This window comes from Thunnus albacares, chromosome 8 (genome assembly GCF_914725855.1).
Source record: "Thunnus albacares chromosome 8, fThuAlb1.1, whole genome shotgun sequence".
In the NCBI taxonomy this organism is placed as follows: domain Eukaryota; kingdom Metazoa; phylum Chordata; class Actinopteri; order Scombriformes; family Scombridae; genus Thunnus; species Thunnus albacares.
This window is the reverse complement of record NC_058113.1, coordinates 5276761-6419077: the sequence shown is the minus strand read 5'-3', so window position 1 is coordinate 6419077 and position 1142317 is coordinate 5276761. Positions and strand designations below refer to the sequence as shown.

Sequence of the window (1142317 nt, the reverse complement as noted above, 5' to 3'; positions counted from 1 at the left end):
TATTTCCTTCTTTTAGAAATTCCTCTGAAACTCCATTTCTCTTTTGTTAAATTGTAAGATTCATTACCTAGCTACATTGTCAAAATTTGTGGAGTTACCTAAGTGACTTCACTTTCTTACCTCTGTAAATGTTTTCATTATCTTTTTTTCCCCCAGCTTTTTCAATTAGAAGGCCTCCTGTCCTTTGTGTGAGAAAGAGGTCAGCCAACAGGAGATGGCCTCAGGCAGCCCCATGGATTAGGTAAGTGTCAGCTGTCTAGACCTTCCTGCACAGCACAGAGATCCAGAACAAAAGGCCGGCTGTAGACACACAATGGAGAAATACACACACAGACGCATGGCACTTTGACTGTGTCTGGCACTGTGGGATGTTCCTCAAAAGCATATCCAGGAATGATTTGCCAGAAAAGAACAGAGAAATAATTCTATATTCATGTATTTTTTTCTTTAAATATTTAATTGTATTGACATCTTTATACACTGATTTTGAAGCATCTACAAAAACTGAAATAGTTGTTTGCAGTTCTGCTTTGGTTTCTTGAAATGCATATCAGAATACATAAGTAATTCATCCACTCTTAAACCTGTATCTTATTAGTATTCACAGTGTAGACCTATATCTTAAAATATAGAGCAATGTGTCAGAGGGATTTTTTTTCACTCCAGCAACATCAGTAACAATAAATGAAACAATACAAAATAAATCCTTATGGCACATTGTTGCCATCATAAATTTTCTGTATGGAATATACAGTAGAGCTGCAACAATTAGTCAATTAATCAATTAGTTTGACAACTATTAAATTAATTGGCAACTATTTTGATAATCGATTAATTGGCAAAATTCTCTAGTTCCAGCTTCTCAAATGTGAATATTTTCTGGTTTCTTTAGTCGTCTATGACAGTAAACTGAATAAATTTGGGTTGTGGACTGTTGGTTGGGACAAAAATAGACATTTGAAGTCAAGTTAAGTCAAGTCAATTTTATTTATATAGCGCCAAATCAAAACAGAAGTTATTTAAGGGCACTTTTCACATAGGGCAGGTCTAGACTGTACTCTTTAATTTACAGAGACCCAACATTCCCCCAGGAGCAGCACTTGTCGACAGCTGAAAGGAACAACTCCCCTTTAACAAGAGGAAATCTCAAGCAGAACGGGGCTCTAGGTGGGCGGCCATCTGCCTTGACTGGTTGGGTTGCGATAGAAAGAGGGAGAGGGTAGAGGGGAGAGAGAGACACAGAGAAGCACAGCAACAATAATAATATCAATAACAACAATAATAATAATAGATATATGACTAATAATAATAGTGGTACCAATGGGCAAATATGACTAATAATAATAGTGGTAGCGTTTGACGTCAAGCTGGACCATGGGACAGCAGGTAATCCGCAACTGAAGGTCACCTGCGATACAAGAAAGCACAAAACATGCATTTATATGAAGTCATCAACAGTGATCAATATTTTTCACCATTTTCTGACATTTTATAAACCAAACAACTAATTGATTAATTGAGAAAATAATAGACAGATTAATTAATAATGAAAATAATTGTTAACTGCAGCCCTAATATACAGTAGCTTAGCCCAAGAGGACAGCAAATAGTTCATAATTCAAAATCAGAAATATGTAATTGCTATATTGTGTTACAATATAATTCCCAAGGAACTTTAGATATGTATAGCTTTTTGTAACTTCTACAGCAAATCCGGTATGAAATTTGTTCATTTATTCAAATTCATTTATAGTTAAATTGAGTATATTCTTAGTATATATTGAGTAAAATACTTTAAAAAAAGTTATCTCATTAGGTTTTGCTTGTTTTATGCATGCATTATAAACTCTAATCAAGCTTTGTTCACACTTCTGTAAGTAACATTGTTTGTTGAAATTTACTAATGCTTATTTTTACATTTGCTTTGTTGTATAATGTTACTGCAGCAATGCTGCAATTAACTAATGTTCTCCAATGATTGGGCTCATACCTCATAAATATAATTAATTTTACATTACTTTCTGAAGGGGTATTTGAAACTACCATGTTCTTAGTTTGGGGCCATCTAATGGTGGGGCCTTTTCCAAAGTCACCCCTACACCCTCTCTCTACCCACTTCCACTCTGTTTGCATGTGGAGGATCCACCATATTAAGTGCCATCCCAAACCAATTAGCAGGGAGTGGAAGAGGGTTATAAAACTCTTACGAGCCTGCATCAATGCTGACTTACTGAGCATGTGCAACGCATATTGTGTTCATCATAGAAGATGCTCCATACAAATATTAAGTTCTGTGCAACTACCTGTAAAAACATTTACTCAAACTGCTCAAACTAACATAGACATTTAATATTGCCACGCAGATGTTAAAAACTTAAAGGTTACATTGTATTTAGGATCAAATATACCATTCTCTAGTCTAGAAAATCGTAGACGTGTTGATTTGATTGTAAAATGCTATATATTTACAGGGACTGTTGCTGAAATCAAACAGCTTATAATAATAAGAATGCAAAACAAGAGGATGTTTACAAAGAAAAGAAATATGACCAAAGAGGCTCTGGAGTAATTTTAGTATTATAATATTAGTATTTATTTTTCTCCATGGGCTTAGGCCTACTGTGGAGTGAATGTAATGAGCTTCCCACCTCACTGCCCTCTCTGGGGGGGTTGAAGTCTAAGTATATGTTATAGGTCTACTTATGTTTTAAGTAGTGTCATTATAGCTATCTATATATCTTTATCTATATCTATCTATCTATCTATCTATCTATCTATCTATCTATCTATCTATCTATCTATCTATCTATCTATCTATCTATGTAACTTCTGTAAGTTGTTTCCAATGGAAAATTAATAAATTTTAAACAAAAGGTTTGACAGTCCCTTTGTGTATCCTTCATATCTCCAGAGACAAGGATGTTCACAACCTCTGGTTGTTATATCTCAATCAGTGGCATGAGCTAACTATATGTCTGACTGCAAACTTAAAAAAGGGAGGAAGTAAACACATTTATTGTTTCAGTGGAAAAACATTAATTAATGTTTTTACACAAATGTAATTACCACAGATACATTCTATTAATGCACCACAGGCTTTCACTAATTCTTGCAGTGTTACTGTGCCATTGTATTTACATTTACATTTACAATATAACCCAGGATATTTGATGTGAATAATGAAGCTAGAAGGAAAATGTTTTTGAATTGTAGCATAATATGTGGTCTTTAAAAATGGATCTTTTCAATGGCATGTCTGAAAAATGTCTCATCTCCACTTGTACAAAAGGATCACTACACAAGGAGTGTACTGATGATGTGGTCCACATCTTCTGGTAAATCTTCTCTCATCTTGCAACAGCTGGTGGATGATGGCAACCATTGCTGCTACTGACCATTGACTATATATAAAAATGTATTACATAGATATTTATATACAGATAATGATCGGAAACCATGGTGACGAAAAATTACAACAGTTCCTGTTTCCGCCAGAGAGAGTGAAGTTCATACCAAAGCTTCCCACTGAATTTATACCCTACACCTTTATGAAGGGAACTTCATTGAGCTTAGAGTGTGACTACAAACAGAGTGCACTCCGTGACAAAGTAGGAGTGGGGAGGGTCAGCTTTGGAAAAGACCTGTGGTATCAAAGGTGACTTAAAGGTGCATTACCTGATTTATTTTTGGCCACTTGGGGGCAGCAGAACAACCTGAAAACACAACACTGACATCTTATCACCTTATAAAGTTGGTATGGCGAATGCGTTAGCAAACAGTTGCCTATGTCTACATTTGGAAGACACTGCGATATTAACATTAATTTGGAGTTGTGTTTCTTGCCACCTGACAAATCCAAACCAACACAATGATCCAAAACAGACTTTAGGGTACTGTTAGCTCAGGGGAACTGCAGAGTCACGTGATAATTCTCTGTGGGTTCGTTACTAGTAACCACGCCTTACATATCACACAAAATTATTTAATTTATCGTTAATTTAAAAAAAAATAGTGCAGCTTTAAACCAAAACATTCTTCATGTTGCAGTCACATCACACATTACAGTCTTTTTCTCTATAAAACATCTTGATAGGATTCAACCCACAGAATCAGCAGTCATGGCTCAAAATAACTTTTTTTTTCATGGGTCCTGTGCCATGTCACTGGTCTTTGGCCAATCAGGTTGCCCTAGTTTTTAATCATGATGCAATGGAGACCCAGATTCTTAGCCAGTGCTAACTAGTTACAATAGCCATGCTCATTTGAGTAGAGCTTTACATCATGGGAATGGTATTGTGCAATGGACAGACTGATTTTGATAAAATCTAGTGGCTGCATTGCCCCAGAAGTTATAGCTTCCCAATACAACATCCGCCAATTTTCAAGCTGTTTTGAATGGCAAGTGAGACTCAGCCAACAAGGACTCTTTGCTGTTACAGAATTGGATGTTTGTCTCTCTCCAAAAACTAAAAGCCTCTTAGAAGACAGCAGCCAGGAACAGCTCACTACTCCTCTTTATTCCTCATGTGTATGCAGGCCAGCATAATGCCCTTTAAGCTGTGCAGCATCTGTGACTGAGTCTTTGGGGCAGAGGGTTTGTGCCAGAGGCCTGGACTGACCTGGTGTTAACAGGCAGGGTTGCTCCCTGACTGTCAGTTCTGCACTGGACCTGTAAAGATATGTCACAGCCAGCACTAAGGGGGGTTATTTTAAAGTCTTACTCTTCAGCTAGTGATCGTGTTACCTCACTGGGAATAACTTATACTTGTGGCATGAATGACAGGAGCTGGTGCTGGCTAACTGATCAATGAATGAATGGTTCAATAAGTTAACTGTGGTGATAGTTTAGCTTTGGGTCTCTCTTGGGGGTTGTAACACAGTGAATTAAAATTCATAATAGCTCAAACACAGAACCTTATGAAGAAGAATCTATTCCTATAGTGCCTTTTATCCATGTTGAGGGTGTATTTTAATTTAATTAGTTTTCTGCCTGAAATGTGCTCATTTCCTAAAGCTGCAAACCCACTAACCTTGCTACAGTGATAGTGCAAAGTCTTTGCAACCGTATTTAACAACATCAGAGGTCATTTGATAACCCAGTGCCCAACTACCTAAAAATAGCTCCGGAGATTTCTGGGATTTTGTTTGACTTCACTTTTGAAAAGGTTTACAAGGTTTGCAGGGCAATGGAACTGGCTTCATTAACCTCTGTACTGAACTCAGTAAACACACAGAAAAGTTCCTAAACTTTTGTCCCTGCTGGTTATGTGACATGTGGCATTTATAGCAGGAATCAACATCAACGGATCAAATGAAAATATACAGTTTCATTCCAAATGGTAATATCTGCAGTATTGTCCATTGTTTTAACATAAACATTATTTCAATTTATTGTTAGTGTCATTAGATACACAAACATCATTGCTCAGTAATGACAATGCATACAAAATTCAAGTATTGTGTAAGTAAATATTAATACAATTTTATTGGCATTTTAATTTACTAGAAAAATAATAATAATACGTAGTTTATGTAACATTTCTGTTATTCTATTCTTTCACAACATCTGTTCAGTCATGGCAATCTGACCTGCAGGCCAGACTGGATAATGGAGTGGTATCAAAACAAGTTTCATTGATCCTATCGTTTTAGTTACAAGAGGTTTTGGTTGTCTTTATCTGTTTATTTTGGCTACATGGGAACTCATGCTGCAAATACCAGATAAATGAGGAACCTGACCTATGGCAGTGAAAATGTTCTGTGTGTGTCATATTTCATTTTGATTGTCATGGCAGCTCATGACCTGACAGTTTCAGTTCCAGTTGTTTTTCAACAGCTTCTTTTAAATCAGATATCTGACAATAGGCCATCCTGGTCAGTTATTTAGCTGTGGAGCTACCTACCTACAATCTTTACGTCTGCATGCCCATTCACTTAATTTCTCACCTTTTCTATGTGTGTATATATGGTGTGTGTATACATGTTCGTAAAGTACATTCTGGTCTATGGAAAATACTCGCAGAAGCAGTGCATGATTGGGAGAAACATGTTCCTGTTTCATATGGCTTTCTGAGACTGATTCTCTTCTCATTATGAAAGGTAAATCCTGCCATCTGCTGGTGCAAAAAGACATAAGTTCTTATTGAATTAGGTTGCAGATCAGAAAGACGATTACAATATTAACCACACATACTTTTGAGTTAAAATGGACAAAAGATAGGAGAATGTCCTTTCTTCTATCTTTTAAGACTACTTAAAAAATCCTTCAAACTGACCATGAAATATCAAATGTCATCCTTTGATCCATGCTGTGTGATGAGGTCATCTGCCCCCTCCTTTTCCTACTGGCTGCCATATCTAGGCCAGCTCTTCTTCTTACATCCAGGGCATCGGCCAAGAATCAAAAACTGCTCAAAGTAGACTTTTCTTTGTCAGTTATACACAAAGTTAACCTTGAGCCCAGATTTCTGTGTCTCCTTCCTCTTTTCTTTCTTTCTTTCTTTTCTTTTCTTTTTTTTCTTTTTTTTTAAAATTCTAACTAGGGGAGCATACTTGCACCACTGCTGTTTAAATAATTTCCTGAGCTTCACAGGGATTAAATTCTGCAGCCAAACAGTTTTTCATGGGTGGTAGCCCAGTATGAACAGACCGTTCCCTACCTTTTATAGGACTCAGATTTAAGTTGGTTCAGTTTTAAATATAATTCCAGTTTAAGAATAGCAGCATTAAATTGAGGGTCTCACATGAATTTTTCCATTCCCCAAGTAATGCTGACAATATGCCAAGTATAGCCACGTTGTTCCCTCAAGATTTGGTGACATAATATTAAGATATGGTGACATAATATTAAGTCTTGGTTGGTCACAGAGTGGCAGTTATTGTATACTCACTTCTTTTAGCAAAAACTACCACACACATCATGACATAGACTTTTCTTTCTTTTTTTATAATATCATTGTTTATCCCCATAACTGCAGAATTTATCTGTCATAATTTTACTTATCTTACAATTTTACAAGGCCTTGAAATGTAGTGGAGGAACCTGAATAATAATAATTGGACAAGCCAATACAGTGACAATATGGGGTATCTTACAACATTACTTTGTGCAGAACAACATTCCTGGATCAACAAGAATAAAGTTATTACATTTGTTCACATATAAAGAACTAACAATCCCAATATGGAAGCAAAGAGTACTGCTAGAATTAATTAGTACATTTTATTTTAAGTTTTGACTGGAAAAAATGTGGAATTATTTACTGCAATAGTTAAACATGCATAAGGACCACATTTTCTATTTTTCATGTACTGCTCTCCTGCTGCCTTAGCGTTTTGATCTTCTATTGTCTCAGCTTGCAAACAAATGACCTAGCCATATATAACCGTTTCTTTGGCTTTAAGGGTAGACAGTAATGGGCCTGAAAATGACTGCAGGTGTTTGAATGTGCAAACAAACAGAGATGCATTTGACATACTGGGTGAGAACAAAGACAGCGGAGTGTGTAAGTGTAGTATTTTTGACTACAGTTTCGTGCCTTTCTTCTTGAAGCCAATCCCGTCCAGTTTAACACATTTCCTGTGTGTGCTCGGGGTCCAACCAGCAGAGCGGTTGCATCTGTGCGCTAGATCAACACACAGAGAAGAAGCTTGGTAGAGTTAAGATGGCGGCATGTGGGTGAGGAGGCTAGGATCTAAACTCGAGGGTTTTCGCCATTAAACGATTCCTATGAATCTGCATATATACACAGCAATCGAAAGAATAACAATTTCCCACATCTTTTACGCGTCTGTGTGTGATTTTGGATTGACCCCATGACATCTATACACTTCGTGGTTCACCCGTTGCCCGGGACCGAGGACCAGCTCAATGACAGGTAATTAAAAACAGAAATAAAAACATATTTATGTGCGGGGTGTGGTATATAGTATTCGAGGTTGTATTTGTGAACGATGCTGACATTGCCATGTGTTTGAATTCGGGTTTAAATGATTTAAATGACCACCCCCCAGGGTTGAAACAAGGCCCGGCATCTTGAACAATCCTCGTTAGCTTGTTGCTACCTAAACAGTCGCTGCTATCGGACGGTTTCCTCGGTTCTCTGGAAGGATTGGCTCACAGTCAAAGTTGAGATAGACAATGCGGGTTGGGGGATGGGGGGGAAAGAGAGGGAAATAAAGGTCGTAAAACACAACGTTGATCAAAAATGTACCAGTTTTCGTGTCCAAATTACATTCACATTCTTTCGACATGTGTCTGTATTTGTCTTGTGGGCGTCTCGTTGATTATCAAGATCAATGAAGTAGCTAACGTCAGCTAACTAACTGATAGCTTAGCTGCTAATGCTAGCAAGCTAATGCGCTACCACGCTCTTGACAAAGCCAAATATTTGTATTTCAGACTCTTTTGTGTCAGGGTGATTTTTTGAAAGTATATAGGTACTGCTTACTGGCTTACATAGTCGGAAATAATTAGCTCATTTGTCTGTTTTTTAACTCTGCGCACTGAGATAAATATCTAAAATATGCAGTGATGCACAGTTAGCAACATTGCATTCACATTAATCCTGTTATCGACTTTAATAGGGGGACAAGCTGAGGCTTATAAAGTGTGCGTGTGTGTGGTCGATGCTGGTATCACCAATGTTCAAATGACCACAACATTTTATATTGTTTCACTGTTACCTACATACCAACTGGCTACAGCAAACACGCACGGTAAATTCATCTGTATACTAAATTGATGGTAGTGTCATGCATCATATTGCATTTAGTGGATTTCTCTCTGAAATTTCGAAACAGAATACATTATTAGTCAGTAGATGTTGTAAGAAAGGTCGAGGAAATTGTGCGACCGTATTTTGGCAGAACATGTGATTTATGATAAACCTATTTATATCATCCATTGAGATTGAACTGATTAATGAGCTGTTCTACTTAAAGACAAAGAGGTTGAGAAGTCAAAGTGTTTTTAGAATGACCTTGAGATTAAGATCTGGATATGGGCTCAGAGTATTTGAAAGCTTTTTGCTGTTTGGTGTACTCTTTAGCATAAACCTTGGGCTGACTGACAGGAAAGCTCATTTTACTCTGCTGGTTACAGATCTTGTAATCTGGTAGGACTAAATATGTCTCACGGGGAAGATGCAGGTCTACATAGCTCTCTGTCACCTGTGGTGTTCTGCAAGGATCGGTTCACGGTCCCATCCTGTTTACCCTGTATATGCTCCCCCTTGGACATGTCATCAGCAGACATGGGATGTCTTTCCATTGCTATGTTGATGATACCAAGTTGTACATCAAAACTGCCTCAAGCCCTTCTGCAGCCATGTCATGCCTCAGCACCTGTCTCAAGCCACATATATTCTCCCGAGTGGATGTGTACACAGACAGCTGTGGACACCACGGGCGTGTAGTAGCTCTGGTTATACTACTTTCTGGAGTCCACTTGAAGGATGCGTTACACACGTGCAGTAGATCGGTGTTTACAAGACGACAGCGTTGTGACTGTGTGGACTAGCACAGACAAGTCTGCACGGTCACAATAAGTTGGAGGTACCCGGATGTCTGCACAGAGCCTACTTGTACACTCTCTGATGACAAAATTTACGTCACGCAGACCCTCGTGTACTCACGGTTGCAGAAGGTATAATTTCAGCTCAAATTTCAGTCATCCCCCATACCTCATCTCTGCTTTGACGGCCACGACATTCCCCTTTCCTCCTCAGTCACTAATCTGGGTGTTAGGTTTGACTGACTTTTGATGACCATATAAGACATCTTGGCAAAAACTCTTGTACCATCTCAAAAACATGTCTAAACTCCGCCCCTCTCTAACCCTGTCAGATGCAGAGAAACTTGTCCATGCCTTTATCTCCTTAAGACTGGACTACTGCAGTGCACTCTTCACAGGGATCCCTGGCAGGAGCATCCAGAAGCTCCAGTACATTCAGAACTGCCAGGATCCTGATGAGAGTGTGAAAATGCGAACATATAACACCAGTTCTCTTTTCTTTGCACTGGCTCCCTGCCTGCTCCAGGATTGACTACAAAGTCCTGTTACTTGTATACAAATCCATCAATGGACATGTGCCTCCCTCCCTACAGGAACTAATCATACCACAAACCTCCACCCGCACCCTCAGAGCTGCCAGCAGCTTGCTCCTCCAGGTCCCCATTACTAAGCTCCGCACCATGGGGGATTGAGCCTTCTGCTCTGCTGCACCACGCTTGTGAAACAGCCTTCCTAACCATCTGAGGGCAGCACAGACCCTAGTGTCTCTTTTTAAAAAAGGCCTAAAAACACTCTATTCAGGAAGGATTTTTAATTTTAACTCTTATTACTATTTTCTTTATGTTGTGTGTTCTATGTTATTAATAATATAGCACTTCGAGTTTCATTATGAATGTAAAGTGCAGTACAAATTAAATGTATTATTATTATTATTAAATCTAAAGCCACTCAAACATCTTGGTGGTATGGACCATCATTTCTTTAAAGAGGTCATGGCTGTTTCATCCCCAGGCGTGCATGCCATTGCATGCTACAGTCACCATGTGCTGCTGGGCCCCCCTCCTTTCTTTTCCCCATGAAGGAACTTGCAGTTGTCAAAGCAGATAAGTGCTTCTATCTGAAATAAAAAGGCTTGGTCCAGCTTGGCTCATTAGAAGTGCTTGCCTGGCATGAACATCCGGTCAGATTTCCTCAACCAAATGCCAGTGGTTTGTTCACTGAGCTCTGCTTAGAGACATAAGAAAGACACAGTGGAATGGCAAAGATTCCCTTGCAGTTAGATGGACGTTGAATGTGTTTTTGCTGTGTTTCAGTTAAACTGATTTAAATGGCTCATTGAGGCGAGTAGACTCTGTGTTGGCTAGAGTGGTGCCATTTGTTGACGGGTAAGTTAGTGAATGACTGACCTGGATGCGTTGTGAGTCATTTTCTCTTACCTCCCTGCACTGTTTGGACAGATGCATGGGCTTTTAATGTGCCTTTGTGTTGTGAGGGGATTTCTGCCTTTATCATTTACTGTCTCTCTGTTGTATCTCACACCTGGTGATCCAGAGGAAAGTGACAGGGTCATGCTTATAGTCTTGTAGAATAAGTGTTTACTTTTTTAACCTACATTTGGTCAGCCTCTAAGGGGTTTGCCCGCAGTGATGAAGGATGATTTTAGATTTTGTTTACCAATGCGACAACAGAAAATAAACACACATTGAATCGACTTAAACATCCAAATTCTGCTTAAGCCAGGTGCCACTTGAAAAATAAATTGAAATATTCCTTATTTAATAGACATGAGGCAAAGTTTATAACATAAACATGTGAATTTTGTTTAAAAAGTGTATAAATGATCTGTAACTGCATTGGATTTACACTTTTACTAAAGATGAGTATTCTGCAGTTAGATTGCCTTCCATCTTAAAGTGCCAGCTGGATCCGGTTGACATCCTTTTGCTTATTTTTGTGTTTGTTCATCCATTGCATTGGGTGCCTTAGTACTTCTGTATATGTGGCTAATGATCAAATGTGTAACACCTTGCAGGACTATATATTTTAGATGATAGCATAGGCTAAAGAGGTGTACCTTGAGGAGTTGAGTGTTGACATATATTTCTTGACAAGCCACAAGACAAATATAGGGGCAGATATATCTCAGACCACATCAGTGCTTTAGCATCACGCTCGATTATCAGATGTAAACAAGTTACATGACATGCTAAACCAACAGTTTGTCATAAAGATGCATGCTTGTATTAGAGGACAGTGTGGGAGGTCATTCTTCAGGAAGTAAATGTCCAATTACCTTTTTCGTTGTTTGCTCAACAGCATTCCAATGAACTGTAACAGCCAGGCAATTAAATTAGGTCGACTGCTTTGATGGGAATCTATGAATATATAATTTTTGGTTCATCATTCATTACGCCTATTATTTGACTAATATAGACATAGTTTAGACTTGCTTTGCACGAGAGTGGTAAAGTGGTAGAAGATATTTATGGTTGCCAGGGTTCCAGAAGTTAACTATTAATTTTCTGCATGGGCAATGCTAAGTTTCTGGATGATGGAATACTAGGCATGAGTTACTCCTGAATGAATCATCAGTGCAAAATGAGACAGTCTTCTGGGGGGAAAAAACGGTTAATTGAGAAAAAGGCAAAGAGCACTGTAGTGAGAAACATCCAATATGTAAAATTCAGTTGCCAGCACTAGTAATGTATAATTCTGGAAATACAGTGTTTATCATTCAGTTTTGAATTATTTTTGGATTAAAGTAGCAACTTGTACCTTATCATAATAACAGTGTTTTAAAAGAAGCTATAACTAGTGCCTCTGGTGCCTCCATAGCAACAGCCACTGAGACTCAGGGGTACAATAATTTTTCATTTGACATACCAAACTCACAGAAAAAAAGATTCCTCAGAAAATTTAAATAGTTATAACTAATGGCCATAACAAAATACCTCTTCACAGTTCACTATTCAGTGAGTTTTATAGAAGTTGCTACACTGGCATGATCAGATAGGTCTCAGCCTTCATTCTTGTGCTCTGACAACCAGGCCTGTGACCTGTGCTCTGATATCTGTTGTGCTTAATCAACATTGGTTGACAGCTTATAGCAGCAATGTTTCCATGTTCAGCATCAGCAGCCAAGCACACAGCCATATGTCTCAAGTGATGCTGCAAGCAAAACCATTGTCATGTGTCATAAATAACGTCATTAATGATCAATGTGATTTGTTAAGGCAGTCACGTGGGACAAATGCTATGCTTCTTATTTGCCTCATACTTGTTCGACAGTTTTGTTAACCAGAATTTAAATGATATGCACTAAAATGTCTTTGGATTAAGTAAAATGTTGACTGTAATTTTGTTAAATTAACCTTAATGTGTAATCAGTGGTTCATGTTTTGAAGTATCTCTCATCACTGCACTTTTGAATTACATGCTTTAACCTGCATTAATTTGATTCTAAATGGGTTTTTACTTGCATTAATATAGTCTTAATTTATCTTGTCAGGCTCCGTGAAGTCTCAGAGAAACTCAACAAATACAGCTATAACAGGTGAGTTTGTCAATGTTGTAACTGCTGGCTCATTTGATACATTTGATTAATCACTGTTAACAGGATCTTGTTTGTTATCCTTTATGTTGTCTCATGTGTCTTTGTGCTTGTTTTTCTTTCTTTTCCCAATGTAGTCATCCACACCTTAGCCTGCTTGAGCAGGCCACCCTAAAACAGTGTGTTGTTGGTCCCAACCACGCCGGGTTTCTCCTTGAGGTAATGTTCTATTTTACTTGGAGATCTACAGTGTAGGTTTATTATCTGCTGCCCACCAAAAATAGTTCAATGTGGTGGGAAGATTTTGATTGAAAATGGGCCGCTATTATCAGATGATCTCTGACTTTGCTAAAAACAAAAAAAAACAGAGTGGGTGGTTTGCTTCCATTTTACCTCCCTGTTGTGTAGAAATTCAGTGGATTGCATGTTTATGTACAGGATACCCCTTAATTAGGTTAATCCAGTTTGAATAGGGTTATAGATAAACTGAAGAGACATGTAGTAATTGACCTCAGTTTATTTATTTCAGCTTTGACAGGCAAACTGATGCAGGCGGAAGTATATGTAGGATGGAGGGGAGTTAAATATTGTGGCTTTATTCTTTGAATTGCAATCATACATTAACGAACATCACAAACAGCAGTGTGTGTTAATTGTTTGATGTAGTTATAACATTACTTATATCTTTGCATATACAGTAGCTCTGTGGTAAATGAACTGATGTCCACAGCAATAATTGGCAGTGTGATTATCATAGACTTGGGTGTAAAAGGAAAAAGGTTTTAGAATGTTTGGCTTGCTCAATGTAAGAAGTGATACTTGACTTGATATAGCTAGTTTTCAATTCCTAATTTGATAAATTGTGCTCAAGGTTACAACATGATTAGTAGTTCATTTTTCATATGTTTCACATTAAAAATCATGAATGCATCTTTTTTAGGATGGACGTGTGTGTAGAATCAGCTTTGCTGTCCAGCCTGATCGCCTGGAGCTCAGCAAACCGGATGGCAGCGATGGGTGAGACACTTCTTTATGATGGGATCTGTCCCGGAAACTGTTTCAGCTTTGGCACTGAGTTGGAAAACAGATTGCTTGTGGAGATGCCTAGTACAAGGCACACTGAACATGTTTAGGCTCACTGATGATAGTTACTGTGATTTGAATTCTATTCGGCATTTGTGCCCTTTTTGGCTGAGTGTGAAGCATTTGGGCATGGTTTCACTTCTAGAATAATACTCTTTGCTTCAAAGCTTTCCATCAGAAGTGAAATGAAGATCTGAATACGTTACTGGTCTATTCCCAAAAAGTCCTTTAAATTGGCTGCCGTTGGACTGACGAATGCTTTGGTGTTCCTTGATGAGATAATGATATCTATTGTCATAATAGAGCTGCTTTTCAGAGAGTTTTTCCCATAGTTACATACATCGCAGGGACATATTTGTTTTTCCAATATAAAAATACCAAAGTTTTTCCTTCTAATCTTGACACCAAACAACCAACTGCAAACAGTCCCAAAATTGTTTTTACAACTTTCTGAAAGCCAGTTTCATTTATGACTATGTGTTCCTCTTGCTGTGTTTCTTTTTTCTATTTAAAAAGGGCTTTTTACTAGGTGCTTTGTTTCGTGCTGACTATGAGCATGTATTTTTGGGGAATGTCTCATTGATAGTTGGCGATATCCTGCCAGCAGAACAGTATCCAACAGTGATTTCAGAGTTTTCAAGGTCCCCCTTGCTGCTAAATATCCAATCATGCTGTAAAAGACTGAGGAGCTCCCTGCTCCAAACTTTTCTGCAGAACACATGTTTTATTGCCTGCCGCAGACTTGCAAAAGAAGATGAAGTGGTTTCAAATTGTAATAGCTTTTCAGTCAGCACCATTGTGGGTTTGCTGGGAAGCCTATGGAAAAGTGTACTTTAGATTGTCTTGAGCATGTTAGTCGGGTTACTGAAGAAGCCCTTATGTTCTCTGGAGTTTTTGACTCATAACAAAGGTCACATAGATTGTGTCTGCTTGTTGATTTGAATTTGCTGTGTCTCTGTTTATATCTGAATAATTTGAAACCCTGTTTCTGCATTCCATTGCCCTCTGCTAAAGTATGGTACTAAATGTGATTTCATTATTGTATTATTTTGTTGGAAAGTATCTAATTTCCTTGTAACATAGACTCTTATATGAAATATCTGCAAAATTGTCTTCTTAATTCTGTACCTTTGCCACAGCAAAAAAACAAAAAACATTTAAACCAAATGCCTACTTAGAACACATCAGAAAACAAACTTGGAAGGCATCTCATTAAAACAAATCTTGAAATAGGAGAAAGCAGTCGCAGCCCCAAAACCCCAGGAACTTAAAAAAAAAAGTCTTGACGGAGGAACGAGTTGCAGCCAATTCTGATTCCCAAGGGTGTTGCCATGCTAGTCTCCAACATACCCCCCCCTGTTTCACAGTATAATATTCAAGGAAAATAAATCCTGAACCAAGGGGTATAATTTGACAAATACCTGGGGTAATATTAGTTTCTGTTCACCCAGGTAATAAAAAAAAAAAAAGAAAGTCTTTTGGTCCTGTGTGGGACTTTTGTAGGTTTGTAACTGATCTCCCATCTTTTGTTTCCAGTTCAAAGTTGAGCAGTGGTTCAGGGACAGGAAGGAGCTCCAGGCCAGGCAGGACTAGTGATCCGCCCTGGTTCCTGTCTGGTTCTGACACACTGGGCAGACTGGCAGGCAACACCCTTGGGTAAGTTCTGGCAGGGCTGACAGAGACAAATGGTCCTGTTAAAGCTCAGTCTGTAGAGCACAGCACTGACGCTGCAGCTGGATAGGGGTGGATTCAAGGCCACACATTCTGAAGAGAGAACTTCAGGGTGCTAGAAAATGTATTGGGTAAATTTGTCCACCAAATGGGGTATATCAAAAGTATGGTTATATTCATCAACCCAGCTAAATTTGCAGTGTGTCTGGTTGTAATATTACTGTTTCTGTGATTGGTGACCACTGGAGAATATTCCCTCTTCAAAATATAGTAGTTGTGGGTCCTGATATAGAACTTGTGCATAACAGAAAAAGCTGCAGAAAAACCCTCACAGTTTAATACAGAATGGAAAAAAAACCAATGGTTTAAATATATTACACACGTACATAATACATTTATTATCCTCAAGTACTATACTATATCAAAGCTTTTTTCTCTTATGCCATTTGATTAAATTAGGAAAATTACCACCAGTTAATTTCTGCCTTCCTGTTAGTGCTGCTGATGCAAAACCGTCTGCACTTCCCAGTCTCTGCTGTCACAGTGATGATTCCCTTCGTACCCAGATGTGTGCGTGTTTTGAGTCTGCTCTGTTAATCAGATGGTGTTTTTGGCAGTTGTATCTGACCCTGGCCTTGTGCTGTGTGTAACAGGAGTCGCTGGAGCTCTGGGGTAAACGGAGGCAGTGGAGGAGGTGGAAGTGGAGGAGGAGCAGGGGGAGGTGGAGCAGGAGGTGGCAGCAGTGGAGGAGGAGGCGGTGGAGGAGGAGGCGGAGGTGGAGGCACGTCTGGCAGGTCGTCAACAGCAGCTCGCGACTCCCGTCGACAGACCAGGGTGATCCGTACAGGAAGGGATCGTGGCTCGGGCCTTTTAGGTAGCCAGCCTCAGCCAGTCATACCAGCTTCTGTCATCCCAGAGGAACTTATTTCTCAGGTACAAATTTTTCAGTGTTATGCACACATATTTTTCTTTGTCAAACTTTTTCTTCAGCTTTTCTAAATTAACCTTTTCATTACTGAAACAAGTCATGCAGTTGATAGTTCATGTGTACTCAAGAGCTGGCATTCTATTCTGCCGTCACATGAGCTTCTATAAAATGTCACACTGTCCTTTCTTTTTCACCAGGCCCAGGTAGTCCTTCAGGGGAAGTCCAGGAGTGTGATCATTAGGGAGCTCCAGAGGACCAACCTGGATGTCAACCTCGCTGTCAACAACCTGCTGAGCAGGGATGATGAAGATGGAGATGATGGAGATGACACGGCCAGCGAGTCCTACCTCCCTGGAGGTTTGTCAAGAAAACAAAACAGAAAATGGGGACAGAAAAGACAGCGGGTTATATGAAATATTATTATGTGGTGTCGCAGTGAGAGGTATTTTCAGTCTCTTACACTGTTTGATACTGAAATAGTTGGGGATTTTCAGCAGTTGAAAATATACAGTACATGCACATGATAGAAATAGGCATGTCAAAGACTATTCAAATGATAGATTTCACTGAGAGAGAATTGTTTGACATGGTCAAGACAGTATTGGCTATATTCACATAAAAAAGAAATGTAGTTTTATATTTTTTAAACTTGTTTATTTTACCTTGCATCCTTTTGTGCCTTTGTCCCATGCAGAGGACCTGATGTCCTTATTGGATGCAGACATTCACTCAGCCCATCCCAGCGTGATTATTGATGCTGATGCCATGTTCTCTGAGGACATCAGCTACTTTGGATACCCCTCTTTTAGACGCTCCTCACTGTCCCGCCTAGGATCCTCTAGAGGTAACTCACCAACTCACCTCTGACTAGTGAAGGACAGGCAGGGGTGTTAGAGAGGCTTTGGTGGCAACGCTGGTGATGGCTTTTGTTTGTGGGGAAGGAACTTTGACAGCTTGAAAAGACAACACAACAAACAAGTAGGAAAAACAAGGCAGTAAAAACCCACTAAGTGCTGTTAATATATGAATAATTAGAAGTTATATAACAATCAAAGCTTTTTTGGGGGGGGGCAAAAAATGACAAGTGTTGGGGTAATGAGAAAAAACTCATAAATGTAGTAAAGGTGAAAGCTTATTTGCTGGGGAAATTTAGTCTTATTTTCTCTTCAGTCTGTTCAGCTGGATTTGTAATATGAGTGTTTGGTGTTACAAGCTATAAATGTTTGGTGTTGTATGGTGCATGGCTGTAGTACATACTGTGAGCTCTCTGAGAAAGGCCCGCTAGGCCCACCTGTCTTAACAGGAACCCTTCAAGGCAGTCTATTCTAAAAACCTACCTAGCCCACTTTTAGCCCGTATGCATGCTTTCTTCCTGTCTATCTACTTCCTCTTCTACCTCGCATTTTAACATATGAGCGTGCAAACTGACTTACCCACCAGTATAATTTAGACTCCCACTCAATCTTCAGTACTGCAATTTTGATTTGCATTAAAGTGATTCTAAAGAATCTATCTCTCTCTCTCTATTCTTAAAACTATGTTGACGGGTCTTTCCCAGAGAGTGGCTTACTTCTATCCCACTGGTGTGACCTTATTGCATACCAGTTCTCCTTCTTCCCTTAGAGCGCGACTCAGAGCTGTTGCGTGAGCGTGAGTCTGTATTGAGGTTACGCGAGCGCCGGTGGCTGGATGGAGCCTCGTTCGACACGGAGCGAGGCTCCACCAGCCGTGAGGGCGAGCCCAGCCTGGACAAGAAGAACATCCCGGTTCAGAGTCCTGTCTCCCTGGGAGAGGAGCTCCAGTGGTGGCCTGACAAGGTAGGAGCCATCAGTCTAAACTGTACCCCTTAGAGAAATACATTTCTGAGATTTGCAATTATTAAAAAATAAATAAATACAGAAATACAAAGCCTTTGCTGTGACACCTTTAAATTGGGCTCTGGATGATCCTATTTCTCATGATCATCTTGTGATGTTTCTATAACTTGAATCCACTGGTAGCCAATTAGATTAAATGTAAATAATTTATCAATGCACCCAGTTGTGTGTATAACCAAACCAACCTCCAAAAATAGAAGTGTCTTTGTTCACTCTGGTGGAAAATTTCAAATGCTTAAACAAATCATCCTCTCACATTGGCTAGCTAAGTTTTGCTTTACCTTACATTTGAGATCTCTTGATTTCCTCTTCAGGATGGAGTGAAGTTTGTGAGCATTGGAGCCATGTTCTCAGAGCTGGTGGCTGTCAGCTCCAAAGGAGAGCTTTATCAGTGGAAGTGGAGCGAACCTGAACCCTACAGGAATGCACAGGTGGAGAATTCAACATGTGTGCATGAAATTACATGTTTGATTGAGCACTAAATATTTTTGGTAATTTCAAGTTAGACAGTGAAGTTAAGATTAATAAAATGAAAAAGTTACCTAGTCTCTTAGGGTCTGTCTTAACACAAAACATTTCGTTTTCCACCTTCTGCCATGATGAATGACTATTTACTGGCATGCTGTCGCATCCATTTCACTACAAGGGCGTGGTTTGATGTTGGTTATTCAGGCAGTGACTGTAATAAAAACAAATTGTCTATATACTTTGTGTTTTTTTTCTGAGAAACAGCATCATTTAATCACTTATTGGTGCATGTCTAATGGATAGTAAACACTGATGGTTTCTTGCGTGATGGAGAGCTACTGTCTCTAACTCTCCTGTCTTTTGTCCCATCAGAATCCTTCCATTCATCACCCACGTGTGTCCTTCCTGGGTCTGGCCAATGAGAAGATCACCTTATTGTCTGCCAATAGCATTAGAGCTACTGTAGCCACAGAGACCAACAAGGTAGATTATTCTTGCTCCTCTTGACATAATGTGTCTGCTTTGTTCAGTAGAATTAGTATAGCCACAAGGTTGTGATTGAGTAAATGTATGTTTGTACAGTTATTAATCAGCCAGTCTAACATCACACATATGTATTTAATGAATTGATTAATTATGTTTGCGTGGTATAGGTGGCAACCTGGGTGGACGACACACTGAGCACAGTGGCCTCTAAGCTGGAGCACAGTGCTCAGGCTTTCCCTGAGCTGCAGGGGGAGCGCATGGTGTCACTGCACTGCTGCGCGCTCTACACATGTGCACAGCTGGAGAACAGCCTCTACTGGTGGTAAGAAAGAGTTTTTCCATGAAACTACATTGAATACAATTAAAATGATTTATTTTTAACAATAGCATGGGCTTCTGAATGTCCCTGTAATATTGTTATCCTATTATGTGTACTGTCTTAGCAACCATAGGAGTGTTCATTGAGGGTATAAGCAAAACAAAAGGTTATTGCACATTTCTATTTCACTGTTAGATAAGTATCAGTAAATCAAGAAGTGCTCCTAGCTATGTAAGCAGATAGTGATGATCTGCCTTGTGCTTCACATCTGGTCACGAGTGGTATATTTTTTTGTATTGGAGTATTCATTCAGTGAGAATCACATATGGGGAAAGGCTCTGTAAGTGTATTCATGGTGTTACAGCTGATGACTGTCGATGTTTTTGTCCAGAATTATATCAAAAAACAAAGACTTGTTTAAAAAACATAGTTGTTATATTTTCATATGCTAGAAAATACACATCATCCACAACATGATTTAATATGTTATCTGAATTGTTAGGGTCCCCTTGAAACTTGTACATACACATAGTCCACCAAGCAGCACTTACTTTAACTACTTCCTGCAGTTGTCAACCATATGTATGTATTTCAGTACGTGTATTTTAATGTACTTCCATATCTGCAGTGTACTGTGGTTTCTTGATAAATGAAAGCTGTATATTTTAATTACACTGTACATGTAAAGCCGAACTAGTGACAAGAGTTGAAAATTAGCAATAGCTATAAACTCTCTGAGCAGCACATCAGTTTCATGCTCTGGGGTGGAAATATGTTAAGTTGCATCATCCCTATCAAATAAAATAAAAATTCAATACATACAATATACTATGGGGACTTGGAACAAGCAGTGTGAATTCCTTTGTAAGAGCTGATATTTAGCAGGACACCAATGAACTGCTAGTTTTCACTGTGATGCCCTTGTTAATACAAAGTAAGAACGGTACATGTCAGGGAAAGGTATGAATGTCAGTGAAGTTTTGACTGTTCAATGCTTGCATCTGTCTGCAGGGGTGTTGTGCCTTTTAGTCAACGGAAAAAGATGCTTGAAAAGGCCAGAGCCAAGAACAAAAAGCCAAAGTCCAGTGCTGGCATTTCTTCTATACCCAACATCACCGTGGGAACACAGGTAAGGCTCTGTTTTATATTTTCATTGTTTTAATGACAGTGGTGGATTCAACACCTCTTCTTTTGGGAGTCTTCCACATTTTTGGTTATTATAGCTTTGTCTTTAGTCTTTATGACTTATTTTACAAGCTTTATTTAAACTTTGCTATTCGTATAAAACAAATGTATTGGTCCTCATACATCTACCGGTTCCTTCTTTAGGTGTGCTTGAGGAATAACCCCCTCTACCATGCCGGTGCAGTGGCCTTTTCTGTCAGCGCTGGGATCCCCAAAGTGGGCGTCCTGTTGGAGTCTGTGTGGAACATGAATGACAGCTGCAGGTTCCAGCTGCGCTCGCCAGAGAGCCTCAAGAACATGGAGAAGACCACTAAGACCCAGGAAATCAAGTCAGTTTCTTTGTATTTCATAGCAAAAAGCTGCCCATTTTTGGATCTGAATTGTCTTTTATCATTTCACTCAATTCACTTTACCACAGTTAAAAGTAACACATGGACTTCAGTCCCCCTGGTTACAGATGGTGGATTTGCTAGATCTCATAAAGCTAAAAGTAAAGTTAATGTTGGTTATCTTGTTTTTACCCTATAGGACGGAAAGCAAACCAGAGCTGGTGAAGACTGAGATGGGTCCTCCTCCTTCCCCAGCTTCTACCTGCAGTGATACCTCTTCCATTGCTAGCAGTGCCTCACTGCCCTACAGTATGTCAGCTTCTCTTGTGCTATCTCTCCCTTTTAACCTCTACCTCTCTCAACAGCACTCAAGTCTTGGCTTTTCTCTCTATCTTCCAGGCACAGAACCAATTTCTTCCTCACTCTGTGCTCTCATTAGTCCTTTGACTTTGAAACAGATGGTGCACAGGCTTTTATCAGCAAGTTTTTCCCTTGCCTGTTTTCCTGTGTAGGAAGTTTTGCCAGCTAACAGTATATACTGTCATATATTTGGTCGCCTTTTTAACATGTCTTATCATCTGAAACATATGGCTAGCTGCCAGTGTTAATTTTCCTTAGTCCACACTTGACTTTATGTCACCTGGTCAGCAGTATGTTTTTACTGCCCTTATCAGGAGTCTTATTCCAAAGCATTTGCAATTCCTTAATGCAAATAATGAAGTGTCTTATTTGAATATACTGTGATCAGAGCACTAACAGTTACAATGCTGTACTACTTGCAGAGCGAAGGCGCTCTACCCCGGCTCCCAAAGAGGAAGAGAAGGTGAATGAGGAGCAGTGGCCTCTCAGGGAGGTGGTGTTTGTGGAGGATGTTAAAAATGTCCCTGTGGGAAAGGTGAGTGCATCTGAAATATAGCAATACATTGAAGATCACAATATCTTGGAATACTAAGAAATGCTTGTGTGCAAGACTGTTATCAGATCATTTGTCCCTGGTATGTGTGTTTTTATGTCATGACAGCCCAGTTTCACAACTAATCATCTTCATATTATGTTCTAGGTGCTTAAAGTGGATGGTGCGTATGTTGCTGTTAAGTTTCCAGGGACATCAAGCAGCATGAGCAACCAGAGCACTGCTGCTCCCACTGACTCAGACCCATCATCCCTGCTACAGGACTGTAGGCTCCTCAGAATAGATGAGCTGCAGGTATGAACACAAATAGATCTGTTATTGCTTGTGTTCATCTCAGTATATGAAGTTCAAAGTAAATAATTGGAATATGCATTTGTACTGGACTGAGCATCTATCCTTCTGACATTTTGTGTTTTCTTCAATCTGTTTCTCTCAGGTGGTCAAAACTGGCGGAACTCCTAAAGTTCCTGACTGTTTTCAGCGCACACCTAAAAAGCTCTGTATCCCAGAAAAGGCTGAGATTCTGGCTGTGAATGTTGACTCCAAAGGTTTGTCAGTTTCTATATGTCAGTGTATGTCAATATTATTGACAAATATACAGTAAATATGTTTATTATATGTATACATTTGTGGTTCTGAATGTAGTGATCCCAGCTCTTACACATCTGTCCATCTTCCAGGAGTCCATGCAGTGCTGAAAACTGGCAACTGGGTAAGGTACTGTATCTTTGACCTGGCCACAGGCAAAGCTGAGCAGGAGAATAACTTCCCTACTAGTAACCTGGCCTTCCTTGGGCAGAGTGAGCGCAATGTGGCTATCTTTACTGCAGGACAGGTAAGATGATCTCCCAAATGGGTGACATGTTTTTGCAGTTTTTGTTGGAGAGAGCCTTACTGTCTACATATTTTAAATATTGAAATCATTTTTCTTCCAGGAATCTCCCATCATCCTCCGAGATGGAAATGGCACAATCTACCCCATGGCTAAAGACTGCATGGGTGGAATTCGAGATCCTGATTGGCTGGACCTGCCACCTATAAACAGCCTCGGAATGGGGGTGCACTCTCTGGCCAATCTCCCCTCTAACTCCACCATTAAAAAGAAAGCTGCTATTATTATCATGGCTGTTGAGGTAAACATTGTGTAATAAAGACTGAAACAAATGAACAAATAGTTAAACATTGTGTGTAGTGTTATACCCTACCATTGAATCGTAGTCCTCAGCTACTTTGCAAAACCCACGCTGCCAGTTTTAGTGTGTAGTTTAGTGTGTTTAGTTTTTGCAACATTTCTCCATGTTGTTACTACTTTTCTACTGGGGGTGTAACGGTACAGAAAATTCACGGTTCAGTATGAACATCGGTCTTTGGGACACAGTTCGGAATGATTTTGGTACAGCCATAAAAAAGGAAAGGGAGAACATAATATTTTGGTCCTTCATTTTGAAAAACAAACATCCAACAATGGCTCATTGGTCAAAACTATTATTGAAACAGTTTAGTTGTGCTGCAGTAGAGTGAGGACACCTGCTGACAGCTGATTTATGATCTAACTGTATACAAAGTAGTTCAAACCAGCTCCACCTCCAGCAGCTAAAACAGTAACATGCTGCTGATGCACTGATGCTTCAGTATTAATAATCTAATGATGTCATATATAATAATGTATACAATATATGGAAACATTTAAAGTCATGTAACTGAGAATTGCAACTGCCTTATTTGAGCTGAATTTAGTCTCTTCCTTGTGTTTTTCATGTATGTATTCATTGTCTGTTGTGTTTTATTTCTACTTAAACTGTAATTGGTGTGCTGCCTTGGCCAGGTCTCCCTTGTAAAAGAGATTTCAATCTTAAGGGACTTCTGGTTAAATTAAAAAAAAAAAAGAAATCAGTCAGAGGGACCAAACCACCACTTTTAATTTCTTACTTTTTAACTACATTTTTCTCTCTTAGAACTGGTACGAATGACGTGCTTTCTGACCACGTCGGAAAGCAAATGTGTTTATCGTTGGTTTGAATGGCTTCACTCAAATTCTTCGTATGACTGCATGGCACGAACTGTAATGTCCGCAACGTGATGGTTGGGATGAATACACGTACCGTTACACCCCTGCTTTCTACCCATAAATCTGTCTGGACAAACAAAAAACAATGCTGTCTATGTCACAATGAAACATCAAAGACATCCAAATCAGCACTCACTCATCCCTATTGTCTCTTTTAGAAGCAGACACTGATGCAGCATGTGCTGCGTTGTGACTATGAGGCGTGTCGACAGTACCTGGTGAACCTTGAGCAAGCTTTCCTGTTGGATCAGGGCAGCCAGGCCCTTGGAGCACTTCTGGGCCACCGCTGTGATGGAAACCGCAATATCCTTCATGCTGCTGTCTCTGTCTGCTTTCCTGTTAGTAACAAGGAAACCAAAGAGGAGGAAGGTAAGCTGTGTTAGGCAGTCACCGTTAGGTTCTCTCTGAGAGCTACGTCTGATGTAACATCATGATATTCACTTTGATATTTAAATTAGATCAGACAAGTTTCTTATCTTAATTTGCTGCTTATAGTTAGTTTCCTCAGTGTCTCTCAGTTTTGGACTTCTCCATCATTTTTAGAAAATTTGAATTGGGGAAAAATGGAAGAAAATTGCTTTCTAGCTCAAAGTTTGCTCACCTGTATCAATTTAATTGCCTGCTGCCTCCTGACTCTCTTTTTTTATGCTAAGTAACCGTGCTGTTTCATTTCAGAAGCTGAAAGGTCGGAAAGAAACACGTTTGCAGAGCGTCTGTCTGCTGTGGAGGCGATTGCCAATGCCATCTCTGTGGTCTCAAGCAACAGCTCTGGAAATAGGACTGGCTCCTCCAGTAGCCGAGGGTAAATTTTCAGTTGTTCAAAGGAAGAAAAATGTTGTTTTTTTGTGGTACAGGGAATATTTAAGGAAAAATAGTCTTTGCAGCAAACCACACGTCATTTTGAGGAAACAAAAGTCCCTTGTAAGAAAGGAATCTTATCTGCAATCCCATTCCAGTAAACATGTTTGTAATTTTTCTGTAGTATGACAATGCACATTTTGTGTTTTGTCTCCAGGCTTCGTCTGAGGGAAATGATGAGGAGGTCTTTAAGAGCAGCAGGTCTTGGCCGCCATGAGTCCGGCCCATCATCCAGTGACCACCAGGACCCTGTGTCACCACCCATTGCCCCACCAAGTTGGGTCCCTGACCCCCCACCCATGGACCCTGGTCAGTGCATCTTAGAATTAGTATATTATCTACCATGTGCTGGTCTTTAGGACCAGTGCAGCTGTTTGAATTGTTCTGTTGTCAGTCTGAAGGTGACCTTACATAACTGTGTTTGAGAGTCTATTGAGAAATTGAGCTCTTCTTCCTCACCTTACTGAATGAATCCACGACTTGGCAGTGATGTGTCTCTTAAAGTATGTGAAATCTACAAACTTAGTAATATCGCATGACTGTTTTTATTGTATCAACAGATGGTGACATCGACTTTATTCTAGCACCAGCTGTGGGTTCACTCACTACTGCCTCCACTGGGACCAGCCAAGGACCCAGCACTTCCACCATACCAGGTCACATATCATCTTCACTATAGAGGAGGAGATTATCTTTTTCTACTGATATGAGAAAGTCAAGTTGTGCTTTGTTTATTGGGAAGGACATGGTAAACCTGTATTGGTCTTGCGTCACACCTCAAAAGTTTGACTGACCATTCCTAAAATGCTAATTAAACATATGCTAAGGTAATAACATTGTACAGAAGCAGAGAAAATGCAGGTATATGTATTTATACAGTGTTGCTACAGGAGATAATTCTAAATAAATTTCTGTGGATAAATAATGACACGCTGGTGCTTTCCCCGTATACGTTGTGGAAATTAGTGCTTGGACAGCTGTATGTTTTGTTGCTGTATTCAAACTGTGCTTGTGTCATCTAATGGATTTTGTTCTCCATATGAGCAGGGCCATCCACTGAGCCATCTGTGGTGGAATCTAAAGACAGGAAGGCCAACGCCCACCTCATCCTAAAGCTGATGTGTGACAGTGTTGTTCTGAGGCCACACCTACGGGAGCTACTCTCTGCCAAGTATGATTCTTTATTTTCATAAGAGCATACTTAAAAATACTCTTTCTTTTACATTGGATTGTCCTGATTTATCCGTTATTCTTTCTTTATTTGCCCTTCTGTGGCTCTAAAGTGCTTGTGTATAATGTTATTGCTGTTGTTTAACAGGGATGCACGTGGAATGACCCCATTCATGCTGGCAGTCAGTGGGAGAGCCTACCCGGCAGCCATCACTGTGCTGGAGGCTGCTCAGAAAATGGCCAAGGGTAAGTTAATTAGTCAGCTTTCTGCCTTCCCTTGTAAGCTGGGTTGTCATTTAAAGGGAGACTGTTGACTTACAAACCTATACTTAAATGTCAGCACTGCTTGCTTCCCTTGTTATAATGTACATACAGTATATGCTATACATGTATGGTAATGTGGTCCTGATACTAAGAATGGGGTAGATACAGAAATGAAGTTTGCATGACCGACCGGCCACCTCCCCTGTGAACACATTCTGAGAAAACGACATACTTTTCGTGAATCTGGTGTAATTTCAACTGGTTAGATAACAGTCGCAACATTGGAGGTTATCCATGAGTTACGTGAATCCTGACCTATTTTTCTGCCCTGTTTTCAGCATCTAACTATCATGTTGTAACTGGCATTCCTGTTTCCATATTCTCCCTTAAATGTCCTGAATACAGTGGGCGACCCAGGCATCGCAGAGAAGGAGGATGCAGATTCCGTGTTCATGGAAATGATTTGCCCCCTGGGGACCAACCCAGATGATTCGCCCCTCTATGTTCTTTGCTGCAACGACACCTGCAGTTTCACTTGGACTGGAGCTGAGCACATTAACCAGGTCAGCCCTCACACTGAAAATCAGAGGAAAAACTCTCATCGCTAGAAAAAGTGTGTTGTGCACGTGTTCACAGCAGTCAATTAAGGATCGGACATTTATTTAATAATATTAACTTTGAAGACAGTTATGTAACTGACAACCTGATTAGCCTAAAAAAGAGATAAAAAGAGTGCGTTTTTCCATTCTAATTTAATTACTGCTGCTTACTGAAGCATAAAAAATCAGCAGAATAAAACATTGCCAGCAGGCACCAAGGTAGAGGACATGAATACACAGGCCAACTTTGATAATATTAAGTGGTACTGGGCTTTGTTTCTGTGCATAAGTGTAACCTCACTAGTATTGGAGATGGTCTTTGTTAATAATGTTCAATAGAGAGTTGGCACACTGGCATTTTTCATCACACTGACTTTGTATTTAGGATATCTTTGAGTGTCGGACTTGTGGTTTGCTGGAGTCCCTCTGCTGCTGCACTGAGTGTGCCAGGGTGTGTCACAAAGGACATGACTGCAAGTAAGTCCTAGCTTTTAGTGTGGTGATATTAAAGCTTTGTAGAAGTTTGTATATGTCTTACTATTGCTCTTGATTCTGTATTTCAAACTAGGTCACATGGATGATTGTAAATTGGTGTCACTACTGTTTTTCCCTCAGGCTGAAGAGGACTTCTCCCACAGCATACTGTGACTGTTGGGAGAAATGTAAGTGTAAAACGCTGATCGCAGGCCAGAAGGCTGCTCGTCTGGATCTGCTGTACAGGTTACTCACCACCACTAACCTGGTCACCACACCAAATAGCAGGTAAGACCATCCATCTCCACTTCACTTAGATTACTCTTCCTTCTTTTTAGCTCTCTAATAGGCAAGTAGCTGTGGTCCTTGCAGGGTAATCAGTACCCTTTACATAATATATAAATGATAGCTTCTAGTGTGTGTGAATGGCAAAAAATCATTCTGACTTTTCTGTTTACCCCCCCTCCCATCTGTAGGGGTGAGCATATATTACTGTTCCTGGTGCAGACTGTAGCCAGGCAGAGTGTTGAGCACTGTCAGTACAGACCACCTCGCATCAGAGAGGACAGGAATCGTAAGGCTGCTAATGCAGAAGGTAGGTTCACCATCATTCTGACATTTTACCAATAACCATCACTGCAGACTACAGGTCTACAAATCTTACAAACATTCATATGAATTTATTTTTCTGCTATCTCTTTTCAGTTATGAATGTGGTTTTGGTTGCAGTCTTTAAAATATTATGCCCTAGGTGTCTGGTGTATAAAATGCTATTGCCCTCTCCTCTCTTTCAGACTCTGACATGCCCGACCATGACCTAGAACCTCCTCGCTTTGCTCAGCTGGCTCTGGAGAGAGTCCTGCAGGACTGGAATGCCCTCAAGTCTATGATCATGTTCGGTTCTCAGGAGAATAAAGACCCGTGAGTGTAGCTGCTATAGTTGTTACTAAGGGATTGAAAGACTTAAAAAGTAACACACAGAAGTCTCAACAGCAATATGTCTTTCCAAAAACAATATCCTAGTTAAAGGGGATAATGCACAACCTCTTTGTCAGAAGTTTTCACAGTATGTTACTTGTTATGCACTGTAGTGATGTTGATACTGACCTTATTTAACAGATCAGTATGGGACAAACATGACTTATGTAGTTACAGGCTCATGGCAACAAGTATAAAGTTTTGTGCTCTTTAACAGTCATTATTTAGACTTCTATATTTTGTTATATTTCCAGACTCAGTGCCAGCAGCAGAATTGCCCACCTACTGCCTGAAGAGCAGGTATACTTGAATCAGCAGAGTGGCACCATTCGCCTTGACTGTTTCACCCACTGCCTCATTGTCAAGTGTGCTCCTGACATCACTGTAAGTCTAGTTAATCTTTACTCCTCTGATTTGATTCCTTTGTCAGCTCCTTTATTTATTACACACCACATCTGAATGTGCACACAATGTTCAAAAAATTCTTCATTTTTGAATAATTCTTGATTAGGTAAACAGCACATAATACCACCTAAATATCACCAGTGGTAATGCATTTTCTTTTTTTTTTTTTTTGGTGTTATCATACCCTTGCATGGTATTTTTGGTCATCAGTGGGTGTTTTTATTCTCCTGTATTAGTTTATAGACACTTTACTGGGTACACTGGTGAAGGAGCTGCAGAACAAGTACACTCCTGGCCGGAGAGAGGAGGCGGTCAACGTCACCAGAAGGTTCCTACGCTCAGTAGCCCGGGTATTTGTCATCCTCAGCGTAGAGATGGCCTCATCCAAGAAGAAAAAGTAAGAACACACAGCATTAAGGTTTTCAAGTAAAGTTTTAGACAAAGGAATTAACATAGTTATCAATGAGCCAGCCCTACAAAATGTGGCTCCAGTTTTGACATTGTCTTTTGCACATAACACTGATTCTCTCAATTTCCTTCATTCAGCAACTTCATCCCCCAGCCCATTGGGAAATGTCGACGTGTTTTCCAAGCTCTGCTGCCCTATGCTGTGGAGGAGCTGTGTAATGTGGCAGAGTCACTGATTGTGCCAGTGCGAATGGGCATCGCGAGACCTACAGCTCCATTTACTCTGGCCAGCACCAGTATTGATGCTGTTCAGGGCAGCGAGGAGCTCTTCTCTGTTGAACCGCTTCCCCCAAGACCCTCACCTGACCAATCCAGCAGGTCAGTTAATTTAGTTACCTCCATTTTCTTGTCAGGTGGTAGTTCTCGGCAATTATGATGATTAAAATGTGTATGTATTGTATCAGTGACTTATTGAGTCAGTCTGTTGATTTTTTTTTTTTTTACTTGGAGAGACGATTGCCAAAAGGAAAAGAAGATGCTTGATTTTTCTTATTCAAGACATATAATGACTCTGGGCTTGTGCTTCATTTTTCCAGCTCCAGTCAGACAGCTGCCTCTTATATCATCAGGAACCCCCAGCCTCGGCGCAGCAGCCAGTCTCAGCCTGTCAGAGGGAGAGATGAGGAGCAGGATGACATCGTATCAGCAGATGTTGAAGAGGTTGGGAGCCTTGTTATAAAATCATTAAGGCCATAATGCACTTAGCGTGCAAAGTGATTCAGTGCATGTCGGTGACTTTGCAAAGACGTATAATGCCACCAAGAACTCAAACTGTTTACAATGCAAGATTTCACTCAGATTAGGGTGAATATTTTTATTTCTATAGTTTATTTAGTGTACTCCTATTACACTATAATTTCAGCTTGAAATCTGGTGAGGTTTTTTTTCTTCTCTCTTGGATCTAATTATATTATGTTTGTCTCTCAGGTTGAAGTTGTAGAGGGAGTAGCAGGGGAGGAAGACCACCATGATGACCAAGAGGAACAGGGAGAAGAAAACGCTGAGGCAGAAGGACAGCATGATGAGCACGATGAGGATGGTGAGACAAACCCTTCTTTTTATCGGCGTGCAAGGGGATCAGTGACTTGGTTGGTGAATAATCACTTGAACTTGAAACCCCAGCCGACAGTGTGTAAAGCATCCCCTTTGTCTTTGTTCCTTCTTTTAGGAAGTGACATGGAGCTGGATCTGCTGGCAGCAGCTGAAACCGAGAGTGACAGTGAAAGCAACCACAGCAATCAGGATAATGCTAGCGGCCGCAGGAGCGTCGTCACAGCAGCCACTGCTGGCTCTGAAGCAGGTTGGTCAACAGCTGTTTTTAATCTTGCAGTTTAGATGTCAGTTTAGATTTTCTTTTCAGTCTCTTTACTTGATGAAACATTTTCCTCAATTTCTATACACTGTTCCTTTTGAGTTTTTTTTTTTTTGTGGAAATGTGGTCACCTGTCTTATTGACCTCCTTAAACTGAAATCTGTCCAAATTTGTGTAAGGCTTCAACTGCTTACTAAATAGAAACTGCATTTCTGTCTTGCTGCACTGTGGTGTATTTTTTTTTTTTCCCTTGAATTACAGACTAATTCAGTCCTCACAAAGTCACTTGTGCTTAACGGTCAGCATTTTGGATTGTGGGGCTTTATGTTTGGAGAGCTAATGATACAGCAGACAAAATGGTTCCTGGCTGAATACCCAATGTATTTCATTTGCAGGCAGTAGGGTGTCCTTGGCATTTCCTATTTTTGGTATGAGCTCCTCTTTACTTCAATGCATATACAGATGTCAGGGCAAGAGTGAATTTGCAATTTGCATACACAGTTTCCCGCTCAGAGTTCTTCCGTTTTGTCCCCTTCTCACATTTTCACTGTTACTGTGTCTGTCATTTTTTTTTTAACTAATACTATCCTTCATCACAAGTGTAGTCGTCTTCTTTCATCCAAATAACAAACTATTCAACTTATAGCTTCTCCAAATGGTGTGGTGTTTTTTCTCCCTGGCCATCTAAAATGTGTATTTCTTACTAATGATGTTCATTTCCTCTAAGAAAATAAATTCAGTACAGTTGAGACATTTCTGTTCTTTCTCTCTAATGAAATTTCCAATAACCTTAAAAAATGCAGACAACTAAGCCATATAATATTTAGCACAAGTTGATCAACAGAGAGCGCAGCTGTTGTTTTGACTTGAAGCCTCGGTGTTTTCACTGTCATATTAGTGTTGTTTGGCCTTGTAGTGGTGTGATTCACTAACCCGCACTCCTGCCTGGATAAATCTGTTGTGAAAGACAAAAGAGAGGGGGGTCGAGACGAACACACAAACCATTAAACTTGTCGCCTTTTATCTTTTCTCTTCGTCCCTTATCCTCTTCCTCTCTGAAGGTGCCAGCAGTGTCCCTGCCTTCTTTTCAGAGGACGACTCCCAGTCCAACGACTCAAGTGACTCTGACAGCAGCAGCAGTCAGAGCGATGATGTCGACCAGGAGACGTTCCTGTTGGATGAGCCTCTGGAAAGGACGACTAGCGCTTCCCACGCCAACAGCGCAGCCCAGGCTCCTCGCTCCATGCAGTGGGCTGTTAGAAACACCCCCAGCCAAAGGGCCACTGGAAGTGCTCCCTCTAGTTCCTCAACACCAGCCGGTCAGTGGAGCTTTGTCTGATTGTGGAATTTTATTCTTTAGTGTCTACTGTATGTTTATGATCCAGATGATGTCACAGAAATGGTACATATTAAGTTTACCTGATCTGATCTTTGTCTTCTTTCACAGCGAGCTCCACAGGCCTGATATATATTGACCCTACCAATCTGCGTCGCTCCAGTGCTATTAGCTCCAGTGCTGCTGCAGCGGCAGCAGCTTTGGAGGCCAGCAACTCCAGCAGCTATCTGACGTCTGCCAGCAGCCTGGCTCGGGCCTACAGCATTGTCATCAGGCAGATCTCAGACCTTATGAGTCTGATTCCGAAGTACAACCATCTAGTCTACTCACAGTATCCTGCTGCTGTGAAGCTGACCTACCAGGATGCAGTCAACCTGCAGGTAAGATCCACTGCCATCATGTGGTGATCAAAATAGACTTCACTGCACCAGCAATGCAAGAAATTTCCATCCCTATAAAATATTGAACTACACTGTATCCATCATCTGCCCAATGAATTGAATAAGAGTAAAATGTTTGTCATTTGTTGAAACAGAACTATGTTGAAGAAAAGCTGATTCCCACCTGGAACTGGATGGTGTCTATCATGGATTCCACCGAGGCTCAGTTGCGATATGGCTCGGCCCTGTCATCTGCTGGAGACCCGGGTCACCCCAGTCACCCTCTCCACGCCTCTCAGCACTCAGCTCGCAGGGAACGCATGACTGCTCGGGAGGAGGCCAGTCTCCGCACCTTGGAAGGACGCAGGTAAAAGAAATCAATCATTTTGTGTTTTTTTTAAAATTAAATAATTCTTCAGATTTTACACTACTTAGTTTGATCAGTTTCTTTGTTTAACTGTTATATGAACTGGTTAGTTAAAATGAGTCTTTATGGAAGATCCGTAGAGCCTTAACACAAGTATACTCTGTAGTTATTTAACAAGAAGACCTGAAGCAACCACAGAAGAAATCAGGAAGAACTCCTTTAAGAGCCAACTTTTTACAGTCCTAATTGAATGCTTTCCATCGTGTGTTCAAAATAGTTTGCTTCACACTTTGCAGAATTGGCTAGTTCCATATTTGTGCCTTCCTGCATTAGTAAGGTTAGCAATGTTCTCACTTGTTTTGTATGTGTTTTGTATTTGTTTTAGAAGAGCAGCCACTCTGCTGACAGCTCGCCAGGGTATGATGTCAGCGAGGGGTGACTTCCTGAACTACGCCTTATCACTGATGCGCTCCCACAATGATGAGCACTCCGATGTGCTTCCTGTGCTGGACGTGTGCTCGCTGAAACATGTGGCCTACGTTTTCCAGGCTCTCATCTACTGGATTAAGGCCATGAACCAGCAGACCACCCTGGACACCCCACAGATGGATAGAAAGAGGTAAATGGAGAAAACAAGGGCAAAATTAATGGTTACGGGTCTTGGTCACTGGACAACTGAATTACCTGCAGAGAATTTCACATGATCACTATGGCAACAAACCTCAGAAACCCTGGTGTCTTGCTTAACAAAGCAAATGGCAAGAATGATAAATACCAGGGTGTTTGATGAATCATTGTTTAAAATGTGAAAAACTTCTATGACTACATGTACCTGTGTTTTAAACAGTATTTGTTCTCTGTTTTATTTTTATTTGTAGGAATCGAGAGATTTTGGAACTGGGTTTGGACAATGAGGATTCTGAACATGAGAACGATGAAGACACCAATCAAAGTAAGTCAGATAACTAATACTAATAATAATAGACAGTGTCTGTCAGTGTCAATACATTGAAATGCTTGGTTAATATATTGTTTATGCTAACAAGTTGGTTTGTTTCTATCTGATCCCAGGTTCAACTCTACAGGACAAGGATGAGGACCCGGTTCCAGCTGAGACGGGTCAGAACCACCCCTTCTTTCGTCGCTCTGACTCCATGACCTTCCTGGGCTGCATCCCACCCAACCCCTTCGATGTTCCCTTGGCTGAGGCCATTCCACTGGCAGACCAGCCCCACCTCCTGCAGGTCAGAATTGCTGCTCAGTTTCTGAGAGAAAGATATTCTGTAACTGCCAAACAGCCTTCGTGGCCTCAACCTCATTTTGCTTTTTCTCTTCCAGCCTAATGCCAGGAAGGAGGATCTGTTCGGTCGTCCCTCTCAGGGCTTGTACTCCTCCTCTTACATGGCAACCAAAGGCCTGGCTGAGGCAAGCATGGACAGGAACTGCCTGGAGGTAAACATGGGCTCCTCTCTACCCTCCCCCTCTCAGGTATACCACCCCTCTTCATCGGACAAACACGCTGGCAGCTGTGTTCTAATATCCACTAATAATAACTAACATGTTTGAATTTTGAAGAAATGCCACACTTTTAAATAGAAATCTGTTAAAGCTATCCAGGATTCATTATGTCCTATTCACTGTTTCCACAGCTCTTTGGAAGCTCTGGAAATAATAAATAGGAAAAAAGGATGGATATAATGGGTAGTCGTTTTGATTACAGTCATACATGTGGATATTAAAACATAGCCTGTGTTCTGTGTCCCATTTCCATATTTCCATTCTTTCATCATCACACTGTCATCATCTCAAGACATACATCTGTTCACATTACTTAAGAACTACTTTGAACCCCTTGAAAACAGATCCTGCCCACTAAGATGTCTTACTCAGCCAACCTGAAGAATGTGATGAGTATGGAAACTGGCCAGCGGAGCACTGAGAACCAGTCACTGGCAGAGCAGGAGCTGGAGGCCTCAAAACCGGGACCTTCACCCCATGACCTCGCTGCCCAGCTGAAGAGCAGCCTACTGGCTGAGATTGGCCTCACTGAGAGTGATGGACCCCCTCTCCCATCATTCAGGTACCAAACACCAGTCTATACCTCAAACTGAAATATATACGTTCGTACATATGTTGCTGATCATGACCTAAGTTTGAAGAAAGCCTAAAAATGTTTTATTATTCTGTAATATCTTTTTAATATGCTGATAAAATAACATCAAGATTTGTGTCCCCATCTCCTCTCTCTGTCTGTCCCCAGACCTCACTGTAGTTTCATGGGGATGATGATCTCACATGACATGCTACTAGGCCGCTGGCGTCTGTCACTAGAGCTCTTTGGTCGCGTCTTCATGGAAGATGTCGGAGCTGAGCCTGGATCGGTACGTTTTTATTTCAGCATTCATCCAAACCAAGATGCAGTAGTCTCTACATAACTCTTCTGTTTATTCCTAAATTATTGTTTTAATTTCTACTCTGAACATGTCACCTCAATTAATTTGGGTATTTCATATTATATTCTTGTAATTCTATATCAGGATATGAATGTCTAGGCAAAGATTTGCCTAAGTTTACATGCACACCAGCAGATACTTGGCGATATGGGCATTGGTGGCCTCTTTCTTACTACAGTATTTACTACTTTTTTTTTTTTTTTTTAACTTTTCCCTGGTCTGCTAACCCCTCACCAAAGATTTATTTGCTCAGACTCTCCAAGACTGCCAAAAAAATGGCTCAGAGTTGGGAAGAGCTGCAGACTAGCACCTCTTTCACATTACAATGAATCATTTGATTCAGTGTTAAAATGAAAATTGCATAATGGAGTTATAACTTATAGTGATATTTTTGGGCCGATGGCTCATAATGATTTGTCTCTTTGTTGATTATCCCAGATCCTCACTGAGCTGGGCGGCTTTGAGGTGAAGGAATCCAAGTTCCGTCGGGAAATGGAGAAGCTGAGGAATCTGCAGTCTCGTGACCTGGCCCTGGAGGTGGACCGGGATCGAGACCAGCTAATACAGCAGACCATGCGTCAGCTAAATACGCACTTTGGCAGGCGCTGCACAACCACACCCATGGCTGTACATCGGGTGAAAGTCACCTTTAAAGATGAACCAGGCGAGGGCAGTGGTGTGGCCCGCAGCTTCTACACGGCCATCGCCCTGGCCCTCCTGTCCAACGATAAGCTGCCCAATTTGGACTGCGTTCAGAGTGTCAGCAAGGGCATGCAGGCCAGCAGTACGTGTCATCACGATTACAATTCAAGTATGACAATACATAGAAACTATACTGTATTATGGAACTTGATTTCATTGTTGCATTCAGTGGTACTTTTGTGATGCTAAAAACAGTTATCACATGAGTTAAAAAAAACTTTTTTACATGAAAACAAATGACACTTCAAAGTGAACTTGTTCTATCCGGTGTTTTTGTGTGTGTGTGTGTGTGTATGTGTAGATCTAATGCAGCGTTTGAGGAACAGAGACCGAGAAAGAGAAAGGAGAAGTGGAGGGCTTCGAGCGGGCTCTCGGAGAGACCGAGACAGGTAAACTCTTGCTTAATATATTTCCCTTTTTAAAATAAACAAAAACCTCTGTCATCTAAGACTGACACTGTTGCTAACCTGTGTGTGGTGTGTGTGTGTGTGTGTGTGTGTTACAGAGACTCAAGGAGGCAGTTGTCCATTGACACCAGGCCTTTTAGGCCTTCGTCAGAGGGCAACCCCAGTGACGAGCCCGACCCCTTGCCTGCGCACAGACAAGCTCTGGGGGAAAGGCTCTACCCACGTGTTCATGCAATGCAACCGGTAATAAAAACATGCATCTCTTAAAAATCTGTCTTACTACCTAAACAAATTTTCTTGACAATTAATGACCAGAGTTGTGTGAAATTGGGTTTGCACATTCACATGTCAAGAGACAACTGATTTAGATCTTTCCTCCATCAGGCCACATACATTTTCAAATGAGTGAAAACACACTTAGATTAGTTGTAAACATTTATTGCAGTAAATGTAGTCAATCATCAACAGAGACCAGTGTGAAGTCTCTGTTGTAATCTTTAAGAGTCCTCAGTCCTGGTGGACTTAGCGACACCCAAGGTTACTGTAGTAACGGCAAGTGCGGTTTAAAACATCCGTTGAGCAACTACTTTGTCAGAAACACAACAGAAGAGCAACAAATGTATCTGTTTATGGTGCAACCAAACAAACTTACATAGTTTAAATAAAGTCAGTCAATAATAATAACAGCTGCAATCTGATTTTAATGTTGCAAACAGGGCGATCCATTTTCCACACGACAGCAGGGCACTGTAAAAGTAGGTTACTTTGCAGATGAGTAGGAGTTGTGCAACCTGTTGCCTGCAGCTCCTAATCTAACAGCTCACTGTAGCTGCTTCTCATTCCATTACACTCTTCTAAAAATTGTAAATGATCTGTTGACCAAAAAAAAAAGTTGAAAACGACCACTATCTTGTTATGTAGACACGTTTTTGATAACCGTCAGTGCTAATTGCTGTGACAAACACGTTGGTTTTCCTGTGGTGGCATTTGCATTAGCAGTGACTTATACAGCTCTGACACTGTAAAGAGAGCGAGGTGTAAATGGTGAGGCTGTTATCAATGAGATAGAATTATGCCAGATAACATGCATGCCTCGTCTCCTCTGAATTTCCCGTGCTAGGGTCAGAGATCTAAATCTAGTGTAGGTATGGCAGACTCTGTCACTACCAATATTATATAGCAAAAAATGCTGACCACAAATCAAAGTTTTAATTAAAAAAAAGTCAAGTGTCTTACCAGAACAATTGATAGGCCTGTATGAAGTTTTTGAGTGATTTTGTATGTTTCCTTGGCCATACTCTGAGCAGCTGTGTTTGTCTCCTCAGGCGTTTGCCAGTAAAATCACAGGCATGTTGCTGGAGCTGTCCCCTGCTCAGCTGCTGCTGCTGCTGGCCAGTGAGGATTCTCTCAGAGCCAGAGTGGAAGAGGCTATGGAGCTCCTCATTGCACATGGAAGGTAAATTAACCTGACCACTGATACAGCCACACATGGAAAGACAGTGACCATCATCAGCTCTTTTCACTGTAGTGGAACACAGATTATTCTGGACCCTGTTTACCAAAAGCATTTTAAGAATAACATGATTTTAGTCCCATTATGAGTCTATTAGGCTGAGATCATCTCCGCTCTAAGATGCTTTTGAGAAACAGGTTCCTGCTCTCAATGCCTTTGACACTGAAGAGTTGTGCTTTAGACAATAAAATGAACTTCAAAGCCAGAGAACTTACATGCGTCATGAATGGTGCATCATTTAACATATCATTTAATCATCATTTATCATTTAACAGAAAGATATCAATATTATTTCCACACTGCAGTTTGACAAACTAACTATAATCTCTGGTGTCTCTTGTCTTCCTCAGGGAAAATGGTGCTGACAGTATATTGGACCTGGGTCTCTTGGAGGCTCCGGAGAAAGCACAAGTAAATTCAATTCTCCATTTTCCTCTCTTTACTTCACCATATAGAGTTCTTTATTTCATTTCTAACTCTGCCAGACATTATCCTGGAACAATTGAGATTTAAAATTAGCTGAATGCTTCTGCTCACGACTGCCCATCTTGCCACACTTAACACAGTCCTCTGCTCCTTCCTTTTGTGTGGCTGTAGCAGCAGGAGAACCGTAAGCGTCATGGTTCAACCCGCAGTGTGGTGGACATGGAGCTGGACGACCCAGATGATGGGGACGACAACGCTCCTCTCTTCTACCAGCCGGGCAAACGAGGCTTCTACTCCCCTCGGCCCGGCAAGAACACAGAGGCCAGACTCAACTGCTTCCGTAACATTGGCAGGTAATGAATCGAACAAGAAGAGGATCCTGTGTAGTTAGATAACGTTTTATATGAATATATATATAAAAATGAATATTTCACTGTTTTCCAGAATACTGGGGTTGTGTCTGCTGCAGAATGAACTCTGTCCAATCACGTTGAACAGACATGTCATCAAGGTCCTGCTTGGGAGGAAGGTAAGAGAAAACAGGTTTTCAAATGTTTTTGCAACTTCCGTTAAACCCTGCTACATGATGTTGTTCCTTTTTCATAGAGAAGTTGCTAAATGTACTTACTCTTTGTTCGTCACTGCAGGTGAACTGGCATGACTTTGCGTTCTTTGACCCAGTCATGTATGAGAGCCTGCGGCAGCTTATCCGCCATTCACAGGCTGGTGAAGCAGAGGCAGTATTTGCTGCCATGGACCTGGCCTTCGCCATTGACCTCTGCAAAGAGGAAGGGGCTGGACAGGTAATGGCCAGCACTGACCATATGTAGATTTTATCACTGAATGTCATCATGACATCTAAAGATTCATCTGTCCTTATTCAAGGTATCCTCATAAAAATGATCAATAATCTATGAGGAAGATCAACCACTGTGATTGGCCCATTTTTCTGTTTCAGTGAAATTCATAATTGCATGACACAACATGAATAGGGTAAATGTGCATGTAAAACAGCTTTTGAAAGCAGAATCTGAATACTCTCAATACCATATTGGAAAGATTTATGATGAATATGTACTCTGACATTTCTGTTCATGTCATTGTTTGTTGACATTGTGTTCTTCCTGGTTCAGGTGGAGCTTCTGTCTGGTGGGGTCAACATGCCAGTAACTCCCCTCAATGTGTACGAGTATGTGAGGAAGTACGCAGAGCACAGAATGCTGGTGGTGGCTGAGCAGCCTCTCCACGTGAGTTAAACTCTTTGAAAAAAAAAAAAAAAAGTTGCTCTCTTTACTTGGCTGTGTAATACTCAGATATTTTATTTTAGTGTTCTACCAAACCTTAACTCAAAGTCTGTCCATTTTTTGGAACACATACTAATATTTTTTGTGACAAATATCACCAAAGTGTGTATTCACACCAATTATGACTTATGTCTATGTCCCTCCAAGGCGATGAGGAAGGGTTTGCTGGATGTTCTTCCTAAGAACGCCCTGGAGGACCTGACGGCCGAGGACTTCAGGCTGCTGGTCAACGGCTGTGGAGAAGTCAACGTCCAGATGCTCATTAGCTTTACCTCCTTCAATGACGAGTCTGGTACGGCTGCTCTGTCTGCATCTGTCCCATTGTCCTGTCATATCTCTGTTTCCTGCATTTACTCAGTAATGAAAGAATAACTGTTGTACATTATTGCTTTAATATAGTAAGCAAAGACTTGTTCTTCATTCAACAGGGGAAAATGCTGACAAACTACTGCAGTTTAAACGCTGGTTTTGGTCCATAGTCGAGAAGATGAGCATGACTGAGAGGCAAGATCTGGTAAGTCTCTTCTCATTGTAATTATCTTTCAAAAGCTGCTATTTTAAACCTTTTAATCATGCAGAGCCTTCTCCTTTACATGGTTCCAATGCTGAAGAACAATCCACAAGACTCCATGAGTTTAGCCACATCAGTCCTTTAATCTCTTTCTAAAACTGTTGAAACAATAAAAATGTCTCATATACTTTACTGACTTGCTTATTGTATACAATCTCTTGTTTTACAGTAATGTTTTTTTTTTTTTTTTTGTCTGTTTACGTCTGTCCCATAAATCTTGCAGTAAATCTATTGTTTTTGCCAAGTGCTTGTCTTTTTTTTTATAGCCCTGCTTGCAAAAGTGCAAGGTCATAAGTACCTTCATTCAAGGAAGTGCTTTGTCAGTCAGTCAGTCCAAACCACTTCAGTCTGGTTTTGTTGCTTTTAGGGGCCACTGGTGGGGCTGTAAGACTCCTAACCTTTATTTAGTGCAGGCATGTTATGCTGACATGTTGTTGCACAACCGTCTTACACACGACCTCCACTTTAGTCTGCAATGGTTACATCTGTTGAAACTGTACATTCAAATGGTAAATGAGCAATACAAGAGCAGTTTAATGTTTCAGTTAAGTTTCATTTCTTTGTTTCATTTCTCTCTTTTTTTTGTTCTGCCATCGTTTCACCAACAGCAAATATTTCAGGGAGCTAAATAATAGATATAAAGATTATTTGAAACTCTTTCTATGGTGTCAACCTTATTTTTATGAACAGTATGTGCAAGTAAAATACACTTCAAGCACTGAAAATGCCTTTAGCAGTAGTGACATGCATGTGATGGAAAAGGTGGTGGAAGTGTTGCATCTTGCAGCTTTTAGTCTAGTTTGTCATGACTGGGACTTGTGAACTGCACCCAAGAGTGAGAACATGTTCAGTAATCTGAGTCTTGTTCGAAGCCTCTCTCTCTCTCTCTCTTGTTGCCCAAACAAGGACTTAAACATTACAAATGTTTTGTAAAATTTGAATACAGTGGTGACTAATGTGACTGATTATTTTCTGTGTCCTCAGGTGTACTTCTGGACCTCAAGCCCGTCTCTGCCAGCCAGCGAGGAGGGCTTTCAGCCAATGCCCTCCATCACCATCCGGCCTCCAGACGACCAGCACCTCCCCACAGCCAATACCTGCATCTCACGTCTCTACGTGCCACTCTATTCTTCAAAACAGATACTCAAACAGAAACTCCTGCTAGCCATTAAGACCAAGAATTTTGGTTTTGTGTAGAGGTTCGACAGAAAAGAGTTTAAAAAAGGAAAAAAAGAAAAACATGTTTACTGTTGTGTAATATTTACCTAGCTCCATTTTTGTAGATTTATTTTTTGTCTATACAATTTTATGAAATTCGACATACTGTCGCTATCTCCCCAGGCGGTAATATTTGTTTGTGTTGTGAACACAAACAGCTTGTTATTTTTATTTCAATTTTTATTGTTTTTTTTCTTTTGTGTTAATGAAGAAGAGGTATACAGTCCAGAACATTCCTGCATTGGCACTGTAAAATGTAAAGCCCACAGCTCCGCTCTATTGGCTTCAACCTTTGCTTACAAGGAATTTGGCCTGACAGAAAGCTGTCTGCCGAAACCCAGCCAAAGATGACAGCAGTAGTATTTAAAAGAAGAAAAGAAGACACTGTGATTATAATTTTTTTCCTTCCCTAGAAAAGTACTATCACTGACAGTTCACTGCTGCCTTTGTGGAAAGTCCTTTTTTTCTTGTACAGGGGGAGTAGGGAATTTCAAAATAAACTTGGATGCAAATAAGTTGTCCAGTCTTGATTTTCTTCAGTGCTTTAGAAGTGGTGGGGAGTACATGTTACATTATTGTGAGAAGAGGCTGCATACCTGTGACAAAGGAACAGTAACACTCCATTATGGGAATAAAATCACAGAATAACGTGAATCTCACTGCACAGCTTCATATCCTATTGTCACTATGTACCAAACATAAGGCTTTCCAGAGCTGAAATAGAGGTGGCCTTGGAGGCTTGATATATGTAAAATACTGTGGTGTGACTAGAACAAACAAAAGTTTGTGTTGGTGTCTCAAATTTACCGTTTTGTGGATTCATTTATAAACCCACCACCACAAGTTTAAATGTTAAAAAGCTAATTTCATGTTACATATCTGATAGGGTTTACCTGGAGGAATTTTTGGATTACTGGGTAATACTGTAGTTAGTATCATGATTTGTAGTAGTAGTGTTTTACAGTTTTGCCTCAGATTTGTAGAGTGAGGGAGTCATTACATAAAATATAAAAGAAAAAGCTCACAAAGTGTTCCAAAATAATCCATGTATGGCTATAAAATATTAGAAACCACAGAGTAAGTGCAACACTGTCTCACGGCATTTGACAAAATACACTAAAAACAATCACCACTGCTACTTATATAGTAGGGCTGGAACATTTTTGAACCGAGACTTTTAGCCAATCAGCATATGAGAGCAGTCATTGCCCCGCCCATTTCATTTGGAGCTGTCACGGCCCGTTTTTGATGCCTTCAAATGACTTTGTTCAAAAAAGGAATTTAGCGTACTCAGTTAATTAGACTGAAAGTCAGACTTTATAGGACACCCGGAATGTCGGAGTGATATTTATTGTCTTGTCAACAACAAATAGCACTAATACGATGCAACAAATGTTGTTAAATAAAATAAAAAGTACTTCCATGCCTCTTAAACACCTGGTAAATACGTTGTCTTTAAAATAACAGTATCTACCAAAACAATTAATTTCGTTGACATTGTTTTTCATTAGTATTAATCAGACTGCTACAATTTGCATCTATGGTTTACAACCCGGAAACTGTAATTTACAAGTGTCATTGAAGGCATCACTTCTCCTCCAGCGCAGACGGAGCCATATGAGGTGAACCTGCTCCACTGGCGGCCACAGCAGATCCATGGTGGTCAGCCGACGGTGGTATATTGTTTTACGATGATATTAGGTAGCTTGCTGGCTAACTAATTTGTTACCACAGAGTTTACAAGATTTATCTAGCTAGCTAGTTGTCTAGCTAGGCCGATGTTGCAGGCGGAGGAGGGAGTGAATTTATTGTTTTCCATCATGACAAAGTCGTTCCGTTATTTTTAGCTAGCACTGCAGCTAATAGCGGCGAGCAAAGCGTGACTAACCGGCCTGTTGTGTGACAAAACAATAGAGATGGAACCGTGGCAGGACGCGGCCTCCCAGCAGGTCAAGCTGCTTACAGCTCGTCTGAATGAGCTGTTGTCTAAAGGCCTGGGGCTACTGCGCTCCGAACTCGGCGTGGATTTGGGACTGAAGCCGGAGCTCATTCCGCCATGGGTGATCCTCTTAGCGGCATGTACTGGACTGGTGCTGATGGTCGCCCTGTGGGCCTCCGCCTGCCGGGCTCTCTTCAAGAAATCACCTGCCGTGAACCCCGTGGATGACGGCGTAGAAATAAAGAGAAGTGCCAGTAAACCTGTCAAATCAGAGGAGCCGAAGAAAAAGAAGAAGAAGGCAGAAAAGGTATGTATCAGCTGAATTAAACCTTTCCTTTCTTCATAACCTCGCCGTTAGCGAGGCTAGCTGTCAAGCTAACGCCCCAGTGACAGTTGAAGGCAGTTGCTAGTTTTCGACATGGCTATAGTGGCTTGAGGTGGTTTTATATATTGTAACACAGCTGAAAATTGTTATGGCCCGCTTCATTTTAACTTCACATGTCCTTCTTAGAAATCCCAGCCTAATGGGAGAGCAGTTGCCGAACCACAGGAAGACGCCATAGTGTCGGAAGAGATAGTGGTGCCACATCACCAGCCGCCCCCACCAGAAGCCAAGGCTGACAAGGCTTCAGAGGTAATGTGCTATACCTTTTGTGATGGATGTGGCCTGTTTGTGTTTGTAAGTGGTTGCACATAAGTCGCATTATTTTTGGGGTCCTCTTCAATGAAAAGCAGTTGGGGAAAACTCCACGCTTTCCCACTGTCACCCTGCAATGATGCAACCAGACCAGCTGCCAGTGTTAGGTTACACTTTTTAACTTGCAGATGCAGCAAAATCCTAGAGGAAGACTCCTGGCTCAAAGCAGTACAAGGTGTGGCGTTTGATCTAATACTACTCTCCAGATACCACAAAGCAACACAAACTGTGGTCCTAATGGCACTGGAGTCAGAAGACTTAACTGTGCAGACATCAAGAGATGGAAATAGTGCTTACAAAAAGGGAATGTAACAGATTTAGGGAGTCTTGGACAGTGTATGTAGTTGCACTTATAAATAGACATCGGTTGAGCATGCTGATTTGATGGACTGTCTGTGGTTCAGTAAGCATGGGGTCTCTTGCTCAGTTGCAGTTCTTGGAGATGAAATCATATGTGCTGCATAGTGCCATTCCAACATTTCTTTCAGCACAGTGTAATAATTAGGTTTCTTTGGTTATAAACTGGCTCTTTCTTCTCCCCTTTGCCCTTTTATTTCTTTTCTTTTAGGTAAAGAAGTCCAAGAAGAAGGCCAAACAGACTGTAAAGGAGACAAAGACAGTGACTGCAGATGGCAAAGAACCAGAAGAAGGTGAAATATTATGACTCACACTATAATTGAGTTTTTTAGGTCAAAGTCGTGTCTGGGAACGGAGTCCTGTTTTCATTCATTTTTATTTATTGTGCCAACATTTTCAGTAACCACATCATTGCTTTTACTTAACTCTGTAATGAATTTGAATGCGACCTGGGTTAAAGACTTGCTTTATACCTGACTTATTGCGTTGAGAATGGGGCCAGTCTCAGCCTCTTTTTTTCCCAGCTAAATCTATTGAGTTTGTATTTGAACAGTTTCTGCATCCATTCCTTCATCCCCCTGCCTAATCCATACTATATTTCCCCACTAATCCCATAATGAACCTTTGTGGTATTTTGCAACTAATTCCACACCGCACTCAATGTTACTTTTCAGGCACATGGGAGACCAAGGTCAGCAACAAGGAGAAGCGTGAGCAACGCAAGAAGGACAAGAGTTCCAGTGATGGCTCTGCCAGTCCGGGAGGAGGGAACACACCTGTGAGCGCTCCGCCAGAGCAGCCCAAGGCCCCCCCACCTGCCAGCCAGAAGAAGAAAAAAGGTCTCTCTTAACTCTTAAAATGTGTATATTTTAATTTAGGTTGTGATTTCCTTCTTTCGTAGAGTTTTAAAATTGTGAGGAGGGAATGAGTTTGCAAGGGTTTTGTGTTTCTTGAGTGCGTACACGCACACAAAGGGCGGACCCTCAAGACCATCTTGGATAAACAGCCTAATTTGGCATCTAGAGAGAGATCTGTCTATCTCTGCCTGTTGTTTCTGCATAGGCTGTTTTTGTGTTTGGTTGGTCTCTTGTTGACAAGACAGACTATAAATACAAGCATTAGGGGACTTTCATAGAGTCTCAAGTGAGTTTTCCCTGAAGTGCTTTAGCTGAAGTGTTTGTGTGAATGTGCTTCACAAACAGGTTGATATGGAAGGTGCATTTGGCATATATTGACCCTTTTCAATCCTTTTTTTTTTCTCAGGAGAATCCACTAAAGCAAAGGCAGAGAAGGTTGAGGCTGTTGTAGCTCAAGGTACTTATCAGCAGAAAAAGCTCCACACATTGCTTGACACCCTAAGCACTGATCTCTCATCTTTGGTCTGTTCAGTTAATCATAAGTTCACATGCTGCTCTGGGAACTCCAGTATTAGATGTGTTGCTAACCTGATCTGTGTTTATTCTGGCTGAGTATCAAATGTTTCTGCTTTGGTGTTAGTTAACAGCAGCGAGGCGGCACCAGTGGCCGCTGGTGTGACTGACATGGCGGTTAAGGTTCCTTCTCTCACTGCCGCTCCAAAGACGGGCCCCTGGACCACCAGTAGAGAACCAGCGTCACTGTGGAGGGCGGAGATCGATGGTAAAAATATTACAACTCTGCTGCTTAACTGCTTGGTTGTTGCATTAGTGTTATTATTTTATGAAGCAATTAGTAATGCCTGCTAACCTCTATCTCAGCAGCTGTATTAAAAACTATATTAGTGTGGCACTAATTGGATTCACTGAAAGCGATGGTAATAAACTGATCAAGACTTGGACAGATGTGACTAATCCACTTTAAATATTGTCTCTTAGGGACTGTTGTTATAAAATCCTTATAAACCTCCTAGAAACATATCTATAGTTATTAGGTGATGTGTAGTTAAATAGAAAAACAAAAAAATGGCATTTTTTTTTATAAATCACATTGGTGTTCCACCAAAACCCTGAGTTTAGGTATCTGAAGTCTTGGAAGAGAAAACATAGGAATGGTGCATCCATAGAGTTTAGAGTTTGTCTAATTATGTTTTTTGGAAGAGTAAAATAAGTTTTGTTTTTTTTTTTGTTTTTTTTTACTAGTTCAAATTGGCTTTTGAAAAATCTAGCTCCACTCCTCTGTTCTCATTCACCACCTCTCAGTAAAAAATTTAGCAAAGTAGAAGAACTGGCTTTTTAAAATCAAGTAAATACTGAGATTCATTTATTCATATTTTCTTTGATCATGGTTAGTCAGTCTGCCCCTTACTGACTCTGAGCAAAGTTTAGACAACCCTGAACAGTGATCATTCTGTTATTTTGAAAGTTTGATGAAATGAGGCTGTGTTTGCTTAAGTCTCTTATTTAATTTAGTTTTTATTAGATGAACCTAACCTGAAGTTAAAGTTCTTCCAGGCAAGAATTTTCAGTGTTAGACTAGAGCTACAGAAAAGTCTACTCAAATGAACATGAACAACAACTCAGAAACTGCTTGGATTTTCTCAGCTCCTACCGTGACTAACAAAAGGCCAATCAGATTTGATTGACATCGTGTCAAAAGCTAGAAAATTACATCTCTGGTTAGAGGGGAAAAGATAATTATCCTTTAAATAAGGAGCTAAAAATAACACTAGTCTGAACAATTAAGGAACGGATGTTTTTAGCGATACAAAACCTAATCAGTCCTCATCAACACACTTCACTGATTGATAATTGCTTTATTTATGTCGATCACTAGGTAATTGTGTTGAACGGTGATGTCTCAGCGTCTGTGGAATGTGTTTGTTGTAGAGTCATGGACCGTGATTGACAGGGGGATGCAGACAACAGATCTGAATCTGGTGTCCTTCACCAAACTGGGAGTCGGTAAGTATTCAGAAAATGGATTTAATGATTGAAGTTTAATTTGACTTCCTGTGCAGCAAGTTGAGTCACTGTCCCTCATGTCTCTAGAGCCCAAGCCTGTGGGTGACCTGCCCTGGCTCAGTCAGCCCAGAGTGGATGACGAGTGGTCTGGACTCAGTAAGGATGATATATTAACTTTCATCTGTCCACTTAATCTAACCTTTTACTTAACCTTGTAGCCACAGCGATCCTTCTTTGCTCTAATCGTTTTCTGGCTCCGACGCGTCGTGTTTTTCAGACGGTGGTTCAGTCGACCCCAGCTCTGACTGGAACGCCCCCTCTGAAGCCTGGGGCAACTATGAAGAGCCCACCCCCGTGCCCGCACACGCTCAGGAGCAGCCTCTCCCTGAGCCCGCTAAGGTTAATCTGCTGAGTGCCGCTGCTGTAAGTACACACAGGCTTGTGTGAAAACTGAGCATTATGGGAGGTAACTAGAACTTTAAAAAAACAACAATCCAGTAATAGATAACTCCTTTGGGCTCAGGCCTCAGGACAGCTGTCCTGGTTCTTCTCCTGACTGTTCGCTCTGCAGCTCATAGAAGTGACTCAACACTTTAGATTGAATACACACACACACATATTGTTTTGTTCTTTTATTTCAGAATATTACAACCCCTGCACAGCCACAGTACACCCACACACACGTTTATTAATTCTCAGGAGTTTGTGGATGTGGACAGACCAGACTTAAACGCTTTTCATGGCAGATATTTTTGCATGAAAATATAGCTGCAAAATACTAACATAATTTAGTTATAGTGGGCTTGCATTGCTGTTTGCCACGGTGTCTTTTTTGATATGACCACCAGATGGCGTCAAAGTAAGAGCTTTTAAATACTACACATAGTAGCTATAAATATGCTGCATAACCCAACTCTCCCTTTATCCCTTCTGAAGCTTAGTTTCCAGAGTTCTTGGTCAGAGTTAAGGGTTATTACTGGAAATGATGAAATTTGACATAATGTCTACTGTCTTTTTTTTGAGTCTGTTCCTGTTTTGTCTCTGAGTCATGTTTTTATCTGTTTCTCAGGACGATGATGAGGATGAGAAGGACAAGGGAGAGCCTGCCGCTGATGGAGCAGCTAAAACTAAAAAGAAGAAAAAGAAGAAGAAGAAGGCTGCTGAGGAGGGAGGAGCAGGACAGGTAACTGCTCAGAATACACAGAACCACACACAGAGTGCAGAATTGGATGCAATTAATTTGCTAATCACACACTATTTATATGGTTAAATGGCAGTTTGTACTTTGATATATTACAGGATGCCTCTAACTTATATAATTCAATAATGACATGTTGTTGCTAAATACTGACTATTACTATGAAAGACGTTCCATTTTTCTGGTAGATGTTTGACATTCCGGAAGCTTATTGATTGAAGTTCACCTAATTCACATTTCTAAAGTTTACCATGAATTGTCTTGTCAGCCTGATGTAAACTCAGCTTGTGTCCTTGTTTCCTGTGCAGGGTGAGGTGCCAGAGAAGGAGGCGGCACCTGCAGCCCCGGTGAAGAAGCAGCCAGCACCTGTTCAGGAGAACACTGCTGCCGTCCAGCCTGTCAAAGCAGCTGCTGTTGAGGTCAGTGAAGGGATGCCACGGTGAGGAAGATTTCCCACCGGTTCACAAACTCGTGACAACTAGTGGTGTAACAGAACGTAGTTGATCCATATGGATCGCCCCCCACAGTTCAGCACACATGTGAACCACGGATTAACTGCAAAATTTAACGTCTCATTTAAGACAAAGTGCTGTAAGCACAATTCATGGACAGACAGTACGTCACTAACTGGGATTTTGAAGAGCAACGACCAAACCAGCATCTAACGGGTCTGAAGTGACATCTGCAGCTATGTTTACATGCTGTTCAATGTGCTGCAGCTGAGCAGCTAATTAGCTATCTAGCTGTTAACTGACATTAGCGGTGCACTTTTCCCCGGTTCATGTTTGTTTGTTGGCTCGTTCAACAAGCTGCAGGACAAGACGTGTGTTCATGTTTGTAAGTTATCATCAAGTTTTGATGATGTGGACACAGAATGTTGTTTCATTCACTACCATGTTTAAAAGAGGAAGGTATCATGCCTCATATTGCAATTTAATATAACAATTGAGCTTTGAACATTTTATATATTTTAGGATTTCATTTAAACATCTTGAATGTTGTTTTCATTTAAGACCATAGGCAAAAGTTCCAAGTGTTTTACAGAAATAGGAAAGCAAAGTTTTATTTGTCTTCCCCTGTGATACGATCTGTGACCCGTGAGTTTTGTGATCCGTTGCACCCCTAGTGACAACACTGGTGTTCACCAGTTACACCAGACATTTTACAAGATCAGATATTTGTTGATGATGCTCAATATCTGTAGAGTGCTTACTTTATCTTACTACTAACTGTTTCCTTTTTTTTTTTTTTTTTTTTAAAAGGCGCGAGTGGAGCGACCAGTGAAGGACAACATATCCCAGAAACACCCTGTCACACAAGTGCCACAGAAGCCAACCGATGGAGAGCCCACTGCCAAGCAGAACAACCTTCCTGCTCCAACACAACAAAGTAATCACAGCAGTCTGTCAGATGCAGAATACAAAGAGTAGAGTTTTCTCTCCAGTCATCCACAGCACAGTCTACTACTTAACAATGAACAATTTAGCTTTACGATATTTCTTAGGGATACACCGTAAAATGTCTATAATCTTCCCTTTTTTTTTTTTTTATTGAGCCATGAATTCTGAGAGTGTCTTTCCACATCAGCCGTCTTTTATAGTGTCTAACCACTACTTTTATATTGATGGTCAGTTTAACATTATGGCATCTTAACAGCTTAAGCAGTTTTAACAGCCAAGCATCTGGGATTTCCTTCATTTTCCTTTCTTTTTTTTGAACGTATTGAGCTGCTAACTCAGCTACAACACAGGTGACTGTCAAATCTCTGTCTCCAGCGCAGACATGGAGAGTTGGACAGCAACTGCTCATGGCTGGTTATTTTGCTTGTATTCCTTCTTCATTGTTGTCCATCCAACTAGTCTGGTAGTGATAGTTGGTAGTTTTTTTTTTTTTTTTTTTTAAATGTGTGTTTAATAAATGACTTATTTATAAGACACTACGTAGTCATATTTTCAAATCTCCAGTCAGCTCTTAACACTGACTTAATGTAGGGCCCTATTGTGTCATCTTTTTAAAAGGGGGATATATGTTAATAACAAAGGTTCGGAGGAACAATCGGGTAACGTCATTTATCTGAATTAGGCCCACAGGGCTAGCAGTATGTTTAACAGAGGCGTCTGAGCCATCACAGTACCTGCTCTCAACTCATCCTCACCACCTTCACATCCACACCTACAGTTCAAAGATAAAATCATTAAATCTGTTCTCAGCAGTGAGCCAAAGGGATGCGTGACCCTGCTGACTTGAAACAGCTTGTTCATCACATAAAAACTTTGAAAACTAATTTAAGAATCACATGTTTAGAGTTGTGTGACTCATCTCCCTCTTTTGTTTCCCCCCACAGAAAAACCTGAGGAGAGCCAAGCGCCCAAGCCAGCAAAGAAGAAGAAGGCAAGGAGAGAGACATGAGACCGAGTCCACTCTGCAGACCTCTGTATGCAAAAGACTTCATATCCTGTTTATGCAACACCTTTTATGAGAAGAACTTTGAGCTAAGGTCTACATGATGGACTTACCTTAAAACTTGTCTGGAAAATGAAACCAACTTTTAAGCAGGTTGAGTGTCAGCCGGTGGATCATTGAAAACTGAACCTAGATGCAGTGCAATCTAATGCGGTGTTAATGATTTTTCAGTATGCATTTGATACTCTGATTCTGTCTTCTAATTCCACTGAATCAAATAACTGATTGAAGGAGCATTATTGTAGTAATTAGAAACGTAGAAAATACTGATCATGTTTAGAAATTTGATGTTGTGGTGGCTAACGACTGGAGTTTACTGTGTAGAGAATGAAAACGGTCAACATGCATCAGGTCACCCCAACACTGGGCCGTGATGTTGACCTGGCCTTTGCTTTGCAGTCTTTTATTTTGCTCTTAACATTTGTGGGCCATGATGGTACAGTGAGCGCCGCTGCGAGAAAAGAGCGGACAGATCAAATGTTTATTTCAACAGCAGCCTCAATGTCAGCGGTTACGGCTCAACAGGGTGTAAACATTTGTGACCTAAAGGAGACATGAGCATCGTAGGATGCAGAAAAGGGAATCATGTCTGCTCTGTATTTTTTTTTTTTTTTTTTTTGCATTATTACATGTGACGACGAAACATTTCAGCTGATTCACTCCATCTGGTTTGTCCCATGTCTGATGTTGTGCTGCGGTGTGTCGAGACAACTGTTTCCTTGCTGTTTTTACTATCTGTGACTGCTTTGTGGCCGGAGCATTGTGGGAGCCTCTGATCATAGATGTACCATTGCAGTGTCATCAACCTCTTCATGATTTTCCACCTGTGGTTGATTCAAAAGTCTTCAGAACCTTTTGTAAAACCTGTTTGTAATAAAAGAAAAGTTAAAGCCATATGTAAAAAGACTAAATAAAGGCCAGTTTTTCTATATTCAGGCTTCTTTTGCAAGGATTTTTTTTTTTTTATGTCACTAAGCCACTACTGCGTGAAGATTAATGAGACAGGATGACAGTGACCAGGCAGGTCATTTGTGCTGTCAGTCAAAGAAATCTAATGCCCAAATGATTTTAATCATCAGTACAAACAGATTTTCATGAGCTGTCAGGTTGAAGCTTCAGGCTTGCCGGCTGCCCTTGAGGAAATTAAAAAGAACAAAGATTAGGCCATTAATATAATTCATAATTTCATGGGAAATCCGTAAAAGAGTGCGTCATAGTTAGTCTAAAGGAGGAGGAATATGTAAACAGTGCTATGGGACTGTCTAAATGTGCGACCTGTAATTTCTGGACTGAAAGTACTTAATTTGAGCCTCCTCTCTGTAACTTTCTGGAAATGACGGGTTACATCACCGGATCTGATCCTATCTCATCTGTCACACGCTCCCGTGTTTGTGAGCAGGACGCAGTGAGCCGCTGTTCAGCTGCGTCAAGTTGCCAGAGATGATGAGAGGAATACCGGAAGTAAGATGTTGACGTCAAAATAATCGCGTAATGTCAAACCATCACTACTGGTAATACTGGTCTTAAGAAGTCAACATTGCATCACCCCTTTTACAACTGAGGTGACCTTTGATGGCCACGCTGGACATTTTTCATGTATTAAGAGAAAGACTAGGCAATATGTAAAGCTAAAACAATTAACTGATTGACTTAAAAGCTGCAAATATTTTGATAATTAAATATCATCTTACAAGCAAAAATGGCCAACAAAAATGTTCTTGGTTTTATGTGATACAAAACAAGCAATATAAGTCATCTCATTTGTGACCTTTCATAGATTAAACAATTAACCAAGAAAATACCAGTTAGATTAATTAATAATAGAGGTGAAATGAGTAATCAATTAATCAATTAGTTAATTAGAGCAGCCAGACAGACACTGGTGCCAGCTTTTAGATATGAGGATTTATTGCTGTTCTGCAGTTATTAGGCTACTGTTGTTGCTGCTGTCACAGGTATATTATAGTTGATGAAAATTTGTTTTTTTAGACAAAACAAGCAATATGAAGGATTGGATTCTGGCAAATTATGATCTTTGTTTTAATAGACAAAATGATTAATTGATTTATTGAAAAATCAGTCAGCATTTTCATTGTTGCAGGCAGCTCTTATAATGAAATCTATGCCAATATAAATGACGATGATGAATGAGACAAATATGGTTTGTAATAGACCATTCAAACCAACCTAGTGTGTAATTTCCATCTTTATACTTTTCAGAATCAGACAGGTTAAACAGCCTGTGTCATAATGCTGCATGTAGAGGAGGGGGAAAATGCATCACATGCAGCATATTATGGGATGCACCACTGCAAATGGAGGACATATGATCCCATATCTGCAATGTATCTAGTTAATAATGGGAAAATGTCATTTTGCCCAAAGACACAGTTGTTTAATGTCCCATGATAAACATGTTTGTTACACTTGATGCTACAAATGAAAACACAACACAAGTTTATTATCGGGGTTTTATTTTGAATCCGGAAGTTATATTTTACCTGACGCTGACTTAACGCTGACTTGACGCTGGCCGCTCCGCTCCGTTAAGCTGCTCACGGTGATAAGTAACGGACAGGTCAGAGGCAGGCGGATTCTGTTCGTCATTCCTCAGCGGAGGACGGACGCGGAGCGGACGTAGCTGGGACAGCGGACTCTCCTCTTCACACACAACAGGCAGGATGATGATGATGATGTCCCCGTGGGACCGCTGGTACTCCACCAGCTGCTGTCTGTGTTGCCATGTCCGCACAGGAACCATCATCCTGGGCGTCTGGTACATGGTGAGCACCGCCTATCTGTCTGTCACTCAGTGCATCCATCAGGGAAAACATGACCTCATCAGAAACGACTCATTATATATTCAGATATTTTATGATCTAATCTGCATTTTTGTGTGTTTTTCATCATTATAAACATCTTGATTCTACTTATGATTATTTATCTTTTAGTTTATTTACTTGTAGAGGCGAATATAGAAAAAAGTAGAACAAATCTTAAATTAACATAAGGTTAAATTTGTTTTTGGACTGAATGAAATATGTTGCCTTGATTATGTGTCATTCAAATCTAAATGTTGAAAATGAATGAATTGTCAGTTGTGTTCAATGCACCAGTCTGTCAGTGTGAGTGTGCAGCAGGAGAGGGTTAACTAAACCAAACACCACATGTGGAAAAATCCTCTGTCCTCCCTATGAATAAATTAGCAGCGGGCCTCTTCAGGTAGCAGGTTTTGTGTCAGGCTGCCTATTGACTGCAGAGAATTTTCCATTACATTCACCTGATCAATGGGGATGTATGAGTCATCTGCATAATGAGCTGCACCGGCCAGACCAAAACAAAGGCTTCTGTACTGTATGTGCCTGGACTTAGAGGTTTTACAGTAGATATATATGTTTAACATCACTACACTTTCTCTAGGCTTAATTATCATCTTTGTGGTTTCTACAGCCACTACCTGAAGAAAGTCAGTGTATATAAAGATTAATATTTCCTTATTTTTCCTGCATCTCATGATGAATTCATTACATGTCAGCTGACAGAATGACACACTGCCCGCCGCCTGCTCATCCATATTGTTGCCTTTATCTGCCCATATGTTCTCTGTCCTTAAGCTCATCAATGCCGTGGTGTTACTCATCCTGCTCACAGCGCTCAGTGATCCTGAGCAATACCACCTGACCAGCGCTGAATTGGCCAATGACCTGGATGTCATGGATGACGCCAGTAAGTAGCCCAGAAGGCCAGTGTTTTACAGTAGATAGCTCAGAGCTGTAAACTAGCTTGGAGAGGACAGGACTAAATTATGTATTTTTGTATTGTCATATATTTACTGATTTTCTCACATATAATCACATCTAATGTGGTTCAGTAAGCAGCTTTTTCCTGTTAGAAATCAGCCTCTGTAGTGCCTCTGTTGTATCTGAAACTAAATCCCCGACAATTGACTGTGACAGATGACTTAATCTCTTCTCGCGGGCTCATAGGCTCAATTGTGTTGTCAACTGATTAATAGAAGGATTTATTATGTTATTAGAGGGACCTCACACATTTGTCCAGACGATGGTCAGGACCTCTTTTTAAATCAAACACCGCAGACATGCATGCCCAATGTCCATCTGTGCAGAGCATTTGAAAAGCCTTCTTAACAGACCAGGTGTACACTGGAAAAGTCTGACTGGAGGCGGGCCACAATGTGAGCTGCTGGTAGCCTCTGATTGGGAATGACTGTATTGTCCCAGTTCCAGGAGATTAGGCTGTCCGATGATCCATTACTGCAGGCTGGGCCAGCTGCTGCCACCCCTGCGTTAGTCCCACACTTGACCTGAAAAACGACTCCCTCTCGTAGGATCAAGAAACACTGTAATGTGGTTCGGTTGTTTCTGCACTGCAGAATGATCATGTCTGACAAGAAACCAGCTGAGGTGACAGTTGTTGTGTGTTTTTTTTTACTTTTTATGCTTCTGTCACTCCATATGGGTCGGAGATATGCAGCTGATTTCACTGAATAATAAATATGATAATCAACTGGAAGTGATTCAGGACCTTGTAGATGTTTTTCCTGCCAAATAACTCAGTGTGTGTTTGATATCTCGCCTTTGTTGACAAAGGCACTTGTCATCATTTTTGGTGCATTGGCTCAAAAATATAATTCAGAACAGCATCAAAGCCTGTTCAGCAGCGCATCAAATATTCAAAACAGATAGATAGGATGAAAGAATAAGCCTGTAAGGTAATGAACAGTGCTCTGCTATTACCCTGCTATTCTGTTGTTGATGAACACTGGAGGGACAAAATGTTGGATTTATTGCTCCATGTCACACTAACTGAAATTAGGAATAGTTTGACTTTAAGGGAAATATGTTTATTTGGAGGTGCCTATAGTCAGGATGCAATTAGCTTAGCTTAGCATAAAGACCGAAAGCAGTGGAAAAGAGCTGGTGTGTCTCTTTCCAAAGTTATCAAATACACCTATCAACACCTCAAATCTCACATTTTTACATTTCTGTTTGTGTACGAATTAAACAAAGCCAGTCCCCGTGCAGTTTTTATTCTAGCTTTATAGCTTCATTTAGCTCATTGTTTTGGTTTTACAGCCCACAACTTTTTTGGTTCATTCTCACCACTCTCAACAGCTGTTTTAAGCAAACAAGCTCTAAAAAATCCCCACTGTATAATACCTGCCCAACACCAGACTTCAGACAGACAAAGGTAGCGGCTAGCTGGTGGAGCATTTAGCTACGAAAGTGCCAGATATTTTTGGTGGAAACCAAAAAAAGAGCTCAAAGGAGAATATTGGAGTTACATTCATCAGGTGGGCAGAATCACTGCACAAAACGAATGCTAATGTTTCTCTTTATCTATGTAAACAGGCAACTTTTTGTTAACAAGTTTGCCATATCAGCTTAAAAGGTGATAATGTGTCACTACCCTCAAATGGCCCAAAAAATCTGTTATTGCAGGTGGAAAACTTAATCGACTTTTGATGCTAGGCGAAGTTTCTTCTATTGACAGCATACTGGTTTTTATAAATAATTGGTATTTGATTTTCCAAAGACCTGATTCAGCCCCCACATATGAAATGCAGCTAAATTATATTCTGGGAAAGCGTCAAATTCTTTTATGAGAAAACATGATTCATCCTGTGGCTCAGAGGTGCTAAATATTCATGATCAGTTCATAATAGAATCTATTTTCATGGCATTTTAATGGGTCACAGGACACAAATGTTCTGCCACTGAATAAACTACTTTTCCTTGTGTTGCTGCATGTATTTTAATTCTGCCCTGTGTCATCCTTATGTAACAGAATGATTAGTTCTGTTATTTTGAGTTGATATGAGGTCAGGCTGACATGTACTGTAGCGAATCACATAGTAGAGGTTAATTCCTTGTCTGGTTGGCAGATGCAGCATGTCATTTATCTTAAAAAAGATTTTTTTATGCGGATCAACCAGACATGATGTTGTAAACATTTTTTGACTTGGAATTAAACCTGCCTTTATCAAAGTGACCTTACACTCACTATGACTCCACCTCTCTCTGATCCAGACATGTGCATTGCCTCAGCGATCTCTCTGCTGATGATACTCATATGTGGGATGGCAACATATGGTGCATACAAGGTAAACTAATGATTTATTTGTTTTTTAAACTAAATGTACTGTACTCTTATACAATGATTGTGTTGGTCAGACTGCAGAGGTGAAAGTCAGATAACAGTCGTTTAGAGCAGGTGTTGTGATGGAAGTGATTTTCAGACTGAATGATTATTAATGTTGCAAGCTACGGTGAAAATTTTGCTGAAGGGCACCATTCTACTGCTTTTATACACATAAACTGTAGCTATTTTTAGAGTCTTCTCCTGTTTTATTATTTCAAACACACTGTAATCTCCCTGCAACCTAGTTCAAGCTCTGATTTATGTCCAGAGAGTTGCTTAAAGAGCTCAGCTTGATTCTCTGCTCTCAGATCCTAAATATCCTAAATACCTAAAAGAGATATCTCTGTTTCAGCTGCGTGCCGCCTGGATCATCCCATTCTTCTGCTACCAAATATTTGACTTTGCTCTCAACACCCTGGTCGCTGTCAGCATTGTGGTTTACCCGAACACGATACAGGATTACCTGCAGCAACTGGTAAGAAACCTCTCAAGTGAAGTCAGTGACACCTAATAGCAGGATATCGACTTTTTTTGTAGTTCACAAAGGTTTTTTCAAAAGCACTTGCCATTCAATCATCTCACATGTCAGTATCGATGCACAGCCACAGCTGCTTCTACTGTCTAATGAGTGGTGCTCTGTAACCTCAAACGAACTCTTTCTGACCCCTCTGCAGCCTGATAACTTCCCCTACAAAGAGGAGATCGCTGCTCTCAGTAATGTGTGCTTGGTCCTCATCGTTCTGCTCTTTATCGGCTGTATTCTGGGCTTCAAGGTAAAGTTTGCTTCCCTTCTTTTATGTTTTTATTCTGCAGCAGGTTTTTGCAGGCCTGCTAAGCTCACAACACATTTTCTTAGAGCAGATGTGGCTTTATATTGACTTAAGTGGGGTGAAAATGAATTTGCTTTGACCAATCCTGAGGAACAGGACACCTCAAAAAGTACAAGACATGTTGAATTATAGATCCAGTTGACCTTTTTCACAGCAGTCATTTTTAGTTGTCACAGTAGGAAAAGCACAAGTGTTACTAATATCATTAACAACGGCTCTGCTCTGTTGAAGTGTCCCAGTAAGCCATGACAGTGTGACAGTGAGCAAGCATTCACATTACCAGTACAATACAACTGTGACATGTCACAATGTCCTCTGTGAAAAAGGCTGATGAAAATATTTCTGACTGATGACAGTAGAAATAATACTAAGTTTGGTTTGATGCTGTTGGCCTTTTCGCATTACTGGAACAATTTAATATCACAGTGACTAATTACTTGTTCAATCAGTCTTTAGCCAAACTAGTGGTGTGGCTCTAATGACGGCAATATCTCAGTCAGCCCAACATTTTGGTGCACACTGAAATATCTCAACAACTGTTCACTGTCACAACATTTTGTACAGACATTTATGGCCCCAGAAGATGAGGCATACTGACCGTGGTGATCCTAGCAACATTTACATTTTTGGCTTTAAGTGAAATGTCTCTGGATGTTGGTTGTTGTGGTTATAATGCAACTCTGCTAGCAACCAAAAATATTAGTATTTTATAACTACCAATGTAAGTCTGAGATTTCAAGACAAAAATCTACTTTTAACTGCAGCAGTTTATAACACAATAATGTATTTTGTATTAACATAGATAAGAGAGTTTTCTGACTTGAAACCTCATATTCCCTCAGAGTCTGTATTTGTATCAGCAGTGGTGTCTGGAGTCATTTCAGGATGATGCAGTAATTCACTTTGCACAATCAGCATCATTATCACAGTGTCAGTATCATTTACGTTGGAATGTGAGGTAAATTGAGTGATCTCTATTGCAGCAAATGGCTTTCTGCAGATTCCTGCGGAGGCTGTTAAAATAACTTAGCTGCCAGAGCTTTAAGGGGCTTCTTAATTGGGTTATTATAGAAGGTTGAGCTCTAGGTTTATTCGATGCTAGTGGCTGTAGCAGATGGTGTTGTGTTCGGCCAGGGAGTTTCAGCAGCAAGCTGCCTGCTGAGAGCCAGATTGTTCCTGGATGAGAGAAGACAACAGGAACTGGGGTTTTTGGTACCCTGAAGTGATGTATGACCCTCAGATTTAACCTGAAAACAGAGTCTGCATTCAACAAGTGAGAGAGTGGATTATTACTTATATTTTATGTTGTTTTCTTTCCGAGTTTAACCTCTGCTAGTGAGAGTGTGTATGGACAGGACAGTCTCTCCAATGCAATGAGACATGGTGTGCAGGACACTATGTTGTCATGGTGCCATCTGTGTCTGCTGGTGTGCAGAAAATACATGACATAAATGTTACATCACAGCTTCCCTGCGGACCAGATGACCTAATTATATTTTAGAACACCTTGGTACATTCATTTGCAGAATAATGAGGAAAAGCAGATTTTGTTGAAACTACAGTACTGTTGGAACTGTGCTTGAAAATACCAGCTATGTGCGATGTGAAGACAAGTATACTGATATGATAAATTGGCTGATTAATTTATTAATTACCATAACCTATGTTGTATTATTGATTTGCTGAATAATAGATCATATTGGATATTGACTTTATGCTGTTCACAATTCTAATTTGTGTTTTTCTTCTCTCTGTTTGACATCAGGCTTACCTGATAGCATGTGTGTGGAACTGCTACAGATACGTAAGCGGCCGAGGTACCTCTGAAATCCTGCTCTATGTTACAACCAATGACACAACGGTAAGTCACGTCGGATAATCTGTACTCAAAATAAACTACAGTGCTCATGTTCATGGTAATGAAGGAACATGTCACCCAGTGCAATGCTGTGATTTTTAATAGTTTTTGGACAACAATGGAGCTCTACAGCACAGAGGAATAAGACAAAAAATATAGATTATCACCAGACTTATTCTTTAAACAAAATATGGAAGAACATTGACACTGGGCTGAGTCAATGCTCTGTTTAGCTGTTCAATTTTCTAGGAAGTCACAATACGGTTAAGTAAAATGATAAAAAAAAAGAGCTTTTCTACCTTTTCTTCCTGTCAGACCACCTGTGTGAATGCTAGTAACATTTTCCAATGAGCTGTTAACTCAATGTCTTTCTAGAAAGCTCAACAGATGTCTGAGGGCTTTCACTTCAACGCCAATAATACAGACATTCCTCGTGTGCAGCTGAACAAATACTTCTGTCAGTGTTAACTATAAGATAAATATTTTCGCAACAGATTATAATGTCCGACAAGCCAAGCGAATGATTTACAAGTCAGTGGATATTAATGAAATGTAGAGGTTCACCATATAAAATGAACACATCAGATTAAGTTTAAAAAGCAGCATTATACATGTGAGTAATAATGTATATATATTGCTACCATATTCACAGTCCATTATACTGCCTTTTATGTCTATATTTTCATCTAGAGAGCCAACATAAAACAAGACCTGATCTTGATTTTCTGCTTTATTCTTCTTCCAAAGGAAACAAAACAAATGCTGTGGAAAAATGATTTCCTTATTCTTTCCAGACCGCAAGTCACGTTTTTTATCGTCTGTGTAGGCTTCCTCTGCTCCGGCCATCATGGCAACTGTAAAGTCATCATGTTGGGGGAGGAAGGAAGTATAAAGTTGGGCTATCAGAGCAGATATTACACAGGCTAGTATGCATGGATGATCAGAGTTAGAAGGAGAGATGAGGAGCCATGCTGGCGAAGCCATTATGACGGTGGCTGAGGCACAGTAGTAGTACAGTAAGAGAACTGTGGTGTCCTGTTGCTCAGGTCTGGCTGCTACAGCGCCTGCTGCCCACACACCTATTATAACTACTGTACTTATACTTTGACAGAAAGGAGAAGAAAAATCAGGCTGTAAAAACACCAATGACTTGTTTTGACTATCGCAAAATGCAGTTGTGAGGAAAAAGCGAATATTTTTGGTTTTCAACATGAACTCTCAAGGAGCTGGCTTCCCCTTGAGACCATATTTGATCTTGCAGTACGTCGGCTGTCACAGGTATTTTGAGAAATCTGTACTCTGCGGTCTGCAGCTTAAGACTCCTCTGAGTGTAACATTCCACACAATTGGAAACAATTCATGACACTCAACAGCTATATACACTGTATGGCTTAATGTAATGTTTTGGGTCTTTTAAGAAACAGAGACTTCCACAGGCTCATGATGTGTAAAACACCTGAGCTGTAAAGAGAAAAACAGGAGACCGCTCTCCAAACAAACTGACATCATTAGTGAAAAGTGCCAGAGAACCTGCAGCCTGCCCCTTTATTTCCTGACGTTAGCTTCACCTCTGCAGGTATGCTTTTTCAATCAGAGCCAGGCATATTCAATTGGTCCTTCCCACAGACTGCAGGCAGGTTTGTGGCTTTTGGTTAGCAGCTTGCATGGCTACACATCAGTTATACTGTGGTTGTGTCAAGGGTCCACTAATGCATTCCATACGAGTCAAATTCCTGGACGTACACACTCACACCTACACAGTTAGGTGCTTTTTCCGACAATAAGTTACCCTTAAAAGTCCTCATAGAACAAAAGATGATTTATTTCTCTGAATGACGTTGATATAGGTGATGATTCAACCATTAATTAGTCAGGCGCTCTTGAGATTTCCGGCTTTCAAACTTTCTAGCTGGTATTGGAACAAAGGATTACTTGTGAGACTCTTCGCCATTGCTTTGCATTTTAACTGATCAACAACAGTAGAACAATAAAAAGCCCCATTCTGAGACTGAAAGAAGTACATGATAATGAGGTGTAGTAAATACAATATTTGAATGGCTGTATATCCTCTCTGTTAGACATTTCTGTTGGATCTGCAGCCCTCATCAGCCAGCTTTTTATTTCTGTCAGTGACAGGCCACTTCAGTTCAATATACACATACACATATTGATTTGTGTAGAAGGAACCATTCACCAATAGAGAATGTTAAAGGTTATTGATTATTTAATGACCAAGTACTCCTTAAAAGATGAGAGTGGTTTATCTTCTCAAAGGAAAGACTGGGTCTGTCTCTATTGACTGAAACCCTCAGTGACTCATTATTTTAAATGTGAGTTAGGCTGGTCAGACACATGGTGTTGTTGCATACAAAGTCAACTGAACCATTAAGACAGCCGACAAGCCTGTTTGCCATGGTGTCAACAGCAAAGAATGGGTGTTGAGTCACACCTAAGATGTTCTGACTCCACACAGCGTTAGCTTTGCTTTCCTGCTGATGTTGATTAACTGAGAAAGAGGAAGTGTAGATTCACACATTTGTTGGAAGGAAACACTTTCTTGTGAATGTTGTTAAGATGTGTGAACAGGTTTATTATAGCTATCGTGATAAAAACACTGCATTTCTACAGAAACATTTGTGCTTTTGGGAACACAAACCAACAATGAAACATCAGAAATCCTTGGAAATTAGTCAGTTAATCATTTTGTCAAGTAACAGGACACTCAGCACTGAGCAGGGACATCTGTCCAACAGAAACTGTTGTCCAACTGCAGAACAGGTGGACCCAAATGCAGGAGACTGCAGGCAGAGCAAGGCTGAAGAATACCTTCTTTATTTTAGACTCATGCAGGCAAAACAAAGCTGGCAGATCAGCACGAAACAGAAAGAGAATACAGAACAAGGCAGAGCAGAACAAAGGATCCAACAAAACTGGACTGAAAAACCAGGACTTAAATACAAAGTAAACTGACGAGGGGATGAGGTGCATGTTGAACAGGAGAATAAGAAAGGAGCTGACAGGCTGGGAAGTCACAAGGAGCAGGGCAGGGCTAACGAGGCGTGAAGCAGGGCAGGTGTGGTGTACAGGAACACAGAAGGGAAACACAGAACAAACAGAAAACCAAAAAACCCAGAAAACACATTATAAGCATGCACAAACCATCCCAGAACTCACATGAACACAACTTAAGTGCATCTGTCCTTCTTCCCACTAAGTGCAGTCTTAAACAGGCAGGAAAGCCTGAGGGCATCTGGTGGAGGGGACATAAAGCCAGACTGGGACAGAACCATAACAAACTGTGGCTTATCTGTGATGCACATGGACAGCCATCAGCTCAGCGGTGCAGTACTCACCGCTTACTTTTGCAAGCTGCTAGTATGCTACACTAAACTACACTGCACTATACTAGACTAAATATTTTTTCATCTGATTTATTCTATTGTTTTAGTCTCAAAGTTCCTTGTGTCAACCCATTTAAGTCTCTCTGTGTATGAAATGTGCCTTGTTGCCTTGACCTACATACTTCTGTTACACATGTTACATAATCAGATTTAGTTAAAATCCTGCAGTTTAGCCTCTTTATTAGGAAATCATGATGGTTACTATGCCATTTGTTCTCTCTCTGGGCTTATGAATATTTGTCTTAATCCAAAGCACAGTTTTATAGTTTGTTTCTTCTGTTTGGAATTACACCAAACCTGCTGTAATATTATGCAAATTTAACAAAAACATGTTTAGACACAGTCCTATAATGACTATAATAAGCCATAATAATGTATACTGTGATTCAAATTTTTAGTTTGGCACAAGTGATTTTAAATTGCACCTGCTGTCTTGTAAAGCCGAATATTAAAAGCGCTCATAATATTTTCTCCATTTCCTTCTTTATTTCCAGGTGCTGCTACCCCCGTATGATGACAGTGTCAGCATCCCGCCTAAGCAGGCTCCTCCACCCTACTCCACTGCTACAGCATGAAAACATTCCCAGGATCCTGTTGACTGGACCTTGCTGATAATGAAACCCCAGCAAAATGTATGCACCACACTGCCTCTCCAGTGTACAGTATATTCATGGATATATTGTTGCTACACACACATACAGTACAATACACCATGCATGCACTGACACGTACAAAGCCATCTCACACACCACTACCACCACCGTGACCTCTCACCCCTTCTTGTTATTTATTGATGAACTCATATACTTGCTGTAACTCTTCCATGTATCCATCCCGTCTCTGTTAGTATAATTCCAGAAATGATGTGCATTTTTATGCATTTGGATCTGGGTGAAATAACATATGAAAGCACTAGAAAGTTTGATAGATGATAGATTATATATATTTTTATGAATTCTCTTTATGCTCTGTGTGTACCTGTAATAGTATTTTGTGAATCCGACCTTTGATAGACATTAACTTATGCACAACTTCAAAAACTGACGATTTTATTGCCCACAGTAATGCGTGACTAGTCGTCAAGTGTTTCCTGTTTGTCTCTGCTCGTGATCAGGGTTGGATTGCCTTCATTCATAACTTTCTCTCTGATGGGGTGCACTTTAAAGTATGTGAAGTGTCATCTTGACTGGAAGTTTCCCAAAGAAATGCATCTGCCTGTATTCTGACATGATCAAAGAGCAACCTAGTGTATATCGAACATATCACCTTCTTTTATTGTTATATTCATCTGAAGACAGACTTGTCTTGTGTGTTGAGTTGTGCTGGTTGACCTTCATAACTTTTAAATGTAATGTAATTGTGTGTTTCTACTGATTGATGAGAAATGTCTTGGGTTGCTATTTATTTATTTTGACAGCGCAGACTGATCTGGAATCAGTTTGTTCTTTGAAGTCATGATGAATGAGTTGCTCATGAGAAATTGGTGTAATGACTAGATCGGGCCTCTCTACGTTCAGGAGCTCAATAAATATGGACCCTGTGTGTTTTTTCAATTAAGCTGATGGGGCTTCTGGTCTGTGTAAACACGCAAGTCTGTTGCACCAGATGCAGTTATTGCCAAGCTGCTCCCTGGACATAAAATGTTCTGCGAGGACACAAAAGTCAAAGCTGAGGACTGCTGCTGTAATAAAGATGTGACATTTATTTGTCTATTAAAATTTCATCAACAGATGTTTGTGTTTCGTTTGCATATGAAGTAGAAGCTTTAGCATGAACTCAAATATTTTGTCTCACATTTTTGTACCGAGGACCAAGTTGAGGAAAACTTAAAGTACATTACTTTACATATACTTATTAATGTGGGCGTTATTTAGAATCATTTAGAAGAAAAATGTGCACTGCTGACACTGACTCTGTATCCTCAGCTGAAATGGCAGATGTGGCCCTGGAAACTATTTGTAAGAGGTGACTGCTGTGTATAAAAGTTCATTGTGTGGCGGGCAGGTACCCCCAGAGTGGTTGGAATAATGATGACTGCCCTTACCAGGTCTTTCCATAAACTGCTGCACAACTGGGGATGTGGAGAGTTTATCCAAACATCACTCATAAAATTACATGTTATGTGACTTTTACAGTAGCTTTTAGTTGGACTGTCTGACAACATGAATTAATGGTATTTTCTCTTTGACTTCAAATATGTTTTCCCTGTGAGATCCTGGCTTTATAACAGCTTATTCTCAAATGGTTTTGAAATATTCAGATTATACTGTAGGAATAAGCAGACAAATCTGCACAAATGCAGACTCTGAACTTTTAAATATTATTTAAAATCAGGTAAAAACAGAAATAATTGTCTCCACATTTTCGTCTCATAAAACATGTCACAAACGAATACAAACCTTGTGAGTTGTGCACAAAGATCCAGCAAAGTCAGGGCCCTTAAATGTCTCAATTCAGTGCCTAAAATTTCTTTTAATTTGTAAAATGAGGGATTAAGTTGTCTAAATTAATCCTAAAATTAAATTAACGCTTAATATATGGACAGACTGATGAGTACAAGCAAGATATAGAGCTTGACTTTGACTCAAATTCAACTAATTTACCCCTTACAGTTACTTATTCCACGCTCATTCTACCTTAATCTTCATATGAAACATCTAAAGAGGATTTTAAGATGTATTCAGGAGTTCAGTCTCAGCTATCAGGAATCAAAGTGAGTAAAATTATCTGGAAGAAACATACTGTTTTTTAAAGTTAAACAAGAGGCGTCTCCGTGGTTGGAGTCAGAGGCGAAACAGGGGGAGTAAACAGAGAAACAGAGAGTGGATGGAGTAAGGGGCAGAGCAATGCAAGTGCCTGAACAGATACAGAAAGACAGACAGCTGGGATATATGCATGTTCACAATCTGGAGCTCCTTTCTTGACTCTGTGCTGGGATTTATTCAGAAACTTTATTTGCAGGAGTTGAAAATTTGTCGGTCTTGATAACAAGGTAAGTAGTTTTTAATTTATTGTCCTGATAATATATGGACATTTTTATACTGGAGCAATACCTTCTTTACCTACATATAACTTTTTTTTGTTAAGAGAAGTAATCATTTTTCTTCAACTTTTTTATTTTTAAAAACATGGAAAAAACGTGGATTCACCAGCCGCCACCTGTTCTGTATTTACTTAAGGTTAGGCAACATTTTCTTTTGGCTGCATCATGAAAAGCCATCAAGGTCTGTAATGTGCAAAACAAATCAGTTCCCATGAAACATCAGTACATGCTGCTTTGTATTTCATAGTAAACACACATCCTTGCCTTTAATTCATGAGGAAATGTAAAAGGTGTTGCTCTGTGATGAAATCCAACCATCTCAGCCACACACACACACACACAATTTAGGTGTAAAAGGACACATTTTTGTTTTTACTTTGCCACAGATGTATGAGTTGTTTATCACAATCCCTCCTTACCATAGGCTCAATGTTTTGGAAAATGCTTTTGGAAAATGGTGTATGTATTAAATGAACTGCTTGTTGACCCATGTTGATGACAGAGAGAGTTGTTGAGAGTGAGACGTTTAAGGCTACTGTAAAGCTAGTACATTTCTTATACAGACTGGCAGATTTGAATGAACCCACTGTCAGACTTGTGGCAGAGGGACATCAAACAGATGTGGGGTCAGGGGTCGACAGCTCTGTGTGGGATGCAACATAGATATCTGACCCCTGCAGGTCTCAGGTCAGCAGATACCATATACATGTCTATGTGGGATTGTTCATCTGCCGGAGCTGTGAACAGACCGAGCTCTGAGTCAATGTCATCACCCTGAACGGTGTTGAGAGAGCTGAAATCCTGAAATTACTGGACTTACGTGCTAAGACTCCTCCTAAACGACCAATACCATGTCATTCTGTTTGTGAATGTGGGTATATTTGCTATTTCTACACTGATCAAAGACTGTTTTCAGACAGCAGTGGAGCCTGCAGTCAGAATGTGACAGATAGTGAATGACTCTCCTGAGGACTGGATAGGGAAACAGTCTGTGGGACTTTTCAGCCTCTCCTAAATCACTTCAAGCCACCTATGCAGCAAAATACCCAGAAGCCAATTCTTATGTAGTTTAGTCGACTTCATGTGAGGACAGATGGGAAAACATGACCTTCCTGTGTAGCTCACACTTGTTCAGAAACACAATCCCAGGTGGAATGCTGCCATAAATTAAAGTAGATATGTTCAATTTACAAATATAATATGGCATTTGAAATTAGCTGCTTCCTGTGGCTCTGCAGGTACTTGTGTGTATTACAACTATACGCAGTAAAATGTGAAATCTGAAGCTGGGTGGGTCAAATATGCAGGAGGTGAAAGTTCTCCCTATTTATATCCCTCCTCATCATTAACGTATATGTATCACTTCACCAGTCACCTCACTGACAGTGTCACTATATTTGTTTCCTACACCACGGAGGTTGTGTTTTTCAGTCCTATGTGCTTATTTGTTTGTTTGTCTGTTATTTGACATGATATCTCAAAAAATAATTAGAGATTTCAGTAAAATTTGGTGGACACAGGAAGAACTGTTTTTTAGTGTGAATAACGCCATCATGTGGCCATTTATAAAGCACATTACATGAAGTTCAAGGTTCAAGGAAAGAAATATATAGAAAATGGATATTTGTTTCCATGTTAAGAGATTGTTAACCAATTTTAAAAACAGTTCTTTTCAACATTCCTTCAACAAATTTCCTCCAAATGTCATTGAATTTGGTATGTCTGGATTAGCCTGAAAAAGTTATGTATTTGTGTTTCAATGTGTCATACCATTCTCTAATAGCTGGTATCCACACTGTTCTGGGTGCAGCCTATTGGAAATAAACCACCATTTTAATTGTGCAGTTACAGCAATGACAGGTGCACACATCATGCTTCTCCAAGCAATCCTGCAGACTTTTATGGCTTTACACCTTTAGGTTGTGATCCAGCAACATAATACATTTTAATTCCACAAATCAGTGGTTATAAATTTGATTCATAATAATTAAAATTTTTGCATAATTCATCTTTGTACAAAGCCCTAATATTCCCAGACAGGATTTATGTATTTTCCAAAAATCATGGCCACCACTACACAATATGTGTATTTTGATGCAGAATTTGATCTGGAGACAGATAAAAAATATCTAAAAAGAAATTCTATCATCAAAATAACACATTTCCTGCTCGTCCTTTTTTTTAATCTCTCATTCTCTATTTTGTACTCTCCACTCAAGTAGGCTCTGCTTGTATTGCATTGTGGTATTATCATCAACTCTTAGTGCTTTCCTCTCTTTATAAACGCTGCAGTTGTCACTTCTCATCAGAATGAGGTCCCTGGCCCTCGGCCTCTTCTGCCTGTTGTGCTGTAATGCAGTTCGGCTGGACAGAAGGCATCCCAGACCCATCACAGCCAGAGGGCAAAATGAGACTACTGTCCAAACCAAAGCAGTGGGTAAGTGATCAGTTGCTGACATGAATGTATATTTACATATGTTATCTAACCCTAACCCTAACCCTAACCCATCTGCACATTTGTCCAACTCTATCTAAGATACAAAGTCAAACAGCTTTCTTTAGATTTTGGTCCAAACTTGGTTTCCAGGTCTCAAACTACCTCCATGTCTTTGGTCACAGAGAACCCTTGCAAAGGCATCCCACTGGATTTCGTCTTTGTCATCGACAGCTCCCGAAGCATCCGCCCCAATGACTACGAGAAGGTCAAGACATTCATCATCAACCTGCTTCAGTTCCTTGAGGTCGGTCCTGATGCCACGCGGGTCGGTCTGCTCCAGTATGGCAGCGTGGTCCAGAACGAATTCTCCCTCAACACCTTCACCACCAAGGCTGAGGTGGAGAGGGCTGTGAGGAGCATGAAGCACCTTGCCACAGGAACCATGACAGGTCTGGCCATCCAGTACACCATGGAGACAGCCTTCAGTGAGGCAGAGGGAGCACGACCAGCAAACTTGCACATCCCACGAATCGCTATGATTGTGACTGATGGGAGGCCTCAGGACACAGTGGAGGAGATTGCAGCTGAGGCCAGGCAGGCCGGCATTCAGATCTTTGCTATTGGAGTGGGCAGGGTGGATATGAACACATTGAAGGCCATAGGGAGCGAGCCACACTCTGAGCATGTGCACCTGGTGGCCAACTTCAGCCAGATAGAAAGCCTCATCTCAGTGTTCCAGTCCAAACTGTGCGGAGGTGATGAATCCCATCTACATCTCAGTTTTTATGCCTATGTCCCTTCTCATTTAAGCATGTTCGTTTGCACCCTTTTGTTTGAGTGTCTGTGTTTGTGTGTGTGCATGCATGCATTAGGTTCAGAGATGTGTGATGTGGTGGACCATCAGTGCCAGCATATCTGTGTGAGCAGCCCTGCCTCTTACAGGTGCAAGTGCAGGAAAGGTTTCACCCTCAACCCTGATGGCAAGACATGTAAAGGTGAAGGATCTTATTTCTCTGATCTGATGTGTTCTTTTTAAAAATGTATTCACACAGGAAAAGGTGACTTCTTTTTGAGCTAATCTTTTCATCCCTGGAGGCTGGCCAATGCAACTAGTCTTCTTGGTTACAAAGCAGCTTTACTTGGAAAACATGACAAAGGGAAGGACTAAAGGGGACTGAAAAATTAGAACCACTATTGTATCCCCACAATGAATTCCTATATAGTAGAGACATTGCAGGTCATCTGTTAGTACTTTAAAGCGGCTATAATAAATATTTATATTAAATTTATATTAAAAATGCATCATATGACTACTTTGTTCAACCAAAATCAGCTTTAAAGAACATTTTGGTGTCCTTTAGCTCTTTGTTTTGGTTTTCCAGCTGCAGCTTTTCCTGTTTTCAGCACTTTATCAATGTTGTTTTGGGCTGCAGCAGGCAGCTGCTTTCAGCAAAAAAAAAAGCTCTAAACCCAACCATACACTACCTGCCCACAACCAAATGCCAGACAGACAAAGTTAGTGACTAGCTGGTGAACATAGTGGCGCATTTAACCACTAAGAGCCAAATATTTCCTTCAGAATCCCCAAAAAGCAAAAATTAGAGTGAATAATCAACTTACATTAGTCAGGTGGACACAAACACGACTCCAAATGAATGCTAATGTTCCTCTGTGTCTGCTGGATGTGTATCTCTTTGGTTACAAGTTCACCATATCAACTTAAGGTAATATATATGTCAGTGTTTTTGTTTACAGCTTGTTTTTACTGCCCCAAAGTGGCCAAAATCTGTTGTTTTATTCTGCAAACTCCAAGGTAGATGACAGTTGGATTTCTCTCCATGTTGCCACTCTGCAGCTGAGGATATGTGTGCTGTGGTGGATCATGGCTGTGAACACATCTGTGCCAACCTGCCTGATGGTTACGAGTGCCGCTGTCGTCCAGGGTATCAACTCAACATAGATTTGAAGACGTGCAACAGTAATAATACCTTTCTTACTTTCCCAGGCCATCCGCTCTTCATCTCCCTCCATGTTTTTCCTCCTCCGTCACTGGTCGGCTTACACTCTTCTTTCACTTCCTTTTCTTTTACTTCTCTTTTACTCTTCTACAGTACCCCAAGCTTTACACCATGCTTTTACTCCGCAGATTTACATCCTGACTTCATCTGGTTGGTGTCGGTTGATTCTGCTTTCCTTATATACAGTCAATTAATCAGTCTTAAACCACCATAAATACACAAGTACACAAAACAACATAATCATAATGTTTTTAGAATTGTTTTACAACATACCATGTTTACCCTTTATTGATTATGGACACTGCCCATATCAGCAATATAGATAACACATTTGATGAATAAAACTTGATGTACTGGAATAGAGTTGTTCAATGTGTTTAGTTTTGATGGACTTCCAATCCAAATCAGAGCCAGCAGTCTTCCTGCCAGTGATGTCTCTCCACCCACTGTTGGAAAACTTCCCTTTTGCTTCTCAAGTGAATGTTAACAGAAAGGGAAGTGGGGGAGATTTCCTGAAGGAAGTGTGCTTTTGCAATCATCAGAGCAGCTGCTAAGATGCAGAGGTGTATCCAGGGTGTCAAAGTATCACTGACATCAAAACAAGAATATGGGTTCACAGCTCTTTTAAATAGTCTTTTTGAGAATGGATTTTTGTGCACGACAGATTCTTCTCTTAACTTTGTGTGTTTTGTTCTTGTATACTAAGTGTGCATGTGTTGGTCTGAAAAGTGTTATGCATACAGAAAAAAATAGTAAATACAGCAAGAAGAAGATGAAGAAGAAGAAGAAGAAGAAGAAGAAGAAGAAGGAGTTATAGAAGAAACAATATTGGTTTCACTGGAAGTAGTGCTACAATAGTATATTTATAGCAGTAGTGAAGTAGTGCTATTAGCAGCAGCAGTACTAGTTGTAGAAGCATTACTTTAATAAACAATTAATCCCCCACAGAAATAGACTACTGTGACTTGGGGAACCATGGCTGTGAGCACGACTGCTTCAGCGTTCCAGGGTCCTACATCTGCAGGTGTAAGAAGGGCTATGTCCTCAATCTGGATGGCAAGACCTGCAGCAGTAAGTTCTTTTGGTGATCTGGTAAGATGACTGGAAACACAGTCACTTTACAGTAGCAGCTGTGCAAGAAGGTGCAGTTTGAGACAGGCACATTTGCATGCACTCACAACTTGAGCTGAATGAGAAATAAAGTCAAGCATCAAATGAGCTACATTAAGCTGCCACAGACAGTGAATAGTGAAGCATTAACAAGAAACAATCCCTCTGCTCTTTTCTGTTTCTCACCCATTGACACCCAGAGATTGATCACTGTGCTGATGGCACCCACGGGTGTGAACAGGAGTTTATGAACACAGAAGACTCATGTGTGTGTAAATGCAGAAAAGGCTACACACTCAGACCTGATGGGAAAACATGCAAGAGTAAGTGTCCAATGCTTCTTTTCTCTTATTACTGTTAATTCAACAAAGAAAGGAAGATTTTCTTTGTAATTTTGTGTTCCTACAGCAGCTGCACACTATGAAGTTTGAAAGTTAATCATATTCAGATCCTTCAACATTATTTATATATCACTGGTACACTGGAACAATATAGTAAAGATATATATACATGTAATTTTGCATTGATTGGGATCATGAATTGTGCCTTAATGAATATGTCAGAAGTGCAAAGTCATACTAGCAGCAACTAGAGGCTGTTATATTCATTATACTCCACAATATGAAGAAATTCAGCTCTGAGAGAGCTAGCACAATAAGTAGGGTTCATCCTTTGGGGGCAATAAATATGCACAAAAATGTGGAAATGTGAAAAAATGAATATTGTCTAAAGATGCTTCATTATTATCAGTTGGATATTTGTTGTGTATTTTACTACTGTATATCCAATGTCACAAAACAGATGCAACATACTGTGTTTAACATCACCATCTTTCTCTGCCAAAAATGATTGATTGCAGAGGTTCACTACTGTGCCCTTGATACCTTTGGATGTAAACAGGAGGTTATGATCTCCGATGAGTTATATGTTTAAAGGCAGAAAAGGCTACACACTAACATCTGATGGGAAAATGTGCAAAAGTGCTATTCAACATTCAATCACCACAGGTGGTAAATGCTTTTCATGAGTCAGAATAGATTTTATAAGTAATTATTCTTAGTCTTACCTAATAAACTGACTACTTCCTGCAGAGATTGATCACTGTGCTGACGGCAGTCACGGGTGTGAACAGGAGTTTATGAACACAGAGGACTCCTGTGTGTGTAAATGCAGAAAGGGCTACATACTCAGACCTGATGGAAAAACCTGTAAGAGTAAGTGTCAAATGCTTCTTTCCTCTTATTAATGTTATTTTTAACAAGCAAGGATTTTCTTCTAAATTTCACAGTGAAGTCTTATTGCTTTACACCATGTGTGATGTTATATAGCCTTCATTCATATCTATTATTGATGTCCTATTTTGACCTGTTTTGCATCAGAACTACAGGACTGTGTGAACAATTTGTCTCTGGGGTTGACGCCATTGTGCAACACGATCACAAGCATGTTTACTATAGAAACTTGATAATTATTTGATTATCTTGAATCTTGAAAAGTCAGACCTTACTTCATGATGTTCTTACAGGGCCTGTACACGATACAGTTTTACAGTTGATCATGTTCAGATCTAATCCTCAACATTATTTAGCTGTCTGGGATTACATTCATCCTCTGTGGATTATGAATAAGCTCAGTAAATTTTGTACAATTTCATACAACCTGTCCATGAGATTTTGATATTTCTAATATCTAATAATTCTATACATTTTGGCCTCATAGTGACAGTATAGGAGATGTCAGGGGGTCACCAAAATCACTCATCTCACTCACTAATCCAAAGCTAAGTGGCCATTAGCTTTTAACATAGTGTATCTGACTTTGAAAAACAAACTTAAAAGACTGATGCATTTCAACATGATAAAAAATAATACCATGCTTAATTGTTGGCTCTTGGTTTATTGTTTAAAAAATCCTGTATAGCCCATGTCACAGAAAACAGACACACATCTCTCTCTACTAAAATGATTCATTGCAGAGCTTGACTACTGTGCCCTTGATACTGCTATAAACTGGAGGTTAAGAACACAGATGGCATGTGTGTGTGTGTAAATGCAGAAAAGACTATGTGCTCCAATCTGATTGGAAAACATGCATGAGTTCTATTCATCTGTTTCTGACTCATGTATTTAAGACGCAGATGTGATACTTTTGATCACCACAGTAGTTATTTGATTTTCTCAGTAATAACTTTTTTTATCCTGTCTGTTCTTTAACCAATTATTCCCTGCAGAGATTGACCATTGTGCCGACGGGAAACACGGCTGTGAGCAGGAGTTTATGAGCACAGAGAATTCATGTGTGTGTAAATGCAGAAAAGGCTACACCCTCCAACCTGATGGGAAAACATGTCAGAGTGAGTCCAAGCTCAGTCATTGTCATGAATATTTAGTAAACTGCAACCAAAGGATGTGATGTGGATATTCAAAGTCAATGATTCATTGAGTTACTACAGAATAGAGTTACTTTATATAAGATAATAGTTAAAAAATGTCTGCATAGCAGAAGATAGAGTTGATAGTTGTGAGAGGCAAAGTCAACGAAATTCAGAATATAATCTTTCATCTGCAAATGTTGACACAACAGTTTCTATCTTCTATTCCAGTATTTATATGTTACATAATTTTGGATACATTTTGAACTGGTTGTGAGGTCAGTTTTAATCCCAGCGCTCGCTAAAATTCTAGTTTTCCCCTCCCCCCGGATTAAGGTGAATATTCTATTTATGTTTACCATGATGGAGCCTCAGATAGTTATACATGTGTTACGTGTTTTGTAGCCTTTTCCTTATGGAATAACCTTCACTTGATGTTTTTAATATTGGTGACCATGACAGAGGATTTACAGATACTTGCAATGGAGAATACAAATTTCAGTGGCCAAATATTGTCATTTTAATCACTAACAACTCTGTACCTCCACAATGTGTCATATGAATAAGCTGTCAACATCATATTCATCCTTGTTAAACTCATAAGTCTGGATCCGTGCCAAACAGTGGACTGTGGTTGTGAGCACCAGTGTGTCAGCACCACAGACTCCTACATCTGCAGATGTTTTGAAGGATTCATGCTGGCTGAGGATGGAAAGAGCTGCAAATGTATTAACTCAACCTTCTTTGATAGAGACACTTTCTTTTAAACTTTCACTTACGCTAAAGTAGTCACAGTAAAAAGGACTATTTGTTGTAAAACATGTATGTATTTGATGTTCTTGTTTCTGACAGAACCAGATTGTGGTGATAGAGTCATGGATCTAGTTTTTGTCATTGATGGCTCCAAGAGTCTGGGCCCTGCCAACTTTGAGCTAGTAAAGCAGTTTGTAAACGCTATTGTGGACTCGCTGGACATCTCCAAGACAGGCACACATGTTGGTCTTCTTCAGTACTCCAACAAGGTCCGCACAGAGTTCACCCTGAGCCAGTACACCGCAGCGCAGGACATCAAACGAGCTGTGGCCCGCATGGAGTACATGGGGAGAGGATCCATGACTGGCTCAGCCTTACGCCACATGTTTGAGCTCAGCTTTTCAGCCAAAGAAGGGGCCAGGCCGAACATCCCGCGTGTCAGCATTGTGTTCACTGATGGGAGATCACAGGATGATGTTTCCGAATGGGCTAATAAAGCAAAGAACTCTGGTACACTTGTTATCTCACCATCCAGATGCACTGCAGTCTCTAATCAAAATATTCATTTCAAATATTCATTCTTTCTAGCAGCAGTTCTCTGTCATTATCCCGTTTTCTTTTACTTTCAGGAGTCACAATATATGCCTTGGGTGTTGGCAAAGCCATTGAACAGGAGCTGAGGGAAATAGCATCAGAACCTGATGAGAAGCACCTTTATTACGCTGAGGATTTTGAGAAAATGGGAGAAATTACTAAGAAGCTCAAATCCAGGATATGTAAAGGTACTCCACACATGGCTGAACCACTTTGCCAAACAGGGTCTCCAAAATGGTGGCTTAGTTAAAATGTCTAAGAATGTCAGATCAACAGTTAAAGTTCAGTTTCCTAAAAGCCAGTTTCTTAAAAATGTAGTTTTCAACACTTTCTTCTATTACAATAGTGCATCACTGCCACCTACTGCTACCTTAATGATCACTGATCGGATCAGAGCAGCAGCACCATGCATTAGTCTATATCACCTAAATCATCAGTTGTCTCTGCTCTGCTGTCATAGTATAGACTGTATTTCATCCACGTTTACTACATTCTCTACAGGCAGAGACAGGAAGGGAAGCCTGCAGGGAGAGATTTGAAGAGATAGGGTGAGAAAAAGGCTGAGAGAGAAAAGATAAGAAAAAATATTTTCTTTATTTTCTCCACAGACAAACCAGCTGATGAAAACATGTGCCAGTGTGAGAACGTGATAATGTTTCAAGACCAGGTCACCAAGAAACTGAAGAACCTGGTACAGAATAATATCCTTTTCTGAATAGCTGTCTATCTCAGAGACACATTAACATTCATGTTTTTCTGGTAATTTAAGTCAGCTCTGCCTCTGCTAAAGTATCTGCCAAAGGTAATCATCTGTAATCATAGAAGACTAGTGCAACTGCATAGACAACTATCCGCTACAACTGTTTCAAATCAACAGGAAAACATAATGTTAAAATCCTTCCTGTGATTTTGGTTTTGAGTCTGGTTATTTGCTTTCAAGGATGTTTTTTCAGGGCAGACTGTGCTGTTCTGAGAAGTGACCAACAATGCTGATGAGGGCAAAAATGATTTCATGTGTCAGCTGTGCACTTTGAAGTACTTTAAAATAAATAAATAAATAGAAATGTATTTGGCATTTTATGCCTTTATTAGATACGGGCAGTAGAGTGAGATGACAGGAAATGAGGAGAGAGAGATGGTTTTGGTGTATTACATGCAACAAAAGTCTGCTGCTAGAACTGAACCAAGGACATGAGGCCAAAAATAAATGGAAATTAAATCAATATGTGTCTGTAATGGATTAGTAAGACCAGTAATATGCACATATTGACTCAAAGTCCAGCTGAAATTAAATTGGCTTTTTGTCTACTACAGCACACATATCTGCTCTGTAAATCACTTGTCCTGTTCTCCTTTGAGAAAAAAATCTGAAACCAAAAGGGAGAAATTCATATTTTCAACTCTTTGATTTCATGATGTTAGTTTTACATTATTTTGATGAAATACTGTTCCATCATCCGCTTACGTAGCTGGTCCTTATTTCAACACAGCAAATCAAATCTTTGAATGAAGCGATAACATGGCGTTTGATCATAGGCAGAGCAGACAGTCACACTGAGCCTGATAGCATCCTGCTACACAACACAAGAACCACAGACTCTGAACAACAACCCATGTTAGCTTCCTTCCTTCTGATCTAACGTATAAACATGAAATCACGTCTTGTCCTGCACCTTAGCTTGTTGAACAAGCCACCAAACAAACAATCACATAGATGCTGGTTTGGTCACTGCCCTTCAAGATTCCTGTCTGTCCATTACTTGGAACTATTTGCAGTTTGTTTACTTTGTCTCTGTTCTGTGTGGTGTAATACTGATAGCCTGCCAGTAATGTCAATCAAACAAGCCTCTGACACGCCTCCCCAGCCACTGAGACAAAAAGGAGAATTTCTGATGTTTCCCTTAAGACCTTTTCTCTTCATTCTAACAATACAAAACTATTGATACATTTAAAAACTATGATGACATTATTTTTGACTGCAAAGAGGGATAATTAAATGTGATTCCAGTTGGACTTTAAAGGTGCAGTGTGTAGGATTTAGTGACATCTAGTGGTCTGGGGGGAGGTTACAGATTGCAACTGAATAATACATAATACATAATATATAAGTGTGTAGGAGAACCAGGTAGCCATGGAACTCCTGAAAAACGTGAAAGGGCCAGTGTTTGGTTTGTTTGTTCTGGGCTACTGGAGAAACATGGCGGTGCAACATAGCAGCCTCCATGGAAGACGACCTGCTCCCTGTGTAGAATATAAAGGGCTCATTCTAAGGTAACAAAAACACAATGATTCTGTGCTAAACAGAACTTGAAGCATTGTTGCAGTTTCAAGTTTTTGGTTTCACTTTAAAATCCATCATGTGGAGCAAATAGAGGAAACAATAGCTAATAAATACAAGGTGTGCCAGATGGTGCTCAGTTGCACCATTGAGGCTGATGATGCCACAGACCTATGCTACTTGTAAGATGGCAAATGTTTCTTTGAGAATGGAAGATCTTACTTTGTCATTAAAAGATATAAGCCTTCCTTGAACAGTGGTCTAAAATCATCTAAGGAACTAAAATGGTATTGATGTTGTATCTTACAAGCAGTGTACACCTGTGACATCATCACTCTAACTGATGCAACTGAGAAGCAATCAGCTGGCACACCTGATTTATTATTTGTTGTTTCCTGACACCCCTACCTGCTCCTGATGATAGAGATAGTTTGAGAAACCCATTTTTTTGGAGTAACTCTCCTCTTATATATTTTAAATATCAGTGGATTTCCTGGTTTATAGAACTCTGTAGTTTGTGTGTTTATTTGGATCTGCTACTTTCTTTAACATGCCCACTTGAAGCCATGTCAAAGAAGCTGGAGACACTTGAGAATCAACTTGTGCACAAATGAAAGGCTGAGACTCGTCCTTCCCCCCTCTTAACTGTGGCGTGGCATTTCACGGGATCCCTTTAATCCTGCTTGACGAGCTACACTGAAACATATGCAAATGCAATGCTTTCTACTGAAGCTATTTATACACTTTTGTATACAGCACAATGTATTTTTGCTTAAAATGTTCTTTGTTATGTAATCCAAATAAAAGTAATATGTCTTTGTACAGTAGATTGACAAATAAACATTTTACAATCACATTTTTGTTTTTGTTTTTTTAGGCTTGTGATTATTACTATAGGTAACATTTAAACAATCCCAAATTCATCTATGGTACCTAATTATCACAACAGACAGAACTTAATGAAAGCTGTTCATTCATATGCAAACTCCTTACCTTCAAAAACACTACAAAAATAGTACCACTCTATAAAGGGCTGGGTACATGTGCTACCCTAAACATTACCACAAGGTGGTGGATCTCTTCCAGAGGGGACACTCCTAGGAAGGGGAGGACACACACTTCATGCACACATGTTTGCCTCCTCCTCCCCCTGTATGAATAGTGTGACTGTGAGCAGGAGGCAGTCAGGGAACATTCAGCAGTAGTGCCTGCACTGCTTAGCTGCTCACAACAGATCGTTGTCTGGGGCAAGAGGGCAGCAGGCCATGCATGAACACACAGACAGACAAGGGGAGATAATGGTGCCCAGCTACTCTTAGGAACTGAAGAGAGCTTAGCTGTCCATGTTTTCACTGCCAGACACTCTCTGTCTTTGCTAACAGAGAGCAGTGGGACTTGTGCTCGCTCCTGTAATAGGTTCCAAGTTTTTTCATTCATCTGCTTCATCTGAGCTTTTACAAACATGGGGTGCTCCTCATCCAGTGCACAGACTGTTGATCAAGAGAAAAGACCAGGCACAAAGCCAGAGGAGAGCAATGGAGACACAGTGGGTAAGTAGTGATCACTCATGTAGTTTAAATGTTTAAAAGTGTAATTTATGTGTGTGTTTTTAGCCTGTTCTCTATACATTTTTCTCAAGATAGAGGCTGTAGTTGTGCTAAGTTACTTTCAGTCAGTCAAGACCATTGCTGGCTGTTCTGGTACACCGTGTGCTTTCTCACTCTACTCTGCTGCACAGCACAGTACAGTACCTCTATGGGTAGAATTATTCATGTTCAGCCATTTTCTCATAAATGATGAAACATGGTTGTTATTTTTTGCCTGAGATCCACTGACAGTGTGTTGACAAAAACTGTAAACTGCATTACATGATTTATGGATGAAATGAGACCTGAGAGGGAGTTGACCTGTGTGCTCATGCTTTGTTCGCTGCCTCATTCCATAAAGCTAATTGAGCATTTAGATGAACCTAGATTAGTAGAACTTTTAGCTGGGACTGAGGCAAGCCCCCTGATGTTGTAATATTAGGCTTTACAAGTAAAATTGACTTGACTTGACTTGAACTCTTATAGAAGCTCTGTACTAAAGCCAGCTGGGAGTGTTTAGCAGTTCATTTTTCAGCCTGAGGCAAGAGTTGCAACCCAACCTGTTTGCTGCCATTCTTCAGTAGTCAAATTTATGACTTAAGATATTTTTCACACACTAAAAATAGCTTTTTTTCTACAAGATCAAACTGATATGATATAAAAGAGAGTGTGTATCTGCTTCATGCATCCAGAGTTTGCAAGCAAAAGGTTTCTCAAAAAGTCAGTCACTTAGGTGCATTCCTTAACATGCATGCAGAGATTATAATCTAAGTGTTTGAAATTCTCTCCAGGAATTTACAGCTCACAAACAATAGATGCAGGATTGCATAGGAGAAAGAGGAAAGACTAGAGGATTGATGCCTCTTTGAAAAGTACCCGCATGTTATCCGGCTACTCTGAAATTCCTCTGCATGGGACAGCTAAGCTTGGCTCTCTCAGTTTTGCATCTAAGCATGTAGTCATGCTCCATATACGAGAAACATGGTGAGTAATCGCCTTGGTTTGTTTGGCTTTGCAAATGTACTCTGTGTTCAAGTCTGTGTAGACGCCCACCGAGAGGCCAAACACAGACTGATTGTCCATTCACTGGATTCACTGGTCCAACCTACTGGCACATGCCTGTGTCATGCCAGGCACGGCTTCATGTACAGTGTGTTCTGACTGCCTCTCCCCTCATACAGTACATACGACATGACAGTCACTGCCCTTGTTAGAAAGTGCTCCTCTTTGTGTGTGATTGTTGATGCTTAAGTCAAGTTGGCACATTTGAATGAGGAAAAGCTTGATTATCATTTTTGAGCAAGTGAACAAGCAAACACGTGTTATGTGCTTATTACACTTAGCAGGACTTTGTCATAAAAAACACTTCCTGTCAGAAACAGCCTTTCCATCTTCCACTATGTCACTGTGTGATGTTTGTGTCAGGGCATTGTCCCTCCAGCCAACTGGCTATATGGTGACCTGTAGAAGCTCGGGTCCTTTTCCAGGGTCTTACATCACCTCAACAAGAAAACCAGTTATTGTACTCTTTGCCCAGGCAGGCTTCTCCAATGTGGCTGAATGAGCGGAGGTTGAAATAATACAGTATACAGTCTGTCTAACAAACCAGCTGTATGCCATCCAAGCCACCACTGGTCCCATCCCCTGTCCGGGCCCCCTGTCTGTCCCCCTCCCCTCCCTCTGTGCTCCTAGCCAGCCATGCCACTGTTTTGACTGGGATCTCTGTCATCTTTGGCTGGTAAATCATGTTGACACACGAGTCATCCATGCCTGGAAAGGCTGTCTCTGTCTCAACCCAAACACATACACATTCACACTTTTCAACAGTGGTTCAGGCCTACAATGCAGACAACAGCTTTTCATTCTTTGTGATAGTTGGTGTTGGTGTGCAGAAGAAGTAAACTGTCGCTTAAAGAACTTGAAAATGCTTTAAATCTTTTTAAAATTTAAAGTAAAACATAGTTTTAAGGGATATGGAGGTTGTAAAAAGCTACCTAAAAACACATCTACTTTTACAATTCTACACTCAATTGTGAAAAAATATTACACTGCACCTAAATACTATTCTGTGCTACATTCTCTCTTCCACAGGCTCATTTTCATTTGAGGTGCTAGGCCGTCACATTCCCTTCCACCCATCACTCTTGGCTCTTTGTACCACTTCTGACAGACAAATAAAATCAGGAAGCTGCAGCTTCCAAACTATCCACCCATTCAGCTAGCTGAACCCTTCTGGTTTGTCTCATTTGTGAACAATGTCCACCCGCTGTTTTTGCGACAAAGTTATTTTTGAAATAATAAAACAGACTGAAAGTTTCTGTTCGGCTGTTGTGACTCCTGTAACTAAGATGTGTGTTGCAGTTCCTGACATTTGAGTTGAAGTATCCAAGCACACTATTGTTCCTGATCTACTGTAGTTTTGCCCAAGGGCTGATAGCTTGTTCACACCCAGTTACAAGAACATGGGTCAGGGCATGAAAAAAAAGGTAGGGTGTCTCTCCAAAGGCAGCAAAGCTGAAAGTCACGTGTATTTTATTTCCTCTGAGAGTGCCTTGTGTGTCCTCGGGGCTTCAGACAAACACAGGTTTCAATAAATCATATTTTCAACTAAGGAAATGAAAGGTTTTCTCTAGCACGCATTCTCTGTGCCTTATTGTCCATTGCCTGCAGTATCTCCTGCATTCCCTGTTGAGCTGAACTACAATTCTGCTGTTTTATGGGTTTAGTTTTATGTTATTTGGACTAAAAGAGAGTTTAAGTAATTTCTTAAATGTATAAATGATCATCTACATGTACATAACAATGTGTTGTTGTGTGTGTTATGTTTATGTAATATCTTGTTTTTTTTGTTTTTACAGTTTATCTATAAATTAAACAGTTTTCAGCTGGTTATCATTTTGCAATCAGTTTATAAATAAATACAATTCATTTATTCAAGAAAGGACATACAAAACACCTTCCAATATAGCACTTAACGCTTGGATGACAGAACGTCAGAGCGCTAATAAGATTGCTGTCCTGACAAATGTGGTCATTTATTAACAAAACTATTCAATTCATAGATTAGCTCAAGGACACTTTCAGACCCCCCACAATGTTTCCAGCTCAGTAAAATGAGAAATCTTCTTAAAAGCTCTTTTGTTGCTCTTTGTTGCCATGTAGTTAGCGTTACACATTAACAGGACGTCACTACCTGAACAGAATGATGCTTGCCAGTCGTAAATCCTAATCAAGCTTGTCTTTGCTCCCCCCTGTGTTGACAGCAGTCAGAAACGGCATCATCGCAGAAGATGCAGAAACCATCGAGGACCAGATGCAGCTGCCTGTGCAGAGTGCCTTACCAGATGATCTTCAACCGGGAGCTGATGATGAGGCGGAGGCTGTGTTAGTGGCCCTGGAGGCACAGGAGGATCTAGGCTCTGGGGAGGACCTCCTGGCTGCTCCTGAACCACAGCCAGAACCTGTCACCCCTGAAGAACCAGCTTCAGCTGCTGCTCCAGCAGAAGCCACTACTGAACCTGAGGCTGCTGTAGTGGTGGAGGCACCACCCCCTGTGGAGGAAGTTGTCCCTGTAGAAACTATAGTGGCTGAGGCTCCTCCTGAGGTCAAAGCCATTGTTGAGGCTACAGAGGAGGCCCCTGCTGTGGAACCTGTTGTACCAGTGCAGGATGAGGCCCCTGCTGTTGTTGAAGAGGCAGCTGCTGTGCCAGCTGAGGCCGTGCCTGAAGTTGCAACCCCTGCTGTTGAGCTTCCTGTAGCAGAGTCTGCAGAGGCCCCAGCGGTTGTGGAGGAAGCAGTAGCTGTTGAAGTGGCTGCTCCTGTGGAAGCAGAGGCTCCAACTGACAATGCTGCAGCAGTTACTGCCCCAGCAGTGCCAGCTGAATCTCCAGCTCCAAGTGAGGCTTCAGCAGCAGCACCAAGTGAGGCTGCAGCACCAAGTGAGGCTGCAGCACCAAGTGAAGCTGTAGCTGTACCAGCTGAGGCTCCAGTACCAGGTGAAGTCTCAGCACCAGCTGAATCCTCGGCACCCGCTGCGGCTGCTGAGCCTGTAATAGATACAGCGATTGCGGTGGCGACTATTCCAGAGATGCCTCCATTATCTTCAGCTGAAGCCCAAGCTGAGCCTCAGCCTGCTGCGGCCCCTGCTGAGACTGCACCACCAGCGGAAACTCCCTGCCCTGCAGAAGCTGCCTCTGCTCCAGCACCAGAAGCTAAACCAGCTGCTGCTGAGCCAGTTCAACAGGCAGAGGCTCCAGCAGAAGTAGCCCCAGAAGCTCCACCAGCAACTGTGACCTCAGAGTCAGCGGCGGACACTGCAGCCCCAGTGGTGGGTCTTGTGGTTGAACCCACCCCAGCAGAGTCTAAAGCACCCTCAGCACCAGCCCCTGCCGCTGATCCAGCCCCTGAACCCTCACCTGAAGGTATTGACTGATACCCCAATGTTGCTTTCTCTAATCTTGTCAGATATTTTACATTGTTTCTTGGCATACACACACACACATATATATATATATATATATATATATATATATATCAGATTGCACAGTGCAAAGTTAAACTATTAACGGCTGTAGTGTGAGAATATGTCTTGAGTGTTTTCATGACAGGTTTGCTGGCTCAGTAATTTACTCAATTTAACACAGTATTGTTTCCTGACAAACCTGTCATGCTAACTTTTTCAGGGTGTCATACCATGTTATAACCTGCTTGATATGGTATGAATAACAAATTCTGACAGACTTTTTGGGAGGAGGTCAAGCACTGTAGCATTGCCACTGGCTGAAATAGCTGAGAGATCTATGCAAACATGCGTTCGGCAGTAAGCATGTGCATACAAGCAGAAAGAGGTGAGCAGGCAGAGCAAATACTTGGTGAGAAAAGACTCAGATAAGAAATTCTTGTTTACATCCAAGTAAACAATTAATGGTCCTTCACATGTCAGAAAAGCCAATCAATCTTCTCACCACAGATGGCCGAAGTAAGATTCTCAAAAGACAATGTTTTACAACATCACCCCCTCAAAGGTGCTGGTATTGGTTACTAAGCAGGTATCCAACACATGGATGGCTAACGACATCAAACACCCAGTGAACAATCTTTCATATTGGTTCCTGTCTGTACTCCTGTGATTGGTTGGAGCTGACAGGATGAACAGGATATTGTTGGGCTGTGAGGCTGAACAGATAAGGCAGTGTGAGAAATAGAAAGCAGGCACACATACTGAAAGCTTGTCTTGAGTGTGTCGATTATAGCAGGAGCATGTTGTCAGCACAACAGCTCCAGTCACGCAACTCTCTCTTATTGTGCTCTATTGTTAACTGCCTACAGAATAATCATGCTCTGCTGCTTCGAATTACATAAGACAACGCAAATGCTCTACGAGTCTGACCGGATTCCAACCATCATGCAAATTAGTAGAAATACTAGAAGTAAAGGCTCATTTTAAAGAGAAATTCAGTCAATTGTAATGTGCTTGAGATTACTCAGTATGATTCTCATTCACTTTTACACTGTTGCATCCATTTTTATCTCATTTAGAACATGTAATGATGCCATGTACTGGAAACTGTGTTATCTTAGTACTGAAACTAATAAATCTTTAACAGTGATACACATATAGCAGCAGCTAGTATGTATGTATATTTTATGTGCTTGACCACAATATGTGGAATTTTACACCTTTCCATTACAAAGCACACAGTTCTCTGGTTAAAATCTATGAAATACCCTATGTGTACACCGTGTACTACTATGAAATTAAATGTGCCTCCAGTGGTCAGTTGCCTTGTGTAAGACAGAGATCATAGTTTTCAGTTCAGCCTGCACCCCACTCTTGACTCAAAGAGAACACGTTGTACTTTTAGGACAGAGACGCCCCTCCAGGCAGCACGTGTAGAAAATGGCCTGATGTGAGACATATTGCATAACTTTTATGAGACTTTTTCTCTGGGGGCTTTAGCTGTGTGCCAGACCAATTACCATACTGTATAGTGTGTGTGTATGTGTGTGTATGTGTGTGCGTGTGTGTGTGTGTATGTATGTGAGTGTGTGTTCAGAGGCCTAGTAAATCACTAGTAAACCAGCTCAGCAGAACCAGATGTGGTCAAGAAGGAATGCTAGCCAGCTACTTCTCATCTGTGGGGTGTTGTGACAGTACTGGTCTGATGATAGTAAACTGATATATCAAACAGGCTTAGCATGAATGACTAGAATCTCTCTTTTTGTGAATGAAAATGTAATGTATTCTTTTTCTTCTTCTTTTCTTCTCTGTGCGTGTGTGTGCGCAGCGGTGGGCACAGAGAGCGAGAAAGCCAAAAAGGAGGACTGAGTTGGTAAGAGCAAAACCACGAACCACACTTAAACCCAATGCAAACGCTGCAGGATCAGTTTCACTTTGCTTTAAATTTTGAAATAGTTCAATTACATTCAAAGGCACCCAGAAGAACTGTAGATACTTTCTATACTGCTATGAAGATACATTACCCATGAACAACTTTTTTTTCAGTAAAAACTGGGTGCACAGAATAGAGAGGTGAATTTTTAATTTAAATATCAGTTATATGATCTTTGATGATGCTGACAAACCTAATGCAATTAAAATACTGACTACTGACTATGAACAGTGGATGTATAATGTCTCTTTCTCTGTTCTTTGTCCTCTTTCAGGCAGAAGAGATTCACCGAAATAACAAACAAAAACCCAAAGCTACAAATATAAAGGCAACTGGAGGAAAAACATGACAAAGCAACAAAACAAACACTACATTTTCAGTAATGTCTTATCAGCTCTCACCAAACTGTACACCACATACATTAATATGCACGGTGCCTTAACATGTAATTTAGGAAAGATCAGGATTTTTCCTACATTTGTAAATATAAACTTTACAATTAGTTTTTCTACTGAGACCTTGAAGTGCCTGGAGCCACATACTGCACATGTAGGCATTCGTACTGAAAGTACTATGAGAACACATAGGACAGGTAACATGAGACAAGTGGGTGCAATACTCTGTGAAATCTGTGAACTCTTTCTGTAGAGATTGTTAACTCATCAGAGACTAGAGTGGCAGTGTGCTGAAGTGTAGTCAAGGATGCTTGCAGAAAATCCTTAACTATTTAAAGTAGCTGCTTCTTTGAGGAATACAAGCCAAACACAACTGTGAATGAAACGATGTAAAGACCTCGAGGAAACAGACACACCAAACTGGGTGAATGAAAGACACATTTTAAAAGATCACAACTATGACGTAGAAGTTTTAGTGTAAATTCTGCCATAATACCACGTCTTCATTTGGTGTTTACACAATATTTTAAGAGCAGCCTTTCTAATAAGGTTGATTTATTTAATAGGAATGACAGTACTAAGTGTTGAGTAACAGAGTGTACAGTGTAATACTGATAAGCACTACTGTAGGTCAAATCCATGTTTTCTTCATGTTTTTTTCTTCAAAATCCCTGTGTTGGTTTCCATGGTTAAATGATGAATAAAATGTGTTTTTATGTTTTGAGGATGTGTTTGAAGAATAAAAAAAAACATGCAAATGATTATATTGATATGCAGACGATAAGTAATAATGTGATGAACCATAGCCGGGTTGAGGATGCAGATGATCCAAGTTTATTCACCGACATGTCATCTTGCTGTTCCATGAAGCCATTTTGTGCAGCTGCACTGTAGCTGGCAGATGTTCATGAAATGATCTTCCTGAAAATAAAGGCGTTTCAGACTAGATTTAAAGACACCATGGAGCCTGGCAGTGCTGACGTCATATGCACATTGGTTTTGGTTTGAGTGCATTTATACGTACATGTGTAGCACAGTAAGAGATCACCTAGTGGAAATGATTTATAATTTATCATTAGTTCTACATGCTGTGTTTAAAAAGAGAAAAAATCTTGTGTAAGTGTGTGAGATGAGATGGATGTTGCGGGAACAAAAATTTCTTTTGATGTCTGTTATCTTTTTTCATGTTTTTTCCTCTGTAATATATATTCACTTTCTGAGCCTTGTCTATGATTCTGCTAACCTAGTGTACAGAATAAAGTTTTACTCACTAATACATGTGCTTTTTTTTTTTTTTTTACTTAAATGTGGCCATGTTTTAGTGTATGGCAACCACCATGTTTCTCCAATACATTTCATATTTAAAGGAGCATGCACACATAAAAAATCCAACATGGTCCAGCTACCCTTGGATAATGTAAGTGGCCTTTAAAAAGAAAAACAATAGCTGTGTTTTTCATCATATGGTCTTTAGATCCACAAGGCAGATTCATTTTAGAATTATTTCAGGTGAATGACTTCATATCTATTCACTACACTGTAATTTTTTTGCTGTCTCATCACCCTCACCATTAACTGGGAAAGTATTCTCTAGCAATTCAAATTAGTAATGTTGGTATGTGCACCAAACGTGCCCAGGCTCAACCACATATCAGAAGAATAGAATAGAATAACTTAATAGTTTGCATGAGAGCTGCCTCAGTGCCAGCAATCTCAGTGAAAATATGAATGTGCTGGATAAGGGATATCTAAAATATATAAGCAAGGAGCAAACAGTGTGCAGGTTTATCTACAACCCGGAAATACAATAGTTGATTTCAAAGACTAAACCCCACACCTGACACATTTATCCAAACAGGAGTTATTGAATCAACATTGAAATCAGCTGTATTTAGTGAGGTATGTGTTAGTCTTTTTGTAGAAATGATTTTTCTGGTGAGTTCAATTTTAGAACAATTAGAACAATTGATTAGAACAATGATCAGAGAAAGACTTCTGCAATCTATAATCTATTAGAACCCATGATCTGGCTCAGAAAAAAGAAAGAGAGGCATCAGATTCAAAAAAGTGAGAATTTAAAATGCTCAATATGTGTGAAAACAGGCACTAAATGGCATGAAGAACAATTAAATGTCTTGGATCAGCAGCTACTCTGGATTGCAACATGTTTAAAGCTTGCTGATCTTCCTCAGGCACCATCAAAAGGCTTATGCTGACGTGTCTCTGGAAGTAGAGAAAGGCAGGAAATGACACGGTAAATATGTCATGCTGAGAAAATATATACAAAACAATAATGGGATGCTTGTTAAACACAAGAACAATATGTAAGGGGTGGAACATGCCAAATAACATGTAGTCACTCACTAAGCCAAAAATATGTCAAAATAAGGTGATTAGACACAATATAGAGAACTATACAAGAGGGGATTAGTATTGCTTGTACTGTACTGTGTGTTAATCACTTATCCTGCACTCAATAAAATAAAAAAACAAACAATAAAAAACAAGAAGGGATTAGATGAAACAAGATAGATTTAATTCCTCACTAAGCCCCTGGGGAGACACTGTTCTCAGGCTGAATATCCATCTGCATCCATTTGAGAGGAGAGGCGACGATCAAGCTCACCATCTCTGCTTGTGGGTGCAATGAACACAATAACACAGAAGTGAAGATCAGTGGAGGAATATCCACATTGGATAAAATGTGCTGCAAAGGTTATGATCTGGCATATAATCCATACTGTCCTTCTGCGTGAATGGGTTTCCATCCCACATCAACAAATATCAAATATATAAGAAGTAATACTGTTTAAGGGCCAATCACCAACTGAGGAAGACACATAGCGCAAAGTCATGAGATTAAGGAAATAAATCACCATTTAAGTAAATTAAAACATTTATTATTGAGTTATATTTAATCATCCATCATCTGGCATAATAAGAGAGGATACACTGTCATGGGTATGGCTGGTGACAACACAGGCTGATAGTGTAATTCAATGCAGCAAACAAGCTTAGATACTTTTCAGCTATTGTAAGTGAAATGCGAGCAGAGGGAATTTAAAATGCATTGTTGTCAGCAAACGTGTCTCATCAATGTTAATGAAGGAGGAGAAAGTACCTTGAGACTGACTGCTGGTCGTCTGCACGGTGACCTGGTCAACAGGTTTGACAGCACTAAGTCACTAAATACCTTACAAAAGGTGAAACATCTATAATAAAAATGATTAGTGCGATACAGGAGTTTTGTTTGATCAGTGCTTGCTTAGTCTACAAATCAAGGATCATATTTTTCAGTGATAATGAGTTTTCAAATGTTTTATTGTTTGATAGATGTTCTTGTTAGGAAGCATCGGTCACAGGGCCCAAAACAGCAACTGCTTCAATCTCAACCAGTCCACCCTAGACAAACAGAGAGAATATTGATGGATAGCAGCTTTTTGTTTGGTTCAATCCAGTAGAGAATCAGTGGCGACAAGTATAAATCTTCATCAAGTACTCACTCTGGGAAGAGCAGCAACCTGGTAGGCAGCTCTGGCTGGGAAGTTGGTGGTGAAGACTAAAGAAAGCAGCACATGAAATATCAGGACAACAGACACATACTTAAACACGTTTATGTTTAATGAAACTGACACGTGGACTAGCTGTGGTGAAGTCCCACAACTGGTCTGTCTACAAACACACTCAGTAACAAACTACAGTCTGACATGAAGACAGCAGTGTAGGAAGGTTTGTTTTCTGATTTGACTCAACATGAAGTCAATCTTAGTGTTTCATTAAAAATCAAACACTGACCAGTCAATGTAGTCCATGAAGTTCTAATCAACGTGTTGATTCATGTTCACACAAAATGTTCATTTTGCAACTTTCTGTCACTGACTGATATAAATCAAACCTTGACTGTCTCAGCAATGAAAGCACCGGTGTAACTAATAACACTAATTAGAGCTCTGTCCCACTGTCCCAGTCAGCCTGCACAAGCAATCATTAGTCTTATTAGTTACACCCGTGCTTTCATGCTATGACATGTTTCCTCTGAAAAGATCTTTTGTTATGTGGCCTAAATCCAGTTTATGAAAGCTTTTGTGTTTGTTGTTCTAAACATCAAGTGTCAGGGCAGTCTTCATTAAACAAAATCCTCTTGTGCACTGGAAATGATGTGTTTTTTGGTAAACACTAACAGCATGGGTAAACAGACAAAAAAAAAAATCTAAATATTAAACCCTTGGGAAAATATTTTGCTTTGTTTGTAAGTTTTAATTGTCAAATTCTTTCCAAAGTCTCACTTTTACTGACACATATATTGCAATATTTCATGTTATTACAAAACATAAAAGTATATTTATTTCTCTGTAAGCACAGTGTACTGTAACACTTATTTAATACATGCTGTACACCATTATTAGGTAGTTAGAATTGGGACATGAGAAAAAGGAAAATAGTACCATCTACACAAACTTCATTAATGGAAAATTCAAAACATTCACATTATTGGACTGACAGGAGACGTCTGGGAAATGTAATGCAATAAACACACTGTTGATACACCCACACAGGTGTTTTCACTTCTTTATTTGCTTTATTTAATGTCTTCAGAGTTATGGGAGGGCGTGTGCAAACCAGACTTGATTGACATGTCTCTGATCCTTCTATTAAATTTGTTGGACCTGTTCCGGGCAGGAGAGCTGAACGCTTATTATTCTCATTTGTTCATGAAGTTTGGTGACCTAATGTAGTTCCAGCATAGCTCCACACAGCTTCAACCGGATCAGAAGCCTAATTAGTCAGAATAAGTGAAAACACCTGTGGTGGCGCTCAGGGTCTTTAAATGCTAATGGTAGTCCATATTTTTTCTCCTCTGTGTCTGGTTTTTATGCCACACTCTACCCATGGATGAAAGCTTTTTTTCCCTCTTTTTACTCCCTTTTCCCCTCCAAGAGCACTGGCAGTGTAGAAGTGCTCCTTACAATTCTTTTTCTTCATACAAAACTGACATTAAGTGAATATGGTGCATGTGAATGAAAATCATACTCTCCATATTGAAAACCTCAGGCATCATTTAGAGTTAAAGGACTTCCTGGCTGTCTATAGAGCATCAGATGTGGGATGACATTTAGTTGAGGACTTAATCCACTGGCAGCAGCAGCAGCTCAGGTTTCACCCTGCTTGGTGACTCAGCACACTTCAGGAGACGCTACCAGTGTGGTGACAAAATCACCTGTGCTTCTGAACATTTGTTTTCATACTTCTGTCTGTGCTTACTCTGTTCTTTGCTGAGTACATTTACAATATGAAGAAAAAGGCAAATTCAAAAATGACATCTGAATTATGTGTTGTGAAGATATAGTGCTCATACACAAATGTAAAGACACCCCAACATGAACAGATTAAATAACAATATAGCAATAGATAAGCACTCAAAACAAGTAGTTGTGTGAAAAATGAGGCCAGTACAGAAAATGCCAGAGATCAGGCAGTTACTGCGTCCATACAAGCCAACCAAGTGAAACGTCATATATTCAGCAACCATCATGTTGACCTGGAAAATGCAGGTTCTCTGGACTGTGCTGACACCCAGTGGCAAAGTCTATATTGCAAGATGCAAGTGATGGACCTTTGCTTGTTACATGAAGGTTTCATCATGGTGAAGGTTTTACCATGACTCAGTAGAGAGGAAAAGTAGCAGATGAATAAATCATATTGATAAGAAAATCAATCATACTTACATTGCTTGTAAACATCGTTGACATTGGTGAAGTCGTTCATGTCGGCTAAGAGCACTGTGGTTTTGACAACTGCAGAAAACAATGAAAAAATGTTTGAGTAAAAGACGCCCTTAAACACAAACTTCTAAATTCATGCAAAATGTGTCACTTTTCAAATACAGGTACAGTTTCTCCTCACCATTCTCATAACCGCACCCAGCTGCTTTAAGGATTTCACCCATATTCACAAGAGCCTGAGGAGATTAAGGAAGAGTTTAGGAGCCACAGGTGGCATGGTTCAATGTGTTCTTTAGTAATTTGTTTTGATTTGCTAATAAAAGAGATCAGATGATAGAAAATGGAAATGTTAGAACTCTAAAGCAAGCTTGACATGATTTTACAATCAGTAATAAAAATGCAATTTGCAGTTTATTCATAACAACCTTTTAATGGATTGGATATGAGAGAATCGAGAGAGAACAGAAGCTTAATGTACCAAACAGAATCAATTGAAGAAAAAAAACAATCACATAAAACTCATCAATACTGAGCAACTTTATTATAAACACATAATAACATTTAGGATGATTTCCAGTTTTGTAATGCCCCTAGTTTATGAATGAATGATGGGAGTGTGGTTGGTGGCGGTTCACCTGTCTGGTTTGAGCCTGGACGCCACCGTCCACCAACTGTCCATTGGCAGGATCCATCCCCAGCTGTCCTGAGATGTACATGGTCCGATCAACCACCACCGCCTGGCTGGGAGACGCAAAACAGGAACAAAGAATCATCCACACTGGATTAAAAGTGAGCTTTTAGAAAACAATGTGAATTATTCCGTCATCTCTAGTGTTTTACTGCTACAGAAGGAGAGCAGATGGTAAATGCAGAAATTCTGCAAATCAATTTTTTAGTGTGAAACATAAAAATGTCTTTGTATTTGTATTCAACCATGTATTATACATATTTTACATGACTATACCTCCACTTGCTTTTCTCTTATCAATTCACAAAGATTATAATGAATAATAATGAATTGTCTGGTTAAATGCATTTGTTTTGTTACATAGACAAAACTATTTTTTTTCTTTTAAGGTTCATTAACATGTTGAGGGTGAAATACATAATATACTGTCAGCCAGTGGCCACACTGAAGCTGTATATTTTGTCCAAACATTATGATGCAAAGTCATAATAAACTTCATTAAGAGGAACCTGTATTCAGTAAACACAAAAATGTGAGCACAGAGGCGGTTGATTTTAATAGTTTAGCCTTTCAATTGTTTACACAGTTTAAAGTGCAATCCAAAAATGTGCACTTTGCTCCTAAAAGCACGAGTGACCACTGTTCCACCTCCAGCCATAACTAATGGACAGAGTATTGCTATTCCAAGGGCATTGAAACAAAGCTATATGTTCACACTGAGAAAAAGTTAGTGGTCTTAATACTTCTAACACATCTTCCCAACAGTCATTACTCTTTACATGTGGTCTAAATGTTTGACAGCTGTGTGTTTGACAGCCGTCCGCTGTGTGCCAGCTTTTAACTTCAGCCTCAGTTTCAGTCTGATGGACCGACCTTACAGCTCTTTCTCACCTGTACGGGCCGATAGCAGCAGGAGCTTTTGTTGTGCTGATAATCCTCCTGATCAATGAAGCCATTTTACTGACAATATATCTAATCAAACCAGGTGAATGACACAACTTTTGCAACAGTGTGCTGCAAAAAGGAGAGGAAGAAGGAACACTGGATAATCGTTACACAAAACGTCATAGATGCATTACCGTAAATCACCATGTAGGCGCACAGGAAATATTTTTATCTGGCGTTTTTCTCCTTAGTTTGTTTGCACAGAAATGTATCATACAACAACCAGATTAAGTAGTTAGAAAAACAATACAGTATTTCTAAATAACTGATATTGGTTGTCATTACAACTTTTGTTGCGCCGATACACTACAAATCCCATGAACACCACCCGGAAGCAAACATCACGCCAGACAACGTGTGAGAAACTCACATGCCAGCTAGCTTGAAAAAGAGAGGGCGTCTACACTTGAAACTATATATCTCACGTACAGTCATACTGGGGAACCTTGAGGTAACTGTATGATATGTAATTTTTCTGAACATATTGTATAGACATATTTTATTTGTATTTTTGTTAAATAAACCGCCAATTAACGTAGCCAGCTAGGTCGCTAGCAGTTGGTGACATACTCGCAGGTCATGTCTCTGTTTGAAGAGTCAGCGTAAGTTAGCAACAAGCAAGACTGACTGACAGCCGTTGTCTGAAAGGTGCCTTATTGTTTTCTACAGAAAATGTCTGCTGCAAAAGTTAAAATGCGGCAGAAGAAGATGAGAAACCAGCCGGCCAGTGTGCAGTATTCATCCACCTCTACCCCGAATGTGGAGAACGGAGGAAACACGCCGACCACCAGTAATGTTACTCTGTCTTTTCTGTTTAACGTTATGTAACATGACTTTTATGTCGGTCCTGCGATGCTGTATGTTCCCTCTTCACGGCAGCTCTTTCTGTCCATAACCTCCTCTCCTCTTGCAGCTGCATTGTCAGAATTTCACAGAGGTCAGCAGTTTTCATTCTGCACCGTCAGTCACTACAACATTTCCCTGACTGTATTTAATCCAGTTGGTAGTTAAGTTTCAACAACAAAAGCACCACCAGTATCATTGTCAGCTCTAATGTTACACCAAACATCCCTGAGAATGCAGGACAAGCAAGGAGAGAGTTTACCTTTAATATTATGTATTACAGTGCTTTGATCTGATTTTAGAATATTTTTCTGAAATTTGTCAAAACACAATATTTGCTGCATTCTTATTTTTTCTTGTAAACTGACAAAATAATTATTTGTCCAAAGGTAGAGGTGGTGATGGTCAATCTGACCATCCATCAACAGAAAGGCCGAAGAGCTCTCACCATCAGGGTGGATGGGTCCGCGGGCACCACAAAGATGGTGGAGGTTACGCCAAGGAGATGCCCAAATACATTACTGGTAAAGACATTGGCCTACTCCTACAGACACATACTGAAAATGACTCACTTGACATACTTGCACAGCCAGTGTGATGACAGTTAAAAGTTCAGTGCCTCCACCCCTCTCTTCTGCTCCCAACTTTCCAGCTGGAGCTTTTGCCAGGGCCAGGGCAGCAGAGGTTAGTGCCATGCTGAAAGCAGTCACCAAGACAACGGGCAGCTGCCATGTGTTCGGAGCCCTGCCCAAACACATGAGGAGACGAGCCATGAGCCACAACACCAAGCGTCTTCCTCGCAGGCTGAGAGAAGTTGCCAACAGAATGGTAACATTCAGGATGACTTTCCTTTTAGCACCGTCATGCTGTTTTCAGTCTTTGTTATTCACTGAATGCCTGAATGAAGAAGTGTGCTCCTTAAACACACTCCACACACACTGAAATATCACTGTCACATTCTCATGATCCGTGACATTTCTGTTGTCTTCCCCCTCCAGCGAGAGAAGAGCCTCCAGGCCGGCTCCAAGAAGAAGAAGGAACAGGCGAAGAGCAAGAGCCGCAAGGCCCGCCGCCGGCACGGAAATCTGCTGCTGGAGTTCAACCGCCGCCAGAGAAAGAATGTATGGCTGGAGACGCACATTTGGCACGCAAAGCGCTTCCACATGGTGAAAAAGTGGGGCTACTGCCTCGGGGACAGACCCACATACAAATGCTATCGTCCCTGCTACAGAGCCATGAGCAGCCATTGCCTTCTGCAGGTATAGACCCTCACAGAATGGAAATGGGTTTTTTTTGTGTGTGTGTTTTCTTTACTTCACTCATTTAGGATGTAATTAAGACGATATCACTGTAAGTAAAATCAGCTTAACCTCTCTGGTTCTGTCCACTCAGGACCTTTCTTACTACTGCTGCATCGAGCTACAGGGAGAGGAACACAAGCTGCTGGCTTCTCTGTCACAGCTGACTAGCAAGGAGGCTGGTGAGAGTGAGCCCTACCTCAACCACAAATACAGTTTTAGATTTCTGATTTGTTTTCAGTGATAAAAGTTCCTGAGTTTAGTTTGAATAGTTGGAGTAATATATAGTGTGTATGTGTTTGCAGGTCCTACATTCGCTGCAGCACTGTGTCTGTCAGGGCGACGACAGGGCAGTGTGGTGGTGTATAGAGCAGGACAGTACCCCTCACAGCCCCTGGGCCCTGTCACCTTCCTCTGGAGACCCCGAACACAGGGCTCGACTCACAGGCAGCTGTGGATTTGGGCTCATCCCACTCTGAAACACGTATGTTGAGTTGTAGATGGTTGTTTGGTTGGTGACTAAAGCAAAAGCTTATATATTATCGGGACAGACAATCTTAATATACAAAAAATAAATAAGTTTTGTAGTGAAAGGTTAAATTATAGTAGGGCTGACATTTGCCGTTAAGAGAGAGGGGGGTCAGCAGGAATGTTAACTCCAGAAACTGTGTGCTCCTTCCAGGACCTTCTCCCTGAGCTACAAAGTGTGTGCCAGTGTTGCGAGGCCGTAGTTCCTCCAGTTGTGCCGGTTGTGACGCCTGCAGAGGTTGTCCCCACCGTAGAATCAGAGCCAAAGCCTGAAAAGACCCCTGAGACAAAGCAGATAACTGGTACTAAGAGGAAGCGGAGCCGTAAGGATGCCAATGGACCCCCAGCCAAGAAGATCCTGGGAGATGGAACCAGATCTCCCACCACACCAGTTACCTGGAAGTCCAACTCAACTGGAATAGTTATAAAGTTTGTGTAGTTTCTAAATTGGATTAAAATTCAGACAGAGAACATTGTGGCTTGGATTAAGAATTTTTACTGGAAATGGTGATGTAAATTCTTAAATTTGCTAATTTTGTATTTCACTTGTGGATCTGTTGCAGTGATCTCACAATGGAGATCGTACACTATCGTCTGATTGGACCACAGTCCCATTCTGTGCTGGCAGAAACTTTGGAAGCTGCTACGGACTGTGATGTAAGAATTATGGTGTTCTCGTATCAGAAGTTGAGAGCCTCTGAAATATATTTGCATTTAACATTGAATAACTATGTTTTATGTTTTTGCTTCTTTAAGGAAATGAACAAATCCCAGCCCTCTTCCCTCTGGTGGCCTGAGCACTGCAAAGATGAGAGCAAGATGATTCTACATCAACAACAAGCTGATGTCTTTAATATACTGAAAGGTTTATTTTTTCCTCTTTCTGTATTTTATATAATATATTTCGTCTCCTAGTACTTCCTGTTGCCATTTGGTTCTGTGTGTTTGTGTGTGGGCGTGTATCTAACCATGACTGTGTAATTCATCCAGGCATCTATTCAACTGGAGAGCTCCCCCCTGGCACAGTGCTGGGACTGACTGTAGATGACCCCAGGCTGACTTTACCAACAAAGAAGGTTAAAGCTTTGCCCTGTGTAAAGCAGGCACAAGGTAAAATCTGACCTACCAGACAAACAGTGCAGGAGTGGGCAGTTAGTTTACAGATACAGTTGGTTCTCAGGACTGAGACCATACTGTTGTTATATAATACTGTGTTTTCTAATGTAGTTATATGTACTTACCAGGAACAAGTTGTACTGTACGTGTACGTCATACATTGTGCAGACTCGATTTAATCGTTGTTTTCATATATAACAGAGGGACCTTGACCATAAAATAAGAGATAGCTGAAGTTGAGCCCAGAATGAGTCTGTTGTTTCTGGTCCTGAGGCTGTTTCACTGAGTACACATCTGGTTCTGTGCTCCAGGGGGGGCTCTGCTTGGCCATGCAGATGTTCCAGGTTCGAATCCTGGCAGGACCCTGTACTCCAAAAACACCCTCAGTGACAGACAACAGCTGATTCACTGATTTTGAGGTGGAACGTAGAGATAATAAGGGTTACTTTCAAATTGGGCCTCATATTTCCACTTTTTAAAAATCTGTCAATCCCGTCACTGCCAAGCTTTTCTCATTTTGCACATCTCTAGTTTACAATAACATAGTTTCACTGGTTGCTAATATTTTTGCTGTGCTGGCATGATATCAATAGTATAATAGTTAGGTGGGAAACAGGATTTCATTGCTTCATCTCAAAAGGAATCTTGTATTTTGCCAACTGGAACACCCATATCCAAAACCATGCATAAGAGACCGCTTGTTAGTATTTGCAAGTAGCCTGCTCAGTATCTGCAGCCATAACGGCCAAAATAATAAAGCCTACATTGAAAATAACCAGGGTTATTTATCCTCACACTTTGGTGTCACTAGTTTCATGAGAGATGTTCACAGGTTTTTTTTTTATTTTCTTAACAGAGCTGCTCACTGGCTGACACACACTGGGGCTTAATAACTTTACAACGTCATGCTTTCCTGCATATTAAATGGCTTTGCAACCTCACTGGCTGCTAGTATTTGTAAATTACTCATGCCATTTATTTTTATTCTTCACATGAGAGGAGTTCAGGCCTTCGAGGCCTATTTCATGTAAGAGGTTTACAGAGTTATATGGTTAATGTTGTAAAACCTGGAACAAGTCTTTTTATAGTAAACCTGATTTTTTTTTTTTTTTTATCATTATTATTTTTTATAATAGGCCCCAGGATGATTTGTAGAGTAAAGTCTGTTTTTCCAGCTTTTTATTTGCAGAGTGTTTACCCACTATTCAACGAAATCAGGATCAATCTTTATATTGGACCTGATTGATGGAAAAAAATTGAAGGAAAAAAAGAGACTTGTATTGATTTTCCAATTCTGGAAACTGTCACAATTTCCTAATTCACCAAACGAGTATGGTCAAACCCAAAGATCAACTCACATCTCTGTAAAGATCATCTGCTCATTGAAAGGAGCTGCACTATCTTTACGTTGTACATGAAAAAAACTATTAGGATAATTTCAAATTAAAATATTTAGTATTGTGAGCTTTAGTACTCATTTGAAAGCAAACTCTGAGAATAACAGAAGGGACTGAACAGCATCGGCCTCATATGGGCCAATTACTATTGTGAAACCCAGTAAACATGGGTGATATCCTTCTTTGTTCCATTATGTATTGTATTCAGAGTATGCAAGTATCAACAAGCTGAAAGTCACCATGTCTTCATAAATTTGCGTCATATATAAATGAGGGACTGTTACAGCATGGTCCTGTTTCCACAGCAGAATGCATTTTATTAATCAGTGATCAATTCACTGCTCATTTAGATGATTGCCTAGTTTAGATAAATGAGAGGATTGGCTGTGTGGCAAATTTTTCTCCTGACTCATGTTTTCTTAGAGGCTTAAGACATATAACATTGACGCTGATCATACAGGAGCATTCTGTGTTTGTGCTGTGTTTCATTCAGAGGTGGACGAGGAGAAGAGGAGGGAGCTGATGTTGCGAGGCGTACCGGAACACTGCTGTCAGAGTTTCCTGTGGGAGCAGTCTGTCCGCAACAATGTCACTGATAACAAAATATCAGAGCAGGTATCACAACATGGAATTCTCAGTTATTGATATTCTTAACACTTTATGTGCCTTATTTACTGACCTTCTCCTTTCTAACATCTTACATTAAAGGGAAACTTTGTGTTTAAGTGACAAATGGGGACAGCAATTTTTGAAATAGGTCCAGTATTGAGCGAGAGCGCTTCAGCCAGCAGCTGCGAAACAGACTGCAATGTAATCCTTTGGGGCAATAGCACCCTGTTAACGTACATCCACTAAAAGTGCATGTTTTTGACACTGACAGGCTCAGATTATGTGTCTTACCCAATTTGAAAAATTGTTGTCCCCATTGGTCACTCATTGGACGCAAAATGATGGGAAAATAGGGTCCAGGGTGAAAAATCCCCAAGTTTCCCTTTAAATCTCTATTTCTGAAAGCACAGATAAGCTCAGACGTTCTTACCTCTAGCATTTTCTTCTCCTCACAGGAGCTGAACCGTATGAGGAGTGAGGTCTTGGTTCCTGGATCCAGGCTGAACCCCACTCCCCTGCAGGGCCGAGTCCCCATCCTGCTGGTTCACCAGCCTGGCAAGCAGGTGGGACACGAGATGAGCTCCTGGGGTGCTGGATGGGACCTGCTGCTTCCTAAAGGCTGGGGCATGGCTTTCTGGGTCCCACTGGTAGGTAGCGTGGACAGCCATGTTATTTGGTTGCATTTGATTGAGCTTTATTATCTGTTCACTGTCATTCAAATGTTCAAATGAAGATCTGGATAATATGGATTTTATTAAACAAAAATATAGGTTTCCACTTCATATTTTAGTGTGTGTGTGTGTGTGTACCGTTATAAGACAGTGAACGTTAGAATGGAAAAGTCTTTGTTGTTGATGTTTTCAGTATTTGGTTGCCCTGTCCATGTTTTGGGGCAATTCCATTTTGTTTGGACAAGCACTGTGAAAATGTTAAATGTACCTTGAAATTTAAAGGCAGGCTGGAAGCCCTCAGGTCTGCTTTATTTTGTCAAGCCTAAAATCCAATGTTTCTCATTCCTGCCTTATTTCTTCCTCTGCTAGGTGTACAGAGGAGTCCGCATTGGTGGGCTAAATATGAGTCTGAAACACTCTCAGAATAAAGGAGCCCCCCACTTCCCCCATGATTACCCAGACTGCCCTGCAGGCGTTTGTTTTCAGGGGGAGCAGGAGGCTGAGCTCCTGGACAAGTTCAAAAGGTCAGCTAATGCCTGAGCAGGAAAGGAACCAAAAAAGTAATGTTGTGTGTGTGATCATTATTATCAGAAACGTATCTGCCTCTCCTTGCTAAGAATTGTTTCCCGTCACATCTTGTGCTGCCAAAACATTTGTGTATCTTGTGAAATTATTTTGGCATGTAACTAGTATGTCAGCCCACTGATAGAAAACAGAGTCCTGAGAACTTGCCTAGAATAATAAAGGTCAATTATACTGACGGAGATGATGTTTCTACAATACATTTTAATTAACGATCGGAAAACTTAAAAAATACCCTTTTTAACTGTGAGGGGAAAATGTTTTCAGTTAAGTAAACATTAAGTAAGGTGATAATGAGACTATGTTGGAACTAAAGATACTTTGTCCTGGTTTCAGTTACTGTAAGACTGTACAATCGCCTGCCAGAAAAATATGATATTCACTAGCCTACACCCTAAGTAAGTAGTGAGGTTGTCAGTGGATTAGAGGTTTTGATAAAGAAAAGCACTCCACAGCTCTGACCCCAGTTAATTTCCATTATGCAGATCGTTCCCGCCATGCAGATGAGATGATAACAAGGCTGCGTGCTGCTCATCCCCTACTATCCGCTGCTCAGCAGTCAGAATGTGTTACATAAATTGACAGGGTTGCCCCAACAGTTTGACAAGGGTTTGACCTTCTGACCTTTTCTGTAGGCGTCCGCCCGCCAAAAGGACCAATTACATTAAACATGGCAGTCTGGCTCCGTTCTGTTGCCCGTGGCAACAGCTGGCCGAGGAGTGGGAGCTCATCGTGAGGGAAGGAGGAGAGGAGAGAAAAGGAGACAGCCGGACTCAAAGCACAACCGAGGCTGACGCAGCGATGGAGGTGACATCACATCAAGATGTCACTGTGACGAAGCCTCCGAGCCGCTTCACTGTTCTGAGGTTAATGTTTGTTTTTGCTTCTTTTGTTTTTTATTTGTGATTTATACTGATGATTTTTTAATTTTTTATCCCCTCTCTTATAGTATTGTGAAAATAAGCTTGTATTAGAAGTGACTCAAAACATGCCAAGGTCCCTGCAGACATTTAACATTCTGCACATCTAAATCACACTTCTAACAATATTAATGCAGTTGACTTTTAAAGGTCCCCTGAGCAGAAATGTGCAGTTTTTGTGCTCCAATCATCACTTACTTCTTGGCTGTTTTTTATTAAGAGACCCCAGCGCTGCTTTTGACAGGCTTGATGCATGGCTCTTCTCCAGTCTACCTCCCTTTCATCATAATGTCCCTGATGAGAATACCCAAAGTACATCCAGCCTTAAATTGCTGCAATACATCATGGAGATTAGTAGAGGGGAAGAGTTGCATCTATTCTCATAAAACCATCACACAAGCTTTGAGTAATGACTGACTTTATGAGAAAAAAATTGGATTGATTCACTCTCTATTGGCTGCCTTTTGTTTTCAGCATTAAAAATTAAAAAACGTTCTTCAACAAAATTGTATATCTCGCGGGGCGCTCAGGGCCAATGAAAATGCAACTTTTTCTTTGAATATTAATCAACTATTATAAATGGGTCTTGGTTATTTACTTCCTAGGAACAGAAAGTCTGTGAGGCTGCTCTCCGGTTGGTGCAAACCCTCTACATCTAAAGGTCAAAGGCCGTGCCGTGTCGGGGAGGTGTCACCTCTCAACCGCTCAGCTAAGATGTCGTTTCTCGCTGCCCATGAGATGACTGTGGTGTGGGTGCGTCTGACGCTGCTGTCAAAGGGAAAACCAGAGCTCCACGCCATCGTTTGTGTGCCAACCGCAGAGGACCTGAAGCTCCTGAACAAAGAGCCTGGCAGTAGCGGCCCCCAGGAGCCGCCACACAGAGACCACTTTAAAAGCAGAATTAAACGTTGTAAGAAGGGTTCCAAAAAACCTGCTGCCTCCTCTCAATCTTCTGATAAAACTGAGGGTAAAGGGTTAGACCCTCCCTCAGCCTCCGACCCAAACCCCACTACATCTGAAGAAACCAAATCATGCTCCTCGCCTTCCTCTGATCTTGTGTTTGGGCTGTGGCCGGATCCTCTGCCGAGCGTCAGCTCTCACTGCTCCCGGGTGACACTAGGCTGGGTCACTCAGGGTGACTTCTCCCTGTCCGCAGGCTGTGGGGAAGCTCTGGGGTTAGTCAGTGTTGCCGGTCTCCTTAACACCCTCCTTAACCAGCCGATGGAACAGAGAGGAATGGTGCTGCTGCGCAACCCGACATCTCTCCAGTATCGCTTTGCTAAAATCAACATAGAGGTCTGATTGAAACATCTGAGTGTATGCAGAACACATTGAATTCTAGATTAATGGAGAAAGGTCAACTGTTTTTGTCCTGTAGAAACCTGAAGTTACATGCAATCAAGTGATGCTTCTTTCACCAAGTGAGCTGACAGAAACCCTGTGCCTCGATTTTTTTTTTTTTTTTTTTTTTTTTTTTAACCTTTTATTTATTCTTTTTTTTATTGATAGTTACCTCCTTGGATTGTGCCATCATCTTATTCACCATGTTGGCTGAAGACTTAATGACATGCATGGGGCGTGACTACAAGCTACCTGATGTTGTGTTTAAAAGATAATTTTAAGTTGTGTATATTTTACTGTGGGAAGAGACATTCTCATTGTTTCAGTTGAATATGAAATATGGTTGTCTTCAGCATTGAAGAGCTTTTGTTTGAATATAAGCTAATAAAATACCCATACTGCATCGACTGAACTTGGATTACACAGTATGGCCTGTCCGTTATATGTAAATGCATTGAACAACCGATACTTTAACATTCATTCTTTTTATAGTTACACTGGCATGAGCACTGGTTTCCCACACATCCCAAAATGTGTAGGTGGCAGATAAGAGTTTTGTTGCTTGGCAACACTAAAGTTTGGTAGCAGTTCAGTATGTAGTCTGAGGTTTATTTGAGGTAAAGATGGGTGGGCAGGCTGTACATTAGTGTTTTTCAGACAAGTTCTATTACTAACTCCTTGGGAACAGGTATCAGAGTGATGCATCAATGCTCAGTTATTTTAAGACAAAGTAAACTTTAGACAGTTACGTGAGCAACTTTAACTAATGAGAGAAGGTTTATATAACTGCATGTACTACTTAACTATTATTTCAAATTAAATGACTTCACATCAACTCACATTAACAGGACACATGTACAAGTTGCCTGGTGATCTTTGAACTTCCCCCACCATCAGGGGGCAGTAGTACACCTTTTTTGCTGTGTGACATGAACTTTGAAACTGTTGAAACATTATATTTTATCCTTGTTTATTGACAACTGAACGCACATAGACCCATTTATTCAATTGATTCACATAATACACATAATATTTTGCAAGGCATTTGTCATCGTGGCCTCCTGGACTTAGGAGAACTTAATTAAACTTTGCTATTAAGGCATTTGGTGTTGCACTTTGATCCTGAGGTGTTTCATCTCATTTTGAATATGTTTTTCTGATCAGGTTATTGATAAACCTGCCGGAAAAACTTTTAACACAAGAGGATACAGAAATATTTCTAGGATAAGTGGAGCTGTTTAATGAGATGTACTGTTCATTCTTGTCATATAACACCTATATGGCCACCAATACTGGCACTTAGCTGGCACTGGTTTGAGTTGATGCTTACCATTTCATTTTTATAAATAGAGCAATATTGAAGTACCCAGGAAGAGGCATGTACACACACACAAATCCACAAAAATACAGTCCTAACAGATGGAGCTGGTCCTATGAATCGTCTGTTTGGCCAGCTCTGTTGCACATGAGTTTGGCTGCCAGCGATCCGTATGTCAGAGTCTTTGCCTCAGGCTGCACTTTGTCAGTGTGCCTCCTCCCTGTGAACATGGACAGCAGAGCTCATTAGATGGACCCTGCTGCCAGGGCTGCAGACATTAGCTGTCAGATAAATCCAGGGTCAGTGGCAGCAGATTCATACTGTCACTGCCTGCTAATCAATGCACTATATTCAATACAAATAGGTCAACATGCAACACACTGTATTGTGAGGAGAGCTGATTAAAAGTTGATCCAAAACGTACCAGGAATCTTATCCATTGCAATAAAATTGCGATCCTGTTGCTTTATTTTTGGCCTGTTTCGGGCTATGAGGAAAACTCCAAGGAAAGACAGAAGACAACTGGAAAAAAAAGAAACAGGGAGGATTGACAGCATTTTACAGTTAATATCACATTCAATGAGCTGCATTTACTGGTGTGTTGTTGAATGCTCACCCAAAAAGGAACATGAAAATGTTCAGTAAAGCCAAGCCTTCAAATTCCTGGTAAAATACTATCCCTGCAAAATGAAAAAGCACATTTAAAATGAAATTCACTCCTCACAGAATAATACAACATGCAGATTATTTCTAGTGCTTTGTTTGTTTGTGAAACCTAGACCTGCAAACCTTGAATACACATTACACTGGGATGATGAGAGGAAAGAGTTTTATTATTAACTGAAGTGTGTCGTTCATACTGTATTGTATTGTTGCTACAATATGAGTATTGTACTGTGCAGGATCACTGATTACCCCTCAGAATATCCAATATAAAACAATTTCCTCTGAGTGACCAGGGACAATTGGCAAAGAACACTTTGTATCTCACTTTTCCTCTGCTCACATGTTCACTCGGCTGTCCACGAGTCTGCTGCTGTGACCACCGCTGGGTCAGGACCAAAACAATAATTTTCTTCAATGTGAAACAAAACTAATCTTAAAGCAGAAGTCCACCCCCGGATGTTCTTATACTGCCAGATATAATACATCAGCAATTTGTTGTTCAATGCAGTCAATTGTGGGTTATATGCGTAGGCGGAGAGAGCAATAGTAATACCAAGAACAATATCAGAGCAGGAAATTTTCAGAAAAGGTGAGAAATACTCAAAACCACCACATGCCTTGTAGCTTTGCCTTCTCCATGATGGATTTCTCCCTGTATGATTACGGGACATCAGTGCTAAATTGTGGAGGCAAGCTGTTGCTCTTTTGTTAAAAGAGATTGACGCCAAAAGCTGAAGTTTACAGCTCATTTTTCGGACCGATGGAATATTTTCTGCTGTTACACTCCACTGAAGCTGTACTGGAAACAGCTTGAAATGACGTTACATCACAGGCAGTTGGGGAAATTATCCTCAAGAAAAATTGCAAACAAGAAAATGGATTTTGTAATGTAAGGTTGACCCACTGTCAAAAAATGTATTTTAAAGCTTGTTTTTCCTTTGAGACAAAAATGCTTCTGAGAAAACTTTTCTCGATTCTTTTCAGATTGAACAAGGAACACTGTTACTGACAGGATAATAAAGACTTGACCTGACAGAATACACATGCCATAAATACTGTTGGGCTTCTGCTGATTGATTGATTGACTGATTGATTGATAGATTTTTTTTGACAATTTCATTTTAAAAACACCAGCTCTGCCAGGGCATTGAGTGCTTACATAAAAGGAAAAGTCAGGATTACACAAACCCTTAGGCTTATTTCCATCATGGTCCATTTGGGGATGGGGAGTGTGCAGGGGAGTCAAGTGGGGAGATCTGACATGGCAACACTGACACCAAAACATTAATAATAATAAAAAAGCAGTAATACAAAACAATGCAATACAGTCATCACCTGTGCCTACACTGTCACTCAGCAAGTTATTCACTGCATTAACAACTTCAGTGCTTTGTTAGACAGTGTCTGACCCTACTCGCCACTCAGTTAATAAAACGAATTCAAACTCTGTGCATCAGAAATAGCTACATCAATATATGAACAATACTTCACAGCCTCCTCAATAGATTATATACAAGTCTAGAGCTATACATAATAATTAAAATAAATAAAATACATCAATACAAAACCAAAGACATCCTATTATCAGACACAATATCCTACTGTAAAAAACCTTGCAGCCAGTTCTTAAGTGCAGGCTTGAAACCTCCCAAGCTGTTGATGATTTTAAGATTTCCTAGCAATCTATTCCATAGACTTACTGCCATGTACAGAAACGTTTCCTTCCCCAGGTTATTCTTATACCTGGGAGGTGTTTTTAAGGTACGAAGTTAGGCCATTGTACCATGAACAGCAGGCATAGTCAAAATAAAGCTGTGTAAGAGCCAGTGCCAAGGTCACCATTGCTTTCTTGTCCAGAAATTTTGAAATACTTTGATTGACCTTGGTGAGCACCTTTTCAGTGTGTCCCATTCCTGACATATGGCTATCCAGCACACAGTCAAGGTAACTGACTGACTCCTTAGCTGTAAACACAACAACATTAAAAGCAGGGGACCTTTTCAATGAACAAGGACTCCTAAGTGGTTCACATATACAGGAGTGAATCACCATCTTGACCGTACATTATGTTAAACTGTGTTACTTAAGAAATCGATTTCAACAATTGCAGTGAGTTTTGCAGAGAGTGAGATGGGTTTAAATATTATCCTTTATACAATTCTGAAAGGATAAGGCTGGCGTTACTCTATATTTTTCTGTCAAAAAAACAAACGTGTTAGTCTCTCAATACTTTCTGACTTCTTTACCCTGTCTGTGGCCTTCAGTCGTAAGAAGTACATTTTGAAAAAATGATACATATATAGTTTCATTTTTTTTAAAAAGGGTCATTAGTTTCCTAAAACAGCTGGCCATTGTGGTTTTTAGCAAACATTACTCAAATAGGAGAAAATAGTGCATTTGTTGGGGACTATTTTCAGCTGCAGATTAATGCTGCTCTAGAGAGGATTGAACTGAAGAAACATGTCATCCAGTTCAACAGTGTGGCTCTATAGCTATATGGATGGCAATTTGTCAGACTGTCCAAACTGAAATATCTAAACAACTATTGAATAGATTATCATAAAATTCAGAATAGATATCCAAGGTGCCCAGAGGATGAAACCTAATGATATTGATGATCCACTTTTCATCTGGTGCCTATAGCAGGTCAAAGTTTTCACTTAACCAGTGAAAGAATCTCAACCTCTACTGGGTGGATTGGCACAAAATTTGGTATAGACATTTAAGGTTCCCAGACAGGGAATCCTGTAATGACTTGATCACCTGACTTTTCCTTTAGTGCCACCATGAGGTTGATTTGAGGTTTTTACTGAAATATCTCTGCAACTTTTGAAAGGGTTGCCATGACATTAGATACAGACGTTCATGTTCCCCTCAGGATAAATAATGACTTTGGTGATCATGAATGAATGTTCATTTAGTGCCATCATGAGGTCCAAATTTCACTTTGTCCAGTACTTTGGTTTATGACCAAATACCTGCTAAACTAATGACATTCCCATCAGCCTCAGCTGTACTTTGTGGTCAGCGCTAATAAGCAAATGTTAGCATGCTAACACACTAAACTCAGGTGAGCTTGGTAAACATACCCACTAAACATCAGCATGTTAGCATTGTCATTGTGAGCATACAAGCATGCTGACATTAGTGTTTAGCTCAAAGCACTGCTGTTATGTTGCCTTTTAGTCTTGTCAATTTTTTCTAAAACAACTGGGCACTGTAGTTTTTAGCAAACACTCAAACAAATTAATTATGCATTTGTCAGGACTATTTTTAGCTGCAGAATTTTACACATTTGTGCATTAGTATGTATTTGTGGCAGGACGGTGTGTGTGGAGTTTGCTCATGTTTGTGGTAATAAAGATACATGTCTGTCATAGTTGTTTTTAATATTTTTTGGACAAAAATGGAGGATTATGGCACAGGGAAATTAGATATATCAGGCTTTAGATACACAGAGAAGACTTGTTGGTGGCATCGGTTCATTGATTTTTGTCTTTTCATGGGATTTGTTGACAATAAGAAAAAAATAAAATATCGCCAGCCATATCCTTCAAACAGGAAGACAGAATGCAGTGATTAACCCACAGAGAGTTACAGCTCTATGGATGACATACCTGCAACGATGGCACTTGCGGTGAAAAACACAAAGTTGATAGGAACCACCTCTGTGGCATCAAACATTTTCATTGCCTGATTGAGAAATCTGTGGAGAAAGAAGAAGATTGGAGGGGTGCAGTGAATACAATGACCTTGTTTACAGAGACACTACATAGTAGCGTATTCATCCATCATAATACTCAGGTGTGCTGCAAGTACAATGTCACCATGTCCAATATATTTTTTTCTCTCCTGTTTGTTCAGGAACTGGAAAGCCAAAATTGCATCTAGCCTGTGGCAAACATGAAGGATTTGAGCAATAAAAAATAGGCTGAAAGAGAAAAAAGAAGGTACACAGAAGTAGATAAGGAAAACCTTGACTAACTTGATCTGGAAGGCGCAGGAGGCAACCATGACGACAAGCATGACGTAGAAGATGGGGTAGATGAGCTGCAGCTGGCCTTTTATCGACTCTGTGATCATTCCTGACACAGCTTTGACTGATATGACTGTTAGAGAGGCTGCAGCAACACAGAGGATCACTTCAGCATTTAGTTATACAACTTACAGCAATAAAGAACTTCCTCATTGGTTCATGCTGATTTGTGGGGGTGGTTAATTGTCTCCTAGTGAGTTAAGAGTGAATTATTTTCTTCCATAGTGCTCTACACAGCTATTTACAGAACTGATAACTGAACACAGGTTCATTTTTGGTAGCCAGGCAACAAAGCAACCTCTGAACGCCTAAAATGGTTTAATCCATAACCTTTGCACTTAATCAGACAACTTCTACCTCATACCGAGCAAGGCCACCAGCAGCATCACAATGACGATGTGCTTCACATTCCTCCTCTTGTACAGATAGAGCAGGATGCAAAAGATGACGACCTCTATAACCTGTTGAGAGAGGGGAGAGAGGGAGGGGGGAGAGATTGAAATGAATTGCTGGTCTTTAATGAGAAGGGCCTGGGGCTGTCCTTGTGAGTCCAATAGCATTCAGCTGTTCAAGGACCGCTGATATAACACCACAGAGCTCTAATGAATGGAGAATGAGAATGGAGTACAAAACTAGAATTGAGGAAAAAAGGGCAAGCTGACCTTTAAATGTCTCTCAAAGCCATCCCTGTGCCTCGGTAAATATGTTAAATAACAAGCTAATGTCAAGATTTCATTAGTCTTTTTTGCCCATAATCAAATGGATTTAAAAAGACCTGGGTCATTTGTGATAGATATACCACTTAACACTACGTGCACACACACACACACACACACACACACACACACATACACACACTGAATGACACAAAAACAGCTGAATAGTCTGAGTCTTTCCAGATGAAATCATTGGATAATAGTATGACCTTAGCAAAATAATGAGAAGGCAGTGATGGATATTTCATTTTCCTCTGATTAATCACCATCTAGAGTTAATCCCATACTTGTCGGGGGCTGTTTGTCTGTGGGCTGATGAGTATTCACAAAGCATTGCCTGGAATGGAAAACAGCATACCCTTTTACACACCATCAATCACTGCAGCCAAAGGCAGCAGGACTATCTCAATTTGAAAACATCTGCCAGCCTATCTATCCATCTGTATTTTCCAAATATCTTCTTGAACATTTCTCTTTTTTTTCACAAAATAGCTCCTTTTTTTTGTCTTAGAGTGTGTTTGCATCTGTTCAGCAAATAGGACTAGATCCAGGAGTGGAATGTGAAATATAGTTGAGAGAAATGCTGTGCCCTGAATAATGATGGCAGGGCAAACGTTCACCATTTAGACCACTGGCTAGCACCCCTGGTGAGCTGCTAGCTGTTAGCCTTTTAGGTCCAGGTTTGATGGCTTATGTGCAGATTATCGATTGTTCTGCAAACAGTAGAGGGGATATTTAGGATTTAGAAGGAGATTTGGTGGGATGAGATGCAGTGTGTTTCATCAAAATTATTTCATTTTTTGCACAGTTACTGTATTGGATTCTACTATATTATAATGAGTCCCAGTTATTTTGTAAATATGTTTTACTGGCACAGAAGATATAAAAGGAAAATATTTATACATGTACAGAATATAGTGTTTGAAAGCAGAAATGCAATAGGCTGCAGAGTCTAGGTGGCATTCAAAACTTGTAGTTTCCTGAATAACAGATCACAGGTGTCATACATTCTAGTACCCAGCGGTGCTTCTCTGTATGCTTTACTCTTGAATTACATAAAGGACTATATTTCTACGAGTGAAGTTTAACCTGAGAGGTGGGAAACACAGAGCTCCCTGTCTCTCTGCTGCTATCATGGGAGAGTTGGCATCAATGGAAACGCTGCGACCTTCTACTACAGAAATCCTCCTTTAAAAACATCTAAGGTGTGTTTTTCTACCAAGACTAGTATTAACAGTTAGAGCTGCTTGCATTTACATTTTTGTGATGAGCAGGTTTTGGGAAAAACACTTTGTTTCAGCTCTGTATCAGATCCATCTCTATGGTAACAGCTGTGTTTATGCCCTCCCTGCCTGAGGCGAAATTAGAGCGGGAGAGCATATGGGTGAGTGTTAATGCACTTGTAAACCATGAGGTCGGTGCAGTATTTTTTAATACTGAGTGCAAAAACATAGACAATCTTAGTTTTAACAGACATGTTCACCACTCCAGAATCTCCATGAATCATGATAGCAGCATGGAGAGCCGTGCTCATCCATGACCCAGAATGATATGCAGAACCTGGGAGCAAAGATTACTTCATTATTCCAGGTCACGCTATCAATCAACTCTTTTAATAAAATGTAATACTACTACCTCGTAGGTCTTTGTCTCTCTTGCCCTAAGTTTGGGATAAGCTAACTAATGGCAGAACAGGAGCTGATATGTATACAGTGTCTTGTTTGAGGACACGTCAGTGGTGTGCTGACATTTAGACATACAAACATTAGCTCCAAGAAAACAAGAACATGCTTATACATACAGTATATATTAGACTCAGGCAGGAGGGTTACATACAAGGTAAAGCAGGAAGTGCCAGCTGATGGTATAGTACTGGACCAGATGGGCAGTGATGTGTGTAGAATTGTGGGGGGCAAAGGTCACCAGAACGTACGTTCCAGTTATTGCCAGGGTGCCACCTGAAGAGAGAGAGAGGGAGAGAGAGAGAGAGAGTGGTGAGACTGTAGATTTTTATATTGGTTTGACAGATGTGTTGACTTCACATGAACTATCTAGCTCACCTTACACTGCAACTACTACTGCTGGTAATAGTTACCATCCTGTCTCTACTGTCTCTCAGAGCTGTCACTGTGATTGTTTCCTGCATTGTCATTAATTAATTGACAAAAAACTTTATCTCAAACTTGCAAACTAGAAAAGTTCGAAAACAAGTGTTTTGGTCAATGCTTCTGCCGGTTCTTGACAATGGTGATGTCATTCATCTCATTCCTTGAACTAATGCACCCCCGCCTCACAGTGACATACATTTCATTATGGGTGAGAGACATACTACTCATCAGTGTATGTTATAGCAAAAATATCAACTAGACATTTTTATCCTATAGGCATGAAGAACATATGCTTTTATAAAGCCCAAACCTCAATCAGAACAAACAGAGCTTGTCATTTTCCTCTTTTATGAATAAAAGATTCATAAATCAAATGAATAAAAGATTCATACAATTAAATGTTTCCAATATGTGGCCAATAATGTCACTGAAAAATTATTAGAAAAGGAAGAAAAACTGAATTGTAAATTATTTATCCAGCAAACTAACAACAATGCAGAGCTGTGTGGTACTGATATGAATTTCCAGTCTAGCAGTTGTAATAATCATCATTATGACGACTATAATGATCATGTCATTTTGCAGCAGACTCTATAAATTGTTATGAGAAACGACAGCTTTTCATAAAACAATATAATAGGATGGGCTCATTGAATACACTGCACCTTCTCTTTCCACTGCCAGAAACACAGAGCAATAAGACATTTTAACTAGTGAATAATATGTTTGATTTTTATCTCAGACAGAGGAGACATTTTGGAGTTTGACTGTTTTCAGACTGAGAAAATCTGTGAAGTCAGTTTGATATATCTGAACTCTTGGATGTCACCTCTTAACTCAAAGCAGCAGTCATATGTCCTCAAGTGCTATGATCCCGAGTGAGTGTTTGCTTACCAACAATGTCAGAGGCTCGCACTGTCTCCTTGAGGAAAACCACAGATATGACAGCGCTGGCTGGGGAGAGAAAATATATTCCTGTTAGTTTAACGGCCAATAGAACCATGCTGCACATACCACTCTGTCCAATAGAATATAAACCCATATAAACTCAGTTTTATCTCCAATTGATTACATTTAACACAGGCTATACACCATATAATTAAACTTTAGATTGGAATCAACATCCTCTCTGTTATCACACACTGTAACATCACAATCAATTCTTGTCCATTGAAGATAAAAACATAATTTCTGTTCAGCCATTTTTCATAACCTCATATTCTGAATTGATTTTTTTTTCTGATGCAACACGTCAGTTTAATCACAAGCAAGGTCAGATACTTGACTGAACAATGACTTGATAAAAATAGCAATTACATTAATAGTGTTGCAAACAAATTAAATAGCTATGGCTGTTTATACTGTTAATTGGATGAGGAATGATCAAGTTTTATGATATAGTTTACAATATGAGAATATCACTGCAATCTCTCACACATATTGTATGTACACACAAATGATACACACACACACACACACACACACACAAAATCACCCGGTCATGCACATGTGTACACAGTGATATTATACTGTATAAATACATGTCCACATAAATAGATACATGTACACATAATACACATTCAACTCTTGACATGCTTTATATTGATCCGCATGATAACATCTGTCAGTTGTGTAGATGAATGATTCTCATTAGGACTTCATAACACCAGCATCAAATTACAGCAAAATGCTATTCCATGTCACATTTTTCATGAACCCATTCATCAATATCGCTGTCAAAAACTGCGACGCTGAAAAGCAATCAGTTTCACACGAGCTAAGCTTCAGATTAGTCTTCTTAATGTTTCCCTGGGATAGGCACTGAACCGAGAGAGACGAATAAACATACAGCATTTGGCTGTCACAGAGATGGATTTCAAGAGAGATTTGCACACAAACACAAAGGCATGTCGATAAACAGGCAGATACACAGATGGACGGCCACACACGAACAGATAGTGAAAAGACAGACAGACAGACAAGGAGGCAAAAAGATTTACAAGTGACAGCAGCCTGACAGCCACAGACAGGGGGTCAACACTTAACACCACTACTGTGTGGCTGATTTTACATCCATTTCTGGAGTTATGTTGTCATATATTCCACCAATATTTCAGCAGAGACAGCTGTGGCAGCTGTGTTTGCTGGGAGAATTTGGACACAACTGAACGGAATCACTGCCAGCCAAACAGATGAGTGTGCATGTGGTGGCACGCAGACAGAGAGACTAATTGAATGGAAAAATTGCTGGAAAATACCAAAAAAAACAAAACAAAACAAACAAAATAGACAGACAGACAGTTTGAGTTTGGGCACAGGCTCTGCCACCATCATAAGTAGATTAGCTACAGAGCATAAACAGCTCAATATGTCAGAGATAGACAGTGTGTCACACATGGGGTTACTGTGGTTTCAAAGCATGACAGACAAGGTCTCGACATGCATGTTAAACACTGACTGTACGGCACAATGGCAGATTTATTTGCAAATGTTACAACCAGAAGGTTGATGTTAGGTGCCACTAATAAACCCAAGCCATGAAAAGCTTTACTATGAACACTAATTAAAGTTGAATTGAAGCAAAATTGGTTATAAATATATAGCAAAATCACAGCGATAGTGTGTTTCAGAGGACACAAGGCATAAATGTGTAATACAAGGCATAAATGTGCATGATGCCGCGGGGACAGGACCGTCAAATTGGAAGTTTATAAAGACTCTCGTCGGTATTCAGATGAAACAGTCAGTTGTTAAATATTTCATACAGCGAGCATGTTCGCATACACATTTAGGACTCCTTCTTTGCCTCTGGGACCAGCTGGATCTAACAAGTAACCATAGCAACTCCATACAAAGTGAGATTCACACGGCTTGATAAAATGAGAAATGTGGCAACAGGAACCTCTGGGGTACATCGTTCTGTCACAGCTCTTGTGTGTGCGTGTTTATGGAGGTGTATGTGTGTGCATCAGATCAGTACTGCCCGTCTACGTGCTCCTTCTCAGATGTCTAGTACTGGGAACCTCCCTGTGGGAAAACACACCATGTCAAACATTCTTTCACCACACGGATCTAACATCGGATGAAAGCAGCGAAAGCCAAGAAAAGCTCAAATGTAAGAACTGTTACCACATAGCAAGTATTGTATGTTCTCAATGTCACAAATGACAAAAGTAGTGACTTTAGAAAGCTTGTCTTGTCTTGAAGACAGTATCAACAGTATCAATATTCTGAGAAAACAGAACATTGAGCCAGACTTTATGAAACCTTTCAACATTAGATGAAGTGCTAGTGTTCAGACGGAATATAAGATGTTATAAAACCCCAAATTTATATGAATTGATAAAAACTGACTGCTGAAACAACACATCATCAATTGTACAGTGCAGCAGGTCTGACATCTGTGAGCTGATACAGTGTATGAATCAGGTTTCTGTTTACCACCATGCCAGCCTCCCTCCTCTTACGCATGTGATGACATGGTATCTAAACAGAGAGAACTAATGCTCTGTTCCATAGAACAGCATTTGGAATAGTGTTGTCATTCCTAATAGAAAGTGGTGGGCTCTGTGGATGGGGACAGAACTAATTGCTCTCCATAGAGTATCAGAGTGCCAGTATGACATGCAGGGACAGGCATGTGACAGCAGCATCATCATTTCTCCTGATCTCGTTCCTCTCCTCCTCTGCTTCTGCTCTCCACTCTGTATATACAGATGGGTGACAAGTTAAAGGAAAAACAAACATAAATAGTTACATAACTGTAAGGTATTGGACCACGACATCCTGCCAGAACAGCTTCAATGTGCCTTGGCATTGATTCTACAAGTCTCTGAACTCTACTGGAGGGATGAACACCATTCTTCAAAAGATATTCCCTCATTTGGTGTTTTGATGATGGTGGTGGAGAGCGCTGTCTGACACACCAGTCCAAGATCTCCCATAGGTGTTCAACTGGGTTGAGTGGACCCAAACCATGCCAGCAAAATGCCCCCAACAGTATAACAGAGCCACCAGATCCCCTCACTGTAGGGGTCAAGCATTTAGACCTGCACTGGATTTTCCTTTAATTTGTCACCTGTCTGTATCTCTGCCTGTTGTCCTATTTTATTCATATCCTTATTCTCCTTGTATCTCCTCTCTTCTCCTCTCCTCCCTTCTCAACATTCAACCTCATTTCTCCTCTTCAAACCACTAGCCTTCCTCTTGTTTACTCACCCAAGGCCTCCAGCTGTCTGTCTGCCCACCCCCATCCCGAGCCTTCACACAGCTCTAAGAAAAGAGGCACAACAGCACTGCAGGAGGGGTGTGTGTTAGCATAAGGAGCATCTCTGGTTGATAAAATCCTCAAGACCTGGGTGTTTACACACGACTACAGTTATGCACGCATCGGTGTGTGCGTGTTTGCTCATTTGCATGCAGTGTGAGTCAGCGTGAGGTGAGAGGTGGAGTCACGATGACAAACAGCAGCCCGCACGTTCTCCCCTCAGCTCCACTTGTTAGCTCTGAGAAGGACAGACTGTGTCATTGCTGCAGACATCTTCCTCTCCTTTCCCTCCTTCCCTTCCTTTCACCTCCTCATCTCTGGCTTCATTAATTCCCCAAGATGCTCTTTCAAGACACACTTCAGCTGCACATTATTCATGCACACTCCAGTGCAACACAAGTGTCTAGCAATCAATGGTCTTTATAAGGATAATAATGATAGTAAAATGGAAATGAGCACAGTATTTGTCAATACCTGTGGCTTTTGAAGAGAGTCACAATTATGTCAGCTTTACACACAGTGACATAATGACTCAAAAGGGTAAAGTGTTCAAGTCCTGTAATTGTGGTAAGAGCATTCTAGAAAGTAATTGCTCACTGAAGCGAGTACAACACTGTTCCACACTAAAACTAAAATGAACATAGGGTGCAGCCTTCTTAACGAGATTTGTGGTTTCGTTCAGTGCTTTATTCAAACCATTCATCCACTTGTGTGACGTGACTATAGGAAAATCGTTTGCAGCGTCGGGGTAATAGCTGTCATTAATATCCATGACTCACAACCACCTCCGGCGTGGTGAGTGATGGGTGGCAGGAGGTAAGAAGTGAACCTGTTCAATATTTAACCTGTGTTTGGAGTGTTTGCACTGAGCAGCTGCTAGCTGTAGCAACCAGGCAGGCTTTGTTTTGATTGGCTAATGAATCCAGCTTTGTTCACGCCGTAAAAATAAGCATTTTTTGGAGTGGGTTGTTGGATTTATAATGTCAGAAGTAAATGGACTTCTTGAATCACATATAAAGTTTGAAGAATAGAACTGCATGCATTTGTCCTCTGGTTCCAAGTCCTGTATGTGGATGACCATTGCTACAACAAGGTCTTGTGTCTAATGTTGATAATGTTGTTGCGACAACAGCAACACTTGGAAGTTTCTTTTTAAAGCCCTTTTTATGTAAGCGTGAGATACTCTGCTGAATGAGTAGTGTATGTATGACTACTGTACCAGGTGCAGAACTCTATGTGATTAATACAATTTACTTCCATGTCACGTTCTCTGAACTTGGTCTTTATTCACCAAAAGAATTCTGCCGTTAGTGCCATCTCCACCTCCAATATTATAATGCATTTGAGTGAATATATCTTCATCAGTCATTCCATATTTTTTTAGATTTCACAAGAAAAAGTAAAACATCAGCATGTACTTTAAATGCTTGGCATGATGACATCTGTTTATGACAAGATCAGAAGAAAAAGAGCAGACCTCACATGACAATGCTTCCTGTTGTTCCCTGAGGAAGCAACCTTTCCTCTTGCCTTCACGCATGGATAATGTATGAGGGGGGGAAAAAAAGGTCACACGTACCTATGACAGACACACAGCCCAGCGGGGCTATGAGCGATGCTGGGGCAAAGCCGTAGGCAGCAAAGTTCCCCAGTTCCCCGATACCCATGAGTATCACACCGCACCACCATAGCGCAGAGGTGTAGTAGGGCTTGGAGCCGCGCTGAGACTGACGGACATGGGCATATTTCTGTCAGAGAGAGAAGGAAGAGGAGCCTGAGGCATCAGTCAGATTAAGTGGATCCAATAACTGGAGAGCTGCACAAGACAAACTCAAACATCCACTACACAGATTCATAATTTAACAGCCTTACACACCCAAATATATCAAACACTTGAAAAATAAGGTGCAATTTAAGAGATAATACAGCATTAAAAAGGCTGTCACACAATTCTTAACACAGTATAACATTCTCTGCTGATTAGCATTTCACTTCAGAAGAGGCATGACACCAATTAAGCGAATCAATGAGGTGGGAAGCTGTACAAGGCAAACCTAAATGTATACTTCATAATCATTAACAATTCTATCTCTGCAAGCTCACACTTCCTAATAAACAATGGTTAATAGCCTTTACCACCACTTTGTCATATTTAGTTGAAGCTGTCATGGCCTCTTAAAATTTGTCTTACACATCCGCCATGCAGCTGCCACGAGTTACTGTAACTGCATTAAAAGAGTTTTTGCATTTGCTAAACAGAGCGTAACTGAGCAACAGACTGGTATTATCTGACTCACTCTGTGGAGAAAAAAATATTTTAGATAGATTAGATTATTTTAGACCTCAGTCATGAAAGCGTCTCAGTCTGGTAGATGCTACATACAATGTATGCTTATAGTTAATGAATATATTCGATCTCTAAATGACTTGGACTGATTATTTACTAGTAAACAGCCTTAAAAATGGTTGCTAACACTTAACTTGAAATAGGACTGATAAGGCATCAGGAGGGCATTATAAGCACAGTGTTAGAGAATAATTAGTATTATAATTATAGGCAATCCAGATGCAAATTGGGCTTGTACCGTATTGCTAATCACAATGTTAAATTAATGATAACGTACAAAGTCATTTCTGCTGTTTGCTGCACATTGCCTGCTGTGAACATGTCAGGAGATCACATAGTCAGTGCCTAAATGTATGCAAAATAAAATCCTGCCGCACACAAAGAGTTTGCTAGAGAGAGGGCAAACTGACAGGAGAAAGGCAGTCTGGCAATACTTAGAGAGAGGAAAAATTAGTCTTAACAGGCATTAAGTGCCCGCTGTGTGCTGAGTGTCTGCTGTACAGCTGGATTCCGGCGCTTCCTACCTGTATGTTGAGTGAAATGCTGATGAGGACATTCCCACATATAGAGATGATGATTCCCACAAGATAAGTCTGTGGAAACAAACAATAAACAGACAGAAGATTAGGTGATGCTCCACTTGTCACACAACAACTCAAAACACCCCATAATACTCCCTGTAAGTCTTCCCTCCAGCTGTCACATTTGTCATTTCCATGACAACCCCAGATAGCGTTGTTCCATTGGTGTTCTGTTCAAAGGCACTAGTGTGCGTGAATGTGTGTGAGTATGTGTGTGTGTGTGTGTGTGTGTGCTCCTGTGGAGCTGGGGCATCTAAGGTTTAATGATATGAAACTCTTAATTCTCACACATGTACATCCAACAAACAGCAACAAACACAAACCCAGACATTTAACAGAAACATACACAAAGACTCCCTCAGCCTCTTAACTCTCCCACGATATATGACACCTCGCACAGGTGTGGATGCAGGTTGGTACACAAGTTTAGACACACAGACACCTGGTCACTAAACGTGCATGGCTGCGGGTATGGAACTAGGTCAATGTAGATGGCATTTTTGGTAGAAAATGGTAATGTGGGCAACATCGAAGCATCACGGAAGAATATTATACAAAGACTAAGAGTCTACAAACTACAGTCTACAGCCATGTGGCTCTGTGAGGCTTCACATAGGCACAGCAGTGCTTCAGGCTAAATGCTAATGTCAACATGCTAACATGCTTGCAATGACAACATGCTGATGTTTAGAAGATAATGTCTACTAAGATGTTCACCATCTTAGTTTAGTGTGTCAGCATGCTAGCATTCACTAGTTAGCACTAAACACAGAGTGCAGCTGAGAGTGATGGGACTGTCATTGGTTTCACAGTTATTTGGTCATAAACCAAAGTATTGGACAAGTTAAAACTGATGATAGTGTTAGATGAAATGTTGAGGGATCATCAAAGTTATTACAATTCATCCTCAGGGCATGGCAGATATCGATACCAACTTTCATGGAAATACATCCAATAGCTGTCAAAACATTTTACTAATAATTAAAAATGTCAACCTGGTGGTGGAGCTAGAGAAAACATCAGGGAATCACCGAAGTCATTAGGCTTCCTTCTTTGGGGGCCATGAATGTTTGTATAAAACTTAATTTTAATTAATCCAATAATTGTTGAGATATTTCAATCTGGACCAAAGTGGTTGACTGACATTTCCATCTCTATCACATCACTAGCATGGCAAAAAAATCACACAGAAACCTCTTGATTCCAAAAAAATGGTCACAGATCAAAACATATAGCCATTTCTATTATCCCACTTTTGGCAACTTACACAGGGTCACAAGATTATTCAAATACTATGGAAAGATAATATAGACATATTTTGTTGCCAACTGTAAGTAGAAAAGCATAATTGGTGTATAAGTGATGGAAAGAGAAACAGGATCCATTTGCTTAAAGCGTTTCAAGGGATATGCTGGGCTGCTTTCCCCCATATGCTTGGAAAATTATTGCCAAGAGGAAATTTAATTTTAGGTCATAAACATACCGGTGGCTGTGGGCGGACAAAGTTTACAAAGAAATGAAAGCGCGCCGTGGGGGTGGAATGTGAATGATGAAAACCTAAAGAAAGAAACTCAATCGCTGTAAAAGAAGTAACAGCAGCCCAGCTCATCCAAGTATTTATCCTTTGAAAGAATATTATGAGAGAGATGGAGAGTGTAGAGGAGAGAGAAAGGGGACATACAGTGATGGGAGTTTAAAGATGAAAAACAAAGGATAGGCTTAGGATCAGCTAAGCAAAAGACAGAAAGAGAGAGGAGTAAGCTGCAGAATGAGAAGGAGGAAGAAATGCATAGTATGTGTTTAAAAGAGAAATGGAAAAGAGGACACAAATACTAGAGCCAAAAACTGAAAGAGTGTTAATGTTCAGGTTCAGTGGCCCATCTTGTGAGATAAGACAGGCAGTGGGTTATTGTCAGTAATGTCCATCTGATATTGTTGACAACAAGATAACAGCATTGTGGTCAAATGATACCAAAATGAATGGAGTGTAAATTAATTTCTCTGGTCTCTGAACACAACAGCTGGTCACTATCACACACAATCCAGAGGTGGTCTATCGCTCTGTCAGAGCACATTATTAAACATCTTCAGTGAAAATATGAACGATCTCTTCACAGCACTGTGGGGGGGAGAGCTGTCATTATAGCTTACTCTTGAAGTCATTAAGCAAAAGCCAAAGCCCATTCTTCAGACAAGGAAAATGGCCATAACCCTCTGCTCTTTCTGTCAGCCTCAGAAACTACTGGGAACACAGTTTAACAACCTTTCTTTTAATGAGACCAGCAATCAAACAGGAAGGGTCTCATCTTCAGGTTTGCTTTATTGCAAGAGCAAAATATGAGATTGAGACTGTCTGGGTGAGATCTTGCATCAATGATTTTACATCTTAGATGTAAGACTGTTATTTGTATAAATCTTTAATACCATATGTTCCTTAATAAATAACACCAGCCAAAAGTAACATTTAGTTATATAAATAAAACATTTGCAGAGAGAATAAACATTCATTTTCATAAGCTACACACACCATGAGATGTTTCTTTACTCCTCCACTCACAAATTGTAAAATAATATTGTGTAGCAGACTTGCTCTTTGAGTGCACTTTGTCCTGTCAAGTATGAAGACACACCAAGATAACCACATTTCTACTTGTCGGCAGCTCTGGATCAACTAAATTAAACATTTGCACTTCCTCAAGACCTCCAAGGTCCCCGGGCTTCCCTTAACTGCCTATGTGTGATATCTATGCAACTAATCATCAACATAGCAATAAAGAATCAATTCCCTACATAAATGAATTCCACTTTAAACAAGATTAAGAGTCTTCAGCCACACTAGTGGCTTTGTTACAATTTCAGCTAATTGCTAACGTAGCGTGTTAGCATACTAACATTTGCTAATTAGCAGCAGTACAGCTGAGACTGATGGGAATGCCAGTTTTGCAGGCATTTGGTCTTTATTACTATTGGTCCTGTGGGGAACATGGATGTCTGTATCAAATTTAATGGCAATTCATCCAATCGTTGTTAAAATGATTTCACTGAAAACCACAAATGTAAACCTCATGGTTCATGGTGGCATGAAAAAGTCAGGGGATTACCAAAGTCATTATAACACATCATCTGGGAACCATGTATGTTTTGTGCCAATCCATTTAGTAGATGTACAAATATTTCACTGGATATGTGTATACTTTGACCTGCTGCTGGCGCTAGATGACAAAAATCTGGAAATCATAATTGGATTCTTCCTAAAATTTGTACGACCATGATTGTTGTAACTTTGAAATGTCAGTGGGCGGTGGGGATTACCAAATTCATTGTCCAATTTTGTCCAGAAAATGACTATGACACATTTGCATCTCATTTTGGGTTTCAATAAGGGTACAATATTCAGGCTTTCACCATTGACTAAATAACAACATGTCAGACAAACACACTGATAAGAATGTATTTCTATACTGTAGAATAGAAGGTTTATCAATCCACCTGCAAACAATAATGAATCCAAACTGAGAGCTTTATCCATCGAAACTGACAAAATCCCTTAATAGACCGCATCGAAATCAGTAAAAGAAATGGTTCACTTGCTTGTCTACTTTACTCAACCTAACAGGAATACTGTCACAGTGGCCTGCGGCAGGTTTGGTGATTGTGTGATAGATGTAACTGACATCCACTAGCATGGGAACTACAGTCTGTGCACCAAAAGAAAAATCCCTTCCTCACTTCTGAGTACACAGTAAAGTGAAGAAGTGACTTAGATTCTACCTTTACTAAACCTACAGCACTATTTCAATTAGTTTTGACTTATCTGATCACACAACATAACTCCATCCAACAGCCCATTTTAAAGTAGAACCACTTGTGTTGTACTCTCTTTATTGCATAACAAAACTCATAATCTCCTCACCAGCCTCATAATGAATTTAAGCCAAGTGGATTTATCAGTAATTTCAAATTCAAAACCACCACATAAAGCCCAGTGTGACTTCTCTATTTCACAGCCTGATTCAATCTTCTCTTCGTCCTCTGCTGAACATTCATCTTGACACCAAGTCTGATGAGTCTACTGACCTGTAACATACTTACAGCAAGGATGCAACCACACCAGAGGTAAACAGGATTTAGACTTCAGTGTATGTGTGTATTTGTGTGAATGTATGCGATGACTGCGGTACATCAGAGGTAAATAGGATTCAGGAGGAGGAGGTAGGAAGCAGATGGGCGGCTAGATGATGAGATTCCTAAGGGACTGATATCATACCAAGGTAAAAAGTGTGTGCTTGTGTGTGGGTGTGCAAACGATAGACTCCATGCTCCAATGTCGAAGCCAACAGACAGAAAGAGTGTGGTGGTGGGCCTTCTGTATCAGAGATGACTGGTGGTAATTCATGATCAGACAGACGGCGTCATCTATCAGGCCAGCTGTGCTCTGTTCACTAAACCAAGATCAATAACCCTGTCAAGCTTTACAGGATAGAGTGTAAGTGACCCACTGCTTTGCTGCTACTGAGCTCTTGGGGAGCGTGCTGGTTAACAGAACAAGGTGTTTGACTATGCGCGTGTGAGAGAGAAAAAGAAACAGTGTGTTAAGAGTACAAAGTGGTGGATGTACAGCCTGAGGACAGTTTATTCTACAGACTTCACACAGGAGATAGCAATTTGAAGTGTGAGGAGGAAATCATCTCACCTTTTATTGGATTCATTCGGATCATCAGGTCAAGCTCGGCTCTGGATGTGAATTGAGCCCTATTACAGTAAATTATTCTTTTTCGTTTGTTTGTGTGTTTTGTTGTCTCAATGTTAGTGAAAAGAGAGAGCACATGCATTTGCAGTGCGGGTGGTCACAGCAGGAGCCTAATGCTTTACCCAACAAGGAAGACAAATCCACATGAGAGTGCAAGAGAAAGGAAGAAAGAGAGTGTGAGAGAGAGAGTTTTCCTGTCACAGGAAGGGCAAACAAAGCAGGCGAGGCCGATGCAGCTGGGAGTGCCTTTGGCTTGTAGGCTTACTTAGCAAACATTACGCACTTTATCCAAGTACGGCACAGACTTCACACCACAAGGCTCTCTGTGTTATACTGTGCTTGTGTGTTTACATATTTTGAATTTCACCATTCATCTTTTACATTGCCAGATATTATTCTACTACTTTTTCAAGTCTAACTTAAAACAATACACATATGCCCACATGTACATTAAGAGAGTTATTGATAGCTGTCATCAATAATCCTGTCCAGGCCTCATTCTGTGTTAAATTGTATTTTTATGTTTATCTGAAGCTAATATGGGGCTTCAGCAGACTGAATCAGTCAAATCAAGTGGGTATGTTTAAGAGTTACAGTCTTTTTAGTGCTTATTTCCATGTTTGTGTTTCCTCAGTCAGTATTTCCTTTCTAAAAAGACTGTAACCTTGGACGATACCCACTTAATTTGTTTTATACTGCCTTTTTTATTTGGTGTCAGAAGACCTTAGTCATGTATTAATACACATTTTTGTCCCCCATCTTTTATACTGAAATTGTGTTAGAAAGGAGGAATGACTGCAGCAACCTCTTTCAGTGTCCATAGGGGAATGTTAGCATTGTAGTATGAAACACTTGACCAAACCTTAACCTTTCTTTTAAACCTTACTGCAGCTATATGGGAAATAGTTCAAGATGAGGCCTCTTCATCTATACATTGGTGGAAATTACAGTTATTGAAGTACTAAAGTACAATTCTGAAATATCTGTCCTTGAGCATCTCCATTGCATAGTAATATACTACTGCTCCACTATCTTTTAGAGGGAATATTGTGCTTTTTACTCCACTAAATTTATTTGAGAATGTTCTAGTTTCGCTGTAGATTCAGATTTTTCACACAAAACATAAAAAAACAGCTTATAAAAGATGATGTATTGTTGTAGATTAAACTACTAAGCAGTATATCAAGTAGTTAAAACTCTCCCCAAGTTTGACCAGCTATTATATTAAATACATGAATGCATCTATAATTATAATCCAATATAAAAATGTATTTAATAATATAACACTGAAATTCTGCTTGATGAGTTTTTAAGTATATTTTACTGACGATATATCTATATTACTAAAATTATAATGCAGTACTTAAAAGTTATGACACAAGCTCAAACAGGAGTCCAGTCAAGTGAGTTTGAATATTAGCAAAAGCAAAAGTTAGAAAGAACTCTTTGAGGAGTATCGGCAACTACATGAGCACATTCATCTTTAAAACACAATCTATCTAGTATGTCAAATTTTAGCCCTTACAGCTTTACTGACCCTTATAGTTAAATTCTTGTAGTTCTGTATCCTTGCAAATGAATTGCAGTCACTGTGCTGTATAAATTCTATTATTTATGTCAGATATAAAATCAATTTGAGTTTCTGGTCATTTCTCACTGAAGGTTTTTAACCTCAAGGTACAAACTTCACATTTATAAAGGCATTCTTTAGGCATTTACGAATTAAATAAAGTTTTGTGTAATATCAGACTGGACTGAGCATCAGACCCTGAACAAACACAAACACTACTATATACTTTTATGCTTCATGTTTTACCTTACATCTCATTTATATAAACATTCTGCAACCTACATCTGACCCTGTAAGGACATTTTTCATCCCCATGATCAACAACACCCAACTGTAATACATATGTGTCCTTGCACACAGCAATCTGTAATCCCTGGATGAGAATAAAACACCAAAAACTACATCCCATCTGCAAAAGCATGCTTAGTTGAATCTTCTATCTGAGTCTAAACTAGACTGTCAGAAGCTGAATGGGCCTGATAGCTGACGGAGGGACTGACAGCACTGGTCCTCCTCCTCGCTAGGACACTGACCAACAGACAGACAGCATGGCCCATTGTGTCCACTGACAATGGGGATCTGTCCCTCCCTGGGATGGGCTGATCTCTGGATGAAGCCCTTCAGTTTCTGCTCAGAGGTGGTGGGTACAGAAGAAGTGTGGGCGAGAGAAGTGTCAGCTCAGAGACAAAGATGGGGGAGAAAGAGAGATGGGCAAAAAGTGTGATGACTGATTACAGTGACATCCTAACTTTATCTTCTGTTGAATGTTAACTGAGCTGACATTACTCCAGCTAACAGCCTGTTTGTAAATTTAAGAAATCAGGACATGCTCATCCATGTGTCCCCATACAAACTGATTGTCCAACATCACCATCCTCATGCCTGTCTGCGACCAAGACAAAAACTTTGTATACTGACGTGGCCAAGTTTGATGCAGAAGCCTTTCTGCCAAACAGCTATTCCTCTGTAGCGGCACAGTCTCCCATCACCTACCCCCTTCACAACCTGGCAATGTAGTCTTTGTTCAGTAGCTGTTGCAGCAGGAATTTAATCTGTCTTCCACAAAAAAAAAACAGACTTAAGACTTAACCGTATGCACCACACAGTAATTTTATACCAATGAGCTTTGGCGCTGCTTCAACTGTTAGCGTGCATCATCAGAGCCAGTTATCTTCTGGGAACATGTGGATGACTTTAGTGTTGATGCTCTCATCTATAAAACTGTTGGTACGCTAACTAAACTCCAAAACTTTGGCACACATCCATATTTGCAGTCGCACCAGTGCAAACATTTTCAACTCTAGAAGGCAGTTAAAGTGTGAGACAGACTGATATTGTCCCCTGGATGTTGAGATGTTCTCGGGATGGTGGGTAGCTTTGGACAGAGAGAGCTGGGACCATTAGCCAGCTGCTCAGGGCTCTTACAGTAGATCTATTCTCTCACAGCCCACCCATGGGCCATTACTCATTACTCACGCCTCTCATTCCTCTTCTGTTACTCTCTGTCTCTCTCTCTCTCTCTCTCTCTCTCTGCCCCCCATTGGTAATGTCACACACAGGAAACATGGCAGAAAGAGAGAAACACACTGACAGGGAAAGATGAGCATGAGGAGAATGTGTGTATGCATAAGAGTAGGAGGGCAGAGGACTGACACACACATTAGCAAACATTAGCAGGACATTAGCAAACACACACACACACACACACACACAGAGAAAAGAGCAAAAAGAGCTATACTTTCCATTAGGATACACTAATAGTCACATATCTTCTGCATACTCAAGTTAATGCACAGTCCACTTCCAAAGTTAATAGTTCATAAGAAAGAAAAGGCCTTTCAATAAAATGATGTAGTCATGATCACATTAGAAAATTGTTCTGACAGGTGCCAACACCCATAGATCTCTGCGCTGTCTGGCTTCCTCATCCACACTGAGTGCTCATTACCCAAAGAGCTTTAGAGGCTGAGGTTATATTTTGACTTCCATGATTTTTTAGACACTAACTTAATCTCCTCTTGAGCATCAGTGTGTAACTTCCTGCTCCAAATGGAGTGTAGGGAGAGAAGTTCCTGAAAGTTAAAAAAAAAAAAATGACAGAAAAATTCTAAACTTTGCTTTTATCTCTGCAAGCCTGAGCTCAGTGTTGCAGTGAAGCAGAACAGCTGAAACAGGTTCAGCGTGATTTATATCACAAATACAGTCCAGGGAAGTAACTGAGTAATAATTGAAGAAGTAAATACAGAAATGTGAAACTATAGTAAAGATGTTTTTATTTTAAGGAGGAAGCATTATTTTCTTTTTTTCTCTTTAATAGGACATACAGGCAGATGCCTCTTACGAACTGAATCATATCTCATTCTATTGTTTAATTCCAACCCTAGAATAGAAAAAGTCTCATCAAATAGTAAATGGTTTGATCAAAAGTTTTAAGTTGGTTTTATTCATTTTATGCATAACCCATGTTCTACAATCTTCCGTTTGCCTGATCGACCAACCTGAGACGTAAACAAACTTACCCGGAGTGGATTTTCCAAGACCTCAGCACGGTGAGCCTCAGGGGAGGTCATATTAACAGCCCCATGCGGAGAACTTGAATTCGCCATGTTTTCCTTATCATGTAATAAGGAAGTTAAATTCTTCTAGATCACAACTTCTACTCTCTTCACATCTTTGACCGCTGTTTTTCACCTCTTCCCATCCCATGCATCCCACGTCCCTGACGCCTCAGTGGAAACTCAAAACGGAAAAGTTCCTCATTGTTGCGGAGCGGATCAGGAGTTTGTGATTACTTCAAATACTGTCGGAATTATGGACATTTCAGTGACCGAAATTATTAACACATCTGATAAAAGTTTTTTTTAAAGGTTTTTATTCGTTCATTTGGGGTGAGGCAGATAACATTTAATGTATTTAAATACCAGTGTGAGCAATGAAAAATCCTGTTCAACGCGTCTATTGTGTTTCTAGTCCCACTTTGTTTACACTCATTTGCTCTGAACGCGATTGGGTTCTGGAGCTACGCTGATGTACGAGATTACGAGGTGTACTTGAAAGCAGCATGTGCGAACAGGTGCGGTTCCTGTTGTGCGTAAAAAGCGCTCCAGTGGTGCACCGGGCGCAGACAAACACACGCTGGCGAAGCTGTTGTGTAGACTTAACATTGTTTTGTCAGGTGCGTTTGCAAGGATATTGAATAGAATAGAAAAACAATCAGCTGGTTAAAATGTCGGAGTGACCAGACCTAGCCTACATGTCTAGGCAGCTTCGCTCCCTGCTTGTAAATTTCGTTTCAATGTGAGAGGAAATAGCCACACGGCCAGAAGATTTATAGTGTTTGTGCTGAGATGGAAAGTGAATTTCATTTTCTTCTTGGCAGTAGTATTGAACCTTCAGGGTCTTTGAAACCTCCAGGGTCTGCAAGCTTTGCAGAAAGCAATAGAAATTTGATAAGTACAAACACCAAGGCCTTTCTATTGAGCTCTGTTTTTGTATTGTATGATTTAGAATGATGTGGCCTAGAATTGCGTAAATGTGTGTATGGAAGGTGATGTGTTGGCTGTGGAGAAAATAAAACCTTAAATAAATTATTAGAGCAATGTTCATGAATTTATTTGAAAAAAGATATTAATGAAATCAGCATATTGCAATTTTTTTTTTCTTTGTTTTGGGGGGGGGGGTCCTCTCAGGGTTTCCAAGACTTGACTGAGGGAATCAATGCTCCAGTTGTGTTAAACATGTTGCCACCTGCTGGGCACATACAGGATGGCAGAGAAATCTGAGTGACAGTCTGTCAGGTGGCTGAACAAGACATCTGATGTTCCACTTGTTGTGGGCTGGAAATGTTCTCACCTACAGACAACAGGTGTTTCATTGTGTCTGAATCTGCCAATGTATTCCCGTTCACTCCTCATCATCCGCTTTCAGGAACCACATCTGCAGTTGAAAGGGACATAGAAAATGGATCATCATAACAAACGATGATACAAACGATGCCGGCCCCATCAGGAGGACAGTATCTGATCTCCATTTAATGTGGGTCCAGCTGTGGGTACGTCCTGGTCAAAGGGATGAACTGAAACACATTGTTGTATTGTCTTTTATGGGATCTCACTGATCCGGCTTCCTTTCTGTGAATAGATGAATGATGAATGCCTGTTTGTTCTGGTGCGCTCAACATAAACAAAATTATCTTGTGCAGATGGGGCTGCTGCTTTCTTTCAAATATAAACAGCCTTTCCTGGCACACACACACTTAACACACACAGTGCACACTGGTATGAGGGATACATCATTAACCACCACATAAATACATAAATTAGCATAAGTGATCCACATACAGTATGAGACACATTTAAAACAGACTTCACTAGTATTAAAAATCTATGGTTGACCATTATATTGTGCAATACATCATTAATTGGGATCAGTTTCAGGTTACACATCCTATTCATTATGCTGTATACATAACAAGCCACTTGAGAATTAGGGAAAATTTGACTGTAAAACAATCAGACACTGGACTGCCAATGCCACAGAATGTCCACATACTGTATACAAGTGCAGTTTATTGAATCTGTGTGTAGATTAATGAAATGAAGAAGGCAAAAACAAAGGTCAACCGTGTCTAGATGCTACATGTCTTTTCATCCTCTGAAGGTAAAGGACAGTCAGTCAAAGCACAGTTCTGAACAATTGTGATTATATTAACCATTGAATGTGAAGGACACAGTAGTCTAGAGCTGAACTCCCACCTGACAGTCAAAACTAGAGGAAGCTTATGCACAGAAATGAATTGCGAGTGCCTGTGCAGTGCAGTGCCTTTTCCTGGTGTGCGCAGACCTCTACATTGCGTTTGAGATCCTATTGTTCCAATTATTGTCAGAGCTGCCTTTGTACTGTATTTAGGTCACACTGTTGCTACTGTTACACATTATTGCTTGACATCAGAGCCAATTACAGCTCATCAATCATGCAGACTCCCGTCAAATGGACACAAGTGTAATAATTTCTTAATATGTTATATGTATAATTACTGAGTAAGCACTGAGACTATTTAACTTTAACTTGAAGCTATAGAAGCAGCATCTCCAGTTTTCATCTGTATTCATTCTGCTCTTTCTCTGTGTCTGCGCTCTGTCCTGAGTCAGCCAGCTTTCTCTGCCGTAATAATCAAGGCCCATTTGATGTGATTACTGTGGCGTGAAGGGGAAGAAGGAAGATGAATGAAAGCACATTTTATGTCACATGTTGAAATAACATGACTAAACAGATCCTCCCTCCTCCTTTTCTTTTTCTTTCTTTTTTTTTTTTTTTTTTTACAATTTCTACAAATCTCTCAGGAGACTGCTGGTTCATCCATCAGTGCCAGCAGAGATTCAGGATGAGCTTTGACTGACAGCTTTTGTCATGGATAAAGGGCTGTGGCATTTTCCCCAATGGTTATGGACTCGTCTGGTGAGGCTTCAGATGACACTCTGATGTTTTCAGTCAAGGATGAGGTCAACATACTGTTGAACCCTGACCTCCGATGGAGAAAGATGTCGGAGGGTAGAAATGAGGAAATATGAGTGATGAAGAAAAGAGATGGGAGAGAGAGAGAAAAAGAAGAGGGAGTGGATATAAAATGTTAGCAGAGATACATAAAGACGTCGAGAGAGTGGGAAAGAGGGCGAGGGAAGGAGAAAGATAAAGGCGGTCGAGCAAAAGATAGGGAGCAGCAGATTTAGTCGACACAAAAAACTCCTACACACTCTCACTCAAGCCTGCACCTCAGGCTTTGAAGGAGCGAGGAAATAGAGAGATAACCACATCCTCTTCTTACTTTCTCCCAACTTCTCCGTCTCTTTCTCATTTTCTCCTCTCCACCCATTCTTTATCTATCTATGCACCTTCCTCTCACATACCCACTTACTTATACTAAAAATCTGAAGGCATCTTGACTCTGTGAAAGAGTGAAATGAGCTGTGTCTCCTCTTGATCGCGTAGGCATGATTATGAGATTTGAAAATGAAGGCTTTAAACTGGCAGACTGATTAAAAACTGTAACTGATTGGTCCCTTTAGCACTCAGAGCTATTCTTTCATTGTGAAACTATCACTCCATATCCCAATCTCAACACACCTACCATAAATTGCCCTAAAGGTTCTACTTCAAACTACTCGAAATTTATTGGCACTTAAGCTTCAATCCAAACTGTTTTTGACCAAACTCATACAATTCAAAAGCTGCATTGTTCTGCATGAAATGAATTATATCCCTGAGAGCAAACACAACAGTTTGTTTCTTATGATTTAGGGTTGCAGCTTGAAATTCAAGCCATGAATCATTTTAATACAGAGGACATTTTATTTCCTTTATCTACTGTTCAGCTGTCAGGGCTGAGACACCACAATAAAGCTGTCTATTATTTTATGATATAATTTATACTGGGGTTCTGCAGAAGTCTCCATCAAAAAAATATGAGATTTGAATGAAAGCCTGCCAAGAGTGCGCAGAATCGAAATGATGGTGATTTAAAATACAGGATATATTTTATTGGGACCAAAAGGTTCTGAAAATAGTTTATTAAAATGAAGAATCTGAATACTGCTTCCACCACCGGTTGTTTGTAATAGTTGAACCTAGCAAACTCGACATGCTAAAGTGAGACAGAGGGATTTCTTTGAAAAGCAAGGCCTTATCAAACAGAAAGTAGATCTAAGGAGACTTGTTGAAGAATAAGCTATGAGAATAGTTCCTCCTCCACAAAGCAGCACATTAAACTCGACCATGTGGGAGAAGAATGAATCAAAAGCTGCCTGGTTCAATGAAAAGCAGAGAGTGAATAATCTGCTGATGATAGTCTGGTTACCTCAAATAATTTAGAACGAAACACCTCAGTAGTCCTGAACAAAGTCCTGATATCGCTGATGACATTCGTTATTACAAACATCAAGCTTCTTCGCCCACGCTAATGAAGTCTGAGGAGGTGTGTGTGTGTGCTGTCAGAGATACCATTCAGGACTGATGGAGCTTGCAGAGCAAGAAGACACCCATTATTTTCACCTAAATCTGATATCCTGCACAGAAAATTAACATTTCCCAGCAAGTAAACGATAAACACTCACTGTCACCTAATAATATAATCCTGAGAGCTGTGACATCTGAACGCTATCCAAAAGTGCAGTAGTAAAGGTATGTTGTTGCCAACATGGGATTATGCCCTGCACAGTGAGAGGTAATATGATGAGAAATAATCAGGATAATACAGATCACAAACATCAAGAAATGACAGTGAGCAGAGGATGATACCCAGGCACTCAATAAGACCCTGCTGGACGAGGATAATGATAGGCTAAATAGGATTATAATCACAGCACAACATTCCCACACAACCACAGATGGATCCCACAAGTGAGGGACATTAATAGGAAAAAGTCTGTAATTTCACAACATTGTAATCAGCAGAGAGTGTTTGTGTGTGCTTTCAAGGCTGTTGTTAAGCTTTTCCAAATCCTACAAATCTGCCGTGTGCGGGCGTAGAGGATCTGTAGAGGCCTGTGAGAGGATCTATAATACCGTCCTATTGGGAGTACCTGAAGAGCACAGGTTTTAGTTTTCATTAAAACCCTAAAAGCATACAGAATGAGGATATGGCGTGTGTGAATACAACTGTAAAGACCCAATCTGTACTGGCAGTCTCATGGGTTTACATGCTCCTGTTAAGCTGAAATTGTTGGAGAAAAAAAAGTGATGAAACGCTGAAATGCGCTGGCTGTCTGCGAGTAAAAATCTGGGAGTGAAAAATCCTATTTAGTAGTAAGCAGAGCCAGTGTATTACAATACAATTTAGCAAGTACAGAACAGCTGCCTGTGATCCTGAATGTAATCTCAAATGCAGATAAAGTCTAGTGTCTTAAACAGGGTGGCCAGTGAATGACATTGGAAAGAAGGGAGACTGAAATGATCACAGTAGAACAGCCTGAGGGAGCAATAGCTGCGATTAAAGCCTTCACTTTAGGTCCTCTCATTCAACTCAACGAAGTGCTAGAGCTATAACCTTCATCGTGGCTTCTTAAAGTATCAGTTAGAACCTAAAATGGGCCATGTGTGTAATTTTCAAATGCTCAAACACCACAAACCAAAGGGACTGTAATGTTTCATAGGTTCTGGATGTAACTAACAGCTTACCTGCATCATACTTTCTCACTCTGTGCAAAATGCTAACAGACAAAGAGCTAATTAATGCTATACTGACGAGCAAACACCCAAGAGAATTCCTATAAGGCAGCTTTTGTCTGCAACTGCTATCACCTTCTTTAGACACATTGGGACATGTGGAACAAAACCTTCAGCATTTAATCAATACAAGCAAGGCTGTTCTGCAAGGCCACTGTTTTAACACTGGGTTTATGTTCTGCCAGACAGGGCTGTTAATGATGTCACCACTGAATTGATAAAAGGGGATTTGGGTAGTAGCAGCGGTTGGGGTGGTCAGTGTTGAAAGCTCATACTTTTTCTCTTTTTTTTTTTTTCTTGGATCAAACAGTATCATGGTCCCCACATACTTTGTAGTGAGGATTACTAAACAGTGTTTCAAGTGAGGACACACTGGCATGGGTTGAATGTCATAACTCTATTGATCCCCGTGTCATGACAGTGAATGTGTTTGATCAATGACCATAGTTGCAACAATCAATCGTAACCTTTACATGAAAGCATCAGTCCTCATATGCAACAAACATTTACACATTTCACATTCTCACAGGATACCTACAGTGTTTCTATGGTACCCAACTGCCTTGGTTTCATTTTACGTAAAATTAAAGGGGCACTCCAGTAAGTGAAATTCATTAAAATTCAGTTTACTTGTGATGAGGATTACTGATCTGCCCATAAAACTGTTGTATAATGTCTTCTGTGGCACTGAAGGAGCTTCACAAAGCTCCTTCAGTGAACAAATGAACCCCTGATGATATCACCAAGGTTATCTCAGCTTGGGCTGCACATATTAAAGGAACTCCTGCACCACAAACTAGGGGAGTTAGTTTCAAGTTGTGGGTATTTACCCACCAGGGAGGGTCTAATAAAATGAAACGGAACTTGTCCGATCCAGTATTTTTGGAGCTTGACCCATATAGAGACTAAAAATTGGGATATCTCAAGCTCTGCTGCACAGATTTGAAACAATCTTTCTTTTAATCTGATTATTGTGATCTTATGGTGTCATACTCTGCTTTCGTGATATGCTTATATAAAACTGTCTCTGGCATGGGTGATCTTATTATATGCCCATTACAGTAATGTTTTCTTTGTTTGTGTAATATCCAATTGCATTCACTGTGATTTGCTGTCACTTTACGCTTACACACTTGTCACTGTAAAAGCTTCGTAGTTTATTTTCAGTTGATGTTGTGTCAGAGTGTAACCTTTCCCTGGCTCTCTCTGCCTGGATGCTTCTTGAGTGTTCGTTAGGTGGTGACTCCCTCTCCTCCCAGAGCTGCGCCTCTCCCCTCAGCACCACGATGCTGAGATCACTCCAGGGAGGGGGGTTACAGAGGGAGAGCTACGTGTTGCTGCTCAGCAACAGATAAAAAAGAGATAGATAGATAGACAGAGAGAGAGAGGGCGAGAGAGAGAGAGAGAGAGAGAGAGAGAGAGAGAGAGAGAGAGAGAGAGAGAGAGAGAGGAATTCCCTCGCACAAACAAAAGCCGCTGCCAGGGCGTGTATCAGTTCCTACGGCTCTCAGAATTTACTGTTGTAACTGTAACCGAGACCTGTAGCTGAAGGAGGTGTAAACCCCGTGTGATGCAGGATGTGAGGACAACCAGCTACACCAAGCCTTCGGGTAGCCTACATTTCAGAAAGAAGCGTCAATTTATTCCTGTCTGGAGGCAACAACATCGTATTTGACATCGCGCCGACTCCTTTCAGAAGAGCTCTTCTGGCCAAGCTGTGAGAATCAACCTGACAGAGACGAGTCTGTTTGGACTCCAGGGGAAACAGGTTCCTGCGCTTTTTCTGGGGCCAAACTTGCCCACAAACTGCAGTATGCCATCGCTGGAGTTGAAATGCGGAGTCTTCTTGTAGGAGGATAGAGTGACCTGGCCGCGCTTTAAAGTAAGTTCTTTGTTGTTTTTTTCACATGTGCTTTCGTTTCAAATGAGCCAAGGTTGTGAAATAGGCCTACTGCTGTTCATAAAATTGACAGTAATTTGAGAGGAAACACGTGGTTGTAAAAAACAAAAAAAAAAAGCAATTGGCGCCAGTTGAGTCTTTTGCTTGAAAAGCAAGGTATCAATTAAAAGATGAGCACCAGCTGTCTTGTAATTCTCCTTTCTTTCCCTCTCTTTCTGTTTTGTCCGTCTCTTTCTGTCTCTGTGTGTCTCTCTTTTGCTTTGTGATTTTGTCTGTTACTCTTTCTTTCTGTGACCGTGCGTGTCCCCCTCCAGACATGACAGGTCAGGTCCGGGGGGAACCGGGCCGCGGGGCTCACATGGATGACAACGCCGCCATCCGCATCAACGTGGGAGGCTTCAAGAAGCGTCTCCAGTCCGACACTCTCTCCCGGTTCCCCGAGACGAGACTTGCGCGTCTACTCCACTGTCAGTCCAAAGAGTCCATACTGGAGCTGTGCGACGACTACGACGACACAGAGAAAGAGTTTTACTTCGACAGGAACCCGGCACTCTTCCCCTATGTGTTGAATTTCTATAACACTGGGCGGCTGCATGTCATGGCCGAGCTGTGCATCTTCTCCTTCAGCCAGGAGATCGAGTACTGGGGCATCAACGAGTTCTTTATTGACTCCTGCTGCAGCAGCGCCTATCACTGTAGGAAGATGGACCAGGACAGGGACGACTGGGAAGACCGGAGTGATGAGGGGAGCACCACCTCATCATTTGACGAGTTGTTGGAGTTTTATAATGACGCCACCAAGTTTGACAAGCAGATGCTCGGGAGCGCACGGAGGCGCGTGTGGTTAATGCTGGATAACCCCGGCTACTCCGTGGCCAGCCGCATCATCAGCATCCTCTCTATCCTGGTGGTGCTTGGCTCCATCGCCACTATGTGCATGAACAGCATGAGTGAGTTCAGCCTGTTGGACAGCGAGGGGCAACCCACAGAGGATCCCCGTTTTGAGACTGTGGAGCACTTTGGCATCGGCTGGTTCACTCTGGAGCTGGTCGCCAGGTTCGTAGTGGCACCGGATGTGCTGCACTTCTTCGAGCACCCGTTAAACGTGATAGACCTGGTGTCCATACTTCCATTTTACCTGACACTCCTTATAAATCTGGTGGTGGAGAGCAGCCCGGCGCTGGCCAATCTTGGACGCGTTGCGCAAGTGCTGAGGCTGATGAGGATTTTTCGCATCCTGAAGCTGGCACGCCACTCCACAGGGCTGCGCTCCCTGGGGGCCACGCTCAGGAACAGCTACAAAGAAGTGGGCCTGCTGCTTCTCTATCTGGCCGTCGGGGTGTCGTTTTTCTCCGTCATGGCCTACACGGTGGAGAAAGAGGACAGTGAGGATCTCTCCACCATCCCGGCGTGCTGGTGGTGGGCCACCGTCAGCATGACCACTGTCGGGTACGGAGACGTGGTCCCGGTGTCCATAGCGGGTAAGCTGACTGCATCGGCGTGCATCCTGGCAGGGATCTTAGTAGTTGTGCTTCCGATTACGCTCATTTTCAATAAATTCTCCCTCTTCTACAAGAGACAAAAACAGCTGGAGATCGCAATGAGAAGCTGTGATTTCGACGAGGGGATAAAAGAGGTGCCCTCGGTCAACCTGAGGAACTATTACGCACACAAAGTCAAATCTCTCATGGCGAGCTTGTCAAACATGAGTCGGAGTTCACCCAGTGAACACAGTCTGAATGAATCAATACACTGAAACAGTTTTATTAAGGACACCCGGTCGGGATGGGTGACACCGTTCATTCAATGTGGCTGCATGAGGAGCTGTCCGGGGCGCTGAAACATCTGGATCAAAAGCTCACTTCCTTCCCACTGATATCTGACCGTTTGCCTCTCTGTAGCTCTGTGCAATAATGTGTTAATCTATGTGTCAGTCACAATGAGAAAGTAAGCAAATGTACTGGACAGCCTGAATATAATATTTCACTGTGCATTATTGTGGTCTCTCACCATACAGGCCAGACAAAATTGGACGACATAAGATTAAAAAGAAAGAGAATGCTGTAGATGTTTACGGTCCTTAATGGTGTCACACTGTAGCCCCCCTTCAGCTATACTTGTTGTGATCAAATATGTCTGAAGTAGCTCCAGCTGTATCTCTTTTTGGAAGAGTGTTGATGTGTTATTGTGGTGTTGCAACAAGATTATTTCAGATGTGTAGTAAAAGCAAACTATTAAACAAGAAATACGTAACACAGTTTTCCTGCTTGTTTCATGTACGGAGCGAGGGTCTTAAGGTCTGCCTAAGTCTGACTTACTGACTGAGATAACAAATGAAAGCCTGGAGGGGAAAGATGGATTCATAGTAGTGACTGACACAATATCTAAAACAGTTTGACAGGCATAGCAACAACCATTCAGAGCTGACATGTTGAATCAATTTATTGTGAGTTGATTTGATTTTTTTGCTGCACCACCATATAATGCAAAAATATGTTTATTAGTCAATATGCTTTACTAATACAGGGTAAAGTGTTACAATTAAATGACAGTAACAGACATGGTATCATATTAATAGTAAAAGTAGACTATCAATTTATGACCGTGATAGAAGATACACTTTTTCATGCTTTCAGCACACTGCTATTACTACCTCAAAACAAATGGAGAGGAGACTATACAATGCAATTTCTTGATATAATAAATGACGTAGTCTACAAGCAGTTTGTCTCCATGACAGCCGATACAACTTAGTTTATAAATGGTGGAGACAACCTGCATGTATTCTATGTCCTCTTTCCATCAAGTCTTAAGGTGCCTGGATAAAATAAAATATATTTGTGTCTGTCTCTGCTTTTTGGTCAGCGTCGCAGTGCACATCTCACTCACTGGATGCAGTAGCAGAGAGGACTCACTTAGTGGCATTGATTTCAGTTTAAAGGATAAAGAACCATTTGATACAAGTAGGCTGAAGCTCTAAAACATTGATTCTTTTGTCATTTCATGTTTCTATAAAGTTATCTACATGAGTTTCGGTTTTTAACATATAAAGAGCATTTTATTTTAAAGCAATGTCTTAAATGTGAGAAATGAACAATTTTTTCATAACTTTTGAGCCCAAAACAGCACTGCACCACCTTCATAATCAATAGTTTTTCTCAAGTTACAGATAATTCATACATGTATGCACGTTTCAATTATTTGAGCAATCAAACTAATCTGCTCCAGTGGTCAGGGGATAATTTGAAATTCATTGTCTCCAGATTAATTTGTGTAGACAGGCTGGGGTATCGTACATATTGGCACTCCTAGTTAATTAGTTTGTGCATATAAAACCACAGACTGTGGGCTGGTTGGTCTCACCTGCAGATCAAAAAGTCCCCATCCAAAACAGTTTAATGTCGCTTTTTTTTTTTAGATTTAAAAGATATTAGTACCAGAAAATGTATTGAATAGTGAAGAGCTTTTGAATGTACATATAAGATCATAATAGTATTGGAACTCTGAGTTTTGATTCATTCAAGGGACGATAGAAGAATAACTGAGTGGCAAATTGGCAACAAGGTCATGCTCACTTGGAAAATATTAATGAGAACATATTGTCGGTTGGTTTCCAAGTATTTCTGGGAAGCTCATTTGAAATAATATTTACCCTCAGAGACCAATTATATCAGTCTCCTTTTGTTTACTCCTAAAACTTTAAAGGCTTTTCCTCTGGGAGCAAATCCAAAACACCACAGCAGCGCCATAGCATGGAAAATCAGCAAATAAGTTCACAGTGAGAGCTGTTGACATTTTAACATATCAACAAAGGCATACCAAATAAGTCAATCTTTTCCATCTTCGGGAGAGGAAAGTAATTATAGAATTTAGAAGATTGAAATATAGTTTAGAACTGGAGGAGTAAGAGACACAATAACAAGATTAGAAGGTTTGGCCAATGTCATCCGAGTCCAAGAGTTAAGGCTTTCTATGTGTGTGTAGGTCACTGTGACTCCTGAGGAGGAAGATGGAGATGTCTGGCCCCTCTCCCCTTGGCTCGCCTGTGTCATTACCCTCTGACTGTGGTGATAGATGTAAGAAAAGCCCAGAGCCTGCCTGGCACAGCTGAGTACAGATGGCAGCTCAGGTCATTAGAGGATGGTCATGGCAAAAATCTGCTTTCCTGCTTCACACCAGTAACCACTAGAGTATAAATCCAGTCCAACCATTTCGTTTGATCATCAAGACTCAAATTTGTGACTCATCATGCAGATAGAAAGACAAACATTGAAGAGGGTTTTTTAATGGTCTCACATGGAATCATCAAAGCTTTCAGAGGTGTGCTTGATAACCAGGGTAGGTTAATTATTTTATTTGAATGATTAATTACTGAGTCAAAAGAGTGCTTTTTGATCAAATGTTTTCTGATGTAAAATGGGCTTCCTGTAAAGTTAAATGAGTCTGGGCTTATTTGGTTCCTTTTACATTTGCTGGGGACATAGACAAGAGAGGAAAAGGAAGACGAAGGGCATGAAAAGATGCAGAAAATGTGTGAAGAATACTGAGCTTATTAATGCAGTGCTGACAGGGAATAAGATCTAAACGGTATATGTGCTTTTGTGTGTTTGTATGTTGTGTGTGTGCTGATATACAGTACACAAACATACCAGACAGCATGTCTAATGGGGAACTTATTGAAGCTGGCAGCAGAAGCGTCATCTCCAGTCTGCTCTGTATAAAACTCTGTTACTAAGCAGGCGTTTGGTGTTGTTGCACATTACCATCTGCTACTATCCCTTTACTTTAAACAGTGTGGGAAGATTGGATCTATTCAACATGCTTGTTTCTTTCTCTCCCCCCATTCTGCCTCTTCCCACCATGTCTGATCTGTGAACATCTCCAGAAGTAATCTCTCATTATATGGATCATGGCATAGCTAATTATCACCTACAGCTCTGACGCGAATGCAGAATGCAGGTAATGCCGAGCAAGGCTGGTTGATCAGATTCCTTTATGCCGCCTGTAGAAAATCTAAACTAAAGAAATATTGGATTTTGCTGGTTTGAGGAAGATAATCAGGGCCGCCTTGTTTTTTTTCCATGTGGGTTTTTACCCACATCCTGGCATCTGTATTTGGAGTTAACACTTCATTTCTAATGGCGCCTATTTCTTTTATTACACTTAGATAGAGTAAACTTTCGTGCTAACTTACCACAATTGAAATTGCAAGGAATATAATGATAGAGAAACAAAAGTAATCTTGGATTCAATTTTCATGCTAGCGGCTCTGTAAGATTGCACTGAAGCACAGCAGTGCTTTGAGCTAAATACCAACATCAGCATGCGAACATACTCACAATGACAATGTTAACATGCTAATTTAGCTGTTTTAATTTGTACCATGTTTGCCATTTTAATTTAGTGCGTTAGCATGCTAACATTCGCTAATTGGCACTAAACACAAAATAAAACTGAGGCTAATGAGTCATTAGTTTTGGAAGTATTTAGCCAAAGTATTGGGTAAATTAAAAATGTGACCTGATTATGGTGTTGAAAAGTTAACTAATCACCAAAGTCATCACAATTCATCCTGAGGGGGCATAAATGTGTGTATGTCATGGCAATCCATCCAATAGTTGTCAAGATATTTCAGTCAAAGCCACAAGAGTTAACCTCATGGTGGCTTGAGATGAAAAGTCAGGGGATCTCCAAAGTTATTAGGATACATTGTCTGGAAAAATGGATCTCTGTATCAGATTTCCTGACAATCCATCCAACGAATGTTGAGATATTTCAGTCAAGACCAACCAAGTGGTGGACCAAGCAATGCACAGTACTGCGTAGCCACGCTAGGATTATTTTTAACCATGCTGAAAAACAAGACTCATTTTGTTTAGCTAAAATGTGAGCAATATTTACCAGTCTTATTTCAAATATGCTACGATCACAACATATCAAATGATCAAACATCATATAAAATACTAGCTCAGACAGAAATCACAGCATAAAACCTCACCCTGCACAAATCCTCCAGCAGGTAAAGCTGGTGTTGGCCCTTCACCAGGAAACCTCAACAGGCATTTGATTATCAAAGAACTTCTGAAGGACAATAACTCTAGGCAAATGGGACCATTAACGTGTCTTCGTTTTTATGCAGCCCCTTGGTGTGCAAACATTAAGTGACTCATTCAGAGAGATAGATGTTTTGGGATCTAAATCACAATAGTGTTCGCACTAACTTTTAATGGACAACACAAAATGGCCTAATGCAACACTTAGCAAGTGATGTTTTACCTTTTACCAATGACTTTTATGAAAATCCAATTCCCAGATTTATATGAAAAACTTCACATCACCTGTTTAAATGGCCTGAAAGGCTGGAAATGCATTTCTGTTCTCAACAGCCAAGAAGGGTAATGGTGTACTTTGGCAGTTTTGTTTGGATGGCACAGGGGTGGCAGTAAGAGCAAACACTTTAATTATGTGAGCCTGTAAATCTCAGGTCTTTCTAAGTGCAAGAAGAAGAACTGAGCTGAGGCTATGTGCAAGTCAGATGCCTCAGTGAATTCACTAAACTTTACACCCAAGGAGGCTTTGTTAACTCCTACATTACCTGATGTGTTAGATACTTAGACTGTGGGATCTGCACCAGAAAAAACATGATCTTGCAGTGTTTCCTGGAGAGACGTTGCAATGGTGCTGTTCAGGTTTTAGTGTTCTACTCAAGGATATTTTGACAATTGCCTAGACATTCTCAACCTTCAAGACATACATGACCATCCAGCCATAACTACTATTTCCTAGCAACCAGCCAAGGATTTTCAAACAATTTCATGTCACACACCTCTGAGTCTACTCATCAGCCTCTCTGGACTGCATATAGTGGAATTAAGTCCACACGGTACATGCTGAGATATTAGTGGTAGGAGAAAAACCTACAGTATGTTGAGAATATTTTTTTCTGCAGATTATCTGGAATGATGGGTATGTCTAATTTCCCTAAAGCCCTTTGTGAAACACATCATAAGGCTGCACATACACCAAGATCATGTTTATTATTATGTTATGCATGAAATCATCCCAGTCTGAACACACACAGAGACGATGCCTTTAACCACACTGAGATGTCTCTACTCATAATTCACATATGTCACTGTACTCCTCTGCACCTGAAGCGTGACGCACTCCATTTCTGTTGAAATGGTGCCTGCAGCTAAACCAGTGGTCCTGGTGGAAACATAATGAGGAGATGGTTACCTCATGAGGGCTGCAGTGACAGCATCTGTATATGTAACAGCCTTGTAACCCTGGCTGGTTACTCAGAGGAGAGGGAATATACTATTCCAATCAAGCTCAGGGTCATGAGCCTGCATGTCAATTAACAACAAAGGATATTCACCTTAAGTTCACAATGGGGTTGTTAAGGAAAATACACACATTCATGGACACATTAACACACAACACTGCACATGCACAGCTCAGTGTTCTCAGGGAGAATTGAACTGTAGATATTTCTCAGACACTGCTACTCCTACTGGTGCTATAGAGGGTTGGACAGGCTCAGATTGGATCCATTATTACGCTTGGATGGGTGGTGGGGGGTTGAGTCAAGAGGATAGACACAGACTTTTCCAAACTTCAGTGTGAGAGGAAAAATGATTGGTAGATATATACAGATCACTTGTCTGACAGTCTCTGTGTGTAATGTGTATTTGCATATTTTGTATATGCTGTTTATGTGTGCTTGTGCATGTGTGTGTGTGTCTGTGTCATTACTTCCCTCCGGAATCAATTTCCTCCGGGATGTGCCAAGGACAGCGGTGCAGACAGGTTTGTAAAGCTTGAACAGGAGTGTGTCTAAGAGCCTCGGTGGCAGTCCACCTGAGCCTGATGGGATGACGTCAATAACACCCTGAATAACCTGATATCTCAAGGTGTGTGCTTTCAGAAAAAGGAGACAATTATGTGTAAGGTTCTGCAACAATAATACAAGAAATATGAGCGCAGGTAGAGGACTATCAGACTGCCTTCAATCACAAGGCTTTCTGTAAGATGCACTACTACCCTTGCATAGGTAAAGACAATAAAATGTTAAATGATTTATGTCAGTCATGGCCACAGGCTAGCGAGAAATACACCGCATGTCTGATTCTAGTCAAGTATATTCTAAGCAGAAAAAAGACAAAACTACAGATCTTAGATCAAAAGAAAAAATAAGCTGTTGATGGAATATGTCATCTATGCAGCTGTCAGAAGACACAACATATGAGAAACTCTGGATGAAAATTGATTTCCTGAAGGTAGCAGGAGTTGTGATAACATACTGTGAGTCATGATGTGAAAATAATAGTATAATGAGTCTATTTCTGTTCCTTAGTACTGCAGCCCCACTCCTCTTTTTCTCTTCCACTCTCCCCCTTTTACTCCCATCGATCTTACTGGATCATCAACTCACAAAATACTAAGGGCTACATTCATCCCCGATAGTATTGGGGAATGGTGATAATTGCCTAATTTGTTATAATTGCAGTGCTGTACCTTGTCTGGTATGGTTAATTGCCTTTGAAATCCACCTGGTGTTTGAATTATATTGTGCAAAGTGCTGCAGCCACTCCAGGGGGACCACACTGTCTAAATGAAACTGATTATGGAAACAAACTGAGCTCCAGTCTGGCTCTCTGCACTCAGTGGAGTGGCCCTGTGTTTTTCATTTGAACTAATTTCAGGCTAGCTTGTGGTGGAGGCGGTTTATGTGTTGAGGTACGTAAAGGTGAAGGTGCCTGGTGTTTCCCCAGAGAGATAAATGTTGGTCACTGCTGGTGATTGACAGCCTGAGTGTTTCTTGGCTGGTGTAAAAGATTGAGAGTCTCTTGATAAAAAGCACCAGTCAGCTGAAGTTTTTGCAATCTCAGGCAAAAAGCTACAAATTTGCTTGTCCAAAAGCTGATACTGACAAGACTCCACATGACTTACCAAAGGATAATATATTTTCTTCTTCTCCTGAGGCTGAGTAAATGTGAATATTGTAGTCATTTTTTTTTTTTGTCCTTTTAAATTACGGGCCAATAACTGTGCAGGAGTGAATGAAAATAATTAAGTGATTCCCAATTAACTTAGATGCAATGAAGTTATTGCGTTGGAATGGCTGGTAATTACTGAGAAATATGTGATAGTGAAAGTATACTGCTTTTACCAGGAAATGATGATAACATTTTCACCAATGATTAGATTGTTTTCTGCCTATATGTTAGCACGTTGTATATAGTATGTATAAAGTATTCATTAGAGTATGATCAAAATTAATTCGAGCCACAAATAAATTAACCTGCAACTATTTTATAATCAAATAATCATTTTAGTCATTTTTTAAGTTTAATTAAATTTAATTCCAAAGATTTGCTGATTTGAGCTACTCAAATGTTTTGAAGCTTTTCTTTGTCATACATGATAATAAACTGAATATGCTTGAGGTCTGGACTGTTGGTCACAACAGATTTTAAGATGTCACATTGGGCTGTAGGTAATTATAATGGGCATTTTTGGGCATTGAAAAACCATTCTGAAATCGAATAAAAAGATACAGTCACTGGGAGCATTTTTGAAGGGGATTTGGGTGACTCAGCAACCCAAGATGAAAGAGGGACCAGCTGGGAGACGCCGCCTCTTGTTCATCACTATCCCACTGGAGGCAACAGGGCTGTGAATCTGAGAAAATATCCAAAGAATACAGACGGATGGCTGCCTATTATGGATCATTATGGCTTCCTGTGGGCCAAAGATCTGCTAATGTGAGTATGGAACAGTGCTGTGTGTCTTTATCATGCTCATTTAACATTTATGGGATTGTTAAAATTGTTAAAGTGGCTATATGTGGTTGCTCATAAACATTATGTCAAGATAAACCTATGCCACAAATCATGATGAACTAGTTTGTCATTGAGAACGTGCAGTATCTACAATCATATAATTTAGCTGCAAAATAGTGTCCCTAAAAGCTGAGTTTGGAATCTCAACTCCTAAGCTCTGTCACAACTAATAGAATCACTGGTGAGGAAGAAAAGGGAGCAATGGAGGGAAAGAGGGAGAGAGATTTGCTCACCCCAGACACTTCTAATCTATTAGTCTGGGCTGCAGGTCAGCTCCAATCGAGCAAAAACACCTCAGCAAGACTCCATTGTGTCCCGCAGGGACCGGTGCTGCCCATGTGCACATATCTGAATATGCGTGTTCTGCTTTTCGATGAGGTGTCTCCTATAACAATCCATCTGGATTCCAGTCACATCTGTGTGTGCAGCGATGCACCGAATAGGCACCTATACCCCAGGCTGCACCGAGGCTTGTGGAGAGTGCAGTGGAGTGAAGACACAACAACAGGACCTTTAAGGTCTTTTAAGCAACCCACCGTCAAGGGGAACTCCCATTATGCTGTTGCATACGCTCATGGGACCACAGGAGGAAGCAACGCTGCCTCTGTGAAGCGGATGGTGGCGATTGCTTTCTGGTGAAATATCACACCAATATTCCTTGCGTAAAAGATTGGATTCCCCTGTATCTCTTGAGCCACTGGGGACTGATGCATCATTTGGAGGAGCTCATTACTCTTTCATGGACAGTTGTCAGCACTCGAAATACACACACACACACACACAAACACATACACACACACACACCTTTTCCCGGTGCAAGAGAGGACTCTCATGCATTCAATCATAAGGTCACCATTAATTAAGCTTCTCACAGTTGTGGAGTGATGGATGGTTGATATTTCCTCAACTCTGTTGTGGACACCAGGAAAAGCCTTTACTCCATCAGTCAGCCAGGAATCAGATTTTCTTTTATCCAGAGGCATGAATCTATTTGCTCCTGTCTGGCTCTAGACTCTAAATACAACAAAGAGAATGGCGTCTGAGTGGGTGCAGAGTTAATGACATTCTGTCACTGCTGATATGGTGTACACTCCACCAAGGTCTCATCTTCCCTTTCAGACCCGATAGGGAAGGAGCAAAGACAGGAATGATATCAGGTAAAGTCCTCTATCACTTTCTTTCTTCCTCTTTTCAAACAGTCCTATCTCCCCCACACACACACGTAAATACATCACATTTTTTTCTTTTATTCCTGTCTCTCCTTCCTCCTTTTTGAATCTTTTTTGTACCCCCTCACTAAAATATTTTTTCTCTCACCAACAGAATAAAAATCATGAAATATATAGTATAAATTCTAAACATTAAAATCACCACAAAATATGACAGTACTGTTGCTTTCATTGTCCATAAAACAGCATTGCATTTGCCAAAGTCAGAAGCTACCACTGTATGTTCTCAGCTCTGTGTTTCCCTTACCTCCAGGACAAGCCTCCAATAGTGTTTCCAAAATATATTAAAAACTGTTCACAGCTGTATTCATTATGTTGAACAGCACTGTGCTGCATTGTTTTTCAGAAATGATATCATCCTAATTATCCTTTTTATGCAGTTTATTGTCATTTTTTTCTGTTATGTCTGTTATGCTTTTCTCCCATTGAAGAAGGAAAAGAACTTATTTGAAATAATTTTTAAAGTTTTACATCAATCTATTATGTAGCATATGCTGTATCTCTGTGAGTTCACTTTGGCAATAGTGTCATCTTGTCTACTACTAATTAAGTTGATGTGCACTTATCCTGCTTTAGTCATTATGTTTTGGGTGAATACAATGCCAGAATATTCAGTGCCAATGCAGGAAGTAATGTTATATTTATTATTTAGCACAGTGAGCAGTGAAAATATGGAGGTTGTTGGCAAAATTTAGCTCAATCATACTATATTTGCCACATGCCAATATCGTAGGAATATACAGCTGAAAATGAGATTATTCTTTTGTTTTTAGATGGATTAGGTTGGCCAAACCTTAGCTAAAATTAAGCATAACAGTTTGGGCATGATTAGGCGAAAACAGGACTAAGCCTACAGCCATGCTAGCTGCTCTGTGGGGCTGTATTTAGATACAGCTGTGCTTTAAGCTAAATGTTTGATGTTCTAGGACATTTTCTCTGTAACATTGACCAAGACTGTTTACCGTGGTAGAGAAAAAGAAGAGGGTTTTATAAAAGTGTACATAAAAAGAGTCATGACTTACTGGGTCACTGAGTAGGCAGAGCCATCCTTAATATTATTAGTAACACCTATGCTTTTCCTATTATGACAAGTTAAAACGTCTGTGAAAAGGGCCTATAGTTTTTGAGAAATCTCATTCAAAACCACAAATGTCAACCACATGGTGGCACTGGAGGGAATTAGCAGGGGATCACCAAAGTCATTAGGATTCATTATCTGGGAAACATTCATATCTGTACAAAATGTTGTTGCAAACCATGTGTTAGATGTTGAAGTATTTCACTGAATAGGTGAAAAATTTGACCTGCTGGTGGACATCCGTACCAAATGTCATGTCAATCAAGCCAATAGTTGCTGACATATTTCAGGCAGGACCAAAGCGGTGGACCACCACACAAGATAACTGCTTTGCACAGGAGGTCAGTGTACCCACCCACCTAACAAACAGCATTGCCTTTCACTGTCCATCATCCCATTTCTATGTGAAGCTGCTTTCTTTATCAAGTCATGTCTCTTTTATGATGGATCACAAACCAATTTCTCTCACTTTTCATGCTTGAAGAAAATGTTTCCATTTTAAGGCAGCCCATGCTTGCCTTTGATTTGCAACTCTAAATATAACGTCCGTGCTGTTATTTATTACAAAACTGTAAAATTGCTTATGAAAGCTTGATGTCAGAGTTTAAAATATAATCTATTTTGCTTCCAAATCAGTTGTGTTCAATGTCTGGTATCCTACTCTAATCGGTGAGAAAAAAACAAGAGTAGGTTCTGCACACTGAAGCTGCAACCAAAATTAGAAATCTGTCAGGTTAATAACATCACCTCTGAATGGTGACAGAAGTTTGGATCAGAAAAGAAAGTGAACTTGCAAAACTAATTTAACTCTGTATAATTACAATAATAGAGTTACAATTAGTAACCATTTCTATTCAGAGATAGAGTTGTAATTAAACTTCAGAGGTTCTGGCAACTCTAAAGCGTGCATGCAGCATACTTAAACATAACTATATCACTGTTAAATTAATTATGATACCTTTGCTGTTGAATAATTTCAACAAAATAATAAGATGATGGCTGAAAATATAATACCCCTCTCTCTCACCAGTGATATTATTAGTATTAGTGTTTCTCTAAGTTATTATACAGTCATGTTTTCCTGAAAGGGGATCTATTGTGCTATATTATTCTATTATTCCATATTTTTAGTCATACATATGATGTTACAATGTCAGATGTTTATATTAAATGTGGCCAAAGTGTCAAATAATGAGGTAAACATATGTAGAAGTAATCCCTGTGGGCAAAAAGCTTCAGACTGCTCTGAATGCTTGTTTTCCAACATTTTTTTTCATACTCAGCCCAAGCTGATGTCCGCATCCATTTTTTGAACTGTGAATCATGCAAAGTTACTCTAGCGCAGTCCTAGAATAAAAACATAGAGCTGGAAATTAGCATAATAGGTCCCCTTTAAATCCTATGTCTCCCTGTCACAGAGAAGATGTTGCTCCAGGGCTTTAGAAAAAGGGCTAATTGTACTGTAGGTAATTATTCTGACAGCTTTTCTCTCTTTTCACCATGTAAGGTTGCTTAAAACTCTAAAAACTCTTTGTACTGAAAGGAGAACATTGTATTCACATTTGTGCCATTGAAGCTGACAGGGTTCTTCACAATTGTCTTGTTAGTTTATGATATTACACTGATAGCTTATTGTCTCATAATGTGGTCATTATCAAAATGCTACACATCAACTCCAATTGTTTTCTGCATATTTCAACGTGTCCATAAATGCCACTAACTGCACCATTGAACACTGAGGTGAAGAAACAAAAAGCCAACAAAGTGAAGGATATCATTGTGGTGGTTCACACTGAGGAACTACTTGTCTTCAATCAATGATTAAGAAAAGGAAATTAACTTAGTGGTTGATAACTGACAATTAGACACAAAGCCAACTTGGATACTCAAAAGAAGAGCTTTGAGCAGAATTTGCCCTAAAGCCCTAAACACAGATTTGGAAAAATGCTCTGCTTTCTTTGGAAATGAATATTTACCAAAATTTACCAAATACTAAAACAAAAGCATTTATCAGTCTGCTCAGTCTGGCTGAATGACTTTCATGCTTTTGGATAACAAAAGCATTTATCAGTCAACTCAGTCTGGCTGAATAACTTTCAATAACTTGATGAATAAATAAACAGTGTGTACAGTCCCTCCAGACAATGAAGTCATTAACAGGGGTCGCAGTGAGTCACACTGTCAATGCTAATTTTCAGCTGAAGGGCGTTGGGAATAATTGGATTCCTATCATGCAAGACAGAAACAAAATCCACACTCCATAATCAATACAGACAATTACAAAGTCTTCCACATGCTCTTTAGATGGTGGGCTGAGATTAGAACTAAGAATGGATCCAGGTCAACAAGGTTCAAAGAGGTCAAGCCAGAAAAAGCACAGCATGGATGTTAATCATGCCACCTAGAGTCCAAGTGTACTAGTGAGACTCACAGAATAAGTTACAGTCATGGGCTAACATTTGGGGGGGGGGGGGGGGGGGGGTCAGTGTTCAAAGTGGTAGAAAATTCATTAATATTCTACAGTCTACTAACGTCACAGAGGGGGTTCGCTTTGAGGGTTTCATGGTTCATAATGATGCTGACAACAGCAGGCTGTGGTGAAATCTGCTGTACTGTATGAGCTCAGCGTTCCCATCACTGAAGTTATGATTCATGAAATCCATGTGTTAAAATTATGGTGACACATTTTTGGCAGGGTGGTCATTGCTGTGACTTTTTGCACTTTACCACTTGACAATCAGGGTAGCCAGTTTTGGAGGGTAATTTCACCTTTGTCTTTGAATCTCTGTCTGCTCATACTTATCATTGCTCACATTAACTAGTTCTGCTGTAGATTTTTCAAGCAGATAAGCTCTTGCTCTTGCAAGAATAGAGGGGTTGAATGAATAGAGGTTGAATGAATGAAAAGAAGCAGGCGAGTCAAGGGGGCTATAGTAACTGTGGCAGGAGGAAGCGAAAAGGGATGCTGTAAATAAATAATATCAACGTAGGAGAGCCAGGATGATTCATGAGGGAAGGATTGAGGAAGGGATGAAGGGATGAGGGTCGAGGAGTGAGGGATGAAGGGATGAAGGGATGAGGGTTGAGGGGTGAGAGGTGAGGGGTGAGGGATGAAGGTCCAGGGATGAAGGGATGAGGGATGAGGGTTGAGGGATGAAGGGATGAGGGATGATGGACGAGGGTCGAGGGATGAAGGGGTGAGGGATGAGGGTCGAGGGGTGAAGGGATAAGGGTTGAGGGGCGAGGGATGAAGGGATGAAGGTTGAGGGGTGAAGGGATGAAGGGAACAGGGTCGAGGGGTGAGGGATGAAGGGATGTGTGTGAAGTGGTAAGATGTGTGGCTCATAGATGCAGGGATGAAACAAAAACACGAGGCAATTAAGACATCGGGAGCAGGCACGTGGGGAAATACGACCTGGTCCTAGCTAGGGCGGAAGCAGTCTGTTGCCGCATCGTAGTGGCGGCAAGATGGAATCATGTGCCAGTGCGGGGGGCGCTGGGTAGGGAACCTGCAAGCGAGTGGTCAGCTGGAGTGGTGGTGGAAATGGAGGCTGTGCAGAACTGGAAAGCCTGGCTTTGTAGGCCGTGAAGGGGCGGAGTGGCGGAGGCCAGAGTGAAAGTGCTCGTGGGCACAGTGTTAACAACAGCTGGAGCGAGGGGATCGGCGAGGGGGTGCTGAAGACACAGAAAAAACATTTAGGTGTTGGGGAAGGGAGGGGAACAAGGATATAACAGTAGGAAATTGAGTGGGTCCATCAGAGGGAGCACTGTGTCTTGGTGCAACAGTTGCTGTGGTAATGGCAGGACCAGAGGTGGCTGAGGGAAGAAACATAAAAGAAGGAGCTGCTGGAGCCGAAAGCGTAGAGGTAGCTGCAGCTGAAGGAAGGGAAGAGGAAAGGATGAGGGTATGTATGTGTGGGGGTCGATTGTGCAGCCTGCGAAAACGGGGATGAGAGAAAAGACGAAAAACACGAGACAGATCAGACGGGGGGGAGCAGGCACAGGGGAAGATACGACCTGGCCCTGCGAAAGGGCTGAAGCAGTTGGCTGCGTCGTGACGTCATCGACGTGCGGCGTACAGGTGGCATTGGGCGGGGTGGTGGAGGTGGAGGCAGAGAGGAGCAGGAAGAACCTGGCTTTGTTGTCAGTTTGGCGAAACAGGATTTGTATCTGGAGTTCAGCGTGGTCTTCAGCCGGGGCTGAAGAAGTCTGGGCTCTGCTGTAGTAGGCGGCGTTGTGATGTCATCGGTGTGCATCGGCCCGGTGGCAGACAATGAACCCAAAAGAGCGGGAGGATTTGAGCTGCTGGCGAGAGGGTTGATGGATGTAGAGTCTGCATAAAGTTGAAAAGTTTGTCTTTATCTTCGTTTCGTAGGAGTGGGACGACCATTTCCTTGAGAGCTCACCGGAGGTGAGCAAACATCCGGTTGAAGATGTTAATTGCTTGGAAAAGAGCAGTGTCTGAGTGGGCCATTGCGTGGATGTGTGTGGAGCGTCTGGATCCCAGCTGATCAGAAGCACGGCATCTGGAGGAGAAGGGTTCCACGTGGATGTGGTGGTGAAGGTGATATCACGTTGGTGCTGCTGGATCTAGTCGTGAGCGGTATGTTGCCGAGGAACGTGGATCACGGAGCACGGGCGGGAGGTAAGCGTTTGCAATGCAAGCATGTCGTAGGTCGCGTGAGAACTGAGACGAACGGGAGAGAAGGGGTTAGACATGCCTATATAGGTATGCACGGATGATTGAATTAGTGAGGCACAGGTAAGTGAATTTAGTTTGAGAGAGAGTTCCTGAATCTTTGTTATATTAATAACTCTATTAAAAATAGGCCAGAAAATGTGTTTAACAAGTGTTTAAAGGCTGCAGAGTGTGGACAATAATTCATATTAGTGGGGCTCTAAGACAAACAATACTGAAAACACACACGTGGGAGCACACAGCACAGGCACATAAAGAAAAGAGCCAGACATCATAAACCAACAAGTATCAGACTGGGAAACAGACTGTCACCCCCCACTCCACCCCACCTTGCACACACACACACACAGAGGCTCATTAAGGAAGAAATGTGGAGCAGTTGATCACAGGGAGTCCATGCAGATCTAAAGAATTATCGACCTAAAAATGGCACAGTCTGTCACTGCTCTGCCACGGCTATCGACACGCTGTCTGCAGCTGGATGGATGTCTGCCTCCTGACTTTAATGGGCTGCTCTGATATCCAGAGAAAAGGCTTTCGAAGATTGATTGGTGGTTTCAGCTGTCTGCCCGTTCAACCATTTACAGCTTACAGATGAACCACACAGGAAGTCACAGGATCAGTTGCTTGTTGTCCAACACCTTCACAAACTCTGATCACAGGAAGCCATGCTAGGGAAATCTCCACCACTGAAATTTTTCCATCACTCTCAGAGTAGGATTAAACCCCAACTGTTGTACTGTTATTTTTAACTGAGCTGAAACTGAAAGTTTATTTCACATGTTTATTTGTGGGACTAATAAAGTCTATTAAAAACACAAAAACTATATATTTTTCACTTATAAAGGGCTTGATACAGTAAGTATTTAAACAGCAATACATTATTTGATACCTTCATTTCATATCCTAAGGTGGTGCTGTCATTCCTCCACTTTTTGATCATAGTCTCAGATGTATCCTTCATCTGTGTTGCAGGATACTGTACATTTGATGACTGTAAAATATTTTTCATCTCTTTTCTAATCTGAACCATTAATGAGGTCTTTAAATCATCAGGATAAATATTACTATAGTGACACCTACCTCTTTAAGGAGTATTATACACTGATGCAACCAAGATGTTTTAGTTTCACTTAATTGATGGTAACATTGACAGACTGTACAATATTACTCACAGTCAGATGAAAGAGAGGAAAATCTGCAGTAGAGGAGACTGAGAAAGCTTCTCACTGTGACTGATTCTTTGGTGGGTTTAACCTTTTACTTGACACTGTCTACAGTGTGGAATAAGTAAATTACACCCATATAATCCTTTGGGAATTCCAAGTAAAAAGCTACTGAAGACACCTACTCCATTTAAAGGAGCAAACTGTTTCACACCACTTGAATAGCCTGTATATAACTGAGCTACTAAAGTATAAATGTCCTTTTTACCTTACAGTTATCCAGGTGATCAATGTTTACAAGCACAACATTGGAGTCATTTCAATCTATCAAGGTCATTTTGGGAAGAAAAGGTCATTTTAAGGCTTTCTTTCATAATGACAACTGCCACACTGAACAGTTTAAATGCCTCCTGGGTGATGGGCTTCCTTTTAAATGTACACCAAAGTTACATGGACAGTTATAATATTTATGAAATAGTCATTTTTAGTGTGCAGTCAAAAATTGTTGCTGTGCAGTGACTACTGCAACCAGTGAACCTTCTTCTGAATAAAAAAAATTGTCTTTAAATAAATCAGAATGCAGAACACATTAGGCTAAATGGTAAAGGGTCAAATTATTAAACTAGAGGATCATCATGCTCCTGCTGCAGTTAAGACTGATACGGAAAATGTGGACGGATCTCTCCATAGCAAAATTCCTGCCATAAAGAATCACAAACTGATGGACTTTCTAAAGCGGACTGTTGATACCTTTATTTCAGATGGCTTATTATTTCCCTGATGTGCTTATGCTGTGCCCTCTCAGAAAGCCTTTCTTCTTGCTTTGAGCTCTGCAATTAAAAAAATATTAAAAACCAATAAACATGAAAAACATCGACTTACTGTAATTTCTAACTCATCACAAATGTGGAAACTAAGCCCCAGGTGGCAAAGAACCCCTCGGGCTTACAGAAATACAGCAAAGTCAATGAGGTGATGCATGATTTACCATGGAGACAGTCATTTGTATAAGGAGAGGAACAGTAAGCTTAGGTGGAGAGGAGCAAAGGAAAGTGTTGCTTAGAAATTCCTAAAGCAATACTGAGGAAATAACAAAAATGATTCATGTTAAAACCCGACATCAAAAAATATGAAAACACATTTGATAGATGAAGGAAAAACTGTGAAACAAGCACAGCGGTCACACATCTGAGGTTGCATCTGACGGATGTGTCTGTGTGTCTGTGTTTGGTCAAATGTGAGTATATATATATGTATGTGTCCATATACTGTACCTGTGTGTACAAATGTGTTTGTCTATAGAACACTAGAGGTTATGTGTGCTTCACAAAACAAAATACAAAACAATAAAACAACCAAAGCCATTAGCAGTGACATAATGTAAATCATGAAGAGCAGTGATAAAAACAAAAACTAAATGACATGAGAAAAAAATCAGATTGTAATCTAAACACACAACTCAGTAAAATTTAATTTATTAAAAAAACAGGCACTTTAGAAGCTAGTCTAATCTCATTAGGCAGATTGCATTACTAAGAAAGCCTGAGTATTTTTGGATTTAATCTGGAGTGTGTGAAAACATAATCTTCTCAAAGGCAGCAATTGGCTTGTGAGCTGTAAGAAGGTGGAATATGTAGCCAGGTGCTTCTCCACCATGAGCTTTGTTGCTGAAAAGACTGTTTATCAGTGTCATTTTAGCATAGCATAAAATGGCAACATTTTATTCACTGTGACTGGTCAAAACTGTCAGAATACACTACACTGTCACACAGAGGACAGTTTAGCTGCTTACACATCATCCTTTCACTGTGATCAATCCCTGGAGGACCTAGAATCAAAGCAATGTTGACATCAAGGATAGTTGAAACAGAGCAATCTTCTTCATTATTCAAAGTTGCTAATTTAGTGACTTAGTGAAAACTGTCTCAGTGTGAACTTCTAAAATTGAATAAAGGGCTACTTTCATTATAACCTTGGATAAAAATGATACAACAGAGATATTTCTGAAATTGTTTACAGCAAGAAAGGAAAAACAGTTTGCCTTACAATTGCCTCAAGTACAGCACATTTAAATAAGCAGGTTTTAATATATATTAATATATTAATTCAGTCATGTGTTTGTGAGTGTAGGGTTGTATGTAAAAGTCAGTGGGGGCAAAGAGGCAGTTAATCAGCCACCTCTCTCTTCTCACAGTTTGTCCAAAGGGATGTGCCACGAGGCAACTGCTGAGAGTGAGAGACAGTATCTTGATTACATTTTTAATCAAAACAATAAGCTCTCTCCAAGACTAGCAGCCGGCAGCAGCCCAACCATATAATTAGGAAGATTTAATATTGCCAGGTAGAGAAACATCTTTCTGTAGGGGTTAGGGAAGCATGCAGATGACAGGAATGTGAGCACTTTCAGACACAAAGCACATATGCCTAATTATTTCAGAACTTATTTAGAAAGGGCTGCTTTCTTGTTGTCATACAATACTGAGATGAATAAGCAGAGAACCATAGATCGAATGCTCTGTTGGAAAATGTCTTTCTTAAATAAATAATAAATTAATAAAATATTCCTCATTCTGCATTGGGAACATGTATGAATCAGTGTGAATGAATTTTGATACAAATATTGACAGGAGAGTGACTGTGTGCAGGGAGCGTGGTTAAAAGGGTGAAAGGAAAAATGGAAAAACTGATGCATTTGAAGCTCTCAGACAGAAAAAGACATTTTCACTACATTACCAGAGTCTGAGGCCTGTAGCAGAAAGAGAGAGTGGATGAAGACTGGATTGGATGGTTGATGAAAACAATGGCATGGGAACTTGCAATATCTCAGACAGAAGTGAGAGAGCTCTTAATATTGGTTCAAACAACATGAACGCACGGAGTAGGAAAAGAAGGGAATGACTGGATGGAGGGTTGAAATGAATGGAAAATGACGGTGGGAGACTGAAGGGATGGCGTCTCTCTGCTCCCAGACGGTGAAGGCTGCCTGTCTGGATGAGTCACTGTCTGATCCCTCGTTTCCAAACAAATTAGACTGAAAACAAGCACCGGAGGAGAACAGCTTGATGAGGTCTGTGGAATCAATATGCTATTAAAACCTGTCTTTGCCCGCCTCTGCCCATCTGTACCCCCCGCTCGACCTAACACTGACTGGTACAACTTGCTGTTTCCCAGCCGGTGCTACACGACCTGCTGCTGCTGGCTGACTGAGGGGCTGGCAGAACCTGCTGTAGCTGTGTGTGTGTGTGTGTGTGTGTACCAGGTATTCCTCATTTGTGGTGATGTAAATCTGTTTACACAGTCATGTTATGGTGACTCGCCTCCCTTATGAGGACAAAAAGCAAGTCCCCTTTACGTAAATCATTAATTTTAGGGTGAAGACTTGGTTTTAAGTTACGGTTAGTTTAGGGTTATGTTATGGTTAGGGTAAGGGTTAGGTATGTGGTGGTTATGGTTAAGGTGAGGATAAGTCTCTAGGAAATGAATGTAAGTCAGTGTAGTGATCGAAACATGACTGTGTGTGTATGTGTGTGTGTGTGTGTGTGCCATCTGCTGCTGTTAGAGAAAGTGCTGTTTTAGAAGTAGATTATCCCACAACAGAGAGCTTTACTAGTTATCGCACAAAGTGCATAAATGATTTTATGAAGTTTTCTTCATTTTCATTTCTTTACACAAATTCCCTCTCAGGGTCATGACAGACTGAAGCTTACAAAAGTATAAATTGTGTGAAAGGAAATAAAACATCCTGGGGTGGTTGCTCAGATAGATAAACTCTTGAAAATGTATGCTTGAGTTTAAATCAGTGAGGGTTGTGAGGCAAAGTTACAAGATTTTAATGTAACAGCAGGGTATAGCAGGTCACTGACTGGCTGTTCTGTGTGTTTTGACTGTCTGGCAGACAGACTAGCTGCTGGGCTAACAGCAGCAGGATTATACATGCATGTCTTATCTGACTCTGGCAGAGCTCTCCTGACGGACTCCAGCTCTCCATCTCTCTCTCTCTCACTGTCTCTCTCTCTCTCACAGGCGCACACACAAGAAATCTGCAATAGTCACTCCATTCCTAATTGATTTGACACCTTTCTCCAAACAAAATTGCATGCTCTCAAAATAGATTCAAAATCTACCAAAATCCATATTATTGTTGCAAACTATACATTGTTATTGTTGAAAACTAGCCAGTGTATTAGTGTTTCTCAATAGGTTTACAGCAGACATTTTGACTTCATGGTTAAAAAAATACAAAAACGTTATAGTCATAGTAAAAAAAAAAAAAGTGAGCCAATATGCATAACACCAGGAAACAGAAGCAGCTTGGAATTCAGCCATCATTCATTTTATTATTTACACATATGTTTTTCCTGCTGTCACAAGTCAAACTGTCCTCTGTGGAAAAGGTTCACTGATTGTGCACCCTTCAAACCAAGCTTCAAATATAAAACCATGGTTTAACAGAAAGTTGGTTGAGGTTGGTGAGGAATAATGGAACATGTTTGTGGCTCAAACTGGGATTAACTAAACATCTTCAGATATACCATGTTATTAGTATACACCACCTGAAACTATTTAATCATTACATGTTACTGCGTTTCCAAAAGGGACTCTCTCTCAAAAGGTGTTTTTAGTCTGGCTGATTAGACCTTTGAAGGTGGGTGGAGCTAACCTGACACGTACATGAGGTCACCAGGCTCCATATATCAATATACCTTTTTCATGGCAGACATTTTACTTGTCATACTGTAGCAGGCAAAGCACAGGTGTAATCAATAACATTAATTATAGGTTTGTTCCATTCAAGTGCCCCAATAAGCAATGCCACAGAGTCAGCATGCACAACAGCCTTTAAATTGGTCAACCTAAATAAAATACAGTGTCATACATTATCAGTGTTGTAAGTTATACTTCAGATTTTCCTGCCATAACATGTCAAAATGTCTGCTGTGAAAAATTTCTGTTACAATGTAATTTCTTCCACTCAGTCAGGCCTAACAAAACCAACAGGTGTCAATCAGTCACACACTACCTAATAAGATTCAAGAGAAAACACATAACTCCAATATATAAAAGTACGGATCAAAAGTCATATAATTTAATTGAAATCATATCAAAAACAGTGTTATCATTTTTATTTCTGTGCTGACGCATATCTTACCAATAGATGAGCAGGAATATAGCCATCAGTGTTTTTTTTCTCTTAGGATTAGGTTGAAATGAGCATGATTTCCTGGCTGTGCTGACCGTTTTAAGAGCCTGCTGCTGTTGGACTATTTCCTAAAATTCATGTGTGTATCTGTGTTTGTGTCTTTTTCATTGTCTCCAAACCACTGCCTTTCCCCCTGTGTACAGTATGTTCCTGCCAGGAATTTACGAATATACAGTCCAAAACACACAGCAGTTAAGATATATTTGTTGCAAGTGCTCTGATGTTTGTATCTGCACTCTTTCATCTTATATATGTACAATTCTTATCACTCCGAGGTAGAGGTCTCCTCTGTGTACACTGAGCTCAGCCGGCCTGAACAAACTAATGAAATACTGCATGAAGGTGAACTGTCCACTATGCATGAAAATGAGAAAGCTTTCTTTCATGATGACAGCTATCTCATCTCAAAGACTGCCGGCTCTGACTTTTACGATAAAAAAAGCCTCCACCTTGCATTCGGTGCTCATAGGTTATACAAATGACCCAGATACTGAAGCAGCGGGGGAAGAAAATAATAGCTCAATACAGAGAAAAATAAGACTGTAAGAGACCACAACTTCCAAACTTCTTTGACATACAAAGTTCCAGTTGTCACCTACATGAGATTATGATTATAAAATCAATTAATGAAACATTTCCAGCCCTATTCTTCATCATGATTATCCATCAACAGTTAATGGGACATTATTCTCTGACAGTCCCCAGAGGAAATACATTTGGCCATTCATTCTAGCAAAAAGGAGAAGGTCATTAGAAGAGCCTCTTTCTATCTGTAGGACACATATAGATAGAAAGACGGTGTGGCTGCATGTGCGGTTGCATGTATGACACACATTCAACCATCCCACAATATCATTACAATCTGACACGTTCCCTAGGAAACAGCTTCCCACTCCACTGCTGGCTGGGATGATTTTTTTTTTTTAGCTTTATCTCTTATTTTCTCATATAAAAGAAATAAAAATAATGTCCGTCATCTTCCATTGTGCTGTATGTCTCATAACATAAAATGTACTGTATAACATTTAGGGGAGACAAGAAGAGAGACATGGAGAAAGAAATAGAGACAGGTGGAAAAGGAGAGATTTTCCGTGCTTCAAAACCACGCAGACCATATCCAAAATGATTTAAATCACATTTCTCCAGAGCATTCATCTCCATTTGGTGAACTCTCGGTTGGTTGACTTCCAATTTAGAATGATTCAACACTCAAATGAAGAATGGCAAGTATGGCTTTGGATTTACGCCACCTGAAAGGATGTGATGAGATTCAAGAGAGAGGCAGGAGAAAGCTGTGGACAAGACAGCTAATAAAGTTGACATTACTCTCCAGAGAATAAATAGGTTGTGGTGGTATCATGACTGATGTCTTTAATGGAAACACAATTCAGAACCCTAACACCAACCTAATAGCCTGTAGTACTGACATGCAGAACGATTAATGTTAAACACGCTGTTGGTTTTCTCTGTTACTCAGCATGGCAAGGAGCCACCAGAAATCACCTGATCAGCTGATATCTAAGCCAAGGTGGTCAGCTGCAATATTTCATATCTGTCAAAGTATAAAAGGTTTTCAGTGGTCTCTCAGCACAGTACCAGTTGACTAATGAGCTACTGTATTACTCCACAAAGCTGACACAAGGCCTTATCTTTGATTAATCAACTGTGAGCTGGATGCCCAAAAACCCCCAAACAGCTCTGCAGACCATCTTCAGTAACTATGAATAAAAACAATATTAACACAAATCAACTCCAACTGCAGTCTTGGAAACTGGTGAGTCACAAAAATGTGCAGACACTGTGATGTCAAGATAATATTTTCCGTATATTGTACAAATCATGGCCATTTGAAACCTGTTTAGAATTCATATGGTTCTCAGAGGGCCAGCCTTAGTCAAATGACAGAGAAGGGAACATAATGAACATTCGGCATTGACGGAAAGGTACATCCATGCTGTTGCATAAATTTGCTTTTGCTGCCTTCATGTATTTTCAGAAGCAAACTGTCCTCCACCATTTGTCCTGTGACACATGTGTTTTGAGAATAACAATAAAAAAAGACAGATTTGCTAGATTTCAGTTTTTCATAGAGGCTATACATTTGTCTGACCTTGTTGTTAATCACACTTCATACATACATTGGGGTCAATACTGTGTAGTATAAGTTTATGTGAAGTTACTGTTAACTCAGTTATAACAGTAAATTTAATTTAACCAAAGCGTTCATCCTTGTCTTTTTCTGTCATTTGTGTATTAGTTACTTCAGCTTAGTTTCTTTATGGTCAAGTCAGCCTAATCAAGAGCAGGCAGCAGCACTGTAGTTATTCAGGGTATAATTAGAGTAACAAGTATGATAATAATATAATTTTATTATATCTATAATGATTGCATTTATTGTTGAATTAATTGTTAGGCTCAGGAACATTATGAAAACACCTCCACGTCAGTGATGACAGGTATGATATTAAGACATAGGGAGACAAGACAGCTGCCAACTTTCACAACACCCCTGACCCCAGAGCCCTGCTTGGCACACATGCAAAATTCCACTTTTTATTGATGTTTCAGTCCATGTACTACAACTGTTTTTCAAACTATATCTTACTTACTTCATTTTTCAAGGTATTTTAAGCCATGTGTTTCATTACTGTAAAAAAATAAGAAACTTGTTTGAGATAGTTACGAATAACCTGACGTGGGTCCTTGACCATGGTCATACGGACCAAGAAGAAAGGAGGGGGACGCCACCAAAACTGAATTCTGTACCCCTTTGATACTTTAGCCAGGACCCACAGGTCTGGCTGGGTCTTTCTCCCCAGCTATCCAGGCATGGCTGGGAATGAGGTACGGCAGCCGTCCCCCCATCCCTAGGTGACACCCCCCTGAGGCCCTGAAACTTTTGGAGGGCGCTTCCTCTGGGGTGCATCTCTAGCAGCATGGGGCTGGTACCCTTGCTGATGTTGAGATGGCTTTTTGGTACCACCACCAGAGGCCAAGAAACCTGCACCCTGTCACCTGCCATACACCCACAGCTCTTGACAAGCCCAAGAGGGTTGGTGCAGAGGCTGGGAGCCCCTAGGTTTATACCTGGCAACCGAGGCCCTGCTGAAGTGCTCTGAACACAATCTCGCTGAGACTGTTCAGCCTTATCCAACACACCCTGGGAGTCAGGGTGAAACATCTGTGCTGGCACAAACAGCATGCTGGTAAGCTCTTTCTGAATATTTTACAGCAGAGATGTCTGTGCTAACTAAATCTGCCTTCATGACATCACAGCAGATGATATAGCTGCACCAATGTCTCTTGTAAGCTGGGAATGAGTGACAAGGGCAGAGTATATCATGCTCATAGTATTCAGGACCCTCATTTATAAATATTTTGTATGCACAAAAGAATTTATTTAGGTCTAGATTTATATATATATAATAGATTTAAAAAAAAAACAACAACTTGTGCGATTCTCCACGGAAACTCATGGCCCACACGTACACACATAAACTGGAGAAATGAGAATCTGCAGCTCTGATTGCAGAAGGATGAAACACGAGAAACGGTGTGAAATTAATACCATTGAATAAAATAAATAATTTAAGTATTACCTCTCTCGTATCACATATGAAGAGTTCTTTTGCAAAAACAGAAAGCCATTTGTACAATGAATAAACAAACACCTGTTTGATTGATACTCCCTGAAGTGAACACAAAAACATATGATTTAGGATAATAAATACAAACACAGATATCTGTCATTGCAAAAGTGCCAGTGCCACTTCGAGTTCTGACAACACTGGGATTTCCAGCACTGGAATACACAGCGACTACAAGAAATAGAAATGAAACTTGAATGCATTTGGCTTACTCTCATTTCAAACAAGGGAATACAAATTATGTACCTGAGTCATCCGGTGCGTCTTGCACATCCGTGTCCCCCTCTGCCTCCGCCACTACTCCACTCAGGAGGGATTCCCCGATAATTCCTGCCATTCTCATCAAGAGGGCTGAGCTCTGGTTTCCCCTTCCCCCTGCCAGTGGCACAGACACTCTGCCGGTGTAATGTTGTGTGTTTTTTGGCATCCACTTTAGGTCATACCACTTCTGCAGCAGCATTCACAGTGTCCGCCACATGCTACTACTCTAACACCTTTTTGGCATTTGTAATGCCCACACTGAGTCCACCAAACAACATGTTTTTTCTTGTCTCAACCTCCCCAACAAACAACCTCGATTTCACACTGTGTGAAATTTCTTTTTTTGGCCTTTCTGTCAACGTCTGCCATGATCGTCTTCATGCAGTCAGTATGAATTAATATTAATTAGGGGTGTTTCACTGACTATTTATAGGCAGCTATTAGCGTTGCATGAAGCTCGCACAGGTGTGCCACATTTCGAGTGGACTGTGATTTATAAAGGGAAATCAGCATACGACGTGCATGCTCACGGTGTTATAAATCAGAATATTTTTGTGTGTAAGAACTTTCTGTGTTTCATCCGTATGCAACCTTTTGACAAGAATCCTACACAGTTTTATAAATGAGGCCCCTGGTCCTCTGGATTGGCTGTTCTCCTGAGAACTGCCAATAAAATGGTGAGTGCACTGCCTGACCAGGCTGCTCATGTGGCTGTATTGTAAGTCCAGTCCACCGACTGTGTTGTAAACTGAGTTGTAAGCCCTTGAGTAGGCTGCATGTGCTCCTCCACAGGCAGTTCAATAAATGTGCCATACCCAAACAAGAAGGGCATTCATGATGGCCATCATAGGGGTCCATGACACACCGGCAAAAATGACACAACTGAGAGGCCATTTCTTGTAAGCTTTTTTTTTGTGAACTGAAAATAAACAGCAGGGCCAACAGCTACGGATAGCTGAAAAAAGGGTACCAATATACACGCTGCTCAAAGCTGGCCACAATTACTTACAATAAAATGTGAAATAAATATAATTCACCTGAAATCACCCACCATATGCATGTAAAGGCAAAGGGTGAAGCAATCAGAAGTCCACCCACTGAGAACAGAGGCTACAGGCAATACAATCAGCACTTAACTAAAATAATAATAACCAACTTAAATCCCACTGTATTTCAGAAGAAAGTAAACAATCCCACCTACTGTGAACAGAGCTAAAAAGGGAAATTGGTAATAGCACTTTTTTCTAATTAAATAGAAAGAAACAGTTTATCGGGGGGGGGGGGGGTTATAACTCACTCAAAAAACCCACTCACTGTGAACAGCAAGTAAACAGGGAGAATAAGTGAACCCAGTTCAAATGAATATGGGAAGAAGTTACTTTGTAATCACACCCAAACTGTTTCATTAACTTACTCCAGAGGGAAAAACTGTATGAAACAGTATAAGACAAACAGCACTTACCTGAAGCTGCAAGCTATAGTAGTTGCTTAGCACCAGGTGCAACAAATTAGGTTACCTGAAATGAAAAGGTTAACACAAGCAGTGTAACCCTCTGCCATTTAAATGCAAGTGAAAGGGAAAAAAAACACATGAAATCCTCAGGGACACAAGGCTCCTGCACCACAGTGACGGATTGTTGATAGTGGAGTCCCAAACATATACAACTTACCTACAGGTCTCAGATGAAGCGAGTGAAGCAAAGAGGAAGAGACACGGTCACCTGGATGCTCTTATAGATGGTGAGTCAAGCCTCCTATGGTCAGTCACATGACTTTGTTGATATATGGTCTCGAGGATAGTTGATGATAGTCTGAGTGAGGTCGAAATAGATCATCTTTGTTACGCTATTTGCATGTGACCAGAGTTATCATGTAAACCAAATGTTTGATGGCCTTTTAATTAAATTTGTTTTCATGTTTTGTTGCTTTCTCCTATATTTCATTCGCTCCAGGTCAGCAATGCTCTTGTGTGGAGTGCCTGAGGAAATTAATGAGTGTTAAATTTAATTATGTAAGATGGAAAGATACAACTAAACCATACACACAGGAAAAAGGAAATGTATTCTATTCATGCAAATGTTACATTTGAGGCACTGTACTTTAATCAAGCCCCAAAATCACATTTCCAATCTGTTGACTTCACAATCTGTTTTACTGATGTTTTCACAAATGTTAAATGCAACTTAAATGTCAGCCATTCCAATTAGTACCGATGTAGTTTAAAAGAAATACAAGAAAACAAGGAAACAAAGAGACACTGGGGGAAATGGAAACTTCATTATCATTCTCAACTGTGGTTAATTATACTTTTACTGCATAATGAAGCGCCTCAAATCAACAATGCATCCATAATGATTTAATATTTAATCAAAATCCCATGATTTCCTCAAATTTCATCAGAAATTAAAGTTTGTGAAATGCTAAAACCCAATTAATTTCCTCAGGCAGACTATAATCATTTGAAGTGTCTAGCCAACCAAGGCCTGGGGACAGCTTGGGGGCTGAGACTGGTAGAAGAGGATTTTTCCAAGCAAAGTCCCAGTAATACCATAAGACCACTCTGTGATAGAGCTCAGGCAGCATGGCCTTGCCTGTCCACCCACAGATCTGTTTTATAACGCCTGAGAGTGAACTGTGGGTCATCCACATCTCAGTCTCACACTTCTCAAAAACATCTGAAAGTAGCAACAATGTCCTCTGTGTGTTCCACAGAATGTGAAAGGTCACAGTGTTAAGATGCTCTTAGTTGAGTGAAGAGAGTGGTTGTACAAAGAGTGGATTACAGGAATCTACAGTTTAGAGTCCAGCAGGTGTCATAGGTCTGATTAAAAAAAAAACAACCAATATAACAAGTACGCACTTGATAACTAAAATGACGTACCCACGCTCATATCATTCTGCATATGCACTCGACTCAGATTATGGCCTCGGTGTACTTCAGCTCATGTCTGTGATGCATCACTATTTTGGTAAACTCAACCCATAAGACAAAGATACCAGCATAAGCTGTATTATTTTGGTTTGAGGTTAAATCTGAGCACATAGCTTACATTTAACCTCCCACACTTGCTTCTCTACACAAAATCTCTTACACAATGGTGCCTCTCCTGTTTGTGAAATTTTCAGTCTCATCTATTCATCTGTCTTCATTCAGACGCTCATAGGTGGGAGTCACTACTCGTGTGCTCTCAGCAGCTGTAATTGGTAATGCATGACACCTTCCGTAGCCTTACTGTTGGCTTTTAGCTATGATGGCTGCATGGACTTGTCCACTGATTGAGAATGAGAATGCACTCTTTGTGACTATTAGTTTGGCATGAAAAGATGTAAAGTGCTGTAATAAATTCAGTTTATGAGAAGTGTGTGTGCGTATAGTGTCTTGTCTCTGTAGCCACAGTGTCTTGAAAACACCCAAGCAGATAGGATGGTGGGTGGTACAGCAAATAAATGACAGCATCAATTGTCAGATGTCTCACGAACTGTTTTATGTCGCTGACATTCCCTTTCATTTTCAGATCCTTTCACAGAATTCCTTTGTTTGAATTACTGCACGGCTAAGCCCATTCCTTGTTCTCACACCCTCCCTCGCTTCTCAACCATCTTGTCACTCATTTTCTCTACTCTGTCAGGTTGCCCATGTTCTCTGTCAATCCCTCTTCTTATCCTCTTCTCCTCTATCGTTTCTCTTTGCCTCTCTCTTGAAGATGAGATGATAGTGCTGGTAATTAGTTTGTGAGAGGTGTGAGAGGCTCTACGTGGGCTGAAAGAATGAGAGTGTGTGCTTGACAACAGGCCGAAGATAATGAAGAGATCTGAGGTGAGAGCCCTGGGTGCAAGTCCTCTGAACTCGTTGAAGCCGGTGTGGAGAGAGGTGAGGAGAGGAGAGGAGAGGAGAGGAGAGGATAGGGGAGAGGTGGGGAAAGGATGGAAGGGGAGGGGATGGGAGGAGACGAGAGGAGAGGACAGAGGAGAGAGGATTAGGCACATCCTTAAAAAGAAACTAATTACCTGCCAGTACTTGTCCACAGTCTGAGTCGTCCCTGCACACATACAGTACACACGCACACACACCCACTGTTCCTACTCATGTGCCAAGTATTGAAGCAGCTTTCATCCACAGCACGCTTAGAAAAGTCACACATGCTCTTGTTTTGTTTGTTTGTTCCATTTGGCTGCCAAAGCCTGTGACTGTCCAGTCATAATTTTGTGAAATTCACTGTGAAAGCTCAACTACTAGAAGGAGAAAAATATGGTGAGGGAAATGACCCTTAAAAAACGGATTATCTCCTTATTTGTGGTCCGATCAGTGCATTCACTGATCAGACTTGGTAGATGAAGAGATTTAACGCTGAAGACAAAGTCTAAGTCTTTGGAAGAGATAATAAAAAAAGATACAGAGAAATACTAGCAGAGAGATGTTGTATGACATATGGACTGAGGTCTGTGAGGTTTATTTCATGCTGATCTACTATGCAGATCAGAAATATGAATCATATCCAATCACAGGTAAATATGCATATGTCCACCTTATGTAAAAGTGCTTGTGTGTATTAAAGGGTTTCTTCACCCATCTTTGAAACAATCATGGGTGCCTGGTTATGTTTTAAAATGGGGGAGTAAACTTAATAATGGGTAGTGGTGGTGGGGAGGTCTAGGGATCCTCCCCCAGAAAAAAATTGTAATTTAAAACAAATTTCCTGCATCTCTTTACCACCTGCGGGCTGGCAAAGTTAGCTAACAACTCGCAAATTGATTTGGCATTTCAGCAACAGCACAATCCTACTTTTAGCTAATTTAAAGTTTGGCTGGAGTCAGTGGACCAAGTAGGTTCATTCAACACACGCTAGACTATCTTTTCTATTTTCAGTCAATGATCGCAGTTAAACTAAATGGCATGTTTCTCACCTTTGTAAACAGTCAGACTCCCGTGTGGATTGACAGACTGTGATTAACAGCCAAAGCATGCTCTGGCAAATGATCCGTGACAGGTTAGACTGAACCAACTCAAAGGGTGGTCCAAAAATTTGTGACTTTTTTATTACCTGTTTTTGACAGTTGCTGAAAATAGTAAAATGATCATTGATATAGGCTGCTGAAATATAATCAGCTGATTTCAGAGACTGTATGATGATTAGTTTATTTTTTAAAAGACAAAAAGTGGGGCAGCAAAACCAGAACTTTGTTCCCCCTATCTGAATAATGGGGATGCATTTGCTCCACTTGCTACATTGCTCAGGTGACTATGGAAACAATTATCTCAAAACCTCAAATCCGTTCACACCGCAAGATACTGCCAGAGGTAAGTAAGAAAACATGAGGTTTTTTGTAATTTGGGTGAATCAATCCTTTAATTCTAATCTAAATCCTAAACCTGAGACCAAAACGTAATAGTCTCTGAAAAGCCACAAAGCCAAGAAGTATCTACTGAGAATTTATTTTACTTATCTTGTTATTCTTGGGCCAATAATATGCCTATGATATAGAAAAATGAGCACACATACACCTATCACACAGACATACTGTATACAGACAGATAGACACACACAGGCACACACCGACAAAGGATAAGATGGGGTAAGGCAGGCAACAAGTACTGTCTAAATGCATGTACCTGCCCCGTCTCCACTGGAGCAGAGAAGGCTAATGTGTTGGAAATGAATTCAGAATCATTTGGCTTTGATGTTTAATTAGGCTGCTGATTGGTGTCCACAAACAATTAAAACATTCTAATAAATTATAGTTAGTGTATAATTAATAAAAAACCCAAGTCTTTTTTTCTCTCTGTTACCAGGGAAACTTCGCATAGCTCAAAGGATCAGTAACTGTCTCTCACAATTTATGAGGTTTATTTCAAAGAATAAGGTGGGTGATTAATGACTCACTGCTGCAGATGATGTCCCTGCTCTGTTAAACGTTCACATAGAACAGAGGAAATTGGAATTACGCCCTAACCATATTCTTTATCAGTTGCATAAAGAAGATTTTTTTATTTGGACAAATGATTAATTAGATTGTCTATCTTCTTGATGGGAAATGAAGCACCTTTAACAGCTGTAATTCAACCTCAAATAGGACAGAAGAAAAGTGGAGTACATGAATGTTTTTCCCTCCTCGTGACATGCAGAGCCATGTGTAATTTAGGGTCTGAAGAGACTGAGACCTCTCAAACTAATGTCATGTCTCTATATCTATTAATCTTACACACACACACACACACACACACTATAATACAGAATGAGGGGCTTGACTGAAGGCCACCACAGCAGAGATGGACATTTTTCTTAGTATTGAGTGGAGATACAAAGGCCAGCATACCCACACCCACCCACACACACACACACACACACACACACCACAGAGTATAGAAATGAACTTTTAGAGGTGTCCTTGTACTGTAGCGTGTACTCCGAAGACATATAAACAGTAAAAAAAATGCTATGACCATCTTACTGTATAAGAACATGCAAGCAAAAGACTACATTACACAATTGCGCAGTGTGACACAACATATTATGTGACATGTGAGGACATGCATGTGGTGACATGGTGACATCCATGACAAGACCTCCACAAAATAAATTACTTTCTAAAATGTTACCTATTTCACTCAGAGAAGATTCCTGTTATAGATTTAAGAAAGTTCAACTATTATTATCTTACCAAAAATGATGCCCAATACCATATCATGCAGCTGAACAATAGGTGACCATTCATCATAATAAAAAAGATTAATTTTCCCGCATTCCTAAGTTTCTTTTAGCATGCACCAAAAGCATTGCAATGACATTTCCAATATACAGTAGTTTAATCTTCTCAGATAGAATTCCCCTAAGAGGGAGTTATTATGAAAAGATCATGATGAGAGGTAGTCATGCTCAACAGCAGCAAAGCTGGAGGTTGTTTTATTAAGCCTTCAGTCTGCCCACATACACAGTAGCATCAACAGTGCCACTGCCCACCGAAACCCACACACACACTCCCCGCTGCACACTGCCCACTGCCCACTCACTATAAAAACAACAGGATAGAGATAGTGAGTGCTCAGGACACAGGAGGCAAAGACACACAGAGAAATTGTTCCAAGCTAATTATTAAGAATATTTCAGTGATACTAAAAGTAACATGTGAAAAAGGGATCTGGTTTGTTTGGATGCCACATTCAATTCTATAAAAGCCTGCAAGTTTTGGACAGACTGCACAATAGCTTATGGAAGGAATTCACATGTGTCAGCAGCTCACAATGTATTTGTAAATGTGTACGTCAGTCATTTGAGAAACTCAATGAAAGGTTAATAAAAATACAAATTATTACATTTAAGCAACTGATTTATTGATGCACTTAGGTCAAAAAATATGATTAATTTGTTTGAGTGTGCATGCCATCTTCTCCACAGCTTTCTGATTAGCCCCCTGCATGAGGCATAGTCTAGCTCTTATTCTCAGAGATGATTATGTACTGTACGGTCACACAATTTGAGATCATTTTGGAAAAGGCTTTTTTTAAATATTTGATTTATAGAAAATTGTGACATGATTTTAGCAAGTAAAAACTACAGATGGGACATTGAAATATAAATGCCCAACAAAAATTAAAGCTGAGAGAAGTTGAAATGTAACAGTGGGAGCAGTAGTTTCAGCTGCTGGGGTTAAAATGATGTTGCTTGTCTTCTTTGGCAGTAACAGACTACACACACCAACATGTCACTGGTGATGGCACTAATGGAGTCATCTGCTTCCAGGATTCTTCCCATGACTTCAAAATATTGCCCGCTAGTTTCTTCTCAGGTGTCATTTCGAACTATGTTGTTTTTCACGTCAGTACTTTGGCTGCTGAATGTTTGTACAGGTGCACATTATCACCACTTAAAATCACAACTTCAGAGAAAATTGCTTACCGCCTCTGATACAATTTTTTCACATGGGAATTCTCTAGGCAATTCGCTGACTTTGCATTTTTGAGGCTGTACCACCTGTTAATATAAGATAGGCACGGCTGTGTGAACACACTTCAAGCTCAGCAGTGACACAAAAATACAATGTGTTAAATCCCCACAAGTCCAGATCACTCAGCTTCCAGCTGCAGCCTCGATCATTTCTCACTGGATATTTTTCAAATGTGGTTGTGAAAACTGCTTGCAGTAGACATCAGATGAACACCAGGAGAGTTTGCTCTTTGTTGTAAGTTATCATGTAATTAACTTGACCCATGAAATAAGAAGAAATTATCTTCTCTACAAGCAAGTCAGCATGCAGGTTTAGCTGAAGAACCACACATACAGTAAATATGGCAGGGACTACAATTTGGCTTCACTATACAGTATATGCAAATACTTGCTCCTCCTTATGAGTCACATATTAATAAAGAATAGTTTCAGTACAATACATGTGGGCAGGGCTACGAGGTTTCTGTCTGACATTAGAATTAAATATTACCATTGAAAAGCATGTCAACATGTGATAATTAATTATAATTATCAGTTCCGCACAGACTGGTTCATGCTTTTGTGAAACAGCTGTTGTGATGGGATTTTTATGCACAACACAATGGAGAATTGTGCAATAAACAAAAAAAATGAGAAACACTCAGTCAGCAGCAGACCCGTGAGAGGTCAGGAGAAAATAGTAGGACTTGTTAATACTCACAGGTGCACATTAAATCTGCCAATCATAACTCAGTGGGCAACATCTCAGATAGCTGAACTTGTCAAATATTCACAGCCTTGTCAGCTACAGTTGTCATGTGATTAGTTTGATGGTTGGACGAATTGTCTTCTTGAGCATGTTCACTCTGTAGGTCTTTACCAAACAAAGAACCTCCATGATAAGATTCAGCAGGGAGTGTGCAGCACAACAAATCTGCAGAAATGTTAAATCCACACTGCAAGGAATTTAGGTTGAGTAGATAGGGTTGGTGTATCTTAAACATGAGAGTAGACTGTATGTATATAGCTTGGGGTCAGTGAAAAGAACTGTTTTGTTTATTCTTATCAGTCCAATTATAATATGGCCTCAGAGTGCCTCAGAGCATGACTAGATATCAAGGAGAGGTTTCAGATTTATTCAAGAGAATATACACTATGTAATACAGTCTCCTACTCCTCTCCCACACCCGCCTACTGTTTGACCTGATTTTAAAGTCTAGTTGTTTTTGTTTGCAGAAATAAGTTGATCCAAAGTGAGCTGGTTGCTGTATTAGAGGCAACAGTGTACCTTTTTCAGCAGAGGAGGTTAGAGAAGGGATGTAGTGACTCACCTGGTTCTGCACTTCCCTACACCGCCCTGGCCTGCTATATTTCCCATTCTTCACCTCAGATGCATTCCAGTTCCTCTACCTCAAGCCTATACTCTCCCTTACTCCCACACTCCTCCCTTCCCTCAACCCCTCTCCCCTCCCTCTCGTTGTGTCCTCTCTCCCTCGCTGAACCTCACTTCTCTTCTCTCTCCCCCCTCAATCTCCACCACTCCCTCTTTATTTGACTTGATTTGTCTGGATTCTTGTTTTCTTGTTTTTCTCACTCACCACAACACCTCCCGAGAGACCTTAAGGGAATATGTTGATCGAAGTGAATAGTGAAGTCAGCGTGTGTGTTTGTATGTGTAAACAAGAGATTCAGAAGAGGTTACAGGTTTATTTGTTCAATGCTGTCGGGTAAAAAATATTGTAACTACAATTTTCTTTTCTTGTATAGACTGAGAAAATGTTACAATGTCCTGGGCTTGTGAATACCCTGCAAATCTAACCCCTCTTACATAAACTGCAAATTGGATGGATGTCAAGAAACAAAGCTATTCCTCTTCTTGAAAAGCTGACATTTTGGTGATATGTGCAAGGTTTTCACCCAGCATCAGCGAAATGTTGTGTGTGTGTGTGTGTGTGTGGCTGAGAAAGAAAAATGGATTTGAATGTCACACTTTCTAAGAATCTCCCAGACCATGACAGCCATTGTTTAGGTGTATTAGTGCATATTCGATAGGGACGGCTTCCTCTTTATTCCCATAAACGAGTGAATCTACAAAGGCTCAGGCTACATTCACTGTTCCTTATCTACAATATGTGTGACCATTTAAGGAAAGGCAAATGTAATACTTACAGGACCGGATAAAGTCTGTAGTCTATGCAAGACTGATGGAACAGCTTGCAAATATCTACAGTGTGAAGCAAAACGAGTGAATGAATAATTACATACAGCTAAATTAGATAATGAAGACAGAAATTTCTCAGCCTCTAAATCTGAGATTTTCTAATGCCAGAGTAAATCTCTGTTCTACGATAAATCAGTCTTCATTGTTTTCTCTTTCATGCCCAGCAGCATTAAGAGCCATTCTTCATCCAGAATGTCTCTGACCTTGGCTTTTATATCAGTCCTGGAGAGCAACTCATAAAGTGCTTGTCCCTAAGCCCATTTGGCACTTTTGTTGACATCATACTCTTTGATATTAGATGGTGTAAGTACATATATTGCTTACTATTTTTAACTTTGACTTTCTCCATTGAGGTCTTATAGATCATTGCTCTTCAAATTGACTCTATACAGCTGGTGGATTAGAGACTTAAAGGAATGTTACAACCTGACAATATGAAAGGAAGACTGTGTGCCGGGAAACTGTGTGTTTTTCCTGTACAAAAAAAGTACATCCACTTATTTCTATAATATTTAAACCTGTGTATCTCTTTTTTATCCTTCTCCCCAACTGTCTATGTACCCATCTCTGTTTCTCTGAGTCATGTTCCTGGGCTCGGGCCAACCCAATGGAGGTAATATGACTTTGAGGTAAAGCTCTACTGATTGCTGTGTGATAGTTGTGGCTCGGCAGTGTGGGAGTTGCCAAGTGCTGTAGATCAGCTCTGTACAGGAGGTGTTAGTTCGGCAGGCCACTAAATTGCTCTGGGAGGAACATCAACATTATTTCCTCAGCCGTTTGGCACAAGCTCCTCAAACGGTGACTCAGACCCACAGGGGCAGAGGCATCGCAGAGCTGATGACGCTTCAGCCCGAGCACAAATGAACACACAGCTGCATTCACACACATGCCAAGAAAAAAGGCAACTGTGCATGTACAATATAAACACAGACTTACACACGTACACACAAGGTGCAAATCCACACATTGCTGTCTCATTCACACTTATTCATTCAGTATAAATACACTCATACTAACATCCCCACAGGGCTGCATGTAAATAAGATTTGGGTAATCAACAAAGTGATAAAAATCCCAAATTGAATGTTGTCTGTATTTGTAGCATGTTCAGAAACATAACTGCCGACAGTTATTTTGCTCTCTCAGTTGGGTGCAATCTAATTTTACCCTCTCCAAATAAACCTTCTCTTCCAGTAACTAGCAAACCACACTCTCAAAATGCACTTCACATTGTTGGAACATAAACAGAGAAACTCGAAATAAAACAAAGGAATACAGTACAAATCAAACAGCTTTGCCACAACCCAAACTATCTGCCATAAAACAGGATCTTCATTCTCATGGCTGCCTGTGTGTGAAAAACCCATAACCATAAACAGTCCAGCTGGTAATCCATTCAGAGGCCCCGAAGCTTTAGTATGTGTCAGCGCAGTGCAGAGCTGAGTGGCTTTAACAGGTCCAGGGATGCTTATGAAGGTCTGAGAGTCCCTCACCTGGATGTAATGGGGCCCAGACTCTCTCCACTCCCCAAGGGTAGACCCTGACTCAGAGAAAGGGACCAGGCATATTCAAGTTGACATGTGCTGGGCAGATGTATCTGACTTAAGTGACTTAGGGACACAGCAGGTATGCAGGTCTCCTGTGATGTTACTCATAAATGATTAATCTTCTCTTTCAACAGCCTATTTTTAGTGAAAGTGGACTGATGATGAAAGTGCAGGATAGTCTTTTCTGAGAATTGTATTGTTTCAGACTCGTTATGTTGTGGTTGTCCTATCCTGTTGGTTTTTAGCCATGCTAGCAGTGTGACTCATGGGATGGCAATGTCAATCTTCAGTCCTGACTAAAATATCTCAATAACTGTCAGATGGATTGCCATGACATATTTTATAAACATGTAAGTTCCCCAGAGGATGCATCCTACTGACTTTTGTGATCCCCTGACTTCACCTCAAGCACCACCAGTACATCGACATTTTTGTTTTTTAGTGTAATGTCTCGACAACTATTAGATAGATTGCTATGAAATTTGCCACAGATATACTTGGTGCCCAGAGGATGAACTCTATTGACTTTGAAGATCCGACACTAGATAAGTTGTCAACTATTGGATGTATTGACACGGAATTTGGTACAGACATTCAAATATACTAATGACATTGCCATCAGCCTAAATTGTACTTTGGGTTTAGTTCTAATTAGTGTATGCTAGCATGCTAGCATGCTAATCTAAGATTGTGAACTGGGTAAACGTCAGCATGTAAGCATTGTCATTGTGAACATGTTAGCATGCTGGCATTAGCATTCAGCTCAAAGCACCACTGTACCTGAGTACAGCCTTATTGTGTCTTGTTATCCCCCCCAGCGCCATCAATGCAATCAAAATTATAGCACGAAACAAACCAAAATAATCAGACAGGGGGAAAGCCTGTGATGATTAATACTGTGTATCTGTCCCACTTGGCATCATACTCCTCCACATGGTTCGTGAGTCTGCAGGAGGCGTTCTCACTGGTTGCCAACAGAGCCCAGCTTGCGTGTGGAGGCTCTCCTCCATTACAGATGCAGGAAAATTACTCTTCCTACCGCTATGATCATGTAAATTAAATTTTGCACGTCTCCACAGATACAAGGCAAGGAGCATCTCATGCACAAGCTCCACATACAGTACTTGTCGCTATAGTGTGATCTCTCTCTTGAACTTGGTTAATCCAGATAAATAGCTATTGTGCCATGGGAAACTACTAAAGAAAACAATTTACTGATTGAGAAAAGAAAAAAACATCTCGGGTTCCCTGTAAAAGTAAATAGACAGGGAGGAAGACAGCCCAATTCTAAACAAAACCCAATCACACTATCAACCCCCAGCAGTTTGTCACTGTCCATTTCTCACTACCTGATAAAGCTGCTGTCCAGAGGGCACCGTCTTATCAGAGACTTGAGCTCTGCTGGATAAATAAGATATCCAGCTCTTTCTAACAAGCCTTTAACACACCCAAGGCTTTTACACAAGTCTTTTAAAATGAATCTTCTTCTATTGCATGTCACGCTGTCTCTCATCATCGAACGTTAGTTCTTTCCCTAATCAAGCAGGACAAGTAAGTCCATGTGCTCCAATATATTGTTTCATTATGTGGGCCAGTGTACTTGACGGCATGGATGTGGGTGGCATTTCTGAAAAATGAAGTAACTTTTGTTTTCTTAATGAGAGGTGGTGGGTAATCATGTTCTCACAATTATCTAATACTTATGAGGATACACTGATTGCCTAAATGGGTCATTTACACCTGGTGCAAACAAACACGCTCTACTTCACATTCAACATTTAGTAGAAACTCTTAACACATAGCTGTCAGGAAACGCCTACAATGCCAGCGGCTTTGGGCCAAGAGACATGAACAAAGGAGAAGTAACATGATGGTTTGAAGACAGATGAAAGGTTTCCCACCCTTGCTCTTTCTCATTCTGTTTTTCCCTTTTAAGCACCCTTCTTTTCTTTCCCTTGTGATCATTCACTAATTGTCACCTCCATCACTCCCTGCTTTCTCTTTCTCACTCACACATCCCGGCTTTTTCTCCACAGTCCCTCTGCTTTTCAGTGGCTTGAGTGTTTTAATCACAATAGCCACTTCACAATCTGCTGCTCTGACAGACACCTTGTGCCAGGATAACACAGCAAGAGAGGCCAATCACAATCAATTTGAGAAGTTGTAATTCCCTCCAACTTAACTTCCAAGGGTAGATAGACAGCAAGAGAGGGGAAATTGGGAACAGCTGGTGCAACACTTACATCTAGTGGTGGACAGTCAAATTGCACCTAAAGGAAATCAAACCAAACCCCACTGACACATTGTTGAACGATGAGCAAGGAATGACCAAGCCTCCCAGTTGCGCCTCCGCTGTCCTCTGACAAATGTCTGAGCTGCTATAAGCACCCATCTGTCCAGAACAAGATGATGACTTCCACAGGAATAAAGCAGCTATTTAGAATCACTTCATCATAAGTCCAATGGGCTGTGAAAAGGCAGCAGTGACTTTTCCATGATTCTGTATGTAACCATGTCTGCCTGTCCTGACCCCTGGCTCTCCTACGGCAGGATGTTCCAAAACAAGTTCATAACATGGCCATTCCCTCTACGTATCTATGCTGACTCGTAAAGTCCTTCAAGGTCCATTTTCCTCCAAGTCATCATCTTTAACCACTGTCGCCACTTCCATCTCATCCAAGTAACAACTGCTTCTCCATTCTGTCTCTGTGCTGTTTAATCCAACTCTGCACCATCTGCCTGTCTGACTTTGTTCTTTTGCTGTCTACTGAGTGTGTGTTATGAGTGTATTTTCCAGAAGAAAGAGCATTTCAGACTCATTTCTCACATACAAAATACTACTGGGAAGTTCCTTTCATCTTCTTACTGTAATGTAGCCTGTCTTCTCTCCTACTCATTTGTCACCTTATAATTTAATGCAAGTTCCCTCAGTCCTTTCAGCATCAGTGATGCAACATCTCTGTCTGTGTTGCCTTTTTCTCATCATTTTGCTCACACAATAACTTCATTTAGCACATTTTTAAGACCTACCTAACTCCAGACAGCTGTGGTCAGACATGAGAATCATTCTCTGTGCTAACTAGAGAGTGAAGACAGTCTGGCTACATCAACAATAGACTTCGATTTCTCTTCTATCTCTGACAGCAGCCACAGTGCTCAATCAAAATCTCCTCTCTGGACAGGGGGATTTTTGCCCTCCTGACTACGTGCAAAAACAAGGTTCTGACGACAGCTGTTTGAAGTTGCTCCGAGGCGAGGACTACTGCTGCTGTGTTTAGGAAAAAACATTTAAAGGACATTAGGCGGCTTGGATCTGACTTCAAATGGAAACTCAATCAGGGTGTGAAAAGACTCTGACTGTGCAGCAGCTCTCACTATTTGCTGTTGCTTGGAGTCTGGTTCTATTTGAGAGTGACAGACAGTAAAAAGCAGGCGAGTTGCGAGGATCGCCCTTGTAAACATAATTTGTGGTCGAGGCAAGTGGTGGGAGTTGCTTTGTTGTTGGCTGGGTTTGCTGTGCCAAGTTCAAGATTGTAAACTTGACCTAAAATGTGATAAATATTTTAGGTTTAAGGCTGAGTTGAGTTGGACTGGAGTAACAAAACTTAGTTGAAGCACAGAGTCAAGGAGGGGCTGTTTTCTGATTGCGTGATAAGAGTTAAACTAACTACTATTGTTTTGGTCTGAGCTGACTTCAACTGAGATAATCTGGCCTGAGCTGTGCTGAGTCGGGAAGAACTGGCCTGACTGAAACGGCTGAGTTGAGCTAAACTGGTATGAGCTAAAGCCCTTATGGTCTGCAATTGAGTGGGTAATGCTGGCCGGACTGCATGCTGCCGGGTTGATGAGTTTCACAAAGTAGACCTCTTTTCACCTCCTGTTCAGGGCTGAGAGAACAGGCATGATGATGTCATCGTCATGGTAACATTGTCAGTGTTTGAGCCTACAGATTCAAACCTTTCACTGGTTACAGGAAGCTGCAGCAATCCATCAAAACTCCTTATTATAACACCTCAGGGGATGATAAAATCCTACACCTCCCATGCATTCATCCCCCCATTAAAAAAGCTAAGGCTACTCCACAGGCCTCTGATGTGTTGTGTGTGTGTGTGTGTGTGTGTGTGTGTGTGTGTGTGTGTGTGTGTGTGTGTGAGCACATACAGTATGCACAGACTTGTGCCTGTGTGAAATCATGCATGCATCAGTGTGCGTGTCATGACTGTGTGTGTAAGTGTAAGAGAGATGGAGGGGGGAGATTCGCCTCATTGCCTTCGCCACCAGCCTGATTCCCCCAGTGCTGGGCTCAAGGCTGGGTGCTGGGGGCCTGGGGCCAGGGTCCTGACTGGACAGAACAGATGCCTGACACGTTCATGAGGACCAGTGGGAGGAGATGAAACCACATTTCTCCCACCACCTCGCTAGCCTAACATGCACACACACACACACACACACACACACACACACACACACACACACACACACACACACACACACACACCCATGTAAGTGTTCACACAAAGTCAGACAATGGCAGACTTACTGTACACCTTGACATGTGACAGAAATACAGAAATGTTGAACCAGTCTATAAATGTTTTGTTACAGAAAGTAACAGTCAGTCAGTCATTTAAATTCATTTTTAAAGATGCAACCCAATATTCTGTAATTTTTGGTTTTGAATTCTCCATGGCTAATATATGATATTGAAAAAATTAAATATGCATTTGACATGAACTCAACTTTACTTGGACAACAGGTCAAAGCATCTGCTGCATTGTAGCTGAACTGAAGGAAGAATGTTCTTGAAAAAGAAACAGAGGTACTGAAATTACATCCTAGGCAGATCAGTGCAGACTAAACTGGATGTGTGGTCACTAAAGATTTGTTCAGACACACAATCCGCTGCCAATGGCCAAGGGGGAGCAGTAATCAATTAGGCTCACATGGTATTGCAGTAATTATGTACTCCAATTTACTCCTGGAGGGTGGAGAGGGAGAGAGAGAGGGGGTGGAGAGAGAGGAAGGGAGAGAGGGAGGGTAGGGGAACCATTTCATGCTACTCCAAACCACTTCCATCCATGTATCTCTCAGATCGTATCGCATTATAGCGCCAGCACACCGATTCAAACTGGCACGGAGGAAACCAGGTCCATATTACCCCCTAATTGGTCATTTCCAGGGGAAGCCTTGGTTTGCAAAACCTACTTCCAGGACAGGGTTTTCTTAAACAAGCAGGGGCTTAAGACAGAGGCTACATCTGGGCGGCAGGCAGGCTGACAGGCAGGCATTGATTGGGTCCGTCCCAGTAGTAAGTGGGCTGATTGCAGGCTGGGCAACACGTTACATCAGCTTTTAGTTTCCTATTTACCTTATGTCAGAGGAGAAAGGTATATACTGTAGGAGCTTCAAAGTGAATGGGGAGGCAGGCAGGCTGAATGCATTTCAATTACAGTGTCCTTGACTGTGAAACTACACAATTCACTGATGCTACTGATTATAGGACTAGGGCCCCCTAATGTAAAGTCTGGACTGAATAGCTCTATATAGTGGAGTATTTTGTAATGGGAAAAACTCTGTATAACTCTTGGCTTACCGCAGTTTACTTGTCTGTATAACTATCTGTTGATTGCAGGCATATACAACAGGTATACAAAAATCTGTGCTTTCCCTCATACATACAAATACAATGGAGGAACCTGGAATTACTTAATACACACAGTATATCATGACTGTGGATGTTTAACCTTAAGCTTGATCCATAAATGTCATCATTTTACACTTCTGGAGGGCCTGATTTAAAACACAGCTTTCTATTTCACACCTTTTGCTCTGCCTCGCCTGAGGACATTTCATGCACAGGACTTTAATATGTAGTAATATTTAACACAGATATATCCACTGCACCACACGTGCAAAAGTATGCACATACACACACACAGCTCTGCTGGGCAGCCTGGGACCAAGCTGCTAAGCACTGCCAGATTTCAATCATATGAGTGGCTATTGGATTTCTAGCTGCAGGTTACTGGTGATGAGCAGATCCATATCTAATAGATGCTAATGTGTAATTCCTGTGTGACTCCTGAGTGTGTGTGTGTTTGTGTGTGTGTGTGTGTGTGTGTGTGTGCGTGTGCATGCACATGTGTGTTTCTCTTCTCTGTACATGTGCGCCTTTGTGTGAATTTGTGTACTGTGTGTGAATGTTGTTGTTTACACGCCTGTGTGTTTAGGTGCTGGGTTTTGTGTGCGTGCATGTGAATCCAGGGAAATGCTACGACATGAGGTTGCAGCGATGATTGTCAGTGAATCAGTGAACAGTAGGTGACCATGGATCTAATTTCTATATTTTACTGGCACGGGGACGTGTTGAGCACTGGGGGGCAGTGTACTGTAGGGTTGAACCAGCCCACACAGCCCATCATGCTCCACATGGGTGAGCAGGTCTAACAATAGACTGACTGTTACAGTGTTAGAGCATGAGCTCTCCTCACCTCCACCAGCGGAAATCACTGACGGAATTTCTACAACTGGCAGAGTGAGGTGGCCTCAGCGCACCGTAACTGTAAAATCCATCCACTTCACAGAGTTACAGCGGTGTATGATGAATTAAAAGGTTAACCAAACATGTGTGAGCCTGAGCAGCTTGTTTAGAAAAAGTCACACATCCCACAGAACTTCTATCTCAAACTAATGATGAAACTGTAACTTTTGTACAATATGAGCACACAACAAGGTAATTTTAGGCATGTTGGGTATGATTTATCAGAAACATGTAGACATGTGAATAACTGTCCAAGGCTGTCAAAGTGTGTGTGGGTGTGTTCGTCTGGGTGCCGCTCTACTGTAATAACATCGGCAGGTGGCCCAGCAAGCCCTCTAACCACCCCGTCCCCTTTGCCTTCCCCGACTTCTCCACCGCAATGGAAAGCAGGTGTCCGACCCTGGTCTGGGGACAGAATTGAATTAATGTGCAAAAACAAATGACTCCATCAGCAGTGTCTAGAGGGGCCACAGTGACAGGCCTGCAGTCTCGTACAGCCCAAAGCTGAGCACACTGTCACCCGACACTGGGCCAACCAGGCTAATATCCACACCTATTACATGAGGATTCATGGGAAAACAACAGCCGGGGCCAAAGGTGAGGATGAGAAAGGAGGGAAAAGCAAAAAGCTGGGAGGAGTGTAGAGGTTAGGGAGGACATAACCGTATTCTTGGAATCACCTAGAGATCTCATTTAGCCAGTAACGACCTGTTTGTCTGTGGTGAACATCCAAAAAGAGTGTGTTAGTCCCCTCGATCTGCAAGGCTTTGAGGAAATGTTTTGTCTAATTGGAAACGACGGTAGTCAATACACAGGCGGGATCCCACCCTTGAATGACATGCCCAACTCTAATACTGTCTCCAATTTCAGGATTACCCTGATAATAACTGAGGCAGTCATTTCCAACATACACACACGCACACATAGACATGCTCGCAATACACACAGGCAGTTCTGGCATTGACATTGTAGCAGGGCACAGAGAGTAAATGTCTGAAACCATTAACTACATTGCCTCCAATGAGGCTCTCTTGGCAGGGTGCTCATGAGAACCATCTAGAGGAGCTGTAAAAATGACAAAGTCAATATCGAAGATGACCGCAATTACAGGCTTTCAGGGGACCGAGGAGTCATGGGTCTTCCTGGGAAGTGTGTCCGCATGTGTACTGTGAATTTCTCTTTATCATGCTATTTATTAGGGGTCAAACCACACTTTGCGCTTAAAAGTTACCAAAAGTTCTTTTAATCAGAACATGTCCAAATGAAATGTCCCATGTCACTTTTTAGCAGAGGAACGCCTTTCTTGCCCTTTGTCTCGTCATCTTGCATCTACGCGGTTGGAGTTTGTGCTCTGCGCACTGAATACCGTTCACATAAATAGGCTGCTATCAGTGGCAAGATCTAGAATGCTGGATGGCTATATTTACAAATGTTTCCCACCAGTTTCCAGGCAACCAAGGGCTTTCCCCCATGACGGACGCCAAGCTTCCAGATGTCCCCCCTAGCCACCTATCCTTGCTCCTTTTCACCCCCACTACCACTACAGCTACTACTAACCCCCCGTAATCTTATCATCTCCCATCATTATACCCTTCTCCCCCTAAAAAAAAGCAGTTGGCCATAACTGACATCCCTGAGACTCCCTTGCCCTTAAATTGCCCTCTAGAAACTTTTCTATCATTTGGTGATTTGTAACTACCCCTCTTCTTGCCTACACCCCCACATAGCTGCTGGAACTCAAACTTTTCACTTGTCACTTCAAATACCAGCCGGGGGGAAGGGAGGAGAGCGTGGGCGGGTGAGTTCGGACAGAGGCCACCATATCCCATAATGCTCAAGCCAACAGCCAAACTTTGATATTAGGGATTAAGCTCCCGTCGGGCTGGCACAACATGGCGAGGCAAAGTGAGGCGTGGCAGCCCTGTAATTTCAGCCCCCTAATTTGTGAAAAAATGTGTGGAATGACATCAGCAGCTATCAAAACAAGAAAGACCAGGGGAGGGGAAAATGGGGGGGGGTGTCCTGGGGATTCTCGCTGGCCGACGGTGGCTGATTGAGTTGGGGTGTGGTGGTGATGAGCTTTAATGTTGTGGACTATCTGTGCAGCAGTCTGGACATGCAGCTCAGACAGACATGGGGGTTAAAGGATGGGTTGGATGGGGATCAGATGAGGGGGGTTACAGGCGTCTCTCTCCTTCACCCCACTACATCCCAGCTGATGCTGGAAAACCAGTGGCCCAGCGTGTGGGGGATGCCAGGGGGTCTAAGTGAGGAGGGGGGTCAGGGGCAGTTATCAGCTCTGATAGCATTATCTGGGAGCAAACAGGGAACACGTAGGGTTGTGATGTATAGGGTCTGGAAAGGTTGGGCTGTGGTGTGGAGCGGGCCGGCCACTGTGTTACGTACAGGCCCGTCTGCATTTTCAGACTCTCACACCATCTAAAGATATCAGCCAGTCTTACACGCACATACATAACAGGCAGTCAGATCATTCATAGTACGTGCTCGGCCCAATGAGTTCATCTGTTGAGCACTAGAGCCATCTGGATCAGAGGAGAGTACATCAACAGGCAGGTTTGAAGGTGCCCTTCCTTTTGACTGATTAACAGGTAACATGTGCCAACTTTATTCTATTTTGTTTTATTAGTACTTAAGTCTATTAATACAGGATCACAGTAATATTCAATGCTGTAATCACATTATTAGATCAGACTTTTGAGGTTTTAATGGTACTGGCATTTGGAAGTGTTTACCAGAGCTCCAATTTGGACAGAAGTGTTTGATGGATCACCTAGCTACCATCCTTTCATTTCTCTATCTGTGCTGCTCCCACTATCTCTCATCACAAAATTTATGACCTCCATGAGAGGTCATCAACAGGGTTACACATTTGGCATTCCCAACAGTGAAGAAGTGGAAGGAATGAAAGAGTGGGGGTGATGACAGGAAAGAAAAGGAGTGAATAGTAGGTAAGGGAGTGAAGGAAAGTAAAGGAAAAGGAGAGAAAGAGAGATAACAAGTGGGAGAGAAGTGCTGATGGCTGCAGGTCAAATGCCTGAAAGCAGCAGTCAATAAAATGGAGGCCCACCTTAAAAATGTGATAAGAAATTGCTCAAAGTGTGTGCTATATATCTCAACACTAATCCTGCTCTAACTGCCATGTTTTGACCATTGATGGAAGTTTTCCACACACATGGCAGGTGTTTTTTAGCTCAAGTGCAAAATTGCTTACATTCCCAAAAATGTGGTGAATGTTCTGGTCCTACTTTTGACTTAAAATAAGGTTGTTGTATCATTATAACCAATGAAAAATAAAATGAGTCTGACTCACTTCTGTTGAGAGAGAAATGTAGGCTGCAATGAAACACAAGAATCTAAAACAAACACCAGGACAATCAGGTGTGAAGAGAGAGATTCATTAGTGTCTGATGGCCATCAGACACTGGCCATGTAGAATTGAAGTGCACAAAGTTTTGCCATTCATCTATGAAATGAACCCTTACTAAAGCTAAACCCAAAGTCCACACAAACTACAGGGGGAACAGGGGCACAACTGTTTGGCTTTCATTTCAAACCCCTCTCAGAGCCCTCTAATCACTGACTTACATCAAAACATTCAGGAGTCTGGCTTAATTAGCCAAAATCAACTGGGGCTAAACTGCATTTCTGTGCTGAACACAGTGGAATTCACATTCCAGAAAGAACGTCAAATATCAACAAAACACCACACAAACTGTCAGACCAAATCAGCCTCCCTGCTCTGTCTTTGTTGAGGTTTGTTCCATTATTTCATATGTATCAAAAACACCACGATTAATTTCTTCAACGTAATCACCCTCATCAGCAAATACTCAGAGCTGGATTCTAATGGCATGGCTTTTCCCACAGTATAAACAAAGGCATTACAGCGGGGGGAAAATGCACTGCGCTTATCACTACCGTGACTTACACAAACCCCATGGTTGTTGCCTTCAGCACACCAAATTTGCATGTGATTTCATTAAAAAAAGCTTTTTTCCAATGACAACATTGACTTTATTTTCAGCTCCTGGCATTGGAGTATGTAGTGCTGTGTGTCGGCCCTCAACTTGAAACCTCACTTAATTCAGATTGAGAGAGAGGACTCTAGGGAGGTAATGGATATCTCAATGTGGTATCACTTGTTTCATGTGGCCAAATACATCACAACTTGACAGATGTCCGCAGTTCAGTTAGCCTCTGTCGTGTAGGATGTGTCAGGTTCTTACGGAGGAATAACAGGGACTCAGAGGTATGTCAGCCAAACACATTATCAATAAATGTGATTGATTATGCAATCAACAGGCCCTAAAGTGAATGAATTTATTGCTGTCATCTCACTCAACCACTCAACCCTCAGCTGAACCACCCACACGCAGCCAGCCCCCACACATACATATACACATCCTCCCACACACACACACACACACACACACTTAAGCCTGCAAAAGCCGAGCAGCAATCAATTCTTCACCAGAACCTTTCTTCAACAAGTCACCAAATTTGTCAGTCTGCAGCTCCAGCGTCCAGAAGATCCTCCAAGGAGTTTGTGGGAATCCTGAAAACAGGCTGCCAAAAAGAAAAATAGAGAGAGACACACAGAAGGGTAAACGAAACAGAAAGAGAGAGACAAGGAGAAGACAGAAAAAAGTGCAGAAAAATATGAACCCTTGGTGCCTGAGGTCCCAGGCAAATAAACACTTCCCAGTTCGATCTCTCCGTCTCTATCATACTGTAAATCTGGTGAACAAATTTAAAAGGGTGGAGTGTGTGTATGTGTGTGTGTGCGTGTGTGTGTGTGCATGCGTGTATGTGGGGCAGTCTAATATTTCTACCGTGACAGAGATCCAGGAAACTGCTCCATCTGCTACCAATGTAGCCACTTCCATTAAATTTCCTCCCACAAAAGGGCATCACAGAGAGCCCATCACTTCTGAGTCTTTATCTTTGGCCTGCTTAAAGCCTCTCTGGAGGCGGGCCTCCCTCCACCTCGCTGCACTCGCCAACACGTACCTCCATCCATCAGAAAAAAACATATTCATTCTGCACACAAACACCACAGCTACAGCACTCGAGCACAAGTGCACACGTATACACACATAGAGTTCAGAAACTTGCCCTGCTCAAAAGAAAAGAAAAACACTACAGCTAGACCTGCAAGAAACCTAGAAGATAAGGTTTTCTGCTACTTGTAATGCTGAAAACTTGACCTCAGTTTGCTGCGTATTGGATTCATCAGATTTAGTGCTCTTGTCACTGGATATTGGACACCTTGAGGATGTTATTACACATCCTACAAGGGTTATAGAAGCATCTAGGCTCTGTGCAAGGCTGTGTTAAAAAAAAAAGTCTGCTGGAGGGTCACAACCTCGACTCCAGTCCAGACAGCCTGCACATGACCCATTTCTCAAGTTCTGGTTGAACAGCAGTTGACTCATTTCAAAAATAGATTTTCATCTTGAGGACCTGGGACCAATCTCTGCTCACTCCGTCGCTAAAATTTTTGGTTCCGCTGGGTTGGAAGGAAAGACGGGGTGAACATTGACAAATAAACACCACTCAGCATCACAGACCGAGACTGGAGGGCTGAAAGGCAGGCCCTCCTCCCTGCCCTTCTAACATTTATTCACCTCCCCAGTGGAAAGAATAACAGGCTGAGGGTGAGGTCCAGTTGGTGTAGGTGGCTTCAGTAAGGCTAGGCAGCATGGTGAATATAGAAGCCCAACAACGCCTCCTCACATCTGTAGACTGTTAAATTAGAAAGGAAGACAAAGAAGTGAGAGGACAGGAAGGAGAAACAGAGAACAAGACAAACCACTTTTATGTCGGTTGAATTAAATGTCAAATAACAAGCAATTTAGATGAAATTGTAATTTCAGCATTAAACTCAAGTTTTTATTTGCCACAAAATATGTATGTTCCATGAGGTTGAAGTTGAACTCCATGACTGCTCCCTTTGGCCCAGTAGTAGCCTCTAACTGTGGCTCAGACACCTCTAAAGAATGTCACCCATGTGGGAGGGTGGATGAGGGCGGTGAGGCTGGGCCTAGATGGATGGCTGAGCGGCAGAGACTAAAATAGCAGAGGCATCTAAACAAGTTAACTAATCAGAGCTCATTATAGACGATGTCTAGCCAGAACACAAACAGAGGCTCAACGAAGGCTCAGGGTGAACTGACACTGAGGCTGAGGTTGTTAGCTGAGTGAGCACGAGCCGGGCTCAAGCTTCACCCTGTAAAAAGTTAAATGATTTCTATTAAAATAATTTTATGATGCTGAATGATTAAAGTGCTTTCCCCAAACAAGTAAACAAGTGAAGTTGGATCCTTGAAATTTAATAGCAACATAAAAATCTTAAACTGAAAAATCATTATCTGAATTCCCAAGTAAAATAAGATTCCCTAGGAGTTTGCTCCTGAATGTATGGGGTATTGCCCATCCCTCAAATATTGATTTAATAAAATATGTCATTTTCAATATGATTTTAGGTTTTCAGTCATGACCAAAATGTACACATGTGATTGGAGCTTTTATCACTATTGACGGTCAAAATGTATTTTTGCATTTAATTAAAATATATTTAATGCAGAATTTTTAAGGATAGCAAAGTTGGCCTGTTGGTCGGTCAACCCACCACTTTGGTCCAGATTGAAATATCTCAACAACTATTTGATAGATTTTTTTTTTAATTTATACAGATATTCTTGGTCCCCAGAAGATGAATCCTAATGACTTTGGTGATCCCCTGACTTTTCATTTAGCGCCACCATGAGGTTGACAGTTGTGGTTTTAAGAGTAATATCTCAACAAATGTTGGATGGATTGCTTTGACATTTGGTACAGACATTCATGTCACCCTCAGGATGATTTATTAAAACAGTGCTGATCACCTTTTCATTCAACTTTTCATCTAGTGCCATTATCATTGCCATGTCAACATTTTAATTTGTCTACTAGTTTGGTTTGCCACCAAATACCTGCATAACTAATGACATCCCCATCAGCCTCAGCTGTACTTTGGATTTAGTACTAGTTAGCAAATGTTAGCATGCTACTTGCTAAACTAAGGTGGTAAACATGGATAACATTGCCTGCTAAACGTCAGCATGTTAGCGTTGTCATTGTGAGCATGTTAGCATGCTGATGTTAGTATTTAGCTCAAAGCACCGCTGCCAAAGAGAGCTGCCAGCACAGCAGTAGACTATTTTAAAGATAAAGGTGGCCACTTAGTTTCCTTTTTTGGTGATGATGTCTGTAGGTAAGTAAATGTAGGTAAAATCAGTAATAAAAGTGCCATATATGATTCAAAATGATTAAAACCTTGTGTTGGTTATCAAAGAATTGCAGTTAATACAGACAGTGGGGATTTGAGCTCTGCTCCTAATACCCTTTGAGCCCCACAGCACTCTTCTCCTTATCTTTAAAAGATAATAAGAGATTTCCAAACAAGGTTGGTAGCCAGCTATCAGAACACTCAGACAGATAAAAAAATCATAAGTAATGCCTTCATTATGTAGCAGTCCCTGGCTTCCAGCAGATGGAAAATGGCACCAATAAACAGTTCACCTTTGTACTGGACAGTCGTAGTGAGTGTCTGTGATGGCACAGGCAGAGATGAGGGAAGGATAAGGAGAACATATGACAATACAGCAGTACATATTACATAGATCCATAAAGTAAACAAAGTACGGAATGGCTCATTTTGAAAATACAACTGATATCAAAGACCGCTTTTGGAGTAAATCAAAGATGGATGTGAAAGTGCACAGCAAAAAGGAAAAACCCTCCTTTTGTACAACAGTCATTGACATGCAGGATTAGGGTGTGACTGTTTATTGACACAACAACCTGTCCTTATCACATCACAATCAATATTATATAGCTTCAGCTACATCCCAGAGTAGTTTAACAGGTGCACTTTATATTCTGAATGCTCTCTGTCCACCACTCCGTCACTTTGTCTGCCTGCAGGCCTCATTGCTCTAATGGACCTGTTAGCTGTTCTGTCATCAGCCTTGGACCATCAGCCACAGAGGACACATACTAGACACATGCCGTGGTCAACACGTTGATGTGGAGGTCAGATAGCAGCCTTATCATTATCTTATCACAGGCATCTGCTCACAGAGAGGATCTGCTGCCCTGCTCTGCTGACAATCAGCTCATTTTTATGCTCCCAATCCAGGTTTTGTGAAAAGTCATAATGACAGCCATAAGCTGATGAGGTCACCATCTAATTGTCTGAGTGGAAATGTACATATAAATCTCCCCCTCTCTCTCTCTCGTACACACGCACACACACACATAAGAGAAAAACATAAATACATATCCACCTACATGCACATGTGCACATAGACAAGCAGATGTACATATAGAAACAAGCACTTTAACGCTCTTTCTCTCACACATATGTCTGGTGAGAGTGCAGAAGTAAAGGATAGGAAGAGTCAACAGACTGCAGGCCGTGAAGGTAAACGACTGGCTCCAGTCTGGCAGAGAAGCTGTTTGGCTGTTATAAACTCATATACACATAGAGCATTTCTCTAACAGGAAGTAACATATACATTATGTCTCTATTGACACAGTACAACAACTAAAGATTTGTGTTCTTTTACGTACTGCACAGGCAATTTTTGTGGATTCTGAATGTTTGGTTAGATACATAAAATATCACCAATTCCTTTCTTATTTGAAACCTTATTACAACTCCTTTTGCAAAATGAACACTCATAACTTGAATATCCTTATTTTTAACTGGTCTGCTTCAATTGATCTCTCATCCTCATTTGTGGTTGGTGACAAATTATTACTGCTTTTTACCTTGATTAACCTCTTAAATAGTTTAGTTGTTTACTTAATTAAAAAAAAATCACCAGTGTTTCACATATTTACACTGCAAATACCTCAAAGAATGCCTCAAAAATAATAAATAAAATTCAATAAATAAGAAAATAAAAGTAACCAATATATAAAATAAATATTAATAAATGAATGTAAATAATTGTCTAATCTTGGAACAATAGTTAAACTATGAAGAACTATATCTATGATGTTGTATGATACTATAATGACTAATCTTCTAAATACCTTTTAAATGAACCAGGACATTTTAAATTCATTGTTGAGTACTAGTCAGGTGTTGTACCTTCATCTGGTAATATCTTTCTTTTTTAAGAGATGATTTAAAGACACTGATAAAGCAATAGACTGACATGAAAAGATAAAGACTTTATTTTGAAGATAATTGTACATGCAAGAGTCCTTTAATCAGGAAGTCAGAGTGAAAAAGAAGTTCAAAGTCATTCCAAGAAATCAATAGACAGTAGCTCTGATAACGCCTTGCTACGTCATGTTTATTTGTTTTTTGGCCTATTCGCCATTAGAGGGCACCACTGGTGTTGTTTCCCCTCAAACATGTCAACAATAAAAACTGACAGCCAGCAGATAAAATTGACAACATGACTTAGTGACTTTTCTATTGTTGGTGAATTTTCTGTTGGTAAAAAAAAAAAAAAAAAAAAAAGCACTCTATATTGAACTTGTTTGTGTACATTTATATGCCATCTCATTGAACACACAATTCAGAGCAGCTGATAAGAGTGACAACACCAACACACAGGTATTGCCTCATGTTGCCTCTGAATTTGCAGATGCATCCAGTTTTTAATCTGGCTGAACTCTGTTTGAGGACAATTAAAGATGATAAAAAAAACTATGATATGATTAGAAACTACTATGCTGACTGTGCTGTACACACTGAAGATGCATTGGAATTTTTTAATGTTCAAGTTTTATTGCATTTGCTCACAGCTGAAAGACATCTTGATAAAAGGCCACTGTCATTTTCTTTATCTGTGTATCTGCCGCAGTATGTGCTCCCAAACTGTTTGTGCAGCCGCAGAAATTCCGGGGTTGCTTGAGGTTAGTAAAACTTTTTTGGGATGACTTTTCACATATTGTAGCAATTTTGACTGCAAAGCCCAGATGGCGTTCTATTTTATTAAACAAGATTAATTTTCCACTCATGAGCTGCCTGGCTAGGAGGCCATTCCTGGTCCAACTATGACAGGTTGTAGTGTGTTCAGCTGGATTAGCCCTGGCATTTCATCACACTGATTTATGCCTTACATAAAGAGACCCTGACACGGATTCACTCTGACAAATGCACATGTAAATAGAAATATTCTAAATGTATCCAGCTTCATAGTAAGATTTCCTGTTTCATGAGACCTCAAAATAGACAAACGTCAGCTCCTTTAATCATGATTACAGTCATGGTAAATAATTTATAACAAACAGCAACAACATGTTAAGCATCCAAGTTGAATTATGGATCATGTCCCTTTTTGAATGCTCTTTAATATACTGTGGTCAGCTTGTATATATACTTTGCAAATCATCACACATATGTCTCACAAAATCTCTGGCAGTCGACGTGTGCGTGGCTTACAATGTGCGAGATGCCTGAACTGGCAAACAGACGAGGCAATGGTGTTGACAGCACTTCCTCATGACCTAACAGAACACTTTGTCAGTTTTTCACCCTGAAAACATCCACAACCCAGGGGTTGAAGCCCACTGGTGCGGTCCCTTTCATGACTCAAAACAGAAAACCTTGAGTGAGGAAGCAGATAATTCCCACCATCTCGAGATAAGAGTCAGTAATGATGCTCTGTGCCAAAAAAAACGAATGGTGTCCTGCTTTGCTACACCTAACCCTCCTATCAATAGAGGCCTAGGATGAGCTTCACATAAAACAATCTTCCCCCTGCCTGGAACGCATCTTAGGCTTTATTGTGAGCAAAGGTCTGCAGCAGCTGGCACTGAGAGGTCTGAGGCTGAAATAATCTTATCTGCCATCAGCTATAAATATTTGACAGAGAAGGGGAGAGAAGGAGAGATGAGGAGAGAGGAAGGGACGAGGAGGAGGAGGAGGAAGACAGACAGAGGCGGTAGGGTAGGGGGGTGGGGGTCTGAGGGACCTTCTCAAAGCCCTGTGACAACTGCGCCTTGGAGATTTCTAACAAATTAAAAGTCAGGCCGAGCTGAGGATTTGCTGGTCTCTTCGAAGCAGGAACAAATTAAGATGCACTTTATAGACATGTTTTTGGCCCTTGGCTGGCCAATTGAATTTGCAGCACAGCACAGACTGTACTTCCTTTACACTCTATGTTCCTCATCACCATCACAAGATCATTCTTTGGTATGGAAACACAGGTGGTACCACAAATAAACACCATAAAACCGTCTGGACAGCTTTTATATTTGTGCAGCACTCCCATAACACTCCTAATCAAAGGAAACAACCCCCAAAACACATTTCAGGTGGTCTGTGTGAATGTGTGTGTGTGGGTGGAGGGAGGAACCGGAGGATGGAGGGGGGCTGAGGGGGGGTCATTCTATTCTTACATCCAACTACGTCAGATTTTTTTAATTCATTCCATATTACCTACTGACTTGTTCTGTTTCCCCTCTCCAGCTCATGGTCCAAACCCTCACACAAAAGGAGAAGATTATAGGAAGAGTGGAAAAACAAAACTAATTACTCGAGGTATTTCAACCAGCCAATGCTGCTTAAAATGTAATTACATGGGTTTAGAGCTCTGGCTGAGGCTGGGGTGGCTGCAAATCTCACATTGGCAGACCTGTCCCTGGTGTAAAATCTGACTGCCGCTGAAAATGACAGCAGGAGAAAGACCTGGTCTGGACGAGGAGATTAGTATCCTGTCACCATCGTCCACTTGAAAAAGAACAGTGGAAAAGAAGTTGAACTGAACTTGATCAACAAAGTTATACCCCCACAACACACAAAAGGGTTTTTGATACAGAAATATCCTCATGTTTATGGATATTGTACACTCTAAAGAGGTCCAATATCATATTATGTCATCTATTTTTACAAGTTTTTATATGATTGTCAACAAGCCAATAAACGCCCTCAAAACTAACAAGTGTTAACTTTAAAACCCAATGAAATTACTTACATCTTTTAAAACTTTTTTTTAAAACACAATAACACAGGTAGCGACATTTTACAAGGACATCTTGTCGTTTAATCACCAATTAACTACTGTAAACTGTTATCTTTGGGTGGATGCACCTTTGAACGCTATCACAGGTAAAGGGACGCACACAAAGGGTGGTAAAGCCATAAAATTAGGGTAGCTATTTGACAAAAGGCAGATACCAGTCTGTATAAGGCAGAGGTGAAGGCTGTGCGCTGGGGGAGCTGATAAGAGCGGCTCATCTTTCTCAGACCACTGGCAGTTGGAGGGGAGCTCTCTTTAAAGTCTAGATAGTTATCTCTTGTTTTCCATCCATAATGGACTAAATGTGGTGAAAGCATAGTTAAAGTAAAGAAAAGCTGTTCCAATACATGCACTAAGTCATATTTTTCCTTGTTATACACACACATTTTTCTCTGATATCCAGTGAAAAATATGTGGGAAAAAATTAAATGAATAAGGAGGTTCAGGTTGGACTAATCCTTGTTGATCAGTGCCTCCAGGCACCTTTACCCCACATCTAATTCATTCATGTGTAGGAGTAAGAGATCCAAACATTTCATAAGAGCATCTACCTCAGCCAGAACTTAACCTCTTTTCTAAAGGGGGCCTGCCTGCTTATGCAATATGACAGTAAAACTCCAACCATAAACTACTGTTTATGCCCTGGCTGTAAAAGAAAGGTGTGTTTCCTCTGCCCGGTTTACTGCACGTCCTCTGTAGCCCTTCCATCATTTCACAGTCTTTTATAAGACGGTCTGTAAAAAGAATCAAATGCAAATGTTTGGGAATAAAAAGCAAACACGAGCCACTGTGCTTTCCATGAATGCAAAGTTAATTGCGCTGTTAAACTGAGGTATGGGTATGTTTCATGTGAGAGACATTATCCTGTATGACCTATTATGAATTCCCTTAAAACATGGGTTTGTTTGGAGTGTTGGATCTGAATCAGTTTTCATTTTTAACTCTTAAAACTCCAAAAAGCCTGCATTATGGAAAGTTAGAATGTCCCTCTGACAGTATAGTTTGCATCAAGAGCATCATTCAACAAGTCATCTACAGCTCTTTTCCATCATCTCCCACTTGGCAACACGTGTTTAGGTTTAGATTAGACAGGAGGGAGAAAAAGAAAGTATGTTACCAGTTATTGGAAGTGACAAAGAAGCAACCCGCTCTCTTTCAGTCAGCTCCTGTCTCCAGCGTGATGATATATGCTGAGGGAAACTGCTCCAAAAGCAACAAAAATCAGTATTTAAAGTGTCACGGTGCTATTAGAATTGCATTACAAACCTGTGTAAATATGCCAAGTCCCTCGACAGCCTCAGCAGTGCAGAACAGGACTTCCTCCTCGAGAAATGTAGATGGAGTTTCGGAGAAGATGAAGCACACAGGCTGGGACTGGGAGGTGATTTAATACAGCTAGCATTTAGAACAACAAAGCACAGACAAACCAGCCACTTGGACCGTGCTTCAAAGACCAGTGTGTTAAACACTTGCAGATAGACATTCTTTGGACTCATGATCATTTGAAATAGTGGGAAAGAAGAATTAGGGAGGAAGTTGAGGAGGAGGAAGGCAGAGAAGAAGACGAGGAAGCCAAACACACAAAACTGTCAACCTGATAATACCGCAGCAACATGAAAGGGAGGGAGAATTCGCCGTCCACTTTCATTGAGTTTCAGTTTAATCCGCCGAGTCTATCTCCTCATCCCGTCGTCCTCGTGTCTTCCTGTCAACAGAGCAGCCCACAGATATGCGCTCCACTATTGCTTTTCGAATTAACGATAATTCAACGCAGGTCAGCTGGTGTCCTGTGGCTCCAAATGACCTAATGCACAGAGAAGAAGTGCTGACTCAGCAGCAGGAAAAGGCCCATCTTTAGCCAAAACTCCACTCTGTCTCTCATCAGGTGGCTCAGTTCAGTTCCTGTACCAAATCTAAAACTCTGGCAGCCCGTTTTAGGCCTGCTGGATCAGGCCTACTGGCACCAACATCTAAGAGCCTGTACACAATATAATGTGAAATAATAAACTTCCTCAAAGTATCAGTTCTGTAAGTCAGAGCCAGTTTAGCATGTGGTTTAAGGAGGCTTTTGTTTAAAAAATTAATGGCAGATTGTTAAGGGACACGTCATTATTAAAAGCAGATCAAACATATCTGCAGTATGTATTTGAACTGTACTAGATTACAGTCACACCTTGGACAACAGAGGGCACCAGCTGTATTTTCTCTGATTGTATTACGCAAAGATGGGGAAGCACCACATTCTGATATTTCAAGAAACAGAATCATGGTTTGAATAAGGCTATCCTCAGCGGGAGAAACGTAGTTAAGACATAAAAAGACATTTCAAATTCTTCAGTCTCCCACTTCAAATGAACATGATTTCATTATGCAAATAAGGGAAATGAAAAGCCGAAGTCTTTGAACAAGGCTGTCCAACAAATCTCTGTGTGGGAGGTATGGAGGTATTGTTTTTCACTGTAGATTTTCTTTATGGAGGCACAGAAATGTGTTTTATTTGGATTTAAAGGGGGAACAGAAGACATTTTGACATTTCTTACAGTAACTCAACCTTCACTCTAAATGCTACTGCGGCAAGAACGGGGTGTTTTCCCTTCTAATTATTTTACCAGTCCCACTTGCTTACTCTCTGAGTGATTAATCAAAGTTAAGAAAAGCCAACCATCAACTGGGGCATGTTTCGCATTTCCTCCTGCTGGTGGAGGATCCGTCTAGGGCCTGGCTGCCTGGCCTTATTACAAGTTAATTGAAACCTTGTTTAGAAATACCAAGGTCAACATTTCCAGCCATGTTATCCCAATTAGTCTGCAATGAATCCCTTTAAACAGGGGGTATTGAGTGGCCGACCCGATGTGCTACTTGAATTCCCGGTGGGACACCCACATTCAGAGCCTGGGAATGAGAGGGGGTGACTGGAGGGAGAGACACTGGGGAGAAGAGAGGAAGGGAGGGAGGGTGCCGGGTACTTACTGCTCTCTGTCACAACGTACAACGAATTACTTTATTACAAGAACTCTTACTGAGCTTAATCAGGCTTTCTGGATATTTACTTTGATTTTGCTTTTATTATTTACTTTTATTTTACTTTTGGAGTTACTATAAAAATGTACGATATACATTTTTAGACTAACATTGATGACTCATCATTAAAGCCATGCTAGCCCCCTGCCAATTCAACACTTTCATGTCGGCCTCTGCTCCCTAATAAACTCAACTGTCTAATACATTCAAAAATGTCCCCAAAATAACAATCGCAATCAATACGCCTTTGAATTAAGCTTGTTACACACAGCATTTATTTATGTAACTACAGAGCAGGAGAGGCAATCGTGTGCCACAGAGGTTGTCATGAAGGTTTTCATTCCAGCTAAAAGCTTTATAAACTGATTTCACTGATTAGAGAAGAGGAAAGAAGAGAAAACTAATCATTCAAATCAGCTGGTCAGAATGTAAACCAGCACTCTGGCAGCCTTCAGTGGCACATGATCGCACATCATCGTTAAGTAGTGTGAAGCAGGTTTTGAAAATGCTCCCCTCTTGTGACTTGTGATGTATTTCATGTGCATGAGTAACTATTTTTTGAAACAGAAAACAGTGTGATGACAGAAGTTTGACACTGTTCATGTTTTTTAATCAGAGGTGTGCATTCATACTGCAGACCAGCTCAAGTACTAATTCACATGAATATATAGAGCGGCAGGCTGTGGCATCATGAATCTATATGACTGTCAAACCACTTTCCATTTGTGTTATTTTTTGTGATGTAGTTTGTCCCCATTCTTTTATTTTAGCTAATTTACAGACACACACAAATAAAACAAGACTAAGAGTTTACAGCTATGCTAGCTGCTCTGTGAGGCTGTGCTTTGAGCTAAATGCTTTAATGATGACGATATCAACATGCTGATGCTTAACAGGCAGTGTTTACCATCCGAAAGTACAGCTGAGGTGAATGGGGACATCATTAGTTTTGCAAGTATTTGGACGTAAGTATTGGACATATAAGAAGTAAAAGGATCACCAAAGTTATTATATTTCATTTTGTGGGAGACAAGAATGTTTGTCCCAAATTTCATGGCAATCCATCTAATAGATATTTCAGTCTTGACCAAAGTGGTAGACCAACCAACCACCATTTCCATCCCTTGACCCTTGCAATTAGCGTGGCAAAAAAAACCAAAACTGTGGCTGCTCCATGCATTAAAATGATAATTCAGCACAAGTAATTAGTTAGTTTTTTAGTTAGTTAGTTATTAAATAGTGGGAAGTTGAGAATATCCCAATGTGAACAGAATGAGGCAGATAGGCGAGAAATCAACAACAGATGCCGTGATGACATTATTTGCATGTGTAAATTTAAAGTGTTGAGGTGAAAGATGAAGTGTTTGTTTCTGAAAGCCCTGTGAAGTCAGTCACATTCCTACATTGATGAACCCCGCTAGAGTCCGCGTGCATGTTGCTGAGACAGAGCACAACCAAACTGATGGCTGATTACAGTTCTCAGAACAAGTTGCTGCATCTGGAAAGGAGCAGTGCAGTAATTTCTTTAAAATATCAAGCAGATTCTGTTGGACGTTTTCATTTGATTATACTCCAAGTGAGAGATGCTATTTGATTTCTGCTTACAGTCATGTACTATATTACTCAATGCTGCTAAAGCTTAGATGCGAGCAAAAGCAGTCCTTACAACACCAAAAAAAAAAAAAAAGTTGATTAAAACTCTCCTGTTTCTAATGTTCAGTAGTTATTTGAGTTTTGGTGCAGTTGAAATGGAACAATGCCAATTGTTATAAATACTATACACTGAGATTTTACCCCCTAAATAGCTACAAATCCAAAAATATCAAATAAACCATTACCCTTTTTCACGTGGAGATGACTTCATAGTTCATGTTGTAATAAATGGATTATATGTAGGAGTGCTGTAAAGAAAAATGAGGGTAAATGGGTATGAGCTCAATGATCTATACCACTTGAATGTTATTGATGTTAACTTTCTAAATGAAAATATTTTTGCTGTAATTCTCTTTCAATTGAGCGAAGCCAGAAGCTTCCAGAGACTACAGCATGAGCAAGGACTTTGTACGAAGCCTGCTTATGTAAGTACAGCATAGGACGGAGGGTAGGAATTCCAGCAGCAATCATTATCAATATTTCTTTGATATGAGTAATAGCATGAAGTTACAATGAAGCAGTTAGGGGGAGCTCCCTCCTGGTGGTTTCACAGCTTCCAAAAACATAAGCAGACAGTGTCATTACTTTGCCTTTAAGCCAGCCATGTTGAGCGCCACAGCTTCTCCTTTCACTGCGTATCCACTCCAAATCACTGCGCAAGGTTAAGAAAGCAGGGCCTGTGTATTTTGGCAGGTGGAATATATTCTGAAAGAGCAACAAATCTGCTATATTTAGTTTTTGATAGCTGAGGGAGCAGAAGGAACCAAGGCCTGCGTCAGTAAGCTCCAGGACCAAAGGAGGGAAGGACAAAGTACAACATGACAGAGGTGATACAGGAGATGCAAACCACATGCTTGCAGTAATGTCAGCAATGATAATGGATAAAATCATCTTTAAAATGAATTATAAAGTTACACAAATTAAAATTTCAACATGAAATCTCTGGAGTTTGGCTTCAGAGTGCTGGAGAATCAAAAGATAAAGAAAGAACAACAAATCTGTCATTCATATTCTAGCTGAGGGGAGTGCAGCTCATCCCAGTCTCCCGCCAGACAGTGACAGAATCAACGTTGACATCTCTCTTTCCAGCACGGCTCTACACTGCACGGGCTGCCTGGCAGATTTACGGGGCGAGCGTGGAAGCAGCAGCTGGCTGAGAGGGAAGCTAATCTTGTTTACATTCAATCTGCTATTTCCTCCCCTCTGAAACCTTGAGAGAGCAAAGTCATGTAATACTTGTATTAAAAATAAGTGTAGCAGAAATGGGCCTACTGGCAGCATGCAGCGAGAGGCTTTTGTGGCCTTGCCAAGAGGGCCTGCGGCAAAAAGCAATCGATACGCCCAATATTCCAGCACGTACTCTCGAATAACAATAACCCACATTTAGACCTACACCACAAGCCTTCGACCTGCTCCAGAGAAAATAAGGGAGCCTACTTTCTGTGTCCATGTCGATTGGAGCGGGGTGGTGAATATGATGAAGTGTAACATTTGCTTGTGTGTGCTCAAGTGTGTGTGTGACTGTGAATGTCAGCGTGTGTATCTTAATATGAGGTAAAGAAAATATAATAACATGATCATTTCACATTGCACAGTACAAGCCGGACATTCAGCAGATCCATCACAATACCTCAGAGTGACAACTTGTGATTTTGGTATTATGATGATTAGGGGCACTTGATGGTTATATTAAGCAAGATGGCGGTAGTTAAACTCAGTCTGAATTATACATAGAGGGTTATGCTTTCTGTAAGTCAGCGGGACACTGGGTTTAAGGTCAATACAACTTCCTTCTTCTTTATGATGCCTTTGTATCAGAATAGCTCCGCCTGGGGCCTTGTAAACGTGTTTTTTGTAAAGGCTAGAGTCTTGTTTGGCTGACTGCTGGATGTGTTTTTTCCCCTGTAGCAGATGCTGGCTATGCCTTCTGCTCTGCTGCACCGCTCTTGTGGAACAGCCTTCCTAACCATCTGAGGGCAGCACAGACCCTAGTCTCTTTTTTTTTTTTTTTTTTTTAAAGGCGTAAAAAAACCTCTATTCAGGAAGGCTTTTTTATCTTTACTCTTTTCTTTATGTTGTGTGTTATTAATACTGTTGCACTATGAGTTTCACTATGAATGAAAAGTGTGGTACAAAGTAAATGTATTATTGTTATTTATTATTTATATAGCAGGAGAAAGGTCAGCCAAAAATAGAGGCTTACAGGAAACAAGCAGCTAAAACTGCAGCCATTACAGCCCTCTGGTGTGTTCTGGAATGAAACAATTGAAACTTCCCAAAAAGGTGAGAGATAGTTCACGGCATAAAGGACAGTTTTGAAAGAGAACCTAAGATCTTATTGTGGGAGTGAGGCAGTTGCAGCAGTCGCAGCACAGTGGGGAAGGACACAGAGGAAGCACGCCACTGCTGCAGTAGTGTCAAACCCAGTTCCTAACCAGCCGTAGCTAACCATAAATGAAAACTATGGCTGGGAGTACACCTCCCTCAGGTGCCATACGCCTTTGATTTTTCCAAGACTGCTTACTTTTGCCCAAAATCCCAAAGCTCCCCTCCCTCTGTTCATGGAAGTTTGCTGGATTTATGGAAGGTCTGGTACCTTAGCAGCACTTTCCCTTGGAAAAAACAGAAAGCTGATAATTTAAACAACAAATGAAAGGAAATAGGGATAAAATAAGGAAAAAACACAACGGAAGAGCGCGTTCTTTTTACGGAAACTAAATTTCAAACTGAAACCATGCAATCACCACATTAAAGAGCTCCCATTCTTTAGACAACCACTGGTATGCAGTGTGGATGCCAGGGCAGTGTTTTCCATTAGATTTCTCTGTTTTTTCAGTTGATCTGGCAAATTAACTTACAACAGGCTGAACACAAGATGCAGCCTGGAAAGGAGCATAGCAGCAAATTGCATTTATCAAAAACACTCACTGGGACTGTTTACTTTATTTGATCTAATAAAAAAAGCTCATGCTGAGAGTGTTTCAGTGATTGCATATGGATATAAGAGAACAGTAAGCCCCAAGTACAACCGCCTAGACCACATGAAGAAGGGCCACATTTAAACTCCATCACCGTCATTTGTTTATCACTTCAACTTATTCATGGTATCTTTGTGAGACACTTTTTCCCATGCTGGCTCGCCTGATGGGGTTGTGATTGCTCATTTTCATTGTCGCATTTTTTAAGGATAACCAGGCTTATAAAAGTTGTAGGTCATATCCTCAGTGACCATCTAACACTCAAATTTATACATGTACAACTCTTATTTGCAAAAAATGTCACATTCTTTTGAAGACCACGGATTAGCTCAAACATTTTTTTCTTTCCTACCGCAGGTTTTATACACCATGCTGTGGGTTCAGCAAGTGAGGAGGCAATGTGTAAGTCAGGCTTACGGTCTGTACAGCACCACCTGGTAACGCTCCTAAAAGATCATATGAACTGATTTCAATCAAGAATTTCAGTTGACTATTTTTGTGTAAAGACAAAAAGAATACACCTACTTGGGATATATTCATTTCCAATGGTAGGGTTCCCTTCATTTCTGTACACTTGTGTCCAGAAAACATATAACTGCCATTACTCAGGTTTTTGGATATCTCTTGTCAGCTAAAAAGGCCTTTTGGCCTCAGACATGACATGTTACGAAGGACAGGGAACAAGATCAAACGGCATCTTCAGTGTTTTAGTGTGAGAAGAAAGCCTCCAAATAGGCCAGTGGAGCCGGGACAAGAACAAGGATGACCCTGTAAAACACATCACCATTACACACTATTATCCAGTACTTCTTTCCTCCCTCACAGCCTTGACGGAGAAATGGATGATGAACTCTGCAGATTCGTTGGCTGTAAATCGGACCAAAAAAATTCTCTCTGTCTCACCCTTTGCTTTTTTTTCTTTTCAAATTATTTCTGTGTTACATATGTTAAACCTGAGGTTTAAAATGGTTTATTGTACTATATATATATTCCAGTCATACTAAATTGAAACTCTAACACCCTCCCTATAGCTCCACCCTGTTCCCAATATCTTGGTCCAGCTCAGTCTCAGCCAACACAGGTTCTTGAGGGTCACGGTCCTGCAGTTTTTATGGATCTCTTTAAATCATCAAGTGCTTAGCAAAAATGGCTAAGTGTCCAAAAAGTAAAACAATGCAGCCAGGTAAGTAATGGGGCGCTTATACTCTATAGACCATGGACCACCCAGACAGCAGCAGCAGCAGTAGGCAGGCCTGTTTGCAGTTGTGCGGTTCTACACCAGGGGACGGACCTCCAAGCACTGGTCGCCAGCTCTGGTTAGAAATATCCCAGGAGTCTTTAGAGGATAATGCTTATTTTAATTCAGTGAAAGGAAAGCTTATGAAGATTAATTGTTTTGTCCTTTTTCTCTGTCATTTTTTCCACTCTTGTTATTTTTGTCTCTGGATCTTTGTCACTTAAAAATAATAATTTGCCATTTTTACTGGTCCCTAACGGGAAATTTTCTTATCTCTTGAACTCCTCAATGGAGAGGTCAAAGGTCAGGATCAATCATGAAGCAGCACTCCTGGAGCTGGTAGGGATTCAATGTCTTGCTCAAGGACACTTCAGCAGGGTGGAAGCTTGCCAGTGCGGGGCTTGAATAATTGTGTTGCTAACCTCTGAGCTCACTCTGCATGAACAGCTACACACAGCTTTGTGTACATACGTGTGTCTCTGCACTGTACTGTATTTTCCATCATTTGCATATCTAGCTAATGTCTTCCTCTCTCAATGGACATGTTAGGCCACAGGCTTGAATATCCCCTGCCCTCAGGCACAGTACAGTTCATCGCCCACAAAGAGTTGTCTACTGATAAACCACCCACAGGGAGCTGAGAGTTCCTCTTTGAACCCCCTCAGAGGAACTCTGGCCATAAGATGAGTGCAGAAAAGATACGCCAGTGTGGGAAAAGTAAAATGTCCTGAGTAAGCAGCAAGCGCCCAAACCACAAACTTCTGTTGGAAACATGACGACCGCTCATAATGGGAATTAACTGCACAGCCTGAAGAGTCTAGCTTCTTCTCTTCTGTCCTCAGCATATTGTCTCTCTGGCAGCTCCGGAGTGCTTTCTTAAGGTAGACCTAGATTCTGACAAGATGAAAAGCTCATGAGGGCCAGTAAATGTTTCGCGAAAGCTGCCTGCCCAACAGCATTCTTTGGACATAAAATGTAAGCAAAGACTGTGTGGAAATAAACACTTCCAAATTCTACTGCTCCCAGCCTTTTGTTTTGCATCAGAAAGGTTAGTTTAATAGCGGTGAAATCACTGCGGACAGAAATGATTATCATATGCCATATTCTCCAAGGGAGACCTGATTTTATTATGTTGACTTTTAGAGAGTGGAAGGCCCAGTGGAATCAAAGCTCACCGTCAAATGTCCAGCCAGGCCAGAATCAGCCAGTTTCGCATGACCTTCCCTGTCACAGAGTATATTCCCAGCTTTCATCTCCCGGTGGATTTTCCTCATAAAATGCAGATAGCACAGGCCCTTCAAGGTTGATTTGAGGATGTAGACTATCTCATCCTCATTGAGCTGTGCAACAAAAACATACAAGGATTATTTTTCCTATGATTAAGATACTCCAAAATATCATATGCTAAGAAGCTCCTCATGGAATAAAAAAGCAATTGGTGCAGTTTAATTTGCTTTCATTTATGGAGCAACAGGTGCTGTCACTGGTGGACTAACCAAATTTTAGAAGTTGTAAAACATGTATGGAAGCAAGCAGTCATATCTGAAATAATTTCATCCATCAAAGCCTGTTTTCCTCTCAACATTCAGAGATTGAGTTTGGAAAATCAGTGGTGGCTGTCTGCAGCTTTAGCGTCAAAGTACCTGACAGTGCCCTCTTAAATGTGTCAGAGTAGATGATGAATGTTTTCTTGTTCTAAACCTACTCACAGTAAGCTGACCGCACATACAAATACACACTTGTTTTTACAAGTGTTACACTTTTTTACACAAAAGTTTTTTCTCACAGTCAACTGCTCAACGTCAGTCAGTGTCTCAGTCTCTAAACCTTTATCCCATTTTGAGACACCCAGTCCTGCAATAAGTCAGCCCTTTAACAAGTCAGCCAGCCAGTTGCCCAGACAGTCAGCCAACCAGTCCAACAGTGGCAAACAAGTGTAAGAAGGTTTATGAATCAAACGTCCCTGATGGCTGCCTGTTCAGGACATGAGTCACACACACCAGAGTGGCAGTGGCAGAGAGCGAGGCAGGCAGGGATGCATGGAAGAAGGGGAAATTCCCATTAAGGGATGGCCAAGGAACCGGGCTCAGCCAAGCGCTCCGGCAGAATGTGCACTTCATTAGTGGGAAAGTGCCGGGGAGAACCAGGCCGGGCCAAGTTCTTTGAGGCTCGGGAAAAGCTAATAAAAGTCCAAGCCAAGGAACCATACAAGTACTTGAACCATGAGACAGAGCAAGGCAGCAAGACAGCAGAGGTCTCATCAGAAAAATGACCAGAGAGGCATAAAGGCTGCTACATTATTCCAGTGGTCCGATTTCTCGGCGTATGCGACATCATGCGTCTGAGTCAACAGAAGGATGAGGTTGCAGGGCTACAGAGGAGTGTGGCACAAACAGGAGTTTTTAAAGCTTCCCAGAAGAAGAATGCAAATTCTATAGAAAGGTCCTGATAGGCTAAGGAGTCTCACTGTTCTTTACAGGATCTGAATATCCAGATTCTTGCCTTTGCAGCTGGCCTGGAATTGCTTAGCTTGACTTCCACCACTACAGTGCAGATTGGGACCCCTCGAGCTGTAGGTTAACACAGCCCCAGCAACCACCCAGCTGTCTGAGCAGGGAGAGCTCACATAAAACACAAGCTGTTTCATTGCCTTCACGCATACGGCTACACTTATACCACACATAGCTGCTTTGACTTATGTAAAGTGAATTTCTGTTGCAATACCACAAAGACCTTTGTGAGAAGCAGAATCGTAAAGAGGAAGACAGAGAGCTGGGATATGGAGTGGAGGCTGAATATTTATGGAATTCCGAAGGAGCTGGAATGAGAAGAGCTTTCAAAAGGTGATTTCTGAGGACAGACACTGAAGTTGAGAATGTGATTCACTGTGTCTTCCATTTCAAGAGAGAAAAAACACACTGTGATTCACACATTCATGTAGACACACAGTGGAGGGCCCAGAGGGATCAATAGGAGTTGGTGTTTTTGTTGCTGTTGAAGCCCTGTACACAAAAAAGGCAGGATGACTGAATATTTATAGGCAAGATCTCCCTCTTCACCAGTGAGCAAGCTTTGGCCGGCAGAGGCTGGGCCTGAGCTCACAGCACCTGGACAGTTACAGATCCCCACAGCCCACTTCAGCTGCTTGGACGCACCATGCACCACAGGAGCCCGCTCCCCCTACCCTGCAGCCACAGAGTTCTCTACTTCCATCTCTCTCCATGCACTTAGCTCGTGTTTATTCTCTCAAATAGTAACAAAAGGACGGGACCGCCGAGAACTGTATCTTTTTACAATGTGGTGACATCACTTATAAAAGCACCGAGGTAAACACGCAGCGTTCGGGCTCCTGGTCTTCCAGGTTTACAGTTCCCTGCCTGTCCATCCATAGGGGCCCGATGTAACCCCTGGTAACCCCCGTACCGCTGTCTGACTCCTGACTAGGGTCAGGAACATTGCTCACGTTGGTTTCACAGCCCAATGAAACCACCCCAGTGGACACACTGCAATGTGCCATTAATTCAGTCAGTGAGGAGCTGGGAAAAATGTGTTTTTTTCTCACTTTTTTGCTGTAACACAAAGCATATGAATGAACTTCTAGCACTTACAGGGTGAGTGAAAAGATAATTGAGATAATGGATAATAATATCATCCAATTTATCATAAAGAAAACAGGAACCAGCTGGAAATATGAAGAAAGAGGAAACAACAGAATCTGTTTGAAAAGCATAACTGATGTGTTAGGTCTTAAAGGGCCCAAGAGGATAACAATAACAAAAAATATGTAATTTAAAGTTTGAAGTAATTTTAGCTATATAGAGCCGAAAAAACATAACACGCGAACACTGATTTGTTGCCGTCTAAGCACACTAGAATGCATCATGTGTAAAATGCTCTTCCATAATCGTCAAATCTTTATGGTCAGAAGTCAAACAATTCATTGCACTGACAAATAGACTATCTAAGCCAGAGGAGTGTAAGCCTGCAGTTACACTTGTCATATCAATATGATTTTTGATATCTGATCATAAAGATCTTATAAGAGAGAATTTCTGGTTACCCACAATTGGCCTAAAAATGTCAGTTATGCATTGCATGTGGTTAAATTTAATTAAATCTGTTCATATTTTCTTACATCTCTTTATGTTTCTCAGATGAACAATGTGACTGGACAGTATCCAGACAATGCAGAATTCCACTGACAGTGAAATCCAACCGCATCGGATGTGGTTTAGCTTGTTGCACTGCAGGCCAAATCCAACTAGGGAGTGTCCTGCCCTGTCAGTCAATGCATCCTGGCATGATTGGATAGTAAATATCGTTTAAAAATGATAATGGGAATCATACCTTCGGCTGAGTCAGTATTAGCAGTATAGCATAGTCAGTATAGTGGTAGCCATGATGAATGCTCATGCATCATGTCTTTAAGTTGATTACCTTTCCTGTGTTGGTACAACAATGGCTGCCACAATGTACCTTTTTTCAGTTGAAGCAATGAAGAAGTGAATAGAATTTGACTGTAAGTAAAGCCAGTGAGGATCAGCTGATCTCCAGCTGTACAGTCATAGACATGAAGCTGGTTTCTGCTGGTTACTGGGCCACTGGGCTGCAGTCAGCACTATAATGAGGAGCATTTGTCTTTGCTTCCTCCCTGCGGTCACTTTGACAGCATCTGTTGACTGTTGCTGCACCCCTCTATTCCATACCACCACCCCCCAACCAAAAGTCCCAGATACACAACAGCTAAATAAAAACACACAAATTAGCCATGTGGACCATGGTAAACATTTCCAGCTTCCTCGTCCAGGCCAGCTGGAGCTTGCCAAAGTTACATGTGCTGTACTGCGCAGCAAGCCTCTATTACACAAGCTCTGTTCCTCCAATCAGGGAACTTCAGCAGTTCGTTAATTCAAACCTCTGCAGGATGCATATAGACTGATTGATGAGCACAAAACCCAGGCAAGAATGTAAATCTTGTGGGTTGTCATTATTCCAAAAACACCCTGAATGACACCCCACGTTTTCTGCCACTTTTTAAAACCAGCAGGAACAGATTTTTTTGCCACTTAGGGGCAGCAAATGAGCTGTAAACACCTACATGTATCAACCTTTTAAGTTGATATGGCAAACATATTAGCAAACAGTTGCCTATTTATGCGTCCTACAGATACAGAGCAAATTATAATTCATTTGGAGTTGTGTTTCTGGCTACCAGAATGTAAGCCCAATATTCTGCTTTTAGCTTCTTTTTGGTCTCCACCAACTCCAGAAGAAAATACATGGTTCTTTTACTGCTAAATACTCCACTATGTTCACCAGCTAGTCGCTAACTTCATCTGTCTGCTGTTTAGTGCTGGACAGGAAGTTCATAGTGGACAGTAGCAGTGATACTGAACGAAACAATGAAGTTGCAGGCAGGAAAACCTAAAAGAGCTGAAAGACACTAAAATTCCCCATAGAGCAGAAGGGGACTGCATGGCTGAGTCATAATTATCTGTGGATTCATCACTCCAAGCAGCATGCATGTAGTCATGCGATACATTGTTAATAGCTTTAAAGTCAACCACTCAGTAGTTCAGTAGTGATCAAGAAATGCCACAGACGTCAGACATAAACTTGAAGGACTCAGGAATGTTTCAAACATAAAATTCGGCGGTACCTTTCAGTGTGTTTCAAACTGACCTGTACAGGTCACGATGTACTACCAAATCTACTGTGCCAGATTCTGTAAAAAAACTGTTGCTGTTATGGGTTCTTTTATAATTACCAAGTGCACTGTTACCAAGGGAGTGGCAATCAATTTCCAAGTTTAAACCAGTAATACATCCACCATGAGCATTAGCAAAGATTTATAAATCTAAAAAGTCAGAATAATTGTGGATATGGAACTTTTATAGTATTTTTAATGGCTCCCAGGGCCTCAGAACCAGGTCCTGGACCCCAAGAGCCTCCAGAAAGCCCTCCATGAACATCCTGGGGACTGCATTCCCCTTCCTCTTCTTCTACTCGAGTCTTGATACTCCTCCACATGTGAAATCAATACCACATCATTTATAGCCAATTCTCACTTGTACCATCAAATGTGAAACATATTGCCAAAAGTATTACCTTTTTTAATACTCTCTCCACAGAGATAAAACCACTGTATGAAAGGAAACCAAAAAAACTGGAAAGATAGCGCAAGGGAATGGCATGACAGCACATTTAAAGAGTGTCTAAGATTGCCCTTTCAAAAAGTATCAATTCATAACAATGTAGTTCCTATTTCATGCTTAGTAGTCAATGGATTCCTGAGAAGCATTTTAATTTCATGCCCAAATGGCAAGGACGTGTGATGAGAGCCGCCAGAGAGTGTAAAGTTGGATGTGCAGGGGCCTCCACCCGCTCTATAGGCCCTCTCATAGGTGTTTAATAATAAAGCCTTGGTTCATCCAGCCCAGCACTTTGACTGAGATTATGTGCTTCACAGACCAACCCCAGGGCCCTTTAACTTTCATAAAACATAATCCTGGAACACACTTACACCATCCATCACTCTGACGCACATGCACATGCAGAGACACACTTTTTTTTAAAGTGACAGGTAAAATTCAAGGCTTTTAGGAAATATTAAATCTACTGAAACACCATTCCATGGCGACGGTTTTCTTCACCTGTCTCATTCAGGACAGTACCGTGTGAATTTCAAAGGCAGTATGGCCAGAGAATGGCAGAGCCAGGAATTGAACCTCCGCAGAGGTGAGAAATATGTGATTTGTGAGCAGTTTTAACACTACATCACACCTCTCTCTGCAAGCCCCTAAACGTCCAATTACGGCATTCAAACACCAGTGACAGGAGACTGTTTCCATCCAAAAAAGTAAGCGGGGAATGTGGTTCTCTTTCCTCGGTGGTATTAGGAGTATTTTACCAGAACCTGGGCACCAATCTAAAAGTCTATGTAAAGACAAAGTAGCCTGTTTTTCTGTGCATTTCCACTCCCATCAGACACAGCAGCACACAACACTCGCATGGTCTTGCCACAGGAGGCCTTTTTCCATCCGCTTCAAACGAATACTCGAGTTGTGACTCGACTTCCCCCTGGTTTTACGACAAAGCACCAGTGTTGGTATAAAACAGGTCATTGGGACCTCCCCAGGACCAGTTTGGTGGAGCTGTGCAACCTGCCAATATCCACAGCCGCCCAGGAGCCCCCCTTTGACCAATAACTCCACTCTCACCCATATGTCGTAAACAGCTTAAAACCCTATTAAAAGCACAAATACATTTCAGAGAGTAAGTAGACATTTATAAAACAATATTTCCTGTCTGTGAGTTGACTGTATGACTGTATTGACTGTATGACTGTATGGATGCAGAAGCTTATAATGTATTCCTGGTGGTGGTCAAACTTTTCCCTGGCTACAAGTTGTGAACATGCATCCTATAAATGCATCAGTAAAAGACGGTGATTTACTGGGCTGGAAGGGAAGTGATTACGAGTGACTGATGAGAGAGCAAAAGCAACCTCCCTAAAGACTGCACCTGTGTACATTAACATTTACTTAGTGTGTGAGTTAGCATGAGTGTGTGCTGATGTAAAAATGCCTGAAAGCGTTTTTTGTATGTTTGTGTGTATGCATGCGTGTGTCCACACACTAAATGCAACCATACAAGCATCCAAGCTATTAATTCAAACCACAGTGGAGCAGAAATCCATCAATAACACAAGAGTCCATTCAAAAAATGATGTTATTTTAGTTCAAAGAGCAGGGAAATGAGAGGGAGAGAAGCAACAATGTTGGACTCCAGCCAGCAAAGATATTTTTAGCACTAAAAGAAACATGCGCCTTTTCTGTCTTTTATGATTGTAATATCTCTACAACTCATTGGCACAATAATGATAACACACTGAAAAATATAGCTCTTTGTGGGTAAATTTAATTAGACTGTCCTATGTTCATATGGACATCTGAGAAAAGACCGCCTGCCTGCAGAGTAGCTGTCCCAAAGGTCCTTCACAGCCAAAGGTCCTTCTTGTAACAGTGTCAAGATCCTGCTCTCATTTTTTTAAGTGGAAAGCCATTTCCTGACTCTCTTTGTAATGCGCATACGTCTGGCACATCACAAAGGGAGAAAAAGGCAAGGGAATAAAGAAATTATATGAAATCACACAGGATGAATGTTATTGTTGTTGCTGTTGATGTGGGAAAATGACTGGGTCTATTGCATTATTCATTCCTCACCCAACAATATCACAGAACTGTTTTCAAGGAGGCTTGATTGCACTAAATCATGACTAGTAGTCTGGATCAACAACTTTTTAGAGCCATTCCTCCATTTCTCCATTCCTTGCTTCAACCCTTTCCATCCGCCTATCTCTCCATTTTTCCACTGCTTCTTTAAACATCTTTCCCTCCTTCCATTCTGCCATTCCTCCATTTCTTCATCTCTCTATCCATCCAAGCCGTCATTCCTCTCCCATGCACTGTTAAAGCTCTCCATCCCTTGCTGTCATCACTCCATCCTTGCTCTGTTTCCATCTTTCCATCTCACCCCAGGTACAGGACGGATGCAGCAGTCACTGGGACCTTTTAAAAATGTCACTTCTGACAGACTGGATGAGACACTCTCCCCCTCTGTTGATTTATCCTTCCACTGTGCTGCAGTAACTTTGTTAACGTCTCTCATCAGCCTATTAACAACACTTGAGCGTGGCCAGGAAACAGGTGCAGTGAGAGTTTTACTGTCCATCACTTCAACAGCGGGAGCTGATCAGCAGCAGAGAGTGCAAGCAGAGTTGCACCCGAGGATTCAACACTTTGGGCCCACAAAGGCACAACTTCAATAGATTCAATAACTTCAGTAAGTACACAGTATTAAACTCAAAATCACAGCATAGAGCCAAAGGAATATATCAAATCAATTTTGTGAAACTGTCAGAGCAGTTTGAAGGGAATTGTTCAAATATGAAATGTGAAATATGTTTATTTTCTTTTTTGTCAAGTTAGAGGAGAAGATCAATATAACTTTCATACATGTTCATACGATATAAGGCTAAAGCAAGCAGCCAGTTAGGAAAGAGCTAGCCTGGCTACAAAATCCAGTACTTCCAAAGCTCAGTAATTAACTTGATATATCTTGTTCTGTTTGTATGAAAACCAATGTCACTGCCTCCAGCTAAAAGTCCTGCACATAACCCTCCAAGATATAATATGTTGATTAGAGCTTTAGAGGTGCTGTAGGTGGATTTTGTTACCTTTGTTACCTTTTCCCCCTATTTGCAGTCTTTATGCTAAGCTAAGCCAATTGGCTGCTGTCTATACCTTTGTATTTATCATACAGATATCACATATACAGTATATTCAAATATACAATAATGCAATCAGAACATGGCAGTACCATAGCCCCCCAAATGAAAAAGTTACAGAAATATAGTTGTAGATAAAATAAGTTGTAGAGAAGTTCACCATAAAAAAAAATCGTGTATGCATGCAGAGTAGATTTTAATCAAGCTCCACAGTAAAAATGAGTTCCCGGTCACTGTTCAGTGAGAAAAGAGGAAAAACAGCCATGATGCAATGTATGGAGGGCAATAAGGCATAAAGCACCTTTTAAAAACCACCACAGACTTCGCACAAGCAGAGCAGCTGAATCCAGAGAATCCCCGCCCGGCAACAAAAAGGTCATGCCTGTCACAGCTGAGCCATGAAGAGCTTCAGAACATGCTTTGAGAAAATACTTTTTTCATGACGATCACATAACAATGCAAAAATGCAGTGACCTCAAAGCAGGGAGAGCATGCTCAAGACAGTTTGATATGACCCTCTCTGCCTATATTGTAACTGTGGAGGAAGTGGAGCCTGGAGCCTGCAGGATACTGCTCACCTTCCCCAGCTGTCCTGCTGGCTTTTTACACATATATCCTCCAACACCACCACACACACATATACACACAGTTCTCATGGGCTGGAAAGTAAAACAAATGGCACTAATTCTCATTTCTATCTTTGTTTCTCACTTTCCATCTATTCATTTCTCGTTTTCCATTTTTATTCTCAAATCTTTTCATCCATCCAACCCTGTATTTTCTCACACTTCCCTAAAATAAACTCTAACCTGCTCCCATTACTGCACCCCTGCACTAGATCAATCCCTCCGCTTCACCACAGGTACCAGACAGGCACAGCAATCATTTCTGATACACTTTCACTTTTAGAATAAGGCCTTTGTTTACAGTTTAAAATCCCAGCTACCTGTGGTTTTTCCCACAGATTAAAAACAGGAAAAACCCAATGAAGAGTGTGAGTTACGTGTTAAATTAACTTTAATGAATATGGGTTTATATAAACACAGACATTGTGTTGATTTTCAGACTACCAAACTGTCAGTTAATCCAGCTGACTATTTAACATAGATCAGATGTCTGATCAGACATTTTTTGATGCACATTTATGATCATACGCAGATCCCTCTCTTTGCTCCTTCTATTCACTGCTCCTTCACTCTGCTTGCCGTCAGACCAGACAACAAATAACTAAAGATGTCATGTTAATGGCAGGGAGCTCTACAGAAGCGCCTGGCCAGCACAGACAACCCGGAGGAAGCTATTTGCTGACAAATGGGATTTGGTGCTGGGCTTGAGCAGCATTAACTGGTGGGTTTTATTGGTTGAAGGAGCACGATATCATGGCGGTTTTCTTCTCTATGCCTCTCTGGCAAAGTGGATGACGTTGCAGGGAGCAAAGGCATTTGGTCACGCAAAGGTGCAGAGTGCTGTTAAACAGATGGCAGGAGACCAGTGAAGAGAGTGGCAATGGACAGCAGATGGAGAAGAGATCAGCAGGAGAGAAGAAGAATGCACTGTGTATAAACGACACGCTGCCAGTCCCCAGTTCCTGCTCACACACACACACACACACATACACACACACACACACACACATATACAGTACAAACACTTGAATCTAACTTCTAGTTTTTCCTCGTGTTTAATGTTCTGAGTGAAATTTGAGACACCAGGAATTTGCAGAAAATATGCATAAAAAAGAAGAGAACAGTACAGAACTTATATTTCCAAACACACATAAGTCTAATTTAAAGTACTTTATTCTTGTTGGTTTCACAAATATTAATTAATGTCTCATTCCCCCACTATTCATCCCGGTTCTAAATCAGACAATAATTCACTCATTACAGAGTGAAACAGCTGATGATGATACAAGTGAAATGTTGCTGCAACAGTAATTTGAGGGTAAACCAATAGGGGGCAATCTTGTACAATAAAGCAAGAGTACTGAGCATGTGGTAATCACAGTTTAACAGCATGTGCTGCACTGTCCAGGAAAGTGAGGTTCTGCACAATGTCACTGTCTTCTGTTTTCTTAGACCAGTTTGAGAAAATGCATCAGTTCACTTGCCCATATATCCCAACCAAAGTCTGCAACTAGAAATATTCATTTATTTCAAATTAATGATATCTGCTTATTAATCACGTTACTCTCAATATTTTTTTTTTGTCAGGAAAACCATTAAAATGTACCTCATGATGTCAGCACTGATATCGGCATCATGAGCCCAAAGTGATATTCTCTAAATTAACAACTTCAAATATCTTCAATTTAGTATAAAAATCTGCTTTAGAGGTTTTTAAATGTAGAGTTTTCACACAGATGAAAGACACATTCTGATAAGTCCACACTCTTGTTTCCTTATTTCAATTATTTCACTTGAATAACTGGTAGTACTTGAGTACCACATTTCAAACAGTATGACAATAATTTAAAACAGTTTCAAATGAACTTGTTGAAACTTGCACTTCACTCTACAAAGGGTTGCAGCCACAACATAAACAAATACTGTTATTTTGTATAATAAAGGCTTAGTAATCCACAGTCATCAGACCACTAAGAAAGGCTGAACCAAACAAACATTTTAACCACTGACAGAATTGTAATACCAGATATATTACAATATCTGCTAAAAGAGCCATTCACTATTTTCCTATGTCATTTGCTAATGGATATTAATTACTTACACAATAATTATTTGAATCAGTTTATTATTATTATTATTGTCACTATTATAATTATTATTATTATGTTTGTAAAAATGTTAATGTCTACAGCAATATGAACACTGCCCAATTTACCAAAAATGACATTCAACATAGAAAAAGCATAAGAAGAAACTAAATTCTGCTTTACTCTGAAGCAGCAAGCACTAATGTGGTGAGAGAGGCATAACCCCCTTTTTTCTAGAAGTGCACATTTTCATGTAAACGGGTTTGATGTGGAGGAAAATATGACTATGAGGGTCTCTGAGTGAAAAACACCCATCCTGAGAGCTGCTGCTGGGGCAGGATGAGTGAGAGTGTAGGTGGAGATGTGGGGGCCTCTGAAACCACAGCAGGCAGGTAACAGTAACAGGTTTGCCTCCCCCTGCTCTTACAATATGGACCTGACATCCTGTCTGGCAACATGCACAGAGACACAGCAACACAGAAAGACAGACAGACCCAGTCAGACTCCAGAACAAGACAGGAGCTCCGCGTTATCTATCAAGGACACTGCGTAGTAGAGGTAAGGTGTAACTGAAAGTAAGATGACGCCATATGACAGGAGACATAAAGGTCAAAATACAAAATACAAAATACATGTGTTTGAGCTGAATATTGTGTCACGGTATCAGACAGGAATTCAGACCGGAGGAACTGAGAAACTGATTACTAACAGTTAATATACAATAAAGGAGAAGCACTCTGATTTAAACATGTTTCAACCTAATCTGTAGATTTATTAATCTGATTTCCCCCCTTTAATTTAACTTCATCTTTGATGTTTAAAATAATATACACTATGAATACATGATAAATATTGTCAGGAAAGGATTTTATTACACTACTGGTTAAGAAAAAGCCTGAATACTGACATATGTATGAATTTGTCTTTTAAAACCTCAATTAGTTAGATGTGAAATGTCACAACTAAACACTTTTTTATGTTAAAAGATTACAAATCACAAAAAGGAAATATTCTTAATTCAGTCACACGTTGACAATTTGAAAGTGAAATTTTGTACCCAGATCTTTTGTGTTTTCATTGATACAATAGAGTTCTCTTCTGTCACTCTGTGTTATTGGAAGAGGAGTGTCGGCCATTACAGGCTTGGCAGCTGCACTGAGCTGCGACACTGATACTCTGTGGGAGTCAGATTATCAGAGAGAATGATGGCGGCTGCAGGGGACTCAGGGCAGGGCCAAAGGGCAAGGCACTAACTCTCTGGCTCTGACATTACCCCAACTATAAAGAATACAGTAACAATATTACACACATTTCACAGGAAAACTTTTAAATAGAGAGCACATACCAAATGTCATGCAAGGAACATTAAAAAGAGATCAAACTCGACAGAGTTCTGGGGGTCGCTATAAACTTATTAATGACTCATGATGAGTCTTATTTTATAAGTGTGTAAAAATCATATCATAGGAGATTCAAACACAAGTAAATATGACTATTACAGTATTATTACGTGCCAGAATAAAATTGGAGTATTATTAACAACAATATAAGATGTAGAAATATTGTAAAGTAAAATAATCTTTATAAAATATGTACTATAAAAATCGATATTATATAAGAATGTTAGCCTATATTTCAAAGTGGGTGTTTGGTTAAAGAAATGAGGCTGTATGATTCAGAGTTTCTAAAGAAAAAAAAAACTCGGTTCCCACAGGAAGTCAGTATTTTCATCGCAGAAATAATTTTACATCTTGTAAGATTTTTATGAATTTCGACTACACTGATTGCACTGCTAAATTGAAATTTAATTATTGGTGAGTCTATTATAACCCAGACCATCAGATATTTAAATTCCCACTGCTTGTTTTGATGGATTCTTTCTAAGGACTAAAAATAAACACAGTTTACATTGTTATACATTTCCACAGTGGAACGGATATGTTGAGAAAATACCATCATCAGTGTAATGTAAAAAAAATTTGAGGGCTTGTGTGTCTTCTAATCTGCCTGCAATTGTTCAGTGTTTTGACAGTGAAGATAGAGGCCTGGGTGATATGAAACCGAACGAAAACCACAAGCATGTTGTGTGCAGAAAATGTTCTGCAGCTCTAAGAAAACGAAAATTAAACTACATGAGCTCTTGGATAGACTAAACGTCTTAGACAAGTGCTGCAGTCGTTATCTCTCACATAATGAGCTGGGATCTGTCGACCCACTTTTCTCTCATTTGCTCATTAACTCTCCTTTAAAGACTTGCATGAAAAGGTCACAAACTCCACTGATCCGTTGCAGTAATTAAATATACTTAAATTCTTACGTTAAGTATCGTTTCTTTTCTAAATATCCGAGTCTATGTACTGTAAATATTCGTTATATTAAAAGCAATAATTCACCACAGTGATGATGTCGTTTTTGATAAAACTCTCTTTTCGGAAGGATGTCGACGGAAAATATATAAAGTTGCTCCAGCAGACAGTTTTGTGTCAGAGCCGCAAACAGTTGAGTAGAAGAGGAAGCAGCTTGTTGTTGTGTTAAAGTCTCAATAGGCGGCGCTGCAGACTCATTCAGACGCATTCTGCACAGCAACTCCCAACAGCAAAGCCAGAACTGCAGCAAATGCAAACCTCTGCCAGTCCTCCTGCGCTCACCATTGAAGCATTGCACATTCATGTTCAAAACTAAAAATCTACCCTCAGTCGTTATGTCATTCATAGTAAAAAAAAAATACAGTCATGAGAGGAAAAACAGAATAAAATAACTGAAAATAAGCTCGCTGCTTTTGATATTTCACTGAGAGGCTTTTTAAAGCTTTGATTTAAATATATGTTCAATATATAAAATCATATCCAACAAGCTTATCAGTGACTTACGTTTAGATGGGAAAATTCGACAAATAAAACATCTTCGTTTAATAACAACCTGTTGATGTTTGTCCTGGTAACAGCATGTCACTTTTCTGTGTAGGAAGCACACTGAGCTTTTGATTCGGCTGTCACAGGTCTTATTTACACTGTATCTAAATCTGTGGCCAGAAACAAACCACAGACTAATTAAAGAGCTGCCTAATTATTCTCTGCCACTTTCCATAGACGCAGTGAAAAGAGTGTGAAATGATAAGAGTATGAGAGTGAAACTGAATTATTATCTGCTTTTGAACAAATAGGAAGGTTGTTTTTTTTTAAATCATTAAAGCGGATCTCAACACATTGGCTACATATTGTCCTTTAGCACATAACAGGCTATTTTATTGCACACACTTTATCAAATATAATAAAATCTCAGATAATTTTTGCAGAACATATGAGATGATTTATGTGGGAATAAGCCTATTTAGTTGTAAATAACACAGGTAAAACTGTCCGGGCAACCTGTGTGACGTTTTCATGACCATTTAATTAACCAGTTCAATGTAAGTGTTTTCATACAATTCAGAAATATCTAACTTTACAGAAGACAGAAGGGCAGCTCATAGTCTGAAGACAAGTCGCGTTAACTGTTTACGTTGTATTTGTTCATCATGCTGCTGATCTCAGGATGGTTTTTTTTTTTTTTTTTTTTTTTTTTTTTTTTTTTGGTCACACAAACCTCAGAATTCTTTACTCTTACCACAATGAAATAAAACGATTTAATGTGGTGGCTCTTGCATGTGCCCTCCATTTTCGCAAATGGGGTCTATGGTTTCAAAAAAAATCTTGTAAGCAGCTCAAGTATCCAAAAGCACGTTTTCAAAAGCGTGGAGTTTGGGAAAAAGGGATCAGGGTTTCCTCCTGCGCTTCCAATAATCTCTCCAAAAGAAGGTATCAGCCTTGGCTATATGGTATATGAGAGGTGTCAGAGGAGGCAGGTTGAGCTGAACACGTTTCTCTACTATGGTCTGGAGCCTCAGTTGCTATCCAAACACAAATAAACAGAGGAGGAACATTGGAATTAATGATTGAGAAGGAGGAGGGGAGGCGTGTCGGAGGGCGGGCAGAGCGCTCCAGAGCTGGAGCCCTGAAAAGTGAAGGACCGGTGCGCATTACGCACACTTCCAGCCCCAGCTCTGGACGGGACTCCCACGCTGCTGCTGTCTCTCCTCCAAACTTCTTCGTCTCTTTCCACAATTTTTCACAACTTGTCACATCTTTGCAAAGGTCCGAGACACCAGAGTTGGCTGCATGGCTACATGAGAGTTTCATGGACTTGGAACTTGGAAAACTTTTAGCGACGCTTTGTTGGAGCTCGCCGCCTCTATAGTTACTGTGGATTACTGACATACCGCAGGACCTTTGGCAGCTATTTATTGGGGTAAGATTCTGTTTTGGCGGGGTATATGTCAGAATACTGCAGGGAAGGAACAAACCTAACTCAACTCGCTTGTTGTAACTTTTTATCTAAAGAAAATACTTAACTTTTACTGATTGAGCTATTCAACCAAAGAGAGCAAAGTCCTAGTAAAAGTGAAAACTTTTCCTGAAGAAATACTAAATTAAATGTCGTTTCTACGGTTGATTATTGCTTTGTGATGATCACCAGGTGGGGGTCATAGTTCACCCACGTTTTGACATCACTGGTCTCTGTCCACAGCACATAAGGTTACTAAAACAAGCAGTGGCCCTCGCGTGTGTGAAGACTTGTCACGACTTATAGAAATGTAAAACCTTCGGCCAAGAAAGAAACTGACAGGGATTTAAAGAACACGACAAGGCACTTAAGCTACTGTCAAAGTGGAAATGAAAATCCAAAGGTTATTGAGAAGAGAACAGGTTGAACAAAGTTGCACATGTGGGCAAAGAACAACAAGTGCCTGCACGGTGACTTATGTTGCACCTGTGCAAAATTATATTTAACCCCATCCCGGCTGGGGAAGGGGAAGCAAAGTAGACAGAATTCAAAGATCTGTGAAGCAAATGTAACGACCTGACTGAAATAAGCGACCAGCCCTCTGGCTACCATGTAAGCAGGACTTTAACTCTGCAAGCCTTCTCCAAGTGTGAATAATGCCTTAATCTCCAGAAAGTTTCAGGTTCCTAGGGCTATGAAAAATAATGTGGAAATCTAATTTGGAGTGATCAGTGAAAAACAGCATAATAACACGTGATTCAAAAACACACAAAGAGGGCGTTTTTTTCTTATTTTTCATTGTAAATGTAAAGGTCAGTGGCACCGCTGGTTCACTGCCAGTCGCGCTTTCACCATCCGGAGTCTTGAACTTACACGGTAAACTTTTCTGTGTGGGAAAACATAACTTGTCATTCCCACACAAACATGGATCCAGGCCCTTAAATTTCCTGCACTGTCAGCTTACCTTGTTTGTCCTACATTATGAGTGCAAGGTAGCTGCTTGTTTTTATTTAAAGCAAACATTTTCTGTAGAAAAGTAAATTAAAATGCCCAAAGGATATTTGCTACCATGTTCTTTTACCCAAGGGAAGACCGCCTCATGCAAAAACATGCAGCATGAAATAAAATAGACCTATAAGCAAAATATTACAGCCTATAAAATTAACTGGCTACTACCACAACCATAAACATAAAAAGTGCATGCTTTTCCAGCAAAGATAAAAGTAACTTTCTTGTGGGCAATAGCCAGCATTTGTGTGTTTTGCTCTGACTCATGCTCATGCAACTAATAACATATTTGATCACTGCTGGCAAAATTTCAGACTTCACAAATCTACATACAGAGCACTTGTTTTGCATTGTGAAACATGAAGTACAACCGTCAAAAACAACAATGTGTCTTTTCTAATTACTGTGAGATTTAGTGTTTTATTTAGAGTGATGTGAATATATAATTTATAGTGCTAATTGTTGCCATATGAGTCATTTTACACCCACTTAATTTAATTACAGTTTCGATGACTGATTTGGTTTTTAAAATGTTTTGAGGCGCATCTCAGATTTAAAGGGACAAACAAATTAAAACTGCGTGAAATACGTATTCTTAGTGTCTTTGCTTAGAACACACAGTGTTTTACTCATCATTATATCATTATCAGTATAGGACAATACTGCTGCACTTTAACACGTTGTCCAATTTATTTACCTAGTTAGCCCTGTCGTCATGTTCAAGTGGTTAAAGTCATTTTTAATTTGCGCCCTGGGAAAAAAATCCATATTTGATCACTGGGGATAATACAGTCACCTCTGTGGGCGGACGTAATTTTATGACATAAATGTTATCATGTTAAATTAGAATAAAAAATAATGTATGAAATAGTACTTACATGTGTATTTCAAGTAAATAGTTGTGGTGGCAAACAGGTGGTTTTTACTGTATCATGGTCACCAAAATAAGGTCATAGTTTGCCTGCCTTTGTCACCACATAATTACTGGCTCTAATGTGCCATTACACACAACACTCATCGTTTTATATTTTTTTCATTCACCCCAGGCTTATCACCGTGCCTTCTGCAGAGGTCTGAGCCGAGATGGGGAGCAAAGCCCTGCACGCTCCGATCCCCCTGCACCCGGCCCTCCAGCTCACAAACTACTCCTTCCTGCAGGCCGTCAACACTTTCCCCGCTGACCAGCTGCAGGGACTGTACGGCCTCAGCGCGGTGCAAACCATGCATATGAACCACTGGACTCTTGGCTACCCGCACATCCAAGGACTGAGGTCGACAATCACAGAGATGGCAGCCGCCCAGGGCTTGATGGACCCCAGGATTCCCTTCCCAGCGTTACCCTTCACAGCCGCAGCACAGCTCTTCCATCCAAAACAAGCCGCCGTTGCGCACGGCATCCCCTCGCTGCACAAGGACAGACCGAGGTTTGACTTCGCCAACCTGGCCCTCGCTGCCACTCAGGAGGACCCGCCGAAAGCTGCGGATCTGGCGAAGCTGGCATCGGGACTAGGAGGAACCATCTCCGAGCTGAGCAAGCTGTCCCCGGACAGAAAACCCACCCGGGGCAGGCTCCCCTCCAAGACTAAAAAGGAATTTATTTGCAAGTTCTGCGGCAGGCATTTCACCAAGTCATATAACCTCCTCATCCACGAGAGGACCCACACAGACGAGCGGCCCTATACCTGTGACATTTGCCACAAGGCCTTCAGAAGACAAGACCATCTCAGAGACCACAGGTAAGACTGATTTATACCTTATACTGCACTAATTATACACTGGGTTAGGAGGGGACTCTAAAGCTGCATTCCTGAGTTTAACACAGTTCTTAATCACAAACATATTTATTTTTCTAAACGACTTTCTGAAAATAAGAAATTACAAAAAATATACTTTGTTTTATGGCAACATATATGCAGACCTGTTCCCAAAGTTTTCTCCATGAGGGCGCTAAAGCGCTTTTACGCATCAAGTTGGACACTTAACTTTCACAGTGGAGATTTTTTCGCCCCACGATTCTGGAGTTTTTTAACGACTACAAGGAAATCGTTGCATGAGCAGCCATTTGATGAAGTGTTATTCCTGTTTTACAGATACATCCACTCCAAGGAAAAACCATTCAAATGTCAAGAATGTGGGAAGGGATTCTGTCAGTCTCGAACTCTAGCCGTCCATAAAACCTTACATATGCAGGTAAGCTGCCTACAATCTGAAAATATTAACAGCCACCATCTATGTTTTACCTTATGATCATAATTCACCTATTATACACGGCCTACTGCATGCATGGGGATATTAATAAGTCTCGCCAAACGGTTTCATTTGGCCAATTACCAAATTAAAATTAGAAAAACAAGTGAGAGATACACATAGAAGTTCCGTGTGAGTTATAGCTGACACAGTAGTGGATTTATTTAGATGATTGAAAGATATTAATGATAGACATTCTATACAATTAAAGGGAATAATCCTTTGCTTGCTTTAAATCTAAACAGGAGTCTCCCCACAAATGCCCCACATGCGGAAGAACCTTTAATCAAAGAAGTAACCTGAAAACTCACCTTCTCACCCATACAGACATCAAGCCCTACAGCTGTGGCCGCTGCGGAAAGGTGTTTCGGCGCAACTGTGACTTGCGACGGCACAGTTTGACGCACAGCCCACATCAGGACTACTAGCCTGGACAGACTAACAAAATAACAAATGGACAAAACACAGGAAGACAAGTCAACGACTTCTTTTCTTCTTTTTTTTCTTTTTTTTTTTTTTTTTTTTGTTCAAAGACAATCAACAAATCTGGACACGTTTACTGCAGCACATCATAGAGTGGGATTTGGTTGCACCTGAAGTGGGACAGCAGCGGAGCCATGGCCATGTCCAGCTTTCACACCACCTGTAAATATCAAGACCATGTAAATAATGTTGTTTTTTTTATTTTCTTTTCTGACCTTGAAATGATAAAGTTGTCAAAAACAGTCATAAGTTTAAAGTATGTTAAATTGTATTTTAGAAATAAATATTTCCATTATAAATTTGCATTTGTTCTGTTTTTATTTCCATGTTTTGTCTTGAAACACGAGACACAATGTTACGGCCCAAAAGGCAACATTTAGATGAAACCATTAACCACGGCCATCAAGTTTATAGTTAATAGTCTATATGTTTACAGTCAGCAGGCAGTGAGAGCTTAGTGTGGCTTACTTATTGGGTTTTTTATAGTAGGCCAGCAGATATCAGTTAGCAGGAGGCATGAAACGACAAGAATGTCTTTAGCTGTTAAATCTTTCAGACAGGAAAGTCACTTAAAAGACAAAATCATGCTGTGCTTTTGAGTGATAGTTACTTATATATAGTAAAGAATTATAATGTTTCCTTTAATAATAATGTCATATTACGGTTATATATGCAGCATTGTCTGCCACCCACCTACTCGGAATTATTCAGCCCCATTATTATCTTCAATATCTAGAGCCTACAGAGGCTGATTAGTATTATATTAGCCGCATTAGCAGCCATATCACATGTCTTTATCTACATCACCTCTGATACCATGAGTGACCTGCAAAGCGGCGGAAGGAGTCACCTGTGCAAAGAAAGCAGTTCGACTCAAAGAGACAGACGATCAACAGATTATAGTTCAGGAATTATCAGGCTTAATTAATTCATCACTTCCACTGCAAACAAACAAACAAAATAAAAACAAAAACAAAACATCCAACTGTTTTGTTTTTTGAGACACCGGAGGCCTGCTCTGTTATATCTCAGACCTGCAGTCCATCAACCTGCTACCACGTGTTATTGTGTATATTTATAACAAAATCAACGGCGCTCAACAGAGGAGATGAATATGACTCTATTCTCCAAATTAAAAAATGGCTATATTCGAGCTGTAGTTAGTTAGATATAAAATGATTGATTTATGTAATTTATTTATCTTACAGTATAGCTATGAGGAAGCAGTTTCACTGGGAAATGGCGAGTGCTTTGGACGCTATGCGTTAACACGCAGGTTTAGATCTGTGTGTATATACATTAAGTGTAAGATTTGGATTTCATCCAACTAACCTTTGATCAAAATACGCTTGAATATTAACCATCGGAGCTGGAGCTTGAGAGGAAAAAGGTGATCCCTATTCATTTTTATTATTATTCGGTGCAGAGTTTAGATTCTGTTCCTCTGCTTCTCTCTTCATCGCTCTGTCTCTCTGTGTTACTTGGCCTTCAGGCCTGTTGTTGCATGATTTCACCAGCCATTATTGACTACTGCGGAATGGTTTAAAACCCCGATTTTCACCTGACAGTGCAATTAATTGCTTGAAAAAATAGCATTTAGCTTTAATGGGTTCGAAAATAGGGTCTGGAACAAGTTGTTACAATAACAACAGAAGATTTAAAACGGCTCTTATTGCTGCTGAAAGGCCATTAACCAAGGCCGTATTTATTGCAGGCTAGTATTTTCCTAATTATTTTTTAAATGGAGAGGCAACAGAGTTCAACAAGTCCAGCACGCGCATATTTACAAAAAACAATTACTTAACAATCGTAGAAAAAACATGCACATTCACCAATAAACCCCAAACATAAAAATTAAAACCTGCACACGAGGCAAATATGAAAAGATGTATGCTGAAATACAAGCAACAACATAATAATTGTTATCATTATTATTTTTAGAAATATAATAACCACAAAAGTGCCTATTTTGATTGGAGAGTGAAAGTAACTGATAAAAATCGTATAAATCTGTATTGACTTAAGATGAACTAATTCGATTAGTTAAAGCAATTTTGATTAATTAAACAAAACATTTCTGTGGTCTAAATATGGCCTCATAGGGTGACGCTGAAGGCGACAAATAAGTGTGTATGTGTAACTGATATACACCCTCATATAACTGAAATATGTAATTAACAGAGAATAATTCTGATTTTATCCTCTCAAGGGGCGACAAATCGTGATGTATTTTCAAAGTAAACAGGTGCAAGTCTTTTAACTTTCTGAATTCGTTTTTATTATTATTATTATTATTTAAATTTTGATCAGAAAGACATTTCTCAACTGAAATGTATCTGTAACCATATAAGGGAATGGTTGTGCTGCTTGGTGAAAAAAAAAAGAAAAAAGTGAGGAAAAAATAGATTTTATTTAAGTGTTCTCAAGAATCACATCATCGAAACAGATACAATCGAGTTCTCGACGTTTTTATTCCACACTGCCATGTCGACTTAAAATGCATTCAAAGAAACGACGTTTGTGGCCACACCAAAATGTGGCCACAATGGGCAAACTAGACTATATTGTGTATATATCAGTTAACTAAATATAAGTCACTCTTGTCAGCGGGCGCAGAACAAGTCAGTGCGTCTTTAGAGGAAGTGTGATATTAACAAGACATCATGCATGTTACTCTCTTAATTACTAGAGCACATATTGGCCTTAAATGACTTCAGAGCAATGACACACACACACACACACACACACACACACACTCACTCACTCACTCACTCACACACAGCCACACACACACACACACGCACGCACACACACACACACACACACACACACACACACACTCACTCACACACACAAACACACACGCACACACACTCTACATACAGTTGGCACAGAGTGGACAGTCACATGGTGAACTGCATCGGTGACTGGCCTTTGTGGACTGTGTCCTCAGGAAGTTTTATCTAGCTGACAGGGGAGAGGCGGCACTGGCTGCAGGCCACTGAGCTCCACTCCTCTGACTTCATATGATCTCCATATGACCCTCCATGGCCTGTGACAGACACACACCTTTTTTATTTCAGCCACACTGTCCATATTGCCATAATCTGAAAAATCCCTAAAATCTGCTTAAATGGGTACATGAAAGGAACTCACGACAACATAGGGCCTTTATTAGTTTTAAAAACTGCACAATCATTTCTCAGAGATTGTAGTTTTTGCTGTTTATGACTTATTTGTGTGCTTTAATTTATCATTTTAATATTGTCCAGCTAGAAACGGCTCCGTGGCAACATTAGCAATATTAAAATTTCAGAAACAAAGATTTGACATGGCGAAAGAAGCCTCTGGCAGCAGAAATCACTGGTGCGTCCAGTTCCACTGTAAAGTGAAGAAGGAGCGTAACCCTGATATTTCATGAATTCCGAAATCATATTTATATAATAAGGCAGGCTTGTATAATAACAAGGTCACCCATGTTCTTGAAACACCTATACTCTTTTCTTAGAATACAGTTTTTGTCAATATTCATCATTCATTTTATTTGCCACTGCATTTTCATTTACAGTAGTCTGTTTCTTTTTTATTCCAGTAACAGTAGCTATACTGTAAATTTAAGTGAGCAGTTACCAGTTGCATATGTCAACATAGTAAGTGTTTAAGGTGAGACCAGCCACCTGATAAAAAGTTTGAAAACAGACAAGTCACCTGTGTGACTGAAAGGCAAAGATCCTTTGATTAGCCTCCATTATTTACTTTCATTGACTTTGCACAAGTCTCGCTGTCACTATCTAAAGGGAATCTCTGTCCTTGAATCTTGATTTGCGATGGAAATGAATGACATTGCCTACTTTTAAAAAAAATATTTCAATCATTTCGAGGAAAAGTGTCCTTCACAGTGACACTATTTGTGAGGTCCCTCAGCAAAGGTGAGCTTCCATATAAGGGCTGGGGGCGTGCCAAAGAGAGTACAAATATTACGTGTAGTGATGCCTTCCTGAACTCTCCGTAAATTTCTACATATTCAAGAGGCCGGCGTTCAGACTACGAACACCTTTTGATTAGACTAGCCTACTGATTTTTAAAAACAAAATATGTGCCACTATTTTATTTTCTAAATCCAACTTACACTACGGCACCTGCTTCTGCAGCAGCTGGATCTAGAAGACACTGTGCATCAGGCAATTGCTTGATGTTCTCGTGGATTTATTTTGAGTGATCACCGAAGTTGGTTCTCTAAATATCAAATTTCGCCGACTGATGTATAACAGGGGATTTCTAGCGTTTCTCTTGCCACTATTTTGTAGCACTATAGGCTTAGTGCTTTGAAACTTTGAAACTCACGTTTCCTACAGAAATGAAAGGCAACACCAGGCATACGGAAGCCGCGTTGATGTTTACTGATGACGTTTGGGCTGAAGCTATTGAGAGATGTGGCTAACGCTAGTTAACGGGATGAATTTGTTACCTTAACTAAACGTTGAATTCAAGAAATAGCTACAGGATACAAGCGGGAGTCAAGTAAGGACAGATTTTTCTTTTTTGCCTTTGACCACACGTTTTAGTTTGCTGAAACGAAGTTATGGCGACTTATTGTCAGCAGTTAGCTTAGCTTCTTTGCTCTGCTGCTTGTATTGCAGAGATGACAGGAGATCATAGTTAGCCTCTCTGGCTAACTACTCCGCAGTTAGTTACATTTCTTACTACGTAGCATTGCACTATTTCATTTAAAAACAAGTTATATTTAGCTACATTGCTCTGCATTAGGAAATGGAGTTGCGAACTAACGTTACTACTGGGTTTCCCCTTTAGTCGCCAGCACAAGAAGTGAAATGACTTTAGCTAGCACGCTAATTCAGGTACTAGTGTGAATTAAAATTAAGCCATTTAAAAGTAGAACCGCTGACATTCATTTTTAAAAAGTTAGCTGTTAGTTAAAGCTCGACCTCCGTCATCCGCGAATAGAATAATCTTTGTGCGTCTGTTGAGCTTCAATATCAGCTAGCCTATATGTGGAGTTACATCTTCAGCTTTCCTGAATAACTTATAATTTGGTTAGTTTTTAAATGCTCATTTCATATTTACGACCCTTCCATTACAGGATAAAGATGTGACGTTTACAGACTGTCAACCAAGGAGCATTTTCTCTGTCTTAGTGAGGGTTAGAACCAAAACAACCTGCACTTTTTGCTATAAAATTGTAACATATGGACATAGAGCAGAATTTACAGACACTTGTCATAGCTGGAACAGCACAGGTGCCACTAATTATTAAATGCACAGTAGTGAGAACTGGCACACATGAATGATAAATTAATATTATAAAATACAAAATGTGCAATACATTTCACTTACAACTGTATACTGTATCTGACCAGGCTGTATGTACTATACATAACCACCTACTAGATGGAAAGTAGTGGGTTTTTTTTTTTTTTTTTACCATGTAATATTCATCTCATCCCTCCTTGCACTTTTCACTTCTATGCACTATTTGTATCCTGTTTACAATTCACAAAAAATGGTTTCACTTGTATATAGTCATTCCTGGTGTATATTTCTGAAGCTTGTTGTGTTGTTATTCTGTGTAAGTACACTGAGAGCCACTAAGCCGGAGTCAAATTCCTAGTATGTTTGAACATACTTGGCCGATAAAGATGAAGATTGATTACACCTGTCCTCTTGTGCTATGATATATCAGAATATCTACTATGATAAATGTCTATGCTCTGGCCTGGCAGTAGTGTTTTTTAATAAGACTGGGATACAATGGCGAAAGGGGATTTATTACATAAATACTGTAATGTACAAATAATGACCGCATTACCTCCTGAGTGATTGTGGCTGAGGAGGTAGAGCAGGTCATCCACTAATCAGAAAATCGGTGGCTCGATTCCCGGCTCCTCCAGTCCTCATGTCAAAGTGTCCTTGGGCAAGATATTGAACCTCAAATTACTCCCGATGGCTGTGCCATAGGTGTATGAATGTGTGTGTAAATGATTAGATCCTTCTGATGAGCAGGTTGGCACCTTGCATGGCAGCCCCTGCCATCGCATATGAATGTGTGTGTGAATGGGTGAATGTGGCTTGTAGTGTAAAAGTGCTTTGAGTGATCAGAAGACTAGAAAGGTGCTATATAAATGCAGTGCATTGACCATTTACCATTAAATAACATCACAATGTTTTGTTCAATTTTTGATGTTTAGGACAGGGACAAGATGTTGGAGTCCTATGTCACACCGCTCCTGATGAGCTATGTGAACAAGTATATCAAGAATCTGAAGCCATCTGACCTTCAGCTGTCTCTCTGGGGAGGAGATGTGGTGCTCAGTAAGTTGGACCTGAAGCTGGATGTGCTGGAACAGGTACTGTAAAGAATGCAACCTCTGCTATCATTAACTTTTTCACACGACCAAGACAAGAATGATTGTGATGACAGACGCTGTATTTTCACATTTAATTGTGCATAAACACAACACTCACTGTGGTAATTGTTGTTTACAGGAATTACACGCAGTTCTGATGGATCATAATTGTGGGCTATTGCTCAGTGCTGCTAGTGGGAGAAATATGAATTATTTATACATCTATAAATAAATATTTATATATATTTAATTAAATATTATTATTTATTATTAGTATTTTTGTTTCCATAGACACTTAATGGTCCATACTGCGTGATCCACACATGTTCTTAGCCACTGGTATGATCCTTAGCTGTGATTCTTTCTAATACTAAATCTCTTTCTATATCAACAAGAAATATATATTTACATTTCACATCTTAATCTTAACCACAGGGGATTAAAGGTGTGTTTGCCCATACTTGTTATTTTTGTACTGATTTTTTTTGTAGTTTACTGCACTTTTGTTTATTGCATTTATTCATTAACATTGGTCATCCAGGTACATACAAGATATAGCTAAGCTAGTAATGGCTAGCATCTCTTTTTTTAAATGAATAATTGTAGCATTTTGGTCCCTCAAGCTAATCATGTGAACATGACCATGCTAACATTGCTGAAAGTCTTTACAGTAAGGTCAGATTTTAAGTTGTTTTACTTATAACATAAAATAAATCAATGGGTGGAGGATAAGCATGTCCCTCACTAGCATATTTTTCCATTCAGGTTTGTCTACATATTAGCTACAGTGTGTGTAGCTAAGATGTCTTGCCTTGATTAGAATGAGAAAAGAACCACAGCTGTGCTGTTTAGCCAAGCACAGATACAGTATCTTTAGTGTCATTTTGGAGGAAGTTTGATAGATTTACTCCGATATTTTGCTCTGCAGTGTTATTTTGACACAGTGTTCTTTTTTACACTTGTAATGTCTGGATTAGATCAATCTGTCACAAGTTAAAAGAATTTTCTTTTCTCTAGAGCGGGTTCTGACTGCTTCTGAAGAGCAGACCAAAACACTACCTAACCCAACAGAGATTGTGATGAAAGTTCTTATTGGAAGCAGCTTTAAGCCAACCAACAGTGGGAATTGTGTTAAGATTTTGATGTGTGATGCCACGTCAAAACCTGGCCAATTGTCCTCCCTTTGCCTTTTCTTTATTGCAGTTAATTTGAAGAGTACCTCATTTAAAATGTGTAATTAGAGATAATCTTCTTAATATGAAGAGTAATTTTAAATGAAACATTGTGGGAGTTATCGAGCAGACATGCTGTAAATCCATGACAGCTTTTCCTCAAAAATATGTTTGGTTATTTGTTTTTTGGCTTGGATTTATCGAGGAGGCATGTGAAGTCTGTGTGTAGGCAGTCTGGTTTCATGGGACTTTTCATGTTCTCACACAGAGTAGTTCAAGATGCAGAACATTTATTCCTTTGCCTCTGAGAAAATCTGACTGATTTTGTTAAAAGCGTGACCAATATGTAATCTGTAGCTGTTGTTTTTACTATCCTCTCGTCTTCAAATATTAGTTTCAAAGAGCGGTTTAGGAAATGGATGGATGAAGGTTCCAAGTGTTCCTTTAGTCTAAGCAACCATATTGCCTCATGCCCTTTACAATGTTGTCTGTATGGCAGATGTAATACTATAGTACATGTTATTCAAACTATAGTTTCATAGCTATCTGTTCTTTTTATCTTTATTATGTCTTTGCATATTTATAGGAGCTGAAGCTGCCCTTTACATTCATGAGCGGTCATATCCATGAGCTGCGTATCCATGTACCGTGGACCAAGCTGGGCTCGGAGCCCGTAGTCATCACCATCAACACCATGGAGTGCATCCTCAAGCTGAGAGATGGAGCTCAGGTTAGTTCTTTACTGGTATGAGAAACATGTTATCCTCGAATTCACTACAGGGCCAAAACAAGGCTGGCCAGATCTTCTTGTTATTTATGTGAAATTCTTCCTCATGCCAAAGTTAAGCTCTCTCATTCCTTTTTCTCTCTGTGTTACCAAGAAGTTTTGTAATGGCCTTTGTTTTAAATGAAAAAGGCCTTTTTAAAAAACATTTTATTATTATTTTTTGTGAGCAACATGTTGAACTTTTTGACCCTGTCAAGCTTCATCCTGTGATGGGGTTGCTGTGACAAAGGCGTATTACAATCTCAGGTTTTATGTAAAATCAAATGAAAAGACAATACAACCATTTCATTTTCAATTTGTGGTGAATCCTTAAAGTTGCAGTAATGTCATCTTGTATTTGCAGCAATCAACTGCAAATGCATCAGTTATTTACAAATACTTCTCATGTTTAAATATTATATATTGTTTATTGAAAAAGTCACAGGTATTCTTTTTAATGTTAAAGAAGAAGGCAGTTAAGTACAGTGCAATTAGAAAGTATTATTATGTTTTTCATTGTTTTGACATAACTAGGTATTTGGAAGAAGACACAGTTACTATGAAGTTAAAGTACTGTTGTTCTTATTCATATTGGTTAAACAAGACTAATAACCATTTTCGCATGTTGTACATACATAGTTCCCACAGCAGGTCAATGAACCTAAACATATGGACAAGGTCATCAAGGAAGTTTTCATGGCTAGTGGATGTTATAAATGGCCAAATAAGACACATGACCTCAATCCAACTGGACAAGGTTTCACAGATTGAAGGCAAAAAGCAAGAGGCAAAGAGGGAGGTACAGGGCTGGGAGAGCAACACCAGGGAAGATACAAAGAGTCTGCTAATGTCTGTGGGTTGTAGACTTTGTTGATATTAAGTGCAAAGGATTTGCGACCAAATGATAAATATAATGAATGTATATAAGCTTTTGTTAACTCGTCCTATTACTTTCTGTCCCCTAAAATTGCAAGACTACATATAAAAAGTGGCGCAATATCTACGATGTTCATCTGATGTGAATGTAAACATTCTCAAATTACAGCTAAGACTCATTTAGCATTTAAACCTCAAAGTTACTGAATTTAGTTTTATTAAAAATCCAGCGTGCTGGAAGCCACAACTGTTAAAATTGTGTCATAGTCCTAATACTTTCTAAATACACTGTAAGAGCGAGGGTGTCAGGTAAAGTGCACTTACTATGGTTGCAGTTTTTAACTCCAGCTGTTTCTGAAAATTCTTAAATCAACTCCATCAACTGATCTGGCCCTCAGGAGTTTTACATCCCACTGCTCATACCACCTCTTTCTTCACATTGATTTGTTAGGCAAGGGTGTGCTCATTCAGCTAAATATGACACATTGTTTTTGGCTGTGCAACTCTAATTCAGAGGTTTCCATCTGTAATGAGCTGCTGCTGGCATGATAACAGCTATCTACCCCACACACAAGCATCAAAGTGAAAATATGAGTCTCGGTTCGCTAAGTCAGGAACATTTGTTATGGAATATTGTACTGCAGCCACACTTGGTAACGACAGAGCTCAACCATATTATTCCAATTTTGCTATGGTGTGGTGAGGCACTTCAGAGGCAGGGTTTAAACTTGCTAATTTGACACAGCTAAGTAGCAGTTGTTTTTGTCTTTCTCATCTATGCTTAATTAGTCTTGATGATTTGGGTCTGATGAGAAATGTACTAAAACAATAGGAAAGCAAACAAAGATAACACTGCCTCATGTAGGTGAAATTATGAATTTGTGCTTTTTTAAACAGTGATTTGGATTTTGATCAACATTTTCAAAGGCTTCTTGGGTGAAAAAAAATCTGTTGTGTACAGAAAGTGCCGTAACGATAGTCTGCAATGAGGAGGACTTTTCAGAGTTTGGGGATGAAAGTGTGTGTTCATTCATACCAACAAAATTAACTATTTACACGTCCTCTTTCAGTTTATCAAGAGATGTGTCTGCCTTTAATTTAAAAAAAGATGGACTCAGGATAAAACCTATTTTAGCTATTGTTTTTATTGTTGTTTTTTCTCTGTTATTTAAATATGGTTGGTTCTACTTTGTCAATATGACCTCCCCTCAGGAAAGCACTCTCACTTAGCACATTTCTTCCTTTAAAAAGAGCTTCATTGACCAGAAATATTCAGAAAACTCAAAACTTCCAGGTGACTTTAATAAATTTGACCAGTTCTGTTTGCTATTTGGCCATGTCTGTCTTTAGCATGTCACTGCTCTCTTTTTTATTTAGTCTCCAAGCAGTGAGCACTGCTTCTCTGTCACAAAATTTATAATTACAGATGGTTTCACATCTCTGTCAGATCAGGATGCTTAAGCAACAAGAGTGTGATTTTTAGCCTTGTAAATTTATCATTTAAAACTTTTTGATCCCTATCATGCATCATCATGGACATAAATCTGAAATCAGTTATCCTAAGAGAAATATTTATATTATTGTATTTAGGTTAGTCATAAATATTTTCATTTTTGAAGTGTGGAATATGAATGACATATTTCTTATATTTATTTTTGCAGAAGAGCCTGGTGCCTTTGCCACCCATGCAGTTTACAAAATTGAAAGTGTAGCTCAGTGCTGGCCCTTTATGGGAAGGTTGAAGTTTCAAGGCCAGATGTCCCAGAAGAAACACATTTCAAGGGAAGTCAATTACAGCTAATTATATAGACTGCGGCAAAAAGATTTGTAACACATGAGCTTGAGCTGCCCAGAACTAATGGTAAATATCATACTATGCAGGTGGCTACTGCTCAAGCGATCAGGTTTCTAGTTAGATGGAAATTTAAACTTGTTTTTTATGCTTCATACACAGCTTAAGGTCATGTACCAGTACTGATACCGGTGTAATACATGTAGTCTCAAAACAACTATTTGTTACAGATGTTTTGTAAAGGCTTCCAGTCAAGAAAAGATTTTGGGGGAATTGCAAATGACGTTTGGACAAATTATTCAGTGGTATGTACACCCATGAGACATAATTTGGAGCAAAGCCAGACTCACAGCAGAAGTCCTTCTAGCATGAGGAATTTAAATGAGCCGCTACACTTCTCTCCTATGCGAGTGGGAGGCAGTAGGGCCCCGACTGACTACTGTGTTCGTAAGCCAAGAAAAAGCAGCCAGTTTCCTTATATCCTTTAGATTTGTGTCATTTGGTAATGTGTATTAGCTTCATTTCATGTTCATTGCACTTTCAACATAGTTAGAACATTAGAAAACAGGATTATTGGCCATTTCATCTCTGTGGTGGCAGGTTCCCACTCTGGTCAGCTGATTTCCTTGATTGAAGGAAAAGGTCTGAGGGCCTTTGTCACATTAGTCTCACAGAAACTAGATTATATTTCTCTGGGGGTTACAACATATCCTGTTCATATACGTGTCAGGCCCTGCTCCAGTTTTAATCAGGTTCTAGCAGAGATGCAGGGAGTTTGGCATAAGTACATGCAAAACATGGGCTATGACAGTTCTCCCTGAAGCCCTCAAGTAATTTGGGTGATGGCCCACAGGATTTTCAAGAAGCAGAAAAATTGATCTGTGTATGGAAAATCTTACATTTTAAATTTAGTAGATTCTTTTGTCCAGTAGAGACAGGAACTTTGTGGTGGGACTTCTGCGGCCAAAGTGTGGAAATGATAAATTATATCATTAATATGGTTTGTTTTCATAATTACAGTTAAAGCTTGAGCACTGGCCTGTAAAAACATCCGCACGTCTTTTGAAGTTCATTAAGGGTTGTGTAATTTGACCAAAATTATTTGGAGCTTTTTAATGTTCGTGTTTCCCCTCGAGAGGAACTGGGTAATATTAGGGATATTCAGATTGCTCAATAGGGCCCATCTGCAAAGCACCAAGAGCAGTTCACAATTATAGTTTCCAGCAAATGTGGAAATTTGGGCGTTTAGCAGCAGTTGGAGATTACAGCTCCTGCTGACAGTGTAATTGCTTAAAATAAGCTGTAATGAGGACTTGTAGAGCAGAAAGTATGGTAATAGTTGTCAACTTGTTTTTGACATTAATTTTACAAACCGGAGGCCATTTACAAACAAAATACATAGGTTCCTCTATGTGTATTATTGTGTCCTAAAGTCACATGATGCTCTGAGGCAAGCTTAGAAATCATCATTTGAAGATTAGACATCGTACATGCTTTTTTTTAGCATGTATCTCTGTTTTCAAATCTCTACCATCCTTGTTTAGTTTCCAAATGTATTGTAGCCCATATATTTTACTATTCGGTTTAAATCCAAAAATTCAAATGATTGTAGTTCATGTACGAATTGAATTATTAGTGTGGACATCTCCATGTGAAATTAAACTAAGCCCTCATCTATGCGTAAGAGCTCAATGTATGTAACAGGAGATTGGTCATGGGGATGAAAGGGTTTTGTAGTAGTCAACTTCTTTCTTCTGGTGCAAAGACACACACAATGTGTCCCCTCTTGAGTTACTTGATATGAATAAACTGTTTGATCTGTCGCCATTCTAAATTAAAAAGCAATCTGAAAATGTCAAGAGCTGTACAGGGTGAAACAGTGGGTTTAAATCTGTCAGTCTATATACAGAGCTCCTATGAAAACTGGAGTTATTAATAGAACTCATAAGGTCTCCATTAAGTATCTTATTTGCCCCATGGAAGTCTCATGGAGGGGGTTAGCAGTCATTTCCACTGTTTCTATTTTCTCCATACCAAACTCTTCACATTCTTGAAATGTTTTCTATATTTGAGTCATTAGGTGGTGTGGTCATTTAAAGGACCAGTGTGTAAGATTTAGTGGCGTTTAGTGGTGAGGTTGCAGATTTGCAACCAAATTAATACACCTCCCCTCCCCCTCCCCTTCCAAGTTTGGACGAGAACCTATGGTGGCCGCAAAACTCGTAAAAAACACACAAGGCCCTCTCTAGTGTCAGTGTTTGGTTTGTCTGTTCTGGGCTACTGTAGAAACATGGCGGTGCAACATGTCGGTGGCCTCTGTTGAAGAGGACCCGCTCCCTATGTAGATATAAAGGGCTCATTCTAAGGTATGGAAAACACAATGATTCTTATTTTCAGGTGATTATACCCTAATTAAAACATACTTATGAATATTATATTCCATTTCTGCCAAGTCTGTCCTGCTAGATGCCACTAAATCTTATGCACTGGTCCTTTTAAAGTTTTTAGTTCAGATGTCGGGGATTGGAACAGGTCTGCGGTCTGACGCATTTGGTTAAAGCATCACCGCCTTCAAGCTTCCCCTTCTTGAAGAGATACTTAAAACCTCTGGAGGGAGAAAGAATCTCTTCAGATTTTCTTTGTGGCTTTTTTTAGAAGTTGTGTTCTTGTATTTGTAGATAGTTGTAGCACATGAACAGAAATAGGCAAAACTGAACTCAGGCCTTAATGAAAGACATTGATGTAATGTAGCAAAATTACGGGCAAATTTTTTTTTTCTTCTTGACATCTTGGTAAACTGCTCCAGATGTTGAAGATGAGGTGTGATCAGCAAAGACAGAGAGGAACTGGCTGGACAGCAGTTACAGTAACACTCCCAAGCACTCTTTATTTTTTATGAGACAAAGATAAGGGCTTGGGTTTACCGAGGAGAGCCTCTCTGGTTTTGGCTCAGCTCGCTGCTTGATCTGGGAGTTTTATGGCCGCTGAGTGCATTTGCCACTGATGTGGAGGTTCTGATTGATGCATTGCCTCAAGATGATTTGGGGAGGTGCCTCTGAGACTTGTTGGTTTGGCATATGGTCCAACTAGGCCCTTTCTTCTGTTAGATTCCTTCCAAACTATTTTTAGGGCTTCACACCACCAAACAGCATTACTCCTAAATAATGGGTAATACATGTGAATTAGGGATCCCCGTCTTGAATTCTTAAAAACTCAAAGTTGGTATTCTTTCACGAAATCTACCACTTAATAGAAGCAATTACTACTTCAGAAGTTAAACAGAAATGTATAGATGTGATACATGACTTTTGAATGTCAAACTATTATTTGCACACATGTTTTAAAACATGGTGACCTCAGATGCACAGTTGATTCCCTGTTTTGGAGCTGTTGTACTTTGGATGCTAACGCTTTAACGTGTGGTTTCACCACTCGGGTTGAATCCACAACCCACTAAATAGGAAACCTTTGATGTATGGACTGTTACCACCTTCTGTGTGTAGCCTGTTGTGGTGTTAGTAATGCTTTACTTTATGGTTTAAATTAAGAAACTGCAATTCTTGTTGATAGACTGTGAATATGTTACAGAGTGACAATTAAAACATTCAACACATTTTATGTAAATAAAGTCTCTAAAATTCATTTTTAATGAGGACGATATTATTCAAAAATGTCAGTGTGATTTAGTACATTATTATGCAATCAAATATACCTTCACTGTCAGTCTCCATAGTATACAGTCTCTTGTGACTGAATGAGACCCAGTCTGTTTGTGCTTGTGCAACTCTCATCTTTCACAAGTCAGGAAACACAAAGGAAAAAGTTAAACAAGTAAAAGAAAACAGCCTGTGGGAGTTTGCAATCAGATAGCACAAACTGGATAATCTCTGTCCCGATGCCATCCGGAAATCTTGCCTTTGATTCTCCGGCTCGCAGGGAGCAAATGGCTTACAGAGATTGCACCATAAATCCGTCTGATCATCAGCTCAGCGGGGCCTTGTCTTCAGGACTGAGGAGACAGAGGGTGAAGACATGGAGCTTTGGAGAATCTATTTTCCTTGAATCCATCCCCTCGTAGCAGTAACAAAACCCATCTCTGACTGATAATAAAAACATGGAGTAATGTTGGCACACTGTGGATTCCTCAGGCAGGTTGGAAGCCAGAGCAAGTGTTCTGATGAGAGACAAAGAGAAATATAGAGAGACAAAAGTAGGTTAAACATCAGAGAATATTTACTCGGGAGTGGTTAGGAAAGGGCCTATGTGTGTAGGCGTTTATATTTGTTTTTGTATTTGACCATTTTGTCTTAAGAATGGCAGCATTTCCATGGCTATGAAGATGAAGGCTCCAGAGTGTTTATAGTTTGTCAGGCATTCATGTAAACTTCTCCTGAAAGCACATGTCCATTGTTTGTTTAATGACCCATCCACAAATTTGCCCTCTAACAATTGAAATACGCGCAGGGATGTGCATAAGTTTAACAAATTGTCAACCAATAACATCAGTGTTTTGACTCATATTGGCAAGACTGGGAGATGTTTTGGGTGAGACTGGATCTGATGACAGTGGAGACTATGACCAGAGATGAAGGTTCCCACTGTCTTGGTCCTACAAACTATGTTTGTAGCCTCAAACCAACCCACTTGGTGACAGGATTGTTCATATATAAGGAAAGCTTGGATGTTGTAATAATGCTGAGATTTTCTGGGCTTCATTTCCTGATAACAATTGATCTTAAAAGTTAATCCCCCTTCAGTCAAAAATGTGTTCTTCTTTTTCCTACAGTTGGATGTTTGAGCTTCACTGTGCAGAATGATGTATGTAAAAATGGTAAATGGCTGCATTTATATAGTGCTTTTATCCAAAGAGCTTTACAGTGTTTTTCACTCAGTCATTCACACACTCACTCACACACAGATGTCATGCAAGGTGCTGGCGCAACCATCGGGAGCAATTTGCGGTTCAGTATCTTGCCCAAGAACACTCTGACATGCGGACAGGAGGGGTTGGGGGTCGAACCGCCCACTTTCTGATTATTGGATGACCCGCTCTACCTCCTGAGTCACAGCCGCCAGTATGTGAGAGTTTGACACTAGAAGGCTGTTTTCACATTCATCTGTTGAAAGTGGAAAATTTCTATGTTTAAAAAAAAATGTGAGTTTAAGGCGTGTACTTACGAGCATAATTTGTGACATCATAACTAGTTTGGGAGCCAACCCTGGTCCAGTATACCATTTACACAAGTTTGATGTAGAAAGTTGAAGCCTCCAGTGCGCATACACTGAGAATGGTCATTTCAATGAAGTAGGAGGCATCTTGTGTCCAGCAGTTAAACTTCTGATATGTACAATGAGGGAGAATGAGGAGGTGTCATTTTAATGTGGGTAATTGGAGTTTTTTTTTTGTTTTTGTTTTTTAAAAACCATATCAGACACACATTATTAATACAAGCTGTGTATTTTTAAATGTCTTAAAACATGTCTGGAGTGGATCTTTAAGAGTATTTTCTTAGCGTGTTCACAGAAACAAATTTCTACACGCAGTTCCCAAAGAAGTACTTTAAAAGTGCACACCGTTCTTAATGTCGACTGTCCGTGGTGCTGAAGATGATACTGAGTACATTTGAAATAAAAATTTGCATATTTGACTGTGCGTAAGCCGTGTTATATATTGAAAATACACACATCCCATAGCGTAAATGTTGCTACACAAGAACTACACAAAGAAATGTTTTATACTTGAAATTGTTCAGTATGAAAACGAAAGCTTAATGTGCAGTAAACAGTCTACAGCTTCCAGCTTGCTGCCTTTTATTATTCATGTTACTGGGTGGAAGTCAGTTTAAGAAATTAAACGTTTTCTGTATTAGACCTGCTGTATGTAAGCGTGTGGCAAACAACATATGTACCATAAATTAAATGAAAAGAGAAGATTCAGAACCTGAAAATATACCATCAGGAAAATGTCATTTTAGCCAGAAGAGATGAATATTTTTGGTGAGAGCATAGAGAGGGGGACAGTGATGACAGAAAATGTCAGATCAGTTGTTAAAATCAATTCTTGATTTAATGTGTATGTGTTATTTTAGTTTTATGTTCTTATTTTCTAAGTTATACATTACACATTAATTTTATATCAAATGTCACTTAACAAAGAACAGTGTTCATGATAAAATTATAGACTTAAAAATGCAATAAACATGTATAGTTTTTGGTTCCTCCTGCAGCTGCTGGAGCTTCTTAAGATGCTGTTAGCCTCCTACAAGTGGGTAGGAGTCACTTTTTAGCTCACAATCATATCTAAGAGTGTCTTCAGTTGTGATGCTGTTGGGAAACTCTTCTTAAGATTAAGGAGATTCGTAAGATGGATTTTACGATCATGTTAGCCTTAAGATACTTTTGGGAAACAAGGCTCTGGTCAGTAAGTCTGTTTCATGCTGAGTAAAAAGTCTACAAGCCAAATAAATAGTTTCCAACAAATCATAATTCTAGGACTCAAACCAATCGTGTAATTCACTTTGCTATATCTGTTTGTCCCCTCATTCAAGTTCTCAGCTTCGTCAGAGTGACCTATTGCACTGGTCTCTGTTTGGCATTCCAGATTAATTTAAAGCATCTGCAGAAGGCAAAGCAAAACTGTGTCATTCCAGCTGAAGGCCTTGCAGCCAGCCACCATTGCCTTTGAGTCAGCTAACGATACACAACCCACAGTGTTACACTGCTTTGTCTTTGAGGTTTGGGTTCCTGGTGGGATGAGGTTACTTCAGCTCCTCAGACAGTCTTCAGACACAGGAAAGCAGTTGGGGGAAAAATTAAACCCAGCGGCTTCCTGCATCCAGTGAGTCAAGTGGTGATCAATACATTCTGGGCAGGATGCTGCCGCTCCACAGCTTAATCCTTGCTCTCAGGCCATCCGGACTACAGCAATCCCTCAGTGGAGCTTATTATTTGCTGGGTGCTCCTGGTGATATTGCAGTCTGGGAAACGAATACCTTGCAATTAAGGTTAATGTTTGCTTTATTAGTACTTTCTTCTGACAGAAATTCTGGGAAGATATTGTGTTTTAGTTAGGTTTGCTTTATTATTCTTAAATCTAAACAGACATTGTTAAAAATGATTTAGTTTTTTGGTTGTTGTTCAGAGTAAGGCCACCAGATTTGACTTTTTTCTTTTTTTCCTCTTCCTGTAATTGCGTTAAACATATTTATAGAGATGGACACATCTCACTTTTTAAGTTTACTTTGGGTGAGACGGAAAGGCACAAAAAGGAGTAACACAGTAACTCGGTGCCTTTGTGTGTAATTTCTTAGTGGCAAAAGGTAGGCTGTATGCCTCCATGTTACACAAACTGTGGGTGGTCTGTGTTTTATGTCTCAGGGTGAGTGTGTGCTCCATTTAGCAGACCCTCACCCCTTTGACCCATGAATAATTTCACTCTTATTATAGAAATGATAATGCCATATAAGGAAGGACATTTTAACCACTTAAATTACCTATGGAGAGCTAGTAGCAAGCTTTTTGGTAGAGTGTGAATCTTTTATTTTTCCTTATATTAGATTCTATTATAACACATTTTATATGTAAAGCTTTATGATTCTTAAAGCCAGAAGAATATTGATCCTAGTGTTGTTCAGTTGTAGCTCCCCTGCTCTACTTTGTGTGTTGGTATATGAGTTAGATTCCACGTACCCCAGAGTGTGCCGGAGTTGGTAGTGTTTGCTTTTATCTTGGCTGGCAAGGGCCCTTGTAATGTGTGGGTAAGAGAAGAAGAATGTGATATGAATAATTGCACAACATGTCACTCTCCATGGTGGGGGAGAGGAGAAAAGCAGATTGTGTGAGAGGGCATATGGTTAGCTGAAAAGATAATAAACATGCAGATTTAAGGAGTGTATCGCCCTGGCTTGACACAGACCATGTTGCCTCTCTAAAATGACCAACATGATAAGAACTGAACTTACATGTTATAATTGAGTTGCATTGGCTCCAAATCTTTCAGAAAAACTTTCAGACAGTTATAACTTCCAGTTGACAGAACAGAGATTAGAGATAATGAGATGCTGGTTGGTTGAGTTACAGTGCAAGTAGTATGAGGTACAATCATATTCACATTGAATCAAGCTGAAATTAATACTTTAAAGGTAAAGAGTAAGGCTTGAGATTTAAAGCGATGGTTTAAAAAGTGAAAAATAGGATGTGAAAGTTTAAAGGTTTGAATGTGTTTAGTAACTGCTTTTAATGTTTGCATGAATACAAAACTTTGACTTGCAGAGTTTTAACACATTGTTTAGAGATTCAAATCTGAAGCTGTGTATAGAAACTCTGAAATAAAAATGTAGTAAGATTACAGACATTATTATTTAAGGTTCTATATGTAAGAATTGTGAAGCAATTTACAAGTGTTAAGCTTTTTTTTATTGCCAATGAGTGAATGAGTTGTAACATAACTTCAAAATGAGACCTTCCCTGACTTTCTCGTTTGTCTGTGACAGCCTGTGGAATGATTTCTATGTGAAGGACCCGGTCCTGGTCGACTGCAGCTCACTTAACGGCCACCGGTGTCACTAATGAGAAGGAATTTCTGACTCTTAGAAATATAACCTATAAATGTTCAAATTTTAAATGTTCAAATCCCATTTCAAGTTTTCAAACCGTGTTTAAACCTTCAAATTCTAGTTCTGAGTATTTAACTCGACAGCAGACAGATCAGTGACATCATCCGAGGCAATTTGTCAGACTTCTCGTAGCTTACTCTGGAGCCACAAAAGGCCTTTTATACAACTTTTTTTCACATATGCAGTAGTACTCCTTAAGACCTAAACAGACTTTGATGTGTACAATTGGTGGAGTTCCCCTTTAAGGAATGAAGCATGTCTCTTTTCATTACACTGATGAAGACAATAAGAGACCTGAGATCCATGGACAAGGACTGGGTTATGGCTCCAAGATGTTACAAGGACGCAATTGAAATGATTTGTTTCCAAAGTAAGGTTGACAGTTTTCCATCTCTCAAGTTAGTTGATGAATGTTGACAGTACCTCAGTTGCTTTGGAACCCGGTGTATAAAAGCTATGCAAACATGAGGCCTGCTGCATTCCGCTTGCGTGCTCAAACCTCCTGCAATATGGCTTTGGTATTTCTCAACATTGACGGAAAGTCCTCTCCCATTTCTCTCTGTTTGATTTATTCTATCTTGCTGGTTTCAGAACATTGATACTCTCCAAGAACACTTAGGCCTCTACAGTTCGTGCCTTCCAGCTGCACCTCACATGTGCAATTAAGTTGTCAGAGTAGCCTCAGCCCCTGCTTGTGCTGTTCTTGGAGGCTGGTGCTTACATTGTTCAAGGGGTGCTTATGTCTTGTATTATGTGCCTAATATTGTATATGAAATGATGGGCGAAGCTGGGAATAGGGATGGCATAGTTTCTGAAAGATGGAAGTTAACAATGTTCACGGTCAAATCAGGTCCTGATAACTATTTGTCGACAACTAACCAAAATAAAGAGAAGATAGACAGATCTCTATAGGATGCTGATTGTATTTACCATTTACAAAAATCAATAATTAATTTCAATTGATAAAGCAAAATGACTGGTTTGCTCATATAGTGGAACTCCATTATAAATAACTGGCAAGTATCTAGGAAACTAGTGATTATTTGGATTAGAAATTAACGAACAGGTTAAATTAAAAACTTGCCCTTCGTTTGGGAAATCCCATATGTGAGACATAGTTGACTTGACTAAGAGGTGTGTGTCTTTTGCACATGCCTGTGTGTGTGTGTGTGTATGTCAGGGGTCTGTGTGGAGTGTTTTATTGTAGCTAACACATTGCAGTTATTAGCATTTAGGGGGTAGCTGTGCCAGCGTAAGCAGCATGCCTCACATGCTCAGCCTGGGCTTGTGGTTAGCTGATGGAGACATCTGAAGGACCAGAGCCTCTCAGATCTAAATCAGGAACAATTTCTCCCTTTTTCCCATTCTCTCTCTGTGTCTCCTTCTCTTTTGATTTTTTTCCCCCCACTTTCCTGTTGTCCCTCTCTGATTTTTCTTCTTTTCTGTCTTGGCTTTTTGTTGTCTTAACCATTCTTTCTCTTTCTCTTTTTTCCTATTCTTTCTCTTTCCTTTCTCCCTCCCTCCCTCCTTTGTGTTATCTCATTTTCACCAGTGATACAGCCAGGTGTGTCAGGTGCAGTGATACTTAAAGTGTTGGTCACCAGCAAGAACATGGTGTGTTAACATTAAGAGGTCACTGGGCAGAATTTGAATAGGCTCCAACGAAAAGAAAAAGGAGACAGCAGTGATTTAGACTGTTCAGCCTGGTTCCAAATTCCATCACGGCACCTACATCAGGACTAGTCACTAGCCTGTCTGAATTCCTTGTTCTTGGCTTTTAATCAAGCCTTGGGATTGGAGTTACTATGACTTAAAATCTTTTGTTTGAACAACAATTGAGGAAAACAAATATTGTTAGCTAGGATGAAAGAGCAGTGACCCCAGAGCTCCCTTTGCTTTGTAATGTATTATTGCTGACCTGCTTACTGTTGTGGTAAATGTCCAGCAAAAAAAAGCTATTTTGTAACAAAGAAACCGATTTCATGCACGAATACACTGGCTTTGAGATTTACTAGATTAATGGAGAATTATGCACACTTTAACTGGAGCAGCAACAGCTACTGTAGCGTGAACACAAGATTTGTTTCTGCTTGTATTACTTGAGGTTTGTTTATAAGACTAAAGAAAAAGTCTTAGGTTTTAAATCAATACCACAGAATGTAATAGATCTATAGTAGTGCTCAAATGTACCTAAACAGGTCACAGTTAGTAATGGACAATAATGGCATTGATCGGTCCATGTCACTAAGATGCTGTAAAACAGGCCTTTGTCAAAATGTCTATACATTGTTGAAGACATTTGAAGAGGGCATTAAGCTTAAGGCTTGACTTGTGGCTCTTAACAGTTAAGGTTGTTTTACCGTGTAGCACTTACTGTACATCAAGCCCTTGTTTTACAGATCTTTTATTTTTACAGTTCTGTTCTACAACTGTAACCAATCGTGTCCTCTCAGGTAAAGACAACGCAAGGACAATCCCCCAACAAGATGTCCAAACGAAATACAGAGACGTCAAGAAATCCGTCTGTTGCTCCCTGTGGGTCTGGTCCGTAACTGGGATCCCTGTTTGCCTTTGTTGTTATTCTGGGCATGTTGGAGGCAGATATTAAACATAGCCAGTTTGATTTGGGTACAGTGGAGGCACTCTTGGCAGAGATCTCCAGCATGACATCACCAGTACTGTCGTTGTGATTCTTCCCGCTTTAGAGTGAAATAGTTTTGTAATTGTGCAGTCTGCTTTTGGCAGATCCATTTGAATCTTTTCCATGCCCCTGAACCTCCTCTTTAATGAACATGTTATATTTTGGGCTTCTGAAAGAAAGAAGGCTTGGAAAATTAACCTAGAGCTTTTATTGTAACAGTTTGCAGGGATAACATGTACTTAGTAACACTTCTGCTATTACAGACCTTGTAAAAAGTTGCCCTCTTTCAAAATGATTCCAAAGAAATCCCACAAGTCTGTCTATTCTCTAATGTGGTCGGGCAATTATGTAGGTATGAAGGTTTTGAAAGACACAGATTACAGATAATTCATTTGACTCTAATGAAATAAACAAGTTGGATACATATTTTAATGGACTGTGTCTCCTTCATTTAAAATCAGAAGTATTTTGTTTATCTTACTGTTAATATTCAGTATGTGCTGAGTATTTACCACAGTTGCAATATGTGGTTTCACAAAAGATAATTGACTTGGAAAGACTACATAAGGAACACTATAGCTTTGCCTTTGACATCAGGAGGCAGCATGTTAATTATGTAACTGTGTTAACTGTGCATTTCATAACTGTCCTAAAAATCATCCACCCTTGCCATTTTTAAAGAGTTGCTGACTACTGAGTGTTTATATATTAAAATGTAGAAGTTTGTGATATGGTATTTAAGCTGCAATTCACCACACACTGTTGGATTATTAATAGAAACACTTCAGACTCCAAAATCATAAAAGTAGCTATATGTTTTGGTGGATTTGGTTACTCCTGTAAGCTGAACTTTTTCAGAATTTATCTCTGTTTTATTGATCTCATACTGCCTCACACTTTATTTGCTTAGAAAAACAAGGCTAAGTAATACACCAATTCAGTTTAAATACTGCAGCACACTGTGTACACTTCATGACTGTAATATTTCATTAGTGCAGTACATTCATTGTAAACGGGGATTTTCTTTCCCAGTAGTGGTTTTAATTACTTGAGGAGAGGGGAAAGAGAGAGATCACATTTTTGTAATGAGCTGTTTTCATTGAGATAATTATTCAGAATGTCACACGATGTGATATTCATCTGGGTTCATTTCGGGCCCTAATCCCTCCAATCTGCCATGGATTCCAGCTGCACAGCTCTACTTTGTTTTTAAGAGTATGGTTCTTTATATTTAGGCTGAATGTGTATATGCATTTGTACATGATGTTGTATTCAGTCATTAGTATATGATTGTGGTGTCTGTGTCGGTATCTACAGAAATTACAGAGCATAATAGTAATATTCAAGCACTTTTGCAGAGTGTTTTGAATGTGAAGGAGAGTGTGTGAAATTCAGTCCTTACAGCTTTGGCTTGCAGCGGCCTTCTCTAGTCTACCTCCGTTTTGAGGAGAAAATGAAACCCATGTCTTTAATCATGGTGTAATGGCTTTCTGCATTTGTTACAGTTTCATTAAAAACCCATTAGCAGCTAATTTTTAGTTGAGCTGATGGATGTGTTCGAAGCCAAGGGACGTTAAAGAAAAGGTAATTTGAGTCAACTGCGATGAGCTCTGTTCCCCTCAGCTTACATTCCACTGGGGTCGTCATCAATGGGCTGAGCAGCTTAAGTGTAAAAGAAGTGGCCACATACAATTTGACATTACTGGAACCGTTCCAAACTGTGACTGTATGTTTGTAACAGTAAGCCACTTTTCATGTCTCATTCCTCTTGGTGCCAGCTGGAAACCATTCTTATGAGAACTATGGTCATCACTTAAAACAAGGGAGAAAAAATTTTATATGATAATGTTATATGATAGAACTTTTAAATTAAAAAGCACCTTTAGGCTACAGAGTGAATGCTAGTGGAACAACATCACGTTGTTCCTGAGTGAGAACTGCACCACTGATTCCTTATGTCCAAACCAACAATGCATTCCTTTTCTATAGACAGGCACTTTGCAGCCAGTGCTTACCACTGATTGTCAATCTTGGGACAAAACTCAAGACAATTAAATTAAATGACTAACAATAAATAAAAAGGGCTATGGGGCTATGGACCCCAAAGAGGTGAATTAAGCATTATTAAGCTATATAACTTAAATAGCTTTCCACTTAACAGCAGAATAAAAGGCAGACTTTCAAACAAGACCGGGTCAAAACCTAGAATAGAGAGGGCTTTTAATTTGTACATTGCCTGGTTACCATCAGACATGGACATTGCAGCATTTTTAAGATGTTCATACAGTAGTTGTAACGTATGGTGCTGTACACACAAGAAAAACATTAAAAATACTTAAAATACATTGTACCAGATTTTGGGTATAGATTATATTGGACTGTTGTGAGAAGGGGTGAGTTAAGATTTAGATGTTTTTTTATATTTTTTATATATTATTTAATTTACAAACAACCTGAGAAATAGTTTTAATACATTAACTGCCAAGTTCATCATTAATGCTAAGTGTAAATGACCCCAAAACAGTGTGTTTCACTTATGTAAAGTTTGCATTCATAAATGTATTTGTTGTATTGCTTTTATTTACCATGCACATGGAAGTGCTTTATTTTTAAAAAGCACTATATGCATGTAACGTGCAGACATTGACACTAAGTCACACTGGTGACGGTGAACAGATCCTCTTCTCACTTGTAAATGTCACACAACAGTCTCCTTCAGAAGGTAATCGTGGCACTGTTCTCGCCTGAGAATATATTAAAACTAAAGTGACATATTAACAGTCCTACAGTGAAAATTACAACAGCTTAATCTCTGCCGTTGCTGCTTGCTGTCGGTTGCTGCGAAATGCATTCTGGGATACTTATCTTCAGTGGCCTTTGTGGCCAAATATGTAACTTCATCACTCAGTCAGTGACTCAGTCAGTGACAGGCTTTTGCATGTGTAGGGCTGGCCAAGGAGTACACAAAAATCCCACTTTGTTACAGTAACAAGACTGAATGTAATTTGTTACATCCACCTGACAAATAATAGGGCTGAGAACAGAAGCTTTGTTCTAAGAGCAGAGCAATGTGGTCTGTGCTGACTGTGGGGTGTGTGTATCACGTTAGCAGCAAGTGTTTTCAGTGTTTTCCTGGCAAAACAATCTGAAATCCATCACATCCACAGTGTCTCCTACCATTCCCCGGCAGCCAGTACTAGAGAAGTTTGGCATTAGGTTTGAAGAAAGCTGGATGGCAAAATGTGTTGTCTGTGAGTGTTTTTGTTGTAGTATGGAGGAGGTCTGATTGCTGGACCCTCCCCAGGGATGGTGCTCTGTGGGCCCTCACATGGAGGACAGGGCCTCTACATGTCAGACCCTGTCTGTGTGTCTGTGTGTTTGTCTGAGTGATTTGGGAGGAGGTCTGTCTGAGATAAGGAGCTATTGGGTTTCCTTCATTTATTTTCTCACTCCATAGGCGTTTGCCCTCCGCTGCCTGGCCTCCAATCTCCAGGCCTGCTGCTTTGATGTCAGCATGAGTTCGCCAGCGACCTGCAGAGGAAAAACAACAATAACAGAGAGTGTATTTACCCAGCAATGGTCTTCTGCATGCTCCCATTAATCTGCTGAAACTGTGTGAAATTGACCAGTTTTAAAAATGTTTGGGTTTCAAAGATCAGGCAGTTTCAGGAAGGCAGGCTAGTCTGCTGCTAAATTCCGCCAACTCATTTTTTCCCTGTATGTTCTACTGGAATTGAACAATTGCCTAGTAATCTGGGGAGGAAAAAGAAAATGTCATATTTTATTTTTCAGAAATATTGCATTGAGCAATAACACAAACAGTGGCAGTTTTGTTGTTTTAGGCCAACACATTTCACTGTGAAAGCCACAAATGACAAGAAATTGCAGACCATTACTTTTTTTTTCTCTACCCACACTTTACACTTTGTAATATGTGTGTATATACAGCACCAGTCAAACGTTTGGACACACTTTCTCATTCAAGAATGGGAAGGTTTGACTGGTACTGTATATGATTTTCAGTAGGCTGAAATTATTTTCAGTGTATTTGTGAAACAGTTTCAGATACATAGAAACCATACCTGTTTATATTGAAATTGAAGTGGACAACTTCAGTTATTATATCCTGTCAGGTGTCCTCACATCACACTGTACAATGTTCTGTTTGCTGTGACCTGTAATGGGCCACTTAATAATAAAGCTGAAAAAAAAAAACATATATACACAACAGTTTACATGTAAATTACTTCCACAAAAGGCAGTTAAGATATGACTGGTTTCTGGAATTTGTGAGCTATAGCTGGTTTATTTGTACAAGGAAAACCGTGACAGTATCTACAAAGGTGCTGTTTGCAATAGCTGGAGGTGGTGGTGGCATTGAGCTAATGTGTTGAGCAGCTCAGATGAGGGTCGACCCTCTAGACATGCTCAACACACTGCCTCCTGGTCCCTGACTGAGCCAGACGTCTGCAGGGGGACAGAGGTCAGGTCTGGCCTTCCTGTGCCCTAACCCTCCATGGGTGCCCACTTACCCTCTGAGTAGGGGGTCCCCCTCGCCTGTCACTCACACTGCCAGGACCTGCTCCTTTTTTCTATGCCTCTGCTCTGGTCTCATTATCTCTCTCACTCTCGCTGTCTCTCAACTGCTCTCGGTCTAACAGTTTCACTTTCTCTCACTCTGTTATTTTTTCCACTTATCTCTTTGTCTCTTGTCTCTCTTTTCCGTTTTTGCTACCGTCATCTTTGGTCAACAGCTGAGTTGACATGCCTGCAGGGGAAGCAAGCCCCCCCCTTTTCCCCAGTCCCTCTGTCTTTCCCTCCTTCTCTCTCCCTCCATCCCTCCCTCCCTGTCCTGTGCCCTGCCGTGGCATTGGAGGGATCAGTTTACCCGGCAGCAGCTGAGGCAGGCTTCATTTGTCCCAGGGCTTCCCTCTGAAAAGGCATTTTTCGCCTCTGGAGAATAGCTCACTGCCCACGGTGACATTGAGCACTTTTGCGCTACCTCCAAATTTGGCAGTCATGTCCTTTAGTGGCAGTTTGAGTTGTTGAACTCAGTGTACTCTTGGCCTGCAGGGCAAGGCATTCCTTTAGGTATAGATGTGAGAGTCTACTGGAGAGGGAGACTGTTTCTAATTCTAATGTGCTCAAGTAGCGTGTTGTGATGTAAACTAAACACCTCAACATGAGAGCATGTCTCATTATAAAGTTATCTCATCGGAAAAACAGTCTTTTTCCTTTCTTTTTCTGACATATCTCTAAATGGTGTAGATGCACCGTTTGAAGTGATGGCAAGTTAACAAATGAAGTGTGAATAATGAGCAACAAATTTACATCTTATTATTTGCCAATCTCTATTCTTTGGAACCTTGATGAAGTATTTATTATTCCTCCCCTTCTGTTTACCAATTCCCACCACTCAGTGATGAAGAAAAAACTGCTTGCATAGTGCAGCTCTACCGCAAAAGACCTTCCTGAACTAAAGTGTAAATATTTCTGCCAGAGCCTCTCTCGTCTCTTTTGGCAATTGCGTGTTTACTCTACCGCACTGGGGGATACTTGCTTCTCTGTCAGTATGTCCACAACTCAAATTATGCAAAGTATGTTTAAAACCTAATCTTCATTACTCAGACACACAGAGAGAAAGGGGTTCATTATCATTAAATGTCAGAACCAGAGAATGTGTGTGTGTTAATTGTGTGGTGTACAAGTACATGCAGCATGTCACTTGCCTGAAAGGTGTGGCTGTGGGTTTTCATTTGCTCATTTGAGCATGTGTGAATAAGTGTGTGTGCATGTGTGTCTGTGTGCATGGAGTAGCCAAATATATTTGGTTTTGACACCTTTAGTGTTTACATTAGTCAGGATAAGGGGAGACTCCTGAGACACTCTGCCACACTGATCCCCCGTTTAAATGCTAAACACATGTGATCGCTCCCTTTCTTTGTCTGGATTGTCTGACTAACTTACCGCCCAGGCTGACTGTGAAAAGGTTACAGTGCTGTAGTAACCCCTAATCAATGCCATACTGGGGGTTAACTCACTCAACCCTCCACCTTTTTCTTGACATCTCTATTTTTAGAATGGTTCTAATGTGTTTGGTTTCTTTTCTTTTTCCCTTTTATGGTAGACTTTTTCTGTGCATTAATTATTTTTTCATTTCTTCCTACCATCTTCAGCCGCAGGATTATGTCTACTGTGAATATGAATATGAGGTATTTGTTCAATGATACATAGTAGCTGTAGAGAAGTTTAGTTATAGTAGTCATAGTATGTCTTTTGTGCTTTGATTCTGATGTAGGCCGCTTTCCCCTATTCTTAGAATTTTATAATTTATGGTAGAAGAGGTTTTTACAGTAGTGCTGGCTATATTCCAAATTGGACAAATATTTGTCTTTTGTGTGCAAAAACAGATTTGACAAATTTTAAGCTCATAACCTCTGATTATGAACTGTTAAATAAAAAGTTGCGAACATGAACAAGTCCTTCTAAAACTTGGCAACAAGACAACAAGCCTCTGCTAAAACTTGGAAACATGACGACCAAGACCCTCTGGAGAAGATGACAATCTGCTAGTAGAAATTTTACAAGTCCACAAAGATGGTCTCTTTATTGTTAATGGAGCTTCTCCAAGGTTTGTCAGTTGATGACATCAGATATGAAAGCCTTGTTTTTTCTGCTTTAAACTTTAGGAGAGTGTTTAAACATATTGCTCAAAAATTGAAGTATTATCAACAGGAACAGCATAAGAATTCCTATTAGATGATTTTCTCTTTTTGTGCATTTGTGGATTTGGTATGCTTAAAGTTGGAGTGCGGGACTTTTATCTCCCCCTTCTGGCAGTGAGAGTAATTACAAAAACACTGTCCGCCATGGCCTACTCTGTTGCTACTGTTGCGGCTGCAAAACAATGGATACATTTTTTTTAGCGTCACACAACCCAGAATTTCATCCATTCAGTCCGATAACATTTGGAAAGTGTAGAGGAGCCACACGATTAAATTATTTCATCCCCATTTAAGTAAGCAGAGGGCTAAACCGGAAGTTAGCTGGCTCGGCCAGTGGAAGTCTCTGGTGTTCATGCTCTGCCCATAGAGCATGCGCAGTATGCATTCAACCCGACACCAGATTAAAAACCCCACTATATTAAAGACAGAGAAATTTTTCTGGCAGTGATAGGTTTAATCAGCATTGTGTGAACTCATTTGGCAAGGGCTTGAATGTAATGTAGTTCATTTTTATGGAAAAGTTCCACACTGCAGGTTTAAGTTAAACTTGTATTTACCCTTATAGATCTAGTGAAAATCCTTGGCTTTTAGCTCTTTAACTGCAAACTCATAACCCCTCCACTGTTTCTCCTCATGTCCTTATTGTTTTAATTGCACCTTATGTCTTAGTCACAGAGCTCCCGCTAGGCTGAGGCACTCTCCAAGCTGAACCAATAAATAACCTCCTCATCCCCAATCCCATTTTGTTTATCTTCAGCCTCATCTCTGAAGGGGATGTCCATTTCATCGTCATTACTCTACACACACAAACACACACATAGATCTTGTACTTGCATTCCTGAGCTCAACAGGCCGCTGGTCTCTGAGTGCTGATGACATGTGATGTTGTGGAGGAGAGACCTTCACGCCTCTCATCCAAGGACCAGAGTTTATTTGTAGAGCCCACAGAGCTGGTTGTTAAATGGGTATGGGAGGACGGTTAGTGGGAAGGTTTGGCGTAAAGGGGGCCTTAAAAACAGTGGTGTATGGTTGATGCCCCCCCTAATCACCTCTGTGCTCATTGCACATACAACCATGCAGGAAGACAGATACTCAGGCACACATACAAACAACCTGATTACCCTCAACAACCAGATAAAGGTAACAGTTAGATTAGACTGGTTACATTGTTTCCAGTTACCAGAGTTTGGTTTCACTCTTTAACCTCTGTGGTGCATGTGCAGAAAAGGAGAACTACACATAGTTGTTTATATATGTCAAGAGTAATTTGACAGAGTGAAATAATTCAATGTGGGTACTGTGGTTACTGTGATTACAACCTGATTAACACAAGCAAGATAATCTGTGGATACATGATGGTTGAGAGATCAACTATCATGTATCCAGGGTAGTTGCCATAATCAAAGCATTTCATAGAAACACAGGTTAGCTTGTGGACATTAGGACCTGCACACTCCACTGTATCAATGTACTTTTCTACTCGTATACACTATAGTAAAATAATAATAAATAAGAACTTAATCTGGTTATAATATTGTGAATAACTGTCACAGCATTTCTAAAGGCACCAAATTCTGTATAGGTCTGTGTGGAAATCTGTGCTTACTTAACTACCTATCCTCACGTGCCGCCTTGTTTGTTTTTTCATCAGGACGACCACGAGAGTGGCTCCAGCTCCACCAGTCGCAGTGTGTCAGACAGCTCCAAGGCTGTGGCCAAGCCCCGCCGCCTCCAGCAGGCTGCCCCCAGTGACCCGGACCTGCCCCCAGGTGAGTGATGGCCCTGGGGCCAGTGAGGCTACCCTACCTCCCTGCTCTGAGATTGACCACCAGGGCAGGCATGGCCTCAATAGGGGAGGACAGGGCCACAGAGTGAAGCAGAGATTAGGACCTATTTACACTACCAAGAAACATGGGTTTTACTCTCTGGTCTCATAAGACATAAAGTACTTGGTTTAAATCCACTAGCTTGTTAGTAGCCCAGTGCCTGCAGAGGTCAGTAACAGATTTAGGTATTGCCTGTTTACAGTGAGAAATACTCTTTTTGGGATGAGTTGTATAGCACTGCATTTTTCACTAGTGTAAATCAGTCAGAGAGAGTATGGGGGATGTGTCTGCGATAAATCACATTGTGATGGCTCTTATCAACAAGGCCACTTGACCACATGCCTCCTAAAGGGAAATGGATTCCATGCCTGCCTTACTTTAGCACTTTACAGCACCTCACAAAGAAGGGTTTAATTGGGGCTGGATATTGGCTTTTAAAAATATTTATGACATTTTTTATCATTTTGTAACTCTCTGTTAGGAGAAGCTTGTGTCTTACACCATAAAAAGCACATAAACAGGCCTCTTAGCATACTTTTTCCCTTTATTTTTATCCTGGCACAGGCTATTTGAATCTTTTCAAATTTAATGCAGAAATGTAATAGGATGCACAACCCCAGTAATCCTACTGAAATACTCAACAAACACTGTATAAAAGTAACAACATTTCAGATACAGCTTTGTAGCAAAAAAGAAATAGAAAGAACCAATGAAAAGTTCTAGAGGCATGGAAAAGCTCACTTTGCCAGAGGGGAATTTGAGATATAAAGAAAAGACACATGGCTTTTAGAGAGGAAAAAAACAAAGAAGAATAAAAGAGAGAGTTGGGGGTCTTCAGCTTTAAGAGCCAGGTCATAGTCTAACACCCAACCATGAGGCACACTCCCAGAGCCGTAGTATGCATGAATGTATGAACCTAAACTCCTGGCTGGTTGTATCAGGGGAGGATCCATTTCCAGGCCTGATGTTATGAGATAATATCTCTCCCCAGCTGTTAAAGCAGGGTGCCTCACACCCCAGCATCTCCCTTTGGGCCTGCCTCCAACCGATCTCCCAGGTGTGTGTGTGTGTGTGTGTGTGTGTGTGTGTGTGTGTGTGTGTGTGTGTGTGTGTGTGTGTGTGTGTTTGTCTGCCTGTGTGTAACCTCATGTGTGTATGTGTATGTATTTGTGTTCATTTGTGTGTGCAGACCAGACTGTTCCAGCAGTGGACCTTGTTTCAACCCATTACAGGCTGTAGAGACAACTCTGGTGTCAAAGGTTGCAGCACCTCAATAACAGTGAGGAAGCAGATGAATGCTGTAATCCCAGCCCGCCTAATTAAAAGGTAGAGGTTAAAAGGTAGACGAGGTAACTAACCTGCTATGACTCAGACAGAGGATGTTTTCCTAAGAATGAGATACAAAACAAACCTGTCAGGGGTCTTTAATGTAGTTAAAGGATGTTTTTAAAGAGTTAGGACACAGCGCAGCATTTCAGGGCAAACAGGCAATTTTGTCATTCATTAGCCTCTCGAGTACCTCTCTTTAGACTTTTTATAGTCCACTGCTATGAATAGATTGTTGTCCTGAGTAACTATTGCATTCCCATTTCTGCCAAAGAAAATACTGATTATCTGTATGGCCTCGTACTGTTAGACATACTGTATATCCTAAAATACATGTCCCCACTCCTTCTGTTTGCCACAGTGTTTGTTTTAATGCTACCAATAAGAGTTGCCAAAGGCAGATATTTTCAAATCCTACACATTGGAGCTTTAATGGTTTGATTATCAGCCATCAAAGAACACAGCAGAACTGTTCAGTGTTGTGAGTGAGTGAACAGCATGGAAACTATGGAGCATGTACACTAAACCAACAGCGGCCAGCAGTTTCAGTTAATTATGAGTCCTTTCTGATTTAAAAAAACTTAAAAAAAATATTTAATAATTTTGTGTATTTTCACAGGTTAACCACACCTCCTGTCAAAAGTTTCATTCCACAACAGATACTGACAGTCCTCTCTATTCATTACACAAATATTAATCTCATTCTATATTACAAGACAATATAAAATATTATAGGAATCCAGTAAGGGAAAGTTATATTTTCTTATATCCATTTTAATACAGTGCACTGCAGCTGTATTATTTAGAAAAGATAAATAAAAATATAATTGAAAAATGGTTTGGTTTGCACTTGCTATTGGCAAATAATCAATATTTAATCCTGATTAGGATTGGAGGCAAAAACAGGCGATTGTTCTTGTTTTTAATGTCACACTTATTCTTGCCCAAATTTGAAGTTAGTTAATCACATGCACCACATCTACAGTGCACTTGAATGCTTCTGTCTCAGCAGGCAGTGATGGACACAGGTAGTCGCTGTGTGTGTAGATGGGTGATAGGAGGGTGGCAGTGTGTAGAGATGTGAAAAACGTACATCAGAGAAGACCTGTGTTAGGAGTGAGACCAACACAAGGCAATGGCCAGTCTTACCTCGTCGTCAGCATCTACGTCGACAAACCACTGTGTTGCGTCTGGTCCCCTCCCCTTCAAAACAACCAAAACAAAACACGGCCGACACTAAAAAGCAGCCACCAGCAATTATCCAGTCATTTGGCCCTAAGCTCTCACATGCTGAATGAATTTATCCTCCCTGTTCTCCCTGTGGTGGAAAATAGTGATGTTAATTTATATGCCATGGGATTGGTAGCCACACAAAGACCAAAGACCAAGTGCTTCCACCTTGGGCAATTCTGTGAGTGATTATGTTTACTGCTGCTTGTGGGGGACCAGCGGCCACCGTTTGCGAGAACCGCATTTCTCTGTTCCATTGGATGCCTGCTTTGACCCTATTCACACTGTTGAAAATGTGTTTTGTTTTATGAGTTCAAAGAGATTTAATAGTGGTACTGTCTCGCTTTGAGTCTAGGTTTAGCTGTTTACCTGTGGGTTGGGTGGATCGAAGTTGTACTCAGACCAGGATTTGCACTTTCAAAGCTGAGCTCCCCTAAAAACCCACAAAAATGTTAGTTTTTGCAAGTGCATTGCGACATTAAGTATGAAATGTCTTTACAGTAAGACGGTTTCTGTATGTAAAGGAAGCTTGCACACAGCTGTGATGGGAGACATCTGCTAGAGAGTTTGAATTTTCTTGCCAAATTCTTTCTTGTCACATATGATAAGTTGTTATTTTGGACATTTGATTGAAACATTAATGAACAGTGCATCTCCAAGCACCATATTGCTTTGTATAAGTTCCTCCACATCTACATAGTTGGATTATCCTAGTACTAGAGCATTGGGCGACCATTTCTCCTGTTATTCCCCGTTGACCTAATACATTGACGTGGATCACACAATATTGGGGAGCAAATTCCTGTCCTAACCATTTTTGTTTTGTTGGATGATAGACTAAATTTTGATTTAAGGTGCTGCTGTCTTGAAAGAATTGTTGTCTCCCACCCTGTCATAAAAGCACAGCATGTGTATTATTTCAAGTTTAGTGTGACCGTGGGCGCATTCATTCCTGTTTTTGCCAAAGTGTTTGTGTGTATTTTACGTGCTTGTGCGTATACTGTTGTGTGAGTACAATGTGTACACCTAAATTTATGTGTCCATTGTGAGTGTACTTGTGCTGCTTTGAGTGTGTCCAAGAATTGTGCATGCATGCATGGTTGTGTAAGTATGCGTGTGATTGGAGGAGATTGAGATTTGCATGGGCTGAAATGCAAACACTCTCCTGAGATAAATCCACGGTCCAGTGCTACTGCTGTCCTGGTACTGGGGCCTCTGTGCACAGAATAAATACAGCAGCTGTTCTGGTATTACTGGGAAATGCTACTTATGAATAGAGAATATCCCATACTGGTAAAGGCTGGAGCTTTCTCCATCTGGAGCTTTCTTGTGTTCTGGAGACCTGCTGTACCATGCATAGTTAGGTTCTGTGAATCTACACTTTTACTACAGTATATGAGGCCCAAGAGCTAACAGAATGGCTAACATAATTAGGCGCCTTATATTACTGATGATAGTAACTTTGTAACAAAACTAGGTCAAAACCTACAGTCTATGGTCAAAACCTAGTATATGGCTGGACCGTGGATGGTCAATATGCAAAATTGTGGCCAGTTTTTTACAGGGATAGTCAGTGGTAGTGTCTATAATGTGAATACCTGGATATTAAATGTTCATCAGCAATTTTCTGCAGTGGTCCCAGTAATTTTTGTTGTTAAAGTGTACTGAAGTAGCATTTGAATTAAAAAGGGTATCAATGCGGTTGCAAGAACAATTCTTTCCACTCATATCTTGGGATGTTTGATTTGAACGAGAACTTATTTTCATTTTAATTATAACTATTCTAATTATCTGTTAACTCCCCCTGCTCTTTCATCTGTTTCTATCTGTGGATTTCTGTAAACATATGGTCTCATCCATATGTTTATGTGGGATTAGCATGCTAGGCTAACAGTCAGTCAGCTGTGTGACTTTATATCCATGACGTGATGTCTCTCAGAGCACACAAACGCCGTCAACACACCTGTCACCTGCCCAGCACGGCGCTGTTAAACCTGAAACACTGCGACTACACCTTATTTTTATGCAGTCCATAGGCTACACACAGCACGGCACGGCTATGCTAACGATGCTAGCCATGGTAACTAGCTGCTGGCTGCCTAGCAGGCTGGTAAAATGGATCCAGCAGGTCTCTTTGTATCTGTGGGTTCGTGCTCCTGTCAGTGTCAGAGCCTCCGTGTGAGACGCTTCAGTTGGTAAATGTGTTTTTAAAACTTATTTCGAGCTGTGCTCGGGGCTCTGCTGTAAACACCCACTGAGGACTTAACAGAAACTGTTTGCACCAATTCATTTTGAAAGACCAGTGGTTAATAGGGAAACTTCAACACTGGGCAGTCCAACCAATGGTGTAACTTCATCACTCAGTGAGTCAGTTACAGACAGACATTTGGGGTTACAGGGCTGATTTGTGCCCGGTCCAGCCAAAAATATAGGCCAATGTTTCCAGGATCCTGCAGGAAACTGTTGCCATAGTGGATGTGAGATCCTTGCTTCACTATGTTTACGATCCTGGTGTTTTAAATTTTACATATAAAAGCTCAAATTGTCCTGGGAATGTATAGGATTTTGTGAATTATATGTAGCACTTTAAAGGGGCTATTGTCCACAGTAGCTATGTATTCTTTTGGCTACCTTGCTAACTGTACTAATTACATTTCAGAATAACACAGCAGGACCAACTTACAGTGTATTTATTGTCTGACGGACTTGTCAATCTTTCTCTCCGTGGCTAATAACTGGCACGGCTAATAGCTGCTAATACTTTCCATATACAGGAAAAATGGTGAACATGGACAGTATAGTGTTTCTTTCCTGTATTGCACAGAAGAGAGTACTTGGCCTGTTCTGAGATCACATAAAGGAGCTGTTTTTTCCAGTCATTTTATGGTTGAACAGTTTTAAGTGGGCTCCTTCCCTGTGGGCCGCAGCACAGGTGCTGGCTGTGTCAATTGTTTACAGAAGTTCAGAGCAGCGCGATGGCTCGCAGAGAGAAGGATTGGGGCCCTGGACTTGGTGCAAGGCAAGAAGAAGTATAACAAGTGTAAGAGAGTGCAAGAGAGAAAGAGAGACACCTTGACACGGGCAAATTAGATCCAGAGAGGGAAATAGCAGGGGGTAAAGTGCTGGTTTTACTGCCTAGGCTGCAGGTGCGACAGCAGCTTTCTGACTGACCCCAGAACCACAGCCACACACAGCCACATTCATGCACGCAAGAGAGCAGCCAGGCACACACTCAAACTCAGGGAAGCACATACATGCATGCAAGGCCACGCACAAATGTCACAAACACACATTGCGTTTATTAGTTGAGTTTATATTATGTCATCCTCTCTTCCTGCCACTCTGTTTGGTCAGGCAGCAAACTCTTGAGAATTTTGTCAATTGGATTATGCTAATGTGTAGTCAGGCCTGTGTACAAGTGGCAGAACAGCTAACCAATTCATATAAATATTTTCATCAACAGCACCATTTAGTTCTGCCTAATTATCGGTTCTGTTATGCCCTGGGCCAGGCATGTAGATACAGGAAGACAAACATTTGGTTTGGAAAATACGAGGAAAGCATTAAAGGTTTATATGTTTTAACTTGTAGTGACTGTGTTTAACAGTACATGGGAGGAATGAATAATGCCATTGGTCCTGTGGTTAGGAGGATTTATTGGTGTATATTTTCATATTTTATGGTCGAAACTCCCCTGTCTGTAATATTTTAAGTTCTTTCTTACTTTGTTGAGTAATGACCTTACCATGTATGTTTTTCCTGCGAAGCTTCTGTTTCTGGGCGTCACTGCGGCCATTAGGAGGTACTGGTAACACTGCAGGATGGCTCCCTCAGCTCTGCTGAAACCCAATCTATGGGACTGCTCTTTCTCTCCTTCTTGCTCTTGGTTACTACATCCCTCCGCCTCTTCACCACAAAAGCTACCAGCCTCCCAATTTTCACCCTCACCAAAAAATCTATTTCTATATTCCTGTTTTTTTTTCCATTTGTGCAAAATTGATTTCCCTAGCCTTTGCTCTCCATCACCACAAAATATACAAGTCCCTTTCTGTCTCTCATTGTTATCATATCCTTTGTGATGAGTGAGTGTTTTTCAACATACGTTGCCCATTTCTTTTTTTCTTCTCAGCGTTGGTAGAGTGGGTCATTCATTTAGAATCCTGGCATTCCCAAGGCCAGAGTTTCACTGTGCCATCGATTACTCAATCTTGTATAAATATGTATAGTCCTGTATTGTGTGTGTGTTTGTGTGCTAATCCATGTGTGTTCTCATGCAATGAAGCCCGCGTATGAACATGCAGGCTCCTCAGTTGTTTTAACGGGCTTGGGAGGGATATGTTTGAGGCAGCATGTGCATAGTTTGGGGTTAAACAGGACTTTGCATCTGAGAGGAGAGGAGAGCCCTTCAGAGATTCATAAATTCACCCAGGATTTGTAGCGCTGCTCAGGCATGGTGGGAGTAAAAATGTTTTCTTATGGATATTTAGTTCCTTTCACTGTACGTGTCCAAGGGATAGACTGTGGCGAAAAATAACATGTCAGGACCTCCTCTTATTTATGAGCCCATGAGGATGGCAGGGGTCAGTGGTATTGAGCTTAGACTTTCAGGGAATGCAGCTCTGGATTTCACTCTTTTTACGGTGTCTCAACACAAAATTAATCTAGTCCTGATATATGCTAGTGAATGTATGCTAATATAGCTACTTTGTCCTCCTGTGTGCATGTGTGTCTCTATGTATGTATGGTTTTTGTGTATTATTTTATGTGTACTAATTGTGTCATTTAACATGTTTCTCATGTGTATGCTTATGTTTTTGTAGGTTATGTGCAGAGTCTGATCAGGCGTGTGGTGAACAATGTCAATATTGTGGTGAACAACCTGATCCTGAAGTATGTGGAAGATGACATTGTGCTGTCGGTCAACATTACCTCAGCAGAGTGCTACACTGTGGACGATATATGGGAGAGGGCCTTCATGGACATCACTGGTGAGCAATGACTGCTTACATTCCTTGGTAGTGGGATTAACTAGTAAATCTGCTGAGACAAGAACCTATATACTACAGTAAGTGTTTAATTTTGTTAGTTCAAAGTAAGGTCAAACGTACACATCAGGCAACGTGGCTGTTTGTTTAAATGCCCAAAGTCAGCTGCCAGAATAGTCTCATATTCAGACTCCCCAGTCTGATAGCAGCATGTGTAGGGCCTATGCAGAGTGGGCTTTGACACAGAAGAGCTCAAATTTAAAACCACAAAAGATGAATGAGGTGGGGGATTTTAAACCTTAGCATACCACTTGTAAATAGAACGGTAGGAAATGCAATCCTTGTGGGCTCTTGCATTTGATGGCTACATGGTTCATGTGTTGTTTTTGGTTTCAATTCCTTGAGGTAGAGACATGAATTACATATAGGAAAGAATGAGAATGTTAAACCAAGCTGCTCATTCATGTTTGAACACCTAATGAGACTGATCAAAATCAACGTGTTGACCGCTCCTGTTACCTGTGCCATTACCTATCCCATTAGTTACATAATGTTTCTCATTGCTGGACAGTGACACACTCCTGGCTTTCTGAGGTTACTGCCAGAGAAATACACATATTTTAAACTTAAAATACCACCATAACTTTTAAAGAGAGAGCTAGTTCTTCAAACCATCATAAAAGTCTATAACAGAGAAATCATGAATGGTCATTTTCAGGCATTGTTATCACTGTGGAATTTTTCATTAAGGGAGCCTCATTCCAGCAAGTGAAACAAATAGTGGTTAAAATAATAGTAGTTACTGGCACTGAGGAATAGAATCATTCTGGGAATGATGAGTGCTGTTATCGGTCTGGTGGGGTGAGTGAGTCAGTGACAAGATAAAATCTGATGATGTGTACGGTACCATTCCACAAGACAAACACACACACACACACACACACGCCCACATACAACCCTTGTGAATTCAACATTACACAAGAGTTCTATGACGCCTGCTGAGTATCATCTCCCTGATCTTTCTAGATCACAGATGATGGGGATTTACTTTTAGGTGTAATTGTGTATGCTTAATAATATCCCCCAATGATACCACTCTGAAGGCTCACATTTTTCTGTGCACGTACACGTCTAATACACATGTTGACATGTTGGTTTATTGTCAAGCACAGTATATGTAGGGGTCAAACTCTCATGTGTTGTACATGAAATAATCTATATTCATTTTGTCTTCTATTCTCGCTGTGCAGCTCCAGAACTGGTCCTTAGGAAAGTGATCAACTTTGCTGACTGTACTGTGTGCTTGGACAAGAGGAACGCTAGTGGCAAGATCGAGTTTTACCAGGACCCGCTGCTGTACAAATGCTCCTTCAGAACACGTCTCCATTTTACCTACGACAACATCAATTCCAAGATCCCATCTGTGATCAAAGTAAGCTGCTCCAAATTTCAGCAATAACAATGCCAAAGCTCAATATAGAGAATGTGTTTTTATATGGGTTAATCTCGTTATCATCCAAACATGTAATACATGCTAGTGATGGAAAAGTTAAAGCCTGTCATAACTGCTTACAGTTATTATAGGAATATGTGACTTACTTGTGATGGTTAGTTCTTATGAACTCAATAGCAGGATATTGACTAATTTCAGCCTAATGTCTTAATCCAGTGATCAACACCCAGTCTAGACAGTTATCATGTCTGGAAGAAACAGCTTTTGGACTACACTGATAATGTACTATGAAACATCATTGGTGCAAGTTTATAAAGTTGCTTAATGTCTGAACATTAATCTCAAAATAGCTTAATTTCAAATAATATAACAATTTTGTTCAGAAAAAAAGTACTTACTAGAGAATCATCACAGGCAGTCAAAGTAATTTTCTACTCATTGTCAGTGGAGCAGTGAAAGATGTTTGGTGAACATCACAGATTAGAGATTTAGATGTCTTGTTCCTTAATGTGGTGGAGTTTTGTTTATGTAGTTAATATCTAAACTATTTCTGATGGAAGAAGTTAACCTAATCCTTTTACTGATGCATTTTAACCTCTAAAACTCTTGGTTTAAATAAGTCAATTTTGTGAACGTTTGTAGGTTCTAGCCAGAAAATCGATTGTGGCTGTCTGTGGGTTCATGTTTCTGTGTATTGCATTTGTCATCTCTCCACTATAAAGCTACATTGTGGTAATTTAATTCAGTCCCATTTATCTGTGAAACTAATTTTGTCAACAGGCTGAATTAAAGCAGAACTGGCTCATTCCCATCTACATACAGTCAGTAACAAGCTTTGTGGTTTAGTGTTATTGAATAAGGTTTTCACAATGACCCATCAACAAAATCACACATGAATGGTTTGCCACATTTAGTAGTTGTGTCTGTTATAGCAGCATGTTACAGAATAACATGCAAGCAAGTACACTTCTGACTGTATTTTGGTACGTCTTCTGTTATCTATAATTTATTAATACTGCATTTATTCTCTTGAAGAGAAAAAAATGTATAATACAACCCCCTGTGCCTGAGTGAAATGTTCTGTAGCTGCAGTAGATGATTACAGTAAACACATCGGTTCACATTATATGTCTTATGTGGGTACATTTGTTTCAGTTTGGACCTGACTTCCTTTTATTCTGACATTGTCTTTATATTGTGGAATGTGTCTACTTCCTTCTTGTTACTCTATACTGTACATCTACTCACATTCAAACCATAATTTGTGGTTTGTAGCTGTAGGTCAGCATATAACAGCATATTTGTTTAACAGGAGCAGAAATTGTGTCTTCCACATGCAACACTCATCATCCATCAGTTAGCCAGAGGGGAATCCATACTAGTTCTTATAGGACCTTTTCATTAAATATTCCAATTCACATTATGTGGGAGCCCACCAGAGGTGGTTGGGCCTGTAGCCCATTTCACATCTAAACATATAATTTAACAAATCAAATTTCAAAATTTAAACCATCTCTTATGCTTTCTTCTTTGTTTCCTCAGATCCAGACCATGGTGGAGAGCCTGAAGTTGTCCATTACTGATCAGCAGCTACCCATGTTTATCCGCATTTTAGAGCTGATTATTGCCCTCTACTATGGGGAAATCGGAGGACACAAAGAAGGAGAGGGAGAAGAGGGCAGTGGTCATGTCAGGGAGGCTGGAACAAGTTTATCTGGTGAGTGAGGAGAAAGAGAGCCCTCTTTGGGAGGGGAGTGACAGTTCTCTCTTTGTTTTTAATTTATTGTAATCTAAAAAACACGGGGTTGCTTTTTTTATTTCAAATGTTTTCAAAAGATCTGAGCAGAGTTTCTTTAAAGCTGCTTTCAGTAGAATTTGAAACTTTATGACTAGCAGTGGCCCCTGAAGAGAACTTGCGTGAGCATGTTAAGTAAGGATGGTATGAGATTGGTGATCTGCAGCTGCAGATGCTGCCCTACGTATGATAAAAATATTTGTTGCTGTTGAATATTTTAATAACAACTATTACTGAATATGCCCTACAGCAACAACTGATGTTGCCGCTACTACTGCAGCTGGCACCCAGTGACTACATAAAATTTTGTTCTTTATTCATTTACCCACAGTATAGTAGAATGAGGCAGAGTGCCATCCTTTTTGCTGAAACTGCTGTGCTGTAGCTGTACATTTCTCCCCATGTACCAAGCAAGGGACATGCACAGCAAAATGGACCAAAATTTTACTGTGATAGTAAAATTTTTTCTACAGGCATTATTCTGTTCTATCAAAATTAATTTGGAAGTGATATATTTAAGTTTCACAGTGAATACAGAAGTCTGGTTCCTGTAGCAGTCATATTTCTCAATATAAAAAAAATGTGCTTCAAAGCTCTGAAGTGGTTAATGAGCCATCGGACTGTACACAAAGCTTTGACTTTTTCCTTAGACAGCATTTTCATCCCATGATGCGCTGCATGTTGCCTTGTTCTGTTCGGGGGGGGGGGGGGGGGGGGGGGGGGGGGGGAGTTGTCTGTCCATGTGCTGCTGTTGATCCTAAATGGGACATTGAACATCACTTTGACCATGGTGTGCGCTCCTCCTGCTTTTTCCACAAACAAACGCCGGAGCGTGTAACTCAACACAGACCGTTGTCGTCAGGCCTGATCCCCTCCATGTGTATAGAGGCAGGAGAGAGGAGGATGAAGGGAAGAGGATGAATCAAACACAGGCCCATCTCTGCCTTTCTGATTGGAACCCCACAGGAAATCACACTCCCTACATTCAGGAGCCGAGCGATACACACACACATGCAGTCGGCTTCTCTCACAGGCATACCGCATACAGACATGTACAGTATGCGGTATGCCTGTGAAAGAAGGCATACCACTATGCACAGTCACCTGCAGCATTTGCACATGTAAAGTAGGAGTTAAAGGCACACGCACGCTTGCATTCACGCAAGCATACACGCACGCACGCTTGCACGCACACACACACATGTACATATACATATTTATACATACTTTTAATAGCCGCAGCCACCCCCGTAAACCCCCTTACGAAAACCCCACCTCATTCCCGAAACGCCCATCTCATCTCTCCCCAACTGCTCATCCCCATCCCTGCCAAATAGAACAGGATAAAGTCCTACAGTAGGTCCCACTGGGCTAAATCAGCCTCTGTAGCACCAGGAGCAAATTATAGTGGAGGGGAAGTGGTGGGCAGAGGGGAAGCAGGCAGCCCAACACAATACAGCCTATTCGCTCACTCCCTCTAACTTACTCCCTGCCTGTTGGCCTGGAACTTTTACTGCAAGTTGGCGCAGCTTCCAGTTCAGTGTCCAATGCCAGATGTAAGAGTCGGTGTCATGCTACTGCTATGCAGAGCCTCTGAGAATGAATTAGTATCCCATCACAAAAATATACAAGAGGGGACCAGCTCTTGGAACCTGAGCGCCCCCAGATCTTGTTATGCTGGAAGTAATCGACAGAGTGAAGAAGCTGAAAGGGGGCGGGGGGCAATTGTGCGTGTATGCAGTAGGTGGGTGTGTGTTTGTTGGAATGGGGGTTGAGAGGGTTTCAGGCTTGTTCACGAACATGTGGTTTTCGGTGTATTCATTTCAGATTTAAAGAACAAAACTTACGTCTTTTGATAATAATAGCAGAATTATAGCTGAAATGATTTATTATTTATAATAAGAAAATATGATGTATTTTTTTTTTAACTGGTACAGCCTTTAGGTTCTGAGTACTACAACATTCATGTATGTTGATGCTTATAGTGACTGACTTGGCTTACATGCATATTTATTTTTGTGGGTTGTAGTTTGTAGGAAACAATCATTGTCACATGATTTCTGGAACATGATCCCAGTATCGTACATGGTACTTCATCACATTCATTTGATTTCCCATAGGCTGCTGGTGGTGTCTCTGCTGTACACTCTGGCTTCAATGCCCTGTGTGTGTGTGTGTGTGTGTGTGTGTGTGTGTGTGTGTGTGTTCCTTGTTTTTTTTACTCTTGCTGTGAGCAGGATTTTGTAACTGATGCTCTTGGACTGAGGCTTATATTTGTGTGTGCGTCTTACAAAATTAGCGTATGTGTATGAGTGTATGTGTGTGCGGATATGTGGACAAAAGATTGAGCTGAGAGTAATGGATTCAATCTGGATCCACTCTGTGTTGTATTAATAAGCCGTGACTTTTAATTGAAAGCGGCTCTTTCTAGAACATTTTCAAAGGGAATATTAATTTTTCCCCCATGTGAAGGTGTTTTTCTTTTTGCCAATTAACGAAGTGGAAAAAGCCTTGTAATGTGTTTATATGCCCATGATTCACTGTGGCTGTATGTTGTTTGTTTGAATCTCTCTTTTAGGTAAGAGCCAATGTCTCATTAATGAATAGCCCTAATAGGTGAATGGCGCGGGATACTTGTGTGTCACTAACCAAAGCAGCCTTTCAGTCAGGATTAGACGGCTAGTTTTCCTACTGTCTGAAATTCAATGAAGTCTGTGAAACACTGTAAAAATTTCAGTGGTCGGAAACATAGATGACTAACATGCTTGAATGGACCAGCTGGTCACGGCAGCGAAAGCTGTACGGTTTCAACAAGTATGTGAAGAATTACGAACCGAGGCCTGTGGCTGCTAAAGTGTGGCAGGGTGTGTGTGTGTGTGCGTGCATGCATGCATGCGCGCCTCTCTGTATAGCATGTGAGCATGTGTATGACTGACTGGAGCTGTTGTGCGTTTGTGTGTGTGTGTTTTGTGTTCTGTACAGTGTGCATGTAGGGCTGAGGGTTTGCTTTGAAGGAGAGCTCGCCTTCTCTGCCCTTTCGAATGGACCATACCATCACACTATCAGCTAGAGGCCACAGGCTATCGCCCCATTATAAACCTCATGTGGCTCCCTTATGCTAGCCCAGTGGCGTGAGAGGTCCTTTTTTAATCATCTTTTCACTTTTCAATATTTGTGTGACGAGGCGTAGGGCATTGAGTTTAGAAGTCTGTGGCTATGGATTAATCAGCTTTTTGTGTAGCAGAGTGTTGTTTTATATTCTCCTGCCATGGCTGCTAAAATGGATTTTGAAACATTTTGATGTTAATGTCACACTGGTAGTGTTAAAATGAAACAATATGTGATGCATATGTTGGTATGTGTTCCATTATTTTCAAAGTAACACACTGAAGGGTGTGTCAATATATGTAGGTACTGTATTACCTGTTAGGAAGTGATGAACTGACAGATAATCTGTGACTGGACAAATTAAAGGAGAGGGTGGAGAAAGCATTACACTTTGGTATGTACTTTTGTTTTATGTGATAAGCCCTGAATATCTATCAAGTTTAGCTTGAGTATGTGCATATATGCACGTATGCCCAAACATGCATGCTCATTCAGCAGATACATAAGATGCAGAGTAGCCTTTTTATTGGTCAGGTAACCAGTCCACCTCTTCCTCTATAAACATGGAGGGACATCTACTGGCCTGTGAGGGCACTGCCTTCTCTCACTCCTCCTCTCTCACTGGCTCAATGTCATTCAGCTATTCACTGACTTACACATTCACTCCCTTGCTAACTTACACATACACCACTGCCTGGAGACCTTGGACTCCTGATAACCAGCCATGACCCTAAGTGATGGATGATACATGGTGCTTCTGAGCTCTGTTTACAGACATATGGACGCTTATGTGGTACAACACTTATATTGATAGTTGTCCATAAAAAAGATCCAGTCATTAAAGCTTTGATTGTTCTAATAGGGAAGCAGAGAACAGTGGAGGTTGTATTTCACATCTGTGCTGTCATATCGCTCTACCCCACAGCAGGATACATTTTGGCCAGCCCACATCTCTCTCTGGGAATTTTTCACTCACTTCTTTGGATTAATACATCAAAGTCTCCTTAAGCCGGTATGTTTTGATCACTTGATTGGTAATTGCGCTTTTATTTTGATTGCCTTGCAATTCAAACGTAGGCTTCGTCGGGCTGTGACGTGAAGCGAAAGAGCTTAACTTGTTGAACTGACACCTCAAAGGCTTCCACAGAGTGAAAACAAAAAGGATAAAAAAAGAGAAATGGGAGATAGAATCGGACAGGGAGATTGGGGAAGAGAGATAAAAAGCCATAACATGGGATTTCCAACTGCCAATTCGCAAAGTGAAAGATTTAATTAAAATATGTCATAATTTTCACCGCCTTAGCCTCTGGGATTCCTAAGCTGTGACCTCACGGACAATATTGTTTTCTCGAGGACGTGAGGCTGCAAGGAATGGGATTACACATTCTTGTGTATTGACATCAGCTTCCTCTCTCCCGACGTGTATGGAAACAGACACGATGGGACAAGTTCAGAGGTCAGGATCAGAGACGATGTGGTGTGTGGCGTTTTGGTCAAACGTGTGACCCCCCCCCACCCCCAAATGATTTGCTGAAAAAGAGGGGCAAGATAGAACTGAGTGGGCTTCACCGTACCTCTGTCTGGCCTCCATTGGAATAGACTTCCTCTCAGACACATGCACGCATGCGCACACACACACACGTGCGCACACACGTGCGTGCGTGCGCACACACACACACAATCAATCTCCACAGATGTACAGAGAGTGAGTTCATGCAGCACACATATACTCTCACACACCTGCATACTGGAGCGTTGGCAGTAACTACTGTGAAACCGCGTTGGTCTGTGCTGTTTTTGTGTGTTCAGTTGACAGCTGAAACAACTTGCTTGTATTAAATTAGCCTGAAGGCATGGACAAATTAATTTAGTGTTCTGCACTGGGCACAGACACTTTCATTATCAAGAATTTTCTCTGTTTGACCAGTTTGTCCACAGAAATTGTTTTAACTATTAGAGTAAAATCATTCTAATGTGAGAACTGAGTGTTAATCATTTGAACCCTGGTCTGAATATAATATAAGTTTGTACTAATGTAACACATTTGTTTTTGCACAAGACAATGACCTTCTGTTTTTATTTAAGATAATTATGCATGTTTTATTATGTCTGCACTGTGTAAACCAGATCATCCAATGTTTGGAATTAATTATTAATGTTAAGCATCTTAAACATACTTTTTCTAGGAGTGAAAGACAGATGACCTGCAGACAGTAACCCTGACAGTTTTGTTCCACCACTATTTAAACAACAGTAAAATCTGTTTATATTTGCATTATAATTAATTAAGACTTTTTCCCCTCTAGGGATGGATGTGGATATGGAGAGCCAGGGGACTAGCCAGTACTCCAGTCAAGACTTCTATATGCAGTCTGGGAATCCTGAAGAGGCAGACCAGGGTTGGGTGTCCTGGGCTTGGTCCTTCGTCCCAGCCATTGTAGGCACAGAGGAGGAAGGAGAGGAAGGCCTCTACCAGCAGAGAGAGACAGGAGGCATTCCCAACAGCCCCCAACAACACACACCCAAGGATCCCATCGTTTCTATAGGCTTCTACTGCACTAAAGCTTCTGTTACCTTTAAGGTAATTCAACTGTTAAAAAAACACACACACATGTATTATACACAGTGTCAACAAAAATACTTTAAATACCTTTTTGTGTCCAAAAAAAACATATGAGAATGGATAGGCTTGAAGACAAGAATGTGAATGTCTTTAACCCGTGTATATCGTTGTGTTAGCAATTAGTTTTTTTTTCCCTTGCTACCATTATTGCTTGCTTGTTCACTCCTACTGCCTACCCCACCCCTACATCTTTTATTTTGTGGTCATTTTGAGTCTTAAAGAACAGCTTGATCTCCAGGAAGTTCCAATCCTCTTTGTCTCTGTGTGCGGTACAGGGGAGGGTAGTGTAACCGCTAACTGGCGTCTCGGGTCACGTTAATGTTTTAAACATTATACATGGTATGATGACTATTCAGAAATTGATCCCTAACTTTAATCCTGCCTGCTCACTCAGAATAGTTGGAATTCATCTGCGTTTCCCCTCAGGTTCAGGCGTTTCAGATCACATTACTACTTGTGTGTGTGTGCGTGTGTGTTTGTGTGTGTGTGTGTGTGTATGTATGTGTGTACTTGACAGCATGTGTGATTGGTGAAGGGGAGGTATGTCTCAGGCCAACCAGACCTTGGTGCTTTTCTAATAATGTTTAAATTGTTCCTGTATTGTTTGAGTTCTTTTAATCAATTAATTGCTTCTCGTCTAGAGTAATTGCAGACAGCTGAAAGGATGGTTTTTTAAACGTTCTCGTCTCTTTCCTACAAGGAAGTATTTAGTTTGAGGGAATTTCATGTCTTTGAACAGCCACTGCCTGAACCAGAGTTTGACATGGACGTGAAATCAGAGAGGTATTTTTAGATTGCTGACGCATTACTCTCCAGATCTGTTTGATCAGGGAAATTGGCAGTATACTTTAATGACTTTTACACACATAATGCATAGTTTAGCACTGACCATTTGTTCCCCTCTTTCACTTCTGCACACCTGCCAAGCTCTCATTGCATGCCAAAATTCATGCCATTTTTCATTTTAAGAAACATTGTTTCTTTATTTTCAGTATTTTCATTTATGTCAACAATAGCAAATTTCAAGTTTTCCCAAAGTCTTTCAACTTTTCCATCTGATCCTTTCCACCATGTTACATTTTGGAGAAACGGACATAAAGACAAAGTACCCCAATATTCACATCCAATGTTATGACATTTCCAAGATGCCTCATAAAGAATCATTTGATTTGTGTTGGAATCCAAAGCCTTTAGAAGGGCTGAAATATAATAAAGGAGAGGTAGCAGGGAAGGTAGTGGCAGCAACAACTCTATGTATTACTGGTTGTATTAAGCATTTGTGTTGGTTCTCCAATGCTATGCTGCTTCTCTGCCTGCCTGCTGTGTTGTTTCAGGTTGACTGTAGGTACAGTCTCGGTTTGATCGGCAGCTCTTCAGTGTCAATGCCACTGTGCATTCATGTTGTCAGACAGAGCAATTCTTTAGTCAGATAATTTAACATCCTTGCCCACCGCTGCTCCAGGGGACCTGCAGGTTGGGTTGAGGTGGTCCCCCACATGGGATTAGACCATTGGAATTGAAAGAGAGGAAGGCAGTGAGGGTGAGAGAGTCTGCTCCATCAGTAGGGATAATAAGGCACAGCTGCTTCTTGCTCTGCACCTGCTTCCTGTGTTAAAGTTGAATGGGTTGGGGCCTGTATAGTTCTGCTCTGTACCAACAGTTAGACTGGCTAAACTCAAAAGCATCACAGCTCTGTACCTCACTCACCCCAACCAACTAGTTTTCAGCAGACGCTCTCTCTCTTTACATTATCAGTTTCCTTGGTATCTTGAGTGCTTCAGTCATGTTCTGATTGTCATTTAACCATAAAGGAAGGAACCTCTGTCTGTACGTCTGTCTGTATGTGTGTCCTTTGCGTATCTCGACAGCCATTCATATGACTGACTTCACACTTGGCAGGTGTATTGCTGAGGACCCAAGGAAGTGCAGTGTCGAGTGCAGTTGTTTGGATGAGTGGTTCTGGAGAAATATGTAATACCTCGTAGTGTTAATGACTTGAAAAAGTTTACTTAAGCTCTACTGTTACTGTGAACTAAACTTGGCATGTAAGCTCCAGACTCAGTGCAGGATGTCTCAGGCAGGTTCAGAAATATATAAAAATACCTCATAAACAACTTGAAAAAATTTTAAGAGACTTAAACTCTACTATTGAACTGTGTACTGTGAAGGAAACTGGGCATGTACGTTCAAGACTTACTGCAGGATGTCTCAGATATGTTTTGAACAGGCACTGCAGTTCATCTAACTTAAAAGCAAGAAATCTCTGCCTGTCTGTCTGTCCGTCTGTATCTATGTGTTTCATTTGCATATCTCGAGAATTGTTCATCCGATTGACATCACACTTGGCGGATGTATTGTTGGGGACTCAAGGATGTGCAGTGTCGAATTGGTGCAGTTTGGATGTTTAATATTAATAAACTTTGAATAACCAAGCTAACAGCGAGCCGCTCAGCTCTGTATCTGAATGCAGCAGGGGCTGTTTGATATAAACGCTGTCACATCCCAGTGGGGCGGGGCTTCTGGGCTCTGACTTGTTAAGCAGGACAAAGGCGCACGCCTCACTCAGATAAATTGCTCCAGAGAGAAGACGAGCATACACAGGAGGAAAAAACAAAGGCGGAGGCTGTAAAACTAGCCAATAGGAGTGCAAACGTTGTTTGATTGGCAACGGAAACAACCAATAGAAGGCTGTGAACTGCTTCTACAGTTTAACCTCAGTTTAGTCACACCGGTGTTTTTGTCAGGATTTAAACCATTTAATTTATTTTTTATTAGTTATTATTTTAATCTATGTTTTTCAATTGATACATACATATACGGTTCCAGAGAAATAATAAGTAATCAGCCAGTTCCAAACAGGCACATTTTGAATGGGCACTGCACTAGTCCCTAAAAATCCAGAGAGGGCCTCCCCTAGAATAAGGGAGGAGTGGCTGTCATGTGGTTTGATGAATGTCCTTGGCCTGCATCCAAACTTGGAAGAGAAAACGACCAAAATGTCCCAAGGCTGGCATTCTGTCTCTGATCTAAGAAAATGTCATCTGTCCTTGTTTGGATGTTATTGTTTAGGGTTTTAAACATTATTTTCCGGGGCCTCATTGCCCTTCACATCCAAAGACTTGCATAGCTTTTGTTTATTTTTCAAATCATGTATCTGTTTCAGCAGTGAAATGGGGGTACACACACGCACACACACACACACACAAAATGAGACATATGCTTTCCAGTTTTTTAATGTTGCATTTTTGTGACATCCATTTTATTGCAGTTACTATGACTTATTCTGTCCACTCTCAACATTTCAGGTGGCAAAATCGCCTCTATATTTAACCAATGTTGCTCACTTTTCATTTGAAGCTCTAGGCTTGTTTAATTGGTTATGATCTGGCTCTTAAATCATTTTTGAACTTTTTGAACCCAGCACTGTCACATAGCTTTACTCGTGACGACAAATTAAACTATTTGTAAATTCTTTTTGTAAATTCTACTAATTTGATATATTTTTTGGGACCCCCACTGAAGCATCTCACTTAGAATTTATATTTGAGTCGTATTTTTTTCTAGTATTTGATGCTTTTCTTATTCTACCCTCGTTAAGTTAGAAACTCAGACTTATTAAAATCAATTTTTGACCTTTCTGAAAAATATTAAATTAATTCTGTCCCTCTGTCCTCTGTCTCAGCTGACAGAGACCCAGTCCGAGAGCAGCTACTACAGTCCTCAGAAGGTCAAGTCAAGAGAGGTCCTGTGCCTGGAGCAAGAGGGAATCACTATTGAGGTAAGACTCATCTGAATGAATTTGTTGCACCAAAGAATTTCCTGAAAAAATGTTAATTGTAATAGGATTGAACACGAATGATAGATGTATCTTCTTTATTCATACTGCAATTTTTAATCAAAAGATTTTCTAAACTCCATATGATTAAACTGAGAAAGCTATAACAACCAATGACCGCTTACAAAACTGGAGTTTAACCAATCAGCCCAAATTTCAATTCATAAGTCCATAAACTTTAACCCATCTCATCAGATAATGAGAAATGAAATACCATGCACTATGTGTTATTGTTACATTTATTGGATATTGAGGTAAATATAAAAATGTATCCTGATATCCTGATTTTAGGTCATATTGTGCATTGTAAACAGTATTAATGACGATGAACATTAGTATTTTAAAAACCTCATCTGGATTCAACTATAATTTTAACGGAAATATCTGTCAGTGATATCTTCCCTCTATCAGTCATACCCATCTGGAAAGCAACCTTATTACCCATCATGTATAAAACATACCTGTAATGATCCCTGTCCTCCCTTTTGATCCTCTATTATTATTATTATTATTATTATTATTATGATTATTATTGTTGTCTCCTTATTCACTGTTGTATTGATGTTTATCTTAATCCCCTCCATAAGTACACATATAAAGCTTCTGGAGGTCACTAATCCGTGGCCTGTTGTGAACACAGCGGAATCTGTGCCTGAGTCAAGCCCAAGTCTGATCATTTCCGCATTTCCCCCTCTGCGTAGAAAATATTTTTAAACCTTTTTCTCTGATTACCTGTTTGGAGTAGGAAAGGGGTTTTCTGCTCCTAAGCTTTCTACCAGATGTGGGAATTCTGAGATATTTCCAATTCCAATTTCTGTAATTTATGCTTTTGCTGGAAGAGAGAGAGAGCAGTCTGAACTGAGACCAAAAGTGAGAGCGTTGAAAGGCAAAGGAATGGCTAGTAAAACAGGGAAAACTAGGCCTTGTAATTATTGTGTGGTGAAACGTAAAGTTTTATTGGATTGCTCTCTGTTTAGTTGTCTGCTGGGTCAAACAAAGGCACGGTGAGTGAGAGAGAACCACACCTTCCTTGTTACGGGGGCCGCTGGTCTACTCTCACACAAACACACGAACGCACCATTCTTGAGGGGAAAATGGAAGCTGTCTGACCCCTGCTCTTTTTATCTCAGTAAAATGAGCCCACAACCTCGCCAGCACCACAAACCAACATGGCCTCAAACTGGTCATAGTGGATAACCTTGATTGTGACAAGTCAACAATAAATTGAGTCTTAAACTGTCATTAATTTCACATTTTATGTTTTATTGCAATGTAAAAAGGTAATTCAGTCAAATTAATTTCTGTGAATTATTGCACTGTTATGATTTTACTGGGCTTCTGTTGACTGCTTTAAGACATTTTACGTCCTGGGTGTTCTCTTTGGAGAGGAAAGGACTCTTAATCTCTGGCATTTTCCCCTCATAACATTCTCTTCAGTTTTAACTTACATCATACTGTCACATTCTCGTGTCTCTCCTCAAATTCCCGTACCACCCAGCAAAGTTATTCATATTCATTTTTATTAATTAATATGCTTTGTGGTTTTATTAACTGGATAAGCCTTTGTATTCTTTATTCCCCCCCTGGAGGGAAAAGGCTCCAGAGCCTATTCATTTCCCACATTGTTCTTTATGCAGAGGTAAATAAATCTGGAGTATAAAAACTGTGGTTTAAGTCTCTTCCTCTGGTTTTTATTCCAGGTGCTGATGATGGGGGAGCCCTTCTTCGATTGTCAGATTGGCTTTGTGGGCTGCCGGGCACTCTGCCTGAAAGGCATCATGGGAGTACGGGATTTTGAAGAAAACATGAACCGACGTGAAGAGGTAAAGACAGCTTAAAAACCTCAAGGAAAGATGAAAAAGAGGAAAAACTTGAGTGAAATAGATTAAAAGGGAATTTAAAAGCCCAGAAAAGGGATCACTTTCACCTAAACCATGTCCCCTGTGGCCTCTATTGCTCCCAACTGCTTTCAGAAGGAGGTAGAGATGTGGTCTGGTTTGTTTATGGAAGCGTGTGATACAGCTGCCTTTTGTAATTCACCATAATGTTCTGTGTTTGCCACATACATCACTTTGTCAACAGCAGTCTCACCATCTGCTCATGCACAGTGCAATGCTTTTGGGCTCAATTAAAATCAATATATTTCATCAACTGTGTATTAACTGTGTTAATACACAGTTTATTTTTTGAATTGTGTGCTCACCTATGGTATATTACATTTCATAAAGGCAGCAAATCATTTACATTAAATTCTTTGAAACTATATCGGGATAAGACCCTTTGATGTAGTTTGGGCTAGATTATTATTTTACATCTGAAATATTCTGTGCATCCTCTCCTTCATGCCTCTCCTCACTTTCCTCTTTTCTCTGTTTCTCTGCAGGATGCAGTGTTCTTCAGCTGTGGGGACAGCCTAAGCAGTAAAGGAATGACCTATCTTACCAACTCTCTGTTTGACTACCGCAGTCCAGAAAACAACGGAGTCAGGGCTGAGTTCATCTTGGATGCCGCTAATCACAAGGTCATAATAAAATGATAGATGATACAAAATGATAGATTCTGGACTTCTAGAGCTTCCCATTTCCCATACTAATGTACCAACTAGAGATGTTATGAGCTGATCCTAAGGATCGGTATCAGGGCAGATCCAGGCATATTTTAAAGGATCGGTATCGGTGGTTAGAGTAAAACTGATCCTTTCATTACTTTACTCTACAGTGTTTGAGTCACTTCAGCCTGCTAGTGTTGCAGCGCTGCTCTCCTATACAACAGCCTATAAAAATAAATAATTTGGGCAGAATGGGTTGAGTGATCCTGAATTCTGATATCCTGGTCTGCAACAGTACACTGATTTGCTTAACTCAAACTCAAACTCTCTGCCTCATTTACAAAGAGTAGCAGTATAACAAACACTCAGCTTGCAGCTTCTAATTTTTAGTCGGGGCTGAACATTGCTCTCGCCGGTTAAAATGACAAATGTTAACTGGGTAAATCATATCAGCTGTCATTAATTAACGTAAACTCAGTGAGTAACTTGATGACGGGCCAAAATGAAGCTTGGCTGTTGTCGGGTTTGTGTGCTCTCTGCAAGTTGGCGTATGTACTCAACCCGAAGATCATTTGTGAGGGAAGAACCTCCACTCTGTAACACCACTGTTCAATCGTTAGTGGACTGAGTGTTTCTGTTGTTCCACCAACTCCATCAGAGTGATACGTCTTCTCTCCAGCGGATTGCATCGTGTCAATTTCAGGAGGCACATTCTCCAGTTATTAAGTAGCTTGTGAAAAATGTGCGCCGAAGTCAGTAGGCTACACCTGTTATTTCAATGTGCCAGATACATTTTAACTCAACATTGTGATTCTTCTGCTGCTATGTAAATATAAGTATTGGATCGGACTTGGTATCGCCACATACCCAATATTAAAGGACTCTGATCGGATCGGCGCTAGAAAAACTTGGAGCAGGGGCATCCCTAGTACCAACAAATAACATCCTCAAACATTTATTTTGGAAATTTTGTTTTGGAAAAAATCTGTTTTGAGTGGTTGAAAACGCAGCCTTTGCTTGGATGGAAGGTCCAAATGCTTTTCAGATTTAGACCCTCAGAGTGCATCTACCTCAAATTCAACAATTACTGGTTGTTTGGGATATATTTATTCACGTTTCATTCAAGCATTTTTTCAGAAGACTTCAGAAGCATTCACCCACAGAACTGATAGCAAAGACTGGAACCATATGGCAAAAATTAAGCAGTTACAAGCCAGGCCAACAACCAATTTAACAGCTGGGCCTACAGGCCTACAAAGTAACACACTCATTCAACCAATACGAATGTGTTCACTGGTGCTGTTTCATTCATCACCTTGACATTGACACAGACCTTACCAAACACAACATCTGTAGCACTGAGATGGCCAAGCTATTAAGAGAACAAAGATTCACCAAACTGATGAAAGGAAATTTCACATAAGACATAAGATTCAGTATTTTTAGAAATATAAAGGGTTCACTTAAGGCCTGTGACTGCCAAAGCAGTGGAAAAAAAAGAGGTTTCCTAACACACAGTAGTATGGATACGGCTTAAGTTTGACTTGCTAAAGCAAGCACACTAATTACTTTGCTAATACAGTAGTTTATCTGGGTCAATAAACAATAATCTGATGTAATTACATCCAGCATTTATTGAGCTTTAATCTGGAAAATCTACACTGACAGCTATTTCAATATTTAGTGCTGTTAAGTTGATGAAGGTTTTCATTTTACCTTTAAATCACTGCCACTGACATTATTTGTCAGTCACCCAGCTGCTGGCTGCAGTAGAGGAATGTTCCTGCTATCTAAGTAGTAGTGTTAAAACCATTATCCCCGATAACTCTCAGCTCCCCTCATCAGCCATCACAGCTCCAGTGTTGACTCCGGCTCAGAAATGTTCATGACCCTCAATGAAGCAATTGTTTGGACATCCATCCATCCATCTGTCCATACTTTAAAGTCTAAGAGTCAAAGGTTTTAGTGTTAATTCATTAGTGGTTTTGAAACCAGCCAATGGCTTTGATCCAAAAGCATGCCAGAGCCATTAGAGGTCCCCTAATAAATATTACTCATTAACCTGCCTCTCTGATAAGGCTCCATTGAAATCTCTGTTTGCAGAACTAGTGGTTAAGTCTGTAGTGGGTGTGTGTGTGTGTGTGTGTGTGTGTGTGTGTGTGTGTGTGTGTATGTGTGAGGGGCCTCTCTTGTTCTCCCTCTCTTTCTCACTTTCTTGTGTGCTCACTCTTTCTCTCCAGAAATATACATTTTGAATATTCTTTAGGACAGGGTCAATAGCTTTTGACCTACAGACTAATAAATGATGACAAGTTATGTTGTAAGTATACATTGACACTCAGGCAGAACAAAAATGAGATAAAAGTCCACATTTCTACCTATATCTAGGTTTTATATGTTAACAATAATTGTAAATAAATACTTAAGGGTGGCAAAGGGCTTTGATTGTTAGTGCTGTCTCCTAGGCTCAGACCCTGCCTGGCCAGCTGGGCTTTTTCTTGGTACAGATTTCATGTTCTTCCTGTGTGGGTTGTGCTTTCCTCTGAGTGCTCTGGTGTCCTCCCACAGTCCAAAGACATACAGGTTTAGGTCAAATGGTAGCTCTAAATTACTCATGGGTGTGAATGTGAGTGTGTTTGTCTATGTGTGTTAGGCTTGTGATAGACTGCCAACCTGCCCAGGGTGTACTCTGCCTCTTGCCTATTGTGCACTTGGACAGTCCAGGTTTGCTGCACAACCCTGGACAGAAAATGGCCAGATGAATATATAGCTTTCATAACACTATTTCTAGTGTTGGGTAACTCAAGTGATTTAATAATCATTAATCATCGTTTTTTTCCAAACTTGTACATATTGCGTACAATTACATTCTGCATTACATTCATGCTTTTTAATGCTGCTATCTTAGTAAATATTTAACATTTCACAATTTTAGAATGAAGGTATCAATCATAATCTCAGTCAAGCACTTTTGATTTACTATGAAAAAGTCCTATCTTTTAGTAGATAAGATACATATTTTCAGTGGCATACATCCAAGAACCAATTGAATGATGAAACTTTCACTTACATTTATCAATAGCTTATTACTCAATAAACAACCTGCCTGATGTCTTGTAAAGTACTTCCCTATGCTATGAAGCATAATGAAGTTAGGACTAATGTATACAATAGTTAAGCGTCTCACCTGTGACTTAATTTACCTTTTTGTACACTAAAAATTGATTGAAAAGTTAGTTAGTTGTAATTTCACACCAGTTGAGACTTTAAATTCTGCCCTCCTGCTATGATCAAGTATCTCAGTATCTCTTTTGTTTCAAGTCTTTTTAAATAGTTGCAAATATTGGTGATATTGTTGGCCAATGAAAAATGGTATCTAGCTAAAAGTAGATCAACCCCTTAATAACTCTTTTTATCTCTGATTTGACCCCCCTTTGTCGTATCCAGCATGACCCCAGTCACTGCCACTCTTAAAGGCTATCAGCTTGTTTGCTCCCTTACTGCCATGTTTACCTTACTCTACTTTTGTTTGACAGGAGACCTACACGGAGATAGCGGGCATGCAGCGCTTTGGTGCTTTCTACATGGATTACCTCTACACAATGGAGAACAGCAACGACAAAGGTATTGTCTAATTCATTCCTCTTCACAGAGCTTGTTTGCTCACCTTGCCACCTCTTCTCTCTTTTTCTCTACATCTGTCATGTTCTCTTTTTTCTCTGCCTTGTTCTCTCTTTCTTCCTATCTGTCTTTTACTCTCTCTGTCTTTCTCTCTCTCTCTCTCTCTCTCACTCTCTTCTTTTCTTGTCTCTCCTCTCTGTCAAACAAGCCCCCTGGAGACTTGAAGAAAGAGCTTGTCTTGTTTGAGTCACAGCCACCTGGTCCTTGACCCTTCCTGTCCTCGCTCTCACCCCAAACTTACCTGGAGGGCAACTGTCAGAAGTGTTTAGTCTGCGCTGACACGTATTTGAGTTTCTTTCACCCCGCTGCTTGTTGAAACACTGTTTCCCCCTTGTCTCTCTACCTGTAAGCTCTTGAGAAAGTGAATAGGCCCCTCTTGCCTAATTAGGTGTCACTCTTCCTGGCAGACGCTTAGAGACGGACAGGATTCCTCATTCCTCAGCTGCAGCACTCAAGAATGTTTATTCAAGTCTGAAAGATCTGAAGTTCCCATTAAGAGATAAAACGTTCTCCTTTCAATTTGAAATGTTATATTTGGCCCACAAATGTCTCTGTGCTTTAGTGTGTGATTGTTTAGCTTCTTTTTTCAAAGCTGCTGGTAAGCTGCTCTCTGTGTGAGTGTGACAATGAAGCTTAGAAAAGATGAAACCTGGCTGATATTCACAAATTCTAAGATTTAACCAAAAAAAAAAACAACCAAATAAATTACATGCTCAGCACTCAATGAAAAACATTAGATTAAAGCCTCTTACTGTGTCTAATGGCAAAAGCATAATCAGAAAGCTATAAGGCCTTCATCTCATTGACTGTTAAACAAATACGGTGCTATGTTATTGTGCTTTTATAAAGTGGAAACGATTAGTTACAGTAATGATTAATTTAAGCAGAGATTTTTGAGGACATAGCACACAGTTGTGTTTTTAAATGATATCTGGTTGAACCAATTAAATGATTTGAACAGATAATTTGCTTCATCATGAGTCACCTGTGTTGTTTCACTTGCCTTCCTGTTTTTCTCTCCCATTTTACTTCTATCTCTTTCTGACTAGGCTATTGTTTCCTCCTGCTGTCAGCTACAGATAATAATCTAAATTAAAAAAAAACATTGATACTGTCATCCTGAGCTGTCAAAGTCATATCTGACAGCAGGATAAGTGTCAGTCTCCTTCTCTTGTGGGACGGCTGTGGTTACCCTTGCCAATTGGAATGCTTCTCTTCTGTCAGTGTTTCTCTTCTTCTCGGACGCGGACCAGATCCAGTGTCAACCAAACAAATTAGTCTCTATTGCCACGGGACTAACGTAAACTCTGAGTCAACTGAAATACTAACCGACCCAGGTCACACTCACCATTGACTTCACATTAGAGTAACGCTGTAGATGAAAACTTTTTCTTTTTTAAATCTTGGGAAATGGAGACACTTTTAAATCGTCTTAATCCTACCTAAATTCAGCCTCTTAATCATTTCACTGACCGTTCTAACTGCAGCCATATGGTTGATATTAGGCCTAATCCATCATAGCCAAATCTCACTGAAGAAGGGAAGGGGAAGTGGCATCGCCCGTTGCCCTTTATAAATCTCCAAATTCATTGGGAATTTCTCCCCCATCTGCCAGCCTTTTCAGCCAAAGTTAAATTCATAGTGTTGACTTCTGAGCTGTAAGAATGTTCAGTGTAGTGGTGCTATGTAATGGGAATAAAGCAGGTTGTGACCCTTTGTCCTCTTCCTCTCTCTCTGCCATTCATCCACCCCCTTCTTTTATTTTTAATTTCTTCCTTTTTATTGCCGGGGAGCTGAGTCTTTTAAGTGGACCTCTGGAACAGAGGCCTGCGATGAATGAAGGGACAGCTGTGTGAGAGAAGTGGACATTTGGAATATTCATCATTCCAGTGGTTCAGGGCTGTTTGAGCTGAGTCCTGCTGCTGCATTACACCACTGCCATATTTGTTGGGTTTTCACCCAACAGATGAGCAGATCCTATTCTTGTACTTAATCAAGAAACAAGAACCTCTTTTCCTATATTTTCTTTGAGTAGGGGAATATGGGGGAGAAAAATGTTGCTACTCTAAAAATGTATGTCAAACACCACAATTCTTTCCCCTTAATACAGTAGGTGATATGTGTGTACTGTACTTTACTTCTCAAATTTGATTTTATATGTTTGTTAAATTTGCTGACTGACAGAAATATCCTCAAGTTTATAATAGAAGACACCATCTCCTGTATATATTTTAAGTATTTTGTATATGTGTGTTTTCCGTTTGTAGACTCTCAGGACTTCTCAGTGGTGAGTATGGAGGAGGTGGTGCCTGCTGTCCAAGAGACATCCATCAAGAGGTTGGTTGTTGGACCTCTGGACGTCAGGTTGCACAGCAGCGCTGTCCACCGCATCCTCAAGATGGTCACCTGTGCCATGGACCATGAGTACGAGCCCTACTGCAAACCACAGCGAGGTCAGCCATCACATGCTAACAGTTGCTCCATCTGTTTTACTGGGCTGACTTAAATTAGCTTATAGTCAGCTCACAACTAACGTTCAACACTCTCTTTTCTCTTCTCTTCTCTTCTCTTCTCTTCTCTTCTCTTCTCTTCTCTTCTCTTCTCTTCTCTTCTCTTCTCTTCTCTTCTCTAATATTTTATTCAGTTTTATTCTGTCAGTGATCAGAAACTGAAACACTTTGCACTTTACAGTATCCTCATCACATTGTTATTTCCTTGCGCAACCCATCTCTCAACACGCAGCTGTACATGAAAGTAGTGACCTTTTGGACCACATGAGGGAGGTTAAGCCAAACACCTTTGTTAGTGATCAGCCCTGCACAGCTATTGATGAGCTCATCCCTGGGATGTTGTGAAAGAACATGGAATGTGTGTCTGTGTGTAATATCTGTAGCAATAACTCTCATTTTGGCGAAACAATAACATCCGTAGGTTTCGGTTGTTTCAGCATCTGTGATAGATAATGGATGATGGGGTAATTACTATAGAGCTTTTGACTAAAACTGGGTAGGTCAGTGTGTTCCTTCCTGTTTCTATATGTGTCTGTGCTCTCTGGCATTTTCTGTCAGTATAGTTAGACCTCTGGGAGGGATGGAAAAATTTAGAATAAATAACAAGATAAGATAACTGTTACAGATAGAGTGATAAAATAACACAAGCCTTACATATTCTCCTAAATCAAGCTCTCCTCTCCTCTCCTCTCCTCTACCCTCCTCTACCCTCCTCTCCTCTCCTCTCCTCTCCTCTCCTCTCCTCTCCTCTCCTCTCCTCTCCTCTCCTCTCCTCTCCTCTCCTCTCCTCTCCTCTCCTCTACCCTCCTCTCCTCTCCTCTCCTCTCCTCTCCTCTACCCTCCTCTCCTCTCATCTCCTCTACCCTCCTCTGCCCTCCTCGACTTACATTATTTTATATTATTACTTGGCAAGTGGAAAAAATACCTCTACAGATCAGCCAATTGTTGTCAAAGTTAATGAAACAATTATTGCTGTTAAGCATCATTCTGTGCGTAAAATGGAGTTGTCTATATCAACAGTCACAAATGGTGCCCAGTTCTGACTTTCTTTGGGATGGTCCAGGTCTTGTCTGGTCTACTAACTGCTCTACTACTCCGGCCTTTTCTTCATGAGGGCAGTGTTTGTGTGCTTGGCAGAAGAGAAGTCCTGGTCAAGAGGTTAAATACATGACTATCTCTCTACTCATCCTGTCACGCCTCCTCATACACTTTTTGCCAAGATCTCAGGAAGAAGCTCTTTCCTCCCCAAAACTAGCTGTAAATGGAAGCCAAATTGGCCGGTGGCTTGGTGTTTTATAACATCTCGCCCTATTTCGAACAGGAGGTTCCAACTTGCAAATTACTTAGTGTGTTCATTTGTGTGAAATCCTTTTTATACATTGCTCAAGAACAATAGAAGAAACAAAGTAGCATTTTAGAGCTGGATCTGTTAAGTAGAACAGGAAAATACAGGGTGTGTTTAAAGAGTAATAGTTTGTGTGTGTGTTGGAGTGCACACTTGAATGTTCTTTTTGTCATATTTTCATCTTTTCTGTGTGCTTTAAATAGAAGATGTATGGTGTTTGAAATCATACCCTTGTTTACCATGTGAGCTACTTGTTTTTTGTAATTTTAATGTTGACTGTGGATATTGACTTGAGCCCTGGCATATGATTAGATTGGACATGTCAGTGCCAGGTGAACCTGATGCATGCTGTGGCGGTAGGCCAAAGAGCAAAACAGCATTGGGATCAGGTTCTGAGCCCACCTTGGAGCTGGGAATGTAGCCCAACAGAACCTTTACTGAACTGAAACAAGCCCATGTCCTGGAACCAGAGCCAAGGCTGTTCAGTAACAAAGGGTTCAGGTTTTGGTCCACCTCAGGACCTGGACATGGTTTAGTGGTTCAGTGCTTTGGTCACTCCTGACTTTGGTGAGTGCTGACCTTGTTAGCCTCAATTCCATGTTGACTTGGTTCACTTCATTGTCTGCCTCTCCGGATGTTTCTGGTTATTGATTGAATGAGTGGTTTTATGAGGGAGTTCAAAAACAAAGCTACTGGGAAACAGCCACTGTAATGAATATTGCTTGGAAATTGCCAGTACTTTTATAGTGCATGTTTATTTTATTTAGTGTATGAGGTGGTGGTTTTTGTTGGAAAAGACATTTTTATTGTTTTAATGCCGCAGGCATAGGGGAGAGGCGCCCACTCAAAGAAATTGGTGTGCTTTACAACTAACCTCTTTCTCTGTAAAACAATTTTAGTTGGTCAAATCCAAATGTCTTTGACCTTTCCCACTCCTTCACATTATGTCAAAAATACACTTCACCCCCTCCCTTTACTGCACATACAAACATGTTTCTTTCTGTTGTGTCATTGTCACTGTAGAAATGGTTGAGGAGAGCCATGGTCCAGCCACTCCAGAAGAGATATCAAGCCTAGAGGAATTCATCCCAACCAGACTCACTTGTCTCACTCTGCTCCAAGTCTCAGTCACTGTCTCTATGGCAGAGTTCAACCTCCTTCACACACTAATGCCTGTCATCATGGGAAGCAAGGTTAGTGCACACCTAAAATTTTATATATACATATATTGTGAAAACCACGCTGAACGAAGGGGAAAACAGTCTGCGCCATGTTATGCAACCAAGGGCTGAAACGTTAACAAACTGCCTGTAGCTAGCTTAAAAACATTAGATTTCAGCATGTGAAAGGATTATTTTAGCACCCTATGTCTGCCAGAAAGGAAAAGGTAGTTTATAGCATATGCTGGAACCAGTTATATTGTATATGCTAAGATGCAGAGGGCTGACATCACGTCTACAGTAGAGATAGCACAACTGTATAGCAAACTCCACCACGTAACAGGCTGGCATGACACTTTTCACAGCTGATATGGTGACTACAGTTTATAAACACAGGTGGGAAAATTACACACACAGACATGCAATCTTTTCCCATTCAGGCTCTTTTTACAGTTAGCATTTCAACTGTATGCAGGTTAGCTCTTCTGTGATTTAAACATCCATTACAAACACTGCATACCTTTCAATTAAACAGCTGCTCTGTTTTTACTTTCATGCATGTTCTCTGTGACTAGCAGTGTGTCCAAGTATTTGTGTCATTTTTACAGAGGTTTTTGAGCTGAAGGCTGTCCGTGCAGCTCAGGTGGGGTCTGTCTCTCCCACCGCATGGCACACAGCCCTGTAACATCATTCACTTTTGTCTTCTTAAAGGCTCAGTTTTTCAGTTTGGCAGCTTATAAAAACTTAATTCTGGGCTCTTTGCCTTGTCGGTAGTGCATCCCACCACACAGCAGCTTTTAGGCATTTTTCTGTTGTTTGCTAGCAGACAGAATTGACAATGAGGCACCTTCATTCAATACAAAGTCAATGGAGGGATGAATTGTTTTCCCCTCCATGGTGTGTGGGACTTAAATGCGCTCTGTCTCTATACGATTATCCAAATAGGTAGAAAATCAGTATAATCACACTCTGCAGGTTTGTCGTAAGCAGAATTCTTATTACAGATTTTTGTTTAATTAAAATTCGTCAGAAAGAGTGGGCCTAGAGATATATAAAGACTGATGTGGACACTTTTAGATTTTAGATGACTTAAGTTTAAATACTACAACATTAGCAGTATGTGTGATATGTATACTTACTTTGAATCCCTTTTCCCCTTTTTATGTCTTCAATCTCCCAGGCTGCACCAGGGCCGGTCAACGTATCAGTGTTTCAGCCGGTGCGCCCTCTACCCTCTGTGAAGTTCCAGGTGGAGAGGGTGAATATTGAACACTCAGTGCCCATGTATGCTCCAGAGCTGGTCAGCACTGTCAGCAGTCTCAGCCAGCCTTCTGACAACCTGTTACATCACTGCTATGCACACCTCTACCTCAAGGTGAGCAGGATAATATTCTACTCTGTAGTACTGATTCTGATGATAAAAAATCTCCCTTTCTCATATAGAAAAATCCCAGCTATAGTTTCTATAAAACAAAAATGAGACATATGGAAAATGAAGCACAATTGATTCTTATGCATTTAATAATGATTTTAATGAATGATGTCATTATGCTGCTAAAAGAGTGGTTTCTAGGTTAGGAGCCGTATCCTTCATATACACCTGACTTTTCCACAAAGGTCCGACAGATCTGCTTAACAATCTGCAAAACAGTAACAATTGTTTCATTTTTTAACATTTGTGTCTGTATGTATCATCTTCCCAAGCTGACACAAAATATGCAAAATATGCAATATATACATCATTTTTTCACTAGGTTTTCATGCACTATACCACAAAGTCAATAGGTCAGCTGCATGGCCACACTTGTGACTCCATTTTGAAAATGACCCCAATGACCCTTTTAATGACCTTGATGACCCCTGTTCACCTAGTCATAAAAATCTCAGCACTGAGCTTTGTGATGAGCACCAGTCCAACTCTGGTCTATTTCATGGTTTTGACCTACCAAATTGATGGGATGCTAAAGGTTGTATTATGCAGCTGTGACATTCCTCTGTTACTGTATCAGTTATACAGTTTTGACTGATAGTTTGAAGCTCAACAGATAAATTGCTTTGTTAATGACACTAACAGTTGCCAACAACATCAAATTGGGGCCTTGGTTCTTCAGAGAAGTTTTAAATCAGTGGACTACATTCCTTGTCACTCATGCCTTTATAGGTTTGCTAATCTGATAAAGGCAATTTAAATAAGCAGTTTTTCAGTATGTACAGATTATGTTATTAGAAAATCATGCAAGTTCGTAAGCTGAATGTGGCAATAATTATGAGACATTTCAGAACAATCAACTGTTGGGATAGCCATTTTTACATAAAATTCATACCACTTGTTCTACTATTTACCTAACATTTACAAGTTGAAATAATCTACAAGAGATCAGTAGCAACTGCAGTAGATTTTATGATCAGCAATCATGCATGTATTCCTTACCTCTCCACAAATAGTGTATATGTTTGTAGCACAGCATTCGGAAATGATAATTCGTCCTCTGAATGTGCATCAGCTTTGACACAAATTGTTTATCATACATACACACTATTTGATTAGTTATTCATTTAAATACAGGTGAAGGTGAAGCCATATCTAATGGCTACAGTATCTACAGTAAAGTACATTTTTGTCTCCTTCTTTGCTTTTCAAATGTCCCTTTAAATAAACTAGAAATAAAGAGGTGATAATCTCTGTATTTATATTTTACTTGATGTATGATGGAGTACATAACGAACTGTAGAGACTTTAGTAAATTCAGCTAATCCAACTTGTAGGAAGCCTGGATAACTGATCAGGAGTAATCTGGGGTAGCCCAGTGTGGCCTGGTGTGGCCTGGATGTGTTTTTTTAAGGCAGGATGTTTGCTGGACATCATGCTGGTAGTCCTTATCACAGGGTCACTGCAGGGTTAACAGTTAACTGGTCAGTGGGCAAGGATCATTCTGACCAATCAGCCAATGAGCATCTGTATCTGCCAAGGTACTAATACTACCTCTGGATTTTGGCAGTGGGATCATGACAGGGTGGAGGTCATTCTGACCGCAAATCACCCAATTCAGGAAGTGATTTGAAATGGGTATAAAGTGAGGCTTATCTTAATCTGTGTTTTATTGACACTGGCTGTCAGAGCTAAGGTATCTGTCTTCAGGGTAGCGGTAAGCCATTGTCTCACTTTTCCATGGTTGTAGACGAGAGCTCAAAGTCAATCCGTTTGCTCAACAAGGAGGCCACATAAGTCAATAGACCTATCATATAGTAATTGAAAACTTGGGCTATCTGAATAACTAGTTGCTTCGGGCTCCTGAAAAGAGAACAGAATTTCAAATGTAGTCTCCCAGAGGAAGCTGCAATGAATCAAACTGTGACTGTATGGCCCCAAGCTTGCATTTCAAAGTGGGATTTTTATTATGTAAAAATCTGGATCTGGCAATCACACAATGCAACTGGATATTCTATAGATAGATATGGTGTCTAATATTACGTCCATAGGCCAGTTGTCTTATAATGAATGAATTATCATTTTAGTTCAGGTTTGTGTGTTCTGTGACATCTGCACAGTCAAGCGGTTTGGTAGACCTTCACTTTCAGCAATTGCATGAATCCTGCTCTGTGCTTAGAACAGCTGCAGGTGGGACAGCTGGGCCCAGCCATCATCCACTACCTCCAATATTAAATCAGACTTCATCCACCATGTTCATTATTTAAACATTATGTAAACATAGAGGTTACAGTACATTGTGGGTGGTAATGTGGCTACCAACAACTTAGACAATGATAATATGATAATGACACACATTGTCACTAAAAGTCACCACGTTGAGGTTAGTGAGCGTTGGGAATATGGGAATCTTGCTATGGTCTTGACCTGATCAGTCTGATTCATATGAAGTGTGTTGCCAGAAATCACCAGAATCTTTTTTCAGTGTTACTCTTATAGTAATCAACAGTGCCTTTTTGTACTTTGTCATTGTTACTGTATGTATGTGCACTCATTTTAACTTCAGAGTAACTCTGAAAACTTGAGTTCAATCTGTACATACACTAGTATATGTTAGTAAATGTGTCTTGGTTGGTAAACTACCCGCAAACCTTTTAGCCAGCCACAGTGTGTTGAACACTCAGCAATGTGTGTCCTCATTAAATCACAGTGCAGTGGTCACATCACTTCAGCCATGTAATCAATTATGTCTTGAAAAACTATAAGAGCAAAACCCTTGCAGCTGTCTGTAGTTGTCTACAGTGCATAAAGCATACACTGCATGAATTTTCCTGAGGATTCAGCAAAAGGATATTTTTAACAGTGCCTCCCAAGCTGTTTAAAGGTCCTGCTGAAAGCTGTTTTTTACAGTAAACAAGGATGATAAGATTATGTTGTCTTTCCTGTGTCTCTGTAAGAGCCAGAGCCTATGAAAGCGCATATTTTAATTTGACAGCTCAGCTGCAGATAGATAAGGCCAAATCAGTTTAGTGGCGATTGAGATGAGAGAACCACAGCAGATCTGGCTGTGTGCGTCTGTGTTTTCTTTTCAGAAGCTGTGTGAACTCAATGAGAGCTGACATGTTTTTATGTATGGATCCAGTAAATAGTTTGATCTATACAATGCTGAATTTTCATTTCTGCTTTTTCCCCCCCTTCTTTCTTCCCATTCTCCTCTCTCCCTTCCACTGTCTCTCTCCCACTCTTTTTCTGTCTTTCTTTCCAGGTGTTTGGGTTCCAGGCAGGCTTGACATGCCAGGACAGTACAGGGGGTTTCCTGCCTCTCATTCCCATTATCCCCTCCTTCAGCACTGCACTCTATGGGAAGCTGATTCAGATGCCTGCATACTGGTGAGTTTGTTGTGTTACGGTTGCAGGTTGTGATTTGTGTTTTGGTTTCTTGCCAATCTTCAAGAAGGTTGGTCTTACCTAATAAGAGCCAGACAGATGGCACAAAGCTAATTAGAGGGTTAAAAACAATAGCACATGAAAAACAACTGTGTAGCTGCTTATTTTTCCCCTTATTAAATCTGAGCCAATCACCAAAATGCCAATGCAAGGGGTGCAAAATGTTTATTTCCACTTCAGACATAAATAGAAGTTTTCATTGCTTATTATTTGATCAGGACAGGGCATTTTTTGCAATAGTTTTGCTATCATTTCCACTGTTATTCTGCAAATTGTTAGCAGACATCGGCATTTAATATTTGCCCCTTGAAATGATTTGGATTTAGGTGATGCCCATTGAAGTGAAGCCCAGTTCTGAGCCCAATTAATTTAACACTTACTTCATGTCACCTGTTTTACTCAGTCTAAATTATTTATTTTGTTCACACTTGTTCCATGTTTGATTTACTCTTGAAGTGCTGTTTCAATCCTAACACAAATGGATCAGTGTCTCAAAATGGTTTGTCTTTCTGCAAGTCTGTTTCAACTAACATTCATTGCTAGTTCTGGCTATTATGAAGACTACTATGCATGTTCTTTATGCTTATATTAATTAATTGTGGGCTAGCAGCACAGTTGAGATGGCCCTAAAATAAGACCAACACAACAGTAAACAAGCATGAATCTGTCTTTAAGCTCAGGAGACATCCTGAGGACACCTCCAAAAATAGTAGCTTATAGGAGTAGCTACAAGTCTGGTGTACAGAAAAGCACAGTAGATCGAGCACTGTACCAGTTTTGGTGGGTCCAGGTGCAGAGTCGTGTGATTTAACTTTTAAGGTGATTGCAACAATAACCTATCAATCTAACCCCATAAGGACTCTGTCTTAGTCACATTCAATTTTGTATTTTAATATGAATGTGCATCTGTATTAGATGGAAAAAATGTACACTAATTGACTTTAGAAAGGTTTACAGTAATTGTGTTTGGGAGTGTTTATATACATGCTTGACTGTCTGTATACAGTACGTGCGAACGCGTGTGCATGTGTATGTGCGTGTGTGTGGTGTCAGGCCCATGTATTGTAGTTTTTTTGTACTACTTTTGAAGAGGATTGCAGCCTCTTGCGGGCAGTGCATCAGAGGGTATTTAAAGTGATGGATGAGCCACTTCTTCAACGGTTGGTGGGGAAAACAGAAAAACAGAGTCATCGGGTAACAACTGCATCAATTTCTCAGATGGTTTGAAACACAAGGAGAGGAAAATAAGACAACGCTGTCAAAGGATATGAAAAAACATATTGCTATATTCCTGCCCTTGTACCAGACAGGATGACTCATTGGGGATGTCCCCTGGAGGTGAGAAGAGGTTAGGAGAGAGGAAGAGAAAGAGAGGACAAGAAGGGAAAGAAGAAGAATAAGATTCAGAGTTTGGAGCACAGTTGGACAAATGGTGCATTTTAACAGTTAGACCAGAAGAGATGGACAAGAAATTGATGAAGAGGATGGAGAGAGGGTTAGGAGAAGGAGGAGGGAGCTCACAGGAGAAACACTGAGAGATGCTGTAGGAGTTTGGATAGAGAAAAGGAAAAAGAGAGAGCAAAGCCAGGAACGGAACAAACATCTTAGATAAGGTGTCTGTCGGTTCTAAGATTGGCTTCAAATGTTGAAAGATACAGAGGTGTATTGGGAAAATAATTCCTGCCATCATTCAGTCCATCAGTGTTTGTCCACTAGTAATCATCTGGAAAACCCCTGAAGCTAACACACAGACACACGCACACACACACACTAACACACACACACACACGCCCACCCTGTGCCCTCTCTCTCACACCTTGCAGTCAAAGTGCCTGTTAAAACAGGAAAACCTGTGTGAGAGCACTGGCTTGGGAATCGATTTCCCCCCATTAGTTTAGATTTAAACATGTCAAAGAGCTGCAGATGGTTTAGACTTTTCCTGACTTCTTCTCCAGCCAAACATTATATCTACTGTACAGTGGTTAGCTGGCCGCATAGGGAACCACAAGGCCCTCATTCAAAGTGGTATGTGAGTGTGTCTGTAGACAGAACCTGATTCCCTGTGCTCTCTGCTCCCAATAAGAGACTGTTAGCTATTTGTTTGATCTCCAAGCCCCCTCTTTTCTGCCCTGCCTACCTCAAATAGTGGATTCAGATGTCAAACGGATGTTATTTTTCTGACAATCACTAGATGTTTCTCATCTCCAGAAAGCCCTCTAGATCAATGCCCCCCTATGGCTTTCTTTCAGCCTGGACCAGCCCTTAGAAATAACACTGACAACCTCTCACTGAGTCTCCTTGACACGTTAAGAAAGTGCTCTGTTATTCTTTGTTGTAAGCATGCCTTTGATGGAATACAGTATGTACATGTCTAGTAACACTATGCACCAGGAGGTCTTATCTTGGTGTGTTTTGAATAGATGTTAGACTACGTGATGGCATTGCAGTCATACCTCAAAATAGGTGAACACATAATACCCTAGATAATTCTAAAGCCCTTAAGATGATTATTTCCACTTCATCTCATTTTCCTCATCCCTAGTTTGAATATAGCTTGATGTTTCCGACACTTGAACAGGTTAGTAGCAGTTCTCGCATTTTCCAACAGTTGCCTGTTTGTTTCGCTGTCAATCTCTTTCCTGTAGATGATAATGGGACTGTGTGTTATTATACAGGGTTATGAGTTCTAAACCTGTCATTTCAGGCTTGAAGTGACTCATATTTGACCCTTTCTGTCTTTGTGTCTTAGCGGGAGGTGTAGCTGTCTTGCAGCTAACCTGTGTGCAGCTACAGTCAAAATCTAATTAACACAACTTGACAGTTTGCTCCTGGAAGAATAATGATGAGCAGGTGTGACAGGGACAGTGGTTTGAAGAAATACAAGAGAGAAATAGAAGGGACTGAGTGATAACCAGCTATAGTAACAAGTAAGTAGTAATAACATGATTTGATTCCTGTTGTGCTGATGTTCTCCATGGTATTTTGGCCACAGATAGCTGCCACAGAACTGCCTTTTTGTCTTTTAGCGTGGATGAAAAAATATAAATAGTCCCGGATGGACAGTGTATACTCTTAACTAATACATTTGATTTTCCTGTGTAGAACTTCAACACCATTGGTACCAACACAAATATACTGCTTATTAAATGTGATTAAATTTGTAGATGACAGATGCACAGTCCCACTTCCTCTTATAGAAATGAAAGCTGAGCCCAGAGTGATGCACTGGGTCATTGTAGCAGCCAAAAGATGCACCCCACCAGGTGGTAGCATTTAATTTGACTGTATTAATGTTTGTTTTGGGACCGCTCCTCAGCGCTGATGTAATTCCAACAACACTCGTCCCCCTTTCCAAGATGTTCTGTTGTGTGAGCAGCCGCAGAGCTATACAAGCTTTTGAAGTTTTGAAGCTGTACGGAAAAAAAGCGTAAAGCATTAGACCTTGGTGAAGGTGCCACAGAGAGGCAGTAAGTGAGAGAGTGATCTGAAGAAAAGAGTCTCTCCAGTTGCTTTGTCAGTCTTCACTAGTTTTGTTAGGCAGATTCTTGGATTCGTTTTTCCATTACCAGTTTGAAAGGTAGCTTTAGATTTGTCTCCCTCTGGACTCTGTATTAAAGGGAATAGTGACTGACAGGAGAGAAGGGTAGTAGGGAAGTAGAGAGGGTGATGTCATATGCACACATCTTGCATCCCTCTCTTCTGTTTCTCTCTTTCCTGTCTAACTTCATTTTTTTATACAGATGTACAGTAAGTTTGCTTTCTCTCTCTCTCTCTCACCCACACACATGCGCCTGCACTGTCATTGTGCAACCAGCTCATGCTTAAGCAAGTGTATATGGCTGCCAGGTGATCATGGAGGATTTGGAGAGGCACTGGGCATCTGTGAACACCCAGCACCTCTCCTGATGAGTTGGCCCAATACTATAGCTCATGTTTCCTTAAGTCTCACCACAAAGGCTCCTGCTTGTCACAGTGGGCAGCAAGGGACTTTCACTGGGGAAAGTGCCCTGCCTTGACATCTTCTTCCTGCCAGCCTTGGCTTTAACTGGGCATTTGTTAATGTGTTTGAGACCTTGGATGTATCCAATTAGAAATGTCTTTGTTTTCCTCAGTTTTTAAGCAAACTCAAGGGCAATGCTCCCAAGCAACTGCAGACTCTGATCTTGTGACTCCACATATTGGAAATTTTGAAGAAAGGAAAAGACATCACCCAACAAACAGCAGTCAAACCAAAATATTGGCAATCCTACGACAATAATCTCTCCTTTTGAGTCAGTTAAAAGTGAGCAATAGATTTCCAAGTCGGTGTAGGGTGACTGTTGAAACCTTCTCTACCTTTCCCTAAAATGGCCTTGTATGGGCACCTCAACTAAATTGTGTTTCAACCTCCTGGCCTCAGTTAAAATGACCTCAAATGTTGTAATGCAGACTTGTTGTGTCTGTCATTGTGGAAATAAACTTTTGAGGTTGGAAACTGCACAACCAACTGAAATTGTGTCATTTGGTTGTCTTGACTATAATAAAGTTGATTCTCTGTCACATTGTGTCTAGGCATCACTATGGATAATATTTAACTGAAAGTGAATGTTAGTTGTTAATAACTAAGCTTAAATCCACTTGACCACTGTCAGATCTTTGGTCGGGGGTAGGGAGGTTTCCAGATTCCTACCGTAGGTGCCTGATTAAGACAAGGTTTCTTCAAAGATAGCATCACTAACTTTGATCACCTGAAGAACTAAAAGCTAGAAGGGGATTTAACCTGTTCTTAATCATACTGTAGTGTTGTAGCTACAGTGTAAGCTTTTTAAGCCTGGCACACTTGGCCATTTCTTGAGATGCTCATATTGATCAACATGGAGCATTTGAATCCACATGATAGTTATTCTTCTCTTCATGTAGTCCAATGACTTTTGCTTCCTTGTGTTGTCCAGTTTGTGCAAACTGTGTGGCTCCTTTTGGGTAAAAAAAACAAACACCATAATTATAAAAGATGCTAATCTGCATTGAGCAGTAGGTATTCCACAAGGAAACAAGATTTAACATTTATCTATACATTAACAGTATTTCAATATGTTTGTGTTTAAGTTAGTCTGAATATCTTTGTTAACTTGCAACAGCAGCATATTACAGTTTCACCAGCGCCATAAAGACTTGTGGATGAAAGTGTAAATGTTAATGGCTGAATAAAACTCAGATTTCACAAAGGTTTCAATTGGAAACTGTAGAAATCACAAATAAGTCTGCTGGATAAATAGGATCAGCGTGGTCAGTCTAAACTTTGGAGGTACAGTAAGACTGGTTATGCTAGCACAGTTATGATAAGTTCTCAACTTCTTTGGGATTAGAAAACATACTCACCATGTACAATATTCTTAGAGCGTTCACACTTACATCATGTAATCCCACCTACAAACATCCGAGTCGTCTAGACTTTTAATGATGCAATTGACTAAATTGTCCATGTATGTTACTTAATCTCCCTCTTTATGTAGACTACCATGAACTAACCCAAGCAGTCATTTGGTTAGCAAAAAGCCAAAATCCTCTGAAATGAACTTTCACTTCCAGTGAATTAAAGCGCAGCTGAGAGGCATCAGGCTGTACTTATCCATAATGAAAGGCAATGTATGGGGCCGACAACTTCACAGGGACTGTACAGAGAGTCTCAATTGGTCTGGCTGTTAAACCTGTTATCCCAGATAAAATCAGTGCCTGCAAAAAAAAAAAAAAAAATGGACAGAGAGGGATGTGGCAGTAGGACTGGGACTTTAGAAGTGCCACCTGCATCGATCTCCCCAAACCTAACCTCACTCTCTAGCACACACACACAAGCGCTCACACCATATAATATTCCCTATGCAAGGCCACCTGACGGCAGCAGCATATGGAGGCAGGCCAAGTCCGGGGCCCACCAACCAACCTACCAACAAACCAGCAGCAGCCTAGTGTGGCTCGTCGCATTGCAGGCCATAATTCAGCCCCACACCAGCTTTTATGTGGCATTTTTAGCAGCCCCTGTTTCTCGCTCAGCTATTTCTGAGGGGATAATTTCTTAAAGCATGTGGCATTACAGGTGCATGTTATATAGCCACGAAAAGCTGACTTGCCCCGCAAACGTTTCTGAATAGAAAAGAATGTTGGTTTTCCCTTGATATCTAATTATTGGTCTAACTCTATTACATTGTCAATCGTTACTTCAGTTTTTAGCACTACCTGAAGGATTTTTTATGTGAAGTTGAGAAGTCCATTACTATGTCTGGACCAGTAGTCTAGACTCTAGATTAGCTCATGTTGTGATTTATGAAGGCTGCTTGAGGCATCTGAAGCATGAGGCTTCTGGTGTGATTGTAATGCCTCATTACTCCCGTTCATAGTTAGTCATAGCAAGCTGCTCCTGGTCTATGTCTCCAAGAACAGCCAAGAACAGGAGGACAAATGCTTTCTGTGTCCTTCAGTAGTGAGCCACAGAGATCCAAGTCAAATTTAGCAAATGCACATGAATAGCATTCACTGGTGAGAACACTGACTGTGGCTGTTACATTTGTCTATTAGCCATTTGGCAGGCAATATCATTAACAAGTTGAATTGGAATAATCACTTTGGCCTATGAAAACTGATTTGGGAGTGGTTGCTGGATGGAAAAGTCTCATTTCTGTGCTCCTGGTATACATTTACATGACGTATGACAGAGATCTTGTGAATGATGTCACACACAACTTCTGCGTAAACTGTTGTGCCCCTCAACCAAACTTTGATTAGTGCTGATTTCATAATGAAGTAATCACTTGTATTTCTCATCAAGGTCTTAAGTGAGAGGTCTGTGTAGACAGGGTTAAAGTTACTAAAAGCTGTTATGGTGAAGGATAATTGAATGACCTTAAATCAGCGTGCGGTTGCTGTGGTCATGCTCAGCTTTGAGTTGTGGTTCGGAGGCCGGAGAACAGCGAAGAATTCATTTAGTTGAACAAGGCAACGCATGAACTACTGTAGACCCTTCCCTGTTCTTGAAGAAACATGGGAATGTTTTCAGAAAGAAAAAGCAATCACATGATGAAGCTGGAGGGATGTAGGCACACACTATAACAAGTAAGCTTTATGTATTAACAGGTGTGTATTAAAAGCCTGGAATGGCATATGATGTAATATTGTTCCACTTTTCTCTCCGAAGCACAGGAGTGCAAAGGATTGTGAGCTGCAAGGTGAAACATCATATTTCGTGTGGCACAGTCTATAAAGTATTTTGGCCAACTTTGTGGTTTGGATTTTTTTTTCTTCTCTACATCTGGTGTCAGACAGTTTTATTTGGTTTTATGGCTGACAGAGATCAATGGACGTATTGAGGAACCTCGTATTAAGGAAATGGCATCAGTGAATGCAAAGCTTGTGCTCTCACTGATTGACGTCTCAGTCCTGATAGAAGCTTCCATGCCTTTCTTTCAGCATTCAACCACTCAGTGAAACCATACAGAAACCATAGTCACTCTGCTGTAGAAGCAGTGCACTTGCCCTTATGATTACAAGTGTCATCTGGTAGCTTAAATAAACACTGGTTTTAACTCAGCCCTAAAGTGTATATTATAGGCTGTAATGTGTCCAAGAGGCAATATTCTTGCAATCCAAGAATATCTATTGAATTTTAACTATACCATATTTGGATGTATAAGCCAGAGCCAAGATGGTGGATTCAGGAGCAGCTGTAGATGTTTTCAGTTGACTGAAAGACTCTATTAATGCCTGAATTAGTCATCTGAGGAACTGAAGCTTGAGGGAGGGAGAACAGTGGGAAATAGGGAAGGGTAGATGGATTATCAGCTCTGAGTGGATTATCATCTACTGTGGTGTGCATTCCACTGTCTTCTCCTCCCCACCAGGCCTCACTCCTGCTCCATCGCTTCCCAGGAACAAGCTCATCCAATTTTCACTGCTTAAGGGAAACATTGGTTGTCACCACAATAAAAAATGAATGCTTTATGTAATTAGGTAACTTAGGCGAAAAAAAAACCTCACTGGAGTCCATTTTCTTATTTTCAATGACCATCTGTGTGAAGGTCAAAGGCCTTGGGAGAATAATACTGAAGACAACTCATTTGGATCAAAATAAAGGACAGATGATACTTTCGTTGACTGCTGCATTTGTTGTTATGACAACGGGATATAAAAAAGCCTGCAGCAAAATTTTGAACATATAAATGTGATATTTGGTCTGTCGTCTCTGGACAAAGGTCTCCTATCTCTGTGTGTCCTTATAAGGAACCGCAAGTCCTCCACAGCTGGACATGTTGGACAGAGGCAGGAAGCTACATGCACATACACAGACACACCATTATACACACACATACACAGGCCTCTTGATGTGTTTTCCTTTAACGCCTGATGAACCACGTCATTGCCATTTTCTCGCCTTGCGGTCTGCAGCTGTCTGCACAACTTGATTAAAACATTTCTTTTAGTAATCCCTGTGTAATGAAGCCCTCTCCTGAGAATGGATCTCAGTGTGTGTGTATGTAAGTTTGTGCGCCTATGTGTGTGTGTGTGTGTTTTGGGTCAGGGGTGCTCCAGATGGGAGGAAGGGGAGGGCCGTGTGTGTGTGTGTGTGTGTGAGAGAGAGAGTGGAGCGTTTCTTTCTATGAGGAGTTAGGGTTGTTCAGGACTGATGATTGAGAAATGCACACATGGAACACCTTTGACCCTGGGGAACCACAAAAGTCTGAGCTGTGGCCACAATTACAGTCCCCGCCTCACCCTAACTCATACCTAGATCCAGCACAGAGACTTTAAAGAGTTGGGCAGGTTTAGTAATGGGTGTCATTACAGATAGAAAAATTATCAGACTCATTTTACAGAAGTAAAATGAGTCTGATCATATGATGTAATGTGGATCTAACTAGAATATATTGTTTCTCTGTTGCTTTTACAGTACTAGAACATTCTAAATTATGAATTGATTTTTCAAAACGCATATGATATATGTGTTTTATAGTATGTAAATGGTCACTGTGTGCTGGCAAGATGGCTTTAATATGACTTGAACCAAATATGGAAAAGTCTCTTCAATAACCACTTCTCTTCTTCACCTGCTCAAGAAGAGTCCACATATGCACATCTGCATTTAAAAGACACTAAAGACAAGCTGTAATGATCACTGTTAATAATTTATTGCTGCTTAGGGGACTAATAATTTATCGCTGCTGCTGAAAACAGCATTTACTAAATTTTTTATAGCTGCAGCTCCACTTTTGCTCAGCGTCAAGCCAATGATATAGCCCATGTAGAGTCAATGAAACAAATAAATGAATGGGGTACCAGTTTTTTCTTCTGGTTTTTTTTTTTTTTTTGCTTGACTTGGTGGCTTTTTCATGGTAGTAATATTTCTATTTTTTTCAAATCCCACCCATTCAACCTGATAGACATCCAGGTGGTAAAATAACAAATTTTCCCCATCCCCTAAGCTGGCCACTTAGGTGTTATTGTTCGGTGTGAAGTGCTTGCATGATTTATAATGTTCATTTAGAGACTTTGTGAGACACTGTAGTGAGTCTTTTGTAGTAAGATAAAAGAGGGGACTTGAGAGCAGCCCATAACTCACTCTGGTTATTTTCAAGAGGGGTCGGTGACCTTGGCTTGGAGAGATGGGGAATTCTGCAATACTTCAATCTGCACCACAAAGAAAAAAATAGACTGAAGGTATGAGCTGCCAGTCTTCCCTTCCCTCCATTTTCAGCCTGATTCCCTCCAAAGGGGTTTTAAAAATTGGAAAACAATAGCAGTAGAGGATTTTGTTAACTGTGTTTGGGAATGTTTGTGTTAGTTAATTAAGGCAGGGTGTGACAGTGAATGATTTGTAGAAACTTCAGATAACTTATCACTGGTCCCAAGACAGTGGCTATCTGTTGCATCTATCAGACAAATATGTCAGCCTATAATGGATTACATTGGGGTTGCTGTGGACTTTGTAAACAGACTCAGATTAGTTAAAGTCAAGAGAAAGTAGTACATTGTGAAACTAGTCAAAATTGTTTGACTATCTTATTGACTTTTTGTTTCTTTTACTACCTTCAATCTAGTCTACATGATCTTCTCAAGCACTTCCACTAACTTTTAAAGGTTTATTGGAGGAGAATGTTCCAGATGATGCGGAATTTCCCATTCAGCTCCCATTACAGACAAAATCCACCTGTGTCAGGGAATGTGTGTTTGTCTGAGTGTGACTCCTTTTTCTCTGTGGTTCATTGATGGACACCTTGCTCCACATCTCCTGCAGATCTCCCAGCCCCCACAGCTGTCTGTGTCACTGTATTTTGGAAAGAGTGAGGGAACTGATTTTTTTGTACTGTACAGGATATGAGTAATAACAAAAATGAACATTCTGGAAACTGTGTGCAGGTTCCAAGCTTGTATTCTGGGACACTGTGTAAACCATTAGGACCAGCTGCTCTTGGCGATATTCTTTCAAATCACGGCAAGATGCTGATCTTAAAAAAAGAATTTGCTGACCACATTTGGCCCAGCAGTTCAGGCATCGCATTATAGTTTGCTTTACGCTTGCTTTCTCAGTAGGGTCCTCTGTCAGAACATCTGCACTAATGCCAACATATCCAGATTTCGACACATTACTGGACATTTACGCAACACACACTCATATAATTGTATATACACACAGACACACCCCAACCAGCCTTCCCTTTTAATTAGGCTACATTTATTTTTGTCTGTAAAGTACAAAGCAACAACCTACCAGTTCTGCTATTCCTGAGTTTGTACTGGAGCTTTTCCAAATGGCTTTTTTAATGAGACTCCCCATGTTAGGTATTATTTTACCTGGAGAATAACATATGACCTGCAGGTTTGCGGTCTCTATGCTTCTCTTGCCTTTGCTTGCTCATTCTTGATCATGTTTTGTACATGGTTCCATTATATTTTTCTTGTTCTCATTTTCTCTCTTCTCTCTTTTTGTTTAGTGTGCAGTACTTGCATTCTGCCACTATTTAGGCCGTATTCAGACCAAATCAGGCGGTGTGGCGAAAACCAGTCCATTCATTTGAATAGGGGTAGTGCGTTTCGGCTGCGACCATTTTGGCTGCTGCGGCGCTGCACCGGACTGCGGCCAGAAAAATGAGCCAGAGTCAACTTTTGGAGAAACGCAACCCAGCGTCACTGCGGCTGAAGGCTGCGGTGGCCAATCACATCCGGAGATCACTGATCAGAGTTGTAAACTCTGCCATGAGGGAGTAGAAAGACATTACTAGGATGAGGGGAGGACATTTCTCTTCGTTTGATAACGTTAAAAGTAAAGTAGACTGTGCTGTCGACGAGAGAAATAGAGATAGAGCTGAGAGCACCAGCGAGAGAGAGAGAGAACAGCTGTGGTCAAGCGAGCTATAGAGTAAATGAAGAGAGGGAGCGCTGGTAGCGAGAAAGCTGGTGAATCAAATCAATAAAACGTTATTTGATTGTCTCACAGCTGTTACGTTGTAGAGCATAAATAAACACCAACACACCCCCACACACCTCCGCTCAACCCTGCGGCTGAACGCCGCACCTCCTGATTTGGTCTGAATACGGCCTTAGACTGATAAGAGCTGTAAACTCTGCCATGAGGGAGAACAAAGACGTTACTAGGAGGAGGGGAAGACATTTCTCTTTGTTTGATAACGTTAAAAGTAAAGTTAGACTTTACTGTCAGCTTCCTGGCTAATTTAAAAAAGACAAGATACAAAGAGAGAGAGCTGACAGCACCAGTGAGAGAGAGAGAGAGTAGCTGTGGTCGAGCGAGCAAGAGAGTGAATGAAGACAGGGAGTGCTGGTAGCGAGAAAGCCGGTGAATCAAATCAATAAAACATTATTTTCTGATTGTTTCACAGCTGTTACATTCTAGAACACACACCTCTGCTCAACTTGGAGGCTGTACGCCACCACCTGATTTGGTCTGAATAGGGCCTTATGCTGTATTCAGACACAATGCAAAGCAAACTGTCGCCTCAATTTACTCGCGAGTTTGACCACTGGCTCATTTGTATTTATTCACCTGAAACAGCCAAAGTACATTACTGTACATTAGCTTTAAGCTAGCTAGCAATGGAAGGCACTGACTGTGTCTGTGTGTTTTATGTTGAGTTCAGCTTCTGACTGAACTCAGAACTCACCAGGAACTCTGGTTCTTTCCTTATTTCCCTCCAGTCTCTCCTTTTTCCTCTGTCCTCTCTGTATGTACATTCATGAGGTACATTCATAAAGCCCTGCGATATGCACAAATCTTTCGCTCAAGTTGAAACATTTTCAACCGGCACGGACGTGTATTTGCATCAGTTCACGCCATCTGGGACAACTTCATCATGTCTTTTGAGACTTTAGTGTTGGCAGCTAGTTTTATAATTGTTCCAGTTATAGGTTGTTAGAGCAGCAGGCCTCTTGTCAGCCATGGACTCATTACTGCTGCTGATTGCGCTCTGGCTGACCGACCTGCTGTTATTTGTTTGGGCATATGTGCGTACAGGTGTGACTACTTGCATGCTTTTGTGACAGCATGTGTCTTGGCACCTAAGTATATGTGCATATTTGCAAACATCAATGCATTTGTGTCTGTTCAGGTATGTACATTTTTGTGGTTTTGTGTATCTGTGTGCATTTATGTGCTTGTGTGTGGCCTCTGCAAAGCAGCAATCACAGCCTGTTAGCTAGAGCCCCAGCTGTATTTGTCTAAATATAGTCGTGACCATAGTCAGACCAGACCAGGAAGCTGATTAGCCTGAGAACCAGTGGCCCGAATAGATCTCAGCTCTTATGATGTGAAAAGGGTTCGATACAGACATGGGGTTACCCAGAGGCTGTTTAAATTAAAGGTTAGTAGTGATACCTCATGTTAGTACTGGCATAATGTATCACTAGATGGCTCTGAGCCATGATTGGAGCTACACACCCAGACTAATTTAGAGTAATTAAGTAACAAAAAGTATTTAGTAGGGGTCCTCTGTTAAGTCTACTTGCTTTTAGATTTCACTCATTCATTTTAATGACTAAAAATAATTTGCAATCCCTGTTTCATGTCCACATTTTAGCATGTACACAGAGGAAACAGACTAGGCAAAGAGCACCGCAGCTGGTATGGTACTCATGACTCTGACTCATGCCCTCTGCACAACACCATGCCCTGTTTTTCCTGATTCTGACAGGGACAGTGGACAGGAAGACTGTGTGCCAGTCAGTCAGCCACTAACCTAGCCAAGCAGTGAGCAAGTCCGCCAACTGGCCTGTCCTAGCCTCGGTCTAGGTCTTCGTCACTCAGTCACGGCACCAACAGGGGACAGGTTGGGAAATGAGGCCTAATGTTGTTGAAATGCACCAGAGGAAAGCATATTTCATTGGCTGAAATTGAAACACCTAATTTTTCATAGCTCCTGACTAATTTTGATTTCCTTTTAACATATTCCTGGTGGCCTCAGTGTTTTAATAAAAAAAGTTATTGACTTAAAGGACTACTGTGAGGTCAGAGACAGCCTATTCAATGAGGCACTGAAGTTCAAGCCAAGGACCTGATTTCTTAAATTATGAGTCAGGATCCAAAATGAGTTGTGGGCCCACTTCTGGTGGGTCTCCACATTATAAGAGTAGAAGTATGCTTTAATGAGTTTTGCTCCCCAGGCTACAGGCTCAGTTTCTAATGTGAATTCTGCACCATAGCAGTAAATTGCATTTGTTAGTTGTCCCATGCATACTCTATGTGTTTTACAAAGTAAGATATATGTAATCTTAGTGTAGTTACAATTGATTGATGCAAGAGCTATTAGTGCTGCTATTTTTACCTCCTTATTTTTGGACACTTTTGTTTCCTTCAAAGCCTGTGGTAACAGTGAAAGAGCTGCCTGCCAGAAAGCTGTTTACCATGTTGCAGCAAGAAACACTGACTGTGCCAGCTACTTAATGAAATCCGATGAGTGTCTGGCTGTCCTCACATCCAGCATTCCCGAAACACCCTAATGAGAGTTTCTGCTTCTTATTTAACTCCAAGATCCAAGTTGCTGTTTGCAAAGAATTGGGCATAATATAATAAAAACAGGTGCATAATTAAAGTTTTAGACGACCACATGCACATGACAGCTCCCCTGAAACGCTATAAACACTCGAATAAGCCAACAAACTTTCATCCCTTGCCAGTCCTCCCATTGAAGTGGCTTTGCAGGCACATTTGCTCTGCATGTGGGGACATTATTGTTGCTAGGTCCCCTTCACTTTCTTTTGTTCAGCGGCGATATCTAACTACGTGTACACACATACGGGCATGCACGCATTTGAACACACAAAAACACATGAAAATCAGTTTGATTGATGTCTTGCTGTATAACATGTAACAGTAGTGATTTTTAATAGCAGAGAAGCATGACATTGCTTGGTTCATGATGGTGCCAAATGCACCACATGTTGCAAGGGAATTCAAAATGTATATGCGTGCTGTCAAGGTAAACTCATTGACCCTGTCAGGTTTGGAGTTTCTTTCTTTCTCTCTCCCTTTGTTTTTTCTGTACTCTTACATCTCTCTTTATCAAACTCTCTCTCGCTTTGTGTCTCATAGTAGTCCCCCCTGAGACAGCAGGCGGTTAAGAACTCTGGGCCTGCCTGTGTGCAGCTAACAGCTCATGTCACCCTGCCGAACCACCCAGGAGCAGAAGAAAGGGAAAGATAAAGAGACACGGAGAGAAGGAGAGGGAGGGAAGCAGAGGAGTTAAACGATTGCAGAGCTGCTGAGCGGAGGGAGAGACCCCGTGACATATCCCACACTCTGAACTGGGACCATACCAAAATGGATGTGTGATTAAATGAACTGTGATGCTCGTTCCTGACACGCCGCAGCCATCCCTGGAATTAGTCACGGTTCTATTTTCACCGAAAGCGACGCTCAGAGGGCAATGCCTCTTTACTTCCATTACAATATGTAGTCAAGTGAGCATATGTGTGCACACACCCAAAAAGTAGATATGTATCTATGCAGGGGGCACTGCCAGTCCTGAAAAAGCCAGCCCAAGAGCCTCTCAGAACAGAGGAGAGGAAAACAGAAGTGGAACTGAAGAGGCTTGTTATGCAGTGTTTATAGATTAGGCTCCCTGGGTGTTTTTTCAGTGAACGGAGGTTCCTTTGGACGCAGAGGGAGGGAGTGATACACAGGGGAGAGAGAGAGAGAGAGAGATGTAAAGGATAGAGATCAGTAGTCATAACGATAAGGGTTAAATCAGTCTCAGCGCTGTGTATAATGCCATGATTCGGTTGGTGTGTTTGTGTGTCGGTGTTTTGGGGAATCCCTCCATCTGCTGTTGCTGATGTCATATATGGGATCATATGAACTGAGGAGCCATGACTTCACAGGCTGGACAGAAAAAGAGCTCTGAGGCCTGAATCAAGGATTTGAAGGGCATGTATGTGTGTCAAGATGTTTGTGTGTGTGGTATCAGAGATGTACGAGAAGTGTGCTTGAATGTGTTTGGATATGTATGAGTGATTAGAGGGTGAATAGGGGACACAGTGAGGCGAATACTAGAAAAGAGGAATTAAAGTGTGTGTGTGCTTGCGTGTGTGTGTGAGTGTGTGTGTGTCAGATGATAAATGAGGGCACGGTCCACTGAGGTTCTGATGGACGGGGGCTTGGAGGACTCCATCCGACTCTGCTGTTACCTCATCCCCCTGAACGCTCAACTCATCAGCTTGTCATACACACACACACACACACACACACACACACACTCACACACAGACTCTCTCTCTCCACACTCTTGGAGACAGATGAAATGTTAAATGCGTAGAGATTCTTTTCAGGGTCAGGTTTCTGGGCTGTACATCTCTTCACATAAATCATCATCACAGTTTTGACGGAGGGGAGAGTGGGGTCGGTGGCAAAGAGGCAAACTACATCTACCTGCCAAGTAACTAAGGAAAGCTTGGCTTGCACTTGGTACTTCTTCAATTTGCTGTTGGAATGTAGTTCTACCTATTTGGCCCCGCGTGCTATCAATGAGCTGTTTTATATTGCGATGTGATATTGATGGATTCGTGGAAGTTGTGAACCATTTGTTTCCACCAGTGTCTGTTTCATTCAGTGCATGTTGGCGCTTATGCGCAACTCTCCATTCTTTCATTTATTATTGTCAATATATCCTGAATCTCTCTGTGTCTCTCTTTCACCTCATGTATTATCCGTGATGTAACCCTGTCTCTCTTTGTCTGTTGTCCTTCTCTTTCAGGAGCAAAAGGTCTTCGGTCCTCACCACAGAGTGTATTTTTGAACTTCCTCACTTCACTGTGCAGGCTACAAGGGCTCAGACACTTTTGCTCCAAGCGATCTGCCAGAGCTGGACCCACAGCGTGGTGTCCGGAGCCCCATTGACACTCAGCGAAAATCTGCTCAATGAGGTTTACAAAGCTCCAGGTAAAAAAATGGTTTACAATAGACCCTATGAAGTTAACGGAGATAAGCTTTTCTTTACAGAAATTCCCTCTAGGGGTGGGCGATAAAACAATCTTGATATAGGATCACAGTAAAATTTATGTAGATTATGATGTTAAACTTTGGACATTTTTTGCTTGATATGGATAGATCTAACAGCCTATCACACAGCAGAAATAAACACAACAATAGCCAGTCATTCTGCAGTTTTTGGCTTGCACTTCAAAGTACACGACCATTTCCTACCACAGCCAACGAGGCTACGCTAGCGCTATCACTAACAGAGCTACGACTATGTGGAGTGCCTGACATGTCTAAAGTAATGTTAGCTGAAAAAAGCTGCTTTAACTCATGGATATGTTTCTCTAGTGGAACAGTCATCACACGCCATCGCTTTCACGAGGCTGCTTTGACTGTGAATGCACAAAGCTAACTGCTAAGCTGGGCTAAGCTCGGAGCTAGTAAACAGAGTAGCAACAAAAGGATAGTCACCACTAGTAACACTATTGTCATTTCATAAAGAAAACTAGTGAATCTAATGAGATGTGAATAAGCACAGAAAATAATGTAGTCGGTAAAATAAATGAAGAGGTTACAGCAGAATATATACTGTATATAAAAGATGTAGCATAATGACTGGATTACAATTTTGCACTTTTAACTTTCTACCTCAGCAGAGCCCAGTACATAATTAATATCTTTTAAATTTATTTTATCTTACCTTTGTGGGCCCTTGTTTACTTTTTTCTCTTGGTCGTACCTCTACAAACATTTGAGATGTTTGCTGCCCTGCCAAAGGAAATTGATATCATAGCTTTTAGTTTTATTTACGTTATTTTAATAAGTTACAAGTTAAGCTAACTTGTATTGTTTTGTTACAGCAGATAAAGCATGTTTGCAAAGTTAAATATTTACATTTAGATGTTATTCATTATATTCTTTTATAACAAAATCTATTCTAAACCAATACCTACCTACACTGTAGTCCAGTTTCATGAATTTCTGATACCTGACCGAGATAATAATCAGGATCTTTTTCTGCTGATATCTGAGCAGCTGTTGCATAGCAATTAATGTGTAAGGGATGTCAAGCAACGAACCAGTAAAATAGTGAGATGTGACTCATTAACTTTTCCAATGTCTTCACAGCTTTCAAATTCACTTGTATGTACAGTACAGTAGGGACCGGGTATGTCAAAGTGGAGCAAAGGCTGTTTTTCCAGCATACACAGTATGTGTTTGTAATTGCTTAGCATAGCAAGGGGCTCCTTGTGTTTTTTTAGCTGTTTTCATAATGCAGTTGTTATTATAGAGACACAATTATAACTCTGCAATGGCAACTCAGTCACAAAACAAAACAATACCCACACAGGAGATTAATGTATCCATTAGCGACTCATTCTGTGCATCATTACTACCATGAATAGTCAAAGAACAATGGAGAAACTACATCAGTTTGCCCATCTGGTCTCTTTTAGAATATTATACTAGATGTTAATGCGGTCATCTTTGTAGTTGATTTATTAAACCCTCTCTTTCCCCATAAAGTACATTTACTGTCCTTTGTTTGTCTGTCTGTCAGCCATGACTGGAGAGCACAGAATGTAAACACGCAGTTAGGCAAAGTCAAATATAATTGCCTGAAGCCAACAGCTTCGTCATCGTTAGGGGATCATCATTCGTCATCATTTGAAAATGTTAGAATGAATTAACGTCATATAAATACCAATAGCAGCACCATTTGTCCAGGAGCCTATTAATATTTTGCTACTGACCAGTCAGGAACTGGGACCAATTGAGTACCGGTTCTCGCTTAAAGTGATTTGACTCTTTTATGAAAAAATTTACAGTTATTTCTCAGGGCTCAGCCCATCATGTGCCAGACCATGATTTGCCCAAAACAAGTCAACCTGATAGTAGCTTGTTAGCTATGGGCAAATTGACTTGCACACCCTATACCAGGGTTGCAAGCACATATCCAAAACCTAAGGTTTTCAAATACACAAGTTCATGTGAGACACTTTGGCAAGATCAACTTGTTTTGTGCCCAGTGTGGGGTACTGGACCTGCAGCCGAGGGCAAATTAACTCTGAAACAGTTTTACGCTTCATGTCGCCTAGGATGCCTTAATGGTCAAATAATAAATTTTGCCCCTTGTTAAAGAAAGGGAGGGAGCCTGAATTCAATAAAACAGTAGCGTTTCTCATGACGGTAGCATCTGGACAGTCCTCTGGAGGGCCAGGGATTTTCCAACTCATTAGGATCATGTTGTTTGGTATGCCGTCAACATTCTCCCTCAGCCAAGCCAGCCAAGCTACCTTTTTCACCGTTGTGTAGCCGCCAAAATTTATGAAACTGGTCTCCCGTGGAGTGAAGTCAAATATTCCTCTCCCCTCACTCTGCCTTTCTCTTGGAAAGGGGCTTGAATAGCAACATGGAGAAACATTTGCACATCTGGTCCGTGTGCTGGCAGGTTAGAAAAAGAGCAGTGGGGGAAAGAGTTTGGGTTTAGAAGGCAGGAGAGTGAAGGGGAATAGGTGATGTGTTGTGTAAGTATATGTTTAGTGGGGAAAAAACTCAGCAATAATTCCTATGATATAACCAAAAATGTCTAGTTGTGTATCTGCTTTTGAAATTGTCGTGACACTCATAGGCCTTAAGGAAGATGTTAACTGTCCCAATCCCTCTCAATCTTTGGTGTGACAGCTTAAGTGTGGAAGATAAATGGAAAAAGAGAAGATGCAAGAAGAAAAAAGGAGTAAAGTTAGCAGAAGAGTAAACTGTTGTGAACTATGTTTACTGTAATGCATCTGCCTGCACACCCAGTGCAACCTTGCTGAATATTTTTGGTTTCTGTGTGCATTATGGGATTAGTCCATACTGTAACGTCATGATGGGACCTCGCTGGCTGTTCTCAGCTGGCTACTTGCCTTCCCGCTCACTCTTCTGCTCCGCTTCATTTTGAGTTGTTTCCTTGAGTAAGGCAAACCCGATGTGATTTCTACAGAGCCCTTACTATCATATCCGCTGATGAAAAGCTCGTTTTTAAAAATTCTATCTAACGATAATTGTGGGGAATGTTCTGTTAAACTGCTGACGTGGTGCCACTTATTAGGCCCTCCATGTGGTAGAAGTGTTTGCCATCTTAGCAGTGGCTGCATTTTTCCTCTAGTGTGAGTTGCCGACTGTTAATGGTAAAAGCGGTGGGTCTGTTACAATGCTCAAGTCTTAGATCTGGATACAGAGTAGAATCCTGAGTTCGTTCTTGTGTCACCAACCAGTGACCTGATGGTCACTGCTAGGACATGGCTGACGCACGCACACACACACTGAGGCCAAACGCTCAAACGGCAAACAAAAGCTTCACTTTGAACATGTGCTTTTTTCATTCCTTTAGGAATTCATACTCCCTTCTATCCTTTTGATGTTACATGGTTTCTCAATAGTGGAAGGTGTTTCATATCGAGGTCTAGCTGATAACACAGATGGTCAGTGTCCTTCGCGGGGGAGCCATTTGGGTATGAGATTTCATTCCCTGTCCAAAGAAAATTACATGAATCAGTAAGGGAGAAAACTAAACAAAAGTTTTAATCTCAAGGTACTGACAGATTGTTAAATGTTCTTCAAAATAATTGTTCGACTCCTTTTTAAAGAAACAGTCAGAGACTTAAAATCATTGCAACTGACTGGAACACAGCCGTTAGGACTTGTAAGACTGCGGGTTACTGTACTGCTCAGTGGCAGCTACAACAGTAACCCAGCAAGCAGCCTATGCAGCGTAGGCCGTGTTTGGTCTTTGAGTCCAGAGATGATTGAGTGAAATCAGAAAACAAAGCGTAAAATCTAATTTTCTCTAATCCACAAGACATCGTCAGTCACTGCCTGTTGCATGACAACTCGGTTTGTCACACAACTGCTTGTAGCAAGATGTTGATTTCCAGTGGTGGTCTCGTGTGCATGATTCAGATATGAGCAGGAGTCTTCTATGGTGACACATTATTCCACCGTTGTCCTTTTGCACTCCAGTGAAGCTCACACTAGTGTTGTATTTTATCGGTGAGCTCTGCAGAAAACAGTATGTCATACTTTATGTATCTGGTTGTCTGGTGAAAATGGAGAGGTGGTCCATAGGGAGGTGTGTGTGTGTGTGTGTTTGTGTACACATGCATTCTAACAGCATGTGCCCCTTAAACTTCAGCCTTGTCAGCTGCCCAGTGAGGGTAGAAACAACTCTTTGCCTTTTTTATTCAGCTCTGCCCTGCTGCAGTTTCTCTTTCATTTTTGCTCTCACAGAACCTGCTCTTTCTTTTTTGCTTGCTTTCTTTTGTCTTTTTCTCTTAATCTCTTGCTTTGTTTTTTGCTTTTTCATTTTTGCTGTTGTCATTTCTTTCCATCTTTTCTGTGCAATTCTGTGCTGCCAACTTTTTCTTTTTCTTCTCTTTTGTGCATCTGTCACTCTTTTCTTGTTTTGTTCCTGCATTCATTGTCTCACGCCATCTCATTTTTCTTCCTCTAATCCTGTATATATATATATTTTTTCTCCTCTTCTGCTGCGATTGTCAGTGGCCAACCCGTATTACATGTTCTCTTTGTTTATACTTCCAGGATGCTTTTGTGGTTTGCAGTAGCAACCATAGTAGCAGCAGCAGCAGTAATAGTAGCAGAATGGAGCCTGTAATTCCTGCCTACCATGGCTTCTAGCCACTGCTAACCTCAGATTCAGCGACAGACTGACCACAGTGACCTCCCACACACTGCTCGAGTCTGCATGCATTTGTGTGAGAGTACAGTATGTTGTGCAAAAGAATATGGTGAGAATGTGTTTAATTACAGTTCAGGGAAAGTGTAATCTCAGTGCACAAATTCATTTTCTCATTGCTCACTGTTCAGTGCATTTTCTCAAAAAATACTTGGATATTCAGTGTTTGAAAAAGTCAGTACACATTTCCATTTTCTCTGATTGGTTTCTGTTACATGTGAAAAACCTGAATCCTGTAGAAAACATGCCATATTTCCAAAACATGGCAAACCATGCATGTGCCTTTTGATCATGGCATTTGAAAATAAGAGATTGTCCATCGAACAATACGGCATGTACAAAAAAATGCTAGAAAAATGCAGAAGGATACATATTATTGACACCAGTGTCAATAAATGACAGTGTGAATGAACGATAGTTATAGCTCGTGCTATCTATCCTAGTTTTTGAATAGATGTTATGACTGAAATGTGTCTTGATGAATCATAGAATCCTGACTCTGAACATTGCTATGAGCACACATAATCTGTATGTTTCTTATTGTCATCTTTATTTTTTCATTGTTGTTGATAGCTTTATTGGATTTAAATTCATGCACTTGCATCCCCAGCAGACTCAAGTCTTAAGATTTCAACAGACATATTTATAGTGCAGTACACACTGATGAGTTACAGAGAACTTTTAAACCTGCAGATGGTACATCTCTGGCTTGGAAAATATGACTGATCTCTTGCCCTTGTACTGTAAATATTGCCTATATTGTGACCATGTGATCGTGAGAATAAGTGTGTTTGTTTACTGCATACATGTGTGTGTGCTTTTTGTGTTTTCGCTCTTTTTTGCTGATCTAATTGAAATTAGAAGTCTCAGTGCCGTGACATGGCAGTAAACACTCCAGATGACACACAGAGAGGCTGGGATGCTCCAGACTTGAGACAGTAACTTTAGACAGCTCATTATAAAAGGATGATTTTTCCTGTCTATTACTTTTAAACACAGCCAGTAGTAGAAATGTTTCATATCCTGTTTTTTCCCTTTTTTGTTATTGGCCTGAAAGAGTTGTTGCTAAGCAAAATGACTTATTGAATGTAGATCAGTGATATTTCTTTACAAGGATTACACGATGATGAACTTGAGGAAAATCCGTTTTGCCATGATAGAGTGGCAGCTACAGTAAGCATGAGCCTATCAATAATTTTTCTCTGCGTTTGAGCCAAGCTCACTTTGGTCATTTTGGTGCTTTCCTATTTTAGTGTCTTGAAAAAAGCTCCGTTTTGAAAGACAAAAAGTCAAGGTAATTTAAATCGGCATAAAATTGGCATTTCCACCAATGATGGATTCAGCTCTAATGTAGCTACCACAGCTGGGTTTCTGGCTGCAGATCTCTGTGGTGGTCTGGACTATGGGACAGGAGGAGGGGGGTCTGGTAGAAGTTGGTTGGTGGTGGTCACCAGACGTGCTCTAGATGATTGCCGGGTGATATACGAGCTGTGACATAACTTTAGCATGACAGATATAGGGGGAAAAGAACAGAGGAAGAGGAAGAGAGAGAGTGAACGATATAATGAGCAGAATGAAAAATGAAAAAGAGAAGGAAAATAAAGGTTGAGGGGAAAAGTGTCTGAAAGAAGGAAATAAAGAGACTGAGAGTGTGGAGTGGACCTCAGTGCTCAGATACACAACTGACCATTGGCTCTCTGGCTCTGCTTTTATTAAAGCCAGCTTTGGCACCTAATTGAGTGTCACGTTAGACATACACACACACACACACACACACACGTAAAGAGCCATGCATATGCACAGATGCATGTCCACCTCCATCTTTAGCAAATCCTATATGTACTCCTTAACTCACAGCATACGATCCCATTTAAGGCAAATGATGGCAAGAATGTTTGGATACAGTGAGCCTATGCTCTCATTGCATAGCGACTACAAGCATGTTGATAATAATAGTCCAGGAGTTATGCTCTCACTCATAACAGTATCATTATTAAAACAGGTCTTTTGTTTTTACAAGTTCCCCCTACACATAAAATGGGGGGATGGGGTGGTCATGAGAGAAACAGGGGAAAGAATGGAAAAAAGACTATTCAAGGTTACGTCAGGGAGACTTATTTATACTTTGCTTCACACTGATATTTCCCATTGCTTGGAAACAAATGCAATCTCTTAGACCTTGTCAACAACAGTTTTTACGCATTTTTGCACTGCATGAAAAAGGCTGCTCCTGTCATGGCCAGCAGTTCACATCCCTGTGATCTAACTGCCTTCAGGAGTATGGGTCTGACGCAAATCCCCCTGTGACGCTGCGGCACAATAAGTGTCGGTAATAGCTCAGTGTTATTGGAGGGGAAAAAGTGTCCATTTCCATATCACTCTGTCACCTCTGTAAGCCGATCCCTGGTATGTTGTGCACTTTATGTTGTCTGGTCTCAGAACATACCCGTCTATCTTTTCTCCCTGCTTTTCACCCTCCTTGGAGTTTCTCTTGTTTGCCTATAATGCAGCTGTTGGTAGCATACTCCTGGCTATGAGACTGAACAGAGGAGGTTAAGCGCGCTCAGTTTTCCACTGTTTTCCTGTGCAGATTTTGGCTGACATGTGCTTCTTACTCAGAACCTTAATGTTTCCTATCTATTAATCAAGACAAGCCAGAGGAACATGCAGCTTTGCCCTGTCATATAATGGGCCCATACACTTAGCTCATGGAGATTATTTTGATAGTCCTTTTTCATTGTTCCACAATGAAAGTGAAAGAACGAAGGACATGAGCCTTTTTCATGGTTTGTGGTTGTCACAAATGTCAGTAAAGAGATGGGAAGCTTAATGAAAACCCTGAGATGTCTGTTTCAGCGTGGCCTGGCCCCTCACTCAAGTATCCATTCTTCTTTGAAGAGGTAACTTATTGGTTTGAGAGAAATTTCTGCCTGTCTACTTGTCTGCCTCACGGATTGACATCAGGGCAGGAAGAAAGCAGGAGGGAAAGGAAAGAAAGAGGGGCTTTTTCATCCATACGCAACCTTATTTCTGACATTAAAAACACGTTGTGTCAGCATCAGAGAACCGATAAATAAATCTTGGATGGAACTTGAGACGGTTCTTGTCAATGAAAACTTCAATGAGCCACAGACGGCCCTCGCTCCACTCCTGGCAGATTGTGATGATGTTTTAAGTCAATCCAGACTCAGGCCTTCCTCTTTTTCTTTTGTCTTCCTGAATCTCTCTGCTCTTTCTGTTTCGCTCACTTCAGTCTCGAACTAATAAGAGAAGCCCGTGAGGTGGATGGCAAACAGAGGTTTGTTGTGTTGTCCCACAATTGGACATAGGTTTACGGAACACACGGACGGATATTTGTACGTTTAATGAGATCAGACGAAAATGAAGTGCCTGTCCATCAAACTGCACTTGTAGTCAACTTCCACCAAAGAAGCCTTTTACACATGCACACACACGTAAAACATATACATTCACTCTCTCTCTCAGACACACTCACACACACATTAACCTCATGGTGACGTCAGACACTCATCAGGGGACATCAGGCTTGTCATTTCTTACCATGATTCTCCATTCATCATTCCCCTTTCCTCACACCGTCCGCAGGCTTCTGGCGAAAGATGATATTTAAAAGAAATCAGAAGTCAACTGAGAGTGCGCCAAGGATTTTCTCTCTGCTGTTAGTTTGAATAGTAGCCCACTTTTCTGTCATGGGAAATAAGATGTGATTCCAGGCATGTTTGAGAACATGGATGATCCCAGTACAGGATCTGGAAGCCTGGGTTTCACGTCCAACTTTTTATTTTTGCACTCTGATATGAATCATTGATGGTTTCTCAGAGGCATCTTTCCACTTACCACTAAATCCAATATACAATTGGCACTGTATAGCCCTTAAATTGGTAGTTAATCACAAAGATCTATCATGCTTTTTAGAAACCTGGCTGGTCATTGGTAGTGCACTGTAGCAGTTTAAGTAGCTGGCCAAGCATGGGTAGAGCTTTTGTAAATTTAAGCTTTTGTCATTCAGAGTTTGAACTCAACTTGTCTCCTTTGGGAGGATAAACTGAAATATGATATGAAACCCCCCTGCAGCCATGTTTTATGAAATGTTACCGTGGTAAAGACTTGTAGGCTGCTACAATATGTCATCATTAGGTAATGTGTTTACCAGACCTAGGAAGACATGTCAAGGTGTGCAGAATACACTTATGGTATGGAATAGATTGTTGTATATTGCAGCACAGACTTTGCATTTTTAAATATATTAATAAGTCTAAGTGAATAAAATAGGATCAGGAAATCATTGAGTGGAACAACAACAACGAAGTATCACCGAAGCATAAAATAAAGCCGTAACTGTAGAGGCAGATTCAACACAAGCCTTTACTTTCATCCCCACGTGAATAATGGGAAGAATATTCATCATATGGATTGCATATAGCAGTGCATAACTTAAAAAGAAGATAATCATTTGTTAGTTAGATTAATAAACCTTACATACACAAAGCAGAGGGAATCACTGAGACATGAAACAAAATGCACTATAAGTAGAATGTGCTTTAAAGCACCCACAGCAGACTTCTCCGAATGATACTAAGCCCCGAATCAATGACAGCCCTAAATAAATCTGTTTGTATTTATGTTATTTGGTAGTGTCTGCAGAGCTGGCTCCCTGCTGTGAATCAACCATCCCATCTAAGGGTAGTGACTAGTGCCGACCGAGCACATAGCTCCACGTCACAAGGCCATAAATTTCCACTGCAACTCCCATTGAAGTGCTTCAGCAGCACCAAAACCCCAGTCACGTCTTGGCTACCACCACACACAGACACAGTCAGCCTCTGCAAAGCTGAGACATAAATATTGATCTCAGTGGATTATTGATAAACAAGAACGTTCTGCTGGGTTTCACTTTAATTCTCTTTCATAAGAAAAGGGGAAAGGGGGAGGAATCATGTGAAAAAGAGCAACCATGAGTTATAGAGTCACAGAGATCTTGAGAGTCAGAGAGAGAAAGAGCGCAGTAATCCAGAGTAACATTTCAGTGACGGAGGGGCTGGTTTAGCATCATTAGCTGCGGTCTGTAGTTTCGAGCATCTCTCTCATGGTGGAACCACACTGGCATTCCATCCTGGCTGTTACTTCAAAGCCAGAATGCCCTTGTTTCTTATGCTAACCAAATTTGTCAGGGCAGCATTAGACTGGGGATATGGGAGATTGAGAGGCAGGCCCTCTCATCCAGAACTGTGTTTTAATGGCCTATCTCACCACCGACTAATCGTCTCCTTACAAGTGGCAATGCGGGAATCCTCTATGTCACAGCACATGTTTCTCTGTCACTCTTTACACATCTGTCTCTCCCTTTTTCTCTTACTCTCTCTCATCTTTCTCACTTGTTCTATAACTCTTTCCTTCAGTTTTGCTCTGCATCTCACTCTATCTTTCCCTCTTCTCACCCCCTCTCTTTCACTGTCTTCCCAACCCCACTGCCTAGCCCCATTAGTGTTGGCCAAATTGCTTCCGCATGAAGACTCCTTAATTGTGGTAATTCGGTGGCAGAGAGAACCACGGTTTGAGTGAGCAGAGAACATGTGTCACTGCTTTAGTGGGCAGACAGAAAGGCAGGCAGCACCTGGAGGGAATGGTAATCATGAAAATTAGACCCCCAGCCTCCGCTACCACCAGCACTTACACCCCATCACTGTCTTTATACCACGGCTGTTATAAGCAGTGAGTAACACTTGTATACCCTGACACTCTAACCTTTCAATGTGCTGGAAGCAGCTTTGCTAGGCTCTCTCATGGGGAGACATATTTTCTCTGTGTATTTACATACTGTGTGTAGACACTTGTTTGCATGTGTTTTCCAGCAGCATTAAAATATGAGGGTTCTTTTAGTTTAAGTATTGCTTCTATACATGTATGTGCACAAGTATGGACTGTTGGTTGAGGTTTTTCATTCATACTGTAATAACCAAAACCTTGGCAGAGGGCCTTTGTGTGTATTAGTGTGGTGTAATGGTAACTATCACTGCTTGTGTAAACTGCACAGTTCTTGTTCAGTTTATTCTTCTGGTGTTGCAGCTACAGGAAATATAAAATGCATCTTCCTGTGTGTAACCAACGTTTTCCTGCAAATGCCCTAATGCACACTAAGTGTTAGGGTGGTAATTTTACTGTAACTGCTTTCATTTTTTGAGTGTAGGCTGATATACCCTTTTTTTCTCAGTTGCTGCTAGAGAGAAGCAAAATGGACATTTTCTATCAAAACATCAAAAACTATTTCTTCAAAGTTAAAGTTATTTTTTTAAAGGTCTCTCAGGCTAGAACTGAGCTTTTGTGCATGATTGTCTAACCCGTAGATTTGTGTATGCCCACTGCCAGACCTGCTCTCTTCTCAGCTTTAACTGCAGGACAAACCACTACTGGTTCACCTTGTCTGTTTTCCTGTCCCGCTCTCTCTGCATGTGTCTGTATTTTTGCTGTGTGTCAGTGCTGGGCAAGATGCCAGCAGACCACCTGCTCCTACTTACTGCTTCTACTTCAGCCCCTCCTGACTTAGGAGAGACAGTTATTGTTTCTGCATCAGCACTTAATGGCTCAGCTGGCTGGTTTCAGTCTACCCAAACTTGTCTGTGTCTACCTCTTTTTCTGTCAGCCCTCTAGCTGCTATGGGCTCGTTGCCAGACTCTGAGCTTTTAGTACTTTAGGTTCTCTTTCCTTCTCTGTCTGTCTTTGTCTACCTGCCCATTAGGGTTTGGCGATAGTGTACATCCTCTTGTCAACTGATCATCATCACATATAAAACTGATCCCTAATGCATTAATACGTGCCAGGGACCGATTATCTGAAATAAAGTGGAACTCTTCAATCTGACTGATACAAGATTCTTTTTTAGGCCGATGCTGATATTCGAGAATTTAAAAAAAAATCTGATAACAATATATCACCCGATATTAATTTTTTAACAGACACATAACATAAACAAACATTTTTGATACGCAACCCTTAACATTAAAAGTTCTGACCAAGATATGTACTGAGTGGGCAGTCTGTACGTCTCCGTACCTCCCTCCATGTCTGTTTCAGCCTGTTTTTGTTTCGGTCACGTAGCGTGCGTCAACCAATTCCCTGATATAATTAATACTTTGATCTCACCTCTAGCAGTAGTGGCAGTTACAGGTTCTGCATCAGCACTTAATGGGTCCTCTGGATGCTTCCTGAAGTGTGAGAGTAGACATTACAAACTTTTCACACAGAGACCTTCCCATTCCTGATCTTATAACATTTCAGCGTTCCCGTGTGAATGTCATGGCCTATCCACTAAATGTTTTCCATAGCATCAGAAATGAAAATTGCTTATCTAGAGTTTTGTGAATGTAGGCCAATACAACACCTCGCTTCTAGTTTTAGAGTGTAGACTCGCCTGGTCAAGTGTTGTAGGCGGACAACTTTCCCATATCATTCCTCAAAGCAGTGAGAGCAGGACATGTTTTAATGTGTAAAACATGGCTTTCAAGTCCGCAGATGTCCTGCACACATATGAACACACACACACACACTGAGCTCCGCGTCCCATACTGCCCCATCACTGTGTGTTTCCTCTTTTTTCTCTTTCGTTCTTTCTTTACTCTCTCTCCGTCCCTCCTTCTCTTCGTATTTTCACACTCTCTCCTCAGCGTTCAGGATGGCAAATCCAGCTGCCCACGGTTGCCCTCACAGTGTTTGATGGAGTGCCGTAGCCTCTGGCCCCTAGCTGTGTGTTTATGTACTCCTTGCACCTGCCCTTGCTTGACGAATAACAGCACCACACACATTCACTCACTCAGTCACACACAGAAACACACACACACGTCTGGCTGTAATACACACACTAATGCATTACACACATATACCAAACTGAATTCCACTGTTCAAGCCGACAAACTACCAACCCTTGTGTTTCTCCTCTTCCTGTGTACCCCACTTTTTATAGTCTTAACAGCTGTCCAAAACATTGTCCAGAGTCTCCCCCCCGCCCCACGCAACAACCACCACCCCAGCAGGTGCACCGTGCCCTTTAGGACATCTACGTGGTCAAGGGGGATATGTTACAGTGATACGCCTAGTGCCATTTATCAAAGCGCAAACAGAGGCAGGGGAATTGCCTTTGTCATGTTCCAGATTGGCTTGCACTTTTAACATCTCCATCTTTTCCACAAAGAATGAAGGACTCAAGGGAATAGTCAGGCTATGTGGAAGCCTTGTCATCACTGTTTCAGTCATTTTACCTTCAGTACTGTTTTAAAGAAGGCCAAACGGTCATTGGATCTGGATATCTATTCTGTATGATCATTCTTTTAAAGTGGGATGGGTGATTCATGTGTTTCTAGGTTCACTGAGATACACTCAATAATATTGCCAAATGTCTAGTGCAATCCTTTTATGGCAAATGTATGTGAGCTATATTGTTTCCACTGGGAGAATGGAGACTAGCTTTATGTACTGCCTATGTCATTCTCTGTCTTTCCCTCTGGCACTGGATCACATCAGATAACGCTTTGATGTGTATGTTTGTGTGTGAACCTATGTGTATGTCCGTATATGCATATGTGTGCTTGAGCTTGCACATACTGTAGATGTTTCTCTAAAGATGGTCAATATAGTAACTCAACTCATGGCTACCACTAAAATAAAGCTATTCATCTGGTAAATGTGGACAGATAAGACGATGACCAAACCAGTCTAAAACAGTTGAAGTGAAAAACAGTTTTAACAGTTGTCAGAGACAATATGCTAGACCATGAGTTGAAAATTCAGCAGTAAGACACTTCACATGTTCTCAAAAACAACACACACTCAGCAATGTAAGAGAGGGAAGGAGAGTCAGAACAACAAAATCACTGTAACTTGCTAATCATTTTATCTGTATTATCTTTTGTTTACAGTAATAACACTTAAAAATGCATTTATGCATGCAACACACATTGTTGTTGGAATCAGGCTCAAAGAGTAAGATGTTGATTGCTTGGGTTTGGGTTCTGGGATGAAATAATTCACATAGACCATCTCCACACTTCATGTAGAACATCTGTCCTGTAGACAGAGGAAGCTGGTAGAGAGGAAGGTAACCAAAGCCACAGAGAGACATGCAATACCGCTCTGTTTGACCATTAAGAGGCAGGCAGGGAGACAGAAGGAGGGTTATTAACGTTCCCATCTTCCATCTGGGCTGATAGAGGGCCTCTCAGACAGCAGGTGAAGAGGTTGTTGGGTAATTTGTCTGAGAGAGGGAGAGGAGGGAAGTCAGTGGTTAGGGATTTTAGCAATTGCCAGTAATTCCCTTGGTTAAATGCACTCTAAATGTGTCTACCTGAATTGTTCCCTTGTTCACCCCGCCTGCTCTTTTACATTAAACCTACCTTGGACTACTGGTTGATTGGGATTAACAACTTCAAAAAATAATACTATATTCCCCTTTTTTTACTTGAAAGTAGAGAGCACAAGATACCAATTTCAGTTTAAAACAACATACCTAAATTACATTTACAGTAGTTATCTGAACATGAACAGATGGAGAAAGAGTTTGGGGGAGAAAACGTGTATGAGAGTGATAATGATGATGACGACTGATAAGAGCAGTAAGAAAAAAAAGTCAGAGAAGTGTATGTGGGTGCAGACTGGTTTCTGTTTTCTGGTGACTTCATAAGCGGTTACCAAATAATGACCTGGGGAGCTTTCATAGCCTCTCTGGTAGCACCGCTCATCTGTGCCTTATTAATGCAGCCTTCTCACTTACCAGTAGGTAATAAATGCCTGGTATCCACTTCTTCTCTTTTATTTATTTAAGTTGTACATCCATTTTTTGAATGCATTTATTTTTTTTCTAAGCTTTTTGATTTTCTCTCTGCCGTTTGTTCTGCCTTGTTGATCTTAGTGTCACTTGGCCAGCATTTGACAGAAAAAGCCCCGATCGGTTGTAAACACAGACAAAAAGTGTTGTGGACACTAGTAGGAAATGAAGTGCTATCACTGTAAGAGGGGATTATTTTGAGAAGTAAAGCCTTATCGGAACAGGTGATGTAAGAATTTAATGTGATTCACTCGGACAGTTCCAGCTCACTGGAAGAATGTAGCATGTGATGGATGGATCCTCCTCTCTTCTCTCAACAGGCGGTTTGGCACATAACTCCCTAAACTCTATAATATCTTTTAGCCATCCAGCTATTTCTCTCTCCTCCTCCTGTTATGTGTTTGAAATAGCCTCTCACCATAGAAATAACATTGACATATCATAATGGTGAGTATGTAATCCCCCCTCTCCTTACCACAGTGCAAACAGTTTCATTTTGGAAAGATGGCAGATGGAAGGTTCTTCCACACTAGGCTGCCATTAAGAGAAATAATCATAGAGTGAAGAGCACTTGAGGCTCCTGTGATGTAATGCTGGTGTTAGGTGAGTTGTAGTTGACACTAAGCTGGACACGGGAGTGACTATATTGGATATTGTTTTGGAAAGATATATCCTTTATATTGGCCTATTACTCATACTCCTAATAGTCCCTGTTTAACTCAAAATGTTCAAGTCATTCAACTTAGTAGATTTACTGGGAACCTGTAAAACATTTAGAAAAAGCACTTGACAATTTAAGGGTTTTTATCTCTTTCAATATCCTTCCTGGGCACTTTTTAAAACATTATGGCTGTGATGTCGGAAAGGAAACTTTCCAAATCCAGAGGAATGAAAAATAGAATCAAATAAAAAGTCCCCCCTTATAAATCTTTCAACCCTGTCAGCATGTACTCATAGATAAATACACACATAAAAAATTATTTAATAGGGACAAGCATAGATTAGTAGCAAAACAAATTAAGTCGTGTGCCGATGAAGGCGCATGTACCTTACAGTAAAGTTAGTAATTTGGGCTGTAACTTTTGGGAGAGCATTCATATTTTAAACAAAATTTTATAACATTCCGTAATATCCAAATGTTTTTTGGCTTGTTTTATGTGTTTATCACGGAATAAAAACATCAGGTCAATCTTGGAAACAGAGTCCACTACCAGTATCCCCGCCAGAACTCTGATGAATGTGACACACTCTGCCTGGTGTCGGTGATATCTGTGTTTTAGAGCACCTGGTTTTTCTTTGGGAGAGAAAAAGGGGAAAGAAAGGGGTCAAGAACAATTAAAGGCCAATCAAGTGTTTAACGAAGCCTCGGCAGCGGTGTTAAAACCTGCTGGACTGCACTTCATTTTCACTTTGTTTTTTTTTTTTTATTAGGTGTGAAATCTCCTGGCCCGTCACCGACTCTCGAGGGCTCGGTCCAAAACCTGGAGCTGAAGTTCTGCAGCCGTGCGACGGTGAAATGCGCCTCAGGAACCGTGGGAGCTGTAAAAGTGTGTGCCAGGACCCCAGGTGTGTGCAGCTGTGCCCTGTTAAAACTTTACTGCCTGTGTAGGAGGGAGAGAGTGAGACCGACTAGACTCTTCTTTTACTTTCTTTAACTTATACTTTTACACACTCCACTCTGTCTTTCTCTCTCCCTCTATTTCAATCTTTATCTTGATTTCTTTCCAGCTGTGTGATTCAGTTGCTGTTTTCTCCTGGGGCGCTGTCATTGGGCTCTGGCCATGTCTTTGATGGCAAGGATGTTATTGGAGCTAGTGTCATAGCACCGAGTTCACAAGGTCAAACTGCACATATGATGTCAGAGGGATTATAAGATCTATTGCAGCTGTCAATATACAAATACAAAGAAATAGAAGCATATGCAATTAATTTTAAAATTAACATCTATAGGGGATGTATAAAATAATGTACACATAAGGATTTTGAGGTAACTAATCGCTGCAAACACAGCTATGAGGTGTTAGGTTCTAATTAGTAATACTGTTTTGTTAATGTGCAGCTTACTGTACATGTCTACCATATTTCTGTTCAGTTTTACCTTGATTTGGCTGGTTTGGCTGTTTTCAAGACTGTCTCCATGACGAATCAAATATTTCAGCGTTTTTATCACCAACTCACCTGCAGTTTTTACATGGATGATATGATGTCTTCTGATTGTCGCATGTTGCTTTGAAGAGCCAAATTGCTACTTGACAGAATACTTAAAAAACGGACAAATTCTGCGGTTATTGCGTTTGGCACAAATTGTCTCGGATTATTTTGTCTCCTCCTTTAGTCCTTCTTTTAGACATTAAAACACATCTTACATATGGCAACTTACATACTTGTACAGTCAAAAAAAGGCTGTTGCAGCATAAGGAACTCAGTAATTACTGTAATTCAGTGTCTTCACTTTTCTTTCTCTACATTTTCTTGCATCTGTAAGTACAGTGTGGGGGGCTGGACTCTGAAAATGCCTTTTATTCAAGTCACAAAGTGATTCAAATGAAGTGGATATTTTTGAATCCGTCAGGCATTCAAGACTAGCCTTTTTTAGATACATTTTTTATATCCCCTTGGCCACATTTCAGGTCTTTCTAATTTTAAATTATTTTGGTAACTGAGGAATTTGCAATGTCTATTTCAAGCTTTAACTCCTATCTCATAGGTTCAGGAGAGGGGGTTAAGGAGAAGCTAGTTCCTCTGATCCAAGGCCCATCTGACACCAAAGAACTTCATATGAGCCGCTGGCTTAATGAGATCCGCAAGCCTGAATCTCTTCTGGCCCCTGACCTGCTGGCGTTTTCTGTTCAGGTCCCTCAGCAAGGAGACGATTGCAGGAACTCAGGTAAGAGCTGTTGAAATGTTTTAAGTACATGCGTTGCAGTTTCTCCTCTCTTCTCCTCTCTTTTTCCAGTGCATTCATCAGAGTACATTCCTTGGTGGTACAGTTTCCTACTCAAGCTGTGTAGTTTTTTAAAATCACAAATCACAACCTCGCTTTGATATATCAGTTTTTTAGCTCATTTTCCTGACATGGTTGTGGTGTTTGGATTCGTGACAGGCACTGGTAGTCCATATTCCATCTCAATTATTGGTGATCTAATGCAAGTTTCTCGGTTTGTTTAGGTCGTCATATTTTCCTTCCTCCCATAATGTCACGCAGTGCCCCCTTTCACTTATTTGTTTAGTAAAGCCGATAAGTGTTTTCCACTCCAGTGTTCTTGAGGCAGGGTTGGCAACTCGGCGCCTCTTTACAGGCAGCAAGAGTTCTCTAAACAGCAGTTAGTCTCTGTCAGCGCTGGGCTGAGCTGGCTAACAACAGCTAACCACTCGAGGATTGCTGCTGAAGGCTGCACTGATGTCAGGTTGCAGTTTTTGATTGCATCCTCAGACCAGAGATTATATTTCTGGTATTTGTGTGAGAGTATGTGGGTGTATGCTTGTATGTTCAGAGGGAGGGGTGTTGGATTATTCAGTAGCTCGTCCAAAAGAGCTACAAAGGGCTATAGTGCTTGATTTAGTAAGTTGGATAATTTAATGACTACAGCTCGGTGTGTGTCATGTATCTACAGCAGTAGTCAAGTACTGTACATCCTCATCCTTACAGTTTGGTCTCCAGTGTTCTTTTAAGCTGCAATTGCTCGTGTAATGCTTTCTTCTGTTAAGGGGGCCATGAATATCAGTATGTCATCACTAAACTCTCATCCCCTCCTGCAACTGCAACTAGTCCTCCGATCGGGCAGCCCTATTGGGCTCCCAAGGATGATTGATACGTTTGGAAGTGGATGTACTCGACAGTCTCTCCTATGTCATGGCCTTCAGCCGGTCCCAGGTCTCTAAAAGCCCACAAAAGGTGACTTCTCTCAAAGTACATTCTGGGCTGCTGTCCCACCAACCCCCTCCTGCCAAACAACAGATACTGGAGAAGCCTGGGGTGACAATGTAAAACAATACACCTGCAGTATTTGTCTTCAGAGTTGCCTTCAGACTCACAACTGTACATCACTTTTAATACAGGGCTGCAGAGATTCATCGTACGGCCTTGACTTACGTAAACCCCCAAACGGGGTCCTGAATCACATCAGGCCCCTGAGCCTTAAACATGTCAGCGCTGAGATGGAGATAGAGCTGGCCTCAGGCTCTTTCAGACTGTGAAGGGAAGATACAGCTGTAGCTTGAGGTGTAGTGAAGTAAGAAGATAAGTATGGTTTAGAGACAGTGGATTTGGGAGGTCATCCCTAACCAGGAATTCCATTGCTGTTTGAATGTCACCTAGTCAATCACTATCCTATTGCTTGTGAACAGAGCATCAGGACACTGCTATAAATTGAGAATGTAAAGCAGGGAAAAGCTTACATTTCATAGGCAACTCCGAGTTTGATAAATGTCAGGACAGTCATTGAATAAATTTTCCTGAACGTTACAATGACATAAGAGTAGATTTTAAAAGCAACGTTATATTTCTGACAATAGGTTGTTTCACCCTTTACAACCTCACAGTCATAGATAAATATTTTTAGGAACTCTGGTAAATTCTATTTAGTGCACAGCCTCAGACTATTACTTTGATTTAGAGAGCATATTATTTCAGCAAAGCAATGGCTCATAAAGACAGTACATATTTTTGAATATTAAAACCTGATCTGAACACAAACCAGAAGACCAAAAGGAAGCAAAAAGAGGGGGAGAGAAGATGAAGGTGAAGGGGAGGTGGAGGGGGGGCTGACTCCCAGAAGCACTGGATATATCTCCAGCAGATGTGGAGCAGTGGAGGCCTGCACTCCTTCTCATCACTGCCTCGGTACTCTCTTTTTTCCCCCTGCTTCTGTCTTTAATGTTCTTTGTTTCTTGCTTTTTTGGTTGCTTTCATGCTTTATTTCTCACTCTGTCTGCATCTTGTCTCTATCTTTTGGTTTATTGTAATCTCACATCTAGCATGCACTTTCTTTCTCTTCCTCTTTCCCCTCTATATCCGTACACCTCTGTGCCTTTGTTTAGAGATGTTAATGTATCATTGGCTTGTGACGGGTGCAAAAGAAGAAACCTTAGTGAACGAAGGCGATTTAAACATTAACTTCTTTGTATTTTAATTTTAAACCACTGAGACACGCACACACACACACACACACACACACACACAGAGTACTTCTGCCAGAAATCTCTCTTTTATCTGCAATATACCTGTCAATAGAGTCAAAGCTGGAGACAGCAGTGTGGTTTGACAGTAACAATTTCACCAGACTGGAACATTTCTCACTCTCTCTTCATGTGTATGTGTGTTTTGTCAAACATGCTTCTGAGGGAAGAGTTTGCAACGTTAGTGTGTGCGCACACAGGCATTTTTGGGTGTCTACTTATAGGTCTGTGTATTGTATAGCGGTCGGGCTTACATCAAAGCTTTTGGTCAGTCCACATGTCCCATGTCCCCGCTGTCATCCAGAGGGTGACTGGGAGCCTGTTAGAGCAGCGTTAATGGAATGATGGATGCAACGCCTCATTCAGCCAGAGATGAAAGGTGGAGTAGCACCACTCTAAATGCGCTGCACCCTTTGCTCCCATAGGACCGACTCAGAGGCTCAACATTTTGTGATCATGACATTTCTGAATTGTTGGAGCACTTGGCCTTGGCATCAAACACATTTTATTCGTCCCATGTGGCTCTGTTGATTCCATTTAGCAAATTCTTAAAGCGGGATCATTATACATCGAGCGTAGGACTGGGGTAGGGGAGTCAGAAAAAAGCTAACTTCTTACACCATAGACATACTGAAAACATTAAGATATAATGAGCCACAATCGACTTTTATATTCTATTTTACATTTGATTAGTCGCTTCTGGTTTTTGTAGAGATGCAACACAAAGCACAGCAGTGCTGTGGGATCTGTCCGCCCAATTCTCAAAGCACAATATTTATTTAAGGAAGAAGGGGGGAGGTTGTTTGTAATCGGGATCAAGCTACCAGTATGCAGTCAGTGAAGTGTTTGAATATATACTCTCATGACATGGTAGTTGTGTAAGCATATATCTTGATTTGTATTTTTATGTTTTGGTGTATATGATTGACTTATAAGTCAAGAGAAGCCTTGCCATCAGTGTTTCCCCACTGGCCATTTATGTGTGATCTCTGTGTTGTCTCATTTCTTAGTAGATATGACAGGCTCTGGAAATCACCAGCACTTTACTTATGGATCCTTTAATTCGTCCCAGAAGCCATTTCCTCCATGTCTTACATTTTCCCCTTTTTTTATAGCTCAGAAAGGCCCAAAACTCTGAGGTCACCTCTGATACAACATATTTGGTCTCATGGACAGTTAAATTCTATATTAACAGCCAATCACACAATAACTGAATTTGTTGACCAGCATTTTAATGGCAACTTTGACACATGTTTTAATCTTTATTCTATCTCTGTCACTCTTTCTCACTCTTTCATGCAAAGTTAATTCACTAAGGAGATGAGTTGCTTTCAAATATGGCCAATGACATCTGTTTTCTGTCTAATTGTTTACCAGCGAATTAAAACGAAATTCCAATTTACTTAGAAAATGAAGAGAGGGGGGTTGGGGTTGGGTGGCTAGGGGTGGTGGTTGGAGGGAGTCCCTATACACTTGTAGAAACTAGAAACCGCATATCCAGACTAATGTGTTTTCATTTAACGGGGTTGAGGTTGGAACATTCTAATAAATTAAACACAATTAAAGGCGTGGGTTTTAATGCAGAAGAACTAAGCAGTGCTGCTTTGAAATATCCTCTTTTATGGATCCAAAGGCTTATAGCAATTTCATATCTTGCCATTAACCCTTTGCGTTACAATGTGACAGTCCCAGATGATTTCTCCTAATTGAGCGATTGTTCCAGATGGACCCAACAACGATTCGATTTTTTGGCAGCTGCAGAGTATCACTATAGCCAACTATTCTCACCCTTTTTCTTTTTCTCCTTTTCTCCCCTTTTACATGAAGCAAACATGATTCATGTGTAGGCTGTGATATGACACAACGGATAATGAGAAATCAATGCCATTATTGAACAGCATGAAATACCAACGTAAGGAATTAGAGAGACAGAGAGGCAGCTATAGAAGGAGTCGTACTTGTGCAGCTCAGCGGGTAAGTTAGTTGCTTTTAAGTCACAGCAGACAGCAATTCAGGGTTGGCAGGCTGGATCAGAAGGGCACAGGTCTCCCACATGGGCCCAGCTGAGAGCCAGGGACATGTCATCCTTCACTAGCACACTCTGGCACTGATGTCTGTATTCCTTAACTGGTGTTATATCTATAAATTATTTGTGAATTTAATCAGAGTAGAACAGTGCTTTAAGGATCACTAGGACTAGAAATCCTTGGCCATGTCACTCATAATGACCTCCAGTGCTACACTGAGTGTAAATTATCAGTGCTACTCTAGATCATTTCGATCCCCGGACAGTGGCTGGCTGGCTGACTATCCTTTTTGGCTTGGTCTTGGGCTTGTCACTGCTGATGGATGGGAAAGACTAAGGGGGCCTTGGACGAGGCCAGTGTGAAGGAGTAGAGGGAGTAGAGGGCTAGAGGGCGTGTGAGGAGCTGGGGTTTATGCTGAACTTCGGGGCGAGCGGCAGCCTGCAGGTGTCCCCCCCCCCCCGACCCTCCACCACCGTGACTTGCACCAGAGGAGGAGGGAAGGTTGGGTCGGGTGGGCTTTATGATCATAGAGAAGACAAAAAGAGAGAGAGAGAGAGAGTGAGGGATAGCATGTGTTTTCCCCAGGCACGCCAGCAGCTGCGAGACAATGATTTATGCTTTTCTCAGAACTCTGGGATCTCAAAATGTTACATTTAATCAAGCACACTGAGAGCAGAGCAAATGTTAAAGATGTTCCCTATAAAGCCCTCCAGTTTTGATCTCTTTACCATACCATGGGAGCTGTGGGAATAGGGGAACAAAGTGATCTTTAATCTTAATTTAAACATATTGGAGGGAATTATGAAAGCTACATGGAATTAATCCTTGGAGAATGCCCCAAGCGCTGTAATACTAAACATATTTAGTTTCCTAATAGATATTAAAGCTGTTTTCTTCTCAATTACTGTTTGTACATTACAGATGGAAGGAAGAAAATTAGAGTTAGATGTTAATGTAGAATTTAGTCCACTCTTCAAAACTGATGTACAGTGTTACACTGTAATATACTTATTATGAAGTTATTATAGGAAAATAAAATATGTTCCCATTGGCAGTTAGTGTCAATACTTCTAAACTCTTTTACATGCAGACAGAAATTCATCAGTGCAGATTTGATGTATTATATATACATTACACACATTAAGGTATCTTGTTTATATAATGACATATCCATGCTATCGTGTGTGTGTATGCGCATGCATGTGTGCGTGTGTGTCCTGAGAGACCTGTCCACAGCAGTCAGAGACAGGTGGGATCTTACAGTACTCCAAGTCTGTAGGTCCAAAGACTAATGAGAGCAGGTGGGAATGAAGCGCCACCTGACTTTGATCTGACCATTTCACTCAAACACACACACACACTACACTCACTTGGTAGTGCATGCACACGCGCAAGCATGCATACATAGAAACACTTGCCACACATGCTCTCTTTTCTGAAACCGTAGCCTTTGAATGGGTTTCACCGTAGATGGGGTGTGAATTTTGGGATCTCCCTTGGTAGCCTCCTCCATTACAATCTTTCAAAGGCCTGCCGTACTTTCATACGTCAATCTATCATGCTCTTTTTCCCTCCTTTGCATGTGTTCACTCACTCCATTGAGTGTTAAATCAACAGTCTGGCTTTGTCTTAGGCAGCAGTGTGATGGCTTTAAGCTGCTGGCTTGAACTTTCTCTGGCTGATAGACCAACAGTAGACAAAATGGTACTAAAAATACATGTATTTTACGTCCATATGAGAAAACACAAGAGGCAATTTATTCTGTAAAGTGATGTGACCAGCTTTGTAGCTGTTGGGACCTGACCAAAACTTCATTTGACATGATATTAAATGCCTGAGAGAACTACTTCTCTGGAAGTATATATGCAGAAGTGTAAATATATATATGCAGAAAGTGCACATTTGCTTTTCAAGTGCTTTTAAAGTGCAGTTTAAAATTTATTCTCCAGGTTTTGCAGCATATAGCCTAAAATTGGCCCACTCAATTTTAGATTTAATTTAGGTCCATGAAAATAGACCATCATAGGCTGTTCAATTTGTTTATTTGTTTAAGTACCCTGTAACTTCCTCAACAATCTGTTTAATCTTCAAGACAACCCCTCTCATCATGTCTCGTCAGTCAGCATGTGTGAAGCAGAGCAGGTAATGTGGAGATTAGACCCGAGGGAACCCACTCAGAGCTGGCTATTGAGGTCAATCACGGCCCATTACTGAAACTGTTCATCTGTGAAGTGTTGGGCTACTTAGGCCACTCTCACATTGCTTAAAGTCTGGCTGGAGTGTGATGCTGAGGGGCAGGGGGCAGAGATTGGGGACAACGTACATGGGGATAAGAGCTGATACTGAGGCTAGAGCTGGGGTTGGGTTGGAGTGTGGCTTGGGCTAGAGCTGCTGTTCAGGCTAGCCTCCACTCTTACATGATATCACAGCTCACATGTGGCTATTTTGCACCGGCCACTTTACATCAGTCCCAATCATTTTTCAGTTTAACTCAGTTGCAGATTCAAAATAGACAGAAGTTGTGGTTCATGCTGAGTAAATGAAGGTTAATGATACTTTATTGATCCCTGTGGGGAAGTTGGTCAACAGCACAGTAAAAGAGTACACCAACACAGAAAATGAGAAATAAAAATAACTTGGACAGCCAGGTAGTGTCAAACATACCATAATACAGCCAACATTACACAAACAACACCAGAACAAAAAATGTAAACTGTTATCAATGAAAAAAATCATTTCTAAGCATGATAATAATACTAATAACAGCTTTAGTCATATAGCACTTTTTAAAGCATGAAGTCACAGGAAAATAACGAAAACACAGTGAGGCTAAAACAATAAGAAAATATAATATAAATTATATTACATGACATACATGATAACAATAAAGATATAAAATCAATTCAGAAATAAAATATAATTAAATTGGCAAAGGGAAGGAAACAGAGAAAAATAGAATAAAATAAAATTGCAACGATTTAAGGGATCTGGTTGGAACATATCTTCTGTTCAAAACATTGACATAAGTAAGGCCACGATGTTAAAGACATTAAATGAACACTTAAAGACACAGGTTTCTAGGATTTAAGAACTGGAGGGATGTGGTCTCTCCTCCTGCAGCAGTCTTAAGTACTTGTAAATGTGCAAAAAAAAGTAATGTAATGTGCAATAGTATTCCTACTGTAGGAAGACCGTCAAAAGACCATGACAGTAATCCTGTCTAGTTGACAATAGCATGCATGACTTTCTGGCTGTTAGCAGAAGAGCATGTCATGAAGCGAGGAGATGTTAACATTTAGTATTGCTCAGTATAGGACGGGGCTGGAGCTGCAGAAACCCAGGACTAACTTCAGCTTAGGGGAACACGGTGGTAAAACTGAAGGCTTTTCTGGAGTTAGCTGTCAGTGTAATGCAGCACGGTGGTGTGTAAGTGAGTGAGAGAGATTTAGCCTTTGAGTGTGAAGAGGGGTCATTCTAGGTCACTGCTTTTTCACTTCTAAAAGTTGTCGTCTAGGAAGGGCTGGGTCAAAGGGAGAGAGAGGTAATTAGCCTTTTTCACCGTGTGAAAGTGGAGACGATATTAGCTCATCAGTTTCATTAAGATGATCTGTGTAGAGACCCAATGACTGCCTTTAATGGCTATAAGAGGGTCTCTTTTATCACATTTGCTGTGAATTTAATCTCCAATACTAATACAGATAAACGTTTTCATTCAGGTTGTTAACTAAAAGTTTTCCATCCACATCGGATACCAAAACAACAGAAAAAATTCCTAAATCATCATGCTCATGCTCACTCAGAGCGGGATATTTGTGACAGCAGCTGTATGCCAGCTCACATGAGTTATACGTTGCATTTTGAAAAGCTTTCATTGTATCCAAACTTGAAAACGTTTGAAGAAGTTCTCAGGGGTCAAAAAGGCCAGCATAGCGTGGATGGAAGACCTTTTATATTTTTTGCATCAGAATAGCAGTTCTATGATGTTTGGTGTTTGGCAACAGATGAGTAGCATCTCATTTAATGTTGAGTTTTATGTTCTATTCACACTGAGACAACACTTCAAGTAATTGTATTTCTACAGCTTTCCCTGCATTTCTCTTTTTCCTCTTTGTGGGGGTGAGGGAAATGCTTGCCCTTGGCTACTCAGCAGCTGGAAAATAGAGATCTAGCTTGTCAGCTACTGGGCGTAATGTAATTCCCAGGGCACCCTGATTCATTTCCCACAAAGGTGCAATTAATTTTAATGTTTGTCAGTGAGATATTCAGTGTAGAGCCTGACACAAGTCCACAAAAGAGTCCCCCCAGTTCTATACACTCCCACCATTTCAAATTCCCATGCGACTGCAGTTATTACAATGAGTAATTACGAGTTAAGCTCTTTAGAAAAAGAGTAAAAGCACTATAGTTTCCCTAACTCCCCAGCTGTATCCTGTGAGATTCTTACTGCACCATTCTTAAGTCAAGAAGAAAGAGGAACAGGTAATTGGTGTAGTTTTCACTGTTTTTAAAACAGAAACATCTTGCACATGTTGTGTATGTGCTGTGTTTGGGAGTGGGTATGCTGGCTGTTTGCTAAAGTGGACCGCAGTAATCCCTGGTTCAATGTGTAGCGTACAAACTGTTTACTCTTTATCCAGTTCTGGGTTGAGTAGCAGAGGTGGGGGAGGTCAATTTAGTTAACCTTATCTAATTGAATGTTGTCACTGGATCAAAGGTCGCCACATTCCACACAGTCAGATCACACATCACACAACACAATCAAAACAATTGGCTTCCCCGGATCACCTAATCAGGGGCTTGGGGTTTTATTCTCACAAATTAGAGGGGATAATGTCCAGACTGACTGCGGAGGGCCAGAAGACTGTCTTTAGTTATGCGCATTTGGATTAGTTGCCATTTGGCTACAGCACTTTTACAGCACTTTAGTTGTACTGGTATATTCTCACATCAAATGGTTAGAATATAAGCATTCTAAATGTTACTTAACCATTATTTACGTTGATAAAGTAATTGTGTGGATTTTGATGGGCTTGAGAGAACAATATTTAATGAGAAATGAATTAGAAACCTCTTTTTTTCTCATTATCTTCTTATTGTCGTTGATGATGTTTTCAGTATCTTCTCTTCTGCTTCATGATGAACTGGACAGATGCGCTGATGCAACTAGCTGTGGTTGCCCTTTGACAGAAAATTTACTTGTCTAAATCTTTCCCATCTTTGCTTACAGAGACAAATATTAATTAGTGGTGGCTCTCTGTTCATCACACCCCTTAGTTTATTAGTTTCGCTGACTGTCTGCGAGCCATGCTTCTGTCTTTCATCTCTTATTATTGCTGTTCCAGCTATGAGTGAGATCAACCACCACCTCCTCACATTATTAGAAGTTGGTTACTTATTCATACTCTGCCAGTTCTAAAGTCACATACAGGCTAACCAGAGTTCAGAAGGATGCCGAATAGGCCTAGCAAAGCAGTATTGAAGCAAGCTGACTGGAGCTCTGTGCCGGTAGCCAAACCAATATGTGTCTCGCCGCTTGAGTGCCCATCAGAAAACACACGGTGGGCGTGGGAAGGGGATGAGAGCCCATTAGCTTCTTCACAGCTCAGCTGCCGCGGCGCGCCTCCTCCCTCGTACCGTGCCCTCCCCTCGTCTCTTCTCCCATTCCTCCTACACTCCCCTCCTGTTCTGCCCTCCACACACACTTTCCCAGGCTATGCTGTGGCCCAAATCAGTCTGTATGCACACACAGTGGACAAATTTTTACCACACGGAACTGCAGCAGCACCAGCTCTTCAAAAGACAAAAAGGGGAAATATTAAAAGTTAGTGGGCAAAGTGCAGTCCCACATAAAGCAGCAGTGGTGAGGATGAAAAGATGAAAAGGGGGTTGGGGGGGAGCTGAAATGCAATCTTGGGGTCAGAAGGGGGAAAAAATGATATTCTTCTGACGCTGATGTGGAGATTATTACTGGAGCTCTGTATTGAGATGTAATTTATTAAGCTAATGGTGGTTGTGGGGTTGTGGTGTAGATTTGGGTGGGACAGTTGTGGCGGTGAGAGAGATTTCTCACAAGTCTCAAAGAATAAAAATGGCAAAGTAATTAACAGAATCAGCCAGTAGGAACCAGACTGGGGGGTGGTGGGGGGGGGCGGTCAGTGTGGCTCAGTCAAGAATGGAATGTAACGCAAGCCGCACTTATGTTGAATTCTCCCATATAACTAGCTTATTCTTACACACTCTCATTGACACACAGATGACTCTCAGTAGTACCAATTACAGGGTCTTTGGCCTTGTTCAAGGTTGACTCATGTTCAGAAACTCTGCTGGAGCTAGCAGAGACCGCAGTTTAGAATCATCCGTTTCTGGGAGATAGAAGAGACAGGAAAAACGGGGATTATGCAAGGCTTTGTTTGCATCACCCTGACCCTCTGTTGTTCAAAGTGTATTTCTTTCTTACATCCAAAACCACTGTGATTTGTCCCAGTGACAGACAGACTAAAGAATGGCTTCTCAGAGCCTTCACTCTATCGTCACATATTTATCCCCTAAATATGGAAGCAGTTCCCCCGCCTGAGAGTTCTGTAATTCTTCTCGTTTTGTATGCAGAGCTTTCATTTGTCTTCAGAGTCCCCCTCAGACCACACAGGATCATCTTTGGCGTCACTTCCCATACAAGAACCAAAATCACGTTGGGATGACTAAGTAAATGCAGGTTTAACCAGCTAGCGGCAGTAGAATGACTTGCAGAGGAAATGAAACAGATTTCGAGCTTCAATCTATAACTTTCTGTATGTCCAAACTACAGACAATAATGATGAAATAATAATGATAACTTCAAATTCACTGGTTTCAAGTTTGCTACAGTTTGCTTTTTAAAAAAAATAAACCTATGCATATGTGACTTTCATGTCACTGGCTGTCAGCAGTTGAACTGTATAAGCTTTGACTTTTAACAATGTTACCGGCCAGGGGAGGGGAATGTTGCCAAACAAAGGTTTTTTTCTGTCACCCTCAGCTGTAGGATTAGACTGATTGGTCTTTATGGACCACAGTGTGAATAAGGTGAGACTTTCATAAAATTCCTGTTAATCCTTCATCGAAGATACTGAGGGTAGTAGGGTCATATGCCTTCAGAATTCCAATCAAACATGGACCAGCCTTTCATTTATATTAATTATAAACAGACATATGCACATACTCACATACAGTCTGAGGATGATGTCACTGTTGTTGAAAATAATGCTAATACAGTCACACCAAAAGCCTTGTCAACATACTGTATTTATAGGAAAATATAAAGTGTTATGTCTTTGTATATTTTAAAATGCCATTTATTATTTTTCCAAATTTTTACTTTGCCCTTGCTTTTTTGATGAACGTCTATATTTGGCAAGCAATATGTTATAATTCACTTTTCTTTTTTGCTTTACTACAAAGTCATTTTAAACATGTTTGCTTTAAGTTTCTGCATTGCATCAAGTGCTCCATTTCTTACACAACTGTCAGATTGTTCTTAAGTAAGAAAAATACCTCAAATGGATTTAAATTGCCCTAAACCTTTTGCTTGTTTAATTTTTATGCTAAAGTACTTTTTGAAGATAAATGCTATATATTAATCTGTCTGCAGACGGCTCTCACTATGACATTTTTTCCACTATGCATCAGGCTATAACATTATAAGGTGTCTAACTCACATCACAGTAATCATTGAGATTGTTTATATTGAAAACAACAACATTTAAATTGATTATGTCAAAGTTTGAAATTACTATCATATGTCCTTGCTCCTTAAATGTCTTATTGCTCCTTAATGGCTTATTTAACATCTGATTTGCTTTCACTGAAAGTCTCAGTGATGAATTCTACATATTAATCTCTTTGTATTTGATGATTTGGCCTCCAATTTTTTATTAGCCACAACTCTCTGAATATTTGCAGATTCTGTTTTATTTTTTCATTTTCACTTAATTGCAGTTCATGTCCCTGCAAACAAACTCAAATGAACAGATGCACGCATCAGTGGATCATCACAACCTTTTAACTTTGTACCTAGTAGTTAGTTTTTAATGTGTGATCTTTCTGATGTTTATTTGGTTGTATGAAAGGTGCTGTAAGGTACGCTACGGACATTTTTGTCTGTACTGAACTGTACATGGGTCCACATTTACCCATGTAAGTGATAGCTTTACATATTGCAGGCTACAGCTTTCTGTGTGCTGTATATGTTTTTAGTCATACAGTTTAAGTTGATAGATGGCAGACATACAAATTGAAGCAGAGGATTTAACAAGTCAATAAACAAAAATGCAGGCATTTGACTTTTGTTTTTGTTCTTAGTTCTGATCTTTGCATTTGTTTTGGGCTGTATTTGTTCCTTTTTTGGAAAGGCTTGCAACGCTAGCATGATCTGTACAGCAACATGTACAGGTTATGTGCAAAGGAAAATAGGCACGTGGTTGGACAGACGGGCAGTGAGTAGTTTCAGAGAAACAAGAACTTTATATATTGTATTGAATGATAGATTTATTGATGTTAATGCTAACCTCTACACTATGCTACCCTTGGTGTCAGAGTGTGATTGAGGTGCTTTAGCTCAGTTCTCATCCATAATGGCTGGAGGAAGTGGGTGCTCAGTATCCTGGTTCATGTCAACCTGTCCACTCTGCTGTCCACTGCTGACCCGGGACAGAAGGGGTCAGCCCCCGATGATACTCCTCCCTGTTGTTTTACTTTCTGTTTTTCTGTACAGTGGTTATGTTCATAATTGGCAAGATGTGACAGGAATTAGAAAACAAATTCTGGAAGTGAATAGAAACACTTTTATTGTGTCTTTCTTTTATTTGCTTTCTTCTCTCCACTCTTTCTCTCTCTCTCTCTCTCTCACACACACACACACACTCTCTCTCTCTCTCTCTCTCTCTCTCTTTCCTCCTCTCTCTCTCTCTCTCTAAGCACCAGCAGTGCAGACCTGTAAGTGGTGTTATTTGTCAGTGATTTAGTGTGTCCTTCTGCACTCAGAGTGGAGTAAACAGACCACAGGTACAGATCCCTGTACTGGTCTACCCCCCCCCCCCCCCCCCCCCCCCCTCCCCAATCACTCTCTCTGCTCTTTACTTGGCTCATCACACCCCTTTGCCCTCCATCTGTGACTCTCTGCTCTTCTTCCCCCTTTCCAACCTCCTCCCATGCTCTTCTTCTCCCTGAACCCTCAGAACTGATCCCAGTCTCTTACCCTCCACCCTCTCACCCCACTTAACCTTCATTCACTCTCCTGCCAGGTTGGGCAGGAATGTTAATGGAAGTTGTCAATGAGAACAGAGGTGATTGGGAGCTCCATCCAGGGCAAGCTCCAGTGACAGAGGTTCTGGCCCAGAGAGAGTTATGGTCTCTTAGGTGAGGAGAGCATCCTACTCCCTCGGCCCCTCAGCTTCTCCTGGAAACCTGAGCCTTAGTGTTTCTGAAGGCCAGGCAAGGCCTTGTGACTGGTCATCTTCAACTCAACTAAACTTTTATGGCCAGTTGTCATCCTCTGACTCTGAGCACTCCTTGTTTTTGTTCTGTTTCTCTTCTTTTTTTCTCTCTCTCTCTCTCTCACCTTATATAGCTTAGAGATGGGCCCAAACAAGCATAGTCCAAAATTTATTTTCATAAGTCAGATGCTGATGGCAATTTTACACAAAATGAAGCTTGCTAATTTGTAGCTTCTCCAACTCTGTTTACCTCTCTCTCTAACCTTGTTCCTTTACTCTAACCTGGGTTTCATATGTATCACTTACTCTCCAGCCTTATCGGCAGCATCAGAATTTTGGGGTTACTCATGCCCTTTGCTTCTCTGGGGTTTCTTTTATTTTCACAGGAAGAGAAATAATAAGGCCTAAAAAGACCATTGCCCCCAAAAAATGTCATGGCTCATAAACATATTTTTTGACATCTAGATCTTTGCGAGATCAGAGAGCGAGAACGAGGGAGACGAAGATGGCGACACACCTACCTAACGACACACTTATTACAGAAATTAATAAGGAAAACATTTTTGCCATGAAATCTGATCCGGTGTTTTGAAAGCTGTGGCTAATGTGTCTCTATACCCACTGTGTGTATTAGCTTAATCAGCTTTTAGACTGCATAAACTGTCTGGACTGGGAGGGTGTTTTGACACTCAGCCTGGGGGCTACATATTTGCTTCTGTGAGACTGATCTCCACAGCCAAGGTGTAGACTTTGCTCCGGGGGCCCTCGGAACTCAGAGCCCCTTGTCAGCTCCGTGGTTGACAACACCATTAGGGGCTTTCTTCTCTGGTATGCCTGGGAAAGACGGTCAAGGCCTATGACATAAGATTTATACAGTATGAATGTGTGAGCTCTTGCACCACAGTGGTTTAACGTACGAGTGTGTGGATATCATATTAGTTTGTGTTGATGTATTTTAGACCGATGTGAACTGTGGGTCGAGCGGGAGCTGTTCTGGTATCAAGATGTTCCTGATACAGTTTCTAGCACTTTCTGTCCTGCTGGGGGGAAAAGGCGTGAAACCCCCTGAATTAGGAGGCACACCGGCCAGTAACCAGCAGGCAGCTAATTTATCTGATTGAAGGTGAGATGAAAGCAGTGGGGTGCACTTTAAGCTCCCTGCTGTTGTGTGACTGTGTGTGCGCTTATGTGTGTGCATGAAGAATGGGAAGTATGTATGTATTATGTACCCATGTCTAGAACTGTACGTTAAACTTCCACAGATGGTTAGAGTTTCTGCTGCGCTCCCGTTGGTCACCAGCAGCCAGAAGCTCCCGTCTCTCCTGTCTGTGTGGGCATGCAATCTACTTTGTCTTTCAAGAGAATGAGTAAAGATTAAGCTTACATACATCACACACAGACTATATGTAATATATACACAAATGCATACAAGGAAACACACAAACCTTTACCCCACAAAAGAAAAACAGCCGCAGGATGAAACTTCAACTCTAGCCTCTGTCAACCCCTTGCAGCACGGAAGTAGTTAAGGGTCATTACAGCATCAAGCCTCTCCCAGAGGAGAGGAGGTTTTGAGGGGTAGTGTGTGTTTGCCAGGAAGGACACACAGGATGATTGGGAAGAATTGCATAAATCCAAAAAATCTGGGATTTTGCAGAGCATCTGTAACTGCTGACTAACCATGACAGTGCATTACAGTGTCTCTGAGTGTGGATGTATGAATGAGTATGACTCGTACATGATCATGAAATTTAGAGTTTAATCTTTCATTATCTTTCAGTTTAGGAAAGATTTATGAAAATGTGGGTGAATATCTCACCGATCCACAGCATCCTGAGATGTTGAAACAACCTTAGTCATATTTAACAATGAAAATCAAAATTATAGTGGAGATAGTGAGTGTATTTGAGTAGAGAAGGGGGGGGTAGGGGGGGAGTTGTGACAGACAGCATGAGGGGAGGAAGGGAGACTGCTGATTGACTGCTGAATGAGTCTGCTCTGTTTAAAGTGTCACTATGAGGTCTGGTTTTTGGACAGGCAGAAGATCTCTGGCCAGGTGCAGACACTAAATCCAGTCTGCTTCTCCACACAGGGAGATAGATGACTTGATGTCTACATGTGTGGTGCTCTGCATTCAGTAGACCAGAACACACAGGGGCCTGTTACCTCATACAGAAAATTCAATATGACTCAATGCTTACTCAGTGAATACGATCTACGAGATATGAGTAAGAGATTTTAGGCAACATAGATGCAAATTCTTCATTATCCATCATAATCCATTATGTTTCCCACAATGAGTTGATCCTGTTGTCAGTCCTTCTTGTGTTAGGATAGAACATGTGTGAAAAGTGCATGTAGCTTGTTGGTGACCAGTCATGTTGTATTTTATCCGTTCATAAATTGTTTTGCACCAACAAATATTTCTGTCAACCATATAGTTTGAAGATTTTGTGGGAAACACCACCTCTAGTGGATTTGTTGGAAATGCATTGGGTGGATAACCGTTGGTTGACCCCCACCCTGGTCACTATTACACTGGAGCATAAGTTAGAAATATTACGCTGTTTCAGTATAAGTTATAGGCTTTTTCTCCTTTATCCTTGCTATATCAACACATTGATCTAATTCTCATTTTCTCTCTGATTAATCGCCATGTTTTGTGACTGCACTATTGTCCTCTTGGTGCACTTTGCATATTTTTCACATGCTGTCACTTTACCGCTTCTTACAAATCATTAAAACTCAAACGGAGAAGTCTTTTATCTATGTAGACATGTGCTAATGCTGAGTTTTGTTGTGGTGAAAATCTTGGAGCGTAACAGTCTGCACAAAAACCATTGTGTTTCGGCGCATGTGTGTCTGTGTGTACTTTCTGATGCAAGTGGGTGTCCGGGGTTTGTGTGCCTTTTTGTTGCTGAACTTGGCGGCTCTTGTTAAGTTCTCCAACATTACAGGATCATTGAATCACTCTCACCCTTTCACCTCCATCTGCTTCTGACAGACAGGCACCCTGCCTGTATGAGACAGGGTCTAAACGGGCGAAGCAGCATAGCGACGTGTGACAATCCTGAAAGGGTGGAAGGTCCCTTTAGTGAACTAATAAGCCAGGCTAATCTGTAAGCCCTGTGATGGCCAACACTCTCCCACCACCTCTGCCACCTCCAATGTGTTGGCGGCAGCATTTCAGCACCACTGCCTCCGGATCCCTCTTAGCCTCTGAGCCAGTCAGTCGCCCTGTCAGTCCAATCTGCCCAGTTCGTCAGTTTTGTTTAAGAGGCTCTTTAATGCCCGTTGATTAAGGTGTCAAAGGTCACACCATCATGCTTTTCCACAACATGTAGGGGGGCGTAAGGTGGGATGGTGGAGAGGAGGGGGTGTGCAATGGTGTGATAAGAAGCAGACGGGGGAGGCTCACCAAAGGGACCTTATCACCAAGTCACATGGTGGATTTATGACTCTATAGTCTCTACTCTATCCCTAAGCAAAAACACTCCACTCCACTACAGGTTTGATACAATAATGATACAAAAACTTGCTCTTCATCCTTAAAAAAGAGGAAAATTAAATATATAATTTTCATAGAAAGCCAACCCAGTTTAGCCAGTAAGCCTAGTTTAGGTCAAACTATGTAATCTTCATAGAAATCATAGCCATGGCTCTCAGTAACCAATCTCAAAACAAACCAAGAAAGATCCCTGCCATGACAGGTAGGTCTGCCCGCTGTCGTCTAGTCCTCTAGCCTTGTAAACCTCTAACCTTTGATGGTCTGTCATTGTAGCCCCTGCAGTGACAAGCTTACACTGCTGTTCACACCTCTTTTATCAGCCACCAGTTCTTCTCTGCTATCAGAAACCCTCACAGGAGCTTCCTCTGTGGCCACAGGGAAGCTAGAGAGGCTACAGAGCTCAGAGCCAGAGGCACACTGTGTCCAAGAGAGAGGCATATCTGCCAAATTAGTTTATTTGTATAGATTTAGAATCATATATTATATGGTTAGATTTAAGTTAGTTCAATACATGTATTAAATTATAACTTTAGAATTTAAGTGTTAATATGATCTGTGCTGCCTGCCTAAATCCAGTGTAATCCAGGGAAATGAGATGAACAAACCTTTTTTGAAAGGAAGATGCCTTATCATGACATCCAACAGATCCCCTCAGCTGGTGCCCACACAGTAGGTGGTAGGGTGAACATGTGGGCACAGAGCAGCCTGAAAGAGAGCTACCAGGGTATCAGGGATGTAGAGGATTATCTCAGAACATTGCTGAACCCCCTACTGCTATCCAAGGTGTGAACATGGGGTCACCCGTGCCAAGGGAGGGAAAGAACAGCACAGAACAGCAGGGTACTGGAGACGGTTGTCAGACAGACAGACAATGGTTAGATGGTCTTACTCCACTAGCTGGTTGACATTCTGGGTAGTGGACCACAGCTTCACATAAGCTAACCTCTCGTACTGCTGTTTTTGAAAGCATAAAATGAAATAGGAAAGAAAAAAACGGTGCTTTATAAATAAAATGTATTATCTTTTATTAAATTTGAGTGAACCAGATGAAATAAGTTGTTGAAAAAAATGCAATGCAGAGTGTTATTTTGTTGCAGTGTATTGTAAGGTGCTCTCATGTATTTAAATAAATTACAAAATTTTCAAAATACCTTTCAATTCAAACATTTCAGTTGTCAAGAATTTATTTTGAGGCTGCTGCAAAGTAGCTGATCCTGGCTCCTTTAAATAGGTATACAGAACACATCATGCCATACCTGTGAAACTTTTTCCATGTGGAAGTCTGCACATACACACACAAATGAGATACAATGGACACATTAAAATGGAACTAATGTGAAACCACTGCAGCAAGCTGCCACTGAGTTAAAATGCAACACTTTATGGACAATGGACAAATTTGGTCTTGAAACAGCGGCTTAATAAACACCATTTGGAACTTGAAAAGAGTGCGGCATCGTGGCTGTTTGTGGTCTCCACTTTAATGCATGTGAGTAATTACTAGCAGCTTTTGAAGTGAGCACACAAAAATGTTGCAGAAAACCCAATTACTGAATGGGGATTGGAGGGGGAGAGATATACAGAGGAGAATTAAAGGGCTAGAGGATTGTTTTGATCCGGTTTGCTTTGTTTTTGTACTAGTGTTAAATTATTAATCACTCTGATGTTAAAAGTTGTTTTACAGGTGTTCATTTTTGGTTATTTTTTCCCAGTTACGGTTTTCACAGATACTATAAAAATAGAAATCAGGCTTCTCTGACTCAGTATTGCTCTGAGCCTCTCGTGTGTTGGCACGATTGGCCTTATACTGAATTGTTTATTGCCCATGCTTTGTCAGGATGACACAGCATTGGGTGGAGTGAGTGTGTACTGAATTCGGTTGGAATTGGTTGCGGTTTGGTAGCAAGTACTACAGTAATACTAGGCTTTATATGAGTGTGTGTTTCTGCTGTGCCACATGTGTTGCACTGGTCACTGGGCTCCTCATCTTTGTGGTTTGCCCTTCGCAGGCTGCCATTTAAACAGTCAGGCAGAGAGAAAAACAGTATGAGGCAGAGAGACATGTTAAGCATTGAGGAGTTCAGTATGGGGTATTAAGACAGACAAACAGGCCATGGCTTAGACATCTGGGCTGGCAGAATATCACACACATAGAAACTGGGAGTTGAACAGTGTGTGGCAGAGATGGTAGGAACCAGGGCAGAATGTTTGAAAGAAAAGCATACAGACAGTAAACAGAGTGTAACAGGGATAGCTTTGTTGTGAAATGGGATTTTAAGTTTCCCATTAACAATTTTTCCATTAGTGTCTCCTAGAAATATTCTGTTTCAGTACTGTTATTTATTTGCCTTTTATGTAGTAGCCAGGTAGCCATATCGACATATTTCAGCACAGCAGCTTACACGTTTCAGTTAGGAAAATTCTCTCTTTCCGACAGCTGCCTCAGGATCTTTCCGCAGGTCATTGTCCAGTATCATCCTCTGTCACACCTGACAGCGTAACATCACCTACTGTAGGTTACAACATTCCCTCCTCTAATTTCTCAGTGAGTCACACCTCTATTCCTCTCCCATTAGTCCTTGACTGCTTTCCTTTAGACTTTTTTTCAGTATCTAATTTCCTGTCAAACTGTATATTCCCTCCTTATTTCTATCATAGTACAGCACTGCTCTGATGACGTAGTACTATTAATCTTTTCTATCTGCTTCAGGTCCTCTAATATCACAACTGACAGAGCTGAATTTGTTTTTGTCTGCAAATTTCCAGCCTGAAGCTCCACAGCGTGAGATTCTTGTGAATGAAACAGACTGTAACAGGTAGACTTATATGGCTGTTTAAGGATCGATTACGCAAATAATGAAATGTCACAAATGTGTCTCCTCATGAATAGTTGGCATCGATCAGGCTAAAACAAGTGATTTAGACTTGCAGGAAACAGTAAGAAATTCAGGAGAAGAATATGAAAATGCTCTTGCATGAGGCCCACTGTGTGTGATAGCCCACAGACGTGACCATTGTGGTTGTCACCAATGACAACTACAATGGTCATTGACTGTCCGTGTGGTCATACAAACTTGTGGTACAGAGAGCAATAGTACAGACATCTTCCTCTGCAGTGTATGCAGGACCCAGCAGCTCACTGTAGCAGTAAAACATCCAGGCCTGTTTAAGGAACGGGTCACTGCAGAGACACCAGGGCGCCTCCCTCTGGGACCTGTGGTTTTACTGGGACAGCTCTTTGGGAGGCCAATAGTTCTTGTTTGTGTTTGTGTGTGTGTTTGTGTGTGTGTGTATACATCTGTGTTTCTATGCACCACCATTCAAAGGACAGTGCTGGCAGACAGACTTTAATATTTTTAGTACACTATCTAAATGAAGATTTGATTGTTTGGTCTGGTTCGCTAGAATGCTGGTCAGTATTTGAAGAGTATAAAGGTCAGAGTGTTGTTATTTGTTAGGTTTTTTGGAAATGATGATTCTGTTTACTATTTCAATCAACCATTAACTTTTTGGCTTACAGGTGAGAATAAGTTGGGTGGTCTTTAAATGGACTTCTCTTATTTAAGCAGTCTGGTTTTGTTTGACACTCGGTGGCCTTAATCTTTCGTGTTATTTCCTGCTCTCTGCAGTTGTATATATGCCTCAACTGTCCTAAATTCTTTTCAGACATCCTTCTTTCTACTTTCCTTTTTATTTTTCTTAACCCCCACTCTCCCCCCCCCCCCACCCCATTCTCTCATTCTTTGACACTCTGACTTTGCTCCTGCCTTATCTTTTTTTTCTCTCTATCTCTCCTCCACCTATACTCCCTCCTCCTTCAACCCCCACCCCCATATTCCCTTTTCCCTTCTCTCTCTGTTAGTTCTTTATGAGGAGGCCTCTCTGACCTTTGTTAGAGTTACATCACTGCCCCCTTGTGGTGTGCTGTTCATAATGTGGTGCCCCCCACCACCACCACCACCACTGTCTGCTTGATGGTGGACCACCCCCCTGGGCACGACAACTATATCAAGTAAATTATCCTGGGATTCATTGTGCAGTATAAAGAAACAGAGCAAAGCAAGTAATCTCTGGTGTTTTATTTAACACTTATTTAAGTGGACCAGGTTTGGATGACACACACAGGTCTGTATGACCTTGCAAAAGTAGTCAGGAGTTCAGGAGTTTGCTGCAGACTCACTTTTAAATAAGTCATTAAACATGGATTTGAGGGTGTAATTTTAAAGCAGCTTATTAATACATGATTCCTAGGTCTTAGTTCAACAACATTTATCAGAACATTGTTGTGACTCAGCCATGGACACAGCCTTGATTATTATCTCTGTAAATGATGTGATTTACAAAACAAAATCATGTCTTGATGATGAGGACATGAGCTGATACATAGTAGGCAAGTGGACCAAATCAGTATTAGTGTGAATGAAAAGAATTGAATTGTTAATAAGAGTGTGATCATTCTCTTCCATATGTTAAACATGCTTTATTTCTCACTGGCACTTTGTCATATGAAACTTTTAGATTAGTGTTTTCCTTTTGAGGAAATGATAAAGGCACAATGTAATAATCTGAAGGGAGTTCAACAGTAGTATACACAACAGGAAGGGAGAGGGCCAGAAGTCTAGTGTTGTTTTTATTTTATTATTTATTTATTTTTCTTAGAAATAGCCATGATCATACCCAGTTACTTTCCAAATGGAACTGACTTTCGCCCAGGCGAGTACACACAGGCGCATATAAATATTCAAGATGGTTGTGTGAAATACTCTCATAAACACATCTAGCCTCGGCTGTGCGCATGTGTTTGTGTCTATGTGTGCTCGTGCAAAATGTTGTGTAAATGCTGCAAAGCAGAAGGAATGTGGCCATTCAGAGGTCCTCTCCTCTCCAAATAAATATTTGGTGATGACAATATCGGAGATATGTTAAACACGAGGAGGGTAATTTTCTATTCAAATAAACCTCTGCTCTGGTGGTGGTGAGGGGGGCACAGATGTGTCTGTGTTTCTGACATGCTGGAAAGAAAGAGAGAATGATGGAGAGAGAGATAAAGACTTGCTGATATATAGAGAGAAATAAGTAAAACTCTGTAGTGATATTGACAGTGTTTGTCATTTTATTTGTTTACGGTCATGCATAGTTTTATAAGGCTGCTGGAGGGTGAAGGGAGCTGATGGTAACAGAGCCAGTCTCATAACAGTAAATGGCTATACTGCATCTACATACCCCTTCACTGGTCAGCTGTTTGTGACTCCCTTTGCATGATTTTGCTACTGTCATTCAGTACACTACAATAAGTAGTGATTTGTGATCTTTGTTTTGATTTATGTATTATTTTTATATGTTATTATGATATATCCTGGTGGATTTCCTTCCATGCCTCACCACTCTCTAACTGCCTATTGTGTTCTACAAAGTGCATAATAGCTGCTTTGACTAGAACATAGAGTGCCTTACATAGCTGCCAACATTTAGCACTGTTCAATGCTTTATTGTAGAAATTTCATGTAATCTAATGGTGTTTCAGTAATTAAAGAGAAATATGAAGGGGAGAAGAAGAAATTCTGTCAGATGATGGGTGAGGCTTTCGGGTGTTGTCAACAGTGTCCTCTGAGTTCAGGTGTAACTTTATGAACTCTGATTCAGATCTCTCTCCTCCAGTACGTCTCTTACATATTAGACTGATTAAGATGAGGCGGTGTATTTTGAACTGTGGCTTTTGCTCTATAAATTAGTTCCTTGTGAACAATGGCTCATTTTTATGTAACTTTATTTAATTAAATTGATATTCCTCTATGAGATTAAAGATTAAAATAATTTTTAATCTTCCAATAAATTTTGTCACTATTGCCACATTCGTGATATTTTATAGAGTTTCCTCATCAGATGTGGCCTTGTGTTGATCCTTGGCTGATTTTGATGATAGTGTGTCTGCAGAATTATTTTGTTTACAAAAAACATAAATATTACACTATGAAGTTATCACAACCTGAGATCACAGTACACAGTTCAAAGTGAGCATCTTGAAATTACTGTAATATTTTATAAACTCCGAACCAGACATGACATGGAAGTGTGGTACTTATGCTGAACTTTGTGAATTCCAGACTGTTTTCTCAGTCTACGCCTCATTTAAATAATGATGTTTTCTAATGTCAGGTAAATTCTGTGATTCTTCCTCCTCAATTTGTCATTTGCACCTTTAGAAATATGATGTTAGTATTGAGCTTTACATCATGTAATACTCTCAAGTTGTTTTGATTTAAACCAACAGCAGTATATACTATAAAAATACACAAAACATTTAATATTGTCATAGATAATCAGTTCCACTTTTATATTGTCTTGCCTCTTATCCAAGTCTGGGTCATGTTGACAACAGGGCAAGAAGCCCACACATCCTTTTTCTTAACGGCTTCCTCCTAAACACTCCAGGACGGGTGAGAGATGTCATTCCTCCAGCATCTCCTGAGACTGTCTTGTTGGTGCCCAAACACTCTCATCTGGCACCTCTCAACACAAAGGAGCTGTAACTTGATGTGAAGGTCCTCCCAAATTGTTGGACCCTTTACTGTGTCATGAAGAGTGAGACCGCAACACTGCGCAGGAATCATGTTTAGACTGCTTGGACCTATGGCTTGAAACCATAGATGAGGGTCACAACATGAGAGCATTGCTTTGTTGCTCATCTCCCCTTTTACCACCATGGTCCATTACAATACATAGTGTATTATGTAGGATGTACCCCAAACACGGCAGATTTTTCTGAGGTATCATGGGCTCCAAGGAGGTATCCTTTCTTTGGAGTGTCTTCGTGGTTAACCGAAAGAGATGTAATCAGATGTAGTAAAGCATTTGAGGCAGGTCACAGTGGGGTGAGCCAGCAGTTTCAGAGAATATGTCCACACTCCCTTAACTTTATGGTGGGTTGGGATGACAGGAAAGCTGAAAGGGTGCAGTGAGAGGTCAGGGCCAGAGGACAGTTTCAGTATCATTGAATCCTAAATGTGAAAAGGCCAGAAGTTAACAGTAGCCTGGGGAAGTGGCTGAACTTGTCAGTTTGTGTTAAATCCATGAAGTACCAGTGTACCGATAAAGATGTTACAGTTATGGGCCTTTTAAGGTTAAAGCAGATATGAGAACCTGATGTTTAAATGAGTAAATTTATCATGTCGATCTTCATGACAAAAAATATTTTTTAAAAAGATTCATATTTCTACCCAGAATTTAATGTTGGTTAAGGTAGAAAAGCAGCTGAAGCATCACGAAGAGGCATTACAACTCTCCTTTGAAAGCTATACTGATAACATTAATTTATTTCCATAATACAAGTATTATACATGTTTTAAATGTCATGTTCTCAGTGTATGACAAAACTAAACACAATCTTTTGCCCTTCAATTTTAATCTGTTGACCTATGTGGAACTTACACATACAGTATTTGTCCACCCAAGGGCATTTCAGAGCCAACCTTTGCATTATAAATGGGTGTATGCAGCTGTATTATACTGTAATGAAACATTTTTGAAAATGTTTAGCTCATTTTACCCAAAGGCACATAAAGTAATCAGTTCTGTAATGCAAACTCCTACCCTTATAATATCCACTGGTTATGACTCAACAGCAAGTGAGTAAAACATTTAAATGTGTCTTAGAGTAGCTTTTTTTTAATTCACAATGAATGAGCAACTCTTGTGCCCTGTCCAGATGTTCTCTGCCCCAGCAGCAGCCCTGCACTGCTGCAGAGGGGCAAGACCAACCATACAATGGCCCTGACATACACTGTATGGATGTAGCGGTGGGTGTTACACCAGTGCAAGTAGTGGAACTGGGAGATGTGTCAGATGGCACGATAGCCTGCGTGCCTGAGGAGGTGCCAGGGTTTATTTGAACAGCAATTCTACTTAACATTTTTGAAAGTGTGAGTAGGGATTTATTGTTTAGCTGTGAGTCTGTCAGTGAGATTCTTATTTCATGACTTGTCTGATAGGTCCAAGAAAAATAAACCCACACCTGAGCTGGGTTTATAGGTCCGCCTGACGTCAGGCCCATTATCCCCAGCATTGACTGCACATTTTTATTCCACTACAATTTGGTGTGTGTGTGTGTGTGTGTGTGTGTATGTGTAAGGTTGTGGCTGTGTGTAATGTAATGTGTATTTGAAAGTATTGTTTTTGTATTGTGTGTGTATGATTAAGTGTCTGAAGTAGATTTGGTAACTGTGTCTGTCAATTGTGTTTCTGTCTGGTCGTTAACAGCAGCAGTAAAATGATGTGCCATTTAATATGACTACTGGTAAAATTGTTTTGTTAGGTTGAAGCACATCTGAGATATAATCTAGACTCACTCAGAAACAGGACTTTCTGACATCTGGGGTGGTGTGGAACATTAAATGTACTATATTAAATGAGAAATCGGGTGCGCTATGTAATATGTGTTGACCATTGCTCCGTGAAGCACTTTGTAACTTGTTTTGAAAAGTGCTACAAATAAAATTGTTATATTATTCTTATAATAATAATAATAATAATGATAATAATGATAATAATAATTATCATTATTATCATCATTATTTTTTTTGATTGTGTGCCCTTAGGTATGGGTGCACATTGCACATCTGTGTACAGTATTAAAGGCTGTGTGCAAACAAGTGTTATGTATTTACTAATGCATGCAAAAATTATGATTTTAGACTGTGTGTGTGTGTCTCAATGTGAGTTCCTCATTGTTCTTGTCATGAAGACTAAGCCAGGTACGTGACATCATACGGGTCAGGTCCATGTCTTGGATGCTTTGCTGCAGCATAGCTCACTATTTTGCAACACTATCTCCTGTCTGATCCAAAATTGTTTCAGGGTCCTGACCTCACAGCAACCAAAACATGAGCTGAACACAATCCTTTAAAGTTAGGTAATGCACAGCGGACCCATGTTGACCATCCCATGGGCTTGGAATGAGAGATCAGTTCATTTGAGCCTGTTGTCTGGTCTTTATTACTCAGCTCCTCTGGAGCTGAAAGAGATGACTGGCTGCACCCAGCCCAAGGCCTGGATTCCCCAAAGTGTATCACCACCAAGATCATATTAGCCCGATGACTTACAGTGAAAGTAACAAAATCTTAACACTCAGATCATGATTTCCCCTGCCTTCCGAAGAGGCTTGGATAGTTAAGTTGCCAATGAATGCGGAACAGGGTTGCATAGATTGTCTATTGTAACATTATACTGTACTTTTAATTTGGAAAATTTGAATGCTTTCTGAAGAAACAATGCATCAAAAAAGAGAGTCTGATTCCAAATTGAAATATCCACAATGGAATGTGACAGAAAAAGAATTGGCTCACCGCTGAATATAACTGAAGTTACAGTTGCTGGAGGTATGTTAGTGGTAGTTAGGGTCACGGGGAATACACTAGTGGAATACACTATTTGACATCTATTCAGCGGTTGCTGGAGGTATAGAACCTACAGGGGACTGTGTGAGTAATGGTTCTTAAGCTGGACTCGCAATGAGAAATTAGAATGTAACTTGGAGGACCTGGATGGATAGAGTGAAGTGATTAAATGGAATGGACTTGACTCAATCTGACTGTGTCTTAATATGTACTGACTTGCCTGAGCATTTACAGTATGTGGCTTTAAGGAAATAGACCAAAGTTGAACAGATAAAAAGAGATGGTCAAAAGAAGAAAGAAAAACAAAAGGAAGAGATGAGTAAGGGATCAGTCTGTGGTCAGCTTGTATTTAGCAAATCATCCTCTCCTCTCCCTTCCCTCCCCATGCTAGTGAGTGATGCTTAGGCAAAGGGAGGACTCGTACACTCATAGGATAAAAGTTGATAATCATGTTCCACCACTGGAACTCCTTTGATGTGAGCTGTTGTTGTTTCTCTGGGGCTCTCTGCCTGGACGCATCCCCTCTAGCAGCTGTGCACCGGGCAGCCAGCTTTAAGAGCACTGAGGGTAAGATGAAGTGAGGTGCACACACATACACGATGGATATACAAACTGGTTTACAAAAAGGGTACAAAATGGATTTATTGGGCATGCAGTGCTAAGATATCATAAGACTACAGTGCATATATATATGTATATGCCTCTCTCCTTGGTGCCAGCTGATGCAGGGCAAATTACAGAAAGTCAAAAAGGTATTCCAGCGCACACCAGGTTACTGGGATAGACACTATTTATTGAAGAATTACATTAAAAAACAAAAGGAGCAAACTACATGTTTTGCACGTTGCTTCATCAGTCATCATCAGAGCGAATCTGATAAAGCAACGTGTGAAACACGTAGTTCGCCCCTTTTGTTTTTTAATGTAATTCTTCAATAAATAGTGTCTATCCCAGTGTCCTGGTGTGCGATGGAGTACTTTTTGATTATTTATATATATACTGTACATATGGACACTATATTGCATTGAAATGTACTGAGGGAAGTCCTGTGATTACGTTCTCACAGATACTGATTCTGCCTATTGTCATGGCACAGGTAGTACTGGAGAAATTTGTTGTTATTGAACATAAACAGGATTTAATTAATATTAAGCCTTATAGCTATACCAACTAACAGGTTGCACCATATTCTGAGTGAGGACCAGGCTTTACTTGAACCCAGACAGGTTTGACTTGTCTACTGTGGTATTTCTAGTATCCTCTAATGTTGCCACTGATGGCTCACCGCTCAGGGTTGCTATCAGTTACTTTAGGCTAAAATATACCAGGCAGAAACTAAGCTAAAATACTTCGGGGATGAGGGTTATCATCCATTGTCCATCATCAACAAAACTTTCTTGTTACTCTGCAGCATGCCGACTCTATTGTGATTTTGTTTCATTCCTTCTCTCTCTCTGTCCCTTCCCCCCTTGAAGTCTGAGCTGGACATGCACATATTACACAAGACTCACCTTGTTTGGCAACCAGGACAAATGACAACTATCTGACCTTGCCATTATACTGACACATAGTGAGTGATTTCTTTTTTTTACCAAACATTTACTCACAAGGTTAAATTAACATATGTAGTGAGTAAAGCACTTACAACAGAAAAAGCAAAAACACTTCACAATAAAACACAAATTTTGTAAGAAAAAGGCTTACTCATTATTACTTATCATTAAAGAAAATAAATAAAAATTTTGTGGTGTCATTGGCCATAGACGCAGACCTGCAGCTATTTATGACACAGAGATAGACAGAGTGGAGCAGAGGAGAGGGACGGAGACAGCGATGTAACCTCGCTACAGCTCCACCCCTAGTCGCTGTGTTACGCTAGCACAAGTGAATTGAAGAGCAAGTCTGTTGCGTTAGGTCTGCCTACCTTCTCTGACGGATCAACCACTGGGTGATGGGAAACGCATCACCAGCTGCGCCGCTGATTTGAACGCATGGCAGGAAAGTCGCCACAGACACCTGGTTCATAATGATTATAATAATGCAAATGCAAGCGCTTTCATCAGCGGGCAATAGGCTCAATCACCATTGTGTTACCTCATACAGCGATAGATAGTGTCTTAACAGACATTTATTTAAATGAAAATCTTCAAGATTATAACTTTAAAGATTACTGCATTTCCTTATTAGAATAAACAGAACATATATAGATATCAATATCTTCAAACAAGCTCTTCAAATTGATGTATTGATGTACCATGCAAATGAGGAACTACAAGAGCAATAAAACTCAGTAACAAACTCTAACAAATTCATCTGAAACTTTTACTTGATACTTGTTTTTAATACTACTTTCTACTTTACTTCTTAAGTTTGAAGAACTGAGTAGATAATGAGCTGAAACAAACCTTCAAACTGAGTGGAGCACATCAACACTTTCCATGAATCTTACTGAGTTTAGTCCATATTCAGAAATCACATCACTCATAATCCAAAAGTTCCTTAATCAAGGTAAGGATTCTACAGTTCACATGAAGGTGGGATTGTCTTCTCCGCTTTAGTGCCCCTGTCTGGGTTGATGGAATTAGAAGCAAAACAGACAATTGTATTAATATTAGAATAGCTTCATTAACAACAAAAAACTTCATATGAATCATCCTTTTATTCAAAGTATTATTTTAAAGCCACTTATAATAATAAAAGCATAAAATGACAAGTTCCCAAACCCCCAAGTCACTGCAGCAACTACTTTAAATTTGTTTCGGTTCAATAAAGTGAAAATGTTGAATAAAGCCAATCCAAAAAGACATACCTCTGCAGAAATTCCAGGGTTGACACCAGCTCTGATGGGTAATGGATGTCGGAGCAATGATAGCTCCCAAACATCATGCACAGGGCGGTGCAAATGAAGGAGGGGATGTTGTCATTATCCACACTTAACATGAACCATTTTGAAGAATTTAAGGATCGTCCTTAAAAGAAAAAAAAACAACAGCAACAAAAGAAATAATTTTAAAAAAATTAAAACAAGACTTGTGTTCCTGAAACATTTCACAAAACAATTTGAGCATATATGTTTTTAAATTTTCTAGGTCAGTTAAGTTGCCATCATCAATACAGAGATCAGTGTAGGTGCAGGTTTAGGGGAGAGAAATGTGAGGCCTTTTACAGCCACTTCGACTAACCTTCAGAGTTTACAGCAACACAAAACATTGTGCAGCATGAATTTGTGTCCAAATAGACAGAAAAGAGAGAAAGAAAAGGAAGAAAGAATAGAGAAATACAAAAGGGAGAATGAAAGAAAGACCAAGAAAGAAAAAAAAATGTTACAAAAAAAACTTACAACATAACAATGGTGGGAGTCAAGTAAACTTGGTCCATCTGTACTTCCCCTGCCAGGCATATGTCCTCCACATAACAGAACATCACGTCTTCCTTCTCATCAAAGAAGGACAGCAGAAGCAGCACCATCTCACATCTGACATCTTCAGAGCAACCACTCTGCTCTCCCCTCATCACTTTAAACTTTGTTACAGCCTGTAGAACTTTTTGTTCTTGTTCACAAAAACAGTATTCATTTAGTTCAGGAGCTGTTTCCCCTTCAGATCCACATTCTGTGTGAAAGTTTCTTTAAGCCCAATTCCGGGGAGTTCCCTCAAGTGGACTGCCATGCCAAGTTCGTAGAACCAAAACAGCCACTATTCCAGGAGTTATTTTATATTTTTCCTCTGGTTGGCTTTTAACACTGTGTGTAAAAAGTCAACTTCATCAGAAGTTTGACCTCCTCTGGATTTGCATCAATTTGCTGAAACGTCATCTTCACTTTTTTTTCTTTCTTCTCCTGCTGGCTCTCTGGGGTCTCTCCAAGGGACAAGAGTTTTAAATTCCAGTTAATGCACCCATTAGTGTCCTGGATTGCTGCTCTCCGTTCTGGACAGACTTCGTCTGTGTTAGACTCATCAGTGTGATGCTTTAGTTTTCTTATTTTTGGGGTCGTTGATCACTTCACATTCTCTATCCTATTTTGCAATTACTTGACTAGAGAGTGATACCCTGGCCCAATCACCTCTCCTTCTATTATGTCTTGCAGAGATTTTGGATAATTCCACCATCTTTTTGGCAACTTCAGTAAAGTTCCTTTTACTTATGCAAGAACTTTTCGCATCATCTCACAAACCACAATCTGGACCCCACAATCCGGACCATCTCCCTTCTCATTCGTGGACTTGGTTGTTTTCCTCTCTCCAATGACTGCATCAGTTCCTCTGGGAACTTATCACACAGTATCATGAAGGTATCCACCCAGTCTCTATCAGGACTTTGGCAGCTCTTGGAAGACATTTAGGGTGAACAGAAGTTCACCCCAACGTCTGTGTTTCAGCGGAATGACTTGGTGCCTGTTAACAATATATGATAGTAATGGATAAAAATCTACCAAGTCATTAATGTTAAGACATTGCATTCTTGTACTCTGTTTTGTCACTGAGTACAGATGTTAATCAGAATGATAGTCAGCTTTATGTATATCCATCACAAAATACACAGCTGCATCATTTTGAATTAAAATAATGAGAACTTCTCCAAACTCCATGGACTCATGGACTCTTTTTGACACAAGGAAATGCCCTTTTATATGATGTACCTTTATACTGCATGTCTGTGGAAACACTAGTATTGTTTTCTGAAAAGCCAAACTCCTCATTGCATGTTTGATTGTGTCACTGTAAAGGTTGGGGTAAAACTGTCTTTGACTTGCAGTAGCTGACTTCATCCTGGCCCAGCTGAAAGATATGCCTGAAACATCTGATGTCTTTTGGATAAAGTTTGGCAGATGTTTTCAGTTTTTCAAATGCCCGGCACATCTCTTGAAGTAACTATGTTTACTTTCAAAACATATCATCCATAATCTGATCAAGGGGCCAATTTTCAAAATTTGTGCTGGATAGTGCTGCAAGAAATGGTGTTTTGGTTTTAGTGGACTGTGAAATCTTTTGCACACAAATCATATTAACAGTATCTTCAAACTAGAGAGTTAACTGCCACACATCATCCTCTGGATTTTTCACTTTGTCACCAATTAATACAGACAGCAACTAGGGGTGTCAGTTTCGGTTAAATTTGCTTTCAATAGACTGACACCCATTAACCGGCAACTAACCAGTAAATTTTTATGAAAGGTTGTGATGTAGCTTTCATAATGTAGCTTTTGAGAGCTGTCCAACAGTTGGTGGTCAGAGCTAGCTTGTCTGCCCTGGTTAGCTTGACTTTTAGTTCATCCTTCTTCTCCTCAAAGTGTTTCTCAATACGTTTAGTCACAGTAGCTCTCGATGGCGTTATGTATTTACGCTTGAGGTACTGAACTAGCTCTTTCAATCTCTTGCCCTCTACCACACTGACTGGCAGCATATCAGTCTCAATCATTTCAGCACACCAACTAGGTGATCCCCTTGGACCGAGGCCATTATAATTTTTTTTTCTCAATGAAATACTTCATGTATAGTGCAATATCATAGGATAAGACACCCTCAGATATGTCAACAAGGTGGGAGACCAAGCTGGCAAACATGAATAGATGTCATGGCATTGAAAACAGAGTTTACCTTTATGCCTTTGATGTCTTGACTGTCTTAAGCTTGTAGATCACCAACAGCATAATCTTTCAATCAGCATAATCAGCATAATCTTTTTAAAACTTTCAGGGGTGCGCAGTGGACCACATACATTTGCATCATCATTCTGAAACTCACTGTACCTGCAAAAGTACTGAGAACCACTAAAGTTTTCAGTAAAGCCTCCAATGCCATGTGAACCCAAAGTATCACCAGCAATACAATACAGAGCCCCTTTGACTGTTTCACAACCTATAGTTATTCCATTTTCCTCTGAATCTTTTAAATCCACTAACATCTCTGAGAAAGCCTTAACACTTCCAAATTGTTTAAGGTCACTCTCTCCACAGAATAAGACAAGGGACATGTGATCAGTATTGGACCGCACATGAGCAGGTACATTTGCCACAGAAAAATAGACTGCAGCAACTTTGTGTTTTTTCTTAGCAGAACAGAGGGGATTGACAATTTCAAAATCATCCTGATACAGAATTAACTTCATTAAAGTTTTGTCCATCACTAATGTCACCAAAATCATCTGAGTCTGTTTCACATGACTGATGTGACACTGACTTCTTCTGTAGTTTTGATTCTAATAAGCTATTTATTGTTTGTATCACAGGTATGTAGTAAGCAAGCCTTTGTGTCATATTTTCATCATTTCCTAACATTACTTTTTTAGGCTCTATGTATTTGAACATTTTTTGAACAGATTTTAGCAATAGCAACATGTTAGACATGTCATCTCATAAGTGAACATAGTTTACTTCAAGTGTAATCCTCTCCCAACTCATGCACATGTTGCATCTCTTTGACAATCGTCTATATTGTTGAAGCTGGAAGAAGGAACTGCCCCTGCAATTTTAGGTAGAATAAACACACATTTCTAAGAAAGGTCTCATTGAAATTCTGTGGCAATTCAATGCTTTCATTTGTTGTTGCATCATTTGATGCTCTGGGAAGCATCTTCACATGCAGTGACAGCAGAGGACTATGAAATAGTTTCCCTGTACATGTCTTCTGCTATCCAGCGAACATGCTCTATGTTTCCTGGACATATGAGCAGTAAATGATGATTTCACAGTGAACATATTTTTACAACTAGTTACTGGACATGCCACAGGTCACCTGGCCACTATATGCTCTTTTAAGTGGGATATAAGTTCTTTCACTGTGTGAAATTGGCGCTCACACCGTGAAATGGCTCATTTAAAATCTGTAACAATGGCTCTAGCAGTAACAGAGGGTGCAGGCACATTGTGAACCCAATAGAAATGAGCTTTAGATATAAAAATAAAAATAAAGAGCAGATAAAGAACAGATGAACAGTTAATTATCCATTTGGAAGACAAAGATAAAATTTTTCCAATTCCATCACCAGTCACCTTATGTGTAAATACCTTCAAATTAAAATTGAAACTTGAAAATCTACACATTAGAAAATAATAATGATTTTTCTTTCAATTCCTGTGTGTTGTGACAGCAGGCAAAATAACTTTTTTGTCAATGTCCTAATATTTATGGACAAATCTGTCGTTCATCTGTCCACAATATTAACAATATACTCGATGTTCACCTGCACTAAGCTACAGTATACCAAGCACATTTTATTTTGTACTGTGAACATGAATAGGAAAGTGCAGGTTTTAAGGAACATTTCAATGTAAAATTTTAAAATCCCTCGGCTGTTAGCTACACTTACCCATGAGTTCTTTTATCAGGGAGGCTGTAAAAATAGTTCACATATAATGCAATTTTCTTTTTACAGTGACCTACTACTATTGTAATTTTGCTACTAGCCTACTGTTACATTGTTAAATATAGGACTACTCAATTCTAAACAGACACATCACCTGTTTTTATTTAAACCCTTCATATTAACATAGTTCTACTGTATTTGTACGTATTCTTATCTTATCTCTTACATGAATTTGTAAAATGTAATACGGTTTCTTTCTGTATAAAATAAATCTACCTGACAAAAAAACATTTAATCACAATCATGTTGTAATTTTAACTGTATTGTATTGCTTTTTGTGTTATTTTTACTTAAACTACAGTAATCTGTAAATTCTACAAAGAAATATGATTTTTAACATATTCTTACTTCAAAATTAACAGTTGTGTTTGGTTCAGTATTTTACAAAATATTATTGCTTCATTGTTTTGTTTTTTTACACTTGTCATGATTTTACAGCATTTCACTGTTAATTTCACAGACATTTTTTTTTTTACAGTGTTTTGATTTAATTTAGGTTACATCCTGTACATATGTACAGACATATATACATTCATATCTTATATACAGCCATTTTCTTTTAGACACACACCTACACAGAGTGAATGCACACTGACACACACACATTAGTGCAGTAGTGTAAGATGCAGGTGCCTCATAGCACCAGTGACCAGTGTTATTGTAATGGGCAACTCCCTGCACAGCTGAGATGGTGTGTGTAGACATAACAGCAAAGATGAAAGCTGGTCGAAGAGAGATGGTATAAACTTGTAGAGCATGGCAATAGTTAAAAGGGAGGTTTGGTGTTGCCGTACTTCATGTTTTATCCTTTAGCCACACAAGCCATTATCCTTGAGGGGAAATGGTACCCGGAGCATAGCAACGGCCCAGATGGATGGCCCTGTATCAGAATGCCAGCCTGCTCACTTACAATTTATTATTCTAGCGATGGGACTTAGTGGTTTAGCTGCTCGGATGAAGACAAATACGGGTCTATGATTTTGACCCTTTCTGTTTGAAAAATGAGGGCAAATAGCCCCTTCAGCTTGTTCTTTAGATCACTCCCATTCTCTTTCTGTCTTTTTTTACCTTCTCTCTCTCTCTCTCTCTCTCTCTCTCTCTCTCTCTCTCTCTCTCTCTCTCTCCTCTCTAGTTCCCCATGCCTCAGGCAGTTGTGTTCATTAACCCTGGGAGTAATTATTTTTGTTTTAGTCTCATATTGCTGACATTTCAACTCAAGGGCTCCTCAGTCAGGATTAACCCAAACCGCAAGAAATCACACTTCACAGCCTTTTCTTACAGCAGCGCTTGTTGCCTCCAATTTCAGTCAAATTAAAGGTTTATTTTATTTAGCCGTTTTTTTCACTCAGGCCCTGTACTGTGAGAAAACAAACCAGACTGCTTGCCTTTGATTTGCTGGTTGCTAGTGGCTTTCTCAGTATCCCCTACTCTCTCTCTCTCTCAGTAGGCACAAAGCAGTCCTCTGTGCAGGCACTGGTACTAAAGATCAAGATCACCCTGGTGGTATGATGGTATGAGGGAAAATTCTCTTTGCTTCCTGGGCAGCATAGGCACAACAGCATTGAATTCACTTGCAGGTTGATGCTTCTGATAAGTGTTGCCTTAATACAAGCATCTGTTTTAAGTGCTTTCACCTTTTCCTAAGCAGACTCAATGTTAAGATTTTTTTTCGGATTTTGTCTATGAAATGATACTATAAAGTGAGAAGGCCTATAGTGTTGTAATTAGCTTGAAATTATATTAGTGTAGTTGTACAGCAGATTTAAAATAACAATCTAGTGTATACATACTTGGCCTTGTTAAAGCTGTGGTTCCCTGTCTTTGCCTTGGGGGCCTTAAGGTCCACAGAAACGTTCAACTCCTCTTCCTGCCCAGGGGCACTTACTCTCAACACAGTAGTAATAAACTCTCATGACTCTGAGTAGAGGGGGTTGTGGGGGGGGGGGGGTGTGTCAGTCTGTTTCTACAAGCGTGTATATGTGTGCATCAGCAGCAGTAGTCATAGACCAAGCAGTAGTTGTAAAATCTCATCACTTTGAGTGGTCCTCCGGGGGTCCTGGACTCCTCTCGCTGTGTGTGGTTTGACCTGCCGTGGCCCTCCAGCCCCCCACATGCCCACTTAGATAAACAGGCAGTAAACACAGGCAGTTCTAGCACCACTCTCCTCCCCTCACAGCATATACAAGCCCTGCAGATGAAAGGACTAGTTCCCGACACTAATAGCCACTAGAGATTAGCTTCCACCAACCTCTGGCTCATAATTAAAAGTTTAGCCAACGTGTTCATAAGGCTTCTAATAATAGTAGAATACCCATCTTAGATCACCTCAGTCTCTTGGACGCAATGCCTTCCCTTGAACTTGAAATGTAAACTGGGCACACATCAGCCCTCCTACCCCTGATACTACTGCCATCGACAATTGCTTAAAAAAACAACAAATGTGCACCTAGTCAGCTTGTATAAACAAGGGTTAATAAGTCGCCGCGTCTGCTGAAAGTTGCTATGTGAATACAATCCACAGCCATGACACCGTGATAAATGTAGGCCTTGGTTACATGGGCGGCTCAAGTTGAGGGGAACGTTTTTATTTGCTTATCAGGCTCTCACGCATATCTGAAAATGAGCATATAATTGATGTGTGGAACGGGGCCTGCCATATGAAGTTGTTAGTGATAATTATGAGTCAGGAGGCTTGTGCAATAACATGGTTTCTGATATCACAAGCTATTATCTTGGCAGGTTATGGTCTGAAGAGTAAATTTGTGGTGTGATTTTAACAAATAGGGTCTCGGTTGACATTATTCCGCTGCTTGGAGGTTTATGTAATGTTACTATATGTCTTATTGACCAACTCTGGTTCAGACATGGATATTTCTAGCTGTAGCTGTTGTTGGCAGTATCAGAATCTTGGTAAGCGATACTCTAGGTCACAACAGTTTTCCTCCAACATGTCTCTTACTCCTCCATTATATTCCTAAAAATGGCGTGGGCCACTAATTCTCAACGTGGGGGAAAAAACGTATGTTCCTTTGTGAATTTCATGAGTCTAGACAGAAAACATTTTAATCAAATTTAAGATTTCCACGGAGACAGTCGCTTTGGTCTTTTTTGGATCACCTCGGGATTTGTCCCATTTCCATGGCCAAATATGTCATCTCCCCTTTTTACATCAGTCGGCAGACGACTGAAAGGAAAGGAGATGGATTGTCAGCGAGCTGGCCTTTGCGGCTCTCACCGTCTATGCATTACATGTATATGGAACGGTGCAGCGGTGTTATGAGATGAACAACAGTCTACAGAACAAGTCCAGTGTTATCCTGCTCTTCATTCTGCCTGACAGCTGTACATGTGTATTGTGTGTATCAGTATAATGTGTGCTCGTCTTCATATGAACAGTATCATGAGAGTATGTGTGCTTTCAAACCCAATTAGGTTGTTTTTTAGGAATTTGATTTGAGAGAGGGGTAATTGAACCAAGAGGGGGGTTTGTCCCACTAGATGTAGACTGTGTCCTGATGATAACTCTTAGATTAGAGGTTGAAGGATAAGTGCAGCCTTTTTGGCAGCAGCTGCTGCTGCTTTTCTACCTTCAAAGACTTGTCCTTCCTCCCTCCTTCTCTTCTGCTCTTCCTCCCATTCCCCATATATTTCTCCTGCTTGCCCTCCCTCTCTCCTTTCTCTCAACTGACCTCTGTCCTCCCATCATTTCCTTTTCTTGTCCCTTCCCCTCCCACGTGTTCTTTGTCCCTATCATCCCCACATCTCCCTCTCCTCCCTATCTGTCCTGTTGGTCTGCAATAAGCCAGTCTGGGGAGCATTTCAAGTGTGTTTAGAGTAGCTGACTCATCACTGTTATTGTGCCACGGTTTGTAAATGTATGGCAGCTGATAGTAGTTTGGACGTCCTGTGTTGCAGGTGGCCCAAGCTTTTGTGTGTGCACAAGTACATGTCTGTCTGTATGTGTGATGTCTGACTGTATTAAATACAGCTCTGATGGGTGTAAACACTTCCCACTTATCATCAGTGTGTGTGCAGACAGGAGGGACATCCTCCAAAAACAAGACACACACTCAGCCTTTACTCTGCTGTCAGAGTGAGGAGTGTTCAAACCATGGCTTCATTCAACAGTGACTAATAAAAGGCCAAAGATGCAAAGGAGCTCTTCTTCTGAAGTTTCACAACCCCCCCCCCCCCTCCCCCCCACCATGCCCCCTCCTACACACACACACACACACACACACACACACACATAACTGCATGTCCTTGGAGAGCTATCATCCCTCTCGTTATCTAGACTTATGGAATTCGTAACTTAAAGTTTTTATGCAAAAGTCAGGGTTTTGGGGTTAATGAACACACCAGTAAGAAAGCATGAATCTCTGGCTGTCTGTGCTGATGTACTATTCCACTAAAAAAAGGACCACTATATCAGTTTAGCCCTGACCTTACTGTAACACAAAACCTTTACGAATCTAAAACAACCATAAATTTTCCTCCTCCTCGGTTTTTCTATAATATCTTGAAACATTTTTCTCGCTCTGTTGACTTCTAATTGTTCAGTTATAATCATCCTATTTCTGTTCGAGCTCATCCCTCGTAGCACTGACACCGCAGTGACCCCCTTCCTGTATAAGGATAACCAGCCAATCAGAGCTAGCGTTTCATCATACTGTACACGCCTTCCATCCTTCTATCCCTCCGTCCCTGCATCACAGCTAAAATAGCTCATCCTGAAACCATTAGACCAAATTGCTAAATGGTTCAAATGTGCAACCACTTAAGGCTATGTCTTTAAGAAGAGTAATCTTCAATCTACTGTGGCAAGCAAGAAGAGGATGAGGTGGATAGCGGGAGCAGCAACTGAGACGGACCCACAGAGACCGAAACTGAGAAAAAGAGGGAGAGACAGAAGGAGGAAGGGTTAAGAGATATTAGCTATTTCATATAAACAGCCCTCCGCTCCCCCCATGATACTCTGTCTTTCTCTGTTTCCAACTCATGTATTTATTATTCTGCTGTCAGTTTGGAGAGCAAGTGTAAAATCACATTCATGGGAATGTGAGAGGCTGACACTGTGATAGTTATTGAGGTTAAAAGAAAGTGAAAACACACATGATCAGACTTATTTTCTGTTGCACAAACATGCAAAACATACATAGAAAATGCTGTTTCTGTAGATGGAAGTGTATGACCTGGACTTAAATAATGATTTCAGATAAGGACTAATATATTTCGGATAAGTTATAGATTACAGTTGCTAATTTTATCATCTGAACACATACTGTTAACAGACACAGACACTGATAGCCAGGCACCTGTGGAGTTAAAACAGTTATACCCTCTGAAAGACTAACTGCTCTAGCAAAATGAAACACTGAACCACTGGCAAACATGCTGTGATGTGTTTTGTTGAAACCATAATCATTTCCTTGAATTGAATTTATTTCAGTGCACCCTCACTTGTTAAGAAATACTGATTCCCTCTTTGGATTCTGAAGTTTTTTTTTTTACTAGAATTCTTCTCAACACTTGGTGTTGTGTAGGTTTTTCCCAGGAAGAAATCCCCTGGTGTGCAGAAAATTATGTTTTTTTCCCCATTTCTGGCAGCAGCAACAACATTTTCTTTGGAATAAATGTAAGAACTCAGGAGCTGACATGAGCAGCAACTAACTGAACATCCAATGCTGGCTATGTTATTTTATTGATCTCTGAGGAGCAGAGTGCAAAAATGCCTCATCAGTGACCGCTTATCACCTAAGATGTTGCCAGAATTGGAAGAGTATTTAAAATGAACTTGACTTCACTCATGAACAAAACAGACAAATTGCCTGTCAGAGAAACTCTGACCAGTCGACTGGATGACAGCCAGACCAGTAGACAGATAGATACAGCGCACAGACAGACAGACCAAAGGAGAGGATCCATTGCATATTGCCGTGCAAACATCAGATTCCTCAGTGCAGCATTCCCAGCTTCCTGAGTGACCTCAAATCTCAGCCAGAGGACTTTGATCTGTCACTGAGATCATTACTAAGTCTACTGAACTGACAAAAGGCCAAGCTGAAAGACTGAGGGAACAGAGTTTCTGCAGAGAGGTGGAAAGACTCTTGAAGGTAATTGAAGACAGGATCTCGTCCTCGGTTGAGGGCTGTGAGGAGAGCTGAAGATGGGATTGGGCATCCATCAGCTGGATGTTTATTGTAAAAGACAGGTGGATCATGAAGCTGGTCAGTTGCTGGATGGAGACATATAGGAGAGGAGGACAATAGGAGAGGTAACTACAGATGTCATAGATTATTTAAAAAAGAATAGGTGAGAAAACAGTCAAAAAGGGATATAAATAAATCCAATGAAAGGCAGGAAGTGTAAGAAAGAGAAATGGAAGAGAGAAAGGAAGCCACATCAGCCATGTTCAAACATCATGTAAAAAATGTTTAAATTAAGGAGTACCTGCACTCAGTCTAAGTAGCTGGCCTGTCCTGCCAAGTAGTGGTGACAACATGCTTTTTTTCACACCCTGAGCAGCAGTGATGTAGAGTGGTACATCACAGCTGGGTGTGGTCACAACTACAACAAATATGACCTGACTTTGTCATTGGGTGTGTCATGGATTCAAGACAGTCATACATTTCCCCCCATAAAGACCAGTGCAATTATGCAAAACGTGAACTTACTCTTTAAATGTTTTTTCATCAGCTGGATTTAACCAAATACAGTGTTAAGGTGAAGAAAAATGAAGAGGCCAAGTGCTCGTTCAGTTTCACATGCACTAAGTTCAGGAAACCTTGAGGTGCTCTTGAAGATTAAAAAAACTGATAGTAGAAAAGAAATTTCAGGTACACTTAGGCAGAGCAAGATGAGGAGTTATATTAGAAGCCTTTATTTAGTTGAGCACACTGATTAGAAAGCCAACCGGTTTTCACCTCACAGGGTCTTTATCAGGGGGGAAACTTCTGAAGCTTCTGAAACAAACACATCAAAAACAGTTGGTGTCAAGTTTTGTCTAGCGTAATATTCTAGCTGTATTTCATGGTGATAGGAGGGCAATGCATTTCGAACTCAGTGTTCTTCCTTAGCCAGGATGCTTGAGGTTTCCTGCCCATCTGCATGTCACAGTATGTTGCATGTTTATTTTCTCACTTTGATTTGTGTGCGTCTAAAGCTTCACTAAACAATTACATTTTTTTCGTACAAACAGCTTCCAGTCTTCTTCAAGTTGTTACTATTTGCATGAAGAAAGACCAACATCATTATTCATTTGGCAAAGTATTTCCTCTGGTGTTTATTGCATAACTCCTTCATGGACATTTGTTGACTCAAGAGTATAAGAACCACTATTGCAATTTCAAGGAAACTTCAGATTTTGCCATTTGTATTAAGCTTTTCAATTTGTTACATTGTAATTCATATAAAAATATTTGGAAGGAGCCCCAGCTAATGACAGACATTAAATTGCTTGACTCCCCCTCTCCTTATGACAAACTGAGAGAACTCAGCTTGAACTGTAGTGAAAGCCCATGAGCCAGCTGAATGATAGCAGCGATAAGGAGTTTTCAAGGTAACTATGCAAAACTCAAACTGTGTGGGAAAGCTGCAGCAGAAGCAGAAGTCTGTTTATTTTAATGAGCTCAGAAGTGTCTCTCTTGTTCCCCTTACATTTCACTGGGGCTCATTTAGAGTTCACACAGTGCACTGTATGTCCATGATGGATATGGTAATGATACATTAATGCAATCAGGACCAAGTCTGTTTTGTCTCTCATTAAGAAGGCTAGCTATCTTGCTGACAAGGGCCAGGTCACATTTGGTCATGACTTTAAGCATTTTCCTTCGGTGTGATTTGAAGTGAGCGAGACAGAAAGCGAGTGTACTTTCGTGGGCATATCAGTGAAGGAGAAAGAGGATAGGAAGAGAGATAACAGCTGGAATATTCTGAATCAGGGCTGCTTGGGTTTCAGCAGGGGCACAGGCAGCAATTGTGCAGTGTCTGGTTGTCTTTTCAACACCAAGGGAGTTGATGTGGATTTATGAAGGCTAGGAATCATCTAGAAGGGGGATATGTATGGCTATGGAGCCTCTTATCAACATCTGCTCGACAGAACTGCTCTTCTGCTGTCCTACAACCCTCATCTGGCCTCATTACTAGTCTATAATACATACTATGGATGGATAGAAGTCCATTTTCCCATGGTCAAATGTTTACTGTATGCTCTATTTTAGAGTATTTAAGACAAAAATATATAATTTGTTCCAAAATGTACAAACACTAAACAGCTTCGATCACACTTCAGAGTCACTTGCACAGATGTGGTCAAAAGTTAACTTTTGTTTGGCTGAGTTGGGCTTCATTCAGACCTTACTCAGCCTGATGTGTATCTTAGTATTTGTAAAAATCACCCTAATCAATTTTAAAATAGAAACAAAAACACATTGACACAGTGATATACATACACTGGGCAAGTATTGCTGCTGCTGAGTCAAACACCACCCAAAGCTTTCCAGACAACAGCATTGCAACATGATCAGTGCTGTTATATGAATTTGAACATTAGCCTGAAAAAATGTGTCGAGTCCACAGCTAACAACCGTGAGTCACCAAACCCAGCAGATGGGAAAAAAAGCCTCAGCCCTGGTGGGAACGGAGATAGATCTCTCTCTGCGGATGAGATACAACCCTGTACACACTACATACTGTACATAACCATCATGTACATATGCTGACACTCATGCCTGCTGCATATCAGTGTGTGTACAGTGCATACACAGTTTTGAATTGTACATTGACCTTTCAGACATAAATGTCCTTTCTTCTTGTGTGCAGAGGCACATAAATGATAGGACAGCTCACACACATGCACTACTGCATTAATGCATGTCCAGTCTTTATGTATGTGATATATCCGGTTCACAGGACTTCGCATGTATGGAGACTTATTGTAGCCATCCCATAAATCATACAGATTCTTGGCCAAACTCTAAGGCCCTCTCACTTATCATGTAGATTAGGAAAATGACTTACTTACTCTACATCCAATGTTTTTCTGTTATGTTCCGTCTGCTTAAGTACTGTATCTCTGTCTACTCTGTCTTTGTCTGTCTCTGTTTTTATTTCTCTCTCTGAATGTGTGTCTCTGTCCTTCTGTCTTTCAGTCTGTTCTTCTTGTAGGTGTTTCGCTGCTTCTGTCACTCCATCTTTCTCTCCTTTTACTGACTCCCTCACTGGCTGAATCACTCTCCAGCTCTCTTCCTCCCTGTTACTGTTACTCTTACTGTACCCACATCCATAGTCAACCTTTACGAGGTGGGTCTAGCCTGTCAGCTGCAGGCTACTGCAGTTGAGCCATGTTGAAAGACACACACACACACACACACACACACACACACACACACACTTACTCATGTACACTTATATTCTCTTAAAACCACACACATGTACACACACATATACAGGCTTCCAGTGCAGAGAGTTGTATGGGCCCAGAGTGAGAGCAGGCTTTCCGTAGGCCAGGGTCTGTTTCCAGTCAAACCTGCCTGTGTCCTTCCTGAGCCCCTGGGCTCCTGCAGCGGTATTGCCCCCGGGCTGCTGGGTCGCAGCACGGCAGGGGAACAGCCACACAGTGAATGTGTGTCAAAGAGCAGTGTGTGTGTGTGTGTGTGTGAATAAGAGAGAGAGATGTGTGGCTTCATGTGTCAGTGTCTGTTCACCCTTCTACAGAGTGTACACAAATGGATACAAACAGAAACACTTCCTTATGTTGACAAAGACGCACTTTTATGATACACACGCACACACATTACATATACTGCACACACTGTTCTTTGCACGCACCCACCCACACACAGCTGAGTCCCTTTCTCAGTGGTGTCAACAGCTCCAGGTCTCTACATTCATAGTCACAGACACTCACACAGACACACACACACACACACACACCAGCAGAACACCTGTCGGGCTGCATGGCTCACTCCAGGACACCTTCGAGTCATGAGCTCATCGGAAAAGCAATTAAAGGCAGCGTAGGCCCCGCACGCTGGCGTAATGTTTTGTTTTGCTACTTGGCTTCGAAATTAACCAAACCTGTCAGAAGTCATCTGGCTGACGCGGGCTGGGCTATATTTATTTATTTTCTGTTGGAGAAGCTGGACGCAGGGTCCCAGTGCTGCCTCACGTCCAACAATGAAGCGATTCTGAGGGGGCGCTTAACTGGCTAGAACATGAATCCTCCCCCCTCTGTCTACCTGGGGGGTGGATGGTGAGTGCCTCCCAACTCTCTTTGCTTGTCTGTAACTCTGATGGTGGGGTCATGGCCCTGTAGTTTGGAGGTTGTGCCCTCTGTAACCCCAATCAGGGATTTGGGCTCCACTGTGGGACTTGGTGTTGAACTTGCACTGACCTAACCGCTCCCATTTTTATTGAATTTCATGCTTGCAGTGCCTGAACAAAAGCAGATTTTTGCATTCAAATATGTCAATGTATTAACCAACGTAACATGATAAAAAGACAATATAAAGACAGAAAGGTGTGCGGCAGACAGATTACTGGGGCTGTTGACCCAGTAAAGAGGAAACTGAGAAGAATTTAGCCAGGGCTTAAAGGTTAGAGGCCTTCTCTCAGTCTGGCCTGGTGCTTCGCTGTAGCCTCAGGCTGAGCAGCCCGATGTCAGACAACCGTAAAACAACACCAGCAGCCCCTTGCTCTCTTTTAACTCTACTGGTCTTAAGCCACCGGAGAAAAAAAAAAACACCTTTGACATTAATAGGTCCACTGCGGGTGAGTCAAGGTAAGTGTGTCTTCACAGATGCCTGCGCATATATTGTGCAGTTGTGTGTATTTTCAAAGTCTAGGCCACTGAGCAGTTCTCGGGGTGTTTTCGTGAGGAATCATTTAGGAAGTAAGAAAAACACCTCTGTTATCATTGTCATCACTTTCTGTAATTACCCATATGCCACCCTGTTAGAGCAGAGAAAAACAACAGTTAGCCTGCTGCCGAGGTCGCCCTCGAAGCATGCCAGGTCGTTTCATGGTGCTGCACGCTTCAAAGGAGGTGTCACTCTCCGCCAGTAATGTCAACACAATGATGAAACAAGAACACACAGTGTGGATGGTAAAGCCTTGGTCTTGAAAGCCTCAAAAGCCAGGTCAACACATATTTTGTTTCTGTGTCACTGTCAAACTGACATAGGGGGAGTTTGAGAGAGAGTAGATTGTTTGCTCTGTTAATCGCAGAAAGAGAGCTTTTTGAGTGGTGTTGTGATGTATCAACGTGGCCATGGCTGTCACTGGCAGAAGCCAAATAGACATGACACAGCCACAATTATATGACAGTTGCTGGCAAGACACTGAAAACCCTGCTGAAACACTGCCAGTTACTTCAGAATACTTGGTTATTTTAGCAAACCAGCTTACTAGACTTTAATACACTCAACAAGTCAGCTTCATTCATCTGATGATGAAACAGTTTTGCCCTAATGGAAACTTACATGCGTGGGTTTTTGTTTATTGTATTTGTTCATGGAAATGAAAAAGCTTTTTGCACTGGCTTTGGCACTGTACAGTCATCCGTACAGTGTGAAATTCTGCTTCCTCCGATTTAGTCAAGTCACTTAAACATGCAGTTTATGTCATGTGATCCCCTTTAAAAAGATGAACTTTTCATTAGATATCCTAAGATGAAATCAAGTGCAGTGATTTTTTTCCCCCCCTGCAAAGTGTCCAGTTTCTGTTCTCCTTGTGACTCTTTTAAAGAAAGAAGAAGAAAAAAATTGTGTTTTTATTCCACATATTCTTCCTTGTCAAAACCTGTTGCCTACTTTACCCACAAAACAACTCAACGTCTGACAATTTGGTCAGAGATTTGGGTGTGTTATGCTAGAACTGGCCTCAAGCAGAGATGAGGAGCAGGCTACAAATGACTGGTAACCTCAGATTTCAGTCTTTAGCAGACACTGACTCAAGCGTCATCATTTGAGGCAATTTATCAGAGCAATATATCAGAGCCACAAAAGGATCTAAACAACTTTTTCACATGTACAGTAGTGTTCCCCAAAACCTGTTGTGTAAAATCAGTGGGGCTTTCCTTGAAGTTTAGAGTGAGAAATACTGGTGACATTATAGTGTGCCAGAAGGCTGTATTGGCTGTAATACGTATTGATGCTGTTCAACGACCACAGCTAAGCTGCTCTGGTTGAGAGATATATTTGCAATTAGGCATTTTATATCTTTTTATTTGCTCATTTATCGGTGTAATAACTCCTGAATAAACAATCCATCTACAAAGTTATATGATTTTTTTATGTTATGACTCATTTCTGCTGAATGCACTTTGTCAAGCTCAGTATGTCCCGTAGACCGCGATTTTGGGTTCAATTTATTGAATACATCTTCACTACTCAGCCCATTCCCAGCCTTTTGGGTCCTATACTGCTCATGCTGTTCTGGGGTATGATGAAACCACTTGAAGTCGGGCCCCAGCACTACAGCCACAGCCAAAGCCTATTAAGCAGCCACACTGTGGTGTAGGAGTTCAAGCCACAGGGCTGAGGTTATGATTCCTCATCAGGAGGAGGGGGGAGAGGTGGATGTAGGATGGGAGGATGGGAAGGGTGGAAGAATGGTTTCAGAAGGAAGGGTAGAGAGGGGTGAAAGAGGATAAAGAGGGACAAGACCAGGGTTGAAAGAGTGACCTGGACGGAAAGGGCACAAATTCTAATGTTGAGGTAGAGATTGAGGATACATATGAAGGAGCGAGGGAAGATGGAAAAGAGAAAGCAAGAGAAGGTTTTAGAATGGAATTAAAGCAGAGAAAAATGTCACCAAAGCTGTTGTTATTGAAATGAGAAATTTGGAGGTGTAGGTGGACTGGGAAATAGTGAAGAGACAGAAGGATTGAATTGACAGAAAGTAAAGTAAAAAGATAGATGAAGAAATAGAGGAAGAACTGTGAGTCAGTTTGACTTGATCCAATGAGAAAATTTCTCCTTTGCCCAGAAAGTATTCTGTAACAGTAATAAACCATGGCTGAGGATTAAAGTGCACCTGATGAATAATGATCACACACACACACACACACACACACACACACACACACACACACACACACACACACACACACACACACACACCAGTACCAAAACATGCATACACACACACACTGTATATACAGCTAAATCGCATAATAGATGCACACACACGCATCACAGACCTCACACCTTCTATACACACAGAGAACACACTCATATTCAACAGTACTGACACACACACACATTTCGCATCGCACATGCTTTCAGTCATACACATTTATTACACACACACAAACACACACGCACAAGCTCACAGGCCACAAATCACTGAACGTTGTAAAAGCGGAGCAAATTAGAGCCGTTTTATTTGCATTGTTCACAAGGAATAATAGACGAGAGAGTAACTCCTGCCAAGCTGGAGAGTTGGTGTAACAAAAAATAAGTGTGTGTGCGTGTGTGTGTGTGTTTTTCGAGGGAAAGTTCATAGTTGTGCTTTGTCTATGCTTTAGTGACACTAAAATATGTGCAAGGCAACAAGCAAATTAGGTCTTGTTGGAGGTAAAACGCACTCACTCATTTACACATTCACACTTACACACACTCCACTTTGCCTCAGGGTCTGAAACAGAAGACCGGGGTCTTGTCCAAAGCTCCATTAAACTGCTGAAAGTCCTGCTAGAGCTGAAACATCCTCCTATCGTCATGCTGGGACATTCCACGGCACGCCAGAGACCCTGCGCTAATCCTGCCGGCATGGGAATCATTATTGATAGGATCCTAATGCATTACCTCAGGGCCCGCTTATTGTTGGTAAAGATTATTATTTAAGAGTAAACCAAAACCAAGAGAAAGTCTCAAGTTTCATAGAAATTTATCAAAAGAAAATGTTATTCTTGGCTTAGTGTGATACCACTCTGAAGAGCGCAATTGAAACTAACTGTGCTCCTTGCTGCTCTCCAACAAGCAGGCTCGATACCCACAAGCATGTTATTAGGACGCAGTATAAACTGTGCGGAAGAACCTGACACTCAATCTGAGCAGATTTGCTTAAATCACCTTCACTCATTGGTTATTACCTTACAATGATTTCAGTGATCCGTATCGAAGTGCCTCCTACTTCGCAGAAACAATTGCAGCAGCAGCATTTGAACATTTTGTATATGTGAGTTCACATAGTTTCCACTTTAGTCAATCACACTGTTCATCTCTTGATCTGGATCCTATTGTATTAGCTGTGTTGATCACTCAAGTTTAGCGTTGTCAAAACACTGCTTGAGTGCTTTCAAACAACTGGTATGTGTTTGCTAGCAGTAATTTTGATTTTGTAAAGGCAAGACAGATGTACAGTATATCCGCTCTTATTAGTTTTTTATTTTTATTTTTTGAAAAAGTGGTCATTTATCATGGCTTTTATTGTCTTTGGCTTCAGTGTTGCGCTATTGAAACTCTGATTTGTTGTTTTTCTGTATGTGTGTTTTTTGCGTTGTCCAGGTGCAGTCCTGCTGGTCAGTGTCCAGGGCATAGCTGTCAACGTGGACCCAGTCTTCTGCACATGGCTGCTGTACCAGCCTCACAGAGGGAGCAGCAGACAACAGCAACAGGTACCTGATCCTTCCACATTCTCAGACAGATCTGTCCATTTCTCCTCTTGGCCCTTTGTGTCAGCATGCAAATATGTTATACCTCATAATTTATATTGATAAAGTACTTGAAGTATATTGTACAGTTGCACTCATCCTAAGTTGGACTGGATAAAAGCCTGAAGTGACTGTAAATGTCTGTAGTCCTCCCTCCCTCCATCTCCCTTGCTTTTTCTTTCCCAGCTACCTTTTTCCATGTGCTCTGCTCCCTGTCTTCCATCCAGTCTCTCTCTATTTATTTGACAGGGGTCATGGTGATGGTTATGGACATTGAATGCTCTGTGCCCACACAACACACACACACGCATACATACATGCACAGGCATGCTTAGTCTGATTGCCTGGGATATAGCACAGGTTCACCCCGTAGAGGCACATAAATATATATAGTACAGGAAAGTATCATATTGTAATACTTTTAATGTCTTTTTTTTTTCAACAAGTTGCTCTGTTTCATGCCTCCTGCAGTTTGGAAGGGCTGTCGGCATACGTGTGTGTGAGAGACAAAGAGAGAGGGAGTTAATTGCACCAACTCCTTACGCTGGAGGTTGTTGCTGTACGAGGGTAAACACATGTTATGAGTTGAACTGCAGCCAGTGTGAAGGATACACAACACTGGCTGCTGTGTGTGTGGACATGCCGTAGCAGACCTGTGTCCATGTGTGTTTACGCTCTCGCCTGCGTTCATTTTTGCGTTTCTGTGAGCGCATTTACCTCAGCTGCCTGTCACAGCCACTTCTCAAGGCCTGGCTCGTTTAGACAAGGCCTTCAGCTGAAGGCCAGACAACAGCCTGTGAAGGACAGATGTGAGGACACTGACTGGTAGGTTCAGGGTGGCAGGAAATGATGAGAAAGGAGGTACTGAGAGCAGAGAACAGGACATTCAGAGGGATCGACGAGGGGAGAGGGAAGTATGTGTGACATGAGGAAAGAAACAGGAAGGGCTTTGGGAGTACAGAGGAAAGAGAAGTGGAGAAAAGCACAGGAAAAGTTGACTGGAGAATGAGAAAATGAGTGGAAGTATCAGAGAGCAGTTGAGGAAAAGACAATAGAGAGGGGAGGTACATGGAGGTATGATATAGAAGGAGCGTGGGGTGTGAGAAAAAGCAGAGAGGGGTTGTATGAAAAGTAAATCAAACTACCAGAGTGAGCAGCAAGCACAGGAGAAATAAGAGAACTGAAGCGAGATGGCTGGGGAAGTGGGTAATGAAGAGAAAGGGAATAATAGGAAAAAAGAAGGTTGAGAACCAAACAGGCATTTGCCTTGGCTGTTCTCACCCCCCCGCCCCCCACCCCCCCACACCCCCCACCCCTCAGTGTGTGTGGTAGAAAGGAGTTAGCTCATATTATGTCATCCACCAGGAATGAGCGATGGTCATTGGGTAAGGTACCTGTTTTTAGCATAGAGTATTAAGATGTGGCCAAGCACATATTTTCCATGAAGTGCACAAACGGAATTATATAATATTTTTAACCATTTGACATATGAACTGTCAAACGGAGTATTTCAGTGTCATGTGCAGTCTATGTATGAGTATTTGAGTATTTGTTTTTCAAACATGCATGAGTGATTTAGGAGTGGTTTTCTAATTAAAGAGTATTTTGAACATTCTTTTTGTAGATCTACAGAAGTCCTGAATATGATTTTTGAGTTTAAGTGACTTTGGGCAACTAACCTACTGGCCTACAGTATTTTATTCAGCCTATATTAAGTTGCAAGAACCTGGGAAGGATTTGGCATAATACCTCAGTCAGTAGCTTCAAATACTAATGTAATTTAGGGGCCCATTTTTAATCTTACCACAACCAGCTTTTTGGTTCCGACCCAGTCATCAAAAAACAACTGCATCAATGTTATGTGTGTGTGTGTGTGTGTGTGTGTGTGCATGCGTGTGTGTGTGTGTGTGTTTACACAGGCTGCAGTACGTGGTTGGCCTGCAGCCTTGTGCAGCTGCATCATAGCCTAGTGCTGCTGCTGGCTGATGCTAATGGGGTTTCCTTATTTCAGACCAACCTTCCACTCTTCTGTCTTTCACCCATCTCACTGCCAGCCAGTGTGTGTGTGTGTGTGTGTTTGTGTGTTAGTGTGTTTGGCATGGGAGCATGGGAGACTGCTCAAAAAAAACAGGGAGCTGTCACTAGTCCTTGTTGGTCTTGGAGGTCTCCTTTGTGTTCCACTGCATTTTTCTTTTCTCTTTCTCTCTCTGTCTCCCCTTTATTCTTGCATTGCATTATACATTGTGCCTCCTGATTAACCCAGATCCTTAAGATTGACTAAAGGCATCTCCAGATCATGGCCTTACCAACACAGAATGATGTTGGTACAATATAGAACAATATTTGAATATTCCCTCTTTTCTTTCATTTTTTTTTTCATTTCACATGGGCGTGTAGGTGCTCATTCGTGCTGTGATGTCATTGCAGACTCCAGGTCCAGTTCCTCTGGCTAAGAGGAGAGATGATGAGGTGTCGGTGGGAAGCACACCACTGGCCAAACAGCCCTCCAATCAAGCCTCAGACTATGCCAGCAGCCCTGTCAAAACCAAGACAGTGACAGGTATGCTCACCAACCCCAACCTGTAGCACAGGTATACTGAAGATACAGTATCACATTGTAAACAACACAACATAAATTCTACGCAGCAGGGAGGTTTCCACGCAAGTGAATGATGTTGGCCTGCAGTTCAGCGAATGATCAATGACTCTAATTACATTTACATCTCCCTGGATATTTGCAATAACTGCCACTGTTTCTATGTATAAGGATTTGCTCTTTCACTAGGGGAATAACAACAATTTACTGTATTTAACCTTGTTTCTATGCAATGAATCCATGTTACTATGTTGTTACATAACACTCTACAGTGTGCTGACACCTGAGTGACCCCGTTCCTCAGAGGACACCACATATCCAGGCATGTCCTCCTCTGTTTTCCTCTTCTAGTAGTATTACTTTGGCTCTTTGGGCTCTGGATGCCCAGAATAGATGAGTGGCTTGGCTGTGTGTAGCCTTCTTCTATGCCAGTTTTCCACTTTCTGGGACCCCCTTCACTCAGAACAAACACATTCAGTGCACAGATACACACGCCTGCACAAATCCACAGCATACATGTACATGTCCGCACACACATGCATGCATTACACGTGCACACCTGTGCATGCCACACACAGACACTCACATGCACACAGGTAGCATTTCTGCGGTCATCCCTTAGATCCTTTCCAGCATTTTCCAAATCGACGCTGTCTCTAAGTTGGAAACTCTGAACCTTTTGGGACTCAAGATGGACAGATTGGAGAAACAGCATGGAGGGAAACAGAGATGAGGGAGGATAGATGCAGTTCCGGAACTTGTCAAGGATGTGACTGCCTGCTTTAGTCATAAACACACAGTTAAGCACACCATCAGTATATAGAAGTTTTTAGAGGATTGTTGGTGGTGGCAGGACAGGTCAGGGTAGAATGAAAGTTATTGGCAATACCTCGAGTGTACAGATACAGTGTACTTGTTATGGTATTTTCATCAGTGTGAGGAAACTGTTTAGTGGACTACAGGGATATTGTATAGTGAAGTATGCATGGGAAGCCCAAAACATCAAGCACAGACGCACACACACACACACACACAGTACTGTACACATGTATTCTTACACTCCTACCTGGGAGGATGGCTGGAGCAGTCGCTCTGTGTAGGAGCTGTCCATGACACAACACAGAACCTTACTGACTGCAGAAATGGTTTTCATTTAATACTCATATGGTGTATTTATAAACTTAATGGGCCACTTTCTCTCTCTCTCATGTTCCCCTATAGATATTTAATTAATGTGATCCAGTGGAATGTCTTGGCTAGCTTAATGTAACTGAATTAGTTTCAGAGTTTTGAAAAAGAATAAATAAATAGATTAAAAAGTCTTCCCGATCTCTACTGTTTGAATCTCAGTGTTTAGGCTCCAGGTCCTCTAAACACTTTAACGGTTGAAACATTCACTGCCAAGGCATTTCAATGACGAGTGAGGGGAAATAAGCAAGGGGTTGTTTGTCTTTTTTTTTCTTTTTTAAGTCCCTGGGAAATGTGTTCCCAACAGGAGTGATGAATCCCTGTTTTGAGTGAAGTCATCCTGTAGCTGTAAATAACATTGCATGCGTATGCCGTTCCCCCATGTCAAGTGTTTTGATAGGAAAAATGCTCCTTTGACATTTCAGTCTAAAAGAAGGCCATTAGGGCTCTTTCCGTGCTCGCTTTAAAACCCACCACTAAAAGGTCATTTCGCCTTTTGCTCCTGGTTTTCCCTCTGTTCTTTGTTTTATCCAATCTGCTCTAATGGCTTTTCCATACCACAACATCTTTGCTTACTTACATCTCAACAGTATATTCTTTAATTAGGAGTCGTCAGTAAACAGTCACCTTGGCTCCCATACTGCACACATAGCTAAGTCATGCTGTAGCTTCTCAGCAACACTCAACCTACTAGAATACACTGGCTATCAACGTGCATGACCTCCTATCCACCAGCTGTCTGTTTCTGTGACTGGTCCTTCATCTTGCTGTCTAACTTTTTGTTTTTCTGTCTGTGAAGATGTTTTTCCCCCTGGCTAGTTGTCTGTCTGTCTTTCTGTTACATTTTACACTTTTTTCTCGCGGTCATGCTGTCTGCATTTTTGTCATTCTGTCTACCAGACAGGTGTTGGTAAAGGACTGAAACAAAGCCAAGGCTGGATTTAAGAATGAGCTGACAACACACACATGGATACATTCACACACACAGTGTTCTGGCTGTTGTGAAATGTTAAGTGGACTGCACATCTGGCCTGAAATTGCGTGTTTTGAAGTGTTTAGTGTTAGACATATTTGTGTATGGCATCTCTTTGTTGGGCTGCATTGGTTAGATAGAAACATATACTGAATCAGAGTCAAGCTCTCTCTAATCCAAATATTTCTCTTGTGAAGTGAAAACAAGACATTGGTAACTAGGTACTGGTACTGTATTTTGTTCAAATTCAACCCTTAGTGCTCCCATTCGAACACTCCACATTGGAATAGAGCTTGGGAGTAAATGAATAGCATCTTCTCTGGAAATTGCTGCGGTGTCACAGTAGTAGATGTAATGAAAAGTTACAAATTGTTTCCGTGAGCAATCAGAATAAGAAAAGGGCAGAGGCATTTAGCCCTTGTGGTTTTAATCATAGTGAAACAATAAGCCTCTCTGCAGTCAGAAGATCTTGATAAACTGCAGCTCAACACACCAGAGGAGCTTACAGCACAGCAGGTACTATGTTTCTCTGTACCTCAACTCCAGTTCATCCTTATCCTCATCACATAATAATGTATCCTTCCTGCAATTAACTGTCTTGTTTCTCTCTATGCAAAGATGACTTTATGTCATGGGTCATGAATTAAAAATGTGAAGTTCCCACATCTTTTTGGGTTGTTGGATTGTAGTGATACTTGATACACAGTTTGAAATTCATGCATTGAAATTCTGTTCCACCTCATTTCTCTCAATAATCCAGTGTTCCTGTGATTAATTATTTTGGGGTTAATAAATGGAATGTTAATTCTTAATATTCCCCAGGGTTGGCTTACCATGGAGGGGTAGATAGTTGATACACAGATACTTGACGTAGGTGGAGACTGATCTATCCTGATATTTAGCCCCCTTTTGGGAAATAGTTGTTTAATGCATAAATTTGTGGAAAGAGCTATTTGCTGAGGCAGCTCAGGTACAAAATCCACCCCGAAACTGAATTCACGCATGTAAAATTTATGATTGTACGCAGTAAAATGTACGTCAAAAACTTAAGAGTCATGGCTAGCCAGGACTCCTGTATAGCTCAAGGTCATGCATGGGAATAATATGTGGATTCTGTTGTTAAGGTGGATTTTCCCTTCTAAAGTCTTCCCCCCCAGTCGCCTCATGAGAAGAGCTGCTGACATCTAACATGTTATGATTGGAATTAGGCTATCTAAAGATGATTTATTAATTGCTTTAGCATGTGTGGCACACACTGTAAATAAGGAGGTGGATGTTTAAACAGGAGGGAGATGCTTACTCTGTTATAGCTGTTAAGTAAAAAAAACATTGCCCTAGGTCAGCCCTTCATTGGAACTTGGTTATTAGTTTATCATGTTTGCCTGTGGTGTTTATACTTTGTTGACTGTTAACTGGACATAAAGCTGTCTTCTGCTTTTTCTTGTCAGCATGATTCATTTCATCTCTAAAGACATTTAGCCCGTAGAGCGAGTCATCTGATGGTTTTTTCAGATTCTATTTGTAATTGCTGCGTGTTTACTCCAGGACATATGATCCAGCTGTTTAGCTTAGGTTTAATCAATAGGCCATAATGATTTCGGGAAGGGTAATGCTGATGTGGATGTAGTTGAGAAATGACCAATGTGTCTTGATGGGCTTTAATCTCATCAGCTGTGACGGAGCAAGGTTTTCAGGCAAATTAATAATTGGCCTGTGAAGAAAATTGTGTTGTTGTAAGAGATGAATTGAAATGGCCCAGCTCATTTTTCCTTTTTGGAGAGGGTACACAGAAAGACATTCTTTTTTTACTCTTTTTGCTAAATTATCATTTGGCATTTTCCTCCATGGCTCTAATGTGCTTGTTTTAACGTGACTCCAAATAAACGTCCAGATATATGACAAGGTCGATTTTAGTTGCAGGTTTATTGCTGGCATATAATTTCCCAGGGGACTCCAAGGGGGTTGGTAATCACTGGAGCAGACGTTTTATTTTTCAGTGTTCAGTCATCTATTTAGGTAAACAGAGGAGAGATGTACAGGTTGTTTGCCAGTTGGAGTCAACACGTGTTCAAACTGCCATTCACAAGGACGCAAAGGGAATAAACACATAAGACTGGCGTTTGCTCAACAGAGGCAGTCAGCCAACTGGACTGCCACTGGTGCTGCTACTCAGTTGACCTTCACGAGAGACACGTCATTGGGTTCTTATCGGAACCATAAGACTGTATTTTGTTGCAAATTAATTTACCACAAGTGTGCAACTCCAATATTTACTCCCTGAATGATCATAATTTATGTATTACACTTCAGTCTTGGTTACTCATTTCAGGGTTTCCCATGAGTCATTTTGTGAGAGGAGCTGCTAGTATTTTACATGTTACAGATGAAGTCTTTTAACCTCTTCCACTCCCCAAGGTCACCAGCGTCTTTGGCTGACATTACTGTCTTTCATAGGCTGTAGCAGGCTCAGTTGTAAAGCTACAGCGACGATACTGATATCATATGAAACTAGACGAGGCTAGCTTGTCGGGAAGGGAGCTAAATGATGCTCCAAAGGTAGGCTAAATTTTGTCAAGGGAAAAACTGACATGGCCATTTTCAAAGGGGTCCCTTGACCTTAAGATATCTGAATGAAAATGGCTACCCTTGAGTCTCGCCCTTACAGACTTGCCCACTTTATGCTAATCCCATGCAGTCTTTGGCAAAAGCCATGTAGTTTTTTGCATGCAGTATAAATGTAATATTTTCGCCTATTCTAAAAATAGTGTATTTGAATATTTCTGCATACTGGGGTCCCCAAACAGTCTTGGAATTGCCTAAATTGAGTATGACTGGAAAGCTGAGACTCTTGTAGATTCAATGAACCCAATTTTATTCAAATGTGATGATGTTAGTTCCTGTAGTAGCAGTTTCATTGTAGTGAGATCATTTTTTTGAAACTTGACCTCACTGTGCAATGCACTATTGTGATCTCTAGGATAATCACAGCCTTAATGAAACTTTTCAGCCACAAACAGGAGACCTAGGGCATTGTAGGGCTTTTCTTGGTATATTGACAATACAAAGGTTTCTGAGCAATTTCCAGAACAGAAGTGCTTGCCATCGAATCGCTGAAAAATGTAATTCTTACAGAAATCTCCAAATGTCAAAAGATTTTGATACAGATACAAATCACAGCATGAATAAAAAAACAAAATCCAATTCTTGCTCAATATTTGTCCTTAAATGGTGCAGACAAAAAAACAAACGCACTCTGTCTTCAGGTGAAATAATATAGTGAATTTATTCTTTGAGCATAGGCAATCAAGCAGACCAACACATAGTCTTCATCAGGGTCATGAATTGTTCTATGGTGTTCCCTAAGGCAAGGTTTTGGTGTCTTAATGTGGTATTTGGAGGGATTTTTGACCATTTTTATCAATTCTCGAGTGGTCAAAAATTGTTAATTTTTAAAATAAATCTGTGTAACAAATGGTATTAACCCAAAAATTGCTGGAACAACTTATGAGACACAATAAAGCAAGGGAATAACCATCATATACTTCCATAATGTTCTAAGCCTGTATACACTCTCTGAATAGGCGCCTAACCAAAACACACTGTTTATTACAGTTTTATTACTAAAAAAACTTGACACATAGTGCTGAGCTGCATTTCAAATTAATTGTCAGGTTCCCAGCTTTCAAATGATGTATATCACTTCTATGTGGCATGTACTGTTGACCTGCTATCTCCCCCTAAATATTCCCTGTCCTCCCCCAAAAATGGGTCTATGGTAGGGGGTCAGGAGTGGAAGAGGTTGCAACATTTCTACCCTCTGAATAGTAGTTTCAACTGCTTCAATACCGCTGTTACTCCCTTATTGAAACATACTAAAAACAAGGCACATATTCATTCTTTAAAAGGAACCCTTAGAAACAGTCCACTGCTGCTTTATGTGATATAGTAACATACCATGATAAAGTGGTCGATTAGAAAAAATAAATTAACAGGTTACATATCCAGAGAGGTTGTTTGACATACTATTACAAGATTAAATGGCCTGATGTGCTGGATGTATGGAATATTGATATAGAGTGGTGTTTTGTTCAGCCTTGTTATAAATTGGCGAGAGCAGTCTTTTTCTGTGCCTATTGATTATCATATTTTTCCACTGGAGCTATTGATTTCCCCACAGAAATCACCTCAGGGAATTAACAGAATAAATCATAATCCACTGGGAGAAAATCATTTTCAGAGTTTTTAGCAGTTCAAAGCCTCCTCAGAACAATTGTACTAGCTAGATGTCCCTGCTTCCAATTGGCCATTTGAACACATGCCTGGCACTTTTATGATGTAAAGAGAGTGTTATGTTGTTTTGTTACCACATTCAGCCTAGCTACAGTTTCGTACTAATCAAGGGGGACTTTCCTGCAGGCTTTTGGAAGGTGCCTGTTAATGTGTAGGCAAATGTACGGAGACACACAGAACCAGTTCACTGCAGATCATTTCCCCAGAAAGCACTGAGGGCAAGGTGATATCATACTGGAGCTGTGGGGCTGCCCAGCTCAAATCTCAGAACCCATATCCACTCAACTCCATTTGGCAACAAAATATTTCACTCTGCTGCTCTTCCTCTCTGGTTTTGGTCATTGCACATGTTAAATATACAGGGTACATGTTACAAGACACCACTGATTTTCAGAACCAGCATTTGCTGAATTGGATTGAGGCCAGTTCCAGTGGATGACAGAGACTTTTACTGAGAACATAGCACATGGTAAAAGATATTATAGATATGTTACTAAACACACACAGGTCTGCAAGTAAGACTGGCTTTCCATCACATGAGGAATGACATTTCTTACGTTTCAATTTCATATTATTACACATCATCATATATTGTACAAAAGCAGTGTTGAGACAGTTTGTGTGCAGAGACTGACGGTTACAGTGGGTCTTAAAAGTTTCCTCTCAGAGTTCTCTCTTAATAGCTCTATGACTCTGGCTGGCATTTAGCATAGCTAATACTCCTGGTCAGTTCATCAGGCTTTTTCTTACTGGTCAAAGTTATATGGTCTGACTAAATATTCTGGTAGATGGTCGATAGAGGTTTTTGATTTCATTTTTAAAAACAAAACACAAGACTGACCATTTTACTCACATCACAGGTTTGTTTGAATGTTGCTTGGTAACATCATCACAGAAGTGTTAACGGTTGTTTTTGTCTGATTATCCTTTACAAGAAAGGCCGTGGAGCGAAGACTTTGAAAACAAGTCGTTTCTCCTCAGTTTGAGGTCGATTTCTGTCTGCCCACACAATTACACCACAAATTGGTTCACATAAAACTAGCCTCTAAGTATTTTCTTTATTTGTCCCTAATGAATGTTCTTGTTGGCAGCAGTACCATGTTTCTGTTCGAGAGCCTCGCAAGTCCCGAGCTTCTCATTGTTCTCTAACATCTACCAGAGTAATGATCTCACTGGCTTTCCTTTTCAATCCTAAAATTAGCCGTTGGCGCTCTGAGAACATACTTCTTTTGCTGAGAAACCTATCCTCTGATCTGGCTGTGTTTCCTAAAGGTTGGAACAAGAACTGTTGTCTTTGTTCCTGTCTGCTAGTGGTCTGGATGATGGGATTAGATGTAATTTTCCTGTTTACCGGGAGAACCAAAAAGAGAGAAATGGAAACATTTGCATTGTCCATACTGTTAATCTGCAAGTTACAGTAGTAGACAATATCTGGTGGTGGTCAGGGCAGTACTGCTCTCAAACTCTTTCCTGTACTGATGGCTTTTCAGTGATCTCAACCTTAGTGCGTCAGCAAAAAAAATGTGAGGTTGGGAACAGGAAAGAAAGTCCAGTTTTCATGGTTGAGAGACCATATATACATGCATATACACATATAAAAGAGTGAAGTGAGGAGAGGACTTCAGGCAGAACTACACAGTCATACATAACTATAATCCAAGCCCAAGTAGCCTGATGGAAGTCAGGCAGGTTTTTATTGGCTGCTGTGCACTTTTCAGAAGGGGATAATATTTTCATTGTGGAGTTTATATAGTTTAATTTTTCTGGTAAAGTCAATAATTTATCAAGGTAATGATGGTTGGAGTGGGGAAAGAAAACAAGAAAAAGGAGGAATAATGAGATAGGAGGCCCCCCCCAAGAAGAATGGTTGTAGTCTGTAGGGGACTCGCTTGATTCAAATGATTTTGGCCTTTCCACACTGATGAGCCCATACAAACCTCTCATTGACTCCAGGACAGACAGAACAGTCTATAGGGGATAAATTTGTCCTTGTGTATCCCTTTTCTGCTTTCATGAATGATAAGGGTATTAGGCCTTGTGGATGTTGGCTGTGGGTTTTGAGGTTGAAGTGAGAGGAGCAGAGAGGGAAGTTGGGGTTGAGTTGTGGTTCATCCGACATAGCGTAGATTAGTGCTCAGGCTGAGGGGGGGGGTTAGTTCAGAGGACAGGGGAACAGGAAGGGATTGGAAAGTGGGTTCAGATGATTCCACAGCGGACGTTTCAAAGAGACTTGGTGTCACAGTGAGAAGACATGTCTTCTTGTTTTCGTTCTTTACGTGTTGTGTCATGGTCTGGCTGGCAGAAGCTCTCCTCTCATTTAGATAAGTATCTTTACTGAATATTGTGTGGATTGGATAGCGATGCTGTGTACTCTGAACTCTGATGGTAATGATGATGAAAGTGATGACGACTGCATTGAGAAATGTGTGTGATCTCCTCGCTTTCTTCCTTGCCAGTAACATCAGAGTCTCTCCATATGCCTGAATCGAAACATCTTCCCTCCACAAATTACTGTACCTTTACTGGTTAGGGGACTTCCTAAAGCACAACTGGCAGAAAGAAAGATCATGCAGAGTGCAAATGAATGCAGTGTGTGTAGAGAAGTAGCAAAAAATAAATGGGTAAGATAAAACTCTTCAAACAACCACCCACCCCCATCTCCCCCCCACCCTCATTCCTCACCCATTCCAGTCAGCCTGGCCACAACATCACTTTTTTCGTAGTGGTTTCAATAGTGCCGTAACAAATGGAATCACATAAATATTTAAATAAACACCAACTTGCATCCAAAACAAATAGGCGTGCAGGTTTATTAAAGAGCCCCATTACTGCCCCTGCACGCAGCTGTAACAGAATATACAACACTTCAACTCACTGTAAACCATTTGTAATAGGGAACATACCAGAAAGATAGCAGGCGGCATGGAGAAATGCCGAGATCCCTCAATGAGGCTGCTTTTATAGTTGAATTGCTCAACCACTCAGGAAGGACATATGGGTACTTTATGCCATTGTTGTTTTGAAGACTCTTAAATCTGTAGTGGAGAGTTTACTGGCACTGTTATGATGTTAGTGTTGTGTGTCTCTGGGTGTATCAGAGTGAATTGTTTGTGTGTGTGTGTGTGTGTGTGTGTGTGTGTGTGTGTGTGTGTGTCCGTCCGTGCACATGCGTATGTTCGATTTTGAATGTGGAACGCACATTTGTATGATGTGCGATTTACACTCGCCACACCACACGCCCTCACACATTTTACAGCTATGTTACTCCGCTGCGGTGGTGTTGTGTTGTACATCATGAAATGAGGCAACACTGATTTGCTTCTCGCCTTAAAGTCAGCGTGTTGTAATGGGGCTCTGGTCTCTGCGTTTTCTCTGATCACTTGACACATGCTCAGGCTTTGGGCTTCAAAGACCCGGGCCTTTCACTTGCTGGGAGATGTGATGGAGCTGTTAAAGAGGATGGATAATCACCATCAGGACACTAGAATGTTTATAGGGGATTGGGCTGGCAGCTCTACACACTAGCTGAACAGTAAGAAAGAAAGACCAGAGGGAGTGGTGGGAGAGAGTGAGAACAAAACAAATGAGGAATAGAGAAGGGGAAGGGTGTATGGTCAGAGTTTGGCCGGTAAGATTTTAGCCTAATGGCCTAACAGAGGGTGAAAATGAGGACATTGGCTGAGATGGCACGAGTCAAGGGGAATAACCCTGCTCTAAGAAGACTCTCAGGACTTGTTAGGCCTGGGCAGGTTTAAGAGCTTTGGGCGCTCCTGTCATATTTCTCTTTCATTTGAATTTAGACCTCTTGTGTTCTCTCTGTCTTTCTCATTCTCTGTCCCTGCCTGCCTCGCTCTCTCTCAATCCCCTCCCTTCAGAAGTGGCGGGCGCCAAGTCACTATAACAAGATATGGCAGTTTCATTCCAAATAATGACCCCAGGATTAACAAACAGAGTCCTGGAATGGTATTTAAAACAAAGCGGAGAGCTGTATGCAGACTGGCCTTGCATTGTTACTGCCTATGCTGTACTTTAACACACTTTTTGATTGGCCTAACAGACTTTCTCTGGGGAAGGACTTTCACAGTCTGGCCCACCCCCAAAAGTCAAAAAAGACTTAAAAAATAAATGATCAAAATTCTTTCCTTTCAGGTCAAGGTTAGCCTTAAGGTCTAAAGGATTAGGGCCATAGTTTTTAGATTAAAACTACAGCCAGTACCAGCTTTGAGGCCTGGCCAAAAAGTAATAATCTTAAGAAGAGTGATGGGTTCTTCTAGAACAATGACTCAGATTAAAATTCTGAAGGCAGTATTGCAGATTTGAGGTGAAAAGGTATGGTAGGTCAAGGTGTTTCAACAGAATTTAATGGTTATTGCTCTACCTGCCTATGTCTTTCTCTGTTTGGCCTGTTTTCATGCTGTGCTAAGGCGTGTGTGTGCCCATATGTACACATGTATTATTGCTCACTGCATATTGTGTATTATGAAATTAGTCACACAGGTTTATGTGAATGCATACCTCAGGTTGCACACAGCATATGTACTCACATTATCTGTCATATTTGTAAGAATGCATTTAAAAAGGAATTACAGAGGTAATTTTGAAGGCACACAGACACAGCCAAGTAATCTCCCTCCTCTAGTCATGCAGGGGCCACTCCACCCTCATGCTAACACACTCATGGTGTGTAATGGATTATTTTGGTAAACCAGAGGGACATAGTACAAGTGTGTGTGACCAGGATTGATGTTTCTGAAGCTCAGAAGGGTGGTCTCTGTTTACTTTAAGATTTCATCAATGATGATTGGTGAGGGTGTGAACTCATTTTGGGGTCTGTTCTAGTGCTTTTTGGTTGTGTGTTTTCAGGGCAGTGTGTGTACAGTATATGTTTGCCTTGTATTTTCCGATGTGGTAAGGCACTGTTTGGTTGGGCTAGGATGTATTCCGGGTATGGGGGAGGATAACCAGGACACTGACGTATGTACTGAGACTGTGGTATTGCCAGCGGTAACCACCAATGGACTTTAAATCATACACACCCATATTCACACACATGCTTCAAAAATGTGTGTGTGCACAGACATTGTTGTCCACATGGGTGCAGACTTTGATAAATGCACAAACATAAAGATGCGGAAAAATGCAGACACATTATATTTTAACAACCTACTTTACAAATAAATGCACGCACACACACACACACACACACACACACACACAAACGTATACACACAGAGCATGGGCAGTCCCTGGGGTAAAGTCTCCCTGGTCTAGACAGCTGAGCCACATGACAGAGAGCAGCAGCCACAGAACTCTGTCATGTCTATATGGATCCCCTGCAGAGCTGAACAGGAAACAGCTCTCTAATGCAGTGTGACAGGAATATTCTAACACACACACAGCCCTCTACAACAAAACGCTATTGACAACCCAATGATATCACAGCGGTTTATGCAGCACTCTCTGCACATTACTCAATGAAAGACAGTCCCATGAAACACAATCTGTCCTGTCATAGTCAATTTTTGCCATCTGTGACTGTGGATATTTAGTAAAGTATAAGGACACTTGAATGGGTTGTGCACAAGGCTCACAGAAACAATGTGACTGAAGAATAAGAGTGAGGGAGAAGGTAGATTGGAAAATATGGGTTGACAAATATACAAAATGTACGGTGTGGTCAAAGTACTGTTCCTATTACATAATGATGCAACACTGATTGTCGACATCATGACAAATACAATCCATTTCATGGTCCCCAAGTGCCAGAAGCACCTGGATGCTGAGTGTGAGAAAATACTGTAGGAGAGTCTAGACATGATGATCACTGCCTTCAGTCTCCTTTCTTCCACATAACACACACAAACTTTACATGCATGCACCTGTGACCTTAGTCACTCAGCCATACAGCCACGTGCGCACACACACACACACACACACACACACACACACACACACACACACACACGTACGCTCCCACCCACACGGTTTAGGGAAGTTGCCACAGCAACCACAAACCAGGATAACTAACTAGCCTTTCGTCCGTTGCCTCGGCAACTCACTCCTGTTGCCATGCCAACACGTTTGGCTGTTTTAGTGATATTTGGGAGCATGGTGTCCGAGGAGGAACGGTGGTGCCGTGACATCACCGCTTTTTCATGACAACTGTGGGATAGAGCTGCTGAGCAAGGCAGACCTTTAAATCATGGAATATGTCTTAATGTGTCTTCAGAGAGACCCCCCTTCCCTCACCTCTGACGCCCTGATGGCTTTAACATCCACAGACCTCGTGCTAACCTGGTAGAATGTGTGTTCTGTCTGTATACGTCTGTCTCATTCTCTCTGTTTCTGCTTCTGTATTGTACCTTAAACTCAGTTTCTCCTCTGTCTCTTTCTCACACTCTACCTGTCCATTGACCACTGAAGGTGTTTTTTGACCTTCAGGTTCATAAGGTCAGTGCAAAGGCTAATAGAAGGGGTTGTTGCCGTGTGATTTGTGTGCTTGGCTGTTGCCATGAGTGTCAGCACAGACAATCGGCCTTCGTCTGGACCACAGCAGGCGCACTAGAAAATGTCATGTCTAGGACACTCTGTGTTTGTGTGTGCACATTCTCTCAGTTCTCATAGTTCCCTCTCCCTCTGTAGGAGACAAGAAACCTGAGTGCCAACATTACATCACCTCAATGAAGTGTCAGTTGAACATCATATAACATGATACTGTACAGCAAATGAAAATAACAGTGAACTGTGGAGAGAGTTAAATAAGGGATGAATACAGGACAGTACATTTTCTCATGTAGCATATATTGATTTTATTAATATTTCACAAGGTGCTACATTACTTTTGTGGTAAAGAGGTTATTACAGCACAAGACCAAAAGTTTAAACAAATCAAATTCACATTAATACTTGCTACGCACACTACTGGAAAGGATGTGTGGATACGATTCAATGACGATGTATGAATCCAGTGTCGTTTGAATTTGTCACTTTCTCTCTTTCACAGAATCACGTCCCCTTTCCATCCCGATGAAGGTGATGCCCGACACCGCAGCAGTGGAGTCATGGACAACTTCAGAGGAGAGAATGAAGGAGCTAATTGCCCATGCCTGGGATGCTGTTAAACGCCTTACTCTACAGGTACCAAACCATACTCTACTCTTATAGTTGTACTTGCATATAGGAGCAGGTATGCAAGGTAGCCATTTGTACCACTGATTTTGAATGGTGAACACTGAAGGTGTCCTTATACTCCAGGACAGGGTGTCAAGCCCCCTATTAATGAGAGTCCTCCCTGCTGAAATGTTTTGAGCTACACACTGAATTCACATTATTGATATTAGCTTCTTTGAAATCCTCCACCTTCATATCTATCAATAACTCTGAATATCTTAACCTCCCAGAATATACCAGCCTTTACCACAAGCATTAAACATCAACACCCCTACTGCCTTATTCTTTTTTCACTTGACTTTTTCCTGCATTTATTGGCTGTACACAGATGTCCGGGAGCAGCACCACATTTCCCAAATCTACTTTAGAAACCATTGACCCCTCTCGCTGTCCTTTCTCTCATCTGTTGCAGTAAACTGAGGTTTAGCTCAGCACAGCCCAGCCCAGCTTAGCTCTCTTTGTGGTTGTGGCCATATGGCTTCCAGGGACCTCTGTTAGCTGTTAGCTCATTAGCCTCTTTTACATACAGATGGATATGTAGCGTCACATGTCCCTTTGAGGCAAGGCTGACTTTCTGCTGGACTTGCTGGCTGGCTGTCCCTGTCTGTCTCTTAAACTTTCTAACTGAATAGTTAAGTGCTCCCATTGTGTGGCTGCTTGCTGCATCTCGACCGGACCAGTTAGCAGAGCCCACATCACAACCAGCCCTATCTGAAGTACATCAGGAAGCACTGACAACTCTTTGACAGGACTCCGCTGTGTGTTCATTAGATTATGTTCATTTATGACAGCTGCTTTATAGTGCAAAGTTATTGGGTACTCAAATATCCTGGGTTTGAGTTGGTGATAGTAAACATCAGAACTCTGTTAAAAATCCCATTTAAGATCATATTCTCATGATGAGAGACCTGATCAGGATGCCTGTCTTACTTAAATGTCCAACAGATCACTGTGGCATGGAAGTATTCTTTGACTATTGGTTTTCTCTGTCAGCACACACATTAAAACAAGGTTTTAATGTCACATGTCACTACAGAGATCGTTATTTAACAGGATTATAGTTTTATATCTTTTTAGTGGTGGACTGTTGTACATGCAGGCAGGTCATCTCAGATGCAGAGAGGTGTGGTCTTAACAGGTTTATTCCAGGCAAAAGAGATAATATGTTGCAGAGAATAGAAAGTACAGGTAAACAGCTGAATCAATCTTTAATTGCAATATTGCTTATAGGTAACTTTTTTTTTGCACGTAAACAATAACCAATGATGCAGAAGTCCACCAACCATTCTTAATCCCTTTTGATTCTCATTGCTAGGACCACACAAACTGATGTCAGTCAAAGATGAAAGAGAGCATGACGCATGTGAATTGAAATAATGCTCCAGAGCCCAGGTCCCATGTCAGCCCATTGAGCTGTTTACAGTACTTCCACAAAAGTTAACTCAACCCTCTAATAGTTTGCTGAGCCCGTCATTGCCTCCACTTTCCTCTGTCCCCTTCGGCTGTGCGACTGGGACCACACCACGTACTGCAGCAGTAATTAGGAAACAGTCTGTCCTGTTGACATGGGAGTGGAAGCGGACCAAACCGAACAACCCAACAGCTGGTACCCCAGGCCTTGGATATCCCCAAACTTAAACCACTCCATTTATTTTAGTGTGGTGTAAACAGAATACCTAATGGCTCACACTTCTGCTGCACATGTGCCCAATTTGGCATTCGGGGCTTTCTTTCCATCTTTTACAGAGGAGAGAGGAACAAGAAGGATAGAGGGAAGGTGGGGGAATGAGATTGGGGGAGAAAAAGTTACAAACGTATTTATTATTCTACGGCTGCTGAGACCACTTAAAGCTGTTTAAACAGAATAGGGACACGTGATAGCTGGTGATTGTATAAACTGTTTCTAAAAATCTCATAGTTCTAGTCTCAGATTCAGTCATGATGCTTTGTCGATATGAAATAAATGCTTTCCTACGGATTCACAACACGAGGCAAGGTAGAGGTCTTGTGCAGTCACTAGACTTTGGGCTCATTTTAATAGGAATTAGGTAAGAAAATAGTGATAATGCAGAATGGAAAATGTACAGTACATTTGGTTTACATTTGCAGCTCTGTTGTCATTTATTCCACCTGCGTCAGCAGTTCACAAATAGCAGAAACTACTGGGAATAAAACATGCTATATATTTTCATTTTAGTATCGTACATTTGGATCATACACTTAAATTGTTCTAGGTCTAATGCCCTTTGCTGCATCATCCCTTATCTTACCTCAAGAAACCACAAAAAATCTGTGCAAGCAGTTCTGTCCCACTGCACTGTACAATTCATTACACTGACTCTATACTTGAATATATCTTATGTAATGTCTTAGACACATATCCCACTCAAAGTCTAAAACTAGAATAGCAGCTGGAAAAAGCAGAACATGCACTGTTTCTATTTGTAGCTTTCTGCTCTAAAAGCACCCTTTACACCATACTTGTCTTTTTCAATGATAGGCACACTGTAGTTAGCATTGATTCCTGGTGATGTCCCGTTATGCATGGTTAGGGCACAGATTATTATCTGAATCCATGAGTGTCACGCTCTATCTGTGGCTGAGTACTTGAACCAAACCCCAGAAACGTTTCTGATCCATGGTTCCTCTTTGACTTCGAATGCATCACATTCCTATCTCTCTCTGTATGAAAGACCTCCTTCTCCTGTTACGTCGCTAGGAATGATAGGCGATTTTTACCCAGCAATGAAAATGGCCGAAACATTATTCGTAATCCATTCAAAGTCATCAGAGAGCTTCCTTTAATCTCCTCAAAAAAACTGTCAATGATAAAGACAGATGGGCAGCTAATGCTGAAAACAGACAAGCCGGCAGGCTCAAAGAGAAATAGTTCAGTTTATACATATAGCTATGTGAATCACTGCTTGGAAGAATGTGGTCCCACATTCTTAAACAGTAGTTGATTAGTTTAGACGCTCTAGGAAAGATAGAGAAAGAGATAATCTTGAGAAAGGGAGAAGAAAGACTTAGAGGCTAAGAGAGAAAAGAGCCAGTGTCTGTGTCAGACCATTGCAACAGGCATGGTGAGGTAAGAAGGTTATACCATCCAAACTGAGCCCCTCAGGCCCAAGGTGGTGGAGTCTCCTTGACATTACGTACAGCACAGATCATCCATGTTGTGGACACAATGAAGGACAGAGTGTGTGTGTGTGTTTTCCCCTGATGAGGCAGCTAAGTTTCTTGGTCATGCAAGGCCATAATATGTGTAGGTGGTGTTATTTTAGAAGTCACTTCACATTAAGGCTGAAAGGCACTGCTGCAATTGTCGCCGTGGCCAGAGTGGCCTGGCACATCTTGAAATGGCCACTTGCCCTCAGCTGTGGAGTTCTGACCCTCAGCCTCACTCCCATCTCTTGCTCCAACATATTACTGTTTGTTACTCCTCGCATACAGTACAGTATATCTCTGGAACTCTTCACTTTGCCCCCCCTTGTTTTTACCTCTTGTGTCCTTCTCAGTCCCCTGCGTCCCCCCCCCCACCACTTATTTCCTGCCTTCCCACTTTCCCCCACCTCTCACCCTTACCCCTTTTCGTGCTGTCATCTCCCCTTCTCCTCCCTGCTCTCCCCGAGGACACCCATGTTCTCTCTGTGCCCTGATAATAATTGCAAGTGATCAGGACGGTGATTCTATTTCAGGAATTTTGCAATAATTCCTTCAATTTAACACATGAATGTGTTCAGCGCTGGCAAAGGAGCACGTTGCTACCAAAACTGAAATGGGATCTGCTGAAACAGAGAGACCGTTGCCATGGAAAAATGAAGTAACACTGCTCCCTGCAGCTGCCATGCATTAATGAGTAGGATATTTTTTTGAGAGAGAGAAAAAGCGGAGAAAAAGCAGTGGGGTAGAAAAGGTAAAGTGATGGAAATGAGAGGGAGGTTGGGAAAAGAGGAAGACTGAGAAAAAATGGGCAGAAGGTGAGTTTTAAGGCAGGGGGAAAGTGAGAGAGAGAGAGATAGAGAAGGAGGATCATGTGTACTGTATGTTTGGTGTGGCTCAGATTGAGCTGGCCAGATGGTTTCCATGAACAGGATCTGACCCCCGGCTGGAGCATTTTCTGCAGGCACATTACTTCATCCTCTGCCCCCCTCCTTCTATCCTATCATCCCTCCATTCAACACCTCATCCTCCCTGTCTGTCAGATCCCACAATTTCCAAATGATTTGCAATTACAGCTTTAATTGTGTGCCACTTAAAACACAATGTTTCTTTGAGCATTGTGGTAATAAACTGACAACCTTTTAAACTGTGCACACACGACGGTCTTGTTACAAAGCCTGAGGGTTGATATCTCATCTAAATCATAACAAACATTCTTTGTAGATGCTGAAACTTTAGGTGTTCTATGCTGGTACAAGTGCATACTTACATTTATTACAATTAGCCTTAGTGAAAATGAAGCAAAGCCCCAGCTCGAGCTTTAAATATTATAAGCTACTAATTGAAAGCTCAGATTTGTTTATGTATTTATTTACTGTATGTAGGTTTATATTTTTCCATAAAATGTCAGTTAAAAACACTTAGTGTATATTTTGGACAATTCAGTAGAACATCCATTATAATAAAACAGATGTAATAAAACTGCAGTTTAATTAATATGTCACCCTTACACACACTCCCTAGTGCGTTCACTCAGAGATCCCTCAACATTCACTCTTTTTCAAACATTGCAAGCTTTTATTACTTCAACACTGGCAGTTACAACACACATTTGAGCTATTATTAATCTGCATAATAGCATACCTTTTTTCGTGATAGGAATGGCATGCTGTGTTTATCTTAAAAGGAACACGCTTTTATTATAGCTCGCAGTCCCTGGTTATCTAATAGAAAGCTAAGTACTGTATGACTGCAGTGCACACACACAGAGGTTAATGCTGAGGGCAGAACACGATGTGTCTCTCTATCACTGAGCCATCACAAATATGTCCACACAGAGACTGAGATGCAGAACAAATCTGAAGGAAGGAAGGAAGGAGAGAAGGAAGAACAAAGACAGATACAGGGGAGGTACTGAGGGAATAAGAAGGAGCAAGTGAGAGAAAGAATGTACATTCTCTTCCGATTACACACTTATCCTCTCTGGTATCGTCTGATCTAAATCAAGACTCCTTGTAACAGTAGATGGTGGATGTGTCATTAGCTGTTTACTGGGTGAGAGCACTCTGTGTGTGTGTGTGCGTGCGCGGGCGTGTGTGTGTGTGTGTGTGTGTGTGTGTATGTGTCATGGGTGCACTAGTGTACATGTGGCCAGAATCCCATTCCATCATCTGCTGCTGTGTCAATACACTGATGACCTCACAGCCATTATAGACACACACACACATTTGACCCTCTCACCGGACTTCACTGGAAAAGTGCTTACAGGATTCTCTTGTGTTTGTAACCTCTTGAACTACAGAGGCCTAGAGACCTGGAACTGATTTTAATTAGGATAAAAACTCTGACACACTGCAGCATGCAAGTACAAAATTGTCTTAGCAGCCTCAATTTCTAGATTGGGATGTTGATGAAATATCAGGGAAAAATGATGTACGGTATTTACCCTGATCTAGGAATGTGTTTTGGAAGGCTTGTTTGGAGGTGAATCTGTTTAAAATGTTGGAACATGCATCCACCCTTTGTCTTGGGACAGAGGAGGAAGCCATGCCAAACACAGGTCAAATCAGATCAGCTGAGGTTCAGAACAGCCCAGTTTGGCCTACTTGATTCGGTCACACTGCATAAATCAATAGTAGTGAAAATGCGCCAACGTTAGCCAATAAAAGGTCTTTTCATCTGCAGTCCATCACTGTCTGATCCAACTTGGCCAAGAGTTACATACTGCATAACATAATCATAGCCCCCTCCACTGGCTTCATCTAGCCCAGAGCAAAATTGTCTGCCCACACCACTACTGTAGATAAACCAAGCTAAGCCTATTTCATACACCTGACCAACCTACAGTCCAACCTGATCAGCATTAGTCCTGTATATGGGGAGGCTTTTGTCTAAGCTCTCAGCTATACAATGCATTTTGCTTAACCTATGGCCTATGGCTCAGCCCATTCCAGTCCAGTTCACTCTATTCCCAACAACAGGCTTACGGCAATTCTTTATTCCCTAATATGTCCCTGTCCCTACTCAACCGAGAGGTCAACCACCCTCCTCAAGTGCATCCTAAGCCCTAGTTTGGCTCGGGCCACCCCTTAGACCCCATCTGTAGTGGCTCAGCACGCTGGGGTGGCTGAGAGGTGATTGTTTGAGATTGGGGGGTGGGAGCAGGCCAGGCAGGCCAGGCCAGCCACACTCCTAAGGCCACTGTTGGATCAATAAACGCAGCGATCAAAGTCGCAATTAACCCACCGCGCTAACACAAACAGCTGGGCCAGCAGAAACAAACAAAGCCTTCATGTCACCTAAAGCGTTTATTTTTGCAGATTTCCACCTCGGCCAGGGAGACCTCCAGCGCTTGTCAGCTTCTGTAAGCAGTGTTAGGAGAGAGGAATGTAGGGCCACAGGGATGGCTGGCTGCCTGGCTGCGCTGCTGTGCCAGGCCACGAGCTTATTGCTTGTGGTGGCATGTGGGTGAGACCTAGCCTATCTGTTGTCAGGAAGCATCACGCTTAAATGCCTTTCTCATAGACATCAGGGAAGAAAGCAGCTTTCTGAGGTTGCAACAAACTTAATGTGTGTACATCCATGCACCACAATGCACATCTGCACAGTCTCATCCTCAGATACACACATTAATCATTTTAATTTACGGGAAGACACTATTTATACTATTACACCCGCTATTCCAAATGTGTTTTTGGACAGAGCTGGAAATGCAGGAGGATATAAAGGGAGAGCAGAAGGTTAATAGTGGGTGGGGTATCCAGAGAGATTTGAGGGGGGGTGGTGCTCTGTGGACCTTCTGTTCATCCACACAGTGTCCCGTCTGGTGCAGGCACAGGAAGATTACATTTGGAGAGGTATCAGGTTTTTAAAAACAAAGGGATGTGTTTTCCGCTTGCTGCCGATCCCTCCACTGAGATTTTTCTGCTCCAGAGTTGCAAATGTTTTCACCGGGGATGCTGGGAGGGTGTTTCTAATTTCCTCTCCTCTATCTCTGGGTGATTTCCTGTGTGTCATGGTTAGCTTATTATTTGTGTGTGTGTGTGTGTGTGTGTGTGTGTGTATGTGAAAGAGTGTGTGGTTGAGAAAATGTGAGAAAAATGTGTCAGTACATACGTGCTTGAATGTACAAGTTTATGTGCCTGTGTGTGCACTTCACGTGTTGTGGGGTCGCTCCACAGAGAGGTGATCTTGGCCTACAGGGTTTGTGCTTTCCTGAGGTCTGTACAGAGCCGGGGCCTCGAAGTTTCTTTTCCCTGCATGATATGAAAACAAAAAAGCCTAACAGCGGATCTGACCACTGCGCCACAGGACAAATGTCAGACACATATTTCACTGCCTGGGTCCAAGTTAGATGACTGTGACAGTAATTCTATTTAGTTCAAGAATTATGTGCTGTAGCAAGGCAGTATTGCTGAAAATATATTTTTCAAGAATAGAAAGCACAGGGAACCATATGTCTGTCAGATAAAACAGTCAATACATAGATCCACATTTATAAGATTAAGGGCTCAGTTAGGACTGCTTAGTCAAAAAGCGGTTAGTCAAAAATTAAAAAAAAAATCATTGCGTAGTTTAATAAACACGGAGAAAGATTGTTCACATAGTGTAGTAAAAGCTCACGCTCATCCAGACACAGCTTATGATTCACTGATCAGTGATGCACATTTCTACATTGTTTTAATCATGGAGCATGTAATCTTGTGGTGTGCAAAAATGTTAGATCACTCTGTCAGACTAGATTGGACTGTCTAGTTTTCCTGCATCTGTGTCAATGTTTCATCTGTGTCTGAAACATTAACTGTCTAACTATGTGACTATCTGAGAATAATGTTGTCTCAGTTGAAGTTGCTCCTCACAGGCTGTCCTCCATCTAATTCACTGGCCTGTCATTTACTGGCGAGGCCCGGCAAATCCGAAGAGCCTCCTGTGGTTATATAGGCCATTTCCACATGGCCCCAGCCTTTTAAAGCCTAAGTGTGTTTGGCCCTCAGCTTCCTCTCTATTAGAACCTGCTCTGCTGGAACCAGATAAACCATCTTCACAAAGACTCAAGGGAGAAATGCTACACAAGACAGATCATGCACTCCCACTGTTGCTCAGAAGAGGAGAAAGCAAGGGACGCTTTTTGGGGGTATTAAGACTGAAAGATTTGAAACAGGGTCCACACATGTGGCTGGATTCTGAATGCTATCTGATGGAGCGGGGAAGTGATCAGGAATAAAACTGAGCAGAACTTGCCACAAAAAATGGAACAATCCCATGTTTAGAACTCTGTGATGTGACGCCAGGCAGGGATGAAGAGGAAGAAATAGACAAAAAAAAAAAAAAAATGTCTTTAGGCATCTTACCATTTAATCAAAGTACCCTCCAAATGGATATGTTTCAAGCTTTTTTGTTCTTCCGTCTCTTTTCTAGTAGTATTTATTTACTCCTGAGAGCATATGCTGGCTTCCTGATTCAGAATCCAGATTGAATTAGTGCCTGAGTGATTGTAGATCAAAGTGTAAGAAGATCCTTGTTTATTAAGAGGGCTAAGATGAAGGGATCAAGGCCTAAGTCTCCGGATAAGTAATGGTCACCTACTAAATAACCAGGTTGTCACTCAAAAACATTATATACAGATCCCTATATTATTTCCATCTAGTCTCTGTAAACTCATGGCTGCATTCTGTCAGAACAAGCCAGCCCAATAACAGACAGCAATGACTAAAATGCATCAACTGGGTCAATATAAGTACAAACACACACACAATCTTTGCTCTGTCTCTAATTCTATGCCAAACAGCAGTGTCCCTGCTACTCTGTATGAATCATATTGGAGTCTCCCAGTCATTTCAGCCTAGGAGAAGCTTTTTGTGGTGATTACACCCTCAGGACAAACATATTTGAGTAGGAAGACAGGATGCTCAGCCTGTGACAAGCTCGTTGTACTGAACTAACGCAACAGCCAGCAGTAGTACGGGGGGATATAACTTTCTAACTTCAGCAGTTTTGTTTTAGTTCATGCTGTTGCAGGTGCCCTCCCTCAGAGGAAGTGGTAACCACAGCGCCAAGTCTCAGCAAGGATATTAAAAAGAGAAGGGGGCTCTCACAGAACAGAACTTGTTTGAAGAAAAAGAAGACGGGGGATGTTAATTCAGGTGTTTTGGCTTGAGGCCAGAGGGTTTTTATTTGATTTTATGTTTTTTTACTTTTTCGTACTGAATTCAAGTTGGCTTTTGTGTTTTGTTTTTTTTTTAATGACTAATTACTGCAATTGCAAGAAGGAATATGATCTGTGATTTTATGTGTACGTTCAGGTTCGCATGCACTGTATGTGAACATGTAAGCACACTTATGATATATGTCCGTGTGTGCTTTTGTAAATGTGTAAGTATGTCATTTGAGCATGTTTTTGCAGTTAAGGCCCGGCACGTGCAGCCTCATAAGGAGTTGATTGGCTTCAATCTTTTTTTTAACGGAGATTTCCTGGTCAAAATTGAAAAGTGTTTCCGCCGTTTTTGAAGTATATTAATAGAGTGTGCTGCGAGTGATACACCCTGCCCCTGAATACACACAGGCACACACTCGCAGTGTTCCTCAGTGTTCTTGAATGAATCTATCATTAGAGGCAGTGGGTAACTGAAGTGCAGTCCCAGGCAACTGACAGTTAACTTCATTTGTTATGTTAAAATATTTGGTTTCACTTTCACAGGACATGATGTCATTGGACAAAAGGAATGAGGAATCATGGCTCTTTGACTCCTCTTTTCATAGTTGAAGCTTGTATAGTGACATACAGTGTATGGACACACCTGCCATTCTTAAACTTCTAACCAACAGTAGACTTTGAATCCAAATCTTTATTATAATCACAAGTCCTTCTCCTAATGTAGTACAGCTCCAGATAACCTTCCCCTAATCTGAAGTGCATGTGGAACCCATACGACTGTAAAAACATAGGCCACACAAACTCACACACTGACACACAAATGCGCAGAACAACCATGCGCTGTATTTATTGTTTGTTGAGTCATTTCCAGAGGCCGTGTTATCTGTCTTTTTTTTTTGCTGCAGTTTTATTCCACATTACCCTGAACCCCACAGAGGATGAAGTTGTGTAACAGATATTCCACACTGCAATTATGCTCCTGGCTTTCAACTATTATTTGTGCCCATTTCTATTTTTAAATTCATTTTAGAATTTTCCTTTTGCTGCACTTGGAAAAGCTGCCTTTCCATGGGTTTACCCTCATAGAAAATAAATTTCCACTATCCTATTATGGATGAAAATATAATTTAGTTTGCTGAACCTTATGAGTGGCTTGTGAGTACAGTAACACGCTGCAAATGTCTCTCACCTCCCAAGCATGTGACGGAACAAACTGAGTTTTTGGTCAGTTAGTTTCCTGTCCTGTCACAGGACATTGTGCATGTCATTTCTTTCCCTCACATATACACATGTGTGCACACACACACACACACACACACACACAACATACACAAACCTGGCATGCCCATCAGCTCACAGTAGGGGGACATTGTCACACAGGCTAACTGCTTCCAGTGCTGTGTTTATTGGCCTGTTACAGAGCTGTTAAACACAATTGTGGGGAACACCAAACACGACCCTGCGCAACCTCAACTGAACTTTTACACCTGAAGTTGTGACATGAAACACACACATGCTCTCTCTTTCCGTTTTGACCTGTGAGTACCAACAGCATTTGAATTTTTTTTTTTTTTTTTTTTTTGCTGTGTATGCAACCACACCATAACCCTGAACACAAACACTGGATTTCCCTCCAGCTCCTTTCCTTCCCTCCCCTTCAACCTCTCTAGGGTTTTCTTCCCTGCCTTTGCTCCGGTCACAACATCTCTACACAGACTTTCCATCCTGAATCAGTGCATGGTCATGGTGAGAGACCTGGACACCAACAGCCAGGCCTCAGCAGTGAGAGGGACCAAAGGACAGAGGCATATGAGGGTAGGGTGACAGACGGATAGAGGAATATAGAGTTGGTCAGGGAGAAGAGATGCTGTCAGCGGTTTTGGCAGTGGTCAAAGAGTGATGCATTTGGGACATTCTGACCTCAGACTATTCCTCTCTGCGGATCTGTCAGCGCTGTTCAGCAGTGCCAGTGTTCCCCTTTCTTGCCCTTTGTTACCTCTGTCATCTTTGCTTGGATAGTGTATGTCTCTCTCTTTGTGTTTGTGTGTGTGTGTATGTGTGTGTGTGTGTGTGAGTCAGAGTTCAAACATGAGACAGCAGAGAGGGAGCTGTCATGAGGTTAACCAAGGTGCCCTCCTGTTAGTGGTAGCTCAGAGCACAGGGTGGAGGATAGCCAGTCTCAGAGAACTCAGAGTTTACATTCCTATTAGGCTATTTCTTGCAGCTGTTACCATAACATTAATAAAATAATTATGAACTTAAAGCAATTGCGAAAATTGAACTTGACCATTGCATTTGCAGGAATATTTTAATCAATTAAAAATTGAATTAATCAAGTAGCGCAATATTTTCACTCTCAGAGATGTGATGTCAAGTTCATGCCTTGTCCTTTCCTTATCCAGACACATAGGAGATGTGATCATATACAACAAAACAAAAGGTTAAATGCCAGGAGTAGGGGGGAAATCCCTACCATCCCCCCAGCAAATCACACCCAAGCCGCAACCTCCGGGGCTGTAAAATGAAGTCAATGCGGAAGTGCCAAAAACTGCAGTTCCTCAAATGGCCACTTGAGGCTGGCTCCGAAAGTGAGTCAATCCCCGTAGACCCCAATGTTAAAATGCCCAACTTTACAGCAGAAATAAACATGTTTACAGCCTGGTACAAAAAACGGTTTTCCCCTTTCATGACAACTGTGACAGGTTGGCTTTGAGTGACAGGTCGTTAGCAGCTAGATTGCTTGTTTCAGCAACCAAGCTTCATTCAGCCTGCCTCAGCTCCACCTCTTTGCCCATTTTGGATTAGCTGTGAGTTAGGCGAGGCAGGCACTGCCAAGATGGTGACGGCCAGATCCGCCCACTTTGAGCTTCAAAACCGCTCTTCAGAAACCAGTGGGTGACGTCACGGTGGCTACGTCCATATTTAGTCTATGATCCACCCTGCATAGGAGCAGCTTTTCATTTCCTTTGTATAATAAAAAAAGTTCAGATAAAAAATATTAAATGGTGGTGTTGGTGTACCAAAGGACATAAATTCTGTACACTAGAGTTGTGTTGAGTTGAGATGTGTAGTTTAACTCATTACCTTCACCAATGAAGTTCTGTTTTTTGTCCCATTTGTTTTTCTGGTTATTAATAAGATATCCTGCTAACTGATAAATAGACAAACAAAAGGGACCACGTAACACAAATTTTTCTTATATGGATATGGCTTTTTTAAATAATTCCCCTATTTTCTCATGAACTATTGTACATACTTAAAAAAATCTGGCACTTGTATCCCATGATTATCTATCACACTGTGTATTTTGCTCCAGATCCTCATGCAGATTAAACATTCCTAAACATTTTCTACTATTAAAACAACAAATTAAGACAATTGTGCAGTCTTGGCAGAGGCATGCACTCCCTGAGTGATTTTATTTTCATCTTACTTGTTTACCATATTTGTCTTGGATACAACTTCAGCCAGTAACTGTGTTGCCTCATGGAGCAGGTATGGGTTACAATAAGTATTTGTTCATGGACTCTCCGGCCCCACAGACTTTAGCATGACTCAGTCTAAGCTCTGGTAAGATATTGACCACCGGTACAGTTCAAATCTGTTTGGTAGAGGATTATTTCCCTTGTCTTTCTGTGTAGTCATTTTCTGGCAACTGTGTGATTTGGCGTCAGATATTACTCAGCGGCTGCAGCTTCTGATCCCCAACATGCAATACCCAGTTCACTGTTGTTCGTATCTACCCTGTTGACCTAATCCCTCACTCATGAGAAAAGCAAATGTTGCTTTATTCACTCCCTTGCCCTCAGATGGACTCATGCACTGTTGCCATTGTGAATTACAACATGTTTGTTTCAGTGTTTTTTGTGGCTTTTATTAGCTGTCACCAAAAGTGTGGAAAAAAGGAGAAAAAAAACGACCAAAGATTAGTTTTGTATCACCCAGATTTTGGACTGACATGCCATTTTCTTTTCCATTACATACTTAGGCCCTTTGAAGCAGTTTGAGCCTTTTTGTCATAATGTAAACATCTAGAAACTGTGATCTCTGTGCCCAGTGAATGCCATTCAATTGTTCAACATTTTCCTCTGTTGTCATCTGTGAGATGTTATCTGTTTATTGTCAGTATTTCACTGTGTGATGTGGCCAGTCTGTAGCTACCATACACTTGACATCATCTTTGGTTTTGTGTTGCCATGGGGAACAACAGCAAAGTCTTAAGCAAACACCATTAAGTGTATTGCATTATGTTTTATTGTACACTCTCACTGTATCAGTTATGTTGGCACCTTATACAGTAGGTTCCCATTTTTATTAAGATTTCTGGATACATCTTCTGGTGGCACAACCCTATTCAGAGTCCCGCCCCCCTTGCCTTAATACACTCCCCCTTTCCAAATAGTTGTAAATTAAATCTACATCTGCATAATATTTAATTAAGCTAAAAATATCCTAGAGTTGCTGATAAAAAGGTCAGTATAAAATGAAATGTCCTGTATAGTAAAGAGTGTTAAAGCTACATGTCTGTATTCTCAAACACAGACAGACCAACTTCCTTTACCATCATGCACCTTCATCAGCAAGCATTTATTTTAGTGTTTAATATTTTCTGTGATTATGTATAGAAGTCTTACTCACAAAGTTTGATATATGGTGACAGATGTAGTCAACCATCAGACACAGTATGGGAACTAAAGTCATTTAGGTAACTTTAGTCTGGTCATTTACATTCTATATACAGAGGAAAAGGCTGTGCTCTGAAATGACCCATTTGAAACAGTAAATGTTGAAGTGTAAGATTGCTTTCTGTTTGTTATGATTGAACTGAGTATGTATATTATCTATTATAGTAATAGGGTTAAACTTACACATGTACACAGAGACACGCACTTGCATGCATACATTTGAACTACATTTGATCTGGATCCTGAGTTTAGTCTTGAAATGACTGAAATGACCAAAAATCAGTCAATGACAGTTTTGATAATGGTTTCATTATTTTAGTACTTGATTATGCAAAAATACCAAACATTTGAAGGCTCCAGTTTCTCAAATTTGTTTCCATGTGGGTGTAATTTGAATACTTTATTGTTTTGTAATTTTGGTAAAACAAACAAAACAATATTATCACATCTCTCTGGCCTCTGGTAACTTATAATAATCATTTATTTTTGACATACTTTTCTTTTTTTTCTATTATATGATAGATAGTTGAAGCCCTTAACTATTAATCATCGTTCCTCCTTTGTTCTCCTTCGTGTGCTCTCATGTTCATTATACTGACACACCTATTGTTGTGTCAGCCAATACCATATTTCAATAAATATTTTTGATGATTAGAATTAGCCCAAGAAGAAGAAGTAATGTGTATTAATGTGTTTGAGTAAACCAAGATGTCCAGAAGGAGCGCATTAGCTTCAGGCAGTGAGCTCAAGGTGCAGACCAGAGTCACAGTGTTAAACCCGGCGGTTTCCGTGTGTCTGCCTGCTTTACAGCTTAACCCTGCTAAGATCTGCAGCAGACCAGGCAGTGTCAATGGATTTTCTTCCTGCGTGCCGGCTCTTAAAAAGGCCAAAGCCTTATGTGTCAGTGTGCAAAAGTGTTCCGATTTCAAACCCCCCTTTGAAGAGTAATCAAAAGAGGAAGCGGCGTGAGATGAATGTGTAACCATATCTCTCCCTCTTTCGCCTTCTCTTTCTCTCTTATTCTCCATCTCTTTCTCAGTTTTTTTGTCAGTTTCTGCGGTTCTTGCCATTTTTCTTTCGACTCACATTAAAGTTGGGAGAACTGGCCTCCATACACAGGCCTGTCAGTTCCAACAATTGTGTGTGTGTGTTATTAGAAGACTTAAGCTTAAGTGCATATGCAAATTTGGATGGAGGATATGTGTCTGTGTGTGTGTATTTTACACTGAACATTTACTACAATATCAATACCATAGCCCCTGGTGGAATTAGAGATTTTTATATACTCCAAATACCAGACTCTCTCTGACTCACATACACACACACACACACACACACACACACACACACACACACACACACACACACAGTACTTCTATAATTGTGAGGACCCTCATGGATATTATGCATTGCATCTAAACTAAATGCCTAACCCCAGCCCTTAACTTAAACTGAACATAAACCTAAATCTAGCCCTTTGAAGGTCCAGCCAAAATGTCCTCATTTTCAGTGTCTAAAACTCAAATTGGTCCCCACAAAGATAGAGGTACACACACACACACACACACACACACACACACACACACACACACACACAGAGAGACAGTATCTGGCATCACCTGCTGTCTGCCCCCAGACCCTATACTCCTCTTTTTTCTGTTAACTGGCCTTTTAAATCTGTGCAGCCCAAGTGTAATGGAAAAAGACAAAGAAACATTAAAGCTCAGACAGGTTTAACACTGCTCGTACCCTAACCCCATACTGGCTACTGGTTACTGACCTAATGGCTAGTAAAAATTGCTTTTTAGACTAAACAGAAATATGTGTAAGACAGTACAGCTGAAATGGGTCTCAAACCCTTAGTTTAAGAATAAACTGTCAAAAGTGCCTGAAGTTGCAAAAGGTGTTCTAGTTGCTTGATATGATATTTCACATTTTAAATGGTTTTAAAGGTGCAGTGTGTAGAGTTAAGTGGCATCTAGCTGAACGGACTTGGCAGAAATGGAATATAATATTCATAAGTATGTTTTAATCAGTGTATCATCCCATGAAAATAAGAATCCTGTTTCATTACCTTAGAATGAGCCCTTTATATCTCCAGAGGTAGAGGGTCCTCTTCCACAGATCCCGCCATGTTGTGCCACCATGTTTCTACAGTAGCCCAGAACCAAACATTGGTTCTAGAGAGGGCCTTTCACATTTTTTGTGAGTTTCGCAGCCACCACAGGTTCTTAGGGGAGGGGTATTCAGTTGGCTGCAATTGCAACCTCACTGCTAGATGCCACTAAATCCTACACACTGGTCCTTTAAATGGAGATTCAAAATCTCTAATTATACTTTCTGAAGTTATTTGGAGGAAAATCTCACTGTCCAAAGCAGTAATAAGACTTATATACATGATAGTAGAGAATACACAGCAGTGGTCATTTACCAGTATAACAAAGTTTAGTTTATCATCAGCATCAGCAGAACAGCATGCATGACTTAATGTGGGGTGGACTGTTTCCATTTTTAAATCAAGGAAAGGTTTATTAAGCATGTTTAGTCTTTTCCAGCAACACCCAGCATTGTGCACACACTCTTTATTAGGTCCTTTCCATTGCAACCAAAGGCCTCTAATGTTGGCACAAAGTAGAACCCCTTGAGCACTTTGCTCATGGACAGCTCATTGAAAAAGATTTAGGGAGGCAGAGCCAAGTGGTAGTCAGTGATCAAGTGATACTGAATTGATTAACGTGATTTCATGTGTTATTTATTTTTCTCTCTCCTCTCCAGTTGGAGGTGCAGCCATGTTGTGTGTTCCTGCCCAATGACAGCCTCCCCTCCCCAAGCACCATCATCTGCGGTGACATTCCTGGCACCGTGCGTAGCTGGTACCACAACCAGGCCTCCATGCCCGGGACTCTGGTAGTCTGCCTACCCCAGATCAGTGTCCTCAGTGCCGGGCACAAGTACATGGAACCGCTGCAGGAGCTTCCCTTTGTTGTCTCCAAGCCCATCTTGGAGGAAGGTAGGTTTTCATACTGTATGTATCTTATGAAATCTCAACTTCAATGAGAATGATTAAATTGCTGGCAGAAGAACACACACTGGAAACACCAAGTGACCTGATGTCAAAAAGACTGATTTGAAAGTTTAAATAAGAAAACAAAAATTTTACACTTCAGAAAACAATGATGGTGATAGGTTCATAGGTTAAAAATGGGAGTCTTGGAAAGTATATTCAATGGGTGGACAAAATCTACAGAATTACAAATGAATTTGCTTTTATTAATAATTGAAATGAATGGTTTCATAATAGTAATGGGCTACATAATGGGAATTCATCATCATTATGGCCTTTTCAACACTGAGCAAACCTTTGACCGACTACTACTCATTTACCATGACAAAAGACAAACAAACTTAAGTAGAGCGACTTTGAGAGATATATCTTGCACATGTGGTGTGCACACCTGGTAGAGTTGACATAAGCAACACCCAGACAGTCGAGCAGTGTTTTCTCTTTAGAAGAAGAAAAATAGGGGGGACCCTCCTTTTTTTCTCTAAACTCTCCAATGACATCAGAATTGGGCATACAGATTTCAAAAGCGGAGGAGAAAGAAAAACGACAGCAAAAACAGTGACATCAGCAGCCTTGTCAATGTTGCCGTTAAAATTAACAACCCATGGTTTTAGTAATTCATTCCTACTCTTTGAAAAGCTCTTCATCTCTCATTTTTAATGTTCTGGATCAAAGCATCCTGCCCACGGTGCATGGGAAATGTACTCTTCATGGCCCTGTGCTAGCCAACAAGTTAGCCCTCTGTCAGATGGTCCTACCAGGGTCGGCAAGTTGACAGTTCAAGTGCTCACAGTGTAGCATCTTGTTTCAGGCCCACAGATTTTACAGTATGTTTTGATGGGATCCTTTTTGGGATAGGATACTACCAATTAGACCCTCTTTCATGTTTTCCATTAAACTTTCACATTCCATGTAATTGACTATGATGTTAAAGGTAAGTGGAAGTAACAATGGAGTTTTCATAATGATTTTTATTGTGATTTAAGTATTGCTGATTTCTATTCCGGCATTTTCTTGCACCTCTTTTTGTCTTCCTCACATTTTCACAATTACTTGGCTTGTTCACTTTTTTGTCCGTTCACATGGCGTGTCTTTCATCCTCCCTACTCCTCTCAATCTCTGCCAATATCTCTGGATTGTAAGTTTCTCCCACAGTTTTCATCCTATTCCCACATTTTTTCACATGTCCTTCTTTTTCTTCTCACATATTTACCACCAGGTGATGCCTTCCCGTGGACAATAAGCCTGAGTCAGTTCAGTGTGTACACTCTGCTGGGGCAGCAGCGAAGCCTGAGCCTGCTGGAGCCTATGGGCTGTACGTCCACACTGGCCGTCACATCCCATAAGTTGCAGAGCTGTTCTGAAGGAAGGCACTCCTTTGTAGTCTGCCTCCATGTTGATCTGCAGCCCGTCCACGTCAAGTGCTCCAACCCTCAGGTCAGTCAGACAGTCCTGCATCTCACAAAGTAGTCATCACAATTACAAGTATATTTATACTAATCATCCTCTTATAAACTTTCCTGAAATATGAACACATGAACCCTGGCAGGAACTGCCTCCCTCTGCAACATTGTTCTGATATAGATTGACTCTGATAAACAAAGTGCCTCATCTCCTTACCTCGTATGATTTTCATGAAAATGGAAGTATAAACAAGAGAGTGTTGCCTTGTTTGTTTTGGTCAAACATTTTTGGGTCTGAGTGAAGGAGAGCAGGAAATTGTAAGCTCATCATCATCATTGTTTTACAGGGTGTTATTATGTTTTGGGGAGAGCATGATGAATATGGACAGATTGGAAACGGAACATGTTTGTCTCCCAGTTAGTTCGCTGTGTTGTTTTTCATTGCACTGTTGCAGTGCTATAATGACATCTACATGTACCATTACACATGTTTTGTTTTTTCTAAATTGAATTAGCTGTATTGAATTAGGTTCCTCTCTAAACACTTAATTGGGGCGACCTTTTGAGTGGTCACACTGTTAAATGTCTCCGACCACAGTGATGAGCCATGGTGATATTGAGAGGAATTGGTACCAGAAACCAAATGAAAGGCCTTAATCTGTTGGTGGTGAAAACTTTCCCAGAGATGAGGAGAGCTGCTCATTTATTGAGGGAAAGTTTCTTTTCTTTTCTTCTTCTCTGTTCTTCTTTTCAAATGGAGTGCCTGTGTCTGGCAAAGCTGGGAAGGCTTATTGCGATTATATGAGGAGTCATTATTAGTTTTTGGTTCCAATGAAAACTTCTCTTCTCTTCTCTTCTCTTCTCTTCTCTTCTCTTCTCTTCTCTTCTCTTCTCTTCTCTTCTCTTCTCTTCTCTTCTCTTCTCTTCTCTTCTCTCCCATCTGTTCACCTCCCTTCTTTCTTTCCCTCTTCTGTGTAAATTTCTGACTTGAAGGGGGGTTATAAGCTAACACCAATTCAAGCCATGCAGCAGCTCTTTAAGAAGTGCTGCCAGAGCAACCCCACCCCTTAAGAACAAAAGGGACCTCACACTACTTAGTCCTCTTTCTAATTAGCATTGCCATTTGTGGGAATGTATTTGGGGATGTCAGTGCGCTGCACAGTTGCTGCACAATGAGTACCACCAACATAGTTAGATGAGAAGACATGTAGACGGGTGTAGACAAAGGGAGGAGTTTGGATGGTGGAGTTACATGTAATTTTGAGACATTCATATATTTAACTCTGTACATATTTCATACTTGATTAATGTTTATACTGCATATAACATAACCAGACATTTGTACTGTACATGATATTTATCTGATTCTGTCATACATGCTAAATTATAGTAACATACTGTCATAGCTGCTTTACATTTTATTTATTGGTTTTGTTTATTTTGTATATATCACTCATCACATCCCTTCTTTCTTTCACTACCACATTGGTCAATTTTTTGTTCTGTACATATTTTACTTTTATACATCTTTATATGTGTTTTTTCTACTGTTTGGCCTGTCTGGTTCGATGCTAAGCTGTATTTCGTTCTACTGATACTTACTGTGTGAAACGGCGATAAAGTTGTTTCTAATCTAATCGCATATACACAAAGAACGAAAAGAAGAAACGAAAGAAATGAAAGATTGGCCTCTAAACTGCATTTTTATGATATTAAATCAGATTTTCCAAAATATGCAGTGGATTACCTCATGGCACAAACTAAGGTATTCTTAAGCCCTTTTCAGACATGCAACTTATTACACTAATGTGATGGCAATTTAACATGTCGGACTCATTTCTGAATAAGTGCCCAAGTCACTTTTACATAATAAAACTTTACTGAGTCGGACCTAATAACCTTTCCATATCACTTTCAACACGATACAAGTCTGAACTAAACGCTGTCAGAGTAACACAAAAACCACAGCAGCACGAGGTTAAACGTGCAGAGAGAGAGATTAAATGAGCATCATGTTCTGCCCATAAACATCACTGTAATACATTTATTATCTCAGTCATCATCACTTGTGCGCAAATGCCGTATCATTCATTGCATGTGCATGTCGAACAGCAGAATTTGTTCTCTAATAACGTTAAATGAGGAAATTGACAGTAGCTGTATCCGTGGATTCACTGTGAGGAGTGATGGCAAGCATCAGATCGCTCTCACGATGGTCATTAATTAATGATTAATAATGACATCAACAACAAAATAAGGTTTAAAACTCATCAGTAAAGCAGCCTGTAACAAAACAGAAGCACTCTTTTTTTAACTCACCGCTGCTCTTTTTCTCTTTCTCACTCTCTCTCACCAGGTAACATATATCGCACCAGCATTGTGGCTCTTTCCATAAATGTCCTGTCATGTCTAAGTCAAGCCATAATGAATCTTTAATGTAAAAGATTCAAGATGAAGTCCTCAATGTTATATATTCCATGTCCGAATGACATGCAATGACACATTTTCATGCTAACATGTGAAATGAAGGAGCAAATACGGGATCATCACCTTTGATACATGTTTTTATCACATTTTTATTTTATTTCAACACAGAACATCCAAAGTTAACAGTCACATCCTGAAACAGAGCAGGACACACACACACACACACATACACTTTGTGGCAGAGGAGTTACTTACTATAAATCTGGTTACAGAGTGTAGAAAGTTCTTTTGTTATTTGAATACAGTCATGGTCACAACACATGGCAGTGACTGTTGTAATTGTCGAACAGCAACATTCAACATTATACTTATGAGAATCATAAATACATAATTATTGTTAAGCTGTAAACAAACCTTTTATGTAATAGTGATCACATCAAACTTGCACATGTGTGCTTGTAGTGCAGTAAATGTGTCTCTCATCTGAGTCTGTGTGTATGTGTCAGTGTGAATGATGCGTGTGAGAATGAAGGATGGAGTTAGTAGCAACAGTTAAAGGTTAGTAGCTGCACTTTTACCTTATCAGGACCACCTCGAAATCTGCAGCCCCACATACACTCACACTTCAAAGGTTTGCTCTTACCTTTGACTCATAACTCCACACCATTTCAAATAACACACACACAACATGTACGCACACACACATACACAACACATTCATGTATATGTACACATGTACATGCTTAGCTACCACATATACTCTACAATATGTCAGTTATGTGAAGTTTCTATGTAAACTGTGCTTAGATAAAGGCACAAGAACACTCACCATCTGCATGCTCTCCCGTCTTTCATCTGTGTGTTTTTATGAATGGCTGTGGCAGCCTCTGTTCAGTCTCCAGTTTGTACTACTGCAGCCTAGCAGGCCTCCTGATCTACAGATGACAGGTCTTTGGAGAACCCAGCCCTCCAAATGTTCTGTTCACTTCCCCAACTCATGAAATATGGCATCTGTATTGTGAGCTCATGTAAGCGTGTGTGTGTGTTTGTATGAGTGTGTGGCCCAACCTGCCCACTGGCCAGACAGCAGTAGCTGATCTGAACTAACTGACCCTACTTTCCACTAAGCTGGGATATCATGAGCGGGATGTAAATACGGAGCGGAGCAAATGAGAGAAGGAAGAGGGAAGATGTGAAATAAAGGAGAAAGTGGTAGGGATGGTGAAAAATGAAATATGAAGGGTAGATGACAGGAGTGTGGATGAAAGGAATTTGGTGACCGTCAGATGTGCTAAAAGTCTCATCATAAAAGAAGGGATAAGACTCAACTCCAGACTCCTGCTAAAAACAGGTTATTTAACAACCCTGTCATGTATTCTTCATCTTACCCTCATTGTACTCACGCTTTCCCATTTCTTCCCAACTCGACATTCTTCTCTCTTCCTCCACATCTGCTACTGAGTGCAGTAGGCCTTGTTGTGCTTGGTTGGACTTCCAGGCCCCAGACTCTCAGAGAAGGGAGCGTGAAGCTGTACCTCTCCTGCCTGCAGTGCAGTTCGGTTGAGTATGGCAGACAGCTGTTGGCCCTGTCCCTGGACGGCTGCTGGATCGGCGTTAGCAGCTCTTCCTGGACATGTTTGAAATGGCCCAGCTGTAATGTATTGTGCTGCTTTTCATTTGATTTATGCTTATTTATGGAAGGCCTCCCTGTAATGTGTGTGCTAACAGGCGTGCATGTGTGTGAGTGAGCAGTAGAGAGTAAAAATGTGTTTGGAGTGAAGCTATTTTGTGTGTGTGTGTGTGTTTGTGTGTGTGTGTGTGTGTGTGTGTGTGTGTGTGTGTGCGCGTGTGTGTGTGTATGTGTGTGTGTGTGTGCACCTTTACTTTTGAGGGACGCTCAGTGGTAGGGTGGTCGGGGGGGTTAGTTGGCTGCAGAAGCGAAGCATTTGAAATCCAGAAATTAGCTCACTGTGAAAGAGCGTCGCATTTCTTCCTTTCTTTCCCTCTCTCTCCTCTAAAGAACACTGAGTGAATGCATGAATAACTGAAAGCATCACATCACATTCCCCTGCCTTCCCCTCATGTTTTCCACTCTTGTTTTTGGCTTTGTTGTTGTTTAAAGCTAAGGCCTCTTTTCATGTGAGCACATGATAAATAGTTGAGAACACTTGACGCCAAACCTTCAGTTTTTCCTAACCGCGGTGAGTCTTTCAGGGGAAATTGATGACACAACACAACTTTCCTGTGTAGGTTTCTTCGCGATTTTTGTTGTTATGGATAACAAATTTGTACAGTGAAGCACGTGTATGAGCATGCTGTCCCTCTGAAATGATCACACACTGAACCGAAACATGAACCAAAGGTTTTACATCACTTTTGTGAAATGAGGCCTCTCTAAATGACAAGCACAAAGTCTAAAAGAGCATTAAGTTGGAGAGAGAAAGAAATGGAAATGGATAGTCGTCCATTTCTGGCTAATATTTCTTCCTCCTCTCTTTCATTCTCTCTCAGCTTTAACTAGGTTTAGTGTCACATAACTACAAAGCTGCCAAGCCAAATCATGGTAATGGCCTCAGAAGTCAGAACTACATGAAAACTCCCCAATGCAGCTGTTTGAGTCAGAACTTGGCTAAAATACATTTGAATCTGGTTTCAAATATTAAGACTACTTGTGGTGTGTTAGGTTTGTCTTTTAAGGCACTCAATTGGCACAGTAGACTTCATGTATTGAAAGTGTATTCAGCTGGGTTGCCATGGTCAATTTTGGGTTACAAAGCTATGTCTTATATGTGGATGATGAGAGATAGTAGCTTTGTATATGAATCACTTGTTCTTTAACCAGAAAGAAAAACATGAATTGACAGGAGAATTCTGTTTTTTCTTACATAGATGTTTTTCCAAGAACTGTGATCTTTTGATTTTGGTCCCAATAGATGTGAAGGATGAGATTATTTCAAAATACTACATCTATCATTGTGACTTAAAGTACTAAAAACAACATTTCTCGATCTGTTGTTTTTCTCCTTCTTCTTCGCCTCTGTCACTCTCCAGGTTCAGCTGTTGTACGAGCTCCTGCTCAGTTGGAGCTCTACGTGGGCTCGTCTCCAGAGGCATGGCATCCTGCGTCAGACTTCCAGTATCCCAGAACCCCCAGCTGGTGCTGCTCCGTCCTCCCCAGTGCGCAGCAGTGCTGGCACCGCGCTGCCGGACACCAGCACCTGCAGCCCCTCTGCAGATTTTGGCTCCCCCACCGAGGTTTGTTCTGCTCAGCTACACATTTCATTTTGTCAGTGAGGTTTTTGCTTGTTTGTATTCTTTCCCTGTTTCTTGATTATTTGTGTGAAGGCAAGTCTGGGATTAGATGAAAATGATGAGTCTGCACACTTGAGCTAAAAGTTTTATACACTTGCAAGCCAACACATTGCACCATTGCTACCAATGAATCATGTAATAATACTTAAGTTACTCTTGCTTTGGAATAGTTCACTATTTCATCCATTCATTTGTGTACTTACTGATTTATTTAACTGCTGTTATTGCTCCTTAATAGTATACAGCACAGTATCAGCCACTTTTGAACTCTTTTTGTCATTGCCAACATGTGTTTCTGGCATCACTCCTTTCATATTGTGCTATTTGATTAATAAGAGACTTTACTCTTACTATACCCTGCCAGCACTCATAGCACTAAGGTGCTATGAGTCATGCAATAACACATGCTATTTAAGCCTTTGTTGTATACATAGTTCTGCTGCTGATTTATGATTTTAAGAACAAATATTGTATTTTTTATTGTTTTGAGTGGTTGAGTCAGTACGAACACATGCAATTTGTCTAGAAAAAACTGTTTTGTTTGGAAAGGATTTTCAAAGTTGGGAAAAATCACATCAGTGCTTGTGTTTCTTACATTATTTTTTCTTACCCAGAACAGATACTCCAGATAGACTGAGAGCTCTGTTTGATTCATGTAAGCTGGGCCTTGATTGAGTATAAACCTGCCTCTTAATTTGGGGAAAACAATAACCTGTATTTACATTTTTTGCTCAGATAAAATATCAAACCCAGAGAGTGAAGTATGAAGTGAAGCAGTGCGTGCAGGCATGTGCAAAGCCAATGGAAAAATTACAGTCAGAGTTTTTGGGGGACAACAACAAATGTTGAATGTTATTTCTCCTCTCGTTCCTAGGTGATGCTTATCTCAGGCTGAAACAATGTGGCAGTACTTTTTTTCCCTCCTGTCTAGTACAGTAGCAGCAACAGTGACTAGCTGGGGTTTCCATGGCCTCGGGGCCTTTGCCTCCAGGGGTGCTGTGTATAGTATGTGTGTTTGTGAGAGAAAAGTCAGATGCATAAAAATGGTGGTTGTGAAGAGTGTTTGTGTTGTTAAGCAGTGGCAACCAGCCCAGGGTTTAAGGCTCTTTGACCACTAGGGCCCTGTCAGCAATGTGGGGCCCTCGGGATCCCAGCAACACCATAATACCACCCTGAGAGGTAATAAAGTGTGTCTGTGTGAGCACATATACACAAAAAAAGTGTTTCATATGTCAGTGTGCATTTGTGTCTGCATTTGTTTCCGTGCGATCAACATGTGCGTTGCGTCATATGTGGACCCGTAGAAGTGGCAGCAGTTCAGTACAGCAGTGAAGGCCTTATGGTATAGAGCGTCTATAACAAGGCCACAGAGGCCCCTGACAGCCCACTTGTCACTGTTTACCTAAGTACAAACACTGGTAGAAGTGTTTAGTCCTGTGGGAGGCTGGGTGATTGAGCAAGAATGTAGGAGCTGTTTTGATAAGTCTCAGCAGTAGTGGCAGCAGTCTCTCCCCAACAACTACGCTCCCCCACCCTCCTGCTTCCCTCCTCTAGTTCTTCAACTACATCCAGGCTACAGCACACCCCAAAAGCCCTTTAACAACAGCCCCTTCCCAACTTTTACTCCCCTCTCCACTGTTGAATTAAAGCAATAATCTGACAGTTTCATATGAATGTCTTTTGCTTGTATATGAGTTGATATAACATAGTATTTATTAAACAAGGTTTCCCTTTAGTCTTTCTTTCTTTCCTCTGGTTTCTCCACTTATACCTTTTAATTCTCTTTCTTCTCATCTTGATTCCACCTCAGCTCACCAAATTTTGAGTCTGACCATAGCCCCCCCCCCAAAAAAAGAGTTCTTCCTAACCTGATCAAAAACCTGACTACCACCAGCGATAATGACTCATTTCATTTATATATAAAGGATTAAGAAATGAGGTCAGAACCTGATGGGAAGAGCCACGTGTCCAGCTCTGATTCTGTTTTTCTCTTCCCCCATCTCTGTCAATATTTATCTTTTCATTCTTTCTTTTCCTCCACCCACCCGTCCTTCCATCCATCCTTCCACCTCTCGCACTTCCCCTTCTCCTCTCTACTGTCATTCTCTCTTACCACATCTCTCTCATCTTCAGCTGTTTCCCCGCTCTCTCCCTCTATCGTTTCCTTTTTTTAATCTTTTATCTGTTTGTATCACTAAACCTTTCCTTTGTACTTTGTTTGTACTCTCAACTTTTCTTTTTTTTTATCCCTCCACCTGTGTTTAAACCATTCTCTCTTTCCTGTCCTCCTTCACAGTCTGTCCTTTCCTCCATCTTTCTTTGACACTTCCCAGCCTGCTGTTGTCTTCCAGTGTTTGGGTCTCTCTGATGAGCAAAGACAAACTCTGCAGAGAAAATAAACCCGGATCCTCAGCCCGTTTATAGCACAGAGGCCTAGGAATTAAACTGTATACTTTACAACTTGGCTTGTAGAGGTGTGGGAAAATAGCTCCCTCGTAGAATGTGTGTGTCTCTGTGTGTGTTTGGGGCCCCAATCTGGCAGCTCAGGAACGTGGCAGAGCCCACCTCTACCAACACCAAACCACCACATCTGTTTTTCAAGGCCTCACCTTGCTGAGAGGAGCGAGGGGGGGGGGCATTTTTATACACTGATAAAAACAAGAACTGCAACTTTGGTAAATAATGAAAACACTTTCAAAGTATCATCTTTACAATGTCTAAATATATATATATATATATATTTGTATTTTTTTGTGTTGTAAATACAAATATTAATGATCTTCCCTTCAATATGCATTCTTTTTTTTTGCACTCACTTTTTAATCTCATCTGCTTAAAAAACACCATTATTGTAAATATTACCCTCACTTATGCATTTTCTTGTGATAGAAATGCAAAATTATAGTTTTAGAATTTTTCAGATGTTGACTTGAAAGTATACTTCATTTGACAACTTTGCTTCTTTATTTACATATTTCAGTTGGTCTTGGATTCCAGGTACCCGTTAAAACATCTTGAAAGTCTTAGTTTGTTTTCGCTAAAGAAAATTTAGATATCTTGGATTTTGACTACTCAGATGCACAGCAGTTGAAATCAAAAGCACTTCTTATGGTTTTGTTTGTTTTCTTACATTTGAAACTATTCACAATTGGCAAAGTTCCTCAGTTGAGACTTAAGATTGATTTAAAAACAATTCTGTAATTCACAAAAATGCAGGGATGTCAGTCCGTTCATAATTTCTCTTTATTCTTACCCCAGTAAAATCAGCCTGTATGAGATTGAGAGTTTAAAAGTGACAGCAGTGGTTCTGGCTGGGAAGCAGGGGTAGTTGGGTGTCCGATGCTCCAGCGTAACCACGCTACAGTACACAGTGGTCTGAACTTCCCACAGCGCCAGCGGCTGGCTCCTGTTTCCACACATGACATTACAGAGCCTAATCCTACCGACTGGCCAGAACTGTAAACTAAACAGTCCTAACCACACACACACACACACAGACACACACTCGCAGAGTGCTATGTTTTGACTCCAGCTCAACAATAATTAGTCCCCAAATGGCAGTTGACACTAGAATATCTCTCATTGAGACTGACTGAACACCATTACTACTGGGCTCATATTACTCACTGCCAGTCACTGTTATTACACACATAGACACAGACACACACACACACACACACACATCATTCAATGTTGTTGTACTTGTGGTATTTCTATTCATACGTACAGTATATAAGTTCGTCATTTTGAGGGGTATGAAGCTGTATATTTTGTTATATACTGTATGTAGATAGAGCAATATGATATAATATAGGACTGTAATTCCCCTGCATTCAGAGCTCTCGGTTTTCCCTTCAGTGTTCTCCTGCCTAAATTCATGCTTGTACTTCTGGTGCATTCCTCAATTTGTTTTTTTTTATCTGATATATTTTAAATCTAAATACTTCCTGAAGAAAATGCCTGAAAAGATATTTTCACTTTTCTTATTCTGAAAGCAAATGCTATTCATGGAGCACATGTTTCTCATCAGTTGGTAGTGGTCCCCGTACACTGTAATGTTGAATCTATTTTTAAATCGGCATAATCCTTAATTTATTTATATGATTGTCATCTGTTGTTATTGAGCTCTGTTGTCAGTCACCCTCAACTGCGTGATTAAATTAAATTTGCAAATTAGTGTGGGGCCCTCATCCCTCCCCCCAGCTGTGGAATGGGGACATAGTTTCCTCATCTGGATCCTCTTTAAGACACTGTAATCAACCCAGCAGCTGTGGGGTTTCTAATTGAGATGGTTGATAACCTCCTCACCAACCACAGCCAGGCTCGATAACCATGACACAATCTGTCATTACCACGCTGCAATGGGAAAAGCTGTGGAAAAAGTTAAAACCCTGCAGTGCCCGTGCTGCAAATTGCTATATTGTTTGTTTGCAGGGTTTTCACTTTCCGAGTCAGCCAGGCAGATACATGTTTGGAAAACAGATTTACCAGGAAGACAGAGAGAGAAATAAAAAATGTCCCTAGTGCTGTCATCCTATGTGCCTTGCCAAACCCCTAGTAATGAGATGAGAGCTCACAGAAGGCAGCCTCCTCCGCCGCATCCTGCTTGCCTCTCCACCTCACCCCCCCCACCTCCTCCCCCGCCTCCGGTCTTCACTTCCCATTCTCTCCCAGGCTGCAAGATGTGTGTGTCCTGGCGCACTTGAGTGAAAGCAGGCCATGTGGGTGCTGGTGGCTTAGTTTGGGGTTAACACCAGTGACAGCTCCACACAATGGCCCTTTTCCCCCCACATCGCTCGGCTCTGAGTGGAGTTCTGCTCACCAGACACTGATGTCATCTACACGGCAAAAGACTCGAAAGCCGGCGGTTGCTTTGTTATGGCTACATGCACAGCGACAACACTTTCAAACATACGTATACATTCACCAAACACATGGTTGGACATGCATACAAACAAATAGACAAACTAACAGATGCAAGACAAATATTTAAGGTAAATTTTGTAACCATGTGTATGTTCTACCATGAAGTGTCATTTCTTATTTGTGTTTTGTGTTTTAGTTACCAAGTCTTACTAAGAAAAATGTGAGATGTTAATGACTCATATGCTTAATTTTCAGGCTCAAATCATGGTTTGTTACCATCTAATAAGCCCTGATTGAACAGATTCTGTTTTGCCTCCCTAGGGTGACTCTGTGCCAGCCGGAGATGACAGTCCATTTGCTGACACTGTAACTCTGGAGCAGAAAACTAGCAGCATTGGTGGCACCAGTGGGAAGGTCAGCCTTTGGATGCAGTGGATGTTACCCAAGGTCACTGTTAAACTGTTTGCTCCTGACCCAACTGCAAAAAAGACAGGTACCTTATCCATGACATAACACTCACTGCTCTTTTTTGTCATAAATTGATCCAGTTGATAGATTGATAATCACAGCAGTGTTCAAACATCTGATTTGATGTAAGATCTCTGTGCTTTATGTTCATGTCTGCAGCAACAAGAACATGGAAAAAATGTAATAACTAGCTAGACAGCATGATTAGTGGCAGTGAAAATGTCTGAATAAACTTTATTATCTGTTATTAAATTAAATTTCAGATCTGATAAATCTTTGTAATAAGAAAACAGGGTGAACTTTCAAATGTAGAGTGGGATTAGTTTTTAACACAGATTTGTCAGTGTGTAGTGTCAAAGATTGCAGGAAGCTATTCAGAGTTTTAACAGTCTTGTTGTATCAACACTTAAAGTGATCACCCCCTGCCTCTTCCAGCAGCAGCTGGAGAGAAGGAGGGATGGAGGGAAAAGACAAATAAATAAACGGGTGATGAATCCCAAGCGAACTGCCTCTTGTCCCCTTTAGATTTACTGGGGCGATGAAAGGCTAGATTTACCTTTAATTGGTGCCTGTAATATTTAGCATCTGCCAACCAGATCGCCCAGCTTAACGTCTTTAATAGTGGAAACGGAATGTTTTGGAGGACCTCACAGAGATGGTTTGACTTAGAGACATCCTAACTAGGCATTATTTTGGATTTCGTCTTAATATGTGCCATCTGAGTTGCAAGATGAACTTACACCAGATTTTCTGTATGCAATGCATTAAGCTTGTTATTGAAAACAATTTTGCACATAGGATATTACTAGAATTGTATGTATGCAAATATTAGATGCCTAATATGACAAAAACATTCTTGGAGATAAGCGAATCACAGAGATGACTGCAGACAATCTGCTATGATGTAATATGTTTTCCAACTGCAAAGGAAATAAGATTCTTGTCTCTCCAGAGAAATGGAAAAACAGCCATTCCAGAGGTATTGGTTCTTGAGTATAATGTTATGCTATTATGTGTTGGAAGATTAGAGGTAGAAATTCAAGCACGAGTCTCCAGAGGCTCTGCTTAAGGCACAAATCAGTGGTACACTTTCCTTCTTTTAAGATGAACCATTTAAGACGAAGGGACTAAGGATTTCCAGTACTCTTTCAGGTTGGGTTTAGAGCTCATACATCAATATCAACACCGTGTTCGGAGACTATGAGTTTCTGAGTATCTAACAACTTGGGAGAGTTCTTTCCACACAGTATCCACAATAAAGCTGACAAGCCTTGTGTTTCAGTATTAATAAGCCATTAGGAACCTCTGTGTTTCTCAGAATCACCACAAGGCAACAGTACAACAACAACAACCATAGTTTCACATGCTTGAAGTCCATTTTCCCAAGCTAGCCTGTGATTGTGGGACTTTCTCAGTGGAAACAATGAGAAAGACAGTTAAGCTCACAGGCTTGGTTCAATACAAAGTTAATCAGTCCGTCTAGAGTATGAAGCTTACTCACTTTGCTGGCAGTGGGTGAGTTTGTTTGCACACAAGGTGCACTGAGGAATGCACACGCAATACATTTATATAAATACATAGACAGAAAGGTCTATATGAACATTCAGTATTGCGTTAACACACACACACACACTCTCTCCTCATTGCGGCGGTTTGAGGGCTCTTATTCATCATATTTGTCAGACGAGATCTTTTGCCTTCTTACCCATGTTTTTTAGTATGACTCCTTCAGTGTTTGCCAAGTACTAGGGGAGCCATGCGGCATGCTAAAACAAAAACAGAGGGAGACACTCCTGACATTTGCAGTGTTATAAACTAAGGATTCATGCACAGTTAAGCTGCCTAATGGATATATGTATTTCTACTGCACTCTACTTAAAGTAATAATCTGAAAATGTTAAAAATATAATTATTTTTTGTTATTTTCTATCAGAAATGTGTGTCATCAGTGAACTTGAAGACCTGAGTGCCTCAGTAGATGTCCAGGATGTTTACACAAAGATCAAATGTAAAGTTGGCAGCTTCAACATCGACCACTACAGATGCAGGTAGAGTATGTCTACTAGAAGTGAATTTAAATACATGTACATATACTGTATGTATGCTGTTGTTTTGCTGAACTTCAGTCAGCTAGCAGGAATGGGATTGATCATTATACTGTAGGTACATTTCCATCCACCTGTTTTTATTTGCATTTTCAGTTTGGGCATGAAAAAACTTGAGTGGAAATGCCAAAAATCTCAAAATATAATAATAATGTGACATAGTGTAATGGAAACAGATTTAGCGAATAAATGATAACGTACATGAAACAGCGCCCACTCAAGCTTCCACTGAAGAGATGAAAAATAGCAGCAGACAAAAACATCATATTTTTGTGGACTGATGAAGAGGCTCTAACACTCAAATATTATATTATATTATACATGAAACAAGCATAAATGCCATATTTCCATCATGTTCCATCTGCTCTTGTAAATACGCCATCTTGTTGTGCCCTCCTCTGGTTCTGGTTCTTTGGTTCATGAGTTATGACTGGAAAATTGGCCCCACCAACTGTTTATCTTGATGAGTCAACTCCTAATATTTGCACAATGGCAGTAGATGTAAACGAGCATTAAATTGAATTTTCTTTTAGCAATTTTCTGGGAATTCTGTTCAGATCTGTGCTACATTTGGATGAAAATCTAGCTAATGTCATGCCTAAATATTTCGGCACTGGCTGATACAGTGATAAAACCTGGGACGCTCTAGTTAGAGGACTATTTCTGTAACCGCCAGGTCACGCTGCTGGCCCCATACACTTGTGCTCTAAGAGTCTACACACACACACGCTCTCTTTACCACCAATACCACTAACACTTTGTCTGTTCCCACTTCTGCTCATAAGGGTGATTTTTCGGATTATCACCCCAGCGTCATCGTCTTTCCAGACAGCTGTTGCGGTGGTGACCACAGACTATTAGGCAGATGGACGGACAGACAGACAGACACAGAGACAGACAGACAGACAGACAGACAGATGGACCAAACGACTGGATGGACCAGTTGAATGGGCTCTGGGCTGGCCCAACTCTGACTCACAGAGCAGAGGAGTTCAGTCAGTCCGTCAGTCATTTTCTTTCTGCCTGCGGTGTCTGAATCGATTCACAGAAACATTAACACGTTGTTAGGGGAGGAAAACCGCTGGGCGATGTTCCACTGCATCCTTATGGTAATCCTTCTCCACGTCAAGTTCCAGTCAAAATTGGGTAATTTAACTCAGGGCTCTTAAATTATGAAAGCACATACTGCAACACAATGAAACTGAAGCTGTGACTAAAGACTTGAGGGTTTTTTTGTTTGTTTTGTTTTCCTACGTCCCACACACTCTAAATCTAAATCCTTATTTTTCTCTGTATTTCTTAATCCTCGCCTTGATCACATACCTCTGCGATGGAGTCAGCAGCTCTAAGTGTGCGCTGTGTACGTGCCTGAGGTCTCGTTCTGTTGGGAAGAGACCACTTAGCAGGAGGCAATTCCCCCTGTCTTGGACTGAGGAGATAATGAAACAGTGTTCTACTGCTCCAGCATGTTGCATCCAGTGGACCAGAGCGTGTTTGTGTGTGTTTCCAAGTGCGTATGCCTACATGCCCGTGTAGATACGTTCCTCTCTGATGGAGCCAGATAGATAGCCGGAGATAGACCTTCCTGGGCCCTACGCCCATATTGAACCCCATCATTAACAATCAATGCTTGCACCACTGATATGATAATAGATATTAATTCTGATTTGCCAGATTTTTAAATCACCTTAGCTGAGTAGTAGGCATGTCGGTATAGGTCAGAGAGGGACTGAGACGATTGAGTTGGCTTTGAACCTCATGATCTAGCAAGGTTCTTGCAGACCTCCCTGTTTCTCTATAGTCAGTTGATTTATATTCTGTCAGGCCACATATGTTACATACAGTATGCGGTATCAGCTTCAAGCCAGGACAGTGTCAGTGGTTAGACCGTTTCTGAGCGTGAAGGTGTCGTGGGTCATTATATCATACTACTCTGCTCTCCACAGGTGTGTGTCCAATTGCTTCTGAGACAGAGCCAACCTTAATCTCTTTAGTAGATCTCTGTGCCTTCCTAAGTAGATAATGGGTCAATTTTCTCATTTCTAGGTTATTTTAGTTTAATGTGCATTTAACAACACGGTCTCAACGTACTTTTAACCCACCAGAGTTCTGGCAGACAGAAGCTCTCCATCATCCAAGCCAGGTTACAGTCATGGCTGTTTAGGACACAATGGAGGACCTATGGGCTCCTGGCCCACGCTAATCTGTATCATCCACATATACAAGAGAGCCCACAGGGGTTGGAGTCCATATTAATCATTCTGAACAGATAATTGTTTGGTATTTGAGCACCAAGCCCAGGTTATTTGTGTGCAGCGGGTCAGATTAAATCAAGCTTGACAGAGAGAATGTCTCATCTGGCCTCAGCTATCTCACTGCTGGAAAATGAATGGAAAGTTAGATAGGGCAGGCCAATATGCGAGGTAAATATATATAGTAATTGAATCTCTGATTGTATCAAAATAAGAGGAGGACAAGAAAGGGTGGATGAGGGAAGGAGAATGACAGAGAGGGAGTAAAATGGGAGGATGGAGGTGTGGGATTCTCTCATCATGGAGCAGAGGAGGGGAATTAAAGGGGACATAGAAGTAAGGAGGTGATGGGGTGATTGGTTATTAAACTCTGTAGGTGGGTGTTTCTTTTCCAGTGGGAAGTCCAGAAAACTAGAAAACTCCGCTTTTCCTCCTCATCGTAGCCAACTCTCCCCTAGCAACGGTACTCCTTAAACTGTTCTGAAACGCAGGGACACCCCCCAAGAGAGGATGGCCGGCGACAGTTCACCCGTATTCACTCCAAGGACCAGCTCGCACAAATTGAAGCTGATGTCTTCCAGCTGTTCCACAAATGGCTGGGAGTGAGGGATGACAAGATGGAAGCAGAGAGAGAGAGAAAAGAGAGGGATGATGGGAGAGATGGAGATGTGTGGGGGGTCCATATATATTAGTCACTCTTACAGCTGAGAGGGGAGATTACAAAGAGATATTCACACGCACAAATAGGATCGTCTCACACACGCACACACACACACAGAAGATAACGATTCATGAAAGACATTCACACACAAACACGCTCACTAGTAGGCCAACTCTTCACTTACTGAACTCCTGGTGTCCTGATGGGGTGTAATGGAGGCACAGGGGGCAAGCTGCGTGAGAGGGTGGTGTAAAAGAAGTAACGCAGATGGTGTTGAACCATTTCCATTGTGTGAAACGTGTTGCCAGTAATGTGTTGTGCATGATTTGGCACCCTACAGCAACTGTAATAACACTGTGCACGTATACAGTATGTCTGTGTGGGTTATATACTGTGCGGGTTTTAGTGCTGCAAATTGCGATTGATAATTGCTTTGTCTGTTTTCATGTTAACGTCTTTTAATTTCTACTTCACAGGTGCTTTCTGCTTCTTATGGATGACCACAACAATAAACGGAAATTCAATGTCACAAAAATAATGTGCTTCACATGATTTATGTTTAGGTCATTTCCTCCAGTAAATGCTTGCATTTTTTAATAATACCTCCGTGGACTGTTTCTAAAATTCAGCCTAAATCCGAAATTTACATACATACAGTATATTACATACATTAGCTACATATATTGCACTCCTCCAGGCTTCTGAAAGTTTGATAAAAAATGTTAATATCAGCCTGTGGTTAATTTATCTAAAAGCTATTTTGTAACTACAGACTATTGCTATTAAAGAGATATTATCAGTCCCTGGCACAGCAGTACAAGAAGTCCCAGATGCCCAATTTAAGCTTGGCCTTGTGTGTCTCTCCAGGCCAGGGCAGGGCTGGCACTCTGGCCACTGTGAAGGACTCATTCTGCAGTGCAAGGAGATAGCCGCGGTGAGGCCTCTGCGTGTCCCAGAGCAGCCATAGCAGCATTAGGCCTCTGTATACTGTGCCTCTGCTATTCTGCTGCTCCTAATCAAGATTCCTCATCTCTGCTCATGCTGGACAGACAGGAAAATAAAGGAAAATATATGATTGTTTTTGGCTGCAACTCAGGGTGTCCACACATGTAGCATTGTGATACACCCTTAAAATTTTGATGAAAACAGAATGAAAGTACAAATAAATTTAAAGTACTACATTCCCCTGTCTCTCCAGTGGCTAAATAATTGAGCCAATAAAAATCTGATGACAACCGTTTTTCTTTGTGTGTGAGGGGAGGAGACTGAGACCTGGGGCCTCCATTCTCATGTTGATTAAATCTTATCCTGGGGATGGTCTTATACTTGTGCCAAAGACACATTTACAGTAAGGATTCCTGCATATGTGTCGCAGAGGGCAGAGTTTACATTATTAAATCAGTCTATTTAAACAATGAAGACTGCATACTTAATAATTTGAGAAATTGTTTCTCAATATTTATCTTGCGTAGAAGTCCTGGATTTCAAATACCTTTAAATTCGACTTTTTCCACTCAAATTACTACTCATCTCAGAACAGTTACATTAGTGTTATTGCTGAGAAAGTATAAGACCATTCCACAATATTTCAGCTGGTTCAAGCTGGTGCAACATCCCTTTGGTTTTAATCAATATACTCTGAATTTAATTTTTCCAAAATTTTTAAATACTTTTCTATCCTCTATCTATTTTTTCCTATTCTCTTTTTCTGCTTACTTTTTTCTGTCTGAATACATGTACTTACCTTCTCTGCCCCTCTTTGGGACTTCTTTCCTTCTCTATCCTTTTCTGTGTCTACTTTCTCTCTCTCTCTCTCTCTCTCTGTCCTCCTTCCCTCTCCTCACCTCCAGTATGGAGGAGGGTATTCGGAGCTCGGGCAGCTGTGGAGGAGTGGTCCTGTCTTGCACTGACAAGCTGAACAGACGCACTGTGTTGGTTCGACCCGTCAGCAAGCAAGACTCTTTCAGCCACTTCTCTGGCTTTTTCCCTCCTGTAAGAATACAGCTCTTCTTCTTTGTAGTAGGTTCTGCTTAACCTCCATCAACAGTGGCTTAAAAGTTCTGTGTGCTCCTCAGAGATGTTTAAGAGGCCGGTGCTTTGATTTGGTCCTTAACACTTTTACTGTTGCTTTGAAAATGTTCACCACTAAACTGTAATCAAAGCAACAATCATAAATTAATAAAATCATTCACATAATGCTCTAAAGGAAAATACACACTTTGTCTCTGAGGAATGTACTCTAAATTTGAGTTTTTTAAAATGTATTTATTTATAATTATTGCAGAACCCTTCCCAAATGGGCACATGACTTTATGCTTATACGCTAATTATGAACAGCTGTTTAGTCCACTGTTGCTGGGTGTTTTTGCAGACTACCTTAATTTTTGAACAGATCTGCCTTTCTTTTAATCATGCAGCATTTGGAGATTATTTTCTTTTATTTAATTAATATTTGAGTGATTCTCACTTTACTTTGTAAATCAGTGATTAGATTGGAAATCTGGCTTTTCTGAAAAATCAGAAATATGCTTTTTAATTCAACCCCAGTAGAATATAGATAGATAAAATTTATGCATCTCATAAAGGGGCTTGAATTGCAACTCCAATCTAAATTACTGCACAGAAAATAAGAAAATTTGCTTTAGAACCCTTTTTTGCTGGTAGCTTCAGCTTGGCTGGCTCTTTTAGAGTTGTGTATGGCAATAGAGAGGGCTGTTTTTCTTGGCAGAAATTAAGTCTTGTTCTGAAAAGCAAGTGGTCAGTGTAAACCTTATGTCCCAAACTCATGAAATTTAGATCTCGAATGTTTGGGCAATTTTAAAAGAAGCATTGTTCAATTTTTGGAAAATAGCTTTTCTAAAATGATCCGTATTGAATAAATCAATTTTAAAATTCAATCATATACATGTCAGTAAATCTTGCCCAATTTCTTTTTAAGAAAAAATTTACTTTACCCCAAAAGGTATTTATATTGTGAAAGCTTGAGTTATGTTATTTTTAACCAGGCTTAACCTTCATCCAAGAAATCAGGCCAAGATAAATAACACTGAGCAAAGTTTTTGTCTGGGATTGCTCTGTGTGATGATGGTTCCTATCGTCATTATGATTTGTTCTGTCTCACCACTGGCCAGACGGCAGCCAAGGTCCTGGAGGGCTCTCACCAGCAGCATGGCTTCTTGTCCATCACCTACACGCAGGCTGTCACCAAAAATGTCCGTCACAAACTCACCACCCGGCCTGAAAGGCCATCACGCAGCAGTGCTACTACTGCCAGTCAGCGGGTGACCACTGATCCTCTAGCTGACAGCTCACCTCAGTACCTGAGAGAAATCCTGCTGACAGCCCAGCCCTTTGATGTGCTGCTGTCCTGTCCCTTACTGGCCACTGTCGCAGGAGTGTTTCAGGTAGGAAAAAAAACTGAGCGTCTGTCAGTCTGTAATACCAGTGTTGTATGTCAAGATTTGAGCCACATGTTCAACAACAAAACAACCGAAAACCTTCACTTAAACTCTCTCATTTTTAATGCGGTTTGGTACGCTACTCTCTGGTGAGGATTTTTCTGTTGTCGCTGCACTTTTGAATCTGCCATGAAAACAAACAACAACAAATATATATTATTTGTACTTTTATGTGATCTTCATTGTAACATTCTGGCACGATGTATTTTCAGGCAACAGTACCAAGACGCTACAGAGAGCGTGGGAAGTCAGCAGGCCAGCCAATGAGAAGCCACACACTGACGTCTCGGTGTTTGCCTCTCATTTACATCAACACCAGTGTGATCAGAGTCTTCTGCCCTGGAACACAAGACAAACATACAGCATCAGGTTAGAGAACTCCTCAACTCTTTTGAACGCGCACTTGTGTACACACATGGAAAACTTTACGACAATGGGACAGTATTATGTCACGGGATATGTTTTGGATTCTTCAAGTCTGTGGGCCTTTATGAAAGCCCTTGTCATGGCCGACCAGACATAGCAGAGCCACCACATTAGTATGCAGAGACATTTGCTAAGAGAAATAACTGAGGTTCTGAAGAACCAACCACAGTTATATACACTCCTACAGATCATAAAATCATTGTTTTGTCTGCTTGTTGTAATGACTAATAGTGGTAAAACTGTACTAAAAAAAAAGCTCTATAAGGCTGTTTGTGTGTGTGTGCGTGTCTGTGTGCGTGTGAGCGTGTCTGTGTGTGTGTCCCTCTATTCAATGTATTTGAATTGTGTGTGTGTGTGTGTCAGCAGATCCCCATGTGAAAAAAGAAGACACCCTAGTCCTAAAGCTGGGTTCCCTCAGCATGGCTCCTCAAGCTGATAATCCCCTGACCCGTACCGTGCTGCGAAAAGACATCTACCAGTAAGACAAACTTTCTTCTCGCTACAGCCTCCTTGTAAAATTGATATAATGGGTTTACATGTTAGACAGGAAAATTGATATTTACTGTTTTCCATATAAAAGCCATTTTCACCATTTATGACTCGGTTTTAGTGAGATATTTACAGAATGTCTTACGATAATTCAGAAAAGCCAATTTTTTTTCAAATGTGATAAAGAAAAATGCAGTATAATCAGATGCATATTAACACCATTTATCAATTTAATACATTTTTAAATTCATGCAGAATAATTAAACTTCCCAATTCTCAGTTACTTTGCTTGCACGGCAGGCTGATTTAAAAACGACAGTCTACATTTAAACCTTTGCTATTTTTCTGTCTCTTCTGTGTGCACTTGCTGGCATACTGTATGTACAGTATATCCTCAGTTTCTCAGTTTCTTCAGATGATGTGCAAGACATTTATCACTGACTCTACCTCACAGTCTCCTTTCCCCTCTGCTCCAAGTGTTAACTGTTGTCTCTCACACCGATCCTGTTATCACACCCTCACAGCTTTATCACATTCCGTCTCGAAGACGCACACACCACAGGTACTACAAAACCTGCAAGTTGACCACAGTTCATTAAAGGTGCCGCTCAAATTTGTCTGACCTCAAGTCACACTCCATAAAACCTGTTGTGAGGCAAGTGTTACTGGTGTCTGTTTGTGTGTCCATGCGTGTGTGTATGTGTCTTTGCTTGGGTGCACATGTTTGCTGCCTCGTGGGAGGTTTTTTTTTTTTTTTTTTTAGAGCAGAGCGAGTGACAGCGCCACATAGTGGTTAATCTACCCAAGCAATGACAGAGAGCAATGAGTGACACCTTGGGGGTCCGCCGGGCCCTCCAGCTGAAACACAAGACTGTTGACACAAGCCCCCCGTGCCATATGGATCAAAGCTGCTAGGCAGGAAAAATCTGGACTTCTGAGGGAAATAGCTCCGCGCAAAACACATTTCCCTGCTATAGGCAGCTAAGAGAATCTGGATTGTGTCATAGCTGCCTCGAAACCGCAGCCTCACAGCGTGTGTGTGTGTATGTGAGCATTTGTGTGAATGGGCAGATATGGAGCTGGCAAACACATGTAATGAGGGAGATAAAAGTGGTGCCTAATGCTTTGTGCAGCTGCAAGTGAGATGTGAGCTGACACAAGACATGAAGTGGAGAAAAAGAAAAAAAAGGAAGGTGGACAACAAAAGGAGAGGAGAGGCCACTTTATCCTTCATTGCTGCCTTCAGTTGGTGGATGTGTCATAAGCAGGGGGATTGCATGGAGCAGGGAGGCAGAGGGGGTCTAGGCCTTTGGGCATGTCTGACAATCTGTAACCATGAATGCAAGATGGAGAGAAATACCGCACTCTGTCCAACATTGTCCAAATTTCTTCCAGAGTACCCCAGCTATCGCTCTCACAGTCTTTCATTTACTTGTTTGATGTATTGGAGCAAGGATGGTATTGATCAGTAACCATAGCTACTGTTTTGCAGGGACTTGTGGGGGTATTTTTTTTTATTCCCACCAGTTTCACACAGTGTACTGTGTTGAGATGTTTGCTGTTTGTTTTGGTGCAAGTTAGTACAGCTAATGGGATGAAACTACTCTGTTTCCATGGAAACTGTGCCTAGATTTATTTTGTTGACATGTTGGCCATGTTGTTATCATGTCAAATGATAAATAATGATCTTGTGGGCATGGAAAATAATCTGGAGTTTTTCTCAGACTTTCACCCCAAAAACCAGTTAGACCAGCCATGCAATTTCACCTCATATTGGCCAGTAATGTTCTGCCTCTGGTAGTTAGAGGACTCTGTGGCTGTGGTGCCCACATCTACTCATAGACATAGATGGCCTCTCACAAAGCTCCACCCTGGCCTTTACACACACACACACACACACACACACACACGCACCCATGTAGTCTTCCACACGTACACAGGCATACAATATACACAGTAAGGCACACATATACTCATAAACACATGAACCTACCTACACTCAGTCATGCCTTCACACCCAAATGCAATGCACACAACCACAAATTGTACACATGCACACAGAAATACACATATGCATACACTGTCACAAACACTAGCAGCAGGCATGGCCATGTGTACAAACACACCCACATTCAATCACCCCTTAACCTCTGCACACAGAAGCCAAGAGTCACCACTTCCCTCTCTGCAGAGAAACCTAGGAATTATGTCAAACCATTCTCTGTGTTCATTCTTCCAGTCCTAACCATGCATTATTCTCACCACCTTTCCAGTTCACATCTGCCCTCCACTTTAGGATGATCACACTTCTGAGTCACATGATTGATAACCCTGAGATCAGGGACTTGTTTACATACCATTATCAAGCACTGTTGCGTGCTTTATCTGTGCAGAATTCTACTGTGTGTGCTCCCCAAAGTCTTATTGAGAAAGTCAAAGTGAGAGTCTGTAATCAAGCAAACCAATGTGTGTTTACAATCTATAACCAACTGCGGCTATAGGAAGAAATATGTCTGTGAGTCCCGGTAGCCATTTGCTGCATTTCTGTTTAAAGCCCACCACTAATTACATCCGTTGTCATAATTGAATGACTGATCTAAGCAGCTATGCTGTTATTGTCTACTGTACATGAAATGATTGCTTCACAATGTCTCAAACCAGGATTTACTGTAATGCCACCCTGGGAGAGAAGAGAAGATTGAAGGCTAAAATAGCCAGTACATGTAAACATCCTGACGGAGCATATCTTGATACAGTTCTACTAACACTGTTTCTGACACACTTCAAAGCTCCCCAGCTTACCTTTCAGCCTCAACATTTTCAGGGAACAGTGTGTATTTATCATTTAGAGTAGACAGACTTCTTCAAAGAAGTTCAAATAAACCTGTTTGACTGTAAGACTATAGAGCTACGTTGATATCCACCACCGCGTTCATTTGGTAAGAATTAACACTGTTTCATTTGATCATGTGATGTTGAATTTTGTTTCCCTAAAGGAGTAGGTCCCCAGCGGCTTCTTTACTAAGCAGGAATTATGACACAGAGCTAAAGGCTTCCCCTCTTTCTCCCTCTCCATATTCAGCTACAAGGCCACTGTCAATTTACACAGCTGAAATCATTTTCCTGTCTTGAAAAAGCGGGCTTTTTCCAAGTGCATGAGCGCCGGCCCGGGGAATGTCCAGCATGCATTCAGCCCTGACTTTCTTGTGGTTTGGGCCCTCTGTAAAATCTCACAGATCTTTTACTCCCCACTCCTATTTTCTCTCATTCCTTCTCTTTCACTCTCTTGTTTTCCAATGAAATTTTTTTTTTGTTCATGGAACACTTAATTGAAAGCTTCTTGTAGGCCATGGAGCTGGGGTGACTGGGGACCACTCTAACAAAAACCCTGTAGAGATTAGATGCCCCTTTTTAAGGGCATTGTGTGACATGTAGAAACACATGTTCAAACATCTCTGTGTGAGGGTTAAAATGATAGATTGTTAAGTTGTCCGATATCCTGGCCGGATATTGATCCTTATCAAGTCCCGTAACTTTAATGACAGGACATAACCAGAAATTAGATCAGATATTTTTGGTTGCCTTAGTTAATTTGCAGCTGAAAATTTTATATATTTTAAATATTTTAAAATTTAATATATACATATTTGTGATAAATAATGTTCATATCATGTAATATAAAAGTGATTATAGACTTTCTGTGAAGAATGAAAAAAAGAGAGCTGGAGAGAGAAGTTCAAATCCAGCCCAGTCTTACACGTCAACACACCAGGACAGTTGTTGTTTAAGGTCGGTGTGATTGTTGGATCGTCTATTCGAGAAAATTACAATTTTGCTGACAGAACGGGGGTTTCAGATGCTGTTACACTTTCTTAAATCACTTAGTTCGAAGCAGATTGAAGGCTTAAGTCCAGTTAAAATGACACCATCTCAACACGTGGCCTAGTTCAGCTATTAATTTCTGACTCAGTATTTGGTGTGAGAATATGGAAGGAGTTTGGATTGACAGGGAAGCCTCGCCTGATATCAGACAGAATTGTCTCTGGAAAGTTTAACAAGGAAAGGTTAGGTTAGCCAATTTAGGTGTGTCTGTGTTTGTCCCTCCCATGGATGCAAACAGACTTATGCATCCATGTCTCTACACGTGTTTCTACGTGTGTGTGTGTGTGTGTGTGTGTGTTTATGTCTCAAAATATCCCCCACATTTCCCGACATCCCCACACCTAGATGACACAGCTCTAGATTCCATCACATACTCGGTTACCTCATGGTCTGTCCGAGAGAGACTGAGGGAGCATCCCGTGCTGCCGCAAAATATGGTTTTTGTTTTTTTGTTTTTATTAGTGCACATGCCTGTGTTTCTATGGCAACGGCAGAGAAGGCTGCTGTGTCAATAGTGATGCAGAGCCAAGTCAACATGATGTGGCTGTATCAATGGACTCTGTCTATTTCACTCCCTCATCTCGTGTCTCTTTCTTATTCATTTTCCAGAGTAAGTACTGTAGCATTTTTTTTCATTAATGCCTATTTTTCTCCCTACTTTCTTTCCTTATCCCATGTTTTTGTTTTTAGTGTTTGCGATTTAGAAAAAAACTTCAAAATCATAAATAATACGTTATATAATTATAAATGATAATATAATTTAAAAATGTATCATTTTCACATTTTCTGATAGTTGTAACCGGATAGTTTATTTATTCTTTCTCTTCTCTTTATTGGCAGCGCTTTTCATTCCTCTCCCCTTTCCTACTCACTCTTCCTTCCTTCCTTCCTTCCTTTTTTGCCCTTAACTTTCTTTTTGAATGTTCCTTTTACGCTTCTCCCTTTGTGGTTGTGTCCTCTCCTTCATTTACTTTTTCCTGCTCTTCCTTTTTGGCTGCGGTATATGTAGATGTCTAAATAGCTCTTTTTCATACTTCCATCCAGTACAGCTCACTCTTTCTCACATTCTGCTGTCCTTTTTGCCCCACATGTTCCCCCTATAACTTTTTTCTAATGTTTTCTCTCTGTGTCTCCATCTCTATTTGTTATTTCCTTCTTGTCTCGCTTTTCCTACTCCATCTCTCCACTCTTGGTTAAACTGGTCTCAGTCCCAGCACACTGTGGTCCGTAAGCCACCCCCTTATTGCTGTTGAACGGCTTCCTGGTTTAGCCCACATATATGTCCTAATAAGTGGCTGTGATGGGGATCTCCCTTCCACAGATAAACACATCCCGCCGAAGCCAGGGCCCTGCCTGTTACTAATAAAATTCCCTGGCAGTACGTTACATGCACCCTTCTCCCCCAGTAGCGTCCTTGCCACGGATGTGTGGATGAAGGGATACAAGTCCCCAGAGAGGTGGAGAAAACGAGAGGGGTGTGTTACTCTTTCCAACCGCCTGACAATAAGTGATTTCACCTGCTCAGAAAATTATGGGATAGCAATTGTAGTTTTCTAAATGGACCCATATTTTTTACAATGTTTATACACAGGATGAAAAAATCAAAGCCTGCATTGTAGCGTCCTGAAGAGATTTTTATCTAAATAACTGTCTGTTTCACATTAGAACATTTTATGAACTCATTTCCATCTTCTCACAAATTACTCTTGGCGTACAGTTAAACCTGTCAGTTTGTAGGTTATTTGTGGGAACTGTCATTACATTACACTCAATGATGCAGATTTCAAAAACAGCTTTTATAACATGTAATCAATAATTATGACCTTTTACAGATACAACTTCATTACAATAACCACTTAACAATAGAGTGAATGTGTAATATATGTGTGTGTAATAGATTGTTGGTTTCGCTGCTATGAACAATCAGCTACTTTGAATATTGTAGTTTTATATTTACAGGCCGTCAGATCTCTCCTTTAGCAAAGATAGATTTCACTGATTTCTAGACTCCACTGTTTGTTCATTCAGTAGGAGTAGCACATGTAGTATTTCTCTTTATTATTATTTTGAGGCAGTAGGAGTGAGGGCAAGGTGTGGAATAAAGCTGCTTATAGGCCCTCAGCACATCAGCTCTGTTCAAAGGTGCAGACCTGTCACAGCATCACCAGTCACCTCAGTAAATTCACCAGCGGTCACCGGGGTTCACATACTGCTGCTGCTGCTGTGCTAGTAGTAGGATTAGGAGACCCTGTGAGTTTTATGCATTCTAATCTCTTGTCCTCACATTCAGGCAGTACACTGAATGATCCATACAGGCGTCTGTATGACAGCTGCGACTCTTTTATTTTCTTTTTGTTTCATATGAAATGCCATTCTTTTTTTGTAAGCTCTCAGCTGGTCCCCCTTTTTCTTGTCTTCCCTCCTCATCTTTCTTTTCCTCATAAAACCCAGTGTTCCCAGCAAATGATTCATTAGATGCTTCAGTGCACACTTGCCTCATCACTCACTTTAGTCTGCTGCCAAGTGCCCCATTTCCCCGTTTGTTTATACCAGCAAAAAGTGCGCCGGCTTTGCTGTGCTGCCGCAGCGGAGGGGAAGAGCTGCTCGGGCCACACACAGTGACACCCAGGACCTACACTTATATACTCTGATTTAGTAGTTGCTTTAAAATCTGCCCGGGCTGCTGAGCAGGTTTTAATGATAAACTCCTTTCAGAGGCAATGATGACAATGATTGTAATATCCGTATCAAGAGAATTAAATAACTCTGATTTAGTATGAATTTTTTAAGCTGCCACTGCAGAGAGGCCTAAATGATGAGCAGCATTCGTGAGGGAAATTTTTTATGAACCAAAAATAAATTTTGTAATAGTAGTGCTGAAAGAGGTTATGTTGTAAAACTTCTCAATGATTCCCTGCTGGTGTAGTACATTGCTACAGAGTGCTTTGAGTGTGCAGAGAAGCGTTTTGGAACGGTAGAGGTGGTGTGTGTGGGGATTGCCCAGCCAGACATGAGCTATTTGAATCAAAGTTCTCTTTATCTATTTTGGTCTTCACATTCAGACTTTGAAAATATAATCAGAGGATTTTAATTTGCTAGTCTACACTCTCGCTATTCTAAAATTTGTCTTTTTGTGAAAATATGCCAGTGTGTCATTAACATAGAACTGTGGGCAAAACCAAACCAACTTCGTAAATCTTTTTAATTGCATTGGTCCTTTCTGGCTAACTAGCTGTTCTGATCTTTCAGTTCATGCGTGTATATTGATGTCACTGCTGTATCTTAGTGCCTCTCTTATGACCCCAACTTAAAAAAAGATGTTTTTACAGTAAACCCTGTTGATACTACATGATTGTATTAAAGTCAGTGTAGTTACAGTGCATTAAAGTCAACTGTTCAATCATCATAATGTAATTCAGTAGTCAATCTGAGCTTTTAGGGCAGAAAAAGGGAAATGGCACTGAGCCATGAGGGTTTGTTGAACCTGAGCCAGCCAACAGAAGAGCTCTATAGCAGACCCACCCAGCAGTCAGAGGTAAAGTTGCCAATAGTGCAGAAGATCTCATCAACAAGAATGGCTCTGAGGGATTCTGAGGCCCGGGCCTCATTCCTGTTGTGTTCCATTTGGGCCTAGGAGGCGGAGGAAACAGACGTCCTATTGAGATGATTAGAGCTGGACCTTTCTTGGTCAACTGTAAGTCATTTAGACTAGTTAGTTCCTCCCCCTTTATTTTAACCCTCTCCTCAATTCTCTCACTTTAGATGTATACTAACGCTGTCCCTCTCTTCTAAAGAAAGAAGATAAAATAAGCAAGGATTGGAGGGTCAGCCAGAATAAACATTGTTTTTTGTCAGTCCAGCAAATGAAACACCTGGTGCTGGTAAACGCAGAAGACATATTTCACATCGCCTTGACACGCCAGGATTAATGCAGCATCAAATTGTTTTAAAAATGGGGACAGCCGCTACCCAGAGTAAATCATACACCCCCTTTTATTAAATCTTGCCCTGCAATTTATGTTTTGAATCAGACAGGATCGCCTGCACAGAGCCGACAGATGAGACTGGGAATGGGTTCGGAAGGGCTCATGTTGAAACAGCCCTCAGACAACGTGTCATAATGTGAAGAGGAAGTTTAGACTCAGCCACTGAATACTGCTGCGGCTTTGAGGTGGATTATTTCCCCCCTTCACCTTTTTTTTCTTTAGATAAAGTGATATTTGTCATTCGTTTCTGTGGGAACCAGGGTGATCCCAGATGATACAGCAAACATACCGTATCACATGACATGCAAGCTGATTTCCAGGGAAGGGAGAAAATTGCTTTTAGTGCTGTAAGAGAGAAGGAAAGAGTGGGTTTGTCTTTGTGGAGCTAATGTTACGAGAGCAGAACAGAGGAAACCAGAGGAATGTTAGTGGATTTGATCTTTGATCTGTGAACCAGAGTACCTGACCGCTGTATCCACTCAAGCCAACCGCTCAGTATGAGGCTATCAGTCTTCTTAAGGGTGTACTCCACGCTGTCCAGACTGACCGCCAGTCGTCCCTCTTCCTGTCCGACTAGAGGCCCTCAAACAGATTATTACAAGTAAAATTCATATGAGTACTAAATAAAATTAATGATTCATAGTTATATGAATAACTCATACTTATATATCTTAATGTGTCTTTATCATCTCTCTTCCTGTCCCTCTAATTCCACTTATCCATCATTGTAAGCTTTTGACCACAGCTCTTCACTATGTGTTTAGCCAGCACTGTCTTGTACTGTATATGAGTAGGGAGCTGTATACAGCGTCTTGTGTGCTGTGTTGTGGTGTCTGCTGACTTCTGTGTACAGCCTGTGGTTCATTCCATAAATATCTGTGGCCTCTGTGATGTTATTCTCAGGCCCTCTGCTCTGTGAGAAGATTGCACCACAACACTTGTATTCCTCGGCCTGCAGTTAGAGGTTTAGGGGGATTAGGAGGGAGAAAACCCCAGCCTGGGCCCTGCTATACATTTTTATGGCCATTTTATGTGTATGATTCCGATGTAGTGTGCGGAGAAAGGGGAGAAGAGGGAAAGAAGGGGGTATTAGGACTCACCACAGGAGAATCAAACAAGTAAACCACAACTTATTTTCCCTCTCTTTTTTGGCATAAAGTTGAGTGGCTGTTGGGATGGCGATGTCGGTCCATTCGTCAATGGATTTGCTGGTCCGATACTTTTGTCCAGCCTGAAATATCTTAATAACTTTTGGGTCGATATGCTTGGAATTTGCTATGGACATCCATCGTCCATACCCCAGTCTTGGATTGGATTTCCATAAAGTCAGCTGTGGATAATCATGATCCTCAGAGAATGAATCTCGATGATTTTTATGACCTCCTCAGGTTAAATTTTCAACTTTGTACACATGATATCTCTAACTGTAATAAATTGCCTTGACAGTTGCTGAACAAATTCATGTTCATGTTCAATTCATTTAACATCTCAACCTTTTATGTAGCGTCATTCAGACATTTGCATTTTCTATACAGGGTTTCCAGGGTCACCAGCACATTTATAGACTTCTTAGTTTTGTTTATGTCTTCTACACTTAAACTTGCACAAGCTCACTGAATGAGCTCATGGATACTGACCTCTCTGTCAGCTCTTTGACAGCAACTTGTGATTCCCATTCACAGCACAGCTAAAACACCTACGGATTCCCTTCCCCTTTATTTTTTCCTCTTTTTTTTCTTCAACATCTGTCTGCGTGTTGCTTTTGGATGCAGTGTGGAGTTCTGCATTCTTTGTTTGGTGGCGCTCAAGGTGACAGACCTTGTTTGAGAGCTTCCCGGAAACTGCTCTTATGTTTTGGCATACTGCTGTCAGTCAGGTCGGGATGCATGCTGACAGATGTGAGAGGGATCACCCCTCAGCTGTCCTGCACTCATAAAAGGGCCTGATCCAGGGGTTGACCGCTTGGCCACAGGACTCTAGCCTCAATGAGTGTGCGTGTGTGTGTGTGTGTGAGTGTAAATGGTTCATCCTGAAGCAGGATATAAGGGTTCTAAGAATACACCCACACCATAAACTAGGAAACTCTGTGCTCCACTGCAGCATGCGATACATTCTACCGGTGTTACCCTGTCAAAGTGTGACATGCGTGCGTGTGCACGGGAAATTGTCCGTGCATATATTTTGTGCATGTGTCTGTGTGTGTAGTCAAATCCCAGCCTTGCACATTATTGTGTTTTTGTTCCTTTTCTCACTGCTCATGACATGTTGATGTTCTGGCATCCTGTGTGGTTGGTTTGAAGCTGTCATTGCACTGACAGGGAGACTCTGTTTGGCCCGTCACACAGCATATCGGAGGCCAGGTGGACTATCAGGGGAATTCAGTGGTACAGTATTGATTGTCAGTGCGTCTCCACTTTGTCTAGTTTCTTTCCGTAGGATTTACATCAAAATAGCTGAACCTGAGCCATATGTCAGTATTAAAGCAAGGCCTAAGATGATAAATTTGAAAGTTGTTCACATAGCAACTTTTCTCTTATAGCAGTGAGGTTTTGTGTGGAGTTAAAATGCAGCGCTGTTAGAGTTGTCAACAGTTCAGTTCTTTGCCTAATTATACAGAATAATGTGGTTGTGTGGTGTTGTTTAATATTTTATCAGCCGAAAAGTTGTGTTTCTGTATACAGTATATGCATCTGTTAAGAAGCATGTGTGTATTTCCGTAAGTGTGCGTGCATGCATGCATGTGTGCGTGCGTGTGTGTGTTCGTGCGTGCGTGCATGTATGCGTGCATGTATGCATGTGTGTGTGTGGGATCAGTAGTGTCCTTCCCACCTCAAGAAAAGAAGGAAGTCAACCTCAAGAAAGAAAGAATGTGCAGATGCTTTCACATGTCCATGTGTGAAGCCACAAGCTCTTCTGTGGCTCTGGGAAACCAATGAAAAGCCAGTGGCATAATTGCCTAATGCTTGTGTAATAAGAGGCACATTACAACCCCAGGAGGCCCAACCAGACTTGAAAGAACCAGAAGCTGGCACTAAAGTGGGCTCAGAACTGTCTTCCTCCTCCTGGTCTTTACCAGTTGTTTTTACTCCATCCTCCTCCACAATAGCTTGTTTCATGTATATTTTTAACTTTAGTATATCTTTTAGAACAGCCTATTGTTCTGCTATTTATAGACCATCTTTCATAACATGATTTCTTCTTCAATAAACAAATACAATATGTGACCATTTAATATCCTTTGTTATGACTTTAAGATCTTAAAGCAGTCACTTTTTTAACCATCCAGATTAGTGCACCTGTAGTATGATATGATTTAAAACCTCTGTAAGTATATACAGCAGGTTTTTATGTTGGTAAAGGACACACATTTAAGGTGGATCCCAGCACTTTTTATGTTGTGCTATTTTGAATATCTGCATGAAATAAGTGAGCTGAATGGAGACTGGAGCAGATCCTTCATTTATTACACTTAAAGGAGCTGATGACTTATTGTGAATGTATAAATGCACAGGTTTAGTTACTGTCTCTACAAGGGACCCTCTGACCAAGATGTGTCCGTGTTCTTAAGATGTAATGGTTGTGCTCTCATCCTGCATCTTTGGCACTGAGAAAGTGATTCTATAAATAGTGTTGATCCTATTAAACTCACCACTAGGCTTGGGCGGTATCTATTTTTTCATATCTTCATACATTTCACCATGTTATAAAATAATTGGTTCTGAAATACTGTTTCGGCCGAATGTAAGATGACCCTGATTATAAGATGACACCCCCTTTTCCAACTTTTTTTTTGGAAAAATACTTTCTGACTATAACTTACATCATAGTATAGTTACATACTCACACGCTCTCCTACCAGGCTCTTGGAAGCAGTCAAAAACAGACTTTAAGACACTCGCTAGCCTAGCAACATTAAGGCTACAAACAACCCATAATGCAACACTCCATGTATGAGTCGGTTTTACACCAGTACTTTATCCATTCAAAAAGAAAATCAGATGTTGTGAACACACATCATTGTTCACAACATCTGAGGAGCGTCTATATTATTGACGGTATTGAAAATCATACCTTCGGGATTTCTAAGTACCCTGGTACGTCGTAACACCTTGATACCGTCCAAGCCCACTCGCCACAGCTTTATCTTATCCATGGGATCAAGACTGTCAGGATGGCAGGTACATGCAGTGTGAGGTTGAAGCTTTACTACAGGGTGCAGTATGTGTGTGTGTGTCATTCATGTTACTTCAGCTGCAGGTTTGAGAGAACCACAGAGAGAAATGTGAAGCCACCATGTAGACAACTCTACTGTGGTGGTCCCCTTTCTTCTCTCCATAACTTACCCCACACACACAAACACATGCACACACACACGGGCGCACGCACGCACGCACGCACACACACACACACACACACACCACAGCCCTCCAATCAGCACCCCACCCCTGTCACTTTATCATCGCACGCATGCACAGCTCTAGTTACACGCATGTATTCGGGGCAAAAATTATTAACTTGAGCAAATATGCTTTGCTCCATATATTTATGCTGAAATGAAATGTCCAACTGTTGGCAAGACCTCCCTCCATTCCTCAGTAATGACGAGGAGTCAGTGTTTAAAGCATCATTGTTCCCCCTTGATATTTTTCCATCTCCCCTTCTAACAACTGAGACGGCATTTGAAGCGCTTTGAAAGGAGTTTTTTTTTTTAAGGCCTCACATTATGTGTAGCCTGGTAATGGACTGATATTATTAGCATTTTAAAGCCACATAAGAGTTTTTAAGGGGGAGAAGGCTGGTTTGAAGGCTGAGGGGAGAGATCCAGCTGACAGGCACATGTTGGACACACAGCAAAGGGAGACAAGAGGCTCACACATCACAACCTGACATGCACACTCTGTACAGAGACACATACTATCATTATCTCACACACACCATATCACAGTTATTTTTACAGTACCACAGAGGGATCCTACCTTTCCAAAAAGCTAAATGTAGAAATACAGATGAAAGTGAGCTGAGATGTGAAAAATTTCACCTTGGTGTAATATTTTTACTAGTTCTGGGAGAATTGTTGTTTTATATAATTAAACCCACCCAAATTTATATCCTAACCTAATGTACTCGTTGCTGTAAATTCATGTTTTTTTCTGTCCTTAATTAATTCCCCTTCCTCTCCATCCAGCTTAAACAGGCCTAGTTCAGCTTCTCATATCATGCCTGCTTTGTATTAGTCTACATGGTTCAGTCTTCATGTATCCTACTATACCCCCCACCCTCTCTGTCCCATACTTTCCCTCTTCTCTGCAGGATGTTGTTGAACATTTTCTACATATGCCCTCCTCTGTTCTCGACCTCCCACTTTATTTGGACTCCTCTTTGCTCCCTCTCGTCTGTCTCTCTCTGGTCAGCTCACAGGATGCTGTAGAGCATTTCCTGCCACCAGGGCTACAGGAAAGAGGCCGAGTACAGCCCCGTTTGATGTGCCATCTCCTCTAATTCTTTACACCTGGAATGTTCTCTGAACAGATTTTCTGCTCAACAGAAGCACTACTCATTCCCCTGTTCTTGTCCTTCCTTCCTTTCTTCCTTCCTCCCTTCCTACCCCATCCTTCACTCACTCTCTCCTTGCAGCCCATTGACTGTATATAAATATGGACGACGTGTCTCCACCTCCTACCGCTACGCAAAAGTGAAGCCAAAATATCTCCTTTCTAGGAACTGCCATCTTGCTTGTGTGATCCCATTTGGAGCCAGAGTGTGCGCAGTAGTCAGGTGGCAGGATGGCGGCCAGCGGGACACGCCCCCACAGCCATCTCGCCGCGTCACAGCTGTCAATCATGACGTCAAACCCTCTTTTTATACCATCGAATAACTAATTAAAAACAAACTTATCAGAAAATGAGCACTTGGACAAACATCAGCGTGATAAGAACTACCTAAATGAACAGAAACCATCTTTAGGAAAAATTTATTTGACGTGTACTTTGATTTTTTTAGTTTGGCTCATGTCCCATCCGCTAACATGGAGGGGGCAGGATTCGTGACCTATACTGCAGCCAGCCACCAGGGGGTAATCGGGATGTTTTGGCTTCACTTTTGACGAGCTGTCATGACATCCATGTTTATATACAGTCAATGCTGCAGCCTCTTGCAATGCGTTATGCTCCTCTGTATGAATGCTTTAAAGACTGCAGCAGTGGGAATAAACTCCATTCCATAGAGGCTCAAGGGGTTGTCGTGTTAGCATCATGTCTTTCTGATCTCTCATTTTGTTCTAATAAAACCAAGGACCAGTCCAGTCTCCAGCTCAATGCAGACACTACTGAAGTTCAGTTTGTGCATGTTTTTGATTTTTAACCCCCCTCTTGCTACTTCTTTATTATTTTGTCCCTTTTTTGTATCCATTTCTTTCTCTTTGTTTTTTCCCATTAAAGGTTCTCAGTGCCTGCAGCTGTTTGGATGTCAGCATTGTGGTCAGAAGTTTTGGCATTGTGTTATTTGAATGCCATATTTTCACAGCACTGCCTGTTTAGAGTTGTGGTTTGTCAGGAGCCTGGCCCGCAGGGGCCACTTCCTTCTCACTGTTCTGGAGTCACTGTACCAAAACACTGACTGGCAAGAGAGGAGAGGGAAAGAAAAAAGAATAAGATATTAGGAAGGGGAGGAGAGAGTGAAGGAGGATACTAAAAGATGAGAATAAAATTGCTGTGGAGCCCAGTAAAGAAATTATGTTAAGATGATGTGTAGACAGGACGATAAAAGAAGAGTAATGGAGGGAAGGGTATTAGAGGTGAAGTTTTGCAACAGGAATCTATTTTGATTAATTTCCACACAAAAGCGTCTCTCTGTTACATTCTCTGTCATTATCTCTGAGTATTTTTTATTGTTTTGTACACCATTTCTTAATCACTTTAATTGAAATCTTTATACTCATTCTGTATCTCCCTCAGCACCCTGTTTCCTCTGTCCCTTTCTGTAACTAACGTCTCTCTCAACTTCTCTCTGCCTTTTGTTGTTCTCACATTCAGCATGTCTCTTCTTCCTTATTGGAACAAGGTGCAGTGCCACCAAACAAACAGAAACAACAAGGCTCCAACTGGTTCTTAGAGAGCACTGTCATTGCACATGTACAGTATGACAGGCTCCAGATGACTCTGATTGAACACAGCCTTTATTCCAGCTCCTGCCTGGTAAAGATCCCTGATATTTAGCAACCTGATAGACGGTGAGGGTATTCTAATCACACCAATCTCTTCTCATCTGACATTTGTATTAATTACCCGTAATCTTTTTGGACGTTTTCTTACCCCTTATTTCACAGTATATGTTTACACAGGAAGTGAGCAGAACTTTCACCTCACTTAAATCACAGATGTTGGATCATCTGACTTGCAAATGAATCAGTGGAATAGTGGTGTGATGACATGTCAACTTATTTGACTACATCACTTGTCACAACAGTCACAGCCATGATGGACTGTGATTTGTGTTGACGTGTTTCCTGATGTTCTTTTACTAGGAGGAATGATAGACTTATACGTGGAACTATGCTTTAACATGATATTTTTCAGTCATTTTAATTTAAGAAAGTATATATGAATATACAGTCACTGTGTGGAGAGGTTTTCCCAGATACTGGATAACTTCCGGCACATTTTTTTCCCCAAGTTTATACTCCATTCTATGCAGTTTGTATCATCAGAGCAAAGTTGCTCACATCCCAGTCTATTTTCTTCCCTTCTTTTACTTGACATGCATTTGTGAAACATTCACATTCTGTTGTTTCTAATCTTTTCATGTCCCCTTCTCTTTTCTAAACTCATGTCCTGTTTCTGTACCTTTTCTTCATTCCTCCCTCCCCAAATCAACAGCATCACCAGCGGAGTTAGATAAGCACAGGAGTTGACTCCCGCCATGTGATTTCCTCAGTTAGAGGGGGGAAAAGGGGGGAAATCTCCCATATAGAAATGTCACTTTGTATAAATACACTCAGCGGTTTGGATGAATGCGAGATCCGCTTCAGAATTATAAACACTGGCTCCGCAGTCATTCACAGAGGAGGAAGAATTAGCTGATGTAGGAAGCATGTGTGCCCCAGATTATTGTAATTATTTTATGCTGTTTTTCCTTGCTGACATAAAAGTATTTGGACACTATCTCATGAGAAAGCGGTTGTAGTCTCTTGTAGTCTTGGGCAGCACCAGAGGTTTTCTAAGCTGCTTTCATATTCTCAAAGTCCGACCTGTCTCTCCTTAAAGCTTGTGATTTAGACATAAGTTTTTAATTCCATTATGTGGGAGCTTCCAGCAGCAAGTCGTTGTATTTTGTTTCACTCTGCCTTTTGTTTGCTGGAAGGAAATTTGAATTAGAACAAAATGTTGTTTAAGGTCGAGGCAAACGTCAACGAGAAAGACCTACTGTTTTAGCTATCCGATTACATGTTTGTTCAGCCTGTCTGCTAAACCTGTAGCATACGTTAACCTAATCAAATATGGCCATCATTTCCCTGACTTTGTTTAGGAAAATTTTCATTCTTTATCTGAAGAAGGATAAGGCCTTGATATGTAATCTCGTTGCTTTAAACATTTGTCAGAATTCAATAATTGCTGTAAACAATGTGTAATCAACTTCAAAGTTCTCTGCCAAAGACCCTAATTTTCACAGATAAAAATGAGCATCTTCAAAAATACACACAATAAGGTTATGTGTATACTAATGTGAACCAGCTTGGCAATACTGAACCGCTTAAAGGGGACCTATTATGCTTTTCCTTATTTTCAGTCATATATATATAATGTTACAATGTTGGATGTTCATTTTAAACGTGGCTTGAGTGTCAAATACTGAGATAAATGTATGTAGAAGTAATCCCTGTGAGCAAAAAGCACCGGCTTCAGACTGCTCTGAACGCTCAGTTTCTAACATTTTTTTCTACTTTCAGCCCGAGCCGACATCGGCTCATGACAGATTTCTTTATATGGTCATCTGCTCCATGCTCAATGCACGAGTTCACTGCTCTGCTCCGCTAACATTATGGCATCTCTCCATTGTTTGGGGGTAGTCACACTGAGCCATGACTCAAGTCGAGCTGGCAGGCTGCGAGTGTTTTTCCATTACACAGCAGGGCAAAGTAAAACAAGTTGTTTACTGTACCTGTTGGAGGTGTGTCTTTCATCTGCAGCTCTTTATAAAACATCATCATCACTGTGGCTGTTTCTGCTTGTACTATTCCTCCCTGCATTATTTCTAACTGAGCTGCTGAACAAAGAGCTCCAAATACAGTGGAAACCACTTATAGTGATCACGGTTACAGTGATCAACCGTTTATATGGATCAAAAAGCTCGGGACAGAATCATTCCTATACAAATGCTGTTTGAATGATTTGCTTATAGTAATCAAGTAGTCCGTTTACAGTGTTCATTTTAGGTCTTTTCATACAGGAAAACATATGGAAAAACATTTGAAATCTGCGGTAATTCTATTTTACTCCCATGATACACGTATGACATGCAATTAGCGGCTGCGGCACCATTATCAGGCGTTGTGACGTGCCTCTTATTCCTCTCAATCACTGGCTTTCTCACTACCACTCCTCGCTCTCCTTATCCACTCTCTAGCTCGCTAGACCTCTGCTTCTCTCTCTCTCTCTCTCTCTCTCTCTCTCGTCTCTTTTCAATGAGTCAGGAAGACAACATCAAAGCCTAACTTCACTTGTAACGTTATCAAACGAGGAGAAATGTCCTCCCCTCTTCCTAGTGATGTTTTTGTCCTCCCTCATGACAGAGTTACAGCTCTAATCAGTCTGTTCACCAGCTGTGATTGGCCACCACAGCGTTACTTTTCTCCAAAAGTTGATTCTGGTTCAACTTTCACCTAAACGCACACCCCGTCTGCTGCCAGCTGGTTACCTGAGGCTGGAGCTGCGTGCACACTGAAATCATGACAGGAGAAAGATAGTCATTTTCTCTCAATGAAAAACGTAGTCTAAAACAAGCCAACAAGATATAGCAGCGAAACAACCATTTGAAACAGCTGTACTGTATTTTCAAACAGTCAATAAAATTCTGTAAATACCGAAGCTGCCAATTTCATTAGTTTATATTCATGTAATAAATATACAAATGCCACTTAGATGGTAATCTGCATAATTTGGTCATAATAATCATCCGCTTATAGTTATTTGACCTGGAGAGACGTGATCACTGTAAACGGTTTCCACTGTATCTCCATATCTTGTTGTGTCGACCGGTTTTTAGTGCTGCTAATGAAGTTGTGCTAATTCATTGAGGACCACATTTCATTTTCTGTAAATTCTTCACAATAAAAGTCTCCCCTTATTTAGTCACTTAAAAGCTTTTAATGTGAAGCAGTAAATGTTGAGTTTGCATCAGCAGGAACTCTGATACAGCTGCCTCTCGGCAGACCTCCAGAAAGCTGGCCAATCAAAACAGAGTAGGCTCATCAGGAGGGGGGCCTTAAAGAGACAGGAACTAAGACTGCTAGATGCAGAGGCTGGACTGAAGGGCTGCATAAAGGGTCAGTGTAAGATAAATAAGGAGTTTTTTTCAACTCTGAATCATGCAAAGCTACTCTAGTGGAGTACCAGAATAAAAATATAGAGCTGGAAATGAGCATAATAGGTCCCCTTTAATCAATATCAAGTGGAAAAAACAGTAGTGGCTCATGCTGTTGGATCCATAAAGTGGGCCTAATTTTACAGCTCCATAAAACACCCTCCTTGCCAGAGCACGGATTGAACAATTTATGTGCAGAAGTAAATCACAAAGAATGTTCAGAAGACTGTAACCATCTTGGTTTGAGACTCATATCATACAGTGAATGTATATTGCATGTGCCTGTGAGTTTATGTATTAATGAATAGTGCAAAGTTACAATTTTGCCATAGTCCATGTCTGGACAATGTGTAGTGTGTAATGGACTTGAAAACTCCATTGTATTTCTGCTCAACAGTTGTAAGTTACAAGATTTGGGGATGATAAGAGGAGTATGCTCCACTAGTCCTTGTATTTTCTGACAGTCTGGAAGGCATGTCTAATACAACATGTGAGGTGCAGCTGTACAGCATTGCTCTCGCTGTATCATCAATTATCGTCTATCTACTTGAAACTGCGTCAGCTGGAATAAATGGTTTTGGTGCTGGGTGATTCTGACTTCTTTATGTTTCAAAAGAGGTTTGATTCACTTCAGGTTTTGTCAATCACAGCAGCAAGTATGCCGACTGCTTTGCCAGAGAACAGGGAGAGACTTTAGATCTGGAATCTTCCTCTAGCGAAAGGATTATTTTCCTTTAATTAGTGTAAAAGTAGCATTGAGGTATGTGCCTGGTCTACTTTAGCTTGATGAAAATGACTGCATATGAGTGCAAGCCAGATCCTTGGCTACCCCTGCCATGTTCCCTACTGCAGCCAGTTATGAATAATCTATTCCACGCATGTGTTTAGCGATTAATTAAAGATAAGGCCTCTCAAATTAAAATGGCGGTGTGATTACATCATTGTGAAATTGCTTGGTGGGGACACAAATCTGGTTTCAATCTGAGGTCTGAGGAAGTCAACGAGGCATTCCCTTCACACCTCTACATCAGGGACCCGCTGCTAAAACTCTGCCTGACAAGTTTTATAAAAGCAGCATTATGTCCATTTTCTGAGCAGGGAGGAAGCATATCAAATCTGTTGCTGCTAACAGAGGAAGTGATTTCACAAGCACGAGCCCACTCAATTTTATGGGAAAAATGGTAGCTTTGTCCTGCAGTGACGCACACAAACACAGAGATGACTCCTAGTAATTCTCAGCAGCAATTTCAAGTGCGTATATTGTAGAAGAATTTCTTAAGAACTGATGTGAACACACACACGCAAATCGGTCAGTGATTTTTATCTGCAGCCACAACTTTAGTTGTTCACAAATGAGGATCCAAGGTGCCCTTTTCAGTAGATCCATTGCAGATGTATCTACTGTATGAAGGAATCCAGTGAAAAGTCAGTGCCCTTAAAAAGCCGGTGAATTACTGTCCCTGTTACCCAGGAATGTTCCGTGCTTAGAGCTACATGCAACCAGAAGCAGGAGAAGAACACAGTTAAGGCTAAACAGACCAGGCAAAGTGTGTGCGCGCGTGTGTCTGTGTTTTAAGGCGAAGCAGAGCGCAAGCAGTGGAGATGAGGACGACATATGTGCTTTTCAATAAATGGCCCTCGCAGCGCTATTAGGAGGGACAAACTGCAGAGTACTTCAAACTGAAATGTAAGTTTGGAGTTGCATCAACATTTCGACTGATGTACAGCCAAGGATATGTGATATTATACGGCTTTAAAAATGCTTTCTTGTTATAATGTGTTAATAAATGAGTCACCATCCACTATGTGATTGTTGCATACTGTATGTTTTTTACTGTACGATGAATCATGGAATATACTGAAAGATTAGCAACTTAATTTGAATAGTCACTGGCATGTGTGAATTCCATGAAACACACATCAGCTGAAGCCAAATGAAAGATCTGTTCAGTTTTCACACATGGCTTCTTTGCAACATGGGATTCTAATGCAAGAAGCAGATTTTGAATTAGTGCACGATGAGCCTATAAATTAAACCGGCCAGACTGACAGGCCATCATGGTGAGCACATGTTAGCCAGTGTCTTCAGAGCAACACGTCTCATACCGACTATGTTTATAACAATGTAACTTCTCTGACATGTAAACTGCAAAGGAGATAAATTACTCCTGCGATTAAGATATGTTGAAATCAAAGTGCAAACACTGACTTTTGGTATACACCATGTCATTGTAAACAAAGGGCCTTCTTCTGTAGTGCTTTCTCTCAACTCCTCACTTTCATGTACCATTGCCATGAGGGTGGTATGAGCTTGAGCTAAGCCCTGCTTGTGTTGTATATAGAAGTAATAGTTTCCTCCTAAGATCTTGTGTAAATATGATATAATTAGTCAAGTATGAGTGTCTTTAAAGTGCAATCAGCCTAATAAATAACAGGCTTCTGTTGGGAGCAGCAGTGGAGATGAGTAATGCTGTGTTGGGCTAAAAAAGAAAAGATTATTGAGTTTTTGTCATGGGAATTTGTCAGTACATCAAGGCCTAGACACAATGCAGGAAAGCTGCAATTTGTGTTTACTGTGTATTGAGCCAGTGAGAAAAAATCAACTATCAACTGGAATTATTGTACTTGGCTTAAAACACCCGCAAGTAAGTACCTTGTTATTGCCAAGTGTGACAAATTTGGAGCATTGTTGCAGCTTTGTTGTCTTGGATATTTTGTTGTTTTTGTGACTGTGTTTGACTCCTGTTGAAAACGCTCCAGTCATCAAAAATCATTTTAGTAGCAGCGCTGAGTGACTGGGTCTTATATTCTGCTGACTCGCCATGTTCCACGACATCATTTTCCCCTCTCACTCCGAGGGCTGCTCAGCATTCTAATTCAGAGCCTTAATTACTATAATTGGTAGATGCAAATTAACAGCAATTGGACTTGACTGGGGTCATAAATCCACAGCTCAGAAGTTGCCGAATTTCTGGCAATTCAGAGCGGACCACCGTAGGCTGGGGTGCTTAACTTACTAAGTAATTGCAAGTTTCATGAATCATAATGCGTATGAATTCCCCCTCGGTACACACATTGGCCCAGTGGGACTCCGCTTTAAGCCACTGGGAGTCATAGCAAGCTGATTGAGAAGCCACTGTGCAGCTTAGGCCTCTCCACAACAGAAATTCCGTTGAGGAACTGCTGGGTGCTAATGGTGTTTGGCTAATAACATTTGGAGCCACTGAGAAAGAATATCGAAACCTCAGTTCAACACTGTCTTTTTTTTTTATAATTTATGGATGAGTGATACTATTTATGCTGGTCTCACAAAAACACTTTGCCTCTTGGATGTTACGTTAGCATTTGAGCAAAGTGGTTGAGACCTTGCCACAAAATGAAATGACACAGCCAGTAATTGCAGCGTTAGTAACTCACGTTGTATGTGTTCTTTCAGTTCAAATATACAGTAGTCAGGATCTGCTCAAAACAAAGAACATGGAACACTCATGAAACATAACACATCTGTGTACCAACTTAATTTAGCTTGACTTGGCCGAATTAGGCCTGAGTTCTCAATGAAATTTCTACTCAGTATATATGTTTTACCAGGAGAGCGGGAACAGAGGGCCCCCATCTCTCTTAAACACATACACATTCACATATACTCCTGCCTCTGTTCAACGTGTAAGCAGACATGTATTGCATGTGATTGTTGGGGAAATGGAGTGAAAAACAGGTCTGGGGTTGCGGGTTCAGGTTGCGGGTTTCAGTGTGACGAGATCCAGAAGCCGGCGGGGCTTGGTATTACCCTGGTGCTTCCTGCACCACTGGCCTGGGGCAGGGGATGGGGATGGGGGTGCTGGATGGAGGTTGAGAGAGGAAGGTGGGAGGCCATTTAAAGCCAAGGGCCACGGTACACCCTGCCCCACAGGATCACCTCCGTAAGAGGCTTTAACACAGCCCACTGCTCCCACTCTCCTATCATCAGGCTCTGAGCCTCAACCAGATCCCACTGTGGTTTGTTTTACAACCTTGAACCACGGTTAGCCTTAAAAACTTCAGCATGGTAATCAGGCTCTCCCAAGATTCCACTTTCGCTCTTTTTCAACAAGCCCTTTTACTTATTTTCCCATTGGCTCTGTACAATATGATTCTGTATCCATGTAGCGCTCTTTAAATGTATTTCACTTTATTTTTCTAACAATTCTTTCTCTAATGTCGTGCAAATACTATATTCCAAGTCTGGATTTTATTTCAAAGTTGTGTGGAGCAGCTAAGTAAATCTCTCACTGGTTACACCTAATGGCTCCATGGCATGCAGCAGCAGCAGTGTGTGTCTCTACGTGCTTACTTGCTGTTTATCAGTATATACATGTACATTAGCTAATGTGTCTGATAACTAGTATGTTCTGTAGGTGCCCAGAAGGTCCCTCCTTTATTCTTATTACCACTTCAGCACACGATCCCAAATCTGCTACATGTTAAGCACCAGTCCTCCCACACGTCTACCTAATAACACAAATCATGATTGATGCTCTGCCCAGCACATGCATAGACCCAAAGAATGCTAAACAGAGGAACATAACTTGCAATTAATTGCCCATTTGTAAATTTGTCTGCATAACTTCTGTTCAAAGGAATTTGGAACATCTTTTTTTTTTTCCTCAGTGATAAAGTACCAGTGAATGGCTCTTTCCAAGTCCTACATTCTAGATACATAACACTGCCATGTCTTCACTTTTTGTCTACAGTTTCCCACTGGAGGGCTTGAATTGGATAGAGGGTTTGACTTGGAGCCATAATAATTTTGGATGGGAGCCCTCATATTTCAGCTCTGATGCGAAATCGGCCCAGTGGCTTTTCGGACTCAAATTGGGTTTAAATTGTGTCAGAAGAGGGAGAAATGTTTTTTAAAATAATAGCCATGAATGCCATGAAACAGAGCATTCTTACTGCAGAGCTTTTGATCCGTTTTTATAAATAGCAGAATTTTGTCGTAAAAAATAATGTTTCTGTGGTCTTTTCCTGCAATTAAAATAAGGTTGGCTCAGGAACAAGGGCGAAACTAAGTACTTGTGTTTGAGAAAAATTTCTCTCCCTCTCCTGCTCTCTCTCTCCCCCCTCTACATTCCCTCCCTCCTTGCCTTCCTCATCTGCAAAAGCATGTCATTTATGACTTGTTATTTTCATTTTTCTTCATATTTTCCACATGGTAGTGGCAGGGAGATGTCTGATAATGGCATGTGAGACCCAGCAGAAGGGTGTGTTCCACCTGCCTCGCTCTGTATGTTTTTAGTTCGTCCGTGTATATGGTGGGCAGTGAGTGCCGTGCTTTCCCAAGGCATTCTCTGATTCCTCTTGGCCAAGCAGTGTGGTCTTCACATGACCAATCAAATATGTCAAACCGCCAGTGTTTTCCCCCCACATGTACAACAAGAAAATCTGGCTTCAATTATTATTGCACCCCAAGGGGAACTTCCAAAATTCCTCCCCTCCTCATTTGTCAGAAATGAAGCTCTCTCGTTTCCTGCGATTGGCTGAAATATGTCTTTTGATATTAAATCACACCGGTTTCCACTGGCTGCATGACCAAGACAAATGTTTATCATATTTATTTATGTCATTGGAGATGACCCTGCAGCTCAGCAATGCAGAGACTTGGCTGCAGACTCCCATGTTATGTTGATTATGAGTAAGAAACTCTCCTAAATAAGCTGAAGTTAAGAGATAATTTGGAAAGCATATGAGGTAACTGTGGTTTGTTTAATGTGAAAAATACAGTTTGGGATTGGGGAGGGTGATGGAGGTACTGTTACAAAAGCCCTAATGAATCTAGACTGACACATCCCACCCAAATCTTACAGGGCTCTTGGTTTGATTTATATTATACTCTGTTGATAAATGCGGTTCCAAATTTTGATTAAGGATCTGTTTCACTTGTTTGTATGTCAACAAAGCCAGCTAAATCCAGTTACACACCTCTGATCTCCCATTGCCATTGTTTTTGTACTTGGTGCTTATTGTCATAACATCACGCTCTGGTAGAGGCCTTTTCCAGTGTGGCTAAGGAAAGGAAACGCTATATGAAAATTGCCATTGACGTTGCCGAAACAAATAAAACTACTCATGCTGCCGCTACATCTGTAGCCATTTTAAGCCCTTATACCATTTAAGCTCTCATTTGAATTCACCAGCACAAATAAACATATCATAACGAACCGAAAGCCCTGATGTCATATGCAGATGTTGAATTTTGATTATTCCTTTTGCCTCGTGAATTCGTCAGGATCTTGTCTCTCAAAGGCAAAATACATGACATCATTTTTTCTTGGCGCTGATGGGACACTGTTTGCTCACTTGACTGTAGCAGTTCAACTACAGAGACAGCACTGCCCACTCCTTACATATCTCTACATCTCTTTTACCATATTATAGTTTGTGTATACTGTAGAAGTCCTGTGTTTCTAGAGACAGAAATAGAAAGAGAGCCTCAGTCTCCAGACTACTGTGCCATCCAGCCAGGGTTTAAGCAATGTTTACAGCCCATGATAAGCTGGAATAAATCAGAACTTTATAAAAGGCAAATGATTTCACCTGAGGCTTGTGGGGTTATTTATTTGAGGTCCGGCTCTGCAAGTACCAGAGGCTTCGTCATAAATCATCCTGTAAGAAACTTGTGCTACTAAACCACGGACTGAGCAGAAGGAAGAAAGCAGTCAATAGTGGTTAGGGCTCGATGCCAGAAGCTCTTTACTGGTTCACCTCCTCCGAGTCATTGTACTTCATTGTAACTATAAAGCCCGACCCAATGTGACCTCAAAACAGTAAATAAAACATTTCAATGTTTTATACATTTGGTTTAGTTGGATTTAGACACCTGTCTGTAGAATGTGACTTTTGCACTACCTCCTAACATCTATACTACATTACACAACTGAAATCCCTTTCACTTTGCCTAATCTTTCTTTCTGACAATGTATGTTGGCGACCTGATGCACATTCTCTAAAAATTCTAAGGCTAAGCCCAGCCTGAGCTTCCTAGACTTATTGTCCCATTACATGATTTGTACAGTAACTCAACCAAACCCCTTGTCCATCTTTTCTCTTTAGACGTGCATTGAACCTCGGCATCCTGCGTGACCCGGGTTCAGAGGTGGAGGACCGTCAGTACCAGATTGACCTTCAGTCCATCAACATCGGCACAGCCCAGTGGGAGCAACTCAAGCCAGAGAAAGAGGGAATCAAAGGAGGTGTATCAGCGGAGAGTGAGAGGAGCTCCCAGAACCCGGCTCTGGAGTGGAACATGGCCAGCAGGTCAGGAGACATTTCAGTGTTTGCATGTAAAGACTGACACAAAGATACTAGATGATTCATTCTTTTAAACCGCTGTAAGCCAAAGAAAATGACTGAGAGGTGAAATTGAACATTTAACAAGCCAAACAGAGCCGTATATTTTTTTAAGACTTGGCAGATTAAACAAGAGCTAAAACATTATTGATTATTGGACTTATAGTCCTACAGTGGCCAGAAAGAAAACTAACCTGTTAGCCATGAGACGTTCATAAGTTCAGAGCTTTTGTTTTTTGACTTCTAGCTCTCTAGTGGTCAAAATGCAGTGTTACAGGATTAAGTTAGCGTTATTTCATTTTTTTAGCCACTGTAGCTGCATGGCTCCAGGGATGGAAATGTCAGTTGGTCAGTCAGTCCACAACTTATCCAGAAGGAAGTATCTCAACAGCTATTAGATAGATGGCCATGACGTGCTGCACAGACATCCATAGTCCCCAGCCCTCCCGACTTCTAGCACCACCAGCTGGTCATAGCTTTCACTTGTCCAGTGAGATATCTCAATATCCACTAAATGGATTGGCACAATATTTTGTGCAGACATTCATGGTTCGCAGAGGATGTATTCCAATGATTCTTTTATTATCTGTATAGATATACAATACTGTTCCATCTGGGTGAATCTTTCGTGATGAGCAGTACGATTCATTCCTCTCAGCTCATCAAATTTATAAAGCAACTTAGAAATAGGTATTGGACAACAATGGATTTCTATGTCAGTTTTGATTGGATACATTTAGATTTCCATTTTCAATTGTCTAATTTTTTATTTATGTATTTATTTTGAAAGTTTGAATTGAATTGCTGCTAGATTAAATTGATGCAACCCTAGTCAGGTGCTGTGTGGGTGATCTACTGTGAATGTAATTTATCTCATCAGTCTTGATGTGGGAGCAGCATGTAGTTATTGAGTTAGCTCCCTATCATGGAGCCTCTCCATGCACAGTCATAATTACAAACCCTGTCATTTTTTTATAGACTCGGGAGCTAAAACAAGCACAAGTGTAACAGCCTGTTTGGCCCCACATCCTTTTTTTCCACTCATGTTTTGAGAGGGAACAGACCCAAAAATCACAGAATCACAGGCAAAGAGTCCAGATTTGTTCCCTGTCAACTAAAAATAAGCCTCGTGGAAGAATGCAGTGCAAAATCAACACGGGCCTGATTGAGACTGAACGCTCTCAGGTCATCAGGGCTTAGAATGAGGCTGGCTGAGATACATGCACACACACACAGACACACACACACACACACACCTTTCAACACACACAAACGCTATTGCAAACGCGTGCAAACATTTATACGTACTCATCATGTACACTTATATTTACTTTACACATGCGCGCACACACACACACTATCAGATCTGTCTTAAAGGACCAGTGTGTAGAATTTAGTGGCATCTAGCGGGGAGGTTGCAGATTGCAATCAACTGAATACATCCCCCCCCTTCCAAGCATGTAGGAGAACCTATAGTGGCCGCGAAAGGTCCTCTTTAGAGCCAGTGTTTGGTTTGTCCATTCTGGGCTACTGTAGAAACATGGCGGCGCAACATGGCAGCCTCCATAGAAGAGGACCCGCTCCCTATGTAGATATAAAGGGCTCATTCTAAGGTAATGAAAACACAATGATTCTTATTTTCATGTGATTATACACCAATTAAATCATACTTATGAATATTATATTCCATTTCTGCCAAGTCTGTTCCACTAAATGCCACTAAATTCTACACACTGCACTTTAAGACCCTTTATTGCAACAACCATTAAGATTTCTTCTTCAGAAAATGTAATCGCTGCATCCCAGGTTCAAATCCGGCCAGGGGCCTTTGTTGCAAGTCACATGCCATATTGGTTAGAAAATAAGTAATGTTTTTTGTACTCACTTGGTCAGTAAAAGGATTCTTATGTCTTATTGTTCATATTTCATATCAGTCATTGTCATTTAAATGATGCTTTCAGCCAGAATGACTCATTGTGACCAAGTAAGTGGAGCTTTAGTGTTTGACAGTTCAACAAGACAAAGGAGAGGATAGATGGGATGGTATCTGTAACCAATAAACCACCCTGATTTCGTTTAACTCTTGCTATGTTTCCCTTGTAGTTTTGACCATCCATCCCAAATTCCTCACTTGTGTTGAAATTCTCTATGTTTTTTTTTTTTTTTTTTTAACAGCCCTTTTAAGTAGCGGACTTGGGCCTACGTTAGAATCTTACGCTCTGCTTGGCGATCTTACTGTTGAATCTGATTAGCGCTATGAGCGAGGGGCTACTGGGACTCAATTCACTCACATTTTTTCGTTCTTACTCTCAATTTTTCTCTCTGTGAATGAAAACAAGGCTGCTCAGGCCCAGTGCCAAGGTCAGATTGTCTGAAAGGGCAATGAGGTGAGATTTTGGGCTCACACTTTGGGCTCCAGAAGATGCTGAATGCCTTTTGAGTAGACTCAACTTCCAACATACTATAGCTGCGGGTCTGGATTTTGATTCAGAACTTGATTATAGGATGACCTAACATGTAGCTTAACAGTTGCTTTTATACTCAAACAATTGACACACAGTGTTATATTGTAAAGCAGCTCACTTAGGTTTGACAGTAACTTGTTGTGAATGTCATAGTCATAAATCATGTAATAATCAGAAGGTTTAGCTCCTTGCAGCATTTGTTCTGCTATTTCCTTTCATCTCTACACATTTACATACTCTTTATGATTTAAGTTCACACCAGTAAGCAAATATGTCTCTGTGTAGTCAAGCTGAGGAGGTCTGAGCTGCTGCTGCTGCTGCTTCTGCTGCTGCTGCTGCTGCTGCTGCTGCTGCTGTTGAGGTTTTTAATTTTTCACTGTCACTTTTAGCTTCCAAACAAATCATTGAAGGTGGCGGTTGTTGCCTCCTTGTTCCCACACTCCTTGCCGTGACGGGAACAGCAATGGAGGCTATGTTGGAAAATGGGCTTCACTGTACTGCTGTGTGCTGCAGTGTATACCCCAGCCTCAGCCGCTACCACCACCAAGTCATAACTGAACATGTGATTTAGAATGTTCCAACACACTGAGGAAAGGGGAGTCAAGTTCACAGCTTTACTTGTCTGCTGCAATCACCCGCAGAAATACACCACCTCGGTTGTAACAAGTTTTGACACACACCACTTCCAAAGTTCACACCTTCCCGTCTTTCCCTACATCGATACCCCCCTCTCTCTCCAGCTTTGGACTAGAGGCATGTTCACTCTGCAGTTTTTTGGGTTCAATTCCAGTAGTTGCGGATCTGCAGTGGCCTCAGTTGGCTTCCTGAGGTTTTGTGAGGAAATTCCAGCACCATGGATCCACTGACAGGATCTGTCCTCGTCACAGTGTGTAGTTGCCGGCTAGGAAAGACCCTGTGTCAGGGAGCTGTGAACTCCCTCCACCTCCCCTCCTGTCAGCCACCCAATGCAGGCCTCTCCCTTTTTGCCCATGCCACTGAATCTCCACTTACTGTTCACACTACCGAAGCACTGTATGAAAGAAAAGTCATTCTTTCCATCTTTTGTTGTTTGCACCACACCCATTCCAAAGTGCAGACACACACACAATCTCACACACACACACACACACACACACACACACACACACACACACACACACAGCTCTCCAGCCGAGTAAGAGGCCCCAATATTACTGGTAAACGGAGCCTCACGCCTGCTTGCCTTGCTGGTGAATGATAGCACCTGTCCCCTGCAACGAGACACTCATTGTTTCAATCCCTGTCTGAGGGGAGATTAGCCAACACCAATTGGCCTCAAATATCATTTCAGCTCCGAATTAGGCCTCCCTCAAACTCTCTATGCAAAGAAATGTGTCAGAAAATAATCCCTTAAGGGCACTCGTAATGCACATTTGTGTAGCAGAAGTGAATATGATATTGGCTCTGGTCAAGTACTGTACTCTAGGCCACCTAGAAACAGGGACTTTTATAATCCTGGCCAACTATAAATATTGGAAGCTGTACGGCTTGATTGTTTTAATAGCAGCAGATGTGGCAATTAACACCACCTTATAAAGCCCACTTGTATATTTGTTTTACTGCTAACAAATGTTCCCACAAATATGACTTGATTGTGGGAATGAACATTAGTGAAATGGAGAGAGCTGATGTGAGAAGGTCTCAGTTTGATCTTGTGTATACAATTAAGGGGTGTTCCCAATTGAGACTTGTCAAATAACGTCTCACTCCGTCTCTGTTACCGTATTCAAGCTTCCAGCTAAAATGTGTTAGACCAGAAATTTAAAAAGCTCAGTTATGGAAATATTTCACAGGTCTGGCCTGAAAGGAAGAATCAATTTTGAAGTCTCTTATTTTGAGTTCAACTTTTCATCCTACTGGTTTGAATTTGAAATGCCAGAGCAAGTTTGAAATGTGTGTCTGGCTGTCAGCTAGGGGCATAACAATAGCTCAGTTGTGAACATTTTGTGGTTTTGACTGTGTTGTGTTGACTTGTCTTTCTTAGGCAGATGGGACATTCATATAAAGATTTTACAACTGGTAACCATAACAAGTTATTAGTAAATAAAGGTTGAGGAAGTTTAGTGAATAAGTGGTCCCTTATGGATGCTCTTACTATTGTAGTGTAATGCTAGAATCACTTCAACACTAACACTAACACAACTAAACACTTTTAACTAAAGATTGTGAAATAAGTATTTTTTTTTAAATAAAATTTCCATTAAGTTAAATTATACGTAGACCTGCTTGAAAATATACATCTCTACCTCGAGAACCTTGATTACAGTTATTAACATTAACATCCAAGCTAGGGAACCTGCCTGAGGAAGTGCTAACAGTATGATCTTGTCTGCATCTGTTCAGTATCAGGAGACACCAGGAGCGCCGGGCCATCCTGACACCAATCCTGACTGACTTCTCTGTTCGAGTGACTGCTGCCCCAGCCATCATCTTCAGCAAGAATCTGTCCCCCGAAAGTGGACAGGCAGAGGTCAGTACGGACTCAGCACAGCTTTTTAAGGATCCGGCATGACATATTTCTCTTAAAAGTATTTCAATCCAAATAAAAAAGAGTTATTATATCTGTATTGTTGTAAATTAAATCGACTAAAAACTTTTTTTAAAAACTTTATTTATAATAACATTTTTTACTGTCAAAGTTAAGTAGTTGGATAATTGATAATAAGTTCTAAAATGTTGCGATTTGCAAAAATTCAAACAGTCAGCCAGAGGTTGCATATTTTTCTTCATTTATTTTTGTAGAAGTTTGTTCACTACTTACACTGACATCTTATGACCTTTGACCATGACCTGTTATAACCATGATTGCAACCATTACTCTCACAATACGTTGTTCATATGAAAATAGACATTGATTATGTGAGATGTCAGAAGTATTTACGTTTTGCCTCTTAACATACAGTAACTTACTCATTAGGAATCCCTCAGCCATTGCACCATGTAATGGAGGCTTTTGACCCACAGAGTTCAAACCTTTCTGCTTATACAGCTGATGTTTTCTGGCACAGCTCTTAGACTTCCTGCCTCTTTGATGCCTTGTCCGTCCACGCTAACGTGTCCCTTGACAATGCGTAACAGCTAATTCATAGTTTGCACTCACACACTCATGCATGCGCTCACACACGCGTGCACACACACACACACACACACACACACACACACACACACACGATTTGTATAACTCTCTGAGATATGGAGACTCAGAGCCAGTAACAACACAAACAGAGCAGGACTTTACGTACTGTAGATAAATTACAACACTGTCTATAAAATATTCGTATTCGTTTTCAACAAGCCTCTAACTGCTTATAACAGATTTATGCATGCTTATTATACAAATGCAACAGCTATCTGTATTCACCCCTGCAACACATTCTCTAAATATTATTGTAACCTCATGATATAATGACCTTATGTGTTAAGTACTGTTGCTACTACTTCAGCTACTACTAATAAAAATAAAAAAACACTTCATATCAATCATACATTAAAAGCAGGAACTAACTGTGGAGTGAAGGTTATATTGGATATTTAAAAAAAAAACATTTTATGTGTTTAACAGCTGAATAGATTATTTTACACAGCAGTGGTAAACAGCATTGTGTGTAGTTAGTGTAGGTTTGGGCTATTTGTGTGTGTGTGTGTGTGTGTGTGTGGTTCTGTGCTGAGTATTAGTCAGTGATATCCTGTTAGATGTAGCCTCAAGGCTGAAGTTTGAACTGCTGGCTGTGGGTGGGACCCTGGAGAGGACAGAGGGAAGAAGGGAGAGAGGGAACAAATGAACTAAAGGGAGCAAAACAGAGGAGAGATTGAAAGTAAATAGACTGAGAAAGAGTATAAAAGTTAGAAAAGAGAGAGCCAGCGCATGAGGTCACAATCAATCCCGATGTTGTTTTGAATGAGTTTCCGGCTCCTTCCTCCTGCCTCCCTCTTTTCATTTCCCCCCTGTACTATCTCTCCCTCATCTGTCTAGGAGGTAGTGGTGTGTGGCCACTCTCTGGAGGTGAACGTGACCAGCAGTCTGGATTTCTACCTCAGCGTTGCCCAGGTGCAGCTTCTTCAGCAGCTTTTCAGAGACAACATGGTGGGCATGGACGCTCCTGAGAAAAGCACTGAGGTACATATTTCGTATCAACAAATAAGAGAACTAATGCACACTGACATATGCATGATGATATCCACTCACCAACGGATACTATATATAACATATACTATATACAAAGAGCTACATACATTAGAGTGAACCATACTGATTATCTATTTTGATCTATTTTGACATGAGAATCTATGTTGCCTGTTGAAAGTCAAACGTCAGAATGCAATAGTTGTAATATTGAATTCTCTTCTATGGATTGTATGATTTGTGCTGTACTCCAAAACACACACACACACACACACATCAAGACATATGAAGCCTGGTCGTACAGCACAGTTACATTCACACCCTCACACATCACACTTTGTCCCTAAGATCACCTCTCTCTTTCTCTACATCTGTTCACTAATCACTCCACAGGACCACGCCAGTTTCGCTCAAAAATCTATCACAAAAGTTTTACTGATACATCGCCCCTAACTATCGCCCCTGCCTATTTTGGGTGAATCTAACACATTTAAATATTTACTCACTCAGAGCAAGGCAGTTCTCTAATGTGGCCTTAGTTTACTGCACTGTACTCAGCTGCAGCTTTCAGGGCCCTTCCTATTGTTTACAGGACAGGGAGCTCCCAGGCGCCATTTGCCCCGTCTGACCGCTTAATAAAGCTTTCTAATGGAACACAATATAAAAATATTTACCAGCTGTGGTGAAGATGGGAGTCGTAGAAGAGGGAAGGGGAGAAGAGGAGGGTGAATGGGATGAAATAAAGTGAGTTGACAGAGCGATTTTACTGTTATCTTTTCTCCCTTCTCTTACGGGGGGAAGTGCGTGCTGACGTGCAGTGACTGCGTCAGATGACTCAGATCCTGTAAAGGCTTCTATAAAGTTATGTTGATGGCTTCTTAGGAAAAACAAAACAAAAAAAAAAAGATGAATGGATATCGGTAAAGTGATCATGCTCTGTTTCTGTTACCATTACAGATGTTCTTGTCAGTGCTGTAGTAAGTAATACAAGCAGTACCATGTTACATTTATACACCATAAAAAAGCATTACAGTGGACATCTAAAAGTCAATCTTTCTCTCAAATTTGTTTAAGTAACATAATAGAAACATATTAGACTGACAATGGGTTTTTTTTTCATTTATTAATTTATTTAGTTATTTATACAGTCAGTCTTAAGGAGGTGCCGGCTGTGCATCTGGTCTTAATTTGGGTGATCTCGGAGCCCTCACCCCTGACTTGTAATGATTCATGGATTGATTCTGTTGAGGGGCAGCTAACGGCTACGGAGGGTTCATCCAGGTTCAAGGCACGATGGGAAAGCTCAGCAACTATTCTGGGAGGTCCAGGCAATAGATGAAAATTTAAAAATGTGGTTATCGACCTTTTTCTTCAATGCTTTGCTACACTTGAGAATGTTATTCAAATTGGATTAACCTCAAACTTTTTTTTTTTAGCTTTATTTCTCAAGGCAATGCAAACCGAGCATATTTTCTAACTTTTCCACCTTGCTTAACACACTTGCTTGTTTCCACACATGCGCACTGAAACCTTCCTCTATGTTTTCGGGTTTCTGCTCATTTGTTCTGAGCAGGATTAAGGGGTAGTTGCTCAAGTTGTTTCCCAGTTTATCCAAAGGTTGGAACCGTTAACTTTTTGTTCAGAAGTTCATATATAATTGCTGTGTTATTACTGCCTCCAGCTGAATTAAGTGAAATTGAAATGACCCGCAGGTCCAGAGTGATGTAATATAATGATCATCCATTCACTATTGAGAAATGAGGAATATATGCTTGGGAAAATACCCCTACTTTTATTTAATATTAGCTTTTTGGTCACAGTTGTTGGGAGCTCACTGTGTTTCACTTTTTATTTTTATTATACCATATTCATTTCAGGTGCATTATACCGTGTTCTTTACTCATTTAGTTTTATAGTAGTGCCATTATAGAGCCTAACAGTATCATTAACACTGAGGTCAGTCAGTTTGTGTCTTCACCTCTGTGCAGCTGCAGAGCACGGAGGTTACTCTGAGTAAATGTGGTCTGGCTTTGACTTTTTGGACACTCTTTGTAAAACTATTTGTACCTCCATCTATCTCAGTGTCGTAAGTCTTTTGGCGACTGCATCTGTCCGGCTGCTTGGCCCAGACCCTGCAGCAGGGAGGTCAGTATGACTAAGACATGGTTGGGTCTGGTGTGTTCCGGTCTGCAGAAGCCCATTCTGCAAGCTGCAGAGCCCTCTAGTGGTGTGTTTGACTACAACATTATGTGATTCCATGCTCAGAGGGCTGCTTCTCCTCACTCACAGTCTGCTCTGCCAGCAGCCTGTCTACCCCCTGCTAACACATTAGACACACCACCATCAAATGATATCAGTAGTATGCGCACTGACATTGTTTGGAGTATGAGTTTGGAAAAGGTAAAGGCTTTTGAAATTCTTTGAATAGACTAATCGAATAGAGTAAAACAGATGCTTATCCACCCCCTGCTAACAGGTTACAAATAATAATCATAAAGTTCAGATGTATTTCCATTGCCAGTTTCCACAATATCAGAATCTAGATTTGGAACAGGTATCTCTTCTTTTTTTAATTCGAATCCAACTTCATCTGTGATATTTACAGTATTTGACAGTTTTGTTTGTACTTCCTTTATACAACCTGTTCAAAGGATTCAATTAAAAACAGGTCCCGGTGCAGCATCTGGTGCAGGGGAATTGTTTTTGTTGTTGTGCTTCAATAAAGCATCTCCACAGTCAGCGCTGTCCCCAGCAAGAGTTTAAATTAAACACTGCTCCTTGCTCACTCTCTCCAAATCCTTCCCTCTTTTTTACATTTTTTTCCCCTTTCCTAGACATTTTGAGAACACGCTGTTTGCCTTGAACAGATTCTCCACAATCCCGGGCACTGATTTCAAACAGTTCCCATCGCCCCTCACAGCTGTGTTTTATTGTCTGGGTTAATGAATTTGTTTTGTAGGGGCTTTTGGGTTCCCTGGCAGTGGTGAGGCAAGGCAGGCGCGTGGGCAATGTGTGCAAGCCTTGAGTGTGATTTCAGTCATTTCGAGTCACTGAGCTTTGCTTTGATAAAGTCATATGTTGTCCTAGATTGTTATTTTCATATTATCTGTTACATTCTGTGTCATTGTGCAATGTAGCCTCTTGTCCACAGTTTCCATTGTATACCAGTTTCCACTTAAATCATGATTAAGAAGCAAAGCAAATGCAACTTGATTTCTAAGCAGTCCAAAAGCAGATTTGTTACTCTTTAAATCACGGCATTATTAGGATGTTTATCACAGCATTAGCTACGGTCCGTCACAGTTTGACTTCATCTCCGTATTTTTTGGTTGATGTTAATGATGATAAAGTGAGGCTGGGTTGAGATCAGGCAGCTTTCAGCAGCAGGAGATCTCACAGACAGGGAGCTATGAATAGATGATAGAGCGGCTTCTGGGACTTATCTCACTGGTCTGTCATCGGTACTGTCACCCAGCAACACAGAAGTGTATACCGACACACACGCACACACACAAACACACATACACACACATGGTCCCCACATTCTCTGCGTGCAACTGCCTGCAGCCTTTTATTTGGGAGCCAGTACTGTAATGCTGCTTTATGACTGAACAGCTGACCTATGCGTGTGTTTGTGCGCATGTGTGTGTTTGCGTTGTGTGTGTGTGTGTGTGTCGGCTCCGCTATGACGCTATTTGTTCTTCAGAAAGAGCAGCGGAGAAGTTAACGAGTTTGTGTGAAAGCGTACAACTCTCTCATCTTCTCATCTAGCAGCTTCTCCTTCTTCCTCCACAAACACCATATCATTCTCTGATTTGTCACCTGAATATCAACGACTCCGTTATACAAGTTTTATAGTGTAGCCTCTCATCACTGTCTGGCTGTCACGCATTTGCCACAATGACAAGCTGAAAGTATTTTAGTAATGTCGCACCAAACTGGTAAAGAGCAAGAATATCGAATATTTTAAAATCGCTCCCCTTGTCTCATGTTTGTATGTGTCTCGCCCTCTCGCTCTCTTGCGCTCTCTCTCTCTCTCTCTCTCTCCCTCTGACACACACACATACAGAGGCAGCCCGGGTCAGCCATGTGCTTGTACCACAGTGTGAGAGGAAAATACCCTCTGGTGCAGGGGAAGTCCCGCTCGGCTTCATCCTCCACCTCATCCTGGGATGATTACACGCATGGGAAACGGGGCTTTAGACTTCCTCCAACACTCATGCACACGCACACACACTGATGCCAGTGCACACACACAAACATAGCAGTAAGCAGTACCCAGGTTCAGGGCAAGGTATCAGGCATCACAGGAACCTCTGAATTACAGATTTTAGGAAACACACATGGCTAAAACCTCTCAATCACCCATTACCTGCCTTATCTCTATTCTTCCTCTCTCCCTCTTTATCTCTCTTTTCTTTTATTTCCTTCCTTTTTGTATCACATACCACATCAGATGATATTGTGAGGCTTCTATCTAACACCCTACACTGTCTTTCTCTCTCAGTGTCCTGTTTATTTGAACCTTTATACAACTCTTTTCTTTCGCTCCCCTTTTTCATCACTTTCCTCTCTTTTCTATGCTCTTTGTCTTCTCTCATTCATCTCTTTTTTCCTCGTGGGACTGGCACAGCTCCTGGGTTGGAAAAGTGTTGGTCCTTCCAGAGCTGGCTAGTTACGTAGCTAGCTGGCTGACAGTGGAGAGGGTTCCTCCTCTAGAGGCAGATAGAATTTGACAGTCTGTAGATTATGATATTACTGTACTAGTACATCTGTGTAGTCCTAAACGCCTGCACTAAGGACGCACGCGGGCTGCACTCTCACGCAAAGCTGGACTAATACACTACTTAGACAGCGGGGTAGATTGCTGGCCAAGACGAACTGCTGTGAGAAGTGAATTTACAGTAGGCACGAACACGCTGGTCGGTAGCTGGTTTGGTTTGTCAGTGGGTTTGGACAGCAGTTTTAAGTTATTAGTGTGGAGGAGGCAGTGTTTCACTGATGGATGTGTTTTTTGTGCACATCACCCACACAGCCACACTCAAATGAAGTCAAATGTATTTGGACAGTGAACAATCTTTTTTTTTTTTTCACTGTTTCTTTCGTATGTTTCAAAATTGTCTGATGTATAAATTGGAGCATCAGAGCTTTCCAATATTTTGTTGTCTTTTGATAACAAGGCATATTGTGATGTAGATCAATCAGCAGTCATTTTTTTGGCTTTGCTTGTAGATAAATAAAACAGTAAAACCTATGACACAAATGAAGAGCTTTCTACACCTCAGTCTTCACTCCAAATGCTGCTAAATGTTACACTGTGGGAGCTTGGAAGCTTGGTGACCTATTCTGCTCTCTTGTATAACAATTTAGCTCTCATTCATGTAGGAGTATTAACTGAATGTCAAAAGCACATAAGACGGCTTATCTAAGCCATGGTGTTGTTGACAAGCTTGGCTCAGCGAGCGACCTGGGGCTGGATCCTTGTCTGTGTATGTTTAAAGTAAACCATTTCCAAGACCACTCCTCTTTGTGATGAGTGTTTCATATTGTCTCGTAGCTGTTGAGCTTTGAGAAGAGAAGTTTCTCTCTCGACCTCCGATCTCTCCAGGACAGTGAGGTGTCAGAGGAGCTTTTATGTACTCTGCTGGCCAACAGAAATAGGGAGACATAAGATGAGAGTGAAAATCCGAACCACGGAAAGGGAACGGAGCAGACAGTAAGAGAGTGGAAACAGCTTGAGAGAGGATGGCCAAAATGACAGAGAATGCAAGAGGGAACAAGAGTAAGGGAGAAATCCGCAGAGATGAGACATGACACAGTGAGAAAAAGAGAGTCCAAATCCGGTGTTTGCTTTGATTCCTGGCTCTGTCCAAAGTATTCGTCTGTAAATGTGGGAGCTGACGTTCCTAAGAGGTCAGCTCTTAACCAGTCAACCTGGCTATTAACCCTCTCTGAGGGCCAGATCCTTTTCACCCTGACCTCTTCCCATCCTGCTTAGCAATATTTTCATTCGCCCTGTTGCTGCTGCGAGCAATAATAAATAAGGCTCCCTGCGCAGCCATCTCCTTTTCCATTTTGGCTGCCTTACATCTGTTAAGTAAGCGTCGTTGTCTCAGCTTATCTTAAACATACATATTTTCATAGCTAGTGTTCATCTCGCTGCCCTTCTTTTGTTATGAAACCATATCTTTTTTTTCCTTTTTTGTTCATGTCTCACTGACCCTCCTGTGTGAATCAACTGCTAATTGACAGCCAGTCATAACAACTCACCTTCCCTGTTCAGCCCCCGCACCCCGACCTACCTTCTTCTCAAAGCATAACCGTGGCACATTCTTAAATTGGCCCCTTGGAAACTCAATCTATTTGAGATCAGTAGCAGCTGAATTTGCTCTCTCCTCAATCAGTTTTGGCAAAATTGGCGTGAAAACTCTAGATAAAATCACAAAGGTTGGAATTCTGTTAGAGCAGGGAAACAAACGGCGCCTTTGAGGAGAGGCAGCAGGGCCCCCGCCGTCAACCACGGGATCGGGTGTCGACTCAGGTGAGGAGGAGTCAGGAGTGCCCTCTTTCTCTGCCTGCAAGGGAAACAGGGTCACAGACCCAGGGGACTAGTAAAAGCAGGGCACACCAGGCCAACTAGTACAGACACATATGTACACACACCATAGTAGACTTTGTTCAGTGAAAAAGCCCAGAATTTTTGTCTGAAGAGGTGAAAAGAGGAAACAGATTTTTTTTTTTCTCTCTACACCTGTATAAGCAAGATTCCACCTAGAATAACAGGTGATGGAGAGTATTGAGTTCTCTCTCTGTAACCTGGATAGTGTAGTAAAAGTGTGTGTGCATGTGACTGTGCATGTGGGTTTGCATGTGTGTACAGGCATGCATGTGGATGTGTTTGTATTTGATCGTACTAATGTATCTCATTCTCTGTAATTTTTCAAGTCCTGTGGTTGACTGGAGTACTACTGAGTTCCTCTTGGACTGCTCTCATTAAACTAAATATTTACCCTAAAACAAAATTCTCACATCATTCCAGAGACTTGGAAGATTTTCCATGGCTGCAGGCACTTTTTTGTTTTTTTTTCCCAGCATCCCTGCTACTATGTGATTCGGGTCACATAGGGGTAAAATATGAAATATGATGAGTTTGCACATTTAATCCTCTAGTCATAGTCAAATCCATCCAAGATTTTATTTAGTGCTAAAATGTTCAGTTGATTAATCAATAGGTCGGTCAGCAGAAAATTAATCAACAGCAGCTTTGATTATCGATTAATTGTTTAAGTCATTTATCAAGCAAAAATGCCAAACATTTGTTGGTTCCACCATCTCAAATCTCAAGTCTGTTTTGTTAATGTAAACTAAACAGCTTTGAGGTTTTGACTCTTGGTTGGACAAAGCAAGCAATTTGAGGACATCACCTCGGTCTCTGGAAAATCATGGTCAGCATTTTCACTGTTTTCTGACGCATTATAGATCAGTTATTTTTAAAAAAAAACATCAAGAGATTGTGAAAGTAGTCATTAGTTGCAGCTCTAACCGTATTATAACATGTTTTGTGCCCTTATGGATTGTCTTATTGTGTCTTATTTTTTCTTCAAGTGTATTTTTGAAGAGCCAAACATTATCCTCTCTATGAATGTATGTGTGAAATGAATGATGTCTTTGTACTCATGGCTTGTGACTGGCCCTGAAACCTGAGAGAGGCCCAAATGAAGTCTAGGCAATGATAGATATGTACAGATAGGTGCCATGTAGCCACTTGAGACCCAACTCAAAAACATAGCTCAAATGATTTGGATAATCAAGTGGAGGGGGGGCTTGATTTTATAGCTCACCTGTTTCAGTTTGTCTGTTTGGAGCCGTTCCAGTGGTTTACATGTGTATGTTAAAGATGAATAAAACACACTTCATATGTTCCAACACCTGGAGTAGTCCTTAGCTAAAGTCAGTTCTTCAAATGTGTTCATTTGAGTTGCAGTATTTTGACATCCCGGTACTCTAGCCAGAACAGAAAAAAAATCGTGTGTGCTGATGAGTTAGTTTTCAGTTTAAAGTGTTACAGGTGTTTCTTCCATCTTTAACTCTGCTTGTGAAACCCACCAGTACACCAGTGATCATGTTTTTAAACACCTGAAATTGTTCCTTCTCCTGCAATATCCTCTTGAATTCTGCTCGTCCAATTCAGCCAAGTTATCCTGAAATCTGAAGGTCATTTTTGTAGTCATGCTAGCTTTTTCTTCCATGGTTTAACTTGTACTGATGGGTCCTCTAGCCTTGTCCTTTACGTCCCCCTTATCAAGGCCCTCCCCAATAACCCAGATGAGGGGACAGGGGGTCTTGCATCATTCTCCTTTGAGAACCTAACGTACAACACATCAGAGCCTTTGTCTCACTCAGCCCTGGGAGTGCATCCAGACAGAAATTAAAGGAAGATTACTTCAATCCTCCTCTTCTAATTTCAGCTCTGTAAATAGACAGCGAGCCAGGATTGTTCTTGTCTTCATGCCGCTCTTTGAATTTGTATGTGATCCTACGTGTGTGTTTCTCTGCGTTTGTTTGTGCACACATGTTCACTGTGTGTGGGTGCGCCCTCTCTTGAATCCAGGCCGGTGTGTGCTTGCAAGTGTGTCCTTTTGTAACCATGAGTGCTGGCTCCCCAGGCTGTGGGTTGATCACAGCAGCATCACTCACAGTCCTCAGCAGACCACCTGGGGCTCTTTCCCCATCAACCCTCCACCTCCCACCCCGTCCCTCTCAAAACAGCCCCATCTCACCTCAGGTCGCCGTTGTTTTCTCTGCTGTTGCTGTTTCCCCACAACCTTGTTACTAAAGCAGAGAATACAGACATGGCCGCCAGGCAGCGCAAGCAGGCGTTTCAGAAGAACACTCCATGACCTAATGAAAGGCATCTCCGCTGCTTTTTGAAGTCTCTCAAGTGTCTGCTTTCGTGAACCGCCGAGCTCATGCTGAAGACAATGCAGTTTGAAGTCTCTTTTGTTGTTTGTTTGTTGAAAACATAATGCCAAAGCTAATGATGTTAAGTTGAAAGCTTGGATGAGTGATCTTGAGGGCCAGGCTGTAACCTGATGATTACTTTGCTGTATAACTCTGCTGCACTGGGTATGTGTTTTCACTGTGTGCGTGTCTGTGTTTTGTGGTGCATTGCCACACTTCGCTTTACCCACTAAATATAAACAGCGCTGGAATAAAAGAAGGATTATATTGAGTCCGTACTCCTAAAAATGTATTTGTTATGTTCCAAAGACACAATTAATAGACGTGCGTGTACACAAATGACACTCAAAAGTTCACACGTTGTATTTCAAACTCTGATCTCAGTCACATGCAGGAATTCTCACAGTAGCTCACCCACACACAGACACTGTCACACCCACAACTTTCAGACGTCACCGCCACCATCAAGACCACCTCACTCAGGGACTCTTGGCAAGTGTAAACACTGCAGCTTGAATATTAGATTAGAAAATTACCCACACACAAATCTCAAAACTAAGTAGGGACAGTGACAGCTAATGAGAGCCAGTTGTTCTCTACTCCATTCCCATGGAAAGAACGAAGAGAGGCAGGAAGAGAGGACAAAGGAAAGAAAGATGATGATCATCACTCTGCTTCTCTGGGGGCTGGAATCACTGCAATTAAGACAGACCCAAGGGTGCTTCTGTCTCTCATTCGCTTACACTTTTGCTGTAGTGTGTCTTATAGTATAATCACACCTTTTTTCCACATCTGGCCTTCATCTTAATTTAATCAGTCACCAAAGAAATGTTAAGAGACTTGTTTCAGTTGTCTGGGGATGTAAGAGAAGGAGTTAATATAAATGTTTTATATTACATGCGCAAGGGCCATTCATCCATTTATCAGCGACATTTTCTCCGCCAAGTTCTCCATCTAGCTTTAGCTCTGCGATAACTTAATCATAAGTTTTCTGTTTTTGCCGTCCCTATTTTGTTTACCATGTGGCTGATATCTTGTTTATCATAAATGATGGAAGCATTTGGTGATGAAGTCCATTCAGCAGCATCCTATCCCAGCCAAGAGATTATGCTGGACGAGAAGAGAGAGTCTGTGTATCATTTCTGAATACTTACATCATGACGGTCGAGCCACTTTTCCCCTCTGTTTGTTTTCACTAGCACATTCATGGTGTTAATCTAGAAATTGTCTTCTGGCATTTTTGAACACTTCCTGCACTAAGTAATACAACTACTTCGCATCCTGCTTATACAAATAGCCAGTGTTATTGTAGCGATATGGGGTAATTCCTGCGTGTCCTCAAAATCACCCCTAACCCAACCGTTGGATTTGATTGGTGGATCTGAATCAGGGTTTTGGTTTATATTGGTGGATCTGTTCAGGATGACTGATGCAATAAGTCTCCTGTTGAGCTGTAAGGGTGTCTGTCAGACCTTTTAAATCATTCTTGATTGCTGAAGATTAGGAGCGGGGCATGGTGGGTTTGGCGAGAGCCTGGAGTCGTACTGGGAAGGCCTAGGTCTTAAACTCTACGTGTTGAGCACAGCACCGCAGCCTGCTGAATGTCAGAGCTCTGGATACAACTAGGTTTTACTAAGCAATGGCAATCTGCATTCTATTTGTGGCAAAATATTTGTAAGCAAACTAATGTCGTAGGAGAGAACCGGTTTTGAAGTTCAAACAATTATAAAACGGAGGCTTTGGCCGCCACATCTCCCAGAGCCAGATTTTTGTTGAGCAGCATACTGTAGTTCCCCAGATGGACCACATTAACTCACTCTTTTCACAATTTTTCTTTTCATTTTCCAGCCTTTATCATTTTGCATCTTTGTTTTTGAGCCAGGGCTTTTCCAAACCATAAAGCAGCTGACAACTGAACATCATCTCTGTATTCATGTTTTCTTTTGTGTTCCTCTTTAGTTAGTTTAGTTTTTTTTTTAAAGTTAGGTGTTTCACAGGCGTTCCTCGATATAGAGCAGCCATGTCACACTCAGTGCTTTCCTCTCATTGCTTCTCCTCCAGTTGATCTTTCTGGGTGGAAATTGTTCCAACTGACCCAGCACTTCAGGAATGTCAACATGCATAAATATTACTGTCACCTGGATGTTTGCTATCCCCCCTCTGTATGTCATGTGGCATCAGGGGAACAAAAGAGTCTCTGACACGGTAATCAAAATATTCTCACATTGTTATTCCTCCAATCCTGTCCAAAGCAGAGATAGAGGGAGAGAGGAACTAGGGAGAGATGCTGGGGGCCTGGGAAGAGAGAATGAAAAGTATAGGATATTGTCTTGTGTTCCTTTGAGAAACATGCCGTTAAACCCTGAAGGAGAAAACCCACCCACAAGCATTACAGGGTGGAGGGAGCTTGTTAAAATGGCCCCACTCTGCGCCCTGAGCTTTGGAGTACGCTGTGTTTAAAGTACAGTTGACAGTCACTCTGAAGCACTCAGCATCCATTTGCAAGCTCCGAGGTCGCGACCTTCCATTGCTTCTTTGTTGTGGTTCAGTTGAAGTGCATAGCAGGTTGCCTTTGTTATTGAAACAAAGTTGAATGTATTAAATGACTGCCTTTGATGCCCTTTTTTGCTTTGTGACCGCTGTTATGGCGTACAAAGAGCGGTGACTTCATATTATAAATGTCTTCCCCCCTGTGTTTTCCACAAGAAAATGAGAGAATAAATTGTGGTCTTCATGGCATTTGGTTAAGTATTATTGTTATTATTTTTGATTAAGATGAGGTATTGCTGCATTGAGGTTTTCTTCCATCAGCACAAAAGCACAGAGGCCTGCTATCAGCTTTATGGTTCTGGTAAACAATAGCGGGTAGCACAACAGGGGCCTAACCTGTAAACTCTGATGTAGTCAAGATACAGAAGTTAATTTCCATGCAGGCGTCCTGCAAGCAAGTAGCTCAACTGAATGCTTCTGTCAAAAAGATTTAGTTATATGACTTCCCATGTTTTTCAATGGGAATTCTACTGGAGTTGCAGGAGAACATGGGAAAACTGTGATAAACATGCAACAATTTTTCAACAAGAAATTATGAAAAGCAGCTCAACATCTAAGCTGACCTCACCTGACTACTGAGACTACTGCTTGTGCTTCCTGCTGGTTTCATTTAGCCTCAAAAGTGCTACTAATATTTGTTTCCTAAATTAAGGACAGAAGTTTCTTTTTATTCTAGTTTTTGCTCTACAGTCTCATATCTGTTAAAATAAAACTTATATATAAATACATATATTATATAAACATATATTTGACCATGATTTGAAAAGGAGTTGACAGCCAGAAATGGAATCATAATATTTGTGCAGTTACTATATTTGATTTGGAAGAAAACACGATTGACCTTATATTTGAAATTTTGCCTGTAATGTCTGTGAAAACTCAGACATCTTCAAGGTTTTTCTCAGAACAACTATGTAATTCTCTAACGACGTCAAGTCCTCTTTCACTCAACACTAATGTTCAAGTTCTTTTTATACCTCTGCTGTGACCTTCTCCAACAATTAGCACTGTTGTCACTTCCTGGTGATGTCACCCAACCAACATTTCCATTCATCAGTGCAGTCCCGCTTTGATTGTTTGACCAACAGACGTTTGACGATTCCCTGCTGTCACAATCAGGTGTTTCTCTCATGTTTTACTGTTTTGTCATGCAGTTTATTCATATGTCTTACACCATGCCATCAGGCTAAACTGGGGCATCCTGGAAGCCTTTCTTGTATTAAATGACTGGATTCAGACTTCAAACAAGATATTTGGCTGTTAAATAGACCTTTTGAAAGGAATAATAGTCACCTTTGTTACTTGGACTGAATTTATTGTGTTCTTTCCTGTCGACTACCATGGACTTCCCTACCATCTTAAAACATCCAGATTTTCATGTTCCCTGATCTCTGAACCTGAATCGCAACCTACTTTTGATTCATCTGGAAACAATCAACTGCATATGTGGTATTCAGATGTAAAAGTTATGTTGTCATATTCGACTAGCCAGCCAACACTGTAAACGGGTGGCATTTGGATGATGTGACATTTGCTTCCGCTTATTAGCCTTATTCTAGCCAAGCTGTTCTGAGTTACACTGACAGAAATAGGGGTCAGAAGTCGTACAGATGCGCTCTGATATGATTGGCACTTTGGAGACTCATGGTTTCACACTTTGGGGATTATCCTCCATTTTCCAGAATGTTCTGCCTAGAGACTCTGAGGGGATGACCTCATGATTGGCCGATGGGGGTTAGGGGGGTTGTGTGTATGTGTGTGTATTCACACGTTCATGATCGTGATCAACTAAGTCCAGAGAAAGATTGCATTGGGATCTGGAAACAGCGCTTCAGTGCAGCTATTATATAATATAATAGAAAGTAATGGTTGGAAAAGGGGATTTCAGCTGGGACCAGGCCTGTAGCTACAGTGCATGTTTGTATTCTGAATTTATTGCCCTCTGTCAATGAATAAATTGGCGAAAGGTTAAAGCATACAGACTACAGAGCCATAGGTTTATGTTTTCTGTGTATACCTGTTCTCTTTTTCTATAAGTAAGCACAATGGGGATATAACTAAGCCCAGAAACACGGGTTGAAGGCAGTTGTGTGCTTTAAAACCATAGAGATCAAACCCTGGGAAAGCAACTGACTTCATGTGTGTTTATGTGTACATGTTTGTGAATGTACTGATTGCATGCGTTGATTTAAACTACATTGTATGAACAACTGTGCACTGCAGTATGTTTTCTCATTGTCTCTTTTCCTCTACGCCCCCGATTGTGTTCCCCATTATCCCTTATTCCACTTGTAAGCACATCTAAATATAGACCAAGAATTTGCTTAGGGGGCACTCTCTTAGTAGTGGTGGTTAAAGAGAAGACGGGGTATTTGCTGTAATTGTAAATGCATGTGTACAGCCTAAGCTTGGGAAGAGAGACAGTAAAGCGTAAAGAGTATCTGGCAGTTTCCCCTGGCTCTTGCTCTTTCCCAGCTGCTGTGCAGCTTATTTGTCCCTTCCAACGTGGGGCGCTACTTGGAGTGGACATTTTGCCTTTGCTGAATGCCTTTTCAAATACCTCCTTACCTCAATACAAGTTTCACCCGCTTAACACAACACACATGGAGACAGGTCCAGGCCCTTTTCTGCCTTCTCTCCCCTCCCCATTGCTTGGAAAATCTTACATTTCTACAGAAAAGGAGTGCACACATCCTGTCCTCATTAGGCCAGGGAAAGGAGAGGGATCTGGCAGGGCCGATCCTATGGAAGCCCTACACATGAGCCTGGTCGAACAGAACAGGCAGGCAGGCAGGCATGCCGCGGCGTTTTATATGGCTCTTGTTCTTAGCCTTTGATGACACTGTTTAGAATAGGAAATATCTAATAAGTCAAGTATTCTGTCTAATGTGCTGCCAGTGGGTTTAGTATTTGCCTGGAGGTCTTGAAACACTATCTCCGCCACAGCAATAATATACATTTAAAATTCTCATGGAGTGGGTGGGAGGGAGTGATGTAGAGAGAGCGAGGGGGCAGCTGAGAGTACATGCTGTAATAGCAACCATGTGCAGGTTGGAGTAGATGAGGGTGGGATAGGGTGGGACACACCTTGGGTCTGTTGAAAACTCTCTCTCTGTATGTCTTCTGTATTTTTCAATTTATCATAATCATGTTTCAAAAGACAGCAGTAGCTAATTGAAACTGACATTATACCCATTAACATGGATGAGAAACATGGGGGACAGACTGCAATAATGGGGTTGCAGTGTTGAACGTGTTATTGGAAATGATGATGATGAATAGGCCCAAGTCTCTTTATGATGCACCTGACAAGCCTGCGGCTACAAGAGTGTTTAATTGATGTGAGGCAGTGGATGAAGAAGCTGGAACAGCCGTACATTGTAAGGTTGTTCTAGTTTATTGTAAGACTTACATGCTCACATGTGCCCTCTCTGACATCTCTTTTGTCATATTTTTACTTCTGTCTACCCGTCAGTCTCAGCTCTAGTGTGTGAGTGAGAAGAAAGTGCTTTTGTGGAGATGGTTTAAAGTGTTTTTTTTCTCAGCATCTACAAAATATTTTCCATGCACTTGGGAAATTTTTGAAAACTAAACGCTTCTGTTTATTCCAGCTTTTTTTACCCACACGTGTCAGTTCTACATAAACATGTCCAGTAATTTATTATTTGGTAGGTAGCATTTAGTTTTATATGTTTGTCTCATTCCTGCCCCATGGGAGCCAGTGGCGGCTTCTTTATAGTCATGAAGATGGCATGCTTTGGTAGCAGAATAAAGATGCCTGTTTTCATTGTCGCTTGAAACCCAGCAACCTACTCACATTGATTTATATCATCTGTCACTGAAAGCTTTTTATTGCCACAACGGCTGGAACTCTCCCGACATCCGTTAGTTGGAGCCAAGCATAAAATCTCTGTTGCTTTATACACAATACCACAGTCACTGCACGAAACAATTCGATTTACCGGGGTGAGGCCCTTTTTTAAAGACATTTCCAATATTGCAAGAAGTGCAAAATGATTTTAAGACCACAGAAAAAGTCCCAGAGCAAGCCTTTAATGTCTCTGTGGCTATACGATGCTCTCCTTCTTTAGTCAATTTGTCCATGGTTTCAATCAAGCAAGTTATTTGGTTTGTGTCCTCTTGTAAAGTCTTTGCCTCCCAAAAAAAAAGCCTCTCCATTTTTATCTGATGCTCTCATCCCTCTCTGAATGCTAACAAACCATCTTGATTTGGTTTGAGATAAAGCATTCTTTAATGCAAGTTGAATGCTCATGTTGGTCACATTTATCAAGATGTTACACATGTTTAGAGGTGTTTGTGTAGTTACACAGGTAGCAGCTGCCCTTACAAGTTAAATTACATTACCTAGAGATTAGGTTTTCTACCTCTACCTTTTGGAAAAGGTCTTTTCCAGAGGTCAGTCAGTGACTGCTGTTTGAGGGGTGCACCTTACTGTATGTTCTTAACATTCAAATACCACTATTTTGTGTCTGCAGTACAGAAATCCAAACGGAACAAACTGCATTAGCACACCAACAGAGTACTGTTTGGTACTTACAATAGGTACAAATCACATTTTTTTAACCAGAAACTTTGTTCTGGTCATTACGCTCAGTGATCTGATACTGCAAAGTCTTTTTTGTCATTCTTTCTTCTTTTTCACTCTGGTTGTTCTTGGAAGCCACCCTTTGCTCATGTTGCATGAAACCTCTGCTCTGTCTATACAAGAGCAAGCAAAGCACTTTGTTTACAGAGTGGCCACCTTCTCTCCCCACTTGCAGCCTCCTCTCATTGACTTTAACATCCAAAAAAGTCTGCATCAGTGTGAACATGTCCTTACCTTTCATTGTTTCTATTTACAGGTGCGTCGACATGAGCAGAAGCGTGGCACTCGAGACACTGCGGCAGGCATTGACTCTTCATCTCGTCACAGTGGGACTGGGCAGGACAGCGGCTTTGGCAGCGACAGCGCTCGCATCCGCATTGTCCAAATAGAACAGCAGAGCGGGACCAGCCACCACTGCATTGCAAGGCCCTCCCACAAGTCCACCATCACCAAGAACCTCAGCTTCATCCCTTTCGACATCTTTCTTACTGCTAGTAGACTGTCTGTCATGACCTACGCTTGCTCCAGTCCCCCAAAGGCCCTTCCCTCATCATCAGACACCCCCAGCACACCGGAGAAGACGGAGCCTGGGGATAAGGTAAACAAAAGGCCTGTGACATGGAAGCTCTCGCATGAGTCAGTTCTTGGATCTGTCAGTTGTCCATGTGTGTATAATTATTCATACCATACACAATAACAGGATGTGTCATTTATGTGAGCAGTGTAGTGGTGTACATGTACAAAGTATTAATATTACACAGTTTTGAAATCAACTTAATAATTTGGAATCACATTATGTGGTTGATGAGAGTAGAATCCAAATGTCCAACATAATCATATGACATGGATTTGTACAGGAACTCATGTGTTAATCTGTCACTGCCTATCCGGCCAATGCTATAACCTTTAAATATACAAATCCGATGCATATGAAAAGCTTCTCTTCACACATAGTCAGAGGTAATGTCATCCAAGCAGATACGAAACTGAAAGACTTCTGACCACCAGCTGAAGCACTACTGTATCCCACACAAAAAATAAAAACAAATACTGCAGCATTCACAGGAGTTCAGAACTGTGAAGTTTATGTTCCTGGTTATTGTGAACAACCAGTCCCTCCAAACAGTGGCTGCAACTCAATGCATGTAAAGCATAAGGATATGGTCAACAGGATCTGTATATACTATATAATGCTATGATGGTCCAAAACTCTGTAGAGGTGTTTCCAGCATGTTACTGAATCAATGCCCCAAATAATTCCATTGAATTCTGTGCAAAACAAGGTTCTACACAGAACTAAATAATCATTCTGCACCTGCTTTAGGTGGGAAAGAGTGCCCTCAACCAGCCTGAGATCACATCTGAGTCTCCTCCAGCCTCGACTTCTCCGACTCCAGACCCTGCTCCGTCGAGTTCCCTCGCCGGCCTGACTGCTGAAGACATCCTCAACAGCAACACCTCCCAGCCGGCTTCCCCACTGCTGAGAGGCAGCCTGCTGTCCCTAGACGGCCTGCCCACCCCCAACCGCTCCTCAGCACGCCAAGCGCTGGGTGTGACTATAGTGAGGCAGCCAGGGAGAAGAGGGACTGGAGACCAGGTGCTGGAACCCCTGCTCTACCTCCAGGTGATGCAACCTTCTGCTCTGCTCAGCTGCCACCACCGCAAGCAGAGAATGGAGCTGTCTGTGTTTGATGTGGCCTTAAGAGGAGTAGCTTCCGACTACAAGTGCCTAGGTAAGAGAGATTAGGCAAAGAGGATGACAATGTTTGGTTTGGAAAGAGATACTTTATAGATTGTGGTAAGAGCAAAGGGTGGAATTTAGATCTCCAGATCAAGATAAGGTTAGACCCTATTTAGGGTACAGGAAAAGTAACTTTATTACCAGCTCATTATATCAGCATAGCAAGACTAATAGACTACATTAAATTAAATGTGTTATTATATATTTAAAAGATTTTTTTGTCCTCTTCTCTACCTTTCTCCATGCCCTTTCCTCTACTTTCTCTCTTCATTAATCACTTCATCTATTTTATTCTGCCCAGACCCAGGAAAGACTTTGCCAGAGTCTCTGGATTACAATGTGTTTTGGCTGCAGACAGTAGCAGGCGAAGTGGACAGTAAAACAGGCATCCCTCCCCCTCTGCTCTGCCTCCAGATCAAAGATTTCCTCAATGGACCAGGTGGGGATCATGCACACACACACACACACACACACACACACACACACACACACACACACACACAGGCAGACATACAAACACACTTTTCAACACATGCAACTTCTGTGCACTCACGCTAACATTCTGTTCACCGTTTTAAAGCATCCGTTTCACATTTAATCCCATTCCAGAGAAAATGTTCACCTCTTTGAAGCAGCAAGAAGCGCACCCACACATATACACATACCAGAGGCAAACACAAAGGACTTCTTTTCTGCTCTTTGTGCAGATCATGAGTAATGTAAATGACGTTGGGGATGTTTTCTGCAGGGGGCGGAAGCCACTCATGTCACTAATATACTCACTTTGAACAGCAGCCTACAAACTCCTGTGGATTTGAGTGTGTGTGTGTGTTTGTAACTTCAGTCTCCTGTGGATTTGCCTTTCACAGGGTTTGGTTGTCTATTTTTAGACTGATATGATATGTTGACCTAAGGGGTGTGGATGATATCCAAATAGAACTGAAATGCAAAAAAGTGTGAGTGGGCTTTTGAGTGTATGAGTGTGCACAACCTTTTTATCCCTATGAGGGTTTCATGGAGAGTGTGTGTAGGCGCAGGACATCCTTCAGAGTTCAGCTCCCTGAACCCAGCAGGCCAGATGCTGCAGATGCAGACACATACAGACACCCAACTACGGACATACTCTGACATATAGGGTGCCTTTTTTTCCACCTGCATACAATCATGAGCACACTCTGTGCATGTGCAAAAAAAAAAGCTCCAGGCTGGATTGTAGGTGTTATTGATGATGGTTTGAAGAAGATTATAGCCCCACTCCCCGCCCACACGCATCCCTTCCTGCTGTCAGCAAAAAGCCCTCAGCTTCTCCGTCCACCTGGAATCACACAACACCACACAATGCAGCTCTCTGTACACCACAATACAGCCACACAACACCAGTATCCAAGTACCCCTCTGCTCATTACAGATGACGCCAGCAGTCAAATCACAGTGAGCATGACCTTTGCATGAGGCAAGAATTACGTCAGATTTTCAGTCAGGTTTTGAGCTTATATGGTAAATTTGATTCCTTTCTGATTGGGATCCACTGTACACTGGAGAGGCCAGTTGATGTAGCGACTAGAGAGTCTTTTAACGTAATGAGTATGTACTGACCTCTCATCTCCCTTTGGGGAGGTGCAAGAAACAAGAACACCAGTAGATGAACTGTAGTATCTTTTCCAAAGATTAGATAAATATTTAGATTTAGGTTCACTATGTTTCTTTACAATACCATTCAAAAGTATGGACGAATGTAGTTCATTTTTAACAGGATGTTTCACTAAACAGGGTTACTGCCTGTCATATATCTCAAGACAATTTATATTACGCTGTATGTACTTCTGACTCTAGTGTGCGGTTGAAGTGCAGACGTCTGCATTGTGCAATTACAGTCAGGTGTTTTCCCTTGAACTACTAAAGAGCAGAGCTATCCTTGTCTCCGTAGGATAACTTCACTCATAATCACTCACATTCATTCTCCTCACATACACACACATACAAACAACACGCTCCCCAATGACTCAGACAGGATCCAGGCTCAGTGTGAGGTTGCCCCCAAGGTCAGACTATGCTGGAAATATCTTGAATTGACCACACATGCTACTGGTTCCCCTTCAACCACAGAGTCACACACACACACACACACATACGCACACATTTTTTTACTGTGTTTGGTTAGATGACTATGGTGGAGAATATCATCCTCCGCAGGGATGGGGGAGGAAAGGAAGAAGTTACAAATATCCGGACAATCCATGTACTGATGCTGACTTTTGTTAAATATACTTTGATCTTCAAATCTTCAAAGTGTATCTGTCTTAACGGAAGCATCAGCGTCTTTAGTAAGAAGGTTCAGTAAATGTCTTTACATAGTGAGACAGCATGAGATGCCTATTCTAAGTTGTCAGTTGTTTGGAATAACCACATTTGGATATAAAACTAATTACAGTGCCAGCAAGATGAGAGAATAAATGACGATAGAATTAAAAATAAAAAGTGCATCCAGCATTTTATTTATCTATCCCCTGTTGTTTTCACAGATGGTTTATTTGCGTGCGCAAGTCCCTATAACTGTCTTTCCCTATGTGTGTGTGCTGTGATGTGTATGTATCATGTCTGGTGGTTCTACTTTGATTTGACAGTGCTTCACATTTGATTTATTTCAACGAGGCGCAAACGGAGAGCAGACCACCGTGAGGCCACATCGTGTGTGTGTTTACAGCAATATGCTCGCAATTTCAGCAGCATTTATTCTGCAAGACCAATCAAAGCTGCCCTCCCAAGGATGCCGAGTGGGAAACACTTATAACATGCGTACTGTAAACTGGATGGTGTTTCCACACTGACCCTCACTCAGCAGCCGCTCATCTCATACACACACTCACATAAACACTACTAATGCAGATACATACAGGAGTTCAAGGCTTGACCAGCAAACACATACATGAAAAAGGCAGGGTTGGATATGCGTTTTTCAACGTGAGCAGAGTTAAGTGATTGACCAGCGCACACGCAAACACACACATATACTTTTCTTCCCTCCCTCTCTCATCTTTCCTACACTGTTCCAGTCTTGGAGAGGGTCAGTGAGCGAGTCCAGAGATGTAACTGCTACCACTTGGAGACGAGAGATCAGCCCTCCCTCCGTAGAGAGGCAGCAGGTGATAGATTAGCTAGAACAAATTGGAACCATTACTCTCCCGTGTCCCTGGTTCCCGTCAAGCTATGGGTTTTTAGAAATGTTGTCAGTTACTGTATACAAGCCTGTGCCCCTCCGAACCGTCCAGAACCACTCTAATTCGAATCAGATGGCATCTGAGGCTCGTGTCACTGGCCTTACTAGGTATGAGGTATTTTTTTTGTGACAGTGGGATTCTACAGATACCCCTCAAACATTATTGGTTGCACAAACACAGCCGTGCGCACACATACCCTTCACATACGGGCCCTGTGTAATTGGACACATTGCCACCTGTGTCTGACACAGGCTCTCTGCTGTCAAGAGTCAAGCGTAAAAGTCAGCTAGAGAATCAAAGGTGGGGTGAGAATGAAAACAATGTTCGTGATGGTTGCACACACACATATACCCAACACCAGGTTCAAAGTGGGGACGGCGTCATGCATGACCTCGCCAAAAAGGCACAGTAACCTGGGTAATAAGCATATTTGATCTCCCCCACCACTTTGCAGAGATATATACGTGTGTGTATGTGCCTTTGTCAGACCTTGATCTCCCACTTTCTCCGGTGCTAATAGAGGCTGACACCTGAGAAGGGCCGGTCTATGATTCCCCCCAGCCTGTTCACATTAAGGCCTGTTCTTTAAAGGCATGTGAACACCAACACCACCTCTCAACCTCTAGGCTTGATGCCCGCTCCTTGCACAGGCCTTCCACTGACAGTCTCCAGCTTAAAATAGCCGTCAGTCTTACAGCTGAAGCTAAGGTGTTCCCAATAAAAACACTCATGCGTGTGAGAATGCCACTGCTGGAAAAGCCCTCTTTTGACTTCCTCTGCTTTGCGATGAAAGTACCACCACCTTTCTTTTAATTATTGATATTTCCTCCCTTCTTTAAAAAAACAAACTCTCCGGCCTGTCCTGGCCCTCCTGAAGGTTAACAGGTAGTGGTATTAAATAAAATTACTAAAATGGAGATGAAGATAAAATTGTTGTAGTTTTCCAGGTACTGTATTCTCAGTTCTTCACTTTAAAGTGTTCAAGAGGTGTGGCGGCGAAAACAGCTGAAAGTCTTTATCACAGTGCTGTGTTACATCTTAATCCATGAATATAGGAATTTGCAGCTCAGTTTGTAAAACTTATAAGTCTGTCATGGCTTGTAAATAGTTAGTTTTTTAAAAAAAATTCTTTTCCTGTTGTGAGGTTTTAGTTTCCTCTTTTTATGCCTCCTTTGCCTGAATAGTGAAACCACATGGAACATCATTGTAAAGGCTGTCTCTTACATACTCCCATATCAGCTCCAGAGAAACAACCAAACTTAGGAAAATGACACGGATGTACTCAACATGGAGCCATATAATGCTGTGATGTGATTTTATTAGAATTCTCTGAAAGATTCATCTTTTGACATTGCTCCACTACAGTAAAAATGTGCTCCATTGGTTGCTGGAAAAAGCCAGGGGGAAGCATTATGATTTTAAAAGTAATAAACTAGCAGTACTTCATGTTTTTTTTGTTTTTTTTGTCCTTTTTTTTTGCATTTATGATAAATCGTTACAGTTTTGGGCTACAGGCATAAATCTTTTTGATGGAAGTTATAGTATTGTTGCTAGCGCAGTGTAGAGTTAACAAGCAATTAACTGGAACATCTTGCTGTATAATTGTCTGTTGTGCCCAGTAATACATTCACGTGAATGCAGAAAGACGTATGTGGTAGCTCTGATAAAAGACACAACTCCCACAACCATGTCCAGACAAGGTTCTGACTTAGTGTTTCTCGGTGTCTGTGAAATTACCATATATCATAATGTAGATTTGAATGTGTTTGGACCCGTTACCATTTTTTGAGACAATACTATTGTGAAACATGCATTGAGTCTAACCCTAACTGTCCTCCTTGCAGGGATCAAATAAGAATCAAATTTCATATTAGTGAAATATGTGTTGTAGCTGCTAAAAGTGCAGGGACATTTTTCTCATGATAAATGACACAGGTTAAGTAAATATACTTATATTAAGGTTAAATATAGTCTTATAATGTAGCATGCTCTATCCATTGCATTGATCACTTGGGGCAGGTGAGTTTCTGAGAGGTTAATCGGATAATAAATCTGTTACCATCAGGTCAGAACTGGCTAGGTGTGAGCGTAGGATTTTTTTTTCAGGGTGGGGGCAGAAAGGGATTTGAGGAAGGAGGACAATCAATAATCAGAACCAGCTCTCACTGTGTGGAGAGCCAGGCAAGGCCCAGGTCTCTGTGATGGCCCTGACTGGGTGATCAGAGACAGCTTCATGTGATTACAGCTGAGGTGGGGTTGATTAGGCCGAAGGGTGGAGGAAAAGTAAAAGATAGAAAGGATTGAGGAGGAGAGAAGAAACAGAAAGATGGGCTACATGAAACACAGGGAGAAAATAAAATGGTGAAACAACAGGGGAGGGGAGCAGAGGAACCTGGATGAACAGCTGCATACAGGCTATTTATTCCACCACTGGAAAGTTTCCTGGTGATAAGTCAAGTGGAAATGATAAGCTACATTGCACAGCAAATTCCACCTATCTTTCCTCCAGTTCCTCTCTCGAGCCATCCTTCCATTTGACCATGTGCCTCACTTCCACTGGATTAAATGAAAAAGAATCCTGAGGGTGTGTGTGTGTGTGTGTGCATATGCATATATGCATGCATGCTTGCCTCTCTTGGCAGCGCTCCCACTCATGTCATCCAGTGCTCCTACCTGGGAAGGAGACAGACGGGAGGCCTAAAACCCTTAAAAAGCCTCTAAACACTGGTGCCTTGATGAGACCATGAAAAACAGCTGTGCTTGTTTTCAGCTGCTTCCCTCTCCCATCATCATGACCAAGTGGAAAAATGGGATAATGGAAGTGGTGTAAAACGGCATTGAGTTAATTCATGTGTCTCTGTAAATTCCAGTCAAGTGTTTGAAGGCTGCAGTGCACCAGAGAACGAGAAAGAGGTTGAACGGCAGAGAGACGAGGAGTCTTGGATTTATGTGGCTGGCATGAAGAAAAGATTCTCTTCTGCTATTCCGCAGTGTCACATTAGGATGTTATAGTGAGAGAGCCAATAATTTGTGTGTGCATATGTGCACATATAAGACACTGAGACTGGACACAGCTGTCCTTTAACAGGACCTTGCATGCAAAGCTGAGTGATTAGAAGAAGAGAGAAGAGTTCAATGTTTGATTTATGAGACATGGTACCATGCTCATCCGGTGGGTTAGAGAGCAACAGATCTTTCTCAGTAGGACACTGATGAAGCCTGCCTTTTCTTAAAACCCCCAAATGGATCATTTCCACTTTATGGTAGATTTTCAAATGACAAGAGTAGGTTTTACAGAGCAAGGACCCTGGCCAACTATGAATTTATTTAATTTGTGTCCTGGGTTAACATATTTTAAGAGGTCCTGCTTTTGCACTTTAGAAATACTAAACAGTCTGTCACTATGCCAACCTTAAAAAAATAAAATAAAATGTCAATTTCCCATTCACAAACACAAAAACATAGAAGGTGGAACACACACAGAGCCCCAGAGAGATCCAGGGAGTGTTTGTGTGCATGTTTTACCTTATAATGTACTACCCCTATGTGAAGTAACATTGTTTTTTCCCAGTAATAAAGTCATGTTTTTACTACCTGCCCAAAAGCATTGCTCCCTTTACTTCCTGTCCTGTTTTCTTTATCACTCGCTACTTCATAAATACAAGATACAGGATAAGCACTTGAGATACTCTGCTATTTTTAGAGACTGCTCAGAAACTGTCTACAGAGGGAGGAGTTAAATTTTGCTGACAACCCGGTCCTGAAAACACTAGTAATGTTATTAATTTACTCTCTTTTCTTCACCCTTTCTTGTCTCTTATCTTTGTTTTCCCTAATTTTCTTTCTTTCTACTTCTCTCCACAGCTGAGCTGAATGTAGAGCTGTCACGGCCCCTGAAAATCAACCCCACACTGGCAAAGTTGGAGCAGGCCAAAGCCTACCTGAAGAAAGTCCTACCAAACCAAACATGGGACACCTCTAGTAAACCACCATCCACTTATTCCACCCCTCATTCATCCCCTATGAAGACGCTACCCAAGGCCTTTCCACCCCGTGTAGACCCCCACCATCAGACCCTGGGCCTGGGTAAAACTAGCAGCGTCAAGACCTTGGCATTGTCCTTCCACAAGGTCTCTCTCCACACTGCCCAGATTGTAGTAGTCATGGAGACGGAGGCGCATCCAATGAGGCCCAGCGTGACAGTGTCAGTGTCAGCGATGACTGGAAGTCTGAATATGAAGTCGGGGCCAAGGATAGAGGGTGAGTAAACATCTTTAAGTTTTCGCAGAAACCAAAGAATGACATCGTGGTTATGTGGGCAGAGACTTAAAGCATTTAAGCACTGCATCACAGTTGCTACGAGTTATGTTGATTGTATTTCAGTAGCACACTTTCCACAATTTGCTGAATTATTATTTATTCTGCTGTATTTCAAGGTATTGCCACTTGTTACAAGGAAATTCTCGAAACAGGTGGAGCTACATTTGAAACAACTGTAATGACCTCACCCCATTTGGCAGATTTTATCATCTTTTAAAGAAACCACATTTTTAAGACTCAGTAACACACAACACTAAATGTAGATGCTTTTTTGTGGTGTGTCATTTGTCTAGTAACCAACTGCACTATGTGAGCCAACAGGAATGGATCCAGGCCCCTTTGAAAATAAAGTACAGTTACACAGAGCTTCAAATATCTGATACAAAAATGTAATGGGTACAGGTTGTTCTTTTTTATGTCCTTATGTAAACAAACAAACTCTGAAGAGCTATAATCATTGCATCTCATACTCATATTTATTATTCGTTCAGATTACTGTATAAATATGAAGTGTTGAAACAAATTTCATCAAGAATGTTTTTAAACAGCAGGTTGTATAAATCCTTTCAAATACCGCAGTCATTAATAGTATGGATCTACTGCATATGAAGAGGTACATTAACACAAATAATTGTTTCTGAAAATGAATTTAACAGTATCTCACTACGTAGCACTTCGTCAAATTTTCCACCTTCCTCCCTTGTTTGTTGAAGAATATGTGATGCATTTTTGGAAGATTTGACACGCTGTCATTTACTCGCGCTGGCAAAGGTCGGGAAGCAAATACCAGTATTGCTTTCAGTATGATTTGGAATATGCTAGCTGTTTTTTACACATGCTAGCAAAGCCTTCATCTGCCAGAAACAAGCTTTGTCAGTAAACTGTAAAGTGAGATGTTTGTGTTAGTCTTGGATCTAAAGTTGTTGTGAAACTATGAGTGTGTGTGTATCTGATTGCATGGGTATGTGTGTTTTAGGGCCTGAGAGACAAAGATATTTTCATGCGTTTATGTATGATTGTGTGTGAGAGCGAGATGTTTGTTTTCGTGTCAGGACCAAACCCTGCCCTCATCAACACTGACTATTATCCAGGAGGCATCACAATGTTTCCATTATGACAATCAGAACTGCTAATGCTAATGTAAATTAAAAAGCGTCCAATTTCTTTGTGCCGTTGGGTGTGAGCCGGCGTGCTGTAACAGATGATCAAGGATTTTTGGTTTGCATTTCAGTTTTTGCAATTTTGCATTATGTCTTCCAATTGGACAGCAGATGGAAACAGAAAGATAAAAGAGAGCGAGGGACTGACCTGCCACATGCAGTAGATAACAAGGAATACTTGCAAGTTGATGGTTTGTACCTCGGTGCTGCTGAGCAACAGATCCCCTTATGACTGAGGTTGCTGAGGGACGAGGACAGAGCTGGAACTGGGCTCCCTAAGTGCCTGCATCTGTTTTACAGATGTTGTTATATAGGGTTACTTCAGATAAAATGATTGTCGAAAATTTTAATTAAAACCTCAAACAATTTGCACTTTGTTTACTCAAATCTGCATAACTGCACGGTGACACAATACTCAGCACTGCTGCCCTGCACTGATTTTCACCAGCTTTTCAGCTTTCATCCATCTTTGATGTGTTGACTTTGATAAACACAGTTGAAACTGTGTATGCAATGCAATGGAAAAAGAAATGGAGTTTAGAGACAATTGTGCTAATATGAAAGCTAATCCCCACCCACTCACTTTGATTTCAAATGACCCTACTATTTATAGTGATTGTGCTTCCTTTACACATAGTAATACTTTTCAAAAGAGATTTGTTAATAGTAGTTCTTTGTTTATAGTAAACACAGGAAACTAGAGATTAGTGTGCAGTGAACTGCCTTTTCATGGACATGGTTTTCCCCACAATTACCAGCACCTTGAAACAAAGCCACTGCTGCTCTCAGACATTACGGTTTGACTGGACACAAATAAAAACGTTGGGTTCAAGACCACTGGTGTTTATTGACATCGATTGGATCATTCATCCCCACTTTGGCCACAAACTCTTACTGGTTGTTGTTATGGACCAAAAGGCATAACTTCATGTATGTCTGTTCTGATCAAGACAGTATAATAACTGCCATAAAACTAATGCTGTCATCACATGCTGCAAAAGTTTTATTCAGCTCTTCATGCATCATATTTGAGTGCTCTCTGAAATACCTGTGAGGTTCAAGATACTTTATGTAGATCTCATTATAGCCCCTGATATTTCATCAGTTTGCCTCGTGGCTGAGAACATGTTGAAAGTTCATGGGGAGTGACACCTGCAAATGTTGCCAGTGGAAGACTATGAAGTTTTTTCACCAAAAATGCCCCCAAAAAAGATCTTTTTTTGTGTGGGAAATGGTATTTTAAAGCAAATGCCTGAATATCTCCTCTTGAATAATGTTTGTCTTGACCCAGTTGTTTTCTTTTTTTGTCTCTTGATAACTTTAGCACACTTGTAGATCTTTGTCACAACCAGCACAGCTATTTTCCCCAAGGGCTTCTTCACATAGCGTTTCCAGATTTGTTGCCATTGAAAGTAGACAAACTGTCTCCAATTACGCAGACTGATCGTTGGTGACAATAGATGTATCTGCTGACTTCTAGCCTTAGCTGCCCTGCCTCCATCACTCACCACTCTGGCCTCTCCAGTCCGCTCCATACCTCCGAAAACGGATACCTTGGAATTTTACAAAGATAAAGGTTAGGATTCTCGTTCTGTAACGCTGAGCGTTTGAGCTGCCACAATAAGTCAGCAGGAATGACCCCCCTGGGAGAGGCTGTATATGAGAGATGTAAGACAGGAGAATGTAGTATTACTACTGCTACAGTATGTACACTACTGTTGCTGCTGTTGTTGCTCTGCTGGCCCTCAGTGGCAGGCTGAGATTGATGGACCACAGCAGTCCTGAGAATGATACCACTGTGCAAGGAAAAACAGGAGGAGGAGTAAGAGGGAAGGAAAATGTAAGAGTTGCAAAAGAAGGGAAATAGGAGTGTGGTGCAGAGAGTGAAAGAGAAAAAAGGACAAATAAATGATATTGAGTTAGAGTAATGTGAGAGGAGAGAAGGAGAAGTTAAATCAAACATGTAATATGAAACAAAACATGAGAGGAGAAAAATGCAGTTTGAGCAGAAAGAATATCAGAGAAAATTTGTTAATTTGTGTTCAAAGGACAGAAGAGCATATGAGGTCAAGAATCAAAGGAAAGAGAAGGTTGGACAAAGACATGAAGGAAGTCGAAAGAAAGGCAAAAAAAGAAAGAATGAGATATAATACAGGACAGAAGAGGAAAAACAGAAAACAGGCAGTAACAGGGGTCTCCTCAGTATATGTCAGTACACTCACCCCCACCCCACCCTGTCTTCATCAGCGTACATCCATAGCTGCAGCGGGTTGAAGACCCTGTCATCCACCCCCTCATCCATAGAACATCTGGGGCTCTGTACCTGGTCATGGCAGCCCCCGTCTGCCAGGGGACAAGATGGAGAGAGAGGGGATTAGGTTGACAGTGAGGTGTGTTACCAGATCCTGTGTTAATGAAAAGCAAGTGGAAGCCCCGCATTCCTCCCTCCGTCCACGGCTCACCACTCCCCAAGGTAGGGGGGCATTTATAGTTCAATGAAAGAAAGGAGGGAGGCGGGCAAGAGAGAGAGAACAGATGTCTTAAGGTCCATGAAACAAGACCCTCCCTAATCTCTCAGCTCTCCATCAGACTGCCCATAGAGTGCCCCCGATTTCCTAAGAACACACACCAGCAGACTAGTGCGCACTTTTTCATATGCATACAACAATATACTCACACACACAAAACTTTCTCCTCGGTCCTTTGCCTCTGTGGACCCCCTGCTTCTTCACGGTGATTTACTCCAGCACACTTGTAAAGGAAAACTTCTGTTCGTGGAACAAAGTGAAAGCTACACATTATTTATTTATGTCTCTTCATGTTTTTCAAGTTTTATTTTGTTTCCCTTGCCAATCTTTGAATTACAGTCATGTCAGTTTGTTTACTCTGCTGAAAAAAGCCACTCTTTTCCATTTATCATATTATTTCTGTTTCAATAGTCAGGGAGTAGCAAAGCTGAGCAAAGCCAAACTTAAAGAGATTTATATTTGGAAATACACCCTGCTGTGATTTGGCAAGCTAACTGAACTATTAAATTGTTTTCACTGCATTAATAATAGAAATATGTCACAGAGAAGACATAGGGGAATAAACTGTCCAGCAAGGTATTTGTTAATACACAGTTGCTGAGTCAAATGAAGATGTCTGCTGCAGTAAGAGAGATATGTGAGTTTGTTGTAATAAAATATCTAAAGGCAAAGATCAAGATAGAAGTATTTTGTACTCCACTGATTAATTATTGCACTCTTATAACATTCTATAACATTTGCAATAGAAAAGGGTGAAAATCGATGCAGCATAACCAGATATATTGTCTTTTTTATTCCACATGTTGTTCTTCCTTGTCCAAACCTGGTGCCTACATTGCCCACAATGCAACTCAACTGCCAACAGAGACTGGGGTGTGTTATGCTATTAGCAGCTAATGTAGCCTGGAGCCACTAGTCTCATGCAGGGATGAGGAGCGGGAAACAGAGGTCTGGTAACCTCTCTAACTTCACACCCCCTGGTTTGTTTCATTTTCAAACTTGTAGTCTTCAGCCCCAACCCACACTGACTCAAGTGACATCACTTCAGTCAGTGTCAATTTATCAGACTTTGCGCAGGTCCTCAGGAGCCACAAAAGGCTCACAAAAGGCTTTAGACAACTTATTACACATAGTAGTACTCCCCATGACCTGTGATCAGACTTTGGTGTGTAAAATAGCTGGAGTTCCCCTAAGTATTCAAAGCTCTTATTTTGAGGCACCTTGGTGGCTTTCAGAATGCCGCTATGTTGATCTTACTTTAACAACTTAAACCCAGGAGAACACACATACTGTATAATACATGGCCTACACAGAATAATGCACTGCAACCCACAAACACAAATTGCAGCCCAAACTATCAGCCCTTCCCTGTTATTCTATTATCATGCTCAACTTGCCAGATGAACGTTGCTAGAAAAGTCATAACTTTTTTCCCAGCTTAACTATCACAGTACGGTCATGGGTCATACAAGGTCATAATGTTTCTATGATGAAGAAGCATTCACTCAGTCACTAGGGATTTTAAGAAGCTCCCCATTGTGCTTTATTTCATCCATTACTGACCATCAGATTGCCTGGTTAATGTAACATTAGGCCAGTCTCTCTGTTTCTTTTTCTTTTCCCGCTGGGCAGTGCATGTCCTTCTTGCAACATATCACACACACACAGACCACTGGAGCAACCACACACAGAGAGAGAGAGAGAGAGAGAGAGAGAGAGAGAGAAAGACAGCAAGGTCCATCTACTTGCAGTATTATCTTCATACATGTCATGCTAGAAAGATCAAATTTAAAGTTGAATATATAAAAAAGATCAACACATATCTATACCTAATTTGCAGATGCTTTGCAACTGTCATTGGGCCCATATGTAACCAATCAACACTCATTACTTACTGAATTTGTAACGGCTTGGATGACGCACAGCTCCCTGCACTGTGCCATGTTGGCCGACTGTGTCCCCCACTACGAAACCAGTTTCCTCTAGTGTCCTATAGTGGTCTTGTGGTAAGTGAATAGTGTATTTCTGTGGTGAGTGACAGTATATTACTTCTATTACTCTTACCATCCCAGACAGTCTTCAGGGGCCTCTGCTAGTTAGGTAATGACTCCTTTAGGTTTCTCCTAATTGATACCAGTACGTCCTGGGGTATAAATCAGCCAGGCAGTGGTCAGATAACGGCTGCCAGGGAGAAACCGACACGGTAAATCAGTCTCCGATCCTTTCTAATCTTACCCAAGCGTTTGCCAGAGATGTATTTCACTTTAGGAAGATTTCCATCCACCCTATCCTCCACCACCCACTTTGTTCCTCGGGTGTCATAAGTTGTATGTTAGCCTGCGGAGCATGTGCTTGTGTGCACTGGGTTCCTGGCAAGTCTACAGTGAGATATGCAGGTGTAATAATAATAATAATAATAATAAACTTTATTTATATAGCACTTAACAATGTTACAAAATGATTTACAGAAAAGAAAACCAGACAAAGCAGATAAAAAGAAAGTAGAGAGAATAAAATGAATAGGATGAGACAAATAAAAACATATATCAGACATTTCCAAAAGCTTTTACAAAGAGAAAAGTTTTAAGAAGAGATTTAAAAGAAACTAGCAAATTAGTGTGTCTGATTTCAGGAGGCAGAGAGTTACATAGTGTGGGAGCTCTAATAGCAAATCCCCAATCACCAACCATGTTTGGGAGTAAACAGCAAGGCTCTATCCGCCGATCTTAATGGCCAAGAGGGCACATACCAGGTCAATAAGTCAGAGATATATTTAGGTGCAAGGCTGTTTAAGGCTTTAAAAGTGAGCAGTAAGATTTTAAAATCAATGCAAAATTTAACAGGAAGCCAATGTAGGGAGGCAAGCATAGGAGTAATGTGATCATGTGATAAAGTATGTTGCAATAATCAAGCTGAGAATAGATAAAAGTATGTGCAACTTTTTGTAAATCAGCAACTTATAAAAATGATTAATTTAAGAGAGTATCTTGAGCTGGAAGAAACCTGACTTGACAGCATTTTTGATCTGGTCGTCAGAACAGAGGTTAGCATCAAATATTCCTTGATTCCTAGCAGCCAGCATAATATTATTTGACAGATCACCAAGATTAGCACCAAAAGAGCTAATGAAATTTGGGGGACTGAATAAAATGACCTCAGACTTATCTTCATTAAATTTGAGAAAGTTTTGGGTCATCCAGGATTTAATATCAGAGAGTCATGTCGTAAGATTTGCTAGGCTGCTAGGATCTGTGGGTTTTAATGGCAAATATCAGAGTGTCATCAGCATAAAAGTGGTAAAGCACATCATGCTTCTGAATAACACGGCCGAGTGGCAGCATGTATATAGAGAACAGAAGGGGGCCAAGAACACAACCTTGAGGGACACCACAACTCAACTGAGCCCTCAAGGGAGTAGAGTTACCCAGAGTAACGGAAAAAGTTCTGTTGGAGAGGTATGAACGTAATAAGCTGAGAGCCGTGCCCTGGAGGCCTACCCAAGTTTCTAAGCGATGTAAGAGGATATGATCGACTGTATCAAATGCGGCATTTAAATCTAAAAGAACTAAAATTGAGCTGTCACCTCTGTCGGCAGTCAGCAGGAGGTCATTAGTAACCTTAATAAGAGCTGTCTCAGTACTATCAAGTGATCTAAAACCAGACTGAACACAGTTAAAAACACTATTATTTTTCATAACAGATATCAGTTGGGATGAAATTGCTTTCTCCAGAACCTTGGATAAAAAAGACAGAGACTGGTCTGTCGTTACTTACTGAAAGGAGGTCCAAAATTAGGTTTCTTTAGTAATGGGTGAATAATAGCTTAAAACTGTTTGGAAAAGTACCAAAAGCCAGAGAGTTGTTAAAAAATTTGCAAAATAACCAGGCCAACAGTGGAAAATACCTCCTTGAGCAGTTTAGTGGGGATGATGTCTTAGCTGCAGGAGGAGGAATTCATATGGGAGACTGTATCCTCTAACATTGAGATTGTGATGTGTTGAAACTTGGAAAAAAGGCAGAACTAACATGGGAAACAGAAACAATGCAAGGGTCAGGCTGGATTTGGGACCTGATACTCTTGACCTTATTAACAAAAGTGAGAATTTTTTCGGATTGCTCACAGTCAGGTATAGAAGGAGAAGTGGAGGGATCATTAATAACTGAATCAATTACCCTAAACAGAACTTCAGGATTGTGGTGATTTCTGGATATTAACTCGGAGAAATAGGCTGATCTCATATCCTTAACTGCCTTCTGATAAGATAACATATGGTTTCAAGGGTGTTATGTGCTATTTTGGACTTGTTTACCTTCCAATGACGTTCAGATTTTTAGTGCTCAAGTGTGATTGCTCAGCCAGGGGAGGTTATTTGATTTTTGTTTCTTAGTTTTAAATGGTGCAATTTGGTCGTGGATGGTTTGGCACTGATCGTTAAATGAATCCAGAGCATCTGGATTGAGAGAAAATAATGTAGAATTAAAGAAAGATAAATTAAAAGCATTACAGAATTTAGCTGCAGAACCAGCATTGAGAATGCAAGAATGTGTTGTAGGGTGGAGACGAGGAATAGAAAGCTGCAGTGGAACTTTAAAAACAACAGCTTTATGGTCAGTTACCAGCATATCCACCAAATTGACATGAGAGAAAGAGAGAGAGAGACTACAGGAGAGAACTAAATCTAAATGTGACCTTTAGAATGTGTGGCCCCTTTAACATATTGAATGAGGTTAAAAGAGTCTGAAGATTTTTTTTTTTTTAAAAGAAGAGGGAGGTGAGGGAATGGGAAGGACAACATACATGAATATTAATATCACAGAGAATAAGCACCCTGTCATATTTAGGCATAACAGTAGATACAAACTAAGAAATAAAACAGATTTAGGAGGCCTATAAATTAAGATGCAGGGTAAGGGGGTAGGGCCAGTAATTAAGAAACTTAACACTTCAGAGGAAATAAAATTACCAAAAGTGACAGAATGGCATTTTAGCCCTAACTGTAAAAATACAGCTACACCATCCCCTCCTCCAGGTGACCTGGGAATGTGAGAATATACAAAATCAGGGGGTGTTGCCTCAATCAGGGGAATAGTGTCCCTTGGTGACAGTCAAGTCTCACTAGTCATAACAAGAGTCCAGATTATTAGAAACAATAAAATCATTAATGATAAAAGATTTATTACTAAGAGATCTCACATTCAAGGGGCCAAAATTGTTTGGTGACAGAGCAGAGGGAGAGGAAACAGGAAACGCCATAAATTCTACATTTACAAAGCTTATACATTTTCAGTTTTTGTTGACATTGTCAGAAAGGTGATCATTCTACTTTATGTTTATTATTGAAGTGATAGTGGGTGGTGGTGATGTACTGGGGTGCATTATATTGAACGATGTTCCTAATATTTTATCCACTCCGTTAACATACATGGGGGGGGGGCAAAATATTAGGAACACTTTTCAGTGTAATTCACTCCAGTACACCAACACCACCCACTACAACCTCAATAATAAACATAAAATAGAATTTCTGACAATGTCAACAAGAACTGAAAATGTATAACCTTCATAAATGCAGAATTTATGGCAGAGCTGTTGTATTGGATTGTGTTAAAATGCACAGGTGTTCCTAATGAAGTGGCCGGTCAGTGTATTTGCTCCCCTATGAGGCTTAATAGAAAAACAGCGGGGGAGATCTGTTATTGCAAATCACAGCACTTGTGGAAGTAGTGGATGGCCAGCAGGGGTAGTAAGGGACAACACTAGGGGGAAAGGATGGCCAGAGGGAATCGTTGTCACTGGGGCTAGGATCCTGGGGGCATCAGTAGCAAATGAACTGGTCACTGTTAATGGGGAGCAGTAGTGTCTTGACTGCCAGGTGTAAATAGTGTACATAGTTCTCAATTAAGTTTCTTATCATTTTGATATTGTTCAATTATTGTAGCTCAGTCAACCAGACATGGACCAAATCCTCTGGATTATACTTTTCACCCCCTCTGTTTGTGTATTTGTACTGTATATCATTGTGTTTGAGGGTGTTTGTGTTTTTCCATCAGCCTGTTGCTCATGCTGCTTCACAGTTTCGATATGAGTGCAGACTGCTTGAATAAATATGTGGCTGTTTCAATAATGTCCATAGACTGAGGGTTTTCCAGATGTTCCCAAGTCAAAAGTACTTGCAAAATACTGCTCTGTGTCTGCAGTTACTGGCAGTCACTAAATGTGTACAGTAGAGCTATGTACACAGTACCATTAATTGAGGCTAAATGGTTGTATTGAAAACTAATATTTTGTTTTTGTGTTTTCAATACTACAGTTTGTATTGTACTATTTACAGTATGCTATTTTTGTAAAACTGAAAACAAAGCGTTATAGTATTAAAGCGTATGTGTGCGCGCATATGTGTGTTAGTGCCATTTTCATATGCCAGGATCAGTTTCACTTGGCTCCGACTAAGCCAGTTTTCTAAACCTTAAACACATGAATTGGAGCCATGTCAAATACCCCCAAACAGCTGTCCATTAACTCGAGTGTGTGTGTGTGTGTCTCTGTGTGTGTGTGATTGTGCATGTCTTTTACATATGGGACAACCACATGGTTAACATTGACATAACACAATATTCTTGTCCCCATGACATGATACTTTGTTTGGTTTCTGTGAAAAGTCTTTGTATTTCATGAGCTTGCATGCACATTTGTGTCTGTGTTCAGGTGTTTGTCTCATAAGGTGTCCCCGTATGAAGGCGTGATTGGAAAATAACCATCGGTTCACTGGTATCCAATATTTGTCATCTCTCTTACCGCAACCACGTGTCTGAGGTCAAAACTCTCCAGTAACTTGCTGCTGCTGTTTTATTTTCTCCCTATCATTAAGCAATCACAGTCTCTTTCTCTTCTCTCTCTTTCTCTCTATGTCCATATCTATCTTTTTTGCATGCATCATTCTCTTTTCCCCATTGTCTCTCTTATTTTTATGTTTTTTACCCATCTTCTGTAAATATGTCACATAAATATTACAGCATACTGTATGTAGGACAGGTACCGCCTGCCTCATTCTCAAATATTTTCCCAGGTCTTTTTTTTTTTTTTTCTTTTAAACATTCCTTCTGCTCCTCCCTGCTTATGGCAGTACTTCACAGTTCAGCAGTGTAATGTCTTTGGGCTGTTCGCTGACACATCTCTGGAGACAAACTTATACACTGGTAATATGGTCATGCAGGGCTAAGGCAAAGATGAAGAGATGGTGGAGAAATGTGTGTCTGACTTGCCTGGATGGAAGAATGGAGGATGGGATGAGGAAAGAAAGGGATTCCCCCTCATTAAAACCACTCCCAATTAGGGTGATTATTAAGAGTGCTGGCTGCTGCTGCTGGCTTTAACACCAGGATGCTGCGGTCAGCTGGGCTGTAAATGACGCATGGTGAGACAGAAGAGAATGCTTTGATATGCGTGTGTGTGTGTGTGTGTGTGTGTGTGTGTGTGTGTGTGTGTGTGTGCGTGTGTGTGTGTGTGTGTGTGTGTGTGTGAATTTTTTTCCACTTGTTCACCTGGGTGTGCACAAGTGTGCGTCTACATTTACATGTGTGTGTATGCAGACATTTGGTACATGTTTATGTACTCCAGATTATGTACGGTATGTATGCGTGTCTGCACTTCAGATACATCTGCTTGCGTCTCCTTTTACACTTATACGTGAATGAAAGATTCTCCATTTAACAAGCCAGTTTGGGAGTGCCCTCGTGCTGTCTAATAAATCCTAGCCATGAAAATAAACCTGATCTCCACACTTCAGCAAGTGATCTCTAACAGCTCTATCAGCACCGCAACACCAGAAGGTACTAGCAGGTAAACTGCCAACTTGTATCAACAATGTCTTTCCTTCGAGAAATGAGTCATCCTAGTATAATATTTCCCACACAATGATTTATACAAGAGAAGCCCTCTTTTATTGGAACCCCCCTGTTGTGTTATTTGGCTCTAATGTTGAATAAGATGTTCCTTAGTCAGTTTACCAAGCCTGGAAAGATGTTAAGTACTTGTGTGTATCATATCTTCATCATATCATAGCTAGCTCTCTCTCTGACACCCTCTGGTTCAGACTCTTCACACGCTCTCCCTCCCTCTATGTCTATGTCTATTTGTCTCCTCATTTATCACTTCCTCCCCCACTCCCTTCATATGCTTTTCCATCTCTCCCTCAAACCCCATCTATCCTGCTTTACCCCAAGTGAACCCTAAGCCACTGTAGTCAAAGTCTTTCCTCAAAGGGCTGTGATATAAGTAAGGAATGTTGTTGATATGTAAAAATACATCCATGCTCTCAGTTGGGACTTGGACGTGGATTTACCCTATCTGTCCAAATGAAATTGAGGTATTGGACAGACACACAAGGCATTACTTAGGAAATAAATACAATACAGAGCATGTTTTTTTCTTTTTGAGTGCCTGTAGATTTGTTAAAGGAGAAGCCAGTTTTTGATCATATACATTCACCATTGGGTTACTGATGTCATGTAATTAAATCTTCATGTTCTAGATGGCTACCCCTTGTTGTGTTTTAGAGATACAAGTGCTTATTACAGTGTTAACAAAAAACAAACAAAAATCACTGCTGTTAGATGATTAGTGATGTGAATGTTGTAATCAGAAAATATCTTTTAAGATGTCAGTCTACGTTCTTTTCAACTGTTGAAATTTCAAATATCACACAGTGAAATAATATGAATGGTATTTAAAGTCACTCCTTTTTCTTACCGTATATTTATGCATTGAAACAGGTGTGTCGCTGCTTTCTTTTACTTTCCCAGACTTACAGCCAAGCAGACGGGAGTGAGAATTTCTCAAGTTAAAAGGCACATTTAAAGAGCTGCCTCTCAGGGCATTATTAGTCATCCAGGGTTGAGGTTTCCAAATGGGCTGCTTCTGCTGAAGCTGTAACTGACCAGATCAGCCCTCCCATGTCAACGGCTAGTAAACGGGGTTTCAGTTTGCTGATTTAAGGGACCAAAAGGACAAGTACAGGATAGTCCGTGACCACAGTGACACATCTCTATTTAAATGGAAAGGACTATGTGAGGTTCTTTCAGCATGAGTGGGTGTTTGGCTCCTCTGTCTGGATCCCACCAGGACTTTCTCACGGTCATCTTGTTTGTTAAGCTTTTTGGTTTACCAAATCATAGAATCCGCGAGTTTGAACTTGAATCTATGCAAGACTGGTGAACCCATGACCCCAGAACACCTCTGTCACAGAGACACACAGCTATTCTTCCTATTAATTGATAATTGAACACTACCTTTTTTTCCAATCAGATCAACAAATTTAATTTGCGTGTAAAGATGTGTGGCAGGGATTTAAACACTTTTTTTTAGTCTCAGATGTTGGTAAATTCTTATCACTCTACAACCATGATACTCAGTCTAATTAAAAACTTCCTCTAGACATACCAGTCCTCTTAAAATCAGAGAACCTGTGTGTCTTAATAGGCTTATCAAATAAGAACACAAAGGCAGCAGTAGGAACAGATATGCACATAACTGTTAAAAAGGAAAAATAATACTCCCTTGTTACAGGGAGCCAAGCTTTTACTGTAGCTAATAACATCTGATGAGCACAATTGTTCAGTGGCCAGTAATGTGGTTGATGTAATTGTACTGTATATTTTGCTACTTTGATGTCACATAGCCAGACTGAGATAGTTGAACTTAGTTCAAAACCCAGCGGCAAGCATTCATGCAACTTGAGGTTGGATTGTTCATGCGTTTCAGTTAAATCTGGCTTGGTTACACCTGTATGCATGAACTGTGTTAGTTATTATCTATAATTAGAGGGATCAATATTTCACTTTCAAACTAGTATTGATTTTTGATGTTTTTCCTTTCTATGTGAACCCTCTCACTTATTTACTCCAAAGTGTAATCAATATATTAGTGACCAGTCGTGCTTTACCACAACCTATGTTATATATACAGTATCAATGACTCATCATTTTGACATATTATGTATCCTCAGTTGTCCTACTGTAGTTCCACCCTCTGCTGTACTTGTCATTTATTGTTATTCTTTCTGTCCTCCTAGATGGAGTTCAGGCTGCTTCTGTGCTGCTGGAGCTGCAAGATGTGTTAGTGAGAACAGGGCTGAAGGACCGAAGCCGTCTTCTGCTGGGGCCGTTCTCCTGCAGCACCTCCCTGGAGGCTCGGTGGTGTAGGCACAGCGGTAGCCCTGGACCTGAGCCTGGCCCCCCTAAACTGCTGCTGGACCTGAAGGGAGGCCTGCTGCAGGTTTGAATACCCATAAGATTAATTGAGCATCCTCTGTGACAAGATTTATCACCCAGCCCAGTTACAGTTTTAAGAGGTCAAGGTCAGATCAGCACCTCTGCACCTGGTTGGGACTGAGTGTTTTGCTCAAGGACACCCAAGGGTTTGAGCAAGGCACTTACAAGTACAAACTCAGCCTCTAATCACAAGGCAACGCTGCTGCACACTTAAAAAAAGGGCCTTTGGTTTCCAAATTAATAATTATACTCATAGGCTGACACCCACGGGCGCAGCTCATCTCAGTCTCAGCACTCCTCTTAAATCTGCTCTTCCTCTTCAATTCTGCCATAGCCTCTGTCCTCTTTGCAGTTGAGGTGTTGACAGCAGAAATTGCATGCTGTAATTCCACTGTAGATTTGAATCACATCTGCTGGTTAAATGGTGGAATATTGTAAGACTATTTTTAGGGGAGTTATATCTTACAGTATATGTGCCTTTTTTCCTGGGAGAAGTTACATAATGTCCACACTGAAAAGTCCCTTTTTCAATGTGACTAACTGAATGCGTTAATGCTAATGTATTTATTCCACATTACAAGTTCAGGGGGAACCCCCACCCCAACCCCCCTATTTTCAATAGTTCCCTTAATGCTTTTATTGCGTGCCCATTAACAGAAACATCACTCGCAAGTCAACACTTAATACGTAATCATACATTTCCCTCTGAAAATATTGGCATTTGTGGTGTTTTAATCAAGTGCTGTACAAAAACCACCGGAATTCCTTCCGATTTCCTTCTTCTCGTGTTCTCTTTCCAAAAACCTGAAAAAAACTCCCCAAATTTTCCTGTTTTTAGAGTTTAGTCATAACCCACCCTTGCAAGTTAGTGAGTAGCAGGCAGGCAGCTCCATGTGTGAAGAGTTTTTGACTCAGAGATTCCTGGTTCTTAGTCCAAACCCCAGGCAAACCCGCTTTGATGGAGCACGGGAAGGGGAATGCCGCGGGTAAGTAAGGAGGATGTTAGGTTATGTTGGGTAATGTTAGTAAGGATGTGAAGAGGTGATGACAAGGGTAAGCTTACTGCCCCTCTTCCTGTTTTGGAAAAGAAAGTTGAATAATTGTCGATGTAGGTATTTATGTATAAGCTGTGAGTCTGTGTCACTATCCAGCTTTTATTTATCACTGTTTCTGTTCTTTAGCTCTCTCTCTACTTCCTCTAAGTTCCTTGTTTTCTTTCCATCCCTACATCTCGCTGTGCCTTGATTTCACCCTCTCTCCCTCTGTCTTGACAGGTGTTTTGGGGCCAAGAACATCTGAACTGCCTCAAGCTGGTGGAGGAGCACCTACAGGCGTATCTCCACCTTCAGAAAGGGGATTCAACTGATAGCTTTTTGAAAGGCAAAGCCTGCCACACCCAACCACCTCCCTCCCCGGGTTCTCCCTCTCCTCGGACAGAGCACAGCTCTGATGACCTGCGCACAGGACATTTTCAGTACATCCAGGACTCAGGTGAATGTTACATGCTGATCTTGTGTGGATATGGACCGATATGGACAGACTTAAATCTAAATATAGCAACGGTTACAATACACTAAATTCTATTTGAACTTTGCATTTCTCAGAACAGCACCTCAGTAGATGTTCAGAAGCCCAAACTTGCACAGGTTGATTGCCCTTGGTGTTTGCTTTATCATCTTGCATTCATAGCAGCAATTTCAAACAGAACAAAATAGCTTCTTAAGGAGAATTATCCTGGACTGGGAGTAAAATGATATTACCTGTTATAGATTCTCCTGATTATTTCTTGACAAAGTTTTTAAAATGGATGGAAAGGTGGTAAACTGGTCGCTAGATCCATAGGATGGACAGAATCAATAGTCCACCATTTATGAACACCTATTAGGTTTGTACTAACTAAAAACAGAACCTTTTTACCAAAGTGAGATGTCACTTTAAGATACACATCGGTTTAAATCAAAGTCAGATCAAAGCCCTCTGTGGAAAGGAGTTTCATCGGACATGTCTGCCTGGTTCCACTCTTGAGTAACATGCTGTTTATTCCCTCTCTTTGTGCTTTGTGTGTGCTGTCCTCTACGTGCACACACACAGACACACACAGGAACATTATACACAGAGGATCAAACTTCTCTCTGGCTGTAGACCAGCCGTCCACTCTGTCAGCTGTGGTTGAGTCTTTGTTTGTTGCACTGTTCCACTGGTCTTTGATGCATTTAATATGCTGGCTGAAGCAGGAGAACGTACAGTAGTGAACTAGAACAGAGAGGACAATCTGTCGGCAACATGTTGTCAACAGCCAGGGAAAATCAGGCCCCGAAGTAAAGAGAATGGCGAGTGGCCCCCCGGGGCCTGACACAGGGATGGATAGGATAGATGGACAGAGGAGGAGATGAAAGATGGATGGAGAGAGGAGTAGAAGGAATCTGTCTTTCTCCCTCACTTTCTCTACATTCAAGCTAATGCTAATGAAAGCAAAACCTCATGAAATTGTCTAGGTTTTCTTTTCTTTCATCTCCCTGTTTGCAAAAGAACAATACACTGTCCACCTTCAAGTGAGCATCACACAGATTCACATAAAAGGAAAAATTAGCCAAAGTCAAGATTTCACTGCCCCTTGAAATGTGCTTTTTGCAAAGAGAGTCTCAGTGTTTGTACCCCCAAGGGCCAAACAAAGCAGCCGTTCTCTGCCTGACTGTTTTTTTCAAATAAACATTTTTCCAAAGGACTTGAATCCCAAACAGCAGCCACAACTTAAGTCAAACACCACTCAGAAGTTTAGATCCAGTGTTATCCAGCTTTTGCAGGTGCTTGGCATGGTTCAGTCAATGACTGTTTACTCAATAGCAAAAATGTTTACTCAGCCACTTTATTTATATACGGCCTCTTACGCATATAAACATTCTGAAAGCATGGAAACATCTACAGTGCTCTTTTAGGAAATAGTGTTTTGTAGGCTTCAGATTCCATAGTAGAAATAACCCTATAAGCATCACTGCAACAAAGATGTATGCAGTTCTTTTGCCATGAAAGGTGAATACGTAATGTGAAAAGAATGATACAATATTATACACCCACATTAGAGAACATCAGAATTTTAATCACATTTATTTAAACCTCTGTTTTTCTGTTTCTTTCCCAAGCATCTGAAAATGTTTGAGGGGGCCAATAAAGGCTTTTTGTTTTGGAATTTTGTGTAGCGGTGGGTTTTTATGGTACCAGAAATAAGAATGCAGCACAGTCAACTAGTAATCTATCTTAAAATATAAAATTCATGGATTCTTTCCTATTCATCCTCTGCTTTTAAATCAGTCAGCTGCAGTATAACGCTTTATTTTTCTCCTCTACCTTTCTCTTTCCTTATTTTCCTTTCCACTGTGCTCCTCGCCTCATTTTCTTACTCTCTTATCCCCTCACCATATGTTTTCCCTCTATGGCTTTTATGTCTTCCTGCAAAGCACAGTACAAGCCTTGCTTTTATATCACTGACAGATTAAATTGAAGTTACTCTGATATTATTGTTCTTCTCTCCTCGCAGCTTCCCAGAGACAGCCAGGACCCCATGAGGTGGTGTTCTACAGCGAGACAGAGGACAGCCCGGGGGTGATGCTGTGGAGGTACCCTGAGCCACGTGTCCTTACCTTTGTCAGGATAACCCCTGTCCCTTTCAACACCACAGAAGACCCGGAGATCAGCACAGCCGACTTAGGGGACGCCTTACAGGTAGAAATGAACACACATCATCTTGATTTTAGAAACAAATACCACAATGTAGGTTACTACCACACATACCGCAGCTATTGATAAATACACAGCTTTCGAGGTTCAACTGTTTCAAACTGCCCAAACTACATCCAGGTGCTTCTCTTCTCTTTGAAAAGAGTGACACTGTGTTATGCATCCACATGTTTTAATTTATTACATCGCTTGTATCAAGATGTGTTAGTGGTCTTACGATCCTGCTGCTAGGAAGAAGGTGGAAGAGGAATACGATGAGAAAAGAATCCACACATCCCTCTCACTGCTCCCTGCTTAACATCACCTGCAATGAAAGAGAAATAAACTGTCTTAGAGCTGGGCTGTGTGCCATTATGATTCCCATGATATGAGTCATGAGAACTCCCATACCCGCCATGTTATTGAATGACAGAGACCCCTGCTGTCCTTCCAAACATGTAATACATGGTCAGACAGCTGTGGAAGTCATCTGGCATGCTCTGGTGTGAAAACCAGGTGTCTTCAACCCCAGATGAGGTTATATTTTGGCAGACTGTAGCAGCTACTGAGTCTGCAGGGCCTCAGTGGGGGACAGGACATCCCACCTTTCTTTCTATCACTCATCCTCCGCATTTCTATCTCCTCCTTCACTTTCCAGCTTGATCATCATAGTCAAAGTCACATGCTTTTGAATCCTCCTCCAACTGGAGCAGAGTATGCTATTTTGGGGTAAAATTGCCTGACAATATCATATCTATAGTCACTTGGAGGCTTATTTTTTGACCTAACTTTATTATTATTATTAAAATTATTATTATGTTCTATAAAACATGACTCATTTCTTATTCACAGCATTATCACAGATTAATTTCATATTTTTTTTTAATTTTAAGTGACATTAACTGATCCTTCCTTTTCCAATAGTAAGTTTTTATTACATTTTCATTACATTTTCATTTAGAGGGAGTTTTTATTACATTTTTATATTAAATTCATCAGTTGTTACAGGCTTTAGGGTTAATATACCTTCCCTCTTCTTTCTTGTTCTTTCCTCCATCTGCAGCAGAAGTTTCTCATCTTCCCATATCCTCCCTTTATCTCTCAGATTTCTTCCTGGACTCCCACAATCCTTTCACCTACAGTACAGATGTTTTCTTCTGTTTGTTAGTTGTGCCGGCCCAGGAGAGGCAAGATATTGGAAGGTGCTGCAGATGTTTGACTTCCCAACGAGGCCCCACAGCTGTAAAGTCTGTAATGACCAAAACTCCAAAGCCTCTAGCTGATTAGCCCCATATTGAGTTACAGTAGGGAACCAAGGGAGCTGATGTGTGTAGAGGAGGGAGCGCCAGAGGAACAGGCAGTGATAGACGGAGTTGGTATAGGGAGACGCTGGTTAATGGAAGTACATTGACAGGAAGGAAGAGAGGGAAGATAGAGAGAGAAACAGTGATGGAATGAGTGGAGATAGATAGTCACACAGGGAGGTGTTGTCTTCTGTGATGCTTACAGGAGCCTCTGTGTAAAGGAATCTGTGTGAAAATACACTTTCTTTCGTCCAAGGGGGAGAGAGGTGATTCTTCACCAGCTGATGAGACGAACGGCTTATGAAACCATGTGTCTGGTCTGACAGGAGATGCACCAAGCTGATATTCCAGCACAGCACCTCACATACACACACATACAGTGCATCTACAGATATTTAGTCACACACTAAAAACAAACACATTGACAGAAGAGATCACATTATTCACATGTATTCCCAAACTATCATAACACACATGAGGCCCTATTTTAATCACGTGGCAGAGTGACTTTGCGCCAGAAACTAAGATGTCTATTCTCAGCACAACTTCTAAGACCGAGTTTTCACCATAGTCCCAAAAGCTCGCTTTGTGCTGCCTCATTTGAATGAACCTTTCACCTGTTTCCACCTCTCCTCCCAACTGTGTAGCGTGTGTGCTGCTCTGGGCACCAAAATACCACGTAGACAAGCAAAGCCATGTGCGTGCGTGTGCATAAAAACGGACTCCTGTGACTACGGACATATTGGTGTGTGTGAGCGTGTAATACACAGCAGGAGATGTGGATCCTGTGGTTGATGAATATGTAGTTTCCACATCTTCCACTCCTCTCCTCCTGTCATCTGGCACGGTCCTGTCTCTTCTGACAAGTCTGTTAAAAGGAATCAGGTGATGTGCTTTCAAATGGTGGACGTGGTGAAAAGATGAGGCTCCGAGCACCCAGCTATTACTGAAACCGCTTCATGTGGGAATGAAATGCAGCAGGGTGAGATAGTGCCTCTTTGGAGAAAAGCAGTAGGAGTCTAGGATTTTTAATAGGAGCTATTTGTATTGACATCTAAAAAAAATAGTCTAAACAGTTGTACATTATTAGCCTCTATTTCAAAGAGAAATGCAACTTGCACTGGCACAGCTTGCCATGAAGAGAGTTATGAGTCAGTGTGTCTCCTAACTTTGCTGCTTGTGTTAACTACTGTATGACATCCATGTAAATGCTGGCCAGCAGGCCCTGCGGCAGCCGTGTCTGTAATAGAAAACGTGGATGGCTATAGCAATGGGCTTGTTCAACAAAGGTACTGTTGGTAACATTTATGAAAAACATCAAGTAGAAAGTGTAGATGTTAAACTGGTTTAAATCCATTGTTGAAAGCTACTCTGATGCATTTTGTCAACACTGCTAAAAACAGTATCATGTATCATGGACTTTTTGAAAGAGGTGATTGTGAAGTAATTATAAGACATTGGATCCATTTACTGATATGTTACACAGTCCTACTTACCTCATATTTTTGTCCAAACACGCATTAAGCCAGTTGTGTGTGAGCAGAAGGGTTGGGTTTGTGGGGGTTATTTGAACAGGACCCCTTGGTCATCAGCCAAAGTCATTGTGAGCCCAGATGTAATTGATTTCAGCCTCTGGCAGACAATTTATTTAGCTTTCCTTCATGCAAAACTTCAGAAGTCTCAATTAATTCATTCTTTATTTCTCCCAAGACCAGAAAGAAAGTCCAGCTACAGAGAACGGAAATGCAGCCATAAAAATCCGAAAAACAGTAATGGTTCAGTTTCTGTTCCAAAGGAATTTCATTTACTTCACATCTAGACTGTACAGAGAGAGAGCGGGAAAGAGAAAGAAGGCAGTCATAATTTCTCAGGCCTCTAAAATTACCATGTGGCCACACGGAGATGGAGGCTGATAGATTTTGAGAAATGGAAAGTGAGAGGCATAGGGAAAGAAAAAGAAATAAGGAGGAAAGAGGGAGTGATAGTTAGCATTGAGATGTCTTGTCATTCCTCTCGGTCATGTAGACAGTAATGTTTTTCCAATTAGGGCGGTTTACCAGCAGGTGGAGGGATAAAAAGATTGCAGGTGAATAAAATACAATCCATATTTTATCTATCTCCTCCTTCTATTCCTCCTCCTCTTCTCTCTCCTCTCCCTACTTTTGTCACACTCCCCCCTCCTCCTCTCTTTTACTCCCTTTCTCCACCCTTCTGAATAGATGAAGGTCGGGGTGGGGGGGGTGGGGGGGTGCAGGGGGGAATGGTTCCAGCAATGAGCCATGCTGCTCGCTTGTCCCCAGAGCAGATCATATTTATAAAATCAAGATTTCCTGCATTTAAATAGTTGTGGTTTCCCAACTGGTTCCAGTATCTCGAAGGGGGAATTCAAACCTCCTTCCATTACTCAAAGTCAAATTGCTGCCCGCGCTGTTTTTACACACAGTACTAGGGGAGCATTAGAGTGATTTTGGAGGGGGGGGCGGCTGAAAAACGACAGATCCCCAATGGAGCATCCGCAGGTTCCCACCTGTAGAGGGCCCAAGTGATGAAGAGACTGACGGAGAGAGGAAGGTGACTCATTCTCACTTTCTCACCACCGTGTGGTCCAGTTCTCTGAATCATAAGCAGGTGTCCTTACTGCTCTTTTTCCATCCCCCTCGTTTGTCTTCCCCTCCTTCTGCCTCTCTGTGGGGTTCTGAAGCCTGAGAAACACGGAGTAAACACAGGAGCTATGATTCAGCCTGACCCCAGCTCAGGAGAGCACGAGGAGGATAGTATGTTAAAGTGGAGAGCAACAACTTGAGGTCAGCCTCAGCGTATAGTAAAACAAATGGAGCACATTCACATCTGCCTTATTCCCATGCCATACAAACGTATAAATTTGATCATCCACTCCCTGTTTGAGGCAGTTGCCCAAATCGCTCTGACTTTTTTAGACAAACATCACACCATCTGCTCCCCTGCTGTTGCTTTCGTGCATGGCACTGTGGGATAGCCTTTCATGTCCCAGCAGGCCTCTGCACTGCCATCATGGCTCTGCTTGTCTGCGACCGATATTAAAGCTCTGTGGCCTGAGATGAACCAGCAACCTTCAGCCATAACCACTGCTGCAGCTGTTGTTTCTGTCATTGTTGTCATTATGAAAAACACAGGTCCACCATCAGCATCGCCTCCATGGCACACCCCTTTTTATTAATATACACTTAGTCTCCAATTAGTGAAAATATGCACTCTTTTGTCTAAATCAGTGTCAGTGGGGTATTTCACTTGAGAGCGACACATTGAACCAGAAAGAGCAGGAGTGTGTTTTAGCCAAGATAACTATTATTTTAGTGGGACAGCGCTCAAGTAGACCTGCATTAGTCACAGCTAATGCACTATAAAAATAAAAGACTGTCCATGTGGTTAATTTGATCTGGAGTTTTTACACCTCATCCACCAAAACTCCAGTCCCCTTTACGAGTTTGGCATTACAGAGGAAAAACAAAAAAAAAAAAAAAAAAAAAGTTTGGGCGCGAAGATCTCAGCATGGGCTTATTCCTGATTTTCCACACTGATTAATGTTAATGTATATTAGCCCACCTGAGACAGCACAGCGGGAGTCATTTTCAGAACAATTTTCATTACATCTCCTGAGTAAACATTTGCTCAAGCCGATGTCAATTCAATTTGTCTGCTGGCTGATAAGAGGTAGCAAGCAGTGGAATTTTTAGACATATAGGCATCAGTGAAATAACAGAAGACCTAATAGCAGTGTTGATATTGTTAATAAAAGTAATGGCAGACAAGGCTGTGGATGTCGGCAGCCGCAGCCTCAGAGAGAGCTAGGGGAGTCTTCAGTTGCAGAGACATATTTGAACTTTAGCAGTGATCACACCTGGGTCTATCATGGAAATTGAAATCATTTCTGTATGTTGTGTGTTTGCTTTAGTTTGCCTGCCTTTAATTAACCTTTTGAAAAACGTGATGGGTCAATCAGTCCCAGAAAAGTAACTCTATGCAGAATAGTAGTTTGCGGTTTGGCAGGAACAGAGGTGGGTGACAAGGATGGAAATCAGATCTGTATACACAATGCTGCCAACAGTCCTGGATGTAAATATATTTGTAAATAGTTTTGAATATTTAAACTACTTAAAAAGTCCTCAACATAGCTTTCCAGGCATTTGATCCATCTCCAAAATGGAACTTTAACTCAAAAATGAAGGTAACCCATCGGCTGATATTTTACCTTGAAGTCTAGCTGCCAGGCCCACTTTGTCTAGTGCTTGAGGGAAACACAGATTGGACCCATCCAGCCAAGGGAATGTCAGCTATTCAGGGTTACATGTTGTTTATCAGATAAGGTACACATACAATCAGGCAGCGGAAACTGACACTGCCCAGACTGTATCATGCACTCACATACATATGCACACCTGTGTATACACACATATGTATACACACATATTGTCTTTCATACATACGATTATACATAGTCTTCCTCTTGAACACATATACATAATCCATTTGACATATACACAGGTGCCTTGTCCTCCCACGTGCCAGTGCCAGAGGTTCAACTCAGCATAGCCAAAAAAATAATTTCATCTTTTTTTTCTTTTTCCATCATCTCTACAGCATTTTTTTTACTTATCAATTTAATCTCCACTCTCCTCTGAGGCCATGGCCACGAGTCAAGGAGAACATGACGCAAATTCAACCATGTAAATGTATTTGACTGTAGCATATATGTACCTTACATATTCGTTTCTGTATGCTGTCATGTGTATAAAGTATCACAGGTGAAAAAAACACCCTCTGTGTTTTAGTAACGCAGTTCTGGGAATTCTCTTTGGAGATTCAGTGTGTTTCCGCTCCGGTGGCTCGGTGTTGGGGTTGCGGGTGCACAAGTCTGTCAGGTACAATTATGAGAAGTTGATTCCAGGAAAACCTGTGTGGCATTTCATACATGATGTAAGCTACGGTTACCTCATCCATTCCTCTCTAACATTATAGCCCCACACATATAATTGTACGAACACACACTTTGTTCACGCTACTCTCTTCTCATATGTACACACACCAACTTTCTGACAGTTCCATGAGTTCAGTAATTGTTCTTGGGCACAATAGCTCCAGTAAACCATTGCATTGTCACAAACAAATGCACTTGCTAACCCATATAAACTACACATGCACACACACACTCATGCCTTACTGCCTGGCATCTTTCAGGTGTGCTGCTGAGAGCTCCCTGCCACTACTGATCCATCAGTAGCTGAGTTGTGCAGGTGGTCGAGGGAACCTGAGAACACGGTTTAGTTCACACAGGAGCACCAGACACATTTATGCTAATTTTGGCACAATGTGAGAGGAACAAATGGAGCCCTACCAGTCATCACATAATGTGAGAACTCTCACATAACCTGATTGTTATTCAGTGTGAGAAACAGCTCCAGGACTTCAAATGCTAATGGCTGTCTTATAGCATACAGTTGCCTGGTGTTTAGTTATGCTGTGGTCATGCAATGTTGTTATGGAGATGAGTTGTCGTCTTGCTGCGTTGGTGGTCTGCGGTCAAAGTGTTGTAGGTTTTTCCAACTAGACGAGAAATTAAAGATTGGTTCGTCTGAATAAAATTGAAGGTACCATAAAAATCACTTGCTCATTCCTTCTCTAAGGCAGGGATTCCCCGTGTCTTGAAAGGGTCAGTAAAGTATCAAACACTTGATGATTAGCAGACCACTGCAGTTGCCTAATACTTTATGTGTAACCGGGGGATCCACAGGACTGAAGTAGTATCTGTTGTGCAATAACAAAGCTTTACAGTAATCCTACTGTTGATGAGTAATCAGGGTTACACCGAGGGGGTTACAATAGTCTGTTTGTTTGGATTGGAGCCTCAAGTTAAAGTGATGAACAACTGATGGATACAATAGTAAGAATATCCACTAGTGTCCATCTGAAGAGCAGAGCAGACTAAGTGGGGGATATGAAAACACTCAGTAAAATGCTGTCATTTGATGGAGCAAAGCCACCAGCTTAAGCAAGGAATATCTGTGGGATCTACTGGTTGAAAACAGTATAATTTAAGTCTTCTGGCATGTTGCTGTGTTTTCAGATATATTCACTAGCAACAACAACCAGTGTTGTTTTTTAGTTAGTCTTTCAGTAGCAACTTTGCTTCAGTTGCTGCAGGGCTCAGTCTAACCCCATGAGGCAACTCAAATGAATGCAAAGAAGCACACTGGTTATGCAATGTCTTTGGAATTTAGTTATTATTGGCTAATGAGCAGAGGTTTGTACCATATTCACTTTGACTTTGACTATAATTCTTTAGCATTCTTTAACTTTAGTAGTCCTTACTTGAAACTGTTGCATAAGTAGGGGTGCTCCTGTGGCCTGGGGGCTGGGGTGCCGGCTGTGGGCCGCGGCATCCCTGGTTTGAGTTCAACTTTTGGTCCTTTGTTGCATATTTGTCTCCCTTGTTTCCTGGCTTTCTAGTGAAGTCATAGAATGCCTAAAAATATTCTGCATAAAGTAGTAATGGTGCCACAAGGCCTCAATCATATTGTCTACAGGACATATTATGAAAAAAATATTCTTAGTGTTTGCGATTTTGTCTTTTATGATGTTGATCTTCATCAGAGGGGTAGTTGCTTACCATTAAGGGAGCTTGAACCTGAGCTGAAGGACACCAATTACTACAGTATGTGATGCTGCTAGCCTCAGGAGGAGTAGATAGGGTGTATAGAAACCTAAATAAAATACATACTTGGGGGTTACATATGTAAGTTGTTTGCTGTGTCTTTCTTTCCAGGTACCATGCAGCCTGGAGTACTGGGACGAGCTCCAGCAGGCCTTTGTTCCATATCGGGAGTTCAGCCTGTCAGAGAGCAGTGCCTGCCAGCTGCAGCTGCCCAGCCTCAGCCTCACTGACCAGCAGAAGGAGCTGGTGGCCTCAGACCTGTGGAGAATTGTACTCAATAATAATGGAGAGGGAGGAGATGAGCAGAGGTGAAAGAATCTTCTATATTTTATCTTGTGCTGCTTTGTGTGCTTTCAAGTATGTGTTGTGTGCATGCCAGTACTCTGAAGCTTGTGTTTGAGAGCATGTGTATGCCTACAAGCAGATATGTGTGTGTGTGGATCTATAGTACGTGTGCCGTCCAGTGTGAGGGAAAGCAGAGAGAGAGAGCGCACCCAGGCCGCCGAGCACAAAGAGTTAGCAATGTGTCCCTCGCCCCACATCTGGTGTGCAGGAGCAGGGAGCGGGCTTGGAAGGCGTTCAGATCGGCCTAATGAGATTTCCCAGCACACCAAGTGCCTGTCAGGGCCCATCCGGATTCCATCCTGCTTACCTTGAGTGTATCTAATCGAGGGGAAGCTCACGGGAAGCTAGAGAAGTAAAAGCCCCCTTTGGGTTGGCTCATAAGTTCCTAGGCCTGGCCCTCATTGGGCTGGGTTGAATTGGGATGGGAAGGGATGGGTTGGACTGGGTCTGTCAAGCACTGTAACACCTCAAAGAGCTTGCTTTTACTCCCCTCTCCTTGCTACCACAGCTTCCTCTCTTCATCTCCCTAATATCTCACCCAGCAACTTCTTTTGTGTTTCACCCATTTTTTTTTCTTTGTCTTTTTCTCATTCCTTCCTCATCTTAATTTACCCATTTTTTCTCCTCTCTCTCCCCCATTTTTACTTCCTCCCGGGATTTAGGGAACTTTAAGTGGAAGAGAATTGCCAAGCCCACATTCTGTGTGGCTTAGAGAGCTCCAGAGGAGCAGAAAGGGAGGAATAAGAAAACATGTAAGAGAAGAAACAGAGAAAAAACTCTACAGTACCAGATACAGTGTAAAGCAAAATATACATCTGCGTTTCATTACAATCATACTCCAAACACTACATTTCCTTTATGTTTAAATTATTTGTCTTTTTTGATCAAAATTGATTCCCCTTTCCCTACTCACTCGTTTCATCTGCCTTACTTTAGTTTCCACCAGAAAAATAACTTGGCTGCCCTGCCAACTGGAAGTAATGAAAATTGTCAACATATGATGCTTATCTTTTTAAGGAGCACTCTGCTGCACCAGCGTTTTTCAGGTCTTGAGCGTTTCCTGCTGGAGTTTTTATGGTGGATCATGGTAGCAGCAAATTACAGAGCAAATGGTCATTCACTTCAATTACCTTCCATTCAGCATCATCAACCATGACATGCAATTAATGTCCATGGAGAGGTTCTCCTGGAAACTGCGGCAGTAATAATGTACCTTAAGTCACAGCCTCGGACAGCGAGGAGGCCCTCTCCACGTTGTTGTCTCTTTTCATTCCTTTTTTCTGATTAATTGTAGTGTTTGTTTCATTGTAGACTTCTGACGAGGATGTTGCACATTTGTAACTCACTGGGCAAGAGACAAAAGCATTCAGCTACAAATGAGCATCAGACAATTTTAATTAGTGAGTTGAATTTTTGTGGCTATTATTCCACAGCTGTGTCTGTATCTTTGATATTATAAAACAAGGTTTGATAGAAAAGCAATAACTGTTTACTAGTTTGCTGTCAAATACGGAATCACGGTCATATATTACTAATTTTTTCTCCACTATTGTTTCCATATGACATAATTTTTCGTTTTACTAGTGTCACAGGGTGCCTTCAGTTTGTGTTTTTACGCCTCTGCACCAGCGACAGCTGTGGCCAGAGGCATTATGTTTTCGGGTTGTCCTTCTGCCTGTGCATGCATATCTCAGGAACGACTGGAGGGAATTTCTTCAAATTTGGCACAAACATCCACTTGGACTCAAAGATAAACTGATCAGAATTTGGTGTTTAAAGGTCAAAGGCCAAGGTCACTGTGACCTCTCAAACACGTTTTTGGCCATAACTCAAGAATATATATGTTAATTAAATGTCTAATAGGATAAATGATGAAGTGATGACATTTTATATCCAAAAGGTCAAAGGTCAACTTCACTGTGACATCATAATGTTCTGCAAACATATTTTTCTGGCCATTATTCAACTCTATAACTGAGGAACAGAAGGGGAGATTGAGACCATAATTCACATTTGGTCGGACACTGAATTGATGACACTAATCTTGGGTGTCCACCTTGAAACTGTGGTGATTGTTTAGATCTTCTGTGCTGCCGGGTTGAAGATGTGTGTGAAGCATCCACATTTTAGAATTTGTAGCTACTTTGCAGCAACATCCGTATCTGAAGCATCGTCTACTATCATGGCTACAACTTTGTCTTCTATCAGAATCAGTTTTATTGGCCAAGCATGTGAACACATAAGGAAAATACACTCAATGCCTTTTATTAAATTCTTTCAAAATCTTCACTACAAATATTATATGAGTCTGGACAGACATAGATGTAAACTGGAACTTGACTGGTTGGCAGAGGCTTTCAACCATGAGGCGGGATTTCTTTATTTTTTTAGCACTTCAAGTGTTTTTAATGTTTTGCAATCTGCAATCTGTAACTGTTGTCTGCTGGATCTCCTCTTCCCTCCAGTTCGGATAGTGAGTGTGGCTCCCAGCTGCCCTGTGATCAGTTGGTATCTCCAATGGCATTGGCAGCCTGCACCCGTGTGGACTCCTGCTTTGCACCCTGGTTTGTCCCTTCCCTGGGCGTGTCCCTGCAGGTAGCACAGATGGAAGTTCACCTCTGCCACCATCTAGAGCAGCTGGGCACAGGTAGGACACACAATACCCAGTCACGCTACATCATGCACAGGGAGCTGATTTAGCCAGAATAACTGCCTTCCAAGTCTGAATAGTTAAAAGTTTATAAGGAGAACTTGTAAGTTAAAATGACTCAAAATTGTATTTTTCTTTTATTGGTGGAAAAAAAAGTTCCTCTCTTTATGTGTTCAATGTGGATCATAGTAGCAGCAAATTTACACAGCAAATGGCCATTCACTTTAATTACATTACATTCAACAACATCATCAGCTGTTAATTTCCACGGTGAACATCACCTGGAAACTGTGACAATAATTGTCTCCATTCTAAAAATCATTAATAGTAATCAATGATAGTCTATAATAACCTTGTATTTGATTACCTGAGTCCATCTATGACTTTAAGACAGCTCAAAACACACTTTTACTCACAACAGTGGATTCACTGTATTGCGTTTGAGACACTGTATAATGAATTTGACTTAACCTGACTCAGACCCATTGTCTTAGATGACGAGAATGTTATTCCTATTTGTTCTAAAAACAAAAAGAGAGAATCTTTAGGTTTTTTGATTATCAGGAGGAAATTCCCAAAATTATGTGATATTTAGATTACCTCTTAACAGTCTAGTCTTTAAACACAGATACTGTGTCTCATTCTTCCAGTTCCATCTCGACGACTTCGTCCCTTCCTGCCAGACAGGAAGTTGCCTCAGGAACAGGAGTTCATGGTTATTGGTGCCCGGGAGCCGCGGGTCTTCTTGCGCCAGTGGAGCAATGGACCACGCCACTGTCAGGAGTTCAGCTTTTCCACCCAGCTGGATTGCAAGCTGCTGGAGTATCGAAACCTAACACACCTTCAGCTCCTCCAGCCCTGTCTACTACAGGTACAGCTGAGCTGTTCATATTGTCTTTATTTCTGTCCAAATAATGAGACCCGCAGCTTTCCTTGTGAGAAAATGTATTGTTTGGGAAATGTCAAACAGTTCATAGAGCTTTTCATGTCTTGTGTGTTTCAGGGCCAGGCTACAGCCACTTGCTGCCCCCAGAACACCATGTTGGATGCAAATGTGTTTGTTGATCCAGTGTTCCTCAATATCAGCCAATATGCCATCCACACGCTGGACACTGCCCTGCACAGCTGGCAAAAGGTGACAAAGCGCTTAGAGCTGTAGAAACAGCAACATACTTTATATTAAACCTCACTCCAAATAATACAATAAAGTATAAACTCTGTGACTTAATATACAAACATCAGGCACATTGTTTAACATACTGTACATCACTGGTATGGCATTGTAAGCTTTGTGGTAATGTAGGTAGGGGATTTCCTCACGTGTAGCTAATTCCTGAAGCAAAAGAGTTTATTTCTCACATGAAAACATACAAAGGCGACGTCCATATAACTTGAAGTGCTTTTTAAGTGACCCAAACACTCAGTAATATGTTCATTTCAATTGCAGTGTGTTTGAGGATGTTCAATTGTACATTTTGCTTTACATACATACATTTCAACAGTGGGATGCATTCAGACATTTGAGGCAACAAGGGATTTTCCCTATTGTTTGATCGCTAGCACTTGCATGCAGCCATTATAAAAGGAGCAGGGGCCTAGTAAATCTGTAGAGGAAATCCCTAGAAAATGTATGTTCTTTTACAGAATATGCTGAAAGACAGTCTTCTGTCCCAGATGGAGTATCAGCTAAACAAACTCACAACAAAGTAGAGTTTCACGAGAATAGTTTTGGTTCTACGCCAGTAGTAATAAAATTTGCAAGATGGAACTGCCTTTTCGGTTTGCTGTAAACTCTGACTAAGAGGCTACAATGTGTCTGTTCTTGGGCTTCTAGCGCTATGGTCCTCGTCATCTCTCAGTTCTCAGCTCTCAGCACTGCCTCTGGTAGCCAGGATACTTGTGTATGAAGTTATGCCCATGAAAACACGGTAAAACTTGAGTGATGACACCTGCCAAGCCTTCATCTGGCCCAGGTCCTCCACCCACTTGTCTACTGCATATACACGCGCGCGCACGCACACACACACACCGGCCTTTCTGGCTTTGTATGCCCTATCATGGCTCTGCTCAGCTCAGCTGTGGCTGTGCTGACTCATATACTGGCCTCTGGAGACGTGAGGTACTCTCATGGTTTTACATGCATACAGACTCTCACTGCCAGGTGAGCAATAATAGCTTGTGTTTTTCTAGGAACAGCTGTGCTCTTTTACCTGTGGAAAATAAAATTAAACAAGCTGTATAGAAAATCTACTATAAATGATTATTCTGGCTAGTGGTTTAATACCTTTGTTTTCACTCAGTGGCATCATTGACTCATCAAAAGCTCTAACTGACCGTGTTGGATGATGGGTCATATTTGACCCTTGGCTTCATCTTTACATCATTTAGTGCAAGCTAGCGAATTTTCCCTATTTCTGCTGGTTAATTTAGCCATAAATAAGACTCTAGAGCGATGGTGGTGTTGTAATGAAAGGTCATATTGCAGCTTTACTGTAGTGTTTTGGACATGTTGGTATCCATGGTGGGCTTTACCCAACATGCCAAACATGATTAGTTGGTCATATCCTGTCAGGCAAAGCTTTTCTGATACTGATTGGGTGATATGTTTGGCTTTTTGGATGCCAACTTGGCCCAGTAACTTGAACCCAAAATAGAGGCACACAATGTGTATTCACAGAAACACACACATTCGAGGTATGTTATACAGAAACAGAATACCATTCTCCCTTTTTATACACTGTGCAGTAATGGCCTTTTAGACAGATATATGCACACTCAAACAGAAACCCTGAAGGCTGCATTAACATGTTCATTGGGGCTTGATTCATGAAATAATTAAGCCTGCTATATTGTCTTGATTGGTCTAAACAGCAGCAGCCTTGTAACTTGTACTGAACCTTTTAACTACCTCCAGCCTTCACCACTTTGCTGAACACAAGGGAAAAACACACCATAATTATAAGGCAAATGTGCTGCATGTGGGTACGGTAGTTCTGGATTGAGGGGTAGAGAGAGGTCAAGTACAAAAGGCTGATCCTTCACAAAATCAAACAAAATCTTAAATATTTGGTCCACTTCAGAAGAAGTTGTGAACAATTAAATCATGGAATATTGTTTCCTTTTTGGCGGTTTTCACTGAAAGTAAATCTTGTACGTGGTGAGAAAACCTTATATGGGTACGATTAAGCACAAGTCAGTCCCACAACACCACCAGACAACTTGACAAGTTGTCTGGTGGTGTTGTGGTGTACGATACGGATGGATGTAAAGGCCTGCCCATTGAAGCTGAAATGTATCTTTGATCTAATAGAGGCTTACATTCCAGACACACACATGCACACATTGTCCATGCATAGAAAAACTTGATCCTAATTGAAAACGTAATCAGAAACAGTTGGAAATGTTAACAGGCTCTGTCCTTCCGCAACAGAAGGATGTATCCTAACGTGTGTAATTGTTTCAGTGATTTTCATGTTTCCTGGTGTCAAGGCTGGCAGGCAGGCCTGTTGTGATGTGGCCTGCAGGGTCAGCATTGAACCATGGAGAAGATTCCTCAACTACCACACAATTGAAACCTCACAACCCAGGCATGGTCATACCACACCACCACAACCAGAACAGCTGGAGCACTTCCAGATGCATAGCAATAAATAGAAATAAAAGGCTCTTCTTGGTATATGGTTGTAATTTACACTCATATAACACAATCAGTAATAATACACTGTTGTAGTCATGGTAGCATGGACTCCTCTTGTATCCAGCATAACATCACCAAGACCTTCTTGGCAGTCATAAGTGCACAATCCAAATGGCTTCCTATTCATATTGACATGAATGCAATTTCTATCTATTCTGATACTCTGTGTTTCCCCAAGCCAGAAAGCTCACCTCTTCTTCCTCACCTTTACCGCAGTGCTTTCCTTTAGTTCTGCCTTCAATCATGCCCTTAGTAATTCTGAAGCCAGATGGATGGTAAATTTAGGTCAAATTAAGCTTCAAATGAAGATTAAGGTACAACTACAGTGTATTTAGGGGCTTCAAAGATCATAAAAAGAATATGGATTTTTTTTTTAAATTCGTCTTTTTTTGGCTCATAGCCTTGCACTCGATAGCCCCATATGGCCCCAACCTCAGCCCCCCACCACTTTAACCTCAGGCCCCATACCTCCATTTTCAATTGTCGGTCCCCAGCCCCACTTTCAATCTTTGCTCCCCCCAGCCCCTAACCCGGGGAAGTGGCTTTGGTGGAAAGCCACACAAAAGCCCAGTAGTATTTACACACTCTGCTTTCTCACAGAATGGTCACAGGCTGTTGTATGTGCAATTGAGACAACAGGAATGTTCCTCCTGTTATTTTTTTCCCATTCTTCCCATGTTTGAATGACTCTCTGCTTTCCTTTGCAACCGGAAAGAAAGTGATCATGTTTCTGGTTGTAGCAGATGTGTGGGCTAGGATCATCTATAGAAGAATATATAGGTTATTTTAGGTCTGATTATTGTTTCATTATGTCCATTTTACAGGTTTCGCTATTGCCTTTTCTCTGCATCCTCCATGGTGTCTCGTTTCATGTGTGTTTCTCTTGAGCGGGTGTCATTATTTACAATCTGTATTCCAGACATTTTACTGTACCTTGTCATTTATATATGTGCCACTCTGCCATGCAGATCTGGCCTAGACTCTGTGAAAACTAAAGTAATAGTATCTGGGTGGATTAGGGAAATGGATACTTTGATTCCTGGTAGGACTGTGTCTGAAGAAGAAGCTGTCATCCTTTGCTCTTTAACAAGGAAGATGTGTTGACTGTTTAAATATCTTTGTCTTAATATTTGTCCACTTAAAGTCCCTGGATAGACAGAGAGTGATTATGATTACTGGAGGAAGCCTTTGTGATGTGCGTATCATATTGCCTCATGAATCGGAGCGGAAAGACGATACCATCAAAGAGTAGGCTTAGCAATGGCATCTTATGATGGCAGCAGGAAGTTTGTAAATCGCAGTGTCAGATTCGAAAGGGAGCGCAGATAGTGTTCCACTATAAAACTGGAAATGGATTTGAACTCACTGTCGCAGCTGTCCCATCTATATTTTGCTCTCTCTACGTCTCTCTCTCACACATCTATCATCAAGTGCTTTTTTAATGGTGTAAACTTTCCCATCCGTTTTCAATAGCATCAACAACCCCAGGACCCTGAACGTGCTTGGCAGTCAGACTCTGAGCTTTTACTGCCAGCCTCTTTTAACCATCAACCATCAACCCCCCTGCCATTTAAAAGTATAGAGCAAGCTGGGGTCCCTCTTTGTTGGGATAGTTGAGTAGTTATTAAGAAGCTGTCTGAACCACAGTCATGTGCGTCAAGAGTCAGGGAGGGGTGTGCAGGAGAGATCCCATCAGGGCCTAAGAGCCCTTGGAAGGAGCTCAAATAAAACTTACACATACACTTGCAGCCACGCACTCACTATCCCACTCACATGCACACTGTGTGCTGTTTTGAAATTGTGTACTTGAATTCCTGTATGCAGGAGACTTGACACACTTCCCTCTCCCTGTTAAACCAGTGTTTTCAATAGCAGGCCAGTGAGCTCTCCTCTCTTGCATGCAAGGTGACGTATGAGTGGACAGCATCCCTGTACGACTCGCATGACTTGTGTTTTCTGTGAGGCTTTCTCATTGACCCATTGCTGTAGGTGGGCCAGACTCCACCATATTGTTTTCTCCTAACAAACCGCAATATATTGATGACTCTTACCAACAGGAATGCCTACTTAGTGGAACGTTTTGTTCCAAGCATTGAGAAAATGTTAGGAAAAACCATGCACACACAAACAGAGTTGCCACACAGTTGACATCTCCAAGCCTGTGTATCGCAGCAACAACTCACATTTAGCTGCTTAAAGAAAGATGTGAAAAAGTTGAGGGTTTGCAAAACCGAGAGGCCTCCTGGAAGATTTTTGTGGGTACAAGGGGGTAGATGTGAGACTGAAGCCTTGTCCAAGCTGCTTTAGCCTGGATAGCTGTCAGACTGTGATATGATTAACTCCTCCACTGAGGTTGTGTTGCTCCCACAGATGAGATCCCTCGCCTCAATCTCCTACTGGCTGATTACTGCCCCACCAAGATGCTGCATTTTTGACATTGAGAACACAGACATTCTTGACACCTGTACATGCGCTTATACGCATATACTATACACTATGAACACATAATAAGCATAAACACCTGGAAGTATTTGCTCTTTTACTCTTTTACAAGCTCTCTCTCTAATGTCACTGCTCTTTTTTTTACTCCTTCTCGTCATCCATCCATCCTACATCTACCCCTCACCCTGCTGTTTTCTCTCAGAATGGGAACTTGGAGGCCGAGGAGCTAGTTTACAGCCACTATGTGATCTGTAACGATACCCACGAGACACTGCGCTTTGGCCAGGTGGACACAGATGAGAACGTGCTGCTGGCCAGCGTCCACAGCCACCAGTACAGCTGGAGATCCCACAAGTCCCCTCAGGTAGCGAGCACACACACGCACACTCACACACACACACACACACACACACACACACACACGAAGCCCGGAGACAAGGAAATGGCCCTCAGCCCTGTGGTTTTAGTTGGAGTTTTAAGTAGATAGACACACACATGCATACTCATACACACAGTTTAGTTTAGTACACCCTTTGTACAGTGTATGCAGAACGACAAGAAAATGTTACTATATGTACATGGAATACATATGAAGATACACATCCACATATATAGAGTAGAGTTTTTACATAGTAGAGTATTAGTGCACGCTGTACATGCATAGAAATCTAATACACAGATTGCACCTATATGAACTTGCACACAAACATACACTCTCTACAAGTACAAGTATGATTGCGACTCAGGCATATAAATACTGTACACAAACTAACAGAGGTATACACACACACCAGACACACCGTCATCAGCGTGCAGCCACTATCAGTGTGTTTCTGTCAGCGCTCTCAGACAGTGCCCTGACAGCATTGTTAAAGAAGATTGATTATATTTAACCCTTTGTGGTTTTGAGGTTGAGCGGAGGGTGGGCTGGCGATCCGAGGCATATGTGTGTGTATTTGATGCACACATGTTTCAGGACCCCTATGTATTCCACGTTGAGTGTGAGAAAGTCAAGCTTGAGAAAAGACATGGCCATAATTGCTTGCAGTAAGTCAGTAAGTCAAGTTGTATTAATCATCGACCATGGTTAATCTGTGCTCTTACCTCACTCTTGCTTCACACACACACACACACACACTTGGAAAGTGCCAATCTGGCATATCGGCACAGCAAATACCACATCTCATTTTAGCAGTGAGTCAAAATGACCTCTGTATTTTCAGGGATGTTTTGGAAGAAAGATTGTCCGAATGGGCCAAATGTCATCATAGATGAAGAATGTGATTCCAAGATTGTTCTGTCATGTGTTATTCCATCATGTGTTTGTGGTATATGAAATATGTGTTTTTAAGATGAACATGATTTGTGAAACTAGATAAATAAGAAATAGTGCAACTTTGCCAAAAACACTCAGCTAACTTATTGAGCTTGATGATAAAATGCCTGCCAATGTGTCCGCCTAGGCAAATTGTAGCACACACACCTAATTACATTTCGGGGTTAAAAAAATAGCGACACTGATAACAGAAAGGGTAGTATTTCTTTTACGGTAACTTGGTCCTGCAAGTGTGTTTTTGTAGCTCTTACAAATCAGTTTCCAGACGGAGTCTTAAGTGGTTGTGCTGTTTTGCTTATGTCCCATGATGCTTTGGAGTGTCTAAAACAACTCTGATCATCATGAGCCATCATTCCCTAGGCCTCCCCTCTCTCACAAGCAACCTTTCCTCTTTCTCTCTGTGAGCTTGCCCTCCATTTCAATCCCAAGACCTTCCCCTTAACCGCTGACCTGTCGCCTATTTGTCAGTTATATTGCCAATCTCAAGTCCTCAGGCTGCCCATTCATACCATTATTATATATTATTGTATGGTATATTTCTCATGAACCCATCATCTCCTGACAGCCAATCTTCTCCTCACTTTCCACATCTCCAAACCCTCTTCCTTTATTTCCTTCCTTCTCCTTCACCACCTCAACTCCGCTCATCCCTCTCTTCCTCAATTTTCTTGAATAACCACGTTAAACAGCAGCTCATCACTGTGCCTCCAAACAGTGGTGGTTGTTTAAATGATAAACCTCAACTGTGTAATGACATTTGCATAGTCAGCTGTTTGTTCTGGATATGTATTTGTCCAGTTAGTAGACTTGAGCTTTCAGTCATTTTCTTTAGTCTGAGCTCCATTCATAATAATAATCATGTCTTGTTCTCCTCCACTTTTACATATACCCTGATCCCCTCCCTATTCCCCAATGCTGTAACCCCTCCAAGAACACCAGTAAACACTTTTCAGCTTGGGACCCACAGCGCAATTAGCTCATTCGGTACTGGGGCTATGCTAATGCCATGCATAGTATTCTGTGTCTTTTCTTGCCATGCACTCTAGGGACCCACCAGACACAAGCCAAAAGCCCCTTTTCAGGCCACACACCCTAAGCCGTAGCTTAGAAAAAAAGCTGTACAATATTCCCCGATGACAGTTTGATCCAGTTCTCCGTTTATTCCTGATGCCTCACCTCCATCAGCTCGATGAGATCAGTAGACCTGGACAGTATCTGGCCTCCACACTGTTTTAGGGTCTCACTTGGATGTTTGTGCCTTTCTCTTAAGACTCTCCAACAACAGCACACAGCTTCCCAGAGTTGTCCTTGTCCCTTTCTCAGTCCTCCTTGTACAGTCTGTGCTCTGGTGTTTAGGACCTTGCTGGCTGAGCTCATTAGCCCTTGTCTGGCTTGTCGTGCTGCTGGCCTCCGCCTGCCTATCCTGTTCTGTCTTGGACTCTGGCTAGAAGACGACTGTGTCCTTTTAATCTCTGTCACACCCCAGTAAGTGCTGTCCTCTCATTTGGGATCATGGCCTTGGAGTACCCCTGAAGACTTGCTCCGCATCTGGTCTGATCTGTTCTTTGGCCACTCTAGCTTTTCCTCCATTTTTATCCAGCTCTCTTTGTGTTTTCTACCTTTTACCCTACATACATCATCCATGGCCACATTGCTCAGTTGGTAGCCCTGGCTTGACTCTGTCCACTCTCCTGGATGCAGTGTGGCTCCTCCTCCCTTAATTTTACCCTCTTGGCCCTTTCAACCACCAAACCCCACATTAGTACAGCCACTCTATCCAGGGTCCATCTATCTCCACCTCCAACCTTGTCCCTTGTTTTATCCAAAACATACTAAGGTACAGTACGGCCTGTTGTTCATGGCTAGTCTTGATTTGTCTGGGAGGCCTGGGGCCTGTCGACAAGGCAGGCCATCAGCCAGTCCTCATGGCTCTGGTATGATGTGTGTGTCCCAGCTGACCTGTCCCCCATGTACACACACAAACCAGAGCTTCTAATTTGCTGTTGTAAAGTAATCTGTCCCCCTTTCTCTCTCTGACTCCCCTGAGAACTCACTGGACATGAGATCATCTTGAAAAGAGGAAGAAGGGGGAGATGGTAGGAGTGAAGAAAGAGAGATGACGGCAGAATGGACAGGGAAATATGAGAAATTCAAAAGGAGGGTAGCAAAGAGTTGTCGAGGGGGATACTGTACAGGCCTGCTTGAGAGAAACAGGAGGACATGGAAAAGGGAAGCAAGAGCAAAGGATGAGCCATGCTCTTAACACTCAAAGATTGGCTCAGAGAACTCTACAGTGGCAATACGGCCAAAAATGTGTCTGCTCTCTATCTTTCTGTCCCTCCCACCTCCCACATCTCTCTCTGTTCATGATGCACAGGCATCCCATTAAGGACATATAAATGAGCAGATTTGCCAACAGTGCTTTAGTGTCATAATATAAATCCTTACTGCTTCTATCGCTTCCCAGTAGATTTAGTCAGAAAGAGTATGGAGAGAGAGACCTTCCTAAACGAACAGGCCTGCTGTTGTTTCAGCTTGAACTAAAACAGTGAGGCGTATTTAAAATCCTGCAATCTCCTGTGTGTGCCTTTGTGCGTCTGTGTGTGAAAGAAGAGTGTTTAATGTGTGTGATCCTGAGCGGTCTAACCAGAGTACACTTCCCATGTTGTTGACATACCTCAGAATATCTGTCACTTCTCTCAGAAGGAATGCTCAAGCAGAGTGTTTTTGCAGTGAAACGTGAACCTCGACTCAGGTCACACTCCCTCTCACTGCTCCTCTGTTTCTCTCCGTCTCTCTTCCACTCTTTCTGCCCCCCCTGCTTCTGCTGTCAGTCATAACCATAAGATGCATTAAAAGGGTCGATTGAGGCAGTCACGTCCGTAGAGCCCGCTGTCGTCTAACCCTTGATCAAATTCATACCCACACATATACACTGTGATAAAATGTTTCCTAAGGCCTGGACTCTGTCAGGCCTCTCGGTCTAGTTTCTCTCTTTCAAGTTCAGCATGCCTTCACACCCCAGCATTTACCAGCCAAGGTGAAGAAGGCTATAGACACACACGGTGTTCCCCATTTTTATATATTTTCTTATTTTGTTGTATATAAATATGTAAGAGAAGAGATATATATATACAATAGATTGATAAAGAGATAGATTGAAACATCCATTAAAAACTCTGTAATGAACACACTCTCTATAATTATGAATAGTTTATATCTATCTCTCACACACAAACACACACTCACTGTCCCCACCCTACTGTTTTTCAGGACTCTGGCGTGTGGTGTGGTGTGGATGGTTGAAATATCTGGCTGCTCGGTACAGGATGCAGCCTGGCTGTTGGAAATCCCTGTGGTTAGTGTGGTTAGCAGGGAGAGGGGCGTAAAAAGCCCCCTAGATTTGGGAAGGACTTTTTAAGTGCCTACAAGGAATATTCAGAATTTGAATAAATAGTAATTTACTCCAGCAGCAGGCTTGTACAGTAGAGCTCTCCCTTTCTCTTTCTAGATGTGTTGGTGCATGTGTGTGGCTCCCAAGGGTAATGTGTTAGAGATATCAGCCCAGGACTATTAGTCTGTGGTTAGATTGGCCGTGTTTTTGGAAGCAGGCATGACAGGGAGGTATTCTGTGTGTGTGTGTGTGTGTGTTTGTGTATGTGTGTGTGTGTGTGTGAAAGAAGAGTGAGAGAACGTTTTTACATCACTGTACGCTATGTGCCTGTTTGTGTGTGTGTATGTTTATGTGGGTGTGCGAGGAGCTTTGCAAATGTGTGTGTGTCCTGTTGCTTACTTAGCAGAGCCACTTTGCAGTGTCAACCTGATATGGGATCTTGTTTTCAACCTACAGCAGGGTTTGACGTTTACAGCGCATTATTCAAAATAAGTATATTTAATCTTTAAAATGATCATGAAATTGATAAAAATCAGTTCTTCAAGTAGTCAAGTAGGATTCATATTTCACTGTCCTGACCCATTGTTTAAGAAACACTGCCCTCAAGTGAAGTGGTCTAGTTGTGCTGTTCATCTAAGATTGTGGCTTTAACTGCTGTAGATTAGGCTGATCCTTTGGGAGATATTAACTCCACTCAGGTTAACCCACTCACTGACTGATCAGAGAGAGGGAGAGAAAGAAGGCGATGAAAGGGACTGCTGTCCAGTTGGATCCCTGGAGAAAACCTACACTTTCCTGTTGTTTATTCTCAGAGCTGGGTTGGGTCCAGGAGGAAGTCTGAATTTTTTTTTAAATTGACCTGTACTTATAGGAATTTCCAGAGTTGAAAAAATATGAAGACAATGCAGTTTGAAAGTGAAAACTGTATAATTAGGCAAAGGTTAAATACTAGCCACGTACTAAATAATACATTTTCATGATGGTTTATGTCTAAGCTCACATTCATGTTGAGTGAAATTCGCTCCCACTGAGTCATCAACCATAGCTCATCAGTGTTTAACAGTACAGTCATTTATTCTGTACTGTCACGCTCTCTATCTTGTCCAGGCATGTTTCCTGAAACAGCCTTCTAGTAGAATAATAGCAAAAAACAAAATATCACCATAGTGATCGTTGATGCAAAGCCATTGTTAAAAAATTTAAAAAATTGGCAAAAATATTAAAATATTTGAAGATGCATTGTGTACTGGTTATTTTAACATTTAGGTGCTATGGTAACAGGATACAAATTGTGTGTGAGTCAGTGGGTCAGAAGCTAAGTCAGTCCCTAGACAGAGAGGATCATTATGATCATGGCTTCCCAGTTAGGATAATCTCAGACAAACAGAACAGTCACCGTTAGGCGAGGTTACAGTCTCATTCAGCTATGCACGATTCACAGTCACATTCTTGGTCCAGGTTACATTGTAAATGTCTCAACAACTATTGGGAGAATTGCTATGAAATTTGGTAGACACATTTACATCCCACTTAGGGATAATTGTAGTAACCATTATCAAATGAGAAATTTCATTTGTCTAATACTTTCATTTATAACCAAATACCTGCAGAAATAATAACACTCCCATCAGCCATGCCTGTACTTCGTTTTTAGTCCTAATTATCAAATGTTAGCACACTCACACCCAAAACTAAGATAGTTAACATGGTAAAGATTATACCTGCTTAGCATCAGCATGTTAGCATTGTCGTTAGCATGTAGCTCAAAGCACCAATGTGCTTAAGTACAGCCTCACAGAGCTGCTAGCATGGTTGCAGAGTTTTGGTCTTGTTGTCTGTTACATAATAAGACCAATAATATGCTAAACTGAAATGCGTACACAAGCATCATCACACTCATATTCCCAGGATCTTTAGAATAGCTTCCCAGGCCACAGGCCTCACACTTTAAGTAAAATTTATTTGTATAGCACTTTTGGTAGACATTAGTCGTAAAGTGCTTTACAAGGACATAAATGCAACATACAAAAGAAAGAAATCATAGCAGATGAAGTTACCACCCAAATCACGTGTTTAAAAAAGTGCAAAACTAAAAAACACAATACACAATGAGAAAAACACACTACACACTGAAAAAAACACAATACACAATAAAAATACACAATAAAAACATAAAATACTGACTTGTTGCATACAGGTTACCCAAACACCTGTCTAAACAGGTGTGTCTTTAGCTGCTTTTTAAATGAATTCACAGAATCACCAGACCATAAGGGTGCGGGCAGAGCATTCCATAGTTTAGGTGCTATGACCTCAAAAGCTCGATCACCACGGGTCTTAGGGCGGGTATGTGGGACATACAGCAAGTTTAGCATATTTGACCCAAGAGAGCAAGGTAAGGGAGTAAGGGTGAAGTAGATCAGCCACATACGCAGGAGCCTTTAGTTCACAGGTTTCTAGTACCTATGCCTCTATCCGTACAAACAATTGGTCCATCATCACCTGAACCTCTAGTGCACAATGCTAATACTTTCCAGTGCTACATACATATATATGTATATATCAGCTTACTATAGGCATATTAGCCAAAGGGCTTCAGGACTAAGCACCCAACAGGTCCTGAATACCATAACTCCTGTACGCCATTCCTCCTTAATTGTCTCCAACCCACAAGCTTTCAGACTAAAGCTTTTGTTTTTGAGAAATATGCACTTGCCTTTTCATAGTATTTATTCTTAGTGTGTGTCACTGGAGGGATGAAACTATTTCTCCCAGTTGTTGGGAGCTGGCTTGATTAGTGATTAATAGGTTATGTCTCCAGAAGTTTCAACAACATAATGTTGCAAATCAATGACTGCTGAATATTCTGGGGACCTATTCTCATCTTTCTGCAACCCACCATTTGGTCCCCGTCCAACCTTTTAAAAACAATGTACTACATTCCCCAGCTCCCTACCACAGCTTCCACAGCCAAGACTTTCATGAGAAAGAAGATGTGAGGTCAATCAGTATCCACCTTCACCACCCCATTTTAATTTTTATCTCTGCTCATCCCTCCAAACTCAGCCCAGTATTTAGAAGAGTTTGTTTTCTCGCTCTTACTGACATGCTGTGACATTTTATTATGATTCCATGGTGTATATTCGATGAGCTATTGGTCGGTCATGATTCTTTTTGTATGTGTATATATTTGAGTAATTCCACTCCCTGTGCAGTTTGTCCCAGAGGAAGCTCTCCCTCTGACATGTGAAGATTAATTTAATTATCACGTTGATGAGAGCGGAGCTGCTAGAATCTCATATTTGTTTTTCTATGTAAATCTTTTTAAACATGTCAATGTGTTAGCAGTTTAAAAAATATGTTTTCACCCTCCCCACCAAGTTCCTGGCCTTGAAACTACAACAAAGGATCTTAAACCATGGGTTGCAACCCCGATTGGGCAGTGAAACTGTTTCTGGTTGGTCTCCACATGACAAAAGTGTTGGTATGTTTTAATGACCCTCTGCCACATTGTGACAGCAGATTTACTCAATTGAGATCCCAACCTTAACAATTTCACCAACCCATGATGTCAGAATGTGGTCTCTCACTGTGGCCGATGTCTTTTGTTTTTACATAGCTGCTATCTTTTCTTTTGACAACCTTGTGACAACATTATTTTGTGTTTGTGTCTTAGGTTAGGGTTAGTAGTTGAAATTATTACAAAGATTGTTTGCCAGATTTAAGCCCACAGTGTTATGAATATGTAATACAGACACTTGGCTGTTTCTTGTCAGGATAGAACACATAAAATAAATCATGAAAGATACTTGAGTAAGGACTGAACATGTGACGAAATAATAAGTAAGATTCCAATCCGCAACCTTTTGAACACCCCCAAAATGCTGTTTTAACAATTAATGTAGACCTTTAACACATTCAGTAGTGGTATTCCACTCATTTGAGTAGCACTTTAATACACAGAGACAAACAAACAACCAGGCAGGAGAACCACGACAGCCTTCCTAGAGTGTTTAATGCTTTTCAGAAGCTTTAAACACTGTGAAAGTACTAACAAAGTTATGAATATTAGAGTCAAAAGGGCCTCTAAAATGTATTTGTCATGGAAAAGCTTCTCTCAGACAAAAATAATAGACTGTCTAACTATCACTAATCTAACAGGATAAGAGTAGCTACAACAGGCAGGATTACTTGACTTGTGCAACACTCAAATTTGAAATAGAAAACACACAGGATTATATAGTCACCACACAAATCAAATTACCCAGGTTGAGAGTTTGGCTGTGAGTTCAGACCACAGTTGGGTCTTTTCCACTACAGGAACTTAACGACCCGTAACCTACAGCTTCCCTGATCCTTAACTTTTTAAGAACCAGGGATTGGTTCTGCCTTGTGTTTCCACTGTGTTTTACAAACCATTGAAATGGCAACACATGGGACAAATGTTGTCATTTTTGTGAGCTCTTTGGTAGGCGAGAACAGTTGTGTGAAAGACAGCGATAGAATACGTGTGGCTAATATTGATTTTCTGTTATGTTTACATGTAATGACTTTTAAACATCAGTATCAATAAATTAATGGAAGGGTCCCAAATGCAGAGAGGTTGACAGAATGGACTAGAGAGTGAATGAGACAAGCACCAGATCAGCTTACAGCTCACTGACCAGTGCTCCAGTGCTGGGTGCAGCTGCTGGTCCCGCCCTCTCTGTCTGCTCCAGCCTGCTGCTTGATTCTCACCTGAATCAGAAGATGGGGAGGTTCAGGTGCAGAATCAGTGAGCGGTCTTATTGTTGCAGCCCTGGCTTCAGCACCACAGACAGCACCTTAGTGCTGTGTGACCAGTCCCACAGGACCAGCACTGGGCTGCATGGCAATTTTGACCTAATGGCCACTGAAGGAACTACAGGTCATGTGACTCCCTGGGACGCAAAAAGGCTTCTTGCCATTTACTGTACTGTACATCCTCAAATAAAGCATTTCAGAAGAAACAGCTGTAAAACTAAGACGATTTTTTTCTTAACATCATCCACATTAATATCCTGCCATTTTTATATTTTTTAAAAGTTGCCAAGCGCTTTATCAAGATGCTATTTGTGTGACATTCATGTGTGTGGACCATCAGCTAGGCAACACCAGTGAGAGACACTAAAGTACATGTTATTAGTGGCACCCGTAGGAAACAGAAGAAAGTTTTTTTAGTGTATGAGCATAATGTGGTGATATGTTTTCTATATTTTCCTGGGCTTCAGTTTCATCACACAATCTACCATTCTGTGGTTAGGGGTAGCTGTATAGGGTTAACCCCTGCTGCATTTATGCTTTAGCGGGAGAACTTGTGGTTTCATTGAAGTGAACCAATCTTCTCTGTAGTGAAGTGCTACATTGCGCTGTGCATTGCGATGTCAAACCAGTGGAGACATCAATTGCATTCATGTTGTCTGAGTTAGACTGCAGTCAGCCCACAGTCACTAGTAGTTAAGAGGCACTCTAGTTGTGGTCGTGGTACGGGTGATGGAGGTCTACTCTTGCCCAGTCAGCCTGTGATCAAGGACATACCGCTTTTTGTTCACTTACATGTACAGTATGTGTGTTTGTCTGAACAAATATAATATGTATGTCCTTCAGTGGACTGATTTCCAGAGTGTTTTCCTGCCGTTCACCTGGTGTACACTGAGCTCCACTATAATGCCATATGACCTGAAACAGGAATAAGGGATAGAAAGGATGGATGGATTCCTGGATGGATATTTTTATGAACATGCTGTGGGTGAAGCTATGTGTGTGTGTATTTTCTCTGTGTGTGCAGCATGTTACAATAGCTTCCCTCTGTTGTAACTTTACAGAAGCCCAGGGCAAACTTTTGTCTTTTTTTATGTTCTTAGACTGTGACAGGGTCTCTGTCCTTCCAAGGGTCCCCGACCACTGACTCCTTCAACTCCCACCAATGTGGTTTTCAAACCTTTCTCCTCTCAGACAGTACTCCTTTTGTCAAATCCCTTCATTTGGTGCAAACACTTGCCGCGTCTGCGTCTTCTGGAACCCTTGAGGCCCTGGATGTCTGAGATGCCTTGGTAGAAACCAGAGGGAGAACTATGGAACAATGTTAGTCAAGCATAAACCTCTTAACGTCTCCTCTGTCAACCACGGACCCACACAATGCCTTCTCTCTGTACCTTCTTCCAGCTCTAAAACCGCTTCTTAGACTTGCAAATCTGGGCTTTGATGTTGCACTGCCTTGCTTCTTTTGTCAGAGGGAGGGAGCCAAGGAGGAGAGAAGCATTGCAGACAGCTGTTAAAGCCACCATAATTCCCTCATGTTACATGGGTTAGCCCTCACTGCCCTGGCAAGGATGCTGTTGTGTCTCTCTGTTCTCTCTTAAGCTCATTTACGCTCTTTTTTCCCTCTCCCTGCAATTCAACTTTGTCTACCTCTCACTCTCTCTCTCTCTCATAGTCATCCTTTCTAGAGGACAAAGTAATTCATGTCCTTTTGTTCTGATGTCTGGGTATAAACCTGTTTCTCATTTGTTAGGTGGTTAGCGAGCTTCTTGGTCACAAAGTAATTTCACCAGACAAGACAGACCTCTGTTCCATATCCCTTCTTCCACATATATGCCTAGATTACACTTGTCAGGCTATTTTCAAACAGCCAATTTATAAAATTGAATTCAAATCATTTTCAGGTTTCAAAAAGCTGAATTTTCATGTAAGGCTTGCTTTAGGTGGAATTCAGGGGTAACCATCTAAGACCTGCCGCAGCCTCTTCAGGCCTGTTGTTGCAACTAGTGAGCAAAGCTACTGATGTTTATACCTCATACCCATGTCTCCAATTTTCTATTATAGTCTGAGTGAGATGGAATGAAGGAATGGTAGTAATGGGTAGACAGCCAACGACCACTGTAGCTTTGTCAGCCGATCTGTGCAGCATCCAGGAACTCTGATTACATCCCGGCTGCAGACAGACACTTAATTTGTGTTATGTGCACCCAAGCACATTCCTTCTAGAGGACAATAGACGGAGAGTGGTTATAGCGGCAGGAGTGGCTCATTCTGTCTGCAGGAAGACACGGGTTGGAGGGCATTGGTGGTTAGAGTGTGTGTGTGTGTGTGTGTGTGTGTGTGTGTGTGTGTGTGTGTGTGTGTGTGTGTATGTGCGTGCATGTGCGTGCACATACATGTGAGAAAGGGAGAGAGATTTTGTGTCTCTGTCCATCTGTGTTTATTCCTGGGTTTGTCCTGACACCCACATTATCAAAGCAGATGTTTGAGTGTTTGCCATCCGAATGAGGTAATGACTCTCTGTTTACCAGGAAGTTAATAGTCATTGCTTTGGTTATGACTGACTGATATCTTACAGTCTTTTACAGGAATCTTTTGTACTAATGATTTTCTCCTGGGACAGGATTAAGCAATGGACCAGGCACTAGACATGACATCGTACCCATGATGGAATTTGAATGGTTGATTGACTCACTGAATATAATTTACAGTTTAGGCGGGTGGGGATGGTAATTCTCAGAAGTTAACACCATTTCTGAATTTGTCAGTCCCATGTTTGGGTTTTGCATTTAGTTTCCATAGTAACTGGCAAATCTGGGTGATGGGGTTTCAAAAAGTTCATGTGCTACCGATCTTGTGATAAGGCCATACATGATCCCAACAGAATCTTTGTGGATTTTAACATCATCATTCTGACCCTTTGATATGGTTTAGTAGCCAGGTGTTCCTTGTTACGTTTCGGTCAGTCACACTTTCAGCAGAATCTTAGAGTTAAAAACATATGTCAAAGTGTCATTATGTGCTCAACATTCAACAAAATCTGTAGGCTTTGAGTTATTTCAGCAGATTGGATTGTGGCAGGGTCAGTGAACCCAGTGGTAATATGGTAATGTACAAAGCATATCAAAATGACATTCAGCATTCATCATAGCCATGTTTGACCACTACAAGGCGAGTAAGCTCTGTGATGACTGTGGATATTAGACCAAAGAAGAATGGAGTTGTTTCAGGTCAAGCAGGAATGGACAATCTCATTGTCAAATCAATCAGATGATTCATCTCCATGGAATTGAGATGAATCATCTGTAGCTTAGTTATATTAGTGTATTTGGGCAAACATGTCACTGTTAAGCTTCTTGATGATACAAGGCTGGGATGTACTGTCGAACCCAAAAGCATATCAATAACTTGTAGTCAGTTCATATCTAAAGAATTGGAATGAATAATTGTAGTTTAATTATATTGATGATTAGAAAATGTGTTTGACCAAAGCATTTTATTGATATATCAATAACGTTGGTCAAGTAACATCCAAAGAATTTGGAAGAATGCGTGTATTTTGTTAATGTTATGAAATTTGGCCAGAGTTGTTGTTGGAAGTGCTACAGTAAGACATGACCCTGTTCAAACTGTATTATCAGTGTACAGATAACAGACTATATACAGTACAGTACAGTCACAGAACGAAAATGCTTTGTGTGGTTACATCCAATCACTCCAATCACAGTTTAATAATCCCCATGCAGATCACTTTAGTTCCAAAGCTGGAGCCAAGTAATGTGCTGGAAGCAAACTGTCCACCATCAGCCAGCCATAATCACAATCACTCCCTGGGGATTTAAGAGAAAGGAGGAAAAATTCAAGATTTCAATTTCACATTTCTTTCACACTCAATACCCAACAGGGAAATGATCATAATATGACAGATGGGTTCGAGTTGGTTTTGGTCTAATTCTTCAACTTGGCTCCAGTTGCTTAGGGTGAGTATAGGAGTTTTCAAAAAGATTTATTTGGAAATGAGATAAAAACTTAATTAGGATCTGAGGTTACAGGCTGATGGCTGCTTTTGTTCACAATGTTGTTTTTCTCAAGATACTAGAAGATAAATGTAATTACATTTTACACAGTCGATAAAGATATTGTAGAGTTTCTGTTAGCTTTTTTGTAAACTAAACTATATTGTCAAATTAATTATATTTTCCATTTATTTCAGTCCAGTTTTGTTTGTCACCTTGGCTCGCTGACCTTGTCAAGCCATTATGCAGCACAGACAGCCTTGGGCTTCACTGTCATGTAAGGCCTCAGGGGGTATTTCATCATTTTGGTTCTTGACGTTTGTGATCTTCACATTAAAGAGCAGATGTGATTGTGGTTTCTTAACATGCACCACCAGCAAAATTAAAAACTAAGTGAAAAAATACATTTATGTGGTTTTAGAAGTGAGCACAGTGACCAGTTTCGGCCTTTTCATTTTTGTCAGGCAGTTTCATCTCCCCACTGTCATCTTGTCACCTACAGTTTACACAGTATTACTGTTCTCTTCAAAACGATAAATAAAATAGAAACATTTGATTCTAACTCTGGATTAAGTACAAAGAGTGGAGGAGGGACAGTGTGATCTATTGATTTTTGCCTCAGATTCTTTCCACACAGAGATTTCGCTTGGTAAAATTCTCTGTTCAGTTGCATGTTAGTGCCAGGCTTAATCCATGTGCATGAAACCAGCACATGTGGCTGACTGGGTTTTCTCAGTGTCACAACACTTGGATAAGTCACAAAGAGGCGAAACAGCTTCTTATTTTTCATTCTTGTTGTCCTACGTGTCCAGTTCGTCTGTGTCACTGCTGTTTTTTTTTTTCTTCCACTGCTTGAGTCAGAGCAGTGATGAATTAAAACAAGAGCGGCAGTCGCCATTTGAAGTTTGAGGAGAGACATTATTATGACTTCTCCCTTAAAGGTCAAGTTGAGCCACAGGCGTGATAAAGTGCACAGAAAAAGAGGGAGGGACAGAGAGGTTAAAGGAGAACGAAGTGTTGAAATAACAAATCGGTCCTTGCAGATGGTGCTGAGGCACAGCAGAGATCTCCAGTGGGCACACCACCACAAGAGTTTGACCATATTTCTCAAAATCTCAAAGACTGAAACTAATATTAGGAACTTCAAGCAGGTTTTAAGTTGAATGCAAATTAAAAGGTTTCTGTCCCATCCAGGGCAAAATCCCTTTATAAAGAGAGTGGGAGCTGAATGGAAGAAAATCCCACATTACAGTTCTTTTCAAAGTTTTTCTCAGACCACCATGATCTTAACTGGCTTGACTGTAATGTTAGTGCTGGTTTAGGGAATCATCTAGGTGTTCTCCACCCTTAGGCTTAACCTTAACCTCCTCCACCTGGCTGTTTACACCACTTTGCCACTTTCACTGTGAGCAAGTCCACTGAGAAGGAGCTCTGAGAAATGATGTCATTTCCACTCAGCCGACAGGGAGGAGTGACAATTTTGAAGAAAGGGAATTCAGGCTTTGATTAAGAATGTTATTGTAAAGAAATCTGCCTTCAAACAGTCAGGAAAGACTGCAGCGGAGAGAAACATATAAGGTCTTGACCAGGGTCCCCCCATGCTCTTTGACCTCAGGAGTAATTTGTTTTTCTTTAAACAGATTGGCTAAATGTTCGGCACATTGAAGCGACGAGCCAAAGTGTAAATCTTCAAAAACGCTTTTCAGTGTTTCAATCTGGTCGCTACTCCTCTGGGAGAATATTGAACCCCGAGCCCCCTCTTCTCTCGGTCACATACATTCTTTGTCTCTCTCACGTTCTCTCCCCTCCCTTTCTGACTGTTGCAAGTTTAAAGTTGTGTTGGCAGCAGGGCTGACACAGAGAGTTCAGTCAGGTGGAAGGTCACACTCGCTGCCTCAGGAGGGGAGAAGGCTTTAGATCTCCCCACGTATTTATGATTCTGCTCCCGTATTGTGACCATAATCTCATGACAACACTCACATTGTTTGACAAATGAGTTTCCTAGTCATGTAGTGCTCAGCATCCTGTGGTAAGAAGTGGACAGATAGTCTGTGAATGACCTCACTGTAGCACAGATGTGCTTTATGCATCAATGGACATTTAACCAGCCCACTTGCCTTTTGTACAGCTTGCAAGCCACAGCTATATGCACTTCATGATACCTTAAAATAAATATTTTTTTAAACCAAACCAATGTATATTATGGATTTATGGAGAAGAAAGCTAAAACCTCTGTCTGCACAGACTGTTTGCAGATACAGATGTCGTTATCTTAGAAATCATGTTTCTTTATATATTTTCATCCCGACTGCCATGTTGTGGCCCACAAAACAAGGAATTATGTGAAAAATGGTCGGAAAATGGTCACCACTGAATGTCAAAAGATAGGACAGCGTCTGTTTATTGCTGTCCTCCTGAGTCTGTGTTTACACCCAGCCACACACATGGATGTGCTCCACATTGAAGTGATGGATATGAAGCTGAAAAGGTTGAGAGCCAAACTATCTGCCTCTTATTTAGATGTGTGGAGAACAGAGCCTTCCATAACCAACCGCACAAGTACACATACACACACACACACATATGCAGCCATAATGAGCTTCCACATCAGCTGTTTTCCACCAGCCAGTTTATTGTGTGCGACCTTACATTTCTGCTTCCAACAGCAGCAGGCCTGCTTAGCACCAGTAAACAGGAACTTTGTTGTTCTTCTCCCCCCTACCAAAATCTTCTAAACAAAGAATCTTGTTGTTTACTTGCCTTTTGCTCGGGGATAAATAAAGGGCAAGAAGACTAACCTCTGATGTCTGGTGTCTTCTGTCTCTGTTTTTGTGTGTGTGTCCTGCTCTGTCCCATCCTGCAGCTGCTCCACATCTGCATCGAAGGTTGGGGGAACTGGCGCTGGTCGGAAGCCTTCAGCGTGGACAATGTAGGGACTCTGCTGAGGACCATTCAGTACAAAGGACGCACCGCTTCACTCATCATCAAGGTGGTGCAGCTCAACGGTGTCCAGAAACAGGTACAGTTGTGTTTTCTTTCAGGTTGTCATGGTAATAACAAGCCCACAAAAGATAGTTAAAACATAGTAAACACATTATTTACATTCTTCATCCAGCAAATATCCTTTTACAAACATTAGAATTTGTTATATAAAAAAGAATCCAGCATGAACCTGTAACAAATCTTTTTAGCCGTTCAGAATTACTCAAAGATCAGGAACCTATTTGCTACATTGTGCCTGTGGACCACCACTATGTGTCACTTTGGAAGCTTGGCCTTTTTCCCAGCACTCATTTTGGGATGAGCACTTTTGAATGCCCAGTTTTTTTCCATTTATGTTATGATTTAGTAGTTGCTCGGCTAACAACAGACTGTATTCTGTTTTTGTCAGTTTTTGTAATCTGTTTTATAGCACTAAAACAAAAGCTTATGAGCTTGAAGCCATCCAAAAACACAATGTACCCCATCAATCCACAAAGAAGATCACAAGAAATCATGAACCAACATAAACCAAATCATAGTGGTGAATCATGTTTGAATTTTTCCACAAATACAAGGCAGAGTCGCTGTATTCCTGAAAATGCGGAGATGCCATCAGATTATGGCGGTGACACTTTGTTATGTAAACAGTGTCAAGTGTTGCACATGTCTCCCACTCGTCCTCCAGACAAAACAGACTCGGCCTCTCGCATTCCTTCTTCCGTCTGTCCCAGACACCGCTTACATCTTGCTCCCATTGGATCCAATGATAGGGTATGTGCATTGGTCACATCCAATTCACAACACAAAGCCTCAGAGTGGGACAGTGGCTGCCACTACAGAGAAAGTTGGCTCCCGCCTGCAGGGGGGGGAGTTGGGGAGTTGGGGAGGCGGTGGGGGGGGGGGGGTTCGTCCTTGCAGTGTCACCCACAACTGTACTCTTCCTCTCTGGTCTTTTATTATGATGGCCTCCATATTATTAATTATATCAGCACCTCATGTTAACTGCTGTTGAAAATCCCCCTCATATAAACCGCATACACACACATTCATTTTCTAATTACAAACAATCACACTGCCTCTAGCAGGACATATGTGAAGGCGTCAGGGCTGCAGCCAACGATTGTTGTTATGATCAGTTCAATTATTTTTTAATTATAGATTAATCATTTAATCTGTAAACTGTCATAAAATATCGATGCCCATCACAAGTTTTCAAAGTCTAAAGTGACGTCTTCAAATTACTTAAAATACCCAAAATGTATTACATTTACAGTCACATAGAGAAGTCGAGAAAAGTGACACATTCTCACATTTGAGAACTGGAACCTGTGAATGCATTTTTGCTTGATGAAGTACATGAAATATGAATAAGTTATCATAATAGTTGTCAGTTTTGAAATGATCCACTAATCAATTAATTGACTGTTCATTTCGGTGCTTAGAAAAGTACATTTTTATCTTTTCTGTTTCTCTCTAAAACTCCCAGTGGGTTATTTGTTTTTATGGCTCTCTGGTTTTTCTCTCTCATTCTCTCTGAAACAGACTTTGTCTCATTCTGTCATTCTTTTTCTTTTTGCACATATGTGTATCAACACAGAGGGGAGGAGAGGAAGAGGAAGATGGGCGGTCAGGGAAAAAAAGTGTGTTCCGGTGCTGTGTGTGTATATTACAGCTAGCTGCTGACGCGAGTGTGTCTGTGAATGGATATAAAGAAATGATTGATGGAGAGATTTCACTCATTAGGGGCCAACATCTTTCTCTCCAAGATCATTATCAGTCCCACAACCTGCAGAACACACACAGCCATGCAAACACATGCAAAGACATAAACACACACATTCACAGAGGGTGGTGGAAACAGTCAATTCTGAGCACAATTTGATGTGTCAGTCCCAGATGAGAGCTCCCTGGTGGCTGTGGCTTGGCGTGTGTGTGCGTGTGCGTGTGCGTGTGCGTGTGCGTGTGTGCGTGTGTGCGTGTGTGCGTGTGTGCGTGCGTGTGTGTGTGTGTGTGTGTGTGTGTGTGTGTGTGTGTGTGTGTGTGTGAACAACCCTTTGATAAGAACATAGACAGCAGTAGTGCAGCTACGGAGGCATCAGGCCCTGTGAATCAAAGTTGAATTTGAAGTTGTACTGATTCAGAGTGCTTTCAGATACAGCACAATTAATTTTTTAGCAACAATGACCTTTTGTGACAATCACACATTCTTCATGCAGTGATTGGACAAGGGTGAGGGGGTAAAACATGTTGAACTTTTCTCTCAAGCTTCTTTTTTAAATAATTCACATTCTACTATTGTCTTTTTTCATGTGTACAACTGAGTGCAATACCATGCATTCCTTCAGAGAATGACTGAACGATTGTCACGTCTCCTTCCTCTCTATGACGGCTTGTTTTTCATCCCACCTTTAAGTGTAGCCATTAGAAACAGCTAGACTCACCTTTGCCATCAGGTCCAAAAGTCCCTGGCTTTTCAGCGTCCCTTACAGATTTACCAGTTATAACGTTGCCCAAAAAAGAAACCTGATCCAGATCTAGACTTAAGAAAGAGTTGAACTCTGCTCTGCTTTGTGGTTAAAGTTCAGATGTTAACCATCCTTCTGTTATATCATGCGCTATGCTGAACACTGTAAACACAACAATGTCTGCCGCAGTGAGATGAATTATTTTATTTGTGTCAATTTTCCCCCTGTAACCCTCTTCTGTCCAGGTAATAATATGTGGGCGGCAGGTGATGTGCAGCTACCTGACTCAGGACATCGAGCTGCGGGTGGTACAGCACTACGTGGGGCCTGACAGTCAGACAGTTGTCAGAGAACACTGTGACTGCCTGGAGGCGGGGGAGAAGTTGCCTTCCTATGTACTGGAGGACGCAGAGATGACAGAGCTGTGTGTGAGGGCTCGAGGGGATGAAGACTGGTCCCAGGATGTTCAGCTGGAGAGGAGAGACAAGGGCAGCAGCAGCTCTGTTGTACAGGTACAGTAAGACAAATAGACTGAATATCTAAGACACACTACATGACCTTTAGGTCGACTCTAGCCACAGTTTAGTGGAATTGATTTTTTACAACCAAACTGAATCGGTGCTTGTTCAGACTTGTCTGCATGCTCTTTACTTTGATAGGCTACTTTAAATGTCATTTTTGAAAACACGTTTGATATGGATATACAGGCAGATGGGAAAGCACGCACATATAGACCGTAGCAGCTCCGTAGCACATGGAATTGTCCACATGCAAGCTGTTGAATATGCTAGCCAGACAAACACAGATAGAAGCACACATTGCACACATCACCACTTCCATCAAGCTCTCCATCCACATACACACATGTTTGGAGCTGGTGACTGGACCACCAACTGTGACCGGATCCTCTTCTCCTGGGTGGCCACAGTGGCAGAGCTGCTACTCACTGTTCGAAAACAGATTGAGATTGTCCCCTCAGATAGGCTTACAAAGGCCTTCCACTTTCCAACCCATAACCCAACAATGTTGAGAGGCAGAAAATACAGTTTATGCTCTCTCATAACAACACTGACCATAGACAGGAAATACTAGCTGATATGTGGGCACAGACAGAGGCTTTGAAGGCACTTTCACACCACTGGATTTGCGCCAGATGATCTCTCCTTCTCTTCATCCCTGCTCGTCTTGCTCTTGTTCTTTATTTTTCTTGTTCTCTGTCTTTGTTGGTCTCCCTCTCTTTCTGTTTTCCTGCTTTATGAGCCCATGCTGTTAACAGCTAGTCATTTCTACTGCTCCAGCTTCTGTGTGTGGGTCTGAACATCTCTGACTTCACTCCAACCTCCGCTGTTATCTCTTCTCCTCAGATCAGCCATTCATTACACATATGGAGGTTTGGCTCTGAATGAGAGAGCTGCCTGGACTAGTAGCTGAGTCCTTAGATCTCTCTATCTCTGTCTGTCTCCTGCTATTTCACTCTCTTGTTTCCTCCCTTTCTTTTACTCTCTCACCCACACACTGGCTCACTCATCTATCTTGTTGTAGTTAACTCCTCTTCTTTATTTACTTCATCTTCTGGCATCCAGCTTGTCCACCTGTTCCACGCTATAATTCTCTCCCCTGTCAATGTCTGCCTTTTTTCTCATCTGTCTCCTGCTTCTCCATATCAGTAATCCATCTGAAGTAACTCCTCTTCCATATCTCACCTTCCTCCTCCCTTACTCTTATTATGTTTTTGTGCCCTTGTCCTTTTCTTTTGACAAAGCACAGGAGGTCGTCATGACCTTTTTCCAATGATGAGTGTTTTTGGTGGATCAGGGCTATAGAGTATCTGTTTGCCAAAAATTCACTCCCTCATCCCAACAAGACTGTTTTGCAAGAGCCTTCATATTAAAACTGAATGTTCTCCACTTTGCTGTCCCCACCAGTAAATGAAGTCCCCAGTCTGTCATAAACTAGACCACTTGTAATGTGCCTTGGCATCCCAAGGTTCTAATGAGGAGTGAGGAGTAAATGGGACAAACACCAGTGACACATTAAGAGTGCTCAGCCTTCGGTGGGCACATTCTCAGCCTTTAAATCTTGCTAAGATTTAACTGCATTTAATGGTCTATTATCTGGCACTAATAGTTGTCAGTCACCTCAGCCATGATATTGTGTAGCAGGGCTTTGGGGAGATTTAACTTTTAACTACTGGAAGAAGCCAAGAAGCAATGTTTTTTAGAACAAAACATGATAATGTATTACTGATGGAGGCTATAAACATGCCATCAGTGAGTGAGAGGATACAAAGGCGTTTAAGTCATCAGACATCCATATTTTACTTTCTAACCACAAACAAACACAAACAAGTCGCCCTTGACTGTTCTTGATTAATCTTTTTCTTGTTAACCCTTTAAATAATGGTACAGTAAGATATGAGAATCGCTGAAAATACCCCAAACACAGTATGTCTTGTGTTGAAATGATGAGACTACCAATAACAAGCAGCTTGTCTACTTTCAGGTGCCATGTTCCAGTGGGTCTTTGCTCTACGTGTGGTGTACTCTTATCACTATTGAACCTGATTCTCACATACAACAGAGAGTGGTGAGTGTCCTAAATACACACACACTATATAGTGTTTATTTCCGCATTGTGACACAAAATTGGGATTTTAACTTAAAACTTGTTGTAGGTCTGTGCGATTTGATGATATATATATTGTGTGACAATAGAAAAATGTCCATCGTTATGCTCTATCATTTATTTCATTGTGTCACAAATCACACTCTTTATTTTTCGTCATTTGGAGTCTGTCCATCTTTTGCGTGGATTACATTAATGAACCATCCTGATTTGTTTAATTTGTATTTACCTGGTTGATCTGTACAGTGGTTACATTATTTCTAGTTGTAATATCTCAACACTTTGTCTCTCTGCTACTCAGAGTTGCCATACTTTCAATCCCAGTGTAACATATTAAGATTATTAATTCACTGTTTAGTCCAAAATATGAAGGCAAACGTTAAGGAGTCACTGCAGTCAAGTTATTGAACATCTACGATTGTCATCATGATTTCATCATCACCTTCAGCTAACTATTCTTGCCAGTTTGAGCCCATACGTTTAGAGTGTGTGCAGTCTTTCCTTCTAATGGTTGTTCTGTATGGATTACCTGTTTCAGGTGGTTTTCAGTCCATTGTTTGTCATGAGAAGTCACTTGCCAGATCCAGTAATCGTCCACGTAGAGAAGAGGAGCCTCGGACTGAGAGAGGGCCAGCTGATACAAGGACAGGGCCACCAGGAGCCCCTGTTAAACACTGAGGCTGACCTCACCCACCACCTCACTTTCCAGGCCAGGTAATATAATGTACACTATATAATATAATATAATATAATATAATATAATATAATATAATATAATATAATATAATATAATATGAGAAAATAACAAAACCCATGTAGCAAAATCTATATAATGTACATTAGGCCCATCTAGTATATAGTACTGCTCATGACTAATTTACAATAAGTTACCACGCACCAAGATAGTTCTTATAAAAATACATTTTTAAAAATCTCAATGATCCACAACAAACTGGTTTGTTTGTTGTGGGTCATTGACATTGGGTCATTTGGATTTCCTACACATTCCATTAATATTAACACAAGTCAGACTGACACAGACCTTCATCTGCCACTTCATCTTTAGCACGTCATTGGTTTTCATCCTTGCTGTTTGTTCATAACCTAGATGGTTGCTGATCAGCAGAACAGTTTAAAGGTAGAGTCAGTCATTCTGGAGAAAGACTGTTGATATTTGAACTAAACCCCCAAACAAATACACCCCTCCCTTCGTGCTCCTTCAGAAGCTTCGCCTCCAAATTCATGAATGTGCATTGCCTTGGCAACAAGCAAAAGAGAAATATGGAGGAATCCAGAGTGATGCGTCAGCTGTAGAGTCACTTCTGTTCCTCTTAAATCTTATCACCAGTGGAAAAAAATTTCATCTCATGAGCACAACAGTCCATCCACACTCTCCGCCTCTCTGCAGCCTCCCCACCTCTCACTCAGCCTGTGTTCAGCATCTCTGTCCACAGAAGCATCCGTCTGTCAGCTGCAGCTCCTGGGGAGCTGAGAGGACAGCGTCCGGCCAAACTGCCTTCACCATTCTGACGGACAGCAGAAATTTACTGAACCAAAATAGTTTTCACGTCGGCTCCACGGGAAGAAATTGACAGTGTTTGAAAACACATATACAGCAGGATATCTGTGTGATTTAAACAGCTGCCTGCTCAGATTACGCTTCACTAAATGCGATAGAAACAGACTTAGAGAGTAAAAAAAATGTGGGGGGTCTCAGTGAGACTGTCTCAGATTCAATGTGGATTGATACATTTAATAAAATGGAAGCGTATCTGTTCCATGAGAGAAAACTTTTTCTACGTGAATTGGCCACAGCCTCTCTCTCTCCAGTTCACCAGCCCTCCCCCACCATTCAACGGGTGCTGGAGACGGGAGACTGTCATGTCCTCACACAGACAACTGCCTTGATGACTCCCCCCTGTCCTGTGCACAAGCACGATAGCTACCTGACTGTTGCTGATTGGCTGGAGTTGTGTTGTGTGGCTGGCTCCAAGCCACTGTGTTTACATGCACATTTGCAGAGCCAGTGCTGTGTATGAACACCGTATTTTTTTTCAGCGCACACACACAACAGACAGCTAGTAGACCGTGAGGAGATATTCGCTGTATTTGACAAAAAGTGTAACGAATTAGAATCGCTGACTTTACCTTTAACTGGACAATTTAGTTCTTTCAAACCAGCATTAAATTATGTCATCAGCTACCAGCTCATACTGCTGTAAAGGACAGAGTCTGACTCTCGTCTTCTGTAATGGGTTTTTTATGCCTCCAGTTAGCGAAGAGGGAGAGACACTTACTTAAGATTCTCTCACACCACATTCTGGTTTCTGTGAGCCAGTATGAAGACATGATCCAGGGGGATCTAGGCACATTTCAGGAGAGCAGGAAGCCAGCTTGGCAGCTGCTGAGACACAGCTCCAATTCCAACATGTCAGGTTTGGCCATAATTACACTTCATTTAGATACATGCCCTAACAGAGAGCAGGTTTTTGGCCCCACATTTGCTCTGTATTTGTATGTGTGTGTGTGTGTGTGTGTGTGTGTGAGTGTGTGAGTGTGTGTGTGTGTGTAGAGAGAGAGGATTGCATGTGTGTATGCACACATGTTTGTGTGGGTAGATGAGTATGTGCATGAGTGTCCTCATATCTGTGTGTGGTCTGTGTCTGTCATTGTCTTGGTTAGTTATGTGCCAGTTTAAGTGTGACAGTCGCCACTTCATCATGGGCAGAGTCTGTCACATACATCATTACTAGGCCTGTTTCTCTGTCCTAGTTTGTCATTGTGTGTTCACACTTGCTCATATTGTCCATATCATCCTCTAATAGACAGCTTTTTATCCAGTTTCTCATAGTAGGTTCCACTACGCTGAATCTTTTTTTTTTTTTTTTCAATATTCAGTTGCATCAACATTTGCCTTTAAAAGAAATGCCATGCATCTGTAATTCATCTGTAGGTTATATGGCTAATAAAATCATTGAATAACATTGCCACAATACCTCTTGTACATGTCATGTACACATAAATGGCAGATGCTTTGGTCCAAAATGTCTTTCAGTAACGTGAGTGTATGTTTCAGTATGGGTGGCCTCAGGGGAAATTAGTACCATATGTACATACTGTATTGTTGTTGTTCCTACTGTATTTGTTATCTGTAGATATGTAATCTATGTTGTTTTATGTGAATCCATGGAAGAAAAATCACGCTTTTGGTAGCAACTAGTGGTGATCTGAATAAACAGAGTAAACGTTGAGTGTAATTGACTCCCCCTGAGAGAATTTTTTTTCTGTAACTGTTGTGTGTTTAGATATCTGGTCACAAAGTTTGTTTTGATTTCAGCTGCCATAAAGGAACCACAGTGGCCATACAGTGACTGGGAATATATTTGGCCCCTGTTGTTGTAGATAAATCCTTTTCATGTGCGTAAAAAGCAAGCTCAGAAACAACTAAGTGTCTTGTCTTTCTGGATTGCAACCACAATGCTTCTTGTGTTTACGATGCGTCCCCTGCCTAAACTGCCTCTCACCGCACAAACTTACATACCCCCCTCCCTTGTCCCCCCAACTCAATCCATCCCTCATCCCTATCCATCCTCACAAACACACACACACTACAAGCCACAGTTGTAAACGTACCTTCACACACATACACATATACTGTATACACACACACACACACACACATGCACACCAGTCCCCCAAACCCCAAACCTCTAGGACGGATCCAATCTTGAATGTTCGCTGGTCAACAGCTCATCTTTCCTTCCTGTAATTACACATAGTTGTGGCCTCTAATGGACGAGGTAGAGAGCAGAGTTGCGGTCTGCGACACAAGAGACACAGACAAGTCTTAACCAAAACCGTTATGTCCTGCTCTCCTCATATAGGCCACCACATTAGAAAACTGAGGGTTACAATCAGAAGCCTCTTCCAGTATCCCCCCTCAGGAACTGCTCTGGATGAAAAGCTTCCTGTCAACACCTTGTCCCTCTCCTCTGTCTTGCCCCAGATCCATAAGCAATAGCCCCTGAGTTCCTTTTATAGCACAATGGGCTCTATTAATAAACTGCTGCTCTGGGGTAAGGGGGCTGCTTTGCTTTAGCCAAGTGGAACTGGATGCTGCCCAGAGAAAGAGGAGAAGCTATTACAGTGTTTGGATTTAGTTATTTTTTTCTTCATGTTGCAAAGCCATAATTGACCAGTGTCTGGGGCTGAGGTATCCAATAGGATTATTTACTGCTGTTTAGCTTTTCTATGATCTTTTTGAAGTAGTGTTTATAAGGCAAGACTGCATGTCAGGAAAAAAAATCCAAAACAAAAGGCAGATTCAAGGCTCTTCGAGGTTTTAGGGTAAAAGCAAGTTTAACCAGGGGTCACTTTAGTTGTACTGAGCAGAACAATAGGAATAGTCAGCTGCTGTCAAGAGATGTCTTGTTCTATACTGAAATAAACAAGACTAGGTCAAAACCTAGTATATGGCTAGACCGTGTATGAAACGCCAGAGGGCTTTTAATCTGAAATGATTGATACAGGAAGTGGCGACACTTGGCTGAGACGAGTGATGAAGTTACACCATACATAACTTCATCAGTCAGTCACTCAGTCAGTCAGGGACAGACATTCACATTGATAGGGCTGGCCCCATTTTTGCGGTCCAGCCAAAAATATGTTTGAATTGTTTCTGGCATAGAATAAGTAAACATGCTTCCAAGCCAGATTTGCTGACAAAATACACAGCAGTGGTTAGGAACCATGTGCCTTTGTGACCCTAAGAGTATTTCATTTCAAGCAATCACTTATCACACATCCACCACAGAGGAGGAGATAATCAAGATAAGTGATATCAGCTGGTACAGTGCCTCCTTGGCAGGAGGAACTGCACATTCTTGGGTCAAGATGGCACATTGTTTAGAATCCCGGTGAATATATATCTCTTGTGAAGTATCCATTGCAAATTGAAATTGTTACAAAATCTGACATAGACAAATGAACACATGCATCACAGGTCTTCCCAGAGAAATCTGTAATGAATTTGTGTTTGTGTTTCATCCCTCAGGGAGGATGAAGATGCTTCCCACTGCGCTGTACCAATCTCCACCAGCCTAATCAAACAGATAGTGAACAAGAGTGGAAATGAGGACAACGTGGAACACATCCTGGCCGACTTCTATGGTCCGAAGACCTCCACTGAGCCACCGTGGCCTTATGTCACCAAAGATACTGACAGGTACTCATTTTAGTTGTTGTATCTTCAGTGCCCTGAAACTATGAGAACATGCCTTTGTAGCTAAAGCTACTGGAAGGTGTACAACAAACGTTTATGAGTCTATAAAGGTTAAGTACACATGTGGTAAGTCAAAAATGGTCATCTTTTTATGGGACTCTTTGAAACAGTATCTTGAGGAGCCCATGGAAGAACAAGGTGACGCAAGGCAGCATGGAGAAATAATGAGTCATAACGCAAGTTGTGAGCCACACTTGATTCACACTTGCAACATGATGAGTGTCCAAGCCGTCATCTCCCCAAGACACCATGACACCTCATGATCCTCTCTAATAACTCAGCATGTATTATTTTTCCTTTTTATAATAGCACTTTTGTGGTAAGCATTAAATTTGGCTGTGAGTATTTCATAACAAAAATTTCATCGAAGACCCACCAGTGTGTTTTTTTAAATCGTAAGCTTCATACAGCATCCCTCTTCAAAGCACAGCGTTGTGCAAGAGAGTCTTTAATGAGGGAGGCTTTTCTTTATTGCTGAGTCTTTGTTCAAATAATAAAACGGTTAACTGCAAAGACAATGCTGAACCATGCATCAGACGTTAGCAGGCATCCCACTGCCATCCCCACAGACCGGAGATTTAGTTACTCTGTCACAGTCTAACTTTCTCACACAAGTCACAGGGCCTTGCATCCAGTTAAAACTTGGCACAGGTTTGCAGAGCGTACAGTATGTATCCTGCATATATGTGTATGGATGCGCATGTGTGTTTACGTGGCTCTCGCATGAGTTTACGTATACTGTCGGGCAGTATGCACATGTGAATCTGTCCGCAAATGTCACTCTGGGAATCATCTTTTGTCACAAAGCAATCACATCTTGATAGCAGCGGTAGAAGACGTAGCCACATGCTCTCCCACAGGCTCCGAGTTACAAAGAGTCCCAGTGGATCTGCTGGACATGTGGGCCATATGTCTGCCTGTGGTTGCCTGGGTTTCTCTGCCTGGGTTTCTCTGTTCTCTATACATACGCAAACACACACACACACACATAGATTGTTACCCAACACATGTGTGTACACACTCATAACACTTACATATGCACACAGCCATACACATCGCTCACCTTTAAATGTCTCACACACACACACACACACTGCATCTCAGTGGAGGCACTGGTTTGGTGTTGGGTTTCTCTGTCAGTCAGGGCTCTCTCTTCTCTATGATCCATCCCTGTGAAACAAAAGCCCAAGGCCAAAGCACATTTCCCATCATGGAAAGTGGTAGTTTGTCTGTAACCCAGAAGTCTCACTACGTTATGTAAAGCAACATAAGGGAAATATAGTAAGAGGAAGAGGGGAAAAAGTACCATTAGTGAATTAATAGCACTGATTGCTTTCTCTAAACATACTCAGAACTTGGACAGCAAGTGAAAGCCACAGATTAATTTGTATATTTTTCTTCACTGCTGATAACAGTGATACTGTTTGCTATTTGGAAAGAGGGTTCAATCTCTCTGGCACAGTGGAGAAACCAAATCAACTGAACTCCTTGGCAGGGAGTGTGTAAATATTTTGTCTTAAAGTGGCAGAGGAAGTTGAAAGTGGTAAATGTTATTTTTCTTTCTCTGTAGAATTTTTAATGGCAGAGGGGCACCTCCACAATCATTAAACAAACATCTTGTAGTGGTTGGAGTATGTGTGTGTGTGTGTGTGTGTGCTTCTCAAAAGTCACACTTCTGAAACCCCTTAACTCCAAGGTTGGAGGGTTTTGACAGAAGCTGCTGAGCACATTTCTTTCAATTACCTTTTTGTGAGCTCTGTAATGTGATTTATGAGCTCTGCACTTAGCTGCCCTCAGCCTTGAGGTCAATGCCTTATTTAAACACACACAAATACAAACACCAGTAAATGTTAAAGAATAACTATCCCCAGTTCTTTTTTGGTCAGTTTCACAGCAGGAGTCTTTGGGTGTGTGACAAGTTAGATACTTTAAGGTGGGTTGAGGAGAGTCGAGGCAGCCTTGGGGGAGAGGGAAGATTGGGTCGCTTTTGATGGCTTTGAACTTCAGAGTAAGTCTGAGAGAACTGTTTGTTTGGCTCTCTTCTGGCACTCAGCGCTGTTTAGGGCTCACAAGACCATGATTACCGTGAAATGACTGCTGTGTCAGTGGATTGGTGGAAAAATGGTTGTGTGTTTCTCTGTCTGTCTGCCTGTTTGTCTGTGTCTCAACATGCCCATGTGTGTTCCCAGATGCCTTGTCAACTATTCTCTGTATCTGTTTGTATTGCATAACTTGTTTGCAGACTGTTTCTTTCTTTGTATTTGTATAGCCTGTCAGTGTGTTAATGGTCTGTGTAGTATAACAAGTATAAGAATTGTTTGTTTTTATAAGACATTTAAATGCCTGTTTAAGTGTGTTCTATATTTGGCAGTGTGTAAAACAAGCCCACAGCCAAGCAGAAAGCGGAAATGATATCCTTAACCCTGGTGATTGAGCAAAATGGGTTCATTACCAAGCTGATCTGACAATAATAGTTGTTTATCAATACTGCATTACAGGTAGCTGTGTGTCTGTCTCTCTGTCTATATATATGTCATTATGGCTATGTGTCTAGGGTGAAGTGTTTACAGTCCCATAGCATTACTGCCCCGGCTTAAATAAGAAACAAGCTCAGCACAGTAGACATTTGATCAGCATGTCGGCTTGCTGGGCTGTCATCTGGTTTAGCGCATTACATAGAGCAAGACATCAACACTGTCAGGGTTGCAGGTTTAATTCCCAGTCGCTTCATTCATGCTTAAAAATGTATGTATGCATTTTACTCCACTGGCTCTCTCTGTATGAGTGGATCACTCTCTATTATCTGTCTCTTTTATACATGCCAATCAGCCGCTGTAGTAAAATCAAATTCCCATAATCTGATGCTACTAGAGTGATTTGTCCTCTACCTCCACAGGTCAGTGCTGGAGCCCCTTGCCCAGTGGGACAGTCCCATGCAGGTGAAGTTATCCTGCTGGAAGTCTGGCCTGAACACCCTGCTGGTGGAGCTGCTGCCCTGGGCCTTGCTGGCCAACCACTCCCAATGGGACCTTTGGCTTTTTGAGGGAGAGACCATCGTACTGCAGATACCAGCTGGCAAGGTTATTGTACCACCCAACTTCAAGGTAGGGTGCCATCTACAGTACGTGTACCCAGAAGAGAAAACACTAAAAAAAAAAAGAATGCTAATAATCAAAGCTGCAGAGGTCAAGAGGTCAACTCAACAGCATCTATACTTCCCACTGCCTCTTAAATTCCCATGGCTGTCTGAAATCACTCCCTCGTTCACTCACTGATTACTCCCTATATAATAGACACTCAGTAGTTTACTCCATAATGAGCAGTAAATTGAAATTTCAGACACTTACTAATCATCATCATTTAGCATAATCACTGACAGCTGTGGAGTCGCACAACTGTAAATTTCACATCTATAAAATTCGGGGCATTGTATTGTGGGATTGTTAGTAGAAAGTAGCGTACATGACATGAACGCTGTTTTTTTCATTCCATAGTGGAATTTTTGAGGGCGCTATACAGTGGATAAAGTTACATAACTAGAATGCGGACACTCAAAAAAAGGCAGAAGGTAAATATAGTACACTAAAGGAGTGAATTCAGGCACAGTCCTCGCCTCCAGTTTGTGAAGTGGCCCTTATTTATTTTCTCTGACTTAAGAAATCTCCCTCTAGAGCCACGTAAGACGTTATACACATACCATGTATAACAGGATGAGTAGTACTCCTCATGACAACTAAACTGAACTTTATATGTAAAATCAGTGGATTCCCACTTTAAGTATATGTTGAAGTTTTCTGTTCTTTTTTTTACACCACGTACATTTTTTATATAATACTTACACACTATTTAATATGCTACATCAAAGGAGTCTTATTGCAAGACTGTCAACTTTCAATAGTTTCCTATTAGTTCAAAACTAGTTTGATTCTGAAAGACATTAATAGACTAGACTTTCCAGATTTTTGGCATTGTATGATCTACTATGATCTTCCTATTGCACTGAAGATATATTTTGTCTGTAGATCAAGACCAGGAAGTCTTTCTTTTCATGGCAGGATAGCCTTCATTATGAAACCATCCCTCTTCTCATTTCAGTTTTGACTAATAAGTACAAAACCTGAGATCATTCACCAGAGCTGCATTACAACAATATTCCCTGCCTAAGTCTTTATCCGCAGCCAAGCTCTGTCACTGTATCCTATAAGCATGTCTTCTCACTGGCTTCTGAGATCAGAAGAAGAGGTCTGCAGATGGTTTTCCCCCGTGGAACATAACACACACATACACAGATTTCTCTGCCACTAACTAAGCAGGAAGGCAGCATATCAAAGAACAAGTGTTGATACGGTTCAACACAAAAAAGCAAAATAAAAAGTTGTAAATGTGTAATAGTCTGTGAAACAGAAACAAATAAAGCATTGTTTCCATAGCACCCTGCTATTTATCAAACCACGACAAGTGGAGAGAAGACTTGGTCTCAGCTGGGACTCACAGTTGATCGGTTTATGGGAGAAGACTGGTGTTTGATCAGCATGTTTCATGAGCCAGATGAACAGCGTGTCACTTAGGCATCTGTAGGGCATCTAAATTATGCTCTTCTAACAAAGTCAACAGTAATGGAAGTTATAAACTCTTTATTTGCCAAGACTATTTGAAATTCTATGCGGGGAACATGTACACCATCAGGGACACTGAGTTGAGTTGTTGGAAGTGAAGCCACAGCTGACCCTAGCATGTGACCATTTCCAAAATGCAATCAAATAGTAATAGTGCCTGATGTAATTGACAATAATTTGAGCACCGATTCCCACTCTCCCATTCTCACCCACTCATTGTTCCCTCTCTCTCCCCTCCGTTTCTTTCGTTTCCCATGTTCCAGGAAGCCTTCCAGATTGGTATCTACTGGGCTCACACTAACACTGTCCACAAGTCGACAGCACTGAAACTGGTCCACGACCTGACTTCTCCTCGATGGAAAGAGGGCTCAGGCTCAGAGGTAGTCACTCTGGATGAGGAGGGATATGTCGAAGCCGACATCACCCTGGGAGCCTTCCCTGGCAAGCAGAAGGTGAGGGGAAGAGTTTGAGTTTTAGTATTATATAGAGTATTATAGGAAGTAGGAAGAGTATTATATAACTTTAAAACTTATATGATATACTGTACATTCACTACTGCTCATTGAATGTCATGAATTTTGAAATAGTGTATTCCAAACAGGGAAAGTTATTTATTGAATTCTCAGTGGAAGTCCAGAACTGTTTTTTTAATGGGGCACTTTGTAGCAATATGTCAGAATGTATTTTACACATCCTGATGTGTCTGTTGACTTACATGGCAGTTTTAGCTCTTTTTAGTCATCAGCTATAGGGCTTCCCCCTGAAAGTCGAGTTGAAATCATCTGTCAGAGACCCCTGAGTCAACTGAGATTCTTCAAGACGAACAGTCTTCTTTGTTTGTCAGTCAGTGTGCATTATAAAAATGCACAGGGATAATATTTCAATGAGGAATTATAAATAAGGGGAATCATAAATATATTTTTATATTCCAGGGCTAGCTGGCGCGCTTGCTAAAAAAGAAACAACATGCGCTGTTGGTTAACTGACCAGAGAAGCTATTATTCATTTACATGTTGTTTTTAATGTTTAAAGTATAAAATAGGCTATAAGAGCTTGATTTAAACAGAAATACATGTGTGCTGCCTGTCTCGTTATTCCAACAAATCCATATGGTAGCCCGACATTATATGTCGGCAATTCAAATAGGCCGCAACTCAAATCTTGCATCATATGCAGCTGTCTTTTATTGATTTTAAATGCTCAAAAATATGTTCCCATGACTCTGTTACATTTGACTATTTGAATATGGTCAAAATCATCACTAAAACTCTTGCCAATGGATTTTCTGATTGCCAGATAGTATATATGAAAAATGAACGAATAGTTGAATCTTTGTATTGAAAAGCCAAATCTGATCCAAGTCAGGTATAGCCCAAGTCAGCTGTTTTTCTGCAACATTTTGAACTGTAGTTAAAATCAAATTGTTTAGTGCCTTGGAAGTAGTAGCTACTAGTAAAATGTCTAAATAAACAGCAAGCATTAAATACCATACATATCATTTTATGGCAACATTGGAAAAGGAGCTACAAATGAATCTATCAACAGGATTTGCATGAAAGATGGAAACAAACGTTTTTTGTTGTTTTTATTCAATGTTGCAATTTTCTGCCAATAAGATATTTAGTGACAAACAAAAAAAGTATACTGATCTGAAAAAAACAAACCAGGAAGGAATAAAACTTTAGTTCTGACTTCATTGACATGTAGTTATTGAAATTAATTTAATTTTATATTAAGGCCATAGTGGGTACCATGAAATTGTTTTGTACTACAATGCAGTACAATGTGGTTTATGGAAAACAGACATAATTTTTTACTGTGTATTTGATCACTGCAACATTTTTATTTCCTCTTTATCTCACCAGATGAGCCTAATATCCAGATCTGTCAAGTAATAAAAACATTTTTACCATTTATGGCTGACATCTCAGTGTCTATTGTTTCCTCTGTAGCTGTGTCAGTTCTGCGTGTCGTCTGTGGTGAGACATGGCATCCAGATCCTACAGATAGAGGACAGAACAATTCTAGTCAACAACACTCCTTACACAATACAATACAGGCCTCTGCTGACGGACCATGCACTGGGAAATGATGACCAGGTAATATGCGTAAATGCTCTGTTGAACAGGCTTTTTTCTGTCTCTATGGACTGAACTGAGTTTTTTTTCTCTGAGTCACACTGTTTTCAGACCGCAATGAACACAAACCTGCAATAAGTAAACCTCAGCAGAATGACTCAAAGGAAGTTTCACAAGAGTACAAAGGATCTCTTCTTTGACTTAATTAAATGTCAATCAGTTCAACTCTGGATTTTTTTTTTGCATGGCAAAATATGAAGCTCAAAAATACAGAATATTTTTTTTCCCCACCTTTATTTAAACTTACAAAACAACAGCTTGTGCTGGCACAGTGCTGGAGCTAAAGAGACAAAATATTACAGTATTACATACATATATCACAACACCTGCCCAGTCTTTAAGTCTCCACCAGCATAACTGCTAGCTCCAACTTTCTTAAAGTTACTGGACCCATAGCTTCAGTTTCATACTGCAACCTCATAACCATAAGGCCTGTGTGTGTGTTTCATGTACAGTACCAGTCAAAAGTTTGGACACATATTCCCATTTCCTTGGATGAGAAAGTGTGTCCAAACCTTTGACTGGTACTGTATGTGTATGGCCCTGCATCATGTCTGTCCCGTCCTACTGAAGCTTCGCACATACTGTATATTCCCTGCGCACATTACTCACACACATCCATCCAACCGACCCACTACTACCACACATACACATTGCAGGGATGTAGCAAGCCGTTTTCCATCAGATCATGTTGCCCCCCCCCCCTTCTCTCCCTCCACTGTTCTCACCATGTGGCAATGGCACTTCATAGGGACATAAGACAAACACCCAGAATTGGATGCAGGTTTCCCTTCTCGCTTTCATCTACTGCATGTCCCCAAAGAGAGCAACAATGTAGTGATGTCATTTTACGAGCTTTCAGATCCCCTTAAAGAAGGATGGCAGAGCTTGCCAGTTGCCACTAATTGACTGAAAAACCTTTTAAAAAAGGGGCTTAAAAAAAACTAAATAGTGGGCGATGAGCTTAACAATAACACAGACCACAAACAAGGCTAGGAATGTCTTTCTAGTTGACTATTCATCATGCTTAGTGCCTAATCCCTATAGTCCTCTACTACTCATTGCTCACTGGCTGCTAAACCAGCACAGCAGGGCTTCTCTGCTACCAATTTAGCACTAAGCTCAGTGGGAGAAAGAAGAGAATACAATAACAATGTGGTTTTACCATGTATCTTTTGTTGTAATCATTTGCATCTTCTTAGCTGTCTCTCTTTCTTTGCTTTTTCCACTCAATGTCCCATCTCATATCCTTTCCTATCCTATCCAACTTGTCTCCTCCCGTATTCTCATTCTCTCTCCGCACCTCATATCTTTTTTGTTGTATCTTCTCTTCTATAAAATCTTTTATATTCTTTCCCTCCTAATCTGCTTCCCTCTTCTTTTTTTTTTAAATTTACTTTATTTTCCCTCTCCTCTCCTGGTTTGTTTTCTTTCCTTTTCACCCCTCCTTATGATGTTTATATCATGTCCTTTGCCCAGACCTGTGACATACCAGAGACAGCAGTGTTCACCCTGGTGCCCTGTGAAGAGTCATCCCTGGCCAAACCCTGCTCAGTGCCATGCTGGGACCTCCTCCAAACCAGTGAGCAGGGAAAGGTGGGGTTCCCTCTGCCGCTCAAACACATGCTCTTCAGCTCATTTCCCAGGCCTGATGCCGGAGTTGGATCTACAGCATGGAGCCTCCCTGCTCCCATCCGACCAGACTTCCCTAGGCAGAGTTTATCGGTTCCTGGGGAACCAGACTCTGGGGGTGGCCTGAGCAGCAGGTGGGTGAACTGGAGCATTTGTGGTTTTCTGGCAGCAACAGTCCATTTAGAGCAGGGTATCAAACCCAAGCTGGCACAGGACATAAAGCGAGGAGGCACTGTAACTGGTCACAGCTTGTTAAACCCTGGCGATGAAGCAAAAGGAGAAATGCCCTCAACATTTCCACTGTCAGTCTCTCTGCTTGTTTTGTGCTCTTGATTCCTTTCAGCCTGTCTCATGACTTTCTTTCTGTCTTATTTACTTTCTCTCTTTCTTTTCTTCAGTCTTTTTGTCTTTATTTTACTCTTAAATCTTCTGTCCTAGAGTAGGGCTAGTAAAAATCTAATTCATCTTCCAATTACCAAAAACACATTGAAAGGGTATTCACAGTAAATGGGCCAATGAGTATATTTCATATTTTCTTTGCAGATACACCCTTGTGTTCTGGTGTTTGACCGGCCAGCTTATTCTAATTTACTGTGTGTGCGAAGATGTGCAGCCAAACACACACACAAACAGAAACACAAATATGGAGACACACACACACACACAGAGTAACAGTCTGTCAGTTCCCATGCTTAGTTAGGGCTCTGCCTATGGATGCAACTCAGAGATTTGAAAATGGACATATCAGTAATTTGATGTTTGACATGAGGGTGAGTGTGTGGTCTCTTATCTGTGTTTGGTTTGAAGGAGGTTGGGATATAAGCTGTCTTTGGACTATTTATTCATGGCTTTGTTTAGTTGTATTTCTATGTATTTGTATTTCAGAGCAATAGTACTGACGTATCAGGAGCACCTTGGGGTGACATATATCACTCTGAATGAGGACCCCTGTCCTCGGATGCTGATCCACAACAAGTGTCCTATCCCACTGCTGCTTAAGGAAAATGTCAAAGGTAGGAAGAGACGGACTGACAGGACTTGACTGCTCTCCTCACATCTCGCTCCCTTTTCTCTGACCAACTTTTGAGGGGGATTACAATTATCAATTATCTGATCTTTTACAGAAACTCCAAGGACTGAGGTGCACTGTCGTCCTCTGCCTGCTAATTGCTCCCTGCATCATGAGCTCTACCACCACTACTCCAGTTTCCCTGACTGCAGGCAGAGAGAGGTGTTGCCCACGCTGCTGCTGAAAACCACCTCAGACCACAGCACTACAGACTGGACTGACAGCATAGATATCAACTGCCCCGGCACTCAGGTAAAAGCATGCTTGTAAGTAGGGTGAGGTGTAAACATGTCAGGAACTTGTCCCTCATGTGATGGCAGGTCACATCATCCAACACAATATATATAGTACATTTACCTTTTGTTTATTTCTTAGTAGATTTTAATGACTAAGTGTAGGGTTATAACACTTAATTTCCATCACCTTTCTTCACACACATGGATAAATCTCTTCTGTACTTGTTATTGCAACACAAAAATTGCCTTTAAGTGCTCCTCCTGAGAGCTTTCATTGTCAGGAAGATTTAATCACAACTGATGCACATTCAAGAACTTCACATCTCCCAGTGATAACAAATCAGTACTTGAAACAGCCACTTGGCAGTTAGATGGAGCCAGAGTTCATTGTTCATTGCTTATGCACAAAGAAGAATAGTCCCATCATAGCCTTGTAGTGATTGGACTTTAACTGACTAATAACAGCCAGATACATGATGACTGGAAGGGATCCCTGTGAACCCTAATTTTCCCTTTATAGTTTCCCAAAACTATCTTTGTTATGAAAAACAAATGGCATCTTGACTGATCACCTTGGCATCTTAAGTGTAAAATTAATTCTGAGGGTTTGTATGAAGCTTGTTCATACAATTTTACTTCAACTGTGTTTTGTGTGTGTGTGTGTGTGTGTGTGCCCAGTGGGGTCGAGTAGAGAGCCAGTGTAAGTATTTTTGGTCTGGTCAGTGAAGTAGTGTGGGGTTAGCAAGATGTTAAGGAGCTGTGCGTGTAATGTTTAGTGTTGTGTCTAGCCAGCTGCAGGTTGGGGTTGAGGCCGAGGTGGTGTATCTCTGGTTACTGTGAGGTCCTCGTCTGACCTCTGTGCTAGGGGTGAGAGGTCAAAGGTCAGACTTGTTATGACTGCTCAGCGAAGTGTTCACCAGGGATCTGCTTCCTTTCGTCACATGAGTGGCTGATCATGCTGAACTTGGAGTGGTGGAGGTTAAAGTCAGACACACGCATGCTCTTACACGCACAGAACAGTGGAAAGAGCGCTGAGCTATGAATGGGTAAAGTTAACATGTCGAAGTTTATTCAAGGTGAAAATGAGTGTGTTCACTTTGTCCATAGCTGTTTGAAAAAGTGTATTAATCAATAATGTCACCACATATCTGTATTCTGCTGTTGTTCAGGTGGTGTTCCTGCCAGGCTTTGGCTGTCTCTACATAGACGTTGTGTATGAGAGAGGAACACTGATTCTGTCTCTGGCACCAGAGGGTAGCGTGGATGCAGTAATCAGCCAGCACAGCAGGTACGTGTGCACAGGCAGTGGTTTGATTGTTGTTGTTTTATGCTCCTTACATATTTGAATCTTAAGAAATCATCCGTGCATGTTGTTCTTCCTAACCTCGAGGTATCTACCCATGCGCCCTTTATTGTGTTGACTTCAAATTGCTTTGTGATTATTGTTAACAGCAATGTTTTCATGCAGCAGTCGTTACTAGACTCCAAACATGAAGAAACAGGCATCGTTTTCACCACAGGAGGGCAATAAAACCCTCGTGTTGTCATGAGTGAAATTAGTTGTACAGTAGAACATCGCATTACAGCTTTATTCCATTACATCAACACTTAACTGCTTTGTCATTTTGGCAAAACAGGAAATTAATATAATCATATATTAGGTAAATGTAAACAAATTACCTCAGTCAATGATCTTTGTTAATGTTCTGGTGTGCTGGTAGTAGGAAACTCATGAAACATCAACAGGACAAGATTAATTAGTTCAATCTCTTTTTATTCTCTGCAAATAATCAAAATAATGACACACACGCTTAGTTGAGACTTAAGATATGTTTGACATGGAGATGTGAGGGCAAAAAAGGAAAATAAAATTAAACAGCTTAAACAATTGCTAGACTTGCGTCAGTAAAAACCATTCCTGGTCTTTATTTATCTAACTATCATACTTTACACTAATAACTTCTGTTTTGTGTTCAGGTCTACCAAGCTGTCCTTTAGAGTCCTCTTAAGTGAGGCCAGCGTTGTGTTGAGTGATGACATCACCAGCCCCTCTGGTTCTGTGGAGCTGCTGAGACTCACGTTAACCAAACTGCTGCTCAGCCTGTCTCCAGCACCCACCTTCCTGCCCCCAGAGCTGACCATCGACCCTGGAGTGGGTGCAGCACCCATATCTGCTCTTATGCCTGGCGCCTCCCTGATCGAAGTATACTGCTCCAGTCTGCAAGTGGACAACCAGCTGTATAACCGAGCCAGCTTCCACTTCCCTGTGCTGCTCTGCCAGGAGCAGAGAGGAGGAGCTGAGCCCGGGGTTCAGTGGAGCAGCGATGCCAACCCCTCTGAGTCTCCTGAACTCCTGGAAGAGTTTAAACACTCTTGTTTCCTCCAGCTGAGGATAACACTGGCTGGAGACAGATGCACTGTGGAGGAGGTTGGATTCAGTCCTGTTTCATTTAATTTCATTTTCCTTGTTGCTGTTGGCTCTGCTGCTGTCACTTTAAAGTCCTGCACATTTGCTGAAATTTTAATTTTTTTCCTGTTTCTTCAGCTTTTATTGATGCACTTCTACTACGAGCACTTTAGGAACTACCTTTATGACTGTTTGCTAGTACATCCTAGCAACCATGCAGTACTATACTGTAGCAACTACCTAAAACCTCATAACCACCTAGCAACAACTTATTGACAGAGTGACCTAGTACAAGCAAAGTTTGCTCAGGGACATAAATATACTTTAGAGAATTTAGTCTTTGTTAGTTTATTGTGTAGTTTATCTTCTCAGTACTCCATTGTATTGCTGCTGGGATAGGATCATTTCAGGGGCTGCTAAAGTTTTATGTAACTCTGCGTTGTAATTAAGCTGTAGATTCTTACACAGCTTGATGTTTGCTGTTTGCAAAAAAAGACTTAATCCCTTAGACACCTGAAAGCAATCATGAATCAGCAGTTCTCGTAACAGCTTTGTGTGCTTTCTCCTTAGGTCAGCTTCCAGCTCCAGCCTGCCAGAGTCTACCTCGAAGACACCTTTGTTTACTACATTAAGACCCTGTTCCACACCTACATCCCTGACACTGCCCTGGCCTCAGCCACAGCAGAGACCCAGAGGAGTAGAGAGCCTGGATCAGCTCCCATTCTCCCCGAGCAGGTGCACTGTTCATTACATAATGTTTTAATTTAGGCACCAAAGAAGCTGAATGTTCTCTGGTTTAGTCACAGCATTCTCAGTGTATTATTACCACAGTGGTACATTCAGCTCAGGCCAGACATACAGGAAGTACCATTCAACCTCATTATGTCTAACAACATGCCTACAAATCATTTCCAGCAGTCTTGTTCTGTTGCTGTAAAAATGTTTAAACTACTGCTTAAATTTAGCCGATCTTTCACATCTTTGTAATATTTCTAATGATGAGAAGAGAGATGGACGATGTGATACAAAAAAAGCAAATACCGTTACTGATTTGTCACATGTTAAGCTCATATTGTTATGTTAGAAAATAATGTGTGAGATACAAGATAATTGTGATATTAATTTAGCCATTATCTCTATGTCTTATAAAGTAATGTATGTCTGTGCTGTGTATTTTTAAAGGCATAAGATGAAGTGATAATCATTATTTATATTATTTTTTTACATTCCTCTCTTATAATAACACTCTTTTAAATGTCATCCAGGTTCTTCAGTCGATACAGGCGTTGGTCCACCCTGTGAGGCTGCAGAGGCTGACCATCCAACCGGTCAACCTGCTGGTCAGCATCCATGCCTCCCTGAAGCTGTACATCGCTTCAGACCACACTCCTCTCGCTTTCTCCCTGTTCGAGAGAGGGCCGCTCTGCACCACAGCCAGACAACTGGTCCACGCTCTGGCCATGCACTATGCTGCTGGAGCCCTCTTCAGAGCCGGTACGCAAGTGGTTGGAGGGAGTTGTGTTGTACATATTCACACCCAACTGATAATGCATACACTTTCTTTTTCTTTTCACACCACAGGGACACATATTCATAATCTGTATGTGGTAGGTTTCATGTCACAATTGTGGCAGATATGGACAGGAAAATAACCGGGTGTGCGCTCAAGTGAGAAATTCCATGATTTATTTTCACTAAATCTAGGGTTGAGCCTTCCATATGATTGCACCCAGGGGCTCCCATTGCTTTGTGGCAGAAAGTGCAGTAAAACTATGGAGCTGCAGGAAGCAAAAGACTGTGAATCACTGGAGGCCTGAAAAGATTTAGATTTTCTCATTGTCAAAGTTTATTGTTTTATCATAAGGTTTGACTGATGGTTCGTAGTCTTTGTGTTGGCAGGACATTATGGTTAGTCTGTGAACGGTCACCAGGTCTAAGTCTGACTTATCGGGCCCTAAAGCCTCCCTACCCCTGTCCTGTGCTGTCCTGCTGTCTAGTCAAAGCCTCCACACATGGTCTGATTTAACCCAGTCATTTCCACATCAGAAATCACCGTTCTGGCCGGACGCTTCCTTCCCGCTGTCTCTCGTTAGAGCCCTCATTTCTGCTCGTATTTCAACACGTCACCTCGCCACACTCTCCTCTTCCTGAGTCATCATGGAGTTGGGGGAAGCATTGCATTCTGGGACTGATTAGCTTCAGGATGTACAGTACCACATTTACACACAGACAGACTTATGGATATTAAAAGGCATACACTATCTATGCATATGCCTTGTGTGTGTGTGTGTGTGTGTGTGTGTGTGTGTGGTAGTGTGTGTGTGTGTGTGTTTAAAAGCATGACTCAGCCCTGTAAACATCAGCTCCTGTCAGGACTTTATGCTTTACCAAAACCACAACTGGGAGACCATGTAAAGCAGAAACGACCACTAGGCCCCACTGGAGTTGATTTTCTACCATTAAAGTCCATCACTCAAGTGCAAATTGACGGAGAATAAGAGCAGAGCCGGGTCTGGCGTCTTGAGAAATGGCTATTTGATTTTTGTGATGCAATTGTCAGCGCATAAATATCAATGAGCCATGCCATCTGAAGGGGACTCTATGGTTGAATGAGAGAGGTGAGATAGTAGGAGGCTGTAAATCTAGCTGTGGCACATGTATGATTTCATACGGGAGTGTGTACGTCTGTGTGCATGAGTGTATATATGTATATGTGCTTGTGTTGTATTTTTGAGAAAGGAATCTGATGGAATTAACACAATGTTAAGCATAATTATGATGTAAAACATTTTGTAAGTTGTTTTTATTGGGAGAGTCTCCCACTCTAAACTGCTTTTGGCAAGTAAAGGCTTGAGAAAGTGAGTTTACTCAAGGGGCTTGTATATGGAATGTTCCTCCTAAGAGCAGGTGCTCCAGATGTATTCCTTTTTATTTCTGTTGAATACAAAACTCATTTCAGCAGTTTAACAAATGACTGTGGGATTATACAGAATGTTCTGCAAGTTATGTTTCATAACACCACTGTGGTCACCTCCAAAGATAATAGAAATAAAGTTTTGCTTATTTAAATATTGCTTCCCGTCCAAGATTTTCTTATGAAGCTAAACTGAAAAAAGACAAAATTCTCTCTAGAAAATCAGAGAGAAGGATGGTTAAGCTGAAACCTATTGTAGCATTATAATAAATCAGATCCAAGGTACTCCAAAATAGTTTAGAAAATCTTCATTCTCTGCAAAAATCTGACACTAGTGAGATTGATTACACAGTGCATGTGTAAATCTCTGTCACTGTGTAACATCACCGAATGTAACTATCCTGTGTTTGTGGTTGTTTCTCACTGATTCAGGCTGGGTGGTGGGGTCTTTGGAGATCCTGGGCAGTCCTGCCAGCCTGGTACGGAGCATCGGTAACGGCGTATCCGACTTCTTCCGCCTGCCATATGAGGGTCTGACTCGTGGACCCGGAGCCTTCGTCAGTGGGGTCTCCAGAGGGACCACCTCCTTTGTCAAACATATCTCAAAAGGTGACACAGATGTTCAGAATTTCTTCACAGCACAAAAATGTTAATTTGTCTTTTCACACATAAAGTTTTATTTGTGGTCTCAAATATAAAGTAATAGTTTGAACTTGTTATTGAAAACTGAATATCGTATTAAAACACGGCCATCTGTGTTCAGGCACCCTGACATCAATCACCAACTTAGCAACAAGCCTGGCCAGGAACATGGACCGTCTGTCTCTGGATGAGGAGCACTACACCAGGCAGGAGGAGTGGAGACGGCAGCTACCAGAGAGCCTCGGGGATGGACTGAGGCAGGGACTGTCACGACTCGGCATTAGCTTGTTAGGTATGTGAGGATATGCTCATAAACACATGCACACACACACATCTCATGTAACCACCATTCTTACACTTGTATTTTACATTTTAAATCTACTTTTGGATTCAAGATTGCTGATCAATAATATTGCTGCACATTATAGTAATATTTTTCTCATCTTTGTCGTCACAGCTCTAAATCAGAATGTAGTTGAATTATCCAAAATCTATTCCTGTGTCTCGCAACTCACTATCCACATAATTATTCATACTCTCAACAACAGAATCAGTGGTTTTAGATGAGGAATGGTACAAATGACAGGAACAATTGACATCAATACTGTTGTGTTTTCAGTCACCAGGGGTAGTTAGCCAGACTCTGAAAGTCATGAAGGGACACAATAACAATTTTGGGGTTACAGCAAGTAAGTGTCTTTACAAGTAGTGCACTTACTAATAACCTTTTGTTTGATTTTAGCAGTAATTATGTAGGTTTTATTTGTTTGTTTTTTTTAAATAACTTTTCATCATCAAGCCCAATAAAGGATCACTCTTGCCTCAACATCAGGTCACCCGATATGTATGGAAACAGAGACTGCTCACACACTTTTCATCTGCCTTCCATTGGCACACACTCAAAGAGGCACACACACGCACACACTGTGCTGTGCACAATCACACAGAGAGCCATGAGAGCGAGCAGTGGAGACAGCACAGCAGGGACTCAATAAACACCCCCAGGGCAGTAAAACTCAAGTCTGTCTCAAATCAGACTCAAAGACATACAGAGCATATCGTCATTGAAACCAAACAGCTGCTTGCATCTCTCTGGGTTACAGCGGATTATAATTCCTGAGATACCCTGTTGATCACAACATCTGTGTCATATGTAAAATGAATGTTTAGATATTTTCTGTAGGGCAAAAGCATGTCTGAATCTGTGTGATTCCCATTTATGGAACTTTGGATACTGTAAGTCTGTTTCCCATGTCTCTCTGAAATGAAAAATCACAGATGTCGTGAACTATATGTGTATTTTGCTTTTTGTCATTTTAAGTTTCTTATCTGTTTTTTTTTTTTTTTTTCAAAGCACATCAATTAAAAACAAAGACTTTCTTGTTCTTGCAGGAGCGATAGCAGGCATCGTAGACCAGCCCATGCAGAACTTCCAAAGGAACTGGGAGTTGCAGAGCTCAGCTGGTAGCAAAGCCAAAGGGGTCATCTCTGGAGTGGGGAAAGGCATCGTGGGGGTTTTCACTAAGCCCATCGGAGGAGCAGCTGAGCTGGTGTCCCAAACTGGATACGGTAAGTTCAGGATGGTTTGAAGAAAATAAGATGATGAGTAAATTTATTATGTTTCCTTTTTTATGGCACATGATCGTTCACAAACAAAACAGAAAAGTTAAAAGCACGTTCCCACAACATGAACACAAGGACCAACCCTTTTTGGATACCAACTTTTTAAGAACATCCCTTCGGACAAAAGCGTCCACCAAAGGAATAAATATAAAATGTTATGTGACTCCTGGAACTGTAGAAAGCTAATAGCTTTTTAATAGTCTTTAATAGTGTCTTAGTTGTTTTTGGCAAGGAACTGATCAGTGTGTTTAGATAACCTGAAGTAATTATATTTTCAAAGTCATGTAGAGACGCAAACTACAGACAGCTAGTTCCCATGTTGACTTTCATTCAGACTCAGAAACAAACTTTTGAAGCAATTCATGTTTATTTCAAAAGCAGTAGGAGGCTGACAGACGTTGCCCTGATAACCATCATTGTACACAAGGCTTCCTTCGCCCGAGTCTCAGTCTGAATCTCAATAACGGAGCTGCAGAGAGCAAAGTTAGCATGAAACATAGAGCCACAACTGCCACATTTATTGGAAATACATTAGGTTCAAATAAACCAGAATTTTCCTCTAACACACATGTACACACTATCACTGCAACATAGCAGTAAACTGAAGTGTGACGAGAGGCCATGCACAAATAATAAGCTGCAAGGTCTCAGATTTATTCAGGACAACTCAACAAATAAGTCTTGTGTAAAACTTTCCAAGCAGCCTCAGGCAACTATATTGTAATAAACACATACATGAATCAGAGTTAGTATGTCTGAAACACTGTAAATCTATCAATGGATGGACAGGCTGTCCCCTTCTCTCCTTGTGACTCCAGGCAGCAGCCAAGTGTTTACTAGGCCAACTTTCAGTAGTGCAGGACCCAGGACAGAGCTGCTGAAAGAGCCCCTGACACACACACACACACACTCATATGCCTAATCATACATACACAGAAACCATGAACATACAGGCTGTTAAGGTGTGTGGAGTTGTTTGGACGGTGGTGTGTGTGTTGGCGCTAACAGGTCTCGGCTTTAGCACATAAATTACCTACGAGGTGAACGATATAAGAGCGATGGCTCTGATCTACCTGACCTTCAGAGCACTGTTGGCTCAGCAGAACACAAACGCACAAACGTCTGCATATGCACGTGGATCCACGTGAGCGCTCACAAAGCTGTGCTGCCTCAACAGAAAGACACACTCACCAGCACACACATCAGCACTCACACTAACAACATACGCAGAAAAAAATTCAATCTGCTGGTAATATTGGGAGATCAACTGCATTGATTTGTGTCATAATTCTGTCACACTCCATCCTCTCATATAAAACACATGGATATACTGTATCTACACACACACTTTCAAACACTCACTCAGAGCTGAGCAGCGTTGAGCACCACTGCAGTGACATCATTAATGGAGCTCACTGTGTTCTTTATGACTCTGGTTTAACTACTTGATGACTTCACTGGCTCGCTGCTGCTGCCGCTCTGCTGACAGCAAGAATGGGATGAAGGAAAACTGACCACACGCACACGGGTTATGAACTCACTCTGACATGTACGCTGAACCATCCTGATCAGGATTTTTTTACAAGTCCATGTAGTGACCGGACAGAGAAGGGAATGTTTAAAATGATCAAAGTAACATTTAAGTTAGAATGGTACCTATCTGCATTATCGAATCAATGCACGTAGGACTTATATGCATGTATGTAATACACACACTCTGTCAAACACAGATCAAGGTTAGCTGGCAGTTTTGCTGATGTTTATGATTGTGTCTCATCTAACAGGGATCCTCCACGGAGCAGGACTATGGCAGCTTCCTAAACAACTGTACCTGCCTACAGAGGAGAAGTCTGCTCAGGCCCTCAACAGCCACCTTAAATATGTCTGGTATGACCCCAAAGCCTTTCATTGTTCATCAAGCTCTTCCTTAGAAGTGGGACATGTGTTCTCGCCTTTGCTTTTCTTGGACTTTCTCCAGGATCTGCTGTTCTTTTTCTCTCCCTTAGCTCTCATCATTTTTGCTGTCTTGTTTAAAAAAAAACCTTGGAGGGTTCATTAGCCACTTTCCCCCAAAAAAAAAAAAAGTCTGGAAAGATGTTTGACCTTGATCACACACATGGTAGCCAGCCTGCCCTCCCTTGTTCTCATCGAGCCATGGTAAAAGGTTTTTATAAGCACTCTGCCAAAGCCGCCAGCTAGAAATTGTTCTTGTTGTTTAACTCTGAGTCTATCCAGAGATGTTTCTCTGTGCCATCAGATGGAGGAGGAACACCTTCTTTTGTGTGCTGGAATGGTTTGGAGCTTGTGAGAAACTGAGTTTACAAAGGTTGCATGTTGCGCCAAGCAGAAGGTTACCTTTGGGTCCTGTGTCGTAAAAATATAGCTAGAAGCACAGCTGCATCTACAGCACAGCATCAGATCTTAGTGTTCCCAGAGATTCCAGTATGCTCTCTCAGTGGAACACTTAATATTATCATAAAAATTTATAAGAGGCCTGTGTCTCCAGAAGGTTATCAAGAGCTGTAGAAAAGGCATTTATGGCATTGTATAATGAATTTTCCGCAATCTAGTTTGGTTTCCATAGTTATGAAACATTTACTTCTAATAGCAGTCAGTGTCGACTGTCAACTGCCATGAGGAAAAAGGCCAAATTTTAAATACAATATTTCTTTAAGACATTCCACTTTAGTTGTCATCACCCGAGGGGTTAGCAGTATGCTGTCCTAATGTTAGAGGAAGATGAAAAAAAGGATAAAAATACATGAATGCTGAGATAATGCTCCCTTGTGGTTTTATTCTTGCTGCATTGCAGTCAAACTGGTTTCCATCAGGCGTCCATCAATTATTTTTACTACTACAGGTAGCCCAGACACTTGAGGGGTCAGACTGTTTGAGCAGAGTAACACTGAACAGAACCAAACTGTCCCTACTGCTGCTGCTTCAACATCTGCTCTGCAATTTGAACACCTGCCTTCCAAAGTAAACACACCGTCAGAGAAACATGACTGAACGCTTCAGTTCATGCACACATATTTCCCCGTCGAACATGTGTGTAATAGGAACCACACAGAAACACGTAGAAATGTAAATTACAGGATGTAAGCAGACACGTATGGTCACTTGTTTGTGTGTGTTGAGGTTAGTCGGGCACTTTGTGTGGTCCTATGTTTACAGGAAGTGTGGATATGCACATAATCCATACACACAGGAAGGGGTGTGTATCTGATTGTTACCTACAGTACATGTGTTGATCAAGCAGAAAAAAATAAAACCCTTTTTTAATCTGATGACATGTAAATTTCCTGATTATGTCCCTCTAAATCAATGGCACAATTATAAATGTGTTTTTATAACTTGTTTAAAATGTACATTATCCCTGCTTGCTCTCCTCTCTGACCACAGGAAGATGCTCCAGTCTCTGGGACGGCCAGAGCTCCACATGGCCCTGGAGGTGACCATAGTGAGCGGGTCGGGTCAGGAGCATGCCGGATGTCTGCTGCTCACCTCTGAGGTGCTGTTTGTGGTCAGCCTCAGTGAGGACACCCAGCAGCAGGCTTTCCCCATCACTGAGGTAACTGACAGTAGTCTGGAAGAAAAGAGAAAGGCACTCCACACAACAGAAATCTCATCACCAGACTGAAAAACAGCTCCTGTGACAGTCCAGTGAATGTCTCTTTAGCTGTGCTGTTTTGCAGAGAGTGGAGTGAATGTTAAACCTTGTGTCTTGTGCAGGTGGAGTGTCAGCAGGAGCCAGAACAGCAGGGCCACCTCACCCTCACATTACAGCAGCAGACAGTAGCCAGTGACACAGAGGTGAGACTCTGAAACTGCAAGTAATGGAGCCACACAGGGATCACATGACAGAAATCAAAGACGAATTACACAGTGTCTAATTTATAAAGTGCTTAGACAGGCTGAGCAGTCTGTCAGTAAATGATGTGCCACATCTACAGTTAAACAGACAGACAGATGTTTTAGTATTTTCAGTATTTTTCTGATACCAAATATGCTTTGATTTATTGAATATGTTGATTAAAAAGACGTTTGGTTTGTTGGTTTAATATTAAATTTGTTCAGTAGTTCATTGTGTTCTCAACCTTGAATGTCTGAATCTTAAACGTGGCAGTAAGCTATGAGCCTGACTGATCAGGAATTATAATATTGATGAAATCCACCAATTCCCTGGTTGGAGCAGCTGGTGTTTTGTTTGGTTGGCATGACAACATACTTTAACAAAACACTCCATCATGTGTCCTTGATGGCACATGATTGGACACCACCTGCAGAAGGCTTAACTACCAGAGCCGGGTTCAGAGTACTGTAATCATGTGTCTATCCTCCCTCAGGGTGACGGCGTTCGTGAGCGTCTGTCGGAGCAGCAGTATCGGCGGCTGGTGGATTACGTGATGCGAGCCTCCCAGTTTCTTTCCCCCTCCACTGCCTCCCTCCAGCTGCAGCCCCCAGTGACGCTAGCCGAGCCTCCGCCCTCTGTCACCAAGTCTTACTGCTACCTGGTAGATCCCGCCTTCGCCAAGGTGTTTGTCAGCAAGTTCATAATGGTGAAGAATAAAGCCTTACGCATCGGATTCCACTAATACACAGTAACACACATCTGTGACTCTGAGACTGATAGATATGATGAAATCAGCTTTATGCTACGAAAAACAAAGTTTTTGTTCCAATTTAAATTAAGCCTTAAAAAAAATATTGGGATACACTGAACTCTGGCTTTTAAAAGATAACTACCCATTTATGCAAAACATACCTGTTGAGGTAAAAGAACAGTTTCATATATTTAAGTCATCCATGCCTTAGGGACGTAGAGAATTCTTATGAACTGCCTTTGAAAGATATATTTTCTACTGAAACAACAAACTCATCATAGAAAAGAGATTAGAATTCATTTTAATCATAGGAACACACGCAAGTTTATACATTTCAGTTAGCGCATACTTTAGTAAACACTAAAACATGTAAGAGTTGTCAACCTACTTGGACCAAGTGTTTTCTCTTTTAACTTAAAATGAGGGCTCATTCAGTCAGTGTGAAACATTTTCAGTGTTGCAGACAGAAATACAAAGTACAGAACCAACAGTAGTTACTGAGATCTCTTACATTTCTATCACAACAGTCTGTAATGTTTCACTTTGCAGAATAAGCTCTCAGTGTTTACATTATCCATGTAGTGAGTGTGTCTCATCCCAGTGTTAAGTGCAATATTATATACATGTTGATGGATGCTAGAGATACCAGCTGTCAACCAAAATGTTTTTATAGATGATGTAACATACTTGTTTCACAATAACACTGTTCTTTGTAACCTTATATTGATGCCAACCCTCATGATGCAAACATATTGTTATTGTTGCCTTTTATATTGTTGTAACACTGAGCTCTATGTAAGATTTAAGTCCAATGCATTTATTGTAAATGGATAATATATTAATAGAGAACCCTTTTAATAAAAAAATATTAAAAATGATATGTGCTATTAATTCATTGCCTACCATGTAAGAAAAACTGAAAAGAAAAACTTACAAGTACAGTGAGATATATTTGTCTTGTAACCAGTCCTCTTAAATATGAAAATATGTAATGAACATACACCACTCCTGCAGCCAGGTATCATCACGATCAAGTTATTAGATCCTTATCACACATGGTTTAATGGTTACACACACAGCTTCAAACATCTACCTTATCATGAAGATATCAGTAGCAGCTCTGCTCTCAGTTTTCACTCATTGTGCTCCAGTAACAGTCAGTCACACTCATTTGTTTGTGTCAAACTTGTTAGTTCTTACACTTTGGTTTCATTTCATGTTGCAGACTCTTACACCCCCTGCAGTAAAATATGAGAGCAAATTATGTTTTAGAGGCAAACTGAGCGCTTTGAGTGCGTTTCCATCTTTGTGTTTTGCTGTTCACTTACTGTTGTATCTGTTACACTGTTTACTGTCTGTTCTGGAGGAGCGATGTGAAGGCTGCCAGTAGCTGTGCTTACTGCCTGCTGACTTCACACTGCAGTCAGAGGAGGAGTCTGGAGGGAAGGGAGACAGTTGAATGACAGTGTTAAGCACCTGCTTGTACGGGCCCTGAATATATTGACGGATGCTCTTTTTACAGAGAATAAGAAGGGTTATTTATGCCTTAAAGACTGCTGATACCATCTCCATAATCATCAATGAGTTCTCAGGTCTTTGTACTCAGCTTGTCTCCACCATGTAGGAGTCAGTGATGATCTCCATCTGTGTCTTTAACAGTGTTTCTCCTCTATACCATCCCATTAAAACACTATTTGCACTCTGCTTCATTTCCATTCACCCTCATTCACTATGGACTGGAACTAACTTCTGCATTAGCATCATGCTTCATTTAGACGTCCATGCAGTGTGGGCTCGGACTAACTCCTGCACAGAACATTGACACTTAATGGACAGGCTGAAGTGGCTGTTTTGGCCAGAGTTCTACATAATGAGACAGTTCTGACATGTGGAGGGGGTCGGCTTTACAATGCTTTGGCTTCGAGTGCCAGGTAATATCAGACCCTTGGAAATTTAGCTTGGATTTTACCGTGGGAATGGCTAAATGTCATTTCAGTGTTATGGTTTCCTGCATTTAGTCTGGCTAGTAGCAGAGAGTGGTCAAAAGCGCTGGATGTGGGAGTTTTACTGAGCCCTGGGAGACAAGGGAATGTGTGTGTGTGTGTGTGTACACCTGAGACTGCGGAGAACGAGGCTTCCAGCTGACTCTGTCTCCTCAGCAGCACCTCCTCTCTCTTCAGAGCTGCCATATACTTGGAGTAGGACCACGACAACTGAGGGAACATTTCCAGAAATCTAGTCAAATCAAACATGATTAGAAAAACGGTTCAATTAGAGGATAGAGTTTCTTCTTTATAGTCTGTGGTTTGTCTCAACGATGGCTTGTTTGGACTTCATGCTGTAATTGAGTTTTTCTTTATCACTGCAGTCTTTATTTTAATATGTTGTGCTTTCAGATACTTATCAAAGAATAATTTAGTTTGGCTTCTTTTACAGGATACACTCTACGCAAACATATCTTCAGCTCAACCTTCTTAATGTTTTAACATTAGGAACATCAGACAGCTTCTTACCGGCTGTGCAGGAGTCAGCAGCGCTCTGCTCTGTGTCCCTGACAGCTTCTTTTCACTTCTTCTCTCTTGTTCTTCTTCCATCTCATCTTCGTCCGTCTCTTCCTCCTCCCTAAAACTGAAATCTTGCCTTTCCAGCTCTGCCTACACAAAAGAGGTCAGATTAAAATTAATTTGTCTCAATCAGAGATTTTCTTTTACTTAGAAGTCTTGCAGAAATATTAGAAGTTGCATAACCACATTCTTGTCACTCTCACTAATCTTTCTTTCCTCACCTGGGCTCTCCTCCTCACATCCTCTTCCTCTTCTTCCTCCTCCTCTTTTCTCCTCTGTCTCCGTACCCTGGCTCTGTGTTTGACTCGTTTTTCCTCCAGGAGAGGAAGGAGCTGCTCCTCTTGGACGCTGCACCTGAGTTCTTGAAACTCAGGCCAAACCTTCAGCAATTCACTGAACACTGACATCTAAATACACACAGAACAATCACACACATGCAGTAAATAATACAACACAACCCATACTGTTAGACACACACAAACACACACATACTACCTGTGCCTCTCTGAAGATGTAAGGGCCCAGCTCGTGGCGTTTCTCCAGAATGTGCTGAGCCTGCTCAGGAGGGATGTCTATCTGCAGGGCGGGTGGCATGGACGAGTTGATAAAACAGTTGATGATGGTGGAGATCTTTCGCTGGATTGTTGCTTCATCGCTGTGGGAATGACAGAGGTCCTGCAGAGAGGGAGCAGAGGAGGAATGAACGGCAACATAGGAACCATTTCCAAGTTACCACTGCTCCTTAAATATTTGGAATATCACTGAAATTGAGAGGAGTGAAAAGGGAATTTTTGCATTGAGAGAAGACAACTACAGAGGTTAGCATACTCTTAATACCTTCACACTACAGTATGTGTCTTGTCCTCGACTGTTCCTTCAATTATTTTTAACTTCCTTTTATAGTTAATAGTAGGGCTAGACCAATAAACCAGCTAATATTATCTTATCACTAATATATTATATTATATTGCATATCGACCAATTGAAACATTGTCTCCATTACATAGTTTGTCCACCAGAGAGCACTGATGGGTTTATTTTTCAACTCTAAAATGTCTCATTATATGAAATATATAAATGGTCCAAATTCCTTAATGACCCTGTGTAAGTTTAAAAAAGAAAAAAGAATATTGAGCAATACATAATCATCAGAATTTTTTTAAACTCTCAAATATTTGTGTTGGCCTCAAAAATCCAGTTTTAGTTGGGCGAGGGAGACAAGAAAGATGTGGAAGTGGAATGTATAGAACAAAGATGGCTGAGACCCGCCAGCACATCTTATAGCGTTTTGTACCTTGTACCGCTGCACTTCCAGCCAAAAGAGCACATCATTCTCCAGGTAGTCTCCCTTCAGAGAAACAAAGTGCTGGAACTGCATACATGTGACGGGGTTGAGGAGGATCCGTCGAAACAGCAGGATCTCTTTGGAAGAACTCATCCACAAGCCCTCAGCCTGCAGGAAGGAAAATCAACGCTGTTAACTGCAAGTAAACTCCTTCAGGAGAAACAAAGGATTCCTAGGGATCAATAAAAGTCATCATCACCTACTTATGTGTGAATATTTTCCCGGCAGAAAACATTAATTTGCACAGCAGTAGAAGATACAGTATGCTCCTGAACAACAGCAGTAAAGATGATCTGTGACCTACAGAATGAGCTGCAGTCTTAGCTCACAGAAAACTGAGATAATGACACTCCTTTATTCAGAGAATCTGGTCTTTGCCAATGATGAGATAATGATCATAAAGATGATAGTCACAATCATGTATGAAAACTCCTTCCTGTAATCATCCTGCTTAAAATGTGAAATGTTCATGTTTTATATCTGTGTTGTGCTGTGAAGCTGAGATGAGAGGACGGGAACAGAGCTGCATGGAAAACACTCCAAAGACTATTAAAGGAAGGTTAGTAAGGCTGATGCTTTAATCTTATTTATCCTGGATCCAATTTGGGAAAACTAACCACAGGGCCAAAATGGTGTTTGACAAAGCCAGTGCTTGAAGCCAAGTCATGAACTAAATCACACATGCTTTCAGGCCAGGAAATGCCTTATTTCTCTCCATTCAAAATATCCAGCTTCCCCAGAGGATTTCTCCTTACCTTCCAGGCTTCTCTCCTCGTCTTGCGTCGACGGTAGGCGTTCTGCAAGAGCCTTTCTGCTGCTTGGGGCTACCACACACACACACACACACACACACACATACACACACACACACACAGAGGTCAAAAGTCAGAAACTGAGTAAACTAGGATAAACAGGGATACTGAACACCTCTCTGCTCTGCACTCTCCTGCTCTCTGTCACTGGCAGTAACTGAAGCTCTGTCTCCTCTTTTTTACCTTTCACCTCCCCTCACTATTCATTTCCTGTATTCTAATTCCTCCAATCTCCTCTTAGAGAGATCTTCACCCCCCTGATGTGATCTTTCTCCCACCCTGACCTCGTCCGTCCTCCTCTTCACCTCTTAACTATATTTTCCAGCCTTCCACTCCTCCTCCGGTGTGTAACGCTAAACTGCTTCTACCTCTCATTACTTAATGAGAGGATTCATGTGACCAAACATAGTAAACTTGATAACATAATGAGGCAGAGCAGTGCAATATGCGGTTTATGTGTTACCACTTGATGAGGCAACCTGAGAGAGCGACTGGACAGTGACATCGTTTCAGTGGTTTCTCACAATGCAGAGTCACTAATGCGCATCTGACTTCTTATCTCTGTCTGCTCTTGTCTCAAGGCCATTATACAGCAGCAATCAAAGGCTTTAAGGTTACATGATATTAATACGTGTACAATTTATACACATTAGGAACTCAAGGTTGGCAATGTGTCTAAATTACCGCCACTTTTTGAATTCTGTGACAGATAATCAAAGAAATGGAGCCCAGTGTAAGAAATAGTATTTGCATTTTAAATAAAACCAACAAAATTCAACAATTTCTGCATGTACCAAACATCCTGCTCAGTAAATGGACGTGTGTATAGAAATGAGTAGTTAATAAGTAGCAACAACTATTAACAGTCAGCTAGTTTGTATGCTTTTCCAAATTGAAATGACATCATCATAGAAATCATGTTCACAAGCTTTTGGTGGTGTCCGACCTTTCATGACTTCTTTACTGATTTTAACCTCTGCTAAATCTCCCAGCATCCACTGCTGATGCCATCATGGAGGCCCATTAGATACATGGATGTGTATGAATAATGACTGAATACCGAACAACAAGAAACATACGTTGAAAGAGAGGTAATGTATGTTGTTGTTGTTGACTTTTGTGCTTTAGTTGTAAATCCATTCAGTTACGATTAATTAGTGTGAAAAAGTGGAATTGTTTTTAAATGTAGGTTATTGTGGAAGAGTCAGCTGTTGTCTTTAACCTTTACATGAACTTGTATCCACTTGTTTTAATACTAAACTTAAAATCCTGAAGAACATGTAGTAGTTGTATACTAATAGCAAATGATGCAATACTGTGACTTTATAACGCCACCGCCATTAAACTTAAATCTGCATTAACTTGCAGCAGAAACAAATTCTGAACACAACACTGACATATGATCACTTTTTAAGGTGTTATGTTGAACTCGTTAGCAAACAGCTGCTTATTTCCACATCCAGCAGTTATGGAGCAACATTATTATTGATTTGGAGTCGTGTTTCTGTCCACCTGGTGAATGTAACATCAAATATTCACTCTCTTTTAGCTCTGTTTTTGCTCTCTACCAACTCCTGAGAGAAATATCTGGCTCTTTAGCTGCTAAATGCTCCACTATGTTCACCAGCTAGTCTACAGATAACTGTGTCTGTTTGCCATTTGGTGCTGAGCAAGTGGTGTGCAGTGGGTTTTTAGAGCTTTTTCTCTGGAAACAGCTGCCTGCTGTGGCCGAAAATTACGCTATGAGAGCGCTGAGATTGAACCAAAATTTGCAGCTGGATTGGAACTGTTTCACCACCATCCAATTTTTTGCAGTTGTGTGCAGCTCCTCTATTTCTGTTGAGTCTTGCATGGTGGGAGAATAGTCTCCAGATTTTTTTATTCGTCATACTGACTGTTTTTAATTTACTTTCTTTTGTCACGTTTACAGTTTGAAAGTTCCTGCTCTGGTCTGTTTCTTGATGACATCATCAGGTTTATCTCAGGTTGGAAAGCTGGAGACCGCCAGTTTAACAAAAAGCTGGTGATACCTACCAGGATTGTGGAGTATTTACTGGGCAGGGAGAGTCTGACAAAAGATTCTATCAAGTTGTATTTTTGTAGCATGATGGTGCGATGGCGTTCTTGGTGCTTGACCCGTACCAGGGACTAAAAGTCAGGACATCAGTCTCTCTAAATACCTCAACTTTATGGATTAGTACATCACTGGAGTACCCCTTAAATTTTTATTGTGAGACAACCAATTCAAAAATGTAATCATGCCACTAGCTCTTAACAGCCATAGTTATCCAAGAGCTATGCACCTCCAATATGACAACCAGTGTGTGTGTTAACAGCTCTATAGATACAAGGAAGAAGCCGGATGTCCACCTTTGGTGTGTGTTTCTGTCTCTCTGTGAACTCTGTCGTAGCCAGAAACACAGGCAGCCATGTTTTCTCAATGTGACTCCTGACGATGTCCTGGATCTCCATAACAACCGGGTTTGAGAGACACTCTAGTTTCAGACGTTCCAGTCCACCTGCAAGACGCAATATCTACACACACACACACACACACACACAGAAACAGAGCATAAGGAAGACAAAGTTGAAGACACAGTAGAAGCACATGGTTGCATGTGTGTGTTCATGCGTTCGATATGAACGCTAAAGACTGTACATGTCTGTAGATTTCTATAAAACCACATGAAGAACATATGAGGTGGACTAACTCAGAGAAAAACTGCCCACAGTGGGGAAACGCGACTGAAAACTTCTCTCCTTCCTGACTCCCACTGCGCTCTCCATCATTCCCATAATCCCTCTGTTCTCTTCATCTCCCCTGTCTGCTTTCTGTCTTCTTGCATCGATCTGGCCGTGTCTCCTTATTTATATCTCCTTTATATTTTCTCTCATCTCTTTCTGCATGCACACAGGCAAGCATGCACGCATTCACTCACACACACAGGCTTCAGAAATGAGAACCAGTCGTGGCACTGGAGTGGGAGTCAGTAGATGAAAGGAGGCCAATCTGTGACTGGATGACTGAGTGATTGAAAGAGTGAGGGGCCAAAGCAGTAAAGCTGTCAGTCTCTCTACATCGCTCACGCAGACGAGAACCAACGCTGAGATGTAAGAGCGGCAGCCAGGGCCAATCCTACAGAGTTAGAAGCACTAGAATTGGCATCCTCATTCAAATGCACAGCTCTAACGATCAGTTTGATGGTATTTATGAGATGCGGATGACAAATGACAAAGGTCACGCACCACAGTTGAATCTATATCAACAAGTTCACTGTTTGTCTCTCTTCTTAAACCAGGAAGCTACAAGAACACCCTGATATCAGGACTATGACATACTGGCACAAACCTCAGTATGTCATATATACACATAAATAACTGTTATTTTAAATACCCCAGATCTCTGATGTCCCAGAAAAGAAAATCATGTCCCATCTACTCATCCTAACTCTACATACCATGCCCTCCTGCAGTAATCCTAGAATCCAGAAACCTAATCTCAGACTATAAATGTCAGGAGAGATTTCATCCTTCTGTCATTGTTACTGGAGCTGATCTTCTTTGTCTTCCGGATCCAAACCACACTCCTCTCCTCCTCCTTGTTTTTAATTCTAACCATGTCCTCTCATCCCCTGGTCCCCAACGACACCCTGCTGTCAGAGCTGTCAGCATGAAGTCTGCAGGATGCCAGAAGAAGGGAGATGGGAAATTGTGTGAGAGCCACAGCGGCCTCTGTTTATCAAATCTGGATGTTGAGCCTCAGCTGGAGTTCATCCCATCATGGGATTGACATGTCACGGGCACCATGTTTCTGCCCCAAATGCTTTCCCAGGAAGCTGACAATAATTTAAACTCACTGGAGTTGTGACTAAACCAAAATGGGTGTGTTTGTCTTGTGGATTTGAAAGAAGTGCAAGAAAATTGAACACACTGTCTTTTAAATGTGAACGACTGACGTACGTCATTCTGCTGTTCTGCTGAGGCGGGGCTTTCAGAGCCAAAGAAGTACTTCCTGTCGAGGTATTTGTTCGCAATGTGAGACGACCTCTCCTGTCTGACAGCCTTGTCCCTCTGAGGAGTCCTCCTGTACTGCTCCAGATCAAGCCAGCACGTCAGATGGATACTGAGCAGGAACACATGTTGAGAGCATCCATGTTACTTCCACACAAACTTCAGTGCATTGTATATATCCTACAAAATAATGTGTGCCTTTCCATCTGGCCTTTAGTTCAGTTTAATGTAAATATGATGCACATTTGTAAATCAGGTACATATATTATATATACGTGTTTAGAGAAAGTGGAGGATATAGGTCTAACCAGGGCAAAAGTCTGATATAAAACCATTTATATCAGCACAGCTCACCTGGCGTCGTGATCCTGGAGGAAGGACATAAAGTGACCGATCTCATGACGGTGGCGAAGTAAGGAACCTAGACGGTAACCTTGGAAACGTGAAGACACGTTGGACCAAGAGTCAGAAGCCCGGGTGCCCTTTGAGAAAGGAATAGATGGAGGAACAGAAGAAGGAGGCAGCATGAAGCTGCACTGCTCCACCTGCTGAGGAGATACAGCAGGAGAGAGGAGAGAATAACGGACAGAGAGAAAAGAGATGGCAAGAAAGAGAGAAAAATAAGGTGTGGTGCAAAAGTCTTAACAGGGATTTTTCCACATCACATCATGCCCAGTGCTGCCTTTTAGATGTTCTAAAGTCACTGTAAAGCACAGAGTCACATGGATCATTTCTTCTATATAACAGCAGTAACACACCATTGTAAATGGCACGTTCATGCCAAGTAATATAGTCTTGGAACAGCAGATAACCAACATTGTTACTAAGTGAAGCATAAACACTGGAAAGTCGTCATTTTCACATTCATATTTACATTAGCTGTTTTATGCTCACAGGTGTGTGTTTATTGGCTATTAACTGAACACCAGCATTTTATAAATCTGTGGCAGTAGTGAATGCTGGCTGACCTGATTCAGTCGCCGCTCTGATTCCTCGTACAGACTCTGGAGTTCCCTGTACTCCTGACTGTCGACGCAGCGCACCTCCTCCTGCACACACACCTTGACACGAACATGCACATGCACACACACACACACACACGCACACACACACACACACACACACACACACACACACACACACACACACACACACACACGTAAAGCCAAAGTAAATCTTGAATTCAAATGAATAAGTCTAATCAAATCAATTTCAACAGAAACATTTTAAGACATTTCTATAAACTTTTGTTTACATAAACTTTTTGTGGAAGAGTCACCTCCTCCTCAACTTTCCAAACACTAGGCCACTGTCAGGTCAAGTTAGTTTTTGTTATATAAAAATCACTAAAAATCACAAATTTGTCTTTGAGGGCTTTACAGTCTGTACACCAAACAACACCCTTTAACCTCAGACCCTCAATTGTGATGAGGAACGACTTGGCAACAGTTAGCAACAAGAGAAGAGGATCGGAGCGGGCTGGCCCTGAACCACACAACGAGAGGGGTGACAGAGGAGAGCTGGTTGAGTTCACTGAGGTTCAGCCTGCATCCTTTTTTGTTGTTGGCAACCAGAGACATTCAGTACATACAATAAACTAATAGTAAATTTTGGTATAGTAATAATTTCATGAGTTTCAGGCAAAATGTGCTGTAACTTGTAAACTTATTCAAGGAAATCCACTTCCTCAAGTGGAAAAGAGGGACGTGGACTGGTTTGTGTGTGTACTGTGGTTACCTGCTGGAGGGACTCCTTGTCCCTGCCCACCAGCAGTGTCCAGGGCTCCAGCAGGATGTTCAGAGTGTGCTCCTCAACCTCATCAAACAGCTCCTCAAAAGCAGGCATCAGTTGGTCATACACGTCCCTTCGGATCACCTCATCAACATCAAGACTCCTCCTGGCAGAGCTGAAAAGATATGTAGAGTAAAGGAGCTGGAGAAGAGAGGAGAGGAGAGGAGAGGAGAGGAGAGGAGAGGAGAGGAGAGGAGAGGAGAGGAGAGGAGAGGAGAGAGGAAGGGAGGAGAGAGGAGATGCAGGGAGTGAGATGCAGGATGTCAGAGGAGAGGAGAGGAGAGAAGATCATAAAAATGTCATCACTTCAGAAACATTTCTCTTCACAACCGCCATCACTTTCATCATCCCGATTGTTCAGTGCGCTCATACACAATATTCACTATCTCTCATCACTGTTGCCATCACACCACATAAATGTCACTCATTTAACCCTCTTGGCCATGACACGATGGAAAGATCAGCTTCATGTCATTCCTCTGGTGAACTAAAGGTTAACTGAAGGAAAATAGATTTCACTGGGAGGTTTTCTGGACCGGACCACTCTGCTTTCTTCTGGTCCAACTGTAGCCAGACAGGGTGGTTCTGGGTTACTGGACTGGCGCAGAGCTGGGGGGGTCTGACTCACTTGTTTTTATGGGCGTTTAAATCTCTCCACTTATTGAGGGGTAAAGAGGGTAGAGAGAAGCAGAGAGAACGGGAGTGGCGGGCCAAGAGAGTATGCAAACAAGAGCAGGTGTGCGCGTGTGTGTGAGTAAAAGGGAGGGGAAAGAAAATGTTAAACATTCTCTGTTTTATTGCCTTTTTAAAGACTTTGTATTTGATTACAGATTGCTTTTTATACAGCTTTAGACATTGGTTCTCTGCAACTTTCATTTATTGTGATTTATTTTTCCTGGTAATTCCTCCCGAGGAGGCCTCTTTATCTCTCTGGGTATTGTATTCCACTGTATCTTAATTTCAGAATTTTAAATAAGCCATAACTTATTTTTACCACAGAAAACATGAGTCACATAAATGTACCCATATTTTCATTACTTGAAATTAGTTTGATGTTGCACAGTTTGTCTTGGCAACAAAGACTTTGACGATAAATAAGGGAAATTATAAAATCAAACTATTTATTATCTGGAATAGTTTGTTGCTATTTTTTTAGGTGCAAGGAAAATTAACTTATTCTCAGAGGAGTGTTATGTGACAGGAAAAACCTATCACTAAGGTAACAGACTGCCTGCAGAACCGGCCTGAACTCGACTCTAAGTAAGAATGTCTCGGCAAATGCACTCTAAAACAGCAAATAGATACATACAGACTCAAAATATTTCACAAAAACGTTATGTATTTTATTCTTCTGTAAAGAAATGTTTGGGTTTCTGTGTTATAGACAAAACATGTTTCCTTCTCCTTTATTTTGATTTACAGACATTATTGCTTTGCTTGATGCTTGCTAACTGCAGGGTTAGTGATTGTGTTAAATGGCTACTGATTTGTTTTTAGATTATAGTGTACATACTGTATTTGAACCAGATACAGGTTAACATTTTAGTATTAACTCTTGTGCAGGGAATGCTTGTATTATGTATGTATGTGTGTTTGTGTGTGTGTGTGTGTGTGTGTGTGTGTGTGTGTGCGCGCGCGCGCTGACCTGAGCCTCTCTCTGTATTCTGTAGGGGTCCAGCCCGTCTTGGTAGAACAGCTCATGGTAACGCTGCAGGTCAGTCCAGAAGTAAACTGCATTCTCCCACAGCTGACACAGGACACAAGAATTACTATAGTTATCATCATGGACTGTGTTCGTCACATGTAATTAAATCTGTATAACAAGTGGACATTATTGCTCTATATTATGATAAAAATGATATTTTAAATGTACTGTAAGCTACTATTTATATGCATAACATCCATAATATGATGGACTATGCAGACAAAAAATGCAAACATTAAAATTCAATAGCTGCTGTTGTACCTGGTTTCCAGATTGTTCACAGTAGTGTGTGAAGTATAAACCAGCACGTGAGTCTGCACAGAGAGCTTGTAACATCTTTTCAATTCTTCGGCTGCCCAGTAGTTGTCTTCTACTGGAGTATAACTGATGAAACACATATTTAGGAGAAAATGTAAGTACCATCAAGAAAACAAAACAAAACAAAAAAAACTATAATAGACAGAAATGGCTCCATCTCTGCTGGCTTCTGTGTTTTGATTTCATGTCACATGTTGCTTCAGAGGGCTATTTATGGTGTCATATCATAATGCTCTTACCTGTGTGCTGGCAGTACGGGGGGATCGGGGCAGCCAGATATCAGAGCAGAGGGGAGGCAGGGTCATTGAGTCACAGTGGGGCTGTATGTGTGATGGAGGGCTAACACAACACTCTGTCCACTGCACCATATGAGGGGAGTCGTCACGGTCTGCCTGAATATACTGGGACGTCCAGAACCGAGGAGCCCTGTGGGGGTGAGAGAGAGAGAAAGGACTTATAACTATACAGGCAAAAAATACTCTCTGATATTTGTTATATTCAGCTTATGTTAATGTTTAGATCTAACGTACTTTAATGGTAAATGTAGTCAGTAATATGTATGTACACTACACACAGAGATAAATACACAGATATACAGTCTATCACTGACATTAGGAAGCTGAATACTGTGTGAATTGTGTGTCTCACCAGTAGTGCAGCAGAGACTCAGTGAGGCAGGGCTGAACTGAGTGCAGTTTATCTTCTGTCCAGCAGGGGGAGGTAGTCAGTCCCAGTCTGGAAAGCAGCTCCACATTCAGACAGCTCTGACTGCTGCTCAGCAGGTACCGGCTCCTCATCAGGACCAAATACCTGATCCACATACCACATTACATCACATCCGATACTTCATTACATTCATTACATTTCCAAAAGACAAGCATTTTAGTTTTTTCTTCCCTGAATTCTATATCAAACCTTCTCTGATATTACAGTTCGCTCTGCTTCTGTCCACTAACAAAAAGACCAAGTTTAATTTATTACCCTTTTGCACACATGATATAATAATCATAATCATACGCTAAGAAAAGGTTTGTCTCATAGTGTTGATATGTTCACCTGTTCTTCCGCTCTCTGTGCTGTGTAGCTTTCAGTCTCTCTATATCCATCCAGAGATTAAGCAGCTTCTCTCCTGGTGTTCCTCGCAAAAACTCCATGAACTCATCCAAGCCTGGTCTATTGTCATGGTAACAGGTACCATGGCAACACATATCAAGCACAGTTTCCTGGTCTGTGCCCCTACTCCCCACCTCCCTATTCTTCTTGTCCCATTCTGCCTTTTCTTCCCGTCCACTCCCCCTCTTGGCTTCTTGAACTTTCTCTTTCTTCCCCTCCAATCTTTCTCTGTCCTCATCAGCTGAATACTGACAACCTTTACATTCACTGGATGTGTCTGTGGTACAATTTGTCAGGTCTCTAGTGTTTGCTCGTCTCTGTCCATCCACCATGACCACTGCATCTTTAAGCACCTGTTTAACTACTTTGGCAGCCAAGTACTCCAGCTGTAGTTCAGAAGACTCATAATTCAGACTACTGGACTCTTTAAGATGTTGCTCCTCTCCAGCAGCAGCTGATGACTCTGTGAAGTAGTGGCTCAACTCTGCTTTTGGGCTTCGGAGTTCCTGAGTTTTCTCACATTTAAAGTTAGAGGAGAAGGAAGCGGAGGACAAAGAGGACGAAGAGTTCTCTGGCTCAGAGCAGCTGGAGGAACACCTGGATGATTCACTGCATTTTGTGTTGATATGTCCCATCTGACCAGAGGGTAGACATGTAACGTTATGCATCCTAAAAGAACCTGTAAACAGATGAAAGAAATGCTTAATTTCATAACAAGATTTAATCAAACAGTACACATATATAGACGCATATACAGTTCGTGCCTTTGGAAAACTCAGGTATATACCATGTTTTGCTGAAATATTCTCTTGAGCATGCAAGCATGTTTGGGCCCTCAGGGCACTGTTATTTTCCTTGTCAAACTGGGAGGAAAAACACAGTTGTGTGGCTGACAGTGTGGTTTGACCTGAGCTGCATTTCCTCCTCTGGATAATGAAGTTTGGGTCCCACTGAAACAACAACTTGGCTAGTCTGGGAAAGATCAGAAAGAACTGATACATCACCAGTCACAGTATACATAAGCAAGTGTTTTTTTAAAGCATTAATACTTAATTAATTGTTATACATTCATAACAGTTATGTAATTTGCTAACTTAATGATTGTTATCTCTCTATCAATGCTTCTACTGTATGTGAAGGTTGCAAGTGTGGGTCACTCCATCATCTGATCTGTACTACGATATGGCCCTGAGGCTTCTGGCAAGATGCATAAAGTATTAGGCAGATTAAAAGAAAGGGGGAAGTAGGTCAAAGGTCTTTAACACAAAGTCTTTAGTCACAAAGATTCCTAGAAACTAGACAGTAACCACTATATTCTGCATCGTACTGCAAGAAGTTAGTACTTAGCATAATCACCATCAAAAGCATTCCTTGAAAACTGACTGAAGTAATTCTTTAAAATCTGTGTTAGTATGCATGCATGGATGTAGCAGAGATGAAATAATCACAATGAAGTCAGAAAATGCAGAAAGGAAAGTCTTGTGTAAAATAACATTTGCTTTATGTGTGTAAAGTACTAGTACATGCATCTGCGGTACTGTACCTGTATTCATAGTAGCAATCACTTTGAAGGAAAAAGGGCAATCTTTCCTTCATGATCCACTGAATTCCTTGCTCTCTGTCCAGGCACTGCAACCGTCAGACAGACATTCCTCAAAACAACTCTGTGAAGCTACAGTACATATCTCCTCATCTCCAAAAGACATTAATTCAACTTTTGATTTCCAAATAAACATATTATTCACTACTTACACAGACAGTGTAATGGTTGTCTATCAGAGTGCTTTTGGTCAGCACCGTGGGGTCATGAGTAAGGAGTTGTGATTTGCTGTGGTGTAATACTGATCTGATTCTTCTTGAGACAAACTCAGCTGCTCCGTTCACCACCTCAAACTGTCCAGTCTCCTGTTTGTACATCAAAGCCTCTGGGAAAGACTGAGGGGACATATGACAGCATAAAAACAAGGATACATTACATATTACTGATTTATATTGGGTTTTTTTTAAATATGTGTATAGACAGACCTATGTAACACAGTGTGAGAAATAACTCGCAACTGGTTTTGTCAATAATATACTACATCTATATGTTAGTTCTACTTTACCGGCAGACTTAAGAAATCATTGAAGAAGTGAGCCAATACATCATCAGAGGCCAGAAAATTCTCCTGCATGTAGATAATGACATGATTAGTCTAAGGAGTATCCATTTAAGGAAGCAAATTATGGAATTCTGCTAAAACCAAACTCATCACAGCCTGAAGAATCATGAAATGTCAATAATCAAAACTTGTACTCACGAAATTGCCAGATGTAAGATGTGGAAACTCTTAAACATATAAAGTAAAACTTGTTAGAAAACCAACATCTATTCCAAAAAGTGAAATATATTTCTTAAAGTATTACTTACCAGTTGAAAGTACTCCACACATCGTTCACCTCAAAAATACAAATTCCTGTACAGTATTTTCAAACTGGAAGCCTAGAAAGTCGAGCAAGGTAATCACATTTCATCACATTAGGTCAGGCAAAGTCAGCCGCAAACCTCTCAGTGTAATTACAGACACACTGCAGGTTGCTATGGAAGTGGGCTCATTTTCAAAACACAGGGGGGCGGTAAAAGTTTAACCAGTGAAGACCATAGAGAAATTTGTATTTCTTCTTGATGTTCCAGAACTGAGAACTACATTTATCCTTTTTTTTTTTTTTAAACAGAATTTACACTATTGTAACCATCTAAGATTTCTTGTATGTAGTAAAGTTAAATGAGAGAATGACTTTGTTGTTGCAGTTAAGGCAAGGTAAGGTCATACCACTGGATGGCGCCAAACACTGACAAATTCATTTTTATAGACCAGTGGAGACAGTCAAAGACCAAATGACTATTTCACAAATGAGAAAGACAATGACGCAGGTATATATATAAAAAAAATCTAATTTATTTTAAAACTGATCTGAAAACACATTGGTAAAAGTTGAAGATCTCATACAGGAATTCCAAAAAAAAAAAAAAAAAAAAAAAAAAAAACATACTGTACAGCAGATCAATGTGTATGTGTAAGTACATCAGCAGCAATGTTCATACATTGTTGTCTGCTGGTGAGACTTCCACCACATTCATAATTAAAAACACACAAGTAAGAATTGCGTTGAAAAAGTTGGAAAAATACAGTACATAGATAGGTATAAAGGCATGAAGACACATGGATGAGTACAAAAGTTGCTCACATGTACTGGCTACAAATAAGTTTCTTCGTTGGTAAGCCTAGTCTTCACCACTCAGCAGCAAAAATAGAAAAGTGACTTTGGCATAGCAAACAGGAACACAGTCCACTTTAGGCTCATAGTCTCCTAACGTTTCGCTTGCTTTGAGCGCTTCCTGGAAGAAGTATGTCCTTCCTGCGACGACCAACAGACTTGCTGCCACACTCTCTAGAGCCGTGGAAAGCACACAAGCAGGCTGTGCAAAACTGGAAGCCGCAGTCAGCGCTGCTGCACACACCCTCCCCTTTCACTGAGTGACACCTTGCAGGATGCTGACATCGAGGGCAAGGTTTGAGGCTCTCGTCACTGAAGAGGGTTTTGGCAACCTGAAAGGAAAGCGAAAAACAAATGAAAATTACATCAAATAAATGTCAGCATTTCCTTCAATAAGGTTAATAAGAATCCCCCTCCACCCTCCGATGAACAGCAATCAATACATTTTATCCCAACATGAAATATGGTCTAAATATTTAAAGTAATATATAGTCTTACGGTTTTGAAACTCACTTCTAGAAACTTTTCGCGTTTGCTGCTGCTGCCTGAATGTAAAGCGCTGTGCTGTAACGGGGTTAAAGTGCCATTTCCTGACTGCGGGGTGCAGTAGCTGGAGGTCCTGGACTGGGCCTGAACAGTCTTGAGGGCCGACCTCTTGAGCACAGTCAGTCTGGTCTCAGCATCTGGGACGTGGACAGAACCACCAAGCTATAGGACAACAGCACAAAGTTAGAAGATAAACAATTTAATCAATGTTGACAAACTGGATGTCGGTGAAACAAATGTTACTTCGCAATGTGTCACGGGTCAGAAAACAGCACTGATCTCTATGAACTGAAACTCGTTTGCACTGTTGACCTTCATGTGTTTTTACTTTGATAGCTGAAAAAATACTTGCTTGAGTCAGAAGGCAAAGCAACAGTGCTGTACCCAACACCCATATACTGACATGAGAAGACATGAGAGAAAATCTCCTACCTCAAGAGCAGCCTCCACTTCACTCAGGTGAGTTCTTCTCTTAAAGCTTGCTCGCTTGTCCTGCTGGATGATTTCATTCCAGCTCTTGCACACCTGACCACACCTGTCAAACAAATACATGCATGAGACAAATATTTCCTAGCCCGCATTGCACTGTTAATACTCACTATCTGTCCTCGACTACTTACCAAGTCTGGACTTGTCTGATCTGATTAATAGTCAGGCTCAGTCATTTAACAAACATTCAAAAAGGAAATTTATACAAGTTTTTGATAATAAATATTATTGAAAATATTTGATAACAAATATTATGAATGTTCTGTGAGTAATGAGAGCCGACTTTGTTGAAAACATCAGCTCCTCACCTGTAGATGCACTCGGCTGTCAGGTGGCCGAGTATGACAGCCAGGATATGCCTGAGGTTCCTCTTCATCAGTTCTGTGAGTATGTCCACTTTCCCCAGACCCATCTTCCTACCGATCAGCCCTGCCAATGGCATAGTGGTCCTGAACGTCACTGGGGTCTCAGCAAGTGCTGCTGTGGACTTCAGCTGCTCCTTCAGGCTCGGACTTTGGCCAACAAACATCTGGGCCTTCTGCTGGCACATGGCATGAACCAGCTGCAGGGCTGGTGTCAGAGAGAGATTTACTGGGGTTGTCCTGAGAGGAGTTGCATCTGGATTAGCAGGGGCTGTGCTAAAAGGTGTCATGTTTTCTGGCTTGGCTGTAGTTGCTCTTAGCGGGGTGGCATAGTCTTGTTTTGCAGAGGCCAAACCATCAGAGGTCGTGGTATTACCACATTTAATAGAGAGGACCCTTCGAGGGGTGGCACTGTCAGCAAAAACCTCATCTTCTTTAGAACAGCTGTGGTGTTGACGTTCATGCTTTCTGTCCGTCAGGTCTTCCTCAGACTGAGAGCCCCCTTCTTTAAGTGTAGAAAGCCTGTTCTGACGCTGCAAAAGGGAGCGCCGTTTTGCCTCTGCCAGATTTGGGGTTTTACAGTTTCCTCTGGGAGCAGAGAGCAGCAGCTCCTGGAAAGAGCCGTCATGGTCCACCGAGGAGTCTTGGGATTTATCAAGGGCTAGAGAACTGAAACCACTGTCTTCACACACAGACCTGTTGGGGGGTTAGGAGGGAGTTAATTCAGACTTGGTTTCAAATTAACATAGGGAACATTGTTTATTCATTCATTTATTTATTCATTCATCATTTGGGAAAATTTACTACTAAATTTAGAAAACCAAATGTCAAAAAAGCCCGTACCTGATGTATTTGGGTGTATGTGAGGATGACGGTGTGCACAAGACACTTGAGCTGTCATATAGGTCATTTGTCACACCACTGACTGGTGATTGAGAGTTCTCCTTAGATGAGGCAGGCTTGAATTTGCTTAAGCGTGGAGTCTCAACATTAAGTTGATCAGAGGCAGAAATGCTTGCACAAAAATCTGCATCTGAGAGTGAAACTTGCCTCGCTAAACTGGAAAGGGGAGCAGAGTTTAGTTTACCATCTTCAAGAGTGGAGGTCCTCATCTGAGAGAAAAGGAGACGACGTTTCCTTCCAGATAATTGCAGGTCCCGCTCCAATTTTAAAGTGCTTGATGCCAAAGCCCCCGTCACAGTGTCAAGAGAGTCAAACGACACACTGAGCCAGTGCTCAGACCTCACACTTACGGAAGATTCAGGCCTACTGGTGCATGGTGATCTTGTTTTGTCAGTTTTGACATCCACAGCAGGTTTGAACATGAGATGTCTGTGTCGCAGTGAGCCATCTCTCTTGTAACCTTTAGGAGTTTCACACCAGCTAACTGCTGATGGCCACTGTACCTCCCTAGAGTCTTTGCCCAAATACCTGACTGATTCTCTGGTCCTCTCCTTAGGTGTGACAGAAAGCCTGAGGTTCTCTTTAGGTGTTTCATTGAAGTCTACTGAAGACAAAGATCTACAGGAGTCCGCTCCACTGATGCTCTGCGGACTGTGGAACAAACCTGAGTAACCACTGTCAGAACAGTCGTAACAGTGCTGGCCTTTGCAGCTGTCATGGTAGGCTTTTGACTCAGGAGTGCACTGCATTTTCCTGATGATGTAAACTGACCTGTGGACAAAAGAAAAGCAGTAAATAAAACTCCTAGAAGAAAACTAACAAACATGGCATTGAGTATCCATGACAGCATTGGACTTGGAGGGGGTTAGAAATGGTAAGATTCACTTGTTTGTTGATTAATTGTCAGAATTGTGCATCTTTAGTTTTTCTGTTTGTATTTTCTGAGTCAATTAATAAAAAAACGTTTAAAAATTGAGTGGGGAATTAAATTATCAAACCTTAAATTATGAGCTTAACTAAACAGAACAATATTACACCAGACAGCACAAGCTAAGCTATCTAAATGTGACCTGTTCTTGCTAAGTCTTATTTCTAGGTGCAGTCAAGTTGGACTCACTTTGTAGTAAAAGATGAGGCAGGTGATGGGTGTAGGGACGTCTTTTAGTCTTGCGCAGTGCAGCTTAGCGGTTTGTAAAAGGAGTCAGCTGGTTCAACACCAAACATTCTCAGCTGTTTCATGAGCGTTGCTATGAGAACGCGTGATGCCGCTACAAAGCGAGCTGTAGCCGCCAAAACAACCGAGCCCGACCCTCTGCTCACCGCACACCTAGAGGTTCATGTATGCTACTCTCTAAAGGGTTAACATGTGAAAGTTAATGGAGATAACTGAATTGTATTTATAGGCTTGGTCTCAGTTTCTTGACTAGGTGATGAGGCCGAAAACAATCATGTTAACGTGCACATAGAAAGCACAAGATGTTACCCATATGGATTTAGAAAGTACTAACTATATCATCTGCACTTTAGACTAAGCTAACGCTAAAGGTCTTCATTTTAGGTACAAAACAAACTCATCTTTGTTTGAGCAATTAGCATGATGTGAAAACACCTGTGTCAACTGCTTGAGTGGTCTAACGTTATTGTACGGAGAGATTCGTCGACCTAAAAATTAGATGCTTATTTTTACTCTAATATACATACATGTCATTATGCTAACTCTTCAATTGACGAGTTAATGTCGAGTTAAAGTACGTGGGTGGTGGCTTGTAAGATACATCGTTAAATAGCTCAGTTTTGAACTGTCTCCATGCAGTAACGTTAAATAAGATAGTCCCCAACGAGCTGTCATAAATTGCATTGAACCATAGTATTTGACATTAAACAAGTAATTGAAAAAAATACTTACTTCAAGAAAACACTAGGCTAATGGCGTAGACTGTCTGCACTGTTGTTAGGCCTCAGCTTGCGGCCCACGTCCTTGTTTGTGTCCGCTACATGTTCATTTACGGCCACGTTTTCAAATTTGGAGCCCAACGTTGAGTGTGTCACGTGTTTCCGCTTCGGCGTGTCCCTGGGCTTCCGTGTGTAGTTACCATAGTAACAGTCCCTGCTTTACAGACGAGCGTTCAGAACCAAAGAGCAGCAGGTAAAGTTTCCCTTAAGTTTACACAATTAACATTAACTTAGGTGAATATCACCGTTGTCAGCTGAGCGGAACACTGCAATTTCTCATCGAAAATTATTCTGTTCTGTCGAATATATAACGTTTCATCACAGTCAGTCTCTTAAAAATGGTGTTAACGCTAGCTAAATTACCAGTAACCATTATATTATCATCAGCTAACTTTATTTGCCTAGCAAAAGTTATATATCATTCAAAGCACGAAGATAACTATTGACATAATAGTCTGTTTGACATAGTTTAATAAACTGAAATTCTTCTCACTCAGCCATGAGTGCAGATGCACTTTTCTCCCTTCAAAGCCAGTCCACCTCCGTTGACTACAGTGGGAAGGTTCCTGTGGAGCACCTGGACTATGATTACATTAAAAAATGCAAAGATGTGAAATACCTGGAGAAGATCTTGAGACTACTGAGGTAAAAATTGTGTGAGCTGTAGGTGAGATGTGGCGAAACTGTTTTGATATGTGTATAAAACTCTCCCTAGTTAAATAAATCACTCACCCACACATCAAGTTAATTCATTCATCATTCCATCATCATGGCAAAATGTAATACTGGAAATAGAGTACATACAGTAATTATCACCAATTTTCCAAAGGGTAATGGAGCACAATAACACAATACAGCCTGATGAGCTTGACTGAAAATATTACTACGAATTCAGGCTTTTAGAAGATATTGTCTTATTTCCTGCAAAGGTCTGGCGATGAGGGTATTTATCCTCATTTGATCAAGTTCTGTGAGAGTCACCTGGAAAAACTGGACCCTAGGAGCCAAGCTCTCAGGAAGGAAAACCCTGTGGCCACAGCAGCCAGCCTCCCTGTAGAGGAGTGGAGCCATATTGTTGATGAGTTGAAGGTATGCTACGCATTGTAGTGTGTTTATTTTATAAATCCTGCTTACTGCCCTCTGTTCTTTTACGCAGCTGTTTCTTTGAAAATTAGTCAGAAGCATTTTAATATTGTATATTTTCTTCTTTACAGACTTGGGAAGAAGAAACCAGAAAGACAGAGAATTTGCTAGAACAGCAGTCAATGTTTGATGATTGTGTGAAAGAAAATATGCCACCTATAAGAGGGTCAAAGTGCTCTGTTCCACTTATCCAGGTAAAACTCACCTCCTATCATGTACATAACCATGTACTGTATATCTACGTATGGAAGATCACAAAAAATTAAAAATTCTTTTCAAATCACAGAATTCAGATCCAAAAAAAAAGAGGAATCCCTCAAAACGTGCTCTCCCACGAGATTATCAAGAATGGGACAAGTGAGTCATTTTGTCTCTTCATTTGTCTATTATAGTCAGAAGAAAGAACACATTGTTTCAGCAGCTGCAGGCACTGTATCTGACAGATTCCCTGTGCATGTTACTTTGGCCTCAGCTAAGCTTCTTTAATTATTCCACAGTTGAACTGTCGCAACCTCTACAGCATCCTTTAACTAAATATCTTTCACTCTATTTCTAGGTTTGACGTGGACAAAGAATGTGAAAGAATTGATGGTAACATTGTGAGAAATGATCAACCTGCCAAAGTCAAGACTAAAGTGGATACCTCATGTAATGGATTATCTATAGTATCTCATATTTATTATGTGGTCGTTGACAAGCAATGAGTGTAGTTTAGTTGTGTGGGATATACTGTATGTGTAAAATGTGTGGTCTCTGTAATACATCCAGTGCTGACACAACAGGAGAAGCTCATCCTGGCAAACCGCGAAAAGGACAAAGGCAATGAAGCATTCAGAGCAAACGATTATGAGGAGGCAGTAACATACTATTCCAGGTCAGACTCTTAAAATAACTTATTGATTATACAAAGCATTTTACATCTCTGAAGGAGATTATATCTTCATGCCTGGCGTTTTATTAGACTGCTGTCTTTCATTGAAATCCAATTTCATTCCCATTTACAATGCCTCCGAGTGTTTATCCATTAACCTCATTGTAAATAAAGGCCTATTTTATTTTTGACCTTCCATTACAGGAGTCTTTCCATTATGTCAACTGTGGCTGCGTACAACAACAGAGCCCAAGCAGAAATCAATCTCAAGCACTGGAACAATGCCATGAAGGACTGCCAGAGAGTACTGGAACTGGAACCGGGCAACATGAAAGGTGCTTTTTTTTTACATAGCGCTTTATCAAAGATGAAACAGAAATATGATTTTTACTTATTCTTCATTACTTCTGTGAAACCAATTTTTTTGAAGGGATGTTGTCTTGTCACATACCACATCTCTAACTCTACAGCACAGTCGTGGACAGTATGTGTGTCAGGTATGTATGTAATTTATTTCCTTATCCTCAGCCCTGCTACGTCGTGCCACTGTCCATAAGCACATGGGCAACTTCCAAATGGCTGCGGAAGATCTGAGGATGGTGCTGAGGGAAGAGCCGCACAATGCTGCAGCTACTGTAGGTAACTTAAGTACTGGTGCATGTCCACTAGGTGTCACTGTATTTGTATGAGATCAGGCACTGAAAAAACAGACTGCAGCTGCAGCAGGTATTAATAAAATCATGTGCAGTCTATCATTGCTGTAAATGGAAAATTATGCAGTTCTTCAGAAGGCCTGTGTTAGAAGGAAGGCTCAGAATGTATTTTATTTAGTCATCATGTTTCACAATATTGTTTACACAGCATGTCTTTTAATTATGTATTAGGAATTGTAATGCAGGTAAATAGGGAAAAGGTGTTCCTCTTAGAATCACACACAGGTCATTCACTTTAACTCATTATCTGTAGACGATTGTCACCTTTGCTGACTTACGTTTAAAAGAAATGGGTCAGGTTCCTACTGTTTGCAAATCTTATGTGTAAATTTTTTGTGGTTCAGCAACTTCTGTCTGAAACTGAGAAGAGGATGAAAGAAACTCAACCAGGACAGCAAAGCAAAGGCAAAAAAATCCTCATCCAAGAAGTGGAAGAGGATGAGGAAGAGGACAACAGTAACAATGAGCCAAGAGCAGAGCAGACGGGTGAGATTTGTTTGAACGCCTCCAAAATCAATATCAATAATTGATTTACACACACACACGCAGACTATAAACAAGCTAGTGCCCATTCATAATTCCCTGAATTCAGCCAGAAATCTATGTTCAATTTAAATGAACTTAAGCTACATTAAGCTATATTTAACATAACATGGACAGTTTAGTAGGTCAGTATCATTAACCACTAAAATCAATCAATTATGTGTTGTGTATAACTCTGCATTTTTGTGGGTGTTTCAACATGTTAAGCCTGAAAATGGTTGTCGATATGTCAGTGCAGTGCATTGAGTAACAGGCCCTTAGTTACCACTTGTAAGAATTGATTTAAAATTAAATACTTCAAACAAAAGGAAGAACTAAGAGCAGCAAATCTATAGCTCTGTGGTAGGTAGAATGACTGAATTATATTGGTTTATAGAACCAAAAGAGCAGTTTCAGTCAGAGTTAAATATATAAGACGCACTTAATATTCAGTACTTTGTGATCTCATCTGTATTTTTACACCACACTGTAGTCTATCTATATATTCATGCTTGATTTAGTCTCTATTGTAGATGCCTGGCTATGGATTTACTCTCTAATCCACTCTTTATTTATACAAAACATCAGAGGTAGCTTCAGCATTTCTGGTAATAGAAGGGAAGTCATTTTGCCCACATACCACTCTTTCTGCTGTGCTATAGATAGAGGAAAAACCCCTTGTCCCTCTGGGTAACGTGACATACTATGTGTGCGTGTCTGTTATCCACCCTACCCCCACCCAGTACTTTCATAATTCACTGTTGAGAGTGGTTGCTTCCTGGAACTCCCTCTTTTAAGTGGCTCTGTGTCATGTGTGTCCCAACCCTCCCCCACTGTGATGTAACACTGACTACTTCCTGTGGGTGTGTTTTCCCCCCACTGTCTCTCTCTCTCTCTCTCTCACTCTCTCCCTCTCTACCTCTCCCTCCCTCCCTCTCCTTTCTAGCTTGTCCGGTTGAACACAGCCAGCTTGTGGGAGGGGAGGAGAGCTCAGCTGCTCCTGTCGAAAGGGGAGACATGGGTAACGCGCAAAAGAAGCCCCACAGCAGAGGGGACGGGGGTCCACAAAGCGAGTCCAGCAACTCCCACCACGGACACTGGAGGAGCAAGGGAGGCAGCTCAGACAAGTACAAAGTCACGCAGGAGTCCAAGGAAAAGGTAGTCAATGGAACGGGCAAGAGGGGCTCGACAGCTTCGTTCCAGGCTGACCAAAGCAGCAGCAGCAGCAAGGGAAATACTGTTGGAGGAAATGCAGGAGAAACTGTCAACCTTGATGCCCCATGTGGAGCCCTGCCCCTGCCTCTGGCCCGGCTAAAGAATGAAGGGAACCTGCTGTTTAAAAACGGACAGTTTGCCGATGCACTGGAGAAATACTCACAAGCTATTCAAGGCTACACAGAGTCAGGTAGGGTTAAAGAGCACTCATGGTTGATGCTGTTGTTATTATTTTAATCTGAGGTGGTTGGTAGTTCAGTCACATGGTGTGCAAAGAATGGGTTGACATATTGTATTGGAGAGAAGTAAACTGTGTGCCAACACATTTAGACTGACATTAGTGTGTTATAAGCAGGCTGTGAGGGCCTCTAAAGTTTAACTGACTGATGTTTCATAATCTGTCTCACCAAATTTTCAATAAATTTAGCTTCATGGTGTGTCCTGTACCTGACTGATACAATTGTACATCAAAGGTCATGACCTTGCAGTTAGAATGGCAGGTCTTCCATTTATCTTTTGTTGCTTTATCACACTGCAGGATATTACAAATCACCACAAAGTATTAAATGTGGATACCTAATCAGCAGAAAGATCTCTTCCATCAGCAGCCCTCATCAGTGCACATACAGTGTAGAAATGCTTATAAAGATTCAATAAGAGCTGTTCAGGAGTTTAAATATTGGGATGTTGTTTTTGGTGTATTTAGTGACTTTGTCCCTGGAGCAATGCGTCACAATGTGGCTCTTGTGGTGTTCATGCACAGTGTTTCTGTTTTAGCTCCAGCCTGGCGCTAAGCCTCTCAGCTCAGGTCTGTCCAGGTCACATGACTGCTAACCACTCACTGTGAAATTGAATCTGTGGGACCGCAGCTATAATTCTCACAGGGAGGGAGAGAGTGAGGGATCGATCAATGGATGGAGGGAGAGAAACTGCTGCTTGTCAGGCTCACCCACCATCACACACACACACACACACACACACACACACACACACACACACACACACCCTCTCTGTCTTCTATGTGGACTGCCATAATGTACTCACTGCCCACTGTGCTGCTGGATATTAAATTGACTGGGCATCATCCAAGGTCCACCATATGACTGGTGAAGTGAAAGCTGCGGACAGACAGAGATGAGGATACACTGTGAACCCTTTTAAACCCACAACAACATGCAGCATGTCAGTACGTTGTCAAAAAGGGACATTTCAGACTCATCCTGACATTCTAACTGTCTTTTACAGCATCTCCAAGTCATGTTGTGTTCTCTAGACCTGTAACACACCGTACATGCTCTACTGTCACAGAAACCTCACTTGAGAAGCTGCTGAGACATCATCACACGCACTTTACTGTGTCATCATCCATAATCTAATTTCATCTGATGAGGTGGCATGCTAAGCTGACAGTATTTAGTGTAGTGGAAGAATGTTGCTCTGTATGTAACATATACTGTAGGCCTGTCTGGTTTGCCTTCCTCAGTTACAGTACACTGATAATGAAAATTGGAGTGAACTTCCTGTTTGGCAAGTGGAGAGAATAGCAAATATACTGTGCGTTGACTGCCTGAGCAAGTTATTGAACTTTCAGGAGAAAATATCTTGGAGGTAGTTTGACAAGCATTTCCTCATTTTCCTTGTGCATTCCAACTAGTCAGCCCTGGAACCAAATGAGACATTTTATCTCATGATAACAAATCATAGTGCCACTACAGTAAAATAGCAACACAGGGATACAGTGGTGTATTAGTGTAAGACAAGGTGATGCTTGTGTCCCAACAAAAAGTTTAAGATCTTTGGTTTAACCTGTGTGGACTCATACCTCAGGTGTTGAAATACATTGAATTATTGCATTGTAAATGTACTGTATCAATCATTTAATTTATTAGTCTGAAGTGCAAGAAGAAGTTTACTACAGTTAGTATCTTCCCATTAAGTGGTTTTGAAAGTCATGCTTATAACGCTTATGCAAACAAAAAAAGTTCTTCATTTAGTAATTACAGAAACCAATTATTGCAACACACACCAAATCCTCCACTATAATCCGTGCTCTTACTGAGCAGAGCATCTGCATCAGGTCAGAACATGTTAAATGTCAGCAGCAACCTTTGAATATTATAAGTGATTCATATGATAAATAAGCACCTTTTAAAGCCCCACTTCAGCCAGCCAAGAGGCTCTTTCAAGTCTATTTGAGATGACGCCACCTTATAGATATTCTGTGTAACAGTATAAGCAACATATACTGTTTCTAAGTCATGTTTTGAAAGTGTGATTCATGTTTATATTTGTTATATTTGTCTCTTTTTATACAGGGATTGATAGTCCAGAGGATCTATGTATTCTGTATTCTAACAGAGCAGCTTGCTACCTGAAAGATGGCAACAGTCAAGACTGCATACAGGACTGCACAAAGTAAGAGCATTTGTATACTGACCTTGTAATTATTTCTGTGTAAGTGGAGTGAGAATGTTAGCTGTGACCCAAATTTCACAATTACAACAAAAACCTTTTTATGGTTTCCTGTTTTTTTCAGCTTTATCATTTAGCATACCTCAGTAGCAGATCCCTATCAGTTTAAGAGGGGATTTGCACTGGGGTGTGCTGCAAGGGATTTTAGATTAATCTCTTTAGAAGTGGTTTTATAAGCAGCAAAGTCAGTATAACCTGAAGGAATCTCCCATGTGAAAGCTTCAGATTCAGCATAAGATTTTTACACCAACACACTCACATTTACATACTTACATACAACCACAGCACAAGACTGCAGCCACATGAAAATTTATCACCTATAGTGCTCAATCCAGAAGGACAGAACTTTCAGACACCAGAATCTATAGCAGAGGACCCAGACTTGATCCTTTGCTCTTGTCTCATTACATCTATTTATACCAACCAGAGCCCTGGAGCTGCAGCCATTCTCTCTCAAGCCCCTCCTGCGCCGGGCCATGGCTTATGAGTCCTTGGAGCGCTACCGTAAGGCCTACGTGGATTATAAGACTGTCCTGCAGATAGACATCAGCGTGCAAGCAGCACATGACAGCGTCAACAGGTATTGGTCTTCACCTCTCACTTCAGCTGAGAGGCTGCAGAGGAGCAGGGAGATGACGGCACTGAAACACAGAACTGACTGAATGGCTCAGACTTTAACGCTCACATTTTGAATGCTCTGATGGGCAAAACAAAGCCAACATTTGGCTAAATTTTACAGTCATGACAGCGTTAATGACTCTGACTGCCTTTTATTTGTACTGAATAAGGCAGTTACTATGAAAGTATCAACTTTAATAATGTTTGGTTGATTTTCTATATTGAAAATCAACCAAACAGAATCAAAAGAAAACAAATCAAATGTACAAAGATTAGCGGTTAACAGATTTAGCTGCTGTTGAAAAGCAGCTCCAGCTAGAGGCTAATTATGGCTCTCAGACTGCATGTCCTCTCTCTGTTACGCAATACGGAAACTCACCTGGCTGCTTTGTGTCCAGGAGTAGAACCAGTATTTGACCTTATAGAGTATCTACAAAACTAAACTTAGATGCTTGTTTAAAATAATACACCAAGCAGTTGAAAAGTCTCAAATGCATAAACCTCTAGGAGTAATTTTCTTTCAGTCTTTTCATGTCTTATTTGTCTGTGTGTGACTGTGTATGTGCATGTGTGTCAATATGTAACATCCATGTATTAAGTGATTTCTATCCTCCTCCAGGATCACCCGGATGCTGATTGATCAGGATGGTTCTGAGTGGAGAGAGAAGCTTCCGGACATTCCCCTGGTGCCTCTGTCAGCTCAGCAGCACCGCAGAGAGGAGCCACCCAGCGCTGAGGTCCTCCAGGCTCGAGCGGAGAAGGCCGCCAGGGATGCTGGTTTGTGTTTTTTTTTTTTTTTTTAAATCATAAGAACCTCTTTTAAGTTGTCCGCAGAAACATGTGATTACTCATGGTGTGAATTGGGGTTTGAAATATTTGTGCAATTAAATCTCAACATGTCACCGTGTGTCTCCTGTACAAATCCTTAAGCTTGATCTTAGTGAAACCTTTGTGAGTGAGGCATCAGGGTAAAATAGCCCTGTGCTCTCTAAAGCCCACGTTATGCCTGAGCAAGGAAAGGCCTGTGTGAAAAGCCTCAGTGACAGAAGTGTTTTAAAAGTGTCTCTCCATAAAATTGTCATATATTGGACTACACAACATTATATAAAACACTTAAAATTTGCTCCCCCTTGACCAACTACAGCAGCAAAATGATATCTAAACATGAATGCGTCAGTAATAATAATCCAATGACATATTATATAACAGTCACAGGGACCATTTTTTCTGCAATGAGCACTGTAACTGGTGATGATAAGTAACATTTTTAATGCAGAACTTTCACTTGTTGAGTATATTTACATTGCAGTATTGCTACTTTTACAAAATAAAGTATCGCGATACTTCTTCTACCACTGCTTGACATCAACATTGAGGAATAAATGAGAATCAGCTCTAAATTTTGACCATTAAAACTTTCACTGTTCTGGTTTCTGTCACTGCCCCCTGAGAAATGAAGGAGATGTTAAAGGCCTAATTTTTGTATAAGTGAACGTGTCCCCTCTGTTCGCTGACCATGCGGTTTCTCCATTCCCATGGCTGTGTTACAGCTGTTATTTTTAAACTCTAATGAAAAGATAGACTGGCACAGTTTTTCCTCCCAGAAGACACTTTGCAGCAGATTGATTAGCCCTTAGTCCACACCGTGACTGATTGCTGACTTAACTTTCGTGCCTCACGTCCAGCAAGCCCAGCAGTAATTTTGAGGATTTAAATCCCCGAGCATTACAATGCTGGCATAATTCCTTGTGTGAGGTTTTCTTAGACATAAAGGAAGTCAATTAAACTACACTGCAAATGTGTGGATTGAGTGTGGGTTCATTACTTAAACAGAAAGGCAAGAGTTGAGTTGCTCTTTTTGTGAATAAGCAATAACAAGTAATCATTTTATTTTGTCTTCCAGAAAGGAAAGCAGAAGTCCGTTTTACAGCTTTGAAGCAAGAAGGGAATGAGTTTGTGAAGAAGGGCCAATACCAGGATGCTCTGGGAAAGTATACTGAATGCCTTAAGCTAAAGCCAGAAGAGTGTGCTATCTACACCAACAGGTTAGACACTCACCCAAGCTTGAACAAACACACACACTGCTGTGGTCTTTCACTTTCTGTTCCTCAATATTTTGTGACTAATACTCTGCAATACATTTTGTCACCTCTCATGATTTGTTGCCTTACAAAGCAGGGATGTCAGAAAACACAGAGAAAATCCAGTCATTCATTTGGTTAAATTAAGACAGACTGATCAATTATCCCCAGCTGTCATCTGTCAGGCGGCACATTGAGCTCTGTAGCTAATCCCAACCGGTCGTCTGTCTGTCAGTGGTAGTAAATTAGTTTGTATTGTTGGTAAGTTGGAACAGAGTGACTCAGGAAACAGCTGCTTGATTCGGCACTGTTTATCACTACTCCACTTATAGCCTCCACCATATTATCTTCCATCTAGAGAGAAACACAGTGATCACAGCACATGCAGCAGGCAGGTCTGACTTCATTCTCTGTCTCCCACTGCCCTCCCCTGCTTTCTTTTCACAATAGTAGGTAGATTGTTGATCGTGTTGCAGAGGAAACTGTGATGCTGACATGAATAATTTCCTATTGTGTGTTTGCGTGTGGATGTTGAGGTCTGCTGTGGAAAAAGCTTGTATGTACAGCCACACCAGAGCAAACACCTGAATGCCACCTCCACACAGCTGCTGAGACCCATCAGGCTAACACAACTGACAGTGAATGAAAAACAAGGGGAGAAGCTATTAGAGCAAATTTCAGAGATGCTAATTCTGTCTCTTGTCTCATCTATTTCATATTAAAATATGAAATAGAAAAATAATAATTTTCATTCCTTCAGCCTTTATTACTAAGTCTGATTCACAGGCGATGAGTCACAAACTCATGATACCTTTTAGTCATGCCTCAAATAAGATTAGCTGCTGGTGACAAAAATAAAAATCACAAGTGACGTGTGTGTATTTGTGTTTGCAGAGCCCTGTGCTACTTGAAGCTGGAAAGGTTTACTGACGCCAAGCAGGACTGTGATGCAGCACTGAAACTGGAGCCAACCAATAAGAAGGCCTTCTACAGACGAGCACTGGCCAATAAAGGCCTCAAGGTGAAGGGAGCTGACCATTAAACACTAATGCCTCTGAGGAATCTGCTCAGTTAACAGCTGTTTTGTGTCAAAGAGGGATTCAATTGAATTTGTCAAACCTTAAAATAATTCATCTCTGTGTAAAAATGTCAGTTGCACATATTGGGTTCATAGATGAAAGCATTATTTCTCTGTAGAATTCACATATTAGGTGAGCCCTCACACATTTTCAATGCAATGATTGGCAACAGTCCTTTACGCACACAGAGGTTTTGTGTTTGTGTCAGCATCAGTATTGTCTGTTAATCCCTGCAACAGGACTACCTGGCGTGCAGCTCTGACCTGCAGGAGGTGCTGCAGCAGGACCCTAATGTGCAGGAGGCTGAGAAGGAGCTGGAGGAGGTCACAGTGCTGCTCAGACAGAGTCTGGCCAACGCCTCACCAGTCAAAGCCAGGAAGATCGTCCCCATCACAGAGGTGAATGCACGTGCCATTTTTTGAATATTTCAAGCAGGGGCGGAGACAGGCTGCCATCAACCCCATGAATAGCACTGGACTGTGCAGTGATTTTGGTTTAGTGGCCATAGTCAGAAACACAGACTTTAAAAACTTGTAGCATTATGCATCTGCATCCCAGTTTGACAAAGTAAACATTAGGAATATATTTTAAAACTAAATTAAAGTTTATTGTGAGAGGGTTGGAAGAACCCACTGACAATTAACACCCAACTCTGCATGTTTTAGCAGCTTTTAACCACTTTGAGATCATTATTTTGGTTTTCCAACAGCCGGATCATACAATAGACTGTATGATTTTGTATCTCTGCTTTCCTCAACCTCACATATGAAACTGTAGGCATCTATTTCCAGCAAATAAGCTTAGACATCAATCAGAAGTCAATTGTACACTTCTTTCCCAGCAAGAAACAGTATCGTAAAGGATTGACAAGTGAAGAAAGTCTTCTCTTCAATATATGCAACTACAATGACCAGCACCCAGTGTGCATTCACTATTCAACTATTTCTATATAAGTTAAGAAAGTTGAGCATCTAGCAGCACATCTTTCAGGAGCTGTTGAAAATATTAGATTTAAGTGTATCAGCTCTGTGTCTGATGGATGTGACTGTGTTCTGTGTATCTCAATGCTTCTTGGGAGTTGTAGTTGTAGTATTTTTCTGTAGTCTTCTATAGATTTCTCACCTTACATTATTGTATCTACACAGTTTTGTACATTTGTAATAATCAGTAATAATATTCAGTAATAAAGTCTCCCTGCTGTCTTTTCTCTGTAAAACCACTTTTACAACTTCTGTTTATCTTCCTCCTCAGGTGGAGGGTGACGAGGAAACGTCAGCCGTTCCTAACCCAGACAGCAGCTGCAGAGAGAACGTCACCATCAACCTCCAGCCGACCAACGCATACGAGTTCGGCCAAGCATTAAACCTAGCTCGCAGCAGCGGGAACATGGTGGCCTGCGCTGAGCTGCTGGCCTCCACAACTCCAGAGATGCTTCCACAGTTCCTCAGCACTCAGCTGGACGGACACACGCTCAGTTTCATCATGCAAGCACTGGACTCCCACCTCCTGGAGAAAGACCCCAACCAGGTCTACAAACACCTCAACCATCTGCACACTGCTGACAGGTTCTCGGTAAGAGGGTTTACTTTCCATTCAAAGTTTTATAACTAACAAAAACCTTCAATATAAAAAGATATTTAAAGCAAAAATAGCTTGAGCTTTATTTATAAGTCACATATAAAAATCTCCTATCTCATAAATGATAATGTAGTTTCATAAGTAATCTGTCCTCTTTGTCCACAGCAGCTGAGGTTTGGGTGATAAATGATGATATGCTGTTTCTGCAGGTTGTACTGATGCTGCTGGAGAAGGACGAGCGTCGCCACATGACTCAGCTGTTCGAGCATCTGTCAGCTGTAGAGAGCACAGAGTTCACAAAGAACGATGTTCAGAACCTGGCCAACAAATACATCTGACCCTCCTGTCCCTGCTCCCTGCTGCATGAGCTGCTGCACCACTACAACTCTTGGATCTATGCAAAACACTGCACAAGAACTGAGAACACAAAGGCAGGAAGCTGCAGAATGTGCCCCAGAGCAATACAATGGAACTGAGTCACATTCACTTTACTGGTCTGTGCTGTAAATGATCTGACACTGTATGTTTGACTGACTGTATAAGGAATATATTTTTCTCTCCAGAACATTTTGCTATGCAGATTTACTTTTCTACCACCACTAAACATTTGCATTGTACAACAGGCAGACAAGTGGGTACTATGGACCTATCACTTTAGTGTATTGATAAGTAGGGTCCAATGTACATTGTTACATAAGCCTACAGGCAAGTGTTTCCCCTACAGGCAGTTTTGTTTGCTCAGGACGGGCTTGTACTCCCCGCACTGAGCTCAGTTCTTCTGGTCCTTGAACCCTGTCAGTCCTTTGATAGTAGTCATTTGATAAATGAGCTGCTGTCAGAGCTACTCTGCGAACACCAGCCAAGATCAGAAATTATATTCAGTGCATGCTGAATATTAACTAGGAAAGGAGCAAGTGAAGTAATTTGCTACTCAGCTACTCAGTCCTTACTGCGGGACAAAACCATAAGATAAAGTTACAGTTTTATTATGACTGTATGTACTGAATTATCTTCATGGAAGACATAGGCCTGCATGATATTATTGCTGTTCTGTGCAGTATGATAACAGTTGTCTGTTGAACTGATATCTACTGACAGTGTTGTAGGAGAAAATATCATTTGTAACCTTATATGACTCAGATGCTTTTTTTGTTTTTCAGCTATGCAATTAGATCTGCATTCTAATGTAAACACTCTTAAAGGCTGGTGTTTGTGTCTTTTCCATAAGGAGTGACATGAAGTCATTCACCCTATTTGTTTACCAAATTAGCCTGCCAGCCAACGCACATCTTCACATTCATCTTCAGCAGTTCAGACATGCAGATGTGTGATGCACCGGAGAGAAGCAGCAGCATCTTTATGAGATGTGTGCCTTGGATTTCAGATTAGGGATCAATTTACATTTTGAGAAGTGTACAGACACTCCTCAAGAGAGAGTATATTTGTCACTTAACTCCATGCACATAATTGTTTCAAATGTATCATTTATTTGCTAATTTAAAGATCTTATATTCATGTATTTAATTATTGAATATTACAGTCACCCAAATTTGACTGCCTGAATCCAAACCATTGTTTTCAAATGTTTTATCAGTTCTACATGAATGTACCAAATTTAGTTCCGGGAGACAAGTTGGAGCACAAGAGGCAATAATTTAACATGTTCCACAGTCTCTCTTCACTGTGGTTTTAATATTATATTTCAGTAGAGATGTAAAAGAAAAGTATTCAATATTCACAGTGGGCTATTCAATAAACTGGAAAAATATAAAGGTTCTCTTCTTTATGCTATGATGAAATTAAACCATTGAGAAACACACTTGAATTACAATGGAATATTTACAGTGCTTGAAAAACCAGATGACAACATTTCATATATTTTTTTATTTTTCTGATATGCATTTACACGCATATAGTAAAGCAAATTACCAAACAAATATACAAATACCTTATGCCATTCTGCATTTATATCTGGCACTAGTGTTCAAATTAGGATCAAGAAACTGGAGTTTTGGTGATGAATGAGAAACAGAACCAGGGAGGAAGAACAAAATGACATTTGCTTTAATGCGGGGAGGACTGCAGCATTTAGCCTTATCCACTGAACCAAATTGAGTGTTCATTCAGTAACAGACCTGGGTGAAAATACCATTCAAGATGCTTTTACCTACCTGGTAGAGGTTCACCTGAGCTGACTCAGTGGCCTCAATAAAGTGGACCACTGAGCAGTAAAGACAGGCTTAAGCAAACACTTGAAAAACAGAATTTGACTTCAAGTCTGCTCAGCAGCACCGATTGGCAACACAAACAGGAATCGCAGGACAAATCAATAGGGAAGATAACCCATAACATACCTATGCATTCCTATTAACCTTGTGCATTGCAGAGCATCAATATAATAAGAAATACGGATAACAGTGCAGGTGCCTTGAGCCGTTCTGCGGCCTCAGTTATTTGCGTAGCGTTTGTGAAGCGTGTATGAAACAGCAGTCTGCATGTCTGTATCATCCTGGGTCTTGTCTTCATTCATCCCCATGGTGTAAAAAGGATGCACCATACGATGTTTACAGGTGACAAGTCAAAGGTATAAGATTTAACAAGAGCCTGAGTGCTGTCTTTGGTAGGCAATTGAAAAGTCTTCATTTACCATGTCTACCACAGTATGATGTGTATGTGAATGAATACCATGAGAGCGTCCCTCCTACACAGACAGACATTCTGCTATCTAGAATGAGTTGCTGTTGTTTTTGTTTGAAGTCTTGAAGACACAGTGGAGAGAGAGAGACAAACAGAACACAAACAGCTTCTTGAAGGCACCATGAGTTAACAAAGAAAGATATCAAAGCTCTCTCTTACTCAGTGAGGCGAGACCATCAGCCTGAATAAATCACCTTTGAACAGGACAAAACATTTTCTTTATACAATTTCACAGAATTGACCAACCCATTGGTTAATGGTATTATAATGACTTTCAGCATTATCTTGATAACCGTGGCCTTCCAGAGACCTCTTTCTCAAATCTGCTTCCATCAACCCTCACCCTCCCTCCCCCCAACATATCATCACAAGCTTTCCACAGAACAAAATGAGCAAAAAGGCCGGAGCTTCCAAAGCCATCTTAGCACTGAAAGCACGCTGATAGTTTTGGGCTATAGGTCTAAACTCAGTGGTCACCAAGTTGCTAAAAAGCTGTCGAACACCATCTTCCAAAATGGGAATACAGCTATGTGCATCCATCTGAAGAGAATCTCAGTTGTGTTACAGGTTGATTTTAGTGCTAAAGTGATTTTGGATGTTGAGCCTGGGCCTCAAAATTATACATTAGAGGGTTTCTTTCAAACTAAAAAACAAAAAAAATCTTTTTATTTTTTCAAATAATTACAGAAAAGAACACAAGGTTCCTCTTTTACTTATAAGTCAATCTGGGGGAAAAAAGAAGTTGTGAATCATATTGCCTGGTCCCTGTTTGAGTTCACTTTTGGAAAGCTGTAACATTAAGATTCCTGCATGGTGTTGCATCTGCATTGAAGAGCCAAAAATCAAATACTTGCAAAACTGGCACAGTGGTTTTATTTAAACCTACACATATCAATATGACGGCGACCAAATCAGGGGGCTGCTCTCCGTTACAAGTGGTGGTGAACTATTGAAAGTGTGTCAGCAGTCTGCGGGTCGCACAGCAGAAACACCAGCATTCACAACCTTAACATTTCTCACATGGCTGCATTGTGAAAACCTCTCAATACTCCTAACAAGCTTACTGACAGTCAGTGGACACAGGTCCCCTTCTTTACTCAAAGGTTGCTTTTTATGAAGACATTGATCCCAAAGTAACATGTCCCCTTTACAAGGGAATAACAGATAATGCAGGTTAAACTGTAAACTAGGATTGTTAGTTTCGTGGAGGAAAAGATGTTAAATAAAAACAGAGCGTCTGTGCAGCACTTAAGGTATTGAGATTTTATATGTCAGTCTGTATACAGGAGTTCTTGGGTTGCTGCTGGGTTTGGGTTGGTTGGTGTGGTTGATGGTGGTTGTTGTTGGTTTCTTTTAGCAGCTCTCCGGTGTTGCTGTGAGAGTCCAGGTCAGCGGGGCACACCAGGTTGACATTCTCCTCTGTGATGAAGCAGAGAGGGGAGAGCTCTGCACCGTGGCCCAGGGAGGAGGTGGTGGAGGTGGGGGAGTGGGGAGTGATCACAGCTCCTTGTCCCTGGGATGAGGACGAAGAAGCCGGGCAGGTCTCAAGGCGGTCGTTCTCCACCTCAGGTAAAGGGCTGACGGTGGCGAAGCGAGTGTGGTAGTCACCTCCACCAGAGCCGTGGCTACAGGACGTCTTCATGCTCTCCAGATCGGAGCAGCTGAACTCGGAGAAGTGGCTGGAGTGGGAGTCAGCCACCGAGGGCAGGCTGCCGCTCAGAGAAGGAGAGTCGAACTCTGAGGAGTTGGTGCTGCGCTGCTCCAGCAGCTGAGCATCCATGTCCTCCCGTGTCTCATTGATCTTGGTGCCTCCGCCGCCTTTCTTGCGCAGTTTGCCTTTGCTCTTTTTGCCCCCCGAGCTGGAAGAGGACGAGCAGGATGCCTCTTTGGCCCACTTGGTGGAGGTTCCTTTGCCCTCTGAGGAGGTGCAGCCGTTGGAGGGGCAGGTCCAGCCACAGCGGCCTACGTGGCTGCCATCATCCACGCTGCTGCCGCCACTGTGATGCCGTAGTTTACCGGGTTTGGATTCAATGTCGACCTGGACTTCCATACTGTTCCCATCTCTGGAATCCGGGATGATGAGGGAAGCACAGAAACAAAGAAATAAGACATTTAAGAAAAGTACAGTATGTGTGTGTTTGATTAAGCAATAAGCCTCAGAAGGCTGTTTTACAATAGGCGCTTTAGGACCAAACAGTTCTGGGGACTCCCTGAGAGAACTACACATTGGGGAGCTCCTCTGAGAACTACATACCTTCAAGGGTTTTTTTCTGTTTGCATTCACACCACCAATAGGAACACTGGGGCCAGTGGTTGGTATAGTAATGTTATTTCTGCGCGAGATCAACAACAACAACAAGATGGAGGGCGCTGCGATCAGGGCTCTGTGTTTGTTGTGTGTCGTGAGTTTCATGATAATAACGGAATTGGAAAGGAGACATGAATTTAGACTATGCGGTTGCTTTATACAAGTTTTTAAAAATGGCAGCTGTCAGTGCTGCATCAAGGAGACGAAGGAAGGGTCATTACATCATCATACCAACGTTTTAATGCTCTGCTTGGTGCAAGTCCTATTTAAGTCTATGTGAGATGCATGGACAAGCACATTAAAACCTAACTTATCTACACTTTACTACTCTACCAAATGAAAGAAGACACTTCAGAAACAGATTTTTCAAAATGGTTAGGGTAAGAATATCAGCGTAAGACAATCTGAGGCAGAGTAGGGCAGGTCATGACTTCATAATCCTGAGAAAAAAAAGAAAAATACTAAAACAAAGTTTACTTTGCTTCACAATTGTCATATTACAATTATTAATCTAGCCACAAACAGATACATTACTTCATTTCTATGCATACTGCAAACAACTGTGTTTAAAAAAAGAAAAATAGTATTAAAAATAAGTAGCCTCTTTCTTTCACACACTCCCAAAACAAACGCACCAGCTAGCCAACATTTTACGACATGAGGCAGTGGTGCTCATGGGAAATGTAGTCTTCATTCTGGGAAAACACTACCGCTTTTGCCCACAGGGCTGCTAAAATTAACACAAAATGAAAGTTTCTTGTAGTAACTTTAAGAAAATCTGTATTCTTCATTCCTTCTCTCTTCCTTTTATTTTGATCCGTGCATTGGTAGGCTATAAACTAACCCTTAACTATAAAACAACAAAGGCATAAATGTCAAGGCTATCAGAAACTTTTAGAAAAACTTGAAACAAACTTGATCAGAAAATAATGCATCGTAATTATGAATTAGCTAACTTACTAATTTGAGTCTGTTACTAACCTCAATCACATGTGCATAAGAAGCTTAGCCATAAATATATAAAATATCTGTGCCTCCAAGATTAACGATATGTGAAACTGAGAAGGGAGAGATGAAGGAGTGGTCTGTCCATTCACCACTATGCTAACTGCACCGAGCACCAATGTGTGTTCACACGCTACACTGTGATGTAATGACCGTTCCTTCTTTTATGGTTTCCTTGTGTTGCATTGGCTCATATGTTCGACCAATTACCATACACTTTCGTCACACAAGGTTCTTCTTATCCTCAGACAGTACCTACACTGAAATAGGAGCTAAAAAAGTCCCTCAAAACAACGTTCTAAGAACTACAATCATCCACAGATCCTGCAGTGCGGATACAATAAAAAAGAGGTACTTCCTGCAACAGATCTTAGTATTATGAAAAAGTTTCTCCAGTCCAAAAGTGCCTAATGAGTCTGCAACTGCTAAGAGGCATCATTAGGCATAACAAAATCATAGTTTAACATTCTGATCTGTTCTAACATCATTTTCTAGTTAATGCTTCCATAACAATAATTGGATTCTCATCATTAATAAAAAGAGAAAGTACTTATGCTATGCTTAAATGAATATTTCCTCTTCCAATAAAAATCAAATATAAACAATTTCATGTTTTTCTTCTGCTGGTGTTTAGTATTTATGTGATCACAGCATGTTTATTTTCAAGGTATTTCACAACAATCTATTTCATATTTTGTCTAGAGGGACACCGGCAACACAGAACAACAAAAATGCTGACACAGTGATTCCTTCCAGCCAAATGGAGGTGATTTCTTACCTGTCAAGAGGCATGTAGGCATTAAGAATGGATCCAGCCATTGCTTTGGTGCTAGCGTTGTCGCTGATTGTACCCAGGCTGACAGTGCCAGACTCACCACTGAGACTGCAACGCTCCTTCTGCACATCAGCCTGTACCTCCAGCCTGACAACATGTGAGAGGGGACATTCAGACAATACAAAACAGTACCGTGAAATCCAAGTTTGCATGAACATTGATATCCCACAGCATGTGTTGATGCCAAAATACCTGTTTAGGTAATTGACCATAGCACTGCCAGACAGGCTGCCGGTGATGCTGGCTCCAGCCAGGGCCATGGTGGAGGCTGTCTCACTCAGGTTGTCCCTGATGGCCCCCAGTCGGTCCATGTGGCTTCCACTGGCACTAAGGCTGCCTGTCAGACCCCCAACACTGCCTTCACCTATACTGGGGTTGTTCCTGGTGTCTGCCACTGATGTAGTATCTACAGAAAACCATGAAATAGATTTTGAAAATATGGAAATAAGGAATAAAGATATAATCTTTTGCAGAAACAAAAAGGAAGCAAGCACTGTGTCTAAAAATGAGATGTTTCTGATGAAATTCTAAACTGGTAACGGTACAGTAACAGCAGTGAATTTTAGTCTCACAAAAGAGGCCAAAAAAAAAAAAGAAAAAAAAAGATTTTTTTCCTATGAAAGAACACTTGACATCTGTGAAACTGACAGCAAATTTCATTTGGACAGGGTAGTGCATCAGTCAGCAAAAAGCAAATTGCGTTGTTTGCTGACTTGGGCATAAACACAAGGTTGCTGGGTGTCAGCGTGGGTTGTGGGGATGCTGAAGCTTACCAGTGGCAGCTGCCCCACTGCCAGCATTCATGTCATTCTCGTCATCAAACTCTATGCGAACTCCTTTGCCATTCCCAGCTGAGACACCACAACCTCCACTACGGCACAGCGAGATGGGCACCACACCGTAGACGTAAGCCAGCATGATGGGAACTCCAATGCCTGATGGATGAAAGAAACGAAGAGACAAAAAGACACACAGACACCAGCGACATGTTAGCCAAAAACACTGTAAAAAAAACATGGAGGCCACTATGCTGACACACAGCAATCAAAACGGTCTGACTCTCTTTCAACTTTCCCATCTTTATGCAACAGGTCATAATAAAACCAATTGACTTTGAAAACGAACTTTTGCATAATATGAACTAAAATATTAAACAAAAGGAATTACTGAAGCTAGCTAAGTCCAACAAGGAAATGTCAATAAAGATCTCCAGGCATGCACAGACGTGCTGCAGAGAGGGAGAGATAGAGAAAGAGAAAAAGAGGAAGAGAAGGGGTAGAAGAGAGTAGACTGACCGACAGTGACTGCAGCCACCACTGGAGACACGATGACAGAGAGTGTCACTCCACCAGCGATCACCAGATTCCTCTTGTGGTTTGAGATATCTTTGCCTTCATAGCGGTTATGGATCTGACAGAGATAAGAGGAGCATTGAGTCACACAGTCAGAAAAAAAACCCTGAGAAGTCAAGTTCTCACAACTATTATCTAAACCAACTACTGACACAACCCAAGTGCCGTGGCCTTAATGACTCAGGGGAGAGAAGAGATTGCACTAGTCATAGACTAGTCATTATGTGAAAGCTAGCTAGATTTGGGAAATAGATAAATTCTTGTAAAAGATAGTTGAAGTGTTATGTACACTGTTGAAAGGTCTGAATAAATAACCACAGTGTAAATATACGCCCCGAATACTGAGAAGTATGGCATGGACTGCTTATTACTATTATCATAACATTTCTGCTTTATTAATCAGTCAACAGTAAAACAGTAGAGCTCATATTGACAATTAGAGAAAATAACACGTGACCATCTATCATGTAAATAGCCGTGGCTTTGGTGCAGTGAGTCACCAGGATGCGGATTTAACATCAAGACTGAACAGCTACATTCATCTACTGCATGTGGAATGCAGGTGATTCATGCTCAGACGCTCTGTCATGTGATCACCACTCGATGTGGTCTGGTTCTGTGAGTGGGGAAAAAAAAAGTTTGTTGGCTCTCAGTTCTTCTTGGCAGGCTTAAGAGGGGAATTCTGGAAAGTCTGAATCCTTTCATTTTATTGGACTGTCAAGTTCGTATTAAACAGAACTAGACTGATGAGAGATACAAAACAACACAAGAGTATATACACAGACACACGACACATAGGGCAGGTTATTGAGAAATAAACTCAGCTGGCTTAGGAGAACTTCAGAGCGTGAGAAAGATACATGACAGTGTGTGTGTGCTGATTTTTAGATATGACTAGTTAGTTACTGATTGATATGTAGTGCTGGTTTCTGGCCAGTTACGTAACACTGATTATGTTTACAGGTGAAAAGATAATGCTTCAGAGGAGTGCTGTGTGAGAAGGCAGAGCTCTAATGCAAGGGAGTTATTCAAACTAGTAAAGGCAATACTCAGATACCACATGTGTTTATAATAATCCACACAGCTCAATGCAGTCAAGTGTTTGAGCAGTAAATCGACACAGTGACACATCCTCGAGTCTGAAGTGTCTGTCAGAATGAGCCAGTGTTCCGCCTGACCCATGTAGTGAAAACTGTAAGCAGAGAAACTTGAATATGTTCCAGACCTTCCTTCCCACTATATGAATTTGCCTCCAGAATCTCACCTTCCTTCCCACGTATACAGGGATGCCGATAATCATGGCGGGGATAGCTATGCCGGCGATGAGTGCTATGCCAACGGGGGCACCCACAAGTGTTCCCAGTTGCCACAGAATCTTCTTCTTCCTGCTCCATGGCTTCTTCCCCCAGAAAGTACAGCCTGACGGACTGAGAGAGAGGTGGACGGGAAAGATTATAAGCAATGGTGAAGGGGGCCTATGCTTACATCATTCATACTGTGATGTAGGTCTTCAGCTTTTTCATCTCTTGTCACAAAACTGAGGGAAAAAGTTACTCCCTCAGAGTGCTGGCTAGCTTTATGGCTGTTCCAAAAATACATCATTTTAATTTAGCCAGGCAGGTCAGAAACTTTAAGAGGTGGAACAACCAAACTTGCTGAATAGGTTCATATTCTAAGCCACTACTCAGGCAATAAAAATTATATATTATATTTATTATATCTGTTGAACATCGTTACCTGAAGCGTATCCAAAACACTGATGCCCACATATTAAATGACAAAAATCTTCTAAAGTGTGTCTGTGTGTATTTGGTCATTTGTGTGTATATACTGACCTCAGGTAGTGCAGGTCTGAGATCTCCTTCATGCAGAGCCAGCAGAACTCACACCCACAGACAGCGCAGGTCATGTGGTTACAGCTGCCGTCATTCATTTTGATAATGTAAGCAGCACAGCGTGGACATGGTTTGATGTCATCAGCTGAGAGGCAGAAAAAAGAAGAATAACATAGTCTCCCCTACTACTGTAGATGTAGACCGCTGTCTATCCTGTCAGATAACGTCATGGCATAAAGAAACATTCCCTACTAATTCCCACAATCCTCCTCTCAACATTACATTTGTGGCAATATACTGGACATAATCTGCGCTCATGTTTAAAGACGTGTGAGTGATCTGACCAGCATGCACTGAGCATGGCGTACAGAAGATTAAATGAGCAGCCATGCAGCTATGCATGCTTTAGTGTGTGTGTGTGTGTGTGTGTGTGTTCAGTCAGCCAACCTGCAGCTCCGCTCTCTTGGCTGTAGCTGAGGGAGGATGAGCGAACGGTCCTCAGGCGGAGGCTCTGGGCTCTCTGCTGTCGTGCTGCATCACAGGTCTGGTTGGGATGCCACAGCTGCTTACAGTGGTAACAGAACTCCGTACCGCAGCCCTCCCTGCCGCACGTGATCTTGGGACAGCTGGCACACCCGAAGGCGATCACCGCATACCTAATAGAGAACAAACATAACACATTCCAGAGAAAAGTTAATATTTAATACACCATAGTGATATCACAGAATGAGTTTCGTCTAAATGCACCAAGGTCACAGGGTGCGGTACAAATGAAAAGAACATCGCTGCAAATGGTGCGAATCCATGTAAAAGTAATTTATATAAAATGACAAATTAAGACAGCTGACATTTGGGAAGAAGCAGTGCAGAACTTTGCTCTTTTTTAACAATTCAGCTAATGCAGCAGGGACATCTCTTAACATTAAAACACTGGCTTAATTCATCTCACAATTTATATTACGAAGCTTCTAAAATGGCAAATTAGACAACCACTTTGTCTCCCTCTGTTCACTGGCATTGTGATCCATCTCTAGACTGCGGAAAACTCCTGACATGAGTAATGATGCTTTGTCCATCCTCAATCATTCTGTTGGCTGTAGGAGTGTGTGTGTCCGGTAAATGCCAAAGTTAAATATGTCTGTTGATCTGTGCCTCTGACCCTGTGAAAATGACCCTCAATGGACTTTTGGTTCCCAATCGACCAGCTGATAGCTTGAGACCCAAAGTTCCTCAGAGCCACTTTTATTGCAGAGGCTGCTTGCCCTGCGGAACACCACAAATCTCACAAGACACAATACACTGTATTTTTGCTAAATCATAAAAACTTCACAGCATAGGCCTTTCATTTCTGAACATTACAAAACTTCTCTTAAATAATCACTTTCTGGGTTTAAAAGGGAATAATCTGTTGATTAAATACCAAAAGCGTGATGTTAATATGGATGGGATATTTTTATATCGTTTAACAAGATTTAGTATATTAAGCTGAGTCAGTCGTCAGTGTGCCTTGTTCCTCCAGTTGTCGTGTCTCCAGCAATGGCAGGTGCATTTACATAACATAGAGAGCACAGCAAATCATCTCTGACAGAGTGACAGCTGAGCTGAGCTGAGCGAAGGTGATGTGATGTGTGATGCTTTCAGCTGACAGACAGGAGAGAAAAGCTGCAAGTGCTGACAAAGAAACCGTGTTCAAAAACAGTTAATCTGTTCATAGATGACAGCTGCAAAATAGTGACTAGCTGATTTCCTGAGGGAAACCCTGGAGTGTGTGACGTAGTTGTATCCGACTGTATCAGAAGCCTCTAGGTCCCTCTGTGACTGACCTAAGGATTAGGTTTCAATCACAGAGCCACGGAGAGCCTGGGAGACTTCCTCCGTTGTGGATCTTTTTACTCTACTGAGGACTGTGTCTAGAATGCAGACAGGCAGCAAGAAAAAGCAAAGACAAGGTCAATCCTTTTTAAAACCCTCCTCTGGATACCACCAGCACTAAACTCTATGCAGACTACAGACCGTAGAGGACTGTAGAGATGTTAGGAAATGAGAGGACCATGGCTTTAGCACTGCAATGTGAGTATATGAATTTGACCACACAACTGCTATAAAAATACTGCCAGAAATTACCTGATGTACATAAATTCCCCACCATGCAAATGAAACTGATAAGTCTAAGGCGTTGCTGTAGAATCAACCACAAAACATCACCTCACAGTGTCAAAATCCCCTGAAAGAACAAGTTCAAAAGGTGAAGTCAAACCAAAAGCAAAAGATGAATTTAGATCACCGCAGTTTCTTTATGATCACTTCCTCTGAAAGACTATTTTACACATTTTAAAATCATATCAATAACTTTGACTGCAACACCAGTGCCCTGTTTGTACAGCAAATTTACACAACATCACATATCCTCCCTACCAGAAAATCAGAAATAAAAGAACTCAGTACTCAAATATGTTAGTTTGTGACTACAGCAATACACTCACAGCCACTGGAAAAATAATAACTCTTATAAATAAAAGAGATGTATTTTAAATGTACTGATGCCTATGTTCTCTACCTCTCTCTGTGTTTGATTTATGAATTAAATGTAGCTTTCAATGATTAGCCAATATACTGTACAACTACATTATCCATAACAGTTCTGTATTCTAATTTCTAATCAATAATGCTGCTGATCTTGACAACATTCGTCAAAAAACTTGGTTCAGATGGCCAGATGGATGAGTGGTTTCAGGCCCAGAACGTCTGATCCCTGGACAGGGTGCATTTGACTGTGTGAGCCAGATTACAGCAGGCTAAAGTCATTGTTTCCAGGAGGAGGTAATTGGTCCAAATGTGTGTTCTGTGCATTTCCCTGAACTTCTCTGAAACAATGCACTTAACAAACTGCGTGATAAACTGGAATATTAAACTGGCAGAAGCCTCAGAGCTGCAGGAAAGAGGAACACGCAAGAGGAAAGGACAGAGTAGAGTGAAGCTGCAGAGACATGGAAAAACTAAAATGGAAGGACAATGTAGTTTCCTCTGAGCCACTCTGGAGTGCAAAAATAAAATCGAGTCTCTCAGCACAAGAGATAGACATTTGCTGTCTCACTCTGACACACACATGGACACAAGAGAGGAAGGAAGGACTCAAACTAAGGAGAATGACACACCGAGCTGAACTCAAAGAACTTGTGCTGATAGATTGGCTGATACAACACTGCGCACTACAAATGCTACAGCCAACAACCAGCATGCATATACATTCTGTGTCTGAGAGGAAATAGCTGTTCAGTAATCTGTTTACATCCTGACAATAAGCTGCACCTACTACTGCAAACTTTCATTTTGCTTTGTTTTGGCTTTGTCAACCTGGCATCTCTTTCTTGTGGAAAAAAAAAAGAGGAAAGGCAGTGCTCTGTCTCACTGACTGCTGCCGCCACCAATTCAACTCACTCAACTGGCAAAATAGACATCGATAAGGGTCAACTAGTGCCAATGGTGGTTAACATAGCACAATGGTCAGTCACAACGCTCAAAGAAGGGCAAAAGTACTCTGATATCCAGATGTTAAATTGATGTGAGGGCCCTAGAGACTGAAAGGAGTGTTAGCTGAAGACAGCAGAGCTGGAAATGTAGAGAAAACACTGCGACAACATTAGATGAGTCATACACCATAATATGAATATCTATACAAGAATGCATCTTATATTGTAATTTCTAAAAATTGTGTCAAAAATATTAGGGTACCCAGTAGCATGGACGTGTATGCCCTACTCTGCCTCTGATTGGCTCTCACCATGATATTTTTGCCCTTACGGTAACCATCTCACTCCCCATGCCTAAACCTAACCAATCAGCCCTTGGGTATCTTCATCAGACTGCGAGGCACACTGCGTAAATATGCCCGACAAGGGCGTTTAGTCTCTCCCTCCAAGCAGAGCAGGAAAGCAAATCCAAGGCACCGAATCTATCATTGTTTCATCCAACAGTCATTTCAACTGTTCTGAAAGCACAATAAAACATGTGATGCCTCCCACAATTCTTACCCTTAAAATACATCTGCTACTATTCTGGTCAAGGTTACAAAACAGGACATCCCACTAAACAAAACAAAACATCCCGCTGACCAAGGTATTCAAGGTTACTATTGCTTTAGCATTAAGCACAAACAGTACTTCAAGAAAGTCTAATGGGGTGGGGAGGAGGTCTTTATAGCCACCTGACCTCAAACAATTCCTGGAAGAAAAGGAAATGGCTGCGAGAAAGAGAGGGAGAGGGCAAAGAGAAGGAGAACATGATATAAACATGATATAAATTGACTTATTAGTAGTGTTTCCCCTACGTTGACTGTTTTGGTGTGGCGGCAAAATGTTCAAATAGTTTCAACTTTTGACGTACAAAACTGTGGTCCCATTTTCCATCATAAAAATATACCACTGTTCCTTCCATAATCATCATATTCAGCCACGCAGAGAAAATAATAGTTCATTTGAATGTAAAATCTGGCTGCCTCCTTACTTTTGTGAGAGCCAACAGTTAGGGCACGCAAGACAGATGTCAACTCAACCCAGAATAAATGAGCTGCTGATTTGATTTGTCAGTGAGTTGGAGTCACCATTTGACCCTACAGGACTTGACAGTGTGGGGGACTGGGTGGAAGCAAGCCAACGAGCCATCAGCAAAACAGTCAGGCAAAACCGGTCTACTGTTTAAAAGGGGCATGCAGCCAGTAAGACAGATAGAACTGAAACAAATACATAAAGAAAGAAAGGAAGGCAGGTAAGAAGACAGACTTCTGGTACAGAAAGGACTGTCTGAAAGACTCAGAGAGAGGCAGGAAGATGCACTGTGAGTGTCCCTGTGGCATAATACACTGTTAGGGGGTGTTCAGACCGACATCCATTCATTTTAATGGGGGCAGTGCGATCACGCAGTGGGGGGTGCCACTGCAGATGGCTCGGCAAAAAAAAAAAAACACAGCAGTCATCCGACAAAAAGTTGAACCGGGCTCAAATTTTGCCACAACGCAACCCAACGTTATCCAGCAAGGCACTGCATTGGCCAATCACATACATGCAGGTGCACATTCCTCATGGATTACTACGACTATAATGTGAACACCATATTCAACTGTTTACCTCGTGATCGCCTTGACAAAAGATAAAACAGTTGCTGCCGTGATAACTTTCCAGAGTAGTAAAATCCTGTCTGTGAGTAGTAAAATGCGCTGTGCAGTGGTTCGGCTTCTGATAAGCCTTTAAACACATTAATCTGTAGGTCCAACTCAGCTTCCTGGACTGTATTTCATTGTCTCACAGGTACCTCAAACAACACACCCCCACCACCGCAGATCCTTGCACTGTTTCCACGCAGGGCTGTTTTTGATCTGAGCGCAGCCTTACAGACCAAGCAAACACTCAATGAACAGAAAATCTTAAATACTTATTTCTGCTTTACATCCTTTATTTTGACATTTCTGTGCTTCTTTTGCTCCATTTATACCTCATGCTTTCCTTCAACCACTTGTTCAGGTCACCAGCAGTGAGCCATTCAGCAACAATGACCATGATTGCACTATTTAACTGGCATCTCTTGAGCCATGGCCAAACCCCCAAAAGGCAAGCGTTCAGAGCAAACAATATAGGTCAAACTCAGAAGTAGCTATCATTAATTCTTCATACATAAACACTAGTATTGGGCACTTGATGGTGAAAGATGGGGGCTGAACGAGATGGGGTTCAGCTGAGGATATTGTTGTAAACAACAATAATCCAAATCCCTGCAGGATCTCTGGCTGAACATTTCTCTCTTCTGCTGCTCAGTACATGAGAGGGTCATTCATTCTCTTTCTGCACCATCTGGGGCCTGCAAGGCAAGAGCTGTGTCTTCTTCTGCTGTTGCAGCATGCTGTCCTTACAGTCTTTCCTCCATCTTTGGAGTTTAGCATATTGAGTTACCATTTACTGCAATGTATTGATTTACCATTGCAGATCACAGTACATGGAATATACTGCATGTAATTAGTCAAAGCAATGATCAGTTTACTTGACAGCTGACCGCACACTATTTCATCATAATGAAAGCAGTAGCATAAGACAACCACAGATGGCTCTTGCAGCAGTAATACTTGCAGAGACACAAGCATTTTATTAAAGAAAATAGTTTTTATCTTAATTTACTCAGGGAAAGCACCCACTATTAGTTAATGGTTCTGTATTAATGGGTCTGCACCCAGTATTAGCTGCTCAACAGGAGCAAGAACTGTGTTCTTACAAATACTGCTGACATTTTGGAATCAATTAAATAAGTACGAGCAACAGTACACATGTAAGAGGCTATCTTCTTGTTACTTATATAGTATGGGAATCAGACAACACACACTACACTATCTCACACACCACATTCAACTCCTTTAACATAGAAAACCTGAGACACCCTGGACGCACAAGGACACATCTGATGGAAGAAAAAATCTAGAGAAAATACTGTATGTAATGTTCAGGGCTTAAATGACAAGATCAGTATGATCTAGGGCTGTAGTCTGCTGGTCGACTAGTTGGTCGATATGCTTATTCATTGGTCGAATAATCTCTGTGTTACTTTCATAAGGAGAGAAGTGCTACATCAACAGCCTTCCAGGATTAATCCATTATTTCCTGCGACGGGAGGGACAGACAAATTACCTGTAAAAACGGGGGTGTATTCAAAAAACCCCCATTGTTCTCAGAACTTTGAACTCGCCCAAACTAATGGAGACTGCTGGGTCTAACTGTACTCAATATTTACTGAGCGTTTATTGAACGTACTGAACATTTACTGAGTCAGTGTTTCTCCTATAGTAAAAAAAAAAAATTTTTTAATGCCAAAATTAAGGCCAAATATCCATTAATTCGGAAATCAATAGTTTTTAGGAGTCTGTGCAGCACTGTTCTGGTACGTGAGTCAACCTCTGTGTCCTTGCCTGGGAATCTATTGGTAGCGTAACTCCATTAAGGAATAGGACATAGTATGTTTGCGTAGCGAGATGGATGCGAGCGGAGCAGAGGAAAAGTTTAGTAGTAAATTGTCAGTCTGGCAGTGAAACAGTTAATAAATTCTAAAAAGTCATGTCTGTTGTTTCCCCAAGTGCTGGAAAAGTGAAGGGGGTTAGCTCCAAAGTTAGCAACAATGGGTTAGCCTAACCTGAAGACGCTAAACAGATAAATAGAGAACAGAGAAATGTGTGGCTGCTGAGTTCACTGTACACTCCCATTACCCCCCTGCGACTAATCAATTTGTTGAAGATTATGTACGATTTCAGTTGACCAAGATTTTCTTTGGTTGACTACAGCCCTAGTATAATCAGAGTGTACGTCACTGCTGCTGTGTTCATGTGCTTTTATTTATTTTCACTTCTTACCCACAGTCCGGCGCAGGGCACCAGCGGCAGTCAGGGTCAGCCACCAGCCACCTCCTCAGCATGAACTCCTCGTATTTCTCCATGAGCGCCCGGTCACCCAGGATCATGCGGATGTCGTGCGGGTTGAAGCGCTCCGAGCACTCAGGGCAGCTGATGTTGACACGTGACTCTGAGATCTCGATGCGCAGGTACTGGCGCAGGCAATCGATGCAGGAGCGGTGGTGACAGGTCATGATGTCAGGGAAGCTCTCCCTGGAGTGGTGCAGAAGGCACAGCGGGCACTCCAGTAGCTCTGTCCCCACCCCACCCCCCACCTTGGAGGAGGTGGAGGAGGAAGTGGAGAAAGAAGGCCCTGAGGCAGATGAGGTGGAGGCAGCAGCAGTAGCAGCAGCAGAGGCAGCTCCGGTCCCAGCCACAGAAAAGAAGGCAGAGTTCTTATCATTACACATCTCAGAGTGGATGCTCTCGATGCTGGCGATGCCATCCACCCCTCCCAGCCCTCCGGGTCCAGGGTACTGGAGCTCTCGAGACCTTTGGCGCCCTGATTTGGGCTCCCGTCCTCGCCGTCTGAAAAGAGAGGCCAGGGAGAGGCGTCTCTTCTTGGGGGCCTTCTTCACAGAGGGCAGGGAAATGGAGGAGGCAGTGGACTGCAGGTCCCTGTCAGAGCCCATCACCCCACCACTACCACCACCCAACTGCTGGTGCTTCTGCAAGCTCATCTCTCCGGAGGGAGGGGAGGGGTGTGCCAGCGGGGAGCCAGGGCTGGGTAGCCTGTCCCTCACATGTGCAGGGAGGTCTGGGAGTGGGATAGGGCTGGGAGAAGGGGTAAGGTGGTGGATGGGGGAGGGGGAGGGTGGTCCAGGGTGGGGGGACAGGGCTCCGGAGGGCCCGTCTGCGTTTAAGACATGGTGGCTTCTCCTGATCAACCTCGTGGTCACATCTAATAGCCGGATTTTGGCGGAGGGGGGGGGGGTCACCTGCTGTGAAACTGATGCAACAGAACCTGGAGAGAATAAGAGAAAAGGGTTGTAGAAAAAGGCAAGAAAAGGTAAGAGAGAAGAAAGAGTAGGGGGGGAGAGAGGAGAAGTGAAAAGATGTTAATACACAGTATTCAATTTCAATATGAGAATACGACAAAATCAGAAATGCAGTCATTTTTCATTCAGACATTGTTAAAGGTTAAAAGAAATGACTCAAAGTGTAGTAAACTAAAAAACAAAATCAACATTTCAGTGGTGGACAGCAGCAACTTCATCTTCTTTTTTATCAAAGTCGATCAAAGACAATAAATCAAATCACATCCTGCAGTTCTGAAAGAGGAGGAACATTATTCATTGCGTCTGACAGTTTGGTACATGGTATCGCTTTCTCTAAAACATATGGAGGGAGGGGGGACGAGAGAAGAGAAGAGGATAGGAGTCTTATAATTTTCTCAGCTGCAGGTGCACCATTCTGTCAAGCATATGTGTGTGTTTAGCTGAGGTAATAACGGCGTATTAGACTTGAAGAGATGCATGTGGGTGTCCAAAAACTGACTGAAAATATGACAAGAACACAGTTAAGCACGTTCTCTCCTCATCAGTCTACGCCCTACATCCTTTCTCCCCTTCTAAACAAACAATTTAGTCTTGACATCACATTTAAGTGGTAAAACAGCAGGTCTAGTCCAATGTTTCACAAATACATCACATGATTTAACTCAGCCATCTCCGTGACAACTGAGCAAACTCTATCCACTGATGAAGACCCTGAAGTGAGACTGAAAGCCTGGAAGATGCCAGTTACTGGACCCTGAGTTTAAATTATTTTGTCAAAATCTAATCTGGTCTGCTGATGGCACATTAATGCCATTTGTTTAACTCCCTGAGCTCAGCCTTACAATGCTCAGCTTATACAATACACACTGCATTATTCCAATGTACTTGCTAGTTCTTGACACTCTTCACTCAGTCAGTATCACAGCTGGCAAAGTGCAAGTTTGCATAGCCATCAGTCAGTCAGTCAGCGACAGATCTGGGAACAGAGGACAGAAGGTTGACAACCTTGGACTGTATTGACGCAGAGAGACAGCGCACTGATCTGTCTGGAAGATCAACAGTGACAAGGCTTGGTTCCAGACCGTCCTCTGCTGATAGTGAGAAACGGCAGGAAATGTGAGATAATACATGTCAAGAGTTGAGGAGGGTTTGCCTTGGTGGATGGGTTTCTGATGCACCAGCAATTCAGGGTACAAGTGTAAATCACAATTGGTTGTTGTACGAATGGATCATATTAAGTTGAAAAGCAATAAACAGCCAATAATATAGACTGTATATAAAGATGGACGACATGACAGCTCCCAAAAAGTGAAGCCAAAACATCTCAATCACCCCCAGCAGTGGCTGGTTGATATATAAGTCATAAGTCCGGCCCCCTCCATGTTAGCAGATGGGATGTGAGCCAAACAAAAAAATCAAAGTGCATGTTTTTCCAAAAGATGGTTTCTGTCATTTTATGTTGAAGTGCTCATTTTTCTGATAAGTTTCTTTTTAGTTATTTGACGATATAAAAAGGGCTTGTGACTGACAGCTGTGATTGACAGCTGCTCTCAAACCTCCGTCAGACGAGCTGAGTGACCGCAGCAGTTTCTGATAGAAGACACTGATGTTTGTTTTCATTTGTGATTCACTACCAGCTGTAGCTGCTAGTTACTGTCTGGTTTTGGCTGGTTTACCTCCATCGCAGCTCACTTGGCTATTGGCAGTGGGGCAGCTGTCAGTCAAGTTGAGGGACAGGTCCCTCAGGCAGTCGTCCCGCTGCCCGACTCTACTCTACTCTCTGGTTTTTAACATAGCTAACCAAGCTCTGCTAACGCGGTGAGGAACACGTTTCATTTCCTGTAACAATACAAGTCTCCCATTATTTAGTCATTTAATACAAAGCAGGTAAGTTGGAAATGTTGGGTTTTCATTAGCAGTAACATAACACAACTCTGATACAACTTTCTGAAGGGGGGCCTTAAAGAGACAGGAGCTAAGACTGTCTGTTAAGAAACAGAGGCTCAACTGAGGGGCTGCATAAAAGGCCAGTATAAGATAAATAAGAAGTTTGAACTGTGAATCATGAAAAGCTACTCTAGTGGAGTGCCAGAATAAAATATAAAGCTGCAAATGAGCATAATAGGTAGACAGGGGTCAATGTTTTTTTCAAGCATAACTTGGCAGGTACGGACATGATTGCCGATACGGAGATCACACCTATGACAAACTATTACAGAAAAAGACAAAGACAATTCACAACACTGAGGACTACATTTTTTATCCTTAAAAGGCCTGGTAAGAAGGCAGGCTCTTCTGCATTGCCAAGTAGATGAGTTAATTTCACAATTTCCTGTATGACAAAACATAATTACTCCTCTGTACTGTGTCCATGTTTAAGTGGGTATTTGCGCGTTTATGTGTCTAGTCACTCCACAAAATGATATCAGGTCAGATGGCTTCTGAATCAATCTGACGAGTGTTCTGTCCACTTGAGAATTTCACACATTTGAGAGGGTGAAAGAAACAAAGAGCCAAAGAGAGGGAAACAGAGAGAGACTGTGTGAACTACAACAGTGTACAGCTGCAGAGGCAAAAGAAGCTACAGCCTGTCCAATACCAGATTTTGCGGGTTAGGGCTATTGTTTTCATTTGAATAATGCATACATTCTTTACACCACTGCTCAAAAGCTACAGTAAAAGACAAAACATTAAAGTAAACATTATTGAATGTAGGGCTATGCAATATGACTAGAATCTCTCTCGATATAAATCATTTCATATCCAGATAACGATACATATTACGATATAGCACATTTTCTGTAAATTCAATGAAAGAATAGTTTATATAAAATGACTACATGGAAAGTCCTATTTCTTATTACATTTTGAATTATATACTCGACGAATAAAAGGTACTGACAGATATTTGATCATTTTTCTCCTTGTATTTAGAACCTTGGTGCAAATTTTCAATTAAGCATGTGCAAAATACATATTATTAATCTATAAATACAAAAATTTGAATAGAAACATAATGTTTGACATGATTCTTGCATAGGTGGTGAAAGAGGTTAGTGGTGTTTGAGTCTGTTGTGGGGACCAGTCTGCAGCATAATTAGCAAAATAAGGTTTTCTGGTCCGTGTCAGACTTTTCATACCCAAAACACGTCGATGCGACAGAAGTAGCCCCTCTTTCAGGTACGAGCTCCTCGTTTAGTCCTGGCTGGTTGGAGTCCTTCTCCTGTTCAGAATTACTCCGTTCTGTGTCACGTTTTTCTATCGTCAAACAATATATACCGTCATATCGCCCTAATTGATTGCATTATTGTTTCCTCATTTGTGATTAGCCAACTCAAATCCTACATGCGTCATTCCGTGACAAAACAGACAAGGTTGTTGCAGCACCGTCTCAGATTTTGTTCAAACCTTGTCTATATCATGAATGGGTCACAAAACCAAGGTCTTTTCAAGACATTAATGCCCAAACATGGCTCCCCAGACAAGGGTTATTGAGAGTGTAAAAATTTAAAAAAAAACATCAAGAGCCAGAATATATGAAAACATTGAAATTGAACAAAAATATTTTATAGGCCTTAGTTTTGGGACCCAAACATTATATAGACAAACTCTGAACAAAATCTGAAACAGTGCTACAACCACTTTCCTGGATTCTGTCTGATTTGACGCAGAATGACCCACAAAATAGAAATATAATCAATGGAGCCTTCAGAACAATCTATAAAATGACACTGTTTCAAGATCACCTTGATGACTTTTTTACTAGAGAGACTATGGACACTGTGCTAGGCAGGTCCTTGCACGCAAAAAAGATTGGATTTGAAATGAACATCTGTACTGACCGGGTAATTCTGTCTCCTACACAGCCTTCTGGAGATTTGCTTTGAGAGCTTTGTCCAGAAGGAAAGAGGAGTAACATGTACCGTTTCTGAGGAAATCATTAAACAATAAACACTGATTGTCTTCAGAGGCCACCCCTTCTACAAACCCACAAAGCAATGTCGAACTGCATCTGAGAAGGAAGATCATCTACACTCAGGCCAAAGAGAAGGGCTGAAAAACATTGTTAGTCCAACAATGACACTGTTCAGGGGATGGGTAACAAGGGTAAACCATTGGTTTGTACCACTGCTTGCTACACCACTGTACTCTCTGATTCTACAGTGTTGAGTGTTGTGCTTAGTGGTTCTGGAAGTGGTGATGAGGGAGGCAGAGAAGGAATGTCTGTTATTTTAGGAGAGTGTTGCTATTAAGGTCCAGCTTGCATGTTGGGTGTCCATCCCTGAATGAGTATGTGTGTGTTTATCTGTGCCTTTGATTACACCTTGGCAATGAACCATGCTGTGGAAACACACACAGAATAGTGCCACAGGACACACACGCACCCATAAACTACCCATACCAACTAGAGAGGTGTACAGAGCATGCTCTCTAACACATACTGTATATGTGCATACTATACCAGCACTTACAGCAAATGCAGTAAAACAGAACCAACAGAAATCTTTCAATCTGCAACACTATACCAAAAGATCAAAAGCAGAAAGCAGCACTCGGCACTGAGCGCAGCAGCTGCAACCAAACCACTGACACTACCAGCACCACACTTCTCTGCTTTTCTGAAACACATGCTGTTCTTTCTCCAGACAACCTCCCTCTTTCTTCTCTCTCCCTCTCATTCACACACACGCACACACACATATGAAGGCGAGAGACAGTTATCCCCTCTCTGTTCCACAGCCCTGACTCCACTTTGACCAGCAATGAAAACAGGAAACTCTGATGTGGTGGGCAGGGCTGGCCTTAGCATCTCCAGCACATATGGAAGGAGGCACGGGATTAAGGAACAACGTCTCTCCCATAGACACACACACACACACACATGACTTTTCCTCTCTTGTTATGGGGTAAACACATACAAGTCAACACTTGGTATTCTCCTGTACACACATTTCATATGCACCTAACATGGTAGACACAGTTTGTCAAAGTTCCTGACATTTTTGCTACAAAGTACAGGGATGCAAAAAAAGGTAAGGACAGCAGCTGAAACTGGAATATAGGGGTGCAGTGTGTGGTATAAACAGAATGTGAAAGTCTAATAGTATTCATTCAACCATGAAAAGATGATTGCAGGGCAGGTGCTTTATCCTGACCTTGATGTCTGTCACAAGGCTACCACTGCGTCTAAAATCTGCCAAGAAGTGACTGCCTGAGCTTATCGCTGTTGAGCAGATAGCTGTGCGTGCGTGTGTGTGCGATGAGAGGAGTGATGATGCAAGTAGACTAGGCCAGCTGTCTGATCTGAAGGCTCTGGCTAGGTCTCACTCACAAAATGAAACACCTATGTCAGCTCATTGGCTGCGGGCTGTGGTCAGCAGTAAAGGCTTTTCTCATTCAGCGTGCTGATTTAAGTACATTAACACAATCCAAATCTGTCCAGTCCGCCTGAACTCGGTGAGAGAGAGCTCAGAGAGGCAGAAAGAGTGAAGAGAAAGACAAATAAAGGAAAAGGTGAGAGGACAGGCTCGAAAAGAAGTAACAGAAAGAGGAAGACATAAAAAGGATGGAGAGATGAATAACGATGGAGGGTCAGGAAAATGGCCATAAGGTGCCGAGAGGTGAAGAATTGTTAGCTCTCGCAAAACAAAATCCTGCTCTGTCATTTGACAGCTTTTTTCACAGCTACAGTACATTCCTCCTCATAAATGAAGTGACAGTACTAAAGAGGAAGCTAGCAAAGATGTTAAAAAGAAAAAGAATGGGCAGAAAGACAAGGAAGAGAAAGTAAGAGTGGTCTCAATATCTTAACATTCCCAAAACCTCTCAAATAACAGATTATGTTTCACCTATAAGTATTGGCTCACTAATGTAGCTGCACACTAAGGACCAAATAACATACTTTTATGGCTTATAAGAAAACACTTTGTTGAAAAGGTGAGTGGCTCTAGAGGAAAGGCTTGGGATCAGTTTTCATAGTACATTTTCTGACAGATATGAGCAATATTGGTGCTGAGATCAAACTTTGTAGAGAGACACTGGATGATGAAATGTCAATTTTTTGTAGTTGTGGAAACTACTGATCCCCTGCAGGGAAACTGAATTTCCCAATTGTGGGACATAAGGTAAGGCCAGAAGTAGAACAGACACACTCCACAGGATGACTATGACATGAGAATAAAATGATGGTGCACACTGGACAGAAGAACAAATCTGAACTGTGCATGCATACTATTGTGAAAAGCAAAGAAACAAAGGATCTATGCATGGTGTTCTGAGGTTTGTCCCAGCTGTGGACTGTTGTAAAGTCTGAACAGTCTACTCAATAATACTGTTTGTTACAGCAGGATGAATAACCTCAATCAGAGCACATTGCATAAACATTAGAAAGGAAAATATGAAACTGAACACAACGTAGAGCCAGCCCATCCGCTAATAATTAAAACTAGCTTTTGAGGATGATCAGCATCTGCCATTCACACTCACTTGCAGTTAAACATGCATGTGTACATGTACCTACGTAAACAAGTGTGTAACACACACACACCCTCCTTCTCTGACTACACATCCCCCAAATATCAATAAGGAGTTTGTTTACACCTGATGCAAGACAAAGCACCCACATTTGACAGGCTGTCCTTAGCTGCTGTAAGAAACTGTCCAAAACCGATTAGTGAAAACCACATGAGGTTCCAAGGAACAAAACATTTGTGTTGTGGAAAAACAGTGAAATTCTTGATCTCATTTGAGGTCATAGGTGAGATCACAATCTCTCTGAAAAAAGCCACCTGTTAATTGTCTTACTTTAAAGGAAAGAACTGTTTTTTTACAGATCCTATTGTGTATGTTGAGTCAATCCAAATATATATTTTTAATATATCCAAAAATGGCAGAGAAAATGCAATTTGCCAGCCATAACAACAGTTTCTACTCGCAGCTGTGCCAAACAACAACATAACTTTGACAAAACTGTCAGGTGATGACATGTACACTGTGACAGATTAAAGCAAGTTTTAGGTCCCCGCAGGCTGATTTTCAGACTGTAATAAAGGGAAACTGGAAACCAAAGGGTCAATGCAAGTTTTCCCACCATAAAACAACGTAGTGATGGCACTCCATAAAGGAGACACAGGAAGTCACTTGAATGCAAAAGTAAACATTTTAAATCTCTCAGTGCACATACACTTTATAGCATCTTTAATCTTGTGTCTGATGACCATTAAAGGATTGACCGCCGAGAATATTTTTGACCAGTTACGCATGTTGGTCTATAGGTTTATTTGCATACATACTCTGCTAACGGCAAGACAATTACGTGTTTACATCTGATCTTCTTTTTGAATGGATAAAGTACCGGTCCTACACAGAGTGTTGCATTATGGGTTGTTTGTAGCCCTAATGTTGCTAGGCTCACGGGTGTCTTAAAGTCTGTCTATAGTGTAGTATATTTTCAGGAGAATACAGTATTTAGGAACCCATTATTTTATAACATCCAAGGTTTAAATCATTTTTTATGGCGGTTACTGCAATGGTTTGAATGACTTTGCTAATTTGTGCTATAAGGAAAAAATATCAATACTGCAGTAGTCTAATAAAGCATATGCAGGAGGGCACAGAAGTGCTATACTGCTAGACACAGAGTTTGACTACTGCAATGGCCACGCTACTTAATTAGAAAAAGGCTATCAGTAATCTTGGGTAATCACCAATTCAATGCTGACGCGAGTAGGTCTGGGGTATGATACAAATGAGTAATACAGAACACTGTAGATAAGAGTGTGGTGAGAATTTCTGTGTGCGTAAGCGTGTGCATCATGAAGAACAACAAAGTGAGAAAGCAGATAGAAAGATGAGAGCTGGTAGACGTGCCAGAGCTTTCCTTGGGGACAGAGTTCATTAGGCATTCCAGAGACGAAAAGATCCAGTACTGACCTCAGCTGACCTACTGCAGCCTGGGAGAGTACAACTCTCACTGAGCACACGCCGAGAACCATGGTACGCTCAACTTTTACACGCAACACAGATTTAGTGTAGATTTGTGATTTTCCCCTGCATTAAATGTCTACCGAAATCCAGCTACATGAATGTGGAGAAATATTCAGGACAGGTTCATATTATAAAGGATTTAGCCCCAAACTACTTAAAGAGCGGTGAAGCTGCAGAGCATACGATGAGAAAATAAGTATTTCAAATGTGTAATATTTTGATGACAGTGGTGTAAGTGAAGGACAAAGTACACCAGGCATATACATTTTGAAAATCAGCAATTTTGTAATGATGATGACCTCACTTATCATGGCAAAATGTGGTCTGACACCCTCATGGTCTATTTTAAACATTCCTAAAAATTGGTATGTTTTAAGTGATACATTGCACATATCAAATATTCATAAGATGTGTATAGCATTTACTTGAACACCACAAATAAAGTAGGCCTATGAGGTCATTTAATCATCACTGTCTCCTCTGTAACAGTTTCTATACTATCAGCTTTAGCAAACAAAAACACATTTCAACAACCTATGTGTTGCAAAGAGTTAAGTGGCCCACTAAATATGAAAGGACTGGGAGCTTCTTACTCAACTACTTTGAAAATGACTCATTCATACAATAACATACACACACATAAAACAAACCTACTAAACAAACAATCAGTTAAAGGACCTTTTAAGGTTCCCATTGAGTTATTTTCCAACTATGTTGACACACTGGTTAAAGATAAGCCTGGTTAGACCAACTCTAAATGGAAATTGTAAAGGGCAAACCTCTCCATATCCAATCCTTGTCTTTTTCTAGGCCAGGGAAGGTAAAAGCAGCACCTTTCTTTAATCTAACAGAAAGGAGAGGACCACCCTGGGTGACTCAGCAGTGCAGAAGAATGCCTGCCATTCCACTCAGTTGATAATTAGACCTGGGATTCTACCGAGTCTAAACTTAGCTAGCAGAGACTCACTAGTGAGCCGTGTTTCTATAAGCGGTAAGCAGCGTGTGTGTGTGGAGTTACATATGACTGGGGCAAAGGAAACCACCCACAAAGAGAATGTGAGGTCTGTATTACTACTGCCTGCCATGGCAGTGGTGCAGCGACACAATGTGAGATTTGTTATCCTATTACACATTGTTGGAACACATATAGAAGCGGCACAAATCAAACACAAGGACACAGATATACAAAGAGATAGAGATACATCTACGGACAAGCAAAGACATAATAGGTTCAAAGAGGGACTGATAGATGGACAGGTATACAAGATCAAGACAGGGACACAACAGTGGTGACAGGCTAGAATGAGACAGACAGGCAGACAGATAAATGTGAACAGTGAAACATGCAGCAGCTGAGCCAGTGTAGTCATCCAGTTAGTATCACTCCAGCTGCATTCCTGGCCTGCCTGTCTCCTGTGTAATGCTGCCTCTATGCACATTCCTGAGCTTCTATGGGGCTGGGGACAGTCAATGCATTAGTGAGGCTTCCACTGCATCATGAACAGACACAGAGCAACCTCCTGGCGGGCAAGCTGAGCAGCTATTGACTGATGTGGGATGAAAGTCAAACAGTGTCTCTCTCTTCTCTCTCTCTCTACTAAAGTGTGGAGCAAGCTGAAAACTGAGGGTGTGGTCAATGGCTACATCTAAATGACAGGTTTAACCTTGCACTAGTGTTCAGATTGTTGCCTATAGGCAACAAATCATCAAAAACCTGGTCACGCAATGTGTTTTGGATCTGCAGCTACAACAGACAAAAGAAAAAAAAAGGGTGCATACAGCAAGCACAATAGCAGTGTTAACAGGGAAGCCATTGTTGAATGTACAAAGAGAGGCAAGGCAAGCCGACAGGGAGAAGAAAAGGAAAAGTTTCCAACCCCAACAAAGCCAGTACAGTCTCCAGCTGCCCCCCTCCTCCCAGACTTCCCCTCTTTCCTCCCTCACTTCACTTGAGAGGGGAGGAAATGAGGTAAGCATCCTGGCATTTCTGCTCAGCTGAGAGAGCTAAGAGCTCAGGAAGAGGGTGTGAAATATGAAGGAATGAAATGGTAAATTGGGAGTATGTGATATATTTCCCCGGTAACCCTGAGAGAAGAAGCAAAAAATACAACTATAACTGTAATTTTGTGCATGACCATATAAGATATTTGTCAAAGATATTTGTCAACTGGTAGATATTTCGCCATACCATTAATACCAAAGTATCCATCCCTTCAATATCTCTGGTTATAATAACTCATGCAGTAACTATGTATTATGTCTCCTCATTTTAAGACTTCTTACAGATCTTCTTTCCTGTCTTTAACTTGCACATGTCTCTTGAATAGTATGAAGCTATGGTTGCTCCTGAAGGAGTTGTATGTTTTGTTGTTCAGCTGACAGTTCAGTTTGCGCTTAAGCACTGACTGCTGTTTTACAGTTTAACAGGATAGGAAAAAAAGAGCAGTCATCAAGCATCTGAGAGATTCAAACTTCCCCTCCCACCTTAGAGACATAGGGACAATGGAGAATTTGCTTCACTGGAACATCTGAGCTAGAGACGGGTACAAGAAAACCTTCAGTTGATGTACAGTAGGGGTGTAACAGTACACGCAATTCACGGTTCGGTATGTACCTCCGTTTTGGGCTCACGGTTGGGTACGATATCGGTACAGCAGAAAAAAAAGAAAAGGTAGAAAATAACATTTTGGTCATTTGAAAAATGTAAACGTCCAACAATGGCTCACTGGTCATAACTATTACTGAAACGGTTTATTGTGCTGCAGTGGAAAAAGAAAACAACTTTTCTGTTTCTTGCAAGGAGTCAGGACCTGCTGACAGCTGTTTTATGCTGATTTATGGTCTAACTGTAAATAAAGGGGTTGAAACCAGCTCCACCTCCAGCAGCTACAATAGTAACATGCTGCTCTAACACTGACGCTTCAGTATTAATAATCTAATGATGTCATATATAATAATATATATAATATAACATTTTAAAGTCCATGTAACTGAGAATTGCAACCGCCTTATTTGAGCTGGATTTAGTCTCTTTCTTGTGTGTTTGATGTTTGTATTCCCTATCTGTTGTGTTTTATTTCTACTTAAACTGTAACTGATGTGGCGTCTTGGCAAGGTCTCCCTCGTAAAAGAGATTTCAATCTCGAGGGAGTTTCTGGTTAAATTAAAAAAATATATCAGTCAGAGGGACCAAACCACCACTTTTAATTTCTTACTTTTAAACTACATTTTTCTATCTCATAATTGCTTTTTACGATGTGCTATCTGACCACGTCGGAAATCAAATGTATTTATCGTTCATTTATCTAAACAGCTTCACTCAAAGGCAGAGTGAAAAGCCAACAGTCACGATGGAGACGGAGAAACATCACAGAGAGTGGATGGGGACGGGGAGATGCTGTATCGTTTCACTACAGAGATAGCAGAGCATATTATAATAGTAGTGTTGCACTGGGTCAGTGTTATGGGTCTCTCGTATGTCATTGACAGCAGAAACACCACAGGGTTTTTAATGCCAAAATAACTCCAAATATCTATTCATTTAGAAATCAATAGCATTTGGGAGCTTCTGTGCAGTGCTGTTCCAAAACATGAGCCAACCTTTGTGTCGTTGCCTAGGAAACTCTTGGTAGCATAGTTCCTTTAAGGCAGCAATGCGTAATCTGTGTGCGTAGCGAGTGTGTGGTTGAGCGAGCGGAAGAAAGTGACAGTGAATGCGGGCGCGGCTGAGGAAAAGGTTAGCAGTAAGTTGTCAGTCTGGCAGTAAATGTACAGTATAGACCATAGTGTGTCAGTTAATTAATGTTGCAGGTTAGCCTAACCTGACCACGCCCACTTAAAGCGGACCAGCTATTCTCATTTTAGTGTCAATCTCACAATCTCACCTGCTTCTAGACAGAGAATGCCAGTTTCCCACTCGCAGTGAATAAATCCTCACGTTTAACTGTTGTTGTCTAACCAGCTGTTGACTGGAAGCTTCAAGTTCACAGCAAGTACATCAACACTTTCTGTCCAAGATGAGTCGAGTGCTTAAGAATAAAAGCACCAGTGGTTCCGCTTTGATACATTTTATTATGACAGTATTTTATTTAACTTTATTATAAAAGTATTTTATTTGAACCAGTGTTACCATGTTAACTGCAACTGTGGCACAAAATGGTCGTAAAATGACAATAATATCATTTATCACAATAATTTCTGGGACAACGTGACAGGCCAAGCTGTCTCCTGCTCTTTGTTGGGTTTGGCAAACATTTGCCTAACTGATCACTTAGTCCTCATCCTTAAAATCCTTTCCCTTGTAAAAATGATATACTGTGTTGTTTGAAAATACTAACAATTAAGCATAAGTATAACCATAGCGTTGTTGTACAGGTATACTTTTTTATAGTAAGCTTCTGAGCAAGGTTATGTGAGAGAGAAATAACAGGCTGATCTTACATTTTTCATATCATACTGAAGAAGGGCTGAATTAAGAACATATTGTCTGATGAAAAACAACTACAGTCTAGAGCCTTACATGATGCAGAATTTATCCAAAAGTCAAAGACCTGTGCACAGTTACACAGAGAGAGTTAGAGAGAGAGACAGAGAGAGCAGCAGTGGCTGAGTGAGCTAGAGGGGGAATGTAAAGAGTGAGCAGCGCTGCCGAGAACAAAGCTGTGAATCAGATAAATAAAACATTATTTTCTGATTGTTTTGGGGCGGTTCCGTTCTAAAGCACAAATAAACAAGACCACACCTCCACACAACTCTGCGGGAAGGTGCCGCATTGCCGGATTTTGTGTGAATGCAGAGCTTCATCCTGTCTGCTGTGGCCTCTCTGCTCTGTGTGTGTGTGTAGCTAAGCCCTGCCCTCTGTCAAGCAGACACACAGACCTGCAGCTCTTTATACATCCATGACACAGAGACAGAGAGCAGAGCGGAGCAGAGGAGAGAGACAGAGAGAGCAATGTAACCTGGTCACTATGCTACAAGTCCCGACCTCACACCCTGCACGCTGTTATTGGCTCAAGGCTACGCACCCGCTGCCCAAAGGTTGACACCCAGAAGTGTCCCAAACACAGCAAAACAATAAGAAAATACAGGCAGAGGGCAGAGGGCAGAGTCTCTGCAGATAAATACACTGCCACACATGTCTAGTGGGTCATAAGTGATGATTGAGAGGGATTACTTTTGTATGAGTCTACATTGTTTTTTAGTAAAATCCTGCATAGTATACCTTTAAGGACTACATGATTTAGTAAGATGTTCTTAGTGTCTGATGAATTTTTCTGGATGAATGATTATAAGAAACTTGAGCTGTGTTTCAGGAAGGGAACCTTTTGTGTGGCTGATTTTATTTGTAGAGCCTGGTAGAGATGGCCAAGTGCCTTGTTTACAATGTAAAGTAAGAAGTTTTGTTCTTGTCCGTTTGACAAATGTTTCAACACTACAACTATATTTTGGTCAATGTGGGCTGGGCACTTGTGCATGATGCAATAACTGACTAACTCACTCTATCCTGCAAAAGCAACAGCAAGAGCTCTTTATTTATTTATTTCCACATCGTTTACATGGATCATGGACTGGTGAGGATACCAACATTTTGTCTGGGACGTGTAAGCTTTAGCCTCAGTCATTAGCATCTTCAGCATCATCACACAATGCTGAGTCATTTTGGTATCATGTATGTGTAGCTATCAAATGCATATTTAAGACACTTTTGCAGAGTTCTCATTTTCAAACAAGTTAGCTGGAATCATTAAAAAGTCTACCAAAGTTTCAACCAACTCACAGAGGTAACTTTAACTGGCTAGCTAGCTACAGCTGACTCAATCTGCTAGCAACTTCTTTCTGAAATCAAGTACCCATTGTTTCGAAACCAAATAAGCAAATGTTATCATTATAAAGAGCATTAGTACTGTGCTAAAATGGACAGCTTGACAGGCGTAGCAACATGACTAATTAGGGCGGGAATAGCAAATATTAAACTGCAAATTTAAATCAGCAGCGAATGACAGATCATTAAAAAACTGTCAGTGGCACTAAACGCTGGCTAAAGACATGAGATCCTTCACACTGTGCTGACTTACTGAGTAATTCTGGGCTGCAGTTTGGATGACATCCTTTTTGGAGGAGTTGGGAGTAACATACAGCTTGTGGCTTGACAAGATCCTTTAATTTACATTTAACAAATTTGACAAACCACCAACCACCTCAGGAGTTGGTCTGACCAACCAGACCACCATCCTTCTTCGATGTATCAAATGTGTTTAAGCATAACCAGATAAGTGCTAGTAAAGAAAGACACACATCATAACCAATGACAGCACCCTGGCCAGGCCTTCACCACCTATAGCCTTGCAGCTGTGTTTGCCATAGAGGGAGCGAGGGACGTCACACACAGGTCCTGACAAACACACACACACACACACACACACAAAGAACACAGGGCAGGTTGCCACGTTGGGCCAATGACCTTTCTTTGGAAGAACACACAGGTCTGGACAACATGCTGCTAAGCCCGGGGAGGCCTCTGACTCCCCACCACTGATGACTCTGGAAGACTGCCTTTAGCACTCAAAAAACACAATAAATGTGGCCTCATCACAATAATTTGATGTGGAGGAGTCTCCAATAGAAATGTGTAGTACTGAACAATAAAACAATACTGATAATTACCTACATGTTTTTTCTACATGGTAAAATAATATTTTGGTGAAATATAGAACAGAATTACAGTCTTTCTTTAAGCACTATCCAAGTGGCACCCCAAAAAGCCAACCAAATGCAAAGAATAAAGTTAACTTCCTTCCACATGCCAATTGTCTACCCTTTTGTGGGGTAAAGAAATACACACTACAGAATAGAAAGGGGCAGAAAGATTGCATGGTGAAAGTGTAGGATGACAGCCAATTCAGAGTGTGTGGAGAAAGTACATCAAACAAGTTCAAATTCAAATAAAGATGGTGGGGACATTTTGATAAGAAAACATTCTTACACATTGGTGGTTTTGCATTTTTTTGTAGTTATTCATAGACAAGTCAATTTTTATTTATATGCCCCTGTATCATAAATCACAAATTTGCCTTGTACAGGATACAAAATCCTCCATACTTGGACCATAGTCTGAGACCCTAGTCTTACCAAAAACAGATGACTGCTCAATGTAAAATATGCAGAGGAAGCATCCCAAAGAACAGGGGTAATGCCAAACATGGGGTAAATAGTTAATAATGTCTACATAGGCCAGAACCCTCTAAAAAAGTCTTGGAAAGGTTTTTGGAAAAACTAAGAACATGAAAGTGCTACAAGACTGAGCTTTGCCACTAAAAGATGCAGTAAATGTAGGACCTAGTTTTTGCTTTGTACAGAAATCCTCTTACATGTTGTTTTATATACAGTGGGGTCCAAAAGTCTGAGACCACATTTAAAATCTCTAATATTTTCATGTTAACCTGGAAATAATCAAAGTCTGAGGATTCAGAATCATTTAAAAACAGTAGAAGTTATGACATGTAAAATGAAGAAGTAGTATTTGCACTATTTCTAGGTCAGCAATCAAATTTAAGTAAATTTGTGGCATTGACCAACTTAACTCCTTTGTACAAAAGGTCAGATTTCCTTGAGTTGTATCCTTTCCATTGAAGTACACATACAGATGACACTCAGTTCAAGTTGATCTACTCATCAGAGGCTCATTCAAGTAACTCAAATTGCAGCCAGTGTTCACCTGTTATAAATATGGCTGTGCCTCAAGTTTCCAGAAGATCATTGATGACTAAGTAGCATTGTGATGGTGGGAAACATGGCATCAGAACTGTGACTCTGTGTTCAGACCACCGGCGACAAAGCAACAGGCTACAAGTCATTTTCAATGGAAGCCAGCAACATGAAGCTACAAACTGACGCCCGACACTTGTCGCTGCATGACAGACTTGACATGCTACAAATCAAAGATGAGCTGGTCTCAACTTTTTTCAGCGCTCCAATGAGACGTCAACCAATCATCTGTTTTTGTTTCATCATTTCCGCTTCCTGTTCTGTTCCGTCTAAAAAATGAAAGAAAAAGTCATCCTTGCTGTTAGCCAGTTCCCTGTGCTATTTAACTACACCTTCTTTTTTTTTACTGTGACACAAATAAAAAAATAAATGCAGCTTGGCAGAGGGTGGCAACTATTGTGGGAGTACCAGGTATGTAAGATAACATTACATTTTTAAATGCAAAATGGCTAGCTGTGGTAGTGTGTTATTTAGCTGTCTGACACTATGCTAGCTAACGTTAGCTTCTGTGTATTGTGGTGCAAGCAGGGCTGGCAGTGAGGTAGCGAAATCTGCCATCTGGCAGACACACACAAGCCCATGACGACATAACTACGCAAACGAGCGCTTAAGCAACACTTAAACGGCAACAATGTAGCCGGCCACGCTGTCCGTTTTGTAGCTTTGTCGGTCATAATGTGAACAACCCATGAAAGTGTCAGAAGTCAATTTGTTATTCTAAGCAAAAAGGGGCTTTCTCAGCATCAAATCATGGCTAGACTAAAGGTTTATAAGGGGCAGTGCATGGAAACATTTTGCAGAAACTGGATCAGTTGTATCTAAAGCACGATCAGGCAGACCAAAAGTGACCACAATGTCAGAAGATCAATACATCCAGCTTAGTTCCCTGAGACGTAGAAAAGCAATTTCATCACAGATACAGAATTTGCTAAATAAAGAATGCAAGACTCCAATCAGCAAAAGTAAGGTCAAAGGAAGGCTGTCTTGTAGTGGTCTCAAGAGGATGAGTAGCAGTTTCTAAACCACTTCTCAGGAGGGGAAACAAGGCCAAGGGGTGGGCTAAGAAATACCAGCATTTCACAGTGGATGACTGGGAAAAAGTTCTATTTACTTATGAATCCAAGTTTGAGATTTATGGCAGTAAAAGAAGGGTGGATCTAAGTAGATGAACTAGAGAGAGAATGATACTGCAGTGTATCAAACCCACAGTGAAACATGGTGGTGGGAATATTCAAGTCTGAGGCTGTTTTGCCTACTCTGGAGTTGGACACCTGCACCAAACTGACTCCACCCTGACCAAGGAGAAGTAGCACTCCACTCTTCAGAGACATGCTGTACCCTCCGGTTTGCATCATTGTAGAGAAGGATTCACACTGCAGCAGGATAATGACCCCAAAAACATCTTTGCAAGAACTACTTGAAGACCAAAGAAGATCAAGAAGTTCTCAGTGTCACAGACTTTCCTCCACAATCATCTGACCTCAGCTCCACTGAACATTTATGAGGGCACTTGAAGACTGAGAAAGCCAATCATTCTGTGACACCACAAGAAGCTCTTTGGAACATTGTCAAATCATGCTGCGGTAACATGGGTCATCAGTTTTTGCACAAACAACTCGAGTGCATGCTGTCATTAACTATAAAGGAAGTAGTCTCTGTATGTGTGTGTGTCTGATCTTCACTTTTCTCAACAACTGTTCATCCAATCGACTTCACACTTGGAGGGTGTACTGCTGAGGACCCAAGGAAGTGCAGTGTTGAGTGTGACGTTGTTTAGATGTTAAAGATATTATTAAAAAAAACATTTTACAGATCTTGACCTCTCTAATACGGTGGCTGCATGGATGCATAGCTACAACATACAGCAGCCAATGGGGTGTTTTTTCTGTATCTATACTGAAACAGCAACATCATAAGTGCAGTGTCAAGTGTGAAGTTGTTTGGATGAGCGGTTCTCAAGAAAGCTGCAAGCAGCATTAACAGAGGCCAAGCAGTCGGCTCATTCAAAACAGGCAATTTTTGATCAGGCACTGCACTAGTTGAAGCAGAGGGGGGACATACCAAATACTAAGATATTCTGAAATTTGTGTAAATTTTTCAAAGATTCAACTTTTCACTCAAATTGTTAAGCTCATTCTATCATTTGTAATGGAAAAAATAGTTTTACATCTGAAACAAATAGAAAAACAAAATAGAAGTATCCTGACTAGTGGTCTCAGACTTTTGGACCCCACTGTAACTAGGAATATGAAATTAGTTTTCAACAGAGCAAAGCATTTATTTGACAGATACACCACAAATACACTGTTAACCTGTGGGCAACACAGGGCAGTCAAACTGTCAAGAACAGAAAACATTACATTTGGTCAGTAACCTCAACATCAAGTTTCACCATCAACAATTTAGTAAACAGTTTTACAAGACCAACAACTGCTTACTGAATGTTGGTTTTAATTAGCTGTGCCTATTAGACAGTTTTTTTCTAAATGGAAATATCATTGTGACAACACTGTTGGCTATAAAGCCCAGTTTTATAAGTGTACAAGTGTGTCCATGAGGCCTTATATCCTAAACATAGCAAAAATTCACATCCTTGACTAAATGACTACAAGAGAAATGCACTGTGGGGCTCTTTGATGTTATTGGGGCTCATTTTTCAACAAAGCCCAAAGTGTCAGGAACGAGCTGTGGTTCCCACAGTATGGAGAACCCAGAGGATGACAGCCTTGTGGCTGTATAATCCTTCCCCATTTTTGATATGCCACCAGCAAAAAGCAATGACAGGGCAGCTGCTGTGTGTGCCAAAACATTTGAACCAAGTGTTCAATTTTTCTTCAGCTAAGGATGATAAGCCAAGCATAAAAAACTACACTGGAGGTCAGATGGGGAAGTAAAACACATTTTCCACTCCAATGTAGAGTGTCTTGCATTTACAACAATGTACCACTGTACACAGTTCTCGATCACTCATTAAATAACTTGGTACAGCCAATACAGACCCAACAGAAAGGACGGTTTTCAGACAAAATACATAAAACCGCATTGTTCCACATGCAAACAAACTCATTCACCATTGTACAGTGAAAAACCTGACTAGACCTCAATTAGCAAAAGTAGCTGAGCCTGAGCCAGACATTTTATCAACAGTTCACCTGTATACTGACTATGAGCTACTCTATCTTGTATTCCCGATCAAGACGGGGGCTGATTAATGAAACAAGAACTGAAGCTTAATTTGTACAGGTAAGTCCCTAGCATACAATTATCCAAGTCCTATTTATAAAGATATAGCCAGATCCTGATCAGGTTGACCCAAGGATCATGGCAGTTCCAGTGCTGCTTAGGATCCACTTTATTACCTCAGAGCTGCATAATCACATTAGCATTTTATGTGCTTTTTATCTAAACTGAGTGGAGGTCTCCACCCTTATCTTGGATTTTCAGGCATTACAAGAAGCATTGAAGGTCGTGACAAAGTAATCCTCATGTCACCTGACAACCCCCCAATAAAGAAAAATCTATCTGCAAAACAGACACTAGCCAATTTCTCTACCCAAAAATAAGAAGCATCAAGCACCTAAGCAAGCTACCCACTTGAGACTTTTCTCAAATTCACCACTGACACCGATCTCTGTTTTACATGTTAGTTTGCAGCTTGTGTGACAGACACAGCGTTACAAACCACTGTGAAATCACAACTTTTTCTCTTACTGCTTACAGTTTCTATCTTGTCATGGTAGTCATTAGTAAATCAGTTAAACACCGCTGCACTGCTTGACGTCGGTTTAAGACAACTCAACGTCTTTCACTGGCAACAAACTGAAGTCCAGCAATCATTTATTATAAGCAGCTGGTATGATTTATAAAGTAATGATGATGATGCCAACAGTTGGCGTTACGGTTTGTACTGCTCCTTGTCTCCCACTTCTCAATAACGGCTGACTGTTAACGTTACTTCGGTTGGCTACATAGTGTTGTGTTAATGTCAGTTTACGTTACCTCACTAATTATCACCATCTGGTACACTTGTCCAGACAGAAAATAGGGCACATGACGTTCGCAAAATATAGCTATGAGCCACTAGAAATGCTGTCGGTAACCAGAGTGCCAGCCAGCTAACATTGCCAAACACAGCAAGCGTTAGCAGCTGGCTAGCAAGGTTAGCTAGAAACGATGAGAACGTACCGTCTGTTGCTGGTGACACTTGTTCCGGAGACAGTGACAACGAAGACAGGAAATGTTCTTCTTTCCAAAAAACAATTTTAAGTGAATTAATCAGTAGTCCCGGTGCACTGCCGTGAAGTACTTCTGTTTCCCTCTGTCTTCGGTCCCACCTTTCCGTTCGGTTTCGAGCGACAACAGCCTGCACAGATCTCGCTCTGTTGTTCGCTGCTCTCGTTCTAGCACAGAAATTCAAATCGCATCGCGAGATTTTGACCAACGATCCATCGGCCTAATGTTCTCTACCGTGGTCTGATCATGTCCACTCTCACTTTTTACCCTCTGCTCGCAGCTCTATCTGATTAATTTGCTATTACTATTTTGACCAATTTTAATATCCATATATCCAAATTCTTAAGCAAAAAGACAAACTTTTTTGAGCTGACTGTCCATATCAAACGACATTTCTTCAATATCTGAACGTACAAACAAAAAAAGCTGTTAAAACGTATAACCACGGTAAACTTATAATATAATAAAGATAATTACATCTTTCATTATTTTATTGTTCTTACTACAACATTTAGTCCCCCTGGCGTGTATGTGATTGTAGACTGAAATTGAATACACAAGGTGCTGTAAACTTGTATATTTATTTCAGTAAAGCAGTATAAAAAAAAATAGTCGAGGTTGAGCATCGCACATATGTCACATTTTTACGTGCCAGCTGGAATGTAATCTGTAATTCAGATTAAATAATAATGATAATATTAAAATTATTAATAATAACAACAACAGTACTACTAGGGCATACTACTACTACCACTACTACTACTACTAATAATAATAATAATAAAAATCAAAATATCAAAAATTTAATCTAATTTTGATATTGAATTATTAATTTAAACCCTAAATCCAAACTATTTCTATTTCACTACTCAATTATTCCCAAACACAAACCAGCTGCAGGTAGTTGGTGGCCTTTGTGTGCTTTAAGACATAGAGCAGAAGGAAGTGCAACATATCTGTAACACTCTCCTGTGTTTGTCATCACATTTCTGTTTGTATACATTCTGTTACTTGCCAAATAAATTGTATGACATTTATTAAAATAAATATTTTGAGTACAGATCAAGGGCGTATAAGGCCTGAAGTCATCTTCAAGCTTGGGAGCTTCAAACACTTCTTTGTCCATAGCAACTGGTTAAACAGCCATAAAACCATCAAGTCATCTGTTTGGCTAAAATAAACAGCCCTTCATAAATGTCATTAATAAATTGTATTAATAAACCCGAGAGATCAAAGTGAGTTGAATCTCCAAGCATGGAGAAAATAATTATGGATAACAGCAAATATGGTGTAAAGTCGAGTGCAATATATACTTCAAAGTCAAGCACTAAGCTCATTCATGTCTCAGAAATGACATCCACTACATCAAATGAATATACATATTTAAAAAAAATTCTCATTTTTAATATGTCATGAACCCACATGGACAGACATTCATATAAAAGATTTTGTTGATGAAATGGCAGACAGGGCAGCTCCAGACAGACAAATCTAATCCAAGCTAGAGAGGATTACATGATAGCTCTCTGTGTGTTTATCATTATTTAAAGAGACACAAGAGGAAGTGACGATTGAGCTGGTGGAATTATACAGCTGCCATTCACATCTTCACTGACATATTAGAAACTCTGTTTACTTGAAGCAAGGATTCCTGACAGCAATGCCTAATTAGGAAGGAAAGCCAAGCAAAACAAGTATTAGCCTGAACCAGACCGTGGAAATCATGTGATAGCAGGAATTTAGGGTAAGCTGAGGGTTTTTTTTCACTAATAGGCGCAGATCAGAGTGTACACAACATACATGCTCATGCATTCCTGCGTTTAGTATGTGCTGTATGTACACAACTCCAGATCCTACACTGTGCAGGACAAAGGCATTTATGCCTGAAATGAAAAAGCATGAGAACCAGTAGGCATGTACTAGTAGTGCTTTGTATGAAGCTATCAAACTGTGTGGATGAAATGTATTTACTCAAAACCCTTCCTCTGTGAACCATAAACTGATATGAGCAAACATCATAAGAGTCAAAGCTGGATAATCCTATAAAATCCCCATGGAAAGTTGTTTTGGGTCGGTCATGAAATATGTTCGCAGTCTGGTCCAGCTTTAACAAGGGCTGATCTTGAGCCTGTGAGTGTTTGTGCTGGAGTGTCAGGGGAGACATTAAAGGAGGCTGAGGTGCAGCCCCTATAAAGTTGGCCACCGTGGTGATATATTAAATTGGTGTTTGGTCCAATGAAACAATGAAGTCAGGAAAATAAGCAAAAGAAGATGTAATAAAACCACACATTCCAACTTAAAAAGAATCTCTAATGATCAAAAGCTCAGCTGGAGAAAGTACACTGAAGACAAGAGCCAATTCCAACCAGAGCTTTCTCTCCAGTGTCTTTCCACTGTCTAAAAAAATAAATACAAACGTGGAAGGCCCCCTTTATAAATGACATAAAATAAATACATTTGGCTTTACTTTAGTATTCTCAAGATACAGGACAGGCTGCTGCATGACCTCTGGTATTAACTTTTCATAGGATTTCATCCAAACACATCACAGATCTTCTGTTTCCAAAAGGGCAGGCAAGCGACAGACTGGGTCGACATGTTCTGTTTCCCACGAATACAATATGAGAAGAAACAGCATTTATTCCCTACAAAGGTCCGCTCCCTCATCCTCTTGACACATTCACGCTTTGTTGGTTCCAGGACATTGTACAAGACCTCCTCTGTGCTGGTTGGAAAGACTCTCTGTTTGAAGGAGGGGAGATGTGATGAAATGGCACATTTCACTGTTATGAACATTTATGACAGTGTTCTATTTCAAGTGAAGGAAAGGAAACAGAATTGGCGCAGTAGGAAAAATTGTAGAAGTGGAGTGAGAGCTACAATAAACAGATGACAGCTATAACTTTAAACAGAGGGCAGAGAACACATGCTAGCTCAGAGGAGCACTGGCATTCCTTCATAGTAGGGACGGGGTATTGCTTCAACACCACAAACTGCATGCTTAAGACACTCATTTACTTGACAAAATAACATGCTATTTTCCAAATTTGGTTGAGATTTGAAACACTTTCAGAGATGTGAACTGAGCAGAGGCCTGTTTCGTTTTTTCCTGTGGTTATGGTCGTCAGTTTCTCCAGATTGATGTTAATTTAAGGCATCACTAGGCCAACTTTGCACCAATCTGCATTAAAAGTCATGTTTCTCAATTCAACATTTACAAAAATACACGCAAAAAGTGAAGATAACATGATGAATATAGTCAATAGTGGTACTAAATAGAAAAACTCTGTTTATATCATTATGCAAAGTAGCACTCGATAAAGTAAAAGTACAGCTTGAATGGCTGTGAGATGATGTCACTAAGTCCCTTATTCCTGCAAAGCTGTCCTTCTTCCTTTGAATAGAGTATGATGCATGATGATCAGAACCGCACACAATGCAGCTGTTTCACTATGGTGATTTATCAGGCTACAGTGCACATTCAATAATAAACTTCTTGCTGTGTATTCATTGCACAGTAAGACCTGGGATATAGAAAACAAGTCTGGAGCTGTAAATCATACAGCCTGCATTAGTACAACTGTCCAAAGAAAGTACAGATGGGAAACGCATAAATAATCAAGGACATATGCCACAATTCCATGGAAATGCTTGTGACCTGCTGAATAACTGAGTTACAGTGACACCTGGTGGATGATAACTGTACTGTCCAACCTGGTATTACTAACTTATGATTGCAAACGCTAACCCACAGGAAAATTATTGTCCAATCAACACAGTTCAATGTAATATATTTGACAAAGAATGCTCTGTCAACAAACATAATAACCAAATCAGTGTCAATATTTTGTGTATTATTATGTTTAAGCATAAAAACTAATGGGGACAACAACACTGAGTCATGAAACAGAGACATATATTTTGAATGAGAATTTATTAGCCAGTAGTTTAAGATACAAATCACCTTTCAAATGCTCAGCTACCACCATCCTGTACATGGCTGATATTCTGAGCACTGACACAGTAAAATGACATAAAACAGGAATGCATTCAAATTTGTCATCTCAATTTTTTTTTCCATATTTTGCTTTTTTTTTTCAACAAATTTTTGTTTATGATCAAGGTCTAGTCAAACCATCCCTAGACCTGGCAGAGTCAATGTTTTATTCTTTTTTTAAGAAATAATTTATCATTTTGCGATGTTTTCAGTGTTTTAGGTTTTTCAATGTTTAATTTTTTTTTCTCTTTTTCCATCGGTGAAGCAGGTTTCAAAATGCTCAATCTGTAAGAAAAAGAGAAGATATCAGTCATTTATTTATGACACCTAGAAATCTGTTCCATATGTTATCTAGAATTTGCAATCTCATACGAAATAAAAATCCCACCCTGCGCGCACACACACACACACACCTTAGACGCTGGGAACACCAGCGGGAGTGGTGGACTTCTGAGCGGCCTCCTTGGCCTGGTGGGCCTGAAGCACAGCAACAGCCTCATCCACCTAAAACAACAAAAACACTTAGTGAACCACTGCATATGGACTGTTAAACTCAATCAAGCTGCACAATAAACTGAACAGGCTATAAACTTTTAATCTACTGAGTCATGTGAAGATGAACACAGAAACCAGGAACAAAGATTTTAAAGATTTGCAAAGACAAGAAAACAATCTCAGCGAACAGACTTCTGGTGATGCGTCTAAGAGATAAGTTACTGACTGACCTTTGAGCGCAGTGACTCAGGTGACTCAAGCATGTGGAGCAGCTCTGAGTTATCAATCTCCAGCAGCATACCGGTGATCTTGCCCGCCAGGCTGGGATGCATGTTCTGGATCAGGGGGAACAGACGCTCACCTGTGGGGAGAACAGTCATTAACAAACAGGAATTTTGAATTCTACACAGTTCAAAGTAGGAAACCAGACTAAAAGGTGGTCATTAGGAGTAATCACATTGGGTCCGCAAAACACTCATGTTAGTTCCTTTTAAATCCAAGCAGAGGATATATATACGAACCCAGCATCTGCTTCTGTTCCTGAGGAGGAGCAGCAGCCAGCATGGAGGCAGTCAGTGGCTCCTGTCCTTGGACATGGACAGCAGGCTAAGGAAGTGGAAAAAGGATTTGAGTCAGCCCTATGGACAACTTCTAGCCAATTGTTGAAAGACTTTTTCCTGGTTTCATGCAGTGATAATATTTCATTTTTGTTCCGTCTAGCCACAGTCTTGGGCACCTGCCATATTATCAGCACTGTACACGTGTATCAATCATTTCAAAAAAGACAACGTAGATAAAAATACAGAATGTCTTTCAGGAATCAGTAAGTGAAGCTAAAAGCACATTTCTTACCAAGTCCTCAGATATTATACAATTTGAAACCGGCCGCCCCCATAATCAAATTGTGAGTTAGTGAGATTCTTACCTGCTGCATGGTGACCTGTGGCTGGGAGGCCATGTGCTGCTGGGGGTTGCGTACACCGGCAGCATATTTGTACTGGGGCATGGCGCGCACGGGGGCTGCAGTGGCTGAAGCACCGGTGGGGCGCTGGCTGAGGGCCTGGGTGGCTGGGGTGTGGAAGGAGTAAAAAATCACATTATCAACATGACATCAAATGACAAAGCACCAGTAACAGGGGGACAGAATATAACAGATTCTTGAGTTATAGCAGCTGTGATACTTACGCATACGCTGGGAAGCCATCATGCGTGGGACCTGGGTGTTGGTGGTCGTGGTGGGACGGATGGTGTTGAAGGCCTGGGGCCTGGGAGCTGAGGGGCGCATAGCATTGGGCATGTTCTGGAAGTCTGGAGGAAGACAAAACAACGTTAAAACAAACATTTACCAAAGTTGGCGCAAAGTTGTGTTCTTTGCTCGATGTAAGAAATGGGAGACTGTTATAGATTCATTTACATGCATTTCAATTTGTAGCATGATTTTAGAAATAAACACGTGAAATCAAATGTGATGAAAAAGTGGCTACTTACGCTGAGGACGCACTCCCTGAGTGGCCCAACGTGGGCTGGGCCTGAGCTGAGCCAGCTGGTTGGCAGAGTAGTATGCAGCACGGTTCTGTGCCTGAAAAGGACAAAACCCAATGAGGATTTATCATCACATGGTTGTTTTCCATTTCCTTACAACTTACACTAGTGGCTTACATCAGTGATTACCATTTAACTAAACAGCATGATGTCAACTGTTGAGGTGGCAACATAATAACATTTGCCAAATTTGGTGTATGTGAAGAAAACTCAGGGACTCACCTGAGGTATAGCCGCCATGAAATAGCCTGAGGGTGGAGCAGGCTGGTAGGGGTTGAGGACAGGGTTGGGCACAGCACGGACAGTGGCCATCCTCTGCATGTACTGGTTGGTTAGATGTGCCTGACGCTCCTCTTTGCGCTGGGCCAGGGCCACATACAGTGGCTTTGTGGCAACAATACGCCCATTCATCTCTGTCACAGCTTTGGTGGCCTCTTCCGGAGAAGAAAAGCACACGAAGCCAAAACCTTTGCTGCGGCCACCCTCCATCATCACCTAAGGGAGAAGACGCTGATTAGTATTTATTCTGACAAATTATCTTGTTAATCTACATAAAATTACATTGCTTATCATTTAGCCTTTTTTCTTTCTTTACCTTAGCACTTGTTATGGTTCCAAATGGAGAGAATTCTTTGCGCAGACGCTCATCATCTAGGCCATCGTCCAGGTTTTTCACATACAGATTAACTCCCTGATACATAGAAGACAACAATGAGATTGTTACATGTCCAACATACCAAGATGAAGTCAAATCAACTCTTGGGAGCGAGCCATATTTAGGTCACTTCCTGACAACATGCATGCACAGACCAGTTGAAAGTGAGGTTTTGGGTAGCAGCAAAATCTGCTGCTGACACAGTTACGTGCCACACGCTTTCATTTTGATTTCACTGCGATTTCTTATTTGAAATACTTCAACCAGTTGGAGCTTCATTTTTAAGAAATGAATACGCCACCCCCATGTGACATTATCTGTTTAACAAAGACTGACAAACCTGGTATCTGGTCATGCGATCCTGTTTCATCTGCTCAAATTTGCGCTTGAGCTCGTTCTGGCGCTCTCCTTTCTTCTGTGCGCGGCCCACATACACTTGCCTGCCGTTCAGTTCTTTACCATTCATGTCATCTACAGCCTGCAATGAAATAAACAAGCTTAAAAATTCAACCCCCATCAGCGGAGTCACAGAGATGATGACTGATGTGTCATTTAACAGATGAACAACGTTGGAGTGAAGAACACAGACTAACCTTTTGTGCATCTTCGTGTCTCTCGAAGCTGACGAAGCCAAATCCCTTGGATTTGCCACTGTCATCAGTCATAACACGGATACTGAGTGCGGGTCCTATAAAATACAACAGCTAATCAACACATTTAAGAGGCCAAATTAAACTGGTAACACACTAAGTTGAAGACAAGTGTCTAAAATCTCATCACCATCTTACCATATTTGCCAAACAGCTCCTTCAGCTTCTCATCATCCATGTCCTCCCCAAAGTTCTTGATGTAAACGTTGGTGAACTCTCTGGCACGAGCACCGAGCTCAGCCTCCCTCTCTTTCCGTGATTTAAAGCGTCCAACGAATCTGTTGTTGGTCAAACGTTCAGAAATATTAGAACAAGACATGTATACAGGGATGAAACTTTGTTAAAGCAATAGTAGTAAACCCCCTCCCCCCACAACTTTTGCTTGAATAGTAATGAGAAGCCCTAGGTAATGCCTAACATATTTCTGCTTTTCTGTGAAATCACTTGTTTCTTTTTCTCAGGATCAGATTGAAAAACATATAAGAGATGGAAAAAAAGTGTCACCCAACACTTGTTTCAGTGTGGGACATAAAGCTGTTGTCTGGCTTTTACATGTACTGTGTAAAAAGATTTTAAAATCACACAGGTGGTGAGAGAGGTAACAGCTAATTTTCCCCCCAAAACCACCAAAACTACATTAATGCACCGAGTGATCAGATTCTTTGGTCTTTGGACATTTTATGGAGCATTTCGAGCCGTTCTATGGAGGTATGCGGTGTAGACTTCAGGAAAGATGTGACTGCAATCAGTTTTAGTTTAAGACATTTGGAGTTTGAACTGGAATGCTTCAAGCTGTGATTTCCAGAGTGCAATGGTACAAGGAAACACTTGTACGCTAATTTCAACAGTAGTGGAACTGCACACAGCATTGAAAGCTCATCAGAATTTAATAAAATCTGATCAGTGTTCAAACAAACACACACACTTAACAAGGGTTGACACACCCCCCTCCAATGTAATTCTATACAATGTTTTAATCTGCCTCAGTTTTCAGGGACGTTTGTTAATTAAGTAAGTTGGGTGTGACTGGCAGATAATCCAGTGGACAAGATGCAGTTAAACACAAAAACAAACCTGTGATTAGATGTACACATCTATGTTGTTAATCACTCTCCCAAACATTTATTTACCAAAAGGGTAATTGTAATCCCACTTACACTTTTCTGTCATTGAGCAACATGCCATTCATTTTCTCAATGGCCCGCTCAGCAGCCTCGTGGGTCTCAAAGTGCACAAAGCCGTAACCCTTTGAGCCATTTTCATCACAAACCACCTTGGAAAAGGGAAATTTGAGCATGTCAGCAACAATCCCAAACACCATGCATCTCAAAAACACATTACACACAGTCGGCTTCAACATGGTGCAATGTTGAGTCATGCAAAGTAGTGGTCAAAGCACCCAAACACATAGGCAGACAAGATGAATGCTGCCTCCACCTACCTTGCAGGAAAGGATGTTTCCGAATGCAGAAAAGGTGTCATAGAGGGCCTTGTTATCAATGGACTTGTCCAGGTTCTTGATGAAGATGTTACCCACTCCACTCTTCCTCAGTGAGGGGTCACGCTGAGACCACATGATGCGGAGAGGCCTGCCTTTGATCACATCAAAGTTCATCGTGTCCAGGGCTCGCTCAGCTGAAAAACAGGTCCCAAATGACAAGTTTTTATGACAAGATCCATATGCCTATGGCAACAACTCCCTATGCAAGTAAAAAGTTATTGTTTAATGATATGTCAATAATTTGATAACAGATGGCTGACATATTCAGTACTTATCAATCAGACATTATTAAATTCCGTCCCATCAATTTATTGACCCTAAACACCACCAGTGCTTATCGAAATAGAGATGCTGACATGTATAGTAACGTTACGTGTTCAAAATGGAGTCAGGTGGTGCCACATGCCGCTACTATACACCTACCATCAGCCGGCTGCTGGAAGTTGACATAGGCGTATCCGAGGGACCGGCGGGTGATCATGTCTCTGCACACTCTGATGGAGAGGATGGGCCCAGCCGGGCTGAATTTCTCGTAGAGCATGGCCTCGGTAACGTCTGGGTGCAGGTCTCCCACATACAGGGAGGCCATCGGGTAGCTGGGCGCGCTCGGATTCATATCTGACGACGCGTGTTCTCAGACAATATGACACGACGGGAAACTGTATGGTTATAAAAGCTCGATATTTCGTTGACAACCACTGGCTAATACCAGTCTCCTATAACGAGTGGTTAATTTTCTCAGTACTTGCGATCTTCACAGTTAGCAACGTGGGCTAGTTAGCTTGATTAGCAAAATGTCGGAGCGTGGCCTAACCGATGTGTCTCGCAGAACTCACTACTATCAATCTGTATTCTTTCACAGTCAAGTTAGTAAGCAAAATTCCCATTAGTATCTGAAGCAAATGACTTCATTTACAATGAAAACTGGAATGCCAAAGCCCGTAAAAGGGAGAAATAAGTGGTTAACAATCTAAGTGTCTAACGTTAGTCACCCACGCTTTCAACAATGACGCTAACGCCGCTAGCCTGCTCGCGTTCTTCTCGTTCCGTCTTCTTCGCGTTGCTTTGAGTTGGCAAATCAAATCCTGCTTCACCGATTTTTTTGTTTTTTTTTTCTTATAAAAATATGTCTGCGTGTGCTCTCTAGCTTTTGGTTTGTTTCATAATAATAAAATGTGTGCCGAGACTAGCTCCGGAGCACACCCTACGCAGACGGATTACGGGAATGAAAGGAAGGTCGGTGGAGGTTGTTTCACGATGCCAGTCGAAACCACCACGCGTGACGTCACACTTCTCGCGATATTTTACATTTTAATTTCTATTTCGCTCATTTCAGATCATTTCTCTAAGAACTAATAATAAGGATTGTATTAGGCTTCTTCGGTAGGTATGGAGTGTGTCGATGTTGTTGTGTTCACGTTCTCCGTGACAGCAAGCTTATTGCAGTATTTCTAACCAGTATCAATCCAATCTGAATTCATCTGCTACAAATCACCCTCTGCAATTTATATCTAGTCAGAAAAGTATAAATATCTATGTAACAAACTAATTAGATAACTTTCGGCTTCTAGAAAAACAATATCTCAGCAATCATGTTACTTAAAGATCCCCTCCAGATATGTTTTAAGATGTATTTAAATACTCTACTTTGAATAATAATTTGTGTCTAATATAGTTTTCCCACATAAAGTTCAATCATCTAATTAAAAACTTGAAAATGACATCCACTCCCCCCTCATTGAAAAAAATCCAGAATCTATGAATATGCAAATATATTTCTCTTAAAACGTTTAACTGCAGGACACAAGATTCATTCAACTGTAGGAATAAGAAGAAAAACTTATTTCTGACTGGAGGGGGACTTTAAATAACCACCTACTATATGTATATAAAGCAACATGTCTTTTTATTATTGTTTTTTATTATTATTTCATTATTATACCATTTAATATTTATCTCACCACTCCTTGCACTCTTCACTTTTTTTGCACTATTTGTATTCTGTCTACAGTTCACAGAAACGGTTTCACCTGTATATAGTCATTCCTGGTGTATATTTCTGAAGATTGTTGTGTTGTTATTCTGTGTAAGTACATTGAGAGCCACTAAACCGGAGTCAAATTGCTTGTATGTGTGAACATACTTGGCCAATAAAGATGATTCTGATTCTGAAGTAGGTGGATGTAAAAGGCTCAGGGAGTTCTGTACTAAACTGGGCCGAAACCGGATGCATTTATCAGCTCTACTGAGTATCATCTAACCCTGAAGTTTGTCTGTGGAAACTTATAAATCAGTTGGTGTCCTCAGCACATATTCTGGGCTGCTATATGGCTTGACAAAGCTTTCACACATGAGACACTCACTGTGGCTGAAAGTGGAGGCAGTTCTCGTCAACTACAGTACAACTTCAGCTCTACAGAATATTACATCCTCACTTTAAATTTATAGACGCTTAATCAAGTGGTGGCACCTGCATATATTTTATATAGGACTACTTTAATAAGTACAATGACATTGTTCGCCTGCAGAAATATGGCGGAGAACTCTACTCCAATCATGAGTCATAAAATCACTGAATGAACTTCACGCGTAAAGTTCCCCTCCACTCAAAAATGTGTTTTGCTTATTATTACACCACGTGGATGTTTGACTTTCACTGTGCAGGGTCTGACACTACAGGGCTGTTTTCACATTCATCTGCCGAAGGGGAAAAGTTTTCTCAAGTTAAATCTGAGTTTATCACGTGTACATATGAACAAGACTTTGTGACATCACAACTAGTTTGGAGGTCAAGGTCCAGGTCAGCGTGCAATTTACACAACTGTAAGAAGGAAACCGAAACCTCCAGTGCATAGTTTTCAGTGAAGCAGGAAGCATGTTAGCATATTCAAATTCTGGATTTTCCATCGAGAGAGGAGTAGATTTCGACTTGGTAATAGAAAAAACCCATAAGACACATTTTTTAAATTCAAAGTAGCTAGTATTTGTATGCCTTAGACATCTCTGGAAGAGATCTTATGTTCATTAAGGTCATCTATAATCATCGATGAACCTTAGAAGTAATAATTATATCGCCGTAATTTGCCTTAGAAATGATTCAAATGCTCATTTGCTTTTTCTGTGCGCACTCCCGCTAAAGTCATGCACATCTGGCCCATTGACTGTATATAAATATTTTAAATATTGGTATACAGTCAATGATCTGGCTTTGTAGGCAGAACTCAGCATGACACCTGCAGGGGTTTGCAAAGAGCACAAGCTACATGCGACACAGTGCATTTTCTATATGGACACACTAACACTCTGTGGGGATTCTGACAGGGTCTTGGGCAGCACAGTCAATTTATCTATACCTATCATGATCACTATAACTAACCTACCTAATGCATGCTTATATGTATAATACATGCTATATATTACGCGCTTACAGTATATATAGCATATGCGTCACCCACAAGATAGAGTTGATTACCTTGATTACACTTGAGGGCAAAGTCTGCTTGAACAGTTGTCTGCTGAGGATGTGCTGTGGTTATGAGCAGGGTTGAGGAGGTGGCACTGTAGCTCCACATTCCTCTGCGGTAGCCTCAGTGCCCTCCTCCCACAGTAGGGCAGACACACCCAGAAGGGTGTGTGAAGGGAAATGCCTTTTTTAATTTTATTTCATTTTTTTTAAGTTTCACTTCCTTTAGTTGATACAGGCATTGAAGCAAACTGACTGGTTTCTTCATTTCAGAACATGACATAAGGATCATGCCTGGCTCTTTTGTAGTGGTTGTTGTATTGCCCTGCTAAGTCTTCAATGATTAGATTAGCCCCTTGGATGTGAATGAGATTTTGCATGTAACTTTCCATGTCTTCTGTCTCCACAGGCCCAGTGTATTCAAGGGTGTGGCCCTTTTGCTTGTTGTGAAGTTCTTATATTTTCCTGGTTACAAGCAAATCTTTGGTTTCCCACTAAGTACAAATCTGTACGATGTAGTGCATTACAATGGAACAAACAGCATCATTGACCACAGCAACAGGAGGCTATTTGCATTGGAGACAGTGAATCAAACTGGTGTTTGGAGGAGAGAGAGGACTTTCTGTGGGTCTCGTCGTCTGCTCTCAGCCTCCACCTCAGTGTGACTCACTTATTCTTCTACAGTGATTCACAGCAACTGATTTGGGATGGTTGCTGGATTTACCACTCAAATATAATTTACTGGTTTTTGAGGTAAGATGACCACTTCTGAGGGTTGAAAGTCATTAACATGAATTACCAGTGTATCCCTTCAAACAGACAAGTTGAAACTTTTAAATTATCTTTTTTATTCCACTTACATGAAATTACACATTTCCCCCCAAATAACAGTTATGCTTGGGTGTTCAGTATGAAAATTCCAAAGACATGAACAAAGCTAGCCAGCCCGACAACAACCTTCCTTACATCTCCACAAACTACTTCTTACCAACATGCAGTTTAGGCAAGTATTGAAAGAAAAAGGAGAATAAAAGACAAAACAAATAAAAATATTAATTTGAAAAAGCAGTAACTAGATAAGCATGTGGGATTTTTTTTTTCACTGCTGTGCTCATACAAAAGAGCAACAACCTTGTGTGCTCTTTTGTTCTTCAAAGTTTTCTATACCTCGTAATTAATACATAGAAATACAAATGCAGGTCACCCGAAAAATAAAGAAACAGAAAAAAATGAGTAGAAAGTTGAGCAACTGACAGTAAATGGAATGTAACCTTTATGTTCCAACAAAACCTTGCCTTCCGTCTCCAGCACTCCCCATCGCCTCCCCCACTTTACCTTTGCTGTCATTCATCTAGCCAAGTACAGACTAACAGCTGCTGTCTCCTCACATGTGAGGAGCTAACTCCTGACTTTGTCAAACCAGATGTATCATCAAAAGATTGTTAATCAATAACAGGACTTTTAACATGAATAGGATACACATACAGTACAACTGTTTTCTGACTCTAAAAATTCAACCAGCTGCGTTTTTCATGAGTTGAGAACTTGCCCTCTCACCCACCACCTTAATAATAACACCCCTATTTCTCCCATAGACAAAAAAGGTCAGCAGACAGGCAACCAAACCCAAACACACTTTACCCTTCCACGTTGACCCTATCCCACCCTTCCAAACAGACCTTCCCGCCACGCAATCCCAAGCTTACCCTCCCTCCCCATCCCCTTTCCCCACAGTTACTACAAAAGAAGAAATAGTAAACCGATAGGAGTGAGATGAGTGTTGAGAGAACTAAATAAAAAAAAAAAGATGGAGAGAGCTGGACGACAATGATGATAATGAGGTGGTCTCAGTGTTTATGATCATGATGAAGATGAGCCGGGACGATGGCAGGCAGACAGGAATGACTAAGGGGGTCTAGCTCAATCTCTGGGCTCCTCTACATCCTCTCCGTCGCCCTGGTTGTCAGAGGTCCACAGCTGAGGAAAGACAAGAGGACAAGCAGGAGAAAGAGAAGCAGGTGGCAGAGCAGAGAGAGGGGAGGAGAACAAGGGGGTCAAAGAGGAGGCAGGGTGGGAGTTAAGAGAAGAGAGAGGGAAACATCCATTAATGCCTGGAGATACTTATTTTTATTTTCAGTTTCATTTGAATGGAAAGTTAAGAGTGCCACATAGTCTCCTCTCCTTTGTACAGGTATTTAAAGGGCACACTGTCAACTACAAACATTTATAAAACACTGAGTAATCACATTTTCATATAAATGTCGGTTCAATTACCTAAATTATTCTTCTGTGCACAAAACCTGCTCATCATTTCAGTCGGTACATTGATGTTTAAGAAATGCAAATTTGGGAAAACTTACTGTCAAGTTGTCTCGCAGTAGCTGCATGATAAGTGTACTGTCTTTGTAGGAATCTTCACTCAGTGTGTCGAGCTCTGCGATGGCATCATCAAAAGCCTGCAGGATTCAAAAACACATTTTTAACTGCTGGAAAATGCTGTTCTGCTGTTATGCATCAGTAGACAGGAATGTGTATGTGTTGCAGGTCAGTTTGTTTATACAGGTTTTACTGCTGTCTTGCTGTGTGTGGATTAACAACAGTTGCACATTCAGTCTGAAAAATCTTCACAATACAGCAGTGTGATATTGTCGCCATAAGTATGAAAAGTGAAGTGTATCGTGTGGTGATATGCCCTTACGCGTTTGGCCAGCTGGCAGGCCTGATCAGGTGAGTTCAGGATCTCATAGAAGAAAACGGAGAAATTGAGGGCAAGACCAAGACGGATTGGGTGTGTGGGCTGCATTTCTTCTTTGCTGATATCAAAGGCGCTTTGGTAGGCGTTCTGCGAGTCTTTAATGATGTCTGATGGGAAAAAGACAAAAAGCATTTAACAACAGGCAAATTAAAGTATGAGACTGAAATTATTTTTAGATTTATAATGGTTTCATTCAGTTCACAAAAAGACTTGATACTATACTAGACACTCTTTATTAAGTACGCTTGGCTACAACGAAATGAGTGTAATACAACAGCCCTGCTGTCATGATGGTTGCTTACGTTCAGTTGAAAATGTTAAATTTTATGGTCATTTTGGAGGCTGTACTTTGTGGTGATGCTGAATTGTACTGCATTATACTCAGGTCTTTCTAATATTTTGTCAATCATTTTTATATCAATGAGGAAATATCAAGTTGAATCAACAACTCTCTAATACAGGTTTAAAACAGATTAAGTCACAGTAGTCTGTATGAGATGCAAAAGGGAGCTCTGCGTTAGTGATCTCTGCTGTCCTGAACCTTCTATCTCATTTCTCAGAGGGACAAACAAACAACTGAACTGTTCAGTCTGTTTGATATACACCACAATGGTTGTGAATACACAAGCCTTGGCCAGTGATTTTGACTTGTTGCCAACACTGGCACACTAACCGGCTTGACAAAGCATCTAATGACTCTCCAACACTCTACAGCAATACAGTAACAATAACTGATGACTAATACTATAGACAGGCCACACCTGACGCCTTCTCTCACTTTCAGTGAGGTGTAGGGCATCAGAGGGGATTCAATACACAACCATTTCTTAAGGCCTAAATAAACTTTTTCAGAACACAATGTTGAAAAAAGCTAAGCAGTACATACTTTCACACAGCAGCTACCTTTCATGGTGGGGCAAGAAAATGGTCTGGAAAGTGAAGGGGAAATTACAAATCCGAAGTATTGGCTGATGCAAGTGGCTGATGTAAGAGGTCAATAAACAGGCTGAGAAAATAAAATACTCCATGTACAAGTACTATTTCCTGGTGTGCTGAATACCCTTTTAATGAGTTTAACTACAAACATGTAGCAGAAGCTTAGGGAGGATCATCTAGGGGCAGTGGTTCCAAAATCTAATTTCATTCTACAAAACCTAATATTATCATACGGACAGGCCCACACATAATGCTGACACACAGCAAAATCCCCCTGACAGAACTTATAAAGCTCACTAATTAACAAACTATCTTGTTTGTTTAATCAATACAAAAACAGAAGAGCAAAAACCACAATTTGCGGTTTTAAGGGGGGTTATTATGGGCAGGACCATTTCTTGGCCAGGAGCAGTAACTTGCTGAAGTTGTGTTGTTGCCATGATGTTGCCAGGCAACCACCCTCCAAGGAAGTCACTGGTTGCAGCCAAGAAGGAGTCATGCACACAACCCACCATAAAACCAAAATTCATCATTTTTACATTTGCTTTTTGTACGACTTCTGACAGGCTGACTACTGTGAGAAATGTCATGACATACTTGAATAGAGGCAGGTTTTTTTTTTGCTTTTGTTTCAGCAATGTTCCCTAGATTGCAACTACAGCACTCCCTGTACTGCTAAGTGCATAGATGAAGAAAATACAACCCAGACAAGCTTCCACTATGTCATAAGTTCCTTTAGTTGTCTTCTGGCATTGTATCAACATCTGAGTGGAAAGCTAAAACACAGAGAGGAGCCTTTCCTAACCCCAAGTCAACATCCTGTGGCAGTTATTTTATGAATGAATGTGCAGGAGGTAGTGGGCTGAAAACAGCCTGTGAGGAAACCCATTGCTGTAAAATTTGTTCACCAAATTCTCTATATCTTATTTAAGTGGTTCCTTAACCCTTTTGGTTTACGACCCACTGAAACAAAGCAGTGTCCACCTGTGAAGCCTCTTCAGTGACTTATAAGCTTTTTCCATTTAAATTATTAAAAGGGGGCCAATATTTCTCTGCAAAAAAATAAAATTAGAGAAAATGAAAGAATTCTGGATGGTGAAACACTGTCTTCAATTTCTTGTTCACCATCTCACTACTGAGATTTATCTTGCGACTCCTTGGGGGGACCCAACCTGTAGGTTGTAGACCACTCCCTTATCAGATAGGGATGTAATCAGGAAAATACAGACTGTACAGACAGCTTTACAGTAGAGTCAGTAAATGATTATGCTTCAGTCTATTATCTGTGGACACTGCCATGTCTCTTCACAGCCACTAGGGGGCAAATAGGTTAACAGTAAAAGAAAGAGGCAATGAACCAGAGACAGAGAGACTTTGTGGACTCGTGAGGTGCTTTGTATCCAAGACTTGGAAAATGTGACAAAAATAGATGAGGAACCACTGTGTTCAATGAAAAATCTGAAAACATTGAAAAACATCAAAATAAAGTGTTCCCTTCTATCTAAAAATGAAATGTCCCTAATCTGTTCAGTCAGTGTAGACCAGAGACTAGCCTGACACCAATCCACATAGAAAGCATTTTTTGACATCCATCACTCACAACGTATCAATCAACACTGACTCTGAGACACGGCCCCGTGGCCCATTTGCCCACTGTTTACATGTTCTGCACTTATTATTGGTGTCTATATTGATTGATCAAGACTCCCAAGTGTGGCTATAAGCTTGCTGGTTCCACTGTAGACAGATTCCTCTGACCCACCGGGGAAATAAAAATCAATAAATTAAAACAATGCCTATTTATTCCACTGGAGTCTACATGTTCAGTAAATTTTGGCTGCCAGTCAGCCTGGTGAAGACAGTTTGGCTGGCAGTTGTCCTGTCAGCTCCTCAGGAGCTACATGCTGCTAAAAGGACAGCTGGTTCTATAGACAGTGGCCAGGGGGGGGTCAGGGTTGGAGTGGATTGAACAGACAGAACGCTTCAATAACGCTTATGTGCCACTTGCATCTCACTTTTGACATGGTTTCCCAGTAAGATTTGCTGAGGCCCATTAAAGCCTGTCAGAAGCCTGACAAATTTTCTATTGGTTGCAGTTTAGGTTAAAGTTGCAAAAAGAAAGATCTCTGCTTTAAGTTCACTTTTTAACACATGCATGAACCTATTCCATAAAAATGATCAACTAGTTGACTATTAACCATCAGCAACAATGAAAGGAAGTGTTAGCATACATTTCTTACTGCCAGGGGAGCATACGATACTGTTGTAACCAGCATTGAGGAGCTGATGTCATAGAGCTGATACCAAATACTTAAGTGTTCATTTAATAGGATCTTGTCTAACACGTCTGTTTGGCTAGGCTAGGAGATGTAGATATCAGTCCTTACAATCCAGCTTTCCAACCAGCGAAACATACACACATAAATAATGAAAATGAATTTCAACCACCACCCCCACACACAGATGGTATTAAAGGAACTTAAGACAGTGCTTACTTTTCTTATCGTCTCCTGTAGCCACCTCAGCCAAGTAGCGGAAGTAATCTCCTTTCATTTTCAAATAGAAGACTTTGCTCTCTGGTACAGTGGCTTTGGGAATGAGATAAGTGTCCAAGAGACCCTGTGGCAGAATACAAGAAAAATAGACAGAAGTTAAAAAAAAAACAGATATTCTGAAACATACAATCCAGTGTGTCAACTGTAATGTGTGTAGTTTGCTTAGCGACTGAAAACAGCAGAGTTGTACATAATTTGTTAATGAAGAAGGCATTTTTTCAATTTTTAACCCAACTCTCAAAGGGTCATTTCTAATCAGACCTAAATGAGGGTAGAGACAAGCTGGCTACCTCCAATAGCCTCGGGGCTTGAGCCTGGGACTTAGCCTGAGCTACATCACAGATGCTTCAGAGACCACTGAGGGGGGTGGATCTGTGTGGATGGTGGATAACATGAAAGCATGGGGGAGGAGAAAAGGACAGGCTGGACAGAAAAGTGGGGAGTGAAGATGGTGAAGAGTGGAAAAGGGTGGAGGAGAGTGGAAAAGGGTGGAGGAGAGAGACAGTGAGGGTGGGAGTATGGAATATAGATGTGGGGGTGGAGAAAGAGAGGAGAGAGACAGGCTGCTGAACTCCTGATGAGCTTTTGCTGAGGAAGTAGGTCACTCACAGAGCCTAGCTCGGCTCTTTAGAGCACAAGCAAGCATAGCTTCTCCCTGTTGCTAACTAGAATGCTAGCAGGCAGGGAACAATGTACTGTATTGTGATAAGTGGTGGGAGGTGTACCGTATTTAACACACCAGCTGAAAAGTGTCATTAATCTACTATGTTTAAGTGCTACGGGACAAAGAGGATTAAACATCGCCTTTACTAAAACATGACTTAATACTTAGTTTTAAGTGCAGATTTGGCTTAACTGTGGATTTTAATGTAGTTTTAATGTGGACATTTTCATGTTGTTTCTCATTTAACAGCCATAAAAATATAACTGCCATATAGAGTTAAAGAAAGCAGAAAAACATAATTCCCTGCGGCATTAGTGATGCCATGTTGTTAAGAAACCCAGCCCAGACCTGCCCTTAAATTCACAAAGCCTTCTGATTTCTAAAACTATGGCTTGAAGCAGCACAAGTTATGGGCTTGACTAATGCTCTCTACATAGGAATAGTAATATAAAGGACTGAGCCTGGGTCCCTGGGTAGAAGACAAAAATGATCATTTAGGTCACAAGTTGAAAAAATGCATAGCTGGTTCTAAAAAAAAGTAATGGGAGGTCATGCCACACGACTACACCATATTAACAGTTCAAACACAGATCCTTGACCAGTATTCCAAATGGATTCAGATACATGCATTTTTGCAAGTTCTGCAAGATCTTGTTCTGTACACAGTGCATATTGTACATTATCCCAAGTATAATGGAATAAACAAGGCTGATCTAAGAGCCTGCATTTACTCAATGCTTTTAGTCGGATGTGAGGGATCAGGGAAACCCTCTGGGAGCTGAATGTAGAACTGGGCCACTGGCAAGGGCATAGCTAAAATCAAATTACCACCATAGCAGGAATGTTCACGGTAAATGAAACTTACATTTTCAGTAAATGTGCATCCTACAATAAACAGTATCTTCCTTTAGATCCCTGTTGCATTTAAGGAACTTAGAGATATTCCCAGAAAGGGCAATAAAGACAAGCAAAGGTTTAAGAAAACAGGTGAAAAAGCATCTCAGCTCTGAGGGACAAGCAACATAACCATGTTCAGAAAGAAATGCACAAGTCAGGCCTCTGCAAATTTTATTCATGCATGCGTGCATGCAGGTATGCACAAACAGCATGGGGCAGAAACACTAACACACCACGATTAGCATTAGATTAAACAGTAAGTTCAGTTACTGCAGTGCATACAGAGTTTGCTTATTTTGATACATCTAAACTCAAAGTCAAAACAAATGCACAACAACTTTGTGAAAGAAAAGCAGGAAAGATAACATACAAACCTGTAAATACATCCAAACTTTGTTCCAACCAATTCTACCCCTTTCACACCAAAGTGACAACACAGGGAAAACCCTTGTCTGTCATTGGTTTGAAACACACGTTATTTAACCTGCTCTGCAACAATGCTCCTGATCTGCCCAGTATAAAATAGGTATAACAGTGTGTTTTAACAAAAGGAAAGTTTTTCTTATTTCCATTTTATATTAATAGTTCATTAATTATTCAAGTTATAATAAATTAATGTTGGCATCAATTTGGGCTATGGTGCCCAGTATCAGTATCAGCTTCAAATTAAGTGTTTGTTAGATCTTTGAACAGAGCCTGAACCCCCCACAAAGATTGTTTGTGAGGGAAGAGACATTACTCTAACACCACTGCTTGACTATTACTCTACGCTATTATGCTACTCATCTCAGCTGTAGCTACAAGTTGTGAACATTACGTAATCTGCCATTAAAAACTGTACTGTTTCTGCCAACAAAAGGTGATTAGACATCCTTGAGTTGTGGTTATTTAAGCCTTTTTACTTTCAAAATTTCATTAAATTCAATCGTAATAACCAAATAGCTAAGCTGGCGGAATTGTCGAAAAGCAAAAATACTAAGGTTTGATAAGGGATTTGAAAGGATTCAATACTGGATTTGAATTTGATAAAATGCTATCGAACCCCTTCCCTACACTTCATGCAGCAATTTGCCACAATTGTGAAGGTGAGAAAGTAGATACTCTTTTTTTCAGTCTTCATGGAACTACCTCTATCATGCATGCCTTTGAGGATTTGTGCGTTTCATCATGTTTGCCCCTCTCTGGTTTTTCAACCCACCTTCGAGTATGGCCATTCGGTACAGGACTAAACATTTGCATTTTGATGTGGTCAACACCTCGTACAAACTAGTTTGTTTCATTGCTCTCTTATCCCTCTCTCGTTCTGTCCCCATAAGGCTGTATAGCCAAAGTGGGGGTCAGCGGGCCAGAACGCTGGTGGCTCAGTTCCTGTCATTATAGGATTAGGACCTGGTGAGTCATCAGGCAGATAATACACAGGCTGAAAGAAGAACAGAGTAGCAGAGGTCCTACAGATGACTACACTACTTCAGGTATGTACATAGGTCAATATGAAAGCAGTCAGTAACAGCAACTTTAACTTTAGTGGGGAACTGGCACTACAATTAAAAGGAGCTGTGCCCAGGAAAGCCTAAAATTCTGGGACATCTGCAGTCATGTAGTGAGTCCCTGGGACCCACAGGTGGTCATTTGAGCGGGTGCCCAATAAAATTTGTGTTTTTTGACAAATTGCAGTGTTAAAATTGTGCCTGATGTTCTATGGTTATTATGTTTATATTCATGTATGTTGAAAATGTATCTGTAAATTAAACAAATAAAATCCCAAATCTGTAAATATACTGCAGACACACAGCAGCTGACAGAAAGAGGTCATATTATACAGAGAAATATTAGCTTTTTCTGGGTAATAAATGTTAATGTGACTTATAAAAAGAGAAGCTAAAGGGCAATCAAAATATTGAGCTTTCAAGTTTCATCAGGAGTCATTAACAACACCATCAAGCACATCATGTTTAATTAGGAAAGTAGTTTAAAAACATGCACCCAAAGGGGAATCTTTTACTTCATACTGCTGTTAGAAACTGAGTACAATTAGCTGATAATTGGCCTGATCAGCCATTGTCAGTAATCAATAGAAACATACATTATTAGACTGTTTAATCATTAACCAAACCAATAACTAACAGCAGTCAACGTCAGACAACCTTATCATACTTTAGCAGTTATCCAGTGTTTCTGTAGTGGTGACAAAACATTAAAATATATACATATTAGCAGTTTGAATCAAACTGAAGCTCCCTGTGCTCTCCGGCGAAATATTACGCCAAACTCCCTTTAAGAAATATGACATTACGTATCTGCAAAAAAACACATAACTCTAGAAACACAAGATAAAGCCATATGTTTAATGTCTTCTTGTCAATTTGGGATCAATATAAGCCATAAAGATAAACTGTATTTGCGCACAAACTTTACATTTTGGATTTTTTTGGCGTCACTTCGCTACCAGCCAACATTGGTAAGCTGCGCTTTTTTACTGGGAGAAGACTGTGGGAATGAGAGGCACACCGTTTCAAAAATTAAGATTTCACACTAAAATAAGTCCTGATTGGTGGATCAGATACATGCTGAATTAAACAGACTCATAACACTGTTAATTCACTGTCTATTGTGTGTGACACAGAATATGAGGAGTTTTTTTGGCTGTTACCATAGTTACTACCTCATTTGCTGCAGATATATATTCACAGATGGTAAGGGTTTTTTGACAGCGAGGTTTCTTTTGTTTATCTATATGATTTCAACACATATTTGGTATTCTCAATGTAGCATTATCACGGAAAAAATAGTTTGCGTCCCTTGGACGCATCAATAGTGAGTTTACTGTGTCCTTTTGGATTTTAAACCCATCAACATCACTGCATCTGTCAAACTGACTAACCTTACGGAGTCTGGCCTGTGCTTCCCGCCCCCCCAAGAAGAAGAGGATGTACATCTTACTTTGTTGTGTAGCTATCACTCTTTAAACCTGTGGATTTTAATGACTCAAAGCTATGCTGCCACACTGAGCAAGGTATTTCTCCTTCTGCCCAAGATTTATAAGACAGATTACTACTCATCTGAAAACAACAAACAGCCTCAAGACTACATGTACTGGAAACAGGATATTGCTACACTGAGGATTGTCCCTTGTATGTTAAAACCCTGATTAGACACTGTATCTTACATATATTTTTTATGTAAAGGAAAAGGGTGCTGATAGTTTGATAAAAGCATGAAAGTCTGATTAAGCTTTCAGAGATGAAACCTGCAACCCACCACAACTTTCATAAACTTTTCATAGTTAGCTTCTTCCTGTGTAAAGAAACCTTAACAGTCCAAGTGCATGAGGCACAGAATCCTTCAGTGGTTTCTGATCAGATTACAACCTGCATCATAGAATTTCTACAGAAAAGGCAACATTGCACTCTAATGCCCTGCATACTAACACATCATAGGTGTTGACTGCTGCTAGGTCTGAAGAATGCTTAGCATGGGGTCATGTTCCCCTTGCTGCCCAGGTGTCCTCCAGTTTCACTGTCATATACTTTAGAATACATCCTGCCACAAGAAAGACTCCCATTCAGAAATATCTTGACATACAGCCAAACCCAATCTTTGTAATACTGTCCATCTTAAAATACCATAATACCACTACATTCACAGCTTTTCGGCTACTGTATATGTAAACTAAACTGAAATAAAAACACAGCTACCGTATTTCTTCAAATAAAAGACGGTAGTCAATTAAAAGCCAGGTCTCAGGTAATGGCTGAGGGCGTGGTTGACACAAACAAATAAAGGCCGGCCCCAAAAACAGGCCGGGGAAAAAAACAAGGGTGGATAAACTCCTGGTGCCTGCCGGTTATATAATGTACATGCCAGTTAAGCATAAATAATAGTTACCTGGATGTAACTCCAGTTCTATGAGTACATGAGGAAGCCCTCTAGCCGACCGTCACAGAGAGGGGAGGGGGACAGAGGAGACGCGATATTGTTTAAATACAGGGATAACAGCGCATATTTTAATAATAATGACAGCAGCAACATTATTATTAAAACAACTTGGCATGGGTAACTTGGGTAACTTGGCTAAGCTGGCGAGCATACATCCATGAACATGCTACTTGCATGCTACAGCTAAGTGGTGCACTGCAAAACTGTTCTGGTATGACTATTGTATATTCACATGAACAAGACCACACAGACCATTTCCTGCACTGTGTGAGGTAATGCGTTCTAGGTTATCTTACTTTCTCCGACTTGGGGCTATCTGTTTATAACTTGACTGCAGCCTGCACTGCTGATCAAACAAGTAGAAAGTTAGTGCCATTCCAAAAGGACAAGTGCAGCAGAACTTGATAAAGAACCACAAGGAGCATTACCAGAAGTCAGTCTGGCTCAATAGGCTTCACACATTTACCACCTAACACTGTTAAAAAACCTGGCTAAATCATAGACTATAATATATTAAACAAATTTATATAAGCAAAGTATTCTAAAAGCTTTAAATCTTCATTTCCCATACTCTAACCCCACTTAAAAACTCTTTCATTACAGGGGCAGGTGTGAACAAGAATGCTACAAGCTATAGATCGTCACTGATGACAGATAAAGACTGAAACTTACTCCAGATTGCTGTCAGACAGCCAAGAATAGAAATAAAGCAGTAAAGGTGTGGCATTTTCTAAAAGGTTCACTGTGTCTCAGGGACAGAAATGACACATCTGACATCATCATGAGCTGTTGAAGGGAGGTATGACTGGAGCTCCACTCACTCCACAGTCATCCAGCATTTCTTCACATAGCCTACATATCAAAGGGAGATCATTGCTGAGGTAAATATTTTATGAATGCTGTCAAGAGGCCTTGCTTTTGCCTCTCATTAGTTACTTTTTTTCTGAGTACCTCTTCAATAGTCAGTGATTCTGACATGCCCAATGTGTAGTGACCCCATTCACTGAAGAATATTTAATCCAGTCTGTGTTCGTAGTAAAATGTTCTCCCAAGAAGGCATGATATAAGATAAGATTGAATAGTTAACATTTTTCACCTTTTACCATGCAGCATACAGAGTCATGAGCAAACTTTATTAGATCAATTAGTGTTAACTCCATGATGAGGCAACAGCCACTTTCAGACATGTACCTAATTACGTAAATGTGATGGCATTTTTACATCAGTTTCATGTCTGAATAAGTGGCTGAGTTGCTTATGTGAAAGTCAGACAGCAATCATTGAGTTGGACCTAGTAACATTTCTGTAACACTTCCAATACAACACAAGTCTGAATTGAATGCTATCAGATTAATGTAAAGGCTACAGCAGCATGATTAATCAATTAGGGCAAAAATTGCAAAGGGCTGATGAAATGTTATAAAGCTCACCAGCACGTCGTTGCAGATGTCTTTCAGCTCTTTCTCAATCTTTTCCCGGTATTCTTTGGCCATTGTCTGCTTCCTGTCACTGCCCTCAGCCTTCTGCTCAATGCTGGATACCACGCGCCACGAGGAGCGACGGGCACCCACCACATTCTTGTAGGCCACTGACAGCAGGTTACGCTCCTCGTTGGATAGCTGCTCACTATCCTCCGTCACAGCCTTCATTGCAGCAGCCATGTCGTCGTAACGCTCAGCCTGCTCGGCCAATCTGGCCTTTTGGACCAGTTCCTTCTGGGGTGCCTCGCTCATGACTGCTCACTGGAGGAAGGAAAGCAAAGAGGACAGCTGGAGGTCAATTAAGTAACTGGCAAGAGGACGGATTTTTTTTAACTGGACCAGTATTAATTTATCAGAAGTACACAAGTAAAATACAATTTCAAGAGCAATTAATGAGGCAAATGAGTGTCTTAACTATTTGAAGAAGAGAAGCCATCTGTGTTGGCTCTCAACTGAATACATTAATTAATAGATGTGGGTGCCCAACCTATAGTCCACTGAAGCTGCCACACCACACTAACTAAATCTTTCAGTTCTTTAACTTAGAGCAGTAAGTAAAGATGTAGCAGCATTAAAAAAAAATACAAGTCTACAAGGATTGTAAGCTTGGTGTGGTTTGAAAAAGTGGCAATACTGTATAGCCACTATTAGTCCTGCAAGTTACTAAGCAGTACTGAATATTATATAGGCTTATAGAAGGAAAAAGTAAGGTACCAGCAGATATTGTGTAAAGGCAGTCTATGCCTAGACCTGACACACACACGCCAACACAAAGGAATTCTCATCACTAGATCAATAGCCTACATCCGTTTGACCCATCCAAAATAGCCAGCGGGCTTCCACATAATCAATCACTTTTTTTCCATTCCACAGTGCATGTATTGTGGCATGTTCGAAATCAGAAAAGACAGCAAATTTTACCACAGTTCACACCCTATACAGAGTTGAGGAACTTAATTGAAAAAAAAAAAAACTACTGACAACTTCAAAATTGACTAAGAGCAGTTTTAAAGCTTTTCAGACAGCTTTCTTAACAGTTACCCTTTGCTCTCCTGACATCCATATCAAACTAAACTCCCATACTCTTTACAAGGATTGTATCCTTTTTTATTCAAAGTTTGGGCCAATGTACACTTGTGTTACTTTTTAACAAAAGCTGCAAATGGTTGTATGTCTGCCAAATACAGACATTAAAAATGTATTATAGTTAACACATATTGTGTTGAAGTAATAAACATGTTTCCCTTGAGTAATATGTTCAGAGGGATACTTTTAAAAAAATTAAATAAATTGTAGCACTACTTAACCCACCCCGGAACACCCACAAACACTCATTGATTTTTTTTTGGATTTTTTTTTTTAATTCAGTTTTGTACAATTCTAAAAACAATGCAAACGGATTCGACCAGTTTCAGCATTGATAGGCTGGCGAGTTCGTACTCATGGACATTATGTAACGAGACCCATGGGAAACCAGGGTGTGTATGTATTTAATCGGTAAATAATTAGGCTACAAAAAGTAAATTCGTAATTACAGCTTAAGTCACGTAAGAATTTATGAGGGCATTTACGCAAGTAATGCATGCTACAGTCACGGTACAGATAACTTGATCTGCTGGCTAGCCTTCAGGGCAAACGCAGATGTGCCCCCCCTCTTCCTCCCGCATGCATGCATACACACACACACAGACAGACAGACACACAGACAGACAGAGACACACACACACACACACGCACACACAGAGACACACACACCACACCCATCCCTGTACCTGTGGCTCGCCCAACAAGCGGAAACTAGGGCGAAATTAAAGCGCGTTTGGACTTGGTTTATCGTGCCCGATGTCAGTATATTTGGCCCACATGGATACAAAAGCGCTTCCATTAAATTAACAGGCATCGTTCAGACGAAAAATCCCGTTCAATGAATGAAGAGCCGCTACCGTTAGGCCCTCGTGACCCGATTCCAGTATGGCGCCGACTATTTTCTGAAACGGAAGCGTCCCAAGCCAGACAGCTTTTAAGAATTGGTTAGACGTTATATCATGAATATATAAAGAGAGTTATACCAGTTTATTTATCAACTCAGACGAGCTGGTAAAGCCTAATGACACACCTTCAAACGTTCGTGTTTGTCTCGAACGTTAGCGCGACGTCAAGCTTTAAAATGTGTGCATCTTTGTGCTGCCAGTCTGCCGGCAGATGCGATAAGAATCAAACTTTGGCTGCTCTTGTTTTGTTCTTGACATAGACAGATAAATAAATTGACACACTTACATAACTGTGTCACGGAGGTTATTGTGACAGGAAATCTGCAATGTTACAGACGCAAAATCTTGGATTAAGATAATACAAGCCGTAACAGCAAAATTTACCAGCGATAACTATCATTCCTCTGAGATAATACATGCCCATCAAAGTTGCCTTTTTACGTTAACAAGAGACAGACACACTTCGGTTAACACAGGCTATCATGTCAAACGTTTGTGGCCACAGAGTCCGAGGTTCAACCTTCGACCCGACACGCCTTCCTTCTCTGGTGTTGGAACCAGCCATTAGACATATCCCAAACTGTAGTTCTAGCTAGCCATTGTTCTTTGGGCTGATGATTGTCGCCGCTAAGAGCTGCCTCACAGTCAACTGAACAAAATGCGCTTCCATTATCACAATATTTTACGATACGTTAAAAGGCCTAATTATGCATATTATGTACATAAAAGTGCAGTTTTAAAAGCTGTGTGTCCTTTTCCATACCTGAGTAACGGCAGATAGCAGTGATGTCGGCGTACCGAGTTACAGCTGATTCTCTCAGCCCGTCCGTCTGAATGCAGTCCACGGGGTTTCCCTCCAATTACACAGGCACGGCCAGAGCAGGCGGGGAGTGACGTCAAACGTTACCAAGGCAACCGAACACGAGCCATTATGGGAGTTGTAGTGTCCATAACATTATCATTACTTACCTCGTCTCTATGATTGCAAATGATGCAGTCAGTTATTAGATTTTTTATATTGTATGTATGGTATGTTAGAAGTTTGTGTGATGTGTCGTGGTGTTATATTTGAGCAAAGCAGAGATGCACATTTATGAAAACCTCACCTAGAAACATCACATGCTTAATAAGACGTGGGTGCTGTGACACAGTTCATGGCTGTGAATGTCAACCTGTATGGAACTGACCAGAGATGGGGTCACATTTTACCCATTTCCAAAAAAGAATTTTTACTAGAGACCACCAAGCTCCTCAGTGAGCACAGTGATATTTCTCTAAAAAACTGTGATACTGTCTTTTTCCACACAGTTTAGGTGGCCTGGACAAACTGTGTCTGGAACAACATTTAGGAGTATTTGTTGGAGATGCTGAGGGCATCACAAACTAGAACACAGGACACAAAGCTACAGTATATCTTGCCTAATAGAAACTACTATTTCTGCATTCTGGTTGGTTTCCAAGGGGAGAGAGTGAAGCTATTTTTGCCTTGTCACATGTTTTCCCCTCGGGCCAAGATTTCAAGCTTGTAACCTATTTAAGGGCAGATCAGATAGTATTGGCTGTAAAAATGCACAGGCACCAGTGAAAGCAAGTGAAAGGCTCCTCTCACTTGTCAAGGTGTGGTCCAGGAGAGGATTTCAAGTGAAGGGGAAAAAAATGACTAAGATGACTGATGACTTCAAGATGTGTAACCAGTTTGATGAGTTCTCATTCAGTCTATCAACCACAGCTTGAGAAACATGAACACACATGCACACACATACAAATTACTACCAAATTCAAGTGGTTTCCCAGCAACATTGTGTCTGAGATTTATCAGATATGTATGTTGAATGGCTGAGCATACTTTTAATTTTAATAATTCCATTGTCATACACAGGTCTGCAAGAATAGTCAAATCCCTGCATGAAATGTTCACTTGCTAAAATATCTGTTCTAGACTAAATAGTGGATTTAATCAGCAAATATGTAAAAGTGGATTTAAATACTTATTGTAAATCTAATGGACATCGATCTATTAGTCTACTCATGAGACAATGACATCTGCAGCATTTTCTGGGGTAGTACCTCGCAGAATTTCAAAGAGGAAATACAGTATTATGAGCTGAATGTTGGTCGAGTAGTTCAACCTTGAATGACTGAAGATTTAGCCTCTATTGTCTGCAGGCATTCATGCTGTGGAAATTGCGAAATCCCAACTGGCTCCACTTGTTCTGTAACTCATTCTAGTAAACGACTCCCATGAAGGGAATAGATGATAAAGACATTTCCTCAAAATGATCCATTTATTATCACATTATCATTTTGTTTGAATATCTGTACAAACATTCGTGAGGTTTTCATGTGGCTGTGTGATTTTTTTGTAAGTCGTAATTATTTCAAAATTTAAAGGGGCACTTGTTTTACACACCAACATCAGTTTCTTTGTCGCTGGTCCCACTCAGCTTGTGGAAACAGTTGTGTAAAGTCTTCTGTGGCCCTGGGGGAGATTTGTCAATTCAGAGAATTTAACCCTGAGTTAGTGTTAGTTATTTCAGCCTGGGTTACTGCAGTACAAAGTGGAGGTGTGGACACAGAAAGATCTGGGTGTGAACCAAGTAGGGAGGCTCTAATGAAAGACGCTTTTGAGTTGCCTTATGGGAAATGTAGGATCTAGTGTTTTTGGAGCTTTACCCACACTAGGTACTACATTTTAGGATCTCAGCCTTTGCTGCTTCAATTCTGACTGTTCTTTTTTTTTTTTTTTTTTTTTTAAGTTCTTTTGTGCATCCCCCAACTTTATGAAAGTGCAATATTAAATAGTTGAAGGATAAACTTCTTGAGATACACCAACTTGTTTTCATGGCCTTCCACAGACACAAAACATGGATATTGGCAGAGAAGAAAAAAAATCCATATCAGACAACATCAAAACATTTATTTGTCTCTTTAGTAACTTTGTCCTTGGTCTTGATTATGAATTCCTTTTTAAAATCTGATGGCAAATGTGCTACAGAAGGAATTATAATATCTCCACATTGTTATTTTACAATGTGTTTGTAGTAGTAGTAGAGCTTTGTGTATCCAGGATTTCAACTTGGAAGTACTGTGTGTAAAATAATTTTGGATCCAGTTAGATCATTTGATATATTGTAGAGTCACCACACTGCCACTTGTCAGGCTATCAGAGGGTTTCCATGGAATTTATAACAGTTTTGTCTTTTACATAATGAGAGAAAAATCCAACACTGATGTTTGAAGTAATAAAAGTCTTACCCTTGAATGAACAAACAGCACAATACATGTGCAGTAAATTTTGTTGGTGTGATAATTTACCCATTAAGACCACACAAAACAATAAAAATGACAAATGACTATTTAAAAAATTCTGTAAATGTATCATTTAGTTGACTAACAAAGATAGCCCCCCACTAGAATGTTAAACATACTGAGTCAACATGTCACATACAGTAAGTATATATATGGGTATTTCTGTATGCACTTGTAGATGTGTGCATGTGTATGTCTATGTATATTATTTATTTTTATTTTTTTCTTTCCCTTTTTTCTAATATTTTTTGTTCATCTAAGTTATGGTGACTTCTGTATAAATGAGGAAAACCAAGAAAATATAATCCACACGCACAAAAAAAATAAGGCCTTGTTACATAACATCGTCTTTTGCAAGCCTTCATCTTGTTCCAGGTGTTACATGGCTGGAGTAGGGGGTGTGAGCAAGTGGTATTTGTCTTCAGGGTGAAAGAAACTATTGTACAGGCCTGTTCACAAAACCTGTTGTCCTAGTGGCACAACAGGCTGACCCCACTGTTTACAATACCAAGAGTCACAAGATGAGCTGTAGGCTTCTTTATCAGTCAAGAGTGTGAAGGCATCCTGAAAGAGCATGAAGCAAAGGCAGGCTTGTAGCGTATGGGCTTCTCTGTGTATTAACACCACTTTGGCAGGGTTTGTACATAATCATGTTTGTGCACTATGTAGCAAATCTAATCCATCTATTCACATAGATGGATAAACAAAAAACTAAACAAAAGCCAATTCTGCATTTGAAAAAAAAAAAGTGGTTTGGTTTGACCCAAATCTGATAGGAAGTAATCCCTAAGTGAATGGAAATCCCTTTTAATTTCTACATATTTGGGGTTACATGCAGGATAATAGAACTCAGAAAATACTTCTACTTGTAAATGTGAGTAAATTGCCATCTGCACAGTATTAGGTATGCTTACATCTACTGGTAACGTAGACTATTCTCTACCCACTGATGAGCATGTCAATTTACTCACCTCTCACTACAGGTCTGGGACTAGAAGAGACTTGCAACAGGAAAATTAACCACTATTGGAGGGAATAGAAAGAGTATCATTCTGCCTCTAATATTTCATAGATTATCCACTTTAATGACTTTTTACAGTATTACAAGTCTATGGACAAACAGAAGCCACCAGCAGGATGAATCAACAACTAACATGAATAGTGATTCATTATTATCTTCATGCTACATTTCTAGCTTGTAAATATAGATTGGGTTTTATTATCAACTGAGTGAATAAGCAACTGTTAGAGAGGTCTTGGACTCTCACCAAGGTGTAAACTGACAAGCTAATAAAACTCAGATTATTAGTTATATTAAACTTGTGGGGTCTAGAGTTTTAACTGAAGCGCTGGTGAGGACATTTATAGCATGGTTTATATATGGTGCACATGAGAGTGTTTACTGTAATATGGTAGTGACTATAATAGTTTGACAATAACTAGAGCATATATAAAACTAAATACACCAGGTCAGGTCTGAATATGACTCCACATTACACTAATAATCCATATAGCAGGTGATAACACAAACACTCACATACACACACACATATACACACACACACACACACACACACACACACACACACACACACACACACACACACACACAAAGGACAAAAATATCCAGGCGGAAACTTCTACAAGATCAAGTCCTGTTGAAGAATATAGTTTAAAAAAAAACAAACCTTAGTGCTGGTTAATCTAAAAGTAACACCTTTATTAAAAGGCTATACATTACATTACGTGGACAAAGGTATGAACATTACAAAAGTAAAAACATGGCTGGTTGTCAGTCCAGACTTTAGCACAGTGATACAATGTCAGTGGTTAATGACCTTTAGTTCCAAATGTATTGAAAATAGTTTCTTTTGATAAATTAAATCTCTGTTAGCATGCTATGAAAAGAAGCTAATATAAAAATAAGAACCAAAGCTACCTTACAGTGTAATGTAGATCAGACCTTTTAATGCAGGTAAGAATCAAAATACTTTTGCACCATCATGACGGGGTAACAGTAAAGAGTGTGAGACTGCAATTGGGATCTTTTTCACATATGTCATCCAATGACAATGTGACAGGTTTTCTGGACAGTTACATGGCTGACAATACAAATAGTGATGAACAAAATCATTAGCAAATACTACACTGGTGCACACAATTATGTCACTTAACTCATTACAACAAACTGGGGGGTAGGAGTAGATCGTTAGTGTGAACACACAGTGCAAACTTTTATCTTCATCCTAATTCACTGAACAGACCACTCCTAACAGGATCAAAGACAAGATGAATGTTTTAAACAGTCATCACATTGCTCGAAGTTCATGAAATTGTGTCAGGAAAGGGTTTACTATGAGCAGACTTGCAGTGCCCTCTCTGGTCAACTTTTATACCTCTACTGTACATGAGAGAGTAAGGGGAAAATGTAATGCAGTTTCAGTACCCGTGTAGCACGATGTGTTTAATATATTCTTTATATCAACAAAAATTACAGACTTAACAATTTAGAAATTATCTAGATGACGAAAACTAAAAATCAGTGCAGAATGGAGCTAAATTGAAATGAATTCAAAAGAACACATTATTAGTGGTTCTGAATTAGTGTCTTTCCAAGCTCATTAGGAATTAATAAGTCAGTGTGAATAAACTATATTTATGACTCCAACCCTGGTGGATCACAACTTTGCTTCAGTCAAAAATCCATAGTGGTTTTAACAGTACACTGGATTTGGATACGGATGACTTACAATCATCATTTCAGTATTGCAACTTTGTTCAGCTGAGGCAGTGCCAATTCATATTTTCTTCTACACTGGAAACTTGTCCTGACACAGTGGGAGCCCTGAGATGGTGTAATGGCAGTACAGCCTGTGGACAAGCTGGTCTGGTCAGCATTACATTTTGAAATGATCAGATAAGAAAATATTGCAAGCAATCAGGGATTGAACAGATACATTTTTGGCACATGCCAAGAAAAGGTAGCTGGCAGCTGTGTGTCTACCTTCAGTACTGACCCAGGATCAAATTGTAGCAAGTGAGGAAGCTTTGCACAAATTCAATCTGGAAGAAACACCATGAGCAGGCAGGCAAGTACCATCCCTGCTTTACTACATTAAGCAGCATGAGGAATAATTGCAGTTGTACTTCTTATCTGAAATATTACAAAATGTCGAAACCTGTCCTGAATCAGTCCCAACCGTCTTACTGAAAGAGAGGTGAATCGGTTACGCCTCCACACCAACCAACTCCGGGGGCATCGGAGACTTTGGATGTTTGCTTTCAAAGTGTTGCTTAAAGGTCTTCGGGTCGGGCATTTGTGTCTGATAAAATGTAAAGGAAAGAAAAAGAGAGAAAATTAACAAAATGATATATATTTACAAGGCAGTATATGAAATGCATATTAATAAAAATGTTATCACTATACTTGGTATCCAGATCATGGATCAGATCATGGCAATTTATATTCTCATAAAATTGTATCAGTTTGCCCTGGTTCAGAAGACATGGCTCTGTCCACTGTGTTGGAAAATGAACTGATGAAACTATCAGCAGACAGCAACCTGAGGCTTCAGCTCACACAAGTGCACCTTGTTTCATTCTAGATACTGGCTGCCAGTCAATATCCCTATTAAAATGGGCAATCAAATTTCTGTTGCTTTTGACTGCCACCTATTGATGTGAGTCAGGGCTTTCCATTGTGACTGTCACAAAATCAAAGGCAAGGAACAAACTGAAAGCAACTTTGAATGCTAATCTGCATGTCAGCCTCTCACCAATCCCAGCACGACTTGATCTCATTATTTCCCAGAGCAAGCCCAAGTGTCTTACTGAGGGTAAGCAGAGTATTTATTTACAGCTGACAGTAGCATAACACATATTTACAGCCCAGTTTATTTGTCATGTTATGTTTTTTTTCCATTTATTTGGGAAGGTGGTCCTCTGAAAATTTCTAACAATCACAAGTGGGCCTTAAGTTACAAAAGGTTGAGAAACCCTGCTTTAAACCACTTTCAGAGTATCTAAAAGAACATATATGGACCTTAAGATTTGGTTACAGTTCCCTAAAGATGAAACAGGGAGAGACGGTGGATCAGCCAAGGTCTACCTGTCCATCATGCACAATGGCTTTTAAACAACTAATGAGACTTTAATAAATCTTAATAACTTAACTATATTCATGTGAAAAAAGGAGATACAATAGTAGTGAGTTCTGTTAGCTTGGTGGGAATATGCCAGCTATCAACACATAACAGTTAGGAACACCTGTAGCAACCCAATGCAACAGCCTGTGATGAATCCTACCACTATGAAGCTTCTAATGTTCAGTTTTAGTAAGAGAGAGGCTGATTTCACTTGATGAAGTCCAATGCAATATCACCACTGACTACAGCTTAATCGGCTAAACTGGGCACCAAATGAACTGATAACTTTGTGAAGCTATTGACAATAGCTGGTTCACTAGTATATTGTACAGCCAGTAACTACCCGATGTAGGGCTAAAATGAAATGTAAAGAGTGATGATCTGGTATAGGCATTGCCTTAATTACACTTACATGACAGCCTCTTTGATATATACTTTCACAAAGCAATTGAAGCAATTTAATAATCCTCAGTAGTGGAAGGCAAGCAGCGTCTTTGCCTGTCCCTCCACCTACTGAGTTCATCTTTCCATCCTAACTTCATGGTTAAATAATAATGAGCTCATAAAAGAATTATTTAAGCCCTGTTTCTTTCTGTATTTGCTTGAGCACATACCCGACACACAGAGCATGTGTATACTAAAGCAGCCTTAGCTGCTGCCTTCTGGTCATGGCCTTTGGTCTTCTTGATATCTGCCTGCTTTTTGGCATTCTTCTGCTGGGACTGGAACTTCTGGTGCCCACGGGCCATATCTGATGCTAGACCTAAAAAAAAACATATATATACATACATATATATATATACACACAAGAGTTTGATCAGCACAAGACCATAAAGTAGCATCCATGAACTGAAAAAGACTATAAACCTAGCTGCAAACAATGTCTTCTGAGAAGGAAAGGAAAAATGGAAAGCACCAAGGGACTGAAAGGCACACTAACTGGGAATGCAAAGCAGTCACACCAGCTGATAAAGCAACCGTATCATGTACAATGAAGAGACAATTGTCTTATAAGATCAATAGGCTTCAATATTTGCAAGACAGCAGTGGCTGCGAAAATTAAAACCTTTAGAACTAGGTTAATTGCCACTTTTTGGGTCACAGGGATAAAGCAATTAACTTGGAAATTTCCCCAAAGAAATTCAGACTACAATCATTCAAAGTTTTAACAGAGAGAATAGATTTGGGTCAGTGCTATGGTTATATGAACTTTGTTTATGAGTGATAGTGACGAGGGAAGGACTAGTGTTCTGTCAATACAACTGTTGACGATCAAGAATACCACACTTATCACAACAGTGTGTTAGAGGGTAGTAACCGTTTACATATAGAATCTCATCCACCCATGAGCACTGTGGGAGACGTGAAGTCTGTGTCCGCCATGCATCGCTATCACTCGGCTTTAACAACGTTAGCAGCGGTAGCGCTAGCCAACTTTAGCTGACCACCGAGAGTTTAGGTTAAGAGCGACAGTTTCAAGCGGTTGTTGTGGAAGACAGAGTCGTCTTAGCAACAAAAGCTCACACATTTTAATACATTTATGACAGAAGTATAACTTCACATCAAATTAAATGCTCAACTAATTAAGGGGGACAAGCCATCTGTTAGCCGGTTGCTATCGCTACCGTTAGGTTAGCTAACGATGGCTAGGAATAGCATGGAGGATAACACACACAAAACAGGAACTCTGATAGAGATATTATGAGTAAGAAGTCAGGATGCAGATTTGGTAAATGTCTTACCAGTGAAAAATTACTGTATTAGTTACTGCAGATAAACAACAAAATAAGATTCAAGAAACGCTCCTCCGGACCTTCCGCCGCTTCAAGTGGGTTGCCCTTACTGCACTAGTGCGCATGCCCGTAATGTGCTGCCTTCAAGTGCTGTCAGTAAGTGGACAAGGATTCATAAATACGCCTTGAGTTTTGCAATGATATAGACAATGGTGGGAAAGTTTCTGAGAGCACCTCAAGGTAGCATCACTTCCATCCTCTCAGCTTCAAGGCTATTTAAGAAAAAAATAATAATTAAAAACTCAAATAAAAACGTACCAAAGTTTGTGAACAGAAAGCAGTCCGTTACCCATAAAGAATATATTTCTCTATTGGATTGACCACATTTGTGAAGTCCATTCATGAATAACTTTCTTTCTACACGGTGCGAGATTGAATGCCTGCCACAAGGTGTCACGGTACAGACAACAATAAGGCCAAGGTTACTCAGAACAACTATTACGTTCCTCATTTTACATATTACTATGTTCATGATTAAGAAAAGATATGGTCCCTGGCATAGTCGTAAATACAAACTATACCTATATTTATACAGTATAAGCTTATATAAGGGGAAGGGAGGGGGTTCCTATCAGTAAATGTCACTTTATTTTTTTATGTACAGCTTCTAATATAATATTGTAAGTAGTATTAATAGTTAATGTGGAGGAAATCATACCAGTGTCAGGAGAGACCGTAGATAAAACAAATTTGCTTAATTTCAGGTCAGCCCCACCCTTTCCCACTCCTCCTGATTCACCAATGGGAAAACGATTGTACCACCTGTGAAGAAACATCTAACCAATCAGCAGCGCAACTTTCGTTTCCTTGTTTACCCTACTTCTTCAGGTGCTGCACTACCCATCCCTAAACTTACCAACTTCTCCAAAAAGGATATAAACCTGAGTAGTGCAAGACATGTAGCTCTGTGTACCGTCAGTAGCAGGCTCACATTTAACTGACGCCAAGGACATTGGAATATATTTTAGTATGCAAGGTTACAGATGATTTCATTGGCTGTTTTGACAGATATGTTAAATAGAGTCAGCCTTTTGCGGGCCTAATTTTCTCAGTCTCCCTCTCAAAGTTACCTGCACTAACTAGAAAGTCCAGTTTCTCAAGAGTCCTGGAGGCAGCATGGACCTGGACAGGTAAGAGAAGATTATCAGTTTTATGGGTTATAACTTCTGTTCATGCCATTAAAATGTTTTTACAAGAACTTGAAATATTTAAGATGTCTTTTGTTTCTTTGTTCTTCGCACATAAGCAACAGAACGTTTCTCAATTGAACAAGAAATTATTTCAATGGTTTATTCCTGTTATCTGTATGATACTCATGTAAAGAGTAGTATTCACAACATCACAGACATTGCAGAAATGCCAAAATGTCTGTTATCGGAAAATCATTGTTATTTTTTTATTTGGGGAATTTTACTGTAATTTCTGGAGATATAATTAAATGTTACAATGTTTATATTTACTCATAATTATTGCTAAATATTTGACTTAACTTTGAATATTAAAAACTAGATAATGTTTGACATGAAATATTTGAGATCTTATAGACTGTTTCTTTTAAGCAGCCTCCCTGAATGATGATTCAAACACGACATATTTTAAAAAATTACTCTTAATTTTGATCCTGAATCACCTGCTTGATATTTTCAGAACTGAAATAGTAGTCCTGTTATTTAAAATGTGATAAAGAAGCAGTTGTTTGTCAAAATTGAACTTAGATAAACACATGTCACATGGAGCGGCAGATCCATTGAAGTTTGGTGAGAAACAGCCTGGGGCAGACTTGGTGGCTTGGCAGACACGGCTCCCGTTAATGACAGATTGACTTTGTGGTAACAGCATGGCTTAGTGTCTTCTGCCATCGCCCTGTCCTCAGTAAACGGCTGGTGGTGGTGGTACCAAACGAAGTGTCTGTGCCCTCACGCAAAGTGTTCAGCAGTGAGGATGAAGCATGGAGGAGTTACCTGGAGAACCCACTGACTGCTGCCACTAAGGCCATGATGAGCATCAATGGAGATGAGGACAGTGCAGCAGCTCTGGGGCTGCTGTATGACTACTACAAGGTGTGGAACGCCTGATGTGACAGCCAAAATAATAAGACAATTGTCACATAATATGTTAAAGTTTATTGTGGATCTTATTTTTGCTGTTTGCTTCAACCTTGTCAGGTTCCCAAAGAGAAGAGATGTGTCTCCAGTGGTGTTAAACCCACAGACCCCTCTGCTGTTGGGCCTGATAACTGCGGGAGCTTGGAGATGCTAGATCACCATCTTCAGGCCCTCAGATCTATGCCTGTCAACCTCTCCCTAAACAACTCATCCGCTACAGAACATCAGGGCTCCAAGTACAGAGGAGAGGGTAAACGTGGAGGCGGGGCGGCTCTTGCTCTGGTTAAGACAGAGGGCCAGACGTCCATGCCGTTTCCCTGTTCTGGAAGTTCCTATCGAGAAGAGCCCAGAGAGCAGATAAGGATGGTTTATGAACAGAGCTGCTATGATTTGTCCCTTGCTGGGTATTTGAAAGATGAACAGAGAAGCTCTCCAGACAGCATGTATGAGGATGCTGTGGAAGAAGAGGTGAGACCGGTTTTCCAAGAGGGGTGATGTGGGGCTGTCTTTCTTTAGTCAACCCTTATTTATTCAGGGAAGTTTCACTGAGAGGAAGACTGTCTTTTGTAGGAGCACCCTGATCACATTCACACAGTTACACACATTCATAGTCCCAGTATAACCACAGTCTGATCTGCTGGCTACTGAGCAGTAGTTGGGGGTTAATGGCCTTTCTCAAGGGAGGGGCAAGCACTGCCTTTTCACTTTCACCACCCAGTTTCATCCTGCCGGTCCAGTGATTGAACCTACGACCTTCTGGTCACTAGCTTGCTTCTCTAACCTGTAGGCCACCACTGCCCTTGTAAGAGTTTTTTCTCCATTGGTAGTAGTTTCTTGCATTTGAAACACACATGATCTTCTTTTACAGATGTATCACAGAAGTCCTTCCTCAGGAGTTGATGAATTGCACTACAGCCCACCAGAGTAAGTTAAAATTCAAAGAAAAGCAAACTCAAGACTCTGCAAATAAAAAAGTCACACTGGTTTTATGTTACATACTGTACTTCCTGCCTACACAATTTTCCGATGAAGTGTTTATTAGGTCTTAAAGGATATTGCTGGCAATATTATATATTTGTGTTATTGTCAACAAATCCCATGAAAAGACCAAAAAAACAAGACTGCATCTCTCAATATAATCAAACTACCCTGGCCTTCCTGTGGCACTCAGTCCCAAGCCTGTTGATTTCCACTGAAGATGTCATCTTTAAAAACAGCTTATAAATATTAGTATATACTACTAGTATATAAATATATACTAGTTTATTTTTTTAAAAGCCGTTCATTAAACAAGAAGAATTACTGCATATGTTAGGGACTATATCCTGCTGCGGATTAATACACATCTGGTGCTCTAGTGAGTATTTACAGCAACAGGACAGTGTTTGTGGGACTGAGTCAAAATAAACTACAGTTTCTAAATTCATCATAATGAAGGAACATGTCATCCAGTGCATCGGTGTGGCTCACTGATGTGTGTTTAATAGTTTTTGGGCAACAATGGAACTCTATGGCACAGGGAAATAAAATACTATATATCAGGCTTTGGATACACATACTGGTTGGGATTTGTTGACAATAAGAAAAGTATAGAATATCACCAGACTTATAGCTGTGCTGTTGCACATGGGAGTACTTTGAATCAACAAAAAAATGTGTTTATTCAGAGTCATAAGAGTATCATCAGAACCTTGCTACGCCCTTTCTTCCACCTGGCAGTCAGAAAACAATTTCAGTTGTTTTCCTTTTCATCAAAATGTCAACATTTGTGCTAATTTTACACATATATACAAATACATATATATTTAAAAAAATGGTTTATTCTTTGTATCAGAGGTGATACTGTACCCTAAGGAAGGTTGCCAGACGTTCCCACACATGCTCATGTTCTTACAGTGACACTTTCCAGTACTGTCTGGACGCCAGCATGTCGCTGCGGCCACAGAAAGGAGAAGGACCCATGGCTTACTTGAACCGGGGCCAATTCTACGCCTTGACATTGTCAGAGATCGGCTTTAGATCATCCCGACGTCAGCCCCAAGGCAAAGTGCGGGTGAGTGGGCCAACGCCGTCTCACGGGCCTGATGGGAGCACATCCACAAGTGAGCAGTGCACCATGGAAGGCTCTGAGCTGCAGCAGGACAGTATTGTACAGGTGAGGGAGGGGAGATAGTAAATGGAGAGGCAGTGTAGAGGTTGAGAGTTTTAATCTCATTGTTAGGTAGTGTGAAATTGTGTGTTTCAGAACAAATTTGACACATATTTTTGATTATTAAACTTTTCTACTGTTTTGGCCTGATGCTACCATATTTCTGTTTCAACTGCAGAGCGTTATCATGGTTGTCTTTGGGGAAGATAAGTGCAGAGATGAGCAGCTGAAGAACTGGAAATATTGGCACTCCCACCAGCACACTGCCAAACAGAGAGTCCTGGACATTGGTAAGATGATTATTGTTATCCTCCTCACTGACGGGCCTGCCGGCTGCATCCAGTGATTGATGAGGTTTGTAAGCAGGACAGATGGGGAATAGGCCCAGATACAAAAATGGCAAACTCACTTCAGTATCAAATATCACACTCAGATGTAGATATTATGATGCCTAAGCTCCACAAAACAATGCAGGTAAAGAGAAAGTAAGCAGGTGGTAAACCTGTAGGAACCTCCAGGAGAATCCCGTCGCATACCCTGAGGCGAAACCCCATACAATTTGAATAACTGTCAATCTTCGATTCGCACAGGAGCACTGAGAAGAGACAGCCAGTGGGTCTGCATTTGCATAGACGTTAAAAGGAGAAGTAGGTGGGGGCCTGGACTGAGGCCATATCCTGTATGATCAGCAGGAGACAGGCCTCAACCTGTGGTTGAAAATGCAATGGAATGAACTAGAGATGTCAGACACTGTGCTGGTTGTGTCGGTGGCAAGTTCATGCCAATACTATGGTGAAATCTATAACCAAATGTACGAGTCGAAACTACTTCAGTATGTGAGCAGATGAGTGTTTTAAGCAGTATCCAGGAACCTGTGAGAATCTTGACTGATTTAGATCTTCATTTGTTGGCAAATGTTTCTTGTTAGGGGAAAAAATACCCGCCTGATTATGATACAGATACTGAATTTAAGATAAATTTAAAAGTGTAAACAGACAAATTTGAGTTTATTTAAGGACAGATCAACATCATAGCAGCTCAACTGGGGTGGAATAAGTACATTTACTCAAGAACAGTTCTTCAGAACAATTTGAGGTGCTTCTACTCCACTACATTTTAGGGGAAAGTATTGTGAATTTTTACTACATTCATTTTAAAGCTATAGTTACTTTTCAGAGTAAGATTTCACATAAAACACATATGAAAACCTAAAAAACATTGTTCAAGATGTTTCATCGCAGTAACTTGTTGAGACCCACAGAGGCAAAATTATCCAATATTTCGCAGAGAAGAACAGAAGAAGAAAAAAGTCCAAAATGTGAATGTAAATTTGTACAGCAGAACCTTTCCTGCCCCATTAAACATCTCACGACTCTTCAGAATCATCTTGGCCTGACTGCTTGGTTTGGAACCACTGGACCAAACTACCGAACTGTACATGCAGTAGTCAAAACTAGCAACAGCTCAACCAGCTATAACAGTAAAATACTACTTGCATGTTGATGCATCAGTATTAACAATCTCTTTATTTAATGTATAATGATATATTGGTCACATGCACATTTTTCCTGCAGAACGAGTACTGTTGATAATTTAAGTATATTTGGTTTATAATACCTCTGTACTTTTACTTAACTGAAGTTTTAATATTGTTGTATTGTATTATTGCTTGTGTCACAATATTACAAATGCCCTGAAATGTTAGAATCAGTTCTGACACCTCTAAAACTGACTTTAACAATTTCTCTGATCTTCTTTTCACATGCAGCTGACTACAAGGAGAGCTTCAGCACGATTGGAAACGTGGAGGAAATTGCCTACAACGCTGTCTCTTTCACATGGGACGTCAGTGAAGAAGCCAAGGTAAGAAAGCTAAAGAAAAAAGAGGGAGATTGTGCTGTTGAAGTCAATGCAAGAGGTGATTGATCTAACAGAGGAATAATTACACTGAAATTACATTCCTTTACAGTTGATAATTTGGTTTTATTGAATTTAATTTGTCTTTTTAAGGATAATAAACTCCAAGACTCCCAAGTTTTTGTTTTAGGGACCTTTAACTGTCTAATTAGCTCACACTGCAGACGATGTTTCAGAATAGTTGCAGGAGCATATGCCAGGCCCCTCTGTCCACCCCCAACCTCTTTGTCCTCCGTGATAGTGGGAGCGTCCCTTGCTTTGTGTTGGGTCATTATTCGGGGTCGCAGACACGCGGGGCAAAAAGACCCTGAAAGGAGCTGCTCGTCTTTCACCTTTTGTAAAGGTGGTCAGTTGGATAAAGACTAACGGCAAACGGCATGTAAACACTCACACACCCTCACACACACACAGCATTAGCCCACCCTCAGGCTGTTTTGTGCTCGGGAGATTGTGGCTGTGGCTCCCATTCAGCTCGAGTTTAATGAGAACACCACAAACAGGCTGATTGAAAGAGCGGTAATTACAGCTTAGTTGGTTTGTGGATAAATATTTATTGTTTGGCACACACCTTCACTCTGCTGTAATTGTTTTAAGTGCGTTCAGCTGTTGTGATGATATTGCATCAAGCTCAGTTTATGCTTCTTCTATGTACTTGTTCTACACCATACCGCCGAAATGTACCAGCATGTACAGTTTTTTCATTAATTTATTTGAGTTTCACGTAATGAAAAAATAAGTAGGCTCACCTGTACAGCCCTGTTATTACATGATATAATCTGTCTGGTAACATTTTTTCAGGAAGGAACATATTTCCCGAAATCATTGATAAAAGAACATATGGTATAGGGCTGCCACTAATAATTATTTTCACAATTAATTAATTAGTTCTTTAGTCCATAAAATGTCAGAAAATGTGAAAAATGTCAATCACTGTTTCCCAGAGCTCAAGGTGACTAAAGATATTCAGTTTACTGTCATAGAAGACTAAAGAAACCAGAAAATATTCACATTTGAGAAGCTAGAATCAGAGAATCAGAGAATTTGAATTTTTTTTTTTTTTTTATAAAAAATGACTCAAAATGATGAATCAATTATCAAAATAGTTGGCAATTAATATAATAGTTGGCAACTAATTGATTAACCGATGAATCATTGCAGCTCTAATATGATATGATATTTATTATTTATGCTGACAATGTCAGATATGCATTCTTATTCTCATCAGTCTCATCAACAGGAATAGATTTTCTGTATTCACTAATAATTGTCTGTTTGGATATGAATAATATTCAGGCCCATGCGTGAATGTGCGTGAAGTCCTCAAGGCTGAAGCTGGGACATACCCATCCTGACTTTTAGTCTTTAGTATAACACTGGATCCTACATTTCCCATCATGCAAGTCGATGGCATCTTTTTCCTTCCTTGTAAACGTCCATATCTTTCAAAATGAAAGACATTCAGGGCCACAGAGGACATTACACACTGTTATACATTAGTTCTGAGAAGTACTTTTTCAGGATGAGTGAGCTGATTTTCATGTTTAATATCGGTGGTGTGCGCCTTTAAAAGTGACTTTACTTTCATTCAAATCCTTGTATTTCTTTAAAGCTAAAGGGTCAAACAAACATTTGCAGCATATAACATGCTTGTTAAATATGAGTATTGAGTTCTTCATAGTGAGTGGGGTGGTTCTGTGGAGAGTAAATGTATGTCAGTGTTGTTGTGATCTCGATAAAAAAATGTTGATTGTCAGCCTTGCTGCTGCACACTGACTATCGTATTTAGGAAATAAGGTGGGAGAGTCTGAGAAAGCACCTTTGTTATTGTGAAGAAATGAGGAAGCTGTGGAAATGTGGAATGCTCTCTCTCTCTGTTGTGTCACCTAGAAATGTTGTTCTCCAAACATAATTGGATGTCCAATCAGGCTCTGATGCTGACATACGAAACGGATATATCTGGAGCAAATTACTAGTTTGGGGTTTTTTTTTGTTTGTTTTGTTTTTTGGCATGGCTCTGCTGTTGCCAGGCAACAATCATCATCCTCCTCATTGTAATGGAGTGTGAAATGTAAGATGAGCTCCTTCCTGCAGCATGACTCTGTTTTTGTATTTGTTTGTTTGTGCCATGTTAAGCGGATGGCACTGAACAGCCACTTTACAGTGCCCTCATGAACTTTTTGCTCTTCAGGAAGGCAGGAAGGCATTTTGAATGCTCACACATGCGGGATGCGCAAGCACAACAAGCCTCCTACACACACACACACACACACACACACACACACAGATATTAGCAGCAACGCGTACTCTGCTTCTGGAGAAATTTAAATGGCTTGGGTCTGTGGAGGTGTGAATTTGTGGAGGTGTGTAGGAGGCTTATTTGTGCTTCAGGCCTTTCCAGAAATCAGCCCTCACCTTTGCAGGTTCAGACACGATGCTGCTGCCGCTGCATAGTGGGAAAATTGCTTTTGAGCCGCTGTGAGGAATCTTTACCGTTATCCGTTTCTGCCGACCTGTTGCTCAAGCTGTCGGTCCTGTTAAACTGGAAAATCCATCAGGAGTTTATCTTGGTTTTGATTGTTTGGCTTTGAACAATTACTAATCATGGGAATCTGTTCCATCATGTGATGAATTGTGTAAAGGTACCACATGTACTGTTTTGAGTCTACATTTCATGGTTTAAAATGGGAGTAGGCTACAGGATTGTGCTAAGATTTTGTGAGTTTGTGAATTCAGTTTTTCTCTCACAAGCTTTTAAAAGATTCAGCAGCACAGCAAGGCAGCAGGTATATTCTGCTACATCTTTATCTCCAGGAAAGAGATTTTGGACCAAAGCCAAACTTCTAAGAGCTGTGACATTGACATACAGGTCTGGATTAATAATAAACCACCTTTATTTCAGCATTGCAGGAAGGAAATCTCACTTTCCCCTAAATCACTGTCATTCACAAGTTTGTTCTCACGGATTGGAAGCTGATTTGTCAGCATATGAAACTGAGAGTTGTGTCTGGCCTGTGAACTGCTGCTGCTGCTGTGGTGACTCATGACCCTCATGACTGACCCTCTCACTCACTCACACACTCACTCATCACTGCACAGTTTATGAGTCAGGTCGAGATTCATTGTAGAACAAAGATCTGACTGGCTGTAAAACTAACTGATCTGATCACAGGAGAGTCATGGGTCCTCAAAGCTAAAATACAGACAGTGTTCCCTTTTTAATAGTTTTAGGTTTATAGTTATTGCCTTAGCTGTGCCTAATAGAGTGAATTAAAAGGACTAATTTCCTAGTTTGTGTGAGGGGAGAACCCTGCTTTACATCCCTGTGTGACTTGAGAACTTGTCCTGACAAGATGAACACACTGATTCATCTTCTTACTAAATGTCTGAGATTATTTATTTAGTTATTTAAGTAGGTTGAACCATTACTCACGGACACGCTGATAAAGTTTCTCACCAGTCTGCTGGTTCCCAACCACTTTGGCCTGTGACACCTTAAAACGAAGATTTACTTGTACTTTACTGTACTTTAATACTTTACTTGTATTAAAAGTTTCTATGCAATCAGGCTCAGTGGTTAAAACACAGAGCAGTTTTGACCTCACAGAGTCGTCATCAGGGCAGAAACAGTGAAAACAGATTGCTTAAACCTGCTACTCTATGTGGACGATACACCAGAAATAAACAATGTTTTATCAAATAATAAAATAACCCACAGATGCAGACAACAACGCTATCACAATAACATCAATATATTAATATCATAAAATGAAGAAATAATCACTCAGAATGATGCAGTCCCATCAATAAGTGTAATTAATAAAGTTGTTTTATAAAAAGGGTTTTTAATCTATTTCCTAATTAAAACCTGAAGGCATCAAACTCTACACACTAGATTTTTAGTTCTGATGGTGTATTTGTGTTCACTCACTCAGTCTTTCAAGTTTTCTTTTGGTGCGTCCAATGTGAAAACATCTTTCTTCATTCTAAATGTTTTATTTGAATACTTTTATAGGCCTGAAGATATAATTTTTTCTTGTAAAAGGAAAAATATGAAAATATTAACATACAATCGTCTGGGAACAGACTTCTCTAGCAAGAGATTTTCTGCTTTTGGTTGATCATCTCCAGATCCCTTTGGGGGCCTTGAACCTCAGGTTGGGAACCACTGATATAAACTCTGAGTGATCTGTGTAATTTAATTTCACATTTGATTAACAGTTGTACTTATTCCTTTCTGAAATTAAAAAATCCTAAAAAATGGTCACAAAACAACCACATTTGACCCTGTCTTCTGTCTTATTTTTGTTTCTTAGGTCTTTATCTCCGTGAACTGTCTGAGCACAGACTTCTCCTCACAGAAAGGTGTGAAGGGGATGCCGCTGATAATCCAGATCGACACATACAGCTACAACAGCAGCAGCAGCAGGCCCATCCATAGGGCCTTTGCTCAGATCAAGGTCTTCTGCGACAAGGTGACGATGGCCTGCTGGTTCAGACAAATACCTTGTTTGATTTCCAGTTGGATGATTTTTTTCTGCTTCACTTTTTTCGATCAATGAGCATTTTCTAGTTTTCTATCCCATCAACCCCCCTGTGTGTTCTGCAGGGTGCTGAGAGGAAGCTTCGTGATGAGGAGAAGAAGCAGCTCAGGAAGAGGATGAAAGGTGAAGACATGAACTAACTTTAATCATGTGCACATAATTAATGTTGATACGTTTTAGTTTTATTGTTTTATTTGTTTCATACAAATAAAAACAAAAACATGAATGAAATATAAAAAGTATGTGTGTGGGTGTGGTAGAAATGTGTAATGGCTTATATGAAAACCACACCCTAAAGACATACAAAACGTAAAATACACACAAAATCACCAAAACATTTTAAATATTAGTGTTCAAAAATTGCACTATAAAATAAGTGTAGAATTATAGTTTAAAAAATGCAGAGAAACAGAAGTATCGCTGTATTAACAGTATAAACAAAGGAATCCATTAAATATACATTTTCATTCTAAAAGATAACACCACGATATTTGATAGAAAACTGACAACATGATGTTTCATACAAAGGAAGATGAAGATTCTTAGCTTGTCTGGTTGGATAATTATGAAATTGTGAATTATTAACAAAAATATTCTATTCATAATCATCTAAAACTGAGATGCTTTTGGTACAACAGCTTTGGAAAAAGTTGCTAATCTAATAAACTGTTTCTGTAGCAGCAATATTTGTACAGATAAATTGGGAAAGTACTTGTCCATACAATATTACAGTATGTTAAATATGGATAAATTAGACTATAATGTTAAGAAACATGTATTGTGTACAAAACCTCTTATTTTTCCCAGAATCCCAAGAAATTTAGTGACCTTATTGCAGACAAAACCAACCTGTTCTCTCCAAGAGTCTATCATCAATCAGAATACCTAAAAACCATGTTGATGCAACTTTATTTCTTCATTATCAATATGAAATTTAATATGCTCACTGTCATATTTCCTATTTCCTGCAAATAACATGAAATTAGAATTGCCATTTAATCACTTATTATTATAACTTATTTGTTTGAAACCATATGAAGTAATACATATACAGTACAATACAGTTGATTTTAAAAACCAGCTGAAACAAGGTTACAAAGCATGTTTCAGTACATAGAGGACATAAAACAAAGACTGAGGAGCCAGGCAAAATGTAATCAAACCTTCAAATCAAATCTGCACTTGGAGCGGTTGCCTGGCAACAGATGCTGAATTCACACTCTCTCTGGATTAGGGAAAAATGGCAGCTCAGGGCTGACCTCTCCCATTAAGAGGGATGACAGCAAGCTGTTCAAGACCATGACAGACCTGGACTCCCAGCCTGTCCTCTTCATTCCCGACGTGCACTTTGGAAACCTACAGAGAGCGGGCCAGGTGAGGGACACACACACACACACACACACACACACACACACACACAAAAGACACTTGCTGAGTTGATGACCGCGGTGGGACCCAGTCTTGACTCATGTTGTCTGTACTCCATTCGCAGGTGTTCGCTTTCAACACGGAGGAGGTCGACAGGGAAGGGTGAGTGTCACGCTGTTGTTTTCACACCACTGGTTTGCTTCAAACTCTTGTGTGTTGCAGCTCACTGCACCACGTGCACCTGTGTCACAAGTCCTCTGAGTGGTTTATTTTTGATGGTCCCTCCGTGCTGAAATACTACTCTGTGTATGTCATGGTTAAATAGATTGGATTCCACTCCTTTTATATCACATCTAAGAGAACCGAAGAAGAATAAACACAAAGCTGTAGTATTCCCTTTAAAGCAGTGGGTCCCAAGAAACATTTCAGGGTCATCAGACACCTCTAGACTAAAAATCTGAAAAAAACCAAGAGATAGAATCATTCTGTGGTTGTTCATGTCCACACAAAGGCCAAAACCTCTGATTAGTGGTGGAAAATAACTTAGTACATTTACTCAAGTACTGTGTTTTAGTACAAATTTGAGGTATTGTACATATATTTGCCACTCACAATTATTAATTACTTTTCAGATTAAGAAATAAAATAATGTATTTTAATATTCTAACTGTTGTTTAAATTGTCTGCTCTTGTTTTAAATGTGTTATGCACTTTGGGCTGCATTAGTGTGAGAACAATGCTCTATAGATCAATACATTATTATTATTATAATAAAAAACATATGATACACTTATATAATATGATGCATTATTATTACTAGTGCTCTACCTTAAGTATCTAAAATTCGCTCCACATTGATAAACTACAACAGTAAAATCCTCTTGCATGTATTTGTTAGTGGTAAAACAAACAATATAATATAACATAATATAATATAATATAATATAATATAATAATACAACACTTTAAAAGAAGCCAGAGTACTTTTACTTTTGATATTTTAAGTACATTTTGCTGATAATACTTCTCTACTTTTACTTAAGGATCTGAATACTTCTTCCACCACTGCCTGTGATAAAAGCTCACATGTAGACATTGAATTGTAAGTGGTGGCGTGTGTCTGTGTGTTCATCAGGAGTGTTCTGATGAAGAGGGTGTCATGTGTTGCTGATGACGATATCTGTCCACCTCAGCCCAAGAAGCCCAAAGTGGACCAGGAAAGGAAAGGTTTGTAAATGTCACTTTTCTCTCATCTGTCATGAATAAACATTTGCAGTTACTGTAGATCTGTACTCATTTCTTGTCTTGTCATCAGTTCTGCTGTATGTGAGGAAGGAGTGCGATGAAGTGTTTGATGCTTTGATGCTGCGTTCCCCAACCCTCAGCGCCTTAACGGAGGCGGTGAGTATCAGCAAAGTGCAGTTTTAGCTGCTGCAGGGTGAAATAACAGGACATCCGTTGTGCTAAACAGGACTAGTTCATCCTAGAACTGTGAGACAATCCTTTATAAATAATGACAGTCCTCAGGGTGCCTCAGCTGGTTTAAATTGCATTGTTTCTTCACTGTTTAACAGATCTCAGAGAAATATGCAGTGCCTGTTGACAAGATGGTCAAAGTTTACCAAAAAAGCAAAAAAGGGTGAGTAAAGAGCCAAACTCCAAATAATAAAAAAACCCCATCCAGATTAATTTAAGGAAATTAAACGATAGAACTCTTTCTTATCTGCTTCCATGTATTGCCTTTCTTCAGGGTCCTGGTGAACATGGATGACAACATCATCCAGCACTACTCCAACGAGGACACCTTCATTCTGGCTATTGACAGCTCAGCGGACTCCCTGCGTGTCACCCTGTCAGAGACAGCCACATAGCTGTCATCATATTGTCAGTCAGAGGGGATCGCTGCTGGGTGGAACTGTAGCCATGCTAATGTTGTTAGCAGTATTAGATGACAAAAAATATGTCACTTGAAGGCCACACAAGAGTCTTGGTAAGGTTTGTTGCTCTACATGGATCATTGGCTAAACTCCATCCAGCAAACGCCTCACTTGCTGCAGCACTTGTTTACTAGACAACCTGCTGGAGGAGGAACGCAGGCTTAACTTTGAAAACTTATGAAAGTGCCCAGATTTGTGGCTGGATGGGAAACATGTTTGATCTCTCCTGGCTAACTGCCTATGCAAGTCTTCACTTCTTGATTCTTGGTGCACCAGAAGAAAGGTCTTTACCTAGTCCACCACAAGGTATCCAGCCAGCTTGCTGTGGTTTCACAGGAAGAAGACACTACGGTATCTAGTAGTCTTATTGGATTAGCAGAGACTGCTGTTTGCTTCCTCTGCCATCCTCCCTGTTACCTCTTCTTGTGGCGGAAGTTTTTAAATGACTTGATCAGATGTTTGAAAGGCTCTCGCTACAAAGAAAATCTTTTGCTGACACTAAAAATCCCAAGGTAATGGTTTATTGTTTTGTTGTGCACTATTATTTTTAGACGTGTCGTGATTCTGAGTCAAAGCAAATATTTAACATACAAGATTCTTCATTACTTCTCAATATTTTTTTTATTGTCGGTCATATTTTTTTTTTTTACTGTGTACTAAATGTTTCCAATCAGTGCCAGTGAAATAACAGTTAACCCAGGTTGTGATTACATGCTGGTGTCTCAGGATCTATAATTACATGAAGCACCATTATGGAACAAGACTGCAGGTCTCCAGGATGCTGTTAAACTGTTTTGCTTCCTCTGCTCATGTGTTTGTTGCTCTTCATCTCACTGAGGAGACTGTAATCATTAGTATTTATGACATTAGGACTTCACTTCCATTTACACCATCCTCTTCTGAGGCTATTGAAAACCATCAAAGCTGTACAGTCTAATCGCTGGGTTTCAACTCACTGCTTGTGTTTACACCTGATCCTTCGTACACTCCATGCACCATGATGTACAGCCTTTTAAATGAGTCAATAAATATAGTTTTATATGCAGTCATTTGTCTCCTCTGATTTATTGTACTTCTGACACCAGTTGTGTGCAGTTTTAGAAGTAATCAAACATTATTATTTCACCCTATATGGTTTTATGAGTTGTTAACCACAGCTTTATTGTTAATAGATAATGTATAAACCATCGCCAAGAACAACGTTTGGGCTGCCAGTTTGTGAAAAATCTGGTGTCTAGCCATCGATTCATATCTGGTGTTTGGCAATATTTAGTTATTAATGTTAGTACCCATTACTAAATGTGTAGTAAGATTTTAGTCCAAATCATCTGTATCATCTCATAGAGTTCAGACAGTCAAAGTAACATTTTTACAATCTGGCAATGCAAAAGTTCTAATTAATACATTTTAACTGTTCTATAAAGCCAACGGTGTAAATTACACTGTTCAAAAGCCTGTTTTTTTCTTAGTTTCCATTTGATTTACTCTGTAAAATATCTGCGATGATAATGAGTTTTGACCTCTCAGGCTAAATACTGCATGCTACCATACTCTGCATGGTGGAACCTGAAGCGGGTACTCCTCAGTGCAGGGTGGGGGGGGACTTCAACCCCACCTCTGCATGTTTTTTGGGTTAAAGAACAAATGATGAAATCTATTACTTTTATTTACACATAATAGTCTCCTAAAATCTAGAATTGAACATCACATAAAGTAAGATTGGTTTCTGTTAATGAAAACTTTTTAATAATATTAATAATATGCCCTTGTATAGTTTTTCAACTATTCTCTAATCTTTTCTTTTTTGTAAAATATTGGATAAGATCAGACCTGTTGAACAGTTATTCAAGTTCCTTTCTGTAATCCAGGATCAAAGTACTTTACACAGACTGCAGCTCAGTGAGACGGGTCACAGTGATCTTGTTTCAGCGGGCCAAACTGGCAAAAGGCTTCATTTGACATTACACCTCAGAAAAACGGCTCTGAAAATCCAAGAATGTCAGTGGGTGGTTTTGGTCAGTAGGGACTTTGACAGTATGATGGATGTCATGAAACTTTGGGCAGACATAGTTCCCCTGCTGACTTTGATGATCTCCTGACTTTCCTCTAGCGCCACCATGAGGTTGAGATTTTGGATCAGAATGAATTATCTCAAAAACTATTAGGTGGGCTGTCATGATATTTGGTGCAGACATTAATGTTCCCCACATGTCTTGTAGAGGTCATTATGTCTGTATTTATTTAGTCTAATGTTTTGGATTATAACCTGAAAAGCCAATGAGATTCCCTTCATCCTCAGCTGTTCTTCGTGTTTAGTGCTGATTAGCAAAATTTTGTTTGCTAACATGCTAAACTAATGACCTGCTATCAGCATGCTATCATTGTCATGATGAGCATGTTAGCATGCAGATGTTAGCATTTAGCTCAAAGCGACACTGTGCAGAGTACAGCCTCACAGAGATGCTAACATGGCTGAAAACATAAATTGCAGTGTAAAGTGGTTTAAAGGCAGTGAAATTAGGCTTCACATATCCTCTTACTATATATACATTTAATTTTACAATAAAAAGTTTTTTTTAACTATTTTTATTGGTGAGCATTTTAATATGGTGGACTTAATTTTAGCATTGCTAAAACTAGAACCCAACTGATACTGGATTTTTAAGGCCAATATAGATATCAGTTCTCTAAAGTTTAAAAAGAGATAATGATATATCGGTTGATATTCATTTTTAGACATAAAAACTAAATATAAACAACATTTTGATTAGAATTCTTTCTTTTCTTTTTTTTTTTTTAAAGAATTGTGTCAATAGTTTTTGTGCGGGACATCTTACTGTGCTCTCTGGTGCACAAACTGTAATGGTGATGCTGTTAAACTATCTTTTGCATTTCTTTACTGATATTTCTGGTACTTATTGGCTGACATACACCAATACAAGTGTATCTGCAAAAAGGCTACAGGATTTACCAGCCTGGGTTTAACTCAAACCACAATACAGTATAACACAATTTAGCAGACACCACATACATGCTTGCACACAATAAATTGTAAATTTAATTCTTGCCTTTTAAAGTTGACCGAAAAACAGAATCCTGTGTTCCAAAACTGCAGTCACTAAATACAGGATACCTTACAAAACCTACAAAATGCAACAATTACAAACATTTTGTTCAACAGATAACAATTGTACAGTATAAATTTATACAATACTGTTTTTGTTTTTATTTGGCACTTGACCACAAGATGCTATTTTGTGTTTAACAGAAATGTTACACCTGATGCAGCTTTTTTTTTGCTTTTGTTTTTTTTTTTTTTTTTAAAAAAGGAAAAATCATAAAAATACAATAAAAGCAACACATTGTGACAGTATCATTGCAGTAGTTGTGATTCTTGGTTTTGTTTGTCTGCATCTTTTTTTTCTTTACAAAAAACAGCAGTTATTCAATAAAACATTCAAAGCTTTTCTAATTGGAAAACAATGCAATAACTGAAACGGCTTACTCAGCCCTGGGGAGGGCTCAGTTACATTCAGGGGAGGGGCACACTCGTCCTGTTGAGCCTCCTAAAAAAATCAAAAGGAGGGAGAGCTTTTTTGAGTTTTCTGTGTCAGCTGAGTGAAGCAGAGAAGGAGTGTTCGTGTTAGTGCTAGGATGTTGATACATTATGTGACATTTTATGTAATTCTGTAAATTGCTTACATGTTATTTAATTGACAGCATCAGAATAGGGACTATTGCTTAAGTCCTCTCTGTGTATGTACACTGCTTGGTTCTGTCACATATACATTATAGCCGTGATTTCATTTATTGAGCTCAACTGAAACAGAAAAAAAAGCTCTCAGCTCTGACTACCCAGCATCCCCAACAAACAGTGAGTGTGTCTGCATGTGTATAGATTTTTCTGCACGGTGGTTGCCTCGGCTCCTGCTTGCTTTGCCTCCGTGACGTTGTTCTTGTTAACCATTAGATCTGTCAGCTTCAGCAGTCCATTCGCTGTCAATAACACTGACTACTGGTAGTACTAGCGATGACAATACTTACATACAGAAGCGAGCAGAGCTGGATGGGTGACTGGTCATTCAGCCACTGGTATCCACAAACATACGTAAACACACACATGCGCGTAAGTCACATGCATATGTGTTATTTAGTCTATACCCCCCTGTACTCGACTGTTCAACGACTGATTCAACATGCGGCACTTAAAAACATCTAAAAGTGAACATGAAGAAGTGTGTCTTTGTTCTTCACATAGTAAATGTCAAAAGAAGAGGAGACTGGTTTGCATGCTTGATATCCTGCAACAGCTTAAATTAACAAACAATTTCATTATTTCACAACATTTGTTCTGAAAGTTGAACAGAGCATTCTGGACTATCTGAATTTGTTTAACAAATTGAGGTGAACTTTAACATATCTACACTGTACTCATACTTAAAAGACTAGTTTTCTATGTTTCCTTAAGCTAGAGTGCAGTAATACACTGCCACTCAAAACTCTCTCAGATTCTTACTGATGAAAAACCACTGGAACAGATGATGAATAAAGGGATGCTTCATTACATCAGTGAGACTTCACAAAATCAAACTACTGGTTAGGGTGCATATGCATAGTAGCATAACATTACATTTTCTTGTTGCCCCAGTAGAGCTGCCGCAGTTACTGCATTACCGCCGTATCGCAATTACATCACGCCCACCGCAGAGTCAAGCTGATCACAGCTTCACTGCTCAGTGAGCAGCTCAAGTGATGGGACATTAGTTATTCTTTCAGGCTTGACATAAAGAATAATGTGATGAATGGAGTGCTATGACATAAAGATAGACATTTAGACTATAGAGGCTATAAAGAATAGATTACTAGACGAATAAATGCATTTGAAAGGTTTACCGTATTGGTCCGGATATAAGATGTTTTTTTTTCCCTGGAAATACGTCCGAATAAGTGGGGTTGTCTTCTTCTCAGGGTCTAGACAATTATATGTTCACAACATCTGATTTTCTTTTTGAATAGATAAGGTACCGGTCCTACACAGATGATTCATTATGGGTTGTTTGTAGCATTAATGTTGCTAGGCTAGCGAGGGTCCTGAAGTCTGTCTATAGTGAGTGTGTTACAGTGAGTCAGCCCTAAAAATGTTTTGTTAGCTCAGTTTAACCTGCAGGATTTTTTGAAGGCTCATGTAATGTGTTTTTCTGCCACGGAGGAAATAAATTCATGACAAGTCTTCCGACGTCTCTGCTGCAGAAATGGAATATGTCAAGCTGCCAAATACCACTGTCACAGATGATAAGGAGCTGAAAAGGACAAACAGTCTGATAAATGCTAACTGATAGAGAAAATAACTTTTGACTACTTCCAAGAGCCTGGTAGAAGAATATGAGACTATGTAACTATACTATGATGTAAATTATATTCAAAAAGTATTTTTCCAAAAACAGGTGTTGGAAAAGAGGGGGTGGTTTTATAATCAGGGTCGCCTTATATTCGAGCCAATACGGTATTTAGGAACCAATTATTTTCATAATATCTGAGGTTTAAATAATTTTTTTTATAGCGGTTACCGCAACACTTTGAATGGCTTCGCTAATTTGTGCGATAAGCAAAAAAAATCAATACCGCGGCAGCTCTATGCCCCAGCACAAATTATGAAACAAAGTCTATCGAGTTTGCAAAATATACAAACACACGTACACATTCTCATAGTAGAAAAGAGGAAACTAAAAGTGGTACTTGTTCTGAGTGAAGGACAAACTTCACCAGTCCTCTCTGCAGATTAAATAATCTCACCTACAGTATGTCCTTTTATTAAACACCATCATGTCTCTCTTTCTCTCTCTCTCTCGTTGTCTCATGCACACACTCTGTCTATGATACACATTAGAGTGATAGAGGCTCTGTGTCACCCCGGCTGAAGCCTTGAGAGAGAGCCAAGCAAAGACACTGATACAGAGACTCCAGTTTATAACTGTATATACAACCTACGGTAGACATTTCTTTACACTCTGACATGCTTATAGGAGGACTGAGGGATCCCGGTCAATTACACAATCGGTGGAGTTGGATAACCTGATGAAGGTTTGGGAAAGTCTTCAGGTTGAGTCTCTGCAGGAGTTTGGAAGGTTTAGATAAACTGGAGAATGTGGCTCCTGTGCCCATCTTTGAAGTCCTCAGTGCATATTGAAGGCCTGTCTTCTTCATCGTCATCAGCTTGTCATTCTTCATCATCAGTCTGCTCCATAGTGGAGAGTTAAGGGCGTTAAGAGTCACCCAAAGAAGCACTGCAAGGAGACAAGTGAAGGTGACCACATTAGCAGTGATAACAGGTGTTGATATGGTAATTAGACATCACATGCTGAATTTCAGGGTTTACAGGTATGATACAATATGACACATATTAGGGTCGGTTCTCTAAAGGCATCTAAAGACTAAAATGATCTTAACCCATAAATATCAGACCCAGAGGTTATTTTAGCCTTAATATGCTTTTAGGAAACAGGATCCAGGTCAAGTGCTGCCAGGTAATTTAATGTGTTTTTGTGAAGGGCTCTATCATACATACATAAATTACAACAACCATTTTAAAAGGTTGCATCAATCCTTGTTCTTTTCTTCAGGTAAATCTACTTTTGTTTATCCTTTAACATAGGACGTTCACATATTTGAATATTCATATGCTGAATACATACACTGTTAAATTAATTATATAACTGGTAAATTATTAAAGACGTATCAATTCCCTCTTCCCAGCTAGAGTTTGGCAATATAGATAAAATTGCTATCAATAGTAATATATTACATTTTTACTGAAAAGTAAAAAAAAGACATGAATGTCTGTTTTTGGCTAATCCAATGACTTGAACACCATCACTGCAGCAGTGCCTGCACCAGCCTAATACTGTAGATGACACAGCTCAGATTCAAAGTCACAGTACACAGCTTACACAACTCATTTCTACATCATATGTGTGGACTTCAGAGAACTTAAATTTTACTTATTTTCAAGAGGTGCAAACAAAGACAGTAGTTCTCAAATCCTACACACCGGGGCTTTAAAAATAAGAAGCTTCTTTGGAGCATGCAACACCTGCTTCAAAATAACAGGTCACCACCTACAAAGTCTCTCATATCAGTCCATGAAATACAGATAGTCCCGTCCCACATGCTGCACAGTGCACGCAGCCTCTGAATAGATTCCCTCCAGCAGGTGTCTTCACTGCCTGGGAGGCTGTTCGTAGGAGAAACACCTTTGTTCCTGTGGCTGTCCGCCTTCTGATCCTCACCTTTCCTCCTAATGGACCTTCATAGAACTGACTGTAACAACACCAGTTACCCTCACCTCTCCCAACTCACTACACTTTGCTGTTCTAAAAATTTTAGTTTCAAGTCTGGTGACATTTGTTGTACTGCAGGTGAAAATGCTGAATGTGAGCCTTACAAGTTGTGTTGATGCCTCAGGTTTAAAACTGTCCAGCACTGCTGGGGTCGCACTGCAACAGGCGGACGATGGAGGGGTCGCTCTTCGCTCCTTTGATGAACTCCTCCAGGGACAGCTTACCTAAATCACACACAACACCAACAGCAGATGGTAAGAGGGATGATCTTTTTGAATACAATATTTTTATTTTGAATACACATCTTTTTTGTGCACTTCTTCCATATAGCAGAGAACTGAAGAACAGAAAGAGGCTGAACTAGTGTTAATTTTGTCAGCTATTTTCCTTTAGTCCTGTGTCAAATGTCCTTGTTAGTTTACCAGTTTAGACGTTTTAGTTGACTAAGAGTGTGGGCATTTTAGTCTCATCTTAGTCAAAGAAAACTATTATAACTATTTTAGTTTAGTTTCAGTCAATCTAGTCTGACCAAAACCAATAATTGTCATTTTAGTCAAACTTATTTCACATAAGATTGTATCTTATCATTATCTGAAGAAAAACACAGATTGAATCATTAAGAATGCAGCTATGGAGACAGTGTCTGGTCTGAATACATTCAGTCAGCGAACATGTTCTGATTTGCATATTTATTTTGAACCGACATGATTCAACAACTGGGGCCCAATACTCTCTTTAAAACAATGAGAGCTGTACAGACAATAAAACGTTTGGTTTGTTGCCCAAAGTACAAACTTAACTTTCTCTTCTGAACGATGGAAATAAAAGTTAGTTAGTTAGTTAGTTAGTTAGCCTAATAAAATTTCAAAGAATACTAAACACACCAACTGCAATCTGCTTGCATTAAAAAAATAAAATAAATAGATCTGAGGACAGTGTTAACAAGAAAAGAAATAAAAAAATGCCCCAATGACTTAATAATGACATAAGGTTATCAAAATTGCTGTCAAGCAAGCCAGTTCACATGGCATCAATATTAAAGGTTAAACAAGGTGAGGTTTGCTAGAGTAACAACAATCATACACTGCTACTTATATCAATACAGATGTCTACATGGGCTGTTTCACTCACACTGTATACATGTAAATGTGACCTGAAGTCTATTTTCCTCTGCTTTATGTGTGTAACTACAGTTAGTGTGTATTGGGCTCTGAGTGCTATCAACACGTGGATGACCTACACTCAACACTGCACCTGAACGCCTCCAGTGTAGACACACACAGACGGAGCACTCGCTGCTGATGCTGCTCTGCTAACGTGCTGCTCAGGCTGTGACTCCTGTCTATAATATTCTGTCTCCGCTTTTTTGTCAAAGAAAATAAAGAGATTTTTCAGTTTTCATTTTTTAAACAACATTTTAGTCTCATCTTCTTTCGTCAACAATATTGCATGTTGATATAGTCACAGTTTAATGTTTGTCGTTCATCTTAGTCATGGAAAAAAGGTTGACAAACATATTTTGTCATAGTTTTCGTTAATGAAATTAACATTAGGCCAAACTAGATCTAGGTTCTGCCAGAGGGTCCAGTGCTGTGTAGAGTATAACGAGTATTAAATGTACAATAAGTAAAAGACAAAATGACCTTCTGTTTTAACGACATGGAGCAACACTGCATTCCAACACATTATTGGGGGACAAATTTTGTTCTGACAAAATGGCAGAAATTACTGACAGTGACAGTATTCTGCTGCATTTCAGCTCGTCACTAACTGTGTTTGTGTTGGATCTCTTCTCTAATTAGCTTGTTTACTCATTCTACAGTGAATATGTGACTCCTCTCCTCCCCTCCTCTCCTTTATAGGCTATCTCATGCTGTGACAAGGACCTGCTCAAGTTAGTGAAATTCCTTGGTGGGTCATGGGGCAGAAAGCCTCAAATAACTTTACGGCTATTTAGCGGAACAGTCCTTCTGGGGGTGGGAGATGATCAGGATTTGTGATTGTGTTCAACACATCGAAGGTTTGTGGATAAACTTGAGAACAATACACGCCATTCAAGATGAATCTCTCAGGATTCCTTTTCTTCCTTGCCTTCATAAACCGAGACACTGTATCCTAATCATAGTCTACTTCTCACCAAGAGGTGGCAGTGTTGAGATGGCTCTTCATTCTCCTGACCCCTCTTGTAATAGACAGACGTGCAGACAGACTGTGTTCCTCACTACTCGTGATTCTCATTAGAAGAAGCAGAAGAAAGACAGCACATTTCCATGTCCAGGTCAGGACACTCCTTCTCACTTTGTCTTGCTGCTTTTGCTCTGCTGTCACTATTCTCACAGTTCCTCTCCCCCCCTACTCTTCTTCTTTCACTACATCTTCTCCTACGTATATTACTCACCTCAATTCCTCAATGTGTCTCTCTGTTCCTCTCATCTTGTTTCTGTGTCTCCTTTGCTCAGGATCACAGCTGTAGTGTTTCTGCTGTATGAATGTGCTGTCTGAGCATATACGGTACATTTGTGAGTGACTGAAGTGTGTTGTGTATGACTAAAATCTAAGGTCAGGTGTGAATTCTGTTGTCAATGAATTGCTGCTTCAGGCTGGAGTGCTTCTGTGATGGAAAATGAGGCTGGTTTGTACAAAGACAACAGCTGCCGGCCAGCTAGCCAGGTGGCTGTGACAAGCTGTGTGATACATTTGCAATGGAAATGCCTGTTGTGCCTCAGTTCAATGAAATCAATTAACCAAATAATCAGTGACTTAATTTTATCTTTCTGTATCTGGGTAGATAAGCAAAAGGACATTTTAGATGATTAATACTACGTGTCAATTCAGGTCATGAGTTAGAATCCAAAATATCTTCGAACAACTTGCTCTTTTTTTTCTTACCAGCTAAATCAACGTGGCAGTATTTCTGGGTTTTTTTTGAGAGTTTATGACACTAGCCAGTACCTGTAGTTATATTCTTAATACACCATAATACACAAAAACAACCAACAAGTAGTTTTAAAGTCACTCAAACTAATTTCTAACAGTTTATAGATGCTAAAAAGAAGATGGGGTACCGTCTCTGTTGGTGTCCATCTGCCTGAAGATCTTCTCTGTCCTCTTCTCAGGTGTCGACTCGTCCTCAGGCATCTTCATCACGGAGGACACCATCTTATAGATTGCCTACATGGAGAACACAAGTGGAGCCATATAATCAATGATTAATCTGTAGATCTCCAAATCACCTATTTCCAAATCTGAAGGTACTGTGATGCAAACTGTTGCTTGTAGGAATGTCACAACTCTGTTATTTTCACTTTTATTTTGTATGTTAAAATCTCAAACCAATCATTCTAATTTATATATGTTGACTGGAAGATTTATCCCTTTATATATGTACCTTTTCATCTTTAAAGCCATTCTCGGTAAACTTCCTGTCTACCTCTATAAAAAAAACTTTCTCTTCTTTTCTATCATACTAGGGCAGCAGTTACCAATCCTGGGTGCCTTGACAGGCAAGATCTCTGTGTTTCTAGTAACGTTTCACTTCTAAGTTTTATGATAATGTTCAAACAGAAGAAATAAGCAATAAATATCCAAATCACTGTATTAAAAACCCTGTTAAATATGCAGCTAACAACATGATGAGTTAAAATGATCGTAAAACTCTTTGCAGCTCGTTACTTTTCTAGATCCACAGCAGTCAGAAATACAGACCAATGGAAAGATTTTTGGAACTGCTACACTAGATCATCTACATGGATGATTTTAACGCCCCCCAGTCTGTTTGGAACTTGGCATAACTGCATTTTCATACTACATACACCCTGGGCTTGGAATAACTTACATGCCAAACCTCATTTGGAAATGCTGCCTTTATGAAGAATTAAACAGTTAATAGTCACACTTCTGCCTTTTCTAAATGAATTATGTGAATTTTTGTAATGCTGTTGTGTCTGAAATCACTCCCCATTTACTGTACAGTCTACCATATTTATCCTCTGACATTTTATTTTTGTGTCCAAATTCTGAGTGTAAATTTATGCTCTGTGTTGCCCACAAAATCTCACAATAACAATAAAGTTGTGATGATGATTCACAAGTGTCCAAAATCTCAATTTACTGCTCATTATATGTTAAACTACCAAGTGTCTTGTATACAGAGAATGATAATGATTGAATAATGAATGAAGGAATAATGATTTTGGATGTGTGAACCACCCCACCATTACGGCTATTTTGTAAAAGAGTTAAATGTACCTCAACCGACTTCCTGGTTAAATAAATGTTAAACAAAAATAAAATCCATAGTTCCAACTTTTTCCACCGATACCAATCCTGATACCTCAATTCAGAAACAACATTTCTGCTGTTCTCTCTTACACTGAATGCTTAGGAAATGTTCTGCAGTCCTTTTCAGTTTGTCCAGTCACAGCTGCTTCTATTCAGCCTGCTGATCTGAAGAGAAAGAGCAAGTCGTTCATTTGCTAACCTTGTCCTGCTGACAAGTGTACTACGGTGGAGTCAACAAAACAAAAAACACTCTATTCTACATCCACAATGCTCTCTACGACTGTGAAAGTATAATACCAAAGATCCAGGGAGGCAAACACACAGGATCTTATGTAACATGTCCCTGTGACATTCAATCTACTGATATAAGTAACATTTATTCTGCTGCTAACCCTAACCCTAACCCGCAGACAAACACACAGGTGAGTCAATATTCACAGTGCTTCCACCATTCAGTACCAACATGTCAACTTGTTGCACTGCATCAACGTTCCATTACATCTTCATGGTTCAGTAAGGTGGGGTGGAGACACACACACACACACACAGACTATTTATCAGTGTTGTGTCTCCTCTGCTCTCTGTTGCATTGCAGGCTGTTTGGCAGTAAACAGTGAAATCACAGCCCACTCTCTCTGTCTCTAATAAGGAGGCGGATTTGAGGGGAATGGGAGCTGACATGTGAACAGAGGAGGGCTGATTGTGATTACAGTGCAGTGGGAGCTTTAAATAGGTGCTGGTTATGCCTCCTATTACTCAGTGGCAGGGCGGCTCAGCTCCTGGGTCACAGCGGAGCTGAGGCACAACGGTTAATATCAGCCTTCATTTCAGTTTGGAGCCGGGTCTGTTATTAATCGAAATCCTTCAAACTGCTGTGAGTGCTTAGTACATTTAGCCAATAATACATGTTAGGGATTTAACTGTTGGTCTAATCCAGGGCAATGCAGTGGAATAAGATTAAATTCCTAAATCCCAAAATTACAAGCCACCAATAAGAAGTGAAATGATCTGAAGCTTATAACTCTCTCAATATTCCCGACTATACACAGTGCTATGAAAACAGTTAGAGCCAAAGACAGGAGAAATGTTCAGTCTCAACCAATTTAAATCTACAATTCCAATGAATGCTTAAAAACATAAAAGACAGGGATTGCTTGATTTAAGGGATAAGATATTCTATATAACTTTATTTATATACCACCTTTCAAAACACAGTTACAAAGTACTTATTAAAAGACCAAAACCAACAATGAATTGATCCACTAACAAGTATTCTGTGTGTGTATCAAAGCCTGATATATCTTATATCCTCTGTGTTATAGAGTTCCATTGTTGTCCAAAAACTATTAAAACACACATCAATGAGTCACACTAGTGCACTGGGTGACATGTTCTTTCATTACAATAAACACACAACCACTCTCTGGAGTTTATTTTGTAGCATCAGATATGTGCATAGTAGTCACAACTAATCAAAAACCCTTTTTATATATATATATATGCATGCAATGGTTTCTTTGGTAAAGCTATGTAACAGCCACTATAGTGAACATAATGTCACAGCACTACAGAGAGCAACCTGGTGGTTGGCCAGAAATTCTAAGTGCAATTAAAAACCAGAATGGCCGGTAGTAGATCTGACATGCAAAGTGCTGTTTCATGGCTGTTTTTTCCACAGCATGTTCAAATAATAATAAAAAATGGATTTCTGTTAGTTTTCACATAACTTACTGTTCTATTCATTTATCCATTAGAACATGTTGCTTCAAAACAAACACAAAAAAGTGGACACATCAATAACCTGGAAAAACATGAAAATAAAGGGATCATAATTCTTGCATGTTCGGGCAATGTTTGCTAAAAACTACAGTTCCCAGCTGCTGTAGGAAATTAACACAGCCATTCTTTAAATAGCACATCTGAGGTTGTTCAAAGTCAGAGTACTCTCCTGCATCAAAAGTAAAGCCAGTGTTATTCAGGTTTGATCCTGTCTCCCCCAGCGTCCAGAGACCACAACCCTTGTCTTAATTGGTTGTGGCTTTTTATGTTCTCTTTCTTCACACATGGCTCTCTGCCAGCTGGTGTATCATCCAAGGCTGATTGTCTGTCTCCTTCTCCCCTCTCGCCTCCCACTATGGAGTCTCTTTATTTTTCTCAGTAATTCAGCAGTGAAAACTACCTGGACGTTTCTGTCAGCTCTCCTCTCTTTCTCTCTCTACAACGTACATATAGTATGAAGTTTTTACATTTTAGACAGACTTCACTGAGCTTTAGTGGTCAAATCAGCATCCATACTACAACCTGAATGCTCCAAAGAGGAAAAAAAAAGAAGTTTTTTTTATATCCTTTCAGCGGGGGGCTTCCAGACAAGAACACAACATCAGCTCCTGTGGAGCCGGAAATGGCCAAAGCCACAGTTAAGTGAGGACAGATGGAGGGAAAAAAAAGCATGTAGCTATTGACGGGACCACTACCTGGCCATTTAAGAATGAGAGTGAGAGGAACGCTTCATCATATAAATGTCCTGGTTATTACCTTCCCTCTACACCGTGACTGGATCAGAGAGTACAGAGAGACAGATGTAGAAAGGCAGAGTTTGAGGGACAGAAAGGGAGAGAGTGAGGGAAGCCGTCCACTTGTTGAGACTTATTTGCGCTGACAGAGCCAGCTGAGCACTGTTTGAGTTGTCCCGTGGTAATAAACACCCAAGCACAAATACACAACATGCACACACTGTCTCGCCTCACCCTCACACCAAAGATGAATACGTTTCCCATGGCGACTTTATCCGCATGAGTAGTAATCTATTCATCTACCCCGCTATTCTGTTCAATCTCACTAAATAATCAGTATGAATGCTCTCTCCCTTCTTTTTTGCTTATTGAGACAATGAACTTCCGCCTGTGCTTGTCTGCTCTGCTGATAGTGCCACGTTTCAGATGGAAGGTAGACAAAGGTTAGATATCAACTATTGATGAGTGGATGAGGCAGTTTTATCTTTCTCCCTATGTTCAGATTTTTTCATTATCTGAAGAAGATGAGAGAGGCTGGCTGCGATCCATCTCAATTACTCCCACAGCAAGGCCAATTATGAGCATCACAAGCATTTACACACTCTCTGCAGGAGAGAGCATTAGCTAGCTGGAGTGGGCCTTGACTTCCAGTTGCTACGGCAAATGGAGGCGCGTGTGAATAGAAAACATGGAGACCACTGTGGGAGGAATGACACAGTCTTTTGGGTGAAGCATTGGCAAGTGCTGGTCATATTAATACTGGAACAGTGGACAATATCCCTTAAAGAGAAAACGTCAAAAAAGTGTCTGCCAACTGAGGATTAAAATAACTATTTTTAAGATATTTTTCAATAATATAATATAATGTAATAATACAATAAAACTTGTATAGACAAGACTATGAACAAAACTAAAAGTCTACAGCCATGCTAGGAGCTCTGTGAGGCTGCATTTGTTGGCTTATAAAATGTCAGAAAATGTTAAAAAATGTCAATCACTTCCCAGTCATTTCCCAGAGCCCAAGTTGACGTCTTCAAGCGTCTTGTTTTGTCCACAACAGTCCACAACCCAAAGATATTGAGTTTACTGTCATAGAGGTTTGAAAAAAAAAAAAAAAACAGAAAATATTCACATTTGAGAAGCTGGAATCAGAGAATTGGATGTTTTTTTTTTCTTAAAGATCACCTTTATACCTGTTAAATAGAGCTGCAACAATACATCGATTAATAAAACAGTTGCTGATTAATTTAATAGTTACTAATTGATTTATTGATTAATTGTTGCAGCTCTATTTAGCAGGTATAATGTTTAACCTGTTCACCATCTTAGTTTAGCGTATTAGCATGCTACCATTTTTAGCACTAAACACAAAGTTCAGCTGAGGCTTATAGGAATATTGTTAGTTTTGCAGGTATTTGGTCATAAACCAAAGTACTGGACAAATAAAATTGTTGACTTGATGATGTCTCTAGATGAAAAGTCAGAGGATCCCCAAATTGATTACAGGTCATTCTGAGGGGGACATAAATGTCTGTACCAAATGGTATGACAATCTATTTAATAGTTGTTAAGATATTTAATTCAAAACCACACATGTGGACCTCATGGTGGCACTAGAAGAAAAACCAAGGGATTACCAAAGTTTCTAAGATACATCACCTGAGAACCATGAATGTCTGTATAAAATTTTATGGCCATCCATCCAATAGTTGTTAAAATATTTCTATTTTACAATTTATTGAGAAGGAGTTGAGACATTTCACTGGATAAGTAAAAACTCTGACCTGTTGGTGGCACTAGAGAAAAAGCCTGGGGATCTCCAGTCAGTACGATTCATCATCTGGGGAACACGCATGGTCGTACAAAATGTCATAGCCATCCTTCCATTAGGTATAAAGATATTTCAGTCTGAACCAAAGTGGTGGACCAACAGATGACAGGCCGACCATCACAAGAGCCACTTACTAACGTTACTATAAACAATCATACTGAGGTAAAACTAGCCTAAAAGCTGTGCATGTAAAGATGTGGAACAGGACATTTCATTCACCAACACCATCTGTACCCAGATAAGCTGTAGATAATGGATGGATTTCGCTTTAAGAGATCCACCTGCTAATCTGCCTTTTGCTACCCCTGAAAGCAGATACTGTGATCACGCTAAACTGCAGACTTTACTCAAGACTGTGAGAATAGGCTTCATTTTGACATCAGCAGTTACTTGCAGAAATTAGCGCTACCAGAAAACTTTTCTCTTAAGTCTGCTTTCTCTCTGCAGAGGCGTGTGGCTTTGAACCAGGAGAGTCAGTCAGCCAAATCGAGAGAGGGGGTAGATAGACATGAACACAGATGAATAGTGTGCATGAGTGTATGTGTAAAAGCTTCTGTGTGTTTGTCTGAGACAGAAAGAGAGAAACTTAGATGGCCCTGGGCTATTTCTGCAAATGCACTTCAGCAATGAGGAATGGCCTTGTCTAATCTAATGAGTAAAACATAGAGCTCCTGCTCCTGCATTTCAAAAGCTACTATCACATTTGAGTTAGACCTACAATACCACTTCTGTGTATGTATGGTGATAGTCAACTTAATCAACTACGGCTAGTTAACAACTGCCACATACGTAAAACACATTTGCTTAATGATCACAAATGTGCACTCATTTTCCCTCATTAAGGCAGAACTATCAACTTTTCAGCACTCTTCATCCTTTTATTCGCTTCACCTGATGAGCACTGCAGACAGCTAGTCATGACTGTCTGAGTCATGCTTTCTATTCTTTTGTCCTTGGAAACAGTGCTATCTTTTAATGGAAAGTGGGCAGAGGGTTTATGTCGTCAGGATATAGAAGTGACAGGCTGAAGTCTGAATCACTGCTGTCTTGAGGTAGGGAGGCAAATTTAGCTTTGTAGTGAAGGTATGTGGGCACATGAGGCATTATGGATTGGCTGTTGTTACTTGGAAATTGATCAGAGAAGCTGGCTGTACCATTAGTGATTCAGATGCATGCAGAAGAAATTAAAAGTTTAAATATGAAAACCTACAGAGAATTATCACCCAACTCTATAGTTCCCCTCTGTCTTACACAGCATTTTAAGATTAAGATTTCTTTATTGGCATTTCTCAGCACTGCTCTGCATTTGACCCATCTTGTACACTAAGAGCAGTGGGGAGTTGTGGTGCAGTGCCCAGGGAATAAATCCATTTCTTTTTGCCGGTGCTAGTAATCAGGGGCACTGAATATTAACCCTAACATACATGTCTTTGATGGTGGGAGGAAACCCACGCAAACACGCAGACTCCACACAGAAAGGACCTGGGACGGCTGGGGTTCGAACCCAGGAACATCATGCTGTGAAGCAACAGTGCTAACTACTAAGCCACCATGCCACCTTTAACCTCTTTCAGCTCAATGTTTTTTGGTTTTACAGTCAGCAACTTCACCATTCTGGTTCACTCTCACCAACGTTGTTTCTAAATACAGCAGTTTTCAGTGAAAAAGCTCTGATAAACCAACTCTACACTGCTTGCCCAATACCAAAGATAAATTTAGTGACTAGCTGGTCAACACAAGTGGAACATTTAGTTCTTAAAGAGACATATTTTTCTCAGAAGCTGGTGGAGACCATGTCAGAGCTACAAGCAGAGTAAATATCTGAGGTGAGGTATCAGGTGACACAAACATGACTTCAAATGAATGCTAATGTTGCTCCCTATCTGCTAGACACACACACACACACACACACACACAGAAGTGCATTCACAGGCATGCAGACAAACTTAACACACTGTTTGCCCCTCTTCCTCTCAGAAAAGTATATTATCTTTTCTTCTCTTCTGTTCCTGTCCTTCCCTCTATTCTGCCTTTCCATCACTATGTGCAGTTCCTACTTTCCTCATACAGGCTGTCCTTTTCTCCTCACGTACATCACAGAGACATCCTGTTTCTTAGATGACTTCCATCACAAAGACAGGATGAGAAGTCTGCTCAAAGAGAGGTGACACTAGGTGAAACACTAGCTGCTGTTACACAAATCAGGAGGAAGTTAAAAAAAAAAGTGTGAGGGGACGAGTCTCATATGTAATGGTGTGTTTACATGAGGAGCTCTTGTGCAGGAAATGCCACCCGCGCTCCCCCCATTTTCCCTTGTCGTTTTCTTTTTTTAAAGGTGAGCTGTGCCCTGCTGCACATCCCAGAAAACAGATGTCATTTTTTTATTGTAGTGTGAGAAAAAAATGTCATTGTATCCTATAAAATCAGGAAATCAGTGATGGTCCTTATTACAAAATGACCTGCGTTTGAATTGAATTGCTTGAGTCAGTTTTATCTTTTTTCCAACAAAGGTGCTAATATGTTGGTGAGCATGTTTGAAAGGCTGCCTAGCCCCCTGGACATTTACCTTCATTACCTTTATGAATATTAACAGATTAAACATGACAGGTTTTTAAACACAGTCCTGGACTTAATTTAAATGTCCTTCCAAAATCCAAATAGGCTTTACAAAATATGCTAATGCTGAAGTAGATAAAAACAAGCATGCATTAACATGATAAAACAAGACTTAATACAGTACAGTCTTAATACAGACTACAGGCCAATCTTTAAAAATGTTGAATGGAGCAACAAATGTAGTGTACGGTACGTGGTTTGGCACACATGGATTAGACTAAGTTTAGTTCCTTTTGCTCCTGTAAACGGTGCAGAGTAGATGGAAAATCTATCCTTTTCCTTTGTAGATAAGGTTAAAAACCACATTTAAGATGAAGTAAAGCTAATGAATCCCTGGCTGTTTCCAAAACTACTTTCATTGGCAAGACAAGGAACATTTCCAATTTTAATGTCTAAATGAATCTTTTTACTACACTGACATTTGAATAAGGTCCCAAACTGAATATCCCTCAGAAATAATGTGTTAAATGGATGTCCATCCAGCTCCATGTTTGTAAGAGCTTCCTCCCACCCTGTAGCAGAGATGTATGTCCTCCTGTTCTTAAAATGCCAACACAGTTTCTCCAAGTCTCATAAAGGACGTGTTATGGATACAGTGGTGGTACTGTTAATACAGCAGTGTTTGACAATCACTCCCCTGGCTAATGTTGTAGTTAATGACTGAAAGAATGTGTACATGTGTATGTGTCACCTGCTGGAAATGAATTCAAATAAGTCACAGAACACTTGAAACCAGTGTCCAAAATTAACTTTTTGACTCACCTGCCAAGGGGACTGGTAGATGAAAAAACCCCCCACTGGCCAAGCATATTTTTACTGGCCAAAATAATAAATTGCATTTTTGTGTCACATAAACATTCATTTCAGTACATTTCACAACATGTAATGTCACCACATAATCGCAATTTAATTAACGATAGCTAGCAGCAGACTGGCAGCAAGTGACAGTTTAGCAGAGAGCTGTGATGTAGAGTAGCTGATGTCCCGTACGGTAAACAGTGCCATGAAACTAGAAAACTAGTTTCTCCAGACGGTCTGTGGCTGGTGCTCCTTCGCCTCAGACCGTCTCAAATGGTCCTACAGTTTCTTTAGTTTACTTGCCAAACGGAAAATCTATCCACATTTGACGCTTGGTGGGTGTTAATTTTGGACTCTGATCAAGATTATAATGCGATAGGAACTTAAAACAAAAGTTAGGATTGCAAACTTTCTTCCTGTTAGTGTAAGTTTCTGTCTTGTCTGCATTCTTCTGTATTGTAGCCACTTGGAACAATATGCAGTACGTTTGCAAAGACACACTGGGCAAAATGTCCATCTGTCTGAGTGCACACTTACCTGTACAATCTCCAGCATCTCAGCTTTACTGATGTACCCATTTCCATCCAGGTCATACATACTGAAGGCCCATTTCAATTTCTGCTCCAGCTTCCCGCGTGACGTCACACTTAGTGCAATGATAAACTCCCGGAAGTCTATTGTCCCATCACCGTTAGCATCAAATGTGCGGAAGACGTGCTCGGCGAACTTTGAAGCATCTCCGTAGGGAAAGAAGTTACCGTAGATCTTCTTGAACTCCTCCATGGAGAGGTTCCCGCTCGGGCAGTCCCTAAGAAAGCCCTTGTACCACTCCTGGATCTCGTGCTCGGTGAAGTCGGTGCTCTCCAGCAGGTCCTGCATCACCTCAGGACGGAGCTTGCTGTTCTGCTTCCCCATGTCTATCAGTCCTGTCAATCACTTGGCTCACAGCTGGGAGACAGAAAAATAAAAAGATGTGGTTTTAGAATGTGATGAATATCAACGGACAGTTTACAGGGCAACACATAAATATGCAGCCTTTGACACAATTGATCACAGCATTCTGTCAGACAGACTGAGCCACTGGGTGGCTATATGCGGTGCTGCTTTAAAATGGTTTTCCTCCTATCTGTTAAATACTGTAGGCACAACCAGGTCTCCTCATTTTCTTGTAAATGTATGGTATGCCTCAAGGGTCAATTTTGGGGCCTATTTTACTGTCCTTACACATGCTTCCCCTAAGTTACGTTATCCATAGACATGGCATCTATTTCACTGTTATGCTGATGACACCCAGTTGTACCTCACTTTTTATTTTGTTGATCAAAATTACTGGAATTGCTTTTCTTTTAATTACAAAATCCAATCCATTTGATCAGATTATATAATTGATTTTATAATTTGTTGATTTTCATTTGCTACCTTGTGTATGGCACTTTGTAAATTGGGTTTTGAAAAGTGCTCTATAAAGACGATCCTTAATACTATTATTAACATATAATATAAAAAATATTACTTTGCATGTTTGTTCTGTTGAATTCTTTGGTCCAAGTTCAACAGATGAACTTTAAAAACTTAACATAAAATGTATAGATCTTTAATATCAGAATTACAGGCGGAATGGAATAAATAAAATAATCATTTTGATATATAACCATAGTACGGATATCCAGCTTTTTTTGCTCACGCAACTCTTATCCCCCAAACCCAAAAAGCATAAAGGAAAATTCAAATGTGTTCTTTTTTCTGTGGTCCTAAGTCATTACCATCGGTCTTACAACCAGCCCTTTGAAAAACAAGTTCTGTGTTATGCCTATTAAATTCTACTTACCATAAAAAGGGAGTTCAGTAATTGGATCCAATGTAGGGACGTGGTTGGAAGGCCTGGACTCTATGTATGCATCAGCTGAATAACCATGAGGACACAGCTGCTGTGTCCTCAAGTGGCTTTACTGGCGTATGAACCAAAAATGTAAGCAACCCTTCTTTATATATTTTATATTTATCAGGACACAAATCACTCCCTTTTTACAAACTGATGGAGCAAACAGCGCTGTGTACTCTGAGTACACACAGTGCCATATGCCCAACATGGGTTTAATTAGTCTATAAAATCTCTAGACACACACTAAACTCCAGCTTAGATGCACAAGGAGAAAAAGGTGGTGCAGTCAAATGATATTTAAGCTGAGCCGCTAAACAAACATCATTTAGATTCATAACCACTTGAGAAACAATGTCTTAATTCTCTTCCTGGAACTGACATATCAGTGTTTGTTGAACAGATCTTGATGAACAGGATAAAGCTTTATAATCCCTTTTGTAGTGTTTGCTGTCGATTTAAATGTTCATGTAAAGTGAGAAATAAAGGATTTACTCAAAATTGTAACGTTGATGAGTCAATTACATGCAGTTGAGCCATGATAAAGGCATACTGTATTACTTTCTGACAACAAAAGATAAAGTACTCATAAAAGTGACTGTTTGTTTGCTAACTGGGAGCTTAGACATCATGCGGTCACCTGGACATTGAGGTCATAACACACCTTGAGGAATAGATGTTAAATTATGTATTCACTATATTCACTTGTTTGACTAGAATCTATCAAATGTTTCATAGATTCATTGTTCTACTTAGATCCATGACACTGTTGATACGTCAAAATGGCCAGAAATCATTGAATAGTTTATTTATATCATTACAACATTCTCATTATATCTTCACTTCAAATCAATACTTTTAATAAGTCACAAATAAAATCTATTTATGGGGGCTCAATTTTATATAAATTAACAGGACATTATGAAATGCTCATGAAAAACACAGACAAAATGTATAATATGATCATGAAATTATGAAATAATCCAATATTTTTTAAAATTCATGATTATGCTTGTTTTTCCAATAACCTAGTTAACTGCAGGATATCTTTACTTCCCATCCTAACAGTTATAAGTTGTATTAAAATGTCTGTTTATTTTACACATTTTGTCTGTATTTATTTGTATGCTTATTCATTTCATAATTAACCCTTTTATTTAATACTGGTCACTCTGGGTCTCTGAGACTTAATGTTATAATTTACAAAATCCTTGATATTAGATGCTAGATGGCTCCTAGATGGCGAGGTCAAGTAAGACAGGGAAACAGAGTCAGAGAGGTAGAAAGTGACAAGAACCACAGTGCAAAAGTTGTGAGTGTGTTTTCTGTCGGCCTGTTTGGTGACACAAACAGGAAGTGGCTGCTCCTGGTCTCTACGAGATTGTGCTCTTCGTACAGTGACCATGCTTTCAGTGTATATGCGAAAGTATACATGCTCATACTTAGTCTGTCTTATTATGAGCCTTTATGTAAAAGAAATACAATTATAAGACTAAACCAAACACGATAGAAACGACTGTAGCACATGCTTTAATTTCACTACCAAGCTATCGGGGTAGCTGGTGTTTGAGTAAAGTTTATCTTGTATGAGTTTTGGCTGTATGTATTTATGTCCAGTATGTCTTCAGCCCTGTGCAATGCCCTGTTAGTGTTGTCTTGGCCGTCAGTCTGTAAAATGTCAGGAAATGAGTCACTTGTGTACTCAAAACCACCTACCAAGTCCTTCAATACTACTGTGCTATAGGAAACCATAGGAAATGACAGTAACTGCATACAGTTTCTCTTTCACATCCTTGTGATCAGGTCATCTACCCTGCCGAGTTTACAACTACAATTTTAAACTGAGAACATTTTGAAAAAAAGGGTGAGTGAGAACAGAATTTAAATTTACCAGCATTCCAAGTCAAATCATAGCAGACACAAAAAAAATAGACCTGCACTCAAGGTTCAACCAAGGCTGCCACTGAGTAGAAATTCCACAATGGAACAAGGATATTTGAGAAGTGATAACGTATCAGCGTGTTAAATTATCTACTCTCAGAGCCAGATGGAAAAGCTTGAGCTCAAGCCGTGCTGTAAAACATAGTAAAATATCCAACCATGCGGTTAATGCTGCAGAACAGTTTCCACCTCTCTTTGGTAAACATGATGATGAAAACGGCTCTGATGTCTGGGTGGGACAGAATCATAATCAAGGGGAGCAATCACTTGAGTGGCACACGGATGAATGATTTTTGCAGGGCATAATTTTTGACACTCTGCTTGCAGTCACATGGAGTATAGCAAAAAAAAAAAAAAAAAGAAAAAAAAAAAAGCTTAACATTTAAACAGTGTGGGGAGATAACGCAGAACTAGATAGGAAAATTTAACAGGCTGCACAAATACCAATAAAAACAAGATAACCTGGAGATTGTAATCCAGAGTAATACAAGGAAAGCAGAGTCTCTGAAGGCCATGTGGAAGTTTATATGCATAATTATACTATACCCTCCGCTGTAATATCCAGATGCTATTCAGATATGAAATTGAATTAATATTTGAATTAGGAGGTTTTATACATGTTCTCCACAGTATATCCTGATTCTCCATTTTCCTTTTAGTCTGTTTTACCAAAAGTTTTCGTATTGTAAGACACAAACAAAAGAATTTACAGCCATGCTAGCAGTTCTGAATGTTAAATGCTAACATCACACAATGACAATGCTAACATGCTGATGTTATGCAGGTAGAATGTTTACCATGTTCACTATCTTAGTTTAGCATGTTCATGTTTATCCTGAGGGGAAGATAAGTGTCAAAATTTCATGGCAGTTCTTCCAATAATATTTCACTCATTTCACTCAGATGTGAACCTCATGGTGCCACTAAAGGAAACGATGGAGAATGACAGCGTGATCATGCTGTGGGCACCATTAATGTCTGAACAGAATGTCGTGCCAATCCATTAAGTAGACGTTGAGATATTTCAGTTTAGACCAAAGTGGTGGATTGACCGACAGAGCCATCCATCATGCCATGTTGCTAGCATGGCTACAAAAACATGTCACAGACATTCAAGTGAGTCTGTTTTTGGCACAAATAGTATCATGATGTTTTGTTTTATCATCCTCGGTCCTATGATAGCAGGTGAACCTGCACAATTGAGGGTTTGGTGGAAAAAGTGTAAAGAACAATTAATGCCAATTACTGTACTGACTTCTCTTTAAGGTGCTGCTACAGCAACTGACCCACAGAGCGATTACACTTCAGTCTGTCATCAAGCTCTTCACTAATGGAATCCACAGCCATGACCCTGTCCACTGCTGTAACACTGTATACATGCACACACACTCACAAAACCTCAATTACTGACTCACTGCGCCCCGTCACCTGTTATGATACACTCTATTTCCAGTCTCGACATATACACACACAACCGTAGCCATGAAACCACTCTGCTACTCCTGATGACATGCTCAGCCAGCCGACAATGCCGCTGGCGATGCACTTATGTGATGACATGGATTTCTTTTTCGTGTGCGTGTGTGTGTGTGTGTGTTTGTACCTCTATTCTTGTGAGAACCAGTTTTAATTTTACACCTTTAAATAAATATTTTGGGACTCACTCCATCAAGGGGTTATTTAATAATTAGTCTTTGCATTTAGGTTTGAATTTCATATTTAAAGCAAATAATAAGTGCATTTCACAAATAAATATTTCCTAAAATCAAATTTGATTTCTGCTTTATTTAAGAGTTAGAGAGTTGGGGGATGAATGTAGTAAAAGGAAGAAAGAAACAGTATCAGTCAGTGCATGTGCATATGTGGTGAAAAGAGAACAAGAGCTTGCTACATACTGTACTGTATATTTGAGATTGACAGCAGCTGACATTAAAATGAGTAGGCACTGGTGAGTGACAGAAAACATTACTGTGCCCCGTGAGGCTGCTGAATGCTTCAGTGTGTTTTTCAGAATGTCAGATAGCGTTGGAAAGCTGCTCTCTCACAGTTGGGCTGGGGGTGGTATATCTAAACATTTCTATAACTCTCCAAAACAGCCAATCTGACAGTTTACGATTACTCTCCACGTTAACAAGCCAGGTGTGTTTAGATGGTCTGACAGGAATTTCAGTTGGTCCACCGATTCAATTTTGTTTCTTCACACAGCTACTTCCTCCATGTCAATCACTTTTATCCAAATGTATTCGCTCCTGTAAAGCACAGCTGATATTGTTGCTCTTTTCAGTTATAAACCTTTCGGTCTTCTGATTCTCACGTTTGAAGCACTTCCTGCAGCTGCGCCATAGTAAAAGTGTGATAATACCTATATAAAGAGTTTTGAGGATGGTGTGTTTTCTTTAGCCATTCCAAGACCAAAGTCAGTAACACTAGTGTTACTATGTTACTTCCCTGTTCATGAATACTATGTAGTATCCCCCCACTGTGTGGAAGCAGGCCCTGGATGGAATCAATAGTTTAGGCTAACATTAGCAGCTCTGTCCTGCTCTTTATTGGATTTGGGGGAAGTTTACACTGGCAATCCCAGCAAACGCTACCTGAGATAGCAATATGTTTACCAAACATATCTGTTATTCCTCCTAAAAGTCTTTTCAGTTGGAGCATTAAATGTGAAAACATACTGTTTGGAAAAGTGTGTGAGCTAGGCAGCCAAACAGGGTTATGTTTTTTTTGGTGAGGCAAATTTTACAGGGGAAGACGTGACGTCATTACAGCTCTGATAAAACACAGACAGCAGATCAGAAAAGGATGCTTATATCTGTTTGACAAATAGTAAGAACAGTCACATGTCCACACTTGAGTGCAGCTGCAGAACCATTTGGACACTAATTCAAATTGAACTCACTTCAACCAAACGGATTATCATTCAAATCAAGCATGCAGGCAGAAGTGGATAGCGATTCAGATTCTAATAAGAGTCTGAGCGGAACTGGTTCCATGGCTCAGATTCACATTCACATTGTAACAACCTAACCACTTCACATACACACTCACCAGTTAAGCTGCACATATTTTCCAGCCACTTCTTCTTTGGACAAAACAATGTCTATGTAAAACACAAGGCCTCTCTGCACTGACAGGCTGTGAAGACCATGATGATGTTAATAGTATATGAATACATTTATGAGACGGCTCTTCTGTGAGGAGAAAGGGAAGGGGACTGAAGCGGTGAGAGCAGCAGAGGAGACGCGGAGCAGCATAAAAACACAAAGAGACAATATATACTTTATATATATTTCATTTGAAACCTTTTCAACTCATACATACTGCTTTCTTTTTCTTCTCTCTAATACACGTCATTTTTACTCTGTTGTTCTTTATCAATCCCACTCCAACAAATCTTTCCTTCTTTCTACTATCTCATTCATAAACTCTTCTTTCTCCTCAACCTTGACTGTACCTTATTTCCATACTCTTCATCCTGCGTTTTATTGCATCCTACACATGACCAATTCACTCTCTTATGAAGCAATTTTACTGCAGTTACCATAGTAACAACCGGCAAAATCTCACAGCCATTGATGAGCTTTCCGGCTGAGTGTGCGCACACATACATACACATACGCATGGGTACACAGTGCTCACAGTCAAACACACAGAGTCAGTGACTGCGTGTCCATGTGTGTGTAGGTGTATAGGTGCTTGTGTGGGTGCAGGTATGTGAGATGAGTATCAAGCAGCCAACTGTCATCGAGAGTTGTGAAACCTCAAAGGCAATAAAAAAATCATGAAGTGAAGCAGGGAGTCGAATAATAATAATAATAATTTAGACACAAAATGGTCTGACAGTACAGCAATCTAATCTGCATATGTATCCTTCATCTGAGCAGCCACTCAAGAACATTCTCTACATTAAATTATAATCATTTATATTTTAACTGCAACAGAACTAGACCGTTGCCAACAGGTTGGCAAGCTGTGCCATCAGATTCAGTGGAAAATTTCCTCAATTGTTTATTCAAATTTAAAGTAGAAAACGGGAAGCAAGAACTGTTCTTCTGCACTGGACCTAGCAACAAAATCCTCTTTGTGACAGCAAGCAACAAGGTTTATGGGAAATGTGGTCTTGGTGTCACAACTATGCAATGACATGACATACTGAAAGTATTAGTAGGTAGAAAATTATTTGCACCTTTTAGTCAAAAAAGGGACACCTTTACACATAACTCTGTCACCTCACTTCTGGATGCAATGAGTGCATTACAAAATGTGACTTTTTAAAAGACTACATCTTTACTATACTGTAATATTAACATTTGTTCTAACAAAATGAACAGAAAAACATTATTCCTATAATGAACTTTTAGCCTCGGCTACCCCCTTTCCCAAACCTATAGCAGCAGCTGTTGCCGAGGGATAGAAAGGGCTTAAGGTCCAGCTGCAGCAGATTCCTGTCAAGAAGGAATCCCAGATGGAAAAGAACAGTGAAAGGACTTTTGTGGAAGTCTAAGATGTTGGGGTTGAAGTGTAAGCAATCTAATCAACTGAGAAAGAAAAAAAAAGGAAGAAACTGCCATCTCCAACACTGCCAACTTTATGACAATTTTGGGACAAACAATGGCTGTCTTCCAATTCAAGATTCAAGATTTAGTTTATTGTCATTTTCTTGTGTACAGTGCAACAACAACAGAGGATAAAAAAATGTATCTAAAAATTTCCTTAAAAATGATAAAACATATAAATCCCAAGGAAAAACAAAACAAAACAAAAAAAGAACAAACAGTAAGCAGCACAGTGCATTAAAATGAATTTAGAGAGAAAATGCATGTTTCAGTTTGATGTTGACAACTGGTATATGTCAACGAGTGACCAGCACTGATGGGGGGGTACATAATCCATTTTGCTGTCCAGAGAACGAACATTAGCCAGCAAGATTGATGGAACTGTTAGTTTGTATGGTTTCAGGAACTGAATCATTCAAAGTCTGCATTTTTAGACCTATTATGTCATGAGACTTGTGGCTTTGAAGTGCAGCTTCCTTACAAAATAGAAGTTATACAGATATATTTAACATTAGCCTGATACTGTATTTGCCAGTTTCCACCATGTGTTGAGTGGAAACTCTAGTAATGTGAAACTAGCACTTTCATACTTGTAACCTCCAGCTGATAAACTTGAAGATTCTGACTTGATAACTTGATCGAGGCTATCCTTTGTGCAGAAAATCCTTTGGAGGATTCAGACCCTTTAGTCGGACACAGCTGTAATCAATCAGAGCCAATTTATTCATATTTGAAGGCTTCACAACTCACTGGTCTACTGGCAGTTATAATAGTGTCCTTGCTCTCCTGTTGTAACCTTCAGTAATACTGTAGGATGTTTCAAACAATTCCTCCCTCTCTGGAGTAACATTGCAACACAGCAAGGCAGCAGGTATGTACAAGTGGGCCCTCTATGGTGTCTGTACACAAGGACAAGCCCCTGTCAATGACTTAACCCCATGTATCCCACAGTGCTGTATACCAGCTTAGAGGAAATAACTCTTCTTAGCTAAATAACTCAGTAACTCTTCTTCTTCTTCTTAACTCTGTCTTAGCTGGATTCAAAGAGCACTCTGCTTAGCCTTGTTCATTCCAGCTGTGGTCTGGTCTGCTCAAACTGTGGCAGAGGGTTATTTGTCTGTTTCACGCTTTCTATTACCCACAAACACACGCACACGCGAACAAAACAGCCCAACATCAGACAAGCAAACTGAGCCTCCCAAAAATAGAAATAGACTTAAGACACCAGTACTGTGGATTGGTCCAGGATGTTTCTAGAGCCTATTTTTCTAACTCATACATATAGTGCAGTATGCTGAGGTGGTGCTGTAAGGTTCACTGGTGTGTCATTTTAAGTGTAGCCAATCAATGGCAAAATACATTTTATTTAGCGTATAGCAAGCAACATACTATACAACAACCTGTTTCAGAAAGCACTTCACTTGGAACATTCCTTCCACTTTGTCCTCTGCAATACATGGTGCTAGTTTATAATCTGGAGTGTCTCTGTTTTGTTTAGATGTGCTTTAGCATTAAAGTGTTATGAGCCCATGTATGCTTAGGTATGCACTTATTAAACACTAATCTACCTTTATTTCAATTGGTTCATCTCCACCAGAATCACTTGCACACATGTTTAATGGAAACCAAAGTGGAGATGCTAAATTTGCAAAGCAAACCACAGTGGTTTGGGATTAAACCCCCTAATAATATGTGTGCTGGCCGCACAAAGGGACTGTGATAGTGCAACTATAAGGGAATAGTTTTGGTTTGCGGAGAGTAAATGAGAAAGAAAAGACAGCAACAGAGAAAGACAGAGAGACTTTCCCAGGGAAAGAGTAGGATTGAGTTTTCTTTGTAAGAAACATCTGTACACTTAGCTCTCTTAGTGCAATGCAGCAGCTTGAGTCTCCAGAACAATGGACACCAGGAACAACAGGGGTGGGAGTGGGGGGTGAGACGGAGAAAGGGACACAAAGACACACACAGAAATAGAGATTAAAATAAGAAAGAAAATGCTGATGAATGGATGATGACTGTGTCTGCCTACATTCTGCTGGGTCCCAAGAGACACACCTCTGTTCTCTCTTTTCCTGTCCTAGCAGGAAAACCCTAAGACATTGTAAGCCATTCACTAATAATTCATGACAAAAGCCACACTGTTTAACTAGCCGAACTGAGCACCAATGTACCTGTTTTAGACATTCTTTCAGGAAATAGTGCAGGATTCCTAAAGCATTGTACTAAACCATAATAAGGGATTTTACCCATCCACATTTTACATTAAACCAGGCTGCAATGTGCTCTGGTTCCAAAGAGGCCTCCAAAAGGAGAAACCTCTCCCCTCAAACTTCCTGACAAAACTCTAGCACTGGGAGGCGAGGTGGGAAGACACAGAGACAGGTATTGGCAGCTGGCCAGGTAGTAGCTGGATAGAGGATGACCCAAAAGGGGGGGCAGATGAGTTTGTACCACTTGGACTAAAGCCAACATTTTCTAGGATCTCTAGGATCCTTAGTTCTTCTTGTTCTTTTGTAATAAAGCTGACTATACTTGTGCAAGCTCTTTCCTTTTCTTTAAACATCAAACCTGAGACAGCAGACAGACAGTGTTTGAAGTCTTGTCTGATTGACTGGGGTTGCTAGCTGGTTAGCTAGATGCTGCCCACAGTTCTTATTTTCAGCCTTTATACTTTTAAATGGCCTCCTTAGCCTTCATTAGGTTGCTATGGTAACAGACCTGATAGGAGAAGGAGGAGGAGGAGGAGGAGGAGGAGGAAACCACATATTGTGCCTATTGATTCAGGAGAAAAAGAGTAAACCAGTGAGAAGTACAAGATGACACACTTCTTGTAGGGGTTTTCCATAAACATGTGCTTGGCTTGACTTGTTTTGACTCAGCACATCAACCCGGCGTGGCAGGGATCTGCATTTCCATTACAACAGGGCTACCTTCTTGAAGGTGTGTCTTTAAATGATGACGTGCTTGTCTAGAGTCAATGAGGTTTAAAATCAGTGCCCTCTTTAGCGCTGTTTACTCAACCCCTCAGGAGGTGTGCTGAGCTGTCACTAGTGGTCAAAGGAACAGCTGTAAAATGCTGTAACCCCTGCCAAATGAATCATTTCACTATTAGAATTTAATCCATTCGGTCCAATAACATTTGGAAAGTCTAGAAAAGTCGCATCATGAATCATTTTATCCCATTTAAGTTTGTGAAGGGCTAAAACACAAGTTAGCCAGCAGGTCCCTGAATAACGACGAAGCCTATCTGACGTCACAGCAGCCCTCTTGGAGGGTTACGTGAGTTACGTTATGTCACCTAGGTTGAAAGGTGAATCCACAGTGCAGAGATCTGAGACCACTGTACCCAAACAACTATGGGCTTTTATCCATATTAGAAGTATTAAATATAGATTACATAACACCGTTACCATCTATGTGGTGTGGTTTGCTAGCACTGCATGTATAAATGTATAAAGCTCCAGAGTACATTAAGGATAACAGTGGATTAAGCAACTTCTCAGCTGAGTCAGATTTGGCAAGTATTTTGTGGACCGTTATGAGAATCAGCTTTGGTTGCGTGCCTGTGAGGAATCTTTCTTCTTCCTCTCTGCCTTGTACTCGGAGGTCGTGTCTAATTTGTTTGGCTCCCTGTCTGTGGTGCCCTGGTGGGAGCTCTCTGTCTGCCTGGCACTGGATCACTGAACCTGGTTAATTGGTTGTATGACAAACCCCTGGGTCCCAACAGGGGGAAAAAGAATAGATGTCTGGCTGTCTGTTATTATCTGTAGTTATTATGTGTCTGTGATCTAGTCTGCTAGCATTAGCAGCTTTAACATAAATCTCCTCTGGTCTGACTGTTGCTAAAACACTAAATTACACTTAAATGTGCTCATTTTCATTGTTTTATCTGAGCTAAATATCAATCACACACAATAGGCAGAGTAAAGAAAACAGATGAAGAAACTTGGAAGTATTCCATCAATTTAAGTCTTTTATACACCAACTGTTGGCTGTGTTGCTCTGTTCGTTCAAACTGAATTTTCCATATAACTGATGACTATGATAAAAAAGAAAAGTCTTCCACTCAATAACACTTGCTGGATACAAATTTCCATTAGCGGGATGGCTGTAAAATGTGCCAAAGTAATGGGCCAAAGCTGAACTATAACTTATAAAAGATGTTTGCAGTGAAACTATAAGAACAGATGGAGAATGTAATGTAGGTACAGTATGAGGGCAATGTCTAACAGTGTATGAATTATGAGAGTTAGAGCAGAGACAGAGAGGAGGATAAAAAGAGAAAGGGAGAGAAAAAATGTGACTCGGGCAGAGCCTGAGCCTAGAGATGGTTCTGATTGAAGATAGCCCCTGGGGATGCAACAAAGCTTGCTCTGCTTCCTGCGGTCAAAGAAAAATATAGAAACAGGATATAGCATCACGGAAAATAACAAACAGAACGGAAGTTACATCACAGTAGAGGTCAGGGGTCAGGATAAACCCAAGAACCTTGGATGTATTTAACAATGACAATGTTTTGGAGGATTAAGATTATTGAGAATACAGACAGCTTGAATGAGTAATTTCCTGACCTAATGTTGAACTATGTAAGGATCTTGTCATTGCAACAGAATTAGTTTGGCTGCTCTCAACACACAACAATGATTCAATCAAGAAAAACTTTTCAATCCCTCGCCCTCTACCACACTGATTGGCTGCATATTGGTCTCAATCATTCGGCACACCAACTGGGTGATGGCCTAATAACAAAGTAACATCTACGTTGTTATTACAAGTAGACCGGAGGATTAGAATGCTAGGCTGTCAGCAGTCCGGTAGCTGTGTGGCTTTATATCTGTGCCGTGACGTGGTGTACATGGAGTACACAAACACCATAGATACACTGGTCACCTGCCCAGCACGGTGCTGTTAAACCGGAGACACCACAGCTACACCTTATTTTTATGCAGTCAATGGCCTACACACAGTTAACGATGCTAGCCATGTTATTTAGTTGCTAGCTGCTAATTAGCAGATTAACCGTTAACCGTTGACATCTCTACGCCAAATGTTTGACCACTTATCACAAAGATGTTGCCAAAATCAAGGAGAAAATTTTCAACTCTGAAGGTGTTTTAAATCAGTCATTGATTACTATGAGGCTGCTTTGCCATGTTTTATGTAGACTTTTAAGCTGATTTTGATAAGAATTTCCTTTTCCATTAATATCTTCTTTCCATGTTTCCTCTCATCTCTCAGAGAGGTTCAACAGGAATCAGAACTGTAGTGTAATGGATCAAGCTGAAATGAATGAAGGTCAGCAAGTTAGGCCTATATTGATAAACTAACAAGAATATTCTACTGAAAGCATCTAACAAGAATCACATCGTTACACTGACAGCCTCTAGCCAAAACAGTCACTGAGATCTCTAGTCATAATTCTCTCAGTGAGTGAATGGAATAGCTGCACTCCAGTCCATGACTATATCAATCACACACACACAACTCTATCTCTCTCCTTCAGTCAGAGATAAAAAGCAGAGTAACCATCAAAAGGTACAAGGTTAGCACCTGAGATGATCAAACAGAACAAATGACACACTCAGCCATCATTCAGCAGTGTGAGTGGGAAACAGCGGCTGTAATTTAAACTGCAGTAACAGGGTGCTGTGTTTCCAATCATTCACCGCAACTATGGTGTGTACGGTACAATTTTCTGATGATATTCATACTAGGACATACATACATGCTGCATAGAGTCATGGGGTTTAGGGACAGAATGGACTATAACACACTGGATACTTGGTGCCAATGCTGTTATCAGTCAAAGTCTCTCCTTGTATATAAAGTTTGAGTTAACACTCATCTTCGAATAACTGAAGACCCAAGAGGAAGTCTCAGTTACTCTGCAGATAACTAATCACAGAGAATGAAAGCATTTTATAAACACTGAAGGAAAGTCCTAACACAGCATTTGTCATGTCTGCGCCGAAGATATTCATAACCAACATCAGTGAAACAAATCTGTGTGGGCTTACCGTATCTCTATCTGTATTATGAGCAGTCGTCACAACAACATATGAGTTTGCACATAACAAGAAGGAGCTCTACTTCAATATCCCCTATCCGCGATAGCATCTTCATGTCTGACAGCTCACAATAAATGCACGAAAAGCAATTTCCCAACAGATACCGCATTCAAGTAATGTTTAAGTGACAATTCTGGGATAGCGCTCTTCCCTTTCACCTCACATTCCCAGTTAGGCATGCGTAGTGACTGCCAACAGCTCGGAGGAATTCTAAATAGTTGTGTTTCTGAGATCCATCACCTCCTAGCTGCCACACTGTCATCTGCAATACTCCCTCTGGGAAATAATTCACATGCTATATTGTGAATTATTCAGTATCTTCCATAGCGGCTGAGAGTTGCTTCTGTGCTCTCTGTGAAAGGTAGAAAAACAATTTGGTTAAAAATAAGTAATTGAACATAGTATCTAATCAAAAATCCTTATAAAAAACATGCCATCATTCACCATTTCTTCTCTCTACTGACCCCGTTACACTTTATTTAAGGCCAAGACATTCTTTTTTAACAACTGTTATTACTTAACTGTTATGATTGCAGGAATTTCAATATTATTTCTATTGTCAAGAACAATAGACTCAAACGTAACACTGAATTCTTTAAGCCATGATGAATTCATTATTAACTTATTAAAGCCTTAATCTGTGATAAGTGTACAGCACCCCATCAGCCCAAGTGGCCCATCATGCAGTCTTCCTGGTCAACATCCCAGTCTGGACAGGGATCATGGATTTGGCCTTAATAAGCATAAACCACATCCAGCCCCTGTGACTGTATGTACTAAATTTAGCCTTGATGAAATGATTTACAAAAGCATTTTTCTAATCAGTCATCATTTAGACTAAAGCTGTGTTCAGACTGTCATTAGCACTTTGTGAAATAAATGCAGTGTTGAACCTGATTCACTTATCTCTAATGATGTTTCAGACTAGTGGTTCTCAACAGTTTCGAGTCCCCCCCCCCCCACCCAACAGGAAAACCATTGCTTTGCACACAGACAGAACAACTAATTTGATTTTGGCTTTAAGTAATGTTTTTAGATTAGGTCATTGAAATGAGAAAATGGAGCACATCTATGAACTTGTGTGTTGATTTCCTTCCTTTTTTTAAAGTCCCAGTGAAACAGAAGTCAGAGCGTCTTTAGCTTCTGTACCGTGACGTATTTCCCAGTGAAACAGAATATTTGAGTGGTGTGGTAACAAGAGGGATTTAAATTAAATCCTTCACATTTGATTGACCTCTAAAAAGTGATCAGGGCTTAGAGTTTAGCGCGATATGGAGCTGCAGAGAGAAAGGGAGATAGAGAGGACTGTTGGCTCCACACACACCTCCCTCACCTGTTATTAGACCAGGGGGAAGACGAGGGAGGGATGAATGAATTAGACCTCAGCCACATTGTTTTGGAAATGAAAACAAAGTTTTTGCCCACTGATATCCAAACACACATCTCTTCCTGCCTCTCTCCATATTGCTCATACTGCTACTATGACCTACAAACAGTGAGGTGTGGTTTTATATGACTGCTGTGGCTAGCTACTCGCTCAAAGTCACATTTGACTGGATGAACTTTTGTAAACACCCCTGAGTGCAGGATGAGTCATCAAACATTTGAACCGTTTTACAGGAAGAGAAAAGACAGGGATTTTTATGTAAAAATACTGTGATACTGAGATAAATGAATTAAAGCAGGGACACAGGATTAAAACTTGGAGAATGCATTTTTCATTTCACTGGGACTTGAAAGGTCTTCTCTACTAATGTGTACTGATATCATCCCCTCTATCTAATACACAGCAACAAATAAAAGCAGCATCACATGTTGATTTTATATTATGTTGGAAACAAATGAACATCAGAATGTGTCTGTTATTTTACTTCATATTATATATGTATAGTTTGTCTGAGGAATAAACCAGAGGAAACAACATGCTTTGGCCTCAGCTGAAACTGGACTGTACCAGCTTATTTTCATCAGTGCCAAAGTGAATAAATGACCAAATGCACATAAAAAGTGTTACAATTACTACAACATTGAAAATCATTCCCAAATACCTCATTTTGTTTGCCCTGTAACACTATCAGGAGAAAGCGTGTTGCCACGACTGTTGTGCGTCACAATGTGAGAAACACATCTCAACGGAGAACACAAAAAAACATTTTCGACATTAATATAAAGCAGTTAACCACACAGTCAACAGGTCTTCAGAAACTTCAGAAACATGATAAAACCCTCTATAGAACAACAGGACAACAAATACAACAGTGACAGATAACAAGTAAATAAAACTGTGATCTTTGACGTAATAATGTTATTCTTGGATTTTTATCTTTCAATTCAAAAGTGGTGAACTGTGAATAGTGATATGTGGTGTAATGAGACTAACTCAGAAACATTCTCTAATGGCAGCAGTGGGGGTCTTTGTTGTGGTCTAAAGTCCCACCAGCAAGTATATTCTAGAAAACAGCTAACAGACAAAAAAAGCTCTCCTCTTCCTCCTCCTCTTTGTCTCTTGTGTCCACCATGACATGTCTGCGTGTGTGAATTCCACTCTGTGGCTAAAAATAGAACATCTGTTTCTCATAGTTCCCCTAAACCAATGCATGGGAGCCTATAGGCCAAGGTTATCTTTTAAAATCATCCATGTCAGAGTGTATCACCCTACGTGGGACCCTTTAAATGCAGGCAATCCCACAGAGTATTCTGCACCCCCTTGGAGCTGGATTTCGGTTAAATGACCCATGACCCCTTTCATAAAGAACCCTATTGGAGAATGACAAAGAGCATGGCTGACCAGCTGTCTCTCGCATCCACCACTAACATGTGTCCGTCTGCAAGCTAAACTCACTCAACTCACTCAACTTGTGTGTGTCACGGAGCTTTCACAGGGGATGGAAAGTGAAATTATTTACACACTGTTGCTCTGGAGCACACTTATTTAATTTATCTATTCTTTCACGTCCAGTGTCTTTCGACTAAACAACAGATACGCTGATCTGTAGGTCAAATCTGAAACACCATTTCAGATTCTATATTGCCTTTCTCCTGCATAAATACAACTGTAACAAACTCTTCCAAGATCCAGGCTGAGAACTAACACTATGGAGCACTGCAGTTTGTCACATGTCCAGTGAGCTTGTTAGTGTTTTCATAAGTATGTCTAATGTTATACGTCTGAATGTATTTTTTCCACTCCTTACAATCACTGATGGATCCCAGGCCACAGTTATGCTTGAGGCTATGCACACATCGCACAAATTATAAAATATATCCCTCTTTAATTCAGCAATCAAACTAAATTACTGCATTTAGTAAAATGCAGTGCATATGCAAAGCATGAACCCTTATTTCTACCTAAATGCTTATGCAAACATGGCTCCAGTGAAAGTAAGTGTAAAGTTTGCAAATGTAAAACACAACAAAATCGTAATAACTAAAATGAATGATAGATTTTAAATGTAGTTTAAAAGTAAAGGCTGAATTATTATTCTGTATGCAAGCACCTACATATAGTGGCTCAAAGAGTGTCTCACAATAGTTGACATGGTTAACTGCACATAGTGAGGATGATGTAGGCTACATGGAGACTGCAAAAACTACATTAAGCCAGCTCTGTGTTTTATCCCACGGTGCAGGTTAGCAAAAGGCTTTTTTTACAGTAATTGTAGACAAATACGCATTTTATACTACATAAAACAAAACATAGAAATTGTCTAAGGGATGCATGACACATCAATGTAGCGTGGCTGTGCTGTCGGTGTCAATGAGTAAGTCCTTCGCTGAGCTATAAACTCTAACCACCGCAACATCTCAGTGGAGAAATGTGACTGCAGATAAAGTAGTGAAAGATGTTGAAGCCTCCTCAATGCGGTGAACACAGAGGTCCCTGCGTCAACACCTCAGTCAAGCATTTACAGTCATTTGGCCAGGAAATGTTGACAACACAAATAGATTTTGACACTTGGGCACAATGTCTATGTTATAAATGTATATTAAAGAAAAAAACAGTGCAGAGGATCACACAACACTTTCAGGCCTAGTGTGTCACGTGCCTTTTGCCTAACAGTGAGTTTTTGGTCCCCACATGTAAACCATGAGCTCTAACGTGAACGGTGCTCAAGTTGAATGAGTGTTTATGTCAATTTTAAAATCTTTTCCACTTCAAATGAAAGCCATGTGGTACAATAAACCATTAATTATACCTTAAAACACTTTTTATTCTACTAATAGACCCTGGAGAGGTTTTGACCACCTGTGGTGGTGATGAACAGGTGCCTTTACTGTTTGCATCTCATGTTCTACTTTGTGCTAATGAGAACGCACACATGCATGATGTGATACACGTTTCTGCCTACTGCGGAATGAATGTTTTAGTTTTCAATGAAAACTCCACTGGCTGGGTACCTTCAATTAAACTTTACAGTATGAGCCAACTGCTGAGGCCATCACACACCCTACAGTGTTTCTTGTGTGTTTGCTGTGTTCTTGTGTATAATCACTTATACTATAAAACACTTACACTTTTAGATGGAATGTCAGAATCTTGTTGCTTTTGAAAGCAAAAACCCTGACAGGTTTGACCGATACGAAATGAAAATACTGTTGTTCTCTCTTACTCTGAGTAATAACAGTTAAATACACCAAGCACTCAAGAGTCCTGCACTCATTGACACAGTCTCCTTGTTTTGAAAAAGCTCCACCACTTAAAGCAGCCATTATCTAACACCTGATAAAAGAGTGAGAGGAATCCAGATAGGAACATATCTCACTACCTGCTCAAGTGTCTGTCTCTTCTCTTATCTTTTGGGTTTCTTTATATTACTCTCAGTTTCTGTCTCCCTCTTTAACTCTGGTCATAAATCAACAGTTACATAAACTGCCTTCAAGTTAGTTTCCACCAGTGTTACATGAGACTCCCTTAAGTACAAAACAGGATGTTTTAGAGCCCTGGTTCATACGGTTCAGCTAAGCTTGAGTGTAACAGAATTACATAGTTTTCCTACAGATTTTTTGAAACGGATGTGGGCATAAATACACCACTCAAATGCCTCTGTGTATGTGTGGGCTCTGCTGCAGAAGAACACTAGGAGGGAGAAAAGTCACCCTTTTCCATGATATAACTATCTTAAATCAATGTAGCTCTGGATTTACATTTGTTTCACACCCAAACACAAACACACACTTGTAGCAGCTACATTTACATGCACCTGGACCTTCAGAAAACTTTCACATACATGTATAAAAACAGACACACACTCAGTGATATGCATGTAACTGCCACTCCACTTTCACCCACCTGCAACCACACATATATACGGCATGCTCACAAAATCACACAACTACATCCAAGCGGTACTGATGATGTATATGCAGAGTTCTACTTGTAATATCTGTAGAGCTGATAAAAGACACCGGCAGCATTGGAATTAGTCACCTTCTAATGACAACGAATGATTATGATTATTCTGTAAATTTGTACTATTGTCTATTTTCGATTGCCATGAAAATCCTGAAGTATGACGGTATTGATGTTGGTCTCACTACAGTAATAGGATAGTGCACTTCAGGCTGTTAAGCAGTTAACTACCATTTTTTAAAGATTATTTTTCAGGCATTTTATCTTCATCTAGTAGCAACAGCAGAGATACAGACAGGAAATTAGGAAAGAAAGAGAGAGAAATGATATGCAACATAGGTCCATGGAAGGAATCCAACCAGAGTAGATATAGTGTGTGCACAAACCATTAGGCCACTGGACGCTGACGAGATTCCCCTACGTGTGCCAAATCTCCAAATGCTTAGAATAACTGCACCCTAACCAAACATGCTGCTTATTTGATGAAGTGTTGATGTCTTCTTAAGCTTCATGTAAACCTATTTATATGCAGCAAGGAGTTAAAGGTTCCCCATGGAGTTTCTGACCTCTGGAAGCACTATGAAACAGTTATTTTATGAGTGGGTCCTTGTTTTGTTTGTCTGGTGAATGTGCGCAAGGATGCACTACAGGTGGCTGTAATGTGCCAAGAAAAGCAGCAAAGCACCAGAAAAGGCAGGGAAGAAGACTACAAGCTAGTAGACAAGAATGTAAACAATGCAGCATTTTAAGGAAATGCACTGAACATGTTTGTAGGACCTTAAAGATATGATACACACATAATACGCTACACTCAATGTAAACATGACTTTTTTTTTTTACAACCAAACTCCACAGGGCCTCTTTAACTGATGCTAACATTGTTCACTAAGGCTACAGGGAGCTGGAGCTGCTTCACAATTATAGACTTACAGTGATTAGTTAGTGGAAAGCTAACTCTGAAACAGCAACAGGTGGTATTATGTATGTATTAACAAAAGTTACAACTCCAAAACCTGTAACTGAAAATGGAGCGGAGAAAACTGGGTTTGCTGCCTGATTGTTGAGATGACAGTAATGAGCTCACTATGTGATACAGCTATGTAATATAGTGGCAGAAAAGCAATAAAATAGTATCTATTTATTATTGTAACACTGAATAAAATGTTTACATTAGCAGTGAAGCAGTTAAGCTATCTTTAGACCGAGCATCTTACCCAGAGATAAGGACAGACACCCTCAGAGACAAAACGTGAAAAAAATCCTGACCTGACCAAGTGTGTGCTCTGTGTAAATGAAAGCCAGAGAACAAAATGAACAAACACCACGGTAACCATCTCACCCCGCTCAGCCATCCCATTACCTTTCTTCTAATGTGTGTGTGTGTGTGTGTTGAGCTGAAATTAAGGAGTCACTTTAAAGTTAAAAAATGAATTGAAGAAATTCCAGTAAATAGTTTACTGTTTAGATTCAACACTGTATCTGTGTATGATGATGTATGATCTTTCCGGTTTGTTTCTGAAGAAAGATGAAAAGCTCCAGTAGTTGAGTAACAAATGTTACAGTAAACTGATGGTTATGAAATGAATCCTGACTCTGCACAATGATCTTCAACCTGGTTTAACAGTGCAAAGATAGCTTAAACAACAGGTTTGGCATTACAAAAAGGAAATAATTTCTAAACCACAGTATATTCATAAATCACTCTTTGATATTGCAACACTACATTAATGTACTGCACCAACATAAAGTGTGTGATCATCTACTGCAGCCATTACTTTGGAAACTAAAGCTTTTATCATGCCAGATTATAATATTGTGAAAAATTTGTACTCATGTGGATCAATATTAAACTTGGCCACTTCCTGCACACTGCCTGTGAAATTCCTGCTGGAAAACCCACACACACACACACACACACACACACACACACACACACACACACACACACACACACACACACACACACACACACACACACGCTCAATGAGGACTATCCACTGCTGCAGGATGTCAGATAAAGCTACTGGCTGCATGCTAGCGGTGTGTGTGGTAACTGTTGCCAACATACCCGGCTTAGGAACTTAATGTCTTACACACACAAAATGCAAACTCACACAAATCAGATAACAACATGCTGGTACACAAAACATTATTTAGTTAAACTGGCACGGATACAGAAGTCAGACATCACATTACTCTTCTGTCTCTTGGCTCAAAATGGCCTCTTGTATTCATGCAGCTCATTTCACAACAGAAAGACACTTCTGAATGACGAACCCACAGGCTTACAGGATATGTGCAACTGCTTGTCGTGGGAAATATACACAGGAGGAAGATTAATATGCTTTGAATTGTAGCTTGCATGAACTATTAATTGTCAAAGCAGGAATATTTACTATCTAGAAGCGTTAAGTATGAGATGACCAACACTAAAAAAACTCATTAAAGTCTACTTTATACAAGCATTATCTGTATCTATCTTTATTTACTGATAATAAATACTTGTACTCCAGCGGACCATGTAAGGTATCATGTCATAACAACCTTTCGATAAGAAGCAAACCATAAATTCAATCTGATCAGCCCGGCAAATGCTAATTTGTGTCCTAATCCTCTGCACAGAGCTGAGCATTTAATTAGATAGAGTCAGTAGATATCTGCAAGCAGGATACTTCAGACACAGTGACAAAGACCTGTTACATGCTCTTGGCTCGTCTCCACTTCATTAAATTGGAGGAGAGAGGCACTGCTGAGGAGAGGAAGAGATAAACTCTTACAGCAGATCAGTTCTGGAGAAAGTTGAGATGAGGGAGGAGGGAATGAGAAAGTGGAGTTTTGTGGGGAGATCCAAACCACTTGTTACCGACATTACCCTTTCTTTCCACCCTATTTGGGCTAAATGTGGGCCGGCATGCTTTTGTTTGCGGCATGCAGGGAGGTGGGGTGGTGTGTGTGTATGTAAGGGTGGAGGAGAGAGGGGGTTCTCAAGCGAGATACTTGTCATGAAAATTCCTGAAAAAAACTAAAGCTGCTTTGAAAAAAACACCCTTATCTTACCATATTATTGATTTTTTTCTAAAAAAAATAAATATTGAAACTGACCTTGAGACTACAAGAGTTACATTTTTTCGCAGCGCATACCTCTCAGGCTTTCCCATCCCCTCTGAGGGGGGCAGGTGGCAGCTGCTCTGCCCCCTCCCTGCCTCTAGCTGTCTGGCAGACAGAGGCAGCAGCTCCAGCCCACTGCTGCCTCTAACATTAGCAACGCTTTGGGAGGAAACGACATGTGGAGCTGCCCATCACTCCCGGCTACACAACACACTCAGCCCCCGTAATGATCACACTCGCCTTCTCTCTCTCTTCTATCATGCGCTCACTTCCTGCAGGGGGTTTAGAAACAGATCTGGTAGTGTTTGCTGAGAGAGAAAGCAACTAGTCTTCCACATCAAACCCTCATCACAGATCTCTCGAAACCTCAAACACTACACTGCATTCCTGCACTTCTTTAGCTTAAGTTAGTTCAAGTTTGGCTAATGATTAAAGGGTGACAAATAGTGTTCCTTGACATACACAGATGCTCATTCATTTTCTGTCTAGGAATTCAACTTCCCTTCTGCACAAGTATGCGACTCTTCCAGCGATGCAAATGCATGAGCTGAAAGCTTTCCTTTATCCAGCTTTAACTTGCTGTCCACCCTTCTGGAAGCAACCACCGGCTGCTAAAGCACACAATACACACACACAAAGAGAAAACACATGAAGCTTACCTCACTTTGTAGCAACGTACAAGCCGTTCAGCAGTCCATCACCCAGCACTTTCTCTCTAGACTAAGTTTGTGGTGGCAGCAGCAACAGCAGAAGAAGCAACAGGCGAGAATAATGAAGAGCACCAGAAAGAAAGAAAGAAAGAAAGAAAGATGAGAATGAGAAAGAGGGAGATAGCACAGTGGAACGGGGGGAAGGAGAAGATCAACTGAGTGAGAGAGTGAGTGAGTGAGGCAGAGTTAACAGTGACTGACAGACTCCTAGAGACTCCTAGTCTGAGCAAGAGGTCTGTTAAAAAGCCCACAACCTAACTCGCTCCTCTGCCTGCCTCCCCAGCCTGACGTCAGCACGGTCACATGACCTCGCTCTGGAGTGGAGGGGAAATGAAAGGGGAGGGGAGACAGAGAGAGAGAGACAGAGAGGGAGAGAAAGAGAGAGAGACGGAGAAGCCTGCGTTACCGTGGCAACAGGCACACTGCACCGCAATGATTTCAATAGGTCAACTGATACACACACACACTCACACACACACACACACACACACATAATACAATTTCTTACATACAGAGAAGCTGGTAAAAGACGAACTCAGTGCTGCACACAGACTCATTTAGAAAAGCTGGACGGAATGACTGAGCAGAAGAGAAAAAAAAAGAGAAATAGAACCAGAAACTGATAAAAAAGAGTAAAGGTTCCCCCCCAGTTCTCAGAAACAAACAAACAAAAAAAACTAAAACAGGAATGTGCACCAGACAAACTGCAGTTTTGAACTTGTACTTTGGCTCCTTAAACCAAAATAAGCAGCATGTTCCGTTCTTAAAACCAAGTTTACATGTCATGACTTTTTTGAGTATTTCTAGAAACTGATGATTTTTATTGTATTTTTAAGCCCTTTAAGCCCTTTGTCAGTTTATTTTTAGCGGTTTGGATTGAGATTTTTTTAGTAAGAAATTTCCATATATTTTTCATGATTGGGTTCTAAATATAGCGGTTCAACTTTCTGTTTATCAGGGCAAATCAAAATTTGACTTTAGACATGAATCTTGCCTCGATGTTGTCATTACGGACTGCTCAAGAATCTTTAATTCCTCAAGGACTCCTGTGATTAACTGAACATATCACTAATAAAAGAACAATATCTCCACAAAGGCATGTGGAGAAGAAATGTTACCCAGAGAAATTAAACAACTTTCATTACTTTAGGGAAGTGGGGAATACAGTAGCGCCAATTTCAATGGTGTTATTATTTCAGTTATTTCATAATACTGTGAGACGAGCTGAAGAAGCACACGGCAACACAAAGATTACATTTCAAAAGTAATATTATGATTAACAGCAACAAGAGAATCAAGAATAACAACAATCAGCGACACAAGACACAAGAGTGTGGGTATGGGTGTGATTATAATTCAAAATCATCTCCCATGAGTGTATTGTCTCTGTCAGAGTTAATGATGCACATCAGCCCTAATGCTTTCAGGTAGCTGTGTTCGTCTTCATACAATATTAGACTGTTACTCGAGTGGATGTAAAAGAAACCCATGAGAGAGTAATTTATGCACAGGATTTGATTATTAAAGTATGGATATGACTATTATGCTAGTTACTGAGAAAACACATACAGTAGGTCTATATTATAAGCAGTGATACTATGATGTTTCTGAATAGCCATTTGAACAGCCAAAGCTTGTGATTCATTTCTCTTTCAGCAACTGAAACATTTGCAGGCAAAGAGAAAACAACAACCCGACAATGATGTTTGATCATTTTTGAATAAAAGAACCAGATTGAGAGTGTACAGCTGCACTAGCGTCTGTCTGAAAATATACTTAGACACAGCGGTGCTTTCAGTGAAATGCTAACTTTGACATGATGAAAAAGTTTTTGCTCTGAATAGTCATTTTAACCATTTCGACGGCCAAAGTTTGTGACCAATTTCTCTTTTAGCAACTGAAACATTTGCTGGTGATGAGAAAACTACTTTCTGATGCATAATTATGACAAATGAAGCGTCTACAACCTCACTAGTGGCACTAGCACTGAGGCACAGTGATGCTTTGAGCTAAATGCTAACCTGACATGACAATATGCTGATGTTTAGCAGGTATATAATGTTTAACTTGGTCACCATCTTAGTTTAGCATGTTAGCATGCTAATGCTTGTTAATTACCACTAAACACAAAGTACAGCGAGGCATGTGAATGTCATTAGTTTTGCAGGTGTTCAGTTATAAATACACAGTTATAATCACCGTTGTTTTCCGTTATCATCATTGAGTCATCTTTTGTGGTTTTAAAAATATCTATGTAATTGGAGCAGGTGGCTGCCTTGCTGCATGTGCGTGTGTGTTTATATATTTTAAAAACAAAATACTAACTCTGCATTCATAGTTTCATATGCTCAACAGTGTAAATGCAACTCCTCACTTCCACTTACAAAAATTTGCTGTGCAGTGTGTGAAGTCTATCTGGGGCAGGGCCTGAGTAACACACAAAGACTGAGGGTGTGCAGCAATGTGAGAAGAAAAAAAACTATTTCAGGGCCAATCAAACAACTTCCTTATCCCATCCTCCACTCCACTCACTCATGCTGTGAGTATGAACAGCTTTGGTCTGATTACATTCATCTAAATAGCATCTGCTGGCCAGTTGAATGGAGCGAAGTGGGGCCCAGACCAGGGTGGGGTTGTGTGACGGGTGGGGTGAGGTCAGCCAAGTGAACACCACCCCCCACTGAACTACTGTGAGTAAGGGTATGTATGGCTGAGTGAGAGGCACATGAACAGAGACACGAGATGAAATACCACACAGGGCAGAGAGAATCAACAGAGTGCACTGAAATATAATTTAATAAAGCCTGCAGGCAGGATAAATACGACTGTAAAGATCCTGCTGAGGAGCACAGCAGAGCCATCAGGAGAGAGAGAGGCTGAGAACAAAGAGCTTAGATGATGTAAAAAACTGAAATGAGAGTCTTACTGTCAGGTAGGCAAATTGGTAGAGGAATAAATAACTTAGACTGAAGCCTGAGTCCTGGGATTAGTGGGCTGACTGATGATGCCTTCAGGTGAATACATGGACTTTCTGAATAACCTTGGGGGAAGCATCATCCACCAATTTGAAAAAGCAAAGTTCAGACAGACTGCCTTTGAAACTGGGGTGAGACATCAATATCATGAGAGGTTGGGGGGATTATAAAGGAGAAATATCCATTGGTATGCATTTCAAGGTAACACTAGGTCACTGCACTGCATGTCTGACATTTTTACTCCCCTGCGTACACAGCCAGTCACTGCGCAAAGTCGGGAATGACACAAAGATCTGTAGACCCACTTATATGACCGTTTGAAATGGGCTATTCACTGCTTTTAGACTCTTTGGGCAGCGTTTTTGTAGAAGCATGTACCCAGCTGTAGTGTGTATGCGTGTGCGTGTGTGTGTTAGGATGTAGGGTGGGTAACAGGCACTAGAGGGAATTCCTCCCTCCTGAAGACTCAGGAAGCAACAGCATGGGCGGAAGAGAAAACAACTTCTCTTTCCAAGGCAAACCCTTCAGAAGTTGTTCCTTAGGAAAAGGAAACACTCCCCTCACTGTGTCAATGTTAGAAACCCACTTCTAAATAACCCTATTATTGTCTGCAGCATGTTACTAAAATCAGCTGAGTGTACAAAAAAGTCAGGAAAACACAGTGTGAAACCTTGGACTGCCACAACAAATTCCTCAGATGGAGACTAAACCTAAAACGGTTACAGTGAGCGATGACAAATGTACGCTGTGAGGGTTTTTGTGAGAGTGAAAGTTGTTATTGGGCAGTGAGACCTACAGCCTGAAGGTTGGAACTGTGTCAGAGAGTGGTCATGATAATCTCAGCGACAGGGCTTGGAGCTATTAGATAACAACAGATTATAAATTAGGTAATCATCTGTCGGAGAGGGAATGCCAAGAACTGTTAACAAGCTTTGAGTAGGTCTTATCTAACCAATCAATGAAAGCACGTGGACACACAGACGCAGACACTCAGTGATTCTACAGCATTTTTTTATATTAGTGGGTGGTATTGGTGTTTCACCATTCAACTCGACAAATTTACAGCCTTATTTTGAGTAAAAATACTAGTGAATGGATTTATAATAGGCTGATTTTAGTAGCTACAATGGAGTATTTTTGTGTTCTGAGTAACAGAAGGAGAGTAAGAGAACCGTACAGATTACTGTATGGTTCTGGTCCTGTAATCTGTACGGTTGTCTGTAAACTGAGCATCTGGAACATTTGATTTACATCACTAAAATGCTCAATTTCCATACAGGAATTGGGATACTACAGCTGCACCATCCTGTACAGTGAACAATAGTGATTAGAGCCTGTGATAAAGGCCCCATTGTGAATAACCGGACCAATTGGACACACTCAGTTACCTCTGTGACCTATGCCTTAGATATACTATCATGTCCTCAAAAAGGTTCCACAGAAGTGAATACTATGTGTCTGCAAGATGCAATTATGTCCATGAACAGTCAATAGAACAATGTGGTTAAATCCTGGGATTCTGAAGTTCTCAAGGAAGATATTCCAGTGTCAGCTAGGCATAGTTTGAACATTATCTGCCCCCTATTGGATATACAATTAAATCCTCCATGTACACACATGTAGACAAGTAAATGACGAATGCTGCTTGTGTGTGTATACATACAAGTATATCACAAGCCTACAGCTACACTTCCTACAACTAGTGGTTTAAAAACAACGGACTTCATTACAGCTCCAGCAGACTGGAACCACTGCTAATGAGAGTGTGTCAGTCATGTTCCCTAATTGGTTGAGATTAGTGGGCAGTTCCTCCATTAAACTTTTGTGACATTTCCGTTTCCTGTTCTGATCTCCACAAAGAAAACACTTTGTAGTTGGCTGTCATATTATCACATCACTTTCCCAGCTCACTCTACCTCCCACTAATTCCAATGTCTGCTCTCACTGGGTTTCTCAGGAAGCTGCTGTGCAACAATTTACTGAAGGCCTATATTAGCTTAAAAATTTTCCTCATCAGTTTCTAGTTAAGTCTTTGTGCGTAAGTCATCAAGCGCAGATGTAGCTGTCTGACGCAGTGTTGCTCTACCCTTAAGAGGAACTGTTTGGGACACGCAACATTTTTGTCAACAGAAGACAGAAACAGCACATGGGGACGACGATGACGTTGAAAATGTGGTGTTGCACAATGATAAGAGAGGCCTTGGTATGTAACTGCCAATTACAACACACACAGGACTCAGCAGAAACCTGGCTGGTACTCAGGGAAGTGAATTCCTCTCCCACACACCATATGGTTGTGAATGTAACTATGCACTGTCCTGAGAGGAGATATAGCGAGAAGACGTCCACATACACCCCCACCACCAGACATGTAAATGTGCAGCCATGCATGAATTCACATACGGTAAGAAAGCCTCTTTTAAGACGATGCACTGAGAGTCAGCTAAGAGAGGTTACCTGCAGCAGCTATAGTCTCTTACAAAGAGCAGCTTCCACACAGCTGTTCTCATAGCTTTATATCAGTCCACTAGGTTAATTCACGACTCACTGAAATGAGTACACTAGAATGTTTAAAAACAAATCTCCTCCTTGTGTGTTATGCAACTGCAATACATGAGGTGGGCGAGCTGATGCACCTCATTGAACAGGCTAATCTGATGTACTGCAACACTTGCCAAAACAAGCGACAAATGCATCTCGGAGGGCTATGTTGTTGTGTAATAAAACGGATTATGATAATGTACATTCATTCAGGATAAATACTGCGAACGTAACAGCCATTTGTCAATTTAGTGAGCAGTAAACTAAAATAGAAAGAAAGAAAAATCATAAAACATTCACATTTTGAGACAATTCAAGTGTAGCACTGAAAAATCTGAAATCTGAAGAGATTAATTTTATTACTGAAAGAGGCGGTATTAAAATAATGACCGTAATGTGATATTACACATTCATGTAAGGTGATATTGTGAGTAGATTTAGTAAAAATGTAGTTAAGACATCATGTGCATTTCTTATATATTTTTAGTCCTTCTCAACCAAATATTTTAATAATGTGGTCCAAATCCAGTAATTGAAATTATACCACTGTGATCAATTAATATAAAGTATGTCCCTAAAGAATGGATTCATCCTCTGAAACCCCCGCACACAGACTTTTATGAGTCAGAGCACTGAAGCATATATATGATCTGTGATGGTCCAGGGAGATAATGTAAGGGCCACCTGGATGAAAGAAAGACATGAAGAAAACCAATCACACAGGGAGAAAAGATGGAAAACTCAGCAGGAGAGAGGAGATGACACAAAGCCAGCTGACAAACCTTTGATGTGTAACTATAAACCTTTGTGCAAATATTCTTTATGCACTCACACAGTGGGAATTATTTGCGCAAATCTTGTTCATTTGTTCACAAAATGTCACACACATCTACAGATCTCCTTACAGAATCAAAAATTAAATCTATTTGTTCAGATATTTTTTAAACATTCAAACATTTGAATATATTCGTACAAAATGTTTTCACACATTCAGATATCGTGATACACAGCTACAATACTTATGACCCTATTTTGTTTCCATAGTAATACAGCCACCGTAACTTTGGCCTGAGGATGTTTTATACTTGGATTGGGGCGGTCAGAATAATTACATTTTAATGATTAATCAATACAATATAACCTTCATGACACAAACAGGATTAAAGTTAGGAACAAACCTTACTTCACAGTGAGAAAGTAGAACACATTAAACAACTGATTAAGAACAGAGGACAACGTATTGGACGACAGATACACCATGATCAGAGCAGTGTCGCTAGGCAACCACCAAAATCCTGCAAGAACATGAACTCTCGCATGTGACAGTACCAATGCTTAAAATGGACATACATCAACAAGACTAAGAGTCTATGCTAGCAGCTCTGTGAGGCTGTACTTAGGGGCAGTGGTGCTTTGAGCTAAATGCTAACATTACCATGCTAACATGCTCACAATGACAATGCTAACATGCTGATGTGTAGTTTAGCATGTAAGTATGCTAACATTTGCCAATTAGCACTGATCATAAAATACATCTGTGGCTACAGGTGAGCGATATGGCCAAAAAGTAAAATCTCCATTTTTTATCAAGACAGGGGTAGATTTTACATTTTAATTAATTTCTGTTTGCTTGCAAAATGCATCATCATCATCATCATTATTATATCATATCATATCATTATATTTTATTTAGACAGATAAGCAAGACTAATAACTTATTACCTGCATCACCTTCAAGGCTGTCTGTCATCATTCTGCATAAAATACAGGATATCCCACACAGATAATGACTGTTAGTACCAGATGCTGATAAACCAGATAAACTTTTAGTTTATATTGTAATCATTAATTTTTCAGGATTTAGACATTTTACACATAGTGCACATTGTGTTAATTGAATTAATTTGATGTATTGCTCAGCCCTAGCTGAGGCTGATGAGAATGATGATGGTGCTAGATGAATAGTCCGGAGGTTGCCAAAGCGGTTACAATTCATACCGAAGAGGTCATGAACATTTGTACCAAATTTAATTCAATTCATCAATTGCTAAGACATTTTACTCAAAACCACAAATGTCAATGTCATGGTGGCACTAGAGGAAAAGTCAGGGGATCACCAAAGTCATTATGTTTCATTGTTCATTCAGTCTGAACCAAAGCTGTGGCCTTACAAACTGACCGACATCACCATCACAAAAACAGCCCAATGATGAATGCTGCAATTTGTGTAGAAAAGGGAGAGAAACTGAGGGAAAATATTCAGTTTGTTGAGATGGTGAATAGAGTGATAGGGACGACTGTTTACATGGTTCATCAGTTTAAACAGGTGAGCTGTTTAAACAGATGAACTGGATTATAAACTAATTCTCACTCACACATTACATTATTGTGATGTTTGACGGTCTGAATTTCATGTAAAAACTTCAAAAACGTAAATCTAAATGAGCACTCAAACAAACAACAAATAATTTCTTCTCAGGAGTCAATGCAGCATTACGACTCTCTCATCTCTCTTGGTACTGTAGTCATAATAATTATCTTAGTGAATATGACTCAACCTTTGATGTGTCTATATTTCTTCATAATCCATAGTGGCAAGAAGAATGTTGTTTACTGAATTTGTTTAATCCCATTTATAGCCAGGGAGGTGGGCTGTGAAGAAACAGGAAATTGGGAGTGACAAAAGGTTTGTTATACAATCAGCAAAGTGTCTCAAGAGTTACTCAACAGCATTACAACCCACTCCATCCTTGGTGATTCAGGAGCTATAAACAGAAGCCAGAAGAAAAGACTGATGACCAGTCTGTCCCATCTATTGTTCTTCATGGCAGACGGCAGGCTCGATGCAGAGAGAGAATTAACCGCAGCCCACTGTCTCAGTTCCTCTCTTATCAGAAAACAGCAGGTTGGGAACAAGAAAAAGACACATCACCACCTCTCCTTGGAGTCACGCTCTGCTCACTATTACTGATGCACACACAGACTCCATGCACGCCATGAATACAGATATATACAGCACACACGCACACACACACACTCCCACACGAGCATCAATAATATTCATACAGAAATAGAGCCATTGTCTCTGCATGTTGATGACTGTCTACTGGCATGGAGGGGATGGACAGATGCAGCTCGCCTATGAAATGTCAGACACAACCGGATTCATGGAGTAAGCACGCAGCAGCCATCCATGACACCTTGATTTTTTTAGGGCCAGGTACTTCCTGTGAGTCACACACTTTTTCCCCCACCTTTGGACAAATACTGTCAGCTGTTACACTGACACGCAGGAGGTGATATAAAGTAGCTGATTGTGTTTTTGACCCTAAATTTGTTTGGAAAAAATGTTGTTGAATGATCCTACTTGACGTGACGTATTTACACTTACTTAATTAGGGCTTTACAACCTTCTAACCTTAATGCAAAGCTGTGCTAACTGGCTGCTGCCAGAAGTTTCATATTTAACATATAGACATCTTCTCATCTAACTCTCAACAAGAAAGTAAATCAGTGTATTTCCAAAAATGTCACACTGTTAAAAAAGTTGTCTCTCAGCGTTCTGTATTCTTTTAAAGCAACACAGTACACCAAGCTATCCAACAGAATGTATCTGGAGTGTTTTTTATGTCACACCAAAAGTATTACGTCCATATCAAAACACTTGTATAGTCAGTTAATAGGCAATTAAAATTGTTTTTTACTCAATACATAATGGAATAAGGACGTCATAGTTAGTGTAATATAATAAGTGCGTAGTAATCTTACAGTTATTACAGAAACTTGTTTGACCTGCTCTACACCTCAATTAAACTGGACTTTGATGGATTATGTTTGTTGACCCATCAGAGAAATTTCATACAATCGGTCTAAAAATGGTATTCTAATAACAGTGTACAATGGTGTTTTCTCCACCAACTCCCCCAGAGCATCTCATTAAAACTTAAAAAAAGAACACCAACTTTTACTGCTGTGAACTCCTGCTAAGAGGGGAAGGCTGTCAGGGAGAGTGAGGTAATCCTACCCAACATAACCTTCGTTATATCGAGCCTGACCTCCGGGACAGACCAGGGGGCCCTGCAAAACAACTACAGCGTTTCCCCTACCATCGCCTTGGCTCGCCCCTCCAGCAGGACCCCCCGCCCCTCCTGAAAGAAACAAAATATGTTTATTTATGTTATTTACCTAATTTATGTGCACGTTACCACACGTTACACCCCCTCCCCCTCAAAGCAGTCAAGCTAGGGGAAACACTGAACCATGAAACAGGAAAGGGGTCACGCTCCCTTAAAAGATCTAAATAATGTCAAATAAAGGAAAAACATGTCATAAAGAACAAATAATGTTGAAGGACTGCAGTGAAATTCTCTAAGATGATCCATTTGCCAGGTGCAACAGTTCTACCACACTGCTACCACAGCTGGTCAATGAACATAAACAAATCACAGCAGAAAAATGAGAAACCAATTGAGCTGTCGGACTTCCTCTTTCTCACACTCTATCATACACACATGCCAAAGCTCTTACCCCTTACCCTCAACCCTAATGAAGATAGAAACCACTTGTGCTGTGTTTGTGCTAAATTATGCTGAAGAGACAAACTGATCCCAGTCAACGGTTTCAAGTTTAAAAATGTGTTTTTAAATGCGGTCTGTGAAAGACATATATACACAAATGCGCACATACACATACAATAAAGCTGAATGTGTAAAACTAAACTGATATTATAATACAAACTAAGCATAGGTTACAGCTTTTTCCCTGTTTTAATTTGCAGCAGCTACCAGATATTTGTGCAGCTAATATGACAAAACCAAAAACACTTATTTGCTTTCTTGCCGAGAGTTAGATGAAAAGATCAGTACCACTCATGTCTATACACTGAATGTGAAGCTAAAGCCAGCAGATGGTTAGCTTAGCATAAAACCTGTAAGCAAGGAGAAACTAGCTAGCTACCCAAAATAAAGCACTTCCGTGTTGATGGTAAATAAAATAAAGCCAATTAATTAAGCATTTATGAATGCAAACTTTACACACTTGAAACACACTGTATTGGGGTCCTTTCCACTTAGCATTAATGATTATCTTGATAATAACTGCATTAAAACTATTTCTCAGGTTATAATAATAAATAAAACAGAAAAAAACAGCCTAAATCTTAATTCAACCCTTCTTACAACAGCAACATATAGTCTACACCCAAAATCTTATGCAATGTATTTCAAGTATTTTTAATGTTTTTCTTATGTGTTATTGTCAACAAGGTTATAAAAGAACCTGTGAACATCGCAACTTTCTCAGTTTCAGTCTGGTTGTTTCTAATGCAACATGGCTCCACATGGTGAGGAATTGTCTGAACAAGTAAGAAACCTGATTGTGAGACTTCATAAAGACAGGAGAAGGTATAAGATCATCAGTAAGCTGCTGAACAGAGGCAAGATACAGCTGCAGCAGTGGATAGGAGGTACTGGAGGACCCATACTACCAATAACAGAAGGTGCAATGGTCGTCCTCGAAAAACGACGGCACACACAATTTGCTATTTTCGCAACCTTGCATTGGAAAAACAGACGGGCAAGTGCTTCTTACTTGACACAAAGATCATCTGTGGAAATCGGTGTTTCAGCGACTGCTCAGACAGCGCGAAGGACATAGCATGAAGTCAAATTCCACAGACGACGTCCAAAAAAAAAAAACCATCGCTCACAAAATGGCACATAACTGCGAGATTAAACTTTGCCAAAGAACATGAAAAGAAGCCTGATGAATATTGGCAGCACATTCTTTGGTGAGATGAAACCATAATAAATTAGTTTGGATCAGATGGGGTCAAGCGTGTTTGGCATGGACCTGGCCAGGACTACCACAGTGACTGCATGGCGCCGACTGTGAAACGCGGAGGTGGGAGTGCGCTGATATGGGGCTGCATGAATATAAGAGGCGCAGGGGAGATGACATTTATAGATGGCACCCAGATGCTGAATGAAAAGACGACTCCCAGTCTCAAGGAGGCAATGATTCCAAACACACTCAAAAAATGACATAAGAGTTTTTTAAAAAAGAAAAAAGTGAAAAAAAAACTATGACAAGGCTTGAATCCAACAGAACATCTTTGGAGTATTTTAAAGCAGAAAGTAGAGCAACAAAAACCCTCCAGCAAAGAGCATCTCAAAAGAATTATCTGTGAAGAATGACAGAACATTTCTACACAGATTTCTGCAAAACTGGCATCATCCATGTCCAGGAGGATTGAATCTGTCATCAGAAATAAAGGCGAGCATACAAAATATTAAAAAGTAAAATAATGGAGTCTCACTAATGGAAGGTGTGCTGACTTTTGTTGCAGTTTGTTCTTAAATATGAACCTTTCATTATAGTTTAATTAGTCAAACATTCTGTTTTTCAAGTGAGTTAGCTTAATTCTTATTGGGTATTGCTTAAAAACAAATAAAATCATATTAAATGGAAAGGATTTGTATTTACGTAACATTTTAAGGGTGACTAGTGGTGTACTCAGTATTGTTATATACTGTAGTTAAGTGGATTTCATCTTAAGGAAGCTCAGCGGTTTCACTGACAGCAAGTGACCTGAGGTGTAAGAGTGTGAGGCAGAGTTGCAGGCTGCCCTTGTTTTATGCAGTGGGCCTCTTAACTGGACAAGCTGCAGCTGTCCCTTAGTCTGACAGCCCTGCAGGCCTGTGTGCGTGCGTGCGTGTGTGTGCGCGTGCGTGCGTGTGTGTGCGTTTGTGTGTGGTTGACAAGTTAGAGAGAGCATGTGTGTATCAAAGAGCAAAGGATGTTCAGCCATTTATCTCTTTAAATGTTAGCCACACACACAGACACACGCACACACACATACTTGTCTCTGATTTATGAGTGAGTGCGTGTGTATGTGTAACTGTGTGTAATGTCCTGTGTTTGAAGGGATCTGGGGGCCTGGGAACTGTGTGGAAATCACATTGGGCTTCCTCTGGCTCATCTCTGAGTCATGGGAAACAACACTGACCAAAAACAACAGGGCTTATGGACGCTGCAGCTTGACCACCCAACATTTTACTGTTCTAGACATCAGACACCACCTTCTGCCAGAGAAAAGAGGAGAGAGAGGAGTGTGTCCTTTCCACTCACCTACTTCAAATTCATTTCTGTAGCTCACATACAGGTAGGAAGTATTCACCATAACATTTAGAAAAGTTAATCTTGTGTTCATCCTTTTAAGGGAAACTTATTTTTAGTGTGTTTCAAAAACTTGCTATCAGTCATTGAGACATCAGAACTTTGAGCTAAAATTTGCTGCTATCTGCTAAGCCTTAAACCCTACCTGACATGATGTTCTTCATGTCACATTTTATAAAAATCTATGCTATTAAATAATTGTTGTACGTAGTGCAGTAATGTATGCAATATATGTGATCAAAAGAAATTAGAGCCATCACAAAAAGTGAGCAGTGTATCCCTTAAAATTGCTCAGATACTTTCATCAGAAAATAAGGCACGATAAGGCTGTCAGTGTATCCTGGAAGACTTTCTGAAAACTACTTTCAATGTTGGAAGTGTGAGTTTTAAGGCAGATGGATGAAAACATGGATTTAATTCTTTTAAGTGCAAACCTTTAGCGTCTTCTTCTGGGCTCAGAGGGAAATCTTCTGCCTCTCAGATGGCACACCTAGTCAGATCTGAAAAAAAGAAAAAAAAGAATATATTTCAAATAAATTCAAGTATTCAGAGTCTGCTGGGGAACAAGGCTACTGTACTTTTCACAGTCAAATAGCCTAATTAACAATGAATTACTGGAATTAACCATGGTCTGTGAGTCCTCTATATTTAGAGCAGAGTACGGGGAGAGTTGGAAAAATCCCAAAGCCCGAGTCTCACTTTAGGCCAAAACAAATGCCTCGAAACTCATCTGGCCTGTAACAGGTTATTTTCATGCTAAAAAACATCCCTGTGCTATCAAGTCTGTTAAAAAGCAAATAAGAAAAGTTTTTACAGATCAAACCCACACATGTGAGCCTTGTACATTGTACACGTGTATATCAGCTGATATATAGTACCAGTCAAAGGTTTAGACACACCTTCAAATCCACTTGAATGAGAAGGTGTGTCCAAACAAACAGACTGGTGCTGTATTCATAGATTTAGACTGAATAACACGACTCACCAAACCACACCATCAAATATTTCACTAAAAGTCCACAACTACACATCTTGTGACAGGTAATATAATATTTAGTAAATGAGAAAAAATAAACAGAAGTTAACAGACTGTAGATAAACAGATTCCTAACACGAGGCACAAAATGAAAAGATTACATGATAAGAAGATAAATGGCCCAGGGAAAGTGTTTAAGAATTAGAAAGCTTCATGAAACCGGAAATTAAAAGAACTTGTTTGTCCAGTCAGAGCGCATAAAAAGAATGGAAGGCTGTTTCATAAAGACGCTAAAGAACAAAAATGAAACTATAACCGATGTCATGACTATAATATGTAATGAGTAGGGAATTGAGACCGACAAAATGGCAACGGTGTATCGATTCAGCGATGGAGGATTTCAGTTCATTGTTGTGCTTTTTACTACAGAGCTGAGTCATATCATCAAGAATAACCCTTCAACTCTCTGTACTCTTTTTAAATACGAAGCTACAGGACCTGCGAGGTGTTTTTCTCACCTATGACAACACAACCTGATGCCATTAAAGCTATTTCCTGTTGGGTGCTTGCAGAAAGGCATTCAACAGGAAAATGTACGAGGAAAGCTACCTTCCCTGTTGCAGTGGCTGAGGAACAGCACAGCTCCTGAAGTTCCTGTCCTTTCACTTCCCTGCGCTCTCTCAAATAACACACCTTCTCTGGTAGAGCACAGCTTGATAACCACAAACTCTGCAGGCAAGCTGACAACTCTGCATGTGTGAGAACGTGTTTGTGGGTGTGTAAGTGCAAGTGCAAGAGCATATCCACCATTATACAACATTCTTGCTGCTTATATAAAGACAGAAGAATAATTTGTAAGGCATACATACAAAAGATTTTTTCTCTCTCTCACACACGTTTTTATTTTCAGTCAGCATAATTACAAAGGAATTAATCGACAGTGTGTAAACACAGACTTGTAAAATGTAAATGTACAATGCATAAATCCCACTCAAGTCTGAGTGTCCGTGAAAGAAAATCCACCAATCAACATTAAATACTGATACTTAGTCACTGACATTATACACATGTAACACCATTCTGTAAACCTCCCAGAATATGATTAAAATGTGTACCTAAAAAGTCTGTCTATAAACGGGCTTCATATCTACATGTTCAGCTATCCGTGCTGAAGATATAGATGTTACTGTCGGAGCTAAAAACATTTTTTGAAGACTTAAAACTACCATTCATACAGTAGAACAAAGGCTGTTCTAAACTGCTGGAACTAGATTTCCCAAGTGTGATGCAGAAATTTCAACTTGTCTCCCCATGGGAGACAGAGCTGCCACTGTTATTACTGCTGCTACTAGCAGCACTGATGGTGATCATTATAGAAAGCTGAAGTGCCACCACAGATCATCTCCATTAAAAGTCTTCTAACAAGATTAAAGCTGGATTCATACTTGATGTGAATGGTTAATGGGAATCCCAACGTAGTAACTTATGGTGTAGCTTTTGATTAATAGTTTGGATTTCGTCCGCTGTTATTACCACAACAACACTTGATGGATGTATGTGATTGTGTTGTATCGCGCGTGAATTATATTCCCCAACTCTTTACAGTCTTGGTTCATTTTGTGAAATGAGCACTAGTGGGAAGGTTGTTTCATTACTGAATAATGAGACTGTTGTGTGCAGTCGCTGTATTTATGCTGTTTCATTCACTATAGAGAGCAGAGTTCACAGTCAGCAGAAGGTTGGCAGTGGAAATGGCTCGGCTACATGTGTGTTACTGAAAAGGAGAAGATATCTGAGCCTTTTTTCAACTTGCTTCATGTTGGATTCGCTCTGATTCAATCTCTACCAGTATCAGAAACTTGTAGGAGAAAACCTAGACAGCCAGTCACAGTTGTTGCCTTCCCCAATTCCCCAAGTGGGATTTTCATAGCTGCTGTAGCCTTGTTGAGTAGTTATATTTTTGTAAGCTGCAGTGTAGCCTACAGCGTAGCTTTGGAGCACATAGCCAAGTAGGTACAGTGCAACTCTTAATGGTGAAGTATAAATCCAGCTTAAGAGTCTACATGAGGAGACTTTGCAAGGGGGTGAATACTTTTTATTTTTTCTATTGCCCAGTGTAGAATAATTACAATCACATCAACTGTGATTCAATGTTGTAAAAAAATAGTCCTAGGGTGGGTGAGTTATTCTTGTTATTGGTAGTGTATTGTACTGTGTACAGTGCATTCAGAAAGTATTCAGACACCTTCACTTTTTTCACATTTTCATGTTTCAGCCTTAAGGTCTTTACACACCGGGGAGATGACAAATAAACAACACGAAAATGCAAAATACTCGCCTCCGAATATTTGGCATCAAAACTATTCATACTGGCAGCGATACAAATTTGAAACACAAACATGAATTTGCGAAAGCTCATTCTTCAGAAAAAATGATGCGAGTAACATCACCCAGTGATGATGATCTCCGACCTGCGTTCAGCGTCTCTGTCCACAGAAGCAGCCGTCTGTCAGCAGCAGCTCCTGGAGATCTGAGAAGACAGCGTCCGGCCAAACTGCCTTCACCAGGCTGACTGACACAAGAAATTTACTGAACCAAAATAGTTTTCATGTCGGCTCCACGGGAAGAAATCCGCAGTGTTCGTTTTTATTGATTCATTGATTTAATTTCCCTGCCCACCGTAGCGAGTGAGGGGAATCTGCCTGTGGTGAAACTGGTGAGCTCACATGCAGACTGGGAGTCTTGATCAATCAATGTAGAAACAGTAAACAAAACACACATACAGCAGGATTTGTGTGATTTAAACAAATGTCTGTGCAGATTACACTTCACTAAACACAACAGAAATAGACTTGGAAAGTTAAAAAAAAAATGCAGGGGGGTCTCCATGTCCTTTGTCATACAACACAGGGTGATGAGAAACACAAACAATCAAAAGGATCTTGATTGTCATAAGGAGTTGTGACGTGACGTCCGTTCTGCACAGCGTGAGAGTTGATGCCTTTATTCGCAGGCAAACTTTTTTGCCATTTATTTTACATTAATTTGAAACATACATAGTTTTAAATGTTTATTTTTGAATGATTATTTTGGTGCAGAACAATTGTTCCATTCTTGGGGAAGATTCTTGTGTAAGGGCCTCCGTAACAGTTACAACCGCAACTCCAAACATGAGGTGTTGCTTCTGTAACTTTCCCAGAATAGTTATTCAGTAGGAAGGCTTTGCACTTATGAAGACAAATACGCACACATTTCATCATGTGATAACGACGCTTGTTAGGTAATTATGTTAGGAGGCTTCTCCATAAATATCTTGCTGATTGGGGAGCAAACATTTCTCTTGTTTCTTTAGTGACAAAACAATTGTTTTTCTGCAATAAATTCAACTTTACTTCAGCATCTGACGACCAAACATCAGAGAGGGAGAGAGATGAGGGAGAGAGTTTGCTGCCTGACAAAAAGCCAGGATTTGTACCACGGATAAAAGTCAATCCATCAAAATACATGCCAACAACAATTCCCTCAATCCACTGATGCCTTCAAATCAAAGGGCATTATTCCCCCTGGTTCAGTGAGAGCTGGTTTGGCTCTGGGCAATTTTGATAGTCCCATGAGTGAAAGCAGAAGCACTAGTGTTTATGCACATTCAAGCTCTAACTCTCACTTGCCTGCTCTCTCACACGCACAAACATACATATGTCCTGGGCTCGAGCATATTTCACACACCATTTGTGAAACTATACAAACACAAATGACCTACAAGTGGGCCTGTCAGACGACTGTATAAGGAATGTATCTTCTGGCTCAGTGACAGAATTACTAAATAACTTTAATGCTATATAGTACAGAGACAGAGAGGAAAGAGTTGAAACTAAACTAAAAATAGAAGCTTGTCTAAAAATCCATGACGGAGTCCAGCTTTTGTTTTCTGGCATGAGATCACGTTCTATGCCATTACATCACCCCAGAGCCATTTTAGCAACCCAATAGTAAGTAGATAGTATTAAAAAGAGATTATATAATCAGACAATACCCACAGGCAGTGAAGAGATTTATGAGTACAATGTTCATACTGGCAGAGAAAAAACGGAATACAATTATGTGAGAATATCCTGGCTGAAAGCACATTGAAAATGATCTTTCAACAACTGTAGCAGAGTTTTATTTCCATTTTTCCCAGTTCATTCTTTGTAAAAGATGATGTTTTTCAATTTCTATCTGTTTCTAAATCTGTGAGGAAGTGGTCAGATCCCCTGTGGAGACGCATGGTTTCAGTCTCTGGGTGATAAGGGAAATAAATGTACTGAGGTACAGAAAAGCAGTGAGTTTGGAGAGCTCAGGTTCTCTTTTAACAAAATGCGACAACAGGGAGACCTATTTCACTGATGCCATGGCAACATGTTCTGTGCACATGGTAGGTAAGAAAAAGCAGCTAGAATCAGGTGTAAAAACTAGAACATTTAACTCCGCGAGAATGATCAAGGGTCAAAAACCCCAATGAGCGCGCGTGTGTGTGTGTGTGTGTGTGTGCATTCATGCAAAACATCAAACACCAGCAGCAGTGTCCAATGAGAAGGAGGACAGTGTCATTCAAGGGATTAACATTTCATTAGCAGGAAGCTCTCAGGCTCTTTTCCTGTTATATTCATGAGGATAAAGCAACTTTATAATTGACCAAACACCACTGATACTGACAGCTGAACAGGGAAATTATGTAATTCAAAGGCTTCAACATGTATTATCAATGACCTACTACATTTAATTTTAGTGTCATAACTTTATGCTCCTGGTATCTCTCAGTATGACAGAGATTTCTACTTTGCCATTATAGTTGTATGGAAAACCACTTGTGCCACGCCCCCATCACAACCTCTAATCACGGTTGCTCCAGTAGTGGTAAGGTGCAGGTATCCAAACAATATGGAAAGTATGCATATGAGTGGCATACTTTATGAAAATGAACTGAAATGTTTTCATACCACTAAGCAAATTATCATGAAGCAAACGAAGCTGCCTATTAAGGCAGCTACCAGTAGCTCTGCTTCTGATTACTCAGAGGACTGGATTCTACACAGGTCGCTGTTTTAGATATTTCACACTATTGTGTAAGAAAGCCTGACCCACCACAGTCAAATATGAGCAGCTTTGTCAACAAGAGTAGAGTTAAGGCTTTTCTCCTTTTAATAATATCTCTTAACATTCTTTCTGTCTGACCTAGTAACTCAGCTTGTTGTTATCCTTGAAGTAATGTACTTGCTCAAACAGTGGAACCACAATTTAATTAATAAATTCGCAAAAATAAAGAAATGATATGAGTCTTGTTTGCAATAAAGGAATAGACAGTATGAAAGATTTGAACCAGGGCAATGTAAAACCACAGTGATTGATTTGTATTGAAATGGTATAAAAAACAACATAATGCATACAGAAAAAAAGAGAAAGTCGTAACAATGTATTGCTAATCTCCTAGGACACCAGCCCAGGCAGTGTGGGTGTCTGGACGAGACACGCTTGCTTGCTCATTCGCTCATCTGCTCAATAAAACTGGGCTGCAGCTGCAACATGTTGTCTTCCTACCATATTCGCTGTGGTATACTCCTACATGTAGTCCCCTCCTCTTATTCACTCTTTCTCTCGCGCTCCCCTACTTGCGGCAGACCGGCTGTCACGGTTTCCAGCCCACTCATTACCGCTTTTCTCTCATATAACTGTCGCTCCAAGAAGCTTTCATCCTACCTCTTCTCTACTGCACTCTGGGTGGCAAAAACTGAAACATGAAGTAAAGAGAATGTGGGCCCAATTCATGTGTGTAGACATGTGTGCGTCTACTTGTGCATATTCACTTGCATTAGTTAAAAAGGTTTGTGGATGTAATGTCAGTTATGGTAATAAATGCATCTTGAATTAGTGATGTGGATCTTTTCATTACTGTACTCTACTGTGTTTTGTCAACCTCAGCCTGCTAGTGTTGCAGCAATGCTCTCCTTTTATCAGAGCTCATCTAAAACCCAGACTGGCAAAACAGACTCCAAAGCCCTGACAGTTCATACATCTTTTATTTCTGCTTACACTTAGTAGCAAAGTAAGTAATCAATGTAAAAAAAAAAAAAAAAAAAGTTTTAGCTTAACAAATGTCTCCAGTGCCTGATTATATCAGCTGTTGCTAATTAACATTAATGTGAGTAATTTGATGAAAAGCCAATATTAAACTTGGATGTTGTTAGGTTTGTGTGCTCTTTCCAGTCAGTGTCTGCACTCAAACAAAGATCATTTGCGAGGGAAGAAACTCCATTCTGTAACACTACTCTGCAATCGGGACTGGACAAAGTGAGTGAGTGTTTCTGTGGTTCCAAAAATTTCAACATGGTGATCGGTCTTTAGTAAAACGCTCTTGTTCATGTCATGTCATGTCAATTTCAGGAGTCACATTCTCCCAGTTAAAAGACAGGTTCATACATTTTCAAGTCTGTCTAAAAACAACAGTCAGGTGTCAATATGAACACTGACAGAGGTTTCTACTTGATTTGACTCATTTGGACCACTGAAGCTTCATATTAGCTTCAGATAGACTTTTAATGAAAACTGTTATACTTAAGAAAGATGAGGGCCTTAAAAAACCTTAAACTCACTTTATGAATTACAACTTATTATCACTGCATTGTGTTAAACAACAACATACAAAAAGTCTAGTATACAGTATATTGCATTCTGGCAGAATTGATTAAGTACATATTTCCTGCCGAGGGCTCATGGAAGATTTCCAGAATTATTGTTACTGAAGAGTCATCCACTTCTGTGGTACCAGTCCCACATGAAAATACATGAGCCTCTCAAAAGGTTAAAAATATATTGATGTATATCAGTGGATGTTTAGAAGAAAGAAGAAATCTCTGTTTCATGATTTTTCTCTATAAACAATGAATCATGTACAGTAGGTATCTCAGAACTTGAAAAAAAGACATGGGGTTGGTCTCAATACTAGTGACAAATGTGTGTTTCATGATCCACAAATGAAAACAAGATTTATGATTATTTGTGAGTAAATGATGGTGTTCACAAATACATTTTCCTATGTGATGGATGAGAAGACGCATTTATGAGCACCCTAATCTATTCACAAATGATCATACACATTGGTAAACTATTGTTTTCATTTGCAGATCATGAAACACACATTTGTAACAAGTTTTGAGACTAATTTCTCTCCATGTTATTTGAGCTTAATGCTCCACTGTCTGTAGGACAGTGTGTGCAATGCATTACTGCAACTTATTCTTATGCTGTGCTTTTGCACACACACACAGAAACAATTGCTCGTCCTAGATATCTAAAATTTCACTTAAGTTAATCTTTATAGATGTATTTAATGACAACTGTTCATACTTAAGGGGTTACAAAAATAAGATATATTCCTGGTCCCTAAAAAACCCCTGTGAAGTCTGTTGCATACTCAGGTCTTTACACTTGGCTGACAGTGACAGTCGTTCCAGCCGCATCGCATTCTCACATAGTGGGAAAGCCCTGTGCTAATTCAGGGCATGCCCATGGACTCCTGACCAGCCAGGGTGTGAAGCCAACGTCTGTCAGTGAAGCTTAGCAACTACTCTCAACTCTACCAACACAACCCACTGCTATTGATGCCATCACTTCTGACAATCCGTCTGGCCTTGGCTGTGGGGTGTCAATGTGTAGCTGGTGAGGTAATGGATTGTGTGGTTTAAGGGTGTGAGAGTACATGCAATTTTTAGCTGTTCTGATAAAAAAATGCATACTTGTCAGTAATCGTTTGACTCTTTTCCTTTTAGCAATTTGCTGTCCGCCTGCCTGTCTACTTTATGTCTTTGTGTGGTTTAACCTGTATATATATATATATATATATATATAACTATATATAGTTAGAATCACGATCACATATCTTGTTTGCATTCTGTTTCTTCTTCACTGTGTATTAGTCTATCTCTATGTATGGCATTAAGATCAAGTAGGCCTCACAGTGACGTTTAGCAGCTGTTGTACAAGATGACACACATATCTGATGTTAGCAGCAGCAGCAAAATAACTATGCTGCTGTTTACTTTATTCTGTCAGTGACATTTATTATGGAGAAAAATATCAAAGTGAATTTTATAGAGGCAGATTGTTTCATGTCTAGTAACTAGGAACACAGGCTCATAACTATTTCGAAAGGGAGCTAAAGCTTGTGTGAATATTCACCTTTTAATGTGAGACCCACCCTGTGCTTATATAAGTTTGAAGCCACATACAGAACTGCTAGAATGACATAAGGAGACAGTCAACGGGAGATCACACTGAAATGCCACAGCTGCTGCCCATTAAGGAGGTTCACAAATGGATGCACTATGGTATGTTACCCCACTGGGTTAAATGTTCCACACTGACTTTAAGCACCTGGGCGATGTTGACAGAGGTGTCTACCAATGGCTCCAGCCCTTTGAGCATATTCTTAGTGTATTTTGTGTATCGTATATATAGGATACTGCGTCTTATTCCACAAAAATTATGTGAAAGCACTGCTTTCACTCAAAACTCAAATTGTCCTAGTGTCCCGTTTCACAAATGGTTGTCCCTTGCAAATTGCAGATGAATTTGTGAGCCCTCTCACATGCTCATGGATAGGTAACAAGTGTGGTGTTTTGTTTGATTAGTTAAACATGTAAAAATTAATAACAGAAAATTATGTCATGTTGCAAATTTGGTGAAACGGACTCCAGATGTGACTTCTTTGTTAGATCTTTAGAGCCAAGTTCTAAAGCTGATTTCTACAAAGCCAAAAACAAAATTTAGTCTTCATTTGCTTGTTCTAGGGCTTATTGAAACCTACAACAGCCAAGTTTTGACCACTTGTGGCAGTGGAAACAAAATATAAACACAACACTGACTTATTATCGCCTTTTAAATTGATATGGTGAAGCTGTTAGCGAACAGTTTCCTTTTTACACATCAAGCAGACACGGAGCAACACTAGCATTAATTTAGAGTCATGTGTCCACCTGGTGAATGTAAGTCCAGTATTCACATTTACACCATGTCCTGAAGGAAACATTTGTCTCCTTACTTACTTTTTCTGTCTGCTGTTTGGTACTGAGCAGGTAGTGTACAGTACCAGTACTCATTCATAGTATTCGTTTCAATTTATCACTATAGGATACGCCCCCCGCATATTCCTCAGAAGCATTTCTCTCATTATGCCAGTCCTGATTTGCTGGTGATCGTGAAGTCAGGTGGTTCCACCTACCTTTAAATAGCTTTCGCTACACCTCCTCTTGCTGCAGAGCATATCTCACTCTGTTGCAGAGATAGCTAGCTTGACTGTCCACAGATCGGAGCTATTTCAGCTAAACACTCCGTCGCCGGGTGCTAGCTACCTTGATACGCTTCAACTCTCTGGCCTTCACCATAGCCTGGAGTGCTCTTTCACCTAGCCATACAGTAGCTCAGGTGCTTTGTTGAGCGTTAACCCTTGCACATCAAGTGGGCCAGCGGAATGCTCTGCTCCCACGGGATTAGCACACCAGCTAATTCACTGTTCCTCGCTGTTAGTATGCCTGCTAGCAAAGGTGGACATCACGCTACCTCACAACAAGAGAGATGGAGACTCCGGCCTTGACTCTGCCGCTGTAGTAACAAAATCTCGAGCAAAGACACACACCAGGTCTGCTCATGCTGCCTCGGACTGGAACATGCCCGTCTGGCCATCGAAGGCCCTGGTTCATGCAGGCACTATGCCTGCTTCACTGTCAAGGGGCTCTGATGATGACTAACACACCAAGCTAGCTTGTCAGGTAATGACCCTTACCTGTCTGCTGGCGACCTGTAGTGTTGAGTGTTGGAGCTGAACTATGAGCGAGGACGACAATGAGGACACTTCAAAGTCCTCTTATCAGAGGAGGATGAGTTGGATGAGTTGCTCCTCATTCCTGCTAGGACTGCAAAGCCTGGAGCTGGGTCTGCCTCATGTGACTGGGATGGGAGTACACCAGCTTCCACTGTCCCCAGCATGGCTATGCAGGATGTGTGCAAACACGCTCCATTCAGGCTGAACATCCCTTGGCCTGCAGTAGTTACGGACAACACCACATCCCGTTACGAAGGGATGACATTTCCCCAGGCCAAGAGGGCAGCAAGACAGCTTCTCTCCATTTTTCCTAAGCTGCTGGATGAGGTCACGGTCTCGTGGAAGGACCACCCCTTCAGCAGGGAGAACTCCATTCAAGGGGCATCTTCTCTGGACTTCGAGGGCATGGAGAAGCTCCGCATTCCCCCGAAGATGACTGGATCCGATGTGCTGTGGTGCATGGAGGGTTACGGTCACAGTGGAGTGCATGAATAAACGAGGGCCAGTCTGTGAGGGGGGGGGGGGGGGGGGCTCCTGTCTCATGACACACGTGTGTCGTGTGACACACGCCCCGGGGGTCCTGAACCTGGGGGTGGATCTGCCATTATATGGACATTATATGAATGGACTCTGCACTAGGGATGTGCTATATGACGATATTAGATCGTGAACGAATAAATGTCTCCGCGATCTGCCTTTACAGAGAGATCTTTAGTATTGTGCTACAGTGCACTTTGTATCAGTTCAGCTCTGTGATGGAGCACAGTTTGGTAGCAGGAAGCTAACGGGTAACAGCACCGACATGGTGAGTGCCTCTTACCACATCTCCAATCTGCTGGTGAAATCTACAGCAGCTTTAATGTCCTGCTAGGAAGCTCACCTGCTGCACATCATGTTAAACTGACAACTGGGCTGCAGGTAAATACCACTGTTTAGCGGTTAGCTCCCCTGCTAACTGGTAGCACTAACTTCTGCCATGCTGCAAGCTAGCAGCATGATGTCAGCTCTGGTGTACTCTGTTGGTGCCTTTTTTTAAATGATGTACATCCTGCTAGGTATCCGAAACGGCACACTAATGCTTCTACACAACATCAACCATTTGCTTTTCTGCTGTGAAATTAGTTTTGTTGTACTGTTAGTTTGGTTTCCCACTGTAGTATCCATTTTAAACAAGGCCAAATGTCACTACTTTTTAATGCAGCTTTGCACACCTGCTCTTCTTTATTTATGGAATTGTTTGTGTTTTAATGTAATTTTACGTCTTTATGTCTTCATGGGTGTATGTTTTTATGCTGTTTGTGAGCCACTAACCTAAGACAAACTTCTATCATTATGTGATAGACAATAAAGTTTTGAATCTTGAATCTTGAGGTCTGTTCAGTAACTTGCAAAATATACTTAAAAACCAACATGAAAAAGAATCATGATAAGATTGTGGATCATGAACCTGTCTGAATTTGTGATATGATATTTTTGCCAAAGTGCCCACCCCTACTCACGCACACAGCAAGTGTGGATGCGTTACAACTGGGCCGAGGTGGATCTGTTCGTGTCAAAAGAAAATGCACAATATCCACTGTTGTCAACGTGAGGGTTAGGAGTGTCTTTCGGCGTGGATGTGCTTGAGCACGCCTGGCTGCCCATCCTCCTGTATGCATTTCCTCCTTTGGCTCTGATACCCTCTACTCTGTCCAGAGTGAGGGAGCATGGTTGCACACTGATTCTGAGAGCTCCGCACTGGCCAGCAATGCACTGGCTGTTGGAGATTTATCAAATATTGTGCAGACAGCTGTGGCAATTCCTGTTGCACAGGGATGTGCTGTCCCAGGCGGGTAGAATGATATTTCACCCACACCCAGAACGCCTGGTTCTATGGGCATGGCCCGTGAGTGGTATAGTTTAAGCACAGTGGAGCTGCCTCAGAATGTAACTGACACCTTTCAGAGCGCTAGAGCATCCTTTATAACTGTAAATTTAGGGTGTTTGAGGATTGTTGTCTCAGGTAGGAACATGTTTCCCTTCAATGTCTGATTGGTGTGATTTTGTCATAATTGCAGGACTTGACTGACAAACACAAATCCTTCTCCACAATTAAGGTATACTTGGCTGCTATTGCTGCATGTCATGTAGGGTTTGATGGTAAAACAGCAAGCCAACATCCATTGGTCTGCTTTTTTATGAAAGGGGCCTGTAGCCTCCTTCCTGTTTTCAGGCTGCTGGCCCCCCTATGGGACTTGGCGGTGGTTTTGGATGGACGTTCCTTTTGAACCACCGGATGAGGCTGACTTGAAACGTCTGTCTCTGAAGACAGTGTGGTTGCTGGCTTTGGCATTTGCTAAACAGGTCAGTTATATTCATGTGCTTTTGGTGCAGCCTCCATTTCCTCAGTTTGCCCCAGGGCATGTCATGAGTTTTCACTAAAACCTAACCTCGCCTTTGTGCCCAAGGTGGTTGGCTCATGCTCCCCCATTGACCTTACAGTATTCTCTTCATCACCTCCCCCTGAAGAACAGTGGTTGTACATGCTGTGTCCAGTCTGTGCCTTGTGCACCTATATGACCAGGACTAAGGGATTTTGGAGAAGTAACCAACTCTTTGTATCCTGGGCTAATCCCCATATGGGAAATGAAGCAACAGCTCTTCCACTGGTTTGTGGGGGTGATTTCTCTAGCTTTTATGGGTCAGGGACTGCAGGCGTCGGGGGGCCTCCAGGCTCATTCTACTCATGGCCTGGCTACATCCTGGGCCTTGTTTAGAGGGGTTTCCATTCAGGACATTTGTGCGGCGACAAGCCAGTCTTCCCACATCACTTTTGTCTGGTTTTATAGACTGGATGTCTCTGCTCTGTGTGTGGCTCACAGAATACTGGGCTCAGGGCCCTTGCTGGAACAGAGTACTACTCGTTGATTGCTGGTGGCTGCTGAGATAAGCTTGTCTGGCAATACGGGAGTCTCCATATCCCATAGTGAGACATCGAAACGAATATTACGAATGAAAACTTTAGGTTACTTGTGTAACCTTGGTTCTCAGAGTAGTATGAGTGAGATGTCTCACCAGACAACCCTTCTTGCTGGGGCGAAGCAAGAAGAGGTTCTTATTTTGAATGACCCTGCGCCATAGCATGAGCTATTTAAAGGTAGTCACCAGCCAATCAGGATTGGCATAATGAGATAAATGCTTCTGAGGAGTACGCAGGTGGGCCATAGTGAGACATCACACTCATTCTACTCTTGAGAACCAAGGTTACACAAGTAACCTAAAGTTTTTAGAGCTTTTCTGAGACCAGCTGCCTACTGTAGCCGAGAACGATGCTGATGAGAGCAGTTAGAGTAAACCAAAATTGTAAAGTTGCAAGCGACCTTTTTCATATACAGTAATCTGCTGAAAGTTGAAAGATTTTACATGGACCTTTGATTTGAGAGATTCTGTCACAGATACTGTTCAAAGTAAGAAGGGAGCTTCCATGCTCAAATATCATGCCTATATTGAGTGAAGCATTTACTCCCCCAACGTTTTACACCACAAACCAAATGGAAAATAAAAAAATCAACATTTCATCATTCCCATTCCCGTGGGATACAGCATGACGTGTGGTATTTTTGGAAAACTTGGCATCTTGACTAGAATTCCAAATAAAGTTCTGTAGGTCTAAACAATGCTTTTCAATGTATTTTAATGATTGACAGACACATTGAAGAGTTATTCAGGTTCACAATGAGCTTGACTGATTCATACGCACTGTACGGCTAAAAACAGCCAAATGCAGTAGAGACTTCACGGAAACCCTTTTCTAATTGTGTATGAGGGAACAGAAATGTGGCTCTATTTAGCATCAGGCCCTGAAGCCCATCACCACATTGTTAGACACTGGCAGTTGGTCTCTTGTTTTCTATCTGACCTTAATAGAGGGAAGTAATGCCAGATAGACAGATGGACACATAGACAGATATACAGATAGACACACACACACACACACACACTCAGAGTTGAGCTGCTGGTGCGTACAGCTGACATTTGAATGAGAGGCCGCAGAGGGATGTGATGCATACCAGCAGAAGGGTGCAGTAAAGGATGCAGCTAACATCTCTTCCAGTAAAGGATGCACAAAGACAGACAGTGATAACACTCTTTCTCCCTGTGGTCCCCTTAAACAAAATAGTTAGAAAAGGTGTATATCCATCTGAGATTATAAAAAATATGTTTGTACGAGTTTTGTACGAATTCTGTTTTATTAAAAACAATTTCATATTTTTAAACATTAAAGAGAGAGATGAAAAAGGGAAAAAGGCTGATGTGACAATGAATACAGTGTTTCCCCTACCATTTCCATGGGGGTGACCGCTCCTCCTGAAAGAAACACAATAGGCTACGCTTGTTTATGTTATTTACCTAATTTATGTGCACTTGTTTCATTTCAGCTCAGTGTACAGAAATACGCCGATACAAACAACCGCCTTACTGTGCACGTCTTTGACAACAATGTTTTGCGCCTTGGTCAAATGAACAGAAACTATGTTGAGAGTCTCTACAGCATTTTGGTGTAAATTATGGTCGCACGAAGGCAGGGCTTAGCTCCTACACACACACACACACAGGTTTGTGTTTGCGTTTGTCACTTTTGGGGTATTTACATAGACTTACATTCATTTCCTGGAAACATACCCTAACCATAACCACTACTTGCCTAAACTTAACCCATACCCCAACCTTAACCTAACCCCAACCTCAACCACTGACCCAAAAATCAGCATTTTACCAATTGGGGACATGACTTTTGTCCCCAACTGCACAAGCTGTCCCCAATCAACTGGTCTTAGGTCTGGTTTGTGTCCCTGAAAGTGGCTTAAGTCATACTCACACGCAGGGGAGCAGAGGAGAGACAGACAGCGGCGGACACAGTGAACCAAGTGACGTGAAGACATGTTACTTGAGTTGACGACAACGCTCATTACTGTAAGTGCAATAAAAGCTTTGCATGTAAAAAGCCAATAAGTCTAATTTATCAAACCACCTTTTCAACAAGCATAAACATGCGGGAAAGCGCTATTTTCATCTGCTTTGTCTGCAGTTTCCTGGTATGTTTTACACAACCACAGCGTGCTGGTTAGTCAGCTATTTATAATGAACAAGCTAAAACCGAAGCTGTCTATATGTGGTCTGACTGTTTATTTTAGTTTGTCAGGTATATTAAAACTAGTCAAATTCTTGTAAAATTAACTTCTGGCAGGCCCACCCCCACCCCCCGACCACCTCAGCAGCAGAGGACAGGAGGAATGACTGATACTGACTAATGTCTGTGTTCTTCAGTCTTTCTTAACTTCACTCAGTATTTTGATGTCAGGAATATTATTTATTTTATTGACATTTTAGATTTCTTCCCAGTGAGATATTATTGAGTTTATCTGGTGACTTTGCTGTTGTAAACATTACTGTTGCTACTCTAGAGACAATATTTTGCTATATTTGAAATATAAATCTATTCTAATCCTGTTTTCTTTAGTAAGATAAATATAAAATTCTAACCATACCCATCCCTACAACTGGCTAGTGGTTACAGCCTGTCTCATAAGCCTCATTTTACCAATGTTAATCTGTCATTATTTTTTATGGCACACAGAGCAATCACTCACAAAAATGTAAAGGATAATTTCAGGTCAGGACGCAGCACTGACTTCATCATTGAGCATATTTGTTTCACTTTTCTTCTTGCTAATGTCTTGTGACCTCTGTTGTTGTTTTAATAAATACTGTATCGAAAATAGTTCAAAATTATCTGAAAATGCTGCCCCATGACAACACAGTAGTTTCGTGGGGGTCTACCACACCCCTGAAAAGAATCCTAGTGGAAACACTGCACAATAATGCAAATCCATTATATAAGCCACAAGAGCACATGTGCTTAAAAGCAAATCAATAAGTGCGACAGACTACAAAGTTTTTCATCACATTTAGTCACAGCCATTATTATGATCTCACAGGTTGGCAGGGTATAGCTGTGATGACTCACAGGTCAGAGAATGCCATCTGACCAATCACAAGGCCAGGTGTCACCACTTAGTCATCGACATTGTATGGATTGAAGGCTCACTCTGACATACGAGACATGACGAGCGCCATTCATTCTAGGTAATCTCTCTACATGTAATATGCAGGGCCAATATTTATACATAAAACAAGACATAAAATACAGTTAAATGAGATTACATTACATGAAAACTATTTGATAATCACACAACCATTCTAGCCATTTCAACCACCTTACTGTAGCCATCAATATGAATTTTCTCTGTGAAGGGACTTCAACACAGCATGTGAAACTGATGTATTGAGTGTGAAGTAGCTCTGTGAGTAGCTGGGTAGTCTGAGAAAAACCCTTGAGTGATGTCACTTGGATGGTTCAAATTTTATCAAATTTTAGAGAGCAAGTTTTGAAACATCGGTGGTTACTCCCACAGACGTTCTGATATGCATCCTTCTTAAGAGAGAGTAACTTTTCATTTCAATTCTTAAGTACATTGTACTGTTGACTTGTAGTTAAATTTAGCATGCAGGTCGTCTAATTTTAATGGAATATTTTTTAGATTATGGTTTTGCCATTTTCACTTAAAGCTGAACTCTGTAGTTTTCCACCTGTATGTTGCAGAATTATATAAAAGTGGAACTGGAAAATCTACACTGTTGAAGACATTGTCCATCCTGAGAAGAGATGCTTTGTACCAGATTTAGCTACGAGGTAGTTTCCATCTGTAAACAATGTAAATAAAGAAGTATATTTGAATTCAAGCTATACGGTTTGATCACTATATCATTTCACTGAACGACCATGCAAAGTTGCAAGTGAGGAAACATGACAAGTGCAACACTACATGCTTTGCTATTGTGGCTGTAGCTTGAAGGTGACAACCACAGACAGTAAAAAAGCCTGAATGTAGTCAAAGTGATATCACCCACAGGTTTCTAAGACGACATTTCACCACTTACATTTGGGTTTACTGCTTCCGCCCATCTTTGTGACTTATGGGAGCCAGAAATATAAATTTGAAGAATAGGCGGAACAGAGCTGTGTGATCATTTTTAAATGATTTGAACCTAATGGGTATGAAGTAAGCCACACAGCAACACAAACACTAGACTTATAAATCATCAGCCTATGAATGGATGGAGTGAGGGGGTGTAGTGTGCCGGGCCTTCTCCTGAAGGCAGTGGGCAGCACATCATGTTCTCTTGTTCAAGCTGTCAGCGCCATGTCCGTGGGAAGCATGAGGCTGACAGTTGATGATCCTGTTTGATCTCAGCCACTAAGCCACCCTCGTGTTGAGCGGAGCAGAGGCACGAGAGAACAACTACAGAGCTCTGTACACTAGAGGGTGGGTGGGATACTGTGATATTTGTCTGTACAGTAGTGCTTCAAGGATATTTCATGAAGGCCATGCCTTGACATTTTGAATTTCAGTGGGGTGTTTTTCTTTTTGATCACATATAATGGGAATATAATGTCAGCATTTGATGGCTTCTTGGTCTAAAGGCACATACTATGTGACTGTGACTTCTGAGGTCAGATCTGACGTGTTTACATGTGATCCCCCCCATGTCTCCAAATCTCTCCCATCTCAGTATTTAAAATTAACTTGCCAATAAAAGGAGACATGCTAAGTAAAAAAATAAATAAAATCTGACCGTTATTTGACTCGTTTGACATTCTTATTCTGAGCAGGGGGCTCAGTGAGCTGCGGTGTAGCTGTGTCCTTGGTTTCAATGTGGAATGCTAACAATTCAAACTATCCATCCTGGGAAAAGGGAAGGACAAATGTAGAAACTGTTTCCCACAGTGGGTCCGTGTTTGATAAGAAAAAACAGCCAAAGAAAACCAAACAGCCAACTTAGAAGTGCTGCCATGCTGTCAGCCCTGGCTGAATTCCTACACGTCCACTGCATGTCTGCTGCTCTCATTCTGCTCACTACTGTTTTTTTTGTCACTGACTACACAAACACTATACAAATCTTTAGCCATCTTTAGTTGAAATAGGTTTTTGTGAATTATTACACTTTGTGCAGTATAAATGTAAGATAATTTGTCATTGTCAATACAATATTTTTCTGAAGCTTGTCTGGATCATGAAGGCTTGGACACCTCCCTACAGCTCCTACTGAGGGATCCCCAGGCATCCCCAGGCCAGATAGGATACATAATCCCTCCCCTGGAATAGCTCCTCCACAGAGAGGCATCCAGGGGACATCCTAAACAAATGACCAAACCACTTGAACTGGCTATAAGCCTTTAATAGACTTTAATCCAAAGGACCAGAGGTTCTTACATGAGGTTCCTCCAGATGTCTAAGTAGCGTTGCCTTCACGTTTATCGTGGTGAAAGTGTGTTTGTGTTGCTGGGAAGCAGGGAGCTGTGAGGGAGAAATAACACGTGCTAGAATCTCCCAAGGCAAACTGGTCCCAGGCTACGGGCCCAGCCAAGAGTGATTCAAGAACTGTTATTGATTGACCAACCATGTTTGGAATAGGGATACTGGTACAAGTGTCTTGAAGGGTAACACTATAATGTAACACTTATTATACTGAGACTTGTAAAAAGTGAATACTGAGTATGAAATAATAAGAAAAGATAACATAATACAGTACTTCTCTCTAAAACCATTACAGAGATGTCTTATTATGTGCTGATAGTTGGGCATTTTCACTGATATAATGCAATATATTTGGCTAACAACACGCCCAGGTATTCAGATACTTGTGGGACCACATGGCTGGACAAACTGGATAGAATGAACATGTTTGACTTATGCAGCCCAGCTGGAAAAAACACAGGTATAACAGAAGCACTATCTGTATAAAGAAAAAATATTGTGTGTCCTTAAGAACCATTTGTATGCTACTGTTTAAAATCAACTGCAACTGGTCCTGGGATGAAGTAAAGTGCCTTTTTAGACTATGGTTACCTCCAGATAAACAAAAATGAATAAATGAAATGTTGATATCATCTTCTTTTGGCATTCAATAGTCAGAGACACTGCAACTTTCATATACCTGCATTTCACATTCAGGAAACAAACATACACATGCAGTGAGACCACAGTGTTAACTACTGTGCTGTCCACAGCTTACACTAAGTGTGTCCTGACAGAAAGCACTGTGATGAAATTAACTATAGGCACGATCAACTGAATTGTTTAGTCAATCGACACAAAACTAATCACTGCTGCTCTAATTGAGACACATTCATGGTAGGGGAAATCAATCTGTCCCAGAGGATCCATAATGTACGCAGCTGCTTTTAACACCAAAGATAAGTCTGACGTCTAAATACTGATGTCCTCACATGTTCAAACTCATGCACTTATATAAGCCTTAACTCCAGACAAGTAAGCTGTCACTCACCAGGTGGAGTGTGTGGACGCCTGCAGCCCAGGTGAGTGGTTTAAGACTGTTGGGTCACTCCTTCTGGTGTTTGGGTTTACAGTGTCTTTCCTTCCTTATCCACCAATGACCTTAATGGAAAGTTAACAGCACCTGAGGAAAGATGTAAAGAAAATAAGATACTTCTGACTTAAAGAACCAGTGTGTAAGATTTAGTGGCATCTAGCAGAACGGACTTGGTAGAAATGGAATATAATATTCATAAGTATGTTTTAATTAGTGTATAATCACCTGAAAATAAGAATCATTGTGTTTTCGTTACCTTAGAATGAGCCCTTTATATCTACATAGAGAGTGGGTCCCCTTCCACAGAGCCCACCATGTTGCACCGCCAAATCTCTACAGTAGCCCAGAAAGGACAAACTGGCTCCAGAGAGGGCCTTTTACGTTTTTCACGAGTTTCGCAGCCACTGTAGCCTCTCCTACATGCTTGGTGGGGGGTATTCAGTTGTTTGCAATGTGCAACCTCACTGCTAGATGCCACTAAATTTTAAACACTGGTACAGAGTTTCTGCACTAACTTTACTTGACATGTGAGTATGTTGTATGTATGTATTTGTATCCATAAATGTGTGTGCACAAGCTTGCACGTACTCTTGAGTCTTTGTTTATGGGTTAATAGTGTGTTGGTGAGTTAACGAGTAGGTCAGTGGGTGTTTGTGTATTGCGGACTGAGGTCAGTTCAAGTGTGGTCTGTGTGGTTCAGGGTCACTGAACTGCAGACCCAACAGAAGCATGAGGTCCTGGTTTGACTTCAGAGTAGATACATAGAGTCAGAAGAAACACTCAGTGAGGGCAAAGCTTGTAGGATGTTACTGTATGACCGGCTCTTATCGCAATCTCAGGTTATCTATGCTATTGAAGTAGCAATCTAAGACACCTACCCACTTAGCTCACTGATGCCAACTACAGCTGTCAAGAGTACTACACTGCCTGATGATGTGCGACCTGCCCCAGATGTCAGCTCATCTGTCTCTCTTTACATGTACTAAACTGAGAAGATAAGGTGAGAAAGCTACTTTGCACATACAGAAGCGGGGGTGCTACAACTGCTTTCTTGTTATTGATCTGCACCAGCCAACACCTTCATAATACTGTGAGCGGATGTTTTTCACTTCTTTAACAACATATAAAACATGTAATCATACTGACAGAAAAAGACGTGCTTCTGATTGTTGAGGGAAAATGATTTGATTAAGAAGGGACGTTAAACCACACTACCTACCTACCTACTTGGGGGTTGTAAGGTAATTTATATTTAAAGTACATAAGCCTTAAACCATAAAAATATAGGAGAGTATTATTCCCACTTGTTCCAGCAGTATAGCAACTGTAAAACCATCTACCAAAGATTAACCTGCATGCATTTAAACTGTTTCTGATATAAATTAAATCCTCTTCTGAATGTAAAAATCTCAGCTTTTCCTAAATAGTTGTGTTCTCATATAGCCTAATGTACCACTAGGTGTTGAACATTACTTAATATGATACATACATCTTAATAGTAAACGTTCATGTCATTGTATTATATTTAATAAAGTCGAATAAAAAGTGGGTAAACAGAGCTTAGGATTTACTAGTCTCCACTTTCCTTGACTGTGGCTGACTTTTTAATGCAAAGTTGTATCTTGGAGATCAAAGGGAAATCTCTGTATTTACAGTCCCCAGCCAAATGAGGAAAGGTTTCACCCTACTATTACTTTACTTCCTGGGAGTTAAAACATGAAGAGAGGATGACTAATTTCATTTTCACTGTACAAGTACAGAGCTGTGATTGAGCCAAATCACAACAAACTACTACTACTTCTTTTAAACTACCCAGTTATGACTCTGTGTTGTGTAATCTTTGAGGATTCCTGGTGTGGAACGATTTGGGAATTCCTATTTTATATAACTTATGTAACAAAACACATCTTCAATTCAACCTAAATCCCTCTTAACTTTGTGCCTACAGCACAGGAAACAACACAGCATAATAACACAGTGACATGTTGGTAAACGTAGGTACTACAAAAGTAATAACGATGGATATGCGAAATATTCACAAGCTTTTTTTCTGGCATTAAAAGCCATTCAAATAAGTTGGTTTCTACAACGCTTAATTAGCATAGGAAGCTAAAATGCTATGGTTGTCGGATACGCCAAAGAAAAGCTACACACGGTTGGTATAGACTATTATTGACCTATGTTACAACACAAAACTGAGAAGAATAGCTAGTTTAAGGATTTGTAAATTTGATAAATGTATTTTTTAAATCACTGCTTTTAATTTTGGCCGGGAAAAGAAGATGCACCAGCCAGAGTTTACCCCAACATACCATAGCTTAACGATATATTGAGTCTATAGGAGGGTCTCTGAGAGGAAACAAGCTATAAGTAGGTAAATTAGCTAAACTCAAACAGGCGACTTACCAAACTAGGTCAGAGATGCCACCACTTCATTAAACCGGTAAGTCGGTAGACTGAACAACACACAGGCACACATGTATCCCCAACAAGTGTCAGTGTGTCGAGAGTTACATCAAAGATAGTGTACTAAGAAGATGTACCGCTCTGGAGGAAAACTGGCTCATCTTCCGCCCTGCAAAATTCTACTGTGACGCATGCGCCTTTGCTTAGCCATGCAGCACGGTTTTTGTAAACCTGTAACACATGGTAGACGTTTTTTACAAAAACGAATTACTGCAAAAGAGTGTATTGTAGCACTGTAATCTGAGCGCTATATTTTAAAAACATCTTCTTTGAGAGGAGACTCTTCTTACATTTATAACGTCCGGGAACAGAGCAGAGTGAGAGTTCTGTCTTCATCCTCCTCTCTGGAGAGCTGGAGATTTATTATATTATCTTTCTTTTTATAGGACATTGGTGCCATCTACTGGACATGTAGGGAAGAGAGGGCTTTTGGTTTCACAAAGCAATATCCAAATTTAAATTGTATCTTGCCAATTTTCTAACAACACAACTTAATATAACTTAACCATTAATTTAACAATTAATGGTTTATCTTTTGATCAGTATAGTGGGGTTTTGGTTAGGGTCTACTATAGTTTCATATGATCAGTGGTGGAAAGTAACTAAGTACATTCACTCAAGTACTGTGCTTAAGTACAATTTTGAGGTACTTGTAATTTGCTTAGGTATTTCCATTTGATGCTACTTTGTACTTCTGCTTCACTACATATCAGAGAGAAATATTGTACTTTCAACTTGTACTACTTCACTACATTTATTTGACAGCTTCAGTTACTAGTTACTTTTCAGATAAAGATTTTACATAATGGATAATGTAACAATACAACATTCTTTCCTCTCCCATTAATCATCTCACAGCCCCTCTGATTTATCTGGTGACTCTTTGGAGGGGCCCAACCCCCAGGTTGGGAACCACTGGACTAAACTTGCTAACAGTATATTAAGTTCTTCAAACTAGCTCCACCTCCAGCAGCTACAACAGTAACATGCTGCTCTAACACTGATGCTTCAGTATTAATAATCTAATAATGTCATATATAATAATATATCAGTCAGAGGGACCAAACCACTATTTTTACTGCAATACTACAACTACAAGCTGATAATACTTATGTACTTTTACTTAAGTAGTTAAAGATCTGAATACTTCTTCCACTACTGGTCATCGTTGGTGAACTTAGTACTGCGCGTCTTTGCTAATACAGTTTTGATGTCTTTGGCATATGTCGCGATGCAACTTTTCTTCTTGTCACATTACAGAATGGTTCAGTGTTTGCAAGTTTAAAGAAAACACATATTCCAGATAAAAAGCCACTACCTACATTACTGGTGGATTAACCACAAGCACTGCAAAACTATGTGATGTGTTTAGGGGGAAATAGAGAAATATGGAATATGCCAAACATAATGAAGTACACTTAACACAGGATAACTGCATTTTTAAAAGGGCATGGTATTACATGATGATAAGACCACCAGGTGGTGATCAAGTGCTGTGCTCCATGTCCCCATTTTCTGCACCTCACTTCACTTATACAGACAGAGTTGCCAAAGATAAGATCCATCCATTCATTCATGTTGCATTCAAAACATAGGCTCATAATCCAGCTTTCCCACTTCCATGCTGGCAGTGTTAACAAATTTGAGTTTACAAGTGAGTTTAGATTACCTTATATACGTATGTTTACGTGTAAATCTAGCATGCTTTAAGAGCTGAAAATAGTTTAATTGTGTGTGAGTGTTTGGATAAGAGGCTTGCTGTACCTCAGATATCACTGAAATGTCACTGGTCTATTTTGGAAAGGTATGTTAGCCAGTATGACCTAGCTTTGCCTTTGTGTAAATCAAAAATAATTATGGTTATCATTAATCTCTCTCGCACCTTTTAAAACATCAACCAAACTGCACTGGATCACTCATAGATTTGCCACCACTCCCCCCCCACACCCCCACACCCTTCACCCATGCATCAGTCAGATCTGTTCATAAATCTACTTTCACTTTAATGAGTAGCGAGGTAATCAACAAGAAGTGATGCCAGGCGTGGCCATAAATCCTGCAGGAATACTAATTGGGGTTTTGAAGGGTCAGAGGACTGTGGCTGTAACATAAACCACTCTGTCACATGCTACTCACATGCTTCTCATCTTATGCATTAATGTTTGTACGATCAAAGCATAAGGATGAATTCAAACAATAGATTTTACAATAAAAATACGGTATGTTTTTTTGACATTTATGATGTAACAATGTGTACACAATTAAAGGCCACTGGGATTTATATGAACACAAAACCTGGATGCGCTATGGTACTCTCCTGTTGCTAATTTCCTATATAAGCTGGCTTCATCCATAATATATTATCATGAACATATCTATGCTGCTTATTGCTTGGTTTAATTGCAATACTTTTTTTGGAGAATATCTCTGTTGGATGTGGGTGTGGTAGAAGAAATTTCATCATTCATAATGTCTATTGTCCAAAACCACAACAAATCCCGCTTTTGTTCAGCTGAATCTTAATGCCTGTTAATCACAATTAACTGGCCAATAAAGTAGATAGAATTAATGGACAATTGAGGGCCAAATGACCATTCTTTACCTCAACAAAACCCACAGAATGAAGGCAAAGATTTCTATAATAAGTAAAGCTTGGTGATCAGAGGAGAGCATAGAAATGGCCTAAAACAAAAGGATGTGTCCAGAGGGGAGGATTACATTTATCAGGACTGCAGAGCTGTCATGCAGACAGAGACGGGATCAGAGAAGGATAACTCACAGAAAGCAGGCTTGGAGAAGAAGCGGGAGCAATCTGAATAATAAAAGAGTTAATGTATGAAATAGGACAAAAAAAAAAGTTTTTAATTATTTCGGTTGTATTTTGGAACATGAAATTGCTAATTATGTCAACAATGATTCCGTAAAATTGTTATCTCCAGAAAAGATTTGCTCATGCCTTTTACGCCGTGCAGCATTTTTAAACGAATTAATTAGGCGATCACAGTAATTACTGTTTATATTGTTGTTAATGAGCCCAAAGGCAAGCGAGCTGCACTCATCCAAATTACACTCATGAGGCACAGAGCCAAGAAAAGGTCCAAACCAGAGTGCCGCATGTAAAACATTCCCTGAGTCTTCCATGTTTAAGAGACACTTTAACCTTCCATTTCCTTTTGACCACACAAAACTTAAAACTTTGTCTTAAACACAGAACTATTGATCTGATCTAGGAGCAGTTTACAGTAACATGTATATAAATCAGGGACATCAGATTGCAATCAGTGTGTCATTTTGCTCATTTTTCCATTTCATTTTTCATTTTGTCAGGCATCTATCTCAGGTTTTTTTCTCCCCGTCTGTCAAATTGGTCTGACATTTACTGGCCGCATCTTGCCCATGTTGTATTTCATCATGCAGTGCAGCTATCTGAAGCACAATAGCTCAGCGGTATAATGGAAAGGTCTTATTGTAAATATGATAATTCCATCAGGTGCTGTAATCAGGTTTGTGAGTGACACACAAAGATCCCTGCCTGAGAAAATTCTGTCATTTTGTTTTTTATTAGTGAAAATGTCAAAACAAGGGAGTGTACAGTACAGTGGTATTAGAGCGTATTGTTTGAATGCAGGTTGAAGCACTTTTGCTCCCCAGTCACACACATTAGAGACTGTTGAAACATGGATAAAAGATGAACTTACTATTACTACTTACTACAATTTACTTGTTTCTTTCTTTCTTTCTTTCTTTCTTTCTTTCTTTCTTTCTTTCTTTCTTTCTTTCTTTCTTGGAATAACTCTAGTTGGCAACGTGGGATGTTATATTGTATTATAGGCTAATTTTATACTATAACTTTTACCGTTATGATGTAGAATAAAGTGAAAGTGAGAATGACTGTAACAATAATAATAACAATAAGAATTAATCACTAATACCCATTAAGATCCATATGTATTCTATGTTCCCAGCCCTCCCACCCCCCCCCAAATTATACTACCCTCCTTTCTGCAAAAAGAACAATATGTTACTCTCACCCTTTTCTGACTCCGCCCCTAATAATTTGTATACAGTCCCCAAAGGAGAAGTAAAGGAGAAGTGAACCAAACAGGTTAGATTTTATTAATATGATAAAAAGGAATATTGTTGTAGACTAATCACATAAATCATTAATGTTGGAAGTACATGAAATCAGTAAGGCCAGCCATACATTGGGGCTGCAACTCATATATCATATGAAATTGTTTGGTCCATAAAATGTCAGAAAGCAATGAAAAATGCCTGTCACAACATCTCAAAGCCCAAGATGACATCCTCATAATGCCAGTCCTGTTCAACCAAAGACATTTCTGTTTACTATCACATAAGACAAAGAAAAGCAACAAATCTTTTTAACTGAGAAGTTGGAACCAGGGACGCCCTGAACCATTGCTAGAAAAAAATGACAAATTATAATTGATAAAAAATAATATAAACATAATAAAAAACGATTAATTTTCAGTCAGTTGATCAGCTGACAATGTAAAAGTGTGCTGCTGGTTGTGTGTACATGTGAGTATGGGTGTGGTGTGTACTCGACATGCTTGTGTGTGTGTGTATGTGTGTGTGTGTGTGAGAGAGAGAGAAACAAAGAGAGAGGGAAGGAAGATGTTGCACCTGTGTTTGTGGGGGGTCATCCAGAGTTGATGAAGTCTTCCTGCTTCCTGCTGTAAAAGAACAGGGAAAAGATTTTTCTGTCGCCTTGGTAACCATCATGCTACCCCCTGCCTTGGCCTAGCACACAAATACAACTTGTCTGTCTCTCTACTGACAGCTGCTCTGTAGCTGACTGAATTAAAGCAACAATAATAAAAAAAAACAGAACATGCAACAAGAGAGAGATGTTTTTCACTTCCTTCAAATGTGCACATTAACAAAAACCTCAGAGTATGAAATCATGCACTTGTGACCTGTCGCACAGTCAAGAAACTATTTAAGAAAAAAAGAAATTAAAGAGCAGACAAAAGCACTTGTATGTCGGCAGCACTGAGCTACTTCTTTGTGCTCTAGCAGAGGCAAAGATGGGTTAATGCTCGCAAATTCTCATGTAGAATAACATTTGAAATAACTAGCAATAAAACATATAATAAGTTGCATACAATAAAATAGATCACAATTCACAAGTCTTAAATGATTATTTTTGCAACTCAGATATGACGGAACATTCAAACCTGTCCTTGTCATAGTGTGTCAACTCTTAATAAATGCAATTTTCCCAATGGCACTTGAAGGCTGCAAAGGATTAACCAAGACCAGGGGAAATAAATGTGCGTGTGAACAGAAGCTTCAATTATTACAGATTAATAAATGGAATTTTAATTGTGTAATAGAGATTACACATTTTGTGTCCCATAGAGAGTTCAACTCAACACTAATTGCTTATCAATAATCACTACACTCAAGAAGCGAAGGCAAAAGATGAATGAGTGGGCTGTTTTTCTGCAGCTGACTGAGAACACATATGAGGAGAAAGTGTGAACAGGGCTGGTTCCAGTCTGTGTGTTTGGGCTGAGGGCCGGGCAGCTGCAGCGCCGACATGACAACAACACCAATCAGCAGCTCTGATTGAGACGCTGCCTCAAACTGTTCTGACTGAGACCAGATGGAGCACAGAACCCAATTTACAGAGGGTCACACACATGCATACATACATAAATGCATGTGAGAGCTCCTGCAGACTCACCAAAAGCGACAAATACACATTTAAGGATGTAGGCTGCTTACATGATGTTATATACCTGCACACACACATGCGACATTACAACATGTTACTGTCCCAACCTGAGGAATACTGAGGCTCAGTATGTCTGCAATGCTGGAAACGCCAGGGTTTCAAGCTGTTTCAGTGACTGACAGAGCAAAATGCTGCACTGCAAGCAGGATTTAAATCACAAGAAATACCACATGTCTGCCAAAACAGTAACATTATTCAAGGCAATAATCAAATCTAAAATATACATAGATATGTTCAGGATAAACCAAGATAATACAAACAGGAAATACATAGGCAAGCAAACCTCTCCAAACATTATCTTCATAAACATCCATAAAAAGACAAAGGTTGCAAAAAGGAGATATTGCAATCCATTTCCACAGATAAAGAAAAATCGAGTGCAATTATTTTTATATTGCATATTAATAACTCTCCTCACATTCTCTCTCTCTCTGTCTCTCTCTCAGACGTTTATCTAAATAGATGCTCTCTAATTAATGTGTCTTATTAATTGCAGCCTTATTATTCTTTGAGGGTGATATTTTCCTGTGATGAAAGGCAGAGAAGGTCAATTTTAACAGAGACCCACGGGAGAGAACAGGACAAGTAGAGACTCTGCTGTGTGTGTATGTGTTTACCTGTGTGCATGTGTATTGCACTATGGTGATTGAATTTAGTGTGTGAATGAATGAATAGTCATTTATGTGTGTGTGGATGCGTCTGTTACCCTGCATTTTACTGTCTAGTTCACAACCTGTTGAAAAGAAAACAATAGTCCTGATAAACTGATCATCATTTCCAGTTGGTTTGCTTTAAAGAAAACACCACTGACTGAAATCAAAATGAAAGTATAATAATTATGTATGAAAGTGGTAATCAATTTAGTTTTTCTCAGTCTATATGGTTTGTTTGACTCAGGGTGATTCAGGTTGGTACATTTACTCTGTAAGGAGGCATATATTGGATGTGCTTTTCTTGACATTTTATGCATTTACTTGAAACATATAAAGTTATTTAAAAAAACACTCACATTAGCTGCAGTATTTGTACTTCCCAGTGCCTCTTTTTCATTTTACATTTATAGATTCTCAGCAAAAGATATGCATAGTGGATTTTAGTCACAGTAAGGTATAGCTGACTGATTCTAAATGTCCAGAGTCTTTCAGTCTATCTGCGTTTTACTTCCTTTACAATCATAGGGCATAAATAAGATGTTTTGCCTTATATTTCTCTATCCCAAATTTAACTCTTAATCAGGCTGAACTGTACTGTAATATGGGCAACCCCCCCCCCCCCCCCCCCCCCAAAAAAAAAACAAAACAAAAGAAAAGAAAACAAAAAAGTTTATCTCAATCTTGCCCTTTAGCCTAATAACAGTTAAGTAGACTAGCACCTGCTGTGTGGGAAGAATGGATGTGGATTCAGTCTGCTACAATCACACACCAATTGTTTATGCATCCACTGTGACAATGTGAGTATTACCATATTATTTAGCTCCATATTTATTATTATGAAACTTGGAGGAGTGAGACAAATGATAAAACTGGTATCAACAAAATAACTAAATAAGAGTTTTAAATTTCTTTTAAGAATATTATCTCAGTAAAACTGAGATAAGAGGTTAAGGAGGATATTTTTGCAGTGAACACTCATCATATCAACTCTCTATCAGAGGCACAACTAATGAATTAAAATAAACAGAACAAAGTGAAACATGCAATAGATTCTGAATAATATCACATGGGAATTGATGACCACTATATATTTTTTCTATATATTTATATATACAGCATGATTGCCTATTAACATCATAGTAACATCACAGACAGTTTGCCCCGGAGAATAAAAATTACTTGACTGAGACCAAATGTCCAGTTTACCACGTTACCACATTTTTCACAAATTAACAAAAAGATACTGATTCAAGATTGTAACAGAAATATTGCCTTTATACAATAGGCGGAGCATTCTCAAATGAGCCAATAAAGTGATTCATAGACATTCATGGACAGGACAGACACAGCCAGCGTCACACCAAAAATTTGCTTTGTTGAACATTTAAGTGTCATGCATATACAACAACTTTTGGTCAATATCCAGTACGTATTAAAACATTAAATTACAAAAACTGCAATTACAAAACTGATAGAAATATTATCAATCCATGTTAGTTTCTGAAACAGTTAAAAAAGGATACTTTTATTTTAGGGTCCATTTTGTCAGGTTCACACTCAATATCATTCCCATAGACACACAACAAAGAAGAACACTATACCTGACTGGCTATATTGACGTAGCCAGTCAAGTCACATATTGATACCAGAGCTGTTGAGAGAGGGTGTTGGTAGCAGTGCTGGGCAAATATAACATCACCATTTGGGATCTATCGATCAATCATTTCTGCTTTCGTTACATAGGACTTGAGTCCAAACCTTGTTCTGTTCGCAACTTTTTAATGTACTTGTATGTCTCACACACATATTTCTAACCTTCCTCTGCTGAGAGGAATTTTACTATGAGGTTCAATATTTCATTATCATGATCTGGGTCAGATATACCACTACAGACCTCAGTCTACTGATGCACATTAAAGCACCTGTATGCACTCTCAGTCATGCTATATGTTCTGCAGTTACTCCGCATTGTTTACCTCTGAACTCAGCTGCAGTGATAGCGACTGGCTGAAACCTGTAGTGCAATTAGCATTGGCCAATCAATGGGGTAATTGCAGAGCGGGATTGATGGACTGTGAGGGGAGAGGAGGGGTTTGCTGCCGGCACCATATCGATTTCCCTCAAACCAATTAGTTGGTTACCACCACTTTGCAGAGTTGGTCCCCAGCCATCTGCTTCAGAAATACAGGGAGGAGAAAACATACTGTTGTATACATTGTATGCTGCTTGGATCTACTTCCTATCTGTGCATCCATGGCTGCAGAGGAAATCTAAAATACGATCACAATCTCATACATTTTGTGAAAAGCACAAACTTTGGACCACACACACACACACACACGCACATGCACTGTGTTGTAGATCAATATGAATATTACAGTCCTTATTTGTGGGCTGGATAATGTAACGATAGTACAACAGTGTAGGACATGCTTTCTGTTTTTGATGAGAAAGGGTTAGCTCACAGTTTGAAGGGTGACTACTGGTTTAAGTCAGAATTGAATATTTGCTGCCCTTTAGTTTCTGTTTCTATGCTTGTCAAGTTTTCTGTTCTCACATGGCACATATGCAGTTTACAATCCTCATAATCCATGTAAAAGTCATAGAAATAAAATAGTAGTCAGTAGACGATTTGAGTGGGGACGAGGGGGGATGCCATCCCCCTTGTTAGCAAAATGACCAAAACCGGTCCCCCTCATTAACCTGCCATCCCCTTTCTCCATCCCCCAGTAGCAGAGAGAGTGCAGGGATAGAGGGGTTGTTTAGTTGAATATGTTACTCTAGTCTGCCTGACTCATTGGTCCTTTCTCTGACTGAGGTTTGTGCAAGTTAGAATCTGTGGCCTCAACCATGGCTCTGAAATATTGTTAGCCTAACTGTGCTGTGTATTGATAAATCCATGATGCTGTCCGTGTTGCTGAAGTAGCGGGCACATTTGTAATTGTGCCTTTTTCTCTCAGTCCCACCCTTCCATTGGTTTAATCTTGGATCTATAATATTCTCTAAACTATATACTATAAATACTCAATTCTATACTATATTGTAGCCTATATACTCAATAGAATAGTGTCATCTTCATGATCAAAGTGACAAGTAGCAATCTGTAGGTGTGGAAGAGCAAGAAGATCATAGACACACGAAAATACACCCCAGACCCAGCCACCTTTGTAACAAAATATTTTAGGGGAGACATGACTACAGATATAGTTTTTACTATTGATATTTGGTGTAACCTGGGAGTGGAGCAGGTAATGTGACTGTGGAAATTAACTTACAATGATTGCACCATACTCAGCTGCTATAGTTTCATAATTCAAGTTAAAGTTTATACTGTCAAAACTACTATGGTGTGTTTTGGAAAATAAGCATTATTAAAATGCTTAATGTCCACATCCAGTAAAAGAATAGGTCTACATTAAAATATGTATTTAGCATAATAGCAGTTCTATTAAATCAAAATTATAATCACAATTATAATATCATGAATAAGGCTAGGTTTATATGATAATCCTGTAGTCCAGTCCTCCCACTGGGCAACCCCCCTCATAAATATGAACAAATCACCTACTGGGAGTAGCATTGTTCTTGTACTGCAGTGTAGAGCTAGTTAGTCATAGTATTATAAGCATGAAACAAAAAGTAAGATACGTTGGTGGGGTTGCTGGGATGTAAACTTCTCTGAATCCAAAGATGAGGAGGACAAGCTGCTAATATTAGCCTAAACTACACAGTGGATTTGCTTTTTTTTTTTTTTAACATAACCCATAACCTATCAAACTAATGAAGTCAATTCCTATATGTGCTACTTGGCCTTGGAAGTAATGCTTGGTTACTGCAGTAGGTAGTAAGCTAATTAGACACATACTAACGATTGCATCTTATTTACATTTCCTTACTCTTTTGTTCTTGTGTTTTGGCTTGGAAAAGCCAAAAGTATCACCCCATGTGTCCACTGCATAGTGCTTTGACAGACCTGCCATGCCTTTCGGTTTCTAAGGTAGGATTGGACAATCACTGTTCACAGGAAGGGTTTTGCAAATGGTCATTTAATATTAAGAAAAATACAATGACCTGTGCAATGCATTGCTTTTGGTACTATCTTAAAAAGGCAAAAGCGAGCTTAGAAAGCCCAGACCTGTTCAAACAAAGGACTCACTAGCTCTATAATCATTTCTCGGTTTACATTTGAAGAATTCATTTTTTTGGACACGTTATAGTCCACAGCAACTTCTGCTCCCGATGAAGTCCTTCTCTGCTCATTATCCTCTTTGCTGAGTTGAACACACAGACACATACAGGTCTGGTATTGATTTGGAGAGCTATTTCCAAGATGTCTTTTTCCATTCATGCAGTAGTAATGTGCAAAAGCCCAGTCTCTCCCCCAAGTGAAGCCATTAATGCATGCAACCTGTCCACCCAACCATAATAATAGAGCCACTTGAGATCAGCACTACAGCATTTTTTTCTCTTCTTCTTCTTCCAGGGACCACAATCACAAAAAATTATTTCGTGCTTTTCACAGAAAAGCTAAATGGATCTCTAATTATAATGACCTTCTCTGAAAAGGTTGAGCCGTAATTGGAAAACAGCCCTAGATTACAGGCCATCTTCTGCAGAAGTGGCTGGGATGGAGGAGAGCGAGAGAGAGGGAGCTGAGGGGAGGAGAGAGGCAGAGAGATGAAGGATTTGTAAGGCGGATCAATTCTGGCATCAAAATGGCAAAATGATGAAAAACAAAAGAACCTTGCCTTATTTTCCCTCTTTGTCTTTTTCTCCAGTTCCTCTTTCAGGGTAAAAATAAGTTGTTTATTCAAATACACAAAGGTTAACAGGCAGAGTGCTGATGGCATATAGAGGCTGGAAAATGATGATGATGAATGATTAATTTAACGATAAATATTTCACTGAGATTTGGCTTGTGTGCTGCTATACTTTTCAAAAATGCAAAAGCCTATTACTCACCTTTGAGAAATAAAGAAACACAAAATACAATATAGGAAGCTTTGCCCACAGCTGATGTGTGTATTGTGCCACTCTTATGTCTGATGAGTCTGCTGTCTTTTCAGATGAATCAAGGTCTCCCAAAGCATTTTCTATACAGCAAATGAGAAACTTTACTGGAATGATCTCCAAGGGAAGAGATAGAAAAAGGAAAAGATGCAGTAATTGCTGCAGATTGCTGCAGAAATTAAGAAGTCCTTTCAGATGAGTTAGGAGACATTTTTTAAACTAGTTTTCCTTCCCATACCGTATTTACATATTTTATTTCTGCAGCCAAATTAACATAGGGTGGCTGTATCCGCGCTTTTCATTACCAAGCTAATAGATTTTAATCTATTGTTCTTTGCATTCATTTTGCTCCGACTAACCAGAATGTAACACACACACACACAGACACACACACACAAACACTGCTGTCTGTCTGCACTGTGCGCTACCCGTCCTTCTCTCCTCTCTGCCTCTTTCAGAAACCATCACAATGGAGCTGCTACCAAGAAGAGAAAACTGCTTCCTCAAGCACACTCTCTCCTTCCCTTTATTGTCTTCAACAAAGCCAGTTTATTAATCCAAAGGGGAAAGAGAGAAGAGAAGGGAAGAGAGCAAAAAAAAAAAAAGGGAGGGGTGGAGAAAAGAAGAGAGAGGGTGAACAGAAAGGCAAGTCAAAGCAGTTTTGAGTTTCATCTCATTTTTCTTTGAGAACTGGAGGGTGGAAAAAAAAGAAATCAATTATGGAGCACACCTGAATATTATTTCGAGCACCCAGCCACCCACTCGCTGCCCGTCCCCTAGAAAACCAAATTACTCAGCAAACTTATCGCTTGCTGTAGCAGGTCTGGTATTAAAGAAAACAATCAAGCAGGCCTGGATTAATCTCTGACAGGCGCCTTATCTTTAACTTGCACCTTTGTTATTTTCTGATGAGCTGCTCTTTTTTTCCCGCCACATTGTACCATACCTCACTGCCCCCTTTCATTTTCTCTATGGGCCACGGCAGAGGACCTTTCAGTTTATTAAAAAACCCTTTATTTGTGAAGAACAAAGAGGAGGCGAAGGCAAACAATAAGGTCAGGCAATCTCCTTTCTGCCAGCAGTCGCTCACCTGTTATTTGGAGTGTTATCAGTGCTGGAGAGGGATTCGCTGTAGGTGAGAGAGACGGACAGGACAGCAGACGCTGATGCTGCTGTGTGAGGGGTAAAAAAAAAAAAAGCTGATTGACATATATCAGCCTTCAGCCAAAGACCTTTTGGCTGCTCTTCATATCAAAGAAAAGAGGCCTCTGGCCACTGCACACCTCTGCTGGATTGTTATACAGGAAGTAAAGATTCAGAGGGCAATGCTCCAGAGCACGCACACACACACACACATACACACACAAACACACACACACACACACACATTTAAAAACACACACATGCAACCATACTGTATAGATGTGCACATACATACACAAACAATACAAATGAACAAACTGGTGCACACACTCAAATGCATTGGAAACACACACATTGGGGACTTCTGGTTTGGCGCACATGGAGTAGATGAGAAAATATCAAGCTCCTGCTACCAATTCCAAACATCTATAGTTTTAACCCCAATCTCCTTATGCTATACCAGCAGTGCACATCTTTAGTCAACTGAGCATTTTCTGAACACCTGAACACCAAAAGATGACTCCCAAGACGGACTCACTGAACTAGAGAGATGCAGCAGACAGCAAAACTGATAGAATTTTAAAAATATACCTTTTGAGCCCTCGAGTGTTATCAAAACAACATGGTTGTTACCTAATCATTTCAGGAAAGCTGTTTAATACCCAGGTGGTTTTAGCTAATGTCTATGCCCCAAATGTAGATGATGTCACCTTTCTGGAACGCTTCCTCTCCCTTCTCCCTGATCTGGGCACACATTCTTGGATACTCAGGGGTGACCTCAACTGCTGGGTAGTCCCAGAGTTGGACCGTTCCTCTTCTAAGCCTACTGCTGCCTGTAAGCCAGCCAACTATATACAGCCCTTCCACTAAGAATATAGAATTTCAGATGTAGAATTTCAATCTTAACATTTGATACACTCACAACCCTTCAAACTCCAGCATGGAACTCGCCAAGGGTGTCCTTTAAGCCCTCTGCTTTTTGATTTAGCAATTGAACCACTGGCTATCGCTCTTCGCAGTTGCAACCACTTCTCTGGCATTTGGGGGGTATCTAACACAAAGTATCACTCTATGTGGACGACCTGTTACTATATGTTTCTCACCCAAGTACCTACTTGCTGCACTCTCACTCCTTGACCAGTTCAGCCGAATCTCTGGTTACAAATTAAACATATCCAAGAGTGAACTATTTCCAATTAATGAATAGGCGTTAGAACTGGACTACTCCATTATACCACTTAAAATTGAAAAAGAGTGCCTCACTTACCTTGGGGTTTCCATTGAATGAAAATATAAACACATCTTCAATGCCTGAACCAGGTTAAACAAGACATAAAAAAACGGTCTCCATTGTCTACGTCCCTAGTGAGGTGCATCAATTCTGTGAAAATTATGATACTACTTAGGTTTCTATATCTTTTTCAGTGCATCCCTGTTTTCATACCCAAGTCATTTTTAACTCACCAGACTCAGTCATTTCATTGTATATATGAAAAAATAAACAACTTAAACTTTGCAAGGCGTACCTCCAGAGACCTAGGTCTGGTGGAGTTATGGCACTTCCCGACTTCCGTTCTCACTACTGGGCGGCTAACATTCGAAGCTTTGCTCTCTGGATGCACTTCCACCTTCAACCTAATCCCCCAGCATGGGCCTCCATGGAAGCTAACTCTATCCAACACGTATCCCTCTCTGCATTACTGGGGGTGGTGCACCCTCTGCTCCACGGGTCGGTTGGGGGCGCAGTTGTGTGCAGCTCTTTGAGGGTGTGGGCACAGTTCAGGAGAAGCTTTGGTTTACAGCTGCCTCTTCTTGGCCCCATAGCTTTTAACCATCTTTTCCCCCATCCATGCAGAATACACAATGCCAGGAATGGCACAGAGAAGGCATAAAATCCTTCAAAGACTTATTCATAGACAGCTATTTTGCCTCATTTGATCAGTTGTCTAAGAGGTTTAACCTGCCATTGACTCAATTTTCTAGATACCTACAAGTTAGATATTATGTACAGTACCAAATACCCTGCTACAAGTTGATCTGTAATATTTTTACTACTGTTATTAAACCACTTTACTCTGTTTAAGAATCTGTACTTGTTTTAAAACCAATAAAAATAATTTGAAAAGAAAGAAACACACACATCAACATTGTCATTTGACGTACTCTGACAGCCCTGGTTGCCAGAGTTACTGTTGCCTCTTTTAGCCTTTGGCTGATGGAGCTGAATCGAGCAGAGGGACCTTACAGATTGCTCTTCATCACTTACCACTGACCTTCCCACCTCCCACTATTTGTCCTTGACAGCCCAAACAGAGAAACACCTGCCAGAGCTGGACGCAACCACACATCTTAAATACTGTGCGTGGTAAAGATGATGGACAGATATTGATTGCAGGGATAAAGTGCAGGCATGCATAATGATGTGATGGAGAGCCTGTGACATGGCCATAGAGGTGTTAATGAAACTAAAAACAATCGTACAAATCCTGACAAATTATACTTTAATTTTTACATTTAATATAATCAGAATAGTAAATATGTTTTTTACTCTTTACTGCTTTTGTTACTCTACCATCAACCAACATTATTTTAAAAAATCCTCACACAATATGTAGAGTTGGAAGTGATTTTTTAAATGAGTTTTTTTTTACTTCAAAGTATGGTGGAACTAAATGTATGATGGATCAGGTGTTTGCAAATAATATACAGATGTTTTTTGGTTACAGTGCTGTGTAACACATATCCAACCAGAGACATCCCACTAGCTCCTGTGCCTTCAGCCCATCCCATCCTTGATTCCATTAAATTCTTCCCGTCCCAATCTGAAGCAGCATCGGCTGTGACAAGTGTTGCTGTTCACCTTTTCCCTCTTATCTCCCTCCTTCCACAGAGCTTTCTCTCTTTTTTTGCTCTCCCTCGGTCTTCTTTCTTCCGGAGTCCTCTTATCTCCCTCCTTCACCTACTGGACTCTTCCATGGTGGAGAGAAGAAAAATACGAAGAAACGCAAACATACATGCTCTGGCACGCGCGCGCATTTATGCAGATAATACACAATTTTACATGCCAAAGAAGCATGAACACACTAGTTAAAGTTGCACTTATTAATTTTTTGGCCACTTGGGGGCAGCGCAATAAGCTGTAAACACAACACTGACATGTCACCTTATAAAGTTGTTACGGTGAACACGTGAGCATACAGTTTACACATCCAGCAACATTACCATTCATTTGGAGTTGTGTTTCTTGCTACCTGCTTTATTCTTCACCAACTCCTGAGGAAAATATGTGGCTTTTTAGTTGCTAAATGCTCCACTATGTTCACCAGCTAATCAGCTAATGTCTGTCAGCTGTTGGGTGCTGTATAGGCTGTATAAGCTGAAAACAGCTGCCTGCAGCTGCTGGAAATGAAGTTGATGAGAGCGAAGTTTGCAATGAGATAAAAGATGCTTACGGGCTCACTGGAGCTGGGGGGAACAGAAGAGTCAGGGGATAATTCTCTGTGGGCTTTTCACCATGAGCGACACCTTTTATATTACACATAGTAATTTGATCAATATGGATTAGTGCAGCTTTAAATGTATAAATTTGAATCAGTCTGAAAGAATGAAATACACCCCCTGAAATTTCAGTTGTTTTCACTTTACATACAGAGGCAATACAAAATGCACAAAATGTTGCACAAATATTGCAGAAAATTCAATGGTCTGATTTCATGGTGTTGATGAGCTAACCCTACATACAGGGTAACGTTTAAATCTAAACCCTTTTGTTCTTGGTGGGACTGTTTTTTATGAGATTAAATCACATCAGGGGGGTACGAAGCTAAAAATTAATTTGTGCTCTTGATTTAATAATTTGTGATCTAACCCTAACCAAACGTATTCAGTCAGCTGGAAGTATGAAGAAAGTTATGAAGAAGACATCTCCCCTGTAACGTCAATCACTGATCCAAGCTAGATCCAAAGCAGCCAGGATTAGCCACACGTCCTTTCTCACTATAAGGCCATGTACTTTGCACATATTGTGCATCCACCTATATCAGTGAAACACTCCACAACCCTGAAGCTGACTTTTTATGAGCATCCAGTCAGTTATCCCTTAGAATAAGTCTCTACATGATATTCATATTCATATATAGAATAGATCATAGATCAAGGGATCTCAGAGATAACACAGTGTTGTGCTTACAAGTCAAAACCTCATGTATATCAATATATCATATATCAGTCAAAATCAAAATAAAACCTTATTAAATCCAAACAATCCATAGTGAGGGTGTACACACAGAGAGAGAATAGCATGAGGTTGAAATCCGTAAAATCAGAAGCACAGATGATTAACTTGAGAGCACAAATTAGTTATTTGTGTTTATCAAAAATAACAAAACTAATTTGAATTTAACAATTCATGCTAGGGAACCAAAGAAACACAGAAATATAATTGGGTCTTGACAGCTGATACCTTTGTGGAAATTGAGCGCTGGCTTTTAAGAAACTTTTACCAACAGACAAGCTTGCCAGTTGATTGATCCACTATTCATGCAGTTCATTAATTCACCTCCATGGAAAATCTGCAGACTTTCGGTGAGAGGCTGATTATATTTCTCACAGTGTGAAAGCAGCAGAAATTATATTATAAGTATTGATGGAAACCAGAAAATGTATGACTGTAATATTGGTCTGTCTTGTGTCTTCAGGCTCCCTGAAAATCTGCAAAATGATTTATCATTTGTCTAGACTTTTCTTTTATCCTCTTAAAATCTTTATGCATAAACTTATCTTGACTTGACACAGATGTAGTTGTGCCACTGTTTCCATGCAGCAGGAAAACACTACAATCTCAAAGGTATCACAAAGTGGATACTATTTACATACATACATAAACACATTTTTATCCTTTCATTTAGAAGCAGAATGTGCAGATTGATCCAAAAATAAAGTAGGAAAAAAGAAGAAACTGTATTGAACAGCTCAGCTGGTTGTTAGTGGGCTCTTCCTCTCTTGACTGTGCTCTGATGAAGACCTGCAGTGGACACCACGGCCTCTTCACAGGACTGCTGATTCACAGCGCTCACATTTTCTACAGCATGGAGGAGGGCTCTTCTCTCATTTCTTTCTCTTTCTTCCTTTCACTCTTTATCTCTCCCTCTCTTCCTCTCATCATCCTCCACAGCCAGGGCGTCATTGTGGCCCTGTGTGTGCATTGTTTGATGTCGTTCTAGAAGTAAATAGACGTGGCAAACACTTGACACAGTTGTTAAACAGAGAGTCGCTAAATGTCTCCTAACTCGACATCAAACACTATGCTAATGTCTGTTGCATTAGTGATAGGGAGCGCAGCAGAGAGGAGGGAAGTGTACACAACCAACACAGCTCGGTGCGATGCAGCGGGGAACAACACATCACAACACAACACAACACACCTAGTGTACCACAGAACAAGATAATGAACAAAGAGGAGTGGCATGAAGAGGCTCTTCCTTGCTGCTCTGCTGTGTTTCAGAGAGGTTTGGCCCTCTCTGGATACAGTGACACTTAAAAAACACACTAATGCCACCATGGAATAGTTAAGCACACCTCAGAAATGAGTTTGCTCGCTTAATCTTGAATTTGACAGAGCTAATTCAGACAGGGTTATAATTAAATTGCCTCCATAGTTACCAAGGAAAATGTGTCTACTGCCATCATTTTTGTTAACAAGGATGATGGTATCACCCCTTCCAATCTTACTTGCTACAAAATACATAATAATTGCTGCCTGGATTACATTCAGTCAATTCATTACATTCAATTTACCAGTTCAGGAGGTGTGACATCCTTCTACTACACTGAAGTTGTAGGGAGTAAGTTGGGATGGATTGCTGGCCATAAAAAGCACCAGACATTAACACCCATATTCATGTCCTGCACATTATGTATTGTTAGGTTTAGGCTATTAAAATATTTGGTAAAAAGATAAGAAAATTGACTGCATTTATATAGAACTTTTATTCAAAGCACTTAACAGTTAACCTCTCATTCTCCCGTTCACAATCACACATCAGTGGCAGCAAGCTACCATGCAAGGCGCCGACCGAAGCATCAGGAGCAATAAGGGTTCATTGTCTTGGCCTAGGACACGTCAACATGTGGACAGGAGGAGCCAGAGATCAAACTGTCAACGTGTTTCTGTGTTTTTAAAAAAAAAAAATTATTGGCAACAAATTTCACAAAAAACCCAAAACCAACAGTGTTTCTCCATCTCTCAGTATTTAGCTTACACTGTCTGTGGCTCTCAGACTCAAGCTTATTCATTCCATCTGAAGACATAGATCTTCACAAATATATAGTTTCATCAATGAAGGAACATGTCTACCATTGTGATAGTGGACTTAAGTTTTATGGACCACAATGAAGCTCTATGGTGCAGAGGAATAAGATATAGTATATCAGGCTTTGGGTACACAGACAACACTGTACTTATTAATAGGATCAGTTTATTTTCTTCTGGTCTTTTTATTGGATTTGATGTCAATAAGAAAAACAGAGAATATTACCAGCATCGAGTCAGAATTGGCCTTTTCAATATTTAACCAAGGGCACATTTTTCCCTGACATTAATTAAAGGCTTTAAGGCCGTGTTCAGACAGACATTAGCACTGTGTAGCAAAACACAGCTACCTCGTTTATTTAAATGGGACTGCTGTGTTGACCCAGTGAAGGTACCAACACGCAGGGCTCTAGCAAAAATATGCAGCTTTGTCCAGCAAAAAAGTTGAACCTGGCTCAAGTTTTGCCGTACTGATAGCCTATTAATTACATGCAAGCCCACATTCCTTTACTTTCCACAACGTATTTCTACTGTTTACGTAATCTAAGATAAAATAACTGCTGCCATAATTACTTTCCAGAGTTGTTTGTGATAGGCTTTCAAACTCGTGGATCTGTTACTCAAACTGGATTTCCTTAATCCTACTTCATCACTCACATTACCTAAAACAACATGTCATCACCAACACATCCTACCCCCTGTATTTTTTTCAAGATGCACCCGCTAAGTTGCCCAAATATAAAAATTTTTACAGCCAGGAGTAAATATTGAAGGGAAAAATTAAGATAATCATTACAGTAAACAGTTGAACATATGTTCAATATAAACATTTCCTCATTATGTGGATTAAAAAAACATAATCTGAACAAATGAATCATATAAAAACATAATTTTTTGGAGACAGGGTTTCCCCGTCATGCCACTCAAATTTTCACTGAATGGAAACTGAGGTGTATGAAAGTGTTTGTGTGTGTGTTTTGTGTAGTACAGTGTGTCCATTATCCTCTGCTGACCCCAGTGTTTTCGCCTCTATTCACTCGTGTTTTCCTCAGACAGGTCCTACTGAGCTGTCTGCTTTTATGCTTCTGGGCGTGTGTGTGTGTGTGTGTGAGTGTCTGCATGTGAAAATTTATGACAGTCAGAGTGATGGTCTGACAGGAGGTATGATCCTCTCAGAAGGCTGCAGCTTTCAGACCCTGCTGTCATCCTTGAGTCTACTTTTCTCTCTTTTTTTCTTCAGAGGAAAGTGGAGTGTGCCCTCCATTCCCTCCCCTCACTACCTCTCCCCTCCCTCCCCCTCTCTCTTCCTTTCTCTATCCTCCTTTCTTTTTTCCTCTAATTTCTTGCTATCTCACGTTCTTTCTTCTGCTGTCTCTTTCTCTATGTCTATTTTGCTCTTCTCTGCTCTCTCTTTGCTCCATCTCTTTTTTCTTCTTTTGCAAGGATACTCAAATCTCTTTTCTTCCTATTCTTTCTTTATTTTGTGACAGAAAAGAGAGGGACATACAGCATGAAAAGAGAAAAGATTCATGTCAGAGAAACTAAATGAATATAATGAAAATATCATGGATGCTATACCATCAGAAATATTATGGGATTTGTATATGATTCTCTTTTTGCACATTTCAAGCCTTTGATTCACACCTACAGTATAAGGAACTGCAGTGTGCCATGCCACGCTGTCACTCTGATTGATGTCAAATGGTCTTTCACTGTGGACTCTCCCCGTGTTGAATCTCTGTCTGTGTTGCATGCTCGGCTTTCTCTCATGCTCCCAAACCCACCGAGGAGGAAGACGACTAATAAATTAACCAGTCTCCCTGGTTCCCGATGCTCCAAAGTGAAAGTGATGGATGTGAATAAATGGCCCATATAAAAGCAGTGGGATTCATCCAGTCGGTTTGCTCCGTCCTCTGTGCCGTATTAGATCTCAGTGTGTCACTGTGATGTGTTTTATGAAAATGTAGGCCAAGTCCACATAGAGGATGGAGAGAATAATGCTTCACACCCACAGACAAGTGCATTAGCAAAGACCCACATGCCATGTAAATATGTCTGTACCAAAATGATGTTTTTTGTTACAAAAATACAATGAAGTTTGACTCTGATTTTTTGTGATTTTAACCATAACCAAAATCATACTGCACAGGCGCTGAGTGTTAAAGAAAGGAAGATTCAGGTAGACTAGAAGATGAGACACAAAAGAAAGTTAGATTTTTTTTAACGTAATTAAAAAGTAGTAAAGACAAAAGTGGGAAAAAGAGATTAAATGATTCTGACTGAGAACGTGTTATTTAGTCCGTTTTAATTATTAGAAAAATCTGGGCTGGCTCAGAGGAATAGCTTTGAGTGAGGAGAACAGATAAGAAATGAAGACAAGTTCAATCCATGCCGTACATCCTACTCGTGAAGTGTTAAACAACACTGACAGCAAAAATCCTTTCTGCATTTAAATATATTTTGTTTCTAATTTTCACATAAATTGAATAGCTTGTGTATTGTTGCTGCCAGTGTGTTTTTTTCACCTCACAAATTATTTTCCAAAACTCAGATTTTGTTTGTGCTGTTGAATTATTGTTTCCAATTTTCACTCTCAACTTCATTTCCACAGCTTGGATAAATTTGTAAAACCTTCTTAATTTATATACAAGTTTAAGAGATTGTTTGATTTCAAGGAGAGAATCAAACAAAATATAAACCAGACTGCAATGCTCTTATGTACATGTGAATATGCATCCTGGTGACCCATTTTTAAAATGTCTTTGGACACTCCTTCAGGTGAAATTTGATAAATGCAAAATTAGATAGCAAGAACTTTTATATCTAGATCATTGATGTGAATCAATGATTGTAATACAATAAAGCACTGCTAAATTAAACTTCAAATATTATTGTAATCATTGCAACAAGTCAAGACCACTACTGAGATAACTGTCAGCTTCTACCGCTCTATACACTGCATTTAACAGTGGTTAATGCATGAAAAAGCTTTGCTCATCCCTCTGTGATTTTATGCAGCCTCACTGCTGCCTTACATTGTGTACTATAGATACAGTGTGCTGCTGGATGACATATAAACTCATTTAGCAGAATAAGGAACTAATGAACTACATGCAATGTGTTTTGGTTTTACCTAATGTTTTTGGTTTTGTTTTGCTTTTTGTGTCCTTATTTATTGTGAAAGACTATGAAAACGCATATATAATTTTAAAAAAGGCAGCTCTTCCTTCATGCATTTTGTTTGTCTCATAGACCTGACTGGAGAAACTATGAAAACTATTGTCATATTTTCTAATAAAAATGCATGCCCTCAGTGCAGGTATTTGTTGATATATTGAAATATATGCAAGCCTACATATTCTGCAAACAAAGTAGATATTGCTTCATTAACTCAGCTGCTGTCGCCATACTCCATCACTGCCAGTGTTGTTTCAGTTTCTGCTGTATCATCTCATCTACAGGGACAGACCTCATACTGAAGACAGAGGAAGGGCGTTTCTCACAGTGGATAAACTTGTGAGGAGACTCAGCTGTTCAGATCATTGGAGTGGGAATCCTGTTTGTTTTATTGGTGCCTCTGCCTATCATAAACCTCATCATCATCATCAATACACAAACAAACAAACAAACCTGCCTTCTTGCTTACCGTAGAAGCAGTCTGACTCCTGTTTTGGTGAGTAAATGTCGTTGCCAGCAGGAGACCGTCAGCTGTCTGTCACCTCCTCCTACTCTACATCCACCCTGCATACCTTCCTCCCCCTCTGCCCTCCAACCTCTGCAGGGTTAATGCCTGAGCTGCAGCTACACTTGCTCAACTCATACACCCCCCCACACACATATATGCACTCTTACCCTTGAACCATGCAGCTGCCAATCTCTGCATGGTTTCTTTATTGTTGCTGTTGGAACATATTTCCATATATCTTCAGCGTGACACCAAGGTTCAGCAATGCAAGAAAAACTAAATAAAAATCAGTAGAGCTGCAAATTAAAAAAGTAATCCATAATTCAATAAAGGCCTATAATTTAATTACATTTGCTGTTTTAAACACCCACTGCAGTTCTTTTTCTGGGGGGAAAAAAAACCAAAAAACATTCAGTGGTGCACAGCAGATCAGATGAAGAAAGATGTCAGTGGCTGCTAAAGTAAAGAGCATCATCTACAGTAACTGAAATGGCATCAAATCAACATTTTAGAAAAACATGGTATTTGTATTTGACTGCTGGTTTTACTTTAATTTTGACTCATATTCCATTTTTGTATAGCTTTGTTGTCGGTTAAACCACTCACAAATCGATGAGGCATGGAAACACTGAGGGCAGTTTTCAATACACTGCATCCTGACCAAAGCTACATTTCAAATTGGTCCATTACAGACTTGATATCCTATTCTATATTACATAGTCAAACACTTTGCTTCATTCCAAACCTAGCAAACTTCTAATATCATTAAACACATTATCTCTTGTTTGTTTAATTTGTACAAAAACTGAAGTATAAAAATGACAAGTTATGGTTTTAGCATTATGTATGGGACCATTTCATGGCCAGTAGCAGGGACTCTCTGGAGTCTCCAGACTCCCTGGTAGGCAGATTTTTAACCTTTGGACAGAGCTTTGCTAGCTGTTTCCCTCTGCTGCCAGTCTTTGTGCTAAACTAAGATAAAAAGCAGCTAGCTGTAGCTTCATATTTAACATTCAGACGTGAGAGTGTTATCAGTCTTCTCATCACAGCAAGTGAATAAGTGTGTTTCTCAAATTTTTATTTAAATAAATCTAATAATGTGTGTGTGTGTGTATTTTAGCACACAAAAAAGGAAAGCATCTTAAATATAATCATAATTTCAGGCCATAACAATCCATGAATCAAATAATAATATTATATGAACATACATAACATATGATGTCATCATCAACAATTTACCAATATTAATATGTGCTTAATTGGCTCTTACAGCACTGAAAGATGCAGCTGACATTTTCTTGTGAAAAAGAGGTAGTGGTGTGCTTGAGGGTCTTTATCACATAAAACTCAAGAAAAACGCAGGTGCTCTTGAAGAAAAGGGTCATCACATGGAAAGAAAAACAAACTTCAGGCACTCGTGCGTGGAGCAGGAACAAAAAAAGCCTTTATTCAAAACATGGCTACTTACAATAGTAAAAAAAAAAAAAATCAAACATATCATTCATTCTAGTCGGGCTATCTTAAAAAGTGACTCTAATTTGACCCTAATCTGTTTTCCCCAAACAACCACTTATATCCTTCAAACGAGCTCCTACTATAAAAGAAAAATTGGTACACAGCTGTCTACCAGCATGTAAAGAGGACATGTGGCTAAAGAAACCCTCGGGTACTATCATGTGTCTTATTAACACATGCACTGTTCAAATGTAATTCAAACAAAGACATTTACTGATTTGAAAACAGGCAGAAAGTACAATCAGAGAGATTTTATTAACTGTAACTATTTTTGTTGTATATCGTCTCACATGCCCATGTATCTGTTTTTATGTAGGACGCACTAAGAGACGCCTTAAGGACAGACTCTCAGAACACAAATACGCGATCAGAACGCAGAATGTGGACTACCCCATGACCAAAAACTCCAAAGAGGCACATAATAGTGATGATTCCTTGTTGAGGATAGAGGGTTTAGAATCAGTAAAGGCATCCAGAGGTGGTGATCGTTTACACAGACTCCTCCAAACGGAAACTTTATGAGATTTTTAAACTTGATGCAATGGTATATCCTGGTTTAAATGAGGGGATTGATTATATGACTTTTCTATGAAATGTAGAATATTATTACAGACATTCTTATGGATTAAAACCTCTAGATCCTAAAAAAACATTAGTAATTCCCAAAGATAGAGGAGGTCAAACACACAGGCCTTTTTTTTTTTGTACAGATGCATTTGAATTCATGTATACGGTCACACATTTTAAGTAACTGATTGAATATTTCTGGAAATGTATTGATATGATGTAAATGATGTTAATGTTGGTTTGGTCATTTATTTCCCATTTTTGTGCAGCATGCTTTTTGAGTACTTGGGGAGGCGTGCCATCTTAAAAATGGCATCTGATTGTGATCCATTGCTGTCACCCACCTGTATTCACTCATCAATCTAAGGATTGTGTGACACCCCCTGCCAAGTTTATAAAATGTTGTTCACCCTGTTATACCCTGATGAAGACCTTTAAAGTCAAAACCGGTCGTTTTTTTTATTGCAAGTAGCCATGTTTTAAATAAAGGCTTTTTAACTTAATCCTAGTGTTTTTGTTCCTGCTCCATGCATGAGTGCCTGAAGTTTATTTTTCTTTCCGTACATTATTTTCACTGCATTTATGTTCAGCCTGCTGCTATTTGTTGTTGCATTCACATGTCATCCCTGTAAATTGCAAGCCCACTTTTAGATTGATACACTGGGTGTTATGTTACATAAAAATCCTGCCTCCCAACAATGTGATTCAGAAAATACATATGCTGGGCAGAAATCTGAGAATTAAACACGTGATGTGAGAGTGACAAAAGCAAAATGAGAAAACAGATGCAGAGATGAAGAATGGAAGAGATTTTGTATACGTTTCAAGCGACAGCCGACAAACAGGCAGACGGAGAGAGGAGAGGTGAGAAAGATGGACAAAGCAGGGGGGAAAGGAGAGATGCAGCTGGTGGGAGAGGCCAAGCAGACACAGAGCGAGGAGAGAGAGACTTATTACGGCCACAGACTAATTACAATGTACTCACCAACACTAACAGGCACACGTCTCTCAGCCATAACACCCACACCTGAGACCTGTCATTGGCCGAAAGGAGGGCTAATTTCAGCCAACGGGAGATCTGCAGAGATCCTTTAATAAATAACGATGCCCCTGGATTCAGACATGTGCACCTGCGCCAATTAACAGGTTACTAATTGGCCAGTAAAAAAAAGGATACAAAAAAATGTCTGTTCCTCTCAGCAGACTGATTGATCCACAGGGGAGGAAGTGTGCTGTTACTGTGTGTTTTGCTCCTTAGCCAAAAAGTAACAGATTAGTCATTGCTTGTGATATTTCAAAAATTTACAAGAAAGTTATTGTTAAAGAAATATTTAGATTTTTTGGGATTTTTTGCTTATTTGCTTTCTTTCAGAGAGTTAGATAAGAAGATTGATACCAGTCTCATGTCTGTGTGTTAACTACGGAGTTAAAGCCAGGAGGCAATTAGCTTAGCTTAGCATAAAGACTATAAAAGGGAAACAGCTCTCTCTAATGTGAAAAAATGTCCCTACCAACACCTCTAAAGCACACAACCAACCAGTGGAGACACTGTACAGTACTGAGCAGATGGATAAACTTAAAAAATAGCACCACATAGCTCCCTCTAAAACCATAAATTTTCATATTTTAAATTTCTGTTTGTGAACACATTAAACAAATGATACCTGTTAATTAGTGAGCTTTACTGCTGTTAGCAGCCAGAGATTTTTCCTCTTTGGAGAATGCTGGGCTAGCTGTTTCCCCCTGCATTCAGTGTGTGCTAAGCTAAACTAAGCTAAGCTAAGCTAAGCTAAACTAAACTAAGCTAATCACCTACCGTATCTAGCGCCATGCTTAACACACAGACATAAGCATGGTATCGACCTTCTCATTGATCTCTTAGAAAGAAAGCGAATAGACGTATTTCCTAGAATTTTGTGTATGTTTAAAGACTTTTTGTATACTTTTACCTCTCACTGTTCTAGCTATCTAGAACTTTCACAAACTGCTATGAAAAGTTACATGCATACAAACTTATAATATATATATTGACAGATTAGAGTCTCATCTTTTTGGTCATTGGTAAAAACATTCCATGTAACAGTATATAACTGATGCCCTCAAAATCTGTTGTCTACCTACCTTCAAAGCTGTATGACGGTACAACAGTGCCATAAATCCTTGACCACCTCATGTTCGAATTCATCTCAAGGTCTAACAATCACAAATAGTCCATTTGTTATAATCTAGGTTTGTGGGTTTAAAGGGTCTGACAGACTGGTGAGCTCTTTGAGCTGTCCTTTGTCTTTAGCCCGGTGCATGCTGGGAGGCTCCATCCGATAGTGACCCTGAACAGGATAAGTGTGTGTAGCAAATGGATGGATGGATGAAAATTACAGGTCAGTCATAGTTTTAGTGCTGTTTTTGACCTCTGTGACATCTGTGTGACATATTTGACAATATCAGAAGAAGAAGAAGAAGAAATAGGTATTTACATAAAAATGTATATTTATTTTCCTATTCCCTCGGGGAAAGTATTCTTCATTGGTACATACAGGCCATTGTATACCCATGGCTAAAATGTTCACTGGTTAATGTAAGAGCAAATATAAGCCGCTGTCCTAGTGCATGCTCTGTTTATAGTGTTTGATCTATTGTTCTCTCCCTGTTGTGTATTCATTGTGCTCACAGATAGCCTGCTACAGTAGTGGCTGCTTTTCCTGCATTAAATCTCTCCTATCTGTCTCCCTCCTTGTCCTTATCCCTGCTTCCCTTATTTTCAATCTCTCCTCATATTCTCTCACTGCAGCTATTCCACATTTCTCTCTCCTGTTGAGACTTTCTCTCTTTATGTCTCCTGTCTTTATCTCTCTATCTCTGCATACCCTGTTTAGGTCCTCTCCCTTCTTATCACCATTAATTCATCGTGTCTTTATTTTTTCCATGCCATCTTCTCCCTCCTTCACTCTCCCCGAATCTCCGTTTTTGCTCACCACCTTAAATTCTCTCTCTTTTTGTCTCTTTCCCTCTCTCTCTCTCAACCCCTCTCTCGCCCTTGTCTTTCTCTTTGAAGCTGCACACTTAAAGACCCTTGCTGCATTATCCTTTTAATAAAGGCCTGGGCAGGAAGCAGGGAGGCAGAGGACGGACACAAAGAAGAGGCCGCCGCTGCCACAGCAGCCTTCAAACCTCATTAACTTTTGTCTTGTTGCAGCAGTCACACACACACACACACACACACACATATATATACACTCCCACATACATACATATACTCACAAACATACATCCCGCCCACTTGTAGCTTTGCTGCATATGCAATTACACAAACATTTATTTTGTGTTTGCTCACACACAGACACACACACACAAACACGCAGCTTGTTATCCAGCTGTCCATCTTCTTCTCTGAAGCCTCTCCTTCCGGGCACCTTACACAACAAACTCGCTGTGTTCGTCCCTCAGATGTTTGCTTTGATTGCCATTGTGATCATAATTTCTTACATAACTGGTGCATGAGCATATGAATATCATTATTAAAGGCTATTATTAAGATGAATAAATGAATAAATATGAATCTAAATGAAAACAATTAACTGAATTACCAATATTAATAATCCAACACGATGTTGAGTAACAAATGGGTTGACTTGCACATTATTCACTGTTCAAAGAAAAGTGAAAATGTTCAATTGCACTGCATATGGAAATGAATCAAAGTGGGTTAGTGTCTACAGTTTCTGTAGCAGCAGGTCATCCTGCTTGTCAACACAGATTTTCAGGGCTAAGACAGTTGTTATCTGCCTACCTTGGTCACAACCTCACTGCTCACTGGCTTCTCTCCAAAAACGGGTGTAATCAATCATATTGTTGGATTGATGCCGGCCATTGAGCACTGTGGCTGAGACTGTGCGAATTAGTAGCTCAGTTGCTGCATTGGACTGAATGAATCATTCACGCATATACTTAAAACGATGACATGTGCCACTCAAATGTGAGTCGTCGGTAAAACAATCTCATCACAATAACTGTATCAATTCTGGAGCTTTTGATCGTATCACGTTCTTACTCAGCAGATGTAGTTGCTCAGTTGTCATGGAATTATAGATGTTCAGTTGTTATGATTTTCAAAGTGAAAACTACTCTTTGCAGTTATTATTTGAAATGAACTTAAGTGAGGTCATTTAAATTTTATTTATATAGCCCAAAATGACACATTTCAGTGGTGGAATTACAATATGGAAAAACAAAACTAAAACTATAATGTAAATAAAAATACATACAAACTAAGTAAGTATTAAATTCACACAGAAAGTGTTTTTAATCTATTCCATTCTTTCATTTGATCAAATGTATCAATCCACCCTGACTCCGAGACACACGTGTGTCACCATGGCATCCCCTGTGTTTTTTTTACCTTCCAAATCTATTTTTTTTCCCGTCTGTTGCACTTTGTGGAGCATAATCTCCACAGACAGCTGTTCAAGTCACACAAATTTCCCTTTATCAATCCCCATCTAGTTCACTATAGGCATATTACCTCTGCCTGCTATAGTGTGTGTGTGTGTGTGTGTGTGTGTGTAGTGTTGGTGGTGTTGGGGTAAAATCAATAAATGAAATAATAAAAATAACACTGTTTTATTCCTGTACACTCCTCATGGAGCCTACTTGAAAAATTGACCGGACAGCTAGATCTTACATGTTGCTGACATCTCACTTTTTGATGTGGATTACTAGTGATAAGTTATCAGGAGTTAAGACTGAGGATCAAAGAAAAGACAGTAACTTAGCAACCACTCTGTTGGACCTCAATAATAAAACCAGCTCATTAGTACAAAGACTGGCAAGAGCTGAATTAACAAGAATCACATTAACTGGTCTTAACTTGTGTTTCCTGGTAAAGCCATCTAGCAATTTTTGAAGCTTACACCACTTGCTGAGCTGTCATTAGTTTTTGCCTTAGGATTTTAAAACTGGAAACATGGCGGTTGCCCCATTTTCACCAAAATTTGTTTTCAAATAAATTAGAGGTTAGAAAGAGGCCATGCTGTTGCCAAATCAAGCTACAGTTTTAAATAGTTATTGACAAGGTTTGGGTTTCGAGAGAAAGCCAGTCACATCATCATGTAATCACCCCTGTATGATAATTCACCGTTTTGTACAGGCTGCTTTAGCTCCTGTCTCTTTAAGACACTCCTGAGGAGCCCACGCTGTTCTGATTGGTTGACTTTCAGCTGCTCGAAAGGTTAAGTCAACAAACTATGAAACAATAGAAGTAGGATTTCACAACTTTTTCTTGTTCTTTACTGGAAATGTCAACTTGGCAAAAACATCCATATGAGGTTGAGCTGGAATCTGATCACAGTTGCCAAGTCTGCTTATTATAAACGACTTTGGGCTTGTTTTTCTGTAAATTTATAGTTATAAATATTGGTAGTCACAGGTAGCTGTTGGGCCTATTTCTAAAGTGTAGTTGCTTATTTAGGCTTTGCTCCTTATATGTCTAACATTAAATAAGTTTGACTGAGCTCCACCTAAGTTGTCAAATATTGCTGCCTGCCTCTGACAGCAGGAGTCCTTACATCCTGTCTCTCTATATCCCATCCTTCCTGTCTCTTTCCACTATACCTGTCTAATAGAGCAAAGATGCCTTAAAAAATAATCTTTAAAAAAATCCTTAGCAAATGTTTTCAATGTTATTTAAAAGCATAGTTGCATAGTGCCAGACTAGGATGCTAAGAAGGGAAGGTTTGTGATTCATGTGTTACAGAGGAACAGAGCTGATGACAAGACATGGAGGATGAGGACAAGAGATAATTTTTTTTTTCCCTATGGCCAGTCAAAGGTCCAGTAGGCTATTTGTAATTTTTTTAATGATTGTTTCAAAGGTCAACAAGATATTTTTGTTTTGCCTTCACTGATATAATTACTTATCCAGTTCATTATGCAACTTCTTAACTTTCATTTTCATTCATATTTCACATTTATTCATTACTCATTTTTGTTAGCCATCTGATTTTGTTCAACTTGTTTAGAGTTAAAAAGAAAAATGTAAAATTACAATTTATACCATGTGTGATGAGCCCACGTCAGCTCTTCTGCAAGGCAAGGTGGAAAAAATGGTCACAAATGAATCATAGAGCATGTTGAAGCCCTGGCTTTTGACTTGCAGGGAGCATTTTTACATGTGTTCATCTCAAGTTTGTGGAACTTTGACCATGTTTAAAATAGATATCCAACATCATAACAGTATTTAAATTACAGAAAATCACAAAAACCATAATAGGTCCCTGTTAAGAACTGGTGTAAAGAGGGAGAAAATATGCAGCTTCTTGACTTTGGCTTGGATTTTAATCAATGGGATGTTGGTGCAGCATGGTAGTCTCATGTGCCACAGTGAGTGTACTGTACAGCAATTACAAATACATACAGTAAAAAACACAGGAGGGGAATTTAAAGGGGGTGCCAGGGTTGTTTGTGCCACTCAGTCACCCGCTAATGAGTAATCAACTTTCACAGCTTGAGTGTTGGGGTGGTAATTCGGGTTGCACACCATGTTCCCGAACCGTGGAGTAGCGATTCATTATCATGGAGATCTGTATAATCAAACAATTAGTGAATTTCTTCTCATCAACAAGGCCTGCTCCCTGTCTGATGTGCTCGTCGGTGACGGTGGGGGGGTCTGAGTGTGGGGGAGATGATAGTCGCTGACAACTGGCTGCCTCTGTGACGTTCCCTGGCTGTTTTCCAGTTTGGGGCGTTGCGAGGGTTAAACAGCTCTGATGAATGCTCACACACTCTGTGGATGTGTCAGACTGAGGAGGAAAACCACTGGGACAGTAATTGACAAGACGGTAAAATGTAAGAGCGAGGGAGGGCGAGGCAGAGAGAGGAAGGATTGTTTATGAGAGATGAAGGCAGAGAGAAAGAGGGGCATCTAAATGTGTCAGCCCTTGTTCAGTGTTTGCAGCCTTACGTCTGAAAACAGATTCATTTAAATCTTTATGGTGCTGGGAAATGATAACAAGGCAACATTCTCACAAGATGATACATATTTAATATGTATTGTATTATCTCTCCTGTGACCGGCTTAAAATAGGCTAATATCTTTTTGACATGAGCTCATTCTTTCACCAGATTTAAAAGATTTGATCACTTGAGATGAAACCAAATCTCATCACTTAGACCTTCTTTTTTGACATCTTTAAACAATAATGTATCATTTTCATATAAAAACTACTATTCTCTTCTTCTTCTCTTCTTGAGACCCAGTTCAGTTCTGCCTGTTTACTGGAAAGAATTGCCTGACCTACAGGAAGTGATGTCTCTTATGTTGTTTGCAGCAGCAGTAATTTGTTTGGAATAAATCAGAAAATTACGGGAAAAGAAGATACAGGAACACACATAATGAGTCATGATGGCTACACGGACAAAGATTTTTTTATAGATTACACAAACTGAAACTTGTGACACTGTTGGTCAAATCTGACAGCTCTGAATGAGGCCTTATAAATTCATAGGAAGCCTGAAGAAAAAAACATTACAGTCACAAAATCAACATGGTTGGACTGACAAGTGAAATTCATTGTTAAACCACTTCAGTGATAACACGTAGCTGCAATAGCTATAAAAAAACTATAAAACAAAACAAGGATTTTTTTCTTTTTATACCCAGAGCAGTACTCCATAGAGGAAATGCATACATGTACACACACACACACACACACCTATGTACTCTAGTGTTTATACAAAAATGCATGCATTCACACTGAATGAAAGGCAGTAGTGTAGAGTGTGGCTGAGTAGTTAATCCGAGTTCTCTGTCGTGTCCATATGTAACTGTGAGCAGGTAGTCATTAGACTAACACACGGTGCCTCTCTGGTGTCCACTTGGCACCGGATCTGAGTAAGAGAGAGAGACAGAGAGACAGAGAAAGGAGAGAGAGAGTGTGTGTGCGAATCACACTTACTCAGTTTTACAGTGGTAATTTGTAAATTCCTCACTTTTGTTCAGTTCAGCAGCTTCTTTTGTGCAAAGCAGTGCTGATTTTTTATTACTGTAGTGTTTAAATTACTGGTGTCCCATGCACTGGAAGTGTTTGGAGCATCCTCTACTGGACATAGAGACCAGTACTGGATGAAACTAGATTGTTAGCCTTGAAATTGTTTCAAATTACAGAGTTGGTTTTGTATTAATGCATATTAAAGTATTGATTAATTATTTTTTCATGTTAGCACATAACCATTCCAACATTGTGGCTAATGAGCATTCATAGGCTAAAACATCAACTGGATCATCTGCACAACAAATATATGACCTTTAAAGACTTGCCAACCATGTCAACACAGTTGTTAAAACCATTACATGTAGAAAATTTCAAACTTTGTCATTGTTGCTGTAGTCATATAAAAATTCTACACGTAGCGGCTTTAAATCTTGATATGAAAGGCCATAGTTTATCACATTGTAATTAATTATTTGAAGATAATCTGTACAAAAAAATCATGTCGACAATTATGTTATCAGATGCACATGAACTATTTGTGATATAATGACAAAAACTTGTTTTTTTGTTGGGAGAATCATGTTTGTTAATATAACGTAGGTGGCGCTCTCATCTGTCACTTCCATAGACTGTATATGAAGATGGACGTAGCAAGGTGTGACATCACCAATTGGTTTGCACTGCAGTCGGTTTGAAGCCCAGAGTTGCATCTTATGGTCAGTGCTGTCTTTTCTTTTTGGAGTCAGAACCTTCCAAATAAAGAGTCTGGAAAAATGCCCCGCTACCTCGGAACCAAGCTAAAGCTAAGTTACTGGGAACACCGAGTGGTGCAGAGTTGTGCTAACATTAGCTAACTAACACGGCAGGTATCGTTATCAAGTAACATTAAAATATTGTAACTGAAATATTGTGACAATAGTCCGACTCAGTGCGAGTCCCGGAGCCTGTGAGCGTACTGTCAATCACAGCTGTCAGTCAATACCCACACAAGTCTTTAAGTCTTCAAATCTTATTAGCGTAGCAATCATTTCCAAAATGGCCACCAGCACATTTATTAGAGGGCCCGAATTTAGAGATTGAGACCATAATGACTTGCTGAAAAAATTTATTGACTCAGTATTTCATGACGGAAGTTGACGCTTTTTGAATGGGAGTCTATTGGAGCAAGGGATGTTTTGGAGCCAGCATCTATTGGTGGTATTGCACTTTAAGGGACTTCCACATTGGCTTCATTTTCAAGCCGTGGTTGTTTCCGCTTCGTCAGTTTAGATATGGTGGCTGTTGTGGCCCCTGTGAGTTGTTGTACAGAGTTTGTCTAATTATTCTTGGCTCTTCATGCAGGTGCTTGGCTGGAATGAGCAGGTTGTTAGCGGGACTGAAAGCACCTGGGCCTGTTGCTTCTGAAGCAGCCTCTCTTTCCGCACACTCACAAATGTGATACAACACATACACCGCTTTCACACTGCCATACACTTCATCACTGACCTTTCGTCAGCATTATTTTTGTTTTTGTAATTACTGTTATTTAGACATAAATTAACACAGGTTTGCAGTACGTTTCTATAAGTGGCATTAGAAATGTAACACTAGGTCAGAGAATAAACATGGTCACATAGGCAACAGGAAACAAGCAGTAGACCTACATTTTGTTGACCCATCCATCCATCTTGACCTCAAACCTTTTGCTGATTTTGTTGCTCTATAATTAGGTCACCTGGCTTTCTCCTCCCTAATTACTATGGCTGCTAGAGGCCTTTGACACTTTAATGTAAGCATATGTCATTTTGGGGCATTTGCCGAAATGACTGATTCTGTTGTTTTTTTCTAGGGAGGAAAGTTTCTTTTGAACTTTGGAGAGACCTAGTCTACAGTAACTGTTTGCCCCTGCATTTAGTCTGCATCTTTATGTCAAACTATTAGTGTCCTGGCTTTATAGCTCCATAACTAATTTGTAGACATGACATCTAATCTTACTCTCTGCAAGATTGAGAGTTTATTTAAATTACAAAGCTAATTTCCCAAAATGTCAAATTATTCCTTTAGAGTTACCCACTTTCAAAGTAGCACATCATGCAAACATATATTGAATATAGTCAAATGCAGCAGAACACTTTCCAGCACTGTTTGTTTGTAATGTTAATCTGAACATTTTCAATTGCACTTGCAGTACCAAGCAACAAGGTGGTTTCCATTTCAACTGTTATTAATTTACAAACAATGCAACTGGTGATCTGTACTGATTCATACTCAAAAGTATGAAATCAATTTTGTCCACACTCACATTGTTACTGTCATTTGGAGGCTCTAAGAAAGCATTGTTTGCACTGACTGATATATTTTAAACATAAGACTTTATTTTTTATTTTAGGGCCATTATAATGACATTTAAATTGTAATTTTTCAAGCTGTTTTCTCACATATTTGCCTTTCAGACAGTAACTTTACTTTAACCTTACCTCCTTTAAAGTAACAAAGAAGATGTCATAAATTGCTTACCTACCACCTGTAACAAAGAAAACAATTAGTTTACACAACTTCAGTTATTATTTGGTTATTTTTGTGGTCCCACAGCATTAAAACCCCAAGGGATATACCATGCTGTATGAAGATTCAGTCATGAGGCACTAGTGCACTTTTGTTATTAACTGTATTTGTAACCCTGATAATGTAATCAAAACATCCACATGATTCCTCTTTATTGGTTTTGCATGAAAACAATATCAATCTCCCCTAGTGAATAATCCACAGATGAAATCAAATTTGTTTGTCTCTGTTGTGATGAATAGTCTTTCATAAAGTGAACAAACCTCCCCATTAACAACCGTGTGTGTGTGGAGAAGTGTGTGCCAATGACATTATGCTGTATATTACTTATCTAGGGAAAATAGGCTAGCTGGGAGACATTATGCATATGATAAATAATGTACTCAGTCAGAGTTACCATATTAGGGTTAGCCATATGTGAGATATGTGTGTGTGTGTGTGTGTGTGTGTGTGTGTGTGTGTGTGTGTGTGTGTGTGTGTGTGTGTGTGTGTGTGTGTGTTTGTGTGTGTGTGTGTATGAGAGAGAGAGAGAGAGAGAGAGAGAGAGAGAGAGAGAGAGAGAGAGAGAGAGAGAGAGAGATGACGTGTATTGATGAAGTTTACAGTTTCTGATGTGTTTCAGTGGGTTATTGAGGCATCAGATGAAACTTGGTAAACAGAGCAGGGAGGAAAATGAATAAATGCATCATGTGTAAATCGTTGTAATAAGATCTAGACTGTGGCAGTCCCGGTCTGAAATTTTACCATGGCACAAAATAAATCACATTTGTTTCTGTTTTTCAGCAAGAACAAAAACATTAAGCCCACCACGCAGTCTCTTACCCCTCTTGGAGGTAAATTTTGTTTGCTTTATCTAGACAGTGTACAACTGGAGGGAATGATGTGAGAGAGATAATGAACGCATCATATCTACATGACATCAAGCGAGAAAAACTGCAGCTATTGCACTGTTATTGGTTTGAGATGTCTTTCTATATCACTAACTTTTGGAAAATTATGACATGGTATTTCATAATAATGACTTAGTATCTCAGAATTTTGAGATACTTTCTCATAATTATGAAATACTTTGTCACATTTACAAGATAAGTAATAGTTATGAGAAAAATAAACTTAATGATACTTAATTTTTCAAGTGGTGGAAATAAGCCTCTCTAGTTTTGCTGCTGATGAGTTTTTGGTTAGCATCATCATGAGAAAATGTAATTTACACTAAACTTATCTGTAAAGCATTCTCTGTCAGCATATTTCATTTGTTTTCCAACAATATCAACTATGATTTAGTTTTTTATGATTATGTTCAAAGCAAGATAAAGGAAAGGTTATGGTCTTGTTTTAATATTGAATGCTGATTTGGAGCATAAGACCAGATGCATTTACTTCAAAATCATGTGTTTTTTCCCCTTCAAAATGCAATCCTGTCAAAGCAAATTGGTTGCAAACAAATGTATTTTGTGGCAGACTGGATTATAAAGCATGACCACAAAAAGCAGTCAAGTTTTCAGTATGATTCACAATCTCGGCCAACACTGTACTGTAAAATGTGTAAAATGTTGTTATATAACATGAGTTAGATCTCTACAAATGTCGGAAAGATTGTACAAATTCCTAGAAACATTAAAACATCGAGCTATAACAATCATTTATGATAATGTATTTAAACACACACCTTGGCCTCTGCTCAGAGTACACATTGGGCACAGCCTCTGCAGCACACTCAAGGAGACATCTTCGATGTGCCGAGGTTGTGTGTGTTTTATCTCCTTTTTTCCCCTCATCTCAATAAAAGTTTTGGTTGTATCAGCACAAATTAGCATTGATGGTACCTAGCTAATCTCACACAGCTGCAGAATGGAGCATTAGGGAGAGGGTGCAGGGCCCCGGCCCATCTGTGGAGGGACCGACTCACAGTCCCCTGAAACCAACATCACTTTGGCCTTGTCAGATGGTCCCTGCAGTGTGGCTTTATGTGTGTGTGTGTGTGTGAGAGAGAGAGAGAGAGAGAGAGAGAGAGAGAGAGAGAGAGAGAGAGAGAGTGTCGCATTAACTCACAGAAAACCTTGCGTGTGAAATTGCAAACTTGAATGTTGTGAGTTGCTGTTATGGTGGATAAGCAATTCTCTGAAGATGCTTCCCCCTCTAGACCCACACAGCTGTGATCAAGGTGCTTTTAACAGAGATGACAAATTATTTCACTGTACATTTTCCATGAATTATAGCTTCTCTACTCTTATTTGGTCCAGCGTTGTCACTTTTCTCCCCCATTGGTCCCACTATGCAAAATACTGTTCTCGTCAGCTCTCTTCCTCTCTCATTCATCTCTGCAGTGTCCCTCTCGCTTTTTACCGAGTGCCAAGTGTCTGATGTATGTAGATTAGTTTGAGGTCTGTCATCTCTCTCGTTCTTCAGCATGTCTGTCTCTGTCTCTCTCCGTGGTCTGTGCCCTGTCATGCTGCACATCAGCAGCTGTTAGTGTTTTCAGACCAGAGCACAGAGTTAGAAAATGAAGAATGATCTTTCCATTCCAGTTCACATTACTGAATGGTTGTTTTACACGCTACACTTACTTGACACCTCTGATTAATAGTGTCATGGAAAAACATTCTGAATACAGTGGATGACATGTAGAAAGCTGATGTGTTGCCATGGAGAGAGCATTATTTCAGTGGAAATGCCGATGGTCGTCTTGTTGGTCTTTGCAAATCTGATTTCCTATCCATCCTACACACACAATAATGACATTATATAGAAATCTGACAGCACTGTACCAGGAAGTGTCCTTTCTACTCATTGTACATCTGAATTCCAGACAGTGGTCCTCTTAAAGCCGTCTCATGTGTCTGTCTGAATGTCTCCATGTCAGACATCAGGTGGTGCAGAAGTCGCTCTGAGTGCGGCGCCAGTGGCTGGCTAGTCCAGACAATAGCGGCTGATACCCTGTCAACACTGACGGCCATGTCACCAGCACAAAAGAGCTATGAGTGCTGCTGCTGTGACACACTGATGGGAACAAGTAAGTGTTTCATCAGTACAAAGAAGAAAGTACAAAAATGTGATGTGCCAGTTATGAAGTTAATATATAAAAACCACTGTTTCTAACTTGACAAATCACAAAAAAAGACTTTTGTATTTTCCTGGACCAACCCTTTAGTATATGAATGTAATTTCTAGGAGACCGGGTTACCTAGACCAGTGCTTCCCAAACTTTGTTAGACCATGGCACCCCTTCAAAGGAAATTTTTTGTCAAGGCACCCAGACTACCTGGAGCCACCCAACTCCCAATATAACTTGTTCCTATATGTACACAAAGCTTATTGGTTTGAACAGTTTAATAATATAATATAATATAATATAATATAATATAATATAATATTATATTATATTATATTATATTATATTATATTATATTATATTATATTATATTATATTATATTATATTATATTATATTATATTATATTATATTATAGGAGTAAAAGCCAACAGGTGCTGTGCAGATTTACAGATAAATAATTTTGCTAAAAATAAACAATGAATACATTTAAATACATTAATATGTTAAATGTATTTCTTTCATTTTCATCAATTAAAATTGGATTTTATTTAAGATGTACAAGGTAAACCAAACAAACAAAACCCAAAAAACAGTTTTGGGCATTTTAATGTGACATGTGAGCTGTAGATGTGGAGAACAACCTGCAGGTCTGATCCACTGACAGGACGTCTCTTGTCTTGTTTTCATGTTTACCAGTGATGAGAGAGCCACATCACAAAAATATGAATTTGGGAATGTGTAATACTACACCTACAATGATGGATATCTGTCTTCTACAAGCAGCCAAAACCTGTCCATTAAGCCGTTAGACAAGTAGTTTTGTTGGTCGGCTCAGATTCAAGTGATGTAGAGAGACGATGGCAATGATATTCAAATACAGGCAATAATGTTTTTAGTTCTCTTACATTACATCCTTGAGGTAAAACTGTTTCATTTGAGGGGCACAATAAAACCTGCTTACATGGATCACAAAATTTAAACTAAATTTCATAGAGGCAGATTTATATAGTGGACAAATATTAGGCTGCTTCTGTAAAATAATGAAGGAGAATTTAATACAAAGTTTTCAGACAGAAGCTTTGTACTGCAGGGTGAATTAAGGGTGACTGGGACATAAGGTCTAATGGGACAGTATAACTATACAGGGTTTATTTTCTTGCCTGATGAGTGAAAATAAAAACTTTTTTGTGGAATCCTAGCTGTGACACCACATAATCAAAATTGCATGCCCTCATTGGTGTGATGCATTTTCCCCACACACATTCACGGGGAGAAGACAATACATTTTTTTGAGCTTAACAATCCCTGTGAAATGATTAATTTCACTATCAGAATTTGATCCATTTGGTCTGATAACATTTGGAAAGTCTAGAAGAGCTGCACAATTTAATTATTTTATCCTATTCAAGTTAGCAGAGGGCTAAACCGGAAGCTAGCTGGGTCTCTTTATATGTCCATGGAAAAATGACATAAGATTTAGCTAGTTTTCATCATAAGGTCATTAAATTGTCATAGCTAATATATTGCACAAACCTTTGATGGAAACATGAATATGATGTACTACTGCAATAAAATCAGTTAAAATGCGTTAATATCGTTATTTTTATTCAGCATGATTTTGGGTGATTGGGACAGTGATTGGGCTTTGCTAATGAAGAAAATGATCAACCTTGCAATAAGCTAGCAAACACAACTATCAAAAAACATCAAGTTCAGCCTAATACACTAACCAAACCAAACCTAACACTAAGTTTAGCCTTAACCTCTTAACTAATTAACTAATCTTGATGAACAGACAGGAAGAGAGATGAAGGAAGACAGCAAAAGGGAAAGAATAAACAAACAGCAATGTGGAAATGTTATCATTGAAATTTGGGAAATGCAGCTTTATACTGTATGAATGGTGGATTGATTTTTAAACCTTCAGTAATAAAGTTTAACAGAAATGAACATAGAGTCTTAATTCATAATGATGAACAGGAAAAGGAAAATGTATATGTGAAATGATATCAAAGTATGAATTAAATTGTGCAATAAATATGCCAAAGGTCCCAATGTTTAAAATTCATGGCAAGAAAACTTATACAAGGCGGAAATTCAAAAACTGCCCCAATCACCTTTAATACACCCCATGTTTTGGAGAAGGGATTTTTCATACAGTTACAGAAACATATTTTTCAACATGAAATTGAAAATAAGAAACAAACGAAGGAGCAGTGGTTAAATTTTGTGATTGAATAATAGAAATCATTCTTTATCTTATTCATTCTTTCCCTTCCTTTTGTAGTGAGCTCTTCCACTCATGGACTATGATATGATTTGCTACTCTTACTATTACTATTACTGAACATTATGTTAACAACCCCTCTTTTTTCTGTATTACTTCATTGTAATTCTATTCATCAGTTTTCCCTTTATTAGCCAGGGGACCGTATGGAGAGGACAAGAAATGAAGGGAGAGAGATGGGGCATGACACAACGCAATAAAGGCCCCCAGCTGTCTATCGAACCAGGGCTGCTGTGATTACATCAGCAACCCCTATAGGCCACCAGCACCCCAAATGAAAGTAGTTTATAAAAAAAAAAGTGATAGTTCAAGTCGTTAATGAGTTGCTGCTGAAACAAAAATCTGTGTGCTGTTTTAGTCATTCTTTGTTAATAATCAGCCACATTTCCAAATGTATAAGTGGCCATTTTGCTCCCTTTTTTGTTGCTAATTGCTAAAACACAATTACAGTTCACAAATGAGCTCATTTTGACTAACATAGAAGCATTGTGCTAAAAAGTTCAACCAAAATGAAACATCACTTTAAGTTTGCTCTGCAGACTGTATTCACTCGGTATCTCTTCCCCTCCCCCCCGTGCCCTCCATCCTTGCTCAGCCCTTCACCATCCACAGAGACCATTAAGTTAATGAGACCTGAGGTAGGGCCGACTGCAGCAGGCTGCTCCCTCTCTTTCCTCCCCCTACCATCTCCTCTATCTCTTTCTCTCTCTCATTCCCTCTCTTATTCTTTCACTCTTGTTCTCGCCATCTCTTCTGCTCTCCTCATCCTCCCCTCTTTCTGTCTGTCTGTAGATTTATCATTGGACGGCTGTTGTTGTTGCCAAACTTCTTGTGCCACAGCAGCAAAGCTCTGCTACTCCGGTGACTCAGGGCAGGGGACAGACATTTCATTTCCGCCCTCTTAACGAGTTGGTGGTGAATGTGTGTTAATATGTGTGTGTGTGTGTGTGCGTACAGGAGCTATGAGGGGAGCTGGCTGAGGGGGTGGAGGGTGGGGGTGGGGAGGCAGGCTTCATCGTTGTCCTCCTCCTCCTGCACACTCTCAGACAGAGATAATGGGGGAGCTGATAGCAGCCTTGGAGACTGCTGTGGCTCCAAGCACAGATATGGACCGATAACGCCTCCACCACCTCGTCTGCTGCTGCTGCTGCTGCTGCTGTGTGTGTGCGTGTGTGTGTGTGTGTGTGTGTGTGTGTGTGTTTGTATCTGATGTAAGTGTGTAAAGCAGTCTTACATGCATACAGGTATGAATGTGTCATATGAGTTTTTTGCCTTTTTGTGTGAAATTTTCTGTGTGTGTGTGTGTTTTTTTGAGGTTTTTGTGTGTGTGTGTGTGTGTGCAAAAGTGTGTGCTGCGCTGCTCTGTACATGCATACCTTGTGTGTGTGTGGAGGCGTGTGTGTGTGTCCTACATCTGCTCATCTAAAGCGAGTGTGTGTGTCTCTCTCTGTGTCTCTGCAGCCTCCTTCATCCCACCAGACATTCTTGCCTCCTTTTTATGGGCACAGGAACAGCTGGCCACCCCAGTAGGGCATTTTCACAATGAGACAATCACAATATATGAGCCTGGTGCTACACACTCACTCATACACACACATATGCACGTTCACAGGGAAGCACATACAGTATTCAGAGACACACACTCTCTTGGCTATTGCTAATATGTTTCCTGTTGTGCTGTTGTGTTATGGTGCCATCAGGATCTAACAGCCGGAGTGGGTTACCGGTGCAAATGCGTTTATCATCGCTCTTTTTGCTTTTACTGCTAAAAATATGAGAAGGCTTTTCATTGTTATGGCTCAGGCAAAACACATTGCAGACAGCTCCTGCGTTGATTTCCATCCTGAAGTTCAAATTTTTTGCCCACACGACTTTGATGAATGGCAAAAGACGAATCCTTTCACTGTACCTCACACAGTCTCCTCGTACGACAATCATGTCCTGACAGTTCAAATGAGAAAATGATTAATAGGGCTTGTGATTAACATAATGAGTTATTATCCAGGACAGGTAGAGAAATTATTTCATCAAGCTGGGCTATATTTATCTTTGTTCACCTATGCTACTGTTCTGCTCATTTCACTGCGTTTTATTGCATGGGAGATTGCAGTGTTTTTCCATTTGTGGCCATGTGCTGATTAGTTTTGATCAGTAGGAGTATGATTGGGTATAAATTGTTTCCTTTTGTACATGAAAATACATATTTATGAGTGCCCATACTCAGGTTGAAATACAACGTACAATTCATTTCACAGAAAAATACTATATTTAGATAGATATAACACTGAATGCCAGGACACATATACATTATACTTTTATTTTCTGGTACTGATCAATTACTGCACCTTGCACAACATATTAGATCATGTTTATACAAGAAATATCCACTTGTATAGGTGTCCACTTGTACTAGTTTGAACAGTTTTTATTGTAATACAGTATGTATGAAAAATTGTGAACTATGTGGTGTGTGGAGGGTAGTTATTCTCATTAAAAGGGGTATTCCATTGATTGTATGCAAGAGCATTAGTTTACTTGACATATAGAGTATTTCTCAGCCTACAGTTGTATAATGGTCTGATCATATTTTGTTATCAGGATTATCTCAGCTTGGGCTATAAGACTTATTATAAATATAATGGAAAGGTGGGGGCATGAAGTTTCAATAACATGGGTGTTTACAAGACAGAATGTTGCATTATGGGAAATGTAGGATCAAGCATATTTGGAGCTTGACCCATACAAGGGAATAAAAGTCAGGATATCTTTACTTTTGCTGCTCTGATTTTGACCATTTGACCTTCGTCCCTCTACTGTAGTGCAATACTGCAATACTACATTTCTGCAGTACCTCTTTAAAGTTCCTGAAACCTTCATTAAAACTACTTTTACTACACTATTTTAATGTTAAAGTACTATATATTTTTGTTGTTGTCAATAAGCCAATAAAAGGCCAAAACCAGCATGTCTGTCAGCCCCAAGCCCATTAGCTCCCACTGATGATGTAAATCTTTAAAAAATATATTTAAAAATGTAACAGCAAAACTGAGCTTTTAGCATAAGTAAAGCAAATTTACAGCAACAGGACTCAATGGGTTTTTAATAGTTGTTGGACCACAATGGTGCTCTATGGCACAGAATAGTAAGCTACAGTATATCAGAATTTGTCTACATGGGCAATAATTGCTAGTTGTTTTGATCTTTTCATGGGATTTGTTTACTATAGGAACAATATACAATATCCTTTAATGAAAATCATTTATTTTGCCTTAACCTCAAAAACTGAAGCAAACGTAATGAATAAACAAAAATAGTAGTATTATCACGAATAATCAGTATGGCCCTTTTTTAATCAGGAGACCTCCCCTGTGTGTTTAATATTGAATATAGAATAGAAGTAAAAGTCTGTGTGGTGATATCATTAGTTTCTCTCTTTTTATTTTCCCAGAATGCATCAGACCATCCTAACAAAAACAAAAAATCTGAATATTAAGTACGTAGAATATTGAACAACTCATTATTTTTCTTCCAGTCTGTTATGTATGAAAGGTCATTTAAAATCTTTATTTTGTGTGTGTTTGTGCATGTGTGCGCGCGGACTGTGGCTGCCCTGTATTCATGCCTGAATCTGTTCATTAGTTGCTTATGAACACACAACACTGAGATAGACAGTGGCAGTACCCAGGATGCCTTGTTCTGGGGAGCCATACGCACTTGTGTTTTGCTAATGAGCACATTCAGGGGACGTTTTGCGTACAGGCAGAAACACACACACGCGCACACACAAGTGAAGAAGCACACATACTCCTAACTACACAGGACTGACATTCTTTTCACACAACTGCACGAGAAAGTCTCCTGAGAAAGATTGCTGCCAGGCAAGAAAATGGAGAGAGGAGAGCGGAGAGAGGGAGAGCAGAGCAAGAGGTGAGGGAGAGAGGAGTGGGGGAGCAGGAGGAGGAGGAGGAGGAGGAGGGGAGTGAGGGTCGGGAGAAATAGAAATGCTGTTTTCTTTTTGCCTTTTCTCTCCTCAAGCAGCAGCTGTTTTGTCCTCAGTGCTCGTGCCTTCACTCCTCGCTCCGCTTTGATAGGTTTCAGCACACTCGACTGTATTGACTGCGGTCTTGGCAAGCATGAGGACAAATCAATTAAGAGCGTCGACTGATACAGTGTCTGAGCTTTCCCCCATTCTCAATAGCGAATAAGAGCAATTAAAAGCCGACTGTAGCACATGATGTGACAGTAATGGCCATAATGGATCGTCGTCAAGGTTCAGATGCCAGATAATGTTGTTGTTTATCTAGATGATTGTTGTTGTTTATTCATAAGCTCGGGAATCCTCTACCCCTCCTCGACAACCCCTCGCCACCCGTACCCCTCGCCTAAACACAAACAGACATGTGTGATATTGAAAGGTGGCCATCTGTCCAATCAGGGAATCAAGTCAATAAGGGGAACCAGTTTGGGGGCGAGACCTGATCTGGAAGACATTAGCATGTGAATTAGTTGTTGACTGGGTGCCAAAGCCAGCAGCCTAATCGCTGCCAACTCGATGACAGCATTCCCCTAATCGATGGCTTGATATCTATATGGAAACATATGGAGGGATCAGGCGCGCAGGCTGTGCTGTTTCATTTTGATCCAATTCGTGCTGGATTTCTGCTCAGCTCGTGTTGTGATGAGAGATTTTTGGCTCCTTTGCACCAGAAAATATTAAAGACTGCTCGTTTTTTTACAAAACAGAGCAATTACATAAATGTGCTGCTTTATTTCATATGAGATGAAACCTTTCAGAGCTGAAGTTCTTCCCTTGTAAAACACTGTATTTCATTATCCCCAGCGGTGGGATGTAACTATAAGCAGGCCTACTCTCAATTAATGTACTTTAGTACAATTTTGAGGTACTTGTACTTTCCTTTTTGTGCTTCTTCTCCACTACATTTCAGAGAGGAATATTGTTCTTTTTATTCCACTACATTTATCTGACAGCTATAGTTAATAATAACTTGGCAGATTAAGATTTTACATCCAAAACATGTGATCATCTTATAAAAAAAATGATAAATTTGTTATTCATCAAACGACATAAGAGTAGCAAAAATAAAAATAGTTAAAATTTGTCCCATATGCTGCTGAATGCATCAGTAAAAACATTTAAATAATATAAAATGTAATAATATAACGCTGATAGAGGCCTTTCACTTTGATGATGATACTTTTCTACTCTTAAGTAAATTTTGAATCCAGGACTTTTACTTGTGTTACAGTGTGATATTCCTACTTTTATTGTAAGTAGGCTACAGGATCTAAATTTAGCTACAGGATCTAAATTTCATCTTAAATTTTTCCACACAATAAATGCATTCAAGGCCAACATGTATTAATCAGTGAATATTTAGAAACCTTCAGCATTGTGAATATGAAGCATTTGCTGCTTTTTGTTAAGGTACTTTCACAAAATCTCTCCTCAGTGCCTCTGCTTTCACTGTGCCGGCAGATAACACCGACAAATACAGAACGCTGCAAATGCGAACAAATGTTTTCCTAATGAAATTGTAAATGATCTACATCAAAACGCATATCTGCGTCTGGGTGCGCAATCTGCAAGAAAGTGAAACATTGCAGTGCAGTGAAATTAATTTTTCCCATTTCCAAATATAATAGCAGTAATGCAGTTATTCAAGATCCCCATTTGTCATCTCAGACTCCAATGTGATTTCTGTTTGGTTTGATGTAGTTTCCCCTCAGGCAGTCGCTGAAATAAAATCCCCATTTTGACTCGGTATTCCCACTCAGAGACAATTTCATCTGAGGGAATCTGATAGCTCATATCTGAGTCCCACAAAGAACAGCAGAATTATGTGGCATTCAGACGCCTGTCATTCTGAATCAAAATAAAAACCCCTTCAGATGACATTACCTCTCTCATGACTTTGAATCAGCATCTATCTATCCATCTATCTATCTATCTATCTATCTATCTATCTATCTATCTATCTATCTATCTATCTATCTATCTATCTATCTATCTATCTATATATCTATCTATCTATCTATCTATCTATCTATCTATCTATCTATCTATCTATCTATCTGTACATATGATATATTGTAATCCTTCAGCTCACCTCTTAAGAGAGGCAACTTTTTATCAACAGTGTTTCGGCAAAACTATCACATGATCACAGTCAATTAACATGCACACATCACAGTCAGCTACTTAGCTTGTCCATTAATGAAAAACATCAATTATTTATGAGTACAACAGCAGCTAAAAGAGTGCTGGTGGAAGACCTTCATTCTTGATTGAAATTAAATTGTGTGCAAGCATTTGGATATTTTGAATCTTGAATTAGAAACTGATAGAGTGTTAGCACATGCTGCTAATATACCCAATATTAAACTAATACATCACACAATTCAGAGAGAAATATGCTCTGTTCTGACCCTCTAATGACTCAGAGGCTGTAATGATGGTAGTGATGTAATATGCTGACCATTACTTTCTGTCTATTATTTTTTATTATCTATTATTGGGAATCTGTTCATTCTTGGGCCTGTACTCTTATTTATTGCTGTTTTGTTGGTATTCCTTTGTGTGTTGTATGGATTGCTGACCTCTGTATTCAATACATCTTTGCATATCACCATGTGTAATGTTTAACTTAATATAAAAATCGGTCACAAAAAAATCAAATAACTTTTTGGTTGTCCTATTTGAAAATGATTATTACGCTTACCACACTTTACCTAAAAGAGCCCTTTGCTGCCTTACTGTATCTATGATTTAGTGTCTTTTTAGGAGAATATTAGCTGTAAATAAAAATCAAATAATTGTTTTAAGAATTGTGTAAGAGCCTCCACCAATCAGAGGAGGAAAAAACAGATTTTGAAAATCTATCTATCATGTCATTTTTGCCAGTTGATCTGAGTTTTAAAAAAATCCTAATTACATTCTTCATATAGGCTTTATCTTCATGATACGAGGTAATAAATACATGGGTGAGAAATATCAAAATACAGTTGAATTAAAAAAAGTTTTAGCTTCCTTCCTTCACTCCCACTTTTACTCTTACTTTAATCTTGCTTTAAACAGCTGACAACCTCTGGCTGAAATGCTTCCGTCCCTGAGTTACAGAGATACTTTATTCTTCGGGAAACGTAGCTCATTGTTGCCTCGTTCAGAGCAAAGAAGTGTAAACTAAGCCTCATTAATTAAGCTCATTAGGTGAACAGAAACCTGTTTGATTGGAGGCAGTTGGAGCCCTTCCGCTCTGATGCAGCAGCGGTATTTAACTCGCCATATTGGCTGTCTGATGGCTGCACCTCAGGGTCATGTTCTGTGACATGGCTGTTGTCCCAGTGCCACCCCTACACACACACACACACACACACATACAGACGCATACAGACACACACACACACACACACACACACACACACACACAGAGATCCTTTAAGGGGCTTGGCAGACCCCTGGTTCCCCCTCTCTAATCACTGTGTTCTCCAGGGGGGCGCAGCCATTCTCGCTGCTCTTTGGAAAAGCTTGGCATTTGTCTGAGATCTCATTTCTGTAATTCATCGCCCATCTCCTGGGAGGCTCGGTTGGCACGGGTGATGCCAAGTCCTCCCTCCTCCCTCCTTCTTCTGTCTCTCTCACACACTCTATCCCTATTTCTCCTCTCTCTTTCCCTCACTGTGTCTCTTTCTCCGTCTTCCTCTCACTCACCCCGTCGTTGTTTGTTGACACCCTGAAAGAGGCCTTGACTAAAGCTAAACTGGTGGGTGTACACACATTAACTCTCCTGTGATTGTGTTTGATGGCCGCTCCAGGCTCAGATCACATAAACATGTTGAGGGTGTGTGTGTGTGTGTGTGTGTGTGTGTGTGCAGGTCCTTCTTTCTCGAGTGTCTCAGATAGCCTGAGTGTAAAGCATCGACTGAGGCTGCTAAATTAAAACGAATGATCCACAGTGGGATTATTGTTTCTTCATATTTTCCTCTCATATATAAAAACATTATGTGTCAAATCATTAATGCACACACAGCCCAAATGAAGAAATAATTGCGCATCAATTATCACAAGTAATATGAATGTGGAAAATATAATTGTGATGAATTAGACATCAGTAAAAATGTACATCTGTTACATATTCGGAATAGCAGGAGGGGAAAAAAAGATAAATAGCTACTCATTTTTCAAAATGTATTTTTAAAAAAAGCAATGGAAAGTATTCCATAAAGTATTCACCCGCTTTGTGAAAAGTTTAAATATTTAAGACGCCATGTGCTGTGATGTCTCGCTGTAGCACTAAAGCTTCCTGCGAATCTCTAACTCTTGTTTTCCAGTCTGAGCAGTACAGGTGAATTGCTGCATCTCACATTTTGTTTATGAGTAAACGGCTGTTGGTGGCAGGCATTTTAAGCTAATAGCTGCTTTAAATAGCTGCAATTAGTGAGAAGCATGAGATATTTAATCACTCTAGACCAATTAGTCTGTAATCAAGTAGTGTCCAAGAGCGAGCACGTTTTTGTCCTCCACTGTTCCTCTGCAAGCGCCCGCCATATATTTCTCTGTGCGCCAGGAAGAGCAGTGATTAACACACAGGGATATAGGCCCCCGTGGAACACCGTAATGTGGAGTTAAATCAGGGAGAGAGGGAGGTGAGACACCACAACTAAACCCGTTATTGCAGTTTAACATATGCAGAAGGTTAATTCAAGGCAGAGACGATCGCGAGCATCCTCGTTTTATGTGTTTGTGTCACGGTGCGTTGTACAAATTTGTGGAATTAGGAGCTGGTGTGTTTCTTCTCTATGGAACTGCACTAGAAAAATCGTTTGATTAGTTTTTCTTGGATACAGTCAGTGACGGCAAGTTCACCTGCAAGAGGAGAATAAAACAGTGATGGATAAGGAGCAGGTGAGATTTAATCAGGCATAGTGTGTCTCATAAATTGCAAAAATCCCTCTTGTAATTTTGGTTTTACATCTGTAATCTTCTGCAGGAAAGTCATTTTCAAGACTGCGCTCATATAAGGAAAACACACCAAGTCATGCACACAAATAAGAGGAACACATGAACACACACACAACTGTGCAAACAATCCACACTTGCAGCATGGCCAGTCCTTTGTTTTGATAATAATGATACTGTGCTCATAATGACATTTCCGAGTGACTGGTCATAGTGCCGGTGCGTCCACTCCCTCGCCCTCAGCTCAGTGGAAACAGGTTGACCAATGTGGTTTGAGCCTCCTTATCAAACTGGGTGTGATGCTTTCCCACGATCTGGACCAGGGAGCACACAAACACACACACACAAATACAAGGCCCACACACTTCGGGCACACTCGCCGTCCTGCTGCTGCACTGCTGTCTCACTCCCAACAGGGATTATTTGGAAAATCCTGCAGTGCTAATGCTGGAGAGATGCATGATGGGGCACCACTGTGGTGGCTCATGCTGCCTAATAGCGAGACAGTGGGAATTGTGAGTCAACATATGGCTGCAGCAAAGTATAATAGGAGTGGGGATGAATAATGTATCTGGGGATGGCAGCAGTTTGGGTGCTGACTAATAGAGAGAATTAGATCTTCAGATCGTGTCGCTGTAACAGACGTCCTCCGTCCTGTGTCCATGCCGTATTAACACTGCAGCTGTGAGGGAGAACATGTCTTTATGGAACATCATATAATAGGACTAAATTAGTGTGTACATGTGCTGTGTGTGTAAATATACTGTAAGCATCAGTGACTGGCTGATTGGCTGCTGAATTAATGCCATATGTCTTTGCCAGGAAATGCCACATTTATTACAGTTAAATGCATTTTCATGAGATAACAAATGATATAGTTTCTGTGAATATAAAAGTTCAGCTGGACAGCAGCTAATGCACAGGGAATTTTAATTAACATGTGACTTAAGTAATCATGAAGTTTGAGATATTTTTCTGTAGTAGATTTATTTTTCAGTCCACTGTTATTTGAGTCACATTATATACAATTTCTAGTAAAGCCAAGAACATAGATGTCGTGGCAAATACCTGTAAACCTTTATTTGGTGATCATGATGAGGCATCACTTTCTTACTTTCATACAGTAGATGCTATCTTATTTAAATCAGTAGCTATGCTTTTTTTAAAAAAAAAAATCAGTTTCCCTTTTGGTTAATATGTAATTTAATGAAAATGTAAATTAAGCTGGGTTTATTTCCACTGTTTCCTTGAATGTATCTATAAACAAAATATCATTTTGTGGAAAAAATGAATTGGAGATAATCTCAGCGAGTGTGCAGTAGTCATGGCAGCTGAAGCCTGGTTTAAACTCTCAGGCCTTTCTCTGAGAACCAGAATATCTTTAATCATATCAGGAAGGTCTAACTGTCAAGCTGGCCACCTGTGCTTTGACATGTTTTTTCATTTTATTTATGTTTTTTTTTTTTTTTTTACCTTTTATCACTCACACACACAGACATGCACTCACACACACATTTCACATCACAAGGACAGTGCTTGTCAAGGGCAGTGAGGCCAGGCTCTCTTACTGTGAACTATAAACACACACAGGTGGCCTGGCCTGCTTATCCTCAGATGGCCACAGCAGAGCAGGGTGTCTGAAAGGTGTCTGTGACACCCACAGGGCGCCTCTGTCGCCGGGCTTGTTGGTGTCAAACGGCCTGCTTTAACCCGCATTCAGCAGGTTGATGTGGGGACAACTAAACAAGGGTCAGTGTGTCTACAAGAAAAAACCTGCAGCTCCGTGGGAAAGAAGGAAAGAAAGGAAGGATACTCACATGTAACCAACAACTGTGAGACAGATACATGTGTGCTTTCAGGTCTGTGTGCGTCATGATTGTGTTCAGGATAAATTTCGCAATTATTTCAAAGATACTTTTCATTTGAAAATCAATACTTTCAATTTTAAAATGAATGTAAGTGCTGAATAAAGGCTGAATCTTTAAAAACTTTCTAGATACTTGAAAATCATCATAAATCATTAACAGTCTGTTTTCTGTTTGAAACATTTGAGACGTCCAGCTGTTTCTAGTACTTGAATGCTCCTGTAAATCTGATGAGGCCTTGTGCTGATAGTTTCTTTCAATTAATAGTGTGAATATGATTTTCAATTGTTAATCGGCACCTCACTATGCAATTCTTTTCTATTTTTTTTTTTTTTTTTACCAGAAATACTTTTCACATTTTCTCTTTCTGTTGTGAGTATAGTATTTTTAGCATCATACTTCCTTACTGGGAATTTGTGTTATATTAACTTTGTGAGGAAGCAAAAGTATCAGCTAAATAACAAACAGCTAAAATAATAAAAATGTAAACTTACAGTGTGGTTAACCAGAATGCTGGTTAACCACACTGGTTACCATTGAAATGTAACGCTATTTGTAGCTTGACACTCATGTGCTGCTGTCACTGAACTTGTCTCAGAGGTCTATTTAAATTCTACGGTGTCCATGAGATGAATAAAGCTACTGTTCTTTCTGCTCGGTGAAAATAAACCTTAAATTCACCTGTGCATCGCTTGTTTTATTTTTACATTTTCTTGTTTCATTTTGCATACTTATTGCTTAAAAAAACAATGTCTGCATGTATTTTGTTTAAGAAGATATGTTGCAATAGGAAATATACCTTCAACTTTTTAACACAGAATAGATAATTCTGCATGAAGACATTTACAGTTTACAGTTGCAAGCTTGATGATTATATTGCTTATAACAATGCAAATAAATAAAACCTTGTTCATTGTTTACTGACACTAATCTGACCGTTTGGCTGTCATGTATTTCTGTGATCCTGCTGAAGCTGTCAGCCCTGGGTGTGATGGAATTAATAAAAGCCCAGAAAACAAAAAGCTTTATCCCTGAATCCTGTAAAACAGGTTTGAGGACTTGGATGACATCTGCAACATTTTTATATTTTCATCCACCCTTTATTTTCCATTCCCACTAACTGAATGCTTTCTGCTCAGTTAGCAGTGTTATACCACACCTCCCTGTTTTTCCTCATTATTTCACGTGACAGCGTTGGCATTGAAAGCAAGATGCCCCTTGAGACAAAACTTGAGACGACACAATTCTTCCTGGAAACTTTAATTGTTTTGACAACTCCTCACAAGCCAGTGAAGGTCAAGTCCAACAGTGCAGCTGACAGTAATGTACAAGTGCCCTCTCACACTGGCAGGAGGGTGGTGAGGTAAATTCGGTGTTCAATGTCATGAAAAATAAAGGCTTTTTTTTCTCTTTACATTAACAATGGCAGCTGACTTTCCGACAGGGAAATCATTTAATATCCACTAAAAGACATCCTGCTGCCTGGCTGATTACAGTTGGTTGTAGTCCAAAAAGAGTCTGTTTATGTTCACATATTTCATCAATTCATAACCAAAGTTTAATGATTTCATGGTGTCAATCATTAACTCCTCAAGGAGCTCTGACTGCACAGGGATACATTGGAGACATTGTTTTGCAGTGGTTTTTAGATATTACATTATAAACACTTTATGAAGTGCTATCAGATTAATGTTTTTTAACAAGAGTGCAATGTAAAAGAATGAAATTAGGCCTTTACAAAAAAAAAAAAAAAAAAAAAAAAAAAGAAACAAAAAGATCAAAAAGCAGACCGACCCATCGCTCCGAGCGGGTCAAAGATGTCATAGTTAATGAGTACAAAACAATTCAAGAGAAAGCTGAGCAGGGCAAATAAAAGAAGTTGTGTTGAACTCCACCACATATCTACACAGGGAGGGCTGCTTCAGTGCACATTCAATATCTCTGCAATGAGCCTGACATGCTACATATTCAACTATTCCAAAAACACTGCAAAGAGTTAACTGATATCATCATGTGAGGACATTATTGGCAGAGCATAACCACATTCATTCACTAAAGACTTAAAAGTGGAAACACAATATTTACATAACGACAAAAAAAGGCTTTTAATAAAAATATCTTATAATTACAATAGTCTATTTTAAGCATATAAGTATTCCTTTCACATACTTTTATAGAACATTTGTTTCTCTATATGTACAATCTTAATTGTCTCGAATCAGAATTGTTCTTCTTTACAATATCAAACATTTTAAGATTCCAGGGATGACATCCCTGTTCAACACAAATCATCTATTTTAAACAATAGATGTCCAAAACATGTACAATGATTTTCGCAGTTTAGTAAAGCTTTAAACTGGAGTCGTTTTTAGTTATTCTTTAAGCACAATTCACAAACAGTTTTCATACGCTGCTGACAGACGGGTTTCCAACAAAAACATGGGGATTCCGTGGTTTCACTCTTTTAGGAAAGTTTCAAGTGACAAGAAGTTAGAGCAACTTAAACAGGGGAAGGAGAGGGGGAGGTCTACACACTGATTCCTCATTCTATGGAACCAAAAAAAAAAAAAAAGCTGATATGAATAGTGATTTTATTTGGGTTTAATTCCTCCCAGCGGTTTTGAAATCCCCTTGTGATTGTGCCTCCAGTTGGGTGTGAGTCCCTGGCGAAGCTTTGCTGGCTTTGGAGCGGCTCTGTGCAGCCTGCACACCTGTGGAGGGGATGAATAGAGGCGGGGGAGTGAGCTGCAGAGCTCCAGACTGACTGGCGCCACCGACAAAACAGAGGCCATGCTTGATCAACAACCCAAAACAAACCAGGTCAAACAACAACCACACAGCTCCTCAGGCTGTTGGGCAGGGCTGACGAGAGGCAGCTTAAAACAGCCGAGGCTCTCAGAAAGACTGGGAGAGTGTCTTTTACTGTCACACACCAGGTACATACATGCGTTTAGTGCTTGTTTTATCCAGGTGTGTGTAGTTCCACTGCTGTTGTAAATCTAACATTAAAACCAGAGAAGCAGCTTGAATGTAACTGAGAGGGACAGAGGGAGTGAATGAGTGACAGACAGAGAGAGAGGAAGGAGTGTGTGTGTGTAAGAATGAAATAGAGGGCAAGCTGAGGTTTTAACCCTCTCCTCTTCCCAGATTGCTACACCAGTGACAGTTATTGCGCAAAGCACAGCTGCCTCTGAGGCTGGTGCCAATTTCATGTTCCTCAATTATTATTTTCCCTGACATCTACTGGCCTCCCCAGAGCACTCTAGAGATTATCAATTTACACCACATATAAGCTACAATAATCAAGTTAATGGGGATGCTTCAATGACCACCACTTAGTGTTTTCTACTGGCCACATGTGTCTGATTAAAAAACAACACAGTAAACAAAATGATAGTAAGAAAAAAAAACATTTGAAATAATGAGTAATGTTATTTTGAGTAAACTTACCAATGCAGTGCTCATGTCTCAGCGGCATAAAATCGAGTCCTCCGGCTTTTTGACTATTGACGTCCTCTACAGAAAAAAGAAGAAAAGGAAACATGTAAAACGATGTAGCTCCCATGGATAAGACTGAATAAAAGCAAGGCCTAAAGCCCTGAAAAATAGATGATATACAGCAGAGCAGCAGAAAATTAGCCGGCTATATCTCCCATAATAAATTCTCTTATAGCCTATTGAATAACAAATTGCCCTTATTGTGCGCAGTGGAGTGGGCTGCAGGCTGAGGTACTTCACCAATCCTGGGATAAGGTGGGCCTCTGACACACACTGTCATTATCATGCAAATCATAAAGCCCGCAATCAAGTGCGCAATCTAACCCACGCCAAACGCGTTCTTTACGCATCATTTTTCAAGGCTATGATGTGACGTTTACAGCAATTTGAAAATGTCTTTTTTCTCTAACGTTGAAAAGACAATGACACATAACGGGGATGACGCGCTTTGTCTGAGTCTGACTCGCGGACGGCAGTCTGGCACAGAGAGGTAAACTGGGGTCCCGGGTAAGCCCCGGTGGAAACGGAGAATGGAGAGTCTCCTCCGCTGTTTAAAGCTTACCTGGTGGTGGTCAATGTTGAGCACCGTCAGCGGTGTCCGGCTGGGGTTGGAGGCTGGAGGAGTGCAGGTCCCGGTCCGCTGTGGCTGTTGTTTATGGAGAGAAGGGTGCGTCTCCAGGGCCAGCTGCAGGTCCAGGATGTAGTCAATGACATGCTGGAGGATCTCCACTTTGCTGACTTTCTTATCCTGCGGAATGGTGGGCACCAGGCGCTTCAGCCGGCTGTAGCAGTCGTTCATGTCGTACTGCAGGCAGAACAGGTCCTCCTCTTCCATCCTGCACCGGGCGATGTTGAGGCTCTGCTTCGACAGACAGTGCAGGGAGAGCTGGCTGCTGCTGGAGGAGGAGTCCTGGGGGTGGACTGGAGTAACAGCCTTCATCTTAGATAACCAACGGCTCAGAGAGAGTCAGCGAAAAAAATGAAACAATTACACTACTGGAAGCAGGGAGTATTAGAGATTATACAACGGCGCTGTAAACACGGCAAAGCTACTCTAATACTGCCGTAAATTAGCGAGAGAATGAGATAAACCAAAAGGCGGAATTCTAGTCTGTCAACACATCCCGTGAAGCCTCACAGTTCCTCTTACTTCAGCAGGCTCAGTGTGAAAGGAATGAATAAATTTCCTACATTTATAGAGGAGAGGGGAGGCGCCAAGCCAGCCGGCTGACAGATCAGGGAGAGAAGCTGGTCAATCACCGGCTGCCCGCTGCCCACCGACCCGACAACGGAGCTGAGAAAAAGGCGTGTCTCATTCTGTGTGCGCTGCGGTGGGCTGCCTATCGGTAGTCGAGGTGTGTGTGTATGTGTGTGAATGTGAGAGAGAGAGACAGAGAACTAGGCACAGAGGCGATTTAAAGCAGTCAATTGCGCATTACCATCCCCGTACAAAGGAAAAAGTATCAATTATCCTTACTACCACTCGCGCAAGAGGCCTATCTCCAAGGTTTCGGTATGTGATTGATATAGCCAGAGGTGATGGTATATTTGCACAATTCACCAGGTTGATAAGCGTCGGAGTGCATCTTGCCGTAGTCACTGATGCGTAATTACGCACAGCCTCGCTTGTATTGATCTCTCCAGTGACAGACGATTCTGAGCCGAACCACCTGCTTAGAGAGAAATGCTGCCTTAACACACCGGGGAAATGAAAATCAAAACGTCACCCGGCAGCAGCCATGTAACTCCTTACTAAACAAAAATAACAACAAAACATCGATTTGATATTCAAACTAAATGTCCAGAAAATGTATGTTAGGAGTTGCGGCGTATTTGCGAAACTCAGATGTGTTTTTGGTGGCAGTTAACTTTTGATATTACGTTTCCATGGACTAATGTGTGCCTGTTACAGTCAATAGAGAGTTTATATTGTCCCTTTTACAGCCTATTATTATTAAGGCGTGCAGTGTTCCCTCACTGAAACTAATTTTGCTGTGACACTTGTATTTGTCTCTTATTTATTGCCATTATTATTGCCAGTTCTTCATAGGAATAAAGGTTCTAAAGGACATATAATTCAATCTCATCATTATCTCTGATTAAATAAATTGCTATTATGACTTCATATAACAAACATTTTTATTTTCATAGCCCTGACTGCAGGATTGCAACTCTAAGGGGAGCCGGGACAGGCCAATTTTGGCGGCGCCTCCTTGCCATTCCTTCCCCCAGCTGTGTGTTATTGTGCCTCCTACATTCTTCCACTCTCCGGCCGCGTCGCCGCTCCGTTCCCTCCCTCACAGCCGCCTATTGAGTCGCTGCGCCGGGCAGACTGCCTGGCGCCACATCGGGACCTCATTCATTCACACCCAGCTCCTCTTCTCTCCTCTCCTCTTTCCTCTTTTCTCTCCTCTTTCCTTCTTTCATTCTTTCTTTCTTGTCAGGCAGGTTGCCAAGACAACATGGACGCCACACTCAGCTTCAGTTCAGCCTGAGTATTTTCTAGCCAGGACGCAAATGGGGGCCCTGTGGTCTGAGTCTAGCAGGGGATGACACCCACTTCAGTGCCTCTTGGGAGGTTTAAAATCCCAAACTTTATGGGAACCACCACAGTCTCTTCTGTCATGAATATTGAAAGGCTTAAATGGCTTTAAATAGGTGTTTTCCTCTTCTCTGTGTCTTTCTTTCTCTCTGTTTTCTGTTGCCATGGGAAGTGACTGTTCTGCTCAGTAATGTGTGCAACAATGTTTGGTTCAGGGACAACTTCAAAGGGGTCAGTGGTATGAATCTTTGATGGTAGCCTTTCCACTAGCAACATGGTGCATGAACTCTCGCCCATGACAAGCAAGTGACGGACGAGGTCTTAGAGAAAAACATTGTCCAGTTTAGCCTTAGCAATGACTCACTAATGCTACCATTTTGACAATTTATGTCCATAATACAAACAGAAAGTTGGAGATTCAACAGAGTCTGAATTTTAACGTTTTGGCTCTCTTACTGAAGGCTAATGGGTTGAAAAAACTTGCTGCCAAGAATAGTTTTTCCACATAAAATAATTCATTTACAGACTCCACAAAGTTGTGTGTGTTTAAAATTTTGTGAACATGCAAAAACAGACCAAAGACAACATGAAATGGAGCTGGTGCATAAAATGTCTCAGAAAGTCAGGTACAGTTAGTGACTTCTCTCTTCTTTTTAAATGTTCATTTCAGATATCTGAGGTCCATCCATCCATTTTCTTTACTGCTTATCCTCTAGAGGGTCACAGGGGAGCTGGAGCCAATCTCAGCTGACATTGGGTGAGAGGTGAGGTACACCCTGGACAGGCTGCCAGTCAATCACAGGACTAACATATAATATAGAGTATAGACACTCACATTCACACCTACGGGCAATTTTGAGCCGCCAATTAACCTAACCTGCATGTTTTTGGTCTGGGGAGGAAGTCGGAGTACCCGGAGCGAACCCACACAGGCACAGAGAGAACATGCAAACTTCACACATAAGGGCCCCAGCCAGCCAGTGTGTTTGAACCTCTCTTGCAGTGCGAACCACTGCACCACCATGCTGCCCTAGATGATGATATCTGAGATATCTGAGGTGTAAAGATAAAAATCAATCAAATCGAATTGAATAGCCACAATTATTGGATTCATTCAAGAATGCAAATTTTTTGCATCAAGTCTTACTTTGGTGAACTTTGACCCTTGAATTTGCTTTGTTTACCATTAGCAAGCTGCCTTTACAGTGCTGCCCTTTGAGGGAACAGTGAGACAGAGAAGAAATGGAGAAAGCTTTTGTAGCTTATTAGCTGTGCGTCATCCACTTTATTTAACCTCTGTTTTTGAAGTATAAATTTATCCCCATAAGAGGAATGGTCTGTAGACAGTCAAGAGATAGAGGATAATCTTACAAATACTTCTTTTAATTTTGTGAATTTATTGCCCCATTGTTAACTGCTTGCTAGCTTGGAGAGCCACCCCCCCTCCCTTCAGTAACAATTTATTGAATGAAATGATGTACAGTTCTGAGAAATAACTGCGGAAGCTAAACAACCCAAACAGAAAGAAGTTCAGAGATCTACTGTATTGTGACTGACTAGCTGTTGAACTGTAGTTCAAGGAACAACCTTGTTAAAGGTATGGAGTTTGGTGTGTCCTGTGTGTGTAGCTAATATGTGTTAGCGGGAATGTAAACATGGTGCACTTTGACTGTTTGTGCTCAGTAACCTTGCTATATTCTATTCTTGTCTGTCATTAGCCCTGTACTGACTTCAAGTTTAACACATGCAATATTTCAAAGTTCTTCAGAACAAAGAAGGAAACATGAGTGTGCATTATCTCATTGCCCCTTTGCATTTGCTGTCTTGTGCTTCCTCTGAATGTACTTCTCTAATTGTGGCCCTTCTGGCTGTACTTCCCTAAAGGTTTATTGCAGTGCTGACTGGGGACTGGAGCTGGGTAACTAGAGACTCATTACTAGATAAGCCTAATAGGTGAACCTCTATGTTTGTTGTGGCTACACACTGTGGAGACAGATCAGATCACTAAATGAACCTGTCCGTTTTTCTGAATGGAGTCAGTACACTATAAAACTGCATGTTTGGGGTGGACAAGGAAGCCAAGAGCCAACAGAGAAAGTCTTGCATTAGCAGTATTTCAACTAAATCCTCTTGTGGTGGGCCAACAGTGGGGCAACCATGTACAAAGTGTGTATGGTTGTGTGCAAGCATGACGGTCACATCTGTGCAAAAGACTTCCCTGGGATGTGGTTGAAGTTGCAATGTGTGGTGACACACACACACACACACTCAGGTGACAGAAGTGGCTCAACACCTCTGATTCCCTCTTGGTATTAAAACCACAAGGTAGTCTCGCTTCATGGAGTGTCTTGTGATGGTAATCAAAGATGAGGTCTACATGTGCACCACCTTTCTTCTTTAAAATCGTTAGATTTTTTTGATTTAGTTTGAAGGGACAATTGTGGTTTTTGAGCATTAATAAGAATATCTTCGGTTAAGAGGGTTTAGTGGAAGGCTGACTCATTAACCACACAGATAATAGTTTTGATCCCAGTATACACACCAAGACATGCCATATCCAGATATGGGAGAATGATGATAAATAAACAAATACTCTGAAGCTTAAAAAAACACAAGGCACCATTCAGTTTCAGACTGAACCCTGCTGACTGTCATGCTTTCCTAAACCACAGGTGTAGAGCCGCTGCATCCTGTTCCACAACAATTGTAACAAAATAGATTAATTACAAAATACACAGAGAGAACAACTTGTGCTGACAATATGTCAACATTTAACAAGCAGAGAAAAGGAGCCACATTTTCAACCTGACCATAGTGGATTATCAAGTTTATCCAGTGCTGTCTGACAAAGGTTTTAATAAAGACACGGAAACAAAGAGGATCATAAAACCCTTAAATCATACAGACTTTTGAAAGTTTAGTCCTATTTAATCCAATGAAAATACTGCTAACACTTTCACACTTGAGATGTTTTGGGGAATGTGTCCAATGTGGCTTACACAAAGGCACAACCAATGGTTTTCTTCTCAAGGGGGCACACATATAATGATAAATTCTTGTTATGTTTTGGATATCACAACTGTTCACACTAAATTGGACTGAGTCCATTCCAGTCTGGTGTTTTAAGTTTCACTGGTTTGCCTTCTAATCCAGTGGCTACCAGCTGTTCCCATAAGGATTATTTCACAAAATGTTTGTTTTTTACAATGTACTCTGGATAGCTGATGTCACAGATGTGAGCAGGAGAAGCAAGACAAAAAAAGTCTAAATACAGCAAACAAATGAGAGAAAAAAGTGTAATTATATGCCAGTTTTGTCACAACAGACTGTGTTGTCCGGCCTGGCTGTGGCTGTGCTGGGTGCTGACACACACTGTCCTCTTCTCTCCAGGTGACTCCATTTGCACAACATGTCTCTGTCCCTCATGGCCTATCTCTGGGTACCATCACAGCTACCTATGAAACTTTCCACATGTTTAGTAGTTTTCACTATACAAGATCTCATAACTCCTGAGCTCGGCCACAGCTGTGCAGGTTGGTTGTGGTTGTGGTTTCGATGGGTGACAAACACACTGTCTCCATCCTCTCCAGCTGATACAGTTTGCTCGACAGTTTTTAGTTAAACAGATTATAGCTAGCAAATGATACCCAATGGGTGGATTGGCTTTCTGTTTTTCTGTCTGTCTGCTTATGATGGGTGGTGACACACTGACATACATGGTGTGATGGGTGGTGACACACACACACACACTTTCAAGTGTCACAACTTGCACAACAGCTCTTAATCCCTTGAAGTATATCTAACGTGTTCATGCACAGTTTTTTTTCTTCTTTCTGTCAGGTGTAGCAGAGCTGCTGGTATCATCTGAACCCAGATCTGTCCGCGTTGGCTGGCTCAGCTGTGGTTGTGACGGGTGGTGCCACACTTTTTTTCTTGTTCTCTCCAGGTGACACAGTTTGCACAACATGCTTTATTCCCTGATGGCCTCCCAGCTAAACACAACATCTCTCTCTCTGTGTCATTTACACAGGTGCATTCACTGTTTACACTGTGCAACCTGAGTAACCATCCACACACACACACACACACACATATGCATACACACCTACTTGCAAACACACATACACAAATGCATCTGTGGTCATGAGTGAGAGATCTAAGTTACATTAAATAAAAAGAAAAGAGTGAATGACCACTGCAGCTAAATTGACTTATTTTAGATTTTTCACCATCCACGAGAAAAAACAAGATGGAAAAATCTGCTTCAGAGTAAAAATAGAGATAAAGAGAAAGTCTACTTCAATAATTCTCTCCACAGACAGGTGCACTATGTGCCAGTCCACCTGTGGGGTTATTATTTATTAGCCATGATCTATTCTCATATTGTGGGAGCTGTGTTCTGGTCCACATGCACTTAGGTCATAAGCAGTTCAGTCAAGTCTAAAAGCAATATTCAGTGCTTTCTTGTGGGAGAAACTGGGAGTTTGTCAAAAGTCCCCAGCTGCTACTTTCAGTTCCCCAGTTCCCACTGTGGTCACATCAAACACTTCTGACCTGGCGTTTTGGATGCTCGCTTAGTTTTGCCATGTCCTGTTTGTACTCCAAACTGTAGAGAGACCCAACAACATGTAGGTGCAGACAGATATTTGCGTGTGTGTGTGTGGTGCTCTCTTTGTGTTTGTGTGTGTGTGTGAGTTACAACAGGTGCACCATTGTTGCATCCTGTTGTACAGCTGCTGCCCTGCTTGTTTTCTCTTTTACAACATAAACCCTCTGTTCTGTCAGGTTAAGCTTTGTTGTAATATTTCATTAAGACTATTTTTTTTTTTGTTTAAATACTTGGCTTGTACATTTACATTTTTTGAGTGAAGCAAGACACTTTGCTTTGCTGGTGATGCAAGCTTGGTGGCAAACGAGCATCTTTCCAACAGGACTGTGTTTTTAATGTCATGCCCACAATCAGTTACAGATGTACAGTTATTAATTTCCCATCACCTTCGTATGTACTGGAGATTACAGTGTGCTTCTTTTTAGACATTATACAGTTAAGGGCCAATCCAATGCATTCTTTCTATGCAGGTAAAAAACCTGAACATTTTTTTCTCTAGTCAAGACCGCATGAATTAAACTGTAAACCGTAGACCCCCAAACTCAACCATTTGTCATTCACTGCAGTGTTATGATAATACTCAGGCATACGGTATGTTAAGTAATAGTAGGCAACCGACATTATCTCAGCAGTGAAAAATTAGCTCTAAATGAGCTCCATTCAGCTATTAAGCTAATTGTAAATGATGAGCAGCTTAGCCTGGTGGTATGGTGGAGAGATCTAGCGAAAAATTAACTGAAAAAAAGATACAAAAATCAAAAACGGTGTGTACACACTGTGAATTAGATGAATAACTATTTTATAGATAGAAGAATCCATCAGCTTATTCTTTTTCATTTTTAAAATGTATGAATCTGCATTATGTTCTCAGTATTACAGTCATGTAGACCACTGTCTTCATATCTTAGGTCCTTGTGGTTGGCTCTTACTACACTGTAAGAAAGAATTAAGACAGAATCATTGATTTTATGAGATTTCTTGATTTAGTCACCTAAATCTACAATCAAACACTGTAATCAAGAAGAATTTTTTTGGTCAAGCTTATCCACATTCTTTCATACAAAAGCTGAGCACAATTAATTGACAACAATATACTGATGCTTTGAAAGTGCTGACATTGTTTGGGGTCCCATATACTGCTGTATGTGTAAAAAATAATGACAATACCACAAAATGTAGTAACCCAACATGTAGTAAAGTGGTAACCTCTGTATCAAAAAAAGACTTGCAAAATCGATGAAGGTGAAAAAATCTGGAAATAACCAAAAGCATAATGCAAAAAATATTTTGTCTACAAAAAAAGAGTGACGTTACTTATGCCTGGTGTGAATTCAATCACAGACAGAATTTCCTGTTAACTATCATTTTAATTAAAGCCAGCCAACATTTGCTCAATACAGCAGTCCAAATCTATGACGGCGTTGATCTTGAGTCATGTCAGGATGTGGCACTCAGACCAGATGTGTCAAACCGAAAGCAGAGCGACTTCCTCTGTCCTACCGGTCTTCACCAGGGATGTTCATTCCACGGGAGTGAGAATGAAAGGAAAAGAAGAAAGAAAAGTGACTAATTCCACAGAGAAAGTATCTAGAGAAAGGACTGATGACGACACTAGTGTCAGAGTTAATGAGGGACTCGACCCTGTGACCTGCAGGGTCATTAGGAGGTCTATGATGCAGTGTGGTGACGGATTACAGCCCTTATGTTACTGCTTGGCTACTTAGCACAACAGACTGTTAGACCTGAAAAGGGAGCAGTTGATGGACAGATTGATTGATATGTCGATTGATCGTTCTAGACAGCTTATCAGTTGACATGGTGGACAGTTGATTGTAAGGATGTGATGAAAAATGTTGTATTTATCATGGAACTTTTAATGTATTTCTAGTATATGTTTGATTAAAGGTTAAACATTTTAGTCTCTTAGCAACACATGATTTCCAGTATATTTTGAAAAAACATGTTTTGATCTGTTTACTTTTTTGTAGAGGAATGTGGAAATTCCAGTGTAGACTCCCGGCCTCTTGTCATTAAAAAGAGTTCCCATACACAGCCTCATAGTTTACGCGCGCTTTTCTTGCCTGGATAAAAACCCTCCTTTTCACTCAGTTCCTCCTGGAACCTCCCACCCCAGGCCCCCATCCTCCCATCCCCTTTAAACTTTTTTTTTTTTGGAAGGACTTTAAGGAGGAATGTCATTCAACACATTCAACCACGCGCCCCCAAATCTCTGCTGCAAACATGTTCCCACTGATTCTCTCAAAGAATTAATTGCTCCAAATAATCTCACCATCTGGTTGCAGAGGTCCATACCTATGAGGCTGGTTGCATTGCGGAGGTTGGGGCCTATTCAGGCGCCTGCAATGCTGCTGTGGTGCAGAGAGAGAGAGAGAGAGAGAGAGAGAGAGAGAGAGAGAGAGAGAGATGATGAGGCTTGCCAGGAGGCTGAAAAGAGGAGGGAATGACAAAGACCACCATCTGCTCCTTGTCTTTCTTGTCGGCAACCCTGGACGCCAGCAGAGACCCTACATCTCCATGATCCAACTGCAGACCACTGACAGGAATGTTATTGAGAGAGAGGATGGGGATAAGGAGGAAGGGAGTAAGATAGAAAGAATAAAATCTTGAGAGAAGGAGGATCTTGCCTCTCAATATTATTTCACTCCTTTTTTACTCTCTCACAGTGTGTCTCTCCTCCTCTTTTGCATACCATTAAACCGTCATCCAAATGTTAAACAAACTTTTGAAATGTTGCAAAAGATAAAATGCAAATCAGGTGTGTTTTCACCAGCTAGGTTGAAGTGAATCACTTTTGATGTCAGAAAAATACACATCCAGAAGCACCATGAAACTCAAACCCTGTTTTGCAGCTGAGTTGGAACCTTTCATGAAGAAGTTTCCGATCCCGACCCAACATGATCATATATCAAAGTCGAAAATTAAAATTCATGTTTTTGAATGTTTGTGAATTTTTGGTTCTGGCCAACAATGTCAGTATTGTAGTCTGATGGGTTCAATATTTGTGTATTTGTGTTTGCGATTTGAGCACTCCTTATGCTACACAGTGTCAAGAGTCGAATCACTGGGTAACGTACGGAGTGCTGATGTTACAGGATTCTGCGTGTTGCTGTGACTTTTGACAGTGTGGTCATCCCTCACATCTGGACCCAAGATGATAGCTAACGTTAGTGAGATCTCGCTCCTGAGATGACTCACCCGGTGTTGAAATAACATGATCCAAGACGTTATATCAACGTGTATTGGCTACACAGGGCTATGACATGCTCTGGCCAGTAGTAGTGCACAGTGCATGCAGTGAAGTTGACAGTGCGTCTCCTGGCAACACCGCTTCATGCAAAACACCCAGTTAAATATGTCCAAAAACAGTTCGATCCTCTTTTAAAAAAAATAAGAAATGCATAATAGTGGCAGCATCATTGTTAATTGCACAAGAAGTGAGGAGAATTCAAATTTCTGTTTGACTTTAAACAAATTTGCATCTTCATAATTTGAATTAAACACAGCTCCAACTGAATGACGTTTTTGTTTGCAACAAGAAATATCAGTTTTCACGATCACTAAAAAATAAAATACATGCATGTGAACTTTTTTCCTCTCTCTTCCTCCACCTTATGACTGTCCCCTTGTAAAAGCCCACCTGTGGTGGCAGTAGAGTGGATTACAGTATGTAATGTTTGTTTTCCATTATGATAACAGGGGACCCATGCAGGTTGACACCCCCCACCCCCCACCCCCCACCCCGTCAAAGATTCATTAATCCATCCTCTCCTCATCTATTTCTCCAGCCCTTTTCTCATCCCTTCATTCCAGCTCTCCACAGGAGACGATTCATTTCCTTGTCTAATTTCTGAATCAATTTATATAATTCAGGGTTTTTTTTTTACTCCTTTGACCTTCAGGACCAAGATGGTCCTGATCCCATATCCAAAAAATCTGTTTGTATCATTTGTCTCACCTTTCCTACACTTTCTCCTGTCTGACTTATTTTTCTTGGAACCACTGGAATAAAAAGATTTTTCTTCGCATTTCTCCTCACAGTGAAACATCCCTCCCCCCTTTCCATTCAATTAGGGCTCCTTACAAAAAGAAAAACAAGTGTGTGTGTGTGTGTGTTGTGGGGGGTGGAGGTTCAGATCCACTTGTGGTGTTGGAATGTTTTGTGGTATGTGGTGGAAACGATAGAGGCTGAATGAAGGTTTCGTGCCCTATAGTGTGTGCAGTGTGGGCGGCTGCTGTTGCTGCCTTTCTTGTGTGAGCTGTGTGTGTGTGTGTTCTTTGTGCTGGAGGGTGGTTGTGCCCTCTCCACCTCCACACCCCTGGGAAAGTGTAACAGGTGTGCCTTCCAGTGCAGCAGCAGCAGCAGCAGCAGGGCTGAGGGGCTGAAGGCAAGCTGGCAGGGTGCTCTGACCTCCCTCTGGGTGCTCTGGCCCAGCATGCATCCTTTCCATGAAATCAGCCCCTGACCACCAGTCTCTCTGGCTCCAGTGCCATTTCTGAGAAAAAAGGCAAAGAATTTGGAAGCTAATTACTCCATTAACATCACAATCGAACGGGCAGATCACACACATGCAATCCAGAAAATATAGTTTTATCACAGAGCTGCGGGCGTCATGAGGTAAAATTCACTGCATTTACTCAGAGGTGAGACACTCCTCTGCTTGCTGTCAGTCTTCATCAATGTTAAAAGCACCTGAAAAAAAAATCAAAACTAAAACAGTTTACTACAATAGATGTAGGACTGAAAAGATTAGTGAATTCATCAATTATTTGAAAATTTTTTTGATAATCCATTCATTTTTTTTTATCAAGAAAAGATATTCCCAAAATTCACAGTTTGCAGCATCTTAAGCAGATTTGCTAGCATTCTCTATTTCATATCATTGTTATTATTCAGTTTTATTGATATTATGCAAATTGAACTGATGCTTCAAAATTCAGCCGTTCATTTTCACAATTTTCACCTCCTACAGCCTCCTTTCATTAAAAAAGAGCTATATATCATTGGAGGCTTTATACAATCTACTTTTTACAGGCCTAATGATAAGGGCGTGAGTGAATGCTGAAACTGAGATGTGTTTAGACACTTTGATGTATTTTGAGGGGCGTATAGCTCTCTACCACAGTCCTATGAATATATGGCAGAGCATGTCAACAGATCCACACAGGAACCTAGAGATTTTCAAAAATGGACTTGTCATGGAAAATTGCCTGCTTGGTCTTGAGTCCAAACAGCTTTATTTGGATAGAGGGAAGCACTGGAGCCTATCTGAATTAATAGATGTGGCGTAAGAAAAGGCTTATTTTCAGAGGCAGGGCTCAAAGTATGTGGTGTTAGTACCCCTGAGCTCTGGGCGGCTCCTGGAGTCGTGTTTGCAGTGCAGGGAGAGGATCCAGCACAGATGGTTAGGTACCAAAGGCAGCAGACTTTTTCTCATGCCTTTAAATGGGAGCGCTCTCTTTCTTAGCTAATATTTAGCTCCTTCAAATGCTAATGGAGTGGCTTCGCTCTCCAAGGTTAGCATAACAACTATGGGAAAGCCTTCAGATCTCAGACATTTGTTTACCAGATGAAAGAGCCTGCACATCGTAAGAGCGGAGAGGGAGAGTCAGGCCTCTCAGCACTATATCTCCTGAACTACCCCAGTCAATTTCAAGTTACAAGGCTGCACTGTTTGTGCCATTTTCTAAGAGTTAATTTACCCAACTGCTTATTTTCCTCTCTGATGATTTTGAGAAGAAACTGTTGTCATGCTTTAATTTGATGTCCCATTGCGTGTCTGTGTGTGTTTATGTGTGTGTGGGAACTGGGATTCTGTATCATAATAAATAAAGGCTGGGAGAAAAGATAGCTGCATAACTTGAATGGACTGTTATGATCATTAAAAGTTAGAAAAATAAATCTGAAATGCTCTCGTTTTCATATAATTTGTTTACACAGCATCAATGATTATTTTTATAAGAGCAGGAAACAGTGTTCTTGATTTTGAGGCATCATTGTAATTCAAGCTTCTCTCTCACTTTTCTCTTAACCTCTTAAAATATCTGAAGACATTTGCATTTTCAGATATTTGGGCTCAAGTGTGTTTCTGCCTTTTTTTTAATTTAAAGAAAAACACAGTTTGTGCTGTAGCCACATGCTGCTTTGATTCTGTTTATAGCTCCATTTGATCCATTGTTAAGCAGAAGAAAAATGATTTATATCACCATGGAAACACCAATAGCGAGCACAAAATACTCTCAAAGAAAACCAAAATGCCAGATCAAAAAAACCCCCAAAAAACAGCAGCTTGGTTTTGATCAGAGTTCTCAAATGTTATTGACGTGTGCTAGTTCTATGACTTGAAAAACAATTCTCCTTTGTGTATCTTTGGCTTTGGGGAAAGAGAGATAACCTGAATTATTTAATATGTATCAAAGGAAGAAAAAAAATAGAATGGCCCATAAAAAGGTCCACAATAAGTAGCACCATTTCCCCCACTGAACAGTTTCAGAAGCAAACAACTCATATTATACTTCAAAAGTGTAATAAAGCACTATCTTTCCTGCATCTCTGTAATGCATTATTCACTTCCAGTTGCCAAGAGGAGACTCTAGAGGATGGTTAAGAACCCACTACAATATTTATGTTGTAGGCTATGCTGCAGTGCTGACACACACACACACACACACACACATACACACACACACACACGTGCATATAAAACCCTATCCAACCCTAGTGTTTGCTGCCAAGGATGCATATGGATATATTACGTATATATCTGTGGATTTACAGTATAAACCTCTTAACACCTAGCTGAAAGTGTTGGAGTGGCATGTTTTTTTCTTCTTCATCTTCTTCTTGTCTTGGACACTAGCTGGTAATAGCAGAATGTATTGAAGGTGCATTTTGTAAGATTTGGCTATCACCCCATAATTATCACTCACTGAATATAGCGTAAAACTATGGAGCCAGCTGTAAATTACCAAAGAGCTGCAGAGATCAGTTCATCATGCAGCTGAGAGGGGCCCTGCAGGCAGACTATCTTGCTAAGATGACCTGATGATCCTGTCTGTCAGGGGCCCAAAAAACATTTTTCCCACACACAATCATTTGAAAAGGAGTGTCTGTAAAACGATGGAGAATGACTCCTTTCGATATCAGAATTTGATCCATTCAGTCCGGTCACATTTCGAAAGTCCAGAAGAACTGCTTGATTAAATTGTTTTATCCCCATTCTAGTTAGCCAGAGGGCTAAACTGGAAGGTAGCTGTCTCAGCAAGTGGAAGTCTCTAGTGAGCATGCTCAATGGAGGCATGCAGCCCATAGAGCGTGTGCAGTATGTTTTCACCCGCGTAATTTCTTTATGGTGGGAAGTGGCTTTTCTGGCTTCATGCAACACTGAGCAACTTTCATAGCAATGAACAGGGCCCCGTCTCCAACACTGCATCCAGTTCTACATCCATGGGGCAGACTGAGTGCTACAGTGACTCACTATCGCTTCTCAAGGTAAAAGTGGTATTACAAGACAGGATGGACAGGGGCTAGCTGGTTAGCATTCGAATTTCAGTAGCTATCTTTTCAACACAATACATAGATGTCTTTCACATAACTTCAAAACTGTTATTTCTTCATATTTTGTTGATGATTTTAGTTCATTTTTGAATGTTTTAAAAGTAAAATTCTGGCCAAATCTTACACATTGCGCACATTAGGTCTTTAGGATTATTCCCTTTTATGTCATACTACCAATTTCTCCCTGGCGTTGGCCCACATACTGTCAATTGTTTATGTCTGTTTCAGGAACCAGGCCAGCCATGACTTCTTTCACTTGGGATCTCGATACTAGGAGCATTCTCAGCGATGATCTATTTGAAAATGGGAGATAGAAAACACATTCCTTGGAGATGCTAAATATATTTCTGAAGAGACTTGGAATGCACATTTGATTAAAGACCACAACCCCTGTGGCCTATGTAGTGCATCAAACTCCTCAAAGAAGCAGAGCAGAGTTTAACTTTGCAGATCATTAATGATAATGATGTATGCTGTATGTTAATGATGTAGACATTACAGGTCATCAGATGATCATGATGATGGCTGCTCTGCTTGTCTAATGACAGAAAGCTCAGGATCCTATAGTTGTATGAAGGAGAGACTACAGAGGAGGTTTCTTTACATTTCACACAAACATTAAATGTATTTGTTTCTGTGCAGCAGCAGGTTTTTTCTCCTCAGAAAGAAATACCTGAACCCACGTGTTTAGAATAGCATCTGAAATGGCTGAAGTATTCCCAACTGCATTTTATCAATTTGTGATAGAGAGAAGCAAAATGTAATACTTTTTGTTTGTAAAAATCCTGCAGAATTATGAATCTTGTTCCCCAGATTGATTGAAATGATTCTGTTGGAGACCTTGCACACTCTCCATTGCCAAAACCTCTCTCACTGCAGACTACTGACCCAGGAGATATATGGGTCGATCACAAGTGTGAAAGGGTCCATCTGAAAGGGTCTGCAAAACAACTCCAGTTAACAATTCTGGTTGAGAGCAGGGTTAAGATGTGTTCTGATCAGTGTAAAAGTTCAGGTTGTTACCCATGTTGCTTCAGGTACATATTTTAACCCCCTCCGTGGAACAAACCCAGATGAGCTTATAATGTTCATGGTTTGTGTGTAAAAGGGATTTTACAGCTCAAGTCTGGATTTAAAACTATTAAAAGATAGATTTAGGATTTTTAGCCAAGGGAGCGGCATGGCTCTATGGATGGTAATGTCAGACTGTCCACCATTTTGGTCCAGACTGAAATACCACCAAACAACTACTGGCTGGATTGGCATAAAATTTGGTATACTTGCATTATTATTAACTGACCCTTTTCCTACAGTTTTTATTTAATGCCGTTATCAGGTCAAAATTTGACTTTGTCCAATACTTCTGTATTCTGTACTTTGAGTTTACTGCTAATTAGCAAATGTTAACATGCTAACATGCTAAAATACACCTACTAAATATCAGCATGTTAGCATTATCATCGTTTATGTGAGTTTCTTTGCCCTCGTAATTGTGTGGAGGTTTACTGCTGGTGTTCTGTCCAGGCAACAAACCTACATGCGCCTACCAGGATGTATCTCTGTCACAGCTCAGCGGGGCTAAAATACACCTACTAAATATCAGCATGTTAGCATTATCATCGTGAGTATGTAGCATGCTTGTGTTAGCATTTGGCTCAATGTAGCCTAGCATTGCTGTTGATTCGTTGTCTTCTTTCAATGCTATCTTAATACAACACTCACATGCTATATGTATGTAGAGTGTTCCTTCTGTCTGTACTGCTGGAAAGTCTTCCTTTTGTAATGTGACTACACACGTTGGCTGCATTGTGGAACACCCATGCACAGAAAATTTGATACAGATAGAAGAAATTGGTACAAATGGTTGGTACTGATTCTGAAATTTGGTAAAACTGCTTGACGTGCCTTGACACCGGGAAACAGTGGCATGTCAACCCACGATGATGCACCTAAGGACAAAGGGGACAGAATCCACATTCCTCTTTCTGTGCAAAAATTCATTCTAATATTCTGCTGAAGATAATCTGAGACCTCAGCAGTCTGACATATCCAATTTATGTGAGTTTCTTTTCCCTTGTAATTGTGTGGAGGTTTACTGCTGGTGTTCTGTCCAGGCAACAAACCTACATGCGCCTACCAGGATGTATCTCTGTCACAGCTCAGCAGGGAAACACTGTCTGGAGAGACACAAAGATGGAATTTTGGACTAACTGTTTGTTCAGACAGAATGCAAACAAATTTCAAAAGTGATGCGATTGCCTCTAAAATTTGTCTAGGGTGGTGTGAATTGATGTGAAGATGCATCTGTGTGAGTTCAAAATGAGCAAAAAATTTGAACATATTCCGAGGCTTCATAAATGTACAGAGAGGAGAGGAAAAAGGAGAGAGACTGAGGGAAATAACTGAAAAAACAGAGTTTCCGGTGAGATTTGACTTTTGTTAGAAGCTGAACTGAACACAAACACACAGAAGCACTCCCTCAGATATGGACGGTGTATCCGTTGTGAGCTAGCTTACAGCTAACGCAGTGTTGGCACATTGGCTGTTTGGGGTGAATAAACACAAATGGTCCAGCGGTCAAATTCATGTGAATGATGCAAGGCGAAAATTTCTGTTTGAACACACCATAAGACTTTGGAAGTTACCCACTTCTTTAGCTAACTCAGACTACTGAAGGCTCATGTTAGCTTTGGCTAAACTTAAGAACACTTTTTTGCACAGAACAAGAACTGGGGATTGTGTGTGGATTGTTCTGGGGAATGCAACTACACTACGACACATCTGTCGTAGTGTAGTTGCATTAGGAAGGTATCACTTCATGACCAGTATGGAGAGGAGGAATGGTTACAGCAACCAGAACTCCTTTGAAGCATAGCATGTGAGTATTGTATGAAGATGGACATGAAAAATCGTTACTTATTCTTTTAGTCATACTGATGTTAATACTAATATTAAAATCAACATGGGAGATGAAACAGTGTATTGAAAATATAAAAATGGAATGAATAATGATGCGATCACATTAACAGGTACCTTAAAGGGAAAATCCACCAATGTGAATATGATGATTTCTTAAAACTAGGTCACCTATGTAGTAGAAATGTGCAATTAATTTTGAAATTGGTGCCCTATGAAAACTGAGAAAAAGGCTGTAGATTCCCCATATTGCTCTTTAGGGGATCCTACAACAACCAGAATGCATTGTGCACAGTCCCATCCATTCAGCTACTGATGTTGTGTTAATGGAACGCAGGGGGCGAGTACATTTTCCCAGCAGAGCAGCCGGCAAAGTATTGCAGAGACAAAGTATTCAAAGTATATCTCTTATATCTCTTATATTTAAAATCTGCAAAGTTTCCCTTTAATCTAGCCCATCGTCCCACAGAAGGGTATGCACACTGTATGATAATGTTTTCTTCCATGCTGTTGCCGTCTCTCTTCATAACCCCACAAACTATGATACCAATCTAACAATGTGATCAGTCCTCTACACTCTCCACATCCTGATAAATAGAAGCTCTGAGTCACTGAATCCAGATTGAGAGGCCTGATATTTTGTAGTCTGGGAGGCTATTGTGGCTATTTCAGCGTATTTGAGGTCAGGGCATTCAAGGAGCTGTCTTCTCATGGCTTGTAGAGTGAATGAATAAGAGACAGTGACTGCAGCACAGATAGAGTGTGTGTGTTGGGGGGGGGGGGGGGGGGGGGGGGGGGGGGGCAGGAGGGGTAGATAGATAGAGAGAGAGCATACACTTTCACACACGGACAGAGAGCGGGAGATAGGGCTCTTTGTGCTGATGTGTTCAGTGACCTTGCGCTCTCAGTGATGGGCCTCTATCTCCACTCACACAATAGGACAGCAAAATAAGATTCTTAGATACATAAGCACACAGTGGAGCCAGAGACTGGATCTGACTGATGCAGTGGGCCCAACACCTAAGGGCCGAGCCAGGAGTGTGTATGTCTGTGTGTATGTGTGTGTGGTGCGATAGTGGAAACAGCAGAAATAGAGAAAAAGGAATGCCATCTATCACAAAGGCTGAGAGGCCTTGGCAGAGCCTTGCGGTGCTTATTATTTGTGTGGGCGAGCTGCAGCACACAGCCTGGTAAGACAGAGGATAGAATTAGAGCCAAGGTGTTGTGCTCCAGTCAAGGTGCAAATTACACGGAGTATATAACGCTTACAAAAAGTTTAATTCCAAAACTATTCATATAGAAAGCCCCATAGATGTCAACAACTCTGAAACAAAGTCAGAAATGATCATTCTTTAAGGCCTTAGTTTATCGCACTCTAATAGTTCAAAGAATGAAACTCATTCACCATTTATTTTCCAAAAAGGTTTTACAGTAAATGACTTAAAGTGTCTTTTGGTGTTCAGTAGTAGAGGACTCATATCCTTTTTTAAGTAAAAGTAGCAATTCCACAAGGCGAATATACTCCATTATGTGTAAAAGTCCTGCACTAAAGCAGTATTACAGTGATTTAGTATTGCACATCTATGAAGCTGGATCCTACATTCTACATTTCCCATAATGCAACTAAATCATATTTTTGTTAGACTGTCAGTGCTTGGTTAATGCCCACTTCTTTCAATCTCCACAACTCTCATTTGTAAGACAGGTTTTCTGTTGAAATCATTAGTATCCTGCTGAAAGCTGAAGTGACCTAAATGACATCATCAGGGTTATTTTCTCAGACTTCAGAAGACATTATACAACTGTCCCCTTTCAGAGTGTTAATTGTATTATAGGATTATTCTTAATAATGCATGTAAGCAGAATTTTAATATTCTCATCAGTTGAGGTGGAGTTAATTTTGACTACTTTTTTATGCCATTCTGTAGGAAAAATTAAACTAATGCATCATTTTATAAGATGATCATATGTTTTGGAGGTAAAATGGCAAAGGACTTTATCATTTCCCTCTCATTTACCCACCCTCTCACATACTCATACACCAGTGGCAGCAGAGCTGCCCACTCAGAGCAGCATGGGGTTCAATGTCTTGCTCAAGGACTCTTCAACATGTGGACAGGTGGAGCTGGGAATTGAACCACCAACACTGTAATTAGGCAATAACTCACTCTACCTCCTGGGCCACAGCTCTTCTTTAATAAAATCTATCAGGGAATGTTTGCAGCATTTTATCTTTATTTAATATTAACAGTAGAGATACAGACAGGAAACATGGTCCAAGAGAGAGTCATATGACATGCAACAAACGCCACTGGCCAGAATCTAACTGGGGACATTGTGCTAACACAGTAGGCATTTTAAGTTACCAGAACATCCCACATGTGTAATGTTAATCTGCAAAGTATTTATATTGGTAAAATAAATGTAGTGGAGTAAAAGTATAAAGTTGGCCTGGACTCCACTCTGTGAGTTGCTGCCCACATCTTTGATTTCTGTCTTTTTTTTTCTCAGCAAGAAAACACACCCAGAAAAATGGTTGCAAAAATGGCAAAGGGTGGATTAGAGCTGTATAGATTTTTGTAAGTCAACTTCAACTTCAATCAACATGACAAATGTTAAGTTGAAGTTAAATGCTAATGCTAAAGTAGCTTAAAAAGCTTATATTCAAGTAAAGTCTAAGTACCTCAAAACTGTAGCAATGGTGTGCTTTACACCATTAGCACTATTGTTGAATCCATGTGTCCTTTAAGCAAGTTCTGTGTTACAAACAAAATATTATGCAATAGTTCAAGTATGTATCTAAGCACCCACTCAGAGGATGATATCATGTGTAGTGGAATGTACTCGGCTATATTTGGTGATTTATTTTTAATCATCCTAAATCTGATATCAAGAAAGATGTTTTGAATTCGTTATATCTTCTTCTTATACTTTCCTTTATATTCTTTGGCACAAGAATACACCTAGAAGAACTTTTTAGAGCATGTATTTTGTGAAGAAATGTCAACCAGGAATAAAAAAGGGACTGATTTGCCCAAAGACCAGTTTAGAAGAAAACACCATACACAACATTTTCACTGCCATTCAATTTGTATCAAACACAAGCAGCACAACCTCATCCAACCCCCTCTCCTCTCCTCCCTCAGCGTTCCTTCTTCCTCCCATCATCTGTCCGTTTAGCCGTGATGCGATAAGACAGGTATGGCTACTCCCACGCCGGATACATCTTGATACATGGCTGGCTCTGTGGCGCGTAAACCCCAAGGTCTTTGTGCTCCTCACGTTGCGCAGATCAATCTCCTAGGCAGGTTCCCAGGAGGAACACAAAGCCTTACAGCTGAGACACTACTGTCCCTCAGCAGCACCCGCCTGCAACAGAGAGAGAGAGGGGCAGCGAGAGAGCGACTGGGAAGGAGAGGAGGGAGGTGGTAAATTGGGGGTGTGGGGGGTTAGGGATTAAGTCTTTTCTTCCAGGATAAGGACCTGTCTCTGAGAGAAAGACAGAGAGAAGCTCTCTTGGAGGAGGAGAGGGTTTGATCCCTCACTCTCCTCCCCCTCCCCCTCTCTCCTCTTCCCTCCCTCCTTTTTTCGTCTTCTTCCCTCTTTTGTGTTTCTCTCCCGCTCACTGTAATCCAACGTGACACAGTTACAGATGGTCTATCAATGCCACAGCCCATCAGAGCCCTGTTGAGGGGCCTGCTGGGGGCCTGTGGGGGCCTGATAGGCTGTCCGGTACCCTGCCTCCATGCCTGCATGTGCGTGTGCATGTCCATGTATGCATCTATGTGTGTGTACCTTATGTTACTCTTCCCTCACTCACCTGGGACCAACCAAGACGACCAACACATCAAACAGCCGTGGCTTTGATGTCAGTCACATGACGGATATATGTGATATATACACTACAAGGGCTACAAGACAACTCACTGCAGCGGGAATCTGCCTCCACACAATAGATTTCTTGGGAGGCAGGAGAGAAGAAACCAGACTGACACTTTGACGGATGGATGCGGAGTGGTGTGTTTGTGAGGAAGGGCCTCCTGTGCCATCTCACCATGATAATGGCATCCCAGAGGAAAGCCCTTTGACTATATGTCTTATCCCATACATCCACTGCAAGTCTCAGATCTCATCTCTATGTACCTGAATAGGTGCAGCTTCCTAATTGATCCTGAAGGTAGAAAACACATAGTTCTTTCTTATGGTAATCAAGCAGTGAGCACAAAATATACAGCATATTGGACAGATGCTGTATTAGAAGCATATAGAATACAACCTATACAAAGGGACAATGTATTATTCCTGATGTTAATGAATATGGTAATAATTGTGAATAAGAAAGCAATATCAGAACCAAATGCATGGGATGCGAGCTATGCATTTAGGTGCTACAGTAAGAGTGAATATCACTATTCATTGAGATACATATACCAAGATCTGACTTATGTGCTCTTGTGCTATTTTCATGTACTATTTTGATGGGATTACTCCAGCAATTTAGTACCGCACTTCTCATAAAGTTGTTATTTTTAAGAAGACTGGTCAAATTCAAAACAGTTTGATGTTGAAATAGCCTGAATATTATTCCCAAGTGTGGATCAAGTTCCAAAAACACCGTATCCTACATTTCCCAAAATGCAACTCAACACTGAGAAAATTACCCTGATGACATCATCAGGGTTATTTTCTCAGACTGTTTTCACAGGCTGAGTAGTGCTCTCTATGATGAGTAAACTAACTTAAAGTAATAATCTGATGTCTGTTTCATTCTCTTTGGCGGCACCATATGGCGATAAGCTGTAATTGCGGTTGTGTTTTTGGACCTCATTTTACCTCACTCTCAGAGATCCAGTGTCGCTGTGTGACATCACATTAGCAGAGATCAGAAAAAACAGTACGCCACTTCACAGAAGTGACTTGAAGAGCAAGTGTGTTAACTGTGCCTAGCCTCTCTGGCGGACCAACCACTGCTGGATGATGGAAAACGCTCACCAACTTCGCTGCTTGTGATTTGAATGCATGGCGGGAAAGTTGCCACCACCACCTGGTTTGTGATAATCATAATACTGTAAATGCAAGGGCTTTCATGAATGGGCCATAGGCTCAATCACCAATGTGTTACTACATTCGGCGATGGATAGTGACTTAACAGACATTCATTTAAATGAAAATCTTCAAGATTATATCTTTAATGTATAAAATCAATGGTGTGGCCCTGAGTTTTTGGCATCAGACAGGCCCTGTTTACAACAACAACACAACTTTTACTGTAGCATAACTAAATCCTATTTGCAAAACAACATTCATAACTGAGTCTAGTTAGCAATATGCCGTCAAAGCAGGAGTACAAGCAGGAGTACAAAGCCTGCCTGGGGCATGATTCAAGCACCAGTGACCCTGCAGCTCTCTGGAACACAAACAGGACAATCACAAATTACAATAAGTAAAGCCCTGCAATCACACCATCACTTGGACTGGCTGGCGAACTCAACACCTTTTACCTTGCACACTAGATTTGAGAAGCCGCCTATCATACAACCTCATGGCCCATTGTCTTGGCCATCCCCATCACCAAAAGACCATCGGCCTACCTTCCCTATTCTAGGGAATACAATCCAGAGCCATTAGGACTGTCTGCCTCACCCCAACCTCAACCCCATCCCCCACCCCTCCCTTATCTCTCACCTTCACAGAGAAGGACGTCCATAAGCTCTTCACTTGGCTGAATTCAAGGAAAGCCCCAGGACCCGATAGTGTCTCCCCAGCCACACTGAGGCACTGCGCAACCCAGCTTTCACCAGTGTTCTCATGCATTTTCAATCCATCTATCTCTGAATGCTGTGGCAACCCTGTTTCAAGGCATCCACCATCGTCCTTCCAAAGAAGGACAGAATTATGTGCCTGAATGACTGCATACCCATTGCTCTGAGATCCGTAGTCAAGAAGTATTTCGAAAGACTCACCCTGTCCTTCCTCAAACCAATCACAGACTCTCTTCTCCACCACATACTGTAGCACAAGAACACGCCCAGCACCTATGTCAGGGCTCTGTTCATAAACTTTAGTTCAGCCTTCAATGCTATCCTCCCCCAACCATCTGCACACCAAGCTGCTAGAGCTGCAGGTACCCCGCCCCATCTGCAAATGGATTACGGACTTCCTGACGAACAGTAGGCAACAGCTGCAGCTTGGCCCCCCCATCTGCTCGAGTCTGTTAAGTTTCTGGGTACCACCATCACCAATGATCTGAAATGGGGGACACACAAATCTAATGTCAACAAGTGAGCTCATCTGGACATCTCGTACCCTGCATCCTCTGCGCACACCAAACTCAGACTGGAATGTATCGTGCAAATGCCAGGCAGCTCATAGGCCATGAGGAGGTGCCTGTGAGTGTTCTGCATGATGCCAGAGCCAGGAAGCAGGCCAATTGGATAGTGATGGAGCCATCACACCCGGCTCACTGCCTCATCAGAAAATTTCCATCCAGCCACAGGTTCTGCTACATCAGGACCAGGACCACCGGACACTTGAACAGTTTTTTCCATAAGGCCATCACTCTCCTCAACAATCCATCCTAGTTCCCACCTCATCCCCTGCCTGCACAAAATGCATTGTTGCCAAGGCCCCACCCACCCACCACACACACACACACACACACACACACACACACACACACACACACACACATACACACACGTACGCACCTGCGCTTTCACACACACACTGTATGGTACGGTACAACCTCTACTATGGATCCAACCGTCCTGCCAGGACTGCAATATGTAGCATAATGCAGCATACATTATTATGTAACTTGTATATATATTCTTGTTTTTAACTTGTATATTTATTCTTATTATAGTTATTTTATTCTATTATGTTTCTCCTTCTACTCTCATCTTTACTTAATCTTAGTGTGCTCTTCTATGTCTTATCTGCTATTTTCTTGTTTCACTGTGCTGTATCACCAAGTCAAATTCCTGTGTACATTGTACGTGTGGTGAAGAAAGTGATTCTAATTCTGATGTATTAAAGTCATGATATCTTAAATAATAATAATACATTTAATTTGTACCACACTTTTCATTCATAGTGACACTTCAAGTGCTACAGTATTAATAACATAGAACTCACAACATAGAGAAAATAGTAATAAGAGTTCAGATGAAAAAGCCTTCCTGAATAGAGAGGTTTTTAGGCATTATTGCAGAAGTTCAGTCTTGAAGAGATAAAGGCATGGACAAGTGTCTGTGCATCTGACAGGGTTAGAGAGGGGCGGAGTTTAGAGATGTTTTTGAGATGGTAGAAAGAGGTTTTGTATAGATATCTTATATGATCATCAAATGTCAGCTGAGGGTCAAACTTAACACCCAGATAAGTGGAGGAAAGGGGGATGTCCTGGCTGTCAAACATGAGATGAGGTATGGGGGATGACTAAATCTGGGTGGAGCTTCAGTTTTGCTGCTGTTTAACTGAAGGACATTTGTGCTCATCAGGCCCTCAGGTCTTTATGTCCTTAAGACAAGTGCTAAGGCATGACATGGCTTCAGAAGGGCTTGGGACAGCTTTGATGTACAGCTGGGTATCATCAGCAAAAGAAAAGACATCCCATGTCTGCTGATGACATTTGCAAAGGGGAGCATCTAGAGGGTAAACAAGATGGGGCCTGGAAACCAATCCTTGCAGAACACCACAGGTGACAGGGAGCGATCTAGACCTGCATCCTCCCAATGAGACATACTGTAGGACTGAAACCACTTAAGTGCAGAGTCTGACAGTCCAGTGGTGGTGTGGAGGCACTCTAAGAGGATAGTGTGATCCACAGTGTCAGGGTTGATGACAGGAGGAGGCAGAGAGGAAGAGCTGAACATCAGAGTGGATGTTGTTGACCTTGGCTCTGAAAAAGTCAATGAAGCTGTTACATTGCTCTCCTGTCGTCTCAATTGGGGAAGATGATTGTGGCTTCAGGAGATGATTTATGTTGGAAAAAAGATGCTTAGGGTTGCCAGGATTGTTATTAATTAGGTTGGAGTAGAACTGTGACCAAACAACTTTAAGGGACTTGGAGTAAGTCCTTTGATGTTCACGGAAGGCCAGTTTATGGACAGCGAGCCGAGAGCATCTGAAACGTTGTTCCAGGACATGTCCAGCTGTTTTTATTTCCTGCAGCTCATGAGTGAACCAGGGAGCAGAGCATGAAAAATTGACCTCACGCATCTTGACAGGGGCATGGAGATCAAAGACACTGCTCAGAGATGTATTGTAGAGTGCCACTACTTTATCCACTGTGGCAGAAGCTTGGCAGGTAATGTGCTGGAAGTCCATAGTCAGACACCCAAGACAGATAGATGCCCAAGTTTGGTTTGCTTCCGTATTCCACATTGAAACCACGGTGCAAGCCTCCATGGATATAACATGGTCAGTTTCTTAATATCCCAAACTCTTGGCAGTGGGTTAAAAACCCCTTATCGGGTGTAATTAGGAAGCTGCGTAAACTCTGTAGTTGTGTGGTGGTGTCGGACATCATAATTAAAGCAGTTGCGTCGTTTAGGCAGAATGGCAGCTTTGGTAACAGCCACAGTCACAGTCACACAGTGGAGATCATAACAGCAAACATCCAGTTGAAGAAAAACCCCAGTCACTAGAGTGTTAGTGACAGCGAAGCTCTGGGTGTTTTTCACACTGATAGTGAGTAGAGGGGAGTTGGACGGGGCTTTGTGGCATACCTGCGCCAGCAGGCTCTTGGAAGAGCTGCTGTCCTCTGGAGAAAAGGGATCCCAGTAGAGCAGGTGGGAAGCACTTTATGTTGAATAATCCAAAAATCCACAAATCCCAGTAGAGAAGGTAGGAAGCACTTTATGTTGAATAATCCAAAATCTGTAAATCCCAGTACGGAAGATAGGCAGTACTTTACTTTAATTAATCCAAAATCCACCAGTTCGGTAGAATGTATTCCAACTTGGGGAGCAATTAAAACACGCAGACAGAAAAACATGAAAAGCTCAAGCAAAGTGCAGGGAGGCCACGTTAATCACATGAGCACTGAAGTTCAAGTCAATTGTCTGTTTAGCAAAATAATAAAATAATTATGATATCTTATGACAAAGACAGTCAAAAGGCATCTGCAAAGAGACACAGTGGATGCAAATTGTGGCTCAAGAGATGGATAGACACTAAATACCACAAAGTGACCACAGTATTGAATCAACACCTCTGTGACACAGTCTCAACAAATACTGAAGTTTGAAGGTCCACAAAGCTGGCATTTATACCAGAGCTGCTACTGGAACATGTAGCATTCTCTAAAGTCACACAAAACCTGAACTCCTGAGCAATACAACAGGTAAATTGATCTTATAGACCTCTCAGTGAAGTTTCGAAGGTGGTCTGTTCACAATAGGCTATACACATATATATGAATGCATGTCCTCTTAACATGTTTGACTAGAGAAGAGTTCAGTGTGCTCTTCTAAACAGTTTTGGTGCATTTACATGTGTATTTTGAACTGTCCATTTGTGATCAGACGTATTTTAGTAACAGGTGTCTGAAAGTCAAGTCTATTTAGTCTGATGATTGGCAGGCATGGTTTAAGAACAGCTTGGGAACATGAGGATATTTGAGGTGGCCAGGTACACCTTTTAGTGCTGGCACAGTTCACTCATGATGTTCCCATGTTCCAAGATAACAACCATACAACCAGTACAAAGCAAATTCAGACACATCCTCACAAACCTAAATCTTAACATCATTGATCCTAAATGGAAAGTTCTGGATTGCAAGTAGATTTAAATCCTCACCTCTCAAATACCTGGAGGTTTTTTCTTCTTTGGTACAATAAGCATGGGAGCTGTTGTGTTGTCAAAGAGAGAAGAAAGCCCTGGTTGAAAATGCATGTCTACTTGTATTTTATCAAGACAACTTGGGTTTATATTACATCACAAATCACAAACAATGATCTTTTTGCATCTTGCAAAAGTGGGAAGCATCATTCAATAGATTGTCCCATGATTTGACACATTGTGACAAGGAGAACATGAGATTCTTTAAAAGGTATAATACTTCCTAGACAGGAACTTCATCACAACTTGTCAAACGCACACACACACACACACACACGCACACACACACACACACAGATATCAGCTGGGGAGAAAACCTCTCAGTGAAGGTGAGATTGACAACAAATTTATAGGGAGTGAAGGATAATGAGGAGTAAAGTGAGTGAGAAAAGAAAGCTCACTGCACAATCATATGAACTTTTTGAACAGTGTGTGTTTGTGTCTCTGTGTGCATGTGTGTGACACCGAGGCGTGGGGCGTTGTCTGCCACTCGGGGCCCCTGTTGTCGACTGCTGGCGTATCCCAGAATCCTATTAGGAGCAAGTCACACTTGGGTGGCACATTCATCATGGGCCCTGCACATTCAGATTGCTGTTATGAATATAATTAGAGAGGAGCACAGAGGAGATGTTCAGGGCACTCACACACACACTTACAGTCATATGTGAGTGCACAAACACATATGTCAGCACACACACAAACGTGTGTATGCAGCATATTGTCATGCATACAAAACATGATCACTCACACACACTTGCAAACCGACATGTACAATGTAAGTGACACATACAGGTGCACATCCTTTTCATACACACTTTCCCTCTGACTAGTATCACCCTCATTTTTTAACACACAAACATGAAGACTCATAGAAACACACACGCACACACACACCTATTTGGATGTCAGACACTTCATTTTCACCCCAGCGCTCAGTGTGCCTCGCCTCACCACTTCAAGTACAGGCCAGCCAGTTCACTCGGGACAAGCCTCAACCACTCTGACAGTGTTGGATGAGACACTCTGTAGTAACTTTTATACATATACTATTGATGGTCTTTCATTCACATTATGTTAAACCAGTGGTTCCCTACTGGGGGGTCGGGACCCCCCACAGGGTTATAATATAAATCTGAGGGGAACACAAGTAGTGCCAAAATAAGAAAGCAGGAAAAAAAAGCTCCACAAATTTATATTGATTATTCCTTTAATGATAGCTTCCCCCCCCCCCCCCCCAAAGTGTTAGAGAAAATAAAATCTGAAATTTTGAGAATAAAGTTATAATGTCACAAGAAAACATAATATTTTGAGATTAAAGTCAAAATATTTTGAGAATATTATAACATTTGTTTCTCAAAGTAACATTTTTGTGACTGTTTTGTTAGTTTTTTTGTTTTTTGTTATTTTTTCCTCATAAAATCCTTACTCTCTAAACATTTTACTTTTTCTTGAAGTTACAACTTTTTCTCACAGTATTTCAACTTAATTCTCAAATTTTTTTTCTTGACAGTGGCTCTAAGAATAAAGCTGAATTAAATATAACACATAAAAAGAAAAAGGTTTTGTTTTAAGGGCCATCAGTCAAAAAGATTGAGATGCACTGGGTTAAGCCATTGAATATGTGTTATTCAGTAAATAGCAGTAAAAATTTCAACATATATAAGTTATTGTTTTTTTTTCTCTCTGTTCCAACCTTTTAGCTAAAAGACATGTTTCATGCTCAGTTTTTTATCCAGCAGTTTGCAGCATTTTGAAGCACTGCTGCTGAGTGCTGTGCACTGCAGGTCTGGAAGGGTACTAATGGATCAAAAGTGGGTGGTAATGCAAGGCCAAATACAGAACAACTGAGAGGTCCAGCACAGAGAGACTAAGCTGCACTACAGTGAAAAAATGCTGCTCCATTTCAAATATTTCAACAAAACCACAAGTGCAGTTTAACATATGGTGTATGGAAAATATGTTCAAGAAAACTGGAACTAAAATCATCTGTGTGTGTGTGTTACACAGTACAGTTAAACATGCAGTAGTGTAAAAGGTCAAAATAATTACACTAAACCGCTCTTGTTGTATCATCCAAAAGTTCTGAAGCCGAATGTTTCCACTTCTGTGGTTTGAACAGAAGATTTGTAAGCTCCTTCTTTACACTGGACCACAACAAGAGCAAGCAGATGTTTGGTTGAACTAGTCCTTTAATTATTAGTGGACAGTGATGATGTCATTTGAATATGGATATTACACATGTAAACTGCCAAGAATATAAAATATGCCAGTAAAAATTGTCTGCCGTCACTGCGTCGCACACCTGTGTTCACTTTACATGGAGAGGCTAGCAAGATGGCTTTAGTTCATTAAAATGAAAAATAGAGACAGTGCCGATTGGATTTGGTTCAAACATATAAGCACCCAATTTGATATGTTTTGTTGTTGTTCCATTGAGGATAAATAATGGACAACTAAATCTACATTATGTCAAGAGCTGGGAAGGATTCCAAAAAGGGATTACTCCGTATGATTTGATGGAAACATGGGCAGCAGCTGAGAGAGGCTCTGTAATGTTTTGTACTTTAACGACATGTATATAGACGAACATTTCTGTACCCTTTGGACTATTCTTTTCCCCTTACACACAGTAGCCTGAATGATAACACGTTTGGGCTGACATCCAACCGTCTGAGGGCAAAAAGCTTCATTTGTCCACCTCTGAAATTCCTCATGAGGCCGACGCAAAACTCCAATTAACTGTGTGAAGGAACACTTGACGTCTGCGATGGCACGCTCTCTCTCTTCTCCCTCCACACACACATACACGCGCTGTTTCTTTTCCTTTTCTCTCTCTCTTCCTCCCTCTCTACATCTCTACCTCTCTCTCCCTTTCACTGAGTGCACTAGCAGGAAGCTGGCCAAGACTCTTGGAGAGCCAGCATGTGTTTACCACCCTCTGAATGCGCGCCACGTCGAGAGCACTGCCTGCCATCTGAATGCTCTGTAATATCAATAATTGATGCTCTTGAGGAGTAGTAATTAAATTAGTTAATTATGCCGGTAAAATTACATGTAATCATGAGACTGGAGGGTATGTTTAGTAAATTAGTCTCATCCATGCTCACTGTGTGTACTGCTGCCAAATTTTATTCCTTGATGATTAGGTAATTTTGATACCCTCTCCGTTTTTTGGAGCAAATGCATCGTTTACACACAGACACCATCTGATCTGGATTACAGTGTTTTTGTCACCTAAGGTATTTCTTTTTATCCTGAAAATAACCAAAGCTTGATATCAATGTGATAAGTGTTTCTGGCAACAATTTCAGTGAGTTTCACTGCACAGTTTCAAACATTTCACTACGCAACATGAACTAATGGACGACTAAAATAAGGATTTTATTTTCATGTTTACAGCATGCTCTTTGTATATCTTTCATTTTTGGAAGTTATATTTATTTTACACTCTAGCAAAAACAAACAAACAAACAAATCTAAATGTCACTGTACTTTGATTTAGAGATAAAGAGTTGTATAAAAAGATGTGTGGGTTATCCAGAGTCACTGGGCACCACAAACAAAATTCTACTCACCTCCATTGTGTTGGGGTGGAGGAAGAAATCTCAGAGAGGCATAAAACATGGACAGATTTTAGATTTTACACTAAGTCAAAATCAAAATCTGGACAAATTTGACCAAATAGTTCCAGGAATATATAAAACCATAGAAACAAAACTCAGGAATGTATAAGAACTAAAAAGTCCCTTTTGCACATTGTTTCCACTGCATCTGAATGGCTACATAAGATAAGATAACTTTATTGTCTGTCACAAAGCAACAGAAATTGTGCTTTGACAAGGCTTATCAACGAACAAATAATGCAGATTTAAACACACACACACATAGAATAAATGTTAAGACTACAACTGACAAGAACAGTGTTAAACAGGTGAGAATACAGTGCCTATTTTAATTAGTTCAGGGTGAGGTGATGATTGCAGAGGAATAAGATATTTTTTTAGATGTTACATACCAGTAGAAGTATGAGAAAAATAGGGTTTTTTTTCTTTTGGGTTCATTTGGGTGAATTGACCCTTTATTAGTACTATGAATAGTCTTTGAATAGATGCACACATTGATTTAGTGCATTTCTGTTGAATGTAGTAGGTCTGGTAACAATTACTTTCATTATCAATTAATCCTTATTTTGATTAAACATTTGGTCAACAAAAAGTCAGAAAATGGGGGGAAAAAAATCCATCACCATGGTTACATTTTCAAATGTTTTGTTATGTCCAACCAACAGAGCAACACTATTATGCTCTATTATATCAGACAAAGAAAAGCATAAATGTTCACATTTGAAAAGTTGGAAGCAGAGAATATTTGGACATTTGTGCTTTAAAAATGATTCGAATCATTAACTGATTATCAGAAGTGTTGCTGATGAATGTTCTGTCAGTTGACGTTGAATCCATGAACATACATAAACATCATTATAATTCTCTTTGTGAAGACTTCAGTTTGAGTTGTCTTTAAGTATTTGCCCCATAAAAGGACTTTAGTGGCACCTATAGTGACAATAGTAGCAATACCAAATAAATCAAGTCCCACACAAATACACTCTAAGAAATGAAAATCCCCATCTTGTCCATCTTTCTCTAAAAACTTGTCTAAATATGGCTGTGTGCAGGATGGAGGCTCTGTGTCAATAACACCAGTGAGCGCCTGCAGGCTGTGGACCAACTCTCTCTTGTTTGACTTAGTGCTATAGAGGGAGGCTTATCTGTAAGCCCTGCCATATTGCAGCATCACATTTCCCCCAAGATCTCATAAACAGCTTGTCGTGCTCCTACTTGTGAAATAGACGGCATATTGTCTAGACCAGGCTGAATGCACAGACAAATAACAGCTTAAAAACACCGTGTACTGTAGTTAATGAGATTAAACTCACTACCAAGGAAGTTTTTCCCCCATTAATTGCCTTTGGATTACACAAGGAAAACAATTGCACCACATCATCTCGGAGTCATGCGAGGAAGTTTCCATAAGCATGATGTGTGCTTCTAACAATAGGTCTATAAGTCATTACAAAGTGACGGCTGATGTTATTGATTATGAACTCATTCAACGGGTGTTTGAGTTTGAGTGCCGGAGCTGAAGATGATTTTAACAAGAGGATGTATGCAAATTCTCACACAACAACACACGGGGAGCGTATTAATGATTGGCAGAAATGCTGGTCCACTCGGCCCTCCTGTGGCATGATGGGAAGGCAGCGGAGCTGTCAGGCCTAAGAGGCTGTCAGCGTCTAACTTTGCCTCAGGCTGGATCCTTTTAATTTATGTTGGTAAAGAATCGCAAAGTGCTGCCATCTCTCCAGAGATGCCCTGGCAAGTTAATTGCATTCTTCCACTTGTTACCGACTCAACATTTACAATCACACGCATGCGTGTACACACGCGCATGCACACACACACACACACACACACACACACACAAGTGCACAATCTTTTCCTCTGGGATGATAAACACTTTTTGATTTATTCAGTTAAAAGTGTCTTCCCTGAGACAGGCAAGTTCACAGAATCAAACAGACACTGTAGTTGGAAAGCAGATTCAGTCTGACTGCAGAGAAATTGTCACGCAAACACACTCATACATGCTGTCATATAGATGCACATGTGTCTTGACAGGCGGAATAACTGGCTGATTGAGCAATGAGAAAACAACCGACACAAACAACTAACACTCTACCTCATCCTCTCATCTCACCCTGCGCCCCCATGTCTCTCTCCTAAGCCCCTGCTGATGTTCATTTTGGGTGACTGAGATGTGACCTCATTGATCAGATGTGTCACCTATGGAGGGGTGACAGCAGAGTTGAGGAAGAACAGACGATGTTTATAAAAGAAGCCGCTTTACATTTAGCTCCATCCACACCCTTGCATATAGTCAGGCAACAATTTATAGAAAACATGGATTATTTTGTGTGCCTTCAATCATTAACGTAAAGTAAAATATATGATGAGATTTTTATCATGACCATTTTCTTTTTTTCCTGTTCTATTGTTTTTCTATTTAGTCTAAACAGAACACCACTGCTGGAAACATACAATGCAAATATTTCAGAGCTTCCATAAGCTGACTATAGATTGAATGTTATTGTGTTAAATCACTTGGTGTCAAAGAGTAGACATTTATTTTTATCATGTAAAAATGTTGGGCTGTAGTAACACAATATGAGTCATTTTGAAGTGTTGGACAGACACTCATTCTTCTCTCACTGTTAGAATAGATTTTTGTACTAAACATGAAAGTTAAATCAACAATATCAGCTATATTCATAGTCAAGAGTATGGTAGACTGTTTTAAAGTCCCTGTCCACTCCAAAATATGTTTTTATTATTGTTCCTTTACTGTGATGTTTGAGCTTCACTGTGAGGAATGATGTTTGTGCAGAGTTTGTTTTCACATTTATTTATATCTGTGCTCACCTTAAATCTGAATTTAAGATGTGTAGTTACAAGCGGATTTTGTGACATCACAATTAGCTTGGAAGCCACTCCTGGTACAATATACAACTTGCACAAGTGTGATGTAGAAACCTGAAGCCTCCAGTGCACAAACACTGAGAATGAACTTTCCAGTGAAGTAGGAGACATGTTGTGTCCAGCAGTTAAACTTTTAAAATCAACAATACAATTCTGGATTTTGAAGGAGGAGGAGGAGTAGAATTTTCAATGAGGTAATTGAACTTTTTTGTTTGTTTGTTTGGAAGAAAAACCATATCAGACACAAATTATTTCTCCAAGAATCAATTTTTTATGTCTTAAAACAGTCTGGAAGGGATCTTTAATTTCTACTGTTGTTTGCATACACTGCTGTAATTTTCTTTCTTTTTTTCAGTTGTTAGCTATTTTTTCATAAATCAGTTAATTGAGCACAATATGCATCTACTATAGTTATGTGTTTTTTTTGACAGATTAATGAAATCAAATCGACAATTCTTCAGTGAAAGGTCACTGGTTGCACTGTTTCTTTTATAATTGCTTTCTTTGCTGAACAGTAAGCTTGATTGTTGCTGACTCTGGCGTCTAGTCACTCAAAAATATAACCACAAGCAAGTGATAAGATATTTTAAAAATGACTTTGAACATGTCATGTGATATTCTTTTCTTGCTGTCATCAAATAAAGCACAATGAGTTACATGTTCCTTCATTACTATGAACACACACACTGTAGTTTATTTTGGGTCAATCCCATATACACATTCTAGAGCAACAAATACTGTATGTATACATCTGCAACTAAAAATAGTCCCCAACAAATACACTGTTTCCCCCCATTAGAGTAGTATTTACTAAAAACTACAGTGGCCAGCTGTTTTATTAAACTATTTCAGAAATAAAAATATATATTTTTGACCCGTTTTTAAAGATTTGTGACTTCAGTAGAAACAAATGGACTTGAGGCTGATTGCTACAAGGCCAGGGAAATTACTGAGAGATGGACTAACACATTGTTGGTTGATGACAATAAGAAAAATATAAAATAATGCCAGACTTAACCTTTAATAAGTGAATGACCTCTTCCAATTCTAGGCAGTACTAGTCTTTCCTACATGCTTGAATTAAATGGCAGCTCTGTCTAATTTGGAAAAAAAAAAGACAATGGTCTCCTTATTAAAGCAAGATAATGCTGCTGGCTTTAATAAATATTCTGAGCTTTATAAGCCCTGGTAATTATTCAAAATTGTCCAATAAAAATCATGACATGAGGCTTAAATGCTTGCATATTACATTTATTAGATCCCTCTCGCTGTGATGCCCTGTTTATACATGGGTGTATGTGCTTGTCTACAACAGTGTGTGTATGAGTGTGGTGCATACATTAAAAATGAGCACATGTGCCGCCTGTGCACAGGCCCACTGTTCACACATGTGTAATAATGTGCACGTATGTGCGTCGGCTATGACTGTCACTGTCATTTTATGAAGACCCTCCCCTCACAAACGATGGCAAACATTAAATAGCCCCTTTAATTACATCTCATAATCCTCCCATGATCTGCCCTCATGGATCTTATTATGAGGCTTGATGTTCGCTCTGGAAAACGTTACATCTCCAATTTTGCCATTATACGTCCTAATTTTTATCATCAAGGATGCTATTATAAGCCAAACTGTCGATCATAGCATCATAAAATGTTAAAATACATCACCAACTAAAGGGGAAAACAAGCAGCTTTTCTTGTTCCCTGATAGGTTTACCTTAGCCTGCATGACAGTATGAGTCATGACTCCCTGCTAGAGCTAAAATACAGATCTCTGAAGATACTTCACATTGGCCTCATCGCCACAGATATATGCATTCATCTTTTGTTTCTGCAACCTGTCAAGACAAAATGCTTGGAAAAAAATTCCTTTTTATTGCGGGACGAATGCAGTGTGTGTGTGTGTGTGTGTGTGTGTGTGTGTGTGTGTATACTGTATGTGTGTGTGTTGGGAATAGCAGTCACTTGTGTGTGATTGAGTAGGGCAAGGACTGATGAAGTGTTAAGGGGGTTCAGTCCATCTTCACCGCTATGTCCTGCTACCACAGCTGTCACTGTTTGTTGTAGTGCCTGTTGAGGGGTGGAAGGGTGTGTGTGTGTCTGTGTGTGTGATGGAAAGTGTGAGTAGTTGGAGGTGGAGGGATTATTAGTGATGAAAATCAAAAAGGACCAAACCAAAATCTTGTCAATTTGTCAGAAGTGCCTCCGTGTTCTTCTCCGGACAAGCAAAGAGCCATCATGAGCCAGTAGAGTGGTCTGTTGTATATTTACTGAGTGTGATAGAGTGTGTGTATGGCAAGGAGAAAACTGACAGAAACGCAGGTGACAGATGATGAAAATAAACATTGTTCTCTGTAAAAAACGAACAAAAAAAAACATAGAAGTCACCCTGTGGAGGACAGGAGATCTGCTTGAGCAATTAACCTGCAGATAGTGTGAGAATGAGACAGAGAGGAAAGGAAACAAGGATTAGAAAAAAAGGGGAACTGGAATGTACACGTGTCTACACACACAATGAAAGTTTGCCTGACGATGAAAGGAAATAGAAAGGAAGAAAACTTAGAGAGTAAGAAAGAGTTTGTGTGTGAAAGAGGAAGGCAGGGAGAGAAAACACAGTGACATTAGTTCAGAGAAAAATAGGATGCACAGGGATTCCAGATAATATCAAGGGCAATGATGCAAAGTGAAGCAATACATCAAAAAGGGGAAAGAAGGAGAAGTATCCAGGAGAGGTTTTTAAACACTGTAGGTTTACTCACCGTAATGAAAAACCGGCAGTTTACTGAAGGAATAGGAGAGGAAACACCAGCATTTAGACGAAGAAGAAACACTTTTATCAAGTCTGATGATGCAATGTGGAGAAATTTGTATTTAAAAAAGGTGAAAATGGGCAAAGACCTTTAAGACAACAGAGAATTGTGTTGTGATGGGTTCAAGCGCAGCGAAGGGAAATTAAAAAAATCTGGAGTTCAAGGCGAAATGTCATAAAAATAAAGGTCTTTTTTTCTTCAGTTTCCAAGGAAAATTAGGTGACAGAAGTAACAGCAGGTTGTCTGGAATAAAGAGGAAGTAGTTATGTTTGTGAGCAGTAACAGCTAATGAAAAGACAAAAAAAAAGACTGCCACTGACAAAAAAATCACTTTTTATGAATAGAGCTTTGTAACTCAAAGCTTGCAGCTAGTTTGTAACTGCTGTAGCATCCAAAAATAATGCCAGAATCAAAAAATGAGATGTGTCCTTGTTATTTAGTTGACCTGTACAAGCTCAAGACCTTGACAGATAAATAAAAGAATAGCTCCATTAATCTGAGACAGACAGAAGCTTGGTGGAATGAAGTGGATTTCAGAAAATGAAACGTCCAAATATTGCCCTCTGAGAGAGAGTTATGAGCTGGGAGATGTGCTAATGTTGCATTCCCTAAAATCATTTAAATTAATGTGCCATGAAATAGGTCATTAATGAGGATGCATGGACCATACATGGAGACAGACAGATGAGGAGGATGCTGCTGCCGCTGCTGCCATCATACAGCCGACATCATTACACCAGGCCAGACACTTCCAGAGAGAGAAGAAGAAGAGCTGCACTGTTACGCTGGAAAAATAAGATCTTCAGATTCTTTTGTACCTATGATCTTATATAATGTTTAATGAAGCAGTCTTCTAACACTGAAAGACATGGATTGGATGATACTGTCAAAGTTAGTGTTCTTAATTAACAGTGTACGGTGAGTAATGCTGATTAGAGATGTTTAAGATGGATTTCTGACATTTTGAAATTGTTAACAGAAATCAAATTGATTGAGTTGGTCAGGGCAGAGATCTGTCCATTTAGCATGTGATCCTACAAGAGAAATAGCAGCAAATGACATAAAAGTTAACAAGGTAAAATCTCTTCTGTAATTGTTTTTTTCTCCTCCTAATTTTGTTGTTGTTGTTGTTGTATTTTAAGTAGGCAACAGGAGGAATTTAGTTCAGAACTGCCTTATGGTACTTTCATTTATTTATTTATACATATCTTTGTGGTGGTGAGGGTGAGGTGAGGTGGTTATAAAATGTCACCAGGGCAGAAATGTGGGTGGAAAAATTTGGGCCCACCATCGGTGTGGGGACACACAATGTATACATTTATGTTAATATGTGGTTATACTGTCTTGCTGCACCTGCACAGTGTGAATGTTTAAATGATTTAGACCTTAAACAATACTTATAACATCACTGCTGATGTATTTCATTATTCTTTTCTTATTTACATCTTTGAGACCCCGAAGAGATCATTAACACTGCTGTCAAGGTGATGGATGCAGCTCGTCTACATTCAAATAAAATTGTAGTGATTAAAATAGTGATTACTGACAAAATTCACCATTAAGTATTATTCTAAAATTGTCTGCTTGTTAGACTAACAGTAAATGGATGGCATCTTTGTTTCTATGTCTGAAATATGTGGGTTTCGGATTAAATTTGTATGTGTTTTAATCTTTAAGTCTGTAATAGTAAACACCAGTCTGCTGCCACTTCAAATAAGGAAGTCCAGGAAGTATCTCCTGGAAATAAAATGTTGTTTACTTCACTAGCTGCCCTGCAGTGTGTTCTGCAATCACCCAAATAACCAATTTCCGTCTGTTTTCAGTCTGTACAGTGAATCATGAGTGTGTTCTTTCTTCCTTCTGGTCTTCCTGTGGAGCCAGCATTAAAGTTTACCAGTTAAACGCCCTCCTTTTGCTGCTGTCCAACCGGTGTTTTGTGGTGAGTAATCACCTTCCCACCTGCAGACGGGCTCGCCGTATGGAAAGAGAGAGAAAGTGTGTGTCTATGTGTGTGTGTGTGTGTGTGTGTGTGTGTGTGTGTGTGTGTGTGTGTGAATGTTTGTTCTCAGCCTGCATGCTTGTGTGGGTTTGTGTGTGTGTGTATGTGTTTGTGTGTGATTTATGAGTACAGATCTCAGAATGGGCTCTGTTTTTCTACCTCGCAGGTTGCCTGTTGCCCACACTGCTCCACTCAGTCTTTAACCACAATGCAGTTATCATACAGCAGGGATGAAAGGGTTTATACTATTGACTGTACACAACATACTGCTGAATGCATGATATAGTGTTGAATTACAAATAAAACATATTGCACCTCACTCTATCTAAGTAGAGTCACTTTAACTACATGAGCTTCTTATTATAATGATATAACAATATAAATCAATCATTCCATCGCATCAATGCCTCAGATATACACCAGATATGGTTGTGTATCAACTATGCAGGGCCTTGTTTCCTGATTATTATCAATCTTAGACATTAAGAGCGTTTTATAAAAACATTTCTATGAACGCTCTTAAATTCCTACAAAGCAGTACTTAAGAGTGAGTGCATGCACATGATGTTAAGAGTCTCTTAAGTCTGAGGTGCCAAAGATGATGCTAAATGCACTTTAACTTTTTATATTTAAATGTCTGTAAGCTGTGATATACATTAATTACACATAAATCACAAAGCGTAAGTGTAGGAAAAGACAGACAGATGTTACATACTTGAAATTGTTTAGTATGAGAACAAAGTTTAATGTGCAGTGAACAGTCTACAGCTTCCAGCTGGCTGCCCTTTATTATTCATGTTACTGGGTGGAAACCAATTTAAGAAAGTAAAGTTTGATTGATTAAACTGCCACTCGAGGCCGACATTACTCTTAAGATCATTTTAAAACTAAGATGAAAGTTTCATGATTATGCACGTCATCTATTGTGAATGTCAATCTGTCATCATTTCTGTATTAGAGTTGCTGTATGTAAGTGCCAGAGGAGGCCACAGTGTATGCACAAGAATGCATCAGATGTGCTGTATATTTATACTTCATATATCAATCACACCTAGGTATTGTACATTTCTCAAAGAACTTCAGTACAAAGTCAAGAGGTTGTTATATGTAGTACAACAAGCTAGCAAAGCTCTGTAAACAAAACTGCATTCCTGCGCATGCTCAGCGGCGTCTGCTGTACACAAAACTACTCTCATGAGACTGAAAATGTGATTGCTGTCATTAGTCTTTGGAGCCATTTCTAAACAAACTGTTGTGGCCAAACTCTTCGTGATCAAGGAACATGTCACCCAGTGCAGCTGTGTGACTCATTGATGTGTTTTAATAGTTTTTAGACAAGGAATAAGATATATCACGCTTTGGATACACACACAATACTTGTAAGTAGATCAATTCATTGTTGGTTTGGCTCTGCACATGAGATTTGTTGACAATAAGAAAAAACATAGAAAATAACCAGACATATCCTTTGAGATGCTTTTGGGGAATGGGTTGCAGATTGTTTTGTGTACAAAGTGAGATCCATAACGGAATTCCCAGATTGGTGTTGAAGAACTTGGCTGGCCTGCACAGAGCACTGACCTCAACTCCATCCAACACCTTTGGCATGAACTTAATGGAACGCGAGACCTTATCACCCAACATCAGTGGCTGAACTCACTAATACTCATGTGTCTGAATGGAAGCAAATCCCTGCAGCCAGGATCCAATATCAGCTGGAAAGCCTGAAACCAGAAGAGTGGGGGGCTGTTATAGCAGCAGATTGATGCTCAAGGTGATGGAATGAGACATTCGACAATTACATGTGTCCACATACTTTTGGCCATATGTTGTGTCTTTATTAATCAAAATAAACTACAAGAGGGATTTAAAAGATAAATAACTACTGTGAGGGAAATAGGTGAAATGTGTTCAAGTAGAGACTATGAAATACAAACTAACTTTCTTAAACTGGCAACATAATTATGATCATTTTTAAATTAATAAAAGTCTTATGTATTAATGTGTGAAATTGATTATAAAACAGTGAAGCTTAGGACATGAAAGAAGCAAAACATGGGGTTGAAATTTCTTATATGCACACAATACCATATGAAGAAATACACTGTGACCTACTGTATATCTGGACTGATGACTAGTGCTGCAGCTAAAGATTATTTTCATTATCAATTCATGTGCTGCTTATTTTCTTTAGTAATCTATTAATCAGTTGGTCTATAAGATGTTAAAACATAGTAAAAGTGCACATAACAATGTTATGTCCTCAAATTGCTTATGTTGTCCAACAAACAGTCGAAAAGATGTTCAATTCACAATGATATATAATAAAAGCAGCAAATCCTCACATTTGAGAAGCTGCAACCAGCAAAGATTTTTTCTTAAAAATTGTTAATGCAGCCAATAAATGTTCTGTCAACTGACTTACTGTTTAACTGGCTAATTGTTTCAGCTCTACTGCTGTATGTCAAATAGACAAATAGCTGACATTCTGGCCTTTCTCCCTGCTTTCTCCCTCATGTTAACCAAGATCCGTCTCAACAGCTGTGCTCTGCTGCTGTGGCTGCTGAACAACAGGGCCGGGCCAAAGGGAATCACGCACACACACACACACACACGCATGCACACATGCATACACATACACTCCCAAAGTTGTGAAAACGCTCTTTTCACCAGCGGTAAAGGAGAGGTATCTGTGATGACAGGACATACGATGTGCTGTGACAGTGCTGTTGTGGAAGGTGTCGGTGGAGACAGAGCGTCACCTGACAGGAAGTGTAAATATGACACACAACTGTGAGAGCAATCATCACCATCATCGTCATCATCCACTGAAGAAACATAGATGTTCACCACGGTGTCACCAGTGATGAAGTGGTGAATTCGAATCAAATGCAAAGCAAACATTAATTCTTTTATTGAAATGTTATGTTGTTTAAATGCTTTTAACTATAATGTTCTTAGTTCATCATGTAGCATTTCCTGGCCAACAGTGACAAGTTTGCAATTATTCCATTTGTGACGTGACAACACGTTTGACACAATCCTGTTACAGATGGTGAGGATGGTGTCGGGGAATTTATTCTCTCCGGATGAGGCTGACAATTTTTTTAACAGTTGTGGCATCGCACGCTCCTTTCCTGGTGCTCTGTGAGAAGAGCGTTTTCAGGTAGGACACAACGCGCCACGACCAACATGACACCCCTGTCAACTGATACTCTGAAAGCTCATGAAAAACACTCATCTGAGCTTTAATTAACATCAAGCTAAGCTACTCACAGCTATGTAGAGCTATACAGTGATCACAAGCTTTGTCCTTCAATTATCATATGAAGCACATGTGAATAAGCCCCTTTACAGCTGTTATTCAGGCCAGATATTGATATATGATTGCACATTATGAGCTATTACGAGGAGTATAAATTACATACATTTTGTTGGATGAAACTTATGTGACTGCTTCTCAGCCCAGATTTTGGCACTTCACTGTGCAATATGAGCCATTACACGTCCTAATAACCACATAAATCACAAATCTGTTTGTGAAAAATGAACAATCCGTTTCATTGTTCGAGAACCTTTAACAGGCCTAATTACATCAAGCTATCACACGTGCATTGTTAGCGAAGCTACAGCAGAGGAGGCATTTGGGAGTGAGGAGGGTTGAAATGCAAAAGGATTACGTCAAACTGTTGCAAATCTTTTTCAGGGATTAGGGAGGCTTAAAGTCAGGAGAAAACCCAAGGGTGTCTTCTCCTGTTCCGTGTGTGTGTGATGTCTGCTTACTCTACAGATGACACACAACACAGGTACACACACACACATATGTGCGGTGCAAGCAAATCATTACATTCGTGTGCAGACATGCTTCTTCCCATCCTGCGCACACACCTACGTGATGATGTGATCAAATCCTACTGTATGTGCTGATGTGTGTGTGTTTGTGTGTGTGTGTGTGGCTGCCCACATGTTATTGAGGTGTGAATAGGCTGCGGGTCTGCCGAACGCTGCCTCGAACAGGCTTAATCTGCGAGATGACCCACGGGGTCAAACCCATTCTCTCGGACGTGTCCCTTATTGTAGCAGGCAGTTTAGAGGCTCATCCACAGTCAAGCCCAGTTAAAGCGTGAAGGATCTGGGGGCTATCAGACAGTGTGGCCATCACATCACGTCTGCGTCTGTCTCAGTGTGCCTGACAGGAAAGGCAGAGAGGTTTCAGAGAGAGAAAGCCAGCCTGACAGCTGTCAGACATGTAGTGTAAATGACAGGCAGGAGGACAGACAGGTAGACGGAAACACAGACAGGCTGATCGACTGATTAATGAACAGCCAGAGACAAAGGTGCACAGATATAGAGACAGGCGGGCGGGCAGTACAGATGAACTGACACACACACACACACACACACACACACACACACACAGGGGCACAGGTGCATCAATGGTAGCTGTAGTCCAGTCGGTTGTGTGCTGCATGAAAACAATGGAGATGACAGTGGAAATGCTGTAGAGAAGGGAGTCATTATAATGAATGATAAGCTCTTAATATGGGTTCAGGCAGACAGGGAGTTTGCCCAGGTGCTGCTCTTTGTCAGAGAGTGTGTGTGTGTCTGTGTTCAGAATTTGTTTGCATTGGGACAATGTGACAAGTCATATCCATGTGAGAAATGTTTTATGTCCCATATAGGCTGCGCCTCCCAATACAGTAAATACAACGCTGAATCACAATCCCGGCCCCTACTAAATGCAGTAAGCAGTCACATTTCATTTTCTCTCCTCTCCATCAACTTTTACAGCTTTTCTGACGAAGAAGAATTTTTTTTTTCTCTCAAATATGTTTCACAGTTTCTCTTTCTTCTCCTTCCAGAGTAATGATGCTGCTTCATTTCATCTGGCCGCTAGTAGAAAGCATCTGAGCCAAAGCATTAGTTTTCCCAAAGCCTTGCCTGATAGAGACAGATGGTGTCCATTTAAAAGGTCCCATGGAAGTGTGTTATTTCTGGTGCTTACAACCCACACAGATACTGAGACACGCTGGGAAACACACTCTCACTCAGATGTAGACACCCAGTGGTGTCTGCATCTGTGTGTGCATGCAAACATCCATAAATATGTACAATACATGCAAATGCACACACAACATGCAGTACATTGATGTATTTCAGCATGAACCAACAGAGGGATGGAGAGAGACAGCGGGATATGGAGTATCTATCTATCTTTGCTGTGCGTGAAAGTACAGTGTCACACCTTTCACCCTGCCCCATTTCAGGAGCCGGGCGTAAATATCAGCGTTTATGGTAGCCCCCCCACCCCCCTTCTGTTTTCCAGCATTTGAGCTATGAAAATAAAGGCAAACGAAATTCTGCTGATGCATAAAATGAGGATGGGAAAGGCACACAGTAGCACCTGGTGGCATAGCATCAATTGGTGGCTGTTAAATAGCTCCCTGTTTGTGCCAGCTGCTGCATTGTTGGACTGAGACAATATGAGAGTTCCAGTAGCAGGGCTCGCCACTGGTTCATCTGTGTGTGTGTGTGTGTGTGTGTGTGTGTGTGTGTGTGTGTGTGTGTGTGTGTGTGTGTGTGTGTGTGTGTGTGTGTGTGTATGCAGCCTGACCTCAACCCCCCCTCAGGGCTTTTTGGTGTTTTCTAGAGCTCGTTTGACCGGAGTCTGGATTCAAGTCACAACAATTCCATTCAAATTCAAATACTTTATTCAAAACTGCAGGGTGTACCTCAGGGTACACAACATCAGGTGGACACCCCAAACTGTCCTCAGTCAGTTCAGATCGGTAGCTGCTGGTTAATTCATGATGCCGCATGGTAGATGTGCACAGTGTGGAGTTCCTCTGCAGGGGCTGTGGGAGGAAACGGTAATTGCTGTTTGGCAATGCATGCTTTCATGCTCCATTGGTTTGTCATTTTTCAAAGTGTAATATTTTCTCTTTCATGATGTGATCCACACGAGAGCATCCTCCACAGACAGTGTTTGTCTCAGACTCATTCTCCACAATATTACTGATGATGATGATGATGATGATGATGGTGATGATGATGACGAAGATGATGCTACAAATAATAAATGTAGGATCATTTGAAGTCTTTCTCCTTCATAGTCATTTCTTATTTCAAATGAATCTCAGACTTTATTTGCATACAACATTTCATATAATTATACAACTCACAGTTCTCTTGAAACCAATCCAGGATCATGAAGCAGAGTCAAATATAGAAACAAGATAACCAACCACCTATAACACAAGAGGAAGTGTAAATAATATCCAACGTAATATGGTCAGTTAATAAAATCAACATATAACCAGGCAGCTTAAGCTAAAGATGTAGAGAATTTTTCTTTGCAGAAAAAAAACTACACATCTACACAAAAATAGAAGACAGACGTACACAACATGGTGGATTGGAATCATAGAAATAAATGGGTGTCATGTTCTTCTAGATTTGAGTGTAATAATAATAACTATAGTATTTATATAGAACATTTCTTAATGAGGTTACAAGGTGCTGCACAAGTAAAACATAGAGCAACCAAGTAAGCATAGTTAAGAAAAAGGGTAGCGTTGGTGACATCAGTTATAGATTTCTGAAAAGGTATTTTAAAGCTTAGATTTTGCTTTACAGTAGCAGATTTTGGCTGCTAACCTCATCATTTATTGGAGCCACAAAAAAGAAATTTGGTAAACAGGATGGTTATGCAAGCCGTCAGTACCGTCAATCAAGAAAATCACACCCCAAAACATACCAGTCTTTAAGCTTTAAAATCTTTACGTTTCTTATTTTAATATCCTTTAGATGTAACTCTTTTATAGATTCCCAAAATACCAGTTAAGACACACAGAAGAAGGTAAGTTAACATTTGAGACCATAACTTGTTGAGGAAAACACTTATTATGTCTTATTATGTCTTTCCTCTGAGGAAAAAATCTGACTCTTTAGCTCCTATATGCTCCACTATGTTCACCAACTAGTCAATAACTTTGTCCATTTGGTGCTGGGCAGGGAGCGTACAGTCAGTTTATTTGTCTTCTGCTGCTGGAAACAAGGTCGATGAGAGCCGTGAGAATAAACCAGAACAGTAAAGTTGCGGACCGTAACATCAATACAATGAACTGAAAGATGCTAAAACCTCAGTAGAGCTGAGGGAACTGTAGAGTTGGGTAATAATTCTCTGAGGGTTTGTCAGGACTAAGTAACTCTAGTCACATTACATGTTATCATTTGACCCATTGTTGATATAAAATATGGACTAGTGCAGCTTCAAGAGACAAATTTAAATACTGTATATTTCAATACACTTCATCAGTGGTGTCTCATGCTAACACAACTCTACTTGGCTGTAGCTATTGGCGGTGGTTGTGTCTGCTCAGTTTTAATCATTAGCGTGGGCTAAGAGTACCTTACACACAGAGTGATGTTTTATCATTGTGAAATCTCTGACAACCCCTCCCCAACCACACTCTCATATCTCTCACACTTCCCTAACCTAACTAAACCCCCTACCCCACCCCACCTTCTCATTAGTGCTCCCCGCCAACCCTCCAACAACACAGTCTCTTCATCTGCCTTCTATTAATGAGGGAACTGAGGATTCCTAATAAGCAGTTTTTCTTTTAATTAAAAAGTCTCCATAAATAATCACCTCATAATCCATCTGTCAGATTCTATCCAGCTCCTACTTAGTTAGACTCCAAGATTAGAGACTAGGGCAGGAGATGAGCCATTGAAAAATATCTATCTATCTATCTATCTATCTATCTATCTATCTATCTATCTATCTATCTATCTGTCTACCCACCTATCTATCTATCTATCTATCTATCTACCTATCTATCTATCTACTCCACTATTCATCCACCCACCTTTATAGTGTGTCTCTCTGCAGCCGAGAATAATATGCTAATAACGTTAGTGTGTGTTAATAATTGATGGTCATATAAGACTTGGCTCTGCTTTGCTGATTCGGCAGTATTAGTGAAGGCTGCCGGCCGCGCTAAATGATTTATTGTGGCCAATATTCTTCCTGGAGGGATTTTGAATTTCTAATAAGGAAATATTCCTCCTGCGCCAGTGTGTATTTATCAAACAGTAAGCTGTTTTCTGATAGGCCTGGCAGGTCTCTTGGTTTCCAGTGCGGAGACAATATACGGCTACAGTCACTGCTTACTCAATATTTCTTGGACTCAATTTCCTTTAAAACCAATTTTCTGCAATCCCTTTTGCATGTTATTTTTGCAAACCGAGACCATTTGCCAGCTGCTGAGCTTTTGTTTTAAGCAAAGAAATCATCATTCAGTATGGCGCCATAAACATTTTTAACTGAACCTGGCACCGCTCCGTAACCTAATACCATCTCTGAATTACTTTTTCAAGCCTTAATTTCATTATTCATGATCTCAGATATTCGTGAAAGCCCACAAATCAAAAAAATTGACTGAGAGGAAGGCTTTGAGTGTGAAAAAAGATGCATCTAACTAATAAGCTGCCAGTCCATAAGGCCCTGCTCTGGAAAAGTGGCTGATGTGGGTTCTGCTGTGAGGACAAGCTCTCCTGTTGAACACTGTGCAGGTGCAATGTGTGTGTGTGTGTGTGTGTGTGTGTGTGTATGTGTGTGTGTGATTGTGTGTGTGCTCTCAGGAAAAAAGCAGGTGCAGGTGTGTGGTGGAATGTGTGTGTTAAGCGCTGTAAGTAACGCCTCAGGTTGGTTGTGTTTGTTTGCATGGGAGGGAGAGATAGAGAGAAGGTGAGAAAGCACAATGATACTGTAAATAAAGTCACAATCTGAAAAGAAGGTAAGACTATGCAAGTCATCACTTTCCCATTGCCTGCACCGCGTTCTGCATGTTTACGATAAGCTTGTTTGCACAGAGAACAAAGGCATTCAAGTGATATTTAATGATCATAAAGAAAGAAATGTTGGGTCAGCCTCGGCTCCTAGAATCCCTCCTCTGTGTTGTTCCATCCCTTAAAAACAACTGTGTTTGCCAAAGGTGAAGTCCCACACTGCCTTGACATTAAGTCATAAGTCGGTCTCACCCTCTAGTTACATTAGCCACAGAGTAAAGATAGTGACACCTCACTTTATTGACTTGTGGATTAACTAATACTATAGCATATGGCTGAAAATAAAGCGGCTCAAAACAGTGGTTGACACAGGAAAGTGACTGATGTGTGATCAGGATCTTACCTATGACAATGAGTAGTTAATCTGTAGGGTAAACTCCACCCATCATCACGGTTTTCTCAGCTCGAAACCGAAAGACAACAAATTTATAGCTGAAAGCCTTGCTTACAATCTACAACGCCACTTTTCAAAGATATGGACATTTATCAGTCAGGGAGGATCTAGCAAAATATTCAGCTGCATTATGGAAAGTGTAGGCTCCAGTGTTTTTAAATCTGTCTCTTGTCGTGTGCTCCAACTTCATGAAAGTGCCATAAATTGCTGGAGTAAGCTTTTAGGATCTCCTGAGGCTGTTTACACATGTATTTATAACTGGAAGCACACATACAGCTTTAGGTTTATAGCTTTTAACCTCTTTATCTTTGTGAAAGATGTGTGTTTTACTGTGTTTGTGCTGTCCTGGTTAGTGAACTGTGCTATATATATAATTTTCCTCATGAGGATAAATGAGTTGCATTAAATACATGTCACGCTCACAGCACAATATCTTTTTTTTTTTTAAATGATTAGTGATTTTGGTGATTTTTGGTGATTTGGTGATTTTGACTTTTTAGGATTTGATACATTAGAAATAGCATGGGAAGCCAGGATAGTATTACTACACCTGCTACTACTCTAATTACCTCTGACACCTGTAAAGCTTTATTCCTGGCACTAGTACTGCTTATACAGTGAGTTTTACAATGTCAAATCCCTTTCTTTTTTTAATTACATGTGTATGAACTTGTACAACCGTACAATTACACAGGCCTAGTACACGTTCATCTTTGTTTGGCTTTATCTGCTGTAGCACAATAAATGAAACCATTAAGTAATACTGGTTTTAAGTCATATTTGTAATATAACTGACAATGATGTTTTATTTAAAACGTCTCTACCATTTTTTTTCAATTGCTTTTGAAATACTATCCCAAATCTCAGAGTAATATACAATGTACTATAGCACAACACGTAAATGAGGACCTATTAATATATTTTACAGATTTTTCTGTGTAGTTAGGTAATCAGGGGTGTGGGATCACTCATGTTATGTGTCATACTTTTGTTTAATTTCAGATGTTTGAAAGAAGGCCAGTATCAGCACTAATATATCAGCCTAAGTCAAAAGTCTAAAGTCTAACTGACTTTTCTTTTCAGTGTATACAGTGGTTAAACCTGCTCAGCCTGTTCTGCCAGAGATTCCCAGCTTGTAATAACAGAGCATGTCTACTTCTCAAGCTTCACTGTGTGCTGTGTTGATTGAAACACAGCTGTGTTACAGTCAATGTAACCCAACACTAGATACACTACACTCATTTCCACATTCCCACCTCTCACATTGCACCTCATATAAATAAGCTGGGTTACACCCCTGGCCACACACACACACACACATACACACACACACAGTCAGTGCATATCTTTGTGCAGTGACATCAGCTTTCAACACCCACTGTTATCTGTACTGTTACTTAAACGCAACAGTGCGTAAAGTGTATTCTGGTATTTAAAAAAAACATATCTATCTGCAATCACTGCATATTTACCATGGCTTGAAATGCACATATAGGCACACACACACACATATGCTCACACACAGTGTATGACCAAGGTTACAGAGTCATGCCGGGCCCTCCCTCCACTCACACCTGTTCATCTCATCCTGACCGCACCCCAACCTGCCCCAACTCAGCACCAGTCTACGAGCTGACTGACAGTATCTCCATCTGTGACCTCTAAAGGTCATTACACTGTACATGGATGACTTTTTACAGTGGCTCAGGTGGTGCAATATTACCTTCATTGGGGATGGGAAGTGATGTCATGGATAAAATATGAATGAAATATGAATAACGCTGAAAAATTTGTTGTAATTACTGACAAGTATTGGTGAAATTTCTTATACATTCTTGAAAAATGACCAGTTTTACACACTCCATACATGTATGTTTTTAGACCTTTTGGATCCTTCTTTTCCAGCTCCACAGTACCTCATTCTCACACTTCAAAATAAATCCATCTTTTTTTTTTTTTTTACAATTACTGAGCCTTAAAAGTCTTGTCTTCTTAAACAAGTGAAAAAATCTGCCAGTGTGATCAAATTATTTCCACCTGTTTCCAATAGAAATGAACTTGACTCAAGATTTTTCTGTTTTTAGCGATGAAGTTCCATGTTCTCCCCTATACATTTACTATGGGATGTGAATGTATTGCTTCTCCAAGCATTGTGGTATAGCAGGGCCCAGGTGCAGATGCATGCCTACAAAAGTTTTTACAGTACACACACTTCCATATATTCGGGAGCTGGGTTCATAGTTGCATCCCACCTCCTTCAACCTGGTCCAAGTATTCGTACCACCAGCCTCCCAATCACAACAATAAAGACATACGTCTGTCTGGCTTGTGGACTGCTGTTGGAGAGTGATTCACTTAACAATCATGAACCAATGATGAGAAACCCAACCCCTCATTAGATGTCTGATACCCATATTAGGCATTATTCTAAAAGCGCTTGAGCAGAAGAGGCCCCACTTAATCCTATGGCGTTACAAATGGTATTATTGAAGTGTGTGCACAGTTGCATCAATATTCATCTCTCTGAGGAATATAGGTTTCAACATTGCATAATGAAATGTAACAATAGCTTTAGCCAAAATATGCAAATACCTTCTGTGTCCAGTTCGAATTATATTATTCATATCCAGTAACCTGGTATCTGCAATACTGTATGCATAATGTACCAAATTCTGTCCTACAATATGTCCTGCGGGTATGATATGGGAGGAGGCGTTATGAATGTGAATGCAAATACAAAGGCTGCTGTAAAAACAAAGCAGGGATTATGATTGGAGGAAAATAAACCTCGCCTGGACACACAGGAATAAAAGCAGGGTCCTTTTACTGTCCTGAGAAGAATCCTCACTCTCTCACTCACACAGGCCTTGTTTAAACACTGGCTTTACTTTGGTTGGGAAGCTGAATTTTGGGTCAGGATTGAGAAAATATTTCACATTTGGAGGTTTCATTCAGCACTTGAGAGGCTGTTTAACATGTTACATCTGGTTTTCAGAAAGATTAAGTAAAAAACATAAACTGGTCCATGAGCATGAGCGGAAAAATCTATTTCCTATCTTGAGTGTGAACTTGTCCAGAAAGAGGAAAAAAAGTCATGACTAAGGGATATCATAGTAAGGGCCATTTCAGTTCGCTGCAGCAAAACTTAATCAAACAAATATAGCCACACTATATACCAGTGGGATGTTTATTTGTATTGAGACGAAAAGCAATTTCCCATCCAGATCCCATCAATATTACATTCAGCGTGTTGTCCTTCCAGGCCTGGCCAAAGGGAACTGCAGGGAGGAGTTTTGGAGCAGAGTTTGGGAGAGGATGCTTGACATGCCATTTCACACGAGTGTGATCTTGTGAAAATCTGGCTACATTTAAATGCAAAAAGGCCCAGAGGAAAAAAATCGAATCTTTGCAGAATTTTGTGAAAAGCATGCCCTTCTTTTAAGGTTTAATGGGAAGTGTGTGAGCTGCTATAAAGTACATGATTACTCAACAAGCAGCGCTGAAACAGAACCATAAAGCCTTGAGTTGGCAGCCTGCTGATATTTCCATTCTTGTATACAGCTCCATTTTCACATTTACACCTGCTCTTTCATGCTGCCTCCATAATGTGAAAAGATTGCATACAAGAGTAGAAAAAGAGAGCAGCGTGGTGAACAGGCCCACTGGACCCAGTGATTACCAGGTTCTGAACAGCAACCAGAGCGCCCGCAGTCCCTCCTCTGATCCGAGCGTCGTACACGCGGGACCAGCCGCTCGCTAATAGAGACATTTACACCTTAGTAAAAGTTGGCAGGTGTTACCCCGCCGTTGTCGAGAGCAGACGCATGCCGGGCATCATTAGGCCCCGTGCCAAGCCTGCTTTGGCTGCCAGCCTCACTCGCTCATTCTGGTAGAGTATGTGTGCATCTGTGAGTGTTTGTGTGTGTGTGTGTGTTTCGGCAGAGCAGCGGAGGAAAGTGTCCTCTGTTGTAGTGGCGTGTTAAGAAGGGCTACTTTCTGCGATGGAGAGTGGTGGTGGTGTTGAGTTACTGATCTCCATGCAACATGTATCCGTCCAGACTATTGATCTGCAAGTGTCATACACAGGAGCAGGAGCAGCGGGGTTAACAGGTAATCTACATGAATACATTCATGTTTCAGCAAATTTTGAGATCAATTGAGATTTTTAGGCAACTTAAAGTACTTGGTGAAGGTTGGGGAAAATCACAGTCTTGGTTAAATACTGAAAGTCAATGCTGCTTGAACAGCTTGAAGCACAGATGGGATGCGCTGACTTTTTTAATGTTTAACCAAAACCCTGACCTTAACCGAGAGTTTTAATCACCTAAATCTAAAAATATATGTGACACATGATAGGAACCCCAGTCTCTGGTGTCAAAGTCCTGTTCTTTGTATTGGAGGTGGAAATATCGCTTTGATTATTTAAACTATTGTGCTCAGTTCAATGAAAATATTCACTTACAGTGTAGTTTATTATTTTTCTAAACCAAGCAAATTCATCACCATTCAAAGTACACACATCAGTGTTTGCATCAACCTTTGATAGCACCATCATGTTTACCGCTGTTTATAACTGTCAGTATTAAGTTCATCCTGTCGCTGGTGCAACCTGTTCAGTTCAGTTCAGTAGGCCTATACAAGCACTTTTTGTAAGTTTAATAGCTCGGCAACCAGCTATTAACAGAACTATACTACTACACAATGATTGTTTATGTGGCTTTTGCTGTGTTTTAATAAGATTTTAAGCAACAAGAAACATACAGCACTGTGTAACACAGTAATACACCACAAAGAAGCTCTCAGTCACCAGTGAGGAGCTGCACCGATGTGGTCAGCGACAACGATGATGTGCTCACTATAGTCAGATTTGTGCATACCTGTACTGGACATCCCAACATTGTGTAAGGATGTCACACTGCCTGGATTGGACAGTGAACGTAATCCAGGCAGCATTTATGTTTCCTCCAGAAGGTAGAAAATGAATAGTACAACAGATTTATTAGGCGACAGGGTTGCAGATGCATTTAGCTAGAAAACTATTTGAGTGTGTTACCCATACAATATTATTTTTGTACAAAGCTATTAAAGTAAAAATTATGAAGAATCAATCCATACGCTTTCTACATCTCCTCCTTAGAACAAAAACTGATATATTCTGTATATCATAGAAAACAATGGTAACATGCAAGACAGCGTAGTCCCATATAGGGCTTGGAAGATTCAAAGTTGTTTTTTTTTTCTTTTTCAATCCTTTGTTCTCAGATCAGGCAGAAATCTTTCTTTATTTCATGCCTAACTAAACACATTTTCTTTGCCGCACACTCTCATATTAGCTCTATTCTCATCTGTATTATTTCTGTTCATTAACCATGACTCTAGTCTTGCTCCAGAGCAGGCCGCAGTGCAGTGACGGACTTGATTTGATCAGCTGATCCGCAGTCAGGCACCCCCGTGGTGATATATTCGGCAGCCAGAGATCTCTGGCCGATATCTGCATTTACACACACACACACACACACACACACACACACACACACACACACACACACACACACACACAGCACACACTCTGAGTAATGAAGTGTTGGTGCTGCAGTCACTCTCCTCCATTTACATATAGAATACATTACTGAAAGGTTTATATTATGGCCCACATAGCCCTCTGTGAGATTCAATAAATTCTCTGTCCACAGAGCCGAGGCCTCTCAGAGAAAAACAAGAGCGCGAGCAAAAACATGAAGGCAGGAGGGGAAATGATGTCGGAGAGATACAGACACGTCTCCTGTGCTCAAAGAGTGGGATGTAAATTGACTGCAAACAGAAAAGCCATTAATAATGATAATCGCAATAATAATTTAGAAGCAGGGGATACACACATTTAGCCAGGCAATCAGAAATCCATCTGCAGAGGTGTTAATATTGAAGAGATGCTGATGGCACACAAAAAATACACACACACACACACACACACACACACACACATCAGTATCTGAATATGTAATGACAACCAGGAGGCCATAACAAACATCGCTTTTATGTAGAGTGTATTACTTATTAAAATTGCATCTTAAATATTTATCACTTTATAGATGGCCCCTGTCACTGTTTCCTTATTTGTCTCCCTGAAGATTTCTGTCTGAGGAGAAGAGAACGTATGAACTCCATTCAGATTATTACAACCCCCCCCCACACACCACCCCCCACTTTCTCTCTTCAGAAATGTCCTGATTAAAATCAACTGCCATACTATATTGTGATGAATTATGCAGACTTTGGTAAGGAAATTAAGCAAAAGGCGGTAGTTCATTTAAAAATTTAATCTTGGACCTCTTAGGTAGGTGTTGAAGTGCCGGAGAACACTGCATATTGATAATGTGTTGTTATTAGCGGTGCGTGACGCATTGTTTTACAGGGAAGATGTTTGCACGTACAGGTGTAGCACTGTGACTGTGACCTCTGTGGTTTGTCTCCGTTAACTGCTTGGTGCAAAGTTGTTGGAATTTGCAGCAGAGATGTTGTTGCAACAAATGATCATTTATCTCCGCGGTACTTTTTCATTAAGTCATAAACAAAATTAATACCTGCTTTCAACTTACGTTACAGAGGAGATGAATCAACACTGTACATTTGTAAGGTATTCCAAATGTAAGCACAATGATATATCATCATCACTCGCTGTAAAATAGATAAAGTACTCAAGAAAACTTTGAAAAGTGCAAGAAATACAACTGTTATATGTATATTAATTACACATTCTGTTATAATCTCCACAGAGAGATGGCTTCTGCTTTGTACTGCTGTTTATTGTCATACATTTGATGGACAATGACTTTATGTGTGTTTAGTCAAAGTCAACTAAAATGAGCACCTATTTTTGATAATATGGAATGATACCAAAAAAACATGTTAAAACAGCTTTGGTAGCGGTTTTGAACAGATCCTAAAAAATAAAGTTCCTGCAGGCAGGTTGAAATATTAGCTACTGTAACAGCGGCTGGTGTCATAGGAAGTTAAAAATGAAGAGATGAAAAAAAAAAGTTCAAGTAATTATGAATTTCCCTGTATACTCAAAAGTCACTACTACTGTGGGCAACCCTGATTCCTTTGAAGTTTGTTTACTACTAATTTGCAACAGCAGTTACATTTTAACACCACCCAGAGTACATTTTTTACCAACATATCTGGAAAGTCCAAAAATGTTGATGCTGAATGTATTTGCAAGTCATTCACTGACAGTGTATTTCAATATTTCCCATAACATCCTTTCATTATGATTTTGTTAAGGCACTTATAGCACTTGGTTCTGTTTAGGGATTGATCATTGGTTAACCAACCAACATACTTTTGTTGGGCAGACTTAACTTTACACAGGACTCAGGTTCTGAACCCCGACCACCTCCCTACGACTTGTGTGTGGTACGAACACGTAGCACTTCCTTGATTGGAAAAAAAAGAACACTGCCAGTGAACATAATCCAGACAGCAATTACATTTCCAACAGACTTAATTGACAAAGCATATTAGCAGTATATTTAGTCATTTCTAGGAGAAAGGGTTATGACAGTTCATAAGTTGTTAAATTAAAAAATGAGGAAGAAAAAAAAATCCTACTGATTATGAGTAACCTTATTATTCTCCCCAGTGATTTGTGATATATTTACAAGTGAAAGAAAAGTTACTACGATGGGCTTAAATTGGGAATTAGAAGGGAGTCACGACCAGGTTTGCTGCAGCACACACCAGGGTACCAAATATCTTTTTCTTTTAATTTATTTTTTTGGCATTTTAGCCTTCATTGACAAATAGTAGAGACGTGCAGGAAGAGAGATGCAACAAAGGTCCCCTCCTGGAATCACAACAGGGGTGTTTTGGGCAATCAGGCTGCCACAACAAAATATTTTTTGATCAGAAAACAACTGAACTTGCAACTGTTCATGTGACAATTTAAAATAAAACATAAAAATAGTGGCTATGCCCTTCACATGTATGACTTCACAGCTCCATAAAATTAGTCATGAAAAGGGCCAAAGAAACAAAGCATGGGGCAAAAATACTAAAAAGAAAAAAAGAAAAAAAATCAATGTATTTCTTACCTTTCAGATCTGAGAGACAGATATCAAAAGATTCCTGCACAACACTTACATGACTTTCCAACACTGATGTGAAGCAGAGAAGCAGAGTTTTTGTGGGGTGGTTTGAGTAATATCACAAATTTGAAATTCAAGGACCCTGTTGAACTCAGCAACAAAACAGAGCCGCAGGGAACCCTCTTTATAGCCACAACAGATTGACCCCTTTATTTCACATCTAGCGCCTAGTTTTCAAAACTCTGTATGTTTCTTTTTTCCATTTCTGTGTTTTGATCAGGCTATAATATCATAAGCGACAGGGATGACTGCTCCTGTCTCTTCTCCCTCTCCTCCTCTCCTCGCTCTGTCTCTGTGCTGTCTAAATAAAGGAACACAGAGGAAGAGGTTTTAATGAGATCAACACAGAGCGCCGGTTACATTGATAAGTAAATACTACAGCTTTAAATGCTTCTCGCACTCAATTGGCTCTCTGCTATTGTTGCTGAGCCTACGCCTCAGTGAACACTAAATTTTCACTGTCACGCTTCAATAACCCTAATTGTCCAAAATAAATGAGCTAATTTCTGAAGTTCCATTTTCATATGCAGGAGATAAGGCAACTTTACTGATTGATTGGATTCCTTTGTGTGCATGTGGGTATGACTGTATGTGGTGTGTGTGTGTGTGTGTGTGTGTGTGTGTGTGTGTGTGTGTGTGTGTGTGTGTGTGTGTGTGTGAAACTGCAGCACTCATAATTTGAGTGAAGGCTTCTGTTTATTATGCCTCTGTTATTCACTGCAAGCATTTCTCTGACCCCTGCTGATATTCATCCGGCTTCCTCTCCCCATAGCAAGAAAGAGAAGGAGAGAGAGAGAAAATAGAAAGATGGAGAGAGAGAGAGAGAGAGAAAGAGGGAGGGAAAGTTAAAGAGGGAGAGGAAAAGACCAAGTGCATGAGACAGAGTTTGTGTTCGTGTCTGTGTGTGTGTGTGTGTGTGTGTGTGCGTGTGTCTAGGGGGTCCCTATGGATCTAGCCTGATCATTTGCATTTTTTCATTTGAGCTGTTATTTGCAGCATTGCGTGCAGCACAAACCCCTCAGGGCCCGCCGAGTAATTCAGTAAAAAGGCAGGTAAGACATAAATTAATCATAAGACGTCTGAGAATTATTGCACTCAACACACACACACACACTCACACACGCACACACACACATATGCATGCACGTGCAAAGATGTAAATACACATAGAAAAACATATACGCACACACATTTTCAGTCATGTGAACACACATACAAACAGGAAGAGCGAAGGCACACACACACACATTTGCATACACATACAGAATACACCCACACACACACATCATTGAGACTCAGATTGAATCTGAAAGGAGACCAAGGTCGAGTGAGAAAGTTTTCAACTCCATCAAGCAGAATTACCGAGCTGGATGGAGAAGAGTAACTTTTAATGGACCAATGCTTTAATACAAAAACTTTTTCAAACTGAAACACAACTTGCATATAAATGTGAAAATTCACTTCTCAGTAATGTATATTGGATTCATCAGGAAAACAGTAACTCCTTTTTTTCTGCTGATGTAAGTCAAGTCATGTGGGAAGATTTAATGATATCAATCTGTGAGAATTTGTTAAACATAAGCAAACAAAAGCATCATATAGAAAAATAAAGATGACATCTGATCTATCTTGTTGAATGTGAATAAATCATTACATAACAGCACCTAAGGTTCATTGTCATGAAAAAAGTAAATTATACAATTTTAAGACACTGGATAAAATAACCATAAACCATTGCAAAAGTAACTGGAAGCTGCAACCAGCATCTAGACTGAATTTTACACTGAGTGTTACAGGTGTTGTGGGAGATTGCTTCATGGCACAAAAAGATCAGAAAAAGAGTGCTGTTTCCCACAGATGGATAAAGTAGTAAAAGCTTGACAAAAACATTCAGTATTTCGGATTTGTTCAATGCACCTTTTATTCTCTGCACAATATATTTATTTTAGTAAGAAAATTTTTTTTTTTTTTCTAAAAAAAACATGGACGATGCTAAAGGACTTAGTTGACTATTAACATATGAAAAATGTAATTCATAATTTCACTTTAAACTGCAAAGCTGAAAACGGGGAATGATGGGTGAAGCAAATGAGTTTTTTGAGAAATTTGATTTGCTTATAAACAACTGCAGCACAATAAGTAGTACTAATCTGCTTAGTCAGCAATACATCAGGAGAGCAACTGATGTGTCTGTTTACAGTGCAGCCAAACAAAAGTAGATTGTTTTAATTAAGACGTTGGTCAATCATAATTGTAACTATGATCTTATTTCATGCTGCACACTGCTAAGGAGTTTTCCACATAACAGCAGAGCACAGTCAAAGGAGGTGGTAACTTGCTTTGAGGAGCTGGAGGTGTGCAGCCTGTTGCCTATAGATCTTCATCCAACAGCTCACTTTCTAGTTCCACTACTCTCTGCAATGTAACTGATTTGACATTCAATGATGATGATCACATTTTTTGACAGCTTTTCTGCATTTTTGATTAATAACTACGGTTAGCACTAACCTCAATGAGAAGCCTGTTCTCCATCCCAACTCGTCACATACTGAAGCTTGGTCATGACCCCGTGGTGTCACTTTTTAACACACTGGATACCCCTTTAGCATCATTTTTCAACATGCAGGGTAGTCTGATAGACTTCTGTTGAGCTCCCACAACATCTGAAATAGACGCCATGAGACTGATGATGTCTATATAAGGTGACAAATTTCAGCGTGGTCGCTAGAATAAAACGTTGGCATTGTACATTTCAGAATAATACGTTGAATATGTACATTTCAACACCTGTAATATGGAGCATATTAACATTTCAACCATACATATCATATTAAGATTTCTTAAGTGACGTATTTCATATGACATCTAGATAAGCTGACTTTCTTGTTAGGAGGTGGAGGGGTTGGTGGATGGCTTGTAATGTTGTTGGCAGAAAGTTGGAAATCAGCACAGAGTCAGCACGGAGCACAGTTCGAGACCACTTTGCCGTTTTTATTTTATTTTTCATTTTTATTTTTTTTTAATCCAAACCATCTTTCCCTAACCCTAACCAAGTGGTTTTTATGCCTAAACCTAACCAGACCTTAACCACCGCATTGCCACACCATAAAATATAATTATTTTTTAACAGTGACTGTCGTGATACTGTGCATTGAAAAATGATGCTAAAGGGGTACCCAGTGCGTTAAAAATACCAAGTTTCGATATGTAGCGAGTTGGGAGTGAGAAAGTGTTGCAATGAGATATACATTGCGCTTCAATGTATTGCAACCCTGTGTTTCATCAGTTGAACACTTTTAAAGTGAAGCAGCTGCAGCAGGAAATGTGTGATTTGCATTAGAAGTGATTTATTACAGTGCTGATATGGCTGTAGGTGAGTCACCAGTAAAGGGTGCGGCTGATATCAGATAAAATTAAAAACAGTAACGCTGGATTGTTCAAATTAAACAACCAAATATATCATTTGACCATGTGCCTCCTGAACAACACATAGGAGTGTTTTCTAATCTGATGCCTCTATCGGCAGTAATCAGCAGAATGACATAATTTGTCTGTGCTTTCCAAAACTGTTACACATCACTGTTGAAAATTAATGATGTTTCACGATGTGACAACGCTTTGGTTAAGATCTGTTTGGGTTTAGGCACAAAAACCACTAGGTTAGGTTTAGGGAAAGATCATGGTTTGGGTTAAAATTCCTTAAAGTTAAGTGACCTTCGACATCATGGCTACTTTAATAACCATGGGGTTAAGGTTAGAGGACCATTGTAGTTACGCTTGACTGGAAATGTGACATTTGTGGTAGGAAACAAGAAATGAACAGCAGTCTCCTGTGGAAAAGTCAGCTGTTGGGTGAATGTCTCCGTCGACCCAACCCACCACCTCCAAATGATGTAATTTGTTTATTTATATACAGTAGATGTCATCTCAACTGTGCCACTGCTCCGGGTTACTTACTACAGCCGCCAAATGGCATAAGTCACTCAAACGTAACTATATGTCGTTTTTGGGTGACTGACATCATGACCTATTGTGTCGTTTTTCTTGGGAGGACAGTCTCACCTTTCCCTATGAATCCCTCCTATTTGTGAAAGCAATTTGAATCCAGCACAGGCATGGCGGACCTTGCCACTAACAATGAAACCTACTATTTAAACAGGTAAATATTGACTGTAGATGTATTGAACGGCCATTGCTGACAAAAGCAGGCATCAAATACAAGGTCTGATTGCATGAAAATGGTAAGGATGATGTACCTACCTATGTACCTTAATTGTTCTGCTACTGTATCTGAAGGTAAATAAGCAGGTTTTGAGCTCTCATTTCACCTCTGACACCTGTTTTATTTGATGACACACTGAATCTGACCCACTCTGACCCAAACACAGCAGCTTTGAATCACACACATTTCTTGTTTCTTTATGCTCTAGCAGGAATTCAGCTGCAGCCTCCTGTCTTAGAATTTAGCCTCAAGGTGAGCTTGATTATTTCACATCTCCAGCCATTTATAATACAAATGCAGGAAGTGAATTGGGTATTTTCTTACTGCTTTAAATCCCCTGTAGTCCTCTGCACTCTCCTACCGTACTTATCAGTGCCTTTGTTCCTGAATTCAGCAGTCTGAGGCAGATTGGCCCATCAATACACTATCAGAGAAGGTAGGCTAGATAAGAATTCTGCTGCTATCTGTCTGCTGTGAATAAGCTGTCTAGAGGTCTCTACAGTCCGGGTCAACGCACATACACTAACACACATACACACACACACACACTGAATAAGCTGTCTAGAGCCTCTATAGTGTAATCCAGCACATGCACAGACACACAGTGTTATCAGAAAGAGAGGAGAGATTCAATGTAGCAAAGGAAGATATTACCACATCTAGTGTATCTCAACTCCGACATAATGTTACTCTCATAGTTAAACTTTGGGTAAAAGAAAAGTTGTCTTCAGGTAAGACAGTGAACAGGATGAAACAAGGCACCACCCAGCTAGAGCGCTAGGACTAATCTACACTGTAAGACCTCATAATCAATGTAATCAACTCATCTTTTGTGATTAAAGTAAACCAAAGTAGATAGATTTGATGGTTTCAAGTCTGGTCAAATTAAACAGTCTAGTTATCACATTAAGAACGATTTTGAACCTGATTATCATGAGTTTAAGTCTTGTAACTTAAAATGATAAGTAGAATGAATGTCCTACTGATCTGTCACCTAACACATGAAATTAGATTTGATTAGCTTCATAGGCATTGTGTCCAACATGCATTGTATTTTGGTTATTCTCCAGAAAACTTATTTTTTTCTGATTTGAGGAAAGTTATATAATAGAGGATTGTTAAGTGTCTTTTTCAGGTGAGTCACATGGTCTCTGATCAAAATAAAAACAATGTAAACCAATAGGAAGATAGCTATCTACCTCAACTACTCCCCATAATCTCTCTCTCTCTCTGTGTAAAGTACCTCCACCATAAATTTCATGAATGTGCACTGACCTGAATGTTGATACCGATCAAAAATTAATTAATTCATGAAACTTGAATGTAACTAGAAATCAAAGCAAATTGTCAGGTTAACCTCTTACCAGGCAGCCCTATTTTTGTGCACAAGCTCGAAAATAATGTACCCAAAATAAAAAGGTTACTGCTGATAACAGTGGTCTCTGCAACTCCTTAAATGTTGCAACCAAAAAGTCAGAATGATTATAAGTGATCCTGAACCAAAGTTACAAAGAGTGTCATTTAACTGGATAAAGAGTTCTTAGCTTAACTTAACTGCTCAAGTTTGTTTACTTTAAAGCTGCACTATTTTTTTTTTTTTTGCCCCCTGGGGGCAGCAGAACAAGCTGAAAACACAATGATATATTACTTCCTTATAAAGTTGTTGTTGAATGTGTTAGCAAACAGCAAATAACACATCCAGCAGAAACGGAACAACATTAGCATTCATTTCAAGTCATCATTCTGGCCACCTGATGAATGTAAATCCAATATTATATATTCCTTTAGCTCTGTTTTAGTCGTCTCCAACTCCTGACAAAGATATCTGGCTCTTTAGCTTTTATTTGCTTCATTATGTTTACCAGCTAGCCACTAACATTGTCTGTCTTCTGTTTGGTGCTGGGGAGGAAGCATCTGCTCTATTTATTAGAGATTTAGCTGAACAGCTGCCTACAGCAGGATACGAAGTTGCAGGCAAAAAAACAAAACAACAAGCTAAAAGATGCTAAAATGCTATGTAGAACTGAGACAAACTGGAAGTCTGGTAGTCGTCCTTTTTGGGTTTATACGAACAACATTCACATTAAAACAAAACAAATCCATTACTATTACAATTACTATACTGAAAACTATACTATTTCAGTTAAATATCTGAAGGCAACCTGGTAACTCTATATCAGTATTTTTATGTTGAAACAACTTGATGTTTTTTTTTACAGTGTATGTAACTACTGTACTGTGACAGCTATAAAGTCAAACACAACAGATCAGGTCACATTCTAGCCAGCATCACGGTCACATAATGGTATGTCCCGTATCTGTTCTGCCCATACAAAATAACCACCAGGGGTTCAAGACAAACACAATTTAAAGGTCGTTTTCATGAATTATTCTGGACCCGTGCCCAGATGTTGAGAACATCTTTTATTTTAGCTGGAAAATTTAAGCTTAGTCATCAACGTATCCCATCTGTGCCGTGTTTAAACGAAGCATCCTGGGACTGTGAAGGTTAAGAGAGGATGAGCACAATGAGCACTTTCCCATTAGAGGCACAGATCAGAGAGAGAGGGACAGAGAAGGAGTGAAATGGAGGCGGCAAGAGACTGATTAAAGACGGTCGGCTGGAGTGTCAAATGTGTGAGAGAGAGAATAAAAAAGAAAGAGGGAGAGAGAGAGAGAGAGAAATGAGGAGGCTTATCTTTGGCTGTGACCTGAAACAGCTGTTTCTCTGTGGTGCGTTGAAGATGGATCCTCGCTCATTTCCTCTCCATCCGGCTACTCTATTTATGTTGCCAGTTTACTGTCTTCAGAGGGACAGAGACCTACTTCTTCCCTGGAGAGAGAAAGACAATCAGTTCGACTTAGCGATCAATCACAGCGGTAAGGAATCCTGTTTTGCAAAAGAATGCAGTCATGTAATTGTCTCCTTCTGCTTTCATTTTGCAAAGACCTTGACAGAAGCAGGAGCTCTTTTGTGTGTATTTCTTAGATAATATACTTTCCTCAAGATGAAATTGTGGCAGCTAGGATGTTGTTCTGACACTGCAGATTTGACATTGAGCCAAAAATCTTTCCTGAGCCTGGTTTTAGTGGTGATGCAGAGGTTTTGGCCTGTCATCAGCAGCTGAAGACTCCCCCCTGCTCACCACAGCTGTCACCCAGAAAACACATGAGGAAAAGAGGAGAGGCGAGTAGAGGGTGAAAAACTGAGGAGGATGTTTTCTCTCTCGCTCTCAGGGGTCAGGAGGACAGTGAGGGCAACTGTGCTAGAAGCAACTGAAATACAATCCTTTGTTCTTTGTCGTTCTCAGACATACAAACACACATGCCAGACCATCACTTCCTCACTTTCTAACAGGCTAACAGAGTGTGTGTACTTTCTATGAGTGCACTGGATGGTTGCACAGAAGGAGGGGTGCAGGGGTTGGATATTGGCCAGAAAAGAAAAGGAGAGTGAGGAGGGTAAAAATCAAGGAGAGATAGAAGAGCAGAGAAAGCATAAGCAGCATTGTTCACATACTTGCCTGCATACAGTACAGTACAGTGCTTTGTGTTTTACCTGGATGATTAAAAAGTCCATCCGCCCTGTGCCCTAGAAGTTATGCTCATATACAACTAAATTGCATTTCCAATTATGGTGCTTTGGCAAACCTAATCGCTGCCTGGATTATGTTCAAAGGTAACCTTTATTTGATGAATGAAGTGCTACATTTCTGTGTTGCTCTGGAGTTGGAGGGAAGATGTCGGGGTGTACAAGATGCAGGACTCTGATATCTGGGTTTGCATCCTGAGTCCTGTGTGTGTTAAGGTTAGTGAAGGATTGTGGTTTCGCTTAAATGTTAATGAACATGTTGTGATTCAAGTCACTATAGACTTTTTTCTGCAATAAACCAAGACCATGATCTTTCCCTAACCTTAACCAAGAGCTGCCAGTGTCTAAACATAACCTAAAAAGTTTAACAATGCTGTAGTTTCAACTAGCAGATAATGTACTGAAAGATTGGATATTTTGGTGGAGAAAATAACAACTTGGTATGTTGTCTCTGAACATGTAACTCACATGTTCACTATCAACATTTCTGCAACTTGCCAAACATTAACAGCAATTTCTCATTGTGTTGAGAGAAAATGTAATTCAGCCAGCATTACGTTTCTAGCAAAACGTATTTGCTGTTGCAATTTAGTCACATATGAATGCAATTTCTAGGAGACAGAGTTGCCTTGTGAAATTCTGATTGTGTACCACAAAAACATAACAAAACATGGTGACACTCAAGGATATTGCCACTACCACTTGTGACAGGTAATAGTGGACAAGTCCAGTCTACAGTGGATGTGTTTTTTGAAGCAGAACAGATTTTATCAAATGTTTCAATCCAAACCAACTCTGACAGATGCTTTGGCTGTGTCTGTAATCACTCCCTATTTACTATATAGTACACTATATATATATGTGTGTGTACAGGAAGTGATTTCAGACACAGCCTATGAGACACCCCGTGTATTTTATGCTTCAAGTCTTTTATGTTTCTTTTTCAGACTTTGTGAAGCATCTTTTCTATAGGCAACTGTTCAAATCTCACAAATCTAAAGCTTCCTAAATGTTGTTAACTTATTAACTGTACCAATAATGACTGATCAAAGGCCCCAGTTTTATGATTTCACTGTGGGCATATAGAGCAACTAAGTAAGAAGAAAGTAACTTTTTTGAGTCTCCACTCGTTGCCTGGCAACTGATTCCAGCCAAGATATCCAGCTCATAACCCTCCGTAAAACCTCATTTTGCTGTTTTTAAACTTCAGTTTTACATAGATTTAATGAATGAGATATAACTTGCTAATTAGTGAAAATTAGATGTGCTATAGTGACATATCTATATCTATATATATATATATCTATATATAATATATTTTCAATATATCATTTGAAAAAAGCCAGGCCAGCTTTCTCCCTGTTTTCTTTATGTTAAGCTAAGCTGTAGCTTCATTTTGACAGATTTGAGAGTGGTATCAATCTTCCCATCTAACGCTCGACAAGAAAGGGAATAAGTGTGTTTCCCAAAATGTCAAACTATTTTTTTAAAAGCAAATATATAAGCACTCTCCTGCTAGATACAGGGAGGAGGCTGCAAGAAGAGAGGAAGAAGAATACTTGGAGAGAGGTAGAGGCAGAAGAGGAAAAGAAGCAGGGTAGGTGAAAATAAAGCAAGGAGAAATATTGAAGAGCAGAGGAGGTTTGGAGGAGAACATAGAAGAGGAGAGTTAAAGGACAGGACGATGAAGAGGAGAGACGGAGCGGAGCGGCATATGACTGGTCGTCTATGGAGGTTGATGACCAGCCCCTGTCAGTCAAGCTCACACAGAGAGAGCAGGGCCCTGCCATCTGCTCCAAAGTTAATGGGAAGGAGACAAGGTGGGGAGGTGAGATGTGTCGACACAGCCCAGAGAGGCTGGAGGGAAAGGCAACGGTGAGAGGACGGAGGTCTGAGTGAGAAAGAGGGGAGAGTGGACATGGAGGTGGATGGAGCAAAGTAGGGTGGAGACCAAGGACAGAGAAGATCATTTATTGAGATGGAGGGATGAGGAGATGGCTGGTGGAGGGGGAGAAGAGTTGATGATGGATTAAATGAAGGTGGAAGCCAATAGAGCGAAGAGGACTTTGAGTGTAGAGGGTATCCCATCTCAACCATGTGCCACGCCTGCATGGTTCTCTTACCATTGTTCATTACTCACATTGACAATTCATAGAATCTGAATCACAATGAACTCGTTGGCAAAAGCATTCACACCAACCCCACAAAATACATTTGGATCCTATTATTTTTTTTGCCAAATATGTTTTGGAGGACACGTAATTGCTGACATTTTAAAAAATATTTTCCAATCCAGAGTATGTGAGATCCTCATACTGCACAGAAATTACATGAATGGGTTGTTTGGTGTATAAGGTCGTGGTCAGACCAGTGTTTATGACAGCAACATTTCCTACCTAAACCAATTAATTTCAGTAGTATCGCTTTCAGTTGGTCACAAAGGCACAAAGTAAATCTGCGTGGAGTTTCCATTAACTTCAGCTTTGGTGAAACATGCAAATTCACTTGCCTTCTTGCCTTTGCTCAACCCAGAGTGTCCAAAATGGAGTATGCATATTAGTTGCATTGTAATATCCAATTTTATTCAACCCCACTCTGCTGGAATATAAACTGCTCCAGAAAAGAGATGCTTCAGGATTTGCACTCAGTTGTGAGACAGGAACGGATGATTCAAATATGTTCCCTTTAATTTACTGCGTTAGCTTACTGTCTGGTTAGTGACCGAGACCACAAGTAGTTGTTGTGTCACATCAAGCTTCCAGCAACACTTTGGTTATGTTTACATTAGATGCTGAAGTGGCCCAAATCCAATTATTTTTTGCCTCCAAGAGACTCAAATCTGATTTTTTCATATCAGATCTGGACCACTTGCATATGTCATTCATATCCAGTCTCTGGCTATGCCACTGTTACTAAAACACTTCGGTTAGAAAAGATCATGGCTTTGATTAAAGGTTCTACACGTAGGAATCTGAAATTCCTTCTCATAAGTGACAATGGTGGTCGTTAAGCGAGCTGCAGTCAGCATCCTGTTGCTCACTCTTGGAGCAAGTAGCTGGTGATGTCTTTTTCCTCGTTTACACTTCTCATAATAACATAAAAGATCTCTAACATTGTGTTTTGCACTGTGTTTCAGCAAACTATCTCCCACTCCCAGTCAGTCCCTCACCCCCTGCTGTACATGCACTCACCCACACACACAGAAGCTGATGTTGTGCTGTGGCTGTCGAGAGCCAATCCACACCGCCCAACCCGAAAACTATGTGTTCATCAACCACCCGAACCTGACCCAACCTACAAACCACCAACTTTTTTTTTACCAGTTGTGTTTACCAAACACCAGTGGGCTCAGTGAGCTGTGGCCAGGGAGCAACACGCTGCAGTTATGTTGTGAGATGTGTGCTTATTACCACCTTTGGACCACCAACAGAAAAAACAAAAGGGGTAAGCTCTGTTCTGCTATCGCTCTGGAGCTTTCTGCTCCTTTGTTGAGGAAATAATGTTGTTTTAGCTGTGTGTGCTCGGTAGTGGGCGAATTGTCATTGTAGGGGTGTTTTGATGTGAAATGTGTAGTGGTTGACGGAGGCAGCTAGCTGTCACATTAGCTGGAGAGCTAATATTTGCAAGGTGTTTCTACTCAGTTAGCACCATTTTTGTTGTGGTGGGTGCCAGTCCTTTGTTGAAGTTAGTGGGAGAGAGGCAAGGCAATCGCAAAAAAACGCAACATCTGTTGGATTTTCGTAGAAAATAAATTGCTTTATAATTCTTACAAATAGAACCTTAAATATTGAAAAATGAACACGCCCCTTCTCATGCTCACCGTTGACTTTTCTAATAATCAACCAAGACCACAATCTTTTCCAACCGTAACCAAGGGCTTTAGTTGGCCAGCCTGAACTATGCCTTAACTATTGTTTATTTGTCATGATTATGATCTTTCCCTAACATGAACTACACTGTGATTGACAGGCACAGATTTTACAGAAAAATCATTTTAAACCATCAGCATGGAACAAAACACTTTTTTTTTTTTGCTACAGAACACAATCCAGGACTTTGCAGAATCACAGATACCTGAAATGAAGGAGGTTGGGCTTGATGGTTACTGTATAGAGCACAGGACCTTGTCTGAGGTTAACGTACTGTGTCCCTGTGATGTTAGGTTTAAGCTACTAAAACGCCTGATTAAGGTTATGAAAAAACAGTGGTTTTGGTTAAAAAGTTGCGTCACTTTCTTTAAGTCATTGTTGACTTTTTTAATATTCAACCATTATCCTTCGCTAACCTTAACCAAGTGCTTTGAGTTGTCTAAACCTAACCATGAAAACTTTAATCATGCTTCAGATGCCACAGTTTATAATGTAGGAAAACAAACAAAAAAAACAACAAATATTGTTGCAGACAAGTTCAGTATAACCATTACCTTGTTATGCTGATAAAAACACAGCCATGGGGGCATTAAATGTTCCTAAAAACTTTTTTTAATTGCAAATTAGTTTTATGAAAACATAATTATTAAAAGAGTTTGGGTTGTTCACACATACCAGAGACTGATGCAGTCACACTAACAACAAGAGAGAAAGTAACAATTAAAGAGTAATGGACAAAGAAGACACATTTTTCACTTTTACCATGAGCAGGTGGTGCTTTATGCGACCATATTGGGATTTTTTTTGTCACAGCTAAACTCAGTGGAGGGGCCTGCAATAATTCCTGATCTTCAATGTAATGTTAGAGTTCACACCAGCCCTGCATTCCTCACATACTTTTGGCTTTTCAGTGGTTTGTCGTGAATGTGAGCTTAATGCCTAATCAATTGCTTTTGTGATCCTCTGAGAGTGTCTTAATAGACCATGTAGTGACACCCCGCTGAGGTCGTAGACCTTTGACAGCTCAATTACGCCCCCCTATTCACAATGGGATGGATGGTGACACACAGCAGGATCAGAAAAACTATATCAGACATGCATCTTAAACATCTGCTCACTATAATTTATGGACACGCTCACATGAAGATGCAGCTTATCCCACTGATAAACATTCACATAGGGTGCATGATCTGGAGGAAATCACAAGGTCACAGCAAGTGTGGACGTTGATGGTCAGACATGGTCAACTGTTTATGCCTTAACTGTGAGTGTGTGTGTTTGTGGTTCTCATTATGATTTTGATCTGTAAACAAACAAGATGAGAGCAGGGTCAAGTCAAAAGTAAGATAAAAATTACAGCACATAACTAAGTGTGTGGGATTTGCCCGGCTGAGTCACACACAACTTGTTCAGGAAAGTCCAGGAAGTAGGTCAGAGCTATCCAAAGTCACAACCAGGCAAAGTTAGCGAGGCCCAGGTTAGAATTCAGGTCTCGGTACAAGGCTTTCCTCAACCATCACACACACCCCACCTCCTGCTGTTGGACATGAGCAATACTGGGAGTGTTTCCTCTGAGGTTCACCCCCTCCCAGGTTCACCTCCTGACTGGACAACAGATGGACTGTAGTGGGGCCCAGACAACAACACCTCCTGCGTGTGTGTGTGTGTGTGTATATGCCTGCTTGGCTGGCTGGCTGTGTGCTGTTAGGTCAACATAGCTGCAGATGCAGCTGTGATCCTTCATGTCTCTTGTTGACACCATTATCAGTCATTGTCCAAACACGGACAGTCCAGTATGCCTTTGTTAGTATACATCAGGGTCGAGGTCAATTTAGCTGCAAGTCAATCAAGCTGAACGCCAAACCTGAAAGACTTTAACAAAAGCAATTTGTAGTTCAGTGGCTTTTCAGATACATTATGATGATGGTTTTGTTTTTTAATCTCAAAGAAAAGCCATTTCGCTTAATAGCTTGAAACGAAAGTTAATTGAATTCATCAGTTTCCAGAGAAGTATGATGTGTTCCTGGCATTTACACTGCATAATGTAGCCCCAGCTGTCATGAATGGACTTGTCTGGTGATTCTTTTTTTTATAATAGTAAAGGCATGATCAAGAAAGGACTAAATCTGTGTTTGCCAAAAATGAAACAAAAATCATTGACTCTGAGGTTTGAGAAAAAAAACTTTCAGAATGTTTTTATAGTGCAGTGCTTACTGAGGCACTAAGAGCTATTCTCCAGAATAAATATGAATTTTTATTCTTTGTTATCTTTCATTCTGCAATAATCCCTTCTCACCAAATCAGACAGTGTGAAAATGGCTATATCAGTTGAGTTTTAATCATGTAATATTTGATGTAACCATGCAAATGTTGGAAATACAAACAAAAATACTGAAAAGGGAGTTCCAATTTTATGCATCAAAGTCTGCTTCCAGGTTTTGGGGAGTACTACTGCATATATGAAAGTTGTATAAATCTTTTGTGGCTCCAAAGGGAGCTACACAAAATCTGATGAATTGACTCAGGTGATGTCACTTGAGTTGGGGCTGAAGACTAAAAGTTTGAAAATTTGAAAATGAAAAAAAAATCTGGGGGCGTAGAGTAAGACAGAAGGTTACCAGACCTCTGTAGCCCACTCCTCATCTCTGCTGGAGGCTAGCAGCTCCAGGCTACATTAGCCGCTACTACCATAACACATCTGAATCTCAAACAAAACTCTTGGCAGTCGAGTTGTATTGTTGGTGATGTAGCCGCCGGATTTTGATTGGTTGCCAAATGTTGAAATAGCTCCAAAAACAAAACTCCCCCAAAATCACAAGTTGTCGTTTTTACAGTAGAGGTTAAGCCAACGAGATACATCATGTTAATTAGTGAATTTTAGAGGTGCTGTTAGGTGTGTTTTTGAACATTGAACAGAACCAGGTCAACTGTTGCCCCCTGCTTGCAGTCTTTGTGCCAAACTAAGTGTTGACTCCACCTTTGCTCCTGAGGCACAGACAGCAGATTGATATTGATCTTCTCATCTCACTCTTGGAAAGAAAACAAATAAGTGTATTTCCTGGAAATGTACTGGGTTGCATATGTACCATGTGATATTTTATTATCTTATATACATACAGGAAGGGGTATTGTCTGGATAGAACATCTAGTTCTGTATGTGACACATTTGGGACAGCAGTACTGCAAACATTTTACAAATAAAGACAAATGACGGCCCCTGTGAGTGATAAATGAAGACACTGATTGTTTGATGCCACTACGTGTCAGTGAAAACCATCATACGTGTGTGTATTGGAGTCAAAGCAGCCGCCTATCAATCAGTCACTGTCTATAAGTTCATAGATCCCTGCTGTGGAGCTGCTAAAAGTTGAGAATAATTGCAGTCTTTGTAATGACAGAATACAGTCTTGCACAGTTTTCTGTTCATAATCATCACTCAGCAGCTGAAGACATGCATATGTTATGGCAACAAATTAGACATTCAAAAGAACAACAAACATTTAGCACCTCGTCAAACAGAGCAGCCCTGTCTGCACCGTCTCCTGCTGTGTGGTGCTACTGTTCTCAAGCTGCTCCATGGCTCTGCTTTATATGTACTGTACACACACACACACACACACACACACACACACACACAAACATGCGGGAAAACACATTTAAATAGTGCACACATGAATTTGGTGGCACAAAATCAATGTGCACTAACACACACACACACACATAAATACAAACACTCCCACACACACTGGTTTCCAACAGTGGTGAGAGTCTATCAACACTCAATGACATCTGGCAGGGATGCTGCCTCATGAAGACAGGCTCGACTGAGCATGCTCAGTATATTCACTGTGTGTGTGTGTGTGTGTGTGTGTATGTGTGTGTGTGTGTGTGTGTATGTGTGTGTGTGTGTGTGTGTGTTTGTAGGTGTGTAGGTGGGTGAGTGGGTGGGTGTGTGCTGGGTTATGTTCTCACAACATCTGGAGTCTAGACTCAATGACTCTGAGCTAGTGGGCAATAGCCCGTCTCTCTGTCACCCACTCTGTTGACTTAGGTGCTGCTGTGTGTTCCTGCACCTGTGTGTGTGTGTGTGTGTGCGTGTGTGTGTGTGTGTGTGTGTGTGTGTGTGTGAGGCCTGCTTAGCCGATACAAACAGATGCAGCCTTGTACAGTCCGCCTGTGTTGAAACTTAAGTGCCAGGTGTAAGTGTGTTCAAAGAGAAATAACAAGGTTAAAGGCTGAATACACACCGTTTAGTAATCAGGCATCAAGGTATAAAATCTGAATATTTTTCATTGCAGTCATTTTGACATGTTATAGCAGTTGTAATTAATAACATGAATGACTTGGGACTTTTAAATGGTACAGAGGCATCGTTAAAATTACTAGTTACACCTGTGCTTTCCCCACTATGACAAAATATCTGCCTCCAAAAGGTCTAAGACCCCTGCAGGATACTCTCAGCACATCCAGAAACAAATATTATTGATTCCAACCATGGGAAATGGATTATTAAAGGTGCAGAGCAACCCTGTTATACTGAACCAAACTTTAATTGAAAAAAGGGGCCTGTATTGGTGGAAAACTCCTTCTGACAGACATACTGGATGTTTGCAGCATAAATGGCTCAGAGCATCAGACTGGTTTCTAAAATTACACTCTATAAAATACACAGTCAGTTCATGTGGAGCGTTTGCCTGACATTCATCATTTATGTCGGTGTATTATGTGTCTTGTATAGGCACATCTGACTGACATTATTTGGCTATGTAAGTAGTGGCTGGTAGTTGCATGTTAACACTGATAGTAGTTTCTGTACTTAGTTAATGTAGTGGAATACCAGAGTAGTAAAGCCAGAGCCAAAGACCAGTCTGTTTACTCAGGAAAAGCAGTTTAGATAACACTTTATTTTCAATTTCCTAATGATTTCCCAGGAAGTTTCCCAGAAAAAACATAGAATTCTTGGGAAATAGAGACAGTGTTCCAATGAATTAGTTTTGAGTAATCACTAGCATTAACTTAACAGTTCTTGTGAAATGTGATATTTGTCAATAGGCAAGCATACAATTAAGAAATATGGAGAATACAGTGATCATAAATTGAGAATGACTAAGTAGTAACTTGTTTTTTGTCAGCCTTTTCTTTCAAAGAATTTCCTATTTTTCCCATAAACATTACCAAATAGTTCTAACCAGGAAACCTCCAACAAAATTATTAGGAAATTACAGACTTGTTTAATGAAGCATTACTGTAACAGACACCATAAATCAGGAAACAAATCTAGCTAATTTATTTATTCACTTTTACACAAATGTTTAATGCATATGTTTTTAAGGTATAGCATCAACCTTTCTCTAAGCTGGCTGTTATATTTAGCCATTATTTAAAGAACCCCTCACTCAAAAATGTGTTTTTCTTCTTGTCCGTACAGTTAGATGTTTGAGCTTCACTGTGCAGAATGATGTGTTTACAGAGTTTGACACTAGAAGGCTGTTTTCACATTGATCTACTGAAAGTGGGACGTTTCTGTGTGCTCATTGTGACAGCCCCTCTGCTTTGCACTCCTTGTTGCTGTGTTCTCTGTCTGCAGGGGCAGGTTCCTGAGCACACACTGATTAGCAGGATGGGACACACCTGAGCACAGTGTACTATTGAATACCCGTGTGACTTCGCATTTTTGCCACAGTCTAGAGCCAGGCTGTGACACTCACTGAAAATCTGATTTTAAGGGGGGGGGGCTACAAGCATGATCTGTGACATCACAAGTTTGGATCACAAGTTTGGAGACAATCCTGGTCCAATATTCAACTTACACAAGTGTGATGTGGAAACTTGAAGCTTCCATAGCACAAACACTGAGAATGGACTTTACAGTGAAGTAGGAGACATCTTGTGTCCAGCAGTTAAACTTCTGAAATGAAAAATATTTGCATAGTCATAGATCCTGGAATTTTAATGAGGGAGAAGGAATAGATGCCATTTTAAGGATTTTAGCCTACTCCAAGCAGAGTATGTTTAGATGTTTTAATTCATGTCTCAAGGGGATCTTTAAATATACCAAATATACCACAGATCTTCCCTCTTTGACTACATCTGCAAAGCTTCTACTACACCATGTGGTTATGTGGTTCATTTTGTTTTTCTACTAACATGTCAGTTATTAAGGGTTAGTGTACACCTAGATCCAGACCCTTATGTAGTGTCCACGTTTTTCAGATATAGTATCAACCTTTCTTTAAGCTGGCTGTGGACAGGGACACTGCCTGGGGAGGATCACAGGGAACTGGTAGGGAATTTGTTTCTTAAAGGCACTTTATCAGGATGAATACTTCCTGTCAGGAGGACTGAACATATACAGGTCTTTGTCATACTGTTAGCCACTCTGCTGCCTTTGCATGATAATTGTAGACAAGCTAACTGACTGAGTGACAAGGCTGGTATTAATAACTTACTAATGTGTCTTAGATGTCCAAAATGGGTGTTATTTCGAGCAGGAAACACATCTTTAAAACAAAGACAGAAAAGTTCATCTGGCATTTACACAGTCACTGTGAGCTACCCCCTGTGTGCTGATTGGGAATCAATGGAGAGGAGGACTTCTCTGCCTCTGGTCTCTCTGTCCCCGTCTTCCAGTCAAGCACTTGAGTTAATTAAGCCTGTAATTACACAGCGTTGTGTTTGTTTACTCCTCCAAATACCAGAATTAGACAAGTCATTTCAGGGATGCTCTCTGAAATGTCATGTAATGAGCAGGGCAGCTGACATGTGGGCATTTAATGTTTTCTTTTGCATGGTTCTGGCAGCCTACGTTGTTTTGCAGTCTACCGTTTTGCATCCAAATGGAAAGACATCATTTTTTACAAGTGAGATGGTTACTTTTTCTTCAATGTATTTATATTGTTATTTTTACAGCGATCAGTATATCATTTTGAAATAACTGAAGTGAAATGGTGAGACATGTGGGGTTTTTTTTAGTTTTATCAAAATCCAGTCAATAGTGTGTGAAATAATGATAATTTGGAAAGTGCTGAAATGCTGAGATGCATCATTATCCCAAGTTTCATCAAAATCCAATCAGCAGAGTCTTGGATTTGTATGTGACACATTGACAAATAGAAGTGCAATTCATGGGGGGTGTTTGCTCATTTGTTCCTCTGTTTCCATTTGTTGATGTTTTTTGTTGAGTTTTTTTTTTTTTTTTCATGTATTGGTTTGTTGCTCTGTCATTGGGGTTTCACTGTGGGGGACAAAAGATGGTAATTTTTCAGGGATAGAACATTAAAACATTAGACTGAAACCTGTGTTTAAACCACGAGTGTGTAGAAAACGTTGTATTAGCAGAAGACACAGCCTGACTCCAACAATCTGAACTCTATTGTTTAAAACTCTCCCGTTTAATAAAAGCTCTGTGTTTCTCTCTATTTCCATGGGAACAATTCGCACTTGACAGAGAGCAAAGGCGCTGCAGCGGAGGAGGGCAGTGAGGGAGGCGGCGTGCCGGCAGGCAGCAGGTGATATGTCTGCCTCCTGAATGCCTCCACATGCTCTGTGTCCGTGGATTTATGGCCGTGCCACCGTCAGCCTGGATCCCCCACCGGCCGGGGGTCAGAGGGCACCGTGGTGCCCTGTACAGCTGGCCAGCTGGTCCTGCTCAGCCCTGCCACCGACCAGCTGAAAGGGAGAGCTACACACAGACATACAGTGTATTTACACACCCACCGTCATGTACACACTCCTGGCCAGCCAACCAGCACAGATGCCCATGCAGGACAACCATGTCGGCATTGATGCATCCTTGAGCAAGTTTGAAAATGCACAGCAGTGGGGAGGCACAGGCTGGTAGCAGACACACTAATAACTAGGAGGACAGGGGCTCACACTAATTAAAAATATTGTATTTATTTGATAAGAAATACATGACTTTCTTGTTGCACTGCTAGGAGAAATTTATATTAAAAAAATGTTCAAAGTGGGAGTAGTCACTGTATTTCAGGCGTCCAGGTTTCCAGGAAATAAAATTCTCGTTCATTTTTGCAACAACATTAGGTGACTAACAGTTGGAGCATTTCAAGACTTGGATCGTGTAACTATTGAACGTTTTAGCTTCTCCTCTCAAGCTAAACCAAGACAGTAAATCCAGATTCTTAATGGTCATGCTGTTGAAAGCATATTGCTGTGGTAAGGTGAGCAGGAATCAGAGTGAACTGTTCTCTTCAAACAGATGGAGTCTGGAAATGAACACTGAATTTAATGAGGAGAAATGGTCTCTTAGCAGAGTAGAGTGACATGGACTCTGTGGGTGAACAGTCAGTGGCTTTTCCACTAACCTCACGATAGACCACAACAACACTTGTAACCATGGTAACTGTAAACAACAAAGTTGGTGACAGCTGCAGCCTTAAAATGCTATCATGACATAAAAATGAAAAATACATAATAAAAAAAAATGAGACTAAAATGCCACTAACAAGACTAAAACTAACAAAAATCAAGTGACAGACCTAATATACATCTTCACCAAAAGACTTTCAGACCAAATTTAACCCTGCATGAAAAAACGCAACCCTCTCATTCATTTGGATGGAGCCAGCGGGGTGCCAACACAGATGCACCCTGCAAAAAAGTGCAAAAAGGCTCAACTTTTGCTGAAACGTGACATCATCTGGCAAGCTTTCAGCTATTATATACGTATATGCAAGCTCACATTCCTGGTAGATTACTTTGTAATGTGAACACTGTATTTCTACTGTTTACTTCATGATTGTCACAACAAAAGGTAAAATTGTAAAATTGTAGCCACCACGATGACTTTCCAGAGTTGTAAAATCCTGTCTGTGAATATTATAAACTGCTTAGCATCTGATAAACGCATTAATCTGTAGCTCCGACTGGATTATATTTCATTGTGCAGCCCCCAGCGTTATTTTAATGCGGGGCTGTTTTCAATGCTAAAATTAACACTGGAGCAGTGTTCATTCAGCTTAAAGCTTAAATCACTTCATTTTCAGATTCTGGGCCAATTTTGGATAAATTCAGTAGTTATGGCAAAGTGTTTTGTTCATTTGAATATGGTACAACTCTGATTCACACTTCTACCTGGCTTCTTTACTATAACCACGACAGTTGAGGCTATCTTATTATTTAAAGCCACCTTCCATACCAAACTGACCAGCCTGGTCTCACCAAATGCTGTATTAATTACACGCTAATTTCTTAAATCGTTTTATCACTATTTGACCATTTAGGTCATAAATTCAGTTGCCAAAAGCAGCCTATAGTTAGGTTTGAGTGACAGGGAAGAGACACATCTCAGATGATGTCGATATAGTGAGACTTTATTTTCTTTTACAAATTGATTTTAGCTTTTTAGGAGGAGACGATTTGGGTGGTTGGCTAGATAGTTTGCTGGCAAAAGGTTGCTAAAGCAGCAGGAGAGCACTGTTCAAGACCACCCACCAGACATCTTTACCGTCACAGAGGGACATTTTACCACATTTTACTGATCATTTCAACCCAAACCATGATCTCTCCCTAGCCCTAATCAAGTGGTTTTGTGCCTAAACCTAACCAAAGGCAATAATTGACATGTGAAAAGCTTAAAATGCATAGAAATGACAGGCAAAATTTCTTTAAAGTGGCTTAGTGCTATTTATACATCATCCCATGAGATCGCGTTGAACTAATGGGGGAAAAAAGTTTAAATAATCAAACCTAAGGGTCATAACTTAAGCCTATAGTGTGTAGTGAGGAACATTTAATATCTCATTTTTAAAAAACCTTGCAAATGGGAATTTACTGTGGGGAGAAAACATGTGGATTGGAGTTAGATAAATCAATCACCATTTTTCCAAAAATTGGATAAACGGTGGAGGATTCTACTGATTACTGTATGCTTCTCCACACTGATGCACCGTATGCAACGCATCTAATATTTATCCTAATGGTTTTCCTGGCATTCACTCACAAGGACAAATCCTTTTAAACTCCAGTTCCTCTTTCTGTGTCTTTCCCCATCAGCTAGAGCACCAATATGTCCTCACTCCTGACACAGTAGTTCCAACCACAATCAGGTCAAAAGGCAAGCCTGCCAGAGAGAAAAATAAAAATGTACACAGCTGTCCAGAAATAAGAGGTGAATGTTAGAAAGGTGATACCACAGTATTGTGGAGTCACTTTCTGACAGCGCAGATCCCTGCCAAGCACTGAGTCATCACAGAAGGACACTGATGCTTTCACAGAATTGCTGCTACACACACACACACACACATGCACTAAATGGAGAGAATGTGTATGAGGCCAATTCTAGTTCAGGTCAGGTCAGAATGCACTGGATAATAAATGAGTCTCTAGTGATCAATCCACTCAGATGGCGTGTGTGTGTTTGTGTGTGTTTTTATATCTGTATGAATTTGTATATACGAGCCCCCGCCTCCCACAGGTCACGGTCCTAAACCTAGCATAATAAACAGTGGCTGTATGTATCCACTTTATAACATGACATTCTCCATTCACAGCGCTGTCATCATGGAGCCAGTTACCGCCTCCCATAGCGTTTTGCTGACAGACATTTTAAATTAGACTAATAAATTGCCTAGCGCTCTGCCTCGTGCTTTCTAAAAGGCCTGTTACCCGGAGACGAATTAGCACGCTGCAGGTATAAAGGCTGGATTCTGCACAAAAGGCCGAGTTGTTTTTATGAGGCGAGGCCTAAATATCCGAATAGAGATGTGCACACTGTGTGAGGGTCATCTCAGGAGGTCATATGAACAAAGGAATGATGATAAGAAAAAGGAAAACAGGCTTTTATGCATTAATCAGGCGTTGAGGGCATCAGTGCCTTTGCGTAGCGAGGTGTGTGTGTCGGTATAATGCATCCTGCGCTGATAGGATGGATGTGACATTTCAAAGCCAGTCAGAATAGGAGAAAATATGGTTTGGCTTGATATGTGATCTGAAGAGGGGGAACAGGATGTGCGTGACAGCGCTGGCTGACACCCAGTCAAGGCAATAAAAACGGAGAAACAGTTTGAAGTCTCTTTCTATAGAGCAGGTTCTGTTGTCACAGCGCTGGTCTTTGTCAGCGCTCATTTAGTAGTATTCTTTCAACTCTCAGAGCAAGCCTTAACATCCTCTCCAGATGAATTGAGCTGCACTTAAGAAGAGAGTGGATGGAAATTAAGCTCCTACACAATGCGTGGGCAGCGCTGCCAAGCACATGACAAAGTGGAAAGTGTTGTATTTCAAACCATATAATGTTTCTCAAATGTGAGGCAATGCGGTCAAAGCGAAAAGGGAAAGCGGTAGAAAGAAAGGAAAGGAAAGGGAGAGAGAGAGAGCAAGAGCGGGAGAAAAAAAAAAAAAAAAGCAGAGCAAGCTATAGCCGGCCAGATAATTGACACTCTCAGAAAACAAGCCACCACTTCTCCTCTTCCTCTCATCGGCTGAGTGCCGTGCTGTTGCTAAAGTTATTGTGCTCATTGTAAGTCACAAAGCAGGGAGGAATGTTTGGCTGGCTCTCTGGGAAACGCCACTTCAGGGCCCACAGCTGTCACAGCCTGGGGACTTGAATTCTGCCACAGAAAGTTCAATGGTGAGGAGCTGGCAGAGGGAGATATGCTTTTTACTTAAGGATGGCAAGCTGTGAGAGGACTTGATGTGAAACCAAAACTGGCTGCTCTGATATTTGGTTACTCATACAGCTCTCTCCTCCATCACACACTGTTGCTATCGTTCTTCCCCATCGCTCAGAAACTCATTAAACTTTTCTACTTTTTATTCTCCACCCTTCCTTATATCTCTCCTCTTCCTTCCTCTCCAGTCTTCTTTTCTAAAGCTCATCCCGTATTGGCCTAAACTTGAATAAACAATCGTCTCTCTGTGGCGAGAGCTTCCCATACCGCTCCCTAATGGAATGCTGCTTCCCGTACTCCATCTCACCATGGTTACTGGGAATCTAATGGCAAACACATTTTACACTAAAGCTCCAGCAACCGATCGATTAATCGACAGCCAATCAATGAGCTGCTTCTCAAATGTGAGGTTTGTTATGTTCTTTTATTTGTTTCATGCAGTTATAAATTGAATATCTTTAGATTTTGTACTATTAGTCGAGCGATTTAAAGACAGCACCTCAGGCTTCAGGAAACTGTCAGTAGCATTTTCTGATATTTTATACACCAAACGATTAATTGAGAAAATAATCGTCAGATTAAACGATAATGAAAATCATCAACTGAGGTGAATATGGGTACTTACTTCAGAGAAAAACTTCAAAGGCTGATCAATGTGCAATTTTTAATCCTGCATTTAAATTCAGCCTTTGATTAAATCAACAAAATAATGTGTTTTTTCAGGCGGTAAAATTATGAAAATACAAAATGCAGGTGCAGAGTTGAGCAGCCATCAATTCACTGACATAATTACCAACAGTGAAAATGAATTCAATTAAATCACTTTTATGACTCCTCCACATTAATGATCATTTTTAAAATTCCGCCTTTTAAATTGAGTGATTAGAATTCTACAAAAAAAAGAAGCAAAAACCTGTTGAAATAAACATGATCAAAATGCATTTGTCATTTATTTATATGATAAATGAGAATTTCTGGATAAAAGACACTTCAAAAGCCAGTTAAATAGGCTTTCATTCTGTGCTGGTTATAATTGTGGGTTAAAAATCTGTGCCCTTGAAAATTTTCCAAAAAGAATAAAAGCTTTGGATCTCTTTTATTCCACGATTACCCGTTTGATACCACAAACCAAGCAGCAATCCAACCTGCTATATGTTGTTCTAATGAAATTGTCCCATTCTTCCAACAACCTTGAAATCAAATCATTTAAAAATGTTGACTCAGGCATTGCGTTAAAATAATTTCACATCTTAACTCAGCTGAGGACGTGTGAGATGTGTCTCGTTCGTAGTTTGTGCTGCTGAGCTCCTTCTCTCCCTGTCGTCTTATTATGATAATGACCAAACCCTCACATTCCTCAGCAGTGATCTCATTTTATAGCACAATACTGTGTGAGACCGACAGTTTACTGGCACCCAGAAGGCCTTGGAGAACTACAATAAGTTGCCCGTTGGGAGGTTCACAAGGAAGTTCTTAGGGAAGATGAGGGAATTAGAGGGCATGGAAACAATGCACCACGCAATCTCCATCTATTTGTCTCTGAGTAGCCTTGGTCTGTTCTGCCGAAATCACATCATCTTTCTTAGCTTTAATAGTCTGGCAAGGTCATTTTCCTACAATGCCCTCCACCTACCAACAATTACGGCACTGCTGTTAGATGTCACACATTGTGCCGCGTATGCATCAGTGAGTAATTGAATTAATAATTAGGCGTAAGCGTTCTACAGTGGAAAAAAATACATAATCTTTTCTCACAATGTTTTGAAGGCTGACTTTAAACTCAACTGTGATTGCAGAATGCACTAGACAGTAATAATGGTGAAGGCTGTGGTTGAATAGGATTCTTGTTACAATACTTCAATTACAAGTAAAGGTCTTGAATTAAAAACATATAAATGTGTCATCAGAAAAATCTACTTAGGGAATCAAAAGTAAAAGCGCTCACTATGCAGCAGAGCGGTTCCCATCAAGGTTATATTATTATATATTATGTTACTGGATTATTATAACTGGTGCCTTTATGTGTAAGCAGTATATTTATATTGCAGCTGATGGAGGCAAGCTTTTGTGGATTTTCTAAGGTTCAGATTTTTCATTGATTCATCACCGTGGTTACATGCAGTGTGGAGCTCAACCAACAAATACAATAATGACCAGACAATGGCACCAAGCCAGAGTAAAGTCCAAAATAAATGACTAAAACAGAGGTAGAACATTCTTCAAGAAGGCACCTTACATGAACATGTAATTTTTGTTTTTTCTGACTGTAATGACAAAAAATTTGAACATAGATGGGAGATTTAAATATCATTTTGATGTTTAAATGGTACTTTTCCCTCAAAAAATGTGATAACTTGTATCCCAGACGGTTGCAGACCCCCTGACTCCTATCCAAGCCTTTATATCTATCAGTAATTAAGGGGATTCTGGTGTGGTGGTTCTACTTTATATATAGTTTAATACAAAAACAATGCATTGTATTCTACAAACTGATCATGTGCTTGCCGTGTAACTATAATTATATCTGTCTAATAAATGTAGAGAAGTAAAACGGACAGCATTTACCTCTGAAATGTACACACGAAGAAGTATAAAGTAGAATAAAATGAAAATACATGAAAACTGTAATTATATACAGTATTTCATCAAATGTACTGAGTTACATTCCACCACTGGGTGATGATATATTTAACTATATTTTACATATCACATGTAATGCTACAGACACAGTTCAGAAGCTTGGATTATATAGAAACTACTCAGTATCAGAAACAGGCAAATGATATGCAGTATTCAGACATTTGACAAGCACTAATCCCACAGGTAAACAGATGTTATTACCGTATATGTTTCTCAATATATCTAAACTGAACTGAGGAGTTTAGACTGAAGGGAAATATAAACCCCTCAAGTAGACCCAAAGGAATCACACACACACATACTCCAAATAAAACATCCCCTCTCCTCACATGAACACTCACATATTTCTCTAACAAAAATGCAAATCTAATTTTGTGCACTTCCATCTCTCCTCGTTCCCCCCTTAACTCCCCTCCCTCCCCCAGTTCTAGCTTTGCCATTAGAGCTATTTGCATCTGACTGAGAGGCCATTAGAATAATAATTAGCCTGACCCACCAGAGAGGGAAGGCCTTCGTCAGCTCTACACCAGCCACCAGCCTGAAGGCACACACACACACACACACACACACACCGGCCGAGAGAGAGAGAGAGAGAGAGAGCAGGAGAGGCCAACTCATACATGTAATTCCATTAGCCAAATACGTCTCCACAATCAATCTGCACAAACAAGGTTTCTGGGCTTTTCATTTTTGCCCAGGTGGCTTGAGTGTTTGTCCATGAGTTTCTTTTTTTCTGTGTCTATGCAGCAAAGAAAAGCATTAAGCGTGAAACCTTTTGGCAATGCCGCAGTTTAGGAAGAGACTGTAGAGAATGCAAGAAAATGTAGCATGACTTGTCAGAAAATCTCCCTGAAATTACTCTGAAATTACTGCGCATGATCTCCCCCCCCCCTCCCTTTTTTCATGTTATTGCTGAACTAATACTACTCCATACTGGCAGAATGCTCTTCTAGCAAATGGGATGAAAAATGGGTATCACATGCTTTTAGCAGATATGTGCTAATGTGCCCAATTTCCAGGCTCATTATAGCATTAATGTACAAATCTCATGGCCTGGGTGGTGATTATTCACGTTGAAGGCAAAAATAATCACCAATAATTAGCTTGTGCTTGAGTAGAACCCTGTGTGTACTGTATGAAACACGGCAGGCACAAACTGCACCTTCATCATCGTGAATCAGTGAATCTTTTCCCCAAATCCATGTTGAATTACATGTAGCATTTATCCACCTGGTGGTGTCACTTTTAGCAGGGCACCTAAATGTGCTGCTAAAGCTTAAACAAATTACACCATGTTTTATTATGCAAATTAAAATTGGAATCCACCAGCAGTCTCTACAGCCAGGTGAATGTCATGTGTCCCTGTCAGACTTTGGTTCTGGCAACATATGCTTTAGACAGGGCTACCAACTCTCATGCATGAGACTTACGCAGTTGACACAGATCTCACAATCTGACGCCATACACGCCTTTTCTTACGCCAACTTTTCATCTTCGCTTCCTACAATGTAAAATTTGTGATTTTTTAAGTAAAACAGCAGTTTTGTTTTGTTTTTTCAATTTCAGACGGGCTGAGGCGCAGAGTATAACAAGGTTAACGCAGCACCTTTCACGGATTGTCTGTGAACGCACCAATCATCGTCTGTTTGAACTGAAAGCATGCAACAACAAATCATTGCGATGCACGTTCCGGTGGAGCAGCCAATCATAATGATTTTGTAATCGAGCAGCTGTGGTACTAGCATGGTTCGCACTGTGCAGCTCACTACATCTACATTGCAGTCATACTAACGTAAGTCAGCGACAAAGTCAAGTGGGTCAATTTACCACAAATAGTGCTCATTTTATTATGAACAAAAATAAGCACTACTATAATACCCCTTCCCCCCCATAGAGAATTATTATCCAACTCTGCAGTTAGCTTTTTAACCTCTTTATGTCATTATTTTGATTTTACAGCCTTCAAATTCCACTCTCATCTCATTGTTTTCAGCAAAAAAGCTCAGAAAAACCCACTTTACGCTAACTGCCCGGCACCAAACAGCAGACAGACAAAGTTAGCACCTAGCTGGAGAACATAGTGGAGAGTTAGCATTTTCTATCTTCTTTTAAAAGAGCTAAAAGGAGCTTAATGTTTGTCAGGTGACCAGAAACAACTCAAAATAAATGCTAATTATGCTCCATGTCTGCTGAATGTGTAAATAGGCAATTGTTTACCAGCACTTTTGTCATTAGTCAGTCAGTGTTGCCCCCAAGTGGCCAAAAAAATATGAATGCAGATTTAACATTTTTGTAAAACTTCTCTTTCTAAACTCTGTCAACTAGTTAGCCACAGCAAATTGTTCAACAACTTGTTCCTGTTTACCTGCTGGCACCAGTGATGTTTGACGTTAAAGATATACTATGCAGGATTTGTCTGTTGGTGTTTGTTGGCTCAAACGAGCAGCTAGAGAGTGAACAAAGAGTGAACAAAGAGCAAGCAGCACTGACAACAGCCTTGAATCAGATAAATAAAACATTATTTTCTGATTGTTTCACGGTGGTTGCGTTCTAAAGCACAAATAAACACACCCACACCTCCACACAACCCTGCGGGAAGGTGCCACATTCCCATTTTGTATGAATGCAGAGCTTCATCCTGTCTGCTGTGGTCTCTCTGCTCTGTGAGAGTGTAGCTAAGCCCTGCCCTCAGTCAAGCAGACACACAGACCTGCAGCTCTTTATACATCCATGACACAGAGACAGAGAGCAGAGCGGAGCAGAGGAGAGAGACAGAGAGAGCAATGTAACCTGGTCACTAAGCTACAAGTCCCGACCTCACACCCTGCACGCTGTTATTGGCTCAAGGCTACACACCCGCTGCCCAAAGGTTGACACCCAGAAGTGTCCCAAACACAGAAAAATAATAAGAAAATAGAACAAAGAGCTGAGTCTCTGCAGATAAATACACTGCCACACACGTCTAGTGGGTCATAAGTGATGACTGAGAGGGATTACTTTTGTATGAGTCTACAGTGTTTTTTAGGAAAATCCTGCATAGTATACTTTTAGGGTGAAGAAGAAGAAAATATAAATGAGCAAAAACTTTAAAATGCAAAAAATCAATTAATGCAAATTGTATGTTGTCATATACATAAAACTTCATTATCTAAAATTAGTTAGCAATTTTAGAAAAACATTTAAATGTGCAAGTGTTTGCTAACACGTTATCTATAACAACTTTACAAGCTTCTGCCCATGCAGCTGCTGGCACCAGATGCACTGACACAACACAACTACAACTGCTTTAATTAACAAGAGAATTCACTTAGAATTCACCAGTATAAAAATAGAGCTCCTACTGTTGCTATCTTAGCAAAGTTCTAGTTTTGGTAGACTATTCAGAGACATTCATTGGCAGCTTTACAGAACACCTAACCTGAACACTAACCATATGAACTTCTTCACAGTGTGTACCTTTGTATGGTGGGTCTGTTTTTTACAAATGTGTCTGTATTGTAGAGTTGAGCTGACAGAAGATAGGATATCTGTTTAGCCACCATATGTGTTGTGGTTCTTTGTCTGAAAATGGTATTCCTTTTCAAGAAACCAACACTACACCAATGTCAGTATTAGGCTCAGTTTCTACATATTACTAGTGTTAGGTGACTGGTCACTGGAGAATTTCAATGACCATCTTCAGGCTCCAGAGAACACTTTCATGACCAACCACCAAACCAGCTAGCCAGTAGTCAGCTATTCTGCCTAAAATAAACAGAATCTTGAGATCCATTTTTTCATAAGTGCTTTTTAGTGGGAAATCGTTAAATGCCTGAGCCTGTTGACATTTTCATGACGTCATCCTGGTTCACAACAGTGGGACTGTGCTGTAGCTCAAACACTGAATCAAATCCCCACACATACACACTTTGTGACCTTTGTGGCTACATTGGATGCGGAGGATTGCAAACCAGGACCTTCAGTGACGCTGTCTGGTCTTGGAGGCACCAATCAGAGCATCCCTAATATGCCTTCTCAAGAGGAATGTGTGTGACTGTATGAGTGTGTTTATGTGTGTGTGTAAGCTGAGTCTCCATCTGTCTACTCAGTGGCTACTGTGTATACAGTATGCATGCATGAATCCTTGCATATGTTTCTGTGTGTATAGGTAAGACTGTGCTTATGGTGGCTGATGTGTGTGCATACATACAACTATGAATTATGCACATTTTCACGTGTGTGTGGAAGAATGTGCACCAACACGTGCACGCATTACAGCGTGTGTGCATATTTTCTATGTACATGTACAAACATCTAGTTAGTATCATTTCCAGTAGACACATGCGTGCCTGTGTGTAGCAGACTGCTGCGCGTGTGTTTATTTATGTGTGTGTGTGGTTGCTGCAGGCAGGTTGAAGATTGTCTCCCCCCTGAGGGCCTCTCTCTCCCTGCAGCATGTGGGAACCATGGCGCGTTGCCAGGATACAAGCCCCTCGTCTGTACTGACAAGAAGACATGAAGAGCAAAGATTAATTATTTACAAGCAGACCCCTGTACACCACGTCTGGCTTGGCACTTCTCCTGCATTAAATGTCACTATCTATGAAGCCATCCGTTTTATTGCTTATTCTATTTAAGCACTGTGGAAAATCTGTTGCACCGCCCTGTGCTCTCTCATATAGAATTCTCACATTTAGGGCAATTTCTACAGCAAAAATAAAGCTCTTTTAGAGTGGAATAACCAGTTATGATGGAGCTTTTTAAGACATCTCTGCACAAAAGCCTGTTTTAAAAAGCAGTCGTTAAACAGGCACGAATGCTCCCTGCACTCTCATAGCTATTTTCAGTGTGTTTGCAAGCTGGGATCACCAGTGTCCTCTGGGCAGCCTTCTCCCCTGCTTCATCTAATATTTATGGGGTCTATACGCCGCTGACTGACTCAAAGATCCGCTTTCTGAGTGCAGCAGATATTTACAAAACATATTAGAATGATTCATTTACCATCACATTCGTCTTCGGCTTCGGCTCTGCCTTCCCTCAGCCTCTGTCTCGCTAAATGACGAGACATCCAGAGGCACTGAGGGGTGTGATTGAGTGAGTTGTGAGTTTATCGCTCTGATGGTTTTTTATTGTTGCGGTTGAAGCAAGCACAGAGACTAAAACACACTATACTACTATACTAAGGGCAGATACAGACTCATTACAGTAATATTAAGTAATTTATTGTGGCACAGATCCAGACATGTGCTTCCTAGTTTTGGCTGTGACAAAGCTGGAAGTGAAGGCATCCGTGCTGCTTCAACCCGGGCTGGTCCTTTGTTCTCATTTCCTACCACCTCTTTGTTGTGCTGCTGACTGTCTGTCTGCTTGTCTGTCTTTCTGTCTTTCTGTCTGTCTCTCTGTCTGTCTGTAGCCGGCCAGGGTTTATTTGCATTCCTCCAACACATCCATATTCATGATGGAAGCGGGTCACTCCACGTGGAGATGTGTGTGTGTGTGCGTGTGTGTGTCTGTGTGTGTGTGCAGGATTTAATTGGGCTGTGGTCAGAGGGGATCCTCCACACTGAGTCCCAGGTGGAGAGGGAGCAGGGATCCCACTGTTCTGAGCATTATGCATTTTCTATTGTTTCTTTCCACCTCCTTCTGTACACATCGGCGCTCCTGTGGCGACGGCACAAGACGCCTTTTCATCAGGCTAAATTCGGTCTGATCCAGCGCTAATTCTGCTCATATCTGACGAATTGATTTCAAGGACCACAGGCTGGGAAAGATATATCTTGCTGTGTTTTTCAAAAAGGAAAGAAAAACAATGCGCTGCAGATTTTAGTATGACATTCAATTATTTTATTTTAGTAAACACTGTGGATGTTGGATGTTGCTTTTAAGAATTCAGATGATTTGATTGATGTGTTCAGGGTCATATGCAATTGTAGGAAAGGAATTAAAGCATGATTAGCATTGTTCTTTGTTGAGAAGCAAGAATAATGAAGCATATTTAAGCCTTATTTGCTGGATTGATTTTCAAATTCAGCGGAAGAATAACTACTAATATTCAGTATGTTACCTTTTAAATGACATTGATGGGTGACTGAAAGATGTCACGTCACAAAAACAAAGCCACCTTTCCCTACAGCAAGCATTTTGCTTCATGCAAGGGCTTTTATTATCATCAGAAATGTAATTGCACTGTTGTTGCTGAAGGACAGAGGACAGGGGAACAAAAAGGATCAGGCTCAGAGATATAAAGTACGTGCTGAGCATTAATGCCGAGCCCACTTCTCTCCTTTTATATTTCCCTGCCAGTCTCTGTGACTTCCTTACATGATGGAGCTATTGTATCCCCTTAACCCCCTGTATGTCACATGTCAGGAAACACAATCACTGCTGCAGCCTCCTTCACCCTAAAGTGGAAATGAGCATTAACACCAGGCCGGGATTGTTTGGCAGAACAAGGCTTATTACAGAGGTCAATGGCTCGGGATAACACTGTTTCCATATGTGTTATCAACAGTCTGTGGACTGGGTTGCAGGTCAGGGCCTGGTTCGGTTTTAACACGCCAGTTTCAAATGAGGGAATATGTGTGAGGTGTTTTAATCTTGATCTTTGTTAAATGCAGAGATAAATCAGAAGTCTCTCACTATGAAAAAAGTAATCCTGCTGTATTTTTAAAATGCCGAAAAAGGGTCAAGGGACTGTATGAAAATTATCAGGGAGGAGAGGGGGTAAAAAAGGGGGGGATTTATGTATATTTTCTTTTTGCAGAAGAGTGAATAGTCTAAAGTTTTTAGAAGAGCAGGGGAGGGTCTATATTTTATTTCAGCTTTCTCTCAAGCTGTAAAGTGCTACTGTATTAGTGTGGATTATTTAGTCACCAACAGTAATAATATTAATGGTTCCCTTATAGCTCTTGGTTCATAGAGTGGCTGGACTGTCTGGGACCCACTATTCCATGTTTTCCATAATTTACCATAATTTTTTCCATAATTTGTCAGATTTGTGACATTGAATATTGTGAAATATAGTTCCATCTACATATTAAGTTTAAAATAGTACACCATTTTAAATTCTTTATGTGCCCAAAGTATTTAACATTAAGCAAGTTCTACTAATTCAACACTGTTATATTATTTTGAGATATTAGGAGGAGGGTGTTGCAGTTTTTTTCTAAGTCAAGGCAAATATCCATTGAAGATTTCAGTAAAGCTCAGAATGCCTTACTTTTAAAAAAAAATGAATCATAAGGTTTAGCTGCCCTCTTCACTTGAATAATTTTTGTACAGTCCCTTATTATGAGCAAACTTTTTCCCAGAAAGAGAGCTATCATCATCCAAATTTTTCCAACCTCAAACTTTCTCTGCGTAAACAATGAAACTAAATGGGAAAAAAAGAAGAGAAACACCGAAATCCGTCTCGCCGTCTCTCCTGCCAAACGCCCAAGCTGTGCATATTATGACACAGACTCTAGGTAATTTAACATGAAACGCTCGCAGTCGGTCTTAAAACAATTAGCGGCTTTGTTTGATGGGAGAGAGAAAAGAGTCTATGAGAACTGATTATTGCGATGGGATTTTATATTGCTTTTTAAAAACCAATTAACTCCTGAGAGCTTAGTGGCTTTTCAACAAACGGAACATCGTTAAAGTATTGTTGAGAAACATTGTTGGGCGTGATAATTGGCATCCATTCAGAGCGGCCCTGGCAGACTCTTAGAAAAGGGTCTCGCTGAACAATCAGACACTCAGAGACAGAAGCCTGAGTTGGCATTTCTCTGGCCTCTTTCACCTCGTCGCAGATTCTCACTCACAGCCATTTCTCAGTCCTTATCTCTGCTCCAGCACTGCAAACACTCACATTTAACAGGGAACTGAAAGAATACTTCCAATGTAGTCATTTGACACAGTGCAGGGGACATTAGGTGTGTGTATTGTCCATTCCTTCTTGACACTGAGTTTAAAGGAGCAATTTGAATTAACCAGCTGTTTCATACATCTCTTAACAAGTCGTGGAGATAATCTCATTGTCCGACAGGAGAACTGCAAATGTCAGCATTCTTTTCCCTCGACTTTAGATAAAAACTCCTGATATAATCTCCTGTCCTGAATTGGACTTTATGACCTCAGCAGTAATTTGTTGATAGACAAATGTTTAGAAATGAAACTGTGAATTGAGTACGTACGTAAGCACTGTTACTATTTGTTGTCTGGTTAATGTGTTTGGTAATATAGAAGTCAATAAGACTTTTGCTAATTTAGCTTTTTAATTGATTTCAGGTTCATGGATAAACATGTAGCATGTATATTTGATTGCATACGTTCATATTGCTGCCGACATCCAGACAAAATACACAGGTTAGCGCACCTAACATTTGCTTTGCCTTGTTCACATTATCACATGCAATTCTATATTTGTAATGTCTTTCATCTGATACTGCAATAGGGTTGGACTTTAGGAAAGGATGATTTTTTTCTTCACATAAGTGATACTGTGACCAACTCTTATGATAAGCTTTAACCAAAACAACTTAAACAAATCTGAATCAACACTGAAAAAACAGGTTTAGTGACATTTTTATACAAATGAGATGAAATGTGTTTGTAGTGAGCAAACATGGTGAGCAGGGACAAGCAATCTTACTGATTGTCTTGGGTTCTGTGAACTTCACACCGGCACTGAGGTGAGCAGATAATCACTGAAAGCTGCTTCACCGAAATGAAGCTGATTGTCTACTTGAATCCCTACCTCCATCTGACTGGATGGATGGAGATTAACTCTCATATACCTGCATTCACAGACAAACACCTGCTGAGTCCCTCTCTAATCGAACAGCCATGTCGAGCCACTCTCCGGGGTTTTCGGAGGCCTGGATTCTCTGCTCTCTGTAGAACATGAGACAGACAGACAGTCTCCAGGGAACTTGAAGAAACATCAGTTTAGACATAAAAACCCACTTTCCCCCTCCCATCTATTCTTGCTTCACGTCCTTTTCAATCAATCCTGACATCTGAATGCAGACTGGACTTTGTGTAACTAATAAAAATATCTACCATTCCTATGGATGCCTTCGTGATGTCGGTGATTGATTCTTTCAAATGCAGAATCACCGTCTCTCCATTTTTTTGTGATTATTTCTTTATTAAATCTTCACATAATTAGACTCAAATGTAGATCGACAATATTTCACTTGATACTTATTGAAAAACTGAACACATCATACTTTATATACTTTATATACTTCCCATCCATTCTTACACCTATACACCTATTCATAAATTTACGGTGTCTGTGGAAATACAACCATGCACACATGCATGAAAAACAGAACATGTGCATGCATAAATCTGCAAAATGCACATATATTCCAACATATTAACGCACAAAGCAGCAGGTGTATGCGTTTCCAACATCTTGACTCCAGTATCTGTGTGTGTACATGTTCCCCTGATGGCCTTTTCTATTCTCTCCTGTATTAAATTCACACTTTTCAACCTCCGCCGTGTATTTTCTTTCTTGTTCTGTTCTGTCTCTGTACGCTTTAACATTTGCTCAGCTCTTACTGCTCATTTACTTCTTCGTGCCTTGAATCTGACTCTCAACAGCTCAGCCTTTCTCTTTTGACATATATCAGTCATATTTCTTGTCAGCAAACTGCATTTGCTGTTTTCAGTTTTAAAGAGGATCTGCTGAACAATAGCGAGGAGCAGACAAATATACAGTTTAACATTGGGTGATACAATTTACGCATTTCATCAATCTCTAACAGTCTAACATGTCCAGAGTTTGGTATAATTTTTGAAATGTGGGGAGTGTTCTATTCCAAATCAGATTTAGATCAAAGAGAATTTTTGGCTGGAGGAGGATTGTGTAGTTGTCTCATGAATCACAGACAACTCTCTTCTTCTCAACTCTCCTTGAGTAAAGAAAACAATATTCCTTTGTGCTACAAGTACTGTGTAATGAACCCAAATGTTTTTTGCGAGTGGCTGAACCAAGTGAGAGAAAAGATATGAATAAAAGATGAAGAAACAATAAGAAAGAAAAAAAAAAAACTTTGAACACACCAAAAGTTTGCATTAAAGAGTCTTGCATTAAACAGACATGAAAAATTCTGTTGTTTACTTGAAGAAATGGGCTTCTTCTTTTCATCACGGCTTTGATCAGAGTGACACAAACAGATCCGGAGAGAGAGAAACTGAAAAAAAAAAACACTAGTCACATTCCTGATTGACAGCTTTAATTAACAAAAGCAGCGCAGGCTCTGTGCATTTCCTCCCGCAGCCTCTGGGGGCTGAGCCGTGATAACAGGGAGATGCAGGAAAACAATACCTGACTTTACAAACAAATTATCTATTCTCCTAGCGATTGCATTCATGTATGTTCATGTAGGACTTTTTTTTTTTTAATGAGGATTTTCAATTTGTTGAGGTAAATCAAACTGGAATCCAGCTTGATTGTGTGGAGACGGAACCTAAAATATTCTCTGAAGGAAAAGAGTGAGATACTGTTTCTCTCAGTAAAAGGTTCACAGTTATACCATGTTGTCTGTATAAAAAAATCTTCACCTTCAATACACATGTGATATGATAGCAACAAGTTGATAATTAATTCCCTCATTCTGTAGGCTAAATGGAAGATGGAATACATTCCACAAATAAGATTTGTATGATTAAGAAACAATCGTTTTCATGTAAAACACATATCTATACAAATCTAGGAGTGTGATTGTAGTATCTGTAATAGAACAGTGAATATGATGGGATTACATTCAGGGCTGCAGCTGAGGTCATGTGCAAGAATATTGAGGGTTTTGATAACCTGAAGAAAAGCTGACATACTACAATTAAAACACATGGTGAGTCTTTGATATGCACATTCCAGCATTTTAAGACTTCTCCATTATCGCTGTCTGTAGCTGAAAAGTCTATTTCTCAGTGTATGAGCACCGGACGCTTCTCGTTGCAACACCACATTTGTGTAAGTTGCATACGGGACCACTACTGTCTCCAAACTAGTTGTGATGTACCAAAATATGCTCGTATATGTGTTAAGGTGAGCACAGAGAAATTTTGCCCCTTCAGCAGATGAATGTGAAAGCAACCTTCTACCATCAAACTCTGCATATACATCATTCTGCACAGTGAATTTCTGAGTGGACGGGGACTTTAAAGGATATTTAGAGGGCTGGAAAAGGAGAAAATATCCAGTATATCACAAAAAGCCACACTTCAAGAAAATAGAAAAAAGAAAGAATTTTGTGTCACATAAATATATGATTGTTCATCATGATAAAATCCTGGCTACAGACCTGATTTATATAATAAATCTATATAATATAATTCATTTCCAGTATGTTTACCATTGGGTAGATTTAATGCAGAGAAAGACTCTTGTCAGTAAATAAAATGTTCTAACATCAAGTAACATCTAAGAAATAACACAATTCTTATATTTTTCAAGTGTTGATTTTATGTAAGCAAGAAATTACAAATAATCATTTACTATACTATAAACCACAACTTTGAAAATACATTTTCTATAGTCACTTAAAATAATTGATTTCTGTTACTATTATTGCAGTGTGTCTAACACAAAAGCAATATTTTGTGCAACTGAGGTCTATTGTGGCTGCAGCATCTTGATTATCACATTAAGTAGAGCTTGAGAGCAGCACACCACAAGATTTGGGTGGAAAAAAAGTAAGAAAAAAAGATGATTATTATTACAAGGCCATTCTCATTAAAGCTCAGTGATAGATCAGTCTTCTTTCACTTAATGAATGTGACCAATGTAAATGCCTCTTGACTACATTTCTTTCTTTGAGCTGTATTTTGAAGATGTACACAAAAGAAAAGACAACAATTTCAATTTCAAAATATACTTTGGGGCCATGGTTGTATGATTGCTTTTTTTTCCACAACCCAGAGCAGTATGTGTTAAAATATGTTAAATATATATATATATGGGTTTTTTTGTTAAGAATTAAAAGTATATTTGATTTTTTAAAAATGTTTTCATGTAATTGACTGGTCTATTGATTGTTGAAATTGAAATTGAAAAAGCAAATGCATGCTGTCCCTCAAAAAAAAAAAAAAAAATTTTTGATATCTAAAAAAGAGTAAATATGAAATTAAGAAAAACTCAGGGATCATAATTCTTGCATGAATGGTTTAACATTAGCTGTAAGGGCTAATCAGAGTTAAACGGGTTATGGTGGATGGCCAGAAGTACTAATTATACAGCAGTTTTCTTTCAGCAGACTTCCCATCACTGCTGTCACGTGTCTCTGAGCAGTAGCATTTACACAGCAGGAATCATTGCAACAAGTAAGAGTAAAAAAGAAACAATAAGTGTCATATTGTGCCTACATGCATTACACGAGCAGCAAAACACAATTCTTATCTAAACACTTAGAGACTCAGTGATCATAGTGAAGAGTGGCACAAATAGCAGGCAGTAACATGATGGAATATAGTGACAATGGACTTCCTATTACTGTATGTACTTACAGTGCAGTATTCCCTGCATCTGAATCATTATGTGCAGCGCAGGGAGGAGGGTAACAGTCACTGATTATGGTGTACAGGAGCGGAAATGGCAAGCAGGCATTAGCACACAGCGACATTACCGTTGTCCCTGACAGCCTGTTAGTTGAAGTGGGTTTTAATTAGCTATTTTCCAGTTAGTAAATGGAGGAATTATCAATGGCCCAAAAACAAGATTGAAACTGGGCATGCAACCTACACACACAGAGCAAAAAAACACACACATGAAAGTGCTCGCATGTGTTCACGGACACTTCTGAATGTGCACGCATCACACACACTACACACACACAAAGACTGTCATGTACAAAGACAAACACTCCAAGTAAATGACAGATACAGGCATATCATATTTGCATATGTGGCTCACAAATGGAAGACCCCATTATCTAGTTTTAGGGACAAAATGTTCACCTGCTTCCAAACAAATCAGAGCGTGCTCATACAATTCTGTGCTCACTATAAGTGTTTATAAATGAAATGCTTGCTTTCAATTTCAGCTTGTGATGTGAAACACTCCTGGCTTTCTATGCCTCCTTTATGGACCTGCTCTGAGCCGTCATGGCCGAGGCCGTCACATTATGATGATAACAGAATGCTGAAGTTATTAGCCTGCTTTTTAATTAGATTCTCTCCTTCCACCTTGCACAGGCAAAATTGTCCCCTCTTGATTTTTTTTTTTCTTTTTATATATGGGTGCACCACCGAGGCATTATTAATATTTAGATGAGAAGCCCCTGCTCCTGCCTCAGAGGCGGTTGGTAAAAGCAGCAGTCCCCTGATGCTTTAGGATGGATGGAGGGATGGATGGATGAATTCCCCTGATGGCCCTTCATCTCTGCTGCCATGCAGCCGCTCTAACAGAGGAGAGGAGGTTTCAGGCTGTTTGTAGTGCAGCTATATAACGCAGTGCTGTGCGGGTTTCTTTAAGGTCTACAATACTGTTAAAAGCACTGCAAATGTATCTTGCATTCATGGCTTCACTTTGCTGCGTGTGGGTGTATTTTATATTCCTGTGGATAAGTAGATGAAATGACATCATGTATAGATATTTCCATGTTGTTTGGCAACAGAGAAAACCTAAAAGACTAAGATGTCTTATATAATATATTGTTATATTATAGCTGTCACTTAGGCCAAGTGTAGATGAATTATTCAGATGCTACAAAAAGGTAGGAAAAATAGAAAAAAGTAGTGAAAGCAGCAAATGACAAATAAACCATTACAGTCAAAATTTTATTCTTGATACTAAGTATTAAAAGTAAAAGTCATCATTATACAGAATGTGACATTTCAAAGTGTTTAATTATTATACAGGATATATTATTATTATAACATTATAGCTGATCAAGTTTAACTGTTTCATGTAGTGTTAGGTGTTCAGTCTATGTAAGATTATATGTTTTGCACTGCAAAAAACTCCATCTTGCATCTTGTAGAATAATTATTGAGTATGAAAAGTCATTTTGTTAGGATAATAAGCTAAAATCACCCAGACTAGTTAGATTATTTCAGCCTGCTTCCAATAGAAATTAATTTGTTTCATGATTTTTTTTTAGAAATGAATGTGAGAATCTTGAAAGGGAGATCGCTGCTCTAGAATCAAGAAAAATGACCCTTAATCCAAGAAAATTCATTAGACCAGTTCACTGGTTTTAGGAAAATAAGACTTTTAGGATGCAACAACAGGCAAAAACGGCATAACTGTAAGATGGAGAATTTTGCAGTGTGTGCAGTATGCAAAATGTTCATCTACAACTCGTAACTATCAGTAAGTGTAGTGGAGTAAAATACATTAGTTTGCTCTGAAATGTAGTATTAAGCAACATAAAATGGAGATACTCAAGTAAAATACAAGTACTCAAGTACAATACTTGACTAAATATACTTAGTTTATATTGTTAGTTTTTTCCAATTTTTCAAGTATTTTTGCCATTTATGATATACTTTATATCACAGTATGTCCAACGTATGTAAAATTACATTAAAACTAATGTTCAATACAATGAATTTTGTTTGTTTTGTTCTAGTTCACTTTTGATTTTTTTTTTTAATTTATTTACAATTTGCTTGAAAATACTAATTTCAAACAGGAATTTGTAAAATAATAACATAATATGATTTGACTTGATATCAAGACACAGTAATATTGAATTATTGCTCAGCTGTATTATCACTAATATTATATTATTTCCTGCACTTACATGTACTGTGTAAACAACAGCTGTCTGTATGGAAGAGGAGATGGCTAAATTCTGCTTTTCATAACTCAACATTTAAAAAGGTTTCAGTCTTTTGACCAGAGGGTTGTTCAATTAAATCAACACTGAGGTGTGACTCCACACACAATGGCGACCTTACCGCTGTGTAAGTTCAAAGGAGAAAGTTTGCCACAGACAGAACGAAGTCCTGAGGCTTTGTCAAACAGTGCTGGGGAGACTTCTTGGAGTGTAGGTATAGTTTGAGTGAATTGAAGCCGAGCAAACATCTGAAGCCTTTCAAAAATGAATAACAATTAGGTAATTAAAAAAAAAAAAGTGGCCCTCTCCAAATGGTGTGTAGGAGAGACAGCTGTTCCTGCAGGTTAGCTGAGGTGAATAGAGGAGAGACAAAACTCCCTGATGCAACAATGAAGCTGTCTACATTCTTGTTTCACAATTTTCCTGAGACCTTCTAAAAGTAATAACAGTATAATAACACTTATGAGATAGAATATGCACAAGCAGATGATCAATGATGTTATTCTGTGATGAAGTGTGATTCCCAGAAACCCTTTCAACAACCTTAACTTCTAACAATGGTGGAGCCAAACATTTCCAGTGAAAAAGAGTGATGTCATGTCCTTTACTCAAAAACACTTCAATACAGTGTGTCAATCTGCATGAAGTCACCCTCACAGCTGTGGAGGGCCCTCCGTATCAAGAGGGTGGGTGTAAATTAACAGGTCTGCAACACTCTCCACCTCCACCCAGCAGGGAACAGCTGTCACCATGGACACTGATAGACGCCTTTCTTTTTACATTTTAACAACATATTCATAGATTTTGGCTACTTTTGGAACAAAGAAGTTATGAATAATCCAAATAATAGGAAAATTCCATATCACATAAAAGGTCAAAATGTGCTATGGGAAGTGGGGGATGCACAGGAGGAGTTTGTACTTGCAACCTCTGCATTTCTAAATGGCTGATCCACCATGAAAAAACAGTAAAAATGCAGCAAAGGGTTTATGTACATGCCTAATATAATAATTCAAGCTGCTATATTAGTATATTAGTAACAATCAACCCTGTCCCCTAGAAATTGCATTTATATGCTACTAAATTGCAACAGATTTGAAGGAAACAAAATGCCGGCTGTATGATGTTTTCTGTCAAGATAATAAGAAAATGTTGTTAATTAATATATTTGACAAGTCACAAACATATTGATACTGAATGTATCAGTAAAATATTCAGTGACAATATATTTCTTTTTTCCACCAAAATACCTAGTATTGTAATTCAATATGTGCTGGTAGTAACTACAGCATTATAAATTTTTTATGGTTATGTTCAGGCACTGGCAGGGAAATATTGTGGTTTGATACAGAAAAAAGTCTGCAGTGACTTGAATCACAACATCTTTATTAACATTTAACCAAAGTGTTTTTATTGCAAACCCCGGACTTTAATGTTAATGTCCTGCATTATGTACACCCACCATCCACCCTGACCCTCTCCCCACCACATCAGTGCAATGTACAGTATAAATGTAGCACTTCAAAACGTTGTCTGTGATCAGAATCCAGCAACACAAGCCAGCGATTATGTTTGCTAACACAAAGTAATTTGGAAAATCTCTTGTAGCAACAAGCCTGGGAAAAAAATTTCACTTGAGTCTACAGTTCCCCTCAGCTTTATGGAGCATTTTAGCGTCTTTTAGCTCATTGTTTTGGTCTTTACAGCCCTATTCACTCTCTTCAGTGTTTTCAGTGGAACAACCCTGATAAGAGCAAACACACAAAGTTAGCAGCTAGCTGGTGAACACACTGGAGCATTTAGCAGTTAAAGAGCCAGATATTATTCTCAGGAGTTGGTGGAGACCAAAAACAGAGTAAAAAGAGAGTGAAGAAACATGGTTCCAGATGGACACTAATGCTTCTCTTTGTGTCTACTGGATGTCTGAATAAGCCACTATTTGCTAATACAGTAGCCACATCAACTTTGTAAGGTGATAATATGTTAGTGTTGTTTTTACAGGTTGGATGCGTCAATCAATGAATGCAGCTTTAAGATAGTAGCAAGACAGATGTTGACTGATGTTCTAATTATGTCTTTGTTAAACTACATTTATGAAACATTGCCAATGGTCAATTTGTCATTTAATCTTAATGTATCTCACAGAAAGGCTTGGTTTCTCCTATGATAGTCCTGTGGTCTGGGACCCAAGGCAAATCCTGAACTACTGATTTTAAAAGTTATGAAGCTCTGATCTCTTTGAATTAAACAGTAACTTGCTGCATAAATTAGGTCTCTCCCTCATGAGCAGATGCCATGTAAACATTCCCCTGTCTTTCCCAAGTCGCAACAGTCTTGAAAAAGTCATGCATGGAGTCACGGTGAATTCTCATTGAGTGTGACATCTCTGTGATTTAAATGGAAGACCTGTGTACCGCTGAAGTTTACCAACATCAAATATAAAACAAAACAAAACCTCCTTGTTCCAGCGAGACCGCTTCACTGCTAAATATTTCAAAAACCTTCCCTCTTTTTCCTCTTGCCAGCAATCAGGAAACAATCTTTCCTTGTCTCTCCCCGGTATCTTCAGGGACTCTGGGTACAGAGTGTGAGGGAAGACGTCTGAATGCGAGATGACTGCTCCAGATCCGACGGTGGATGGGTGTAGCTGGTGGAGGGTGGTTTAATTGGAGATGTGGCTGGCTTCTCCTGCGGAGGGAGAATAGGAATATGAGTGGCTCCCAGTGGCTCGGCGCATCGCATAACCAGTGACCTAGAAAGGGAACACTGATCATTCCCCGGAGTTGACGGCAGAGGAGCCTCACTCCTAACGAACACGGGTGGCTGAAGTCTGCTGCTGATCAGAGAAAACAGAGGCATTGTGGGTATGCGGGATGAGCAGCAGAGCAGTAGCAGCATTAAAGAAGAGGAGATGAAGTGAGTTTCTGTGGACTGCTAGACAAAAATCCAATCCGATTTATAAAATTATACTGTAAGACCTAAAATTCTGCTTCATGTCACATGACAGGACATGGTGTAACCTTACAGGTGCAGCGCTGAGTTATCACTGAGACAGAGGACATCTCCTGACAGGATGTAGGATGGGTGGAGTGACACAACTCCTGATGTGACACATTTCCAAACCAACACACATGACATTCAAAAACATTCTAAATTGTGAATAAATTACACAAAATCCTTCACATGGATTCACGCGTCTGATTGGCTACATTAAGAAAATCACGACAAATATACTCTTCAAACAGAAATCAAATGAAAGCTTGCAAATTTGATTGCACATAGTTTTTCCACGTAAACCAACCTTCCCATCCAATATTACATTTTATTTTCTGATAACTGCCACAACAACAAACTACCTCTATGTTCCATGGCTCAGTCCCCTGTGCCTTTTTTCCCTTTGCTGTAATCCTAATCAAGATTAGTTAACATCTGTTATTTTAGTACACTTGGCAGTATTAAGCTCCTTTTTGTAGCATGTTGTTTCCACCCTTGTTCTTTGAATGGTTTTTTTGGTCTCCATGTAGTTTACAAGACTTAGAATTCAGCAGGATATCTGCTATCTCTCAACAGACCACACATTTAGACTTGGATGAAACCTAACCATTATGTGTGTTTAAATGTGGAGACAGCCTGGATATGCACTTGTCAGATCAACCACAGCAAAGCTCTCTCTGTTCTTTTGTTAGATGACAGTCCCGATCCAAAACTATACCAGCCCCGCAGGATTTCTTCTGGTCCTGCTTATTACTACTCTGGGATATAGTGTTACAACATGGGGTTAATAGTAGTAATAATTAGTACAACCATCATTTACATACCACTTTTGGGACCATTTATAACCCATAAAAAAAGCTCTAATAAAAAGCTAATTGTAAAGCTTCCATTTCTCATCTAAATGCAATACGGGGGAAACAATTGTTCAGGTAGATTTTCCTTGACCTTCCCACATTCTGTGCTTTATAATGAGGTGAACCAGAAAGAGAAAGAAAGAGGCTCCCATTAGTGGTGGGGGAGAGGACTCCTGCGTTTCTCCATCAACGTGAGGAGAGCAACCAGAGGAGCACTGCTGATTACTGAAGGAACTGCACACAGCCAGCCAGCCAGTTGTTCAGTCATTTGATACACCAGCTTAGTTACTGGATGACTTTGATTCAGCAGGCCCAGATGGGGCAACGAGAAGCCAATCCCACTTTGGAAATCATTAAATATTCAGCCAATCAGCCAGCAGCTGTATAGCCAGGTAGTCCATTAGCAAGGCTTATTAGACGGTGAGGTTAGAAACTTGCCAGAAACATCAGCCAGACTGAGAGATGGTCAGCAGCTCCTCTGATGCACCCTTTTAATTAACCATTCCTGCATATTCTGGATGTGTCTTGGTGATCTGAAAAACGAAAGCATGTGTTAATAAATGAGACCTAACAAAATGCACATACTACCTTTTTTGCTGTTTCCTTATTTGTATGATGCTGCAATCTGCAAAATACATCCTATGATTTAGAACAGTTGCTCCCAACCTCGGGGTTCATGAGATTATTACCAGGATAGAAAAACAGAAATAACATTTTTACTACACAAAATTAGTTTTATGTCTTGAAACAGTCCTCTGGCCTTTCCTTTTTGAATTATTAATTACTGGAATTTTTTACATTTTCATGCCTCTAAAAATGATTCTGATTAAACTGGGGAACAGATATGCTGCTTGGTTGACCTAGTCATAAGGCATAGACATATTCAATCAGTGACAATGGGTCACAAGTAGACAATGCTTTGTTTTAGGGCTCAACAGCCAAAAAGGCTAGGAAAACAGGTGTAAAAAAAATAACCACAATGATCTACTTCTTCGAGATAAAGATTACTCCAGTAATCTACTCAAATACTGAAAAAAATACTTATTGTAAATGAAAAATAAAGGCACAACATCTTATGTGATACACACTTAATTTACGTATTTGTAGTGCATGGTATAAAAAGGTTTGACCAGGTTTGAGGCTGAAATGTTACTAGATTGTGTCCTCTTTTTCCTCTCAAAGAGAATCTCTCCCCATCCTTTCATTTGTCTCCCCGTTGACGTGCATCACAGCCTTCACATTAATCACCAGTCTGTCGCGCCTTTCTCTCCTCCTCCTGGTCTCAATTTATTCACATTCCTCTCTTTCCCCTTCCTTTACCGTGAATCACGCCTAATTAGGCGCTCTCTAGATCTGATTTTCATAAAAGGCTCGGGGGAAGAGGGGGGGATTTCGTTATGACAATTATTTTTCATATATGGAACAGGGACAATGGATAAATGGTTATTAGTATTCTCTACCTTAAAGGAAATCACCAAAAGATCCCACTTTGTTTCTGAAATTACAAAGAGGCACCGCTGTTTTTGAATGTGCGGGACAATGTCATAGCATGGCAGATAACAGGCGCGGACCTTTATGTGTCACATGGGAAATTGAACATTAGATTTGATAAGAAAAAAAAAAGAAATGAGTATGTGAAATAGCCTGTGTTTACTTCTATTGCAAAACATTAAAAACACTACAATTTCAGCTATACAAAACTTGAAAAAAAATATATATATTACACAATAGCAGAGCTTCATTGACAGGATGTTTCTCCATGTAGAACTGACTGAGTCTGCATCTGGCTCTCTTCAATATCAGTCTTGTGCAGTAGGCTTCTTTTGTTCCAATTAGTGGCTACCATGGTTGCAAGTGCAGCGCTCTTCAGTAGATCCATATTAAACATAAAAACAGACAGGAATGAATAGAATACAGAAATATTTCAATTCTTTAGTAGAAGCAGCATATTTATCTTATCTATCTCAGTACATATTACACACATGCACAGAAAAATAAGCATATGTTCCAAACACACACACACACACACACAAACACACAGTCCAGCTTTTAAGTATTGAATAAATGAGTTTTTACATTATTCAGAACGTATGTGCCGATCGTCCCATTAAGAGCAGCAGTACCTAACAGCCTCGGGGTGGATGCAGGGGGCGAGAAAACATTGGTTTAGGTGGGGAAGATCCGGTGACGTCCCCGGTTATATTAACAACACACACACACACATATATTCATGTACACTGATGATGTCTTCTGCCATACTGAGTGGGCTCTATTGTTTACGACCCCCTGGACAGGGTCTCCAGATGGCAGGGTGCCTATTACTGCGGCCCCTACTGTGAGGGCCCCACTGTGTATGTGCACGTGTGTGTGTGCAGTTACACTTGCGCATGTGTTTATCTGCGAACGTATGTAGATGCAAATACATGCAGAGAGATGTTCATCTCTGTATTTGTGTGCGTTTGTGTCTATATGTCTGCAGGGCAGTTGTGTGAATGTGTGTGTGTGTGTGTGTGTGGATGCAGTAAGGGTGAGCCAGAGGCGACATACAGTGAGACACCAGTGTGACATTCCTTCAAAGGCCTCATCAGAGCCTTTCCTACAAAGGAGAGTGCGGTGCATGCCTCCGGGGGATTAGCTTGGCCTCGGTCATTAGGCCTCAGCCAAATGGCCCTGAGGAGATGCTGGCTGGATATATAGCATGAAACACATACAACACTCACACAGCCGTATGGTGGGCCCAGCTCATGAATATCATTACATAGTAATGGAGGATAACTACCGAGGGATAAAGCTCCGGCATCACACAATATGTTTTTCTGTGCCGTCAGGGTGGGATTCAAGGCAGAGTATGGACATTAAATAAAAGTCCATATTTTTAAAGATTCTCATCTTTCTGATTTCAGTTAAATGCTAGATGAGTCATATATTATTGTTATGAATTGTCTCTCTCAAAGTAGGTTGCTTCAAATAGGACACTTTCATTTTGTGCAGTTTAAGAAATAAGAGAGAATTTTAAAAATTAAAGGTATGTAAGAGGAGAGAAGACAAGAGCTCATCTGGTCGAGATGTTTTCCATCTCTATCAGCGCTCACTGACGACTATCCTCCACCTCTGACCTTTATCACTGATGCAGCTCACTGATCAACATTACATCACATTGATCAGCAGAGGAAGAGCCACACATCAATACTGCAATCAATCTCCACAGGTCACAGAGGGTGAGCAGACACAGATTGCATGTAACAGGATTATGGCAAATTGGATTGAAAAAGATTGGTAAACTGGTGATTTATCACCATTACTAAAATGAAGTAATTGCATAAAGAGAAAGAGTTAAATTATACAAAAGGTGAGACTGTGCAAAAACTAATTTGAAAGGACAAAATGGCGTTTTATTTGAGCTTCTGATTGCAGTGTGATGATATACTCTTATTGCACAATTATTTCATAAAATAGTTGTGCTGGAAATTACTTGTTTAATATCTGATGGTATGAATGTTGAGTATTTCAAAAGTTAATGAAAGTTTTAGTTTAGCTTTGAGCAGAAATGATTAGTTGATCAACAAAAACATATTCTGTAATAATCCATTTTGTACTGTTGATTAGACAAAACAAACTTTGAATAGTTGGGCTGTGGGAAATTGTGATTGGCATTTTCCACTATTTTCTGACATCATACAAACCAAACAATTAATCGATTCATTGAGAAAATAATCAGCAGATTAATCTATAAGAAAAATAACAGTTGGTAGGAGTTACCGTGAGATTTCCTGATGTGTGGTGGAATACATTTGAACTGAATTTATTTGTTGTTTTATTAATCTATTTTCTTTAATGTCTTTTTTCTATTTCTACATTTGTCCATACACACTTCAATCTGTATGTGTCTCTACTTCATATTCTAGTGTGCAAAACTCCCTGAAATCAATGAAAACAAGTGAATTTCCCTATAAAACATCCATTCCAGCTGAAATACATCTCTTTTCTGTTCAGTTTCATTGCATCAAAATACCTCAAAACAAAAGCACCTTACATACAATTTCTTCTGCATGCAAGAGACCAGTCACAGAGGAAGACAGAGGGGGAAAGACTGACTTGGATATAGATAAAAGGGCAGATAGATGAACATTAACATCAGTAAATATATCCAGTCACCACAGCGACATATCTGGACTGTTGAGACAATTCATTACCTGCAGGATAGCTGACAGGACGTGCTGTGATGCTTCCCTTTGTACGGCACAGAGACACGCTGACATTTCAACATAATGGTGCCAATAATGCATTCATCTGTTCCCCGTTTATGGACCAGCAGTCAGGACTGATGCGATAGTCGGGACTGATATCATAATATGTAGCGCAAGCTGCTGCTGCATCTTTGATGGGGAACATTTGACTTTTAGCATTTAGATAAACAGAGGACTGAAAAGAAGGTAAAAGGATATGATGTGGGTTTTATATTCTTTCTATTCATGGAAATTCAGCATATTGCATTCTCCTAATGTGGAAACTTTACAGTGGTTGTATTGCCTTTTCTATGGTACCACGATTTAAAAAGATTTTACAAACACTGCAGGTCTCTTTTTCAAACTTCTCCACTCCTCCACCATCATCATCATTCTTTGCACGGCATTGCTCTCCCTCTTGTTCCCCTTTTCAGTCAGTGATAAATTATTTACACAGAGTATGGATCTACAAGCCCTCAATGCGTTGCAGTTGCTGAGCCACATTGCCCAGGGGCGGAGGAAGGGGGTGGGTGAGACGGGTGGCCGGGCATTTTACGAAAGAGCGAGCAAGCGAGGCGAAAATGCAGCGCTCTCCAAAGGTCATCGCCACCCACCGGGTCTCCTGTGATATTTTCATTACTGAGGTGAAAAACGCCCGCTCCACTGCACTCAGCTCTCTGTGTATGTGCACCACCTTCAGGCCTGCCGCAGTAATCCCCAGTGGCAATATGATGTGGTGGGCATGATGGAGGGGAAAGGAAGAGGGATGTTATTTTGGTGTGTGTAGAGGTGTGCTGCTTAGAGAGGGGAGAGGAGAAAAGGTGAGGAGAGGAGAAAGCAAGGAAAGGGAGATGAAGAGAAAAAGAGTTGAAGACAGAAAGGGGCCATAAAATGCAAAATTAGGAGAAAGGACAATGAGAGAAACAAGAGGACAAAATAAAGAAGTAGAGGAGAGCGAAAGATGAAAAGAAGTAGATAAAGAAAGGAAGAGAGATGGGGAGAAAGAGGAGAAAGAAGAGACTTCATTACAGGGACGTGTCTCCTGCTAAAGCTGGGAATCAGATAGGCTCTGATTGTTTTTTCTTAGATACACTGTAATCTCGCTGATCTCCAAACAGTGCTGTAATTGGATTCCTCTGGGATGATCAGGAAAAAAAAAGTCCTATTAACCGCTGTCTGTTTGTCTCCAAACAACAGGACCAAGAGAAGGAAAAAAAAAGATGATAACCCAAAAGATAGCTCAAGGTTTGGATTTTTGTAAAAAAAAAAATTTATGATTAAAAAATTTGATTATTTTCTCCTAATGAGACTAGAAACTGTTTGATTCAGGATCACAGATTCTGATGCTGAAATATGGATTCATTACCTTATTGTGACCTGTCGGACTTGCAGCCATGTAGCCAGGAGATCCACTGATGTCCCAGTATTTACTACTGGTCAGTTATTTCATTTTTTTTTAGTTCTTTTCCTCGTCTATTCAACAGAAAGCTTTATAATAACAGTTAGATTGAATTCATCAAATGATGTTTATTGTTCATGTGCAGCACTGTTGGGCCCACATGTGTGCTCAATTAATCTAGACAGTTGTTTATATACTTTGGGTGAATGTTAAATATGAAATCTTCTTGTAGTCTCAGATTGGTTAGAAATTTTTGACAGAGATTCTTTTAGGATTTGTTCTCCAGTTTTCCCAGTAAACTATAGATAAATCAATATTTCAGAATAACAATCTGTCTTGGTGTTACTGGATGGATTTGATTTAAATGATAAGGACTATAGTATAATTAGGACAATAGTGTATTGGATCAAGACACAAGAGCTTTTGTATTTCAGAGATATAAAGGTGGTGAAATGAATGTGTTGTCTTATGAAGGTCTTTTTCAAAATATAGAATCTCATTATTATAACTGAAGGTGCAATCAAGAAAATGAAGTGTCAGTATGTGTGTTTCAATCCACCTGTTTTTATTTACATCTTTAATTTGCACATTAAAAAAACTTGAGTGGAAATGTCAAAAAAAAAAAATTAAAAAATGTCATCTTGAAATGTCACAAAACAGTTTTTACGCCTTGCTGAGGCAGACTGTGACGCTCATCAAATTAATACATGCAACAACATTTCAAATTGCCTCTATTCATAACTATTTCATTATATTCCATTTGGAGAGTCATGAGTCTCTGCCAGTCACTGCAGTTTGTAAACTTTTAATTTGTTTTGACAATGAGTCAATTAAATTATCTTTTTGTTTTTTATGATAACTCGATATTTTAATCACTTCTCCCCTAAAACAAAATTTCAATGCATCCCAGAAAGTACTTGATACTGAATTGTTATTATTCATCATAAATTGATTTATGTATGTATGGAAGAAAGATAAATGTCATATTTCCATCATGTTTTCTAAATTGTTTTCAGCATTTGAGATTTGACTGGTTCTCTTTTGTTGTTGCACCCTCTTCTTCTTCAATGGTTAAATAGCCCCTGACTGGAAAATTAGCACCACCAGCTGTTTGTCTTGACTCCACATATTCACATAACAGCAGTGGATGTAAAAACACACATTGATTCAAATTCAAATTCATTTGGTTAAAACTTGCAGTACACTTGAACTGAAACCTTGCTTTCCTTAACTAATGAATCATATGTGAACTTGAATTGTGGATGAAAAGCATTGAAACAGTCCAACAGTCCACACCAGAACAAAGGTATCATCAATAAAACAGACATAGAAGTTTATGACAATGTTTGATCATCCCATAATCTGTTTGAATGTAACATTTATTATAGCACGATAACATTGTTCATGTGTATGTACACTATCTCTGATGACCATTTCAGTGTATTTTTCTTAATGTTTTCTGTGATCTTGTGTAATAAATTATAAATGATTGTATTTAATTTATTCAAGGAGATGCTGCTTAAGGAAAAAATCTAAGAGAAAAGAATGGGATTGATTTTTCTCTGTGTCAGTGATCAGTAATCAGAGGTCAGTGCTTTTCTGCTGACATACAGTACACACACATAAACACACAAAACAAGCATCCGCTACGAAAATTGTTTGCATAGCCGAACACCAAAATAGATTCCTTTTTAATTATATGACAAGATATTGTACTTTGAAGATTTCTCATATAACCCTGAAGCAATTACTGTCACTGAAGGTGTGTGAAATTGGTGTAAAAACGCTAAAGCTGACTGTTAATTAATTCTTCCTTTGAAATGGCATTAAAACTCCCCTGAAAATATAAATCCCTACAGTAATTGCCGTAGTAAACTCTTACAGGGATGGTGAGGGGGATATAAACCGGGCCGAGCAAAACAACTTTGTGGTAACAGGTTCATTTGAAAGCTTTCATCCGTTAACGTTTTTTCATTTCTTCCCCTCTGCCACGGGGAGGGGAAGCAGGCGAGTAGAGGGAAGGCGGATGGTGCAAGCCATATTTAAATTTCACTTTCCTTAACAATCCCAGCTTTTTTCTTTTTTTTATTATTTCTCTTAACTCAACTGCTCCTTTCCTTTCTTTGTTCCATCTATTTCTCCTCTCTCTCTCTCTCTCTATCTCTCTCTGTCTCTCTCTCTCTCTCTCTCTCTCTCTCTCTCTCTCTCTCTCTCTCTCTCTCCGTCTGTCCCTTTATTCTGCAGCCAATCCTTTTAAGGCTTCCATTAGAGGTTCTAATCAACTGATGTCTCTCTGACGCCAGCGCCTGTTGGAACTTCTTTCAGGGCATCTGTTGATCTTCTGGGTCGTACTCTCTCTCTCTCTCCCTCTTTCTATGTCTTTCCCTATATCCCTCTATCTCAGTAAAACAGGACCACAGGGAGTTTTTCTGTCTCTGTTGTTTTGACCCTTTATTCAGGCTGCCACATCTCTGGCCCCTCACCAGCAGTGTCACCTGTTCGCAGACTAGTGGCATCACTTTCCATTTAGATTCTACACACATCCTCCTCTCCAGCTCTGCTTTATTCTTTGCCTAGAAGATGCCATCAAATTCTCTGGTGCACTACGTTATAGCTCTGTATAGCTGTACAAATGTTAATACAAGGCATTTTTTCCCTTCTACAACTACCCCACATAACAGCCTTCCATAGAAACAGAAATAGTACACCATTTCTTCTTGGTTGGTGCTAGATTGGATGGGCCGGAGGGATGATTCAAGAAATTCTTGCGAGATTTGTACACTAACTTTAGCCTAACCCTAACTTTAACCTAAATCTAGCATTTACCTTTCTTCTTAGCTGGTTCTCTGTGGCTGACTTGCTCCTCTGTCAACTGCACATGCTCAGTAGAAGGAGAATTACTCATTTTGGTGTTTTAATGTGCACAGAGGTATTTGCAAAAATGAGCTGAAACTCCTGCTGTGGAGGAATGTCGTTGTAGCTTGAAAACGGTGTTAGAATTTAGCCCACTGTAGACATGGTCTAAGTGTTGTGTTCCTCCCAGGAGGGGGTCTAGCCGGCAAGCTGTCTCACTTTTATGGGTTGTGGTGATTGCAAATGACCAGACTGTCAAAACCCACAGCAATGAGTAGTCGAGTAACCTCTGGACTCTGTGTGTTATCCCTTGATTTGAATCACAATGTGGAGTAATGTAGGGAGTGCTCACATCACAGTTGGGGTCTAATGCTGCGTTCATGTCAAACTGTAATTATGACCGAGTCGGAAATAACGTTGGATTTTTGTATTTCATTTTTGTTGCTTTTGCAATCAGCAGTGTGTATTCATAATGTAAATACATCAACATGTCAAAATACCATAAATATCATGACTAACTTTTAGGATTTATGATGAAGTACATATGCTGATTTCTTTATAAAAGAATTTTAATGTCAGTCAAACCTTTGACCCTCCCCTAGATTTACCTGTTTTCATTATTATCACTCAATCTGACTTTTCTTTTTTTTCACACATTGCTTTCTTGCTTTTATCTTAGCATTTTCATTAAATTTCAATTTCTTTCACCCTCTTTTATTTTCTTCCTCCTTTGCTCTGTTTATTCCTCTTTCTCAGCGGCTCTCGCTCCCCTCCGCTGCTTCACAGCTATCTCTCCCCTCCGATCACTCTCCCTTTCTTTTGATTGACCACCATTTCAATAGCAGTGGCCAAGGTTATTTGGCAGTGGCCACAGAGCACATTTGTTTGTCTCTCTCTGCAACTGAAGAAGACACTCTGCTATTCTAATGGACTCCAGAAGAGAGAGTCATTTGAATTGGTTTAAAAAGAAGACCAGCAGAGTCCCTCTTTCTCTCTTTCCTCTCTCCTTCTCTGCCTTTGTAGACGCTGACAAAGGAGTCTCTCTGTGTTTGCCATGGGACCAGATGTACCCAGTTAGTAGGCAGGATGCTAAATCCTGGAAGCCCTTATGTTCATCCTGCTATAGGACATTAAAGCTCTGCTTGGCAGCTTTGCATATTGGCAGCTGTGAATGGCAGTGAAGGGTGACCTAAAATCTGATCCTCAGTAAACATAAAGCATGTAAGGTGATGCCACTAACTTGTACTTTACCAGCTCATGTTTTCCAGCAAGGTTGGGCTGTGGTGCTTTACAATAACGAGAACCAGAAGGATGAAAGAAGCAAAAGATGTAAGAAAGGAGAGTCTAAAGAAGTCCTCCAAAGTAAAGGACAAAATAGGTCGTCAGTCTTTGCTTTCCTAATCGACATATATGAACATCCTTTGATCTCATGCCCCTATCAGAAAGGTGCCATCATTTGCCAGTGCTTTTCAAAACTGTTACAAATCACTGTAGCAGAGGTTAAGGTTTGGTTTAAGCACACTGATAGGAAAAGGAAAAGACTGGGGTCATGGTTAAAAGAAAACAATGTACCTAATAAACTTGTTACTAATGGTTACACAAGACAATCAACAGATTGTGTTGTGTACCAACAAGTCCATGCACACAGAATGTTTTCAGAAGCATTTTCTGATCTGATGCCCCTACTGGCAGTTATAAACAGGATGACATCATTTGTCTGTGCCTTCCAAAATCGTTACGAACCACTGTTTGAAAAATAACTGTGTCATGATGTGACAACGCTGTGGTTAGGGTTTGGTTAGGATCTAAGATCATGGTTTGAGTTACTACTTTGTTAAAGTTAGGAGACCATCGTAGTCATGGTTTCTAAAAAACAATGTTGACTCGAGGATGTAAACGAGAAACGAATTGCAGTCTCTTGTGTTAGAATCCGATGTTTCGTTGACCCATCCATCCACCATGTCCTTCTCCCTATGTGGACTTTGTCACTCAATATCACAATATTTCTGTCACGTGAACATAAATATGTGTTGTTTTGGAGCACTTGCTTATCTGCTCCTGTCATTTTTCTTGCGAGGACAGCCTCTTGTAAACAGTTTCAGAAGTGATGGTCAGTCAGTGTCCGTGCTTCAGAATAACACGAAACATGTCCATGAAACTGTTCATAAGAATGTTGCTCCTGATTGTTTTTTTTCACAAATGTTAATTTTGATGCACCATGTCCCACAAGCTAAGTTCCACTCAGCTGGTACAAGTTGACAGCTAAAACCAAAAACTGGCAAACATTTGGACCCCATGATTGCATTCTGTGGAAAGAGGAAATGTCTTTTACAGTGTTTTTGGTGAACAATCTCTTTAAGTGTTGGTTTTTCTGTTGCTGCATGTAGAGATTGAATGCCATTTGTCAAGGATTGCAAAGAGCATGTATTGCCTCATGTATTGGGAAAAAGACATTTTTTCCTCAACATGTTAGATCTTGTTTCATCTCCACGAGTCATGGACCTGAGGCTCTGTTACAGTGGTACAAATCCATACATTCTAATTAGTGCCCTCATACATTTTCCGTCCTTTCATTACTCTACATTGTTTTCAAAGCATAAAACTATTCATATAACCTATTCAAAGCACATAATCAGTAGTAATTGCTAAATGAGTCATGCAGAGATAAAAGACACGGAATAATCCCACTTTTTAAGGCACCATCATTTGTCCTATTAAGAATCACTTTCTTCCTCAGTTCTCACATGCAGTAATCCAGCTCAGTATTAAAGACTTGAGTCCTGTCATCAGCTCACAGCGCAGCCCTGTATCCCTGCTGCTTGATGTACACAATAGAAAACAACCCAGAGTTGGATTGAAGTCATGCAGGGGTCAGCGGCTTCCTTGTGAGAGGAGTATGAATGTTTTCTCTGACGTACTGCCTCTCTGGCAAACAGGGGAGCAGAAAATGATGATCAGCCTTTATGTGATAGAAATATTGAAGTACTAAGACGCTCCTGTGCAAGTTAAATTCTAGTCACAGATTTTGTTCAGAGTGTTAAATTTCAAGTTTTCTCTGAACAATAATCGACAAATGTAATGCTAATTTTGTTTGTGTGTGCGTAGATGTTGCTTTAGGCAGATGTATGTAGTGGGATTGGGGTGTGTGGGGGGTGTTTTGTTACTCTGTACTTTGTTTTCCTTCCAGCCCTAGTAAAATCAACTCTAGCCCAAATGTGATGTTGTAGAGTTGTTGTACTGTATGTTTTAAAGCATAATTGAAAACTTAATGTTGCTAATTACTTTGATAGCTTAAACTGATTGTTTTGAGGTGGTTTTTATTTAAAAGCATTCTCACCGCCAACCTAGCGTCATTTTCCACCTCAGCAGGCAACTGTTTTTAGTGAAAAAGCTTTGATAAAGGAGGCAGTCTCAGACCCTGACCTCATTTTGGATCCTAGTGGTCTGAGGGTAGAAGCTGTTCCTGAGCCTCTCAGTGCTGGCCTGGTGTATCCGGTAAGTTCTTCCCGACCGCAGCAGGGGGAAAAGGCTGTTATCTGGGTGTTTGGCATCTTTAATGATTCTCCTAGCCTTGCTCTTGCAGCGCCTGGCGTAAATATCCTTTAGGCAGGGTAGAGCACTGCCTATTGTATGTTCAGCCAAATGAATCACTCTTTGCAGGGCCTTGAGACCCTGTTAGGTGCTGTTTCTATAGGCGGTGATATTCCCCATCAGGACGCTCTTGATGGTCCAGAAGTAGAAATTCCTCAGTATTTAAGGGGATACTCAGAATTTCCTTAAGTGTCTGATGTGAAACAGCCTCCGCCTTGCCTTTCTCACCACTGAGTCAGTATACAGCGCCCAGGTCAGGCCCTCAGCGATGTGGATACAAAGGTACTTGAAGCTGTCCACTCTCTCCACCAAGGACCCGTTGATATTACGGGGGGCACAGTTCCTTCCCTGCTTCTTCCCAAAGTCCACTATCAGCTCCTTAGTCTTGCTGACATTCAGAAGTAGGTTGTTGTCCTGACACGAGTGGGTCAGGTCCTCTACTTCCCTCGGGTAGTGAAGAGTGCAAGGAGTGATGAGAATATTAAATGGTAAAAAAAGATATTACTCTATATACATATAGTAGGTGGTTATGTACAGTATATACAGTCTGTTCAGATATAGAGTAGTGAGTGAAATGTATTGCACATTTTGTATTTTAGACTAAAATAAATATATGTAATTTGTAGGTACAGTGGGTGTTATAGTGTTCCAGGGTTATTGCACAGTGCCACTGTGAGTTAACTGTTAATAAGTGTGACAGTGAAGGGAAAGAAACTGTTCCTGTGTCTGGTGGTTTTGCTGTACAGTGTTCTGTAGCCTATCAGAGGAGAGAAGTTGGAACAGGTTATGTCGAGGGTGTGAGGGGTCTGCAGTGATTTTCCTTCCTGTTTCCTGACTCTGTACAGGTCCTGGATGGTGATCCAAAGCAGACAGTGATGGATGTGCAGAGAACAGACTCAGTGACTGCAGTGTAAAACTGGATCAGCAGCTCCTGAGGCAGGTTGTATTTCCTGAGCTGCCGCAGGAAGTACATCTTCTGCTGGGCATGTTTGATGAAAGTGTCGATGTTGGACTCCCACTTCAGGTCTTGGGAGATTGGAGATCCCAGAAACCTGAAGGATTCCAAAGCCGACACAGTGCTGTTGAGTATGGTGAGGGGGGCAGTGATGGGGGGCTCCTCCTGAAGTCCATTGTCATCTCCACTGTTTTGAGTGTGTTCAGCTCCAGGTTGTTGTCACTGCACCACATGCAGACTCCTCTCCATCTAGGATAAGGCCGATGACTGTTTTGTCATCTGCAAGTTTCAGGAGTTGAACAGAAGACAGATCTCCTGAGGTGCAGTCGTTGGTGTAGAGGGAGAAGAGCAGCGGGGAGAGCACACATCCCTGAAGGGCAATAAATAAAATAAAAGAGAGATATCATGTTAATGTTAAAGTTTAAATATGGAAAGTAGCTAATATCACACAGCTCTAAAACATTACCACATTATAGTTCCTCATATTAATGCATTCATGAAGGTGGCGTCATCACTCAGAGGAGGATGGGGGGGGTTGAGGATCTTGCCTGAAACTCCTGTTGCTCTTTTCCCTGTGCTTTCTTCTCTTGCATCCAACAACAAGCTCATTAAACCGCAAGCAAACTGACATTTCGCCCTAACTTCTCCCTCTCTGTCTTGTTTCACATCATTAAGTGGCAGCGTCAGGCTCAAAGGTAGCCGGGCAAACTCTTTGAGAGAAATGGCTCGCCTGGCAAGCGGGCGTTTTGATGAGCTTGTCACTCCCTCACCCCAAACATGCCTCATTAGTAGTTCAGTCGAAACACCTATCTGCAGCCCCACCACCACCGCCGCCACCACCACCTCCTCCTCCTCCTCCCCATCGCACACACACACACACAAACAGTTTCTTTCTCTTTCTGTCTCTCCCTCCATCGCCCATCTCCCTCTCTAGCCCCCCTCCTGTTTTTCAGCACTAATTAGCTGGCTTCTCCCTCTTCTGTGCTTCCCCAGTCACATCTCAAAGGGAGACGGATATGATTTTTCTTTAACCCAAAGGCCAACTTAATCAGCTGAATTAATGACTTTATTACCCGTTAGGCTCCAGGCCATGCAATGCATTTCTCTCCAATGCCCAACGCTCCTCTCTCTATCTCTCACCCACTCCTCCTTTTACCCCCTGCAGGAATTTTTACATTTCAAAAATAGAAATAGACAAGAAAAAGAGAGTTGCAGAGACCAGGCAATGGGTGGCAGGAAGATATTATGAGAAATATAATAATTGAACAGATATGGAGTTACAGGTACACCTTAATGACTACTTTAACAATTAGCTTCAAGTCATAAGAAGTGTGATTGTGGGCTTCTCCCAAGAAAAAAGTGTACATAATCATATTTCTAATAATCATTTAATCACAATATCTGGAGGTACAACTAGGAATATGTAGTTCTCACAATTTTATGTCACATCAGTAACATCCATTCTGTCAATTTGATATATTTATTAATTGGCACTTGTGTCAGTCAAAGATGGCAAATGGAAACATAGATACACACACACTCTGCAACCATACATGCATGTAGAGCTCAACGTCTAAATGCTCCCTTTTTAATGGCTAAAATACGGTAATTAGTTGATACATCAGTGTCTGTCGGTAGATATATTACCACAATTGAAAAACACCACTGATAAGGAGATGCGCCATTAGTCTTCTCATTTACTTGACAAACTCGAACAGAGCCGAAGGCCTGTACATTGAATTAGGTTCATCTAGTGACAAAAAAATAATGAGATGGCTCTGCAACTAGGAGACCGGCCTTGGGAACTCGCTTCTTATTACTGCGACCAGAACAAACAGCAGATACACCTGTGCTCTGAGTGTAGAGACAAGCTTTTTGTCTGGATGACTCCCAGGGATCAGGACCATTAACAATTATTATGCAGAGTAATGCTGCATTTGTGTTGCTTCAGTTTGGTTTGGCTGGTCGATTTAGTCCAGTGTGCATTACTGTATGTTCTCCCTTTGACATAAAATCTCCAGCATTCTAGTGTAGCTCTGATTATTTCTTTTGCAGAACTCTGAGGCAAAGAAGAATCTAAAGCAGGGCTGTAGCTACTATTACTATTACTACTCATACGGTGTGCTCATGTCCTCTGTATTTTTTGTGGGAATTTGGGAGTTTTAGCAACTATGGAAACTTACATTCTACAACTAAATTTGATCAAATTTAAATTAGGCAGCATCAACCAAAAAAACAAAACAAAACAAAACAAAAAAAACCCTCAGATGGCAGACTTCGTATTTCTCCACCAGAATAAAAGGTATCCTGTGGAATTTTTGACCACTAGTAGTGCTATGGAGCAATGTTTTTATGAATAGGTTCTTGTTTTGTTTATATCATGCACAAGCAAGTACACAGGAAATTCGATCCACAGCCCTTTCACCTTATTCCACAGATTTACATTTGGTGGTGGTAACAGTCAAAGAAGAGTAGCAATGTGCCACCAAAGGCAGAGAAGAAGAGGGCTGCCAGTGAGGTAACATATATATGAACAATGTAGGGTTGAAAAAACCTTGGGGAAAGACACAATGCATTTTGGTTAGAAACAATAAATGTAAACATAACTTTTGATTGTTGAGAAGAAAAATCCACAGAGCACCTTTAATTTCTGTCGGTGTGGAGAAGACATTGAGACCACATTTAGACTTTCATGTTCAATAGTAGAACTCTTTATTTATGTGTCCATAATTTCCTGATAATTGTTTTAAGGTGAAGTTGAACAACCTCTGTAATATATATATAATTGTGGGAATAACAGAGACAAAGTTCTGAGACAGTTTAGTTGTGTTGAGTTTATAAGCGTTTGTCAATTTACAGAGAAAACTTGCAGCATACAACATTTAACTTAACAGCCAACTGTATAAATATAATATAAAAAACCAAAATAATTAAACAATTTTAGAGACAGGTGGTGTTGGGGGACTTTCCCCTGAACAAAAGTATTCTATCTTTTTTTTTTAAAGAAAAGCGGAGATATAAGCAGGAGTGTAGCACAAAAATCAAAGTCCTGTGCACATGCAATCAGTCACTTTTAATACGTCCTTTTCCATGCGTGCACATATAACTGAATCAACAACAAAACACATGAGCCTGTAGAGGTTATTAAGCTAATCAGATATGACATATTTATCTCATATTTAAGATTACGCTAAAATAATCTGTAACACCACACCTTATATAGTCTGTACAATCTAAACTTTCAGCACATATAATCACTTTGTTGAGGAGCCTTTGTACTGAAAATGTGCCAGCTGTGGTGAATCACAGCCAAGCAGTCTTGGCATGTCATCTCACAGAAATGCTTTAAAACCTGCTTGTGGCAATTGGCCGTCCTTGCCCAATGCAGGTCGAACATACTTTATATTCTATATTCTATTCTTATAAGACACCAGTGGTGGATTTTTATTTAATACAAGAAGCAATACTGCACTTTGAAATACTCAATTTCAAGTTAAAGGATTATTATTACTGATGCATTACTGTCTAAGCAGCATTGTAATGTTATAGCTGGTTAAGTTGGAGCTGAATTTCATCTATAACAGTGCATCATATTTTATAATTTGGTTTTGTATAAAATCTTGATCTCTATGAGTCCAAAAGACAAGATTTAAGTATAAAATAGCATATAGTGTAAATATTTAAATATAGTGCAAATATGTTAAAATTATACTACAATACAGTACATAAATAATGTAATTAGTTACTGCAAAACTGGAGAACACATGTAGTGTAGTTACATGTTGTCATGAAAATCTAAGTACAATATGTTGTGAAAAAGAAAAATCCACAAGGCATAAAAGATTTTCACATTTGCATTAATTGAACTGTTTTTAATATTATAATTTGTACTTATTAATATGTCCATAAGCTTCCCTTCATTTATTGCTGCCAAAGTTGTGAAAACAATGAAGTCTCAAGGGTCAAAACATGCTGCAAGGAATTCTGGGACACCGGACAAGTCCTACTGTGCAACCTGAGGCATCTCGACTACTTAATCTCCTGTGTAAAGTGCTACATGAAACACACATTACAATTCTGAAAAACTTTTCCAAAACTTTGTTACGTTGTTCAGATATTTTGTGAACAGCATTAAAGGGACATTTTTTAATGTCTAACATGCATTATTTCTCAATGAACGCTGGAAGATTCTTATTTGACTGTGAGGCATAATAAACACACCACAGTAACATGCTAAAGATGGCTGCGAGCTATAATATATTTCTCCCAATCAACACCATTATAACAACTGATGATGTAGGTTATTGACAACACTTGTGAACTGCAGGTGAAGGACGGAAAATACTCATTAGCAGCTTATGCCACCTCAGAAGAGGAAGATGATTATACGTGTGAAAAATCAAGTGTATGCACAGTAATTCAAACAGAATTGAAACATAATTTCCACCTGCAGGTCTGTTCTATCTATATCCACTTCATTACCATTACTAATTACCAAAATACAGGCTGCTGAGCCATTTACACTGTGAAACTCATCTTTTAGTCATTTCACCTATAATCAATTCATTGTTTTGTTGATGATATAAAAAACTACATTCTCGCTACACTGACACCTGTGACTGGGTACTAAAGGTGGTGCTCACACACACAGAAATGTTTCCAAAGTCTCACCTGAATGCAATTACAGCTGCACTGTTGAGATGCAAGGTGTGAGTGATGGTTTCGTAGGAACCAGCATCCCCTCTCTTCTTTTCCTTTTTTGTACACTATCTCTCGTCCCACAGGACCTATTAGTCAATTACACCTGAGCACTGCTGTTTATTATGGGCTGAAAACATACCTGAGTTCCAAGCATCAAACACTTCCTTTGCTGTACATTCTTCCTCTGGTATACAGTAATGAGTGGAGCGGAGGTGTGCATGTGTGCGTGTGTGACATTCAGAGAAAAAGGGAGGAATTATTCATTAGCTCTCTATTTTGCTCTTTCAGCCTCCCTCCTGATCCTCATGTTCAACAACTCTGGGGCAAATGCAGAATTGCAAATTAGCTCCCGGAAAAATCGAATTAATTGGCCATCCTCACAGGCTTCTTGTCAAAGTTTGGGCTGATGTGTCAACCATTCCCCCAGAACTCCAAACAGCGCTGTGCAAAATGGCACAGAGCGGAAAAACAAGGGAGCCGAGCAAAACAGCACTCCATAAAAAAAACAGAACTACCCTCTGTGTGTCAATTACTAGAGCACTTCAATCAGGGCAAAACTTTCTTTGTTGACTTCTCCCAACCACACACTAACTCACTCGACCAAGCAGCTGTCGATTTGCCCTCTCTGCAATTTCACAATCAGTCAGTCTCAAATTAGAAGTTAACATTTGCCTGAGAGGTATCAGTGGCTCTCAAGCCAGAATAATAGCTTCATTGTGTTTTGTCCTCCTTATCCTAAAAGTAAAAATATCTTCATGATTGAAAAACAAGTTCCCCCTACAGTGGGTTTTTCTTAATTAGTCTGCCTATTTTATACATCTCTACTTATTGAGTATACATCCATTGATTTTATGCATGCTGGAGTGGACATTTGAAGTGACCAGTCATGTCACCCAGTCTGTATTCAAAGATGCTCCTGAGAGCTGTAAGGATACAGACCTGATGTATTGAACAAGCTACAGCTGCAGGCACATCCAGCGTGCCAACATTTAGTCCTAAAACGCCATCTAGTGCTGTGTTAATGTATTACAAGTGAATATACTTCAGTATTTTACAACTGCTTTGGCTCAGTTTCAGTGTGCAAAATGCTTCATTCAAAGAACCAAACTGGCTTGTTTAAGTCACAAAATGCCAAACACTGAATAAGTTTCAGTGCAGATTTGTAGGCGAACAGATCACTGAATCAGTGCAACATGTGCTTGTAAGACTTTTTTTTAACAGTATCCTAGTGAGCAGCATTGAAGTTGATTGACTTCCCCACCACTGCCTTGTAGCTCAAGTATATGGCAGTGATTATAAGGGGAAATAAAGCTGCTTCTTTCCTCTTAATTACTGTAAAAATATTGCAGTGTATTGAGTGTCTGTTACAGTTGTGTTTGTAAATTGTGGCTTAATGTTATATACTTTCCAGTTACTGTAGCTTGCATCCTATTTTCAATGATTAAACTTACAAATGATATAAATGTCTGAGGTTTAGTATCTTTAATAAAACCAACTTGTGTTATATACAGAACAGAGACAGATAATGGATGCTATGACTGTGAGTCAGTCATAATTCTCTTATATGAATGTAGGATTTACTGTTAAGTCAGGGACTTGACTGTCTGTATTTCCAGTAAGAGCCTATTCAATAAAGTCATTCTAACCCTACATCATTTGAAATACTGACTTCTGATGCACATACTGTATCTTTCTCATTATAATCTTGTGGAACTGAAGTAATGACTGTTTGATATCATCATTGATTTAAAAATTTGTGATAAACATATACACTGTTGCATTCTTCTGACACTCTAATAAACCATCTGCATGATGCATTCATTAATTTGATATAGATATTTTGCATTTTGAGTGCTACGTGAGATTTTAAGTCCAAAATTAGAAGTTCAGCATTTTATGTTAAGAGTTTTGCAAATTTAAACTGTCATGACAATTAAGACAAAGCAATTATAAAATACTGTGAAAATATATTGTGCATTTTCTTGCATCATTTAGACCAATTTAAATCTAAATCTGCAATCTGATTTAAAAAAACACACATGTATAACATCTATGGGGAAATTCTTCAATAAAGCTTCTAACAAGTACACAGTAAGATGAACAAAGTTTTATTTATTTACAAAAATAGACATAAATACAATTCTGAAGAGTAAATATGTTGTCTGTACATATAATGAGTCTATTGGACCTCTGGATCATTGTGGCTCCAGGTTTTCTTACTGTATCATACATGTATTGATCTATAGGAAGCAGCCCTGTGGTGTCCTTGAGAAGATGTAAATGATTGTCCAGGATCAATGTGCAACACAGAGCCGCCTGTCCGCTGGTCAGAGCACAGAGCGATATTTACACGCAAACATGAGCCACACTGCACATGCGTTCTCTGGATAGACAAACACCCGAACACGGACTGCCAGCCTCACATGGTCACCACGACAACACACTATCTCGTCACAGAACGGAGACCTGCGCAAAAAAAGGACACAAAGCATGTTACATGAAGTGCTGCAAAGTCTTTTTTTAAATCCCCCTTCTTATTTTAAGGGGTGGGCCTGTTAAAGCACGATTGGTGATGTCACATCTAGTTTGGAAGCCAATCCTGGTCCAGCATGCAACTTACACAAGTGTGATATGAAAACTTGAAGCCTCCAGTTTACATACACTGAGAATGGACTTTACAATGAAGTAAGAGACATCTTGTGTTCTGCAGGTAAACTTCTGAAATGCAAAATATTTACATATTCATAGATTCTGTAATTTTTAATGAGGGAGAGGAAGTAGATGCCGTTTTAAGGATTTTAATATGGTAATTCTAATTTTTGTGTGGAAAAACCATATCAGATGCACATTATTGTTCCAAGCGGAGTATTTTTGTTTGTTTACTACATGTTTGGAGGGGATCTTTAAAATGATATAGACAAATATATAGAGAGTAGACATAGATATCATTCTTGGTAACTTGCAGAGCTGCTATTTTTAGTCAATTAATTGATTAATAGAAAATTGTTCAGCAATTATTTTGAATAATTGTCTTTTTTTTTTTAAACAAAAATGTAAAATAATTACTGGTTACTGTTTCTCAAATGTGAGGATTTGAGGCTTTTCTTTGTCACATATGATAATAAACTCAATATCTTTGGATGTGGACTGCTGATCAGACTAAACAAGGCATTTGAAAACATTTTTCACTATTTTCTTACATTTCAACAAAATTAATTGAGGAAAGATTAATCGATAATGAAAATAATTGCTGGTTGCAGCCCTTGTAATTTGGCTGTGTGTTCATGAACCCTTACAGTCATATACAGTATGAACAGATACACTATGAACTTACACATGATAAAGACAGGAGAGTGGTGTTTCCCTGTGTGTGTACAGAGTCTACAACACCAGGACCCATATTTGTACACACCAGTAGTGGACTAACTTAAAACTTGACAACTAGCTTTTGACACTTGAAGGGCCACAACATAGTCGACAACACAATTTGATGTTATTTGACTAAAAAATCTATGCATTTTCACATAATTTTGGACCATTATCATTACATTATTATAAAAAACAACATCACAGGTTGTAGTTTTTCCACAGTACACTCAGACATTGGCAAGTAGAAAAGTGAAACAAATATGCTCACTGATGAAATAACCATGCCCTGAAGTGACCCTAATTCAAAACAGGATTAGAATTCATTTATATTCTAAATTTAACTACTGTTTCTAGAGCAGCAACAATAATGTTTACAACAGCAGAGTCACTATATAAAGTCAATAAAAATAAAATAATGTCAATAAAATAAATAACATTTCTGATATGAAAATACTAAGTTTAGAAAGAATAAAGAACACAGACATCAGCCGACAGCTAAGTTTACAAGAATGTGCCAAATTTTAAGATCTGTGACAAACTAAACAGTTCGGCCACAAACAGACAGCTTTTGTTTTAGCTTGTTCATAACAATTTGCTATTAGCCTAACCAGCATGCTGTGGCTATGTAAAACATGCTGGTGGTGGATGAGGGCCTACAGGCAAAGCAGTTGAAAATATCTAAATGTTTATGCTTGTTGAACAGGTGGTTTGATAAAATACTTACTGGCTTTTGACTCACAAAGGTTTTACTGCAGATAGAGTAACAAGTGTAGTCGTCGTCAGCTCAAGTAAAACATTATCTTTCACTTCACCGTCACTGTAGCCTCACTGCTTTCCGCTCTGTGTGTGTGTGTGTAGGAGCTGAGCTCTGCTATCTGTGTTGGTCAAAAACCGAATCAGGGAGCAGAAGAGAGGACAGAGAGGAGAGGCTGCAGCACCACTAGCTCCAATCAACTGCTTGAAGTAGAGAAAGAGTGCATAGTTTGCGTTTGTTGTGATTATTACACACAATGTGAAATTTCAGCAGTGACGTTCATCATTTAGGACGGCCACTGTTGGAAGCATATAGGGGAAACATTGCAGGAGAGGGATTGTGCAGCAAAAGGATTTTAAACAAATCCTTCCTCTATTTATTGGTGTTTTATACTGTTGTAATAATGTACTAGCACCTGCAAAAACAGATGCATTTGTTTGGACCTGTGGGGAGTTTCTCCTCTCTTATCATCTACAATACACTACAGCTGGTGGGAATTTGCTGCCATAAGCCAGAAATAAAAACAAAACAAAACAAACCAAATTCATGTGTTGTTGCAGGAAATCGGTGGGTTTGCAGTGTTGCGTTCAATTGCTGCAGCATGCACAGCCTGGTTTCCAAGATTTGTTGACATTCTCACAGCCTCGTTCTCAGCTCTCTGTTGAATCATTGCATGAATAGGGCCAACAATATCTGCTCCTGCCTTGACTTCTAACCTTTCTTTATCTGGCAAGGATAGCGGCACTGGCTGTACTCAAGGATACTCTAACAGATCAGATTGTTGCCAATGTGAAATTTACACCCCGAGTTACTGGTTAATGATTTTCTAACCACACATACTGTATGTACACCCTGCTGACCCCAATGTGTCCTAAGCTCACTTGAGGCAGGTGGCAAAGGCTCTACGAGCATTGCGGTGCAGGAAGTGGATGGGGAAGCCTTTGAAGGTGTGTCCGTCCGGCACCGCCCTCCTCACTGCGTCCTGGAACTCCTCGTTGCCACAGGAGACACCGCTGCAGCGCTCCAGCTCATAAGCCGACAAGGCCGAGGACAGCAGGTAGGACAAGTGGTCGTCCCAGACTGTTGCCAGCTCCAAGTCCTGGAGGACATAATGCAGTTCAGCATATCTTACATTACATGTTGGGGCACAGTTATCAAGTTAAAATGTGATTGGTCAGCACTACTTAGAAGGTCAGTTCACCCAAAACATAAAAAGAAACATACTTTGTAATTACTTTGCAATGAACTGCTTACCCCTGGTGTTTTTATCTTATTAGGATATTTTAAAATACATAACATGATCTTATTTAATTCAATCTCATTTAAAGATCATATTTTTCTATAATGGGCTATCTGAACATTAGCTGTCATCAGTTTTTCTCCTCAGCACAGGACAGAAGAGTTAAGCATCATCTTAAAGCTCCCAAACCTCAAGTGTGATTATCCACTACAGCAGTGAGTTTTACCTTCCTGTGCTCAGAGACCAGGTACCGCATCTCCAGCTCCATTTGATTGCTGGCAGCAGCAGCATCCAGAGATGGGGCACAGAGGGGAGGCAGAGGGGGCAGAGAGGTGGTGGAGCCTGGGGCACAAACTGACTTCAGAGCCTCTTCGCTCATCGCTTTCCACCGAGACTGATTCTGAAGGCGAGGGAAAGGGGGGGGAAAGAAAAAAAAGAGGCATTTAGCTGATGCTCTTATCCAGGGTTACTTCCTCTGCTCACACAGTGGAAGCAGTACACTTTTGGTTTGGTGCCTCGCTTTAGGAAGTTGCTGATGAATGGAGCTGTTGCAGATTCAATTTCCCTACTCGCATACTGACCACGGGTCTGATGATTCAACCTGGACATCTTCCACTGCTCTGTGCTCTAGGCTTCCTCTGCCCCCTGTCTGACTTAAAATCACCACTATCTATTTGCTTATCTATCTTCTCTGGCCAATCTGATATGCAGTATAAATGAACATATTCATATTGAAACTCATTTCACCAAACCCTGAGTATCATCACAATGCCTGCCAGTGAAACAAATGAACAGTATAATGATATTTCAGTGGGGTTTTTTCAACACCAAAGTGCCTTAATAGTTAGAAAAGAGTAAAAGCAACAATGTGTTGTTAATAGTATAAGTGTGTTAAACCTGATCCATCCAGTGATGGATGGCAGTGAGGTACTCCTACCTGGAAGTCAAAGACACAAAGTTCCACAGCGTCCGAGGGCTGGCAGTTGGCCATGAAGGTCTGGTGGTTGAAGACACAGCCCACAGTGCGGTAGGGGGACGAGGGTTTGGGCTGGGGGGCCAGTGGTGGGGCATCTGGGTCTATGGCCTGATGCAGGTATCTGACCATACACATGGGGCAACAAGCTGAATCAGTGTCATCATGAACACACTAACAAAATGATTGGTATGATCAACATGGTACATGATATGAAAACTTGTATTGCAAATTTATTCTATAAAATAAATGATACAAAAACTGGACAACAATAGTTACAAATCCATTGAATCGTGTCGCATTTTGCATGTAGTGATAATATATACTGTAGCTCTATTAAATCAGCCGAAAGCTTCATGGTGGGAAGATCCAGTTAATGAGATTTTTTATGTCCAAGGATTCAAATGAAAGTACAACCATGATATATGTAATAAAACAAAATCACAAGTAACAAAAGTCTAGGACACAATTGTAAAATTTAGATGAACAGTATAAAAAGCTCCTAAAAAAACTAGAAAACACTTCAAGAACACAATCCACCAATGCTTGCTGTTAGACCATATTTCCGTTATTTATTTAGTATTATTGACATACTCATTAGATGTGAAATCAAGTCTATTTCCGTTACTCTCACAGCAAAACACAATAATTGATAGACAAAATGTCTGGGTTATCACCAAAATGTAATCAACTGTTCCTCAGACCAAAGCCCGGCCACTAAATTTCATGCAAAACCATTCATGGGATTCTAAGATCTCCTGCCGACAAACACACAAAGATTATCTGATGAGCTAACTGAACCAAAACCAAGAACCCAGTGTAGTTCAAATGGTTTCTCTGATTTCTGTGGTTTTAGCAGTAACAATGTGTTTCTGAAAAAAAAAGACTTCTTTCAACATGAACACTCTTCTCCTTCTACAATGTTTAAAGTATCCACCACAGACATGTCTATAATGTGCTGCATTTTCTGATATTTCTGCTCTGTTGCAACTATTCTGAGAGAGAGAGCGAGACAAACTGATGACAGCAGGTGTGTTTCATGACTTTACAGGTACAGTATATGACCAGAAAAATAAATGAATAAAAAAATCAAACCTGTGTGCAGACAGGCTCTCCCAGAAGGTGATGCTCCCATCAGTACCTCGGGTCAGGACCCAGGTGTGTGGTGTTCCCTTGGCTTTGGTACCCACACACACATATGCATCCAGGCCAAAGCCCAGCAGCAGGCTGCAGAGCAGGGTGGCGTGGTCCTCACAGTCTCCCTGGGGACAACAAACAACGATGAGATCAGCTCCTCTCCAGAGATTGAAATGTAGAAAATATATTATCTACATGACGTTAGCCGAGTGTTTGGAGTTCTCTCAAACTTAGTGAAGGCAGATACATCAAAAAAAACTTAGTTTAGCCGAGCTAGCTGAGCGACTACAAATGGCAATGGCAGTTTGTCAGCTGGTCCATTACTTTGGTACACACTGAATATATCTTGACAGCTACTGAATGGATTGTCATGACATTCATGGTCTTCATGGTATTATTGATTTTGGTGATCCCCTGCATTTTCCTCTAGTGCTACCAGCCAAGTCCAATTTTTCACTTATTTTTTGATTTTCCAGTGAAATATCTACAAGACAGATTGACATAAAATCTTATACAGACATTCACGGTTCACAGAAGATGTACCATAATGACTTTGATGATCTCCTGACTTTTCCTCTAGTGCCACCACGGGGTTTATATTTGTGATTTTGAGTAAACGTCTTAACAGCTATTGAATGTATTGCCGTGAAATTAGGTACATTCATGTTCCCTTCAGAACGAGTTGTGCTGATCCCTTAACTATTCATCTAGCATAATCATCACATCAAAACTTAAATTTATCCAATACTCCGGTTTATGACAAGATACTTGACATTCTCATCGGTTTCATCTCTACTTTGTGTTTAGTGCTAATTAGCTAATGTTAGCATGCTAACACGCTGATCTAAGATTCTAACATGGTAAACATTGCACCTGCTGGACATCAGCATGTTTTCTTTGTGAGCATGTTAGCTTGATGATGTTAACATTTAGCTCAAAGCGCTGTAACCAAGTATATCCTCACAGACCTGCTAGCATGGCTGTAGACTTGAAGTCGTCTTTTTTGGCTTTTTCTTGACTTTTTTTGACAGTTGAAAGTGCAGCAAGAGACAGGAAACGGGTAGAGAGAGGGGTATGACATGCAACAAAGGTTAAACCGCGGACATTGCAGTTATATGGTATGTGTCTTAAACCAGGAGGCTAACGGAGCGCCCCTATTTGTCTTCTTTAATAGAATTTTTCCCTGTTAAATTGGGTCATCCAACTCTATGGAGCTGCAAAGTTGTTGCAGCTGAAAGCTCCATAAGCTAGAATTTTTTTGTTGTTGAATACTGTATACCGCTCCCAAATGTCAAGACTGTACTTCCAAGTTTAAATAAGCCTCTTTTGTTTTTCCGTTCCTGGTGGCCCAGCAAGATACAGTGTAAGAATGTGTTTGCAGTGTTGTACATTCAGAGTTAGCTCAGGCGTGTTTGATGTGTGCTATGTGGCTTCTTGGTTCAGCCTTTAATGACACTGCTGGAATATCTAAGAAAAAAATCTATATTCACAAGTGAAAAACATTTGAGATGGGACAAATGTATTATTCATACTATGAATGCATGTGACTTTTTAACCTGACATATTCCAAATCCACATATTTCGACAGATATGATGCCATCTTCACACATCCCTATTGCTTGTCTGATCATGTCTCTACAACACTGTTTAAACAATATCCTGCTCTCACTGCACTATTAGCCTTTCTCAGAAGTGTTGAACACACACGAGAAAGTCTGCTGGAGAGGAAATAAGCTCTGCAGTCATCAAATTGTCCATGACAGTAAGCAACTCTTATTTCTCTCGTACAACTTTTCCGGTAAAGAGGCCTGGGTTGAGCTCGGGGTTTGTGCTGCTGCTGGCTCTGGGTACAGGCAAGTCAGAATGATAGATGTTCCCCAGAAGTGCTAATATGGACGGCAGCATCGGAACAGGCTGGGGACTGATGAGGCTAAATTAATTTTCCCTGGAATGAAACTCATAAATCACAGCTGACAAGGGCCACTTTGTGAGAGTTGTGTTGTGTCTGTCTTGCCAGCCGTTCACAGAGGAGAGGCAGGGAACATTTATCCTGCGGTGGTCTGGGAAATTCCCTGGTATCTCGTCGTGAGATGAAAATACATCAGTCAGTGAACTCCGCACAAATCCTTCTTTCTCAGAAATGACACAATCAGCTGTGCTCAGAAATGGAGCAAATGTAGCCAAGCCAAGTTTACGTGATACTTGTGGACTTGTGAAACAAGATTGAACTTTTCGAGGCAAAGTGAATATGCGATGTTAATTCAAAACACATTATAGTCATAGAGGCCAAACTGAGGTTATATGAGGACAAGGGCTTTTAAGAAGGAAATACAATTACAGTTTTCTTCATTGATTTGATATATTTTTTCCAACTGTGTTCTAAGACTCAAAATGTACTCACTTAACTTTTAATGATTTCACACTGTTCTGTTTTTCAAGTTTGGTTACATTTCAAAATATCTCATGTCATGAGGTCATAGACTTGACCTGTAATGACATCACTGTAGTCATCCTCGGGAAGAGTTTTTCCACACACACTACTTTATCTGAGGTGTCTGACCAGGGAAAATATTATAGTAGGTGTGATGAGGATGAAAAACTATGACCTGAAGTAAATGGCTGGCAAGATACGGAGCAGTAAACAGATGGTCGAAAATGTTTCGTTCATTTCAGTTCAGTTTTTTATATCTTTGCTAAATGATGGCAGATTTGATTTTAGGATTTGATGCTCTGTGTTGTCTCGCCTGAGGAGTTTTTTATTGCAGTGTTCTCTTTTTAGGCACTGGTATGTATTTTTGATGATTTTATGGTGAGTTTTGAGGACACAGAACAAATCTTTTAACACCAGTTTTAGTGTTTGTGTCAACATTCTCAAAATTGGGCTTTTGGTTGTAACAATGCATGAAGAAAAAAGGAAGAAAAATGGCAATACACACAGTTAAATCAAGGATTGTTTCCCTTTTGATCATCTCCGACTTGAAGATCCACTTAATTCCAGCCATCATATAAACAAAGCACAAACATATACACTATGTCTTATTAATATTATTACCTCCAGAGAGATTTACTCATTAGAATTACTACCGCGCTGTTAGACACATCCAAGCTGTTCAGACAGTCTGACAGAGTAAAGGGAAAGTTATACTATGTACTAATAACATGAAGACGGTGCTATTAAAGAGAGGCCAAATGGAGAATTTGGACAGCTGCCTTGCACTTACTCATACACAGTATGTCACAAACAAGATACTAAATCCAATAATAATATAGCCAAGACTTTTTGAAACATCTCACTTGACTTGACTTGTCTCTTAGAGTCGAGGTCTGAAATAAATCTTAAGTGTTGGAGTTGAATCATCAGCCAGGTGACTGACACTTCACAAACTTATGATTTATTATTACTTAGAAGAGAGAATGAATCCTGCAGTTCACAGGAACCTTGGCAGGGAAAGCCATAAATGTGTCACTGTCTCCATCTTTGACAAAGAGGATCTAGCAGGACAGTAAGTGCGCTGTCATTTGAATGATGAGTTCATCTCTGTTGTGGCTGCCAAGAGGCTGGACAGTTGTCCTTACCTTCCCTCTACACAGGAAAGCCATTAATGTGCACCACTGCTCCTGCTTGCCTCCTCCTCCCACCACAGGGGCCTTCTCATGGGCCAGCAGGCTGACGAAGCGGGCCGCCTGTCGAGGGCTCTCCAGCAGCCGGCCCGCCCTGAGGACACGCACGTAGGAACACACCGGCCTGTTGACACCGTTCTCATCCTGCAGAGGTAGCCAGAGGAGTCAGATATGAATTCAAGAAGTTCAGGATGGAATGATCCCTAAACTGGTTAGGAATATGAAAGGCCCTCTCCTCAAACTACTAACACACTACACCAGTGTATCAGTGGCAAACTGCAAATTCAGTATATGATGCTGTGCTAAGCAGCTCCCTGATCAGCCTCTGTGTATATGTGTAACACTCTGAGCCCCTGCTATTCTCTCAAAGGCTGCAACTAACAATTATTTCCATCATCTATTAATCTGCCAAAAATATGGCATGCACAGCGTCTCGGAGCCCATGGTGATGTTTTCAATTTGCTTGTTTTGTCCGAACAACAAGAGAAATATTTAGAATTTGCTGTCACATATGACAAAGAAAAGCAGTGAATCCTCAGTTTTAAGGAGCTAAACCAGAGAATGTTTGGCCTTCTTGCTTGAAAAATGACTATCATTTATTTTTTATTATTCTCAAATTGGTTATAAATTTTGTTGCTTTACTAACCGATTGATCAACTAATCATTGCAGCTCTAACTCACTCTCCACATCTGTTGGTAATTTAAATGAGTAAAGAAACTGCCTCGTTAAGCTTTAGGAAAAATGTCCTTAAAGTTAACAAAACTATGTGGTAGAATGGTTTCATTTTTTCTGTAAACTCAGACGAACCTGGGCAAAGATCTTGACCATTTTGGATTGGTGTGATGGGCGGATTTCAAGGAACTCCCTCCACCACTGTTTGGCATAAACCAAGAAGAGCCTCTCCTTCTCTGCCGTCCTCTGCCTTTCCAGTGATTGCTGGATGAGAAATACAGTCACATCAATCATTAAATATAGAGCCTACAATGTTTCTCAAACAGTGTTGCCTTTGCATCAATAAGATTTGCCAACCCTGAAGAAGATGAGTTGTGTTATATTGATTCATTGTTAGCTCACAGCAGCTGAATTCATTCATGAATAATGAAGCAGATGAATAAACAGAGGAATAACAGACAGAAAGATAAAGAGACTCCAGTGTCCTGACCTGTGTGCTGATGATGTCAGTGTTCAGAGTCTCTGTGAGAGGAGGGTAGAGCTCCAGACTGACGGTCAAAACACCAGCTGGTAGTTTGCTTTCACTTCCTGACAAGAGACACATACACAAATGGGTTACCTTAAGGTTAGGGTATGGGGTCATTTAAATCTGTGAAGAGTCCAGCAAATTGCAAACTGATGTTTTCCTTCCATGTACACCATAAACTGGTCACTATATACAAACAACACACTCTTCAGAAGGCCAGAGAAATCCCTTGTGACTGCATGTACATCCTGTTTCTCTGGGAATCTTCCCATCCCAACTTCCTACTGCTGACTGTGTCAAGCACACAACACTTTTAGTTGTTACTATGCTTTTTTTTTAAAAAAAAAAAAAGCACTTTATTAGCAATTTAACTATTTAACATGTGTTTTATTGAGATGTACATGCGTGAATGTGTGTGTGTGTGTGCTCGGCCTTGTATACTTTTTCAGCCCCACTGGGGATGAATCAACTTCTTATGTGTCAGATACGAATGTGGGAAACACGCACTGTGTCAACATACTGATTGCAAAAGAATCAAAGCTTTCAGTTTAGCTCCATGTCGTGACACAATCAACCACAGATAGTATATACACTGTCGGCTAGAAAATAAAGTAGGCTGTTTTTCATAGTACTTTACGTCATTATATTTCAGAATTTCTAAAAGGATGTGTGAACAAATATTTGTAGACCAAATCTACTAAATGACAGAGGAGTTATAAGAACCTTGTTGTTCAAAAACTATTGAACACACATCAATGAGCCACACTGTTGCACTGGGTGACATGTTCCTTCATTACCCCGAATACTTTGTAGTTTATTTGACTCAATCCCACACACACTGTCCTGTTGTCAAAAATACTCACTACAGCATCAAATGTGTATTAATCCACAGCTGAAAATAGTCCCTAATAAATGCACTGTTTATTCCTATTTGAGTAACGTTTGCTAAAAACTACAGTACCCAGCTGTTTTATGAAGCTACAGAGCCTTTTTAAAAAATGTACCTATATATTTATTATCCATTTCAAAGATTTACATCTTAAGTGGGAACCAATGGGCTTGGGCCAAGTGCCACAGACATGGTAGGGAAGTCTTGAAAGTATTGAGAGACCGACTAACACATTGTTGGTTTTGGTGTTTTCATGGGATTTGTTGACAAAAATAAAAAATATAGAACAATGCTAGCCTTATCCTTTAAATGTACAGATATTACCCTTTTAAACATAAGGAAATGAGTAATTAAGTAAACACACTATCACTATTTACTGAATCACTCTTGCATACCAACTCCCATCAGCTCCACAGCAAAGCAGGTCTTCCCACTGGGCACATTGAGGACTGTCCTCCAGTCCAGGAAGTAGGACGAGACCAGCGTCGTCTCACTGGAGGTGTCTGTCTTGATCAGCACCAAGTGAACTGGGTCACACATAGACAGCATGGTGGTCGCATCCGCCATCTTACTGCCATCTCCTGAGGTACCAAAAGTGATGACGTAATACAGAATGCATTCATCGTTGGGTTTAAAGAAGTAAACGACAACATTTTCAAAACAGGACATGTCTAAGAAGAGTGGGATTGCTATAAAGTTAAAAACTCTATATTGAACAATGAAGCAGCAGAACAGCAGTTGGTCCTGACTGACACCAACCATGCTGATTTAAATGTACCTATGCCGTCTCTGTGGATCTCTAAGAGGAAGCCTTCCTTCAGGTCTGGTTCGCAGGCGCAGGGCACTGGCTTTGAGCGAAACCTCTGATTCCGGAAGTGCAGGTAAAGTGTGAATGTAGAGCACACCTGACCAGGTAAAGGCTCCGGCTCCTGGAGGTGCTCCAAAAAGGCCTTACCACCAAGCACTTGGAGATACAGGTACCGCCTGGATGGGTCAATATTGGCTGAAAGTAAGAAAAAACATCTTGATTCAATAGTTCAAATATTAAGAAGGACATCTCAATGCCATTATGTTGCTTTTTCGGAATTTGTAAGTGATGTTTTTTACTTTTCTTCAGTTGAGTCAGATCTTTGTCTATAAAGTGAGTCGCAGGCTTTGGAGGAAATCCTGTTTCTGTATCTGTGGGTACTTCCTACAAAATCAAACCAACACGAAAAAAGCACAGAAAAGATGACTTACAGTATTATTCACTCACTTATGGTCAAGGATAAAATTCATACAACAGAGAAAATATTTTCTACATCTGAGTCATTATCCATATTCAGTTATGAAAAGGCTGAATTCAAATTCTTCAAACTTTTATTCTTAGTATCATCAAGTATATAAGTCTGAAAATTGCCTGTTAAGTGTTGAGCAACCTGGGTAAAGTGTAGGTCCTTCATCACATCATCTATGATGCCCCTGCGCTGCAGAGCGTGTAGGAAATCCGCCTCAGACAGAGCTCGAGGTGCTGGACCTTGATCTTCCCTCACAGTCTCAGCCAGCACCTCTCGGATCTTTCCATGGATATCCATCTGACAGGCAGAAAACAAAAAATAAAACAAAACCCCCAAAAACATCATGTTCCCATTCACTTCACCTAAATTGCAGTCACAAAGAAACATTTCAGAAGTCACCAGTATGGGCTTTATAGTCATCCCCTGCTGTTAGGTTACTTCTTTTAAGTATCTTAATATCTCAAGACAGACTCATTGCCATTTGAAGTTAACAGTGCAGCTTATAATGCTCAGTTAGTTTTCTTGGAGCTTTTAACAACAAGTCACTATTTTGTCAGTACAAATACCACTTTCTCAAAAATCCTGGGGCACATACAGGCACAAAACATATTCATTTGTGGACATGCCTATCTTAATGTATACACAAAAATACCCAAATAAGCAAGTAATTGGCAATAAAAATAATACTGGACCACTACCAACGTTGCTTTTTAAAGCTGATACTGGCCAATTCCAGTGGGCAACATTTTGTTTCTTGTGCCAGCGAACATATGTGGGTTGATGATGTGTAGCAGGGTAACAGTAGGCACACTGAAGCCTGTGGAGGCTGTTGGAGCTTTGGTGGACATTGATGGAAAAAAGCTGTTTAAAAAATACATTATATACATATTTAATATAGCCGAACTTATTAAAAGACACACTTTACTCGTGAAGGATATGAAAATACGATGTATCATGCGTGTACTTTTCTCAATAAGCAAGTAAACATTAATTTGTGTTATTTCTAATGGCAGTTCACGTATCGGTCTGCGTTAAATGTATGTAGCTATGTAAGTATAGCACGTAGATGTGCATTGTTTAGCAATCCAAGCGTGTATGAAAATACAAGTTACCGTTACAGTTTGCTCACCTTGAGCAGATGGTTGTGAATTATTTGCTTCAGCTCGGAAGCTTTTTCTGGAGGCAGAGACATTACAGCTGATGGCCAGCTCTGAGCAAAATTAGCTAGCTACGTTAGCAATAGAGTACTACCAAGAACGGTAAATAACTGAATTTTTAATTTGAGCAATACTTCATCCTGGTGAACATTTGTCGTCTGTAACATAACCTCCTTAAGTTCATTGTCCTGACAGCAACAACTGCCAGTTTAAACTATGAAGAATGTTTCAACTGTGGCGGAACAGCAAGCGGGAATGCGGCTACGGCTAAGCCTGACAAACTCCTACGATAAAACCAATGCCTCAACTATTTATATCCAAAAACTGCACAATAAACGGCGGTTGGAATATCACTGAATAGGCACTTCATTCTAAGATACATTTATTTTAGTTTTCACTTAAGAAATATTTGCTATTTTATTCAGGGATTAACTTAGTTGCCCTTCGCTCGTCACGTTCTACAACAATTGGTAGGACCCTTTTGTAGTTCAAATTGTATTTTGTTTCGATGGGACCGTCAACACTATGTTTTACCTCATGGATGTATAACAAGACCTAATGGTTTAACTGTTACTATTTTTATATATCGACTCAATCAGTTTTACACTATTTAGACTTAAATTCCTTCCACCCTTAACTCAATATATAGCGCTTATATGATTATCCAATTTATAAAACTCTGGAAAAAACAAAATACTCTTTTAGTGGATAGCTGCATAGAAGAGTTCCTTCTCCACACATGCCAGCTCCATCCAACAGACAAGAAAAAAACTAAATTACTACAGTAGTCAATATGAGCAAGGCCTCTTCTTGAAATATTGAATCAGTTCCTGGAATCCACAGTGAGAGGCCTCCAGTCTGGCTGCATTGATTGAACTCATGGTCAGAATGAAATTATGACTATAGTACAGCACAGCAGTGGAGAGCTGTGGGTGGACACTGTAGAGCAGCTTTTCCTGACAGTGACTGAAGAAATAACACAAGCAGGTTTTGGTAAAAAAGGTGAATGTTTTATTTAAGAAGTATTTCACGTTTTGTTTGCTTTTTTTCAAAACACCATCTGTTATATTCTCACTGCAGTTCCGCAGTGTACAAAACTCCCCTGAAATCTTATGTGGAAAACAAGAATGAATGGAATGTTATGGTCAAACACATCTTTCCTGGGTTAAATGAGAACTGAGTAAAAGCCATGTCCGACAGCAACACATCTTTTCATCTCGGGAGTCAGTACATGCTAATGACACATTTGGTGTGTGATCGAGTCTGATACAACTTATCCTATCACACTTCCAGTTACTACAAACCGGTCAGTGCAGTGCCAACATATTACTCATATTATGTGGGGAATCAACAGCTCACAAATTTGTTTTTGTATTGATCATGCTAGGAAACCTTGGATCACACACTTTTCCGTCTAACTCACCTCAAGGCACATTAAAAACGATCTCAACCAGCAAACAAACACTTACGCACTTGTGTTTGCTATCATTCTCTCCTAAGAATTTAAATCCATGGTGCACTGCTCCGACTTCTAAATTGCACTATTATAGCTTTAGATTGGTCCCAGTCAATTGAAAACCAATTTGGTGATAACTGTGGATTCAAATTAAGAAGTCACATGCAACGCAAAGGTGCTATGAATGGTATCGTTTTGTAATGCAGGTGTCAATTATGTCAGAGATCAAACAGAAAATACATTCCACATAATGGGAGTACAAGGTTTCATCATTAAACAGCTTGCTTGGCTGTATGTATCCCTTCCTAAAAACGGACAGCTTTGCTTTGGTTTCCTCCAGAACAACAGTGGGATGAACCTGAAAATACACAAACATGAACCCATCCAGTGGGTAAATACACGCATTAAGCAGTGAGGGACCTGACATCTTGTAAGATCCATGTGACAACTGAAGCCTACGAAAAACTTGCTCATATGATGGAAAATAAAAAGGTTAACATTCTAGCAGAGTTTGAAAACATCAGCAAGGCAGCACCCCATGAAGTGTCCAGTCACACACACTCACACAATATATATATATGTATGTGTGTGTGTGTGTCCATTTTCGGATGCCCTGCTCAATGTGAATGGAAGAACAAGTGGTGCTTTGGAAAACCTCTAAATGCATGCATGAAATGCAAATTTCCTAACAGGAAAAAAAACAAAAAAACTCCCATAGTTGAACCACTAGGGTCTCAACTTCCTACGTATCTATGGTAGGATGGACAGTCAACACAAGTCATTTTGAAACACAAAATGTAAAACATGTCCACAGATGATCAACACACATCTGACCATTACAAATAAAGAATGCAAAAATAAACCTGTCAGAATATTTTTTTTTTCTTTGTACTGCACCTTAAGTAAGTTTCTTTCAAAGCGATTTGCTATGATACAGTACATTCATCAACAGTGACAAGAAGGAGAGGAAATTAAATCATCGTGCTGGCACCAAGATCCTGAGATGTTACTATTTTTGTTAAGATCTTACATGAAAAATATACACGCACTCATTTGATCTAGCGCTCCCGCATTTTGACCTTAAGAAATAAATACCCTCAGTTATGCACATATTACCATCTAAATCTACTTAGAGAAGTACCTAATCCCAGGTACTGGTGCAAAATAAGAGTCAGTTTTCAGTGACCGAGAGTGTTTCACTGGGAGTACATCCAGCACACCAGCAGGCCGACAGCCAGAGCTGCCCCGGTGCCGACGTTAAGCAGAATGGGTCTCCAGTACAGCCACTTCTCTCTTTTCCTCTCTGAGTCGGTCAGTCTCTGTTTCATCTGCTGGACCTTCTGCGAGGTGCTGGCAATCCTCTCCTCACGGTGTCGCTTTCGGACACTGAAATAATAACAAGGGGCAAGTAGTCAGCAAACAACGATGAGTGAAAATCCCATCGGTTTAATGCACCATGCCACTGCTGTGCCTGATAATTAAATAATTATTATAGAAGAAGACCAAATAAAACTGTGGGAAGGAAATGATGGTTTGAGTCCAATTCCTCTACGGTCTAAAAGTAATTTCAAGATGACATGGAAATTTTACTGGAAAAAAGGAAATGGAAACACTTTCAGAAAGGTGACCAAAAAACCCCATGATGAATCAGAGACACACTGCAGGCTGTCACACACATGGGATCTGGTGTGTGAGGAGGGATATGACTAGTTTGGAGACCAAAACCAATGCTGCATTTTAAATTAATCAAAAATTTAAAAACAATCATGTCTTTACCTCATTTTCAACCTGACAAAATTCACTTCCATAAAGTTCTAAGATTTTTGGCAAAAATGAGTTATCCACATGAAACTATTCTTTGACAAGTTATTAACATTTTGTGTAGGTTTATTTTTTGTTTTCTGCATTATTGGCCCTCAAATTTGAAAGAAGAAAAGGTTCTGTCTCAAAAATCAGTCTCAAACTTGGTGCTGTAAGATTTCATCTGCAATGCACCAATCAGAGCTCAGAATGTAAACAGGAGGACCAATCAGGTTCTGTCTCTTTACCATGTGACCTCACTGTTCTTTGACTGTGGTTAAATTAAGATCATGAAATGTTTCTCAATTTTAAGGTTTGAAACCTCCAAATTCATTATTTTATCAAAATCATTATGAATGACTCAGATACAAACACAAACTGAGTTCAAAGTCAGTTTTTTGTTTTGTTTGAACTCAGTGAAAAGCAGATTTTTACCTTCATCTACCATGCTAGTCAGCTAGCTTCTAAGTTTAATTACATAGTTAGCACGGTTGTTAGCAATGATTAATGCTATTATTAGAGACTTAAGTTACTCTGAGTACTTAACAAATGATGGCAATGAAAGCCAAAGTGTCAACATGTAAGAATATGAGACAGCTGCTGATGCTAACGCTATCTGCTGCTAACTGGGTTCGTGTGTGTTTAATGTTATAACTTGAGTCCTGCAGCAGACACGGTGATGACAGAGAAACATTCAGAGCTCAGACACTGACAGTGAGCCCAGTTTGTCAAAAAGAAGTTAAAAAAAAGGTAAATTTGATAGGAGGAAAAGAAAAGGAAGGTTCTAAAATAGAGAGCTATGAGCAGAGACAGTAACAAAAAACTAATTAATTAAATTAATGTAGAAACATTTTTGAATGTTTTTTCTAATTGTCTCCCTTCAGTAGTTCATACATTGATTTTGTATATTAAACCGAAAGTAAAACTAATCCGTGTACTTTTTTCAACAAAATCATCACTTCCTCTGAAGTCTCGACAGATAGATCCTGTGAGTTCTCAGAGTTAGAAGGTTCTATCTGAGAATCACTGGATCATGAAAACCCCATTTGAAAATGTCATAGGATTTTGATATTATATATTTAGAGTACATTAAGGATGTCTGTTATTTTGACAAATAAAAGAGAAGAGTACTGTATCAGTATCAGTTTTAATATCTAGGATGTCAAAACTTTCAATATCTCAAAAGCACTCAGAATGCAGACAGAACCTGATAATTCTACAGTCAGCAAATCCTGAGCTGTGTTACTTACTGTCCAGTGTTTTCTGCCTCGTGGTGGTCAAGGCTGGCTGGCTCCTCTGCAGGCAGGTCGTCTTCTGAGGCAGCCGGCAGCAGGCAGGGTCCTGGCTGGCCGTTGGGCCTGCTGTCATTGAGGTGAGGTCTGGGTGGAGGTGGCGGTGGGGGCAGATCTGGCTCCGAGTCATCTTGGGACATCACTCCCTGCTTGTTCTGCTACAAGGAACAACGAAAAAGTTTTCTTTCAAACTTATGATTAATCTGTTGTCAAAAACAACAACAGCATGGTAAGCTGATGAAATATTTTTGAACTGCTCAATATTATAAGCTCTTGTATACTGAGATCTCTAAATGACTTAATCACCTTTGTTTTTATACATTTTTAGTTTGCAGACTTCAGGATAGCCAAATCAAACAGATGCAGTGAAACAGGGGCAGACATGAACACGGATTATAAAATATCTTACATACATACCACAAAACATTTTATGACTTCAGCTGACAAAAACTTGAACTTGACAAATTGGCAACAACTTGCATTTCTTAGTAGTTGTGTGTGGAGTTAAGTTTTTTTTTTCTTTTTGAAATGTAGTCTTATTGCATCAACAAAATACATGAAACAACATATGTGGAAATTTAAAGGAAAACATGTTGGCATTGCTACAACACAACAGTCAATATCAGAGATGCTGTTTTGGACTTCGATGAATTAAGTCCAAAAATACACTATGATACCACGAGACATGGTTACTCCGTTGCAGCTTTCAGTTTTACTTTAAAACCATCATCAGGTGCAGGTAGAGGAAACAACAGCTAATAAATGCCAGGTCTGCCAGCTGATGACGCAGGTCTAAACCATATTTCCTGACATCTCCACCTGCATGGTTTTAGAGTAAAACAGAAAGCTTGCAACTGCAACAATGTCTCAGTCCTTTTTTGTAACTCTACTCTGAAATGTTTGCAAGTATCAGTGGATCTCCTGGTTACTGAAAGACAGAACCCCAGTGCATCTCATCCTGTATGTCTTGTGCGCTCTTTAAATGAACATAGTGTTACATAGTTTAGCCCAATGAATAAATTGCATACAAAAGACAGTACAATGGCTTCAGTAACTGTCTGCATTGCAGTCACCTGTCTGGTCTCAGATGTCAGTTTCTAACTGGCACTGGAGCTTAACAACAAGGTGTACATGATCTCATAACAGCCCCAAATCCCAACCTGAGCTCTTTTACAAGTGCAGTCTTAATCCTCAGACTTGTGACAGACTAACCTGTGCTGAATTGTCTGTCAGGATGAGATTGGCTCCCTCGATGACAGCCATGTAGGAGAAGCGGAGCTGGTCGGGGGTCTGGATCAGACCCATGCGGTATTCCCTCATATCCAGTAGCACCTTCTGTATGTCCACTGATGATGGGTTCTTCCTTCTGTCCATCTGCAAAACACATAGAAGGAAGGTTAATGGTGTCACTTGTTTAGAGTACAGCTGAAACGACTGCAGCTAAGCCTATGGTTTCACTAAATATTGTTTGTTTTTTTTACGACTTTTATTTCCATAAAATTTAACTATAACAGATTACTTTTTCTGGCATTAGTTCTTTGACATTTGACTGACAGTTGTGGACATAAATTACTAATCTTTTTGTCTCTGCTCCTACTCTTTAATTATTGGCACATGCTTCAGCCATTGACAGGCATCGATCAACTCATTTTCTCTTAGCTTAGCCTAAATATCTTGGGTCCCTTTCAGAGCAGGCTTCTTTTTCTGAAGAAATTATTCTTCCTTTGATTTTCAGACTATCCACACTTCTGTAGGATTCCAGAAGAGTGAGTTATTCTTGAGAAAAGGAAATAAAAACTAATGAATGGCATTTCCCAGGTATTTCACTGATATTTATTTTTTCTACTCCATTGCATAATTCACAGAAAAATGCTTTGAATTCAGTACTATCAACAATACCAACATGTCACAACCGCTCTCTTCCCAAACATCACTAATAAGGCATTAACATCTCATCTTACGTGCTTGCCAAAACTTGAATCTCTTGGGTAATGTTTTAACACTTTGTTCCCAATGTAAACATTAGTCAACATTTCCTTTCACAACAAGCTGCCTTCGGTGACATTCCCACCATTACCACTCCCAGTTCTCACCAGGACCAGGCATGTGTCCACCAAGGCGAAGGTCCCTGAGCGTCCAATCCCTGCGCTGCAGTGCACCACTGAGGGCCCATGCTCTGAGCCAAGCGAGCCGGACTCCCGAACCTTGAAGAGGAAGTTGAGGAAGGAGGCGGGAGATTCAGGAACGCCAAAGTCAGGCCACGTGGTGTAGTGAAAGTGGTAGATCTCCCTCGACTCTCCTGTCTACAACAGAAAACATGTGATGTTGGCCATGATTGGAAGATTATATATGACTGGGCTGATTTGTCACTAGGACAACATCAAACAAAACATTAAGTCACAGCATTTATTATCTTCATACATTCAGACCTGGATGCTAGATTTAACAACAGTTGCAACCACATAAGATAATACAATTTAAGAAAGAGTAAGTATATTCAGAACCTGTAGCTGTCCTGAAAATGAAGCAGATGAAGCTACACAAGCAGGGCAATGTAAATAAATTATTTTTAAATACAGTAATAGACTGCAATTTTGCTCAAGTAGACACATAGCAGTTTTCACCTCGCAAAATATCATCTCTGAAATTGCACCACTACAGAATTTAACAAGGTTATATCATCTAATAATTTCACTCTCATGCTCACCTTTGTGTTCTGCAGTTCTAGCACTCGGATTGTGTAATAGGACTGGTCTTCCTCTGACAGTAGCCTGACAACAAACCCTGTGTCCGTGAAAGACATCTGTAACTCCTCTGTGGTCGGCCAGTACTGTGCACACTTTTCCTGTTGAGACAGAAACGAATGAAGTCCGTCAGGGATAAGAGGCCACATGCTTAGGCCTGTCATGATAATTACATTATCGACTTATCGTACAATAATGTAATTATATCAACATTATCATGTCAACATATCGACTTATTGTATGATATATAGACATGATCATTTTTGCTGACCTCAATATTGCCCATTGTGTTTTCATAAGAATGTCACCTACATTTTAGCCAACATGATGCCAGAATAAACAGCATAACTTATTGAGTGTGGTCTATCTATGTGAAGCAAATCATCTGTCTACCTGTTTCTTTATGTTGTTTCCAGAAGGTTTCAGCATTTTTATAAATCCAGTTCTTGCTCCTGCTGTTAAAATTTTTAAAAGGGAAAGGCGGTGCATGAGGCCCGCTCTCCCTCAGCCTCCACATCGCAGGCAGATCTCCCACATTCTGCGTTAGCGGCTAACAGGCTATTCATGTCACAATGGCTCGGGAAATATTTTTCATCATATTATCATTATATCAGTGGCATAAAAGGATCTTAAAATGACAATAATATAGTTTACCGCAATTATTTCCGGGACAATATATATTCCAACAAAAGTAGTTAACGTGACAGGCCTACACATGCTCGAATCTTCTGAAGGATGAGTTGACTGAAGTCTGAGATAAATGTATACAGACAGGGTGGGAGATGCACACGGACTTGGTATTCATCAGCGGGTTTGAACAGACTTTCCTACTAAGAGATTCCATGAATTCAGTGAATCCATTTTTATCAAGAAATACCGCTACCAACACAAAGCAATGTGTGATATTTCTTACACTCAGGGTTATTGTAGTTAATAGTATGGTGATGGTTTACTTCGTCAGACTTGGAAGCTTATTTCCACAAGTTAATAAATAGCCACTAGCCACAAATCACTCAAATAAAATAGCTGAATTTAACTCTGAAGCCTGATAAGATTGAGGAAAGCGTTCTGCAATTAAAATCATTTTGCCCAAGAGATATTTAGGGCCGATATGTTATTTTCCACAAGTCTTGAGGATTCTTGCAAATGTATTTCTTATAAAAAGGTTAATTTGAGCAATCAGCAGCTCATACTTTTTACGTGTAAGATCTCTCGTCAGGTCCTCTTTGTACTGTACATTGACTTCAACTTTAACCTCAAGAGCAAAAGTGATGATTTTACAAGTTAAACTGATAAATATTTATATAAATGAGATTTGTAGTGTTGCTAGCCAAGAAAAACATGTTTTAAAGGAATGTTTCAAACTTTTTGGAAACATGCTTTTTTGCTGGCAGGAAATATTCCAATACAAAGTCCCCCCCTAAAACTACAACACTTAATTTTTACACTCTAATTTTTGTGCAGATTAAACAGGCTAGCCATTTCCCTCTGTTTCCAGTCTGTAAGCTAAGCTAACTTGCTGTTTACTCCTGCTTCATATTAAAAAGGAAGGATATGAGAGTGGTATCAATATTCTCATGAAACTCTCAGAGAGAAAGCAAGTAAGTGAATTTACAAAAATGTCAAACTATTCCTTTGAATATGAAGATATTTATCCCCAGTCAGACATTGAGCTAGCAAAGGCAAATTATGCTAAGTGCTCTGAATGTCTGAATAAAGATATAAGACCTTGTAACATGTCTCCCTGAACTGTTGAATAAAACAGACAACAAGGGGATGTATTGCATGAAAAATCAGCAGGTGCTAAAGTGTACTCACAGATCCCTTTTCAATGACTCTGTTGAGCATTATAACAGCTTTGGAACACTGCTCCCAAATCATCAGCCAGAAATGACCACAGGTATTCCTTAAAGGCCCCTGTGGAAGTAAAACAAAGAAATGCACATGAAGTAAAATCTTGTACATTTCTTTGTACGTAGCCTGCAGATTTGTTCAGCTAGAAATATGAACTATGTACGCAGGTATTGACATTGCTGTTACTACACCTCACCTGAGAAAGAATGTAAGCTCTTTGGGCTTCTTCCACCATGACTAAACTAGCATTGATGTAGTCATTTTCAGAGTTTTCAAGTTTGACCCGACTGTGATCATCTAAAACCAGGAGAGACCACAGAACAGTTACAAAGAGGACATTCACTATAATATAAATTTTGGTTAACAATATTGTTTGTCATGAGACTCACATGGGCTGACATCTCTGTAGCGGTTCAAATTCCTATTGACTGGAAGTTTTGCCACTCTGTAAGGATATTCACCAGCTTGGTTACGGATTTCCTGTTGGAAGAGAAAAGACAAATAGGAAGTTCGCACTATTACTTTATGAAGATGGGAGACACATTGTGAGACAAACTGGTGCCTACATGACATATTTCTTGCCTCATTGCATTATTAGAAGTACCACACAGATAAAAAGGTCTTGTCTTTTGTGCTATTCAGCCTCTAAAAAAAAACTTGATTATTTGGAACTATCATCCATAAATGTCACGTACTGCCCTGCTTTGTTCTAATTGTCATTAGTCACATTGTTGATTTTACTACTCATAGTTTTTTTATATATTGTGCATGGGGTGCAGCCATACATGATGTCCCCGCCTCTGCCTGACAATAAGTTTGTTATCTCTTCTTCAGAAGTGATAGATAAACAAACCGTGTTCCTGATAAAAATGAAATGCAACAAAAGTAGTAGTGTACTTTCTACACTAAAGTAGACATGAGTAAGACAATGTGACTTCTCAGTATATACAAATTACCCTTGAATCTGTTTAGTTCCCAGTAACACTATAAATCTGATGTTTATATTAGTTATTGTTTAAGAAACTGTATCTGGTATATGATTTCTGCATCAACTAACGGGCTATAAAGCGAGCTATAAAATATATTTCCTCCTAGCAGCACAGGACCATTTATAAAGCTTGTATGTAAAGATTTATAAAGGTGTTTGAATCTATGAACAGATTGTTTACGGTGTTTCTAACTTCTAAACACAGTAACTGTGTGCTACAAAGCACCTCCTGTTATATGTTCTCCTCCAGCTAGCAGCTAGCTACATATTACAGGGTCACAACCAAAGTTACACCGGAACAGAAACGTTATGAACTACACTGAACTGACAGGCTCTCTCTGAAGACAGCTGGTCGTAAAAAAAACAACAAAAAAAAAACCACATGCGCTTTTCTCTGGAAGTCCTGATGAGTTCTCAGAAACTGCAGCTGACGTCTGTTAGCGTCGGCCAGCATGAGCTAACTGAGCTCAACTGTGAGAACTGTGCCGCTGCACGTTTTCTAGCTACGGAAGTCAGCCACTACTAGCGCGGATTGCTAGTTTTTCTTTACTAAGTGCATAGCGTTATATACTCACACAACCTCTACACAGTGTGATGAATTATGTACGTTAACACGATTAAATGAGCCGCATAGGAGGCTAAAAGTCACCAAACACTGACAAAACTGTCTTAACGGGACAGCTATCACATTAGCGAGCTAAGTAAGTTAGCAACCGATCGTCATAGAAACACTGGGCCTCTCTAGAGTGAAGACTTACGTTGTAAAGGTTTTGCCATCTGCCGGACGAGTCGATGTCTTCAAATTCCTGCTGCATTGTGTTGTAATTAGTGCCCCCGACACACTCGCTGGATGATCACAGACTGTTTGCAGCACCGCTCACCAAGTTACTCCGTTCTGTCAGCCATCTAAACAGCCGTCTCTGTGTGTAATAACCCTGGGGATCCCTGCGGGGAGTCTGCTGCTCCCGCACAACACCGCACCGCACACTGCTGCTGACTTACTGTCTGCTGGCTGACTGAGTGCTGACTGACTACCGACTAACGTTACTCACTGACTGACTGCTGCTGACTGACTGCTGGCTGGCTTCTGACTGCTCACTGACAGACTGCTGCTGACTGACTACTGACTAACATTGCTGACTGACTGCTAACTGCTGACTGACTGACTGACTGACTGACGCTGAATAGCTACTGCCTAAAAAGTGTTAGACATCGTAGCAAAAACCTTTACACTGTGTAAACCCACTTTCAGATTTGTGAAACCTTTATTTTGCTCATGAAAAATGAAAAGGGGCGATTTCATTGGGGGTTTTTTTTCATCCAGATCACATGAAACCAAGTCTAGATCAAAAACCACTACACTTAGACCTGTCAAATCTGGACTAGATCACCAAGGAGGCTCCAGAGACTCATTAAAACACAGTTTCACATTTGTGAAACCTTTATTTTCTTTGTGAAAACTGAAAAAAGGGCGATTTCACTGCTTTTTCCCCCATCCAGACCATATAAGAAAGATTATAAGATTTACTGCGATTATTGTATTTCAAAAGGTAAAAATAGCTTTTCTATCTTTGTTTTTAAGTAAGAAAGAGGAGCTCTACATGGCCATAACGTGAAATCGTGCTGTGAATTTCTAGCCACAAGATCAGTGAAATCGCCCTTTTTTCAGTTTTCACAAAGAACATAAAGGTTTCACAAATGTGAAACTGTGTTTTAATGAGTCTCTGGAGTTCTTAAAAAATCTAGTCCAGATTTGACAGGTGTAAGTATTAAAACTGGAGTGTGTGCGCCGCTGTGTGGTCAACAGCGGCGCACACACTCATTGCACACCGAGGACCCGCCAAACACACACAGACACACATTGAGTAGACACATGACAGGCCTACTGGCCGTTGTTGTTAACTTACCCTATCGCAGCTATAATCATGTTTGTTGCCCGTAGTATTGCAGCAGATCATAAAGATCTCATTCACGATGTGTCGTATGATTTTCACGGCCGGAGAATGGCAACCTGCTCCAGTGACCAAAGTGTGAAGGTAAGTTAACGTGAAGTATGCATCAGCTTGCTAATGTTAACGTTAGCCGCGACAGTTAGCTTGTTAACGATACCACATTTTCAAGACCCTTAGCAAACTGTTGAGGCTACTGACTCTCGTTTGCCATCAGTTGAGAAATGCAGAGAATTTGCTAAGTCTGTCTGCTAATTGCAGCTCTTCAGGACAACTTTGCCTCATTGAATTTAGCCTCACAAAAAAGGCCTAACAGTTAAAACCTTTCTATTCAGGAAGGCTTTATCATCTTAGCTCGTATTACTATTTTCTCTCTGTTGTGTGTTCTATGTTATTAATACTGTAGCACTTTGAGTTTCACTATGAATGAAAAGTGCGGTACAAATTAAATGTATTATTAGTAGTTTGTTAGCCGACGTGCATGTAGCATATAAGCTAGATAAGCTGTGTTGTAGCACAGATGTATTTCATGTAAACACTACAGTTAGCAACAGAATGCGTTTTCAATAGTTCCTCACAAAAGGATACCTGTGGGAAAGACAAACAATTGATCTAAAGTTTGTCTTCTACTCATATCAAAGTATACAGTTTATCCTAGTCACGAATATCATTGTATGTGTTATGTTTGTAGTTTGAAGATCCCCTCTAGACATATATAAAGACAGAAATACTCTGCTTGGAACATGATGTGTGTCTGATATGGTTTTTCCACAAATTAAGTATAATTATGTTAAAATCCAGAATCTATGAATATGCACATATTGTAAATTTCATTTTTATTTTTCAAAAGTCGAACTGCTGGACACAAGATATCTCCCACATAAATGTATAGTCCGTTCTCAGTGTTTGTGCACTGGAGGCTTCAAGTTTCCACATCACACTTGTGTGAGTTGGTTATTGGAGCAAGATTTGCTTCCAAACTAGTTTCAATGTCACAAATCATTCTTGTAGGTCCATCCCTTCAAATCTGATTTTCAATGAGCGCAGAGAAACTCACCACTTTCAGCAGATGAATGTGGAAACAAACTCTGCACACATACATACATCATTCTGCACAGTGAAGCTCAAACATCCAGGAACAACAAGAAGAAAAAAAACATATTTTTGAGTGGAGAGGGACTTTCATAAAATGTGTAACGTTACAAAGGTACTTTAGTGACAGCAACATTTATTAACATTTTGATCTTATTCCTCTCAGGTTTGGGACAAAAGTGAGAATGGAGAGTGGCACTGCACAGCCAGCTGGAAGGTATATCATCTGCCACTGCTTGATCAGTTCTAAAGTCAAGATTTTTCCTGTAAAATGAAATTTTATCAGCTAGTGTGCTTTGCATAACAGCAGTACAGCATTTGCATCATTTCCTTTCCTATTTATTTTGTATTCTGTGTCTTTCATGGACTCATGCATTCACTGTTATGGATACAGCTTGAAATCTGATGTCTTAAACTAGTTTAGGGTTATATTGATGTTACAGACACTCTTCTCGCTCTCTCCACAGACACACAGTGGATCAGTGTGGAGAGTGACCTGGGCTCATCCAGAATTTGGGCAGGTTTTAGCTTCATGTTCCTTTGACAGAACAGCTGCTGTGTGGGAGGAGATTGTTGGAGAGTCAAATGACAAACAGAGAGGATTGAGCCACTGGGTTTGTATAAGTCTTGCATTCATCTGTACATCTATTTCTTAATCATAGACAGCTCCTCAGTTCAGTAGCTCTGGCATGATGCAGAACTGGTGCTTTTGACTCCAGCATATTGCATCAACATGCACTTATCTTTGTTGATAAACAGCAGATGATTGTAATAAAATGACAGTCATGCTCAGGGTTGTCAGTCACTATAGTCTTCTGTTTGATTCATCATCTGACCCGAGTATTTCATATTCTTCTGTTTTAGATCAAACGAACCACACTAGTGGACAGTAGAACTTCAGTGACAGATGTGAAGTTTGCCCCTAAACACATGGGCCTAATGTTGACCACCTGCTCTGCGGATGGAGTGGTGAGGATCTACGAGGCTCCTGACGTAATGAACCTGAGTCAGTGGTCCCTGCAGCATGAGATCTCCTGCAAGCTCAGCTGCAGCTGCATCTCTTGGAATCCCTCCAGGTTAGACCAGGACTTTACTGTGTATCTAAAACTGTTGTGTCATTGAAGCGTTTGGACATTTACAACACTTCCTGGTTGTACATTTATCATTAATTAGTTTTATGGTCGAAATTAAAAATTGATTTATTGGAGGTTATTAATACTTAAACTAAAATGGATATCATTTTTATCACTTTACCTCTCTGTCAGTGAAGGCACCAGTGAGATGTGTACATTAGTGTAAACAAATCAAGCTAACTCTGTCAGCCTCACAGCCTGTCTGGTAACAGGTTCTTTAAAGATCAAAATGGCAAAACAGTAACAAACTAGATTCACCTCTTCTGATATTGAGCAATTAACAGTTAATAGTGATTATCTCCCAGAATTCCTCCTACTTACATAGCTTCCATTGCCTTCCAACAACCTGGTACACTCTTGCTTTCAACGTTTATAGGTGCAATATTTTTGCTTTTTTTTTTTTAGAGCACATCATAAAACTGTGCACCAAATATTCTTCAGAGCACAAACCAAAATGTAGATACTTACCTCACTTAATCAGATAGTCAGAACTATAATATTATAATGTTTTGTACTACTTCTGTTCAAAAAATTCAGACCTAATACCAGAGATCCAAGGACAGTCAGACCCTATCTGAATAAACATGAGGATAAGTAGACCAAACAAATGTAATTGTCTTATTACATAGAAAAGGTTTTATATCTGACTCAAATAATATTTAATGCCAGAAAGTGGATTACTGATCATCTGACAAACCAACAGGTCAGTTGAAGCAACCATGTATTAATGAATCCAGTACCTGCAAGGAAACATGCATTAAGTTATTCTGTCATTAAGACAGGTGAGATATGTGACTTTAAGTCCTAGGGAAAAAAATAATCATACATGTATTGTAAAAGACCCATTCCAACCGCAATTTTAATGTAAACTTATATTTTACAGATAATTACTGCTAAAGGTTGTACGGAGACAATGGCAGGGGCAAAATATTGTACAATATGATTTACATTAAAAACAAAGAAGACTAGAAATGTATTTTTGTGAAAATCAAAAAATTCACAAAAATATGTTGAATAATTGGTAAAACACAGAACTGTTCCAGTAGTATTTCTAAAATATTTCCTTAGCAGTTCATCAGCTGAACTGCAGAATCTGAAACCAATTTCCTTAATTACCATTTCTTGGCAATAATGAACACACAGCATTATCACGCGGCGTTCCTCTGAGTCATCTGTATGAGATTGGCCTTAACAAGGTAACAGTCTGTTTGGATCCACTTAGGTATTGACACACAAACCCAAGACCTGCAACAATATGACGGCCATATAATAATATTCCTGGCCAGACACTATACTTTGTATAATGTTTTGTTCAGTGGCGGACAGTATTTGGTGTAGAACATATTGGAAGGGTGGGAAATAAACACACTTTCTGGTAAATTCCCGCAATGATTGGTAACTTTGCCTCATTAGCAAATTTTGCAGGGTAGCAGACAGTTAAGAGTTTAGATTTCAATCAGTTATCTTTAGTTTAAAAAAAAAAGAAAGAAAGAAAACTCTTGGTCAAAAATGTTACATGAACTACTTTGTGCAGTGTCAAACATTCTGGCAGTCTTGTGTTAAAGTCAAGACATACTGTAACTTGACTTACTGACCTTTTAAAATGCAAGGTTTTCTGCTACTCTACTTCAGAAGTCTGAACTGTGACCTTCCACAGCAGAGTATGTGTCAGTTAAATCTTGTGTTGTTTCCCCATCAACCAGCTCTCGTGCCCACCCACCAATGTTTGCAGTGGGGAGTGACGACAGCAATGTAACGTACGGTGGGAAAGTTCAGATCTATGAGTACAATGAAAACACAAGGTAGGTTTTCCGTCAGTGTTGTGTATGCCACTCTTTCATAAATACACCAATAATTCAAAAAGAAAACATACCTAATTATGTTGTGAGAACTTTTTAGTAATTTTGATTTATTTTTTCACCAATGTCGAAAGGAAATATGCTAAAGCAGAGACCTTGATGACCGTCACAGATGCCGTGCATGACATTGCATTTGCTCCAAACCTGGGAAGATCATTCCACGTCCTCGCCATCGCAACAAAAGACGTCAGAATCTTTAAGCTTGTTCCTATGAGGTGACTGATTCTGATTTTTTTTCTCAGTATTTTCAGAGATGTCATGAAGGATTCAAAGTACACAAAGGGATAAGGATTAGTGTAGTCACTGGAATCCTTCATCTCACATATCAGTGAATTCATACATATTTCATACATGTTAGCGCTGCTGCTGCTTTTAAACAGTAAAAAGTGACAGAACTGAAAACATAGCTCTACAAAAATTGATTTTCTATATCTTGATCCAGAAAGGAGAGCACATCTACAGGACCCACCAAGTTTGAGGTGCAGATTGTGGCTCAGTTTGACAACCATAACTCCCAGGTGTGGCGTGTGAGCTGGAACATCACCAGCACCCTGCTGGCCTCATCTGGGGATGATGGCTGTGTGCGCCTCTGGAAAGGTGGGAGTCTATTTTTAGCTACTGTTGATGACTGCTCATTTTTCTACCATTTAATTTTACTGACAGCTACACTGAGCTAACAAAGCTGTGTTTGTATAACGTGTTTTAAATGTTAGTTTGACAAATGCTCAGTAAACAGAAATAAATGAGCCATTGTTATTAGCCAGTTGATGAATGATGAATCAGGGGTCTAATTTCAGAGGGTAAAGATCGGTTCTCACCATTGCCAGAAAAGCTGTCACCTCACCCTGTAAGGCTCTTCTTTTGTTGACTGTGTGTAGTGTTACAGGCACCCATTGCATCTATGTAGTGATGTGCTGCAGTGACATTGTAATCAGTCGATTGGTGTAGTTTTGCTTCATTGATGTTGCCTTTCAGGCACAAATGATGTAAAGCTACTCAAATTAATAAAATTCACAGGTTGGTTTTGATTGCTGTAATCCTGGTTGTTAGGTAGATAGGGTTGTGACGTGTTCTGGTTGTGTCATGTCTACATCTTGGTTCAAACGTCCACTGGAAGTATTTAAAAAGTGTTCTTGGCAACCAAACTTCCTGTATTCTCAGGGTTGTATTTCTGGCTTTTTGTTTTTTTTAAGAAGCGTATTGAAAACAGGTTTGCAAGTCATTCATTAACAATGTGGTAACTGATACTTTCAGGTCTTACATATCCTGTATCTGAGTTTCATGTATAGTGCATATAGTGCATAGTGAATAGTGCATATTAGCAGGAGGAAAACCGCAGCATTCTGTCTCCGTCTCCGCAGACTTACAAGGAAGAGTGTCATAAACAAACATGAGAAACTCTTTACTGACTTTGTCTTTATGTACATATGGCAAAACTAATGAAATGCATCATTAAATATTAAAATCAATCAATTGTTAATAAGATTAGGCATTTATATAAATTACCAAGGGAATTTCATGCTTAAGAGACGTGTGCTGATCCGGGAAAAATAAAAGCATCATGTAAACAAAGCACACTAACAAAGTAGCCACAAGCAACATGCTCTAGTCACATCTGGTGGACATTTGGGGGCATTACACTTTTTCACTTGTTACATGGCAAATGTGAAGGAAAAAACTGAGATAGAGAAACATGGACAGAAACTTTTGCTCAGGTGTACAGAGATGATGATGGATGATTGAACTTGTGTTACTGGAGTCATGTTACAAGCAGCGTGAGCACTGATTTTTAACTGTGTCCCTCCACAGCTAACTACATGGACAACTGGAAGTGCACGGGCATCCTGAAGGGAGACGGCAGCCCACTGACCGGTTCATCTGGTCAGCCCACAGCCATGAGCACAGTGGTGGGCTCCTCCCTTCAGACCTCCCAGAATGCCCTGAATGGGATGTCTGCAGGAAGGTAGGTGGTGCAGTGCATCTGACGCCACTCACCCAGCCTGACCTGTGCCAGTCAGAACTGACTACTCACTATGCCTCACACTGACTGGGACTGCAGCTGCTCACTGACAAACTCCCAGGCCCAAACTGATCCCAATGCTGCACTCATGCAAAGAGCTTGGCTTCTGGCTTCCAGCATACAGGTTGTTGGCATCAAGCCTGTGGAGCCGGATGTGTTGCATTGTGGTTTGTTTTTGGTTTGTTTTTTTTTGGATTCTTGATTTGTACTGATGCTTGTAATAGGAGTGGTTTCATGTTTCCACTTTGCAATGTCAGTGTTAGGGTTAACTATTTTCTTGGTATATAAACCTGTTTGTATAAATTTGACATATGGTTATTATTGCAAATGATAAAACTATTTTGGGATAGGGAGCAGAACCATTGTGTAGTTAGATAACTTAATTTTGGTTAATATTGATAAATTTGATAGCTGCCATCTTCAACATCCAACGTCTTTGGGACCATTTCCATTTCAAGATGAGCAATCAAATCAAAGCTCAGTCTTCTTGGCGTGTGACAGTCTTCAAAATTCTCTCATTTAACTTTTCAATTTGAATGTATCCATAAACAAGTATTGCCAAACTCTTTGCTGAGCCGGAGGACCGCTTGAATGAACCTTATTAACCAACTGTAATAACATCAGAAAATAGTGTGAACATACAGTATGGGTATGAATACAGCCATTGACGTGTGTGACTTTGAAGCAAGACTATGTAACTTAACTTTTGAAAGTAGAGATAACACATTCTTCTTTTTAAAAATGAAATGTTGAACTCATTTGCAATAAAATGCACCCCTACTCAATTCAGTACACTCAGGGCTTTTGTTGCTCCAGCCTCACTTGGTCCGGCATGACCAGAAGCATATGGAGGCTGATGTTAGAAAACTTGCGGTAGACATTGCTGTGTAAAGGAGATTATTGAGTGAACTTCTCTAATTATACAATGTTTTAGCATTTAACATTATCCTGTAATTGTCACTTATAGCAACAGTGCCCGCTTTTAAGCAAAAGCAATATGGACTCACTCTAAAATTTGGATTATAAATGAGAAGATTTGATGTTATGTGGAGCAGGAATTAAAATTGCCAGTAAACAAATGGTGTTTAAGCCAACACTGGTTATGTTTTGATATGTGGCTGTATTTATGTTCAACTTAATAACCTGTGAACCTCTGAACTTACAGTAATAACCATGCCTCTGTCTTTACCTTCCTTGTGGTTTTTGACTTAACTCTGGAGTCACTCCTAACCTGAGTAACATAAGAACTGTGCACTGTGTGTTATGGAATAACAAATCAAATATTAATTTTGCAACCAAAAATTAAATGTCTATTATACAGTTTGTAAAATGACTTTGCATTCAGTTTTTCTTGCATTCCAATTACATGTTGACAAAACTGAGTGTGTCATGGGGTTTGTTGCAGTAATGTGGTATTGTACTGCTTGTTGCATGCAGGATTGGCAAGAGAGCTCCCTTTGTCCCTCCCCTGCGGCAGCTGACTTCTCCAAAGATATACCAGCATCCTGCGTATTACTAATGTCTCCTCTGCATCAGCTACTATTTGCCCTTGTGTTAATGCAGTATGGGTGACATCACTCATGGATGAATACTTTGGTATTATTGGTTGAGGGCTACATTTTGTTTTGGTTCTACTAACTTTTCTTTGACAGTGGCTCACGGTCTTGGCATTACACATACACCTTTTTAAAAAAAAAAAACAAACTTGTCTGTCTGCCATTCTCATCTCCCTCTTTTATTCCTAAAGCCTTCATGCATCCTTTCCTTTGCTCTCCTTTTTAATTTCTCATTTTCTACTTCCCTTTATGTGTTTCCCCTCTGTATTCCAATGTTGTCGTCCCCCTCCCCATCTGTGTATTTGTCGTCTTCGTCTTCTCCCATCTCTTGTTGCTTCAGGTATTTCTTTCCGCCTCTGGATCTTCCCAGAGCGGGGAGCAGATATGGTCACCTGCTGCCTCCCTCCTCCCTCATAGATTACTGTGATGCAGAGCCCGTTCAGCCTCAGCAACAAGCTCAACCCTACAGATACTTCTCTAGAGCACTTGTGCCCTTACCTGAGGCTGAAGGGCAGTAGTTGTTGGGTATTTTAGCTGAAATAAGCAGGGATAGAGTATGGGGATGGGCTACACAGCTGCCATTAATTTCTAATAAAGAACTGTATTTTTTCCTCTGTTTTCTGTTTTGTTCATTTTTTTTCTGTGCATAAATTATAAAAGGTTTTGGAAGCCGTCATGAAGACTTTGTAAAATTTGTATTATATAACCAGAACAGCCTTTTTAGATGCGCAATTTATAAAGGGATTTTGATAACCATTTTCTAAGAACATTTCCCATATTTAGCTTTGTGTACCAGTGGTTTTTAATTTCAAGGAATGTACAATAAAAAGCACATTTCATGTAGTCATTTGCTTGTTGGGGTCATGTCATGCAGTCAATGTTAGATGGTCAGTCAGTAAAAAAAATGGTGATACAATGTAGTTTTCTGTTGCACACTGACAACCTGAACCATCAGCACCTGAAAAGGAAATGTTTGTAATTACTCAGCGTTTATTGAGGAACAAAACTGGACATGGTGGAAGTCAGAATAAACACCACAGGATATTAAAAGAACGTTATGTTTGACTATTTTTTTCTGTACATGCACACCCCTATGATGGAATTCATTCACGAGTGACTGACTTCCATGTGAAACAGTATAGCACATGGAAATATCACATGATTCATCATCATACAGCTCTCTTGCTGGAAATGGATCCATGGGTGAGAAAACTGTATCTTTTAAACTTTATGAATGATATTTTAGCTATTTTAAGCTTGCATCATTCTCTAGAGACTCATCTGGAGGGAGCCTCCTTTATGAAGCTGAAAAACCTGGTACAGCTCTGTTCACATGAGTCCATGTTGGAGACGTTTGCCCTCTCAAGTGTCATCTCTACCAGTTCCACAGCTCTTTGTGTCTGACGCTCATCCCTGAAGGTAGATACAATACAAGATATTTCCCTGTGGGAATCAGTTCAGGCTATGTGTGAATATGAGGCAGTTTTACTCTAACATAAGGGGTGTCATTTGTTTTGATAGAGGATAAAATTTCATTTCATGGCTCACCCAGATGACTGTCAAAAACTGGAATGCATGGGATGGCAGCTCTCTCAGCAGGCAGCTGTCTGCTAACAGAGGCATTCTTGCAGCTGCTTGGCACAACACATGATACAATAAACTCCCTACTTGGTTAGAACTATCATACTGTACGTCTTAGTTTTATCTGTGGTAGAATTAAGTTTACTCGTAGCTCGTTTAAAGTAACTTTATTCTAAATGCTTAATTCTTTAAGTGTCCATTTTTTTATTCTTGAATAAACAAATTATGTTTTATTATGTTTTTTTTGTTTGTTTTGTTTTTTTTAATTTTTATCAGATACATTACAGCTGTCTCAGCATCTCCTTTCTTTCATCCAGGACAGACACCCCATTGATACCTCAATTAGCTATTTTCCAAACTGTCCCAAGTGTGTCCAAACCCAACAAATGACACGAATTTCATCCTATCATGTTTAGTAATTTCCTCCCTCTCAGTTTAGTTGTCCAATCAAAGTGTTCTTAAGTTTGTTAAGTCCCGCCCTCATGAGATGACGCTGTGGCGGGCTTCCTGTAGCGTCTGGGCGCTGTTTGGTCCTCCGAGGTGTTGCACAGTTTGTTTAGTATGTTTGATTTTAAGCTATAATGAAACTGTCAAGTGCTGGGAAAGTTAATTATGGAGCTTAACTAGAACTTGCAACGTATCTGCACCAGTGAATAAAGACGAAACTCGAGTCGGAGAGGAACCGTTGTGTGTCGGCCCGCTTCTGGAGTATTGAATGTGAGTGAGTTGAGCTCCAACTAACGTTTACGTTATGATTTGATTCTCCACTTGATAAAATGTCTTGAAGAAGTGGATTAATCTAAGGAAGCGTGTTTAATGAGTAAGTTAGTTAACTTGCTGTCTGTAAGTCGTCCCTCTAACTTGATGAACGAAGATAGTGGAGGAACTGAAATTTGGAGCCTGCTGACAAAACACACTTTTTTGTCTTGTTTTTAGCGTGTAAGTTAGCTTGCGTTAAGAGCTAACCCGGCGTATTTAGGTAGTTAGCTGTTAATTGCTTTCAATTAATTTGGTAGATAGGCCAAACGTTACAGCTGCGAAACAACATGCATGAAAATATTTACTGGTACTTTCAAATAACTACCTTTTTCTTTGGTTTTCGTTTCACAGTTGTAAGGTGACACACAATTCACATGGTACCACCGTTGTGCTCTGTATTTTGCCAAGTTATCGGTTGCGTTGTCCCGTTTATTTCTATTTCTACTCCCAGGCGTTACAGATGGTCTTCACCTGAGCTGACGCCAAGCCACATTTGGCTGTCACCCTGCACAATTCAAAGAAATGGCAGACAGTTTTTACAAGTTGGAGGATGAAGCCTTCCCCAGTTTCCTCTGCAAGTCTCTGGACAGCACCAGTGGCCGTGCCACACTGGCAAATGTGACATTGGGGTCAGGCCCAGGACTGCCAGTGGCTGCCTCTACAGTGGCTAAAAATAGACCCGGGTCTGACAACAGGTGGGAGCCGATTGGGACAGATGTGACTTGTAGAAACACTTTCATGCACCATCCTTTGAATCATCACAAAGTCTATTTGACTAGTGTGAGACCTAATACTGAAACGATTCTAATTCCTGTTTTGCAGTGTTTGTGCTATTAGCAGCAGCAGTAATACATTATGACAAAACGTTTAGACATGCCTGCCAAATATAAACTGCCCTAGCCCTTTGTTGTCTTTCAAATTTCCTTAAAAAGTAACAGGAACAGGGCTGAGGGATGCTCATAATGAGTCAATTTTCAGCTGCTAATTTTGATTCTGGGGCATGATGCAGAGCTTCCTAGTCTCTTAACAACCAGTTGTTTTGTGAAAGCTATATCATGTGCTCATGTCTGACAGAGGGGATCCAGTTGAGGCCTCATATCTGGAGGGCAGAGAGCTGCATCAGGCCAACTTACAATCATCTGTTGGAGAACAGCCCAAGTTTTCCCTCAACTTCAAAGATGACTTGTGAGTACATATATACACATAGTTCACTGTACTATTGATTTATGTTGGTCAGTGTTGTCTCTGGTCTGCAAAAACATTTTCTAGTTCCTGGAATCAGAATATAATGGCTGATTGTTCTCTGTAACAGCCGTACTTTCATTTATGGGTATGACTTAAAGAGGACTTGTGTTTGGATGACTGAAAGATATACAGACTGTCACCTAAAGCCCCATGCTAAACAAATGCCATCTAAATGTATCTATAATCAGTCAACACATGTGAATATTCATAATTGTGCTTGAAATTTACTGTTGCACCTTTTTCCCGTGTTTTTTTAATGTTTTTATTTACATTAGGGACAGTGCAGATGACTTCATTGCAGCCCACCGTCTATCAGACATGCTGGTGAAGATTAATCTGGAAGAGAGTGCATCCAGAAACCAAGGCGCCCTGCCGGGTCTCCCTCCCACACACACAGGCTCTGTCCTCGGTCGGCCCACAGAACTTGGAACAGGTAAAAAGCTCCTTGTCACTGCCGAAAGAAAACCATGTATCTCCAAAATGTCAGCCATTCATAAGTTAAGAAAAACAGCCCTGTTTTCAGCTTTGTGACTCCAGTGGGGTTGTTGATGGTTTGTTTTGCTTGAGAAGTAGGATCATTTTTTCTCAACCCATAAAGGAACATCTTCAGTTCATCTAAGGAATCACCCAAGTTTGGACATACAGGGTTTTTCTTTGGACAGCGATGTTCACCTGATACATCAGTGTGGAACACTTGATATTTGTGCTTTCTGAAGTGGACACAAATTAATTTCTCATATCAGAAATGTATACTTTTCCAATTTTATTTTACAGTAAAAGCTTTTGGATAATGCTAATGGGGATGTTTTTCCTTTTTCCTCCTTCTACAGATCTGTCAACAGGGCTCCTCACATTTGGACATAGAGATAGTACAGATGCAAAGGTAGGTACCAATTTTGGAGGCTTTTTCATATAGGTTGAGCAGTTGGCAGTTGTATTTTAATGATTGTACTTATGTAGGAGTTTATACTAGTCCTGACCATCTACATTGTTGTTTCATCAGTGTATTAAATGAGCTTTGATGCTTTTTATACAGTCTCTGCATTATTATTTTTCTTTCTAAAAGTTGACATGTAGGTAAGCATATGAAGTTATCATTCATAAAAATGTAGTCCCTTGTCTGACTTTCGTGTGTGACAAAAAATAATGCATATTGACCCCTTTTTTAGACTTTACACACTTGAAACCCTGTATTTGACTTAAATCCTAATTATCTGTCTTAATAGTTTAGCATCCTTCACAATTTTCTTTACATATTTTTCATTTTAAAATCTAAAGCTGTCTTCCTAGCTCTTGACACTGTACTCTTGTAAAGAAGTGAGGAAAACTGTTTGTGAATTATGAAATATATTAATAAAGACTGCAGAATTTTCATGCAAAGCTGCATTTTTATCTTCAACAAAATTGACCTCCTCTCATGGGCAATCCATACAGGTCCAGTCACTGCCAGTTACAGCTGAGGAAGATAATGTGCAGAGTGAGGGAGTGGACAGTGACCATTTCAGTGGCAGTAACTCAAGCTTTTTGGCAAATGAGAAGCTCATGTCTGTGGACAGCATGAACAGTGACATCACAGGTATGACCTTCATCCCCCAGTCCCTGAATTACATTCCTCATCCTGCAGCGCTCACTGTTACATGCTGTATACTTGATACATTATTGATATTTTGATCGAACAGAATCTGAGGGCTGAGGTGTTGTTAATGATGAGTCATGCACACATGCTCGGCTTAAACATGAATGTGTCTGATCACCAGATGATGACATTGATTTGAACAACCTGCCTGATGACGAGCTGGAGCTTTACTTCAATAAACTGGTTCCTCCTGCCATGCAGAGAGGCAGAGTGGAGGGCCAGGAGATCCCTGCAACAGTAAGACTCTTCTCCCATTTGGGATAAAATCAGCACTTTTCATGCACTTTTTAATGACTTGTCCTCTTCCTCTTTACCAGCACTGTTAAGCTACTGTCCAAAAGCAAACAATTTGTGTTAAAGTAACATAACAATTTCTTCACTCAATCTCTTTGTCTCAGAGTCCTTGTTTAATATATTGCATCTTTCATAGGGACTGCCTGGTGCTTCTGATGACCTATCAAACCCGAGTTCTACAGAGCCTGAACAGTACAGACACCAGTTCCTTGATGACTATGATCAGGTGAGCACAAATACGCCTCCTAACTGTTTTGTGCTCATGTGATGGTTTTAATTCATATGAATAAAATTGTGAAAATGAGCTTTCTGCTTTAAAATACAGTCCAGTTTCATAAATATGACCCAGGAGGGGGTTTGTAATGTCTAATGCTGTCTTGTGTGTCGTTACCTCAGGAGGACTTCCAGATGCCTGATGTGCGTCTGGCTGCTACAGGTATGGACTCCTGTCCTGCCAGTGATGAGGACACTGAGGATGAGCTAGAGTCGGCCAGAAGGAACAGCAATGCTACCAGAACACGGCTGCTGCCAAGCACCTCCCGACAGCTGGTCAGTTCACAGCATATTGTTATCAGATATTGAATATCTATCAGCCTCAAAAATCCTGCATTGGTTGGACTCCAGCTCTAACTTTTAGATGTTACAAATGCATGCCATGCATGTCTCTTTTTTTTTATGAAGAAGAAACGTTTTTATCAAAATGTCCTGTAAAACACATTTTTGCGTTGGGGTGTGTGTGTATGTTTCATGTTGGTACAGGTTGGAGAGAGTAATCGTCCCAGTTTCAGGCCGGGTTTAGAGGGAGGCAGTTCTGATGACGAGTCTTCCAGCGGCCGTGGAGGTCCATCTCTGTCTGGGATCGAACACAGACGATCTGCTGAGGGACAAGTCATCAACCCTCCTGTGACAGGTTTAATATCCAGCTTTAAAATCTGTCTGATTCATTTCTTTTTTTCTTTTAGGCTCTGTGGCTGGTGGCTTCTTTTTTTTTTTTTTGTTAGTAAAACATGGATTTTTCTTCTTTTTTTTTTTTTTTTTTTTTTTTTTTTTTTTTAAGTATCTCTTTCTTTGTTTTGATGTATCTACCTTTCTAAAAATAAGTTGTTTCATAAATCTGTCAACAATTATAAATGTTAGTTTAAATCAGTTTGGGTTCCTGATAATGTTTGGTATCAATAATGTAAAGCCATTTGCTCTTCTATTCTTTTTTTAAAACTTTATCCAGCAGGAAATTATTTCAGGAGAAATTTGTTTTGTGAATATATGCACCCACAGTTGCAGTTACTGCAGTGACATGTATTGACACATTCTCCATTTTTTTATTTTTGGTGCCAGGCACTGAGCTACTTTCTTCAGATAAATGTCCGCCAGCCAGTTCAAACTTTAGCGATCTAATTGCACACCGTCTCCTCGAACCTTCAGGTGACTGCTTGTTTTTTGTGTGTGTGTCAATGTGTAACACCAGGGGATGGAGGAGGTGGAGATGGGAGCAGTGGGAGTGAAGAAAGCGGAAATGATGGGGGAGTTTCAACCATCCCTCTTCCAACGACTAACATCCAGACCACCTATGATGCCCTGCGTGGGCTGGGGATTGTGGGTAGCAGTGCTGTTGGTGGAGATGAGGACGCTGATCTGAACAGTCTGACAGGACATGGAAGGAACGGCCTTTCCAGACATACTGAGGTAAGAATGAGTTTAGTCAGCATTTTAGCACCAATTATTTCTAAATTGTGGTTAATTCATCAAACAAGGAATATTTGAATTACTACTTACATTAATGTTTCCCTTTTTAAAAAAGGGGGATTCCTGTTCTTCCCCATCTTTACTGTATACAGTCTCTTCATCAACACTTTAAAGGCCCTGCACATTCATGGTAAACCCATCTATCCATTTACTGCTGCTTAACTGGTCACACAGATCATTTTGTTTATTGCGTGTGATAAGGCCTCTTCTGTGTTGCACATGTTGAGGTGGGTTTATAGTTCTGTATTATGGAATTATGGTGTAGCCACAGAGCTTACGTGAGTAGCTGCCGAAGCTATGTTGTAGCTGACATGCATCTCCTCAAAAATGATATTATATGTTGGGGCTACAGAGATGCCACATGAAGTCTGCAAGAACTGTGATTGGTCAGTTTTAGGCTGCTTGTGTTTTCTCCTACAAGCTTCTGATTGTTGATTGTGAAGACATGAAGCAAGTTGAAGAAAGGCTCTGTAATCTGCACCTCCTCAGAAACACACATCAAGCCAAGTAGAGCTGCAGCAATTACCAACTATTAAATTAATCAGCAGTTATTTTGATAATTGATTAATCGTTTTGAGTCATTTCAAGAATGTTCAAATTCTCTGATTTCAGCTTTTCAAATGTGAATATTTTCTGATTTTAATAGTATTCTATGATAGTAAACTGAATATCTTTGGGTTGTGGACAAAACAAGACATTTGAAGATGTCACCTTGGGTTCTGGGAAACAGTGATGGACATTTTTCACATTTTATGGACAATTAATTGAGAAACTAATCAACAGATTAATTAATAAAGAAAATAAGTGTTAGTTGCAGCCTTAGAGCCCAGTCCTCTCCTCTGCAAACCTTCTGCTCACTGCAATCTGCGCTCTTCATCACAGTGAATGAATGAACGTAAACACGGCAATTGCACGAAATAGGCTCATGTTCAGTATGGGACAAGTGGGGCACTTAAGGGAATCCTGTAAAAAAACGATACTGCCTCGTTGCATACGATACATAGTGTTGTGATTCATGGACAAGGTGGTGCCTCAGTGGGTAAGTGGTGGGTAGCTTAAGGGTGGGACAAATGACACCTTTATCACTACTATTGTATTGCGGTATAGATTAAGTCCCCTGAGGCAAATTTGTGATATTGGACTCTTCAAAAAAAAAAGACTGATGATACTCTTACTCTGACTCTGAATGATAAAAATGATACTCTGAACCTGGTGACCTCATGTAAATCCAACATAGCCATTTCAACTTCAGCCTGAGCAGATGTCTAATTAGCCATAACTGAAAACATCTGCGTGGGTATTCAGGGCTGTTAAACTCATTAAGATCATTAGATACACCTGTTCATCAAAATATCAAATATCTGCTGTTTATTCTTGCTATTTTTGAGATTTCACACAAACTTGTTCTCTTTTCTTTTCACAATGTATTTATGTTACCGGTATTCTGAATCATATTTTACTATAATATACAGTGCTGTACAAAAGTTTTAGGAATTAAGAGTAAAGTTAGGATGCTTTCAAAAATAATGCCATGAATGGTTTTTAATTATCAGTTAATTGTCATACAAAGTTCAGTGAACAGAGCAGCTTTGCCTTTAAAACAGCAGCAGTTGTCCTCGATACACCTGCACACAGTTTTTCAGGTATTTGGCAGGTCGGTTGTTCCTGCATCTTGGAGAAGTTGCCACAGTTCTTCTGTGGATTCAGGCGTCTCAGCTGCTTCTGTCTCTTCATGATAATCCCAGACTGACTCTATGATGTTGAGATCAGGGGTCTGTGGGGACCAGACCATCTGTTGCAGGACTCCTTGTTCTTCTTATTGGTGAAGATCGTTCTTTATGACCCTGGCTGGATGTTTGGGCTTGTTGTCAAGCTGCAGAACACATTTGGGACCGATCAGATGCCTCCCTGATGGTGTTGCATGTTGCATAATGGATAAATATCTAAAGTTCCTAAAATTTTATCCCCTTTTCACTCCCTTTCTCTCACTATATGATAATGAGGTCTATGTGCTAAGCATTGATAGAATAAGAACAGCTTCAGGAGTTTCTGTGTGTGTTTTGCAGATGGGTGACCGTGTGGGTCCTGTTGGAACAGGGGAGGCCAGCTCCTCTATGGGGGCATCAGGGGGAACTCAGAGGCTTTCTCCTGTCAACTGGAGCATGGTCCTGGACCGACAGGAGGCACTGGTGAGCACAGCACAGATGCAGATACAGACAAGTGTTGGACTGACCCACTGGTGGGCATTTCAACCAAGCTATACCCTCTTTTTTTTTTTTTTTTTTTTTATAATGTAGTATACACGTGCTGCATGTAACACTGTTAAGTGCATTATATTATATTTCTTTATCTTTCACAGTGAATTTAAATTGCAGTGGAGCAGTTAAGTTTAGTATGAAACACTTGGTTGTTGTAAACAGTTTGAAGTTGGCTTAAATACTCAAAAGGTAGATTTTGGGTAGAATATCACACTCATAAAACATATAAACATAAAATATAAATCTTAACTGAAAGGCTTTACCAATGACTTTCCTATGTCCATGTTATTGTCAAAAATATCCATTTTAAAACTGTGTTGTGGGTCAGCAACAGACCTCTGTCACATGTCAGTTGAGTGACTGCAGCTGACCTAGAAACAATGAGATGTGCACTACTCCACACTGGGAACATATAGTTATAAACTAAAAGCAGCAAAGGCTAAAATATATTATTTTGAATGCCAGGATGCCATGGAGAGCACGGAGTCTGGGCCCACTGTTGAGCGACATCTGGACTCGGTCTACCTGAGAAGTGGAGCTGGACTGAGGAGACCTCAAGACTCAGTAAACCTAACTGTCTCCCACCTTCAAGGCACCCAGGGGAGCTTCCACCTCTCCCAGGTACGATGTGCAACAGGAGAATATGTGATTTGCAGTGACCCAAGTATCTGTTATAACCTTCTACAGTATGTTACACATTTGCACTTAAAGCTCAGCTTTATTGATGTGTAAACAATGAAAACCTACCTCCCCTCAGGTGCTGCTTCCAGAAAGCAATGACCAGGATTATGATGATGATGAAGGTGTAGATGAGCCTGATGGTGCCAGGCCTTCCTTGGGCTTAAGAGGAGGACCCTGTGGTGATACTACTCCTGCTGAGGCCTCGGACAGTGCCAGTGAGGATGACAACAATCCTCTTTCCACTTCCCTGGAACCCAAGTATTTCTCCCAGAGCTTCCACCAGGAACAAGAAGATTCAGATGATGGTTGGAACCATTGTCCAGACAACCTGGAGCTGGAGTTTCAACAAGGTTGGTCTTGATCTTTGATGTTTAGATCAGAAGTTTACCAAGTTGATAATAGGTACTCAGTCTTAATACATATTGGTCTAATGTCTAGCATCTTAACAGCACTGCTTTTCTCCTCAGGTGCCACTCATAGTGTGGTGTACCAGAATGAAGAAGGGCAGTGGGTGACAGACTTGGCATATTACTCCTCTTTTGAAAAAGAGGTTGATGGGAAGACATCAGAGAATGTCAGCCAGTTTAAGACTGAGGACTTTGTTCCTGCCAGTACGTACTGAACACACAACTCTCTTGTAATACTATGAAATTATACTCAAGTGTTTTGTTTTTTCAAAATACTCTTAATGAATAAATACTTTTTCCTCCTTTTGCAGGTGATGCTTTGGAAAAGATAGTGAAGGATCAAGAGGAATTTGAAAAGGAGCACCAATTCATGCAGGTATACAGCATAGGCGTCTGTTGCCCCAAAGCACTTGCCTTCATGTTTTGAAAACTCATAGAAGCTTTCAGTTCTGATTGGCTGAGTCACATTGGAAGTTGTACCCAACATCTGTTACCACACATAAAATAAAAAATAACCAAAATCTGCTTAGACTATATTGTTTGTCATAATCCAGTGAACATGCATGAATGAAAGATTGAATTAACAATTTATTTGTTTTGTGATACTGCCAAATTATAAAAGACTCTAACCTCTAAAGAACTAACACACACGTACAACTCTCAGCTTTGAGTTTCAATTTAAAGCACAGCCTCTTGTTGTTCATGCAGGAGGAGCAGATTGAACCGGCCAGCAGCAACAGCACCTTTCAGAGTGACTCATCTTGGAAGGTCCCTACCAACAGCCACATCCTAATGAGGGCCTCCCAGGTCTCCTCAGAGTTTAAGCAGGGAGACCAAAGCTACCTGCGACTCTCTTTAGGGCAGTTTTTTGAACAACGCTCCGAAGCCCTGGGCTGTCTGGGCAGAAGTGATGATGTGGATGGGGTTAAACGGGTCAGTGAAACTGCTTTCTTGGGTTGGTACTGAAATTTAAAATGTACTTTCTCACTCTCTCTTCTGGAGAGTCCATATTGAGTCTATTAAAGAGTTCATTCACACGTAAAGCCAGAGGTGGGAGTTTTATAATGTTATGGACTAAAGCTGAGGTTTCATTTATTTATGCCCTTTTCCTTAGCTTTTAAAGTCCTTCGGAGAGGGAACTATAAAGTTTATTAAAAGCATGGTCTTTGTTCCTCCAGCCATCCTTTGGCTACATCATTACCTCTCCAGGGAAGAGGGAACCATTCCCACTGATTCACCCCTCAGAATTCACACCCAGAGACATCTCTCCTCCCAATGACACCATGGAACTCAGTGAAGCCGATAAAACACTCAGCCCAGGTGTGTTCACAGTATTGTTGAGGCAGACAGAGAATCTCTCCTTTGTTTTGTTTATCTTAAGATGATTTTCTGTGTAATTCTTGTATAATTATCTTCTTGCAGAGGACCTGGACAAAACCTTTGAGGCACCAGGTGAAAGGATGTCACCTAAAGGTGATACAGATCCTGAACCATGTGAACAAGAGGTACAGGGATTGTTTATTTAATATTTGAATAGCTCTATGAATCAGAAGCCTGGCTGTATGACAGACATATAATCACTACTCCTTTTTTAGGACCACACTGTCCGTGTTGCTCCGCCTGACCACAGTGAGGGCTCTGGCTCTGAGTCAAGCTTGGGTAACCAGAGCTGTGTGTCCCCCAACAATAACAGCAGCCATCTTATGCTTAGTATCAGCACAATTGCTTCAGCCATTGCAGATGCATCCATCAGCACTGACCCGTCGCAGCTGGCTGCCATGATCATGGAGCTGTCCAAGAGAAGTAGGGCGAGGAATCGGCCTGCTGGACCTGCTGTCAGCTGCTCAGAGGAACCACGCTCAGCTGAACATGTAAGGCTTTGAAGGTTTTTCAAACAACCTTTATATATAATGTGTGTATCGTCGGTTGGTCATTGTAACACTGCAAAATTGTGACTCTCAGTTCACGTTTTGATTTCCGGAGTTTTCATATAAATGGTTTACTACGTAGTTACGATCCAGGGCTTAGTGCTCAAAACCCAATATTCCATGCTATGCCATGGATTGATCCTTTTTCCAGCTATTTTTATTTTTTTTTTTTTTATGGAGCTGAAACAATTTGTTAATTAGTCAATAACTGATTAATTCTTTTGGTCACTTTTCAAGCAAAAGAACAAAGCTTAATAAAAGTGATTTACTTTCTGCTTTTCAGAATTTCTTTGACTTTTGGTTGAACAGAGAGAGCAATTTGAATATGTCATTTTAGGCTCTAGAAAACATGGAGACAAAACAATAATAATAACAATTTTCATTAGCAATTATTTTCTTGATTAATCGGTTAGTTGTTTGGTCTATAAAGTGACAGAAAACAGCAAAACATACCCATCACAGTTCCCCAGAGCTCAATGTGATGTCTTTTAAAATGTTTTGGCCCTACAGTCCTTCAACTGTAGGACTTAAGAAAAAACCTTTGTGGTGACTATCTAAAATATTTAAATAATGATCTGTAGTTGTATTAAGGGGGCTCAAAGCATCACTAAAATAATAGCTTGTTTATTTGATGCATGACCTCTGAACTCTGTTCAAATATTCATCTTTACAATTTAAAAACCACTGATCTCCGCTCTGCCTAGATCCTGCCTGAGGCAGACCAGAGCGCCATGTTGGACACACTGCAGAGAAGCACCTGTGTTGGAGAGCTGAGCGCCTTCAACATAGAGAAATACCTGAAAAAGGCTGATGTGTCTGGCAGGAGTGATGCATCTGTGGCACACACTACCTTTGACCTGACCGGCTGGGCTGATAATCTCAGTAGCTCTCAAAGGAACCCTCAGGCGGGATATCTGGAGGAACAGGGGAGCTCAGCTCAGCAGGTGGAAAGTGAGACTCAACAGAAATCCACAAGTATGAAAATGGAGAAGAAAGTCACAAGAGGAGACACTACATTAAACTCTAGCTCATCTGCAGCGTCCCTTTCAAATGCATTATCACCCGATAATAATAGTGATTCAAAAAGAAGCTTTATTCCTCGTCCTCGTACATCATTCAGCTCTGCCAGAAGGTCTGTGGGCTCAGGGCAATCTTCCACACTCAAGCCTCCTGCAGACAAAATGGCAGCATGTGATAATGCTGCATCTTCTGCTACCAAGACTTGTGTTCCCTCAGGCAAGACCCCTACAGAAAATGGAGTCAAGTCGGGAGAACTGAACCCACAAGCATCCAATATTAGGTTTTCCTTAGAAACATCACAAAAGAGTGATAAAAGCCCCGCTGCTTTACCTGGCATGCCAAGAACCTCCCCAGAGTGGAGGAAAGGGCAGTCAGGCCTGCCGTGTCTTAAGGGTTCCTCTCCACCAACACAGAGGGTGAGGAGCGCAGGCCAACAGCAGTATGACAAACAAAGTAACTCTCCAGAGAAGAAACCCCCTCCCAGGGGTCTCGCGGCTGCTCCTCTGTCGCATAGATCTGTGGAGAAACACGTCGGCTTCTCTTGCCAAACCAGTCCACCTCCAGTAGACTATGCATCTGGTGAGTAAAAGCCAGAAAATACACTTTACTGTACATAATCAGTAAGGAAAGCCCCTGTGAGAATAGTGACATGACTTTATGAACCTGAATGATAACATTAATTTTGTTTCTCAGAACTGCCCAAGAGTTTTCCTGAGCCTTCTGTGGAGGACACACAGACACAGTGTAACTTCAGACCGTCCACCTCTCCTATTACACACTCCTCTCCATGTCAGACCTCCCTTCCCAGTGCTGATGGGTATTGTATCACATATGCTCTCTATAAATCAAAAAGTATTTTCTATTATGATTATTTAATAGTAATTAATTGTGGCTTAAAATTAATTTCAGCCCAAACTAATTTTAAGACGAGACAAAATAGACCAAAACTACTAGACTAGACAAGAAATGGACTGTCATATTAATTGAAATAACAATTCTGTTGTCTTGTGGAATTTATGTTTCCATTGTTTAGCTGATGCAGAATTCAGACATTTGTGTTTTGAGCCATTCTGGATTCATGACTTCGTTCCTGTGTTGTCTTGTCTTCCCAGTACGGTGTCACCTTCGTCGTCCAGTGGGGGTCTGGCAGACAAACGTCCAAATCTTGACCTGTCTCCTCAATCTATCTGCTCAAGCCCTGGTCTCAGCAGGCTCACATACATCTCAATGAATGATGGCACTGTTGTACCTACACCTGAGAGGAAAAAGGTACCACAAAAAGTCAGATATACTAAATATACAAATATACTAACTTCGACATTATTATTATAATGTAAGTGTCCTCTCTAACTCTATGCTGCACTGTGGCAGCAATGTATTGTTGAAGACTTAATAATACCATGTAATTTAAAAATTAGCCCAAAAAAATGCTAAAAAGAGGGACTTCAAATAAAGTATTGCCAACAAAAGTTCTGTTTTTGTTATTTTTCTGTTGTGTCATTGGAGAAACTATTGTATTGAATTTGATATTTATCGCCTTTAGTTGTTTTTTCCTTTACAGAATAATTGTACCATGGCACTGAGCACCACCATCATTAGATTCAGTCCAACCCCACCTATGGAACCAGATGCACAGTCTAACCTGGATATTCTCGACTTGCCCAAAAGCCTCGACCAAGTGCAACCACAGCATTCTAAAAGTCTGGACCCACTACCTCCACAGCAGTGTAAAAGCCCGGAGCCCTCCCGCAGTGGTTCCTCTCTGAGCTGTACCCGCAGCCAGAGTGAATGTAACTACCACTGTCCTGGGAATAGAACAGCTGATCTTTCAGCAGGTTGCAGGAACCTCAAGCACCCCTCTGAGTCCAATGTAAGGCAGCTAACTAAAGTGGACTCAGGCTATTGCAGCAATCTGAATATCCCTCAAAGTAGCACCACCACAGCTCCTCAGAGCTCTCAGCAGTGGGGAGCTGCTAGCTCTGTCTCATCATCTGTGTATGCTGGTGGACTTGGCATGCCTCCGTCCTACACATCAGAGGGACTTCACTATGTGCCCATCCCCAGCTTTAAGCCTCAGTGTTCTGGCTTGATTGACCTTCCCCACCAAGGAGATATGCAGTCCCTCCTTATTGGACGCTCTCTCTTCAATTCCCAGCTGGCTCAGCAGTACTTGGGACCTGAAGCCCAATTACACCCTGGTGCATATCATGTGGGAGCAACAGGAAATGGTCTCTACAGTGTGTCCGCTTCAGGCATGTTTTATTTACACATTCATAAAGTTGCTGAGCTAAAACAGTAAAGCAACTCGGAGAATACTGTCAAATAAATGTAATGATGCTATACTACCATTTGGCAACGTGATGGTTAAACCCAGAAAATATTCTTGTTTCATTGATTCTGCTTCCTGTTCACCATTTCTTTCTTCAGGCATACCCAACAGTGATCTAACAGTAAGACACATCCAACCCACATCAGGGCCACTGGGGATTCCCAGTGCTGCAGGGTCCCATCACCTTCCTAGACCCAGTCAGAACCAGCAGGACATGGGAATGATGGGGAAATCCTACACTCAATACAGTGCAGAGCCATTGATGACCGGTGGTCTCGAGGAACTGAGAGGTAGCAATGGTCATGGTATTTTCAATATACAGTTTATATTTTTTCATGCCTTAACCAATTATATATGTGGGCTGTTAAACAGGTTACATAATAATGTTGTGCATGGCAGAAAATTGCAACAGCTTCTTAATTGCTGCAATCAGGTATAATGTTGAAGTCTTTGAATCATAGTCTTTACCTACAATATCTCTTCTTCTGCATAGAGGAGCAGCATTTCCCTGTATCAGTTTATCTCATTTCACTCATGTCATCCTCAGGTCAGGTGGTGGTGCCAGAGGAGCTGCGGTTCCCTCATGCCTGCTGCGTAGGCATCGCTTCACAGACGTCCCTCAGCCTCTTCAACCCCTCTGAAAGATGGCAGCAAGTTTCAATCACAGTCACAAGCTTGGCCATTGACGGAGAGAAGGTGAGTAGAAAGCACAGAGCTGCATGTGAAGATCTTCAAAACAGTGTCCAAAAACCTCTAAAACGTTACCACAGACTGCTCATCGTTGCCCATAAAAATGTCACACAACCAATTCAAAAACATGAGTTACTATAAACATAGATTCAGTCCATATCTGGCTCAACCAGCCAACTAATCCATTTTTTTCACATTTGCTTCCATTTCCCATGTTAATCCCTACAGGTTGATAGCTTGCCATACCAGTGGCTGATAGTGAAGAACAAGACGATCATTGGTCCTAAGAGTACAGAGGACCAGAAGGTGTTGTTCATCCCTCCGCAGGCTGGTGTCTACCAATGTGTCCTCAGTGTTTGTTCCTGGCCTGCATCTGCTGAGACAGAGGTGGCTGCCAGGGCCACTATCTTTGCCAAAAGGGTGGTGTTGGTTGCTATAGCAGAGAATCCTGCACTAGAGGTGAGGGCCTCATAAAACAAAAATAATCTGAAATGACAATTTACAATAATCAAAAATAACTTCAGGTAATATGTAAAGAAAGACCTGTGAATAAAAATTAAATATGTTTCATAGTACCTGAGACATCTCACTCATTTTGATTCTCAGGTAGAAGTAAGCAAATCTGGCTGTTTGGATTTTGGAGATCTGTCGATAGGCAGTGCCAAATCCCTTCCTCTCAAACTTCTCAACAGGACTCATGCCACAGTACCCATCCGACTGGTCATCAGTGCAGTAAGTAAACAAACACACATGCACACACGCACACACACACACACAGATCCAACTCAGGGATACAGTGACATCCAGTGGCAGCGATGAGATGTTTGCATGACACCAACAGATAAAGGCTTCTCTAACTAGATGAAATGTTCTTTAATGGGGGTAGAATTGAACTTGGTTCATCTCATATTGGTTCACATTCTACATTTCATTCCTCCAGAATGCCACAGCATGGCGATGCTTCACTTTCTCCAAGCACCCTGTTACCATGACATCTGAGGCAACACAGCAGGCTGGCCACCTGACCCCAGTGTCCTCTCCCTCGGTGATGAATCATGTGATGCATGCCAGCTATGGAGAGGTTAGAGTTGCCAAAATTGTACAACCTTATTCAGCATCTCACTCACTTAACTTGATTATTTCATGCTGTATGTTTTTGTCTCCTATTTTCTGTAAAGCCGAGGCAATACTGGTATTCACTAAAATGAATCAATATGTTTTTTTTTTAATTAAAATCTTAAATAGAGGTAGGATATTAAGGTATTATGGGTGAAGCAGTGTCACAGATCCATTTCAATCCTGTTGAGCAGCTGAACCATCTTGATTATTCATAGAAAATGTTCTTTTTTGTCCAGAATCCTGAGAGCTTCATGGTCTGGGTTCACTTCAAGGCCCCTCAGAAGTACACAGCCTCTTCAGGTAATCAACCTTGATTGAATATACTGTATTTAAACTGAACTTTATGGATTTTCACTGATTACATCATTCATGTTAATGGCAATGGGATGTGTTAACTTTTTAATATGTCACTAATCTAATAATTTAAAAAGCGTCAGATTTTTACAGATGAAAATCAAACCCAATTATGTTCTGCTAACCCTGCTAACTCCTTGTGTTTGTGCTTGTCAGGAGAGCTTGGTCCAGCTGATGAATACTGCGCTCGGGTGGACATTGAAGTGGACTCTCCTGGTGCGAGTCATGTGATTAGGAGTATTCCTGTCAGAGCCAGGTCTGGAACTGCAAGGGTCCATGCTCCAAAAGACCTGCAGGTAGTCAAGCTGCCATATGGCTGTTTTCAGACTGATGCAGTGGAGCTTTGTACTTCACCACTACTTTACCTGTAAAACCTAGAATAATGATACTGAAAAAATCATGGATGTAATCATTCAGAGGTTGGCTGGACCTATAGTATTCTTGTTAGCCTATTATTAAAGTTGACTTAATCATTACACTGATGGAAGATGGTGAATGTTTGCACTATTTAATATGTTTAGTCAAGTTCTTGGCATCTCCATGCTTCAAATCAACTAGTCCATTTTGGCCAGTCAAACATACTATACAGAGCTAGCTACTTGAAGGTGAGATGCTCTAATCCATAAAAGGGGCATGTTGTAATTGCAAAGTAATGAGTCAAATGTAGAAATGGCTAACTAACCAACTAACAGTACACCTGACCAGGTGTACTGTAGGCACTTTCGGACTTAACAGTTTTGGGGACTTCCTGAGAGGAACTATCCACTTGGGAGCTCCCCCGAGAATTATATACCTTCAAGGGCTTTCTTTATGTTTGCATTCACACCACCGATAGGAATGCTGAAGTGACACATGAGATACAACTTCAACACCAACAAGATGGAGGACGCTGTGATTGGAGCTGTGTGTTGTGTGTCGTGGGTTTCATGTTAAAAACGGAGTTGGAAAGGAGACGTGTTCCGTTCCAATGATTAAAGCAAAAGGCTAATGTTAAGAGCTGTTGTTTACACAGGTTTTTCAGAATGGTGGTTGTCAGTGCTGCATTGGCTCATGTGTTTGACCAGTTACTGTACACTTATGTCACTCAAGGTTCCTCTTGTGCTTAGAGAGTACCTACCCTGAAATAGGAGCTAAAATAGGCCTAAAAACTACGATCGCTCCCAGTTCCTGCAGTGCAAAAGGGGAAATTCCTGTAATAGTTCTTAAAACTATGAAAAAGTTCCTTGGGTCTGAAAGTGCCTAATGTGAAACATGGGTGTTTTGGGGAGTTGTGAATCCCAACATTTTGACTTTTCCAAAACAATCCTTTTCTAATTCAACAATATCTGACGTTCCAAACACTATTTAAAATCTGTGATTAAATATTCTTAACTCAAGGTTCACTCACTCAGCTATTCATGAAGGTTTTGTCATGTGACCTAAGCAGAAGACTTACAGCATGTGATAACAGGTGGTCATATATGGGAGGAACTCCAATTTTCCCTCATGGGGAGGTCCTATCTTTAGGGTGTACTAGCAGAGATCTTAAGTACTTAAATGATTTGTGGCAGTTGTTGACTCCTTGTGATCGGAAGACTCTTGCTAGATGTTCTAACAGCCTGCCAGCATAAGGGAATCCTACTGGGATGCTTTTGGTGATCTTCAGTGGGTTAGCAGTGTCAGGTCTGGTGTTAAATCCTCCCTTATACGACCACCTGTTGTGACCACCTGAATGAACCTCCACGCTCAAGCATCTAAAATGTTTTAATGCATATAGAGTGCATCTATGTAGAAATTCAAATAAGACTTTTTAAATTTGATTAATCATTAACACATTTGATTTTAACCAGCTTTTTCTTATCATCATGTTCCATTTTTTTCACTACTTCCTTGGACTTTGTAAAGTTGGCAGTGAACTACTTTGTGTGCTTCTTTTGTCTAGACTGTCAGCCTGTATGCTCCACTGGGTAAATCTAGTCAACAGACGCTGCCATTAAAGAATGCAGGAAACATTGACGTGCAGCTGAAACTCAAGGTAATTCTGACCTTTACTTTTCTTATTAGATCTGGGGTTTGGGTAAGCCTCTGTGACATTTTGAGCTCAGACTGTCGCACATACAGTGGGGATTCATTGATATTTTGCCTCTGTTTTTCTTGTTTTCTACATTTCTTTTTTTTTTTTTTTACCTTTTCCCTGTCTGCCTTCTCACTTCACTGTATCCCTTTTCTCTTTTCTTATTCTCTTTCTTCCTTTGTTTCTTTTTGCTCCTTCCCCATTGCTCCTCTTTTCTGTCCTTGCCCACCTTTTCTTGACTCACTGTACTCCTTTTTTTTCTTAATTTCTTTCTTGTTGCTGTCTTGCCAACATTCAACATATTTTTGCTTTGCTCTTTTGCCCCTTCCCCTTGTCACATCTGTTCCTTCTTTTCCTCCTCTGATTATAGAGCAGTGATGCTGAGGACTGTTTCTTAGTGACACCTGATGAACTGACCCTCAGAGTGGGAGAGGAGCAAGGCATTGTGGTGTCCTTCAAAGCACAGGGTAACAGGAAATACAGAGAAAGGTATAAAAACATTTGATGTGATTACATGTGCCTAACTAACCCAGCTGGGCTTCTGTTGGTTTTGTGCAACAACCAGATTTCTTTAACGTCCTGTAAATGAGAAACCACAATTTCATCCATTCTATAATGGGGAGTAGGTATTAGAGAAATCTGCTCACATGTTTAGTGGACATCTAAACTCATTCTTTGGGATTAACTTGGTTATGCTTGTTGTGTTGCAGTCTTCTCACTATCCTGGTGCTGCCATCAGGCCCTCAGTATGAGGTAACCCTGAAAGGAGAAGTTGTCTCAGAGGACTCTGGAAAAGCTGCCTTTCCCTCTGCTGCCGTCTTTGGTCCTGGTCTGGCCAACGATGTTCCACCAATCCTGTCTAACAAACAGTTTGTAGCCTGGGGAGGAGTCACTCTGGGACGAGCTGTGTAAGCAACTTTGCAGTTTTTCATTACTTTCACTCTTATGTGGAAGCAGAAAAACACTTTCAAGGTATCAATTATTCATTTGAAAGTAATCAATAAAAAACTCAAGGCCCAATGGTCCCTCTTATTCTATTAAAGCTTGTATAATGTTATTTATGAGAAGGGACAGACAATGTCTACAGGGAGTGTTATTCCTCAGAAGCTATTTCAACATAATGCACAATTTATTTATACTCATTGAAAGGACAGACAGCAGTATTACAGTGTTTCCCCTAGGATTTTTTTCAGCAGCGGTGCTGTTCCGTGCACATGGAGCCCACAATGTCAGAACCCGTATTTGCGCACATCGGCAGTGGAATAACTTAAAACCAGCTTAGATTTGTTCCAGATAGGTTTATCCATGTCCACAGGGTCATGTGTATGATAATTTACAAGAGCTTTTGACACCAGAAGGACTCTCGAGGTCCAGATAAGTGTCATTGTAATACATGTCAAAAATGAAATGCCTCAACGCAGTCTGGGGGTTTGGAGATTCTCCCCCAAGAAAATTTGATGTTATTTGACTAAAAACTATGTATTTTCACATCATTTTGGACCATTATCATTACAATATTAATAAAAAGGTAACAAGGGTTGTAGTTTTTCACAGTATAGTCAGACATTAATTTGTAAGAATGAAGTAAACGCTATGTCCTGAAGTAATCCTTATTGAGAGCAGGATTAGAATTGATTTATATTTTAAAAATAACTAACAGTGTTTCTAGAGCAGTTTGCAACAGCAAAGTCACTATATAATATCAGTAATATCTCACTGGAAACAAAAATAACATTTCAATAAAATGATATTCCTGACGTGAAAATACTGAGTCACATGAAAATACAGATCTAAGTTTGAGTTGGCTGTTCTCCACAAATTAAGACTTTTGGATAATGACTCAATCTCAAACACCATTGAAGCACAGTTTGTCAAAGATAATACGCTTGACACAGAACTCCTTCACACTAACTGTTATCACATAACTAACAGCTGCCATTGTTTTTCAGCCAACAGAAGCTGGTTCTAAGGAACAACTCGACCAACGCCACACAGCAGCTGCGTTTGCTTATTCGAGGTCAAGACCAGGACTGTTTTCAGGTAGATTGGTATTTGAAAACTTTTCAAACTTTTCTTTTTCATTTCCAGTGTATTGTGCTTGTAAAACCGTTTTTTCTGTACAACCAATTTGATCACAAAGGCACATGTAGCAAGATAGAGAGGAGGTCTATAGTGAATACTTAATATGCAATTTCTCATCTAATAAAACAGAAATGTTCACACTGATGCCACCCTGAGCACGGTGAAATGTTGTAAAATCATTATAGATTGTATTTTGAATAATTACAAAAGAATGTGTGTGTCTCAGCTCCAGAGTATGTTCAGTCCTGAGGAGCGTCTGACCCGACATGGGGAGCTGTCCATTCGTCCCAGAGAGGACGTGACCATCCACCTGCTCTTCGCTCCCACCAGGGTGGCCTGCATGTTGGCCAAGCTGGAGATAAAACAGTCTGGAGTCCGGCCTTCACAGCCAGGGGTCAAATTTACTGTGAGAATTTGTTGCTCTCCTTTTTTTTTTCTCTCTTGAATGATTTCTCACTTTTGCATCTTTTACTTCTTTTTGTCCTATTTCACTTCCTTTGCTGTCTCTTTGCTATGCTTTCAATTTTTCTATATAAAGACTTGGGCTAAAAGTAAAATTTGGCTCCTGTCCTTGTTCAGATTCCACTTTCAGGCTACGGTGGCACCAGCAACATCATCCTGGAGGACCAGAGGAAACAGGCGGACGGCTACGTGGCAACACTGACAGACATCGCTGTTGGGCGTGTTAGCAAGGTGTGCCTGTGTGTGAGGAACACCGGCTCCAGAGCAGCTTTCATCAAAGCCATGGCCTTCTCAGATGTGCAGTCCCGAAGAGTTATGGAGCCCTCTGTCATCAGCCTGGCCCCGTCACAGTTTGTACTGAAGGAAAGAACACAAGAGGTAGGAGAGAGCATACAAGACTCAAGATCTGATGTTTAGCAGTAACACATAGGGGAAAAAAATAAATGTAAATGATGATTGTGCTTTTGTCTGAACTATAGTTATAGTTTGTAATTTTCTTGCATTGCCTGTCTTATGTATGCTGGAATGCGGTCACTAATTATGTGTGTATTTTTCAGGTGATCACTGTGCTTATGAAATCCACCCAGAGAGAGCAGAGTCTGTGTCAGGCAGACAGCGCTCTGCTGGCTACTGTCTTACTGTTTTGTGGAGATGAGGTCTCCAGGCAGCAGTACAGAAGGTGAGACCTTGCAACACTTCATTTATTTGTTTTTTATGCTGTTTAAGTAGCAGTGTTGGCAGGAATAAGAAGTAGATAGTTACAAAATCAACCTAAACTATCCTTGATTCAAAACAGGGAAATAGTGAAACATTTCCTGATCATGAGTCTCTCTGGACTGAGTTGATCAATCTTCAGCATGAAAGCACCATTCTGTGTGCTGTAACTGTCAATGTTAATGAACTTTACTACTGTGTAAAATTGGGTTGTTGTCCTCACGAGAATCGGTGCAGAGCTGGAAAAATGATTTTACAAATGCAGACAGTAAGACCAATACAGCTAAAAACATTGACATTTATAAGACCACCCATTCTTTGTAGTTTCCTCATTTACACAAGCAGTTCCCAGTTGTGGAAACCCAGTGATGATGGGTTTATCCACTGTGAGTTGTGATTAAAAAAAACTGCTTATAGCGTAAAAATATGTGCAAAAACGACCCCCTGAAACATCATGAAAAGGCCAGGAAAACTTCAGCAGAAAGTCCCCATCGTCCGACCACTCAAACAGCCAGCGGAGCATTAAAAAGACCTTGGAGGCTAAAACCTATTACCTAAATGAGCTAAAGATATGGCTCTGGTAAAGCATTAGTTAAAGAGGTACTGCCCACTTAAACATGTTTTTGAGCTGTAAACTAAATTATGACTGTACTGTGATGAAACACATCAGTGCTGGTGTTAATATCAACATTGACACCAAATTTAAAAAAATCGGCATTTCATGAGTTGAAATGTCTCAACCTGTCATCTGCTGTGCAGAAAAGGCGGGGCCAATGTTGACGTATAGTCGACCATTTGGGAGTTCTCTACGTCATGAAACTTATATAAATGGTAGAATGTTAACGCCCACCTCCTTCAGCCCCACTCTTATTTTCAAATATATGCTGATCGAGACAGTTTTAGCTCCAGCAGCTAACAGCACTGCTGGAGGAAATCTCTCCGTCTGTGACTGTCCGTAGGAGGAAATGCTGCTTGCAGCCTCAAAAACAGCAGAAAAGCTCTCCGGCTGACTGTTCCTGCAGTTATCAGCGGGTAAAATTTTGTTTTAAAATGTTAAATCACAGGGTAACTGGAGCTCTACTGTTACTGAACCTGTCCACTGCAGAGCAGCAGCGGACTGTAGCTCTGCAGCCGACAGTCACAGACAGAGATTTCCTCCAGCGGGTCAGTGCTGCTGAAGCTAAAACTGTCTTCATGTGAAAATACACCAAGTTAAACACAGACAGGTTTAAAAATGACTTCTGGCTTGTTTAAATGTTGTTGTTGTTGTTATTGTTATTATTATTATTATTATTATTATTATTATTAATTCTCTGGCCAAAGGATGTCACTGAGCAACTCCTGCCCACCTGCCTCACACATCAACGCCCTCCTGCCTCCTCTCAGCCAACTTTTTAGCACTTCAAAATAATGCAGTGGGTGAATTTAGGCTCAGACCTGGAAGTGAAGTTACGTTTTAATCCTTTGCTTTGTGATGGTGACCAAACAAATGCTACTAAATGCTTTTCCGCAACTATTCTTGATATGGTGTTATCTTCTCTAACTTTACACTGATGTTACATGTCAAGAAAGTGTGAAAAATGCACCATTACAGAAAGAAAGAAAAAATGTTCTAAAGAGCAGATAACAGACTTATTTGATCATTCTTGAATTTAATGTTTCATGAGCTGTCTGTGTAAAAAATGATAATATTGCTTGTTCTGTCTGCATTAAGACAATATACTGTAGTTTGGAATAAATATTTTTTCGCTAAAAAAATGGTTTCCCTAAGATCCACAGAAGGAAATTTGATCTCTGAGTGGGGAAAAAATTTGAGATTCTCATTTTGACCAGAATGGTGCAGCTCTAGCGCTGCTGCCCACACATTTGTATTCTGGCCGATAGTTTCAAAAACACAAACATTGTTTTTAAAGTCATTAAAAGGGCTAATAGTTTGTAGATCCAACTCCAAAGGGTTCTGTTTTGTGAGAAAGCTGTTTTTATTCCCACTACAGTGCATTTATGTTTTGTTCTTTCAGATTGCTTCAGAGCAAACCAGAGGCTGCACAGAAGGCTCTGTCTGACAACAGTCTGCTGAAAAACATCGACTTTAATGAGAAGTTCCTGGGAGAAGAAAATGTTGCAGAGAGTAAGAAGTCACGATCATGAAAAATCAAAATAATCAATTTGGTCCCAATTTAAATCCACCAAGGATGATATTGAAAGTCAGCTGCAATGTTTTTATATTTTATTTTGCTACTCTATTGCTCATTAATTGATGAATGAATAAATCATGAGTGATTTTATATATATTTATATATACTATATGTAATGTTCTGACCACTTAGGTAGATCTTTGCAGGAATTTATATTCATATAAAGGTACCAGGGAGGAAAAAACGTTTTATTTGAAAAAATTGTTTATGGTAACTACATCTTTCACTGACAGAATGTTACTGAAGAAAACAAATAATTCTAAAATGTACATATTGCTCGTTGGAATACAGGTCTTAAGATATGCTCTAAACTTTTGGTGGTTCTGTTGTTTGGTTTGACTCTGATTTTACTTTCTTGTAGCGTACAACCTGCCCCAGCGGCCAAATGAGGCCCACATCTTCTATGGAAACATGAGTAAGGTGGCTGTGTTGTTGCTGGGAAGTACAAAGAGCACAGAGTGTGAGGAGAGCAACCACAACGAGCTGCTGCTGCCCTCAGAGACAGACAGGTAATGTCATACATATCAAATATCACCAACATACTGTAACATACTAGGCCCTGGTTACTATAACTACTGACTTTATGATATTATAAAAGCAATATGTCTAAGGGTCTGCACATTTTTATACTCAACATTGTTTTGTAAGATAAGATTCTGTCCATTGTTTGCATTTTGCATCTCTTTGATAACCATGTGTTATGTTAATTCCCAGTGCTTTGGCAAATGGCAATGTGTCTCTGGACGTGCTGCCAGTGAAGGGTCCCCAAGGTCCAGCAATGAGAGTGGCAGAGCCCACGTTAAAGGTACCAGAAGCCCTTTTATGGTTCCTTGCTATGATTGTAGATCATTGTGTCAACTGGATGTGATCAAGGAAAGGTTCACTGCATTTGACGGAAAATAAAGTCTTTGAATGTAGAATGGCTTTTTTCCCCCCGCAGGCTTCAGAACCATTACACAGGCAGTCCGAGTCCTGGACCATCCATCCAGAACAACTTGTGCTCGCAGCTCCTACTATCAGTGAGTGGAATATTGATTCCAAAAGTGTTTTATGAGGTGAAATTTTATCACCTAAGCTTTGAATTCTACTTCAACATTTAGGAGTGTGGTTGTTGAAGCAATCCACTCCCAGCTGTAAGAGACTGACTCTGCAATTGTATCTAACATTACTAATACCCAGCAGCTTACACTTTAATTGTTGTGTTGTTTTTAGATGGTTCAGCCACCACCAGTCAGGTTCAGATCCAGAACAACACATCCAGAGAGCTGAGCTTTGATTTGTCCTGGCCCGCTCACTGCCTCACAATCACCCCTCAGCATGGTGTCATCGAGCCACAGTAAGAGCACACTCAAACTCTCGGGGCCTTTTGGTTTTTCAATGAAATATGTTAGCTACAGTAAGCTAAGTGCCTAAGCAGGGTCAAAGTTTTTAACACAGGCACCTTTGCTCTTTATCCTTCATGTTTTATTTTCATGTCCACACTGTGTAGACAATATTACCATGAAAATGACAAATCTTCTCACTGCTTTACCTCTGTCAAGCATAAACTAAATGTAATAATTGTATTCTTAGTACTGTATATGCACAGTATGTAACTGCTGCAGCCCAGTCATTAAAACTATTATCATAGCTACACAAGATGAACGATTAGGAAGAACATGAAAACATAATCTCTTTGACTGTGTCTGAATTTGGTGCTTAAATTTATCCACCTGCGTCTGATTTCTTTGTTATCGTCAACTAAGGTGCCACCTGCAGATTTTGATCAGTCCCAACCCCTCACTAGCAACCAAATCTGCCCTGCTGCCATGGAGTGGACAGATTTATGTCCAGTGTGATGGTCAACAGAAGGTACAGAACATCCACTCATCAAGAATGACAAGTCATTCACGAATGTTGTCTTGTGCTGTGAGAATTTAACATGAGCAAAACATGTGTGTTCAGTTTATCAAGGTCCAGATCCGTCGGGACCTGGCTCTGGATGTGTCAGCTGCCCCAGCAGATACCACCCTGTCAGCCTTGGCTCCTCAGGCTGCCACCCCTGTGCTGCCTGCAGCCAGGTTAACCACTAAACCCTCGCTCCCCTCACAGGCCCCACTGCTGCTACCTCAAGCCCTGGTGGAGATCAGCAACAAGACCATCATCTTCCCCACCACTCCTTCAGGGGAGACATCAGGTAGGAAGTTGACTGGCTTAATTCTGAGCTGAACATGAATACATTGTGGTCAAGTCTGAGTACCTTTACGACAACTATCTGCAAGAAGCTGTAGTGTGAAATACCCTCCAGACTGGGAGTTTATGTTGTAGTCTGTAGGCAGCGCACTGTGTGAATATTCCTGAGGGAGACTCAAACTCTGTGTTGCACTTCAGAGGCCCAGCTGGAGGTGGAGAACGGCGAAGTGGAAGTGAGGTGGTACCTGTCATCATTTGCTCCTCCATATGTCAAGGTGCTTTTTTTTTTTTTTTTTTTTAATCTCTTTCTTCTCTCAATTCTTTCATTCTGTTTACTGTTTTTCTGTTTGTTCTCGTTAACGTCCCTCCTGTGGGAACAGATGCTTGTGCTGCTTTTGTAGGTTGTTCCCAATTTCTTTTGAATTTCATTTTCTTCTTTTATTATGGTTCACTTGAAGTGTAGCTAAAATTATTCTCTTTTGTTGCGTGGCTCACTTTGGTAATGAGTTTGTTTTGCTGGGTAACACTGTTGACGTTCTTAATTTAATCTTGTAGTTGTGTCTTGTTTTGGCCATTGTGTGATAGCAGTGACTCAAGTCAAGCTGTGGTCTCTTCTCTCTCTCCTCAGGGGGTTGACAACAGTGGAGATGTTTACCGGGCCACCTACACCGCTTTCAGATGCTGCAGGGTCTCAGGCACTCTGGGAGCCCACGAGAAGATGCAGGTAGTCACTCGCACACAAGTACACTTGTCAGTATTATTTAGTGAAAGGTATTTTCAAGGAGCAGGATAAGAGTTTCTGCAGGTCTCACAGAATGCTTCATGGATGCAATAGCTTAAGTTCAGGTCTACCTGTCAAAACCATTTGCCTACCTACCAGTTGGCTCGCAGAAAACAATATTTTCCATCATTACTAGACTTACTCTAAAATAATACTGTATCCTTAAAAAAGAGGTGTAACAAGTGGTTTCAGAATTCCTGGGCCATAGTTGGTTCAAACTATATTTGGTTGTAAAACTGAAGTTTTTAAAATAGTAGCCAATAGCTAGTCGCCTTTAGTTGCTTTACTCTATTGAAGTGTTGTTGGTCCAGCCTATGTTGTAAAAATAATCTTCATCTTTACTATAACAATGACTTGTATTGCTCATATTTATTCATTTTTAGAGATTAATAGTAGAATAACACAAAATGTGGCAAATAATTTCATTGCCATTCTGCTTTAATAGTCAAGGATACTCAACATGTTAAAATTTAATCTATATAAAAATCTCTAATTATCATAATAGGTACTTATAGTATATTAGGTAATTTGCAGTTTTTATCATTTACTCACATTTTAGATCACATTATTTTTTCAGTTAGATTGCAGTGGAGATCAACAGTAACCTTTCTAACAACATTTTAACTTGATCACATCAGGATAAGCGCATGTGTAGCTGTTAACATCAGTGACGGCTGTGTTTCATTCAGGTGTGCCAGTAAGCCGTGCTTTTGAGACATAATAAACACGGCCCTGGACCTGGTACATCAAAATGGAACACAGCTATAATTACTACTGACAGGTCCAAAGGTGTATAGACCTTGAGTCACTAAGTGCTGTTCTTTTGGGAAGAAACATCAAACAACCTTTGCAAACACAGTAAATCCGGTCTTGTTTGTGATACACTGCAAGCCTGAAGAACCTTTACAGCATCTTGTCAAAATATTGAATAATTCATGCAAAACAGGTTTCTGTCTGGGACTAGTCAGTTGTACCCAGCCTTTACTGTGAACCACTGTGAAACATCTGCTGCTTTTCAACCTTTCTATACTTATACTATGTCCTTTCAATCTGTCACAGTTTTCAGTGGATGATTACAATTTAAAACATGATTTTCTTATACATTTAAATATTTGATTGTTTCATATGCTTAACTTAACCTACTAACCTCGCAGCAGTAAGACTATATTGAGTGATGAGGCAGTTAAAAAATGAGATTTTCCACCCAGAAGCCAGTCACTGTAAGAACATGTGTGAATATAACAAGCATTTATATGGTTAAATAAATCCTGATTGTGATTTCCTCTAATGTTTCTCTTGCTCTCACAGGTGCCTATTACCTTCCTGCCAAGGGACCGTGGGGACTATGCCCAGTTTTGGGACTTGGAGTGCCACCCTGTGTCTGAGCCCCAGCAGAAAACCAGAATTCGCTTTCAACTCTGTGGCACTGTGAGGACTTATTTATTAGTTTTGTGGCCCAGATGTCCTTTTTTTTTTTTTTTTTTTTTTTTTAACCATTTTTTACTTTAATAATGTTAGAGAATTTATTTTGCCAAACCTTAGTTACCGTCTGTACCTTTTTTTTCTTTTCTTTTTTTCTTTATTTTTCATTCAATTTACTTCCATCTATACTTTTTGTATTTTGTACTCACAACTCATCCGTGAATCCTTAGCTACTGCATAAATCACTTCTATTGAATGTTTTTATTTCACTCTTAAAACAGCATTAATATTACCACCGTGTTCTTATTTGCTCTCCTTAGCTGTGCTTCCTCTTTGCAACAGAGTAATGGACTTGATTGAAGCTGTGTTTTCATAATGACAACAAAGCAGAAAAATGTCCAGATCTACATTTATTTAACATTTTATTAGGACTTGCATGTGCTCAGCAATGATATTCATTGTCAAGTTAACACTCCCAAACCATGTGTACATGACTATTGTTCCCTGGGGAGTACACTTTGAATACATTAGCTTCCTTTAAAGCATTAGAGTGTGTCATTACCTTTTTTTTTATCAGCTTAAAAAAAATCTGCATGTATGGTAGCACCTTGACTATGGCTTTGTAGTGTTAGTGACAGAATTAACAAATGAGAAAAGTGGGTTGTGGGATGGTAAGGAGAGCCACCCTGCTGAGATTGGCCTGCGGGCTTCGCGTGTGTGCCGCTTTAATGTGAAGTGTTATGACAGACCCAGTTAACTTAAGAGCATACACACACAGCAAGTGGGAAGTCAAATAGATGGCTCTACATAAGTAGGTTAAGCGGTTATGATGGTAATGCTTTTGTTGTTGTTGCCATATACAGTATTTCTTAGATGCAGTATTAAAGCACAGTGCCCATTCTATCAAGAGATGCTAATCTGATGCTAATGTGTGATTTGTTTGTCAAAATGTCTGCATATGATGTTAACTTAAATGTGTCTCGGCACCAATAACATGAAGTCAAATGTGTTGTTCTGGATGTAATTAAAAGATGACAGCTGCTTCTCTCCAGTGCATTTCACTAGTCAACAGTCTTGAAGTGGTAAAGAGATGGATTATAGCAGCTAACTAGTCTAAGATCTTAATTTCTGTCTGTATGTGTCTATAGGGGATAAAGTCTGGACCAGTGGAAGGACCACAGGAAGGAGACTGCTCTCTGGTAAAAACAGAGGCCGCAGTTAAGACCAGGAAGAAAGCTGATGCCTCAGCAGGCAAAACCAGGTAACAATTACTTAGCTAAAATTAAACACGCTCATAACGCTGATCAGCATCTCCCTGTGGTAAAACCTAGAAGCCAGTGTAGGAGACATCATAATATCAATGAAGTGACCACTGCAGGTCATCTTGGGGAACGGTGCTCCTTATTTTGTGTAACATGATTCTCAGTTACACACACAAAGCATAAATGTCGCTATTTTAAACTGGCCGTCTTTAAGAGATCCAAAACTTAATTGACTATTGTAAGTTAAATGTACAGTAGGTTCTGTCTTAAGATAAATTGTCTAGTCTGTAAATCGTAGTTTTTTTATGATGGTTATGGTTCTTTAAACTGGCATGATTTGTAATTCTCAGCCAGGAGGAGGCTGTGCGGAGGGGTGTGTATTCTCCTCAGGATCTGTACACCTTCCCAGCCACACGGATGGGTGAGTCCAGCACTCTGAAGGTCAACATCCGCAACAACTCGTCTGACACGCATGAGGTGAGGCATGCCCTGTTCTCATGAAGACATACAGTGGGGATTTTTTTTGTGTGTGTTTCTTGCTTACTGCAGCAGAAACTTATATGCAAGAAGAGAAAAGTTAAGCTGTCAGCGTTAAACAAGGAACTATAGAGACTTTGAGGTTTCATTTATAATAAGATGGCAGAAAGTTATGTTTTCAAAACCTTAGATTTAAACTGTGTATATTGTGACTATACTGCTCATAGCAGATGCATGATGACTTAACTGACCTGTACTGAATGATAAATGTAATAACCTCTAACAACTGTCACTGTCTTTGCATGGATTTGATGTGTGGCTTTTCTAATTGACTTGCAGCTGAAATTTGTAAACCCTAGGGAGCCCTTCCATATCAAGCATTCCAAATATTCCCTGAGGTGAGTCAAACGGTCGTTATCCTCAACAGAAACTCAACATTTTACACTTCTTACCATCCAGTAGCAGTGTTACACCAAACAGGGGTTATCTTTATAATGTCTATTTCTGTTAGTGTTTGTGTAGTGTTAGTTTTTGTAGCCTGTTAAAGATAATTCTACTTTGATTTTAAAACATGCACTGTGATGTAACTCTGAGTCTGTGTAACATCACTTTTCCAAATGCCCACTATGAGAGGTCCTGTGAGATGTTGGGGCCTGCAGGATGATACTATTTTCAGTACACACTGGAGACCTGTGGGGTACTGATGCTCTGCCTTACTAAGGCCTTTGGGAGGGGTTGCCTGGCCACAGGTACCAGCTGTGCTGTGCTGTGCTCTGCTGATGTGGGACTGTGTTCAGAATGGGCACAACATGTGTTTGGTATTGAAATAAGACAAAAACAATACGACTGGTTTGGAAAAAAAGAAGACATACAGACATTTTGTTACTAAAGCATCATCAGACATACATTGTATGTCATGACATTTTTATCTCCAGTGTTGCCATGTGTTAACCTGAGGCACCAGGTGGTTTGTTACACAGAACCATCTGATACGTCGTCAGGCAGAAGGGCAGGCAATTTCAAAAACTACTCGGCAGTTGATTGGATCTAGCGGATCAGCGTCTTACCTTGCAAGGCAGCTGGATTCACAAGATCACGTGAGAATCTTCATAGGACGCTGAGTGGTTCAGACACTAATGCATAACTTGAAACCTGACTAGATGGATTCTCACGTGATCTTGTGAATCCAGCTGCCTCCCAAGGTAAGCCATGTGTTGCCACAACCTGAACCTGACCCAGCACTAGGTGTGTTGTGAGCACTGCTGTGTGTGGATTGGTGGTAGCCATGGGGTGACCTCAGCATGTTGTTGCTCCCTTCACGTACATACTGTTAGTTTCACCACATCCACACTCAACACAACATATCCACGCTGCTCCATTTAATGTCTAAACATTTTGTCGTAATGTTTTTGTGCACATGGATAAAAATGTAACATTTGTCTTTTTGAGTTTAGTGCTGTGATATTATTAATTATGTCATGATTCATATAGTGCAACCCTAAGGGGGATGTGAAAATGCATGTGTATGAGTGCTGCTGCACATGTCAATTATTCATGCTTTTAGCATTACAAATTGATATAATTGTCTATTCATTAAGTTTCGTTCTTCTCCCCCACCCATTAGATCACAGCACTATCTGAAGCTACCCGTCCAGTTCAAGCCCAGCACTGCAGGCAGACACGCTGGCTTGCTGCTCATCCAGTCAGAAACAAGTGGAAGTCTTGTTATTCAGCTGACCGGTGAGGCATTGCCTTGAATTCACCATCTACCATCCTCCGCCACCTCCTCATGCATGCTGGCCGGCTGGCTTTGGGTGGATGCTCTTCTCTGTACTATTCATCATGGGATGGATGAGAGTAACAGGAAAAAAGGAAAAAAAACTGCTAAGGGTCAAATAAAAGCAACACTGGACTTAAATCCTTCCTCGTCATCATATTTAGAGACGGTCCAACGATGTAGACGGATTAACTAAAGATGAGACTCTGCCCCATCTGCCTCTCTCCCTCCACGCTGGCTAAGGCACAGGTGTCCTCAGCTGGCCCATGAAAACTGATTGTGCCTGTTTGTTCCTGAAACTGAGTGATTTGGTCTGACTGGCTCACAATTAGTCTGCACCGCTCTGGCATTTCAGAGAGCTAAATGATTTTTGTCACTTGACTCTGGATCTGGTATTTGCCTTATCCCTGAGTCATATCACAAGGCAGCATTGTTGTTGCCATGGCCCCTGTCAGACAGGAGCAGTACCAGTTGGGATACGTTGGGGATTATTTTGAGTTGGTCACACAGGAATGCCTTTGTCTCTTGTTTGGTAACACGCCTGCAGGGATTTTTTTTTTTATTTTTTATTTTGGAAAAGCCACACAGTGTTGCTTTTCTTGCCATAATCGAAATAAAGTAGAATATAGTAGAAATCTGAAATGGGGGCCTGGACACAAACCTGGTGTGGTCATTTCTGTCATTAACTCATGATTCTAAGAAGACCACAGGAGATTGAAGGATTCTGTTTATCAGCAGTCACTTAGATGTAAATGCATATCTAGGTCTTTGTACATTTCAGAATATTTTCCTAATCTTCCCTGCTGGTGTGGTTTCTATGGAAATGGCTCCTCATCATGCACAGTGGCCTTTGTCAGCACCATGTGTTGACTTCCCAGCAACCTCCAAGACTCGTTCCAAACAGTCCAGATGTACTTAATTCAGCCATGATCAGGGCAGCTCACAGCAACATTAGGATGGTTAATGATTGTTATTACATGCTAAAAGAGTTTCCTCTGGTGGGGTTTTTGTTCGGCAGCTTGCCAGGCATGCTTAGTATGGTTACCATGGCAAAACCGTGTTAATCACTGTTCCAGTCACAGAAAATTAGCTCCCCATTTCCTCTTTTGGCTCTGGGGCACATGGCCAAAATTGCTCAGGGGCATTGGATTCACATCCATAATCAGTTTTGGAACTGGAATGGCATAGGGAAATGTATGTAAACTTGACTAAGGACGTATTGTGAACCTGTGAGATACCACACATTGTGACAACACTTTAGAAATGTAGAACACTAGTGTTGAGTGTTATTTTCCTGCTTTTGTAATGAATTTTAATATGAAGACAATATATTGTCACAGGTTGCCCACAACATGCAGTGACACGTTTTGATTTACAATTTGCACACACTTTAAATAGTATATTATGTAATATATTGTTGTATGTACACGTTTTAAATAAAGTTTTGTGATAAATAGCTTTGTTTTCTTCAATATATTCAAATCATATTGTTGTCAGAGGGGTAATGGTTCGGAAAAGATGATTTATGAAATAGATATGGCTGATGGGTATCTAGCAGTTTACTCCCTTCCCTGTTACCTACATAATGTAATATAGTCTGAAGTAAAATACATTTTAATGTGTGTTAATGTGAAGTATCTTAATACATCGTTCTGTTAATCTCTGACTATCAACACCAAACACTGACCTTATTAGGAACACTGTAGAAAATGTAAGTATCCACCAACAGATAAACTAAATATCTTTGAGGGTAATTTTGATGCCATGCAGCAATATTCTAGAAGAAGTGAGAATGACAAAGTACCTGCACTGTTTCCAATATGAAGTCAATCCACCATCAAGCATAACAATCTGGAGGCACATATGGCAGAGTGGTGTGAGCAGCATCCATCAGTCAGGATGCAAGTTCACACGCTGCCTTGTGTTCAGTAACATCAGCATTTGAACAAGCAAGAAGAAAATCATGGTTTTAAAATACCCTTAAAGGACAGGTTCACAATTTTTTGAAAGTCTATCTTGAAACAACAGTTAGGAGCCCAAATGAACATTGAAGCATGTTTTTCTTGCTGTAATGATTCATCCTGTTCATACTGACCATTAGAAGATCCCTTCGTAATGCACTTACAATGGAAGTGATGGAACACAATCCACAGTCCCTCTGTGTAAAAATGTATTTAAGTTTATCTGAAGCTAATATGAAGCTTCAGTCGTCCAAATGAGTCAAATCAAGTAGATATCTTTCAACGTTAGTCTTTTTAGTGCCAAAGTCCCTCTTTTTATTACTATACCTCCACTGCAGCTCAACAGGGAAACACTGTCTGAGGAAACACAAAGAGGGAATTTGATGCTAAAAAGACTGTAAATGTGGCAGATATCCACTTGATATGACTAACTCAGACTGCTGAAGTCTTGTACAATCTTTGCATCAATTTTTAAATACATTTTTGCACAAGATGACTGTGTGGACACACTGTGGATTTTGGTCCCCATCACTTACATTGAAAGCACATTTGAAGGAATTTTTTAATTAGCCAGTATGAACAGGAGGAATGATTACAGCGAGGAAAACCTATTTCACTGTTCATATGCGCACCTGACTTGTGTAAGACAGCGTTGAAAACTTGTGAACCTGTCCTTTAATTGAGGCACTGCTGCTGCTGTGCTTCAGATCCTGACCTGTGACCTGGGGAAACTATCACACTATGATCCCTGCAGACAGCAGGCTGCGGTACTGCCTGGGCCCTGCAGGTGTCGCCAAAGCTTCAGCAGCAGCGTGTCTGTCAGCAGCATGTACTGTACAGTGGGGCAGCTGGGCTTTATTTTGCTTCCCAGACTGGAAACCACTGTAGTGCAGTTGGACTTGACGTCTAGCAACACAACATCACAGACTTTACACACGCAGACTCGGCGACTTAGCGCGTTATCCGCTGCATTAACAGGTAGGAAGGCTGCCACATTTCTGTTATTTCTGTACACTGATTTATTTATTTTAATGCATAATGCTGTATCGTAGGCGGCTGCAGAAATGTTCTGGTTATGCTAGCTGGTGAGGCTAAACGCACGTCAGGCTGTCCGGTGTGGGCTCTGACTTTGGGCCAGACAGTGGAAGTTGCTGTGCAGAGTTGGGAGCTGCTTTCCAAGCTGCGCCAGACAGCACAGCTAAGCTAACGCGGCTAAGTTAGCAGCATGCAGGCTAGCCCTGGCTCCCATCCACCCGCCGGGGCCACAGCACCAGCACCGCTGCGTGTCTGTCCCTGCGGGGCAGCGCTGCCTGTGACCTCACCGTTAGCACGGAGCTTTATTACTCAGAGCAGAGAAACACAGAAGTATGTTTTTCTGTCTGGCTGTCTGGTGTGTCGTTAGCTGTCTGTATGATTTAATGAGCAGGCTAGCAGGGCAGCTAGATCAGAGATGTAATACCCCGAGCTGTCACTCAGATTTAGGGCAAGGGGCCACCCAACTTTTTTATGCAGATGAGACACGCGGTGCAGATGATGAGGCGGTGTCACCAAGATGCCTCGTCTGGGATGAGTCGGTACAGAGCAGTGTATAATGTTAAAGTCTGCAGGGTGGGGTGACAAGCACAGTGGGACAGTGAAACATCACCAGCATTCATCCATACATCCTCTCACCATCCTCACTTAAAAAGTGATAATCCCATAAAGCCCCACACCTCCCACACAACACGTCCCCCCCCCCCCCTCCCAATGCTCACACTGGGTACCTTGAACAGGAGGATGAATGCGGATTGAATTAAAAGTATCATTCATTCACTAGATGTACTGTCCCAAAACTGACCCTGTTTTGGTCAAGTCAAAGTTCTGATAAATTGAGCTGCAGTATCTAAATCAAGCTTGCACTGATTAACTTTTAACACAACAAACCGATTAGCATAATTTTCTTCAACACTTCTTCTGTTGCAAAGATTTGCAAATGTTGTCTCATCACCTCATCATCTTTAAACATTCCCCAAAAAACATAACACAACAAATACACAGTGTCAGTCAGAAGTTTGGACACATCTACTCATTCAAGGGTTTCTCTTAATTTCTACTGTTTTCTACATTGTAGAATAATACTGAAGACTTCTATGAAACAACATATATGGAATCATATAGTAAACAAACAAGTGCAGATATTGCAAATAGTGTGCAAAGCTGTCATCAAGGCAAACAGTGGCTACTTTGAGGAATCTAACATAGGAAAGATATCTTGGTTTGTTCACACTTTTTTTGCTTGCCACATCATTTCATATGTGTTATTCTATAGTTTTGATGTCTTCAGTTTTGTTCAACAATATAGAAAATAAAGAAAAACCCTTGAATGAGTAGGTCATTGTATATTATGACCACTATAAGTTATTGAGTCTTATAAAAACACTGATCTATATGTGACACTGCACAGTCTGTCAGCTCTACTCCAGCCCTCTGATCAGGTTTACATTCATTAGATTACTCAGCTCTGTTCTCTAGTTCTCTGTTTGAGCTGTATGGCGGACAAGATTTTTTTTTTCTTTGGGGGTCTGGTTGAGAGAATTCACGCATTTTCCTCTTTTGCCGGCTGTACATCAGCCCCCTTCCTATCTACCTTGCCTCTGTTTGTGCTGAATGTTTAAGTCGGAGACCTAGAGACGCAGGCGAGTTCATGGATCAATAGAATAGCGTAGGTGCTTTCATGCCTCTCTCTGTTACCTGTTTGTAGTACTGATGAGGGAGTGTTGAGGTAACATTGTTCAAGTTGGGTTCAATAAAAGGTTTTTCTTATACCAGTAGATGATGCGTGTACATGTTAAGCATGGAGACTACATGTTGCCAACATGTCAGGGTGTCACACCATTTAAGATGTAGAGGAATTAAAGTATTAAAGGATAATACTGCAAGTGCCAATCATCTATATGTTTTCCTATGCATTATTTCTGCTCATGTTTGGACAGGCAGGAAAGACTAACTGTCATTTATGTTAATACAGCATGAAAGACATTAGACTTTGAAGTGCCCTTCAACCTGTAATCTTTTACAGTAAACTCAAACCTTTATTATAATGGAACAGAGAATGATTTCTAATTATTTCATTAAGCTGAAGTCGAGTGCATTCATATACTGTAAATGTGCACTTTCATTTCAGTCCTTTCCTTTGTACCAGATAACTCTCAGATTTCTTTTGATTGGATGAGTGAAGTCAGGGAGCATGACACACTGTAAACAGGATGATGACACTTATGGTGATTACATCATGCTCTGCTCACTGCCAGTTATCTAACAACATGTCGCCTTCAGAGACTATAAATGTTATCCTTTAGTTTCTGGTAATTTTAGAGCCTTTGACTGCTTGGTTTCAAATCGTATGTTTTTCTTGATAACATTAAATATTGAAGACTAAAGAAGCGACTATCAGAGTTAAATATTGCTAAATTGTGATTGGTGCAAGTAGTATATGACATCATATTCCTCCAACCGAGCCCCGCCCACTTCAAACCATTGAGACTAGCACAGACGAAAAACACAAATACTTTATTATTTATTTCTCTCATGTGAAATAACCAAAACTGCCCTAACTTTGGCATTTGTGTTAATGTGGGAACCCTTTGTTTCTAATAAGAAGCTGATTGAGAAAATATGTTTTAGGGTTTTTAGGGCCTGAACAAACAAGTCCATGTCATATTCTACTATGTGAAAAGTTCATTTAAAGCCACCATATAAGAATACATACGAATAGTTAGAGAATAAGCTATTGAGACCGAAAGTCCTTTGAATGGATTTTTCTAAACTTAAAGGTACCCTGTGGAGATTTTGATCACTAGGGGCGCTACAGAGCAATGTTGAGGTTAGTTGGTACCTGTTTGATTGTGTCTGGTGCGCGAACACAAGGACCCACATGCAAAGAGATACACGTCCCTGCTGCCAGTTTATTGTTGTTTCATTGATTTTCAGTCGTGGTGGTGGTGCACCAGGAAAGGCAGAGAAGAAGAACACTTTAAAATAACAAACACTGATGTAAACAATGCAGGTTTTAAAATATTCAAATAAAACAACCTTAATGTTTTATGAGGAAAGAAATGTACTCGAGATGTCTGTTAGGTGTCAAGGATACACATGGTGAGTTTTGGCGAGTAACAGTAAATGTGAACAAAACTTTGTTTACAAGAAAACCAAAAACTGCAGGACGCCTTTAATGTTGGGAAGAAGTTGAGTTGTGGTTTCACTTCATAGATGTGAGCAGAGGTGTGAATTGTGTTGGAGCACTTGCTTGCCTTACAAACTTTATTGTCACATCTATGTCTAACAGAGCTGGGTTGAATATAGTTGAAAAGGTGTTTTTCTATAGCAACATGGTAAAGATATATACGAAACTCACATAGAAACAAGGTTAAGTTCAGTGCAATTAACTGTGTTCCACTGTTGTACATTACATCAGACCTTTCCAAGCATGGAAACTGAGAACTTAAAGTTTATGATTAGGCTCAAAATCATTCATTTGGACAACACAATTTTTCAGACTAGCGTGATTGCACAGAAAGCCCAATATTAAAGTCAAAAATATGTTTATTAGTCTTCTTCCTTGATTTGGATGTTTGATCTTCACTGCGTAGAATAATGTATGTGCAGCTTGTTGTCACCTTAAATTTGAGTTAGAGGGAAACTTTGCTTATTTTCAACCAACATTGTATCATTACAATGTAGGTAGAATATGCAAATGAACAATGTTTAACTTACTTCCATGTTGCCTGTACCCAGGCGGTGGACAATGGAGATCTGCTTTAGACTACAAACTAGATTTTTGCATTTTCTGTAGTGGTGCTTTCAAGGACGCTAAAATGTGGGTCTCTCAAAACACTCCCATCCCATGTTACGCCAGCAATAGTGAAAAGCAGACACAGAATATCATGCGACTAAATACTTTAAAATATCAGCATATTTGGAAGAAAACTAGTTTTATGATACATGGCCGAAGATTGCGCTGTCAACAGAGTCTGGAAGAGGAAGCGACCACTGGACCGGAGTGACAGCTAAGCTAAGCTAACACAAAAAACAACTCGCTTTACAATATAATGTCAAGCAGAGATGTGATGCCACTATTAAAACTTATGAGACCGAATATAGAGCTGTGGAATCAGACACAACAGAGTGTGGAGAAGAGGGCGACCACGCTGTAACAGCCGCTGTGTTACCTGTACTTGCGGCTACATCCAGCGGCACCTGTTCAGAACTCAGTAAGTTGATGCATGTAACGTAACTGACTTCAGCGCGCTGCTTTGTTTTATGATCCTTTGAAAACAGCTGCGATTTATCCAGACTCGATGAGGAAAAATGTTTTGTAAATGAAAATATGCCTCAGTAAAGAGATATTATACTGCTGCTCGCTAACCGTTAGTAGAGTGACAGTCTGATTGGTTGGGAGAGGCGCATTGCATTCTGGTTGTTGTAGGATTCTCCCTTAAGAGCGGTATGGGGAATCTACAAACTTTTTCTTAGTTTTCTATAGTCAAAGGGCACAAAATTCAAAAATAATTGCACATTTTTACTACATAGGTGACCTAGTTTTAAGAAATCATCATATTCACTGGGGTGAATTTCTCCTTTAAACACCGGCACATATCAGCATGATTTGTGACATCACAACTAGCTTTGAGCCAATTGGGGTCCAGTATACAACTTACACAAGAATTTTTAATAAGATAATATAGAACTTTTTGTAGAAAAATTGTTATCAGACACAAATTATTATTCAAAGTGTTTTCCAAGTGTCTTAGAACGTGTCTGGAGGGAGTCTTTAAATTAGCAGCGATCCATAATGTCTAGTTATTTGTGGCGATTTTGGTAAAGACAACACTTAAACTCAGCTCAAGGTCCTCTTATTCTGGAACTTTAAAATTGGTTTATTTCAAGTTAGTCTTAAAAGCATGAAGCATATATGTTGCAAATAACATAAAAACGACTTTGCAATTGAATATAAATGTAAACTGGATGGAGACAGACATCTCAGGCTCTGCTGTCTCTTGTTTCATTCAACCTTTACTTAAACCAGAGGGCAAACTTTCCCTTTTATTAAAGTCAGGGCTGTGAGTCTATTAATATAAGTGAATAAAAAACATAAAGTCATGAAATAATAACTAAGTGTGAAAGTTGAGGAGAAAGTCAGCGAGCCAGACTGTGTGTATTATTAGCTACAGGGATGTCTGCGTGTCTGCTTCTCACTGCTCACTGTACAACTGCTAGACAGAGCCAGACGTCTGTGTCCATCTGTCTGTTTGTATTTCTGTCCGTCTCTTTGTTCTTACCAGTGTGTATATGTGTGTGTGTGTGTGTGTGTGTGTGTGTGTGTGTGTGTGTGTGTTCGCCCTTTGCCAATTAGCGGCTTCTCACCTCCCGAGGCGAGAGGCTGAGTGTGTGTTAGACAGAGGAGGGAGACTTGACGGGGCTTGTCTGCCGCTGACGGCTCAGCCTTAACCTGAACTCTCCCTCTCTCTCCCTCTCCCTCTCTCTCTCTCTCACACACACATACACACACACACACACCAGTCTGAGCACTGAACTCCAGCTCAAACACACACACACACATAAACAGGACCTGAGCTCCAGCCAGTTGTTGATAATACAGCCTTGTCTGTCTCCGAGCCCATGTGACACGCCAAAATGTGACAGTATTGTGTTGGTGGAGCGAAGGCGCGAGACGGGCAAAGACGAGTGCCAGCCTGCACCAGAGTGTGTCTTTGTCTGACTTGTGCTCTTGGGGAGTGTGTGTGTCTTTGTATGTACAGATACACTGTACGTTTTGTCTGTTGTAATGTGTGTGCGTGTGTGTGTTTGCGGCCTCATAAAGTGGAAATAATGTCAAAAATGAGGAAACAGATGCAGACTGAGGAGCTGCAGTGGTAGCCTGGTGTGTACAGAAGAAATACAATGCATCTTGTTGCTGGGAAATGTTTCCTTTGTGTAATAATTCAAAATTGATTTTTCATGCTGCTGTATAATTAATCAAGAAAAGTTCATTATATTTATGCTACAGGCTCATTTTCGTGAGTCTAATCTGCTCTACAACAACTTGAGAAAGTTTTTGGGAAAACAGCTTGATGCCACAATTTCTCTTAAGTCATTTGGCAACCCATTAAAAAAAAAAAAAGCTATGTTCGAGAGGCAGCACATCCTTTCAAAAGCACTACAAGCAAGATTTCCCCATTCTGGCCGAAAAGAAAGGAGAAACATTTTGGCATCTCTGTTCCAGTTTCAGTATTTTTAAACACATCTTCTTGGCCAGAACCAATCATGCCACTGAGTTCTGACTGAATAAACCCAAAAAAAAATTCTTATGCGCTACTTCAAATGTGAGATCAAAGTGCTGCATGAAACCCTCTGAGAAAAGCTGTGGTTTTATTTTTAACCCCGGTTGGCACACCATGACATGTTGATCAAAGAACTTATTTGCCAAAACATGGTATTCTTCTGTGCCACCCTGCAGAAATCACAGTGTTGAAGGTGCGTATCGTGTGAGAAAGTTAATCTCAGTCGTTGACTGAACACAGAGAAGCCTTTCAGAGATATTTTGGTTCAGGACAGCAGCGATCCTGTTTATCTCTGTTGGAGATTTCATGGGTTCTGCAAATTGTTTGCTTGATTAAAGCATATTTATATAGCTTAGGTGCCCTTTTTTTCCCTTTATAGATATTGAAGAGTGGATCCATCATCAGTCATACTGCCTAAACCCTTCTAAACTTAGAAACAGTAGGACTACAAGAAGACCAGAATTCACCTGAATTTTGGTGAATAATAAGAAAAGATATTCTCAATATTATGTAACATAGAAACACGAGACTCTCCCCAATACTATAACAGCACTATAGTTTTATTTTATGGATGCCAGTTTTAATTATTTGAGCTCACATTTTGTCTATCATTTGGTGTTAGCACATGGCTCTAAATACTACAATACCCATGAGCCTCAGCTGCAGTTACTATGGAGAAGAAGCCAGTTGGAGCCAGCAGAACAGTTGCAAATTTGAAGCTTTAACCAACAATCTGAAAATACATTGACTGAAAATCACTTTTCTCAACATGGTAATCTTGGTTATCAAGGTGAGTAACAGCATCTTAAGCTCTGTGTGTTTAGATGATTCTCTGGCACTTCTGCTCTTTCTGCTACGATATCTATGTTCCTCTCTGTCACACATGATATCTCAGTTACTGCAGCTCAGGGTTGATGAACATTTTACCATCTTCAGCACTACACTGACTGGCCTTTAGGGGATGCTACGTTGTTCTGACATCAATCATGTGCAGTGTCTCAGATACCGACTACTGGATTTCAACAGACGCTGGTAAACGATACATCTGATTTTGTTCTGGCGCTTTTCACATTACTGACTCAGACAGATGCTGCAGTTACAGGTTGAAAGGAGGTGACACATTTGGTAATATTTGGTCGGGGATGTGTCATTCACGGAGGCGGACGCATTTGCTTTTGCTTTGCCATCTCTGTGACGGTTATTGTGCATAAAAACGGTTGTTTTTTCCAGTCGGAGTCGTTCTTCTCTCCTCATTTATCTTGCTTTTTGCGTCGTTGGGAACCCACTTGCCAGATCTCACAGCCCTCAAGCTTTAGAGGAGAGGAAATGGCCAACATTTGGCCACAATGGCTCCACAGTTCCCACATTGATCAGGAACAGTCCAGAAACTGCAGTATGAAGTTGTTGATGAAGTTGTTAAGAAGCCCTAGAAACAACAAAAAAGTGCTGGAGACAGCAATTTGATATTGTTTTACTCTTTAAGTGAGTTTCACAGAAGACATTCAAACAGTTTTGTTGAACAGTGCATTCACTTACTGCCAGAGTGCTTTTAATACAGTTCGTCCTTGTTTGCATAGCTTCATTTAACCACAAAGCCTAAGTAGCAATTTAATAATTCAGTAAGTCCCTGCATAGGAGAAAAGACTGGAGTAACACACACACACACACACACACACACACGTTTCACATCGATGCTGTTACTTTAAAAAAACCTCCACTTCTGAGGTTTTTCCATTTTATTCAAATGAAATATTTACATGCTCTTTTATGCGTTGCATCTCTCTGAACTGCACACTATGAATCTCATTGGAAACTTTAAAAAAAAAAAATTCAACAATAACATGTTGGTCAGTGGGGAAAACGAGCCAGCATTGTCCTCAATTAATGAATAGATATTTTCATCTGACAACAGAGATGTTCCCCAGTAGCTTGATGAGAGGAGATACAGCAGGGTGTGTGTGTGTGTGTGTGTGTGTGTGTGTGTGTGTGTGTGTGTGTGAGAGAGAGAGGTGAACGTATGCTTCCTGAGAAACGCTGTACCGGCTGCTGCTCTGCTCTTGTGTGGTGATTCAATAGACTGGCTACAGAGGCTGTTCAACATGAGCCACAAAGATTTAACACACACTACACACACACACACACACACACACACTCCTGATTGTGTGTGCATGTGTGTGTGTGTGTACATACTGCACACTTATCCATTCATCTGTAAGAGAGTTTGCTTATCTGAGAGTGTGTACAACTGGGTATTATACAGCTGCGGAGTGTGTGTATGTTCATATCTTCATCCGTACTTCCTCCTGTGTCAGTAGCGTGTGTGTGTGTGTGTACTTGAAATAGCTCGGGTGTTAGCGCTCTTGTTCTCATGGTGCTAGTCTGAGATGTCCTGAGCCCGCCTTTGTTTGAGCAGCGTGTCGAGCAGACCTCTTGCTAAAGGCGGAGATGTTAGCTGGCTGTGGTCTCTGCATTATTGATGCAGACTGTGACTGGACTGTGCAGGCCATAAGCTACAGCTTCAGAAATCAGAAGGTGGAGTGAACTCCGGCTGAACTCGCAGGGATTTTAGCAGGAGACAGCAGGAGACGCGGGCCTCTCTGGCCTCAGCCTTACACGGCGGTCTCTCCGACCTGGAGCTGAGAGACGACCTGATTCTGGTGACATGACAGGTTTACCAGTGCATTTTAATGATCCGGGGTCCCACGGCGAGACTTAGATGATTCAATTTGGCTCATGAGCCGGAAAAGTTTAAGACAGTCTGCCTTAGATAGGCGCTGAGCGGCGCTTGGGTTTTTCAGTGGATACAAGGACTGTATTAAAAGATTTATCACTAATGAATTCTGGAAAGGGAAATGAGTCACACATGAAATGAGTTAACTTAGACCTACGGGAACAGTTTTTCTCAATGAAAGCGACACAGCAGAACAGTAATGAATGCAAACTAATCATGTTATCTGTACAGCGGCGTCATGCATACAGTGTTTTCGAGGGGGCACAGTTTCACAGTCCGATGCATGTGATAATGTTCTCACAAGTTGTCACTGCTAATCATTTGTTTCGGCTGCTGTGTTTTACAGCTGTCACCTTTTTATTAGGAAATTTGAACGTTGGGGGAAAAAAATGCAATGTTTGAAAATTCAGATCAGTGTGAGCTGTTGTATTGACTTATCGGTAAACTAAGCCTGCGGCCACAAAGTTGATACAGAGTGAACTTTTGGAGAAACGCAACCCGACGTCGCGCTGCAGTGGCCGATCACAGCCAGCAGTCAGACTGATCAGAGCTGTAAGACTCTGCTGTGAGGGAGGACAAAGACGTTACTAGGAGGAGGGGAGGACATTTCTCATCATTTGATAATGTTAAAAGTAAAGTTAGACTTTGCTGTCGGTTTCCTGACTCATTTTAAAAAAGAGAAATCAGATCAATACAACATTTTTTCTGATTGTTTCACAGTATTTACATTCTAGAGCACAAACACGCCCACACATCTCTGCTTAACCCTGCGGCGATGCACCGCACCCCCTGATCTGATCTGAATACGCTCTTAATGAGAAACTTGTGACCTCCCCTGCTGGCCTACAATAGACCGAATGTCAATGTCAAAGTTTGTGCATCCAGTCTGCCAGAGCTGCAACAGAGTTTCATCCGTCAGCCTGTTTCTCTCTTTTGACTTGATGTGCTTCATCGTTGAGAAGCTGCTCTCGCAGATGTAAGTGCTCCCAAACATGCTGACCATTGAGAGTGCAAATTCCCTGAGGAGTGGAAAATGGGACTCGGGGAAGTAGTCTCCAAAATGAAACTCCCCTCTCATTGCGCTTTTCTTGAAAAGAGGGGTCTCACTGTAGATTGCACAGTTCAGGCTGCAACTCTGGGGGTTGCTCACTGACAGCAGCAGAGAGGGGAGCAGTGAATAACGCATTTCGTGGCTGCATGGTGTAGAAATCTTGAAAGCGGTCCTTGAACTGCTGCTGCTGCTGCAGTGTTTCTATGTCGGCTCTGTACTTGAGAAATGTTTTCTTGCGTTTGGGGACATCTTTGCGCATCTCTTCACAGTGTGCCAAATATGGACGGTCGATGAAAAGCCTTCTTTGAACAGGACTAGTTTACACTGAAATGGGTTCATGTGTGCATAGAGATCCGACACAGTTTGGTCTCCTCCCTGCAACTGCATAATCAGGAGATTAAGGTGCGAGGTAATATCCACAAGGATGTCGCAGAGAAAATCTGTATCCATGAGTCTATTGTCGTAAGCACTTGTATCACATTGAACGCTGGGATTTCAGTACGCAGTGCAAAAAACCTGTTCAAGCTCTGATCTCTGTGTGCACCTGTAAATCACCATAAACTGTGCTCTCTTTATCCAAAAACGATCCAAACTTCTTATGATTAAGAGACCTGTTCACCCCTTGAATGAGATTGGTATCCTTGGTAACCAAATCCATGACAGGGCTGAAGTTCATCGTCTTGGCTCATCCAACACAAGACATGATTTTGAATGTCAAAAATTTTTCGCATCACTGTGCGTCGGAACAGAGAGACCTCTTCAAAGTTCTTGACATGTTATCATTTGTACAAGCTTTATCCATCTCTACTGCACATCACTTCATTGTTTCACCATCTGAAAAGGCTCCTTTGCTTTATCAAGCTCAAGGGAAACAGCAAAAGACGCCTTGAGAGAGAACTCCTGTGTAGTCATGGCTTTGGTAAGAAGGTCAGCGATGATAGCGGTGAATGATATCAAACAGGTCAACTTAAAGTTCTCTACACCAGTGTTAATTTTGCACCTCTCCTCAAAAATTTCAGTATGCTATCATAGGAGACAAAGGAAACCAGCAAATACTAACAATTAAGAAGCAGAAACAAGTGAATTTGTGGCATTTTTGCTTGATAAATTACTTAAAACAAGCTTTACATTTTCTATATATTTCTATATTTCTGACATTTAAATGAAAAAGAAAAGTCAATAATGAAAAAATGTCATTGTCAAATGTCAGTGGTCAGGAACAGCTGCTCTAAGACCCACTTTACCTGATGTCATGGAACTGTTTACTCCATTTGGTGACACATTTCTTTATTTATCATCATCTGCTCTGTGTGACTTGTTTCAGGTGCTTTGTACGGCTGTTTCCTGCAGAGAAAAAAGCTTTTTTGGCTGAACTTTTCCAGAACTTTTTGTTCCACCATAAAATAGTCAGCAAACTTGCTGCTTTTAAGGGGGAAGTAAAAGAGGTGATTTGGTTGTTCATGAATGATTGCCAGCCATTACCATACCTATTATTATAATGTATTCCTCCTAATCCCATCCTGTTTCTAACTGCGCTGCAGGATCACTGCACAACTCCGGCCCCAAAACCAGTTGGCATGCCTTGTGTGTTCACTGTGTGCTTCTGACTGTGCTTTATACAAGACTGTGGATCATTTAAGTATTCATTCATTTATTATTCATATGCGAGTTCTTGAATAGTGATTAACACAGACTGAGTCTTTAACTTTGTCTTAAAAATTTTGCACTTTCTTGGTACATTATTTTTCCAGTCAGAATTCAGCCATTATACAAATCTCTACTCTCTGAAGACGTGTTTTTCTAATTTGATTTGAGCTCTTATATTTATTTAATTCTAGTTGGCATTAAGAAGTTCTTTGACTTCAAGAAACTTGCGGAAACTCTGAAGGTGGTACTGCTGATTCCACATAAACGCAAATCAGCAGATGACGTCACCTTGCCCTCAGGACAAGAGCAACGTTTTTAAATCAGGAAAAAAAAAACTGCTGGTTGGCATGCAGTAATGAACCCCACACTCCTGTTTTAATATTGGATATAATATTAGAAAAAAGCCCTAAAGGTACCAAAGAGGATTGGACATCATTTTGCATCATCCGCTTATTTGTAGCAATACAGAAAAGGTGAGCGTGATGTTAATGCTGCTTTGCTCATCCCAACCACTGTGTTAACTTCTCATAAGACTGGTTGGATACCAACGGACGTGTCCTTGCATCTGCTGTGGTGAGGCTGCTGCCGTTTTCACAGCAAATCATTTGAATTTGTCTCCTGCCAGTCACTGTCTGGTAAGTGATGGCTGCCTCTGGTTTCCTGTTGTTTGTGCGTTTGTGTCTTACTGAAAAGCAGGAAAATAATACTTGGTAAATTTTGGCTGTTGTCCCCTACCAGCTACTTTGGCAGATAATTATCCACCTTCCACAAGATAATTTCTACTCTAAAAAAAAAATCACATTTGGTTGGTAAAATCTTAAACATGCCTGGGAATTTTTCCCACTGTAGGCACTGAACAGAACAGTTAGCTAAGACCACAACTGGTAGGGATTTCCTTTGTCATTGTTGTTGCCCCTCTTTATGCCTCCATGCACTTTTTGTGCCACGATTGTTGCATTATTTCGGTACATCCATACGTATGTGTACAATAGTGTTCAGAATCATCATACAGTGTGCACTAGGGATGTGCAGAGAGCCCACTATTTGTATTTGTATCTGTATTTGTTGAGGCAGCAAAATTATTTGTATTTGTATTTGTATTCGAATAAAAGTGGAAAGAGGCTTAAAAATCCTGTTTTTGCTTTTATTACATTTTTAATTTTGGAAAATTAAAGTGTTACAATAAGTCTTTATGAATAAACTACCTTACAAAGGAGGTCCCAGATCATAGACGACTGTGCTGACTACTGAGCTAAAACTTTACTCTTCACCTCATTGCAGACAGACCTCTAACTAACAAATATTTTTAAAAATATTTGTATGAAACAAATATTTGTAAAAAAAAACCCACTATTTGTGCTTTGCGGAATAATGTATTTGTATTCGGGCACACCCCTAGTGTGCACCTCATAAAATCACCATTACTGTATGTTACCTTACCCTCCATAACCAGCACCACTTCTTACACACCAACCTTCTCCACCACTATACGCCGTCCCGCAACCTCCGTACTTCTGGCGCCAACCTCCTGTCCCCACCATCCAGGATGGAGCACTGCACCTCAGGTGACAGAGCCTTCTCCATACTGGTCCAGTCTGGCTATGTTTAATACGTCTCTTAAACCCACTTCTTCAAAACTGCATTAAATGTGTGACTTACTGTCCTTCTCTACGTTATATATCAGCACTTTTATTGGATTCCAGTTTTTTAGTTTTTTCTACTTTATCTAAATTGTCATGAAGTGTCTAAGAGCCTAAAAAAGTCATAATACTAGAACATTACCTTTTGAAATGTCAAGGCCCATGTGTTCTTTATTATACTCTTGCAAGTTGCAATTTCTGAGTGCTCATTCTTACATTGTCCTCCCACACGGGTGTTTTCACTCTGCCTGATTAGACCTCTTCTGAGGACCGTGCAGACGTGTCCACACTGCCCTCACTTTTCTGTCATCTCTGTTGCTGTTTGATTGGTGTAACTTACCCCTGTATCATTATCACTAACACACCCTTATCAATCTTATAAGTATATGGACATCTATGACATCACATAATTCCCATCACAGCTCCACCCTACTTCAACTTGAGCAGAGGTCTAATCAGCCATAACTAACACCTTTGTAGATGTGCAGGGCTTTTAAGATTTGTTAAGTGAGGAGAGATTCGCTGTGTGTGCTGTTGTCTATATTTCAAGTAAAAGAGACTGAAAAAAATGTTTTCACAGGAGGTTTCAGATGTTTCTGTGAACATGTAGGCTGTGTTTATGCAAGTAAAACCAAGAGATAAAAGTACAGACTTCAAAATGTGAGCTGTTTTTCATTACCCTGGAAGGTCTGCTCAATCTACAATTACAACCAACAGATTAGGTACTCATTTTAAAGGTTGCCTCAAGTTTTTTCTGAAAATTAAGTTGGCCAAGACTAGGAGTTTGTCCTCGACATGTCTGACTGGTGAGTAAATTGTCAGTAATATCTTTTCAATCACTTCTCAAAACTTAATAAAAACAGTATTTAAAAATGTTTGCTGTATTACTGTTTGGTGTTTTATTCCATTTTAGTTCTTTGCAATTTTTTAATTGGCTGATTTTATTTACATCATTGCAGTAACCATGTCAAGCACATCGTAACTTCATCATCATCATCATCATCATAACTGATAGGAAACTTGACACAATTATTAAATGAATGAATTTTTAAAAAGTTTATTAAGAATAAATATAAGAATAAAATTCTATAAATGTTTGACCCTATCAAAACATTTGTTTGACTAAAGCTCTTGATACCTGTTGCTAATGAAAACACATTCAGTATATGAGCTTTGCAGTCACATGATGAGTATCATAAGGAGTCATTAGAGTCATAAGGAGCATAGAATTCAAAAATCATGAAATATCTATATTTTTCTAAATTTCAAATGCCATCTAGGTGCAGTGGTGCCATTGTCCTAACCCAACGCTGAACTGAGCGGTCACAGTACGTTTCCATCAGCTTATTTTAAATCACAGGCTAATTCCACCAGAGAATAATTGAATAAATTGAATTAATATATAATGACTTTATATAATGAGTAAATGAAGTATATTTTTGTCAAAAGACTTGAACCGTGAAATTAAATTGAGACTAAAAAAATGGCATGAAAAATAGCAGTGCCAGTGGTTGATTCCATTTCTCTCAGGATTCAGGTTGTTCTGGAGGCAAAAATATCCTACCTGTTACCAGGAAGGGGTACTAAATGAAGAGTGTGTGTGTGTGTGTTTTTTGTCTGCTAGTGCTGCGTAATGAGTCAGCTGCTGTGGGTTAGTGTAGGCTGATGTGTAGGATTGTGTGTGTTAATGTGAGATAATATGGGCTGCAGTGGGCTGGTGGAGGCAGGTGGAGGTTAGTTAGGGTTGCTGGTGAGTGTGTGTGTGTGTGTGTGTGTTAATGTGTGTGTTTTGGTGTGGAGGAAGGATAGTCTCAGAGTCACTGCCAAGACCTTCAAGGAAGTTTATCTGGCTCTGAATCCACAGCTTTAATTGCTGGGAGTCATTGTGAATACCAAGGGACAGCACTAACTCACTCCCTTTCTTCTAGTCTCTCTCCGTCTCTCTCTCCCTCCTTCTTTTCATGTCCCTTTTTTTCTCTCTAGCCATATCAAAGAGTTTGGGTGTGTTTACATCCTTAACGTGGTGGTTGCAGGTGGGTGGTGCAGCGAGCAGCACTCTGAAGTCATTATGACGGTGGATTGGAGGAGATTCACATTTCCAGACAGTCCTTTGTGTGGTTGGATCAACTGTTCTTTTCTGCATCAGCTGTCCACTCATTTAAATACTTAAAGTGGTAGACTTCCTGTGTGTAGTGCTCTCTTCAATGTAAGACACAAGGTTTTGTGAGTCAGTGTATTGAACTTGAACACTTACACTTCTTGTGTGTGCTTGTTGAGTTTGAACTAACTGCTGTACAGTAACCATGGACTCAGTTTTACTGTATGTCTTTGAAGTGCAACTGTTAAGGAAAAGAAACAAAATAACCAAGTGAGTTATAATGTCCTGGCTTAGTAGCTATAATTAATACTTTGATTTTAACAGTGGGTCAAAGAACTATAGTGTGAAAGGGGTCACCACCAGTAGTGTTGAATTCAGATAATAATCACCAGACTGCAGTCTCCTTCAGCTCTGCAGAGTGTTTTAGCATCTTTCAGCTCATTGTTTTGGTTTTACAGCGTTATTCTCTTAGTCTCTCTTTTCCACAAGTGAAAAAACTCTAAAAACCTACTGTAGCAAACAGAGCAAGCAGCAAGGTAGCGACTAGCTGGTGAACTTAGTGTAGCATTTATCAGCTATAAAGCCAGATATTTCCCTCAGGAGTAGGTGGGAATAAAAATAAAGCTGAAAGGAGAATGAATAATGGACTGACATTCGTCAGGTGGCAAGAAACAGAATGAAAGCAGAGAAACAGCTTGCCTTCCTCTGTCCAGTCTTCAAAAATACACCTACCAACCCCCGAAATCTTTCTTATTCACACAATGTCCCAGATTTGTTTAACTTGTACAGAAATGTAAAAATGACACTTGGTTTTAGGAGGAGTCATGTGTTGGAGCTATTTCTTGATCAGCAACACTTTATCCATCCTCCCAGCACTTGTGTGCAGTGTCTCCGGTGATTGCGTGATTGCGTGATAGATTTCAGTTTTGGTTTTCGGTCTGTGCACAGGCATGTTGGCATCAAACATGGCAACCTCACTGTGAGACTCATAATGAGTCTCATTGAAGCTGCGCCAGTCTCTGCAACTAGCTGTTTTTATCCTAGCAATAGTCCCAGCATGTAACATCCCAAAAAACACAAATTGTCATCTTTACCTTTCTGTTTGTGAACAGATTAAACATACACCTACACATATATACATACATATACACCTAATAAGTATTCTTTAGAGGTGGAAGAGTCTCTCCGGACCTCTACAACCTACAAGGCAAGGGTTAACAGGGGCCAGGCTAACACTGCCATTATGTTGTTCAAGTTTGAATGGAAGTTCTCCTCCTCCAGCTGTGACTCAATGTGTTGTAGCTTAGACCTGAAAATAATGGCACAAAGTTACTACAGCACTGGGGAAACATCTATTATTCAGCAAGAATCTTATCACCTCTGCATTGTGTGTGTGTGTGTGTGTGTGTGTGTGTGTGTGTGTGTGTGTGTGTGTGTGTGTGTGTGCGTGCGTGCGCGTGCGTGCGTGCGTGCGTGCGTGTGTGTGTGTGTGTTGCCACTGGTTTGTGCAGAGGACTGCAGTCTTGTCTTGCCAACTGTTCTGGAGTTGGCACCTGGTCAAGTGTGACAGTACTTTCTGGGGCGTCTAGTCGAACACCGCGCACACGCACACACACACACACACACGCACACACATTTAGACACATGAGGTGATGGAAATGCCATAAATCTGTCAGTGAGGCTGAAATGAGCTTAGTGCCACCAGGGGGGTGTGTGCTCTTCAGCGACGTGTGCACTATAAAATCCCATGGACTATAAAAGCCGATCTGTCGCATGGAACGCACTCTGTGTGTGTACGTCTCTGTCTCCACATACAACACGTCCTGGAAAAATCCCTAACACACACACCATCTGACTCTGTCTTTGTTTTGCACTTTCTTTTTTTTTTTCCATCTTATCTTTCTATTTTGCTCTCAGTATGTTTCTCTGTGTCTCCGTAGCTGGGTTTCCAGCATTATTATGTAAATCATGATATATCAAATTGTAACAGCTGATAGAAAATGGCAAACTTCCTCAAAGTTTTTATGCCTGCTTGAGTCAGAAAAGTTTTTGCTGATAAAGGAATCATGATAAACAGCAGCGTAGTCAAACTTGTTAAATAAAGATGTAGCTTACATTGGATTTTCAGAAGTTTTAATAACACTTCCAGTTATTTGCAGTTTGCATATATTAAAATGTTGTGTTTGTCCACCATGACAATCAGAAAAGTCAGATGTGCTATGGTACCTGTATAGTCAAGCTGCTGTGGAGCCATTATTTGATGCATATTGTTAGATATGTTTAGTCGCTTCATCCCAGCAGATGGAAGCTAATTCACATTTCCCCTCCACAGTGTCAGGATTTGGATCTGTTTGTCCGTCCATCTGTCGCACATCACATGCACAAATTTGAGGGAAAAGCTCATCCAAAGCTACATCGTTAACTACATGACAGTAACGTGAGGTAACATGCTGCTGTTGAAGAAAAGATGACCGTGCCAATGATTTAATTGCATAACCGACGTTTCGACCACTTCTTAAGGCAAGTTCCAGGTAACGTACTGCTGCCATTGCCCTTGACCAGACACCAGACTGTGGACTGGGAAGATAAACTGTTAGTATGCTTTCTTTATATCTGTTGCTCATTTCATCATCTCTTCCCTGTCTTTGACAGTCCCTCCATAGCAAATCATGGCCGCTTGCCTCATGATTAGGTCCGACTGTCAACCGTAAATCTTGAAGTGTAATATGTAAAGCTTTGTTTACCCCCACAGGCCTGCCGCAGTTTGCTTTACAAATGAAGGGGAGAGAAGCAGTGGGGGAGAACGTGTGCACGGTGAAAATTTGAACTTGTGGAAGTTCATCATAGCCTGGTATGAAATATCACTTACACTGAGAAGATGGAGAGAAGGACTGTGAGAGAGGTGAAGCTAGAGAGTAGATCAAGGGTTAAAAAAAGGAGGTTTCAGATTGTTGAGATAGATCTATTGAGCTATTGTATGCATATAAAAATTCATGCCATTTTAAAAAGGAAAGGCAGTTGAAACATTTGAATATTTTTAAATGTACTTTATTGTAGAAATTAAAATATTAAAGCAGTGACACATTATATTTGGAGACATAAACAAGACAGATAATGAAAGGGATGGTGGAGGTATATTTGTTGGTGTGTACATCAGCAGTGGCAGTGATGCAGAGCAGGGAAGTGGCAGTCTTCCTGTCTCACACTGTGTGTGACGTGAGCAGATCATAAGACCTGCAGTCTGGTCACCTGGCAGTAACCTCCCTTTATCAGTCTGTTTGTCTACCTGCCTCCAAAGCTCCCCATCTAGTCTAGCTGTCTGCATGTCCATCTGTCCCTCTGACTCACCAGGTGCTTCTGTCTGCTTGTTTACCCAGCTTGTCTCTTCTCTCTCTGTTAGCTGCCTGCCCTCCTGCCTGTATGTCGGGTTTTCACGAGCATAATGTTCTTGTGTCTGGCATGGTCTTTCATTTGTACTGCCTGTCAATCATTTCATCTTGAACATCAGATTCAGTCTCGCAGTACGCCCAGAGGAGATCTGGGCTTTGGCTTTGCTACTGCTGGATGTGATTGCTGTTGTTGTGCTGAAAGCTAAATCTTGGCCATGTGCACTCCAGCACAAGGATCTCTGTGTATTTGGCTCCGCTCTGGCCGGTCTGCCAGTCTCTAGCGTGACGCCGCCATGCTTCATTGTACAGATTGTAGCAGCCAGGTGATGTATCTGTGTTTTCTACATTGTGCTGAACATTCAGTGCAAGACTTCCTCTAAATCAACACTCACATAGAGTAGAAAATTGCTTCTACGATGCCCTCTTTGGGCTGAAACTCCTCAGCATGTTGCAATCTGGCCACACCCCAGTCAGTGATGTTGACATGATTAACCTTCTAACTGCTGTCTGGCAAACTCCTGCTGGGTTTCTGGCCAGTTCTCTCGTCGCTGCAGAGGAACTCTTCAGTTCTCTCACACTGGCCGTTGGATTCTTGGTCACCTGCCTGACCAAAGCCCTTCTTGCCCTGTCAGTTTCAGTTTGTTTAACACAAATACCTAACCCTCATAATTTGAGAAGGTTTGTAACCTGGCCGCCATGTTGAAAATGGATGCAGGGAGCAGTGAGGGGACTCACATGCACTAGCATGCATGCACGGCCGGACCAGCTATCAAAACAAAGAACAGGGAGGCTGGGACCACAACACTCAGAGGGAGTATGACTTCATTGTCTGTTCAGGTAGCCATTACTCTACTATATCTTTACATAGCAAATAATTGTTTGCTGACAGCCATTGTGGCTGAATGTTGTATATTGCACCTTTAAAGTCAGTGGCTTGTTTTCGCTGTCATTATACACAGAACAGGATAACAACATGACAGGCTACAATTTTTTTCAAATGTGGTCATAGGTTATGTAAGTTGAAATTTTACTGTGATGGAAATTGGGAGAAGGGTGCTCTCGACTCCCATCCTGAATGCTTGACTACTCCTGAGCCAGAGCAGACTCTTGTACTGCAATCTCTACCGCCATCAGGTGTGATCAACACCAAGGCCAACAACGCTGCCAGGAGCCACACATGAGAGACGCTCGGCAGTATAGTAGGATTTAATCACACGGGCGCACACTTTTTTATTTCTTTGAACAATAAAACACATTCCAGTCCAGGCCTGTCTGAGCCTCTCCAATGTAGATCATGTAGATCTCTTTCTGATGCAAACCAGAACACAGATAAGGTCAACTCAGTTTGGTGTAGATCAGACCATACCATCTCATGCCATTCTCAGCCATGCCAGTTTGTGCGTGTGCATGCTCCAGCAGCATATGGCGGCAACATGCTGTCAGGGGAGCTTGTCTCCTGGCCTGGCCTCCCCAGCCCTGGGACAGATGGCGGCTCACTGGGCCCTGAAGAGCAACTGTGCTGCTGAAGATACTCGGTCGGCTCTGTCCCCTTACCTTGGCTCTTCCTTGCTGCCTGGTGGCCTCTTTTCCTGCAGCGCCTCTTCACATGCCAAGACCTCTCTGTTTGCAGGTGGACTGTGATTTAATTGGGTTTCCATCCAAGCTGAACAGAGATGGCAAATTTTAATAAAAATGAACTCTAAATCACAAAATATATACATTATCACAGTTATAATAACACAAATGTTAAGTTAAGAGGCTATTTGATTAAGTCGCACTGAAACTTTGTCATCTCTCCAACAAATTGTGACCTCATAGTACAACATGATAATTACAAAAGTAAAGTAGATTATAATGTTACTTATCTGTCTATTTATCTATAAATATTCTGATTAATACCATGATCACTGATTTCAGATATATCTTCCAGACCTACTGGCTGTTAAATGTGTATGATATAACACCACAGTAAACAGCTTGTGTGTTTTTGTTTACAATCCCTGGTTTTCCTGGTAATGGGCCAGTGTCAACCTATTGCCGTGATCACACCCTCAGTATCTTCAGTCTGTGTTGCTCATACCTGCCTTATCAGTCAGCTGTTTATCATGGCTGTGCCGCAAAGACTACAAGTGGTTTATGAGAAACACCATCCAACTATATAGCTGGTTGTTGTTCAGCTATTTGAAAAGCATACATAATCATCTGGCAGTGGTTTCCACTTCAGCTGGAACTGTATATGTACACACACTTCTGTCAGTATCCATTACCTTGTCATCATTATTGCTACTATATAAGTTGCAGGGTTTGTGGTGGCGTAGGCATGCATTATGATTCTGGTGCACATTCTGCACATGCAACATAAAACTGGCAAACAAGCATTTCTGTCACATGGATTTTTGATGAATTTCATACAGACTTCGGTTTGGATCTGTGGTTCTGTAAAAACCATCTTGACATGCAGCCTTATCTTTGACTCGTATCAGTTTAGGACCTGTATCTGTTCTGTAGATGTAACTCTGACTCTTGTAACAGTTTGTAGATGTATCTCTGACTCTTGTAACAGTTTGTAGATGTATCTTTGACTCGTATATCAGTTTGTAGATGTATCTTTGACTCGTGTATCACTTTGTAGATGTATCTTTGACTCGTGTATCGGTTTGTAGATGTATCTTTGACTCGTGTACCGGTTTGTAGATGTATCTTTGACTCGTGTATGGGTTTGTAAATGTATCTTTTACTCGTGTATCGGTTTGTAGATGTATCTTCGACTCGTGTATCAGTTTTTAGATGTATCTTTGACTCGTGTATCGGTTTGTATATGTATCTTTTACTCGTGTATCGGTTTGTAGATATATCTTTGACTCGTGTATAGGTTTGTAGATGTATCTTTGACTCGTGTATCGGTTTGTAGATGTATCTTTGACTCGTGTATCGGTTTGTAGATGTATCTTTGACTTGTGTATCACTTTGTAGATGTATCTTTGACTCGTGTATCGGTTTGTAGATGTATCTTTGACTCGTGTATCGGTTTGTAGATGTATCTTTGACTTGTGTATCACTTTGTAGATGTATCTTTGACTCGTGTTTCACTTTGTAGATGTATCTTTGACTTTTGTATCACTTTGTAGATGTATCTTTGACTCGTATATCACTTTGTAGATGCATCTTTGACTTGTGTATCACTTTGTAGATGTATCTTTGACTCGTGTATCACTTTGTAGATGTATCTTTGACTCATGTATCACTTTTCAGCTTTATCTCTGATGTCTGTATCAGTTTTGTAGCTGTGTCTCTGACTTTTGTACAATATCTGTGTTACAATGTGTATGTAACCTTTACAACATCAACTGTAGTATTGCGAGTGACTCGTAAGCAACTTGTATCCCAGGGTCCAAACACACTTTGGTTTCCAGGATTCAGGCTCATTGAAGCATAATGTAAGTGTTCTTGTGTCTTGTGGAGACACATGGAAAGCACGTCCAAGGCCAGTTTTGGTCTTGACACATAGTTCAGGACAGCAGCCACAAGAAATTCAGTCTTTTCAGCCAGTTAGATACATGGTGCCGCATACAGATGAGCTCAAGTTCAAGGACTCCTCCACTGTAAAGAGACCCGAGTGAATTCTCGGCACTGTCAAATCACTGCTCAGCTCTCTCACTGTGTTGTTAGGCAGCAACACCAAGACTTTGTGTTTGCACTCAACAGAGGAACAGAATCAATCTTAAAGTTCAACACTGACTGCGTTCACTCACAAACACGTACAAACTGTACAGACATACCATACGCGGCCACATTCACACACACACACACACTTTTCCAGCTACTGAACCTGCTCCCATACAAAGATATACAAAGGTGGTTTTTTTTGCCCTGTAGCAGAACTGATCCATTTGATTAATGCGTGATTGAATGGTGTAACCCGTCTCTCCCACTCTGTCTTCACCTCCTGCCCTCAAGAAATGGAATGTTTTCTCTCCCTCTCTTCTTCCTTAATCTTTGTCTTCTCTGCTTACTTTTCTCTCTTTAGGCTTTACGACTTCTTACTCACTTTCCTCCTCCCTCTCTCTATTCTCTTCCTCTTTCTTGTCAGCATGGGGTAAATGATCATATCGATAGCTGCCTGAGAGGGGAAAGTAAAATTTCTGAATTTTTTTGTTTAGAATATTTATGAATGTATGAGTGGAATCTCAATACGTTTATTTGGCATAGCAAATTAAAATTCAGATAGACTATCAACAGATCAGCTCTGTTGGCCGTCATCGAGACACACACACATGTTGCATACACACACAAGGCTCCCTGCTCATTACCCTATCTCCATTGCTACCCATCAGTAGCGCCACCTCTAGCAGCACACATACATCACTGGCATACAGCACACTCTGTCATGTGTGAAATGGGCTGTGGTTGATCCCTGCCCTGGGAGAGGAGAGACGAGAGTATTTCAGCAGATGAGATGAGAGTGGCTTTCTGAAGAGGAGGGGAGGAGAGCAAAAAAAAAAAAAAAAAAAGGAGGAGTTGCAGAAGGGACATGAGGGGGGAAAAAAGGGGAATGGAAAGACGAGGCAAGCAAGAGGACAGAATAACAGGGTAGGAGAAAGGAGCGGACAAATGAGGAGTTTTTCAGCAGAATAAATGTGAAGAGGAATGAGGGAGCGGCGGAGGGGAGATGAGATGAAAAGAAAGTAATGTGGGGTAGAAGAGCAGAGTTCTGAGGAGGAGGATGATGGGATAGCAGGGGTGGGTGAGGTTGCGAGAGGGTTCAGCAAAGAGAGTGTGTAGAAAAAAGAAAATGACAGGGAGGAAGACGAGGGACGGAAAAAATAGCCTAGACTTTGGTATCACTGTCCACATCTCAGATTTTTTTGTCACCAATTCTAACAGAGCAGGAACAGTCAAATTATCGATTGGAACAACTTTCATAATCGATTATTCATTTAAGATGTTTGTCAAACAAAAATGCCAAATATTCTCTAGTTCCAGATTGTCCAATGTGAGACATTTTCTGCTTTTCTCTCTTTGTATGACGTCACCTTGGGCGTTTGGAACTTGTGAAGGATAGGGCTGTGAGATATGACCAAAATCTCATATCCTGATATAGGTCATTTCATATCCCAATAACGATACATATCATAATATCACATTTTCTGTAAATTCAATGATTAAATAGTTTCTGGTCTGCATCAGACTTTTCATACCCAAACCATGTCCATGCGACAGAAGTAGCCCCTCCTTTATGTACAAGCTCCTTGTTTTGTCTTTGTCCATCTTTTGCGTGGATTACATTCATAAATTTCTCTTCTTGACTCTTTACTCGCCAAACTTTTATTGCATTTACAGTAACGTGTCAACTCGACTACAGCTGTGTCACTGCCTCTCCTCTGCTGCTCTGTGTGTGTGCAGCACACACACACAGAGGGCTCAGCCCCGCCCTCACTGAACCACAGAGAGCAGAGGAGAGTAACGCAACCATAAATGACACAGTAGAGAGTCTCACTGAGCTGAAATGAAATGAATGCACATAACTTTGGTAAAAAACATTAATAAACATATTCTCTACTGTGTTTTTCATAAGTGCAATAAAAGTGCAGTAAAAAGCCAAAAACAGTAATTTATCAATGTAATCGCGCAAAAGATGGACAGACTCCAAATGACGCAAAATATTGCTGTAGAGAGTGTGATTTGTGACACAATGAATTTTTCTGTCATCACACGATATATATATTGTCATATCGCACAGATTCAAATAGGACTCGTTTTAGTCTGTATTTCGACTGAAAAATAGCAGAGCTAATCAGGCAAAAAAGGCAACAACCACGTAATAATTAGATGGAATGTTTTCAACTATCAGGATTAGCGACTCTTAAATGTGCATATTTCTGTGATTGCCAAGACAAATGTAGTACCCAAAGAGAAAATGTCTAACATGAACACCATGTCGGACTGAATAATGAAGTGAAAGAAAATGATCCTTATCAGAATATTTGTGTGTGTTATGGGTTCATGTAAAAAGTGAATATTGGCTAAAATATCAATGTTTGTGCCTCAAACATCCAACATCAGTTAATCTCAAAAGAGACAGACAGATGAAGACAAGGCAAAAAGGATAGGAGGAACAAAAGAAGGGAGGTAAGACAGGAGGAGATGGGGAGTTTCAACAGGAACTGGGAAGATGACAAGGACAGAATAGCAAAATGAGGATAAAATTGTAGGCAGACAAGATGAAAGTAGATTTAAAGAGGAAAGGAGGAGTGCAGGACGAATGTGGATAAGGGAGGAGAGAAGCGGCGGGGATGTTGGGAGACGAGAGGAGTTGAAGATGGGATAGGAAATGAAAGGATATGAATATGGAAGAGTGAAGGACAGGAATTTAGAAAAGAAAAGCAGATAGAGAGAGAGAGAGAGAGAGAGAGAGGTGGGATGGATGTTGAAGAGTGGAAAGAGAGAGCTACCATAGAAAGAATGACACAGACAGAGAGAGAGAGAGTGTGGCACTGCGCCACTCTGCAGCAGCAACACTGACTGACAGCCATAGCCTGACTACTGACTGACTGACTGGCTGTCTGTGCTGGCTGACTGGATGCAGCAGTGTCCCCAAAGCTTTGCCCTTCCCTCCACCTCCCTCCCCGTCTGTCTCCCTCCCTCCCTCTCTGTCTCTCAGCAATGCAGCATTAAGTTGGTCTAGATTAGAGGGAATACTTATGATTTGACTTTTGTTTTAAATAGCTGTTAGTGATCCTGTTTTTCAGGCCATGTTGTAGTAAACAACATCTCCCTGCTGAATGTCTCAGCAGTGCAGCATGTGAATCAAAAAAATATTTAAAAAAAAAAAAAAGATATAAAACCCTGGTCTTTGTTTCTCTCTGCTGTCTTTTTCTTTACCGCCTAACCTTGAATCTCTTTTTCTCTTTTTCCCCTCCCTCACAGCACTCTGTAAACTTTGTTTGTTGAAGAGCGCTTTACGAATAAAGTTACCATTATCACCATCAACACTCAAAATGCCCCTGACGAGGTTGAAACACATTTCATCTCCGATGAAAGCGACGCTGCGCTTAGAGCGACAGATAGCCCATAAAGCACATAAACACGCGTCTCCTCATCCTCCCTTGCTTGCGCATTATTATCCTCTGGAGTGAAGGGAAAGATAAATGACATTGAGATATAGTAGGACAGGAGACTTATAGGCTGATAAAGAGGCCATTATGTGTCTGACCAAGTGTCCTTCTTCCTCCTCTGGGTCATACATGAGTCATGATCATATTCAGAGGGAAGGGACCTTTAGATAACTCTCTGAGATAGCATTGTCATAGCAAACAGGGCCCTGCTTCACAAAGTAGTAACATTTGTTGGCTCTGCTGCTGCAATGCAGCACTGTGTCGTCCTCTCTGCTCCTCTGCTCTCTCTCTCTCTCTCTCTCTCTCTCTCTCTCTCTCTCTCTCTCTCTCTCTCTCTCTCTCTCTCTCTACGTGTCTGCCTCCCTCACTCTGTCTCTCACCTTTATCTCCCTACCATAACACACTACTGCTTTACTTTCCTTGCTCGAGGGGAGTCGGATCTAGAAATGACTCTTAACATTAACCGCAACTAGAACCTGTTGTGGTGTTTCATGTAAATAGGAGTGTAATGTTCTTTGTGTGTGTGTGTGTGTGTGTGTGTGTAGGGGGGATGTCAGAGAGATGCAAAGCCTGCAGAGATAAGCCGGGTTAAATTGTGCGTACAAGCTATAAGCTGGCTTTCGTCTGGGAGCAAATGCACTTTTCTCCTCCTCTTCCTCTTTCGGCATATATTTCGTGCAGTCTGTCATGTTAAATCAATGGACTTCCATCTCCTACACAACTTTACGTGGGATTGTATTAACTACAGTGTAGTTAATCACAGGTCTGTCACAGACAGTGGCTGCATCGAAACCGAATCAGAACGAAAGACGCAGGTAGCAGCACAGATAACTACAAAAAATGTCTCTACTAAATGGTTTTGATGCCATGGTTACACAGCTCTTCAGTGGGGCAGAATCTGTCATATCAACATCTGCTAAATGTCAAAATGTTTGTGTGACTGAATGGATATCTGCTTCTCTACATATCTCACAGTGGCTGTATATGCCTGTCTGTCTCATCTGACCATCTGTCTGAGGCAGCCTCCATAGCGGAGTCGTGGAGACAGAGGTCACTCGCTGCTCTTCCTCTAATGGCTGCTAAAAGTCTCAGACTGTATTGAATTCTAATCCAAAAGTCTCAACTCCTCTCTCAAATGATAAAAAATATTTTTTTCCCTAAACAATAGTTGATTAATCGTTCATTTTAAATGTGTCTAGATGGCAAAAGACAGGTTTAGTGTATGTATGGGCTTGATTAGCTTGTCTGACAGGATTTTTTGGCTCTAGTACAAAAGACATGAAAAATACACAAAGATGGTGGTGAAACCCAAATACAGGCATCTAAAAAAAAAAAAAAAAAGACAAATGAAACTAATAACATTCTCATCAGCCTCAGCTGTACTTTGTGTTCAGTGCTAATTAGCATGCTAACACACTAAATTAAGATGGTAGGCATGGTATATGTTGGCATGGTCATTGTGAGCATTTATCATGCTGGCGTTAGCATTTAGCACAGCCTCACAGAGCAGCATGGATGTAGACTGTAAGGCTGTGTCCCAAATCCACACCACACCCTAACTCTAAGCAGGTTTTTGAGTATGTAGTGACAAAATTAAGTATCCTCAAAACAGTTGGTGTACGGACTAAAAACTGATTTTTGAGTGTGCTTTTGATGGACACTGAGGAAGGAGGGTGAAGGAGGGTACGGGATTGTAAAACCAAGTCCTATGAGCTCAACAGTGCTATCTGCTTGTAAGCAAAGCAAAATTTGATTAACAAAAGTATGGAAGCGTCAAAAAGTCATATTATAAAGACAAATTAGAGCAACATGAGAGCAAAATTAGTCTCAAATACATTGTAGTTGTAGATATATTCTGCACAAAAACAAGAACCCAAAACTATATATAAACTAGATGTGATGTTCTGGTTATCTTTGTGCCATTTAAAAAACGTGCAGACTTGTTAGGATACAGTTGGATAGCAAAGTGGACCACTGTAGGACAAGAACTAATATCATCTGTTTTCTGAATGGAGTTTGTTTTTGATAGATAGATAGATAGATAGATAGATAGATAGATAGATACTTTATTAAATTAAAATGCTACAGCAGCCAACAATGAGATAAAAAAGGTAAAAGAACCAAATGCAATTAAAGGCTAAATTATATACAATAACTAAATAAACTAACTCAAATATAAATAAAAATAAAGAAATGACATTTTTACATGGTGGCTGTTTGGGTGGTGACACTGCTGCTCATTATCTTTGAGACAGTAATGCAAGTTGAAGCATTGTAGATGACTTTAAGATTCTCTGATTCCTATTTTCTTGTTTATTTTAAGTGAAAGTGACCATGATACAGTTGTAACCTGCTCCAGCACATATGAATTTGTTTAGTCTTCCATCAGTATGATGTTGTTACTGCTGGTCCTTCCTGTGCCGCTGACAGCCAGCTTCCCTGCAGTGACATTGCCCGGCTCCGTCCCTCCAGCTGCACAGACAGGACAGTGTGTCCGTGCTGTGTGGTTTTCAGTGTGGTCTACACACTCGGACAGGACACTGATGAGAAACCTGACCTTCACTACATTAGAGGTAGTGTGTGTTCAGGTGTGTGTGTTGTAAAGTAGGTGTGGCTGTATGACAGTACAGTGTGTAATAGTACTTACTTGTCAGATATAAGGTGAAGGTGGGAATGGACTTATAATAAGTCCGCACAGAGGGAGGATGAGGCGTGTGTGTTTGTGTGTGTGTGTGTGTGTGTGTGTTTGTGTGCTGGGCTTGGCAGCAGCTGACAGGCCAGTGCTAGACTCCTGTGGCTGGCTTCCTATTTGACACACTGCTGTGTTTATGTGTGCGTGCACGCGTGTGTGTCTGCATGCCGACCTACACATCCGTTCTCTGGTCAGTGGTTCAGGTCTGTCACTAACACCACACACTACCAGCCTGTCATGCAGACAGATAGTTGGCTTCCTGCTTTTGACACCAGCTCGTTTTGCTATCGCTAGAGATCATTTTTGGATTTTTTGGATGTTTGGCTCAAGTTGGTGTGTGTGTGTGTGCACTGGGGTGCACATTTTAAATGATTTCCCAAGTCAACAGTTAAATTACTGCATTCAATTGACCGTCAAAATAGATTAGATATGGACAAAATCAAATATCACAATATTTTTGACCAAATACCTCGATATTGATGTTGTGACAATATTGGTGCTTTCACAAAATATTTACACAATGAGATTTTTGATAAATAATCATCGGTAATGTGGATATAATGAGTAAGGGGAGGGAGGCAAATGATAGAACAGCTAGAACAGTCTGGTAACTTCATAAAATTACATCACTTTACTGTAATGCAGCCTTTAAAACCAGGAAAAGACACAATATTATAATAAGACGATATCTAGTCTCATATCAGGATATCGATATAATATGGATATATTGCCCAGCACTAAAATAGAATGACTAAAAAATGTTCTATGACAAATACCTTCAATATTAAGCTGAAATAAAAAGATATTGCTGCTTCACTACACCCACTGACAAGACAAGAGAGCTCTCTATATATAATCAGGAGAAAAGCGGTACAGTAAAGTGCTGTAGATTCATTCAGTACAGACTGACTCTGTCTTGCAGTGTGTAATTAAGGTCAAAATCATTTTCAGAAGACCTCAAGTCGCGCCATCATGGTGTTTTATAAATTGTGGGTAAGACTCCAGCATATTCTTTGTTAAGGGAAATACTGTTGTATCCAGAGCTTCACACCTTGCTCCAGTCCTCCTGGGTCATGGGAACATGTTCCAAGAAAAATCTATATGGCTCCCTCTTGTGCACAGTTAAATTACAGGCCACCACTTTTCCTCCCAAAAAACACCAGACCTGCTGTGATTACACAAAGCAATGCCAGTTCATTTTCACAGCCACACTGATGAGATTTCTTTCATCTCGAAAAGCTAGATCAACATGACCAGCCAACGCATTACGTGCTAACATTGATTATTCAATAATAATATATAATAATTCATGAGTGTGTGTGTGTGTGTGCACATACGTGTATGCAAGTGCTGTCCTGCATTGATATTTCAGGCACATCCATCCTTTCGTGTGTTGCTGACACAAGACATTTATGAATAAGTAGGAGACGAGTGTTTGTAGAATCTGCTGATCGGCTAGTATTTTGTTTTTTTTTATTTATTTTTTTGGAGGTCAGACAAAATGTTAAACTCGAAATTAATTAAAAGTCATTCACTCAAAAATGTGTTTTTCTGATGTTCCTTCCAAGTGAAGGAACATCAGAAAAACACATTTTTTACATCACGTAGCCACACTCTCCTCTGTGCAGGATGATGTACGTGCCGAGTTTGTTTTGACATCCATCTGCTGGAGGGAGAAGTTTCTCTGTGCTCACATTAAATGTGTAAGGCATGTACCTACGAGCGTGATTTGACATCACAACTAGTTTGGTGACAGTCCAGTATGCCAGAGAAAGATTTGATTTCATTTTAAGCATTTTAACTAGGTAATAGAAATTTTTGCGTGGGGGGAAAAAAACATGTCAGACAAAAACTATTGTTGAAAATAGAGAATTTTTATGTCTTGAAATGTGTGGAGGGACCTTTTTGAAAAAGATAAGATGTGTGTCCAGGTGCATCTTAACCATGAACAGGAAGTCTTATCTGGTCTTCAATCAGAACACAACTAGTAATAAGGGCGTCTGTAATATTAAACCTGGTGGATGGTATAAACAGCCAAAAAAAACCATGTAATTTTGTAACAGCGAACAGCTATAAAACTACAACTGGACAACTAAGCAGTTTAGAGATGAAGCTGGAACTCAAATTTTCCTCCTGACCTCCACCCCTCCATTCACTCCTCTCTTTAATTAGCCCTTGTCAAAGTAGCACTCATACACCGCTTAACTATTACAGGAAGATTTGTGAGAGATACTGTCAATCCTGGAGTGTTAGAATAAACACACACTCCATCATGTCATAAATATTATAATTTACTGTAAGTCACCTTGATTTATTGTTTTGCCTCGTGGCTTCATCTCCCAGCTCTGTAAAGCAGGGCTCGTTAACTAGGAGATTTAAAAAAGATGTAGCCTAACAGCAACTTGTGAACGTTACTGCGCAGGGATGTAACTGTCTCTTTGTCTTGCGGTAGATGAGAGAAAAAAAAGAATATTCAAAGACACGTGAACATGTATCAGCCTGGTTATTGAATTCTAATCCAAAAGTCTCAACTTCTCTCTCAAAAGATAAAAAACATATTTTTTCCTAAACAACAGTTGATTAATGTGTCTAGACGACAAAAGACAGGTTTACTGTATGTATGGGCTTGATTTGCTTGATTGACAGGTCTCCAAACAAAGATTTTCTGGCTCCAGTAAAACACCAAGATGGTAGTGAAATACAGGCATCTAAAAATATAACTAATAAAACTAATAAGATGCTAATTAGCATGCTAACATGCTAAATTAAGATGGTAAGCATGGTATATGTTGGCGTAGTCATTGTGAGCATTTATCATGCTGGCGTTAGCATTTAGCACAGCTGTTGTCATGCATGAAAAGACCCAAAATGAACACTGTAAGCAGACTACTTGATTACTATAAGTGAATTCTTTAAACAGCATTTGTATAGGAATGATTCTGTCCCGAGCTTTTTGATCCATATAAGCGGCTGATCACTGTAATACATCATAAAGTGCCAGTGTTTTTTTTACACTTAAGAGTATGTTGCAAATATTTCATAAAAACATAACTTGCTTTTTTGCTCTTGAATTCTGTCTGTCTTCATTTTTTTAATGTAGAGAGCTCCAATGTTACAATCAGCAACACAAAGATAACGTCAGACACAAGACATTCCTACAAAGACTGGAAACAGCCAGAAAGACTGGAGATACTGGAACAAGACGGAGACTTGGAGACACTGGATTAAATTTGAGAACCATGAAGGTCTTTGTTGCTGTTTGGATCTTTTATTTCCCCCATTGCCCTAGCCTCCCACCCTCACTACACACACACACACACACACACACACACACACACACACACACACATGCACGCACATACACATAAAATCTCTTCTTCTTCCTCCTATCCATGTCCTGTTGTCTACTGATGAGTTGACAGGAATCACTATCAGTCTGTAATCAAACCCTCAGTAGTGGTTCATTTTCTCACACATACACACACACACACATACACACACACACACACACATACACACACACACATACATGCACCTGTAAGTGCATACAAACCGCAATACATCGCACAATGGGTTTATTGTGGTAGCGGGTGAGTCTGTGTTGTCAGGTGTGCACAGTAAGCAAAATACAACTGGGTCATACACTCGTTAACACACACACACACACACACACACACACACACACTCACACACAGAGACAGTAATGGCTCAATTATGCTTGAGGTGTGCTCTAGTTTAGTAGGTTTTTGCTAAGTTAACACCTGCTGACTCGGTGGTGTTTTAATGCCTTTCTCAAAGACTTTCTATTTCAACCTACACACTTTCAACAAATTAACTGGAATAAATGGAACCTTGATGTAAACTATTAAACTCCACCACATTCCTCTGTTTTATACTTCAACTTATCTCTTCTTTCCCAAATCCAACCCCACCCTGTTCTCTGGCTGCCCTCAAAGATAGAGACAGAGGGGAGGGTAAGAAAAACAGATTAATAGAGGAGGGGAAGATGGAAGGAGAGAAGGAGCCACACAGAGAGAGAACACAGACAGAGCCAGAGATATTATATATATACTGTAGAGGCAAAGGGATAGAGAGTAAAGATAAACAGAGTGAGAGGGAGAAAGAGCCACAGAGAGGAGGAGGGAGGTGCGAGACAGAGTCCTCTTTGGCGTCCAACAGATGGTTGGTGTTATTGGTGCAGGCAGCTCCTCTCTCTGCTGTCTCCACTCAGACAGCACAAGAAAACATGTTATGGCCTTACAACACAGAGCCTATAGCTGGGTCCCCATCCGCTAATCTTTATATAGGAATTATGTCGTATTTAATTTGAAAAGCTGGGGAAAAAAAATAGCAAATTAAGATTCTTCAATGTCACAGAAAGGTTTTTGCCTTCACTGGGGGTAGACAGGTGTTTTTGGATAAAGGAAACGTGATAATAATCAATTTAAATTTGTTATTAACTTATAACACGGAGAAATCAATATGTTTCACACATAAATACATGTTCTGCATTCTGATCATCGATCTGAACACCAGCGAGCAGTTTAAACCCACACAAATTACATTAACATTCAGGATCTAATCTCATTGTAAGATTTTTGCTTGGCTTTGTTAAGCTAATTACAGTAGTGAATACAAATATTTATATTCATGTTGTCCTAATTTATTGATCCCTCAAAATGTCTTATCACCCCAGCTATAAATGAACAATAGCACCAGATAATGAATAGACTGTTCCGCTGTCATTTATTTGTGTATTTTCATCGTCTATCTGAAGTGTAATTGTCTGCCACAGGTGTTAGACACAGGTCATGTATTATAAATGGGATGTGCTAGGTTTTTAATCTGCAGTTTTAAAGTGTTAGCACTTGGTGATACACAGTGTAAGGGTTTACCCTGTGATACAACATGACTGAATATAGTGGCCTCAACTTGCCAAGACTGCTAGCTTGCTAATTAGTTAGCAAGTTACCTTACTGCCTAGCTTCCTGTTTATACAATATAATCATGTTTTGAGGGAAAGTAGGTTGCAGATTTAGCAGCAGAGTCAATTTTGCCATATAGGCTACATGCTATTCTGTATTGTTTTAAGCAGGGATGTTGTGCTTGTACAATAGAATATCTTGGCTAACACATAGGGGCCTATTTTAACTGTGCGAGTGCAACAACAAGTGCAGCGTAGTAGGTCTAAAGGTGCACCGACTGTGCGTCTCCATGCACACCTGCTGTTTTGGTTCATACATGTGCAGCAGTGCAACATGCAAAACAGCGGTGGATCTAGAGAAATATTCATGGGGGGCAAGAGGGTGCGATGGAGACTTTAAACGGTGGCAGAAAGATATATATATGCTAATTTAATCTTTTACGTTCCGATCCTGATCTATGGTTATGAGCTTTGTAGTGACTGAAAGAATGAGATTGCGGACAAGCAGCCGATATGAGTTCTGGAGAGTGTCTGGACTCAGCATTAGAGATAGGGTGATTCAGATTCAGACAACTTTATTTATCCCAGAAGGGCAATTCAGTTTCCCAGTTCACATAAATAAAATAAATATAACTCGGTCTAGCAGCAGCATTCAAACATTCACATCATCAACATCAACATGTCAGTGACAACAGGTCAACGTATGGTACAAGAGCTTGGACATGGTACAGGAGTTCGGAGTAGAACCGTTACTCCTTCACATCGAAAGGAACCAGCTGAGGAGAAGGTTTAATTTAAATTACATATATATTTCAAGCATTAATCCATTATTGCAGCATGTGTGCAGCATGTATTCTTAGATGTCTGTTTTCAGCCCAACATCGAGGACCAAATTTCAACCAAAATACGACAAATGTCTTCACACTGTTTCATTTGAATGAACCTCCCACCTGTGCACTGTGCTCTCTGTGCTGGTCACCAAAATACCACACAGACGCACAAAGCCAGTTTCAAGTTCAGATGCTGTCCTCTATCTTAAGGATGGAGAACATTGAGTGTGTCTTTGATTCAGTGTATGTGACTGCAGACTTTGAACATGAATGTGGTCGGTCCTCTTCCTGGCTGCAGCCCAGGTCTTCATCTCGACCATCTTATGGTTTTGCTGCAGTCTTTTAGGAGAGCACAGGGTGAATCCACCCTACATCACACGCAACTCTATCTGATTCTGAATAATACAGATGAAAGTTTCATCATAATGTTCATATTGGCCCTGTCAAGTTTTACTCAACTCTTGTTTTCTTTTTTTTGTACTCTTGAAGAAACATTTCTGTAAATCTTTGGTGAGCCCACTGTGTGCAATTATGGTAGCACTTCATCTGCCCATGCCACTGTTTTGTCAGTAATCTACCTGTAACCACGACAGATTCAACATTTTATTGTAGTATTACGTCGTTATGGGTCTCTGTTAATTTACACATCAGTCCCATTCACTGAGAGTAAATGAGCCGTGGAGATTTCTTCCTTTCAAAATGTTCATGTTCACAGATTTAGTCTGAGCTCGTCAAGGTCGTTTGAATAACATACATGAACTGTGTTTAGGGCTGCTTTTTTTTTGTTCTTTCATGTTCTTGCGATTTCACTTTTGCTCATCAGGGAGGTTTCGTTAAATAGGCCATTCATCAGCTCTTCTGATGCAGTTAAACACACAAAGGCTGGAAACTGTGTGCTCAGCCCCTGAGAACCACAGAAGTAAAATAGCTCCTCAATCCCCACCCAACATAGCTAATCAGTTTCATTCTTCTAGGCAGGATCTCTCCTCAGGGCAGCGTCCCATGTCTCCCCCCCCCCCCTCCACACCAATGAACCTTATTGTCAGAGCTCACCTGGGACAGCACGCATGTGGAAAACATTCCTGCCTGTTTACCAGACAACAGATACTCTTAAGGGGAAAACTGAACCCATATGTGTCATAGCTCTTCAGACTTAAACTGTTTAGGATCCTATCAATAACCACACACTGTAGGACTTGATGCAAGAATCCCTCCTTTGTGTCAAGCTTCGTTTACCGATGAATCACAGCGCCAGCTGAAAACAAATTGCTAGACAGAGGTTTAGAGGTATAAAAATACTCCAGAGACACATAATGTAGCATATAGATGAGAGATGAAATGAATCTTGAATAATCTCTGCTGGGAAATTGCACAGTTGCAGAAAGCAGCTGAATCAAAGTCAAGAATCAACAGATGTAGACTAGACACACTGAAAGGAACATAATAAGATGATCATATTGAATAAACTAAGAAAAATCAGCAACTTGCAATCCTGACTTTACATTTACAAGTTTGCAGTAACTGTCCACATTCAAGACATCTTCCAACAAAAACCAACTGACCAGAGTTTTATTGTGATTACCAGTAGCACTTCACATATCAGGAAAAGTAGTTCACCATTCCCCAAATAGTATAATTTCCAGTCAATGTAGTGTGATTCCAATGAACATGATAAATACGGGTAAAAGCCTGTGTTAGTATTAAAATAACATGACCCCAAGGTCCTCAGTGGCTTGGAAAGAACCATCTTAGAACAAATGGTGGAAGTCCAGTTGGGCAGCCTGGATGTGCATTGATCAGCACTTCCTGTTTCTGTTCAGTCAGGTGGCTCAGGGTCCTGTCTGTTGTTCAGATGTAACCTTTAGAGGTGAAACAATCTAAATATAAAACCTCCAGTGCATATAAAGTGGTAGGAGGTGTTCTAATGCAGTGTGATCTCAGTAACTAAAGCCAGAGCTAGCTTGAGATATGAGTGAATAATGCAGGTACTTTTGGCCCCACAACCATTTTCTGTTCCTTTTTTACTTTTGTTGTCATAAATAAATATACATTTAAAATCACAAGCAGGACATTTGGGAAATTAGGGATATTTGGGAGGGATTCCAGGGGCTATATGAAGTTTTGGGATTTACAGGCACTATAACTAGGACATCTTGAGTGTATCGTTTTTGATATTTTTAGCCTTGCATCTTTGTACTGTGCTAAGTTAATAATCAAAACCTGCTTATGGATCCAAACACTGACAGGATGAAGGGTTTGATTCCCACAGGCGTCACTTTTTATTCACATTGTGCTTATAATGTTTCACATAAAGGTGAGTACAAAACAGTAACTGCTTTTGAATGAAATGGCTGACTGAGTAAAATAAAAAAAAAGAAAAACTTTAAGCAGATAGTCATCTCGGTTTTGAAACCTTCACAACTCTTGTATCTAAAGAGCACACACACTAACTTTCTCTCTCTCACACACACACACACACACACACACACACTCATCTTGACAGTGTGTCTGTTTTCAATCCAAGCCACGTTCTCTTTGCTGCAGATCTGCCTGCCTGATAACTCTGATAACGCCGGGCTGCAAAACCTAGAGCAGCACAAATTATTTCACTACTCTTCCACACACAGGATTACTGTATGTAGGCCTGTCTATGTGTGTGTGTGTGTGTGTTTGTGTGTTTCATGATGACATTGATTGGCAAAAGCATCTCTGTGCTCTGGCTTCCCGCCTGGCCCTATCAGATCTACACTCGAACCTGCCTGTCGTCTCTGCGTATGACTCCTGCAGAAGGAAACCAAATGTCTGATAGTGAACCGTCTCTCTTCTCATCCTGTACGGTTATCTTTCATAAATATGATGCATTTCTTGCACGCAGAGGAAAAGATCTGCCCCTCTGCAGAGATGGCAGACAGCTCTGAGCTCTGAACTAGTCCCTTCGTCCTAATCGTTATCATTTTTAAAAAGGTGATTTACCCATTCATTCAGAACCGCCGCCGCCTTGGCAGAGCAGGGTCGAGTTGAGCTGCTCTTTACCGCAGCAGAGCAAGAGTCCAGAGTTTGGCTGCAGATATGAGGCACGTCCTGTCCTCAACTCTTTGGTATGCGACGCCTGGATGAAGACGAAGAGAAGGAGGACAGAGAAGGAGAGGTTGGAGAGGAAATGTGTTGCAGAAAAGGAAAGTTTGAAGAAGGAATCTTGTCATTAACCCCATGCTACAGTTTTAGCCTCACTTCATATTTAAGCAGGGACTAGAGACAGCCAACACATACAGAAAGGACAAGATACATGCACTGATTTCAAGAGTGATTGGCTGTGCTAGCATGAAAATATTCACTGACAAACCTCGCTGAGGATCAAAGCAGTTGCCACGAGCCCAAGGCTATATTAAACATTTTAAAAGCATAGTTCAGAGTAAAAACAGGCAGTGTGACCAAAGCTTGTGAGTGTGTGTGTGTGTGTGTGTGTGTGTGTGTCTGTGTGATGCAGGCATTTCAGAGGTCCCGCCGCCGTCCATCAGCACATAGCTTCACACACACCACAGCGCAGAAAAGGTCAGTCAAACCCAGTGCTTTGTTATGCTCCGCTAGTGTTACGGAAGTTACAAACACACTCTAGCTAGTCTTTAACGGAGGGAACTCAAAAAGTCTAAGTGAGACACAGAGGCCCATTTAAAAGAGACTTGTTTGAAGTTTCCAGATCTGAGATGAAGCGTAAAGAGAAAGAACAAAGCGAGAGGTAGAGAAGAGACAACGAGGTCTGAGTGGGGGGAAAGGTGTGATGAGGTCAACGAGGCTTGTTTGAATAAGAGCGGGAGGCGTTAGCTCTTCAAGAGAGGGGAGGCAGGAGGAGTCTGGGAGGCAGGGGTGGGTGGGAGAGCAGAGGAGGTCCCGGATGACGCCGTGGTGGAGAGGAGAAGGAGCATCTGAGAGGAGAGGGCTGTATACAGGAGTGTATGGGACAGTTTTAAAGAAGCATACAGGTATGGGGAGGATGAAGGGGAGGAAGGTTAGGATGCTGGGATCTTTTCATGTTTCTCTCCTTGTTTATCTTTATTTTGACATCTTTCCTTCTCTTTCCTCCTTCTTTGGTATCATTCAATCACAGATGCTTTACAGGCGTAACTTCCTGTAACACAATAAGCTCATGAGAATGGAAAATTATTTTTTTAAATAGTTTAAGTATTCATTTTGTCAGCTAATTTTAGATTCAGTCTTGTCCTGAGATCAAATGTCCACAAGTATATCATCCATAAATTCTTTGATATATTAACACAAATATAACGAAAACAAGTTGTTAAGCTTGACATTTTACAGTTGAAAAATAAATTTGCTCAATGCTCTCTAGTGGACAAAATATTCTTTCTATATTATGCTAAACATATCTTTGGAATTTTTATAAAACAATATCTTGTTACTTATACACTGATACAATATGTCTGCAGTAAGCTAATATCAGCTGATATATTGGAAGGGTCGATTTATGGCTCCAGTTCAAGCCATGAAGTAGATAGTGGGCTCCAGCAGCAAGTGTTATTGCCATTTCATTAATGCAAATATATAGAGATTACTTTTCAAATTCTATTTAGTTTTTCTTTAATAGATATATTAAATAAATATATAAATAAATATATCTGACCACAGTGCAGCCCTGTTGTATGTGAAAAACGCTACAGTGACAGTGGAAATGATGATGTGACTTTCTGGTTTGGTGCAACAGTTGTGGGAAAGCTTGGGTTCCTGCCACCTCGGCTCAAGTTGCACCCAGCTGTACGTCCTCACCTCACCGAGAACCCTCACATGACTGCACCCTGTGTGGGACCCATTATCTTTTCACATTAACAGCAAACTGCCACTCAGCTTTCTTAAAGGTGCAGTGTGTGCAGAATGGACTTAGTAGAACTGGACTATAATATTCATAAGTATATTTTAATCAGTGTATAATCACCTGAAAATAAAAATCATTGTGTTTTCGTTACCTTAGAATGAGCCCTTTATATCTACATAGGGAGCAGGTCCTCTTGCACGGAGGCCACCATGTTGCACCACCATGTTTCTACAGTAGCCCAGAATGGACAAACCAAACACTGGCACTAGAGAGGGCCTTTCATGATTTTCGCAGCCACTGTAGGTTCTCCTACACGCTTGGAAGGGGAGGGGAGGTGTATTCAGTTAGTTGCAGTCTGCAACTTCCCTGCTATATGACACTAAATCCTACGCACTGGCCCTTTAAATGTGTTTTTAAATGTGTTCAAAAGGAGGCAGAAACGGGCAGAGGTGAGGAGAGGAAGAGAGCTGATGCAGAGTAATCAGGAACCCTTCAGGTAGTCATGAAACAACTGCTTAATGCCAGATCTCAGGCGAATGTTCATGAATGTTTAATTTAACTGGTAGGTTAATTGAATTTATAAAGAAAGGCCAAGTGTTTCTCCTTCAGTCATGTTTTTGTAGGTTTTACTCAAGGATCTTTGATCTGCCTTAAAAAAAATCAAGGAGTTCTGCTGTCTTTGCTGATCAATAGCAATTAACAAGAAGAAACAAGTCAAGGTGACTTTCAGTTCACTTAGACATCGTTCACACACTCCACACCTCCACACCTCCACACGTCCACACCCCTGAATGAACTGGACTCAGTCAAATGTACACTCATCCCAAGGCGGCAAAGTCATTTTTCATCCAGCCCACCAAGGGACAAATCCATCTCTGATCTAAAGACATGCTGAATGTGTGTGTGTGTGTGTGTGTGTGTTTGGGGGGGTGGGGGGGGGTTGTGAGTCTGGCAGACGACAGTGTGTCAGGTAGCAGGATTCAATATCAGACACCTGTCGGAAGCTGCACACACACACGCACAAATATACACACACGCAAACTGATGACAGGGTCATTTACAGGGCAAGACCACAGTGAAGTGTGAAGAGCTCCCCAGTTGCTCCATTACACCCCCCGCACTCCTCTTTCCTCTCCTCCGTCTGCTTTTTTCCCCCCTCCTCTTTGCTCCCATTTCCTCACACAGGTTCGGTCGTTTTTATTTGCCACCACCTCTTCTTCCCTCTTATTATTTCTGTCTGTTTCTCTCACCTCTCCTCCCTCCCCTCCACCAGGTGCTGTATCCAGCCCAGTGCAGCCTGTGCAGGGCTGATAAAGCCTGGTTAGGTTATAGGAAGAGTCAGCGGGGCAGAAACAAAACGCTGCTGCCGGGTTTTAAATCTGAGCGCTGTCACTCGAGCACCGCTGGGCGACTGCTGCTCTGGGATACGCAGACTGGCTGTCTGGCTGGCGGGGAGGGTGGCTGTCTGGGTGACTGGCAGGCATGCTGAATGGGTGGTTCGCTGGCTGGGTGGGTGAACAGCTAACTTGGCTGACAGCTGCAGATGCCAAAGAAGGTTAATAGAAGCTAAATGTTTTCGGGCTGCAGCTGATGATTATTAGAAAATGCCAAAAATAGTGAAAAGTGCCATGACAATTTCTCAGAGCCTAAATGTGATCTGATCAAATTGCTGGTCTTGTGGGACCAGAAGTGCAGAGATAGACACAAAATATGGATGGAAGTGAATAGTAGAAGTGATGAATAGTAGATTATTAAACTTGTTAAGGGAAAAACATGATTATTAATTGATAACAAACAACTTATCTTGAACACGCAAAATGTTCAAAGATTTAATCCTTAAATCTGCTCTGATTATAAAATTATAAAGGTGTTGCATTTTAGAGTCTTTCAGCTTATTGTTTTGGTTTTACAGATTCAGTCTCACCGCTCTCATCAACCTCGTTTCTAGCTACAAGCAAGCAGCTGTTTTCAGTGAAAAAGCTCCAACGAACCCACTTTACACTACCTGATGAGAGATAAACAACAGAGAAACTAAGTTAACAGTTAGCTGGTAAACATAGTTGGTGGAGACAAAATCAGAGCTAGAAGGAGAGTGAATGTTGGTCAGAACACAACCAAAGGAATCCTAATGTTGCTGTGTGTCTGCTGGACGTGTAAATATACAACTGTTAGCTAACATGTTAGCCAATCTAGGTGAAAATATGTGAGTGTTGTGTTTCTTCCCTCATATGGCCAAAAAATCAATTAATCCAGATTAAAGATTTCAGTCCTGGTTAATTTAGTGACACCTGGTCCCAGAGTTCAGTTCAAAATGACGCCTGTAGTGACCATCAGGGATTCAATGGAGACTTAAAGACTTAATCGACAGTGTCGTCCAACACAGGAACACTGAACTCATGCTTGAAAGTTGTCTTCCGCATGATGTTAAATATGCACACGCAGCAGTTTTTGTGTTCTGCAGCATGTCCGGTAGAGGTGCATGCATTGTTTCTTGTGAATCCCTTGTGCATGAGTACAAGAGAGCCACGCACTGCCTCCATTAGTAGCAAAGAAACTATTTTACAGAGAGGCAATTACAGAATGCTAATACATTGAATGGCTATAAATAGTATATAGAAATGGGGTTTTATGATAAAAATCTTAATGATTATAAGTTTAATAGATGAATCCGGGATGTAGGCGAAAGTAGACTAGTTGCCATTGATTCAGAGGTGACTCATATGTAAACCTGCACTGTGATGTATGTAAAGGATTTCACTTATTGAGCGCATTAGTATTCCCTTAAAATACAGTATATAATCTTCTACATTTAACTTTTCAACCAAATTAAGTCCAGTTTTTACAGACGGCTAGACATCTTTTCTGTGCTGTGAGTTCTGCTGTTATCAGTAACAAGAAACTGAGACATGGAAAAAAGGAAAAAAATAAAAGTCATAAGCCTCTGCTCCATGAAATCAATTTTACTTTCATAAAATTCCATTAAATCCTCATGTTTGCTGGCTTAAATTAGGTACTCCACACAGCACTTTAACATTCAGACTGTGGAGGTCAGACAAAGGCGTGCGTTAATGTTATTTTCTCACAAAGCCTGAGTCATAATAATTCATTTCAGACTAGTTTTATAGACTGGACAACTTCCACATTCATACAGACTACCGTCATGTGTCAGAGGAGGTGCCTGGTGACCGTGATTGAGCCAAACATCTCTGCTTTCATATGTTCACATCCACTCTGCCACTGCAGTAATGGCAGCAGCGCTTCAGTGCAACAGAGATTTGTCTCTACTAATTGTTGTACAATCAACATTAAAAAATCTGTAGATAATGCTGGAAAAACTTCATAAATATACATTTGTTTGAACCGTGTAGCTCGAGCCATCACAGCTTAGTTTACTTCTGCAAAGTAGCGAGCACTATATGATGTCATCACTCTCCGTTGGAGCAGAAGTGTCAGTGCCACTGGGAAACCATCACAAGTGTGCTATGATAGCACTGTGGTGCATATTGAGGTGTGATTTTCGCTTTTGTCTGGGACGTAAATGAAGGGAGAAGAAGAAAAGAAGGGAAATAGCCGACGTAAACGGATGTAAAAAAGAATACCTTGTCGGAAGAGGCGGCCAGACAGAAAATGACAGAGAAACTCAGACTACCTTCCCCATTTCCCCGCATCTCCTCCCCTCCCTCTCGCTAAAGAAAACACAGACAAATGCTCAACCAGACTGTGTGTGTGTGTGCGTGCGTGTGTGTAAATATGAAGCCTCCCACCACACACACACACACACACACACACACACACACACACACACACACACACACACACACACACACACAAACAGGAGCCAGACAGTGTGTATGAAGTGCAGCTTCAGTGAGTCCATCAAGTGTAATGATTGCAATAAATTCCCTCCTGGCTGCTTCTCTCAGCATCCTCTCCTCTCCTCCCCTGCATCCCTTCATCACACTCTCCCTCCTTCCCTACATCAAACACTCCCTCCCACTCCGCCTCTATCCATCAAACCCTCCCTCCTTCCATCCCCCCTTTCTCCTGTCTCCTTGCGCAGGTTTTCTGCGTGATGTCTGGTGTGTCAGGCTGGACAGGCTGGCCTTATTCTCACTTTCTTTTCCTTCCCCCTTTTCTCCTCTTATCTGCTCTCCTTTGCTCCCCTTTTGTTTCAGTTTCTTTTCTTCTCTCCTCTCCTTTCTCTTCATTTTCTTTACTTTCCCCTCCTTTCCTCTCCGTCTTTACTGTCCCCTTATTTCCTTTTCTCTCCTCTCCTTTCTTTTCCTGCCCTCTTTTCTGCTTTTTTCATTTCCTTTACTTTTATCTCCTCTCCTCTTGTCTTCTCTCTCCTCCTTTTGCCCTCATTTCCTCTCCTTTACTCTCCTCTTTTTTCTTTCCTCATGTTTCCTCTCCTCTCTTCTCCTCTTCTCTCCCCCTATCATGTTTCCGTTACTTTTCAGCCCTGTCAGTGCTACAAACATGCCAGTAACAGCAGATGTTTGATGCGTGACACTTTGCTGAAAGGTGGTCGGGTTGACAACGACACGTCTTCTGTAAAAGTGGAGAAAAGAGGGGAAAAAATCAAAATGCAGGAAAATAAAGTCTGATCTGTGTTTATAACATTCCTATCTAATTTATTAAAACGTCAGGGGTTCTTTGATGAATTAAATATTCGTCTGGAGCATTTTTCTTGACAGTCGACAGACTATTTTCTTCCATTTGAAAGAGTACGATGCCAGCAGGTTGGCTGCTTCTCCCCCGGTCTCCCCTCACCCGCCTCCCCTTCCCTTCATCTTTCTCTCCTTTTTCTTTAATGTCCCCCTCTCTCTCTGACTTACACACACACATCCCTCCATCATTCCCTTCCCTGCTTCCTTGTGGGCAGATAAATCATCTGCAGAGTGGCAAAAGCTGCAGTGACTCATCTACCATCTAGACCACCTCAGCAAGGCAGAGAGACATAGAGAGAAACACAGAGAAGGGGGTGCTCAAAGGGAAATTAATAGAGTGTGAGAGGAAAAGTCAAATGAGTAAGAGCGGTTGTGAATACTAAAGTCAGCCAACGAGAGACTGAAAGAGGAGAAAGACAGATGGAGTGAAAAAAAGAACAAAAAATAATGTGGAACCCGTGGTCAGTGTGTCAGATGAGGCTCAGAATGAAAAGAAGGTAAGAGGTGGAGAATGACAAATGCCCACAGAGAGATGATAATGTGGGAGTGTGTGTGAAGGAGTTAGAGAGGGAGCGGTGGGCAGACAGAAGCCAGCTGTGAAAGAATAGATGGATGAGGGGGAGAGCAGGGTGAGAGGGGGTCGCCTCAGAGACGGAGAGGAAGAGTTGATTGACAGCTCTGCTTCTGACGGACCTCCGCAGCACAGCTGCCTTACCTGTGTGATGGAGTTTGTGTGTGGTTGAAACTCTGACACGCCTCACACACTCACACACTACTGCCTTATGAAGACTGTCCATTGACTGCACTTTAAACCAGTGACTGACAGCTGATCTCTGGGATTTCCTCCTTACCAAACATTAGGACGAGTGAACAGATGCGTCCAACTGTGACAATGCACTGATGCTGACACTGGAGAGACCTGGAGATTCTTGCACCAGCTGTTCCTTAGTTCATTCTTAGCCTGGTTATAACATAAGTGTTTACTAAGTGGAGATTTACGTGTCACTAAATTAAAACTGTTGCACCACATAAATTAGTTCTTACATAGAAATCTGTTAGTAAGTATTTACACCTACTAACTGCAGTGTAACTGTTGTGTAAGCTAGCTGAGTGAACCGAATTACAAAGCTAATGTTAGCTTGCTTATATCTGACCTGTTTAGATTAAAGAAGTAATAAGAAATATGGTAGACATATCTGACCAGACCCTTTCATTACATTTCACAGAAAAAAACACATTTCTGAGAAATAATGGTTTTGTCTATGATTTTGGTGGACGGCTAAGAGTACTACAATACCCATGACCCTGGGCTACTGTTGTAATGGAGAAGAAGCCATGGGGCGCGAATCAGAGCCCAATGAATTGAAAATGCTTCATTGCTGAAGTTGTAAACAAAACGTAGTGCCATAGTTGCTGAATTCACTCAGTTCAAACCGAACTTATTCACTCTGTAGATTGTAAAATCAGTTTTCTTTGTTTCCACCCACCATTAGTGGAACACGTGACCAGATTTTAAGCTCAGTGACAGGATTTTTACTTACGGATTTCCTCCAACTTCACAATTCTATAAGATGATGACACAGATGTTTCCTAGCAACAGATTTATACATTACTACAATAACTAAGAACTCAAGAAGGATTTTACACAGAAACTTAGTGATGGATTTACATACTGTGGGTGCAACACAGTCCAGGAGAACATTCAGTACATTGTGTATTTTCAGAAAAAGTCTGGCTACTAAAAGAGAAAAGAAAAACGCAGGGGATGAGAAAGACAGCAATCTAAGAGAAAACAGCTATAATAAGAGAGCTGGATACAACGCTGCAAGTCAGCCATGCTGCCAGTTTGTCACAGTGGCCAGCCAAGGTACTGCAACTTTTAAAAAGAAAAAAAAAACATTTTGTCAATAATTCGCCATTATAAAAGAGATGTGTGTTAGACTGTTGACAGGACACCTCAAACTTCAAACAGGGTCAGTTATTACTTTTTGCAGTATGAATTTTCAAATCATAAAGGTTTGACATTTGTAAAACTTTCCCACAGCCTGACAAACTAGAAGCAATTAAAACTGAAAATATTTGCACAGATACAGTAAAGTAGTGATTTTTGTATTTTATGCCATTATTAGAGAGACAACAGTAGAGATGACAGTAAATGAGGGGAGAGAGATGGGGAACAGCATGCAGTAAAGTGGTGATGGTTGGCACTTTAAACCCCAGAAAACCCCAAAGTTGCTTGTTTTAAGTATTATACAGTTTTAAGATGTGTATAAGAGGCTCATTTCACCTAGAGGCCAGAAAAGTAAGATGACTTTCCCTCTACCTTCATCATACGCAGAGGTCATTATAAATACCTAAATAACAATGGAAGAAAAAATGTTCTATAATGTTCTTCTCCAAACAAATCTCATTATACACGTTAATTGTCCAGTGTATTTAGAAAATAATCTGGTGTACTGAGATGTCAGTTTGTTCACACTAAAGCACATAGTTTCACATTTTTATTTTTTCGGTTTTAAATATGGTTAATTGCTGATTACCCTAATTAACCACTGCAGATGAATGTGTTTAATTATTAAATCCCACAATTGTACGTACATTAAAATGGAGCCTGCATATGCACAGAACCTAGGTTTGTTTTTTGTTTTTTTAGCTACACCCTTGAGAGTGAAACCAGCCAAAATGACCTGCCTGTGTAATAAACATCCCCACTCCAATGGTATAAAAAGAATGATAAAACTACAACAGGAACACACACACACACACACAAACACTAGCAGACACTGAGATGTGTTTGTGTGACAGAGAGAGAGAGGAAGAGAGCGGGCGAGAGAGTGAAAGTGGAGGTGTATCGACTCGTGAAAGTTGTAGAGAAGATGAAAAAGCGACGCAGCCACCTCGGCTATCGCTCTGGAAGACATTTTTAGTCTGTTTTTCAATTTACATTTAATGAGATTTTCAGCAGCCTCTCTCTATTCTGTTGTTAGTGTTTATCCTATTCTGTCTCCACAGCCGCATCTTTTATACCTCTGCAGTTCACCCTGTCTGAGCTGGATTGGCTTGTTTGTATAAATAGCTTACCGCCGCAAACCCTGAGTATGTGTGTGTGTGTATCAGTATCAGTGTGAATATGTTGTGTTGTATGGATGTTCTTGTCTATACATGTGTAGATATATATACAGTATATATTCCAAATGGGCAGCGGTCCTGCTTGTGTATGTGTGTGTGTGTGTGTGTGTGTCTTGTAGCAGCGTGCACTGAGGCATTTCCCTGTGTTATTTCTGTCTCCTTTACAGCATCTTGTGTTAGTGTCTGGCATCCAGAAGAAGGGAGAGACATTTTTTCCACTTATCAACCAACCAGTCTCCTATTCACAACCTCCTCCTGGTGGCTCGGATTAAAATGGAATTTCCTACCTTTATCCTGCCTCTGCGCTCTGTTTTGTGTCCTTCATTGCTACTTATCACTTTCTGTATTTAAGTGAGCAGAGATGAGGATGATAAATACATTATTTATTAATCGCCACACCCTCTGATCTATATTCCACTTCACCTAGCTGCTGCACAGATATGAAACAAAACAGCAGGTGAGCTTGGAGAAGCCTGCACCTGTCTGTGCATCCCAAACCTACCACTTTGCACTTTGTACTTGTGTCTGTGCAATTAAAATAAAGCCCTAACAGTGTGTTCGCACAGAACTCGACACAAATTTTAGACCTGGCACGACTACAAAGTCAATGGAAGTCCATCCAATAGTTGTTGAGACATATCAACCTGCTGGAGCTGGATAAAAAGTCAGGTGATCACCATCTTGTGGGGATAATGAATGTCTAAATATACTCAAATTTAAAGGTAACCGCCCAACATTGCCATGTCCTCCAGAGAAAGAGGCATTTCTGTTGTCACACAGTCACGAGTGAGGTCATTAGGAGACCGATATGAGGATGGTGTTAAATGATTTGGAGGGTCCTCTTAATGTTTCTGCGTGTTAGCATCATATCCTGGTTTTAGAAATATGAATGATGAATATGGATGAAACTGGGATATTGTGGCATGGAAAAAAGTAATATACCTTACATTTTTTTGGTTTTATCAAACAGCCCCTAGCCTAGCATCTGATGCCTTTCCCATCCTGTTTAATAGCCTATTAAACAACACTCTATGAGCACTCACCCACTCATAGAGAAGCCTATTATTAATAGGCTTCTCTATGAGTAGATGAGTGCTTCGATATGTGCTGTAGATACAGTCACTCCTGAGTCCCAAAACACCCCATTAAGTCTCCCAAATCAGTCATTCATCTTCGCACCTGCAGAGGGTGTATTTTGCATACATCTTACACAGCACTCTGTATTGTACCTTTAAAGGCAGGATCCTAGAGTTTTCTATACCTCATACCTACCAAAAGAAAATAATCTAATCATTACAGTGTGTAAGATATTGAGTATCATCACAAAAGTATTCTCAAGTTCTATACCTGCGTTCCTTTTTAAAGTGACATGCTTGACATCATAATTCTCTCTTACAGGCTCTATTCCTCTTTTGTCCCTGTGTGTTCAAACAGATCTACTCCCCCATCTCATTTTCTTTCCTCACTGTCTGCTGTATGTTACCTCACAAAGCAGAAAAGACCTGAAAACAACCATATAAAAATCTATAGCTACACAAGAGATGCCATAGCTCTGAGCTATGGGATCACTGTGGGAATTTCTCAGGGTAGGTACACATTATTACTAATAACACATCTCTGAACCTTTGTTATGGGCATACACTAGCTGGGGTTGGTTAGGGTTTAATGACACTCTACGGATATATAGACTGTGTATGGGTTTGTGTGTGAGGGGGAAGATATGTGTTTAAAGAATGTGTTTGCTTGAGGTAAAGAAGCCCTGTTTATGTTTGTAAGATGAGTCGTATGATTCAGACTGCTGGGAACAACCTGTGTGTTTGTGTGTGTGTGTGTTTGAGTGTATGTGTGTGTAAATTAAGCCTTTCACCATGAGCTTATGCATTCACACACTGCCTGAGTCCCAGTGAGGTATTTGTTACGGGGCAAACACACTGTATCATTACTAGGGTCCTGAGAAGGTAATAGGAAACAGAATGAGTCATCATATAGGATGTGATAGCAGTGTGATACGGTATGACTAGAGCCTGAGGCCAGACTGTTGTTTAGTCGCTCATCTTTCCTCGCTTCCCTCATTCTTTTCTTCCTTCCTCATACAGTATGTAGGAAACTTGCTGGACTTGTTCCTGGTGGTTTAATACGCGGAAAAACCTTAAGCTCATACTCATATGGAGAATGGTAATAAATGAACTGAATAAATTAAAGTCAAACTGAAATAAAATGATCAAGAAATCAGAATACAGTATATATACTTGGTGTTTGTTTTGACTTGTGTGCTTATTTGGTCAAAATTGTAATTACCACAAAGAAGAAATTTAAATGTAATTCATTGTCTTGCAGTGATAGTGCCCCCTACATTAGTGTTCTCAAGTAGGTGTGAATATTTGTTCTGACTGATGACGTCGGGACTGTAATTTGATTCGTGCAATATCTGTGTCACTTTAATTCCAAAGTACACACAGGTAGTTAAACAACAGGAGGATGACCAGTGTTGCCAACTTAGTGACTTTCTCACTAGATTTAGTCACCAGTATTTCTCAGTGAACGAGTGCTAATTTAGCTCTCTGATTTAACAGTATCACCTCACTCTGAGCGCATGAGAACAGCACATACTGGTAACCATTGTAGCATTATTTTAACCAATGTGGAGATAATGGTAAGTGTCAGGGACATATGACGCGCCAAAACTTGTCCATGAAAGTTTCAGAATCTGTTGCCTATGTGACTGGCCTTAGCTGAACACAGCCTCCCTTATCAAATTTGACCAAATAAATATATTTGTGTGATATAAAATTGATCCTGTAACATTTTGCAAGGTCATTAGTGACATCACTGTGAGAGGAGCTTACGGGAAGGGCTCCACAATAGGAGGAGTTGAACAGAGTATATAAGGAAGTGTTTTTGAGACTGTGTTTCAGTGCTGCTCCGTGGACCAGACTCAGTTTGCTTGTATTTTGCTCAATACACAGTAAATCTTTTTTTCATTGAACTCTGCCAGTGAGCTTCTTTGAGTTTTGGACAAATATGTTGTGGGACACCTGAAGATTCATTGTCCCATCTGAAGGATTTTTCCACGACATATGTATATGTAATTATGTCATGACGTCATAGATATGTAACTTAGCATGACATCATCAAGTGACATCTACAGGCTTTAGCTACTTCCCTCTGAAAATAGTTGGCAACACTGAGGCCGAATTTGTTAACTGTTGCTTATTCTCATGTGTTTTGAGCACTCCTCATGTTAGTCCGTGTCTCTGTCCGCTACAGAATGTCATGATTCGAATCACTGGGTGATGTGTGGAGCGCTGACGTGACAGGATTCTGTTGCTGTGGTCACAACTGGGCCCCTGATAGAGAAACAGCTAATGCTAACGCTAGCTAGATCCCCCTCATTTCTGTATCATATGGAACAAGTGGGTAGCTCCCGGTTTGAAGAGTGAAGCCAATGCAGAAGTGCCTTAAACCTGCATTCTTTCTAATGGCCAGCAGGGGGCGACTCCACTGGCTGCAAAAAGAAGTCCGATTGTATGGAAGTCTATGAGAATATGACCCTACTTCTCACTTGATTTATGATCCCAGTAAACACTTTCTTAATGAGTTTATGGTCTCAATCGCTAGTATCAAGTCTTCTTCAATACAGTATGATGTTCATTTTGTAAATTATGGCCCCATTTAGAGTAAAATAGACGATAAAGCAGCATATGCTTTAGGGTGTGGCTACATTGCGATTGACAAGTCGGTACCATGGCGACAACGTTGATTACATAATGTAACTGTGGCGTAACCACAGATTCACAGAGTATAGGCGCTCTAGAGCAGAGGGTGGCGGTAATGCGCCTAATACGCTGGTTGCCAACTGCCGTTATAAACCCCCCCCCCCCCCCCCCCCCCCCCCCCCCCAAAAAAAAACAAACAAAAAACAAAGTGGTACATCCTGTCAGCCGAGGTGTTTCCTATCAGTACAGCCGAATTCAGCAGCCACTCGACGGACTGTTCCTCCGCAGGCTCTACTTCACTCAAGCTGCCCGTCAGACCCCGTGCTTCTTCCCACTTTAACCTGAATAACAAACCGGGGCTCGGTGCTCCGGTTGGATCCACATGGAGAGCCGGGGCCAACGTTAGCTGAGAGGCTAGCGGAGCGTTAGCCGTAGCATGACCGGAGGCAAGCACAGCCAGCTAGCCTCTGCTAGCCTCTCAGCTAACGTTAGCCCCGGTTTTGCATGTGGATCCGACCAGAGCAATGAGCCCCGGTTTGTTATGCGATGACGTGCCGATAATATCGTGCATCCCTATAAAAAAGTCTTGTTCAGCATTTGGTTGTGATAAAAGATCCTCTAAGGAGTCAGATGTTCATCTTTTCCGGTGAGTACATTTTGTTTTAATGGTTTTAGGCCTGTTTTGCACTAGCAGAAATTAGCAGTTGCATTAGCGTTATCACGGTTAACCATAGATTGGACATGTACCGTGCTAACCAAGCTAGCAGCTAGCGCTATGGTCACCTCCACCCTCTTGTCCAAATATGGTCACTTCTGGCTCCAAAAATCAAACATCGTTACGGTCAAATCCAAGATGGCGATGGCCAAAACGCTAAATTCGAGGTTTCAAAACGACAGTTCACAAACCAATGGGTGACATCACAGTGACGTCCATATTTTTTTACAGTCTAAGGTATGAACACAGCACTGTCTGTGAAAGCTGCCAATGACTCAACAGATGTTGAAATAACATGAACAAAAGGCACAAATATAACTTCATATGCTAATGTTAGCAAGGGAGGATGACTAGCGTACATTTTCTGAGTGAAAGCTAATTAGCCTAGCTAGCTTGCTTCCACTACAAGTTTAAAAGTAAAGGGACAGACTTGTTTAAAAAGGAAGAAACAAATTGTATGCTCATATGCTATACAGAAATATGACAGCCTCCAGTTAGTAGCACACCATAGAACTCGACAGTGTGTCTCTGATCAACTCTGGCCCTCAACTGTCAGTCAAACACTGCCATGGGAAGCACCCAAACAGAGGCTTGAAACTTCAACACTTTTCACCACAGATATGCCCAAAAAGTATTATGTTCTTTTGAACAATGGAAAATGTGCACAATATCCATAGTATCATTTTAGTTTCTATTTCCTAACACAAAAAGTGAATACAATTCAAATTGCAGTTGGAAGAAAACACGGAAATAGAAAATAAAAATGAGATGAAAATAAGACATGAAAGGAAGTGATATAAATAAAAATATATCCTGGAGAACAGACATAAAAAGGCAGCAGGTAAACAGACTGACAGACGTGTGCGGGGAATCAGGCTGAGACGCGTCTGTACAATTAGGTGTGATTAGATTAGACTACTGTGCTGGATAAAGCCTAGGGATATACTGGCCTAGTTGGGACTCTCACACACACACATACACACTTACACACAAAGTACTACCATAGCTTTTAATGCATGACAAGTAATCCTGACTTATGTAATTGTGTGCTTGTCATCACAGACAGACAGGTTGTCTAGCTGTCAGCTGTGTAATTGTGTCTACATGATGACAAAAGTAAACTGCGGTCAATCAGGACACTGATGTTCAACAACAATCAGCCTCATTTGTCATTAGTCTGTATTGTTATCCTAGATTAAACACTGAAAGAAGCTGAAATGCTTGTCCAGAAGAACGTCTTTCAATCAAATGAAGCGTGAATGACAAATTCCTTTGAGGATTACATGCTAGGTGTTAATTTGCAGCTGAAATTTTCTGATACAATCACTTGAGTGTTGCTCAGGAATTAAGCCCAATGACCTTGTCTCTGTTTTGATTGATGCACACTGCAGTTTTTTTTGAGGCTACCGTTTTTTGACCCTCAAGATGAAATCCACTTGTTGGATTTTCACTTGAGGATTGATGCATTTGTGGCATTTTCTTTGTGTCTTTTGATTTGCCCAAGGGGATCTGCAATCTCAAGTCGAAACAGTGCCTCTTATTTATTGCTGATTATTTGATGGGGGGTGATAATGTTGCCTTGATTAGTGTTAGACAGCTTTAATTGGTAGACTGCAGTGGAGAGTGACTGCACAGGAAGGACAAAAACAAATACTGTGTTTACACGTTTGCACTATCTGAAATAGTGGCTCCTATCTTGTTTCAGGTCTACTTCATGAAGAACTATTAAAACAAGAAGATATTCCATTTCTAGTAATCTTCTTCTTCAAGTAATTTTTGGAGTAATCTCAGTTTACGTGTTGGTTTTTTAACAGAAAGCTTTTGTTACAAATTGAGTACATAGGGTTTGAAAGTTCTGATTGTGTGAAAGAGGATTTTATCACCCATCCCTTTACCCCTTTTCATGACAGTGCAATACTAAACAGTTGTAGTTCTCCTTTAATCTTTAAAAAAAACTATTTACGACAATCTTTAATTGATAAAACAATCTAACATCAAGGTCCATGTAGTATCTGTTCCGGGGCTTGTGACTGTATCACACGATCCTCATCAGGAGCCGTAGAACTGTACTGTAGATGTTCAAACTGTGCATGATCACCTGTAGGACTTGTGACTGAGTCACTGTTCCTTCAAGAGCAAAGAAATTTGAAAAATATTTGATCTTTCGAATATAATATTCTGGAGCATGGTGCCAGACAGTATTTCAATTTATTAGTCAGTACGCTGTAGAAGTATTTAAAGCAGGGGATTTTCAGGTAGCACATTTAATTTTCGCTAGGCACATTATGCAGTTAAAGACACAAAGGCTTCAAACGAGACAGACATTCAGAGCTGTTTCATTAAGTGACTGAATGTGCAGACTGCTTTTTCTTCAGTGTGTGAAGATGTTAAACTGTGTCTCATCCCTGCTGGTGTGGTGCTGATGTCAACATATAGTCAAGAGTGGTCATATATTTAATGAACCTCGGTCTCATAGTAACAGATAATAACCCTGCTCATTAAATCCTGAGGGGAAAAAAAAAGTTTCCTTATGTATAGTAACAGTGACCTTTGCCTGATTAATGCAGAATGAGATCAGCATGCAGTGACTGGGAAACTCCAAAAGGATTCGGAGCTGCAGTGCTTTAACTGCATTATTATCACACTTATTTTCCTTAGTCAGCTTCTTGTCTCACTGCAGTTTTATGGCTGCTGAGACAAAGACTTGTCTGTGAAAATAAGGACTCATAACAAGTTGTTTCATGTAGCGTTTTACCTCTAATGTCCTTTTAGAGCAGAATGCAATGTGCCTTTTGGTTTGACCTATCTACCCCGGTTCCTTCTTGGACTCTGCTTGAAATGTCATTGTGGTTCCAGTGCAGTCTGTGGCATGAAACAGTGGCTCCCAAAATGAGGTCAAGGGACTTCCAGGAGTCTGTGCGGGGACTCCCCCCCCCCCCCCCCCCCCCCTTATTTATTTAATAAATAAATTAGTTATTCATTTATTTATTAAATAAATGAATAACTCACCAACACTCATCAGAATCATCAGAATCTGATTCAAATAATTATCACCTTTTTCTAGCTGAGCCCCGCCCACTTCAAACCAGTGAGAAGAGCGCAGAGAAAAAAGAAATCTCTCATGTAAAATAACCAACTTTGGCAGATGTTGCAAGCCAATATTCACAGTAAGAAGAGTAGAAGTTTTCAGCTGTCTGCAGTGTAATAGTTCACATTTCACTCACAGATAACTAAAACCCTACATCAGCAGGCTGATTTTATCTTCAGCTTATTGGACATAAATCACAACTGGCCAGTTTTGGAAAGCCAAAGATAGGTGTTTGAGATATTTTATTAGAATTGCTGCTATGGCGTAGTTTGTCCACCAGACAGCACTGGGGACTCCATTGTTGGCAACAAGCTGATCCTCGTGAGTTAACCCAACGCATCATAGCTCAGCTGACCGCTACAGATCCAAACAGAGTCTGCATTTGTGCGTCTGTTACATGTCTTCATGGTAAGATGCTCATTTACGAGTGAAATACATGATTTGAATGATAATAAACCACACCCCCTCATTTCACCGTTTTGCATAACGCTAAGCTAAATAGCCTGGTTTTGCTACAGTAAGCTAGCCACGGGGATCAGTCACCTCTGCACATACAGCACAGCAGTTGAGTGGTGTAAAGCTCAGTGACAAACTTGATTTTATGTTTATTTGTTACACAGTCAATAAGACAGATCTAGCAAGTAAATCATTCTCTCTCATAACAGAAGGTTGCGTTTTCTGAAGCTTTCAAACACATCTTACAAGATTCTTTTGTCAACTTTCTTTAAAAAAAATTTTTGAGGACTTTTATCAGAATTGATTTGAAGTACAAGGTAACACATCCTCTGATCTTTACATCTAGAGAGCAGGAACATTTTTTCTGTCAAAAGGCAAAGAACTGCAGGGTCACTGCACATGAACTTTGTTTAGTTTGGTCAAAATCTTAAATGTTGTGTAAGGTGGATCAAATTACAGTATTACATAAAAATGACATTAAAAGATTTGGAAACTTCTTATATAAAGCACATTATATGCTGATAGCTTTTGACTTGCTTGTGAGGTTATACAGTTTGTTCACTGATTGTGATAGTTGTTGGCCTTATCCCTCCTTACTGTCATTCTTAAGTGTACATAATCCAATTATGTACACTGTACGTAATACGATTATGTGCTATTGAAAACAAGAGACAAGTAACATGTACTCTTGATTTTAGCTGTTGGCGAGAAACTGTCAATCATATGTTGGCATTTTGAAATGAGCCAATGATAAGCGTGTATGTGTGGTAGCAATGTCTAGCCAACATAGAATTGCATTACATACAGTATTTTTTACCAACTGACGACTTCTCATGTTTATTTGTGTGTGCATTTGTGTGTCTAAGTGCAACATGTGTGTGCATACGTGTTTAATATGAGTTTAAGTGTATGCATGTCTCAGTATCTTCTTTTGTGTGTGTGTGTGTGTGTGTGTGTGTGTGTGTGTGTGTGTGTGTGTTTGGTCTGAGGAATTCATTTCCTTCCAGACAGTCAGTCAGACCTCTCTCAGGGGAGGCGGGTCGCTCTGTTCAGCTGTGCTCTGCTGTCTGATTTTCTTTTAACTTTTCTCTTTTTTTTTAAATTTTCTATTTTCCCCAGTCAGAGGGAACTAGATGGATTTTTGCTGCGTGACTGCAGCCTGTAATGTCTCTGCTGCCTCTAGCTGCTGCTTTTGCACATGCTGTGCCTCTTTGTTCTTCATGTCTCTGTATTTAACCATACGTGCATATTTTCATGTTTACATACTTCTCTGAATGGCAAGCAAGGTTGGACTTGTGTGTTTGCCTGTCTGTGTTTTTGTGTGTGTACTTCATTGTGGAAGAAGGGAAAGTGTCAGTTTAAAGGCAGCAGTCTTTTATTTGATATTCTTATTTACTGCATTCCCTAGTGTTCCATTTCGATGTAGATCTTTTTCTGGTGCTTTTCCTATATTATTAGATTTTGATTTTTTTTTTAAACTTTATTTATAGGTTTTTCATAAAATATACACACAAACATTAAAGCACACATCCCCACCCTTCGTGGACACTCAAAAATAAAAATAATAATAATGCAAATAAAATTAAATTAATAAAAAATGAATAAGTAAATAAATAAAACCATTAATTAAATGTGTGAAAACAAAGGGGATTTGTTTGTTACAATTGAAATCACTCAATAGTCAGACACCTAGTGCAAAGGGACACATAAATATTAGTGCTGGGCAGTATGACCAAAAATTTGTATCGCAGTATTTTTTGAGATTCGGTTGGCTGGCTGGATCAATGTTCAGCTCTACACGGTAAGAAAAATGCAATTACAACACAGAACTGTGTGAGGAATTACAGTATGCAAGTCTCTATCATCCAGTAGTAGTAAGAAGGTTACGTGGTTAATAGGGCTCTCTCAATATACTCTATTGAGAGGGGATTTTGTATATTTTGCCGCCTAATGAAGAGTTACAGCAGTTATTTCAGCTATGCACTGTATATGAAAAATTCAAACTGGTATACGGGTACACTGCCCAGCACTAAGAAACATGCACATATACACACATAGATATATACAATACATACACGAGGGGTGGGTGATACTGCAAAATTTGGTTTTGATCCAATACTAAGCAGTGTTTCCTCCACTCCATTTTCTATTTATCTGTTTAGCGTCGTCAGGTTAGGCTAATCCATTGTTGCTAACTTTGGAGCTAACCCCTTCACTTTTCCAGCAGTTGGGGAAACAACAGACGTGACTTTTCATGGTTTTAACAAGCTGCAGCATTTATTAACTGACACGCTGTAGTCTGTACTGTACATTTACTGCCAGACTGACAACTTACTGCTAACCTTTTTCTCTGCTCCACTCGCATTCACTGTTATTTTTCTGCCGCTCGCTCTCTCGCTTAACCACTCACTCGCTTACGCTCTGCCCTATTCCTTAAAAGGAGTTATGCTACCTGCAGTTTCCCAGGCAACAACACAGATGTTAAGTCACGTTTCGAGACAGTGCTGCTCAGAGGATCCCAAATGCTATTGATTTGCAAATGAATGGATACTTGGTGTTATTTTTGACATTTAAAAAAATATTTTTTGGCCTGGCGGGTGTTGTTGTTGGCCTGGTGGGCCGTTTCAATGGGCTGAATATATTATTTGAATGTCTAAATGTAGTCTATGTTTAACCAGTCTGCTAAAGTTAACAGCTAATGATGACCAATTACAGTTTGAAAATGTTAACATTAACCAATGCTGAAGATCTGATTCAACAAAAATATTAATTTCACGACTATATACTGTATATCTAGATATTCTTCTCTCTGTGTCGGGGTTCTGTCTGAAGGCATTTCCCTCCTTCTCCCTTTTTTTTTCTGTTGCAGCTCAAAGTTCTCTTTCTCGTGTTTTTTAATGTGTTTAATTTGTTCATTGACAGCTGTGATATAGCTCCACTCGACACTCTTTCGTTCAGCCATCACTGCATTCATGTGTCGGATTGGTGCCAGTAGTCAGGGTGGACACTACTTGGCGCTCTGCGTATGTTCATTGTTTGAGTGCACACATGACACCACAACAGCAGTGGAGAAGCAAAGAGCGAATGCACGAAGACGTGATCACTGTTCACAACAACAGAGCGTTGCACACAGTTCTACTCTTTTGATGAAATGGGTACAATGTAGAAGAGAGAAAACGAAACGAAATGTAGTATCTGTAGTATTGATATTTTGGGATCGATCCGTCCGCCCCTAATACACACATACTCATACATATATAAAGACATATACATACTCACATATCTCAACACAAATATTTAAATACAGATATACATAGACAGTTTCCAAGATAAATCATATAAATCATTATAAGATTGTGTAACAGTGATTTCCAGATAGGTAAATAAATGATGCACCAGCTTATATGGAAAGATATTGTAGCTAAGATCTGATACTATTTGGTTTTGGAAAAGTTTAATTTATAGCCTGAGCGTCTTCCAAAACGGGGAAGCATATTTATAAGCTGAGGTAAGGATTCTGCTGGGTTAGATACATAGAGAAGGAGGTCATCTGCATAGAGAGAAACTTTATGGGTAGATCCCCCTCTCACAATGCCAGCTATATTTTCGTCTGCTCTTAGGGTTATAGCCAAGGGTTCAATAGTAATATTAAATATATATGGAGATAGGCAGCAGCCTTGTCTAACGCCGGTATGGAATTGGTTCACACTAACACCTTTGGGGTTGCATAAAGTAGTCTGATCCACGTAATGAATGATGGGCCGAATCCAAATCTTTCTAGAACAGCGAGAAGGTACTTCCATTCAATTCGATCAAAGGCTTTCTCGGCATCTAGGGAGAGCACATCTTCCACTTGCTGTGCAGATTGAGAAGAGTAGAGCACATTTAACAGTTTACCCATGTTGTAAAAAGAATGCCTGCCTGGTATGAAGCCTGTTTGGTCAGGTGCAATGATGCTAGGAATCACTGTTTCAGTGGGTTGAGAGAGGATCTTGGTGAGAATTTTATAGTCAGAACAAAAGATGCTTATGGGCTGATAGGCACCATGGTCTAAGGGATCTCTGTCTTGTTTTTAGAACTGAAATCATTTGCCTGTGTCATCATTTCAGGTAGGTTTTGTTCAACAGTGTCTCTTGATATACAGAATAGTGATGTCAACAGTTAACCATTAATGGGTTAGCCGCCGAGAATATTTTTGACCAGTTATGCATGTTGGTCTATAGAGTAATTTGCATGCATACTCTGCTGACGGATAGAGGGTTACATGTTCACAACATCAGATATTCTTATTGAATGGATAAAGTACAGGTGTAAAACAAACTTCTAGATGGAGTGTTGCATTATGGGTTGTTCGTAGCCTTAATGTTGCTCGTGAGTGTCTTTAAGTCTGTTTATAGTGAGTGTGTTAGAGTCAGTCAGCCCTAAAAGTGTTTTGTTAGTCCAGTTTAACCTGCAGGAGTTTCTGAGGGCTCGTGTGTTTTTCTGCCACTGAGGAAACAAATTCGTGATGAGTGAAAACGAGTCCAAAGTGTCTTCCAACATCTCTACTGCAGAAACAGAACATGTCAAGCTGCCAAATATCACTGTGACAGATGATAAGGAGCTCAAAAAGACAAACAGGCAGTCGTATTAATGCTACCTGCCAGAGAAAATAATTTTTGACTGCTTCCCAGAGCCTGGCAGGAGAGTGTGTGAATATGTAACTATACTATGACTTAAGTTATATTCAAAAAGTAATGTAAAAGGGGGGCATCTTATAATCAGATTCACCTTATAATCATATTCATTTTTATATTCGTACCTCGAGCCCAAGTATGTTATGCCATCGAGAGCTACTGTGACTAAAGGCATTGAAAAACAAAGGATGAGTATGAGCATGTTTAGTTATTTCAAAATGTAAAATGTATAGAAAAACACAAAAACAAACAGACAAAGAAACAGAAAAAGAAAAAGGGAAGCCCTAAATCCCTATGCAGATCTCCCCCCAAATGGAAGATCGTACTAACCTCCTCTAAACTAAGGAAGTAAAAGCACATGAGAGGTGCTTGTTGTCTGGGAAACCACTAAACTAAGGCCTGCAGAACATTTCTTGTCAGACTTTTAAGGCACAAATAGTCAGTAATAATAGTCAGAATAGTATAAACCTTATAGCAGCAAACAGAAATGGTATCATTAATAGTCATAACAACGGCACTAACAACAATGACAACATCAGGCAAAAATAGCCCAAACCTGAGGTAGAAACATTGGTATCAAAATATAGCCCTTAAATATAGGTGTCAAACCTATAAAATATCAAAATGGAACAGTCCAGAGTAGATACTTACATAACTGTTGTACCCACCTTAGGCATCAGAGAGCACAGTTATATTTTCAAGTATCAGAAGGTTGAGAAGTAAATGTATGAGCCATTGTTTTCAATGAAGAATGAGGCTACTCCCTTTTGAGTAGCTTCACCAGTGAGAGCATGAATAAATTCAACTTTGATTGCAAGTAGGCTCACTTCTGCAAGGTTCGTTCATTGGCATTCTGACAGACAGAAGGTGGAGTTTCATTGGTGCCATTGGTGGTGTCTAGTGGTTGCAGACATACAGAGCTTGTTATGCTAATAGGGAACTTATGAACAAGCTCAAAATTGGCATTCATTGTATGTAGCAATAGTTTAGCTAAGTAGGCCTATCTTAAAATAAGTTGAATTCTTGTAGACTCTAGGCTGACACCAGCCTGGCCCTCCTCTCTACCAGCAGTACCTGCAGCAGCGAGTCTGAGCAGCAGCAGCAAAGGGAGGAGGACAGAGGAGACGATGAATGATGCCACAGAGCTGTTAACAAGCTTACTGTTAAAGACCAGCAGCTTTTCTAAACAGTAGAGTCTTAGGGCTTCAACCATTAATCAGTATGAAATGTTATTCTAAGGGTCTTGTCAATAAAGAGATAAGATCTGGTGTTAATTAGTCTTCATATTATACACTGGTTATTACAAACAAGTGTACAATAAATTATATATATATATAATATTAATATAACTTTTATTGTAGGGATTGTAAATGCTGTAAACCTTGGTGCTTTGAACATTAGTAACTTAATTAATTATTGTTATCGGTCCTGTAATTCCGTATTGGTGCATCTGTAGAAAACAGTGTACATTTTCTGTGTTGGGGCATTTCAGTCTTTGACATTTATTACATCTACAGCTATCTGGGCCTCCAGAGCCCCTCTGGTGTCAAATGCGCCTGTAAATTACATGCACGTGACTCTATGGACGTAAGGAACAATTCTATGGTAGTTTCAACTGATTCTATTGCCAGTGTGTTCAACTTTGGGTCCTGGCGTTGTGGGCTCTGCGTGTGCACAACAGCACCACTGAAGGAAAAAAGTCAGAGGCCTAATTTTAAGGATGGTAGTGAGAAGGGTTGAGAACAGGGGTGACACAGACATGCCTGATGATGAGGTGTAGGAGCATAGTGTATAAGTTAGGTAAAGACAAAGTTTGTACTCAGTATATACTCCTGTGTTCATATTTGAGTGTGTGTGGCAAAGTAACAAAGTAATGCATTACTGGTGTTGATTTTTTTTTTTTTTTTTAATTGAAAATGTTCAGTATAAAAGTTGTCATAATTGTCTCTTTGGTGTGATGCTAAATATGCGTTTTGCATCATTGGCAGATGAACCAAAAAGTTTTGATTGAAGTGATTGTAGCCTGTTGTTGAATTATTAAGCCACTTTGTATGATGTTAATGCATGATAGCTTTAACTTTGCATATCATTTCTTTGTCAGCAGTAAATCTTTGCAGACCATGTATAAACAGTTGTAATGCACTTTGCGCTCCACTAGAGGTCTTCACGGGTCCACTTGGTTTTGAGGAATCAAGACGCCCAGCTTGTGCCAAATTATATTGAGTCTAATCCGGTGAAAACACCACAAACATCTGTTTGTGCAGAGTTTGTTTTCACATTCATCTGCTAAAGTTTCTCTGTGCTCAACTTAATTGTGAGTTTAAGGCGTGTACCTACGAGTATGATTTATGACATCACAACTAGTTTGGAGCCAATCGTGGTCCAGTATGCAACTTACAGAAGTGTGATGTGGAAACTTGAAACCTCCAGCGCTCCAGGGGATTGTTCACTAACGGAGAAGGAGTAGATGGCATTTTAAGAATTTCTAACTAGGTAATTTAACTGAAGTTATGATAAAACCATATCAGATGCAAATTATTAATCAAAGTAGAGTATTTTTTATGTTTTAAAACATGTCATCTGCAGGGGAACTTTAAATTTCAGGATAATCTCTCATCATTCGCAACAGTAGAATTGACTTTGGTAAAATGTGGTCAATCTATACAAACACAAACCAGCGAGAATACATGTTGCCATGCCACATGTTGCTCGGCAGCCAGTCCAGTGGAAGTCGTTAAAAGTATCACCAGATACAGGCCTGTGCTGGCGGCTACGTAACAAACCCTGATGGTAACCAGGCCCTCTGCAGCTCGTCACTTAACGTCCGCTTTACATCTATTGTTTTGCTCGATAAAATGACATCATACTGTATGTATGAGCGCAGTGTTTATGCCCACAGACAATCTCTGTTTTGATTTTTCCTCTAATCCCTCTAGTCGTTTCCCATCTTTTGTCTTGGTTTGATGCTTAGGACAGTCAGCCAATCAGCACAGCTAGTGCACAGCACATCAGGACACATTTTAAGCAAATCCTTGGAGAGCCCTTGAGGAAAGGCTTTTGATCAGTTGTCTCTTTATTGAAGTGTAGGCTAATTTTGCCCGATGGCTCTTCTCTCTTTATGGTCTTTGTGTGGAGCTCGTCTGTCAGTATGGATCGTCAGATTAGGCCTATAGCTTTTAGACATATCACGCTATCCCTTACACAACACACATTCACACAAACACACACATACATTCAAGCTTATTGTCAGCTTGTGTCAAACTCTCTGTGTTGGTTGAGAGAAAGTAAAATGAGGGCTGCATTTAAAAATAAAATAATGTGCATCCTAAAATAAAGTGGATCGATCACATTGGGCTCTTAGATCTTAGATTTTCTGTGCCTACAGTTCGGATTTGAGTGGGTATGTTTGCTCCAAAGATTTATGCTAGAGGCGCTTCACAATCCCCACAGTCTCAGAACATATGAGACAAGATGGTTTTGAACTGCCCGTGGAAATTATTTCCTTTTGTTTTATGTGCATAATTACAGTCATTGTATACTGGGCTCTGAGCACTTCCAAAACGCGGGTGGCCTATGCTCAACAATGTACTTGAACGCCTCCTGTGTAGACACAACCGTTTCACTGGCTGCTGTTGCTGCTGATCTACTAAATGTGCTGCTAACGCTACGCTTTCTGTCAAGAGACAGGTTAAGGGTGTCCATTCTTGATTAAAAGCTCTGTTTTTGCTGTCTACTTTTTCTCTTTTTAGAGCACTTTTCTCTTGACTCGTGTCACACCTCGTCTCTGGTCTCTCCCTGACATGCTAGAGTCAGTCGGCAGAGCCCTGAAGCTCTGCCCTGCCCCTGCACAGAGCGGAGCAGCTTGCTGATAGCTGGTTTATTCAAAGTTTATTCACATTAAAGGTATTGTGTGTCCAAGTTGCACCAAGGTCCCCAGACATACACCCACCAAGTGTGGAGTCTATCGGATCAATCGAACGGTCCTTGAGATACACGAAGGACATACATACAGACATTCCTTCCTTTAGTAGAGAGAGATATGCATTTACTCTTTGTTAACTGCCATACTTGTTTACTTACCTGTGTATGTTCTTTCTCTTAATGTCTACAGTTTGCCTTTTCTTTGTTAGACTGTTAAAAGATAAACATCTCGATTAGAGTGGCCGCCTGTCAGATTGAAACTATCTGATGTTCATCATTGCGGTTGTTGAGTCCTCCAAGCTTTTTCAACCTTATCAACTGTCTGTCTCTTCTGCAGCGATGTATGTGTCGGTCTATCTGTCTGTCCGTCCGTCCCAGTGTGTGAGTGTGTGTGTGTGTGTCCGGCCTCTCGACAGCAGAGTTGATGCATAGCCAGATTAAGCCTGTCAGATTTGTCACACTCGGCTGGCAGTCAGCATGACACAAGAGCCAGATCAGACAAGGATGTGACGAATGACGCCTTCAGCCCACCTTTTGTTTGGTTTTGCTTTGCCAGTCATTTTGTGCATCATTTCACACTTTCAGATGTTATTTTCTTCCAGTGGTGAGTGATGTATTAGATAATTCCCCCCAAAAAGAGGAAAATTAGGGTTATTACCAAGGAAAGGTAAAGGATGATATGCACCAGCGATGTTACACAGCTTAGTGAGTTACCAAGATAAAAATGAAGCAAAGCAAAGTCTCAATAAACAGTTTTATTTAATTAAGACTAAAGTGTATTCTTAGTCAGCAACTTCAGGGACAGCTAGACTGAGAGCTGCTAAGTACATTAAGGGATAATACCTTACAACACCTGTACCTTCAACCATTGTAATGGATAATATGAAGTACTGAAGCTGCAGATTTTTGAGGCTGATATGAGTTGGAAAAAAACGCAAACAATAGTAGCTGGTATTTTTTTTACATAAATATACAACAAAATATTTTTGATGTTATCTTCAAGAATTTTAACCAAGTTATGTACTGAGAGGGACATTTAGCAGTTGGAAAATAAACTTGGCAGTGCTCTCTGGACAAAATAGATAATGGATACACTTTTCCTCAAAAATATGTTTTTCTTTTTTCTACTCTAGTTTCTTGTTACTTATCAGCTGACATATTGGTATCTGCGATTAGCTAATATCTGCCTCTACTCTATTATATGCAGGTTCATATGCTAATTAAAAACGCTTTTTCCCAACCTGTAAAAGTTTTGGAAAAAACAGTGAAAACTCAAATGGTTTGGGAAAAATCCTGGAAAATAGAAAACTTAAAAAATAAAGTTTTAAATATGACCCGTGTATTTTTAAAAATGAGGCAATATTAGAGCAGACATACGATCAATCAGGTATGGTATCATACCTATCAGGTATCAGGTGTAGTAGGCTATAGTAGTAGTATAGTGATGTTGATTCAGGGAAAGGATCATCTGTGCTTCAGGAGGCAGATTTTCAGATTTTTCAGTTTTTGCCTTATTGAATGGTGTCTCTCTGTCACTTTTCCTCTTAGTTCAACTGGAAAGTGTTTAAAGACGTGCAGGTTGGTGACCCCAGTGAACTAATGTGTGACAAAATGGTGTTGAAACAGGATATTCAGGATTATATCTACATATACAACAGTGACATCTAGTTTCGGTTTTATAAGGCCGTTTTCATTTCATTGGATGTGACGTCGCAGAGCGGTCAAGCTATGTCCAGTTTAACAATCAGATCTCAGCACTAGATTTTACACTGCAGAGGTTGAAAATATATATTCATATGAATCTAATGACCACAAACACATAATTTTGATCCTGCTAGATGTCCAAAAGATCAGAAACAAACAAAGATAATGGCCATGGGCCAGAAATTAAGTTATGCTGTGAGAAGCAGTGAAGAGCTGGGCAGATGTATTGCTAGAGGCACATATGATATACTCTGATGTGTTTGTGAGACTCTGGATCAAAGTAAAGAGGAGGAAAAGACAGGACTCACTGGTGTAGCCTGCTGGTTTGCTGCTGTGTACACAAACCCAGAGCTTTTCAGCTAAACTCTCTCTAGTGTTGCTGTTACCTAGAGTTAAATATAGGTGCATTGATTTAGAACAGCAATTAAACACCTCAGTGAGAAGTGTCCACACATTTAATCACTTGCAGGAAAATCACTGACACCTGCCAGTCAATCACAACTGGAATTCACAATGGTGTAATACAGCACTATAAGTCACAGATCCAGTAAAGGTGCATTAGTGAACTCTGTACATGGACAGTATTTCTGTTTTTAATGGGAATAGTGACACCTGTAGTGTTGATTTTACAATTATTCTCCTGGAGACTTGATATGACACAGTTTTGTGGTTCTTACCGCCAAGTTTTTGGGATAGCTTTGTTCAAAATGGGCATGTTTGGTGTCATAGTGGTGTTTTATGTCACCACTCTTCACTATGGCCACTGTTTCATTCCAAATTAAGCACATAGGTGTTGTGCTTATTCCTCAGTCCAACCATCTTTAAATGCAACCTTTCTGCTTTTGTTGTATTGGCTAGTTTTCAACAAGCCATTTTCCTCCTCTTTCACCCGTAGCTCCAACATCTGACGACAGCCTTGCTAACTGCGGTGACTAGAATGATGACAGGTGGGGTAACGTGATAGCAATGTCACTGTCACAGGTTGCAGTTTGTTATTCTGTCCAGATCCTATTGAGTATGTATGGAGTAATTTATAGCAGATGGGTATAATGTCACACATTGCATTTATAATAATATGTAAGATAGAAGCTTAATAGATTTAAAAAATGACTTGGGTAGATTTCTGGCTCCACTTCCTAAATAGTTCCTAAACACATCTGAAAAGCTCGGAATATTCTGGATCCTCTAACTCTTGTTGGCTGATTTATCCATCCACATTCAGTAACTTCAAAATGTTGTCCTTGCTCTCTGTCCTTGTGAGACAAACAGTAGGCTGAGTCCTCACTGAGGTGCGAGACAGTAGCTGCTGGGCTCGACCTTAAAAAGCCTCTGTTAACTGCAGCCTGGCCACAAGCCAAGCTCGTCAAACTGGAGTACAGTATGGATGGGACTAATGAAGCAGACTAAAGTGGATCTCACATTAATCATTTGGGGTCTTGTATAATCTTCATCCATCCGTGCGTGACAGAGAGGCTGTGTCCTTAAATCACCCACCACCTACACACATACAGTACATTATCTAAAGCTTCTCACGAGCCTCTTGCTCCGACATACATCAAATGTTATTCATGGAAATTATAAAATCATCAAGTAACTCGGAAGTACAGTCATCAGCTGAGCAATAATGGAAACCACTGCGAAATGATTATGGTGATCAGCTCAACTTTCCCTGCTAGATCCAAGTGTATTAAATAATGCGTTTCATGGGTGTAGGTTTGGTTTCACAAGCAGGGAGGACACAAAGTCAAAGTCAAGGATGGGTTCACGATTTTTCGAACAATAGTCAGGAGCCCATATGAATACTGAAATAGGTTTTTGTTGCTGTGATGATTCCTCATTCCTGTTCATACTGACCATTAGAGCATCCTTCATAATGAACTTACAATCTAAGTGATGGGGGACAAAATCCACAGTCCTCCTTCTGTGCAAAAATGTATTTAAAAGTTTATCTGAAGATAATTTGAGATTTTAGCAGTCTGAGTTAGTTAAATTAAGTTGATACAGTATCTTCCACAGTTAGTCTTTTTAGTAAAAAAATCCCTCTTCATGTCTCAATGGTCTGTAACATTGAAAGATATCTACTTGATTTGATTAATTTGAACAGCTAAAGCTTCATATTAGCTTCAAATATACTTTTAAATATATTTTTGCACAGAAGGAGGACTGTGGATTTTGTCCCCCATCACTTACATTGTAAGTGCATTATGAAGGGATCTTCTAATGGTCAGTATGAACACATGTCAGTGTTTATATGGGTACCTGACTATTGTTTTAGGACAGACTTAAAAAAGTGTGAACCTGTCCTTTAAATATGATCAAAATGATTGTGCTTTCCAACAATAATACAATAACAAAAAAGAAAGAATGCTGCATTATAATGCACTAACTCTATAATCACATTTAGTTTTCTTGATAGAGACCTGATAGCTTGTGATAAATAATGTAGCATTTCCATCTTTACTGTAAATGAGCGTCCCTCATTCCATTATCTTTGATTGATGCTCACTTCTAATGTTTCTAAAGGTTTAAGGTTAGTGTAGTAATTTCAGCCCTGAGTGGTGTCTGCAGGTCTTCCTCTCAGGCTGTACACAGCCCCAAATCTCTCCGCCAAGAATATAGGGCGGACTGTACGTTGCCTGAGAGGCAAAATCCAGGCAAAAAAAGTTGGCCAAGTGCTCACTGCTGCTACTAAAGCATAATTGCTGTGAGTGCACAGTATTAAAGGTTACTCAGATGAGCATAGCAATATTTTTAACAACTCAAAACTCTTCTCATCTTGATTTTAGCAGCTGGACAGTAAGAAGACACTGTCTTGAAAAGTGAGTGGGACATGTCCTCTCACCTCTGCTGGAAGTTACACCCTCGGTGTGATCATTTCTGCGCAGTTTTGAGCTCACAGCAGTGTCAAATCTGTCTATGTTAAATGACCTCACTGTTGTTGTATGTATGATCTAGCAATGATCTAACTTAAACTCTTTTGGAAAGCAAAGAAGACATTTTTTAAGCATCTAACCAGAGACACCTCCTGCAGGGCTTATCCAGCAGTGTGCATGTCTGTTTTTTTTGTTTTTGTTTTTTTCCAGCACCATGTGAATGGAAACACACACACAGGGACACACTGTTGTCCTCATTGTTTGAACACAAGGGAATAAAATTGAATATCACCCTTAGCCGTTCATAATCTCTGAGACATGCACATAGTTATATTGTCCAGCAGCGAGACGTTTCGTATTTCCTCCAGCCGATACTGTTAGATAAGAGTCAGACTAAATACAAACACTGCATACGAGCCACATTTTTAAAGTGACTCTTTCTCCACGTCTGTTACAGCAGAACTCTGAATCACCTCAACAGCCCCGGTTCTTGGCTTATTATGCAATCGCATTCTTAGCATGCTTGGATTTCCAGTGTGTAACAGATGCGACCAGCCCCATGGTTAAATAGTCTGTTCCCCAATCCTGTCTGTCTGACTGCTGTCTCACTGATAAGCACATGTCCCTGTGTGACCAAGTGGAGGACTCATAGCTGGCTGTTAGAGCTGCTAGTTGTCCCCATATGTTACAGTGACAGATTGGTTACACCGTGCTATTTGAACAGTGCATGTGTGCTCAAATTAAGTCTAATAAAGCTACCAGAAATGACATTTTTAATGTGTTTTATTCCACAACTTTAGCCTGTTTGACCATGGCAGATTTGTTCTTCACAAACACAAATAGTTGGCAGTTCAACAGAAATGGTGAGTTCATGCCATTTGTTTCTAAGGCAACAATAACAAAACTTTCAATCAACCATAAATCAAGCAGGCCACAGTTTATTGTGTATGGATAACCTATAAAGAAGTCTCTTGTCTCCAAGTGCAACACAGCACATATTTGCACTGGAGTAATTTTTAACTAAATAACCTATGACTCTGTTAGCCTTCACTTACTGCTGTGAAAAATAACCCCAGATATCATCCTAAACAGTGCTATAAACTGATTTTATTCTTAAATGAATTAAAATAAAAAGAAATTCATACTTCTTATCAGGATGTCTCTCTACTGGTCAGATAAACTATCAGTCAAATTCAGCTCAGAAAACTTGAAAACTTGGAGCTTTGATGCTCACACTACCTAGAAGTTGATATTATACTTTGTATTGATAATAGTTTTGGGTCACTGATACATCCTACACGTCTTTGCATGTCTTTATTAGGAAAAGCTAACACCATACAACTGGCCAAGATGACTAAAAGTGTTGGGTTTGAACTAGGGTGATGAGGTTTGTTAATTACAAACCTTCTTTGCCTGCATGCTGTAGCTTTAAGTTAAAGTAAGATCATTCCTCAATTTAATGTGGGCCCCCTGCAGGACCCCTGTCAGTCCCTCGACCCCGGTATGATAACCACTGCTCTGTATGTCACCAGTTTTTCTTTTCTATGGCTCAATTTATAATCTTGGAGACAACGCTCAGTTATGCAGCTGCACTGGTTGTCAGACTGTGTGGACCCTCGTAGAGCCTCAGAGCTGTCAGTATGCTGATGATATTACAGTGCTTGAAAAAAATAAGTCATCTTTTCTTGCTCTTTCAATTTCTTTTTCAAAGAAAAACTTAAAAGGTGACAGAGAATTAACCGTAAAATCACTTCCTTTTCCTTTTTCTATTTCAATTATAAATGTTAGGCTGATGTTGTGTCCTCCGTTACTTTGAAGTCAATAGATCCAGAGATAAGACTGGAGACCAGGAGGGTGTCCTCAAATGACCAGAGCGCAGACAAACATCCACCTGGAACCTGAAATCCCGTTGTCAGCCAGCAATCCACATTTTCCACAGCCTCTCATGACACCTAGCTGTCCTCAGATGACCTAGTGGACAGACAGACAGCAGTAGTAGTGTTAGTTGTAGTAGTATTGTTTGTCCTCAGCTGACCCCACAGACAGACAGACGGACAGACAGTCAGACAGACAGACAGCAGTAGTAGTGTTAGTTGTAGTAGTATTATTTGTCCTCAGCTGACCAGACGGACAGATAGTCAGTGGGGTCAGGCTGGACTGACTTTAACAGGCAGTCAACAGACTGAACTTGTGTGTTAGGTTGGAAGTTCATTTTTAAAATCTTTACTCCTGGTTTCCTAAATGATGTTTTAATTTCTCCAGCAGTGGCACAGTCAGAGAGTGATATACAATAATACACTATACAATGATTTCCTTATTATCTACGGGAATGGCTTCATTTGCAATTTATACACATACACACATTCTAAAAGAGCCACTTTTTATTGTGTGCAGCATGCATTACCTCTGCTCAATTAGTTTCAAAATGTTCTGCTATTAGATCTTAAAAAAGCACATAAATTATACCCTTTTTCCTGTTCAGATTCATAGATCAGTGATGTACTTTCACCTTCTTTGCTCCATGCGTGGCAGCTGGTTTACTAGTTCATCAGTATAATTTCTTTTTGTTGAAATGTGTTGGTTAATCCATGTTAGCCCCCCCCCCAAAAAAGAGTCATATTCTGTTGCCAGCAACTTCTAAATTGGGGTCCTGGGGCCAGCACAGGTCCTTAATGGGGATCCAGAGAATTTTGAGCAAAATGCCAAAATGTTTCTCATATGTGTTTCTCGGGTTGTAATGCTACCAAAGTCCACAGTTCATTATGGACCTCGATTATGGGGTAACCTTTCTGTTTTTGCTTAATGTCATTTTCATTACTGAATGATCTTGTAGCTGAGCTTTACACATGCAGCTCTGAAGGCCTAAAGGTCCATCCGTTGGTAGTTACTCACTGTAGTCTTTGTTTTTCACCTGTGGACTCTTCCACACTGTCATCAACAGGGATGCTCATCATCTTAACAACCTGCCAATTACCATTCCTCATACTCACGTGACTACGAGGAATGGCATGCTAAGCTCTCTCCTGTATGTGACAGACCTTTAAGTTAATGTGTCGCAACTACGGAAAAGGTTTGTAATATATATAGAAGCGTGAATGTCAGATGATGGAAACCTCACATAGAAAAGACAAACTGTAAAGAATTGTGATATTGGTTGGCGTGCTGTCAGGGAAAGATACACTGGACGGGGCATTACACCTGATCGCAGAGGTCTTGAGTATTAAAGAATCATTCCAAAACAGGTTTGATGAGTTCAATGAATCAATCAATGGACTGAAAAAAGACACACGGGCCATTTTGAACAGAGTAACCAACGCAGAGAAGAGTATTAGGGCTTTAGAGGATCAGAAGGCTTTAAAAGACCTGACAAAAGACGTGAACTCATTGAAAACCAAATTAAGTAACTTGGAAGCTCATTGTAAGAGAAATAATAAAGTTTTGGTGGGCCTGTAAGGTTTGGGGGCGGGTGACCCGAACAAGGTGATGAATGACATTCCGAGGTATATCTTGGACTTGAAAGATATCGACATTTCATTTTTTTCATTCGTTTTTCCATTTTCTTTTATTTATTTGTCTTCTCTTTCTGGCCTCATCATAAATGGAATCAAAATGGTTGAGATAATGTGATGAGGCCAGTCCAGTGTGGGTTGTGAGCAGGACCCTGTGTGTTTTATGGTATTTCAGTTCATCTTTTTTTGTTTTTTCTATGTTTTTAGCTTTTTTCCCCATCTCTCCCTTTCATAAATTCAGAATGCACCAATCCTGCATTCATTTCAAGGACACGGTCTGATCATTGAGGATAGACAGGGGATGGACTTAGTTTCTATCTCTTTTTTGTTACTTTGTACTTGCCTTTTGACACATTTTGAGTTGTTTTTCATATGTTTTGTATTTATTTCCCCTTTATGTTGGTGCAGAACATTGATAATTCCGGGACATATTTTTGTTTCTTATCTTTTTCTTTCTCTTTTTTTCTTTACAGCAAATTAATGTGTGATGTGATTTATGGTACAAAGTGGTTATGACAACTATTAAGCTGATAAACTGGAATGTAAAAGGGATTTCAAATAAAACAGAGATATAAAATCATCACTCATTTGAAATCCCTGGATTGTGATGTGGCAATGTTACAGGAGACACATCTAAGGAATGCTGAATCCGTTAAGATAAGACAGAGATGGGTTGGCCAGGTCTTTTCAGCACCAGGTACTGGGGCCTCTAGGGGCGTCAGTATCTTAATAGGAAAAAGACTATCTTTCAGACTTTCCCAAAAAATAGTTGACAAAGATGGCAGGTATAGAATTATATCAGGTCTTCTACAAAATGAAAAATGCACTTTAGTGGATGTCTATGCTCCTGATATTGGTTAAGCCAAATTTCAAGTTGAATGTGGTGCTATCCCAGTTTGCTGCAGATCCAATCTTTATGGGAGGAGACCTTAATCTGGTTAGTGATCTGGTAGTGGATAGGTCAAGCTGCCCCCTTGCATCTGATGGTGCACTTAAAGAATTACAGAATGCTCTGGCAATGACTGACATATGGCGGGTAGTAAACCCTCATGCCTGGGAATATACTTTTTATTCTCATGGTCATAACTCATATTCCAGGATTGACTATTCGTTTTTATTACAATCTAAGGTGGAGAATGTGATTGATTGTAAAATTCATAATAGCATCATTTCTGACCATGCCCCTTTCAGTTCTCCTCTCTCTTTCTGTAAATAACCATAAAAGTAAGCGATGGAGATTCAATAATTCTTTGCTTAAGGATGAAGAGTTTGTGTCTTTGATAAGAGAGAAAATAACCAAGTTTATAAATGTTAACCGAAATTCTGTAAGTCTCAATTTCCTCAATACAAATAGTATGAGAAGCATTTAAAGCAACCTGTAGAGGACGGATAATTCTCACTCCTCAGCTAAAAAGAAGAAAATGATGATAAAAAACAGGCTAATTTTAGAACTTAAGACATTACAATCACAGCACATGCTGGATCCCAATAATTTAAGACTTAAGAAAGCAATGATAATTCTTAAGGCAGAACTGCAATCAATTATACATGAGGAAATGGCATTTGCAGTGTTCAGACTGTGCAGGAAGTATTTGAATCTGGTGATAAAGCAGGTAAAATGCTGGCTATAAGGCTAAAACAACTAGAAAATCGTCAGTTGATGCCATTAAGATGTGCCAGATCAGCTATTTATGAGTAAATGCAAATTAATCAAGCTTTCAGAGAATTTTAATCTAAACTTTATCAGTTGGAAGGCTCCAAAAATGAGAAGGACATGGAAACATTCTTAGAGGACCCTTACCAGCTTTAAAAGAGGAGGAAAGGGAACTGTATCTGTTCATAAATCTAAAATAAATTCTGCTTTGAAAACTCTTTCAACAGGAAAGCACTAGACAGTGAGAATTTTATAGATGTTTCCAACACATTCTATCTCCACTTCTTACTTTATTATTCAATGGCATAATAGCTAATCATTCCATGCCACTGAGTATGCAACAAGCCACCATCTCTTTGTTGCCTAAACCGGGTAAGGGTCATTCACAGATGAGTAATTTTCACCCTTTAAGTTGTTAAATAATGATTATAAGTTGCTTGCAAAGATCCCTGCAGTGCACTTGAAGACAGTCATTTCCTCATTGATACATCTAGATCAAGTAGAGTTTATTAAAGGCCGCCTTGTCTCTAACAATATGAGGAGACTTTTACATGTCATGGCGAGAGCAGGCTTTCTCCAGCATCCAGTCATAACTATATCTAAGCTTTCGATAGGATAAAGTGGCATTATTTGTTTCATGCACTCTCCAGTGCCAGTCATTATTCATTGGGTGATGGCACTCTATAACAAACCAATTGCATCAGTCCAAACTAATGGCATTGTATCTGAACCTTTCCACCTCTTGAGGTCTATCTGGCAGGGCTGCCCTGCCTCACCATCCCTCTTCATCCTCACCCTTGAATTCTGGCATGTGCTGTACAAGCTTAGAAGAAAATTACTGGTATCTACATTGGGGGGTCTGATTTTGAAGCTAATCTGTACACAGATGATGTGTTGTCAACATTATCAAAACCTTGTCAGTCAATCCCACAGGTGCAGAAGTTCATTGATGCATTTGGGAGGTTCTCAGGTTATAAAGTGAATTATAATAAGAGTGAAGCCATTCCCCTAAACCACCTGACCTATCCTTCACACCTTGGTACCGCCCCTTTCTGATGGTGATCACAAGGTATGCTTGGAATAAACATCTGGACTCCCATCAATAAGATTTTTGACTCAAATGGTCCACAACTCCTAAAGACGCTCAGGGAAGATATTAAGAGATGGACAGTACAACCTATTTCATTATGCAGAAGTGATAAAGATGAATATTTCACCTAGATTATCATTCCTTACAGTATATCAGCTATACCACTCAAATCCCCCCTCTTATTGGTTAAAGAAATCAGTAAATTACTGACAGGTTTCTTGTGGAGGGACAAGAAATAGAATCAGCTACAAAAGATTGATGAGACCAAGAAGAAGTGGTGGATTAGGAATTCCGGATATTTATTCATATTATCTGGCTTATAATACTAGATTCCCTTTGTCATGGGCCTACAAATGCAAGAGTGAAGCAGGCAGTTGGAAATGGATTGAGGAGAAGATTTTATCTGAATATAGTAAGGCTGTCTCTTATCAGCATTACGGTTTCACCCTTAAAATCAACTTGAAAATGGACAAACCTTTAATTCACTTTTCCTGTGAGGTAGTTAAATCCTCACAGAAACGTTTAGCCTTCGCTGGAGCATCTTTACCATCATGGCCTACAAGGAATAACTCTCTACTAATTGCTGGAGACAGAACACTGACGAATAATACATAGAGGTGTTGAGGTACAACTCATTTGGGGCAGATTGTGAAGGTTGAGGATATGGTACCCTTTAACTTGTTGAAAAATGTGATTTATTTGAGAGATGCTGGATTTTTATCATATTTCCAATTAAGAGCCATCTTAAGGGTACTTATTTCAAAGAAAATGGACACGTGGCTTAATGGAGATCTGGAAATAATAAATTGAGGGGGATTGCCTTGGGGAAGAGAGTAGTTTCAGCACTATATAAATTGATGTCCCTTGCCTCTCCTGACAGCTTATCTTCCATTAAATATCAATGGTAGAGGGACTTTGGCGTATCCCTGACCACAGCACGAAAAAACACAAGGGCTTTATCCAAATGTGTAAGATATAAAACCCTACAAATGAGTCTCGCACAGGGCTTATATCACACCATGTAGATTAAAGTAAATAAAAAAAAAAAACAACAAAAAAGAACAGCTGATTATAAGATCACAAGCACCAAATCCAAAGTTTCTCCTGGTATTACTTTGCAGCCAAACTCAGTTCCAGAAAGTAAGAAATCACTTCTAAAACAGACTTAGTTAATGTTGGGACTCTTTGAAGATAGGCAGCTCTGATATCTCCAAAACTGCTGCATCATCTTTCAGTCTGTGAGACTCTGAACTCCTTTGGCCTCAACGGGGGGAAAAAACTGACACAAACTGACACACACACACACACACACACACACACACACACACACACGCATAACTAATCTAAACTAATTTTGCACACATGCCCATATACACAGGCTGCTCTTCTCAATATCAAACACAGGATGAATCTGTGATAATTCTGCTGTAACGCTATAATCAATTAGTCCAGTGTGGCGGTCTCCTCTCCCTTCCTTTCCTCCTCATCTCCTCTCCTTCTATCCTCTCCTCTCCCCTCTTCTCATCTACTTTTCTTTTTCCTCTCATGTCTTCTCTCAGTTCCTCTCTTTCCTTTCTTTCCCTCTCATTTCATGTTCTCCTTTCTCCTCTACTTTCGTTTTCTTCCCTCATCTCCTTTTCTCGCCTCCCCTTTTTTCTCCTTTCTCCTTCTACTTTCAATTTCTATCCTCTGTTCTTCTGTACTCTCCTCTTATCTCCCCTCCTTTTCTTTTCTTTTCTCTCCTCTCCTCCTCTCTCTGTTCTTTGATTGGCTCACCTCCACATAGCCAGACTGGATCATTTCAGCCGACCTATTTGAGGATTTGAAACTGTTACTCAGGCATAATTTACATAATTTCCTCAGAATAATTTCAATCCATTTTCTTCAACACGCCGTCCGACCGCGGGCTTTTGAAAGACTCTGGACATTAATTTGGCTTAGTCACGAGCAGACAAAATGATGAATCACAAGTAAGTCATGTAACAAGGTAAATATCCCCTCTACGTCACGCCGGCTCAGTCCTCGCCTCTACTTTTCCATTTGTCAGGTCACAAGCTGTTGCTGTGTATCCTTACTGTGATAAGGCTCGATAAGAACAGAGCTGAGATAAGACTCCGCCGCGGCCTAGTTAACTGAGATCTGTCGAGCTTTTCCAAACCTCAGACAGGGTGTGTGTTTGTTTACTGTCTGTCTGCTTTTTGCACCAACAGCCCCCACCGCCACCCCCCCCCTTCCCTTGCTTTCCCGTCTCGTGTCATTTCTCCTCTTGAACTTTTTCAAACCTGCGTCTCCTTACTCCACGTTTGATTTCAATCTCTTTTACCTGTCCGCCCCCCCTTCCTCTTCTCTCTGATATTTTTCATCTCTTATCTTTTATTTCTTTTTTGTCGCGTTTACTAGTGTTCCTATTACTGTGTGTTGTCTCCTTCTTTTATTGTGTTTTTCTTAACATCGGCTTTCCCCCCCCTTTGTGATTTCCCCCTCTTCCCCCCTTTCCCCCCCGTCATACTCCATCCCTCATTTCCACTTGTATGTTCTCAACAACAACAAAAAGAGTAGCTGTTGTTACTCTTTATCCAAAACCGGTCTTCCTCCGATCCCCCACCACCCCCCCCTCCTTCTTCTCCTCCTCCTCCTCCTCCTCTTCTTTTTTGGATTTTATTCCTTTCCCAGACACAAAAAAGCGGCACTTGGCACTTTTGAAATGTAAATAAAGTTTTGTTGTTTCCTCAGCTGTAGCCTCCTCCAGCCCTGTTTATCAGGCAGACTTCAAAGTGGCACACTGACATGTGGCTCTATCTCTCCCCTGCTCTGTGAAATAGGGTCACAGGCGGCGCTTGGCTTTCAGAAAAACTTTTCCCTTTCATGTAAGAACCTAGTGGGTGAGAGGAACTAAAGGGGGCCATGCCAGCCAGCCAGCCACCCACCCGCTATCCAAACTGAGACACACACACACACACTGCAGCTTGTCCTTTACTGTGTGTGTTTGTGTGTGGGAGTGTGGGTGTGTGTGTGGGTGGATGTGGATGAGTGTTGTTTTTTTTTTTTTTTTGCGCCTCTCTCAACTGGTCATTGCAGGCCAGCAGTTAGCCCTGGCCGTGTTTTGCTTGGCCGTATCTATTTCTCCTGTTGTTTGTGGTATCTCACGATTTGTTTCACAGAGTTTCTCCTTCTGTCTGTGCTTCTCCTCTCTAGCTGTGATGCCAGTGTGAGAGCGCCTCAGTACCTCTCGCTGAGCTCGGGACTGCAGCGACAGGACGGAAGACATAAGAGGAGAAAGAGAGGAGGACGAAACAGAGAGCAAGCCAGCGAAATCGGAGGAGTACGTGGCAGCATGTTGATTAGAGCTGAGTTTAAGAAACAAACCTGACTGTGGAGGAGACAGAGGCAGACGTATAGAGCGAGAGATAGATAGGTCCTCAGCTCAAAGGCAGGAAAGAGGCTGAGACACTCACTTGAAGCCAGACAGGTTGACAAGTTGAGAGACCTGCCAAGAATTCAGACTACTGGCCATGGCTGTGGGCCTGCTGCTTGGAGGATAGAGTTCAGATCAATCACACCCACACTGCAACTTCCTAAACCTTCATCCATCCTCCTCAGCCCTGATCCTGACCCAAAAAGACCCCCGTATCTCTTCCTTTTGTGCTCCTCTTCCTCTCACTTTTTACCCCGAGTCCTGTGAATTCTGCAGTAGCAACACTGTCAAAAGACAGTCAAACAGTTCAATCACACAGACTCAGCAGTGTAGTTTTCAACCAGCTAACTGGCTTAACATTCAGTCAGAGAAGAGTGACGTCACAGCCTGTCGCTGAGCAGTGGAGAGACAGTCGCCTGCTGCAGAGTTTGACAGCGGCCTTTTATTCCTTCACATGGACTGTTGATGAAGAAAGATGGCAGCGAGACTGGCTGGCGCCCCTTCCTCTCGGCCCCCCTCCCTCCCCCCAGCGGCCGCGGCTCGGACCGGTTAAGGTTGGTCTATTGGCATCCATCGCAGCATCGGCAGCAGCTGGCAGAGCGCTGGAAGGAGCAGTATGCAGGAAACTGACTTACCGGCCACAAATGCCTTTAAAGGTAAACACTGATCATGCGCAGTGTGCTTTGTTTGTGTATGTTTGTCTTTGTGTGTGTTTTTTGTATTAACCAATGCATCCATCTGTGTCTATATTGAAGAAAAAATGTCTTGACAATATATCCAGATGTCAGATGGAAACACATTAACCTCTAACCCTAAGCCCAACCAAAGTGGAAACTTTTTTTAAACTATCAAGTGTTTTTTTTTAAACACTTTTAATACTTTAAAGGCCCCATGGGACAGAAGTCAGAGCGTCTTTAGCTTCTGTACTGTGACGTATTTCCCAGTGAAACAGAATATTTGAGCGGTGTGGTAACAAGGGGGATTTAAATCAAATCCTTTGCATTTGATCGGACAGCTAAGAAGTGGGTGGGGCTTAGGCTATATGGGGCTGCAGAGAGAAAGGGAGATAGAGAGGACTGTTGGCTCCACACACACCTCCCTCACCTGCTGTTAGATCAGGAGGAAGACGAGGGAGGGATGAATGAATTAGACCTCAGCCACATTGTTTTGGAGATGAAAACAAAGTTTTTGCCCACGGATATCCAAACACACATCTCTTCCTGCTTCCCCCCCATATTGCTCTTTTGGCTACTATGACAGTGAGATGCAGTTTTATCTGACTGGTGTGTCTAGCTACTCACCCAAAGTCACATTTGATTGGATGAACTTTTGTTAACACCCCTGAGTGCAGGATGACTCATCAAACATTTGTATTTTTTTACAGGAAGAGAAAAGACAGGGATTTGAATAAACAGTTCCTTCTGTAATTTCCCTCCAGTCTCTCTCTCGTCTAGTTTATGAAGCAGATTCATAAAGCCCCGCCATACACAGAAATCTTTTGCTCAAGTTGAAAAACTCTCAACTTCTTGCCACTTTGCAAAAGTGAAACCAAAAGATCTCGTTTCTGGGAGCTACCGTCATGATTGTGTGACATCATTTGGAGCCAGAGTCTGAGCAGTAGAGTCGGGCAGTGGGACACGCCCCCTCAGTCGTCCCGCCGTCTGACGGAGGAGTGGCTGTCACAGCTGTGACTTATGGGACTTATGACCTATACTGCAGCCAGCTACCAGAGGGCGATTGAGATGTTTTGGCTTCACTTTTGGGGAGCTGTCATGTCGTCCATCTTTATATACAGTCTATGGTTACACTGACTGAGTTAAGAGTGCCCTTCAGTGAAATGATCATATACCACAAGCTTCTGCTCATTGTAAGTTTATTCAGTGGTGGAGGAAGGACACACGGAGGCAGGTTGTAATTTTTTTTCTCCCCCAGATGAAACAAAAGGTCAGGCTAGTTTTGGATGAGGATGTGAAAAAGTGTATACAAAAATGAAAAAATCAAAAACTTCCTCCCCCAAGGAGCTTCTAGGCCTGCCTTTTACACGGGAAGCCCCGCCCCCGCCCAGACAAACCAGTCAAAAGTTAGTTCACATCAATTAAAACATATCAACATTATACAATATAATTATAAACAATATAGACAGTGTCTAATTATTAAAAATATAAGATATTTAGGGTACTTTAAAAAGACTTTTAAATATTTCTACTAGTACTCCAACCCACATGGTACAGTCAGTGGTCTCCCCATTATAAAATCTGCTGGACTCTCCCATTGGCTGTTTGACACTCTGGACTGAAACCTGGAGGTAACATGGATGGAAAACACTTGGAAACAAACATTTAGTAACTCAAATTGTATATAAACAAATGTATGTGTGATGTGTGTGAGATGGAAAATATCAGATATCGGCAAAAACTCCAATATCTTGCATCCCTGAAACACATATACGGTGGGATATTTTCTAAATGCAACAGAAATAGACTTGAAGTGTAAAAAAAACACGGGGGGTGTCTGTGAGACACTCGGAGTGAGTGTCGATTGCCACATTTAATCATATGAAAGCGTTTCTGTTCCATGAGTCAAAAAGTAATCGTGTTAAATAATCGTGATCTCAATATTGATCAAAATAATCGCGATTATGATTTTTGTCGAGCAGCCCTACAATCCTGTAAAATATTTTGATGATATAATATGCATGTGAGGATATTTAATCACATTTATTATTCATATTTAATAACATTTAATCACATTCATAACATCACAACATACACCAGAACGCACTGCAGCCACAGCTTGCATCTTTCCAGATATGTTGTCATTAATGTCAACCTCCTGCTGCAACAGATTTTTCTGTTCTCTGATTTTTCTACAATGAATCTCTGTATATGTGTGCAGTATATGTGTTTCTATGTGTGTATCGACATTTAGGAGGGATTGGGAACCAGACAGGTCGTACTCTCTGAGGTGAAAAGTTCACAGTGCTGCAGAAAGAAAAGCAGTCCTTAGTGGAAATATTAGGCTCTGTAGACTTCTCATTAAAACATCATCACTTACTCTGATTATGATTGTTGTAATCAAAGTTATATGCAGGAGTACAGAGGAGACCGGCTCTTTCTCTGGGGAGTAACCTCTAAGTATCACGCAAACTAAATATCAGCCAGCACTGATTAATGAACGGGTTAAGACCTGTGACATGCTGACTCGCCGTGGTCACATCATGTAATGAAATCACTTCATTATCTTTTTTTTTTTTTGCAAAATATTTTTTTATTGAAAAACACTCAAATTGTACACATCAAAGAGAAAAAGAAAGAAAAACAAAAGAAAAAAGAACAAAGGTACAATCTGTTTATTTTTAACCAAACTGAAAATGAGTACAACCCACAGTAAATGTGCGCTTATTCACTAATGAAGAAGCAGAAGAATGCTTTTTAATTAAATCTACCAAAGCAACAGTGTTAGCAGAATTATCAGACAATGGATTAGAGTGAATAAATCACTGAAGAATGAAAAACTAGAGAACTGAGTCACACACACACACACACACACAGTGTCGTCTTTGTTCCTCACTTATCTTGAGTTTTCCAGTAATATCATCATTTTTTGTTCTTTGTTTGTGATCCACTTTTATATCTTTTTGTTATGAGACATTTTTACTTAAGATGTTGAGTCGTTTTAATCATATTTAGAAAAGGTGCAATTCAAGAACACACGGGTTGCCAAAATAGCTAAATGCTTAACGTTTTTCACTAAAGACATGTTGACGTGTCTCGGTAAGAAAAGCACAGGTGCAAGTAACAAAATTAATGATGACTGAATTCCATTTAGTGCTTCAGTTTCCTGGTTTTGTGCATGCAGGCACACTGTCATGGTTTACTTTGGCTTGTGAATAGAACAAAACCATCGTTAATGATATTAGTAACAGCTGTGCTTTTCCTACTATGAGTCAAAATGTCTGCTGTGAGAAAGGTCTATTGTAACCCCGTCTGGTAAAGTTTGCGACGATTAGACCTTTTGTCACTTGCTATGCAGGAATTATATGATGTCACCAGCATCCATGGACTAATGTGGATGATGGTGTAGTTTGTTCCAACCTAACGGGTGCAACAACGCTAGCAGGAGAGTGAGGGAGATGTCAATCAGCCAAAATAATTAAAATTACTTGTGTGAGTGTAGCATGTGTGCACAGGGGGTTCAAAAAGGTGGTTCACCTAAATTACAAAAAAACATATTCTGTCTTTGTGTTCTGTAGCCATGCAGAATACAAATGGTTTTGGTTTTATTTGCCTAGGTTTTGAGATCTGTCCCTGAGATTTTTGTCTCAATTTTTAATTTCATTAAAAAAGTCTACAGCAACATCTATTTTCAGAAACAATGTCAGATACTCAGTGAGCAGGTTTTGATTCTGTTATGTTGTTGCTGCTTGCAGACTGTTATGCACAGCTGGTTCAGGAATATAACAAAGAATGGAGATCCACACAGTAACAGCTTAAGTAACCCAATGATTTATTAAAGATAACTCAGCAAACAAACTATGAGATGTAAAGTCAATAGTGAAGAGTTGGTGATGGATGCTATGAAACTGTGGGTACTAACCTGAACTATTTATAACATGAACCAAGGCTAAACTAAACACAAACAAAACCCAAACAAAACCAAATTGAGTGCCTGTACAGCACCAACCTTCCAGGAGGGAGAGAGAGGAAGCCATCTTGGAATCACCCAGCTTATAAAGGCTCCCAGCAGGTGACACCAATCCCTTGATGAGGTGTGAGGGGCCAGACCATCAGGGAGAATCTGGAAAGAGGGAAGCAAACAGATACTGTACTAAGGTCTAGGGCCGTGGCAGGCTGAAACAGTCCTCTGCGTGCTCTCCATCATGTGAACAAACAGCTCCCTCTGACAAATTTATGCAGATAATACACCCGTGAAGGTGACTGATGATATTCTCAACAGCGTCGTCTCATGTCGCCTTCCAGTCCGGATTTTCAAGCTGCTGCAGTGAATTTCACATTCTGTCATTTTCTCTTTGATTGCTGAGAGTTTGGAGTCCTGCTGTGATGTTTCCATTGGCAATGTTAACCAGAGCACACGTAGGAATGTGCCTCATCCACTCAGCGCTGATTTGTCAAAGCTATTTGACGTGCAGCTAAAGCTCGCTCCATCGCTTAAACAACCAAGAGAACATAGCAGTTGACAGAACCTTTATTCTGAGGAAGCTGGGATCTCCGAGACAGACATCTCACTCTGTGAGCTTCCAGCAAACCGCACTGACTGACGGACTGAGTCACTGACAGATTGACTTCTAACTTAGCTGACTGCTCTGTTGTTCCCTATGAGTTAATTAAACTGAACATGGAGCCTAGTGAGCCTGGTGTGCAGTGAATGTGCTGTGTGGTTAAGATTCTGATTAATGCACTGGCTACAAATCTTCTAACACAGACACTAGCTTATCTGTGGATATGTGTATGCACCCCGCTGTTATTATTGGTGTGGTCAACTACTGCAGATATTGAGAAATCACTCCAGAGCTGAGCCTTCCCTCTGTTCTCAAAGCACACGTATTACATAATTCATCAGCTGTGTGTGTCTGGGTTAGTTCTGGACAGTCTCCGCTGAGGCCCTGAAGGGGTGAAGAGGGGAATGAAGTCATCGAGCGGTAGTAAACAAATGCGCCAACATTCAGATGTAGGCAGACACCGGTGGTCGATAGCTGCAAGGTTAGCGTAAGGTTTTGTTTACTGTGCGGGGTTCACGTCAGGTAAAATACACACACACACCGACTGCCTGGCCTTCTACTCAGAACAGTCAGGTTTGTGTGTGTGTCTGCGTCTGTGCTCAGTGCATTTTAGTCAACACTGATTTCCATGGTGAGTTTGTCACTGTATACATTGTAGGAAGACAGCGGTTCATGTGCTGAGGCAACACTGGAAAATAACTTTTTCCTCCCATCACAAACTTTCACCTGACCTGCCTTACACTCTTCTCTGTACTCTCTGTACTCTCTTACTATCGTATATCCGGTGTTCACTCCTCCTGCCTTGTGTCCTACCATAATTGCTTCTCCTTCTTTTCGCTCCTTCCTTCCTCAGTGTATTGTCTGTCAATGTCTTTCTCTGTATTTCCTTTGAACAGATGTTTTCTTTATTTCTTCTCTTCCCTTCTGTCCGTCCCATATTTCTGCTCACCTGATTTGTCTTTCCTTTTTTCTTCCTCCGCTATTGTTCACCCATCTTCACTTCAAATTTGCCTTGTTGGCATGAATGTCACAACAACAATATTGCCAAAGCATCAAGAATCAGTGAAACAAAATAAATATATTTCATAAATGAAAATCAAATTAAAAAATCTAATCTGCATCTCTCTCCTAACTTTCTTTGTTTTACATCCTTCATACCCCTCCCTTCCCCCTTCATTCACTTTTCTTTCTTCTTTGTCATTCTTGTGCTCCTTTACTTTCAACTGTTGATTCATCTCTCCATGTCTTCTTCCCCTCTTTCAGTGTATGTACAGCAAGTTTAACCAGTGAATTACAATTATCCTCCTCTTCCTCAGTTGTTTGTCAGAGTCTATATGGAAAACGCAGTGGACAGACATTCTGCTCATTTAAGTCTTTAAAGTTGCACCCAGTTCTATTAGGCCTTTTAGCCTCTTTTAACTAATAGTTTTGGTTTTCCGGCTTGCAAATTCCACTCTCATCAACCCTGTCTTCAGCCGCAGCAGGCAGCTGTTAAAAACCAACTCCAAGGGCCAGATGCGATGCATACACACAAAAACCATGCATGTGCCATTTCCTGCACATAAACTGATATTTATAAACACAGAATGTGCACACCTCACGGATTCTTGGTGTACACGTGTTTTTCTAAAGCAATCTGAGGGTGATTAGATGAAATACAAGGTGAGAGACAGAGATTTGTAAAATGCCGATCAAAGACTCATTTACAAACGTAATGTTGATTCATCATTTTTGTGTGAGTAATTTTATCATTCTTTTAATTTACATAGGTGTCAACATTTAATTTTGTAATTTTATTTTATCCTTAGTTGTGACACATCTTGTAAAGCCGTGCATAATGACTGTTCTGTTGTTGGAGAACCTCACCGGTGCAACACAATCCATGAGACGGCAATCCTTCTTTCCCATTCATTTCACTGACATGTGTACAGACTGGTGGGCCGCTTGTTGATATGAAAACAGCTGGTTCAGGGTGTGTCCTCATCCATTTGTGAATAATTATGGGAGTGGAAATGAGGCTCATGCATGTGTGCCCAGTTCCTCAATGACTGAGATGTATAAAACAGAACCATGCGTACATACGGCTTTATAAATCTAACGAAAAGAATGTATATGCATATTTCTGGCTTTGTGTAGATTTATGACTAAAACTGTATATATGCAGAGTTTTATATGTGTGTCAGTGTGTGCGACCCGCCCCTCTCCTGCTATGTTCTCCAATCATATACCTGCTTTAATCCATCCACAACTTTCTAACACTAAAAGAAATGCCGTTATACCCATACTATGTACAGTGCTGCCTGAAATCTTATCGTTGCATTTGCAGTCCTCCAAACTCACAATTATATCACAAAATATGCTGGTGGCACCACAGACTTCTCTACTCATAGAAGGCAACGTGTGCTGACAGTAAAGTTATGAGAGTCAACAAAATGAAAGCAATGTTAGCATTAGCAGATAATGCTACTTCTAACTGGCCCCAACTCAATCCAGTTATTGAAACCATGAGCTGTTGTATTTAGAAGGACATGCACTCATACAGTGTTATTGAAAGCAACAAACACAGAGGGATGAAAATGACCCAGGAACTGAAATAAACAACATCCAGTCAGAGGCATTTTAATGAAAAATTCATCCGCCTTAGGGACTGGCCAAAACCAGTGTATCACTTCCTGTGTTCACTGCTGTTTGTGTGTGCATCATTTTCTGGAGCATTTCTGATTCAGTATATACTGTATTTGCGTGAATATAAGACAACTGTATAAGACAACTATATACACTATACTATAACTATAGAACTATATTCATCATTGATTAATCTGTTGATTGTTTTCTCAATTAGTCAATGAATTGTTTGGTCCGTAAAATGTCAGAAAATGGTGAAAAACATCGATCACTGTTTTCCAAAGCCCAAGATGACATCCTCAAATGTCTTGTTTTGTCCCAACTAGCAGTCCACAATCCAAAGAGATTCAGTTAACTGTCACAGATGACTAAAGAAACCAGAAAATATTTACATTTGAAAAGCTGGAATCGGAAATTATAACTCAAAACAGTTAATCAATCATCAAAATAATTGGCGATTAATTTGATAGTTGGCAACTAATCAATCAATCGACTAATCGTTTAAGACTTTTTAAAGATACAACACAGTTTGGCACTTGTTCTGTTGGGAGAGTTTCCCGGAGCAGAGATACTATTAACCCAAGGAGAAGACGGTCCTCATCCTTAAAACCTTTTCTATGGTTAACTGTTAGTGATACCATTAAAGCAGAGCATAAATCCCACGTTTGTTTAGCTCGTCTGTCTGCATACTCACACGCTCTCTGGTCAAAATTATTTTCTGCGGCAGTTAGCATTTTTTAGACTTTCAGTCTCAGTCTTGTTCAGTCTTTTTGAGCTCCTCATCATCTGCCACAGTAAAGATGTCAGAAGATGCTTGCGACTCAGTTTCGCTGGTCTTTAATTCGTTCCCTCTGTGGCAGAAAAACACGTTACACAAGACCTCAGAAACTCCTGCAGGTCAGACTGAGCCAACGAAAGACTTTTAGGGCAATAAATGCTCTCTGTAGGAGGTGGTGTTACACCGGTGCTCTCTCCATTCAACAAGATTATCTGATCAGTCCTCGAATGTAAGACAACCCCCACTCTTTCAAATGTAATTTCCAGAATAAATATTGTCTTTTATTTGGGCAAATACAGTATTTGAAAAAATAAGAATATAACATCTTTATCACAGCCGAATTGAATCACACAGTATCCTATGATAACAAATGTATCTGTATTGTTTTTGTATCGGCCCTGAGATGAGGTCCTTGGGGAAATCAGTCAATAAAGGAGATGAGAACTTTTACAGTCAATGGGCATTTTTGATTCGGATTTTGTCTGCTGGATTGCAATGTTTCATAAAGCAAGAGGCAACCAGAAATCAAACTACAATAGTTTTTACATAGAATGAGTGAAAGCTCAATGAAAAGAAATGCCTAGCTATTTATCCTCTTTAGAAAAGAGAAATAATAGCAATAAAGGCCTCAAAAAACAGTAGATACAGGGGTGCCTTCAAATGCAGGGAAAGTAAGTCTCCATCTTAATCTATCTAGTGTCATCTTTTTTGCACCTATATTTTGTACTCCCCCCGTACCCATCTCGAGGCAGTCGATATACAGCGAGACAGTACTGCAGAGTCACTCTCAATCCCAGACTACCTCCCTCTTTCTCATCCTCCCTGTCCTCTCCTTTCCTGCGTTTGACACATTTTCTCACTCTTCCTCTCCCTCGGTGGTCACCTTTTTCTGTCCATCTCCATTTATCTCACTCTGTCTGTCATCCCTTCCTCCTCCCTCTTCTGCTGTGTCTCTCGCAGTGTGGTCTCCCACCACAGTCAATCCATATTGAGCTGTACTAATGCGGAGCCCTCGCCCATCCATAAAGTGACTGACAGCCTGGGGTTATTAGAGGAGTACCTCCTGCCCCTCTGCCTGCCTGCTGCCTGGGGCTGAGGCCTCCAACACATTGAATGTCTGGCCGTCTATCTCTCTACCTGCTTCATCCCTAACAAGCCTGAGATGTAGGATTTATTTTTAAGATTGTCTTTTAAAGGTGTAAGCTTGACTGAGTTGCTACTATTTAACCAAAATTAGATGAAGGTATGGATTTATCTGAAGGATGATTCAGTTTTATTAGATCTTATTTTCATAGTTAATTACTTTGTAATGTGATTACTATAACCCTTTATGCATTTCTGAGTAACATGTTACAGTAATGTTGCTGGCTAGACCTAGCATTTTCTCGGCTAGCTAGCGTGCTCCTAGCGTCTTATCGCCATGTACTCTAGCTATAGATTGTTCCATGTGCACAATGTTAGGAAAGACATCAACCATTGTGTACGGGTAAGAGAATAAGGAGGTTTCCATCTAGAGCTAGCTTTTTTGCTGCAGTAAGACCTGCAAATAAAATAAAGATTTGGCAGGTGATAAGTCAAGTGATGAGGTGTTATTCAGAATCAACAATATGGGACAACAAGGAATATGCACATCCAGTAGATTTGATAGTGTAAAGGTTACTACTTTCCAAAATGAGGCCACCCCAGGCAGTCCTAGTACATATGTATAAATGAGCCCACAAGGCCTAAAGTACATATATGACAGATTGGAGAGGGTGTGAGTTTTATGAGGTGACATTTTCTAGGAGTAAGATAAAGTCTATGTAAAAAGTTGAAGTGAATGAGTTTGTGATAAGGGTTTTTTGACGTGCAGTCCAAGTTGTCCTAGAGAGTAGACCAATCAACCTCGGCTCAGAGATGTTCAAACTCTCTTTCCCACACCTGGCGAACAATGAGAGTATCACAAGAGGAGTTCAGTAACAAATTGTAAATCTTAGTAACAAATCTAAACCACTTGACTGAACACCCACGTTCAATAAGACATCGAGCTCATGGTTGTGTAAAGAATGCCTCTAGGGAACACCATAGGCATGTATGGATGCTCTGAGTTGCAGGTGTAGGAAGAATGAAGAGCTGGGTAAGTTGAATGCTGCTCGCAAGTCATTAAATGTTCTGACACCATTCTCATTACAGATGCCAGACAGAGTATAGATACTTTTATTACTCCATTGGGGAAATGAAAACGGGACTCCTCCCATAAGAAGAGCAAAATTATGGAAAATGGGACTGTGGTTATGCCACTTTAACTGAGAGTGAGTTGCTTTTTCTACAGTGTGCCAAATTGATAAAAGGAAAGACATTATAGGGCACAGCTTAGATTTGGAGTGTTTAGGAGACAGGTTAGAACATATTAAGTCTTGTAAATGATGTGGAGAGGCCAAGTTTTCCTCTATAGCCTGCCATGAAACTGATGCATTGGGGTCTAACCAGACTGATAATGGGTGCAACACATAAGACCAAAAATGCAATGTGAAGTTGGGGACGGCTAGTCCTCTTTCCTGTCCGCTACATTGCAGAGTTTTTAAGGCAAGGATGCTTGCCCTTCCAAATAAATTTTGATATGAGACCGTGGATCTTGTCCCAGTAACCTTTGGGGGAAGAAAGGGGTAACATAATAGAAAAAAAGTTTACCCTTGGTAGAATATCCATTTTTATGATGGAAATACGAGCTTGTAGGGTAAATGGGAGAAGTGAACATTTTTCATGTCAGCTTCCAGTCTATTTAAGATACCCTGAAAGTTGTTGGTTGTAATTGAGTAGAAGAAGGGAAAGATATCCACACCCGGGTATTTAAAGGACTTCACCACTGGAATGTGAGATGGTATGGTGGAAGGTTTAGTGGAAGTAGTGACGACTTAGACCAGTTAATTTCATATACCTACAGAGCACTAAATTCTTCTAAAGTGCCCAAGGCTTGGGGAATGGAAGTTAGGGAATTGTCTATGTATAATTAAATATCAGCAAATAATGATAAATGGTGTGATGTGTTGGAAAAGGTGATGTACAAATCAAAGGGTGCTGTCTTATCTTTTGGTCTAATGGCTCGAGCAAAAGAGCTAATTATAAACGAGAGGGAACGCATCCCTGCCTAGACCCCCATGAAATGGTGAAGGAGGGTGAAAAAATGTTCCCTGTAATGATCATAGCTTAGGGTTAGCATACAGGATTTTAACCATCTTGATGAAATTTGGTACCATCCGTAAGAACTCCCATTCCAGGTGATAGAAGACCTGTTAAGCATCTGTAGAGAAGACTGCGCAAGGTGAGGGTATATCCTAGGAGAAGTTAATCACATGTGGAAGTCTACGTATATTGTCTGCCGCTTGATGGGTTATAATAAAGCCAGACTGATCGTAGCATATGAGTTTGGTCATATGTGTTTCAAGTCTAATAGCTAAGACTTTTGCATGAATTTCAATTTCGGCATTCAAAATTGACAAAGGCCTGTAACTGTTACAGAGGGTCTTTATTTGGTTTTAAAAGAACAGTCAGAATGGCAGAATTGGCATCCATATCGAAGAATCCTCTATCAATAGAAGTAGTAATCATCTGTAACATAAATTGACCTAAGCAATCCCAAAAGACAAGGTAGACTTCAGGAGGGATGCCATCCTAGCCTGGTGATTTGCCTTTTTTCATTGATTGAGTGGCATTTTTGAGTTCCTCAAGGGAAATGGGAGCCTGCAGTTGATCAAATTCCTCCTAATTTAGGGATGGAAGATTTAGATTCTGCAAATATGATTGTCAGATGTCTCTGTCTAACTATGTAGATTAATGATTAAAACTGTGCGTACGCACAAAGACAGAAGTATGCACACGCATTCTTTTCATCAGATTTATAAAGCTGTGTGTATGCATGGTCCTGTTTTATAAATCTCAGTCATTGAGGAACTAGGTGCACATGCACAAGCATCATTTCTACTCCCACAATTATTCACAAATGGATGAAGACACGCCCTGAACTATCCGTTTTCATATCAATTTGCTGCTTGCTTCACCAGTCTGCACACCTGTCAATGAAACAAACAGGAAAGAAGTAATACAGTTTCACAGATTGTGTTGAAACCGGTGAGGTTCTCCAACAGCAGAACAGTCATTATACATGGCTGTGTGGCTCTTTATAGCATCCATAACATTAATTCATCACATGGACCTGTAAACCATTGTTGGCAGTGATATCTCAGAAATGTAATCAATGATTAGTTTGTAGCGCTCATATTTAAACCAACTTTACAAGATGTTTCACAACTAAGAATAGAATAAAAATAATATTAACAGCAAAATAAAATGTTGACACCTATGTAAATTAAAAGAATGATAAAATGAATCACACAAAAGTAATTAATCAATGTTTCCTTAATAAATGTGCCTTTGATTGGCATTTTACAAAAAACAAACAATGCTTTACTAAAAGATTGTGTCACCTTATATTTCATCTCCAGTTCATCACGTCACCCTGAGATCATTTAGAAAAACATGTGTATGCCTGGTCTGAAGAACGCGTGATGTGCAAACATTCTGTCTTTATAAATACCAATTTAATGTCCGGGAAATGGCACATTGATGGTTTTTGTGCATACACATTATTTATGCATCCAGCCCCAGGAGTTTCCTCAGTTAATGGGACTAATGTTAAGATGGCGGTTGTTGGTCAGTATACCTCCAAACCATATGACTGGCTGTTTACAGTTTAGTGCCCATGTTTTAAGTGGGAATCATAACTGAGCATTCTGCATAGCTGTGGAAAGACAGCTTGTTACAGTGTGAGCAGGTAGAGAGGAACAGAGCTGAGCCACGTGGGACCCCACATGTGATGAGTGCTGAGTAAGAGGAAGGGTTGTGTATCATGAGCAAAAACATACTATTAAAAGATGATCAAGAGTCAACTCCCACCACCATAAACAGACACAATCACACATATGCTTAATGGCTTGATTCCACCATGCGCGGCTACATCAGAGCAGGAACGTGACGCAGCCACCAGAGCTGATAACAGTCACTCTAGTCAATGCTTGTGATCCGACCAGATGCGCCGCAGCACGTTTCAGAAGCATCCCTGAAGCGGCACCCCACTCTGCACTGCTAAATTCAGTCCATTTTTGATGGAAGCTGCGTCAAGCTGCACAGAGCAGATTGAGCCAGGCAGGAAGTCAGACACAGGAAAGGCCTAGAGCATCCGGTCAGTTTTCAAAATAAACCACCCTGGGCAGACTCCCAATTGTATTTCACACCACCACATCAACATTACGTCATAACTGGTGGCATCAGGCCAGAAGTCAACTGGTTTGTCACCATGGACAACAAGAGGTTCATCTTTGAAGTGAAAAATCACAAGATGACATGGTAGAAGTATGAAAATCAAGGAAAAATGACCAAATCAACGTCAGAGGAAAAGTAACCTTTTGTTTGTTTGTTGTTCTCTTTATAAATCCATGGTTGTTACACAGATTATCGTGTGATCTTGTGTTTCTTGTGCAATCTTATGATTCTCGTGTGATCTCATGATTCTTGCATGATCTGAGGATGTCATGAATCCAGCTGCCTTGCAAGGTAGAGGCAGCGCCCCACTTATGAAACACTCCTGGTGGGGTGTGAAGCTGTGCGGAGGATAGAACAAAACTGCGTTGCAGCCAGAACACAACGCAGCGGAACCCGGTGAAATCAAGGCATAATAAGGCAATCGATTAAAGTTGCATGACTGCTGTGTTAAATGTCTGCACTAAGGTGTAAAAGAAGCTTCTCTAAACCCTGGGTTTTCACAAAATACTGTTGAAAATGAAACAGCTAAGCACAAAATACTTGAAGCCTTTGTTAAGGAGGGTTGTAGTTATGGGATGAAGGATCCAGACTGTTTCTCCTCTAAAGTTGTGCATTTGTAATACAGGAGGATACTATAGCATACCAGTGGTCAGAGAGCTGTTTATAATAGATACAACAGTAGAATCTGTATCAAAGGTATCTTTGAGGAATTTTGTGGGAACAATATCTTTTGAACAAGTAGAGCACCTCATGTGGGATACTGTTTGCTGTAAGAACAACAGGAAAAAGGGTTCAGAGCAGTGGAGCAGACTTCTCTGACATCACAGATAACTCCCAGTTAAGAGGGGTATTGTTTTGTGTTTTTTTTTTTTTTTTTTGGCAAAGAAGAAGACCCCGAACTCCCCCTTCCCTCTGTGAATGTGGCTGTGTTTTATGCTACATTCAAGTGATGTGGGAATATTTACAGAAACATGTTAGTAGTGACAGTGCATTCAAGCACATTTGAGTAAACACCTTGATTCTGGTTTCTAATATAGATAAAGTGATAAGATGATTAAGTTTGAGTTATTCTGTTTTTTTCATGCTTTACACATTTGTACTTGGCCAATGAGTCTTTGGATTTTGTTTGCAGCAAACCAAACACTGGAGCATCAACTGCAAACAAAACTTAAGCACTTGTGTCTTGCACTTTCATTTCATGCTGGGAAATAACAGTAAAGGGCAGCACACAATGGTGGTGTATGAAGTGCATCAAAATAACAGCGCCCATAATTTTTCACATCCTGACCACCGCACCTCAACTATGATTTCTGTTTGTATCCATGATGCTACAGGCATTAGTTGCCTTTTTCAAAGCTTCAAATTAGAAATAATTCATTAAATAAAAGTATGGAGTATTTTCTGTCTGTTGTCACGTGACTTTTTTGTTTGGCAACCCTTAAATTTTATGCTGTAGTCCTCTGTGTCTGCATTCATCCTGTCAACGCAGTGGCCTCATTGAAATGAAAGAGGAGGCTGTGTTTTTTGATGCAGTGATATTATTGATCTAAACATGGTATTCCAGTGAATATATCAAACACAGTTTTATACAGTGGGGATGGGGTTCGATAGCATATTATTGCATTCCAATCCAGTATCAAATCTGTTTCTCAAATTTGAATCCTTTCAAATCCCTCACAAAATTGTAGCATCTTTTCTTCAGCATTAACAAGTAACGAGTCGCTTATTTGTTAATTTTTAACAGGGGGGATGGCCCACTGGGAGCACCCCATGACTACACGTTGCTACTTGTCACTTTGATCATGAAGGTGACACTAGGTGTGTGTGTCTATAAATATATGTGTATATATATATATATATATATATAATATAGTTTAGAGAATATTATCAAAACCAAGATGAAACTGACAAAAGGGCAGGACTCAACGAAGGCACAATTACAAATTTGTCTGCTACTTCAGCACCATGGACAGCATCATGGATTTATCAATACACAGCACAGTTAGGCTGCTGATATTTCAGAGCCATGGTCGGGGCCATAGATTTAACTTACACAAGCCTCAGTCAGATAAAGCACCAATGAGTCAGGTAGACTAGACTAACATATTCAACCAAACAACCCCTCTGCCCCTGCTGTCTCTCTGCTACTGGGGGATAGAGAGAGGGGATGGCAGGTTTTTGGTCATTTTGCTAACAAGATGCTGTGGCATCCCCCTCAAAACGGCTAAAATAATTACAACTCAAATATGTCTGATCACCTCTTGTTGGCTGGAAAGGAAGAAACACAACAATTTTTGGTGACAGCATATTTGATGTTCACAACCTGCTACAACCTGATCCTGATTCACAGCTATGAAGCTGATCAGATCAAAATTTTGATATACTGTATGTATCCAATGGGAGACTCTTACATTAATGTGAGGTGATCAGCTTATCATTTCTCTAGAGATGAGATGCCACTGAAACTACAAAAATTGAAGTAATGTTAATTAGGTACAGCTAATCTAAAATGCAGCCGATGATGACGGCCATTTTAAGCAGCAACAGCCACTGCCAGATAATGTTCTGTAAATTGCTTATTGCTAAAACAAAAGAGTGAGGAGAGATGAAAGGTTAGATAAGAGATAATGAATCCAAGTATTTTGCTGGCTGAGAAGTGGATCAATAATGGAACTGGCTATCAGAACCCCTTCCTACCCTACGGTATATGCCTAACCTCTACATAAGACTGATGTCGTTATAATGCCAGCACAGACGTTCCAGTTTCATCGTCAGATGATGTTGAAAACTACAAGTCAAACCTGACTCATGTTGAGTAGGCTAAACTCTGGATGTCTCTTTATGGCAAAAGTCAAACAGTTGTATGAATGAAAAAACGAACCTGTGGTGAATTGGTGACTACATATTAAAATTCATATAAAATTTTGTTTTGCTTGGTAAGAACCCCCCCAAAAAACAGTGTATAATATGTAACACAGTTGCATGGTGGTTTTGTTTGTCTGTCAAAAATATCAGTAGAAAAAAAGATATTTATATTTAATGATTGAAATAAGAAAACAGATTCTTCCACTGGTGGGAGGGACGCGTCTGTAGCAGGACTGAATGAAACACTGCTCCATACAGTAATACAGGCTAGTGGTCAGGTCCTGTGTGTGTGTGTGTGTGTGTGTGTGTGTGTGTGTGTGTGTGTACGCATGTGTATCCATATCTGTTCGATATAATTGCAAGATACATGACAAGATAATTACATGTGTGTGCGTGTTTCCGTGTATGTGGTAGTGTGTGTGTTTCTGTACATGTGTGTATTTATGTACGGCCCATATAATTACAAGATTTATGACATGATAATTGCATGCATGTGTCTGTGAATGTGCGCATATGTGCATTCATATTTATTCATTATAATTACAAGGTTTGAGATAAAACGTTTTTGTGTGTGCCTGCGTGTGTGTGTGTGTGTGTTGGTGTGTACTGCAGAAACACACTAAGTCAGACAGACAGTGAATCATCCATCCCCGCCTAATTTCTTCATAGCTGTCTGTGTGCGAATGTGTGTGTGTGTCAGTATGCAAATGTTTATTCTGTAATGTTTCAGGTTTATGAAGCGAAAGTGTGCGTGTGTGTGTGCTGCTATGCACTCTTGTCTGAGCAGTGTGTGTGTGCGTGTGTGTTTACCTTGTCTCTCAGTGCATAGCTGCCTGCTGTCTGATTTTGTCTCCTTTATTTACTTCCCATCCAGCTTATTTACTAGTCAGTCAGACATCCACCCAGCCCACGATTACACTGACCTAAATAGGCACGTCGTGTGTGTGTGTGCGTATGTGTTCCATGTCTATTTGTATTTGTGTCTACAAGTGTGTGTTTATGTACGCGTTTATATCTGTGATTGTTTACCTGTGTGTGTGTGTGTGTGTGTGTGTGTATGTAGTCCAGCTCAGTGTAGTCAATAGCTGTAATGAGGCTGCTGTCATTGTGTAGCAGCCACATTAATGCTTCAATCTCCCCTCCCTAAATTCCTGTGATTCCTCAGATAGCAGCAGACCTCCATCCAGCTGCAATGAGCCTCCTTACTCACACTCCATTTCATACTGCTGCTGTCTGTGTCATGACACAACACAGTCCCAAAATATCAACATATGAGGAAGATAACATTAGAAACAGTGAGCACAGAAACTGACGCTTAGACCTATGTTTCGGTGACTGAATTTATATTTCATTTTTCTTAATGTGTTATTGACTCATCGGGATCAATAGTTGCTTGTCACAGATGGAACCCACAGTGTTGGTTTGTTAAATTATCAAGACAAATTCAGTATTGAAGGCTTTGGCACATTGGTCAGCTGGAAGTCTCCACAATGGCACTGCTAACAGAGACAACACCACAGAAGAAGAGCGCTCTGAATGATGGATTCATGATGGTTTAAGTATTGCCCTTTCATAAAGACATATTAAAGAAAACCTGTTTGTAACGTTGGCCCAAGTGGTGATAACCCTGATGACATCATCATGGTTTATTTTCTCGGTTTTCTCTTCTCTTGACATAGCTCCTCCACAGCCACAGACGCGGTGATTTTACTTATTTTGGCTTATTAGACCTCTTCTCAGTACTGTGAGGGCATGTTCAGACTGTAGCTGTGTCTCAATCCAGGGGCCGCATCCTCCGAAGGACGCGGTCTACAAAGGCGTGTCCCTATAGACCGCGAAGGTCGAACCCAGCGTTGTTAAATGAGACGGTCTTGTCTACAGAAGATTTCGTACTTGCGTCACCAGCTGTTTCACTATGGAGGGTTTTAAGGGCCAAAACTAAATATATAAATACATAAATAATTATATAATTAAATGCTTAAATAAATTAATAAATAAATAATTAAATAATTGAATGCTTAATTGTCACCATAAATAAATTAATCAAAGGTGAATGTTAAATTTAATTGTTTTTTATTTATTCATTTGTATATTAATTTATTTATTTACTTATAAACTAATTCACACATTTATTTATCTATTTATAATTTTATTTATTTGTTTATATATACTTTAATTTATCCATAGTGTAACTTGCTGCAGTGAAATTAATAAATGTGTCAACTTCATCCATCAGAAGTCAGAGGGCGGACTCTGCCCAATTGGTGGTTTAACTTGAATCTTACTGCTTTTGCTTCTTTCAAGATGGCAGCGCCCGGTGCGGATCTTAATGAAATCTTCGTGCTACAATGGTAGATATGTTGGCTGTAGCAGAACAGATGGAGGCAAATGCCAATTCCTATGCTTTTTTAGATCAGATTGAGGGCTTCACTAAACGAATTGGAATGATATCAGCCCTGACTGACACAGAAATGAATAAAGCTGTATTCACAATCCCAGATCCTGCTGGGTCTGTAATATTGTTTATTCACCAATCAGAGACTTCAACCCGCCCCCTGATTTTTGATGGATGAATTTGACACATTTATTTATTTCACTGCAGCAAGTTACACTATGGATAAATGAAAGTATATATAAATAAATAAATAAAATGATGAATAGGTAAATAAATGTGTGAATAAATGAATGAATGAATGAATAGATACAAATGTGTAAATATTTAAATACATATGCAGTATAAATGAATAAGATAAATAAATACACAAATAAATGTAACATTTATATATTTAATGTCTCATTTAATTTGTGATTTATTTATTTATAGTAACAATTAAGCATTCAATTGTATAATTATTTATTTAAGCATTTAATCATATAATTATTTATGTATTTATATATTTAGTTTTGGCCCATAAAACTCTCCATATTCCACCCTTACCCTCACGTCACGAAGCGCCGCTCCTGTCGCCTAGCAACCTTGACAGCTGCAGTTGACAATCAGGACACAGCTAGTAGAAATGGAGCCAGAAATTTTAATTTTATTATTGTGGCAGCCCATCCAGGGACTCCCTGCTCAGCTGAACCTAAATATACATAAACGCTTTTTCTAAGAACTTATATTCATAACATGGAATTTAAGACTTTTAAGGACCTGCAGACATCATGTTTTTCCAGTTCTTATGTACTTATGTTGTAAATGGTTGTAAAGACTGCTGTAAATGAAATAAACAATGTATTTAACAATTACTTAAATTTAATTCATTCATTAAATATTTTTTTAATTTTCAACTAATCTCATGAGAAGAGAGAAAAGCCTGTCCATTCTCTCTCTCCTCTCCTCTGCCTCTCTGCAACCTCATGTCTTCCTTCATGAGCTGAAGAAGCTCATCCTCTCTCTCTCTGGCTTCCGAGGACGGGAGGACGATCATTCTGCAGTTGGAACAGCAGCACACTTGCTGACAGCAGCAGCTCAGCTTCAACACACCTACCTGACTGTACTGTGACAAAATAATCTCAACTCAAAGCTCCACTAACACTTTTTTCCTCACAAAAAATAACCCCATTGACACAGAGATGCATTAAATTATGTTATTCAGTCTGTTATGTAGTCATAATAAAAATCCAAACTGTTATGTTGCTTAATAAATTAAAACAAAATTTAATTTAGACTGATCTGTTCATTTAAATACATTTATATTTATTGAAATATGGTGTGTCTGTACATATAGAGCCCCAGAGGCAGCGCTGTTCTGTCCAGCTTCACTTTACACTCAGACAAACTAATACAAACTAATGTGGCAGCTACAATTGTTAGATTTCATCTGTGAGACCAACATTTATCTTCAAAAAGGAATTATATCATACATCAAAATGCTGCGGAGACATTAGAGCCAGCAGTAAATCACCAAAGATCTGCACAGATCAGTTCTCCTGGGATGACAACATGTTGACCGGCCAATCATCTCGGAAGTTGGGCTGCTAGCAGCTGAGATGACCGGATGGTCTCACCCGGCCAGCGGCTCCTCACATCTCTGAAAATGTCTGAGCAGATTTACAAACAGGTTTTATTTGGATAAACTGACCACATACTGGAATCTAAATGGTTACTTTCTTGCCTGAAAAAATCTTAGAACTTAATGATAAAGTGACAAATTAACAGACCTGCAGCGAAAATTACAACACATGAGCCTGGCTCAAAATCTCCACCATATCACTGCCAGTTGGTGCGAAAGGCATTCTGGGATAGGTTGGGCCGCAAAGGATCCATCCATTGGATCCCCCGAATTCAGGCAAAGAAAGCCACATTTCTCAGCCGCATTTGAAGAAGCCTTCAAAATGGGACAGCCTTGGTTGCGCCGTTGTGACCCATTCGGTCTTCAAATGCAGCCCCTGAATTGAGACACAGCTTGTGTTTGCTTGACATCTTTATTATTCTTATTGGTTCATGAAGTTCGGTGACCTAACATAGCTCCACCCACTGTCAACCCGAGCAGAGGTCTAATCAGCCACAACTCAAAATTGGTTTGAGTGATATGAAAAAAAAACAAGTCCAACTGGTCAATATCTAACTTGATGATAATGGGTGAAATGTGTCCAGCTGGTGATCAGAAAACTACCTTACATGTCTGCATGTGACTTTTTCCTCACATGTGACTGATTGAGGCATTTTCCTCTAGTTTTCCCAACTTTTAAAAATGTAAGGATTACGACGTGTTTTTCAGATTAATCACCACAAAATGACAGATCCTGACACATCTGGTCTTGTGATCAAGTTATTTGCTACTGTACACCATGGTATATGTAACTGTTTTTAGTGTGATGTAGCTCATCTGCTCTTTTCCTACAAAGATTCATGTTATCAACCCCATTCCACTCTACTAAAGTCGCTTCTTTTTTGGCATTTAAGGCTTGTCTACACAGGAGGCACTTCAGCCGCTTTTTCAGTCGTCTGTCTTGCATGTAAATTGAAGTGTATTTTTACCCTTCAAGTCTATTTTGTTCTGTTTTATGTGTGTAATTACAGTGATTGTGTATTGGGCTCAGAGAACTGGCAAAGCACAGATAACCTACACTCAATACTGTGCTTGAACGCATCCTATGTAGACACAGAAAGAGGACTGAGGCTGCTGCTCTGCTAACATGTCGATACTGTGATACTCCTCCACAGCTGAGCAACCAGTTGAATGTGTATTGCTGCCATACATAGTCATGATGTAAATAGCCTATGTCAACATTGCTGTTTCAACATTTTATTCTCTTGAATGAGATGATATGACACACACCTAGAGGCTATTTAAAGTCATCATAAAAAGAGCGTCATAACCTATGTGAGTGCTTTACCTCAGAATCACCAGGAGTTGGAAAAATGTCAGAGCATAATAACATTTATAATCATTACAACTGTACCTGTAAGACTGTGTTACACTACATTTCAAGGTCAGTGTAATATATAAAGTCAAACCTGATCAGAAGTCATTATATAGTTTGTGAATGTAAAGTCGCCTCTCTGGACAGAAAAGGTGTAGAAAACATGATCTCAGGAGAAAATTATAATTAGTTCATGTCATATGCATTTGCATAATTATCAAACAGTAACATCACAGACCAAAGAGTCACAAATATATTTCAAACCCCTTTGAGTCTGACTTCCTTCACAGTAGGTTTGCTGGACAAACATCTGAACACACTGGTGACATTAACAAAGCTTTGAAAATGTATTTAGGCTGTGCTTTTTCTCAGCACTGTACTGTACAGTACCTTCAGGCTGTTTTGCTCCTGCACTGTGTCTCGCCATCCTTAATGCACTGGACAGATGACTGAACAAAGTAGATTGTAACCCTTTTTGCTAAATGTTATAAAATATAATAAAGGTTGTAGAGAATATACTTGGTGTGATATTGACTATGGGCCAGAAAATCAGAAATTACTAAGATCGACTATGGAGTGAGAATGGACCAAACAGTACACTAGAATCAACACTCTGACACAATATCTCCTTTTGGAAGAACAACTCTTCATTTTAAAAAGTTGTAAAGAAAAGTAGAAAATAAAACAATTATATAAAACACAATTATTACCTGGGCAATTGAAAAAATAAATAAAATTCTAATTTACGGTAAGTCTCCAGATTGAAGATTCAATAAGATCCCAACTGCCTTCAGTCACTGATATGAACACCGTCCTTGTGTCCAACACCTGGCATCCAGAACTAGCTCATAGTTCTGTTCGTACTACTGTGGAAGTGGTAATTGTTCGTCCTATGGCACTGTAGACTGAGTTGGTTGTGTGTGTGTTTAGACAAAGTCCTTGAAGTCCAGGGTTTCAATCTTCTGCATGCAATGAGTTTCTAGTTCCACTCTGTTGGGTTGTAGCTCGCCATCACACACCCAACAGTATCCAGGCTCAAACTCCAGGTTGGTCCAAAAACCTGACCTGTAGTGGACAAGGTCAGAACTCACATTCAAGCTTCTAATCTTGAATAGTGAACCATAAAATAAAGGCTGGAATATATCTTGTCAGATTCTGTCATTGTACTCTATATTACCTTAAGAACAAGAAACTATTAGAACTAATGAAACATTGGTAACTGTAAAATCCCATTACCAACAAGAACATAGTACTCTAAAGTTTCAGAGAACTGTGGCTACTAAAATAACTTCTAACTCAGAATTAAAAAGAATACCAAACTATTCCCTCCTTCACATGGCAATTGGCATAAAATGGCTCCACCAACACCAAACATGTGCTCTGTACCCTGCACCATGCAATGGTGGCCTACAGTCACAAAACATTTGAACAGTTAGCAAAGGCACAGTTTAGTGTGCTTAAAAGGCACAAGTAAGGTGCTTAAAACAACTCAAATAAACACTCAGTGTGTAACAGATGTACAAAGATAAAATGAATCAGCTGATTAAATTCATCAGCTAAGTTTATATATTGCATTGCACAAAATTATGTTTCCACTTCAAAATAGCATAGCTAACACTTTAAGCATAATCAAATGGCATTCGCCTTTGCATTCATTAGCATTAGTGGCTAGTGATCTTTAACTTTGGCAGTCAAAAGATATCTCACCAATGCGGGTATTCCTCTGCAAACAGTGACAACAGGACCCCCTGGTAATACTCACATAGGGTAGTTATGTTTAAGGAAGTTATTAGAGCCGCTTTAGCTAACTTTAATCAACTTTTATAGCTTTTTATCCAAGGTTAATGGTTATCACTCATCACTGTAGCTGCTCTCTTTCCTGCTGTGGCTCAAAATTGATTGAGACATTGCGCATAGGTTTTGTCAGCTCACAAGATAGAAACTGATACCTGATTGGCTGGCTGAGCTAGCCTCTTAAGTTCACATGTAAAAATGTTTAAAACCAACTGGAAATTAACATTAATATAAAGGAAAATAAATGTTTATCTTTTCAGATGGTTTGTTTATTTTTCCTCAATATGCATCTATCACATATCTTTATCTCCTATTTTATTAATACTGACAGGTTACTTTCTGTACATTTTATAATATGATTGAACAGATTTCTATGTAACACCTTTTCCTATTCAGGTTAAATTTTATATGCATAGATTATTTAACCTGGGTCACAAGATGATGATGGAAAACAGTGTCTGATTTACAACCATTTCTAAACATTTTCTTGCCTAACCGTTGTCTCCTCGGCGCAGCAAGGACAGAGCTTTTTTTTTTTTTTTTTTTTAACTGCGTTTTCATTTAATCAGCGTTGATTTGTTTAGCTTGTTTAGAACAGACAGCCAGCCAGACAGACAGACAGACTGCCTATCTGCTCTGATTCAGTTGTTGATATGATGGCTGAGGTTACTGAGTTTAAGACGTTATTTTGGCTCAGCCTGTCGGCACTGCCTGCCTGCTGAGATCCTCTGCTAGGTTGGCTAGGTAGCGTGTGGGCGTGTGTGTGAGCATGTGTGTGCATGGGTATTTCTTTGTTTGTGCACTTGCATGAGTGTGTGTATTTCACGTGTGTTTGTCTGTGTTGCATGCACGTGTGTGTGTGTGTGTGTGTGTGTGTGTGTGTGTGTGCGCCTGTACCTTATTCATGTGTGTGGGCGTATGCGTGGGCAGAGCTTTAAAGCTGACAGTGAGCAGGCAACCTGAGGACATATTTATGAGGTTTCTCACTGTCGACGTTAACCAGTGAATATTAACCTGATGCTCTCTCAGCACCTTAAGCTGCAAAACACACAGAGCCAACATTTTCAAATTTTCTTTCTCATCTGAGTAATGCACTGATAAGTCAGTTATAGAGGAAAGCGCATGGAGAAGATGGGAAGAGGGCTAGGTCAGACTGTGCCATTATTGCTGTCAGGTGATTTCATCATGATAAAGATATCATCCATCTGGTATCTAAATGGATGTAGAACCATGTAAGCCTCATTATGTATTAGCTCAAGGCTTCATAAAGTGCAGGATGGGGCCATAAACCCAGCAGCACCGCAGCTTTAACTCACCCTGTCAAGGATGTTCAACTTATTCCCATCTAATTACATCTAATATAGATTAAAATGTACTTAAGATGAATGCATATTTATTAAAAAGTGGTGTTTTTGAACATTGACAGAGCAAAGATCATCTAGTCATGAGACTAAAAGCACAAAACAAATGTGAGTTCAGCCTCCTCAGAGATAATGAGCAGACAAGAAAGTTGATATTTGATCTGTAGCAAGACAATACTAGAGATGAACCTCACTTTGAAATAAGAAACATTATCATTATGTGGCATTATAATAGTCTCTTTGCCAGCCTATAGAGCCCTATTGTGAACCCGGAAATGTTGAGTACCCCAAAGTTTTATGTTAGAAATGTACAGTATGGGTCCCCAGCATTTAGAAACTGTCGGATGCTGACTTGCATATGTTGGGCAAATTACATAATCAGCATTAATTAGCATAATCACCTATATGGACAATATTTCAGCAACTGATTGGCCGATTTGGACAATATTGGAGTGGTTTTGGAGGTTATTGAGGATCCTGAATTTCTGACATTTTCAAAATTCAAAATGGCAGTTTAAACCAGAAGTGGCCATATTTCAACCAATTCTGATAAATTCTGAGTCAATTTTGAGGTTATTTACATGCTTAATACATTGGACCTGTAATTCAGAATCAAGAGAGCTCAGTGAAATTGGTGTGAATGTTGAGATGTAATATTTCTTCAGATTTCTTCAGTTCTGCTTGCGTTTTTTATTATATCATTGACCTGTGTCATTGCCACTGTGGTTACTGCTGTGGGCGGAATAATATCCAATATCAAATAGAAGCTGATAACCACAGTTACAGTGTGTATGAAGTGAATATTTCATTTCAATTTTTTTATATATAATATATATGTACTTCTAAACCATCTCTTGGGGTGGATTGCTTCATCACCACAACCCTAATAGCTCAAGTTCTGGTGAGCAGAAAGAGAGCGTGACTGGCTGCTACAATAACACTGCCTTGAAGAGAAGCTGCCCTATTTCTTTGCCGCTGGTCATCACCACTACTCAAGATGGATCACATAGCATCTATGTGACATGCAGCACCTTCCTTCTATTGCCAAGGATGACCTGCTTGCCGGAAGCCATGTGTGCCAACACTCAGGTGGTGCAGCTGCAGTGAGTAGAGATATGTTTGGAGACATGCATCAAGAAAGGGAAGAGAGAAGACGGTATGAAGGGCATCTCCACCAACCCTGAACAGGTCGTGTGTGGATCCAATCTTTTAGCATCTGCTCCCATCTCTCCAAGTCATTGGATGAGATGTATGATGATGCTGTAGCCTTGGATAAAACAATAAAGCGCATTGTTCTCTTCATCACTTCTTGAGGGATTTCATGCGCCCATCTCAAATAAGGTGGTGACAGTGAAATTCAAGACAAAAGGAGTGAAGGTCAATGGGAAGATCATGTGAGACCTTGAGGTGTTCTTTGCTTGGCTGGTGGTGGTGGGGAGCAAGAGAAGAATGGAGCTCTCTGCCTTCTTTGACCTCAAGCTCGGCCCGATCCCCACATCCATCATCGATGAGTATGGATGCCTCAGAAAGGGTAACAAGTCTGTGATCATCAAATGTCTTTGAATCCTTGTCCCCAATCCCCACCCACCAGACATTGCACTCATTGATGCATCACAGCTCATCTACCACGTGGTGTTGCCATTGTCAGGCACTGTGGCTGACCTCGCCGCAGGCATGGGGCACTAGCTTAATCGCTACATCACCCAAACATTTGTCATCTTTGAACGTTATGAGCAAGTCTCTGTCAAAGACCATGAGAGGCAGAGAAGAGCCGGAGAGAGCTCAACAGAGTACCAACTCTCACTGACGACCCCTCTACCTAGCCGTGATAAAGTGATGAACAAGAAGACAAACAAGCGAAGGCTGGGCAAGCTCCTGTGCACGCAAATCATAGGAGATCACATCGAGATGGTGAGCAGAGCAGACATTAATGTTACTCATGATGAGACTGATGTCTCCTTCATCTTATACATGTTGGATGCAGCCAGGCATGGAGCAACAACTGTCCACATTCTTAGTGACGACACTGATGTGTTTGTGCTCATGGTCTACTGGTTGTTGAAGGTGGGTATCATATATCACGTGCAGATGGAGAGATGGGATGGCACAGGAGAGACAGTAGAGAATCTGGGTGAGCAGTGTCGCTCCGTCCTGGCTATGTACGCTCTCTCCCGCTGTGACACCATGTCCTATCCCACTGGGAAAGAGAAGGTGTCCGTGCTCAAGGCCATGAGAGCAGTACCTGGTGACCTGCTTCACTTCATCGGAGAGGAGGGAGCTACTGATTTGCAGATCACAGAGACAGTGAAGGGTTTCTTCCTGGCTCTGTACAACCCGTGGAAGTCGGCATCTCTGAACATCGCCTGATATGAAGCCTCTACTGAAAGCACAAAATCTCCCCAGCACTGAAGACGCCGCCTCCTACAGAGCCCAACCCACACTTCCATGGACAGCATAACCATCTACTGCCCTGATCCACCAGCTGTGGACATGATTAAGTTTGGATGGGACAAGAAGGAAGGCGGAGAAGGACGGAGAGAAAGTCATCATGCCTGCCCTGGATGCAAGCCCCATTGCTATTCCTGCCCTGGTTAAAGCCATGAACAACAGTAAAGTGCAGCTGCGCAGCTGCAGGTCTGGCATGTACAAGCTACTGCTTCTGCAAAGGATATAATAGTACATGTTGCAACCCGCTCATACACACAGCAAGAAGAGCAAGACGACAAGAATGTAGAGCCTGGAGAAGAAGAAGATGGAGGAGATGATGAGGACATGGGTTATAACAGTGCAGAGTAGTAGAGGTGCAAGGTGCTCTTGCTTAAAGGTTTACCAGTTGTAACACATGTAACTAGTGAACACTGAGTTTGCTGCTCTAATCATTTTGGGTATACTTGTGTTTTAAAACCTGTTCCAGGACTCATGGGTTCCACCTGTTATACATTTTTATTTGTATTATACTCCCATCTCTCTTAAATAATGGCCATTAGGTATGATAGAATGAAATTCTCTGTATAGAGGAGAAAAGACAGATTGTACCTGTATGCTGGTTAAGTCAATATGAACGGTCTCAAAAAGACTAATTAAAGGTTCTGCTTTTGCAAAATATTACCTCTGTTTTACCTGACCCTGAGGTAAGGACCAAAGAATGAAGACCAACGTAACGTTTTAAAAATTCTACCAAAATCCTACATTGAATATACTGAAACCACATTTGAAGTGCATGATTTTTTTTGTCATATTGTAGTAGCAGAACATATTCTCAGTCTTATTTAACCCTGTTGCTCATTTTTACATCCATCTTCTTAATATGGAGTTTTTATGGTCAGCAAAGAATAACCCAAACAAAATCACACATCTATTTTCAAAAGTACATTCATACAGCAAACAGATATGTCCTCTACCTCCATTGTCTGTGATGTAAACATGATGGCAGACAGATGCTGCTGAGAAAGGCGGCATCCGCACTGTCAAGGAGAGAGACAGTGGCTGTCGCTTTTGTAAATGTGACGTTTCAGTTTGCCACAACAGGTTGTCAGCTTCAAAGTTTCATTACTGCAACTCAGCCAATTAGATGATATAAGTTGGCTAAACTGGAAAATATTGGAAAATTGACAAAATTGCTTCATTCTGACTCCAGAAAGGTAAGGTAGGGGTCTAGATGATCTGCTAGCAATTCATTTGAAGCTTTAGTTATACTTCTGCTTACACCATACCTCAAAAATGGTACTACACATTGGTCCTACATTAACTATGAAGGCACCATGTGATTGGCTGCATGTAATATGTCCAGCAAGTTTCTGATGTCAGTAGAGATGATTTAAAGTGAAGACAATATTACACAAGTTTAAAAAAATCTCAGTTATCTTCCCTTTTCAGCAATGCCCTTCTAACAAAGTCATCTCCACTAATCCTAAATCCTTAATTTATCACAGTGCATTAAACAACATAAATATGACAAGTCGGCGAGCAATAGTCTCATAGTCAGTAATGAAACAAGACAAACTTTCTTATCCTTATTCATATCACAAAGAATCCAAACTGTCCCCTTGGCTGAGGCAACAGCCTGCAACTAAATTATACCTATGTCTGTTTTTATCAAAAAGTTAGAAGGAGAAAAATAAGGAAATTGCATAGAGGAAGCATCAAACATCACTTACTGGTCAGCTCTTCTCTCCACTTCTCTTTCTGTGGGCAGCGATTGGGATAACTTCACATTATAGTTCAAAGGAGAAGTGCTTCGGTGTCATGCTATATAGATATTTACACTGTCTTCACGGATAGCACGCTCTCTTTCCACGTGTGAACAGGGGAGTCATGTTACATGCCAATAAGAATGTGAAATATCCAAACTGCATTAAAGCAGGAGCCAAACAACAATTAATCTTATGTTAGTATGTTACTCAACTTTAGTACAGAGAGCCAGCAGACAAAACTCCCACCAACAAACCAGTTCTCCAGCGGCTTTCCAAAAGGACATTGTCAAATCTTTGCAGGCAAACCCCCATCGCACTGATCCAACACAGGTGTGGACTCATCAGCCAGTCACACCAATGCACAATGTTTAAATAGCAGGCTCTTCTCACCTCAGTGTTCATAAATAATAAAAAAAAAGGTGCAGAAATAATAGAGGAAGCCTAAAAGGAGAATTCACCCGACATAACAAAACACAGTTACTCTGGGGAGTAGAAGTAAAACATGATATAACCTGATCATGTACTCTACGATACATCTGGTGCTGCATCAGTAGAAATCTGATATTGAACTACAAATCAAAACCTGTACGCAGTGGTGGAAAGTAACTAAGTGCATTTACTCAAGTGCTGTACTTAAGTACAAGTTTTAGGTACTTGTACTTTACTTGAGTATTTCCATGTGATGCTACTTTATACTTCCCCTCCACTACATTTCAGAGGGAAATATTGTACTTTCTACTCCACTACATTTATTTGACAGCTTTAGTTACTTTTCAGATGAAGACTTGACACAATGGATAATATAACAAGCTTTTAAAATACAACACATTGTTAAAGATGAAACCAGTGGTTTCCAACCTTTTCGGCTTTTGACGTCTTACAAAAAGCAGTGTGTAGTCAGGGTCACATTTCAGATGTCTATGAGTTGTTAGCAACTCCACCAAATAGTGATTTTTCCCTCTAAACTTCTCACATGGTTTTATTTCAATAAATGTTCAAATGATCCAATATTTCACCAAAAATAAAAGATTATAGAAAAATTCCACAAACTGAAAACAGATTTGTGTATCTACTAAACTAGCTAACTGCATATAAAGTAGTTGAAACTAGCTCCACCTCCAGCAGCTACAACAGTAACATGCTACTCTAACACTGATGCTTCACTATTAATAATCTAATGATGTCATATATGATAATATATCAGTCAGAGGGACCAAACCACTACTTTTACTGCAATACTTTAACTACATCGAACTGATAATACTTATGCATTTTTACTGAAGTAGGATTTTTCATGCAGGTCTTTTAATTGTAATGGAATATTTTTACATTGCTGTATTGGTACTTTTACTTAAGTAAAGGATCTGAATACTTCTTCCACCACTGCCTGCAGGGTATCTGACAGCGGGACTCCTGTTAACCCCTTGCGTCGACCTTAAATCCTGCATAAGAATGCGTTGAGCACATTTTCTACGTCATGCATACCTTTTTATTGAATATTTTGAAACCTGCATTGTTTACATTGCCTTGAAGTCTTCTTCTTGGGTGCGTGTGCACGAGAAAGAGAACCTGCTCATCCAACGTTGTACCACTAGCAGTTAAAGACTCCGCCGGGTACATTTAATGGGACTTAATAAACAGAATAAAACAGTGTAGATCAATAAATATTGCCATTCATGGATCAGCCTCCCTGATAATGTGCCAGTGCAGTTTGTATAGACTGCTTCTGTAGTGTGGGTGATATAAGTCTTTTGATGACTGTAAGACATGTACTTGTTCAAACAGTTCCTTTATACTTAGTGTGGCATTTACTATAAGTCCCACAAATGCAGCATGATGCATTTGTTTTTATGGCATTTTCTTCTTAGTGTCAAAGTGACAAGAAAGATGTTAGCGAAGTGTTCTTCTTCCCTCACATTCATCGCTTCACATGGGGGGAAATTCACAGGAATTGTCAGGCAGGTGCTGCAGGGCCAGCAGGAGGCCCCGAGACAAAGTAGATAGAGAGGGTTAAAACAGTATAACTTTGCTGCCATATAGCGTGACTGCATCTCCCTGAGGCATACACAAGTACATTCACTTCCTGTCCAGAACACGCACACACGCACACACACACACACACACACACACACACACATACACGCACGCACATAACAGAGCAGTAGTGATGCACTGTCTGGACTGCAGAAAGGAGACACAGCCTGAAGGTCTCTCTCTACTTCTCCCTCTTTCTGTCACTGTTTCTCTCTCTCTCTCTCTCTCCCTCTCTCTCTCCTTCACCATGGGTGTCAATTGTGCCAAGTCAGCACAACTCTGACATGCTTAATTATCCTAGTAGAGCCAGAGAAGGGAGAGGAGAGGAGATGGGGAGACAGGAGGGGGTGAGGGGAGACAGGGGTTGTTGAAATTAGGGAAAAGGAAGGAGACAAAAGGATAGAAAAAGGAGAAGAGAAGAGACAAGGAGGGAGAGGAGAAAGTCAAAAACAGGGCAGGCAAAGGAGGAGAGGGAGAGCTGAGCAGGAAGGAGAGAAAAAAGGATGATAGGAGGTAAAAGAAAAGAGGAGTGAGGCAGAAGGACAGCAGGTTGGAAAGATGCCCCAATCCTTCATGGCTCACAGACGCATCTGCAACACATTTATTACCTTACTGCCCCGCAAAGCTTCTGCTCGCCTCATATCAAGGATGCAGGCTGGAGGGCAGAGAGAGAGAGAGAGAGCAGAGAGCAGGAAAAAAAGAGACTGAAATACAGAGAGTGATGGAGACCAAGGGGACATTAAACAGTCTGACACACAATTCACAGTTACCATGGAAAATGCAGAGCACAGAACTTAACTGGTCTGCAGGATGTACTGTAGCAGCATTTTAATCCATGTGCATTAGACACAATAAAAATAATCAAGCCGGATCAAATGTTAAAGTGATGTTTTAATTTAGAACACATGGGAATTGCAAGGAAGCATTATTTAAAGGAGCACTCCACAGAGTTTACATGAAAATAACCCTACACATTTTAACAACTGTTACACTTTCAAACTGGCAGTGTATTCAGAAACTGTGCCTTTAAGCGAGCCGCTTGGACTTCCATAAGGTTGTGATGTCACAACTATATGCTCAGCATTTCCTCTACCGTTGCCATAGAGGGGCAGCCTGCCCCTCCAATAGGGCCCCCCCCCCCTTCTGAAAGAAACAAAATATGTTTATTTATGTTATTTACCTAATTAATGTGCACTTGTTTCAATTCAGCTCAGTGTGAGAGTCTCTACTGTGTTTTGCTGTCATTTATGGTCATGCTAGTTTCTCTCCTCGTCTGCTTTCTGTGTTTCGCCGGGGGAGGGGCTTAGCCCCTCCACACACACACGGAGCAGAGCAGAGTAGAGACAGTCCTGGAGGAAATGGTACGCACTTGTTGGATGTCAGGAAGCAAATTTGTCGTTGCACAAACCGGTGAGTTTTACCCAGAGCCCTGTTTTTTCCCAGCTACAGTAGGCTACAGTCCCTTACCTGTGGTTGGTCATGGCGTGCGTCATTCAGAAAACAGTCAGCCACTCAGAAGAGAGGGGCTTTGAGCAGACTCAGCCTGTTTCAGGCTGAGTCAGACAGAAGGGCTGCATCCATAAAAACATGCAAATGTTTTTTAAATAGACCACAAAAATGAAAATACTGAACTGGTAAAGGGGCATAATATGACCTCTTTAAGCTGCCAGAACTGCTTTTTGGATAGTGGCAGCTATCAGCTTCAGAAACGCCCTCCCTCCACACCTTTACAACGTTGGAATTGGGGGGGCTGTGTCTGACAATTTTTGTAACTCAAACTTCTATAACAAAACCTACAATCCCGCTTCACCTGACAATTAGCCAGCTGTGTGGAGGTTAGAAAGCAAGCAGGGCTTAAACTTCTCTTTCTAGCTCTCTTTTGTCACAACAAAGTGCAGCACTATTAGGCCTTCCAGCAGAGAAAATGCACCATTTTCCTGTATTTAAGCCAGTGTTGGGTCTCCCACTCCTCTTTGACGACTTTCTTTTCACTGCCTTAAAGTGTGGCCATATGGGGTAGCCTTCCAAAGTGGCTGGACAACACGTCATATGAACTAGTTCTTTTTGAGTATAACTTGGCTCTTAGTCCACTACACCTTTCAGTGATGATGATTTATAAGTATCTGAAATCTTAATTTACTGCTGTGGAGTAGGTGAAGAATAGTTGCAGTAAATGTAAAATGGTGCCAGTCATGTTTTTGGTTATCATGCTAACATGACATGTTAACATGCTAATGTTTAGCAGGTATAATGTTTCACCATTTTAGTTAGCATGCTAACACTTCCTTACATGAAAATTAGCACTTAACACAAAATATAGTTGAGACTGATTTGTTTTGTAGGTATTTTCCTCATAAACCAAAGTGTTGGACAGATTGAGATGTTGACCTGATGATGGTGCTAGATTAAATCTTAAAGGATCACCAAATTAAAAAAAAAAAAAATAGATCATTCTGCAAGAAACATGAATGTATGTCCTTGTTGCCGAGACATTTCACTGAACTGTTATCCTTAATCAAGAGATCATTATGGTCATTAAGGTTTATCCTCAGGGGGCCATGAATATCTGGGTATAATTTGGTGCCAATCTGTGTAGTGGATGTAGAGATATTTAAGTCAGTAGGATTCATCCTCTGGACACCTTGAATATCTGCACAAAATCGTATGGCAAATCCATCTGATTGTTGGCAAGACATAATCAAACCCAAAAGAATCATTGGAGATCCAGTTTCTATGACTCCAGGATGTCTCATATAATAAAAGTGAGTGGACAAGTGTTTTGGCATTGGTGAGAGTATGAAATATTACTTTCAGTCTTAGTACCAACATTAATGTCAGCACTTCATTAGAATGATAAAATGGCTCAGTATAATCCGTTTTCTCCTCATATAAAATCAATACAGGGAGTCTTGCAGCCTGTCTGCAGTGATGGTGAAATAGCCTGACTTGAGCATTAAAACTGCAGAACATGGAGGCGTCCATGTTTCCTTTAATGGCTCTACTTATTGCCCTCATACAGACCGAACTGTACTAGCAGTGTGCCACAGCATGCTGCGCCATAAACAGCCTCTTTTTTTTTTTTAATGCTTTATAATGCTGCTGGACTGAGAGCAGCGACTGCAGCAGCAACAGCCCACTGACTCTCATTTACTCACACTCACACATAGAAACACACAAAACAGACACCCAAGGACACTATGATAGCCACACACACACACACACACACACACACACACACACAAACTGCTAAAAATGAGTATCCGGCCCCCAGTCTGTCACTGGCAAGCGACGACTGCAACACTTTGTTATATCACAAGCACTGCCACACACACTCGTCAAAGCACAATTCACGTCACACATTTTCTGTCTGAGTCTGCATGAGCAGTTTTCTTCCCCACTGCGGGATTTGGTTTCTCCTTGTTAGAGAACAGTGCAGGAGTTGAAAGTAACAGGAAATAGCAGTAACAAAAAAAGAAAGCCCTCTCTCCGTCTCTCAGCAATCATTTCTTCGAAAAAGAAAGATTCCCTTATGAGACCTTTTGGATGGGAAATGTTGGTTCAGCAGAGAATCAGCGGACTGAAAGTCAATATCACATACTGTAATACTCCAGTGGTGTCGTAATAGAGAGGTCGGACCCAGTTTGCTTTTAATGTGTAGTTTGACTCTTCCTCTCGCGCTCCACCACGTAATCATCCTCCTCTTCCTCCCTGCTCCTGCTCTCCTCTCTCTCCCATTTTATCATATCCTCGTTATCACCTTCATCCTCATTCTTCTCATCACCCACAATCTTATCATCATTATCATCACCACCACCTCCATCTTCTCCATCTTCCTCTTCCCTCCCCCCCTCCTCTTTCCTCCCTCTCTTCCGCTTCCTGCCTGTTGTTGCCGCTGCCATCTGTCCTGTTTTCTTTCTCCTCCTCGTCTCCTTTCCTCTCCTCCTCCTCCTCCCCCTCTTCTTCTTCCTCCTCCTCCTCCTCCCGCCTGGCTTCTGCCGCCGAGCAGACTGTTTTCATGCTCGCCTGTCAAGGCAGACATGCCGACAGATCAGCTGACTGACACACCGACATCAGAGGAAATGACGGACAGGCAGAGAGGAGAGGAGGCAGAAGAGTCGGTGAAGAGAGAATGTGAGAGAGAAGGTGGGGGGAAGTGGTTATGTGAATTATGATGTACAGTAATTGGATTGGCTAAGTTTGACAGCAAAGTTTTCTCAGTTTGCACGCTAGTTTTTATCGAGAAGATGTACAGTCAGCAATATTAATGTGACACATTTCAGCGTTTTTGTCAAATAGAACTGGATTACTGCATTAATGTGATTACTGATCGGTGAAGTCTTATTACAAACTGCCTCAGGACTTGCTGCATATATACTTACATGGTGCAAATGTTGCCAGAGATAAGTTAAAGGGTTTTTTTTTTCTATTTTAGAAATCAATTTTACTCAAAATTCCCCTGGAAATAAGTGAACTTTTGTCCGCAGCTCCAAAATGTTTGAACACATTAAACCCTGTCACATGTCCACCTACACAGGTCTGCTCAAGGTGTGGTCATTATGAAATGAGGACCAAACTGACCCTGCCTCTTTCACTTTGAGTTCAGTCAGACTTTGATACTCAAAATGGCAAGGCTCTTAAAGGTCCAAAGGGCAACACATGTAAAGTGAATTTTTTTGCTTGCAATAAAACAGGTTCAGCTACTCCAAGCAGCTGATGTCACACATGGAGGTTGCTACATTACAGCATGGATCACCTTATTGTTTATGTCTGGCAGCAGCCGGAGCTCTTTGATAATACCTGTATGAACTGCACTCACTTCAGACTCCTCTGACTCACTTAGCAGTCAAATGAGAACATGTGTTGTTATAAATAGATGCTTACAAGTCCACAAAGGTGCACAGGTGCCGGCAGCGGTGCACACATAGCCTATAGTCTGTAACAGCTGTTGGTTTGCCACAGCCTCTATCGCTGTAGAATCTATGATATGGATTTATATCAGATCCTACAACTTCAACAAGAATTTACTTAATTTATTTGTGTTTGTGACACGTCCCGCGTGAAAGGGACCTTAGTTTTGTTGTAGCTGTTAGGGCAGGACAGTTTACACCATTATCTTTGTTGTGTCACAAACTGGCCCAGAGTCAGCGACGAAAAAGGGAATCACACATGACTAAAGTTTCTACAAATGACATTTATTGTCAGCTTAAGATAAAATAATGGTGGAGGAAGAGAAGAGAGATAATGTACATAATAAGCATCTACATTTCCCTCACTTGCGTCTTTTCCACTGAGGATTCATGGAGAGACGCAAGGAAAAGACGCGAGGAAACGAGGAAACGCGTTTTTAAATAAATGAGACGTCTTTTCTTCTGAATTGTCATGTGAAGCAATGTCCATTTCTGATGATGGCAGCAGCTGGTCACAGCTGGATCAGCTGTCAGTTGGCTTTAACAGCTGTAGAGACTTTTGACAGAGTTTGTCTGCACACATGTGCACTGTGCTAATACTAATAAAGGTTCACAGTTCTCACTGCCAGAGCAGCTGTTTTCTCTCTGTAGCCTGTTACCTGTTTAACAAACACCTGCACATGAATAAAAACCTGCTTTCTCTATTTATACTGTGTCCTGCTCAGAGGCTCATAAACTATTTCTACTGGCAGAAGGTTTTAGTATTATTTATTAATTATTTGTGTTTGTATTTATTAATATTCTGATTTTGAATTCATTATTTAATAACCCAGCATATGATCAGGGCGTCTTTTGAACACTGGAAATGATTCATTTGGCTAAATGTTACATGAGACTGACTAGAAATGAAGATAACTGATGTGAAATATAAATGTCTTTTAATGTGTTTCTTGCTGACAGACAGACTCTCCCTACTTGAACTTTATCCATAATAACAGTTAATGGGGGAAATAACAGATCATGAAAAGAAAAATCTTTCTAATAAATGAAGAAAGTTGTTTATGGTTCTTTTGTTGATCAGATTTTCAATAAATCAGAAAACAAATACAATATAAAACTTGGGATACACTTCAGTTTACTCACATCTGTCTTCACCCCTGTATGAAACTGCAGTGATGTTGTGATGTATCAGATCAGTCTGATCAGCTGCAACGTCCAATCATTAACTGATATCCAATAAGGGGGCATGTCAGCCAATAAAAGATGTCTGTGAAGGCTGCTCTCGCTCATGGCTTCTCAAATATCCCTCCTCCTCCTCGCTCCTCGGAGCAGAAATAAGAGCTTTGGGATGGCCTTCAAAAAAGTGGATCAGAAAAACTTCAGATTCAAGCGAGGATCGAGGAGTGAGGAAAGATCAAATAAAGGACTTGGGATGTACCCAGAGGTCAACAAAGATGCCAATTAAATTGGCTGAGAACTCAGGTGTAGGTGGTTTCCAACTCTGCCTATTGGTTCCTGAGTCAGGAAGCCAAACCAATCTCACAAGCATAAGGCAGAGAGAGAGGGACGTCACAATAGTACCATGAAGTTTGGTGAAATCATGAAATTCCCAGCACAGTTCCACCTACCTTCAGCCTTACTCCAGGTCTAATCAGACTGTGTTATTGAAAACTGTTATTGTGTGGATGTGTTGGGGGGGTTTTCCATCAAGGCGGATAAAGGGAAAGCCTGACTTATTTCCATAAGCCTCGCTAATGTAAGTGAGGGTTCTGTTCCATTACAGTGGCTTATAGGATTCCCTGCTTGGTAACCATGGTAACTTATACCGCAGAACTAGCCTGCTCCGTGGCAGGCTAACTGTCCGACAAGCGGAAACCGACTCCCAAAAGTCAGTTCTGTCAAATGTCTTTTCACGCTCGCATCACTTTTGTCATGTCTGTGTTTGGAAACATATAACATATTTCAGTTTATCCCCTTCTGCTGTGTTTGAATTTATACTTATATCCTACTGCTGTTTCTTCATCTCCAACTGCAACTTCTTAATTTTTACTTTCAATGACGCGTAAATATAACGGACATCCTGCAAAAGAGAAAATGTGTCAGAGTAGCTGATTATATAGCTGGTAAAGATAAGTTGATTCTCCTAAGTTGCCTACACCATCATTTTAAACATACGTCTGATATTATCTAGCCTACTGAAAATATAGCTACAGTCAGTGATCTGAATGTTCATTTATGAACAAATAAAGATAAAACAATAAGGGGAGGCAGCCACAGCTTTTCACTTTCCCTGCCCACATTTATCCTGCCAGTCCAGAAGATTGAACCAACATCCTTCCTGTCAAAAGCCCATTTGTCTAACCATTAGGCCACCAATGTCCATTTAAGTAGCTTTGTATAACTAGCCAAGCCAACCCCCCCCGCCTTGTTAATTGCAGCAGTATTTCCCTTTTTGGTGATGACTCCTTTATATTCTTCATATAGTTTCATCAGCGGGGTTGCTGAGAAGAACCCTGCTCAAGTTTTCCTTCCTTTTCTGACATAGTATCGTCTTTTCAACAACTGACTGTTCTAGGCTGCTTATGACCTCCGTGCACACGCACAATGCAAGCTTATTTAAGCCTGGCTTGAGTTATCATTGACTGGACACGGCTGAATAGTGTTAGTGGAAGGCTTTTTCATGTAAGTGCAGCTTTCATTAGCTGGGTTTAATGGAATACCCCCCCAAGGCCTTTAACATACATCAACATTTTGCACTTTTATTTCACATAACTTAAATACCTGCACAGTTCCAGCATATGGAAATATTAAGATGTCTTATGCATAGATGCAAGATAGAAAGCATAGCGAAATAAAACAAAAAATTATATGTATGTGTTTGTTTGTGACGTGTTCATGTGTTTAGCTGAACATTTTCCTCTAATTGATATCTGTAGATCAGCAGCAGTTGGAGTGCGTTTATCCATTTTCATTCATATTCATAAAGAAACTCAACCAGTTTCAGAGAGTAGATAGTAAAGGTGATACATGAGTAAAGAGAATATTGAAAGCAACTATTAAACGCTGCATTTAAGCTGTCATATACAGTAGACGTGCTCTTGTTTAATGGTGTTCTTATGAGTGCTTATGTTTGCTTCACGCTCATTTCTTCATCCTTCACATTTAAACGTCTCTGATGCTGATGATCAGATCCTGGCAGAACTTGGGGGGGAATCATTCATCTCACCACTCTGTTTCAAATCACACTAATTAACCTGTGCATGTCTGTGTTTGCGAAGTAAGGCGAGGGGGTGGGGTGGGGGGGCTGCATAATTCACAGAGGAAAGACAGGTTTACTGTTGCCTCGCATTTCCCCCGAAATTTCAGAGCTTTGCTTCAAATTCATGTGACAGCTAGAATGAGTCTTGCTGGAGAGGAGGCGAAAAAAAAACAAAACAAAACACGGAGAGCAGCGGAAGAAATAGCCAGAAGATGGGGGACAGTAATAGTAAAGACGCAAAGTGAGAGGATGGATAGAAGGGGGGGCGGGGAGGGGGGAAGACAAGATGGGAGAGTAATAGAGAGTAATAGCGTTGGAGAGGAGAGGATAGACAGAAGAGGAGATGAGACTGAAAGAGGAGGCAGAGAAGGGGCTAGACGGACGAACAGAGTAATAGATGAGACAAAATGAAAGACAGAGGCGAGGAGAGGAGAGGCTGGGCAAGTCACTGAGGCTTCACTAATTGCCACTCAGAAGAAAGAGAGAGGGGCTCTTTCCAAAGAACGGTCATGCTGGTCTGTTCTTTGAATCGGATCTCTGTTCCTGGCTTTCTTTTTCCCCCCCGCCACCGTCTAGACAAGAGCAGAACAAGCTGTTCTTGTTATGGGAGGAAGAGGAGAAAATGTGCAGTGTCATTAGGTCGCTCACTGCCAGCCGGGCAAATCGGAAGGACTCGCTCCAGGGAAGGGCCTGTGCAAGGTGTTTGTACATGCAGGTACAGTACGAACCGCCTGTGTTTGTGTGTGTTGATTAACCGCAACAAAACACAGCGGTGTCCCCCTCCCCAAACCACACTGATGAATTTCATTAAAATGTTTTCCTCCACTCTTCTTTGGATTATTTTTTTTTTTTGCCTCCATCCTCCACCTTTTACCTCGCCAAGAACCAAAATTAAAAAAAAAAAAAAAAAAAAAGAAGAGAATCTTCACCAGAAGTGTGGAGAATCTGGCTGAGACTTGATTACAGCGGTCGATTAGACCTGCGTAATCACATTAAGTAATGAGTTTGGCGCGCAGGAGTCAAAGCTGATTTGTTACTATGGCAGAGACATCATTTCACTGAATATTTCAGAGGGAGGCGTGTAAATCAGTCCAATCTTCTCAGTCGCACGGAGAGTCCACGGACGAAGCAGGACTCGTTCGTGAGACCTAATATGTTAAACGATCTTGTAAAGAAGGACTCGGAAAAGTACTTTCATGATTCCTTTTGTTTGTTTTACATTTGTTCCCCCTACACTCTACTCTCTGTGCTCTACCTACTAGTTTTCTATGCTTGAATACTACCTGGCTCTCCGTTTGCTACGTGGTATTTCATCATCAAGGTTATTTCAGCTTGGACTCTATGGCTGTGTCTGAACTCACTCCCTCCGTCACTCATTCATCGCTGGCTATATAACAGACGCTCATAGTCAACGGTAAATTGAGATTTCACTCTCTTACTGATCCTCATCATTTCATCACTGTCAGCTTTAGAGTCACACACAAAGGGATTTTTTTTTTTTATCTTAAAATGTGGAGCATGGAACTGTGGCATTGTCAGCAGAAAGTACATGCCATGGACACTACTTTTTACATTCATTGTGAAACTTTACAGCGGATAAGCTTGCAGTACAAACTAAGGCGTGGGCATTTACTAGGCGGAGAGGGTATTACAAAAGAATCAAGTGGAATGATGGGAAATATAGGATCTTCTCTTTTCAAAGCTTTAACACACACTCGGGACTGAGAATCAGGATATCTCAGCCTCTGCTGCTAACCTAAACAATGTCTCTTTTCAAAAACTGTGATGTGGTTTCTCTGGATAATCCACAGCCTGTCAACAGTTTTCAACCGTTATTTAAAGGTAAAAAGAAAGAAGTGAAAAGTGTTGACAGTGTGGTCTGAGTAACCAGAACATTGTTTCTGCAAAAACACGTTCCTGTCGAGTGGTTCATGTCTTCTTTTTTTTTTTTAATTCTGTGGGGAACCACAAATAAAATTCTAAAAATGTTTTAACTGTACAGTTTATCCTGCTTCAGATTATTTTAATGTAGCTTGATATTTTAGCTGGGTTGTAAACGTTGAAGCTTATACATTCATGCGTAAAATGAAGGCTTTTTATATTTCCAGAGAGCGAATGAATGGAGACAGAAACGAGGGAGAAATGCAGCATGTAAGAGAGGAGACAGAAATACGGAGAAACTAAAGTGCAACTGATTCAACGTTCGACAAAACAGACAAAAATACAAGCAGAAGAAGAAGTCAAAGAGCCAAATGATGGAGATACATCCAAAAATTCTGAGAAGTCACTGCACTTTGCACTTAGCGTTCTGCCTGAAAACACAGAAATGATACATCTGAAAATCACTTTGATAATGATTTTCGACTGCAAAAACGCACTTGTGATTTCAGTTGGCCTTTAAAAGCACCAGCATACTGTATCTACAGTGTAGCCTACGGAAGACGTGTGCCGTCATCAACACAAACAGACTCAGCTTTTTCTTTCCTCTCTTTATCCTTTAAGTTTCATTTATTCTCTCATCTCTGCAGAGTCTCTCAGTTTACGGCGTGGTGGCGGCTCCGTGCGAGCGTAGCTCTCAGAGAATGGCTGCAAACCACACACTTCACACTCCGGGGAATACTAACATGGCCTTGCTTTCCAGTGCATCAAACACTTTGTTGTTGTTATTTTCACTCATTATGATTAAAGTTCAGCGTGATTAGTCATTCCCTCCAGAATATATATATTATTTGCTTTTACATTTATAGGTTAGAGGTGGGGTTTTTTTTTCCTCCATTCACACAAGATAGTGCTTATCTTATATTTAAGGGGGGGGGGGGGCGTTTTGGTAATAACCGTGACAGAAGCACATTAAGGTTCGGGGCTGCAGCACATCAAAGGCCCGTTTGAAAAAGCTGTTTATTTATTTGTTGTTTTGAGCGGGAGACCACTTTTTGTCTGACCTTGTTTCTGGTTGAACTCAACCCATTAACTCTGCTTTGTGTTTGAGCTCACAGGTGTAAAAAAAAAAAAAAAAAATTATTTCACATGACCTTGCACATTCTGAGGTGTAGATAACGGGGAGAACTGCACCTAACAGCCTCGTATTTGAGCATTTTGTTGTCCGTACAGTTTGTCAATGCTTTTACACATTTTAGAGTGTGCCCACATGTACTACTATTCAGTGACACCGGTGTATGTGTGTGGGCGTACTTTATTTAACCTGTTTTTTTTTTTTTTTCCTTTTTTGTTATGCACATCTCTTGTAAACATGTGTTTTTATCAAAACGGTGATTTTTTTTTTTTATTATTTTAACTGCCAATTATTGTTTTTTAAAAACCTCCCAATCCAATTTTTGTTTTACCACACAATTCTGCGGAAAAAGGAACAGATCGAGTCTTTTATCACTCCTTTAAATCAATAAAAACTTGGATGTCTTGAATGAACAAAATACTTTGTACGCCTGGGATGCAAAGTGGAACATCAGCTACAGTGTTCGCCTTTATCTTGATGTTCTGACTGTGAATGCAGCTCTATTCAAAGAACCAAACGTTTGAAATAGTTGTACTAAGGAATGTTTTTTTCTTCTCCTCTTGTCCCTTCTCTCCGGCTGCACAGAGTGCAAGTTCCACTGCACCAATGGGAATTGTTTGCGTCTGGGCTCGCTGATCTGCAACCAGCTGAATAACTGTGGGGACAACAGCGATGAGGAGAACTGCCCTGTGGTCACCCAGCACCCTCCGCCGGGCATCTTCAACTGTAAGTGCCGCAGAACGCTGCTCTACCTCCGAGCCTCCCTCTCTGTACCTCGCACCATCAAACAGTACAGATAAATAGATACTCCCATCTCTCACTTAACCCTCTTTCTCCTCTCTCTACCTCTTCTTTCCTCTCTGATGTTTTCACTTCTATTCCTCCCTGAGGTCTTTTTGTTGATCCCCAGTGAGCACATAGGATGTGGAGACTGAGGTGCAAACTGAGGGTTGCAGTCTTTTTTTGGGGCATGGTACTGCAAACTAACTTCCCATGGAGTACAATGGGTTTTATACAGTAGGATAGATTTTCTAGGATACAACTGTTTTGTGGCATGTAGATTCAAAATGTGGTGAACTCCAAATTTATAACAAAGCAGCATCTTACATACATACATACAAATACCTAAAAGGATCAACACAGCTCATATAGTAAACAATAAAAACCTATAATAAGGCCTTTGTTTGAGAGTGTGACCACAGCTATAAACACTTTTGCCTTCAGACATATTCAAACAACAGGCCATCGAGCTACTTCTTTTCAAGTATAAAGAAATAGTTTGGTATTTTCACAAATACATGTTTTGGCTTTCTTGCCAAGCTACAACCAGAAATCAGTTAGCTTAGTTTAGCATCAAGACTGGAAGCAGAGGGAAACAGCTAGCTTGGTGCTGTCTAAAGGTAACAAAATCTCCCTGAACTCTCCATTGGTTGCCTGGCAACCTCAACATGATGACAAGATTCCAGAACATCACTGTTGCAGGCCAAGAAATAGTCCCTCATGTACAGGTTTAGCAAACTAGATACAGGGTTAATTAGGCTAGCTGTTTCCCCCTGTTTTCAGTCTTTATGCTAAGCTAAGCTAACTAGCTGCTGGCTGTAGCTTCATATTTACCATACAGACATGAGTGTGGTAATCTAATCTAACTCTCTGCAAAAAAGCAAATATGAGTATTTCCCACAATGTTGAACTATTCTTTGACGGAGGAGGTCAGGATGGATGGAAGTGTGTGAGTGTGACACCAGAGACTACAGTTTGTCTGTCTCCTACCAACAAACAAACAGAATCATTTTCTTTTAATCATTATCACAATCTTTCTCTAACCTTCACCAAGTAGTTTTGGTTGCCTTAATGTAATACAATCTCTTCTCATATGAATTATTTTTGTAATGTTGAGATTTGTATGGGTCGGTTTGGAAGACAGATGTAGATTTGTTGTGTGTGTGGATTTGTGTGAGGACTTGACAATGAAATACAATCCAGGAAGTCCACTCCTTATCAGACATTAAAACAGCAAATACAGATATGGAAATTTATCACGGCGGCAACTATTTTGTCTTTTGTTGCGACGATTGCGAGGTAAACACGGTGTTCATGTTACAAAGTAATCAAACAGGAATGTGCACTTGCGTGTATTTGATTGCCCAAAGCAGCTCCTTGCATTGCAGCAAAAGTTGAGCCTGGTTCAACTTCTTTTTCACCAGATGACCCTTTGTTGTTTTGCCAGTGCCCCCTGCGTCGGCAACCCAACTGCATCAATGGGCTTCCCCCATTCAGATGAATGAGAGAGCTGCATTATTTCACGCAGGGCTAATGTCAGTCTGAACATGGCCTTGGAGATGTAAATTAGATTATACTGTAGTGGTATGAAGACTAGATATGAGACATGAACCTTGTATTCATCCCTCATCTAAGCTGTACTCAATAACGAGAAAGGGCACTCACTATGCATCCTAGGAATCTGTAAATAATGTCATTGAGATTACAAATATGCATCAATAAAATCAACAGACAACCATAGTAAGTGTATAAATGCTGTTAGAGCCTTATAGTTGAATTGCCAAAGGCTACCTAAAGAACCCTAATAGGTATATTGCAGGTTTTCATATCAATCTAACAAAGTTATTTCCACCTCTCTGTTTCTTTGCAGTTTTTGTTTGAATTTCTTTGCTGCCTCTATAAGCACCCCCCTTTAACCCCCCCACACCCTCAACCCCCCACCAACCACCAACCACCTTCTTCTACCTCCCGCTGAGCAGCACTGTCCGGGGAACGAGATGAGAGTGTTCCCTCGACTCGTCACAATCAATGGAAACAGAAAGAGGGAGATGGAGGGAGAGATGAAGAGAGAGAGAGAGAGAGAGAGAGAGGGTGAAGGACACCAATGGGCTCTGATGGCTGTCTGCCAGGCCACTTTGATGTGCTGCAGCGTTCTCTTTCAACAACTTTTAGGAGGAGAGGGAAAACTTTTTACAGCAGTACTTTCATCCTTGGTGCTGTGTGTGTGTGTGTGTGTATGTGTGTGTGTGTGTGTGTCTGGCGAGTTCCTTACCTTCCTCTCATCCCACCCCTCCCTCAGTCACTCCCCCACCTCCCTACCTCAAATGCGCTTCACCTCAAACCCCTCCAACCTTGTTGTTTTGTAAATTTATCTCACTTTTCTCTCTCTCTCTCTCTCTCGCTGTCTACACTTCATCCCCTCCACAAGGCACAAGGAACAACCTTTTTTCTCTTGTTTTGGGGAGGGCTGGTTGGTGGAGGAAGGGGGGTGGGGTGGGGGGGGGGGCACTCATTTCCAATGGATAGAATCCTGAGCTGGGTACTTAAAATATTTAGCTGTCTAGAGCAAATGTTAATGTAAGTGTCTGCGGCCGGCGTTATGGGAAAGCTGTACAATGATTGTAATTTTCTGAGCTGGTGCACATTTTCTGGTGAGGCCTGAGAGACACAGAGAGAGAGAGAGAGAGAGAGAGAGAGAGAGGAGGAGGAGAAGGGGAGAGGTAGCCAAAAAAGAGTGGCGGGGGACTGAAAAGGGTGCAGACAGACTCAGGGGAAGAGGAGAGATGAGGAGGAGGTGGGAAGAGAGGGAGAAGCGAGACAGGGGGCCTGACAAGAGATATGGAAGGGGACAGAGAGAAAGAGGGAAAGAAAGGAAGGTAACAGGGAGGAAGGGGAGAGGGACATAGAAAATGTTTCTGTGGTAATGGAGTTTGCCATCTTGTTGTAGCCGCTGGCTGTTGCCGTGGCAGTGGCAGACAGATGGATCATGAATACTGTCTAGACACACTGCAGCCTGACACCCTGCATCTCACTCCCTGCACCTCCTCTCCTCTCTCCTCTCCTCTCTCCTCTCCTCTCCTCTCCTCTCCTCTCTTCTCCTTCCCTCCCTTTCCCTTAAAAATGAATATTTTTCAGTGCTACAAGTGTGTGTCTCACTTGTTCATACGGTATAGTATCAAACACTTCAGCTTTCCAGGAGCACACAGTAAATATCCATCTCCTTGGTCTATGCTAAATTACTGTAACAAGCAAGTAAGTTACGAACACACCATAACAGACATATTATACTTTTGCTTACCTTGTAGGAGCCACAGGACATCAAGTGTTGAGTGCAATTGATTTGCTGTGGAAAGGTTGCTAAAGAGGTCAAAACTCCAGCAACACTTTATTGGCCTAACAATAAAGTTGTTCTATGTACTACAAGTGTTGCTGGAGTTTTGACCTCTTTAGACTTTTGCCCTTCTCTGTGCACCTTGGAAGTAGGTGAGGTTGTGCCAGAAACCCCTACTCTGCTTGAAAGGTTGCTAGAGCAACTGGATGTTATTTTGAAACTGTGTGCATGTAATATTCTTAAGTTACAAACATAATTCCTTATCAGTATTATCACTGCAATGCTTTTTTCTATAATGTGACTTCAGAATATATTAGAAATGTACAAATAGGTGACAGATTGAAGGAAAAACCTGAAGAAATAAGTGGAGAAACATAAGAAATGCAGTGTTTCCATACTCCCTCCATGAAGGAGTTGCTGAATAGTTTGAGTATGAAATCGATGTGATTCATATGTTACAGCCTTTACAGTCACCAGATATCAACTCAATTGAACATCTATGACAGGTGATGTGTTTTCCACTGTCATCATCAAAACATCAAATGAGGTCACCTCCTCCCTGCTTTATCTCTCCCAAATTGTATAAAGTTCTTAAAGTTTGCTTATTTTTATATTTCTTATTTTTTATTTTATTTACTCTTCTTATAAGTGTTAAAAAAAAAAAATCTGGACAGCAGAGGAAAAATGAAACTTCCTTCGTTTTGATATAAGCTTTGATATATAACAGTATATATATACTGCTGTGCTAAAATAAGGAATTAAAAAAAACACCAAATGAGGAAATATCATTTGTAAGAATGCTGTTCATCCCTCCAGTAAAGTTTCACACACTTGGAGAATCTTTGACAAAAAGCTGTTTTAAACATCTTAGGAAGACGTTTCATGTTATTTTTTCCTTTCATACGTCAGCTATCTGTACATGAAATCTGCAGCCTCTGTACCATGAAACCAAAAATGTATCTTGTGACCAAGTCTGACCAGACAACCCGTGTTATTGTTCTCCTTTATGCTTTTTTGGCCTCTCAGTTCTGTAAATGAGATAAAACACTGTAACCTGCTAATTGCAGACTTGTCAAACCCATCTCTGTGATCTGAGAGCTCCATACTATCATCCCAGCATGCTACAGTCCAAGCCATATATGTGGACATGTTGACACATGCAGTTGTCATGCACAGTTGGTCATGAATTTGCTCATGTAAGATGCTCATGTGGATCCTATAGGACATGTGCAGAGTCTTGCAGTTATGGAGACAAAGAAAGTATCATTTGAGATTTACTCTGGCCACTTTAAACTCAAACTTTGGTTTAACTAACTTTAGATAGTTGTTTTTTTAAGCATAGGGGATAATAATGATTTCACATCACAACATCAACAAACAAAAACAAGATTTTTATCGACTCAACCTGTCCAGCATAACTGCTGCACGTTTTTGCCAACAAGCTGGGTGGTGAAACACCAAGATAGTAGTGTACTATCAAGCCTATTAAAGCAAGCTTACTTCAACATCTGCCATTCTCCAAATAGCAGGGAAGACACATTTAGAGGTCTAAGTGATCTCTGAAAGAGTAATGGCTGTCGAAAGCACCGTTTATCTCACATAGAACCTTTGAGGAAGAATCAGTGTTTTCAAGAATGTGTTCCATTACAGATCAAGAGCTGAACACTACATGCTGCCATCTCATTTTACACAAGCTTGTCTTGCCTCTCTTACCTTGTTAGGCTCAGCTGAAGTGTGAGGAGGGGACAGGGAAGGAGACCAGAGGATGGTTTGGATCGATGGTCAACTCTAGCTTAGCCATTGATTCCGGTCCAGTGTGAGTGGCGCTTCAATAGCATCTAGCAGGCCTTTGGGCTCGCTGATTGATTCCATTTGTGTTGGAAATTCATAACTCTGAAGGCTCATTATTGACTACTCCTCCATTCCAGACTGTCTGAGTGCCTTAGACAGGGCTGTTGCATACTGCTGATAGCTTCAACACCTTATTTCCCAGAAAGAATCTGAGAAAAATTTAAGGTGACTGCTGTGTTTGCAGTAAAGTGCCCTTTATGATAGTACGGAGTAAGATTGTCCCTGCTTCTTTTTCCCTTTTGGGTTTTAGTTGAGATCCTGTCCTGTGATTCTTGTTGTGAAGTTATAATGGTAAGTTGTGTTTTGGTCTCATTCACTACATTTATGTAACAGTTAAACAAACACTGACACTCATTTTAACCTCACCAATTAAAGTGACACTACATTGAACCTTTGCAAGAAGAAATTACACAAACTTTATCTCACAAATGTACAGTGGAACTGTTGGACAATAAAACACACCAGTGTTTCAATACACTCAGAGGTTTTACTGCTACAGTCTTACTTGGTCTGGTACGACCAGTAGCTTATGGTGGCTAATGTTAGCAAACTAGATAGATTTGTCTAAGTAACTGACATTACTGCGTCAATTTGCCGATTCTCAAAGTGTGATACTGTTACACTATACTACTTAGCATATTAACATGATACTTAGCATGTCACAAAAAAAAACGAGTAAATAATGGTTTTATCACAAAAGCTAACCAGAAGTAAACACTTTGTTGTTTCCTTGGTGTGGTCCCATGAAGTTGGAGTTGGTTTTTCAGCCAGCTTTGAGCTTTGTTTTGTCTCCACCAATTCCTGAGGAAAATCTCTCTCTCTTTAGCTTTAGCTTCACTGTGTTTCCCAGTTAGTTGCTAACTTTGTCTGTCTGCTGCTGGAAACTAGGTTAATGAGAGTGGAGTTGGGAGGGCAAAAAAACAAAGCAATGAACTAAAACAGGCTAAAAGGCTCTGTTGAGCTGAGGGGAACTGCTGAGTCGAATGATAATCCTCTGGCAATTCCTTTCACATTACGTATAGTCATTTGACCCATTGTCAATATAGAGATAATAATTAGCACAGCTTTAAAGCAGCTGACTCAATTTAATATTGTGAAATGAAGGGAAATTCAATCTGTCCTGTATATGCCTGTAACAGTCAATGTTTAGCAAACGTTACATAGTCTAGCATTAATGAGCATTTATCTTACTTTTAATAACATCTTTTATTACAAAGCAACGAAAGTTCTACAGTAAAACAAAAAAAGGTACAACACAGAAGAAATACCAGCAGAGTATGCCCCC

At 40.5% G+C, this 1142317-nt stretch overlaps 25 protein-coding genes, 2 long non-coding RNA genes and 1 other non-coding gene across 58 annotated transcripts; 15 read left to right on the top strand and 13 right to left on the bottom strand.

Annotated features, from left to right (window-relative positions):
* The first annotated feature begins 7586 nt into the window (after positions 1-7586).
* On the top strand, positions 7587-42111 carry ubr5 (ubiquitin protein ligase E3 component n-recognin 5). 8 transcript variants are annotated; one of them, XM_044358153.1, is made up of 58 exons: positions 7587-7877; positions 13023-13067; positions 13202-13283; positions 14005-14081; positions 15684-15803; positions 16472-16751; positions 16944-17103; positions 17441-17590; positions 18352-18563; positions 18938-19054; positions 19464-19574; positions 19745-19899; positions 20908-21025; positions 21226-21410; positions 21610-21719; positions 22193-22305; positions 22471-22617; positions 22760-22871; positions 23004-23158; positions 23259-23456; positions 24550-24760; positions 25067-25193; positions 25407-25558; positions 25810-25905; positions 26297-26420; positions 26568-26665; positions 27089-27246; positions 27668-27759; positions 27898-28044; positions 28233-28351; positions 28551-28677; positions 28989-29118; positions 29376-29536; positions 29686-29925; positions 30144-30267; positions 30535-30646; positions 30776-30907; positions 31981-32238; positions 32367-32635; positions 32791-33002; positions 33388-33621; positions 33881-33954; positions 34074-34246; positions 34341-34454; positions 34865-35082; positions 35263-35383; positions 35894-36239; positions 36459-36546; positions 36663-36807; positions 37890-38020; positions 38428-38488; positions 38678-38856; positions 38948-39032; positions 39151-39306; positions 39637-39750; positions 39955-40099; positions 40236-40321; positions 41363-42111. In XM_044358153.1, exons 1-58 carry the CDS (start codon positions 7816-7818, stop codon positions 41573-41575), a joined length of 8481 nt encoding a protein of 2826 aa, XP_044214088.1. In that variant the 5' UTR covers positions 7587-7815; the 3' UTR covers positions 41576-42111. The 8 variants fall into 8 exon arrangements, with proteins under 8 accessions (XP_044214088.1, XP_044214086.1, XP_044214085.1 ...); XM_044358151.1 differs by having other exon boundaries at positions 38675-38856; XM_044358150.1 differs by having other exon boundaries at positions 35894-36266; positions 38675-38856.
* A 1086-nt stretch (positions 42112-43197) lies between these two features.
* Positions 43198-52060, top strand: LOC122987495 (protein LYRIC-like). Its single transcript, XM_044359402.1, has 13 exons — positions 43198-43842; positions 44047-44169; positions 44801-44882; positions 45264-45428; positions 45853-45903; positions 46087-46227; positions 47394-47468; positions 47556-47624; positions 47746-47891; positions 48538-48651; positions 48975-49085; positions 49929-50055; positions 51011-52060. Exons 1-13 carry the CDS (start codon positions 43513-43515, stop codon positions 51073-51075), a joined length of 1599 nt encoding a protein of 532 aa, XP_044215337.1. The 5' UTR covers positions 43198-43512; the 3' UTR covers positions 51076-52060.
* Positions 52061-53529: 1469 nt separating this feature from the next.
* Positions 53530-65103, top strand: LOC122986697 (lysosomal-associated transmembrane protein 4B-like). Its single transcript, XM_044358009.1, has 7 exons — positions 53530-53912; positions 54744-54855; positions 57180-57253; positions 57644-57766; positions 57966-58064; positions 59887-59982; positions 63875-65103. Exons 1-7 carry the CDS (start codon positions 53811-53813, stop codon positions 63953-63955), a joined length of 687 nt encoding a protein of 228 aa, XP_044213944.1. The 5' UTR covers positions 53530-53810; the 3' UTR covers positions 63956-65103.
* A 1165-nt stretch (positions 65104-66268) lies between these two features.
* Positions 66269-78784, top strand: LOC122987444 (matrilin-2-like). 2 transcript variants are annotated; one of them, XM_044359337.1, is made up of 13 exons: positions 66269-66372; positions 68733-68860; positions 69043-69615; positions 69733-69855; positions 70716-70838; positions 71827-71949; positions 72189-72311; positions 73080-73202; positions 74219-74341; positions 75212-75622; positions 75742-75894; positions 76315-76407; positions 78543-78784. In XM_044359337.1, exons 2-13 carry the CDS (start codon positions 68734-68736, stop codon positions 78596-78598), a joined length of 2151 nt encoding a protein of 716 aa, XP_044215272.1. In that variant the 5' UTR covers positions 66269-66372; position 68733; the 3' UTR covers positions 78599-78784. The 2 variants fall into 2 exon arrangements, with proteins under 2 accessions (XP_044215272.1, XP_044215271.1); XM_044359336.1 differs by having other exon boundaries at positions 68716-68860.
* Positions 78785-79137: 353 nt separating this feature from the next.
* LOC122987894 (skin secretory protein xP2-like) lies at positions 79138-87631 on the top strand. Of its 2 annotated transcripts, none has more exons than XM_044359933.1 (4): positions 79138-79534; positions 82837-83991; positions 85858-85902; positions 86237-87631. In XM_044359933.1, exons 1-3 carry the CDS (start codon positions 79447-79449, stop codon positions 85896-85898), a joined length of 1284 nt encoding a protein of 427 aa, XP_044215868.1. In that variant the 5' UTR covers positions 79138-79446; the 3' UTR covers positions 85899-85902; positions 86237-87631. The 2 variants fall into 2 exon arrangements, with proteins under 2 accessions (XP_044215868.1, XP_044215867.1); XM_044359932.1 differs by having other exon boundaries at positions 79139-79534; positions 82834-83991.
* A 1610-nt stretch (positions 87632-89241) lies between these two features.
* On the bottom strand, positions 89242-93814 carry LOC122987120 (2-iminobutanoate/2-iminopropanoate deaminase-like). Its single transcript, XM_044358787.1, has 6 exons — positions 93660-93814; positions 92716-92821; positions 92262-92316; positions 92084-92152; positions 89861-89916; positions 89242-89759 (listed from the first exon to the last, which is right to left on the bottom strand). Exons 1-6 carry the CDS (start codon positions 93722-93724, stop codon positions 89700-89702), a joined length of 411 nt encoding a protein of 136 aa, XP_044214722.1. The 5' UTR covers positions 93725-93814; the 3' UTR covers positions 89242-89699.
* Positions 93815-93919: 105 nt separating this feature from the next.
* Positions 93920-103425, top strand: pop1 (POP1 homolog, ribonuclease P/MRP subunit). Its single transcript, XM_044358785.1, has 16 exons — positions 93920-94164; positions 94383-94503; positions 94946-95080; positions 95209-95384; positions 95555-95815; positions 95949-96036; positions 96160-96338; positions 96537-96811; positions 96946-97039; positions 97139-97247; positions 97373-97492; positions 99389-99510; positions 99960-100151; positions 100545-100699; positions 101393-101623; positions 102283-103425. Exons 1-16 carry the CDS (start codon positions 94084-94086, stop codon positions 102977-102979), a joined length of 3036 nt encoding a protein of 1011 aa, XP_044214720.1. The 5' UTR covers positions 93920-94083; the 3' UTR covers positions 102980-103425.
* Positions 103426-103971: 546 nt separating this feature from the next.
* LOC122987119 (NIPA-like protein 2) lies at positions 103972-128181 on the bottom strand. The gene is made up of 11 exons (XM_044358786.1): positions 127897-128181; positions 119001-119069; positions 117709-117877; positions 112757-112816; positions 111591-111712; positions 109403-109499; positions 108988-109123; positions 108620-108708; positions 104953-105016; positions 104761-104858; positions 103972-104556 (listed from the first exon to the last, which is right to left on the bottom strand). Exons 1-11 carry the CDS (start codon positions 127981-127983, stop codon positions 104450-104452), a joined length of 1098 nt encoding a protein of 365 aa, XP_044214721.1. The 5' UTR covers positions 127984-128181; the 3' UTR covers positions 103972-104449.
* A 6843-nt stretch (positions 128182-135024) lies between these two features.
* Positions 135025-138200, top strand: LOC122987383 (potassium voltage-gated channel subfamily S member 2-like). 2 transcript variants are annotated; one of them, XM_044359250.1, is made up of 3 exons: positions 135025-135479; positions 135812-136978; positions 137074-137214. In XM_044359250.1, exons 2-3 carry the CDS (start codon positions 135814-135816, stop codon positions 137109-137111), a joined length of 1203 nt encoding a protein of 400 aa, XP_044215185.1. In that variant the 5' UTR covers positions 135025-135479; positions 135812-135813; the 3' UTR covers positions 137112-137214. The 2 variants fall into 2 exon arrangements, with proteins under 2 accessions (XP_044215185.1, XP_044215184.1); XM_044359249.1 differs by having other exon boundaries at positions 135812-138200.
* A 50655-nt stretch (positions 138201-188855) lies between these two features.
* Positions 188856-192792, top strand: LOC122986696. The gene is made up of 3 exons (XR_006404356.1): positions 188856-188953; positions 190744-190795; positions 192354-192792. It is a non-coding gene; the product is annotated as an uncharacterized LOC122986696 (long non-coding RNA).
* Positions 192793-217828: 25036 nt separating this feature from the next.
* osr2 (odd-skipped related transciption factor 2) lies at positions 217829-222154 on the top strand. Of its 2 annotated transcripts, none has more exons than XM_044359199.1 (4): positions 217829-218081; positions 220172-220861; positions 221216-221315; positions 221700-222154. In XM_044359199.1, exons 2-4 carry the CDS (start codon positions 220209-220211, stop codon positions 221772-221774), a joined length of 828 nt encoding a protein of 275 aa, XP_044215134.1. In that variant the 5' UTR covers positions 217829-218081; positions 220172-220208; the 3' UTR covers positions 221775-222154. The 2 variants fall into 2 exon arrangements, with proteins under 2 accessions (XP_044215134.1, XP_044215133.1); XM_044359198.1 differs by having other exon boundaries at positions 221618-222154.
* A 4078-nt stretch (positions 222155-226232) lies between these two features.
* LOC122986693 (vacuolar protein sorting-associated protein 13B-like) lies at positions 226233-569108 on the top strand. 6 transcript variants are annotated; one of them, XM_044358002.1, is made up of 68 exons: positions 226241-226376; positions 228062-228220; positions 229979-230122; positions 252459-252576; positions 260010-260177; positions 261425-261606; positions 263170-263344; positions 268837-269111; positions 272836-272931; positions 274689-274811; positions 275372-275509; positions 279073-279160; positions 281485-281670; positions 284096-284265; positions 285413-285607; positions 288927-289051; positions 305335-305519; positions 321563-321697; positions 322839-323018; positions 371582-371691; positions 374155-374287; positions 387778-387911; positions 404721-404955; positions 406229-406446; positions 411891-412094; positions 417339-417510; positions 419419-419533; positions 424354-424495; positions 425635-425907; positions 426174-426330; positions 426754-426865; positions 452415-452618; positions 457499-457625; positions 459129-459272; positions 475652-475993; positions 476720-477128; positions 477438-477575; positions 484219-484614; positions 498433-498635; positions 499906-500122; positions 502167-502351; positions 510449-510645; positions 513148-513329; positions 513983-514203; positions 514336-514467; positions 519674-519835; positions 535860-536015; positions 538689-538955; positions 540946-541029; positions 541607-541782; positions 546122-546292; positions 549246-549453; positions 551229-551417; positions 552918-553064; positions 554583-554869; positions 555621-555748; positions 555860-556056; positions 557210-557328; positions 558018-558468; positions 559018-559182; positions 559713-559941; positions 561794-561970; positions 562125-562295; positions 563396-563572; positions 565411-565513; positions 567029-567197; positions 567359-567439; positions 567973-569108. In XM_044358002.1, the coding sequence occupies exons 2-68, from the start codon at positions 228074-228076 to the stop codon at positions 568219-568221; spliced, it is 12195 nt and encodes a 4064-aa protein (XP_044213937.1). In that variant the 5' UTR covers positions 226241-226376; positions 228062-228073; the 3' UTR covers positions 568222-569108. The 6 variants fall into 6 exon arrangements, with proteins under 6 accessions (XP_044213941.1, XP_044213942.1, XP_044213937.1 ...); XM_044358001.1 differs by having other exon boundaries at positions 426751-426865; XM_044358004.1 differs by lacking the exon at positions 424354-424495 and adding an exon at positions 423371-423437 and having other exon boundaries at positions 426751-426865.
* On the bottom strand, positions 568872-582853 carry LOC122986694 (regulator of G-protein signaling 22). Its single transcript, XM_044358008.1, has 19 exons — positions 582677-582853; positions 581833-582568; positions 581425-581586; positions 581016-581202; positions 580720-580842; positions 580399-580500; positions 578700-578894; positions 577931-578023; positions 577317-577510; positions 576912-577074; positions 575322-575486; positions 572895-572963; positions 572089-572247; positions 571290-571469; positions 571016-571201; positions 570744-570884; positions 570344-570443; positions 569559-569666; positions 568872-569468 (listed from the first exon to the last, which is right to left on the bottom strand). The coding sequence occupies exons 2-19, from the start codon at positions 582555-582557 to the stop codon at positions 569440-569442; spliced, it is 3081 nt and encodes a 1026-aa protein (XP_044213943.1). The 5' UTR covers positions 582558-582568; positions 582677-582853; the 3' UTR covers positions 568872-569439.
* Positions 582854-584808: 1955 nt separating this feature from the next.
* Positions 584809-589459, bottom strand: fbxo43 (F-box protein 43). Of its 2 annotated transcripts, none has more exons than XM_044359047.1 (6): positions 589354-589459; positions 587388-588218; positions 586491-587240; positions 586126-586228; positions 585661-585855; positions 584809-585479 (listed from the first exon to the last, which is right to left on the bottom strand). In XM_044359047.1, the coding sequence occupies exons 2-6, from the start codon at positions 588194-588196 to the stop codon at positions 585231-585233; spliced, it is 2106 nt and encodes a 701-aa protein (XP_044214982.1). In that variant the 5' UTR covers positions 588197-588218; positions 589354-589459; the 3' UTR covers positions 584809-585230. The 2 variants fall into 2 exon arrangements, with proteins under 2 accessions (XP_044214982.1, XP_044214983.1); XM_044359048.1 differs by lacking the exon at positions 589354-589459 and adding an exon at positions 588565-588670.
* Positions 589460-589516: 57 nt separating this feature from the next.
* On the top strand, positions 589517-603509 carry spag1b (sperm associated antigen 1b). Its single transcript, XM_044359046.1, has 19 exons — positions 589517-589593; positions 589898-590045; positions 590330-590489; positions 590615-590737; positions 590830-590900; positions 591100-591191; positions 591312-591417; positions 591619-591749; positions 591943-592049; positions 592472-592613; positions 593596-594054; positions 596180-596279; positions 596764-596916; positions 597574-597731; positions 598858-598999; positions 599930-600056; positions 600354-600512; positions 601366-601686; positions 601902-603509. The coding sequence occupies exons 2-19, from the start codon at positions 589900-589902 to the stop codon at positions 602028-602030; spliced, it is 2826 nt and encodes a 941-aa protein (XP_044214981.1). The 5' UTR covers positions 589517-589593; positions 589898-589899; the 3' UTR covers positions 602031-603509.
* Positions 603510-603561: 52 nt separating this feature from the next.
* Positions 603562-640294, bottom strand: LOC122987031 (E3 ubiquitin-protein ligase RNF19A-like). The gene is made up of 10 exons (XM_044358629.1): positions 640081-640294; positions 619109-620111; positions 612172-612380; positions 611725-611869; positions 611154-611316; positions 609833-609947; positions 609311-609472; positions 608730-608943; positions 608481-608624; positions 603562-606452 (listed from the first exon to the last, which is right to left on the bottom strand). Exons 2-10 carry the CDS (start codon positions 619825-619827, stop codon positions 605654-605656), a joined length of 2670 nt encoding a protein of 889 aa, XP_044214564.1. The 5' UTR covers positions 619828-620111; positions 640081-640294; the 3' UTR covers positions 603562-605653.
* A 3749-nt stretch (positions 640295-644043) lies between these two features.
* Positions 644044-650210, bottom strand: LOC122987266 (polyadenylate-binding protein 1A). Its single transcript, XM_044359057.1, has 15 exons — positions 649392-650210; positions 648909-649102; positions 648625-648740; positions 647606-647745; positions 647411-647505; positions 647158-647295; positions 646758-646853; positions 646385-646657; positions 646109-646199; positions 645806-645928; positions 645546-645688; positions 645142-645226; positions 644851-644981; positions 644539-644629; positions 644044-644410 (listed from the first exon to the last, which is right to left on the bottom strand). The coding sequence occupies exons 1-14, from the start codon at positions 649582-649584 to the stop codon at positions 644540-644542; spliced, it is 1908 nt and encodes a 635-aa protein (XP_044214992.1). The 5' UTR covers positions 649585-650210; the 3' UTR covers positions 644044-644410; position 644539.
* Positions 650211-653259: 3049 nt separating this feature from the next.
* LOC122987413 (14-3-3 protein zeta-like) lies at positions 653260-668518 on the bottom strand. Its single transcript, XM_044359298.1, has 6 exons — positions 668410-668518; positions 665605-665916; positions 658618-658741; positions 655130-655293; positions 654792-654887; positions 653260-654408 (listed from the first exon to the last, which is right to left on the bottom strand). The coding sequence occupies exons 2-6, from the start codon at positions 665905-665907 to the stop codon at positions 654352-654354; spliced, it is 744 nt and encodes a 247-aa protein (XP_044215233.1). The 5' UTR covers positions 665908-665916; positions 668410-668518; the 3' UTR covers positions 653260-654351.
* Positions 668519-672654: 4136 nt separating this feature from the next.
* On the bottom strand, positions 672655-676976 carry LOC122988142 (zinc finger protein 706-like). The gene is made up of 3 exons (XM_044360308.1): positions 676843-676976; positions 675715-675863; positions 672655-674278 (listed from the first exon to the last, which is right to left on the bottom strand). Exons 2-3 carry the CDS (start codon positions 675847-675849, stop codon positions 674183-674185), a joined length of 231 nt encoding a protein of 76 aa, XP_044216243.1. The 5' UTR covers positions 675850-675863; positions 676843-676976; the 3' UTR covers positions 672655-674182.
* A 702-nt stretch (positions 676977-677678) lies between these two features.
* On the top strand, positions 677679-691955 carry LOC122988140 (grainyhead-like protein 2 homolog). Of its 2 annotated transcripts, none has more exons than XM_044360302.1 (15): positions 677679-678023; positions 678767-678953; positions 679059-679466; positions 679867-679922; positions 680895-681051; positions 681326-681437; positions 682916-683010; positions 687378-687536; positions 687671-687728; positions 688840-688979; positions 689098-689135; positions 690109-690200; positions 690289-690374; positions 690548-690612; positions 690724-691955. In XM_044360302.1, the coding sequence occupies exons 1-15, from the start codon at positions 678010-678012 to the stop codon at positions 690842-690844; spliced, it is 1788 nt and encodes a 595-aa protein (XP_044216237.1). In that variant the 5' UTR covers positions 677679-678009; the 3' UTR covers positions 690845-691955. The 2 variants fall into 2 exon arrangements, with proteins under 2 accessions (XP_044216237.1, XP_044216236.1); XM_044360301.1 differs by having other exon boundaries at positions 677691-678023; positions 680895-681153.
* A 1983-nt stretch (positions 691956-693938) lies between these two features.
* On the bottom strand, positions 693939-769369 carry LOC122988141 (neurocalcin-delta A). Of its 4 annotated transcripts, XM_044360303.1 has the most exons (7): positions 769267-769369; positions 766816-766947; positions 747028-747093; positions 710824-711234; positions 701313-701418; positions 698352-698471; positions 693939-697194 (listed from the first exon to the last, which is right to left on the bottom strand). In XM_044360303.1, exons 4-6 carry the CDS (start codon positions 711199-711201, stop codon positions 698374-698376), a joined length of 582 nt encoding a protein of 193 aa, XP_044216238.1. In that variant the 5' UTR covers positions 711202-711234; positions 747028-747093; positions 766816-766947; positions 769267-769369; the 3' UTR covers positions 693939-697194; positions 698352-698373. The 4 variants fall into 4 exon arrangements, with proteins under 4 accessions (XP_044216238.1, XP_044216241.1, XP_044216240.1 ...); XM_044360306.1 differs by lacking the exon at positions 747028-747093; XM_044360305.1 differs by lacking the exons at positions 747028-747093; positions 766816-766947; positions 769267-769369 and adding an exon at positions 733851-734147.
* A 52563-nt stretch (positions 769370-821932) lies between these two features.
* On the bottom strand, positions 821933-825446 carry id4 (inhibitor of DNA binding 4). The gene is made up of 3 exons (XM_044360398.1): positions 824749-825446; positions 824139-824204; positions 821933-823399 (listed from the first exon to the last, which is right to left on the bottom strand). The coding sequence occupies exons 1-2, from the start codon at positions 825124-825126 to the stop codon at positions 824157-824159; spliced, it is 426 nt and encodes a 141-aa protein (XP_044216333.1). The 5' UTR covers positions 825127-825446; the 3' UTR covers positions 821933-823399; positions 824139-824156.
* An 82481-nt stretch (positions 825447-907927) lies between these two features.
* On the bottom strand, positions 907928-908028 carry LOC122988266. Its single transcript, XR_006404752.1, has one exon. It is a non-coding gene; the product is annotated as a small nucleolar RNA U13 (small nucleolar RNA).
* Positions 908029-944791: 36763 nt separating this feature from the next.
* cep76 (centrosomal protein 76) lies at positions 944792-958609 on the bottom strand. Its single transcript, XM_044360000.1, has 13 exons — positions 958288-958609; positions 957300-957455; positions 956989-957073; positions 956660-956884; positions 956277-956462; positions 954957-955054; positions 954602-954730; positions 953749-953937; positions 950131-950297; positions 949000-949159; positions 948289-948462; positions 947704-947921; positions 944792-945165 (listed from the first exon to the last, which is right to left on the bottom strand). The coding sequence occupies exons 1-13, from the start codon at positions 958348-958350 to the stop codon at positions 945027-945029; spliced, it is 1989 nt and encodes a 662-aa protein (XP_044215935.1). The 5' UTR covers positions 958351-958609; the 3' UTR covers positions 944792-945026.
* A 694-nt stretch (positions 958610-959303) lies between these two features.
* On the bottom strand, positions 959304-969537 carry ptpn2a (protein tyrosine phosphatase non-receptor type 2a). 3 transcript variants are annotated; one of them, XM_044359568.1, is made up of 9 exons: positions 969208-969537; positions 967851-967941; positions 967658-967758; positions 967426-967524; positions 965571-965708; positions 964957-965166; positions 964076-964237; positions 962822-963018; positions 959304-961157 (listed from the first exon to the last, which is right to left on the bottom strand). In XM_044359568.1, exons 1-9 carry the CDS (start codon positions 969262-969264, stop codon positions 960968-960970), a joined length of 1245 nt encoding a protein of 414 aa, XP_044215503.1. In that variant the 5' UTR covers positions 969265-969537; the 3' UTR covers positions 959304-960967. The 3 variants fall into 3 exon arrangements, with proteins under 3 accessions (XP_044215503.1, XP_044215502.1, XP_044215504.1); XM_044359567.1 differs by having other exon boundaries at positions 962822-963021; positions 969208-969536; XM_044359569.1 differs by lacking the exon at positions 969208-969537 and adding an exon at positions 968676-968748 and having other exon boundaries at positions 962822-963021.
* Positions 969538-970229: 692 nt separating this feature from the next.
* On the top strand, positions 970230-979111 carry seh1l (SEH1-like (S. cerevisiae)). 2 transcript variants are annotated; one of them, XM_044360319.1, is made up of 9 exons: positions 970230-970485; positions 971657-971707; positions 971958-972104; positions 972355-972566; positions 974327-974425; positions 974557-974697; positions 974925-975079; positions 976292-976445; positions 978399-979111. In XM_044360319.1, the coding sequence occupies exons 1-9, from the start codon at positions 970375-970377 to the stop codon at positions 978574-978576; spliced, it is 1248 nt and encodes a 415-aa protein (XP_044216254.1). In that variant the 5' UTR covers positions 970230-970374; the 3' UTR covers positions 978577-979111. The 2 variants fall into 2 exon arrangements, with proteins under 2 accessions (XP_044216254.1, XP_044216256.1); XM_044360321.1 differs by lacking the exon at positions 978399-979111 and adding an exon at positions 977940-978189.
* A 1011-nt stretch (positions 979112-980122) lies between these two features.
* On the top strand, positions 980123-1012955 carry cep192 (centrosomal protein 192). Of its 4 annotated transcripts, none has more exons than XM_044360317.1 (52): positions 980123-980356; positions 980850-981093; positions 981473-981583; positions 981919-982076; positions 982474-982526; positions 983078-983219; positions 983401-983516; positions 983710-983799; positions 983970-984122; positions 984333-984483; positions 985039-985256; positions 987383-987505; positions 988040-988195; positions 988332-988605; positions 988723-988866; positions 988974-989038; positions 989371-989595; positions 989841-989982; positions 990085-990167; positions 990258-990533; positions 991295-992189; positions 992304-992427; positions 992723-992879; positions 993172-993862; positions 994038-994229; positions 994487-994635; positions 994858-995088; positions 995236-995361; positions 995570-995710; positions 995985-996048; positions 996259-996398; positions 998024-998116; positions 998526-998644; positions 998866-999063; positions 1000105-1000195; positions 1000464-1000643; positions 1000817-1001077; positions 1001257-1001378; positions 1003432-1003541; positions 1003970-1004117; positions 1004323-1004413; positions 1004549-1004627; positions 1004821-1004944; positions 1005354-1005459; positions 1005553-1005784; positions 1005979-1006055; positions 1006409-1006504; positions 1007870-1007989; positions 1009132-1009244; positions 1009596-1009722; positions 1010062-1010120; positions 1011347-1012955. In XM_044360317.1, exons 2-52 carry the CDS (start codon positions 980921-980923, stop codon positions 1011477-1011479), a joined length of 8442 nt encoding a protein of 2813 aa, XP_044216252.1. In that variant the 5' UTR covers positions 980123-980356; positions 980850-980920; the 3' UTR covers positions 1011480-1012955. The 4 variants fall into 4 exon arrangements, with proteins under 4 accessions (XP_044216252.1, XP_044216250.1, XP_044216253.1 ...); XM_044360315.1 differs by having other exon boundaries at positions 993154-993862; XM_044360316.1 differs by lacking the exon at positions 980123-980356 and adding an exon at positions 980424-980578 and having other exon boundaries at positions 993154-993862.
* Positions 1012956-1014233: 1278 nt separating this feature from the next.
* LOC122987155 lies at positions 1014234-1139244 on the top strand. Of its 4 annotated transcripts, XR_006404463.1 has the most exons (4): positions 1014234-1014438; positions 1092118-1092993; positions 1135656-1135796; positions 1139156-1139244. It is a non-coding gene; the product is annotated as an uncharacterized LOC122987155 (long non-coding RNA). The 4 variants fall into 4 exon arrangements; XR_006404462.1 differs by lacking the exons at positions 1135656-1135796; positions 1139156-1139244 and adding an exon at positions 1099385-1107679 and having other exon boundaries at positions 1014237-1014438; XR_006404461.1 differs by lacking the exon at positions 1139156-1139244 and having other exon boundaries at positions 1014239-1014438; positions 1135656-1138303.
* The last annotated feature ends 3073 nt before the right edge of the window (positions 1139245-1142317 follow it).

What these genes read in the sequence shown, in the direction of transcription:
- LOC122987266 (XM_044359057.1), bottom strand. Translation starts at nt 649,584, where the DNA reads ATGAATCCGAGCGCGCCCAGCTACCCGATGGCCTCCCTGTATGTGGGA. An exon ending in TTGCTCAATGACAGAAAAGT is followed by an intron (nt 647,746 to 648,624) that starts GTAAGTGGGATT and finishes GACCAACAACAG; the next exon opens with ATTCGTTGGACGCTTTAAAT. An exon ending in TCATGGCGGCTATACCTCAG is followed by an intron (nt 646,200 to 646,384) that starts GTGAGTCCCTGA and finishes TGTCCTTTTCAG; the next exon opens with GCACAGAACCGTGCTGCATA.
- osr2 (XM_044359198.1), top strand. Translation starts at nt 220,209, where the DNA reads ATGGGGAGCAAAGCCCTGCACGCTCCGATCCCCCTGCACCCGGCCCTC. An exon ending in GACCATCTCAGAGACCACAG is followed by an intron (nt 220,862 to 221,215) that starts GTAAGACTGATT and finishes CCTGTTTTACAG; the next exon opens with ATACATCCACTCCAAGGAAA. An exon ending in ATAAAACCTTACATATGCAG is followed by an intron (nt 221,316 to 221,617) that starts GTAAGCTGCCTA and finishes AAATCTAAACAG; the next exon opens with GAGTCTCCCCACAAATGCCC.
- ubr5 (XM_044358146.1), top strand. Translation starts at nt 7,816, where the DNA reads ATGACATCTATACACTTCGTGGTTCACCCGTTGCCCGGGACCGAGGAC. An exon ending in TAAGGCTGCTAATGCAGAAG is followed by an intron (nt 28,352 to 28,550) that starts GTAGGTTCACCA and finishes CCTCTCTTTCAG; the next exon opens with ACTCTGACATGCCCGACCAT. An exon ending in CTCCTTCAATGACGAGTCTG is followed by an intron (nt 40,100 to 40,235) that starts GTACGGCTGCTC and finishes TTCATTCAACAG; the next exon opens with GGGAAAATGCTGACAAACTA.
- LOC122987495 (XM_044359402.1), top strand. Translation starts at nt 43,513, where the DNA reads ATGGAACCGTGGCAGGACGCGGCCTCCCAGCAGGTCAAGCTGCTTACA. An exon ending in GTGGAGGGCGGAGATCGATG is followed by an intron (nt 46,228 to 47,393) that starts GTAAAAATATTA and finishes TGTTTGTTGTAG; the next exon opens with AGTCATGGACCGTGATTGAC. An exon ending in TGACGAGTGGTCTGGACTCA is followed by an intron (nt 47,625 to 47,745) that starts GTAAGGATGATA and finishes CGTGTTTTTCAG; the next exon opens with ACGGTGGTTCAGTCGACCCC.
- LOC122987383 (XM_044359249.1), top strand. Translation starts at nt 135,814, where the DNA reads ATGACAGGTCAGGTCCGGGGGGAACCGGGCCGCGGGGCTCACATGGAT.
- LOC122987119 (XM_044358786.1), bottom strand. Translation starts at nt 127,983, where the DNA reads ATGGCGAATTCAAGTTCTCCGCATGGGGCTGTTAATATGACCTCCCCT. An exon ending in GGGCTGTGTGTCTGTCATAG is followed by an intron (nt 112,817 to 117,708) that starts GTACGTGTGACC and finishes TTCTCTCCCCAG; the next exon opens with CCAGCGCTGTCATATCTGTG. An exon ending in GGCACTTCCTGCTTTACCTT is followed by an intron (nt 109,500 to 111,590) that starts GTATGTAACCCT and finishes CTCTCTCAACAG; the next exon opens with GTTATAGAGGTCGTCATCTT.
- cep192 (XM_044360315.1), top strand. Translation starts at nt 980,921, where the DNA reads ATGGCAGACAGTTTTTACAAGTTGGAGGATGAAGCCTTCCCCAGTTTC. An exon ending in AACCACGCTCAGCTGAACAT is followed by an intron (nt 990,534 to 991,294) that starts GTAAGGCTTTGA and finishes CGCTCTGCCTAG; the next exon opens with ATCCTGCCTGAGGCAGACCA. An exon ending in TGAAGGAAAGAACACAAGAG is followed by an intron (nt 1,001,078 to 1,001,256) that starts GTAGGAGAGAGC and finishes TGTATTTTTCAG; the next exon opens with GTGATCACTGTGCTTATGAA.
- LOC122988141 (XM_044360303.1), bottom strand. Translation starts at nt 711,201, where the DNA reads ATGGGGAAGCAGAACAGCAAGCTCCGTCCTGAGGTGATGCAGGACCTG. An exon ending in AGATGCTGGAGATTGTACAG is followed by an intron (nt 701,419 to 710,823) that starts GTAAGTGTGCAC and finishes TTCTCCATGTAG; the next exon opens with GCAATCTATAAGATGGTGTC. An exon ending in GATGGACACCAACAGAGACG is followed by an intron (nt 698,472 to 701,312) that starts GTACCCCATCTT and finishes TGTGTGATTTAG; the next exon opens with GTAAGCTGTCCCTGGAGGAG.
- seh1l (XM_044360319.1), top strand. Translation starts at nt 970,375, where the DNA reads ATGTTTGTTGCCCGTAGTATTGCAGCAGATCATAAAGATCTCATTCAC. An exon ending in AGAGAGGATTGAGCCACTGG is followed by an intron (nt 972,105 to 972,354) that starts GTTTGTATAAGT and finishes CTTCTGTTTTAG; the next exon opens with ATCAAACGAACCACACTAGT. An exon ending in TTTAAGCTTGTTCCTATGAG is followed by an intron (nt 974,698 to 974,924) that starts GTGACTGATTCT and finishes ATCTTGATCCAG; the next exon opens with AAAGGAGAGCACATCTACAG.
- LOC122987894 (XM_044359932.1), top strand. Translation starts at nt 79,447, where the DNA reads ATGGGGTGCTCCTCATCCAGTGCACAGACTGTTGATCAAGAGAAAAGA. An exon ending in GAGCAATGGAGACACAGTGG is followed by an intron (nt 79,535 to 82,833) that starts GTAAGTAGTGAT and finishes CTGTGTTGACAG; the next exon opens with CAGTCAGAAACGGCATCATC. An exon ending in CCCTGAACCCTCACCTGAAG is followed by an intron (nt 83,992 to 85,857) that starts GTATTGACTGAT and finishes GTGTGTGCGCAG; the next exon opens with CGGTGGGCACAGAGAGCGAG.
- LOC122986694 (XM_044358008.1), bottom strand. Translation starts at nt 582,557, where the DNA reads ATGCATAACGTTACATGTCTACCCTCTGGTCAGATGGGACATATCAAC. An exon ending in GTGAACAATCTGGAAACCAG is followed by an intron (nt 580,501 to 580,719) that starts GTACAACAGCAG and finishes GTCCTGTGTCAG; the next exon opens with CTGTGGGAGAATGCAGTTTA. An exon ending in ATGTGAGGAGGAGAGCCCAG is followed by an intron (nt 570,885 to 571,015) that starts GTGAGGAAAGAA and finishes TCTTTTGTGTAG; the next exon opens with GCAGAGCTGGAAAGGCAAGA.
- LOC122986697 (XM_044358009.1), top strand. Translation starts at nt 53,811, where the DNA reads ATGATGATGATGATGTCCCCGTGGGACCGCTGGTACTCCACCAGCTGC. An exon ending in GGATGTCATGGATGACGCCA is followed by an intron (nt 54,856 to 57,179) that starts GTAAGTAGCCCA and finishes TCTCTGATCCAG; the next exon opens with ACATGTGCATTGCCTCAGCG. An exon ending in GCTGTATTCTGGGCTTCAAG is followed by an intron (nt 58,065 to 59,886) that starts GTAAAGTTTGCT and finishes GTTTGACATCAG; the next exon opens with GCTTACCTGATAGCATGTGT.
- fbxo43 (XM_044359047.1), bottom strand. Translation starts at nt 588,196, where the DNA reads ATGCAGTGCACTCCTGAGTCAAAAGCCTACCATGACAGCTGCAAAGGC. An exon ending in ACAGCCGAGTGCATCTACAG is followed by an intron (nt 586,229 to 586,490) that starts GTGAGGAGCTGA and finishes TTTGTTTGACAG; the next exon opens with GTGTGGTCAGGTGTGCAAGA. An exon ending in AAGTGGAGGCTGCTCTTGAG is followed by an intron (nt 585,856 to 586,125) that starts GTAGGAGATTTT and finishes GTTGTCCTATAG; the next exon opens with CTTGGTGGTTCTGTCCACGT.
- LOC122986693 (XM_044358001.1), top strand. Translation starts at nt 228,074, where the DNA reads ATGTTGGAGTCCTATGTCACACCGCTCCTGATGAGCTATGTGAACAAG. An exon ending in ACAGATGCACTGTGGAGGAG is followed by an intron (nt 558,469 to 559,017) that starts GTTGGATTCAGT and finishes CTTTCTCCTTAG; the next exon opens with GTCAGCTTCCAGCTCCAGCC. An exon ending in TGTCAAACATATCTCAAAAG is followed by an intron (nt 561,971 to 562,124) that starts GTGACACAGATG and finishes ATCTGTGTTCAG; the next exon opens with GCACCCTGACATCAATCACC.
- LOC122988142 (XM_044360308.1), bottom strand. Translation starts at nt 675,849, where the DNA reads ATGGCCCGTGGGCACCAGAAGTTCCAGTCCCAGCAGAAGAATGCCAAA. An exon ending in ACACATGCTCTGTGTGTCGG is followed by an intron (nt 674,279 to 675,714) that starts GTATGTGCTCAA and finishes ACATTTTATCAG; the next exon opens with ACACAAATGCCCGACCCGAA.
- spag1b (XM_044359046.1), top strand. Translation starts at nt 589,900, where the DNA reads ATGAGTGCAGATGCACTTTTCTCCCTTCAAAGCCAGTCCACCTCCGTT. An exon ending in TGCATACAGGACTGCACAAA is followed by an intron (nt 596,280 to 596,763) that starts GTAAGAGCATTT and finishes TATACCAACCAG; the next exon opens with AGCCCTGGAGCTGCAGCCAT. An exon ending in TGTGCTATCTACACCAACAG is followed by an intron (nt 599,000 to 599,929) that starts GTTAGACACTCA and finishes TTGTGTTTGCAG; the next exon opens with AGCCCTGTGCTACTTGAAGC.
- LOC122987444 (XM_044359337.1), top strand. Translation starts at nt 68,734, where the DNA reads ATGAGGTCCCTGGCCCTCGGCCTCTTCTGCCTGTTGTGCTGTAATGCA. An exon ending in TGATGGCAAGACATGTAAAG is followed by an intron (nt 69,856 to 70,715) that starts GTGAAGGATCTT and finishes GCCACTCTGCAG; the next exon opens with CTGAGGATATGTGTGCTGTG. An exon ending in TGATGGAAAAACCTGTAAGA is followed by an intron (nt 73,203 to 74,218) that starts GTAAGTGTCAAA and finishes TATTCCCTGCAG; the next exon opens with AGATTGACCATTGTGCCGAC.
- id4 (XM_044360398.1), bottom strand. Translation starts at nt 825,126, where the DNA reads ATGAAGGCTGTTACTCCAGTCCACCCCCAGGACTCCTCCTCCAGCAGC. An exon ending in TCAACATTGACCACCACCAG is followed by an intron (nt 824,205 to 824,748) that starts GTAAGCTTTAAA and finishes TTTTTTCTGTAG; the next exon opens with AGGACGTCAATAGTCAAAAA.
- pop1 (XM_044358785.1), top strand. Translation starts at nt 94,084, where the DNA reads ATGCCAGCTAGCTTGAAAAAGAGAGGGCGTCTACACTTGAAACTATAT. An exon ending in AAGCTGCTACGGACTGTGAT is followed by an intron (nt 97,040 to 97,138) that starts GTAAGAATTATG and finishes TGCTTCTTTAAG; the next exon opens with GAAATGAACAAATCCCAGCC. An exon ending in AGCCGCTTCACTGTTCTGAG is followed by an intron (nt 101,624 to 102,282) that starts GTTAATGTTTGT and finishes TTTACTTCCTAG; the next exon opens with GAACAGAAAGTCTGTGAGGC.
- LOC122987413 (XM_044359298.1), bottom strand. Translation starts at nt 665,907, where the DNA reads ATGAGCGAGGCACCCCAGAAGGAACTGGTCCAAAAGGCCAGATTGGCC. An exon ending in TACAGGAGACGATAAGAAAA is followed by an intron (nt 655,294 to 658,617) that starts GTAAGCACTGTC and finishes TTTTCCCATCAG; the next exon opens with ACATCATTAAAGACTCGCAG. An exon ending in CCTGCCAGCTGGCCAAACGC is followed by an intron (nt 654,888 to 655,129) that starts GTAAGGGCATAT and finishes TGAATCCTGCAG; the next exon opens with GCTTTTGATGATGCCATCGC.
- ptpn2a (XM_044359567.1), bottom strand. Translation starts at nt 969,264, where the DNA reads ATGCAGCAGGAATTTGAAGACATCGACTCGTCCGGCAGATGGCAAAAC. An exon ending in GAGTCATTGAAAAGGGATCT is followed by an intron (nt 965,709 to 967,425) that starts GTGAGTACACTT and finishes CTGTCTCAACAG; the next exon opens with GAAAAGTGTGCACAGTACTG. An exon ending in TGACAGACAATTCAGCACAG is followed by an intron (nt 963,022 to 964,075) that starts GTTAGTCTGTCA and finishes TGTTCCTTGTAG; the next exon opens with CAGAACAAGCAGGGAGTGAT.
- LOC122987031 (XM_044358629.1), bottom strand. Translation starts at nt 619,827, where the DNA reads ATGAGCTTGCAGAAGCACCAGCAGTTGGGTGGTGGTAGTGGTGGGGTG. An exon ending in TCAGACCTGCACTACCTGAG is followed by an intron (nt 611,317 to 611,724) that starts GTCAGTATATAC and finishes CCTCTCTCTCAG; the next exon opens with TCCGTCAGGCTGTACTTTCT. An exon ending in GGTGGCTGCAGTCACTGTCG is followed by an intron (nt 609,473 to 609,832) that starts GTCAGTCTACTC and finishes TTCATCCATCAG; the next exon opens with GCATTGGAGTTCCCATCATG.
- LOC122987120 (XM_044358787.1), bottom strand. Translation starts at nt 93,724, where the DNA reads ATGGCTTCATTGATCAGGAGGATTATCAGCACAACAAAAGCTCCTGCT. An exon ending in TCCAGGCTCAAACCAGACAG is followed by an intron (nt 92,317 to 92,715) that starts GTGAACCGCCAC and finishes TAATCTCCTCAG; the next exon opens with GCTCTTGTGAATATGGGTGA. An exon ending in TGGGTGCGGTTATGAGAATG is followed by an intron (nt 92,153 to 92,261) that starts GTGAGGAGAAAC and finishes TGTTTTCTGCAG; the next exon opens with TTGTCAAAACCACAGTGCTC.
- cep76 (XM_044360000.1), bottom strand. Translation starts at nt 958,350, where the DNA reads ATGTCTCTGCCTCCAGAAAAAGCTTCCGAGCTGAAGCAAATAATTCAC. An exon ending in AGGACCTACACTTTACCCAG is followed by an intron (nt 957,074 to 957,299) that starts GTTGCTCAACAC and finishes TTGATTTTGTAG; the next exon opens with GAAGTACCCACAGATACAGA. An exon ending in GCCTTTGCCACCTGCCTCAA is followed by an intron (nt 945,166 to 947,703) that starts GTGAGCTTAGGA and finishes TTTTTTGCGCAG; the next exon opens with GTCTCCGTTCTGTGACGAGA.
- LOC122988140 (XM_044360301.1), top strand. An exon ending in TGCTGTATGACTACTACAAG is followed by an intron (nt 678,954 to 679,058) that starts GTGTGGAACGCC and finishes CAACCTTGTCAG; the next exon opens with GTTCCCAAAGAGAAGAGATG. An exon ending in ACCTACAGAGAGCGGGCCAG is followed by an intron (nt 688,980 to 689,097) that starts GTGAGGGACACA and finishes CTCCATTCGCAG; the next exon opens with GTGTTCGCTTTCAACACGGA.